Here is a 1,153,433-nt window from a genome sequence, read left to right as displayed (position 1 = left end):
ACTGTAGTATATGCCATACTGCTGTAATAACTTTGTAGCTACCTCCTGTTGCTTTTGCAGTGAGCTCAAGTGTTGGAAGTATCCCTGTGATGCCCTGTAACTGGCCAGGTGTGGTCACTCATGCCAGTAATCCCAGCTCTTTGGGAGGCTGAGGTGGGTGGATTGCTTGAGCCAAGGAGTTGGAGACCAGCCTGGGCAACATGGTGAGACCCCGTCTCTATAAAAAATACAAAAATTAACTGGGTGTAGTGGTGCGTGCCTATAGTCCCAGCTACTCAGGAGGCTGAGGCGGGAGGATTGCTTGACCCCAGGAGGCCGAGGTTGCGGTGAGCCAGTATCATGCCAGTGCACTCCAGCCTGGGTGACAGAGCTGGAACCTGTCTCAAAAACAAAACAAAACAAAGCCCTGTGATGCCAGTTATCTCCATGTGGGTAGCTTGTCTCCAGTAAATTGCGTATCTTGGTAAAAAGTGATCTCCGCCAGGTGTGGTGGCTCATACCTGTAATACCAGCACTTTGGGACACCCAGGTGGGAGGAGCATTTGAGCTCAGGAGTTCGAGACTATCCTAAAAAAAAAAAAAAAAAAAAAAGGTGATCTCATATTTTTCTTACATATATTTCACTATGTTTAGTGCAAGTCTGTAAACTTTGAATAACACCATGGGACTCACGGAGTGACACTAGTGATGCTGGAAGTGCTCCCAGGAAGGAGAGAAATGTCATGATGTTACAAGAAAAAGTCAAATTGCTTGATATGCATGTTAGAATGAGTGCATTCTATGTTTGCCTGCCATTTAAAGATAAATGAATTCAGCGTACATGACTATAGTGAAAAAAAGGAAAGGAAATTCATGAAGCCATTGTTGCAGCTATACCAGCAGGCATGAAAATCTCACACTTCTTGTGAAATATTCTTTTATCTTGTATTGAAAATGCAGCTTTTATGTGGGTGCAGGATTGCAATAAGAAAGGCATACCTGGCTGGGCCTGGTGGCTCACGCCTGTAATCCCAGCACTTTGGGAGGCCGAGGCGGGCGGATCACGAGGTCAGGAGTTCGAGATCAGCCTGGCCCAATATGGTGAAACCCTGCCTCTACTAAAAATACAAAAATTAGCTGGTTGTGGTGGTGCATGCCTGTAGTCCCATCTGCTTGGGAGGCTGAGGTAGAAGAATTGCTTGAGGCCGGGAGGCAGAGGTTGCAGTGAGTCAAGATCACGCCACTGCATTCCAGCCTGTGCGACAGGGTGAGACTCCGTCTCAAAAAAAAAAAAGAAAAAAAAAGGCATACCTGTAGATGCTAATACAATTAGAGAAAAAGCAAAGTCACTGTATGACAACTGTAAAGCAAAAGAGGAAGGATCTAAAGCTATATAATTTAATTCTAGCAAAAGATGGTTTGATAATTTTAGAGGTTTGCCTTAAGAAATGAGGAGATAGCAGGAGAAGCCACCAAGTGGCAGCGTATGAGTTCCCAGACACCATTAAGAAAATCATTAGGCCAGGTGCGGTGGCTCACACCTGAAATCCCAGCACTTTGGGAGGCCGAGGTGGGCGGATCACAAGGTCAAGAGATCAAGACTATCCTGTCCAACATCATGAAACCCTGTCTCTACTAAAAATACAAAGATTAGCTGGGCATGGTAGAGTGCGCCTGTAGTCGCAGCTACTTGGGAGGCTGAGGCAGGAGAATCACTTGAACCCTGGAGGCAGCGGTTGCAGTGAGCCGAGATCGCGCCATGCACTCCAGCCTGTCAACAAAGCGAGTCTCCGTCTAAAAAAAAAAAAGGAAGAAATAAAATCATTGAGGAGAAAGGCTATCTGCCTGAATAGTTTCTGTTTTTTGTTTTTTTTAATTAAAAGATAGAGTTTTGTTCTCCCAGGCCGGAGTGAAGTGGCATGATGACTCACTCCAGCCCTGACCTACTAAGCTCACATGATCCTCCCATCTCAGTCCCCCGAGTAGCTGAGACTGCAGGTACACGCCACCACGCCCAGCTAATTTTTAAATCATTTTGTGGAGACTCAGTCTCCCTGTGTTGCCCAGGCTGGTCTTCGATTCTCCTGCCTTGACCTCCCAGAGTGTTGGGATTACAGATGTGAGAGCCATTGCACCTGGCCTAAATATATATATATATATTATATATATATATATATATAATATATATATATATTTTTTTTTTTTTTTTTTTTTGAGACAGAGTTTCGCTCTTGTTGCCCAGGCTGGAAATGCAATGGTGCAATCTCGGCTCACTGCAATCTCCGCCTCCCGGGTTCAAGCGATTCTCCTGCCTCAGCCTCCTGAGTAACTTGGATTACAGGCACCCGCCACCGCACCTGGCTAATTTTTTGTATTTTTAGTAGAGATCGGGTTTCACAATATTGGCCGGGCTGGTCTCCAGCTCCTGATCTCAGGTGATCCACCCGCCTCAGCCTTCCAAACTGTTGGGATTACAGGCGTGAGCCACTGTGGCTGGCCCTAAATGCCAGATGGAAGTGCCCCATTAGATGGAAGTGCCCCATTCTGGAAAAAAATTGCCATAGAGGACATTAATCCAATTTGTAAGGAAAAGAAGTAAGCACCAGGATTTAAGGCAGGAAGGGATGGGCTAACTCTACTCTTTTGTGCAAATGTAGTCAGGTTTATGATCAGGACTGCCCTTGTCTGTAAAGCTGCTAACCTTGAACCTTGAAGGGATAAGAGAAATACTGGCTGCCAGTCCTTTGGTTGTACAAGAAGTCCTGGACAATGAGAACCCTTTTTTGGATTGATTCCATTGATGCTTTGTCCCTGGAGTCAGGAAATACCTAGCCAGTGAGAGATTGCCTTTTAAAGTTCTTTTGATTTTGGACAATGCCACTGGCCATCCAGAACCCCAGGGGTTCAGCACAGAAGGTGTGGAAGTAGTTTACTTGCCCCCAAACACAATGTCTCTAATTTAGCTTCTACATCAGGGAGCCTTAAGGACCTTTAAGACTCGGCCAGGCGCGGTGGCTCTCCCCTGTAATCCCAGCACTTTGGGAGGCCGAGGCAGGCGGATCACGAGATCAGGAGTTTGAGACCAGCCTGGCCAACATAGTGAAACCCCGTCTCTACTAAAAATACAAAAAAAATTAGCTGGGCATGATGGCGGGTACCTGTAATCCCAGCTACTTGGGAGGCTGAGGCAGGAGAAGCGCTTGAACCTGGGAGGTGGCGGTTGCAGTGAGCCAAGATCATGGCACTGCACTCCAGCCAGGGTGACAGTGCGAGACTCCTTCTCAAAAAAAAAAAAAAAAAACTCGTTACACACGGTATGCTATGGAAAGGCTTTTCAGTGTAGCAGAAGAGAACTCAATAGAGAGACCATCATGAATGTCTGGGTTGTACCACTGAAGATACCATTGTTGTTACAGAAAAAGCAATGAAAACCATCAGGCTTGAAACAAATTCCTGCTGGAGAAGACTGTCCAGATGTGCATGACTTCAAAGGATTTTTATTAAAAATTATTTTATTATTTTTTAATTATACTTTAAGTTCTAGGGTACATGTGCACAGCATGCAGGTTTGTTACATATGTATACATGTGCCATGTTGGTTTGCTGCACCCATCAACTTGTCATTTACATTAGGTATTTCTCCTAATGCTATCCCTCTCCCAGCCCCCCACCCCACGACAGGCCCCAGTGTGTGATGTTCCCCGCCCTGTGTCCATGTGTTCTCATTGTTCAGCTCCCACCTACGAGTGAGAACATGCGGTGTTTGGTTTTCTGTCCTTGTGATAGTTTGCTGAGAATGATGGTTTCCAGATTCATTCATGTCCCTGCAAAGCACATGAACTTATCCTTTTTTATGGCTGCATAGTATTCCATGGTGTATATGTGCCACATTTTCTTAATCCACTCTATCATTGATGGACATTTGGGTTGGTTCCAAGTCTTTGCTATTGTGAATAGTGCCGCAATAATAAACATATATGTGCATGTGTAGTAAGCATAGTAGCATGATTTATAATCCTTTGGGTATATACCCAGTAATGAGATGGCTGGGTCAAATGGTATTTCTAGTTCTAGATCCTTGAGGATTCACCACACTGCCTTCCACAATGGTTGAACTAATTTACACTCCCACCAACAGTGTAAAAGCATTCCTATTTCTTCACATTCTCTCCAGCACCTGTTGTTTCCTGACTTTTTAATGATTGCCATTCTAACTAGTGTGAGATGGTATCTCATGGTGGTTTTGATTTGCATTTCTCTGATGGCCAGTGATGATGAGCATTTTTTCATGTGTCTGTTGGTTGCATAAATGTCTTCTTTTGAGAAGTGTCTGTTCATATCTTTTGCCCTCTTTTTGATGGGGTTGTTTGATTTTTTTCTTGTAAATTGGTTTAAGTTCTTTGTAGATTCTGGATATTAGCCCTTTGTCAGATGGGTAGATTGCAGAAATTTTCTCCCATTCTGTAGGTTGTTTACTCTGATGGTAGTTTCTTTTATTTTTTATTTATTTTTATTTATTTTTTATTATACTTTAAGTTCTAGGGTACATGTGCACAACGTGCAGCTTTATTACATATGTATACATGTGCCATGTTGGTGTGCTGCACCCGTTAACTCATCATTTACATTAGGTATATCTCCTAATGCTATCCCTCCCCTCTCCCCCCACCCCACGACAGGCCCCGGTGTGTGACGTTCCCCATCCTGTGTCCAAGTGTTCTCATTGTTCAATTCCTATGAGTGAGAACATGCAGTGTTTGGTTTTCTGTCCTTGCGATAGTTTGCTCAGAATGATGGTTTCCAGCTTCATCCATGTCCCTACAAAGGAACTCATTCTTTTTTATGGCTGCATAGTATTCCGTGGTGTATATGTGCCACACTTTCTTAATCCAGTCTATCATTGATGGACATTTGGGTTGGTTCCAAGTCTTTGCTATTGTGAATAGTGCCACAGTAAACATACATGTACATGTGTCTTTATAGCAGCATGATTTATAATCCTTTGGGTATATACCCATTAATGGGATGGCTGGGTGAAATGGTATTTCTATTTCTAGATCCTTGAGAAATCACCACACTGTCTTCCACATGGTTGAACTAGTTTACAGTCCCACCAACAGTTTAAAAGTGTTCCTATTTCTCCACATCCTCTCCAGCACCTGTTGTTTCCTGACTTTTTTTTTTTTTTTTGAGACGGAGTCTTGCTCTGTCGCCCAGGCTGGAGTGCAGTGGCGTGATCTCAGCTCACTACAAGCTCTGCCTCCTGGGTTCAGGCCATTCACCAAGTTAGCCAGGATGGTCTCCATCTCCCAACCTTGTGATCCACCCGCCTTGGCCTCTCAAAGTGCTGGGACTACAGGCGTGAGCCACCACGCCCGGCCTTTTCCTGACTTTTTAATGATCGCCATTCTAACTGTCGTGAGATGGTATCTCATTGTGGTTTTGATTTGCATTTCTCTGATGGCCAGTGATGATGAACATTTTTTCATGTGTCTGTTGGCTGCATAAATGTCTTCTTTTGAGAAGTGTCTGTTCATATCCTTCGCCCACTTTTTGATGGGGTTGTTTGATTTTTTTTCTGGTGAATTTGTTTAAGTTCTTTGTAGATTCTGGATATTAGCCCTTTGTCAGATAGCTAGATTGTAAAAATTTTCTCCCATTCTGTACTGCATGTTCACTCTGATGGTAGTTTCTTTTGCTGTGCAGAAGCTCTTTAGTTTAATTAGATCGCGTTTTTCAATTTTGGCTTTTGTTGCCAGGCGCTTTCGGTGTTTTAGTCATGAAGTCCTTGCCCATGCCTATGTCCTGAATGGTATTGCCTAGGTTTTCTTCCTAGGGTTTTTATGGTTTTAGGTCTAACATTTAAGTCTTAAATCCATCTTGAATTAATTTTTGTATAAGGTGTAAGGAAGAGATCCAGTTTCAGTTTTCTACATATAGCTAGCCAGTTTTCCCAGCACCATTTATTAAATAGGGAATGCTTTCCCCATTGCTTGTTTTTGTCAGGTTTGTCAAAGATCAGATGGTTGTAGATGTGTGGTGGTATTTCTGAGGCCTCTGTTCTGTTCCATTGATCTATATATCTGTTTTGGTACCAGTACCATGCTGTTTTGGTTACTGTAGCCTTGTAGTATAGTTTGAAGTCAGGTAGCGTGATGCTTCCAGTTTTATTCTTTTTGCTTAGGATTGTCTTGGCAGTGCGTGCTCTTTTTTGGTTCCGTATGAACTTTAAAGTAGTTTTTTCCAATTCTGTGAAGAAAGTAATTGGTAGCTTGATGGGGATGGCATTGAATCTATAAATTACCTTGGGCTGTATGGCCATTTTCACGATATTGATTCTTCCTATCCATGAGCATGGAATGTTCTTCCATTTGTTTGTGTCCTCTTTTATTTCATTGAGCAGTGGTTTGTAGTTCTCCTTGAAGAGGTCCTTCACATCCCTTGTAAGTTGGATTCCTCGGTATTGTATTCTCTTTGTAGCAATTGTGAATGGGAGTTCACTCATGATTTGGCTCTCTGTGTGTTATTGGTATATAGGTGTATAAGAATGCTTGTGATTTTTGTACATTGACTGAGACTTTGCTGAAGTTGCTTATCAGCTTAAGGAGATTTTGGGCTGAGATGATGGGGTTTTCTAAATAGGCAATCATGTCATCTGCAAACAGGGACAATTTGACTTCCTCTTTTCCTAATTGAATACCCTTTATTTCTTTCTCTTGCCTGATTGCCCTGGCCAGAACTTCCAGCAACGTGTTGAATAGGAGTGGTGAGAGAGGACATCCTTGTCTTGTGCCAGTTTTCAAAGGGAATGCTTCCAGTTTTTGCCCATTCAGTATGATATTGGCTGTGGGTTTGTCATAAATAGCTCTTACTATTTTGAGATACGTTCTGTCAATACCAAGTTTATTGAGAGTTTTTAGCATGAAGGCCTGTCGGGTTACCCACAAAGGGAAGCCCATCAGACTAACAGCGGATCTCTCGGCAGAAACCCTACAAGTCAGAAGACAGTGGGGGCCAGTATTCAACATTCTTAAAATAATTTTTAACCCAGAATTTCATATCCAGCCAAACTAAGCTTCATAAGTGAAGGAGAAATAAAATCCTTTACTGACAAGCAAATGTTGAGAGATTTTGTCACCACCAGGCCTGCCTTACAAGAGCTCCTGAAGGAAGCACTAAATATGGAAAGGAAAAGCTGGTACTAGCCACTGCAAAAAAAATTGTAAAGACCATCGATGCTATGAGGAAACTGCATCAACTAATGGGCAAAATAACCAGCTAACATCATAATGACAGGATCAAATTCACACAGTATTAACCTTAAATGTAAATGGGCTAAATGCCCCAATTAAAAGACACAGACTGGCAAATTGGATAGAGAGTCAAGACCTATCAGTGTGCTGTATTCAGGAGACCCATCTTACCTTCAGAGACACACATAGTCTCAAAATAAAGAGATGTAGGAAGATGTACCAAACAAATGGAAAGCAGAGAAAAGCAGGGGTCGAGATCCTAGTCTCTGATAAAACAGACTTTAAACCAACAAAGAACAAAAGAGAGACAAAGAAGGCTATTACATAATGGTAAAGGGATCAATTCAACAAGAAGAGCTGACTATCCTAAATCTGTATGCACCCAATACAGGAACATCCAGATTCATAAAGCAAGTCCTTAGAGACCTACAAAGAGACTTAGATTCCCACACAATAATAATGGGAGACTTTAACACCCCACTGTCAATATTAGACAGATCAACGAGACAGAAGGTTAACGAGGATATCCAGGACTTGAACTCAGCTCTGCACCAAGCGGACCTAATAGATATCTACAAAACTCTCCACCCCAAATCAACGGAATATACATTCTTCTTAGCACCACATCGCACTTATTCTAAAATTGATCACAAGATTTATAGTCAAGGAAATCATGAAACAGATTGTAGATACGGCAAAAAAGGTGGGGGTTGGAAGGATGAATGGTTTCCAGATGTGGATTGTGAGAAATTCAAGAGCTAGTAGACATCACACCACAGGAATTATCAGATGACTTGATGGAAATGAGTGCTTCCATACCACTGCCAGACGATGAGGAAGATGACATAGCAGCAGCAGTGCCATAAAACAAATTGACGTTAGACAATTAAGCAGAGGCGTTCTGATTATTGAAGACTGCTTTTGACGTCTTTTTTACTGTGAAGTTGATAAGCATGGAGACCTTTATGATGATCCACTTAATAAATAGTGCTGTGGGCCTGGCACAGTGGCTCATGCCTGTAATCTTGTCACTTTGGGAGGCCGAGGAGGGCAGATCACAAGGTCAGGACTTCGAGGCCATCCTCACTAACACAGTGAAACCCCATCTCTACTAAAAATAAAAAAAAATTAGCTGGACATGGTGGCATGCGCTTGCAATCCCAGCTACTTGGGAGGCTGAGGCAGGTGAATTGCTTGAACCCGGGAGGCAGAGGTTGCAGTGAGCCAAGATCGCGCCATTGCACTCCAGCCTGGGCGACAGAGCGAGCCTTTGTCTCCAAAAAAAAAAAAAAAAAAAAAAAAAGCTATGGTTTGGATATGGTTTGTTTGACCTCTCCAAGCCTCATGTTGAAATTTGATACCCCAGTGTTGGTGGTGGGGCCTGGTGTTTGGATTGTAGGGGGTGGATCCCTCTTGAATGGCTTGAGGTGTCATTCTTGCTTCTCACTCTTAGTTTCCAGAGAACTGGTTGTTGAAAAGAGGCACCTCCACCTCCACTCTTGCTTTCTCTCTCTCTGTCTGTGTTCTTAGCACCCCTTTCTTCCAGCATGGGTGGAAGCAGCCTGAGACCCTCACTGAAATTAGGTGCTGGTGCCATGCTTGTTGTACAGCCTGCAAAACCATGAGCCACATACATCTCTTTTCTTTATATTAATAAATTACCCAGGCGTAGATATTCCTTCTTTAGCAGCAAAAATAGACTAAGACAAATAGTAAATATATTTTCTCTTCCTTATGATTTTTTTCTTTCTTTTCTTTTTTGAGACAGGGTCTCTTGTTCTATTGCCCAGGCTAGAGTGCAGTGGCATGACCTCATCCGACTGCAACCTTTGCCTCCCGGGCTCAGGTGATCCTCCCACCTCAGATCCCTAAGTAACTGAGACGGCAGGCATGAACCACCATGCCCGGCTAATTTTTGTGTTTTTAATAGAGACTGAGTTTCGTCATGTTGTCCAGGCTGGTTTTGAACTCCTGAGCTCAAGTGATCCACTTGCTTCAGCCTTCCAAAGTGCTGGGATTATAGGTGTGAGCCACCATGCATGGCCCCTTATGATTTTCTTAATAAAGTTTTCTTTTGTTTATCTTGTTTTATTGTAGGAATATTGTATATAATACATATAACATACAAAATGTGTGTTATCTACTGTTTATGTTATTGATAGGGCTTCTGGTTTTTGGGGAGTCAGAAGTTGTACGTGGGGTTTTTTTTTTTTTTTTTTTGAGACGGAGTCTCGCTCTGTTGCCCAGGCTGGAGTGCAGTGGCGTGATCTCGTCTCACTGCAACCTTCGCCTCCCGGGTTCAAGCGATTCTCCTGCCTCAGCCTCTTGAGTAGCTGGGACTCCAGGCACATGCCAGCACGCCCAGCTAATTTTTGTATTTTTACTAGAGACAGGGTTTTACCATGTTGGTCAGGATGGTCTTGATCTCTTGACCTTTGTGATCCACCCACCTCAGCCTCCCAAAGTGCTGGGATTATAGGCGTGAGCCACTGTGCCCGGCCTGTATGTGGATTTTTGACTGTGCAGAGATGGGGGTGGCGTCCCTAATCCCTGCGTTGTTCAAGGATCAGTTGTGCTTCCCCTGTATGGGCAAAGGCTATCTTATTTACCAGAGATTTGATAGTTCCCATTTCTCCAAAGCCTCATTTATCTTTGAATCTTTTTTTTGTTTTGTTTTGTTTTGTTATTGTTTTTTTGTTTTTTGAGACGGAGTCTTGCTCTTGTTGCCCAGGCTGGAGTGCAATGGTGTGATCTCGGCTCACTGTAACCTCCGCCTCCTGGGTTCAAGCAATTCTCTTGCCGCAGCCTCCCGAGTAGCTGGGATAACAAGCGCACACCACCACACCCGGCTATTTTGTGTATTTTTAGTAGAGATGGGGTTTCACCATGTTGGCTAGGCTGGTCCTGAACTCCTGACCTCAGGTGATCCACCAATCTCGGCTGGTATTACATCAGATCTAGAAATAGTGAAGAGATATTTATTGTTTATAGCAGGTCATCTCTATTTAGGTTTGTAATTTCAAACTAAAATAAAGGGACAGGGAGGAGACTAAGACATGATGAAAGGAATGGAGGACTCCAGCAGTTTTTTAAAAAATTAGTGTTATTTGGCCGGGCGCAGTGGCTCACGCCTGTAATCGCAGCACTTTGGGAGGCCGAGGCAGGCGGATCACAAGGTCAGGAGATCGAGACCATCCTGGCTAACACAGTGAAACCCCATCTCTACTAAACAAAATACAAAAAATTAGCCAGGCGTGGTGGTGGGCGCCTGTAGTCCCAGCTACCCGGGAGGCTGAGGCAGGAGAATGGCATGAACCTGGGAGGCGGAGCTTGCAGTGAGGCCGAGATCGCACCACTGCACTCCAGCCTGGGCGACAGAGCGAGACTCCGTCTCAAAAAAAAAAAAAAAAAAAAAAAAAAAAAAAAATTAGTGTTTACCTAAAAAAATCAAGTGATGGTTTACTATGAAAAGATTTAATAGTCTTAGTTGGGAGCTTTAGCTGATAAAGGAGAAGGTGGATACACATAAGGCCTTTACCATAGTGTTGTTAGGGTAGCAGATGCTTTGGGAGTACTAGCTGTCTCAGGGTCTTTCATTTCTCATATTTTGCCTCTATCATGTATCTTCCACAGGACCAGAGAAATCTCTGTTAAAGAAGAGATACTTGCATTTTTAACCCAAGGTTTTGAAAATTTTGGAAATAACTCTTCCTTCTTTTGGGTATTTAATATATCTAATAGAGATGCAGACTTACATTTCACTATGAAAAAGCAAATACAGGTTGCACTTGCCTTAATTTTAAGCTGAGTATGTATGATGTTGAACTGTGTGAAATTGTCTTTTTTTGCCCCAAACTATCAAATTTCATGGGTTTATCTAAATTACTCACTATATTAGCTACAAAAAATAGCTAATATAGTGAGTGACATTTATTACGTATTTATTGTGTATTGGGCATTCTGCTACATACTTTAATATGCATTTATCAGGTTTAATTGTCACAACACTCTAAACTGGGCTTAAAAATTTTTTCAGCTGCCCAGATTCCATTTATCCTAGTCGAAATGGGCCTCAGTTTTTGTATAGGGATTATCTCTTGTCCATTTTTGGTTCACATTGTTTGGGTTTCTCTCTAGTTTCCTTCATGCTCCAGGATGGAGCACGGCCTATTTTACTTAGTGCCTTCCACTTTTCAGTTGGAGAGCCCACCCAGAGCTAATCTTAGGGCCTTTGCATGAGGATTTGGGAGAGGCTCTTGCTTTCTCCTATGAGCTTCAATGGAGAGGATGTGAAATAGAGGTATTGAAGCCATTTTGTCACCATGCAGATCCTGAAAATGAACAGAGAACTGAGCCTTGCCAAGAGTTAGAAACTCAATCCTGATGGTGATATTTATTTATTTAATTTAATTTATTTATTTTAGAGTCTCACTGTGTCACCCAGGCTGGAGTGCGGTGGCATGGTCTCAGCTCACTGAAACTTCTGCCTTCCAGTTTCAGGTGATTCTCCTGCCTCAGCCTCCCAAGTAGCTGGACTACTGGCAGATGCCACCACGCCTGGCTAATTTTTGTATTTTTTGTAGAGACGGGGTTTCACCATGTGGGCCAGGCTGGTCTCAAAACTCCTGACCTCAAGGGATCTGCTTGCCTCAGCCTCCCAAAGTGCTGAGGTAACAGGCGTGAGGCACCGTGCTTGGCCCTGATGGTGATATTTAAACCTTAACTCAGGCTGTGTCTTATGCAAAGGCTGCCTGCTTGACGTTTAGTTATTTGTTTAAGCAGGGTTGAGTTGGATTTTCTATCACTTTTTTTTCTTGGAGACAAGTTCTCTCACCCAGGTTAGAACACAGTGACATTATCATGGCTTACTGCAGCCTTGACCTCCCAGGCTTAAGCAGTCCTCCCACCACAGCCTCCTGAGTAGCTGGGACCACAGGTGTGCTCCACCATGCCTGGCTAATTTTTTTAAAATTTTTATTTTCAGTTGAGATGTGGTCTTGTAATGTTGCCCAGGCTGGTTTCAAACTCCTGAGCTTAAATGATCCTTCTGCCTCTCTGTTTGCCAAAGTGTTGGGATTACAGGTGTGAGCCACTGTGCCTTGCTTGCTAATGAAAAAAAAATTTTTTTTTTTCGTAGAGATGAGGTCTTGCTGTGTTGCGCAGGCTAGTCTTGAACTCCTGGTCTCTAGCACTCCTCCTGCTGTGGCCTCCCAAAGTGCTAGGATTATAGGCGTTAGCCACTGTGCCCTGCTGTATTTTCTGTTACTTAAAACTGAAAGAGCAACATTGTTGATCATAGCCAGATGGAAACAACTCAGATGTCAGTTGATGAATAAACAAAATGTAGCATATCCTTACAATGGAATATTATTCAGCAGTAAAAATAATGAAGTACTGTTACATGCTACAACATGGATATATCTTGAAAACATTATACTGGATCAAAGAAGTCAGTCATGAAAGACCACGTATTAATATGATTTAATTTATATCAAATATCTGGAATAAGCAAACTCATAGAGACAGAAAGTAGATTTATGGTTACCTAGAGCTGGTGGGGAGGGGGAAATATGGGGCGTGCCTGTTGATGGGTATGTGTTTCTTTTTGGGGTGATAAAAATACTGTAAAATTGATTTTGGTAATGGTTGTACAGCTCTGTGAATATACTGAAGTCATTAAGTTGTGCACTTTAATTGGGTGAATTGTACATGTGAGTTATATATCTGACTGTAGTTGTTATTAAAAAACAACAGGAGGCCATGTGGGCTGCTAGGAGTAGCAATGTCTGTTCCCAGCCAGCAGGTAGAGACCAGGGCTGGACAGAGGAGTATGGGCTGTGCTGCAGATTATTTGTGGTACCCAACTGTTGCATAAAACAGGGTGTGATCTCTTGCATTGCTATGCATGAGTGGATTCCCAGTAAATTGTGCCAGGCTGCCTGATGATGTGTGGCTTGTGCTTTGGATCGTAGTGCTTACCTATGCTACTTAATTTACATACCCTGTGGCCTTTGTGGCCAGGACTGTGGGCTACTACCTGGAGTGATTCGTTAGGGGAAAGGACCCACAGCCTGTGCAGGAGGAAAAAAGCATCTCTGAGTACAGGGTGGATGAGCTGGATGAGCTGCCGGGCAAGAGCCCCGCACACCCAGGTGATGAGTCTTAAGGATAAGGTGGAATTTGCCCCATAGCTGTCCTGGACAGAAACTGCCCAGAGAAGAATGAATGGAGGACATAGGGCTCTGTGGTCCCACCATACATGGGGAGACCTGTGACTGGTCCTGTTACCATGTCAACTTAGCCCCAAACCCATCTCTGATTGACTTGGTTGCTTATTTTGGCACATTCTTGCTCCCCACAGCCACATACATACTGGCTGCTCCTTGAAGGCCAGGCAGATGCAGCAGCTGTTGGGCCAGCAAAGAGGAAGGTCCTGGAAGGTTCTGGCCTGAAGGCTGCATCTGTTGTGTGACAGCCACAACTGCTCAGGCTTCCTTGTCTGTGGGTGCACTGTGGGGAGGAGTGTTATGATAAGAACATTGGCTCTCAGTCTCCCTGGGGAGAAGTTTGGCCTCAAGTGGGATTTGGGCGTTGCCTTTAGGAAGGCTCTCTGCATGTCTAGTTCCAGTTTGTACTGGGAAGAATTAAAAAAGTCTGCCAGCTTCTTTAGTTTGTCCTGTCTTTTGTGATGATTCTTTCTGAGATCCCCTCCTATCAGCTCAGGAGTGGGATTTTCTGGAGAAGGAAAGTGTTTTTCTGTTCCTTACTGCTCACCTTGGGGCATTCAGGAACATGGGCCTGATGAATTTGCTTGAAGGCAGTCTGTAATCCCATCACTTTGGGAGGCCAAGGAAGGCGGATCATTTGAGCTCAGGAGTTTGAGACCAGCCTGAGCAACGTGACAAAACCCTGTCTCCACCAAACAACAACAACAACAACAACAACAACAACAACAACAACAACAAACTGGGCTGGATGGCACGCTCCTGTAATCACAGCTACTTGGGAGGCTGAGATGGGAGGATTGCTTGAGCCCAGGAGGTCAAGGCTGCAGTGAGCCGTGATTGCACCACTGCATTCCAGCCTGGGTGACAGAGGGAGACTGTTTCAAAAAAAAACACAAAGAAACAAAACCATTACCTGGAAGAATTCTAACAGCACTATTATTCTCATTTTACAGATGAGGAACTGAAGCACAGAAATGTTCAGCAGCAGGCCCATTGTTTAGAGCTGATAGGTTGTAGAGCTGAGATTTAAAACTACCAAGTCGAAGCTTACAACTGTGCTATCTTACTTTTTTCAATTAAGAGTCATCCTTATGGAACTTTGGAGTTGGGAGTTCCTTAGCAATTACTTAATCTAACCCTTTCATTTTACTGATGAGAAAATTGAACCTTAGATAATAAGGGATTTATGACTTAGTCTCAAAGACAGGCAGGTAAACAACTAGCAGTGACACAAGGTGGAATAGAATGTTAACCAATAGAGGTACTGGCATTTACTGTGTGAAATTGAGGGAGGGATCATGTAATTCTGATGACTAGCCAAGAGTTTTTTTTTTTTCTTTTGAGATAGAGTCTCGCTCTGTCACCCAGGCTGGAGTGCACTGGTGCGATCTTGGCTCATGCAACCTCCATCTCCTGGGTTCAAGCAATTCTCCTGCCTCAGCCTCCTGAGTAGCTGGGATTACAGGCGTGCGCCACCACACCCAGCTAATTTTTGTATTTTTAGTAAGAGACTGGGTTTCACTGTGTTGGCCAGGCTGGTCTCGATACCCTGACCTCAAGTAATCTGCCCACCTTGGCCTCCCAAAGTGCTGGGATTACTGGTGTGAGCCACCACGCCCAGCCCCTAGTTGTATTAGCTATTTATTACCACATAACAAGTTACTGTGAAGCATAATGGTTTAATGCAACATTTATCATCTTAGTTTCTGTGGGTTAAGAATTTGGAAGCAGTTTAGTGGGGTGGTTCTGGCTTAGGGTTGCAGTCATTTTGAAGGCTTGGCTGAGGCTGGAGGATCTGCTTCCAGGCTGTTGGCAGGAGGCCTTGCCTGTTGCTCTGTGGACCTCTTCTTGAATGTTCTCACAACATGTCAGCTGCCTTCATCAAGAGGGAGCAAGGAGGAAGCTGCGGTTACATTTTTATAACACACCCTTAGAAGACCTCACACTGCCACTTCTGCCGCATTTGTTAGAAGGGAGTTACTGGGTACAGCCCACACTCAAGGGAGAGTTCAGGTTCTGCCCTTTGAAGAGATGCAAATTAAGTAATTTGTGAACGTATTTTTGAAACCACCACACTGGCTAAGCATATTGAGGAGGAGAAACAGTGGTGAAGAGTTAAAAGACGGGGATTCTAGACCCAGCTCTGCTGCTTGCTCCATAGGGAGGGAATGGTTCATCCTTCCTGAATCTCTTATTTTCTCTAGGAAAATAGGATCATCAAACTGCACAGCCTACTTTACAGTGGATTATAAAGGTGTCTTAGTCTGTTTACTGTTGCAGTAACTGAATTTCTGAGACTGGGTTATTTATTTATTCTTCTTCTTCTTTATTTTTTTTTGAGATGGAGTCTTGTTCTTGTCTCCCAGGCTGGAGTGCAATGGCACAATCTTGGCTCACTGCAGCCTCCGCCGCCCGGGTTCAAGTGATTCTGCTGCGTCAGCCTCCCGAGTAGCTGGGATTATAGGTGCTGGCCACCATACCCAGCTAATTTTTTGTATTTTTAGTGGAGATGGGGTTTCACCATTTTGGCAAGGCTGGTCTTAAACTCCTGACCTCAGGTGATCCTCCTGCCTGGGCCACCCAAAGTGCTGGGATTACAGGTGTGAGCTACCACGCCGTCCGGTGATTTATTATTATTATTATTATTATTATTATTTTTGAGACGGAGTGTAACTCTGTCACCTAGGGTGGTCTCAAACTCCTGACCTCAGGTGATTCGCCCGCCTCACCCTCCCAGAGTGCTGGGATTACAGGGGTGAGCCTGTTGCCCATCCTTAACCAGGGGTGGGCCTGGTTAAGACTGGGTAATTTATAAAGAAAAGGAATTTATTTCTTTCAGTTCTGCATGCTGGGAAGGCCAAGGTCAAGGGGTGCATCTAATGAGGACCTTCTTGCTGGTGGGGACTCTGCAGAGTCCCAAGGCGGCCTAGAGTATCACATGGTTAGGGGGCTGAGTGTGCTAGCTCAGGTCTCTTCCTCTTATAAAGCCACCAGTCGCACTCCCAGGATAACCTGTTAAAATTCGTTAACTCATTAATCCATGAATAGGTTCCATTCATGAGGGCAGAACCGTCATGACACAGTCACCTCTTAAAGACCTGCCTCATAATACCCACATTGGGGATTAAGTTTTAACGTGAGTTTCAGATGGGATAAACATTCAAATCATATCACAGGGTGGTAGCAAATAGATAAAGCGCGTAAGATAGGCTCTGTAAACTTTAATGTAGTATAGGGTTGGCTGGCAGACGTGGCTTCTTACCCTAATCCTGCTGTGTAATGGCTTAATAGCCATGTAATCTGAACATGTTTAAGCTATCTGTGTGCCTCAGTTTTCTCATTTGTAAAATGGGATTAATTATAGCAACTATAGCACTTTGGGAGGCCAAGGTGGGGAGGTCAGGAGTTGGAGACCAGCCTGGCCAATATGGAGAAACCCCATCTCTACTAATACAAAAATTAGCTGGGTGTGTTGGCGTATGCCTGTAGTTCTAGCTACCTGGGAGGCTGAGGCAGGAGAATTACTTGAAACGGGGGAGGCGGAGGTTGCGGTGAGCTCAGATTGAGCCACTGCACTCCAGCCTGGGTGACAGAGATTCCGTCTCAAAAAAAAAAAAAAAAAAGAAAAAAAATTGTAGCAACCACAGGGTTATTGTGAGGATCAAGTAAAAATTCAGCTGATATATTTAGCATAATGCCAGCTGTATCAAGATAGGCACTGTTCGGCCAGGCGCGGTGGCTCATGCCTGTAATCCTAGCACTTTGGGAGGCCAAGGTGGGTGGATCGCGAGTTCAGGAGATCGAGAACATCCTGGCCAACATGGTGAAACCCTGTCTCTACTAAAAATACAAAAATTAGCCAGGCGTGGTGGCATGTGCCTATAATCCCAGCTACTCGGGTGGCTGAGGCTGGAGAATTACCTAAAACAGGGGAGGCGGAGGTTGCAGTGAGCTGAGATTGAGCCACTGTACTCCAGTCTGGGTGACAGAGAGAGACTCTGTCTCAAAAAAAAAAAAAAAAAAAATTATAGCAACTACAGGGTTATTGTGAGGATTAAGTAAAAATTCAGGTGATATATTTAGCATAATGCCTGCTGTATTAAGACAGGCACTGTTTGGCCAGGCACAGTGGCTCACGCCTGTAATCCCAGCACTTTGGGAGGCTGAGGCAGGTGGATCACAAGTTCAGGAGATTGAGATCATCCTGGCCAACATGGCGAAACCCCATCTCTACTAAAAATACAAAAATTAGCCAGGTGTGGTGGCATGTGCCTGTAATCCCAGCTATGCAGGAGGCTGAGACAGGAGAATCACTTGAACCTGGGAGGTGGAGGTTGCGGTGAGCTGAGATCACGGCACTGCACACCAGCCTGGCGACAGAGCGAGACTCCAGCTCAAAAAAAAAGACAGGCACCGTTCAATAAATAGTAACTTTGCTATTTACTCTTTTCTTCCTGCTGTGTCTGTTCAGTTATCTCTGGTTTTTTGGGCTTAGCCAGTCCTTGACCCTAGGACTTTCACATGGATATTTGTGAAGAATCTCTGATTACATAGGATGTTAAGGTGTGGTTGTACTTTAATGCTACTATATGTTATTACTCTCTTTTCCTAATTCTTTTTTTTTTTTTTTTTTTTGAGATGGAGTTTCACTCTTGTTGCCCAGGCTGGAGTGCAATGGTGTGATCTCGGCTCACTGCAACCTCCACCTCCCAGGTTCCAGCGATTTTCCTGCCTCAGCCTCCTGAGTAGCTGGGATTACAGGCATGCGCCACCATGCCCAGTTAATTTTGTATTTTTAGTAGAGATGGGGCTTCTCCATGTTGGTCGGGCTGGTCTTGAACTCCCAACCTCCAGTGATCCGCCTACCTTGGCCTCCCAAAGTGCTGGGATTACAGGCGTGAGCCACCATGCTTGGCCCCCTTAATTCTTTCCTAGGTTCTTGACAAGCTCTGATCCTCCCCTCCCCTCCCCTCCCCTCCTTCTCTTTCTTTCTCTCTTTCTACAAAAATCTCACTCTGTTGCCCAGGCTGGAGTGCAGTGATGCAATCTAGGCTCACTGCAACCTCCGCCTCCGAGTTCAAGTGATTCTCCTGCCTCAGCCTTCCAAGTAGCTAGGATTACAGGAAAGCGCCACCACGCCCGGCTAATTTTTGTATTTTTAGTAGAGATGCGGTTTCACCATGTTGGCCAGGCTGGTCTCGAACCCCTAACCTCAGGTGATCTGCCCGCCTTGGCCTCTCAAAGTGCTGGGATTATGGCGTGAGCCACTGCGCCCGGCTGCTCTGATATATTCATTTTTAATTTTTATTTTCTGTTTTCAGTGCTGGCATGAATGATAACTTTCTTTAGATAATTTTTTTTTTTTAAAGTGTATCATCTGATTGGGCAGAACTAGTTTGGTTAGAAAATAGTTCAAATGCAGCTGGGCATGGTGGCTCACGCCTGTAATTCCAGCACTTTGGGAGGCCGAGGCAGTTGGATCACCTGAGGTCAGTAGTTGAACACCAGCCTGGCCAACATGGTGAAATCTCATCTCTACTAAAATAGAAAAATTAGTCGGGCATGATGGCGGGTGCCTGTAATCCCAGCTACTCAGGAAGCTGAGGCGGGAGAATCGCTTGAACCGGGAGGTGGAGGTTGCAGTGAGCCGTGATCATGCCATTGCACTCCAGCCTGGGCAACAGAGCGAGACTCCATCTCAAAAAAAAAAAAAAAAAAAAAAAGAAAAAGAAAAAAGTTCAAAGGCATTCTATACCAAATAGTGGCTTATTAAGTTTGACTGCTGTGCGTGGTGACTCACACCTGTAATCCCAGCACTTTGGGAAGCCGAGGTGGGTGGATCACCTGATGTCAGGAGTTCCAGACCAGTCTGACCAACATGGAGAAACCCCGTTTCTATTAACAATACAGAATTGGCCGGGCGTGGTGGCCCATGCCTGTAATCCCAGCTACTGAGGAGGCTGAGGCATGAGAATCGCTTGAACCCGGGAGGCGGAGGTTGCAGTGAGATCGCGCCATTGCACTCCAGCCTGGGGAACAAGAGCGAAACTCCATCTCAAAAAAAAAAAAGTTTGCCAAGCAGCCATATTCTCATTAATATTAATGGTATATGTCACTGGTATGGACTAATTTGAAAACATTTTGATTTCTGTTTTCAAGGAAATGTGCAATTTTGATACAGCTGTCTTTCATGAGTAGTTGAGACATTTGAGATGTCTTTGTTAATGTAATTTAGAATTAATTGTGCAAGCTACCGCTTTTCTTTCTTTCTTTTTTTTTTTTTGAGACGGAGTCTCGCCCTGTCACCCAGGCTGGAGTGCAGTGGTGCCATCTCAGCTCACTGCAACCTCTGCCTCCTGGGTTCAAGCAATTCTCCTGCTTCAGCTTTCCAAGTAGCTGGGACCACAAGTTTGTGCCACCATGCCTGGCTAATTTTTAAAATTTTTTTGCAGAGATGGGGGTCTTGCCAGGCTGCCCAGGCAAGTCTCAAACTCCTGGACTCAAGCGATCCTCCCGCCTCAGTCTCCCAAAGTGCTGGGAGTATAGGCATGGGCTGTCATGCCCAGCCATAATTTTTCCTCTTCCTCCCCCTCCCCCTCATTCTTCGGCTGAATATCTCACTGTAGTTACACATATTTATAAGCCAGTCTGTGGTCAATATGGTGGCTCACTCCTGTGATCCCAGCACTTTGAGAGGGTGAGGTGGGAGGATCACTTGAGTCCAGGAATTTGAGACCAGCTTGGGCTAGTGAGACCTGTCTCTGCAAAAATTAAAGAAAAAATTAGCCAGGCATGGTGGCCTGTAATCCCAGCACTTTGGGAGACTGAAGCCGGAGGATTGCTTGAGTCCAGGAGTTTAAGACCAGCCTGGGCAACATAGCAAGACCCTGTCTCTACTAAATTAAATAATTAGCCGGGCGCGGTGGCACATGTCTGTAGTCTCAGCTACTTAGAAGGCTGAGTAGAGGTGGGAGGATTGCTTGAGCCCAGAGGTGGAGGTTTCAGTGAGCCATGATCATGCCCACTGCACTTCAGCCTGGGTGACAGAATGAAACCTTAATCTTAAAAAAAAAAAAAAGCCAGTCTATCTCATAGCCAAGTAAAAGATAATTTATATTAATTTTACGGTTCCCGGGCAGTGTGCAATATTTTATTTCTTCATGTAGAATTTTTACTGTTTAGTAAGTCCTTGATTTTCAGGGACCCAGAAAACCGATACCCAAGCAGTTTGGTGCTGCTTAAATCATGCAGTGAATAAAGTTTTTTTTTTTTTTTTTTTTTTTTTAACAAATGAGAAGCAGCAAAGACTGGAAGCTCCATCAGTAACTAGAGTTGTGAAATGGAATGTGGCTTTTGTGGGTTTGTTGTTGTTGTTTGTTTTTTTGAGATGGAGTCTTGCGCTGTCACCCAGGCTAGAGTGCAGTGGTGCGATCTTGGCTCACTGCAACCTCCTCTGCCTGCTGGGGTTCAATCAGTTCTTCTGCCTCAGCCTTCCGAGTAGCTGGGACTACAGGCGCACACCACCATGCCTGGCTAATTTTTGTGTTTTTAGTAGAGACAGGGTTTCACCGTATTGGCCAGGCTGGTCTTGAACTCCTGACCTCGTGATCCGCCCACCTTGCCCTCCTAAAGTGCTGGGATTATAGGCATGAGCCACTGCACCTGGCCTTGTGTTGCTTTTGACAGTGCTGGAGACTTACAGTTTATTGACCTTCATATAACAGTTGTTTGAGTACCCTCTGTGTTCCAGTCACCATGCAGAGGTGACAAGCAGGAGCTGTTTTCTGCATCATAGAGAGTTATGTGATAATCAGTTAAGTGCAGAATCCTTCACTTTCTAGGAAAGGAAATACTGCAGTTGTGAATGCAGTTGAGAATGGTTTGAAGCCAATTAGTAAATTGGAATAGTTATTGATGATGAAATACTTACCTCCAGGAATTTTTTAAAAAACTTTAAAACCTTGGTAAAGGCATTTGGTGATTATTTTGCTGGATTAGAAAACCTTAGAAGTTTTTACAGCTTTGATATAAAGTACACCTGTAGAAAGACTGTCATCTGGTACTTCCCTAAAAGACAGCAGTAAAATTTTGCACTCTTTTTTAAAAGAAAGAAGTTAAGTTTCATCTTAATGTCTAGTCAGCAGAGAGAGGGAAGTATGTAACGTTTTAAACCTTTGCTACCGAACAGAACTTTCTGTGATTATGGAAACATTCTGTATCTGTGATGTCCAGTATCATAGCTGAAAGCTGGCCCTTGGCCATGTGAAGTGTGACTAGTGTGACTAAGGAACCGGTTTTTAATTTTATTTAACTCTAATTTAAATTTAAATAGCTACATGGGGCTGATGGCTATGATAATGGAAAGAGCAGATGTAGAACAACATAGGCCCAAGAGCTCACAGACCATGTCTGTTTTGGACACCAGTTTCTTGCCCTACTTGTATTCCAAACACATTGACATGTTCATGTGTAAAATAAATATGAATGAATATATAGATGAACGAGTTTGAGAAGTTTTCATCCTTTGAAAGATAAGCTGTTTCAGTTGTCTTTCATGTTATTCCCTGTAATAACTTACAGTTGTTACATAGCACATATAATGTGTTTTCCTTATAATGAATTTTTTTTCCATTTCTTGCGATATGCTTGGTCATATTATTCATTTGTTTAGTTTTTGGCATTTCTTTAAAATGTGAGAATGACTTTAGGATATCTCATCAAACTCAAAAGCTACTGTTTAGATTTTAGTTTTTCAATCTACGGGAGAGAAGTTGAGACTGAGAATTGAGATTCATCATAATGGACTCTTGACATTTGACATCAATAGAACAGTTGTTACTGTTCTTTGTGTCATTTACACTGCTACTTAAAATCCCCCTTTCCTTCCTTCAGTGTTTTAAATCAGAAACTAGATAAGCAAGTTTCCTTTCCTCCCTTCCCCTCCCCTCCCCTCTCCTCCCTTGCCTTCCCCTGCCCTCTCCCCTCCTCTCCTGTCCTTGATGGAGTGTCCCTCTTGTTGCCTAGGCTGGAGTGCAATGGTGCGATCTTGGCTCGCTGTAACCTCCGCCTCCTGGGTTCAAGTGATTCTTCTGCCTCAGCCTCCTGAGTGGCTGGGATTACAGGCTGCTGCCATCACACCCAGCTAATTTTTGTGTTTTTAGTAGAGACAGGGTTTCACCATGTTGGCCAGGCTGGTCTTGAACTCCTGACCTCTGGTGATCCACCCACTTCCGCCTCCAAAGTGTTGGGATTACAGGTGTTAGTGACTACTCCTGGCCTTTTTTTTTTTTTTTTTTTTTTTTAAAGTGTGAGTGTGGGTGAACCTGAATGGCTTTAAATCAGAAGAATGCCTAATTGTTCATTTCCCAGAGGCCAGAAAGACTTGCAAATAAAGTTAATTGTGGTACTTTGGAAATATGGAATAGTAGAAGGGTTGTATAGTCAAATCTTTAAGTTAGAGTGTAGAGCAGGGGTCTGCAAACTGTGGATTGCTGGCCAGATATAGCCTGTCGTGTGTTTGTATGGCTTGTAAGATAGCTTTTATGTTTTTAAATGATTGAAAAAATTCAGAAGATTTTGTGACATTACAGGAAATTCAGATTTCAGTGCATAGCCCAGGTACTCTTTTGGAGACTGAGGCAAGAGGATCACTTGAAACCAGGAATTTGAGAACACCCTGGTCAATATAGTGATATCCTATCTCTACCAAAAAAAAAAAAAAAAAAAAAAGGTGTGGCAGCATACACCTGGGGTCCTAGCTACTTGGGAGGCTGAGGTGGGAGGATCACTTGAGCCCAGGAGTTCAAGGCTGCACTGAGCTATAATCTTAAAAGAAAAAAAAAATTTTATGTCCATAAATAAAGTTTTTTTGAAACACAATCATATTCATTTTGTTTACATATTGTCTGTGTGCCTTTGTGCCACAGTGGCAGAGTTGGAGTGTTTTTGAGAGAGACCATATTGCTTACAAAGCCTTATGGTTTTGTAAGGTTCACCATTTTCCTTTTTGCAGAAAGCATTTGCTAACCTCTGGTGAGAATGCTTTTGAAAAAATAGAATGATATGACATTGTAGGCCAGGCATGGTCGCTCACACCTATAATCCCAGCACTTTGGGAGGCTGAGTCGGGTGGATCACCTGAGGTCAGGAGTTCGAGACCAGCCTGGCCAACATGATGAAACCCCCGTCTCTATTAATAATACAAAAATTAGCCGGGTGTGGTGGCGCATGCCTGTAATCCCAGCTACTTGGGAGGCTGAGGCAGGAGAATCGCTTGAACCCATCAGAGGTTTCAGTGAGCCAAGATGGCACCATTGCACTCCAGCCTGGGCGACAAGAGCAAAACTCCATCTCCAAAAAAATAAAAAATAAAAAAGGTATGACAGTGTAAACTAAGAGATAAAGATTTATGAAAAATGGGGACTTATAATTCATTTGTAATCATAATTGAACAGAATATTGAAACACAAAGTGCTAAAATGGAAATGCACTGTTAGTTAGAAAACGTATGTAGGAAATTAAAGGATGTATGAACAAGGGTTCTTTGCTAATGGAGCCTATGTTCTGGTGGAGGATTGGACACCTGAACACACAGATGTCTGCAGATTTTCTGGCCTTCACCTTGTCCTATGTCAAAGACTCCATTACTGCTAAAGTACTGTTTATCTTAATAATGGTGACTTTTGTTGTTGTTTTTTTTGAGTCAGGGTCTCGCTCTATTGCCCAGGCTGGAGTACATTGGTGAGACCTTGGCTTACTGTAGCCTCAACCTCCTGGGCTCAAGTGATCCTCCCACCTCAGCTTCCTGTATAGCTGGGACTACAGGCACGTGCCATCATACCTGGCTAGTTTTTGTATTTTTTGTAAAGATGGGGTTTCATTAGGTTGCCCAGGCTGGTCTTAAATTCTTGGGCTGAAGCAATCACCCCACCTTTGCCTCCCTAAGTGCTGGGTTTTCAGGTGCAAACCACTGCTCCTGCCAATAGTGACACATTTTACAAATGTTTGCCATTCAGACATTCAGGACTTTCAAGTCCTCCTTGAAGCCTTCTGTCCACCTTCTTTACCATCTCTTACCACTTATCTGCAAACTTTTATTTAACTTGTGAACACATCCTACCTGCAGGGCCTCTTGGGAGCAGGTTTGGGTTTAGAAATAAATTTTCAGGCCCTTAGCACATTTTTTATGTCATTTGTATTTGGGTACTAGCTCAGCAGTTTATTCCTTTGCCTCTTTTTGGCTCTGTTTCACCTTTTCCCATTCTAGACTTTTATATATTCCATTTTATTGTCCCTCCTTTCCCTTTCTTGTTTATTTGAAGCTTATCTGTTTTTCCCTATCCAGGTCAAATCCATAGTTTGGGTATGTGGGGCTGTGTGGGAGGAGAATGACAAAGTTAGGGAGAGCATGTAACTTTTTCAGTGAGAGAAAAGCAGCGTATATACGGGGGCATGGAGGAGAGCGAGAACAAGGTGGATTCTGGAAGTAATTTGGTATGTGTTGAGTTTAATGTCTTTGTGGAGAGTGTTGGGAGGTGAGACCAGGGAGCTAGGCAAACAGCATGTTAGGAAAGATCCTTTTCTTGTGTCAGGTGTGAGCCACTGTGCCTGGCCTAGGCAACTCTTTTTGAGGAAATTTTTATATGGCTATATTTGATGTTGTAGGCTTCTCTGACATAGCAGTAATTTTAACGCTAATAAGCTGGACAGTCCTAGGAATGTTTCAGATTCTACAAAAATCACATTTCCCATTTATATTTCTATTTTATTTAATTATTATTATTAATATTATTATTATTATTAATTTGAGACGGAGTTTTGCTCTTGTCGCCCAGGCTGGAGTGCAATGGTGCGATCTCGGCTCACCGCAACCTCTGCTTCCCGCGTTCAAGAGATTCTCCTGCCTCGGCCTTTCGAGTAGCTGGGATTACAGGCATGTGCCACCATGCCTGGCTCATTTTTTGTATTTTTAGTGGAGACGGGGTTTCACAGGCATGTGCCACCATGCCCAGCTAATTTTTTGTATTTTTAGTAGAGATGGGGTTTCACTGTGTTAGCCAGGATGGTCTCGATCTCCCGACCTCAGCTGATCCGCCCGCCTTGGCCTCCCCAAGTGCTGGGATTACAGGCATGAGTCACCCTGCCCAGACCTTATTTATTTATTTGAGACAGAGTCTCGCTCTGGCAGCCAGGCTGGAGTGCAGTGGCACGATCTCAGCTCACTACAACCTCTGCCTACCAGGTTCCAGCGATTCTCCTGTCTCAGCCTTCTGAGTAGCTGGGATTACAGGCGCGGGCCACCACACCTGGCTAACTTTTTGTATTTTTAGTAGAGATGGGTTTTACCATGTTGGCCAGGCTGGTTTCGAACTCCTGATATCAGGTGATCACCCACCTCAGCCTCCCAAAGTGCTGGATTACAGGTGTGAGCCACCACTCCCGTCACCCGTTTTTTTATTTTTGAGACAGAATTGCTTTGTTGCCTAGACTGGAATGCAGTGATGCCATCTTGGCTCACTGCAACCTCTGCCTCCTGAGCTTAAGGATTCTTGTGCCTCAGCTTCCCAAGTAGCTGGGACTACAGGTATGCACCACCATGCCTGACTAATTTTTGTATTTTTAGTAGAGATGGGGTTGTGCTATGCTGACCAGGCTGATCCCAAACTCCTGGCCTCAAGCGATCCAGCTGCCTTGGCCTCTCGAAGTGCTGGGATTACAGGCATGAGGTATGTGTTCTGCCACATTCCCTTTTTTTTTTTTTTTTTTTTTTGAGATGGAGTCTCGCCCTTTCGCCCAGGCTGGAGTGCAATGGCACGATCTTGGCTCACATCTGCCTCCCAGGTTCCAGTGATTCTCTTGCCTCAGCCTCCTGAGTAGCTGGGATTATAGGCCTGCGCCATCACGCCTGGTTAATTTTTGTATTTTTAGTAGAGATGGGGTTTCACCATGTTGGTCAGGCTGGTCTCGAACTCCTGACCTTGTGGTCTGCCTGCCTTGGCCTCCCAAAGTGCTGGGATTACAGGCATGAGCCACTGCACCGGGCCTATGGTTTTCTTTTTTTTCTGGCCATATCCTGCGTGAGATAAATCTATTGCCTTTTCCCCAATGCATGCTTTTGTGACATCATCCGTTAATCACTTGGAAAATACTGGCTGACTGAGGTATGCAGATCTTTTAAATGTTGACACATATCATTATACAATATCTAAAAAAACATTAATATCTCATTAGAAAAGTCTTTATTGCAGCCTTTTATGCTTCTTAGTGGCAGATACAAATTTTAAGAAATTCTGATTCTCTTGAAAGCTTGAATGTTATTAACAACAAATACTGCCATATCTTTTAATTGACAGTCTTGCTTCATTTTTTAAGAAAATCTGCTGTGGCCTTGTACAGTGGCTCACTCATGTAATCACAGCATTTTGGGAAGCTGAGGCAGGAGGATCGTTTGAGCCCAGGAGTTTGAGATAAGCATGGAAAATATAGTGAAACCTAGTCTCTACAAAAAGACAAACCCACCTCAAAACCAAAAAACAAAAACCAAAAAACTTAGCTGGGCGTGGTGGTGTGTGCTAGTGTTCCCACCTACTTGGGAGCTTGGGCGACTGAGTTGGGAGGATCCCTTGAGCCTGGGAGATAGAAGCTGTGTTGAGCTGTGATGGCACCACCACTGCACTGCAGCCTGGGTGACAGAGCAAGACCTGTCTCAAAAAAAAAAAGGAAAGAAAAGAAAATGTTGTATATTTTACTTTGCATAACCATAATTTATATGTCTTTTCTTCTTTCGTGGTGCTCCATGAAAAAATTGACTGCTTTAGCTCACAACTCAACTGCCCACTTGCTTTTTCTTGAAATAGTCATTGTATTTTGTTGTACGGCATAATGCGTACTTCCTATTTTCTCGCACAGAATTTTAAACAGATACATCTTAAAGGTTAGAGATTAATAAAAATAATTTTTTACTTCTTTGTTACAGACACTTAAAAAATGATGATGAAGAATATAATGACTATCGGTATAGTTACGGATCCTGGCCTTTTTTTTTTTTTCCTTTTTTTTGTGACAGTGTTTCACTGTCTGCTAGGCTGGAGTGCAGTGGCATGATCTTGGCACACTGCAGTTTCCGCCTCCTGGACTCAAGTGGTCCTCCCACCTCAGCCCCCCGAGTAGCTTTGACTACAGGTGTGTGCCACTGCGCCAGGACAATTTTTGTGTTTTCAGTAGAGATGGGGTTTCACCATGTTGGCTAGGCTGGTTTCAAACAGCTGCCAAGTGATCTGCCTGCCTTGGCCTTCCAGAGTGCTAGGATTACAGGCGTGAGCCACCGCTCCTGGCCAGGATCCTGTCCTTGATTCATGCCAAGGCACTAGTATTAGCATCAATCAAGGCACTAGAAATACTAGTGCCTTAGCATGAATTAGGACCAGGATCCTGGCCAGGCACATACCTTTGCTATTGCACTATCAATGAAAAAAGCAAACAGTGTTTTAGTAGTATTCTCAGGGGTCACAGGAGTTCATGGCCCATACTTGGAGAGATGCCATTGACCATTGTCACTCAGTGTTCAGGACTGCTGTTCCTTCCTCTGAATTCTTCTGGATATCTCAGGTGGATGTTTCTTCCTTCATTATTATGTTAACAATATTTAAGACAATTAGGTGAGCTCCTTGAAGATGAGAAGTTGTCTCTTAATCATTATATTCTTCTATGTTTGGTTCATAGTCCCTGGATCACAGATAATTAATAAGTGCTTATGGAATGAATGAGGTGATTGAAATAAACAGATTTAAGAACCCCAAAACTAGTTTGGAATCTTTAACTAGAGGACGAATGGCTTTTTGTACCTCTATTCAAAATTCCTGAGGGCATGTATTTTGGGCATAGAACTTTGAATAGTTTACAATGATGTTTCAGAATTATACATAAAATATGAAATTATTCATCTTTGCTTTAGAACAAATTTCTGTGACTTAATTAACGCAAGAATGGATCAAAGGCGCGTACTTGAATATCTGTCCTTTCAAAACTCTTTGTAAAATACAAATAGACACTTTCTCAAAATTATTGAAAAAATTAGTTTTAATAGTTAATGTCATAACTATTATTATTCCTTTCAAAATCAGGGACAATATTGAGTTGACTGCTCTCCCTTTTTGTTGTGTAGTATTATGGTATTTAGTAGTGTTAGTGCAATCAGACAAAAACACCCCAAACAGGTTAGAAAGAAGCAAAACTTATTATTTTCAGGGATATTATCTTTTTGAAAAATCCAAGATTCTAATTTGAGAACTATTATAACCAAAAAGGGTCAAAATAAACAGTTCCAAACTACAGGAAAAAAGTGAAATACTTCAACAATAATTTATTGGATATATACAATGAAAATCATCCTATTTACAACAGGATTCAAAAATTATTTCTCTTTCATAATTAAGAAAATTTAACCCCTGATAAAAGTGATTTGAACAGGCCACTTAATTACAACAGAATACTAGCCTTTAAGGTCAGCGCTTTTAGCTTGAGACCCTTAGATTGGACTTTCATATTATCTTAAAAATCTGCGGGGTACAGTGGTTTATGCCTGTAATCCCAGGACTTTAGGAGGCTGAGTGGATCACCTGAGGTGGATCCACCTGAGGTCAGGAGTTTGAAATCAGTGTGGCCAAGATAGTGAAACCCCGACTCCACTAAAATTACAAAAAAATCAGTCAGCCGTGGTGGTGCTGGTGGCCTGCGCCTGTAATCCCAGCTGCTCGGAAGGCTGAGGCAGGAGAATCGCTTGAGCTGGGGATGTGGAGGTTGCAGTGAGCGGAGATCATCCTACTGCAGCCTGGGAGACTGTCTCAAAAACAAAAAACAAAACAAAACAAAAAAACTTGTAACAATTTTTACTAAATTTGTTTAAAGATGGTAAAGTTTCTACTCACCTTTTATTTTTGCCTTGTAATAATTTCAAATTAGTACTTTATCTTAAAACATTTTATTTTCAGGGTTTTGGTTCTAGGAGTTACATTGAAAAAGTTTTTTTTTTTTTTAAATATTCTTTCTTTTTTAAAGTTTTTTTTAATTATAAGAAACTTCAGACTTAGAAACTGAGCTGATAGCATATGAAACCCCTAAGTACTTGGCACCTAAATTTAACAATCATTAAGATTTTGTTCCATTTTTTTCTTTTTTGCAACTGTATTTAAAAGCAGTTGGCATATTATTGTTATATCTCTTGCATATTATTTCTCCCTTACATATTTCTATATACATCACTGTCTTAGTTGACTCGGGCTGCCATAACAAATTACCATAGACTGGGTGGCTTAAAACAACAGACATTTCTTTCTCACAGTGCTGGAGGCCGAAAGTCTGAGATCAGGCTGCCAGCATGGTCAGGTTCCAGGAGGCCCCTGTTCTTGGCTTGCAGATGGCTTCTGTCTCACTGTGCCATCACGCTTAGGAGAGTTAGGGAGCAAGCTGTCTGGTGTCTCTCTTTATATAATCCTATCATGAGGCCAGTTGTGGTGGCTCATGCCTGTAATCCTAGCACTTTGGGAGGCTGAGGCGGGTGGATCACCTGAGGTCAGGAGTTTGAGACCAGCCTGGCCAACATGGTGAAATCCTGTCTCTACTAAAAATAAAAAAATTAGCTAGGCTTGGTGGCAGGCGCCTGTAATCCTGGCTACTCGGGAAGCTGAGGCAGGAGAATCACTTGAACTGGGGAGGCAGAGGTTGCAGTGAGCTAAGATTGTGCCATTGCACTCCAGCCTGGGCAACAGAGCAAGACTCCATCTCAAAAAAACAAAAAAATCCCTTCATGAGCTTCACTATCATTGATGCCTTCCTCTAACCCTAATTACCTGCCAAAGGCCCCACCTTCAGATATCACACTGGGGGTTAAGGCTTCAACATACGAATTTTGGGGGGACACAATTCAGCCCACAGCAATCATGCATTTATTACATAATCATAATGCATTATCACAATCAACAAAATTAACATAATTTTTCTGGTGTCATCTAAAAATCAAGGCATGGGTGGCTCATGCCTGTAATCCCAGCTCTTTGGGAGGCCGAGGTGGGTGGCTCACTTGAGGTCAGGAGTTCGAGACTAGCCTGGCCAACATAGTGAAACCCCACCTCTACTAAAATTACAAATATTAGCTAGGTGTGGTGGCGGGTGCCTGTAATCCCAGCTACTTGGGAGGCTGAGGCAGGAGAATCGCTTGAACCTGGAGTCAGAGGTTGCAGTGAGCCAAAATGGCACCATTGCACTCCAGCCTGGGCAACAGAGCGAGACCCTGTCTCAAAAAAACAAAAAACAGAAACTCAATCCATGTTCACATTTCCACAGTCACTGTAGGGAATGCCTTTTTACAGTTGATTTATTAGAATTGGGAACTCAGAGTGTTAAATTTGTTATGCTTTTAAAATCTGGAAGTAGTTTTAAAAGTAGTTCAGTAAGACAACAGACTCTTTCCTCAATGTGTAGTATGAAAAAGGAATTTAGAGGAGAGATTGCTATAGAGTAAAATTTACTTAAGACGTATAACAACAAATGTAATGAGAACTTTTTTTTTGGTTTTCAGTCCTAAGAAATCAACTGTAAAAAGATGGTAATACCCTAAATTCTATATAACTCCAATATTCTGAAAAACTGGTACATATACATGTTTGAGTTGTAAATTTAAAAATAACATCTTGAAAGTATTTTCATTAAAGGTTTTATATTTCTAATAAATTATAATGGTATTTTAAAACAGTCCCAACACACTAAAGAAAAATTTGAGTGAAGATACTGTCAAAAGTCAAGCCACCATTTTGTGAGGTAACTTTACAGACTTTTCCAAAGCAGAATTTATCATAGTAGTTTAGTAAAACGTTGTAAAGAAAAGAACATTACTTTTTTTCTCTGTGTTTTCTATTAGCTGTAGTGAATATTTGATGTGAAATGCCATTCAAATATGAATTTAACCAGTAGGTGGCAACAAATCAATATCCAAATTTATTTTTAAGAAAAGTTCAAGAAAAATACTATAAATCGTAAATAACATTTGATTTTTTTCATAAATAAACATTTTGTGCTTTTGGCTTTAGTAAATGTTATTTAATTTGAAAATTTGGTATATATTTTATTTTTATACGATAAGCAAAGTTTTTTTTTTTTAGATGGAGTTTTGCTCTAGTTGCCCAGGCTGGAATGCAATGGCGTGACCTCGGCTCACCGCAACCTCTGCCTCCCGGCTTCAAGCAATTCTCCTGCCTCAGCCTCCTGAGTAGCTGGGATTACAGGTGCCCGCCACCACGCTTGGCTAATTTTTTGTTTTTTTTAGTAGAGTCGGGGTTTCTCCATGTTGGTCAGCCTGGTCTTGAACTCCCGACCTCAGGTGATTTGCCTGCCTCAGCCTCCCAAAGTGCTGGGATTACAGATGTGAGCCACCGCGCCCGGCTGCTTTTTTTTTTTTTTTTTTAAAGATGGTCTTGTTCTGTCACCCGGGCTGGAGTGCAGTGGCACCATCTCACTGCAACCTCCACCTCCTGGGCTCAGTCGAGACTCCCACCTCAGCCTCTCCAGTAGTTGGAACTAGAGACAGACAACACCATGACCAATTTTCAAAATGTTTTGTAGAAATGAGGTCTCACTGTATTTCCCAGGCTGGTCTGGAACTCCTGGGCTCATCCAATTCTCCTGCTTCTGTCTCCCAAAGTGCTGGGATTACAGATGTGAGCCACGACATCCAGCCCAAGGTTCATTTTAAAGCTATGAGTTGATTTTTGATAATTGAATTATTTGCTCATAGTTCTTTTAAAAACTGAATGATAATGCAATTGTTTGCTTTATTATCTTGTGGCTATAAATAATCAGTCATGGAATTGGGAATTTTTTGTCTTCCTTTATTAGAAGTTTAATAATTATTTGATAATAAGTGTTATTTATTTATTTTTTGAGACGGAGTCTTGCTCTTGTTGCTCAGGCTGGAGTGCATTGGTGCGATCTTGGCTCACTGTAGCCTCTGCCTCCTGGGTTCAAGCGATTCTCCTTCCTCAGCCTCCTGATTAGCTGGGATTACAGGCATGTGCCACCACACCTGGCTAATTTTTTTGTATTTGTAGTAGAGACGGGGTTTCACCGTGTTGGCCAGAGTGATATCGAACTCCTGACCTCAAGTGATCTGCCCGCCTTGGCCTCCCAAAGTGCTGGGATTACAGGCATAAGCTACTGCGCCCAGCCAATAAGTAGTGTTCTTTAAGTTAATTAATTTTTTTTTTGTTTTTGTTTTTTTGGTCTGTATCCCAGGCTGGAAGGCTGGAGTGCAGTGGCATGATCTTGGCTCACTGCAACCTCTGCCTCCCGAGTTTAAGTGATTCTCCCGCCTCAGCCTCCTGAGTAGCTGGGATTACAGGCGTGTGCCACCATACCTGGCTAATTTTTTTGCATTTTTAGTAGAGACTGGGTTTCACCATGTTGGTCAGGCTGGTCTCGGACTCCTGACCTCAAGTGATCCTCCTGCCTCAGCTTCCCAAAGTACTGGGATTACAGATGTGAGCCACCGTGCCCAGCCAAACTGTATACGTATTTTAATACCAGAAACATCAGGGCTAGGCGCAGTGGCTCATGCCTGTAATCCCAGCACTTTGGGAGGCTAAGGCGGGTGGATCATGAGGTCGGAGTTCGAGACCAGCCTGGCCAACATGGTGAAACCCCGACTCTACTAAAAATACAAAAATTAGCCAGGCGTTGGCCGGGCGTGGTGGCTCACGCCTGTAATCCCAGCACTTTGGGAGGCCAAGGTGGGTGGATCACGAGGTCAAGAGATGAGACCATCTGGCCAATGTGGTGAAACCCCATCTCTACTAAAAATACAAACATTAGCCAGGCATGGTGGCGTGTGCCTATAGTCCCAGCTACTTGGGAGGCTGAGGCAGAAGAATTGCTTGAACCCAGTAGATGGAGGTTATGGTGAGCCGAGATTGCGCCACTGCACTCCAGCCTGGCAACAGAGTGAGACTCTGTCTCAAAAAATAAAAAATAAAATAAAATTAGGTGGGCGCCTTTAATCCCAGCTACTTGGGAGGCTGAGGCAGGAGAATGACTTGAAACCGGAAGGCGGAGGTTGCAGTGAGCTGAGATCGCGCCACTGCACTCCAGCCTGGGCAACAAGAGCGAAACTCTGTCTCAAACAAAACAAAACAAAACAAAACAAAAACAAACTCAGAAATATAGCATTTTCTGATATAAATGACTGGAAGAAATCTGTGTATATTTATATGTTATAATGGTATAAATATAGTATATTAGTTGGTATTTAGATCAGTTATTACAGCATTAGGCTAGAATGGTAAATGGTACATAAAGCATGATACTGTTTATAAACATTTTCCAAAAGCTCATTACCAAATATTGTTAATAAATGTATATGTGTATTCTCTTCTGTCTCTCTCTCCCTCATAAAACTGTACAAAATGAACTAGCAGGGAGCAGAAAGTAACTACTACTGGAAAGTAGGAAAGAGATTGGCTCTCAGGACATACTTTTCAGGGAATATGGAGCTATTTTTTGTAATATTAGCAGTTTTCATTTATGAGGGATAAATGTTAAAATACTCTTTGTTCTCTCATGTATTGTTTGAATTAAAAATACTGTATACAGTTGAACATAATCCTGAGCAGAGCAATCCATGATTACTAAACATTAATTAAATTTGTCACTTCAGATTAGAAATTTTTGAAGGTCTTTGTTTTGTATATTATCTGTATACACAAACTGCTAAATGTTATTAATATTTGTTACAATCAACATTTCTGGGTATTATCCAACCTATATTGTTATAATTTCCAATGTAACATTTCATACATCACAATTTACATCCATAGTTTTAGGCTTTTTGGTTGTTTCTATTTATTTATTTGTTTGTTTGTTTGACGGAGTCTCACTCTCTCGCTCAGGCTGGAGTGCAGTGGCACGATCTGGGCTCACTGCAACCTCCACCTCCCGGGTTCAAGCTATTCTTCTGCCTCAGCTTCCCAAGTAGCTGGGATTACAGGCGAGTGCCACCACGCCCAGCTAATTTTTGTATTTTTAGTAGAGAGAGGGTTTTACCATGTTGGCCAGGCTGGTCTCCAAGTCCTGACCTCGTGACCTACCCACCTTGGCCTCCCAAAGGGCTGGAATTACAGGTGTGAGCCAACACGCCCGGCCTTATTTTTTTATGTAAAAAATTACTAGAACACTTCATGAATTTGTGAGTCATCCTTGGGCAGGGGCCATGCTAATCTTTTCTGTATTGTTCCAATTTTAGTATATATGCTGCTGAAGCAAGCACTTACTTTTTTTTTTTTTTTTTTTTTTTTGAGATAGAGTCTCACTCTGTCACCCGGGCTGGAGTGTGGTGGCATGATATGTGCTCACTGCAACCTCCACCTCTCAGGTTCAAGCTATCTTCCTGCCTCAGCCGTCCTAGTAGCTGGTCTTAACAGGTACCCACCACCACACCTTGCTAAGTTTTGTATTTTTAGTACAGATAGGGTTTCACCATGTTGGCCAGTCTGGTCTTGAACTCCTGACCTCAGGTGATCCAACCACCTTGACCTCACAAAGTGCTGAGATTACAGGCATGAGACACTGCGCCTGGCCTACAAAGCGAGCACTTATTTTTTAAATATCACTGTTTTCTCCTCCTGTGGATATCTTTTGTGCAGTTAGTTTTAAGGTTAGGAAGAGTAATTTTTTTTTGGAAATAGAAGGTATTTGGAATCTGAGTCCAAAGTTATGAGCAATGCTAGTTTCTATCATTATTTTCAGATTGTCTTTTAGAAAGAGCAACCAAATTTACAGTTCTGTTGATTGTATATATGTACTTGTTTTGCTTCATCCCCTTCAGCTTTTGGCTTCACGTTTTGTTTAGTTTTTTCAGGTGGCAGTGAGGAATGTACATTTCCCTTTGTTGATGATTTGTTGTGTGGGAAGCTGTGTTTTTCTTGGTGCTTTAGAATATTGCCTTTTATTATTCGCCCTTGTTTTGTTGGTGTCACTAAGGTTGGTCCTCTTTTACCTGCTTTGGGCCTTTGTGCTGCTGGCTTTCCCCAGTCTTCATCTGGTTGGCATGTGTTCTTTTTTTCTTTTTCTTTTTTTCTTTTAGAAATGGGGCTTCACCCTGTTGTCCAGGCTGGTCTCAAACTCCTGGTCTCATGTGATTCACCTGCCTTGGCCTCCCAAAGTGCTGAGATTATAGGTCTGAGCCACTGTGCCTGGCCAAGGTACGAGTTCTTCCTTCTGTCGTCAGCTTTGATGTCATGCCTTGGAGACTTTCATGACCGTTCCATCTGTGGTCCCTCCTAAGTTCGTGTTCCCTTGGAGATATGTGTCTTTTCCTCTAGTACTTATTTATTGCAACTTTCCGTACGCTTTTTGTGCTATTTACTGTGTTTTCCGGTAGATTTCAGTTCTGTGAGGTGAGGGCTCATATGTGCTTTATTCAAACTCTGAAAAATCAGGGCCTAAGCACAGTGTGTGAAATGTCGTATGTATTTAAAAAGTAGTTATTGAAGGAGTGAACTTTGCAAAGGTTTAAGTTTTGTATGTCAGAACTCATTTAAGTTTACTATTCATCTCTCTTGTCTCTTTACTCAGAAATTATTTTTTCTCCTTCTCTCTCCCAAAGCCAGGATATGGTTTTAGGATCAATAGTTTATGTTATGGATTATTTTTTATTTGTAACTCTTTGATATATCTGAACTTTTTTGTTGAATATAGTATGAAATATGATCCAGATTAATTGTGTAATAACTATTTGTTTTAAGTACATTTATTACGTATCATTTTATCGTTTGTGGTTAAGGATTTAACATTTAAATCTGACTAGAGAAATACTATTTTAGTCTATTTATTAGTACTCAATTTGTATTTTGTTTGTCATCACCTCTTTTTTTTTGAAATGGAGTCTCGCTCTGTCGCCCAGGCTGGAGTGCAATGGCACAATCTTGGCTCACTGCAACCTCTGCCTCCCAGGTTCAAGTGATTCTCCTGCCTCAGCCTCCCACGTAGCTGGGATTACAGTCATGCACCACCACACCCAGCTAATCTTTTAAAAAAATATTTTCGGTAGAGATGGGGTTTCACCATGATGGTCAGGCTGTTGTCAAACTCCTGACCTCAAGTGAACCACCCACCTCGGCCTCCCAAAGTGCTGGGATTATAGGCGTGAGCCATCGTGCCCGGCCTTCTTTTTTTTTTCTTTTAATTAAGACTCAGAGTCTCGCTTTGTCACTTGGGTTGGAATGCAGTGGCAGAATCACAGCTCACTGTAGCTTCAAATTTCTGGATTCAAGGGACCCTCCTTTTCTCAGCCTCTTGAGTAGCTGGAACTATAGGCATACACAGCCATGCTGGCTAATTTATTTTCTTTTTCTTTTTTTTTTTTTTAATAGAGACAGGTGTCTCACTGTATTGCCTAGGCTGGTTTCAAACTTCTGGCCTCAAGCAGTCCTCCTGCCTTGGCCTCGGAAAGCACCTAGATTACAGGCAGGAGCCACTGCACGTGACCCTCTTGCCACCACTTTTTAATCTTAGTGTTGCTGGCATCGGTGCAGTTTTAGAATCCTTCTTACTGTAAAGTATGGATGCCCTTTTAATCTAACAAATTATCGAATTCATTAATTCTGGTAGTTTCAAATTAATTTCCTTGGGTTTTCTAGGAAGAGTCATGTCAGTATTAAGGCGAATGTTTATTTCCCCTGTTGTTAATGTTTGCTACTCCTGCTCTCCTTTTTTCCCAACCATTATAAAGATTTCTAGCTATGGAATGAATAGAAATGGAGACAGGAGTCAATTCTCATGTTGTTACTGGTTTTATTTTATTTTATTTTTTATATTTTATTTTAATTTATTTATTTATTTTTGAGACAGTCTCGCTCTGTCACCCAGGCTGGAGTGCAGTGGCGCGATCTCGGCTCACTGCAAGCTCCGCCTCCTGGGTTGACGCCATTCTGCCTCAGCCTCCTGAGTAGCCGGGACTACGGGCACCCGCCACCACGCCTGGCTAATTTTTTTGTATTTTTAGTAGAGATGGGGTTTCACCGTGTTAGCCAGGATGGTCTCAATCTCTTGACCTTGTGATCCTCCCGTGGCCTCCCAAAGTGCTGAGATTACAGGTGTGAGCCATCGCGCCTGGCTATTTTATTTTAATTTTTAATTTTTTTGAGACAGAGTCTCGCTCTGTTGCCCAGGTTGGAGTGCCGGGACGTGATCTCGGTTCACTGCAACCTCTGCCTCCTGTGTTCAAGCGATTCTCCTGCCTCGGTCTCCCGAGTAGCTGGGATTAGAGGTGTATGCTACCACACACGGCTAATTTTTGTATTTTTTTTTAGTAGAGATGGGGTTTCACCATGTTGGCCAGGCTGGTCTCGAACTCCTGGCCTCAAATAATTTGCCCATCTCGGCCTCCTAAAGTCCTGGGATTATAGGCATGAGCCACCATGCCGGGCGTTCTTAAGCCACGGAGATGAGCCCTTTCTTCTGTTTTTCTACAGGAGAAAATGGGGAAAAATGCTGAATTGGGTGTCACTTCATTTTCTGTACCCTTTCCCATCTTCTGCTGCTCTTTGTTCTGTTTCCTAGCCTTCTATTTTTTTTTTTTTTTTTGAGACGGAGTCTCACTCTGTCGCCCAGGCTGGAGTGCGGTGGTGCGATCTCGGCTCACTGCAGCCTCCACCTCCCAGGTTCAAGTGATTCTCCCCACCTCAGCCTCCGGAGTAGCTGAGATTCCATGCGTTCACCACCATGCCGGGCTAATTTTTGTGTTTGTTTCCCAGCATTCTTAGTTTTCCCTGCTCTGTTTCAGAATCTTAACTAGGTCTGTCTCAGTCCTTGAGGTCTTCATCTTCTTTTAATACCCACTCTTCTCTTCCTCTCGAAACTACCTTATCCATCCACATTAGTACATGATATTTTGTTATCTTCTTTGATTTTTCAGATCTATTTGTATTTTAGAAAAGAGCTTTCTTTTAGGGTGAGAGAATAAATTAGATGACTAATAGGCAGTGTGACATGGTGAAATATATAAAGATTCAGGCAATGTGGGAGAAAAAAATTTGGGGGAGGTGGTTAAAACTGGCCCTATAGATCAGTAATATGTAAACTCTTATCTCACATCTGAGACTGGAACTTGCAGTTCTTATTCTATTTACTTATTTAAAAATACTTATTTTATTTTTTAAGGGATAGGGTTTCGCTATGTTGCCCAGGCTGGCCTTGAACACCTGGCCTCAGGTGATCCTCCCACGTCAGCCTCCTGAGTGTCTGAGATTACAGGTACATGTCACTGCATCCGGCTGAGTTTCTATTAAATTTTTTTTTTTTTTTTTTTGGAGACAGAGTCTTGCTCAGTCGCCCAGGCTGGAGTGCAGTGGCACAATCTCGGCTCACTGCAAGCTCTGCCTCCCGGGTTCACACCATTCTCCTGCCTCAGCCTCCTGAGTAGCTGGGACTACAGGTGCCCGCCGCTGTGCCTGGCTAATTTTTTTGTATTTTTAGTAGAGATGGGGTTTCACCGTGTTAGCAAGGATGGTCTCGATCTCCTGACTTTGTGATCCACCCGTCTCGGCCTCCCAAAGTGCTGGGATTACAGGCGTGAGCCACTGCGCCTGGCCTTTTTTTTTTTTTTTTTTTTTGAGACAGAGCCTGGCTCTGTCACTGAGGCTGAAGTCAGTGGCCTGATCGCAGCTCACTGCAACCTCTACCTCCCAGGTGCAAATGATTCTCCTGCCTCAGCCTCCTGAATAGCTGGGATTACAGTCGCCTGCCACCACACCTGGCTAATTTTTTGTATTTTTAGTAGACACGAGGTTTCACCATGTTTGCCAGGCTGGTCTCAAACTCTTGACTTCAAGTGACCCACCCGCCTCGGCTTCCCAAAATGCTGAGATTACAGGTGTGAGCCACTGCCCCCGGCCTTTAAAAAGTGTTTTAAAAAATACATTGGGCTGCATATTGATTTATTACTCCTTCCACTCTGCAATCTACCCTCCTGCCCTGATCCATTTTGGATGCAGTTGGGGATTTTGATTGGAGTGAGCCCAGGGATAGAGTCATTTGTATGTCTCCCCTGGAAGTCTGATAATCTGTATTTTTGGTATCTTCTAGAATAAACTCCTATAGACTGGGCATTGTGGCTCACGCCTGTAATCCCAGCACTTTGGGAGGCCAAGGTGGGCTGATCACTTGAGGTCAGAATTGAAACCCCGTTTTTACTACAGATATAAAAATTAGCCTGCTATGGTGGTGGCTTCCTGTAGTCCCGGCTACTCGGGAGGCTGAGGCAGGAGAATGGCGTGAACCTGCGAGGTGGAGCTTGCAGTGAGCCGGGATCATGCCACTGCACTCCAGCCTGGGTGACAGAGCGAGACTCCGTCTCAAAAAACAAAAACAAAAACAAAAAAACTCCTATAAATTTTAGAGTTGTTTAGATAAGCTAATCTGTATTAAGTATCTTGTGTTCTTTCATTCATTCAGCTAATATTGGGCACCTACTATAAATGGGCATTGCTAGGCCCTGGGGATGTAGTAATAAACCAGGACATGTGGGCCTCACCCTTCAGCATCTTGTTATCTTGTTATCTGGCTGTGGAGTCAGATGCGTAACAATTAATTCATCTCAAAATGCGGTGTAAAGTGGTGGGAGAAGTATCAGGTGCTAGGGGAAAGCTTCACCTGCACTTGGCAGGGAGGAGAGAGGTCAGGATGCTGGCCAGAGGTACAAAACCAAGAGATTGGCAGTGGTTAGCAAACTTCTGTAAAGGACCAGATAAATAATTTAGACCTTTCAGGCCAAGTGACCTCTGTTGCAACTGCTTAACTCTGCCATTGTAGTGTGGAAGCAGCCATGGACCATAGATAAACAAATGAGCATGATTGTGTTCCAATCAAAGTTCGTTTATGGACACAGAACTTTGAATTAACTAAGAATTTTTAGGTGTCATGAAATATTCCATTGATTTTTTCCCCAACCATTAAAACAAAAATGTAAAGGCCATTTGTAGCTCCATATGTTCTAACAAATACAGCTGGCATGCTGTAGCTTGCAGCCTCATGGAATATGCTGCTAAATTGCTCATTATCGGGGCTCTTTTGCTTATAACTTGAATTTTTTTTTTGATACGGAGTTTTGCTCTTGTCGCCCAGGTTGGTTGGAGTGCAATGGCACGATCTCAGCTTATTGCAGCCTCCACCTCCTGGGTTCAAGTGCTTCTCCTGCCTCAGCCTCCTGAGTAGCTGGGATTACAGGCTCCCACCACCACTCCTGGGTAATTTTTTGTATTTTTAGTAGAGACCGGATTTCACCATGTTGGTCAGGCTGGTCTTGAACTCCTGACCTCAGGTGATCCACCTGCCTCCACCTGCCAAAGTGCTGGGATTACAGGCGTGAGCCACCGCGCCGGGCCACCTTTAATTCTTTACAAAAACGTTTGCCATGTGGTAGACCTGTAGTCAGAGCATGCATTATGCTTTTAGCAGGAAAGAAATTTGTAGGTCGGGTTGAAAATCATAGTGTTTCTGTACCTCTAGCTGTTCTTTTGAAACATTCCTGTAATTCTGGGCATTGAAAGGCTGTTAGGATTTATGAGGGTGATTAATAAGTGGCATACATGCAGAGGGACTTGAATGGCATAATTGATAGTATTTAGAAGGCCAGTCATGATCTTGCCAATTATTCGCTGTGTAATATTGGGCAAATCAGTGCACTTCTCTGAGCGTTGTCTATCCATGAAAAAGAAAGTAAACTTACTATAGTTATTTCTCAGGATTACTATAAATAATGGAGAAGATAATGTACTTCAAAGCAGTATGAAAAAGTTCTTTGTACTATGCCTTTCCGCAGCTTTCTTTCAAATTTTAAAAAGTCACTCTGGCCACCATATGGGGAATGGATTATAGAGTGGTAAGAGTGAAAGCTAGGAGACTAGAGAGCATGCTGTTGCAATAGTCTAGTTGGTGGGTTGTAACGTGGCTTGGCCAGGTGGTCTTAGTAGAGGAGATGAGGTGGTCAGATTAAGGACTTATTTTGAATGTAGAGTTGATTGGATTTAATGATAGGGTATGAATTAAGAGGAAAGTCAAGGATGACTTTTTAAACATCATTTTTTCGTTTTTTTTTTTAATTTGTTTTTTAAAAAACTTGTTTTATTTATTTTTGTTTTTTGCTTGTTAACAAACCCTTGTGTCAAGGGCTGATGATTTCAGTAGATTGCACCGAGGGAGCTACTCTGCTGCCTATGAAACCTTGACCCCAAAGCAGGTCATCTATGAAAGGTTTAGTGCCAGGTTCCCCATGAACGTGTGTTGCGTGACAGGAGAGGGGGTGGCCACCTTTACTGCCACACCTTGTTTTCCAGGATGATGGCTCTCCGCACCAGACCCGTGTCCCCGTGTGCGGTAGGGCAGAGTGTCCCGCCGGCAGGGGACGGTAGCCAAGGCTATCCGAGGCCCCTCAGCATTGCCCTGTTTTTCCGCCTGGGCAGGATTCTGACTTAAGAAGCCTTCAGTCGTAGTCCCACAGATGGTAGCTTCGCCCTGTTGGCTTCTCAGCCAAGCACATACACCAAAGAGACAGGGTCTTCTCTTGTTTAGGCTGGAGTGCAGTTGTGCGATCTAGGCTCACTGCACCCTTGACCTCCTGGGCTCAGGTGATCCCCCTGCATCAGTATCCCAGGTAGCTGTGACTACAGGTAGGCGCTACTGCTACTGTGCCTGACTAATTTTTTAACTTTTTGTAGGCATGAGGTCTCGCTATGTTGTCTTGAACTCCTGGGCTGGAGCGATCCTCCTGCCTCAGCCTCCTAAAGTACTTAGATTACAGGTGTGAGCCACTGTATCCAGTTAACCTTTTTTTTTTTTTTTGCCTTGAGAAACTAGGGGAAAATGATGCCATTAAATAATGGACATCTTTTTTTTTTTTTTTAAAGACTTGGTTTCTAGTCTTAGTTCCTCATTAGGATGGCACGTGAACTTGTCTTGACATTTCTGTCTCTTGGTTCCTTTATGTGGACTGCATGACATTTACAGAGGGATCAACAGGGTTCCTTAGCCATACATACCAGCTCTTAATTTCACAAAGGCATGTAATAATCGCTTGTGACACCTTGTTAAAGAGCTAGAGAAATGTGTTTTATATAATTGTAAGCCTAGCTATTTTAACAGCCCTTCTCTAAAAGCATAGCCACTAGTTTCAAAGGTGCTCTTTAGTGGTGAGGTAAAATACTTTCTTTGATTCTATTTTGTTAAATGTTTTCTTCATTGACTTGTGTGAAGACTTAGATCACTTGATTATTAAGTTAGTATGTTTAAGGATGTTGACTGCTGCCTTTCTGGGGTAGAATACAGTTGGGATTTATAAAAGCTTGCTTGAATGAAACTGCCTCTTAAGTGATTGTTAATAATGAATGGCTCCAGTTGACTTCTAATATACCTTCTGCAATTAGCATGGTGGATTTTACAATAGGAAAAATAGGACTATTGAGTATTAATGGTAACAGATTTTTTTGATTTTAATTTTTATTTTTTGAGACAGTCTCGCCCTGCCACCCAGGCTGGAGTGCAGTGGCGCAATCTTGACTCACTGCAACCTCCGCCTCCGTGGCTCAAGCAATTCTCCTGCCTCAGCTTCCCAAGAAGCTGGGATTGCAGGCGTGCACCACCACATTCGGCTAATTTTTGTATTTTTAGTAGAGACGGGGTTTTGCCATGTTGATCAGGCTGGTCTGAAACTCCTGAACTCAAGTGATCCACCCGCCTCGGACTCCCAAAGTGCTGGGGATGGTAGCAGATATTGACAGTGCCAGGCATAGTGCCTCATGGACACTCTCACTAAAACAGCAACAGTCCTCAGCATTCTATGGGCCTACCAACTTTGCTTATTTGTATTGCACATTCATTAGCTAGATTTTCTGTTAAGAATAGTCTGGCCTGGTTGGGCGTGGTGGCTCACGCCTGTAATCCTAGCACTTAGGGAGGCCGAGAATTGTTTGAACCTGGGAGGCAGAGGTTGCAGTGAGCCGAGATCGCGCCATTGCACTCCAGCCTGGACGACAGAGCGAGACTCCATCTCAAAAAAAAAGAAAGAAGGGAGGGAGGGAATAGTTGGCCCAGTGCAGTGGCTCATGTCTGTAATCCCAGCACTTTGGGAGGCCGAGATGGGCAGATCATGAGGTCAGGAGTTCGAGACCAGCCTGGCCACCATAGTGAAACCCCATCTCTACTAAAAATACAAAAAAAAAAAAAAATAATAATTACCCGGGCATGGTGGTGGGGGCCTGTAATCCCAGCTACTTGGGAAGCTAAAGCAGGAGAATCGCTTGAACCCGGGAGGTGGAGGTTGCAGTGAGCCAAGATAGCGCCATTGCACTCCAGCCCGGGCGACAATGTGAGACTCCACCACACACACACACACAAAGAATAGTCTGACCAAAGTCTTTTTAAGGAAAGATAGTTTGAATCCTTCCAAAAATTTATTTTTCTTGAGCATACTTGAGTTGGTCTTTCATATCTGGAAGAATGCCTCCTTAGCTGAATTTTTTCACCCAGTTAGCTTGGGTCCACTACAGGAAAGATGTGAGCGTCATGTCCTCAAATTATTCTTATAGTGTTGAATATGTAGTACCATATCTTTTTGGAAATTACTGTGTTATTTCCACTTTGTTCTTCTTAGAATATTCACTCTAAAAGGCAAGAAACACTATTCCTTTATGTTTTGTGTTAGCATGTAGCATCTAGTACACTTTGGTGCTGAGTAAAGTATGTAGCAAGTAGCTGAGAATAAAGACTTTTTTGTTTTTAACATTCTTAACAGTGCCAGTATTATAATTTTATTTGCATTAAGAGTCAGCCCTTGCAAAAGTAATAGACTGCCTACAGTGTCTCAAACACGGAATATGGGTAGGTGTTTTTAGAAAGATTCTATGTGGTTCTCCTTTGTAGTTGGAAATTTGAAATTTAGGAGGAAGTCATATGTTGCCTGCTATTTTCTAACATTGGTGAAGGTAATGCAGACTTGAATATTTGCCACTGCTTGGGTTTGCAGAAGGCTTTACCTTCATTTGTTTTTGAATTTTGTTAAGGAAGTTTTAGTGTATACTTTTCTCTAGCGTTTTTGTCTCTAGCATAAAATTTCAATATTTATGTAAATGTATATTCTTACTGTTTCTTTTTGTAGGACTTTTTTTTTCTTTTTGGATGGAGTCTCACTCTGTCGCCCAGGCTGGAGCGTGGTGGCGCCATCTTGGCTCATTGTAGCCTCCACCTCCTGAGTTCACATGCCTGAGCCACCCGAGTAGCTGGGATTACAGGCATGCGCCACCATGCCCAGCTGACTTTTGTATTTTTAGTAGAGACAGGATTTCACCATGTTGGCCAGGCTGGTCTCCAACTGCTGGCCTCAAGTGATCCACACACCTCGGCCTCCCAAAGTACTGGGATTACAAGCATGAGCCACCGTGTCTGGCTGGACATTTTTGATCCTGTGTTTTGTCTCCAGCTGCACCCAGGCTGTGAGCCAGGGAGGCTTTAGAGTTTTAGTGGGGATCATGGAGCTGTGGAGAGCATTCCTTGGCCGAAGTGGAGATGTATAGACTAGCTAATAAGACATCTGTGCAAACTGTTTTTTTTTTTTTAATTGAGGTTATATTCACATAATATGAAATTCACCATTTTACGAGTGAACAGTTCAGTGGCATTTAATACATTTGCAGTGCTGTGCAGCCACCACTTCTGTCTAGTTCCAAGATGTTTTGTCACCCCAGTAGGAAACTCTACCCATTAAGCAGCTGCTCCCTATTTCCCCCTCCCCCAACTCCTGGGAGCCAATATGCATTTTTGTCTCTGTTGATTTACCTATTCTAGATATGTCATGTAAATGCAATTATATAACACATGACCTTTTGTGTCTGGCTTCTTTCACTTTGCATGACCTTTCTGAGGTTCATCCATATTGCAGCATGGATCAACATTCAAGTCTCACTCTGTCGCCCAGGCTGAAGTGCCGTGTCACGATCTCGGTGCACTGCAGCCTCCACCTCTTGGCTTCAAACGATTCTCCTGCTTCAGCCTCCTGAGTCACTAGGACCCCAGGCACATGCCCCTGTGCCCGGCTAATTTTTGGATTTTTAGTAGAGGTGGGATTCCACAACATGTTGGCCAGGCTGGTCTCCAACTCCTGACCTCAAGTGATCTGTCCGCCTCGGCCTCCCAGAGTCCTGGGATTACAGCTGTGAGCCACTGTGCCTGGCCCAACATTCCATTCCTTTTTATGGCTGCATAATATTTCATTGTATCTATACACCAGGATTTGTTCATCCATTCATTTGTTGGTAGACATTTGGGTTGTTTTCACTTTTTGGCTATTGTGGATAATGCTGCTGTGATCATGGGTGTACATATTATTTGAAGTACTAGTTTTCACTTCTTTTTGGTTTCTACCTATGAGTGGAATTGCTGAGTTGTATGGTAATTCTATGTTTAACTTTTTGAGAAATCTCCAAACAGTTTTCATAGAAAAGATACCATTTTATATTCCCACCAGCATTGTACAAGGATTTCAATTTCTCCACATATTTTCCAGTACTTGTTAGTTGTTGTTGTTTTTAACTTTTTATCATTAGCCATCCTTGTGGGTGTGAAGTTGTGCCTCGTTTTTATTTGCATTCTCCTTATGAATGATGTTGAGCGTCTTTTCATATTCTTGTTGACCTTTTGTATATTTTATTTGAGAGATTCTATTAAAATCTTTCGCTCATTTTATAATCAAGTAGTTTATTTTTGTTGTTGTATATATTCCAGGTACTAGATCCCTATCAGATTTGTTAATATTTTCTTCCATTCTGCAGGTTGTCTTTTCATTTTCCTGATAATGTCATTTGATGCAGAAAAGTTTTTAATTTTGAAGTTCATTTTACAGTTTTTTCTTTTGTTGTATGTGCTTTTTTGGTGTTATATCTAAGAATCTGTTGTCATACCCAAGGTCATGAAGATTTACCTGTATGTTATCTTCTAAGAGTTTTATGATTTCAGCTCTTATGTAGGTTGTCGATTTTAAGTTTATTTTTGTATAAGGTATGAGGAGGAAGGGGTCCAGCCTCATTTTTCTGCATGTGGTTACCCAGTTGTCTTAGCACCATTTGTTGAAGAGTCTGTTCTTTCCGCATTGAGTGGTCTTCATGTGCAGACTGTTATTGCTGTGCATGTGTATATCTGTTTATCTGGAATTCACTTTTAAGAACTGTATATGGGCCAGGTGCAGTGACTCACATCTGTAATCCCAGCGCTTTGGGAGGCTGAGGTGGGAAGATCACTTGGGGTCAGGAGTTTGAGATGAGCCTGTACAACATAGCAAGACCTTGTCTCTTCAAAAAAATTTTAAAAACTAGCTGAGTGTGGTAGTACCTGCCTGTAGTCCTACCTACTCAGGAGGCTGAGGCAGAGGGATTGCATGGGCCTGGAAGTTTAGGGCAACAGTGAGCTATGATCACACCGCCATTCCAGCCTGGGCAACAGAGCAAGACCTTGTCTCATTAACCCAGTTGTGCCTAGTGTTCCATTATTGGAACACTAAGCTTGTGGGAGTTATTTATATCCTGCTCCAGGTCATTGCCAAGGTCTGATTTTTTACAAAAAAAGTTTGCAACCTTCGGCATAAATGGGTTAAAAAAAGGAAAAGCTGTATATGAAGATCTTTGGCCACAGTTTGGTTTTTGATGGTAGATAGGGTTTTGTCACTTGAATGCAAAATTAGCTTTATAACTATAACTTTGAAACTAAATGGCTAAATTAATACTGATTTTATTTTTATTTTTATGGGTCGTCTTACAAGATGTATTTAGTTTGCCTCTTGATTTTGAGTACTGTGGAAATGAGCTTACTGGTTGCTGTTTCTGAAAATGTGTACTTTAACTTATTCTCAAGATAATTATTGATGTGTTTTTAAACTGAAAAACACTGAAGAAATTTTATAGATAAGTTTTCTCCATATTTTGTTTCACATAAATTGTGTCCATTTTGAAGATGTAGTTCCTCTTTTCCTCTTCCAAATGATTAAACTGGTAAAATTTTTGTATTAGAGGAATTAAGGTGAGAGGTGCTGAGCAAAATATGAATCTTCCAAGGTTTATTCTTGTACCTTGTTAGGGATATGCGTGGGTGTTGTGTGATTGTGAGAGAAACAGAATGTGTGTATGTGTCACTGATTTTTTAAAAGTATAGATGTTGCTTTATTATTTGCCTTAAATATATAGCAAAATCAACCTATAGACAATGCACCTGAAGAGAAAATGTAACTGTGTGAAGATTTAATAAAGTGGATTGGTGGAAAGACCATTTTATTATTTGGAATGTTATTATTTGGAATGTTAACAGAAAAACTTCAGCTGAATTAAATTTAAAGGAGTTTAATTGAGCAGTGAACAATTCGCGAATCGGGCAGCCCCAAGAATCACGGGAGATTCAGAGACTGCAGTGCAGCTATGTGGTGGAAGAAGATTTATAGACAAAAAAAAAAAAAAGGGGGGGAAGTGATGTCCAGAACTCGGAAGTGAGGTACAGAAACAGTCAGGTTGGTTACAGGTCAGCATTTGCCTTAGCTGAACACAGTTTGAACACTCAGCAGTGTATGAATGGTTAAAGTACGGCTGCTGGAGTTTGCCAGGACTCAGCTGTATTTACAGGCGCATACCCATAGTTAGGTTTTTCAATCTTGTCTACCTGTTAGCTTATGGATCCTCCACAAGGACTTAAATATTGAAGTACGGAGTCCTTCTCAGGCCATATTTAGTTTCCTTTAACCGGAAAAATAACTAGAAAAAAAATGTTTAAAGGGGCTTATATTCTCCCCCTGCCATCCACCCCCCCCCCCCCGGCAAGTGCGTTAAATTTAAGAGTGGATGTTGAAAATAAAAACTAAAAATTGTTAATCACCAGTATGTTTCTTAAGTAAGCTTTCAAGAATGTAGAAGGAACAAAGAGGAAGGTAATTTTTAGCCTTGATAATGTTAAAAAAAAATTCACAAAACCATAAATGGAGGGCTGTATACTTAAACTCTTCTATTCTTAGAAACGAACCTATAGTAGTAGATTATTCCATTTTGATTATAACCCAGGCCATATTGAAAAGGACGTTTGCAGTGATGAAAAATTGTGATTCCTTGATTAACGTGTAGAATTTAAAAATAGTGTGTTACATTTTCACAGAAATTAGATCTGTGAACATATGTTTTTCTTAGCTGTGATTTCCAAATTAATTTTGAAATATTGAGTGAATTAAGCAGTTTTAAAAGATGCAACAGATTTAATTTTCACCCTTTTGGATTTGTTTTTATTTTAGCTGAGATGTGATTCTTGTTTTACTTGAAAATATTGCTTGGGTTTTGTTTTAAAACATGAATTTTACTCATTCATGTAAATTATGTTTTATAGGTCGGCTTGTCATCATTTGATTTGTGACTCTCTATTCTTTGGAATACAGTGGTTAAAAACTGGATATGTAAAATACCGATACCTCACTGCTATTACCAGGATTTTATACCAGTGTCTAGTGGAATAGACCAAAGGACAGAGTCCTTGGACTCAGAACTTGCATGAATTCTGCAGTGTGCAAGAGTTTTCTGGAGAATTGGTACCTTACTCATATTCTCAAAGGGGATGGTGAGAAGCGTGTTTCAAAAAAGGTTGATTAAGCTAGAATATTGACAGTGAAGTTATTTGCTCTTAAGTGTGTGACGGAAAGAACATAAAATGAGTACTGAGTGACATTTCTGTTTACCCAAATAGCCTGTATTAAGGAATTTGGTAATGGTATAAACACTGATTCTTAAACATTTTGCTCTTAGGACAGACTCTAAAAAATTATTTAGGAGCCCAAAGAGCCTTTTAATGCAGTTTATATCAATTGGTACTTGCTTTGTCAGAAATTAAAAACGTGTAGTTGTCAATACACTTACTGTATGTTAACAAATAGCATATTTTTAGGCTGGGTGCAGTGGCTCACGCCTGTCATCCCAGCACTTTGGGAGGCTGAGGTGGGCGGATCACCTGAGGTCAGGAGTTCGAGACCAGCCTGGCCAACATGCTGAAACCCTGCCTCTACTAAAAATACAAAAATTAGCTGGGCGACCTGGCGTGCGCCTGTAATCCCAGCTACTTTGGAGACTGAGGTAGGAGAATCGCTTGTACCCAGGAGGCGGCGGTTGCAGTGAGCTGACATCACACCACTGCATTCAAGCCTGGGCGACAGAGCGAGACTCTGTATCAAAAAACAAAACCACAAAAATGAATAGCATATTTTAAAATAAGAATGTATGCTTTTGGCTCGGCATGGTGGCTCATGCCCGTAATCCCAGCACTTTATGAGGCTGAGGCTGAGTCGGGTGGATTGCTTGAGTTTAGGAGTTCGAGAGCAGCCTGGACAACATGGTGAAACCCCATCTCTACTAAAAAAATACAAAAATTAGCCAGGAGTGGTGGTGCACACCTATAGTCCCAGCTACTTGTGAGGCTGAGGTGGGAGGATCACCTGAATCTGGGAGGTTGAGGCTACAGTGACTGCACTCCAGCCTGGATGACAATGAGATCCTGTCTCAACAACAACAGCAACAAAAAGGGGTACTTTTTAAAACTAATGAGAAGAATGACATCATTGGACATTTTTGAAAATTTCTTTAATGTCTGGCTTAATTGAAGCCAGATTATCATATATGTGTCTGCCTTCAGTCTGTTGTGATATGTTATTTTTGTTGAAATATATGAAGAAAATATTCAACCCCATCCTGTGTTCTTGTATATTTTCTTTAAAGCAACAAGCTCATTTCATACGCTTTTGAGAAAAATGTCTGTCAGTTCCCCAAATTTGAATAACCAAGGCTTGTCTGTTAATAAGCCTTGCTGGCAAAAGCAAATAAAATGATTGCACAGGTGTTTTTCCTGGAGACATGCATTTTACTTTGGTTGGTAGCAGGAATACTTCCCATTTTAGCACATAGAATATGAAAACGCTGTCAACTCAACATTGAGATTTAATGAAATTAATTTTTTCATTGCTTCATCAAGAATATCCTTACATGAACCTGGCAACTTTTTAACTGAAAGTTAAATGCAAGGACTGCTAGTACAGCTTGGGGCCACCACATTGATTTGTGCTAAGATGCCAGCAGCTTAATCCACCATTCTTTTTATGTCGTCAGTGCAAATGTTGACACAGAAAGAGGCAAATAATGTCTTGAATCATTATGGAAATAGGTGTGATCTTGGAGACTTCTGAAGGTTTGTGAACCACACTTTGAGAACTGCTGGAAGGGATAAACATTAACACTGGGAGTTGCTTTGGCTGCTCTTCTTCCCCTCAGGAAAAAAGAGAATCAAATGAGAGTCTGATTTTCAGGTATAAAGGAGTGGGAGAGGGAACAAATGTTTATGACATTCCTATTCATTCTCACTTAAGCCTCATAACTGTCATGTATGCTAGATATTGTTGTCCCCTTTTTGCAAATGAGATAAACAGGTCTTGAGGGTTAGAATAGCTTGCCTAAGGTCATAGAACCTAGTAAGTATGGCCAGTGGGCGGGAACTAGTCTTCCCTAGGCCATGCTTGCCTCCATATGGATGTAACTGATCCTGGAGTGAGAAGAGGCTAATCCAAAGGTCAGAGTAACTTTGTCCTATCCTTGTATCTCTTGTGTCCTTGCATTAGTTTCTTATCTTTAATCTTATCATTAACCTTTTCTAATTAGAACAGTAGGAATTCCTCATTAGAAAGATGGTCATGGAAACAGCAGATAAACTGTTTATCTTTGATCTAATTTGTAAAATTAAAGTCATGGAAAAAATATTGTCAGAGTTACAAGTCAGGAACGTAGTTTATCTGGTGGGCTTCCTGGTTTTTAGAATTGTTAGTGCTAGTTTGCTGTTGAAGTGCTTACTTAGCTTGGAGGTAAAGTAGTGTAAGTGAGTAGATACCAGGCTTTATAAGCGGCCTTGAGAGTGTCTTGATTGAGTGGTGAATATACTACAGAAGTTAATGCAATATCCTAGGCCTTAATGCACAGTAATTTGAGAGGTATTTTCTTCAAGTTAAAAGGCACAGTTTTAAGATTACCTCAAGATGGCCAGGCATGGTGGCTCTCGCCTGTAATCCCAGCATTTTGGGAGGCTGAGTCTCTACTAAAAATATAAAAATTATCTGGGCATCATGGCGGGTGCCTGTAATCCCAGCTACTTGGGAGGCTGAGGCAGGAGAATCACTTGAACCTAGGAGGCGGAGGTTGCAGTGAGCCAAGATCGCGCCATTGCACTCCAGGCTGGGCGACAAGAGCGAAACTCAGTCTCAAAAAAAATAAAAAATAAAAATTACCTAAAGATGTCTTTTCGTTTAGTGTACACCTTTTTGCTTTCTATAAAAAGGCTGGGAGTTTCATAATACTAAACAGGTAGTAACTACAGAAAATTTTTAATGACCAATACCTATACTTTGAAAGAGGGTTAGGAGGAAAACCATCATAGAATCTCAGAATTAACAAAAATTTATTATGCATTGTATTAGAATCATGTCAAATACAACTTATCCAGATTTTTATTGTTTGTTCACCATGAATATTTGTTCGTTGGGGGTATATCTGGACTTGCCAAAGGAATGAGAATACATGTGTGTAATATTTAGCTTGATATTATGTTATAAGTGACTTTAGGGATTATCTAGTCAAGTTGTTTTAAAACAGTGGAACCTTTTCTTTAATTGAAATTGTATCCAGAGTCCAATATTTGAAGCATAAAAGCCAAGTGGTTGAAAGGTTGAAATGAGAGTCATGGGCCCAGAATTCTCATGTTTGCCTGGCAGCAAGTCCTTGGTTAGTAGTAATACACAGCGTTAGTGTGCATTAGTGTTCACTCTGTGCCAGGTCTTGTATTAAGCACTTTACATGTATGATTTCACAGTTTGAAAACCACTTATCTAGTTCAGCTTCTGATTTTTTTCTATTAAGAAACAGGTCTAGAGAGCTTAAATGAATTGCCCAGCATCTCAAACTAGTTTTTAATAGAGTTAGTATTATTAAAATTCTTATAGTCAGTTTAGCTAGTGGCATGTGTGTGATGTTTTATTTTCCAGTTGTTAGATTAATTCAGGTCTTTTGCAGTAAAATAAAAATTTCCAGAAGAGTATAAAATGGAAAAAATACTTGACTTTCAGTGGCTAGGGCTTTGATAATATTTTGGTGTGAATCATTCTAGGCTCCTTTATAAGTTTTCTATTTTTTAAAAATAGAGGTGGGATCCCCTATGGTGTGCAGGCTGGTCTCGAACTCCTGTGCTCAAGTGATCTTCCTGCCTCAGCCTCCCAGAGTGCTGGGGTTCCAGGCAGGAGCCACTGCACCCAGCTCATAAATTGTTTCTTTATTAGAAAAATTGACATACCCACCATACCATTTTATTGTGAGTTTTTAAATGCTTAAGAATATATTCTAAGCAATTTCCTGTTTTCCTACATATACTTTGTAAGAATGATTAATGAGATTTCACTACATTTGAGCAATTTACTTAATCAGTTTCTCATTATTCGACATTTATGTTTACAGGTTTTTCTTTTGTTCCTTTTCTAGAACATTAACTTCTAGATTTCCAATTACTATGTCAGCCGGCATTTACAAAATATGTTTTGGGCCGGGCATGGTGGCTAACGCCTGCAATCCCAGCACTTTGGGAGGCTAAGGCGGGCAGATCGCCTGAGGTCAGGAGTTTGAGACCAGCCTGGCCAACATGGTGAAACCCTGTCTCTACCAAAAATACAAAAATTGGCCGGGCGTGATGGTGCACACCTGTAGTCCCAGCTGCTCAGGAGGCTGAGGCAGAATTGCTTGAACCTGGGAGGCAGAGGTTGCAGTGAGCTGAGATTCTGCCACTGCATTCCAGCCTGGGTGACAGAGCAAGACTCTGTCTTGAAAAAATAAAAAATGTGTTTTGAAACATGTTGCCCAGGTAATCTTTGGGAAGGATTTGCCAGTTTATTTTTCAAGACAGGGTCTTACTCTGTCGTCCAGGCTGGAGTGCAGTGGTGCGATCTCAGCTCAGTGTAACCTCCGCCTCCTGGGTTCAAGTGATTTTCGTATCTCAACCTCCCAAGTAGCTTGGATTACAGGCATGTGCTATGACCCCCGGTTAATTTTTCATATTTTTAGTAGAGACGGGGTTTCACCATGTTGGCCAGGCTGGTCTCTAGCTCCTGGCCTCAAATTACTGGCCAGCCTCGCCTCCCAAAGTGTGTGAACCACCACGCCCAACTGGTTTTGCCAGTTCATATGTTCATAATACATGTTATTGAATTTTTGTGAGCCCTGGACAATGCAGTTAAAACAAATAGATGTCATTTTAATTTACGTTTTTTTGGATATAAATGAGGTGCGACTTTGCCCTTTTATATTAATTAGTTATTTGTTTTTTCGTTTGTATACTGCCAGTTCTTTTACTTTGCTTGTTTTTCTATTTGAATGTTTTTTCTTTTTAAATAAGAAAAGGAGTTCAAGATATATACACCCACTGACAATGTACCTCACTGCCCCTCCAACAGTTCATGATGTCTGTTGCTTTTTTTTTTTTTGAGACAGAGTCTCGCTCTGTTGTCCAGGCTGGAGTGCAGTGGTGCAATCTTTGCTGACTGCAACCTCCACCTCCCTAGTTCAAGGGATTCTCCTCCCTCAGCCTCCCAAGTAGCTGGGATTACAGCTCCACGACGCCACACCTGGCTAATTTTTTTGTATTTTAGTAGAGATGGAGTTTCACCGTGTTACCCAGACTGGTTTCAAACTCCTGAGCTCAGGCATTCCACCCGCCTCGGCCTCCCAAAGTGCTGGGATTACAGGTGTGAGCCACTGTGCCTGGCCAATTTTTTTTTTTTTTGAGATGGAGTCTCACTCTGTTGCCCAGGCGGGAGTGCAGTGGTGTGATCTTGGCTCACTGCAACCTCTGCCTTCCGGGTTCAAGCGATTCTCCTGCCTCAGCTGCCCGAGTAGCTGGGATTACAGGTGCGCATCACCACACCCTGCTAATTTTTTTGTATTTTGGTAGAGATGGGGTTTTACCATGTTACCCTGGCTGGCCTCAAATTCCTGAGCTCAGGCAATCCGCCCATGTTGGCCTCCCAAAGTGCTGGGATTACAGGCTTGAGCCACTGCACCTGGTAATTTAAAAAAAAAAAAAAAATTACCTTTTGACAAAAGTAAGTCCTAACTTTTTTTTCCCCTTACATGCATGTAATGCCTGATTGTCTTGTCTTTTGTGATATTATTGCCCACTGACCATTGCCTACATTCATTAATTCATTAGTTGTTTCAAATGGTGATAGTGTAATTTTATTATTCCTTATTTATTCATTTCTGGAATATTTTGTAAAGAGAAACTTTCTTGCCTGGTGTGGTATCTCATGCCTGTCATCCCAGCACTTGGGGGAGGCCAAGGTGGGAGGATCACTTGAGGCCAGGAATTTGAGCCTAGAGTGGGGAACATAGTGAGACCTCATTTCTACAAAAAAGATAAATATTCCCATATCAACTGTTTGTATACTTCAGGTTGAGTTTGTGAGGGAAAGTCAGGATGCATGCTTGATTCTTTCCTTTTGCTTAGCACATTGAAAATAGTTGATTTACTGGCTTCCAAAAAGATGAAAAGAATTAAGTGACTTATGGATTCAGGAATGTTTGGGTTTTATTATATTTGTTGATACATATGATTTTATCTGCAGCCAGCAGGCACTCCATTAAAATTGCATCTGAGGTGCAGGGCTGAGATTAAATTTACCTATTCTGGAAATTTAACATATTTAATGACCATTTGTGTCTGACTTTGTTTACATAGTATAATGTTTTCAAGGTTCATCTACCCCCCCCTTCTTTTTTTTTTTTTTTTTTTTGACAGAGTCTCACTCTGTTGCTTAGGCTAGAGTGCAGTGGCATGATCTCGGCTCACCGCAAGCTCCACCTCCTGGGTTCAAACGATTCTCCAGTCTCAGCCTCCCAAGTAGCTGGGACTACAGGCGTGCACCACCATGCCTGGCTAATTTTTGTATTTTTAGTAGAGACGTAGTTTCACTATATTGGCCAGGCTGGTCTCGAACTCCTGACCTTGTGATCCCCCCACCTTGGCCTCCCAAAGTTCTGGGATTACAGGCGTGAGCCACTGCACCCAGCCAAGTTTCATCTACTTTGTAGCATATATCAGTACTTCATCTTGAAATTATTTGTTCATGTGCATTTTATTTTTAATTTTTATTTTTGTCCTCAACGTCCATCCATGTTGTAGCATTTGTCGAAGTTCACTTGCTTTTATGACTGAATAATATTACATTGTATATATGTACCACAATTTGTTTACTCACCCATTGATGGCATTTGGATTGTTTCTTCCTTTTAGTTATGAATAGAACTATACCAACATTCCTGCACAAAGATTTGAGTTCTTGTTTTCTTTCTTTTGAATATAAACCTAGGAATGTAATTGCTGGGTCATAGATTAATTTTTGTGCTTTAGGTTCTTGTTTTCTTTCTTTTGAATATAAACCTAGGAATGTAATTGCTGGGTCATAGATTAATTTTTGTGCTTTAGTTTTTGAGGAACCACCACACTTTTTCACAGTGTCAGAACTATTTTACATGATGACCATCTGAGCTATTTTACATAATCACCAGCAACGTACAAGGGTTCCAGTTTTCTACATCCTTGCCTACACTTATTGTCTGTATTTCTGTTTGTAGATGTCCTGATGGGTGTGAGGTGGTATTTCATGGTTTTTATTTGCATTCTCCTAATGACTGATGTTAAGCATCTTTTCATGTGTTTTTGGCCATTTTTATATCTTTAGAGAAATGACTTGAAATCCTTTGCTTGTTGGCCAGGTGCAATGGCTCACGCCTGTAATCCCAGCACTTTGGGAGGCCTAGGCAGGCAGATCACCTGAGGTCAGGAGTTCAAGATCAGCCCAGCCAACATGGTGAAACCTGTCTCTACTAAAAATACAAAAAGTTAGCTAGGCGTGGTGGCAGGTGCCACTAGTCCCAGTTACTCAGAAGGCTGAGGCAGGAGAATTGCTTAAACCCAGGAGGTGGAAGTTGCAGTGAGTCCAGATCGCGCCATTGTACTCCAGCCTGGGAGACAAGAGTGAAACTCCGTCTCAAAAAAAAAAAAAAAAGAAAGAAAGAAATTATTTGCTTATTATTTAATTGGGTTATTTATTTTTTTGTTGGTGGGTTGTAAGAGTTCTTTACATACTCTTGACCCTTATCAGATATATGATGTGCAGATATTTTTTTCATTCTGTAGGTTGCCTTTTCACTTTTTTGGTAATGTCCTTTGATGCCCAAAACAGCTCTTTACTTTTATTACAGTTTTTAGTCAACTAAGGCGGTTAAGGAGGGTTGTACTATGTGCACAACCGAGCCCCTCCTAGATTGTGGGTTGTCTGATGGAAAGGGTGTAAAAAGTCTGAAGCAATTGATGTTAATATTGTGTATTTGTGGAAGGGTGGATTTGGCTTTTAAAATTGAGACATAACTTAGTTTTTTAATGCTCCATTTCATTCCACAAAAAGTTTGAGTAGACTTATAATAGATGTGCCAAAAACTAGGATCAAAGGAAAAATAAGTAGAATAAAGATTGGGGAAAAGAATGTCATTGGAGAGTTCTAGATGGAAAAGAAATATATAGCAGTAGTGTAGGATTATGGGTGATTCAAAATTTTCTTCTTTGTATGTGACTTTCATTTTATTTATTTATTTATTTATTTTGAGACAAGGTCTCACTATGTTAACCCGGGCTGGAGTGCAGTGGCGCGATCTCGGCTTCTACAACCTCTGCCTCCTAGGCTCAAACAATCCTCTCTCCTTAGTCTCTCGAGTAGCTGGAACTACAGGAGTGTGCCACCATGCCCTGCTAAAGTTTTATATTTTTGGTAGACATGGAGTTTTGCCATGTTGCCCAGGCTGGTCTTGAACTCCTGAGCTCAGGTGAGCCACCACGCCCAGCCTATTTTTTCATATTTTTTACATTTAATATTTCTTTAGTAAAGAGAACATTTTACTAAAATATTACAATTCTGAATGCATTTACTAGCCTTGCTGCGTTCTGTGCACTGATGTATGATCCATTATCATGGTTTTATCTGCTACCTATGTTTGTCTTCAGTCTCTCCCTGTTCCTTGAACTTCAGTTGGTTCAGCTGTTCCCCTTTCCAGTACCTCATGGGGTCTTAGACTCAGCAGTATTCCTCCCAGGCTCATCTCCCTAGCCTTACACCTTTGCGTTCCATGTTTTCTCTGCTGCAGCCTGGCGCCTCTGTGTTTTCCTTTCTGTTTGGCTCAGACCTACTAGGACTTATATCAGATCTCACCCCCAGAGGGAGGATTTCCCTGACTCCTTCTCCCCCATGCGTGAGGAGTTCCTTTGCCTACCTCTGTCATTGTGCAGACCACAGTGCTTATGGCGTTATGTCTGTGTGATTTTTTTCTCCTCTACTGGCTTATGAGCCCCTCAGGGACATAAACTGAGACTTCTTGTTTATGCTTGTGTAACAGAGTGTGTGGCCCAGGGTTGGCACCAGTATCTGTCTGCAGAATGGATAAGTAAGATCTATAATGTCACAGGAGGCAAACTGGTGGATGTGGGCTCGATCACTTCTGTAGATGTGATCATGTGGTTGACAGTGCTTTAAAATTGGAGATATTTTACATGAAAGTCTCTATGGTTTCCATAGTCTGAAAAAAATGTGACTATTTGGCCACTCTGGGTCAGCATGCTTTCATGATAGTTGTTCACTAGGTATTTTTGGTGGTTTGCCACAGATTGGTGTTTTTGTAAAAGATGGGGTTCTGGTTTCTGGCATGTTTTTGCAGTTCTGGCTTTCTGAATGGCTAATTAAGGATAGAGCCTTGATGCAGATACTCGTGTATGTGTAGATACACATGTATATGCTAAAATATACACAAAATGCTGATGAATTGAATTTTCAAGGCCTTTAGCTGAATAACTATCCTAGGATACTTTAATGATGAAGGCTCCCATAAAATGAAATGTTTAGTGACTGGGAAAGTTTATCATTCTGAAGTTTGTAGATTCCTTAAAGAAAAATGGACATATTGTCTGTACTTTTAATGTATTTTTTTTCTTTTAGGTAAAATGAGCTTTTTTTTTTCTTGTAACCTTCAGCAAATATTTATAGACTTGCCTGAAGAAGTTTTTAATTCCTTTTTGAAATTAAAGATTGAGTTTTGTTGCTTATGTTTGGAATTTTAAGAGCATTAAGTAAATAGTATTCTTGTGAGTGTATGCAAAGTTTGTGTACACTTTTTTTGGAGACATTATGGTCCATAACTCCCACTGTATTTTTATAGGGGAGTGATCACAAGCGCATCGAAGCAAAGGACTGGAGCCATAGGAAATGAAGCAGCACTGAAGGGCCCTAAGCAGGATTCTGCAGTGGTGTGGGTTGAGGATTAGGAAAGTATGAGGGGTAGGAGACCTAGCAGGGGCCAGAAATGATGACGGCTCCAACCGGGATGAAAGATTACAGAGAGCGAAATCCTGTTTAGTTTTCGTGGAGTTTTAAGTAATCTAAGTACTTATGTTAATTATGAAACTGTGATACTGTGGCTGACAATATCCTCTTAATAAGCTACTATGTAGATTGAATTAGACAAAATGGTAAAATAGTCTCATAGCTCTCTGTAGGAAAAGAATCTTTAGTTGAATAAGCAGAAACCACTTTCCACCTTGTGATACATTAAAGCTTTAGGTGTCGGGTGCTTTAGGAACTGCAGAAGTGGTCTTGCCAATTGGAAAAGTAGTACTACCATAAGAATTTTGGATTATTGTTTCTTGGTAGTCATCAGAATGAAGGTTATATTAAAGTCCATACAATTATATGAAAATGAGTACATGCCCATCATTCTTTTTTTTTTTTTTTTTACTTGTTAATTTTTTTTTTTAATTTTTATTTTTTTATTGATCATTCTTGGGTGTTTCTCGCAGAGGGGGAACTGGCAGGGTCACAGGACAATAGTGGAGGGAAGGTCAGCAGATAAACAAGTGAACAAAGGTCTCCGGTCTTCCTAGGCAGAGGACCCTGCGGCCCTCCGCAGTGTTTGTGTCCCTGGGTACTTGAGATTAGGGAGTGGTGATGACTCTTAATGAGCATGCTGCCTTCAAGCATCTGTTTAACAAAGCACATCTTGCACCACCCTTAATCCATTCAACCCCGAGTGGACACAGCACATGTTTCAGAGAGCACAGGGTTGGGGACAAGGTCACAGATCAACATGATCCCAAGGCAGAAGAATCCTTCTTAGTACAGAACAAAATGAAAAGTCTCCCATGTCTACCTCTTTCTACACAGACACGGCAACCATCCAATTTCTCAATCTTTTCGCCACCTTTCCCCCTTCTTTCTATTCCACAAAACCGCCATTGTCATCATGGCCCGCTCTCAATGAGCTGTTGGGTACACCTCCCAGACGGGGTGGTGGCCGGGCAGAGGCGCCCCTCACCTCCCGGACGAGGCGGCTGGCCGGGCGGGGGGGCTGACCCCCCCACCTCCCTCCCGGACAGGACGGCTGGCCGGGCGGGGGGCTGACCCCCCCCACCCTCCCGGACGGGGCGGCTGGCCGGGCGGGGGGCTGACCCCCCCCACCTCCCTCCCGGACGGGGCGGCTGGCCGGGCGGGGGGCTGACCCCCCCCACCTCCCTCCCGGACGGGGCGGCTGGCCGGGCAGGGGGCTGACCCCCCCCAACCTCCCTCCCGGACGGGGCGGCTGGCCGGGCGGGGGGCTGACCCCCCCCACCTCCCTCCCGGACGGGGCGGCTGGCCGGGCAGGGGGCTGACCCCCCCCAACCTCCCTCCCGGACGGGGCGGCTGGCCGGGCGGGGGGCTGACCCCCCAACCTCCCTCCCGGACGGGGCGGCTGGCCGGGCGGGGGGGCTGACCCCCCCCACCTCCCTCCCGGCCGGGGCGGCTGGCTGGGCAGAGGGGCTCCTCACTTCCCAGTAGGGGCGGCCGGGCAGAGGCGCCCCTCACCTCCCGGACGGGGTGGCTGGCCGGGCGGGGGGCTGACCCCCCCCACCTCCCTCCCGGATGGGGCAGCTGGCTGGGCGGGGGGCTGACCCCCCCCACCTCCCTCCCGGACGGGGCGGCTGGCTGGGCAGAGGGGCTCCTCACTTCCCAGTAGGGGCGGCCGGGCAGAGGCGCCCCTCACCTCCCGGACGGGGCGGCTGGCCGGGCGGGGGGCTGACCCCCCAACCTCCCTCCCGGACGGGGCAGCTGGCCGGGCGGGGGGCTGGGCCCCCCCACCTCCCTCCCGGATGGGGCGGCTGGCCGGGCAGAGGGGCTCCTCACTTCCCAGTAGGGGCGGCCGGGCAGAGGCGCCCCTCACCTCCCGGATGGGGCGGCTGGCCGGGCGGGGGGCTGAGCCCCCCACCTCCCTCCCGGACGGGGCGGCTGGCCGGGCGGGGGGCTGACCCCCCCACCTCCCTCCCGGACGGGGCGGCTGGCCGGGCAGGGGGCTGACCCCCCACCTCCCTCCCGGACGGGGCGCTGGCCTGGCGGGGGGCTGACCCCCACCTCCCTCCCGGACGGGGTGGCTGCCGGGCGGAGACGCTCCTCATTTCCCAGATGGGGTGGCAGCCGGGCGGTGGGGCTCCTCACTTCTCAGACGGGGCGGTTGCCAGGCGGAAGGTCTCCTCACTTCTCAGATGGGGCGGCCGGGCAGAGACGCTCCTCACCTCCCAGATGGGGTCGCGGCCTGGCCGAGGCGCTCCTCACATCCCAGACGGGGCGGCGGGGCAGAGGCACTCCCCACATCTCAGACAATGGGCGGCCGGGCAGAGACGCTCCTCACTTCCTAGATGGGATGGCGGCCGGGAAGAGGCGCTCCTCACTTCCCAGGTGGGATCCGGCTGGGCAGAGACGCTCCTCACTTTCCAGACTGGGCAGCCAGGCAGAGGGGCTCCTCACATCCCAGACGATGGGCGGCCAGGCAGAGACGCTCCTCACCTCCCAGACGGGGTGGCGGCTGGGCAGAGGCTGCAATCTCCGCACTTTGTGGGGGCCAAGGCAGGCGGCTGGGAGGTGGAGGCCGTAGCGAGCCGAGATCACGCCACTGCACTCCAGCCTGGGCACCATTGAGCACTGAGTTAACGAGACTCTGTCTGCAATCCCGGCACCTCGGGAGGCCGAGGCTGGCGGATCACTCGCGGCTAGGAGCTGGAGACCAGTCCGGCCAACACAGTGAAACCCCGTCCCCACCAAAAAAACACGAAAACCAGTCAGGCGTGGCGGCGCGCGCCTGCAATCGCAGGCACTCGGCAGGCTGGGGCAGGAGAATCAGGCAGGGAGGCTGCAGCGAGCCAAGATGGCAGCAGTACAGTCCAGCTTTGGCCCGGCATGAGAGGGAGACCGTGGAAAGGAGAGGGAGAGGGAGACGGGAGAGGGAGACGGGCGACGGGAGACGGGCGACGGGAGACGGGAGAGGGAGACGGGGGAGGGAGACGGGAGAGGGAGACGGGAGAGGGAGAGGGAGACCCATTCTTTAAGGAAATCCCCTCCCTCTGTTGGTTGCCCTAAATAAGAGTTCTAATATACAAGGCTTTCCAATTTTTATAAATAACAACTGCCTGAACATTTTTGCACATAAACACATCCAGCCTGCTCAAGAATGGGTTTTCTAGAGTGCTCAGAGAACATAATCTTTTCAATGCTTGGGAGGTAGCATAAGAGAAGGGAGAGCAGAAGAAATATTCAGGTGCCAACTCAGTCTGTTTTACAGTTGGTTGTTGGCAAAATAAGGTCAGAGTTTGTTTCCAGCATGTTTCTGAAATTCCCCTTAGTGCAAACTTTTCCATGAAAACAATGTAAACTGTTAGGACCTCCAGGTAGAGCAACAAAAACTCTAACACTAAACTGCTAATTTTGGGGTATATTTGGGTGACGAACCCATAACTATAGTAGTAAAGCTATCAGTTAATATTACTAAGTTCTCCCATTTTGCCAGGCACTTTGCAAAAATACTTTTGCATATGTTATTTTGTGTTAACCTCACCACAATCTTAGGAGATACATGATGGAATCCAGAATTAGAGATAGAAAGTAATTTGAATTTCAGGAGCTATCTTTTGAGTCCAAGTAATGTACCAAAGCTCATACTGTTCATCACCATTGTATATCCCACTTCACTGTTAAGTTACTATGATGATTATAAAAGATAAAGCGTATATTACTTCTGATTATAAAATATATACTTAAAGTTAAACTTAGGAAATTCAAAAATGTGGAAATAAGGGGGAAAAAACCCCACCCACAGTCTTACCACTTACACACTTTTAACATAAACTTACCTGGATTCTGTAGGAAGTCATATTTACTAATATTTTTTAACAGCCGTGGGGCATTGTAGTCAGGATTTTATAGAGGTATATCTTTGTTAATTTTTCTCCAGAAGTGTTTTTAAAGGTGAGAGTTTAATAATGTTTGGAAAAAATAAGAGAGAGCACATGTCAGATGACAAATGGATGGCACTGCCAGCAAGGGCTGTGAGGGTGCAAGCCGGCTTTTCTCTCCTGCTGGTCAGTGATTCTGTTCACCAGCTTAACAGACTGAGTTCTAGAGCAAAACACTTGCTTATTACACATTGGTTCTCTATACTTCTTTTTGGGTTATCATATGTTTATCCTTTTAAAAAGGTCATAGAATTTTTCTTCTTCTTTTTTAATAATAAAGCTTTCTTGCTTGAAGAAAAGCCTCTTTGTATCCACCACAGCAGATGGAATGGCATTTGTACTTCTAAATTTTTCAGTAGTAGGAGTACCAAAATAGCACTAAAAATTAATTACTTTGATTACCTCCCCTCCCACCCAGTATTGGGAAAAGTCATAATTAAGTCTCCCTTCAAGGTAGTTCATTAGCTCTTGTATGTTAAAAAATCTGACCCTTAAATTAAATCTTCTTTTTGAGCTGCCTTTGTGTTTCCAGGACATGTTTAGCTGCACCTGCCTGCTATTCGGTCTCTTTCTTCACCAGAGTTATAAAATAAGAGGAAAAGGATTGTATTCTCTATTCAGAACTAGAGTTCTGTGGATAACTTGACAGCTTTCCATAAGTGTGAGTCTCCATATCTATAATCAAGTTGTAAGTTTGTGTTTAAACATTTTTCCCCCATATTTAGCCATGTCTCCCCCTTTGTATTGTTTTCTTCTACAAAAATGTTCTTGTAATAGTGTTTCACTTTTAATTCTGAGAAATTTATGACATTTTCTTTTTAAAAGTTATTCTCCACTTAAGTTAGAGATGTATACAGCATTAAAATGGATTGCAGATAAAGATATTTGTAAATGAGTGTTTCGGTTAAATGCTTTTCCAACTGAAGGTGGCATCTTGCCAACGAGAGGATAGCAGTTAGCCAACATGTTTTTTCTTCATGACTGTTTTTTCTTTGTTCAGGCGGAGTACATCCTGCTGCTTCAAGGGTAGAAGACTCCTCACTGCTTTCCTTCATGAGATTTCAAAGGAAGTGTTTTTTTTTTTTTTGCCTGGTTCAAGTATTGACCAAGAAGATGACAGTGATGTGGTCTCTTAGGTTTCAAAATTTCTACTTAAACATCTTGGTTCTAGTGATACGTACTTTGCAAAAATAATTCATAGTTATTATGACTTTTGTTAATATTCTGAAACTATGGTATTCAGAGATGATCCGTCAGGTTCTGATTAAGTTTCTTAAAAGCCCAGTGCACTGAAAAGATTATGGTGTGTCTTTTCTCTTCCTAGCAAAATGGAAAATGACAATACTGAAATGCAAACTAATAGAAGTCCAGCAAAAATTCTCATTGTTACTCATGGCTTCAAAAACTACATCAGATGCCTTAAAAAAAAATCCTCTTACTTCTTTTGGTACCTCATTTTTGCTGGTTTTCTAAGCATGTAGAAGGGGACCAGAGCATGCCACCCCAAAATATCCCACTTTGAGTGTAGGTGTTGTTTTAAGCTGAAGGCATTTAGTTTCCGCCCTCCACCTTTCTGTCTAAAAGCAGGCTATCCATTTACATTTCTGAAAGTGTTCCTTACTAAAGAACCCCTATTTATTATACATTTCTAGTTATCTTCCCATGATTTGTACCTCCCTCAAAGTCCAGAACTTGTTTTCCTCAGTCTAGCCTTTTCCCCGTACTTTATCACCCTTTATTAAGATGGTGTGTAAACCCAAATTTTAATCACCCTTTTGAGTTAACACTGAGTTCTCCTTTGTGTATGCACATTGCATGCATAGGTAAATTGCTTTTTTTCCCCCTCCTGTTAATCTTTTATCTGTTAAATTCAGGGACCCCAGCCACTGAATCTAAGAGGGTAGGGAAAGAGTGTTTTCCTCTCCAACAATGTGCTTCATTTTTTTCCTGTTGGGTAATTCAGCACTGACTCTCCCCAAAATTACACAGAAGAATTAAAGTAACACAGGAATGAAGAAGCGAACATAGATTTATCTGTCAGATGCATTTAAATAAAGTTATTTCTCTACAATTTCCTTGGTCTTTTGTATACTGTTATAATAAACTAGTAGGCAGCAGAAATTTTTTTTTGTGACAGAGTCTCGCTCTATTGTGCAGTGGCACAGTCTCGGCTCACTGCAACCTCTGCCTCTCGGGTTCAAGAGATTCTCCTGCCTCAGCCTCCCCAGTAGCTGGGATTACAGGTGCCCACCACCTGTAAAAATACCCGGCTAATTTTGTATTTTTAGTAGAGATAGGGTTTCACTATGTGGGTCAGGCTGGCCTTGAACTCTTGACTTCAGGTGATCTGCCTGCCTCAGTCTCCCAAAGTGCTGGGATTACAGGCATGAGCGACAGTGCCTGGCTGGCCACAGGATTTTTGTTAAGTAATCATCCTCTGTTGTCTCCAAGATTTTAGAAATCTCAGAAAACATGGAAACCTATGAAAATATGAACTTGACCTAAAGTATTTTGAATAATATTTATTGCTGTGGTTCTAGATGCTTCTAAAGTTTAGACTAGAGGATAGTTTTTATCTTTGTTAGGTCAGGATATTTAGCTGTGTAATAGTTTGGTTTTAAAGCTGTATGCTTTTTGACTTCTATTTAGGCTAAGAAGGCTTTTAGTCTTTCTTTTAGTGAAGAGGGTGTCCCTAGTCTGAGGGCATCTGTAGGCAGCATGTATCAATCAGTGATTGTAGCCCGGGGCCAGGGCAGCCCTGCGGTGTTCACAGTGGATTGTCTATATATCATCTGTCTCAAGATTCCTGTAGTCATGATACTAAAACGGAAAGGTGGACCAAATATTTTGTTTTTCAGTTTATCAGTTTTTCTTTGAGTCATCTATGTAAGACTCGGGATACTGTCTAATGGGAAATGAACAGTTAAGACAAAATCAGGGCAAGTCTTTGGGCAAGACAACTCTGTTTACTTTAGTATGCATACATGCATAGCCTGCCTTGTTCCAAAAAGGATTTAAGGTGGCACTGCTGTGCACTTTCTGTGGTTTATGGTCTGAGACTTATTTATAAATACAGTTACTAGTTTCAAATTGAAATGAATCTGGCTTCCAAATGGTATGTAGTGTACTTACCCCAACAATGCTGCCATTGTACCCCAGGGTCTGCTTTAGGATTTGAATATGTTCATTGGTCATAAATCTTTATCCTTTGATGTTAGAATCAATTTTTGGAACCAGCTAAAAGTCATTAAGTGCCGAGTTTGGTGAATAACCTGGATAGGCAATCTGGGTTGTTAGAGCTTTTGGTTTATTGTTTTTGACTCATGGACTGTGAGCCAAAATAGGATGATGAAACTAGTTTCTAAGCCACAGTTAACTCCTTGTTAACATTCAGCAGTCTTGAACAATGGGTCCAATTGACTCTTGGTCTTGTGCTACATTAGCAGTGCCATTGAGATCAAATAAACAAGTTAACATTGTCCTCACTTGTGATTTTGAGATGGATGTTTTCTTGGGTTTGTAGTACAGCAAAGTATACCATTGCAAATTTCATGTTTTCAGGTCGTAATGAAAACTTTTGAAGTCAACTCTACCGATTTTCTCAAAATATTTCTGTTTTTTTCAGCTGTTAACAAAAGATCCAAAACAGTGAACAGGTTGTAACTGCTCTTTATCACTTGGTGAAAATTTCTTCCAAACGTTTTCACTAGCTTTTCACATAGTTTGACCCTCTGCCACATATTCGTGTGTTTTGTTCTTTTACTATGTAACCATTAAACTGTACGAATTGAGTTATTACTTTGACATCATTTTATAGATGAAGAAACAGGTTTATGAAAGATGAGACTTGATTTAAGGGATCAGAGATACTAAAGAGTCAAGATTCAAATCCCAGTTTTCTGGGTTTTTCTTCAGTGTATAATGCTGCCAGGATGGACATCAGCCATAACCTCCTTAATTTTCTTTTAGTAATATGAATTAATTTTCATATAAGAATATGAAAATTAAGAGCTCTTCCCTTTTATTTCCATAAATCTCACTTGCAGATTTAATGCCACCCCTAATTAAGTGTTAATTACTTTTTACTCAGGTCATTTTTTTAAATTATACATTAAGTTCTAGGGTACATGTGCACAACGTGCAGGTTTGTTACATATGTATGTATGTGCCATGTTGGTTTGCTGCACCCATTAACTCATCATTTACATTAGGTGTTTCTCCTAATGCTATCCCTCCCCCAGCTCCCCACCCCACGACAGGCCCTGGTGTGTGATGTTCCCCGCCCTGTGTCCAAGTGTTCTCATTGTTCAATTCCCACCTATGAGTGAGAACATGCGGTGTTTGGTTTTCTGTCCTTGCAATAGTTTGCTCAGAATGGTGGTTTCCAGCTTCATCCATGTCCCTACAAGGGACATGAACTCATCCTTTTTTATGGCTGCATAGTATTCCATGGTGTATATGTGCCACATTTTCTCCCCCCCACCCCACCTTTTTTTTTTTGAGACGGAGTCTTGTTCTGTCGCCCAGGCTGGAGTGCAGCGGCGCAAACTAGGCTTGCTGCAAGCTCCGCCTCCTGGGTTCATGCCATTCTCCTGCCTCAGCCTCCCAAGTAGCTGGGACTACAGGCGCCCGCCACCATGCCTGGCTAATTTTTTTTTTTTTCTTTCAGAAAAGTAGGATTTCATTAAAATCAGTGTCTTCAACAATACAAAAATTAAATATTAAGGCATCTTTTACTCCCATCCTGGTATATGCAAGAGAAATGTTTTAAGGAAGGGCCAGCATTTCTTACTAAAATGCTTTCTAGTGTATTTAGCAGATTTGTTTTTATATTCTCCTGTTCCACCTATCACTCAAAGCACTCATGATCACACATCTTGACCCAAATCAAGAGAAAAAATATAAATAGATACTAATTTATTAAAGGGAAGCAGTTCACCTTTCAAAAATTAAAAGAAACTAGAAAAAGTATCATGTATAAAGTTCAAATACCAGCATTTAAATTTCTCTGGAGCAATTTACGGTTCAGTAATTAAGCAAAAGAAGAGATGAAGACTTTATTTAAGATAAGAAGCCTATTAATATGGATTGCACTATGGAGTAACTAACTGTTCACTGAGTACTCGGCTCCACCAGGATGATAGTTTGAAAAGGGCTTCATACTCCTTTAAAAGACAGCACATCCACCAGGATAAGATCATATAAATTAACACTGATTCTTATTCCACATGCCTGTCCATTTACAAAGCTCAAGAGGCTTCATAAAATATACTAAACTGTAACATTTTCACCTTTTATTAAGGCAAGTTTGTGAAAATAATTTAATACAACTGGATCTCTTCATGAACTTTCAACTTACAACCTTTTTAATGTAAGAAACATACAAAAATTATTTTATAAAGAGCCACCTCAATACCAGAAAATGGTAATGAAAGATTTTGAACCCAGTTTTACTTTTTAAAGAATGCTCTTTCCTTGTCTCAAATTCCAAGTGCTACTCATCATCCTTAGAGCCAGTTTTGCTTAAATGCTTCACAACATCAACCCAATTCCAGCCTCGAGGAAGTTCTCCTTTGTGATCTGTTTTGTCTGCCAGCTTACGCTTCTGGGCTTTTGAAAGTTATTCTTTTTTGTCTTTTTTCTTACTTGATGGGGCTGTATTAGGAGTTTCAATTGAGATGATATTGCTTATCGATGTTGTGGAATTAATGGGATTGTGATTCTCCATGAACTGCTCTTTATTGTCTTTGGCATATTCAAACAATGTACAGGTCATAGCGGTTCCAAGATTAGCTTCTACTGCTTCCTGTAACTTGGCTAATATACTCTGCTTTACAGCTGATGATACGGTGTTGTTAAAAAAAAGCATTCATAGATAGAATTGGAGGTGTTTGGGGATATGTTTCTGTCCAGGAAATCTCTATTAAGAAGGCTTTGGGATCACCATTTTCACCTATCCTATATTGAAAAGAAACTGAACTTAATTCCCGGAAACTTTCATCTCCTTCATAAATAGAGCGTAATGCTTCTAGTTCCATCTCCTGGTCCTCGTTGGCACTCATCACACCGGTTGCGGGGCGCCTCCTGAGCGGACGGTGCTTGCAACAACGAAGACAAAGCGAGGGCAGCGGCCCAGAGGCCCGGCGACCCCCTTTGGCGCCTTCGTTGTGGGGGCGGCACAGTCTTGGCACTGGCAGGTGCCAATCGTGCGTGCTCCTGGCCTCGGCAGCGCCCAGCCGCCAGCGGTGGGCTGTGGGCTTGGAGCCAGAGCTGCGGCTTTTTTTTTTTTTTGTATTTTTAGTAGAGACGGGGTTTCACGTGTTAGCCAGGATGGTCTTGATCTCCTGACCTCATGATCCGCCTGCCTCGGCCTCCCAAAGTGCTGGGATTACAGGTGTGAGCCACTGCGTCCAGCCAAGTGGCACATTTTCTTAATCCAGTCTATCATTGATGGACATTTGGGTTGGTTCCAAGTCTTTGCTATTGTGAATAATGCCGCAATAAACATACATGTGCATGTGTCTTTATAGTGGCATGATTTATAATCCTTTGGGTATATACCCAGTAATGGGATTGCTGGGTCAAATGGTATTTCTAGTTCTAGATCCTTGAGGAATCGCCACACTGTCTTCCACGACGGTTGAACTAGTTTACAGTCCCACCAACAGTGTAAAAGTGTTCCTGTTTTCTCCACATCCTCTCCAGCACCTGTTGTTTCTTGATATTTTAATGATCGCCATTCTAACTGGTGTGAGATGGTATCTCATTGTGGTTTTGATTTGCATTTTTTTGATGACTAGTGATGATGAGCATTTTTTCATGTGTCTGCTAGCTGCATAAATGTCTTCTTTTGAGAAGTGTCTGTTCATATCCGTTGCCCACTTTTTGATGTGGTTGTTTGATTTTTTTCTTGTATATTTGTTTAAGTTCTTTGTAGATTCTGGATATTAGCCCTTTGTCAGATGGGTAGATTGCAAAAATTTTCTCCCATTCTGTAGGTTGTACTCAGGTCATTTTTAATTTTATATTGACATGAAGCTTAGATATGCATTAATTTCCATTAGTTGTATTTTGGCCTTGAAAATGGTTACAGTACAAATGAAAATATTACAATACATTCCTCCTGTGGCTATTCTTCTGTTTCCATAAGTCGTGGCAGAAAATCAGTTTTGTTTTATAGTCACATTTGTGTTTGTGTTGAAATATTAGTATATCCCAGCCATGATGTCAGATGTATAACTATACAAGTCACACAAGTTTTCTGTGTGCACATAGTGTTCTAAATATGTATATATATACTTTTTTTTTTTTTTTTTTGAGATGGAGTCTCGCTGTCTCTTGCCCAGTCTGGAGTGCAGTGGCGTGATCTTGGCTTACTGTAGCCTCTGCCTCCCGAGCTGAAGCAATTCTCCTGTCTCACCCTCCTGAGTAGCGGGGCCTACAGATGCACGCCATGTATTGTATCTGTACATGGTGATGCCCGGCCAATTATTGCTAATACTGTATTTTAAAAATTAATTTGTACATTTGAATTAAGTTGAAGCATAAAGAATTTCTCTGTTAAATATTATATTTAATTTTTGATGGGCACTTCATATGCTTGTGACTGGAAGGAATGTTTTTTATTTTGGAAATATTTTAGATCTGTGTATTGTTTGTTTTGTATTCTTTTTTGAGATGGAGTCTCTCTCTGTCACCCAGGCAGGAGTGCAGTGGCGCGATCTCGGCTCACTGCAACTTACGCCGCCTGGGTTCAAGCGATTCTCCTGCCTCAGCCTCCCAGGTAGCTGGGATTACAGGCACCCTCCACCACACCTGGCTAATTTTTGTATTTTTTGGTAGAGATGGGATTTCACCATGTTAACCAGGCTGATCTAGAACTCCTGACCTCAGATGGTCTGCCTGCCATAGCCTCCCAAAGTGCTGGGATTACAGGCGTGAGCCACGGCACCAGGCCTCATCCCATTACATTCTAAAGATTGTGTCAAAATGAGTTATGCTTCTTGTGAGGTGATGGGACCGTTATATCTCTCCAGTGTCTGTGGTACAACAGACTAAAAGATGAATATATTTAATTTCTTAATGTTTCTTTTGCTAATTTTCCATAGCTAGCAATATATGTGTTAGCTTTAGTGTCTTTTTAGGTTCAGATTATTTTTGGTAGGCCTTAAAAAATGAGAAGATAAAGGATATCCGAAAGAAGCCTTAAGGTAGATCCTTTACTTGGAAGTATCAGGCTCTTCCACCTGACTCCACTCATAATAAAAAATGAAAACAAAAGTGGTTGACGTAGCAAAGATTTTAACTTTTAAAGCTTGATAGAGCTTTGCAGGTTTAGGAAGATAACTTCCCAGTCTTCAGATTGGGATGGTGAGACTGTGTGGCCCCACCTCCATGCAGGCCATGCAGAACACAGGACTGTAGAGAAACAGAGGCTCATTCTCAGTTCCAACAGGAGGAAGAGTGCCCACTGGGCAGCCAGTCCTGTTAGGGCAAGGAGCAGCCCTTCTGGAGACATGGCAGATCTTAACGTTTCAGTGGGTATGGATGGGGGAGAGTGTTCTGGGGCTGGTGGAACGTAGAGGGCATTCATGGTGGTGAAAGTGGGATGTAGGAGAGGGTTTGGGTGATGATGGATAACTGGGTTCACTGTGTGCTAACTGAGCTGAACAGAGTATGAGGCGTTGGCCTCCATTGTCTCCCTGGAAAGACTGCTGTCACAGGTTCTCTTGCTGGCATTGTGATGCAGGGCTGCGTGAAGTCCTCCTTACAGCGGGAGGTGGGCTCTGTTGGCGTGGGCCCTGTGCCTCTGCTGTCTCCTACTGCTAACGTGAGGCATCAGCTGAGGAGGGATGGGGATGAACTATTTTAGACAGGGGGTTGCAGTATAATCTGAGCCATGCTATCCTATGGGGCCTTTTTATTTGATACTTTTGTTTGCTTTTCCTTTTTGTAAGAGATACCATCTTGCTGTGTTGCCAAGGCTGGCCTCAGACTCCTGGTCTCAAGCAGTCATCTCACAATTTAGCAGTTTCTTAGAGGCAGACACTATATGACCTACTCCTGGGTATTTACCTAAGTGAAACAGAAACTTAGGTTCAGAAAAAAAACCTATATGTAACTGCTTGTAGCAGCATTTTTTTTTTTAACAGTTAAGAAAAATGTGGGCTTTTCAAATTTCCCTAATTGGTGAATGGATAAACAAACTCTGATACATCCATAACAATGGAATACTACTCATCAGTTAAAAAATATACTACTACTAATACATGCAGCAAGTGGATGCATCTTTAAAGGCATTATGTTAAGTGAAAGAAGCTAGACTCAAAAGCATACAGACGCTGGGAAACACATCAGTAGTTGCCAAGAGGTAGAGGTGGGAGAGGAGTGGCTGTAGTGTGGCAATGGGGAATTTTTTGGGTGTTGGAACTCTTCTATATTTTGGTTGTGGTAGTGGTTACACAACTGTGTCAAAACTTACCCAGCTGAACATGAAAAAGATGAATATTACTGTATATAAAAATTACAGGCCAGGCGTGGTGGCTCACGCCTGTCATCCCAGCATTTTGGGAGGCTGAGGTGGGCGGGTCACGAGGTCAGGAGTTCGAGACCAGCTTGGCCAACATGGTGAAAACCCGTCTCTACTAAAAACACAAAAATTAGCTGGGCATAGTGGCGCATGCCTGTAATTCCAGCTACTTGGGAGGCTGAGGCAGGAGAATTGCTTGAACCCAGGAGGTGGAGGTTGCAGTGAGCTGAGATGGTGCCACTGCACTCCAGCCTGGGTGACAGAGTAAGACTCCGTCTCAGGAAAAAAAAAAAAAAATTTACAGCTTAATTAAAGATGAAAATAAAACAAAAGTAATTAATGTAACAAAGATTTTGTTAATTGTTAAAGCTTTATAGAGCTTTGTAGGTTTGGGGAAGAGAACTTGCCAGATTGTGATAATCTCGGAAGACCTTTTAGGTAATTGTAGCGTGGACCTTCTGTATGTCTAAAATGGTAAACGGTGTGCCTTATCTTTTATAGAAGTGAACAACCAAGGTGATGGGCTATAGGATGTTGATACATCTGAGGGGCCAGATGGCCACCATATCAGGGAAAGCCAATGTGTTTTGAAAAATATGCAAATGTTCAATAAGGTAACATTAAGTACAATTTATAGTGAAAACGTGATAGCTGTATTCTACCTGTGTTTCCAGCACTTGTGATCACTGTGATTTATGGACCACAGATCTGTGTCTGTGTCACTTCATTCAGTGTATTTATTGAACACCATGTAAAACTAAAGGTCTTTGATTGGCAATTGGTTTGCTGTTTCTAACAGCTTGTTTTTACTTTATATTCCAAAAGTAATCGCAAAAAATGCAGTTTCTTTTGCACCAACCTAATAAAATTGACCCATGTTTATTTCAGTTTGAGAATTTTATCATACCTGTGAGTTACTGTTATTGACAATTCCCTAGAGTATTGTCCAGTAGGTGGGTGAGGGGAGTTCACTAAGTATTCTTAGTGTCTAGTTTGTAATTAGTTTATGAGACTTAAAACCCCACCACACATTATTCTGAACCTGCTGTAAATATTATGAGAGGCAGTATGTATAGTTGCCTCTGGAGCTGGAGTGCCTGGATTTGTTTTCCAGCTTTACCATTTGCTAGCTGTATGACCTTGGGCCAAGCTATTTAACCTCTCTGCTTTAGTTTTCTCTTCTGTAAAAGAGGGTTGATAATGACAGTGTCTACTCCATGGAGGGTTTGTGTGGATTAAATGAGCTAATAAGTAGTAAGCCCCCACAACAGTACCTGGCACATAGTAAGCTCTATTAGTGTTTTTCTTCTGTGTCAGTTAATAGCCTCATAGGCCTTCCTCAGATATTTAAATACATGGATGCCTATGATGCCATCTCTCCTTTGGCTTCCTGAAATCAGATTTCCTTAGTTCTTGTAAAGCCAGTGGACTTCCATTGTATTTTCTTTCCTCTCCTGTTTCACTGTAATTCCTCTAAGTTATACTTTATTATACATTTGAATTTTAGGAAATATGCTTGATGCATTTGGAATCTTTTTTCTAAAGACTTTTTTTAAAAATCATATACACTAACTGGAAATAATTTGTTACATTTTTTTCCTTTTGTGTTCAGAGGCTCAAAACTATTTCATTTGCCTTAAGAAATATGAGTCAAAACTATTTATCTCCTAAGTTAGGAGGCTAGGAAGGCCAAGATTCAGAAAAGTTGGTAAATTAAGAGGACCGAATACTAGAAATCAAAAGAACATCCACTTTCTTGCTTCTCTGTGTATGATATTACTTTTGTAAAATTGTGTGTCTTTTATAGAGAAAAGTACTCTTAGCACAAAGCTGATTGTTTTTGTGAAGAGTATTTTGAAGATGCCTGTTGAAAAGCACTTGTGGAATAGTTTATGGAAACAGCTGTGAGATTGCACAAAGTATTCTTGTACTCTTCAGAGCCATTCTTTAGTAGGAAAAAATAAGGTCCATATTTTAAGCTTGATGATAGCAAGCCATTTATTAGCAACCCAATTTAACCCCACACTTTTCTCCTTTTGGGGTTAAATTGGGTAGTATTCATTAGAAGTACTTCAAGAAACCATGAACTCATTTGCTAGCAGTGTTTATGTCCTGTATACTGAGAATTTGAGGTGACTTTTATAGCCGTTCTTAATCCTCAGTATCTGTCATTGTGGAACCTGAACCCTGTGTGTCTAATGTTATCCAAGAGAAATATTGTGTGAGCCACTAGTGTACTTTCAAATTGTGGTAAAATGTATATCCCATAAAACCATCTTAACCACATTTTTGAAGTGTGCAGTTCAGTTGCATTAAGTACATTCATATTGTTTTGTAACCGTGACCACTGTTTTTAGAAATTTTTCATTTCAAACAGAAACTTTGTACCCATTAAACAGCAACTCCCCATTTTCCCTTCCTGGCCCCTGGTAACTACTGTTCTACCTTTTGTCAATGAAATTTGCTTATTCTCGCTACCACATATAAGCAGAGTTAAACAATACTTTACTTAGCATAATGTTTTCAAGGTTTATCCATCTTGTAGCATGTGTCATACTTCATTCCTTTTAGTGGCTGAATAATACTCCATTGTATGTTTATATAATTTTATAATGCATTTAGTTTAACACATCCAAGATAGTCTTATTCATGTAATTAGTATGAAATATTAATTTACATAAAAATATTTATATAATATGTAAATTTATATGAATTTGTAACATAAAACATTAAAATATATTAAAACAATATATAAATATGTAAAGATAGATTAAATATTAAATATTAATAAAATATTTTCATTCAATTTTTTTTTTTTTTGAGACGGGTTCTCGCTCTGTCACCCAGGCTGGGGCACAGTGGCACAGTTTGGCTCACCGCAACCTCTGCCTCCTGGGTTCAAGCGATTCTCGTGCCTCAGCCTCCCGAGTAGCTGGGACTACAGGCGCATGCCACCACACCCGGCTGATTTTTTTTTGTTTTTAGTAGAGACAGGGTTTCGCCATGTTGGACAAGTTGGTCTCGAACTCCTGACCTCAAGTGATCCACCTGCCTCGGTTTCCCAAAGTGCTGGGATTAGAAGTGTGAGCCACCACTCCCGGCCTATTTTATATTTTTTAAAGAAAACTAATATTTGCCAAAAGACATATTATTAGAGAAGATTCTGGGCATCAGCCATAGAAAAACAGGATTAGAAAATGACTAAGGGTTGGGTGCGGTGGCTCACACCTATAATTCCAGCTCTTTGGGAGGCCAAGGTGGGCAGATCAGTTGAGGTCAGGAGTTCGTGACCAGTCTGGCCAACATGATGAAATCCTGTCTCTACTAAAAATAGAAAAATTAGCCAGGCATGGTGGTGCGCGTCTATAATCCCAGCTGCTTGAGAAGCTGAGCAGGAGAATTGCTGGAACCTGGGAGGCGGAGGTTGCAATGAGCTGAGATTGTGCCACAGCACTCTAGCCTGAACACAGAGACTCCATTTCAAAAAAAAAAAAAAAAAACAAAAAACAACAACAACAAAAAAGAAAGATCCAGGCATAGCTTTCCCTTCGTTTCAAACCTCACAAGGGATGGTAGCCTTTAAAGGAACAAACAGTTACTGTGAATTTTTTTTCACCAAAACCTCTGAAGAGACGGTTTAGGGAACTGGATCGACAAAATTTTATTGGATTCATACCTTGCTAAATACAGTGCTGGTAAACAATAGGTACCTAACATTTGAATACAAAATGTTGAATACTGAGTAGAGCTCGAAGAGAAATTTGCAGGGGGTGCTGTGAAACTGGATAAAAAAACTTTTGTCCAAACTGCGGAACTTCTTTTTCCCAGTTCCATTCATTGAACTTTGGGGATTGGGCCTGATTATGCCAGGCATTCTCTTAACCCTTCTGGTTGTCAGGAACTAGGGGCACATGGGTATAGGTATGGACTAGAGATGCCCACTGGCAGCCCTTTGGGATTTGGCTATGTTGTATGTTGTATCACTCCGAGGGATTGGATTAGGTGTGCCCCCTGACCCTGGTGCAGGCAGTTCACAGATAGTCCAGCATCCTTGTGGATGGTGTAGCCTGGCTGGAAAAGATAAACTGGGATAATGCTTTCCTTGCCTCAGGAATTTGAATTTCTAAGAGATTAGGTCAGTTCAATGGGGATAGCATTGTAGATACCAAAAGCATTGACTTATAGTGAAAGACCTGGGGCCAAGTTCTGGGTTTGTTACTTACTTAGCTAGGTAACATTGGACATATCTTATCTTGTAGAGTTTCACCTCCTTTTCTTACCTCTAAAATGGAAATGAGGCCAGGCATGGTGGCTCACGCCTGTAATCCCAACCCTTTGGGAGGCTGAGGTGGGTAGATCACCTGAGGTCAGGAGTTTGAGACCAGCCTGGCCAACATGGTGGAAACCCGTCTCTACTAAAAATACAAAAATCAGCTGAGTGTGATGGTGGGTTCCTGTAGTCCCAGCTACTCAGGAGGCTGAAGTATGAAAATCACTTGAAACCCGGGGCGGGGCGGGGGGCGGAGGGGGAAGGTTGCAAAGACTCTGTCTCCCACCCCCCCACAAAAAAGGAAATGATATTTGTATCTACCTAATACTGATTTTATGAGGATGAAGATATGTAACATCTTGCCAAATTCTAGAGTGGTGGTTGTCACCATAATACAAAGCAACAGTTAGTGTTGTAACCATCATATAAAGGAGCCTGGCATACTTGGCATACTTTTTTTTTTTTTTGAGATGGAGTTTCACTCATGCAGTGGTGCGATCACTACAACCTCCACCTCCCTGGTTCAAGCAGTTATCTTGCCTCAGCCTCTTGAGTAGCTGGGATTACAGGCATCCACCACCATGCCCGGCCAATTTTTGTGTTTTTAGTAGAGATGGGGTTTCGCCATGTTTGCCAAGCTGGTCTCGAACTCCTGACCTCAGGTGATCTGCGCCCCCCTCCCTCCTCCCCCTTGGCCTCCCAAAGTGTTGGGATTACAGGCGTGAGCCACCACGCCTGGCCAAGCCTGGCATACTGTTATGTTCCACTTGGAAGCTACAATTGTAGAGCTAATCACTTGGGAAAGAATCAGGGAGATGCTCAAACAGAAGCAGATGTACTATGGCAATGGAACCCTCAAGAGAGAGAGCAGGAGTAGAACTGTCTTTATAAGAACCTGATGTAGAACTCATAAACATTCAAGTGCCATAGATGGTTTAAGGAAAACTTTATGAACAGTGTGGGAAACTACCATTTATAGTTTTCTCAACAGGATCAAATCAGCCAATTAGAAGGGTACACAGATGGCAACATAAGGCAATAGTCTGTCTGTAAGGAATAAAACAGAAAAACAATAGCAAGCAAAAAGTGCTGTCCCAATATGGCACCATTGATGCAGAAGTAGCAGATCTTCAGGTGCGTTTCAGAGGCCCTGAGAATATCTGAGTAGTGCCAATAAGGAAAAGCCTGGAGTTAGCCAAGAAACTTTATATTATGCTCCTTTTTTTTTTTTTTTTTTTTTTTTTTTTTTGAGAGTCTCACTCTATCCCCCAGGCTAGAGTGTAGTGGCACGGCTCACTGCAACTTCTGCCTCCCAGGTATAAGCGATTCTCTTGCCTCACCCTCCTGAGTAGCTGGGATTACAGGCATATGCCGCCACACCCAGATAATTTTTGTATATTTTGTAGAGATGGGGTTTTGCCATGCTGGCCAGGCTGGTCTCGAACTCCTGACCTCAGATGATTGGCCCGCCTCGGCCTCCCAAAGTGCTGGGAATTACAGGTGTGAGCCACCACACCCAGCCTAATTTACTTTTTAACCAGACATGAATAGTTCAATTTAGGATGGCTTAAATAAAGTTAAGATAGGTAACCTTTCAACTCATGAACATATGACTGTCAAGAATCATTGATTCCTTGAAGTGTTGGTAGCTGAGGCTCATGTGTATTTCAGAGAAGGAAATATGGAAGGGAACATGTGAGAGCAACGGGAAAACTAGGAGGTGACTAGGCCATCATTTTGGGATAAACAGCATTCCGTTTTGCTTTGGCACATCTTTCAGTTATTCTTCTGTTTAAAATGTTTGAAAATTGTGAATTTTTAAATGTATTTAATACAGGAAATTATAAGCATAAAGAATAATAAAATAGTCAATCCCTAACTTGAGAAATGGAATGCTACCACAAGTAGAGATATTTTTTCTTTATATTCCATGCTGTTAATTTTTCCTCTCACTTTACTTTCTGTATGTTTTTTATTTTCTCTGCCTTTATTTTATTTATTTGAGACCCCCTCCCCCTGAAAAAAAATCTCGTTCTGTTGCCCAGGCTGGAGTGCAGTGGTGCCATCTTGGCTCAGTGCAACCTCTGCCCCCTGGGTTCAAGCAATTCTTGTGCCTCAGCTTCCCGAGTAGCTGGGACTACAGGCGTGCGCCACCATGCCCGGCTAATTTTTTGTGTTTTTAGTAGAGATGGGGTTTCACCATATTGGCCAGGCTGGTCTCAAACTCCTGAACTCAAGTGATCCACCTGCCTCGGCCTCACAAAGTGCTGGGATTACAGGTGTGAGCCACTGTGCCCAGCCTCACAAAGTGCTGGGATTACAGGTGTGAGCCACTGTGTCCGGCCTTCCCTCTGTCTTTAAAGAAAGTAGTCTCAGTCCAAATGTCAGACAGAGTTAGGCTTTAGAATAAGGAAAAAGTTGGGCACTTTAGATGAGTGAAAATACTTTGGCAAGTACAGGCATACCTCATTTTATTTCTGCCCTACTTAAAAGTGACATATCTTTGTATGGCCCAGAAAGTGCTCTGGGAACAGGCCCCTGCCATCATCTCTGGCTTCATTTCTTACCAGTACCGACTTAAGTCCTGCCAGCCACCAAAACCACTCAGATGGTGCACATGATAGGTTCTCTGTAGCTTTGGATGTGCCATTTTTCTGTTTAGAATGGTCCCAGTCTTCATTTCTTCATTTGGCAAAGTCATTCTAAATTTCATAGCTGGTAGTATAGACGTGTGCCACCACATTTGGCTACATTTTGTATTTTTTGTTGAGACAGAGTCTGCGTGTGTTACCCAAGCTGGTCTGGATCTCCTGGCCTCAAATGATCCTTCCACCTCAGCCTCCCAAAATGGTGGACTTACAGATGTGGCCCGACCTATACTTCATTTTGTTGCACTTTGCTAATATTGTGGTTTTTGTTTTTGTTTGTTTTTTTGAGACAAGGTCTTGCTCTGTCATCCACACCTGAGTGCAGTGGCGCAATCTCCGCTCACTGCGAACTCCGCCTCCTGGGCTCAAGTGATCCTCTTACCTCAGCCTTCTGGGTAGTAGCTGGGACCACAGGTGTGTGCCACCATGACTGGCTAATTTTTTATGTATATTTTTTGTTTGTTTGTTTGTTTTATAGAAACAGGCTTGCACCATGTTGTCCAGGCTGTTTTTTTTTTTTAATACAAATGGAAATTTTGTGACAACTACGTCTTGCAAATCTGTTTGTGCCATTTTTTTTTTTTTTTTGAAGAGCCTGTGTCTCTGTGTTAGTTTGGTAATTCTTGCAGTATTTCAGAAGTTTTCATTGTATATTTGTGATTATAGTGATCTGTGATGAGTGATCGTTGCTGTTAATATGGTAATTGTTTTGGGGTTCTAAGAACTGTGCTCATATAAGACAGTGAGTTTAGTTGATACATGCTGTGTGTGTTCTGACTGCTCCACTGACCTGTACTCTGTCTCTCTCCCTCCTCTTTGGCCTTCCTACTTCCTGCGACACAACAGTATTGAAATTAAGCTAATTCATAATCCTACAATGTTCTGTGAGTATTTAAGTGAAAGGAAGAGTTACACATCTCACACTTTAAATCAAAAGTAAGAAATGATTAAGCTTAGTGAGGAAGGCATGTCAGAAGCTGAGAAGGAGGAAAGCTAGACCTCTTATGACAAACAATTAGACAAGTATGAATGCAAAGGAAAAATTTTTGAAGGAAATTTAAAGTGTTACTTCAGTGAACACAAATGATAAGAAAGCAAAACACCCTTATTGCTGATATGGAGAAAGTCTGAATGTTGGGTATGGATAGAATATCAACCAGTGAATAATTAGTGTGAATAATTTATATTTTTATGATCACTTTAATGATAGGTCTTGCTGTATTGCTCAGACTGGCTTTGAATTCCTGGGCTCAAGAGATCCTCCTGCCGCAGCTTCCCAGAGTGCTGCCGCACACTTAATAGTCTATGGTATCATATAAACAGAACTTGTATATGCACTGGGAAACCAAAAAATTTGTGTGACTTTCTTTATTGAGGTGGTCTGGAATTGAACCTGTGATATCCTGGAGGTATGTCTTTATATTTAAGTATACACTGAGAGTGATTTTGTTATTACATAATGATGTGACTGGAAGGAAGTTATTTTTTATTTTTATTTATTTATTTTTTTTGAGACAGAGTCTTGTTCTGTCGCCCAGGCTGGAGTGCAGTGGCGCCATCTCGGCTCACTGCAAGCTCCACCTCCTGGGTTCACGCCATTCTCCTGCCTCAGCCTCCCAAGTAGCTGGGACTACAGTCGCCTGCCACCATGCCCGGCTAATTTTTTTTTTTTTTTTTTTTTTGTGCTTTAAGTAGAGACGGGGTTTCGCCATGTTAGCCAAGACGGTCTCGATCTCCTGACCTTGTGATCTGCCTGCCTCGGCTTCCCAAAGTGCTGGGATTACAGGCGTGAGCCTCCGCACCTGGCTGGAAGTTATTTTTTAAAAAAAGGAAAACTAGAATTTCTGGAAGCTTCGTTATTGAGAGATTTTATACTTACCTCTTTATTGTGGTAGCCCTTTTGTGGTACGCAGCAGCTTCCTAAGTCAGTGTCTAGACATTTGGCTCCAGTTTCTTTAGCACGTGTCTTCCTCCTCTGCATGGTCCAGGAGAAGAGCATCTGGGAGGATGGCTCTACTTATAGACTTGGAGTTTTTATCCTATATTTTTATCATGTGATTCTCTGTTTCTAACAGCAGTATCTTCTGTAAGCATACTCCACCCATTTCGCAGTAGAAACTTGTTATTTTTTGGGCTGCTTAATTAATATGTTTTTATATATTTTTGTTGTTGTTGTTTATTTGAGATGGAGTCTTGCACTTTGCACTGTCGCTCGGGCTGGGGTGCAATGGCACATTCTTGGCTCACTGCAACCTCTGCCTCCCGGGTTCAAGTGATTGTCCTGGCTCAGCCTCCCAAGTAGCTGAGATTACAGGTGCCCGCCACCACGCCCAGCTAATTTTTTATATTTTTAGTAGAGACAGGGTTCACTGTGTTGGCCAGGCTGATCTCAAACTCCTGATTTCGTGATCCACCCGCCCTACCTCCCAAAGTGCTGGGATTACAGGCATGAGCCACCCCACCTGGCCTTGTTTGTTTGTTTACTTATTTATTTTAAGTTCAGTGATTTATTTTAGCAATTTTGTTATGTTGTAAGATCCTACTATGGGTGGAAATAGAAGGGACAGACTGAATTTAAATTTTTAACGCTAGTCTCTTTAGAATGCCAGTTGTACAACTTCCATAAGACTTCCTTTTTAAATGATAGAATAGAGTGAGAAGAATTTAGTTGTTATTTTTTTCCTTTAATATAACACTGTCAGAATCCCAACAGAGCATTGCTTTGACCTTGATTAAAGTGTGAATTTTATTTAAAAGTGAAAATTGGCATTTTGGAGGCTATTTATAATGGTGTGATGGCAGCGTTTTTGTGTAGTGCCCCAGCGTTTTGTGTAGAACTCCTGACCTCAAGCGATCTCCCCTCCTCAGCCTCCCAAAGTGTGGGGATTACAGGCGTGAGCCACTGCACCCAGCCATTTCCTAGTTATTTAAGAATATATTTTACATGTATATACACATGTATATGTACCTGTGAAATATCTATAACAATGATAGTATATTCTGGGTATTCTACAAGCTACTTTGTGAGAGTTATGTTTTAGATATCTTTATCAGTACATGTGGATCTTCTGCATCCTTTTCAAATGCTGTATATTATGAATGTACCATAGTTCATCTGACAGTTGCACGGCTATTCATTACTTGCTGTTGCATACAGCAATGTGACAAACATCTTTGTGTGATTCTCCTAGGCCACGTGTAAATGTCTTTCTAGGGTAGATTTGGGAGAGGAATTGCTGGAGCATACATAGCCAGCATTCTTCATATTTAAATCAATAAGTAGAATACTGTTTGGCATGACTGACTAATTAATTGTTTGTGAAATGAATTATGCATTTGCAATATTGTCATTTTAGTTAGGGAGTGCCAGTGTAAGTAAAACCAGTGATCTCAATACTGGCTGTGCATCAGAATTGCTTATGGAAGTTTTTAGGTGTTACCACCCCCAGAGAGTGATTTCGTTGGTCTGTAAATCAGTACAGCTGTCCTTTAGCATGAAGAGTAAAATTAAATACAGAGGATGCATTCTGAGACTGTCTTAGAATGCCCAAATTACCCAGCGCTTAACTTAAATGTAGTTTACCTCATAAACTACGGTCAAATATAGCAAAAAATTTTGATCTTCTTTATGGACAGTTAATATGTTAATGACTTTTACCCTCCAAACACTTAGCATAGTAAATCTAATAAATAATTGTTTTAAGATTAGCAGAGAGGACAAAAGAAATTATTTGTAGAGGGATGGAGCAGCAAGATTATAAACTTGAAGTCTGAATATGACTGGATTTGTAGGATTGCATCATAGCTTTTACAAATATTATGAATGTAAAGGAATGTCATTGAAAAATTTGAGGACATTTGAAAGTGGAGATGCATAGAACATAGTGGCTTAGAACCCAAACCCTATGTACAGACTGTCTTGGTACAGATTTTCCCTCTACCACAGTGGCTCTGTGATCTTTGACAAATTGCTTAGCCTTTTTGTACCTCAGTTTTCCTGTAAAACGAAGATAATGCGATAGTATTTATCTTACAGGGATATGGGAGTATCAACAGAATTATTATATGTAAAGCAAATAGATGCATGTCTGATACATTGTAACTGGTGTAAAATGCTTGTTGTTTCTGTTTCTACTTTGTATTAGGCAGTTCTTGCATTGCTGTAACGGAATACCTGAGGCTGGGTAATTTTTAAAGAAAAGAGGTTTATTTGGCTCGCGGTTCTGCAGGCTTTACAAGCATGGGTCCAGCATCTGCTTCTGGTGAGGCCACAGGAACCTTACAATCATGTTGAAGGCAAAGGGAGAGCAGGTGGTCAGATGGGTTGCGTGGTAAGAGCTGGAGCAAGAGAGAGCGGGAGGAAGTGCCAGATACTTTTAAACAATCAGATCTCATGTGAACTCACTTGTCACCAAGGGAACAATGCTAAGCCATTCATGCGGGATCCATCCCAGTCCCCGTGATCCAAACACCTCCCACCAGGCCCCACCTCCAAAACTGGGGATAACATTTCAGCAGGAGATTTGAAGGGGACAAATATCTAAACCACATATAATTTATTTGAAATACAATTATTATTCTGATATTTTAATGTCAAGCACTGTTTCATGCTTAAAATGCTGTTTCTTTTTTCTTTTCCTTTTTTTTTTTTTTTTTGGAGACGGGGTCTCACTCTGTTGCCCAGTTTGGAGTGCAGTGGTACGATGTTGGCTTGCTGTAACCTCTGCCTTCCAGCTCACGCAATCCTCCCACCTCAGCCTCCCGAGTAGCTGGGATTATAGGCGTGCATCACCACACCCAGCTAATTTTTGATTTTTTTGTAGAGATAGGGTTTCGCTATGTTGCCCAGGCTGGTCTGGAACTCCTGGGCTCAAGCAATCCTCCTGCCTCGGGCTTCCAAAGTGCTGGGATTACAGGCTGGAGCCACAGCACCTGGCCAAAATACTGTTTCAGTGTGATTGGAAACCAGCAACTCAGTACATGGCCAAAGCTGATAAAAATGAAGAACTTGGATCCTGGAATATTGACTCAGGGTAACTTTATTATAACAAAGCTAAGACTCTTGTATGTCCTTGCTGTGCTTAAGACCCTGTATGTTGATTCTTGCTTATTAAATTGAAGAACGAGTTTAGATTTTTAGTTGGTGCCTATGTGGGAAACCTCACAAACAGCAAGACAGGAATAAAGTAGACCCAGCCCATTTGGCTAAAGTGTTTGTGGTACTTCATAATATTGTATAAAGCACCAAAGTCTTGAAAGTAGATTTTACTATTACTTGCTGCTGTGAAAGATATTTTTATAGAAATAAGGGACTACTGATGCTCGAGGTGAGAATTTTAGGATTTACAAATGAGAGAAGTGATAATTGGCAAAGCTCCTGAGGGGTACTGTGTGGGAGTACAGACACAAAATGAATTGTGGTGAATTGACAAGCCTTATAAATAGCTCCATGAAGTTTAATATTTTTCCCCCAGCATGATATAAGATTTTTTAATTTTGCTTTTAAATCTCAATCACCTGTTGAATCTTTAAATTTGACTGTATAGTTGGTTATGTTTCTGCTGTACTTAAAAGTAGGATTTCTTTGTATGGCACAGAAGGTGATCTGGGAACAGCTCTGCCATTATCTCTGGCTTCGTTTCTTACCAGTACCTGCTTAAGTCCTGCCAGCCACCAAAACCACTAAGATGGCGTACACGAGAGGTTCTCTGTAGCTTTGCATGTACCATTTTTTTCTGTTTGCAGTGGGCCCAGTGTTCATTTCTTCACTTGGCAAAGTCATTCTGACCTTTATAACCAAGCCCAAATGACCTTGATGACCACTCCCTTTCCCTGGTCAGATTGATAACTATCTCCTTTCATGCTCGGCAGCACAGCTGTGGATTTAGGCTTTGGTGTTAGACCACCCCGGTTTCTTATCCTGGCTTAGTTACATACTAGCTCTGCAGTTTTTCTTTAAAAAACAAACAACAACAACAAAAAAACAAACAAAAAACGCCCAAGTAACTTGTCAGCATTGTAATCATTTTTTGTTTGTTTGTTTGTTTTGAGACAGGGTCCCTGTCTCCCAGCCTGTCTCCCAGGTTGAAGTGCAGTGGCACCATCACGGCTCACTATAGCGTTGACTTTCTGGGCTCAGCCTCCACTTCAGTCTCTTGAGTAGCTGGGACCACAGGCGTACACCACCACTCCTGGCTAGTTTTTTTTTGTATTTTTTGTAGAAACGGTGTCTCACCATGTTACCTAGGCTGGTCTCGAACTCCTGGGCTCAAACGACCTGCCTGCCTCGGTTTTAATCATTTTAAAGTGTACAATTTAATAGCTTTTAGCATATTCACAATATTTTGAAACTGCCACTATTACATAATTCTAGAACATTTTCATCACCTCAAAGAGAACCTCTTTGTGTTAGCAAACACTCCTCATTCCCACCCTGCCCTACCCGCAATCACTAATCTACTTTCTGTGTTGATGGATTTCTCTATTCTGGACAATTTACACACATGAAATCATATAATATATGTTATGTGCCTGGCTTCTTTCACTTAGCATAATGTTTTCAACGTTCAGCCATACGGTAGCATGTATTAGTACTCTTTCTTTTACGTATGTATATACCACATTTTATTTAACATTCCTCAATTGATGGACATATGAGTTCCCACTTTTTGATTATTACGAGTAATGCTGCTGTGAACATTTGTGTACAAGTTTTTGTGTGAAGAGTAAGAATATATGTTTTATTTCCCTTGGGTATATACGTAGGAGGAGAATTGTTGGGTCATATGGTAACTCTGTAACTGTTGTAAGAATTGCCAGCGTGTTTCCAAAGCTGCACCATTTAACTTTCCCACCAGCCATGCCTGAAGTCTCGAAATTCTCTGTCTCCTCACCAATAATAGGTATTATCTGTCTTTTCGATTATAGCCCTCTTGGTTGTGAAGTGGTATTTCACTGTTACTTTGATTTGCATTTCTGTGTGATGACAAATGATGTGGAGCATCTTTTTGTGTGCTTATTAGCTACTTGTTTTTCTTCTTTTGGCACATGTATATTTAAATCCCTTGCCCACTTTATCATCGGGTTGTTGGGTTTTTAAATTGATTGTTAAGAGTTCTTTATATATTCTGGATGCTAGTATTTTTTTTATCAGTTACGTGATTTACAAATATTTTCTCCCATCTTGTGGGTTTTCTTTTTACTTTCTTGATAATGCATTTTATTTTATTTTATAATGTAATGTATTTTATTTTTTGAGACAGAGTCTCACTCTGTTGCCCAGGCTGGAATGCAGTGGCACAATCTCGGCTCACTGCAACCTCCGCTTCCCAGGTTCAAGTGATTCTCATGCCTCAGCCCCCCGAGTAGCTGGGATTACAGATGTTTACCACTACACCTGGCTAATTTTTGTATTTTTAATAGAGACAGGGTTTTGCCATGTTGGGCAGGCTGGTCCTGAACTCCTGGCCTCAAGTGATCCGCCCACCTTGGCCTCCCAAAGCGCAGAGATTACAGGTATGATCCTCTGCCCCTGGCCCTTTCATAATGTCTTTTAATGCACAAATGTTTTTAATTTTTATGATGTTAAGTTTATTTATCTATTCTTTTATTCCTTGTGCTTTTCATGTCATACCTAAGAAACTGTAGCCTCTTCTAAGGTTATGAAGATTTATTTCTATGTCTTCTTCTAAGAGTTTAATAGTTTTAGCCTTTATATTTAGCTGTTTGATCCATTTTGAACTGATTTTTGTATATGGTGTGAAGGGGAACTCTGGCTTCATTCTCCTGCATGTGAATATCCAGTTGTCTATCACCATTTGTTGAAGAGAGTATTCTTTTCCCATTAGATGGTCTTGGCACCCTGTTGAAAAATCACTTGATTGTAATGTGAGGGTTTATTTCTGGACTTTCAGTTATCTTTCATTGATTTAAATGTCCACCCTTAGGCCTCTTTCCTCACACTTTTCATTCCTATAGCTTTGTGTAGTCAGTTTTGAAGCCAAAACTGACTACGAAGTGTGAGTCCTCCAACTTTTTCTTTTTTCAAGATTGTTTTGGCTATTCATCGTACCTTGCATTTCTACATGAATTTGATGATCAGCTTGTTTGTGTCTGCAAAAAAGGCAGTTGGAATTTTTATCGGGGGATTATGTTGAATTTGTGGATTAATTTGGGGAATATTGCCATCTTAACAATATTAAATCTTCCCATCCACGAACACAGGATATCTTTCCATTTATTCAGGTCTTTCATTTCTTTCAACAGTGTTCTATAGTTTTCAGTGTACAAGCCTTGTACTTCCTTGGTTGAATTTATTTGTAAATATTTTATTCTTTTTGCTGCTTTTGTAAGTGAAACTGTTTAGCTTTCGGATCTGTTTTTTTTTTTTTCCTTAGCAACAGGGTCTCAGTGTGTTGCTGAGGGTGGAGTGCAGTGACTATCCACAGGTGTGAGGATAGTGCATTATATCCTTAAACTTCAAGGCTCAAGTGATCCTCCTGCCTCAGTCTCCACGTAGCTAGGACTGCAGGCATGTGCCACTGCAACTGGTGGGTAGCGCTGGAGTCTTGAGCAAATTTAACTTTTAGTTTCTATGCATGTTAAATGGAAATTATCAGGTTGGTGCAAATGTAATTGCGGTTTTTGCAGTTGAAAGTTAGGAGGCCAGGCGTGGTTGCTCATGCTTGTAATCCCAGCACTTTGGGCGGCCGAGGTGGATAGATCACTTGAGGTCAGGAGTTTGAGACCAGCCCAGCTAACATGGTGAAACCCATCTCTACTAAAAATACAAAAATTAGCTGGGCACGATGGTCAGTGCCTGTAATCCCAGCTACTCGGGAGGCTGAGACAGGAGAATCACTTGAACCTGGGAGGCGGAGGTTGCAGTGAGCTGAGATCGCGCTACTATACTCCAGCCTGGGCGACCTAGAGAGACTCCTGTCTCAGAAAAAGCGGGGGAAAAACCAAACAACAAATACAACAACAAAAAGAAAAAAAAGAAGGAAGAAATGGGTTGAAAGTTAATGTAAGTTGAGAGTTAGGGGCACTAACTCTTATGCCTTATAAACAAGCTTTTTTTTTTTTTTTTTTTTTTTTTTTTTTTTTTTTTTGAGATGGAGTCTTCGCTCTGTCGCCCAGGCTGGAGTGCAGTGGCGCTATCTCGGCTCACTGCAAACTCTGCCTCCCGGGTTCACGCTATTCTCCTGCCTCAGCCTCCTGACTAGCTGGGACTACAGGCGCTCGCCACCACGCCCGGCTAATTTTTTGTATTTTTAGTAGAGACGGGGTTTCACTGTGTTAGCCTGGATGGTCTTGATCTCCTGACCTCGTGATCCACCCGCCTCGGCCTCCCAAAGTGCTAGGATTACAGGGGTGAGCCACTGTGCCCAGCCCCCCCCCTTTTTTTAATGACTTGTTTTCTGATACATGTAAATAGCCTCCCACAATCATTTTACCACCTCTTAACATAATGAAGTTTGTTTTTGAGATGATTGAGTGGGTGTTGGCTTACCAAAGAAGTTAGAAATCAGGCATTCATTGCCTTGGTGAATTCACAGTTGTTTGTATGCAAAAATTGCAAATAATAATAAAATAAATAATAACATCTTAATTTTTGACTTTTTTTTTTTTTGAAGACAGTCTCACTCTGTCACCCAGGATGGCATGCAGTGGTGTGATCTCAGTCTTCGCTCTCACTGCAACCTCTGCCTCCCAGGTTCAAGCGATTCTTGTGCCTCAGCCTCTCCAGTAGCTGGGATTATAGGTGTGCACCACCACACCCGGCTAATTTTTGTATTTTTAGTAGAGATGGAGTTTCACCATATTATCCAGGCTGGTTTCGAACTTCTGACCTCAAGCAATCTGCCCACTTCAGCCTCCCAAAGTACTGGGGTACAGGCGTGAGCCACTGCGCTCAGCTTAATTTTTGACTTTGTACATCCCAATATCAGTGAACCAAGTAGTTTCAGTTGTCTGTTAATATCTGGTATGAAAAAACTGTCTCTTAAGATTATAAAAATACTTATTTTTTCTGAATATTACTCTATGATATAATCTGTAAAATTTATGTATTTTATCAGTAAAATAAATGATATTCATATATTAAGAATAATGCAGGAAAAGCTTTAAAACTTGGCCTCCTGCTGAACACAGCATTGGGTTTCACCTTGAGTTTGGTAACAGCTCACAGTTATCTAAGAACTTGTGTTACTTCTTCTGTCTACTTGACAGAGTCAGGGTAAAAGAGGCTTTGTTCTGTTGAGGGGCTGGATTAACTATTAATGATACTTTGTCATAGTGAGAAACCTTTAGATAGTTTTCAGAGATTGGTTTCACCACATTTCATTGCTAACGGGAGTAATTGTGAGGCTAATAAAATTAGAAATTTATTTAATACATTGTTGTATTTAGTTCTCAAATTTTATACCGAAACACTGGTAACAAACAGTTCTGGTGAACTGTGAAGTTTTAGTGTATCCATGCAGCCTTTAGGCTGGGTGGTCTGAGCTTCCTCTCTGTCTTCTTGCTTGTTGGCTTTTGTTCACACCCTCCTGGGGGTAGGGGGAATAGGGATCCCACTTTTGGAGAGAATGACTCACTTTTCTTGCCAGAACTTAGAAATCAGCAGCAAACCCCTTTCCTTTTGAACTAGTATTTCTCTTGGGTTATAAATTTTACTTGGAATAATAATTTTAAAAGTGACAGAAAAACATTTTCTCTCAGAGTTTCTCATAAGTAGTAGCAGCAGCTACCTTGGAAGTTCTAAATCAGAAACCTAACCAGCCTGAGACTACCTCCTTTTCCTTCTTCATTCTCTTCTGCCTGCGCCAACACCGCTCCCTCCTCCCCCGCCCCCCCCCCCCCCCGCCCTCTGGCACCCACTGTAAAGTTTGGAGCGAACATGACATAGTCTGTGGGCACTGTGTTCAGGAGCACAAATGATCTTGCTTTGGAATTGCAGCAGGGGAAAGCTGGTACTGGCAAAGGCTACGTTTAAGGAAGGGGGTGGAACTGGGACTTCATCTTGAAAAATGAAATCACAATCTGAAAGTAAGCCTATTTTATTTAAAAATCTTAAATTGTAATAGAAAATATGTAGTTATTTTTAGAATGAACAAAGATTATTACCAAGTGTTGATTGTTTTTGGTGTACATTTCCATACTAAGTTGTATAATAACATGATTGGACATCTTTTAGGTTATAATGCAGCCATAATGAAGAGCATTTTTACAAATTATTTTTTTCTTCTTTTTCTTTCTCTCTCTCCTTTCCTTCGCCTTCCCCTTTGTCCTTTCCCCTTCTGCCTTCTGCCTTCCCCTTTTCCCCTTTCCTTTTCCCCCTTTCCCCTTTCCTCTTTCCTTTCTTCTTTTTCTTTCCTTCTTCACGGAGTCTGGCTCTGTCGCCCAGGCTGGAGTGCAGTGGTACAGTCTCAGCTCACCACAACCTCTGCCTCCCAGGTCCAAACGATTCTCCTGCCTCAGCTTCCCAAGTAGCTCGGACTACAGGCACATGCCACCACTCCCGGCTATTTTTTTTTTTTTTTTTTGTATTTTTATTAGAGATGGGGTTTCACCGTGTTGGCCAGGCTGGTCTCGAACTGCGGACCTCAGGTCATCCACCAGCCTTGGCCTCCCAAAGTGCTGGGATTACAGTTGTGAGCCACTGCACCCAGCCTCATTTTTGCAAATTGTTTAAGGGCTTTGTTATGTATTCTCTAATAATCAAATAATTATCTTTTTTTTTTTTTTTTTTTTTTTTGAGACAGAATCTCGCTGTGTCGCCCAGGCTGGAGTGCAGTAGCGTGATCTCAGCTCACTGCAACCTCTGCCTCTGGGTTCAAGCTATTCTCCTGCCTCAGCCTCCTGAGTAGCTGGGATTATAGGCATGCTCCACCACACCTGGTTAATTTTTGTATTTTTAATAGAGACGGGGTTTCACCTTGTTGGCCAGGCTGGTTTCGAATTCCTGATCTCAAGTGATCTGCCTGCCTCAGCCTCCCAAAGTGCTGGGATTGCAGGCATGAGCCCCACCGCGCCTGGCCTCAAATAATTATTCTTGAGCCACTTAGCATGTTATTGTCCTTGTTGATTTTTCTCTTCATTTACAAACCTCATAAACTGCTCCTCTGTCCTCATTTATCATTGATTTTGCCTGGCTTTCTAGAATTTCTTTAGTATTTTCTGTCAACTTTGTCACTTTTTTCATCTTTTGCAGATTTTTTAAGTTTTCACTTGGCTCTAGATTTGTATTTTATTGAATTGTTAGACTGTGTGATTATTAATGAGAGAGTGACAAAGGATTTTGATGGGTGGGGATAAAAGTTAGTGATAATTGGGGATAGTTTTTTGAATGCTCAGTTTACCAATGATGATTTTTATGTTTTGCAGAATTTCTGCTTTTCTGTGAATTCTCATAACAGAGGACTTCAGTAATGAACACTGGGATAACAGGGACTCCCTTTTAAGGCTAGACTGGCCTTAGCAGATGTTGGTCAGTTAATCATCCACCCTCCTAGATTACGCAGAGGAATTGCTTTATTCTTGCACCTTTGTGAACATTCACTTATGAGTCAGTCAGTTTTGAATCAGGACCTCAATACTTGGCTTCAGATAGCAGTATTAGAAATTGGCACCTAAGCCAGAAAAGCCTTTGCGGGCCTTTTGCCTTTCAGCGAGAAGTCTCTTAAAAATACTAAGTTGGGCCGGGTGCAGTGGCTCACGCCTGTAATCCCAGCACTTTGGGAGGCTGAGCTGGGTAGATCATGAGGTCAGGAGATCAAGACCATCCCGGCTAACACAGTGAAACACCATCTCTCCTAAAAATACAAAAAATTAGCTGGGCGTGGTGGTGGGCGCCTCTAGTCCCAGCTACTCGGGAGGCTGAGACAGGAGACTGGTGTGAACCCGGGAGGCGGAGCTTGCAGTGAGCGGAGATCATGCCACTGCACTCCAGCCTGGGCGACAGAGTGAGACTCTGTCTCAAAATAATAATAATAATAATAAGTTGGAGACACCAAGAAGGGCTCCATAAGCATGTATCCTGAGGCAGTAGAATGTGTAAACATGTGAAATAGAAGAAGCAGTTAATTGGTAGTGGCAGGAGAAGTAGAGTTAGGATGGGAGAGGTGTTGAAACCCTAGAATAGTGGAGCATTAAGGTGGAGAACCATCCCACTGAACACCTGGAAATATTGATTTGGGAGCTGCTCTGACTTCTGAAGAAGCGTGTGGTTTTGAAGCCTGCTGAGGCATTTTCCTCTTAACTTCTAGGTATATTCTTGCAGTATTCCCTGTCATTTCAGGCAACCTTAACACGTATTTGTTTCTTTTCTTTTCAGACAGATTCTTGCTCTGTTGCCCAGAGTGGAGTGCAGTGGTGCAGTCTTGGTAAACTGCAGCTTCAACCTCTTGGGCCCAAGTGATCCTGCCATCTCAGCCTCCTAAGTAGCTGAACCACACGTGCATGTCACCATGCTTACCTAATTTTTTTTTTTTTTTTTAAGAGATGAAGTCTCATTATGTTGCCCAGGCTGGTCTTGAACTCTTGGGCTTAAGCGGTCCTTCTGCCTTGGGCTCCTTAATTGTTGGGATTACATGTGTGAGCCACCTTGACCAGCTGCATTTGTTTGTCATAGTCTAAAGTGGCTCCAGATAAATGTAAGGCACGAATTAATTTTTAAAAATCTTCCTTATGGGCCAGAAGTGGTGGCTCATGCCTTCAATCCTGGCACTTTGAGGGGGCCAAGGTGGGAGGATCGGTTGAGCCCAGGAGTTCAAGACCAGCCTCGGCAACATAGCGAGACCCTGTCTCTACCAAAAAAAAAAAAAAAAAAAAAAAAAAAAATTAGCCAAGCATAGTGGTGTGCATCTGTAGTTGTAACTACTCAGGAGGCTGAGGTAGAGGATTGCTTGAGCCCAGGAGTTTGAGATCCCAGTGAGCTATCGTTGCACCACTGCACTCCAGCTTCGGTGACAGAGCAAGACTCTGTCCCTCTAAAAAAAAAAAAATATATATATATATATCCTCCTCATGTACACCCCAAACAAAATTAAGTTTGTGGATGATTATGTAAAGAATTTGGCAAGTAAAAGGAAGTTTATTAAATTTGCCAGAATGATTCCCATTGAAAAAGTATGTAGCTCTAATTATTTAGGTAGAATAATCTGCCCAGTTATTATGTCTTTTTAAATTTCCACTTGACAAAAGTCAGGGTCCTCATGCCCAGGTTTAGTGATCTGAATGACAAAGGAGCATATCATGCCCACAGCTTCTGTGTGTTCTTATGTTCCCCTCACTCCTAGGATTCTAGGTTGATTCAGGGCGGCTCCGTTTTTCTCCTAGGATGTCTGTATCTTTGAAGCACCACCCCATGGGACGTCATTTTGAGTAGAGTTACTGGTAATCTGCTACTCCTCATCAGGGTTCCAGGGGCTTGGCTTAGTGCTGTACTGATAGCCCTTAGTTAGTGGTCTGGGAGCCTTAAACTTACAGTGTGTTACAACGTAGACAGGTGAAGCATTAGAGCTCCTAGGCCATTAACTGAAGAGTTAAAAACTGTTCATCTTCATAAGGAGTTTGAGTATCTTTTAAGGTGTGAGTAAAAACAAGAATAAAAGAGTTATGAGGAAGATCTGTAGGTTGGATGCAAGAGAATGAATGGGGAAATCACAGTGAATTGTTGGCTTTGAGGGATGTATAAAGGGGATGAATAAGAAGAGTATCATGCCCCAGATGATTAGTTGTTTCAATCAAGTAAGTTGATTAATAAGGATAATTTGAATTGATTGGAGATAAAAGAAAATAGCATTTTAAAAGCTGATTTAAAATAAGATTGAAATGTCCTACTGTTACCAAAATGCCAGGGGTTTGGTCTAGGTCCTGCTGCTCTCCACAAGGAAAGCCAGTCACTGGCTGGGCACTGTGGCTCATGCTTGTACTCCCAGCACTTTGGGAGGCTGAGGCGGGTGGATCACTTGAGGTCAGTTTGAGACCAGCCTAGCCAACATGGTGAAACCCCTGTCTCTACTAAAAATACAAAAATTTGTCAGGCGTGGTGGCGGGTGCTTGTAATCCCAGCTATCCCGGAGGCTGAGGCAGGAGAAATGCTTGAACCTGGGAGGCGGAGGTTATAGTGAGCCGAGATTGCGCCATCCAGCTTGGGCGACAGAGTGAGACTTTGTCTTCAAGGAAAAAAAAAAGCCAATCACTGAAAGAACAAGTATTACCGAGGAAGAAGGCTTTAATTGGATGCTGCAGCAAGGAGATGGGAGCTCAGTCTCAAATCCATCTCCCAGACTAAAACCAGAGCTTGATATAGCAGGGAAGAAATGTAACAGTGTGTAAGAAAATAGGAACTAGGGAGGGGCAAGGAAGCAATCATGATGAATGAGGGATCCAAAGTGTCATTGTCTGGATGTGGTGATTTGGTGAGTTTCAGTTTTTTTTTTTTTTTCTTTGAGATGGAGCCCCACGCACATAGATGGCTCTCTGTGGTCTCCCTATTCATCCGTCTGCTTATACTTTTTTTTTTTTGAGACGGAGTCTTGCTCTGTCTCCCAGCTTGGAGTGCAGTGATGTGATCTCGGCTCACTGCAACCTGCAGCTCCTGGGTTGAAGCGATTCTCCTGCCTCAGCCTCCCTTGTAGCTGGGATTACAGGCATCTGCCACCACGCCAGGCTAATTTTTGTATTTTTAGTAGAGTCGGTATTTCACCATCTTGGCCAGGCCGGTCTTGAACTCCTGACCTCAAATGATCCGCCCGCGTGGGCCTCCCGAAGTGCTGGGATTACAGGCATGAGCCACCATGCCTGTCCTTCAGTTCTTTGAGAGAGAGAGAGAGGGAATTTATTGTTAATTTTTTTTTGGAGGCTTGAGGGTCCTTTGCTGAGGAAGGAACTTAGATAAAACATATTTGTATTACGCTTTAAGACCAGAAAGGTCAGTTTCTGTGTTTATCCAAAAGAACAGCCTATGGGACTATTGGGTGGGTTTTACTATTTGGGTTGTTGAGGTTCTTGGAAATTTTACCGTAGGTCTCAGCAACAGTAATCTTCTGGAGAAGATGAAGAATGTGATTGCCTCCAGTATCTTTTTGCCCCTTAGATTTCCCCTTTATAAATTCATGTGGTTCAGCTATGAGATGATCTGAGGATCAGTCAAGTTCTAAAATTGCTTGGATCTTTGATTAAATGTATCTGGAAATGTATATTTAAGAATAAATTAATGTAGCTCAATTGTAACTAACATTAGATTGACTGTAACAGGCTGAGAAGACTATGAAGGTGTCAGCAACCAATGTCTGATATGCCAGGCTGTCTGAATTGAACATTCAGGTGCCTGTCGTTAGGGAAGCAATGGTCTCATGGGGACTGAAACAAGTAATTTATATATTTTAGTAATTTGGTAATGCAAATACAGAGACGTAGAGGAGGTGAACTTAATTCTGGGAATGTGTTTGTGTGGAGGTAACATTTGGGACTGAGATTAGAAAAGTGAGTTGGGTAGCTAGGCGTGGTGGTGCCCACCTGTAATCCCAGCTACTCGGGGGGCTGAGGCAGGAGAATCGCTTGAATTTGGGAGGCAGAGGTTGCAGTGAGCTGAGATTCCACCACTGCACTCCACCCTGGGTGGCAGAACGAGACTCTGTCTCAAAAAAAAAAGAAAAAAAGAAAAAGAAAAAACGATTTGGGTGTACAAGGGAGACGACTGAACGGTGGTATTCCAGGGAGAGGAAACTGTATACGAAAAGATTTAGTGGCGTGAAAAAGCATGGCATGCTTGGGGAGCCATGTAGACTAGAGCTCAGTATTTCCAGAGCGTATGATATAAAAAAGAGAGAATGGAGGGAAAGATAATTCTTTTTTCTTTTTTTTTTTTTGAGACGGAGTCTCTCTCTGTCACCCAGGTTGGAGTGCAGTGGCGCGATCTCTGCTCACTGCAACCTCCGCCTCCCGGGTTCATGCCATTCTCCTGCCTCAGCCTCCTGAGTAGCTGGGACTACAGGCGCCCGCCACCACGCCTGGCTAATTTTTTGTATTTTTAGTAGAGACGGAGTTTCACCATGTTAGCCAGGATGGTCTCTATCTCCTGACCTTCGTGATTTGCCTACCTCAGCCTCTCGAGGTGCTGGGATTACAGGCGTGAGCCACCGCGCCCGACCGGGAAAGATATTTCAAATGAGATTGGGGGAACTAGCCTGGGATCCCTCAAACATTTCAGGTTTGGTAGGGCAATGGTGTTGCTGTTCACTGAGATCAGGAGTATATAAGAAGACATTAGGCTTATAAGTTTATGGGTTCAATTTTAGACATTGCATTCAAGCCATGCAGAGACTGTCTAGGTGAAAATGGAGGATATGTGGTTCTGGGTTGTAGGAGAGAATATTGGGCTGGAAACTAAGTTACCGTTATCATCAATGCCCTGTAGTTCTTGATGGCAAGGGTGTATGTAGATAGAAGGATCAGTGAGTGAAAAGAGGGTCCTTACAGGTATCACCAGCATTTAAGGGCTGCATGGAAGATAACGGTCTTGCAAAGTACCCAGAGTTAGAAGGAGAAAGCAAATGTAAAAGCATTAAAAAAAAAGCCACAAAAACTTATGTCCTCCTATAATGTTATTTAGCAGTTAAGAAACAAAATTATGACTAAAAATAAAAGCAACCATAATTTAAAATATATTTATTCAAACTACACAGGAACTGCTTGCCTGTTTTCTGTGTGAAATAAGCAAGTGTGGTCTTGAGGTGGGAGTAGGGCAGATGGTAAAGGATTGATTAAAGACTGAGATGTAGAAGGAGCTGTTGAGTGTACTGTCAAGCATTTTCAGATTACATCCATAGGGAATACAACTGTTAAATAATCAGGTTGATGGACTTTTTTTTGCACTCATTGGTCTAAATGTATACATGGAGACAGTGGGTGCTGCTTTGGAAGAACCATGAAGTGGTGGGCAAGAGAGTCATTTTAGAATTGTGAAGATGTGTCATTTTAAAATGACAAGAGAGTCATTTTAAAATCTGACTTGTAAAAGCAGACTGGATCTCTATATCAATTCATGTAACAAAATCTAGAAGGTTCTAAGATTTACATGCAAATACTATTATAAAGCATATTAGAGGAAAATTGGATGAAAAATTTAAAAACTTTGGTGTGAGGAAGGTGTTTCTAAGTTTGTTTCTAAGTTTATCAGGAAGGCCAGAATTTAACAAGGAAAAGATTGGTTGACTTGATTGCAGAAAAATAAAGTGTATAGGGTCCCAGATACTACCCTGGAAGTAATTGAATAAAATTCCAAAACAACTGACTAATTGAGGGGGAAAGTGTTTGCAGTGTGTGTAAGAAAGTGTCCTGAGCATGGTCAAGGGAACGGTTGGCTCAAGAGGTAGAGGTTCAAGAGTCTGTGGACTGAGGAGCCTGGAGTCGATAGCCAAGCCTTTTCTAATAAGTCATATCAGTATGGACATCCAGGTCCCCCCGATTATAGCAGGTGTTGTGGTGGAATGGAAATCAGTGGAATTCTTCACGAATGTGGGGAATTACCAGACCTATGGATGATAAGGACAGGGAGGAGTTGATGGTAGCATAGACGGAGTACGTGGGCCTCAAAGGATACAGTATCATAGTGTTAACGTTCCTTGATTTCTGAGTCCTTCTGGAGCAATGAACAAATCTGAAGGTTTAGAGATAAGGTGAAAATGAAGTTAGAAACCTTTTCATGTATTATTAGAATCCTCTTTGGTTTGGGGCTTCCAGTGTCACCAGTCAGAATATGGTTTATAGCTTGAACTTTTCTTTCCAGTGTTTACAAGATAGGCATTAACTTCATTAGAGCTGTGTAATTTAATCTTGGGCTTTTTCATCTTAAGTGCATTGATATACGTAGGTATACTGAAGTGTGAACTTTTTGTTGTTTTGGAATACAAAATTGCCATGATGAAGATGGATTCAAGTGTAATCTCTTTTCTGAAGCAGCAAGTTGATACATGGAGCACAATTCTCTAGGAAGGGAGGCTGAGATACAGATTAAAGTTAAGTTCCTACCTACAATAACACTACAGTGATAAAAATGGGGATGTTGAGGTTGATGATAAGAAGGAGAAGGTGGATTTAAACTATGGAAAGACCATTTAACATTGGACAGGCCTGGTATCCTTCATTAACTAATTCAGTAAATATTTATTGAGAGATGAAGCAGGGAGGGCTCACGGCATCCCAGGCACAATACTACTTTATTTTCATGGGTTATTTCATTAAATCCTTGCCACAGCCTTTCAGATATATGTTATTGTCCCCATTTTACAGGAGAGGAGATAGAGGCTTTAGAGAGTTTAAGTAATTTCTCCAAGGTCATACAGCTATTAAAAATGGCAGAGGAGGCCTGGTGCTGTGGCTCACACCTGTAATCCCAGCACTTTGGGAGGCTGAGGTGGGCGCATCATCTGAGGTCAGGAGTTCAAGACCAGCCTGACTAACATGGTGAAACCCTGTCTCTACTAAAAAGACAAAAAATTAGCTGGGTATGGTGGCGGGCGCCTGTAATCCCAGCTACCCGGGAGGCTGAGACAGGAGAATTGCTTGAACCCGGGAGGCGGAGGTTGCAGTGAGCCGAGATTGTGCCATTGCACTCTAGCCTGGGCAACGAGTGAAATTCCATCTCAAAAAAAAAAAAAGGGGCAGAGGAGGCTGTTCCTAAATCCAAGGCAGAGTCTGAGCTCTGACACCCTGCTCCTTCCAAAATGAGGGGAGGGGCCCTGCTGAGGGCTCACTGTGGCGCCATGTGCCTGATCCTCAAGGTGAGTCTCAGCATCACCCCAGCTATAGGCGCTGTGCTCTGCTCTCCCAGTGGCTAGGCAGCTTGGCTACACCCTGTGGTAGATTCTGCTCTCTCATCAGGTATTCATGCCGCTTTTATAATGCTCATTGAAGTTATAAGCTTAAAAATTTGGGGAAAATCTTTATTTTAACAACGCTGAGAGGATATTTCTGTACAGGTCCATTGTATTTTATGGAACTAATTTTTATTCCTTTTTCCTTTGCATCTTCTCATATTCAACTTTGATTTATATAGTCAACATTTTTTAAAAAATTTGCTTTACTGCTTAAAAAACTGTTGAGGTCTATTTTGAAATCCTGGTACTGTTGATAGCATTTTATTGGCACTAATTTATTTTTTAGTATGTGAACTTTTTATTATGAAAGCACACTTGAGTTTTAAAAATCCAGTTGGAAATACTTATTAGGGATAGGAAAACAGCTTTACACATGAAATAGTCTGGGTAATAGGACCATGTCAGTTTTATTAACTTAAAATTATGTGCTTTAGTCAGTCGTTGATGTTTTAAAGGAAACGTATTAGATTGTCTCCTTATCTTTTCCCTCTCTTATTTTCACCCTTCCTTCCCTTTTAGTCTGTTATCTCCCTTCCAAATCAGTATCAGCAATTATCTTTTAATTAAGTTGAACTGGTGCTTACATTCCTGTTGTAGATGTCTATTGTCAATCCTTTCCTAAAAGGACAAGTATATTATCTCTGCTCGGTAAATGGGTGTTGCTGTTCACTTGTACTGTACTGCTAAGGAGGAGGGGAAAATTAAGGTATAAAATCAGAAGTCTCTTTCTAGAGGAGTTAGGAACACTAGATATTAAATGTGTCTTTAATTAAACACAATCAAGAAATTAAAACAAAGGTTAAACATTTTGAAATCTATACATCGGGGTTCTGGTTTAATATTTCATTCTTAAGTGACAAAAATGATTCACTGAGCCATATTTTTTAGGGCTAGTGAAATAGAAACAGCCAAGGGTTGCATATATGTTTATTACAGCCTGTGACGTGATTACCCAGGCTTCTCAAATTATCTAGTATATTTAATTCAGATGTTCAAGATTTCTTGTTTGTATTTTATTTTGCTAAATTGAAAATCATCTTGTAGAACCATGCTAGTTCTACCTTAAAAAAGAAAACACCCCTCTGCTTTAAAGAAATGGTACTTCCTGCTTTCATAAACAGTCATGTGCATAGTTTAGCAAGGCCTGATGCCTCTGGAGCTTTTTCCCTTTATAGCACCATTGAATCCCAGTCCTAACAGAAGTACTGCGAATCTTGTGGCCTCATTCTGAACAAAAGGGATTAGAGAAGAAAAATCTCTTGATATAAGGCTTGAAAGCAAGGGCAGGCAATCTTGGTTGTGAATATTTTCTGATTTTTCCAGAAATCAAGCAGAAGATTGAGCTGCTGATGTCAGTTAACTCTGAGAAGTCGTCCTCTTCAGAAAGGTACAGCTACATCTCTTGCATGAACAATTAATGGTGTAGCATTGCTAAGAAACAAACCAGGACATATTTTTTTTTCTTGTCAAGTTTGCTATATAACGTATTGTCCTGCATGCTGGTATTGTGCTGTATTGAAGATGTGTATTTGGGCAAGCTGTTCTGCTTTTGCAAAGGGTGATTGATTTTTTTAAGAAAAATAGTGGAGCCTGATCAGCTGCAGCATGCACACCATAACACAGCAGACCGCTGGTTCATGTGTGACAGCTGTTGAAGGCTTTAAAAATAATTTAGCTAAAAAGCAGAAAAGAAAAATCTTGCTTTTTTAAAGGGAAATGCTGTGAGGTTTTCTTCCTATATGTTGAGGTTGCTGCTCTACAGAATTACGAAGGTTATTTGTAAAATGTAGGTTAAAAATACTTGATTTTGGGTTGTAATAAATATTTATTCTTATATGGTAAGGGAGTGCCATTTGTAAATAGCTTAGGAATTGCAAACCCACAGATTAGTCACATTCTGAAAGAGAGATATGATGCTTCTTCAAGTCTGTGCTAGGAAATGGAACAGTCACTGCATGCAGTAATGGTTCATGCCTGCAGGTAAGGACAAAATGACTCAGAAGTATTTTTAAAGCAATTATTTTATCTGTCAATCATATGATTATATCTGAAAAGAGATATTTCATTAAAATGACTGTTTTGCCTTATAAAAAGAATTAAGATATTTTTATCTGAAGTCAGAAATAAGGCTATAGTTGCCTATTTTGATATGCAAATATTGTGTTCAGTTCTGTTTACCAAAATAGTGTATACTACATGATGTCTTAAATTGAGATTCTTGGGCATACAGTTGATGCTTACCTTTCTCTTGGTTACCTAATAGGTTATACTTAATATTGATATTTTATACTTAAGGTATATGTTGATTTATCTTTTCCAGGGTTTGCAGGGTTATCTTTTTTGTTCATAGATGTAATATTTAGAAAAATAATGGAGAAATAATGTGGTAGTTAAGGAATGATACAGAAAAAATACAAAAAAAATGAGTTGAAGAACCTACCATGGTAAAATGGATTTATTTAAAGTATGCTAGTATATGAAGGACATAATCTGATGTGAAATTATCATTTTAAATTGATTTATTAGTATAATCAGGGGAAAAAGCTTATGGCTCTAACTTAGGGCATCACAAATAAAAATGATGTTACTGCTTTTGTTAGAGACTGAAAGTAGAAAATTTTAGGACTGCTAGTGTTTATTTTTGTGTGGCTTCTAACTTCTGGTTTGTGGCTAGCCATCTGATCTTAAGCATTCTGTTTGCTGAGATGAGAAACAGTCTTCAGCCTTGTGAATATTCTGCCAGTAAAATGGTGGTGATGGGAAGGGTAGAAGAGGGTGGTGTGCATAGTGAACGACCTGGGTATCAGCTGTAATGTTAGAGTTTGGTACTAGGAAGAGCACACTTAATGAGATGACAGTAATAATTACATTAGCTTTTTGGAATATCATGAATTCTTTACTGATAAATTGAGGGTTGGACAGAGTGGATGAATATTATTGAGAAACAAATTAGGAGTGGATGAGGTTTTCTGGTTAAAATACATTCTGTAAGGAAAGATATTCTAAGATATTTTAGTGATTTTATTTATTTACTTACCTACACTCTGGTGGTTATTTGAAGGAAAGGGAGGACGCATGTGGTCATGATTTTAAAGTTTAGAAATCAGCCACTATTGCTTCTGATAACTTCATACACAGTTTTACCAGAGATTACTTAATTTATGTATTATTATTTCATGGCCATTATGCTGTCCTGACTTAATGGTTGATAAATGTAGCTTATAAATCAGACAACACTTTGCAAACATAGAAGTTGTTTCATTAATGTAGATATATTACAACAAGAAGGTACTCTCCCTCGCCCCTACTTTTTATTAAAAGTCATATGGTAATGAACAGTCAAATCATTTGTCTTTTTAATTTGTTTGGAGGAACTTGAAAAATAAGAATCTGAAGTTTAAAAAGAATTTATGGCTTGTAACACTATATCCTGTCCAGGAATTTAACACCTTACAGTATCATGTAGCATTATCATTACATTCTTAAATTCCTTGTTCACCAGTCCAGCTACATTTTAAGAGTTTTTGCTTTCACTTAAAAAAAAAATAAGTTAATGGTTTGAGGCATGGTGCTCTAAATCTTAGAGATATTTGGAATTTGCATATAGTCAGTGTTCCCATCTATCGACTGGTAGAAAGGATGAAGAAATCTGACTTCTTTCTTTAGCAGGGGAGAAACTGCTTGATTGTAAGCAAACCAAAAGTTATCATTCACCACAACTGATTTTGTTCCTGCAGTATAGAATTATCTTTTGATAATTCAGAAAACTGGGTAGAGAAAAGTACCTCTAAATACAAAATATAAATACAAAAACCCTGATGTGATTATTTCTAGTAATTTTTCATCTCATTTTTATCCTTTTAAAAGAATTGCTAGTCTTGCAAGAGCTTAGTATTGGTTGAATTGTTTTTGTTCAATTTTATAAAATGGGAAAAGCAAAACAACCTAATTTATTTTTGTAGAATCTTAAGAGTCCTTCACTGAAAAATATACATACGATTTGAAGTAAAATTATAATGGAATTTGAAGGTTGTTTGGGGGGCTAAATTGGGAAATACGTTATCCTAATAGATCTCAATAACACCTTGAAATCTAAAATTATGTTTTTACCTTTAAAGGAACAGTGGAAGTCTGAAGAGTGCCATTTTGTAGGGGAGTTATGGAGTACTTCTGTTCTGAATGGCTGACTCCTAAGATCAAAACTATCAGGGTTACAAAACGTTAGTTTATTTTTTGGTTTTGTGTTTTGAAGAGAGAGAAAAAAACTCAACATAACCATTTAAAAAATTAAGAGCAGAGAATGCTATTGAATGAATTTTTTAAAAAAAAATGCCTAATGATGAATGAAAAATGATGTATATAATAGTTACGAGGAAGATATTTGCTGCAAGACAGTACCCTCTGGAGATTTTAGGGGTAAATCCTACTACAAGTATTTTCCTTTTTTTTGAGTGCCTGTTGAATGAATGAATTCATCTTGAATATAGTAGAGTCGGTGCTAGACACATTTTTACTCCCTTGTTTACTCCTGTTTACAGTAATAAATGTGAATATCTGATTTAAAAAACTAGGTTTTCAAGTTCTCGTTTCTTCATTTTGCCCTTTCTTAGCTAGAGCACTTCTGGGATTTATGGGGTAATGTGCGTGGGGGAGAGTAGTAGTAGTAATAACCATAATAGCTAAAAAGGTATAGTACAGTTGTCCCTTGGTGTCCAAGGGGGATTGGTTCCATGACCCCCCATAGGTATCAAAATCCACAGATGCTCAAGTCCTTCATGTAAAATGGTATAGTATTTGCACATAACCTGTGTACTTCGTCCCATATGTTTTAAAACATCTCTAGATTACTTACAATACCTAATACAATGAAAACACTCTGTAAATAGTTGTTATATTATAGTTTAAAAATTTGTATTATTGTTGTATTTTATTTTTAATTGTTTTATATCCTAAATATTTTTGATCTGTAGTGGGTCGAATCTGTGGATGTGGAGGGCTGACTCTAATCATTTATTAAACAGTCTAGATACCAGTTCTGAGTGCTTTATAGGTGAAGAGAAAGAGGGAAGGGGTGTGTGTGTTGTGTGTAGAAGGAATGGTTATTGGGAGAACTGTTTAATAAATCATCCCAGAAGAATCCTGTGTGAACAGAAGGTACTTTACCGTACTATCATTTTTGTCAAACTTTATTGCTATTTCTTCAGGGAACTCAGGTAACAAAATTGTACAATTCTTAATCAGTAAAGAAAGTTGAGCCCAGAGTGGTCAGAGCTGATTCCCAGTCTGCCTAGGTAAACCCAAGGAGGGCTGAGGAGTTTGTGAGATGAGGAGATCTGAGAAGCTGAGACTGCATTCACACATAGCATTGCCCACATCTGCTGTTCAGTGTGAGTGGATGTTGTTTTAATTGATAAAGTTCACAATGAACTAAAAATTAACAACTCACAACAGTGCTATGTAGGTTTGCATTTTCTCAGGGAACAGATACGGAAAGGATAATTTCTTTTTGCATGTTTGTCGGTTTTTGATGTATTTTAGTGTTTAAAAGGGAGTCTTTATACTTGTAGCTCAATAGATAAGAACTCCTAGCCTAGATCCTTAACATTTCAGTTAGCTAGCCAATACTGAATTCACAAATTGTAGCTGTCTTGTTCAGGAGAGGAGAGAAGCGGAGAGGGAAAAAGTGTCATAGTAATATTTATGCTGTGGCCTATATTCTACCAATGCCGAATAAAAAGGATTGGTGAGAATTGATAGAGATTGTGTGTTGTCCCTTCTCCAATATAAGGGTATTTCAAATCCATAAGGAACCCAGGCTGTTTTTGTGTGTGTATTTTAATTGTTCTCTTCTTATTTTGGTGCCTCGTATGCAAAGGTGAAAGTGATACATAGTGATGTGTGGATGCGGAGAGCAAAAAGCTATACCTGGAAAAATAAGGAGAAAGGAAGGGAAAAAATTCAAAAGTGAGGAAGGTACCAGATGAAGAGAGAAAGAAGTAAAGGGCATTCAGTGGAAAAGGATCCTGAACCAAGATGTCTTTGATTTGCTCTTAAGTTGATATATTTTCTTTTATGATGTGTGGTGGACTAAGAGCAGTTATAGGAGGAGAACCAAAGGGTCTTTCTTCATTGTTTTCCCTTTCTCCCCCCGTTGCAATGCAAAGACTAGGAAAAACATTTGTTGATAACTATTTTTCCCTTTTCCAACTCCTGCTCTGCCACTGTTGGCTTTCTTTCTCTCCTTGTAGAGGTGTACTTGTTCCTGAATGAGATGACATAGTGGTTGATTGTGTTGTCTTCTCATCACTCAATTCTTTATTTAATTTTTGTTAGTATTTTCATTGAAGATACGTATATGGAATAGTACCCAGATCATAGATCTTTATGAAATACAATTTATTGAAATTTTTTTTCAGTGTTTTTGTTTGTTTGTTTTGTGTGTGTGTGTGTGTTGTGCCTAAGAAATCTTTGCCAAGCCTAGGGTCACTAATATTTTCTGCTAGATTGACTTTTAGGAGTTTTAGGATCTTAACATTTAAGTCTGTGATTCATTTGGGGTTTTAGTATTAAGGTAAAGATTGAGATTCAATTTTTTGCATATGACAGTTCAGTTGTATCTGTTTTGAACATTATATAACTAGAAACCCTCTGGATAAGCTTTTGGTCTGTTACCTATGTGAGGTTACCTATGTGAGGTTCATCCATATTGTTGTGTGTAGTTGTAATTAATTCAGTCTCATATCTGTACAGTATTCATGAATATACCTCAGTTTATTCATTCTATTAATGAGCATTTGGGAGGCTTACAGTTTGTGGTTATTAGGAATAGTGCTGCTATGAGCATTTCTTTTTCTTTTTTTTTTTTTGAAATGGAGTTTTGCTCTTTTGCCCAGGCTGGAGTAAAGTGGAGCGATCTCAGCTCACTGCAACCTCTGCCTCCCAGGTTCAAGCAATTTTCCTGCCTCAGCCTCCAGAGTAGCTGGGATTACAGGCCCACGCCACCATGCCCGGCTAATTTTTGTATTTTTAGTAGACATGGGGTTTTGCCTTGTTGGCCAGGCTGGTCTCAAACTCCTGACCTCAGTCCACCCACCTCAGCCTCCCAAAGTGCTAGGATTACAGGTGTGAGCCACCTTGCCCAGTCTGCCGTGAGCATTTCCATACATGTCTTTTGGTTAATGAAGCTTGCATGCATTTGTTTAGTATATTCCTAGGAGTGCAGTTGCTGAGTTTTAGTGGGTATTGTCAGTTTTCCGAAGTGAATGTACCACTCTATACTTCCACCAACTGTGTATGCTCCGGGTTCTTTTCAATTTGGTATTGTATATATATTTTTCCTTCTCTTACCTTTCCCTCCATTTCTCCCTTCCTTTTTCCTTGTTAGCATTCTGGTGGCTCTACCAGTGTTACCCAGAGTTTGCACCATTTTGAGGAGGATTAGAAGTAGAAACTGGACTATTTCTGAACATGAGCGTTCCTGAGGGGGAACAGAATTAGAAGCATAGACCAGTAAGTGACCCTAGGGTGTTGTTGGAGGCACTGCTTTCCCACTGATTATAGTCTTGTAACTGGGTACTAGAGGCCGTGGGTATTAACATTAGTTTTCAGACTTGGTTTCAGTAGCAAAACCTTTCTTTCATCAAACCTTAATAGGAAGTTATCATGTAAAATATATAAAGAAGATGCTTGGTTTGGGAGCTGGGGAATGTAAGTCAGAGCCGCAGTTTTTGATGCTTAGCCGTCCGCCTTGGAGCCACTTCCTCGAGCTCCAGTCCTCTTTACTTAAAGCCCTTGAGGTAGGTAGGCCACCTTAGGTCTGTCCAAGAAATCATGACATTTTGACAGCTTCTGAAGTGTTAAGTTTTAAGCTGTTCCTAGTCTCTAAAATTTATGTATCATATACCTAAATAAAAGTGTAGTGTTAGTTTCCAATGAAAGACTGGACAATGTTCTGATCAGGTTTTCTGTTGGCCATTATTTATTTGGTCTAGATGTAGTAGTTTCTACATTATTTTGTAATCAATTTTGATTCTGTCTGTTTACTGATGCTTCTCTGGAGGGTTGCTTACATTACAGCCAGAGCAAACCTTTCAGAACACAAATCTGATCAGGTAGGTCATTCCACGTTTAAAACCTTTCAGCTGTCTTCCCCTTGTGCTTGGGAGTTAGGTAAACTCCATACCTGGGTCAGTGAGTACCTCTTTTCTCTGTCCTCATCTCCCTCTCCAGCCTTGTCTCATGTATCTCTTCCTTTGGTCATGTCCTGGCTGTTTTGCTGTTCCCATCCCTCCTGTCTCAAGGAAGCTCTGCCTGTATCAAATTACAGTACCATGTACTTCTCCTTTGTAGCATTTGTCACAGCTGCTGTTTGACAGTGGGGCGTATCAGTGACATTTGGTCTACTTACTGGCTTACTCACTGTTAACCCCACCTTATGATCTTATATATAGAAGTGCTTTCATCACAAAATGTCAACAAAACAAATAATGTTCATTTGCATTTTACAAATTATGAGCTTTATAGGAAGACTTTCTTGGTATGGGGAGTTATCTCTTTCTGTGGTATTGGCATAGATTAATAAATAATCATAAGATAATTTTGTTACAAACTGTCAAGGTTACAGGTCTTAGATTTTTCTTTTTTCTTTCTTTTTTTTTTTGAGATGGAGTCTCGAGTCTTGCTCTGTCGCCCAGGCTGGAGTGCAGTGGCGCGATCTCGGCTCACTGCAAGCTCCGCCTCCCAGGTTCACGCCGTTCTCCTGCCTCAGCCTCCTGAGTAGCTGGGACTACAGGCGCCCGCCACAATGCCTGGCTAATTTTTTGTATTTTTAGTAGAGACGGGGTTTCACAGTGTCAGCCAGGATGGTCTCGATCTCCTGACCTCGTGATCCACCCGCCTCGGCCTCCCAAAGTGCTGGGATTACAGGCTTGAGCCACCACACCCGGCCAGATTTTTCTGTCACCATAAAAGCGCACAGCTTATTGTTACATTTATTTTTCATTTAATATACAATGGAAATTAAATTTGGACACTTTCCATCTCTGTGCCAAAATGGCAACATCAAAGCATAGTCATTTACATCCCAAATATTAGTATTTTGTGTATCACCTTGGTGTTTTTTGGTCACATTTGCACTCCATACTTTTTTTTTTTTTTAAATTTCTAGGGTACATATGCACAATGTGCAGGTTTGTTACATAGGTATACATGTGCCATATTGGTTTCCTGCACCCATCAACTCGTTATTTACATTAGGTATTTCTGCTAATGCTGTCCCTCCCCCAGTCCCCCACCCCCCAATAGGCTCCAGTGTGTGATGTTCCCCGCCCTGTGTCCATGTGTTCTCATTATTAAACTCCCACCTATGAGTGAGAACATGCAGTGTTTCGTTTTCTGTCCTTGTGATAGTTTGCTTAGAATGATGGTTTCCAGTTTCATCCATGTCCCTGCAAAGGACATGAACTCATCCTTTTTTATGGCTGCATAGTATTCCATGATGTACATGTGCCACATTTTCTTAATCCAGTCTATCATTGATGGACATTTGGGTTGGTTCCAAGTCTTTGCTATTGTGAATAGTGCCACAATAAACATAGGTGTGCATGTGTCTTTATAGCAGCATGATTTATAGTCCTTTGGGTATGTACCCAGTAATGGGATTGCTGGGTCAAATGGTATTTCTAGTTCTAGATCCTTGAGGAATTGCCACACTGTCTTCCACAATGGTTGAACTAATTTACACTCCCACTAACAGTGTAAAAGCATTCCTATTTCTCCACATCCTCTCCAGCACCTGTTGTTTCCTGACTTTTTAATGATCGCCATTCTAACTGGTGTGAGATGGTATCTCATTGTGGTTTTGATTTGCATTTCTCTGATGACCAGTGATGATGAGCATTTTTTCATGTGTCTTTTGGCTGCATAAATGTCTTCTTTTGAGAAGTGTCTGTTCATATCCTTTGCCCACTTTTTGATGGGGTTGTTTTTTTCTTGTAAATTGGTTTAAGTTCTTGGTAGATTCTGGATATTAGCCCTTTGTCAGATGGGTAGATTGTAAAAATTTTCTCCCATTCTGTAGGTTGCCTTTTCACTCTGATGATAGTTTCTTTTGCTGTGCAGAAGCTCTTTAGTTTAATTAGATCCCATTTGTCTATTTTGACTTTTGTTGCCATTGCTTTTGGTGTTTTAGTCGTGAAGTCTTTGCCCATGCCTGTGTCCTGAATGGTATTGCCTAGGTTTTCTTCTAGGGTTTTTATGGTGTTAGGTCCTACATTTAAGTCTTTCATCCATCTTGAGTTAATTTTTGTATATGGTGTAGGGAAGGGATCCAGTTTCAGCTTTCTACATATGGCTAGCCAGTTTTCCCAGCACCATTTATTAAATAGGGAATGCTTTCCCCATTGCTTGTTTTTGTCAGGTTTGTCAAAGATTAGATGGTTGTAGATGTGTGGTGGTATTTCTGAGGCCTCTGTTCTGTTCCATTGGTCTATATCTCAGTTTTGGTACCAGTACCATGCTGTTTTGGTTACTGTAGCCTTGTAGTATAGTTTGAAGTCAGGTAGTGTGATGCCTCCAGCTTTGTTCTTTTTGCTTAGGATTTTCTTGGCAATGCGGGCTCTTTTTTGGTTCCATATGAACTTTAAAGTAGTTTTTTTCCCAATACTGTGAAGAAAGTCATTGGTAGCTTGATGGGGATGGCATTGAATCTGTAAATTACCTTAGGCCGTGTGGCCATTTTCACGATATTGATTCTTCCTATCCATGAATATGGAATGTTTTTTCCATTTGTTGGTGTCCTCTTTTATTTCATTCAGCAGTGATTTGTAGTCTCCTTGAAGAGGTCCTTCACATCCCTTGTAAGTTGGATTCCTAGGTATTTTATTCTCTCTGAAGCAATTGTGAATGGGAGTTCACTCATGATTTGGCTCTCTGTTTGTTATTGGTGTATAGCAATGCTTGTGATTTTTGCACATTGATTTTGTATCCTGAGACTTTGCTGAAGTTGCTTATCAGCTTAAGGAGATTTTGGGCTGAGATGATAGGGTTTTGTAAATATACAATCCTGTCATCTGCAAACAGAGACAATTTGACTTCCTCTTTTCCTAATTGAATACCCTTTATTTCCTTTTCCTGCCTGATTGCCCTGGCCAGAACTTCCAACACTATGTTGAATAGGAGTGGTGAGAGAGGGCATCCCTGTCTTGTGCCAGTTTTCAAAGGGAATGCTTCCAGTTTTTGTCCATTCAGTATGATATTGGCTGTGGGTTTGTCATAAATAACTCCTATTACTTTGAGATAGGTTCCATCAATACCTAGTTTACTGAGCGTTTTTAGCATGAAGGGCTGTTGAATTTTGTTGAAGGCCTTTTCTACATCTATCGAGATAATCATTTGGTTTTTGTTGTTGGTTCTGTTTTTATGTGATGGATTACGTTTGTTGATTTGTGTATGTTGAACCAGCCTTGCATCCCAGGGGTGAAGCCAAGTTGATTGTGGTGGATAAGCTTTTTGATGTGCTGCTGGATTCAGTTTGCCAGTATTTTACTGAGGATTTTCGCATTAGTGTTCATCGTGGATATTGGCCTAAAATACTCTTTTTTTGTTGTGTCTCTACGAGGCTTTGGTATCAGGATGATGCTGGACTGATAAACATAAAACATGGTCATTTACATCCCAAATATTAGTATTTTGTGTATCACCTTGGTGTTTTTTTGTCACATTTGCACTCCACACTGTGCTTTCTTTCTTTCTTTTTTTTTTGAGACCGAGTTTTGCTCTTGTTACCCAGGTTGGAGTGCAATGGCATGATGTCGGCTCACTATTACCTCTGCCTCCCGGGTTCAAGCAATTCTCCTGTCTCAGCCTCCCGAGTAGCTGAGATTACAGGTGCATGCCACCACGCCTGGCTAATTTTTGTATTTTTAGTAGAGATGGGGCTTCATCATATTGGTCAGGCTGGTGTAGAACTCTGGACCTCGTGATCCGCCTGCCTCGGCCTCCCGAAGTGCTGGGATTACAGGCGTGATCCACCGCACCTGGCCTCATATCATGCTTTCCTTTTTTTTTTTGTTTTTGGAGATGGAGTCTTGCTCTGTCACCCACGATGGAGTGCAGTGGCACGATCTCGGCTCACTGCAACTGTCTCCTGGGTTCAAGCAATTATCCTGCCTCCCCCTCCAGAGTAGCTGGGACTACAGGCGCGTGCCACCACGCCTGGCTAACTTTTTGTATTTTTAGTAGAGACGGGGTTTCACTGTGTTAGGATGGTCTCAGTCTCCTGACCTCTTGATCTGCCTGCCTCGGACTCCCAATGTGCTGGGTTTACAGGTGTGAGCCACGCACCCGGCCATTCTTTTTTATTTTTAAATTTCTTAAAATAAATGTAAAACCTTTTAATGCTTTTTAAAGCTTAATTTTCTTTAAAAAGGAATCTTTGTATCTCCACCAGCAATAGAGAACCTGTATCGTTTGCCTTAAAAAAAAAAAAATGACTGTTAAACCCTGTCTAGATTCTGTTGTCTGATAAAGGCTCCAAGCCTGAGCCATATGCTCTCTGTGTTTACAAGGGAAGTTAAATTTGCAAGTGTCATAAAGGGACATAAATATGTGTTAGCACCAAAGTGAGAGTTGTTCTCATACACCCAGACAGATTGAAAGAACCTTGGAAAAGGAATAACTTCCTCAGTATTTGATTCAGTGTAATTCAATACCAGGTTTCAAGTATCACCTAAGATAATTTTGCATGTCAGCAGTGGCACTTCCTCTTCTCTTTGGGATCCTCTTCTGTTCCAGCAATGTAGATTATGATGAATTTATCAGGGAGGTTCTGAACAAATGTGAGCAGCTATTATAATAACAATAGCAACAATAAAAACTCTACTTTCAACAGTCATAGTGCAGATTCCTTTTGTAACAATCTTTTATGTACTGGGGCTGGAAGAAATTAAGACTAATTTTAGTAGATTTTATTTGTTATCCATCCACCCAGCATTTTTTTCAGCAGCTGCTATGCACTAGCCACTTAGTAATTTGGAAATCAGGGAGCCACAAAGCCAGCACAGAAATGTAGGTTTTGTACAGAATATCAGTGTACAAACCTTGCATGGAAGACACATTCGTGGGTGGCTGGCCCCTGGCATAATTTGTTCTGTTTCTTGGACATGCAGTGCTAAGTACTCTAATGGACAACACTACAGTGAGTAGCTTTTGGCACTCCTTAGAAAGAATTGCACATAACTAATAATTGCACTTCTGGGAAACTTACTTTAAAAGATGAGTGGTATGGTAAAGAGGTTACAAACACAGTTGCTTACCAAGAGTATGTCCAATGAGTGGCTACAGCCAGGTGGGGAGCACAGAAACTGGAGATGATGACACCATCTAGATGTGGGTGCTGATTGGCTCTCTTGCTGATTGCTGCCATGTAGAAATACCGGGCAAGTTTTGCCTGCTCTTGTGATTTTTTTTACAAGTTGAACATTTGGATTTTTATGTCAAATCCCTTCATTTTAAATGCTTGTGTGGCTGAGCACAATGGCTCATTCCTGTAATCCAAGTGCTTTGGGAGGCCAGAGTGGGAGGATTGCTTGAGGCCAGGAGTTCAAAACCAACCCATACAACATACCAAGACCCCCGTCTCTACAAAACAATTTAAAAATAAGTTGGGCATGGTGATGTGTACCTGTAGTCCCAACAATTCAGGAGGCTGCGGTGAGAGGATGTCTTGAGCCTGGGAGTTTGAGGTTACAGTGAGCTGTGATCGCACCATCGCACTCCAGCCTGGGTGACAGAGTGAGACTCTGTCTCTAAAAATACATACATACGTACGTACATACATACATAATGGTGCAAGTTAGAAACAAAACAGTAACTCAAAACAGCCTTAACAATAAGAGCATCTACTCTTCAGATTCAGCCTATGGTAAATATTTTTCTTCTGTGCTATAGCACATTGATTCTCAATTTGTGAGCCACAGACTTGTGCAGACTTATTGTAGGGGATTTTTAAATACTGTGATTACTAAGCATTAGCTGTAGATTGAAATAATGGAAGTAAAATTATCTTGATGCTCACAGGTGTGTCTCTGGATTTTTCTGACATTTGAGGCATGCCAAACACTGCAGATCACTGCTCTAATAGCCATACTAAAATAACATTACAAAATTCAATAAGGTATTAACTGTATGGAATAGGAAGAGCCCTGACAGATGTGCATTTTTCTTGTTCTCTCTCTCTCTTTTTTTTTTTTCAATTTGAGATGGACTCACACTATCGCCCAGGCTGGAGTGCAATCTTGACTCATTGCAACCTCTGCCTCCCAGGTTCAAGCAAGTCTCCTGCCTCAACCTCCTGAGTAGCTGGGATTACAGGTGCCCACCAGCACGTCCAGCTAATTTTTGTATTTTTAGTAGAGAAAGGGTTTCACCATGTTGGCCAGGCTGGTCTTGAACTCCTGACCTCAGGTGATCTGCCCGCCTCAGCCTCCCAAAGTGCTGGGATTACAGGCAAGAGTCACTGCCTGGCCTAGATGTGCGTTTCTCAACTTGGATATCATTGATTTGTTCTGTAAATATTTATGTACCCACTATGGTAGAACTTAAGCTTTATAAATAATCTGAAAATGGTGGAGGTAGAAAAATGTTCTGTTTTCAAAACTGCCACCTCATTATTCCCCGCCTTTCCCTTTTCCTTCTTTTCCATCTGTCTTTTCCTCCCTTCACCTACCCTCCCCCCAGGAAATATATTGAGACTAGTTTGATAACTACCTATAATGCAGTAGAAAAAAGGGGGTCAGAGAAAATGCAGGTCACAGTAGAAGGTTATGATGGAGGATAGTCAGATGCACACGCAGATACGGGTATTTGCTGTGCAACTAGTAAAGGTGACTAACAAAATTGGCTTTAAGCTTCTTGACAGCCATACTAAGGAAATGATTAACATTGCTCTTTTCATCTATAAGGAGAAACAATATTAGTTTCCCCAGTAGAACCAAACATTTTCCTCTAACTTAATTATCATTTTAGCATAACTTTTTTCCTACATATCTTAAATGCTTATTTATTTTAGAAATTTCAGATAAAATGATGATAAGGCACTGAGCTGTCAATCATTAAAGTTCAGTCACCATGATTAATTTTTTCTGGCCAATTTTTTGTTTTCGTCTAAGATCTATAAAAAGCAGATGGGCCAGATGCAGTGGCTCATGCCTGTAATCCCAGCACTTTGGGAGGCCGAGGCGGGTGGATCATCTGAGGTCAGGAGTTCAAGACCAGCCTGGCCAACATGGTGAAACCCCATCTCTACTAAAAATACAAAAATTAGCTGGGTGTGGTGGTGTACACCTGTAATCCCACCTCCTCAGGAGGCTGAGGCAGGAGAATTGTTTGAACCCAGTAGGCAAAGGCTACAGCGAGCCAAGACCACACCACTGCACTCCAGCCTGGGTGACGGGGCGAGACTCTGTCTCAAAACAACAACAACAATAACAACAACAACAACAAAAAAACAAGCAGATGTACTTTAACGATAACATCATCACCAACCGTATAATCCAGTATCATACTGAGAAATGATTTTCAAACTGGCATTTTATACTTAACATATGCAAATTTTCTTATGTTATTAAATAATCATCTATAGTATCATTTATAAAGGTTGCATAGAACTGAGTTCATGATATGGATGGATGTACATAATTTTATTGATTGAGTCTTAGAAATGGAATCGCTTGTGAAGCCAATTTGTAAGGCTCTTGATAAAGGAGTGTTTGTTTTTCAGAAAGATACACCTTTACGTTGTCATTGGCAGTGTATAAGAGAACCTTTTAACTTACACCCTCACTTGAAATTCTCAAAACAGCCTCTTTTTGAATGTCGTATAGATGACATTGAAGAATATTCCAGATAGTGTTGACTTACTAGTCTCTGTTCTTTAGGTCTTTACTCTAGTAAAAGTTAAGTATTATTGTGGTACTTTCTGTGTTAATTGGGTGTGGGTAAGTCAAAGATCAGTAAAATCAGCTGTAACGAGGTAAAAGATTCATCAATAGATTCTTATATTCAGTCAAGCATTTACGAAACAGCTAAATGAGCCATTGATAAGATGTTAGCAGTTAAGTGACATAGTCACTGAGAAAATTTGGGTATTCTATTTATGCTAATGAATCTAAATTTTGTAAGGATTTCAAGAAGTTACGTGATTCAAGCCTCTCTAAACAGGTGACAAAACATTCAACACAGATGGCTGGCTTGTTTTTTTTTTTTGTTTGTTTGTTTTTTAAATAAGGATGTACAGGAATTAAGATTCTCTAACCTTACCTTTTCAACCATGGCCTCGTGATTGGTTGCTCAATATATTTTCAATGACTTAATTTTGTTGCACTACAATAAAATTACTACTTAATTTTGTTCCCCTTCTAAGACAGTTCTAAAATGTAATCACCTTTTTGGTCAAGACCTTTTCATTTTTCTTTCTGGAGTTTGAATTACTTTTGTGGGGGACAGGGGCGTGCTCTCTGTGTAGTCTCAGGATGGCTTGGATCTAGTCTAAATAGTATTCCAGGAAACAGCATCTGAGAAATCAGGGTGAAATGAAACATTGTGGCACCATCTTGAAACTCTAAATACTTGCATAAGCGGGAAAAGAGATGGAGGAGAGGATGGGAAAATAGATGAGAGGGGTATATAGTGACCAGGTGGCAAAGAAAGGTCTTTGAATTTTATGCTGACGTTTACCAAGAGCCATTGAAAGGTTTTAGCAAGGATGTTTGTAGATAATACATGCACATTTTCCTGTGGGCATGAAGTAAGGTCTTTTAAAGAAAGTCTAAAGAAATATATTTTTCCCCCTAGCATGGAAGGCTGTAAGATATGCTGTAGACTTTGCAGCAAGATATTATTCATCTGTTCTGGAAATTGGTGGGAATATTATCGCAGCATTTACAATGAGTGACAGAGAGTGGATGAATTCCTTGACACTGGGGGTATTAAACATCGAAATGGAGTACCATAGTTAGAGGTGCTTCTTTCTAAAGACAGGTGATTGACCTGTTAAATCTTACGTATTTTTTTCCTAGGTTTTACGCAGTTAATTATGATTAAAGAAATCCTAACTTAAAGATACTAACTTGGGTCGGGCGCGGTGGCTCACGCCTGTAATCCCAGGACTTTGGGAGGCTGAGGCGGGCAGATCCCCTGAGGTCAGGAGTTTGAGACCAGCCTGGCCAACATGATGAAACCTTGTCTCTACTAAAAATGCAAGAATTAGCCAGACGTGGTGGTGCGTGCCTGTAGTCCCAGTTTCTCGGGAGGCTGAGGCATGAGAATTTCTTGAACCCGGGAGACAGGAGGTTGCAGTGAGCTGAGATCACACTACTGGGCTCCAGCCTGGGCAACAGAGGGAGACTCTGTCTCAAAAAAAAAAGAAAAAAGAAAAAAGAAAAAAAAGATGATAATTGGAATGTTTCACTAATCATTTTGTTGCAGAAATTCTTACTCAATGGATATATAAAGTATCATTTCTATAAATTGTTTAAAATACTTAGGCCAGTGCTGCCTAAGTGGAATTTCTGGGCAGTCTATCTTCCACTGATGGAAGATAGTATAATATCGGTAAAACCTATGAGCATTTTAAATGTGGCTAATATGATTGAAGGATTAAATTTTTAATTTTACCTAATTTTAAAATTCAAAAACCACTCAACTTTTTCTTTTCAGATGAGAATGCCAGTGAACTGTTATTTTAACCTTTCTTTTTAAATTTAGAAATGAAGATTGTTTCCTTTATTGTTCTTTAGTTCCTAAACGAATATTGCTTCCTTTTGCCCTTTGTTTCCTAAGCTCCACCCTACTCTGTTTTTGTTTTTTTAAAATTCTTTTGCCCTTTCTGTGCTGACAGTATTATATTTTACAGGTAAGAGTTTATTTCCTTCATTGTAACTCAAATTAGTAATTTAAAGGAAACTGCACTCAGTTATTTGTCCTTGTATAAAGTTATTTTGAGCATTTTTTATTTTAAGGAGCTGCTTAATTTTCTGTCATCATTTAAGGAGAAAAATATTCAGTTATCTGCCATCATATTACTTGCCTGGTGTTATATCCTCTTTTTAATGTTCTACTAACATAAAACAGTCTTAAAGTAAAAGGAGTGTAGTTTCTTAAATGTTCAGTTTTAAAGGGAAAGATAAATTAATATAGATGAACTCTGTGTTGTCTGATAAAAGACATAAAGGTCAGTAGAGAAATTATGGTTTATGATGGTAGTCAGCTCCTTCTTCCCCCTCAAGCCACGACACTGAATTTAGCCTCAGTTTGTTGTTACCATTCAGTCTAGCTAGAGCTTACAAAAAATACAAAACCCCCAAATTTGGATTTAAATTTCAATTCTTGTACCCTTCACCAGACACACCCCCACATGGTGATTACTAATGATTATTAAAATACTCTTTGGGCCCAGTATGCAAAAAGGACATCTTTTTCCTGGGACCAGGACAATCTTTAGCCTGTAGGAGAAGCCTCTGTTTAATGCAGAGCTGTGGAAGGTTTACAATTAAATGATGGTAGGTGTTATTATATTCATTTATTGAAAAGGAAGCCTTGTGGGATTAAGCTTAGAGGAAAGAATTTTTGTTGTTGCTGTTCAGCCCAGTCTTTTTCATAAAAAATGCTTGTGGCAGGGTACAGTGGCTCACACCAGTAATCCCAGCACTTTGGGAGGCCAAGGCAGGAGCATAGCTTGACCTCAGGAGTTCAAGACCAGCCTGGGTAACATAGTGAGACCCTGTCTCTAAAAAAAGAAAAGAAAAAAGCTTGCCTCCTTTCTTACTGAGTATTCATCAGTTATAATTTGACAGTCTGTGTTTGAATAAATGAAAGACTTCTCTAGAGGAACCCTTGGGTGCCTGTGATATAAGAAACACCAGATCTTTTACATGTGACCTTTGCCTCAGTTTAGGGCTGTCAGTTTTTTGGGGTGCCTTTTGTTGAAGGAAAAGGTGTATTTATGTATTTATTGCTATGGCGTTGTCCTGTTATAGTTACTTCATTTCAACATAGATGTAAGTATTTATTTCAAAGTACCCAAATGAAGAAATTGTGTTTGGGTGTAATGAGTTGTGCAGTGTCCATTTCATCCTCATTTCATTCCTCCACTGCCATGTACCCCTGAGTAGCTTCTGTTGCTGTTGCTGCCCTAATATCAGCCATGTTCCTAGTGGCAGTTTAGGCTCTGCTTGGCAGTACCTCTAGCTCCTGAAGAAAAACAAAGTTATTATCCCTTGCCTCCCCAGAGTTGCTAGAAAAGATTTAACAGCTGGTGAAAAAAATGGAGCTGATTATCATAGTAGTAAAGCGGTTCATCTACTTGTTTAATGGAATTACAGGTTTTATGGGGACCACTAAAGGTTTTCCGATTCTTTGGACCAGATATTCATGATGAATTTGGAGAAGAGCTTTTAGATCAGTACAAGTCAAGCATTTTCCAAAAAATATTCTTCCAATTTAAATGTTTTTAAAGTAGATCTACTGAAGTTAACTTTTTCTAAGAACAAGGCTCCATTTAGTTCCTTGGTGTGATTTGGTACATTTTGTAATTTCGAACTTAAAAATCCCTATTAGGAGTCAGTGGCCTAGTGTTTTGCATGCATGTAAGGGAAAACCTGTATATCTCCAAATGTGAAATTACAGTGACTGATGACATACTTCTGTAAATCCAACACAGCCAACTTTTGTCCAGTGATGCAACACATCAGGTTTTTGTTTTATTTTTTCTTGCATTGTTTGCATGTAAGGGCATGTGGTACAAAGTATGTTTGTTTGTTTGTTTGTTTGTTTGTTTAGACAGAGTTTTGCTCCCATTGCCCAGGCTGGAGTGTAATGGCACCATCTCGGCTCACTGCAACCTCCCCTCCGCCTCCTGGGTTCAAGTGATTCTCCTGCCTCAGCCTCCTGAGTAGCTGGGATTACAGGTGCCCGCCACCATGTCTGGCTAATTTTTTGTATTTTTAGTAGAGTCAGGGTTTCACCATGTTGGCCAGGCTGGTCTTGACTCCTGACCTTAGGTGATCCACCTCCCTCGGACTCCCATAGGGCTGAGATTATAGGCGTGAGCCACTGTGCCTGGCCAAAGTAGCCACGACTTTTTAACAGTAGAATAACGCTTAGCTCAGTGAAATGGTCATGCTTTGAGAGGCACATGGGCAACAAGAGCTCATATGAGAAAAATATTTACATATCATATGTCATCCTTATTCTAGGTCATATGCGTAAGAATAGATTATTAGGAGGAATCTCCACATTTGAGAATTACTATTTTTTTTAACTTCAGTATAGTTGAGGTTTTGGAAGTTAAAAGTTCATTTATGAATGATGCAGCGTTTTAATATTTTTTATTTGCTATTCAAAAGCATTTAACTATTATTGCTTGATTTTGACCAGGCATATATAGGATGATGAATGGAATGAAAAAGCATGATAGCAAGAAAAGAACATGGAAGTCTGGGTCATCTTACACCCTTGTTTTATACATTAGATAGAAAAACTGATGCCCAAAATGGTGAATTGATACAACTCAGGTTCTAGATGGGATTCTTATAAACTGATAACTTCCAGTATTTGAAATTCAGGCATTTGGAGTCTGGGAACTTAGTACAAAGGAATTTGACCAGTTTTTTTTTTCTGTTCTTTAAGAAAACCAAGAATGATTATTTTAAATTATACTAGTACTGTTCTTCTAGCTGTGTCCTAGCCAGGGAAGAAATAACTTAAATGCCTTTCATTTTACAGAGCATTTTCCTGTTCACTATTTAGTTCTTTAAAAAAATCCTTGTTGATAAGTAATGTAGATGGCTTTATTCTCACTTTGTAGATTAAAAAAACCAGTAAGTGTATGACTTAAGAATGTCACATACCAGTTAATATTAGAGATGCTCTAAAAGCTATGTTTTGGAGCTCCAAACCCCTATGCCTCAGAGTATAATATCTGAACAACAAAGATGTCCATTGTTTATATGTACAAGGTGGCCCGCATCAGGCTGCAGATGTGTGGAACAGGATGTGCTCTTCATGTCTTTTCTCCAGTCACTTCCATTTATATGCCTCAAGAAGGCTGAGAGACGAGGTGTGATGTCCTTGGTCATCAAATAGAACAGACACAACTAGCACACGTGGACAGAATTGACAGTTTTGTTATTTTCCACCCTCTCCTACACCAGCTTGGTTTAACCTTTGAATTTTTTTTTTTTTTTTTTTTGAGATGGAGCCTCGGTCTGTCACCCAGGCTGGAGTGCAGTGGCACGATCTCGGCTCATTGCAAGCTCTGCCTCCCGGGTTCACGCCGTTCTCCTGCCTCAGCCCAGGTGCCCACCACCACGCCCGGCTAATTTTTTTTTGTATTTTTTAGTAGAGACGGGGTTTCACCGTTTTAGCTAGGATGGTCTCAATCTCCTGACCTCGTGATCCGCCTGCCTCAGGCCTCCTAAAGTGCTGGGATTACAGGCGTGAGCCATCGCGCCCGGCCTAACCTTTGAATTTTTAGTTTCAAATCTTTTTTGTTTGTTTGTTTGTTTTTTGTTAAGAGGTAGGGTCTTGCTCTGTTACCAGGCTGGAGTGTAGTGGTATGATCATAGCTCACTGCAGCCTCAACCCTGGAGCTCAAATGATTCTCCCACAACAGCCTCCCAAGTAGCTGACACTATAGGTGCACACCACCATGCCTGACTTTTTTTTTTTTTTTTTAAATTTTTTGTAAAGATGGCATCTCGCTGTGTTGCTCAGTCTACTCTCAGATTCCTGGACTTAAACAATCTTGTTTCCTCATCCTCTGAAAGTATTGGAATTAAGTACCTGTGCCACCACCCCTAATCCAGTTCTTTTCTATCTGAAGAGAACTGTGTGATTTCTTAGGCTAGGATACTGGTGTTTAAATATAAATGTGATTCTGACTTTTTAGGACTATAAAATTTGCTTCCTTTAAGTAGTAGCAACCTTTTCCGGAGATGATTTAAAAGATTGTTAAGGCCGACTGGGCACAGTGGCTCACGCCTGTAATCCCAGCAGTTTGGGAGGCCGAGGCGGGCAGATCACCTGAGGTTGGCAGTTCGAGACCAGCCTGACCAGCATGGAGAAACCCCTCTCTACTAAAAATACAGAATAAATCGGGTGTGGTGGTGCATGCCTGTAATCCCAGCTACTCGAGAGGCTGAGGCAGGAGATTCGCTTGAACCCAGGAGGTGGAGGTTGCACCATTGCACTCCAGCCTGGGCAACAAGAGTGAAACTCTGTCTCAAAAAAAAAAAAAAAAAAAAAAAGATTGTTAAGGCCGAGCATGACAGCTCATGCCCTATAATCCCAGTACTTTGGGAGTCACAAGGCAAGAGGATCACTTAAGCCCAGGAGTTCAAAACCAGCCTGGGCAACATAGTGAGGTACCATCTCTATAAAAATAAAAAACTTTTTTTAAAAAAAATAGGTGGTTAATACAGTCAATTAAAATACCAAGAATTAAACTTCTTCTTTTTAATGATGCATTTTGTTAGGTACCATTTAATTGTCATATTTTGTTCAGTTAATAGTTAAAAACTTTGAACAATTAAATTAAAAACCAAGAAAAGGTATAACTTCTGCGTGTGTGTGTGTGTGTGTTTATGTGTGTGTGTGTTTTTTGGTATGTATGGCACTCCGGTGTTATTTGTAGTTGTGTAGGCATTATTGGCACTTTGATCATCAGTGATGTACTTAAAGGACATCGTCATTTACTCACCTTCTCTTCCCCTCTTCCTCACCATTAACGACCTCACTTCAAGCACGCTTTCAGTTAGTCCTCATAACAATATTATTAATCATCTCTATTATACAGACAAAAAAGTGAGGCTGTGAGATAACTTACCCAAGCCACAGAACCGATCATTTTTTGAATTGTCTCTTTTACAACACAGAGTTTATGAGGACTTAGTTAGTATATAGAGAAAAATGGTTAATAGCTGGAGAAAAGACCTTGGAGATGATAAATGTAAGAAAGTTTGTTACTATGTGGCCTTGTGCAGTCATTAAAAAGCCCATGGAAGCATGGTTTGGATTTCTAGGTCACATGGTACCGCAAGTACCAGGGCCCTCAAGTTTTCTCTACAGAAGACTGAATGTGAATGCCCTTAGGAGGCACAGGCCCACTCCAGTAGAACTAGGACCCAGCATTTACTGTCTGAATCTTAGTGCTTCTCACTCACCTGCCTGGCTCTATGGAAGAATTTGAGCTATGAGCTGTTCACAAAAAGGGAAAAGCTTCCTTTATTGGGAAATGTCACTTAAGTGGAATCCATTTCTCTCTGACAGTTCAGGGAAAGTGAAAGATTGCTGTCACTAACTGCTGGCAACTTACTGAAATTGTTAAAATTTATAGTTGATTGTCTTCAGTACTCCAATACTTCAATATTTGGCACTGAAAAAATATATATATGCTTTAATAGAAAAGGTTTCTGTCTTTGATTAGTGAAGAAGTAGATAGAAGTTGAACCCAAAGCAGTACCTCTCAGTTTCTTTGTTGGTTTTATCTAAATGTTGGCCCTTCCTCAGTGTCACTGTCGTAGGTCTGTTGCTCTTCTCATCTGCATTCTCTTTGAAGATGATCGCATCTGTTTCCATGGTGTTAATACCATTTGTGGGCTGGTGACTACCACATTTATATCTGTAGCTCTGTATTCTGAGCCACAGATCTATATGTCCAGCTGTCTACTTTACATCACTACCTAAATGTCTATCGACATCTCAAATATAACTGGCCCTAAACCAAACTCATTATCTTGTCTAATCTTTCCTGACCGTAATGAAAGATAGATCATATGGCCTGTGCTTCATTCAGTTTTCTTTCTTGTAAAATGTTGCAGGGTGAGGGGGAGGGAATAAATATTCCTTTTGGTTTATGGCTGTCCTTAGGGGCTCTGGGGTCGGTGACAGAAATTACTCTGTGTGTAACTTTCTGTCTGTGTTTAAATGAACATCATAAATATCTTTGAAAGAAAGTAGAAGGCAACAAGAAATTTTGTAAGGTCTATGTAAGAATAGAATTAAGTTCCCTAATCTTACTCTAGCAAATAGTAAGGATTTTTGCTGATGTAACCTTCCAGCTTTTCTTTTTGCAGCAGCTGCTAGAGCCATTATCCTCTCTCTGCCAGGCTTCCTACTCATGCTAGTTGTTAATTGCCAGGGTCTACAACAGTGGGGCCCACAGGCTTTATCCTGCCTCGCAGTGACCTGGGGATGACCCTTCTGTCTCTAACATTTTGTCACTCTGCTATTTAATTTTTAAAAGTGTCTCCAGCTGGGTGCGATGATGTGTGCCTGTAGTTGTGGCTACTCTGGCAGCTGAGGTGGGAGGATCACTTGAGCCCAGGAGTTCAAGGCCATAGTGCACGAAGATCGTGCCTGTGAATAACCACCGCACTCTAGCCTGGGCAACAGAGAGAACTTGTCTCTTGAGGGGAAAAAAAGTGTTTTCTAAATGCAGAAGCCCGAGTTACTTTATCTCCTCATTTTCCCCTGTAGTCTGTATCTAGTTGGTCACTAGATCCTACTGGTTTCTTTGCAGAAGTCCTCTCCAAATGCTTCCGTCAAAACTCGCTGTACTGCTTTCATCTGTCATTCCTCATTTGCCCTCAAATATTGTTCACTAGCCTCTCTTCCTGTTCCTCCGCCCTTTGCATCATCCCCAGAATTATATTCCTAAAAGAGACTCATTAATGTAGCTTAAAACAGGTCGTTCACAGTCTGGTGGTCCTCTTTATCTAAAGTCCTCACCGATCCTGCCATTTCTGGCTCTTTTACCCTTCTTATCTTCATAATGTGTACTTCCCTCTGCCTGGACCTCACTGAGAAGATGCCATGTCCCCTGCACGCTGCCCTTACCATCCCACTGCAGAGGGTCCTGCTGCCTCCTAGAGCACCATCTAGACCTTTGTACTGAGACTCAGTGCTTTTCACTCCACTAGCTCTAGACGCAAGAAGCTTTAACTGTCTCATGTTCACGTTTCTGGTGCCTAGCACGTTCTTTGGCCTATAGACACAAATTTTATTTGAATAAAGATTTTTATTTCTTTCCCAATTGGTTAGGAAATACTAAGAAAAAAAGGTGTGTGTGTGTGTGTGTTTGTTTTGTTTTGTTTTTCCTCTCAAGCTGTTCTTTATTTCAGGGAGAGGGCAGGGAAGGGGGCTCAGTCTTTCTTGGCAGCGGCTTTCCTCATGGCGGCCAGGACGTTGCTCTGCTCCTCCCGCTTCCTCTTGGCGCGGATGTGCGCCCACACCCTTTTCTTGATGAACTTGAGGACCCGTTTGTCTTTGGAGACCTTTCAGTAACTCCTTGGCGTGCTGCTTGTACGGGGCGAAGCCACATGCCTCCGGGATCATGTCCCGCACAAACTTGGTGTGTTTGGTCAGACGCCCGCGGCGGCGGCTGTGCCTGGGCTCGCTCACGTTCTTGGTCACCTTTTGGCCCTTGTTGAGGCCCACGGCCATAGGGTAGCGCAGAGCCAGGGCTGCTGCTCTCCAAAGGCGGCCCTGGCGCACTGGGGCTGGCGCCGCGTGGAACTCTGGGATTTTTTTATTGTTGTTGAGACGGAGTCTCGTTCTGTCGCCCAGGCGGGAGTGCAGTGGCACGATCTTAGCTCACTGCAAGCTCCGCCTCCCGGGTTCAAGCGATTCTCCCGCCTCAGCTTCCCGAGTAGCTGGGATTACAGGCGCGCGCCTTGTACCATGTGCAGCTAATTTTTGTATTTTTAGTAGACACAGGGTTTCACCATGTTGGCCAGGCTGGTATTGAATTCCTGACCTCAGATGATCCACCAGCCTCGGCCTCCCAAAGTGCTGGGATTACAGGCGTGAGCCACCGCGCCCGGCCCTGTATTTTTTAATAGGAAATATTGGACAGCATCTTCTTGTTTTACTGCCTTCTGAACAGCCTTGCAAATGTTTCTTTTTATAGCGGTTTTACCCCAACTTCTCTGTGTTCTCATGGACTCATTGGGGTCTCCACCTACTACAGTGGTTTTGGTTGGCCTGGAAAAGCCTCCTGACCAGCGGATGGGACTTGGGCCCTCTACCCCTGCCAGCTCTTCAGCCCTCGTGGGGCTTCTTTATGGCAACTCTTTCCTTCTAGAAGTTCCCACTCAATGTTTGAAATACCCACAAGTTCTGAACCTTGGAGGCACACTCATCTTATTAATGGCAGAGTTGGGACTCCAACTCAGTTACCTTGGCTGTTTCTGTTCCATTTTATTGATGGCAGCAGCCAGAATTCCCGACAAAGGTCTCTGGATTGGACTGGTAAATTTTGTTTATTCCACTTCTCACGTGTGAATTTAGGTAATCTGCTGAGCTGCAGATTCTTATTGTGTTATGGTTTAGAGATAATAACATCTTTGTAACTGAAATTAAAATTTTTTTTTTGTCTTGCTGCAAATTCAGTCTATTGTAATTCTCAACTTTCTTCACAGCCCTAAATTTACCGTTCGTTATTTGAGATTGCTTGGCGTGTTTTTTTTTTTTTTTTTTTGAGATGGAGTCTCTCTCTATTACCCAGACTGGAGTGCAATGGTGCGGTCTTGGCTCACTGCAACCTCCACCTCCTGGGTTCAAGGCATGCACTACCACGCCCGGCTAATTTGTGTATTTTTAGTAGAGATAGGGTTTCACCATGTCGGCCAGACTAGTCTTGAACTCCTGACCTCAGGTGATCTGTCTGCATTGTCCTCCCAAAGTGTTGGGATTACAAATGACTTTAGGATTTTAATTGTAATCTTGCCACCTTTGATCCTATCTCAGGCTCCTCAACTGTGAAGTGTCATCATCTGGATTTACAGAATTAAGATTAGAATGTAGGTGGGGTGCATTGGCTCACATGGAAGTAATCCCTGCACTTTGGGAGGCTGATGGGGAAGGATTGCTTGAAGCCAGGAGTTTAAGACAAGCCTGGGGAACATAGGGATTCCCCTTATCTACCCAGATAATAAAAGAAAAAGTAGCTGGGATGGTAGCGGGCCTGGAGTCCCAGCTACTGTGGAGGCTGAGGTGAGAGGATCACTTGAGCCCAGGAGTTGGAGTCTACGGTGAGTTAGTATACCCCAGCCTGAGTGACAGAGTGAGACCGTGTCTCTAAAAAGGAAGAAGAAGAATAAAAAACGATTAGAATGTTAAGATATCCAGGCTTTTTGAGCCCTGGCCTCACCTTCTACCAGAATTAATAAAATACAGAAGTAGATTTATATTTGAAATGCTACTTCTGTGGTAAGCTTTAGGCTTTTGTAGCTTTCCATTCCTCATGTTCAGTTGATAGCTGCAGTCAAGCCAGAGGTCACTTTAAGGATTGGAGATCTGGCTTGCCTCGAGACTCAATGGTGAGCATGGTTCATTGGCTCTTTTGCATCAGTCTGGGCCCCCTCTTGAATGCAGATGAGGTAAAAATAGGTGATTCATTTCAGGTTGGCAAGAATAAACTCTAGATTGTTTTTGTCACTTGTTTCAGATTAGACATGTGTGCATGCACACCTGCCTCTGAGTAGGTCCTTGTGTATATTGCAGAACCTAATAATGATCACTTGCTTTACTTACTGTCGAGTTTTATCTGCCTTTGCTTATACATTTCCAGCTGCTTTTTATTTATTTATTTATTTATTGAGATGGAACCTCGCCCTTTTGCCAGACTGGAGTGCAGTGGGGTGATCTTGGCTCACTGCAACCTCTGCCTCCCAGGTTCAAGCGATTCTCCTACCTCTGCCTCCCAGGTTCAAGCGATTCTCCTGCCTCAGCCTCCCGAGTAGCTGGGAATACAAGTGTGCACCACCACCCCCGGATAACTTTTGTATTTTTAGTAGAGATGGGGTTTCACCATGTTGGTGAGGCTGGCCTTGAGCTCTTGACCTCAAGCATTCCACCCGCCTCAGCCTCCCAAAGTTCTGGGATTACTGGCATGAGCCACTGCACCCTGCCAAATTTTCAGCTGCTTTCTCACAAGCAGGCAAAGGAAGAGGGGATGTATGTTAGATTAACTTAGAGCTCTAAGGTTGAAGGGTCATTTGATATCATATTCATTTTATAGATGAAGTCACAGACTTAGAAATGTTGCCTGCCGTCAACTAGCTGATAATGACATAAGATCAAAATGACAATGGGAATATTTAAATTTTTATTTTAAATATGTATTGAATTTGACCTGATTCTTGGGCTTGTTGGAGTAAGATTATCAGGTAGAATATGGCAGACTGTAAAAGTGGCCCCAATGACCTTTTCTTGGTAGGAACATTTCCTCCTACTTTTCTTCATCGTTTATGGTCATCTATAGGTGTGGTAGGGGGAGTAGCTGATAGTAATGCCAATCTATGAGAAGATGTCTGGTCATTTTGCTGGGAGGAGAGGTGATGTGGAACGTGTGAAGGGAGAAAGATGAGAGTTGGGCTGGTAATGAAATATCACGTCTGACTCGATCTTCCTGCACAGAATCATGGTTTCCTGTAAAGGAATAGATTGTTGCGTGATGATAAATTTGTAGATTGTTAGAGCTGAAAGCAGCAAAATATATTGGATAGAATATATGGGCTTTGGAGCCAGGGACCAGAAGCTAAATTCTGGAAAGTTGCCTAACCTCATCGTGCTAGTTTTCCTTATCCTTATAATAAAGATGATAATGCTCACCTCACATAGGGTTGTGAGGATTTAAGGGGACAGTGCATGTAAAGTAGATGCTGAAGAGGGGTGGATGGTATGAGGGACAACTTGATTTAGAGGAATGATCACATGCTTTGGAGTCAGGCAGGATTTTCATATGAACTTGGTCACTGATGTTTACTTAGGGCAAATAGGTGTCCTTCTCCGGAGTCCAGTTTCTCTATAATGCATACACATTTTGAGCTTTAACTGAAATAATGTACATAACTGTTTAGCACAAGATACCTATTCAATAAGTGGTCTAGGAGCTGGCGGATGCTTTAAAGAAGGAACATCTAAATTTAGCTTTACAGTCCTGTTATATACCTCAATATGTCACCATCTAATTTTGGCATCAAAATTAGAGTTCCTTAGAAACAACATTTAAAAAGTTTACATCCTTTTCTTACCATGCAGCCCCTTTTAAAGCTAATTTATTTTATTTTCTGACACCATTTCTGTGCTTTCACTTAAGAGTTCTTACATCTTTTTGCTTTCAATCCCTTCCCTCCAATTTTGTAAAAATGATACTGGAACATTCTTTAAAAAACAGGCAAATGAAGTCAGAATAATAACAATAAAACATTGCAGGCTGTGAACTGGCATAGTACTGACAAAGGTTACTTTATAAATATTTAGCAGATAGGTATTTCAGTACATACTGGACGGGTATTTTATTTGTGGAAATTGAAGGCCCATAATAAATTGAGCATATTTAATATGCAACATAACAGAAAAAAATTGATGGTAAAAGTTGCCATTTCAAAGTCCAATTCTTTCTCATCACCTGTAGATCTTCCCATTTTTAGAGTCAAGTGAGGTTCAAAGTTTGGTGTCACTTCTCCTTGTACTTTCTGAAACTACAATCTATGGTTAGGCTTTAAAATTAAAAAAAACTTTTTTTTTTCCTTTTCTTCTCCTCCTCCACTGCCCCCTAATTTCTGTCCAGGAAGGGTTTATATGTAGAAAACATAATAAATCACATGATTTCTATACCTCTTCTGTATTCTTAGGACTCAGTTTAAAGAATTGTTTTAATGTATCTTCATTCCATACTTCCTCCAGATAGAACGATTATTTCACCATTGCTCCATGAAAGGATAAAAATAAGTTTTACTTTTGACCATGCTATGGTCTGAATATGTTCCCCTAAAATTCATATATTGAATTCCTAACCCCCAATGTGATGGTATTAGGAGGTGAGGCTTTTGGGAGAGACAATTAGATCACCAACACATAGCTCTCATGAGTGGGATGAGTACCCTTATAAAGAGGACTGAGAAAGGCCCCTTGCATCTTCCACCATGAGGACACAGCTGGAAGGCCCCACCTGTGAGCTAGGAAACCAGCCCTCACCAGAATCAGTCTGTCGGCACATTGTTCTTGGACTTCCAGCCACCAGAACTGTGAGAAATAAATTTCTCTTTTTTATAAGTCACTCGGTGGTATTTTGTTATAGCAACCTAAACAGAGTAAGACCTTTTATGTTGTGCCCAGTGTATTTGATCCAGAGGTTATTCTTCTGTAAGTAGAATTTGATCAGTGGAGATAGGGAATTTCATCAGGATTCATCTTTAAAATAGAGTATTTTGAGAAAAGAGGTAAGAAAATAGCCTGTAGGTAAGTAGTTTCTGAGAAAGGCAGGAAGCCAAATCTGACACTGCTGCGAAGATCCTAGTTTAAAAGGATCAATGTTAAGCTCAGAGAATTGGCTTTCTTATTCTTATCAACCATGTATCACTGTATTTGAATCTAGACTTGGATTTTCCATACTTTAGTGGGGTTTCTGTTGTTGCTTTATATTGTGGAGTATTATTTTTAAGTCAGACTCCGTCTAACCAGATTTTGTTAATTATGGCTCCATTTTTTTGCTCTCATCCCAGAACATCTTGTCAGCTCCTAGGAGTATGTTTGAAACAATATATTTTGATGTTCAGGCTGTTTCCCTGCTTCCAGCATTTGTAAGGGCTCTGACCCACTTACAGGAGGAGAAAACAAAGATGTATTATTTTGGTTGAGAAGGACTAGATGTAACTGCCTCAGTGATACCTTGATAATTTAGGAAAAATGTCCTTTGTTCTCTCTATATTTTTATTTGAGTGACCTATGCAAAGATAAATTGTAATGACATTTTTTTCTGACTTAATAGGAAGGAAGGAATGCTATCTATACTTTGTGCTTTCTGATGTTAAATTGTAGCTTTTGTTTGAGAAGTTTTTCATAAAAATTTTAGGTCGCTTATAACATAGGAAGGTTTATTTTATTGTTGCCCTTTTTAACAACTGATTAAATTGTGCTATATAGGAAGAATTTATAATTCATTGCCTCTTCTGATGAATGGGACTATTTCTAGAGTAGGGTTTCCTAATCAGGAGGCTGGACTATTCAGATATGTAGGGCAATTGTACACTCTGGTTTGCCAGGGATGGCTGTGATTTATATGTGTTTTTTGGCTTGCTTATTAGGAGAAGTGGAATGAAGCCCCTTCATTCTTAGAAGTGTATTGGATGATAACTTTACCTGGCTGCCCCGGCCTAATGACTCCGTAGACCACAAGTTTGCTTACTGCCTTCGTGCTTTGTTCTCTTGTCAAGATGTCCATTTTGGAAGAAAGCTTAGAAGAGTGTGCTCCAAAGTGGTCGTGGGTATTTCGGTCTAGGTGGTGGGGTTATAAATGATGTTACTTTCTTCATTGTGTTCATTTCTAATTTCCTACTGAAAATGATTTTCATATTAAAATCAAAACACAGAACAACAAATTTTCAGAAATTATTTAATTTTAACAAAAATGAAATAATGACTGTGTAATGGTGAAGCTTGTCATTCAGGCTTCTGGGTTCCAAATAATACAAACTGACTGGCTATTTTATTTCTAGTTACAGTGATTGAAGTAGGTTGTGTAATAAGAGTGGGCAATGGGAGAGGCAGCAGCTGTGGGCAAACCACTGGATCAGCCTTGAGGCCATGGTGCTAGATGTGTCTTGCCACTGAAGCTGAGTCCTTCCAGTGATTTTCCCCTGTAGTTTTGCCGCTTGTGACCTCGAGACTTCTTTGGAGAGTCACCACCAGTGGGCATGTTACAAACTGAGCCTAGGCCGTGGGCCTCTGCCTTGGCTGCCTGGGAGTAAGGACAGACTGTACCTCCTGAGGCTCCTGGAGTGGGAAGCAGTGCTTTATGCTGACTCCTGTCCAGACTTTTCTCAGCATCTTTTCTCACCCAAGGGATGATGATGATGAGGATGATGATGACGATGATGATTTTGTTACCTTGACTATTGATCAGTTAGGACTTTGAGGCAAGTATCACCTTTCAGGGGCCATCTGCCTTGAAGTGAAAATGATTGTTAATTTTGTTGCTAGTTGTTTATCCAAGTGATGCTGCTTTGCTGTTGTTTACCCTGCACAATTCAGCCTTTACTTAGAAGCTTTTGTCATTTGTCTGGTTGGGGGAGTATGGAATAGTTATTTTGACAGAGGAGCTGATTTAGATATATGCCTTGCCTTTAACTCTAGGTTATTTTGCTCATGAGTTGTGTCAAACTTAATAATAATGTGGCTTTTTTAGTGCTCTAATTGTCAGACTCTACTGCTGCTTTTATTGCCTGTTTATAAACATTTAAATGTTTTCCCCTAAATCAGTCTTAAGACTTAAATGTTTATAATGCACCTATAACCAAGCAGGAAAAATAGAAATATCTTGAGTTAATTGCCCTGGATGGTGCTTCCTTGCGTTCTTCATGTTTGGCTTGCAGCTTTACCACAGCACTCAGATGTCTCATGTCTGGTTGTAGACCCTATCCCCATTCGGTCTTTGTGATAACTCTGCTTATCTGTCAAGGTATTCAAGTTTTAAAGTATGTATCATGGTCACAGCAAAAGCTTTGTGCCCTCTTCTAAGTTTGTTTTTTCATTTTTCTAGTTAGAAGTTGAATTTGAGATTTAAGTAGTATTTAGAGTTCCTTTTAGAGATGAAAACTATCTGGGCTCCAGAATAATGATCAGTTTAGACTGTTCGCTCCTCTGAGCTTTGAGTTGTTTTAGTGAGGAAAATTTGTTTGATGAACTAGAATATCTGCACATTCTTCTCCTAGGAATTAGAACATGTCATTGAGCCAAGTAAAGGTGTAATGTGCTTTTCAGAATGTACTGAGAAGATTGCATAATTTAGTGTATCTTTTATTAGTCGACTTGCAGTGGGGAGTAGGAATATGCAGGATGTTATGACAAATAATAATGGTTAGATTTTCTATTCTGATTTTTCCTTTAATTTTTCAAATTAAAAAATCATCTGGCAGCCTACAGAATGGTATTTAGAACATCACACCTTTCCAGACAGGGTTTGGTCAGAAGCTAAGTTTGTGGGCTTTTGAGAGGTGTTGCATTTGATGCTGCTGCAGTATCTTGGGTTTCTAGTCATCTTTCAGAAAGCTGGTCATGTATGGCATTCTGGCCTCTGGCCACTCTCCAGGCCCAGTGCCTGTCTGTACACAAACTTGACTTCCTAGTATCACCAACTATAATTTAAATCCTTAAGCTGATGTCTGTTGCTTTGGAGATGTTATGTCACATTCTGCATCTCTCAGCACTGCATGAAACAGTGTTCCCAAACTAGTCTTTTGATTCTATCTCTATATTTGTGGAGGTGGTTCATTGTGTCTTTTCATTTATTTAGTTTTTTAATGAAAATCTTGAGACACTTTTTCTTGATTACTTAAATTTGGCATTTCACACCTGGTACCCATGGACTCTTCTCTTTGCTCCTGTTGTTGGTTAGGGTACACTGGTATGCTCTTGTCTTGTCTTCTCTCTGGCAAGTGAACTACAGGTTGTTATAAGTGGTATCATTGAGGGGAATGGTGTTTGTTTTGTGTGTCAAAAATTTCTGAATTTCTCATCTTGGACCTGTCATTTACTAGGCATGTTATTTCCTGTATTGTCCTGAAATCTATTTCCTCATCTGTAAAACGGGAATAAAACCTATTTTCCCCCTTCACAGTGCCATTATATCAGAGGTGATAATACTGTATGTTAGTGAATCTGCTGCCTGTAAGTGATAATTTACACCATTATTTTATGCACCACCAAGAAAGAAAAATCACTGCTAATTAAACTGTGATATATATACTGTTGATGGGAAGATGCACTCTGTTATCAGAAATTGTGAAAAAATACATATTAGAATAAATGAAATATGTTATGTGAAAACACTACTGTCCATAATGCTGTCAGTGATATTTTAAAAACCACAAATCCTATAATGTCATTTCCCTGTCCTAAACTCCTGAAAGATAAAATCAACCTTCGTATGATGAACAGTGTCTAGCATAATCTAGATCAGAGTGTGGCATCTGCAGCACCTGAGTACTTGTTAGGAATGCACCTTCTCAGACCCTACCCCATTCCTATGGAATCAGAAACACAGGGATGGAACCCAGCAACTGTACTGTAACAAGGTCTTGAGGAGACTCTGACATATACCTAAGTTTGAGAACCACAGATCTAAGTCAGGCCTATTTCAAGTTTCTTTCCTTTTGCTTTTCCTCTAATGTACCTATAGATGTTAGTATAGAAGTACTGCTAGAATATAAATGAATTCCCCTTTCCCCAAGAGATTATCCCCCAGAGAATAGTGCTGTGCAACATCTCTCATATTAGAGGGAACTATCTCAATGACTTTATTTTGAATAGCCAAGAATTCTTTGTGATGACATAAATGGAAATGGTTTCAATCTTTTGTTAGTTTTAGGTAATTTAGAGTTCACTAGTAGAAATAGTTTTTTTTTTTTAAAGATATTTTAACACCTGTTTTGTTAATTATTTCTCATAGTTTCAAATGTTGAATGTTTCTCATGCCTTGTATAGATCATATGAAAAAGCAAAACAATAAGTGATTGTGATATAGAGAGGATATATTTGTTTGTGTATAAAACCAAATGGAAAAGCTAACTGACATGAACGAGAATGAGTAGTTATTTTTGACTTGGGGAACACTTCCTTTGGCAATACCATACATATTTAAAATGCATGCACATGCACACACACACACACACAATCCCAGACAACGTAGAAGTGAAAATGCTGCATTTCAGAAAACTGACTTTAGACTAAAGAGATGGCTTTACTGATGAGTACAATGATGATAAAGGTGCATGTGATAAAGCATTTGAAATAAACTTGCTTTGTGACAATGGGAAATACAGTCTTTCCAAATAATCTATAACATGAATTTAAATACATATGTACTTGAATTAAACATTCAATATTATAAGCAAACATTTGACTATTTTATCTCTATTCCTACAAGTTTACAAAATTTTGGTGGGAGCCGTTGCCAAATAATACTTGTAGTTTCCAAAAAATTACATTACCTTGTCTGCCTCAGATGGTCTCCCACAGAGGTATCTAATCTTTTGGCTTCTCTGGGCCACATTGGAAGAAGAAGAATTGGCTTGGGCCACACATAAGATACGCTAACACTAACGATAGCTGATGAGCTTAAAAAATTGCAGAAATAACTCATGTTTTAGGAAAGTTTGTGAATTTGTGTTGGGCCTCATTCAAAGCCGTCCTGGGCTGCATGTGGCCTATTGGACAGGCTTGGTCTAACACCTCTTTCTTCTTGTGGAATTCATGTGTTCTTTGAAATTCTGTTACCATCTTCTCCATGTCTGTGATGCCCTCTTTTCTTACCCAAACTGAACCTTTTTTTTTCCTGCCTCATATAGCATGTGGTGAATCTTATATCAGCACACCTATCTTCATTGCTTTGGTGCTTTTCTGCTTGCTGCTTTTCTTCTTCTAATGTGTAAGTTATTTTAAGGCTGCCTCTCCAACGCAATACATAGCTAAGTGCTTAAGATCCTGGGCTTTGTAGACAGTCTTTGTTTTGAAGGATGGTTTAGTTACTATTTAGTTATATACCATGGGGTAAGTTACTTAATGTTTCTCAGTTTCTGGACGTTGATAATAATTAGTTTGTTGGCTGCATTATTTTACGGGTTGAAGTGGCACATAGTAAGCATCAGTATAGCCTATTATTAAATTTTGTCTTCATGGTGTTTAGCACATCGTAGAGATCCAGGAAATATTTCTTAAATGAGATAGTAGAAGTTTCTCTAATGATCTTTTGGTAGATTGAAAAGCAATAGCAATCCATTGATGAAATATTAGTATACATTTCAAAAATCTTATTTACTGGTTAATATATTTGCATTGTTTTAAACAGTATTTAATTCTGTCCCTTTGTCTAAAACAAACAAAAAACACCCACAACCGCATTTTCCAGTGGCAACTACTAGTATAAATCTTTGTAGTCTTTTTCTTTTTACATAACTGAAATTACTAAAATAATCAGTCTCATTTACCTTATTATAACTGGTGCAGCAAAGGTGTTCTTAATGTGAATCTGTTTAAAACAGGGATCTAAATTTTACGTAAGTCATAAAAAAATTTAATTGGGCCTTATTTTAATAATAATAGATACTAATTATTAAAATGAAATTAGTTTTATTTTAATATTTAACAAAATTTATCACTCTTGGATCTGTTAGTTTATAGAATGAACAAAGAATTGACCCAAATATTGTTTCTCTTGTAATAGTTTCCAAAAAAATATGATTTTTTACTTATTTTATTTTTATTTTCATTTTTCATTTGTTTTGAGATGGAGTCTTGCTGTGTCGCAGAGGCTGCTGGAGTGCATTGGCTCACTGCAATCTCTGACTCCCAGGTTCAAGCGATTCTCCTGCTTCAGTCTCCCGAGTAGCTAGGATTACAGGTGCACACCACCATGCCTGGCTAATTTTTTTTCTTTGCATTTTTAGTAGAGACGGGATTTCATCATTTGGCCAGGCTGGTTTTGAACTCCTGACCTTAAGTGATCCACCGGCTTTGGCCTACCAAAGTGCTGGGGATAACAGGTGTGAGCCACTGTGCCCAGCCCATATTTTATTTTTACAGGAATTATAAAGGAACTATTTTGTAAAAGTAGTTGAGAGCTTCACCTCTTTTCCACTGATCTCTAATTCTCTCATATGCAAGTTCTCCATTAAAGAGCCTGTCAGTCCATTATCTTTGTTGATATTGTCTTCTACAGTTGTTAGTTGGTCTGCTGGGTTCTTATTTGCCAGTACCCTTGGCTGTTACTAAGGTCAACAAGGCTTTTATTGCTACCATGAAGTCTTGCATATTTTGTAAGGTTTTCAGGTTTATTGAATTGTATCTGCATTCTCTTGTCAACTGCTTAGTTTCAGATGTGATTAGGTGTTTTCAGGGTGGCGTGACTATAGACAGCCGCTCAGTTTCTATCAAAGACTATTAATTGACCTGTGCCTTCATTAAACTCCTTCCTTCCCTTTTTCCTTCCTTCCTTCCTTCCTTCCTTCCTTCCTCCCTCCCTCCCTCCCTCCCTCCCTCTCTTCTCTCTTCTCTTTTCCTTTCTTTCCCTCCCCCTTTCCTTTGCCTAGGCTGGAGTGCAGTGGCGTTATCTCAGCTCACCGAAACCTCCGCCTCCCAGGTTCAGTGATCAAGTGATTCTCCTGCCTCAGGCTCCTGAATAGCTGGGATTACAGGCACCTGCCACCACACCCACCTAATTTTTGTATTTTTAGTAGAGACGAGGTTTCACCATGTTGGCCAGGATGGTCTCGATCTCTTGACCTCGTGATCCACCTGCCTCAGCCTCCCAAAGTGCTGGGATTACAGGCGTGAGCCGCTGAGCCTGGTTATCTTTTTTTTTTTTTAATGTTGTTTTTTTTTTTAATGGGGAGAGCTATTTGAAAAGGGTCTGATTTTATTAATGGTTATTTCACATGTGAATATTTCTGTTACTGTTTTTTTTTGTTTTGTTTTGCAGCCTTTTCACTTTAGAGACTTAGATTACAAGTGTTTGAATAATGATAATATCCTAAGTACAAATTTTTATTGCCGTTTTTGTTTTACTTTTGTACTTAAAAACTCTTTGCAAACTTGATTTTTTTTTTTTTTTTTTTTTAGATAGAGTTTCGCTCTTGTTGCCCAGGCTGGAGTGCAATGGCGCGATCTCGGCTCACCGCAACCTTTGCCTCCTGTGTTCAAGCGATTCTCCTGTCTCAGCCTCCTGAGTAGCTGAGATTACAGGCATGTGCCACCATGCCTGGCTAATTTTGTATTTTTAGTAGAGACGGATTTCTCCATGTTGGTGAGGCTGGTCTCGAACTCCTGACTTCAGGTGATCTGTCTGCCTCCCAAAGTGCCGGGCTTACAGACGTGAGCCACTGCGCCCGGCCTGCAAACTTGATCTTAAAAATAAATTTTAGTCTGGGTGTGGTGGCTCATGCCTTGAATTCTTAAAGCAGGCAGATTATAAAGGCAAGAGGGTTGCTTAAGCCCAGGAGTTTGAGACCAGTCTAGGCAACATAGCAAGACCCCATCTCTACAAAAGGTAAAATTTCCTGGGTGTGTTGGCAAGTGCTTATAGTTCCAGCTACTCAAGAGGCTGAGGTGGGAGGATTGCTAGAGCCCAGGAGTTCAAGGTTACAGTGAGTTATGATCACACCACTAGACTCCAGACTAGGTGACAGAGTGAGACCCTGTTACCAAAAGAGTAAATGGACAATCTACAGAATGGGAGAAAATATTTGCAAATGATGTATCTGACCAAAGTTTAGTATCCAGCATCTATAAAGAACTTAAACAAATTTGTAAGAGAAAAACAATACCATTAAAAAGTGGGCAAAGGACATAGACACTTTTCAAAAGAAGACATACATGGGGCCAATAAGCATATGAAAAAAAGTTCAGTATCTCAGATCATTAGAGAAATGTAAATCAAAACCACAGTGAAGTATTATCTCACATCAGTTATAATGACTATGGTTAAAAAGCCAAAAAATAACAGATGCTGGCGAGATTGCGGAGAAAAGGGAACATTTATACACTGTTGGTGGGAGCATAAATTTGTTCAACCACTGTGGAAAGCAGTATGGTGATCCCTCAAAGAGCTAAAAACAGAACTACCATTCGACTCAGCAATCTTATTACTGGGTGTGTACCTAGAGGAATATAAGTCATTCTACCATGAAGACGCATGCATGTGGATGTTCAGTGCAGCACTGTTCACAATAGCAAAGACATGGAATCAATGTAAATGCCGATCAGTGAGCGACTGGATAAAGAAAATGTAACACTATGCAGCCATAAAAAAGAAGAGATAATGTATTTTGTGGGAACATGGATAGACCTGGAGGCTATTACCCTTAGGAAAAGAATGCAGGAGCAGAAAACCAAATACCACATGTTCTCATTTATAAGGGGGCGCTGAATGATAAGAACTCATCAAATCAGCACAAAGAAGGAAACAACAGACACTGGGGTCTACTTGACGAGGGAGGGTGAAAATAGGGAGAGGGGCAGACGAATTAACTATTGGTACTAGGCTTACTACAATAATCTGTACAACAAACCTTAGTGACACAAGCTTACCTATATAACAAACATGCACATGTACCCCTGAACCTAAAAGTTAAAGTAAAAAACACATTTTGCTTGTAATAAATTCAAGAATATTGCATTTATAGTATTAACAATATGTTGGCTGTCATAAACAATGATTTTTGATAATAGTTGTATACTTTTTTTTAACTGAAAAATGGTTGGTTTATTTTCTAGAAATAAATTCCTAAGATAGAATCACAACATATGACAGAGATCATATACATTCCTAAGACAAGAATCAACAAGATTTTTCATGCATATTGCCCAGCTATTTTAACAGTTGACGTTTGTCAACATGTGAGTGTCCATTTCAGCATTCCTTTATCTGTGTATATGATTGTCTTTAAAAACCGGGACAAATGTGAGTGGTGAAGCAAGGGCACCTCGTTGGTATACATGTCCTTTATAGGAAAAGAAATCTGGTCTCTGGGTAAATCTTTTTAGCTTCCTGTCTTTCTTTCTTCATCATGCTTAAGTGTGCTGGAGTAATCTTTCTAAAGCACATGGATGGTTTTGCCATCTCCCTATTCTCTATCTACTGCTTACTTGCTTTTTTGCCAATGTGAGAGCCTGGTGGTTATGGTCTCCAGTGTCGGTGTCCACCACCTTTGCAGCTACATTCATTATATTCAACGTATGCCCTGCTGCTGCCCAGCTGGTGGAATGCAGCTGTTTGTCCGCCCTTTGTTCTTGTTACTGCTCGCTCTACCTGAAATGTTCCAGCCTCCATCTCTGTCAAAGTCTTCCACACCTTCCATATCCATCTTAGGTATCATTCTCATTTGTACCTTTCTGTTTTATTAAAGGACTCTGTGGTTTGGGGCCCTCTTATCGTCAGGCATTCTTGCTTTGCTCAGGATGAGCATTACAGTGTTCAGCTGACAGACCTTGGTAATTCCTGCCTCAGCATTTTAAGGATAGAAGAGGCACTGATTCTCCTTTTACAAAATGTCTTCCCCACTGCTGGCTAAAATCTACCTATATGTCAGATCCAGTTCAATCCCACGTCTTCTTGAAACCTTCCGGTGTGATTGAGTCCTCCTCATTTCCATCAAAACCACTTAGTACTTAAAATAAAAACTGTCGTGCAGTTTTTGCCTTGATTCCTGGACTAGATCCCTGGGACAGCGACTCAGCTTCGCTGTTGATTTTATCCCACCCCCATTCCCCCCCACCCACTGCCTCTGGCTGAACACAGCAGTGCAAGTTCTTACTTGAAAGAATATTGAGATCTTTTTGCTCTGTATATGATTGTTTGATATTTCTCAGCTCTTAACCTCAGTTCTCTGAGGAATAGTCTAACCAAGACTTATTCCTACTCTATGATAGTCCTGTAACCTGACTCTAGAATTTTATTCCTGCGCTCCCCCTTCATCTGTTGTGGGCACTGCGGAAGGAGAGGGAGAGATACCTCCTCCATAGCTAAGATCAAAGCTACGTATTTGATATAATAAAGATGACATATTTAGATGTCTGGATTTTTTATGTTAGCACAAAAAGGATGGCCTTTTTTTTTTTGAGACGGAGTCTTGCTCTGTCGCCCAGGCTGGAGTGCAGTGGCGCAATCTCGGCTCACTGCAAGCTCCGCCTCCCGGGTTCACGCCATTCTCCTGCCTCAGCCTCCTGAGTAGCTGGGACTACAGGCGCCCGCCGCTATGCCTGGCTAATTTTTTTGTATTTTTATTAGAGATGGGGTTTCACCGTGTTAGCAAGGATGGTCTCGATCTCCTGACCTCGTGATCTGCCCGCCACGGCCTCCCAAAGGGCTGGTATTACGGGCGTGAGCCACCTTGCTCGGCCAAAGGATGGTCGTTTTAAAGCAACAAGTGTACCTTCAAAATTTTGGGTGGTTTTATGTGCTTTGTCTGTTGAGTTGAACTCACTGCAGTTCCCTGAACTCGGTGCTGGCTCTCTTGGGCCAGCCTTTTTAAAACAGCTAGCTGTTGGTGTTTGTACCGTTTTCATTCCAGCCTCAATTTCACAGTGAAAAAGTAGCAGAGAGACCGCTACTATTGTGAGCAGTAGTTATGATGCAGGGCTTTTCTCGGCCTCTTCACTGGACTTGTAACAGGGGCGCCCTGTTTACTCAGCCTGCCATTCTCCAGCGCTTGTAGGAGGCAGCATGTGAGCGAGCGAGTGCGGGATCCGGCTGGCTGCTCCAGGCGCCAACACGGGAACAAGCTCTCGCAGCGCCCAGGTGAGGGTGCCTGGGACTCTGAAGCCCCAGAGTGAGTGTTACGGTATTCTCTTAGTTCCGCTGTCTGCGGACGGTGGTGTGTTAGCAGCTCAGACGGCCCCTTGCAGGCGTGAGCCACTGCGCCCGTCTCCAAAAACTTTTTTTAAAGGTGTTTTGACATAATCTTTCTACATTCTTACATTAGGCCCATTACGATACATCTAAAGAACTTTTTATTTCATCTTTCAAGTTTGTGTTAGTATCCAGAAATCGGAATTTCAGCAATTTCTCTTTAAAACAACATCTTTTATGAAATGTAATTTCAGAAAGTTGAGTTGATGTGCTTTCTTTATAAAGCTTCCAATGAAAATTTTCTAAACGGTATTTGAAGGATCTAAATTCAGCCGCTGTACTATTCTAGTGACAGCCCGTTAATTTCCCGGGTATACTGAGATTTTTCCAGTCTTTGTATCACTTTTTTTCATATGAAATTAGGAGATTGGGCTGGGTGCCATGGCCCACATCTCTAATCCCAGCACTTTGGGAGGCTGAGCCCAAGAGATGGAGGTTGCAGTGAGCCAAGATTGCATCACTGCAATCCAGTCTGGGCAACAGAGTGAGACCTCGTCTCAGAGAAAAAGAAATTAGGATATTGGTTTTCACCATTTATATTTGTTATTAAAATCTTCCTTTTCTAAATAGTAGGCTAGAAATAGTAAAGTAATAAAAATTGGATTACTGATCCATTATTTGGAGTCTTATCGTTGTCAGTTACTGTTGTTTTTTTTTTTTTTTTTTGCTGAATGATACTCTGTTTTGTGGATACACTACATTTGGTTTATCTGTTCATCAGTTGATAAACATTTGGATTGTTTTTACTTTTTGGATGTTCTGAATATTGTGACTGAACATTCATGTACATGTTTTTGAGTGAATATATGTTTTTATATCTACTGGATAAATACCTGGAAGTGAGATTGCTGGGTCGTATGATAACTTATATGTTTGAAATTTTGTAGAACTGCCAGAATGTTTTACAAAACAGCAGAGTCGTTTTACATTCCTACCTGCAGTGTAAGAGATTTTTAATTTCCCAGGATCCTCACCAACACTTGTTAGCATCCTTTTACTTGTAGTTATCCTACTGGACATGAAGTGGTATTTCATTGTAGTTTGGATTTGCATTTCTCTGATGGCTAATGATGTTGAGCCATCTTGTCATGTGCTTTTTGGCTACTTGTATGTCTTTTTTGGAGGAACATCTATTCAGATCCTTTGCTTTTTTAAATTGTGTCTTTTCACAAAGACATAAGCATGATGCAACGGACTTTGGGGACTTAGGGGAAGAGTGGAAAGAGGGCAAGGGATAAAAGATAACATATATGGTGCAACATATACTGCTTGGGTGATGGATGCATTAGGATCTTACAGATCACCACTAATGAACTTACTCATGTAACCGTATACTACCTGTACCCCAATAACTTATGGAAGAAGTTTTTTAAAAATTGTGTCTTTTGTCTTTTTTTATTACTGAGTTAAGAGTTCTTTGCTTTGTTACTTGGTTTGAGAATTAACTTTTAGGGAGAGAAGGACCAAGCAGTGGTTTATGGTCCCCATTCTCTCTGCTAAAATGTTTCCAGTAATCTGGTGACACACAAGCGCTAGAGGGTGCCAGCAATGAGAAACGATTTGCTGCTGAGCAGATGACAGAAATCACTGCTCGCTCTCTCTTTATTTGGAATTTTTGGAGACAGAGTCTTGCTCTGTCACCCAGGCTGGAGTGCAGTTGTGTGATCTCGGCTTACCGCAACCTCTGCCTCCGAGGTTCAAGCCTGGCTAATTTTTCTATTTTTAGTAGAGATGGGGTTTCTCCATATTGGCCATGGCTGGTCTTTAACCCTGGCCTCAAGTGATCCACCCACCTTGGCCTCCCAGGATTACAGGTGTGAGCCATCATGCCTGGCCAGAAATCTACACTGTCTTATCCTTAAGTCTGAAAGTATATTCTTTTGTTTTAATCCTGCACTTGAAAAAAGGTCTTCTTTTAAAGGGGAGGTCTTTGGTATGCGTGGCTTGGATATCTTCTTAAAACATGAATTTTGGCCCGGCATGGTGGCTCATACCTTTCCAGCACTTTGGGAAGCTGAGGTGGGCAGATCACCTGAGGTCAGGAGTTCTAAGACCAGCCTGGCCAACGTGGTGAAACCCCAACTCTACTAAAAATACTAAAGTTAGCCAGGTATGGTGGTGCGCACCTGTAATCCCAGCTACTCGAGAGGCCGAGGCAGGAGAATTCACTTGAACCCTGGAGGTGGAGGTTTCGGTGAGCTGAGTTTGTGCCACTGCACTCCAACCTAGGTGATAGAGTGAGTGAGACTCTGTTAAAAAAAAAAAATTCTTTCTTGAGCACATATACAGTGCGTTTAAAAAAAAAAATCAAGCAAAATATATCTTCCATTTTATTTATTGGGAAGAATATGATCCCTAAATGTTTCATAGACAAATATTATTTTATGTTTCTTTTATTGAAAAAATAGATCTAATATTTTGACATGATTATTAATATATTTTGGAAGTCTTTAGGTTCCTAGACTTAACAGAACTTCTTACTTGGTAGTAACAAGCTACATTTTAAAGATAATTTTATTAGCACAGTTTACAGCTTTTAAACTCTAAGCAGCATTGTTCAGTAGAACTTTCTGTGATTTTTCTGTCCAGTCTGGTAACCCCCGCATGTGGCTGTTGAGCAGTTGAAATGTGGCTAGTAAGACTGATGTGCTGAATCTTTGTTTGCTTATTTTTACTTTAAGTAGCCACATGTGTCTGGCTACCTTATAGGACAGCAGAAGTCTAGAACCCCAATAACCCACTTTTACTTTTTTTTTTAAGTGTAAGTTTAGTTGTAAGACATTTATAAGGAAAAGCACAAGATATTTTGGGAAAAAAATTACTGAATTTATTTACTATTTTCTCTACAGTCTTAAGAATGCTTGTTTTTTAGAAACAGCCTATTAAACTTTATAAATACAATTAAAATTGTATCTCTGTGTCTGTAATTGCAATGTGAAAAATGACTAGGTAGATTTTCACCAAATTTAGAAGGTTTTGGATGATCTGACTAAAAATATAGGATATGTGTCATACTTAAAAGTGGCTTTGTTGGGAGTATGGTGGCCATCCTCTGTTGGAGAGGCTGGCTAATGATTTGGGAGCTCTGCCATACTTCATTCAGGACATGGAGGGAGAAACTACTGGTTTCATGTACGAGTCATAAATAGGAAGTTACTAAGACAGACGATCTGCTGGTTGGCAGCTCACTGCAGCTTGCTCTAGCGTTAATAACCATAATGATTCTCCCAATACATATTGAAAGAGGATAGTTGCTAGCCTTAAATAAAATAGATCTTAAGAAGCTACAGCCTTTATAGGCAGAAAAGCAAGTCAGATTTTATTGACAGTGGTGTTTTGTTTTTTGTTTTTGTTTGTTTGTTTGTTTTAAAGAGAGAGATGGGGGTCTCTAAAAAAAGCCTAGGCTAGACTCAAGTGATCTAAACCTCCTGGGCTCAAGTGATCCTCCCACCTCAGCCTTCCAAGTAGCTGTGACTGCAGTCATGTGCCACTGCGCCTGGCTTACAGTTTTTTGATGGTGGCAGTCTTCTAGGTAAATTTAACTATTATTAACCTGATTAATGAAAGCTCAGTAAGGAAAGGGAAGTTTTCGATTTAATATTTTAACGTCTTTTTTATGTTTTAGCTCGTGTGTTTTAAGATTGGGGCTTTTTATCATGAGAAGTTTAACTTCAGCAAACAAATTCATTTTGGGGTCAAGGGGAATGTTTTGTTCACTTTGAATACTAACTGAATGTACTAAATTCATGAAAGAAAATAGGAATGAATTTCATGATGTATTTTAACTGACAGTTTGGAGTTTAGTTTAGAATTCTAAGTATTTTAAAATGGAAGATGAGGGGAAACTGAAACTTGAGCCAACATTAACCAAATGATAAATAAGAGATGTATTTACTGGATAATTAAAATATCTTAAAGTTATTATTATTATTATTATTTTTAGACAGAGTTTTTGCTCTTGTTGCCCAGGCTGGAGTGCAGTCGTGGGATCTCAGCTCATTGCCAGCTCCACCTCCTGAGTTCAAGTGATTCTCCTGCCTCAGCCTCCCAAGTAGCTGGGATTACTGGCGTGCACCACCATGCCTGGATAATTTTGCATTTTTAGTAGAGACGGAGTTTCACCATGTTAGCCAGGCTAGTCTTGAATTTCTGACCTCAGGTGATCTGCCCGCCTCAGCCTCCCAAAGTCCTAGGATTACAGGTGTGAGCCACCGCACCCAACTTAAAATTATTTTTGAGTAAAGGTTACAGATTCTGAATTCCTAACAGTAACTCTAACAAAAGTCTTATTGTATGACCTTTATGGAAAAAATTACAAAATACTATTAAAGGGCATAAAATCACTTTTGAATGAATATATAGACTCATAAAATATAAATATTTAAAAATATAGAATGGGGCTGCTTAATATGGTACAGATGTCGTTTAAAAATCTGTAAATTCAGCATATGTGTGTAACTCAATCTAAAATACATAATTGCTGGAACAATTGGTTATCCATATGAAATAAACTAAAACTAGAGCTCTGTTTCAGAATTTAATCAAAAATTCCAGGTGGGGAATATATATCTAAATTTGCATTTTTGAAGATATGCATAGCCTGCTCCTTAAGACCCTTGAGCAATATTTTTTACATGTTATTTTGTGTAACTCGAGGCATATACAGATCTGTTCACACACAACTGAAATATGTCTCAAGAAACAATACTTTTACCGCATGAAGCACACTTAGGTATTTTATACTTTTATTTCATTTTTTAAAAAAGCTGTGTATTTCATTGCTTTCTGAGTATAGCTTGACAAAAATTAGCTTCAAGAAACTCTTGTATGTGTGTGCAAGGAGAGAGATGTATGTGGAAATTTTAGCTAAACCCTGCAAGTGCTTCATCTCTAGTGGCAGAGGAAAACATGTATGTGGTTAATTAAAATACAAGAGGAACCCCGGGAGGTGCTATAATTGAGATCTGTGGGGGGACATAGACAATTCACAGGGAGTCAATAAGGTTTGAGATGATTGTTGAAAGAAGAGTAGAATCTGGCTAAAATAAGGAAGAATGGCTTTTTATAAGGTAGAAGACACAACGTTGAGCTGAGATGGGAGACATTTAATTTTTTGACACTTGGGCAGGGAGGTATGTATGTCAGGGACAAAGTGCAAAGAAACAGCCTTCAACTCCGTGTTCTGTCTGGGTTATTAAAATGTGGAAACAGATTCTGTGACTTTCTGGACAGCCTATTAGGAACCTCTTTGGAGGCCTTTTCAGGTTTGCTCACATTAGGAAAAGGATCTGGAAGGCAGTGACAAAGAATAGTTGCAGTTGAGCTTTTTTTCAGCTGAAGAGATGACAGACGTTTTTTGGATTTATTGCGCTTGAGCCCGGTCTGGACAAATGGAGGTTGTGAGATCTTGTGGTCCCAACATGCCGTTCCTCGACTGGGGGCCCTGGGCTGAGGCCCTGGACTGTATGCGCTCAGTGGTCAGCTGGGCCACTTCAGCCTACCTCTTATTTTTCACAAAGAGTAATTGCCTCAGTAGGAAAGTTTCTTCTGTGTCATTTGTGCCTTCAAGAAAATTAAAACTTAAAAGAATGTATTTGAATAAATGTGAAAGCAAATAGATAATGCCTGATTCATATCACATACTAGAGTTTAGCTGTTTTTTTTTTCATTAGTAAAATTATAAATTTCTCTGCTAATTCCACTGTCGTTCCACAGACTACTCCATGAGGTCAGAGGCCATATCATTCTTCTTCATGATGAAACAAACACAGAACTTTATAGTAAATGGCTGGTGTGGTAATATTTGCCATAAGTGTAAATCTTTCTGAATTATGTTTTAAAACTAATGTTATTATGGATTGAATTTCTATATTTACACCAGATTGATCTTTCTCAAAAATGTAACTAATGATGGAAAACTTTTAAGGAATGCTTTGGCATTATAGTATTTAAAGAGTTAGCACTGCTCAGAGTAGATACTAAAGTAGGCAAAAATAGAAGTTTAAAACTTACTAATGATTTTATGGTTAAAAAACTATTTTCTGCTTAAAATGCTTAAATTGTTAGACTATTGTCTTCAGTTATTGTTTGGTTAAATTTTACTTCAGATTTTAAGTTTTAAGCCTTTGATTTTAGTGCTTTTAATATTTTCCTAAAAAGGAATGTTACTTGTTAATATTAAGTTACAAGTTATTGTGAGGAACAATTCTTTTGTTGGTACGATGTCTCTGTATTAAAGTCTGTGCAAGGGCATCAGAAGCAGTTTAACTGCCAATAAAGATTCTTCCTGGTGTTTAGAGTGGTGCACAGAATTGTGCAAAGCAGTTTGGCATTATGTTTGGTTTTAAAATGTGTATAATCTTTGATCTGGCAGTTTTACTTCTGGTACTGTGCCCTAACAATTTAATTGGTAAGGTATAGACAAAGATGCGTGATTAAAGATGTTTTTCACAGTATATACAATCTTCCCAAGACTGGAAACAAAGGAATGGTTCAATAGTTTTGGTAGACGTGTATGATGAAGTGCCTGCTAAAGTGATATTTTACAGTGTTTTTAATGATAGGAGAAGATGTTTATGAAAAGAGGGATCTCAAATTATATCTGGGTAAAAATTGAGAGGAAATAAATGGAGTTATTTTGGTTTATCTGTGGATACTAGAGCTGTAAAGAATTAGTTTGTTTATAGCCCTGTGATTTACAGATAATGAACAAATATTATTTTGGTAATCCGAAGAAAAATAAATACTACTTTTCAAGCAGAAAAATCACCAGTTGTATGTTAATTTTGGAAAGTTGGCTCTGTTAAAAAGGAAGATGGGTTGAGTGGGGAGAGGGATGTGGCGCCACAGATAGATTGCAAAGGATATGGTTTGGACTGTTGTGGACAGGGTGTTATATAAGGGAGACACCACAGAAAAAAGCAGCATCTTGTTTCAGGGATGGAAATTGAGGCAGTAGTGACAGAATGCTCCGTGATGCTGACCTTGGCAAATAGGTATGGTTGGGGCCAAAGTAGCATTTGGCGTTGGTGTGATATTGGTTTGAAATCCCAGAAAAAATGTACAGGCTTTCGTAAACCAGATCATCAGGCAGTGTAGATTCTTGTCTGGATTCAAGAAGGGCATGAGGACTGTTGTAGCTGGAGAAAGAATAAGATTGGTGAGAAAAGTGGGTATCACTCGCTCAAAGCCACAGGGTTCATAACTGATGGAGCTGGAACTTAAACCAAGCTCTCAACTTTTAAGACTATGCCTTTAACTACTACTCTGTACTTTTCAAATTCTAGTGACAGGAGTGAAATATTATTTAGTTAGTAAAGACAAGCGTATAATGGCAACAGCAGATACAAGTCCCTCATAATGACTTGACTTAGGATTTTTCAACTTTATGAAGGGTGTTTTGGGATGTAACCTCATCATGAGTTGAGGAATATCCGTAATATGTTTTAGAGATTTTTGTCAAACTGGTGTGTGGGTTTAGTAAACCTTTTTATTAGACTAGTTAGCTCACATGAACTTTATTTTCTGATTCTGCCAAATAAATACTGCTAATATTTTTTGAAGTAATGATTTATAATTTATTTTTTCATTTTCTACTCTTATTTACCTCCAGTACCAAAAAATTATTGTATAGCTCTTCCTGCCCCCACCCCACTTTTTGAAAGGATTAGACTATTGTACTTTCCCTTTAAAACATTTTAAACAATTCAAGATGGCTTCTGAAACAAATGAGACACATCCTGGGATGACATCAAATCAGGGCTGGGGGTCTGGATGTCTTGATGGAAAAAAAAAATGGTTAAAGTGAGTCGTAGTGAAAACAATATAGTGATATTCAACTGGAGTGGTAAATGGTATGCTAGTTTTAGATTCTTTTGGTGGTTTGTTTCATATACTAATAAATGATTGAAAGACTTTGTTTTAGCTAAGTATGACAAGCTAGACTTTTTTTCTTAATGTTAGTTCTTTTACAATTTAAATTTGAGTTTTTGAACACTTGTATTAACTCTTTTTTTCTTTTTTGAGATGGAGTCTCGCTCCGTTGCCAGGCTGGAGTGCAGTGGTGCGATCTCAGCTCACTGCAACCTCTGCCTCCCAGGTTCAAGCGATTCTCCTGCCTCAGCTTCCTAAGTAACTGGGATACAGGCGTGCGCCACCACGCCCAGCTAATTTTTGTATTTTTAGTAGAGATGGGATTTTACCATGTTGGCCAGGCTGGTATCGATCTCTTGACCCTGTGATCTGCCCGCCTCCGCCTCCCAGTTACAGGTGTGAGCCACCACACCCGGCACAAGCTAGACTGTTAAAATCGTAAGTGGATCTAAGAATTAGGAAAAACAAAACTACTTATTCTGTATATAAAGTATTAATTTTATAGCCACATTTAAACTGCATTATTTTTCCCTATGTTTAGTTTTTTGCCTGCTTATTTTAAAAACATTAATCACTTGATTAAACCGTATTTCATTTTTTATGATTAAGTCAGATACTATTTGAGTTCTTAAACTTCTCCCTACTAAGTAGTGATGAATAGGCTATTTGGCTTACATGGCTCTAAGTCAGGTGTACACTGGTTAGGAATTTTTGCCTGTTCTTGCCACCAGTTTGTGGCTGAATCATTAGCAAGATTCTTTACTCATGAACTCCTAATACATAGAAACATTATCTCCACTAAATAAACAGAATTTCGTGTGCTTTCACACGGTACCTACATATTTTGGGAAAATAAATGAGTAGGAAATATTACTCTTAAATACTGCAAATTTGAGTAACATTTTAAAAGTTTATGATCACTGTCAGATTATGAAATCAGAGTATTAGATTGTAGGCTTAAATAGTTTACCAAGTATTAGGCATATACTTTTTCACTTGCGATTTTTCATTCAACATCTGTTATTTAATGTCTAAGTAAGGAGCTCTACTAAGTACATAGGGACTAAGGCTCAGTCTGTTCTCAGGCACATAGCTAATGTCATACTTAGTAAATAGGGATTGGCTTCTAGCACTTAAAAGCCTGAAAGGATCTTGCATGTAGGAGCAGAACCTAGTGAGTAAAACATAAGTCTTCTTGAAGATCATTAGTTTTAAAGGGAAGGGTGAAAAAAGTAATTCTGTTATAATGATACATAGGCCTGGCCTGAGTGGGGCTATTTAGTTTCTCCAGTGAAGAAGTCTCCGTATTCCTGTCCAGGGCGTAGACACGAGCCGGGGATATGTTCTGGGAGCACAGTGGAGTAAGGAGACTAAGATCCTGGTCTGATTCTAACTGTTCATCATGAAGACTGTTTCTTAGCCCAGTACTATGTATCCTTGTGTCTAGTGTCTCCAAAATGTTCCATCTTCTGCCTTGGAAAAGATTGTGATCTGGTTACACTGGAGGTGTGGGAGTGTGGGAAGTATGCGCCGACCACTCCATCCAACGAAGCTATGTGTCTCCAGCATCATCCCCCAGAATGTCTCCCCCGCCCCTGGTTGTAGTGCTGAAGCTCTCGTGGTCCCAGGGTGGACTGTTTTCTGGTCAGTATCTATTTCTGCGGCCACTTCTGCTTATAGCTGCTTATGTTCTTTCTAGTTGTCATCTCTTCTCCATTCTCATTATTTTTTTAAAAAAAATTGTTGAATTTCTTGTTCCTTGATTTTTTTTCTTTTATTTGTTCTTTGGGGTTTTCTTCTTTTTCTTTTCAACTACGAAGGAGAAAAGAAAAATGAATAGGATTTATCAGTCATATTTAAGGTGTCACTCAGTCCCCAGTCATGCTTAAATTATAACTCCCTTAGGCGTGCTTTTCTGAGTTGGAACTCTAAATACATTGTGGTATGATTATTTATATTTTAATAGAATTCACTAAAAATTAGTTTTACTTCACTTGTAGTAGGTGATTGAAAACTGATTCATGCAGTAACTTCTTAGGAAACATCATTTATTATAAGTGGAGGTCCTTTTCATTAAACCTTTTGGACCATTACAAATTCTTATTTCTATCTGCCTTTCTTTACCTACGTCTATTTGTATCTACTTTCCTTACTTGTGTTTGGACCATAAACTCACGTTAGTGCATTGCCAGTTGACACCCGTTAGAGATGGTAATGATTCCTTGGAGCATTGATTCTTAACCATGGGTGTGTATCAGTCACCTGGTGACATGCTCCCAGGCTACATTCCTGACCTACTGAGTCAGAAGAATCTCTTGATTCTCACTTTTGCATTTTGAAAAACTTCCACTTGTTTGTGCTGTATAGTTCTATTTGAGAACTATTGTGTTATAGCTTCCGAAAGAAATAGATTTAACTCTGTGTAGCATTTTATTTCCTAGCAAATTAACTTCAAATTCTTCACCCCAGGGTGTCAAAATCTGGTCTCAACCTTTCTCTAGCACTTCTGCCAATATTCTCCTTTGGGTACCTTGTGTGCCGGCAGAAGTGGATGAGCCCTTTCTTGCTGCCATACCTTCTCCTGCTCAGGCCATCATGTCCTCCTGCCTAGAACGCCCTTTCCTAGCTAGATCTATTGACACCTTTTTCTTCGTCATAGGCCTCTTCAATTTTCTCTCTTTTCTTTGAGAATTTTTAGGCACTCAGCCAGCTGGAGAGAACATGTATACCTTTCCACATGTTTTGTTTTTGCTATTGTATCCCCTGGGAATTATACAGGAGACTGGAAATTGGATACATTGAATATGCCTTGAGTTAATTAAAGAAGTAATGTTATCAAGCTACGTTCTGCCTTGTTTTATGCTCTAATTTGTATTTCTATCTGATCTATCTGTTAGATTCCTGGTACCATGAGAAAGGACTCATTTTTTCCTCATTTTAGCAGTAAAATAGTTTGAGCTTTGTAAATATTTCTTGAACAAGTAAATAAGGAATATTCTCTATACTTGGGATAATCCTGCAGAATTTGGAACTGTGGGTTAGAATCACAAGATTCATGACACAAGGGAAGGAGAAAATCAGTTCTGAGAGTATCAGTCTGCACTGGTGGGATGCTTCCACTGGTGGGGCTTTAGTCCTGCTCTGTCAGGTATATGGATTTGATACATTTCAGGACAGTCTTCATTTGTCAGATACAGTTGTGCTGTATGGCACAGTGTCTTCTGTGTCTTCTGTGAATGCAAGAGAGAATAATTTGTAGTATTTGGTTTCATGGGTGCTAGTCTCAGCACCACTGTATGTTTTGAATTTCTATTCCGCTTAATTAGGTAAGTCACTTTTTATGTTCAACTTTAAATCTTTTTTTTCCTCACCAAATACTGCCTTTGTCATATTGCCTTGTAGAAGTATGTGATAATTAACTGTTTGTAACCTTCTCAAGAAATCTCTTAACTAATCATGATTATAAAATACATGGATTTAGAAGCAGAGGGTTGTTAGGTGGTGGGATCGATGTTGACCTTTGCAGTTAGGATAGTCAGAGATGAACAGAGAGGAATGGGAGGAACTCCAGATATGCCAAAAGGCCTGTAGCAGTATCGTGCATAATGTATCGAGGTGTATTTATTGGTCACAGCTGGAACCCTGAATAAACAGTTTTATTGTCACCACATACCAGAAGGGTGGGGAGGTGAGGATTAACCTTTATTGAATGCCTACCATGTACACAGTTACCATGGCAGGGGATTTATGTGTCATCTCTTTTAATATTTACAACACTCTAATGTGCATCAGAAGCCTAGAGAAATGGTCACTGGCTTGAGTTCTCATGGATTGGTAAGTGATGGAACAGGTATTCAGCCTAACCTAGAGCCTTGTTACCAGAAAGCTGTACATTTGGACTGTGGCTTGTATCTTGACTCTCCAGCCCTAGGATAATTAGTTGCAACTTTACCATGACTGTAACAGTTATTTTGTTGTTGTGGTGGTGTCTCTCTCTCTCTCTCTTTTTTTTTTTTTTTTGGAAACAGGGTCTCATTCTGTTGCCCAGGCTGGAGTACAGTGGTGCGATCTCGGCTCACTGCCAACCTCTGCCTCCCGAGTTAAAGTGATTCTCCTGCTTCAGCCTCCTGAGTAGTTGGGACCACAGGCGCGTGCCACCATGCCCTGCTAATACTTGTATTTTTTTGATAGAGATGAGTTTTCACCATATTGGCCAGACTGGTCTTGAACTCCTGAAAGGAGTTTTTGGGGGGTGATAAGAATCTTGAAAAAATTACCTCCTTTCCTTCATCTCACCAGTCACTGAGTTCCTTTTCCTGGAGACAACCATTATTGGCTTGTTGCTCCATCCAGTGCTTAGGATGTCTGTGTAAAACAAATGATACATAGCATACACAGTGCTCTGCATCTTTTTATTCATCAGTGTGTATATCTTTCATATTAATACATGTAGAACTGTTTCATTATTTTTGCATAACAACTTTATTAAAAGATTAATTGCACACCATGTAATTACCCATTTAAAGTATACCATTCAGTGGTTTTTCAGTATACTCAGAGTTGTGCAACCATCAACCACATAATTTAACTTTTTTTTTTTTTTTTTGTAGAGATGGGGTCATGCTCTATTGCCCAGGCTGGAGTGCAGTGGCTATTTACAGGTGTGATCGTGGCATATTATAGCCTTGAACTCCTGAGCTCAAGTGATTATCCCATCTCAGCCTGCACAGTAGCTGGGACAATCAGCTTGTGCAGCTGCACCCAGCCCTCTTAATTTTATAACTATTTTATCACCCCCCCAAAAAACTTCATACACTTGAGTAGTCACCCCTATTTTCTGTACCCCTCCAGCCTTACGCTGTTACTGATCTACCTTCTGTTTCTATAGATTTGTCTATTGTAATCATTTTATACAAATTGAATCATACATGTGGTCTTTGGTGGCTGGCTTTGATTTATAATACTTTAATGCTGTCAGGGGTCATCCATGTGGTAGCATCTATGAGTACTTCATTTCTTTTTATTGTTGAGTAATAGTCTGTTGTATTGGATATATCACATTTTAATTTATCCATTCATCAGTTAGTGGATGTTTGGGTGGTTTCCACTTTAGGCTATAAGAAAGTGTGGCTGTGAGTGTTCATGTACACGTTTTTGTGTGGACATGTTTTCATTTCTGCAGAGTATATGCCAGGAGTGGAATTGCTGCATCATAACTCTTTTTTACTTTCTGAGATACTGCTAGACTGTTTTCCAAACTGGCTGCACCATTTTCCATTTTCATCATCAATACTTGTGGGTTCTCTTGTTTTGTACGTCACTGACGTCTCTTGTTATCTGTCTTTTTGATTATTGCCATCCTAGTAGGTGTGAAGTGGTATCTCATTGTGGTTTTGATTTTTTCATGTTTCTGATGGCTAGTGTTGTTGTGTCTCTTTCCTAGGAGTTTTATAATTTTAGCTCTTATATTTAGGACTTTGATCCATTATGAGTTAGTTTCTGTGTATGGTGGGAGGTAAGAATTTAGCTTTATTCTTTCGCATGTGAATATTCGGTTGTTCCATCCCCATTTGTTGAACAGACTATTCTTTCCCAATTGAATTGTCTTGGCAATCAGTTGGAAATCAGTTGACTATAAATGCAAGGCTTTATCTCTGGACCCTCAATTCTGTTCCATTGGTCTTCATCCTTATGCCAGTACGACATTATCTTGATTACTATAGCTTTGTAGTAAATTTTGAAATTGGAAAGTGCGAATCCCCCAGTTTTGTGTTTTTCTTTTTCATGATTGTTTGACTATTCTGGGACCTTGCATTTCCATATGAGTTTTAGGAATGGCTTGTCAAATTCAGCAAAGAAGCTGGCTGGGATTTTGATAGGGATTTTGTTGAATCTGTAGGGGGCATTTTCCCATATTGACAAACAGTATTAAGTCTCCAATCCATGAATATGGGATGTCTTCTGTTTATTTAGGTCTTTAATTTCAACAAGATATTGCAGTTTTCATAGTATGTTTTAAACTTCTTTGGTTTAATTTATTTCTATGTACTTTATTATTGTGACTAGAATTGTTTCTTCTGCCTCATCCTTTTTGAGAGTTTTGTATGGTTGTGCCATAATTTTATCATAATGTTATTAACAAGTTTCCTATTGATAGACATTTAGATCCCAATATATTGCTGTTTGCAGACATTGCCACAGAGTGTGTGTATCACTAAGGTGAATTCTACTAAAGAGAACTACTGAGCTGCAGGGTATCAGATATTGGAATCATCTGTGAAATTTAAAATGGCTATATACTGACTGTTTATCATTTTACTGCTTATTTTAAAACTTACAGTAAGGTATTTAAAATAAGCTGTATAAAAAATGTTCTAAACTCTTTTTTCAGCTAACCTTACTACTTATTAAAAATCGTGATATGCTGGAAGAGGCTCATGCTGCTTAAAAAAATGCCTAGAGCAGTGCTACAGCATCTAGAGCCTACAGCATTACTGTCCAATATAACTTTCTGTGGTGATAGAAATGTTCTATATCTGCACTGCCCATACTGTGCCATAGCCACCAGCCATATGTGACTACTGAGTGCTTGAAGTAGGATGACTGAATTTTAAATTTTATTCCATTTTAATTAATTTGTCTTGTTGCTACCATATTGTGTAACACAGGTTTAGGATTTCACTTATTTCCTGTGTTCTAAATTACTTTAGAAGGTAGAAAGTTGACTGCATTTGAATTTTGTTGATCCATTATATATTAGTAATTGTGTATGCCTTTAGATCTAAAGCTTGTGGAAGTTTGCAGAAGGCTTGTGTAAAGTGGTACATCTTACATTATTTCCTAAATAGCATGAGGCAATCGTTAGTTGTTATAGCAACTTTCACCAATATAAGTCTTAGTAAACAGTTCCTTTTTTGTGAAAGTTTATTCACTCTGCACCTAGCTGGCTTCAGATTGTCTACAAACATGGCTTTTAGATAGAAGAGCATATGGGTCTTTAGTTTGCTTGTTCTTCTTATATGTATATCTTATCCTAATGTAAAAGGTAGGCTTACTTTTGTACATGTATGTGCTCTAAAATCTGTATTTGACACTTAAAACTTATATTGGCAATTATAGTAGGGGTCCTTGACTATAGATTATAATGTTGGTGGCTTGTTTAACTTTGTTCTTCGGCTTTGAACTGGGCTCTGCCCTTGGCTCTTTTATTCCCCAGTTTCTCCCCAGCACTCTTACATGCTTGGAAAGGCTTTGGCTTCCAGCTGCATGGTCATGCTTCAGTATGCTTCAGTTTCAATCACCTTTGCTTCAATTTGCAGCTCAAACCTTTGCTTTTCAGCTATAGATTTTATATATCAAGCAATCCCTACCGTATTCTATGCTGCTTGGTATCCCACTTGCCTGTGAAACTCAGAGGAGCTAGAGCCGGTTACTTTTCTCTAAAACCCCTTCCCTTCTTCATCCACCTGCTCTATTCTCTGTCGAAATGAATGGTACAGTATTTCAGACCAGAAATGAAGAGTCAAACATCCACTTCTAGCAAATGAATTAGAGTTGTCCTTAGGTATTTGTGGGGGATTGGTTCCAGGATCCCATTCGGATACCAAAATCCATGGATGCTCAAGTCCTTGATATAAAATGGTTTAGTATTTGCATGTCACCTGTGCACATGCTCCTATATACTTTCAGTTATGTCTAGATTCCATCACCTAGTATGGTGTATATACTATGTAAATAGTTGTAATACCTAATTGTTTATGGAATAATGACCAAAAAAAGAGTCTGTACATGTTCAGTACACATGTAGCCATCACCCCATGTTTAGGATCCATAGTTGTTTGAATCCATGGATGCGGAATGCATGGATACAGAGCAACAACTGTACTGAGTTCTGAGTTCCAGTTTTTAATCATCTCTGTCCTGGACTAACAATTGCAGCGTTTTCCCATGAATTTTCTTTCTTCTTGCTTTTATCCTTTCTACCTGTTCTACACTCTAATTTCATATGTTTTTTGCAGAAAGCTAATCCTTGTTTCTATGGTTGCATTTCAGTGGCTACTACTTGGGTCAGGGAGAGAGCCCAAGCTTCTTAGCATTGTGGATTATTCTTTTAAATTGTGGATTATTCCTATGCCTAACCTCTTTCCTCTCTCCAGTCATACCAGATTAGTTTGGGCCTCTGTGCTTTTGAAGATGTGGTTCCCTGAGACTTGGACCTCCTGCAGTCAGCCTCATTCTGGCCAGTCTGTAAGATCACCTCTAGATGTCTCTGACTTGGCCCACTACCATCTCTGTTTTCATAACGATACCAGGAGCAGTTGCTTACATTTGTGTGTTTACATGCACTTTCCCCTCCTCACTAGACTGTACACCCCTCAGTGCTGGGCATCTGTGTGCTTCTGGGTAGTTGTAGAATCAGTGGATGTCATTTTACATGCATTTGGACTCACTGGTTTAACTTTTCTGTCAGTCTTTCTCCATTTCAGTAGTAATATTTTCTGCCAGATCCCACAAGTGTTTTATAAAATATTAATAGTACTAGTGGCATAAGACATATGTAGTGCTGAAATGCAATTTTAGAACCAGAGGTTTGCTTTCTGCAAAGAATATATGGAATTAATGTGTAAAATGGGAAGGATAAAAGCAAGAAACAAGGAAATTAATGAGGAAAAGTTAGTCCAGGAAATAGATGATAAAAACCTGAACTCAGAACTCAATGAGGTGATCAGGCAGCAATACCTTTAGAACACCAACTCCTTTGTTTTCTAAAATGTAGATTAGTTGGGAAGCAGGTCTGATTTACTTACATCCTTACTAACTTTGAGTTGGCTGTGTACTACGTTCTAGAAAACAGTATGGTCTTAGGAAATAAGTAAGTAGTATTTGGCTTGGAATTACGATTGTTTGCTATTAGGACTTGGGGAGTGATATAGTTTGGATCTATGTCCCTGCCCAAATCTAATGTTGAATTGTAATCCCCAATGTTGGAGGTGGTACCTGGTGGGAGGTGATTGGATCATGGGGGTAGATTTCCCCTTTGATGCTGTTCTCATGGTAGTCAGTGAGTTCTCCTGAGATCTGGTTGTTCTAAAAGTGTGTAGCACCTCCTCCCTCACTCTCACTCCTGTTACTGCTCCCACACTGTGTTGCGCCTGCACCCCCTTTGCCTTCCACCATGATTGTAAGTTTCCTGAGGCCTTCCCGGAAGCTTAGCAGATGCCAGCATCATTCTTCCTGTATAGCCTGCAGAACTGTGAGCCAATTAAATCTCTTTTCTTTATAAATTACCCAGTCTCAGGTATTTCCTTATAGCAATGCAAGAATGGACTCATTCAGGGAATAAGATACTCCTATTCCCAAAAGAGAACTGTTTCCCATTCTGGATTACCCAGCTTAAGTCCCCTGGCCATTTCAATTATTTAAAAAAAAAAAAATCAGATCTTTTTGAGGCCAAAGTCTGATAATTCTCCATGATCTACTCTCGTACAGTTTGAGGAACTTGGCAGTGTATTCACTTTCACTTGCTGTGTAACAAATTACTGCACCCTTAGCAGCTTAAAACAACACCTGTTTATTAACTCACAGTTTTGTAGGACAGAAATCAGGGCAGCACAGTGTGGCTGGATTCTTACTAGACTGAAACCAAGGTGTTGGCCAGATCTGCAGCTCTCATCTGAGCTTCAGAGTTCTTTTCCAGCTCACTGGTTGTTGGCAGAACTCATTTCCTTGAGTTCGTAGGACTGAGGTCTTTGTTATCTTACTATTCTTCTAGCTGTTGGCAGGGAGCACCGTCACTCCTAGAGGCCACTGGCAGTTCTTTGCTCTCTGTGGCCCTAGTTCACAAATGACGTCTGCTTTTTTTCCAGGCAGCTGGAGCCCGCCGCTCCGCTTCCACTTCTTTGACCAGCCAAAGAAAACCCTCTGCTTTTAGGGACTGGTGTGATTAGGTCAGGCCACCCAGTGTGATCTCCCTTTGGCATGTAGTGTAGATAATTGGATAACAGGTGTAATATCTCACACTCACAGATCTACCCATACTCAAGAGAAGCAGGAGATTTAACATGGATGAGGGTCATTGAGGATCATTGCACATTTAGGTTTGATTTACACAAAGTTTTTGAACTTAACCTTTCATTAAAGAGGAATGCATGAAATTATCTGAAGTTCGAAACATTATCTGGTCGCAAGTATTTTGAATGAGGGATACTCAACCTATATTGACCGATTCTACTATTAATTAGAAATTGGGTATTTCTCAAGCTGACAGTAATTACCAAGAGAGGAAGAAGGAGGGAGGGAGGAAGGGAGAGAGAAAAGTTTTAGATATAGGGTGGACATAGGGAGGAAAGAAAATGAAATTTGACTTTATGTGAATGTCCCTCAAATACTAACTGAAGAAATTCATCTGGAGCTCCTTTTCTTTATGTTTGATTAAAAATTAACTGAACTGTATTTCTTAAATTGTGTCAGTTGCCATCTAAGCTGATAGCAAAGGAGAGGACATTTTTCCTACTAAATGTAGAGTTTATTTTTTCTTTTCTCTGCTGAAAAGAAATACGCAGTAGCAGCTGAGAGGAAATCAGAACTCTCATCTGGTTGCCATGGCAATTTAGAGCAGATGAGACTTGTAGTTTCCTCGGTTGTTGAGTTTTTCCTCCCTTTTCTGACAGAGCAAGCGTACATGCAGAATATAGTATGAAGTACATAGCATGATGATAATTTTAGTATTATAGTATGATATTGAAAGAAAAATATTTTTAAGTTTCTTTAAACCACATTTTAAATTTAGAGTAATGATTAGAATTTTCTTTGTAGTGTAAAAATAAATACAGTTCTTTGTGAAAAATATAAATAGCTAGTGGAATTTTGCTTTTTAAATTAATTTCATTCCCATCACTGAAGTGCTGTGTTTTTCTTTTTTCTCTCCTCCCCTCTTTTTCTCTTTTGCTTTGCTTTGCTCTTTTGTTTTCCTTTCTCTTTCCTTTTTCTTTTTTCTTTCTCCTTTCCTTTTCCTTTGCTTTCCCCTTTCTCCATTGTCCTTTCCCCTTCCCCTTTTCTTTCCCCTTTCCTTTTTCCTTTCCCCTTCCCTTCCCTTTCCCCTTTCCTTTTTCCTTTTCTATTTTCTTCTTTCTTTTTTTCCTGAGACAGGGTCTCACTCTGTCATGCAGGCTGGAGTGCAGTGCTATGATCTCAGCTCATTGCAGACTCGCATGCTCAAGCAGTCCTCTCACATCAGCCTCCTTAGTAGCTGGGACTGTAGATGTGTGCCACCATGCCCAGCTAATTTTTGTAGTTTTTGTGGGTATTGCCAGGTTGCCCAGGCTGGTCTCAGACTCCTGGGCTCAACTGATATACCCACTGTGGCCTCCCCAAAGTGCTGGGATCACCCGTGGGGGCCACTGCACCCGTCCTGAAGTGGTATATTTCTTTATATTTCTTATAGTACATGAAAACATGTTCTTAAATTAGCACCTTGTTTAAACTTTGGACCCTTAGATAAAATTTCAGTCTCCTTTTAAAAGAATTACAGATTAATTTTCACTCTGAATGTAGCTGAGCTTATTGTAAAAGAGACTATGCATATTGATTGCTTAAATCTCTACATAGATATTTCTTTCTTGAAGTCATACATTTTATAACGGTGTAGTGTTGGATATTTAAAATATCTATAGCTGTATTGGGGTTTTCTTTTATTTTTTAAAAAATGTATTGTTGTTTTTGTAGAGATGAGGTCTTGCTGTGTTGCCCAGGCTGGCCTCAAACTCCTGGGCTCAAGCGATCCTCCTGCCTCAGTGTCCCAAATGGCTGGGACTACAGGTGTGCACCACCACACCTGGCTTCTTTTATTTTTTAACAATAGCTTTTTGAAGTATAATTCACATAGCATACAGTTTGCTCATGTAACATATATATTTTAGTGTTTTTTATTATGTTCACAGAATTGTACAACCATCACCACATTAGGACATTTTCATCCCTCCTAACAGATATCCCATATCTACTAGCAGTCAGTCCCCATTTTCCTCCTGTTTTCTCCATTTCCCCTAACCCCCGATATGAGCATCCACTGATTTACCCCATCTCTATAAATTTATCTGTTCTAGACATTTGATGGAAAATGGAAGATCATACAACCTGCGGTCTTTTCTGACTGGCATCTGTCACCCAGCATAAGGTTTTGGAGGATCCATCCATGTTGTAGCATATATCAGTACTTCATTTCTCTTTGTTAGTGAATAACATTCCCTTGTAATGATATACCCCATTTTATTTATCAGTTAGGGGATGTTTGGGTTGTTTCTGCTTTTCGTTAAAAATAGTAATACTTCTCTAAACACTGTGGATGAGATTTTGCTGGATATATGCTTTCATTTCTCTTGGATATATACTTGGGAGTGGAATTGTTGGGTTATTTGGTAATTTTATATTTAAACTTTTGAGGAACTGCCAGACCGTTTTCCAAGATGGCTATGCTATATTACCCTTCCCACCAACAATGTTTGAAGATCCTTATTTCTTCATCCTTCCTTAAACTTATTATCTGACTTTTTTAAATAGCCATTCTAGTGGGTATGAAGTGGTATCAGACTGTAGTTTTGATTTCCATTTCTCTGATTACTAATGATGTTGAGCATCTTTTCATATATTTATTGGTCATGTGTATATCCTCTTTGGAGAAATGTCTTTCCAATCCTTTTTATCCATTGTTAAATTAGTGTGTCTTTTTATTGTTGAGTTGGAAGAGTTCTTTATATATTCTAGATACAAGTCACTTATCACTTATGATTTACAAGTACTTCCCCCCATTCTGTGGCCTTTAAATTTTCTTGATGGTGCCCTTTGAAGTACAAAAGTTAAAAATTTTGAAGTCCAATTTAGTTTTTCTTGTATTGCTTATGCTTTTAATGTCACATTTAAGAAGCATTGCCTAACCTAAGGTCGTGAAGATTTACTCCTATGTTTTTTTCCTGAGAGTTTTATAGTTTTAGCTCTTTCATATAAAGCCTGTGTGTGAGAGAGAGGTCCAACTTTATTTATTTTGCATATGAGTATGTATTTGTTGTAGTACCACTGTTGAAAAGACTATTCTTTTACCATTTAATTATTTTGGTATTCTTGTTGAAAATATTTATGGGTCATTTCCACTGCCATTGCTCCTTATATACTTCTGATAATTTTTATATGAAATAGCTTCCTTACGGCTTTCATTAGGATTGATGAAAGTTGTTTTTTTTAATCTGTTGATAGACTTAATGAGTATGTATTTGGTGAGATAACCTGTCATGTCTTGGTCGTCTACAGTGTTGTAATTTAACCAGGCTTTGCAGTACTCTAGAAGCCATCAGAAACCACTTTAAAGAAGCCAGCCTTGGCCAGGCCCAGTGGCACACACCTGTAGTCCTAGCTACCCACCAGGCTGAGGCAGGAGGATTCTTTGAGCCCAGGAGTTCAAGATTGCAGTGAGCTGTGAATGCACCACTGCACTCCACCCTGGGCAACAGAGCGAGACCCTGTCTCAAAATGAAAATAAAATAATCCAGCCCTAAGACAGTATGGCTTGGCTTTCTCTTCTCTATTTCTGCCCTAGGAGAAATTTACCTCGATTTTCCTATGTGGTAGACAGTAACAAGGATGGAGGGATGAAAAAGAATTGGCGGTTACATTGAACTGAGACTTTCTGTGATGAACTGAGTGATTTGAGTATTGGTGATAATTAGTATGGAGTAGGTCATTAGAAGTCCTAGGAAAGATAATCATCACTTATGGCCAGGAATCTCTCAACGTGAGGCTGAAATGCCCCTCAGTACAGGTTGGATCTGAAAGGGCCAGAGTTCTACCATCCACTAGAAATACTCGTGTATAAAACATTTTAATATTTAGCAAGTAGAAAATTATTAATATAATATTTTTACTTTTTTGGGTACTGAGTCTTGGCAATCTAATATGTATTTTATACTTCTGGCACATCTCAGTTTGAACTAGCTACTTGATGTGCCCGATAACCCCATGTGGCTGGTGGCTACTATATTGGGCAGCATAGTTCTAGATGTTTTGATATGACAGCCAGTTGAACTATTAATCAGCATTACTAAACCTCCTCTATACTTTGGGGTATCCTGACTTACCACTTTTCGTTTGGTAGAGCTGGCTTTTAAGAAGCTTTCTGTCTGCCTGTTCAGTGTGGCCCTCACTGGAGGAATGAGAAGTGCCTACACACTTAGACTGCAGGGTCTGAGAATTTTGAGGGTCATCCATGTAGGCAGCTCAGCAGGTAGGTAAAGAGTAAGTGAGAGAGACATTATAATGAAGGTGCGGGAATCTCTCAAGTGAGAGAAAATGGTGGTGAAAATTAGAATCTCTTCTCCATACTGCAGTCTACTCCATTGAGGTAAAGCCATATATAGAAAATGCTACTAGTGCACTGGTTCTCAATGGGCATGACTCCCCTCCTCCCCCAGCACACACACATTTGTCAGTGTCTACACGCATTTTTGATGGCCACAGCTGGGTGGTGGGGTGGGGGTGGGGGGCTGTGTGCTACTGACATATAGTGGCTGGAGGGCAGCGATGGTGAAAAGCATCCCACAGTGCACACGACAGCCCCACAGCAATGAATTATCCAGTCCAAGAATCCATTGTGCCAAGTACGGTAGTGCCGTGCACTGGCAGCACAAGAGCCATCATTTCTTGTCTTTTCTTCAAGTAGTTTCTACAGCAAACTCAATGTGTGTGTGTGTGTGTGTTTTCAGAGAATGTACTCATTTTTTATATAAAGTTTCTGAGTTAGGAAGAAACAGCTAGCTTTCAAAGTATTTCTCATTGAGGAAATGTGTCAGACAAAATGATTCTGCCCACACCCCTGAAGAGTGGGTTGTGCTTCTTTTGGACGTCATCTCAAACCTTTCCCTCCCGCTGGGGAAGTGGCAAACTACTGAAGTTCCTTGCCTGCCTCTCCTCCTTCAGAACTCTCTTTTGCCTGGGACCATTCCACTTTCAGTAAGGGCACATATGTTAAAAAGAAGCGAGCATTTACATGGCTTCCGGAAAGATTCTTGTACTTCTGTGAGGCCTGTTGGAAGTTTTGAATGTATTCTGGAAGTGGTGTGTGTGTGTGTGTGTGTGTGTGTGTGTGTGTGTGAGAGGGAGAGAGAGAGAGAGAATGAATATTATTCTCTTTCAGGGCTCTGTGAAGAGAATGGTTAACTTGGAGTGTTATCATCACTACAATCCTGATGTCTGTTACCCAGGGAGCTGTAACTGTTGAGTCTTCATAAATTCCAGAAAACAGCAATCAGTACATTTTCAGCTTATAAATATTCTTTAGTTGTCCTGCTAAAGATATTCATACCTTTGATTATTTGCCTTTAAGTTGACCTATTGTGTGTGATCCCCACCCCTTCCTCATGATGTCAGGTGTTTCTGCTGCCTTCTATTCCTACTCCTTCCTTCAGTTGTGGCCATATGGGTTTTTTGTTGGCAAGCCACACGCATTAGTGGTGGTGTTGGAGGCTCTCAGATTGGGCAAGGATTTAGAGGCCCAGTTTAGAAGAGGCAGTAGTTGAGGCAGCTCCTTTGGCCTGTCTCTTAGTGGCAGCTACAGATGAGCTTGCATTGCTATGACCCTGACCTTCTCAAGATTCCAGGGCTGAAGAGTGAGCTTTGACTGTATGCCGCAGGCTCTGCTGCAGTGAGGAGAGAAAGGATCCAGAATCGGCCTTCCACTGGGCAGAGAGCAACAGTGTTCCAAAAGGAAATCTAGCAATAACACCAAGATTCCACCTGCTCTCAACAACTAGGGCTTAGGTCTTTGAACTCTTCATTGACAACGGCTATACCCTTAAAATAGGGCGCATGCTGGGTGACAGCAGGTGCATGGTGTGAGGAACTGGTGCTAAAGAATTTTGCTTGACCAGAACCAGACCACAATATGTTTGTCAAGCTTGTTCTTCTAGACGCAGCAGGCCTGAGGGCTGCCGTGGCAGAAATGCCCCAAGGAATGGCACTCACATGTCGGGCAACCGACCCTCAGAGCAACCTTTCCACAGCAGCCGTCATCTTCAGCGCACGCATTCAGTGGTAGTTTTATTAGTGGGATAGCTTAAGGGAGAGCATTCAGTGGTAGTTTTATTAGTGGGATAGCTTAAGGGAGAGATGTGCTTCTGGCATCCAGATTGAGACTGTAGGGTCCTATTTCCCCGCACTGGGGCATGGTTAGAAATAGTAAGTGAATCCCATTATGAACCATTCTCCTCATAGAGCCCTGAAAGGGAATAATCTCAATCAATCAAACACACACACACACACCGCTTCCAGAATACATTCAAAACTTCGAACAGGCCTTATAGAAGTACAAGAATCTTTCTGGCAATCTTGTATATTTTAGCTACAGTGTATGTTAATCAGCTTTTATGAGTTATTGAAACCTAACTTCATTGCCACCTATTTCTATGGGAAAAGAATTCTCATTTTCAGATAACAGGAAATAAGTGCTTTCAAAAGTTGAGTGCTGCTTGCGCCTGTCTTTTTATAATCGTTGTGATGTTTTCTAACCAATAAGGCTATATACCATGGAATACGCTTTCATTTCACTTAAATTTCCCAAGATTGGTAGGAGTTGAGTGGAGCGCACTGAAATTTCCTAACATTGGTAGTTCTTGAAGCGCTAAGTGAAAAGATACCTACAGAAAAAAATCCCTTAGCTAATAAGGGCAGATTTTTTTTTTTTTTTTGGCCTGACTTATATGTTGAAACACTACTTGAATTCAACTAAAATGGGTGAAGTGACATTAAATGACATTTCTTCTTAGTATGTGACAAGTTTTATTTTTTCCCCCATATTAAGAAGTGCTCAAATGCATCCATAATGCAAGATGTACTTCTAAGTAAATAGCAATTTTCTCTCTGCTCTTTCAGGCCGGAGCCTCAACAGAAAGCTCCTTTAGTTCCTCCTCCTCCACCGCCACCACCACCACCGCCACCTTTGCCAGACCCCACACCCCCGGAGCCAGAGGAGGAGATCCTGGGATCAGATGATGAGGAGCAAGAGGACCCTGCGGACTACTGCAAAGGTGATGTGCCAAGCATGGTGGTGTGGGGCTTGCCTTCCCCATTGGGCTGTGTAGTAATTTGTTGGGGGAATGGACAAGGGGAGGAGGTAGTGATGCAAATTGCTTGGTCTTCATTAAATTAGCCTCCTTGTGTCATTATCATTTTAAATTCTTAGGTCATTGTATAGAGACTGATATCAGAAAATATTAAGTGATATGAGAGAATTGTAAGAGAAAATACATGTATTTGTACATACATATTCTAGGTACTTTCAGAAGGACTTAAATCTGTTAGAATTAAAGGTAGTATACAGCAGGACAGTTAGAGGAAATAATAAACCATCTAAAAGGAGCACTGGGCCAGTGCGGTGGCTCAAGCCTGTAATCCCAGCACTTTAGGAGGTCGAGGTGGGCAGATCGCTTGAGTTCAGGAGTTCAAGACCAGCCTGGGCAATGTGGTGAGACACTGTCTCTACAAAAAGTGCAAAAAATTAGCTGGGCATGGTGGTAAGTGCCTGTAGTTCCAGGCACTTGGGACGCTAAGGTGGGAGGAACACTTGAGCCCAGGAGGCAGAGGTTTCAGTGAGCTGAGATCGTGCTACTGCAGTCCAGCCTGGGCGGCAGAACCAGATCCTGCCTCAAAAAAATAAAGTACAATAAAAAAATTAAAATAATAAAAGAACATAGAGAGGAGAAAGTGTACCAGGCTCCTGAGGGGAGCTAATTATAACTCTTGTGCACTGTATTTGACTTTCTGTTTTCTGACTGCTAAGGCTAAAAGAAAACCATTCCTTTCTCTGTGTAGCATTGAATTACATAGCGTTTATTGTCTGTGGGAAGCAAGCATGCACATTTGTTTACAGAGAAAGATTCTTTCCGGCATTGTACTTAACGAAAAAGACATTCTGTGGGGTTCTGCCATTGTGTGACATAGTGGGTTATGTTTTCAGCTATGATTTCACGGAAGACACAGAAACTATTCAAGTGGAGTGTTCTTGTATTGATGCTTTGTAAAGACCAAGAGTTAAACTCCTAAAGGGCAAGCGTGTTGTGTGATGAATATTAAGAACAATATGATCTAGACACCATGCTTTGTGTGGACCCAACTGAGAATCTAGGAGAAAGAGAAATGACTATTCAGCTGCTTCTTTGTCACTTAACTTACTGATTTGGACATTAATTTTCTGGAATTTGGAGCTCCTAAGCCAAAGTTGGTGAGATGAATTTATTTGCTACAGATTTTAAAAATTGTAAATCAGATTCTATATAGCATTAGAATAAATGGCAGAAAATGCAGACATGTTCAGAACATAAAGCATTAATGAATTTTGGGTTCCATATGTCTTAATAATTCATCATTTATCTAGTAGATATAGGTCATTTGTATGTTGGTTCAGAAACAGTGTACATTTAATTACCTGCTAAGAGGAAGAGAAAGTTACTGTACTACAAAAGTGTAGGAACTAATCTACTCTAACCTGATTCTTTCACAGGTGCACGTACTTCCACATAGAATCAGTGTGTTCCTTAGAAAAGAGTGTAGATCTTACTTGGCATTTGTCTGAATAGTGGTTACAACCCCAAAGATCTATGCAGTCTAGTAAAAGAAAAGATAGAGCCAGTTTGAAAGGTGACAAGAAGGTGTTTTCCATCCTCCCTCTTACTCTTCATTTCTTATACTGTCTTCGATTTTTCTGCTGAGGCCCAGCATTAGGTTCATCTGTAGGTGCCATTCTTTTTTCTTTTCTTGTTTTTTCTTTTTCTGAGACAGTCTTGTTCTGTTGCCCAGGCTGGAGTGCAACGGCGTGATCACAGCTCACTGCAGCCTCAACCTCCTGGGCCTGAGCAATCCTCCCATCTCAGCCTCCTGAGTCCTGGGCTTGAGCAATCCTCCCATCTCAGCCTCCTGAGTCTTGGGCTTGAGCAATCCTCCCACCTCAGCCTCCTGAGCAGTTGGAACTGCAGGCATGTGTCACCACCCCTGGTTAATGAAAAGTTTTTTTTTTTTTCCTTCTGGTAGCGACAGGGTCTGGCTAGAACCATTCTTTAGGAGCTGTTTCCTTCAGCAAATAGGTTCTACCAAGCAGGAGTGAAAACTGTCTTGTTCATCTGGATCTTAAGTATGTGGGTCAGGAGATGTAAACAATACTCTCATCCCCTTACTATCTCTGGGAACCAGCACAGTGGACATCCAAACCCCAAATATAGGGCTAAGAATAAAGTATTCCACAGCCAGGGCTGATTCTAGGTAACATTCACTGAACTCTAACCTTCACAGAGTATTAAAGTCAGCATCAGTAAGGTCATTAGAGATAGTAAGGTTCCCTCCTTATACCCGTGCCAGCCCCCCCAAATTTGGTAAGTAACGTGTACCTTTAGTTAGCATTACATGTGACAGATGCCCTACTTTGAATTTTGTGGTATATTCCACAACAGTTTGTATAAGATTACTGACATATACATATTCAGGGAGTCCAAGGAATTGATTTGGAATGTCTGGAATAAGACCTGTGGCCTTCTCATTTTTTGTTCTTAGATAAAGAGATAAATCCCCTCACCCTCTGCCAGGACTGGTTGAGCTAAAATTACTAATATGGTGTTTTATCATCCCTGAATACTTTAGTACATTTTACCTACAATCGAGTACATTCTCCTATATATCAAAATACAACCATCAAGATCAGAAATTTAACACTGATACTTCACTACTATTCAGACCTCGGGCTTATCAGGTACTGCCAGTTGCCCAGTGTTGTCCATTACATGTAATGAATCTGTGGCAGAAGCGCATATTTTGTTTTCTTTTTTTTGTAATTTCTTTTAATTTGGAACAGTTCTCAGTGTTTTCCTGGCTTTCATGTCCTTGACATTTTTGAAGATTGTAAACCGGTTATTTTATATAATGTTTCTCAATTTGGGATGCCACAGTAGTGATGTTGTCTTTTTGCATTAAATCCTTTCAGATGGTACACAGGTTTGATTTATTCCATTGGAGTTGATGCCTTCACTTGATCAAGATTGTGTCTGCCAGATATCCCTGACAGCTATTCTTTTCCCCTAGTAATAAGTATTTTGTTGAGAGTTACTTTGAGACTACATATATAACCCATTCAAATATTTATCCCTACCCCCGCCGCCACCCCGGGCTGACTTTCTGTCTCGGATGGACTGATAAATTCATGGATCTCTGTTTTATTCAGTGGGTTATGATCACTTACTCTCCTTATATGTTTTGATGCTTAGATTATCCCAAATTTGGTTCTTAGGAGCCCCTTCAGATTGGTTCTCCTTTTGAAATGCCTCAATCGTTCTTTGATCGTTTATTTTTTTGTTTTGTTTTGAGATGGAGTCTCGCTCTGTCACCCAGGCTGTAGTGCAGTGGTGCGATCTCTGTTTCACTGCAACCTCCACCTCCTGGGTTCAAGCAATTCTCGTGCCAGCCTCCTGAGTAGCTGAGACTACAGGCTCATGCCACCACGCCTGGTTAACCTTTGTATTTTTAGTAGAGATGGGGTTTCACCATGTTGGCCAGGCTGGTCTTGAACTCCTGACCTCAAGTAATTCTCCTGCCTCAGCCTCCCAAAGTATTGGGATTACCGGTGTGAACCACCGTGCCCGGTCCTTTGATCATTTCTTTACCTTCAAGTACAGTAGGATATGCCAGGTTCATCTTGTGTTTTTCCTATCCCAGCCCTGGAGTCTACTCTTTTCACAGAGAATCCTGCTTTTTTTTTTTTTTTTTTTTTTAAATTAAACAATAATATTTAGAAAGCTAGACCTGGGCATTAGATGTGCTTATTACTTTTGGCTTGTCACTTTCAGATCTCAGTACAGAGCTAGGAACACACACATATGCACCTGCTTCCTTTATGTTTATATTTATTTATATATTTACATATGTTTTGAAATCCATGAGTTTATTAATCTGATACCTCTAATACCAGAAGATTCAGCCTGGTGTTCTCCCTTTCCATCTTTGTGGTTTCTTTCTCTGATAGTAAGAGTCTGGGCTCTTCCCATCCTCATTGCATTGACTTAGTTGATTGATTTCTCTGTATGGTATGAATCACCCATCACCATCACTATGTCTCTCCCTTCCCTTCTCACCTAACTCATGCTCTGACATCCTTTGTTGATTGGCCCTGCGTCATGGCTTGGGATTTAATGGCCCAGGATGGGAAGGGGAGAGAGCTTTCCCAGGCTGGTAGTGTGTGTTATGTAATCTGAGGTATCATTTGTCTTCTGATACTTCACCTCTTTCTCTTGCTTTTATTGACTTCATTCCTGGAGAGTCTCTGCCCTCAATTACTTCTCAGTTTCCTCAAAATACAATTAAAAAAAAATTAACAACAAAAGACATCACATGTATTTCTTTTTAAAAATAAAATTTGTTCATCACAGGAAATGTAGACACTTGGGTTGGAGGGCAGAAGTCACCTGTGATCCCACTACTCAGCAAGAGCTGCAGCAAGCCTTCATCATTTATGATCAGCTAGATTACATCTTAACTTTTTACCTCATCTTTACATGTTTCCCTTATTTAAAATGTATGAACCCTCAGCTATTTTAATAAAAGGGTCCATATTTAAAGTTCTGATATTGCAAAAGCATTGTTCGTTGCTCTTGCGTACTTACTTGCCTTGGTATTCTCTCTGGAGTAGGACTCATTTCCTGACAGCCATGTTCCTACTAGCGTTATCTTAGATCTCCAAGAGGATTATGGCATTATTGACTGATTCCTGAGCCTTGGTTCAAAACCTGGCTGTGTTGCTTTGTAGCTCCGTCTTCTTGGACAAATTCCTTTCTCTTTACACTTTGGTTTTTCATCTGTGATATGATAATTTGTATTATATTAATGTTAATACCTAAGATTTTTATGAGGATTTAAATAAAATATATGAAGTTCATGACACAGTATCTGATACGAGGCTCTTAAGAAATATGAGTTTCACTCTTCTTCTGTCTGTTCTATCATTCTTCTTTCATTGTGTTCTCATCTGTACTTCATGCTATCTATACCCATCAGTGCTGGCTCCCTTAACTCCCTGACCGTGTCTCATGTTGGGTGTGTTTCCTTAACCTCTGGAGAGGGAGCTGTCAGCACTGCCTATCTTTTTTACATATCACCTCTGGTCTGTTGTCTGGGCACAAGCTGTAGCAGCAGGCTGTGCAGTTTATTCAGATTCTGCTTCCAAGCCCTGGGGATTACCAGGATCAGGGGCAGGGTCAGCCTGTAAACAAACACTGTCGGGAGGCCTTGTGTAATACATGCTTGTTTGATGAGTTTGAGCAAAAAAAAACCTGTGTCACAGCCAAACCTCCTCTTGTGGGAAGATTTGTGTTTCATGTGGGGTTTTCAGAGGCAGTAGGGGGTGCCTGGTAAACATTCCTAGGCTGCACTGTAAACCCCTGAATTGGAATCCTTGAGAGTGGGACTTAGGAATCCAAATATTTAACAAATTCATCAGTGATTTTTCTGCACATTGAACACTAAAATCTGCTCCATTCTAAGGTCTGCATGTATCATCCTTCTAAAACTCCAAGGATATAACCACATGAAGGCACCCTTCATACTATACGTGCAATATAAGCGGAATCATTGCTTTGAACTACCTTATGTTCCTAACTTTTTCCAGAACCCTCGGCGTATACCTGCTACAAGGACATACTAAATGGTGACTGTAGGAACATTGCCTTGCAATATCAGGCTGCCTGTACTCGCTGTCCTCAGACATGAGTTTTGTTGCTCTCTTAAATCATTCTTAGATAAGTTGGCACCTTTGTACAGTTTTCATCTCTTGAATTATTTCTGGAGACATCAACAGCTGTGGTCTGACTTGGTATGAAAACATGTCATTTCCTTAGAAATGCATTTATTCAACCTCTAATCAGACCCTTTCCTTTATTACCCACGGTATTGTCCCCCCCGTCCCCAACTTATCATAGTGTGGAATTGTACATTTATTTCTGTGTTCATGTATCTCCCCCTCTCTAGTCTGAAAGATTCCCTTTGGTCAAGGCCCTGTAGTTTGTTAACTCCACTGCATTTGAACCATCCATAATGCAGTATATATTTTGTTTGGATAAAGGCATTTTCTCTAGTGTTGGGTTGCAAGTACGGGATAGGCAGAGTGCTGATGTTCAGGTGGATCTGGGAAGGCATGTCGGCATGAGCAGGCTGGCATGCTGACTGGCAGATCAGAATATAGGGCCTTTGTTTCTGCCTCACGTTTTCTTAAAATCATCCATAGTGCTCCAGAATACTTAACCTGTCACACACATTTGAGTGACGTATATTTCATACATGTAAAAACTTAGGGACATTATTTTCTTCAAAATAGAGCATAAAATATTATACACACTAGAAGCATGTCAGATGAGTTTCTGCCTATACACAAATTGCCTTTACCCATGTGTGTCTATTTTCCATCTGTGAAAACGGTAGACTGGTTGAATTTTAATAACTCACAAAATTTACTGTTGGTGGCTATTCGCTGTCATTGGCATCCCTCCTCCCTTTCTCCTTCCCTCCCTGCCCCGCAACCCTCCGAGTCTATGACTTTGATTTATTTTATTTTATTTTTTATGAGATGGAGTTTCACTCTTGTCACCCAGGCTGGAGTGCAATGCTGCAATCTCCACTCACTGCAACCTCTACCTCCCGGGTACAAACAATTCTTCTGCCTCAGCCTCCCGAGTAGCTTGGATTACAAGCATGCACCACCATGCCCAGCTGATTTTTGTATTTTTAGTAGAGATGAGGTTTCACCATGTTGGCCATGCTGGTCTCGAACTCCTGACCTCAAGTGATCTGCCTGTCTCAGCCTCCCAAAGTGCAGGGATTACAGGTGTGAGCCACTGTGCCCAATTTGTGTTGTTTTTTAAGGAAAAAAAAGCAAAGAACCTTAAAGCTGCTTTAGAATTGATATTTGTACAGTAAAAAGAATAACAAACAAAAGAAATATTTGTACAGCCAAGTAATGTTCCTGTGTTACATCAGAGGTTCTTCACTGGGTGCGGTTTTGACCCCTGGGAGTCCATTTTTGAATGTTTGGAGACATTTGGTTGCTGTAACAGGCTGCTACTGGCATCTATTGGGCAGAGTCAGGGATGCTGCTAAACATTCCACAATGCACAGGACAGTTACCCGTAACAAAAATTATTCAGCTCCTAATGTCAGCAGTGCCCAGATGGAAAATCTCTGCCATAGAAATGCCTGTTTTTGTCTATTAAAATGGTGTTGTGTGGCTGAAGTATTTTATAGATGTGTGGTCTTTACTTTCTGTTCCTTTTGATAGAAAGATAACTTTTCTTTATTCACAGTTCTTTTACTTAAAATCATTAATGCTGCACAGATACTTAATTCACTATGCTTTTCATTTATTAGTTGGCTTAATTTGGCTTAATTCAAGCCTTAAAAAGAAACCCTTCCTATCTATGTGAACAAAGCAATAGATGCTCTTGAACCTATTACATAAGGCCTCATTACATTTCTTTTATGGAGACCAAGGAGATTCTGACTCCTGATCTGTTGGTGCTTTAAATTGACAAGGATATTTATGATACGAGCTTTAAATAGCATGACAGGTGAATTCATGGTTTATTCATTGAGGCTTGATGATGTGCAAAACGTTGTACTTTACTACAGGGCACATAGAGGTAAATGAGAAACAGCCCTACTTTCTAGATTATGGCCTCTTAGACTTTGCCACTAGAATGCCAGCTACTTAAGGGCAGAGCCTTGACCTGTCTAGCTTCCCTGGCACCCCAGTAAAACAATCTGTGGCCTGCTGAATAGTGACTGAATGAATAGACTGCTCAAATATCTTTTTTTCATCTTTCTAAGTGTGGTTCGTTAATAAGTGAGAAAAGGGAAGTTATGTGAGGGCTAAAAGGAAGAATGTTATATTTGAATAGAGGACTCAGAAAAGATGTTATAAAAAATTGAAAGGGACTTTGTCAGTAAAGAATATTTGGATGATGTTGAGAGTATGGGGCACTACTCAGACTAAATCCTGGAGGCAGAACAAGGTGTAAGAAGCCCTAACTGCTTGTGTTTTCCTAACAAATGGGGAAACTAAAAATTGATGGTAGAAGATTAGGTTTAAAAGCAGTTTGGGAGCATCATGTAGAGGATAGAGATGAGTGTGAGAAATTTGTGGTGAAGTAACTTTAAAGCATCACTTCAAAATATTACCAAAAATCCCCACAGAAAACCGAAAGAAAGCAGAGTAGAAACAGAATCCTGGTGTTATAATCTCTCCTCTTTTTACAAAACATATTTAGCAGGCCGGGCATGGTGGCCCACGCCTGTAATCCCAGCACTTTGGGAGGCCGAGGTGGGCAGATCACGAGGTCAGGAGATTGAGGCCATCCTGGCCAACATATCGAAGCCCTGTCTCTACTAAAGATACAAAAAATTAGCCGGGCACGGTGGCACGCGCCTGTAGTCCCAGCTCCTCGGGAGGCGGAGGCAGGAGAATCACTTCAACGTGGGAGGCAGAGGTTGCAATGAGTTGAGATTGCGCCACTGCACTCCAGCCTGGGCGATAGAGCGAGACTCTGTCTCAAAAAAATAAAAACAAAAAATAAAAATATATTTAGCAAAAGAGCAGTGCCAAAATGTCAGCAGTATGGGGTAGGCCTGAGGTGTTTTTTTGAAATATACTTTTATCTTGTTGCTGCAGCACCATTTATTGAGAAGACTTGTTCCCCTACCTATTCAGTTGCTTGCCTTTGTCCATCAGTAGACAGAATGTATGGGGGTTTGTTTGTGGACTCCATCTGCTCCATCCCTCTGTTGGTCAATGCTTGCTCTAAAGGTCTGGTTACTATGGCTTTGTATAGCATGCCTCGAATGGGTAGTGTCAGTCCTCCAGCTTTGTGCTTCTCTTCCAGGATTGTTTTGACCTGTCTCGATCCTTTGCATTTTGTATAAATTCAGAGTCAGCTTATACATATAAATTTTAAATACGCCTTAATAATATTGAATCTTCCAATCCATTAACATGGTATTGTGTCCGTTTATTTAGGTCTTTATTGTTCTCAGAAATGTTTTGTAGTTTTTGGTGTGGTTTTGATGGGTTATAGAAATGTAACTGATTCTTATGCACCAACCACATGGCCTGTAACTATGCTGTTTGCTTATTTATTAGTGTTTGTGCATGTGTAAATTTCTCTAGGTTTTCTCTACACACAATCATTTCATCATTTCAGGGCAAATGGAGGTTTTTCTTCTTCCTTATGATTCTTTATAAATTATTATTCTTTTTTGCCTCATTCTTTTATGCATGAGGTTGAATAGAAGTGGTAAGAATAGACACCCCTTGTCTTGTTTCTAATCTTACAGTGAATGTGTAGTTTTTTTTAGATACCTTTATCAGGTTGAGATGGATCATATATTTAAATATAAAGTTAAAACTGTAAAGTTTCTAGCAAAAAGTAAGAGAATATCTTCACAACCTTGGGAGTAGGGAAGGATTTATTAGAGAGCATATAAGAAACATTAACTATAAAATAAAAAATTAATTAGACTTAATCAAAATTAAAAACTGTTCCTGATTAAAAGACATTTTTAAAAATGAAAAGACCAGCTTCAGACTGGGAGAAGCTCTTTGCAATACATTTACCTGACAAAGAATGTGACTGGGAGGGAACTTCAAGAGTGAGGTTTTGGAAAAATGTTCTGTATATTGATTAGAGTATATATATTTGTCAAAAAGCAGGGAATCGTACACATAAAACCTTTGACTTTCATTGCATGTAAATATCTGAATTTTAAAAAACATTGATAGTAGCTAGTTACATCTGGATTGTAGGGTTTTGGTTTTTGTCTTCTTTACCTCTTTGTATTGGTTTTCTTTGTTTTCTGCATTGAGCATCTATTTCTTTGTAAATATAGAAGAATATGTGCTTTTACTGCTGAAAGAAATCATAGACGACACAAACAAATGGAAACACATCCCATGCTCATAGGTGGGTAGAATCAGTATTGCGAAAATGACCATACTGCCGAAAGCAGTCTACAAATTCGGTGCAATTCCCATCAAAGTACTACCGTCATTCTTCACAGAACTAGAAAAAACCATCCTAAAATTCATACGGAACCGAAAAAGAGTCTGCATAGTCAAAGCAAGACTAAGCAAAAAGAGAAAATCTGAAGGCATCACATTACCTGATTTCAGACTGTACTGTAAGAGCATAGTCACCAAAACAGCGTGGTACTGGTATAAAAATAGGCACATAGACCAGTGGAACAGAATAGAGTACTGAGAAATAAACCCAAATACTTACAGCCAACTGATCTTTGACAAAGCAAACAAAAAAGGGAACAGACACCCTATTCAACACATGGTGCTGGGAAAACTGGCAAGCCATCTGTAAGAGAATGAAACTGGATCCTCATTTCATACCTTAAACAAAAATCAACTCAAGATGGATCAAGGACTTAAATCTAAGACCTGAAGCTATAAACATTATTAGAAGGTAACATCGGAAAAATCCTTCTAGACATTGGCTTAGGCAAGGATTTCATGATCAAGAACCTAAATGCAAATGTGATAAAAACAAAATTAAATACCTGGAACTTAATTAAACTAAAGAGCTTTTACACAGCAAAAGGAAGAGTCAGCAGAGTAAACAGACAACCGAAAGCGTAGGAGAAAATCTTCACAATCTATACATCTGACAAAGGACTAATATCCAGAAACTACAATGAACTCAAATTAGCAAGGAAAAAAAATCCCATGAAAAAGTGGGCTAAGGACATGAATAGACATTTCTCCAAAGAAGATATACAGATGGCCAATAGACTATGGAAAAATGCTCAACATCACTAATGATCAGGGAAATGCAAATCAAAATCACAGTGCAATACCACTTTACTCCTGCAAGAATGTCCATAATCAAAAAATCAAAAAATAATAGATGTTAGCATGGATGCAGTGAAAAGGGAACACTTCTACACTGCTGGTGGGAATGTACAGTAGTACAGCCACTATGGAAACCAGTGTGGAGATTCCGTAAAGAACTAAAAGTAGAACTACCATTGATCCAGCAATCCCACTACTGAGTATCTACCTAGAGGAAAATAAGTCGTTATACAAAAAAGTTACTTGCTCATGCATGTTTATAGCAGCACAATTCACAATTGCAAAAATGTGGAACCAACCCAAATGTCCATCAATAAATGAGTGGATAAAGAAACTGTGGTGTGTGTGGAGTACTTCTCAACCATAAAAAGTAATGAATTTTGCAGCAACCTGGATAGGATTGGAGACTCTATTATTCTAATTGAAGTAACTCAGGAATGGAAGACCAGACATCCTATGTTCTCTCACTCATAAGTGGGAGCTAAGCTATGAGGATGCAAAGGCATAAGAATGACACTGTAGACTTTGGGGACTCAGGGGGAAAGGGTAGGAAAGGGATGAGGGACAAAAGACTATAGCCTGGGTTCAGTGTATACTCTATCGGTGATGGGTGCACCAAAATCTCACAAATCACCGCTAAAGAACTTACTCTTGTAACCAAACACCACCTGTTCCCCCAAAACTTATGGAAATTAAAAAAAAAAAAAAAGCAGAAGCAGAAGTGGAGCTTTTAAAAGGAATAAGTGGACCAGGCATGGTGGCTTACACCTGTAATCCTAGCACTCTGGGAGGCCAAGGCAGAAGATCATTTGAGCTCAGGAGTTCAAGACAGCCTGGGCAACATATTAAGACTTTGTCTCTATTAAAAAAAAAAAAAAAAGTTTTTTTTTTTTTTTTTTTTTTTTTTTTTTTTACAAAAGGGTAAAAAGAACCAGTGTAGGTTTTAAAGAGGGAAGTGCTATATTTAAGGAAGCTTAATTTGAAATCTTAGTTGATTGACATTAAAGAGAGAGAAGATACAAGGAGAAGACAAAAGCAAACAATGTTATGGAGGTACCGTCTTTATTATTCAACAATCTGTTGAGTATGGAGGGCAGTGACCAGAAAACCCCACACACTTCTAAGTCCTGGAATAATCAGAAGAATAGTACCTTCTGGGCATCATTTATTTTAGTGTACTCTGAATTATGAAACTGCTTTTCTTCCCCTTCCCCATAGAGATAGAGTGTCTCATTCTATTGCATAGGCTGGAAGGCAGTGGTGTGATCACAGCTCACTACTACTACAACCTCCCAGGCTCAAGCTATCCTCCTGAGTAGCTGGGACTACAGGTCTGCATCACCATGCCTGGCTGATGTTTAAATTTTTTTGTAGAGACGGGATCTCGCTATGTTACCCAGGCTGTTCTTGAACTCCTGAGCTCAAGGAATCTCCTCCTGTTTCTGCCTCCCACAGTGCTAGGATTGTGGGCATGAGTCACCATGCCTGGCAGATTTTAAAAATGTTGATAGAGACGGGGTCTCCCTATGTGTCTCAGGGTGGTTGTCATTTCTTTTTTGCATTGGATATGGTTTGGCTATGAAAAAGCTCTGAGCCAAATGTGCAGCCCACCTCTAACAAGTGAACAGTAATTTATAGCATGCATTCTGTATCCTAACATCACTGTAGCATTATTCTGTTTTACTTTTTCTGGGCTATTTTTTCTGTGCCCCAATTTCTTTCTAATTTTGTATCTTATATTGTGGTTTTATAAGCTGCCTCAATTCCTTATAGAAAAAAATAGTGTAACATATATTAAAACATCACATCATACCCCATACATACAATTATGGCTTACTAATTAAAAATAGCTTTTTAAACAAGGTGAAATAATGTTGGCATTATTAGTAGAAACAGTGAAGTCACAGTTGGATTGGGGAAGATGTTGATGAGTTTGACTGTTGATGGAAATATCAAGAAGGTGGTTAGAAATATGAATCGGAGAATCAGAAGTATCAGCAAGCAGGTGGTTTAGTAAAGAATTTAACCTTGCCTAAAGAGATATCTAGCCTTTGTCCTTGGAGCCTTCCAAGGGCATAGAGATCTGGGTGCCTTGGGCCACACCTGATAGTCTAACAGTGTGGCACATTATTGAACCTGAGGATGGCCTTTGGGACCCCCAAACTCTGTGGTTCATGTCAGAAGGGAAGGCAGTTGATGGACTGTTCCCAAACCTTACACAGATATTATAGATTTGATAGGTAAAACAGATCATATAATGGTAAGTGGTTTAAAAAAACAAACAAAAAAAGGATGCAGAGAGGCTGTTCAATGACAAGCCTTTGAGAAATTTAATGGAATGCAAGAGGAAAAGGAACATGTACAAGAAACAGACATAGCAGTCAAGGAGGTAGGAGAGCAACCAAGATATGTGTTCATTTTGACCTGGAGTGGACTGAGATGGCAGCCGTGGTGTTATTCTGAATGACACATTCCTGAACACATTCAGTTGTGTAACCCAAAGTTTATATTGTTTGAATATAGATGGGCGGTCATACTTGCAGTCATTCCAGATGTCAGTGGCTCTTGTCCTCACTTGTCAGCCCCTGCATAATCTGCCCTTTTGGATCTGGAAGTCGCCAGAGGGGGCGCAGGATCCGGACCGGAGTCCCCATGTGTGATCTGTTGTGATCCTCCTTCCTGCTCCTGGCCTGCTCCTGCTGGTGCTGCCATTACCCACTAAGAGAATGCTGTGGCGTTCTGCCACAAGGCTGTCCCCACTGTACTCAGTGCCAGAGCACAGTTGTGTGGCATGGGAGTGGTGAGAGACCAGTTCCTATGCCTGCAACAGCCCCATGCCATCACGCCACAGCGTGCCCACCACCCCTATAGCCAGTGGCCTCACCCACTCGTCCCTGGAGTCCAGTTTAATTTTTTAAAAATTTGTAAAAAGAGTTATAAAAGAACTTCTAGTCAAAAAGACCAAAGCCCATGCCATCATCACACTCTTCAGATTCTTCTTTGTTTTTCCTTTTCTTTATCTTTTTCTTTTCAGAGACCGAGTCTGGCTCTGTCACCCAGTCACTGCAACCTCCGCCTCCCAGGTTCAAGTGATTCTCGTGCCTCAGCCTCCTGAGCAGCTGGGATTACAGGCATCCACCAGCACACCCATCTAATTTTTGTATTTTTGGTGGAGACTGTGCTTTGCCATTTTGGCCAGGCTAGTCTAGAACTCCTGGCTTCAAGTGATCTGCCCACCTCAGCCTCCCAAAGTGCTGGGATTACAGGTGTGAGCCACTGCATCCGGCCGAGATTCTTTCTTCTTTGCTTACACTTTCTTCTCCTCAGCTGGAGCAGCTGCTCTGGACAGGGCAGGACCTATTGTTGATGCAGCAGCAGCTGCTGGAGCAGGTCCACCAACCCCTACATTAGGATGAGTCTCTCGATGTCAACATAGGCCAGGGCCTTTGCCAACAAACCAGGCCGAAAAGGTTCAACATTTACACCACCTACTTTAATTAGGGCCTTGGTTTATCCTCTGTGACGGTCACCTCATTCATAGTGAAGAATGAGGGTGGAGTAGATGCAGGCGAATTCAGGGGCTGTGGTGTGGGCGAGTGGCGGGGCTGGTGCTGCTGTTGGATGCAGTGCAAGTTGCTGGATGAAGTGAGGGCCTCTCCCCAGTGTGACTGTAGCTTTCCCAGAAGTACTGAGCCCCTTGGCAGCAGCTGAGGAAAGGGCTGGAGTCTGGGTTTAGAAAGTGTCGACAATTAACATGGTGGCTTCTTCTTAGCTCATTCTCTGTCCCTTCCTCCCTCCACCCCCTTTAGGCTCACTGTAGCATAAGGGTTTTTTTTCCTTTTATGCTCCCAGCTAAAAGCTGGAACACTCTTGCAAGTCGTTTTGTTAGTTGGGGCTATCCACCAATTCTCTTTAAGGGCCCAGGCATGTTTGATTCTTATTTGGGATCTAAGGTAGTATTCTAAAAACATTTACAAACAGAACCTGTTATAAGTAATATCTTTTCTCTTTTATTTCCCATTTGGTGCTAATTTAAAAATGGACTGTATTCTTAGAGTTCTTTATTCAGATTTCACTCCTTAGCATTGATGTTCTGGATTCAGTAGAATTGTTAAAATTTTTTCCTCTTTGTTTTGGATCCTGTTTTAACCTGGAATTGAAAAGAGTGAAATGAAGTAACGGAGTTCCAGATTTTGTTGGGGATTTTTTGTCTGGTTTATGTTGACTAGGAAGCAGTAATTGAAAACATGCTATTTTTTTCCCTCATACATTTTAAAAAATTGAGATATAATTTGCAAACATAACATTCTCTGCTTTAAAGGGTACAATTGTGTGGTTTTCAGTATATTCACATAATTTTGCAACTCACCACTTTAAAATTCCAGAACATTTTCATCATTCTCCAGAAGAAATGACTGTCCATTGACAGCCAGTCCCTATTCTCCTCCCCACTACAACCCTTGGCAATCACTAAGCTACTTTTTGTCTCTATTCTGGACATTTTCATATAAACAAACACAATACATCACTTTTTGTGTTTGGCTTCTTTTACTTATAATGTTTTAAAGATTCATTCTTGTTATACCATGTATTTTATTCATTCATTTCATGATTAATATTTCATTTTCTGGATGTATCACAGCAGTTCATATACATTTGGGTTGTTTTCACTTTTGGCTATTGTGAATATGCTGCTGTGAACATTTGTATATGAGTTAAAGTGTACATTTGTTTTCATTTCTTTGGTATGTATCTAGGAGTGGAAGTGCTGGGTCATATGGTAATCACTTGAGGAGCTGTCAGATTATTTCCCCAGATGGCTGTGTCACTGTATATTCCCACCAGCAATCCTATCTTGGTTATAATTTACTCACCTTTGTCCCTTTAATGTTTATTTTTCTTGTGACTTACTTGCTTCTGTAATTCTATTATAATGAATGAGTTTTACCTATTTTTTAAAAAAACCTTTGATTGATCCTGTCAGTGGCCTCTTCAGCTCTGCTTACTACACCACGCATATTCACCATGAGAATTTAAACCTGAACGTCTGGTCAGACACCCACACCAAAATCCTTCCCTTGGACAATAGTAATTTTGCCTGTGTTGGTAACACACTGAGATGGTGGTGGTCTTTCCAAGGCTATATGGTCTGAGGTATAAAAAAAGAGTTTTCAAGACGGAAGGATTTAATAATAGCATTTAGTTTAAGCTAAATTTCAGTTTCAGGAAGGTAAAAGCTGACAGGAACAGTGAACTACCTGTGGGAAATTCTCTAGAGACTCATGTGTGGGGCCAGTGATGAGTCAGGCAGATGTCAAGGTGAGGATATATTAGCAAAGCATAGCAGATTATTCGGTGAAATTTAGCAATGAAATGATTGTAGCTTCTAGGGAGTGGGGTCAGATTTGTGCAAGAAAAAGCATTTATTTTAGTGTGACATATCTGGGCATATTTCTAGGCAGAAGAGATAAGGTTTGAGTAGAGTTGAAAGGCCAGCAACAAAGGAATTAAATGAGTGATTTTTGGAGCTAGTTGATCAGTCTTTTAAAGATTGAAGGCACATCTTACCTGCAGAACCGAGGAGGAGGTTTTGCATAGCTGTTGTGGTGAGCAGAATAAAGACCGTTGTGATTATTGTTGTATAATAAATTATCCTCAAACTTAGCCTTAAACCCCTTTTTAATTTTGTTCATGATTTTATGTATCAAGAATTTAGAAAAGACAAAGCTGGGATGGCTTGCCCATTGCTTCACGGTATCTGGGGCCTCAACTGAGACATCTCAAGGGCTTGATGTGGCTTCATGGCTGGGGACTACAATTAACTGAAAGCTTACATCTGGCCCCTGGGCTAGAAAGATAAACAACTAGGACAGCCTTATGGAGCACCTATCCATGCCCTTTGCATATGGCTTGGCTTTCTCAGAGCATGGTGGCCTCAGAGCAGTCATACTTCCTACCTGGCAACTTAGAGTTCCCAAAGGTAACACACACCTTCCAGAGTGGAAGCTGTGTTCCTTTTATGACCTAGCCTCAAAAGTCACACAGTCTCATCCACTATATTCTTTTTGGTTAGAAGCACATCAGACGCTCATTCAGTTTCATGATTTAGAGTCCATTTCTTGATAGTAGAACATCAGAGTAGAAGGGATAGTAGAAGAGCAGGTAGTTGGGGAGATACTGTTTTGGCCTTTGTTGAAGAACACAGTCCGTCAGAATACAGCAACAAGAAATCAATAAAGCAGCCATAGAGAATGAAATGATTTCCTTTGCAGCAACATGGATGAAGCTGGAGGCCATTATTTTAAGTGAAAAAACTTAGAAACTGAAAATCAGCTACTGCATGTTCTTTCTTGTAAGTGGGAACTAAACAGTGGGCACACATGGACTTAAAGATGGAAACAATAGACACTGAGGACTCCAAAAGGGGCAAAGTTGGGAGGGTGGTGTGGCTTGATAATTACCTATTGGGTATAATGGTCACTATTTGGTTGATGGGTATACCGGAAGCCCAAACCCCACCATTGTGTAATATATACACATAACAAACCTGCACATGTACTCCCTGAATCTAAAATAAAATTAAAAAAGTAAAAACCCTATAAGCAAGGGCATTCTTCCTACTGTCAAATGATACAACATTCATAGCAATAGAGATTTGTGTAGTTTGAAAATACGTTATATAAATCAAGATGAAACCTTTATTTTGCAGACATTAAACCTAAAGTTGACTGATAAAGACATATTCGTCCCATAGCCCGGAACATTCTAGGGGAATAAAATCTATAAAAAGATGCAGACTTCCAAATATATGTAGTTATAGTTATGTAGGTACAGTAAACTAACCCCTTTTTTTAGGACATGTATTTATCTAATTCTCTTTTTGTCTGGCATGGATTATAAGCCTTCTAAGCCTAGAGTCTACTAAGTATGTCTAAATTGCTATGTTGGGTGCCTAACGAAGGAGTATGTACAAGTTGGTGCATGAGTTAGACTTTTTGATGGTGATTAAACTGGAAAGCATGAATTATTCTTGGATTATAAAACTAGGTGGGGCTTTCGAGTGAGGCTCAAAAATCAGTTTTGTTTTCCACATAGAGACCTTTTACTTATTCTTTTTGTAGTCAATTTGTCTCTAAGACCTTTTTTCTCTTTCTCATTTTTTAGAATAATTAAGAATTTCATTAGAGTAGTTTAGAATTTAGATTATTTACATCGTATTATTATTATTATTTTTTGACAAGAGAACGTAACATACACCTGGGAACATGTCTTCAGTTATATGAGTCAGACATGGATATGTGCTATAATATATACCCTTGCACTCCATGAACAGCAGGAACCTGAAATAGGTCCTAACCTTTGGAAGGAACTTAATTTTTTAGTTATATTTTGAGGTTGGAATGTGGATAATTAGGGCTTTTAGTTTTAAACAGCCAGAGAGCTGTTTTCTGAGTTATTTTAATTGTTAAATTTTTTTAGTTACTAAGAATTTTTTCTTTTAGATATAAATCTTATTTCTTTTTCTCTTTTTTTAATTTTTTCTTTTAAAAGAAATCTCATGTCTTAAGTGGATTCTGATTTCTGAATTCTACTTTGACTCAGCTAAGACTTTCTCATTCTAAGATCAGTTATGTTTCTTCAGTTCATAATTCAATATATTATACATTTATTTATCCGAAACATAATTAAGAACCGAGAAATGAGCCCAAAGTTTTTGAACAGATACAAACGACGTCCAAGTTCATGTACTAAAGTTCATGTACTCAAGCTCATGTTCTTTATTCTGGAGGAAAGCCCTTTTAATGATCTCATAGAATGTCTACTCCTCCTTTGCCCATGAAACAAGGAGAAGGTTAAGAATAAGAAGGAATTAGAAATAATATATAAAAACTATCATAAAGTCCCAATAAACATTGCAGCCTAGATAAAGTGGTAAAATTCTTAGATGGAAAGACCACATGACTTATTAGGGGAAAACCAGATTGTTGTTAAGTATTTTTGCAGCAAAATGTTAGGCCAGAAGACACTAGAGAAGTACATTTAACATACTCAAGGAAAGAAAATGTCAGTCAAATATTTTACATCCAGCCAAACTGACCTTCATTATACAAATCTCATACAAACTGTTATATACATTTAAGCACTGAGGGAATATTGTTCTTTTGAACACTGAAGTTAAAAGCTTCTAGCAACCTAAATCAAGGAAGAGGCCTGTATAGACATACAGACTGCTTTCATTAAAATACAAAGTATACCTGAAAAATCAAATCTGTGGCATTCCTCTGGGACACTTAGCTTATAGAATACTATAGAAGCGTCTTAACTAGACAGTTAAATGGACTTGAAAGATCGTGTATTTGATTTCCATAGAAATTTAAGGGTAAATTTTATAACAACATATATTTTGTAACAATGGTTTGGATTATTCTGTCAAGATATCCTAAAGAGAGAAATAGCTGTGTCTGGCATTATGTATGTAAGAAATAAAGGAAAAATATTAGTAATAGACCAGGTGTGGTGGCTCACTCCTATAATCCCAGCACTTTGAGAGGCCAAGGTGGGCAGATCATTTGAGGTCAGGAGTTCGAGACCATCCTGACCAACATAGTAAAACCCCGTCTCTACTAAAAATACAAAAAAAATTAGCCAGGTGTGGTGGCACATGCCTGTACTCCCAGCTACTCCGGAGGCTGAGGCAGGAGAATGGCTTGAACCTGGGAGGCGGAGGTTGCAGTGAGCTGGGATCATGCCACTACACTCCAGCCTGCACAACAGAGAGACTCCATCTCAAAAAAAAAAAAAAAAAATTTGGTAATAGTGTACGTTAACTCTTTTTAGTTATGGAATCTGAGATTTACAGGGTATCAGTATACTTAAAATACATTCAGCGAAGTTGAACACTTAGTTGTATTTGTGTGTATGAGAAAAAACAGCTTGTTACCCAAATTACAGAGTTAAGTAAATCTCTAGACATGGCCTCTTAAAAACAGCCATGCAGGGTGTGGTGGCTCACACCTGTAACCCTAGCAGTTTGGGAGGCCAAGGTTGGCAGATCATTTGAGGTCAGGAATTGTAGACCAGCCTGACTAACATGGTGAAAACCCCGTCTTTACTAAAAATACAAAAAAAATTAACCAGGTGTGGTGGCACATGCCTGTACTCCTAGCTACTCTGGAGGCTGAGGCAGGATAATGGCTTGAACCTAGGAGGTGGAGATTGCAGTGATCTGGGATCATGCCACTGCACTCCAGCCTGGGCAACAGAGTGAGACTCTGTCTCAAAAAAACAAAAATAGACAAACAAACAAAAAAAACCCGCTAGCCATTTATGATCTGATATGTTAACCATTGTGCAGTTGTAGGATTCCTGCTGATCCCCAAGTGCATTTAAAATTGTGTTCTGAAGTACTCTTGGTATTGAGACATGGTTCTGGAGTGTTCTAGACTAGAATGTAGGTTAGGATTTTAGTTATTGGCTTGTACAGTAATGTGACTTTCCATTGTGAGCTCTTATTCTCTAGGGTTTTTTCTGAAAAATCAGTATCAGTATATTGAAGAAAATTTTTTACACAGCTACAAACTTATAGCACTAAAATGACAAAAAAAGATGATTAGTCATAAAAACATGAGATCCTTATTTTATATAATTTTCTTTGTCTAGAATTTGATTCCAGCTTTGTAAATGTATGGAGCTGTTAGTGAACTTTAACTTCATAAATGTTTGTGGATCCCGTGATAACTTGGCTCAGGATCTTGTAAATACTATCACAGCTCAGTCTTTCTTACTAGTTTGCCTTGAGTACTACACATTTTAATTTTACATTGTAATAGAAATATGATTTTTTTCCCCTATACAATTGTCTTCGTAGTGTTTTATATGATACTACTTGGGATATATTTAGATTAGTAGTTTACTTTCCCTCCTTCTGGTCATAAGAGATAAGGGGAAATCTTCTAATAAATACTTTGTTAATTTTTTCCTTACAAGTAACAAAGTCAAAACTTGCCAGGCACGGTGGCTCACGCCTGTAATCCCAGCACTCTGGGAAGCCAAGGCAGGTGGATAGCTTGAGGCTAGGAGTTTGAGACCAGCCTGGCCAACATGGCCAAATCCCATCTCTACTTAAAAATAAATAAATAAAAAACACAAAAATTAGCCGGGCATGTTGGTGCACATCTGTAATTCCAGCTACTTGGGAGACTGAGACACAAGAGTTGCTTGAACCCAGGAGGTGGAGGTTGCAGTGAGCTGAGATTGTGCCGCTGCACTCCAGTCTGGGCAGCAGGGTGAGACTCCATCTCAAAAAAAAAAAAAAAAAAAAGAAGGGGAGGGGGAAACAAAGTCACAAGTTTTGTACAAATCTCAAGGCTCTTCAAAGTCTGATTCAATGTACCATTCTTGTTTTCTTTCTCAGCCTCAAACATAGTTAATTTATTTCACCTTAAACTGCTGTGCTTGTCGTCATGCTATCCTTTTTTACGTCAGAGCTTTCCTCTTTTTTGCTGTTAGAGTATACGGTTGAATTTTTTTTTTTTTTTTTTTGAGACAGAGTCTTGCACTTGTTGCCCAGGCTGGAGTGCAGTGGTGTGATCTTGGCTCACTGCAACCTCCACCTCCTGGGTTCAAGCGATTCTCCTGCCTCAGCCTCCTGAATAGCTGGGATTACAGGTGCCTGCCACCACGCTTGGCTAATTTTTTTGTATTTTTAGTAGAGATGGGGTTTCATCATGCTGGCCAGGCTGGTCTTGAACTCCTGACCTCAAGTGATCCACCCGCCTTGGCCCCCGAAAGTGTTGGGATTACAGGCGTGAGCCCCCGCGCCTGGCCATCTCAGTTGAATTTTAGCCTACATTTGGTTTTTGTGTGTTTTTTTTTTTTTTACTTTTATCTTAGGTTCAGGGGTACATGTATGCGCACATGTGTTATGTAGGTAAACTGTGTGTCACGGGGATTTGGTGTATAGATTATTTCATCACCCAGGTAATAAGCATAGTGCCCTATAGATGTTTTTTCTAATTCTCTCTGTTCTTCCACCCTCCATCCTCAAGTATGCCCCAGTGTCTGTTGTTCCCCTCTTTGTGTCTTTGTGTTCTCATTGTTTACTTCCCACTTATACATGGGAACATGACGTATTTGGTTTCTGCTCCTGTGTCAGTTTGCCAAGGGTAATGAATGGCCTCCAGCTCCATCCATGTTCCTACAGCGGACATGATCTTGTTCTTTTTTTATAGCTACATAGTATTCCATGGTATATGTGTACCACGGTTTCTTTATCCAGTCTACTGTTGATGAGCATTGCTTCCATGCCTTTGTCATTGGGAATAGTGTCGCAGTGAACATACACGTGCGTGCGTGTGTCTTTACAGTAGAACAGTTTATATTCCTTTCGGTGTATACACAATAAGGAATTGCTGGGTCGAATGATAACTCTGTTTAAATTTCCTTGAGGAATTGCCACACTGATTTCCACAATGGCTGAACTAATTTACACTCCCACCTGCAGGTATAAGCATTGCCTTTTCTCCACAACCTTGACAACATCTGTTAATTTTGTGACTTTTTAGTAGCCATTCTGACTGGTGTGAGATGGTGTTTCATCGTGGTTTCAATTTGCATTTCTCTAATGATTAGTGATGTTGAGCAGGTTTTTATATGCTTATTGGCCGCATGTACGTCTTCTTTTGAAAATGTCTATTCATGTCCTTTGCACACTCTTTAATGGGGTGGTTTTTTTGCTTGTATATGTGTTTAAGTTCTGTGTAGATTCTGGATATTATACCTTGGTCCGATGCTTTGTTTGTAAATATTTCTGCCATCTTGTAGGTTGTTTACTCTGTTGATAGTTTATTTTGCTGTTCAGGAAGTTCTTAGGTTCCCTTTGTCAGTTTTTGGTTTTGTTGCAATTGCTTTTGACATTTTCATCATGAAATCTTTGCCAGGTCCTATGTCCAGAATGGTATTTCCTAGATTATCTTCCAGGCTTTTATTTTTTCTTGTTGTTGTTGAGACAAAGTCTTGCTGTGTCACCCAGGCTGGAGTGCAGTGGCACGATCTCGGCTCACTGCAACCTTCATCTCCCAGGTTAAAGTGATTCTCCTGCCTCAGCCTCCCCAGTAGCTGGGATTAAAGGCATGCGCCACCACACCTGGCTAATTTTTGTATTTTTTTAGTAGAGACAGGGTTTCACCATGTTGGCCAGACTGGTCTCGAACTCCCAACCTCAAGTGATCTGCCTGCCTTGGTCCCCCAAAGTGTTAGGATTAGAGACGTGAGCCACTGCACCCGGCCTTTCCAGGGTTTTTATAGTTTTAGGTTGTACATTTAACTCTTAATCCATCTTGATTTTTGTATATGGTGTAAGGAAGGGGTCCAGTTTCAGTCTTCTGCATATGGCTAGCAAGTAATTCTAGCACCACTTATGGACTAGGAAGTCCATTCCCCATTGCTTGTTTCTGTCAGCTTTGTCAAAGATCAGCTGGTTGTAGGTGTGTGGCATTATTTTTGGGCTCTCTACTCTGTTCCATTGGTCTTTGTGTTTGTTTTTGCATCAGTGCCATGCTGTTTTAGTTACTGTCACCTTTTAGTATACTTTGACATCAGGTAACGTGATTCTTCCTGCTTTGTTCTTTTTGCTTAGGATTGCCTTGGCTATTTGGGCTTTTTTGGTTCCTTATGGACTTTAAGATCTTTCTAATTCTGTGAAGAATGCCATTTATAGTTTGATAGGAATAGCATTGAATCTGTAAATTGTTTCAGGCAGTATAGCTGTTTTAACAATATTGATTTTTCCTGTCCATGGGCATGGACTGTTTTTCCATTTGTATCATCTCTGATTTCTTTGAGAGTGTTTTGTAATTCTTATTGTAGAGATCTTTCACTTCCCTGGTTAGCTGTACTCCAAGATATTTTATTCTTTTTTTTTTTTTTTTTTTTTTTGAGATGGAGTCTTACTGTGTTGCCCAGGCTGGAGTGCAGTGGCGCAATCTCGGCTCACTGCAACCTCTGCCTCCTGGGTTCAAGTGATTCTCCTGCCTCAGCCTCCCCAGTAGCTAGGATTAAAGGCACGCGCCACCACACCCGGCTAATCTTTGTATTTTTAGTGGAGATGCGGTTTCACCATGGTGGCCAGGCTGGTCTCAAACTCCTGACCTCAAAGGATCCGCCTGCCTCAGCCTCCCAAAGTGCTCGGATTACAGGCATTAGCCACCATCCCTGGTCTTTTAATTTTTTAAGTGACATTTACCAGCTGTAAATTATCATACCTGGATTGCTATTTGGGCTACTGTAGTGAATCGGATTATGCTTTGGGCCAGTTAGTTTTACAGTTTTAAATAGCCATAGACAATACTCTTAACTCTGACCTGCTCATTTGTTAATCTGTCATTAGTCACAGTGGGTTAGAGTACTGGCAGAACAGTAAACACTAACGTGGCACATAATATGTACCCAGATATAGTTTTGAGTGAGGTAGCTGGGGCAAGTGCTGACACAGGTTAAGTAACTGGCTTAATGTTATAGTAGTAAATGCCAATGCTGATATTCAAATCGACATCCCTGAATTCAAGCATAAATATCTGTTAAGTAATTGGTAGTAGGCAGGGGTTTAGAATTATGTGTTGGCCTTGACATGAACATTTTAGGTATTCAGGGTTGCTCAATCAATGGACTGACCTTTAATCTGTGTGATCTCACTGCAAAAATGGTTTCTGAATCCATTTATATTTTTATATTTTATAAAAAGAAAACAGTTTTCCTTATTAGTAATTTAAAGCACAATTTACATTCACCACAGCATAATTTTTGATAGTATTATTATTATTAGTGTTTCTTCTGTGGTGAATGTAATTTAAATTGTGGTTTAAATTACTAATGAGGAAAATAGTGTTTTCATTTATATTTATCTTACCCTTAAGTAATTTTTGTCGTTACTTGTTTTTTTTGTTTTGTTTTGAGACAGGGCCTTACTTTGTCTCCCAGGTTGGAGTGCAGTGGTGTCATCACTACTCATTGCAGCTTCGACCTCCTGGACCCAAGTGATCCTTCGGAGTAGCTGGGATCATACGCATGCGCCACCATGCCCAGCAAAATTTTTTAAATTTTGGAATGATGGGGGACTTTCACTCTTTTGCCCAGGCTAGTCTCGAACTTCTGGCTTCAAGTGATCCTTCTGCCTCATGTGTGATTATCAGCGGCGTGAGCCACCATGCCCAGCCTGTTGTTACTTTTTTAGGTCGTAGATAAATAGGAATCCTCCCGTGTCTTTTGGAATATTAGCCTTTGCTCTGGTTTTTCCTCTAGAGCAGTCTCCCATTCATTACTGTTATAGGAAATATTTGACTGTAATAACAGAGATTGACTTGTATTCAAGAGTTCTTAAATAACAATGGCTTCTCTGATTGACTGCTTTTGAATTTCTTCCAGTTTCAAGGGAATTTAATGGTTGTGCCAGAGGCTTCATTATTGTTTATATTTTTGGTTGCTACTAAGTGCTTTTAAAAATGTCCTTAGTCTTGATGCTTTTTTTATATTTAGTAGTATTATTATTAGTGTTTTTGCTGTGGTGAATGTAATTTAAATTGTGCTTTAAATTACTGATGAGGAAAGTAGTGTTTTCTTAGATTGAAACATTTTTATTGATATCACCTACAGGCATTTTCTTCACAGCTCAGGGATGTGACTGTCAAATCTTAGGAAGAATGTGTTGTGAATTTTTTTTTTTTTTTTTTGAGACGGAGTCTCGCTCAGTCGCCCAGGCTGGAGTGCAGTGGTGCGATCTCAGCTCACTGCAAGCTCCACCTTCCGGGTTCACGCCGTTCTCCTGCCTCAGCCTCCCGAGTAGCTGGGACTACAGGCGCCCGCCACTATGCCCACCTGGCTAATTTTTTTTTTGTATTTTTAGTAGAGATGAGGTTTCACCATGTTAGCCAGGGTGGTCTCCATCTCCTGATCTTGTGATCCGCCCGTCTCGGCCTCCCAAAGTGCTAGGATTACAGGCGTGAGCCACCGCGCCCGGCTGTTGTGAATTTTTAAAGCGATAATTTATTTTCTTATTTCTTTTATAACCTAAATTAGCTAAAGAATGATTGTAAAATTTTATTGATGAAGGCCAATTACAAGAGATTCTTACTAATCATTGACAATCCATTTCCAACTTGGGCAATATTTTTGCTATCTTACATTGAGAAGGTAGTTGTTATCTGAAATGGTGGTTTTAATTTTATTTCAGAATTATGCTTTGTTCACAACATCATGCACTTAATTCATATTAGAATCCTAGTTAGTTGTCTGTTTAGACTTTCACCTTTTGAATTTGTCTGATGGATTCTTCATGTTGTCACCTTCTTCTGTACTTTTGTGTGTCCCCACGCAGTAGGTAGTCTTGTCTTTACAGAAACATTCTTTCTAGGCCGTTTCAACCTGACCACAAAGAAATAAATCTTCTTCTTAAAGACTGCATTTTTAAAAATTTTTTTTGAAATGGAGGCTCGCTCAGTCGCCCAGGCTGGAGTGCAGTGGCGCGATCTCAACTCACTGCAACCTCCGCCTCCCAGATTCAAGCGATTTTCCTGCCTCAGCTTCCCGAGTAGCTGGGACTACAGGCGCCCGCCACCACGCCCGGCTAATTTTTTGTATTTTTAGTAGAGACGGGGTTTCACCATGTTAGCCAGGATGGTCTCGATCTCCTGACCTTGTGATCCGCCCACCTCGACCTCCCAAAGTGCTGGGATTACAGGTGTGAGCCACCGTGCCTAGCCTATTTTTTCTGTTTTTGTTTTTGTTTTTTTAAGAGCAGTTTTAGGTTCACTGCAAAATTGAAAGCACAGTGATAACCTATGAACTCCCTGCCCTGATGCATGCATAGCCGCCCCCAGGATGAGCATCCTCCTTCAGAGTAGTACATTTGTTAGAATTGATAAACCTCCATTGACACATCATTTGTACTGTTTTTAAAAACTTACATTTTAACTCTTTTATGTTGAAAATCTTGGTTTTTAAATGACATTTACCTATTTGTTTTATCTTGTAAATGAGATATTTCAATAATATTCATAAGAACATCATTGACAACAAATATGCTAAGGTTTTAAGATTTTCTTGCAGTCCTTTGTGTCCTTACATTGTATCACACATCTTAATAATCTAAAGATATCCTTTCATTGAAGTAAAAAGATTGGTTGCATATGTTCTAAATAATTTTTTTTTTCAGTAAAGAAAAGTGGTGGTTAGTGCATACATAATAGCAAGTCATGCCGTCTATTCTCAGTGCTTTTAAAAAAAGCAAGTCATCAAAAGGTTTCATTGATATCTCTGCATATCATGTTTTTATTTTCACTTTACCAGCTCTTTTTTATGTGTTTTTTTTTCCTGATTTAATCACTTTCCTGACAATTACCAGGTACTTTTTGGAAGTGGTTAATATTAGTGGAATTGCAGCATGTATAACCAAGAAGGTATTAACATGTATACGGAATATCTACAGTGATAAGAAAATGACATTCCATTAGAAAAGTGATCAAAATCATTGAACAGATTCTTACTTCACTCAAGAAAATATATGACTAGGCCGGGCATGATGGCTTGCGCCTGTAATCCCAGCACTTTGGGAGGCCGGGGCAGGCGGATCACCTGAGGTCAAGAGTTCAAGAACAGCCTGGCCAACATGGTGAAACCCTGTCTCTACTAAAAATACAAAAATTAGCCAGGCGTGGTATATATATATATATATATATATATATATATATATATATATACACACACACACACACACACACACACACACATATATATACACACACACATGCATACATCTATATATATATATGTAAAACCATATGCCACTGTGCATATATATATATACACACGTATATACACACACACACACATATATACATACACACACACACACACACACATATATATATGCAAAACCACATACATCTCTGTGGCTTGTCTGTGAATAAAGATAAATTTTATTTCTTTTTTTTCCAGCAGTGATGCCTTTTTATTTATTTTGCATGATTGTACTAGTTAGAGCTTCCAAAACAGCAGACTAGAAATCGGGAGAGCAGACATCCTTATCTTGTTTCTGATATTAGGGGGAAAGCATTTGGTCTTTAATAGTTAAATCTGATGTTATCTGTGGGCTTTTCATTGATGTTCCTCTATTCCTGCTTCATTGAGAATTGTGATCAAGAATGAATGTTTCATATTGTCAGATGATTTTCTGTGTCTGATGTGCTCATTATATAGATTTTCTTTTTTAGCATATTAATTATGATGAATTACATCAGTTGGATTTTGAATACTGACCCAAGTTTGTGTTCCTGGAATAAACCCCATTTGATCATGATGTTTTATCCTTTTGATATATTATTTGATTTGATTTGTTGAACATTTGTCTGGAACGTTTGTATCCACATTATGAGGAAAATTGGTCTGCAGTTTTCTTATAATGTCTTTGCCTGGCTTTGGAATAAAAAATGCTGGCTTCATAGGATCAAAACTGGAAGTATTTCCTCTTTTTTTACTTTTTAGGAGGAATTTGTAGTATTTTTTTCATAATATCAAGATAAAATATACCAATGCATTTTTTATGGGAAGATTTTGAACAATAAATTCATTTTTTAAAATAGATACATGGTTTTTCAGATTTTTTTTCTGTTTGGACCTTGAGTGGTTTGTGACTTTTCAGGTATTTGTCCATTTTATCTAAGTTTTCACATGTATAGGTATAACATGATAATATTCCCTTCTATCTTTTTAATACCTCAAAAATACATAGTGACATTACCTCACTCATTGCTCATGATGGTAATTTGTGTTTTCTCTCACTGCCCAATCTGCCTGGCCAGAAATTTGTTAATTGCTTTTATTTTCTTAAAGAACCAGCTTTTGTTTTCACTGATTTTCTCGACTGTTCTTATGCTTTTTTATTTTACTTATAGTTCATATTATTATTATATTTTCATTCTTCCGTTTGCTTTGGGTTAAGTTTGCTATTTTTTTAGTTTTCTAAGGTGGAAACTAAGATTACTTTTTTGAGATCTTTTCTGGTATAGGCATTTAGTGCTATAAATTTCCCTCTGAGTTTGCTTTAACAGCATTTCATAGATTCTGATATATTAAGTTTTCATTTTCACTTAATGTAAGAAATACTTGCTATTTTTGATTTCTTCTTTATCCCATGGGTTATTTTTGAATTGTGTTACTTAGTTTCCAAATTTCTGAGTATTTTCTCTTCTTGGTTTGTAATTTAATTCTGTTATGGTCTGAGGACATACTTTGTGTGATTTGAATCCTCTTCTTTCTTTCTTTTTTTTTTTTTTTTTGAAACGGAGTTTAACTCTGTGGCCCAGGCTGCAGTGCAGTGGTGTGATCTCGACTCCGCAACCTCTGCCTCCTGGGTTCAAGAGATTCTGCCTCATCATCCCAAATAGCTGGGACTACAGGCGTGCACCACCACGCCCAGCTAATTTTTGTATTTTTAGTAAGAGAGGCGTTTTTGTCACATTAGCCAGGCTGGTCTTGAATTCCTGACTTCAGGTGATCCACCTGCCTCGGCCCCCCAAATTGTTGTGATTACAGGCATGAGCCACCATGCCCAGCCGAATCCTCTTATTTCTATTGAGACTTGTTTTATGGTCTAGTACATTATATATCTTGGTAAATGTTTTGTGTGCCCTTGAAAAGAGTATTTGTTGTTGAGTGTAGTGAACTATAAATGGTAATTAGGTCAAGCTGGTTGATAGTGTGTTCAAATCTTCCATATCCTTACTGATTTTATGTCTGCTTGCTTTTTATCAGTTTTGGGGGAAGGAAATATTAAAATCTTCAGTGACACAGAATGTGTCTTTATGTTATGTTACTGTGAGCAAATTTCTTTTTTCCACCCCTTCCTTTTTTTAATCATTGTGTGTGTTGGGGGTGATTCTCAGCTTTCCCTAGTCCTTTGAAAGTTTTCAGTGGTTATGTAGAGAAACCCCACAATCAGAGGGCTGAGAAAGCATTCTCAGCGGAACTCAGGTAATACTTAATATTATCTTTATTAAGAAAATAAAGAGACTTTGTTGAAAATACTTCCAGAACATTGTCATGGAGATCTGAACTTCTGGTTAACTCCATAAATAGAATCTATTTTTGCTAGGCAAGGAAAAGGGAATCTTTATCTTTGGCCAGTAAGTCTCCCAAATAGGTAAAAAGGAGAGTTTTAAAATTTTCTTCTTTGGAGTCTTCTTATTAGCATAGGTAGAGTTTTAGTTACAGAAATCTTGGCTGTGCTAGAGGCATGGAAGTAGAAGAAACCAGAGCAATGAATTTAATGGTTACTTAACAGTTTGTTCTTGTTCTCTTTGTGTTTGTAATCCGATAAGAGTTTTTTTTTTTTATTAGAGACAGGGTCTCACTGTACTGCCCAGGCTGGTGTCGAACTCTTGGGCTCAAACAATCCTCCTGCCTCAGCCTTCCAAAGTACTAGGATTACAGGTGTGAGCCACTGCACCCGGCTAAGATTTGTTTTTTTAAGCAGCCAAAAAAAAAAAAAAAAAAAAAAACCAACACACAACTATTTGATAAATGCTTTTTATATTAAATATTAAATAGTACAAATAGTGAAGTGTACAGGTGTTATCAACCAAACTCTTAAGTCATGGTGATCTTCAAGTGCCTGAGGCTTTCTGGCACCCTGCCTAATGCTATTAGCAGGGTCCATAGCAGTGTTATTGTCCCATACTCCTTTTCTCTTCTCTGGTGAAGCAGCAAACTGAATAAAGTTTGAGTCTTTGTCTAGTGACTGTACTTGTTTTCTTGTGTGCTGGGCAATGTGGTAGACCATGGGGTTCCACTGCTAATAGCCATTATGGTGCACATAGTTAACTAAGCCCAGGGAATTGGGGTCATTTCTGGTGGAGTTACTGGAGTGTTCATTTTTTCAGATTCCCTGGGTATTAGGTTAGTGTGGTCTGGTGCACGGGGACAGAGACTACTCTTCTGGCAGCATGGGTGTTAGAGGAGATGCCCTGTGAGCAAGGCTGCCATTCTGTGAGAAGGGAATGAAAAATGAATGGTCAGAAGATACTTGATTGTGTAGGAAACCAGGAGTTACAATATGAGAATATACATAGACTTGAAATTGTGTATATCACGTTTTCAAAATAGAAGTAAGTTAAGTGCGTTATACTTTCAGTTGTTTTAAAAATACTATTACTAGCCAGGCATGGTGGCATGTACTTCTTGGAGGCTGAGTTGAGAAGATTGCTTGAACCCAGGAGTTCAAGGATGTAGTAAGCCCTGTTTGTGCTGCTCTACTGCACTCCAGCCTGGGTGACAGAGCTAGCCCGCATCTCTTTAAAAAAAAAAAAATGCCCCTCTTGTGTAATTTGCCTTTTTATAGAGATAATATTTTTAGCTAGACTGAGGGCTTCAGGGATACTTTACTCCAGTAGTAATTTTGTTGTTGTTAGCTTTCAAAGCCCTTGAGAAAAGGAGTTGCTATGCTTACACTGTGATTACGTTGGAAATAGTGCTCTTCTGTGTTTGCTCACATGTATACAGTTCGGCTAATTGAGAATTTGAATCTGAAACATATACTAGTGATACAGGTTTCTTTTTATGCATAAATTATTTTTAAATTTAGTGACAAATATTGGCAATGATGTACGTTTAAGTAGTATATAGATTTTAATTAAGACATCTCATGTTTTCTATGTACTAAGACCAGGAAGCAGTCCTCTAGTTATTAAAATTGGAGTGTATTTCTTACTAGTTGATAAAACATGGGTTTTGGAGTCAGACCTAGTTTCCAGCCGTGAACCTAGTACTTCATAATCTGTGATACTTGGTGTTCTCTGTAGCATTGTAAAAATAATACCATCTACTTTGTATGGTGGTTTCAAGAATTATGGTAGATCAGTCTTTCCTAAATACTTGTGTTATAAAATGTAACTAGGTCTCTGAAGAAACAATTCCATGAACACGTATGTCAGGAATATGCAGCATTTTCTGTTCTCTTAAAGGTTCTCACTCTGTATTAAAACATTAGGCCTATGGTCAGGAAATCTGCTTTTCTTTGTTCAACACTGCGTTTCTCAAACAGAACTTCTCCCTTCTTCCTTCCTACTCCCCTGCTCCTCTATTGAACACCTGCAGTATATTATAGTTTATTTTTGTTTCATGGAACATAGTTTTGAAAATAAAGTGCCTCGCGCAGTGTTCCTAATTATACTGGATAAACTGTTGCATTTCCTGCTTTGAATGTTAATTTTAATGGTTTCAAAACTGTATCGTAGGTTGGGCGCAGTGGCTCATGCCTGTAATCCCAGCATTTTGGGAGGCCAAGGTGGGCAGATCACCTGAGGTCAAGAGTTAGAGACCAGCCTGGCCAACATGGCAAAACCCTGTCTCTAGTAAAAACGCAAAAATTAGCCAGGTGTGGTGGTGCAAGCCTGTAATCCCAGCTACATGGGAGGCTGAGGCAGGAGAATGGCTTGAACCCAGGAGGTGGAGGTTGCAGTGAGCCGAGATGGCCAGTGCACTCTAGCCTGGGTAACAGCGAAACTCGGTCTCAAAAAATATAAATAAATAAATAAATAACTATATTATAAACTCAGAGCTCATTTCTTTTAATTAATTTTAGTTTAATCTTCTAAGTAGTAAGCCATTTAATAATTTGCTACATTTTATTCCTAATTCACTATCATTTAGTTCATATATGTAGCCCAAAATGTTGTCATACACCTTGAGATTCAAATCCAGGACAAGCAAGTGCAGAGGCAGTAGAAGGGTAAGAATCTCACGAACTCAGTATCTGGTCAGATTCCTGCTTCACTAATCCAACACAATTTAAATGTTCATAAATATATTCTTGAAGTATTATTGAGAGCCCTCTGGGAATATATTGAAGGATCTGGTTAGATACTTTCTATAACTGCTCTAGAGCTCTTAAGACTAGGCACAAGCCATCCACATCTTTATTGAGTAATTTGTAAGAATTCTGCAGATTAAAAAAGAAATAACATCTTTACAATAAAAAAGCAAATGTTAAAAGAATGAAAAATCTGTTTCCAAAGTAAAAAAGTAGTAAAATATTGTTTTAGAAAATTTGAAGAAATTAAAAAAGCATAGATAAGAAGAATAAAATGTAGATAAAGAGACTTAATTAAGAGTAATTTTATACCCAGGAATGTCCATTCCTAACATCTTATCCTCCGTATTTCACAAAAAGTGTACCATATTATCCATGCTAGTTTGTAGCTTGCTTATTTTGCTTAAAAATGCGAAGTGAAGAACTTCTCATGCCAGATATCAGTGAGGCACCCTACTTCCCCTCAAGAATCTACCTTAATAGGGTGCCCTCTATAACTGATTTCTTCCTCTCCCCTCCCCTCCCCTCCCCTTTCTTTCTTTTCTTTTTTCTTTTCCTTGCCTGCCTTTCCTTTCTTTCTTTCTTTCTTTTCTTTCTTTCTTTCTTTCTTTCTTTCTTTCTTTCTTTCTTTCTTTCTTTCTCTTTCTTTCTTTCTTTCTTTCTTTCTTTCTTTCTTTCTTTCTTTCTTTCTTTCTTTCTTTCTCTTTCTCTCCCTCTCTCTCTCCCTCCCTCCCTCCCTCCCTCCCTTCCTTCCTTCCTTCCTTCCTTCCTTCCTCCCTTTCTTCCCTTTCTTTCCTTTTCTTTCTTTCTTGTCTTGTCTTTCTTGGTGGAGTCTCACTCTGTAACCCAGGCTGGAGTGCAGTGGCGTGATCTTGGCTCACTGTAACCTCTGCTTCCTGGGTTGAAGCAATTCTTCTTCATCAGCCTCCCGAGTAGCTGGGATTACAGGAGTTCGCCAGCACACCTGACTAATTTTTTGTATTTTTAGTAGAGATGGGGTTTCACCGTGTTGGCCAGGCTGGTCTCGAACTCCAGACCTCAGGTGATCTGCCTGCGTTGGCCTCCCAAAGTGCTGGGATTACAGGTGTTGAGCCACCGTGCCCGGCCTCATTTCTTCATTTGGGAGGAATGTTTCCAGGCAGGAGTTAGGAGTTGGCAGAAGAGTGATGAGAGGAACAAGCCCTGTTAGAGGGTAAATTAAGACATCATTGTACAGTTTCTAGTTATTAATAAACCATTAATGTATGCAGAATTATACAGAGTAAGCATTGTTTATTTTGTTCAGTTTTCTTGTACATATCCAAAAAGATTTGAATTTAACTTGTTTAGGAGAAAAAAAGTCTTTAAATACCAAGAGCTGGTATGTGCATAACGTACACACCTAGATTGAAATACAGAACCTTGGCCAGGCGTGGTGGCTCATGCCTATAATCCCAGCACTTTGGGAGGGGAGATGTGTGGATTGTTTGAGCCTAGGAGTTCAAGACCAACCTGGGTAATGTGGTGAAACCCTGTCCCTACAAAAAATACAAAAATTAGCTGGGCATGGTGGTGTGTGCCTGTAGTTCCAGCTACCTGGGAGGCTGAGGTGGGAGGACCTCTTGAGCCTGGGAATCAGAGGTTGCATTGAGCTGAGATCATGCCATTGCACTCCAGTCTAGACAACAGAGTGAGACCCTGTCTTAAAAATAAATAAGTAAAGTAAGTAAATAGAGAACCTCAAGTTATCATTACGGTGTGCTAGATGGTTCATTGCCTCTTTAAATTAAATTAAAACAAGAAGTCTAATAGGAATTCATAGAACACTTTTTGCTCAGGCTGGCTGGATTGCAGTCGCACACTTTTCACTCAGGCTCATTGCAGCCTCCACCTCCCAGTTTCAAGTGATTCTCTCCCCTCAGCCTCCTAAGTAGCTGGGATTACAGGTGCTCACCACCATGCCCTGCTGATTTTTGTATTTTTCGTAGAGACTGGGTTTCACCATGTTGGCCAGGCTGGTCTCGTACTCCTGATCTGAAGTGATCCACCTGCCTTGGCCTCCCAAAGTGCTGAGATTACAGGTGTAAGCCACCACATCCAGCCAACACTTTTTCTTGTTGAAAGATATTCCTGAAAAAAATGTTGTATTATTAAACATGTTTTAGTCTGCATGTATTATGTAGAGCTTTCTTTAATGACATCAAGAATGACAAAAGAGATGAAATGTTTATTACTACTTTTCGAATATTTTGAATTTTTTTCTTTCTTTCTTGTTTTTTAAGGTGGATATCATCCAGTGAAAATTGGAGACCTCTTCAATGGCCGGTATCATGTTATTAGAAAGCTTGGATGGGGGCACTTCTCTACTGTCTGGCTGTGCTGGGATATGCAGTAAGTGTTCTTTGTCATTTGTGCATTTGTTTCCTGGAGTAGTTCAACATCTGTCTTCTAAGAAGGTATGGCTGAGGGTCACCACTGCTTTGTTGAGGTATGTGAAGTGCTTAGCACAGGCCTGCCTCAGCTGGCTAGATTCCTTCCTGCCCCCTGCCTTAGTTTGAAGTTCATTTGAAATCTTAAAATATTACTTGCTTCCAGCTTTATTTCAAAGTTAATTCATTGAAATTGTTTTACACTGGGATTATATTATTTTTCTAGTAATTCATCCATATCAGACAAACATAATGTATAGTATAGGCGTTTCAAATCAGTCATTTTTAACTTTTCAAAGCCATGACCCATACTAAGAAACTTCATTGCTACTCCATACACACACACACACACACACACACACACACACACACACACACACACACACACACGTATTTGGTGCGTGTGTGTGTGTGTACTGAAACAAAAGTGTTAAAAGAGAATGGTTTTCACTATTAGGTTGGTGTGTAATATTCGTGATAACTCTGATGTTTATCTAGTCTTATTTTAATTAGGGAAAAAACAAAACAACAAAGCATAAAAGAGATTGTCTTGACCCATACTACTATTTAATGTGGCCCCACCATTTGAAAAGTACTATTTTAAAGGAAAGCTTATGTTTCTGTGTATTGGATAGATCTCATTACAAGTTGAATATCCCTTATCTGAAATGCTTTGAGACCAGAAGTGTTTTGGATTTTGGAATATTTGTGTATATACACAATGACCTATCTTGGAGATGTGACCCAGATCTAAACACAAAATTCATTATATTTCATATACACCGTATACACATACCCTGAAGGCAATTTTATACAATATTTTAAATAATCTTGTGCAACATGCAAATCTTTTACTGAGTTTTGATTGCAGTCAGAGGTGGAATTTTACACTGTGGCATCGTGTCGACACACTCATAATGTTTTAGGTTTTGGCGCATTTTGGATTTTACATTTTCCAATTAGGGATGCTCAACCTGGATACCAGTGATTCTTTCTACTGATAATATAGATAAATAGACTCTTTTTTTGTTTTTTCTTTTAGGGGGAAAAGATTTGTTGCAATGAAAGTTGTAAAAAGTGCCCAGCATTATACGGAGACAGCCTTGGATGAAATAAAATTGCTCAAATGTGTAAGTACTTTAAAAATGTGAATGATATAAGAAAACTTAATGACTTAAAATTTTACAGAAAGATTTTTCTGGGTAATACTAAATTAAAGTCAAGTTTGGCTGGGCACGGTGGCTCATACCTATAATCTCAGCACTTTGGGAGGCCAAAGCGAGCAGATCACTTGAGGTCAAGAGTTCGAGACCAGCCTGGCAAACACGGTGAAACCCCATCTCTGCTAAAAATACAAAAAATAGCCAGGCATGGTGGTGGGCACCTGTAATCTCAGCTCCTTGGGAGGCTGAGGCATGAGTATCACTTGAACCTGGGAGGCAGAGGTTGCAGTGAGCCGAGATCGTACCACTGCACTCCAGACTGGGCGATAGAGCAAGACTCTGTCTCAAAAAATAAATAAATAAATAAATAAAGTTTATTTTTTATAACTTTGTGATGAATTTTTTATTTTAAAATATACTTTTATTTAAACAGTATTGGTGTTATAATGGGAAAACATGCTTTGTCTTAAACTCCTGTGTTCTTGCATTCATTTTTCTTGGCATAGGTTCGAGAAAGTGATCCCAGTGACCCAAACAAAGACATGGTGGTCCAGCTCATTGACGACTTCAAGATTTCAGGCATGAATGGGATACGTATCCTTTACTTCCTGATTTATTTGTATTTTTACCTTTTAAAAAATGAAAATATTTCAAGCTCCTATAATCTCTGTTTACTGCTGTATCACCTTCAACATAAACACTCCAGGAACATTGTCAAGTATTATGAAGTGGTCCACCTAGAATAGTTTTCATGGCTTTTTGGGGTGTTTGGTATAGTAGCATCTTAGAAACTTATTTTTAACACAACAACTTGACTTAATTTTGGTGTGGAATTAATTATTGATCTCTTCCCATTAATAGTGGTAAAGTTTTTTTTGTGGTGGTAGATAAAAGCATACATCAGCACCACTTCTTTGTGTTTTAAACTTTCTAAAACCAGTGCATAAGGACAATCTGTGTGTGCCCCAGTGGCTGCAAAGCACCATGTGGAAATGGAGCATTGGTTAAGATAAAAGGAAAAATGCTCTGTAAGTGTCCACATCCCAAGGTGGCGCTTGACTGCTCTTAGTTCTGAATAGTACTAATAATTGCCAAATTCTGTTTCCAAAATGATACAACTGAGCCTTTCAAATAATTGTCCTGCAGAGGCTCATCTTTCTGTCAGGTGAATATGGAAACATTTTGGTTTTCTTGATTTTATTCCTGGTTATCTATATTGCAAAAGTTAAGGAAAAGTAAAATGATGCATTTTCTATACTCTGCATTTTCTATACTCCTTGATAAATCTGACATAAGCCAGTGCTTGATCGAAAATACCTTTATTGTTTTTCTTTACAAACTTATTGGGAGAAATTTCAAACTTATAAGAAAGAGATCATACTACAGTAAATTGTTGTAAATTCGTCACTCAAGTTTAATAATTGTCATGGTCTGGCCATAATTGATCCATCTATCTTTTCTTGCTGAATTATTATAGAGCAAATCCTAGAAGTCATGTCCTTTTACTTCTGTGTCATTGTGAATCTTTGAAAAAAATACGAACTTTTAAACATAACCTTAAAACTCACCAAAGACATTAACGGGTTCTTGATATCTCATCAGATATCATTGGTATTGGAGACTTCTTAATACAGATTTCCTTGGTATTGCAAAAATGAACTTTTAAAGACATATTTGAATCATTTTTAACAATATTGTTTACTCCTAAGTCTGTATTCACTTACTTTAGTTGTTCAGTTTAAGATTAATTTGCTCAATTCACATTTTTCTGTTTCTTGTTAGAATATGATCCACAGAGTATTTAAATTATCCTGACAGAAGTTAGTGATTCTTAACAGAGGAAAGTGTTTCTTGGTCAGCTATAAGTGTAGGTGTTTCTCATGTTTTTTAAAAGGATGGCCTTAGTCGTAATTTTTCCGTTTCCTTCTGGTGGGTTCTTGGTCTCACTGACTTCAAGAATGAAGCTGCAGACCTTGCAGTGAGTGTTACAGCTCTTAAAAGTGGCACATCCAGAGTTGTTTGTTCCTCCCGGTGGGTTCGTGGTCTCGCTGACTTCAGGAATGAAGCCACAGACCCTCATGGTGAGTGTTAACAGCTCTTAAAGTTGGTGTGGACCCGAAGAGTGAGCAGCAACAAGATTTATTTTGAAGAGTGAAAGAACAAAGCTTCCACAGCATGGAAGGGGACCCAAGCAGGTTGCTGCTGCTGGTTCGGGTGGCCAGCTTTTATTCCCTCATTTGTCCGTGCCCACGTTGGAGAAATGGACCTGCCGATTGGTCCATTTTACAGAGTGCTGATTGGTGCATTTACAATCCTTTAGGTAGACACAGTGCTGATTAGTGTGTTTTTACAGATTGCTGATTGGTGCATTTACAATCCTTTAGACACAGACCACTGGTCAGTGCATTTTTACAGAGTGCTGATTGGTGCATTTACAATCCTTTAGCTAGACACAGAGCACTGATTGGTGCATTTACAATCTTTAGATAGACACAGAGCACATTGGTGCATTTACAGTCCTCTAGCTAGACAGAAAAGTTTTCAAAGTCCCCACTCGACCCAGGAAGTCCAGCTGGCTTCACCTCTCACTAATACTAGTTATCTTTGGAAGTGTGTCTAGGAAGAAGACAAGCAAAGGTGTCTCTTGACTTTCCTTTCTTTTTTGAGAATATCAGTTTTGACCATGCTACTAAGTTATGTGGATGCTTGTTGGTTTTGATGGGCACTCAGGAGGAAGTGAATTAGGATTGTAGAAAGGGTTGGCATGTTATCCTTATCCTTCCTCTACCTGAGGAGTTGGCAAAGGGTAGCTCCAGGGAGAAGTGACAGCAAAGTATCCCAAAACCTGTAGCTCAGAGAAGAAAGCAAAAATGAAGAGAAGAGATGATGCCTTCAGTGTCATGAATACTTTTTCTTTATGTGGGTGTTGGATCCTCTGAGATAGCCCTTTGTGTGCCTGGAGTAGGCAGTACTTTCATTTTCCAAGGTTCAAGAAAATTGGACCACTTTACTCAGAGGCACATGACTGATGGATGCTAGGTTGTGTCAGTAGCTGTGGTCTTCTGGCTTCTCTCAGATTTTTTGCTCTTTATATCATGTTTGGAACAGATCCACCATTTTGATATTTTACTTTCACAAATGTCAGAAGCCTAAGGATAAGGCTTTTTCCCAGATTTAAACTCCAAAATGACATCCAGTTTATGCATCTACTAAGTCATGATCAACTAGGGAAGCATTTCCTTCACTCTATATATTTGAGAAGGTTTTTATACAAGGGAATGTCACCATGTTCATAGAAAAACTAGATTAAAAGACAAAAATAAAGAATATAAACTTTATTTCTCACATAAGTTTCATCAAGTTCAAGACACTTTTGTAAACAATCATATCAGCCATTTAGTTGCTCCCCAAAGAACCAGGGGTCTTAGGAATTTAACCATGTCAGTGAAATCTTTTTTACATTAATAACTGAAGAAAAATGGGTGCCCTTTTTAAGATTAGGAAACAAAAATTAGGAGTAGCCAAATAAGGATAATAAGGTGGATGTCTAATGAGTTTCCACTGAAACTCTTCACAAAATTGCCCTCGTTTGATGAGAGGAATGAACAGGAACATTTACATGGTGGAGAAGGACTCCTTGGTGAAGTTTTCTGAGGTATTTTCCTGCTAAAGCATTCACTGACTTTCTCAAAATTAGCTCTGATAATAAGCAGGTATTATCATTCTTTGGTTCTCCATAAAGTCAACAAGCAAAATGCCTCAGCATCCCAAAAAACGGTTGCAGTGACCTTTCCTCTTCACTAGTTCACTAGTGCTTTGACTGGACCACTGCCACCTCTTGGTAGTCATTGCTTTGATTGTGCTTTGTCTTCAGGATCATACTGTAGAACCATGTTTTATGTCCTGTTACAGTCCTTTGAAGAAATGCTTCAGGATCTCGATCGTACCTGTTTAAAATTTCCGTTGAAAGCTCTGCTCTTGTCTTGATCTGGGAACAGTGGTTTTGGCACCCATTGAGTGGAAAGTTTGCTCAACTTCAGTTTTCAATTGGAATAGCATAAGTTGAACCAGTCGTGAAGTCTGTGGTGTTGGCTGTTGTTTGTGCTGTCATCTGTCCTCTTCAATTAGGGTGCAAACTTTTTTTTTCTTTGAGATGGAATTTTGCTCTTGTTGCTCAGGCTGGAGCGCAATGATGCAGTCACGGCTCAGCACAACCTCCGCCTCCCGGGTTCAAGAGATTCTCCTGCCTCAGCCTCCCGAGTAGCTGGGATTACAGGCATGTGCCACCACGCCCAGCTAATTTTGTATTTATTTTTTATTTTTTTAGAGACGGGATTTCTCCATGTGGGTCAGGCTGGTCTCGAATTCCCGACCTCAGGTGATCTGCCCGCCTCAGCTTCCCAAAGTACTGGGATTACAGGTGTGAGCCACCACGCCCGGCCGCAAACTTTTTTTCCACACAAATTGATGCAAATGGTCTGCTGCTGCAGGCTTCATCTTCAACATTATCTCATCCCTTCTTAAAACCGGTTATTCATTTGTAAACTGCCGATTTATTTGGGGTATTGTCCCCTTAAACTTACCATAAAGCATCAGTGATTTCACCATTTTTTCACCCAAGCTTCATCATAAATTTGATGTTTGTTATTGCTTTGATTTTAGAATTCATGTTGCTCTGATAGAGGCTTTTTTCAAACCGATGTCTTATCTTGCGAGTGCCTCAAACTAGATCCTGTTCAGATACTTTAACAAACTAGTATGAGTTTATTTTGGTGCAAAAAAATTTTTGAAATCTATGCATAGTGTTTTCAAAATACACATTTTCCATAAACTTTTTGAAAATCCCTCATATTTCTTTTAGAAATTCATCTTGAGTGTACTAGGAAGTACCAGTGGCTGCTAATGTTACCTCGTCCTTTTTCTCCAGTTAATTTCTGCTAACTGCTGAGTATATTTTTCCCTTTAGATAGATAAATCAGTAAGCAGATAGCGGCAGAGCACTCACTTCTTCTGTGTCCGACTTGCAAGGTCCTTCTTGGTACAGCTAATAGAACATTTCTTTGGAGAAACTACTTAATCCGTGGGTAAATAGAGGTTTTTGAAATATACATTCTAGTGGGTATTTTTACTGTTAAGCAAAATGCGAAGTAATTATCATATCCAGATATGCCAGTGCTTTGAGAAGACTTAGGTTATGTTTTGGATATCCTGGGCCTCGCCCTATGCCTGCTGCTAAATGCAGTCCTTAAATAATCTGCCGTTTTTGTAATGAGCCTGGGAAATAGTAAGAAACTTCTGGCTTTAGATTATCTGCGCATAAATCTGTAGTGCTTACATTCTTAAACAGTATAGAAAGATTTTTCTTTTTTTCACTAAAAATATTTAAAATAATATTGTTTTAATATAGCATATTCAGTTATTATAGTTGATTAAATCAACTACTTTTTTTGATTCTAAAGTCAAGTGTAAGCCTCCAGGGATGAATAAAATGTTCTCAAAGGGTTTCAGAGCCATTTGTAATCTTCCTGTATGAATGACATGAATATATAATGAAATTGGAGGTATCATAGTTGTGAAGGCTGAAATACCTATTTTTAAAAAAAATTAAGTTGGGGCCAGGTGTGGTGGCTCATGCCTTAATCCCAGCACTTTGGGAGACCAAGGTGTGTGGATCACTTGAGATTAGGAGTTTGAGACCAGCCTGGCCAACATGGTGAAACCCTGTCTCTACTAAAACTGGAAAAATCAACTGGGCATAGTGGCACATGCCTGTAATCCCAGCTATTTGGGAAGCCGAGTAGGAGAATCGCTTGAATCCAGGAGGTGGAGGTTGCAGTGAGCTGAGATCGTGCCACTGCACTCCAGCCTGGGTGACAGAACAAGACTGTGTCTCAAAAAAAAATTAAGCTGGGCATGGTGGTTTTCACCTGTAGTACTGACTACTTGGGAATCTAAGGCAAGAGAGTATCTTTAGCCCAGGAGTTCTAGTCCACCTGGCACAGCGTAGTGAGACCCTGTCTTTTTAAGAAAAGAAAATCCAGATTCCTGAGATGTTGTTATTATAGATTAAGTCTTAATACCATGTCTTAAATGGTGATCATACATTCTTAACACCTGCCTATAGTATTAAAATTGATCTAGTCGTATAATGTAAGATATTATTCAAGGAAAAAATTAAATAGGTCTTAACTGTGTTTACTAAATTTTTATTTTATAATGTGTTTTATGTAGCTTATCAAGTAGAAATGTAGGCAGGCAGTTAGGACACTTAAGATACTGGAGCTCTGTATTTGTTTCATGTCAGTTCCTAGGAGGTTTCAGTCTTGCCTGTTTCATCAGGCTGATTTCCAGGGAGTGTGCTGAGATGGGTGAGAGTTCAGCTCAGTGTAGGCTTGAGTAGTGGCTCAGCCACCTGGCACTTTCTAAGTGCACTCTACACCTAGAAAGTGCCATGTCCTCATGCCTACAGGGGGGTTAATTACATTATTGCCTAAGGTTGTTTGGAGTACACGTGAAATAATATATGGCACAGAGTAAGTACACTTAGCCCTTTGTATCTGCTGGTTCCCCATTCATAGATTTAATAAACGTTGGATGAAAAATATTTGGGAAACACCAGTAAAAAGTAATAGAAATTAAGAAATAGAGTATAACAACTATTTACAGAGCATATACATTGTATTAGGTATTATAAGTAATCTAGACATGATTTAAATAAAGTATATGGGCTGGGCACGGTGGCTCACGCCTGTAATCCCAGCACTTTGGGAGCCCGAGGCGGGTGGATCATGAGGTCAGGAGAACGAGACCATCCTGGCTAACATGGTGAAACCCTGTCTCTACTAAAATTACAAAAAATTAGCCGAGCGTGGTGGCAGGCACCTGTAGTTTCAGCTGCTCGGGAGGCTGAGGCAGGAGAATGCTGTGAACCCAGAAAGCAGAGCTTGCAGTGAGCCGAGATCACACCACTGCACTCCTGGGCAACAGAGCAAGACTCCGTCTCAAAAAAAAAAAAAAAAATAAAGTATATGGAAGGATGTGAATAGGTTATGTATATACTACACCAGTTTACTGAAGAGGTGAGCATATGTACATTTTGGTATCTGAGAGCGGTCCTGGAACCAATCCCCTGAGATACTGGGAAACACCTGTATTTAGTAATGTCAGTTCTTGTTATTTAAGTGAGATACAACATTTTCTCACTTTTGGTATTACTGATAGGGTTGATGTTGTATTTTATAAAGTAATAAGTGCTTTGCAAGTGACACAATGGTGCTGCTTTCAATAACTGCCTCACTCCAGGCAGTGCATCCACAAACGATCCTTAACTGTGTCCCAGATGTCTGCATGGTCTTCGAAGTGCTTGGCCACCATCTCCTCAAGTGGATCATCAAATCCAACTATCAAGGCCTCCCAGTACGTTGTGTGAAGAGTATCATTCGACAGGTGAGACTTTTGACGGCAGCCCCTAGGCCCTAGTAATTGGTTAGGCTTTCAACATGAATGCTGTTTACAAATATGTATATGTATTACATATGTATCAGTGCATAATGTATATATGTTATGTATGTTACATATGTATCAGTGCATAACATTTTGAACTCTTATTAAGTCAGTATTTAATGATATTTTGTGTTGTGAAGGGAACAACATGTAATTGTCAGGCATACGTTTTTTGCCTGTCATTTTTTTTTTTAAGGTATGTGACATGGTACAATTACATTGTTTTTGTTCAGTATCTACTATAAAACATCCCACTTAGTTCATTAGGAAGTAATTTAGAAGAAATAACTTACTGGGTTTATTTACTAAGTATCCTTGGATGGAGATTAAATAATAGATAATTGAAGAGTTGTGTACAAAGTTTCAGTTATAACGTGGTTAAATTCTGCAGATCTAATAGACAGCATGATGACTATAGTTAACATTACTGTATTGTATACTTGGAATTTGTTAACAGAGTAGACTTGAATGTTCTCATCATGTACACACACACAGAGTCTATATGTCATACTGGGTTAGGTTAATTAGCTGTTTCGTGCTAATCATTTCACAGTGTACACATATTTCAAGACATGTACACTACTAATATATTCCGTTTTTATTGTCAGTTGTACCTCAGTAAAGCTGGGGAAAAAAATGGAAATGTTTAACTCATATAGAAATTACTGTATTAGATGTGTGTTTTGTTCAGTTGCCCTGCCAGAAGAAAACCCTCAGCTAGGGTCAGGCTTAGAGATGATGCTCTAGTAAACATCTGTAGAATGAAAGTATGCGTAGATGGAAGAACTCCTCCTAATTAGCAGTGTTTGCCCATTCCAGTGTTCTGCATGGAATCAGTATGTATTCTACTCATTGCCCGTAAAAAGTTTGAAGTTTAAATTTGTGTAGTAAAAGCATCTTTGATATTTCTGTTGAATTTGTGTGCAGATAACTTTGTTTAGCCTGCCTGTGTGTTCATCTCTTTACTTCTTCCTTTTGTACGGTTTTTTTTTTTTTTTTTTTGGAGACGGAGTCTCGCTCTGTCACCCAGGCTGGAGTGAAGTGGTGCAATCTCAGCTCATTGCAGCCTCCTGAGTAGCTGGGACTATAGGTGCTTGGTACCACACCCAGCTAATTTTTGTATTTTTAGTAGAGACAGGGTTTCACCATGTTGCCCAGGGTGGTCTCAAACTCCTAAGCTCAGGCAGTCTGCCTGCCTCTGCCTTCCAAAGTGCTGGGATTACAGGTATGAACCACCGCACCCAGCCTTGTATGGAAAATTGGCAGCTTATTCTGTAACATGACAGATGTTACTTGAGAAGAGGGGCTGGAGAGGGAAAAGTTCACTACATTGTCTTCTATATCAGTTGAATTGAGTTGTTTCTATGTAGTATTATGCTAGGTATACATGTGGGCCTAGATTTATGGCTAACTTTTGTTCAGTACTGTATCTGTTTGCCCTTAGCTTTCAAATAGTAGCATTTTTATTCATTATTTCGACAGGCTGATATCTCAAATGAACAACTTTAATGTAGAAGAGGTTATGTGGTGAGGGCAGAAATTAGTATGTTAAGTGGAATTATTTGATCCCCAAATAAGACTAGTGTATTATTTGTAACATTTAGCAGCAACTCTAAAGTCTTTAAAAAAAAAAACAAAAACACAAAAAAACACCAAAAAACAAAACCATATTGTTAAAACTTGGGAAGAATCTCCTAATTATTTTTGATAAATCTTGAAAATATTAAAGGAATTACACATTCTAACAAATACTGAATAATTTCAGAAATAGCTGCCTGCATGTATTTCCCGCAGGCTCCATCATTTCCCAGAACCTCATGCTTTCAGAGGGGCCTGCTGTTGCCTTAAGTGACTGACCACACCACCACCCTTTAGGCTTAGTGTGTAAGAAGGTGAATTTGGCCAGGCGCAGTGGCTCACGCTTGTAATCCCAGCACTTTGGGCAGCCAAGGCGGGTGGATCACGAGGTCAGGAGATTGAGACCAGCCTGGCCAGCATGGTGAAACCCCATCTCTACTAAAAACACAAAAATTAGCCAGGCGTGGTGGCACACGCCTGTAATCCCAGCTACTCTGCCAGCTGAGGCAGGAGAATTACTTGAACCCGGGAGGTGGAGGTTGCAGTGAGCCGAGATCATGCCACTGCACTCCAGCCTGGGCAACAGAACAAGACTCCATCTCAGGGAAAAAAAAAAAGGTGAATTCACAGATGAGCCATTGACATTTATTTTATCTTCTAGAGAAGAAAATATAGCCTTAGCAAGTTGAAGGAGTCTGTAAGTTGAAAGACAAAAATCTGAGGTTCAGTGGAACCTCAGTGCATCCTTGTTGAATGAACCGAAGATTAAATAAGTTAACCTGTGTTCTTCATTTTGTTTTTGTTTTTTGAGACAGGGTCTTCCTCTGTTACCCAGGCTGGAGTGCACTGGTCAGTCACAGCTCACTGCAGCCTTGGCCTCCTGGGCTCTAGTGATCCTCCCACCTCAGCCTCCCTAGTAGCTGGGACTGCAGGCATGCACCACCATGCTAGCTAATTTTTATTTTTTTGTAGAGACGGGGTCTCACTGTGTTGCTCAGGCTGGTCTCTTGGTCTCCTGGACTCAAGCAGTCTTCCCACCTCAGCCTCCCAAAGTTGCTAGGATTATACCACACCTGGCCAATGCATGTGTTATCCTCACTGTAATTCATGTACCCTGTTTTTGGTGGAAACTTAGAAAGAGCTCTTATATTATTTCTTTAGTTCAGAGAAATTCATGCTGAAAATTTGATTGTGTCATGTGGTCTGCACTTTGTTCTTATATGCAGTGTTAATGGAATTTTGGTTTGGTTTTGGTTTTGTGTGTGTGAACCCATCTTTCTTTAAGAAAAATATTATCATGGAATCTGGATTTTTTCCCCCTAAGCTTACACAGAACTTTCAGTGTAGTAAGTTGTTCAAGAAATTACGTATTCCAGTTAATAATCTACTTACCTGAGGTTTCCCTTCAACCCCTTTGATTCAGCCTATGTTTTCAGTATTTCTTTCTCCCGGGTAATACTAGGAAGATTTTTTATTGCAGACTGACACAGTTATATCATTTCCCAGAACAAGCCAGGACAGACCAATTTTCTTAGTATTTTCTTAGTATCCTTTCACTGTAGACCTTCTTCTTAAGAGTCATGGATAACCGACCATGTTCCAGTCATTCTCCTTACTCTATCACTTGCTGTGCTTCCCCAGGAACCCGCCTGTTGAACTCTCCTTTGCCATGTCTTTTACTCTTGATGTTCTTTGTATTTCTGTTGCTGTCCTCTTTAGTTCAGGCCCTTATCACCTCCAGCTAGTACCTTTTCACAGGCTTCTCTTGGCTCTCTGTGCATACAGCCCATCCAATTCCCGGTCCCTTTTCCAGTTTATTCTCCTTTCTATTGCAAGTAAAACCTTGCTTTAATGACTCATATTCCCATTTAGAATTCTTTAGTGGCTTCCCATTGCCTGTTTGCTAAAGCTTTATGTTCTTGGCCTTCATGAAGCAATATATGGAGTTATTAAGAGCTTGGGTTTGGCATCAAATATACCCTACTTTCACCAAAGGGCTTTGGCCAAGTTACCTAACTTCTGCAAACCACAATTTCATCATCAATAAAAGTGGGGAAAATAATGATACCAGCCAGGCGTGGTGGCTCATGCCTGTAATCCCAGCACTTTGGAAGGTTGAGGTGGGAGGATTTCTTGAGACCAGGAGTTCAAGACCAACCTGGGCAACATCGCAAGACCGTGTCTCTACCAAACAAAATTTAAAAATTAGCCAGGTATGATGGCATGCACCTGTGGTCCCAGCTACCTGGGAGGCTGAGGTCGGAGGATCACTTGAGCCCAAGGGGTCAAGGCTGCAGTGAGCCATGATGGTGCCACTGCACTCTAGCCTGTGTGACAGAACAAGACTGTCTCTTTAAAAACAAAAAACAAACAAAAATGATACCTTCCTCATTAGTTTATTGTAAAGATGTAATGAGAGATAGTAATGCTAATAGTAGCAAATAGTTAATTCAGTGCTTACTATGTGCCAGGTATAATTTGAGTACTTTGCATAGTTGAGTTCCTCACAATAACCCTGTGAAATGGGTATTATTACTTTCCTGATTTCATCAAGAGGAAACAGAAGCCCAGAGAGGTTAAGTAACTTGCCCCTAGTTAGGAAGTCGCTTAAAAAGTGCTAAGTGGTGAAGCAGGAATTCAAACCCAGATAGTCTGGCTTCAGAGCTCATGGGTTTACCATTTTGGCCGTTATATAATGGGTTTTATATAATAAACTTATTATGAGCCTGTAATAAGTTTGGAATTGTACTGGGCCTATGTCCAGTAGAAGTTAAGTCACTTTCTGGGAACCTGTTTAAGATTTTCTGTCATCTGGTGTCAGCCTGTATTTCCCCTTGCAGACAAAAAGTGATGTCCCTCAGGTACCCTATTTCCCTCTGGAATCTACCAGCTTACGTTTTTTATGAATGTTCAAAGATGTCCCAAACATTTATAATGTGCAGATTTACCAGAATTTTCATTCATGAATGTTTACTGGTTTTATTTTGTAGGTAGTTTAGAGAAAGTACTCATTGGTAATCATCTTGACCCCTAAGGGCACCTTTCTGTTTTTTATCTCCACATCTTTGATCATCTCTTTTGTTCTAGGCTGCCAGAAATGCCATCCTTGTCTACCCACATTTTTAAGACTCAACCACAATCCCACCATTGTGACAAAGGCTTCTCACAGTACCCAATTAAGAGGGGGATATGCCTTCCCTTCTTGAAATGCCTTCAGCTCACATTTGGTCCCATAACTACGTGTAGGCCCCATCTCAACCCTAGGGCTGCTGACACTTCAGACCAGATAGGATGTTTAGCAGTGTCCCTGGCATCTACCCCTCAGATGCCAGTATCAGCTATCACCATCCCTGATTGTGGCAATTAAAAATATCTCTGAACTTTGCCAGTTTTCCTCTCATTGAGAACCACTGGGATAAGAGAAAGTGTAAGGTGTATTGTGCTTTGGTGACAGACTTGATTTAACATCATAGCTTTGGCACTTCTATCTTGTACTCCTGATCAAGTTACTTAGCCTCTGTGAGTCTGTTTCCTCATTTGTAAACTCGAAATAGTAATGCATAATTTGTAGTTTGATTGTGGAGATTAAGAATAAGGGGGCTGGGTGCAGTGGCTCACGCCTGTAATCCCTGCACTTTGGGAGGTTGAGGTGGGTGTATCACCTGAAGTCAGGAGTTCAAGACCAGCCTGGCCAACATAGTGAAACCTTGTCTCTACTAAAAATATAAAAAATTAGCTGGGAGTGGTGGCACGTACATATAGTTCCAGCTACTTGGGAGGCTGCGGCAAGAGAATCACTTGGACCTGGGAGGCGGAGGCTGCAGTGAGCCGAGATCGTGCCATTGCACTCCAGCCTGGGTGACAATAGTGAAATTCTGACTCAAACAGACAAACAAGAATAAGGGTGGGCCAGGTGCGGTGGCTCACACCTGTAATCCCAGCACTTTGGGAGGCCAAGGCGGGCAGATCATGAGGTCAGGAGTTCTAGACCAGCCTGACCAATATGGTGAAACGCGTCTCTACTAAAAATACAAAAATTAGCTGGGTGTGGTGGCACGTGCTTGTAGTCCCAGCTACTTGGGAGGCTGTGGCAGGAGAATTACTTGAACCCAGGAGGCGGAGGTTGCAGTGACCTAAGATCACAATCACACCACTGCACTCCAGCCTAGGTGACACAGTGAGACTCTGTCTCCAAAAAAAAAAAAAAAAGTGTGGACATCATAGTAACACAAAGTAGCCATCATGTCTCCTAAACTCCAGGATCACCTATCGTGAGTTTCACATCTCTTTGTATCTTCCTTCATATATTAGATGGCCAAGAAGTATCTTGGTTAATTGTCTTTCCTTAAATGAAGGAAAAAGCATGTTTCCCTTATTCTTTAGAAAATGGCTGATCTTTCTGTGATTTAAAGGGCTGACATAAACACTACCACTTGTTTATTTTTCGAAAGTAATGATAGAATTGGATCCATTGCTTTTTCTGGGTTTTCTATACGTTGTTGTCAATCCACTGATCAGTTCTTAGCTGTCCCCATGTAGCTGTGGTGACTGTGCCGTGGCAGAAGGAGGCCATCCTGGTGGTTTCTGGTGATGGCCCTAGAGTGCCGTGTGCAGCCCACTCCCAGGCCTGCCTATTGGCTACTTCTCTGGCCTTACCCATAGAGTCCTGTGACTGTTTGTGCACCTTAGTATTTTTTTTAAGTCACTTTATTGAGGTCTATTTTATGTCTTCCTCTTATTTTTTTCTAACACTGAAAAAAGAAATGTTTGTTTTGTCATTATTTGTAGTACATTAAAAGATGGACCTCAGGTGAGGGTTTCTTTAAAATTATTTGGCACTCTTCAAAGTGGCTTTGACTTTCTTGTGTAATTGAAAAGGCAGCTGGCGTTTTACTTAAAGAGTTTGTGGTTTAGTTCATTGCTCTTTACAGAAACCTTGTAAGAACATGGCTGGTTACCATTAGTTAAATGAAGCTTGCCAAGGGCCAGGCTCACATTTTGATGATTTTGCTACATTGGTGAAAAAACTAGCAATTATAGCTGTAGCCCTGGATTTTAAAATTATATTGTTACTCTTTCTGTTATCATGATTGTAACTAGCACTTACTGTGTTCTTTCAGGCACTGATTGTTTTAAGTTCTTTATTTGTATCATGCTATTTAGTCCTCACCACGACCTTATGAGGCCAGTGGTGTTACTATTTTCACTCTACCTAAGGCGTTGCACAGTGGGGATACGAATCTTCCTCAGAGTCCCATAGTCATTGTGGTGGATCCAGGATTTGAATCCAGATGGTGTAGTTCCAGAATCCATGCTCTTAACTGCAGGGAGTGTAAAATGTTCTACATAGAAAGATTGAGATGATTTTAAATTGTAATATGTCGGTAAAAAGTGTGCATTTTTGTCTCCGTGGTAAATGGTTTCCTTGTGCCTTAATAGTAGAGCTAGTAATCAGATTGTTTAAAAGTACAGCCATTAGGCCAGGCGTGGTGGCTCGTGCCTGTAATCCCAGCACTTTGGGAGGCCAAGGCGGGCGGATTGCCTGAGCTCTAGAGTTCGAGACCAGCTGGGGCAACACAGTGAAACCTTGTCTCTACTAAAATACAAAAACTTAGCTGGGCGTGGCGGCACGTGCCCATAGTCCTAGCTACTCGGGAGGCTGAGGCAGGAATTGCTTGAACCCAGGATACGGAGGTTGCAGTGAGCCGAGATTGTGTCACTGCTGCTCTTCAGCCTGGGTGACAGACTCTGTCTCCAAACAAACAAAAAAAGTATAGCCATTAGATTTTATGAAGTAGATATTATAGTATGTAACCAGATGAGACCTTTAAAACCCAATGTTTTTCCACACTTCTCCCTTTGGGGTGCAACCCTCTAGTATGCCGAGAGCCACGGTGGTGCCTCGCAGGTCCTCTCACCTGTATCATTGGCTGATTTTGTCTCTCTACACTTAGTATTTATTTACCATTGTAATTCTTTCAGTGGCCCTGTTTATCAGTAAATTTTGTTATGACTGAACCAGTATTGTTCAAGTTCAGACCAGAAGCTTTCATGTCAATTTGGTAAACATTTTGATATTACTGGGTTTGTTCAGCATGGTAGTGCACACGATGCTGTATTGACTTGGAATTCTCCTCAGGATGTTGAGCCCTTGACTCAGGAAATGTGGTGAGGTGGCTCCGTTTCAAGGGACTAAGCTGCTTTCCTGACCCATTGCTTTGTGCAGTCCCAGTGCTGGGCACAGCAGCTTTAACTTTCTTCCTGATGACATTCAGAAGTATAGCTGCTGGCTTTTCTCATTAATTCTCACCAGTTAGAGATGAAAGAAAAAGGAGCAGAGGCTATTTCAGGACGATGTGGGTAAGGACGCCGTCCCCTGGATTTTTGGTTTGAGCATGTCTCTGGCTCTTGTCCTCTTTTATTGTTAACAGGTATTTCCAAGCTCCTCCATTGAGTTTAACATCTTGGTTTTCACAGGCAGTTGGTGGGACCTGCCTTGTCTGTTTTACTGTGGAAGGGAAATCTAGTGGAACCCTCAGTGTTTCCAGCAGGAAACTTCTAGCCTTGCGGAGAACCCCTCTGGTGTCCCGCACGCCCACAAGTAATTAATATTCTCAATGAAGAACTCCTGCTTGGGGTCGCCTCCTTCCTCTGCCAGCCCATCTGGCTGCCCACGTGGGTTTCTCTGGGTGCTTCATTAGGTTCTGTTACCCACAGAGTAGGAGGAGACAGAGTCTCCCTGCCCTGTGTCCTTTGTTCAGGTGTGGGAGGAAGAAAGTCCCCCGCTTATCACCAGTAGCAGAGCATAATTCAGAAAGTTGCTCTCATTCTATTTCTTTTTACAGTTCAGAATTTTGGGGGAAGCTTTGCACTCTGGGCTGTGAGCAAGGCCAGGGAGACAGTCTTTAGAGGAGTCTCCACATTATGCTTGACTGTTGCCCGACTTATCTACAAGATTACAGGACCTATTTCAATCAAGTTGTGGTGGAGAGGAGCAGATTTGTGTTGTGAAGACCAGTAATAGATGGTATCTGACACAAATGTTGATGTACAGAAAGAAAGCTTTGAGACCATTTTAACCAAGCCCCTTATTTTGAAGATGAATTTGAGGTTCAAGGAATAGAAGGAACTTTCTCTGAACCTGTAGCTAGTTAATTTGGAATGGGACTCGGGGCTTCTAGCTCCCAGCCCTAGACTTAGCCTTCTTTTCCGCACTGCTCCTGAACTCAAAGTCTGACTTTACCCAGAGAAACCTGGCACTTGTTCCTCATGTGTGTGAAATGGCTTCCTGAGTGGGATGATTGAGAGTCACGTCCCTGGCTCCTCTGGGCTTAGGTTGATCTCAGCTTCCCTGGCAGCCAAAGGATCTCTGCTGCCTCCTGCTGCTAGCACCAAGTATTAAGGTTTTTTGTTTGTTTTTGAGACGGAATCTTGCTCTGTCACCAGGCTGGAGTGCAGTGGCGCGATCTCGGCTCACTGCAACCTCCGCCTCCTGAGTTCAAGCAATTCTTGTGCCTCAGACTCCTGAATAGCTGGGATTACAGGCATGCACCACCACACCCAGCTAATTTTTGTATTTTTAGTAGAGATGGGGTTTCACCATGTTGGCCAGGATGGTCTGGATCTCCTGACCTTGTGATCCGCCCATTTCGGCCTCCCAAAGTGCTGGGATTACAGGCATGAGTCACTGCCCCCAGCCGTATTAAGGTTTTTAGGCAAGAAAGATGAACATACTGTGATTTGACAAGTAAAAGCAACAGAGGAAAGAATTAGTAAAGACTTAACTCTGTCAGATTTTGCAAGGGGAGATCTATTCATGGGGATGAAACATGATTCCTTTTGGTTTGTGTTTTTGTTTTTCCCATTGTCACAGTTATCCTGTATAAATAATTGTAGGAGTGCCCATCAATGTTGGTTGATTCTGGGGTGCATTATTACTTAAAACTTCACTGGAAAGACAAATGTTATTTTTGAAAATAAAACCATTTAAAAATAGTAGTTCTGGCCAGGCATGGTGGCTCACGCCTGTAATCCTAGCACTTTGGGAGGCCAAAATGGGTGGATCACCTGAGGTCAGGAGTTTGAGACCAGCCTGGCCAACATGGTGAAAACCCCGTCTCTACTAAAATACAAAAAGTAGCTGGGCATGGTGACATGTGCCTGTAATCCCAGCTACTAGGGAGGCTGAGGCAGGAGAATTGCTTGAACCCAGTAGGTGGAGGTTGCAGTGAGCCAAGATCGTGCCACTGCACTCCAGCCTGGGTGATAGAGTGAGACTCCATCTCAAAAAAAGAAAAAAGTAGTTCAAAATTAAATTATGGAATCAAAGTTTTGTTGCTGGGATATACCATACGGGTTATCAAGTATAGCCCTTTTATATTAGAAATGGAAACAACTGAGACCCAGATAATTTTTTTTTTTTTTTTTTTTTGAGACAGAACCTCACTCTGTTGCCCATACTGGAGTGTGGTGACACGATCTCAGCTCACTGCAACCACTGCTTTCTGGGTTCAAGTGATTCTCCTGCCTCAACCTCCTGAGTAGCAGCGATTACAGGCATGCGCCACCATGCCTGGCTTATTTTTGTATTTTTAGTAGAGAGGGGGTTTCACCGTGTTGGCCAGGCTGGTCTTGAACTCCAGACCTCAGGTGATCCACCTGCCTTGACCTCCCAAAGTGCTGGGATTACAGGTGTGAGCCATCGTGCCAGCCAACCCAGAGAACTTTAATAAGTGACTTAGGAAGCTGGATGTGGTGGCTCACACCTGTAATCCCAGCCACTTGGGAGGCCGAAGCAAGAGGATCACTTGAGGCCAGAAGCTTGAGGCTTCAGTGTGCTTTCCTTACACCTCTGAATAGCCACTGCACTCCAGCCTGGGAACATAGCAGGATCCCATCTCTAAAAAGAAATTAATTTTTAAAAAGTGATGAAAAATCATAATTCAATAAGTCAATATCAGTACAAGTCTTCTGGCTTAGATACGTTTTACCATTTAAGTTTCTTGTGTGCTAGACTTTGTTTTTGTGAGTTTTCCATAGATTATTTCTAATACTTATTGCTACATTTGTGTGTAACAGGTGTTTCCCCCTCCCATAGATGAGAATGAAAGCTCAAACAGCTTAAACAGCTTGCCCAGGGGTAACACAATGAGTAAATGGTTGAGCAGTAATTTAAGAGCAGTCTGAGTCCAAGGTCATGTTTTTAACGCTGCCCTGTTGCCATTTCCTTTAATGGTTTCAATTATCTTAACTAACTTTATTTGTCCCAGTGGCAAAGTATTTTTCTTGTGTTTATTGCCCATTGCTGTTTTAGGAAAGTTAGCCCAGTTGAGTGCAATAGCCAATTAAAAAAAAAAAAAATCTGGAACTTTAAGTTTTTACTGAGATCACTTCTTGCTTGTCATGAGGTGCATCATTGTCATTGGGACCTCATGTGAACACATTTGCACACTGAGGCACATTAACTCTTAACTGTGCAGCCTCCCGCACAGTGAATCAACCTTTGAACTGTGAAAGAAGCCAAGGTGGAAAGATAGGACAACTCTCGTGCATGAGAAAATGGTCAAAGATATTTTAGGAAAGAAAGATACTGACATTTTTACCTTGAGATAGTATTTGATACCGAAATACAATTTTAGTTGGAAAACGATTTTTCAAAAATCGTATTCCTTTGACCTCTATGGGCTGGACATCATCAATGTGCCTATCCATTAATTTCTTGTACTTTTCAGAATCTCTTTTGTTGTTCAGATATAGAACTCCACATATTATTCAGTTTGCACCAGGAAGATGCATGAATGTCGTTGAATAACATGAGCCCATTGGATTGTGTTTCCTTCAGAAGTATAACCATGTTCTCCATGGAAATATTTTACATCATGTTATCTTTCTTACTATTGGTGCTTTGACATTTTATTTGCTTTTTTTCTTTTTTCCTTTTAGACAGAGTTTTATTCTGTCGCCTAGGTTGGAGTGCAGTGCCATGATCTCAGCTCACTGTGACCTCCGCCTTGTGCCTCAGCCTCTTGAGTAGCTGGGATTACAGGCGTGTGCTACCTTGCCTGTGCCACTATGCCTGTGCAGTTTTTTTGTGTTTTTAGTAGAGACAGTGTTTCGCCATGTTGGCCAGGCTGGTCTCGCACTCCTGGCCTCAAGTGATCTGCCTGCCTCGGCTTCCCGAAGGGCTGGGATTACAAGGCAAGGCTGAGCCCGGCCTTGACATTTTAAATGTAATTTAAACATATCCTAATTGCAGTATTATCCAAAATAGTAAATATTCTAAGGCAAAAAATGTCTTAAAATCTTATCCTAGTTTTATCTACTTTACTGGTACTTACTAGGAACTTGTCAGTATCTTATTAAATCATATTTGCCATGCCCATGATTCATCTTGGTTTTTTTTTTTTTTGGCCAATTACCCTACCCGTCATACTCATTTCCTGTCCTGAATTGGTAAGCTCTGTGAGGATATGAGGACTGTAAGCAACATGAAGCCTGGGAGCTTTTATATATCAAACACCTGGAATAATGGCATGTGATAGGAGCTCAGGCGATGCACATTCAGTGAATTTATGTAAAAATACTCTGTAAGGTAAAGTTGTTTTAAATGTTTGGAGGGATTTTGATCGTTTTTAAGAGGTATTCCTGTTTTCATTTTCCTTGTAAAATCTTTGTTCCCTCTCACTTCATAATGCTACTTTAAACTTCTACTAACAGTAGGCTAACTACTAATAGCTTACTGTTGATCAGATGCCTTCCACTGTCGATTAAACTGGGAATATTTCAGTGTTGGATTGAAGGGGTGGCCTGCCCCTCCACACCTGTGGGTATTTCTAGTCGGGTGGGACGAGAGACTGAGAAAAGAAATAAGACACAGAGACAAAGTATAGAGAAACAACAGTGGGCCCAGGGGACTGGCGCTCAGCATACCAAGGACCTGCACCGGCACCAGTCTCTGAGTTCCCTCAGTTTTTATTGATTATTATCTTCATTATTTCAGCAAAAAGGAATGTAGTAGGAGGGCAGGGTGATAATAAGGAGAAGGTCAGCAACAAACACGTGAGCAATAGAATCTATGTCATAATTAAGTTCAAGGGAAGGTACTATGACTGGACGTGCACGTACACCAGATTTATGTTTCTCTCCACCCAAACATCTCAGTGGAGTAAAGAAGAACAAGGCAGCATTACTGCAAACATGTCTCACCTCCCACCATAGGGCGGTTTTTCTCTCATCTGAGAATTGAACAAATGTATAATCGGGTTTTATACCGAGACATTCAGTTCCCAGGGGCAGGCAGGAGACAGTGGCCTTCCTCTATCTCAACTGCAAGAGGCTTTCCTCTTTTACTAATCCATCTCAGCACAGACCCTTTATGGGTGTTGGGCTGGGGGACGGTCAGGTCTTTCTCATCCCACGAGGCCATATTTCAGACTATCACATGGGGAGAAACCTTGGACAATACCCAGCTTTCAAGGGCAGAGGTCCCTGCAGCTTTCCACAGTGCATTGTGCCCCTGGTTTATTGAGACTAGAGAATGGCGATGACTTTTACCAAGTATACTGCTTGTAAACATTTTGTTAACAAGGCACGTCCTGCACAGCCCTGGATCCCTTAAACCTTGATTTCATACAACACATGTTTTTGTGAGCTCCAGGTTGGGTCAAAGTGGCTGGAGCAAAGTGGCTGAGGCAAAGCTACAAATTAACAACATCTCAGCAAAGCAGTTGTTTAAAGTACAGGTCTTTTTCAAAATGGAGTCTCTTATGTCTTTCCTTTCTACATAGACACAGTAACAGTCGGATCTCTCTTTCTTTTCCCTACATTGGATGATGTGAAACATATAACACTTCCTGTCTCTTGTGAACAAAATGCCTATTCAATTCATTGTTTGAATGGTCATTGATGTAATATTTGCTTAACATTTGGAATTTCTAATGCTTATATGAGAACATGATCTGTTTTGTAAAAATAAATTTTGTTTATGGAAATAATTGAAAAAATTATTCTCCAGTGGAAATAATTATAGAAAAACACTGACCTTGTATTTAGGTCACTGACACTGTAAATTTTTGATTGTTTTAATATGATAAATATGAATATCTTGGTTCATCACTTTCTTTTAGTATAATGCTGTAGGGTTGTCTAGATACCAAGGCTATTTTCTATTTAAATCAAGCCCCCCTTCTCTTGCAGTGTTAAAAATGTATGGACATCATTAGCCATCAGAGAAATGTAGATCAAAACTACAACGAGATACTTCATATTCACTTGGGTGGATAAAGTAAAAAACGATAGTAAGTGTTGTTCAGGGCGAAGAATTGGAACCCTCATACATTGGTGATAGGAATGTAAAATGGTGCAGCCACTGTGGAAGACACTTTGGCAGTTCATCAAAAAGCTAAATATAGAGGCACCATATGACCTAAGTACGGTAACTCCTAGGTATATACCTCCCCTCAAAAAAAGTATGTTCACACAAAAATGTATACACGAGTGTGAATAGCAGTATTATTTTTATAGCCCCTAAAGTGAAAATAACCCAAATGTTCATGAGGTGAAGGGATAAACACAATGTTGTATCTCCATACAGTGGAATACTGTTTGCCAATAAGAATAAGCGAAGTACTAATACATGCTGCACAAGAGTCAAACTTGAAAACATTATGCCAGTTAACAAAAAAATACTTTATATGATTCCATTTATAGGAAATGTCCAGAATCAGCAAGTAGATTAGTGGTTGCTAAGGGTTAGAAGGGGTAGGAGAGAGATGGGAAGTGAATGCTGATGAATATGTTGTTTCTTTTTGGAGCAATGAAAATGTTGTCATTTAAATAGTGGTGGTAGTTGCCGTGTGTGGTGGCTCACGCCTGTAATCCCAGTACTTTGGGAGGTCGAGACAGGTGGATCACAAGGTCAGGAGTTCGAGACCACTGGCCAATATGGTGAAACCCCGTTTCTACTAAAAATACAAAAAAAATTAGCCAGGCGTGGTGGCATATGCCTGTAATCCCAGCTGCTTGGGAGGCTGAGGCAGGAGAATTGCTTGAACCCGGGAGGCGGAGGTTGCAGTGAGCCAAGATTGCGCCACTGCACTCCAGCCTGGGTGACAGAGCAAGACTCTGTCTCAAAAAATAAATAAATAAATAATTTAAAAAATAAATAGTAATGATAGTCGCACATCTAAAATCCATTGAATTGTATACCTAAAGGGGTCAATTGTATGATACATGAATTACTAGCCTGCTGTTGATCAGAATCCTTAATGATCACATGACCAATTAACATGTATTTTGTATGTGTGTTATATAGCATATTTTTACAACAAAGTAAGCTAGAGAAAAGAAAATGTTAAGACAATCATAAGGAAGAGAAAATATACTTACTATTCATTAAGTGGATAGATCATATGAAGTAGATGATCATAAAGGTCTTCATCCTCATTATCTTCGCATTGAGTAGGCTGAGGGGTTGGTCTTGCTGTCTCAGGAGTGGCAGAGGTGGAAGACAATCTGTGTATAAGGGAACCCATGGAGTTCAAACCTGTGTTGTTCAAGGTTCAACTGTATGTAGATGCATTTGCTTCCACGAGCATAAATAATCTCTGAAATTATACACACTGGTTGCTTATGGAAAGGAGAGCTGGATTCCAATGTGGGTAGGCATGGGAGGGAGATTGTTACTAAATATCCTTTTGTGTTTATCAAACTTTGTACCCTGGCATTGTATTACATGTTTTTCAAATAAATAAAAGTTATATAATGAGATATTAATAGCTTATCTTCTCTCTTGATTTTACTATATCCAGGTTCTTCAAGGGTTAGATTACTTACACAGTAAGTGCAAGATCATTCATACTGACATAAAGCCGGAAAATATCTTGATGTGTGTGGATGATGCATATGTGAGAAGAATGGCAGCTGAGGCCACTGAGTGGCAGAAAGCAGGTGCTCCTCCTCCTTCAGGGTCTGCAGGTGAGGGAGCTGAGCCAGCTTCATTTCAGTTTGGGGGCATTGGGAGCTTGCAAAGTTGCAGTTGTTGAAGGTATCTGAATCAAACGTTACACATAAGGAAGATTTTGGAAAAGTTTAATTGCTGGAAATAACTGCACCCTTGAAATGGAAAATGCCCCAGCTACATTATATTTTAATATTCGAAGTATTTACTTTTGTCCCCCTTTAAAAGGCCATTTAAATTTGTAGTTGCTGCTTCATCTATATTTGAACAGTTTTTTCTGTTGCCAGCTTCTCTGCAGAGGAGAACATAGAAACAGCTTTCCTGTAGCTGACCTTTAGTCATGAGAATATTTTTCTGGCTTCAATTTTGTGTACATAAATTCTTGTTGTCCATTTAGCATAGCTATGTCAATCTGAGTTGTATCAACAGATTTGGAGTTAGTTAGAAAAGGCCTGATGGTGGGGGAAGAAGATCAAGTGACCTGAGTATTGGGATATCTTTATTTCTGGGGCAGGGTCGGCGGGGTGGTGCAGTGAAGTGTGGACTGTGCTTCTCACTCTTCGACACCATGATCTGTGCCTTTGTGTGTTGTCAGGCAAGCATGGATACTAAAGGGCTGAGGCTCCTGGGACTGCCTGGGGCTCTCTTCACATCTCCTTTACTGCCATCAGGGTGTTGTTTAGATCATGGACCCAGCCTGTTAAGCTTTTGACCCTGGTGTAGGGGTTTAATCATGTGATTCCTAGACTATTTGCTGCATACCAACTGCAGTATTTGATTTAAATTATAGAAAGCTTGCAAAATAGATTTCAAATATCGATGTACATCTACATTGTTCATTTCATTATATTTTAAACAAATTTGGTTTAATGACTGTGATATGTATTCTTTTCCATTTTCTTAAGTGATCTGTTGGTGCTTGGGCTTGACTGTTTTTGAGATGTATTAGTATTTCATTTTAGATAAATAAGAGAAATGGCTCAGTATGAGTAACTTCTGCTGTGACTTCAGGAGTCACTCATTTGTTTCAGTGGCATAAACTTACTCTAGATCCTTGTGATTAAGAAGCTCTGATTAATAGTTTTTGAAGTTGGATAGCCATTAAAAGACAATAATTATTTCACTTTGCAATTCGAATGACCTACATGAAGGCATGTGTCTGTTTTCTGCTAAATACCGATTTTGTTTGATTTTATTTTAGTGAGTACGGCTCCACAGCAGAAACCTGTAAGTACTTACGCATATTACTTTATATGCACCATGTTAAAAGAGACCATTTATTATTGAGTTGTTCAAATTATTAAAAAGTTGTGTATTTAAAGGGTAGACACATTTATAAAAGCTGTGTATCCTCAAATAGGTAAGACTTAATGTCTTGTTAATTTTTTTTTTTTTTTTTTTGAATACTGAGTTTCACTCTGTTGCTCAGGCTGGAGTGCAAGTGGTGCGATCTCGGCTCACTGCAACCTCCCCCTCCCTGGTTCAAACGATTCTTGTGCTTCAGCCTCCCGAGTATACTGCTGGGATTACAGGCACCTGCCACCACACCCAGCTAATTTTTGTATTTTTAGTAGAGAGGGGTTTCACCATGTTGGCCAGACTGGTCTCGAACTCTTAACCTCAAGTTATCTGCCTACCTCGGCCTCCCAAATTTCTGGGATTACAGGTGTGAGCCACCACGCCCAGCCTGTCTTGTTAAGTTTTAATGATCTGTGCAGAGTTGGGATAGTTAGAGCCTTTCAAAGATTGTCTTCTTTATGCATTTTCTGGACTATGGTGGCCAAGTTTAGTGAAATGTGAGGTGATGGAGTTGAAGTATTTTTATTTCAAAACCACTTTACATTATTTCTGATTGGCTGCTAAGTTACCTGTTTTTCTGAAGCTGTTGTTCTAATATTTTCCATCCAGATGTTAAATAAGAAAGAGACTGATCTATTTTGTGGTCCTGTCAAAACACTATGTCCTTATTAGATACTGGGTGTGGTGACTCACGCCTGTAATCCCTGCACTTTAGTAGGCCGAGGCCACTAGATCACTTGAAGTCAGGAATTCAAGACCAGCCTGGCCAACATGGTGAAATCCCATCTCTACCAAAAATGCAAAAACTAGCTGAGTGTGCTGGTGGACGTCTGTAATCCCGGCTACTCAGGAGGCTAAGGCAGTAGAATCACTTGAGCCCAGGAGGTAGAGGTTGCAGTGAGCTGAGATCACGCCACTGCACTCCAGCCTGGGCGACAGAGTGAGACTCCATCTCAAAAAAAAAAAAAAAAAAAAATTAGCCGGGTGTGATGGTGTGCACCTGTAGTCCTAGCTACATGGGAGGCTGAGGCATGAGAATCACTTGAACTCAAGAAGTGGAGGTTGCAGTGAGCTGAGATCACACCACTGCACTCCAGCCTGGGCAACAGAGACTGTCTCAAAGAAAAACAACAACAACAACAACAACAAAACACTATTTTTACTGAGACAACTCTTGATTTGGAATGTAAGTTCTGGAACAAGAGGGAGCTTTAATAATTAAGCTTCCTGGCCTGCTGAGAAGCTCAAGTTATTTCCCATAGTTCTTCCCTGGCTTGAGCTGCTTGAGTTTACTGATTGATTGAAAGGTTGGAGGCTGTCATTGCCAGTGCTTTGCAAGTCAGGTAGCCATGACGGGAGGCAGACAAAAGCTGTAGCTTTTTCTTTTTTCCCTTTGCAGCATAGGCTTATCTCTTACAGTTCATGTTGTCTTGGCTGCTAAGAGCTTCATATGTGAGACCCAAACACACAGTGACGTACACCTGCTCGGGCACCTGTTTCATTTTTGGCATTGAGGAGCTGGGATGTTGTTACTTTGTATATAGACAGCAGCAAATAAAACTTGCAAGAGGAGCTTCTCCTTTAAGGCCAAGAGAATTTCGAACTTCAGTTCTCTTAGAGTTTGAATGGTGAAGACTTACTGGATTTAAGCTATATCTCTCTGAGGGCAGGACCTGGTAGTAGACCTAGTACGTGATATCAGTCAGCACTGCTTTCCCTTTGATTTTATCGTAAGCCTTACCACAAAGTGGATCTGTCTGGGTTTGGGATTTTAATAGAATATGGCATGAGAAAGCAGAGTTTATTGCTCTTTGCCATGCTGCTAGTCGTTATACTATCGTGGTGCTTTAAAAAGAAGAAAACTGACCGGTGGTCTTTTCTTAACATGTTATAGATAGGAAAAATATCTAAAAACAAAAAGAAAAAACTGAAAAAGAAACAGAAGAGGCAGGCTGAGTTATTGGAGAAGCGCCTGCAGGAGATAGAAGAATTGGAGCGAGAAGCTGAAAGGAAAATAATAGAAGAAAACATCACCTCAGCTGCACCTTCCAATGACCAGGATGGCGAATACTGCCCAGAGGTGAAACTAAAAACAACAGGATTAGAGGAGGCAGCTGAGGCAGAGACTGCAAAGGACAATGGTCAGTGGGGCCTGGAACCTGGGCTGCATGGGGTTCTCAGAGTTCCATTAGTAGGGTTCTGCCAGGTCAACATGGGGGCTGATTTGTGCTGCTGCTGCAGATGACAAGGATGATTCTCTCCAACTGCCTATTGGGAAATATGGGAAATAGCCTCGTACTTCATTTGTGAACTGTATGCCAGAAATATGTTAACATTTCAAAATAGTTTTTAAAAATGTAAAATACTTGAGAAATTCCATGTTTCTATCATGCTAATGATGGTGCTTTATTTTGTCATTAACTTTTTACCTAACTGTAATGCACCACAAGTCTGTTTCTGAAGATTATAGAGGGTAGAAATGGAAGTGCAACTTTATTTAGAAAGAGTTATTTTCTCTTAAAGCTAACTTTTTCTTATAAGAGCAGGCCAATTACTAAATGAATGAAAAATGAGATTTAGAAAACCTGAAGGTTTTACCCCAAATGCCAAGAGGTGTTTACCAGGTGGTACATAAGCACATTCAAAATGTATTTTATTGATGGAGATAAGTACTTAATGAGGCTGTATTAAGGAGAGTAACAAGTTCTAATTCTTGACCCATCAAATTCTTAAGGTGAAGCTGAGGACCAGGAAGAGAAAGAAGATGCTGAGAAAGAAAACATTGAAAAAGATGAAGATGATGTAGATCAGGAACTTGCGAACATAGACCCTACGTGGATAGAATCACCTAAAACCAATGGCCATATTGAGAATGGCCCATTCTCACTGGAGCAGCAACTGGACGATGAAGATGATGATGAAGAAGACTGCCCAAATCCTGAGGAATATAATCTTGATGAGCCAAATGCAGAAAGTGATTACACATATAGCAGCTCCTATGAACAATTCAATGGTGAATTGCCAAATGGACGACATAAAATTCCCGAGTCACAGTTCCCAGAGTTTTCCACCTCGTTGTTCTCTGGATCCTTAGAACCTGTGGCCTGCGGCTCTGTGCTTTCTGAGGGATCACCACTTACTGAGCAAGAGGAGAGCAGTCCATCCCATGACAGAAGCAGAACGGTTTCAGCCTCCAGTACTGGGGATTTGCCAAAAGGTAAGTGTTTCTTCCCATCAACTGTCTGCCATCGCTGACTCCAGGGATGTGCCTTTAACACATGCTGTGAAGGAATTGGCTGGAAGTGGCCAAGCCCTGTGTGTGTGCACTAATCAGTTTTATTACTTTTATACTCATGAAGAAGTAATGTGATTTAAATAAATTTTCTATGCCATTAGGCTATCTCTTGCTCTCTGCATACCAAATCTTATTTCTGACCAGTTTTCATTTTTAATATATTTAGTCAGCAGCATCATTTGCAAAAACCTTCCAGTTTTAGCAACTTACACCTTTCTAGAATGTGTAGTTTAGTTTAAAATTCGTATCTTCTTCCATCTAATGTCATTATATTTAGTTTAGTTTAGTTTTGTTTCTATTCAAGAAAATTATGCCTCCTCTTTGACTCTATTGAGAAAGAAGTGTCATATTGTCTTTTGATAGTTGTTCCTGATTATAGGACCCTACTATTGGTAACTGGCCCAGGATTGTAATTTTCAAGGAATTGGCATGGATTTAAATGTGATGACAGATTATAGATTGGCTCTTGTGTTCTTGTCTACCTAAGAAGGCTTGACTTATTCAAAGCCTTATTTTGGGAGTGAATGCCAAGTGACTCTAGTAAGTGAAAACTGGGTAACACAGTTGGTTTCCATTCTGGCTTATGGGGGAAAAGCTCTGAAACCTCCCTCTGCTCCCTCTACTGACAAGACTGTTTAACACACAGCGAGTAAAATTGATGAGCCAGCCCTGCAAACAGCCCGACATTCTGCAGCCCCTTTGGTTCCAGCAGTCTGGAATTGCACGCCGAGTAAGCTGGCTTTGTTACGCACTGGCTATGATGAATCCTCCTAAGGATTTGCTTTCTTTACTTGGCTGGACGTGGTCAGCTCCTGTTTCCCTTTCCAGGGAGTGTTTGAAGGTGCTTACATAGAATGTAGGTTAATTTCTGGGAAAGGGCAGTAGTGAGAGGTACCTTATCCAGACTTATTGTTGCTGTTGCAGTTCAATTTTTCTCTTACTTGAAGTTTCTTTTTTTTTTATGAGATTGAGTCTTGCTCTGTCACCCAGGCTGGAGTGCAGTGGCGTGATCTCGGCTCACTGCAACCTCTGCCTCCCGGGTTCAAGCGATTCTCCCGCCCCAGCCTCCTGAGTAGCTGGGATTATAGGCGCGTGCCACCATGCCCGGCTAATTTTTGTATTTTTAGTAGAGACAGGGTTTCACCATGTTGGTCAGGCTGGTCTCAAATTCCTGACCTCGTGATCCACCCGCCTCAGCTTCCCAAAGTGCTGGGATTACAGGCATGAGCCACCGCGCCCGGCTGAAGTTTCATATAGAAAGTAATTTACAAAGTACCTTTTTAATTATTTCTATTTTATTCATTCATTTATTTATTTATTTTTTGAGACAGTCTCACTCTAGTTGCCCAGGCTGGAGTGCAGTGGTGCAATCTCAGCTCACTGCAACCTCCACCTCCTGAACTCAAGCAATTCTCCTGCCTCAGTCTCCCGAGTAGCTGGGATTACAGGCGCCCGTCACCATGCCCGGCTAATTTTTATATTTTTAGTATAGACAGAGCTTCACCATGTTGGCCAGGCTGGTCTCCAATGCCTGACCTCAGGTGATCTGCCCTCCCCAGCCTCCCAAAGTGCTGGGATTACGAGCGTGAGCCACCATGACCAGCTCAAAGTACCTTTTTTATTCATACTTATTTTGCAAGTATTAGCTTGGGCTGCAGTGGCTTCAGGTACAGTCAGCCCTCCGTATCCATGGGTTTTACATCTTTGGATTTCCCATCCATGTGTTCAGCTAACTTCAGATGGGAAATAGTTGGAGGGGAAAAAAAACTGTGTCTTTATTGAACATGTACAGATTTTTCCCCCCTTGTCATTACTCCATAAACAATACAGTATAACAACTATTTACATACCATTTACATTGTAGCAGGTATTATAAATAACTAGAGATCAACTAAAGTGTATAGGAAGATATATGTAGGTTATATGCAAACACTACACCGTTTTATATCAGAGACTTGAGCATCTGTGGATTTTGGTATCCTCAGGATGTCCTGGAACCAGTTCCCCTGCAGACACCGAGAGGCACCTGCATATCACATTAAACCCCAGCTCAAAACTTAATAACTGTGGAACTTTGGTTTCTTACCCTGTCTGAGCCTTGGTTCATTCCTCTATCAAAGGAAAGAAATGGCTACCTCTAAGGTTGTTAGTAGCACTGAATTAAATAAAACAGGTCAATGGCAAAGGTACATAAATAACATATAATAATAATATATTGAAAAATTTCCCATGGAATGTAAGTTGCCTTGGTCATCACAATCCATGTAAAGGAGCAGAATTGCTGCTTGTTACCACATGGTCATCATTGGAGGCCCAGGCAAGTCATAAGACTTATCCTATTGTTTACATGACAGCTCCATCTCTGTGTCACAGGAAACTTCAAACCTTACATGTCCAAAACCAGAATACAACTTTCCCTGCCAACCTGCTACACATACTGTATTTCCCACACTTGTTACCACCATTTCTTATTGCTCCAGTGAGAAACTTGATCATCAGGATGTCTTCTTTTTTTCTCTCATGTCCAGTAAATCATCTCGTTTTGCCAGTCGTACCTCCTAAGTAGGGGTCCCCCTTGCCTTGTCCCTAAAGTGGGCAGTGTCATTGCTTGCCTCTCCTATTACGGAGGTTCCTTACTGGTGTCTTGGCTTTGTGTTCTCTCCAGCTTTTCTCCCCACCTGCCTTTCAGCATGCCCTTCCATGGTGCTGCTAGAGTGTCTTTGCAGTATGCTCACCCGATCAGTGTATTCCCCTGCTCACAGTTTCCACAGCTTCCCATCATCTACAGCAGTGGTCTCCACAGTGGAGAGTGTACATCCCTGCATAACCAGCACCATCCAGGAAGGTGCAGGAAGGAATTATTAGAGCATCTGTGTATTTTTTTATTTTGAAAGAATAGTACAATAAACAACTGTATATCCTCCACATAGATTGAGCAATTCACATTTTGACGCATTGCATATACTTTGTGTACACAGACACTGCATGCTACACATATTAGGATACTTCACTCCTAAATACTTAAGCATTCATCTTCTGAGAGATGAATTAGAACGTCCTCCATTGTAACAATAATACTATTACAACGTGTAAGAATAGCACTAATTTTATATTATTATTATTTTGAGACAGGATCTTGCTCTATCGCCCAGGCTGGAGTGCAGTGGCGTGATCTCGGTTCACTGCGACCTCTGCTTTCTGGCTCAAGTGATCCTCCCACCTCAGCCCCCAAGTAGCTGGGACTACAGTTGGCACTACCATGTCTGGTCAACTTTTATATTTTTGGTAGAGAAAGTAGGGTTTTACCATGTTGCCCATGCCAGTCCTGAACTCATGGGCTCGAGTGATCTGCCTACCTTGGCTTCCCAAAATGCTGGGATTAAAGGCATGAGCCATCACACCTGGCCTAATATCATCTATTATTTATTCCATATTCAAATTTCCTCAATAATTCTAAAATTTTCTTTTTAAATTTTCCTGATCTAGGATATGATCCAACACAGTAGCCTGCCTCCTGGGTGAGGGCTTCCTGTATCCCCAGCAGGCTTACTTCTCTTTCCCCTCTGCTCCTGCTGGCCATGCTTGTCTTAGTTGTATGGGCAGTGCTCATTGTCACTGTCTGTTTTCTCATTAGAATGTGAACTCTTGGAGAGTGCAGTGTGTTTTTATCTTTGCATCCTCAGCATCTGATTCAGTGCTAAGATAAATATTTATTGAATAACGAACAAACAAATGAGTGATACCTTTTTACATTCTTCTTCTCTTTCCTTTCTCCCGCTTTTTTCTATTTATAGTCACAATTTTACTGTGTCCAACACACATACCATCCCCAATACCTGTTGCATCAGGTAGAAACTGGAGGTCTTGAAGAGCATTTTAATATTGGCAAATTCTAGGGATGTACCAGGGACAGGATCTCCTTTGTTTGGAAGCACTCAGTTTTCGCCCGCAGCTTGGCCATTTGATAAGCAAGAGCAGCCTCCCCCATGGGAGGTGTGTTTTGTTTTCTGCATGGGAAGGGGTATAAGCCTAGAGTCTTGCACTTGACCACACGGTACTTCGTGAATTTGAGGCAAGAGAAACAATGAAGAGTTTGTGTAGATCCTGACTTGAGGGCAGAATGTACATGTTAGGGCATAGTAGAAGAAAGACTGGGGCCGGTCTGAGGAACTTGAAGAAACCTAAATGCCAGGCTAAAGAAGGTACACTTTTTTCCTAGAGTAATTTGGCAGCCATTGAAGGTTGAGAAGAGGATGGTCCCTCTTAGATGATCAGCTGCCAGAGCCTTAGTGTGTATCTTGGCTCAACACATCTGAAGGACAAAGGCCCTGGAACAGGGTGGTTTTGTTGGTCTTACCTGTGGGCTATTTCTGGAATCCTTTCTGTGTCACTCGATGGGGACCCACACCACTGTCAGTCCTTGCTAGGCTACTGTAACGCAGCCTCCGTGCTCCTATCACTTGAGCTTTTGCTCCCCAGCCTGTCTCTGTCTGGCAGTCCAGAGAGAACTGTTTAAGGCTTAACTTCTTCCCCCTTACCCACCCCCGCCTCACCAAAATGATCTCCATTGTGTTTCCCATGTAGAGTAGTGATGCCCTGAGTTGTCCTTCACTGAAGCTGACAAACTCTCCAGTGTGTTCCCTGGCAGGTCTCTGTTGGTGCCTGCTCCAGACCCATTCTCTGTTTCCCTAATTCATTCTACACCGTTCACACTGGCTTCTTTCTAAAGTTTCTCAAAGTTGCAAGCCTGTTTCTGCCTTAGGATTTTTGTACTTCCCGTGTCCTTTGCCTCAAACTTCTCTTACTTTCATGCCTGCCTTTGTTCAGACCTCTCCTGAATGTCACCTTCTCAGAAAAGATCTCCCCTGAACAGCCTTGGCATTATCCATCTCCTTTCTCTGCTTTGTTTTTCTTCACAGCCTGTTTAGCTACCTGACCGGATGTGTGGATTCCTCGTTTATTTGCCTTATTGCCCATATTTTCAACCAGTACACGAGTTTCCTAATTTAGCTTGTGTTTTCTTCTTACAGTGTTCCCAGTACCAAGACCATGCTTAGCACACAGAAGGTACTCAGTAAATATTTGTTGCACGAATGGTTGAGGTGGCAACATTAAATCTCTTAGTTCCGCTACTTCCTTGGGCCTCATAGTGAACCTCCTCCATATAGAGGGGATATTCTTGCCGTCCTTATAAGGACCCCTTACGATGTAAAGAGTCAGTGTGTGCCTAGCACCATGTGTTATGTGCGTGTGACAGCAGCTGTCTCATCATGCTGAGGCACTGTTGGCTACCATCTAATAGTTTCTAGGATAGCTTCTTGTGGAATGAGTGACCACAGTGTCACCCAAAGACTAGTGTATCAGAAGGTGACTTAAGGGGCCCAGTTCTTCCCGAAGTGAAAGCTTTCCACTCATTCCCCTCTTAGTGGAAGCAGAGTGCAGTTGCAAGCTTTTCATTTTGGAAGGAAGACAGCTCCAGTTTGTCCTTTGTGTCACCATTATCTGTAAGAAGGAAACCGTGTGACAGGTCACTACTGTGGTGACTCAGTCAGAGGAGGTGTGACAAAAGCATTCCAGTTGGGTTTCAGTGGACTTCTTGGGAATGTAGCAGTCTGGTACCTTAGTTCAGGAACTATCATAGTGAGAAAAGAAAGAAAAGCAAAATCTCTTTTACCTCCTGTTGTGTTTTTATACAATTAAGTTATTGAGATACATTACCTAGCATCATTTGGAACGCATCAGAAGCTAAGTAACTGTTTACAAACCCGAACCAGGAGGATAACAGCATGTCACCAAAGAGATTCTGTTCAGTGAACCTTAATGAGGGATATTAAGTACAAGAAACACCCCTGAATTTAGGCCGGGTGCGGTGGCTTATGCCTATAATCCCGGCACTTTGGGAGGCCAAGGTGGGCAGATCACTTGATGTCAGGAGTTCGAGACCAGCCTGGCCAACATGGTGAAACCCTGTCTCTAATAAAAATACAAAAATTAATCGGGCATGGTTTCAGGTGCCTGTAATCCCAGCTACTCGGGAGGCTGAGGCAGGAGAATTGCTTGAATCTAGGAGGTGGAGGCTGCAGTGAGCCGAGATCGCGCCACTGCACTCCAGCCTAGGCGACAGAGTGAGACTCTGTCTCAAAAAAAAAAAAAAAAATTCCCTGCATTTAAATGTGAGGCGATGGGTCTTTGAAAGTATATTTCTTCTAGCGTGATTGAATTAAGCAGCTCCTGAGAAATGTTTTTAAAAACAACATCTCAGAGTGGTGGCAGATTACAGATCATCTCCTTCCACTTGAGTGCCCTCAGATAACAGCCAACTCGGCTACTGTTCTCATGGAGAAAAAGAAATCACATCGTCCTGTGGCTCAGGAGGACCACAATATGTCTAACAGGGCTTCGCCCTCTTCTCATTAGACCTATGATTTGAGTTGTTTGTGGGGGCGGAACTTGCTCTTGGGCCTCCCCTTCCCTCTGCTGCTGCTCTCTGGTCCCTCACTGACCAGTTGGGAGCCTTCTGCCCCAGACGATGGTTCAGCTGGTCACAGCAGAGGGAAGCCCCTGCATCTGGCCAAGCGCCCAGATGCTGTCCTGACTCTCCTGTGTTTGGGTTTTTAGTGTCTTCGGTGGGGAAGGGGTGGTCCCTTCCGATTCTTCTTTTCCTGAACACCAAGCCTCATAGAGTTTAAGTCATTTGCCAGTCTTACAACTTGTAGATATTGAAACTTAGATTTGAATCCAATTTTTCAAACCTCAAATTCCATTTTCCTTCTTGCTGATTCTTCTTGATTAAATGACATACGGGGCATTCATCTAGTCATGTCTAGTGTTGTTCATCTACCCATTGGGTCAGCATTTTTATATTTATCCTGGACCTCTGTTCTCAGCCCCTGGTGAATCAGTGTATATACATTTTGCCTTCTTTTTTGGTCTTTGTGCTGCTTTCTTTCTGAATTTTTGCTGAGTTCTGGTGTTTCTTTTCCTGAGCTCATACCTGGCCTTTGGTGAGGCTGTGCAGTGGATCAGAATCCTTATAAAGAAGGAAACAGGCATATGGAAGGTAGCAAGCAGGGAATATCTGTACCTGGCTGGCTCATTTGATTAACATGCTAGAGGAACAGGTCTTGAGGGTTAAGATACTGGTCAGAATTCTCTTGGCATCCTCTGGAGCCCCCCTAGGGAGCTGTGTGGGCACCCTAGGTCCTGAGGCCCTTGCCTGTTCACTGCCTTACGGCAAGTTGCAAGGCTGGCCCTCCTTCCTCTTACGGGGCTTGCTGAAGAATCAGAGCCTCCCCAAGCACCCTGGTTTCACAGCTCGTATGTACCCCAACAGAGGTTTAGTTCATTTCAGCAGTGCCCAGCTTCAAGGAAACAAAGGGGCTCTCCTAGGTAGGTGTTTATATTAGTCCGTTCTCACATTGCTGTAAAAAATACTGGAAACCCGGTAGTTTATAAAGAAAACAGGTTTAATTGGCTCACGGTTCCACAGGCTGTACAGGAAGCATGGCTGGGGAGGCCTTAGGAAACTTTCAAATATGGTAGAAGGGGAAGCAGGCATCTTACATGGCTGGAGCAGGAGGAGGAGAGAAGGGGGACGTGCTACACACTTTTAAACGACCAGATCTCGTGAGAACTCACTCAGTATCACGAGAACAGCAACGTGGAAATCTGCCCCCATGATCCAGTCACCTCTCACCAGGCCCCTCTTCTAACACTAGGGATTACAATTCGACATGAGTTATGGGCAGGGACACAAACCCGAATCATATCAGTGTTTAATGTTCTACATTGAACAGGCTTTTCTGCTTGGTTTTTAAATACCATTTCAAAATTACTTATACAGTAAATAAAAGTCCTGGTTTTATTTCATCTTTACCAGAAATCTGATCTTGTAGGTCGGTCTGAGGTTTGGTGATGAAGATGCTGACTTTAAGGACTATTTTTCTGGGCCTCACCAGATTATTTTTGTTTGTCACTTGCCCCTTGGTTAACTCTGCTTGATACAGGCATGATCTGAACTTGTTTGAGAAGATCTGGCCCCAGAATCTCTGGGAAGCTGGCCCTATACCTGCCTTTGAGATTCTCTGGAGTCATCCTGGAATTTAGAATGACTGCTCATGTATGTGACAAGTTCCTGACTGACCTCAGAGGTTGCCTTTATGGCCCAGGCCATCTCAGGAGACCTCTGTCTGGGACCTTCCTTGTCTAAAACAAAACCAGAATAGTTTAGTCCCTGCCTTTAATCTGTGTTTGTTAATCACCAGTCATCTACCCCTTGAGATCTGTGTGTGCTCAGCCCAAGCAGTGGGAACTGTAGGGGATGATGTGGGTGTGAGGTGTCGGTGCCAGGGACCCTGATGTCTTGTGGCGTCCAAGGAACTGTGTGTCACTGGGAGTGATTGGCCCCCACAGCAGTGTTCTTTCTACCTTCATGTTCCTTGTAATAATGCATCAGCAAGCTCGATCTGGGCCGTGAAGGGATGGATTGACACCATGAAGAGCCGCCACAAAGCTGCAGACAGGGGGACAGCAAGGCTGGCTTGTTCTAGGGCTGACCTGGACCCGAAGAAACTGGGGATAAAAAGAGAAAGGGCAAGGCAGTGCCCTTGGCGTCCTGTGGGCAGCCCAGTTTGCTCTTTTCTGGAGTATTTTCCAGAGGTGGAGAACAAGCAATTTTAGTTCTGTCAAGTTTAATTTACAGTATTCCAGGCCTAAGTGATCATTCCACTACTCTTTAGGAAAGGAGACTGACCCTGGCAAACACTGTGCTCACACATGCAAACCACCTATCCCAATCACTAACTGTCCTGCTGTTTGCTCATGCCAGCAAAAACCCGGGCAGCTGACTTGTTGGTGAATCCCCTGGATCCGCGGAATGCAGATAAAATTAGAGTAAAAATTGCTGACCTGGGAAATGCTTGTTGGGTGGTAAGTAGAGTTTTCTTTCTAAAACCTTTGGTCTTGATTCTGTGTGCGAAGACACTTTTTGAATGTCTGTGTTGCTCCGTGGTAATGCAGCCTGTTCCCTTCCAGCATAAACACTTCACGGAAGACATCCAGACGCGTCAGTACCGCTCCATAGAGGTTTTAATAGGAGCGGGGTACAGCACCCCTGCGGACATCTGGAGCACGGCGTGTATGGTAAGGACGGCTCTGCCCTTTGCTGCCATGGGAATTGGCTCGTTCCTTTCACACTCTGGATGGGGCTGAGTCTCTCTGAGGCATGCGACCTCAGTTTTTCTGACTGTAAGGGTCATCCACCGTGGGCTGGGTGAGGGGAAGGTTGCTGCCGCGGGCATCTTAAGAAGTGGAAGGATCCTCCTCAGGCGGGCCCTGGGTGTTTGGTGTGGTTGTGGGCTTGTGAGAGAGACATGGTCTCTTCTTAAGGCCCTGCACAGCCCACAGCCCCATGAATCAGACTCAGTTGTTGTGACACAGTGACTTCACTTGTGGTCCCTGAAAATGTGCAGGGTATAGGGAGCTTTTCCCTTCACTCACACTGTGGAGGAAGATGAGGTAGCATCTCCAGGGGAAGACTGCCTGAGGCGGGCAGGTGGGAGCCCCTACAGGTAAGCCTCTGCCTGGTCAACCAGACATGCAGGGTTCCTCACCTTTCCAGACTGGAAGGGATTTGCCCAGATGCCAATGCATAATCTCTCTTCCCTTATAAAGCAAGAGCTAGCAGATATTCTGGCTTATTCTAGGATGTCTAGCCCCTTCTGAAACAGTGGCAGCAACGCCCACTCCCTCTGACAGAGTCTGTTCCCAGAGTGGTTGAGATGACGGCTTCCACAGGGTGGCAGAAGCCTCTTCTTCTATCTGTCAGGCCTGTTTTGCTGCTGGTTTTGTGCTGCACAGTTGCATTGTCTGTAAACTCCCCTGGCCCTGCCTGGCATCGTTTGGTCATTGACCCTGAACCTGTGAGTTGGTGAACACAAAGGGCCCTGCGTTTGCGAGCCAGTTCCTGGTTCTCTTCCTCTGCCCTGTTTCCTGGCCCATTCAGCAGCTTTTTCTCAGTGGTATTTACTTAGGCGTTCTGTGTTGGGAAAGGTGGGTTGCTTGCTGTTGGGTTTCATGCTTTTCCTATTCCATACTGCTTTTTATCCATATTCTTCCAATATTTAAAAGAAAAGATTGTGTGCAAGGCTTAGCATTTTTCTTCTCACTGAAAAAAGGAATGCAGAATAAATATATTAATTTTCTGTTATTCAGAGGTTAATTTAACAGTTCTCTTGAATTTACTGTGTTTTACCTCCTCTAATGCTCAAGTAAAAGCATTGTTGAGCAGATAGTGCCAGCTGATAGGAGAAAAAGAGGGTGCTTTCTGTCTTTCAACTTTGACTCAGCATGATCTGAGTCAACACATGGCCAGATAGGTCCTGAAACACCAGGCCTTTCTATTCCCTCGTTGCTCTTAAGGATAATACCAGGTAATAACATTTAAATTATTAAAGGTATTAAAGTTCTTCCATATCAAAAACCAAGTCCCTGCCTTAGCTAGGTATAGAAAAGAACGGTTAAAAGAACCGGTGGCCAATGATGGTCACTTTGAATTTAGAGAGTGCTGTGTGGAGAGGCATTTGACCCTCTCTGTGTGACCCCAGCAGGCAGACTGAGACGTGGGAGTTAGTGTAACGGGAGCTGCGGAGACACTGAGTGGGAGTCGGGGAGCAGGGGCCATTTCAGGATGTGGGGAGGTTAGGCCACAATGGCCACTAGCAGCAGGGCTGCCCTGAATTAGGCGCTAAGTACTCTTTGAACTCTGAAATGCTGTGCTTCTAATTTGGGGTATTAAGTTTGGTGATATAACCAGAAAAATAGGACGCAGTCACGGATGTAGTGGGATAATGGAGCTTTCAGCACAATTTTATACCAGGTTATCTGACCTGCCTTCCATTAGATGAACGTTTGTCCCTCCATACAATTTCCCTGTCCTGCTTACTTCTTGAAATGCTATTGCTGTGAACAGTGGAATAAATATCAATAACAGATTCCCAAGGAAAAGCCTTTCTGTCTTCTCACCTGCCCCCTTCCCAAGAATTAAGCATAAGCTCCCTCAGTGCTGTCAGGACGGCTTATGAGGTTTGCTTTTTCAGTTGGTTGTCATAAGGGAGTTTTTTTTTTTTTTGGAAAGGGGCAGGCCCTCATTCACTGCTTGCCCCACCCCCCAAAAGTCATGGCTTTAGAGGTTTCTTTTGTTCCTCCTAGAGAACCTAGGAGCAATGAGGCAGTGTTTCTTACCTCATCGTTCTGTTGTAGTGTAAAAATAGGACATTTAATATATTAAATTTGACCTCATAATACCAAGCTGTCATAAGGCCACAGATGGTTCTTGGTGGTAAAGCCTATAGTCTTTGAGGGTTTTGTTTGTTTGTTTGTCTGGAGACAAGGTCTTGCTCTGTTCCCCAAGCTGAAGTGCAGTGGCAGGACTATGGTTCACTGCAGACTCCACTTCCCAAGCTCAAGTGATCCTCCCACCTCAGCCTCTGGTGTAGCTGGGACTACAGGCACATGCCACCACGCCTGGCTAATTTTTGTATTTTTTGTAGAGATGGAGTTTGTCATGTTGTCTAGGCTGGTCTTGATCTCCTGAGCTCAAGTGATCCACCCACCCTGGTCTCCCATAGTGCTGGGATTACAGGGATGTGACACTGTGCCCGGCTGTCTTTGAGTTTTATAAATAGCATCAAATCTCACAGACACTCTGTTGGGAATGAGAGCTGACGGGTGGTAGCCATTGGCTGTTGTCAGCGAGGACAGCTTTAGGCTCTGCAGCTGGAGAAGTACAACAGAATGAGGGACCACAGCAAGGGTATGTTGGGTTTGGATCTGTTTTACTTTTCTTGAGTTTTACCTTTTTTTGAGCTTTACACCTTCCAGTGTAAGTACATATAATCTGAAACTTCTTTGTGGCTGAAGCATTGTTTTCTCTGCATTTATGTATTAGAGTCTCTGATAGGACTTTTTATGAACTCCATGGTGAGTCCTGGTCAGTGCCATAGAAACAAGAAAAGCCATTCCAACAAACTTCACCAGACTTCTTTGGCACTGGTCACATTACAGAACAAATAGGTGATCTTATTTGTTCAGAATCGGGATACTTCAGCATAGGAGAATGTTTTAGGAGAGAGGTAGTTGGTCTCCCAAGAATCTGGAAACAAGTAGGTCCAGGGAAAAGCCTTTTGAGGGGATTGAGCCAAGTAGAGAAGAATCCGGAGTTCCCAGGTATTAAAAATAATAATAAAGATTATACTTAGGCCCAGCGAGGTGATGCACACCTGTAATCCCAGCACTTTGGGAGGCCAAGGCAGGCAGATCACTTGACACCAGGAGTTTGAGACCAGCCTGGCCAACATGGCAAAACCCCATCTCTACTGAAAATACAAAAATTAGCTGGGCGTGGTGGCACGTGCCTATAGTCCTAGCTACTCAGGTGGCTGAGGCAGGAGAATCGCTTGAACCCAGGAGGCAGAGGTTGTAGTGAGCCAAAATTGTGCCGCTGCACTCAGCCTGGGCAATAGAAGGTTATACTGGGAGTAACTGAGTTGAAGGCAGAGTTTTTTCATTGTAATGTGCATTTGCCCTGTTGTACATGTTGTATTGTTAAGAGAATCTTGCCATTCTCCAAAGAATCAAAAATGGGTAGCATTACAGCCTTCATCTTCCTTGTTCCTTTAAAAAAAAAGAAAATTATTTGGCCGGGCTTGGTGGCTCACGCCTGTAATCCCAGCACTTTGGGAGGCCAAGGCAGGCGGATCACGAGGTCAGGCTAACATGGTGAAATCCCGTCTCTACTAAAAATACAAAAAATTAGCCGGGTGTGGTGGCGGGCGCGTGTAGTCCCAGCTACTCAGGAGGCTGAGGCAAGGAGAATGGTGTGAGCTTGCAGTGAGCTGAGATTGATTGTGCCACTGCACTCCAGCCTGGGCGACAGAGCGAGACTCCGTCTCAAAAAGAAATTATTTCATTGATTGGCTTCTATACATGTTTTCTTGGGAATATGTGGGTGCTAATCAAAATGATCATTTTTTTTAAAGAATACATACCTGACATATTTTGGCAGTAAGAAATATGTACAAAGCTGGGTGCAGTGTAGTGCGCCTGTAGTCCCAGCTTCTCTGGAGGCTGAGAGAGGATCACTGGAGCCCAAGAGGTTGAGTCCAGCCTGGACAACATAGCGAGGTCCCATCTCTAAAAAATATGAAAGAAAAAGAAATATATGCAACCAGATTGAAGTCGTTTTGAAAATTAATTAAAAGAGTTAGTTAGCATAGGGCTCAAGGCAGGGGTTGAAAAGCAGCTTGGAACTTGATCCAGGCTTTTCAAGTCCTCGTTGTCCCATTAGAGTTTTCAGATTTTTCTCTTAGCTTGTAAGATACTGAATTGATTGTTTCCCAGGCTAGAAGGACTCTCCTGGCCATTGAGTGTGTAATCTAGTTGTTCCACTTGGATTTGGGGCCAGTTATGAGGTTTTCCTGCCCTCATCTGGGATTGGCCCAACTGTCTTTTTTGTTTATTGGGTGGAAAGGAGAGGCCCTACATGAGGGCTTTCCTGGGTTTTCTGCTGGTGCCTTCGTGCATCCACAGTGCTGGGACCACCAGCTCACCATGCTGAGATGTGACATGTCCGTGTCCTGCTCAGACCTATGCCAGGTTCAGGGCAGCGATCCTGAGTTCATAAATTAATGCTTATTGCTCGGGCAGCTGGAAGCCATCTTGTCACCATCCTTCCTTCCTTCAACTGATTCACAGGCAGTCTTTTTTTTAAAAAAAGGTGAAAAGATGTGGTCCTGGGCTGACTGTACCCACTCTTGGTTTGTTAAAGACAGTGCTAGGAGAGGTGGCCCCTCACCCAGGCAGGTGAGCCTTCCCTTAAAGGTGCCTTTCCAGCACTGTGTGGTCATTGAAAGAAAAAGAAGGTAGGTTGATGCAGTGAAGTTTCCCCAGTATTGGCTCCTTGGGGCGGGAATGGGGAGGGCAGTCACAGATCCACAGGCATCAGTGATTGGGCCTCTGAGCACCTTTTGGGACAGCAAGATCCGTTCAGAATAGAAGCAGCTATGAGAAAAACCAGAAATGGGATTTAGCTTATTTCTTTTTTCTCTTTTAAAACATTCTCTTTGATCAGCAGAGCAGTAGCAGTTGCCATTTTTGTATATTGTTACTAGCTTAAACTCATGTTTTTGAGGATTTTTTTGTGAGCAAGGGAAATGGGAACAAATGGCCTTCCCTACATGCTGGCATGCTGAGGGACAGCCAGTGGCCACCTGGGAAGCCAGTGCTCCGTGACATCCACAAAAGGGTCTGCAAGACCATCTGCTTCCTCTGGCCCTGGGGACAAAGAGGGTCTTTTTTGTTTCCAGGTTTTCCTTTGGTTGAATCAGAAATGAATGAAATGATGATGAAAATGGTTGATGAGATACTGAAAATAGTCCTTGGTTACTAAAACATGAAGGTCTTTGCCTAAAGGACGCAGCAGTGTCTGCTATACAGAGGCCAAGGCTATTATAGTGGTTGAGGCAGGTGCTGGAGTCAGACGGGCCTTGTTGAGTCCTGGGTTGAACTCTCGTTCTACCATTTATAGAGTGCATACCGCGCTCTGGCCAGGCCTGCACGCAGGTGCGGCTGACTCACTGACGTTTTGGTTTTGCTGCCTGCAAAATGAAGAGAATACATAGCTCTTATATCTTTCCTTAGAAATGTAAAAATACTTCTGAAACTTCTTTGAATGTGGAAGAAAAAAAAATTAGTATTGAGCACTTTCAGGAGGCTATTTTGTTTGATTCAGATCTTCATAAAGTGGCGGTCTCTTCTATAAGGAGAAAAAGCTGTTGACTTGGGGGCCAGTCTCTGAAGTGCTTAGCATGTCGTCTGTTGTATCCTAGGCATTTGAGCTGGCAACGGGAGATTATTTGTTTGAACCACATTCTGGGGAAGACTATTCCAGAGACGAAGGTGAGTATTGGTGCCTGCTGAATACCTCGGTCTAGGTCTTCTGCCAGCCCTGAACTTCTGTAGAGTACTGTATTTTTGTACTGAAATAGAGCCATGTTTTTGGTTTTCAAACACCAAATTCAGATGCTTTTCCTTTGAGTTTGACGCCCCCTCAGTCTCAGTGAATGGGCAGAGCCTGCCTAGCACAGGCAGCACTCCAGCGAGCCCTCAGGGGCCCTACACCAGCGGCTCTTCCTGGCCTTGCACAGGGCAGGAACCCAGCTGGCTGAGAGAAGACAGATGATACAGACCTGAAGCCTCTATGTGGTCCTTTCGACCATTGATGTGCTGCCCATTTCTCTGTCCTGTTTGGGAGCTGAGTTGAAAACCCAGGAATTCTGGCTTGAATTCCATCTGTAAACCTGACCATCTCCATGCTTATTTGCTTGCGATGCTGGGGTGGCCTGGGGTGAGCTGGCCTCAGTCACTGTTACTGCTCCAGGTGGTGCCTGAGGCCTGCCATTCCCACAAGCCTCTGCATGGATGTGCTGCAGACACTGTTGATTTGAATCTATTTCTGATTTTTTACTAATTTCAATTTTTCCCTCTTCTTTTATCCCATCCTTCCCTTTGCCCCTCCCATTCCCATATCCTTTTTTTCTCTCCTCCATAGACCACATAGCCCACATCATAGAGCTGCTAGGCAGTATTCCAAGGCACTTTGCTCTATCTGGAAAATATTCTCGGGAATTCTTCAATCGCAGAGGTAGTACCTCTTCTTTTTGAAAAGCGCCACGATGCAGACAGAAACTGAAGAGCAGCTGCTGATTTTAGCATTAATGGTGACAAAGGCATTTCTCCTAAATTCGAAACGCAACCCAGCAGAATTCCTATGCTGATAGAAAAATTGTCAGGGAAGACCACATTTAGCCCTGTGCTGCGGTCACCCTGTTCACCAGCCCCTCTCCTGTGCCCTCCAGCTCTGGATCCTGAATCCAGCAACGCGAGGAAGGCCTGTACTTTTGGTCATTCAAGTTGCGCTCTGTTTCTGTCTGCGCGGGCGGTGGTAGTGTCTGCATGCAGTGTACTGATTAAACTGTCGTGTGTTTCTGTTTTGCTGGCAATGTTTCCCAATGCAGATCACATAGCATTGATCATTGAACTGCTGGGGAAAGTCCCTCGAAAATACGCTATGTTGGGGAAATACTCCAAGGAGTTTTTCACCAGAAAAGGTAACGGTATTTATGCAACACTAATTTTCAGCATAGTCTTCTCCCAAAAGGAGAAATTGTACATTCGTGATTGGGCAGTGGAGAAAGATCTGGAGTTTCACAACTGGGGAATTCTTCCGAAGAAAGCTCTCAAGAAATAAACCTGACCCATCTGATACCTGGAGTAAGAATTCTGTAAGAGAACAGCCTTCCTAACAGCATTCTTTCCTCCTCTGCTTCTCTCTTTTACTCCAAGTTACCAATCTGTATATTATTTATAAAAAGGAGTTTAGGTGATTGTTAAAAGCCAGCTAGACTTATCTTTCCATTTCATGGACTCTCTGTAGTAGAACAGAGGTGGCCTAGAGACTGGACTTAGGGAACGTCCAGGGACATTGCTTTTGGTCTGCCTGGGTTATTTCTGTAGTGGGTGTAGGCCTGTGAAATGCTGCGTACCTCACATTCTTAAAAATGACATCCTACATTCCCATTGTGTTATGTCACACTGTATTAAGGTGATTATTTTCATGTTGTAGTTCTTACTGATCTTCCAACTGTTTATTTGCCCAGTATAGTCCCCAGTTAGTAATTTATGAAAACACCCAAGAGCCCTAGGAGTATTTTTAAAAGAACTCCTCCTAAGTGCTATATTCTTTTTTTTTTTTTTTTTTTGAGATGGAGTCTTGCTCTGTTGCCCAGGCTGGAGTGGAGTGGCGCAATCTTAGCTCACTGCAACCTGTGCCTCCCAGGTTCAAGCAATTCTCCTGCCGCAGCTTCCCATGTAGCTGGGATTACAGGCACACCACCATGCCCAGCTAATTTTTGTATTTTTAGTAGAGACAGGGTTTCACCGTGTTGGCCAGGCTGGTCTCAAACTCCTGACCTCAAGTGATCCACCCGCCTTAGCCTTCCAAAGTGCTGGGATTACAGGCATGAGCCACTGCGCCCAGCCTGCTGTACTTTTTTGTGATCAGTGTAGTTGGTCCTTCATATTTTTCAGGTTAGATTTTTTTTTGGATGTGACAGCCCTTAATAAAGAACTTTTAAAGTTGATGTGAGTAGGACATGGACTTTTAGAAATTTCTGAAAGTCCCAGATGCTCTGTCTACCTTACTTAGCTAAATTTGGAGAACCATATTGATTTTTTTTTTTTTTTTTTTTTAAGATGGAGTTTTGCTCTTGTTGTCCAGGCTGGAGTGCAGTGGTGCAATCTTGGCTCACTGCAACTTCCGCCTCGAGGTTTCAAGTGATTCTCCTGCCTCAACTTCACAAGTAGCCGGGATTACAGGCACCTGCCACCACGCCTGGCTAATTTTTGTATTTTTAGTAGAGAGAGGTTTTCACCATGTTGGCCAGGCTGGTCTCGAACTCCTGACCTAAGGTGATCCACCCACCTCGGCCTCCCAATTGCTGGGATTACAGGTGTGAGCCACTGCGCCTGGCTGTGCATTTATTTGTCTTTGTTAATCGTCTGTCTGTTGAGGGGATCGAGGACTCCATACTGTGCACAGCGGGAAGGAAGGAAAGAGGGACAGAAAGAGAGGCCTTGAATGATCAAGTGAAGTCACTGAGTTGTTGGAAGGCAGGGCCTGTCAGCGGCCTGCAGGCGTGGAGGCATCTGCTCTTGGGCTGTCACTCCTGTGATGGTTCCTTTCAGTGAGAGCGGCCTGCGTGTGGCCATAAATGGCTGGAAGGCAGCTTCCACGTGGGCCTGTCAGCAACCTTGCTCCCTGAGACAGCTTGTGGATGTGTATCTCCAGGTTACTGCCATCATCACCACGTATACTTAGGACTTACGTGATCGAGTTCTTTTTGAGCAGCTTATTTGAAGGTAACCTGCAGAGTTAAAATGCATTTGGCATCCTTCTTAATGAGAGACCAAAAATATTTTCACTTGGTGTTACTGTGGTACCTCGAGTTCTTTTTTCCTTTTTTTGGATATGAGAGACCGTTTGTGACTAGGTGAGAAATCCCCTGAAATGACTGGGAATTGGGACTTCAGTTCTTTCCTGATTATTATTTCTAATGGCAGTAGAGATCAGAAGGGATTTAGGGTTTTTACAGAAGTCACAGGATAACATTATGAGGAATGAGGGCCGGTCATGGAAATAGATTTCACCGTGTCTCTTAGGATGAGGGGAATGGCTTGCTGCGTGAAACATGTTCCCATAAGTAATATAGGGGAAATTCCATAATTTCCATAATTTTGGAAATAATGGAATCTTAAAAGTATCCATTTAAATTTTTTTCCTAAAATAGCTAAAATACTTTGTGCTAGAACTGATAACAAAATTTAAAACAGCTGTTGATATGCCGTATCACTTTTGAAAGCAGTTACTGATGGAGAGTGCCTTCCCAGGAGGTTTTCCCGCTCTTTCTCCTCTGGGTCAGAGGCAGATTTTCATCCTTGCCACGCAGCCAGAGAAGAGTGGGGTCTGTGTGTTAAGGTTGAACATCAAATGCAGCTCATTTGTCTCCTCTCCTTGCGTATAATTTAAGAAGTCATGATCATTACTAGTTTGAATCATTCCTTGGCCAGAAAGTTAAAAATTGAGCTGTATTTTTGGTCAGGGAATGTAATTACAGCTCTCACCCTCTTAAGGTTAATTTGCTGGACATGAGCCACCAAAAAGCATTAAGAAACTAGTGTGTTGATAGGTGGTCCAATAGAAATCAGCACGTCCATGAATTTTTTCCCTGTCCTGTCTTCAAGAAGTGGGTGGTCCCCAGAAGCTTTCCAGCCCTCAGATCATGGTAGGAAAAACAGTGCAGCCAGGAGCAGACCTCACTGGGCTGGTCACCAGGAATTTTTCTGACCATTCAGCAGGCATATTTTAGTAAAAATTGCTGCGTGGATAATGGGATTATCAAATGAGACAGTTTACTTAAAAAAAAAAAACTTGTCTCTAGATGAGAGCATCGAGTGTGTTGGGATAAAAGAGTGATTGTGTGCATGTGTGCGCACACGTGTGTGTATGTGTGTGTGTCAGACTACAGACCTTAAATACAATTGAAAATTTCAAAAGCAAGAAGCTTCCGTGCAGCAGCATAAAATCCACGTTTCCCCGAGTCAGGAACAACATCAAGAGAAATGTGAGAACCGAGGGCTAAAACCCAGGAGCTGAGTTTTAAAAAGAGATACTGTATTCTGTATTTTTAATATTTAGTGTCTGAGCTGAACTTGTCACAGTGTTTTAAAATTATCTCCTGAATACCTAAAAAGCAACAGATTCTTTTGATGCTGTAAAGAGCAAAGAAAGCTCTTTCGTGGGCATTTGACAACTACACAGGCTGGGCGTTGTCACTGCCACTCCTCTTGTTTATCCCTCCATCAGATGATGGGCGTTTGGTTTTCCCCCACTTTTTGGCTATTATGAATGATGCCACTATGATCATTAATGTACAAGTTTGTGTGGGCAGATGTTTCCGTTTCTCTTGAATACACATGTGAAAGTTTAAGTATAAATTTTTAAATTTTGATGAAGTCCAATTTATATACATTTTACAATTTGTGCTTTTGATGTCACATCTAATAAATCATTGCCTACTTCAAGGTCATGAAGATTTACTTTTCTAGGAATTGTTTAGTTTTAGCTCTGAGGCATATGACCTATTTTGAGTTGATTTTTGTATGGGATGTGAGGTAGGGTTTATACACATTTTAAACTCCAATATTTACCTACATTTGGTTGTCTACTTGTGTAAGAATTCATTCAGATCTCTTCATTGTCTCTTGCTTTGTATTGGTATTTCTTGGTAGGTTTACTTTCTACGTGTACACAATTGATGCTCATCAGTTTTATATCATGGTTCACTTTGTAACTACCAGTGTTCATGTAAATATAGTCCAGGATTTGCCTTTAGAGTCCTCCCACATGTAGTGTGGAACCTCATGGGCTTCTTTATTTAATTCTGGAATATGACAGTTTCATGGATAAAATAATGTATTTTCCTTCACAAACCACTTTAAGATTCAAGAGAAGTATAATAGAACTTCCCTGTTTCCTTAGAAGGACTCTGCAAGTCCAGGACTGGCCAGTACAGTTGCTGTCACAAAGCCTTTACTCTGCAGGAGGAACCCTTCCTCAGAGCCTGCTTCCTGTTGGTTTTCCTTGGCTCTTTCAAGCTGTTTCTCAGAGCAAATTCAGAAGCCTAAGGGGCTCTTGGGGACCACACAATTGGCTGCCAGGCTCATGTTTGTCTGTGTGTGTGTGAGTTGATACTGAGATTGACAGCTGATAGTCACAGGAAGGGTGAAGTGTGATATTCCACATTCTTTAAGGAGGACAGGCTAGAAATGGAGCTTTAAGAAACTAAAATTGTCACAGTTGTCTAGTTATTTGCAAAACTTGTTTCAGTGAAACACATCTTCATATATTTTCCTCTTTTTTTTTTTTTTTTTACATCTTCATATATTTTCTTTTTTCCTTTTTTTGAGACAGAGTCTCACTCTGTTGCCTAGGCTGGAGTGTAGTGATGCTATCTCGGCTCATTGCAACCTCTGCCTCCTGGGTTCAAATGATTCTTGTGCCTCAGCCTCCCGAGTAGCTGGGATTACAGGTGTGCACCACCATGCCTGGCCAATTTTGTATTTATTAGAGATCGGGTTTCACCATGTTGGCCAGGTTGGTCTCGAACTCCTGACCTCAGGTGATCTTCCTGCCTTGGCCTCCCAGAGTGCTGGAATTACAGTCATGAGCCACCGCGCCCGGCTGATGACATTTCTTTAACTTGTTAGGGTGCTACTTTTATAGTAAGAGCAAATGGTGAAAATGTGTTTTTAAAATATGCTTTCCCCTCTTATTCTTAATTATCATTCTAAGTGATGGAGGTGGCTACATTTCTTGGGCATCATCTGCAGGGCTGGAGCTGGCTCATGGACTCGAGACCCTCACTCATTCAGTGAGCCCACTCTTGTGTCTCCTAGCAATAGATACAGAGTTGGGGGCTTGGGCTTTGTGTTTAAGTAACCTTATCAACTATTTTCAGGGCAGGGTTACTTCTTATGCTGAGCTTAAGGGTTTGCACACATAATCATTATAGCATCTGGATGAGTTGATTTTCCTTTGCATTATAAACTTTTTCCACAAAAAAAGTCCACACATTTTTTTTTTTTAGAGGCGGTTCAGTGTTTTGTTATATTGCAGTGCTGCTCTGTGCTCAGGACCATAGGTGTTTAGGACTCTCCTGCATATACTGTTGTTTATAGACTGCTTCTTTGCACAGTCTTTACCTTGTTAAAAGTAGTTAGATATTTTACTGCTCCTTGTGAATATTTTTACCAGTTTATAGTATGCCTAGTTATGGATGAATAGTTTCTCATGGCCTTTCACTATTATATTGTTTTGTTCACTGTTACTATGCAGCTGTTAAGCATTTATAGTGGTAAAACTTCTCTTTTCATGGAAGATTGTACTTAAAAGATGTCTTGTTGATGGATCTTAGTTTAACACCTGGCGCCTCAGAAATAGGTTCCTTTACTATTCTCAGCACACAGTGCTTCTCTGTAGTTACCTTTATTTGCAAACCTGGAGAGTATTTTTTCTGAGATAGAATAGATTAATGTCATACAAGTTCGCTCCCCTTCCCAGAGAACTTGGTTTAGTCACGTGTGAGCTTTCTTAGTTTGCTTTAACTGTTGCTGTGGTGAGATCAACAGTCTAAATCAATATAGTCATATTACAGAAAATGTGGAAATTGAAATAACCTACTAACAAAAGCTGATGTTTTGATTCAGTTGATTTCCATCTTAATGAGCATTTTAATAATCTTGTGATTATCTGTAGGACATAGTTTGACTGTTCTTTTACTGCCTAATGTTGTACCATGATCTTCTCCCATGTTGTTAAGTAATATTAAATACTATTAAGTGAATCTACCTTGGTTTTCTTTTAACCACCATTTTACTATTACTGGCTCTTCGTAATTTTGCGAGTACATATAATTTTGTGCCAGCATATATTAGGCATGAATTTGGGGTGGTGCAACCAGGGTTTATCTCCTTGGGCTGGATTCCTAGAGCCGGAATTTCAGGCTTAGAGGGATAAACCTGCAGTCTCTGTTCAGACTTTGTTTTTATGGAGACTGTGTTTCCTTCAACAGGAGATCCTTTCCCACCTCTAATATTACAGGTTCATTTCTTCATCAACACAGACCTGATGTCTAGTCTGGATGCGATGCTTTACTCTAGCTCCAGTCCTCATATTGGAAACAGAAGCTTATTTTACATCTCAGCCCCTTTAGCAAGCAGCCCTCTTAAAAGATTCTTTATACGGAACCCTGTGCACAGCATGATTGCAACTTTGTAGACATACTAGTGTGTAAGAACACTCTTCACAATAGACACAAAAGAAGAGCAGTTGCGGGTAGGATTGTAGGCTACTTCCCCTTTTGTTCTTATACTTTTCTGTAATGCTCTTTCCTTTTCATTGTGTTTTTAAACGGGAGGGCTTTTCCAAATTGACTTGAATAAATGGGTGAAACAGAACAAGCCTCCTGAGAGCACCTTTGTGAGCAGAGCACTGATTATCTATTGGTGCATCTCATGAAAAAAATTTACCTTGTTTAAATTAAAGCAGTTGAAAGGGGAGAGAAGTCAGTCCTTGCATGAAGTGTGCCCTGCAGGTGCTTGAATGCCTCTCTCTCCCCACCGAGACCTGGCTGCTCTGAGGTGTGGGCACAGGGGTGTGTTTCCTCTGCAGAAGCTGCTCAGGATGCACTGAGGGGCACCTAAGGAGGTCTATGGGCAGGGGTGGGATGTCCTATGAAAACTTCAAACAGGCAGAGAAAACGAGTAATTCACAGTGAAATTATCTGGAGCTTTTGACAGTTTATTGCCTTTTTGAAAAGGTTATGGGGAGACAGGGTTTCGCTTGCTCTGTCCCAGGATGGAGTGCAGTGGCATGACCTTGACTCACTGCAGCCTTGACCTCCTGGACTCAAGCAATGCTCCTGCCTCAGCCTCCTGAGTAGCTGGGATGTACCACCGTGCCCAGCTACTTTTTTTCTTTTTAAGTAGAGACAGGGTCTGGTATATGTTACCCAGGCTGGTCTGAAACCCATGGGCTCAAGGGATCCTCCTGCCTCAGCCTCCCAAACGGCTAGGATTGCAGGTGTGAGCCACTGCCCTCAGCCCTTTTTTGCAGTTTTGACTTAAAAATAACCTTTTTTTTCTCTTATGAAATGACCATTACAGCTCGTAGGCCATTTACTAGCTTGTTAGTCATTCTGTTATGTCAACCAAAGCTGCCTGTAACCCACACTTTTCATACTGCAGCTAGCACAGTTTGTGAAGTATAACTTCAAGGTTTACAAATTAATGTCCTAGGATCTTAGATCTTACAACAAATGCGTAGACATGAATGGTGTTTGATTTGGGTTGGCCTCAAGTTTGCAAATTTTACAAAAGATCCCAGGTGGAAATGAGAGTGGCTTGCTTCAACCTTTGGAAAAGAAAACACTCTGGGCAAACTGAGCCCACTCCACTTACTTAAGGAAACTTAGAACTAATGTGAATGAACTATTAATTAACCTCTATTTAGATCCACCAGGCTTACTTGAAATATGCCTTGGTCATATGTACATGTAATGATTATTGCTTAGTGGGGAAAAGCTGGTGTTCTTTGTTGTTGCTGTACAAGTGTTGAGCAGGTGGTTGTCCGCTTCATTGAAAAGAACCTGACTGGACCAACAATGGGGAATGCAGATTTGGAGCTTTCTTGACATTGGCCTGTTTTTTCCCCTGTAGGAGAACTGCGACACATCACCAAGCTGAAGCCCTGGAGCCTCTTTGATGTACTTGTGGAAAAGTATGGCTGGCCCCATGAAGATGCTGCACAGTTTACAGATTTCCTGATCCCGATGTTAGAAATGGTTCCAGAAAAACGAGCCTCAGCTGGCGAATGCCTTCGGCATCCTTGGTTGAATTCTTAGCAAATTCTACCAATATTGCATTCTGAGCTAGCAAATGTTCCCAGTACATTGGACCTAAACGGTGACTCTCATTCTTTAACAGGATTACAAGTGAGCTGGCTTCATCCTCAGACCTTTATTTTGCTTTGAGGTACTGTTGTTTGACATTTTGCTTTTTGTGCACTGTGATCCTGGGGAAGGGTAGTCTTTTGTCTTCAGCTAAGTAGTTTACTGACCATTTTCTTCTGGAAACAATAACATGTCTCTAAGCATTGTTTCTTGTGTTGTGTGACATTCAAATGTCATTTTTTTGAATGAAAAATACTTTCCCCTTTGTGTTTTGGCAGGTTTTGTAACTATTTATGAAGAAATATTTTAGCTGAGTACTATATAATTTACAATCTTAAGAAATTATCAAGTTGGAACCAAGAAATAGCAAGGAAATGTACAATTTTATCTTCTGGCAAAGGGACATCATTCCTGTATTATAGTGTATGTAAATGCACCCTGTAAATGTTACTTTCCATTAAATATGGGAGGGGGACTCAAATTTCAGAAAAGCTACCAAGTCTTGAGTGCTTTGTAGCCTATGTTGCATGTAGCGGACTTTAACTGCTCCAAGGAGTTGTGCAAACTTTTCATTCCATAACAGTCTTTTCACATTGGATTTTAAACAAAGTGGCTCTGGGTTATAAGATGTCATTCTCTATATGGCACTTTAAAGGAAGAAAAGATATGCTTCTCATTCTAAAATATGCATTATAATTTAGCATTCCCATTTGTGATTTTGCATATTTTTAAAAGTACTTTTAAAGAAGAGCAATTTCCCTTTAAAAATGTGATGGCTCAGTACCATGTCATGTTGCCTCCTCTGGGCGCTGTAAGTTAAGCTCTACATAGATTAAATTGGAGAAACGTGTTAATTGTGTGGAATGAAAAAATACATATATTTTTGGAAAAGCATGATCATGCTTGTCTAGAACACAAGGTATGGTATATACAATTTGCAGTGCAGTGGGCAGAATACTTCTCACAGCTCAAAGATAACAGTGATCACATTCATTCCATAGGTAGCTTTACGTGTGGCTACAACAAATTTTACTAGCTTTTTCATTGTCTTTCCATGAAACGAAGTTGAGAAAATGGTTTTCCCTTTGCAGGTTGCACACAGTTTTGTTTATGCATTTCCTTAAAATTAATTGTAGACTCCAGGATACAAACCATAGTAGGCAATACAATTTTAGAATGTAATATATAGAGGTATATTTAGCCTCTTTTAGAAGTCAGTGGATTGAATGTCTTTTTATTTTAAATTTTACATTCATTAAGGTGCCTCGTTTTTGACTTTGTCCATTAACATTTATCCATATGCCTTTGCAATAACTAGATTGTGAAAAGCTAACAAGTGTTGTAACAATAATCCATTGTTTGAGGTGCTTGCAGTTGTCTTAAAAATTAAAGTGTTTTGGTTTTTTTTTTTCCAGACATTGCCTTGGTCATTGCCCTATAAATGATAGAATCAATGAACATTTGCTATCAGAGTAGTGTCACTAAAACTAAATACCAGCATTCCTGTTGCAGCAGATGTAGTTGTAGAACATGCATTGAGGCGTATTATAAGGAAATCATTTATTGTTTTTTAAGGGCAGAAGGGATTTAGGAGAAAAGCTACAGTATAGATTGATTCTCTAGAATATCAATGATCCCTTTTCATCCATGGTTCATCAAAAACATACTAACTGCATTTGTTTGATCATTGCAAATTTAAAACAAAACAGCATTTGCTGTTAGGAAACAAGACACATAATCCTCTTAGGAATTACCATTATATCACATTACCACTGTGAGGTAGAATGGATCATTCATTAATTTCTTTATGAAATTTGCATGCTAAGTTTTTCTAATGAGGCTGTAGGTTTCCATGTAAAGTCTGTGATAGATAGTGGCTGTAGACTGGTGATACTATCCGTGATTTCTATAAGAAACATCCTTACAAGAACCATAGGGCATAATTTATATCTTCCCTAAGTGTAAAAGGATTTTTATCAGGGTGATAGTATACTTGAATGAAATTTGTCTAATGCAGTTTTTGCTTATGTTGGAAAGTAAACTAGATTATGAATTTTTACAGGTGTGTCCCTTATGATAAAACAGCCTAACTAGTTTATAATACAGAAACAGTTGTTCTAGAAGGAATATACATTTGTATTAGGCATAATATGGCTTTATCAGATTCTTGGCGGCTTGTTGATAAAGAATGCACAAAAACTAAATGAGAACCACTGGTTATGCTAAACATTATAACTAGCTCTCTGACTTCAATTGAATGTCCTATCTTTTCCTTTCTGTAGTCCATGTGAAATCTTCATGGAAAATGACAAGCAGTGGATCACATATGTGTTTATAGCAGATACAGGAGCTGGCTATCTAGAAGTTGGCAGACAGAACTGCCCAAAGGCAGAAAAAGGTGGATATAAGATCTTCAGAGTCATAAACTTCTTAGGTGAAAACCGATTTACTAACTTGCTTCTTCTCATACCTGGACCATACATAACTAGTTACCAGGATAAAGTAAGGAAACTTTCCATTGGAGTAGAGAACTTCTTCAGTTTCTATCCGTAGTTCAGGTTATTTCCTAAATTCTCCTTTTTTCTCCCCCTTTTAAATAACTAACTTGAATGAAATTTTGGTAGAAGACTGTATTTTAGAGTATATACTTCATCAAGGAATCAAAATGTATAAGATTCTGCAGTTCACACAAAAGCTTCTGTATGCATATTTCTGTAGTAGGCACATTTCAAGCCAGTGAAGAATTTAAAATGCTTAGAAGGACAAACCTTTTAAGAAGAATATTTTTATTTCACATGCTAGTTACCTTTATTCTGTTTGAAACTATCAGGATAGATGATGTAAAACCATTTCTTCTCAGACAAATGTTTCTTTACTAAATACCATAAATAGAATTTTGTTGGACAAATTGAGGATGGCAAACTTGGCCTATATGTTCTTCTAAAATTTGAAGCTGTGATTAGGATTGAGCCCTAAGTGAGCTGCGTTAATGTACCATCATTAGCTAATTTTCAAAAGGAAATAAATAGAAGTTCAAAGTGTAAAAACATGACTGAATGAGGTCACGCAGTCATTTTAGTGTTTACTTTCTCTAATGCACAGAATTTGTATCCTGTGCCAAATTATGTCAGGTAATTGGATGATGAAAAATATGTTGATTGATTGATAAACAGTATCATTATTATTGGATGTACTTACTGAATCCTCAGAGGTAGAAGACAAAGGCTGGGAAATTTTTGATTTTTTGAAGATTAATAATAACTAGCATTTTATATTTTAGCAATAAAAACGTTCACTTAGGCCGTTTTCATTTCACTGAGAGATCTAGGAATAATGCCTTTTTTCTTTAGTTTTTACACCCAAGACAAATTTTCCTGTTTTGGGCAAACTACCCATATTTTCAAACAGTTGTTGTACCTTGTATTCAAGAACTACTGTAATGCATTAGTGGTCTGGCTTCATTTTGTATGATGCCAGATCCTTAATTTACCCAGCACAATCATTTCAGTAGTTTCCTATGGCTCCTGCAAAAATGCAAACAGAAACCACCACAGGAACAGCCCCTTGCTGCCTCCTGTTGCTGAGGTAGTAGTCGCTAAAGAAAATTGAAGGCTCCTTACAATCTATATTTGAAAACTAGAACTTCTGTAGAAACACACAGATCCCGATCTTAGAAGTTGTACAGGACAGTTTGGTAAAACTGACATAATTGTGATTTATTAACATGAATTAAAATGCCCAACCAGTGCTTCAGTGTGACAGTATATTTAAAATAAAAAAGAAATTAAAGGTCATATACTGTACTACTTTCACAAAGATCACACAGTTTTGCAAAAGACTGGTCATATGTACAATGCTATATATCAAATGAGAAAAGCTGTAAGCAATTATATACGCAAAAGAAATGCAGTATTTACAGTTTGTCAGGAGACATTAGAAATCATCTATACATTAAATTACATTTTGCTTGCAAATAACTGGTAAAACAAAATGAGCCATGTCCACACCAAAATATAAAAATCTGTATTGCATTTTTATACCTAAGATGCATTCACAGAACTGCTGCTGACAGGAAAGAAAAAAAAAATCCTCATAGTGCCATTACTTAGCTGAGTACTTAATGTGTATGTATAAAATAATAGAACATTCACTAAATGAATTTAACTAAAAAAAATAAGATCATACAGCATCAAATCAGCATCAGATCTGCCAGAAAAAAACAGCTGGAATGTTCACTTACAAAATAAAGATACCTAATACTGGCTTAACAGCACATTTTTTAAAGGAATTTTAAAAAGCAAAAATGAGAAAAATACAACGAAAGAGCACTGGTGTTTTTTATACAAAGGTTCATGTACAAGCTTTAAAAAGTACCTTAACAGGTACATATGAAATATACAGTTTATCTTACAGAACATTTAAAAAAATGTTTTTGGAGTCCATTTTAATGCCACCCTGACCCATGGTAATTGTTTTGAAATGTTGGTGGCACCTGTGCTCTGTGAATTGGAATCTGTCCAGGCACTGGAGATGCCTGCTGAGGTCCTTGAACCCCATGTGGCAGGGCCACAGAGCCAGGATGAGGACAGAACCCTGAAGCAGTAGGTGTTGGAATACTGTTTGGTCCTTGGGGCTGGAGATGAGGACCTGTGACAGGTAATGGACAATGTGGCCCTGTTCCAGAAGGCTGGTGCTGGGGTCCCGGTCCCAAAGTGGTATGATGTGTAGCTTGTGAGGGATACGGTGGTACAGTTGGATGAGCACTCGAAGGAAAAAGTGGAGGTCCTTGATGAGGTGGGTGGTGTAAGGCTTGAGCTGATGTGGTATGATGCCCAGAAGCCAAAACACTGGAAGGTGGCGGCGGAGGGGGTGGTGGGGGTGCTGAATTTACAACATGCTGGTGTTGTGCTTGTAGACCTTGGAGTCCTGTGGATGGATGGGGTGGTGGATGGTGATGAGGGGCAGGACCAGGAGGGGGTGGGGGTGGGGGTAAGTGGTGTCCAGCAGTTTGAGAATGAATATGCGACCCAGGGGTGACCGCATGAACAGGCCCTACTACATGTGCTACAGAGTGTTGCTGATGGGAATTCGGCTGTTGTACAAGGTGCGGTCCTGGAGCAGGTGGTGGTGGAGGAGGAGGGGGGATTACGGCAGCAGCAGTTTGATGGTGAATGGTAGGGTTCTGAGAGGGCAAAAAATGCCCTGGAGTCACGTGGTGTCCTGGAACTGTTTGCTGGCTTGTGGTGCCAGGAAGTGCTTGATTTGGTCCTGATGTAAACACAGTTTGTTGAGAAAGACTACCTTTGAGCTGATTATAATTCTGAAAGTTTGCAGAGGGCTGCTGGTTTTGATAGTAAGACGAAGAAGGAGGTGGAGGAGGTGGAGGGGGTGGTGCCGTGCTGTTCAGACTCTGTTGGTTAAACTGACTGTATGTTGCTGAAGATTGTCCTGAGGGTGTCTGTGTAAATAATGTTCCGGAAGTTGCCTGCTGAGTATTGGCTTGAAGGTTCTGTGCTGCTGGATAAAAGTTTCTTTGAGGCTCTCGCTGAGGTGTTCCAACTTGAGGTGACTGTGAATGATGAGGCCTGTAGGGAGATCCTAACTGCTGTGAAGGAGGCTTTGGTGAAAGATAACCATGCTGTACAGGTGTGTGAGGTGTGGATGACTTTGGAGGATTTTCTAGGTGAGGTGATGGAGGACAGTGCAACTTTGTTGGCGCAGAAGGCAGCTTTTGTGAAAGTTGCTCAGATGAATTACGAACGTGTGTCTGAGGAGGATGATTCTTTGAAAGTGCTTGGTTGTTATTTGATAGCTGTTTTTGTTGGAGCTCTGTTTTTAGGTGAACACCATTTTCAGCTTCGGATGCACTAACTGTGGAGTCCCATTGGGGATCTGGTTTTGTGAATATTTTCCCGTGTGCTTGAGCAGGAATTACAGATCCAGGTGAACCAGGCTATGAAGAGAAAACAAATTATATACATTCAAGGAACATTTTGTGTACCTTGAGGTTTATTCTTGTTGGTATTTAATACTACCTAAATATTAATTTTAATGGGGGGCAGGAAATAACATCCTGGATACGTCAATTATGGAGGCTTGGGATGTTAAAAGGCCAATATTTTTCAGTTGTTCCAAAAAGTTCTGAGCGTGAGCTTAAAGTGAATTCTCTGGGTTAATTTTTATTGAAGACAAGTTGAGGAAATAATTTTCTTTAACTTTACTCTGCCTTTTTACCCCTAAGCAATGAAATCTGTTTTTGAGCCTCACTCTGAAGAACTCCAATAGCAAGTTTCAATTTTATAATTGAAATTTCTATACCCAACCTAAGGATAAATTGATTTGGGTAAATGAACTTGCTCCCTCAAACCATTTTGATTTTTAATACCTTTTCATTTTCCTTGTACACTGTTCAGATATAAATAAACCAAGTATAAGACTTTAAATGTCAATCATCAAAAAAAGATAAATCTCACATTCCTTGTCTTTAGTTTCCAATGATTTACATGCCATCCTAGATTATTACATCTTCATGAACCAGGATGAAGATGTCATTCCTTTTAAATGATAAAATGACCTTTTGTTTTTAGATAATTGGACAGTTAAGAATTTCATGACAAGGCTATGAATTTCCTAGACACCACTAGAATAGAGGTGGAACATTTGAAGAAAATGTAAGCTGTTGAAGTGTGCTTAGAAAACTTGAATGTTTGGTCAGAGTTATCCATCACATGTTCAGTAAGAAGAACAAACAGTAGTAAACACAATTGAGTATTTCTGACAGGAAAAGTGTCCAGAAGTCACAAATTGATATTTGATACAGCAGAAAAACACTGCATATTATAACCATCAGCTTTTCTGCACTCAACCTAAAGTCCTTTGGAACCCATCGAAAGGTCAATATTACCTTGCTCATTTTTGGAGGACTTTTACAAGTATTTTGAGAAGTATCTGGGGATGGACATTCATTCGTAGTTGTGGGTTCTGGATTTTCAGGATCAGGGTCTATAAAGCAGAAGAAACCTATAGTAAGTATAAAATTACACAATAAACACTGTTTTAACACCACAAAGCAACATACATTCTACTATCCAAACCAATTTTTTATAAAGGCTCTCTTGTCTGATTTTAAAATGTGTTAAGAATAACATTATCGGTCATCTGCTTACTGACCTTCCATAAGTTCACTGAAAGAAGGGACTGGGCCCTTAGCTTGCAACTGGGGTATGTGATTTGAATGAGATGAAGGTGAAGACTGAACATGACTCGGTGAACATGAGACACATGGTGATTCTCCCCCTAGAGATGAAGCAGAGCAGACCCAAAGAGAACATTAGAGCTGCAAAGAACGAGGATGCAGAGTGATTAACTGATTCCACTTTCTGGTGAAGGAACAAGCTCACTTACCACTATCTTTATCTTTTCGGTGATCACTGAGAAGTAAAGCTCTCTGATAACTCCTTTCTCTGACTTGTTCCACTGAAGTTGAGGCAGTCCTTTCAAAGAAAAATCACATTATCCTCTATTGAAAGAAACTACTGCTAGTTACATTGTTGCTTCATAGTCAACATGTACTGTCAGACCAAGGCTTTTGATCTACTGGGAAAATACTTTGGTGTTAACCTTTGAAAATAGTTAATCTTGGCAGGGCACAGTGGCTCACGCCTGTAATCCCAGCACTTTGGGAGGCCAAGGTGGGCAGATTACAAGGTCAGGAGTCTGAGACCAGCCTGGCCAGCATGGTGAAACCCCATCTCTACTAAAAATACAAAAAAAAATTAGCCAGGCATGGTGGCGGGCGCTACTCGGGAAGCTGAGGCAGGAGAATCGCTTGAACTTGGGAAGTGGAGCTTGCAGTGAGCCGAGATTGCGCCACTGCACTCCAGACTAGGCGACAGAGCAAGACTCCAGCTCAAAAAAAAAAAAAAAAGTTAATCTTATTTTGCTGACTGCTCCCAGAACTGAGATTATTATCCTTATTTGAAGGACTCAATTCCTTTGTCTCCAGCAATTTATTGGTGAAAAGAAGGCAAGGAGTTGAAGATAATATATTGACATTGAGAATATCACTTCAGGTTACCAAAGGTACCAAAACATGCCCCTAACAAACTGCTATCAGGATTGCATGCTTTCAGGTGGAAAGGGGACCAAGGAGCAAAGTGAGTGTGGCTGCCTGCCATTTGCCAAGATCCATCCTATATGCAGCTGCTCCTATTCCTTCTGAAGAAGCACTAACCCTGGTTGTTCTTTCAAGGTAACTGGTAGGGGTTATAAAGGAAGTCTGCAGAATTGTTGAATCTGATAAAAATTCTTTGGAGAGGATATGTGTGTGTAAAGTATGAATAAATTACCAAGGAATAAATACAATCGACATTTAAGAACACAGGCCATACACAGCTGGCTTAAAATCCTATTAGCAGAGAGAATCTTTTAAAATTGTGACCACAAAGCACTATCAGCTTAGCCTTGGGAGAACAACAAATAGGAAGAATACTTGAACAAAAGCTTGTTTTTTCCAGAGTAGCATACTTCAGAATGGGCTTACCATTGAACTTCTGGTTCATTCTTCTCACTAGCAGTAGCATCCTTAACAGGGCAGTTATTGCTAGTTTCTTCAGAAGTGGCATTATAAACTGTAGCTGGTGTTGGTAAAGGTAGGCTAGCAGTGTGGTCCACCTGCTCCCCATTGTCATTACTGCTGGCACAGCCATCACCATTGTTGCTCAAGCTTCCACTTGCATGGGGTGATACACTAATGAGTGGAAAGTTCTCTGTCTTAGAGCCACTTTTCCTAGCTTCACGTTGTCTCTTACGGTATTCTAATAGAGAAACCTTAAGCAAGAAAGATGAGAAAAAGCAAATCTTTTATTCTTGTTTTTTATGTCAGAACCAATGCATTCTTTTTTGTCTAAAGAGAATTACTATATTTACATTAGGAAAATTATTTTAATTGATTCTGAACAAATAATTAACAATTACCAAATGCCTACTATATTCCAGGCATTGTACTTAGATGATTTACATACATTATCTCATTTATCCTCACAACAACCCTATGAAATAGGTATATTATCATCCCCATTTTATAGATGAGGAAATTGAGTAACTCACTCACTCAAGGTCACACAGCTGGTGAGTGTTGGAGCCGGGATTCGAACCTAGGTCTTACTTGAAAGCCCGTGCTCTTTCCACTATACTACATTGCTTCCCACAAAGTTGCCAACTGGACTCTGTTATAAAAATTAAAAGCACACATCACGAAAATTCTTGGACTTGCAAAGCAATAAGCCTACTAACAAAATAAGTGCTATAGTTTCTTTTGAAATAAGGCATTCTAATTATCTCAGTATGTCTGCCAACCAAATAATGGGAAATCAGGGAACTAACTTAATATTTAATACATTAACTATTAGTAAAATAAAAACACTCTTACATCCATGGCCTAAATACTATAGATATTGTAGATGAGGAAAGAGGCATTTCCTCTATACAAGGGTGCTTGCTCAATGTACAATAAAGGTAATAACACAAATATTATTCAAGTCTGTGTTTTTGGTTGGGGAGTTCCTAGTTTTAAAAAATACTCATTTGGTGAAAATAAATCATCTTGAGATTTTTCTGAAACCATGCTGCTTACAAGGATTTCCCATATTACTAGAATTTTTTTACTTTTCTGTAAACATTTTCTAATTAAGCCAGCATTTACAAAAGGTTTAAAAATATTAAAAATGTAACTTTAATAACTAAATTAAGAATGCCTTACATAATACATCTAACTAACAATTCCCCTCAGTAGTATTATGAAAAAAAAAAAAAACTATTAAAAGGACTATAAATTGTTAAATTTGTAACCTTTTTCTTTTGTGGTGGATTCTGGGGTGTGCAATTCCCGTCGATCAAATTGTCATTAACAGTCCGTCCGAAACCAGATACAAGCCCATCTTCGGAAGTACAAAACACAGTTGTTTCCATAAACATGCCTCTAGTATCATCCTGCATCAGGCACTTTGACTCACTTATTCGGAAGCCTCCTCCAACCTCCAACTGATGCGAGGGTGTCAGGTCCCTCAAGTTGGAGTTCACTGAGAAGTTAACTCCTGTTCTGTCAGGGCTCTTTACCCAGGAAGAATACATTGTGCCCCGTCCAGAGTGAGTCGAGTCCAGTTGGCTGTTGGGCTCAGCCCTGTCATGTGCAGGCGTTTCCAGGGTTTTATGTAGGGCAGTTGGCTCAACTGCATCGAGTCCTAGCTGAAGGTCTGACACAGGTTCCTTTTCTCCAGGACACTGCCTGTTGACTTCAGTCCTACTCCTAGGGCTCGTATAACCAATAGTCTTTATTTCTTGCAGACCCAGTTCAGTTAAATTAGAATTTCTAAAAGGCCCCAATGTTAACATGGTTGAAGATCTGTCATATCCCTGTTTACAAATTAAAAAAAAAAATTACACAAATAATCACATCTTGGGACTGTTTATTTCAAAATTTACCAGTAATTTAAGGAAAACAATGTAATAGGAAAAAAACTACCAATTCACCCTTTTTAAGTTAACTTCTTACCTCTTGACTATAAGTGCGTCTCTTTATTTCTGGAGAACTTTCTGGGGAAGAAATATTCTGTATATAAAGAAAGAATTAGAATTGAAAATTTAAAAATACGTAAGTATATCCATAATAATTATAGAAATGAAAACAAAATGAAAAATATACAGACTTTAGTTTTAGATCTTGTTTCCTGTTTATTTCCATTCCCCAAATAAGACTGCTTTAAGATCAATTTGATACACACATTTAGTCTACTGTGTATATCAACAAGATGAAAGTTATGCTCATTTTAGTAAAAATAAAAACATCTAAATTCATATAAATGAATTTTTCTGATTTTTAGTTTCTTACAACCTTTTTTTTGTATTCTCAGCACACTAGTTGTTAAAGGAGGGGAAAGAGCTCTTAAAAGAAATTCCATCCCCCCAAGTGTTGAATTTTTTTTTCTCCATTAAAATTTCTCACCTCAAAGTGCATGGTATTTCCTGGTGTACCAGGAGTTACTGGGGTAACTGGTGAATATATGGGTTTATAACCATTTCTACAAGTTTCATCATCTGATTTTATCCGTGGAGGCGTGGCAAAAGATGGGTCCATAGGAGTAATATCGGTGTGAGTTGGTGTAGCATACGGGGAAGGAGTAGGTGTGGAGGTTTCTGAGTAAACCGAATCTAGCAACTGATAAAATCTTCGTTTTTTTAGTGGTGTAGTTAAATCTGTTGGTGAAATAATAATCTGTAAGAAATTACACTGTTGCTATTTGTTAAAATCTGTTTGTGTCACATTCTGGGAAAGATAAAATATAAACAATGGCAGTTATGACTTTTACCCCAAAACTGAATTTCAAGGTTTTAAAAAAATGGTACTAACATGAAGCAGTGCCCCCTTCCCTCCCCAATTAGCAAGCATTACCTTGCCTGGAGGGATTATAGGCCTAGGGGTCTCAAAGTATCTTACAAGTACTGATGTTACTTTAACTGATTTGTAAGAGTCCTTGTCTGTCTGAAAAGCAGCCAGTCCAGAAGCCTTTAAATATTCATAAACCCCAGCATACGTGGTATTGTGAACTGGTATCTTCAGCCAAAAAATACAGAGGACAGAAAAGAGAAAATCTATACAACAATGTGCTTCTCTTCTAAAGTGCATACCAGTAACTAGAATATGCCTGTTATAAAGCTGTATGTATGCCCTGCCACATTTCTCAAACCAAAACTCTGAAAAAAAAATTCTACCTGGAAGGGAACAGCTGTCATTTAATAGTAGTGGACTTTTATTTTCACCATTGACTGCAGGACTTCTGGATCTTTCTTGACAGGGTGAATTAAATCTATGTAAAATTGCTGAATTTTCTTCTTCCAGAGCTTGTTTCAACCATCGCTGAATAAAACAGAATACATGAATGAACAGGAATCAGTTTGTAGCTGTTTATATAGCCTGTAAATACAGAGCCGATTCCAAAAGCATTTCACTACCATGGATGGTAGTAAGGAATGAGTTGGCATTTGGCTCATTCTACATTTTTACTTCCAAAGAAAAGTTTACCTTCTTGCATGAACCAGAAATGTTTTCAGTAGGTTCTTTTCTTCTCCTTTTTTCTGAAAGGAATGGTGAAGTAAATCTAATATAATGCTTAGGAGTGGAGTATACATGGGGGCTGTAAGTGAGACCTGGTAAAGAATTGAGTTGTGTAGCTAACACTTCAGGATCTGTAGTTATGCGTAGAGGCCTTTCTGAAAGGCCATCTGAAGGTTTTCCTGTCTTCTCATTCTTCTCACTTAACCATTCATTAACCAAGTGCTAGAGAAAAGAAAAAAATTGGATCATTATATAATTCCAAATTCTCCTTTGAATATTCTAATATCAGATTTGAAATTGGTGTATTATCTAAAATGATAAATTGGGTAATTTAAATCATTCATATGTGATCAAAATATCAGTATGTCCTTTCACATTTCTTAGTTATCTACTGTTATTCTGAAACTTTTTACCCAATTATTTTGTAGAACAAAACATATGGTTGCTTTTTAAATATTTATATTACATGAAATTTATATTACTTTTTTTTTGAGACAAGATATCTCTGTCATCAGGCTGGAGTGCAGTGGTGCAGTCTCGGCTTACTGAAGCCTCCGCCCCCTGGGCCCAGGTGTGATCCCTCCACTTCAGCCTCCTGAGTAGCTGGGACAAGGCGCTCACCACCACGCCTGGCTAATTTTTAAAGTATTTTGTAGAGACAAGGTCCGCTATATTGCCCAGGCTGGTCTCAACCCCTGGGCTCAAGCAGTCCTCCCGCCTCAGCCTTGCAAAGTGCTGAGTTTACAGGTGTGAGCCACCGTGCCCAGCCAAGCTTTTTAATATAGTTACAACTAGAGACACGTCAGTACCATTTTATTAAACACACTAAATTTAGGTTTACTACCGCTTCTATTATAGGTATAAGATGTTCCATCTGTTAGAAAAATCTGATTTTAGGCAGTGTTTTCCTACAATAGCTGCCCATCAGAATCTCCTGGAGATGAGGACAGTGCACAGTACTTTTTTTGAGAAAGGGTGAGTTGCCCAGCCTGGAGTGCAGTGGCGTGATCATGGCTCACTGTAGCCTTGACCTCCTGGGCTCAAGTCATCCTACCACCTTAGCCTCCAAACTAGCTGGGACTACAGGTGTGCACCACCATGCCCAGCTAATTTTTTTGTTTTAAATTTTCTGTTGAGACAGGGTCTCGTTATGCTGCCCAGGCTGGTTTTGAACTCCTGGGCTCAAGTGATCCTCCCACCTTAACCTCTCCAAATGTTGGGATTGCAGGCATAAGCCACCACACCTGGCTCACGATACATACGTATTTAAAAGTCACCATTGACAATCCCTGATTTAAGGGGTTTGGAATATCTCTTAAGGTTCTTGTGCTTTGAAATTTTTCATAGTCATTAATTCTGCTGATTCTCTGATCTACAACATACATAATACAGTCTCTATTGGCTATATGAATATACCTGACCCTGAAGTATAAATTACTACTTTAAAAAAAAACGAGTAACCATTCATATTGTTATCTACTTAGCAAATGATATTTTAATTTCCAAGCGTAAATGTAACTTATAGAAAATATGGCCGGGTGTGGTGGCTCACGCCTGTAATCACAGCACTTTGGGAGGCTGAGGCAGGTGGATCACAAGGTCAGGAGATGGAGACCATCCTGGCCAACATGGTGAAACCTGTTTCTACTAAAATACAAAAAAATTAGCTGGTTGTGGTGGTGCGCGCTTGTAGTCCAGCTACTCAGGAGGCTGAGGCAGGAGAAGCACTTGAACCCGGGAGGCGGAGCTTGCAGTGAGCCGAGATCACACCACTGCACTCCAGCGTGGGCAACAGAGCGAAACTCCATCTCAAAAAAAAAAAAAAAAAGAAAAAGAAAATGTACAGAACTTAGTATATATAAATGTGCATATGTATATATATATACACACACACACACACACACACACAGAAACACACACATTTTAAAAATCTACCCATCCTTTTTTCCAAAGGTAACCACTGTAAACATTTTAGCATCTTTTCTGTCCCTCTCTGTATATAGAACTCCATTCCTAGGACTGCAGTAGTGAAACACATGGAGTCTGGAGCCAGACTGCCAGGAGGGTGAATCCTGGCTTTGCCATTTACACTATGACCATGAGCAAGTTAAGTAACTTTTTTATATCTCAATCTTTATCTGTAAAAGAAGGGTTGTGATAGAACCTAGTTCTATAAATAGGATTGTTATGAAGATTAAAAGTTCAATAACATACTCTTAGAACAGTATCTGGCACAGAAAAAGTGACATGTATTATTAAACTGAATGAGGCCTTTAGGGGAAATCATGATAATTTGGTACTCTGTCAAACAGTATGTTGTTTAAAATAACAAAATCTGCAGGCAAAAGAGGCTTTTTAAGAGAATCAGATAGGATGTAGAAGCCTACATCTCAGACCAGGGATTTAAATAAATTTATAGTACCACAACTTTGTTAAAAGTTTAATAAAAGGTAGGGATTATGTCATATTTGTAATTGAGAAAGTAGTTTCACTTCTTTTAAGCCTGAGGTTTTTTCTTTTCACTTTACAAAGTTAGAATTTTTTTGTCCATTGTTACAGGCAAATATTGGGTTGCTTAAGCTACGGCGGTGCAGTAAGGAGAGTACAGACTTTTAATTAGAAACAACTGTGTTTAGATTGTCTCTAATGAAACCTGCGACTTTGGCAAGTAAATTATTTAACTTGTGCTATTAAAATATAATCCTGGGTTCATACTAGAATTTTACTAAACGTACACGTCATGGTTTAGCAGCATGCCTACAAACTGTACTGAATTAGGTAAGAACAAAGACAGAATAAATGAAATTTCAAAGTAAAGTGTGTGAGAAGTATACATTCATGATCTACCCCTAAACAGCATAAGGATTACCACACTTTAGTATCTCTGCCCCAATCTGCTGTACTCTAGTCAGAGTGGGAGACAAAGAGCAGCTTCATTAGGATGTTCTGTTATTTCTGATCTGAAAAAGCTCAGGTTGTTTACCGTAATTGCTTAAGTCTGACAGTAGTGTTTCAGAGATTTTTATTAATAATTACACCTAAAACTACTCTTTCTTACAAATTTTCATAGTACATTCTGTGGAAATCAATTTCTTCACATTTAATTCTTATAATCTACCTATACAATGAAATTTATAAAAATATAAAGGATAACACATCTAAAACCAGTTTCAGAGAAGTATATATTTTGTACATAAAGTAGACAAACTTATTTAAAGAAATCATGAATTGCAATACCATAAAAGTCCTGATAAACTGAATGTAACTTTATCTTCACAGTAATGCAAACATTTATATTAATTTTACAGTTTTGGAATTCTCATTCTTAGTTTAAAAATCTGCAAGTATAAAAACTGCCTCTTATTATGAGGTCTTAAAAATCCAATTTTTAAAACACCAATATAATTAATATAAGAAACTGTTAGGAAAACAGTTCTTACATTCGTTAGAATCATACCTTCTTTGTTTTGGGGTACTTTGTAGGACATTTATTAAGTGCTGGAACTTCAGTTTCAGTAATTATTTCTGCTAGCGCAGTTTCAGTTTCTGGTTCTATTGTAAGTACAGTATTTTCAATATCATTTTGTTGTGAAGTAACTTCTATATCAGGAGAAGATGGCTGGATATCTGAACACATGCTGACAGTTCTGTGTCTCCGACGCTGCTGTCCAATGTGAGTCCTACTCCGAGAAAAACTTTTTCTCTGTTTAGTTCTATTTACTTTGGCAGGGGTTGGCTTGCTAGCATTTTCTTCTTTTGCTTGTTCCTAATTCAAAATACAAGCGAATGGAAGTTTTTATACTACATATATATAAAGTTTAAATATAATAGCATTATTCTACTTCAGAAGCCAACTTTCCAGAATTTTTGAATTCTGATATATAAGAACAGAGATAATATATAGTCTTTTATCTCAAGCTGAAACTCCCATAGGATCTGAAAAATGCTATTAAAAAGCTAATAGACATTATTTTAAATTCCTTATAAGTAATTAATGCAAGTATAGACATTTTATTTTAAAGTGTTTAAGAAAATAAAACGACCTGAATAAATAATACCTGAATAACTTCAGCATCACTGACAATCTGTGTATCTTTACATTCAGTTTTAACTTCAGTTTTGGCTGTGCTGATCCTTTCCAAAGCTTGTTCTCTTCTTTTCTCTCTCTTTTCAAGTCTGGCAAAAGCTTGCAAAATTGCTTCCATTTTTCTTTCTTCTCTTGTCTATGAAATTTAAATTTTAAGTGACATCATAAATATCATTGCCCAAAAGTAAAATTAAGTCCAAATGTTTGTGATAAATGTAAAAAATAATTGCTATGATACTATTAGCAAACTACTTCTATTATTGGTGGATATGGGGAGAAAAAACATTTCTGTTCATTGAAGACCTTTCAGAATTCCCATCATCTTGGTAAGCCCTGTTATTGCAAATATTTCATGAAGGAAACACTTGGATGACTGAGTGTTAATGATAAGGGTAAAACAAAACAAAAAAGCCTCAAAAATTACCTTGTTTTACCAAACCGAAAATCTTTTCTCTTAATAATACAGAAATCAGCCTTTTAAAAAAAGATCCAAAATCCCTAAGGTAATGATATGTTGAAAAGGTAAAATTCATATGCACTTTTGAAAAAAGATCCAAAATCCCTAAGGTAATGATATGTTGAAAAGGTAAAATTCATATGCACCTTTGAAAAAAGATCCAAAATCCCTAAGGTAATGATATGTTGAAAAGGTAAAATTCCTATGCACTTGAGTGAGTATATTATTGGCATACTGCAGCAGGATGTTGTGAGGTAAAGTCTTGCATTTAAAAATTATGATTCTCATTTGGTAAGTATCTCTGTGACTCCAGGCAAGTTAACCTTTCTGAGACAGTAAGATGTGGGTAATAAAATCCTTTCCAAAGCTTGTTCTCTTCTTTTCTCTCTTTTCAAGTCTGGCAAGAAGTTCATTTATGATGAACTTCTCTGAGTTGTTATTTGGTTCCAACAGAAAATACGAGGTTTTCAAACAGTAGTTGGAAAATGGTGGGCGTTCTGTATGTTAATTATTATTTCTACTTTAGCCCTCTTGCCCTCCATTGTAATTCTTATAAAGTATTCCTCTACCTTCTGCTCTTCCTGTCTTCACTGACAATTCAAGACAGGGACTGAGAAACAGCCAAGTGTTCCTTTGAGCATCAGTTCTCCATCCAAAGAGAACATTAAGAGTAAGACCCAGAGCCTTGACAGATGCTTCAGCTCTAAACCAGAACCAGGAACCACATCCATCAACTGTCCAGTTCTTAAAATGAAAAGAACCAGGTCCTGAGGCTCAGATCCATTTGTCTTTCCTCCTTTATTACACATCGATGTGAGGAAGAAAGATCAGAAACTCAAGGTCTGGATGCCACAGTCTTCTCAATATTGGAGCTTTAGTTCCAGTAATTACCAGCAGAGATTCAAGCCTCAAGATACCTACACTTTGGAAACTACTGTTTACCTGTTCCTGTATTTTTGTTGTTGTTGTTACACTCAGCAAGGGAACAAAATACTATGTCAACAAAAGTACTCTAATAATACTTCTAAGTTTCTAATTTGTTACAGCAAATTTCCATATTGCAAACATGACTCTGAGGAAACTGAGGTCCAAAGAGGTAAGGTTCTTTGTTCATGGATTACGTATCTGTATCTCACTTCTAGTCTGGGATGGGCAAACACTACAATAGCACATGCAAAAGATGGTTCTACTTGTTCACTGGCACTGAAAGTTTTACAGCTGAGTTCTTTCCTTACAAAATTCCTTATTTTGGGGCTTTTAAATTACCTTTACCCCTTTTTGTCATGTGGTTCTCTGTAAAACTGTTTTTATCAGGGCTTCTCTAAAACCCTGAATGTAGAAGAGGAGAAATTTGGAGTAACTAAAAAGATCATTTTCCCAAACTGCGCTTTACCTGATGAACCTGGTTGGAGAGGAGGGATTAATTACTATGGTTATTTCTTTTCAAAAAATTTAAAATAAAAAATTTGGGGAAAGTACATTTTTCCAGAAGAAACAAACTTGTCTTGGCAAAAATCATTGTATGTGTAAAATAAAAAACTACCCACAGGTGGACACCCAAGGAAGATATTTTTTGTAGTATGATTATCCTGGGTGTTCTAAGGTAAATATGAATTTATGCCAAAAGAGTCTGACATAGTCCAATATTTTCTTGTTTGGGATACAAGAAATATTTTCTTGTTTTGGTCAGAGATAAAACTATATGATATAAACATTCAATTAAAAAATCAAACTCCCCTGTAAACACTACAGCTAATTTATAGTCAGAGCAAAATCCTGTATTTAGAGATGGTTCATAATCTTCTAGAGTTGATCAGGATCTTAAAAAGTAATGTGGTCCAATACTGCTGAAGAAACCAAAGCCCATGTGTATTAAGTGACTCATTCAAAAGCAGAGCCATAATTACTATGCAGGTTATGCAGGTTTCCTGGTTTCTGTATTACTCTTCTTTCCAATTACTGCCGCTACATAAAGCAAAACTCTTCCTACATTACTACAGCTGGGTAAGAATAAAGCTTAAGCACTAAACATTTCCTAACAGCTTTAAACCTAGCTTTATCTTAAAATACACAAATATTTTGGAACATGCCTTATTTTCTACATTTATTTTTAATTTCTTAAAGGTCATAGGTCACTCAGCTTTTCTAGTCACCATTACATACAGTACATTCTTTGACACAGCCACGTATATGGTACCTATTTAAAGACAAAATTTGACTCCCATTTTATAGCTCTAACTGAAAAATAAGTTTTATTCTTTGAGGTAGTTAGAGCTGACTCTGGAGATAGAGAAATTAGGATTCCTAATTAACCCCTGCAGACTTTCCATAGCCCCTAACACCTGTGCTATATAATCTAAACTCGATAGATTTCCCATGAAATCTATACATTGTTTTTATGACATATGTCTTAGTTTATGGTTTTCCAAGAGTAAATACCGAGCATTGTAATTTCCTATAAGCAGTCTGCTTAATAATATCCCCATCACAAAGCAAGACTCCCATCTCCACAAAAAAATTTAGGCTGGGCGCAGTGGTTTATTATGCCTGTAATCCCAGCACTTTGGGAGGCCGAGGAGGGTGGATCATGAGGTCAAGAGATCAAAACCATCCTGGCCAACATGGTGAAACCCTGTCTTTACTAAAAAAACAAAAATTAGCCAGGTGTGGCACGCGCCTGTAGTCCCAGCTACTCAGGAGGTTGAGGCAGGAGAATCACTTAAACCAGGGAGGTGGAGGTTGCAGTGAGCTGAGATTGCGCCACTGCACTCCAGCCAGGTGACAAAGCAAGACTCTGTCTCAGGAAAAAAAAAAATTAAATTAGTGGAACATGGTAGCATGCACCTGTAGTTCAGGCTACTCCAGACACTGAGGCAGGAGTCCAGGAGTTGGAGGCTGCAGTAAGCTATTGGTCATACCACTGCGCTCCAGCTTGGGCAACAGAGTGAGGCCCTGTCTTTATCTAAAAAAAAAAAAAAAAAAAATAGGAAAAGGAAAGCCAGAGCCCACCTACAAAATCACCCTATTCTTCTTTGGTATTGAAATAGAGAAATTAAATGATTCCTTGCTCAAAAAAACTTGTTACCCTTTTATATAACAAAGATAAACTTATAAATCTAAAAAGATGGGTAAGATTATTTGTTACTAATAAAAATCATTCCAAAATAACACGTATGGCTTGTGTGGTGTCTCCATTTCCTCTATCATGTGATAATGGAATTTATACTCATGGCACTCTTTATTATTTTGATACTCGTTTGTTATTTCCTCTACCCCATTCTCTACGAAAGCTTTTCCAGAGCAGTGACCTTTCCTTCTTTGCTCATCCGATATCTCAAATGGCAAGCACTCACATTGTTTTTAAATGAGTAAGAACCATGTGTACATTATGTCAAGCACGTATCACGTTACTTAAAGACATGTAACTAACTGGAAGCATTTCAACAATTTTGGAAATCTTGAATTTATTAGAAGGCAGTTAAAGCTGATTAACCTCATTTTGTTTGAACTGAGTACCTAATAAAAATAGGTGGCTGGGCGCAGTGGCTCACGCGTGTAATCCCAGCACTTTGGGAGGCAGAGGTGGGTGGATCATCACAAGGTCAGGAGTTCAAGACCAGCCTGGCCAACATGGTGAAACCCCATCTCTACTAAAGATACAAAAAATTAGCCAGGCGTGGTGGTGGGCACCTGTAATCCCAGCTACTTGGGAGGCTGAGGCAGGAGAATCACTTGAACCCAGGGGGCAGAGGTTGCGGTGAGCCAAGATTGTGCCACTGCACTCCAGGCCTGGCAACAGAATGTGACTCCGTCTCAAAAAAAATGAAAAAAATAATAAACAGGTTCCCTTTCACTAACACCACAATGTCATTAATTATCTTTCTTTAGAAATAAAATTCCCAGTCTCTACAATTAGAGAAAACAGGACCTTACCAAAAAAATCAGCATCAACGGAGGACAGAACAGGGAGTTGGATAACATCTCAAATCCTGTCACCAGATGACTTTTCTGGCAACAAACTTATCCTATTTTATTATTAAAGCATTGCATCTTCTTCTAAAGTGATTTTCTAAATGAAGTCAGTCAAGTTTTCCTAGAGACATTTAGTAACAGCATGGATTCTGTAGTGTGTTCCCACAGAGTCTGTTCCACTGAATAACACTCTGTGGGGGTCAAAGGTGTTATCCACAAGAACTGCAAGGGTATACAAGTTTAGGAAAATCTGACAATTGTGTCAAGTTTTTAAACACATGTACACTGGGAATCTGAAAAGAATATAGTATAGTGCTCATCACAGTAAACTGGTCACCTCTTTTTCACAAAGCATCTCAAATTATACTTGCGTGGAATACTTGATGTGAAGGATGAAAGCTGAGAAAATTGTGGGGAATCCTGCACAATTCAGGGCCAGGACTCCAGATCATCCATTACCTGAACTACAGGGAAGCTTCATTCAGTTCACATTCATGGGCCTATATCTGTCTGTCTATCTTTCCTCAAGTGGTTGTTATAAACATTCAGTTAGCTCATTTATTGATGGTCTACTTTTTTGCCCACCATTTTTTATTCCCCTAGGAGCTAGGGCTACAACAATGAATAAAACTGAAAGTTTTTTCCCTCATGAAGTTTATGTTGTGGTGGTATAAAAATTCCAGACTAGAATATAATACCTGCTTGACAAGTCCAGGAATCTCTTGCCTACGTGACTTCCTTGTCATACCCTTTCACCGTTTCTCAAATGTCCGTCCTTTTAAATATGAAGACCACACTGAATCATCTTCTGTGGACTCAATTTTAAGCAATCTGATAATATAGGCCATCAAATATTACCAAGATTGTATTCCCAAAGTACATTATGAGGGTTATGAAAAATTATTTTGGAAATATTTTAAAACTACAAAGGAGACAGTTTTCATGCCATTATAAATGGGGGAGGAAGTGTCTTTTTTTTTTTTTTTTTTTTTTTGAGCCTTTCACTGTCACCCAGGCTGGAGTGCAGTGATGCCATCTTGGCTCACTGCAGCCTCCTCTTCTGGGTTCAAGTGGTTCTCGTGCCTCAGCCTCCCAAGTAGCTGGGATTATAGGCATGTGCCACCATGCCTGGCTAATTTTTGTATTTTTAGTAGAGATGGAGTTCTGCCATGTCACCCAGTCTGGTCTCGAACTCGTGGACTCAAATGATCCACCCACTTTGGCCTCCCAAAGTGCTGGGGTTGCAGGCGTGAGCCACCAAGCCCAGCAACAAGTCTCTTTTAGTATTTAAATCTTTCAGAAGTTTGCTGCTTTTAAAATGATCACTTTAAGCTACAGGTATACCCCCCAGTATCTAATCCCCTTCCACATGTACTGTTTATATGAGAAGATTACAGCCACCTAGCCCCACCTCCACAAATATACTAGGAGGACACTCAGTAGTGCCCTGGTTTTTGGAATCTAGTGAGTATAAACAGTCTACTGTATTTCAGTCTACTGGGCTTATGGTAAGATTTTCCTAACGTACAATAACCATGCAGTTCCACATAACTTAGCCACAAATTTGCTTTTGTAAAAGCAGGTAACGACTTCTTAAGGATAAAAAAGACAAAATATCATGGATGGAAAAAGAAAATGTTCATAAAAGAAAAATCCAAAAGGCCAAAAGGGGTAGAGGTAATGGAACTGGAAATGAAAAGGCCTTCCATCTTGGCCACATAAATATTCTTTCATGAAATCTTCATCCCTGAGTATTTTGTGTGACCTATAGCCAACTTTATCTCCCTAGTAGCCCTCTCCTCCTCCAAAAACAGCCTATAATCCCAACCAAATATATTTACAGCTCTCTCCAGGATTTCCCCCTGGAAAAATACATTCCATGAAACTTTGTCATAAGCTAACCTGTATTTGGTTAAACCCTACTCAAAAGGTCCATCATAAATATAAATACAAAAATATATTAAATATACATAAATATAAACATGTATTACCTAGAGTTCATGAAACAATCTGATCTCTCCCCAGCTATAAGCTATGTATCATATTTATATTTCCTTCACTTATTGCTGAGTTGTATTTATTTTTGTGAATACTTCTAAAAGCAGAGATACTGCCTTATCTTCCATTCTCATTTAAAAAAATGAAGCCAACAACCAAAATACATAAATACCCTGGTGCACTTTTTGGAAATTCAGCATGATTTTAATCAGTGGCATATGAAATTATACAGGTTAAAATTGCCAATTTTGTATTTTTCAAGCTGTACTACAAAAGGATAGGGTGAAGTACAGTAGATCCCACTTATTCACAAGGGATACATTTCAAGACCACCAAAGCATGCCTGAAACTGCAGATAGTACTGAACCCTATATATACAGTGCTGTTTTTTGCTATACATATGTAACTATAACAAAATGGAACAATTATAACCATATACTGTAATGACAGTTATGTGAATGTGATATCTCTCTCAAAATATCTTAATATTGTGAACCTCAGTGGGTAACTGAAACCTGGGAAAGCAAACTTGCAGATAAGGAGGGACTACTGTACATTTAAATTTGGTGATTACATGGAGTTTATCTGGGAGGATGTTATTACTGACTCGTCGTATTCCAATCTGATAAATACATGATACCGAGTCTAGGTGAACATCTTAAATCTGAAATGCTCTGAAATCCAGAACTTTTTGATGGCCAACATGGTGCTCAAAGGAAACGCTTATTGGAGCATTTCAGATTTTTGGATTTGGGATGTTCAACTGGTAAGTGCAATGCAAATATTCCAAAATATTAATCCTGGAAAATTTCTGGTCCTGGAAAAGTAATACTCAACCTGTATCTCCATAATGGTTTGGAAGTCTATTTTGTCACAGGTGGAAATTTAAATCAGTTTGACGTAAGTTTCTCAAGAGTAGTATGCTACCATCTTTATTCTACCTAGTTTTAGTTGTCCCTCTTTGTCACTTTTTGACTTGACATTATCTTTCTGACTACTGATGTTAATCTAACCAATATAAAAATCAAGACTAGGAAAATAAAAGGTGATTCATTTTAAACTTTTCAAAACCAAATATAATACTAATACTTGGGGGTGGGGAACTCTACTAATTGCTTAGGAATCCTAGGATGCATGATTTTTCATTCTGCTTATTTGACTACATCAAAAAATTCTGTAATGCAAACATCAAAGCAAATGAACTAATTAGAAGTAACAATTGCGATAACTTGGAGAGCTATGGGTCAGGAGCCAAGGATTTTTAGATTTTAATTTCATATCCTTTCGAAATACCAAATTAAAGACATTTATACTTTGCAAGTTTTCTACATTTTATTCCCATGAAAAATACTCAGTTTCATATCCACCTTAGTGGCAGATGGCAGAATATATTAAAATGGATATAAAAACTTTGAAGTATTCTTCATCTTACTATAGCATACTAATAAGCAAAATCAGGACCAAAAATGGATTCCAAGTAAGTAAGCCAATATACATATATATTTTCTAAGTTCCACCAAGTTTAACATTGAGTATACAATTCTCTTTTTTTTTGGAGATGGAGTTTCGCTCTTGTTGCCCAGGCTGGAGTGCAATGGCGTGATCTCAGTTCACTGCAACCTCCGCCTCCCAGGTTCAAGTGATTCTCCTGCCTCAGCCTCCCAAGTGGCTGGGATTACAGTCACATGTCACCATGCCTGGCTAACTTTTTTGTATTTTTAGTAGAGATGGGGTTTCATCATATTGGTCAGGCTGGTCTCGAACTCCTGACCTCAGATGATCCACCCGTCTCGGCCTCCCAAAGTGCTGGGATTACAGGCGTGAGCCACCGCGCCCAGCAAATATCCAGTTTTCTTCTGGCATCTGGAAATGAGGATGTTCTAAGATCCACTAACATTGTCAGCATTTACAGAAGAATATATATTTAAAGTAGCCCCATACAAATGTTTTTAAAGAGAATTCAAGCTGAATAAAATTACTGTATTTATGGGCAAAGAACAAACCCCCACTGGTTTTCTGTTTTTGTTTGTTTGTTTTGTGACAAGGATCTCACTCTGTCATCACCTAGGCTGGAGTGCAGTGGTAGGATCACAGCTCAGTGCAGCCTTGACCTCCTAGACTCAAGTGATCCTCCCGCTTCAGCATCCTGAATAGCTGGGACTACAGGCATGCACTGTCACACCTGGCTAATTTTTTTGTACAGATGAGGTCTCGCTATATTGCCCATAGTGGGTCTCTAACTCCTGGGCTGAAGTGATCTTCCCACCTAAGCCTCCCAAAGTGCTGGGATTACAGGTGTGAGCTACCACGCCTGGCCTATGATTTTTTTTAATTTCATTTTTTCTCCAAAGTGGTTGCTACAGCCCTTAAAGCCAGTTACAGAAGAGGTTCCTCCCACCAGACACATGCCACACACAGAAATAAGTAATACTCTAAATTGGTTTCCTAAAAATTCCCAGCACAAGGCTGTGTCAGTTGAAGAATAAACAGAACAATACTAAAAATCAATACTCAATAAAGAGCCATAGGTAACTTGAAAAGGCACACATAACTTATATATAATTGAATCTCAAAAAAGGTTCAAGATAATCCCTTTAGGTACAAGAATTCTTCCTTTATAAACTCCTCTAATATTTTCTATTTGCTTTTCTTCTAATACTACCTTGTCTCAACAGACCAGTGTTCCTAAAATCCTAAGGCTCTGAAACAGTTCTTTATAGTTTTCAGAATTTTGAGTATCAATAATTCATCAATATTAGAAAACTATCAAGGTGATACAAACAGGCACATATTAAGTAGGTCAACAATGACCAAACTTTTTTTTTTGGAGATAGAGTCTTGCTCTGTCACCCAGGTTGGAGTGCAGTGGCATGATCTCAGCTCACTGCAACCTCCACCTCCCAGGTTCAAGCAATTCTCCCACCTCAGCCTCTTGAATAGCTGGGAATATAAGCCTGGCTAATTTTTGTATTTTTAGTAGAGACGTGGTTTTGCCATGTTGACCAGGCTGGTCTTGAACTTCTGGCCTCAGGTAATCCACCCACCTTGGCCTCCCAAAGTGAGTGGTGTGAGCCACCGCTCCCAGCCAACAATGACCAAACTTTCAAACATCCCACCCTTAAATATGTGACATGAGAGTCCATGGAATACAACATAGAAACCCTGAAAACAGGACACAAAGGACCATACAAAGTAAAGGGGAATGGGGAGCACCTATCATAAGGCCATCAGTCAGTTTGTAAAGTCATTTTCAAATTTTAGGGCATGGAAAGTATACCATATTTTCTTAACTGGCTGATATATCACATGCTAAATTACCTTCACTGACAGATCAAATGCTAAATTACCATAATTTGTAAGAAAATATCCTGTCCTAATTTTTATACAGATAAAAGATTTGTAAATAGTACAAGGAATATATATCCTAAATTTATTTTAATGAGAACCTTATTGTACGATAGCAGTGTGAGACTGTAGAAATAGCTACCAGTGGTAGGTTTTTTTTTTTTTGCATAAGCAATTTATTTGGTGCTATAGTAAGGTTTAAATTTGTACTTTTATTATATTTCAAATCATGAGAGGATACATTTAGCTAATAAAAGACATTCTGAACAGTAATTGTGGCATTAAAATTTATTAATAGTTCAGTGTGGCATTATTAAAATATTCATAGTTATTACTTCCAAAATGTTCATATTTCTTAAATGTCATACATTCTTAAATCTCTAATGAACAACCAATAAAAATACAAGATTAGTGGAATTTATTTAAATGGTAATGACCAAACCAAATAAAAATGCTCAATGGCACATCATTCGCTAACTTCAAAGAATAATGTAAAAGCCCATGTAAAGGCAGCAACAATTACCATATGCAGAGCAGCTGTCACTAAGCCCAAACTACTGGCTTCCCAACTTACCATCTTCCTTTTCCTTTCTGCAATCTGCTCCTCTGATTCCATTTCTACTTCATTACTAATAGGAGTTTTTTCTTCTATATCATCAATAAAATCTGGTTCCTGAAAAATGGAAATGACTTCTTTATACAAACTATTATTCCATCTATACAACTAGTGACATTAAACTATTTTAATGTCTTTCAACCACAACAAATTCAACATGTACACAGCCTATTTAAATTATTTAAGAAATTTAAAACTGGTTTCCTAATTCAAGATACTTTTCAAAATTATGCAATCAAATACTTACGCTTTTTAAATTTTAGCCAATCAAGTTTTTATCAATATAGGTCAAATATGGTAGCATGGCCTTATATTTATAGAGTTCCCAAAACATAAACATATAAATTATTTCAGAAAAACCCACAAATACCCAGTGCTCAATAAGTGTTTGTTCAGTTGAAAGTTTAAGGGAAATCATTTCTAGAAGATAGGCCCCTGGAAATGAGCAAAACCTTACTTAATTTTCACATTTTAATGATCCCTCCTGTTTTTTGTTTATAGAGGACATATTTACTGGTGGGGCAGGTAGACTTTGGCCAAACTTTACCCCCAAAATTACCTTATATGTTCTTAGTGAATTTTCTCTCAAAAATTTATTTGCTGTTACTGTGACATGCTTATAGAATTTATAAGATTACCAGCATCCACATGTTTAAAGAAAGAAAATTTTGCAGCTTAAGACTTTAAATAAGAACATTTATTATGAACATAAGTGCCATCTAGAAGATTTTTAAAAGTTATCTAGTCTTAGGAAAATCTTGTCTGCAATTCTGCAAGGATTTGCTTGCTGAGCTGTTTCTTAATAATTCAACAAATACTGTACAAATTCTAGCAGAACCTGTATTTTACACTTATGAATACTTCATTAAATGACAGAATGGACTTAAAAATACTTTAAACAATTATACAAAGAACAAAGAAGAGGATAAAATATGACAGATTATTTTCCTTTGTTTATTCAATTTCATTGAGAGCAGAGTTCATTACCTGATTATTTGATACTGACAGTCTCAGTGGAGAAAGCTTTCTTTGTTTAGTTTCTGGGCTCTTCATTTTGTTGGTCGTTCCTTCACAATCCAAAGTAATATTCTGATTTTGTGTATCTTTTTCTTTTGAAATATCTTTGTCTTTTTTTCCTTTTTTCCGTCTGGTCTCATAACCACTATTGATATTTTCCATGGATTCAGAACTACGTTTTAGAACAGGGCACTCTGGGTTTTCTTTGAGGCATGCACAGTCCACCTTGTACTTACTGGAAAGATAACCAGTTAAATATTTATTTCAAAATATAAAACAAAACTGGAAATTTTCTAATCCATTTTAAGCTGCAACTCCACAAAATTGTATGCAATTACTATTAATTATAAGCAATCCTTTTTAGTAATTTACATTCCTAGTTAACTACCACAAAAAATTTTTTTCATTAAAATAATATAATAATTAGATGTTGATTTCTGACCAGATATTAGGCCTTCAATCATAAGTATAACTGGTACAGGTTGAGCATGCCTTACCTGGAATGCTTAGGACCAGAAGGGTTGTGGATTTTGGAATGTTTGCATATATATAATGAGATATCTTGGGGAATGGGATTCAGGTCTAAACACAAAATTCACTCATGTTTCATATAGGCTAAAAGTAATTTTATATAATATATTTACTAATTCTGTGCCTGAAACAAAGTTCTGACTGCACTTTGACTGTGACCTGTCATATGAGGTCAGGTGTAGAATTTTCTACTTGTGGCATCATGTCAGTGCTCAAAAAGTTTAGGATGGCCAGGCACAGTGGCTCTTGCCTGTAATCCCAGAACTTTGGGAGGCCAAGGCGGGCAGATCACTTGAGACCAGCCTGGCCAACATGGTGAAACCCCGTCTCTACTAAAAATACAAAAATTACCTGGCCATGGTGGCAGGCACCTGTAATCCTGGCTACGCGATAGGCTAAGGCAGGAGAATTGCCTGAACCCAGGAGGCAGAAATTGCAGTGAGCCAAGATTGTGCCACTGCATTCCAGCCTGGGTGACAGAGTGAGACTGCATCCAGAAAAAAAAAAAAAAAAGTTTAGGATTTTGGATTTCAGATTTTTGCATGAGGGATGCTCAACATGTAATATATTACAGAAGAAGAAAAAAACAAACACATTAAAACTTTGAGTCTTTTAAAGCAAAATGATACTGTGGTTTACACAAAACATTAAGGCAGAAACGATAATTACTTCAGTATCCCAGAGTGCTTTATAAAATACTGAACTGAAATGTGACCTACATAAAAAACATTAGGTATAACAAATACTAAACCTCAACTAATTTGTCTTACCCTTTAAAGAATGATAGCAACAACCGGGTTTCTTTAAAAAGCTACCTTGATAAAATTTAATGTTTCCTTTTCACCATACTAAGTGTTCCCTCTTTCAAATGGAAGCCTGAGAAATAACTGCACTCTGTCTCATCTTCACAGTAAGGATATTGCCCCCATTTTACAAGTGAGATTAAAACTCACTGAGGATTAGCATCTTGTCCAATGTTACACAGTTAATAAGTGGAAAGGACGGCATTTAGATCCAGGTCTGTATGACTCTCAGGCGCATGTACTTTTCATTTCAATATTTCTCAACTCTGACCACTTTATCTTTACCACAGCTGCTAAGATGTAGTTCATCTCTATGATACAGGCCAAATGCCCAAACCTCAGTTAAACAATAATACAAATCTCCCACTTTGCATGTTTTAAGTAGTTGAATGTTTGTTCACAATAAGAACAATTTACTTATTAAGTGTCTAATATTCCTAACTCATTTACTTTTAAAACTGCTAGAAAGATTCAAATCCAACTTCCTAATTCTGTGAACCAGGGAGAGAATTCAAACATTTATGGTCCTACCTCCCGCCTCCCAAATCAGGTATTAACAGATACTAGCTTGAAACTCGTTCTAGATGTTTGATTTTAGGACAAGAGAACTACAAACAATTATGATGGCAACAGCTTTTGTTTATTAAGCACTTTAGGTGAGTATTATTATTCTTCTCATATACGTGAGGTAATGCAGCACAAAGTGATGAAGAAATTGGTCCAAGGTTACGTAGTCAGTGACCAAGCCAGGATTTGAAACCAGACAGATTACATTCTTAACCTCTATGGGATATGTAATCCCACAAAGCACTGAGCAAAGAACTATGCTAAATCTCCTACCTTCGAGAGGAGAAAGGACTAAAATGATATGATAAATCTGACTGCAATAATCAGTAGAAAGGGATACTAAAGGAAAAGGGATTTCACCAAGAGAAAACATAATGAACATTTTAAAAACTTCATTTAAAAAGAGTATCACACAAAGTTTAAAAATATATAGAATAAGAGGAACTGAATCGAATTGCTTATAACCCAAAAGACTACAGAATATATAAAGAATTTCTGGGAAAAAAAAAAAAAAAAAAAAAAAGCAAGAAAACAGCTACCCAAAAGAAAGATGGACAGATGATATGATCAGGCAATTCACAAGAGAGAAATCCAAATGACAACCCAGAAAAAGACCTCTGGGAGGCTGGGCGTGGTAATTCACGCTTGTAATCCCAGCACTTTGGGAGGCCGAGGCAGGTGGATTGCCTGAGCTCAGGAGTTGGAGACCAGCCTGGGGAACACGGTGAAACCCCGTCTCTACTAAAACACAAAAAATTAGCTAGGCGTGGCAGTGTGCGCCTGCAGTCCCAGCTACTCAGGAGGCTGAAGCAGGAGAATTGCTTGAACACAGGAGGCGGAGGTTGCAGTGAGCCGAGATCGCGCCACTGCACTCCAGCCTGGGTGACAGAGCGAGACTCCATCTCAAAAAGAAAAAAAAAAAAAAGAAAAAGACCTCTGCATTCATGAATAATCAAGGAAAATGGTAAATAAAAATATTAATATAAAGAGATGCCATTCAACATGAGCTAGCATATATATAATATATGCTAATATATATTATATATGCTATATTTATATTATATTTATATATTTTACATATTATATATATTATATTATATTATATTTATATATTATATATATGCTCATGTTGAATGGTATCTCTTTATATATATGCTTATATAATATATATTATATAAGCATATATATAGCATGTATATGCTAATATATATTTTATTATATACCACTCCGCATGACCTAGCATATATAATATACATTAGCACATACATAGCACATACACTATAATGTATATTACGTACGCTATATATTATGTATTATATATTATATATGCTATATTATACATGCCATATATATTATATGCTATATATTTGCCAACAAATAGCATATACAGCGTATTATAGCATATATATGCTAATATTACATATAGCATACTATATATACTTATATGTAGCATATATATGCTATCTATAATATATAATATATATGCTATAATATATAGCATATATATGCTAATATATTATTATATAAGCATATATATGCTATAATATATAGCATATATATGCTAATATATTATTATATAAGCATATATATGCTAATATATATTATATATACTATATATGCTAGCTCATGTGGAGTGGTATATATATTTTATATATAATGTTCATATTTTTATATATTATATTTATTTTATTTTATATATATTTATATTTTTAATTTATTTTATTTATTTTTTTTTATTTTTTGAGATGGAGTCTCGCTCTGTCACCCAGGTTGGAGTGCAGTGGCGCAATATTGGCTCACTGCAACCTCCACCTCCCAGGTTCAAGTGATTCTCCTGTCTCAGCCTCCTGAGTAGCTGGGATTACAGATGTGCGCCACCACACCTGGCTAATTTTTGTATTTTTAGTAGAGATGGAGTTTCATCACGTTGGCCAGGCTGGTCTCGATCTCCTGACCTCAAGTGATCCGCCCACCATGGCCTCCCATAGTGCTGGGATTACAGCCGTGAGTCACAGCAACCACCATATATTTTTAAAGTCTTAAGAGTAAAGAAGTACAGCAAGGCAATAAATTACTTAGGAAACTGGTACAAGCTTCTTAGACATTCACTCACATCTGGCAAAAACTCATGCTGTGCGCATTCTACAACCCAGCAATTCCACTCCTATGTCCCTACCATGGAGAGAACATGTACATACTATGTTCCTACCATGGAGAGGACATGTACACACATGCAGACATGTTCAGAAAGCCCTAGGAGCATTCTTTTGTCAATATAAAGGTCAATAGTGAAATGGATAAATACCATAGGCAGTGAAAATAAATGAAGTATAGGTACACACAATGCAGGTTAATCTCACGTAATAAATGTGAAAAAAATGCTAAAGAATACAGCAAGTCACAATTTACATAAAAGTTTAAAAATATACAAAATTCTAGATAATATTTGCCAACAAATACAGACATAGTAAAATGTTAAAGAAATCAAATTAAAGGGCCGGTGGTGGTGGCTCATGCCTGTAATCTCAACACTTTGGGAGGCCGAGGCGGGCGGACCATGAGGTCAGGGGATGGAGACCATCCTGGCTAACACGGTGAAACCCCATCTCTACTAAAAATACAAAAACAAAATTAGTCAGGCATGGTGGCGGGTGCCTATACTCCCAGCTACTCGGCAGGCCGAGGCGGGAGAATGGCATGAACCTGGGAAGCGGAGCTTGCAGTGAGCTGAAATCGTGCCACTACACTCCATCCTGGGCGACAGAGCGAGACTCCGTCTCCAAAAAAAAAAAAAAATCAAATTAAAGATAGCAGTTAGTGAAGGAAGGAAGACAGATGCAATGTGGCTGCTAAACGTTAAGGGGCTTCAATGGATAATGTTTTAATTTCTTAATTTGAGAAGTACATGGGTGTTTGTATTATTATTTTATTTTATTTTCGAGATGTTTTGCTCTTGTTGCCCAGGCTGGAGTGTAGTGGCACAATCTCGGCTCACTGCAACCTCCATCTCCCAGGTTCAAGCGATTCTCCTGACTCAGCCTCCCAAGTAGCTGGGATTACAGGCATGTGCCACCATGCCCGGCTAATTTTGTATTTTTAGTAGAGACGGGGTTTCGCCATGTTGGCCAGGCTGGTTTTGAACCCCTGACCTCAGGTGATCCACCCGCCTCAGCCTCCCAGTGTGCCTGGATTACAGGCATGAGCCACTGCACCTGGCTGGGTGTTTGTATTATTGTTTACATTTTTCTATTAAATTTTTAAAAACTGAAACAAGTTTCCATACTGCTGACCCTTGAACAACACAAGTTTGAACTGTGCACATATAGTTATACATGGATTTTTTTCAATACATATATTGGAAAAATGTTTGGAAATTTGCAACAATTGCCAACAATTTGAAAAAACAGATGAACTATATAGCCTAGAAATATTAAAAAAAGAAAAAGAAAAAGGTATGTCAAGAATGCATATGCATGTAGATAGTAGTCTATTCTATCATTTATTACCATAAAATATACACAAATTATAAAAAGTTAAAATTTATCAAAACCTATGCACACACATACAGACCTTACATGGTGCCATTCACACTCCAGTCATGTAAAGACATATTATTAAATCATAACTATTTAAAACTAACTGTAGTACATTCTGTACTACTATAATAACTTTGTAGCCACCTCCTGTTGCTATTGTGGTGCCTCAAGTGTTGGAAGTGTCTATGTAAAATGCCATGTGACACATGCCCAGGAGCAGTTCATCTCTCAGTAAATTGTGTATGGCAATAAAAAGTGATCTCTTGTGGTTCTCACGAATTCTTCATAGTCTTTAGTGCAATACAGTAATTTTTTTTTTTTCTTGAGACAGAGTCTTGCTCTGTCACTCAGGCTGGAGTGCAGTGGTCCGATCTTGGCTCACTGCAACCTCCACTTCCCAGGTTCAAGCAATTCTTCTGCCTCAGCCTCCCGAGTAGCTGGGATTACAGGGGCCCGCCACCACGCCCGGATAATTTTTTTAATTTTTAGTAGAGATGGGGTTTCACCATGTTTGCAGGCTGGTCTTGAACTCCTGGCTTCAAGTAATCCGCCCGCCTTGGCCTCCCAAGTGCTGGGATTACAGGTGTGAGCCACCGCACCTGGCCAATACAGTAAATTTTGAATAACACCTATGTGACCTATACAAAGTGCCACTAGTGATGCTGGAAGTGCTCCCAAGAAGCAAAGAAGTTATCATATTGCAAGAAGAAGTTGAATTGCTAAAGATGTATGGTAGATTGAGGTGTGCAGTTGTAGTTCTCCACCATCTCAAGATAAATGACTCCAGCATAAGTACCATTGTAAAAAATAATAATAAAAGGAAATTTGTGGAGCCATCACCGCAGCTGGGCCGCAGAATGTGAAAACCATGCACTTTTTGCAATATACCTTTTTATCTTGTATTGCAAATGAAGCTTTTATGTGGGTGCATGCGTGCTATATAAGAAAGACATAGCTATAGATCCTAATATGTTTCTAGAAAAAGTGAAGTCATTAAATGATAACATAAAACAAAAGGAATATGAAAGACCTAAAATTGGAGCATTTAATGCCAGTAATGTATGGTTTGATGATTTTAAAAAGAGGTCTAGCTTAACAGGTAAAGCCACTTCTGCTGAATAAGAGACAGCAGATGAGTTCTCAGACACCATTAAGAAAATCACTGAGGAGAAAGAGTATCTGCCTGAAAAGTCTTTTAATGCAGACACAAGTGTCCTATTCTGGGGGGAAAAAGTCACAAAAAGACATTTATTAGTAAGGAAGAGAAGGAAGCACCAGGATTTAAGGCAGGAAGGGACAGATTAACTCTACTGTTTTGTGCAAATGCATTTGGGTTTATGATCAGGACGGCCCTTATCTATAAAGCTGCTAAACCCAAGCCTTGAAGGGAAAACAAACGGAAGCTGCCAGTCTTTTGGTTGTACAACAAGAAAACCTGGAGGAGAACCCTTTTTCTGGATTGGTACCATTGATGCTTTGTCCCTCAAGTCAGACAACAGGTAGCTAGGAAGGGATTGCCTTTTAAATGTCTTTTGATATTGGGCAATGCCCCTGGCCACCCAGAACCCTATGAGTTCAACACTGAGGGCATCAAAGTGTCTCTAATTCAGCCTCTAAATCAAGGAGTGATAATGGCCTTTAAGGCTCATTACACACAGTACTCTATGGAAAAGAATGTCAACACTATGGAACAGAACCCTGAAAGAGAAGATCATGAAAGTCTGGAAGGATTATACCATCGAAGATGCCATCATTATAGAAAAAGCTGTGAAAGCCATCATGCCCAAAACAATAAATTCCTGCTGGAGTGAACTGTGTCCAGATGTTGTGCATGACTTCACAGGATTTACATCAGAGCCAATCAGAAAAATCATGAAAGAGATCGTGGATATAACAAAAAAAGGTGGGGATGAAGGAAGAATACAGATATGGATCTCAGAGAAATTCAAGAGCTAATAGACACCACACCAGAGAAATTAACAGAAGATGCCTAATGGAGATGATTGCTTCCAAACCAGTGCCAGATGATGGGAAAGAAGATGTAGAAAAAGCAGTGCCAAAAAACAAATTTACATTAGACAATCTGGCAGAAGGGCTCCATTGTTTTCAAGACTGATTTTTACTTTTTTATGATATGGACTCTTCTATGATATGGGCACTGAAGCTAAAGCAAATGACGGAAGACTGGCACCATATAGAAACATTTTTAGAGAAATGAGAAAGCAAAAAAGCCAGGCAGAAATTACTAATATGTTTTCACAAAGTTACACCATATGTGCTTCCCTCTCCTGCCTCCCCTTCTACTACCCCTTCTCCCTCTGTCACCCCTGAGACAGCAAGAGCAACCCCCACCCTTCCTCCTCAGCCTACTCAACATGAAGATGAGGATGAAGACCTTTACGATAATCCACTTCCACTTAATGAACAGTAAATATATTGTATCTTCCTTATGATTTTCTTAAAAACATTTTTTCTCCAGCTTACTTTATTGTAAGAATACAGTATATGACATACAGAATATGTGTTAATTGTCATTGGTAACACTACCAGTCAACCGTAGGCTATTAGTAAAGTTTCTGGGGAGTCAAAATGTATACGCAGATTGTGGACTGTGCAGGCAGTTGGTGCTCCAACCCCGCATTGTGCAAGGGCCAACTGTACTGAGATTTATCATTAGTTTTTTACTAGTATTTCAGAAAAATAGTTCTTAGAGTTTCTTTGTAGGATCTCCAACAAACCCTTTTAATTTATACTGCAAAGAAAATTTTCTTTTGTTTTGAGGGGCAAAAGACAAATTATTCATTCATACTGATTAACCAAATAAACTGTATGACTAAAATTATATCCCCTAGAAGAAGAAAAAAATTCTCACATAAACAAGGTCAGTGTTGTATGGCTGAATTAGGGTTACTTGTTATAATTACTGTGAACATTTACATTACAATAATAATTAAGGAAAATGTAGAAATGAACAGTAGCAATGCTGTAATAGAGGCTGATACTAAACTTCTGGTTTTCAAGTACTTTTAACTGATTCATGATAGATAAAAATAAAAAGCTATAAAAGTAATGACAATACCTAAATTATTACAGGGACATTATGGAACTATTTTCAAACAACAGATGACATTTATAGACTTGAACTCACCAATTTCCATAGTCAAAATCAAAGGCAATAGTAATTTCAGTTCCCTTTGGAATACTGTGTATAGAATAAATATAAAGATGTATGGTTCCATCTTGAATTTCATGCCTCACCTAAAAGTTAAAATAATTGTACATTACCATAAATTACTTTCTGCCTTCAGAAGCATCAGCTTACAATTTTGAAAATTATTCTTTTCAAATTATTTCACAAACACAACCTGGAAAATATGTCATTAATGACAAGGCTTATAACTATCTATCGGTGGTTATCAACTGGGAAGGTTTTTCAATCATATACTGCTATCCACTGCCACCCCAACCCCTAGAGCCCACAATGTGGCATAATAATAATAATAATAATAATAAAATACTATATTTCATCAATTCTTCTTATTTTTATTTTTTTGAGACGAGTCTCGCACTTTCGCCCAGGCTGGAGTGCAGTGGTGCGATCTCGGCTCACTGCAAGCTCCGCCTCCCAGGTTCACACCATTCTCCCGCCTCAGCCTCCCGAGTAGCTGGGACTACAGGCACCTGCCACCATGCCCGGCTAATTTTTTTTTTGTATTTTTAGTAGAGACGAGTTTTCACCGTGTTAGCCAGGATGGTCTCAATCTCCTGACCTCATGATGTGCCGGCCTCGGCCTCCCCAAGTGCTGGGATTACAGGCGTGAGCCACCGCACCCAGCCTCATCAATTCTTTTTTTTCCACCTTTTAGCATCTCTGAAATCAGGAGTCTTATAACTGGTGGCATCTTAGGGTTTTTTGTTGTTGCTGTTGTTGTTGTTTTGAGACAGAGTCTCACTCTGCCATCCAGGCTGGAGTGCAATGATGCAATCTTGGCTCACTGCAACCCCAACCTCTCGGATTCAAGTGATTCTCCTGTCTCAGCCTCCCGAGTAGCTGGGACTACAGGTGCGTGCCACCACACCTGGCTAATTTTTAGTAGGGATGGGGTTTCACCATGTTGGTCAGGCTGGTCTTGAACTCCTGACCTCAGGTGATCCACCCACTTTGGCCTCCCAAAGTGCTGGGATTACAGGTGTGAGCCACTGTGCCTGGCCTTCTTAGGTTTGATGAGTCCAATAATGGTTGAGCAAATGCTACTTTTCTATGACAAGACACTATTCTATATACTTTATATGTATTAACTCCTTCAGTCTTCATATCACCTTTTTACAGATAAAACTGAGGTTACAAAGCTAGTAAGTCACAGAGAAGAAATAAATTTAAGTCTGGTTCCAAAATCTGTACTCTTAGCTGGGTGCAGCAGCGCATGCCTATAATCCCAGCTACTCTGGCAGCTGAAGCAGAACAAACACTTGAGCCCAGGAGTTCCAGGCCAGCCTGGGCAACATGGCAAGATCCTATCTTTTAAAAAAAGAAAAGAGAGGAAAAAAAAAAACACCTACATTCTTGGCTGCAACATTATATAATTACAAAACTAAAAAGCTTCATTTTGACATGTAAAAAACAAAACCAACACGATTTTCTACTCCACACTAAAATATAACATTATTAAAAATTTTACAGTAGAACATACAAAATCTACTTTAGATTTTAGCTTTGTCATCTAACTTAAATCATCGCATGTATTGAGCCATAAATAGAGCTTCCAAGATAGAAGAAAAGTCGTCCAGTATTAGGCTGGACCTGGTGGCTCATGCCTGTAATCCTAGCATTTAGGGAGGCCGAGGCAGGAGGATTGCTTGAACACAGGAGCTCCAGACCAGCCTGGACAACATAGGGAGAACCCAACTCTACAAAAAATTAAAGAATCATTAGTTGGGCATGGTGGCACGCACCTGTGGTCCCAGCTACTCAGAAGTCTGAGGTGAGAAGATAACTTTACCTCCTAAAGGCCCAGGAAGTTGAGGCTCCAGTGAGCCATGATTGCACCTCTGCACTCCAGCCTAGGCAAGACCCTGCCTCAATAATAATAATAATAATAATAATAATAATAATAATAATAATGATTTTAAAAGTCCGGGCAGGCTCATGCCTGTAATCCCAGCCCTTTGGGAGGCTAAGGCAGAAGGATCACTTGGCCCAGGAGTTGGAGACCAGCCTGGGCAGCAAAATGAGACTCCATCTCTGCAAAAATTTAAAAAATTAGCTGGGCATGGTTGCACACGCCTGCAGTCCCACCTACTCAGAAAGCTGAGACAGGAGGATCACTTGAGCATGAGAGGTCACGGAGGCTGTAGTGAGCTGTGCTCATGACACCACACTCCAGCCTGGGAGACAGTGAGACACTGCCTCAAAAAAAAAAAAAAAAAAAAAAGGAAGTCCAATATTTCCTCTTATAAGGAGCATCATCATTTCTTCAAGGTGCAAAGTAATTTTTAAGACTTCATAGCGGCCAGGCATGGTGGCTTACACTCGTAATCCCAGCATTTTGGGAGGCTGAGATGGGCAAATCACCTGAGGTCCAGAGTTCGAGACCAGCCTGGTCAAAATGGTGAAACCCCGTCCCTACTAAAAATGCAAAAAAATAGCCGGGTATGGTGGTGCGTGCCTGTAATCCCACCTATTCGGGAGGCTGAGGCATGAGAATCACTTGAGCCCGGAAGACGGAGGTTACATGAGCTGAGATCATGCCATTGTATTCCAGCCTGGGCAACAAGAGTGAAACTCCGTCTCAAAAAAAAAAAAAAAAGACTTCATAGCCAGTTATCACATAAATTTTCACAAAAAATCAGGCTGGGCAGTATAAAATGCACCAACAGGTGGAAAGTGTCTTAGGTCAGTGACCTGAGTTTCGTGCTTATTGCTCAGATTCCAACACACCCCCAGCACCCACATCTCCCCCAAAAATTTCTATAAGCTTACCTCTGCATTGGGTGTACAAGACCGCCTGATGAATCGAGCCTCATTCCCAAAAGTCCTTGCATCAACACACATTTCTAGCCCATGAAATTTAGAGTAGAATAACACAAAAGGGTATGGTCTACAAAGAAAGAAACATTATAAGCTATTAACATTTTAGGCCGGGCATGCTGGTTCACACCTGTAATTCCAGCACTTTGGGAGGCCAAGGCAGGTGGATTGCTTGAGTCCAGGAGATCAAGACCAACCTGGGCAACATGGCGACACTCCGTATTTACAAAAAAAAAAAAAAAAAAAAAAAGGCCAGGCATGGTAGCATGTGCCTGTAGTCCCAGCTACCTGGGAAGCTGAGGTGGGAGGATCACCTGAGCCCAGGACATCAAGGCTGCAGTGAGCCATGATCATGCCTCACTGATAGAGCGAGACTGTCTCAAAAACAAACAAACAAACAAAAGTCAACATTTTAGGACAATAATCTGTTACTCTTCAGAGGCAAAGTGATGAAGAAACTTAAGAACACAGAGTCTAAGAAACTTCTAAATGACATAGTGAAGCCAAGATTTGAATATAGGCAGTCTGACTCCACAATTCACTCTTATCTTATGCTAGTTTATGCTAATGAGATTTTTACCTGCCCCATAACCTCACCTAAATCAAAGGCAATTAATGGAAGGTAGAAATTCCAATTTACAAAGAAAGATAAAAAGAGAGTGACTACTGCATTCACAAGATTAATTTGATGTCTTTAGAGTTCACATTTCCTGGTGCATTTAAAAGTATCTGTCTTATACCGTTTCAGATCAAATCTGCTACATAATAGGGAGAAATTGCTGTGTATCTTTCATATCTTAAGTAAATATTCAAGTTATAAACAATAAATGTTTTTGATAATTGTAGGACACAGACTAGGAATGTTCTCCTACAGATATGAACATACTTCTAGACTACAGGGAAGCAACGCCTATTAAAGGGTCATATTAATTCTGCATACAAATCTCAAACCAAAGAAGAGACCTCCAATACCATTCCAATACCAACAAAGTGGGTGTTGAAAGTGGTGGCAATAATGTAGGACCCAATCTAACACTGTCTAATAAAGAGGAAGGGGTTTCTCCTATGGTTACCATGGTCTTTCTCCGTTCCGGCTATTACGTTATGAGGAATTATCATGAGTCCCAGATAGAAAGGGTTCCTTGTAATCTCAATCAATCAGAATTCCTGACTGATATCCTTCTATATCCAACCTATATTGCTGTTGGTTAATCTTTGAAGTAGATTGTTTTAGGATTTTCAGCAAGACAGACATGAGCAAGAGACCGGAATATATCTTTGCATTTTTTTATGTTGTTTTAGTTTATCGTAGTTCAAAAATTATCATCAGTCACTGTTCAACCACACTACAGCTTTAAATACTGAAATGATCATGTAGGAAAAAAAGTACATATAATCACAACATCTAGGGTAAAACAGCCAAAAGTTCAATATTTACCTACAGAAAATGAACATGGGAAAATAAATGAATATACCTTTTAAAGAAATACCCATTTGCTTCAAACTGTTCTCTCAGCATAAACTTCCCTCTGTATTCAATGATAAGTGCATCAGGAGGCAAATCTTTTGCAGATTTAAGAATTTTCTTATTCTTTTGTATATGGCTCTAAAATCAGAGTAAATGTTGAGATTAAATAAACTTGCTTGTTTTCAGTTTAACTAAAAATTCACAATATAAAACTGCTTTACAATTTTTGGACAAATGATGTATTTACCTCTACAGGAGGTTTGAAGAGCAAATTGTTGGTATTCAAATCGGATTTATTCATCTCTTTTTTGTCATTTCCATTGCCTAATCTCAGAGCTATTCTTTGTGCCTCCCGCTGAACACCCTCACTATACTGGTTGTTATTTGCTTCTTCATATCGATCCATCCATGCTTTGATCTTTGTCTCCCATCCAAAATTTGAACCATCAGATGAAGGATCAATCTCTGGAGCTGAACCCTAAAATCATAAACTGAGCTTTAGTATCTGGACTTACGGACTTACACACACACACACACACACACACAATTAACGGCAATCTATATAAAAGAACATAATATAAACTAGAAACTGCTGTTTAACGGTTTCTTTTCCAGAAATGTGGAATAATAAATACCACAGGGACAAAAGATACACTGTAACATGCTCCCCACATCCTATTTAATGTGACAATTTTAGAAATTTGTTATCCTTTTCTACCTAAGCCAGAAAGCTATAGTAACAGCATACAGCTGACCTCTGTGACCCCAGACAAACTTATGTTTTGGGGTCAGAGGCGAGGAGCCTCACTTCTCTCAGCAATTTTAGCATCTAAAAAAGTGAGGACATACATTAATTAATTCAAGATACTTTTTAGCTACCATCGATCATTCTGACTGGTTTGTATTGATATGGTTGTTCTATGGTGAATTTATAGTATGACAACCGACTTGACTAACTCTCTAGAATCCCAACTATGCAAAAGAGCAAATTTTCAAGTTCCAAATGTGATTCTGCATTCCTAAGTACAGTATAGTAATACTAACTGGCATCAGAGACATGGATTATAGTAATAAAGGAAATTCAAATTGCCCAAAATTATAAAATTAGAAATTGCTTATATACCTCCCCCTTTTGATTAATATTTTAACAGTGTTAACTACAAGAGTAGTATATTACTCCAATTGGAACTAAGGTCCCACTCCTGGTAAAGATAATAGGCAAAGACATGACACACAATAAAGAGAGCATTAAGTAAAGATATGGTCAAGCAAGCATGTAGCTCCTGAATAAATGACAGTTGATAACAACACCTTAAAATTAATGTATTTACCTTAACTCTTGATGACTTCCTAGATCCTTCACGAAATGCCTAAAATAAACATGGAATTCTAGTTAGTTTTCTAAAAAACTGGACATAATTAATATTTAAGAATTGGTTCATTGAAACTTTTAACTGAAGTGTCATAACAAAAAATTTGGTAACCAAGAAAGCTGACACTAGGAGAATGTTTAATAAAGGCATCTATTAAAATACTTTTCTAATAAAAACAGAATGTGGTTGAGAGTGGTGGCGGGCACCTGTCGTCCCAGCTACTCAGGAGACTGAGGCAGGAGGATCACTGGAGCCCAGGAGTTGGAGGCCATAGTGCACCATGACAGTCTACGAATACCCACTGCACTCCAGCCTGGGCAACATAGCAAGATCCTGTCTTTAAAAAAAAAAAGTATATAGACTATATAGAATATAAAAATCTGTATATAATACAAAGACAAAAATTTCCAAATATTCTCTGTGTTCAATATTACAACAGTGGAAAAATATTTCTGATAAAAATTGGGAGGGTGTTAGACATAATTTTGTTGAAGTGATAAGACATGTTTTGGGAGGGAGTAAAATAATGATATTACTTTAATTCTCTAAGCAACTAGCAAGTAATATTTGAGCCCATAATGGGCCTTAAGTAATACGCACTGTGGTAAACAGAGCTGTATTTACTCAATAAACATGTATCGAGAGCCCACTCATCTGCCAGATCTGAAGGATGTATTTAAGACTTAATTCCTATCCCCCTCAACCCCCTAAAAAGTGTGAACTCCATTTAGAGTGACTAACAAATATAAACCTACAGCTAGCAATATAGATCCAAATAAATAAATTTGTGTGTAGACAATACGTTACAAGAGAGCAAGGTTTTTAAAAAAAAAAAAAAAAGGGAGGCAAAGAACCGTTATGTAAAACATGGGGAAGAAAAGCTAAGTGGATTATGTCAGACAGACAAGTGAAAGGAATACAATCCTGGTAGTACAGAAAACTATGAAGGCTTTCTATTTTATTTTTGCTTCTGCATTTCAGTGACTAATCTCATTAAATGATTTCAAAGCAGTTTGCAAAGTTTCTTCTCTAATCTGCTTCAATCTTTAAAACAGTTAAAATGTTCAAGTAAGTTTAATTGTTTAAAAATAAAAAACTTCTGCTAGATCCTTTTTAGCTATCATCGATTATTCTCACTCTCCTGCCTCTCCTATAAAATTCAGTTCCCTATCCGCTATCCTATCCACTCACCTAAAAACAAGCAAAAACGTACCTTTTTACATTTTGAAATGTGTTGTTCTTTCTCCCCGCTTTTTTTCCTTCTTTTATCATTAACTTTGGAAACTCTTGAAGCAGTTAAAGTAATTGATGTTGGAGTATGCTGAAATGCAGTATATAATTCCACAGGAACCTCATCACCACTCTCAGTTGCACTGGTATCACCATCTTCAGACAAAATAAAAATTATTGCACATTTAATACTTCTATTTTAAACAATGAAATAAAACAGCATTCCACATGACAAAGTATTGTCATCTCCATCTTTCTAAATAAGCACATTTTTTAACTTGTTCACTCACCTCACTTACACATTTACATGCAAAGCACAAATATGATTTCTCACACATTAAACTAGAAAGGATCCAAAAGCCTGATAACACACTCTGGTGGTGTGCCTGTGGGAAACAGCACTCATACACTACGAGTGGAAATTTGAAATTCCCTACAAAGGGCAATTCAGCCATATCTAGCAAAATTATACATGTACATACCTTTTGACCCAGCCATCTCATTATTAGAGATCTAGCCAAAGATAAAACAGCAAAAGTACAAAAAGACTTAATGCAAGAGGGTCTTGCTGAGGATACTGTTTTTAATAACAAAAATAAAACAAAGCAGAAATAATGAAAACAATCCAAATCTCCATCAAGGAGGAATAGTTGAATAAATTATGATTATTTAAAACCAGGAGTACTGGTATCAACATGATTAAGATAAAATAAAAATTGTGGCATATGTTACACAGAAGTTAGAAAATTCTGTTCCTATAAATAAAAGATGTACTATTCTACATGATAAACTAATGGATCATATCTTTCTGAAGAACAAACATATTTTACTTTTTTAAACCAACAGGCTAGCTATGTGTAGGAAAATTATGGCTGATTTATTTATTTTCCTCTCATTTCCATTTTATTTCCCAAAGTACATATTTATTCTATAATACATGAAAAAAAGATACTTGAAATCTATACCAGAGATTGCATACTCTCTGTACAATCAACATTCATCAACAAGGTATTTACATTTAACTAAAAATATTTACATTTAACTAAAAGTTGAGAGAACCGTTTATTCTCTCAATCACACGAATTTTAATTTAGTGTAGGTCCTTTTTACCTACCTGACATATTTTCCCTTTTCCGGCGTTGTAGTAGCACTGCCCTCTCTTTATCCAAATTCCTACATTTAAAAATTAGCATAATTATTTATCAAATACATGAAGCAGATCTGTCTTAAATGTGATAAACTTTTTAATTTATTTAATGTTCTCAGTGAAAAACCAACAGTATAAAATATATACAAAATCCCTTGCAATACAGTTTACATACAATCTAATAGTAGCAGTAGATGCCAGATAGATGACTCCATTTCACTCTAATTTTTTTTTTTTTTTCCCAGACAGGGTCTCACCCTGTCACCCAGGCTGGAGTGCAGTGATGCAATCACAGTTTGCTGCAGCCTCAACCTTCCAGGTTCAAGGGATCCTCCTGCCTCAGCCTCCTGAGTAGCTGAGACTACAGGCCTGCACCATCATGCTGGGCTAATTTTTTAATTTTTTGTAGAGATGGGTTACCCAGGCTGGTCTTGAACTCCTGGATCAAGTGATCCTCCCACCCCTGCCTCCCAAAGAGCTGGGATCACAGATGTGAGCCACAGTGAATGGCCAAGAAAATAATTTACTTAGGAAACCAGTATTTTTTTCAAACAGAATATTTAAAGCAAAAAGTCTGAAAAAAAAAAACAACCCATAATGTTAACAATGTAATTAAAATCACAAATTAAATTTCTTAAAGCAAATGTATGACACTGAATTGAATCTATTCCATTATTACCATTGCAATTATTTTCACTTTTGAAATAAATACTGCTTTTTTTTTGAGATGGAGTTTCGCTCTTATTGCCCAGGCTGGAGTGCAATGGCGCAATCTCGGCTCACTGCAACCTCTGCCTCCTGGGTTCAAGCGATTCCCTGCCTCAGCCTCCCAAGTAGCTGGGGTTCCGGGCATGTGCTACCACACCTGGCTAATTTTGTATTTATAGTAGAGACGGGGTTTCTCCATGTTGGTCAGGCTGGTCTCAAACTCCTGGCCTAAGGTGATCTGCCCACCTCGGCCTCCCAAAGTGCTGGGATTATAGGCATGAGCATTTAAGTTAAGTGAAATACTTCATTACCCACTCCCTACCTCTACCCATGAACTACATCATCCATAGTAATTCTTTTACATTCCCCCCCAACTTTTTCACTGTATATAGTTTAGAGGTCAGATAACATATTATTCTCAGGTGGGAAAATAAGAGCTCTAGATTATTAGAATTTCTACAGACTTGCCTTAATGTCTACCAGGAAATATATTTATTCTAGCATCACAGATAATTATCCTAGCTATCACAGAATAATAAACATCTCTCTCTCAACTAACTGCCCTCCTAATGGTAAGTTTTTTTGTTTTTTGTTTTGTTTTTTGAGACGGAGTCTCGCTCTGTTGCCCAGGCTGCCAAGCTGGAGTTCAGTGGTGCGACCTTGGCTCACTGCAAGCTCCAACTCCCAGGTTCATGCCATTCTGCCGCCTAAGCCTCCCAAGTAGCTGGGACGACAGGCGCCCGCCACCACACCTGGCTAACTCTTGTTTTTGTATTTTTAGTAGAGACAGGGTTTCACCATGTTAGCCAGGATGGTCTCAATCTTCTGACCTCATGATCCACCCGCCTGGGCCTCCCCCAAAGTGCTGGGATTACAGGTGTGAGCCACCGCGCCCGGCCTCCTAATGGTAACTTTTTAACCAACTTTTACTGAATTCATCATCAGATATTTACCCCATCAAAAATTATCTGGCAAAAGACTACTATCAAAGGGAAACAAAACCACATAGAGACACCTCACTCAACGTAAGAGAAATGCACACCATAACTATGCTGAGATTACCATTTCTCACCTAATTAAACTGGCAAAAATGCAAGTCTGTCAAACACTCTGTTGTGAGGCTTGGGAAAGTGGGTATGCTTATCCATTACTGTTTGGAATTCAAAACTGCAGGCCGGGCGTGGTGGCCCACGCCTGTAATCTCAGCACTCTGGGAGGCCGAGGCAGGCAGATCACGAGGTCAGGAGATTGAGAACATCCTGGCCAAGATGGTGAAGCCCTGTTCTCTACTTAAAAAAAAATAATAAAAAAAATTATATATATATACACACATACACACACACACACACACACAAATTAGCAGGGTGTGGTGGCTCATGCCTGTGGTCCAGCTACTCGGCAGGCTGAGGCATGACAATGGCTTGAACTCAGGAGGCGGAGGTTGCAGTGAGCCGAGATCGTACCACTGCACTGCAGCCTGGTGACACAGCAACACTCCATTTCAAAAAAAACAAAAAACAAAAAACAACAACAAAAAAACAGCACAGCTCCTGCTGGAAGGAAATTTGACAATCTAACAAAATTTTATATATACATTTATCACTATACTGAACAATCTCACTTCTATCTATAATAACAAAAGAACCAAAACAACTCTAATGTCCATACAAAGGCAACTAGTTGAATAGAGTACAAAAAAAGATACAGTACATTGAAGCTCTATCAGTCAATGTCTACATACTACTGTGATCTTCAGCATATATTTTTAAGAGAAAAGAAATGTGGTGAAGACTGTATAATATGCTACTGCTTACCTAAATAAGGAGGGAAATACAAATATATAGATACATATCTACATATAATAAGCAAGCAGGGATGAGTTAGACTTAACTTGCTTTATATATTTGTCTACCTTGCTTTACATATTTGACTTTAGAGTGACAGAATACTTTCCTTTATATATTTGACTTCAAGTCTAACTTGCTTTATATTTGAGTTTAGAATGATAGAATACTTCTTACATAATTATAAAGGTAAATAAAATACAAAAAACAATTCTGTTTTTGAGACAGGGTCTCCCTCTGTTGCCCAGGCTGGAGTGCAGTGGCACAATCATAACTCACTGCAGCCTCAACCTCCCGGGCTCAAGCAATCCTCCTGCCTCAGCCTCCCAAAGAGCTGGGACCACAGACACATACCATCTTATCCAGCTAATCTTTGCTTTTTTTTTTTTTTTTTTTTTTTGAGACACAGGCCCGCTCTCTCACACAGGCGGAGTGCAGCTGTGTGATCTCAGCTCACTGCAACCTCTGCCTCCCAGGTTCAAGCAATTCTCATGCCTCAGCCTCCTGAGTAGCTGGGATTACAAGCACCTGCCACCATGCCTGGCTAATTTTTGTATTTTTTTTGGTAGCAATGGTGCCTTGCCATGTTGCCTAGGCTGGTCTCAAACTCCTGACCTCAAGTGATCCACCCGCCTCAGCCTCCAAAAGTGCTAGGATTATAGCTGTGAGCCACTGCGCCCAACCAACAATTCTTAAAAAACAAAAATTACTGATTACTTCTACATTTCTGGTAGGAATATAAAATCGAATAGCCATTCCGGAAAATAGTCTGACAATATCATAAATATCTAAACATGCAACTACCATATAATCAAGCTGCTGTTCTCTTGGGCATTTAACCCAGAGAGGGGGAAAAACAACTTAGGTTCACACAAAAACCTGTAAACAAATGTTCACAGAAACTTTATTTGTAATAGCCAAAAAAGTGGAAACAACCCAAATGGTCTTCAATGGGTGAATAGGTTAAAGAAACTATGGTACATATATACCATGAAATACTATCAGCAATAAAAAACAAAATCATGATACATCCAACAAATTGGAGGGCTCTCTAGGGAATCACGCTGGATAAAAAAGTCAATGCCAAAAGGTGACATACTGGGTCAAATGAAGTCATAAATGTATGACTTCATTTATGTAACATTCTTGAAATGACAAAATTATAGAAATCGATTACAGAATAACAGTTGGCAAAGTTCAGGGGTAGAAGGTGGGTATGACTATAAAGGGTAGCATGACTCCTGGCAGTGACAGAAATGTTCTATAAAGTGACTGTGTTAATGCCAATATCCTAGTTGTGATATTGTATTAATAGTTATGCAAGATGTTAACACTGGGGGAAAATAGGTAAAAGATATCTAGGCTCACTCTACATTATTTCACAACTGCATGTGAATCTACAACTCAGAACATTAAATTTTTTAAAAATCAATAAAATTAATGACCTAAACAACATAAGTGTGTATCCAGTTGGTGTTATAAACACACAATTATTTCAAGAGACTTAAAACACAATATTGACTATAAAACCCTCGTACACTATGCCCTATGGGGGGAAAGTTCTAAATTGTTTTACACAATCATATTGTTGGTGCTAGTGTTGCTGGTGCTGTTACTCCAAGACTATTATATTCTTGTGTAGGATTAAACAGTTAACCAATTGTGAGATATTCTAATTACATTATTCTCTGTATTGTTGACAACTAGAATAAAAGGAGATAAACATGAAACAGCTACATAAAAACTTGTATTCCTAAATTTCAATTACAATTATCAGTATAAACTCATGTATTTTATCTTAAAGAAACAGATGAAACATACTTCCTAGCTTTGTCTACTAAAAAGACTAGGAACAGCGACCAATCTAGTAGGAAAGGGCATGACTAGCTCTCCAATTCTGGTCTTGAAAGCCAACTCTGAATTTGGGGCACAGAAGTGCAGGATAAGCCTGAGACATCTTGTCACACCAGATATCTTCTTTGCCATGAAGTACCACTAGGGTATTGTTTAAAGGACTTGATAACCAGCTTGAAGAGGTTCCTACTGACCAGAAATGGAATGAAATTTAAGCATCAATAAGGGTAATAACTGCAATAGACTGACATCCACTATGGTTTAAATCCATGAGGTCATAATGATACTTAATTTTTCATTATTCTGAAAACCAGTAAATAAAGGCTAAGACTCAAGAAGCATTTATCCAGCCTTTCCTCAATGAAATATATCTTAAGAGAACCGAATAGTTAACATAGAGACATGGCCGGGCAAGGTGGCTCTCGCCTGTAATCCCAACACTTTGGGAGGCCGAGGTGGGAAGATTGCTTGAGCCCAAGAGTTCTAGACCAGCCTGGACAACATGGTGAAACCCTGTGCCTACAAAAAAAAAAAAAAAAAAACACAACTAGTCAGGCATGGTGGCGATGCCTGTAGTCCCAGCTACTTGGCAAGCTGAGGTGGAAGGATGGGAGAATCACCTGAACCCAGGAGGCTGAGGCTGCAGTGAGCTGTGGTCACACGTAGCCTGTTCGACAATGTGAGATCCTGTCTTAAAAAAAAAAAGAGAAGTTTGTTCCAATAAAAATATTCCAGCTGATAAGTAATGAACAACAGAATTAACATATCACTAATTTGCAACCCCTAATAAATTAGTGGATCTAAGGACTATCACTGGCTTCCATCATGAGACAACCAGAAATCATGTGCCACCTGATAAGACAACACAGTCTAACTATGAAAATAGTCTTATAAAAAAAAAAAAAGAAATTGAACCTAAATCTGATCAAGCCTATAGACATAAACACCTTCTTACAGAAATAGAACAGGGAAACTTGTGAAATCATGGGAATACAACTGGCAAAACTCATCAGGACAAACAGCTGAGTTCCCTAAACATGCACACTGTAATGGTAACCAGGGATGGTAGGGAGGGAGGAGTAGGTTTAGAAACTTGAGAGATGAATATCAACCAATCAATATCATAACAATGGCTGGGTGAGCCAGAGATTTTGTTCCATGTACAATAATGGCTTTGCGGTTTTTTGTTTTTTTGAAACAGGCTCTCACTCTGTCATCTAAGCCGGGGCACAGTGGCATGACCATGCCTCACTGCAGCCTCGAGCTCACAGGCTCAGGCTATCCTCCCACCTCAGCCTCCCAAGCAGCTAGGACTACAGATGTGTGACACCACGCCTGGCTCATCTTCTGTATTTTTAGGAGAGACAGGGTTTCACCATGTTTCCCAAGCTGGTCTCGAACTCCTGGGCTCTCATGATCTACCTACCTCGGCCTCCCAAAGTGCTGGGATTACAGGCCTGAGCCACCTTGCCCAGACGGTTTGTAATTATTTTTGTAAAAAGAATTGACAGACATATTCTGAAATATATATACACACAAATACATATATACTGAAATATACATGGATGAAATAATATGATATCTGGGAGTTGCCTTAAAACAACATGTAAAGGGAGAAGAAACACATGGCAGTATAGATGGGACAAGAATGTCGATAATTACTGAGGTAGGGTGGTGGAAATGTGAGTTTATTATGTATTATTTTATTTTTACGTAAGTTTGAAATGTCCATAATAAAAAGATTTTAAAAAACAAAAAAGAAATGTGGGGAAAAAAATTACAAACAGGAAGAATGATAGATCTACTAAATTCTTTAACTAAGGGAGTATTCATCTAGTAACTCTTTAATATAGCGCATTCCAGTTAAAAAAGATGCCATCAGGTAGAAGATGCACTATTATTTTATGCATCATTAATAAAGTAAAAACCCTATAAACTATGACACACTATTGATAGATATTTTCCTGATTTTAGAGTTGTCAGAATACAAAAATAATAGTAAGAATACACATAAAAATGGAAAAGCGTATGTTAGAATCGATGAAACACAGTGATCCATTAATTCTCCTTTTTTCTTTTTCTCTTTTTTTTTTTTTTTTTTTCAAAAGAGACTGGGTTTTACTCTGTCACCCAGGCTGGAGTGCAGTGGCACAATCAAAGCTCACTGCAGCCTCAAACTCCGGTGCTCAAGCAATCTTCCTGCCTCAGCCTCCCAAGTAGTTGGCACTACAGGCATGAGCCACCATGCCCGGCTGTGATTCATTAATTTTTTAACTCGAATTCATAAAGGAATTTCTGTTAACTAGTATTACCTCAGTAAAATTACTGGCAATGTTATCAGATATGTGCAACTTACCTAGGCTGACAACGTTCACATAGATATGTATCAGGAATATGCTGCCTATCAATCCCCATGCAGTCAATATGTTGCCAAACGCTTAAAAAAAAACAGAACATATGTAATATTATTTAAGTCATCCTTAAATTAAGATTTGATATTCCATTTAACTATCATTTAATAAGCACCTACTTTGAGCTTAGTACTCCTAAATGGTACTCTGAGAAATTCATAGAAACGTGTCTTCAAGGCGATAAAATTTTGAGATGCAAAAGCAAGAGGACAAATATAGGATACGTAAATTTTTAAAGCAGATACAATTTTAAAATATAAAATGTATAATTTATTCTACAAATATTATTAGAAATCACAATGTAAAGATGGCCACACTATTTGTAATTAATGAGAAAAGCACCTTGGAGAATAATGAACTTGACTCGAACCTCGTTTGGGAAATAGTAAGCTATCAGTGTAGCAACATTTATCAAATATCATTTATCAGATATGAAGAGAAAGTGGCCACAAGGCGCTCAACATATATGAAGAGAAATATTCATTTTGAGAAATAGGAGGAGGTTAAAATTGGATTAATGAAGTACAGTCAGATTACTTAGGACTTGGAATGTGCAGACATGTGTAAATTTCCTCTGTCAACAGGTAACAATTTTTTACAGGTGCTTTGGTGGCAGGTATTATTAATTCAAAGAAGAAACTGCAAGCAGAAAGACCAACTAAAGAGGCATTTCCAACATTCCACACTTGAGTTAAAGGAGGGCAGAACCAGAATTAACGCCAGAGAAAAATAAGTTAAAGAATGTAAGAGGCATTCTATGAGGACAGAGATTAAACCTAATTACTTTTAACAGAATACATGGACCAGTTTGAGGCAAATTTCTCAATTTGTTACTATTGTATTTTATTGCCAAGACTAATTTGTCTAAAGTTGATATATATGCCTGACTCCAAAAAGTCTTAGTTATTCCTTACATAAGAATAAACTACTTCTAATATATAACTACAGTAGCTTCCCCCTTATCCATGGTTTGCTTTTCGTGGTTTCATTTACCTGTGTTCAACCACAGTCTGAAAATATTAAGACATTTTCAGGAAGAGGGAGAGAGGGGGGCAGAAGGAAAGAGAGAGAAGGAGAGAGACAAAGACCACATTTACTTCTATTACAGTATGCTGTTACAATTGTTGTTAAGCTCTTACTGCATCTACTTTATAAATTAAACTTTATCATAGGTATTTATGTATAGGAAAAAACAAAGTACTGTAGGGTTCAGTACTCTCTGCAGTTTCAGGCATCTACTGGGCGTCTTGGAACATATACCCCAGGGAAAGGAGGGACTACTGTTCCAAACTAACTGCTACTGTGTTGTTCTTTACTTTTCAACTGAGAATGTTGGGGCAAGAACTGACAGAATGTGAAATATACATCAAAGTGGAAAAAAGATGTGAAAAAGAAAAGTAGCACAAATGACAAGGGTTAGAATAACAAATTAAATTAAATTTGTGGGGCAAGTAATGATGTCATGCAGACAACAGAAGAAACAAAGCTAGAATATGAATAAATTATCAGAGCTGTGGATGTCAGACTTCAAAGAGATGAGTATAAGTAGTAGGAACATGTAAAAATAATGAGCCAACGTAAAGTTAGAATAGAGCCTTCCAGGAGACTACAGGCTGAGCAACAGAAAAACAGAGTAACAAATATTAGAGTCATAACAAAAAGTACTCTCTGAGAAGCAAATAACTTGAATAATCCAAAAACTGTGAACTGGTCCTTCAATAATTTGTAGATGGATATAAAAACTCCTGAGGACAATTTTACTATTCGCTAATAGAGATAACTGTATCTTATATATAGACCATCGCCATTATATCAAAAGAAGAACACTGCTAAGATTATGTATTAAAATAAAAATTACATACCAAAGTATGTAATTTATCACATTAGACAAAATCAGCCAAGAGAAAGCTTTTCTATACGACTGGCTACAATATGATTTGACATTTTCTACTATGAGGAAAGCAAAGTGTCACTGAAGTTATTTTTAGTTTTTTAATTTACCTCCTAAATAAATTTACTGAAGTCATTATTCATGGTAGAATGTATTACAGGTAATGAAAGTTTATTTTTACATTTGGAAAGGTACTACAATATGTTTTTATTATTAAGATAAACTCAAAGTGTTAATATTACAACTTTCCATAAAAATATCAAATTTTACATTCCATTTAATATTTGAATTTCTCATTTTTTGGCAAGAGTAAACAAACTTTTTGAAACATAATGCTAACTGCATGTTTGTATCAATAATATTCAACTCCTAATCACCTAATCTAATAGATGGGGATAATATTACAAGTAATTCAAAGTAATACTTGGCTTTAGGGTCCATTTTTATACTTACATTCAAATATGGGTATATGCCATACTGCATCACATCAAATAATTAAGCAACACCATAATGACCAGACCCAGGAAATTCTGTAAAGCTCCCCAACTTTCTTGCTCTCTACAATGCACTGCGTAAGTACTCTCCGCTTCCCACCCTATGCAGGGGATAAACTCAGTAACTTTCAGGCTGAAATCCTACTGTTCCCTCTTCATCCTCCCCAAATCCTTCCCCCCAGTCAAAAAAAAAAAAAAAAAAAAAAAACAGGAAAAAAAAATGATACAAAACCCCACTTTCTGTCCCAATCACACCTTCTCTAGGGGAGGAGGCCTTTCTTGGTGGCTGAACCAGGGTTGGGGGAGGGGAGACTGTGGTTCTGGTTCAAGGAGACTCCAGAGTGCTGCAAGGTTCAAGTCAAAAGGAGGTGAGAGAGTCAGGTCAAACAAACATCAATCAAAATGTTTAATTTCCGCAAACTGGAAAATCACAGTTGACTAAGCACAAATTATTCCAAAGGAAATACAAAAGACTAAATTCTCTCATTTCTATCTTGTCTACTGCTATGTTTATGTACTTGTACTACTACTGAACTAAGTGAACAGAAAAATGTGATCCTACATGAAAAAAGTTCAGAACTGACTGTCTATTACTCAGTTAACAACAGGGATTTCTAGTAAACTCTTTTTTCACATAGGAGGCTTTTTCTAGGACTGCATCAATAGTAGAAGTCCCACTTAAAATATGTATCCATTAATTGCCTTGAAAGTGACTTTAGTTATCTTTTCCAACATTACCAAAGGTTATCAGCATTCAAGAAAAATAAAATAATGGTGTAAAATATTTTACCTGCATTTGTCACAACAGATCATGTATCCATCATCATGTGTAAAACCACATATGCACCTGGTTACATCAGTACCATAACTTCCATCCTCAGATGTGCTGATTGTAGTAGCACTGGAAGTTTCATCAAAATTAGGAGTGGTAAATATGCCTACTTCATTTTTGCTAATAAGGACTGATGGAGGAGGGGAAGCCGGAGGTGTCGGAGGAGGACGAGCACCATAATTATGGTCCTGAATAATTAAACACAAATATAGCACAATATTATTTAATTTCAACAATGATATAAACCAAGCAACTTAAATAAAATTCAACCCTTAATTTCAATACTCAAGAGATATGAGACTGGCTCATTCCTTCCTTAATACCATTAAAAAAATGACTTGGTGAAGCCAGTTATTAAACCACAGCAGTAAGTGAATATATCTATCTACCAAGTGGGAGTGGTCACATTCACATCCAAATTTCATTCCCTCCCTACCAAATCATAAGATATCTTCACATTCCTATGGTCACATACATAGCTCCACCTCCAAGATGAAAGAAGGTATTAAGATGTGAGAATAGAAGTGTTAAAAAAAAAAAAAAAGAAAAAGAAAAACACACATCTCAGAAATATGGAGCCTAAAGAATAATAAAACAAGACATATTTATCACTATAAAACATATAGTATAGTTTTTTAAATTTAGTAATTTTTATTCTGGTCCAAGTAGTAAATATCTCATAATTCTACCTCATAGTATCATAAATGTGTTGTTATGTAATTACATTTGAATCTAAATGCTGCCTCTTACTAGATATGCAATATTTAATAAGTTAGATAGGCTTTCATTTTCTCACCTATGAAATAAAAGATGAAAACTACATCTCATGAAATTGTTTTTAATGATTAAATAATATATGTCTGACACATAACAAGGGCTCAATAAATGGTAACTATAAAATTTACTATATAAATTACTATATAATTCAAAAACTAAAAATCAAAAAATTAAAACAAAATTAATTACTATATAATTCAAAATTAATAGTAGGTAGTACAATACAACCTTATCTGCATTCTTTTAGGAAGTAAAGAAATATAATATCAAACTATTAACAGCATAAATTGCAAAATAATAAGAGAAACAGTTCACTTTTATAGAACTTTAATCGCTTAATGGTTAATGAAAAATTAAACGCCTAATTATTTTGATAGTATGAAACAACCATGCTTTTCAAACATGCCGTTTCAAGCACAGTATCACATGCATCTACTTTCAATCTCTAAATTTAAAAATGTTTTTTCAAAGAAGTGTTTAACACTTACCGCATAGGGCAAACCAATGTAACTGTGTGAATGATGTGAGCTGCTGGTATATAACTGGTGGGGATAACTGTTGGATTTCTCAACTACCACAGGGCTAGCTTCTACGGATTCTGGTCTGGGGGGAAAAAGTTGCATCAAAGAGAATTCCATTCTTTTTTTTCCTCTTAATCAATTTAATTAAAATGATAAAGTACTTACAGCAAAATATTGGCTATACAAATACAGTATCTACTTACAGCAGGTGGATACACTATAGATAAGATATATCCCATCTAGATTATGTGTCATAAGCAAACTTATGTTTAAGTAAAATAAATGTCCCAATCCAAGTTCAAATATAGTTTCCCTCTCTCTCATTAAAAAAAATTACTAGAGGCCAATTATTATTTAATAAACCCTACGGCACTGAGAAAACTAGCAAAGGGGTGCAAAGAAGTAGTAGAAATAATTTAAGCAAGACTAAAACACACAGAATCTATATGGACCTCAAATGGAACTGAAGTATGCATTTCAGTGTTCAAAAATATATGCATGTGTTGAGTGTGACCAGATATTAATATAATAAAGCCTTGGAAATGTCAGTAAACTTAAGGAATAGGAAGTTTCAAAATAAACCAGGATTTATACCTGAAAAAAAACATAAACAGCTATCTGTAAGATGAGCAATTCTGGTCTTAGATGATGGAGACTGATCAACTACTGATACAATTTGCCCACTGTTGTTGACTTACAAGCTCCCTGGCCTAGCATTTTACATACATCACTTTCCCAACTTCTTTACTCTTACCAATCCTCCTGAGCTCTACTTGGTTAATTCCTACTGATCAACAAGGTTGTGAACCTACATCTGAGGTCAGTTCACACTAAAATTAATCTCTCCCTTGCAAATACTCAATAACATGATTTGTTTCTGTGCCTTTATTTTACAAAACTATAACATCACTTGAAAAATTTTTCATGACAATCTTTATCCTACCTCCTATTAAAACTTTACATTAGAACTTAGTACTATTTGCACTATTATTTAGTTTAAGGATATTTAGTGGTTATATTCTGATTAGTCATGAGACTAGCAGCATAAAAAGCATTTTTTACAGTCAACTGCTTCTTAATATACTGTCATCCCTTCACGAAGTCTCAATTTAGCTCTCAGTGGCTGCTGTTGTAAGCGCTGTGTGCCAGAATCAGCAAAAAGAGGAGATATAAACTGAGGTTATCTAATGGTTCTAAAGGAGATTGTGAAGAGTCTCCATTATGTTCTGAATACAGTCATGCTTTGCTTAAAATTGGAGATACATTCTGAGAAATACATCATTAGGTGATTTCACCGTTGTGTGAACATGACAGAGTGTACTTTACACAAACCTAGATGGTATAGCCTACTATACACCTAGGCTAAATGGCATAACTATTGCTCCTAGGCTACAAACCTATACAGCATGTTATGCGCTGAATATCGTAGGTAACACAATGCACTGAATATTGTAGGTAACACAATGCTAAGTATTCTGTATCTAAACACATCTAAACATAGAAAATAAGGGCTGGGTGTAGTGGCTCATGCCTATGATCTCAACACTTTGGGAGTCTGAGACAGGAAGGTCACTTGAAGCCTGGAGTTCAGGAGTAGCTTGGGTAAGATAGCAAGACTTTCTATACAGACATTAAAAATTAAAAAAAAAACTAGCCAAGCGTGTTGGCACACGTCTGTAGTCCTAGCTACTTGGGAGGTTGAGGTGGGAGAACTGTTTGGGCCTAGAAGTTTGAGGTTACAGTGAGCTATGATCATGTCACTGCACTCTAGCCTGGGCAACAGAATGAGACTCTGTCTCTAAAAAGAGAAAAAAACATGTACAGTAAAAAAACAATAAAAAAGATAAAAAATGGTACACGTGTAGACGGCACCTCCAATATAATCTTATGGGACCACCATTGTATTATGTGGTCTGGTGTTGACTGAAACGTTGTTATGTGTGCATGACTGTACTTTGAAAACCAATATTCACCTGTAATCCCAGCACTTTGGGAGGCCGAGGCGGGTGGATCACAAGGTCAGGAGTTCAAGACCAGCCTGGCCAAGATGGTGAAACCCCATCTCTACTAAAAATACAATAAGTAGCCAGGGGTGATGGCAGGCACCTGTAATCCCAGCTACTTGGGGGCTGAGGCAGGAGAATCGCTTGAACCCAGGTGGCAGAGGTTGCAGTGAGCCCAGACTGCGCTACTGCACTCCAGCCTGGGCAACAGAGTTAAGACTCTGTCTCCAAAAAAAAAAAAAAAACAAGAAAATCAATATTCAGCTAACGTCTATGCTGTTACATTAAGAATTCACTTATTCATTATTTTAAAAGAAATGTTTCTTAATTTCAAAATTAATACATGCTAATTGTAGAAAATCTAAATATAGCAGTAATAAGAAAATGAAAGACCATGTCTCCACCCAACTCCCAAACATTCTCATGTTAATATTGCCATGTATCTTTCTCTAAACTTTTCTATGCATCATTATATCTACACAATTTTTGCTTTTTAAAATCTGAAAATATATGTATTCATGATTTACTTTTTCCATCTTTAAATGTCAACATATATACTTTATTCTTGGTAATAATTGCTTATTTCATTATATGAATATAAATTTATTTAACAATTTCCCCTATGGGTAAATATTGACATTATTTCTATTTGTCACTATTAAAAGTATTACTGCAAATGTACATCCATTTATCTTTTCTGCATAAATGGTAGTATTTCTATAACATGAGTTCCTGTAGGTACAATTGCTGAACAAAAGGGTAAATGTACATAAAACTGATACTACCAAACTGCCTTTGATTACAACAGTGACACTTTTTAAATTCTTTAAAAATTACACAGAAGGAAGAAGTGAAGTTTTAGCAACGATTTACAGTACTATTATTAAAGCAACATGCAGGAACGGTGGCCAGAGCACAAAGATTCACTCTTAAAAATTTAGATCAAACTCTGCAAAACATGTTACTAAAAGGTGTGGGCAAAACTTGGATATTTTGGAGTAGCGGCCATAACTTTTGCAGTTTGAGGTCCAACAGCAAAACTAGCATGAATTTCTTTTTCCTTCTTCCCAAATGTAAGGACAGAAGTGTTACATTTCTAAGTGTTATACTTCATAATTATTTACAGAAGTGTTTATATAATTATGTATCAAAACATAATCCATGATGCAGTGTTCATTCTATAGAAAAATGAGATTTCACATACATAATTTTGATATCTTACTCTTCAGTTAGAGAGTGAAGAGCTTATATAGTGGTTTATACTCATTCATATACTGCTTTGTATGTTCTTTTTTTCTTTTAGCCTGTCAGCAGGAAGTATGTATATGTTCTAAAATCACTGAATCCAAAAAAGATTTTCTCTTTATCCATGGGAAATTTCCCAAAAGATATTCATTGCATACTCCAAGAATTCAAAATGTTCAAAATTTTCAAAATGGTCAAAAATAAACTGCAATTACTTTTGCACCAACCTAGTAGCAGGTAATGAAATTATTCCCAATATATAAGCAATAAGGTATGGTCAAAACCACCATAATTTGTAGATGAAGTCACCTTTTCAAAACTCTGAATTCTGTTTCCATCAAGTAGAACAACCGAAATGCGTAAAAGGGGATTCTAACATGCAACTCAGCTCTAAAACTAAAATATAAGTATATTCTGTTGTTAATACATAAGCCAATACTTAGGTGCTGACTGCTTCTTTTAGAAATTCCCCAACAGCTAAAAAATGCAGAAGGAATAAATAAATTAGAAAAATAACTAAACTGCAACCCTTAAGAGGTTATATATCTAGGCAACAAATAACCATGGATGCTAAGACTCTTAGGTAAAAGGTTGATAGGTAGATAAGATGACAACACCTGAATCTGTTGATCATTAATATCATCATTAGGAGTTAGACAACCAAGCTTTATTTGCCTCTCCTAATGCTATGTGATAGGAAGCACACAGTCCCACCTATAAAATATCATACTGAAAAGAAAAATAGAAAAAGAAAAAAGGAAAAGAACAGAACTCGAAGCTAATTATATCTCTAAATCCAAATACCAGTTTATCAGAAATATGGGGGAAGTAGAATATTACATGACACCAGAAGGAGGCAATCAGCCAACTCCAGAATGTTAAAACTTCCATAGGCTGAATTTTCCAGTTTCTTCACCAGGTCTACAGCACAAAGGAAAACAAATTTTAAAAGAGGGGGTTGTTATAGATGAAGAGAGATTCAAGAGACATTTCAAGCAAATGCAATGTGTGAATTTTGATCGGATCCCAATTTGAACACATCACAAAAAGATTTTTGAGACGAGTGAGAAAATTTGAAGATGAACTGGATATTTTATGTTAATTTTGTTATATAATAGTACTGTAGCAGAACAAAAAAGTCCTCAACTGTTAGTGATAGATACTGAATAATACATGGGTGAAATAATACATGAGAGAAATGGGAATTTGTTTTAAAATACTTAAGAGGCTGGGCGCAGTGGCTCACGCTTACGATCACAGCACTTTTGGGGGCCAAAAGGGAGGATTACTTGAGGCCAGAAGTTCATGACCAGTCTGGGCAACACAGCAAGATCCCACCTCTATCAAAAAATGAAAAAATTAGCTGGGCATGGTGGCTCACACCTATAGTCCTAGGCTTCAGCCACTCAGGAGGCTGAAGCAAAAGGATCACCTGAGACAGGCAAGTTGAAGATGCAGTGAGCTATGATCATGTCACTGTACTCCAGCCTGGGTTGACAGAGTGAGACTCTGTATCAAAACAAAAACAAACAAAAAAAACAACTCAAAGACAGATGAAACAAGATTGGCAAAACTTTGAATACTGTTGAAGCTAAGTAACGGCCAACTGGGATTACTATTCTGTTTTACATACTGTCATGTATATATCTGCATTTCCATACTAAAAAGTGGAAATAAAAAAGCTGTCCAAGCATTTTTATCTTACATTTAGAATCTCTATACACTGGGTGCCAGCAAGAATAGTAGTCTATCGCTTTTCCTCCCACTCACAAAGATGTCCTGGGCATTTCTAAACCCCTATTTGTAGAATAACTCTTAACCCTTACTCCTTAATTTCAACACATTTTTCAAGGTTTATTTCAAGTATTCTTAAAAGAGTCCTTTCTTGACTGCTTCAACTCCATAATTTTAGGATTCATGAAGCACTTATTTACTGTATTGTTATTACTTTTCACACAATTATTTTTGTGCTCTGCTAACAATCTTCTGTCATGCATCTATTATTTTTTCTTCCAAACTCTTTTATAACGAGGCATTTTCTCCAGTAGAAGGAATGCCATATTGACCTCTCTGAACTTGAGGTTTTTTATATGTAAAGTGGGAATAAGGATATTTGCTTTACCTTCTTCCCAGCAATATGAAGTTCAAATGTTATAAAGGATGTGAAAATGCATTTTCTCAACTATAATGCCTTACACAGATACATTACACTACTTACTTGTTCAGAATTTGCTCTCAAGTACAACTACAAATACTCTGTCTGAAGCTCCTTAAAAATTGTTTTATAACTTTAGTTCACAATAATTCAAACTTCCAATAGAGTGGTTCTATGTACAAGCCCAATGACACCGTTTTAAATAAATCACTAATTTTGCTAGAGGAGACAGAACCTATTACCCTAGTAAAAGAAATTTACTACAAATAATATATAGGAAAAACCCAGTAATGCTGGAGGAAGACAAACACCCCATGCATATGCAAAAAGACAGGAAAACATGGCAGGTGGAATCTTCAAGTAGCATGTAAAGGTCAGACTTCAGGAATAGTGTTTATTCATGTAAGCAGTCTCTCAAAAGCAAGTAATGTCTAAACCCCTGTAATAGATAGAGCCAGATTTTCCTTTGGAGGTGTGGATTTAGAAAAACTTCACAATAAACTGTATCTCTCTGTGTGTTTATAACATAAACATCTGACACAAATTCAAGTACTTGCACTGAAATCTCATGGCAACATTTGGTATAAAATGGTAGTCATCCGGAATGATTCTAAATATACTTAATTTTTTTTCCTAGCTCCAAATTAAATAGCAAATTTTTAAAACATCAAAAAGCTCAGAGACCCCTGGAGACTACATCCATTTAAACCACTTTGATAGCACTGATTAAACAAATATTGAGGGCTTAATGTTCACTAGCAACCATCAGAGATACAAAGATAAGACATTGTCTCTGCCTTCAAGGAACTTACAATAATATAGTTTTCTTTCAATCAATAAACATTTGAGCACACAGTAAGCACCAGGCAGTGAGATACTGTACCAAATGCTGGAAATAAAAAAAAAAAAAAGTGATCCCTCTTCTTAAGAAACTAACAGGCAAACAAACAAGTGTAACAATAATTACAGTAGTGCCATCAGAGGTATGCACAGGAGCCTTCATAATAGTAGTCACATTTAAGCAAGTTTTAAAGAATGGCAATTTAACAAGTCCATGAAATAGAGAAGGCAAAGAGATGGAGAAAGTATTCCAGACACAAAGCACACATGCAGTCAGAGATAACAACAACATGACACATTTAAGCACGTTTCTCTAAGCATGATCTACAGACAACCAGCAGCACAATTACCTGTAGTGCAAGATGTTACTTTTCACAGCTCTACTTAAATGTAATGAACCAGAATGTTTAAAGATTGAGCTTAGAAATCTACATTTTAATAAACACCTTCAATTTTATGTTCACTGAAGTTTACGAAGAACAGACTGAAAAAGAATTACTAAAATTCAGAACAGTTAAAGGAGTGGAGGATGTGCCAGAGATGAGAATAGACAAGGACTAGTTCAAGAAGAACCCTGCGTATCCAGCTAAGAAATGAATATGATCTCTTATCCTGAAAAACTATACAGAGGGCCAGGCACAACAGCTCACGCCTATAATCCCAGCACTTTGGGAGGCTGAGGCAGGAGGATCACTTAAGCTCAAGAGTTTGAGTCCAGCCTGGGCAATATAGTGAGACCCCATCTCAAAAAAAAAAAAAAAAAAAACCTAAAAAGAAAAACAAAAACCACACAGAGCCACTAATGGGTTGTCTCTCTCCCAAGCAAGTTAATGATGTAACTGGCGTAGTAGTATGACAAAATAAAACTAAGAGCTTCAAATGTGAGGTTGGGTAATCTGTAAATAATTCTCCTAGATTCAGTAGGCTCAGGAGAAGCCCTGAAACTGATCAGAGCAGGTAAAAAGTACTACCTCTCCAAGACTCCTTCCATCATCCTCACTCACAAATAGGTAAATTTCCTCTGCTCAATCTAATTCTTCACTTTTCTGAAAAGCACTTGGCACTATGTCTAGTTTCAAAGTGATCCTCATGACTGCATGGCATCCAGAGTCCAAAGTGGTAACTTTTTTATTTAACAAAGAGATATTAAAATGTGCAACTTGCGGGCTGGGCGTGGTAGCTCACGCCTGTAACCCTAGCACTTTGGGAGACCAAGGCAGGTGGATCACCTGAGGTCAGGAGTTCAAGATCAAGCCTGACCAACATGGTGAAACCCTGACTCTACTAAAAATACAAAATTAGCCAGGCATGGTGGCGCATGCCTATAATCCCAGCTAGTCGGGAGGCTGAGGGAAGAGAATCGCTTGAACCCAGGAAGCAGAGGTTGCAGTGAGCCGACTGCACCATTGCACTCCAGCCTGGGCAACAAGAGCAAAACTCCATCTCAAATAGATAGACAGACAGACAGACAGACAGACAGACAGATAGACAGAGCAACTTGCTTTTACAACAAATAATTCCCCAATTTTTTCCTTTTTTTTTTCCTTGAGTTCCTTCAACTACAGAGCCAAGTGTCTTAATGATTTGCCTTCATTTTTTATGAGGTACAGAACACAGGGTACATCAACCATCATTAGGTTCATCTGATACAATGACCTGTGAAAATAAAAGACTTTGATGAATCTATCAATTACACTATCAACAAAAGTAATTCTTAATTCTCTGCAGCCTTTCTTTAAAAAAAAAAAATTTTTTTCGCAGCCTTTTTTTTTTTTTGAGACAGAGTCTTGCTCTGTCACCCAGGCTGGAGTGCAGTGATGTATCTCAGCTCACTACAAGCTCCACCTCCCGGGTTCAAGTGATTCTCGTGTCTCAGCCTCGTAGTAGCCGGGATTACAGGCATGTGCCACCATGCCCGGTAAGTTTTTGTATTTTTAGTAGAGACCAGGTATTGCCATGTTGGCCAGGCTGGTCTCAAGCTCCCGACTGCAGGTGATCTGCCCACTTTGGCTCGCAAAGTGCTGAGATTACAGGCATGTGCCACCATGCCTCGCCTGTTTCTTCTTTTTTAAGAGAGAAGGCATTACTCTGTCACCCAAGCTGGAGTGCAGTGGTGTGAGCATAGCTAACTATAGCATCAAACTCCGGGGCTTGAGTGATCCTCCCATGTCAGCCTCCTGAGTAGATTACAGTCATGAGCCACTATGCCTGGCTAATTTTTTAAAAAATTTTTGTAGACAGCAGGGGTCTCACTATGTTGCCCAGGCTAGTTTCAAAAATCCTGGGCTCAAGAGATCCCCTCACCTTGATCTCTCAAAGTGCTGGGATTACAGGCATGAGCCACTGTGTGCCCAGCAAGAATCAGCTTCAAGTGCCTATCTTTGATCTATAGCACATTACTATAAATTCTGAAAAGCAATCTTTATATAGACTTTAGAGTTGAGAGAATAAAATTATTATATATTTTAAGTCCGTAAATTCTTATAACTATATGATCTGCAAAATAGATCTTTAATCCTTCATCAATTAAACAGTATGCAAAAAATTTCATAGTAAAAATACTATCACTCAAAAAATACCAGTACTTGTTAAAATTCTTTATACTGAATAACTTTACATCCCTTCTCTTCCTACGTTATGTCTCAATTTATTATATCATGGTCAGTAAACAATCACTTAGATAACATAGATATTAATAGTAAATTTCAATCTCCCTCTCATCACTATTTTAATTCTGCCAGTTTCCTAATGCCTTTAAAAAAATTTCCAGCTTCCCAAAACAGGTATTAACCAAAACCGCTACTTAAAAAAACTTAGCATTCAATGTACTGAAATCATGCCAATTTTTAAAGACTATTTATATATGAGGGACTTTTCATTCAATTATACAGCACCGTCAGGTGCTGTATTTTTGTACATCTTTCTACAATGAAGAGGCTATAAAATATGTTTAGCTGTAGTTCTATCTCTTCTTAACAACTGAAGTATAGTTAGGATATGGGCATTCAATAATCCTTCTTAATATAATAAACTTCAGGGTTAACTATTAGATCTTCAAGCAATACAGGCTGGGTGCAGTGGCTCATGCCTGTTATCTCAGCACTTTGGGAAGCCAAGGTGGGCAGATCACCTGAGGTCGGGTGTTCGAGACCAGTCTGGCAAACATAGTGAAACCCCATCTCTACTAAAAATACAAAAAAAAAAAAAAATTAGCTGGGTGTGGTGGTGCATAGTTGTAATCCCATTTACTTGGGAGGCTGAGGCAGGAGAATCGCTTGAACCCAGGATGCAGAAGTTGCAGTGAGCCAAAACTGCGCCACTGCACTCTAGCCTGGGCGACAGAGTGAGACTCCTTCTCAGAAATAAAAATAAAAAATAAATAAAAATAAAAAATGACCTTCAAGCAATATGATTCATGACTCAATGCTTACTATATGCCAAACCCTGTGCTACCCATTGTAGATACAGTGATATTAGTGATAAAACAGACAAGATGTTTATAGTCATAAAGCTTATGTTTTAGTAAAAATATAAAGCATGGCAGCAATGAAATAAAACAAGTATTTCAGATACTATTTTAGATAATGCAAGAGGGGAGGCCTCACTAGTATGTGATATTTGAGTTTAGCTAAGATTATGCCAAGAACATAAGAATGATCCAGGCAGAGGAAATCACGAGTACAAAGTCCCTAAGGCAGAAACAAATGTAAAATATTCAAAAGAACAACAACAAAAAATCAATATGGAAGTAATAGTGAGATAAGAGAATAGTGAGAAGAGATTAGGGAAGGAGGGCTTTATGGTCATAAAAAGTTAATATTTTAAGTAAAACAGAAAGTCACTGGAAGCTTTTTAAGTGGGAGAACTGTATGATCTGGTTTATGCTTCAGAAGAAGCATAGTAGCTTCTACAGAGAATAAATGATAGAAGGCAAAAGAGAAACATGGAGAGTATTCCACTCCAGTGTCTAGTCAAGAGATTACAAGGGCCTGGATGAGGACAACAGTAGAAATGGATAAAAGTGTACTGATTCAAAATATACTTTTGGCCAGGCGCGGCGGTTCATGCCTATAATCCCAGCACTTTGTGAGGTCAGGAGTTCGAGACCAGCCTGGCCAACACGATGAAATCCTGTTAAAAATATAAAAATTAGCTGGGCGTGGTGGCACGCACCTGTAGTCCCATCTACTCTGGAGGCTGAGGCAGGAGAACTGCTTGAACCCAGGAGGCAGAGGTTGCAGTGAACCAATATCGTGCCACTGCACTCCAGCCTGGGTGACAGAGCAAGACTCCATTTCAAAACAAAACAAAACAAAAATATACTTTGAAGGAGGACCCAGTACAGACCAATAAATTAGACATAGGGGTTAAGGGGAAAGGACCAATCAAGACTGACAGCTTAGAGTTTTAAGCAACTGGATAGAGATGTAGCCATTTAAAGAAATAGATGATGCGGGGGCAGTGGCTCACACCTGTAATCCCAGCACTTTGGTAGGCCGAGGCGGGCGTATCACCTGAGGTCGGGAGTTTGAGACCAGCCTGACCAACATGGAGAAACCCCGCCTCTAGTAAACATACAAAATTAGCTGGGCATGATGGCGCATGCCTGTAATCCCAGCTACTTGGGAAGCTGAGGCAGGAGAATCGCTTGAACCTCGAAAGCGGAGGTTGCAGTGAGCCAAGATCGTGCCATTGCACTCCAGCCTGGGCAACAAGAGCGAAACTCCATCTAAAAAAGGAAGGAAGGAAGGAAAAAAGGAAGGAAGGAAGGAAGGAAGGGAGGAAGGAAGGGAGGGAGGAAGAGAGGAAAGGAGGAAAGGAAGAAAGAAAGAGAGAGAGAGAAAAAAGAAAGAAAAGAAGAAAGAAAGAAAGAAAAAGAAAGAAAGAAGGAAAGAAAGAAATAGATGAGGCCTGGTGCTGTGACTCATGCCTGTAAATCCAGCACTTTGGGAGGCCAAGGCAGGTGGATCACTTGAGGCCAGGAGTTTGAGACCAGCCTGGCCAACATGGTGAAATCCCATCTCGAATAAAAATAAAAAAATTAGCCAGGCTTGGTGGCCACCTGTAATCTCAGCTACTCGGGAGGCTGAGGCACAAGGCTCACTTGAATCCTGAAGGTGGAGACTGCAGTGAGCTGAGATCATGCCATTGCACTCCAGCCTGGGTGACAGAGCAAGAGTCTGTCGAAAGAAAGAAAGAAAGAAAGAAAGACAGAAAGACAGACAGACAGAAAGAGAGAGAAAGAGAGAGAGAGAAAGAGAAAGAAAGAAAGAAAGAAAAAAAGAAAGAAAGAAAGAAAGAAGAAAGAAAGAAAAAAGAAAAGAGAAAAGAAAAGAAAAGGAAAAAAAAATAGATGAGCCTAAAAAACAATAACCAAAAGTAGATAGTTCGGGGCAGAAGAACATCAAGAATTCCAAGTGAAGCTGTCAACTTGGGTATACAAGTCTGGAGCTTAGGAAGATTATGACTGGACATAAAAAATTGAGGGTAACCACACATAGAGATTATATTTAAAGCCAGGTAATAACCTAAAAACCAAGTTTTTTAAAAGGAGAGGGGACTGCAGTTGAGTCTTAGACATTTAAAGCACCTGGGCATAACAGAATAAGCCAGGAAAAAATGACCAATAGTGGTTAGTTAAGTGTGGTACCTAGAAATCCAAAGTTGAACCTTCCTAGTAGGAAGAAAGAGAAGGGATGATTATTTACATCAAATCTGAAAAAATAGTATATAAATTATAGAAGACTACCAATTAGTCTGACAACACAGGAGGTTATAGTAGTGTTGTGCAACCTGATAATGAATACAAACAGCTTTCTCAAGGAGTTTTGCTCTTAAGAGGATTAGAGAAATGAAATAATAAAAAAGGGAAATAATTCTGTTATATTTACATGTGATAGGAATGATCTAATAGAGAAACTGAAGATGCAAGAGACATGGGATGACTGCAGGCAAGAGAGAAGAATGAAGATTCTGAAAAGGTGAGAAGGGGTAAGATCCAGAGGGCAAGTGGAGGAACAGGACTCTAATTTTTTTTAAAGTGACATTTTTCTTTTTTCTTTATCTTTTTTGAGACGGAGTTTTGCTCTTGTCGCCCAGGCTGGAGTGCAGTGGCATGATCTCAGCTCACTGCAACCTCTGCCTCCCGAGTTCAAGCAATTCTCCTGCGTCTGCCTCCGAGTAGCTGGGATTACAGGCGCCCGCCACCACACCCAGCTAATTTTTTGTATTTTTAGTAGACACGGGGTTTTGCCATGTTCAGCAGGCTGGTCTCGAATTCCTGATCTCAGGTGATCTGCCCACCTCAGCCTCCCAAAGTGCTGGGATTACAGGCGTGAGCCACCGCGCCTGGCCATTTTTCTGTTTTGTAAGAGAAAAAACAGAATTTGAATATAAATACAAAATTTTAGATTTGAAGTTGTGTCCCCAGGACCCAAAACAGTAGCTGGCATATAACAAGCCCTCAATAAATATTTACTAATTTAGAGCACTGAATTAGAACTTTTTTTTTTTTTTTTTTGAGACAGGGTCTCACTTTGTCACCCAGGCTAGAATGTAGTGGTGTGATCTCGGCTCACTGCAGCCTAGACCTCCCAGGCTCAAGCGATCATCCCGCCTCAGCTCAAGTAGCTGGGACTACGGGCACAAGCAACCACACTTGGCTAACTGTGGTATTTTTTTTTTTTTGTACAGATGGGGTTTCATCATGTTGCCAAGGCCAGTCTTGAATTCTTGGGCTCAAGCAACTGGCCAGCCTCAGCCTCCCAAAGTGCTAGGAATACAGGTGTGAGCCACCACGCCTGGCCAGCACTTATTTCACTTAAAATCTTAACTTCTTATGGCCCCTAGGCCCTACTCCTCTCATCTCTTCTTAATATTCTTCCCTTGGTCTATTACTCCCATGTTTGATATTTTTTCCCTGTTCTTTAGGACAATCTAAATTTGTTCCTGCCTTGGAGCTTGTGTACTTGCTGTTCCCTCTACCTAATTATATTTAAAGAAAGTCATACCATTGAAATAGTACTTGCTTAAGCCAATAAAATCAGAGAAAAAATAGTACTCTTCGTTGGAAACAGTACATTATCAAGATTCCTTTGCTCTAAATAAGTGGTAGGCAAACTAGAACCCTGGGTCAAATCCAGCCTGCTTCCTGATTCTGTAGACAAAGTGTTATCGGAACACTGTCATGTCCATTCATTTACACATACAGTCTGCTTTACAGCTGCAAGACCAGAGCTGAGTAGTTACAACAGAAACCATATCATTGCAAGTCTTAAATATTTCTTCTTTAGCCCTTTACAGGAAAGTTCTGCTGATCCTTGCTCTAAATTTAATTCTAAATTCCAAAATAATTAGGCAAGTAAAAGAGGATTTTCAATAACACACACGTATTTTTTAACAATCAGGAACCAAATTAAATTTAAAAATGAGAAAATGTATGGAGAAACTGAGCTAGCTATAAAATCTAGTATTAAATGTCACATGTTGACCCAGGTTTTTAAAACTCTATCCCCTTAAATAATCAAATTTTAAAGTCACAGTGGGGTTTTTTAAAAACTCAGCATTTAATCCTTCATTTGGCTGAATAAAATTATCATGAGATTTCCTGGTATTAAAAAATGAGGATTTTGGCCAGGCACGGGGGCTCATGCCTATAATCTCAGCACGTTGGGAGGCCAAGGCAGACAGATCACTTGAGCCCAAGAGTTCAAGACTAGCCTGGACAACATGATGAAACCCTATCTCTGCAAAAAAATACAAAATTAGCCAAGTGTGGTGGTGTGTACCTGTAGGTCCAGCTACTCGGGGTGCTGTGGTAGGAGGACTGCTTGGGCCTGGGAGGTGGAGGCTTCAGTGACCCATGATCACACTACTGTACTCCAGTCTGTGCGACCTTGAGGTCCTTTTTTGAGTCCCTATCCACCCCCCCAAAAAAAGGATTTCACACAATTGTCTACCATAGCTGCTGAAACAAACGGTATTTCCATTTCCTTTTCTTTTTCCTAAGAGCAGTTATTGTCTTGTGCTAGCTCTTAGAATCCTTGGGAATGTTTATGGTAGGAGAAGGGTTAAAATTGTTCTAAGCCCTTCACTTCCATTTCAACCAGAGTTGTTTTCCTTTTATCTGTTTTATATATTTTGTTTTTGCAGAAGTATTTGAAAAGCACAGGTAGTCATAAATTCAGCCAATAGCTAACAGCACTGGTTTAGTGAGAAAAAGCAAGACATGGATCTAAAATAGACCAGGAATATCACCGTAGTTCTGATAACTTACAATCCGTGACTTCAGGGAAGTTAGTTAACCCTTCTGAACTTTTGTTTTCACATCTTTGAGAAGAAGTTAACATTGGACTCACAGTATAAAAATAATGCAGTAACACATGTAAAACATTTACCTGGCACAGCAGCGCTCAACAAATTGTAATTCACTCCTTCTTCTCTTACTATTAAGTTGAACAATACAGAATTACTGATACCAGACCAATTCTGACCTATAAAAATGGCATTCATATAGTTCAACTTAATCCTGCAAAAATCAACTGTGCAGACAAGAGTTACCAGAGGGCAGAAAGGCCGCCTTACAAGGGTGGCCCTTGGCTGGCATTTGGGAATTTAGCTGGTAAACAGTTCCCTACATTGATAAGAAACTTTCCTCAAATGATAAGGGCAGCTTACTCTGCCTACACTGTTTATACAAACAATATGGTTTATGTTGTATACTTATTTTCTTTCTGGGAGTCTGGAATTTTGGTACATTCTAGGCAGATGCCTACGTGCCATCCCTCAAGAAAAACTTTGGGCACTGAGTCTCTAATGAGCTTCCTTGGTAGACAACATTTCACATGTGTTGTCACAATTCATTGCTGAAGAAATTAAGTGCATCCTATGTGCCTCAATGGGGAGAAGCCTCATAGAATTTTGCACCTGCTTTCCTCCAGGTTTCACCCCATGTACCTTTTCCCTTTGCTGATTTCGCTTTGGATTCTTTTGCTGTAATAAATCTTAGCCATAAGTACCACTACATTCTGGATCCTGTGAGTCCTTCCAGCAAATCTTTGAGCCTGTGGACGGTCTTGGGATCACATTTGACACATCAACTTTTAAAATACAACTATTTTAATGGAAATTTTGTTAAACTGTATTGTACATAGTCCTAACTTCTCAGAATATATTACATAAAATTAGATGGCAAGGTAAATTTTGATGTATTTACATGCTATCATAATGTGATACTCTCAAGGGTTAAATTCTATAAACCTACTTTCTCCTATACTAAATGTCCCAAATTGCCAGGGTACTGACTTCTTCTGAGTAGACACAAACTTTCAGGAATGCAATCTGGCAACATATATCAGTAGCCTTTAAAAAGATCTTGCATTCCATTTGACCTAGTAATTCTAGATCACATTTATTCTAAGTAAATCATTAAAGACATGTACAAAAATTATGCCAAAATGCTAATTTCAATGCAATATTTGGCTCAAACAACGTACATATTCAATGAGACTGATTAAAACTTAATTTTGGTATACCTCTAGACTGGAATACCATGAAACCATTCAAACAGGAGTTTGAAGAAAGAAAGGAAGAAAAAAAGAAAGCCTTTGCATACTATTAGAAGGAGTCTGAATTTAGACTTAAAGGCAACAAAGAAGCAGTGATGTAAAAACCTGGGAAAATTAAATGACTTATGTGTTTTTAGAAAACTTATGGCTTATGTGTATTGCTGTCTTTGAGTGAAAAATAGAATATATGAATAAGACGGCTTTTTTTTGGTGTGAATTTATTAGAGAGGATGAGGGAAAGAAGAGAGAATTAGTATAGTACTAATTTTATTAAGTTTGAACTACTCACAGAACATCTAAGTGGTCTAGTAATGCAGAGGGCTATGTGAGTAGAGCCCACGAGAGAATTAGGTAAGGATGATTTGGAAGTCATGAGCATGCAAAAACAGTGAAAGCTATAGAAGTAGATGACATCTCCAGGACAGTTTAAAAAGTAAGGAAGTACAGATCCCTAGAAAACACAAATATTTAAGAAAAAGAAGAAACATTTAAAAAGGAGATCATGCCATAAAAAGAAAACCAGATGGAAAAAGAGTTCGACGATTCCTCAAAATGTTAAATGTGGAATTATGTTATGACCTAGCAATTCCACTCCTAGCTATAAAACCAAAAGAATTTAAAACAGGGAGTCAAACAGATACCTGTATACCAATGTTCATAGCAGTACTATTTCCAATAGCCAAAAGGTAGGAACAACCCAAGTGTACGTCAAGAGATGAATGGATAAGCAAAATATAGTACATCTATACAATGGACTATTATTCAGCCATAAAAAGGAATGGAATTCTGGTATATGCTATAACATGGTTGAATCCTGAAAACATTATGCTAAGTAAAATAAGCCAGACATAAGAGAATAAGTATTTTATAATTCCACTTATATGAGGTATCTAGAATAGGCAAATAAAGATAGAAACTACAATAGAGGTTATGAGGTACTAGAAGGGGAAAGAAGGAGTTATTTAGTGAATGCGGAGTTTCTATTTGGGATGATAAAGTTTGAAAACAGTAGTGATGGCTGCACAACACTGTGAATGTACTTACTGCCACCGAATTGTTCACTTAAAAATGGTTAACACAATAAATGTTGTATCTATTTTACCACAACTTAAAAATATATATTTTCACTAAAGCCAAAGGTAAAGAGAGTCAATAGTATCAAATTCTGCTGCAAGATCGGGCAATGTAAGAAGATCTGAGAACTAGGCATGGGCCTTAATGTGATGGTAGCATGGTCACTGTAATAACTAAATTATACATAGCAGGTGGAAGAATTAATAAAAGGAAGAACACCATAAGGATTTGGACATCTGAATGGACCTACATTTTAGACCGTGCCCAATTACAGGAATTAGAGGAACAGATAAAACTGACAAAGGGTCAAGACTTAATCCAAATGAGTCACCCAGGCCCTACCTTTGACCCCTTCAGGTGATACTGGGAGCCTGGAGAAGGTGAAATGCTGCTCCTAAGCCTTGGTAAGTAAAGCAGGTAGAACAAATAGTGTGGTAAGGCTGGTTTGCATCTGGCTCCAAGGAGTATCAGGGTGTGGTTTCCTTTCCCTCAGAGATATCAAAGACTGAAAGTAGCATTCTCCTGGCCTAGAATCGGTGATAGTGGATCTTCAGAGGGCAATTTATTGACTCCCCCAACAACACTGTCACAAAACTACTGGTAGATCAGCTACTGTGTCATGCCTGGTATGGGATTGAGTGCCGTGGGACTGGAATTATTCTTGGAAATAGGGTCACTGCTGCTCCAAACTGATAATCAGGCACTATCCTAGGAGGTATTTTATAGAGCAGATAATCCAATCTCCAGTTTTACAGACCAGGAGATGACTGATCTAAGTGTCACAAACCCTACATCCAAGTCCTACCTCTACCACTAAAGTCACTATATATCCTTGGGACATGCCACATAACTACTCTGGGGTCTCAGTGCCCATATCTGTAAAATAAACTAACTCTTAATTCTAAGTCAACATGGTATTATAATAGCAAAGAAAAACTACCTTAAAGTCCTTAAATTGGTCTAGCATTTTTCCCATCAAACTGCATTGTCCCTACTATCCCTGTGAAATTTACCAGAGTACTATTTATGACTGTTGATTATTTACTTAATGAAGCAAACAGCCTATATTACAAAATGGTACTAGATATTATTTTAGACTAGAGTTACCCAAAGCCTAAATTCTGGTAGTCCTAAATTTATACCACTTTAATTTTCATTGCTTCACTAACTTTACAAATATAGAGAACATTTTTGGTCATCAGAAGTAGAATTATTTTGTTTTACTTTTTTGAGACAGGGTCTTGCTCTGTCACCCAGGCTGGAACGCAGTGGTGCGATCATGGCTCACTGCAGCCTGGAACTCCTGGGCTCAAGTGATCCTCCCACCTCAGCCTCCCAAGTAGCTGGGACTACAGGCATGCGCTGCCATGCCCAGCTAATTTTTAAAAGATTTTTATTTTGTAGAGATAGGGTCTCATTGTATTACCCAGGCTGGTTTCAAACTGCTGGGCTCAAGCGATCTGCCTGCCTCAGCCTCCCAAAGCACTGCAATTACAGGTATAAGCCACCACACTGAGCTGAATTATTTATGTAATATTTCTATTCTTAAAAATGAAAAAAGGCTATTTCCAAATGTGTTGTAATTCTAAATTAACATCAAAAACTTTAAAGGAAGAACAACCACTACTCTGTTTGCAATAATCTATTTGATATTGCCACATTTTTCTGGAACCACTTTACAAATTTAAAATCTTATTTGTTTTATACCAAAATGTCCTTATTCATTAAAAAACCATCACAAATTATCACCTAAGCCACATCATATATTATTAATGCAGAAATTTAAGTAAGTTAGAACTGAAAATCTAAAAAGGGAAAAATGCCAATCATTAAATTGAGGAGGCATTTAGAGAAAAAGAACAGTTTAGAATGATGGAATAAATAAGCTCTAATTCCTCAGAAACTGGACTTAAAGGATGTTCTTCTTCCCAATTAAAAATTTAATTTCTTCTCTGTATAAACTCTCAAACTGCAAGTGGGTTTTGATGAGAAGCTCATACCAGCATCTTAGATCTTAGGTAAAACCTCTAATTTTCCCTTTGAGTGTTAAGACCTCCGATAACATACATTTCAATAATATAACCATAGCCAGTGTATGTTATTGAAGGCATAACATGAATAGGTTATACTAATTGTTATATTAATAGGTGTAAAAAAATCTCCATGACTTCTCAATATACTCCTTCAGATTTGCGATCAAAATCTGTCCATTTCTTTTCTCTCTCTTACAATCTATTATTTTTAAATATTTGTATGAAAATACGTAAGAAATTTAAAAATAAAGAGCAAATGAGGTTTGGTATGACAATTGTCCTCAGTTCATCACATGTGGCATTTCACTTCATTTTACTCCTCTATTAACTAAATGTGACTCTTCTGACCTATGTGGCAGCATGAATCTGGAGCCAAGCAACTCTGGGTTCAAACCTAACTCTACCTTTTATTAATTATGTGGCCATAGGCAAATGTGTTAATCTCCTTGAGCTGCATTTCTTATAAAATGAAAATAATACCTGCCTTTTTGCTGGGATGATTAAGATATTTTATATAAAACACATTGCTCAAAGTAGGGGAGCTGCTTAACACTTACAGAACATTATATGAATACAATGAGCTCTGTATGTATTACAAGTGAAAAAAATTATAAGAAAAAATTGTTTATGATTAAGTACGAAACAAATGAAAAATTCAGCATCACCCTAAGAACAGCTGTAAACATGGCTGGGCATGGTGGTTCATGCCTGTAATCCCAGCACTTTGGGGGGCCAAGGTGGGCAGATCGTTTGAGCCCAGGAGTTCGAGGCCAGCCTGGTCAATGTGGTGAAACCCTGTCTCTACTAAAAATACAAAAATTAGCTGGGTGTGGTGGCATGCACCTGTAATCCCAGCTACTCAGGAGGCTAAGACATGAGAATCCCTTGAGCCTGGAGGTTGCAGTGAGCTGAGACTGCCCTACTGCACTCCAGCCTGGATGACAGAGCGAGACTCTGCCACAAAACAAACAACAAAAAAAGAACAGTTGTAGCCGGGCGCGGTGGCTCACGCCTGTAATCCCAGCACTTTGGGAGGCCGAGGCGGGCGGATCACGAGGTCAGGAGATCGAGACCATCCTGGCTAACACGGTGAAACCCCGTCTCTACTAAAAATACAAAAAATTAGCCGGGCGTGGTAGCGGGCGCCTGTAGTCCCAGCTACTCGGGAGGCTGAGGCAGGAGAATGGCGTGAACCCGGGAGGCGGAGCTTGCAGTGAGCCGAGATCGCGCCACTGCAGTCCAGCCTGGGCGACAGAGCGAGACTCCGTCTCAAAAAAAAAAAAAAAAAAAAAAAAAAAAGAACAGTTGTAAACAATGCAAGGACAGTACTTTAAAGCAGGCTTTTGAATACAAAAACAAAGCCACGCTTAAATGAAAGCACCTCCAATTAGTACAAACAAATCAACACTCACTTTAAAAGCAGCAGAAAAAAAAATAGTTTCTTCATAGTTGATTAAGTGTCAAGAAATCACAAGCAAAAATGTTAAGCACTGGGTGAAAAAAGAACAAGTAAAAAGTTTCTGAAAATGTTTCATTATATACAAAATATTTTAGAATCTTCAATTATACAAATTCAAACTAAAAATACCCGAGCACCGGCTGAGCGCAGTGGTTCATGCCTGTAATCCTAACACTTTGGGAGTCCGAGGAGAGTGGAACACGAGGTCAGGAGTTCGAGACCAGCCTAGCCAAAATGATGAAACCCCATCTCTACTAAAAACACAAAAATTAGCTGGGCGTGGTGACACACGCCTGTAATACAGCTACTCGGGAGGCTGAGGCAGGAGAATTGCTTGAACCCGGGAGGCAGAGGTTGCAATGAGCTGAGATAGAGCCACTGCATTCCAGCCTGGGAGACACAGCAAAACTCCATCTGTTGCTGGGGGTGGGGGGAACCCAAGCACCAACAAATTAATGACTCCTGTCAGCAGGTGGCTCTAGTGACATTGGAATAACAATATCAAATACTATAGGAAAATACAGTTGGTAAAAAATGTATCGCTTCTCAGAAATTTGGAGTCAAAAAAAGTCATGTCAATACTTCAATCCAATAATGAATATTAGTGGTAATGCTATTTAAAAGGAAAACAAAGTTAGCAATCACGTTCTCAGTGTTTGAGAAAGAAAGGTAACTTCGCTTTTTTTTTTTTACTTTAAAAAATGGCTAGGAAAGAAGAAATTTAATATTTTCCACTTATACTTCTTCCTACTTTCTAGCTCCAGAAGGGTTTTTTTTTTTTTTTTTGCTTATGTAACCAATTTAAATACTTACTCTGAACCTGCAGCCATTTCCAAGTATGACGTCTCTGCTGTATCAACCCCCAATGGGATCACTATGCTCATGACGTTCGCCTCTGGTAAATTCGATTACTATGGAGTCCTATGCATTGGTATCCAAAACACTGGGGCATGCCAGCCACAGTGCTCATTGCAAACATCTAAGTGCATCCACAAACCCTGTTTAAAAGAAAAGGAGACAAAAAAGCAACAGTCACACTATAACAGTAAGTAAAATAACATGAAGAAAACATTCTTTATTAAAATCTCAATATAAATTGAAATTTGCTTAGAGTCTCTCATTAATTTTTCTGGAATTGAGTTATGTGATCATGATCAAAAGAAAAGTTTCTAAATCACAATCTTTCTGAGGGAATGAATTTAGAATGCCACAAGAAGATTACTACGGCATATTTAGTGAAGAACCAAAAATTATTCATTTTAAAAAATAAAATGTAATTTCCTATAGTGCCAGTATGCAAAAATAAGTCTTCTTTGTTCAGTGAGTGATCTAACAATATACTACCAAATACTGAGTACTTACTATGGACTAAGCACCATAATCAGCTTTCTACATGGATGGTCTATTTAATCCTCCTAATTCTAAGGTAGGTATCTCCATTTTACCACTGAGGAAAAGAAAACCAAAACAGGCTAATACCGAAAAGCACTGTGTAATTGTCTATTATTGTATATTTTCATATTATAATAATTAGTAATCTGGTAGCTCTCCTCCAGCAACACATGGTTTAAAAATAATTTAATCAAGGCTACTCCACTTAAGAGATGAAACCAGGATCTGAACCAATTCTACTCTACTGTTTGCATCTGTATGTAAGGGAAACTATGTTATTTGTAAAAATTTGATTACTGTACAGTAGTTGTCATTTTCTATAACAGGTAAATCTAGGTATACTGTTGAAGGAGTTCTCTTTTTCTTCCATTAATACTGTTCAGTTATTAAAGAGTTAATACTCCCTAATTCAATTAGTAGAAAAAACTAATGAAGTTTTTTTTAAACAAATTTACAATAGCAACTAAAAGATACTTAGCTTCAACATCAATTTTTCTAATTTAAATTCACTACATAACAGTGGCTACAGGTATGTTTATAAAATATCTACTCAAAGTCTTTTCAAAAATTATACAGGTGCAACTCAGGAACAAAACCAATATAGATAATCCTATAAATTAGAAAACAGCAACAGTCATTATCCTTGTCTCTGTAATGTAATACCTGAAATATTGAAAAGCAGTGTGCAATTGTCTATTACTGTATATTTTTATCTTATAATAATTAGTAATCTGGTAGCTCTCTCCCAGTTACACATAGTTTAAAAGTTCAAGGCTAGTTTTCTTGGAGAATTCAAACCACTATTAACATGTTATTAACCCGCTTTGGTAATCTTCCCCCATAATGTATGAACTCACAATCTGTATAATCTGTGAAACAGGAATTAACCTAAATAGATATTTTCAAATGTAACTAAATATTACAGGCAGATATAAGAATTGCTACTTGAAGAAACACTGTTTTTTATGTTAGACTCACAAAAGTCTTGTATTTTAGGTATATACTATATTTAGTGGTATACTTATTTACCAGAGGCAAACATTGAAAGGAAATCAAGTCATTATTAAAGTCTTTTAAGTACTGAGTGATATTTCCAATCTAAAATAATCTACTTAGGTATTTATTTACTAGTATGTCCCTTTTTATATAAATATGCCATCCTCAGTACACACCACACTTGAGATGCTTCAGTAAAGAGCTTGCCACAAACCTCCTTCAGACAATGACTTCTATTTGTGCTATTGCTGCTTGTCTTCCAAACTGCACAGTGCCTGGGACATAACAGCATTCTACAAAGAATTGGTGAATGCATTAGAGAACTTGAGATGAAACTGCAGCTCTGGCTTAATTAACTAAATGAACTATCACCCTGTAAAATCAAGTGTCATTAAAAACGACTACATGACATCCCCATAACTGCCTTTCCCTAAAAACACAGAAGCTTATCCTCAGGACAAAGATACATCATCACATCTGAAACAGAACTGCAGACTCTGAATTTGATTCAACAGGAAAAGCAGATCTCAGTAATTTACTCACAAGAGGTCAGAAGACAAGAGGTCATATGTATTAAGACATTACGGCAAGTATTTCACTATTTTCATTAATATAAAAAATCTTATAATGAGAAAATTCGCATTGCTTAAAAATGTTGTTGATATTTAATAAAATGATGAATTCGTTAGGGTCAAATCATAGTTTTTTTAAAAAGGGAAAGCCAATGTAGTAAGCAGAAAAGATGTGACCTTTAACACAGTGAGTTTAAAAAACATTCAAAAATTGGCCGGGCATGGTGGCTCAAGCCTGTAATCCCAGCACTTTGGGAGGCCGAGGCGGGTGGATCATGAGGTTAGGAGATTGAGACCATCCTGGCCAACATGGTGAAACTCTGTCTCTATTAAAAATACAAAAATTACCTGGGCTTGGTGGCATGTGCCTGTAATCCCAGCTACTCAGGACGCTGAGGCAGGAGAATCGCTTGAACTAGGGAGTCAGAGGCTGCAGTGAGCTGAGATCGCGCCACTGCACTCCAGCCTGGTGACAGAGCGAGACTCCGTCTCAAAAAAAAAAAAAAAAGTTATAAATAAAGGGAAAAGGTTTTTAACACAACCTTAACAATTAACACAATGTTTCACATCTTATGTGTGAATCAAAAAACTGGTCATCCAGCTGACAAGTAAAATATGTACAAAATACATTGAGAATAAATGGCAGCCATTAAAGAAATAATAGAAAAGGAAATACCATGAGATGTCTGGTAAATCTGAGGTCCAAGAAAGAATAAATGTCTTCACAAAACCTGCTTATCCAGAATAGACCTAGAAACCAAGTGAACATAGGAGTTTTGAGCTATTTTTAAATGGCATAAAATTACAATTACTTCTAACATGGTACCTAAAACCAAAGTGACTCACACAAAGCAGCCAATTCTTAAAAGGATAAATTTACTCTTCCCTTTTTACACAAATGAATGTAAACACAAGTAAAGGCAACAATCAAAGCTAAATACTAAATCAAACTGGAAAAAGAAACACTGAGATACAATATTAAATTTAATATTTAAAAATTTTTAAAAATAACTGAAAAATATTAAATTTTAATACAATATTAAAAACAGATTTAGCAAAGGCAACAATACCAAAACAAAAACAATAAAAACAAACAAGACTCTCAAGTAGGAAAAATGAAGTAAAAGGCAAAAAAAGCAATTAAAGTAGAAAACAGTTTATCAGAAAAACTGGAAGACTGAAGCTGCCTTTAAGACCATGTTAAAATAAACAGAAAACAGCTGGGCACAGTGGCTCACACCTGTAATCCCAGCACTTTGAGCAGCTGAGGCAGGCAGACTACTTGAGCCCAGGAGTTCAGGAACAGCCTGGGCAACATAGTGAGACATTATCCCTACAAAAAATACAAAAACTAGCTGGATGTGGTGATGCACACCTGTAGTCCCAGTTACTTGGGAGGCTGAGATGGGAGGATTGTTTGAGCCCAGGAGGTCAAGGCTGCAGTGAGCCATGACTGCACAACTGCACTCCAGCCTGGCTGACAGAGGGAGACCCTGTCTTAAAAAAAAACAAACAAAAAAAGAAAACAAAAAGTAACACTTTAAAGATTAATATGATACCCAAAAGGCAGAAAGAATAAAAAATATGAGGAAAAATAATTTTCTAAAATTACAAATAAAAGAGCCCAATATAACAATCTCTTTGAGGAAAGAGCCATTTATTATATTTCTGTCCTTTATAAGCACCTGGCACAGTGCTCAATAAATATTTTAAATTAATGTATATATTTTGGATGTGTATCACTAAGAGACTAAGTAGGTAAATTTTTGGCTTAATTACTAATGGAAATAATTAAAGAAACTTGAAAGAAATTTTGAGGAGACATGTAACTGAGACTGGAAATTAAACAGCCCTTATTAGTCATTTAACATTTAATTTACAGCAGCTGACTAAGGTAAAAATGAAAAGAATACTAGTCAATCAGATCCATTCCAAGTTACTACCTATGAATGCTTGGGCAAGTCATTTCACTGCTCTGACTTTCAACTATAAATGGAAGTTGATTAGGCTGATCTTACAATTACATTAACAGATTATTCCAAATAATCAAAACGACAGAATTTTAGATTCTAAAAAACTATAAAATATAAATTTGATAACAAAATGAATATGCATTTCTACAACTGAGCTAGCATTACTACCAGATAGTGCTCTAGAAGCACTTATCTGATACTCAAACTTCCCCAACTAGTGGTTATAATAATAATGATAGCAAATTCTGAGTGCTTACAATGCTTAATCTCCACAATAAGCCTATGGTATAGGTGCATTTATTATCCCCATTTTACAATGAGGTAGAGAGGTTAAACTTGTCCAAAGTTCATAACTAATAAATAGCCAAATCAAGATCTGAACCCTTGTGGTCTGATTCCAGAGCCTACACATCAGTATGCCTGAAATTAAAAACTGCCAGATGGCTGAGAGCTGTGGCTCACACTTGTAATCCCAGCACTTTGGGAGGCCTAGGCGGGTGGGTCACCTGAGGTAAGGAATTCAAGACCAGCCTGGCCAACATGGTGTAACCGTGTCCCTACTAAAAATACAAAAATTAGCTGGGTGTGGATACACCTGTAATCCCATCTACTTGGGAGGCTGAGGCACGAGAATCGCTTGAACCCAGGAGACAGAGGTTGCAGTGAGCCAAGATTGCTCCACTGCACTCCAGCCTGGGTGACAGACTCTGCCAAAAAAAAAAAAACCAAAAGAACAACAACAACAAAAAACCCTGCCAGATGATAGGTAAAATAAATAATCTAGAATTTATAATTAAGGAAGAAAAAATTGACAGCTGCCTCTCTCAAAAAGGGAAATTAAATACTTAAGTATCTCACTCCAGAACATCTGAATTGCATTTCCTCTGATTATTAAATGAAACTGCACTAACAAAACCGACCTTGCTCCTCCCTCAAACCTGATCCAGTTAACAAACTTACATTTAATCTGTAACAATGCATTAAAACACCACAAACGTGGGCAAATACAGTCTCAAAGACTAAAATTTGTGTTTATGGCCGGGTGTGGTGGCTCACATCTGTAATCCCAGCACTTTGGGAGGCCAAGGTGGGTGGATCACCTGAGGTCAGAAGTTCAAGACCAGCCTGGCCAACATGGTGAAACCCCACCTCTACGAGAAATACAAAATTAGCCGGGCACGGTGGCACATGCCTGTAGTCCTGGCTACTCAGGAGGCTGAGGCAGGAGAATCACCTGAACTGCACAGCCTGGGCGACAAGAGCAAAACTCTCTGTCTCAAAATAAATAAATAAAGCAAGAAAATAAAATTAAATGGAACACTACTCAGCAATATAAAGGAACAAACTATCAATACAGGCAACAACTTGGGTGAATCCAAGGTAATTATGCTGAGTGGAAAAAAAAAAAAGCCGATCTTGGCTGGGCACAGTGGCTCACACTTGTAATCCCAGCACTTTGGGAGGCTGAGGCAGGTGGATAATTTGAGGTCAGGAGTTCGAGACCAGTCTGGCCAAGATGATGAAACCCCATCTCTACTAACAATAAAAAAAATTAGGCCAGGCGCAGTGGCTCACGCCTGTAATCCCAGCACTTTGGGAGGCCAAGGCAGGCAGATCACGCGGTCAGGAGATCGAGACCATCCTGGCTAACACGGTGAAACCCCGTCTCTACTAAAAATACAAAAAAAAAAAAAAAAAAAAATTAGCCAGGCTTGGTGGTGGGCACCTGTAGTCCCAGCTACTTGGGAGGCTGAGGCAGGAGAATGGCGTGAACCTGGGAGGCGGAGCGTGCAGTGAGCCGAGATCATGCCACTGCACCCCAGCCTGGGCAACACAGCAAGACTCAGTCTCAAAAAAAAAAAAAAAAAATTAGCCAGGTGTGGTGGTGGGCACCTATAATCTCAGCTAATCAGGAGACTGAGGCACAAGAATTGCTTGAACCTGGGAGGAAGAGGTTGCAGTGAGCCAGGATTGCACCACTGCACTCCAGACTGGGTGACAAAGCGAAAACTCCATCCCCCCACCCCCCAAAAAAAAGCCAACCTCAAAAAGTTACATACTATTTAACTCCATTTATATAACATTCTTAAAGTAATAAATTACAGAAATGGAGGATAGGTTATTCAGAAGGGAAGGGGTAGAGAAAGATAGGTATGGTTACATAGGAGAACAATATTAAGGATCCTTGTGGTGATAAAATTGTTCTATACCTTAACTGTGGTGGTGGGTACAGGTACCCACACATGTGATCATAATGCACAGAACTAAATCTAGACAAACAAATGAGTGCAAATACAACTGGGAAGCCTGAATAAAAGGAGAAGATTGTATCAATGTCAATATTCTGGTCTTGGCCAGGTGTGTTGGCTCACGTCTGTAATTTCAGCACTTTGGGAGGCTGAGGCAGAAGGATCACGTGAGGCCAGGAGTTTCAGAACAGCCTGGGCTACAGAGTGTGACCCAAACTCCACAAAAATAAAAAAATTAGCTGGGCATGGTGGTGCAAGCCTGTAGTCCTAACTATTCAGGAGATTGAGGTAGGAGGATCGTCTGAGCCTAGGAGTTTGAGATTACAGCAAGCTGTGATCATACTACTCTCCAACCTGGGCAACAAAGGGAGACCCTGTCTCTTAAAACAAACAAACACACACACACTAGTCAGGACTTTGTACCACAATTTTACAAGACTTTACCATTGAGGGAAACTGCGTACTATGGTTTGAATAAGATTTGTCCCTGCCAAAACTCATGTTGAAACCTTAATTTCTAGAGAAGCAAGGTTACGATGTGGAGCCTTTAAGAGGTAGGGCCTTGAACAGGAGGTGTCTGGATCATGAGGGCCCCGACTCTGTGGGTGGCTCTTGTGGTAGTGAGAGCATTATCTCTGGCAAGACTGGATTAGTTCTCTGAGGAATAGATTCGTTCCTGAGATAGTGGGTTGTTAAAAATTTTAGCCAGAACACCCTTTGAGTTCTGCTTTTTCACACGTGCCCATTTCCCTTTTGATTTTCCTCCATGTTGTGATGCCACCATGCTTCTTGAACTTCCCAGCCTGCAGAGCAGTGAACTAAAAAACCCTTTGGGCCGGGCGCAGTAGCTCACACCTGTAATCCCAGCACTTTGGGAGGCCGAGGTGGGCGGATCACGAGGTCAGGAGATCGAGACCACCCTGGCTAACACGGCGAAACCCCATCTTTACTAAAAATACAAAACAATTAGCCAGGCATGGTGGCGGGCGTCTGTAGTCCCAGCTACGCAGGAGGCTGAGGCCGAAGAATGGCATGAACCCAGGAGGTGGAGCTTGCAGTGGGCCGAGATCATGCCACTGCACTCCAGCCTGGGCGACACAGCAAGACTCCATCTCAAAAAAGCAAAAACAAAAAACAACAAAAAAAAGCAAAACAAACAAAAATACAAAAAACCTTCTATTAATTACCTAGTCTCAGATATTCTGTTATAGCAACACTAAATGGACTAAGACACTGGGTAAAAATACATAGAATTTCTCTATTATTTCTTACAACCATATGCAACTCTATAATTATCACAAAATTAAAAGTTTAATGTTTTAAAATGACATTAAAATTGTGGGCTTCAAACTCTTTTTAAGCACTGGTAGCAATTTTCCTACACATGAAATATTAACACAGAAATCTAGGCATCCTTTTTGATTGTGACATGAAAAAATAGTTTTAATCTCCTGTGCTTTACCAATAATTGTTAGTGTCCACTTGAAGTGCTGTACTAAGAAAGCCAAATATAATGGGAGAATGCCACAGTGATGTCTGCCAATGGGTAGAGTAGGCATTTGTACTTCATGTTTGCTACATCTGTGGTTTAAAAAAATACCAGGGGAATGTCCACGCCTGTACACCCTCTCACCTATGGCTTCATCATATTGGCCAGGCTGGTTTCGAACTCCTGACCTCAAGTGATCCGCCCACCTTGGCCTCCCAAAGTGATGGGATTACAGGCATGAGCCACCGTGCCCCACCTTTTTCAGCCATTAAATAACCAAATAAGAGCGGGTTTTTTATTAAAACGAAGTTGGCAATTATTTTATTCTGTCATTCTTTCTTCCCCACCCTCCCACCACCCCCCCAATCCTCAAGACGGAGTTTGCTCTTGTTGCCCAGGCTGGAATGCAATGGCGCCATCTTGGCTCACTGCAACCTCCACCTCCCAGGATCAAGCGATTGTCCTGCCTCAGTCTCCCAAGTACCTCGATCACAGGCATCTGCCACCACGCCTGGCTAATTTTTTATGTTTTTAGTAGAGACAGGGTTTCACCATGTTGGCCAGGCTGTTTTCGATCTCCTGACCTCAAGTGATCCACCCACCTTGGCCTCCCAAGGTGTTAGGATTACAGGCATGAGCCACCGTGCCCAGCCTATTCTGTCATTCTTTAATCGCAAGTAAAACTGTCCTCACTCTCCTTCTATCTCCTTCTAAGTATGCTTTCTATCACTATTTTGAATCCATTTCTTTCATACTAGAAAACTTGCGATTCTTCTTCTTTCCCTCTCTAAAAACAACGTGCATAAAATCTAATTAATAGAATTTAAACAAATCTTTCTGATGATACTGTCTACATTTTATTATCTCAGACCTGGGCAATGAATACTTCCCTAAGTAGTTTCTTTCCCTATACTAATGTGGCTTTTAAACCACCGGTTCCCAAACATAGATCCACAACTGTTACTTTTCATATACCTGGGGATAGGAGTAGAAAATGATAGGTTCCTAGGCCTTACCCTAGAGATTCTCATGTAGTAGGTCTGAGATGTGGCCTGAATGCCTTATCAAAAAACTAAAAGGGCATTCACACCAGTGCTCTATTTTAGTACTGGTTACAACATTGGACAGAATATTATACTTCAAAAGCCACTAGTTTCCTCATAACTTTGACCTATTCAAAAAAAGTGTAGTTCACAGTAATTCCAGTCAAGTTCCTAATGTTGACATTTTATCAGGTTATCTTGTTCCATACCAATAATCCAATCTATAACTCCTTTGATTATACAAGTCTTTTTTGCTATTGTTGGCATATCCTTGCTCATTCCTCTTCAAATTCACTAATTTTCTTTTCCTTTTCTTTTCCACCCAATAAAAATCATATTAGACCTTCAAGAACCAATGCTTCCTTGAAGTCTTCCCAATTTTTTTAGATAGTTTTAAGATATCTGGCAAATCAACCTCCTAAGGGCTGTTTCCTCACCTGTAAATAACAATTTGACTAGACTTTATCTCAAAAGACTTCTCCAGCTATAAAACTTGTTCTACACTAATGTCTTCCCGTCTTAACCTCCTAAAGAATGCACTACTTACATTAACTACTGGTTTATATTTTGACAGACATTGTTCTAGAACAGCTGCTAAATGTATAGCTTCCACAATTAGATCATCTATTTGACTCCATAGCAAGAACTGAGGTATTTCCATATTACCTCAAAGCCTGTAATTCAGTGGCTAGGATACCCACCTAAATTATTATTGATTAAACCACAATTTCCCTTTTTCTAACACATAAATCTCTCCTCCTTCCTTTAAATGAACATGAAAAAACAAAACCTGCCACTGTTACTAATGTAGTTGCCCCCAGGCTCAGTCCTCCCCATTATTAGTCTTCCATCAATCTTGGACTCAATTTTTCATTTCTGTTTGATTTACTTTTCCCACTCATCTATTGGATGTATATCTATATCTGCCATCACTTCAAAAATCAAGCCTTCAAAGTGAAACTTTCTTTTCCACACATCTTCTTTCATTCTATTTTTTATCAGTATCGCCATTCTCTTCTCCTTCTTTCGTTCCAGTTTCCTATTATATCCAGCCACCCAATCTTTTGTGCCTCCTCAGTGTTTAAGACTCATTCTCCCTCAGCCGCCATGGCCCCTACCATCATCTTCATCATCTGAATAATCCAACAATCAACAACCCTTTCAATATGTCACTATCAACTTCTAAGTAATTTGTCTCTAAAGAATGGAATTCTTAGTATTGTTTAAGCATTTCCCTCCTCCCTCAGAGTACAACTATTCTATTTTAAAACCAAATCAAATCAAATTCATTCATTTAACATATTTATTGAACATATACTACGTTCTAGATACTGCTCTAGGTGCTTGGGAATGGGCAATGAACAAAATTATATTGCTCTTATGACACCTGAAATGACCTATGGCAATCCAATATAATCAAGGGTACCTTCAAGTAGTGTTTTTTTTTCCTGGAGTGCAGTGGCACGATCTCAGCTCACTGCAACCTCTGCCTCCCAGGTTCAAGCAATTCCTCTGACTCAGCCTCCCACGTAGCTAGATTACAGGCGTGCACCACCACAACTGGCTAATTTTTGTATTTTAGTAGAGACGGGGTTTCCCTATGTTGGCCAGGCTAGTCTCGAACTCCTGACTTCAAGTGATCCACCTACCTCGGCCTCCCAAAGTGCTGGGATTATAGACATGAGCCACCGTGCCCGGCCTTAGAGTAGTTTTCTTAAGCAGCTGCCTTTGATTAATGATTTGTTTATTCTCAATACCTTGTCAAGAATTAGTCCTTTATAAGGATCAACAGAAAGCTACAAAAATTTTCAAATGACTTTAATTCAAATTATTGAACAGCCACTCTTTAGCTATGTGACCCTAGGAAATGACTCAGTCTCAGGCCGTGCACGGTGGCTCACACTTGTAATCTCAGCACTTTGGGAGGCCAAGGTGGAGGGATCACTTGAGCTCAAGAATTAGAGACCACCCTGGACAACATGGTGAAATCCCATCTCTACAAAAAACAAAAAATGAAAATTAGCCAGGTGTGGTGCTGCAGATGAAGCTGAACACCTGAGGTAAGCTAGGGAAGCTGAGGTGCGAGAATTGCTTGAGCCTGGGAGGTGGAGGTTACAGTGAGCTAAAATCATGCCTCATCCACTCCAGCCTGGGTGAATGAGACCATCCCTCAAAAAAAAGCAAGAAAGAGGAAAAAGAAAACAGAAATGTCTCAGTCTCGACTGGGCTGATGGCTCATGCCTGTAATCCCAGCACTTTGGGAGGCTGAGGCAGGCGGATCACTTGAGCCCAGGAGTTCAAGACCAGCAAGGCCAATGTGGGAAACCCGGTCTCCAAAGAAATTCAAAGATTAGTCGGGCATGGTGGCCCATGCCTGTGGTCCCACCTACTCGGGAGCCTGAGGTGAGAGGATGGCTTGAACACAGGAGGCGGAGGTTGCAGTGAGCTGAGATCACACCACTGCACTCCAGCCTGGGCGACAGAGCCAGACTCTGTCTCGCAAAAAAAAAAAAAAAAGTCTCAGTTCCTCTATGCCACTCAGGAAAAAATGAGCAAAATATCTATCTTTTTGCTCAGAGTACGATATGTAGACACAGTGTAGATATTTATTTATTAATGTTAGTTGTCTCTTAGAATATAGAAAAATTGTATTATTCAGTCCAATGATAATAATCAATTCCAATCAGAATACTGTTGGCCACTAAGCAAATGGTGAAAGAACAGCAACTCTATTAGTATATTTGAATAGTTATCTTAATATTTCAGATGTATTTAAAATATTTACTATAAAAATCTTAAGACTAAACTAAGAGTAGGCTTAATTCCTAAGTACTTACCAAACCCATAAAATCAGTAAGGGACCAAAATTAATTATAAATATATATGTAAATACTTTCAAGTTTAAACAGTTTTACTTCTACAGCATTTTCCTGTCTTTTAATTCCAAGACTTACGATATCCCAAGATCAGCTTCCTCCTCTTCATACGGTAATGTAAATAGAAAAAAAAACCCGGAAATGGGAAGACTAGTATAATACAACTAGAGAGTTGAAGCTTAAGGAAAGAAAATGTCTGTGCACTTTACACACAAAAATGAATTATGGAATTAATAGATCCACATATCCAATAAGAAAAATACTCACTATGCAAACACACATGAGCTTTTAGAGTAGCCTGCCTTGAACTTCAAAAAAAGCACACAATCTCTGAAAAAATTTAGAATACAGGCAAAAATGAAATGTCAAGAATGAGGTTGGTGGATACAATGAGTCCTATAAGGGACCAGTACCTTTGCTATGAGACAGACTACACTCACTTTCACCTTCCAGCTTCATTGTAAGGCTGAGGTGGGAGGACTGTTTGATCCCAGGAGTTAAAGACCAGCATGGGCTGTTTAGTGAGACCCTATCTCTACAAAAAAAAATTTGTTTTAAATTAGCCAGACATGGTGACATGGCACCTGTAGTCCCAGTTACTTGGGAGGCTGAGGTGGGAGGATCACTTGAGCCTGGGAGATTAAGGCTGTAGCGAGCCATAATCATGCCACTGCCCTCCAGTCTGGGTGACAGAGCAAGACCCTGTCTCCAAAAAAAAAAAAAAAAAAAAAAAAGAGGGCGGGGCCTTTCTGCAAAGGGATTTTATATATAAATGAAAAATAACCCACATATAGTGAGCTCATCAGCCACTCATAAAAACCATTTAAGCATGAGGAAATTGCTGTGTGTAGCTGGGGATTGAACTAGAATTGCTTTTCCCAAAATCCTTAATGAACTATTTACCTTAGGAGGTAAGAGGTATCAATTTTAAACTTCTGTAAGTGAAATTTTAAGCTATGTCGACAAAATCTCCTTTGACATATAACTTCCACTATCACTGTAGATCAATTTAAATGATAATTACCAGTTTCTCACAATTATTCTCAAAGTAATCACACAATAAAACAGCATTTGTCTTTTGGTACAACCATATCACATCCATGAGATTTGCCAGTTTAAACATACAATTCAAAGATCAAATGGTTGACAGATTACTGTATAGCTAACGATTAATACTAATATACAGCAACTAGGTTACTGTACACCAATTACAGGCTTACATTTGAAAAAACCACACAATCTGACTCCAGCGATGTTAACCAACACAATCATCAGTTATTTCCCTTAGGAAGCAGTATGTGCAAGATGAACAAGACAAAATTAATAGCTACTATGATGCTTTTACATAGGAAGGCACTCAACTATCTGCCACTAAATTAATCTATAGTATTATCAGAGTTCAAAAGGTCCCTAAAAAAGAATTTAAATCTCACACGACAACAAAGGTCTTTGGATCTTGATATGTTCCAGAACCACTTGAAATCTCTTATTTCATCTAGCAGAGTCCTATAAACCCCACTGGATAAACCAGAGTCAGATCCTGAAGTCCCATTTTTAGATTTCCAAGACACTAAATGATCAAAAGAGTTACAGTATGTAATTGGATCCATCCCCTTTTGAATTACAGAAATCTAAATTTACATATATACAGGAGACTAGATGTTTGCGAGTTCATCAAAGTTAACATGGAGAATTATAATACATGTATCTTAAATACTGTACTTGTAATTTAAAATATCCTTATCAATTTTTTAGTTTCAAGCCAAAATGTATTCTTTGAGTATAGCTCCCCTGACTAGAATTCTGGTTTCTTGTTCCTACATAAACCAGATCAATAATGCATTGTCCACAGTTTTTGGTTCAACATATTTCAAAATAAGTTACCTAGATCTTTGTGGGGCAATCTGAATGTAGACTTCCTTCTAGATTTCTATTTTTTCCCTGTAATCTTTTAGTCATCTTGCCCACACCTAAACTGACTACAATTTTCTTCAGCAATTAATTTGCCTTTATCAAGTTTTCCAAAGCATTTAACTTAGTTTGCGTTTAAACAGTTCTCTTTTCACATTCATTTATCATTGGTTTACGTAATACTTAATAGAATAATATAAACACATTACAAGTACAATAGAATTAGCCAATTTGGGAAGAAACCTATAACTTCCATGAGCATTCATCTCAACTGGTGGAAGCAGCAGAAAGTAGTTTACATTCATTCAACATACATGGACATTAGTATTTTTAAAAGAAGAATTATTAATCCTGCACATTGGTTAAATGAAGATTAAGGAAACATCTATAGTACCTACATAAAACATTTTAGAAAAAAATACATAAACTATAAATAGTGATCACCTTAGCATATGATAGACCTTACACACAGAAGTCAGAGATTTACTTTTTTCCAGAAACAACTATTACAGAAAAGGCTACAGAGCTTCTAAGAATTTTACCCAAATTAACTTACTGAATTATCAAAACCACGCTATGAAATAGGCTCTATTATTATCTCCATTTTGCAGACCAAGAAACAAAAGCACAAAGAGGTAGAAAACATTGCCCAAAGAAGTACAACCTGGTTTGAGTGCAATCAAACCAAAGTGGTATGGTTCTGGAATCTCTACTCTATACAATACAGCTTCTAAAGAAGTACTGTTTTGAGTCCTTTTAATAAACATATGTTACTTTTACATCTTAAGAATTGGAGGTAAATAAGCCACGTTCCATATGTCATTCTCCAGTGCAAATTTTTCAGTAGCACTCCTCTTAAGTACATATGATTTTAATCTGGCATTCAAGGCTCAACCACAACTTGATCCCAATTTGTACTGCTGTGATTTCAATTCAAGCTCCTTATCCAAATAGCCTATAGGTTCTGGAAACCAATGAATCATCTTGAACTGGAATATACACAAGCAGTAGACAGAGAGTCTGTCATTTGACACTGTACAAAGACCAGTGTTTGCTTATTTCAGACTCTGAAAATAGTGGCCTGCCTTTTAAAAAGAAATGTCCAGCATGATTTCTTGGAAAAGTATAAAGCACCAAGAATCAGGACCTAAATTTTAAACCTTGATTAACCACTATGTAACTTTACAACCTTGGGAAAATCATTTAAACTCTCTGGAGCTCAATCTCCTTATAAAATAAAAGCAGAGAACTGGAATATAAAAATGAGCTGGAGCCAGTACTAAAATGCAAATTCAAGGCCCTACTCTAAAAACTTGATTGGTCTGAGAATGTTCATTTTAATATAATTGATACATGAGGTCCTTGAGCCACAGTGAGAAAAAAATAAGAGTTCTCTTAAGTCAATTCTAAATGTAGATTCTTAACTTCAGTCAATTAAGGTACTCCTTTACAAGTCCAGGATGGGAGTTCTGGCCTGAAAGAAAATCCTTTCGTTCATCATGGGGCTTGTTTTTGTACCTTCCACCATACCTTTTGTTTAAACACCGAATTAAGACTTAGTAGTACTACAAACTGAACTTCCATCAATCTGTTAAGACATATTGGCACACAGTCAATTCAAATTATTTTTTAAAGCACCTACCAAATGCTAAGTATCCACTGTATTTCATTAATCTTCATTGTTGTGAAATATGATTATCTTAATTTTCTCAGAAGAAAATTTTAAGTTTTAGAGAATATAATATGCACTCTGTAAGTCTCAAAATTTTCTTCTCCTGTCTGAAAATTTCCAAAGAAATTAAATTATCATCCAAATTCACTACCAACCTTTTGCTATAACTGAAAATACATAAAACTGATGAGTATTATCATAATGTAATGAAAGTCTAAGTGTTTTTCTGTTTCTTTTCCTTTTCTTGTCCTTCTTAACCTGAGTATATATTTCTTTAACTACAAAGTTCTAGAAACCATATACCGCTTTGCCCTAGAGTTACAGATGTTTCATGCTCTGCTGTATTACCATCTGTGTATACACCATCTCACCAACCCCCTTTTAAAAAGCATTAATTTGCATGTATGTGAAAAATAACCTATCTTAATGTTTTCCAAAAAATATTTTACTTTTTAAAAATTGCTTAACGGAGCCGGGCACAGTGGCTCAAGCCTGTAATCCCAGCACTGTGGAAGGCCAAGGTGGGTGGATCACAAGGTCAGGAGATCCAGACCATCTTGCCTAACACAGTAAAACCCCATCTCTACTAAAAATACAAAAAAATTAGCCAGGCCTGGTGGTGGGCACCTGTAGTCCCTGCTACTAGGGAGGCTGAGGCAGGAGAATGGGATGAACCCGGAAGGCGGAGCTTGCAGTGGGTGGAGATCACACCACTGCACTCCAGCCTGGGCGACAGAGCGACACTCTATCTCAAAAAAAAAAAAAAAACTGCTTAATGAATTTTTGTCTTTTTCTTTTCTTTTCTTTTCTTTTTTGAGACAGAGTCTCACTCTTGTCACCCAGGCTGGAGTACAATGGTGCAATCTCAGCTCACTGCAACCTCTGCCTCCCAGGTTCAAGCGATTGTCCTGCCCCAGCCTCCCAAGTAGCTGGGATTACAGGGGCCCGCCACCACGCCCAGCTAATTTTTTGTATTTTTAGTAGAGACGGGGTAATGGATTTTTTTATTGGAGAAAGGGGAGTATCAAAATTGGAAGATGTTTTTGGCCCTTAGAAATTAAGCTGCTGGCATTAGCAAATCATAAGCCTAAACAATACAACTGTAACTCAAGACTCATTTAGCAATAGTTTTAAAGACTAAATAAGGAACTAGAAGCACATCTTTTGTGTGTGTGTTCTGGATTTCAAATTAGATCAGCATCCAGGAAACTATTTAAATCCCATTTCGGTGGAAAACTGTACAGGAATATTATACATATACTACTGTCTATCTTATCTATACTTTTCTTCCTTAAAATTTATTTTATTTGTTGTGATTTAAAAAGCAGCCCATATGCCTTACAGAAAAACTGGAAAAGAAAAAACAAGAAAACGAAACTCCCACAATCCCAACTATCCAGAAACAAATCAGTTAAAAACCCTGGTGTATATGTGTATGTATGTACCCAAGTAAAGAAAAGAAGAAAATTAGTTTTTTTAATTAAGCAAAAGAAAAGAAAAACCTTCGTGTATTTACAACCAACACAGTAAAAACTTTATTTAGGCAAGAATCATCAACAGACGCTACATCTTGAAGAGGAAAGTTTAATGAGGAAGTGGATATTTATACAATCTCAAAGTATTTCCCCAAAAATTAATTAGTAATGTCAAAAAAAAATCAACTATACAATAGAGAAACTACTCAACACCTTAACTAAGCTATCAAAATGAACATAATAGTAAAGGGCAAACAAACATCATATGCCTCCAGACGATAGAAAAACACATATTTCTAATCTAGTATTCTAGCCAAAAATGTATAATCTGAATAATGAAGAAACCTTAAGACCAAGCCAAACTGAGGAGCAATATATAAATAATAAGCCTTCCAATGTCATGAAAGACAAAGACGGAGGAACTGTTCCAGATTAAAAGAGACTTAAGGGACAACAAAACTAAATGCAATCTGTGATCTTGGATCGGCTAATGGTACTGAAAAAAATGCTAATAAAGGACATAATAGGGACAACTGATAAAACTAGAATATGGACTATTTAGTATTACAACAATGTTAAATTTCCTGAATTTGACAACTACTCTGTTACTTAGGAAAACATGCGTGTTCTTAGGAAATGCATACTTCAGTAATAAGGGCTGTAAGGGGGCTAGTACTACTGGCAATGAAACCCACTCTCAAATGGTTCAGGAAAAATATCAGGTGTATATATAAAGAGAATAATAAAGCAAACAGCAAAATGTCACAAGTCAGGTGATCTTGGTACACAGTATAAGAGAGTTATTTGTACTATTCAAGTAAATTTTCAGTAAATTTTACATTAAGTTAAAACCAAAAATATCTTGGTTTTTTAGCATTCCTCATCGTGTGTGTGTGGCAATTTTTTAATTAAAAATTGAATCATCAGTGTGATATATCAATTATTTAGTTTTGGAAGCCCTCCCAAGTACCTTTGAACATTCCTGGAAAAAGGTAATTGTTTTCAGGAGAATTAAAGGTGTCTTTCTCTTGCTTTACATCTGAGAAACGCCACTCTACAAACCATGAACACCCACCCCACCACCATCTCTCTAACTAGTCTCAGATAATTAGAGGGGATCAAGATGGTGAATAGTGGCTCTCTGACACCTTGCCAATTCCTGTGAGGCCCATCTGTACTTTCTTCAAATAAATTATGTGAGATTTCCCTATAGCCTTATAACAAATCCTTTATTTAAGCTAGCTAGAACTGATTTCTGTTCCTTGCATCCAAAAAACTCTAAAACAGCAGGCTTTTAAGAAGGTGAAATAAACTACGGGTTCTCTCAAAGCAGGGACAGTCTCATCTCTCTCTGCATTTGTGGTGCCAGGAAAATAATAGCTACTCAAATTCATCTTTTGTCTGTGCTTCAAAAATATTGTTACAGTGAAGGCTTAATGATGTAAGATGTAATAAGCCTGTGTCAAGGCAACCAATTAAGCAACTTCATTTAAAGAGAAGAAGCAGAGACTTATTTTCTGGGTAAGAGTTACTATGTATCAGACCAATCTGACACCCCTATTTATGGCTACTGGACCACAGTCCTAACCATTCAAATTAGTCACATCATGAATCTTCCCATCTCAGCCACTTCATTAAAGAGGAAATGGGGTTTTCAAATTCCTGAACGCTGTCTTTCTTTAAATGTTACATAAAGCAAGATGGTAAGAGGAACTGGAGATATCTCTCTGTAAACTCAAAAATAGAAACGATTACATATATTAGTCTCTGAAATAAGAAAACAAAAATATTAGAAGAGTGTATGTTTCTCATACACATTCTCTGAAAGACCCAAACTATGTTTCCCTGACAATATCCTAAGTGGTAATGGTTAATTCTTTTCTTTTCACCATATTCCTCACTTTTTACTAAAAACCAATGACACTAGGCTTCATCTTAGGCCAAACGGTAAGGAAAAGATATTTAATCTTTAAGCTTATTTAACTCAAATAAGTTTAAAATAATTTATAAGTGTAAATTTTTAAGACTTTAAATGGAAATTATTTTAAATACCCTATGAAAACAAAAGTCAACAGAAATGAAAAAAATTTAAACATTTTAGGTCTCAGATAAAACATGAGACAGCATAATTACATAAACTTTATTTATTTTTTTAGAGATGCAGTTTCGCTCGTTGCCCAGGCTGAAGTGCACTGGCACGATCTCGGCTCACTGCAACCTCCGCCTCCCAGGTCCAAGCAATTCTCCTGCCTCAGCCTCCCAAGTAGCTGGGATTACAGGCACCCGCCACCAAGCCCAGCTAATTTTTGTAGCAGAGATGGGGTTTCACCATGTTGGCCAGGCTGGTCTTGAACTCCTGAGCTCAGGTGATCCACCTGCCTCAGCCTCCCAAAGTGCTGGGATTACAAGCGTGAGCCACCATGCCAGGCCAAGTGAACTTTAAAGTTGTAAGTACCACAAACCAAAACTAACTCAATCCACTATCGTATGCTAGACAGGCATGACCTTAAATGCTGCAACCAAGTTGGCTATTACACAGGTGTGATTACACAATATCATCTTTCTCAATATTAAAATTCAGGACCAAGAATTTTTTTTTTTAATTTACTTATTTACTTTTTTTTTTTTTTTTGAGACAGAGTCTCACTCTATCGCCCAGGCTGAAGTACAGTGGCACAATCTCGGCTCACTGCAACCTCCGCCTCCTGGGTTCAAGCAATTCTCCTGCCTCGCCCTCCTGAGTAGGTAGGATTGCAGGCACCTGCCACCACGCCCGGCTAATTTTTGTAATTTTTAGTAGAAATGGGGTTTCACCATGTTGGCCAGACTGGTCTCAAACTCCTGACCTCAAATGATCCACCTGCCTCGGCCTCCCAAAGTAGTGAAATTACAGGTATGAGCCACTGTGCCCAGCCTATTTTTAATAATTAATATCTGATATGTCCTAGTCTTCTGAAGGAATGTTTCTTCCTTTGGATTAACTCTAAATTAAGCAGCCTAAGAGTTGCTAGGAAATTACCTCTGTCCAATTGTTGTAAAAATAAAGCTACATAGATCATTGCTTATCACGTTGACCTGCATGCAGATCCTTTCTAAACCCAGATTTCATATTTGAAACAGTTTTGAAATACAAAATATTTTAATTAAAAATGATGAACAAGTAGTTTACACATTATATTATAGGTTAATTATTTACTCATTAAAAGACATAGTGTCTGTTTTGATGGCATCTTAATGCAACACATCAAAAAAGAATTCTTTGTTGATCTGTTGCATTGAAAATGTCCAACATCCCAAAAAGCTTAAATAGTTTTGGTAAATAACCAAACGAGATTTCCAATAAAACTGTAAAATTCACCTAACAATAAAAAAAGTTTTTCTGTCCAAAAATAAAATCCAATTATGAGCTGTTCATGAGGGAAAAAAAGAACTGATTTCATATCAAGTGAAAACATGTTATCTCGTGAAATATAAGACCAACTGCTTTTCCTGACTCTGATTTAAGTAAAAAGCATCCTAGTTACCAATGGTTAATAAAAACTTCTTTTATCCTTAAAGATATGAATTAAAATCTAATTAACTTACTCTGGGTCACCTTCATTTGATTTTTAATGTAGCACTTAGCATGGAAGTTCACAATAACAAAAAAACAATTTGTTTGCATCATAATATGGTTAATTCTTATCTCTTGCAATTGCTATTAAAAATATTGCAATTGCTATTAAACAATGAGTATTTTATATAAAGTAAAATACTCATTTTATATTATACAAAGTAAAATACTGTTTGTTTTATATAATGCAAAATACTCATTGTTTAATAGCAATTGCAAGATTTTTAGTTAAATACCATCCACTTCCAGTTTAGTGTAGAAAACAATTTCAACAACAAATACTGTTCCTCCATGTTAAGTAAATTTGTAGGTAATACAAAAAATTATTCTTTCAATGTCAAGAAAAAAATAAGGCTCCTCCCAACATCTGCACATTACAGAACAGGTAGTAAATACGAGCCACTTCAATTTTAAACCCAGCCTAAAAGCCAGTAACATTCACAGAGTAATATTTCAAATAGTATTCCACTCGTTAATTTGCCAGTCAACACAAAAATTAATTTTACCATAAAATAATTACATTTTCAATATTAAAAAGTCTCATAGATAATCTATCATGAAATTGGGGAAAACAAGTCTCACAGAATACAAGTATTTAACATTTATTCTAACACATAACAGGGAACAGTCCCTGATCACCCTACATATTTGAGATGTAAATGTGTTTGCTTCAACAAAAGATTCACATCCAAGAAATAATTAAGCACCTACCATCTGCTAAAAACAAATCCTTTGGAGATAAAAGCTTTTACACATTATTAAAATATTTTTAAAATAGTAAACATAAAATAGCATCTGTTGAGAAAACTGCATACTAGTATTTCCTAACCAGTTTTGATAGCTCTTCAAAGTTCTGTTAGTTTTACACATTTTAAACACACTATGGTTGTACACATTTAAGTCCCAGTAGTAGTAGCTTCCAGAAATGCAGAGCTGTTAGGGTTTACATAAAACACACCTTTAAAAATTAAACCACAGGTTTCTTTAGAAGATTGATGAATGAAAACGAGTACATTATTCTTGGAAATTAAGAAGTCAATTTAAGAAATTATAATTTCCCTAAGACCACTAAGATATGTACTGAGGGGAAATTTTTCTCCTATTAATTAGCTTTTCTCCCTACTGCCTCAATAGACTCAAGAAGTCCTAGAGCTTACTGGGGGCATATATGGCAATGATTTCTCGCTGGAAGCTGTGAGGAAGTCAGACAAGCCAAAATTGTAGGGCAGTTATCAGTCTTACAGAGTTGACGGGAAATGGAGACCTGTCAAGGCTCTACACTTAAACTGAAATCAGAGAGATCCTTTCATTTACACTGACAACGAAAGGATGTATGATCAAAATGTAGGCTCTAAAAATAAAATTAACTCTCCAATTACATTATAGTTCTCTACAAATCCACTTAAACAGATAAACAACTAATCCTTCAAACTCAGCTATCCTAGAACAAAGACCATTTGACTAGTTTCCCCCAAGGAACCAAATTCTTTCAAAACTCTCTGGGAACAAAAATTATGCCTAACCTTCTAATAAATTTGCCTAGACAATCCTAACTTAAAACACACATAGTAAATTAACAAAAAACAAACAATTATAGCCTCGTGATTTATAAAGTAACCATTCAAAATAAGGTACAATACTTAAAAAAAAAAAAAAAAGCCAGTCTCATTTTACAGGAACTAAAACATCCAAAAAAACACCAAAAAACAAAAAACAACAACAACAAAAAACACCCACCACCACCACCAAAAAGAAACAAAACCTAAAACAATAAAGCAAGCCAATATGAAGAAAGCTAGTAAACTGAAGACAGCTTTTCCTATAATTTCTAACTTGGTATTTTTCATTTGAAGCCAAGTAAGTTCAATTGCTTTGTCTGTCTAGACCTGACCAAGGTCTCTATGAAGAAAACCATCGGGCACAGGCAGTGTTCCCTCCTATGGCCACATAAATCAAAATTTTAAGAATACACTGATTTTGTATATTGAATAGTAAGTTTAAAGTACCAAGCTTCTGAACCACAGACCTTAATCACCCAGCCTTTAAAATAAATGCACAATCTTTACACAGCAGTGAATGATCTGGACTTAAATACTTGCTCAGATCAAAATACAAATGAGTACTGACCCCAAAACCCTACACAAATTTCGCCCACTACCCACCAACATTTCACTTTATAATAAAATATTTCAAATATTCTAAGTAAGGTTGTGTGCTCAGTCTTCCATGATGAAGCTCACTGGTATGTAGAAAATCCTTGAGCCAGTTATTTCTCTAATTATTTCGTAGGCTAGAACCTTATCAACCTAGTTGATACAGTCACCATATGAAGTAAATGCTGCTCTAAAATATTTACAATGGAATAAAAGAATCATGAAACAGTGTATACTCTTCAACCTTTTAAAGTACTACTGGATTGAAAAGCACTCATCTTTCCGTTGCTCCACAATCAGAATGGTCATTAAATGTCATTAATGGCCCACTCATAATCTCACTGCTTAGTTCAACCCAAAAAGAACTCCCACTACGAAAGTGAATTCTAATCTTTCACACTTTAAAAAATTCAGTTAAATGACACCTGACACCATTTAATTTTCAGTCTCAGTCTATAAGTTTCTGAAAATAGCATAAAATGGATTCAAGACCCTATTATGGTAATGTTTTTATTTAAGGTCTATTAAAACAGACTAAATTCCACAATCCTATAATAGGTAAATGGGCATATTTGAAGAGGGAAAAAATCCAGAATCGGAGCCTTACTTTTAACTTACATAATGATGATAGTATGCTGTAAGAAGATTGTTAAAGGCAGCATGAAGCTTCACTTTACCAAATACACAATAAACTTTGAAAATTCTTAAGGAAAGCTTAAATACATGGGAAAAATGGATGGCAAAATATAATGGCATCTCTACACCCAATGAAGTAACAGGTTTAGGCTTGTTTGTACAGCTCCCTAAAATTTAAGCTAAAACACAATACAAAAACCAAAATCCACAAAATGGGTCAAGAGGTGGCTGGGAAATGTCTTACTCTAGATTGAAACATTTAATCATATAAAATAGATGATACTTATACACTTACTAAACATTTTAATCTACTTTGGCATATTGAATAAAAGATGGTTGGATTAAACCAAACAAAAACTATTATTGGTACCCAAATAATTTTTTTTTAATGTTGAAGCGCACCCATCATCACCACTGAAATTTGCAAGGCTTTTTTTTTTTTTCAAAAGTGGAGACATTTTATTTGCCTTTCAGGAAAAACGAATCAAATTAATCAACTAAAACACAGCACTGTAATTTGCAGTAAAAAATCAACACATTTTTGTAACTGGCTCGGGGAAGGAAAAACAGCCCAGTCTTTTCATGTAAACATAATAAGCCTGTAATATGCTGCAGACAAACGCACTGCATGGGGTGTGGAGGACCCGAGCTGATTAGATTACCACAACATCAGCCTGGGGCCGCCATTTTTAGAATCTGTAAAGGACAAAAGAGGGAAATTTCAGTTTTTACTCCCCATCTCAGAAATTGAAGGAAAAAACAGACTATTTTCCAAATAGGTGTTCATGTCTCCAGCCTCGAGTTGAATGCACCTCACTTAATTCTCTCCAAGGTCTCCAGAACTCCAAACACCTTACCTTATTCACATCTCTAAAAAGGGATCAAAATAGGCAAAACGAGGTTTACTCTAGAGCTAACTCTAGCGATTCCTCTTTGACTTTAAATTGTATCGTTCTTAAGACAGAGCCCAGCAAGGACGGATCTATACGGAACTAAGGCCAGTAGAAGAGAGCACTCTGGATTGTTTTTTCTCACCCCCACCCCGTTTAGCACAGTGAACCGTTTGTTTCTCATCTGTGTCTGCTGCCATAGAATTTGTGCCAATCCCTTGGTCAAAATAAGCTTTTCTGAAATGAGCCATATTGTAGATCCTAAGGCTCCGGCACAGTAAAGGACGGCGGTAATGCAAAAGGAGTGGGGGAGGAGACTGAGAAGGCTGGGTACTGGGGTGACCACCTCAGGGGCGGGTTTACCCTCTCCAGGAGAGGATGAGGAGCTAGCTGTCTCGCTCTCCCACAAAGAGAGATGCCCAGGGCGTTCTTCTTACCCCCTTCGTATTCATGTGCACATTATACCAGAGACTGCCCGTCAAGAAATGGAAGAAGAAAATGGGGCCTATATGGCTTTTCAGCACCTGAACAAGACGCGGTTGAGAAAAGGGAGCGCTGGCAGCTCCTGGGACCACTTCGACACAAACCCTACTAACAGTCACAAGCCTCCGTCTTCACTCAAGCGGCCTTAACCCGCTGCCAATGAGGAGTGCGCCCCCTCCCTAACTCCCACTCTCAAGGGGGTTTAACTGCCAGTTACCCCTTTCCCAACCCTAAAACCCGCCATAATGCTCCATTTCTAGGGTCAGGGAGAAGAAAGAATAAATTCGATTTAAGCAAGCAACGTCTTGCGCCGGCAAAGACACCTGAGAGTCAACGTCGGCTCCCCCAGCTTAAGGATAAAGATGAGAGACCTCCCTCCCCCTTGAAACACAAGTCCCCCAACCCCGCAAGCCCCAGGAACTCCCATGGAGACGACAGGCACTAACCTGTGATGTTCACACACGAGACACCCGAACCCCGTTATGTGCTCGACCCCCAAGGAGTCTCTCCGCACCTCCGCGAACAGGCGACCCCCCGACAGCAGCCACTGCGGACACAGGACCCGGCTCCACACACCCCCTCCCCAAACAGCAGCGCACAGCCTCTTCACCAAGAACCGAGGAGTAGGGGAGGGGGCAGCCAGGCAGTCAACAGGAACGCAGAGACGACGGCGAGGCTGCTCGGAGTGTCTATGCCCACTCTGTTGCCGCTCCCGAACTCCGGCACGGTCTCCGACTCGGCCCCCTGCGCCCGCTCAGTGTCACTGCCTCTCGCTCTGGGAAAATGGCGGCGGCGGCGGCGGCGGCCGCGGCGGCGGCGGCGGCGGCGGCAAGTGCACGGGGTACGCCCGTCCCGCTCCGCAGGGGCAGAGGGGGAGGGGATGAAGCTGCCCGGCGCCATTTTGCTTGTGGGCTGCCGCCCGCCGTTGCCTCTCCGCGGAGGCTCGAAGATAGCAAACTGGAGGCGGTGAGGGGGACGGAATCTCTGTCTTTCTGACAACAGATGCATTCAACAAGCCACCGAAGGTTTGAGGAAGTGTCGGTATTCGGTGGGACTGGTTCTTTCCCCCTTTCCCCCGGTGGCCCTCAAGTCTGGATATAGGTGAGCTTGGGCATGCCAGTATTGGGTGCACGGACAAGGACAGCAGGGCTTGGGAACGAACTCCCGTCACCGTCCGAAAGCGATACACCTTCTCCCCCTCCCAAACAACCCCAGTCCCGTCTCCCCGTTCCTCTCCCCCTCCTCCCCCAGCCCAGTCTGGCCTCCAGCGCTGGGTGAACCCGGTTGGGGTGTCACTCGACGCCCACTAGGGGCTGAGGAGGCTCCAGTGCGCAGGCTCCGGGCACCGGATAAAAGCGGAGCTGGCGAGTCTAGTGCTGTCTCGATGGAGGAGCAAGAAACGGAAGAGGTCGGGGGGAGAAGCAGCCGGAAAAATGCAGCCACCATCAACGCCGCCTTCCTGCCACCGTGCTTCGGGGTAAAAAGCTGCCGTTGCCGTCGGTGCAGTTGCCGTCGCTGCCTCCTATACTTCTCTTGGCCTCGGGGAAGGATTTCCCCACCGGTGGGACAATGTGCGGGGAGGGGAGTGGGAATTCCTTTATATGGCGGTGATTAAACGAGGGAGGGACAGACAGTGATCTCGAAGAAAAAAGGGGGAGACCAAAGAATAAAAGAAGGGTTTCCCCACTAAAATGACATGGCGATTCCGGCTCTTGTTTTGAGGGTCTTTCCCCGAAATGGTTTCCGTCTTCCCCTTGCCCCGCAGCGACCCAGAGCGCTGGGGGGAGCGGAGTGGGGAGAGGCAGAGGCGGTCTCGGCAGCCAATCAGCGCCTGATGTGTCCTGTCGGGCGCGTCGTAGTTGGCTGGCGATGACCTCATCCTGCAGCAGCGGGTGGGGCCAAAGCCGTAGGGGGAGGCTGTTGCAAAGGTAGAGAGGGAGAAGTGACGATGGTGATCGTTGCTGCCGCGGCCGATATGGAACCCAAGCAGTGGCGAAGGGAATCGCAAGGCTCTTCCCTGACCATTTTCTACTGTCCCTGCGCGAGGTGAGGGCCCCGGCTCGGCCTCTGCGAAACTTTGGGGCGCTGGCGCGGAGGAGGAGACAGGATTTCTCCCGTGACTTTTGTAACTGCGTCAGGGCAAGATGGCGCTGGGTCTCCTTGGGGCGCGGGGGGAGAGGCACGTCCACCGCCGCAGCGCATGTGACCGGGCTGCATTCTTGTGGGGTTTGGCTCCGACCCAGGCCGGGGCGGGGGAGGGGACAGGGCTTGGGCGGAGGAGACTGTGGTGCGGTCGGCGTTGGCGGCCCGAAGAGGAAGAGATGACTGTTGGAAAGCGTTCCCCTCCCCCATACGGCAGAACAGCTGCGGCTCCCAGGGGAAAGCCCCCGCAGGACACTCCTCGTGGGGTGTGACGGCTGTTGGTGGAGAAGGTTTGGCGCCCTATTTTCTTATCTGCCTTTCTCCCCGCAAAGTATACTTATGTAAGGTGGTAGTTCCCTGACGTGGGACTCGGAATCAACTAGGAGTCCTTGAGGGCCTCTGGGAGGCCTAGCGAGGGGTAGACTAGCTTCTGGGGGTACAACGTCAAGGAGGATCGATTACTTTCTGAGGAAACAGTTTCTCAGATTGAAATAGAAAAGTATTTACAAAGTTTGGAAACAAATTTAAAGGTGTAAGTAACACCCAGGAACACTTTTAATTGCTTTGAAAAGGCACAAGCAGCCATCTGAATTTAAGGGCCCTTTTCAGACCCTTCCTCCTGTGATTCCTGTTCTTTATTCCAGTTTTCTGTCTGTACATCCCTTAAGAATATAGTTTTGTCGGTGGGATTCGCTCTTTTGTGCCCCGGCTGGACTGCAGAGGCGAGATCTCGGCCCACTGCAACCTCCGCGTCCCCGGGTTCAGGCGAGTCTCCTGCCTCAGCCTCCCAAGTAGCTGGGATTACAGGCGCCCACAACCACACCCTGCTAATTTTTTCTATTTTTAGTAGAGACGGGGTTTCACCCCATTGGCCAGGCTGGTCTCGAACTCTCGAGATCCGCCCGTCTCAGCTTCCCAAAGTGCTGGGATTATAGGCATGAGCCACCGCGCTGGGCCTGCTTTTTTTTTTTTTTTTTTTTTTTTTTTGGCACTGGGCATTAGTAATACGGAATAAAAGCCGTGTTTTAAACTGTATTAAGTTGTAAGACTTTTCAGTACTTTCAAGTCTGCTTTCTTTCTGTTGCCCTTTTGTAGTTTTTAAAAATAAAAGATGCAATTATAAGCACTTCCGGTGAATATTATTCCTTAAGGTTCCTGCATCATCATGAAATTTGAAGCACTTTTATAGTAGTACAAACTATACTTTTAGCTTTTGAAACCTCGATAGGAGAAAATATCCAGCAGTTTTAAGGGCTATTTTGGCATATTCAGTAAGGTAGACTAAGTTTGTTTTTCGTTTTTCCCACTTAGCCAAACTAGTTAAAGTAGTCAAAACTAGCAAATAATTTTTAAAGGGCTTCTCCTTTTGGGTGGTGTAGAGGGTGGGGAGTTATTCAACAAACACATTTGCAGCCAAAATCTGGCCTACTTCTTGGCAGAGCGCTTATACTTGGTGCTACGAGAAAATGATTGCTGGACCTGAGAAGAACCTGAGGTCAAGGTTGTGCTATTTCCTTAAGTCTTAGTTGTAGGCTCTTGGTAGTTTGAAAACAAGATTGGGTTTTTAATTCATTTGTGTATCCTTAAATCCTCACTAGTTTTTGTGGATTTCTTTTTTCAGTTATAAGCAACTGAATGTGGATGAGCTATAAATATTTAGTACAAAGAATGTAATTTGTCCACTCTGAATAGAAAGTAAGCATTAAGAACTCTTGAATGTCTTCAGGGGTTACTTTGTTACGTGTAAGATGTCTCCCCTTCCTTCATAGCAGTTTTTATTCCTGCTTAAAAAGGGAACTAAATATGAAGTCAGTAGATTTTAAGGTAATTTTCAGAATGTTTCTACTTTCACCGTGCCTTAATAAGGAAAAAAGGCCATTTTCCAAGCGAATGGAAACACCCTTTACTTGTTTTGTGCCTTTAATCAGCGTGTACCTTCATTGTTCCTGATTGCCAAATCCACGAACTTCTTGAGCTCTCAATTTTTCTTGACTTTCCTATGGCATTTTAAATACTGTTCATACTTGGAATTACTTTTCTTTGACTGCCTTCATACATTCATATATTCTGCCTGGGCAATTTCATTTGGGCCTATTATGTTCCAATATCTCTCCAATTTTCACCTCCATCTTAGCTCTGCCAGCTTCAGTGCCACAGGTAGGCAATGTAAAAGTTTACTGGGGACCACAGGCTTTCTGAGCTCAATAAAAATACTAAGCTTGGTACTTGTTTTTTAAGAATTTTCTTCCCCCATCCCCTCACAAAGATTATTTGAGTAAATTACACCCCAACCTTCTTTTCCTTGTTTTTGTTGAAATTATTGTCTCTTAACTTTGGAACATTGCAATTGCGGTAAGCTTACTAGGTTCACATAGCATATCTTCTGGTGTGTTAAAATTAAAATGCACACCATCTCAAAAGTGCTATGCCATTTCATACCTTTGTGCTTTTGTCCTGCTACCTGGAGTGCGTCTTTCTCACTTCTGGATAATACAATTTGAACCTTTTCTTTGCCTCTTGAAACTGCAAAATCCCTACTCGCAAGTAAATGTGTCATTCTTTATGTTGATAACCCAGCCTAGTGCTTGACACTTGATGGGCATTCAGGTATACATGGTTTTTTAGAGATTGATAAGATTAACTGTGCAGTCTATAAACTGTAAATACTGGCTTTTAAACTCTTTTAAAGGAGCTCTTTTGATAAACAATTTGGATAAGAGATGAAAGGTTAGGGAGGCTCCAGGCAAGGCAGAAGACTGCTGATGGCCCAGAGATAGTTCTGCCCCAAAAAGGTGGGAAGAAGAAAAAAACTGAGCTGGATATTTTTAAGGAAATATATTTTATAGCATTTTTCTTTAATGCCTAGTTTTGCTGCAAGCACTGAAGTTTATCCTGCATTTGTATTTCTTATTTGAAAAAGAAATGGCCTTTGGGGTTTGTTTTGTTTTTTGTTCCTTTGTAAGCACACTGCAAAAGTGGCGTTGTCAGCGTTGTCTTTTGAGGTATCAAACGTGCTTTCAATCAGCAAATATCTTGTATATAGTACCATTCCTAATAAACTAAATTGGTTATCAACCTAATACAAACGGTATTTCATACAACTTAAGCCTAAACTAGATTAGATTATGTAGAAACTTATTCTTAGAGAATATATCGCCTTAATATTTCTTATCCTGAAAAGAGTATTTCTTAAGTGCCCCTCTCAAAGTATATCGATTAATATTTGTCTCAAATTTAAAACTGTATCCTGGTTTTTCCCTTACAGTTGTTTAGCAAGTAAATGTTTACTTACTAATTTATTTTCTCCCAGACTTCATTCTACCAGTTTAAGCTTAGCTCAGTTTTGTTTTTTGGTTTTGAGAAGGAGCTTTGCTCTGTCACTCAGGCTGGAGTGCAGTGGTGCGTTCTCAGCTCACTGCAGCCTCCGGCTCCTGGGTTCAAGCGATTCTCCTGCTTCAGTCCGTGAGTAGCTGGAACTACAGGCGCACACCACCACGCCCAGCTAATTTTTGTATTTTTAGTAGAGACAGGGTTTCACCATGTTGGCCGGGCTGGTCTTGAACTCCTGACCTCAGGTGATCTGCCTGCCTCAGCCTCCCAAAGTGCTGGGATTACAGGCGTGAGCCACCGTGCCCAGCCTAAACTTAGCTCAGTTTTAATGCTACTTCCATTTCTTTATGTATAGTTTGATGTAAGAATAACAGTTGGAAGTAAGGATTTAGGAATAACAAGAGTTTGGGATTTTTGTTTTTTTAATTAGCAAGGTAATGCCACATCAGGTCATTAGTGACATTAATGAGAGAACAGGGGAATTATTGGAGAGTCTTGACTTAAGGCCAGACGAGAAATCCTTAACTGCTAGTGTGACTTCCCTCCCCACAAAAGAGAATGCTCTCGTAATACACCGAACTGTTGGATGCTGTTGTATATACTTTATATATAATCTTACCCAAGGTGGCAGAGCATTAACTTTAACATCTGTCTCCCTGACCTCACCAGAGTTCATAATCTTTGCCCTACTTACACTGTCTGAAGGATGACTTGGCTTTTTTTTTTTTTTTTTTTGAGACAGAGTCTTGCACAGTTGCCCAGGCTGGAGTGCAGTGGCACTATCTCGGCTCACGGCAGCCTCCACCTCCTGGGTTCAAGTGATTCTCCTGCATCACCCTCCCCAGTAGCTGGGATTACAGACGCTTGTCACCGCGCCTGGCTAATTTTTGTATTTCGGGGTTTCGCCATGTTGGCCAGGCTGGTCTCGAACTCCCCACCTCAGGTGATCCGCCCACCTTGGCCTCCCAAAGTGCTGAGATTACAGGCATGAGGTGTGGCACAGGACAGAGAAAGACTTACTTTAAAACATACCTGTCTTCAACTCAGAAGAGACTGGCTTTTAGAGCCCTCAATGTAGCAAGAAGAGCCTGAATCAGAGTAGGAGTGATAAAGAAGGAATCTAAGTTATTACAGAAACATCCGTAATTGTTGCCTGGGTGGGTATAAAGAAAAAGAAGGAATTGACTTTCAAGAAAAATAATTGACATTTGATAGTCTTCACAGATAAAAGCCAAAATAGGGTAGATTCAGTCTTAATAGGAGACAAATTTAGCAAGAAAGCTGAGATCTTGGGTCTACATTTTAGGCCAAGGAAAAGGAACTGATTGCATTTGTATTTTAAGATAGATTATACGCCAGTGCATAACATATTTAACCTAAGTCTGATTAGCTTTATAATAATTTTTAAATTATTTTATTCATAACTATCCTAAGCAATACCTTTTATTGTTAGATTATTATGTAATGCCCACAAATGATAGATAGCATTTGAAAGTAATTGCTGGCTGATTATAGGCATGGTGGCTTATGCCTATAATCCCAGCACTTTGGGAGGCCAGGGTTGGTGGATCACATGAGGCCAGGAGTTCAAGACCAGCCTGGCCAACGTGGCAAAACTCTGTCTCTAAAAAAATACAAAATAATTAGCTGGGCGTGGTGGTGCACATCTGTAATCCAGCTACTCAGGAGGCTGAGGCATGAGAATTGCTTGAATTGGGGAGGTGGAGGTTGCAGTAAGCTGAGATCGCACCACTGCATTCCAACCTGGGGGACAGAGTGGGACCCTGTCTCAAAAAAAAAAAAAAAAAAAGGAATTGCAAGTAGCCTGTAATCCCAGCACTTTTAGGAGTCCGAGGCAGGAGGATCGCTTGAGACCAAGCTGGGCAACATGATGAAACCCCTGTCTCTACAAATAATTTTTTAAAAATATTAGCCAGGTGTCTGGCACACGCCTGTAGTCCCATTTACTTAGGAGGCTTAGGTGGGAGGATCACCACTTGAGGCCAAGAGATCAAGATCAGCCTGGGCAACGTAGCAAGACCCCCACCTATAGGAAAATAAATCCGAGTGTTCCAAGTGTTCAGCTATTCACCCACTTTAGGTTTCCACCTTCCTTAGAAAGTAGAGTAGTATAAATTATTTCTGAAATTTGTGAAAACGATGTACCACATAACCCTCTCAAACCAGGTTGCTACTACTTCCAATGACTTCATTGATAAGGGGCAAAGTAACTCGAATGATGGGTGAGCTCATGACATGGTTTAGCTCCGTATCAAACTCTGGATTTGGGAAAATTGCTACTGATTTATTAAACACTTGAATTCTTATATGCTAGGTCAGAATTTGGCAACTAAACTCTCAGAAATTTGTAAACTTCCTTTTTACATAGAAAAGTGAATCCAGGCTGGGTGTGGTGGCACGTGCCTGTAATCCCAGCTGCTCAGGAGGCTGAGGCATGATAATTGCTTGAACCTGGGAGGTGGAGGTTGCAGTGAGCCAAGATTACACTGCTGTACTCCAGCCTGGGCAACAGAGGGAGGCTCTGTCTCAAAAAAAAAAAAAAAAAAAAGTGAATATGCTGTACTGTAAAGCCTATGCACCTCTTCATCACACATAATTGCCTGTACATTATGCCCAGTGCCTGGCCCCTATTGGATTTCTGACAAGCTTTAATGTTGTTAGGTTAAGAGAGAACCTGTTCCTCAAGTTTAGTCTTATCTCTAGTATTTAAATTTTTCATGAAGGAAGGCTGTGCTAAGGCGATACCTCATTCCTGAAGAACACTTACTTAAATAAGTAATGTTCAATTAATTTTCCTCATTCTATGAAAAACTTGAAAAGGCAACAAAAATATTCACTATTCTCTGGTTCATTTGATAACAATATTGTGGTAGTCTAGGCATCTCTCCCATGTCCCAAGCACAGCTTATCTGACCACATCTATACAACAGACATTCTGTAGCGACTCTCTTTGTTCTATTCCATGCTCCTACTTTATGGCCAGTGAAAGGGCAAATGGAGGTCAAAAGGGTAAGAGGACACATTAGATAGCTTTGAAGCATTCTTTTAAAAAGTTAAATGACTGAAAAAGATTTTACAAATGACATCGAGTCAAGGGTTCATCTGAAAGTATCTAAAAGTTAACTAGTTCCCTTTCTCCACAAACTCTGCCCATGTAGGTAAGTTTTATTTTTCTGAGGAATAAGAAACATATGCAGTTATTTGCATTTATAATATTTTGTGAAAGTTCTGTATTTTCTTGTTTTTTTTGAGACGGAGTCTCTGTCACCCAGGCTGGAGTGCAGTGGTGCAATCTCAGCTCACTGCACGCTCTGCCTCCTGGGTTCACACCATTCTGCTGCTTCAGCCTCCCGAGTAGCTCGGACTACAGGCGCCTGCCACCATGCCCGGCTAATTTTTTGTATTTTTAGTAGAGATGGGGTTTCACCGTGTTAGCCAGGATGGTCTCGATCTCCTGACCTTGTGATCTGTCCGCCTTGGCCTCCCAAAGTGCTGGGATTACAGGCGTGAGCCACCGCGCCCGGCCAAAAGTTCTGTATTTTTATAAGCTCCAGGTGGTCTTATATAACCCATAGCATTTGATTCCTAAGAATACATCCTCTTGGCCAGGCGCAGTGGCTCACACCTGTAATCCCAGCACTTTCGGAGACCAAGGCGGGCAGATCACAAGGTCAGGAGTTTGAGACCAGCCTGACTAACATGGTGAAATCCCGTCTCTACTAAAAATAGAAAAATTAGCCGGGTGTGGTGGCGCACGCCTATAATCCCAGCTACTCAAGAGGCTGAGGCAGGAGAATTGCTTGAACCCGGGAGACAGAGGTTGCAGTGAGCCGAGACGCGCCACTGCACTCCCGTCTGGGAGACAGAACGAAACTCCGGCTCAAGAAAAAAAAAAAATATATCCTCTTAAAACTCCTTTGCTTTTATGCTAATACTCTTAACTAGTTGATTTCTTCAGCTTCTTAAATGTTGGATTTCCCAGTGTTGTGTCCCCACCAATGTTACGTTATCCATTTTACTAACTGCAATAATCAATTCCCATACCTTTACCTGTCAATGACTCTAGAATTTGTAATCTCTGAACTCAACTGAAACTACTAAATACATTACTTGTCCCATGAAGTACCTCAAACTAAACAAATTTAAAACTGACCTTGGCCGGGCACGGTGGCTCACACCTGTAATCCCAGCACTTTGAGAGGCTGAGGCGGGCAGATCACTTGAGGTCAGGAGTTCGAGACCAGCGTGGCCAACATGGCGAAACCCCATCACTACTAAAAATACAAAAATTAGCCAGGCATGATGGCATGTGCCTGTAATCCCAGCTATTTGGGAGGCTGAGGTGAGAGAATTGCTTGAACCTGGGAGGTGGAGGTTGCAGTGAACCCAGATCACGCCACTGCACTCCAGCTGGGGCAACAGAGCAAGACTTTGTCTCAAAACAAAACAAAAAAAACCTTTCTTTAGATAATGTCTAAAACTATTTTCTAGCTTCATAAAATCAAACACTTTTCCAAAAATATGTTTCCAGAAAAATCTTTTTAACTTAAAACACTGTTCATTCACCAGAGATTTGAGGGTCGAGTCAAAACACACTGTGACGTGCCAGGTCCTTCATCTGACCCCTGCTTTAACCTCCCAAAGTGTTAGGAACATCATGAACGCTGCTTGGAACTAGAATAATCCAAGTTTGAATACCACTTCCACTTCAAGGAAGACTTTTAGGTAGTTTGCTTTTGGGACTCAGTTTTATAATCCATACAGTAGGTAAAATATTAACTATATAATGGCGTTAAGAATTAAATTAGATATAAAACCTTTCAGGAGCAATTATTGATTTGTAATCCCAATTTTTTTGGTCCAGAAAATAAGACATTCCCTTCTATTTGTTAACATGTTTTCCTATCATGCTGTCATGTTCATGTTCCTCTTTTCCATTAGTATATGAGATCTTGATAGACACAATGTTTTTCATCTTTATGGCTGAAGTGCACAGTTCCTGGCATGTAATAGGCATGCAGTTTTGTTGCACAAATAAATAGATAATCTGCTTTGATGCCAGATGCCTGAAAATGTTGCCCATAGTATGTGTTTATTACAATAGAAAGTCCCTTGAATATAAAATTTGATGCAAATGGTCTGGTTGATTCTATACCATCATCTTGTAAGACTTCAGAGGGTTTTCCCACACTTTTCAAAAACATGTATCTATTTTGTTGCAAGCTAGAAGGACTAGTCCCTACTCTATTCATTTATAATCTAGTTTGGGATTAAGCCACATCAGTAAGTAACCAAGTACTGTAAGCATTCAGCCAGATATCCCAGTTCATGGGGTAATGTGTTTCACAGAGGAAATAGAATTTTTGGATTAGGAGGCAGATAGTTCTGGGTTTCATTAGGGAAAGGGTGGGGCAGTAGAGTACAACATATTTGCAGTCAGCATGGTTTTATGTGTAAAGGCATAAAACAGTAACAGAGACAATGTTTTAAGTAAACCAATTTCGCTGGGCTTGTGTGACCTAGTACATTGAGAGATGAGACTGGAAAGGGGGCGGATTGGACCACATAATTTTATTTTATTTTTAATTTGGAGTCTTTTTTTCTGTGAGTCTTAGGCCACTACTTTCTCTATTTTGTTTCTTTTATATTTAAGGAAACAGTCTCAGGGAAATGACTGACTGAGTCGCAGTGTAATGGGGGACAGAGCCAGGCCTGAACCCCTAAATATTGCTGTTCTACCTCTAAGTTGAAAATAGGACAGTCAGTAAAGAGTCTGTTGTATACTGGGTTATAAGATCTCATTTCTAATCTAACTTGGATAGAATCAAGGTTAGAAAAAGTACTTGATTCTTACATTTTTTTCTTCCTTGTTGTACATAAAAAGAGATTGGCCTGGCACAGTGGCTCATGACTAATCCTAGCACTTTAGGAGGCAGGTGGGTGGATCCCTTGAGTCTAGGAGCTCAGAATCAGCCTGGGCAACATCGTGAAACCCCGTGTCTACTAAAAATACAAAAATTAGCTTGGCGTGGTGGCGTGCTCCTGTAATCCCAGCACTTTGGGAGGCTGAAGCAAGCGGATCTCTTGAACCTGGGAGGCAGAGGTTGTAGTGAGTTGTGATCACGCCACTGCACTCCAGCTTGGGCAACAGGGCAAGACCCTGTCTCCAAAGAAAAGAAATGAAATGAAATTAGGAGCAAGCGTGAGTTTTAAGTGTCAGACTTCCTTTCCCAGTACACTCACCTACTACAGGCTGCATGATCTTATTACTTCACTGAACTGTTTCCTTATCTGTAAATTGTTCGATTATCTACAAATGTGTAGCTTGCTACCTAACAGCATTAGATATTGGATAATTGGTTGTCATTGCTATTAATAAACACGGACTTAGAGAGTTCTTGAAGTTTTAGTTTTATGCTGAGAATCCATGTAACACTGGCAATCTATGTCTATACCTGTATCTATAGCAAAAGCCAGAATTTACCATAAATTTTGCTGTTGTATCAGGAAATACATCTTGACAACTGATACTTATTCTTAATATTATTATTCTGTTATTTCTTATTCTAGGCCCCAAAAACTTTTATTAAAATGCTTCAAATTTTAGGTTAGCATTTTTGTTGATGTTTGGACATCTTAAATTCATTATAGTCACGCAAAAAAATTTTTTTTTTTTTTTTTTTTTGGAGACAGGGTCTCTGTCACCTGGGCTGGAAAATATATCTTTATAGTTTTATGCACATTTGGCAATCAGCAGAAATAATAAATTGTTGTACTGTGTCTATGCTTTGCTATCTTTATGTGACCAAGACATTACTGTGAAACTGAATACTATCTGGCCACATATATAACCATTGCTATTAAGAAAGTTATGATTGTGACTTGGAAATAGTCATATGGAGACAGTTCTGATTTAATTCCCAGGTAACTTTCATATTCTCACCATTTTGCAGTGTGCATTTCAAAATAATTTTTCATATCAATTTGTAGATGTGGGAACACATTGATTAGAAAGCTGAAGCTAACTTATTCTCAGATAACAATCATTTAATTATAACGTTGAATTTTAAGAGGAAAAATACAGTATGCTGTCTTGTCTTTTTCTGCTCTTTCTATTCCATGTATGGCTGGTTCATGTTTTGCTTTAATAACATTTTTTGCCTGGGCAAATGTCCATATTATACATTCTGATCACTTTAATTCCATCACCCTTGAAATTTCAAAAAGCAAACGTTTGATTTAGTGGCTTTTAAGTTAAAAAATATTTATCGACATCTCTCATCATTTTATCAGCTTCGTTGGTACTTAACATGGTAGTTCTACTTTATGAAAGAAGCCCGTCACTAAAATACAACATTCAAAATTAAAACATAAATTTTCATAAATTTCACAGTGCTTTTTTGTGTTTGTTCTAGAAACCGTATCTCACTCTGTGGCCCAGGCTAGAGTTCAGTGGCAGGGCAGTCATAGCTCATTGTAACATAGAGCTCCTGGGTTCAAGCCATCCTCCACCGTCATCCTCTCCAGTAGCTAGGAAAGGCATGTGCCACCAAGCCTGGCTAATTTTTAAAAGAATTTTTGTAGAGATGGGGTCTTGCTGTGTTGCCCAGGCTGGCCTGGAGCAGTTTTCCTGCCTTGACCTCCCAAAGTATTGGGATTACAGGCATAAGCCACCACACCAGGCTATAAGAGTGCATTTTTAAAAAAGATAAAAATGTCTAAGCCCTGTTTGAGTTGTAAGGTGTCATCAGATATGATGCTGGGTATATCAGCTTAGTCCTTTCTTCTGAAGGTTGTTTTTATGCTATCTTAATGAACCATCAAAGGTTCTGAAATCAAACATTTTGAAAATACTTGACTTACGGCCATTTTATATCAAGTGTATATGCTTTTATTGTTTGTGTGCTTAAAACTGGTTATTTTCATGAATGTACTTTCTATGGATCACTAAAGGTCAGAACCAGCTAAGAATGAAAATGAGTACCATTTATACTTACTGTCAGCTGAACACTTGCATTATTTTTACCTTTATGGTGTATCTTACAGAAATTAGTTTTTAGGTCGTGGTTTCACACATAGCAGAGCAGCTCTCTCCCTGCGATCTATTCAAAGTCAGCCCTGGACACAGGGTTTGTCCGCCCCCTCGCGCATGCCTGGCGTCTCCGTTGCCATCCGTCTCTCTTACTTCCTCCCTCTCAACCTCCCTCCCAACACCCCTGGCGGCCTCCTTCCCTGGTCCACGCTTGCCCACCCTCTCCGGGATCCCAGAGCAAGTGGCGGGTATCTCGTGGGCCCGCCACATGTTCAAAAAGCGCCTGTCTCCATCCGATGCCTTTCCAAGCTGGCGGTGCTCAGGGGCATGGTGCCATGCTGGGGGTGGCCGAGGTTGCAGGGGTGCCCATGCTTGGTGTCCCACCTCTCTAGTTCTAGTCTCCTCCCCCAACCCCACTAGGGGCTTGTCCCGGTCTGGGACAGGCTCGGAAAGTGTGGCGCGAGTATGGCTGAGGCGTGGTTGTTTGAGGGTGTGACCCTGCAGTCCTTGTACCAGGGATAGGGGTGGCCGTGTGGCCCGGGGGTGGCCGAAAGTGGCACTGGGGTCCAGCCCTCTCCCACTCTGTGGCGGAGTGGGGCAGTCACTGCCCTTGAGCCCTTTTAAAAAAAAAAGAAAAAGAAATTAGTTTTTAGTGATAGGAGAGACAATCTTTTTGCCAATGAGGTAGTTGAGATAAATTGAGATAACTCAGATATAGGTACTATATTTTCCTTGGTAGTATCAAATTTGATCTTTTTTTATCTATCAGATTGGATTCATATGAATCAATTTATTCAAATAAGTGGTTACATTAAGTTTTTTTTTGTTTGTTTTCAGTACTTTATCCTGTGTCTTGCTCTCATGGGTAATCCTTAACGTAGTCACCTAAGTTTTAGTTCCCATTCTTCTCCATCCTCCTCCTTTTTTCCATCCCTGTACTCTCCAGACTTCCCTCTGGATCAGCTATGCAATTCTGCATGTTAATGTAACAACATATACTCCTTCTGCAAATATTAATAGATGTATGTCATAGTGTTCTAAATTTGTTATCTTTACCCCTGGGGGCAAGAATTCGTTTTCTTTTTAACTGGCAAGTCATACTTTGGTACTATAGGAAGCCCTCAAGCCTCTGTGACCAGAGGTTAGCATAGGGAAATTGAGACATTTTAAAACGTTTTTCATATTAAGGTATGAAGAAAACTGACCTTCATTGTACTTTGGTAGTAGACCGCTTCCTAATTCATTCCTTTAGGTCCAAGTAGCCTTCTCTGAAGTTAAAAACAAAACAAAACATATTGAAAAAGATTGTAGGGTGAAGTTATATGCCATCAAAATGATGATGAGATACAGGTATTTTTGTGTATCTCTGTCTTTTTTGACAACCAATCAAATTGAATTTTTTTTTTTTTTTTTTGCCAGTTAAATAGAAACTGTTGGCCAGGTGTAATGGCTTATGCCTGTAAATCCCAGCACTTTGGCAGGGGCCAAGAAGGATGGATTGCTTAGCTTCAGAGTTCAAGACCAGCCTGTGCAACATGGTGAGACCCTGTCTCTACAAAAAATACAAAAATTAGCTAGGTGCAGTGGCGTAAGCCTGTAGTCCCAGCCACTCCAGAGGCTGAAGTGGAAGGATTTCTTAAGCCCCAGAGGTCAAGACTGCAGTGAGCCATGTTCCTGCTATTGCACTCCAGCCTAGGTAACAAAGCAAGACCGTTTCTCAAAAAATATATAAGTAAATAAATAGAAACTATCAAATTATTTTCAAGGATAAGGAAGGACTAATCAGTAGTTTAGTCAGAGGCCTAGATCAAAACATAACATGTATTTTTAAATTAATCTCTTTAAATGCATGGTTAAGTTACCTGTATATGTGCTCAGTAAAATCGGTCATTTGTGGGGAAAAAAATGGCTATTTGGTTTTCTATGCATAAAATTAAGATAGAAGTCTTTTTCCTCCTAACAGCCTTCATCATAGTGGATTAAAAAAAAACCAATGTCACTTAGGCTGTGTCTTATTTGTTTCTAAAACAATGGAACAAGTCAGATGTTGGTGGAATACATTTTATATTTGCAAATAAACTAAAAATTTTTTCTTGCCTTTTTTATGAAATAACTATAATTTGTGTGAAGATTAAAATACTCTAAAACATGAATTGACAAAGCAGAATGAAGGAGCCAGATTTCAAAATCAAGTTGTGGGGTGAGGCATGAGGATGGGAAGAAGAGAATTAAGCATTCATATATGGAGTTTTAATTTAGTTCCTTAAAATTCATAGTGAAAAGAATAAGATTTTGGGGGGGAGGGCACGGAGTCTCACTCTGTCTCCCAGGCTGGAGTACAGTGGTGCAATCTCGGCTCACAGTAACCTCAGCCTCCCGAGTAGCTGTAACTACAGGTGCCTGCAACCACACCTGGCTGATTTTTTATTTTTAGTAGAGACAGGGTTTCACCATGTTAGCCAGGCTGGTCTGGAACTCCTGACCTCAGGTGATCTGCCCACCTCGGCCTCCCAAAGTGCTGGGATTACAGGCATGAACCACCGCACCTGGCCAAAATTTGGTACTTTATAACTCAATAATTGCAACCAGACCAGCTAACTTTTTGAAAACTTAGGGCTCTGTAACGTTCAGATGAAGGTAAATGTAGGGAATAGACCCTCTTTAGATTGAGGGAGTAGGAGTTGTGACATCACAGGTCGTTTGGACTTAAAGGTATGAATTTGAAAGTAGTTTGGTTATACATGTCCTTTGCAACCTAGCCTCTCTTTCATTAGCGGAATTAATTTTGGTGGAGGGATTCATTCAGATTGTTAGTATGTATCAAGGGAGGCATTGTATACCAGAAGGCTTTGAACTGGTTGGGAGATGTGTTCTTATAAGAACAGGGTAATTATTAATCATAATAATCTTTGTCAAGGTGCCTAAGTAACTCCCTTATATAATAGCAGCCAGTGATTAGATAGCTTCACATCAAGCAGGTTGGATTTGTTCCTTTTGAATCAAAGAACCCTTTGCTTCATAATCTAGGTCTTGTGTCTCACAGAATCCTTTATAATATAGAATAAATGGTTGAAAGGAAAGGCTCACGTTCTGTATTCCTGAAATTCAAATAGGATAACTTTCTCAGAGTTTTAGGATAGACCAAATAATGTATGTCCATGTAGCTCTAAGATATGAGTCAACAAAGCAAAATAATTATGAAACTCTTGTGGGATTTTTGGTAGAGTTTTTATGGAGATCCAGTGTATATGAGAAGCAAACTAAAGAGAGTTGCCAAGGGTTTTAGAGCCAAATTCCTAGACTTTAGGATTTGTTGAATGAATTGAATGGAAACCAGTATAGTTGTCAGTTTTAAGTTCACTCAGTATTAGCATTCAATTAGATACTGAGTTTTAAAATAGTGTTTTGTTTTTGTTTTTGTTTTTTTTTGAGACAGAGTCTCACTCTGTTACCCAGACTGGAGTGCAATGTTGCGATCTTGGCTCACTGCAACCTCTGCCTCCAAGTTCAAGCAGTTCTTGCCTCAGCCTCCCAAGTAGCTGGGATTATAGGCGCCCACCACCATGCCCGGCTAATTTTTTACTTTTAGCAGAGACAGGGTTTCACCATGTTGGCCAGGCTGGTCTCGAACTCCTGACCTCAGGTGACCCACCTGCCTCAGCCTCCCAAAGTGCTGGGATTACAGGTGTGAGCCACGAAGCCCAGCCTAAAATGGATCTTTTAATACCAAATAAGGACATTGTCTTATGATTTAAAAAGTGTCTTTTTAAAACCTGGCTACATTGTTCTTATTCTCATTTTGCTATAGAATAATGAAAAGTTATCCAACATTCATTTTGGAATATTGTTTTGGAATAATTCATGTATCTCGGCTGTCTGATTTTACCAACATGGAAAGCATAACTCAAAGACAATTCTTTAATCAGTTTTTAAAATGAAACTACTTTTCTCAGCTGTTAAAAAAATAGATTTATATAATAGTCATCAGCATTCTTTTAAATTGTGACAAGTTAGTCTTAAAAGGATACAAAAATGTATAAAAGACTTGTGAATTTCTGACAAATTTAAATTAGGATATGTCCATAAATAGCAATTAAAATTGTTTCCAAAGAGTTATTTCAAAACATCACATATTACAAAAAAATGGTGAAAATATAAATATAGGTCACAATTTATAGGACTTTTGTATATTGTGTATGTTTCCATAGAAATAGGTAAAGGAAATAATGGTTTCTTTTTGGGTTATAGGCTTACAGATGGATTTTCTATAGCAGGCATATGTTACCAAAAAAATGGGAATGGGCTGATGCTTGGATATTAACTTAAAAATGGGATACAAACTGAAAACAGTATGGTCTCAGATTATCAGAAGCCTAGGAATCATCTTCCTTTCTTTAACACCCATGTTCCTTATGTCCCTAATGTCTGTTCTAACTATAGTTCTTGGCCTATCTCCCCTCGTTGTCTTCACTCCCACTGCCACTACTTTAATTCAGGTCTGGAAAAGTGTATTCAGTCACTCACTCTGAATATTTGCTAAATACATGAGTTTGTGTATAGAACTGTGTAGTAACCTCCTAGCTTACCCTGGCTTTTAATTTTTCTAATCCATCTGTTAACATTTCAAAGTGATTTTACTTAAATGTGTATCTGATATTGCTTGAAAGCTTTTAATGGATCCCATGATCTGCCTCTTGCCTTTTTTTCCAATCAGAAATACCCAGTTGCTGCTGCTTTTGCTTCCAGCCATATTAATACAGTTTGAGCATCCCTAATCTGAAAATCCAAAATCTGCAATGTTCCAAAATTCGAAACTACCAACATGATGCCACAGGTGGAAAATTCCACACTTGACCTTATGTGATAGGTCACAGTCAAAACTTAGTGTCATGCACAGATATTAAAAATATTGTATAAAATTACTTCAGGCAGTGTGCATAAGGTGAAGCATTTATGAAACATAAATGAGCTTATGTTTAGACTTGCATCCCACCCCCAATATATCTATCTCATGTATATGCAAATATTCCAAAATCCAGAGCACTTTTGGTCTCAAGCATTTCAGATAAGTGATACGCAACCTGTACTATTATCTCTTCATAGAATACCCCTGTCTATTTTGTGAATGCAAGTGTTTTTCTGTGTAGCCTTCTCTGATCTTTTTCCAATAAGTCTTATTTTTTATAATTCCATGTACCCCAGCTCTATTATAGCGCTTAACTGCAGTTTATTACAATTATTTATAGCCTCTTTACCCACTAGAACAGCAGTCCCCAACGTTTTTGGCACCAGGGACCAGTTTTGTGGAAGACAGTTTTTTCCCATGGATGGGGTGTGGGGGTGGTGGTGGTTTTGGGATAAAACTGTTCCATCTCAGGTCATCGGGCATTAGTTAGATTCATGAGATTCTAAACTCCCCACTATGTAACACTCTACTTCTTTCTTTTCATTGATAGAGATAATATTTGTGCATATTTAGGGGCACACGCTCCTTATTCTACTCCTGTAACATAGTAGAACTTATTCCTTCTAACTTTACTTTTGCACCACTTAACCAACTTCTATACATCCCTCCTTCCCCCACCCCACTTAATATAAGCATCTTTTATTTTTTATTTTTGAGACAAAGTGCCTATCTCAGGTCATCGGGCATGAGTTAGATTCATAAGGAGTTAGATTCATAGATCCCTCACATGTGAAGGTTCACATTCCTATGAGAGTCTAATGCCACAGCTGATTGGCAGGAGACAGAGCTTTGGGGGTGGGGGTAATGCTTGTCCACAGCTCACCTCCTGTTGTGTGGTGGGGTAGGGGAGGGTGTTGGGGACCCCAGCACTAGAATATGAGCCCCTGAAGAGCAGAATATCTAACTTGCATTGTCTCCCTCAGATAAAAGGATTCAGTTTATTGTTAAACGGGTAGTGCCTGCATTTGTACCTAGGACATAGTAAGTGCTTAAGTAAATTTTGAATTAATTGGGTCTGTTCTCTTTGGTGTAAGTATAAATCTGCAAAATAGCTCCTAAACCTAGATTGTAAAGAGAAGAAAGGTTAGAGATGCATTTCTGTAGTTAATGATGATTAATGTCCAAGAACGTAGCCATCCTTAGTAAAGAAAAAATAATACCAAGAAAACAGTTGGGCATATATTCCTCTTAGGTTTCATCAGGCACAATTATCTTGAAAGACTAGCAATCCCACATGACACATACCCTGGTACTCATGTGTCCATTGCAACTGTAAAGGTACTTTAACTTCAAGGGAACTTCAAAGGAGAGAACTTTCCCACAGTTCACTTTCTTAACAGTTCAGTGGCCTTATTTACAGGATGAAAGTTCAGGTAGATTTTCTGGCATCTTATTTCAAAAGAATAGATACTGTCCTCCAAGTATGGATGCAGAGACATCAACACTTACCAACATGCAGCAACAGTCATAGGAACTAAACAGATTTGTAGCCCAAAATGGCACTGGTAAAAATACATGTCAGTCTGCACAGAGATTCTGAATGATTTACAATTAACAGTAGATGATGATGTTAATACCTGTTTTTAAAAAGTTGAGTCCATCAATGTGCTAATTTAATCCCTTCCACAACGCAAGCAAGTTTGTATTCTTTGGAAAGATTTGGCACCAAGTTAAAAGTCACTTCTAAGTTTTGCAAAAATAAATAAGTTGATTTATTCTGTTACATGGATACCAACAAATTTCCAAAGTGGTAGTTGTAGGTACTACATAAAGTACAAGTTTCCCTGCTATGGACATATTAAAATGCTGCAAGTTGGTAGTTCCCAAGCCGGTTTGATCACCATAATCATTTCTGAAACTTATTAAAATACTCTTAGGCTTCTTTACCCACAGGTCCCAGAAACAAGATGTTAGATGTCATCATTCATAATTTTCTTACAGCGTAGCAATTTTTGAAGAACCATATGCTGCACTGTTTAATAAAAATCTGCATTTTTGACAAACCCCTCATTCCCAGGTATTTAATTTGCAAATGCTACATTGATAACACTGATATATGGAATGGATTGCTTCTCTAAAATGTCTGTGGAAAGCAACAGTGCAAAGACATTATATTTTCATTTCTTTTTGGGGGAGTGTTACTGTAATATTAGACATCCGACCTGAGAAGTTTGGAGGTACTATTGCCATGAACCATTTCTTCCGTAATTCAAAAGTTATCTTTGAAGTGACTCTGATTACCTGGGACGAGAAGGCCTCATTTCTGGGATGCAGGCATGCATTTTAACATAGACTTCAGGACAGATTAAGTTGATGTTTGCTGCAGGTTGCTATGAAAATTTAAATTCCACTGAACTCACCCTCAATCTTTAGTGTTCCTACTGGGTGATATTTAGGATTGGCTCTGGGAACATGTGTTAATTTTTCTTAGTAAAACTTATTTAAAGCTTCAACACTAATACTTCTCTAATTTTGGTATCATGATTCATTCTCAGCTTTAAAAATAAAGTCCTGGATCAGTTTCCTTTTGCGGTAACTCCAAGCATATACAGTTGACGTTGGGCTCTGACCCACCTCCCATGCAGTCAAATTCACATATAACTTTTGACTCCCCATAAACCAAACCTAACTGCTAATAGCCTACTGTTGACTGTCAGCCTTACCAATAACATAGTCAATTAACATATATTCTGTATGTTATATGTATTATATACTGTCTTATTACAATAAAGTAACTAGATAAAATCAAATGGGCTGGGTATGATGACTCATGGCTAGTAATCCCTGTATTTTGGGAGGCCGAGGTGGGAGGATCATTTGAGCTCAGGAGTTCAAGACCACCCTGGGCAACAAAGTGAGACCCTGTCTCTACAAACCAGGCATGGTTGTGCATGCCTGTAGTCTTAGCTACTCAGGAGGCTGAGGCAGGAGGATTGCTTGAGCCCAGGAGTTTAAGGCTGCAGTGAGCTATGATTGCACCACTGCACTCTAGCCTGGGTGACAGGATGAGATCCTGTTGAGTTCAAGACCAGCCTAGCTAACATGGTGAAACCCCGTCTCTACTAAAAATACATAAAAATTAGCCAGGCATAGTGGTTGGCGCCTGTAATCTCAGCTACTCGGGAGGCTGAGGCAGGAGAATTACTTCAACCTGGGAAGCGAAGGTTGCAATGATGAAGAAGAAAAAATATATTTACTGTTCATTAAGTAGGAGTGGCTCATAAAGGTATTCAATCTCGTTGAGTAGGCTGAGGAAGAGGAGGGGTCTTTCTCGGGTGGCAGAGGCAGAAGAAAATTTGTGTATAAGTGGACTTGCACATTTTAAACCCATGTTGTTCAAGGGTCACCTGTATTTAAAATTCCACATTCAAATAAATTTGACCCTTGTGTATATTATTAATAATATACATAATTCTTAGAATAATAAATGAATGTTAGATTGTAAAATCATTGGCCTAGAAGAGTTGCCTAAAGATTGAAATAAACCAGCTTCTTGGCTTCTTTATTTTTTAAATGAGGGGCAGACACAAAGTAAATTTCCAAGTCACCTTGAAATCAGGCACTTTGAAGCCTAGCTATGAGTAAACTCAGTTATACTGTCTAATACCCATTTTAGCTTTTCTGTTTACAGCATAAACTTTAAGACCGGTCTTAGTTCTTTTAAGAAGTCAAAAGCAGAACCTCTCTAGCAGAAGTGTTTTTCAAACATTAAATCCTAAACCAAAAAAAAAAAGTGACCAAATTACAGAACTCTAGGAGTTTATCTTACCTACCTACCGCTGAAAGAGGATTTTTCTTTTTAAGAAAATTAGAATATTCTGATGGACTAAACTTTTCTTGTCAAACAGGTAAAGTCTTGTTAGCCCAGAAAGTATCTCTTCTTAGGAGTGTTTAGATTTGTTGAGAGAGAGAAGGCTTTATTTCTTTTTTAGTAGAGACGGGGTTTCACCGTATTAGCCAGAATGGTCTTGATCTCCTGACCTTGTGATCTGCCCGCTTGGCCTCCCAAAGTGCTGGGATTACGGGCGTGAACCACTGTGCCCAGCCTGAGAAGGCTTTATTTCTAAACTCCCCACTTAATGTAACACTTTACTTCTTTCTTTTTATTGATATTTGTGCATGTTTTAGGGGCACATGTGATATTTTCGTAATTGTATACCATGTGTAATGATCAAATCAGGGTAGTTGGAATAGCTATCACCTCAAACATCTTTGTGTTGGGAACATTACAAATCTGGCTATTTTGAAATATACGATATAAATTATTAACTGTAATTTTCCTACTGTACTGTAAAATAGTAGAACTTACTCCTTCTAACTTTACTTTTGTACCATTTAACCAACTTCTATACATCCCTCCTTCCCCCACCCCACTTAATATAAGCATCTTTTTTTTTTTTTTTTTTGAGAAAAAGTCTTGCTCTATCACCCAGGCTGGAATGCACTGGCAAGATCTCGGCTCACTGCAGTCTTTGCCTCCCGAGTTCAAGCATTTCTCCTGCCTCAGCCTCCCAAGTAGCTGGGATTACAGGTTTGTGTCACCACACCCAGCTAATTTTTGTATTTTTAGTATAGATGGGGTTTCAGTATGTTGGCTAAGCTGGTCTCGAACTCCTGACCTCAGGTGATCCGCCCACCTCGGCCTCTCAGAGTGCTGGGATTACAGGTGTGAGCCACCACACCCAGCCATAAGCATCTTTTAAAAAGGTGGAGGGGGGCTATCAACTGTTATTTTAAGCATAGTAAGAGTTCACCCTACTACTTTTACAATGAATTACTGCAAGATGTTTAGACATTGTGATCTTTTTTTATTACGGTTACTGTTTTCCCTAAAGGTCAAACCAATAACTTGAGATCCTGAAGTGCAACTCAAGAGTAGAAGCATCACTTAATACTAGTAACTTAAAAGAATAGCAGATCTGGCTCGCTGTGATGGCTCAGGCCTGCAATCCCAGCACTTTGGGAGGCTGACACAGGTGGAGCACGTGAGGTCAGGAGACCAGCGTGGCCAACATGGTGAAACCCTGTCTCTGCTAAAAATGTAGGAATTAGCTGGGTGTGGTGGCACACACCTGTAATCGTAGCTACTCAGGAGGCTGAGGCATGAAAATTGCTTTAACCCGGGGGGCAGAGGTTGCAGTGGGCCGAGATTATGCCACTGCACTCCACCCTGGGTGACAGAGTAACACTCAGTCTCAAAAAAAGAAAAAGGAATAGTAGTGGGTCTCAGATACTTAGATGTCATGAGCTGGGACTTTAATGGGCCATTTTTAAAATTTGACATTAAAAATTCCGTCCTAATGCCAGTAAATAATTTTCATCATTCTGCGTGTTTTTGGTATATTCATCTAGCACCTTCTGAATGTTATTAGACCTCCCATATAGTTAACCTTGGATATCATATGGTGGTTTGGTAGACTTTTTTTTTTTTTTTAATACACACACGTCTTTTAGCTTGGTTGATATGCCCTCAGCCTGAAAGATAACAACTTGCTTATTTGTTACACAACCAGATTACTTGACTCCCTATGTTTGATGAAGTCCCCAGTTTAGATTGGTTATTAAGTAAGCATTCATTAGATTTTCAATTATTTATAAAAGCTAAATATAAAGAACCACAAACTATTTCAACAAGTTAATACAGCCAAAGCATATAGATAAATATATGAAACAATACAGTAAATACATGAGACCAAAAATTCAGTCTTTCATCAGTCTGGAAATAAACAAATATTTTGTGTGTGATTGTTTCTGAGACTGCAGACAGGTATTTTTAATTCTTAACTCCTACTGTGTTCAGTACATTATTCAGAAGATTAGCCAGGAACAGAAAATGGGCAAATTAATTTCCCTTAGGTTCAAGGTATAAGCTAAACAGAGTCTTTCCCTGCACAAATTATCAAGTTGGCTGTGTTTCACTGGATAGTAGATGGGACAGTGGGAATCTTGTTTGTTCATTGATGGGTGTCATTATTTAGATGGTGAGGCATTTGGCTACCTTGAAAGTCATCTTTACTCCCTGTTACCCTCACTTTATTGAATTTCTTTACTTTGACTTTCAGAGCTCTGGGCAGAAATCACATATTAGTTTGGAGGACTTTGTTATTTTATTCAAGTTAAAGTATAGGGTTTCCCCAAATTGAAAACCAGAGTAGCCTATGATCATTCCCTGTGGGATTCTTTAACTGTTAAGGCAAAAGAAAATGCAGTTGCACTTACGAGTATATGGATAAAATAAAGAACTGTGAAGTGAAAAGGGGAGAGATTTTTTTAAAGATGGCTATATTTTAACTCCTCCTGACTAGTAAATTCAAGGATACCAGGAAAGATGAGGTGTAGACTTTAAACCTTCCAACATTCCATTGTGTTAATCATTCTTCCTCATCAAAGAGGCAGTAAGGGATAATTTAGAGTGACTACAGTTACAAATAATGTGCTGTATAAGCACCCAAGAGCAGAGATAAGGATGGAATTAAGGGTGTTAAAGAAAATATGGCCTCCCTTCTTTACCATTTGATTGTTTTTGCTGTCCCTGGAGACTCATACCTCTCTCTATTCCTAGGACCAAAGTTTACACAACTGCCAAATATATAAACAAGAACACCCCTTAAAATTCCTGTGAAACATTGTACATCTTGAGAGCACATGTGTCTATGGGCTGTCACAAATATCAGTCTTGCTATGTTAAGCATAAACTTAACAAGTATTAGTGGAGACACACTATTTAGGATTCGTCTAAAACCCTCTAAGATAGAGGTCCCCAATCGCGGCCCCTGATCGGCCGCATCTGCCGGAGGTGAGTGATGGGCCAGTGAACATCATAGCTGAGCTCAGCCTCCTGTCAGATCAGTGGCCGCATTAGATTCTCATAGGTGTGAGAACCCAATTGTGAAGTGCACGTGTGAGGGATCTAGGTTGTGCTCTCCTTATGAGAATCTAACTAATGCCTGATAATCTGAGGTGGAAGAGTTTCATGCCAAAACCATCCCCTTGCCCTGTCCATTGAAAAATTGTCCTCCACAAAACGGGTCCCTGGTGCCAAAAAGGTTGGGAACCACTGCTCTAAGGTGTCCAGTGTTGCCTGACCCCTCTCCCTACTTATGCACCCATTGGTTTGCCTAACAGCTGATTGATTTCTGTTTAAATAGACACAGTATATTGGGGCAGTTTATTGCATCTTTGGTCATCTCTTTTCCTCTGGGTCCCTAGAACGGAAGACAATATCCTAAGTTGATTCTGTCTAACAAAACATGAGTAAAATGAGGAATTGGTTAGGTAGGTGGCAAACAGCAAAGATTATATGGACTTGTACCTTGCTCCATAAGTAGACTTTAACCAAGTAAGCTATTTGAGAAACAATCTTAATTTTTTTCAAGTGTTATTTTTAATTCTATAGGAATATTTTCATAAAAATAATGATGTCCATTATGTTAGCAACTAGAATTACAATGGCAAGTTTTAGGAGATGCTTGAAATGTGAGATGTTACATTTAAAACTATAAAGTTATCGACCTAAGTATATGATTGTACCCATGTGGCAGTAAACTTAAAACTTCCAGTTTCAGGTTTGGTTTTGTTTGTTTGTTTGTTTGTTTTAAAGAGTTGTTAATAGGGGGAAAGGAAAGGAATATGTGAGGGAGATTGGCTTGCAAAGCCTAAAATATTTCTTATGTGGCCCTATATAGAAAAAGCTTGTGTATTCTGGACAAGAGCAATTAAAGGAAATAGTTTGGACTTAAAACTTCTAAAAATAAATAGTGCTCAAATTGCACTTGGAAGTCAGAGACCTTGCTGGTCATCAAAGGGTTCAGTTCAGTCAGTAGTTAGAAAAGACGGAAGCCAGCTTAGCCAAGAGTCAGAATACAAATATTCAGAACCGATTAATAGGCAAATAATTATATATACCATGTCCCAGCCAGTAGATGGAATAATATGCCACCATTAAATTTATATTAACATGTAAAAATGTTTGGAGTTTAGGGCTCTTTACCCATATCTTAGTGACATAGGAAGAAAATTAAGATAAATCACAAGCAACTAGAAAATAGACATGTTAACTTTATTTTAGTACATAATCTGGTAGGATTTTTACATAATCTTACGTACTAGTCAGCCTTCTTAGAAGTGTCACATAGTCAATATCCTTAAAGAGAAATGGAAGCTAATCAGGTAAGTAAATTGTGAGCTGAGGCCTACATCATGCTTGCTATTCAAAGAGAATAAAGTAATTGGATAAATGATAATGCCTCCTTGTTGGGAAAACAGTCTTCAAAAATGGCACTAAGTTACAGTTCTAATGCAATGGAGTCACTAATTACTATGAATACTTGTTTTACTTGGCAGATTACTAACAAAGTTAATTGGATACAATAAATGTAAAGATTTTCTTTTAAAACGACAGATTCTTCAGTGAGGTGTAAACATTTTATAGAACAATTATCAAAGCTATATTGGACTTAAATATTGGTCATGAATGTATGCACACCCCATAGGTAGCTGCCCTCCTTGGGCAGCTTTTGACTCCTATGCCAAATTTTAAAATAAAGGCCGTGGCCAGGCGTGGTGGCTCACGCCTGTAATCCCAACACTTCAGGAGTCCAAAGCGGGCGGATCGCGAGGTCAGGAGATCGAGACCGTCCTGGCTAACACGGTGAAACCCTGTCTCTACTAAAAATACAAAAAAAAAAATTAGCCGGGCGTGGTTGCAGGCGCCTGTAGTTCCAGCTCCTTTGGGAGGCTGAGGCAGGAGAAGGGCCTGTACCCGGGAGGCAGACCTTGCAGTGAGCCAAGATCGCGCCACTGCACTCCAGCCTGGGCAACAGAGCGAGACTCCATCTCAAAAAAATAAGATAAAATAAAGGCCATATGTTTAATCACATTCCCCAAAAGGAGAACTTCGTAAGGCACTAATGAGTAATGTTTATTTTACGAATGATTTTACGGGAGAAATTACAGAGGATGTTTAAATTGCAAAAATACTCCTCCCCTTTTTTCTCCTCCACCCCCCCCCCCCAAAAAAAAATCCTTTGCAGTTATCACCTAAGCTTTTTGGGTGTGTGATTTAAAAAAAAAAAAAACAAACCACAAGACCTACCTTAACAATTTAAGTATGCAGTATTGTTTCTTCTCAGCTTTTGTTTCTAACTTTCAGCTGCCCAGTCTTTGTAATTCTTATTTCTTATGCAGAACAATTTAGCATTTGACCCTACTATCACCAAAAAAAAAAAAAAGAAAAAAATATATAGCAGTTGAGGGCAGTATACAAGCTTAGTAAGTATATTCTGGTACTTGCTTAGGAAGTAGGAAATGTGATCAGATTCTGTTCTCTACCATATGACACTGATTTGCAAGGCCCCGGGTACAGGACTACTAGTAAAAAGAACCCTGTAACTTCCTGTCACAGAGGGACACAGCAATATATATAAAACAGCATCTGCCGTAAATCTTTGGGGAACGTCTTACTAGATTTAACCAGCTAATTTTACTAAGTATTTAGGAAAGTGTGACTGCAGTTCAGGGTCTTTGTTTTTTCTTTTAAGACAGGGTCTGGCTTTGTTGCTCAGGCTGGAGTGCAGTGGCATGATCAAGGCTCATTGCAGCCTCAGCATCCCTGGGCTGCAGCGATTCTTCCACCTCGGCCACCCAAAACTGGGATTATGGGTGTGAGCCACCACACCTGGCCTGTTATATCTTGATTAAGGTCCTGTCTGGGCCTGCAAAGGTTCAATTTGCTTAACCCCAGCACTTTACCTCAACATGGAGGTCCTTAGTCAACATTAACCAAGGTAATAAAGAGTTGAAAGTTTTAATCATAAGTAGGTGGAGGAGCATTTAAACTGGTTTAATAAACTTGAAATATGAATACCTTAAATATTCGAATAACAAAGCACTGGTGAAACAGGTTTTCCTACGGAAAGACCACAATTTTCTATCCAGCACATTTCATTTGACTGGGTTCCTTTTTTTTTTTGTAATAAATAGGACTTTGAGAATTCCAAATCAAATTTGCACTTTTGCACAAAAGGTTCGCTTGGTGACTCTCATGCCTCCATAAGTGTGTTCCATCTGATTCTGCACAACCTACTGCCTTCAGGGTATCCTGGGACCAGCCAAAGAGATGATTCCAACCAGTGGAATCATCATTAAACTAGTGGTTCTTAAAATGTGGACACTGAGTCAACCTGCATCAGAATTACTGTAGATTCTGGACAAATGTACGAAGTCAACATCAAATCAGTGCTACATTTTGAAAAGGTAACTGTAATAAAAAGATTTTTTTGAGATACTGAAATTGCAGTGAAGACAATGTTTCCACCTTTTTAAAATGGTGTAATATTAGGCTCATTTATGGAATGTTTTATGAAGCAGATTTGTATTTTAACAAGCCTTTTAGGAATGCAGATATTATAGGGGATAACATGAATGGTGGTAAAGAGGGGGGCATATTTGAGCAATGATTTTTCAAGAGCTATGAATTTACAGTGCAATCCTAGCAGGAAAAGAGAGGGAGAAAAGAACATCTATTTTGAGCTGCAGACATAATTGCATCACAGCTGAGATTTCATAGTCCCCGTCCTCTCTATTCCTGTTGAATTACATGATTAAAGGTAACTATATATATATATGAATATATGAAGATGTTTAATTGTTGCAGGTTGGAGAATTTGGGCCAGGGAGAATTCACTTGGCCAATGAGTTAAAAATGAGAAAAGGATTAGCAGTCATCAAAATTTCTAAGTAGTTAATTATGTGCATGGTGGGTTCAGTATAAACAAACATGGTACTCTCAAATGACTGTTGATGGGCTATTAAATTACATTAGTATCCTGTGAACCCTGGTCATAGCTGGAAAGGAGAATCTTTTGAGAAATGGAAAAACCAGGTTATTTGTACATAAGGAATATGTCTTTTAAACACCCCCAAAGTATAGATTAAGACGTGATTGATGAAAAGTCTCCATTTTCTAATGATGGTTTTATGAAACCAAAGTATTTACAACTAAGAACCAACCATCTGATCGCCAGTAGAGAGTGGAAAATAGGAAAGGGTAACGTCTCAGTATGATATCTGGAGTAGTCTGGCTAGGACCATAAGCTTCATTTTGTTACAAGTTCCCAGAAAATAAGCCTGAATGAGCTTAGAGCTTAATACTTCCAGTGATGGTTCTCTCTTCCCTCAAGTATACAGATTAACTATTTTTGTGCCGTGGGCCTTTTGACAGCCCCCAAAAGCCCGTGGATCCCATCTCAGAATGTTTTACATGTGTATTACATAATGCTCACACATTCTAAATTTTATCTACCGACTCCTAGTTAGAAATCCCTTGCAAGGGGTGTTAGGGTTCTGAGAGAAGGCTGGTAAGTAATGAGGCTTTTAACTTATTTCAGCACCCTGTTCAGGTCGGGAATATGTTGTGTTCTGATTACTCTAGTTTCCAGCTCAATTGGTGTTGGAGAAACTAGCCCACTTATAAGTGGCTCAAATGAAAACCCACGGGGAGGCATTTTTAATAAGCAACCCTAAGCCCCCTTTGAAGTAAGTCTGACTAATCAAAAGAAAGAGGTTATATATCCCAGTTTTGACCTTTTGTGAAAATATCCCTTTTACTGTATGTGATATGTTATTGGCATCTCATTCTGCACAGTCCAAATGATGTAGACAAAATAATGATTGGTATATAACTATGGACACCGAAGATCCACTGCAAGGCCTGCAGATCACTTTACACAGAAGGAACCCCTTTCCTGAGGTCCGCTTGCTCGCTCGGGGTGGGGTGGTACTTTGCCCTAGTAAACTACCAAGCAGTCCGAACGCTCGCTCCTCTGGAAGACCGAGTTGTGGGCGGCTGCGCTGCGGGGGCAAACTCGCCGCATGCCCGCTGGCCAGAGCGAGTCGGGGCCTGGCGTTAGGGCAATCCGGACTGGCCGGCATGGTACAGGGCGTATCCCTAGCCGCCTTCTGTGTCATATGGGGCGCCGCCCTCCAGCCTAGGAGGGGCAGAAGGGCCTTGTCTGCCCCGGTCTGAATACCCCAGGCGGGGTCGGAAAGCGGGTCACAGAAGAGCCCAATAAACTGCAGGAGTGCAGCTCGTCTCCAGGGACCGGCAACCCCCAGGGCCGCGCAAGCCGGTAACAACCCATAATCCGATCCTGTCTTCGGGATCAGAAGAGAGGACAGCTGGCCCGCGCGCCAGCTCAGTTCCTCCTCCGCATTCTTCAGGAGGAGCCCCAGAAACGCACTTCCGCCGCGCGGGCCTGCCTCCACGCAGGGCGCGTCCTAGGCCGGTTCACTTCCGCCCAGCGCTTTCTGTGGTTAGGGGAGTCAGGGCTTTCCTTTTCCCCTATTCGGGCTCTTATTTGACCCCCGTTTTCCGTTGAACCCTTTTCTCCCCTCCTGCCCTCCAAAAAAGCAGTCTGCTGCCGCTCCCGACTTTTCTCGCTGAGACACCGTCAGCTCACTCCGAGCCCAGCACAGCGGCCATCTTCGGTAAATTCTGGCAGCAGCCCGCCTGTTCATTGTCCTGTGTGCCCAGAGGAAAGAACTACTCATTTTTCGTGATCAAGCTAGGGGAGGCAGGAGCAATAATGGCCCTGCTATAGGACTGGCTTTTATTTGAATTCCAACTCTTCTGCCACCTTAACCAGCTGTATCCAGATTTTAAAAGTTAATCTATCCGAGCCTCTTATTAAATATTAGGTTGATGAGATGATGCATGCAAAGCGCTTAGAACAGTACTAGGCATAAAGCGTCCGACATAAAGGTTAAGTAAAAGTAAGGAAAAGCTATGGGGATGTATTGAGTATCTCTTTGCCCAATGACGTATTAGTCGTATTAAATATGGAAAGTGCCTTTGATTCTCCGTGCCCATGGGAGAAGGCATAGGAATGGCCTTTTCCCACCTGTAATCAGAGAGCAGGTGTTTCAAGAACGCCTCAATATGTTTGCGATCTCTCACGCAGCCTTTCAGGCTCCTAATTCCTACGAAGTTTCCGCTTTTATTCAAATTGGCTCACTCCTTTTTGCAGGGCTTTGTACTGAATGAGTATTCTTTTAAGGGTGGTGGACAAGCAAAGGTTTGGTAGCATCACATTTTTAATTTCACAGGGAAAATGGATATGAAACATCTTCCCAAGTACATCTTAGACTGCCAGCTGACAGCAAGCCATAATGCTCCCCAGCTCTTGGGCCCTACACCCCCTCTCCCCCATCCCCGCTTTAGTTCTTTGTCATTGCTCATGGACAGCTGGTTTGGGGACCAGGTGCAGATGATGGGAGGTGTCTGAAAAACAGCAAGTGAGAAATGCTAGTTTTGTTGTTTTAAGTTGCACTGATGACTCTAGTAGTTATCTGTGCTGCTTGTGATAATTTATAAGGCAATGATAACGAATTAAACATACAAAAGATTATTATCTTCCACAGGAAAAAAAAACCTGCAAACTTGTGACACCATTTATGATCCACTTAGTCTTGAGATACTGAGTAATAGAACTTTCTCCTTTTAGGCTGAGTTGTGAACTTGAGTTTGGTTTCTTTCTGCAATCCCTGCAGGGCCATAAATTCTTGGCCCTTAAGACTGGGTGGCCCATAACAGACTCAGTGATACCATCAGTAACCACAATTCACACTGGAGTCAAGTTATCTGATTCCCACACCAGTTGGAGAACTGGAGATTCCTTAGAACTTTTAACTGTCATGTTTTCAAAGTTGACATGGAAAATTTTACATGAAGCTTAAAAATACAACTAATCTGTGGTGATAGAGACGAGAAGAGTTAAGCTCTAAAATTAGAAGAGCAGTTCGTTTTGAGGCAGCACTGATTGGGAGGGAGCATGGAGTATATAATTACACATTTCTATATAATGTAAAAATGTATCTATAGATTTAAGATTTATGCATTTTATGTAAATTTTACTACAATAAAACGAAAATGAAGACATCATAGTTTAATCAAATATTGTGTACAAAGTAATTTCTGTTAAACATTTATATTTTTATGTGTATATGTATCTTTTACATGTATGTGTTAAGGATATGCATTAAAATGGTTATAACTTCCTCTGCCTGTTGGGATAATGGAGAGTTTTGTTACTTTTTGTCTTTTTTTAAAACATGTTCTTCAATAATAATGTATTGCTTTTGTAATTATGAAAAAAGTTATTTTGTAAATCTTTGTTACTGATAAGAGATGGGTATTCTGTTAACTACTCAATTCTCATGTAGGAAAACAAAATACATAATGTCTATTTGATAAATCGAGAAACAGAAGCATTACTTAGAAATCTGAGTTACCTCTAAAATAATGACTGGCATTTGAAGTTGAGGATGGGTCTTGAGTTCCTGTGATTTTAAGCTCTTGGATATGAGGGTTGGGTGAGTTCCTCTTTTTCTCTTTTAAAATATATGTATGTTTAACTTTGCTAAATAAAATTTAAAAGATGCAATGTATCTCAGTGCAATTTTTAAAAATTTATTTTCATCCAGGTTACTCTACCCTTTCCCTTTGTCATTCAGCAGGCAGAACAAGGAAAAATTAAACCTCTAACTGAAAGGAACTTTGAATAGCAATCAATATCAAATTAGAGACAAAATATAAATATTGTTCAATATAAAATGAGGGTTTGTCTTAATTGAGGGGACAGAAATACAGCTTCTCAGTTATCATAAATTGCATCTTTTTTTGGGAGGGCCTTTTTGGCTTGCATCCATTACCAATTATATATCTTTTACTACTGTGGGAACTGCATTATCGAAACAGCTAAAGCTTGTGTATTTAGCGCCCTCTAGTGCATTATCTTATAACTGATAATACTCCAAACAGCTAGAAAAAATGTAAATCTCAGTCCACCTCCCCTCTTTGCACCTACATGTTTCCTAGCCATGAGACATTAGGCTGTGACCTCACAGTAGTTCTTTAATCTCTAGGCTTCAATTTTCTCATTTGTAAAATGAGGACGATAATCATAAATACTAGATAGGGTCCTGAGAACTAACTGAATGGTCTATGCTTGTGACATGAATGCCTGGCACATAGTAGAAGCTCGATTAGTGCTAGCTACTCTAATATATAAATAGATCGAGTCAGTACTAACATGATTAAAGACAAGTAATCTTGACTCAGATGTCAGAATCTGCTAGTAGGAAAGTGGAAAATGTTAAAGAGGAACCAAAAAATAAAGAATGAAGGCCTGGGTTTGATACTCATCTTTGGTTCCCTTTTGAGTCAATTGATGCCAATTCTGAAGTCTGGGAACATGTTAAATTCCTTTGCATCCTTCACAGTGCATATAGTTGCACACTGTCAACAAATATTTGTGTTAATGTTTAAGCTAAATGGTTAGCAAACAAGATGAAGAATGACAGAAAATAATAATTAGTATAAAATTTGTATTTGGATTCAACTTTCTGTTATTTGAGGCAGAAGCCAAATGCCATTTTTTGGATTGTAGCTTCGAAACAGGCTGTGGACAAGATTTGTGTTACCCGTGTGCAAATGAGCAGCATAATTATACTGTGTGTTTCATACGTTCGCTATGTGACTTTTGTGACTCATTACTGACAACGACAATAGTAGGTTCTAGAATCCTGCCGTCATCCATTCTCACCCATTTTCAGCATTGCATAGGCTATACAGCTAAAATTTACTTCCTCAGACACATTCCAAGAGATACCTTCTCTCCACATAGTCTACATGACCATCTGTAGTTCTTTTCCTGCACTGACAGACATAGACTTTGGTACTTAATACCAGTACTTCTTGGGCTCTCCAAGAACCCAGTTGCTTGAGGAAAGCATTGGGTGCTTCTCACCCTGAGTCCCTGGAATCTTTGGTTGGGCCTGTATATAATAAATGTCCCCATTGCTTATTTTTATTGTGTGCTTTATATTAGACATGTCACAGTGTTGTCTCTCCTTCCCTTCCATTGCCTCAGTGCTAAACCAGACCAATTTTCTCATGAAAGGTACATGATACAGGTAACCATGCATTGTGCCTCTATTAATGCTTATACATTATGCTAAGCATTTTACATACACTACTTCTTTCACAACCACATCCAGTAATAGAGTATTCCCATTTTCCAGAGGGGAGAATTGCCCTAGTTCACACAGATAAATGGCAGAGCCAGACTTCCAACCCAAGTCTGCCTCTAGAACCTGTGGATTCAACACTGCATCAGAAACTCCAAAGGGAAAATTTTGAGTTGTCTGTCTCCAGAAATTCCTGCAAGGAAAATCATGAAGCTCCCTTTAGGCACTAAGCCATAAGTTCTGAGGCTTCCTCCTTTTCAAGAAAACCCACCTACCTAGCCCTGATAATTATTAGAACTGCGATGACTCACATTTACTTGGCACCTCACAGTTTTCAAAGGTTGGCCCATGGGGTATCTCATTTTATTTTCCAGAAAATCTTTTGCGTTCATCATCAACTGAGTGTCCAAGCTGGTGAAGCAAGTTCTTTTCTGGCAGAAGATTGCAGCTCCTATTATTTACCCCCCAGGGGATAAACTGCAAATCCCAGGCCTTACAGCTGGGAACACAGAGCTAGCTGTGCAAGCATATAAAAAACCTTGACAAAGCAGGAGGGGGGTTCACATACTGGCTATCCTCATTACAGTGCATTGGGCAAGGAGCTCTCCCACTGGAAGCTGTATCACAGAACCACAGGCACTGCCTTGGCGGGCAAAACCACATTCAGCAGTTCTTCAATCAGCCAGGGCCTTCCCTGCCCGTGTGCTCATTCATTTATGCTACGCATGTGGTCTCTTTCCTCTCCTTAACTCTCTTTTCATACCCCAGCCCCTACCCCCAACTCCCTCTTGTCCTTAAAAGCTTCTTCCTGCTTTACACCTTAACCTCTTTGTAGGATCCCGGTAAATGCCAAGGCTTGTGGGGGTGGAAGATTATAAATCAAAGCCACAGACACAGACATGGGGGAGGAGCCACCCAGGGGGTGGAAGGGCCACAACTTCAAAACAAATGAGCCTCTTTCATCCCAGTGGGATTTTTGTTTTTTAAGGTCTGCAGTTCCGGTGGGGCATTAAATCAGAAGCTATGGTTTCTGGGACTTATAGGAAGAACAATAACTAGAGAGTTGTCCATATGTGTTCCCTGAGTTTCAGCAAAACTTGGGGGCCTAGAGAAGTCCTGTTATTTTTTAAAAAGTGTCGTTTCTCTGTTAACAAAATAGGTTTCACATTTTAAAAGCAGCTTAAAGCATAGCATCAACCATTCTTCCTCTACAATTGAGAAGTTCCATTAAATGATAGAAGGGGTCAGATTTGAGATATCTGACTAAATATTATTTAAGAAAAGTTAAATTTTGTCAGTTCTCAATTATCTGTGCTAGTGGAGGGGATCCAGGGACAGAATTCCACTGGGACTTTAATTCACTTGTTGATTTGCATTTGGCATTATGAGGCATTTTAGTAATGAACACTTTAATATGGGTGTGCCTGCAGTTCTGGAAATTTACAACTGTTTATAGCAAATAACAAAGCTACTCAGTGAAGATGCTGACAGGGCTGGAATGCTGTCAAATGACTTTTCCAGCCTCTGGACCAACTCTGTTTACTGAGGCCTGGAAACAAAATAGGCTTTGGCTTCAGACAGGAAGGTTTAAATCCTTAGACTCACATTATCAAGTAGTTTAGGGAAAAAAAAAAAAAAATCCTGATGCTGCTGCGTAATTTTTCAGATTCTTCATTTGAAAAATGGGAAAAAGAAGTAATATCAAGTACCTTGACCATGGTATCAGAGAATGACCTCAGAAGTTGTGAGGGAATTCTCAGACAAAACTTTGAAATATAATCCAGGATTCAATCAGGTATTATTTTAATCTTTAAGTAGTCTTGATGGGTTGCAAACTTTCATGAATAGAGGAAAGCTGCTAAGTACTTGGGTTAAGAGGGCTTGAGACCAACTCCTGTATAAATTGTGACATTCTGTCTATATAGTATAAAGGGAGCTCAGCATAACCCAAGAAGGTCACAGACCAGAATCACTGGCTGAAACCTCTGGCAGTGACCAACCTCAACTCAAAAGGTAAGTATATTTTGTGTTCCTAAGAATCCAGAAAGTTCAAAATTTATATTAAGAAGTTGCTGCTGGCCAGGCACAGGGGCTAACACCTATAATCCCATCTCTACAAAAAATACAAAGAAGCCAGGCATAGTGACAGGCACCTGTAGTCCCAGCTACTGGGGAGGCTGAGGCAGGAGGACTGCTTGATCCCAGGAGGCAGAGGTTGCAGTGAACCAAGATTGTGCCACTGCACTCCAGGCCCAGAGCAAGACCCTGTCTTTAAAAAAAGAAAAAAAAAAAAAAGTTACTGCTTGCTAGAAGACCTGAGACCTTCCCATAGCCACATGAATGGGTATGGAAGTAAATTTGCCTCCAGGAGAGCCTTCAGATGAAAAGGTGGAAGCCCAACACCTTGATTACAGCCTTGTGAGAGAACCTAAATTAAAGGCACCTAGCTAACCTGTACCCGAGATTCCTGACCCAAAGAAATTGTGAGATAATAAATGTTGTTTAAAGCTGCTTTTAAAAAAAGAAGTTTCTGCTCTATGGTTTATCTGCAGTCAACTTATTCTGTGTGTTAATACGTGAGCCATTATAACTCTCAATACATTTGAATTTGCACTAAGTGGCAGATGTGGCCTTGAGTTCTCCACACTGCCCAAGAAGCCAGATGGCAAGAAGGCTCATTTAGGCAGCCCTCCTACACAGAACTCTGCACCACATGCACAAATTCTGAATTGTGTCTGTAGGAGGAGGGGGTGGTTAGAATCAGGCAGAAAGAGCCAGAAACCAAGTGCCCAAGCATTCATGATCTGCTGAAAATACCAAGTGAATTTCTGCAGTTTCCTTACCATCCATATTATATAACATGCCCTGAATTAAGGACTCATTCTTCATCACTGAGGTAGAATTGGGTCCTTGTGCCCATAAACAAAAGAAAGCTTGGCTAATGCAATTGTACATTCTTTCCAAAGAACACATTTGTTTTCAGATGAGGAAGTCAGAGCACTGTTGTGCTAAATGTTTAGATCTGGTATTACTTAGGATAGGGGTTCGACAACTGTAACAAACAGATGCCAAAATTGAGTAGCAGTTCAGTAATGTCAGGGGCCTGCTTTCCTTCTCTTGGTGCTGCCACCCTCAATACATGGCTTCTATTTCACTGTTTAAGATAGCTGCTCCAGCTCCCACCCTCACATCTGTGTTCCAGCAGAAAGGGAGAAAATGAAGACACTGTCCTCACTTTTAAGGATAACAATCTGGGCCAGGCATGGTGGTTCATGCCTATAATCCCAGCACTTTGGGAAGCTGAGGTGGGCAGATCGCTTGAGTTCAGGAGTTTGAGACCAGCCTGGGCAACAGGGTGAAACCCTGTCTCTACAAAAATAACCCAGGTGTGGTGATGTGCGCCTGTAGTCCCAGCTACATGGGGGGCTAAGGCAGTAGAATTGTTTGAGCCTAGGAGACTGAGGCTGCAGTGAGCCATGTTCTTGTCACCGCACTCCAGCCTGGGTGACAAAGTGAGACCATGTCTCAAAAAAAAAAAAAAAAGAATCTGGATGTTGCATACATCACTTTTACTCCCATCTATGACCATATCTGGCTGCAAGGGAGGCTTGGAAACTGGATGACTCTGTATTCAGCTAAAAATTCCATTATATAAGAAGAAAAGTACAGATTGGAAGATAAACTAGCACTTTCTGCCAGGATTCCCTTCCTGTGGCTTACCCCTCCACACATACCTGATTAATATTCAAACTGCTGGGCTAAAAGCCTATTTAATTTCCTATGTAAAGAACATGTTGAAAACTAGAGGCTTGTCCAGGTGTGGTGGCCCACACCCGTCTCTACTAAAAACACAAAAATTAGCTGGATGTGGTGGTGGGCACCTGTAATCCCAGCTACTCAGGAGAATTGCTTTAACCTGGGAGGCGGAGGTTGCAGTGAGCTGAGATTGTGCCACTGCACTCCAGCCTGGGTGACACAGCAAGACCCTGTCTCAAAAAAAGAAAAAAAAAACTGGAGGCTGTTTTGCACCCTCTATTTTTTTGGGTAGCACAGGTAGTACATGTTTATTCTTGGGGGGAAAACAAAATACAAATCAGTAAGAACTTAAGAATTAACATCATGAGACTATACCCAGTGATAATAATGGTAGGATTTTGATGTCTTTCCTGATAGACTTTCCTGAAACAAATGTAGACATACATAACATACAATCTCATGGTGCCGATTTACATTATATAATGTCAATCACCACCATCGTGATGATAAATGGCCAGTACTATTGTGTATGTCAGGTGGGGAGAGGACTTTAAACCTAACCTGTCATACAATTGAAAGAAAATAGAAATTGGGAGAATTGGATTTCACTTCTACCTCTTCACTGACCAGCTGACCCTGTGTCACCCTTAATCAGTAACCTAAGAAAATCTTTTTTCTTTTATTAAGACAGAGTCTCACTCTATCACCCAGGCTGGAGTGCAGTGGTGTGATCTCGGTTCACTGCAACCTCTGCCTCCAAGGTTCAAGCAATTCTGCCTCAGCCTCCTGAGTTGCTGGGATTACAGGCATCCACCACCACTCCCGGCTAATTTTTTTTTTTGTATTTTTGGTAGAGACAAGGTTTCACCATGTTGGCCAGGCTGGTCTCGAACTCCTGACCTCAAGTGATCTACTCGCCTCAGCCTCCCAAAGTGTTGGGATTGCAGGTATGAGCCACTGCAACTGGCACCCACAAAATCTTTTTTTTTTTTTTTTGAGACGGAGTCTCGCTCTGTCACTAGGCTGGAGTACAGTGGCTCAATCTCAGCTCACTGCAACCTCCGCCTCGTGGGTTCAAGCAATTCTCCTGCCTCAGCCTCCCGAGTAGCTGGGACTAGAGGTGCACGCTGCCATTCCCGGCTAATTTTTTTTTGTATTTGTAGTAGAGACGGGGGTTTCACCATGTTGGCCAGGATAGTCTTGATCTCCTGACCTTGTGATCCGCCTGCCTCGGCCTCCCAAACAACTTAAAACCTTAATGTTTCCATTTCTCCATCTGTAAAATGGAAATTAGTTACATTTGATTTTTCTAATCCCTAAGATAGTTATGAAAATCAATTATTCCTCCCTGTATTCCTTCAAGTACTCTTGAATGCCCACTATGTGTCAGGTATTGAGAACAAGACACACATGCTCCCTGTCCCCATGGAGTGGAACCTAATGAGTGAGGCATAGCAACATGTTTTGAGAAATATCAGCTGGGATACATTAGGTAAAGGGTTACTGTCGAGAAGTGGCCACCAACTATCCCTAGCATTCCTTGGTCCTTCACACTCTCCTTGATACCTCCTTCCCAAGGCCAAAGTGGGGGAAGAGGTGAGAGATAAAGTGGTCAGATGAGTGGCTATGGCCCAGCCTGGTCAAGCTGCCATTTTACACTCCACCCACTCCCCAACTCAGTCAGCCCTAACTCTACTACATGAATCCAGATTTTCTCTTCTATGTGCCCCACCCTCTGACAGGGAAGTAGGAAAACAGAGATTTGTAGAAGTTGGTAAAAGCTAATGTCAGAAGGCAAAGTTCCATTTCTAGATCCAAGAAAAACTTCCTGTTTTGTTAAGACATTTCTTAGGAGCGGAAACTGGCTCACTCAAATGAAAACCACAATGAATAATTTTACTGATTTGTACCATATGTTTAGCAAGCCTGAAATCCCAAGAGGAAGTTGGTGAATAAAGAGAAATCAGAAAGGGACTGTCAGATACCAACCCCCAACCAACCAGGGCTTTTCCCCACATCACCACTCCCTGAAGGAACAGCGACAACTGAGGGAGTGGAAACACATTTGGGACACGTGATGCAAAGGTAACCTGGTGGCTCATTTAAGGGCTGTGTGACTTGGATTGGTCATCATCCTTTCTCCAGATGGAGTTTCCCTTTTTACAAAAAGATCTAGAAAATCAGCTGTACTAGCATAGACAGTGCTGCAGTAACAAATTAGCTCTGGAGTCTTGGCTTAACACAGTAAAAGTTTATTTCGTGTTTTCATTAAATGACACGTACAGGTTGGTGGTGGAATGGGAAGTGGAGATGGGAATTCTGCTTAAGCACCCTGTTTGATAGAGGCTCTGGCACTTGCAGCTATATTACTGGAGCCTTGGGCCATCACCATCTTGGCCGTAGAGGGAGAGAATGCATAGAGAATTCACATGTGTCCTATACTTCAGCCTGGAAGGGACACATATCACCTCTGTCTCAGTGGTTGGACAGAACAAACTACAGATGGACTGGGACAGATGGGGAAGCCTATGGATATTTGGTGAGCAATAAATGCCTCTGCCACAACAGCCTTTTAATGCTGTGTGCATGTTACTACGTGTTATGGCAGCTCAGAATTCCAGACAGATCTTTTGGATCCTAATCTGCTGGGATGTCTCATCTAAGATTCTTATTTATTTCCTGAGCACCTAATAGGCAGTCCTCGTGTCAAAAATAGCACACCAGTGGGTTCTGCATAATGATTTTACCTCTAGAGTTTTCCCTCTCCTCTCCTCTCCTCTCCCCTCCCCTCTTCTCCCCTCCCCTCCCCTCCCCTCTCCTCTCCTCTCCTCTGTTGTCCAGGCTGGAGTGCAGTGGCACAAACACAGCTCACTGCAGCCTCAATTCCTAGGCTCAGGCAATACTCCTGCCTCAGCCTCCCATGTAGCTCAGACCACAGGTGTGTGCCACCATGCTAATTTTTTTTTAATTTTTTATTTTTTTGTATAGACAGGGGCTCACTTTGTTGCTCAGGCTGGTCTCAAACTCCTGGGCTCAAGCAATCCTCCTGCCTAAGCTTCCCAAACTGCTAGGATTACAGGCATGAGCCACCATGCCTGGGCTTTTCATTTTTAATTTAATTTTTTACCTAATTAGCTAGTCCACAGGAATTAGCAGCTCAGCGCGGCCTCACAATATGTTGTTGGAGGACTGACATAGCTTGGTGTCCCTGGGAGCATGGATTAGTCAGTCATTGGAATTCAAAGCTGAGTTTTAAAACAGTATGGAATTTTAAGCTGTTCACATTTAATTCCACAAAAATGACAACGTAAAACTGAAGGGTTGTTCTCTGAAGGATTATTGACCATAATTGTTCAAAATGTATTACGATTCAAGCCTCCTCTTACAGTTGACTCATGTTTGACTCTTGTCCAGTGTTTCTATGCCCAGGGATGGTGCTCTGTATGCATCACTATTATCAATTAAATATACATACAGTCCGTACATGTAGGCTGCAGTTCACTTGAATGAAGTTGTATGCCCTTGCCAAGTAGGGGAGTAGGGTGGGAGGAGTCATTTTCTTTTTTCTGTCTTTTTCTTTTTCTTGCCTTTTTTTTTTTTTTTTTTTTGAGACAGGGTCTCACTTTGTCACTCAGGCTGAAGTGCAGTGGTATGAACATGGCTCACTGCAGCCTCAACCTCCTGGGCTCAAACAATTCTCCTGTCTCAGCACCCCTCAAGTAGTTGGGACTACAGACATGTGCCAGCAGGCCCAGCTAATTTTTGCATTTTTTTTTAGAAATGGGGTTTCACCATGTTGCCCAGGCTGTCTCTACCTCCTGAGCTCAAGTGATCTGCCTGCATTGGCCTCCCAAAGTGCTGGGATTACAGGCGTAAGCCACCGTGCACTGGTGGAGGCAGTCAATTTCTAAGTGATAGCTTATTCAGGTCTGAGTTTCTCTGCCTTCCCCTCTTGCTCCTTGGTTTGGGGACATTTTGTCATCCACCAAAAAGGCAGGAGAGAGCAAGGCAAATACAGATCAATTCGAAGCAGACTCATTTCACAGGGTGGTTCTCTACTTATTTTGTTTAACTTGGCCTGCTGTGGAGCTGTTTGGGGACACATACAGTTCTGCAGCCAGGAGGCCCTTTCCAGAACCTGATTTCCCCTTGGAATGACACATTATCCTCCCTTCACATGTAGCAATTGTAAATTCCTGCCTAGGGAGCAGCAATTGCTTTGAATTACACACTATTTGAACAGACCAGTATGGGATTAACAAGGCCTTATTGTTCTGCAGTCCTTTATTGAAACTTGCTATAGTAATTTCTGGTGAAATTATATTCCCCTGCCTATCATTTGACTATGCAAAGGAACACTTTCCACACTCTAATTGGTCCTTTCTAGTTGTATGTAACAAAAATCTCTTTTTACTATATTATTAACCCTGAGCAGGAAGAAATAATACTATCAGGTTTTTTCAGTTCACCCTTTTCTCACCCTTTCCCTCCCTTTGACATCTCTACTATGATTCCATGACTTGGACGTCTTTCAGATTTGTGGTGCCCAGAATATTACTTTATGACTGCTATATACATATAGAAATGCACACACTATACCCACACAATCTAGGATTATCTCCTTTACAATATGCTATTTTTAAAATAAACTTCAGGAGCACAGAATTAAATCAGTAATAATACCTGTTTCAGGACACATTCTCATCATTGGTCTGGAAGTACCATTTTAAACATGTTTTTAAACAGTCTAGGCAAACAATTTACATCTACTCTTCAATTAAAAAAAAAAAAAAAAAAACTCTAGTCCAGGCATGGTGGCTTGCGCCTGTAGTCCCAGCACTTTGGGAGGCCGAGGTGGGTGGATCGCTTTGAGCTCAGGAGTTCAAGACCAGCATGGACAACATGGCAAAACCCCGTTTCTACTAAAAATAGAAAAATTAACTGGGTGTGGTGGTACACACCCATAATCCCAGCTACTTGGGAGGCTGAAGCAGGAGAATGGCTTGAACCTGGGAGGCAGAGGTTGCAGTGAGCCAAGATCGCACCACTGCACTCCAGCCTGGGCAACAGAGCGAGATTTCGTCTAAAAAAAGTAAAAATTCTTACTTTTCAATCATCTGCAAATAGAATTTGGTAACCAAGAATGAATCTACCAATATTTACTTCCTAACTAAGCTGTTTCTAACAGAAATCAAAAGGGAATCTCTTTATAATGATGAAGTCTAAAGGCAGACTAATAAAAATGCTGAGATCAAGATGTTTAGGTCAGGTGCAGTGGCTCAGGCCTGTAATCCCAGCACTTTGGGAGGCCTAAGCAGGGGGATCACTTGAGCCCAGGAGTTCAAGACCAGCCTGGGCAACATAGTGAGACCTGGGTCTCTACAAAAAATACAAAAATTAGCTGAGCATGGTGGCATACCTATAGTCCTAGCTACGTGGGACGTTGAGGTGGGAGGATCGCTTGAGCTCAGGGAGTCAAGGCTGCAGTGAACAGTGATGGCAGCACTTGTACTCCAGCCTGTGTGACAGAATGAGACCTTATCTCAAAAAAAAAAAAAGTTTACCAGGCTTTAAATAGTTTATTTTGGTGGACATTATTTGTCCATAAAATAGACCTTTATAAAAGCTTGGATTTGAAACCAATAAATTAGAACTGTAATGTAGTCTTTTCTAGCTGGTTTTAGGCCAGTTAAATCTAGCAGAGATCATGAAGGCAGAAAGCCAACTTGAAGCCAAAATAACTATTGAGAACATTCTATATTCCATTAATAGGTAATGAAATTAAATCTGTTAACTGCTAAATTAAAATACATATTCTACTTATTTACATAAAACTTTAGGCCTATATAACTATCATGCTTCCAAAAATAACAGCCTGGCCAGGCACAGTGGCTTACGCCTGTAATCCCAACACTTTGGGAGGCCAAGGCGGGCGGATCACCTGATGTCAGGAGTTTGAGACCAGCCTGGCCAACAAAGTGAAACCCTGTCTCTACTAAAAATACAAAAATTAGCCAGATGTGGTGGTGCGTGCCTGTAGTCCCGGCTACTTGGGAGGCTGAGGCAGGAGAATCACTTGAACCTGGGAGATGGAGGCTGCAGTGAGCCCAGGTCAGGCCCCTGCACTCCAGCCTGGGCAACAGAGTGACTCCGCCTCAGAAACAGATAAATAACTGCCCAATAGCACAATACTTTTGAAACATGCTTTGATGAAACCCACAAAGGAATCATCTTTACCCCTTTGTCCCTAAACCATCTTCTTAGATCTTGTGCCTAAATTGAAATTTTTGTGCCAGGAGTTAGAAAATAATATGGATATAATAAAACAGACATAGTTTATACTGTAAGATATAATAAATATAGTTTATACTGTAAGAAGCATGACAGGTTTTTTTAAAATTATTGGATGATGACCATCAACTAAAAAAAAAAAAAAAAAAAAAACCTCAAAAACCCAAAGTCTATAACCTGCACTGAAAGGTTTTAATCTATAAAGATGAAAGTCAGCTTCTCCCATTTCCATTTTTCAAACCAGAGACTTTTTTTTTTTTTGACTTGCTCTGTGACCCAGGCTGGAGTACAGTGGTGCAATCGCTGCAACCTCAAACTCCTGAGCTCAAGTGATTCTCCCACCTCAGCCTCTTGAGTAGCTGGGACTACAGGCACACAACACCATTCCCGGCTCCAGAGATTTCTTTGAAACTTTCTATTAGAAAAAAAAATAAAAAGAAATGGTCATTGCTTGCTGTGCATGCTGGCTCATGCCTGTAATCCCAGCACTTTGGGAGGCTAAAGTGGGCAGATTACTGGAGGTCAGGAGTTCGAGACCAGCCTGGCTAAAATGGTGAAACCCCATCTCTACTAAAATAAAAAATAATTAGCCGGGAGTGGTGGTGCGTGCCTGTAATCCCAGCTGCTCAGGAGGCTGAGACAGGAGAATCGCTTGAACCCAGGAGGTGGAGGTTGCACTGAGCCGAGATCGCGCCACTGCACTCCAGCCTGGTGACATAGCAAGACTCCATCACAAAAAAAAAAAAAAGATTTTATTAGTAAGGAGATAAAGCTAATTCCTCTGGGAACTTGTTTCAGACTTGGGTAGATGAAGTTCTGTGGCACAAAACTGAAGTGGAAGAGTGCTTTATGTAGACAGTTGGCTTGCAGGCAACATAAACAGAAAAGCTCAATAAATTCAAACAAAGCTGAAGCCAAAATCATGTAGTGATTTGTAAGGGAGCAGTAGATATTTTGAACTATGCCCCAAAGAGATGTTAAAGTAAATCAAAATCTTATGAACAGGTAAAAAAATTACTACGAAATTTAGAAAAACTGCTATCCATCCCAGATAGTGATTTTTTTTTTTCCTTAAATGAGTAGTGAATGACTACAAACAAATGTGTAAAAAAAGAAAAAAAAATGACAGGAAATTTGAAATACAAGTTTCTAGGCTTCTGGTAACACAATTTATACCAGGGGTCAAATATTCAGGGTTGCTTCTAAATTAAAAGAAAGAAAGAAACAAAAAAATCCCATTTGAGCCCAAAGCATTTCATATTTGGTAAACTATTTGGGGAAATTCCACAAAATGTGCAGGCCAAGTAATTTTATTTACTCTTACACTCCAACCTTTCCATTTCATTTTGCTTCAGCGGTTGTTATAAAACTGAGCAGACAAGGCCAGGCATAGTGGCTCACACCTGTAATCCCAGCACTCTGGGAGGCTGAGTGGGGCAGATCACGAGGTCAGGAGATCGAGACCATCCTGGCCAACATGGTGAAACCCCATCTCCATTAAAAATACAAAAAATTAACTGGGCGTGGTGGAGGGCACCTGTAATCCAGCTACTCGGGAGGCTGAGGCAGGAGAATCACTTGAACCCAGGAGGTGGAGGTTGTGATGAGCCAAGATCTTGCCATCTTGCACTCCAGCCTGGGCAACAAGAGCGAAACTGTTTCCAAAAAAAAAAAAAAGAAAGAAAAAAAAAAAACTGAGCAGACAGCTCGGGCAAACCCAGGAGCTCTCTTCTAGTAACAAATTACAGGTTTGTCCTAGGAAGATAAGAAAAATCCTTTTCTTCCAAGTACAGGCTCTTGCCACTGTTGAGGAGTGGTCACCATACTCTCTGCCTCAGATTCCAGTGCACTGACCATTCTCACATTCCTGGGCACCAGATTATCACATTGCTAGGAGCTGTGGTCTGGCATCGGGCAGTTTGCACTCTGATTGAGTGGCTGGGTGCAAGAGGGGAGTAAACTGGCTTGAGTCACTGGTGACCATGACTGCTCTAGAAAGAACTTCGGAAGGCTCAGCCCCACCGACCCTGCCAGGCCTAGCAGGCTGGTAATTATCTCCTGGGCTACAACAGAGCTCTGAGAGTTCAAGGTTTACCTCATCACAGCCTTTTCTCCCCTTCCTTCCTCTATTGGACAGTCCACTTTGCAGTGACCTAGTTCATTAGGATGCCCTTGTGCCTCAGTTTCCCTTATTAGGACTGGACTCCGCCTGTCAGCTGGGATTCAATCACCCTGTCTTCCTCTTTGCCAATATACTTTCCTCTCCAACCTTCGTCAGTCCCTACTGGCTGGGGCTCTGCTTGGATTAAGTCAATTGCTCAAGAGCCATGACTCCTTCCTGACTTTGGTCTACTATCCCCACTCTCTCACAGTCATTCCAGCTGCTTACTTTGCTCCTGAAGATACTGATAATCAACTGAACCAGATCCCAGCTTGCCTTATCTACTCAGCCCACCTGGTTACCTTTCCCAGGCCAGTCTAGCCAGCCAGGTTAGTTCCCTGCTTGCTGTCACCCACCCACCCAATCCTGGATCCTCCTCCTTCCCATCAGCTGGTGCTGCTCGAATATTCACATCGATAGCAGTAATTAATGGCAGTTAAGAGCTCAGTCTGTCTCAGGAACTGTCTTAAGTACATCAGTACTTAAATTCATTTAATTATGACCACAACACTTGGAGAAACTGAGGCTGGGAGAGGTTGACTTGCTCAAGGTCACGCGAAGAGTAAATAGCACAGCTTTAAGTTGAACCTAGACTAGATCTTTCTGATGCCAGGTAAATACTCTTAATCACTGGCCAAGGGTTCTCAAGGTTCTTTTGCCCCTTCATCTATCCCACACATGGTATGTTTGTCGAAGGGACTGTGCAGATCTCAGCTATACTGCCTCCCTACAGGCCTTGGGTCTGGGCCTAGCCTTTGGACACCATTCATCAGAAAACTGGTCATCTCTGGCCGGGCGCGGTGGTTCACGCCTATAATCCCAGCACTTTCAGGGGCTGGCTGAGGTGGGCAGATCACCGGAGGTCAGGAGTTCGAGACCAGCCTGGCCAAAATGGTGAAACCCTATCTCTACTAAAAATAAAAAATAATTAGCTGGGCATGGTGGCAGGCGCTTGTACTCCCAGCTACTCAGGAGGCTGAGGCAGAAGAATCACTTGAACCCGGAAGGCAGGGGTTGCAGTGAGCTGAGATCGCACCATTACACTCCAGCCTGGGTGACGTGAGACTCCGTCTCAAAAAAAAAAAAAAAAAAATCTGGTCATCTCTGCCTCTCCTATTTATGCTTCTACTACTTCAGCTGGCTTCACTGTCAGTAGAAATGGCCGACAATGATCAAAGTTTATCTCAGTGCAGACATCTGTCAGCTCGCTGAGATGTGTACAGGTTTCCCCAAGATCTAGGGAGCCCCAAGTCACAGGGTTCTGGCTCAAGCCTTTTATTTTACTATTGAGACCTAAAGCTCAGAGAAGTGAAGTGACTTGTCCTGTATCACACAGCTAGTTAATGGCAGAGCCAAGATTGAGGTTTCATGGCTTCCAAGCCACCTTGAGTAGACTGGAACCATGGAAGGCCACATTTCACAGCAGGGCTTTTGAAGACAAGCTAGGTTACTTAACCTTTGACTTTTGCCTCTGTGTTTTAATCTGTGACATGGAGCAGCAAAGGAGGCCTAACTAAAAGGATGACACATGTTGCTGATGAGGGGTAAATTGTTGGAGGAATTGCTACTACCACCCATCTTTGGTAAGGACCAGGACTTTCTGAGTTCATTTACCAGTCTAGAAGCCAGGAAGATGTTCATAGATATATTCACATAATTGTGATCTAATTGACACCACAAGACAAAAGCAATTTCATGATAAAAATAGCAACTTTAGTTTAGTTGTTTTTTCTTTTTTTTTTTTTTGAAAAAGAGTCTTGCTCTGTCACCCAGGCTGGAGTGCAGTGGTGCGACCTCAGCTCACTGCAACCTCCACCTCCTAGGTTCAAGCAATTCTCCTGTCTCAGCCTCCCAAGTAGCTGGGATTACAGGCATGCAACACCATGCCTGGCTAATTTTTCTGTGTGTTTTTAGTAGAGATAGGGTTTCACCATGTTGGCCAGGCTGGTCTTGAACTCCTGACTTAAGGTGATCCACCCACCTCGGCCTCCCAAAGTGCTGGGATTACAGGCATGAGCCACCGTGCCCAGCCAAGAATAGCAACTTTAATTGAGCATTTGTTATACACCAGAGACTGCTTTAAGTAAGCATCTATTTGAGCCACACTACAACCCTAGGAAGAATGTATGTGCTTTTTTTTTTTTTTTTTGAGATGGAGTCTCACTCTGTCGCCCAGGCTGGAGTGCAGTGGCGGGATCTCGGCTCACTGCAAGCAGGTTCAAGCAATTCTCATGCCTCAGCCTCCTGAATAGCTGGGACTACAGGTGTGCACCACTGCACCCAGCTAATTTTTGCTTTTTTTTAAAGACAAGGTTTCACCATGTTGGCCAGGCTGGTTTTGAACTCCTGAGCTCATGATCCGCCTTTCTCGGCCTCCCAAAGCACTGGGATTACAGGCATGAGCCACCATGCCTGGCCTGGAAGAATGTGCTTTATTTCCATTTTACAGGTAAGGAAACTGAGCCCTAGAGAGGTTAAGTAACTTGCCCAAGATCACACAGCTACTAAGAGGCAGAACAAGGTTCTGGAGGAAGCTGTTTACCTCCAGGGTCTACAAATCCTAACTTCTACATGAGTCTGGCTTACATGCAAATGGGGAATGGAAGTTTTCGAAGATGCCCAGAAAGACACAGAGATCTGAAACTTTGTCTAGGAAGAAGAGTGAGGACCAGTTATCACAGGCATCCATATTCCTAGGTTCACAGCTTATCTACCCACTGACAGGGGGCCATGTATGAACTCGATGGCCTACAGTAAGCTTTCAGGGCTTGTCATTTTGCTCTAGGAAACTGCTATCCAGCCCCATGTGGTTCCTGGATCACTCCGAAGTGCTTTAGAGTCACTTTAATCCTTGAGTTTAAAGTTTAAAGCAGATAAGGTATACAGAAACATAGAAAAGGAACCAAAGAAAACTAACAAAATAAAGTTTGGTAATTTTCAAATCTTGCTACATAATTCCTTGCTTGGGAAGAAATGCTCAAAAATCAACAAAAGGAGGACAAAAACAGGATGTTAAAAAGCATTTTTATGTTTTAAGAAATTTACTGCCAGACTAAGAGTATTTCTGCCAAAACTAACATGCTTCTTTCCTACAACCTACACAATCTGGGGTTTGCTGAGAATTCGGTTGGATTTTGAGGGTGAGACCATAATTTCCCACCATGTTCATTTTCAAAAAGAATGTCCCAGACATGAAAACACACACACGCACACACACACAAACACACACACACACACACACACACAAATGCTCCAGTGGAAGTAGTGGTCCTGCAGTTCCTACTATGAGTAAAGTATCCCACAAAGATTTGGCCCAGAGACTGGCATCTGACATGGAGTCTCTTTTAGTGCACTCATTGCAAATCTCCATCTGAAGGTCTGTAAGGAACATGGCTGTGCTGCAGCCAAGCAGGCATAGAGCAGCAGGCATAGGTCAAGGTAAACAGCCTAAATGACTCAGCAGTATTGGGGCGCAAGTGCACAGTCTCGTGTCTTATACAATCATAGCCGTGTAGACATAACACAGAGAAGCTCACCACCTGGCTCTCAGCCACTATTGTCTGTGTAGTGTATAAATGTAACACTGACCCTATAAAGGGGCTGCTGAATAAAGCCATGTCTCACTTACATGCTGTCTCTCAGGTGTTCTTCCAGCTCCCTGCCCCGTGTCCACCCACTCCCCTCAGCCCTCAGCTGGGGCCAGAACCTGACCCCAAGCATGACAAGGTTTTTTTCCTGTGGGCTGGGGATGCAAAAGGACACAAGATCATGAACATGTGGGAAGGACCTGGGACTGGGAGCTAAACAAACTGGACTCAAATTCTGGATTCACCAATTCCTAGCAGTGTGATCTCTCTGAGCATCTGTTTCCTCATCTGTGAAATGAGAAGCAAAATACCATCCTTCAGGATTGTCAATGAGGCATTGTATGTATATCACTCAGCACAGCCTGAAAGTAGTAGCTTAAGCCCCTCTACTTGGGAGAACACTGGATTAGGTCCACCTGACTGACAGCTAGGAACACAGAGTGAGAAAAATCCAGACTGAGGGGTGAGCCAAGGGATAACAGAAGAGACCGAAGCATCATGAGGAAAGAGAAGAGGAGACAGAGGAAAAGCAGGGAGGAAGGACTTGCTCCTTTTTGTCCTCTAAGATAGATTTGGCAAAGACAAAAGACTCAAGAGGAAAATGAGACATTATTTTGCACCATCCAGGGGCAAGATTTTGCAAGTACTCAAGCTTCTCTCTTCCAGATATTAAAGGCATAGCAAAGGGGTTATATTATTACTACTGAATGCTAGAATACTATTTTTAAAACATTGATTTTGATTTTTTTCTTCTGGATTTTTTTTCTTCTATTCCATCTCCCCATTTGAACAGACAAACCATTCTTTGCTCCTATCTAAGAGATGGGTCTTACAAGCAGAAAGCAAAGTTTTTCAGTTTCAAAAGCCTGGGCCGGTGGTTCTCAAAGTATGGTCTCCAGACCACATCAGCATCACCTGGATACTCGTTAGAAAGGGAAATTCTTGGGCCCTACCCCAGACCTACTGAATCAGCACCTCCGGGGGTTGGGCTCCACGTTCTGTGTTTTAACAGGCCCTCCAGGTGACTCAGATGTAGGCTGCAGATTGAAAACCACTGGTCTAGATCCTTAGTGAACTGGAGAGAACAAACTGGTAAAAGATTTAGGAGAAAACATCAGGAATAACAGCAAAGCTCCTTACCTAAGTTAGAAAAATATTCTCTAGGCTGAGGGAGGAGGGGAGATAGAAGGGAAGTGATAAGACAGAGAGGTGGTGGGGACAGGAGGAGAGGGCTAGAAGTGAGTGCCAGCCTACATTTTAGTAAGCCCCTTTGCCTATGCCAGACCATTGGGTTAGTTGCCTTCTGGTAGGTGTCTAGTGAGGACTTATGCCTGACAGCAAGCAACAACCAGGACATTGTTTATTGGCTAACAGTCAGAGCAAAATGTTGGGTTTGTGTCCTCCCTATTCCATATGGACAGTCCTTCCTTACAACATCCTGGAATGCTCATTAACTCTTGAGAAGGAAGGTAAGGCCCTGGACCCCTAGTGACCTGATGGTTAGGGAAGGGAGAATAAGCCCTGCACTTGATTTTGGTGGGGATGAACAGAACCAACACAAGATTACCCCTGAGCCAGGGCAAGATAACACTCACCCCAATTATAATTACTACTTGTGTTGGAAATTGGCACTCAGCATTTATTCCAGTCTCCTCCTGGGTTGCCTTTCTGTAACAGTTGAAAGCTTAGAGAGGCTAGAAAGTTTAACTCTGCATTTCCCAGACTCCCTTCAAGTTGTGGATGTGCAGCTCACCATTGCGTTGCAGAAGGCAGAAGGAAGGCAGAGGCTCTTGGCCATCTTTTCTTGGCTTGCTTGGTCAAGCTTCATGTTGGTGGCAGCAGTGGTGGCTCTTCATTCCAACTTCCACATTTCTGGAGCGCAGCAACTTCGGCGTGTTCATGAGCTCAACAGCTCCAGTGACAGCCTCCTGACCCCTCAGCCTGCTAATCTGGGCTGAGGTTGTAGCTCCTGGAGGGAGGGAAATGAGGGTCAGTTCTGTGGCATTCAGGTAGACATTCCAGAAGGCCCCAGCCTACATGCTTATTCCTTCAGTACTTTCAACTATTTCATGAGCACCAACTTCCCTGTATTAATTCCTTCTTTGCTAAAAAAAAACCCAGTCTGGAGCTGGGCGCGGAGGCTGACGCCTGTAATCCCTGCAATTTGGGAGGCTGAGGTGGGTGGATCACCTGAAGTTAGGAGTTCGAGACCAGACTGGCCAATATGGCAAAACCCCGTCTCTACTAAATATACAAAAAAAAATTAGCTGGGTGTGATAGCGGGCGCCTGTAATCCCAGCTACTCAGGAGGCTGAGGCAGAAGAATGGCTTGAACCCAGGAGGCAGAGGTTACAGTGAGCCAAGATCGTGCCATTGCACTACAGCCTGGGTGACAGAGCAAGACTCCGTCTCAAAAAAAATAAATGAATAAAATAAGATGGTTCCTATTTCTTGCACTAAGGATATACTATTCAAAAAAAAATCTGTCTTGAAATTTAACTGGAGTGACAGGATGGTTGCACAGAAATGCTTATGATTTCAGAAAATCAGGCCATATGCCAAGGAGCAATAGCAGTACATGCAGTCCATGTGTCAGAGGCTCAGAGGTGAGAGCGCTCACCACCCTGGCCTGGGTTAAGTTTTGGGGCAAGGTAGAACTTGAAGGAAATGTCTTCAAAGAGCAAGCAATGTGCTTTCTGGCTAGTTTTCCTGTTTCAGTTGACTTTGGCCTTGCCTTGCTCCCTGCTTCCTCTTTTCTGCCTCCATACCATCTCTTGTGCAACTCTGCTTACAGGGAACTTCCATCCCTGTCTCTTAAGAACCAAGCAAACCCCTTTTTCTTTTCCTCTTTTATCAGCCTGTCTCTTGTTTCAGAATACACATCTCTGTATGCTTCAAAGTAGCTTACAGTTTTCAGTAAGCGTGACCATGTTGGCGTTACTTATTTCAGAATGTGAGCCCCTGTTGACTGCCAAGCATTATCCCATGACCATAAGGACTCTCAACAATTGCTACATTATTTGTTAGGGGAGCTTCAAGGGCCAGCTTCCACTGTCTGAAGGAGCTTCAAGAAGCTGAATATGGCAATGTCTGCTGTCCCTACCCAAAAAGTATTTGATTAGCTCTGTCCACAAAGAGCAGAAATTTGAGATGAACCCTTCTGGGCATGGAGAGCCAGCCTGAGACTAAACCTCCCTAGAAGAAGCTTTTTTTTTGAGACAGAGTCTTGTTCTGTCACCCAGGCTGGAGTGCAGTGGCGTGATCTAGGCTTACTGCAAGCTCTGCTTCCCAGGTTCACACCATTCTCCTGCCTCAGCCTCCCAAGTAGCTGGGACTGCCGGCGCCCGCCACCATGCCCTGCTAATTTTTGTATTTTTAGTAGAGATGGGGTTTTGGCATGTTGGCCAGGTTGGTCTTGAACTCCTGACCTCAGGTGATCCGCCTGCCTCGGCCTCCGAAAGTGTTGGGATTACAGGCGTGAGCCACCGCGCCTGGCCGGAAGAAGCATTTTTAAATTTTCATTATTTTATTTATTTATTTTTGGTTTTTTTGAGATGGAGTCTTGTTCTGTCGCCCAGGCTGGAGTACAGTGGCACCATCTTGGCTCACTGCAAGCTCTGCCTCCCGGGTTCACACCATTCTCCTGCCTCGGCCTCCCAAGTAGCTGGGACTACCGGCACCTGCCACCACACTCAGCTAATTTTTTGTATTTTTAGTAGAGACGGGGTTTCACCGTCTTAGCCAGGATGGTCTCAATCTCCTGACCTCATGATCTGCCTGCCTCGGCCTCCCAAAGTGCTGGAATTACAGGCGTGAGCCACCGTGCCCGGCCTGGAAGACGCATTTTTTACATCAAATCTCAGACAGGGCAGGAGGGAATTGCTCTGGATTTTTATTATTATTATTATTATACTTTAAGTTCTGGGATACATGTGCAGAACGTGCAGGTTTGTTACATAGGTATACATGTGCCATGGTGGTTTGCTGCACCCATCAACCCGTCATCTAGGTTTTAAGCCCTGCATGCATTAGGTATTTCTCCTAATGCTATCCCTCCCCCTGCCCCCCATCCCCCAACAGGCCCTGGTGTATGATGTTCCCCTCCCTGTGTCCATGTGTTCTCATTGTTCAACTCCCACCCATGAGTGATAATATGCAGTATTAGGTTTTCTGTTCCTGTGTTAGTTTGCTGAGAATGATGTTTCTAGCTTCATCCATATCCCTGCAAAGGACATGAACTCATTCTTTTTTTATGGCTGCATAGTATTCCATGGGGTATATGTGCCAGATTTTCTGTATATGTGCCACATGTTCTTTACCCAATCTATCATTGATGGGGATTTGGGTTGGTTCCAAGTCTTTACTATTGTAAATAGTGCTGCAATAAACATACGTGTGCATTTGTCTTCTTTTTTTTGAGATGGAGTCTCGCCCTGTCACCCAGGCTGGAATGCAGTGGTGTGATCTCGGCTCACTGCAACCTCCGCCTCTCAGGTTCAAGCGATTCTCCTGCCCCAGCATCCTAAGTAACTGGGATTACAGGCTCATGCCACTACGCCCAGCTAATTTTTGTATTTTTAGTAGAGATGAGGTTTCACTATGTTGAAACCTCATAGTTTCAGGCTGGTCTCAAACTCTTGACCTCGTGATCTGCCAGCCTCGGCCTCCCAAAGTGCTGGGATTACAGGCGTGAGCCACCGCACCCAGCCACATGTGTCTTTATAGTAGAATGATTTATAATCCTTTGGGTATATACCCAGTAATGGGATTGCTGGGTCAAATGGTATTTCTGGTTCTAGATCCTTGAGGAATCGCCACACGGTCTTTCACAATGGTTGAACTAATTTACACTCCCACCAACAGTGTAAAAGTGTTCCTATTTCTCCACATCCTCTCCAGCATCTGTTGTTTCCTGACTTTTTAATGATTGCCATTCTAACTGGCGTGAGATAGTATCTCATTATGGTTTTGATTTGCATTTCTCTAATGACCAGTGATGATGAGCTTTTTTTCGTATGTGCTCTGGAATTTCAGCAAACCCACATTTCTCCAAAGATACACCGGCCATGAGCATACTTAGAAGTGGGAGTTCCCAGTACCCCTTATCTAGTCGAAGGCGTTGTGAGGGTTTCTCACAGGACTCTTTAATTGGCTGTCTTTACTAAGTCACTGCACTAAAGCCTCAGCTCCTACCCAGAAAGCTCCTGTCCCTGGATTACTGTCTCCTTTTGGTGAGGTCAGAGCTGCACTTACAATCTGTTCCAACGGCTAATCCTGGAGAAAGAAATACTGCTTATATTAGCAGGGCTCCCAGAAAAACAGAACCAAAAGGATGTGTGTGTATATACATATAAAAATATTTGTCTTAAGGAATTGGCTGATGTGATTGTGAAGGCTTGGCAAGTTTGAAATCTTACCAGGGAAGCCTCAGGAAAGCATTGCAGCTCAAGTCCAAAGGCAGTCTGCCAGTGAACCCTGAAGAACTGATGTTGCAGACAAAGTCCAAAGGCAGCCTGCTGCAGAAGTCCCTCTTCGGGTGTGGGTTGGGGAGTGGGTGGGTGTCAGCCTTTTGTTCTATTCAGGCCTTCAATCAATTGGATGGAGCCAGAATAATGTTTGACCAAGTATCTGGGCATTGTGGCCCAGCCAAGTTGACAGATAAAATTTTATTTATTTATTTTTTGCCAAAGTTGTACTCTGTCGCCCAGGCTGGAGTGCAGTGGCATGATCTCGGCTCACTGCAACCCCTGCCTCCTGAGTTCAAGCGATTCTCCTGCCTCAGCCCCCTGAGTAGCTGGGACTACAGGCATGTGCCGCTATGCCCGGCTAATTTTTGTGTTTTTAGTAGAGACGGGATTTCATCATGTTGGCCAGGCTGTTCTCGAACTCCCGACCTCAAGTGATCCCCCCACCTCGGCCTCCCAAAGTACTGGGATTACAGGTGTGAGCCACTGTGCCCGGCCAATTTTATTGTATTGTATTGTATTTTTATTTTATTTTTTGAGATGGAGTCTCACTTTGTTGCCCAGGCTGGAGTGCAGTGGCACGATCTTGGCTCACTGCAACTTCCACCTCCCAGGCTCAAGCAATTCTTGTGCCTCAGCCTCCCTCAAGTCGACAGATAAAATTAATCATCACAGGGCCCTTGTTACTAAGTGACAGGGGAGAAATGTCTCATGTTCTGGTGCTCTTCAGCCTCACCCTGCCTCTGCCACAGTCACTTCAGTACAGGTTCCCCCTGAGTCTCTCTTCTCCCAACTCTAGGGACCTGATATGGCTTCCCTTGGGGGTCATGTATGAAATAGTAGGATGGAAAAGGGGCACTGGGCTAGAAGTTAGCTAGAGAAATGCTGGCCTCAAAATCTGCTCTTTTTACTAATTTCCAGCCTGTATCTCTGGGCCAAGCCAGCCAGAGAACTCTCTTTTCCTTCAGGGTTACTTCCACAACAACTTTCCACCCCCAGCTCACGGAAGACATTTTCCCAGGCTTCACCAACATCTTATTCCTGGAGCCTAAGTTCAGCTAACTGCTGTCCTTCCAGCTGGTCAGCCCCAGCAGCCTCTAGCACATGTCCAAAGCCTCCTGAACCCACATATGTGGTTGAGTCGAGCCACAGTGACATTAGTCATATTTTTTGTTGATTGAAAACAAGGGTAAGCTGTAACCAAGGCCTCACTGTGGTTTTCGACTTAACTGTTGCTCACTAACTATAACAAGAAGGCTATAAAAAGGACCAAAATAGAAACTGTGTATATAGTAAGAGTAGAAGGCTGGGATACCAGAGTCTTTCTCTTCAATAATACAAGGTGGTTTATCTCCTTCCATGGAAAGAAGCCATGTACACATCCTCCTCAGTGTCGCCTGAGTAATTCCTGACTTTTTTCTTTTAAATAACAGCTTTATTGAGATACAATTCATGTTCCATACAATTCATCCATTTAAAATGCACAATTCAATGGTTTTTACCATTTGGTTTCACAAAATTGTGCAACCATCAGCACAAACAACTTCAGAACATTTTAATCACCCCCAAAAGAAACCTCATCCCCAAAAGCTGTCGTTCCTATTTCTGCCCAAACACCCCAGGCCCTAGCCAACCACTAATCTGCTTTCTGTCTCTGTGGATTTACCTATTCTGGATATTTTATATAAGTGGAATCATACAATACATGATTCTGGGTGGCCATAGTGGCTCACACCTGTAATCTCAACACTTTGGGATACCAAGGTGGGAGGATCACTTGAGGTCAGAAGTTCAAGACCAGCCCGAGCAACATAGCAAGACCTCCCCCAAAATACATAGTCCTGACTGATTTTTATAAAGGTGAAATAAGTTTAGATTTTGTCATGATAGCAAGATAACCAAACCAAGCAAGCACTCACTTCCCAAGGATAGCTGGTCACATTGCTCATCTTAATGGAATAAGCAGAAAAGCAGCTAAGCAGTGACAAAGAAATACTGGTTGCATGTAAATTTGACTTACAATCAAAGGAGGTCCTAAGAGGAGTTTGGTGGCCAAGGCATTTGGAATCACACAAAGAGCCTGTTGAACAGTTCAGTCTGGCAACCCAGTCTGGCAAATTTTCTGGAGTCCAGTTTTATCTTTTAAGGTACGTTTCTTAGGGAATTCTCTTAAACCTTGCAATTTTCTTCCAAAGGGAGATATGGTAAGTATGAAATAGACATTTTTATTTATTTCCATATCTTGATTGAGTAAGAGAAGGGTGTAGAGTGTGTAAAATCAAACACGCACTTTAGGGGAATCACAACATCAGAGCCTGAACCAAGGGCAAAGAGTCCAAATCTTGCTAACCTACAATATTGTGCACTTGGTAAATTATAAGCAAGAAAGGGCCAAAAATTAAACTAAGTGCCTTGAAATGGCAAGACAAGCTAGCTATTTAAAACAAAAAGCTAATCAGCCAGCTTTCAAATTGCCTTTCTTTGGATGCTAGGTTATGGTTTTGCTTTCTCAAAGTTTGAGAATTATAAAATGTTAAAAGAAATGTAACAGGGCCAGGCACGGTGGCTCATGCCTATAATCCCTGCACTTTGGGAGGCTGAGGTAGAGAGATCACTTGAGTCCTGGAGTGACAGGGAAACATGGTGAAAACCCATTTCTACCCAAAATACAAAAATGCCAAAAGAAAAAAAAAATTAGCTGGGCATGGTGGTGTTCACCTGTAATCCCAGCTACTCAGGAGAATGAGGTGGGAGAATCACCTGAGCCCAGGAAATCAAGGCTGCAGTGAGCCATGATCACACCACTGCACTCCAGCCAGGCCAACAGAGCAACACCCTGTCTCAAAAAAAAAAAAAAAAAAAAAAAGGTAACATAAGAACTGAAGGATCCTTTGGTAAGTATATGAAGACCTGCATGTCTGACAAAGCTCACTACAGGCCAGCCCATTGGAAAAAGGTACTGCCCAGATAAGCAAACTTGAGCTTCAGGGGAAAGAATGATGACAGAGTTTATGTAACAGCAATGACTGAAGTGAGAGGAAAGGGAGGAGAAGGGTGGAGAATGTCCCTGAGAGTGGCTTGTTCCAAGCCACTGCTTGGAAGTTATATCCTCTCTCAATAAAGTACTCCAATTATAGTCCTGTGAGAAAATGCCATATTACTTTCTGGGATAGCCCCACGCTTGGTCAAAGAGGAATGAAGAAAACAAATTGTTCAGTTTATCTAGTCAATTAAACTAGTAGGACTTGGTGCAGTGGTACACGCCTGTAATCCTAGTGCACTGGGAGGCTGAGGCAGGAGGATTACTTGAGCCCAGGAGTTCCAGGATACAGTAAACTAAGATCGTCCACTGCAGTGCCTGGGTGACAGGTGAGACCTTGTCTCTAAAAAATAAAAATTGGCTTGATGTGGTGGCTCATGCCTGTAATCCCAGCATTTTGGGAGGCCAAGGTGGGTGCATCACTTGAGGTCAAGAGTTCAAGACCAGCCTGGCCAACATGGTGAAACCCCATCTCTACTAAAAATACAAAAATTAGCGGGGTTTGGTGGTGTGTGCCTGTAATCTCAGCTACTTGGGAGGCTGAGGCACGAGAATCGCTTGAACCCAGGAGGCAGAGGTTGCAATGAGCCAAGATCGCACCACTGCACTCTAGCCTGGGTGACAGAGTGAGACTCCATCTCAAAAGAAAAAATAAATAAATAAAATAGCAACAAATAAGTAGATGAATATAGATTCTAATTTTTCTAACTAGAAGAAAAAATTAGATCATGGTAATCATTGTACATACCACCTTATACTGTTTCATAATCTCTCACTTGTGATAGGCTTATCTCCTCATCTGCAATTTTTTTTTTTTTTTTTTTTTTTTTTTTTGAGACAGAGTCTCACTCTGTCACCCAGGCTGGAGTACAGTGGCGGGATCTCACCTCACTGCAACCTCCCCCTCCTGGGTTCAAGTGATTCTCCTGCCTCAGCCTCCCGAATGGCTAAGATTACAGGCACTTGCCACCATGCCTGGCTAATTTTTGTATTTTTTTGTAGAGACGGGGTTTCACCATGTTGGCCAGGCTGGTCTTGAACTCCTGACCTCAAGTGATCCACCTGCCTTGGCCCCCAAAGTGCTGGGATTGCAGGTGTGATAGCCACTGTGCCTGACCTGCATCTGCATTTTAATCTGGAAGATAGAATTGTACATTTTCCTTTCCTGCTATTCCCCATGGCACCTAGAATACAGGGTCAGAGGGCACTCAGCCACTGCTGGCTGATGGGCTGAAGCAAGGAAGCTACAGAGAGCAGAGAATAGGCAGGCAGAGAACAGACAAGGGGCAAAAAGAAAATTTTCAACAAATTTCAAAACCAACTTGCAGCTTATCAATAATTGATTTTAGCACCTTGAAATCCATTCTAAGGCCCAGAAGCATTTTAGAAATCAATACCATGAAACGTGTTACACATTTTCATGAATTAAAGCAATGTCACAGTTTTATAGGGAATTTATATTCTAAGAAACCATTTGTGTAATTCTTTGAAAATCTAGAAATTTTCTTTTTCTTCGGTGGATGCAAAGGTGTTAAATGAGGTTGAATATATTGACTAGAAAAGAAAATATTACAGTCCTTTGTTGAAGAAGAGTTTTCTCATACTGGAAAGAAAAAAAATAAAAGAAAGAAACTTCAAAAACTTCATGCTGCTTTCTGAAGTACTCCAGCCAAAGAAAATAATGCAGGTATCAAGTTGGACTAGCTCAGATGACTACAAAATGGTGAGTACATTCAGATATGGGAGATTATGATAAATAAAGGGATTAGTATCTGCCCAAAAGAGAAGGTGGATGCTGGGGCCCAGAGTGAGGAGGGTTTGAACCACAAAAGCAAAAGAAATGCAAGATAAACCCAAAATCAAAATTAGAAAGTGGAAATTGGAGGATCTTGTGAAATGTTTCATTATTTGAAGTCCCTCCCCTCCCTGCTGCAATGTACTGGCCAGCAATTCCTCAGTCAATGACTCTCATCTTGAGATGCTCAAGAGAATAACAAGGGACTGGGCGCAGTGGCATGTGCCTGTAGTCCCAGCTACTTGGGAGGAGGTGGGAGGATGGCTCCAGCCCAGGAGTTAGAGGCTGCAGTGAACTGAATAGCCGCTGCACTCCAGTCTGGGCAACATAGCACGAGTGCTATGTTGAAATAAAAATTAAAAAAAAAAAGTGCCTGGGCTCGGTGGCTCACACCTGTAATCCCAGCACTTTGGGAGGCTACTGCAGACAGAATTCAAGGCCAACCAGGGCAACATAGAGAGACCTCGTCTCTACAAAAAAATACAAAAATTAGCCAGGCGTGGTAGTCCCAGCTACTATGGTGGCCGAGGTTGGAGGATCACCTGAGCCCAAAAGGTCGAGGCTGGAGTGAGCCATGATTGTGCCACTGCACTCCAACCTGGGTGATGGGGTGAGATCCTGCCAAAAAAAAAAAAAAAAAAAAAAAAAAAAAAAGAGAGAGAGAATGACCAGGGAACTATTTAAAAAGTCAGCTGTCAGGGCTCAGTTCAGACCTACTGAATCTGGGACACATTTTCTAGTACTGATATTTTTTAAAAAGCACATGAGGTGGGGTGGGCACCGTGGCGCATGTCTGTAATCCCAGCACTTTGGGAGGCTGAGGCGGGTGAATCACCTGAGATCAGGAGTTCAAGACCATCCTGGCCAACATGGTGAAACCCCGGGTCTACTAAAAACACAAAAAATAGCCAGGCATCATGCTAATTTACATTACAGTGGGCACCTGTAATCCCAGCTACTTGGGAGGCTGAGGCAGAAGAATCGCTTGAACCCGGGAGGCAGAGGTTGCAGTGAGCTGAGATTATGCCACTGCACTCCAGTCTGGGTGACAAGAATGAGACTCTGTCTCAGAAAAAAAAAAAAAAAAAGCACACCAAGTGATTCTTATGCAGTTGGGGGTCTCTGGATCATTGCTCTCAGTATTGCTAAAGGACACCATTGCTATGGACTGATCATGTCCCCCTAAAATCCATATGTTGAAGCCCTAACCCCAATGTGACTGTATTTGGAAATGGAGACTTGGGAGATAATTAGGTTTTAATGAGGTCATGGTGGGGGAGTTGTGGTGTTGGAATTAGTCCCCTTACAAGAGGGAGACCAGTGCTCTCTCTCCACCAAATGAGAATATAGCAAGAAGGTGGCGTCTGCAAGCCAGAAAGAGATTCTTCACCCAGAACCAAATCACTGGGCTCTCTGATCTTGGACTTCCCAGCCTCCAGAACTGCAAGAAAAAAATGTCTGTTGTTTAAGCCACCCAGTCTATGGTATTTTGTTATGGAAGCCCAAGTTGATGAATACAATCAGCCATTAGGTAGATATATAAAGTCAACCCCCCTCTATAATGCCGGGAAAGCAGCAGCCATCACAACACAGAGTTTTTCAAGTAGGTTAAGGTCATATTCTGTACACAAGTTCAAACTATATCATGCTAGCCTCTGGGAGGCTCAGGTGTAGATATTGACAAGAGTGTCTAAGTCATTGTTGGGTAGGAACGGATTCTGCAAAAATAAACTCTTCGTTGAAACTTTGTCCTAGGCACACTCCCTATTTCTTTTTGTGGCACTTAACATCTTTTTCTCCTTATGATTCATCTATGTACATGCTTTCTTCACTACTGACCATGGGCTTCAAGGAGACAGTACCATGACTGATACATTTCTGTACCCTGGGAACTTAACACTAAGCAGTCTTTTTTTCTTCTTCTTCTTTTGAGACGGAGTCTTTCTCTGTTGCCAGGCTGGAGTGCTGTGGCGCGATCTTGGCTCACTGCACCTCCGACTCCCTGGTTCAAGTGATTCTCCTGCCTCAGCCTCCCAAGTAGCTCGGATTACAGGCACGTGCCACCACACCCAGATATTTTTGTATTTGTAGTAGAGACGGGGTTTCACTTTGTTGGCCAGGATGGTCTCAAACTCCTGACCTCGTGATCCGCCTGCCTTGGCCTCCCAAAGTGCTGGGATTACAGGCGTGAGCCACCGTGCCCGGCCTACACTAAGTAAGCACTCTTAAAGAGACAGGGACTCTTAAAAAAACAAAACAAAACAAAAAAAAACATAACCACAATAACATTCTCAAACCTAAAATAATAAACCATAAATATGAACAGACATCCAGTCAGTATTCAAATTTTCCCAACTGTCTCATGAATAATATTTTTGTTTTTGTTTTCTGAATCAGGATCCAAATAAATCCCACACGTTGAATTTGCATTTGTATGATATGTCTCTCATCTCTTTAACCTAAAAATTCACTTTCTTTTCCCTTCTTGCAACCTTGTTGTTGTTATAAAAGCCAGATCATTTGTCCTCTAGAGATTTCCACATTTTAGATTTTTTTTATTTTCTTCTGACTTTTCTGTGGTATCAGATTCCCTTAACATGTTCCCAAATAAGGTCCTTTTTTGGAAGGGAGCAAAAAAGCTTCTGCACTGCTTACCATTGTTGCATAACAAATTATCCAAAAACTCAGTAGCTTAAGCAACTTTTAAATTTTGCTCATAATTTTATGGGTCAGGAATTTGGGAAGGGAATCCGGGACACTCCATGGTGTCTGGGACCTTAGTTGGGGCTAAAACTCAAACTGTACACACACCAATGTCAATATTACAACTACACCATAGAATGCAGTTTTAGATTTCTTTGACGTGTGTTACAGGCTGAACTGTGTCTCCTCCCTGCCCTTGCCCCCCTCCCCAAATTAATACATTGAAGTATCTCAGAATGTGACTGTATTTGCAGATAGGATCTTCAAAGAGGTAATGAAGGTTAAATGAGCTCTCTATGGTGGGCTCTAATCCAATATGACTACTGTCTTTTTTTTTTTTTGAGATAGAGTCTTGTTCTGTTGCTCATTGCAACCTCCACCTCCTAGGTTCAAGCAATTCTCCTGCCTCAGCCTCCTGAGTATCTGGGACTACAGACATGCGCCACCACGCCCGGCTAATTTTTGTATTTTTAATAGAGACGGGGTTTCACACCATTTTGGGCAGGATGGTCTCAATCTCTTGAACTTGTGATCTGCCTGCCTCGGCCTCCGAAAGTGCTGGGATTCCAGGTGTGAGCTGACTAGTGTCTTTATAAGAAGAAGAGATGAGGACACATACGTGCACAGAGACAAGACCACGTAAAGACACAAAGAGAAGGCAGTCATCTACATACCGAGAAGATGGGTATCAGAAGAAACCAACTCTGCCACACCTTGACCTTGGACATCAAACCTCGGGAACCGTGCAGAAGCCAGTTTCTGTTGTTTAAGCCACCAAGTGTGTGGTGCTTCTTATGGCAGCCCCAGCAAACTAATATACTGTTTCCATTCATCTTTAGGCTATATTACAGTACAGATCGCTTACTGTATTTTAAAGTCACTTAAAATAATTCCTCTCTGTAAAATTAAATCACTAATTCAATACACAGTTAAAATTATTTGTTTCGATTGCATTCAGTTTTTAGGAATTTCTTTTTTGCCCCCATCTTTATTAAATTTTATTTTTATTTTTTGAGACAGGGTCTCACTCTGTTGCCCAGACTGGAGTGCAATAGAGCCACCTCTGCAACCTCTGCCCCCTGGCCTCATTTCAGCTTCCCAAGTAGCTGGGAGTACAGGCACCTGCCACTACACCCAGTTAAACTTTTTATTTTTTACAGAGATGGGGTTTCACCATGTTGCCCAGGCTGGTCTTGAGCTCCTGGGCTCAAGCGATCCACCCGTCTCAGCCTCCCAAAGTATTGAGATTATAGGTGTGAGCCACTGTGCCTGGTCCATCTTTATTACATTTTGTTTTATAATTATGTAAAACATATCCAGGTGGGTGCAGTGGCTCATGCCTGTAATCCCAGCACTTTGGGAGGCCAAGTCGGGCGGATCATGAGGTCAGGAGATTAAGACCATCCTGGCTAACACAGTGAAGCCCCGTCTCTACTAAAAATACAAAAAATTAGCCGGGTGTGGTGGCGGGCGCCTGTAGTCCCAGCTACTCGGGAGGCTGAGGCAGGAGAACTGCTTGGACCCGGGAGGCAGAGGTTGCAGTGAGCCAAGATTGCACCACTGCACTCCAGCCTGGGCAACAGAGCAAGACTCTCAAAAACAAACAAACAAACATATCCATGGTTCCAATGTCAAACCTACAAAATGAGGCACATTCAGGGAAGTCAAGTCTAGCTTCCATTTTTCTCCCTTCTACTCTCTTCCCCCATCTCCTAGATAACTATTTTTACTGGCGTTTGGCTTATGCTTCCACTTCTTAAATATATATTTATTTATATTTTGAGACAGAGTCTCACTGTGTCACCCACCACAATCTCGGCTCACTGCAACCTCCGCCTCCCAGGTATGAGAGATTCTCGTGCCTCAGCCTCCCAAGTAGCTGGGATTACAGGTGCCCACCACCAAGCATGGCTAATTTTTGTATTTTTAGCAGAGATGGGGTCTTGCCATGTTGGCCAGGCTGGTCTTGAGCTCCTGACCTCAGGTGATCCACCCACTTCGGCCTCCCAAAGTGCTGGGATTACAGGTGTGCGCCACCATGCCTGGCCTCCAGTTTTTTTAAAAAGGCACATACATATATGTAGTTGTATTTCTCCTTCTTAGATAGCATACTCTATGCACCATTCTGCACTTTGTTTTTTTCACTTAATATACACCATAGGTTATACTAATACACAGAACTACTTCTCATTCCTTTTTACAGCTGCACAATATTACTTGTGTAGACGTCCCCTATAGGTGGACATTTGCATTTTTTCTAGTCTTTTGCTATTACATAAAGTGTGCATATAGCATCCTTGCATGTCTGAGACTTTAGGATGAAATCTGATTAATCTGCCAGGGTCTACATCTATCCCTGTCTCAAAGTGGGCTATTTCTATAACTTACCCTGATCGTTAAGGTATTACATTTTTCATTTTTTCTTATCTCACTTTGCATGAGAAATAGAGTATAAATAACTCAAGCTCCCATATTCAAAATAACAGGCATTGAGGGGCTTTTGAAGGAAAAAAAAAAGCAGCAATCAACATTTCTGTGGGTTCCTTATTCAGCAACCTGTGGTCCACCTCCAACCCTCCACCAAGAAGACCAGTCAACGATTATACAAATGCCTCTAGTTCCGTATTCCATAGATTTGCCCTACCTAGATCTACAAAAAAAGTGAGACCACATCCCCTTAGGCAGCATCTTACCATTGCTGTGTGTTGAGGCACCTGCTCCATTCACTTACATATTCAACAAATATTTTATAAATGTGTACTATGTACCACATGTTGTGCCAGGTGCTGAAGACGAAGCAGTGGGTGAGATAAATCCAGTATCCATCCTCCTGCAGTTCAGACAGTGGCTTTTAGCTTCTGTGATTGGCTGAAGCCATTTTTGTTCAACACATGAAAGAGCACTTAAATATTCTTTCCCAAAGACCTCACAGCTTCAAAAATACCAAAATACCACCATCTTCCCAAGGTGAACACTAGACTGAGTTTCTCCTCATTTTATGGAAAGTGATGGGAAAACACCCAGATGATTTTGCAGTACTCCTGGTGCTTCATTCTCAGGGGCAAAATTGGGCATAAAACCTAGGTATCTAGATCGTGTCTGCAAAGGAAGCAATTGCTCTAATTCTGATAATCAGCCTTTCCTTTACATGCCTCTGAGACAGGGTCTTGCTCTGTCGCCGAGGCTGGAGTGCAGTGCCACAATCTCGGTTCACTGCAACCTCTGCCTCCTGGGTTTAAGCGATTCTCAGGCCTCAGCCTCCAGAGTAGCTGGGATTACAGGTACACACCACCACACCCAGCTAATTTTTGTATTTTTGGTAGAGATGGGGTTTCATCATGTTTGCCAGCCTGGCCTCAAACTCCTGGCCTCAAGCAATCCGCTCGCCTCGGTCTCCCAAAGTGCTGGGATTACAGGCGTGAGCCACCGTGCCCAGCCTACATGCCTCTTCTAAATCAATCATGTTTCATGATTGCAAATTTTGCATTTATTTTGTGCTGGACTCCCAAGTTCTTTTATAATAAACAATAGTCACCATTTATTAAATATTCACTAGGTTCCAGGCATCCAAGCTAAGCCCTTTACATTAAATCATGTAGTCTTCCCAATTATAAGTACCATCATGGTAGCCATTGTATAGAGGAGAACACTGAGGCTTAGAGAGGGTCAATAAAATTCCCGAGGTCACACATCTAATAAGAGCAGACATGATTAGAGAAGTCACATCAATAGAGGTACAGAAGTCTCTGGTATGATGAATAAGCTATAGCTCAAGTATTAATAGTAATCATTAACTTCTTTTTTTTTTTTTTTTTTTTTTGAGATGGAGTCTCTGTTGCCCAGGCTGGAGTGCAGTGGCACAATCTTGGCTCACTGCAACCTCCACCCCCCAGGTTCAAGTGATTCTCCTGCCTCAGCCTCCAGAGAAGCTGGGATTACAGTGCCCACCACCATGCCCAGCTAATTTTTGTATTTTTAATAGAGATGGGTTTTTGCCATGTTGGTCAGGCTGGTCTCAAACTTCTGACCTCAGGTGATCCTCCCACCTCGGCCTCCCAAAGTGCTGGCATTACAGGCATGCATGAGCCACTGCGCTCGGCCTGTAATCACTAACTTCTATTGAGCATTTACTATTGTGCCAGGTACTAAGTGCTTTACGTATATTTATTAGAAGGGAAAAAGATTCTTCCTCATCCCTTACATTTCCTTCCATGTGGAAGAAGCTTCTCTGGCATGAGATTTCTGACCTGTCTCCCTGCTCTTTGACTCATTCCTGCCCAGAAGGGTGGTGGTGGTGGTGAAGAGGGTGGTACAGGAAGAGGAGCAACTTCTCAATGGAGACGCTGGGGAGGAACTGGAGATGCATAGCTCAGCCCATCTCTGTCCTCTTGGCAGCCATCCTCCTCCAGAGCATGCTTTGGGCTCTGCTCTCCCAGGCTCCACTGTTTACAGGGACAGTTTCCAACTGGGAGGCATGCCCCAGCCTGCGTGGGTACCCTGCCTAATTCTGGCATTCACTTACCCACAAATGTAAACCATGGACTCCTACATAAAATGTATCAGTGATAAAGTTGATGTTTTGATCCCATTTGCTTTTTTTTTTTTTTTTTTTTTTTGAGATGAAGTCTTGTTCTGTCACCCAGGCTGGAATGCAGTGGGGTGATCTCGGCTCACTGCAACCTCCACCTCCTGGGTTCAAGCGATTCTACTGCCTCAGCCTGCCGAGTAGCTGGGATTACAGGTGTGTACTACCACACCCAGATAAATTTTGTATTTTCAGTAGAGACAGGGTTTCTCCATGTTGGCCAGGCTGGTCTTGAATTCCTGACCTCAAGTGATCTGCTTGCCTTGGCCTCCTAAAGTGCTGGGATTACAGGAGTGAGCCACTGCTCCTGGCCAATCCCATTTGTTTTTATTTCTCCTTGCCCAGCTCTTAATTACTCAGAACTTGGGAAGGGAAGAGAGGTTTCCTCTATTATAGTCTCTCGAATCTCCAAACTATTAACTCATTTAATCCTAACAAAAATTCCATTAGAGGACAGGGAGCAATGGCTCATGCCTGTAATCCTAGCACTTGAGAGGTGCAGTTGGGAGGATCTCTTGAGGCCAGGGGTTCAAGACCATCCTGGGCAACATAGTGAGACCCTGTCTCTACCAAAAATTAAAAGAAAAAAGAATTCCATTAGAAAAGTACTCTTATTATCCTCTCAGATGAGGAAACTGAGCATTTGGCCTTTTGGTTGAAATACAAATATTTGCTCTCAGTCCAGGATCAGATGAAATTAAAGCATGTAAGAGTGTTTGCAAACTGTTAAAGCTATGTATACAGAAGGCAATGAGGGTGGTGGTTCTGGCTTTCACACCCACTGGCAGTAGGACTCTGAGCAAGTACTTTCCGGACTTTAGTTCCTTTATCAGGAAAGTGAGGGGTGGGACAGGCTGATCTGTGCAGATCCTTCCTGTTCTAACGCCTGTGACCACGAATCAGTGATGACTAGCCATTGACTGTTTTCTCCTGGCTTCCTCTGCGTCATTGAGGACTTTTGGATGCTGACTTTTCCCGATTGAGCTAGGCCCAGTCCCTGGGGAACACATGCCACCTGAAACTCCTCCTCGTTGAATGGGCTGGGCTCAGTCATCTGAGGTTTGCTGCTCGGTTGCCTTTGGTTGCTGCAGCAACATAACACACGCCCACACTTCCGTTTCTGAGAGTGCGATGAAGGCTGATCTCCTGTCGGCCACAGGGGCTCTCCCAGGCCCTGCCGCTCACAGTACTTCCTGGCTTCCTCACAAGGCCACCCGAGGGGAGGGGGAAAGACACCCACTAGTCATTCCTGGGGGGTTGTGGGAGTTGAAGTGAATACTTTCCCAGAAAAAAAAAAAAAAAAAAAAAAAGCACATCTCCATCAGGTCAGCACTGAGGGGCTAAAATCTCAAGAGATTCAGACTCAGTATTAAGAGACTGATTTGGCTGGGCGCAGTGGCTCATGCCTGTAATCCCAACACTTTGGGACGCCGAGGCGGGCGGATCGCCTGAGGTCAGGAGTTTGAGACCAGCCTGGGCAACATGGTGAAACTCCGTCTCTACTAAAAATACAAAAAATTAGCTGGGTGTAGTGGCAGGCACCTGTGATCCCAGCTACTCGGGAGGCTGAGGCAGGAGAACTCCTTGAACCCGGGAGGTGGAGGTTGCCGTGAGCCAAGATAGTGCCACTGCACTCCAGCCTGGGCGACAGAGTGAGACTCTGTTTCAAATAAAATAAAATAAAATAAAATAAAATAAAGACTGATTTAGAACAGTGTTTGTGAACAGGATTTCTGCTTGCTGACACCGTTGGAAGAGCCTGTGTTTTTGAAATGATTGACGTCATGAAATCTAGTTTGGTCACCAGGATATGGGGTTGACAAAGACCTTGTGGCAGGCCTTTACTATAAGTTTCATCTAATTCTGAAATTCAGTGCTTTCACACCGGAAGTGAGCAAAATAACAAAGAACAGAAAGTGGAAAAAACATTCTGCCCTAGTGGAAACTATCTTTTGCCCACCTGCATTCCTACAAAATAGTCAAATTAGCCCAGATATCTACCTTTGAGGGGGTCCCCAGATGGTGTATCTCCCAAAGGGATTTTGTCGATGAATTTAACGCCCCAGTTATTCAGAAGAGAGTTCTAAAGGCATTATTAGGGGAACCTGAGGTTGTTTCTCTCTGCCTCCATAACAAAATAGCTCACTCTTTTGCACACCTGAATAAAGAAACTACACTGGGATCAGGAAATAAGGGCAGAGCCAGGGCAAATTCCGAACCAATGCAAGAAAACCTTTAAATGCAATTGCCCGGATAGTTCTCCCATTGAGAGGAACAGGATGTGTGCTGGCTTTAGCCAAGAGGAATGGGCTAGATAAGATGAGCATAGATTTTGAACATGCAAAAGGGTGAGGTGACCAGAGGGAAAAGGCGAGCAGCCAGGATAAGAAGACTCCTCTGTCCTTCTGACCCTTGCCCTCACAGGACCTGCTCCCACCAGCAACCAGCAGACACTTCCTCACTTAGGTGGGGGACTGAGGCTGTGGCCCTTGATGGCATTGTTCCCAGAATGGAAAATGTGGGTGTTGGCAACCATATCAAAGGCCTCTGATTGTTTAGAAACCTTTACAGCTCTGATCACCAGACCGCAAAGCCCAAGGGCCGTTCAAGGCCTGTGGAAACTTTGGAACAATAGACTTGGCCCCCTGCCTATCTGTTTTCGTGGCTTTCTGAAAGAGGTAGACGGGGCCTCCAGCTACTCTATGCTCCAGCCCAACCATCAACCTATCAATCTTCTTCAAGCCAGTTCTCACAAGCCAGCACTGGTTAGAGATCGGAGCTGAGATGAGTGCACTCTGCTCTTCAGAGACTGAGACTAGATTGAGATGAAGGAGGTACCGGATCAGCGTACAAAGTCCAATGGGTGCCAAAAGACTCAGCAACCATGATAAACAATATTTTAATGCAACCACTAAAAAATAAAAATAAAAAATTATCCACGATGAACAAAATATCAAAAATTTTAAAAGAACTGCACTAAAATATTTATCTTGTTTACTGAGTTTTTTGGCGGCCCCTTAAATTTTGCACCCATGGGCCCGGCATTGTGGCTCACACCTGTAATCCCAACACTTTGGGAGGCTGAGGTGGATGGATCACCTGAGGTCAGGAGTTCAAGACCAGCCTGGCCAACACAGTGAAACCCGTCTCTGCTAAAAATACAAAAATCAGCTGGCTGTGGTGGCACACACCTGTAATCCCAGCTAGTCGGGAGGCTGAGGCAGGAGAATCGGCTTGAACCTGAGAGGCAGAGGTTGCAGTGAGCCGAGATCGCTCCACTGCACTCCAGCCTGGGTGACAGAGCGAGCCGCCATCTAAAAAAAAAATAGAATTTTGCACCCATGTTGAGTGCCTCCTATGCCTCACTCTAGTCCCTGCTCTGCTGTGAAATGGTGTGCTATTGACAGGCACTCAGAAATATGAAACATGGAAATGCTCATTTTGATTATCAGGAGGTGAGGGTCCTCCAAGATGTGTGGAATGTGTTGCCCAGATAACCCAGGCCATGTTGCTTTTTTGTCTTTCTTTTTTAGAGACAGTGTATCACTCTGTTGCCCAGGCTGTAGTGCAGTGGGACAGTCATAGCTTGCTGCATTACTTCAAGCAATCCTGCTGCCTCAGCCTTCTAAGTAGCTGGGACTACAGACGCAAACCACCAGCTAGTTTTCTAATTTTTTTTTTTTTTTTTTGATGGAATCTCACTCTGTCACTCAGGCTGGAGTGCAGTGGCACGGTCTCGGCTCACTGCAACCTCCACCTCCTGGGTTCAAGTGATTCTCCTGCCTCAGCCTCCCGAGTACCTGGGATTACAGGCATGCGCCGCCACCACACCGGGCTAATTTTGTATTTTTAGTAGAGATGGGGTTTCTCCATGTTGGTCATGCTGGTCTGGAACTCCTGACCTCAGGTGATCTGCCCGCCTCGGCCTCTCAAAGTGGTGGGATTACAGGCATGAGCCACCGTGCCTGGCCTCTAATTTTTTATAGAGATGGGGTCTCACTATGTTCCCTGGGCTCGTCTCAAATTCTTGGCCTTAAGCAATCCTCCTACCTTGGCCTCCCAAAGGGTTGGGATTACAGGCATGAGCCACTGTGCCTGGACATATGCTTCTTATGACCTAGGTGTTGAAGTTACAATTATGCCAGGGAATACAACTGGAAAGCTGCCTAGAAGAGCTGCAGTCCAGGCTACCCGAACCTTCCATAGGAGACTGGGGCAAGCGTCTAGGGGAGGCGGTTGCCTGCTTGGTATCATCTAAAAAGGATTGGAAAGGTTCCTTTCTCTAAGGGTCTCTTCTAGACATGCCATCAGTAGAGTTGTCAATCCTTTGGCTCTTGTAATTTTCTTGGTTTTAAAGAAATTTCCATTAAAATAATATAACTATCTCTGTGGTTATTATTGGCAGAGATCTTAGCAGAGTCTTACTTATTCATTCATTCAACAAACATTGAGCACCACATACCAGGAATGCCCAGTCTAATGAGAGTGGCAAGGTGGAGGCCAGGGCAGGATGGCAGAGGGGCCACTCATTCGATTCTGATCTGCTTCCACCCGGGACTGCAACTGAGGAAGAGCAAGATTCAGAGCAGATGCCTACCTGGGATCACAAGAGAGAGGTGCAGGAAGAGACAGGGAGAGCCCTCAAAACACTTCTCACTCCTTTCAGATGTACCTGGGCTATGCAGGGCTAGAGGAGGCAGCCAGCGATGGGCTTTGATTCATGGAAGTCTTGTTGCACAACTCTGGAGGCGGGGCGCCATTCTCATAGAATACAATGTACCACTCAGGCATTGCACAGGATTGGGAAAGTTCTCGGGGAAGTGAAGACTATCAGTAAGGTGGCAGGGGAGGGGAGTTTTCCCCTGAGGATATGCAGCCTGAGGATATGCAGCTGTGCACCTGGGGGTTCTGTGGGTGGGATCCTGCTGTGTCCGGAATTGGTGGGTTCTTGGTTTCACTGACTTCAAGAATGAAGCCGTGCACCCTCGCCGTGAGTGTTATAGTTCTTAAAGGCGGCGTGTCCGGAGTTTCTTCCTTCTGGTGGGGTTCGTGGTCTCGCCGGCTCAGGAGTGAAGCTGCAGACCTTCGCGGTGAGTGTTACAGCTCCTAAGGCGGCGCGTCTGGAATTGTTCGTTCCTCCTGGTGGGTTCGTGGTCTCGCTGGCTTTAGGAGTGAAGCTGCAGACTTTCGCGGTGAGTGTTACAGCTCTTAAGGCCGCGCGTCTGGAGTTGTTCGTTCCTCCCGGTGGGTTTGTGGTCTCTCTGGCTTTAGGAGTGAAGCTGCAGACCTTCGCCGTGAGTGTTACAGCTCACAAAGGCAATGTGGACCCAAAAAGCGAGCAGCAGCAAGAGTTATTGCAAAGAGCAAAAGAACAAAGCTCCCACAGCCCTGAAGGGGACCGGAGCGGATTGCCACTGCCAGCAGGGGCAGCCTGCTTTTATACTCTTATCTGGCCCCACCCACATCCTGCTGATTGGTCCATTTTACAGAGAGCGGAGTGGTCTGTTTTGACAGGGTGCTGAATGGTGCGTTTACAATCCCTGAGCTAGACACAAAGGTTCTCCACTTCCCCACTAGATTAGCTAGATATAGAGTGTTGATTGGTGCATTCACAAACCCTGAGCTAGACACAGGGTGCTGATTGGTGTGTTTACAAACCTTGAGCTAGTACAGAGTGCCGATTGGTGTATTTACAATCCCTTAGCTAGACAAAAAGTTTCTCCAAGTCCCCACCAGTCAGGAGCCCAGCTGGCTTCATGCAGTGGATTCTGCACGGGGGCTTCAGGTGGAGCTGCCTGCCAGTCCCACGCCGTGCGCCCGCACTCCTCAGCCCTTGGATGGTCTATGGGACTGGGCACCGTGGAGCAGGTGGCGGCGCTCGTCGGGGAGGCTTGGGCCGCCCAGGAGCCCACGGAGGGTGGGGGAGGCTCAGGCATGGCGGGCTGCAGGTCCCGAGCCCGGCCCCGTGGGGAGGCAGCTAAGGTGCGCGAGAAATCGAGCGCAGCGATGGTGGGCCGGCACTGCTGGGGGACCCAGCACACACTCTGCAGCCGCTGGCCCGGGTGCTAAGTCCCTCATTGCCCGGGCCGGCAGGGCGGGCCGGCCGCTACGAGTGCGGGCCCGCTGAGCCCACACCCACCCGGAACTCGCGCTGGCCTGCAAGCACCGCGCGCAGCCCCGGTTCCCACCTGTGCCTCTCCCTCTACACCTCCCGGCAAGCTGAGGGAGCCGGCTCCGGCCTCGGCCAGCCCAGGAAGGGGCTCCCACAGTGCAGCGGCGGGCTGAAGGGCTCCTCAAATGCCGCCAAAGAGGGAGCCCAGGCAGAGGAGGCGCCGAGAGTGAGCAAGGGCTGTGAAGCCTGCCAGCACGCTGTCACCTCTCGCTGCCCCTAGAGAGTTGGGGAGAGGGGCCCAGATGGACCCCAACTCTTTGCTCTCTGCCGACAAGAAGGGAGTTTGTTAGCCTATGTGACTCTGGCCCAGATCCAGGCTTTCTGGTGGCAGAGGGGCTGCGACCCTGATGAGGCAGCCTCCTTGGGAGAGAGAAGCCATTCTGTTCACTCTCCCTTTGATGCGCTTTCCAGGGGAGCTGGCCTGAGAGCTAATCATTGATTTAGCAGCCTGAGAAATGAAAGAGGGAGAGGAGGCCAGGAATGTTTCTGGATCCTCTGAAAGCGCTCTCTCTTTTAAAACAATTAACAAACATGTATGTAGAATTTTTACATACACTATCCTATTTCTTTTTCATTACAACACTTGTTAGGAGAGGCTCTATTATTCCCGAGGTAATTAAGTACCAAGAGGTGACAGAACTTCCAGATAATGGAGTCAGTAAACAGAAAATTTAGGTTGTGAACACTCCATCTGTGCCTCTTTCACCAGGCAGCTCAGGTCTAGGCACAGAACCAAAGGCTCCCATGCCTTAATCCAGACACCTGGAATCATTCTTTACCCTCAACCTCCTTACTCCTCACACATACCACCACAAGTACTTCCACCTAAAAAATATATATCAAACCTCATCTTTTTGTCTCACTGCTGCTCCCTACTCCAGGCCACCTTCATTGCTCACCACCTTACAGATTTCTCTGCTGCTACTTTTGCACTCCCTTGGTTTTCTCTTTCTACCAGCTTTGTGACCTTGGGCAAGTTTCTTAACGTCTAAGGACTGAGTGCTGTCTCTAAAATAGAAATGAGAATAACATTACCCTGCAGGTTGCACTAAGAGTTCAGATGCTGTGCTTGGAATAGGGCCACCTGAAAGCGTCTGGGATAAACCACTGTGGCTTAAGAATTATTTTGAGCTGAAGGCATTTCAATTTCTAAAATCCCTTATCTGCCTAAAAACAGAGCCTCCCCAAAGAACTCAACTGTTGTAAATCGCCTCCCCTAATCTCTGCTAGGCAAAGAAGGTTGGCACCATATCCAAGCAGACATTTGTCACAAAAGTATCATATCTTCCATCTATGTTGCTAAGGGCCCATGTATCTTTCCAAAGAGTAATTTGTTTTTCCCTAAGTGCTGTCCTTCACCCACTTTCTAAGAAGTCATTTGTTCTCTCAAAAATGTCCATCTGCCTCTCCCCATCCCCTGTTAGATGGTAATATATAAGCCCCCAAATTCTATTGGCCTCTTTGAATCACAGTTCTTTGTGAACTCCTTTGCATAAGCAAGTAATTATATATTTTTTCCTCTTGGTAATCTGTCTTTTGTCAGTTTGTTTATTTATTTATTTTTGAGACAGGATCTTGCTCTGTCACCCAAGCTGGAGTGCAGTGGCACGATCACTGCTCACTGCAGCCTCAACCTCCTGGGCTCAAGCAATCCTCCCACCACCACCATGCCAATTTTTTTTTTCAGCTAATTGTGTGTGTGTGTGTGTGTGTGTGTATAAATAGGATCTTACCATGTTGCACAGACTGGTCTTGAACTCCTGAGCTCAAGCAATCCTCCTGCCTCGGCCTCACAAAGTGCTGGGATTATAGGCATGAGCCATCACACCCAGCTTGTCAGTTTAATTTGCAGGCTCCCAGTGATTAAAGCTAAGTGGGTCGAGGGAAAGTTTTTGCTCCCTGACATTTCCAAGAGAAATATAAATGTCAGACCTGTAACTTAAAGTTTAAAATTTTCTAGTGGCTAGTATATTATAAGAAGTAAAAAGAAAAGTAAAATTAATTTTAATAATATAATTTAACACAATATAAATAGTATCCATTTAACATGTAATCAATATTTCTTTCTTTCTTTTTTTTTTTTTGAGACGGAGTTTTGCTCTTGTTGCCCAGGCTGGAGTGCAACGGCGCGATCTCGGCTCACCACAACCTCCGCCTCCCAGGTTCAAGCGATTCTCCTGCCTCAGCCTTCCCAAGTAGCTGGGATTACAGGCATGTGCCACCACGCCTGGCTAATTTTGTATTTTTAGTAGAGATGGGGTTTCTCCAGGTGAGCCCGGCTGGTCTCGAACTCCCGACCTCAGGTGATGCACCCACCTCGGCCTCCCAAAGTGCTGGGATTACCAGTGGTGTGAGCCACCGCACCCAGCCCGTAATCAATATTTCTAAAATATTAACGAGAATTTGCAGCACTATTCACAATAGCGATACATGGCATCAACCTAAATGCCCATCAATGATACACTGGAAAAAGAAAATGTGGTACATATATTCCATGGAATACTATGCAGCCATAAAAAAGAACAAGATCATGTCTCTTGTGGGAACATGGGTGGAGCTGGAGGCCATAATCCTTAGGAAACTAATGCAGGAACAGAAAACCAAATACCGAATATTCTCACTTACAAGTGGGAGCTAAATGATGAGAACTCATGGACACAAAGAAGGGAACAACAGACAATGGTGCCTACTTCAGAATGAAGGGTGGGAGGAGAGAAAGGAGCAGAAAAAAATAACTATTGGGTACTGGGCTTAATACCTGGGTGACAAAATAATCTGTACGACAAACCCCCATGACACAAGTTTACCTATATAACAAACCTGCGCACGTACCTCTGAACCTAAAATAAAAGTTAAAAAAAAATTAATGATATTTTAATATTCTTTTTTCATACTAAGTCCTTAAATTTCAGTGTGTATTTTTACATTTACTACATAACTCAGTTTGGACTAGCCACATTCAAGTGTCCAGTAATTACACGTGGCCAGTGGTTGCCATAATGGGCAGCGCAGCCTTAGAGCAAGGCCTGGCTCATAGTGTTCCCTATTACCATGGTAGTTACTGTTACATGCATGCTGGGCCCCTTGGCCCTGCCTTAGTTTTCCTGTCTGCTCGTTGGGAACCCTGACACTGTTAGCTAATCCAATTCTAGCAAATAAATCCCAATAGAATTAGCATGTCTGTTGGGGCTCCGGGGGGCAAGTGGACATGTTTTGAGTAAGGAGGGTTCAGGAAATGCTCCTTTGAGTCAGGAGGAAAAGGATTTTCACATCACTGGTCCCTCCCACTGAGGAGGCAGCAGGCACCAGAAGCTTCAGTGGAAAGCAGTAACTAGAGAGGGGTTTCCAGGGCAGAGCTTGGCTACGCTGCCACGTTTGATGATGTCCTTCCATGTCTCTTTAAAAGAGTCTGGCCGGAAGCACCTGGGGCCTGGAAGAACGGTCTGCCCTTCAGCAGAGTTTCCTGCCCCTGTCTCCATGCCACCCTCTCCTGCCCACTTGCAGAAACAAAACGCTGTCTTCAAAGGCCTGTGTCAGGTGGACCAACTACTGGCCCACACCCTGTGTGGCTGACCAGCCATTCCGCTTGGCTGAGCATGAGCTCATTGGAGCCATAAGTGCCTCTGTTCTTCTGCTCAGGGCATCTCAGAGCCTTACCTTTGCACTCCCAGGACCTGCAGCCCCAGCCCTGAGATGGGGTTCACTTTGGAGGCCCTCTGGCTTCTCAGGACTCCAGCTGTGTAGTATGCTGTGGCTGCCTTACCAAAGCACCACAAACTAGGTGGCTTAGAACAACAGAAGTATATTGTCTTGTAGCTCTGGAGGCTAGAAGTCTGAAAGTCACGTCTTTGGCAGGGCTGATTCCTTCTGAGATTTGTGAGGAAGCATCTGTTGGAGACCTCTCTCTAGCTTCTGGTAGCCTCCTGCACTCCTTAGCTTGTAGACAACCTTCCTTTTGTGTCTTCACATCATCTTCTCTCCATCCATGTCGGTTTCTGTCCAAATGTTCCCTTTTTATAAAAACATCAGTCAAATTGGATTAGAGATGGGATTCAGAGAAGAACTTTGGTTGCTCCTCATTTTAACCTAATTACCTTGGTAAAGATCTCATCTCCGAATAAGGTATGTCAGGGCTCAGAAAACAACCCAAAATGAAGGCCTCAGAAGCAACCAATTCCAGGTGGAGGTTATAGTGAGCCGAGATTGCACCACTGTACTCCAGCCTGGGTGAGAGAATGAGACCCTGTCTCAAAAAAAGAAAAAATGAAAGAAATTATCTGACCTACCTTGCTTGATTATAGTCATAAGACCCCCATTCCAGGGAGAGTCCTGCCCCACACCCAGAAGGAATGCTGGCTCAGAGAGGCCAAGAAGAATCTAGACAGAGAGGCCTTGCTGGGTTTCCCCCCTCAGTCTATTAGCAGTAGATCCCCTTTAGGTCCAATCATATTTCTACACGGTTGTCCATACTTTATTAAACTAAGCATAAAAATGGACAATTTCCCCTGCATCTTTGGGTCTTCATTGTGATGACTCCTGTGCATACATGTTAAATAAATGTGTATTGCTTTTCTCCAGTTAACCTGCCTTTCAATGAGTTGAGTTGTCAGTGAAACTTGAGAGGGCAAAAGGGAACTTTTTCCTTGGCGTCTAGATGTCATATGCTGAGGTACTAGGGGTTAAGACTTTAACACAGAATTTTGCTGGGGTCATAATTCTACCTATGACAACAGTCTAGCCTCCTTCTGCAAGGGTAAATGTCCACTCTGTCATGACTGGGAATTCAGGAGGTGGGTGAACTTCTGAGGCTTCTGGGCTAGTAGTATTTGATAGAAATAATTGCTTAATGGAGCTCACATAAATTCAGAATTTTCTGGAGCTACAGGCAGTACAGTGACCAACAAAACTCAGCCTTTGTGCCCTAGGAATTGTAATCCAATAGGACTTTTCTTTTCTTTTCTTTTCTTTTCTTTCTTTTTGAGACGGAGTCTCGCTCTGTTGCCCAGGCTGGAGTGCAGTAGCACAATCTTGGCTCACTGCAACCTCCGCCTCCTGGGTTCAAGCAATCCTCTGCCTCAGCCTCCTGAGTAGCTGGGATTACAGGCACCTGCCACCACACCTGGCTAATTTTTGTATTTTTTGTAGAGGCGGGGTTTCACCATCTTGGCCAGGCTGGTCTTGAACTCCTGACCTCGTGATCCACCCGCCTTTGCCTCCCAAAGTTCTGGGATTACAGGTGTGAGCCACCGTGCCCGGCTCCAATAGCACTTTAACCAGTTAATAAAATACAGGGTGAAAGGTACAAAGAACAAAGCTATAGTCGAGAGAGTGCTTTCTTGTGGTTGCAAGATAAGTGACAGATTTATGGAGATTTGCTTTGAATAGTCCTTCTGATTCCAAAAGTAAAGATGAGAATGGCTGGGCATTCCAGGTGTAGAATTCCAGGGACAGGCGGGCATTCCACGGAAGACTAAATCACTTGAATGTCTGGGAGGTGGACAGAAGCAGCCAGGGTGAGAAAAGGGTAGGAGAGCAGGACACAGCCAAATGATGTGATGGCTTTTCCTGCCAGGCCAAAGAAGTGGCCTTTGATAGGCAAAGGGGATCCCTTGAGAGTTTTGTAGTAGGAGGGCAAGAAAACAAATCATCTGTCAAGGATATGAATCCCATTGGTAAGAATGGGCTAGGAGGAATTAAGGAGAAGGTGGGTGGGCAAGTGTAAACAGGAGGCTCTGACAGTTCAAATGTGAGAGGTAAAGGCCTCAGGGTAGTTGCTATGGAAATGGAAAGGGAGGAATGGGGGTGTGGGAAAGTGTTTGAAAAGAAAGAACCCAAGGCCGGGTGCGGTGGCTCACGCCTGTAATCCCAGCACTTTGGGAGGCTGAGGTGGGCGGATCACTTGAGGTTAGGAGTTCGAGACCAGCCTGGCCACAATGGTGAAACCCCGTCTCTACTAAAAATACAAAAATTAGCTGGGCGTGGTGGCACGCTCCTGTAATCCCAGCTACTCGGGAAGCTGAGCCATGAGAATCACTTGAACTGGGGAGGAGGAGGGAGGTTGTAGTGAGTCGAGATTGTGCCATCATGCTCCCGCCTGGGCAAAAGAGCAAGACTGTGTCTCAAAAAAAAAAAAAAAAAGAAAGAAAAAGAAAAATCCCACAGAACTTGACAACGAAATAGATGTTTAGGAATGAGGGGGAAAAGAAAGAGAAGACAAAGATGGTTTCAGGTTTCCCAGTCTGGGCAATTTGGAGAGGGTGGGTACCATTAAGAGATTTGGAGAGGGTGGGTACCATTAAGAGAATGAGGCAGGTGAGTCAGGGGCGTGGCTGCTGGAACACTCCCTGCGGAGGGGAGAGGCTGGCAGTCAGTCCCTTCAATTGCCGAAAGCAGGAGTGACCTCTCCCCTTCCCCTCCCCTTGCCCCTTGTTCCTTTTTCCCTTGGAAGCTGTATCATTTAAATTAAACGCATTTAATCATTTAAAGGCACAATATGGTCTCAAGGGTGTTCTTGATGTCACAATGAGGAAATGAGAAAGGGAAGGGCCTTAAAGTTATATCCCTTTCACGAGACTAAGGAGGAGGAGGTGATGAGAAACGTGTAGTAATATACATCTGCAACTTCATTTCAGTCCAGTGCTGGGTCAGCAACCCCAGGACACCTTTGACACTGGACGTAGTGTCAAATGGGGCAAAATAGATACTTGCATTCAGTTCACAGGTCCTGGTATTTCTCCCTTTGAAATGCAGAAGATACAACTTTTGGTTCCTTATGAAAGCTTTTCGTCTCCTATGTGGAGAGGCTCTGGAGCACACCTGTGTGAATGTGTGTGTGTGTGTGTGTATGTGTATGCGTGTATGTGTATGTATGTGTGCGTAGGCATGTGTGTATGTGTGTGTATGTGTGTATGTGTATGTGTGTGTATGTGTATGTATGCATGTGTTTGTGTGTATGTGTATGCATGTGTATGTGTGTACATGTGTGCATGTGTATGTATGCACGTGTATGCGTGTATGTGTGCATGTGCATGTGTGCATGTATATGCGTGCGTGTATGCGTGTGTATGCATGTATGTGTGGGTACGTGTATGTATGCATGTGTGTGTGCATGTGTGCGTGTATGCATGTGTATGTGTGCGTGTGTGTATGTGTGTATATGCATGTATATGTGTGCATGTATGCATGTGTGTATGTGTATGTGTGTGTGTGTGTTCATCTATTTGGATCATTTCTCATCTCATCTCTTGCTTCCCAACCCTGCCTCAGCCCACTCTCACTGCAGGAGTGTTTTAACTCCCTGCAAGCCAGTTTGAAGGCCCCTTGTCTAATCCAGCAGGACACTAATGGGTGTGTGTTTTGTGTGTGTGTGGTGCCAACAGTGTAATTGGGAAGTCACCTTCCACTAATAAAATACATGATGCTGGAAACAAGATCTAGCTGAAGCCACTTGTTTTGCCTCAGCTGTAGTCTGTTGTCTCTGAGGGCTAAAAGGGGGAAGCCCAAATAAGAGATGATGTTGTGGTCCCTATAACACGTTTATGGACAGGGCTGACACAGGAACACATCTGAAAACTTCCTGAGGTTGAGTCTAAGGGAACATAATAGATGGAAATGCAGAGTAGCCAGGTTGGAGTGAGCTGGTGGGTGAGTGAGATGGTGGGTGAGTGGGTGCGGATGATGGGGAGAGAACTATTGAACAGGCTGGGATATCATCTCCTCTAGTCTCAGTCTGTCCCTTCATAAAAGAATTTAAATTCCCTCACAAAGAATCTAAACACATAACAGTAGGGGACTGACTGACTCCATCACCTTTTAAATACGCGATGAAATATACTGCAACCATTAAGAAGGGTGTGGAGGAAGTGGATTTATTGACATGGAACAATGTTCATGATCTACTGTTGTTTTGTTTTTAGAGATAGGGTCTAACTCTGTCACCCAGGCTGGAGTGCAGTGACACAATCATAGCTCACTGTAACATCAAACTCCTGGGCTCAAGTGATCCTCCCACCTCAGCCTCCTGAGTAGCTGGGACTACAGGCGTGAGCTGTTGTGCTTGGCTTCATGATCTTTTGTTGTGCATACGTACAGTATTGTCTCGTTTTTTTCGTGTGTGAAAAGCGAATGAATTCTAAATGTTGAAAGTGGCTCCTAGTTATAGGTGACTTTTCTGTCATCTTTTTATTTTCTATATTTTTCTTCATTGAAAATATATTACTTGTAAATTTTTTCAAAGGATAAAATTCTTTAATAATAACATATGCCCTTGGAAATATTTCTTTGATGTTTAATTGGAGAGAGGAATTAGACGAAGAATACTCTTGACTGTCAAAGTGAGAGCCTGGGTCCCACCCACCAACCCCCACCAACCCGCCCCCCACCCCCTGCGCTCCCTCCACTGCTTTCCATCTCAAAGCTCCTGTCAGCGGGATTGCCCTTCTGAGCCCTGCTGGGAAGGATGTGGGAGATATGATAAGCATCACTGCCTTCATTAGCAGAGGGGCCTAGGGGGCCTTAGGCAGGCTGAGTGACTGGCTCTGAAATCCCTGGTTAATCGGTCCTACAGGAGGTAGGAACTGGCCTTCCTTTCTCTCTCCTTCTGTTTTCCAGCTGCCAGCTGCTCCTCTAATGAATAGGTTTTCTTCTGGTTTCAGTCCCATGACTTTGCTTTCCAAGCGCTATTGTACCCAGGCCAGCTGGTTAGCAGGACTGGTTTTTAGGGTTATAGAGTCTTCAGGTCACACAGGGGTTAAGTGCCATGGGAAAGGCCCAAGCAAAGTTAGAAGGTCACCAGGAAATCAGGAGGCAGGGCAAGGGTGAAAGGAGGTGGGCCTCCCTGCACGCACAGTCTGGGCGAGTGTCCACTAAGTTGGCAGAGCATTGTTAGGGACTTGCCGGTAGGGTTCCTACAACAAAACAATCAGGGCCTGGGTGGGAGCCAGGAGAGTGTCCAGGTGTTCCAGCAGACAGCGATGCAGACTTTTGCCATGGCTTTCAAAGGATGAAGTGGGTCATGCCCCCCTTCTCAGCAGTCCTGTGCCCTCCGAGGGGTACGACGATGCCAGTGAGGGGGTCCTCTTGAGTTCCCATAATTCCTGCAGTGAGGAGCTCAGAACCATTGTGCAGCTTTAGAAAACTGTTTGCCTTGGGAGGCTGAGGTGGGCAGATTACAAGGTCAGGAGTTCGAGACCAGCCTGACCAACATGGTGAAACCCCATCTCTACTAAAAATACAAAAATTAGCTGAGTGTGGTGGTGTGCACCTGTAATTCCAGCTACTCAGGAGGCTGAGGCAGGAAAATCGCTTGAACCTGGGAAGTGTAGGTTGCAGTGGGCGGAGATTGTGCCATTGCACTCCAGCCTCGGTGATAGAGTGAGACTCTGTCTCAAAAAAAAAAAGAAAAGAAAAGAAAAGAAAAGAAAACTGTTTGCCTGCAGGACTCTTTGTTGTTTGTTTTTACTGGGACCTGGGACCTCTCTCAGTATGGGGAGAGCTTTTTTTTGAGACAAAGCCTCACTCTGTTGCCCAGGTTGGAGTACAGTAGTGCAATCTCTGCTCACTGCAACCTCCGTCTCCTGGGTTCAAGTGATCCTCCTGCCTCAGCCTCCCTAGTAGCTGGGATTACAGGCATGTGCCACCAAGTCTTGCTAATTTTTGTATTTTTAGTAGAGACAGGGTTTCACCATGTTGTCCAGGCTGGTCTTGAACTCCTGGCCTCAAGTGATCCACCCGCCTTGGCCTCCCAACGTGCTGGGATTACAGGTGTGAGCCACTGCACCCGGCCAGTGTGGGGAGAGCTTACCTGGAGAAAAGGAGAGGCCTGAGAACACCCAGCCTTCCCAGCACTCTGGGGCTGTAGCCTCTCAACTCTTCTTGGCTGCTCTTCTGAGAATAAAAGAATTCTCACATACCAATTTCAGGGGGCACAGCTGGAAAGTAGGGAGCAGTGGTTAAGAACTCTGCCTCCTTCTAGCTGCTCTGAGCCACAGTTTCTTTATAGGCAAAAGGAAATACTCATAGTGTATGTTTCCAGGTTGCTGTGAGATAATGTAGCATAAAGAATTGAGAGGGCAGTGCTGGGAACATACCAAGCAGGGATGAACTTGAAAAACATGTAACAACCAGTAAGGGCAGAGGAAGCTCCTTCTTTGCAGATTGGAGGTCAAGATTGTGCTGGAGCAGGTTCTGGAGAACACTTCAGTGCCAGCATTAACCTATTAGCTGCTGGGCTGTGGGGAGTTTCCAGAGAGGCATTGGGTGAGGAAGAGGGGTGATGCTATTTATAATCAACTATGAAATTATTTAAATATTTTAATAATAAGCTATGGCTGTATACTATGTAAATAGTAACTGTAGTTCTAAGTATTAGTAAATATTAATGGTTAATTAGTATAAAGATTAGCTATAGGGCTTTTATAGCTAGATTCCCTCTTCCCCAACACGCACACATATACCTCCATTCTTATTTATTTATTTAATTTATTCTTGAGACAGTCTCACTCTGTTGCCCAGGCTGAAGTGCAATGGTGCGATCTCTGCTTACTGCAACCTCTGCCACCCAGGTTCAAGCGATTCTTCTGCCTCAGCCTCCCGAGTAGCTTGGATTACAGGTGCACATCACCATGCCCAGCTAATTTTTGTATTTTTAGTAGAGGCAGGGTTTCACCATGTTGGCCAGGATGGTCTTGAACTCCTGACCTCATGTGATCCACCTGCCTTGGCCTCCCAAAGTGCTGGGATTTTAGGTGTGAGCCACTGCGCCGGGCCTTCATTCTTAACTTTAAAGACAGAAAAACAAGCAAGCACTTAGGAAAAGTACAGGACCAACATGGGTCAGACTTGGATTCCAACTGTTCAGATGTGCAGTATTCTGGAGCCCAGAAACACATGTGCACCACCAGCCAGAGGGCAACTGCTTTCAGACAAGCAAAGCTCTGTTCTCAAGGCCCAGAGTTGGGTGGACCTTCCTGTCATGCTCCACCCAATGTGGAATCTGCAAGTTACCAGAGTGGAGTTTCAAGGAGACATCACTGGTTGGGGGTATGGAAAAACACCCCTGCACTTGCATGGCAAATCAAAAGGAACTCTGTATAAGTTTGCTAAGTGCTCTGATCTGAATGTTGGTGTCTCCCTAAAATTTCAATATGTTCCAATATGTTGAAAGCTAATACCTGATGTGATAGTATTACCAGGTGGGCCTTCTGGGAAGTGATTAAGTCATGAGGGATCTGCCCACAGGAATGCCATTAATTCATTTATAAAAGAAGTTGGGGGGAGTGCCCTTCTGACCCTTCCACCATGTGACGAAGTGACACAAGGCACCATCGGTGAAGCAGACAGCAGCCCTCACCAGACATCAACTTTGCTGGAGCCTTGATCTTGGACTTCCCGGCTCCAGAACTGTGAAAAATAACTTTCTGTTGTTTATAAATTGCCCAATCTAAGGAATTTGGTTATAGCAGCCGAACTGAGTAAGTCACTTGGGCTGCCTTAACAAAGAACCACCGACTGGGTGGCTTAAACAACAGAAATTTATTTTCTCACTGTTGTGGAGGCTAGAAGTTTAAGATCAAGGTGTCAGCAGGGTTGGTTTCTTCTGAGATCTATGAGGAAGAATCCGTTCCAGGCCTCCCTCCTTGGCTGTTTTCTCCCTGTGTGTTCACATCACCTTCCCCCATATGTGTGTTTGTGTCCAAATTTCTTCTTCTTCTTTTTCTTCTTTTTTTTTCCAGACAGTCTTGCTCTGTCGCCCAGACTGGAGAGCAGTGACATGATCTCAGCTTACGGCAAACTCTGCCTCTCGGGTTCAAGAGATTCTCCTGCCTCAGTCTCCCAAGTAGCTAGGATTACAGGCACCTGCCACCATGCCCCGCTAATTTTTGTATTTTTAGTAGAGATGGGGTTTCACCATGTTGGCCAGGCTGGTCTTGAACTCCTGACCTCAGGTGATCCACCCACCTCGGCCTCCCAAAGTGCTGGGATTATAGGCATGAGCCACCGCACCCAGCCCAAATTTCCTCTTCTTATGAGGACCCTAGTCATGTTAAATTAGGCCCCACCCAAATAACATCATTTTAACTTAATTACCACTTTACAGACCCCCATCCCCAAATATAGTTACATTCTGAGATAGTGGGGGTTAGGACTTCAACATATGAATTTATGGGAAGACACAGTTTAGCCCATAACAAGTTCATTCTGTTCACCCTGGTGTGGCCAGGGTAGCTTGCAGGCTTCCTTTCTGGCACATGTGGGTACATGTTCCTCTGAGCTTTCCCTCAATGTCTTCTTTTTCTAACTTCTTATGAAAATATTTAAACATGCGGTAGAATACATACCTATCCATGTACCCACCCTCACCTAAATTCAATACTGGCTAATATTTGTCAAGTGTCATTTATTTATACATGCACATGTAGGAGACCAGAATATGCTTCCCGTAAATATGAAGGATTGTTGAGCTGAAGACAATTAAGAAGGAGATGGAGAAAGCTCTCTGCCCTCCCTCTATTTGCCTAAAAGCAGGACATAGATTTCCAGAGACAAAAGATATCCTGGCCTCCTCTTCTACCAGGGAGAACAAAGGTTAACTACTAAAGACAGCATTGGACCGTTTGGGCCTGGAGGTGATACTGGAGGAAATCTACACCAAGGAGCTCTCCTAACCAGCCTTTATCTGCCAATTATTTGCCTTCCCACAAGTTGCCACCCCTAGAGACTCAAAGACTATTTACTATGCTTTTGGCTTCCACCAACACATGGGACAGAGCTGTTTCAGGATGGGACCTGCGTTAGGTTAATTCTAGCTTTTTCTGGGCTGTTAGGCTGGAAGTGGCTTCTCAGCAGCAATACCAGCTGGTCACGAAGGCTTTCTCCAGCAGGGCCTGCCCACAGCCCGCTCCTGCTCTACCTTAGCAGTAGGAAAGCTTTGGCATCCCCAGACGACAGGCTTACCAAGAACTCAAGTGCTCATTCAATAAAACACACACAGCTGAAGGGAAAGTCTGTAATTTGAGTATGTATGTGGGCAGAACAGTTTCCCACCCCAGCACACTTGATTATTTGTGCTAATGGGGCGGGGGCTGGGGAGGGGGAGTCTGGGTCCCCAGTGTGACCCCCAGACTATTTACACATGGAGGAGGTTTTATCTGGCTTTGGGAAGTGTGAGGTCGAGAGGTGATAACTTAGGGTTCTTCCCTGGGCATCAGGGAATCCCTGAAATTCTGTGCACACGTTTTTAGGAGTGGCGATGTATATCTTCCTAGGGAGAGAGGCCCTATTTACTGTCAGATTTTTGAAGGGAGACCCTGACCCCTAAAGGTTAAAAATCATTACTCTGTGACTAATCCAGATAAAGTTCTATTGGTTTAGTATTAACTTTAGCTAATTTAAAATAAGTTTACCTTTCCTAAGAGATTTCCGTTCAATTGGCTGGGGATTTGGCTAGGTGGTGGGAAAATGTTAAGTAGAGTGAAAAATGTATCACTGATTAACCAGTGGAAATTTATTACAGCAGTTAAGAGCCCTGGGTCTGGAGCAAAACTGCTGAGGTTTGAGGCCCCGTTTTGCTGCTCACTAGCTACATGATCTTGGGCAAGTTATTTAAGCTCTCTGAGCTTCAGTTTCTTCCTCTGCAGAATGGGGATGAAAGCGGACTACTACCTCATGGCATGTTTTGAGGATGAAATGAGCTAATAAACACAGTCTTCAGCCCTACATTAGGTAAGCCATTCTTATTATCTGTTCTACTATCTATCTATCTATCTTTATCTATCTATCTATCTATCTATCATCTATCTATCTATCTATCTATCTTGAGACAGAGTTTAGCTCTGTTGCCCAGGCTGGAGTACAGTGGTGCAATCTCGGCTCACTACAACCTCCGCCTCCCGGGTTCAAGTGATTCTCCTGCCTCAGCGTCCAGAGTAGCTGGGATTACAGGCGTGGGTTACCACACCCAGCTAATTTTTCTGTTTTTTTTTTGTAGAGACAGGCACCTTTGATTATTTGGCCCAGCTGGTCTCGAACTCCTGCCTTCTGGAACTCCTGATCTGGCCACCTCTGCCTCCAAAAGTGCTGGGATTACAGGCGTGAGCCACTGCACCTGGCCTATTTCTTATTTAACAAGGTGGAATTGTTATTGGTGGCAGTGCCTTTGTGGCAGGAAGATGTTAAGGCTATGTCCCCTACATCAGAGTAAGCTGGGTTCTCCCATCTCTCTGGGATTCCTCTCTCCTCCCAGACCATCTAAAGCCAGCTTGGTCTTAAGGCTGATTCAAGAAGTACTTTTTCAATATCTCCCAGCACATTCCACACTCCAACCCAGTTTCTCCCTCTCTTCTCAATAGCCTATAACCCCCACGTAAACAAATACCCACACGTATTATGTATATTAGAAATAGGCTGGGCACGGTGGCTCACGCCTGTAATCCCAGCACTTTGGGAGGCCGAGGTGAGTGGATCACGAGGTCAGGAGTTTCAGACCAGCCTGGCCAACATGGTGAAACCCCGTCTCTACTAAAAATACAAAAATTAGCTGGGCATGATGGCCTGTAATCCCAGCTACTCGGGAGGCTGAGGCTGGATAATTGCTTGAACCCGGGAGTCAGAGGTTGCAGTGAGCCGAGATCAAGCCATTGCACTCCAGCTCTAGGTGACAGGGCAAGACTCCATCTCAGAAAAAAGAAAAAGAAAAAGAAAAAGAAAAAGAAATGGAGTACTTTTCCTATATCAGGCAGTCTGTGTGTGTGTGCATACTTCTATATATAAAACTTCATTTGGTCCTTACAGCAACTCTGTGAGGCATACCTCATACCTTATTAGCCCAATTTTACAGATGGGGAAATTGAGGCACAGATAGGTAAGTGATTATACCTCAATCCAAAATGCTAGTAAACAGTAAATCTGAGATTAAGATCCGCATATTTGAAGCCAATTCACCTTGCTGTTATTTAGTCATTTACTTCCTTGCAACTTCACTTACAGCTTAAGATATTCCTCTTTCTTTTTTTTTGTAATTGAAACAGGGTCTCACTCTGTTGCCCAGGCTGGAGTGCAGTGGCAAGATCATAGCTCACTGCAGCCTTGAACTTCTGGGTTCAAGTGATCCTCTTGCCCCAGCCTCCTAAGTAGCTGGGACTACAGGCACGCACCACAATGCCAGCACAATTTTTTAACTTTTTGTACAGATGAGGTCTCACTGTGTTGCGCAGGATGGTCTCAAACTCATGACCTCAAGTGATCCTCCTGCATTGGCCTCCAAAAGCATTGGGATTACAGGCATAAGCCACTGTGCTTGGCCAGTATTTTGGTTTTCATATTATGTTAAAAAGTCTATAAATTCCTTTAAGACAGAGATGATTTCTTAGACTATTTTTCTTTTTCTTTTTTTTTTTTTTTTGAGACTGAGTTTCACTCTTGTTGCCCAGGCTGGAGTGCAATGGCACAATCTTGGCTCACTGCAACCTCCGCCTCCCAGGTTCAAGCCATTCTCCTGCCTCAGCCTCCCAAGTAGCTAGGATTACAGGCGTGTGCCACCATGCCCGGCTAATTTTTGTATTTTTAGTAGAGACAGGGTTTCACCATGTAGGTCAGGCTGGTCTCGAACTCCTGACCTCAGGTGATCCACCTGCCTCGGCCCCCCAACGTGCTGGGATTACAGGCATGAGCCACAGTGCCCAGCCCTTCTTAGACTATTTTTCATTCCTCATAGAACCTAGGACAATATCTGGGACATAATGGGAACCCAATAAGTATTTGTCTATGAATTGTTGACCCATTATATGTAGATGGGAAGCAGCTAAAATATGTTCACGGTGTTTGTTTAATAATGTAACTATTTTCTTATACTATAAGCAGATTTTTTGGTTTATCATTTCTGCATAACAAGATTTAAACATACATGATATGTTACTATTAATGCTACACTCTTTCTAATGTGTCTATAGAAAGAATAAAAGTATAGGTGAAGTTGGTTGTACAATTATTATTATCACCAGAGCAAGTTGTGCTTGCTCTGAGGCAATTCCTCACTCCGGTTTTAAAATGTTGAGAAGGGTCTGGGCGTGGTGGCTCACGCCTGTAATCATAGCACTTTAGGAGGCCGAGGCGATGGATCCCCTGAGGTCAGGAGTTTGAGACCACCCTGGCCAACACGGTGAAACCACGTCTCTACTAAAAATACAAAAACTAGCTGGGTGTGGTGTTGGGTGCCTGTAATCCCAGATACTCGGGAGGCTGAGGCAGGAGAATCGCTTGAATCCAAGGCGGGGAGGTTGCAGTTAGCTGAGATTGTGCCACTTGACTCCAGCCTGGGCGAAAGAGTGAGACTCCGTCTCAAAAATAAAATAAAATAAAATATAAATATAAATAAAATTAAAAAATTAAATATTGAGAAGGAAGAAGAGGAATATTCCCTGTTCTAACTTCTTTCCTTTGATCCTCAGTCTTGAGAATAAATTTATCATCCCCATTCTTATGAGGAAACTGAGGCTCAGAGAAGCCATGCTATTCACCCAGGGAGTGGTGGAATCAGGATTTAAAGGCAGTGTGCTTGTCTCCAAAGCCCCAACTCTTTGTACTAACAGATAATCATCATTTTAAATTCAATACTCTGTTAGTTATCCATTACTATGTAACAAATGACCCCTAAAGGTATCGGTTTATTGATAACATTAGATGTAAACATTAAACAATAAACATTTATTCTGAGGGTCAGGGAATCTGGGACCAGCTTAGCTGGGTAGCTCTGATGCAGTCTTTCATGAAGTTGCAGCCAGGCTGTTCACTGGGGTTGCGGTCATCTCAAGGATTGACCGGGGCTGGAAAATCTGTGTATAAACTCACTCAAATGGTTGTTGGCAGGCCTCAGTTCTTTGCTGGCTGTTGGCTAGGGTGTCAGTTCCTTGCTTTCCAGGCCTTTCCATGGGCTGCCTGCCTGTCCTCACAACATGGCGACTGGCTTCCCTTGTGAGTGATGAGAGAGCCCATGATGGAAGTCATGGTATTTTAAAACCAAATATTGGAAGTAATACACCATTTTCTGCCTTATGCTGTTGGTCACATAGACCGACTTTGACAGAGTGTGGGAGGAGATTACACAAGGGTGTGAATACCAAGAGGTAAAGATCGCTGGGGCCACCTTGTGGAAGTTGGCTACCACAAGTACTTGGGCCAATTTTAGGGTCAATTGGATAAGGTCCAAATGGTGGCAACTAACAGTGCCAAGTGCACTGGCCATTTTGCAGGTACTTTTGGGCTTATTCTTTGGCGGCATATGAAGCCCATTGATGTCTCCCCTGGGCTGTGAATGTACTTGGTACTGTTGGGCCTAATAGAATATTTCTATAAAGTCTACTCTGAAGCTGCAGCCCTGAGTATAGAAGGAGCAGAGACTCCAATGCTTCTATATTTATTTTTCTTCTAAGAACTTGTACATATTTATAAGGAGACCTGGAACTTGAACTTCCAGCTTCTGTAATTGTAGATAAGGCAATGTGACCTATGGCAGGAAGAGCAGGTTGGGGATCAAGGACTTCGACACTGGAGTCAGAATCTCTACTCTGCCATTTACTAAGTGTGTGACTTTGGAAAGTTATTTCACTTCTCTGAACTTTCATTTCCTTTACTGTAAAATAGTAATAGCATACAGTTTCTTTTGGGGGTGAGGATTAACTGAGATAAAGCACAATGTGGCAAACTGTGTTTTCCAAAGTTGGCTACACCAATATGTAGCTACATATCACATCCTACATGCTCTTTCTACGCTGTGTCATGAGAGGTGGGGTGTATGTCTCCTTCCTTTCTAAGGAATTTAGACAGATCTTTGTAACCGCACCAAGTGATGGAACATGGCCAAAGGGATGCTGAATGATTTCCAGAGTGAGGTCATAAAAGGCAATACTTTTTTCTCTGGTTCTGTCTTGGAATACTTTTTCCCCCCTTTTTTCCCCCTGTTTTGAGACAGAGTTTTGCTCTGTTCCCCGGGCTGAAGTGCAGTGGTGAAATCAGGGCTCACTGTAGCCTCAACCTCCTGGCCTCAAGCAATCTCTCCCACGTCAGCCTCCTGAGTTTCTGGGACTACAGGTGTGTGCCACCACACCTGGATAATTTTTAAATTTTTTGTAGAGACAGGGTCTCACTATGTTGCCCAGACTGGTCTCAAACTCCTGGGCTCAAGTGATTCTCCTGCCTTGACCTTCCAAAGCGCTGGGATTACAGACATGTGCTACCGCACGCTGCTGATGCTTGCCTTTTGATCCCAGCTGCCATGTTGTGAGGAAGCCCAGGCCACATAGTGAGGCCAGGTGTGGGTGATGCTGCTGGCCCTTAGTCAACAGCCAGTATGAACTGTTAGGCATGTACATGAAGAAGCCATCAGCCTATTCCAGCCTCCAGCCTTCAAGTTTTTTGGTTGAAGTTCCAGACATTCTGGAGGAGATTAGCCATCTCCACTGTGCTCTGTTTGAATTCCTGGCCCACAGAAAATGTGACAGATAGTAAGACTGTTGTTTTACAGCACAGTGTTTGGAAGTGACTTGTTATGTAACAATAAATAAGTAATAAATTTGGGTTATACATTTTTAAAAAATGTATGCCTCACTGTAAGATATTTTCAAAACACTGGGCCAAAACTTTGTTTTTTCACAAGATGACTGTTTCCTAGAAGGGTTTTGGGGAAGGGACATTTTGATTTTGTTTTTCCCTGGCTGCTTTTACACATAAGATTACTTACTCTGAGTATAACGTATGTAAGAACAGACTTTTCATTCTCTATCTGCGGAGCTGTCTCATGGATTTCCAGTCCATTGCTGGGGGTTGAGCCACAGCTGTTTCTGGATTTGGCTTATCTTTTGGTTCATTGGTTCATTTGAGTTGTTTTTCAGCATTAATCAGTAGGCATCGAAGTTGTTCACATTCATTTCTTGCTCTGAACACAAATGTAATTAGGATCATGTCCACTTTTTTGACATTTTCCTTCTTTTAAAAGTATAACCTTGATTACCAGACCAAGGCAGCTATAGGGGAAAATCAGAGCTCAGGTTGGAGTCAAAGGGCAATTGTTGCACCAGTCCTCCCAGCTTTCTAGGATCCCAGAGTGTTGCATCTTCTTCCTTCCTCTAAAGGTGCCTGCGTATGTGTGTTGGTATGTGTGTGTGGTGGGGTGGGGGAGGGAAGATGGGGGAGCTCGGAAGGTCTCCTTTGAGTTCCTGGTGCATCCTGGCCACTATCCTTGTCCTCTGGATGTGGTCCTGGGCTGCCCAGCAAGCATATGGATGTAATGAGGGTAAAGGAAGTGGGAAAGAGGAGCATGTGGCCAGGGCTCTGGCCTGCCTGTACTTTTAAAAGAAAATTGTGATAAAATACACATAACATGAAATTTACCATTTTAATTATTTTCAAGTGTACAATTTACATTCACATTGTTGTTGTGGAGGTTTTTTTCTCTTTTGTACAATACATCATGACCCTCAACACATTGTTATCACTGCTATATTCATAGCTAGAGTTTTTCATTATTCCAAAGTGAAAGCCTGTGTCTGTTAAACGTGAACTCCCCTTTCCTCCGTTCCTGTAGCCTCTGGTCACTTCTATTCTACTTTTTGTCTCTATGAATTGACTATTCTAGGTACTTCATATAAGTGGAATCATACAATATGTGTCCTTTTGTGTCTAATTTATTCACTTAGTATAATGTTTCCAAGGTTCATCCACTTGTGGCATGTATTAGAATTTCATTCTTTCTAAGACTGAATTTTGTTCATTAGGATGGCCTAAGGAAAACAAGAAGACTGAATGATATTCCCTGGTATGTATATTTCTCATTTTGTTTATCCATTCCTCCATCAGTAGACATTTGGGTTGTTTCTACCTTTTGGCTATCATAATACTGTTATGAACATTGGCATATATTTATCTGTTTGAGTTCAATTCCTTTATACCCAGAAATGCAATTGCTGGATCATATGGTGATTCTAGCATCCAGAGTCCTGATCTTGGTCTTTACTGTGTCTAAGGATCTATTTTCCGGTGGAATGAGACCCGGAGCTTCCCTGCTATCTCAGCATCCCACAGGGCTATGCAAATTAGGCTCACTGTGCTCTGGTTGTGTTTTATTGAACATTTACTTTGTGCTAGCCTCTGTGCTAAGTATAGTGTCTCTTAAATTACTCTATGAGTAGGTTTGATTATTATCCATATTTTGCAGATTAGAAAACTGAGGCATGGAGATGTTACATAACTGACCTAAGGGCACACAGATTGCAGGTGCTGAGCTAGGATTTGGACCCAGAGAGCATCATGCTAGTTCCCATGCATTTAACCTTTATGCAATTCTGCCTTTCCAAACAGATTGGCCATTAAATTCAACATCCAGGATTGTATTTGTTTATCTAGGAGAAATGAACTGCTTTAATTATGGTAAAAATCAAAGATGTAAATAAAAAAGCTAATATAAGAAGCCCACTAGTCTCTGTGGTTTAATAGGATACTAGTGGGACCTCTCTTCCATATATATATGTATATATATGTGTGTGTGTGTATATATATTATATATATATTTTTTTGTTTGTTTATTTTTGAGACAGGTTCTCACTCTGTCTTCCAAGCTAGAGTGCAGTGGGGTAAAACACAGCTCACTGCAGCCTCGATCTCTTGGCTCAAGCTATCCTCCTGCCTCAGCCTCCTGTTTATCTGGGACCACAGGTGCACACTATGCCTGGTTAATTTTTTAATTTTTATTTTGTAGAGATGAGGTCTCACTATATTGCCCAGCTGGTCTTGAACTCCTGGCTCAAGCAATCCTCCCACTTTGGCCTTCCAAAGTGCTGGGATTACAAGCGTGAGCCACCATGCTTGGGCTCTCTTTAATATTTATGATAAAAAATTTTTTCTTAGTCTGTAAGGTATATGGGGGAACTTTTTTGTGTATAGGAGCTAGTCTTCTCTCTATATTTGCAAATGTAAATGCTCTATTTAAGATGTGGCACTCGCCGGGCACGGTGGCTCACGCCTGTAATCCCAGCACTTTGGGAAGCTGAGGCGGGCAGACCACGAGCTCAGGAGTTAGAGACAAGCCTGGCCAACATAGTGAAACCCCGTCTCGACTAAAAAATTTTAAAAATTAGCCTGGCATGGTGGCGGACGCCTGTAATCCCAGCTACTCGGGAGGCTGAGGCCGGAGAATCGCTTGAACCCAGGAGGTGGAGGTTGCAGTGAGCCGAGATCGCGCCACTGAACTCCAGCCTGGCAACAGAGCGAGACTCCATCTCAAAAAAAAAAAAAAAAAAAAGAAAAAGAAAAGAAAAAATAGATGTGGCACTACATTGCCCTTAAGGATAACCCTGTGGATCTATATAAATTTAGCATGTTGAAACTGTCAGTGAAATGTATCACTAGATGGCAGTACAAACCAAGTTTTAAAAACAGCTGATTTTTAAATCTGCAAGATAAGTTAACCTGTAGGAAAGCAGCTGCATCATTTTTGACATGATCAGGGCAACTGTATTTAATTCAGAATTGATTTTAATCACCTAGGAGAGAATTCACAATCTTTGTTAAGGCAGAAGGCCTGACAAGTGTAAAGGCTTTTACAAGGAAAGCTGCTCCTAAAATGTAAAAAATTATTGCTTTGGAGGAAGCCAAAGTTTCAAGTAAATGTTTTGACTTGAGAAACTTTGCATCAGCAAGATAGCGTCACATCTACACACTTACTTTTTGAATTCTTTCAGTTTTCCAGCCTGGTTTGGCTAAGAATCAACCTTTACTCCATAATTACAAATGTAACAGCCAATTTTGTCCTCAGGTGAAGTTCCATTCAGTTAATGCCAGAGAAAAATCCAGTGCTTAAATAATGTGGGAAGTTAGGACTGACACACAGGTTGGTTTGACATCTGAGGCCCTGAACTTATTGACTTGTGGTGGGATAATGAAACAGATCTCACCTGTCAGAAGAGGATTCCCAACTTTTTCTTTGAGAGAGGAGTAGCCGGTAGTACGGGGTGAGGTAAACGCATTTACTTACCTTGGTTCACGAAGGTTTGGCTCTCATCTGATGAATTTTAATGTTCTAACTTGTATCCTGACTAGGTGAGAGAATTAATGTTTCATTTCAGAGGAAGCTGTACACTTGCACCTGGATGCCAAATTCTCTCAAAAGGGAAAACTGACTTAGAAATGGATTTTTCTTTTTTTTTCCTCCAGCTGACTTATATAAGTTATTAGTCTTCTAGAAGGATCACAGGGAACCAGCATCAAAGAAATGGAATCCAGCTAATTCCTCCAAGAAACTGAAGTTTTCGGGACATGACTTGTGAAAGGCAAACATAAGCTGACATCTTTTCACACTGAACAGCAACAGCCAAAGTGTATCCGAAAAGCCATTGTCAAAACAAGGAGTGAGAACAGCTGGGGTCAAGACCTAATGAAGGGCATCACTTAGCCTCTTTGAGCCTCAGATTCCTCATTTGTAAAGTGGGCATAATAATACCTCACAGGGTAGTTATGAGGGCAAATGAGATAATGGACACGAAGGCACCTGTACACTCCACGGTGCTATCAGAATATTGACTATTAGTGCTTTCATCACGCGGCTCCATCCAAACCCCTGCTTTCCCTCACTCCAGTAAGTGGTTGCCCTCCACCCACCCCCCATCTTCTAATAATGTAGACTGGAAACCCAAGCATCATCTTTGTCCTCCTTTTCATTCCCCCACCCCAGTTGGTCTTCATCCACAGTCTCTTTTTTTTTTTTTTCTTTTTGAGACAGAGTCTCACTCTGTCACAGAGGCTGGAGTGCAGTGGCGCGATCTCGGCTCACTGCAACCTCTACCTCCCGGGTTCAAGCGATTCTCCTGACTCAGCCTCCCAAGTAGCTGGGACTAAAGGTGCCCACCACCACACACAGCCACTTTTTCTATTTTGAGTACAGACGAGGTTTCACCATGTTGGCCAGGCTCCTGACCTTGAACTCCTGACCTGGTTTTGCTCCTGACCAGGCTCCTGGTCTTGAACTCCTGACCTCGTGATCCACCTGCCTTGGCCTCCCAAAGTGCTGGGATTACAGGCGTGAGCCACCGTGCCCGGCCCATCCCTCAGTCTATATTTCCATAACTGGAAGAATCTCCTAAGTGGGCTGTAATCTAGCCTTGCGTGACTCCATCCTGCTCACTATTAAAGAAATAATCCTCTTAAAATCACACTTGGATTATTCTTTTCCGTTTTTCAGAAACTTTCAATGGTTTCCCATTGCCTGCAGAATAAAGTCCAACCTTCAAAGTAGCTGGAATTAAAAACCATTAACAATCTGGCCTCCCTACCTAAATAACATCAATGAGAGGGCCACACAGAAGTCAGATATATGGAAATTAAAACATGTTTTACTGCTGGATAAATGCTGTACTAGAGGATAGGTTATGTGGCCAAAAGAGTTTGCTGACAATTTCTGCTTCCCATTCCCCCAGTCTAGACCTTCAGACACAGTCCACCTGAGGCTTGCCTTCCTCTCCGTGGTCATTTAGAGTTGATCCTACTCATCCTTTTCCCCCACTGCAGGCTTCCCAAGGGTTCCTGCAGCCCTTGGCATCTGTCTCACTCACCTGTCCCTTCGCATGTTCTGCCATGATGTTTAGCTTCTTTCTTGAGAGTATGCCCTCTTCATAGAAGTCAGAAACTCCTGGCCCACTGGCTAAACCTGATCCCTAGAGGTTTTTCTGACTCTCACAATGTTGGTCTGCACTGTGTTTGACAATGCATCAACTTACCTGACAATTTGTATTCTTTTTTTTTTTTTTACAGGAGGAGTCTCACTTTGTCACCCAGCCTGGAGTGCAGTGGTGAGATCATAGCTCACTGCAGCCTTGACCTCATGGGCTCAAAAAATCCTCCTGTTGGGACTACAGATGCTCACCACCATGCCTGGCTAATTTAAAATTTTTTTGTAGAGACAGGGTCTCACTATATTGTCCAGACTGGTCTCAAATTCCTGGCCTCCACCAATCCTCCCACCTCATTCTCCCAAAGTGCTGGGATTATAGGCATGAGCCACTGCGTCTGGCCTATATTCTAAAAAAATTCTGCTGAGAAACTAGGAAAGCTAGCAGCCTTGGTTTCTCAGGTTTGACTTGCAACAATTGACTTCTTGTAAATGTTGCCTATATTGCTTTCTCTACCACCTCAACATCAACTTTTTCCCAATTCGCTCCTCATATTTCTGCTATTTCATGAAGATTGCTCTTGTTAATGTCACCAAGAGCCTCCACAATTGCCAAATCCAGTAGTTTGTCTCCGCTTTTGTCTTACTCGCCCTTTTGGCAGCGTTTGCCACTTAATCATGCTTTTCTTTTTTCTTTTTTAGACAGGCTTTTACTCTGTCACCCAGGCTGGAGTGCAATGGTGCAATCTTGGCTCACTGAAACCTCTGCCTCCTGGATTCAAGCGATCCTCCCACCTCAGCCTCCCGAGTAGCTGGGACTACAGGTGAGGGCCACCATGCCTGGTAATTTTTGTATTTTTAGTAGAGACAGGGTTTCACCATGTTGACCAGGCTGGTCTCAAACTCCTGACCTCAGGTGATCTGCCCGCCTTGGCTTCCAAAAGTGCTGGGATTACAGGCATGAGCCACCATGCCTGGTCGACACTTAATCATTCTCTACTTGTTTTTTTAAAATTTTATTTTTACAGTGTCACTCTCAGGATATCTACTTCTTAAAATACTTTTTCTCCCTCTTGGATTCCGTAACAACCCATTTTGCGGGTCCCTCTTAATCTGCTTTGCTGACTTCTGTCCGTTGTTCCAAGTCAGGTGGTCTCAGCTTGGTCTAGCATCCTCTTCTCTATTTGTACATTCTTCCTAAATGATTTCATCTAGCTTCAAATCTTTAAAAGCCATCTATTTGCCATGACTACTAACTTTGGATTTGTAGCCTAGGCTCCTCCCTAGAACTCTACTAATAGCCTACTTGATATCTAAAAATGAATTTCTTTCTTTCTCTCTTTTTTTTTTTGAGACAGAGTCTCACTCTGTCGCCCAGGCTGGAGTGCAATGGCGTGATCTTGGCTCACTGCAACCTCTGCCTCCTGGGTTCAAACAATTCTCCTGCCTCAGCCTCCCAAGTAGGCATGAGTAGGATTGCTAATTTTTGTATTCTTAGTAGAGATGGGGTTTCGTCATGTTGGCCAGGCTGGTCTCAAAACTCCTGACCTCAGATGATCCACCTGCCTCGGCTTCCCAAAGTGCTAGGATTACAGGCGTAAGCCACTGCTCCCGGCTATGAATTGAATTTCTAATAAGCAGCTTAAACTTAAAAAAGAAGTTTTAGAGTTTTATCTCCCAAACCCCTGCTTCTTCTCCTCTTCTTCCTTTCTCAGTAAATAGCACCACTATCTACCCTCAGAGCAAAAAAAAAAAAAACCTAGTAGCTCTCTCTCCTCATCTTCCACATTCAACCCCTCAACAAGTCTTATGTTCCAAAAACACACTTCTCTTTAGCAGATGCCATAATGTGCTACGCAGAGCCCTTCCCAGGACTGCAGGACTTATTCCCACAGCTGCTGGGCATGCTGCCACCTCACAGCCCTCTGCCCTCTCTGCAAATTGCCCTCAGCTGCAGAGAGCCACCTTACCCAAGATCACATCCCTTCCTGCTTGCATATAAAGGCCCACTCCCTCAGTAACCCAAGACAACTCTGGAAGGCCACCCCAGCACATCCCAGTGCTGCCTGTGGGGTCAGCTAAAGCCCTCATGGAGACCTCCTCAGAGCCCAGCATCTCCTCCTGCCTAGACTGTGTCCTTCCCTCCCCTTCTGGAAACCAAATCTGCAACATTATCCCAAGTGTACCTGCCTCTTTCTATCTTGCTGTTACGATTTTGGTTAAGCCACCACCTTCTCTCACCTTGACTGCTGCATTGCCTTTCCCCGTCTCCTTGCTTTTGCTCTTCATTCGACCATTCATTTCTTTCACAACTGTCAGCTATTCATACTGTTTTGCTGTGTCTCCACCCAAATCTCATTTTGAATTGTAACTCCCACAATTCCCGCGTATTGTGGGAGGAAACCGGTGGGAGGTGACTGAATTATGAGGGCGGGTCTTTCCTGCGCTGTTCTCGTGATAGTAAATGAGTCTCACGTGATCTGATGGTTTATTTATTTTATTTTATTTATTTATTTTTTTGAGACAGAGTCTCGCTCTGTCGCCCAGGCTGGAGTGCAGTGGCGCGATCTCGGCTCACTGCAAGCTCGGCCCTCGGAGTTCACGCCATTCTCCTGCCTCAGCCTCCCGAGTAGCTGGGACTACAGGCGCCCGCCACTACGCCCGGCTAATTTTTTGTATATTTAGTAGAGATGGGGTTTCACCGTGTTAGCCAGGGTGGTCCCGATTTCCTGACCTCGTGATCTGCCCGCCTTCACCTCCCAAAGTGCTGGGATTACAGGCGTGAGCCACCACGCCCGGCGAGATCTGATGGTTTAAAAAAAACAAGAGGTCCCCTGCACAAGCTCTCTCTTTGCCTGCTGCCATTCATGCAAGATGTGACTTGCTACTTTTTGCCTTCTGCCATGATTGTGAGGCCTCCCCAGCCACGTGGAACTGTGAGTCCAGTTAAACCTTTTCTTTTGTAAATTGCCCAGTCTTGGGTATGTCTTTATCAGCAGTGTGAAAATGGACTAATACAGCTATGTTTTATTTTTTATTTTCTTAGGGATAGAGTCTTGCTCAGTCCATTCTCAGCTGGAGTACAGTGGCGCAAGCATAGCTCACTGCAGCTTCAAACTCTTGGACTGAAGCAATCCTCCCACCTCAGCCTCCCACCTCAGCCTCCCCAGTAGCTGGGACTACAGGCATGCGTTATCATGCCAGGCTGATTTTTATTTTTTATTTTTTTCAAGATGGGGGTCTTGATACGTTGCCCAGGCTGGTCTAGAACTCCTGGCTTCAAGCGATCCTTTTGCCTTGGCCTCCCGAAGTGCTGGGTTACAGGTGTGAGCCACTGCACCTGACCCTAGTTATCTTTTTAAGATATTCTGTTTATTTGATCTTATTTCATTACATTATATTTGATACAAAAAATGTAACATATATACAATTTAAGAAGTGTAAAACAAATGAGCCTATGAACTGTCCACTCAAATTCTGAACTACTGACACAGCCTGTATGCATTTCCCTGATTGTAACCCCCCCTACTCTTCAGAAGTAAACACAATTCTGGATTTTTTTTTTTGTTATTCCTATACTTACATCTTTATAATTGTAGCATAGATGTATTTATTGCTAAACAATATACAGTTTAGTTTTTCTTTTTTTTCGAGATTTATATGTGGAGCCATAGTATATTTTCTGCAATTTGTTTTTTTCCGCATTCAATACTGTATTTCTGATCTAATGTAATCATTTTTATTGATGTTTGTAACTGAGGTTTATTCATTTCCATGCTTACAGAGGTATTAAATTAGTCAATTAAAAATACTGCAAATTGTAAACAGTTTATTTATCCTTGTTGATGGACATTTTCCTTGTATTTTTAGCAATCTGTTAGACGAAGGTTTTCCATTTTTGTACATGGTTTTTGGTGCTTATATGCAAGAATTTCTCCAGCATATATACCTAGGAATAAAATTGATGAATTTAGTGCATGCAAATGTTCATTTGTAGAAGATAATGCCAAGTTGTTTTTCTTTTCCTCTCTCTCTTTTTTTTTTTTTGGACAGAGTCTCATTCTCACCCAGGCTAGAACCGCCTCCGGGGTTCAAGCAATTCCTGTGCCTCAGCCTCCGGAGTAGCTGAGATTACAGGCACACGTCACCACGCCCAGCTAATTTTTGTATATTTAGTAGAGATGGGGTTTCACCATGATGGCCAGGCTGGCCTCAAACTCCTGACCTCAAGTGATCTGCCCGCCTTGGCCTCCCAAAGTTCTGGGATTAGAGGGATGAGCCACTGCGCTCGGTCTATTTTGACAGTTATTTTATCTCAGCAGTTTAAATATATCATGCTAATGTATCTGGTATTTATTGTTGGCCCAGAAATTATTCCTTTGCAGGTGGTGCAAAGGATCAGCACGGGAGTTTTGACCTGCTCCGTTTCCGACCTGGGTCGGTTCACCCCTCCTTAGGCAACCTGGCAGTTCCCCGCTCCAGGGAGGTCACCCTCTTGATGCTGAATTTAGCACGGACACCTGATGGGCACAGTGCACTGCAGCCCAGAGCTCCCAGGCTCAAGCCATCCTCCTGCCTCAGCCTCCAAGTAGCCAGGACCATAGGCACGCACCCTGAGGTATGCCATTTCTCTTTGGTTCTTGTTATGGTAGTTCCTCTGTTTTTCCCTGTATTTTTACTGTCATGTCTTCCTTTATATTTATCTTGCTTGATATCTATTGTGCTTCCTATATGTATGGATTCATATCTTTATCATTTTTGAAAAATTTTCAGACATTTTCTATTCAAATATTGCCTTTCCCTTATTCTCTCTATTTCTCCTGTTGGAAATCTGGTTAGATGTCTGTGTCTTCTCTGTTGTTTAACCTCTTTGTCATTTACCAACCCCTTGGCTTTTTGTATTGTATTCTGTGTAATTTCTTTAGATCTGTCTACTAGTTCACAGCTCCTCTCTTCAGTTATACCTGTTTGTAATTTACACATTGTACTTTAAATTTCAATGATTATGGTTTTAATTTCTAAGACTTAAAAAAATTTTCTTCTAATCTATCTGATTATATGTAATGTACTCTTTATTGTATTCATTGTTTTAGACGCTGTCTTTATTTCCTTAACATGTAAAACATGATTATTTTATATTGTGTATCTGGTAATTCCACTATCTAAAATCTGTAGGGTGATAAGTCGGCTGTTAGTTATATCTGCTGATTATCGCTTATAGTTTATTTGTATATTTAGTAATTTTTATTTTTATTTTTGAGACGGAGTCTCGCTGTTTCCCAGGCCGGAGTGCAGTGGCGCGATCTCGGCTCACTGCAAGCTCCGCCCCCTGGGTTCATGCCGTTCTCCTGCCTCAGCCTCCTGAGTAGCTGGGACTACAGGCGCCCGCCACCACGCCTGGCTAATTTTTTTTTTTTTTGTATTTTTAGTAGAGACGGGGTTTCACCGTGTTCGCCAGGATGGTCTCGATCTCCTGACCTCGTGATCCGCCTGCCTCGGCCTCCCAAAGTGCTGGGATTATAGGCGTGAGCCACCGCGCCCAGCCATATTTAGTAATTTTAAAATTGCAATTGCATACTTTGTTGAGCTTAATTGGTGAGAGCTATGCGAGAGATGCTTTCCTCTAGACAACAAATGCTTGTATCTGCCTGGTACCAGGGGCCCTAAAAAGCTCTTTAATTTCTTGGTTAGGGTTTCTTTGATCATATGGAGAGTGTAAGACTGAATTCCATACTTGACGGGGGCAGGCATATGATAAATTTCAAGGGGTCATTATTATTATTTTTTTTCCATCTAGAGCCAGTGTGGAGATGGTGTTCTTGATAGATTTCTTTCGCTAGCATGAGGATTTTTCCTAGACCCCTCTTGCCTAGGATGTAGCCATCTTCAAGCATCCTGCTTTAGGATGTGAATGTCAAATTTAACTCACCTGCTTCCAGTGGCCCAACGCTTAATCTTCCATTCCCTACTTTGTTATACAGATTTACCTTCAGGCAAGCCCAGTTTTTGCCTTTGCTTACATTTCACACTTAGTTTTCAGCTCACTCCACTTCTTTTTTGAAATGTTTTTGGAATTTCCCTTATTTTCTTATAATCTAAGCTGTGTGTTAAAAATAAACTTATTGTAATTTATCTAAGATTTAATAGTATGGCATAAGAAAGGCTTTTTAGAGGCTGGGCTCAATGGCTCACGCCTGTAATCCCAGCACTATGGGAGGCCAAGGTGGGTGGATAATGAGGTCAGGAGTTCAAGACCAGCCTGGCCAACATGGTGAAACCCCGTCTCTACTAAAAATAAAAAAGTTAGCTGGGCATGGTGGTGCAGAGGTTGCAGTTAGCCAAGATCGCCCCACTGCACTCCAACCTGGGTGACAGAGCCAGACTCCATCTAAAAAAAAAAAAAAAAAAAAAAAAAGAAAGGCTTTTTAGAGTATCTAGTTTATACTGCTAGATGCCGAAACCAAAAGTAATCTTTTAGAAATGTGAAATCGTTTATATCACTCTTCTGCTTAAGATCCTCCAGTGGCTTTTTCTCACACTTAAAATGTACAAACTATCCTGGCCTACAAAGCCCAGAGCTGGGTCCTAGCTTAGCCCACGTGGCTCCCCACTCTGCCACCTTGCCGTTCCTGGTCTGGCATGCCTTCTGCTTTTTTCACATGTGGCTTTTAAACGTTTGTTCAGGTCTCACTCTAAATGCCACCTTTTCATGGAGGCCTTATCTGACTCCTCTCTCCATTTCTCTGTCAATCACCCTGTTTTAATTCTCTTTAGGGCATCTATTATTAGCTGACATTTTCCAGTCTATTGTCTGTCTTCCCCTACTAGAACATAAGACCTATGAAAGGAAAGCAGGGTTTTGTGTGATTCACCACTATATTCTCAGAGTTTAGAACAGTTCTTGGCACATAGTAGGAACTCAATACATATTTGTTGAATCATTAGAGCTGAGCGTTGACTACTTATTCCCTTTAGACGGGACCTAGGCTCTTCAGTGCTCCACAGTTCCCACTACTTCCTTTTAAAAATTTATTTTATTTTATTTAAAAAATTATTGTGTTTTTTTTTTTAATTTTCAGAGAAGGGATCTCACTATATTGCCTAGGCTGGTCACATACTCCTGGACTCAAGTGATCCATCTGCCTCAGCCTCCCAAAGTGCTGGGATTAGAGGCCACTGTGCCAGGCCAGTTCCTACTACGCCCTATTATGTCCCCAGCTGAGCTTGCTTTGTGCATTTATTGGCCCTTGTACGCATTTGAATTTTCAATCCCTGCTCATAAATGTCACTCTAATTGTCTTCAGGATCTTCAGAGCGGAGACTTTTTTTTATGTTTCTTTTCTTCCTTCAGTGTCTTGCATATAGTAGGAGGGGAAGGAATGAACATTCACTGAATATCCCCTACCTGTCAAACACAACAACAGTATAGTTTAATTTATATCCTTACAACAATGCTATGGAGCTGAGTAATATTATTTATATCTATTTTGCCAGTGAGGACACTGAGGCTTAGAGTTGTTCAGAGTCATATAGTAAATCAAGGATCAGGGATTGGAACCCACTCAGACAACATATAACCAGTATGAAGTGTTGTTGCTTCATATACCCAGTATGAAGGGTTGCTCGTGTGCGAGGAATGGTTGGTTGTTTTCAATTTGCAAAGGGGAGACTGGGCAATTGGATATTGCAGGTCAAGTTTTACTTGAGTAGTCCAGCTATTTATTTAGTTATCAATTTCATTCCACTGAGTGTATGGAGAATTAGCTGGAGATATTCCTACATTTGGCCAGAAGAGGCTTTGGAGATGTTAACCATGCCTTCTATATGAGAGTCCTGCTGTTGACAGATATGGAATCCAACAGCAGGGAGATTTTCCGAGATAGTTACTTCAGTGGAACCATCAGCTGTCACCAGATCACTGGACAAAGACAGAAACTGAACGCACCAAATATGTACCACACCACCAAAAATTCTTTTAAGTAACAAAATCTTATTTTTATTTTTATTTTTTTACAGAAATTCAGGTATTCCAACAAATTTCTTTACATTTCTTGGACCTTAAAAAAATTACACACAACTTTTGGACGCAATACAACAGAACAGAATGAGAAAGGGAGTCACTTTTTTTGTTTTTTTTTTAAAAAGATAAAAACCTACTTCTTATATTTAATTAACAATTAGTGATTTACATGTGTATTACCTATATACAAATGGTACATCGTCAATGACCCATCTTCAGAGCACTGTGGTATGCTAAATTACACTTAGGTTTTATGGCAAAAACTTTTTTAAAACATTCACATGTGGATAGGAAGTACTTTCTTAGTTTTGTTCACACCACTGTTAGTGATGTAGGACTCCCGATGGAATTTGTAGTTTGCATGGATTAGAGAAAGCCAATACCTTTTGTTTTTATTGTAGATAAAGTAGACAGGTACCTCCCTTCAAATAAAATACGAATTCTTGAAAAGTTGTGTGTAATTAAATTTAGTAAGTAGGGTGTTATGGATGTAGTAGGGAGCTAATACTTAAAGCAACAAATAATCCTCAGAATGACTAATACTTTAGTTGTAGATACTAAGTATTCCCTTAATTTGGTTCTTTAGAAAAGCCACATCTCTGTGAATTGGGTTTTACTCCTTTGAGCATACCCATAATATGCTTTTAGCCATTTGAAACATAATGCCATTTATGGTGAAAAGATGGCCCATACCAGAAACATTTGGCTAAAATAGGAATGTGGTCCTAACAGAGAGAGGGTAAGAGAAGTGAACCCTGATCTGTATCACTTCTTGTGTTATCCTCCATCTGATGTTCTAGTGATATACACTGATTTGTTCTAATTTTGAATATATGAATAAAAGCATTCTACATGTCCATGTTTTCTCCTCAGGTATAGAACATGGTTTGGCTTCCATTAAGTACCCTTGCATGTATTTTAGCTTGTGTTCATTCTCAGGCAATGGGCTATTTCAATATTAAATATTTCTTTGTTGTTGGATATTAGCAGGATATGTGGTGAGGGTGATGATGGGGGAAGCCTGGGAGCAAATGATTGTTGAAGTCAACTGGTTAGTTGTTAACTACTTCCAGATGTCAGCCAACTAAAATGAATCTGAGTATTTTTGAAACCAACATTAGTAAACAAAAAGGTAACTTATTCCTACCGAGTTTTTTCAACCTGTATAAGTGTATAGTCATTTATTTCTAAGGCTATTAAATTATTATTTATTTTGTTAGTACCACTTACTATTATTTAGAAATATGTTTAATGGAATGATTTTTAAAAAAATAAAAATGAGTGCCCATCAGTAAGGGAAATAGAAGACATGGATTTCTGATAACATGTATGGCAAAGAAATAGGAAAAAAGTAGGAGATATTTTAGATACTTATTTATAAAGTATATTAAATTCCTATGCATATACTAGGGAGAATTAGAAAAAAAGTGTTTATTTGATAGTAGCCTATAATATTACACGTGAGCTTCCAAGGTGAAAATGAACTTTTTCTATATTTTTCAGAGTTCCTTGATGCTGTTTCCAGAAAGATAGGGAAATCTATGTTGCTTGGGAACCTATGATGTAAAGATGTACTTCCTGTAATATACAGCTTGATGGAGGAATAGTATATGGCATAAACACTTTCTCAGTAATAACTTGTATGGACAGATTAAACAGAACACAGACTTGGTAAAAAGTTTGAAGCGTTACGTCTCTTAATAACTGAGTGGTTGTAACTAATTACACAGTGAAGTAAATGAATGGTAGAGATGAAGAACCAAAGGTCACGGCTCCTATGAAAACATTCAGAGGCATTTTCTAAGATGCTTCCTCAATAAATGACGCTTGATCAGCCTCTTGGCTATTGAGATAGGAATAATTTAGAACTAACTGCCTTTTTAAAAATTCTGTTGAAAGGTTAAAGCTTTTTGTTTTCAGTTTGATTTAAAAAGGACAGTTTACAAACCTCAGTACGTATATATTTTACATGTTAACTCTAGAGCATTTATATTCCTCTTCCTTAATATATTTCCTGAATATGATTTTTCATGAACGTTTTCTGATCTCATCCAATGAGTTTCCAATGAGCTGGTGTTTAATCCATGATCACATCTCTTTCCAGAAAATCATTCCCATCTCTGCTGATCTAGATTTAGAAAGTGCGTTGACAAGTGAATGTTCCATTCTTGTTCATATTCTTCTATATACTCTGATCTCTCTCAGGCGTATTCCTTCTTGATTTTGATGTACAAAAGCTGTTATTCGATTCGTTTAGCTGTTATTCGATTTGTTTAGCTGTTATTCGATTTGTTTTGTGCTCATTCTAGAGAATATTGGCTTAGCAGAACTGCAGAAATTGGAGGGAAGAGAGAGAAAAAGGGTGGGGGGGGAGAGAAAAAATACATCATTTTCTGTCTGCAAGATTTTTGTGCATAATATTTGTCATGGAAAAACTATACCAATGAATGGTTCAAATGCATTTTGCATTTGTTACCAAACAATACTGGAAAGTTTGAGATTTCTGTTCCATTCAACCCACAGTACAGTCTTCCCAGCAAGAAGAACATGAGTATTCCCTCCATCTGGGTCAAGATTAGAGGCTGCTTTGAAGGAGCAAGGAAAAATGTGGACCGTTCCCAAGTATCACTGACTTTTCTGCTTAGCATGGAAAAATGTGTCACTTGAGTGTTTTCCTTTTCTTTCCAAGTTTTATTTATTTGAACTCAACATTATAGCAGCTACAAAAGAAATTATTATAAAGATTAATCACCCACAATTTAATCACTTGGACACAACTGTTTTCTTCCTATATTTCTTTCCATTCCTTATCTAAGTGGGAAATTATTTCATACAATTGTAATTACAGTATAGATGATACTTTAAACATTTAAACATTACATTAAAGACAATTTTCTAAATTTCCATTGTCCATATCATCAGCATAAGTTTCTTTTATTTATTTATTTACTTAATTTATAATATAGAGACAGGGTTTCACCATGTTGCCCAGGCTGATCTCGAACCCCTGAGCTGAAATGAGCCACCTTCCCCAGCCTCCCAGAGTGTAGGGATGACAGGTGTGCGCTACCGTGCCCTACCATCAGCATGAATTTTCAATGGCTGCATAATATTCTGCCTCATTCTCATTCCTTTCCACTCTATGCTCAATATTCCATTTGCAACTGTTTCACTATTGTCAGACATATAGGTAGGTTTCCGATTTATTATTATAAATATGAATATCTTTTATATAAAGATCTATTTATATTTTAAAATATTTCTTGGCTGGGTGTTACGGCTCACACTTGTAATCCCAGCATTTCGGGAAGCTGAGGCGGGAGGATCTTTTGAGCTCAGATGTTTGAGATCAGCTTGTAGTCATCATAGTGAAACCCCATCTCTACAAAACATACAAAAATTAGCCGAGTGTGGTGGTGCGCCTGTAGTCCCAGCTACTCAAGGGGCTAACGTGGGAGGATCGCTTGAGCCCAGGAGGTCGAGGTTGTGGTAAGCAAAGATCGCGCCACTGCACTCCAGCCTGGGTGACAGAGTAAGACCCTCCCTGTCACACACAAAAAATTTTGTTTCTTTTGGATGAATTCTCAGGGGATAATTACTTTTCCTTTTCTCCAATAGATTAGGGACTGATCCTGTATCAATACAGCTAGACCTCAAACAGTATGATTAACCTTATTCTTTGAATGATTTTCATAGATTTTTGTCACTGTGAACCAGGGGTTAAGGGTATCTTATATATTGGGAAGTTGGGTAAATACAGCTGGCTGGTCACGGTGTGCCATATTTGGGCCAAAAGGAAACAGCCTGTTAGGCTTTGCATCACAGAGCACTTTATTTTTTATTTATTTGTTTTTATTTTTATTTACTTTTGAGATGGAGTCTCACTCTGTCACCCAGGCCAGAGTGCAGTGGCATGATCTTGGTTCACTGCAACCTCTGCCTCCCAGGTTCAAGCGATTCTCCTGCCTCAGCCTCCTGAGTAGCTGGGATTACAGGCATGTGCCACCACACCTGGCTGATTTTTGTGTTTTTAGTAGAGACAGGGTTTTGCCATGTTGGCCAGGCTGGTCTTGAACTCCTGACCTCAAGTGATCCACCTGCCTCGGCCTCCCAAAGTGCTGGGATTATAGGCATGAGCCACTGTGCCCAGCCGAGGTTTTGCGTCACAGAGCACTTTAAAACACAAGATAAGATATGGTTTCTGAATGTGTGCTAGAAAATCCTCTGGATCATTCTGTTGTTGTTTTTGGTATGTTCCCCCTTGTTTTTCAATACACTTAAAAAAATCGTATCCACATTATGATCTTAATGAACTTCTCTCAGCAAGAGAACTCACGGTTACTTTAATATACCCAGACTACACAGAGGATAATTGAAATATGATCATGTCATAATGATGATTAGTCTATAATGATTATCTGAGATTGAGTCATGCTGGCAGAAGCCCTACGGAAAGGAATACTTTCTTTAGATATTATTAAAAGCAAAACAATCAACCACTGTGGAAAGCAGTTTGGAAATTTCTCCAACAACTTAAAACAGAACTATCATTCAACCCAGCAATCCCATTAGTGGCTATATGCCCAAAGGAAAATAAATCCTTCTACCAAAAAGATACATGCACTCAAATGTTCGTTGCAGCACTATTAACAAAAGCAAAGACATGGGATCCACCTAGGGGCCCATTAGTAGTGGACTGGATAAAGAAAATGTGGTACATACACACCATGGAATAGTATGTGGCCATAAAAAATTGGCTGGGCACTGTGGCTCGTGCCTGCTATCCCAGCACTTTGGGAGGCTAAGGTGGGCAGATCACTTGAGGTCAGGAGTTCGAGACCAGCCTGGTCAATATAGCAAAAACCCATCTCTACTAAAAATACAAAAATTAGCTAGGCATGGTGGCAGGCACCTGTAGTCTCAAGCTACTTGGGAGGCTGAGGCAGGAGAATCACTTGAACCCGGGAAGCAGAGGTTGCAGTGAGCTGAGATCACACCACTGCACTCCAGCCTGGGTGACAGAGCAAGACGCTGTCTCAAAAAAAAAAAAAAAGTATAACTAGAGGGATGAATAGGGAGACCACAGAGGGCCATCTATGTGTGTGTGGGGCAGGGGAAAACGGGGTCAGGAGGGTAGTCCTCATTTTCTTGAGGTTCTCAAGTAAGTACACTCCTAATTTCATAATAGAAAAGCCTGCTTTGGTGTGAATCATTCATTGGCATCCATGAACCAGAGACTCCCTGTTTCTCTCTCCTTGGTGCTAAGCTGCCTGGTTTGACTTTATGACATCACAGGATGAAGGAAAAGTAAGATTACCAAGAAGGAAGTACATGTATCTAAGGCTGCATCCCAGTCAGGGTGAGACCTGTTCTCAGTGGGCTGGGAAGGGAGCAGTGAGTGTTGGAAGGACTTTAGATCAGACCCCAGGGTAGTGACACCCATACCTGCGGGAGGTAGAGGGGAGAAGGAAGCCTCCAGCAGGGCAGATGTCTCCCTGGGAAGAACCTCAGCTCTCTTACAGGAAGGGAACATTTGCGGCCAGTTTCACAAAACTTTCTTTTTCTCCTTCATCATCTGGGCCCACAGCCTGGGGCCTGACCCTAAAAGGTCATTCATCAACAACCCTTCTTGAATCTGCTCTGGTCTTGGGTCACCCGTGGCCTTCATATGGCCAAATCCCTCATTAGATCCCTCACTGTAACTTCACTCTTTTTGTTTTTCTTGAGACAGAATCTCACTCTGTTGCCCACGCTGGAGTGCAGTGGTGTGATCTCGGCTCACTGCAACCTCCGCCTCCCTGGTTCAAGCGATTCTCCTGCCTAAGCTTCCCGAGTAGCTGTGATTACAGGTATGCGCCACCATGCCCAGCTAATTTTTTATTTTTAGTACAGATGGGGTTTCACCATGTTGGCCAGGCTGGTCTCGAACTCCTGAGCTCAGGTGATCCACCCACCTCGGCCTCCCAAAGTGCTGGGATTATAGGAGTGAGCCACCGCACCCGGCCTAATCTCACTATTGATTAGTCAATCCTTCATTCCTAAAGCTCTCTTCTTCTTCTCCCTCCTCCCCCTCCTTCTCCTCTCCCTCCTCCTCTTCCTCTTCTTCTTTTTGAGACAGGGTCTTGCTCTGTGACTCAGGCTTCTTGACTACAGCGGCACGATCATAGCTCACTGCGGCCTCTACCACCTCCAGGCTCAAATGATCCTCCCACCTCAGCCTCCCACATAACTAGGACCACAGGCACACGTTACCATGCCCAGCTAATTTAAAATTTTTTTTTATACAGATGGGGTCTCATTATGTTTCCCAGGCTGGTTTCAAACTCCTGGACTCAAGTGATCCTCCCACCTTGGTCTCCTGAAGTATTGGGATTACAGGCATGAGCCACTGCACCTGGCCATTAAAGGTTTCTTCTTTGTTGAGTATTGTCAACTCTGGGACTGTACTTCTGACCCACAGTATCTGTGGTGGGCAGGGAGCTGAGAAGTAAGTGGGAAAATGAAAGTGTGAAGCCAGTGAGCCAGGCCTGGAATAGGGTGAGGCAAGTGAGTGTCTAGGGTATAAAATTTAAGGAGCTCGCTTGCAGGGTCATGCAAGTGTGAGGTGAGTGCTTCTTTAAAACTTGCAGGGCCAGTCGTGGTGGCTCATGCTTGTAATCCCAGCACTTCGGGAGGCTAAGGTGGCAGGATTGCTTGACCCAGGAGTTCAAGACCAGCCTGGGCAACATAAGGAGATGCTGTGTCTACAAAAAATAAAAAAAAATTAGCCAGGTATGATGGTGCACACCAGTGGTCCCAGCTACGTGGGAGGTTTAGGTGGGAGGATCGTTTGAGACCAGGAGGTCGAGGCTGCAGTGAGCCATGAACGCACCACTGCACTCCAGACTGGATGACAGAGCAAGACTGTCTCAAAAAACAAGCAAGCAAACAAACAAACAAACAAACAAAAAAACAAAAAAGCTTGCCCCCTAGGTACCTAGCTTGCCTCACCCTAATCCCAGCCTTGCCCATGAGTGCATGCTGCTCATCAGAAGGCGTGCTGGGAATGTTTGCTCGGATTTGAGTTACTTAGACACTGCGACCAGAGCATATTTTTTCTTCCTACTGCATGACACCACCACGCAACAGAAACCCCAGGGCATGCAGAAGTTCTGCAGACTCTTAGGCTGAATAATAATAACCAGCTGTGATCAGAACACAACTACTCCCCACAGAATATCAGGAAAACACTTTGTTGGGGGAGTAAAATTAGAATGTTATTACAACTACTTAGATAGTATGCACATGAAGAGTTTTCCACCTGAAGGCTTGGCAAGGACTAGCTCTTCAAACAGATTTGTAAAGAGAGTAAGTGGAAGGAAATAAAAGTCAGAATTTTCCTCTCCAGATGTGGCCATCACTCCTTCAGTCTTAAGACCGTGAGACACGAGGACAATTTGCAGAATTTGGTGGAAGCATCAGTGTGGTGTAATTGCCACCTTGTGAAACATTCTGCTCTTTTAAAAACTTTGCTAACATTTCCCATGCACCATGGATGTTGCCTATCAGGGGAGGTAATTTAAAATATGTCACATTCTCCCAGGTTTGTACAGAGCAGGAATGAATAAATAAGTCATTCAATGCTGCTTTGGATCTTTGTTCAGTCAGATTTGTCCTTGTAACATGTCATGGGCTCGGAGTTGCCCATGTTGCATTTCCAAAGGGCTCTTTGCAAATCCTTTTCAAAGCTGTCATTTGAATCACTGCTCATGAGTGCAGCATTTATAATGGCCCTATTGTCCAGGCTATCTAAATGCTACTTGGCTGAATTTTCCACGTGTTTACAGATGTTGAAATGTCTCCCGTGGTTGGTTTCTGCTCATTGTTCCTGTCTGACCTTTTTAATTAGGGTCTGGAGCCCCCACAGTCAGGAGAGCTGACTCCTCCTGTCTCCCTTTGGATCTGACATACCGATTTCAGCACAGGAGACGATGGAGGATAATTACTAAAATTATTCTAGCTACTTATGCAGATCTTCGGTGAGAAGGGGCAGAAAATGGCCTAAGAGTCAGGCCTTGATAATTCTGTGCTATTTCTGTATGCAGTGGACAATGAGACTTTGACACAAGGCACAACACTTTCTCATGTGTTTTTTTCTTTGGAAAGTAAGTATTTCACAAGAAGGGATTTCAATTAATTCATGAACGTCTCTTTCTCTTCTTCTTCCACTCCTTCCCCTTAAGGAACACTGTGAAATATATTAAAAGCAAGAAAACAGGCACAATTACTTGGCAGGCCTTACCCAGGCACATTGAAAATAGAATGTTACTGCTGATTTATAAATCCTAATAATATTAACTGTCCAGTTTTGGCATGAAGCCATTCCATATTTTACATAGGTTGAAAGGCTTTTACTATTGAAGCCCAGAAGACAGGTCCATGGCAGGGTGACAGTGTAGCATCCTTGACTCTTAGTGCATTTGACGAGAACTAATAAATTGGCAGCCAGGCACGGCGGTGGCTCACGCCTGTAATCCCAGCACTTTGGGAGGCCAAGGCAGGCAAATCACCTGAGGTCAGGAGTTCGAAACTAGTGTGTCCAACATGGTAAAACCCTGTCTTTACTAAAAATACAAAAATTAGCCAGGTATGGTGGCAGGTGCTTGTAATCCCAGCTACTTGGGAGGCTGAGGCAGGATAATCACTTGAACCCAGGAGGCGGAGGTTGCAGTGAGTTGAGATCACGCCACTGCACTCCAACCTGGGTGACAGAGTAAGACTCCATCTAAAAAAAGAATTAATAAATTAGGTGGTGATCCTAATGTTCTGTCCCTACTTTAGTGACTGACATGCACTTTCCTGAAAGTGCTGTCCTTTGAAATACTTTGAAAGTGTTGGCTTTTCAAAATAATAAATTCATCTCTGTTCATTGTCATTTAATATTGAGCTTCATACATGTTCCTTTAAGCTTCCTCTCCTTCCTGTGTGGGAAAGACTACCAGCTTTGTATCATTTTCCTGTTTCTTGATTCTGTCCTTACTTCCCTTCCTGCCAGAGGTACTCTCTCTCTCTCAGCGAGGTCTGTCCCACAGGCGTTCTTTCTCCAAATATCATCTTGAAGTCAATTGGCCTTCCTTGATAATATGTTTCCTGATTTTCTCGGCGGCATATAGTTCAGTGGTTAAATGTGTGTGTTCAGGAGCCATTCTCCCTGGCTTTCAACCCTAATTCAACAACTTACCAGCTGGGTAACTCTAGAGAAGATGTTTTACATATCTGTGCTTCAATTTCCCCATTCAAAAGGCTGGGGTACTTCCTTTCCAACCTGTCCTGAAGATTGAAATGATGCTTATAAGGTGTTTATAACAGAAAGTATAAACCTGGCACATAGAAAGAGCTCAATAAATATTGACAGTATATATATATATATATATATATTAGAAATGGGGTCTCACTCTGTCACCAAGGCTGGAATGCAGTGGCAAAATCACAGCTCACTGCAGCCTTGACTTTCTGGGCTCAAGCGATCTTCCCACCTCAGCCCCGTAAGTAGCTGGGACTACAGGCGCATACCACCATGCCTGGCTAATTTTTGTAGAGACAGAGTTTTGTTGCCAAGGCTGGTCTCGAACTCCTGGGCTCAAGCGATCCGCCTGCCTCAGCCTCCCGAAGTGCTGAGATTATAGGCATGAGCCATCATGCCTAGCCAATAATTTTTTTTTAGACACAGTGTCTCATGCTGTCACTGAAGCTGGAGTGTAGTGTCAAGATGACAGCCCACTGCAGCCTCAAACTTCTGAGCTCAAGCAGTTCTCCCACCTCAGCCTCCCAGAGTGCTGGGATTACAGGCATGAACCACCGCGCCTGGCCCTTTCCAGCTTCGTGGCCCATAAATGTCTTTCTGAAGGAACTGGAAGCAATATCTTTGAAATGTAAACATCAGAGGAGATTGTGCCCCTCTCTCCCAGTTTCTGAGTGACGGCAGGAGCCTAACTTTGGTAGGTGCCTTGCTTCCAGTTGTAAAACTACCTGTCATAAAGACAAGAGAAGTTTATTTTCCCTTTGTATAAAACCAATTAATTAACAGATAATCACCCTCAATTACCAGGTGAATTTAGGATGCACTATATGTAATAAATGGTGCTGCCAAGTCCTCTTACTTGAGGACTAGTTATTGTGTGCCTTGAGAACTTTTATGTAATGGGTGGTACTGGCTGTATAAAAGGGTGAGATTTCGGCTAGGCACAGTGGCTCACACTTGTAATCTCAGCACTTTGGGAGGCTGAGGCGGGCAGATCACCTGAGGTCAGGAGTTCGAGACCAGCCTGGCCAACTGTTGAAACCCTGTCTCTAATAAATACAAAAATTAGCGGGGTGTGGTGGTGGGTGCCTGTAATCCCAGCTACTAGGGAGGCTGAGGCAGAAGAATCGCTTGAGCCTGGGAGGTGGAGGTTGCAATGAGCTGAGACGGTGCCACTGTACTCCAGCCTGGGCAACAGAGTGAGACTCTGTATCAAAAAAAAAAAAAAAAAGGGGGTGACATTTCTTTCTGTCAGCAATCTCTTAGCAAATTGCCTGTGATGCGGATCCCATTCTGGTTTAATTCTTATTCAATAATACACCTTTTCTTTTTCTACTACCTTTATGGAAAGGTTTTCTGGGTTGGGAGAAGATGTTGTTATTAATTATATTACCTGAACAAAGTATATTGATATATCTGTGTTTGTGCATCTAATTGCTTTATTTAATGCTTTATTTAATCCTCTTTTAGCAAGGAATTTACAATAGAAAGGATTGTCTTTTGCAAATTTCTCAGAAAGCACTAGAATCAGTGTATTTAATAAGTAGATTACTAACAATTATCTATAAAAACCCAAGTGATGTTCCCCTTTCTTCTAAATACTCTGTAAGTTTCAGTGATATTGTGGTAAGGTACAGCTCTTTAAAACCTTAAGTGCATTCTCTCCTCCAGGAAGCTGTGAGGCTTTCGTTTCTCAGCATGTGAACCTATGGTCTTAGTGAATCTTTAGCAGGCAGAGAGTTCAGGATCACGAAGTTTTACATGCCTTTGTTACCACAAATTTAATAGTCCTGGTCCTAATTATCCTTATGGGTGTTTATTGTAATGAAATAAGACATTTGAGTATGATGTATGCTTCCTCTCTAGACCAAAGGGAAGCGGACTGCAGAGTCCAGAAGGCAATTTATACCCAAGATCTAATGAACACGCACACATAAGCACACACACCCACGGCCCTGTGAGAGAAGTAACCAAGAATTAAGGCATTTAGTAGCTGTGCAATACATCACTGGCTGGCTGACACTGGTTAGCCACAAATGACGTGGCAGTCATGGAAAGCCAGAGACTGCTAAATAGAATTTTAGAATTTTGGGGCTTTCTAAAATGCAGAAATAAACAGATTGTTCTTCAGCTTAAAACTTTTTTTTTTTTTTTTTTTTGAGATGGAGTCTCACTCTGTCACCTGGGCTGGAGTGCAGTGGTGCAATCTTGGCTCATTGCAATCTCTGCCTCCCGTGTTCAACTGATTCTCCTGCCTCAGCCTCCCAAGTAGCTGGGACTACAGGTGTGCGCCACCATGCCTAGCAAATTTTTGTATTTTTAGTAGAGATGGGGTTTCATCATGTTGGCCAGGCTGGTCTTGAACTCCTGACCTCAAGTGATCCACCCACCTTAGCCTCCCAAAGTACTGGGATTACAGGCATGAGCCACTGAGCCCAGCCCAGCTTAAAACTTTTTAGCAGTGATACCTTCTACTGAATATGCATGACTGCCTAGCACAGCTAATGAGGCCTCCTGTGGTCTCTCCCTGCTCCAGCCCCTCCTCTGGGGTTTCCCACCTCAGACTGCGCTCCAGCACCCTGGATGTGTTCTACCTCTGGGCCTTTGCTCCACCTCTGGGCCTTTGCTCCTTCTGCTGGAAAAGCCCTTCCTCCAGTTTTCTAACTGGTGAACACCTGTTCATGTTTCACATTTCATCATTTCATCTTAGGTTGCTTCCCTGGGAGGCATTTCCTGAACTGTTCTTGTCTTTTTTGGGTTTCTGTTTTGCCCCCAGTCATCCGTTAATGGAGCTCACCTTTTGGACAGTGAGCTCCTCAAGTGCAAGGGCCACTTCACCCATCCAAGTGGTAACTGGGCCTGACCCTGCTTAGCTTCTGAGATCAGGCAAGATTGAGCATGTTCAGGTGGGTATGGCTGCAGACAACGGGCATTTTTGAGAAGCCACAGTGTCCCTAGCACCCAGAGGAAAGCCTGGCACATAGTTGCTGCTCAACAACCCCTGGTGTTTACTGAAAGGAGCCTTAGGCTGTGGACTGAATTATGTCTCCCAAAGTGTAAATATTGAAGCCCTAACCCCCAATACGACTGTATTTGGAGATAGCGCCTTTAAGAGGACAATTAAGATAAAATGAGATCTTCAGGGTGGGGCCCCAATCCAATGTGACTGATCTCTTTATAGGAGGAAGAAATACCAGGTGCGCATGCTCCGAGAAAAAGCCATCTGAGGACGCAGCAAGAAGGCCGCCATCTACAAGCCAAGGAGAGGGGCCTCAGGAGAAATCGAACCTGTCACACCTTGATCTTGGACTTCCAGCCTTCAGAACTGTGAGAAAGTAAATTTCTGTGTTCAAACTACCAGGTCTGTGGGATTTTTTATGGCAGCCCTAGCAGACTAAGACAGGCGTCAATGGTTCCAATGTTTTCATTTTTTTTTCAGGTAAGCAGACCGAAGCCCAGAGAGATGAAGCAATTTGCCCAAAGTCACATACCAAGTTAACTGAAGAGTTGGGATTAGAATCCAGCTCTTGTGACTTCTCTCTTTTCAGTTTCCCTTCCCACTCCCCCCACTGAAAAGCTTTTGAGTGACTCTTTTAGAAATCCCGGTTCTGTATATGAAGCAGAATTGAGCACAGCTGCTCTATTGAAGGGCTCAGAGCTCCCAGGCTTTTCTCTCTCCTCTGCCCCTTTTCCCTGTTGCACCTCTGCAGCGTCCTGAGGGTTGATGGAATCTAGTTTGAAAGCTATTGCTCTACCTCACTGCCTCCTGAATGCAATGTCACAAATTTTCCCAACTTGCCATTTCTCTCACACTGACATAAAGCATTAGAAACCTGTTGTGAAGTAGGAAAGCTAACTGGGTCAGTAGCTGATAAGATAATCTGGCCTAGGGGATAGATGATTAGGATTTCAGAGAAGGAAAGGTCACCCAATTGATTTGACTCTGTCCTGGGGCGATGATATGGTGAAGATTTCTACAGATGCAGCAGAAACATCCGGAAACCAGGTGTGTCCCAGCTCTGGTCTGGGAACCATTTCATAAATTGGCAAATATCCAGAATATACACATGGCTAATTCTGAGGTGTACTGAAGTTTCAATAAAGCTACTTTGGTAATGACTAGGAGAAGAAAATCCTATGGCTGCACTTTGTTAATGTTGTATGGCCACGGACAGTGTTTCTCTAATTATGGCCTGTGAACCTCCCTGGATCTCGATCACCTGCATATTTGGGAATATGCAGGTTCCAGGGTCCCACCTGAAACTACAGAATCAGTATTGAGAACCCAGGTGATTCTCATGTACACTCAAGTGTAAGATTATTAGCACCTGGACTTTGGAAGCAGCCAGATAAAAGTATGAATCCCGGGTTGGCTACTTCCTAGATGTGGCCAAGTCATTTTACTTGCCATGCTTTTGCTTTTCTTGTCTGTAAAGTGGACATAATACCTATTTTACAGGGTGGTTTTGAGGAATAAGGTCAGCTTTAAAAATTTATCCTCTTTAGGGAGACAGAGAGAGGAGATGAAATAGAGTAGAATTGAGAAAAGCAGCTTCTTAGACCTCTCTGTGAAGTTTTTCTTATTTCAACAAATAATAAAAAATTCATATACTTTCTTAGTGCTTGTTTGGACTTAAGAATTTAAAAATAACTTGAGAGTTTTATAGGCATCAAGGATGATGTCTGAGTGCTGGAAATACTTGACCTTTGGCTGGAAGGTGGAGTGAAGGTGCCAGCGGACTGAACCCTGGGAGACTGTCTTCTGTTTTATGAATGTGGTCATGCTCTGAGTCAAATGATGTCCCTGGTAAGGACATCTCGCAGAAAAGCTTAGAAATCAGCTGTAATCCTTGTTCCCTGCAAGACCCTTGACTTGGATGTTAAGAGTTCCCTATAATGATAATAGCTACCTTTACTGAGCACTACTTGTTAGCCAGGCATTGTGCTAAGTGCTTTATGTGCATTATGCTATGCAATCCTGCAAATACCGTTACGGGGCAGGTAATATTATTAATGCTATTTTAGCAATGACAAAAGTAACTCACTGATTAGGACTCTGAGTAGTATCCATACCACTGTAAGGATAACAAAGAGCAAAGGCAGATTAGGTCCAGCTCTGCTGTTTGTTGGGTGTTTTATTTAGATTTAACCCCTAGACAAGTCTGAGTCTTGATATGGTCTTGCCTATTACTCTACTTCTTTCTCTGCTGTGCACAGATGGAGACTGGCATCTGTATTAATACCAGGTTGTGTGCTTAAAGTCCAATGAATAGCATTTTTTTTTTTTTTTGAGATGGGGTCTCATTCTGTTGCCCCGGCTGGAGTGCAGTGGTGCGATCTCTGCTCACTGCAACCTCCGCCTCCCAGGTTCAAGCAAATCTCCCACCTCAGCCTCCTGAGTAGCTGGGATTACAGGGGTATGCCACCATGCCTGGCCAATTTTTGCATTTTTAGTGGAGATGGGGTTTCACCATGTTGGCTAGGCTGGTCTCGAACTCCTGACCTCAGGCGATCCACCTTCCTTGGTCTCCCAAAGAGCTGGGATTACAGGCGTGAGCCACTGCACTGAGCCCAATGAATAGCATTTAATAAATGTTTGTAAATGCTCTGAATGTACTATGATAATACAACAAAGTTGTACACATAAGATTATCATAGCAAAAAACGGAGAGTAACCTTGGTTACTTCTATATAGTTATTTAATTTTAATTTTTTTTTTGAGATGGAGCCTTGCTCTGTCACCCAGGCTGGAGTACAGTGGCGTGATCTTGGCTCACTGCAACCTCCACCTCCTAGCCTCCTAGGTTCAAGCGATTCTCCTGCTTCAGCCTCCTGAGTAGCTGGGACTACAGATGTATACCACCATGCCCCTTTAATTTTTGTATTTTTGGTAGAGATGAAGTTTCACCATTTTGGCCAGGCTGGTCTTGAACTACTGACCTCAAGTGATCAGCTCACGTCTGCCTCCCAAAGTGCTGGGATTGCAGGTGTGAGCCACCGTGCCAGGCCAATTTTTTTTTTTTTTTTTTAGAGACAGAGTCTTGCCTTGTCAGCCAGGTTGGAGTGTAGTGGTATGATCACAGCTTACTGCAACCTTGAACTCTTGGGCTCAAGTGATCCTCCAGCCTCAGCCTCCCAAGTAGCTATGGCTACAGGTGCATACAATCAAATGTCTGGCTAATTAAAAACTTTTTTTTTTCTGTAGAGATAGTTTCTCACTATGTTGTCCAGGCTGGTCTTGAAATCCTGGCCTCAAGCAATCCTCCTGCCTCAGCGTTGGATTACAAGCATGAGCCACTGTGCCCAGCCTATACAGTCATTTAAAATGATTGTATAGCTCTATAATAAATGAATAACATACATACCATAATAAAAGAATAAAGCAGGATATGAAGTAGCATGATTAATGGAATCTCATTTTTGAAAATCAAATATGTTTATATGTACATAGAAAAAATATGGAAGGATCTACCCCATAATGTTAGTTGAGCTCTGAATGGTAGATTTAGGATTTTTTTTTTTTTGAGACAGTCTCACTCTGTCACCCAGGCTGGAGTGCAGTGGCGTGGTCTCAGCTCACTGCAACCTCTGCCTCCCGGGTTCAAGTGATTCTCTTGCCTCAGCCTCTGGAATAGCTGGGATTACAGGTGCCCGCCACCACACCTGGCTAATTTTTGTATTTTTAGTAGAGACGGGGTTTCTCTATGTTGGCCAGGCTGGTTTTGAACTGCTGACCTCGTGATCCGCTTGCCTCAGCTTCCCAAAGTGCTGGGATTACAGGTGTGAGCCACCATGCCCTACGATTTAGGATGTTTTTTGACTCTGAAAAAGAAAAATTGTCTGATTTTTCTTTTTCTGTTTTTATTTTTACAGTGAGCTGAACACACATCATTTTTATAACTGGGAAAAATGTGCCACTATTATTTTGAAAATTCCTTGGAAATAAAAAGCTAAACATTCTACCATCTTCCATGTTATTGTGGGTTTGTATTTGCTTCTCTAAGAGAGTGATTAGGAGATGCTCTGAAGACTCTCAGCACACCAAAAGGATAGCTATTCTAAACATTCCTTTTAGCACCTTCACATACATTCAATGCATTCCTCAATGTATCACCCAATGCATTCTTGTTGAATAAATGAATGAGCATTGAGAAGAAAATCTGTGATCAATATGCAAAGTGTTGCAAAAGAAGAACACTTTCATAAGGATGAGAAGTCATAACAATAGAGAATAATAACTTTTAATTTCTTTTTCTTAGATTCCTGGTAGCTGGATTAATTTGTGTTCAAAGTGATTCACTGAGTCTAGTGAGGTCCTAGAACAAGGTTGGGGCTGTTTAAGTCACTCTAAGAGCTCCCTCCAGACATTTCTGTCAGCCTGTCTACACCATATCTCTTTTCATTATTCTTGTTGCCTTTGGTGGCTGTCACAGACAGGAGGGCCAAATAATGCTCCTAGCAGCACATACCATTTCTGCTTTGTCCATCTCTTGCTCACTATAATAGGACATTCTTCTTCCACAGATAGAACAGATTTCTGGTTCTTAGAAAGGCTTCCCAACCTCTGCCCAGGCGTTCATTTTATTTGTGATTCAGAGAATGGCTCTTGGCCAACACAAGAGAATGCCAATTCAGGGACTACTGTGGTTTGAATGTCCCCTCCGAAACTCATGTTGAAATCTAATTGCCATTGTAATAGTATTAACAGTGGGAACTTTAAAAGGTGCTTAGGTCATGAGGGCTCATGATGGATTAATGCTGTTGTCACTGGGAGTGGGGTCCCAATAAAGGGATGAAATTTGGCCTGATTTCCTGTCTCACACATGATAAAGGGATGATATTCAGTCTGCTTTCCAGTCTCGCATGCCTGCTTGCCCTTCCGCCATGTTATGATGCAGCAAGAAGGCCCTCACCAGAAGCAGCCCCTCAGCCTTGGACTTCCCAGCTTCCAGAACTGTAAGAAATACATTTATGGGAGTCTCTCTGAATCTGCTGTGATTGTGGGGGCTGCCTGAAAAAGAGAATTCAAACAAAACAAAACTTTTTTTTTAATGGTATTCTGTTATAGCAACACAAAACAGAGTAAGAAACCCTTCAAAACAGACCCTTAATTTGGCAACTAGATGTCTCTGATATGAAAGTTGGGGGTAAGGCACCCAGATCTGCAGAAAGGCTCAAAAGATTTGTCCTCATAGCTGCAACAGTTGTGTCATAATGGTAGAAACAGAAATTCTTTACTATGGGAGATTAAAAAGAAATGAAACCTTCAGTGACCACCTACTCTGTTGCAGGCACGAGGCTGGGGAGCTGCTGGTGGGCTTCATGGTGCTGTGGTTCTCTCTATTCTCATCAGCCTGTGAGGCAAGAAAGTATTGGCAGCACCTCACAGGCCTTGTCCTCTTCATAGCCCCCTCCCGGGAGCCACATCAGTCTCCATTTCAGGTAAAAAAATGAATGAACAAAGCACAAAGATGGTCCTCACTGGCCACCTGAGCCTGGCGTGTCATCTACAGAAGAGCCTGGCTTCCCCGCCATTTCTCCCGTGGCCTCTGGCCTGAAATAGTTTTCTTCTTGTTAGCAGTTGATCTCAGCTCTGGGCAATGAGACCTTCACCCGGCCAGTGTTCAGAATCCACTGAACGGACTGAGGGGGAAGGACTGACAATCAGTTCTAAAGGGACAAACACACAGCCAATTTAGCTGCTTAGTTCCAGACCCTGCATGTAAACAGTAAGCTAGGAGCTCTGAGGCAAGTCTACTGCTCAAGGCAGCAACTGGGTATTTTCCCCTGAGCTCCACGGGGCGTTGTAATGCGGGGGAGGAAGGGGATGGAGCAAAGATTAAGATGCACAGGACCAGTAAGGCCTCCTGTCTGCTCTGCAGGTATAGAGCAGGAGAATCTCCCAACCACTTGTTTTTTTGGAGACAGGATTTCACTTTGTTGACCAGGTGAGTGAAATGGCACAATCATAGCTCACTGCAGCCTTAAAATCCTGGGCTCAAGGGACCCTCCCAACTCAGCCTCTTGAGTAGCTAGACTATAAGTGAGTGCCATGAAGCCTGGCTAATTTGTTATTTTTATTTTTTGAAGGGAAGAGGGTCTCACTATGTAGCCAGGCTGGTCTCAAACTCCTGGCCTCAAGTAATCCTCCTGCCTCGATCTCACAAACTTCTGGGATTACTGGCACAAGCCACCAAGCCTGCCAGATGTTTCCTTATCCTAAGAAGCGAATGAGAAGAGGAGAGAAGGAAAGATCTCTAGGAAATATAATTAGGACTGCTCTTTAATTAAAAAAAACTGATTGAACATGTATAATTTTGAGATGGTATAATATAGCAGGCAGAGTGTAGCAGCTTGAACTTGAAAATGTCTACCTCATCAAGGTAATATGTACATTGATTTTAAATGTTTCCATTAATTAATCCACTGAAATTCTTCATATTTCCAAGATTTCAGTTCTCATTGAAATCTTTCCAGAGTTCTCCTGTTAAACTTTGTTCATATAAAGATGACTTTATGGGAGAATATCCATTCTTAGAAAATGCTCTTTGGAAAAGCCAATACTTTCCTTGTTTTTGTTTCTGAGACAGAGTCTTGCTCTGTCACCCAGGCTGGAGTGCAGTGGTGTCATCTTGGCTCACTGCAACCTCTGCCTCCCAGGTTCAAGCGATTCTCCCACTTCAGCCTCCTGAGTAGCCAGGACTACAGGCTTGTGACACCACACCTGGCTAATTTTTGTATTTTTAGTAGAGCTGGGGTTTCCCCTTGTTGGCCAGGTTGGTTTTGAGCTCCTGACCTCAAGTGATCCACCTGCCTCAGCCTCCCAAAGTGTTGGGAGTACAGGCGTGAGCCACCACGCTAGGCCTGGAAAAGCCAATACTTGATTTTTAAAAAGTCAGACCATACAAATGATCTTATAATGAAGAGTCACCCCACTTCATCCCTTCTCATACCCGGTCTTACTCCCTGGAGACAAGCTCTTTTAATAGTTTCCAGTTTTATTGCAGTAGTTACTTCAGTAGTCTAAATACTATGTTAACATTTGTTTAATTATGCATTTATCAATTTTAGACACTATATGTTGAGTCTTCTCTAGAAAAGTGAAAATTCACCTCCGTTCCTTCTCACCTCCTTTCTCTCCCAATTTTGATTTTAAATAATGCCTTTGTGAGTTTAAATAATAGGTATACCTTTACTTCTTTTTTTTCTTCTCTTTCTGTCTTTGGTCAGATTCAACTCATCTCTACTTGATGTGAAGCTATCATGTAACTGTTCTTTTCCTTCCATCTTTCTAACTGCTGACTTTCTGATGTAAGCTTGACTTTTGACTTTTCAAAAGTCAGTATGGGGATTTTCAGTGGATTCATTAACGGAAACAATTTGGACAGAAATCTCCCCTCTTCCTTCTCCTGGAAAACTTAGACTCATCCCAAATATTCAAGTGGCTTAAGATTTCTGCCTTCTACAGCCTACACATGATTGTCCATGCATTGTTGACACATGTGACAGTGACTCCATTGTAGAGGTATAACGTATCTACTTACAAGGAAATCTTCCTCACTGACATTGTGCATGCCTCAAGGACAAGAACCAGGCCTTACATCTCTGAATCCCCATGACCTAGCAGAATGCCTGGCACATAGTAGGACTTCAAGATCTCTTTGCTGTGGAATGTGTGTATATCTGTATTATATATCTCTTTTTAAAAGACAGGATCTCTGTCACCCTGGCAGGAGTGCAGTGGCATGATCATAGCTCAGTGCAACCTCCAACTCCTGGGTTCAAGAGACCCTCCTGCCTCAGTCTCCTGGTTAGCTGGAGCTACAGGCATGTGCCACAACACCTGGCAATTTAAATTTTTTTTGTAGAGATTGGGTCTTGCTATATTGTCCAGGCTGGTTTCCAAACTCCTGGACTCAAGTGATCCTCCTGCCTCAGCCTCCCAAAGCACTGAGATTACAAGTGTGAGCCACCATGCCTGGCCTCTATGATACATATTTACATAATTAGAATGTTTATTGTTTGAAGGGGTAAGATGTCTTAAAAATATGTCCAAACATGAAAACAAATTAATGCAGTGTCTCTAATATTGTGGTCCCCTGAGTGAGCATGTATGTATGTGTACATGTATGTGAGGTTCTTGATTTTGGAAAGAGTAGACACAGTGGCTCTGTGAAGGATCAGCCCACAGCAGATGAAGTGCCAGCTGCCAGAATGAAAGGCAGAGCTGCTTTCTCCAGTCAGGTACACAAGATCTGCTTCTCTTTGTAACTTGTTCTGACTCTCAAGCTGTTGAGAGTTGTCACAAATAAAACCCCCAAACAACTCTGAAAGTCCTACCAGTAGATCTAGTCCACTCAATCTGAACCAAGATGACCTGCTTCTAAACATATTTCCAGGATTTCAGCTCTCATTGAAATCTTTCCAGCATTCTTCCTTTAAGCTTTGTTCATATAAAGATGACTTCATAAGAGAACGTCCATTCTTAGAAAATGCTCTTTGCAGAAGCCAGTACTTGTAGTAGAGGCTGTCGTTTCTCTGCCACTTTCCCCTTAGGCTTTACCATTTCAGTGCCCACTGGGCCAGTGTTTAACTGCCAGCCTCTGCGTCTTTTTGCTGGAGGACATTCTCTGACCAGCAGGGTCCTCTCTGCTTACCCACGGGACAGACTGGAAATGCCAGGGAATCACCATCCCTTACCTCTAGCAGTCCTCAGTCAATGACTGATGAGAATTGATTTATAAATATCACTTCCCTTGCCCCTGGAATCTCAGAAATCCCCAGTGGGATTGCACTCCAGTTACCCAAGTAATGACTTGTTTGCTAATACTCCCTTTATTGACCACCTTCCTCTCCCTGTCTCACTTTTTCATCCCCTACCAGTGTCTTCTGGGATCTTTACGTACAAAAATGACCTGCACTTAAATCCCGTGTCAGCATTTATCTATGGGGGAACCCAAGCTAGGGTAATATTCTTATACAGTAAGTTAGACAGTCATCTTTCCTTCCCTTCAGTTATTTCCTACAAGGGAATCATTTAGCCTTCTGTTATTCACCGTGGAGCTAATGCTGATGTACCCCTGGTGGAAGTCAGTGCCCATCTTTGTGGGAAACATTTATAGGGGAATGGCTGCCAGTATAACAAGTTTTGGCATGAAAGGAGAAAATTCTGTGGATTTCTTTCCTTTCAGAGGTGGGAAACAAGTCACAAAGCAGATCTTTCCAAATCCACAGTTAAATGTTCAGAGCAAGTGAGCCGCTTTGTGAAGCCACATTAGTCTGTCTTTCCCTTGACCCTGGGGACCCCGGGAGGACTTAAAGAGTTTTAATGTGATTTCTGGAATGTGCTTGATTTTCAGAGAGAGTAGCTTAGCCCATGGGAGACTCCATTAATATAATTTTGCAATAGAAAAGCTTCCTATTGCCTAATCTCATTAACTGTGTTTTATGTACAGTAAATGGGTAAAAGCTGAGTTTGTAATTTGGTAAATGTGAATGTATAATTTTTGAGGACTTAGAATGTGGAATAAAGAAGAATTTACTTAATATGTAAAAAGAGGCTGGGCGCAGTGGTTCACGCCTGTAATCCCAGCACTTTGGGAGGCCAAGGTGGGCAGATCACCTGAGGTCAGGAGTTCGAGACCAGCCTGGCCAACATGGCAAAACCCCGTCTCTACTAAAAATACAAAAATTAGCCAGGTGTGGTGGCGGGCGCCTGTAATCCCAACTACTCGGGAGGCTGAGGCAGGAGAATTGCTTGAACCCAGGTGGCAGAAGTTGAGGTGAACTGAGATCGCACCACTGCACTCCAGCCTGGCGACAGAGCAAGACTGTCTCAAAAAACAAAACAAAACAAAACCAACAAAAAACTCCTAATAAGACCTCAGATGGGGCTTTGAGCCACGAGTTAGTGGCCATCCTTACCTACATTAATACTTTTTCTTCATTTTCCTCCATTCACTCATTCAGTCATTCGTTCAACAAATATGAATTGAGCATATATGATATGTTAGGCACTATTCTAGGTGTGGGGATACAGTGGCAGACAGAGGAGAGTAAGTCCTAGCTTTCATAAACCTTACAGTGAAATGTGGATATAGACAATAAGCAAATAAATGTGTAATAAATACATCAGGTGGCTTTGAGTGCTACGAACAAAAATAAATTGGGGTGAGAAGCCAGCTGTTATTTTGGAGCAGGTGGTCAGGGACACTTTCCCTGAAGGAATGAGGAAACAAAATATCTAGGGGAATCCACCTTCTAGGTGGAGGCTTCAGCAAAAGCAGAGGCAGGAGAAATAGCAGGGGAGCCAGGGCAGCTGGTGATAGGAGATGGGCCATCAGGGTGAACCGGACAATATAGGACTCTTGGGCAATGGTGAGGCATTTTGAATTTATTTTCAATGCAATGGGACATTATTGAAGGGTGGGGAGAAGGGGAGGGGGGTGATGAGAATTACATTGTAAGACTCACTGTGAGTGAGTGAGTGACAAGAAGACTGTAAGGGGTAAGAGTTGAAGCAGAGAGGACAGTTAGAAGGCGATGACATGGTCTGGAAGAGAGGCAGTGGTGGCTTGGACCAGGCTGGGAGTGGTTGAAGTGGTGAGGTGGGATCAGATTTAAGATACGTTTTTAAGGCAGAGTCAGTAGGATTTGGCGATAGGTTACATGAGGAATGTGTGTGTGTGTATCTGAGAGAAAACTCATGATGACTCCCAAGTTTTTGATCCATCTGAGTGAGTGGGGTCCTATTTACTGAGATGGGGAACAAGAGAAACTTTTTTTGGGAGAAAATCAGATAGCCACAATAGGCCATTAGACACAAAGATCTGGAATTCAAGGGAGAGGTTGGAATTGGAGATACATATTTGGGAGCCATCCATTGTACAGATAATATTGCAGGGACTGTAGAAAGAGAAGGAGGAAAGGCCAAGGACTGGCCCTGTACCATACCACCCTTGGAGGGAGGAGAAATGGTTTGGGAGCCCCAAAGAGGGGCAAGGGGGCTACTACCCCTCCTCCATCAACTGGGCAGCTTCATATTGAAAAATTACCTAAATAGCAAATAAAATCGAAGTCTCAGTTGTGATCTCTGGGGTAGAGTGGAAAGATCAGTGGCTGGGTCTGTTTTCCACTAGTCCACGCTGCACCTACATAGATCTTCAGCACTGAGTGCTATGAGGATGGGGATATTTGAGAGGGTTCTCCTTCCTCTCCTCTTCCCTCTCCCCTGCCTGCTGACCTTCCCTTCTTCTATCCTTTCCTGAGTTGCCCATTCCTCCTCTTGCACCTCCCACTCCACTTCTTCTCTCCACCAATTGGTGTCCTTGGGACTGAATTTCAGGTGATTCTAGGCTAGGAGGCCTGGGCTGTTAAGTTATAGAACCCCTCCTTTCCAGGTGCAGACAAAGGCTCCCCTTGAAGCTTGGGTCAGAGGTAAGGTCGTTTTCTTCAAATACTCAACCCACACATTTCACCATTTTGAAATTCATCAAGGCTTGCAAAATGTCAGAATGCAAATTCTCCTGAAAGGGGAGTTTATTTGTTCTTCACAATTCAATGTGAATTACTTTAATCAGATAATCAGCCAATTTCCCTCCTAACAGCTGGTTGAGATCAGGCTGCACTATATTCTTTCTATTAAAAAAAAATCTTACTAAGACTATATCAGAAATCTTCAAGCTTTATCACGTGTAAAATTCACTTAGGAAATTCACCGAAATGCAGATTCCTAGGTTCTATTCCCAGATATTCCAACTTGATAGGTCCGGATGATTCTGGTGCAGGTGGCTGGTGAACCACACTGGGAAATACCGAGGTAGAGGATTGGACAGAACTTGGGGGCAGGGGAGCGGTCAGAGGGCCTATCTCAGGAGGACATGCTTGGCAAGCTGCCAAAACAAAGGCCTTTGAACTAAACAGAACCAAGTGGAAGGATAGAGGAAGGGGGAAGAGAGCCCAGAATAGAAGGGAATGGAAGCAGATGGCTTCTCCGTGATGTTGTTAGTACTTGAACCCACCCTACAACCCCAGGCTTCTGGCGTGTACCGAAGACTTGGGCACTTATCACGCATCAGGCACGGTATAGGTATTAATGAGCTTTCCAGCTCACTGAATTCTTACCACTTCTTATTATCTCTGTTTGGGGATTACAGAGGCTGTAAAAGTTTTACGAGGCAGGGCTAGACCCGGAAGCCTTGTCTGTGTGATTCCAAATCCACACGCCCCAACCACATGTTGCACTGCTGAATCTGCACCATCATCAGATTATGCGGGCTCAAAGGGAAGTGTGCTCAGGAGTGAATTTCAATGGCTCAGAGGCCCACGCTTTCCTCTGGGATGGGCTGCTTTGGTGCCCCCTGGTGGCTGCTAACCTGGTGTGCGGCGTCCAGGCGAGAACAAGCAATGAACTGAGTCCTAGCTCCCCAGCAGGGAAATATGGAAGATTCTTAAAATATCACACTTCCCACCTGATCAGACACGCAAACTCTTTTCTCCCATTATCTGAGCAATTTCAGGAAACTCGTTAGTGCTACGTCCCTCAGCTTCTGCCTCAGTGACACGTTACACACTAATTTATAAATTACAAGCCACTGCCTTGTAACCTGATCACAGCTGCACACACCTCTCCTTCTCTCCAACCATATAGGCTCAGAGAACCCGCTTCATTTTCATTAAATAGTAAGGAAAAGCTCCCCGGGCTTCTGTATTCTACTAGGCCTGCTTTTGTTTTTAACAGCCTGTCTGCCAATGCACTAGTGGGCTAAAAATAGACTTACTTATAATACAATTCATCATGCACTCAGCTGCCAGGAGGAAGCTTAATTTAAGCTTCATCCAAGATGAAATACCTTTAAGAAACATATTATTTCATGTAACTATTAATATCAGTTTTTAAGAGTCCTCCAATATGAACTCTTTGATACATACTTTGGAAATGAGAGAACGTTAGAATGTTGTGAAAAGAGATCTCGGCAAAACTATCTTGCCATAGTCTTGGCCAAGGTTAGAAAATGCTTTGGGAGCTCTTTTCCTTAACTCCAAACTCTTAGTTTCTCTTTGCTTTTTCTCTTAATTCTAGCTCTTTGTTTCAACTTGATCTGAATAAATTGGATCATCATAGAGTTGCCAGATTTAGCAAATAAAAATACAGAATGCCTAGTTAAATTTCCGATAAACATTGACAGTTTTTTAGTATAAGTAAGTCTCAAACATTGCGTGGTTTGCTCAGGACTTTTCTGGTTTTAGCACTGGAAGTTCTACATGCGGGAATGCCTTCAGTCCCAGGCAAATGAGGCAGCTAGTCGCCTTAACTACAATATAAATCATACCCTTCCCCCATCTTCAGGATTTATTTCCCACTAGGAAGTCTTGTGGGAGAGAAACTTTTAAAAATAACAGCTTTATTGAGACATAATTCACATATCATAAAATACCTCTTAAAAGTATACAATTCGGTGATTTTTAGTATACCTATAGAGTGGTACAATTATCACCACTATCTAATTTTAGAATATTTTCATCACCATGAAAACCCCATACCTACTGTCAGTCACTCACCATTCTCCACTCCCCTCAGGCCCTGGATACCACTAAGATACTTTCTGTCTCTATGGATGTTTCTATTCTGGACATTTCATATACATGACATGTGGTACAGGCTGGGCACAGTGGCTCACGCCTGTAATCCCAGCACTTTGGGAGGCCAAGGCGGGCAGATCATCTGAGGTCAGGAGTTTGAGACTAGCCTGGCCAACATGATGAAACCTTGTCTCTACTAAAAATACAAAAATTAGCTGGGTGTGGTGGTGTGTGCCTGTAATCTCAGCTACTTGGGAGGCTGAGGCAGGAGAATCGCTGGAACCTGGGAGGTGAAGGCTGCAGTGAGCCGAGATCATGCCACTGCACTCCAGTCTGGGTGACAGAGCGAGACTCCATCTCTAAATAAATAAATAAGTAAATAAATAAATGAAATGTAGTGCTTAGTGGTTGGATTCTTTCAGTTAGCCTAATGTTTTCAAGGTTCATCCATATGGTAGCATGTGTCAGTACTTCATCCTTTTTTATTGCCAAATAGTATTCTGTGTGGATATATAAACGCATACCTTGGAGATATTGAGGGTTTGGTTCCAGACCACTGCAATAAAGTGAATATCACAATAAAGACAGAAGTTTTCGTTTCCCAGTGCAAAAGCTATGTTTATAGCATCCTGTAGACTGGTAAGTGCACAGTAGCATTACATCTAAAAAATATACATACTTAATTTAAAAATAATTTAATGAACAAATTTTTGCCGGTAAACATGGAGGTGTCCTGCCTCCATGTTGATGGTGGCTGACTGATGAGGGCGGTGGCTGCTGAAGGCTGAGGTGGCTGTGGAATTTCTAAAATAAGACCACAAGGAAGTTTCCTTTCATGGAAGATTTTTCTGTAGCACGTGATGCTGTTTGATAGCATTTTAGTCACAATATGACTTCTTTCAAAATGGAACTGCGTCTTCTCAAACCCTGCTGCTGCTTTATCAACTAAGTTTATGTAAAATTTGAAATACTTTGTTGTCACTTCAATGATGTTCACAGCAACTTCAGGAGGAGTAGGTTCCATCTCAAGAAACCACTTCTTTGTTCATTCATGAGAAGCAACTCCTCATGTATTCGAATTTTATCATGAGATGGCAGCAATTCAGTCCCATCTTCAGGCTCCACTTCTAATTCTAGTTCTCTTGCTATTTCCACCACATCTGCATTACTTCCTCCACGGAAGTCTTGAAATCAAGTCAAGACTCAAAGTCATCCTTGAAGGCTGGAGTCAACTTCTTCCAAACTCTTGTTAATGTTGATATTTTTATAAATTCTATTAACTTTGAATTTTTATTAACTTCTATGAATCACAAAAGTTCTTAATGGCATCTAGATTGAAGAATACTTTCCAGAAGGTTTTCAATTCACATTGCTGAGATCCATTAGGGGAAACACTATCTATGGCAGCAATAGCCTTACAAAAAGTATTTCTTTTTTTTTTTTTTTTTGAGATGGAGTCTTACTCTGTTGCCCAGGCTGGAGTGCAGTGGTGCTATCCCGGCTCACTGCAAGCTCCGCCTCCCGGGTTCACGCCATTCTCCTGCCTCAGCCTCCTGAGTAGCTGGGACTACAGGTGCCCGCTACCACACCCGGCTAATTTTTTGTATTTTCAGTAGAGATGGGGTTTCATTGTGTTAGCCAGGAAGGTCTTGATCTCCTGACCTCGTGATTCACCCGCCTTGGCCTCCCAAAGTGCTGGGATTACAGGCATGAGCCACCATGCCTGGCCACACAAAGTATTTCTTAAATAATAAGACTTGAAAGTAGAAATTACTCTCCTTGATCCATGGGCTGCAGAATGGACATTGGATTAACTGGTATGAAAACAACATTACTATTATTTTTTTATATACCTCCATTACAGCTCTTGGGTGACCAGCTGCATTGTCAATGAACAGTAGTATTTTGAAAGAAAATTTTTTTGAAAGGAATCTTTTTTTTTTTTTTTCTCAGTGGTAGGTCTCAACAGTGGGCTTAAAATATGAAGTAAACCATGCTGTAAAGAGATGTGCTGTCACCCAGGCTTTGTTGTTCCATTTCTAGAGCTCAGGCAGAGTAGATTTAGAATAATTTGTAAGGACCCTAAGATTTTCAGAATGGTAAATGAGCACTGGCTTCAACTTAGTCCCCAGCTGTATCAGCCCCTGTATTATTCCGTTTGTGTTGCTATAAAGGAGTAACTGAGGCAGGGTAATTTATGCAGAAAGAGATTTATTTGGCTCATGGTTCTGCAGGCTGTACAAGCATGGCAGCAGCATCTCCTCCTGATGAGGCCTCAGGAGGCTTCCAATCTTGGTGGAAGGTAAAGGGGGAGCCAATGTATCACATGATGAGAGAGGGAGGGGGGAAGTGCCACACTCTTTTAAACAACCAGATCTCATGTGAACTTAGAGCAAGAACTCACTCATTACCATGAGGGCACCAGGCCATTCATGAGGGATCCACCCCCATGACTCAAACACCTCCCACTAAGGCCCCACCTCCAACACTGGGAATCACATTTCAACATGAGATTTAGAGGGGACAGATATCCAAACCATATCAGCCCCTAAAAAGAGAGCCTGTCTTCGGTTTTTTTTTTTTGAAGAGACAGAGTTCTCACTATGTTGCTATGTTGCCCAGGCTGGCCTCCAATTCCTGGGCTAAAGCCATCCTCCTGACTCAGCCACCTGAGTAGCTTGAGTTACTGGCATACCATCACACCTGGCTCTTTGAAGCTTCAAAGCCAGGCATTGACTGCTGTCTAGCTGTGAAAGTGCTACATGGCATCTTCTTCCAATATAAGGCTGTTTTGTCTACACTGAAAATCTGTTATTTAGTGTAGCCACTTTCATCAATATTAGCTAGATCTTCTGGATAACTTGCCATGGTTTCTCCATCAGCATTTGCTGCTTCATTTTGTAATTTTTTATTTTCTTTTAGAGACAGATTCTTGCTCTGCCACACATAGTTCACTGTGGCCTCGATCTCCTGGGCTTGAGTAATCCTCCTACCTCAGCCTCTCGAGTAGCTAGGACTACAAGTGTGTGCCACCATACCCAACTAATTTTAAAATTTTATTTTGTGGAGATGGGATCTTGCCACATTGCCTAGGCTGGTCTCGAACTCCTAGCCTCAGGTGATCCTCCTGCCTTAGACTCTCAAAGCACTGGGATTACAGTCATGAGATATTGCCCCTAGTCCACCTTAAAAAAATTTTTTTTTGAGACAGGGTCTCACTCTGTTGCACAGACTAGAGCGTAGTGGTGCAATCTCAACTCACTGCAACCCTTGCCTCCCAGGCTCAAGCAATCCTCCCACCTCAGCCTCCCAAGGAGTTGGTACTACAGGTATGTGCCACCATGCCCAGCTAACTTTTGCATATTTTGTAGAGATGGGGTCTCGCATGTTGCCCAGGCTGGTCTTGAATTCCTGGATTCCAGTGATCTGCCCACCTTGGCCTCCCAAAGTGCTGGGATTACAGGTGTGAGCCACCATGGCCAGCCCCTACCTTGCACTTTTATGTCACAGAGATGGCTTCTTTCCTTAAGCTTCATGAACCGACCTCTGCTTCCTTCAAACTTTCCTTCTACAACTTCCTCACCTCTCTCAGCCTTCGTAGAATGGAAGAGAGTTAGGGCTTTGCTCTCGGCTAGGCTTTGGCTTAAGGAATTGTTATAGTTAGTTTGATCTATCTAGACAACTAGAAGCTTTTCTATATCAGAAAAAGTTTTAGTTGTCTAGATAGATCAAACCATAACCATAACAATCCCTTAAAGGCTGTTTCACTTTCTTATCATTTGTGTGTTCGTTCACTGGAGTAGCACTTTTCATTTCCTTCAAGAAGTTTTTCTTTGCATTCAAAACTCGGCTGTTTGGTGCAAGGATCCTAGCTTTTATCCTGTCTCAGCTTTCGGCATGCCTTCACTAAACTTAGTCATTTCTAGCTTTTGATTTCAAGTGAAAGAGGTGTGACTCTTCCTCTCACTTAAACACTGTTTAGTACTTAAGTAGGCTTATTAATTGGCTTAATTTTGAAATTGTTGTATCTCATGGAATAGGGAGGCCTGAAGAGAGGGAAAGAGATGGGGGAATGGCTGGTTAGTGGAGCAGTCAGAACACACAGTTATTAACTTTGCCATCTTATATGGGTGCGGTTTGTAGTACCCCAAAACAATTACAATAGTAACATCAAAGATCACTGATCACAGATCACCATGACAGATATAACAGTAATGAAAATGTTTGACATATTATGAGAATAACAGAAATGTGACACGGAGACACAAAGTGAGCACCTGTTAGAAAAATGGTGCTGATAGACTTGCACAAAACAGGGTTGCCACAAACCTTCAATTTGTTAAAAAAAAAAAAAAAAGCAATATTTGTAAAGCACGATAAAGTGAACTGCAATAAATATGAGGTGTGCCTGTACCACATTTTGTTTATCCATCATCTGATAGACATTTGGCTGTTTCCATCTTTGGGCTTTTATGAAAAATGGTGCTATAGGCCAGGCACGGTGGCTCATGCCTGTAATCCTAGCACTTTGGGAGGCCGAGGTGGGCGAATTGCCTGAGCTCAGGAGTTAAAGACCAGCCTGGGCAACATGGTGAAACCCCGTCTCTACTAAAATACAAAAAAATTAGCCAGGTGTGGTGGCATGCGCCTGTAGTCCCAGCTACTCGGGAGGCTGAGGCAGGGGAATCGCTTGAACCCTGGAGATGGAGGTTGCAGTGAGCTGAGATTGCACCACTGCACTCGAGCCTGGGTGACAGAGCAAGACTCTGTCTCAAAAAAAAAAAAAAAAATGCTGCTATAAACATTCCCATACAAGTTTTTGTGTGGATATATTTTCACTTCTCTTGGGTATATACATACCCAGCATGGAATTGCTGGGTCATATGGTAACTCTGTTTAACTTTTTTTAAAGGAACTTCCAAAGTGTTTTTAAAAGTATTTGCACCACTTTACATTCCCATCCGCAATGTATGAGAGTTTCACTTTCTCCATATCTTCATCAACACTTATTATTACCCATCTTTGATCATAGCCATCCTAGTGGATGGGAAGTGATATCTCATTGTGGTTTTGATTTGTATTACCCTACTGACTGCTGATGCTGAGTATCTTTTCATGTACTTATTGGACATCTGTATATATTTTTTATATCATTTGGGGAAATGTCTATTTAAAATTTTTTGTCCAGCTTTTAATTGGGTCATTTGTCCTTTTATTGTAGAGTTTTAAAAGCTGTTTACATACTTTGGATACAAGTCCCTTATCAGGTATATAATTTGCAAATATTGTCTCCCATTTGGTGGGTTGTCTAAGAAACTGCTTTTAACCCAGTAATCCTCAATTTTTTTTTTATTATACTTTAAGTTCTAGGGTACATGTGCACAACGTGCAGGTTTGTTACATATGTATACATGTGCCATGTTGGTGTGCTGCACCCAGTAACTTGTCATTTAACATTAGGTATATCTCCAAATGCTATCCCTCCCCCGTCCCCCCACCCTACAGCAGGCCCTGGTGTGTGATGTTCCCCTTCCTGTGTCCATGTGTTCTCATTGTTCAATTTCCACCTATTAGTGAGAACATGTGGTGTTTGTTTTTTTGTCCTTGCGATAGTTTGCTGAGAATGATGGTTTCCAGCTTCATCCATGCCCCTACAAAGGACATGAACTCATCATTTTTTATGGCTGCATACTATTCCATGGTGTATATGTGCCACATTTTCTTAATCCAATCTATCATTGTTGGACATTTGGGTTGGTTCCAAGTCTTTGCTTTTGTGAATAGTGCCACAATAAACATACATGTGCATGTGTCCTTATAGCAGCATGATTTATAATCCTTTGGGTATATACCCAGTAATGGGATGGCTAGGTCAAATGGTATTTCTAGTTCTAGATCCCTGAGGAATCGCCACACTGACTTCCACAGTGGTTGAACTAGTTTACAGTCCCACCAACAGTGTAAAAGTGTTCCTATTTCTCCACATCCTCTCCAGCACCTGTCGTTTCCTGACTTTTTAATGATCGCCATTCTAACTGGTGTGAGATGGTATCTCATTGTGGTTTTGATTTGCATTTCTCTGATGGCCAGTGATGATGAGCATTTTTTCATGTGTCTTTTGGCTGCATAAATGTCTTCTTTTGAGAAGTGTCTGTTCATATCCTTTGCCCACTTTTTGATGGGGTTGTTTTTTTCTTGTAAATTTGTTGGAGTTCATTGTAGATTCTGGATATTAGCCCCTTGTCAGATGAGTAGATGCAAAAATTTTCTCCCATTCTGTAGGTTGCCTATTCACTCTGATGGTAGTTTCTTTTGCTGTGCAGAAGCCCTTTAGTTTAATTAGATTCCATTTGTCAATTTTGTCTTTTGTTGCCATTGCTTTTGGTGTTTTAGACATGAAGTCCTTGCCCATGCCTATGTCCTGAATGGTATTGCCTAGGTTTTCTTCTAGGGTTTTTATGGTTTTAGGTCTAACATTTAAGTCTTTAATCCATCTTGAATTAATTTTTGTATAAGGTGTAAGGAAGGGATCCAGTTTCAGCTTTCTACATATGGCTAGCCAGTTTTCCCAGCACCATTTATTAAATAGAGAATCATTATTTGACCCTGGAATTCTTCATTCTAATAATCTCTGTTCAGTATTGAATTTATGCTGTGTGCCAGGCATTGGGGCTCCAAGGATAAAGAGGATGTGCCAGGAGGAGCTGATAGTCTGGTGCGTGGGAGAGAGAAGTGTGCAAATGATTTTAATGAGAGTGAGGAGGGAAAAATTTGGCAAACGTACAGTGTGCCTTCATCTCTAGCACTTGGTGCAATGTGGGACACACAGTGGTGATCAATAAATATTTGAAATAAAGATGGAATCAGTACTTGAACAAACTGGGAATCCTCCTATCTCTTTATTGTGGGTGTGGAGTTTTGTTTTTGTTTTTTTATTTATCATATAATTTAAAGACTTCTAAAGAGGCTTGTTAAGGTCTGACAAATCTCCTCTATCTGCTAGTAGCAACTAAAACTTCCACTGACATTAAACATTTCTAAGACTTTGAAGGTCCTGGTTGGATGGAGCTGGATCATCTGGGATTATCTGGGAGGAATGTAACACTATCGTCAGTCAAGTAATATTTTACTATCAGTAATTCACCCAGATGGGCTCTAATAACCTGCCTGGAGTCAAGACTAATAAGTATTGAAGGACTCAGGCCAGGTATAGGCAGCTTAGCAGGGAGTGCAGAGCTGGTTTGGATCTGGTGGGATGGATAGAGGGTGGCTGGAGGCTGTGAGGATTTGGAGGTGGGTGCAGGGAGACATTGACAAGGTAGTCAAAGAAAGGAACGTGGAAGAGCATCAAAGACAAATTTGGACCTCAGTATTATGCATGGGGCTTACCTTATCTATAGGTAATGGGGAATGAGCATTTCATCTTATGAAACAAAGAGGAGAATTTATGTGAAGTTATTTTCTGCAAGAACCACCATATAGGGCTGCAGTGGCTCATACCTGAAATATCAACATTTTTGGGAGACTGAGGTAGGAGGATTGCTTGAGACCAGGAGTTCGAGACCAGCCTGGGCAACATAGTGAGACCCCATCTCTTTAAAAAAAAAATACATTCCCCAGGTGTGGCAGTGTACACCTGTAGTCCTAACTACTCAGAAGGCTGAGGCAGGAGGATCACTTGAGCCTGGGAGATTTAGGGGGCAATGACCTAGGATCTCACCACTGCTCTCCAGCCTGGGTGACAGAGTGAGCCCCTTAAAAAAAAAAAAAGGAAAAAGAACCAAACCATCAAACTGCTGAGTTTTAATGTTGTGGGATTAGGAGCAATGAATGAGCCTGAATTAGTAGGTATAATTTTGACTCTGAGGGCCTCTTGAAACCCAACTCAGTAAGCATAAGAAAGAATTACCTCTGTGCCAGCTGGGCGTGGTGGCTCATGCCTGTAATCCCAGCACTTTGGGCGGCCGAGACGGGCAGATCACCTGAGGTCAGGAGTTCAAGACCAGCCTGGCCAACATGATGAAACCCTGTCTCTAAAAATATAAAATACAAAAAATACAAAAAATTAGCCGGGTGTGGTGATGCACGCCTGTAATCCCAGCTACTTAGGAGGCTGAGACAGGAGAATTGCTTGAACCATGGAGACGGAGGTTGCAGTGAGCCAAGATTGCACCACTGCACTCCAGTCTGGGTGACAGAATGAGACTCTGTCCCCCCCCGAAAAAAAAAAAAAAAAAGCATTCGTTTTAGGCATTAAAACACTATCAGCAGAAAGACACTCTTGAAAAATCTCTCGTCTCTTTTTATATAAGTCAAATATTAATTAAAGCAAATAAATTAGATTGCAATTATGAGTAATTGTGAATTGTAGTACTAAGAGGAAATGCTCTTCAGTGCAGTTAATTGGCATCAATTGTGATTTGTCCAAACTAATTGAATATCCAGAGTGAGGTTAATATTTTGAACATTCTAATAATAAGTAGAATTAGAGAAATGAGATTAGAGCAGCTGCCAGCTACCTATAGATGACATTTCTTGGGAGTCCTAGCACATTTCTGGGTATGCCTCCTATTCATCCCAACAGCAGTGTTTGGTTTGCATCAGTGAGGGAAGACCCCATGGGCCAGTTTTCATTACGGATCTCCAAATGCCTACTTCACTACCAGCCCTCCAGTGTGGGCCCCTGCCCCCACCATTTCTGCCATAAAAGCACAGGCAGACTTCATCATACATTCTGAGGGCAACCGAGACTAGCTTTGTTAAATGGGTGCAGATAACAGTCTTGTCAGGAGCCTTGCCTCGCACTCTGAGATTTCCCACTCTGCGAAGGCAAACATCATGAGACGCCAGTTTGCAGTTAGTACCCAAAATCCCATTGGAAATGTATACAGACCGAAAGAAAATGTGTGTGGGAGTGTATGAGCACATTCATATATTGTTAAAAATCAGAGTTTAAACATTAACATACCAGTTTCAGTTTTTTTTTCTTTCCTTTTTAGAGACAGAGTCTTTCTCTGTTACCCAGGCTGGAGTGCAGCGACGTGATCATAGCTCGCTGTAACCTCAAACTCCTGGGCTCGGGCCATCTTCCTGCTTCAGCCTCCCAAGTAGTTAGGATAACCGGTGTAGTGCCACCGCACGCCTGGCTAATTTTATTTTTTATTTTTGTAGAGATGGAGTTTTGCTATGTTGCCCAGGCTGATCTCAAACTCCTGGGCTCAAGTGATTCTCCCACCTATTTTGTGTGTTTGTCTTAATAGGATCTTCTGCTACTGTTTATCTTTTAAAATAATCTTACTAACCACATGTTTACTTGACACATATTCCTTTTAGGAAGATGATCTGAAGACCAAATAAACCTGACAGAAATATTCATATACACACACCCCTACTTTGCCTTCTTTTGAAAAGTTTAAGCAGCCCAGTGCTTCAGCCTGCATTGGCTATTGAAAACATTAGAATACTCTTGTCTAGTACAGTCAGGTGCCACATAATGGTGTTTTGGTCTACAACAGGCTGCATATATGATGGTGGTCCCATAAAATTAAAATTGAGCTGAAAAATTCCTATTGTTTAATGACATTGTAGCTGTTGTAACATCTTAGCACAACACATTACCTCCCTGTCTGTGGAGATGCTGGTGTAAACAAATCTACTGCGCTGCCAGTCATAGAAAAGTCTAGCACATAAAATTATGTACAGTACATAATACTTGATACTGATAGTAAACGATTGTGTTACTGGTTTAGGTATTTATTGTTTATAGTTATTTTAGAGTGTACTCCTACTTACTGAAAAAAAGTTAACTGTAAAACAGCTTCAGGCAGGTCCTCAGGTGGTATTCCAGAAGAATGGTTATCATAGAAGATGACAGCTCCGTGTGTTATTGTCCCCAAGTACCTTCCAGTGGGACCAGATGTGGAGGTGGAAGATAGTGATATTGATGTTCCTGTCCCTGTCTTAGTTTTTTTTTTTCTTTTGAGATGGACTCTCACTCTGTTAACCAGGGTGAAGTGCAGTGGTGTGATCTCGGCTCACTGTCATCTGTGCTTCCTGGATTCCGGCGATTCTCCCATCCCAGCCTCCTGAGTAGCTGGGATTACAGGCCTGCACCACCACACCCGCTATTTTGTGTATTTTTAATAGAGACAGGGTTTCACCATGTTGGCCAGGCTAGTCTTGAACTCTTGACCTCAAGTGATCCACCCACCTTGGCCCCCTAAAGTGTGGGGATTACAGGCGTGAGCCACTGTGCCTCGCCTGTGTCTTACTTTTTTTTTTGTTTGTTTGAGACATAGTCTTGCTCTGTCGCCTAGGCTGGAGCAAAGTGGCACAATCTCGGCTCACTGCAAGTTCTGCCTCCCGGGTTCAAGCGATTCTCCTGCCTCAGCCTCCCAAGTAGCTGGAACTACAGGCACGTGCCACCACGCCCAGATAATTTTTGTATTTTTAGTAGAGATGGGGTTTCACCATATTGGCCAGGCTGGTCTCAAACTCCTGACCTCATGATCCACCCGGCTTGGCCTCCCAAAGTGCTGGGATTACAAGCATGAGCCACTGTGCCCAGACAGTGTGTCTTAGTTTTTAACAAAAAAGTTTAAAAAGTGAAAAAAAAATTTTAATAGAGAAAAAACCTGTTGAATAAGGATATAAAGAAAAAATAATATTGGCTGGGCATGGTGGCTCACACCTGTGATCCCAGTACTTTGGGAGGCCGAGGTGGGCAGATCACCTGAGGTCAGGAGTTCGAGACCAGCCTGACCAACATGGAGTAACCCCATCTCTACTAAAAATACAAAATTAGCTGGGCATGGTGGCGTATGCCTGTAATCCTAGCTACTAGGGAGGCTGAGGCAGGAGAATCACTGGAACCTGGGAGGTGGAGGTTGCAGTGAACCGAGACTGAGCCATTGCACTCCAGCCTGGGCAACAAAAGTGAAACTCCACCCCCCAAAAAAAATTATTTTTGGTGCAGCTGTACGATGTGTGTGTGTTTTACACTAAGTGTTATTCTAAAAGAGTCAGAAAGTTAAAAAATATTAAAAACTTTACAAAGTAAAAAACTGAAGTAAGCTAAGGTTAATTTTATTATTGAGGAAAGAAAAATATTAAAAATAAATTTAGTGTAGCCTAAGTGCATGTATAGTGTTTACGAAGTCTATAGTAGTGTACAGTAACGTCCTAGGCCTTCACATTCATTCACCATTCACTCACTGACCCACCCAGAGCGACTTCCAGTCCTGCCAGCTCTATGCATGGTAAGTGCCCTATGCAGGTGTACCACACTTTATCCTTTATACCATATTTTTACTGTACCTTTTCTATGTTTAGATACACAAATACTTATCATTGTGTTACAATTGCATACAGTGTTCAGTACATTAGCATACCATATGGGTTTGCAGCCTAGGAGCAATAGGCTATACCATAAAGCCTAGGTGTGCAATAGACTAGACCGTCTATGTCTGTGTAAGTACACTCTGTGATGTTCACACAACGATGAAATCTCCTAACAATGCATTTCTCAGAACATATCCCTGTTAAGTGACACATAACTGACTGTATTTGAATAGCTTAGCAAAACTAGGTCAGTTAGGTTGACCCTCAGTCAAGTGCTATTGTTTGCTCCAGTCCCACCTTGGCCTAGAGAACAGGGACCTCTCATGACCGGGTTCATTTACACTGCCTATAGAGTGCCCCCCACTGCCTTGCTTAGGTGAGGATGAGAGGTTACAGTTGAGATCCTTTCCTCCTCTTTAGGATGTTTTGGAGGATGCTATACATCCTTTACTCTGGCAGATTTTGGGGTGGCTGCGTCCTCCTCCAGAAACCCATGTCCTACATTCCAGCATGTTTGGATCTGCCTCAGGTGACCTCCCTGATGCCATACAGGACCTCAGAGTCCACGGGGAAAACTTCCCAGGGCTTCTTTCTTCTCTGCATAAGCTGGGCCTTCAGTCTATGGTGAAGCTCCTGTTGTCACAGACCACCCTGCCTTAACTTTTTGGGTGGGAAAGTTTTCCAATCTGTTGTCTCCACCTGGCTGAAAGCTTCGTGAAACTTTCTTGGACTTAAGACCCTGCTCGTGATGAAATTAGCAGTGGCCATTTATTTCACCCCTGACAAAGAGGAAGCAGGCTCCATGCTAAGAGCTTTCATACATTTTCACCTGGAATCCTTGCCCTGGGAGACAGATGTTCCTATTCCCCTTTCCCAGAGGTGCAAGTCGGGCGAATATAACAGCCTGTGGTCACAGAGTTGGTAAGTGGTAGAGCTAGAATTTGAACTAATCTGTGCTATACGAGATCTCATGTGGTTAGCCATTGGTATGTGTTGCTTCTTGGTATTCAATGCTGTCTTTTGTACAGAAGTTTTCTTTTTCTTTTTATTATACTTTAAGTTTTAGGGTACATGTGCACAACGTGCAGGTTTGTTACATATGTATACATGTGCCATGTTGGTGTGCTGCACCCATTAACTCGTCATTTAACATTAGGTATATCTCCAAATGCTATCCCTCTCCCGTCCCCCCACCCTACAGCAGGCCCTGGTGTGTGATGTTCCCCTTCCTGTGTCCATGTGTTCTCATTGTTCAATTCCCACCTATGAGTGAGAACATACGGCATTTGGTTTTTTGTCCTTGTGATAGTTTGCTGAGAATGATGGTTTCCAGCTTCATCCATGTCCCTACAAAGGACATGAACTCATCATTTTTTATGGCTGCATACTATTCCACGGTGTATATGTGCCACATTTTCTTAATCCAGTCTATCATTGTTGGACATTTGGGTTGGTTCCAAGTCTTTGCTATTGTGAATAGTGCTGCTATAAACATACGTGTGCATGTGTCTTTATAGCAGCATGATTTATAATCCTTTGGGTATGTACCCAGTAATGGGATGGCTGGGTCAAATGGTATTTCTAGTTCTAGATCCCTGAGGAATCGCCACACTGACTTCCACAGTGGTTGAACTAGTTTACAGTCCCACCAACAGTGTAAAAGTGTTCCTATTTCTCCACATCCTCTCCAGCACCTGTTGTTTCCTGACTTTTTAATGATCGCCATTCTAACTGGTGTGAGATGGTATCTCATTGTGGTTTTGATTTGCATTTCTCTGATGGCCAGTGATGATGAGCATTTTTTCATGTGTCTTTTGGCTGCATAAATGTCTTCTTTTGAGAAGTGTCTGTTCATATCCTTTGCCCACTTTTTGATGGGGTTGTTTGTTTTTTTCTTGCAAATTTGTTGGAGTTCATTGTAGATTCTGTATATTAGCCCTTTGTCAGATAAGTAGATTGCAAAAAATTTTCTCCCATTCTGTAGGTTCCCTGTTTACCCTGATGGTAGTTTCTTTTGCTGTGCAGAAGCTCTTTAGTTTAATTAGATTCCATTTGTCAATTTTGGCTTTTGTTGCCATTGCTTTTGGTGTTTTAGTCATGAAGTCCTTGCCCATGCCTGTGTCCTGAATGGTATTGCCTAGGTTTGCTTCTAGGGTTTTCTTCTAGGGTTTTTATGGTTTTAGGTCTAACATTTAAGTCTTTAATCCATCTTGAATTAATTTTTGTATAAGGTGTAAGGAAGGGATCCAGTTTCAGATTTCTACATATGGCTAGCCAGTTTTCCCAGCACCATTTATTAAATAGGGAATTGTTTCCCCATTTCTTGTTTTTGTCAGGTTTGTCAAAGATCAGATGGTTGTAGATATGCAGCATTATTTCTGAGGGCTCTGTTCTGTTCCATTGATCTATATCTCTTTTTTGGTACCAGTACCATGCTGTTTTGGTTACTGTAGCCTTGTAGTACAGTTTGAAGTCAGGTAGCGTGATGCCTCCAGTTTTGTTCTTTTGGGTTAGGATTGACTGGGCAATGCGGGCTCTTTTTTGGTTCTATATGAACTTTAAAGTCGTTTTTTCCAATTCTGTGAAGAAAGTCATTGGTAGCTTGATGGGGATGGCATTGAATCTGTAAATTACCTTGGGCAGTGTGACCATTTTCACGATATTGATTCTTCCTACCCATGAGCATGGAATGTTCTTCCATTTGTTTGTATCCTCTTTTATTTCATTGAGCAGTGATTTGTAGTTCTCCTTGAAGAGGTCCTTCACGTCCCTTGTAAGTTGGATTCCTAGGTATTTTATTTTTTTTGAAGCAATTGTGAATGGGAGTTCACTCATGATTTGGCTCTCTGTCTGTTATTGGTGTATAAGAATGCTTGTGATTTTTGCACATTGATTTTGTATCCTGAGACTTTGCTGAAGTTGCCTATCAGCTTAAGGAGATTTTGGGCTGAGATGATGGGGTTTTCTAGACATACAATCATGTCATCTGCAAACAGGGACAATTTGACTTCCTATTTTCCTAATTGAATACACTTTATTTCCTTCTCCTGCCTGATTGCCCTGGCCAGAACTTCCAACACTATGTTGAATAGGAGTGTTGAGAGAGGGCATCCCTGTCTTGTGCCAGTTTTCAAAGGGAATGCTTCCCGTTTTTGCCCATTCAGTATGATATTGGCTGTGGGTTTGTCATAGATAGCTCTTATTATTTTGAGATACGTCCCATCAATACCTAATTTATTGAGAGTTTTTAGCATGAAGTGTTGTTGAATTTTGTCAAAGGCCTTTTCTGTATCTATTGAGATAATCATATGGTTTATGTCTTTGGTTCTGTTTATATGCTGGATTATGTTTATTGATTTTCATATGTTGAACCAGCCTTGCATCCCAGGGATGAAGCGCACTTGATCATGGTGGATAAGCTTTTTGGTGTGCTGCTGGATTCGGTTTGCCAGTATTTTATTGAGGATTTTTGCATCGATGTTCATCAGGGATATTGGTCTAAAATTCTCTTTTTTTGTTGTGTCTCTGCCAGGCTTTGGTATCAGGATGATGCTGGCCTCATAAAATGAGTTAGGGAGGATTCCCTCTTTTTCTATTGATTGGAATAGTTTCAGAAGGAATGGTACCAGCTCCTCCTTGTACTCTGGTAGAATTCAGCTGTGAATCCATCTGGTCCTGGACTTTTTTTTGTTGGTAAGCTATTAATTATTGCCTCAATTTGAGAGTCTGTTATTGGTCTATTCAGAGATTCAACTTCTTCCTGGTTTAGTCTTGGCAGGGTGTATGTGTCCAGGAATTTATCCATTTCTTCTAGATTTTCTAGTTTATTTGCATAGAGTTGTTTATAGTATTCTCTGATGGTAGTTTGTATTTCTGTGGGATCAGTGGTGATATCCCCTTTATCATTTTTTATTGCATCTATTTGATTCTTCTCTCTTTTCTTCTTTATTAGTCTTGCCAGCGGTCTGTCAATTTTGTTGATCTTTTCAAAAAACCAGCTCCTGGATTCATTGATTTTTTTGAAGGGATTTTTGTGTCTCTATCTCCTTGACTTCTGCTCTGATCTTAGTTATTTCTTGCCTTCTGCTAGCTTTTGAATGTGCTTGCTCTTGCTTCTCTAGTTCTTTTAATTGTGATGTTAGGGTGTCAATTTTAGATCTTTCCTGCTTTCTCTTGTGGGCATTTAGTGCTATACATTTCCCTCTACACACTGCTTTGAATGTGTCCCAGAGATTCTGGTATGTTGTGTCTTTGTTCTCATTGGTTTCAAAGAACATCTTTATTTCTGCCTTCATTTCGTTATGTACCCAGTAGTCATTCAGGAGCAGGTTGTTCCGTTTCCATGTAGTTGAGCAGTTTTGAGTGAGTTTCTTAATCCTGAGTTCTAGTTTGATTGCACTGTGGTCTGAGAGACAGTTTATTATAATTTCTGTTCTTTTACATTTGCTGAGGAGTGCTTTACTTCCAACTATGTGGGCAGTTTCGGAATAAGTGCTGTGTGGTGCTGAGAAGAATGTATATTCTGTTGATTTGGGGTGGAGAGTTCTGTAGATGTCTATTAGTTCCTACTTGGTGCAGAGCTGAGTTCAGTTCCTGGATATCCTTGTTAACTTTCTGTCTCATTGATCTGTCTAATGTTGACAGTGGGGTGTTAAAGTTTCCCATTATTATTGTGTGGGAGTCTAAGTCTCTTTGTAGGTCTCTAAGGACTTGCTTTATGAATCTGGGTGCTCCTGTATTGGGTGCATATATATTTAGGATAGTTAGTTCTTCTTGCTGAATTGATCCCTTTACCATTATGTAATGGCCTTCTTTGTCTCTTCTGATCTTTGTTGGTTTAAAGTGTGTTTTATCAGAGATTAGGATTGCAACCCCTGCCTTTTTTTGTTTTCCATTTGCTTGGTAGATCTTCCTCCATCCCTTTATTTTGAGCCTATGTGTATCTCTGCACATGAGATGGGTTTCTTGAATACAGCACACTGATGGGTCTTGACTCTTTATCCAATTTGTCAGTCTGTGTCTTTTAACTGGAGCATTTAGCCCATTTACATTTAAGGTTAATATTATGTGTGAATTTGATCCTGTCATTATGATGTTAGCTGGTTATTTTGCTCGTTAGTTGATGCAGTTTCTTCCTAGCATCGATGGTCTTTACAATTTGGCATGTTTTTGCAGTGGCTGGTACCGGTTGTTCCTTTCCATGTTTAGTGCTTCCTTCATGAGCTCTTTTAGGGCAGGCCTGGTGGTGACAAAATCTCTCAGCATTTGCTTGTCTGTAAAGTATTTTATTTCTCCTTCACTTATGAAGCTTAGTTTGGCTGGATATGAAATTCTGGGTTGAAAATTCTTTTCTTTAAGAACGTTGAATATTGGCCCCCACTCACTTCTGGCTCGTAGAGTTTCTGCTGAGAGATCTGCTGTTATTCTGATGGGCTTCCCTTTGTGGGTAACCTGACCTTTTTCTCTGGCTGCCCTTAACATTTTTTCCTTCATTTCAGTTTTGGTGAATCTGACAATTATGTGTCTTGGAGTTGCTCTTCTCAAGGAGTATCTTTGTGGCATTCTCTGTATTTCCTGAATTTTAATGTTGGCCTGCCTTGCTAGATTGGGGAAATTCTCCTGGATAATATCCTGCAGAGTGTTTTCCAACTTGGTTCCATTCTCCCCATTACTTTCAGGTACACCAGTCAGACGTAGATTTGGTCTTCTCACACAGTCCTATATTTCTTGGAGGCTTTGTTCGTTTCTTTTTATTCTTTTTTCTCTAAACTTCTCTTCTCGCTTCATTTCATTCATTTTATCTTCCATCACTGATACCCTTTCTTCCAGTTGATTGAATCGGCTACTGAGGCTTGTGCATTCGTCACGTAGTTCTCGTACCTTGGTTTCCAGCTCCATCAGGTCCTTTAAGGACTTCTCTGCACTGGTATTCTAGTTAGCCATTCGTCTAATTTTTTTTTTCAAGGTTTTTAACTTCTTTGCCATGGGTTCAAACTTCCTTCTTTAGCTCAGAGTAGTTTGATCGTCTGAAGCCTTCTTCTCTCAACTTGTCAAAGTCATTCTCCATCCAGCTTTGTTCTGTTGCTGGTGAGGAGCTGCATTACTTTGGAGGAGGAGAGGCACTCTGATTTTTAGAGTTTCCATTTTTTTTCTGCTCTGTTTTTTCCCCATCTTTGTGGTTTTATCTACCTTTGGTCTTTGATGATGGTGACGTACAGATGGGGTTTTGGTGTGGATGTCCTTTCTGTTTGTTAGTTTTCCTTCTAACAGTCAGGACCCTCAGCTGCAGGTCTGTTGGAGTTTGCTGGAGGTCCATTCCAGACCCTGTTTGCCTGGGTATCAGCAGTGGAGGCTGCAGAACAGCGGATATTGGTGAACAGCAAATGTTGCTGCCTGATCGTTCCTCTGGAAATTTTGTCTCAGAGGAGTACCCGGCCGTGTGAGGTGTCAGTCTGCCCCTACTGGGGGGTGCCTCCCAGTTAGGCTACTTGGGGGGGCAGGGACCCACTTGAGGAGGCAATCTGTCTGTTCTCAGATCTCTAGCTGTGTGCTGGTAGAACCACTACTCTCTTCAAAGCTGTCAGACAGGGACATTTAAGTCTGCAGAGGATTCTGCTGCCTTTTGTTTGGCAATGGCCTGCCCCCAGAGATGGAATCTACAGAGGCAGGCAGGCCTCCTTGAGCTGCAGTGGGCTCCACCCAGTTTGAGCTTCCTGGTCTGCTTTGTTTACCTACTCAAGCCTTGGCAATGGCGGGCGCCCCTCCCCCAGCCTCACTGCTGCCTTGCAGTTTGATCTCAGACTGCTGTGCTAGCAATGAGCGAGGTGCCGTGGGCGTAGGACCCTCCGAGCCAGGTGCGGGATATAATCTCCTGGTGTGCCATTTGCTAAGACCGCTGGAAAAGTGCAGTATTAGAGTGGGAGTGACCTGATTTTCCAGGTGCCGTCTGTCACCCCTTATTTTGACTAGGAAAGAGAATTCCCTGACCCCTTGCACTTCCCGGGTGAGGCAATGCCTCGCCCTGCTTTGGCTCATGCTTGGTGCACTGTACCCACTGTCCTGCAGCCACTTTCCAACACTCCCCAGTGAGATGAACCCAGTACCTCAGCTGGAAATGCAGAAATCACCCGTCTTCTGTGTTGCTCATGCTGGGAGCTGTAGACTGGAGCTATTCCTATTCGGCCATCTTGGCTCCCTTGTACAGAACTTTTACACAGAAGGGGCTCTGTTTATTTGTTGAAGTTTACAATCAACCAAAATTAACAAAATGTTGATGGAGTAAAGAATAATAGCTAACAGTTATACAGTGTTAAGTTTGTTTACTCAGTGTTCTAGGGATTTGATGGACGTATACATCAAACCAATTCCAAGAGGGAGGTACTATTATTACCCCCACTTTACAGGTAAAGAAGGGGAGGCGTTTCCTCCAGGGCTGCCTGCCTTAGCCTACTGTGAACAACTGATCCCAGTTTATGCAGTTCAGTGCCTGATTCTCACAGGTGTGAAAGTGGAGTGAGGAGCATCACAGAAGGAGAGAAAATGGGCTTGGTAATCAGAGAATCTGGTCCAAATACTGGCCCAGTCAGTGACTCACTGTGCAAGGCTGAGTCAGTTACCTGATGTCTCTGAGCCGGTGTTCTCACCTCTATCTACAATGGGGACAACAAATTCTATCCTCTAGGGTTATGTGAGAACCAAGTGATAATCAATGAGGAGTGCCTGGCACGTGTAGGTATTCAGCAAACGTAAAGGAAAATGTCAGTTACCTTTTCAGCTGCACCCTACATCCTGATCACAAGCTGTCCTGAGGCAGCTCAGGGTTTTTGCTATGCAGATCCCAAGTGAAGAGATAAGACCCCTGGAACACAGCACTTATATTTTGGTTAGTCTTTGACACATGACATGGGAAAAAAACCCAGAGGCTTAAACTGTGCTGCTATTTGTAAGTGGTTAGTGACTATACTTGTCAGCAGATGCTCTGTAAAAATGGATACGGGAGAGTCCATTTTGTTTGGCCAGAATGAAATTCAACACACTCATAGGAATAGTGAGTCCCCAGTAGGAGGTCAACCCCCTACCCATCATTTTTGCATCATTCACTTTATAAGATTTTGAGATGAAAGAGATAAGGCAAATGGAGATCAAGGAAAACAACAAAAAATAAGATCTGGAATCAATACCACAAAGCCACTGCTATTTTTATTATCTTTTTGGGGTGGAGGTTAGGGCTGTATGACTAATTAGGAAAAGCCCATTAAGCTAAATATGAAGGGCAATTAACACAGGATCACTCCAGCTCTGTGTAACTGGGCTCTGCCGTCCACATCTGAGATAGCATAAGGTGGTGTACAGACACTCGGTTTCTCAGTTATACAACATCTTTCTACACGTACTGTCGTGTTACTGTATCAGACCACCAGGCAGAGCAGCCCAAGCAGCTGAGCTCTTCTTCCAGCTCAGACTTGGCAGCTAGGGGATCACAGGTTTACCTCTTTGACTCTCCCGTGGAATGAATGTTACTTATCAGGCTCTGCTTACTTCCCAGGTTGTGGTGAGGGCCAAGGAGACGTGTGGATAAAGCTCCTTGGAAAGCTGGCCCCAGGGTTCAGCAGGTCCAGGTCTAGCTTTGTGCTTTGCAGGGGTGAGGGGTAGCTGGATCTGGTACCCAGTCAGGGGTTTGGGCACCTGCGGGACCAGCGGCTTATACACAGGTTGGCCCAGATCTACCCTTCTTCAAAGCAGAAGGAAGCATTAAGACTTCCTTTGCCTTGAGGATGTGCTGCTTGAGGTCAGCGAAAGCTGAATTCAAATGCAGCTCTATCAGAGCATCCCTGGGCTAGCACTTATCATCTCAGAACCTCATTTTCATATCTGAAAAATACAAAGGAGATAACACTGCCTACCCAGAAGGCAAGTAGAAAATTAGAGTAATGTTTTAAAGTGCCTGGTGCCTGGAGGTGGCAATATGTAGTAGCTCCTAAGATTAGTTCTTTTCAAGTCCACTCCTGAAGTTCATTTTCACCCCATTTCATCTGCATTACAATTCAGGGCATAGGGGATTCTAACTAGCCTTGGTCTGTAACTTCCAGCAAAAGGTGGGGGGCTGATTTTTCTGGGTGGCAGACTATGGCATTTTGGGGAAGTTGTATTTGAGGCTTAAACTCAAAGAAGGTGGCATTTGGAGGGTATTTTTTTTTTTAATCTCCAAGTCAGTTGATTTCCTTTTACCCCTTGATAGTTGCAAACAAATTGCTGGAAGATGGTGGAAGAGAGACTCGGCAGCATCGCTTGCCAGAGTGAGCTCTAACCTGCTGCCTCCAGGAATGAGAAGCTGCAGTGCTCTTATAGTAAACAGGCAGCCCAGCCCTACCATGAGCCAGCCTGTTCACCAAAGCCTGTGGATTCCTGCCATCAGCAGCGTGGACAGCAGCACTCATTCCAGGTCTTGTTGGAGAGAATAACCTCTGGATGTCTCTGCCAATCCAAAGCTTGCCTGACAGAAATGCTTTTTAGGGAAGATCTTCTAAAAGGGAAGGAATCTCTCCCCTCTTCCCCAGGTTCTCCAAGTGTGCGTTTGACCATGTTAGACCACCAGGAAGCTCGGTGCTTGACCATTAGTTTGTCCTAGAATGACTTTTACAGAGATGTACTTACATGCTATGCCCCAATTTCATGCAATATCCCTGAGAAAACATTTTTTTTATTACTTAGAAAACTGTTGTCAAGGACACTGACCATCCTGTCACTCAGTGTCTTACATAAAAAATGTTTCCTCCATAAGAAACATATTTTAGAGTTTATTTCTAGGAACATCTACCTTTTTTTCATGCTTTTTAAAACTTTATTTCAACATAACTATGCTTACAGAAATACACTCATATTGGTTAATAGAATGCAATTTAAATTTAACTTATCCTACACAATTTGGACCAAAAACTTGGTACATGGTTTAAGATTTAAAAAAGGATTTGCAATCTGGTCTATTTTTATCTATTACAAATGTATAAAAGATCTTCCATCAAGTGCTGCTAAAGAAGGCAACAAGAACCTTGAGAAATTTACCTTTCGTTTGCCTCAGAAAAATAACACGTATTGCACTGCATAAATTTATAAAATTCGTACAATCAAACATTGTTGTAATGTTTCAATGCCAGGTTAGAAAGTTCAATAACTAATGGATATGGAAGGGACTGGGAGGGAACCTATGTACACATGTAAAACTGTAAAAGCTATCTGATTTAGTTAATATTGCATGTAGATTGTAAATCTACACAAACCAAAATTCAGATAATTTCTTCAATCTGAATTAACACTATCTGTTCACTTCATCTGCTTGTATCCTTTGATATATATATGTACACACACACATATATATATACACATATATATACACATATATATACATATAGATATATCTCCTCTATTATCAATAATATATAGGGAAATACATATGCATATATACTATACATACACACAAATGCTTTATTATAAGTGGAATGAAATCCTTTCTTGATGCCTGATGGAAATACCTGGAGGATGATAATGCTTAAGATCCACTTACTCAAAGGGTTCATCTTCAAATAACCTTTTTCAGCATCTGTATCTCTGGGATATCTCACAAATTTAAGGAATCTGGGTTATAGCTTTGAACACTCTATAGTCTTTGAAAAGTCATTTAATCTCTCCAGCCTCCATATAATACCATGTGCCCCAATTACCTAAAAGAGTGCTATGGGGATCAAATAAAATAATGAATGCCCTTTGAATTTAGGGGTTTTAGTAGCTCAAACCTTTCCAATTTCCAGATCAGCATTGCTTGATGAGGAAAATGCAACTGGGAGGAGTGAGGAAGACTAAAATAGATTAAGCACTTTGCTAGATATTTTCTGATTGCCCCTCCTGATCTTTTCTCCAGCCTTCTCCACTAGGAGCTGATCTCTTTAGACTGTGTCCACTGGGCTCTTTTGCCCTCTGGCTTCCGCCAACAGGACACACAGGCAGGAGAATGAGGGATGGGAGGAGAGGGAGGTTGGGATTCTTTCTCTCCCCAGGGCCCAGGTTGGGTGGCTGCAATTTTTTAGGGAAGGCCACCACTTCTGCCAGGAGGCCCCTCCTCTAGCCACAGGTACAGACAGCTTGAGCTACACTTCTCTCCAGCATTAGATAACAGCTCTCTCTGTTGCTAACCCGGGAGGCCCTGTCATCCTCCAAGGTTCTCCCAAGTCCTCTCCGTAGCTGTGGAAATAGCTGCTTCTCCCAACTATCCTAAATTACCCTGTTTGAAGGTGCCATCTGTCTCCTGCTGGTATCTGACGGATGCAGGCACAATCCTCACAAAAACTCCCTGAGGTAAACATTATTGCTCATTTTATATATGAGAAAAAATAGTTAAATGTACTTCCCAAGGTCATATACACTGTAAGCCAAAGAGCTAAGCCTCAAACCCAGACCTGCCTTGTGCCCTTTATCTCTGTCTTATGTCCTCTTAGGGGGGCAAAATGTTTTTGAAACTGTCTTTAATCACTCCCTTTCTTCTCCTTTTCCCCACACTAACACACAATCTAATACAACTAATATAGATGAAAAATATCTGGCTTAAATAATATTGAAAGAAACCTTTATCAACAACAAAATGGAGAATTCACCGGCTATCTCTTATTATCTTATGTTTTACTTTTTTAAAAAGCTATAAATAGCACCTAATTGCATGTGACAGTGGAAAGCACAAGATTGTCGGAGAAAAGTCTGAGATGGCATTGCCTCTGGTAGTTGTATTGATAAAAACATATTCCAGAAAAAATTTAAAATAAAAAAGATTAAATTCTCCTGTCTACTTGGGGCTGGATTCTTAGCACACTCTATGTGTCCCTGTCTACTCTGGAGACAGAAGGAGATATAAGCTTAAATATTTTATTTAATTTTTCTAGTTCTTGGCAAGAGAAAGATGTCAGAAGAGAGACAGGCATTCACTGGTAGAGTCTGAAATTTCTTCTACAAACACTTTACATTCTAGGAGATGAAATACACGTAAATACTTTTAAACTGTTACATATAGCTGCCTTTTAAGATACTTAGAATAGGCTGTTACTGCTCCCTCTTAAAGTGTCTGGTTGAAAAACCCTGATGCTTTTGTGAAGAGACTGCAAGATGGGGGTGGTATGAAAGGAATGGGTGTAGATCCTTAAGGGGCATCCCCAGGGCAGCCCTTGGAGGACTATCCTGGGAAACCTAGAGGTCTTTAGCTCTTTGCACATACAGTGAACCCCCAGGATGTTATGAGCTCCCTTTATTAGCGGTAAAATGCTTGATCAGCCTTTGATAAACAGAGACTCAGCAAATCTTTAGTTGGTGCTCAGATTTAGAACAAATATATTGCTGGAAGTAACTACACCATGCAAAGTTCATTATTCAGCAGTGGATTATTTCATAATCAACCCTGCCTGCATTGGGCAGGGAGAGCCGAGCAAGTTTGCACAACAGGCCTGAGAGAAAAAGCCATTTGAGGTATGCGTGTGTGTGTGTGGGTGAGTGTATGTGTGTGTGTATTTGGGGGGTGGTGGTAGAAGGATTAGAAGTGAAATTAAGTCCCAGTTCAACACTGAGTGGGGTTATGGGTTGTACTTTATTTCTTAAGCCAAGTGGTGAGTAAGCAGGTGTTTATCACATCATAGTTTATGCTTTAGAAAAAATGTTACTTTTAGAGTAGTTTTAGGTTTGCAGCAAAATTGAGGAGAAGGTACAGAGTTCCCTTACACAACTTGTCCCCAGGTATGCACTGTTTTCTGCACTATCAACATCTCCTACCAGTGGTACATTTGTTACAATTGATAAACCTACATTGACACATCATTATCACCCAGAGTTTATAGTCTACATTAGAGTACAGTTTTAGTATTATACATTCTATGGATTTGTACAAATTGACAGATGTGTATCCACTATTATAGTATCCTAAGTAGTTTCATTGTTCTAAAAATCCTCTGTAGTCTCCCTATTCATACCTCTACTTATACCTTATTTATTTATTTATTTTGAGATGGGGTCTTGCTCTGTCACCCAGGCTGGAGTGTGGTGGTATGATCTCAGCTCACCAAAACCTCCGCCTCCCAGGTTCAAGTGATTCTCCTACCTCAGCCTCCCGAGTGGTTGGGACTACAGGCATGTGCCACCATGCCCTGCTAATTTTTGTGTTTTTGGTAGAGATGGGGTTTCACTATGTTGGCCAGGTTGGTCTTGAACTCCTGACCTCAAGTGATCCGCCTGCCTCAGCCTCCCAAAGTTCTGGGATTACAGGCATGAGCCACCATGCCTGGCCTACTTAATACTTTTTTGAATGCAGAAAATATTCATAATACTTTTTTTCAAAAGGAGTGACTATGTAGGGTGGTAATAGAAATGTGAATAACAGATTTTGTTTTTTTGTTTTTTTTTGAGACAGTGTCTTACTCTGTCGCCCAGGCTGGAGTGCAGTGGTATGATCTTGGTTCACTACAACCTCCACTTCCTGGGTTCAAGTGATTCTCCTGCCTCAGCCTCCTGAGTAGCTGGGATTACAGGCACCTGCCAACACGCCTGGCTCATTTTTGTATTTTTTTTAGTAGAGACTGGGTTTTGCCATGTTGGCCAGGCTGGTCTCGAACTCCTGACCTCAGGTGATCCACCTGCCTTGGCCTCCCAAAGTGCTAGGATTACAGGTGTGAGCCACTGTGCCCTGTCAACAGATTTTTTTTTTTTTTAAATAAAATTTTAGGAGTGAAAAGGTGAGAGAACAAGTAAGAGCTCTAGGTATGGCATATGCAGGTAGTGGTCCTGCACTGTTATAGGATAAACACATTTATAGGATGATGGGAAGATGCAACTTGGGAGAAAGTACTCCAATGTGGAGAAAAAGAAAGTAATTGACAGACTCCAACCTCTGGAGGGACCCAAGGGGAGGGGATTAAGAACTCAGGAGGAATAGTAGGCTCTGGGACAGAAAAATGACAGATACAGAGATGAGAATATAAAAGGTTGAAAATAAAGAAAAGATTTGAGGTGAGAGAAGGAATTTGGAGAAGCTGTCATTGATGAGTTTTATCCCAGCAGGGGCTGTTGGGGTTCAGTGAGGGTGGAGGTGTGCTGAGGGCTTGGGCAAAGAGGAGGAGGTTTGGAGCCACTTCTGGAAGGGATGTGGGAGGGGTCTGCAAGAAATGAAAGAGGTACCAAGTGGCAGGGAGTGGGCAGCAGAGGCTAGAGGTATGTATGTAGATACATCACCATGTTTGGGGTCTTTCTCCAGCTATGCTCAGCTGCCTAGAAATGGAAGTGGAGAAGGCAGATAGGGTATGGGTGTGGTCCTGGATGGAGAGTTTTCAAGGTGGGAGAAAGCAACCTGGGGTGATGACAATGTCTGAGCAGGACAGGGCAGGACTGTCTGTCTATTATTTACCTTCGAGAGGGGATCTCCCAAGGTAGATCTGCTCTTGAGCACCAAAGATTGAAAGGTGAGGAGGCCAGCACGTTGTAGGTTGCAGTAAGATCTGAGCCATAGCTTGTGGCTCCCACAGCTTGTAACTGAGACCCTAGGTTTATTTTGCCCCAGGAATCCTCCAACAGTCCTGAAACACCTGTAATGTTAAAGGGGCTGAGGAAAACTCTGTACACAGTTTTTATATTGATGGTGAGATACTCTGGTTTGCATTCAGCCTTCATAGCAGGAAGTAACCTGGGACACAGCTAGAATTTACCTACTTGACTTTAACTTGATTTTAACTGCCACAGAAGCTGCTGTGTAGTAATGATTGCAAACCATACACCCCGTTTCCTGTGGAATTTTCAGCTAGAAAACTCCCCGCTGCTCTTGTGCATAGTTTCAGTCTTTATTTATTAGGAATTACACTGAGGGTGCCAGTTTTGGGAGCTCAGTAAATTTTACCATCATCCAGAAAGGAGGAAAAAGACTAACATTAACACATCAAAACATGTTAAAAATTATAATTCTCCAGATTTCACGACAAAGAGGATTCAGTTTCAAATCTACTGCCCCCAGGAGTGGTTTTGGTTGAGTAAGAACAGTCAAATTGGCAGAGTTGTTCTGACATCACAATAATGCAACAAGGTTGGAAATTAATTTTCCTGGGAGCATTTTAGAAAGGCATGCCAATAGCCTCAAGGAAGTTGGGGGTTCTGAGTTCTAACTCTGAACTTTCTGTATAACTGGATCTCAGTAACTGGTAGCTTCTTGAGGCACACATTTATTCATCTTGTATCCCCAGAGCCTGGTATAAGGTCTGGCATACGTTGTATACTTCATGAATCCATAATATAGAATGAGTAAAATAGTATAGAATGAATCACTATTGGAGTAGAAATCAGTTGGATGTATGATATTATATTTGCATTTGGTGGCATCATTATGATATTATATTTGCATTTGGTAGCATCATTTCCTGGCCCTGCCTTATTATGGAAAGGAAAACTGCCGTGGTAGTGGTGAATAAAAAGCCTTCGTTCCAGAGGCAGATTGCTGGCAGTGCGTCCTTGCCGCATCGCCTACTAGTCAAATAGGCTCACTGAGCTCTATGGTGTCCTCATGTGTACAATGAATGTCTATGAAATGGGAACAATCTGCCTGTACCTACTTCATAAGTTATCACGCGGGTGAAATGAGATAATATAGGCAAAGACCCTGGCATACAGCACAATCACAAAAATGCAAGGAAATTGGGATTCTGTTAGCTGTTATTATTATCTTTTTTGCTAAGCCTCTCAAAGATTCACTTTTCATCCTATTCTTGCAGACTGAGATTTTTCTGATGTATACTGAACATGCAGGGTATCAATGCTCATAGAGAAGCTCTGAAGATCAGTTAATGTACAGAACCTAGCACAGTATCCAGGTCATAATACACCTTACTATAATACACAGTACCCAGGTCACAATACATGCTTACCGAAAAGGGGAATGTTGAAAGAAATTTGCTTTCAATTTCTGGCAATTAAAAAACATACGATTTCATTATACTAAGCAAGTGATTTAAAGATTCTCACATGTACAATATAATTTTTGGATCCTTAGATTTAATAATACACTGAAATTAGTGAAAGTGTGTAGAGGTTGGTGGTTCTCAAATTGCACCACATAAGAGCCTCCTGGTTAACTAAAATATTCTAGAGTTGGCCGGGCTCAGTGGCTCATGCCTGTAATCCCAGCACTTTGGGAGGCTGAGGCAGGTGGATCACGAGGTCAGGAGTTTGAGACCAGCCTGGCCAACATGGTGAAACGCTGTTTCTACTAAAAATACAAAAATTAGCTGGGTGTGGTGGCGGGTGCCTGTAATCCCGGCTACTCGGGAGGCTGAGGCAGGAGAATTGCTTGAATCCGGAGGCAGAGGTTGTGGTGAGCCAAGATGGCGCCACTGCTCTCCAGCCTGTGTGACAGCAAGACTCTGTCTCAAAAAAAAAAAAAAAAAAAAAAAAAAAAAATTTCCTGGGTCAGAATCAGGAGATCTGGGCAGAGTGCAGGCATTGGCATTCTAAACCAATCCCCCAGATGGTTCTGATGTTATACTTTAAGGCAGCCGACAGGCCTCCTTTGAGAAACTCCCGGGGTTACTGAAGAATGTGACAGATGCTCATCTAAATGCAGGAATCTCTTTATTCTTTTACTATTAGTTTTCCTTCTTTTTCTCACATGGGTAAAAGAATAACAGGACTGAAATTATCTTCAATCATAGATGGGGTTGGGAGATTCTGGGTCAGGCAAGTTTTGGTGTTGTGCAAGCATGGACACGCTTAAAGGATTTGCTATAAAGATCTGGAGTTAATTTGGCTCATGCCTGTAATCCCAGCACATTGGCAGGCCAAGGCAGGCAGATCACTTGAGGTCAGGAGTTGGAGACCAGCCTGGGCAACAAGGTAAAACCCAGTCTCTACTTTAACTGGTGTGGTGGCGTGCACCTGTAATCCCAGCTACTCGTGAAGCTGAGGCAAGAGAATCACTTGAATCCAGGAGGTGGAGGTTGCAGTGAGCTGAGATTGTGCCACTGCACTCCAGACTGGGTGACAGAGCGAGGCTCCGACTAAAAAAAAAAAAGAAAGAAAAATCTGGAGTTATTTGGATATCCATATGTCTGAAAAACATCCAGAAGGGCATTCTTTTGGATTGTTAAGCTAGGAGCATATCTGTTTCTCTAGTCTGACATTTCAGGAGGATTGTATTTTCTCCTCTGGATGAAAGGAAGAAATATTTGGCAACACCATTATACATAATTCAAAATCCAAGAGAGCTTAATGTGAAACATAAGAATGTGACTTGCAGTCACACTCCAAGTCCAAAAAGAATGCATCTTGATCAGCATTAAAAGTATATCACTGGAAAATAAATGGTAGGTAGGCCCATCAGTCTGCAGGGGTGATGTCCTGTGTATTTTGATAATGGATTTCTCTAAGGATTTAAGCTCCCCCAGTCTGGGCTCCACATTTAACCTCCAGGTGAGGTCATCGGTCTGTTCCATCATGACACGGTGTCTCATGGTATCGCTCTCCCCTCCTCACTAATCTGTTGTCATAAATGTCTTGAAACGGTCTTAAGATTCAATTATTAATTAGAACCAATTTAACAGGCTGCTGATGCCAGGAATGAAGTTTTTTCAATTTGCAAACCTGGGATAAGCTGATCAAGGAGAATGGTACAATTTCACAGGAAATACATTAAGCTTCCCACGCCAGACTAAAGAGCTTACTGAGGTTCACAAAAGTGCAGAGAAAGGTGTGTTTGGGTGGATACATTAATAGTCAATGGAGAGTAATTATGAGAAATTATACACCATTGCAGGCCTCACTTTATATATAGTTTTTTTTTTTTGACCTGGGGGGAAGGGCCAAGGTGCTGTACTCTCTCTTTAAAAAATATCATTTAAAATGTAGCCCTGCACATTTTACTTAGACAAATGGTGCTACAGAAGTGATATTTTCTTAATTTTGCTTTATTCCCTTTTTTTCATACTGAAGCTATGAGAAATTACAAGCTTATTAATTGTCATTTGAGGCGCTAGACTTCAGACCGGAAGGTGATAAATGACCTAAATCATTTGTAATATGCTGGAAGTATGGACAATCTGTGTTGAATATAAGAAGATACATTGTTGAAGAGAGTCTCTCATAATTAATGAATAGATCTCACATTGCCCTGTGCATATAGGAAGTTACCAGCTAGAGTATGCCATCCTGAAATACATTTCTTCAGTATAAGGATAATTTTGAGCTGATTATTTTGAGAAACTGCAGACACAAGAGAAGCTCTGATGACAGGGTAGGAGTTCCCTTTTGTAAGGGAAATTCACATCCAGAAAGGAAATCTCCATTCATGAGGGTGAACTTCTGTATTGAGTAAAGAAGGATGACTCTAAGTCAGACTTATCAATGAAGAAGGCACTCAAATATGGATAACAAACCTTCCACTTGTTTACCATGCTTTTCCTGGTCACCTCCCTCTAACTGGCCCTTGCAATACCCTCCTTTCTTTGTTTCAGCTGAAGATGGTATTTAAGCCTGAACTTAAAGCCACCTCTTTGAAATTTGCTCATGTCTCTGGGTATCTCCTATGTATACGTGAAGTTATGTTCTTAAACTTCTGTTTGTTTTTATCTTGTTAACCTGTCTTTTATTACAGGGGTTCATCCCAGCTAAGAACTCAAAAGGGTAAAAGGAGAATTGTTTTTTCTCCCCTGTGATGCTTGTCTAAATGCAAGCACCTCTTTGCTTTTTACTTTTAAGTTTCTTCCTTTTTTCCTCTGGTAGGTAAACAGATAATAAGATTGAAATTACCTACAGTCAGAGATTGGGAACTGTTTTCCCCCTACAGGATTAGAATTTCACCTCTAACACTGTATAGAGGCAAAGATGATTATCTCCAAGTCAAGGTGGAACTAGGCTGCAGATAGGACCAGCTACATAATTTGCAGATCCAGTGTTAAATGAAAATTGTTCAAAAAGCAGGAAAAAGTGCCACTAAAGGTACTAAAATACAAACATTTTCCCTTTTTCCTGTGGTCCCTCTCATCTTGTTGTGGGATTTTGAAAATATACTTTTAAATGTCATTCTAAGTAAATAAAAATATATCAAATTAGCACTAATTTACCATTCATTTTTATTTCATGCAATGCCAGTTTAAATGCAAATGTCAGAGCATTTAACTCATCTGTACAATCACTGAAGTCACGCAGTCTGCATTTTTGTCCCTGGAAGGTGCTGTGTGCTGGCCAGAAAAGGCAAACACAGACGTATTCCAGAAGGTTGGAAGGAGGGAGAGAAAGATCCCCCAGGCACAGAGTAGGCTCAAGTGAACTGGCTGAAAGCACTCCCTCTGGCGTGGGGGTACTTAGGATCCTCACAGCCTGTCACTCAGGCCCGATGGCTTTTCAGATTCTCTCTCCCACCAGCTGCTGGCCCAACTCATTGTCCCCTGACTTGAGGAACCTCCCCTTCTCACTGGTGGTATTCCCAACCCAGGGCAGACAAATGACCCCAAGGGTATTGTAACATCTCTACTAGGTAACTGGATCGAGGTGGGCAATAGGCTTGCTCCTCGTTGAGCTCTGGACTCTGTCCACTGTCCACCAGACACACGGCAGCACTGCCAGTCCTGGGCAGAGAGACACTGCTGTGCCCTGCCCCGAGATGCTTCAGGATAGGTACGTTCAACTATGATCCTCCCCTCTGTGCCCAAACTCCTGCCTCGGGCAGACGGTGGCAGTGGTTACCGGGCAGGCACAGGGAAAGCAGGCTGGGCAGGGCTCAGGGTTTCAGGGTTCAAGAGAGTGGGCTGAGAACCCATCTGCCGGAAGGTGGGGGTGGGACTGGGAAGAGGGTGGAGGGAGGAGGAGGCAGCAGGAAGCTGGCCCCATGAACAGTCTCCATGCCCCCATCCCCCATGCTCCAGTAGCTCACTGTCCCATCAGAGTTCACTTACAAAACACATTCAAAGATACGACTATTAACAATGTCAAGACGGGGGCTGCAGAGCATTAAACCAAAAGCATGGGAGCCCTTGTGAGCTTGGGTCCCTGTGGGACTGCACTGGTCATGTGGCCCTTGTGTAGGAGCAAAGAACATGGAGCTGGCCCTGGGGACAGGAGCAAAGGACAGGTAAGTGAGATAAAAGTCAGAGCTTTCTGCCAGCATGGCCAGCCTGGCCTATTCCCAACTCCCAAACAGGATTCTTCCTAACCAGGACAGCTCTGTGAAGACTGGCTTTGCTCTCTGGACAAATGCCTTCTCTTCTCTTTACTACTGCCCTACTTTCAGCATGGCCCTCCTCCTCCACCTCCCTTCCCTGCCTAGTGTCCTGATCCCCAGGGCTGGGGGCAGCAGGCTGCACATTTTTGGACACCGAGTAAGTTTAAAATTCCAATCATTTGTGGCTTCTCTTTGGATTTTCCTTTGCTGCTCTGCCCTTTCTTGTTTCCCTTCTCTCTCTGTGTCTGAGAGAGGGGAGATCTGCCTTTTAATTATGTCTTACAGTTAATTAAGGTGGCATTCCCTGACTGGTAGGATGCACATGGCTTCAGCAGTTAATGCTGGTGAGGCTCTTTGAGCTCTTCGGGGTGTGTGTGAGGGTTAGGGGGTATCTGCTTTCCAGGATGTGGGCAGCCTAAGAAAAATGAGAGGGAGAGGGAAAAAAGTTGGTGGAAGTAACAGAAGCATGGAAAAGGTGGGAAAAGGAATGTGGGTAAATGGATAAGGAAAGGAGACAGAAGGGAGGAGGAAGGAATGATGGAAGGACCCAGCTTTTCCCCTGCTCCGCCCACGTGGTTTGAAAATAGAGGCTTGAGCCTGAGAAAGCCATGGCCCAAGCAAATAGTATCTTTGCAGTGCTGGTGCCTGGGCAATGTGGATCCTAGGTCATGGGTGACAAGGAGCTTCAGCGCCAAGTCTCTTACTTTGCTCTTGTCAAATTCTTGAAAATGTGACTCTGTATCCTTAGTTCTCTTGGGGTACAGCCAAAGAAATCGGTATCCCATGAAGGAATAGATAGGGGAGATAAGTGATACAGAAGAAGAAGAATCTCTTCTGGAGCTCCCAGTAGGCCTAGAGCTGTGTTGAGGAGAGTCGGGACTTTATATTCACAACAATCTTCACAAATATGAACTTAATTTTTCCAGGGTGACCAATGCGTTGGCTGTATAAGCCAAGTATACTCATAACCTCAGATTTTGAAAGCCATTTTTTTCCCTAGCAGTTTCATAATCAGCTATCCTCTTGAGTCCTATTGGGAAAGCATCACTAAATCTCCAACTCTCCAAGAAGGAAGGGAAAACTTGCTCTCTGATGGACTCACAGCCTAGAGATACCTCATGGCTTCTTGGTTGAGCCCAGCCAACCAGCCCAGAGACTCAGACTCCCAAGATGTATCCCCATGCTCAGAAAACACCCAGCCACAGGCTTCCTGTTCTTTCTTTTCTCTCAGTAATTCATATTTCTTTCCAGAGAAATATTTCTTTTTTGAGTTATGATACAGATACTACTGAGATGTTCCTTACAAGGGGAGCAAAAACTAATGTGTCAAAGTAAACATTACAATCCCATCTGAAGACTTGGAACACTATGATATACTTGCTGAGATCTCTTTCATGACTGGCAAGACATGAGAACAATATTTATCTCTAAGAGAAGGTAAAATTACTAGCAAAGGTGGTGCTATTCCTTCTAGAGCAGAATCTGTCAAAGTGGTGGCCTGTGGGTCTCCCACATCAGAAGTACCTGGGATGATGGTCAAAAAGCAGATTTATGCACGCCACTGCAGAACTTCTAAATCTCTGTGGGTGAGGGGTCAGAACCTACATTTTAAATACTGAGAATTTTACTCTTCTATCTATAGTCATTTGAGAATCAGTGTTTGGAGCAGTGGCTCTCAAACCTTGGGGTGAGGTGGGTCTCAGAATCACCCAGAGGGCTTATGGAATACAGATTCCTGGGGCTCACCTCCACAGTTTCTGATTTAGCAGGTCGGGGTTTGAAAACTTGCGTTTCTAATAAGTTTCTGGGCAATGCTGCTGGTCTGGAGACTACATTTTGAGAACCACTAGTTTGGAACAATTAAAACAATTTAGTTTCATGTCAGTCAGGTGTAACCTACTTCCTGTCCTGGGGAAGCCCTCTGCATCAGGGTGTTGGAGGTAGTGGTGGTGCTGGGCTTGTTTTCTGTCTGTCTAGGAGGTGGATGTCTGGGGAAGCAGTTGTTGGGGCTCAGAAAACAACACCCAAAATGAAGCCCTCAGAAGCAGGCTCAGAAGCAAAAGATCTTCTCTGACCTTCTCTTGCTCTCCTGTCTCCCAGTCCCATTCTCCCCCAAGGCTAGCCATAGAAACGATAACGGCAAAAACCGCAATTACTTTTATTTATTTATTTTTTTTGTGATGGAGTTTCACTCTTGTTGCCCAGGCTGGAGTGCAATGGTGCGATCTCGGCTCACCGCAACCTCTGCCTCCCTGGTTCAAGTGATTCTCCTGCCTCAGCCTCCTGAGTAGCTGGGATTACAGGCATGTGCCACCACGCCTGGCTAATTTTGTATTTTTAGTAGAGACGGGGCTTCTCCATGTTGGTCAGGCTGGTCACGAACTCCCAACCTCAAGTGATCCACCCACCTTGGCCTCCCAAAGTGCTGGGATTACAGGCGTGAGCCACCGCGCCCGGCCTAAAAAACCACAATTACTTTTGCACGAACCTAATAGAATTCCTCTTCCCCAAGGCTGGTCACAGAAACCAGAACCCTCTTTTTCCAAAGCCAGCCATAACATCTAAATATATTACTCTAACTTTCCCTCTGCTCTATCTGTATAAAAACTGGCCATAAAGGAATTTTCTGATCCACCTTGTTTGACTATGGGCCATAAGGCCCCCATTCCAGGGAGAGTCCTGCCCCACATCCAGAAGGAAGGAATGCTGGCTCAGAGAGGCCAAGAAGAATCTAGAGAGGCCCTGCTGGGTTTCCCCACTCAGTCTATTAGCAATAGATCCTAACCTTTTTGTCCAATCACATTTCTATATGGCTGTCCCTACTTTGTTGAACCTCTGCATAAAAATGGGCAATTTCCCCTGAATCTTTGGATCTTCATTCTGAAGGCTCCCAGGTATACATGTTAAATAAATTTATATGCCTTTTCTCTTATTAATCAATCTGCCGCATGTCACTGACTTTTCAGTGAACCTTGAGTGGGCCAAGGGCCTTGGCCCCCACACAGTGCAGGGCCACCCAGCCCCCAGGAGCCAGGCTGGTCTGTGCAGGGCCCTGAGGGAGCAAATTAATGTGTGTCTCTGTCAGATGGCTAGGCTCTGTTGGCTGGTTCTTCAGACTCTCGGGAGCTCAGTTAGTTTTGGGGTTTCCTCTATGGCAAGACATGAAGGCCTGGCCAAATCTAGAGCTTCTAGTAGTTCTCAGAACTAAGCTGGAGTAACTAGAAGCAGAAAAGAAGGCAGAGTTGGCTGGGCACAGTGGCTCACACCTGTAATCCCAGAACTTCGGGAGGCCGAAGTGGGTGGATGGCTTGAGCCCAGGAGTTCAAGACCAGCCTGGGCAACACAGTGAAACCCCAACTCTACTAAAAATACAAAAATTAGCCGGGTGTGGTAGCACATGCCTGTAGTCCCAGCTACTTGGGTGGGAGGCTGAGGTGGGAGGATTGCTTGAATCCAGAGGTGGAAGTTGCAGTGAGTTGAGATCACGCCACTGCACTCCAGCCTGGCAATCTGACAAACCGGGTGACAGAGTGAGATTTTGTCTACAACTACAACAACAACAACAACAACAAAACAAAAAAAGGCAGAGTTATCATTACTATGGCTAACTGGGAAGCCAGCTTGGCATATTCGCATGCTGACATGCCACCAGGCCTCCAGGCTGATATTTTAGGATCTCAGGCCATAGATGTGCCCCTTCTTCTGAAATATTTAGAAAGTATTTCAGGCTGAGGCTTGCACAGACAGTGGGGTGCTTTGCTGTGGCTCAGGGGCAGCCCATGGGACTCCTTTCCTCCTTCCTTCCCTTTCTCCTTTTCCCTTCCTCTCCCTCCCTCCCTTTCCTCAGACACCTGCAGTTTCCAATTTGGTCACTAGAGGGCTCAGCAGGACAATCATTATCCTAGCAAGGGGCAAAGAAGGACCTGCAAGAAGCCTGAAACCCACCCCCAACTCCAAGCTGGCTGTTTTTTGGGGGCTCTCCAGCAAAAGGAGAACTAAGGCAAAGAGCTCGTGACTCTTGCCTGCCTGCCCATCATCATCAGCGGGAAGACCAGCTAGTCTTGTGTGGCTGCCCAAGAATGCCATTTTCCTCTTCAAACAGTGCTACCGTTGTCACAGGAGAAGGAATGGTAACACCAGGGCAGTGATAGTTGCCAAGAAGGGCCTATAGTCCCCTTCCATTATCTCCAACAGCTGCTTCCCTCAAATGACATGGTGGATTGTCATCTTTCAATCTCATGTGAAGTGCCATGCAGAGGCGGCATCAAGAGTCCTCTTGTACAACCCTTCCAGCCAGATGAGCTGCCTCTCATTCCCTTCTCTGCCAAAATTCTGGAGCTGGAATTCTATCCTGGTAATACTTTCTGAGGCCATAGCTCTTTGTGGTGCTATTTGTCCAGCGCATTAGAACATAAGAAGTACACAAGAAATGATCCACCTCTGTGATTTTCCCTATTCTACCATATCCTGTCCTGCTCCTCCCACCAGATTTCGAATCAGTGTCAGATTCAGGGAAGGCTGCTGCAGACTAGATGTGTTATTTTGGAAAAAGTTGTGTATTCGGCTAAACTTGATATATGAAAACCCAAATGGACCAAAATGTTAAATCAAGTGATGATTTTTTGCTCTCTCAAAAAGATTCATCATAGCCGGTCACAGTGGCTCACGCCTGTAATCCCAGCACTTTGGGAGGCCAAGGCAGGCGGATCACTTGAGGTCAGGAGTTCGATACCAGCCTGGCCAACATGACGAAATCTCATCTCTATTAAAAATACAAAACATTAGCTGGGCGTGGTTGCATGTAGCTGTAGTCCCAGTTACTCAGGAGGCTGAGGCAGGAGAATCGCTCAAACCTGGGAGTCGGAGGTTGCAGTGAGCTGAGATCGTGCCACTGCACTCCAGTCTGGGCAACAGAGCAAGACTCCGTCTCCAAGAAAAAAAAATTCACCATAAAAATGCCATTTACTTACCATGGAAAGAGAAAGCTCTGTTAAAAAAACGACATTGCATATTTGGTTAATAACTATAATTCCATAATTTTATGTAAAGGAAGAATGTATCTCAAAACTCTGCTGAAAGCTGGCATATGTGGGTTTCTATTCTTGCCTTATTGACTTTTGAATTATTCTCTGACTGCCTCAGAGACTTCCCTGGCCTTGTTAACTTGGTCAGCAATACACTGAAAAGGAGAGAATGTAACCTTGTTCACCTGTTGGGTCTGCTCAAGTTCCAGAGCCCTGATCAGTGATATCTCAGGAAGAAGAGAAGTATATACCAGCTGGATAACCCCAAACTACTAAAATTGGCAGATTTGAGATGACCAAACCGGAGCTTGCCACATCTATCTGAGTTTGATAGGTCCGTGTAAAGGGCACAGGCTGTGTGCTCCTCATCTGCACTTTCTTCTTCCTGCCCTTGTTCTTCTTCAGTTAGTTACAGAAATTCACAAGGCCCTTGCTCCTGGAGGCTGTCCCCATTTGCAAAGCCTGACTATAACTTTTTTCATAATCCTACAGTGGAAAATGAATATTGCTGAGAGGAAACTGCATGAAAAACAGCCCGAGGTTACTCAGCAAACTTAGCATCATGTACTTTTGAAATCAGCTGCTTTCAAACTCATTTTACAGATGAGGAGCCCAAGAGAGGCATAGCAACTTTCTCAAGCTCATCCAGATACTTCATAGCAGAGCCAGGACAGGGACCTGGGGTCCTTTTCGGGATGTAGCCTCCTTCACTTTTAAAAGGCTCTCCTGGTAGTGTGCAAGAGATTCTCTTCCAGAGAGAAAGGAACTGGGACATAACACAAAAAGATGCTTTGATGGGAAGAGGAGGATAAAGTTTTAATCCAGGCTCTGCCACCATCTTGGGCAAGTTACTTTCTCTCTTGAAACCTTGGCCATTTTCTATGAATTAAGGGATCTGGAGTGAAGGCTCTATCTCTGAGGACTCATCAGCTCTAGAATTCTGTTTCTAAATGATGGGTTGGGTCTCAACACTGCAGGGGTGTGGGCAGTGCTCAGTCATATCTCATGAGAGCCCCTCTAATTTTACATTCTTGTCATCTCTTCCAACTAACTTGGGAAGTTTCCTGCAAACTCACATTCAACACACAACAGAAACTTCAGTGAAATTGAGAACAAGAGGCAGTTCCAACCCTGCAATCACAGTCAGGATCATATTTTAAATGTTCCAGGTACGCTGTTAGGGACAAATCCCTCCTTCCCAATTTATTCTGTAAATCGAGTTTATCACATATTGAAGTCACTCAGTTTGGTGATGGTTAGGTAATGGAAAATCAAGGAACACCAGAAGGAATTGTGTGTGTGCACATGTGTGTGTATGTGTGAACAGTACAATGAAGGGCCACTAGCGTCCATATCTGACTTGAAACCCATTATTCTTTTTCCTTCGTAGTCACAGTTTTGTTCCACATATATACGTGTTTCCATCGCATACATATGTGTACACAGGAACATAATACATGAGAAGATGGCCTCTTTTCTCCATGGCTCATTTTAGCCCTGTTACTTGGCACAATGGTGTTTACTTTCACTTAGAATTCACTCTATGGAGACGCCCACAGCCGTAATCCACCAAAGGGTGGTGGCCCCAGAGAACACTGCATAGCAAAGGACAAGGTTTGTACAGAGATGCCCACATGCGTGGTTGACACTCTAGTAGTAGTATGTTGCAGTGAGAGTGTGGACACATGCCTAGAATCCTAAAAGCTGATCATCCAAGTGCTCATTGTCAGAGAACAATAACCAAACACATCCCCCAGGACTCCCCAGCTCCTTCCCAGGGAGGTGCCAGGCTGACAGCTGAAAGTGCCAGGGATTGTGGGAGAGAGAAGTACAAATATAAAATCAGGAACAAAGAAGATTTATGGCTTGAAAGCGGCAGTTTCATGCGGCCCAAGTGCTAAGCGCTGAAAGCAGGAATCAGAAAACAGCGGAGAAAACATGCGGGAACAGAAGGCAGAAGCGCACAAAACAGAGCTGAACCCACAAAGCCATGCTCACACTTACATGGTGTGGTCTCACACTACCTTAGTTTGCCTTAAGCATTTCCATCATCTGAGAGTGTGGGAGGAAAAAACAGAACGGTTAAAGGTAAAATAAGTTAAGAGCTCACACTTCATTTTTTAAAGATTAAAACTAACAACGTCATTCCTGGCTATTCCATTGACGGTGGGCAGAGACATACTTGGTGATTCACAGTGAGGAAAATCACAGTCCTGAGAGCCAGACTGCCTGGTTCATACTTTAGTCCTGCTATTTGCTGGCTGTGGGACCTGGGCAAGCGTCTTATCTTCCCGTGTTGTGGTTTCCTAACGTAAAACGGGCCAATAGTAGCACTTACCTCATCATGTTTTGGTGAGGATGGAATGAATGACCACATGGGAAATACTTAGAGGCCGGGCGCGGTGGCTTACGCCTGTAATCCCAACACTTTGGGAGGCTAAGGCAGGCGGATCACTTGAGGTCAGGAGTTCGAGATTAGCCTGACCAACATGGCAAAACCCCATTTCTACTAAAAATACAAAATTTAGCTGGGTGTAGTGGTGGGCACCTGTAATCCCTGCTACATGGGAGTCTGAGGCAGGGAGAATTGCTTGAACCTGGAAGGCAAATGTTGCAATGAGCTGAGATTGTGCCACTGCACTCCAGCCTGGGTGACAGCAAAATTGCGTCTCAAAAAAGAAAGAAAAGAAATACTTAGAATATCTCTATTATTCTGCAAGCCCAAGGAAAGAATATTCCTAGTCAATACCAAGCATTATCTAAGAGTTAGACATCATTGTTGTTTTTATTACTTTTATCTTTGGTTTCCTCAGGCAATACCACCCAAAGGAGAGGAAAAAGAAGTGAAAGTCAAGGACTTAGAGAGAATTTTAGATGCTCAATAAGAAAAATAATCAAGGGAAAAAGACAAAAGTTAAAAACACATGGATTGAGCAATAGTTCCAAGTGTCGTTAAAATTCTTTGAGGACATCATTTCACATTCTGGATTATCCTAAAGCAATTCAGAGTAACTTTAAAAGAAAGATAAGTAAAAATCAATTGTACACACACAGATCAATTAGAACTCCAAAGCCTGGTTCACGCTGGACGCTTCAAGGCTATGTACACATCCTCAGGTATTGCCCTGCCATGCTGTTGTCTTGCATTTTCTCAATTGCCTCCATCTGGTGCCTCACAGAGAACTGCTGAAAGGTGCCAGTGCATGGATGGGGATTTGGGTGGTGGTGTAAATACCAACTGGTTGATCAAGTCATGCAGGCGGGTGAACTTCTCTCCCCCATTCTTTCCCAGAACCATTTCATTAGCTTTGCCCTCACTTGGCAGGATATTGTGGTCAAACAGGGAAGAATGGGACACTTAGTCTAAAAGGTACCTGCAAGCAAAATGCCCTGTGGATGACCTGGGCTTGAGTCTGCCTTTGCTGACCATGCTCTGAGTCCCTGGTTGGTCAGCACCAGGGCCCAGTTAGTTCCTCACTTTTCCTCAATTTGAATCCCACTCTTTCCACCTCCCAGTGGTGCATTTGCTCATGTAGATGGGCCTATTGAGACAGATCTTATTTAAAAACATTTAGCATTCCATGAAACTCAGATTAATGGCTTGTCCTCTCCTTCTGGACACCCAATTCCTTCCCTTCCAATACCTCCTATCTGACTGATAGCTTCCCATTTCCTGCTTCCCATCTGGCCCTCTTCTTACTTCTCCCTTTTGGTCACTTGTATTCATCACTGGCCCGAGATAGTTTTCAGAAGAGAAGGTACAGGCCTCTCCTCTAAGTTTCTTTCTGCTCCTTCTCACTTATTCAAAGGCTTGAAAGACTGTGTTGGCTCTTTTCAGGATGTGAGTATTTGGATGAAGTGACTCGATTGATTATATGAAGTTGGGTGTCAGAAACACCATTTCAAATGAGAAATGAAAAGCGACCTTGGAAGTTTTTAGCTGATGGAATACAGAGAGGAAGAATGTTGAGGAACACATCAAAGTCCATTGGGGAGCCTTGCCTAACTTTCCAGAAAGGGTGAGTCACAGGCTGCCTTGGCTCCCTGAAACACAGAGGGCAGCAATGTGCTCAGCTTCCATCGAGGTGCATTTTTCCACCACGGAGGTGGAAGTGTGCGTGTTTATCTGTGGTCCCACACTGACGTGCTCTGAGAAGACCTCTGCTTTGAGCAGGGTTTTAACCTAGATCATTTAAAAAATATTTAAATGCACTCCAGAGTTGACTTCCCCAGCTCAGTAGCTGCCAGCTGGGCTGCAGGCTCCCAGAGTCTGGGCCTGGGTTTTAATTTCTTGGGCAGCCTCTCACTATGTCAAGTACAGCATGCCCCACGCTGCAGGAAGGGGTTAGGGCTGCCAGGAATGGCAGCTTCATTTGTCTGGCAGGGAGGTTGGCTTTTTAAAGACATGGTCTTAGATCTTTCCAATCAGAGGTACTGTTTCAAGGACACAGATTATAGTGCTCATGCTCTGGAGCACAGAGAGACACCTTGATCTGTTCAACAACTTTTTGAAGGGATGCTATTTATGTCATCAGAATGTTGCTCAGGCAAAAGTGCAAACAGGCAAAAGAGCAGAAGATACTTAGAGAAGCAAAGACATTTTCAACCAGAAAAAGTAGGTATGTTGAATTGGTGTTTGCAGAAATTGAGACATTTAAATGGAATTATTAAGCAATTAATCAAATTATAACTAGGCTAGGAAATACAAGATGATTTCAAAGGAAATCATTTCAAATAAGTCATTATCTTGCTTTGGAATCATTATCTGGCATTATCAACTTGCATTTGGTTCCACAACAGATGAAGAAGGTCATTATTTTGACAGAAGAGACAGAGGCAGTTACGCTTTTTGTGTTGAGGAGACAAGCAATGCCACATCTCCTGGACTGTCAGTGAGCTCATCAGCCTGCAGGACCCCATCTGGAGGGCTGGAGTTCTCAATGCAGTGAAGACAGCCATGACATTATCATCCCATACACTGTGAGTTTTAGTCAAGTGTTCAATGGCAGTCTCTTCTAAGGTCTGTTCTGGGCTCCAGGGCCCAGTCCCCTCCCCAGGCAGGCCATGTAGATTCCTAGGTGTAAGCTGTCAGGCTAGGTTTTGGTGGGTAGCCCATGTAGGAAAAAGCCTCCCCCCACCCCCCCACCCCCGCAAAAGGTTCTACTGCTAGAGGAGGAGCTGATGTCTGAGTAACCTTGAGAGTATTTTGCTGTGCTATGCTTAACTCATCAAAATGACTGATTTTTTTTTTTTAAAGGATTTTGTGTGTGTGTGTGAGGAGGTTGATCAGAACAGACATGCTGGTTATGTTGGGAACAGTTTAGAAACTGATTTTAATCCTCTATAAAAGTGCTGTCTAGGACAGATGAAATATTCATGGTGGGGGAAGGTAGGGAGCATAGAGAGAGAGGAGGAGAGGAGGGGGAGGATGAGTTCAAGAAAGGGCAGGACAGGAAGTGGCTCCCACTGGATCTGCACCATGATAAATGAAGCCTCATCCGGCCTCTTTTATCTCTCCTTTTGCTTTCTCTGGTGTCAGGAGTGGAGAAACTATTTGCCCTGAGATCTCCTGAAACAATAGAGGGGCAATGAGGACCACATCAATAAAGCATCATTCTTTTGAGGGAGTATAACATGCCCTACTCTCTTTTTGAATTAGTAAGGGGAACATAGAACTCAAATAAATGGGTGCAAAAGTTATTTTAAAGATCCGTCCAGTTTTATATCATAGCTAGTAAAAAGAGGCAGTTGAGAGGAGAGAAGAGAGGTAGAGAGATAGCCAACAGGTAGTGAGATTCACAGACGGAGCAAAGAAGAGATTAAAAATGAAAGCTCTGCACACAGAAAGTCATACATGGGAAAGCAGACACATAATGGCTTAGGGACAGCCACACACAGGTACCCTAAAAGACACAGACACACACACACACACACACCACATAATGCATCGTAATACATATTGGCTTGAATCAGTATCATTGTTTGATCATCATTCAATTTTCCACAGACACAAACGAGGATGCAATGTCCTTATCCATGCCCCTAGGATGGAGAAAATAAGTCGAGGTGAAGATGGGCTTTATGCAGAACGTGGACTGCAGGCCACTGAGGAAGGTTCTGTCCTAGCTACATAGTCATGTCTCATGAAAAACCTCTTCTGGGTCTCCCTGACCCCTGAAAATGATCCCCGGGATCATAGGGGTGATATTCCAATTAAGGCAATGGGACGTACTTTTTGTGCATTTTTCTATAAGATCGGAGAGGATTTCTTAGAGAAAAGGAAGATCAATGCCCCTGCCAAAAGGCAGCCGAGGCTTGCTGGCACCATGCATGTGTGGGTGAAGCATACTTTCCTCTGTGCTATGAGCCAACGGACACGACTTTTACCATCATTGCTCCTACTGGAGAACTTTGTTCACAGGACTCACCAAATATCAAAATCACTCATCATGGCGGCTCAACTAATGAGCTGAGATTTCATTTCATAAGCTTACTTATTATACTCGAAACATTAAAAAAAAGACAACCTTTATGTTTCTATTTGATTTATTCAAACTTGAATGAACTGTGGTCTCATTCATTTAGAATGTTAGAAAAACCATGAAAATGTTCTTCTGAGTATTTCTTTTTATTTGGGTGATTTTCACTAAACCCTGGGAATTTGGGTTCTATAGTTTAATTTCCCACTTCCTAGGTAGTAGTAGATAATAGGTGGAATGCTGAGTATTGACTGATTTTCCTTCAAATGCATCACCTTCTGGATATTTGGTGTTCAGTGGGGGGAGGGTAGCAATAAAAAGGACAGAAATGAAAGAACCTGGGAGTGGTAGCTCCTGCCCGTAATCCCAGTACTTCAGGAGGCTGAGGTAGGAGGATCACTTGAGCTCAGGAGTTCAAGACCAGCCTAGGCAACAAGGCCCTGGTCTCTACAAAAAAAAAAAAAAAAAGGAAAAGAAAATTAGCATGGTGGCATGTGCCAGTAGTCCCAGCTACTCCGGAGGCTGAGGCTGAGGCTTGAACCTGAGGGTGTAATAGTCACGATTGTGCCACTGCACTCCAGCCTTGGTGACAGAGTGAGACCTTGTCTCAAAAGGAGAAAAAAAAAAAAAAAAACCCACAAGAAAAGACAGAAAAAAGAAATGAGAATCCTCAAGAAAATGATTTTTAATTGAGAAGTCTTTCAGAGAAGGAATACAAGATAGTATTGTAATTTAGTGTTAGAGTCAAAGAAGTTTAGGGCTGGATGTGAACTTGGTAATTTTTCCAGTCCAAATATTATAGATTTGTTTCCTAATCTATAAAATGAAGCAAACTGACTGGATAATAATGATAATATTAACATCATTAATAATTATACTTAATAATTATTAATTATAATTGTCAATTAATCTTAATACGTATAATTTTAATGATCAATTAATTAATAATATTATTAATTATCCCATCAACTTGCTTCATTTTGAGATTAGGAAACAAAAACTCAGAGGACAAGTGAGAGCCTGTTAGGGACAGAGTTAGTTGTAGACCTCCTGACTCATGATCCAGGACCACCCCACCATACTGCTTCCCATTTTCAATAGAAGAACAAAGTTTTCTAAGCAATACACCCATCAGGTAATATGAGTAATATAGCCAACCTACCCTCTGAGTACAGAGAGACTTAATGTCTTCACAAGCAAGTGTTACAGGTGTGAGCCTCTGTGGACAGCCAGAAATGTTAATTTAATTTTTTTTCTTTCTTTTTTTTTCTTTTTTTAAGGCAGAGTCTTGCTCTGTTGCCCAGGCTGGAGTGCAGTGGCATGATCTTGGCTCACTGGAACCTCCACTTCCTGGATTCAAATGATTCTTGTGCCTCAGCCTCCCGAGTAGCTGGGATTACAAGTGTTTGCCACCTTGCCTGGTTAATTTTTTGTATTTCTAGTAGAGAGGGGGGTTTTGCCATGTTGGCCAGGCTGGTCTCGAACTCCTGACCTCAAGTGATCTGCCTGCCTCGGCCTCCCAATATACTGAGATTACAGGCATGAGCCACCACGCTTGGCCCCCAAATTATTAATTTTATAATATAAAAGAAATTCAGGTTTCCAATCTGCCATATAGGTGGAAACCCTCAGGATCTCAGGAATGGAATTCCATTGGCTGAAATGCACTTTATACACCTCAGCTGGCCTTGAAGGTTAGTTAAGCTCCCTGTTTTACAATCTCACCAATTTAACACTGCTATCCTGTCCTCCCTCTGGGGTGACAGGTGGCTAAAACCACATTTAGATTTTCCTCTGAGGGGAAATTTCTCTCTCCTTGACGGTCTCACTGTTCTGTGTCTCACAGCCTACTAGGAACCTGCAGGGAGCTCCCCTTGGGAGTGTCTCTTCTCTGCCTACCTGCTTTCATCTACTCTGGGGTCAGAATATTCTCTTTCTTTAAGAATTCATTCCCTGGTGGAAATGTAAGCATGCTAGAATTTATTCTGGGCTCTTACAGCATTGTTTCAGTTTTTGCTTTAGACATTATTAAAAGTGATTTTTAAAAACATGAAATGAGTTCTGGTATTAACTACATTATTTTGGTTAAAAAGATGAAGCAGTGTTTCCCTGTACTTGCACATTCCAACACAGCAGTCCCTAGACACATGTGGTTATTTAAATTAATTAAAATAAAACACAAAAATTCAGTTCCTCAATTTCACTAGACACATTTCAAGCACTCAAAAGCCACATGTGTCTATGGTATGAAATTGGACAGAGCAGATATAGAACATTTCCATCACTGTTTTGCAAGACGGTGCTGCTTTATAACACCTACTATGCTTTAGTCAAATTTGAAAGCAAGCTGTGTACTTTGTTCTACAAGTCAGATTCTGGAAAAGATACAATGAAACATAAATATGTCAGCTACAGTCAAAACTCATCTGTAAAATAATTAATAAACAATACAGTTGGAATTCTGGGTGTCTTTATACTCAAGTCAGCCACATACAGCCTTATCACTTAATTTAGATTCTAATGAAATCAGACTTCATTTAAATGTAGATAGAGCTGACTTTCACTACAGTGGTAGCTCTTCTCAGTGGAGGTGTATATGTAGGGTTAGGAGCAGAGATGGAAGTACACAGCAAAATGTATCAGAAACACCTGAGAACTTGCACAGAACTAGCCATTTCCTCCCTCCCCAGATAGATTAGAATTAGTTAGAGAGGGCAGGTGTGGCACAAAGGACTTCTGTCTTTTGAAAAAGTTCCTCAAATGGTTCTCATATATCTTTACCAGCCGTATCCCTCCAGTTGAGAACCAAAAGGATGGCTAATTGCAGGATGGCCAGGGTCATTGAGGTAAGTTATACCCGTAAGTCCTTACGTAGGTTAAGCTCTGATTACTGGAGCTGGTTTCATAAGTAGAGTGGGTAAGACTTCTGGTTAACAAGGTTATAATTGTTTCTTAATATAACATGTTTATATAGTTTCTGAAGGTTATATTGAAGGCATGCTAGCATTAAACATTTATTCGTTCAAGAATCACTTATTGAACGTCTAATAATGTCTATCAAACACCGTGATAAGTATTGTGGAATATGGTAAAATAAGTAAGCAATGGCACTGGAATGTGGCAGCTAAATTCCTGTGTGGGCTTTGAGTTAGACTGAGTTTAAAGTTGGCACTTTCTATAGGGTGCAGTGTATACTGCTCAGGTGATGGGTGCACCAAAATCTCACAAATCACCACTAAAGAACTTACTCATGTAACCAAAAACCACCTGTTCCCCAATAACCTATGGAAATAAAAATAAAAAAAAATAAAGTTGGTGCTTTTTAGCTGTGTGTCCTCAGGTGAACTACTCAACCTCCTCAAGGCTCAGTTTCTTGCATTAAATTGGGGATAATGTTAGCACTTATTTTATGGGATTATTAATGAGGATTGAATAATATAAAATACACAGGGAAGATTTTGTACAATTTCGTGACTATAGCATTAAAAGGTATATAGTTTAGTGCGGAAGATAAACCTATTTAAGCTACACTCCTCCTCACTGCAGATGGCTGGTTCAATTGATAATGAAAAGGTGCTAAAGAAGTCAAAGGTGTAGGTATGATCCCTGTGTGGTCCAATCAGCTCTAGGGTAGATCAGACATCTCTGCTCTTAGCCCAGCCACTCCACAAATGTGGCCAGCAGGGAATCAGGGTAATGGCACATGGACAATCAAACATGAGAGCTGAGAGTGATCCAGGATGAAGTCATCCAAGTTCCTTCCTTTAGAGACAAGTAGACTAAGTTGCAAAATCTAAGTACCTTGCCAAACTTTAAACACAACCCATCGGTGGCAGATATGAAGCCAGATCTCAGGGTTTCTGATTCCCCGCCCAATGTTCATTGTGCACACACTGAATATTTCCTAATGGAACAGAGATCTTCATCACCATGAAATATTAGAAAAGATCCTCATCTTACTATTATCTGGCCGTGGGATTATTTTCAAACACATTTTCATTAGCTTCAGAACCCAGATACAAGACTGGGTGTAATTTTCATTTGTCGTCAGAGATAAACTGACATCCTACAAGCCATGGCTCCTAGGAGCAACTCTATGTAGACTAACAAACCAAAATAGTCAAATATTCTTGAGATCCAGTTTGTTGTACACCCCAAAAGTTAACCTGGCTCATCTCTGCTCAGCAGGGGTAAATCCTTCAGCTCTGGAATATCAGAATGGGTAGCAGAGCATAGTGAACTTATAAAAAAACAGAGTGCCAGAATGTAGGACCCAACCTTCATGGCACCGTAGCCCTGATATGATCTTTCCTGGACTTCAATTCTCAGGGCAGATGGTCAACTTTTGCTTCCATCACTGCTTTCATCCTGTTACTTCCTAAGAGCACAAATGGTAAAAGAACGGTAGGCTTTTTAGATGACAGTTTGATGGCATCTTGGTAGTTCTTCCTGCGTGGCTGCGTGGGCTAGCTTCTTCCAAAGACAATAAGTGCCTTAGCATATGGGGCCAGCATGCCCAGTGACAATAGAAGAAAGCAACAAGACAGCCACGGAGTACCTTCAAAAATGTAAATCAGATGTCCCTCCATGTTCACAAGCCTCCAGTGGCTCCCATCACAGTTAGAGTAAAATCCAAGCTCCTTTCCCTGAAATATACAGCCTATAGGATTGGGCTCTTGTCTACCTCTCCAGCTCCATTTTACACAACTCTCTGCCGACCAGTCAATCTGGGCTCCTTCCTGATTCCCCTTCCCATCTTAGGATCATTGCATATGCTCTTCGCTTCTCCTAGAAATCTTTGTTATCACTGTGGTCAGTTTCTCTGCATGCCAGCTTAAATATCAGATCCTCGGAGGCCTTCCCTGAACATACAACCAAGGGTAGCTACTTGGTCACTATTTAGCACACTACCCAGGATAAATTCTCTGCATAGCACTTTATACTTTCTAGTATTTTCTTGCCTTTTACGTTTATTTATTTTCTGTCTCCTCCCATTTGGGGAAAGGGGAGGGAGAGCATTAGGACAAATACCTAATGCATGCGGGGCTTAAAACCTTGGTGACAGGTTCATAAGTGCAGCAAACCACCATAGCACATGTATACCTATGTAACAAACCTGCACGTTCTGCACATGTATCACAGAACTTAAAGTAAAAAAAAAAAATAATTTAACGTGTAGATCAATATGAAACAATGGTCAAATACATCATGTGAAGTGAGCCATTTTCAGTATGAAGAATTTGATACAATTTTTGTAAAAACAGATTCTATGTGTATTTATATATATTTGTATTCATAGAGAATAAATTACAAATGTCTTCATCTCAAAAAAAAAAAAAGAAAACAAAGTTCTGGAGAACAGGAATTTTGTCTACTTAGTTTGCCATCTCCTAGAACTGTGCCTAGCACATAGTAGGTGCTCAATAATATTTACTGAGTGAAATGAATAGATGAAGGAGTGACTGCCACTCCAGGATCATAGCTCATCTAAGCTTACCTTCTTTCTGGTGCTGTTGTGCCTACAGAGAATCTCCTAGGCTCTGGACATTACCTGCCTAGATGCAAAGTGTAGGGCTCCATGAAGAACAAACCTAAAAATCACTTTGACTAGAAGAACACACAGCAAATGTTGGCTGATGGAACGATATTTAAGGAGCACTTACTCTGTGCATCATACTAAGCTCTTTATGAGAATTAACTCATTTAGTCTCAGCAAACCAATCAGGTAGTCAGTATTCTCATTCTCATTAGTGAGGATAAGTAAACTGAGGTCCAAATGACAAAATGTATCACCCAAGGCTACGCAGCTGGTAAATAGAAGTGTCAGGACTTGAACTCAGGACATCTGACTCCAGAGACCACACTGGAGGTTAAACTGCTATGGAAAATTCACAACAGAACCTATACTGATGAAGAGAATGTAAGGAAGAAAGAATGACAAAAAGAAAATGTGAATTTACAATTGTTTAATGAATATAAATCAGGCTGATAATGATCTCCCACCTGCACCAAAATAAAAGGCACCTCTCTCTACCTCTCCAAGGTTACAATGGACCTAAGTGATTAGAGAACAATTGAGAAGAACAAACTTCTCAGTGCTATAGAGTACTATTAAAGGAATCCCTTGGGCATGTTCCACCGAAACCATCATGAAGCTGAAGCAGCCCTCTCCGCCTGCAGGACCTGCATGGGCCATGCTGAATGGATTGTGCACACATGTGTTTAATTGACAAGTCAATAGAAAATTGGAAGTTGATGAGCTGGCTTTGGGCGTATGTCTTCCTTCCATCAACCTCTCATCCCTCCTTTGTATGTGTGTGTCTCCACTTGACAAGGGCAACTGCGACACTTCAGCAGCTGAACTTGCCATCTTGGCCTCTTCTGCTTAGCTAGACCCCACTGACATAAATGGGTGATTTCAATAAGCAAATGATGCTTCAGAATATTTAAGGTCAGAAGGCAAAAGCACTGGTGATGTATGAGGGCAGCTAAGAGACACAGAAGGGAGTGAGGTGAAGATTCAGGAGGAGCATGAGGCTGAAAGCCAAGAAAGTCCTCTTGAGGACTCAGTTATTCCTTTTTTTTTTTCTTTTTTTTTCTTTTTATTTTTTTGAGATGGAGTCTGGAGTGCAGTGGCAGGATCTTGGCTCACTCCAACTGTGATGGTTAATACCGAGTGTCAACTTGATTGGATTGAAAGATGCAAAGTATTGATCCTGGGTGTGTCTGTGAGGGTATTGCTAAAGGAGACAAACATTTGAGTCAGTGGGCTGGGGAAGGCAGACCCACCCTTAATCTGGAGGGCACAATCTAATCAGCTGCCATCGAATATAAACAGGCAGAAAAACGTGAAAAGGTGAGACTGGCCTAGTCTTCCAGCCTACAATTTTCTCCTGTGCTAGATGCTTCCTGCCCTCAAACATCGGACTCTAAATTCTTCAGTTTTGAGACTCAGACTGGGTCTCCTTACTCCTCAAGCTTGCAGACAGCCTATTGTGGGAACTTGTGATCATGTAAGTTAATACTTAATAAACTCCCACGTGGGAGTTTATTAAGTATTAACTTACATGATCACAAGTTCCCAATATGGGAGTTTATTAAGTATTAACTTACATGATCACAAGTTCCCACAATAGGCGCATATATATATATATATATCCTCCTCAGGATATATATATATCCTATTATATATATAATATATATATCCTATTATATATATAATATATATATCCTATTATATATATAATATATATATCCTATTATATATATAATATATATATCCTATTATATATATTATATATATATCCTATTATATATAATATATTATATATAATATATATATCTATTATATATATAGATGTATTATATATATATATCATATAACTCAGGATATATATATATATATATCCTATTAGTTCTGTCCCTCTAGTAATACAAGTAAGTAATACAAGTAAGTATGTCCCTCTAGTTAATATAAGTAACTATTAACTTACATGATCACAAGTTCCCACAATAGGCTGTCTGCAAGCTTGAGGAGTGTATATATATATATCCTCCTCAGGATATATATATATATATCCTATTATATATTATATATATAATATATATATCCTATTATATATTATATATATAATATATATATCCTATTATATATTATATATATAATATATATATCCTATTACATATATTATATATATATTATATATATCCTATATATATTATATATATTATATATATCCTATTATATATTATATATATATTATATATATCCTATTATATATTAGATATATATTATATATATCCTATTATATATATTAGATATATATAATATATATATCCTATTATATATATTAGATATATATAATATATATATCCTATAACCCAGAATATATATATATATATATATACATCCTATTAGTTCTGTCCCTCTAGAGAACCCTGACTAATACACCAACCTCTGCCTCCCAGGTTCAAGCGATTCTCCTGCCTCAGCCCCCTGAGGAGCTGAGACTATAGGCACATGCCACCACGCCTAGCTAATTTTTGTATTTTTAGTAGAGACAGGGTTTCGTCATGTTGGCCAGGCTGGTCTCGAACTCCTGACATCAGGTGATCCACCTGCCTCAGCCTCCCAAAGTGCTGGGATTACAGGAGTGAGCCATCGTGCCCATCCGAGGACTGGGTTATTCTAACCATCTGGTTTGACCTTTACATCAGTAGAAATATCAAAAAAAAAAAAAAAAAACAAAGAAAAAAGAAATGTCAGAGAGATCCTAAGACAAGGTGGTGAGCTCTGGCAGGGAAAGAGCTATTTGAAGTGGATGAAGGAGTAGTCTCGATAAGAAAAAACAGAATGAAAGAAATGCTTTAGGACTCAATTTGCTAAGTTAAATATGCTTTACAGGAGTATTATGCGATGACACATTTGGACAAAATGAAAACTGGTTATGAAAAAAATCTCTCTCCTCTGTTGTATACACTCAAACCCTATAAATAAGAGCCACTGAATGTGTATCTGGGAGCAAAACCAGGTCCTTCATAGTTAGGTGTTTTCTTTATGTTTAATAGAGGATGTAATGCTAGGGATATTAATATTGTCTGATAGAATGATAGACAACCCAACCAACTTTAGATTTTTCCACCATAAAGGGACAATGACAATTATCCGGTGCATCTAAAACCCCAAATATTCCAGTCTGTCTTCTGCATCAAGCCCTTTTAATGAAACTGAAAAAGAACAAAGGCTAATGCTGACTTCTGTGAGTTTCAATTCATTTTAAAGTTTTCTCACTCTTCCAGCTTGGGACAGGAAAATAGAAGAAGAAAGGAGGTTGCAAATTTTACATAGTGCCCACATCATTAGTCACCAAATGATTGTAGGGCTAATCAGGGAAAGTGGCTACTGAATGCCAGGCATTTCCTTATGCCATCTTATTCCATTGTTAAGACATTGGGGCAGGCAGGTATTATTAACCCTCCATTTACCGATAAAACAAAAGGTTTCAGTCACTAACCAAAGTCACTCAAATAATAAGCAGTAGTGCAGGTTTGGTGGGGATTCAAATACAGGTCTAGCTCCAAAAACAACACTATCTACAATGACACATGTGTTGTATGGTATTTTGAAACATTTTTTAAAGCATCTTTTTTTTGTGGGTGTGAAGCAGAAAAATCCCCACTGCATTTTTATTTTTCAAATGAGAAAATTATGCTGCAGGGAAGCTCTCAGAGAATCTGTAAATCTTACTGGGGTGTCTGGTGGTTTGGTGTAATAAGGGTAGGTTTGGGTAAAGAAGGGGTGGGTGAGGGCATTCTGGAGGAGAGGGGGCTGCAGGCCCACCGTGGAAATGAGCAACTCTGTTTTCTCTCCTGAAATAGATGCGGTTTCACATAAATTGACATGTATAGTTCCAGGCTGTAAATGTTGTTCGTTGCTTGGTCTTTTAAACTTTTTAACTTTTCGTTCAAAAGAAACAAACTCAGTTTTTCTTAAAGAAAACAAGTACAGGAAAGTTTTGAGCTTATGACCGAATTGAATTTTCCAGCAATTAGGGGAACAAAGAACTGCAAGAACTCATTTTAATCAAAACTCTCTCTGGTTAATTTCAGTATCATATTATGCATATATAACATTTTTTATTAAGAATAAAAGTGCAGCTTGATGATATACTATTTTGATTAAGACAGTTTGGATAAGAATATAATTTTTAATTTGTAAAGGTGAATGTGGTCACACAGTGAAATGGTCAATTTCTAGCTATACATGTATTATGAGTTATAGGAAAAACATTTTCAAAAGAATAATTCTTTATTCTTTCTAGTCCTTTTCCAAGGAAGAGTCACCATGTCATTGTTTTGGTCCAATCAGGTACCTTTTGCGAGTGAAAGGGGGTGTTATTAACAATTATGTCAAGCCAGCAGGTGTAAACCGACCAGGACTGTCCCAGGCAAAAGAGGATGAATACCCATCCTATCCAAAGGGAAGCCACCATTTCTTCTTCTATATATTCCACGAGAAGCCCAGCAATCCCTTTTAAAAGGCAAAAAACAGCCTGCATCGCCAAGTCATTCCTAAGCCAAAAGAACAAAGCTGGAGGCATCACGCTACCTGACTTCAAACTATACTACAAGGCTACAGTAACCAAAACAGCATGGTACTGGTACCAAAACAGAGATATAGGTTAATGGAACAGAACAGAGCCCTCAGAAATAATGCCACATATCTACAACCATCTGATCTTTGACAAACCTGAGAAGAACAAGCAATGGGGAGAGGATTCCCTATTTAATAAATGGTGCTGGGAAAACTGGCTAGCCATATGTAGAAAGATGAAACTGGATCCCTTCCTTACACCTTATACAAAAATTAATTCAAGGTGGATTAAAGACTTACATGTTAGACCTAAAACCATTAAAAACCCTAGAAGCAAACCTAGGCAATACCATTCAGGACATAGGCATGGGCAAGGACTTCATGTCTAAAACACCAAAAGCAATGGCAACAAAAGCCAAAATTGACAAATGGGATCTAATTAAACTAAAGAGCTTCTGCACAGCAAAAGAAAATACCATCGGAGTGAACAGGCAACCTACAAAATGGGAGAAAATTTTCGCAACCTACCCATCTGACAAAGGGCTAATATACAGAATCTACAATGAACTCAAACAAATTTACAAGGAAAAAACAAACAACCCCATCAAAAAGTAGGCAAAGGATATGAAGAGACACTTCTCAAAAGAAGACATTTATGCAGCCAAAAGACACATGAAAAAATGCTCATCATCACTGGCCATCAGAGAAATGCAAATCAAAACCACAATGAGACACCATCTCACACCAGTTAGAATGGCGATCATTAAAAAGTCAGGAAACAACAGGTGCTGGAGGGGATGTGGAGAAATAGGAACACTTTTACACTGTTGGTGGGACTGTAAACTAGTTCAACCATTGTGGAAGACAGTGTGGCGATTCCTCAGGGATCTAGAACTAGAAATACCATTTGACCCAGCCATCCCATTACTGGGTATATACCCAAAGGATTATAAATCATGCTGCTATGAAGACACACGCACACGTATGTTTATTGCGGCACTATTCACAATAGCAAAGACTTGGAACCAACCCAAATGTCCAACCATGATAGACTGGATTAAGAAAATGTGGCACATATACACCATGGAATACTATGCAGCCATAAAAAATGATGAGTTCATGTCCTTTGTAGGGACATGGATGAAACTGGAAACCATCATTCTCAGCAAACTATCGCAAGGACAAAAAACCAAACACCACGTGTTCTCACTCATAGGTGGGAATTGAACAATGAGAACACATGGACACAGGAAGGGGAACATCACACTCTGGGGACTGTTGTTGGGTAGGGGGATGGGGGAGGGATAGCATTAGGAGATATACCTAATGCTAAATGACGAGTTAATGGGTGCAGCACACCAGCATGGCACATGTATACATATGTAACTAATTTGCACATTGTGCACATGTACCCTAAAACTTAAAGTATAATAATAATTTTAAAAAAAGCAGCTATGACATCTATCACTCTCCACTGCAAGAGTGGGTCCTTTTACTTTTTTTCTACTCTCTTCCTTTATGTGCCCCCATTTCTGCTTCCCTCTGATGAAGGCCAAGCCAGCCGGAGGACCCTTGGTCAGGGAGAGTGGCTCCTCATGGGAGGCTCTTAATGGGGGTGTGCTGTTTCCCCTGGGAGTGAGGGCTGGGTTGAAGTCGCGAGGCCAGGATTAGGCCAAACCACAATCTGAGCCTCATAAGTATGAGCTTTGGGAGTCAGTATGTTTTGGGGACTCTTTTTTTTTGAGATGGAGTCTCACTCTGTTGCCCAGGCAGGCAGCGGTACGATCTTGGCTCACTGCAGCCTTTGCCTCCTGGGCCCAAGTGATTCTCCCACCCCAGCCTCCCGAGAAGCTGGGATTACAGGCGTGCACCATCATGCCCAGCTAATTTTTGTATTTTTAGTGGAGACAGGGTTTCACCATGTTGGCCAGGCTGGTCTCGAACTCCTGACCTCAAGTGATCCACCTGTCTTGGCCTCCCAAAGTGCTGGGGTTACAGGCGTGAGCCACTGCATCCAGCCATTGTTTTGGGGACTCTTTATTTCCCTCTTACCTTCCCACTTACGCCATTTGTCTGGCTGACCTATTCAGCTACTCTGGCATGGGAGGAGTTTTCACCCCACTCCTGAGGTTGAAGAATAAGAGGCCTGGCGGTGCTTTCCTAAGAGGGCTTTGCTGCCTTCCTCCTCCACCCCAGTGAAGAAGGGCTGTCAGGCCAGTATCTCCTGGGTACAAGTCCTGTATCCCCAGCAGACTTTCCTTGGCTAGAATGATATTTGGGCATCTGGGTCTCTTGGTTTCAGACAAGAGACCAGAGGAAGGGGCTGGATTTGAGTTACTGAGTTCACTACCTGCTGGGGCAGGAGTTCTCTCCTTTCCATCCTGTGAGGCTTTTCCCTGGACCTTTTTTCTTGTGAATTCAGTGGGCAGGTAGTATCCTCCTGCTGGCCTGGGGAATTTGAGGTTGGTGGGGACAGAGACTCAGGAGCCCTGCCTCTATGTTCTAAGGGCAGCAAGGCCCAGGAAAGTTGACTATGTCTTTCAAACCATCTCACATATAGAGGCTGAGGCTGGGTGAGCCTTTGCTGAAAGAGTCCTCCATGGCCAATTTACGAGTCAGGCATGGCGGGAGTGAGCTGGAGAGGGTCCCAAACTAGGGAAGAGACAGGGTTCTCTGTTTCCTCTTGGTTTGCCCATATCTGGCTCATTGTTATCATTATGACAGCCAGAGCCGAAGAGGGGTCTAGTCCACAGAAGAATGTTCAGGACTTGTGACAATACTGTATGACCTGGAGGCAGTCAGTCTGGTGCTGAACCTGAGGAGCACAGGACAGCCGCTTTCAAATCTGCAAAGGGCTATGGTCTGGAAGAGGGTCCAGCCTCCTTTGTGAGGTCCCCAGAGAGCAGTGGAGACCTCTGGACTGTGATCCAGAGATGGCACAGGTCTTTTGAAGGAGTTCACGTGGTGAGATGAACCAAGCATCTCCAAAATAACTTTTTTGTTTTTTTGAGAATGTAATAAGGATTTTTCTTACTAAAACAAGAATTCATAACAAAAGACACAAATAAATTAATTGTTCTGATAATTTTAGACTCCAGGGCCTCTCTATGGAAAGGTCAGCTTCTTATGCAGACAAGATACTATCAAAAAAAAAAAACAAAACAGATATTTGAGACAGTGTTTAAATACTGAACACGTGCACAGTGAAGAGAAATAAAAAGGCAGTTTCTCTATTTCCTTTTCTGTGGAAGGTATGTGTAAGTTTCAGGCCATTACCTGAACTAGGAAATCAAAATAAGGTGACACTAGTTTCACATGAACCCCAAGACTATAATCTAATTGTACCTACCATCTTCTTTACTTTAAAAAACATCCATTTATCTATACCAAATCAGTAGACTGAATTTTCTCCCTTAGGAAGCTTTTAACCAAATTGCAGTTAAATTAATCTCACTTTAAAGTGCTAGAAAGGCTTTGCAAGACCAGGGTTTATTTTGTGACATATAAAACAGGAGCTTGCCTTCCAAAGCTCTGACTGAAGAGGTACCACATGGAGAACTGGCTGCAGGACAGTGATCCATTCTATGCCACGATTTGTCAGTGCTCACATTGATAGTGGTAAAAGAATCAAGAAGCCTGGGTTTTGGAGCAACACAAACATGCTTTACCTAGTAAACGATAATCAAAGTTCTAGTCTAGGGTAAATGGTGCAAAAATAGGTGATGGGGTCCCCCATACATCACTGTGGAGATTATTTAGCCTAACTTTAAGGTAGTACAAAAGGGCTTCTTCCACACAAGGGTATCCTTTGCATGAATATTTCTGAAAAAACAATTATGTCTCCAGCTCTAGCCTGTTTAACATGTTTTAAAAAATACCTCCTTTTTTATGTCAGAGCCAAGGTAAAAAAGGAGTGGGGTGCAAGAAACCCTCTTTCCAGAGTCACCAAAGTAGAGAGAGCTCTAGAAGCCAGTGAGAGTGAGCATATTCAAACCACAGGGTTTGAGATTATGGGTCCATGGCAGCTGTTTCCTCCCTTCCATAACTGGGCTGTCCATCTTGGGCAGCTTCAGGGTCATGATGGGTCTTCAGCCATTTGAGTGGCTTGGACACAGATCCATTCCATTGGAGAGGGCTTTGGGCTCCTCAGTAGGCCTGGGTGGCAAAACTTCCTGAATCATACTTCTGGAGGGATCTTGATTCAAAGGGGCTCCATTTATCTGATGAATTTCTGTTCTTATCCTTACTTTCAGAATCCATGGTGCTAAGATTTGGGCCAGGTAAGGCTGTGGAAGAATCAGAGGTGAAACAGCCTCTGGGCCTCTGCCTAGGGGAAGGATGAGGGATGCTGCTTGGGATGGACTGGGCTGATGCAGGGCTGCTTCTCTTCTTTTGTTATCTCTCCACTCTGTAGCTTCAGTTTCTGTTATCCTGCTGTCACAGAGCTGCCTGTGGCTAGAAGTCCAGCACTAAAGAGGCTCCAAAGACCCACATCTCCTGAGAGGCTGTGGCACAGTTTGGACCTAAGCCATGGTGAGAGCTGTGGTGATATGAAAGTTTTCCAGGACAGACCAGGGAACACTGGCTGCCGGGCTGGTCAGCAACCTTGGTGATAAAGCCTCCCTCAAATAGCTTTAAGAATGAATTAAATAATAACAGTTATTATTCATGTAGTACCTTCTATTTGCTAGGTGCTTTACCATGGGAGAGACTGCTAATTAATTACCCAATATCCATCCTCCCCTTTGCCTTTATCCCCCATATTGTTGGGGGCGGCAATGTGTCCAGCTAAAGTCCTAACTTTTTCAGCCCTCCTTGAAGGTAGGTATGGGCAATGAATTAGAAACAAAAGTGGTCGGGTGGGGCATCTAAAAAAACTCTTTAAAGAGAGCTAACTCAACTCGGGGTGAGGGGGCAGGCTTCTTTTTCTCCTTCCCTCTTCTTCCTTCTTTTTGTCTAAAATGCAAATGTGTTGGAGCTGCTGCAACCATCTTATGATTACGAGGTTATCTTGAGGATGGAAGCCACATGCAAAAATAAAGCTGGAAACTGGGACATCCTTGATGCAATGAAGTCCCCTTTCTAGTCCTGAACTGCTACCATTAGATTTCATACTATTTGAAGGAAAATCAACTCTACTTTATTTAAAACACTATTATTTGAATTTTTTTTTGTTATGTGCAGCTGACTTAATCCTGGAACATGCACATTCTTTCATTTAGTCCTCACAGCCGTTCTGAATGACAGGTTTTATTACACCAATTTTATAGATCAGGAAATGGAGGCTCCAATGGGTTAAATAACTTGCCCCAAATCACAGACCTAGAAGGTAACAGAGCTAAGATTTGATCCTGGGTCAATCTGATCCCAAGTCCATGATCTTTCCATGTTGCTTCTCTTTTCACAGAGCAGCTGATGTGTGATGGCACATTCTGTACCAACCCATCATATGGACTGCTTTTGCTGTTCAAATGTGCCTCAGTCCATCAGGCTCACTGTTGCTATGTTTGACTCATGCCATCTTGAATGGAGAAGTGAATTGATCATTTGTTTGGATCCTTCTGACCTCAGTCCCAGTTCCTTCTATGGTCCTCCTATCTTTATTTATTATTATTATTTTTAACACTGCAGCTCTTAGATCTTATATGGTCCTCCTATCTTAACTCTCTCCCCCACTCCCCTGTCACTTACTCATTCATATATGTCTGTTAGAAATGGATAATCTAGATTCCACCTGGATCATACAAGCATGCGTAATTCAAAGAAGGTAAGTCATAAGCTGGGGCCCTGGGCTTCCAAAGCTCCTAAACACATTATATATATATTATATATATTATAAAATTATTATATAATATATAATTATTATATAATATATATAATTATTATATAATATATAATATATTATAATATACTATATATTATAATATATAGTATATAATTATATATTATATATAATTATATATATATTTTTTGAAACAGAGAAGTTTGAAATATATAATATATAATATATAATATATATAATATATGAGTAAGACTTCTGTTTCAAAAAATATATATAATTATATATATATTTTATAATATATATTTTATATTATATAATATTTATATTATATAATTATATATATAATATTTATATATAATTATATATATAAAATTATATATATAATATATATAATATATATTATATATATAATTTTATATAATATATATTATATATATAATTATATATTATATATAATATATATTATATATATAATTATATATAATATATATTATATATATAATATATATTATATATATAATATATAATATATAATTATTTATATATATATTATATATATAATTATATATAATATATATTATATATATAATATATATTATATATATAATTATATATATAATATATATATAATATATATTATATATATTATATATATAATTATATATATAATATATATTATATATAATTATATATATAATATATATTATATATATAATTATATATAATATATATTATATATATAATATATATTATATATATAATTATATATTATATATTATATATATAATATATATTATATATATAATTATATATAATATATATTATATATATAATTATATATATTATATATAATGCCAAATATATAAATATATAATTATATAATATATAAAATAATATATATAATTATATATTATATATAATTATATCATATATAAAATATATATAATTATATATATTATATATAAAATAATATATATAATTATATATATTATATATAAAATAATATATATAATTATATATTATATATAATTATATATAATATATAAAAAATATAATTATATATTATATATAATTATATATATTATATATAAAATAATATATAATTATATATTATATATTATATTATATTATATATAATATATAATTATATATAATGTATATAATATATAATATATATAATTATATATAATGTATATTATATATAATTATATATAATGTATATAATATATAATTATATATAATGTATATAATATATAATATATAATGTATATAATATATAATATATATAATTGTATATAATGTATATAATATATAATATATAATTGTATATTATATATAATATATAATATATATAATTGTATATAATATATAATATATATAATATATAATATATATATATTTTTTGAAACAGAGAAGTCTTACTCTGTCACACAGGCTGGAGTGCAGTGGCACAATTTTGGCTCACTGCAACCTCTGCCTCCCGGGTTCAAGTGATTCTCCTGCCTCAGCCTCCCGAGTAGCTGGGATTATAGGCATGCACCACCATGCCCGGCTATTTTTTGTATTTTTAGTATAGATGTGGTTTCACCATGCTGGCCAGGTTGGTCTCGAACTCCGGACCTCAAGTGATCCACCCGTTTTGGCCTCCCAAAGTGCTGGGATTAGAGGTGGGAACCACCATGCCTGGCCCCAGGCTCCTAAATCTTTTTTGAATAGTTTATTAGCCATATCTCTTTCTCTTTTTTTCCAGCTTAGTGGCCATATCAGCAAATGTGGAGGTTGATTTACAGTTTGTACTTTGTGTACTCTTTGAAGCGGAGCGAGAAATTGAAAGGCTTCCGTCAAGCTCATTCATTCACAGACCCATTGAAGATCAAATTAATCTCAAAGCACTTATGGACTCTTTAATGTTTCTGAGTTTTGCTTTATAAATCTATAGTGATCTTTATGGCATAATATCTATTTCAAGCTAAAGCACGGAAAACTGTGAAATACAATTTTCATATAAAAATTCTGAGAGGAAATACGTCATAGAAAAGGAAATTAAGCTCTGAATGGAGAAACCCCAAACTGCTTAATAAACACAATAAATGTAATCATCCAGAGGCAATTAACCAGAAGGGCTCAGACCATACAATGCTGTAGCTGGAAGGGCCTTAAGAGATCACCTGGTCCAGCCCTCTCATTTTAGAGATGAAAAAACTGAGGCCTGGAGTAGTTAAGTGGCTGTCATGGGTCACATAGCTGTTTACAGCAGGACTGGGCCTAGAACCTGGGCCTTCCAAACTCTTCATGCAGATGAAAGATACCTGCAACATCAAGAATTTGGCAATGGAAGATTTTTGGAGTGGGCCCATTTCTTCTTTATCTGAAATTATTTATTAATCTGGGGAGCTATTGATAACATTCTCCACATGTTTCGTTCTCGGGCCTTCCCTGTGTTCCACAGCATACACGACCATGGCTCACTGTTTTTATGCATCACATATTGCTGTGGATTGTAATCATACTGTTGGGGATGTCTGTGCTCACCTCTTCATGCAGAGCGTACGGCTCTGGAGGCCTGGGACCCCAAGGTACTTTGGTTTTGTGTTCCTCACAGGGTGTAACTCAGAGCCAGTCACATAGTAGACACTAAACTCACACTTCTTGGTAGGGTGAACAGTGAAAACAGAGCAATCTTTTGGTACCAGCCCACTGCCCCCTTTTTTTTTAACACTGTCTTTAAATTCTACCCTTACTTTTATCCTCCAATCCGTGTCCTTTCTCCCTGTGTTTGCCCCTTGCTAAAGATAATAGCTATTTTGAACCATAGCTCCATGTCAGATTCTTCCAAGATGATGCGGCTTACCTGATCTTTGCTGACAGGCCACTGCCAGCCCACAGGGTGCCTTTGTGTGAATAAGAAAAACTATTCCTTCCTCTGGACCACAGAGCTTCTCAACTGGGAGAAATTTTCACTCTCATGTGGCAATGACTGAAGATATTTTGGGTTGTTTCAACTGAGTGCTGCTACTGGCTTCTAGTAGGGGGGAGGCCAGGACTGTTGGCAAACATCCTACAATGCACAGGACAGATCTCCATCCCCCAGAGAATTAGCTGGTCCATAATGTCAATAGTGGTGAGGTTGAGTAACCCTGCAGCAGAAGGAAAACTATCAGATTTAGACTAGGATGAAATTTCAGGGACTGCTTTTTTACCTGATAAATGTGTTATAAAAAGAAGTTAGTATTTCCTCATTAAATATCTACTTGGACCAAGACTGAACACTTCTAGATATTTGTATTACAAAATACCATGACTCACTAGAGTTGTCAACAACTCAATGTTTTCCACCTTTGAGAAAGACCCTTCCAACGAAAGTCACTTCTGGAACACAGTATGAACCTTGGGCTATTGAAACCAGTTTCAAACACTTAGTCTCATGGGAAACTCCCTTAAACAGATAAAGCCCACCTTGCATCTTTTGGATGTAAATCATTGCAAGGCCCTCCCCTCTGCCCCACCTTTCCGCTTCCCGGTAATATTGTCACCAAATTCCAAGCTTCTCATGCTTTAGTAAATATTTAGCCCCTTCACTCTTGACATTTTCTTACTATATGCGGCCTGTTATTATCTCCATGTTACAAACTGGGGGAGCTCTCTAACACTTGTGGAAAATTCACTGACCTTTGATTAGACTACTTAATCTATGTTTGCAAAGTGCATTTGTGCAGTTTATTGTAACTAAGTGAGGTTTCACTTGGAGGTGGGAGAACTGGTTATTTTACTCATTTCTCTGTGAACTCCTGTTTTTCCAAGTCTAGAAACTTTGACTGTGCTACTTTAGGCCTTTAAAGATGGCAAAACAAGGTTATAAAGCAGCATAGTGAGATGGTCACACTGTAGATTATGCTGAATTTTCCAAATTTGGTGTCCTAGCTCTTTCATGTTGCACGTAATGCCTTTAAAAGGGTCCGATCTTTGTCTTCTAGAACCTCTGAACCCACACAGTTCTGCCTCCTGGGAACTCAAAGATTTGGCTCTCTCTGAGGAGCAGTAGGGATAGGTAAATGTACTTGAGGGATAATGCAGGATTTCATTTCAGAATCAAGAGAATACTTCCTACCTCAGCCTTCACTTGACAGTGAATCTGCGTGAAACCGGCTCTTGCCCACAGCTGCAAGTGCTTCTGAATCGGAACTCTTCACTTCCTTGCCTCTCCTCAGCAGAGGCAGACACAGCCCCTGCCACCCACGAGGAGGATGCTGTCAGCAGGGAACCCTTTGCTTGGAGTGACCCACACAGCCTGAGAGCAGGAGGATGCAGAGGCAGCCCACCCATGTCCTCGCCACTCATAGACACTTGTTAAAACCCATGAAATATATTTTCTTTGGGACTCATTTCCTGTCACATTTATTAAAAAATTGAACACTACATAACGACATTTTTTTTAAAAGCAGAAAGCATGCAATAAAGATTAATCTAATTGCCGTGATGCTTTGAAGGTTTCATGTTGTAAATTAGCAGTACAGGGGTGACTTTGGGAGGCAGGCTCTTGGAAGGCAGTTAAAGTTCCTAGGGGGAGGGGAAATGCAGTCCAAGCTTAAGCAGGAAACACTGAGGGTGTCTCTCTAGGCTCCTGTCTGGGACCCAATCCTAGAAAAGCTTGAAATTGATGTCAGGACAAACTGGATGAGGCGTTAACTGTGTTGGCGTTTGTTGGTAGTGGGCTTATTCCAAAGGAATGGAAGGCGTTTCTCTCCTCCTCTGCAGAGGATATAACCAGGACCTTAGTCTAGAGGCCTCTGCTTCTTTGGTCTGGGGGGGTGGTTGAGGTGTCTTCCCAACCTATGTGATCCCTGAGGCAGTGAAGGTCAGACTGAGGGTGAGGTGAGCTGCTTGATTGGAGGGAGAAATGAGTTCTTTGTGATATTGAGAGGATGCTGGTGTTGCAGGTTATGTACACGGTGGGCCTCTGCCTTGCTCATAAACTGTAGAAAGTTGGGCATGAGGTGGGCTGCTTGGGAGCCTCAGCAAAGAGCCCTGGGAACACCAATTCATCTGCCTCCTGATTTTGCCAAGGGCTTCAGCCTGGCCTGCAACCCTTGCCAACATAATCTCTGCCTCTGGTTTGACAAGGCATGGTTGGCTTATGAAAATGTATCCCAGGCATGCAGCTCACATCTCTTTGAATATCTTCCTTTTCCTAATCAAAACCCAGAGAAGCATTTCAGCTGCTCAGAGGCTGAGCAGAAGCACTGACACTTTAATCTGGAGCCATGGTACATTATTAGCACTCTGCTCACCCTTTCATTCATTTGCTTTTCTTGCAGAAGAAGCTGCCTGTACAATTTTGTCACTGAGAATGATAAATGGGCTTGGCATTTCCCACTTTCTTTTTTTTGCATGGTCTGTGAATGCACTTGGATTTTCCAATTTTCAGATATAACATGTCCAGATGTGTATGAATGAGAAGGTGCAAATGTCCTGATGAGTTCGATTTTCCTGGAGAGATTTCTGCAATAATATAATCATGGAGCCCAAACTGTGAAACACACAAGGAAATAGAACAGAGACAGAGTTTTCTCTTCCTTAAAAAAGAGATCACAATCGGCTCATTTTGTATATTGCTTTGATCATATTTGCCCTTCTGTTGGGGCCAGGTGACAGTGAAGATCATTGTGGCAGCTGAAGTTTCTTTACACAGCCATGTGTGTCTCTGTAAAATTTGAAGCCTTGATAAATTGTCCATGTGCCTTCAAAAATGCAAGCTGTGGTGGTGCATCTGTAAACGTGGTGTGGAATCCCTGTTAAAGTACGCACATATCAGCAAGCTCCAATATAAAGTGACTGGAATCCCAAAAGGTCGTGATTACTTTCAAGCAAAGGGCTTCCCTGTGAATCGCATTTAAAGTGATTTATGTGGCTGCTGTGACTTGGGGTACTAGTGCTGAAGCACATATACTTTATATTACAAGAGTGATGCAACTGCTGTTTTTGTTTTTGTTTTGTTTTGTTTTTTAAATGAGAGAAGAAGGGGAAAGGCACAGGCTCCCTACTGCAAAAACTTTTCTGCTGGGATATTGAGAAATAATTCAGAAACAAGGGTCAGAATTTTTGTGTGTAATCACATAGGAGGCTCTCGTGCAAGGATGAAGGTAAGTAATTGAGACAGCAGGTTGTTTTTTTTTTTTCCAGATCTAAATGGGCAAGAGGAATGTATTCTTTTGGAGATGGGTGAAGAACAGCAGGAGATGTTTGCATAGAACTGAACTGGTGAACCCTGGTGAATTCCTAGTAGTGATATGTTAATTGCGATGATTGTAAATAGGGACCATCTGTTTTGGAATTATTATTAGAAATGCAAGCACATTCCTATCGTTCATGTGATTTAATATATATTTTTTAAAGCAGGATCAAGATGGAAGATTTTCAGTTGCATTTACAGGGATCAAATTAAGCTTATATTAAGTCAAGCTGAGACTGATTTGGGCTTTGCCTAACTCTTGAAGGCATGCAAAATAAACATTATGAATGCCACAATAGGGGGCCATGATTTATATTCTCATAAAGTTCTATATAGCTATGTGTTTTATAGACAGTTTCTTCTGTGTAACAGACAGACGAGGAGAGAAAAGAATCTCATAGACTATGATGGCATTACCAGAGATTAAAAAAGACGAGGAAGCCCCAAAACAAGCAAGCAGTTAAAGATTAAATCTCAAAGGTGTATTGCGGCTCCTTTTTTTTTTAATTTTAGCATTTGAGTGAGTGTGAGAGAGAGAGAGAGAAAGGAGAAAGGGCTGATTAAAACAAACAAGCCAACAAAGTCTCAAACCCAACACATTAGCGAAACGTGGAAACATCTCTGTTTTTCTGGCTTTGCCCCAGTTTCCCCTCTCTGAGTACTTTTGAACATCTGAAATTTAGGTTATTGGTTATTTTACTTATAAACTTGAGTCCATAATGATATGTTTACCCCAGGGTCAATTTCAAAAGAATCTTAATGGGGTAAAGCATAAAACTGAAACTGTAATAATGGAAATTAAAACACCAAGAAGATAGATATATTTGGCACGATCTCTGCTCACTGCAAGCTCCGCCTCCCAGGTTCAAGCGATTTTCCTGTCTCAACCTCCCGAGTAGTTGGGACTACAGGTACGTGCCTGTTTTGTTTTGTTTTTTAATGAGAGAAGTGCCCAAGCCAGTTGCCTTAGAAGTCAGTTGCCTTAGAAGTCAGTTGCCTTAGGTGGGCAAAGAATTCCACAAACAAGATTAGACTTTAGAGACAACTTCCTGCCCATGTTGATTGTGACAATTTCAATAGGTTACCTAGAGGGTAGTAAAGAGACACTTCTTGAAACTGATAGAAAATAAAATAGAACAGGAAAATGAACCACCATATTTCTCTGAAGCATTTAAGTACACTCATTCCTAAGAGCTTTGAAATAAACTAGATGATCCTTGCTGGCTCAATAAATCCTTCCGATTCCTCTTACTTCTCTTGCTTGCTCTAAGTCAGCACTGCCCAAGAGCCCTTTGTGTGAAGGAAATGTTCTGTATCTGTGCTGTCCAATACGGTAGACACTAGTCACGTGTACCTATGGAGCACTTGAAATGTTGCTAGTGCAACTACATTGGAAATGAATGGTACTTAATTTTAATTAACCTACATTTAAATAGCCAACAGAGGTCCTGGTGCTAGGTATTGGAATAGTGTTTGCCTAAAGACTTTACGATCAGTCAGCAAATGGGAGGATTTCAAAAGACAGTTGATGATGTGGTATGAGGGAGGGACTGTGTGGAGAAAGAGGGTATCATGGTGTGGCCACGGCGGTTTGTATGGGATTAGAATCAGGGAAGTAGTACCGTCTGAGGGAGGAGGCTTCTGTGGTCGTGTACCTAGAATTGTCAATCGTCAAATCAGGAAAGGCCCCTGAGTTCCCAGGGATGTGAGGGCCTCAGGGCTCTATGATGAAGCATAGATGTTGTTTTTGTCCTCAGCTATCTACCAGTGTGAGAGAGATGAACAAAGTAAAGAGTATGCTATGGACCTAAACACAATCAAATAAGCATTTAGGAGACTTGCAAAAGGATGAATGCCAGAGACTGTATTGAAGGGGAAGGTTGTTTAAAGATGTGGTGTTTACATGAGAAAACTTCCCAATGAACAAGAAAACCCTGCTGTTTTCTGGGCTGGGTCAAGGCAGCAGTTTGAGAAGCTGAATCAGATGAGGAGAAAAAGGGAGGAGGCCCTTGTGGGCTGAATGAAATGGGGTGAGGTTGAAAAAAATCTGAGGTTGAGCCTTTGCTCAACACATAAATATTGACTTCCCAGCACTGGATAGGCACTATATGGGCACACAGGATACTGGACAGGGTTTGCCCTCACGGAAATTATAACGAAGACTGGCAAAGTAGCCCGCGCTGAGCAAAGATAAATAGCAATACCAAGGAATACTCCAATAAAGTGCGTAGATAGGCAGAGGCAGGGAGAGATCCTTGTGGGCTAGGAAGGCCAGGGTGTGTGGGATGGGCCTTGAAGAATTTGCCTGGGTGGAAAAGAGGGGGAGAAGCGAAGAAGGTTTGCAGGGGAGCCCCAGAATGACTGGAAGAGCTAGCAGTTCAGAAGTTAAGGTGGTCACAGTCAGAAGTGTGTGCTTAACCCAGAGGATTATGGAAACCCAGAAGACACAAGGTTCATGAGGCAGGCTTGGAAAATGCATTTTCTTGACAAATACAATGGAGTTAAAGCAGCCCTAGGCTGGGAGGCCAGCAGGGAGGAGTTAAGTCAGGCAAGGTGAGATGGTTCCAACCTGGGCAAAAGCTGTTTAGACCTGAGCTCTTTGCCACGTTGAGTGGCCTGAAAATGAAACTGCTCAGCTCTGACAGCCACTGTGTGCCTTTGAAAGCAGGATCTGAAGTTCACTTTAAAAGTGAGTTGCTCCCAAACCACTGCAGAAATTTCAGATGGGGCTTAAGAGACTAAAGCCAACATCTCCTTTATGCAACTGCTCATAGTAATTGAAAGAAGGATTCTGAAACCATGGTTACCATAGAGGACTAAAATTAAGACCAAAGGTGAGGATTTAGAATCCAAGAAAATAGAATGGGTTCAAGGGAGAGCTCACACTTATGCTTTGTATAAACTATCTGATTATCTTTGGTAAATGCATCCTTTTATGAAGCAATCTCAGGAGCCAGCATAGTGGTTCTTGCATCCCTGAAGCTTAGTGCAGAGCCTCAAATCCTGCGTAGCAGGATGGAATCCCGCTAAGCTAAAAGGAAACTAGGTTTCTGTAATAGGCATGAGATTTTTAGATATGATTTTTACCTAGATTGATTCTTTTTGCCCCAAGTGGGCCTAATTATGGAAAAAGCTTGGAATCTACTGGCAAATGTTGTTGCTGTAAAACAACAACAACAACAACAGCATTTTTTTTACAGGGCGCAGTTCTTCAAGTTGTTCTTTTGGGATGGGATCTCCATCTTGAACTCATAATGAAGGTCAAGGCTGCTGCAGAGTGTCCTAGAATAGGTGACAGAAAGCACACAATGAGGCTAATTCTCATTGTGCCAAGGGGTGCTGGTCTATATGGAATGTGGTGGTCAGCTACAGGAAGGAGGGGTTTGGTCTCTCACTCTGAATGAGCAAAGCAGTTCCATGCATGAATCCCTCATTCTTCAAAGGGGAAAGGGGGAGGGACCTTGAGAATTCCTACCTTTGAGCTTCTTTGCCCTAGTACTGACACGAGGCAGTTCACAACTTTCCTGTGTCTCCCAATAAGCCATGTGTGCAGCCTGCCATGAGATGACCAGATCCAGAAGAGAATCCAGGGCATGAGACTCTACTGTGTGGGGTGTGGTGGTGGTAGACACAGGGGAGATCTGGGCTGACTTAAAAGAAAGGGCTATCTGAGAGAGAAGTGGCATTTAGTTAGAACCTCTGAACAGAGGAGAAAAAGGTGGAACTGGAAGAATTCTTTGTCCCTTTGGGTAAATCATTGTAATGAAAAACTTAAAATGTACAGATTTAGGTTCCCCCATATCACTGCTCAAGTGGTCTTCTTATCTTTTTAAGAATTTGATTTTTGAAATAGGGCACACATTCAGAAGAGTGCACAAAATACAAAGGCACAGTTTAACACAGAATTATAGAGTGAGCACTGTGTAACCACCAGCCAGCTCAAGAAATAGGACATTGCCAGTATCCTGGAAACCCCACATGTCCCTCCCCAGTCATATGCCCTTCTCCTGCTGGGGGTAATCACTATTCACTGACTTTTGATGGCAGCAGCAGGCCGTCTGGAGCTGCCCCTGCCATCATGCCGGCTGCAGCAGGGAGGCGGGGTGGGGGCTGTTCGCTCCATGGAGCCAGCAAGAGCCGGGACAAGTGGGAGCCCCACCCCTTCTAAGTTGGGGTGGGAGCTCCCTGGGTGGCTCTGTAGCTGTGGAAGCCATGGCTATGGACCCATGCATCCTCGTGCTCTCGGGGTTGGGGGGCAGGCGGGAGTCCCACTTTCCTGGGCATAGCTGCAGCCACGCAAACCATGGCTGCAGACCTGGGCCTCCTGCTCCATAGAGCAGGTGGGAGCCCAGGCGCAGCTGCAGCTGCCCCAAACTGCAGCTATGGACCCAGGCATCCCTGCACTACTGGGGGTCTGGGAAGGCACCCCTGCCCTTGCAGGCTTGAAAGTGCCTGCTCCTGCTGCCTGGTTTCTCCCTGCTGTCGGCACCTGCTCTGATCTCAGAGTAAAGTCAGGGCCCAGCCCGGCCACTGCCGCAGCCCAGTCGAGCGTGCACACACTTGGGGCAGTGCTGACATGCCAGCACCCTGCTGCATCGGCCCCCTCTGGAATTTGGGCACCGACGAGCATAGGAGGAAAGCTGAGGGTGAGATGAGGGCAGCTTGGTGCTGACCTATAGGTGCCGCTTGGCACCTATAGCCTGGATGTCATGAAAGGCAGAGGGAGGCAGACAGGTTCCTGGGCGGAACGGGGCAGGTCCCCAGTGAGGCCCCACCTTCAGGCCAGGGAGGACCTGAAGGCTGGGAGTCAGGCTGCCAGTTCCGTGGACCTGAGTAGAAACTTGTAGTGCCTTTTCTGGGTGGGACCAATCAGCATGCACTTCTTCCCCTTTGAGGCCCTTAAAAGCTCTGGGATCAGCCAGAGCTGAGCAGATGTCAGATGATCAGCTGCAAAGAGGAGCAACCCACTCCAGGGCTTCCTCTCTGCTCAGAGCTGCAGAGACGATGGAGAGATGATAGGGAGATGATGAGTCGACCAGGTACAGAGAGGAGCCACCCACTCTAGGGCTTCCTCCACTGCTGAGAGCTGTGCAGATGATGGGACAACCAGCTGCAGAGAGGAGCTACCCTCTCTGCTGATAGCTGAACACTTGTTGGGATGACTTGCCTAGCAGAGAGGAGCTACCCTCTGCTAGGAGCTGAACACTTATCAGGACACCATGGCTGTGGAAAGGAGCTGCTCCCTGCAGGCATCCTCTGAGCTGTTCTATTGCTCAGTAAAGCTCCTCTTCATCTTGCTCACCCTCCACTTGTCTGCATACCTCATTCTTTCTGGTTGCAGGACAAGAACTTGGGACCCACTGAATGGTGAGGCTAAAAGAGCTGTAACACAAACAGGGCTGAGACATGCCTCTTGCTTCCTATGTTGCGGGTGAAGAGAAGGAAAGAAGAGCTGTGGTCATTTGGGGAGCCCAAACCTGGGAGCTCCCCAAGTCAGGGCTATGACTCCTTCTTTGAGGCCCTGCAATTCCTGGCATCTCCAAGCTTTCAGGCACCACCGTGTTCTCTGATGTCAGCTGTGGAAGCTGCTTGTGGGTTTCTCCTCTTTGCAGCTGATCATCTGACATCTGCTGGTCTGGCCACAGCCTCATAGAGAGGGGCACCTGTGCTGGTACCTGGAGTTGCCCTCCCTGCTGCAGCAGCCAGCATGTCTGACTGTGCACAGTGGCTGGACCCTACACTCACTCACACACCTCTCGCCATTCCATGCCTGACTCACCCTCAGCAGGCATGGGACCCAGGCTAGTAGCATGAACCCAGCACAGCCTGCCAGGCCAAGTGGGTGAAACAAGCCCAGTGGGCACAAGCAAAACTCAGGCAAAGGCGCCACTAGCCACAGAGTTTTCCGACCAGAAAAATGGTACCCCAAAGATCCCATAACACTTTTATGACCATCACTTCCCTGGCTTTCTTTTTGAGGTTACCAGCTATTTACATGACCCAACAATATGCTAAGTTCAATTTTTGATCTTAGATTAATACTGTACATATTCTTTATTTTTACTTTTTGGGACAGGATCTCACTCTGTTTCCCAGGCCGGAGTGCAGTGGTGCCATCATGTCTCACTGCAGCCTTGACCTTCTGGGCTCAAGTGATTCTCCCACCTCAGCCTCCCCAGTAGCTGGCACCACAGTTGTGCACTCTCACACCCATCTAATTTTTTTTCTCCCCGAGATGAAGTCTTGCTTTGTTGCCTAGCCTGGAGTGCAGTGGCATGATCTCGGCTCACTGCAACCTCCGCCTCCTGGGTTCAAGCAATTCTCCTGCCTCAGCCCCCCTGACTTGGTGGGATTACAGGTGTGAGCCACCACATCCAGCTATTTTTTTTGTATTTTTAGTAGAGAAGGGGTTTCACCATGTTGGCCAGGCTGGTCTTGAACTCCTTACCTTGTGACCTGCCCACCTCGGCCTCCCAAAGTGCTGGGATTACAGGCATGAGCCACTGTGCCTGGCCAATTTTTTTTTTTTTTTTTTTTTTTTTTTTTGAGATGGAGTCTTGCTCTGTCACCCAGGCTGGAGTGCAGTGGTGCGATCTTCGCTCACTGTGACCTCTGCTTCCTGGGTTCAAGTGATTCTCCTGCCTCAGTCTCCTGAGTAGCTAGGATTACAGGTGCCTGACACCTCGCCTGGCTAATTTTTATAATTTTTTTTAGTAGAGATGGGGTCTCTCTATGTTGGCCAGGCTGGTCTCGAACTCCTGACCTCAAACGATCTGCCCACTTATGCCTTCCAAAGTGCTGGGATTACAGGCATGAGCCACCTGGCTACGTCTAATTAAAAAAAAATTTTTTTTTTGTAGACATGGGGGTCTCATTATGTTGCCTAGGCTGGTGTAGAGATTCTTTTATGTTTCCCTTCTTTCACTCAGCATTGTACATTGTAAGGTTCATCCATGTTGTTGTAGATAGTTGTGGTTCTTTCATTTCCCTTGCTGTATAGATTTCCATTGCATGACTATTCCACAATTTATTCATCCAGTCTACTAGTAATGGCCATTTGGGCATTGCTCTTTTCTCTTTGAGCTCATCATTTTCTCAGCAGCTGCTGGCTCTCTTTCAGCAATGGTCACGCCAGCAAACTACTGAATTGAAGTTCAGATGGAGACTTTCTGGATTGTGATGAAGACTGGTCACAGAGAAGGTGTTATTGATCACTTTCCAAGTAAGACAGCATTGACAACAAACAGAAAGGCTCATGGTGTCTCAGACACCAAGAAAAGCCCTGAGTTCTACCTTGGTAACTCTTGAATTTTCACTTGTTTCAATTTCAACAGCATTTGAGAAATAATTCTTTGTATTATTGCATTCAGGTTAACAAATTATCACATAATATTTTAAATCTTTTGTGTTGGGGGGACACATTAATTCGGCAGACTTACTTTGCAAATCCTTCAGTGTTGTGTGCATTCTTTAAAACAGCTTTCTCTCATAATGACAATCAGCTAGAGGTGACAGCAATAAATATCTTCACGTTATTTCAGGTTTAGCCTTCAAAATGAGAATGAACTAAAAGTGGAAAGAACTTTAATATATGCATTCATTTATGCTGGCATTGACAAAGACTGATGCTTAGCATCAGCATGTCATCTGTCATAATAATAATAATTGCTAATGATTATCAAAACCACGGCAACAACATTCTGTCATCTGGATATGAAATGATGCTGCTAATCCAGAGTCAGTAGACTATCTTTTTTGAGCTTTTTTTTCCCTTCTAGGATTGGGGATATATGTATGCTCATCCATCCTTGCTCTCTTGACTGACCTCCATTAGGAATCTCACTTACAGCTAGTCATGGTGGCCCATGCCTGCAATCCCAACACTTTGGGAGGCAGAGGCAGGATGATAATTTGAGCCCAGGAGTTCAAGATCAGCCTGGGAAACTTGGTGAGACCTCATCTCTACAAAAAAATAAAATTAAAAAATTAGCCAGGCACAGTGGTGAGGACCTGTAGTTCCAGCTACTAGGGAGGCTGAGGTGGGAGGATGGGTTGAGCCTGGGAGGTTGAGGCTGCAGTAAGTCATGATTGCGCCACTGCACTCCCACCTGGGAGACAGAGTGAGACCCTGTGTCAAAGAAAGAAAAGAAAGAAAGAAAGAAAGAAAGAAAGAAAGAAAGAAAGAAAGAAAGAAAGAAAGAAAGAAAAGAGAGAGAGAGAGAAAGAGAGAGAAAGAAAGAGATCTCATTTTAGGCAGGCTGCCTTTGACCAGATTTTATGCAGACTCTAACCTAAAGCCTAAGACAGTTCTAACACATCTGGAGGTATTCCTGGACCACCTGATATGAGAGAAGCTATAAGGGAAGGACAGAGCAGTAATCCTGAGCTGCCAGTTTATTTTGGCATCTACAGTGACAACAACCATAAAATGTGTCTTAATTAAACACCATAGAGTGATAAAAAAGAAATGATTTCCTTAAATGTTTTCCTGGTGGAAAACATTTTGGTCAAGGATTTCTCTTCAAGCTCTGACCTACTTCTGCCTACTTGAAATCTTCACTTGAGTACCTTGTTGGTTCCTCCAGCTTCAATATATTCCAAAACTAGAATTGTCATGTGTCTGGTCTGCCAAATACAAGCTATGTTGTCCCAATAGCACTAATAACACCTCCTTTTATTTCTGAACGTGTGCCTGTTTGGACAAAAAATGATATGGGCATCCTACCCCAAAGAAACACATGCCTTTCCTCTCCTGACTTCCCTCCACATCCCCGAGCTTGCTACCCCACTGATGCCCCCTTTCTCAGTTACTGCACCATCATTCTCCCTGTGGCTCAAAGTACAGTGGGAGAATGACCCTCTCTCCTCAATTCTTGTGAGTTCTACCTCTGAAACCTCTCCAACCAAATGCTTCTCTCCAGTTGCCTGCCACATATACCTTTACCTCTTGCTTGGGCTATTCCTTGCAGCCTTTCCCCTGGTTCCTCTGCCTCTAATCTTGATTTTTCAATTTGATTTCCACCCTTCTGAGCCACAGTCTGATCATGCCAACCCTGCCTAAATCCCTGCAATGGCTTCTCATTGCCCTTGGATGAAGTCCGGGGCCCACAGAGCCCATCATGGCTAGCCTCTGGCTACTACCTTTGGCACTCCTCATGTTATCTTTTCCCTTCTAGGCACTAAGAACTTCAGGTGTTAGGAAGCACTGTGCCCATGCTCTCTCTGAGTCACTGAACATACAATTCCCCTGGTCTGACATATTTCTCTGTTCAACTGGCTTACTCCTTCAGATTTTAGCTTAGTTGTTGCTTCCTCCAAGAAGCTTTGCATAACCCATTTAGACTAAATTCAGTGTTCCTGCCTGGTACAGCCTGCATTTGCATCTTCCTTATTGCAGCACTTACCACAATTTATTCTATTGCTTTCTTATAGACTATATGCTCTGAATGGGTGGGAACTATGTCCATCTCACTCATTATTGTACCCCAGCACCTGGCTCTGTGCATAGCATATCCTTGGTGCTCAAAAACTATTCATTAACTAAATGACTAAATGGCTAACACTCAATCCAGGGTATCTGAGCTACAGTACAATGAGCTTCCTCTGTGCTGTATGGGTAAGAGTCTTCTCTTGCTTTCCATAATAAACTTCTTAAGCCATTCATTTGGTACTATATATATTATAAAAATTATATGTTATATGATACAAAATTATTTATAGAAATACTATTTATCAATAATTGAAAATTAAAGGTGCTGTTATTGTGAGAGTGCTAGTAATAGAATTTAAGAAAAAACATGTCAAAAATTAGTAAACACAACTGTCCTTGGATAGGGGCTTTGGGATTTCTCCTAATAGAAAATCTGTCCTGTATCCGGGTTGAGTCCCTCAAAGGCAGAACGTGGATGGTCACTTTAGTATGCACTGCAACCTTAACTAATCTGCTCTCCTAAGTAGAAATTGGAAAGAGCTTTTCACTTCAGCACATGTACTAAGAAAAGAATCTCAAGGCATATGTACCACCCCTGCCTGTCTCAGCAACCTGACATTTAGGAAAAGGATGTTAAAGATCTATAAACTTCTGAATAGCTCCAGGCTAAAATATCTGTACCTTATGCTTGTTCTTTAAACTCTTGTCAAGAGGATCCAAGATCCGGCTGGGCACGCGGGCTCACGCCTGTAATCCTAGCATTTTAGGAGGCCAAAGTGGGCGATCACTTGAGGACAGGAGTTCAAGACCAGCCTGATCAACATGGTGAAACCCCGTCTCTACTAAAAATACAAAAATTAGCTGGGCCTGGTGGCACCACCTGTAATCCCAGCTACCCAGGAAGCTGAGGCAGGAGAATTGCTTAAACCCAGGAGACGGAGGTTGTAGTGAGCCAAGATTGTGCCACTGCACTCCAGCCTGGTTTCAGAGCTAGACTCCACCTAAAAAAAAAAAAAAAAAAAAAAGAATCTAACATCTATGGGGTTGGGGTGAAAGGGCAGCAAAGGACCAAACAGTGATTAATGAAATAAGTGCTTTGTTGGGTATTACCGAAAATCAAGAGATGTCTTAACGGTAATAATCTTTGTTTTTGTTTTTGTTATTTACCTGTTAGACTCACTGGCCTTAGAGTATCTAATAAACATTGGCTTGCGTTGTGTGTAATTACTACAAGTTGATGGAATCACACACTAATAGAACGGAAAGACCAAAGACTTATCTCTCAATATCCAAACTCCTGCCACCCAGACCTTTTGCATCGAGTTTCTGTCTTTTTCACCTCTTCTCCTCCAGTTTTAGAGAGTTTCCAACATGTAGTGGAAAGAGTATTGCTTTTGGAGTCAGTAAGCCCACAAAATACTTATTGCGCCCCAGCCAGTCACCAGGCACAATTCCAGTGCTGGGCCCTAAGTAGGCCAGTCACAGAGACATAGGTTCAAATCCCAGCCCTGACAGTTTCTAGCTGAATGACCTCAGGCAATGTAGTCTCTCCAGCCACCAATGAAATGGGTAGTATTTTTGAAATGAGATTAATAATACTTCTTCCATACTGGAAGTGGGGGTTGGTGGGTTCAATTGGAAAAATGAATACAAAGTAAGAGTCTGACAGTGTTTTGACATAGCTAGCAGGTGCTTGATAAATGGTGCCATTTAAAATAACCTGGGCATTTCAGTTTCTGAAGGAAGTGGGCATAGTTTGCTATTCTGTGCCTCCTCATCTTGATCAGAGGAAGAGTGTGGCTGATGGGGGAGAAGAGTAGGTTGAGAGTCAAATACTGTTACTTAAATCCCAGGCACGGCTGTAATGTGAATGTATCATGCCACCTTTCCCTCTTCAGCTGAGATGGAGTATAGTCCTGGCCAGTGAGACTGTGTTTCAGACTGCCTCACTGCAAATAAACACTCCCGTTGAATGCACAAAGGGGCCAGGAACTATGATTTCTTCTAAAGAATGTCCATCTGTGATTAACGACCAGTTGTCCACCAATGCATTCAATAAGGACATTCAGAAGCTTCAATCATGAGTGTGCTTTAGACGTTCAGTGAGTGGTTAGATGGAGGGAGTACAAAGACAGAAAAGACACATCTTGTGGTGACTGTTTACATCTTTTGTGTTTCACAGAGGGGAGCCAGACTCAGTTAATTCATTCTCTTCTTCCTGCTGCTGCTCCTTCTCTTCCCCTTCTTTTCTGCGACTTCATCATTATCATCATCAATAGTAGCAGCAGCATTAACTCTTACTGAGAACTTGTTATGGTCCAGGCATTGGGCTAAATAACACCTTTATGTGAGTTTGAGAAGCCTGTGTATCTCTTGTCAATCCGACAATTCAGAAGAGGATTTTGAACTGGAAATAATACTTTGAGAGTTGGAGTCGTATACATTTTCTAGGGCTGCTGTAACAAAGTACCACAAACGGTGTGGCTTAAACAACTGAAATTTATCGTCTAACAGTTCTGCAGACTAGAAGTCCAGGATCGAGGTGTCGGCAGGATTGATTCCTTCTGGTGGCTGTGAGGAAGAATCTCTTCCATGCCTGTCCTCTGGCTTCTGTGGTTTGCTGGCACTCTCTGGCATTCCTTGGCTTGTGGAAACATCACCCCAACCTCTTCTCTGCCTTTGTCTTCACATGGTGCTCTCTCTGTGCATGTCTGTCTGTGTATCCAAATTTCCCCCTAGACTGTTAGGACACCAGTCATATTAGACTGAGGCCCACCCTCATGACCTACTTTAATTTTGATTACCTCCATGAGGACTTTGTTTCCAAATAAAATTACATTCTGAGGTACAGGGGGTTAGGACTCTAACACACACACACACACACACACACACACACACATATATATTTTGGTGGGGCACAATTCAACCCCCAACAGGGTCATAGGAATAAATGAAATTATTAGGAAGAACACATAGATGGAAGAGAGGACTGAGAAAAAGAGGATTTCCAAGAGTATTGTTTAATGCCCGAAAGGTATTATGAGTAAAATGAAGCCATGGCTCCAGCAGCAAGGAGAGTGAGGGAAAGTGCCTGATCTCAGGTGTGGTCCACAGCAAGACTTTGTTGGGTTCCCTTTGATCATTTCATGACCCAGCCTCACAGGGGCTTGGAAATATTTTGTTCACAACTGAATGAAGGCAAAGGATTTCCTTGCACTAAAAAATAATTAATCTTCATTCTAGAATTGTCAACAGAATTTAATCAATTCAGGATTTTTTTTTCATGTTGAAAACACTCAAAGAACATAATGGACATTCATCCTAAAAAGATCCTAAGAGTTCTTCATTTTAGTCAACCCTCAAGAGAAAATGTTTACAGTCACAAAGACAGCATGTGTCATTACTGGAAAGAGAACTTCAACACTCTGTTTCCCAGAATCTAAAACTCCTATTTGTAATGAAGACAACTTTGGGGTTCAATGCAATCCCTTTATTGGTTTAGAAATCTGCAGAGATCAAGAACAGTTTAAGGGTTTCTAGAATAAACTCTGGTAGAAAAATTTCCCCTAACAGATTGAGTTTTATCTTGAATTAATAATTCAAAAGACATAATGCATCTCTAAATAATCTATGAATAACTTAGTCCTGAACTAATTGAAACCTAAGTATGAATGAAAGCATTATGCTTTGTGGCATATACTTTCCCAAATGACCTAAATGTCAGTTAGATAAAGATGAGTGAGCTTCCCTCCAATCTTGTTCTCTGTCTGAAAACTTGTATGAGCCACAGCCATGTGACAGACAGAGCTGCTTCTTTACCAAAGACTGTCGTAGTTCCTGCATTGTCAGTCGTACGCACTAAAACACGGCCTGCAGCAGGCTTTAATTACCATAAATGCACCACCTGTCTTCTTTTTAGTGCTTAATCATGAAACGTATCATGGTTTACAGTGCAATGTGTTTGAAATACTATACTGAGCTGCGGAATCACAGAATCCACAGAAGAAGAGAGCCCAGGGTTCAGACGAAGCAATGTGGCTAGGGTTAACCTATAAATCCTATTCCCTGAGGGCTGTTCTAGAGGGATCCAGACTAAAAACTGTAGATGGTATGAGAAGAGAGGGGTTTGGGATAAGCCTAAAAAGCCCCATAAGAAAGCATAAATCTGACTGTCATGTAGGATTATGGCTCTCCTAAGTGCTGGGAGACTGTGGAGGCTGACTGAAGGAAAGGCTTTGTGCTTTGGTGGCTGGAAGCTTTTGTACAGCTCTGTGAAGCCTCCTTTAGTGCAACTGCAGTCTGGGCTCTATGGGGCTGCAGCTGTGCCACCCTGGAAGGGGTGAACGAAGCAGGGGAATAGGAAGGAACTGAAGACAGAAAGAAGGCTGATGTGGGACCATGTAGTCGACTCTGGCCATTCACGGCAACTTCCAGATAGGAGAGGACCTCAAATTGTAACAGGTGACAACATCACTACATCGCTACAGATAGTTGTCATTGGCCATTAACAAGGACTACACATTCATTTGAGTCACATCTCTTTCAGGAAGCAATTATTTTGGGGTCCAAAATGCTTGTATACCCTTTAGTTCTGCACCTTCATATTATGTTAACTAGTACTCCCCTAAGTAGTTGAACTTAAGGGATGCTAAGAAGGGCCCCAGATATCGTCAATGAAACAATGTCCTTTCTTTTGGGTTAAGTCCTGAGGAATCTGTGATACTTAGCCCAGTCAGATGGTTTCTCTGAAAGGTAAATGGAAGTCAGCACATGGAGGAGTGAGGGGATACAAGAGGAGAAGGAAGCACTAGGCCTTTCCCAGGGCATCTGAGCCTATGGGGGCCCCTGAGGGGAGCCCTCTGGCTGCTCCAGATTGGCACTGGGTGCTGGCTGGTGGGAGTGAAGTAGATCTGGGAGAGATTCTAAAAGGGGTGTGGGAGCAGAAAAGGAAGTGCGCTAGTCATCTATTATTGCATAACAGTATTACCACAAACCTCGTGGCTTAGAACAGCCCACATTTGTTATCTCAGTTTCTAGGTCAGGAGTTGGACATGGCTGGATCCATTGTCTCAATATCTCTCACAAGAATGCAATCAAGATATTGGTCAGGGCTGATTTCTCATCTGAAAGCCTGACTAGGAAATGATCCATTTTCATGTAGTAGTTAGCTAAATTCAGTACTTTGAGAGCTACTGCATTGAGGACCTCAGTTTTTAGCTGGCAGCCATCCTCAGTTTCTTGCCATGTGGGCCTCTCCCAACATGGCAGCTTGCTTCATCAAAGCATGCAAGCTGAGAAGGCAATAGAGAGAGTTTGGTAGCAAGAAGGAAATCACAATCTTATGTAACTTAATCGTGGAAGTGACATCTTATCCCTTTTGACATATTCTATTGGTTAAAAGCATGTTACAAAGTCTTGCCCACCCTCAAGGGTGAAGAGCATTACAAAAGGGCAGAACACCAGGAGGTGGAGATCACTGGGGGTCATCTAGAGTTTGCCCATCACGTGGAAGAAAGTGATGGCAGACATCCATTGTTTTTTCCGGTTGCTATCCATTCCTCCTTCTTCTGGTAATTATACCTAGATTTTCCTTTGACGAATAGCCCCCTCCACCATTTCAACAATGTTTCTGGCAGTCTCAGCCCCAGATGTCGAAAAGTGACTTAAGCTGGTGAATCAGCATATCACATGTCTGGGTTCACAGTGGTGAGTTTACAGATGCACATGTGACCCAACAAGAGCCAATGAAGAGCAAGGAAACTTTCTTGGGAATCCTGGAAAGATATGCTCTATTTTTCAGATTGACTTAAAACTAGAGAGGATCTAGGAACTGGAGCTGCTGCCTCTGTCTGCTAAGATGTGAAGTCCAAGACTGAAAGTAACATAGCAGAAGGAGAACCAAAAGATATGTTGAGTCTTGATGCTATTTGTTGAACCAGTCCTGAATCCAGCTGTGTCGTAAGTGAATTATTCCTAACATGATGACATAAGCCTGACATTAATTTATCAAGGCATGCTGAAGAATATTTGATTATTGGATATAGTGCAATACCAAAACTATGTAAATAATAGGCACATCTGGTTCATGTAATTTAAGAGGGGTGAAGGTAGGGAATATTCCCTAGACAAGTTCATTCATCAGCAAATATATATTTTGCCCTTATTACATGTTAGGTCCAAGGGCTATTACATATAGTTGGGCAGTTTGTGCACTGCACAAATGTACCCACTCAGGAGGGTAAGTGGGAACTGAAACCAAGTCTTCCTTATATTTGCCCAACATTTGCCCTGGTGTGGGAGTGGTTTCATCCCAGGAGAGAGTGATGTTTATAACTTGCTAACTGGCCAGATGTTCCTCTGCTAAGCTGAGTAGGATGGAAGGAGTGAGCATGGTAGAAAGATGTGGCTACAAAGAGGAACACACACGTGGTTCTTGCCCTTTAGGAGTTTAATTCAAGTATGGGGTTAGTTATGCAAACTGAAGATCATGATAAAACGTCGTAAAGGCTAATAATGATTTTGGAACATATGGTTATGGCCTTGGAACTATAAGTTGAGGAGCATGGTCCACAGAATTTTATCTTTCTAATGTGTGAATAGAATAGAATATTTGAAACTGGTACTTGTGGCTTTCTGGTTGCCATAGGCATGTATATAGTGTAAAGGGAACAAAAGAGTTCTTGACAAATTTGACTTGGGGAGTGAAAGGAATTAGAGAGGATGTCAAAGAAGTGGTATGTTGGGTCTGGATCTTGAAGGGAAATAGCAAGTGCAAAGATTAGTGAAGTGAAAGCACTTGGTCCATTATAGGAATGGTAAATAACTGCTATGGCTTGAACTTGGAATGTGTGAGAGAGGGCAGAGGATATGTAAGATTGAGGTTAGAGCAGGAGTAGATTAGGAAGAGGCTTCTGGGACAAGCTTTGGAGTTTCAATATCCCTTTATTCACAGGGAGTCAGCGCAGCTTTTGAAGCTGGAGAGCATCATATTTTAGAAAGATCAAGCAATGTGGATGAGGACACATTAAAAAGAGAAGACCTGGAGGAGGGGACACCACTCAGGCTTATAACCTCCAGGTAAGAGATGACCAGTGTGAATCTTGGCATTGGCATTGGGGTTGGAAAGGATGGAACTTAGATGTGAGACAGCTCACAGATACAGTCTACAGGCTGGTCTACTGTTAGATGGGTGTTGTCTTATTCTACTTGGGTTCTATACCAGAATATCTTAGCCTGGGTAACTGATAAACAACAGAAATTTATTTCTTACAATTTTAGAGCCTGGGAAGTCCAAGATCAAAGTGCTAGCAGATTCAGTGCCTGTTCCTATAGCTAGTACCTTCTCTCTGTCCTCACATGGTGGAAGGGGAGGGAAGCTGCCTTCCCTTGCTCTCTCTCTCTTTTTTTTTTTTTTTTTTTTTTTTGAGATAGGGTTTGCTCTCTTGCCCAGGCTGGAACACTGGCACTATCATAGCTCATTGTAGCCTTGAACTTCCAGGTTCAAGCAATCCTCCCACCTCAGCCCCCACAAGTATCTGGGATTACAGGTGGGTGTCACCATGCTCAGCTGATTTTGTACTTTTTGTAGAGACAGGGTTTCACCATGTTGCCCAGTCTGGTCTCAAACACCTGAGCTCAAGTGATTTGCCCACCTCACCCTCCCAAAGTGCTGGGAATACAGGTGTGAGCCAGTGTGCCTGGCCCAACATCTTTTATAAGGGCACTAATTCCATTCATGAGGACAGAGCACTCATGGTTTAATCACCTCCTATATTCTATCACATTGGGGATTAAGTTCCAACATATGAATTTTGGGGAAACACCAAAAATTTTGGGGAGACAGCAACATAGCAGGGGTAGAGAAAGAGGTAGGGAAGAAAGGTTAACAGTGATGCTTTTGTGCAATAGTGTCAAAAACGTCTCACTACAGCACAAATTGTGAAAAAAATAGCATTTTTCTTGTTTACTACTTAGTTAATGGTCTTTGATAGCTCTCAACCCAATGGTAAGAGAGAAAGAAACATAAAGTGAAAAAACAAAAAACTTGGCCGGGCATGGTGGCTGACATCTGTAATCCCAGCACTTTGGGAGGCCGAAGTGGGTGGATCATGAGGTCAGGAGATTGAGACTATTCCAGCTAACACGGTGAAACCCCGTCTCTACTAAAAATACAAAAAATTAGCTGGGTGTGGTGGCACGTGCCTGTAGTCCCAACTACTTGGGAGGCTGAGACAGAAGAATTCCTTGAACCCAAGAGGCAGAGGTTGCAGTGAGCAGAGATCGCGCCACTGCACTCCAGTCTGGGCAATAGACCGAGACTCCATCTCAAAAACAAAAACAAAAACAAAACAAAACAAACAAACATACAAAAACAAAAAAACAACAAAAAACTTTGGTGCTAACTAGAGAAATATCAGTCTCCTCCAAGTTAAAATAGTTCCTTTCAGGTTAACACCACTGTCCTGGTTACATTCAGGCTTTCAGGGTCTTTTCTTTTTACCCTGCCCACGAATCCCCCTGACCCCCTTGTATGGGTGCAGAGCAAAGCTTATCTGTCATCACCGTGATGGGAAGGGCCTTTCCAGGTCTTGGCTGGTCCTATTGTGAGAGCCCTGGCTGAGCTGGGCTGGTCCCTGGGCCTGGGGGCTTTGTGCTAGTGTCCCTGTTATGCTCGGTCATGCTTGGTCCTTGGGGTCACCTGTTGCTTCTGTGCACCATTTCAGCCATATCCTTCCAGTTCAAAGTCTTTGCATTCTTCAGTTTCTGTGTCCAGATCTTAAGTCTCTTCTAGACTATGGCTGTTCTTAGAACCTCTCTGTTCCCCCTTGGGATAAGCAGGAACTTCTGGAATCCCTACATACATTGGTCAGCCCTTGGGAAACTGGAAACATATTCTTAGTCCCATATGCCTGATCACCTCCCTCATTTTTTCTAATCTGTAGCTCAAGTGCCAGATGAATGTGGAATTCTCTGTGAGGCTGGTAGCCTCATAAAGGGAAGCCAGGCCAAGGTCCTATCTATTTTGGGGTCCTCAGGAGCTTATCTGGATCTTTTATTGCACTTTGCCTCCTGTTTCTTCTTTAGTTTTTGGCTCTGGAGTTGAGGGTGTGTGTAGGAACTCTATCTCAACTCCTGCGCCAACTTTTCCAGCTCCTCCTTTCAACACTGTCTGCCTGGCTAGCAAGGAAAGGAGCTGGGTCACTAAGAAATACTCAAAGAGATGGTTGGGTGGGTGGGTAGATGACGGTAGGAGGTGGCAAACGTTTGGGTGGGGATCTAAAGGGACAATTAATTCAGTCTAGACAGGTTGACTTTGAGGTATCTAAGTATTCCAAGACATCCTGCATTTGACAGTTGGGAGAAAGAGGGTTTGGAGATCAAGAGGGATTGTGGCCAGAGTTACTGGTTATGGGTGTTTGAGACAATGGGAATGGATAAGTTTAAGGAAGGCACGTAGGAAGAGGAAAGTGGGCAAGAGCAGTTAGAGGAAGGAGAGCTGGAAGAAATGTAGGTTAGGAGTGTTTGGAGAGGTAGGAGGAGAAAACGGAGATCGCACTTACTCTCCGGAGTGAAGCCTGAGCTCTAGTCATATACAGATCCCACGGGCCTTGGAGGGCTTCTTGCAAGGCTCAGCTCACAAAACCTCACTTAAAAAACAATTCTCTGAAGTTCATCTTGCCGTTCAAATAAGAGAGAAATATATTAGGCAAGCTGAGATGTAAACTGAATTATTGATGCGGTAGCTTTTTAAAGGGAAGGCAACATTAGCCTTAGGTTTAAGGACATCTTTGGTTTAGGGACAGCAAATCCTACCATGACCTACCTTTGTAACATTTTAAATTTCAGCTCACATTTCAGCACCAAAGGACCAAAGCCTAGACCTGAGATGTGGCACTTGCAAAAAGAAAGATCACCTGGAAGAACAAAATAGAAGACTCCTGCTCCCAATAGGCTTGGGTCAGGAAGAAGGCTGTTGGCATAATTGTGGAGTAGGAAGATGGAAAACAACTCCTAGAGATCCCAACAGCTGAACGCGTGCTTGGGCAGTGGCTGCAGGTGAAGTCATGGGAAGGCAAGTCATGAAGGGCATTAATCAAGGTAAAAGCAAAAGGAAAATGAGGTTCTTCAGGGCACAGTGTGTGGGAAGCAACAGCATGATGGAATCATTAGGAGAGATGCCCATGACTCCCGCGCCCAGCAGGAGTTGTTTCTGCAGGGGTCCCTGCTTCCATCTCCTAAGCTGTAGGCAGAGAGGGCAGAAGCCAGGATCATCAATACCCAAGAGGGAGCATCGAAGAGTGCATGCTTCCTCTACTATGTCATGATATAGATGGAGGCCAGGATTTGGGAGCTTTGGAACACATCTCTCCCAGGCCTGATTGTTAGGAGAGGACTTAGGCAAGGTGTGGGCAATGCTGGTGCTTCACCTCTCCTTGTTGACCAGACAGACCCAGAAGGGTCATTTGTCAAAACAAAGAAAATCTTTTCCAGGGGTGAGGCAGGTGTGGCTGCCTGTATGTGAATGTGCTGCACACCTTTCCCATCAGCAGGTGTCTGAGACCCTACTCTCCTCCTGACTTTGTTGGCCCAAGCATCAGCCTGTGAGGTCCAGCACCCAGAGCCCAAATCTTCTGGCTTCTAGGCTGGCACACAACCTAACAACAATTCCTGTGCCTTCACATTTTCATCTCTGCAAGGAGGATAGTAGAAATAGCTCTCAAGTAGGGAATGATGACTGCATTTGAGAACAGGGCAAAAAAAAAAAAAAAATCTGAAAATTGAACGTCTTGTCACTAGGCAATTGTAACACATTTTGAAGATTATGAGCTAATCAAAATTACCCAGGTATTCTGCTCTGGAAATGCTCAACAACCAGACAGGATGTTTTTGAATGCGGTAACAAAAATTATCTCTAGGAGCAAAACCTACTGAATCTTAAACATTCCTGCCAGAGAAGGAACACTCTCCAAGTCCTCCTCAGTTTACACCAAAGAATTCCACATAATTCATTTCTGTTGTGGTAGTTAGTAAAACCTTACGATATACACAGGTCAGAGCCAATCCAAAAAAACAGAAGCAAAAACATGAGGTAGTTTAAAAAATATTCTTTAAAGAAGATGTAGATGAATATATGGAAGAGGTATTATAGCTATTATTTACTAAAAAAAGTGAAGCTTTTCTACTTTAATTTCTTTTGAGAACTAGGCTTTCAAAAAAAAATCGTGAGACTTTCTAGCACCTATCTTTCTTGTTATTAGGATGACTTACATTACATTGTATTTTTACACTTTAAAAAATATTGTCATTTAGAAAAAAGGCAACTAATTATAAGGTGAAATGATACCAACTTATAATTTTTTTGTAGACTATACAACAGAGCAATAAACATTGCATAGGTGTAGTTCTATACGCATTTCAATTAGTGATAACTTTCCCATTTCAAAACTATTTCAAAAACTAAAATATATTTTAATAAATGTGATGCTTAAAATTTTTGTTTTCTACTTTTTAGGTTATTTTTTCCACAGATGAATTTCTGATCCTAAATAATCATTTACATGAATTCAGATTTTTTTGATCCAGGTAACTTTTTTCTCCACATTTCTTGAGTAATTTATTTAACTTAAAATACTTAACAGAATGTAGATTCTTTTTTATTTCTTATATGCCAGGCATGTGTCTAGATTATTTAAGAGACAAATTACGAATAATCTTTTTCTTTTGTTTCTCTTGAGGAGAAGATATGTAAGTGGCGGCTCTGTTTGGTGGGAACTCTTAGGAAAACTGCTTGTTTCTAGTTCTAGGACATACTTGCGCACCTTGGCCTGCCATGCCTAACTGGGGTCATAAGCCATGTGACACTGGTGTCCACCTCACATAGTGCTGCCCCCCCCACTGCCACCCCACCTAGGACTAGATGCCAAATGCTGACATCAGCTGCTGCCGTGATGTTATTGATAGTTTGTTGTTGTTGTTGTTGTTTGGTTTGTTTTTGTTTGTTTTTGAGACAGGGTCTCACTCTGTCACCCAGGCTGGAGTGCAGTGGCACCATCTCAGCCTACTGCAACCTCTACCTCCTGGGCTCAAGCAATCCTTTTGCCTTAGCACCCCAAGTAGCTGAGACTACAGGCACATGCCACTACGCCCAGCTAATTTTTGTATTTTTTTTTTTTTTGTAGAGATGGGGTTTCACCATTGGTACCCAGGCTGGTCTCTAACTCCTGAGCTCAAGTGATCCACCTGCCTGAGCCTCCCAAAGTGCTGGGATTACAGGTGTGAGCCACCACACCTAGCCTATGTTGTCTATAGTTTTATCAAGGACAGACTAAGGTATATTGGAATTTTTAAAAAAGTGGATTTTAACCATGAAGGTTTATTTCTTGCTCATCTGCATCATGGGCTGACTGGGGGCTCTGCTCCATGCTCCTCATTTGGGGATGTATACAGAAGGAGCAGCTACCACCTGAGCTGCTCTGCATTAATTAGTCTCTAATACAGAACTAAAGATAGCTAAGGAGGCCTCATTTGGCCATTAAAGTTTCTAGCCTGATGGTGACATGTGCCACTTCTGCTCACTACTCATTGACTGCAACAAGTCTCACAGCCCCACCCAGCCACTAAGAGCCAGGAGGTACAATCCTATCATGTGCCAGGAAGGTGGGAATTCAGAAATGCTGGGTGAACAGCATTAGTGATGATCACAGTGGCTCATGCAGTGTGCATCTCCTCTTTCTTTTTCCTAGGAGATTGCTGACTTTGGTTAGTTTTCTATCTCTCCTCCATACTGACCATTAATTTAGGCAAAGCGAATCCCATTTTCTGACACCAGGAGTGGACTTTGATGCACTTAAGCCAAACAAAATAATACAAACTAACTGTGATTGTTTCAGGAAAGAAGACGAGATACAATTCAGGCTAATGAGATGCCATGCAAGGTTTGCAGAAGCTTTTGGGAAACTTTCTTTTCATTTTTTTAGGATATGTTCTGGGAGTAACTCCCTTGCTTTCCCTGGATGTGTGTGAGAAAGCATAGGCATCCACTTTCTGACCAACAGGAGACCCAGTCTCAGGATGGAGCCGACACCATGCATGGTAGAGCAGAGAGACAGATAAAACCCAGGTCCTTGATGAAACGATTGGCCAGTGGATCAGCCACAGTTAAAGACTGCCTACCTTTGGACTTCTGGTTATCTTAGGCCAAAAATGTCCTTTTTGTTTAAGGCACTTTGAGCCGGGTTTTCTAAGACCTAGCAGTCTCAACCATCCAAACTAATAAGCTGAATTAACTAGATTTCCTGTCATGTCCTTCCTGCCTGATTGGTAGCCCTTGACTCCAATTTGGCCTCATTTTCCGTATCTTACTGGCTGCCTTTTCCTCTAATCATAGGTCACTTGGAAATAAAATATAGATTTACTTCAAACTCCCACTATCACATGCATTTCTTTTCTTACTGACTTCACGGCCTTCAAATATGGCCTCATAATCATTTACTCTCTGTCAGTTTCCTCCAACGACTTGGATCATCCTAGCCTGTCTTGATTGGCCACCTCCACACTAATGCCAAAAAGGATGCCAGTTTCTCGATATCTTTGCTTCTTAAAAAACATGTCCTTTGTCTTGCTAAATTGTGTCTTCCCTACACAAGGGTTGAAAACAAAGCAGCCCACCTGGTCACACACTCTAAAATACAAAAGGTCAGTGAAGCAGTCCTCCACTGTGTCAGTGCACATGCTGTCACCAGGAGCGTTGTGACTTCAGGACCTGCTTCCTCGAGCCCTAACTTGGGGCTGCACTATTGAGGCCTCAGCAAGCTGATTTAAAGCTGCTATTGAAAAATCCCATCACATGCCATACATGAGCTGAAGAGTGACAGTGGAGACAATTTCTATGGCACTTGTTACAGCAAAAGGCAGAAGCACTGGCACTGGGGTGGGCAGGGGTGGGCTTTTTAGATCCATATTTCAATGGGTATATTTTAGGTGAATTCTAATAGGAATGAAGTTAACACACTTTGTATGTCTCCCATCCTGGCTCATTTGCTGCCTAAATGTAAGAAGCTATGCCAAAGTAACTTACTAAAGTAGTTTGGGGGAAGTCAGGGACAAGGCAAAGCTATGAGTAATCTAGGAAAAGGAAATATTCTAGGGGCTGTTTGGAGCTAGAGGGAGTGGTGTTATTGATGTGATTGGACATGTGGAGTTTAAATTGGCCTTTTCTGAATTATTAAGAGTTTCTGATTTATACCACAGACGACCTGAACTTTTTAGATTTACTGTCCTTGTATCCAACAGGGATGATTCCAGAGAGATTTCTGGCAGGTTCTACAAAAATATTCTGAGACTGACAGTTGCTTTGGGGAATAAAAAGACAGCGTGTGTCTGCTTCTTTCAGCCCCTCTTCCTTCTCTCTGGCTCATTTTTTCAAGTCATGCAAAGCTTTCACTAATACAATTGAGGCTTACAAACTGTTAGAAGAATCGCTGTCTTAATGAACATCATTTAAGGAAGAGAGGAAGAAAGAAAGAGGCGAGGGACGGGGAGAGAGAACAGAAGCCTGTTATCTTGCTGGTTTGGCTTCCTCTCATCCAGAAGGCTGACTTTCCGGCAATGGGAAGGAGGATGGGTCAAATTATGGTAATTAGGGTCTTGTGTGGCAGCTCGTGATGTGCATTTCTTTCATTTCATTGTTTCTCTTCATGTTTGCTGGAAGACCAAATAATACACTTCTATGTTTGTGCCAAAGGATTATTCTTGGGATTCAGAAGACGAATGGCCATCAGAGAGCATGTCTGGCCCATCTTTCCGGAAAGGTTTTCAGTGGGATGAGGCAGGTGGCTTAGTAGAATCAGGTGACTTGTTTCTAGGGGACTTTAGACGCTTTAGAAGAAAATAAAAAGGTTTTAAGAACTTCTCTGTGGATCTGTTATCCAGGTGCTAACCACCTAGTTGGATTATTATTATTTTTCCTTCTTCCTGCTACACATATTTTGTCTTCCAAGAGGCTCAAGTTGTAGGAAAAGCACATAGGGAGATAAGTATAGCTCATTTTCTTATCCAAAGGAGGTTGCAGTAATTTCTCCTATTAGAACAGCAAATTCCCTCCAACCCAGACCTTGGTCTTTTCCCATCCATTGTGTGATGTGATTGGCAACTTCTAAGTGACGACACAGAGGCTGATTCTTTCTAACTGCCAATCAGTCACGGTGCAGGTCACCTTTAAATTCACTTTATATTAAACAAGAAAAGAAAGGAACTGCTTGAAACACTGAACTGCTTGATTAGATGGAAATTCTTGTAGCCTATTTTAATGGAACCATAATTTCCAGCAGCTATTTTTGAGAAGAAACTATTAAAGAAACATTGGCTCTTGAATTTAATGTGATCGCACACATCACTAGCTGTGTGATGAACGTCTGCTTTTAAAGTAGGGCTCACACTGACAGCCACCCTAATTCTACTTCTTTGCTATCAACATCAGCCCTGTGGTTCCAGTTATTCAACACCATTCCCCATGTGGCAAATTTATATAGCTTTCAGTTCATGCCTTTTCTGGGAAGGCCTGTGGCAACTTTGCCCATGTTTTGATTGTTCTTTGAGTCACAAATAGCAGGAATACCAACGCTATGCATTCATCATGTGCCAATGATGACAGCACCAAGAAGTTTCAGGTCTGGGGTCCTCTGGTCCACTATCTCATTTTGTGAAAGAAACTAGGGTTCAAGTGACCTCCCCAAAATTTGTTGGCTATTTAGAGCAGATTTGTTAAGAGAATGCAGAGGCTTTTTACTGTGTTTTATTGAAGTGTAATGTGTAGTATTATACTTCTATAGTATATAAGAAAAAGTGTGCCGATCATACGTGTATGTTCAGTGAATTCACAAAGTGGGAACATCTGTCTTGCCAGCACCCAGCTCAAGAAACAGCTCCAGTTCCTTTATGCTCCCTTCCCATCCACACCGAGCCTCTCTAAGAGTGATTCCATCTTGACTTCTAACACCTTAGACTAATGTTGCTTGTGTTTAAACTTTATATTAATGGGTCTAAAAATCCTTAAACCAGTTCGCTTTCCACTACCACAGTTTCTTTGGGCACCACCTTCTCCTATGGGAGATACCACAAGAGTTCGAGTTTCAGAAGTGAGACTGGGAAGGAAAACCACATTCAATTTTGACATCAGATTTTCATCATAATCAAGTTGGCAGCTCTATAATCTTCCATAGTTAGAGACAAGGCTACTAGAGTTAAGTTGCTAAAAAACCAAACCAAAACAAACCCAGCTCTTGTCTGGTCAGCTGTCAGTGCAGGTCCAGCTGGTTGCTGCTCGGTCACTCTAATGACTGTGAGTGTTAGTTCAAACCATTCTTTAGAAAAATGTATTACCTTTTTGTGGCTGCTATTGATTTTTACCCTGACATATTATTATTCTTGACAATATTGCTTTTTCACCACTGACATCTTAGTAAACCCAGAGTCAGAAATATCACTGGACTGCTTTCAAAATTTCTTCACAATGAAAAACCAGCTTTCTACATCTTATTTCCTGTAATGCAAAGCTAGCCTTTCTGTTTGCCTGCTTTCATGTTGATTTAAACACTTGGTTTTCTGTTACAAATATTTCCCACCTCTCCTCTGTTTTTCCCCTCTTTTGTCCAGGAGGTGATGTAAATGTACATGCTTTATTAACCACCCAGTTGCGCAAGGATGTTCTGACTGCATCTTAGAAATGCTAGCAGGCCAGGCGCGGTGGCTCACGCCTGTAATCCCATCACTTTGGGAGGCCGAGGTGGGCAGATCACCTGAGGTCAGGAGTTTGAGAACAGCCTAGCCAACAAGGTGGAACCCCGTCTCTACCAAAAATACAAAAATTAGCTGGGTGTGGTGGCAGGTGGTTGTAATCCCAGCTACTCAAGAGGCTCCAGCAGGAGAATCACTTGAAACTGGGAGGTGGAGGTTGCAGTGAGCCAAGATCATGCCATTGCACTCCAGCCTGGGCAACAAGAGCTAGACTCTATCTCAAAAAACAAAAAAAATGCTAGCAAATGGCAGGATCCGATGCAGACTGATGGTCAGCTCACAGGAAACATCAGATTTCCATCTTTTGGTCACACATCCTTCTTTGCACAGTCAGATACTTCCCAAAGCAGTTTTTTTATGTACTAAAAGAAAGATAAGTAGAGGCAGAATTGAGTTTACCAGCTATCCAAACTCAGCATATTTGTGGATCATCTCATTTTTCTGCTCTGTAAGTTACCGAATATGAGAAAACCAGAATAGATCCTCCCTGTCTGGTAAGTGAAGGGGGTAAAGTTATAGTAGCAAAAACAAGGTACAGGAACAAAGTGCTTGGGGGAGCTCTCCAGGAAACATTATATACAGCCTCGTACTCTCTTACCCAGAGGCAGCAGTCTCGAGGAACTGTAAGAGCCAATAGTGAAAAAGCTATTTAGTCATGGACGGTACCATGTCAAGGTGAACTAAAATAAGTAGCCATGACGGAGATAATTAATTCATCTGTAACAGAGTCTGGACTCACGGAGAATTCTAGCAGTTTTTGGATTAAATTGGGTGAGAGACTTGTTATGGCTTCCAGGCCAGAAAAGGAGTTTGCTTAGAATTTTTGTTTTTATTTTTATTGGCTGTCAACATTCTAGCTAATGAGGAGGCTACAGGCACACACTTGTATTCATTTTCCCTCCCAAGATGCCTTCCTGAGTGTCTCTATCCATTGGATGCTTGTAGGGAGCAAGCCTTTGCCTTTGTGGGGTGAGGGAAAGGAGAGAAAGTGGGAAAGAAAGCAGGGGTGACACTGTTAGGAAATCTCTGTACCTTTGATTTCGAATAAGAATGTGATGCTTTTCTTTCATCACCAGTATTGAAACCTTGCTGTTTTGAACTTCTTAAAGATCCAATATCTCTCCATAACCTTATGGAGAGATTGGGAGTAGGGAAGCTCCTTCAGGCAAACTCTCAGGTCCCTGAGAGCATGCTATCCCAAGAAAGAAAAACCTGAAATCATCCTGCAGCCACAAGTAAAGATCTCTTAAATGCTGACTGTCAGCGGCAGTTGTCCTAGTTTGACAGGCCAGGTGAATCAAGACGTAGTCATCTTGGAATCTAAGAATACAAAGACCCTGCACCCCTGGGGGAACAATATTTTCAATCAGGAAATGTATCCCTTAGTTTCCCTGAAAATCCGAATCTCTCCTGTTCTTTGATCTGTGGAAATGAAAATAGCCCAAAGAAGTTGAGATTCTCAAGTATGGCCAGGCAACCAGCAGTTCCAGCTGGTTCTGGGAGATCTTCCGCAAATTTTAGTCGTTAACATTGTTTTTCTAGATACAGAAAAGCACTATTTTTCTAGATCCATTGCTTCCAAAGATCCAGAAAAACAGATGGGTGGGAAGACCCCTGAACTACAGTGATCATGTGATGTGGTTAGAGGCTAAAAATATCAAGGAGTCTGTGATGCAAAAGGATAATGGGCGTCTAAGTAGGGGACCAATAATCTCAGCCCAAGAATGTAAGGCGACCAGGAACCCTTTCTCTATGCTTAACTCCATGATTAATTAAACTCTTTTAAATTATGCCAGAGTTAACCCTGTCAAATAGAAATGTTGCCCACAGGCTTTGTTCCCAGCCTTTTGAATTTCCCTTTGTTCTTTTGTGTTTGTTTTATGAGCAATCAGAAAGTACCCCTGAAGCCAAGGAAGTCTGAGCCAGTGACAACCCCTCCTCCCCACAGACCAGAACACACAATGGTGATAACTTGGTTACTGGAAAGGAATCAGCTCAGAAAAACAGTTCCAATTACACCAACAAGAAGCTCAAAGGAAAAGAGGGCAGGTTATAGAAATAATACTAGAATATTAACCGTAGAAAAACAATGTTAAAGACTAAAGTTTGTGGAAGATCTCCCAGAAAGTTCAAGATGCTCTATCTGTGCTTTTCATTTAGGTCAACCATGTGGAGAAAGACCAAATGACTTAATAATACAACCATACATTTGAATAGTATTTCATAGACACAGATGACTTTTGCTTGTCCTGTCTTATTTGATGTCCTTACTTGAACCTGGGAAGTAGATATATAAGGTATTCATTTGTATGCAAGGAAAATGGGGCTTGAAAATGTTATGTGACTCGTCCAAGGTAAAAAATGACGAGGATTCTGGTCTTCTAACAACTGGTTGGATATGAATTTCACTGCACTAGAATGTCCATCTTTCCTGCTTAATGTATTTCAGGAGGGTGAATTCTAGACGATGGGCTTGGCATCCTGACATAAATCAGATAGCAATTAAGATGACTAACGGTCTGCTTTAGGAACCATGAGTTTCAAAAGGAAAACAGGATACAATGTTGTACCTAGGTGGTTTATACTCTGGTTGGGGAAAGTGGTCCTAAAATAAAGAATAAACAAGACACTGCCAAACTGGATGGTACCAAAAAAAAAGTGCAAGCAAATTCCAGAAAGGAGACATACGTATGGCCAGGCAAAGGTTTTCAGACAGGAGATAGGACCTAGGTGAACTGCACATTGTAGACAAGCAGGCTCTGTCTATGGGAGAGCAGCAGGGTGCATGAATCCTCCCTGGGGAGTGAAAAAGGCAACTCTGGAAACCTCTTGATTTTAGCAGGTATAAGGACATTTTGGAATTTTGGGGGAAAATTGCCTTGGGTGGTAAACAGAAGGTCAGGCTATGAGGACCCCCATCCCTTAAAGCTTTAATATCAATTTCAACACTTGGAATTGCATTTGGAAGCAACCAGGTAGCTAGGCTAGAGTGCAGAGCCCTGGTGAATAAACACAGTCCATCTGGTTTACACTATTCAGCAAGGTGACTTCATTGGCTTTTTTCTTATCATGCAAGACAGTTTTGAATACAGAAACCTAGCAGGATAAATCAGGAAATTCAGAAACCCAGAGACAGATTTGCTTGGCTGGCATATTCTACAATACATAATGTTAATTTAGTGCCTTCATTGTATAGTAGATGGAAAAAACTGCTAGAAAAAATTAGGGCTCATAATCAGTCTCAATATTGACAAGAGTCTTGTTAAAGGGATCACTCTTCATTAAGATGTGTATGGGAGGAATTCTCTTGAAGGGCATCTAAGTCAACCACAGCTTCCTGAACTCAGGGCTGATAATATTAATGATCGGTGCTGGAGACTTAACAATGGAGGGAAAAACATAGTTTATGAATGGATGGCTACATTATGTAATTTTTCTCTGCTTTTCTACCTCTTTAAGCTGTTCAAATCCACATTAAGATACATACAAATGTAGTGTAAAATTGGGGGGAGGGGGCGTGGGAGTCACTGACACTTGAAAATAGGAGCCAAAATTTCTTACTCCTAGTAGGCTGGGTAATGGGACAGAAAGCTGGAGTCTATGCTGTTAATCTTAATTTTGTTTTCTGCATAGTGGCTTTCCATGAAGATAGCTGAAGACTGATTGGAACATGGAAAAGCCCAGAAATCCAACCCAGTTAAAAATGACCCCTTAACATTTCTCTGAACCCCAAGAGTCTCTTGGAGTTAAGAGTCGTTCTAACTCACTTATTTCCTGAACTCTGTCCCCAAGACTGAGTTAGGTTCTCTTCTTATACTCACCAAGAACACCATGTACTTATCAAGCTATAGTTAGAGTGTATGTGTCTGTGTGCGAAAGAGGGAGAGAAAGAGAACATTTAAACAGTTCAGGCTGGTTATTGGTCTTCCTTCCCATTTATGGAAGATGAGCTATTGGTAAGCATGTGAGGAGCTGTGAATTCCACACTTCTCTCAATCCTCAGTTCCCCTGTGTTTTCCATAGCATGAGCATCTTGCTGTATTGTGTGTTTTGGAGTTTAAAGAAACACATTTTTTAAAAAAGCATAGTCCACAAATACAAGAATGATGCTCTACCAAGAAGCAGCAATTGCTTCCATCATCAGTGGAAAGATAGGCTTGCTGTGTTGGACTTAGGGAAATGGTGGTGCCTTCTTAAAGAGATTTTCAAGGGTAACTTCAGCTATATATTTTGCCTTGCCTACTGACTTTAGACCACAACTCTTGTTTAAATGCAGTCTTGTTGAGGAGTGAGAGAGGGAACGAGTGAAGGAGAAAAGAAAGACTGAAGAAGTGACCAGTTTGATTTAGATAACTCTCCTTAATGCTCAGGAAAATATATCCTTGCCCGCAAACGGTTACATGCTCCAATTGTTGATGTAGCATTTTTTAGACTCCAGCAATTCTCACAGCTTTCACATGAGGAAGTCAGGGAGAAGACAGCTTTGTTCTCATTAAAAAAACAAGAAAGTCATGGTACCAACTGGCTTTAGTCAGTGAGAAAGCATTACACCTGGAATTCCAGACTCAGTCTATCTTCTCACATGTATAATTTAAGCATGAAATAGGCCACTACATACTTTTCCAACAGTGTGAGGGCAAAAGTAACAGAAAAGGTTCTTATAGTCTTTTTGGAAGAAGCTCTACAATAGATTGAAAAGATAAAGTGTGAAATGGTGTGTGAGGACTGTGCTAAGTTAACAGAGGAGTCAGTCTGAGAGGCTGTCGCTGGCAGGACTCAGGAGGGAGCATCTCTGATGCCTTCTGGAAAACACCATCTTGAAGAGCCATTTCAGATCCCTGGATACACGTGTGCTGAGCTTCCTACTAGTTAGGCTGCAGGTGATTCTGTTCTGCTTATTAGACTATAAATTAGTTGACCTACATCATGTGTCAGAGATTATAAGAACAGAACCAGGAAATCAGCTGAGAGTACTCCTCATAAAGAAATTATGTTTTCCCCCATGCGTGAGCAGAAGTAAATGGTTTCTATTCTTCCTACGGCACCACATAGTTTATAAAAGAACCACTAGGGATAGGTTGTGATGCACAGGGTTTAAAAATTCAACGAGAAAGAACTCGACAAAGATAACTGCTATACACTGAATGTTTGTGTCTCTCCAAGCCCCTTTAATTCATTTGTTGAAAACCTAACCCCCAACATGATGGTATTAGGGGGTGGGCCTTGGGAGGTGATTAGGTCATAAGGGTGGAGCCCCCATGAATGGGATTAGTGTTCTTATAAAGGAGACACCAAGCACTGGCTCTCACCTGTAATCCCAGCACTCTGGGAGGCTAGGGCAGGAGGAACCCAGGAGTTTGATACCAGCCTGGCAACACAGGAAGACCCTATCACATACACACACAAAAACAGCCAGGTATGGTGGCGTGCACCTGTACTCCCAGCTACTCAGGAGACTGAGGTGGGAAGATTGCTTGAGCCCAAGAGCTCAAGGCTGCAGTGAACTATGATTGTGCCACTGCACTCCAGCTTGGGTTACAAAGCAAGACCTTGTCACAAAAAAGAGATTTTCGTTATCTCTCTGGTCCTTATGCTATGTGAGGATGCAAGGAGAAGAATGCCATCTATGGAAGCAGGCCTTCCTCAGACACCATATCTGTTGGTGCCTTAATCTTGGACTTCCCAGCTTGCAGAACTGTGAGAAATAAGTTTCTGTTGCTTATAAGCCACTCAGTGTATGGTGTTCTGTTACAGGCGCCTGAAGAAAGACAATAACCACCCCAAACCTATTGTTTTCATGCTTTCTATTGTTTGAGGCCACATTACTGTACTGGGAATGAGCTAACATTAATTTTCAGCCTCACAGCTTCTATATTTCCACAAATCATCTAAATGATACTGAAAGCAATTGCAAGACTTTCCTATACTTGAAGGACAGAGTGCATAAGCTGAATAACATGGGGCTTCAGTAATGATGCTGAATTTTTCTGAGAGGTTCTCAATGCAACTATGAGAACAGTCCCATTTAGAAATGGAAGGATATTTACCCCAATGCCCAGTACTGAAAATATTTAAAAACAAGAAAACAGAACAAAACATAAAAGTAAGTGGCTTGCAATAGCAAAGATGTACTATAATAATTTCAGATTGCAACTAGGCCTACTTATACAGAGGGCACAATAGAAGGATTTTCTAGAATTGTCGGTTCTTAACAATGCTGGGCTTTTATTAAGTATATCACTATGTTATTTTAAAAGTTAATTTTTTAGTAATGAAATTGCATTCATGTGATTTTGGTAATTAAACTTAATTGTGTAATTAGAACAAATGAGCAGAATTAGATTGCACTAGCCATATGTAACAACATTATTGGGTATATAAATCTTTTTTTCAAGTTTTATATAGCGCGTATACACACACACACACACACACACACACACACACACACACCCCACACACAGTAGTAGTCTTATTTGACAGGACCAGGAACTTTCATCTTAGTGTGTTTAGAATGGCACCTATTATTTCAATCCATCTTACTCCTCTGCCTACAGGGAATTATACCGGTGGCACTAGAGATGTAAATGAGATCTGTTAGTGAGCAGTGAGAATGCATGGGTAAGTAGCAGATTGAGAAAATTGATTCTATGGTAACAATACCTTCAATTTATTAAACATTACATTATAATAGATATAGGGTTAATCACTTTATATATCACCTCATCCAAAGTTTGACAATGCTATGAGGTAGGTGTTATTCTTATTCTCCTTTGACAGATGAGGAAGCTGAGCAAGTAGCTCCTGACCATTATGCTAGTTTGATAAAATTAAAGATTATAATTCTAAATATTGCCAAAGACTCCACTCTCTGCTCTTTCATCTTTCCAAGTGGGTCGCTGAATTTTATATAGACATTTCAGTCTTTAACCAGTGGCTAAGCTGGTTGGACCACTGTGCTGATGAGGGAATTTTTTAAAGATGAAATGGTTTGCATCATAGCTGTGTGGCTCCTTGGTAAGTGTTTATTCCTTGTTCATGAGGCACCAGTTGCTTCTAGGAAGGGAAGGTTGGGAATAGTGGACGGTCTTTCCACACAGAGGGTCTGACATGGACACAGTGTACATGGAGGTACAGAAGGGCATTGTGCAGAGGGCAAGTGTGTTTGCAATTTGGCAAATTTGGGGGTTCAGGGAAGAAGGACTGGTGGAACCAATGGGGGCCAGAATACAGGAGATTTGTAGGCCCTATCAATGCTTGTGGAATTAACCCTGTAGGAGACAGGGGCCTATGATGGTACCAGTGTGGTCAAGGTTTGAGCAGTAAAGCTGCATAATGAAATTTTCCCTTCAGAAAGAAAAATCTGACACTAGTGTGGAGAATGAACTTCTTGGATGAGCAAACAGAGGTGAGGAGAAAGCAGTTGAGAAATCATGAGGACTTGGGAGGGAGGGAAGTGGCCAGAGCCTCAAGACATTTCTAGGTTAAGATCCACAGGGTTTGGACAGCCAGTGAAAGCAGGTTGGGAGAATACTGAGGGCAATATTAACCAAGATCAAGAGGAGAAGCCTTTTTATTCCCATTGGAGAACTTAAGTAAATTAAATTTTGGACATGTTGAATTTGAGGGACCTATGGGACAGTCAGCTGGAGGTGTTCAGAAAGTAGTTGGAAATATGGCTCTTGAAGCTTCGAGTTGGGTTGGGGCTAGAGTTCTAGATATTCACTTACTTAGCAGAGGTTTATTGAGTGCCTACTAAGCTCTAGGCTCTATTTTGGAGACCGGAAGTAGAGCAGTGAACGACAGTCAACTGCACCTATGGAGATGGCTGGCAAAGCTGGAGAAGTGGCTGAAGTCCTTGGGAGTGTGAAGAGAGGATGGCCAAGGATGGAGCCCTGAGGAATCTCAACAACCAAAGGGTAGGTGAGAGAAGAAGGGGAGGGAATGAAGGGGACTAAGACAGAGTGGCAAGGGAGACAGGAACACACACTATTAGAAGAAACAAAGGGAGGGAAGCAGGTCCACTTTTTTAAAAAAATTAAGAAATATTTTTGAATGATGATAAAAATCACATAGCCTAAAATTTACCATCTTAATCATTTTTAAGTATATACTTCCACAGCATTAATTATATTCACATTGCTGTGCAATGGATTTCCAGAACTTTTTCATCTTGTAAAACTGAAACTCTAGACCTGTTAAGCAATGGCTCCCCACTTCCCCTTCCCTGCCCTTGACAATCATCATTCTACTTTCTACTTCCATGAGTTTGACAACTTTAGATCCCTCACATAAGTGGGATCTTACGGGGCTTGTCTTTTTGTGACTGGCTTATTTCACACAGCACAATATTCTCAAGATTCTTCCATGTGGCAGCCTATGACATGAAAGTCATATGACATTTTGTTTATTCATTCATCTGTCAATGGACATTTAGGTTGCTTCTACCGCCTGGCTATTGTGAATATAATGCTGCAGTGAACATGGATGTACAAATATCTCTTTGAGATCTAGCTTTGAATTCTTTTGGATATGTATCCACAAGTGGGATTGCTGGATTACATGGTATTTCTGTTTTTAATTTTTTGAGGAATTGCTGTGCTGTTTTTCATAGTCTACTTGGTTTTTGACATCGTTTTCTAATTCTGTCTGGAAAGAATAGAAATAATAGCTATTTGGCATATTAGCTGTGTGCTGAGCAGAGTATGTGCATTATTTTATTTAATCCTCAAAACAACATTCTGAAGAGGTATTATTACCACATTTTGCAGGCGAGGTCCAGAAATGTTAAGTAGGCCACACTGCTGGTTGGGATCTGGGACTTGAATTCAGTTCTTTCCTGGTTTTCAGACGTAGCTGTTTTGATGTTTTGTTTCTGTTGAGAAGAGCTCATTTCCCCAAGTTCCCAAGTAATTTATGAAATGTTTTTCATAATTTGGAGAGTATTTTGTAAATCAACAAGGTTACATTTAAAGATTGAGAGTCAGTGATTATACTACCACTCTTTGGCAATTCCAGCCCCAAATTCTTAAATAGTCATAGCTCTCTATGCAGAAAATAGAAGCAGTTCATTCTTACACATCACCAGCAGCACTCTGGGTTGGCACTACATTGAGCCTCTCATCCTCAGCTTGGTGTCTGCATTGTATCCAGTTGCTGTTATTGTGCAGAATTAATGAATAGTTTGCAAACTAGCGTCACTTCTGTGAAAGTTGATGGACATGTTAATTACACCTTATTTAGATTTCACAGTTCCATGACCCAGATTCTTCTTTTCTACAAAATTTCCAAAGGTTTAGTGGCATTTTAGAAACTCCAGTAAACATAGCGTACTAAAATACAAGCAATGGAGGAACTGGTTGGGCAGAAATGGGAAGATGATGAGCTTGGTTTATCTGACTTCAGGGCTAGAGTCAGGTAGTTTATTTTCAGGGATTTAGGTAGATTCAACAGTGTATATCTTTGGGGTTTTATTACAGTCTTTTGTAGTTAGGTATCCTGTACCTCCTCAGAATCTCCTTTCTATTATGCAAACATGAAAGCATTTATTTGAAGCCTGATCCAACGGCTGATTACAAATATCGTCGGTGCATTACATTTCTTGTTTTTGGCGTTTGCAGTCTACCTCTCTAGAAGATTGTGATGTACACATGGATTTGAATCTTGGCTTCAAAACTTCTTATTGAACTACTAACATGACAGGCATTATGTAGATGCTGGGGATTCAGCAGTCAACAAGATACAGTCCCTGCCTGTGGGAACTAAGAGAGAGCCCACTGGGGTTAAATAAGTATGTAGGCATTTGTACTATACTGTGAGAAGGGTTATGGTCAGGATAAGGATGGGGAACTGTGGAAACACACAGGAGCAGTCCCTATTCCTTGTTGGGTAAAGAGTTAAGTTAAAGAAAGCTTCCTGGAGGAAATGCTGTTTAAGCCAGTGATTCTGACTTCAATGTGCACCAGAAGCACCTTGTGGGGTTGTTAAAATATTGATTTCTGGTTCCCACATCTAGCATTTCTGATTCCCTAGTCTGAAGTTGGGCCTGAGGATTTGCATTTCGAGTTAAGTTCCCAGTTGATGCTGATGCCTGTTCTGGGATTGCACAAGTGATTTGAGAACCATTTCTTTAAGCCAAGATCTTAAGGAGGGATAAAAGAAGGCAATGTATGTGTGCGTGTGTGTGTGTGCGTGCGTGCGTATGCACTTGTGTTCATCCACAGGAAGTGGGAAATGGGGGTTGCTGCATAGAAGCTTACTGCAAAGGGAACGGAATGTACAAAGGCTTGGAGATAAGTGAAAGCATGGCATGCTTGTGGACATCAATATTGTAGAGTGTAGCGTATAAGAAAGATGTGGTGAGAGGTGAAGGTGGAGGTATCAGCAAGGGACAAATCACAAAGGACCTAGTTGGCTATGCTAAGGAGTTTTGGCTTCCCCCTAAAGGCAATGGGAAGCTGTTAAAGTGGTTCAGTCAGAAGACTGATGTGCTATGATGTGATATGCATTACAGAAAGGTTGTTCTGGCTTCACTGTGGATAATGGAATGCACACACATGGGAGCAGGAGACCAGTTAGGAAGGCATTGCAGTAAGCCAGGAGAAAGATGGTGACCATGACGAAAGTGTCTTTTTGTTGAAGAGAAGAAAGTTGTTGAAGAGAAGAAGGTTGTTGCAGAGGATAAATTCTTGGTCCCTTCCTCCCACTCAGAGGTGGGGTCTATATTTACTACCCTTGAATCCGGATGAGCTTATGATTAGTTGATCAATAGAATAAGGCGGAAGTAATGATGTGTCAGATTGCAGGTTCAGCCTCTAAGAGACTGCTAGCTTCTTTTCCTTTCTCTTGGAGCACTTGTTCTTCAATTGCTAAACTGCATTGTGAGAAGATTGACAACTTTGCTGAAGAGACCATGTGGAGAAGTCCTGAGGCTGCATGGAAAGGAATGGAATCCCAATTTTCTGTTTACCACTACCAAGGTGCTAGGCATGTGAGTGAAGCCATCTTAGAACCTCCAGCCCAGCCCAGTCACTAGCTGAATACCATGCATGATGCCATGTGGAGCTGAAGAATTGCCCTGCAGAGCCCTGCCTGAATTCCTGGTCCATGATATTATAAGCGTGATAGAACGGTTGCTGTTTTAAGTAATTAAGTTTTGGGGTAGTTTGCTGTATGATAATAGATAACTGGAACAATTTTCAGTAATAAAGTCACAAAGAACATGAATATTTAAGTGGCAGACAGAGGAAGCAAGGCCTTCAAAGCAAAATAAGTAGTAAGGAGGAAAACAAGGAGAGTGTGGTGTCATGGAAGCCAAAAGAAAGGAGTACTTCAAGTAGGAAGGAGTGGTTATCAATGTCAAATTCTGCTGAAAAGTAGAAAAGTATAGGGACTGAACAGTATCCTTTGGATTTAATGCCACAGATGTCACTGGTGACATTGAAGAAAGTCTGATAAGTTCAGAAGATGGTTTGCAATGAGAAGGTAGAGGCGGAAGGAGAAAGTAACTATGTCAAGGAGCTTCATGATGAAGAAAGAGGGTAGATGCAGGTTGAGAAAAGGTTTTTATTTTACAGTTAGTAGATGCGCAAATTTCAGTGATGATGGGAAAAATACAAAATGCAGGAGAGGGTGAAGAGAGGCACTGGGCAAATAGATACAGTAAGTATTCTGCAGAAAGCAGAGGGGATGTCCCAGTGTGCAAGCAGAGGAATTTGGCTGACACAGAAGGAGGGACCCCTCTTCCACTGTGACAGGAGAGATGGGAAAAATGATGAGATAGAGGAAGATAAATATGTAAATGTGTAGCAGCCATAAGGTGATGGGCTACTTTATCTGATGGTGCTTATTTCTCCTGTGAAGTAGGAAACAAGGTTGTGCACTGACTGGTTGGCGAGTTGTTGAGATAGGACATTTAGGAGAAGAAAGAAGACCTGAAATAGCCACTGGGTGGGACAGTAGGGGACCAAGCAGAGAAACAAAGAAAATTTGTATCCTTGGGAATGGTACCTACTTCTGTGGTTACGTGAATTTTTTTTTCCCTCTGATATTCCTTAACAGTCCAGGTGTAGACTCAAAGAGGACAGAGAGTTGGATTAACCTGGGGTTGGCATCCTGATGGACTTCAACAAGGCACATGGCAAAGGAGTTGAGGATGTTGGCAAAGAATGGGTTGAAGTGAGGGCACACTGGTCAGAAATTGAGTGATGACAAGGGAAGAAAGTCAAGTCTGAGGGATCAAGGTCTTGATCAGGTTGAAGGACAGAGAATGGATATCCAGTTTTGGTTTTTCAGAGGTGGTAAGTAACGGCAGAGTCTGGGGTCTGCAGGATGTGGCTTGCATGGAGAAGAAGGCATTGAAATTGAGAAAATCAAAGAACTGAGAGATTTCATTCATGTGGATGGTCACTGATGTGGACAAAATAGGCGTCTGAAAAGGTGGCAGGGCTTGAGAGTAGAGGCAGACTGTGGACCAGCTGTCAAAGTGTTTAGAAAGTGAGCAGGGAGGGGGTGGTTGTAAGTGACAGTGGTGAGGAGAGGCTGTGAGAGAGGTAGCCTGGTGACATGAATCTCAAAGGAATCTTTTCCCCCCTTGTCTGTTTTTGAGGTGCCAGGGTGCCAGGATATGCTCTGGAAGCAGCACTAGAGACCAAGAAGTATACTGTCACCGGTGCCTTACAAAGCTGTGGGAGAAGGAGCTGCGTCCTCTGGGCAGGGCTACAGAAGTGGGGTCTTCAGGGCAGGTTTGGATTTTAGTTAAGGGAAGGAGGCAGAAAGAAAGTTTAGGGAGGAGGTGAGGACTTACGGGGATATGCTTACCAAAGAATGGAGGTGTCAGGGACTTGCTGGCAGCGGGAGTGGGAATCCTGTCGGGGTCTCTGCTCCCCTTTCTTTCAAGGATTCTTCGTTCCTGTGAAGCTTCTGCACTAGACCTCACTCACAAGTGGGAAGTGGCCACTGGTATGTGGGGTGGGGCCCTATCCTTGTGGATGAGGGAGCTCTGCCTGTAGACAAAACCACATCTGTACAGATCTGCACAAGAGAAGGGGCCACTGGGGGCCAAGGGCTGGTGTTAACAAGCTTGTGGATGAAGGGAGTTCCTCCTGGTTGCCTTTTGTAAATGATTGTCTCTCTGGTCACATACTTGTAAAATTCAAACTTCCTTCCCTCACTTACAGGCACATTACAAGCCATCACATAGATTAAAGTTTAGTTAAAACAAAACCCACTAATTTATATTGTTTAGAAGAGTTCCAGCTAGGGGCTTTAGCCATGAAACTGCTCCAGCGACGGAGTCTTACAGATCAACCACAGCTCTGATAAGAAGACTATGGATTATGGTCGAATCAGACCTGCATCTCCATCAAGTTCTATCATGTTCTATCAAGTTTGGCCGTGGCCAGCGCATATCAGTGCTGAATCAGTGTTCATGGACAAAGGAAGAAAGCAAGGAAACAAACACTAGAGATCAGAAGTCCAGGAGCTTGATCTCCCACAACCTTGTGCAGAGGTCACTCATCCAGAATCTGTTGACTATCAGAACGGCTGAGTCGCATGGAGTTCAGATCCTGTGCCTGGTGCAGGGAGAGGGGAAACACACCAGCCACAGACTTGACCACTCCAGAGATCTAACCAAGAGGCATCCTGGGCGTCACAGACTCCCATGGAAGGAATAATTGTCTTGATTCCCAAGTGGAATTAAAACCCTTCACTCTGTGTTTCTCCAGTTATCCAAACTATATTTTGGTTATGGAACATACAAAAATAAATAAGTCATTTCCCTGCCCTCAGGAGCTTGAAGTCTAGTGAAAGAGACAGACAAGTGAATGCTCAATGATGAGAGTGATTATGTTATGGGATGCTTCCTGCGCATCACACACTGCTGACATGCTTTACACCTATGACCTGCCTAATCCTCATAACCACCCTATGAGGTGAGTACTATTATTAATCCCATTCAATAGATAAAGAAACTAAGGCATAGAGATCATACAGCTATTAAGTGTGGCAGGGGCAAGTCTTGCAGGTAGTCAGTCAGGCTGCAGGGGTGTGCTCTGCATCATGAAGCCACCTGTGATTATAATACATGTGATAATGGCTATTGAAAGCTTATGTCCAGGGAGAAAAGAGGCAAGGACGAGATCCTAAAGAGTATGTATGGCATTTGAATTCGGTTTTGAAGAATAATAATGGCTCCCATTTATTTAGCCAGGCATTATGGCCAGTACTCCACATAAAATAATTCTGTTTAACTGAACCCTTCTGACATCTCTCTGACATTAGCTCTGTTATCATTATCTCCATTTTAGAGAAGAGGATGCCGAAACACAGAATGGTTGCTGACTATGACAGTGTGTAAGTGTTGCAGCCTGGATTTTAACTGAGGCAGCCTGGTCCAGAGCTGGGGCACCCACCTGCTGCACTGCAAGGGCCTCTGCCCAACAGTTCCACGGGTGGAGAAGTGGTAGGTGATAGTGCGAGGGGAAAGTGAGCCCTAAGTAGGAGGTTGGCCTAAGTAAGAGGAGTTGTGTTTGGGAGATACAGTGGATGATAGTGGGCTCAGGAAGTTCCTGCAGGTACACACGGTTGCTGGAAAACTGGAGAAACACAGAGTGAAGGGTTTTAATTCCACTTGGGAACCAAGATAATCATTCCTTCCATGGGAATCTGGGGAGCTCAGGACGCCTCTTGGGTAAGTCTCTGGAGTGGTCAAATCTGTGGCTGGTGTGTTCCTGCACTAGGCACAGGATCTGAACTCCATGTGACTCAGCCATTCTGATAGTCAACTGATTCTGGATGAGTGAGACCGAGGTGGGTAGGGTCACCGCCTCTGCACAAGGTTGTGGGAGATCAAGCTCCTGCACAGCAGGAATGGGTATTAATCGACTCAAGGAGGTTGGGGACCATTGAGAGCCCACAGCAATGACAAATCTAAATCGTACTCAATCTTCTGGTTTCTAAAAGCATATGAAAGATATGATGAGAAGGATTTGGGACTTAGGATCTCCCTGGTCATAGCACCTATAGGTCCACCCTTTTAGGACCTGGGTCTACTTCTTCTTCTTCCAAAGCAGGGCTCTTGTTCCAGGATGCTGAGCCCAGATTGTCATGGAAGGAGCTTAGGTGAGCACTGTTTGGGGAAGGAGAACAGGTTCAATACACACCAGATGTCTCTCTTAGACATAAAATCTTGCACAGGCCAATAAGAAACTGGTGAAGTAAGGCTGCCTAAATGATTTACTTAAATTACAAGGGATCCCCACACTCCTTTTTCATGTCACTTGGAGGAATTTCTCAAAAGGACATGGTTCTTGCTGTGTTTCCATTCAAACTCTATCTTCAGGTGAGTCACTCAAAAAGGGAACGAGGGAAAAAAAAAAAAGAAGTTCATCAATGGCAACTGAACCGAGCATTGTACAGCCAGAGAGGACAGTGAAATGGTCTCCACAGTTTTCTTCAGAGTAATTAAGACAAATGATATTCTCTGAAGTGCTGGCAATCAGGCACTGGGGGTTTCTGGGAAGGGTGCCTTTGGGGATTCGTATCAGGCCAAGGGAATTCTAACTGCAAAGGGAAATAAGAAACTGCAGACATAGCAACCAAAAGCCATCCTTAGGAATAGCCCTGTGGCTCCTTAGTCCCATCAGACTCTGGGCTGACAGCATTGCCTGAGAGCTGGGTACCCTAGCAGCATCAGAGTCAGGGCTGGTGGGGCCACAGCGGGGCATCTCCCAGATGACTTCAGGGCTTATTAATATTCCTGGTAACCTCTTGAATCCTGTTTTCTAGGAGCCCTGGGAAGTAAAACAACAAGCACTTAAGCACAATGGCTCAAACCTATTATAGAATGTGCAGGGACCCATCAAAAACCATACTGGAAACACTGCCCTTTGAGAAGTTGTTGGAAGAATAGGATCATAATATTTCCAAATTTCAAGGCAGAAAATGAAGACAAGAGAGATGACTTCTTTCTCCCAAGGCCACATATTAATCTCCAAGGCCACATAATAATCTATGGGCTGTACTTAGGCTCCCTGCATCTCTTTCCTGTGTTCCAGGCATCTTGAAGCTCCCAGAGGTCATGACACTTACTTAGAGCCAGATAGGACTGTGCCCTCCAGATGACGCTGGACCATCTTGCTCCTTTTGAGTGAGCTGGTCTCAGGAGAGAGTTTACTAAATTGAGCCCCATTTTAGTTCTCAAGTGAGGCTTTTTGCAGTTGAATCAAGGGTGAAGGGTTTTCAGCCACAAGTAGGTATGTTTGCTCCTCTGCTGTAAAAGCCCATGATTGTTTTTTACAATGTGGAGTTTGTTACCCAACAAGTACAGTAGCCCAGCCTTGCAATCTGAATCCTCACATCCTGCGTGTTGTAAAATAGGAAACCAAATACAGGGGGAACTGTTGCAGTGAAAACCAAACATCTATATGCCAGTATGAATACTTTGAGCATTAGAATGGCACCTTCTTGTTTGTTTAAAATCAGAGGTTCTCAAAGTATGTTCCTGGGACCAGCAGATTCACATCTGCTGGGAATGTGTTAGAAAAGCACATTCTTGGGCCTCACCTCCAGACGTGCAGAATCAGAAACTTTGGGAGGAGGGCCCAGTGGAGGTGGAGGCTTCCAAGACTTCAGGTGATTCTGATGTGAGAACCACTGGTAAAAGAAGGAGAAGCTGGGTGTGGGGGGCGCAATTCTGGTGCCTTGACAACAATTTTGGGGTGTTTCAGATAGTTGTGTCTTCCTTAGAGCTTGAGAGGAAAGCCTGAGGAATAAGGCTGTATGCAGGTGGGGATGGGGAGTCCCATGGGTGCCTTGGTAGCATCTGGATTGTGGGTGTGGTTTCTAGAAATTGCTGTATTTGGCAATAGGCCAAAGTGTTGTATTTCCAAATACATTTTTCTTATCAGTGTGGGCATATAATTTCAGTTGGAGCCTGGATGACTTTGGGCTCACAGAGTGACTTGCTTCCTAGCCCTTTGTATCTATGATGTTCACCACAATGAAGCTTCAGTGTTCTTAGGATACATTTAGATTAAAACCCACTGGAGTTATACCATTCTTTGGCTTTAGTCTGGTACCAACCAGTTTACATGTTAAACCCAAACTAGAAAATACAAAGATAGGATATGTTTGGAATTAGGTTCTTCTTTCCTTTTAAACAATGCATTCCAAGATTCTGATACAAATCAGACGCATTTTAGAGAGTAGCACACTTGGAAAATCAAGACTGAAGAAGAATGTGAGCATGCATTTTTTATGTTCTGATAAGCTGAGAAAAAAAAAAGACAGAAAAGAACTCCCAGGGAACCTAGAAGAAGAAACCTTAAAGAATAAGCCTTTCAGACAGGAAGAAAGATTGTTAGTTGTTGGCTGTATTCAGAAGATTTGCATTTTTAAAGTTAGTGACTAATGTAATAAAAGGTTCCAGTTAAATTATTGCAGTGGCTGCTTGCTTCAGGGCAAGCAAAGAATCTTTGAGGTTTTAAATCATTTTCTTCAGTCTGGCATGAGAGGGTATTTTTAAGCTCCTACAAATGATTTCCATATTCTCTATAGTGTTTCTCCATCTGGCCCCTAATTTTCACACACCTGGCAGGAAAATGAAAAAAAAAAATTTGTACAAAAAATGTTGGTATTTGGGCATAAATGATTAATATTAAGAGAAAGCCAAGGCTTCTTTGGAAATATAGTTTGATTAATAGACTTTAAAAATTAGTAGCTGTATTGATTGATTGATTGATGGAAACAGGGTCTCACTCTGTTGCCCAGGCTAGAGTGCAGTGGTGTGATCTTGGCTCACTGCAACCTTTGCCTCCTGGGTTTAAGTGATTCTCCTTCCTCAGCCTCCTGAGTAGTTGGAATTACAGGCGCCTGCCACAACGCCCTGCTAATTTTTTTTTTTTTTTGTATGTTTAGTAGAGACGGGGTTTCACCATGTTGGCCAGGCTGGTCTTGAACTCCTGACCTCAAGTGATCCGCCTGCCTTGGCCTCCCAAAGTGCTGGAATTACAGGCATGAGCCACCATGCCCAGTCAGCTATACTTAATTGTCAAACATATACTGTATTATGGTTATCCTATTTTTGAAACTTGGTGTGATTCAAACTCTGGCACGTATTGACAATGGTGCAGGATCTTTGAATTCAAACCTGATCCAGAAAAGCCAGTGATTTGCTGTAACTGTAACACCAGTGTTGATGGCTCAGCATGCTTTGCATCAAGGAGGCAGGAGAAGTGGAAATTTTACAGTGTATGGTTCTGCTCTAATGTATAAAGATGCTAAAACTCATATATTTTGCCTCCTGAATGAGGCCTTTAATCCAGCATGCTCCTTATACTGCAGAGATTCTCAGAGCAAAACTCCATAAAAGGAACATGATCAGAAAGAACTGAATATATAAAAATACAGTACTTGAATAAAATGGACCATATCTTGATGCCCAGCATATAAGTCATCAAAGTGCTCTTCTTCTAAAAAAGTCCAAGTTCTAGAAAAACACTGGAACACAGTGATAAGTTTTTGCTTAGAGGCTTTACTGAGATTTAACCACTAGAAAAGCTAAAGGCTGTGTTTGACCTTATGTTGCAAAGATCCTTTCTCTCTGTATTACTGGAATGAAGGTGTATAGCCAAGTGGTGAGAATTCGGTTCTGGAGACTGGCTGCCTGGGGCCAAATTCTGACCCCATTGTTTATTAGCTGAGTGATAATGAAGGAGTTATCTAAAAATTTCTTGCCGTAGTTTCTTCATCTGTACTGTGAGGTGAGGATACTAGCAGTATCTAAGTCATTGCTAGGGTTATATAATGTATGTAGAAGACTTAGAACCATGCCTGGAACAGAGCGAGTGTTAGACAAATTTAGCTATCATTATGAATATCATTTTAATTTCATTAATGAGGGCTCTGTAAGAAAAGGAAGAGAAAAGAGAAAGAGCCACTTTCTTCCTGTCCCTTCTCCTTTCCTTCTGCCACCTTTCTCTCTTCCCATCCCTATTTCTTTGCCAGATTCCAAATGGGATTTGAAGCTGAGGAATGAACATTGAGCATGATTAGAACTATTCAGTGGGCAGAGCAGTGTTTTAAAAGGCCAGGAGGCCTGAATTCTCTTCCTGGCTTTACATTAACTAGATGTGTGACTACACGGAAGTTGTCCTACCCTTTGTGTTCGTCTCTAGGGCTGTTGTAACAAAGTACCGCAACCCGGGTGGCTTAAACAATAGGCATGTATTGTCTCACAGTTCTGGATGCTAGAAGTCAAGGATCACGGTGTCAGCAGGGTTGGTTCCTCCTTAGGGCTGCAAGGGAACATCTGTCCCAGGCCTCTCCCCTAGCTTCTGGTGGTTTGCTGGCAAACTTTGGCATTCCTTAGCTTGTGGATGTGTCGCCTGATCTCCACCTTCATCTTCACATGGCATTCTCCCTGTGTGAGAGTCTCTGTCCAGGTTTCTTCTCTTTATAAGGACTGGGCCAGGGGCCTACCCTACTGCAGTGTGACTGCATCTTAACTAATTTCATATGCAACAACCCTATTTCCAGATAAGGGACAGATTCTGAGATACTGGAGTTAAAACTTCAACATAAGAATTTTAGGGGGATGCAATTCAACCCATAGCACGAGGGATAGTTCTCAGAATCTCTATGCTTCTCCAAGAGGGGAATAAAGGATGCATGGCATTTCTGAAATTTATCCAACTAGAGAGCACATTTGCTCAACTGTGGAGGATCATCAGGGCCTCATGCTAACACTCCTGCCTTTTTGGGAACATCTGCTTCCCAAATGAGGTCATTACTTCCCCATTACAGAGCTGACTGTAACCAGGCACAGGAAGTCCTTCCTCCATCTCTGAGCAGAACTCACTGGGCCCACCCTCAGAGGCACACTGCCTGTCCTTGGTTAGCTTGCCAGGATTGGGGGTGAAGTCCAGCCAGTGGCCCCTCACTGCCCTGTCAGGTTCTGGGTGGGTAAGAAGACCCCCACCAGGGGACTTCTCTGGCTCAGAGGCAGCTAATGTGGATGACAACGAGGCTGGGCCACTGCATTTACATTCAAGCAGCTGTGATCCCATAAATACTACAGGGGAAAGCCCACCAGGGAGAAAACGACTTACTGATAAAATTTTAATAAATAGGTTAAAAGAAAAACCTGCCTCAGCTTCTCTTTGTGTTGCTGTCAGCAAGCACATCTCTTGCAGCAAGCTGACATTCTTGTTGACAGCGCTGTTAACAGCACTCCGAATAAGGTAATTACCCAATAAAGTTAATGTTAGCCAAATTGCACAGAACTTGAATTAAAAATTTATCTGATTGAAGGATTGAAGCCTGAGTCATGTGTCTTCCCCATTGAGCATGCAGTTTGCCTGCCTCGAGAGTAGGATACGTCACAGGATGGAGGCTGGCATTTACATTCTGGAGGTGAACCCACTCTCAGAGGCAGGAGCTGAGAATGCTTTCTTCTCTACCTCGAGGCAGCAGGGGAATGAGATTTCTGTGTTCTTCTTTATCTCTGTGTGATGTTTCCATTCACTTTGCAGGGCAGCAGTGCAGTCTAGCGCAGCCTGCCCTTTCCTGGTGAGGACTGAGCTGGGGTGGCATCAGAATAAGAAAGGGCACTGCTGTGACTGCTGTGACTGCTGTGTAGGATCCGGTGTCCTTGTAGGGCTGGTGGAGGAGGCAGTCGGAGCCCATTGTCTGAGCACACCCTGGGGGCTGCATGGCTATAAGACAGCTCACACCAAGGCTATTAGGCTTGAGCAGAAAGAGAGCAGGACTTGAGATCAAAAGAATTGGGTTCTAATAATCATTGAGCCATTAACTAATTAAAAGGTTTTTGGCAAGTCACTTCCTTTCTTTGAGCCTCATTTTTCTCATTTGTCAAATGGAGGTAACGAAATTTGTTCTATCCCTCTGGGTTGGGAGAATAAGAATAATAATAGATGTGGAAATACCATGAATATAAGCAGTTATTAATAGGCTCAAATGAAGGTATGACTGGCCAGCAGAGATATTAAAAATGAGGCAAAAGGGCCGGGCGTTGTGGTTCATTCCTGTAATCCCAGCACTTTGGGAGGCCGAGGCGGGCAATCACGAGGTCAAGAGATCGAGACCATCCTGGCCAACATGATGAAACCTCTTTTCTACTAAAAATACAAATTTAGCTGGGCGTGGTGGCACACACCTATAGTCCAGCTACTTGGGAGGCTGAAGCAGGAGAATCTCTTGAACCCGGGAGGCAGAGTTTGCAGTGAGCCGAGATCACACCACTGCAGTCCAGCCTGGCGACAGAGCGAAACTGTCTCAAAAAAAAAAAAAAAAAAAAAAGAGGCAAAAGAAAAATTAGTAAGCATTGAAAAGAAAACTAAGGATAACTTCTGGGCTTAAGGAGAAAGAGCCTACAGTCTCTTATTTTCACTGGAGAGGGTAGTAAACAAATCACACAGGAATGAGGATTATGAGTGGTGTGAGCAGTATTTATTAGTGACTACAAAATAGAGCCAAAATATCAATATTCATTGGACTGTAAAATCAAATTTTCTTTAAAAAATACCCTGTGAAATACTCAAAATATAATTTATAACCACAATAATATAATTAGTATATATTTCCAAAAACCTGTAGAACTGGAGAATATGGCTATATTCTCAACTGAAGCAAATAATGTATCAAATGGCAGCATTTTCCGGTGAAAAGAGCCCTGAGCCCTGAGCAGACAGATGCTGCTTCTGACATGAACAAATCATGAGAAAATCACCTCTGTCCCCTTGTTCCCTTGCCTACAAAATGGAGATAATTCCTGCCCTATTCAACTCATGGGGCTGAATGAAATGAAATGAAATGAAACACATATCTGAACAAGTGAAAGTACCATACACCTGTGAGGTAAGATTATTTCAATTATTTAGTCAGGTGTCTGTTCTTATTCTAATTTAATTCAACAAACACTGATTTGTTGAGGGGGTCTACTGGCAGAGCGTGGTAAGTTTGGCAAGAAGCTGCCCATACTGTGTGGCTTTGTGAAGAGGAGAAAGAACTGGAAGGGCTGGGAAGGGCTCATTACAGAGGTGTTGAGTGAGCTGCCCCCGAAAAGTGTGAACAAAGTTTCTTTCATCCATAAATATATGTTGAGCTCCAACCATGTGCTGAGCACTGGACTAGGGGCTTGGGGGGATTCATCAATGAGCAGAATGAATATCCCCACACTTAAAAATCTGACATGCTACAGGGGATGATGGGCATGCGGTGGGGCACAATATGCAAGTTGCAAGGGTGAGGAGGGATCATCAAGGATGAGATAACTGAGTTAACAAAAACACAGAAGGAGAACTTACAGGGGTTATGAGGCTGTGGAAAATAGGCTTCATATCTGGTTTTGCTTCAGATGACTTGGTAGTGGCTGCCTGGAATCTGTGTTGAGGAGGATTCTGAGATTTCCTTTTGGCTCTGGTGGAAGAGTGCCAGGATTGATTACTGATGTCCACAATGGGTGTGGGAGGGGATAATTGGATGAGTGTTAGATATTTACCATTCCCAGAGAGGTTCTGTGTGACATTCCAATCTCTGCTCTTCCAGTCTTCTGAGAATGGTACGAAGCTTAATAAGCGAGTATTTAAGTCCAGCATTTGTGTGTACATAAAAAATTATTTGGATATTCTCAGAGAAAGCTCTGCTATGTAAATGCCAGTGTTAATGGTATACTTCTGCAATCTTTTACCTTCTCTTTATTGAGACCATGAGCAGGCAAGTAACTCAGCTATGTTTTATAGAACCTGTTTCTGTTTGTGATTCCACTTCTTTGGCTCCCTGCACTCCAAACTCAAAATGAGTGTCAGCCTCTTAGAGCCTCAGAATTTTTAGTTGCTCATATGCTACACTTGTCTTCTGTTTGGGGTCATATAATACATCCCTCCATGGCATTCAGAGGAAGTGATCTACCTTTTTCCTTTAAGTCTCCTGAAGTAACTATGCAACCTTCCTTGATAACTCTGTAAGAGATACAGTGTATTGTAGTTCCAGAATATCTCGTACCAGGCTGACTCTGGCTTTCTGGCTGAGCCTTAAAGGTAAATGGGGGTTTGGGAGAAACCCTTTTTCTTAGCCCTTGATATGTTAAATAAAGAAATTCAGAAAATCCTATATTGCTTATAAGCAATTGTCTTGGTGCAAAATTTTGTATGTCAAAAATAAAATGTTAATTTTTTCCTGTTAGATTGAACCATATGAAATTGCTATTTTTTCCACCTTCAACCATGTCCCTGCAAATGACATGAACTCATCCTTTTTTATGGCTGCATAGTATTCCACGGCATATATGTGCCACATTTTCTTTATCCAGTCTATTATTGATGGACATTTGGGTTGGTTCCAAGTCTTTGCTATTGTGGAAACCATCATTCTCAACAAACTATCACAAGAACAGGAAACCAAACACCGCATGTTCTCACTCATAAGTGGGAGTTGAACAATGAGAACACATGGACATAGGGAGGGGAACATCACACACCAGGGCCTGTCGGGGGGTGGGGGGGCTAAAAGAGGGATAGCATTAGCAGAAATACCTAACGTAGATGATGGGTTGATGGGTGCAGCAAACCACCATGGCACATGTATACCTATGTAACAAACCTGCATGTTCTGCACATGTACCCCAGAACTTAAAGTATAAGAATAATAAAAAAAGAAATTGCTATTTTTATAGGTCAAAAAGTTTTAGTGTTGCCAATTTTCTCTGGTTCAACTTAATAGTTGTATACTTTCTTTAACAATCCTACACTTGAGAATTTGGGCTTTAGGCTGTTTAAGGAGAATGCCCTGTACTTTGAAAGGCAAAAAAGAAATGGACATTAATGTTTTGCTGAAATATGTCTTTTTGTCTTCAAAACTTGCTCTTCCTGGTCCCTTCTTAATGACAGTAAGAACAGCTGCTCATAGGCCTCTCTGCTCAAACTTGAAGAGTGCAATTGAACACAGCTCAACTATGCTTCTATAGATAACATGAAGCCAGAAGGCTGCTGGTTCTCTGTTGTATTCACTGGTTAGATGGAAAAAGTAAGTATTTAATGAGAAACTCCTGAGATGTTTGAAATGATAGCTACATCTCTATTTCTTTCCCCAGTGACAGAGGGAAATCTGGTTTCTGGATTAACTACTGAATAGCAACTGCAGTCAACAGCTGATGGAATCTTGCAGGAAGACTAAGCTGGTGTTCAGAGAAGTTTTGTTCAGGCATCCCATTTTATTTCACTCATACTATCCAATGGCTGAGTTTGCATGTGGATATGAAAGTATCTGAATATTCTGATTAACATTTGTATGAAGGATTTCTGTCTACTAAAGAGTGCAACAGAACAGACCATCTGGAGAGAGGGCTGTTTCATTCCGATGGAAGGTGGCAACAAAGTTGTCATCTAAAAGGAGGATGCTGGGAGTGGTATTCTGTTCCTGGAAATAAAAGTCAACCTAATCCTTTGTGCCGAGGGCTTTGCTCGCTGGATCGATTTCTCGTTGTCTGAAAACTGCCAGTCATAGAAATAATACAACCAGCTGGCTATCTAGCAGGGATTCTGCTGCTGGGAAGAGGAGCATCTGTAGATGACAAAGGGACACCAAGGGTCCTTAGAAATTCCCTGCATTGTCATCTGATACCACTTAGTCACACAGCACTCCTAGGTGTGTGGGTGACAGGGCAGGCTCAAGCCCAACTCTGCTGATTCCATTAATAAAAATGGCCATGCCAAGGGTGATTGCACTCCCTGGAGATGGGAGTGTGATGTTGGTTCACAAAAGGCCAATGATAGGTTGCCCTCTGGTGTCAACTTTTTCTTACTGAGGCAAGAAAAAGTGTTCCCAGCAACTTCTCAGACTCCCTCAGCCCACTGACCAGGTCACTGTACTTACAAACAACATAGAACATGAAGATAAAAACTATAAATCTGAGATATTTCCAGTAAGTGAAAGGAAAGCAGAGGCAATGTTCTTGCTTTTTTTTTTTTTTTCGTGAGAATAATCACAAGGGTGTTTGAGTATCTGCTTCAGTCTTTCATGAGTATTTTCCATGGAGGCTGATGGGGAAGAAGTCAGTAGCTTCTTTTTCTTTGCTGAAAGAGTCATTATCTCAGAGACTTAGGGATTAGCAAATGGGATACCATGTGATGAGGATAAGAGGATAGAAGACAGTCTGGAAATATTTGCTTTTAGGCAAAGATGAAATCACAAGGTTCATTTATTTCCTTTGTTCTACAATTTCCTTAAAGGCCAAGTCACATGAAGATAATATAAATAAAAATTACCTTAGGAATGGGAAAAAGAAAAAGAAACCAAGTCTGATGGGTGACTGTTGAGAAAGGGAGTTGGAAGCCACTGAACTCTGGGCTTTTGTTCTCAAGCCAACCCGTGGATTTGGTAATATACTTTGATTAATCTATCTAACTTCCACGTCTTTTTCAATAAAATTTCTCCCTACCTCTTGAGGAAGTTGCAAGATTGGGTTTAATTATTGTTTGTACTTTGAGAGGCTCAAGGAAAGTACTTCGAGATACAAAGCAGTATAAGAAAGGAAGCTAAGAATACTTTTATAAAAGAAGAAAAGTGTACACAAGGTACCTAAATTTCATTTTGGAGGAATGAAAAATGCAAACTTTACCCAGAAACTATATAAATACCAGTCAGAGAGATGCAGATTGCCTTCTGTGGATCACATGATATCGGAGGTGGGGTGATTCCTCTGGCTGTTCCCTGAATTTTCAGATATTCTCTCTAGGTCCTCTCCAAGATAGAAGCAGTCTGCCAGAGGCACCTCTGGGTTTGCAGATCCTCTAGCATTCACACTGTCTTTCGGAGCTCATTCCCTGATTGCAGGGCCAAATGGCCTCTCTCAGCTCCATCTTACCCAGAGCTGCTCTGATCGTGACAGTTTCTATATGACCACTGCTAGTCTTCTCACCGAGGGCACTAACCTAGCAGACTACAGAGTCTGTAAATAATGGTTATTTTGAGAAATGTCACTCTTCAGGAAGTCCTACCTTATCGCATTTAATCAGAACTTTAACTTTTATTATGTTTGTGATAACTTTACTCAAAATTTGAAGCTATTCAGTGATTCTTTCAGCTTTTTAAAAAGAAAATCGAAGTTCCTTATGATAAAGACAAGCAAATTACAATGTTTCTCATGATTATAAACTCTGCTAAATGCAAATAATAATGGAAATAAAATGCATGAATTTGGTTTGCAAACCAAGGCTAAGCTGTTTTGGGTTTGGTGTCCATCAAATTTGAACTTTGCCATAGTTTGGCAAAATAATAGAGCAGAAAAACTGAAGAGAATAGGAAATTACGAGAAAAATAATGGGAGTGAGAGGTGGCGGAGAGAATGCAAGCAGAAAGGAATGTTTGCTCTCTTTCTCTTCCTTTGATGTCAACCTTCTGCCACTCATCTGAGGGTCCCAGAATCAGAAGTTCCTTGCACAAGATTAGAAGTATGGTTTTCAAACTGTGTGCCAAGGAACCCCAGAGGTTCTTTTTCAGGGGCTTCCTCATGGTTGGGGAGGAAGACGAAAATCTCCATTCCCTTTTCCCCAGTAATTTCATGGGCTTGGCAGTAAAATGGAATCCTAATGAGAGGGCCAATTATAGTTTTCCAGGTGAAATTTAACCCATTAAGTATTTTAGTTTTAAAGTTAAGATCATTAGAAAATGTATAAGGTGGAGAAAATCAGCATAGATCAGAAACAATCCAAGTGAAAGATCCTCTTTGTTATTGGTTCATGCCCCTAGTGGCTGGACTTTCTAAGAGGAGGTAAGAGCCTTGTCAAAGATAGTGCTCCTTATATTGGCCTCTACCAAAGCCTTGCTCCCATGGCATTCAGACTCTCAAGTCAATACGATTTTAGTTTTTGATCACTCTACTCATTGCTCTCTAGATAATCTCCCATATCAACAAAGTTTCTTTTGTTCTCTAGAAAGCCAAGATACCAACAAAGCTCGACATTACCATCCACAGAAACTACTTTAGCATTAGGATCATTCCTTATCATCATATGGATTTCTGTGCCAACTCAGGAACAAATGATGGTATAGCAGAAAAGATATTGAAACAAGCCATACAGCAGGGTTTAGCAAATTATGAGAGCTGACTACAAAACAGGGAAGAACATGCTGAAGTTTTAAAACTATTCCATAGTAGTGGTCAGAAGTGTGGAGGTTGGATGCATTTGATGTTGACCATGAAGGATTGCCAGAACTTGTCCTGAACACTTCTGCACAAGTGTGTGGAGCCTGGACTTCCACCACTGTGCTACAGTAATCAGACATCTGCATTGCATATAAACTGTGGGGAGCGGAAATGCCCACTGAAAGACCTGTTGGGAGAGAATTACAATAATTTAGCCTCTATCATGGGGCTCTGCTCTGCTGCTACAAGGTCATCATGGGAGAGAATTACAATAATTTAGCCTCTATCATGGGGCTCTGCTCTGCTGCTACAAGGTCATCATGGGAGAAACAATGGAGTATCTTGCAGAAAGTTAGAATTTGGTCCTTTGCCCTTTCAGTATTGCACTTTGTACATGTATAAGCTCAATAAGTATTAGTTAAAGATGGTGCAGAAAATGCCTTTGTAATTTCTCTTGGGAAATGACTTTCTTTGCAAAAGGTAGGTTGAAAGGAAAGCACAATGACTTCTAAAAGTGATGACAAGAAGCAAGGATGAATCCCTTATGCTAATACTGTCCCTCCCCAATAGAAATAATTTCCAACGAATATTAAAACTGGAAGGTCATTTAGGTATCTCTTTATAGATTAGCAAGACAGTATTGCAAGGTCTTTGGCCAAATACTGAGCCCAGATGTATTCTGCAGTCCACGCTGATCTTTAAACTTGAAGAAAGTTATCTATTCTTACTTCAGATGTGTTTTATCAGCTCCTTAGGAGCCTGCTAGAGTCATAACTTTTTCTTTTGTGCTGAAAAGGGAGTAGAGGAGCATTTTCCTTGTAGCTAGACAGGAGTCTTTCTTCCCTCAAATTGCCATTTTTATTTAGGTTTATCAGCATGTAAGAGTCCAACAAAATTTTTCCCAATTACTTCATCAACAACAAAGTGTCATCTTTTGTTTGCTTCTTTTAGAACACAAGATAAGAAATGGCTTTGATGTATCAGATCTGATGTCCTAAGAGATTTAGCTCCATTTACATTTTGGCTTCCCCAACCCTCACTCCAACATAAAAACCTCTTAGAATGAGAAGATGGAAATTGAAACTTTGGCATGAGCTCTAATGAAATGTAAGACCTTGAACAAGTCATCTAATGTCTGTGAACGTCAATTTTCTTGCCATTAAAGTGGGACAGAAATAATCGTAGGACTACTGCAAGGGTCAAATGAGATAGAAGATATAAAAACATATTGTAAATTGTAAAGCACTTCAATATATAGTTATAAATACTAACAACACAGTCGTGGCCTAGTGAAATGAGCATTGAATTTGAGGTCAGTAGATAGGCATGTAAATCTTGCATTGTCTGCTTAACAGTTGTCTGATTTGGGGTAAGTCATGTAAACTGTATAAGGCCAAGTTTCCATAAGTGTAGATATGGATTATTAAGTTACTAAAAAACATCATAGGGTTTTTGTAATTGAAATAATAGCTGATTGAACCACAATAGACACCTAGCTCAAGCTATGCCAATCAGACTCTCTCCCATGGGAATCTGGGATTGGGATTAAAGGACTGTCCATTGGCTGGGCACGGTGGCTCATGCCTGTAATCCTAGCACTTTGGGAGGCCAAGGCTGGTGGATCACCTGAGGTCAAGAGTTTGAGACCAGCCTGACCAACATAGCAAAACCTCATCTCTACTACAAATATAGAAGAATTCACTAGGCATGGTGGTGGGAGCCTGTAATCCCAGCTACTCAGGAGGCTGACGTAGGAGAATTGCTAGAAACTTGGGGGCAGAGGTTGCAGTGAACTGAGATCACACCACTGCACTCCGGCCTGGGCAACAGAGTGAGACTCTGTCTCAATAAAACAAAACAAAACAAAACAAACAAAAAAAGGACTGTCCATCATTTCTGGGCAAGTGTGTGCCAGACAGAGGAAAATTCAAAATGCATTGTATAAAAGGCTGATTGGTAGAGAAAGTGGGTACTGCTTCTGAGAAGAAAGAATGAAGTAGGTTGAAGAGAGATATAGACACACATATACACACAGATTAAGAGCCAAACAGCATTCCCAGATGTCTTTACTCTTCCATTTCTAGGTGATATTTCCATGTATCCTTATTGGAAATTTCCTTCTGGATTAGTTAACAGAATCTACTTTAGCTAGTTTAAGCAGAAAGGGATGTAATGCAGGAATTAGGTACTCATAAAATTGTTGGAAGGGAGAGGAGCAGGCTCTAGGCCAAGCTTTCAGGGTAACTTCCCAAACAACCAAACAACCCTACAGAAGTGGTCCAATGAGGAAGTTACTGCCCTTTCCAGGAAGCTGGGGAAGCAAGAAGCTGCTCCCACAGAATCACACTGCTTTTGTCAAGATCCACACCAGGAAGATTCTTGATACCTGTGAAGCTGAGAAGTAGCCACTGAGCTATTTGCTGCTGTCCTCCTTCCACTCTCCCATACTCTCACCAACTGTGGGGCATGGCCTCTGCCTCTTGTGGAGGCTAAGTGGTGTGCAGAGGCTGCACTGCAGGGAGTCTGAGTAACGTGGTCTCTACTTGCAGCAGACAGCATGCAGTAAGCCACGTATAGGAAAACAATATAGTTCAGTGAGTTAATCTGCATATCTACCTTGCCTTCTTTCTTCTGAAATCAAGTCCTGTTCATTGTTAACAGTGCAGTACTTAACACATTAATGTGAATGACAGGCTCTTGAATAAGCTGCAAGGGAGCCACTAGTTTTCTTGGAACGAGATATCTGGGGATTCCCACCTCAGAGACCAACACAAAGAAATAAAGACAAGGTCTGGCTAAGGTTGGGACATTGTGACCTTTACAGTGTCTCTCCTGCCCTCTTTCCACAATTTTTGTGCCAATTACTTGTTGACAAGCCCCAGAGCTTAAGACATGGGTACTTCGCTGTGAAATGAGATGATTATAGAATAGTTATCAAAGAGGTCAGACTATTTTTGGCATCATCACAGTTCTGAATTGTAGCCTCAGTAAACAACAAGTCATTACTCTGTCACACAATGTCTGGTGCCCTGTCCTTTTTGTCCTTGCATCTTTAATTCAGACTTTTGCCACCATGAAGGCTCACATCCTTCCTTGGTTCTGGGGCAGACTGCAGAGCCTTGGGTTAGCATGCGGACTCCTCTGTCCATGTGCTTACTGCCAGGCTTGCGTGGGGTCTTGGAAAGAGCATAGAATGTGAGTCATTTGCTTAGCCAATTATTAGCGAGGGCCTTTATGCAAGATGTGAAATCTTCTTAAACCTTAGATTCTTCGTCTTTAAAATGGAATCAAAATGCCTGCCATACAAATTTGTGGGGATTAAGTGAAATAATGACTACAAGGCCTTTGTAACTAACAGTGCCTGGCACACAGATCAGGCATATTGAATATTAGCTTCTTTAGGGCTGAGTCTTCACAGCTCTGGGCTCAATCACATTCTGAAGCTTCACTTTTGGTGAATGAATCCTTGCCTTGTGGCCCTTGGTTTCAATTGTGTCTCAGCTCCCCACCATCTTGTCCTTGCCAGGATCCATGTTGCCTTACCCCTCCTGCCCTTGGTCTCCTCTTCCGTATTTAGTTCTATGACCAGATATTTGCTACTTAGTAGAGATTTCTCATCTGCCTGCCTGCACAGCTATCTAATTTTTGAGATTCTCCATTGCATACACCACCCTTTCATTGGTCTTGACATTCTAGATTGCTATTGCTTGCCTGAACTATCACCTGTTATTTGTCACATTATTGTCCAGATGCTGAGTTCAACTTTCCTTTTTCTCGTCACTTGTAGTTGAGTCCTTCTTTTACTTCCTTCCTACCTACATCTGCCATCTTCCCCTCCCACTCCAGCAAATATCTTTGTTTTGGGTCCTGGATGTTAACCCTCTCATGCCAGGTAGTGTTTTTAGACACGAAACAGAGTCCTCTATGTCCTTGCTGCTCAGGTGACACACTGGCATCGCTGGGAGCTTATTAGATATGCAGAATCTACTGAATCAGAAACTGCATTTTAACAAGATCCTGAGGTGATTCATAGGCACATGAAATTTTGAGAATCACTGTGCTATAAGTAAGGAAATGTGACTAGGTTAGAAAATACTTTGGTGGTATCTGGCAAAAATCTGTTCACCTTCCTCCTGGTGATGTTCTAGAGACACATGGCTGCCTCCCAATATGGCTTGCTGGCACTTCTATTAAAAGGATGGCAATATGGTATTCTGTGTCTTTTCATCCCAAGCATGGGTTTTGTGTTGTAAGGATGAAGTTCAGGCTTGTGACAAGCTGCAGTGAAATGAAAATTCCGGCAGGCTATGTATTTGAAGAAATTCACTCTACAACTGTTCTACTTGCTTCTGAGTCAAATCAAATGAAGGGATCCTGCGTTTATGAACTGTACGGTAAAGAGAGAGAACTCTAGGAATCTACTTTTTATTTTTGTTTTTTCCCTTTTTCTACCCTAGCCTTCCCAAACCTTCTTCCATCAGTTCCTCTGAAACCAGCACCAGAGTACAGAGCAGAACATGGTGACTGAGGGCAAACGACAGGGGGAAGCTTTGAGAAATGGCAGGTATTTTTGGTGACTTACTGAACTGGTGGCTTTTCCTCCTAATGTTTTTGCTCAAAACATATCTTTGTAATATTGGATTGTTATGATTTTTTTCATTTATTCAAATACACCCACACCCTACCCTTTCCCTACTTAGAAACTCCATCCTTGTGCTACAAGGATGAATTTGTAAAAATGTAAAAAAACCCACCAAATCAATCGATCCATATATGGATAAAGAAACAGGCTTCAAGCATCTATTATGAAAAGTATAGGCTGTGAGTGATGTCAAGAGACCTGGACGGCTTCTGCAGCCTAACTTCACTTTCACTTATCTTGTCATTATATGGCCATGGGAAAAACGCAGCCTGCCTCTCTTTGCAGTTTTGAACACATAAATGCTCCCATATTTCTGATGGAGCTTCTAATGAAGATGACTTTTCCATTTTTCATGCTGATATCAGTTTGACCTGCTCCTGTCCAGTTAGCACACCTGGGTCTGCTGTCCTTTTGTGAATATTATGGGCTCCATGATATGCACAAAGTAATCTGTTTTTTTTTTTTTCTGATATGATAGGGTTTGGGAGTTGGGGCAGAAGACAGAGTTTAAAAGCTGTAAAAATAAATAAGAGGAATGGAAAGGCCCCTACCTTGCAAGAATGGAAAGGGCTAGAGATCAATGGGTAGGAAGATTGAAAGTGCCCTCATGCCACTTAATAAATCAAGACGTGATGGAACTTGCAGATAGGTAGAAAGGCAAATAATTGCTCACTTCTTGAGCATAGCATCAGTGGTTAAAATACAATCAGTTAAATTTTAGACTCAGGATCTTTCTAAATTGTGGTGAATGCACAATAACTATCGCTTGGCTTAAAAAAATGACACTAGGAAAATATTTGATGATGTAGCCACTTCTTTAAAAAGATGCCATATGAATTTTTCAAAAGTAAATAGTGATGACTTCAAAGTGTGTGTACTTTGGAAAAGGCTACTGTATGTTTACATGATACAAGACATCCACATGTATCATTTCTGCTTCCTTGCAAGAACTGAGGGAAGAGGTGAATGCTTCCCTATTACAATAAAATGCTATACTTACGTTTAATAATTAATTAAGAAGGAATAAAAAGGTTCATAACAAGTGGACCTATCCCAGTCCATACTACTTGGTAGTCATCTTTAGCTGACTAAGGAAATAACAATAGACAGGTTTATAAATCAAAGTTTGGTTTCTGGCAGCCAAGGGAAGCATCATCATTAGCTTAAGACAGACTCCTACTAATTGCATCAAATTCAGTCTATACAGCAGGGGTTCTTAAAGTGTGGTCCCTGGACCAATAGCATCAGCGTCTCCTGGGAACTTGGTAGAAGGGCAGATTCTCAGGCCTCACTCTGAATCGCTGAATCGGAACCTCTGGGGGTCAGGCCCAGTGACAAGTACTTTAATAGTAAGCTCTCCCAGTGATTCGGACACTCACTGATTTGGGAACCACTGCTACCCAGTGGTACCTGACGAGCGACGATAATACAATAGAAAGTGCCAGGGCTCTGAGGCCAAGCCTGAGTTCCTTCCCAGCCTTGCTATCACTCACTGTGTGACCTTGGCAAGTCTTTGGCATGCCTGAACCTTTATTTTCTCCTCTGCAAAATCAGAATCATCTCCTTTCCTCACAGGTCTGTTGTGGGGAAAGTGAGATGATGTGAGTCCTTGTTCACACAGTAGGTGCCCAGAAAACCTTGGTGCTTTTCCTCTTCCCTTCCCTGAAGCTGAACTTCTGCAGAAAAATCCAAGAGGTAAGAGCCATCAATATTTGTGGAAAATTAAGAGGGTTTTCATAAACTCATGGACATTACTCGGTGAAAGTTGGTGTGTTGTACTGAGTGAACTGTCTGCTGTCCAGGCCTGTGCTGTCCAACACAGGAGCCAAATGTGACCATTGAGCACTGGAAATGTGGCTTGTGTGAATGAGATAAGCTGCAAGTGTAAAAGACACATTGGAATTTTAAGACCTAACATGAAAAAAATTTATAATTTTTTATATTGATTACATGCTGAAATAAAAGTTTGGGTATATTGGGTTAAATATATTATTAAAATTAATTTCACCTCTTTTTTAAAAAAAAATTTAAACTGTGGCTACAAGGACATATATAAGCACATATGTGGCTCACAGAGTTAACTCTGAGTAACTCGGGCTTGTTAATAATGTCCACTCCTAAGTAAAGTTCTATGAGGGATAAGTCCCCATTCCATCTTCCAGCACTCCCACACTGCTTTCATTCAGGCAGAATCAAGAGACTTGCTTAGCCCCTCAGACATTCAAAAAAGTCAGCATTCAGGAAATGAGAGTTCTTTAAGCGTCAGCCCACTCTTATCTTCTCTTGCTTAACAAAAGACACTAAAAGGCAGTTCTCTCAGATGTCTATTTGTCCTCGGCGTGACTTAAAAATCAGCTCAGGAAGTCATCTGTCAGTCAAGTATATTACAGAGAGAAACATTTGTGAAATTACCTGAGTTGAGATGTCTCAAATGACAATTTCTTATTTGCACAACTTAAATTATTCAAGACAACACAGACCTGCTCTAATCTTTAAAAAGACTTTAGGGTTACGAGGATTTGGTTCTCTGTGTTTTAAATATTTCGTCTTCTTTTAAGAACCCAACCCTATGGGAGACTCAGAGAGCATTCTAATGACAGAAAGAAGCCCCTCCTTGTGTGTACCTAGGACTGATTACATGCATCTATCTCGTAGCTTGTTTGAGTGACGCTTCCCTGAGAAAAACAACTAGTCACATGAGGAATGGGCCAGATGGTAGACAGATGACTCTATGCCTGAAAAATTGCATGAGTAATATCATTCTTTCACTTCAGTTTTATTTATTTATATATTTTTGGTGGGGTGCAGAAAGCTCCCAGTTAATTACATTCAAATAAATATAGGACACCTGCTTGGTGCCAGGCACTATGCTAGCCACAGTGGGTAGAACTGAAAGAGACACGGTCCTATTCCAGCTTGAACTAAAATTGCTATAAATGACAAGTCCCTCTATACAGCCATGATTATGATTTTATTGATTTTCATGTATAGGGCTCATTGCTAGCTTTATTTTTATTTTATTTTAATAATTGCAACTTTTATTTTAGATTCGGGGGTACATGTGCAGGTTTGTTACATGGGTATATTATGTGATACTGAGGTTTGGGGAACAAATGATCCCTACTAGGGGATTACCCAGGTAGTGAGTATAGTACCCAATAAGTAGTTTTTCAGCCCTTTGCCTGCCACTTCTTTCCCTCCTCCAGTAGTCCCCAGTGTCCATTGTTCCCATGTTTATGTCTATATATACCTCTCATTTGCAAGTGAGAACATGTGGTATTTGGTTTTTTGTTCCTGTGTTAATTCGCTTAGGATGATGGCCTCCAGCTGGATCCATGTTGCTGCAAAGAACGTGATTTCATTCTTCTATTACGGCTGTGTAGTATTCCATGGTGTATATGTACCACATTTTCTTTATCCAATTCACTGCTGACAGGCACCTAGGTTGATTTCATGTCTTTGCTATTGTGAATAGTGCTGCAATGAACATACAAGTGCACATGTCTTTTTTGTAGAACAATTTATTTTCCTCTGGGTATCTAACCACTAATGGAATTGTTGGGTCATATGGTAGTTCTGTTTTTAGTTCTTTGAGAAATCTCCAAACTGCTTTCCACAGTGGCTGAACTAATTTACTTTCCCACCAAAAGTGTATAAGTGTTCCTTTTTCTCCACAGCCTTGCCAGCATCTGTTATTTTTTGTCTTTTTATTAATGGCCATTTGGACTGGTGTGAGATGATATCTCATTATGGTTTAGATTTGCATTTTCCTGATGATTAGTGATGGTAAGTATTTTTTCCCTATGTTTTTTGTCCACTTGTATGTCTTCTTTTGAGAAGTGTCTGTTCATGTCTATTTTAAATGAAGTTATTTGTTTTTTGTTTGTTGAGTTGTTTAAGTGCCTTATGGATTCTGGATATTAAACCTTTGTTGGATGCATAGTTTGCAAGTATTTTCTCCCATTCTGTAGGTTGTCTGTTTATTCTGTTAATAGTTTCTTTTGCTGTGCAAAAGTTCTTTAGTTTAATTAGGTCTCACTTGTCAGTTTTTGTTTTTTGTTGCAATTGCTTTTGAGGACTTAGTTATAAATTATGTCCCAAGGCTGATGTCCAGATGGTATTTCCTAGGTTTCCTTCTAAGATTTTATGGTTTGAGGCCTTACAATTAAATCTTTAATCCATCTTGCATTAATTTTTGTATATGGTGGAAGATAAGGGTCCAGTTTGATTCTTCCGCATATTGCTAGCCAGCTATCCCAGCAGTATTTATTAAATAGGGAGTCATTTCTTCATTGCTTATTTTTGTCTACTTTGTCAAAGATCAGATGGTTGTAGGTGTGCAGTTTTATTTTGGGGTGTCCTATCACTTTCTTTTTTCTCACTTGTAGGGCACCATTCTAGGTACTAGGCCCATGGTACAACAATGTTACATTTAAAAAATATTAAAGGCACATTTAAATTTAATTTTAGCATCAGTGAAAGAGATATTTTACGCACACAGTAGTGAAAAAAGTTGTCAGAATCTCTGCTTAATATTCAAAGCAAATAATGCTTTTTTGAATGAATAAATGCTTCTTTAAAAGGTAACATTGTGGGCTGGGCATAGTGGCTGATGCCTGTAATCCCAGCATTTTGGGAGGCCGAAGTGGGTGGATCAATTGAGGTCAGGAGTTTGAGACCAGCCTAGTCAACATGGTGAAACCCCATCTCTACTAAAAATATAAAAATTAGCCAGGCGTGGTGGAGCATGCCTATAATCCCATCTTCTTGGGAGGCTGAGGTACGAGAATCACTTGAACCTGGGAGGTGGAGGTTGCAGTGAGCTGAGAGGGCACCACTGCACTTCAGCCTGAGTGACAGAGTGAGACTGTCTAAAAAAAAAAAAAAAAAAAACATAAAAATAAAATTGTCGTGCTTAAAATGTAATATAGATACACATTTCAGATTGTTTAAGTATATCCTCCCCCATCCTAGGAGAAAAGATTTGTCTAAAAAGAGACTGGATATTAATTTCATTTCATTAGTAACTGACAATTTTGTATTTATATTTTATGGATGCCAGATTCTTGCTGTTGATATTAGTATGAACATCAACATTAGGCTATAATAATAAGCTATCAAAGGTTCAGTGCAAGATGTGTCTAGTTAAAAATTAGGAACAAGCTTAATAAAAACTTGTAAACTAATCTCAGTCCTTACTTAACTTCTCATTTGCTCTGGATTGAAGAAAGTGTGTGGAGTGTGTGTGTGTGCACGCATGTGTTTTTCAATGTCCCCAAACAGCACTATTTATCCAGCTGTCTACTTCCTTAAGGACAGATCTCCATCCCCACTCCCCATCCCAACCCCTGGCCCCATAGCAAGACTTATTTATCCTTAGTTACCAACTAGCTTATTAAAACTAATACTAGGCTGGGTGTGGTGGCTCACACCTGTAATCCCAGCACTTTCGGAGGCCAAGGCAGGTGGATCACCTGAGGTCAGGAATTCAAGACCAGCCTGACCAACATGGAGAAACCCTGTCTCTACTAAAAATATAAAATTAACCGGGCGTGGTGGTGCATGCCTATAATCCCAGCTACTCAGGAGGTTGAGGCAGGATAATCACTTGAACCCAGGAGGCAGAGGTTGTGGTGAGCCAAGATTGTGCCATTGCACTCCAGCCTGGGCAACAAGAGTGAAACTCCATCTCAAAACAAACAAACAAACAAACAACAAACAAACACCAAAAAACTAATACTACACTAGTCACTGGGGCTTCTTCCATTAATATATGTGGGTGTTTCTCTGTGTGTGTGTGTGTGTGTGTGTGGTGGTGTTGGGGGTTGGGGGGGAGAGAGAGAGACAGAGAGAGAGACAGACAGACAGACAGGAGACAGAGAGAACTTGCTTAGACCTGCTTTTTGCATCATCCAGCATTTAATTTCCCTGCTTCCTCAGCTAGGCTATGTTCACTTTCTCTAGTCAATCATGAGAAGTATGTGACTCCTTGTGTGAATTGCATGAGTGGCCCCAATTCTACACCCTTCCCAGTACCCATGTCCTTTGTTGTGTCATTTTGTGGTGCTTTTCCCCTGTGTATGGGGTATATGGTCCATCAGCCATGACTTACTTTGGCTGATGGGATGTTAGCAAATGTGACATAGCAGAGACTCCAGAAGTCCTTGTGCTGTTGGGCTTGACTATTCTGTGCCCTGTCATCACCTGGAAGACATTCTAGTCTGCTAGTTCCAGGAAGAAAATGAGAGACATGTGGGGCAAAGCCACCCCCAGACAAATCTAGCCTAGATGTTCTAACCCCTAGACTTGTGAGGAATAATAAATAATTATCTCTTTAAGCCACTGAATATTGGGGTGGTTTGTATACAGAAATAGTCAATGGACACACTTCCTTCTTCCTCCTCATGCAGACCCCGGATCCTCCCCTTCTCTACTCCTTAGATGAAACGCACTCTGCCCCCTAGCACCTGGTGACAAAAAGTGAGAACTTCTGTAGCACTAGGAAAATAGAAGAGAAAACAAGGGGAAAAAATGAGAGTAAAGGAGAGAAGACTATGCTGATGCCATCTGAGAGATTCCTATGGGAAAGATGGAAAAATTAACCATCACCATGCTCCTCCTGTTCCTTAATCAGTTCTCTCGTATCCTTTCTTTTTCCCAACCCTTATTTCCTACTCTTAATGCTTTCTGTTCCCACTATTGATCTGCATCATGAGGCCAGGGTTCTTTCGCAATTATTGCTAACATTTATTGAATACTAATTATATATTAAGCACTGAGCTAAGTGCCGTACTTGGATTATGTGTTTTAAACCTCACTATGGCACTGTAAGACGGACAACATGGTCTATATTTTACACACGAAGAAGCTTAAGAGTCATCAAATGATTTGCTCAGGATCCACGGCTAGTAAGCAGTGAAGCTAAGGCTCTAATCCAGGCAGGCTGACAACAAAGCCTGTGCTCTTCCCCCTATATCACACTGTCCTTTCTTGTTGAATCCTCTTCATCTTCTCTTCCACTGCCATTCTTCTCCCCTTCCATAGGCAACCATTAACGTATATATTTTTATGTGAATATTTTTTGCACAGTGAAGATGGTTGTTTGGTACACATTGTTTCTAATTTATCTAAGTGATAATTATTTCTTATCTTATTCTGTTTCTTTTTTTTTTATTAAGCATTCTGTTTTGAAGATCCATACACTTCGCTATGTGTTCATTTAATTTGTTGCCTCTTACCTGCTACCTAGTACTCCATGGTTTCTACTCATCCCAAATTCTTTATCCACCCCTCCATAGTGAACAACCAGATTTCCTCCAACTCCCCACCACAAGTAATGCTCTAGTGAATATCCTCATACATGGTCCCTTAAGGCCCCAGTGAGAAATTTCCTGGGTGTAAATCCAGGAGCAGAATTGGCATGTCACAGGGAATGTTTATCTGTTGGACTAAATTGCTCCTCATAATGGTCTGCACTCCCACTGGCAGCACGTGAAGGCAAATCTATGCCTATGATCCTGTCTAAATTCTGCCAGCCTGAAAGGTGTAAACCGATAACTCACTGTTTTAACTTGCATTTACCTAATTACCAATTATTTGGGCATTTCTTTACATGCTGGCTCTGTTTTTGAGTTTCCTTTTCTAAAAATTACCTATTCATAATCTGCTTATTTTGTAATTGAGCTTTTTTTTTTCTTATTGATTCGGAGGAATCCTTTGCTTATTCTAGATACATTGGCTAGAAACATTCCAAACAGCTTCTCCCAATCTATCATCTGGTCTTTGTGTTTGTTGTCTCTCATGAACAGAAGTCCTATTTTGATGTTTTCAATTAATATATATTTTTGCCTTATGGTTTGTGCCTTTGAAGTTTTGTTTAAAAGAGGCCCCTGACCTCTATTCTCAAATACTGAATATTGAAAAAAAATTCTCAAATATTTTCAAAACATTTTTGTCCATTATCTTTATGGGTTTACATTTCTATTATTTCCCCTTTAAATATGATTGTTAAAATAACCTTATAATATTATGAGTGAAATAAGCTTTAAAGAGTAGGTCCAAGAACTTGATCATTGTATACATCAATTGTTTCTGTGAAAAGCCTGCGATCTGAGTTCCAAGACATCAATTTAGAAGTGGACTTTTGGAATAGAGCCTGTTTATGCATTCAAGGTTGCCAAGATATTTATGAAAGGAACTCTAAAGTTCTATTATAGTGGTCTGGCCATTGTTGTTGGCCTCAGTATCGTTACATTATAATCATAGCGTTAATGTGATTATAAATCACCTGGGGCAGTGTTGCTTAAAGTGTGGTCCTCAAATTAATTGCATTGCATTTACTTAAATGTGCTTGTTAAAAATAAAGATTTCATTTGTCAAAACCCATAGAATGTACAACACAAAGAGTGACCCCTAATATTTGGTTGATAATAATGTGTCAATATCAGTTCATCAGTTGTAATAACTGGACCACACTGATTTAAGATATTGATGGTAGAGAGGCTGTGAGCTGGTGGAGAAGGGAGTATGTGGGAACTCTCTTTACTTTGCTCAGTTTTGCTGTACACCTAAACTGCTCTAAAAAATACAGTTTATTAATTGAAGAAAAAAAGATTACAGAGCTGTTCCTTACAACTACTGAAGTCAGAATTTGCATTTAAGATAAGTATCCCAAGTAAATATTATGCTCTTAGAAGCTCCATAGCTACTACCTGAAAATTATTATTTGCATAATAATAATGATAAGGCTTGCTGTGGGTGTCACTTAGTGGGTGTGCATTAGCTGGTGAAGGAAGGGATTACTTCAGAATGCATCCCAAGAGACAGCCAAAGAGAAATGAGTTTCTGAGTAATGGGGGAATAGTCTCCCAAGATTTATTTTAACTTCTATAATAATAAAAATTATATTACTTATATTTGTTTGGAACTTGGCTTTTACTTGCTGTGTTTATGGTGAGGAAAGTAAAGATATGTTCTGGACAAAACACAGGGACCTACAAGCCTACTAGCACTAAATTTTCATCACCCTGTGCATGAACTAAAGTGATCGTATTTTCTACATGGGGGATTCTCGTCTTTATTGTTTCTTCTGCCTGGGCAGAATCTCTTCCCTCCGTTACTTCTGAAGGACACCTCATCCCAAGTTCACACAGACATTTTTAAGGCTTGGCTTTGTTCCTCATCTGTCTAGCAATACAATGAGGGAATTCTCAGCCAGGTTGAAAATGGGTAACATTCTAAGGAGTCACATTTCCATCAGGCGAATAAGGGCTCTCTTTGGGGACTGTCATCGAACTTGCAGAAATAGCTACACAGTTTGAGTTCCATGGATGGCAAATGTGGTAAAAGAATAAATGTTGTAAAGGAATAACCTTTTAGTCTCTTACCTCATAAATATAGGTGTATGTGGGGAGATTATAAGAAACAAAACAAAAACCGAAACCAACTGACCAACTATGATCACCCTTATATTTAAAAATATTTGTAAAGCAACCAGATGAAAAAATTAAATTTAAGCATGTGGAGGAAGCAATCTCCAGATCCTCACGAGGCCTCCTTGATGATTCAGTGATATTAGGAACAAAGGGAGACAGCAGGGCAAGGTAGTGAGGGGCATGGGCTACGCACCCCGTTAATCAAACACTATATAAATGTTAGTTAAATTAAATCAAAGCACTAAAAATGACAATAGTTAACATGTGTTAGACATTGTGAAAGACAGTTTTACATGCATTATCTCTTTTAATTTTTATAAAATCTCTATCAGGCAGGTTCTATTAATGCCCTTATAGATGAAGACACTTAAGTTTGCCCTAACTCACAGAGCTAGCAGGTAGCACAAATCAGTTTCCCAAGGCTGGCAGAGAGCTCTGTTTCCAAGAAAAGGCAGCAATAAAATTTTATCAGAAATGTGATTTTTTAAGCCTATGATTGAGTGAAACTTTCTATGTCATGGGTTACTTACTGATTTCTAATTATAATAAAACAAACTGGTGAGATTTCATTTCCTCTCTCTGCACCTTGGCTTTTTCATCAGTAAAACAAGGGAGTTAAGTGACTTCATTGGTCCTCAATACTGGCTGTGCATTGGAACCTCCTGGGGAGTTTTTCATTCCTAGATCTACTTCATGCCAACTGAATGAGACTCTCTGGAGTGGGACCAAATCCCTAGAATACTTTTTTTTTTTTTTTTGGGATGGAGTCTCACTCTATTTCCCAGGCTGGAGTGCAGTGGCATGATCTTGGTTCACTGCAACCTCCACCTCCTGGGTTTAAGTGATTCTCCTGCCTCAGCCTCCCAAGTATCTGGGACTACAGGCATCCACCACCATACCTGGATAATTTTTTGTATTTTTAGTAGAGATGGGGTTTTGCCATATTGGCCAAGGTGGTCTCGAACTCCTGACCTCAAGTGACCCATCTGCCTTGGCCTCCTTAAGTGCTGGGATTACAGGCGTGAGCCACCATGTCCGGCCTGGAATCCTTTTAAATCTCCCCAGGTGATTGTGAAGAACCAGGGCCTTTCTGCCTCTGTCACTGCATTTCAATATTTCTTTACCTTGATCCCCAATATAGATGAGAGGGGACATTGGTTTTATCACCCCGAAGTTACTACACCCCCTTAAGTAGCTGAAACATATGAATTGTTGACCTAAGTTTTTCAAGAAGATGAAATTTCTCTGTCTGGACCAATTCTTGAAAGCCTCCCCCTTTTTTCAGACAAGCTTATGGCATGCAGCACCCCAAATAAAATAATCTGAACTAATACAGGACTACACATTTCCAACCCAGGGCAGCTCTGGATTGGGTACCTGAATTTGGCTTGGGCTAGTGATTTCTGACTGAGAAAAGTATTCATCCAGCCTCTGAGGAAATATAATGAATGAAGATGGGATTGGGAATTTGTGTTCTGCAGGCATCTAGGAAGAGTCTTGAATAATTTGTCAGTTTTTCCTCCTGTTATTGCATTGGTTCTTGGTACATACTTACAGGGTTATACCACAACAAATATTCATTTTTGAAACATACTGTATTAATTAGGAATGCTTTCAGTTGCAAGCAGCAGCACATTCAACCATAGTGGCTTAAATAATAAGAGTTTTGTTTTTCTCATGTAAAATTCCTGGAATTTGTTTTAAAAACTTCACAGTGCGCAAATCTCTGTGATTCCCTTCTCCATTTCCTCACAGTCATTGGATGGCAGCTGCAGTTCCTGCTATCTCTTTTATGTTCCTTTAGGAAGAAGGAGAAAAAGGAAGGGGCAGCTTCTGTATCAGGAAAGCAAAAGTTTCCCAGGAACCCTGCAGCCGACTCCTGCTGACAATTTGTTGGCCAGAGAGGAAAGGGAGTTGGGAAGTGTCAGCCAACCACCAGGGTCTGCTTTGGCTTGGATGTTTTGTGGGGAGTATCAGAAGCTCAGTTTTGGAAATATTAAGTTTGAGAAGCGAATTAGATATTCAAAAAAGGGTATCGGGTAAGCTGTTGGGTATAGAGACCAAAGTTCATTGAAGGGATGGGAGGAAGCTTAAACTTGGGAGAAATCAGAATATAGATTTACTTAAAGTTGTGACACCTGATGAGATTACCTAAGGAAGTGTGTGTAGCTAGAAAGGATACACCAGTTAAAGAGTGGAGCCATGTGAGAGGAATTGGCAAAGGAGACCACATCAGAAGAGCCCAGAAAGAAAATTAGGCAAGGTCAGTGACCGGAAGCCAACTGAAGAGAGGGTTTCAAGATGGGGCCAGTAGTCAACTGTGAAAAGGCTACTGACAGGTCAATATAAGGATTGAAAGTTGAGGATGAGATTTAGCAAGTAGGAGGTTGGAGTGACCTTGGTAAGACAGTGCCTGTGAAATTCTGAGGTGAAAACCTGAATGGAATGAGTTCATGGAAAGAGTGCGAGGAGAGGAATTAGAAGCAGCATGAATATAAGACAATTCTATAAGGGCATCTAAGGTCAGCTCCAACTCTCAGATTAACTTGAGCCCTTCTGAAAAAGTGACAGGATATATGCAGTTTCTTTAGAGGCACATTCTGAGATGCTTTGATGACCACAAGGACTTTGTTAAACACAAATCCCATCAGGAAACAGGCAGTTCACTATGATCTTATGAAAGTTTTAATTCAAAGCACTTGAAGATACTTTTTTTTCTGGGCTTCCTGATCTTACTTCAGTAGGTTTTTATAAAGTTAATAGCCAAGTAAGAGTATAGCTTTCAAAGGCTATTCCTCATTCTTAAATGCATTAAACTGTCGATTAATAACATTATCTAAAAGCTGTCAAATAAAAATAAGACCAAACTCTTTACTTGTACAGAGTGGACTGATCAAGTTGAAAGCAACAGAACAAGCATCTATAAGAATTGATTATATGTCCCAGCATTTCGGGAGGCTGAGGCAAGTGGATCCCTTGGGCCTAGGACTTCGCGAGACCAGTTGGGCAACATGGTAAGGCCCTGTTTCTAAAAAATAAAAAAAAAAAAGCACCAAAAAAAATTTGCAGGGTGTGGTGGTGTGTGCCTGTGGTCCCAGCTACTTTAGGAGGCTGTGGGAGGAATACCTGACCCCAGGAGGTCGAGGCTGCAGTGAGCCGTGATCATGCCACTGTATTCCAACCTGGGTGACAGCGTGAGACCCTGTCTCAAAAAAAAAAGGAAAAAAGAATTGATTACATGATGCTGTGTAAAACAAAGAACTTGAAATTTTGAGTAAAATGATTTGTGTTTGAGTCCTGCATCCAATCCTTCCTAGCTGTGAAAATTTAGATAAAATATTAAGCTTTTCTGTAGCTTGGTTTTTGATGTGTGAAATGGGGATAATGATAAACATCTCACAGGGTTATTGCAGAGATCAATGAAAAGGTTATATGGGAAAATGCTTAGTAATGAGAATAAATAAAGCCTATGTAGATATTATTGATTATAAATTGCTTTCACACACATGCTTTTGTTGGACTGTCTCAAATCTATGTAGAAGGCAGGGATGGGTATTGTTAAATATTTTTAAATATTTTAAAGAAATATTTTAAGAAGGAAAAGCCGAGGCTCTGAGATGTTAAGGGGCTAGGCCAAAGTCACATGACTGATACCTGCCAGAGTTGAGACCAGAAATAGTTTTCTGTCTATGACCTGGGGCTCTGTCCACTATTAAGGTGTTCACATGGGCACCACATGGTATCAGAATCCAGTGAGGCAAGAAGGCTCCTCTGCCATGGACCAGAGTTTCTAAATTGCACTCATTCTACTCTTGGTGGTATGAGTATATGGGCCTCTGACAGCACAGGTCCGTGGATGGGTACACATCTGAAGCAGGAAACATTCGGGGCATCCTAGAGCCCCTTCCCCTTTGAATTTTTTTTTTGTTTGTTTGTTTTTTGAGATGGAGTCTCTCTCTGTCGCCCAGGCTGGAGTGCAGTGGCGTGATCTCTGCTCACTGAAACCTCTGCCTCCCAGGTTCTCCTGCCTCAGCGTCCTGAGTAGCTGGAACTACAGGTGCCCACCACCATGCCCAGCTAATTTTTTTTTTTTGTATTTTTAATAGAGATGGGGTTTCACCATATTGGCCAGGCTGGTCTCAAACTCCTGTCCCAGTGATCAGCCTGACTCGGCCTCCCATCCCCTTTGACTTTCACCTTTCCCCTCCCCTAGTCAACCTTGCATACTAACAAGTTCATAAAAGAGTATTTAATGTGCTCACTGATATGAAGGCAGGAGAATTTACTGCCCTCATGTCCTCTTTTTAAAGAACACCTCTGAAGATATTCTTAGAATTGAAATATATTATAGCTAGAAAGACCCTCAGATGACATTTGGTCATGCCCTGCATTTCACAGGCCAGGAAGCTTAATTTTGGAACTATTAAGATATTGGCCCAAGGCTCCTCAGCTGGTGTCAGAGACAGGACTAGCACTGGGCAGCTTGATCCAAGTGGACAATCTTTCCACTACACCACACCGCCACTCCCAGTGTGGCCATAGCATGGTGTGATACCTAAAACAAAAATTCTGAAAGATTTCTCAATTAGTTGCTTAAATAAAGTGAATTTATTCTACCTCCCCTACTATAGCATTGAACAGAGCTTAAACCCTTAATATATAAATGGTGGCTGGAGTCACCTCTTGATAGATAATCATGTTTTCTCATTTGTAGTTTAAGTGCTAGAAGACAAAGTGACTTTAAAATTGTTCATGAGAGGACCCAATTATCTGATAAGAAATTCCAAAGACCATATACACAAATGCAGAAACAGACCTCTTTATGAATGGTGTCTGACGAGGAAAGAGATATTTGTGGCATAGGAGCTCTGGAAAATGTAATTATTTATCCTTTCATAATTAATGAAAGAAATTGAAAATGAAGCTTTCATTTCAAATCCTTTTTATCTGGATGAAACTTTAATTTTACATAATTAAATTGACTTCACAGTTCAGTGTGTTAAAATATGCAATTAAGCAGCATATCAAGGTTAAATGCCTACTGTTATGGGCTCATTTAGAAATCATGCTGCTGAACTCCCAAACAATACCTGCCTGTCCATGATCAGCCCCAGAGCCAGGGATAGCACACATCCTGTAGAGCTGCTCCCCAAATTCAGAGCAGGCAGTTGAGTTTTCTTGCATGTGCCAGCTCCTATATAAAGTTAGTTGGCACGGGGCATTGCAGCTCACACTTGTAATCCTGCTGTTTTGGGAGGCCGAGGCAGGAGGATCCCTTCAAACCGGGAGTTTGAGGCCAGCCTGGATACCCTGTCTCTACAAAAAACAACCCTCGCCGCCAATACACAAAAATGTAGCAGGATGTGATGGCACACACTTGTAGTCCTAGCTACTCCAGAGGCTAAGGCAGGAGGATCGCTTGAGCCCAGGGGTTCAAGGCTATAGTGAGCTATGATCTTGTCACTGCTCTCTGGCCTGGGCAACAGAGTGAGACTCTGTCTCTAAGGGAAAAAAAAAAATTAAGTTAGTTAGATATTTAAAGAGGTTTCATTTTTCTTTGTTTTTCAGTGGGGCTTTGTTTTCTGGCATAAAGAAATATTCTGGCACTTCACTGGAGCTCCATAGATGATTCAGTTGATCTCTTATAAAGGTTTTCTTTAAGACAACAGTTGTATCTTCAAACTTGTTGCCTTCTGTTTCATGAAAGTACATTTTTAATGTACTTTTTAAGTATGTTAAAATTCCTTCATTTTAATTTTCCCACTTTACAATTTATGATAAATCTTAGCTGTGACTTCTTTCAAATGATCTCGTGGAAAGGAGAAACTTAGGCATGTGGGAGGCATCGAAGGGGGACACTGAAAAGAGGATTGGGGCTAGTTGACTGGAAGTGTGTCACGGGAAAAAGCAGTCTGTAGAAGTGGAGACTTTTAGCTGTGTACACCCCTCCCTTGTTTTCCTTTTGAATATCACCTTTGTGACGATTAATTTATGGTTCAGCAGCATCTTGTATTCCCTTTCGTCTAAAGACTCTGTGAGTAGAGCATAGTTCAACAATTAGAATTGAGCTTTTCCCCTTGCCTTACATATTTTAGAATTCATGTAACAGTGATTTTTTGTGTATCCATTAGGTGGAATGTTGGGAAGCATTCATGGATCTAAGCAATATCCTTGCTGTAATGACACTTAGAAAGACTGAATCTATATGGTGGCTGATATGGTTTGCCTGTGTCCCCACCCAAATCCCACCTTGAATTGTAATAATTCCCACATGTCAAGGCCAGGGCCAGGTGGAGATTAATTGAATCATGGGGGTGGTTTCCCCTATACTGTTCTCGTGATAATGAGTAAGTCTTACAAGATGTGATGGTTTTATAAATGGGAGTTCCCCTGCATAAGCTCTTGCCTGCTGCCCTGTAGATGTGACTTTGCTCTTCCTTTGCCTTCCACCATGATTGTGAGACCTCCCCAGCCATGTGGAACTGTGAATCAATTAAACTTCTTTCCTTTATAAATTACCCAGCCTCAGGTATGTCTTTATTAGAAGCGTGAGAACAGACTGATACAGTGGCCTTTCCAGATAAATGGGGAAGTGTGTTGCTGCATTAATTACAATAGCCACAAAAAGAAGACATCATCATGACATGAAAGTGACACTCAGGAGGAACTTCACATTAGGGGCATATTCTACAATTTCAGGCTTATTCTCACTATAATGCTCTTGTTGTTCATTATGGGATGTAAGTAATATAATTGGTAGACCATTGCATTGGTTCATTTTCATGCTGCTATGAAGAACTTCTTGAGACTGTGTAATTTATAAAGGAAAGAGGTTTAATTGACTCACAGTTCCACATTGCTGGGGAGGCCTCAGGAAACTTACAATCATGGTGGAAGGGATGCAAACACATCCTTCTTCACATGGCAGCAGGAGAGAGAAGTGCCAGCAGAGGAAATGCCAGACACTTATAAAACCATTGGATCTCATGAAAATTACTCACTATCATGAGAACAGCATGGGGGAGCCACCTCCATGATCTAATCACTTCCCATGAGGTCCCTTTCTCAACACGTGGAAATTATAATTTGGATTACAATTTAAGATGAGATTTCGATGGGGAAACAGAGCCAGACCATATCAACCATAAAACTGGAAGATTATAAAAGACATTACAGTGTGTATCCCTTTCAGATGTGTAATCTCTATCAGAATGTATGAATACTTTGCTCTGTTGAGCCAAGTCTTGAGATATGACATTGCCTTCTTCCATGACACTGAAAGGCATCATGTGCTTAATAAATTCTTCTAAAATTCCAAGCTGGAACTAGATTTGCTTGTCTCACTGCATTTCTCTGAAACCAAAAGGAAGCCTTGGCTACCATTGTACATCTCAGTAGTTTTATCAGAAAAAAACTTAATAGTGAAATCCAAAACAAGAACAGCAGCAAAAAAAATTAGTGAAAAAAGTCTTAATAGGTGAAAACTTATATCAGTGCATCCATGCAATTTGTAAAAGCACCCATTTATATATAATTAATTACACAATTTCAAATTATTCTTATATTTTTAATTAAAACCAACCTCTCTTCCTTTAGAATCTATAGAAGATAGCATTGATGACATTTAATTTTGATAATTACATGCACCTGAACACCACTAAACTACTGTTTAATGAAACTATGTTCACACACACAACATACACAACTACTGATTGGTCTTTCCGCAAACAATCTGACTTTGGAAGCTTCAATGTTTAGCAGTGTTTAAATAATACCAAACAATAAAGACTACTTTGTATAGCAAGTGTAAATCTTGTACCATTTCCCAGGAACATGCAGGTTTGACTAAATTTTATACAAGGCTTAGAAATCCTGGTCTGATTTTATATAGATCCCATTGCATGAGGGTCTGATATGCCCTACAATAGAGCTGTTTACATCTTCTCAGAGTCTGAGATTAAGGAATTTCAATTGAGAAATAAAAATGTGGTGCAACTGAAATGTTTCATCAGTGTGGCCTGATGAGCCGACTGCTTTATTGGATCTATCTGGTTTGATACAGATGAACTCCTACTAATTTTCGTCCTTCAGAACAAGATGGAAGAAACTACGGTCACATATGCAAATGGAGAAGATGATGAACACAGAAAAATTATGCAAAGATAATCCCTAAACCTTCTTTCTCATCAAAAGTTATAGCAAGGCGGTTTAATATATCACTGACGGAACATGATGCTTTGTTTAATGAAGACTCAGACGGAAAGGATCAGACATCAACCTATAAATGCATCAACCAGAAGGAAAGACCAATTTTGAAAACTGTTGACCATTATTCTATACCTCTAGCTGTTCTTTTCTGAACCATGAATCGGGAGAATTATTGTCACTCATACATGAGTATGAGTTGTAATTCTCAATTCCCAAGTAAAAATCTTCCTGCTTTTGTTATATTTTTCTTCTTGTGAATTTTTTTCTCTTTGTTTGTGGTCAAAAGATGTCTGGAAAGTGAAAGGTTCTCAATATGACTTTGAACTGTACAGGAAACAATAGCATTCTGGTCCATTTAGGTGGGGGCAAAAATCATAATCTGCAGAACAAGCTAGGCTTTTATTTAATTCATTCTTTTGAAAAAGATAGCTTGTTCTAATATTGAATTCTCCTTACCATTACATTTGAAGTAAAGTTAACTGGACAGAGACCTGTCTACATCCAACAAGCTACAAAGACAACAAAGGTACCACACTAATGAATGCCTGTGAAAGCACAAAATCTATAAGGTAAATAAAAGTGTAATTATCTTCATATCATCCTTTTTATCTAGAAAGGGCAGCTCTGAGAAGGTGGTAATTTTGTTTTTAGGAAGTTTCAGCACCACTCCCCTGTGTAAGGGTTATTTTTGTGTTTAGAATACTTTTGATAGAACTAAGTAAACTAATATGTGTTCTGTCTATAAATCAGGGAGAAAAGGGGTTTGTGGGTGACTGCTGCTCTCCTGGGCTGCTCCATTTTAGTCCACAGACTATTTCTATGTCATAGTTTACCCGCATAAACAGTTTACCTGCATAAACAGTGATGGTCTAGATATAAAGCCTGCTATATCATTACATGTGACATTTATGTGGAAACTAATATATACTTATATTTGAGTCCCGTTGAAGCAGTGAAGAGTTTTTGAAATTAGCACCTACTTGAAATAATAAGCTAAATCTCATACTTCAAGGATGGATTTAGCTCCCAATTAGAAATAAGAGCTAGAAGAAGGAGCCACTCAGCTAAAGGTGATAATGTAAGTGCACAGTTTTAAAGTTAAAGATAACATAAAGATAAAACTGTTAAATGAATCTAAGTCTACTAAAAAAACAGAGACACCAAAATTCTATCCCAAAAAATTGGTTTAGAAATCTGAAAAGAAAATTAAAAGATTCATCTTCAATAACAACTTGCTACCTCTTATTTGCCCACTATGATATATTTATGTATCATTCAATAGTCAATGTCCTATTTTCTATCCTGGTTTTCTTTGCGTTTCAGAAGGCAATTTCTTTTGGAAAAGAAATCTGAGGACTTTTGATACCCAGATAACACATTTAAAATTCAGCTAATTAGGTAACTACTGAAATCTCTAACTAACTATTTGGGGCCAGTGTTACTACCTCTCTCTGAGAAGTTGGGTCTGAATTCAATTATCACAAATAGTTTAATAAAGATATATATAGATGATGTTAGAGATTCTCCAGGCATTTATTTCAACCTGAAACATAGCTGAATACATGGAGAGAAAGTACTTTCCATTCAACCAAATAGACACCACCCACAGTTACACCTTAGCCATTAAGTTCTGATGGCAAATCTGAAATCAGAGGAAGAGGGAAGAAGAAACCAGAAAAAAAAGCATCAAAATAATAATAATGGACTAAGGGAGTTTCAGAAAGATAAGTAAGTATAATATTATATTGTTATTGTGTAAGCTTCTTGAGTTAAGTCTGGGGTAAAGTCTGCAAGCTACACGGTATTAAAAGAGGCAGCAAATTAGAACCGCAGGGGAAGCACTAGTATTTGAGGGGAAAGAATGGAGAGCACCATTTTTTTGTGCTTGAGGCATCCAGGTAAGAGTTCCTTAAAGCAATCTTACCTTTGTTTTCTGCCTTCAGTTCCTCTGCCATCAAGCTGTCTTGTCGATTACCAAGCACAAATGCTAGAAATGAGAGGATCAGGGCATCCAAAATTCCAATAATAGCCAGGATGTATGCCCAGCGGACTGAGCAAGCCCCAAGAGTGTACTTGTCTGTCTTTTCTCCACACATCCGTTTTACTTCATCTGAGTCCCAGCCATCAGGGAAAATCATACAGCCAAGCACAAGGCAGGCAGCTTGGAGAGAAAGAGAGAAAAACAAAAGAACAAAAAAGATAAGTCAATAAATTTTAACTTAGCAAATGTTTCCATTGTCTGTTGAATCATTGTTTCAAATTATTCTTGATTTTAAAAACAGCAAATCTCACCACTGTCACTCTGAATGTGTGTGTGTGTGTGTGTGGGCATGCACACGTGCACGTGTGTGTTTTGCTGGTTAAGGTAAAAGCAGCCCAGCACTCTACATTGAAAGAAACTCTGGGAATGCACTTTACAGTGAACGCAAGCATCCCGAAAGAGGTTAAGAAAATATTAAGAAATGGAATTTTGGGGTGCATTTGTGGGAAGGGTTCCATTACAAATAGGTCATAAGGAATCATAACACTGCAAAATAACAATTCAAGGCTGGATTTGAGGAGCTATGACAGCAGCCACAAAAGGATAACATGGCAAACACTAGAGTGTGTACTGACTTTGAATCCCTATGAAAAATATTTTTATATTGGGATCACCCTTCTTCCCCTGCCACAGAAAAGTTTCGTTTTTTTTTCTCCTTCCTTTTCTTTGTTTTTCTGGTATGGATATAGAGAAAGGAGAACTATAATACACTGTTGGTGGAAATGTAAACTGGTATAGCCATATGGAAAACAACATGGAGGATCCTCAAAAAATTAAAAATAGAACTACAATATGATTCAGCAATCCCACTATTGAGTATATGTCCAAAGGAAATAAAATTAGTATGTCAAAGAGATATCTGAACTCCCATGTTATTACAGCACTCTTCACAATAGCCAAGGTATGCAATCAACCTAATGTCTATCAATGGATGAACTGATAAAGAAAGTGTTATGGCGGTTCCAAAATGGCTGAATAGGAACAGCTCCAGTCTATAGCTCCCAGCGTGAGTGACACAGAAGACAGGTGATTTCTGCATTTCCAACCGAGGTACTGGGTTCATCTCACTGGGGCTTGTCAGATAGTGGGTGCAGGACAGTGGGTGCAGTGCACCGAGCATAAGCTGAAGCAGGGCGATGCATTGCCTCACCCGGGAAGTGCAAGGGGTCAGGGAATTCCCTTTCCTAGCCAAGCAAAGCTGTAACAGATGGCACCTGGAAAATCGGGTCACTCCCATCCGAATACTGCGCTTTTCCAGTGGTCATAGCAAACAGCACACCAGGAGATCAGATCCCGCAACTGGCTCGGAGGGTCCTATGCCCATGGAGCCTTGCTCATTGCTAGCACAGCAGTCTGAGATGAAACTGCAAGGTGGCAGCTAGGCTGGGAGAGGGGCGCCCGCCATTGCCAAGGCTTGAGTAGGTAAACAAAGCGGCCGGGAAGCTCGAACTGGGTGGAGCCCACCGCAGCTCAAGGAGGCCTGCCTGCCTCTGTAGACTTCACCTCTGGGGGCAGGGCATAGCCAAACAAAAGGCAGCAGAAAGCTCTGCAGACTTAAATGTCCCTGTCTGACAGCTTTGAAGAGAGTAGTGGTTCTCCCAGCACGGAGTTTGAGATCTGAGAACCAACAGACTGCCTCCTCAAGTGGGTCCCTCACTCCCGAGTAGCCTATCTGGGAGGCACCCCCTAGTAGGGGCAGACTGACACCTCACATGGCGGGGTACCCCTCTGAGACGAAACTTCCAGAGGAACGATCAGACAGCAACATTTGCTGTTCACCAATATCCGCTGTTCTGCAGCCTCTGCTGCTGATACCCAGGCAAACAGGGTCTGGAGTGGACTTCCAGCAAACTCCAACAGACCTACAGCTGAGGGTGCTGACTGTTAAAAGGAAAACTAACAAACAGAAAGGACATCCACACCAAAACCCCATCTGTACGTCACCACCATCAAAGACCAAAGGTGGATAAAACCACAAAGATGGGGAAAAAACAGAACAGAAAAACTGAAAATTCTAAAAATCAGAGCACCTCTCCTCCTCCAAAGGAACGCAGCTCCTCACCAGCAATGGAACAAAGCTGGATGGAGAATGACTTTGACGAGTTGAGAGAAGAAGGCTTCAGATGATCAAATTTCTCCGAGCTAAAGAGGAAGTTTGAACCCATGGCAAAGAAGTTAAAAACCTTGAAAAAAGATTAGACGAATGGCTAACTAGAATAACCAATGCAGAGAAGTCCTTAAAGGACCTGATGGAGCTGAAAACCAAGGCACGAGAACTATGTGATGAATGCACAAGCTTCAGTAGCTGATTCAATCAACTGGAAGAAAGGGTATTAGTGATTGAAGATCAAATGAATGAAATGAAGTGAGAAGAGAGGTTTAGAGAAAAAAGAATAAAAAGAAACGAACAAGGTCTCCAAGAAATATGGGACTATGTGAAAAGACCAAATCTATGTCTGATTGGTGTAGCTTAAACTGACGGGGAGAATGGAACCAAGTTGGAAAACACTCTGCAGGATATTATCCAGGAGAACTTCACCAACCTAGAAAGGCAGGCCAACATTCAAATTCAGGAGATACAGAGAATGCCACAAAGATACTCCTTGAGAAGAGCAACTCCAAGACACATAATTGTCAGATTCACCAAAGTTGAAATGAAAAAAATGTTAAGGGCAGCCAGAGAGAAAGGTCGGGTTACCCACAAAGGGAAGCCCATCAGACAAACAGCTGATCTCTCAGCAGAAACTCTACAAGCCAGAAGAGAGTGGGGGCCAATATTCAACATTCTTAAAGAAAAGAATTTTCAACCCAGAATTTCATATCCAGCCAAACTAAGCTTCATAAGTGAAGGAGAAATAAAATCCTTTACAGACAAGCCAATGCTGAGAGATTTTGTCACCACCAGGCCTGCCCTACAAGAGCTCCTGAAGGAAGCACTAAATATGGAAAGGAACAACCGGTCCCAGCCACTGCAAAAACATGCCAAATTGTAAAGACCATCGATGCTAGGAAGAAACTGCATCAACTAATGAGCAAAATAACCAGCTAACATCATAATGACAGGATCAAATTCACACATAACAATATTAGCCTTAGATGTAAATGGGCTAAATCCTCCAATTAAAAGACACAGACTGGCAAATTGGATAAAAAGTCAAGACCCATCAGGTGCTGTATTCAGGAAACCCATCTCATGTGCAGAGACACACATAGGCTCAAAATAAAGGGATGGAGGAAGATCTACCAAGCAAATGGAAAACAAAGAAAGGCAGGGGTTGCAATCCTAGTCTCTGATAAAACAGACTTTAAAACAACAAAGATCAAAAGAGACAAAGAAGGCCATTACATAATGGTAAAGGGATGAATTCAACAAGAAGAGCTAACTATCCTAAATATATATGCACCCAATACAGGAGCACCCAGATTCATAAAGTAAGTCCTTAGTGACCTACAAAGAGACTTAGACTCCCACACAATAATAAGGGGAGATTTTAACACCCCACTCTCAACATTAGACAGAAACGAGACAGAAAGTTAACAAGGATATCCAGGAATTGAATTCAGCTCTGTACCAAGCAGACCTAATAGACATCTACAGAACTCTCCACCCCAAATCAACAGCATATACATTTTTCTCAGCACCACACCACACCTATTCCAAAATTGACCACATAGTTGGAGGTAAAGCACTCCTCAGCAAATGTAAAAGAACAGAAATCATAACAAACTGTCTCTTAGAACACAGTGCAATCAAACTAGAACTCAGGATTAAGAGACTCACTCAAAACCGCTCAACTACATGGAAACTGAACAACCTGCTCCTGAATGACTATGGGGTACATAACAAAATGAAGGCAGAAATAAAGATGTTTTTGAAACCAATGAGAACAAAGACACAACATACCAGAATCTCTGGGACACATTTAAAGCGGTGTGTAGAGGGAAACTTACAGCACTAAATGCCCACAAGAGAAAGCAGGAAATATCTAAAATTGACATCCTAACATCACAATTAAAAGAACTAGAGAAGCAAGAGCAAACACATTCGAAAGCTAGCAGAAAGCAAGAAATAACTAAGATCAGAGCAGAACTGAAGGAGATAGAGACATAAAAAACCCTTCAAAAAATCAATGAATCCAGGAGCTGGTTTTTTGAAAAGATCAACAAAATTGATAGACCACTAACAAGACCAATAAAGAAGAAAAGAGAGAAGAATCAAATAGATGCAATAAAAAATGATAAAGGGGATATCACCACCAATCCCACAGAAAGACAAACTACCATCAGAGAATACTATAAACACCTCTACAAAAACAAACTAGAAAACCTAGAAGAAATGGATAAATTCCTGGACATATACACCCTCCCAAGACTAAACCAGGAAGAAGTTGAATCTCTGAATAGACCAATAACAGGCTCTGTCATTGAGGCAATAATTAATAGCTTACCAACCAAAAAAAGTCCAGGACCAGATGGATTCACAGCCGAATTCTACCAGAGGTACAAGGAGCAGCTGGTACCAAGCCTTCTGAAACTATTCCAATCAATAGAAAAAGAGGGAATCCTCCCTAACTCATTTTATGAGGCCAGCACCATCCTGATACCAAAGCCTGGCAGGGACACAACCAAAAAAGAGAATTTTAGATCAATATCCCTGATGAACATTGATGCAAAAATCCTCAATAAAATACTGGCAAACTGAATCCAGCAGCACATCAAAAAGCTTATCCACCATGATCAAGTGGGCTTCATCCCTGGGATGCAAGGCTGGTTCAACATATGCAAATCAATAAACGTAATCCATCATATAAACAGAACCAAAGACAAAAACCACATGATTATCTCAATAGATGCAGAAAAGGCCTTTGACAAAATTCAACAGCCCTTCATGCTAAAAACTCTCAATAAATTAGGTATTAATGAGATGTATCTCAAAATAATAAGAGCTATCTATGACAAACCCACAGCCAATATCATACCGAATGGGCAAAAACGGGAAGCATTCCCTTTGAAAACTGGCACAAGACAGGGATGCCCTCTCTCAACACTCCTATTCAACATAGTGTTGGAAGTTCTGGCCAGGGCAATTAGGCAGGAGAAAGAAATAAAGGGTATTCAATTAGGAAAAAAGGAAGTCAAATTGTCCCTGTTTGCAGATGACATGATTGTATATCTAGAAAACCCCATCGTCTCAGCCCAAAATCTCCTTAAGCTGATAGGCAACTTCAGCAAAGTCTCAGGATACAAAATCAATGTGCAAAAATCACAAGCATTCTTATACACCAATAACAGACAAACAGAGAGCTGAATCATGAGTGAACTCCCATTCACAATTGCTTCAAAGAGAATAAAATACCTAGGAATCCAACTTACAAGGGATGTGAAGGACCTCTTCAAGGAGAACTACAAACCACTGCTCAATGAAATTAAAGAGGACACAAACAAATGGAAGAACATTCCATTCTCATGGATAGGAAGCATCAATATCATGAAAATGGCCATACTGCCCAAGGTAATTCATAGATTCAATGCCATCCCCATCAAGCTACCAATGACTTTCTTCACAGAATTGGAAAAAACTACTTTAAGAGCCCACATCGCCAAGTCAATCCTAAGCCAAAAGAACAAAGCTGGAGGTATCACGCTACCTGACTTCAAACTATACTACAAGGGTACAGTAACCAAAACAGCATGGTACTGGTACCAAAACAGATATAGAGACCAATAGAACAGAACAGAGCCCTCAGAAATAATACCATACATCTACAACTATCTGATATTTGACAAACCTGACAAAAACAAGAAATGGGGAAAGGATTCCTTATTTAATAAATGGTGCTGGGAAAACTGGCTAGCCATATGTAGAAAGCTGAAACTGTATCCCTTCCTTACACCTTATACAAAAATTAATTCAAGATGGATTAAAGACTTACATGTTAGACCTAAAACCATAAAAACCCTAGAAGAAAACCTAGGCAATACAATTCAGGACATAGGCATGGGCAAAGACTTCATGTCTAAAACACCAAAAGTAATGGCAACACAAGCCAAAATTGACAAATGGGATCTAATTAAAGTGAAGAGCTTCTGCACAGCAAAAGAAACTACCATCAGAGTGAACAGGCAACCTTCAGAATGGGAGAAAATTTTTGCAATCTACTCATCTGACAAAGGGCTAATATCCAGAATCTACAAAGAACTCAAACAAATTTACAAGAAAAAAACAAACAACCCCATCAAAAAGTGGGCGAAGGATATGAACAGACACTTCTCAAAATAACACATTTATGCAGCCACCAGACACATGAAAAAATGCTCACCATCACTGGCCATCAGAGAAATGCAAATCAAAACCACAGTGAGATATCATCTGACACCAGTTAGAAACGTGATCTTTAAAAAGTCAGGAAACAACAGGTGCTGGAGAGGCTGTGGGGAAATAGGAACACTTTTACACTGTTGGTGGGACTGTAAACTAGTTCATCCATTGTGGAAGACAGTGTGGCAATTCCTCAGGGATCTAGAACTAGAAATACCATTTGACCCAGCCATCCCATTACTGGGTATATACCCAGAGGAATATAAATCATGCTGCTATAAAGACACATGCACACGTATGTTTATTGTGGCACTACTCAGAACAGCAAAGATTTGGAACCAACCCAAATGTGAAACAATGATAGACTAGATTAAGAAAATGTGGCACATATACACCATGGAATACTATGCAGCCATAAAAAATGATGAGTTCATGTCCTTTGTAGGGACATGGATGAAGCTGGAAACCATCATTCTCAGCAGACTATCGCAAGGACAAAAAACCAAACACTGCATGTTCTCACTCATAGGCGGGAACTGAACAATGAGAACACTTGGACACAGGAAGGGGAACATCACACACTGGGGCCTGTTGTGGGGTGGGGGGAGTGGGGAGGGATAGCATTAGGAGATATACCTAATGTAAATGACTAGTTAATGGGTGCAGCACACCAACATGTCACATGTATACATATGTAACAAATCTGCACGTTGTGCACATGTACCCTAGAACTTAAAGTATAATAAATATATATATATATAAAAGAAAATGTTATATAAGTATATATTCAACCATCAAAAAATGAAATCCTTTCATTTGCAGCAACATGAATGAACCTGGAGAACATGATGTTAAGTGAAATAAGCCAGGCACAGAAAGACAAATATCACATGACCTCACTTATACATAGACTTTAAAGGAGTTGATCTCATAGAAGTGGAGTAAAATACTGGTTATCAGAGGCTTGGGAGGGACTGTGGAAGAAGGATAAGTAGAGACTGGTCAACAGGTACAAAGTTACAGTTAGATAGGAGGAATTATTTCTGGTGTTCTGTTGCACAGTAGAGTGACTATTAGTTAACAACATTATATTATATATTTCAAAATAGCTAGAAGAGAGAAGAGAGGATTTTGAATGTTCTTGCCACAAAGAAATGATAAATGTATGAGGTGATGGATATACTATTCTGTTTTAATTTTTACACTATATATATATTAAAACATCCCATTATATGTTTGCCATAAATACGTGAGATTATTATGAGTCAATAAAAAAAGTTTCTTGAAACTATGCTTACCACATGCAATGCATGCTGATATTTTCTATTCTATTCTCCATTTGATTTCATTTTTAATAAGGCTGAAAAACACTGCAAAATAGTGTGGCACCACAGAACTTTTATGGAAATTAAGAAATCCTGGAGAATACTGATATTCAATTTCCCAAATATCACTGTGGTAATTCTATAAATACATTTTATAGGAAGAGGTTACTTTGAAAATTAGAAAAGTAGCCATGTCGTCTCTTTTTATATTTCATTGGATTATTCAGAATCCTATTTTTTGGTTATACGAAGCTTTCTGAACAAGTGGGCTCATCCATTCATTCACTAATTCATTCAACAGTTGCTTATTAAGTATCTCCTATGAAGTACCAAGCACTGTTCTTGGTGCTAGGGATACAGTGACCAGGAAAGGGACATGGTTTATGTTATTATGGAGCTAATGTTTTGTCAGGAGAAGAGGTGAAAAATGAGTAAGCATACAAATAAAATAGTTATATGTTGTAGTAAGTACTAACTAGGAAAAAAACTAAAGGCTCAGAAAATAAAGAGTTGGCACTTCTTTAGAAAAGGTGGTCAGGTAAGGCCTCTTGAGGGGGCAACATTTAAGCTAAGGCCAAAAACAGACTGAAAACTAGACAAGTGATATTGGCATGAAAGATGTTCCAGGGAACAGCATGTAGAAAGATTCTGGCGTTGGAAAGAGGCTTGCTGTGTTTGAGGAACTATAAGGAGATCAGTTACTGGGATGGAGAAGGTGATCACACTGAGGGTGCAAAGCAGGCAAGGGCTAGGCATCATGGCAGGCTACTGTTTCCAGGGTATGTAGCTTAGCCACACTGAGTTAGAGTTCTGTGACTATCAGGGCCATATAATTCCTGAAGCTGGCAAGAGGGTTGCTATATAACTCTTGCCTTACCGCAACTTACTGAACAACACAGGAATGGGCACCTACTTTCTTCCTTTTTAGCAGGTACATGGCTCTCCAGGGCAGGTCTGGAGGAGACAGAGACCAAGAGGGGTGACAAGTAGAAAGACTGCCTGGGAGAACTCTGCTTTAGTTAGTTGTTATTTTACAGAATAATAGTTCAAAACTGTGGGTCATATTTGATTCTTTTCTTTGACCCACATCCCAAGCATTGCCATGCTCTTATCTACCTGTGTGCTCTTTCTGCATAGGTAGGTATTATTGACACGCCCCTACTTTAGGCCTTTATTACCTCTCAAAAACAGGCCTAACTTTTCTCTGCCTTCAGTTTGCCCTTACTCTAATCCAGGTTACACAAGATTGCCTAGATCATCAAGCCCAAATCTTTTTGCTGGCTCCCTACTGGACATTAAAGAACAGAAAGGTACCTTAGTCAGGTATTCAAAAACTCTGTAATCCAGCCCCCACTTACTTTTACACTTGGGTTGAACCTCACATGACTCCAAGTTTTTTTTTTCTCTCTTTTTTCTCTTCTCTTTGGAGTATTTGCCATGATTTTCCCTAAATGTTCCATTGTTAAATATCTTTCAGTGCTCAAGCCAAATGCAACATCCTCCACAGAGCAAGCCATCTGAAATTCTTCTGATTTGCAATATTGCCTGTCTCTGCACTTGCATAGCTGTTGACAATTCCTAGCTTAGGGTCCTGGTTACTTTTTACATTGTTATAGTTATTTATTTACAAGTATTATCTCAATTAAGAGATTATACGCTTTCTGAGGAAAGAGTCTTTGGTCCACCTTAAATGTAAAACTCAAAGCTATAAAAGCCCTAAAGGAGAATCTAGGCAATACCATTCAGGACATAGGCATGGGCAAAGATTTCATGAGGAAAACGTCAAAAACAACTGCAGCAAAAGCAAAAATTGACAAATGGAATTTAATTAAACTAAAGAGCTTCCATACAGAAGAAACTGTCATCAAAGTGAACAGACAACCTACAGAATGGGAGAAAAGTTTTGCAGTCTATCTATCTGACAAAGGCCTAATATTTGGAATCTACGAGGGACTTTAACAAATTTACAGGAAAAAAACACAACCCAATTAAAAAGTGAGCAAAGGATATGAACAGACACTTCTCAAAAGAAGATATATATATATATTTTTTATTATACTTTAAGTTTTAGGGTACATGTGCACATTGTGCAGGTTAGTTACATATGTATACATGTGCCATGCTGGTGCACTGCACCCACTAACTCGTCATCTAGCATTAGGTATATTCAAAAGAAGATATTTATGCAGCTAACAAACATGAAAAAAGCTCAACATCACTGATCATTAGAGAAATGCATATCAAAACCACAATGAGATGCCTCTCATGCCAGTCAGAATGGTGATTATCAAAAACCCAAGAAGCAACAGATGCTGGTGAGGCTGTGGAGAAATAGGAACACTTTTACACTGTTAGTGAGAATGTAAATTAGTTCAACCACTGTAGAAGACAGTGTGGCAATTCCTCAAGGATCTAGAACCAGAAATAGCATTTGACCCAGCAATCCCATTACTGGATATATACCCAAAGGAATATAAATCGTTGTATTATAAAGACACATGCATGCATATGTTTATTGCAGCACTGTTCACAATAGCAAAGACATGGAATCAATCCAAATGCCCATTAATGATAGACTGGATAAAGAAAATATGGTACATATACACCATGGAATACCATGCATCCATAAAAAGGACTGAAATCATGTCTTTTGCAGGGACATGGATGGAGCTGGAAGTCATTATCCTCAGCAAACTAATGCAGGAACAGAAAGCCAAACACTGCATGGTCTCACTTACAAGCAGGAGTTGAACAGTGTGAACACATAGACACAGGGGTGAACAACACACACTGGGGCCTGCTGGGTTGGGCAGGGTGAAGAAGCCCGTCAGGAAAAATAGCTAATGCATGCTAGGCTTAATACCTAGGTGACGGGTTGATAGGTGCAGCAAATCACCATGGTACAGGTTCACTTAGGTAAGAAACCTGCACATCCTGCACATGTACCTTGGAATAAAAAAAAAAAAAAGAGTCTTTGGTTCATCATCGTATACATAGCATCTAAAATAGTGCAACCACATAGTAGGCACTAAAATACATTTGAAAATGGGAAAATGAATGAACAGTTAAAGGAGCTGTAACATCTAGACAATACACTCTAAAATAAGGTTCACGGAGGTCAATATCACAGTCTCAAATCTAGTTAAAGATGGGTTCATATTTAGTTGGCATTTAACAGAAGCAACTTTGTTATGATTAGACAACAGATTACAAGTACTTGGGAGAATTTTTTTTTTTTTTTTTTTTTTTTTTTGCCTGAGATGGAGTCTCACTCTGTCACCCAGGCTGGAGTGTAATGGCATGATCTTGGCTCACTGCAACCTCTACCTCCCGGATTAAAGCAGTTCTCCTGCCTCAGCCTCCCAAGTAGCTGGGATTACAGGCACATGCCACCATGCCTGGCTAATTTTTTGTATTTTTAGTAGAGATGGGGGTTTCACCATGTTGGCCAGGCTGGTATTGAACTCCTGACCTCGTGATCCGCCATTTTTGGCCTCCCAAAGTGCTGGGATTACAGGTGTAAGCCACCGCGCCCTGCCGAGAATAATTCTTAAAAGGTAAAGTTGGTGATTTGAAAATTTTTTCAAATTACTGTTCCCTCTGTATCTCCCAGCAGTCACTAGTCAGTACTCAACTTGCTGTCTAAGGCATTGTCTAGTGATAACAAGATTGTTAAAACACATTGCTTCCATGAAAAGAATTCCTTTTATTTTGGAGGATGCAGAAGATCTTTGAATTCAAACTATAGTTCAAAAAAACACCTCTGAGGATTACTTGGAATATTTTAAAATATTTGAAATGTTTTTTACATACTAAATAATTTTATTTGTGAGAAAATTAATTTCTTATAAAGAAAAAAAGAAAATTGAATATTTTTATTTTACAAATGGGAATCATCTGAAGAATAACTTACATTACAGTTGCAGCTAAAGTTAATAGAAATCACCAACTGACATAAGCTCAGGCAGGTTAGTGAACATTATAGGACAACTTCACTGGAACAGGATGTGTGTGGAATGGTTATGTCAACAAAGACGTCTTTTCTCAAAGTCCTTTTGTCTTGAAGGTAGGCTATCTTAGAACTTTCATTTCTGGAAACTCTAAGTTACAAATTGGGATTAAAAAAAAACAGAGGCAGAATTAACTCTGAATTAAAACCACAGGAGAATAAGAATGGCAAGCCATTGTTCCCTGTTTTCAAAATATATGACTTTCTAAATGAAATTTTAAGTGAAGAATATGAGAAGATAGATGAAATAATATACAACAGTACTTTATGCAATGGATATTTTGCTGAAAGTTACAAAAAGAGAATTTCTGAAATGCAATTCTTATTTTCAATAATGCAAGAGAGTTGACTGGTTAGAGAATGCTTAAAACCTGGCTAACAAGGTCAGAGTTTTGGGCTCCTGGAGAAAAATGTTTAGGCCTACCTAGTAAGGATATTTCGGGTCTCCTTCAGGCTACAGGGCACTGTAGTGTGTACGGGTTCTCCATCCACTTCTTGTCAGCCTTTTCTTTTCTTTTGGATATATTCTTTTCTTTTGACTTTTATTTTAAGTTCAGGGGTACATGTGGAGGTTTGTTGCACAGGTAAACTTATGTCATGGGGTTTGTTGTACAGATTATTTCATAACCCAGGTATTAAGCCTAGTACCCATTAGTTATTTTTCCTGGTCTTCTCCCTCCTCCCACCCTCCACCCTCTGAAAGGTCCCAGTGTGTGTCGTTCCACTGTATGTGTCCATGTGTTCTCATCATTTAGCTTTCTTAAAGTGAAAGACTTTATCCCTTTCTAATTTCTCTGTTTTGAAAATCTAAATAGTTGTATGGTAGGATTTAAAAAACACACAATTGCACTTAAAAGCTTTTAAAACTTTAGATGGCCATTGCATAACAGAAGTTTTATTTTCTGACAATGTATTATCAAAATGTACATTTTCTTCTCCTCCTATCCGAACTCCTCCTACTTGGCTGTTTTATTCTGTTTCTGAAAGGTTAACGCCCCCAAAGCTTAGTATATTTAATTTAAGTCATTAAAATAGTTTAGGCTTTGTTGGTTTCTTTGGAAAGGCATGACTATTATATTCCACATTAATGCTTGAGTGCTGTAATGAATTTCTGTTTTCTGGCATTCCGTTAACCAGAACCTTATTAACCTGCACGATTTGTACAGCCACTGGAAACTAACAGCTGCTCCTAATCCTAAGAAGTACCTGCAAGATCCTAGGCTAATGCTTCAGTCAACAAAAGTTTAAATAATACTCCTCTTGGCTTTATAATTAGTTATTTCTGATTCTTCACAAATCGATAATCCTTTAAGATGTAGCACCATCACAATAGTAAACATTACAGTATACAAGGCACCAGGACATTAGATTAATTTGGACATGCTATTTCCTGACCAGGAGGGATAGTAAAGAATTAGTTTCAACTGGACTATTATCCAAAAATAGGTTTCTTATTAAAATGTCACCTAAGAAATTACTAACCTCCTTGCAGCTATGTATTTCTTCATTTTGGCAGCAAGCAGGTTTTTTGGAAGTATATCAGAGATCATCTTTTTTTTTTTTTTTTGAGACAGAGTCTTGCTCTGTCGCCCAGGCTGGAGTGCAATGGTGCAATCTTGGCTCACTGCAACTTCTACCTCGCGGGTTCAAGCGATTCTCCTGTCTCAGCCTCCTAAGTAGCTGGGATTATAGGTGCCCACCGCCACACCCAACTAATTTTTGTATTTTTCGTAGAGACAGGGTTTCACCATGTTGGTCAGGCTGGTCTCAAACTCCTGACTTCAAGTGATCCACCCACCTCTGCCTCCCAAAGTGCTGGGATTACAGGTGTGAGCCACTGCACTGGGCTGAGAGAACATTCTTGAATGCTAAAGAGAAACGAGAGCTCACAAGCTGGAGGTGAGCAGAGAAGTGATGAAAAGAAACCATGCCATGATATCTTCTGACACAGAGTAAACAACAAAAGCTTCTTTGTGAGGATATCACCGATGATTTCAATTTTAGGTATCTTCCAAATGTTTAAGAAACATTTACATTCTGAAAGGAATCTCTGTGTAGAGGCTACTGATGCCCACAAAGGGCTCTTCTGAAATAGTACACAAATGGCTAGTGGTTCCCCAGAGCCACTAATTGCTCTGGCATTTTTCTTGCTAAAGAGCTGAATGTAACCTCTATGGAGGAAACATCCTTAGAAAAATCCACAAACCTTTGTAATTGGGTCTTTCTTCAAAGGAAAATGAAGCAAAATGAAAAAAGCAATAGGGGGCCTATGACTTGGGTTACGTGGGCCTGCTGATACTGCTGGTCTGACTATCCCAATTGGGGCTTTTAACATTGTGAACCTGAGAACTACTTATTTTTTTAACAGAAGGAGAAAGTCTAAATTCATTCTTTAAAAAGTCTATGCACTGTTGCACAAAAAAACTGATAAATTGCCTCATGTTGCTGAAGCACTCAAGGGGAACTTGGTGAAAAAAAGGAACCTGCATCCGCTTAGCTCTGTCAATTATTCAGGCATACAGTAGTTGAAGAAATTGATGCCAGCAGACACTGCCAGGCTATGGAGGGGGAACTTTCACACAAGGATTGTCACTCTTAACACCTGGTAAAAGAGATAGAAGGCTCATTCCTATCACTTCTTTATTGGCACGTGGCTGACAAACTTGAGCTATAATATTTATACCTCTAGAAAAAGTATAATATTTACACCTTGGTCTCTTCTGAAAACAGAGTCACTGGACAATCTAGGACATGAAATACTGTGGTTTAGAGTGTGGTGAAGAAAACACATTGTGTCCTGGTAAATTTTGGCTTTAAACACAATGTAATTTTATGGGCATTTAACTTGGGGTCGTAACACAAAATATGTAACATCCCTTAGGGAGATAGAGGAGAAAAGAAAATATAAACACAGGGCTCTCAAAAGAGAAGAGTTAGAATGTTGTGTCTGATGATGAGAAAAGCCTCTCTGCTGTGCCAAAATACGTAGCTCCAGTTTGTTCAACTAAAAGGATCTGCATATACATCCACACATTGTGTGGTATCAGCTGTGAAACCTTGGACCTCGGCTGTAAGCAGATGATCTGGAGTCCGTCCACACCTGCATGTATGAACTATCTAGTTGATGGAGAAACACCTTTTATAGAATATGTTGCCAGACAAAAGGCAACATATTGAAATATGTTTCAGAAAAATAAATAACATCACTTGCTAATTTACCCAAATTTTAAGGGTTAATACCCAAATGAAATGAAAATCAGAATTTAGAACTTGAAAAATTAAAAGCAGTTCTGATCTCTAGAGCACCACTAGATGGCTTCTGATACATACCAAGGGTCCAGTCACATTCATTGAAATCCTGCTAATGGTATAGTTAATAATAATAATACACATCATAATAATAGCTAATATTTATTGAACATTTACCATGTATGGGGCACACTTTACAGGCATCATCTCATTTGATGCTCCAATAAAGCTAAGAGAAACATGAGAACACTTCTTCCTGACACCTTCAGTTTCTGCAAAGAGGAATTTTTCCTTAAATACTCTTGGCCCCTTATTCCACTTCTCATTCCTTTCCATGGCAGTGGAATGAGTTACCTGATGAGTGTCTGGGGAAGAGGAACTGGGAATACCTTTCCAACACTTTCCTTTCCCTACCTTAGGAGTAGTTTGTCCACGCAAAGCATGTGTTCTACTCCTCCATGCTATACATCCTACATCAGGCAGGCCTGATTTTTTTTTTTTAATTATACTTTAAGTTCTAGGGTACATGTGCACAACGTGCAGGTTTGATACACAGGTATACATGTGCCATGTTGGTTTGGTGCACCCATCAACTCATGATTTACATCAGGTATTTCTCCTAATGCTATCCCTCCCCTAGCTCCCCCACTCCCCGACAGGCCCCAGTGTGTGATATTCCCTGCCCTGTGTCCAAGTGATCTCATTGTTCGGTTCCCACCTATGAGGGAGAGCATGTGGTGTTTGGTTTTCTGTCCTTGTGATAGTTTGCTGAGAATGATGGTTTTCAGCTTCATCCATGTCCCTGCAAGAGACATGAACTCATCCTTTTTTATGGCTGCATAGTATTCTATGGTGTATATGTGCCACATTTTCTTAATCCAGTCTATCACTGATGGACATTTGGGTTGGTTCCAAGTCTTTCCTATTGTGAATAGTGCCACAATAAATATACGTGTGCATGTGTCTTTATAGTAGCATGATTTATAATCCTTTGGGTATATAACCAGTAATGGGATTGCTAGGTCAAATGGTAATTCTAGTTCTAGATCCTTGAGGAATCGTCACACTGTCTTCCTCAATGGTTGAACTAATTTACACTCCCACCAACAGTGTAAAAGCGTTCCTATTTCTCCACATCCTCTCCAGCATCTGTTGTTTCCTGACTTTTTAATGATCACCATTCTAACTGGCATAAGATGGTATCTCATTGTGGTTTTGATTTGCATTTCTCTGATGACCAGTGATGATGAGCATTTTTTCATGTGTCTGTTGGCTGCATAGATGTCTTCTTTTGAGAAGTGTCTGCTCATATCCTTTGCCCACTTTTTGATGGGGTGTTTTTTTTCTTGTAAATTTGTTGGAGTTCATTGTAGATTCTGTATATTAGCCCTTTGTCAGATGGGTAGATTGCAAAATTTTTCTCCCATTCTGTAGGTTGACTGTTCACTCTGATGGTAGTTTCTTTTGCTGTGCAGAAGCTCTTTAGTTTAATTAGATCCCATTTGTCAATTTCGGTTTTTGTTGCCATTGCTTTTGGTGTTTTAGTCATGAAGTCCTTGCCCATGCCTACGTCCTGAATTGTATTGCCTAGGTTTTCTTCTATGGTTTTTATGGTTTTAGATCTAACATTTAAGTCTTTAATCCATCTTGAATTAATTTTTGTATAAGGTATAAGGAAGGGATTCAGTTTCAGCTTTCTACATATGGCTAGCCAGTTTTCTCAGCACCATGTATTAAATAGGGAATCCTTTCCCCATTTCTCATTTCTGTCAGGTTTGTCAAAGATCAGATGGTTGTAGATGTGTGGTGTTATTTCTGAAGCCTCTGTTCTGTTCCATTGGTCTATATATCTGTTTTGGTACCAGTACCATGCTGTTTTGGTTACTGTAGAAGGCAGGCCTGCTGAGATTAGGAAGATTCAGTATGTCTCATTCTAAGAGTGCAGACTAGTAAGTCCTTTTGGCTAATAGAGCCAGAGCCATGTTCTTCTGCCTAGGCTTTTTTGTAATAAAGGGGCTATTTTGGTTCCCATCTTCCTCCATCGCTCTCAGTTGGTTTGGAGGTCAGGTTCGGAAATAGGAGGCTGCCATTTGTTATTTCTCGACCAACCTTGACATTATTATTATTTTTTTACATGTGAGGGAACAGAGGCATACAAATGTCAAATACTTGCTCGAGGTCCTACACGGTCCACAAATGGCAGAATCAGGATTTGAACCTAGGCAGTCTATGCTTTTGGAATCTATGCTTTTATTATCCTCTACATATGAACAGTAACAACGCATGTGAAATCACTTTCGAATATTGGTTTTAGCACTAAGAACACTTATAGAATCTTGGCATTGCTTAACATGTTACTTATAACTAGACATTTTTTGAGTACAAGAACTACTAATAAAATGACGCTTAAAAACTGTTGGTTTTTATATGTATAAATATTTCTTTTATTTACACTAGAATTTCACCTAATTAGAATTTCATTTTACATGTAGTGCCAAGAACTTTAGAATAATTATAAATGCTAAATGTGTGGAATGGGAATTAATGAGCTTTTATTGCATAAATTCATGTATAAACATTTGTATAGTTGGTTTCATATACCCATACAGTTTGTTCCATACACACTTGTACAAGAATACTCATCCCCCTTTTTTGGCTTGATTTTTTTGCCTTGATATTTTAAGTTGGCTTTATGTTAGCTAAACATTTTTATATGTTCTTAAAAGGTATATATTCCTTTCAAAGATTATATATATACATGTGTATGTGTACACGTGTACTTTATTAATTTATATATATGGCTACTTGTATGTATAATAATTTCTCCTTCTTATAAATAAAGATATGAATCAATTAGGTTCTATTTAAGTTTTTGTAAAGCTTTATTTTTTGAAAGTAACTTCTTTGGACTTCAGTAAACACATTATTTTAATAAAAATTTTAATAAATACCAACTGAACATGCTGGCAGGTCACAAACACATCTGTAATTTGCAGGAGAGGACTTGACTTAGGCAACATTTTCACAAGCTAAAATCTAAACAGCATTTTTCCCGCAGGATCTTAAGAGAAGAAAAGAGCATAATTCTCCATATGAACAGGATCACCATTCTCCCAGCAAAACCTGCTTCAGCCAGGGTGACACCCAAAGCAAGGTAACACAGACCAGTGGTTATCCTGCTAGCAGCTCTGTGTGCCTCTAGACTACCACTTTGTGCCATAGTTACTTTATTTGTAAAACAGGGAGCCTGGGTCCAGATTATTGAGTGGTTACCTACTATTTAGCTTATTCATTTTGATAATAAATTTGTATGCACTTGGTGTTCCATATACATATTATGAGAAATAATTTTGCTTGTGCCATTACTTTTCATGGCAAAAATTGCGATTACTTTTGCACCAACCTAGTAATTCACAAGCTGACTAAATGTCTTCCTGCACAGCAGGTGGAGAGAGGGAGGCATTCTCACTCTCCACCCTGGCTTACCACGATGCTGAGGGAAAGTCACCATAGGCTGAAGTTAGACAAGGCCAGGAATTCTGTGCCAGCCTGACTACCAGCATTACAATTTCCAAATACAAGGGCTGGCCTTAGGAGTAATTTAATTCTTTCTCAGCGAGGACCAGCATTTCTAAGCCCAAAAGACCCGTTTGGAAATAGAGTATCCATTTCTAGCCACTTTCCTAAAACAGAATATGGCACGAATGCAGCTTTTTTCCCCCTTAATTTTATTTCATTGTGGGTAAGGACATTATATTCACCCTCTTAATAAAATTTCAAGCATACAATATAGTATTATTAACTATAAGCACAATGTTCTACGAATCTCTAGAACTTATTCATCTTGCATAACCCAAACTTTATGCCGATTGATTGGCAACTCCCTATTTTTCCCTCCCTCCAGCCCCTAGCAGCCACTATTCCACTCACTGATTCTATGAGTTTAACTATTTTAGATAGATACCTGAAGTGTTTGTCCTTCTGTGACTGGCTTATTTCACTTAGCATAATGTCCTCAAGATTTATCTATGGTATTGCATATTGCAGACTTTCCTTCTTTTTAAAGGCAGAATCATATTTCATTGTATGTATATACTATATTTTGTAATCCATCTATCTGTCCATGGACACTTAGAGAGGTAGGTTTCTCTCCCTTGGTTATTGTGAATAGTGCTGCACTGAACATAGGAATACTAATATCTCCTTGAGACCCTGATTTCAATTCTTTTGGAATAATACTCAGAAGTAGGATTGCTGGATCATATGGTAGTTCTATTTTTAATTTTTTGAGGAACTGCCATATAGTTTTTCATAGCAGCTGTACCATTTTGAATCCCACCAACAATATACAAGAGTTCCAATTTCTCCATATCCTCACCAACAATTGTTATTGCCTTTTTTTTATAGTAGTCATCCTAATGAGTATGAGGTGGTATCTTACTGTAGTTTTAAAATGCATTTCCCTGATTATTAGTGACATTGGGCATATTTTTATATACCCATTGGCCATTTGTATGTCTTCTTTTGAGAAACGTTATGTTCAAGTCTTTAGCCCATTTTAAAATCAGGTTATTAGTTTTTCTCTATTGAGTAGTAGGGTATCCTTACATATTTTGGAAATTAACCGTGTATCAGATATAGAGTTTGCAAATATTTTCTCCCATGCCGTAGGTTGCCTTATCACTTTGCTTATTATTTCCTTTGTTCTGCAGAAGCTTTTTAGTGTGATGTAGTCCCATTTTTCTATTTTTGCTTTTGTTACCTGTGCTTTTGGTGTCATATTCATAAAATCATTGCCAAGACTAATGTTATAAGTTTTTCCCTCTGTGTTTTCTTCTCAGAGTTTTACAGTTTAGGCCTTATTTTTAAGTCCTTAATCCATTTTGACTTGATTTTTGTGTGTGGTGTAAGATAAGATTCCAATTTCCTACTTCTGCAGGTATATATCTGGTTTACCCAACATCATTTTTTTCCACTGTGTATTTTTGGTACACGTGTAGAAGATTAGTTGACCATACATGTATGGAATTATTTCTGGGATCTCTATTCTATTCCACTGGACTACATGTCTGTCTTTATGTCAGTATGGTACTGTTTTAATTATTGTAGCTTTGTAATATATTTTGAAATCAGGAAGTATGATGTCTCCAGTTTTGTTCTTTCTTAATATTGATTTGGCTATTCAGGGTCCTTCATGGTTCCATGTGAATTGTATAAGTGGTTTTTCTATTTTTGTAAAAAAATGCCACTGGGATTTTGATAGAGTTTGCATTGACTATGTAGTCTGCTTTAGGGAGTATGGACATTTTTACAGTATTAAATCTTCCAATCCATAAACATGAGATGTCTTTCCATTTGTTTTTGTCTTCCTTAATTTCTTTCATCAATGTATTGTGGTTTTCAGCATATAAGTGTTTCACCTCCTTAGTTATTTCTAAGTATTTTCTTTTTTTGGCACTATTATAAATAAGATTGTCTTCCTAATTTCCTTTTCAGATAGTTCATTGTTAGTGTATAGAAACCCAACAGAATTTTGTATGTTGATTTTGTATACTGCAGCTTTACTGATTTGTCTATTAGTTTCAACAGCTTTTTGGTGGAGTCTTTAAGGTTTTCCCTATATAACATCATGTCAACTGCAAACAAGGAAAATTTTACTTCTTCCTTTCTGATTTGGATGGCTTTTTTTTTTGGAGACGGAGTCTCGCTCTGTCACCCAGCCTGCAGTGGCGCAATCTTGGCTCACTGCAACCTTTGCCTCTTGGGTTCAAGCTATTCTCCTGCCTCAGCCTCCCAAATAGCTGGGACTACAGGCACAAGCCATCACACCTGGCTAATTTTTGTATTTTTAGTAGAGACAGGGTTTCACCATGTTAGTCAGGCTGGTCTCGAACTCCTGACCTTGTGATCCGCCCTCCTCGGCCTCCCAAAGTGCTGGGATTACAGGCATGAGCCAGCGTGCCTGGCCCTGATTTGGATGGCTTTTTATTTCTTCTCCTGCCTAATTGCTCCAGTGAGGACTTACAGTTCAGTGGTGAATTCTACCATACATTTAAATAATTAATGCCTAATCCTTCTCAAACTTATCCAAAAAATCAAAGAAGAGGGAACATTTCCAGGCTTATTTTATGAGGCGAATATTACTCTGACGCCAAAGCCAGGCAAAGACACCACAAGGAAAGAAAACTATAGGCTGACATCCCTGATAAGTACGGATGCAAAAATCCTCAACAAAATACCAACACACTGAATTCAACAGCACATTAAAAATGATCATACACATTGCCAAGTGGGATTTATCCCTTGGATACAAAGAAGGCTCAACATACAAAAATCAGTCAATGTGATATGCCACAATAACAGAATAATGGATAAAAATCACATGATCATCTCCATATATGTAGGAAAAGCACTTGAGAAAATTCAGCACCCTTTCATGATAAAAACTCTCAACAAATTAAGAATAGAAGGAAGTTACCTCAAAATAATGAACACCATGTATAAAAAGCCCACAGCAAACATCATACTCAATGCTGAAAAACTGAAATCTTCTCAGGAATAAGGCAAGGATGACCACTCTTGTTATTTCTATTTAACATAGTACTTGACAGTAATATTTTAATGCTTTTAAAACTTCAAATGGTAAAAAAAAATTGTTCAAAGTAAACGTGAAAAAATACATATTGCACACTAAAAACATTGGAAGTAGAACAAAGTTTAAGAAAGATGAATGCTTCTCTGAACACCTTTCCCTTACTCAAGGGGGTATCAGACTCGCACATTCACATATATACATACATACACATACACATATATAGTTTTTGAGACAGGGTCTTGCTCTGTCGTTCAGGTTAGAGTGCAGTGGCAGCACCATTCCTAGCTTATTTTTTTATTTTTGTAGAGATGAGGTCTCCCTATGCTGCTCAGGCTGGTCTTGAACTTCTGGACTCAAGCTATCCTCCCTCCTTGGCCTCCCAAAGTGCACATATTGTTAATAGGCACCCAAGTCACACTTTTTCACAGTTTAGCTAATCTCTCTCTCTCTCTGTGTATATACACAGGTATATAAGTATGTACATATAAATATAGATATGTATACATGTGTATATATAGAGAGAGTGAGCATGTACACGTGTGTGCATGCGCACACACACACACGCATCCCTCTGCACCCAGTCCTGTTCTTTATACATTTTAAGAACAGTTGCATAAGCTAGAGGGTGGTTGGCAATCTTTTTGTAGAGAGGGCTTATAATATAATTCTGGACAGACTTGATCTAACCGAAGCACTGAATTATCTTTTTCACCATATTGAAAAGGGCAGACCAGCATGGTGGGGTTCCAGATAACAAAATCTTCAAACTGATTATTCCTTATGTCTATCTGGCTCTTCTTAAGTATCATTTTCCTCCCTCCAATCCCCTCACCCTTCGGATGTTTAAGATTAAGGTTATATGAACTCCGAGGCACTGACTTACTAAATCTAAAATGAAGAACTGCTAAAAAAAAAAAACCCAGACTTGTGGCAAATTGTTTGAGTTCTTTTTTTTCTTTATTTCTTGCTCCCTTTCCTCATCAGACTTTCCTTAAAGTTTTTTTTTAGGCTTTCACATTTTTTGCTACTCTTTGAAGCAATTTATCCAGATGGTGAAAAATAGATAATTTACAATATGTTTGGCTATGACCAATCTATGGTAAGATCTTCCAATAACTTTTATTTTTATTGAGAATGCTGGGCTTTAGATCAAGAAAGTGTCTCTAGAGAAATTGAATTGAAAAAGGCAGTAGGTATCAAAAACAAAACAACAACAACAACAACAAACGAAAGGGTAGGACAGAAACCAGGTCAAGGGAGGGTGAAAGAAGTCAGTGTACTAAGTGTTCTGTCAAAACATTTTTTACACATCTTTCAACTTCAAGTTCTAACAGCAGTAGCCAAAAGTTTATAAATAAAACCTTGACCAGTAAGACATCTAAAGAAGAACAATGCGTGATCAGAACGACTTCCCTAGACTAAAATGAGACTTAACTCAGTCTTAGCCTGCCAGCAAAATGCCTGTAAGATAATTTTGCTTTGAACATGGAGGCTAGAGTGGCCCCAGGCAGAGCTGAGGGGGGTTTTGGAAACTGAGCAGGGAGCCTGAGATTTGCTTTCTGCCTTGGTATTGTTACTCCCCTTGGGACTCTCTATTTTCACCCTTTACCCAAAGGCTCCAGTTTCCTTCCTGGCATTTAAAAATCTATTGTAATTCATTTGGCTTTCTTATAATCGAGGCTGGGAATGCTGACAGAATTATAGAATTTTGATAATATAAAGCATTTTAAATTCTGGGATGCTGCTCATGTAAATTACTGGTAAAGTCTGCTAGTTAGTGATATGGTTTGGCTGTGTCCTCCCCACGCAAATCTCATTGAATTGTAATCCTCAGTGTTGCAGGAGGGGTCTGGTGGGAGGTGATTGGATTATGGTGGCTGATTTCTCCCTTGCTACTCTTGTGATAGTGAGTGAGTTCTCATGAGATCTGGTTGTTTGGAAGTGTGTAGCACCTCCCCCTTCTCTCTTCCTTCTGCTCTGGCCATGTAAGACATGCCTCTTTCTGCTTTGCCTTCTGCCATGATTGTAAGTTTCCATGCTACCTGCACAGCCTGTGGAACTGTGAGTCAATTAAACCTCTTTTCTTCATAAATTACCCAGCCTCAGGTAGTTCTTTATAGCAATGTGAGAATGGACTACTACATTTAGAAACATTTAATAAAGTGCTAGAGTGGTATACATTCCAACATGTTACACTAATGAATTTCTTTGTCTTTCTTTCATTTCTTTACCACTCTCTGAATCCAGAATATTAGTACCTATTTGCCCAGAGTAGGGGATATTAATTCATGTTGTAGATCAACAGATGGCCATCAGCAGAGCTTAAAGTTTCTAAATGGAAATTGAGAACAATCTAGAGTAGCCATGATCTAGGCCTTGGTACTGATCCCTATTTTTCTTGACCCCAGCTTGAGGGAATAAAAAGAAGAGGAACATACATTTCCCATGCCCAATACTGCCCACTCTGCCTCTTCAAGCTATGGTTTGTATTCTTTACAGGGATTTGATTTTTATATATGAAATGATTTTTATTTGGGACAAATTGTGGTTTTGTGATTTCATTGATTTTAAAGAGTCAAACAATCTAGATTAAGCATTTTGTCAATTGTAATGTGTATTAATTTTCTGTTGCTGCTATAACAAATCACTAAAAACTTGGTGGCTTAAAACAACATATACTTACTATCTTTTAGTTCTCTAGATCAGAATTCTCATATGGGTCTCATTGAGCTAAAATCAAGGTGTTGGTAAGACTGCATTCTGTTCTGAAAACTCTAGGGGACAATTTGTTTCCTTGCCTGTTTCAGCTTCTAGAGGCTGCCTGCATTCTTTGGCTCATGGTCTCCTTCTATCTTTAAAGCCAGTAATGGTGGGTGCTATGGATGGTATGTTAGTGTTCTCCCCCAAATATATGTTGAAATAGAATTTGCAATGTGATGGTATTTGGAGGTGGCATTTTGTGAGGTAATTAGGTCATAAGGATAGAGCCCTCATGAATGTGATTAGTGCCCTTGTAAGAAGAAGCCACAGAGCTAGTATCTGTTTTCTGCCATGTGAGGATACAACAAAAAGACAGCTGTTGGCAAACCAAGAAGTGGACCCTCACCAGATGCCAGAGCTGCTGGTACCTTGATCTTGTACTTCCCAGCCACTAGGACTGTGAGAAATAAATTTCCATCATCTAAGCCACCCAGTCCATGGCACTTTGTTGTAATAGCCCAAACTGACTTAAGACATTTGGTTGAGTCCTTTTCACATATCATCTGACTTTCTCTTCTGCCTCTTCTTCTACTTTTAAGAACTTACATGATTAAATTGGGTCTATCCAAATAATCTAAAATAATCTCCTCATCATAAGGTCAGTTGATTAGCCACTTTAATTGCAACAGCAACCTTAATTCCCCCTTTCCACGTATCCTAATGTATTTACACATTCCAGAGATTAGGGTGTGGACATCTCTGCAGGGAGGAGGATTATTCTGTATACCACATAATGTTACACATAGTAGTACGTTGTTATGCTCTTGATACTTATGGGTTCTTCACTTCTAATTTGTAGTTACTGTGGCCCAAATTGACGGGCAGGAGATCAATTGTAGCTTTATTATATGGAATAAATTCTGAGCACCTGTGTCTTCCAAGTCTGGCCTTTCATAAATCTCTTCTGGGTTTTCTGAGCTTGTGACATGGTTCTGTCTCATTTCTTGATTAGTTCTATGGTTTCCTGTTGGGACCAAAATTTGATCTTATTTCTAACCTGCTTGTTGGCAGTCCTGATATTTTGCCTGGTTCTAGCTGTGTACATTGTTTTTTTTAAATTCTTAAAGGCAAGCTTGATTTATGTTCCAAGAGAATGGGTCACCTTGACCAAGGCTAATGATGTTCAGAAAGGCCATGACTTGGGGCTATCTTACTGCAGGACGCAATCCACTGCTTGGCCACCACCCTGCCTTGGATATCATCTCCAGCTTGAATCAAGCCTAACTTTGGAATCATTTGGGCTACTGACCATTACCATTAGTGATTCTGTATCACTAATTACTTGACTAATCCCAGTCTTGCTAGTCTCAACTTTCTGCCTTTCAGCACTGGCTCCCTGTTGGGGTTACAGTGTGCTATTTGGCTGAACTCATCTGAATTGCAGCAAGCATCTAAATTGCAGCTGGCATCTCAATAGCTCCAGTTCTATAGAGGTTGTCACCACAGACTGTCTCATTTCTATCTTAAAATATGGATGATCAACTTGAATACCTCCGATAACTGCAGAGTGATATTGCTAAATAAAATTTCCCTGAAACTTTTGCCATTTGACACATATGAAAGTTTGAAAAAGAGTATGTATGGATTCTGTTCCTTTATCTCTAGGTATTGATACACTCAACCTGTGTGTTCAAACTTCATAGCTCTAAACCTATCATGACCTAAACTCTTGCCCCTTATTCTCATGGTATCAGTGTTCATCCTTGGACACTAATGGTATTATCATTTTTATATAAAGCCAGTCATCATTTAGGTATTGGAGAGTCCAGACTCCCCAGTGAGATTAATAGTTTGAACAAATGTTGAAGAAAAGAAAAAATATTGTCAGGGAAACTGGAAGAAAAACCAGCAGTATCTTCATTTTCCTAAGATATTTTGACAATGCAAAAATAATAGCCAACATTTATTGAGCATTTATTATGTGCCAAGTGCTCTTCTAATTGTCTTACATGAATCAACTCATGTAAACCTCATTACAACCTGATGAAGTAGATACTATTATTACCCCCATTTTATAGAAAATGAAGCAAAAATAGAGAACTTAAATAACTTGCCAAATGTCACGGGTGGTAACTGAGGTGTCGGGATTGATGCCTCGGGTAGTCTGGCGGCTGTTTTACCTCTTAACCATTATACAATTACAGAGTTTAATTTTTTACAGTTTCAGGGAAATACAGAGCTTTCCTCTGACAGTAAAATTAGAATATCCAACCGGGAGTGGATTCACCTAAGAATTGGTGAGACTGATATACATGATCTGAAACAAAAGTCTGAAACAAAATTAATTAACTAACTAATGAAAGTCAATAACTAAGGTCAAAGCAGGTCAGAAAAAATGCAAAAATCAGACTTACCAACAAATATTCATGTTGCAGTACATGGCTTGAAGCCTGTTACTGAGAAATGGTCTTGTGGTGCAACAATACTAAAGTTCCCATGAACTTTAAGAAGTTGACCAACTTATTTCAAAGTATTGGCATGCCGAGTTGTCAAAATGACATCCCTGATTTTTTTGGTGGAGATGGGGTTTCGCCGTGTTGGCTGGGCTGGTCTCCAGCTCCTGACCGCGAGTGATCTGCCTGCCTCGGCCTCCCGAGGTGCCGGGATTGCAGAGGGAGTCTCGCTCACTCAGTGCTCGATGTTGCCCAGGCTGGAGTGCAGTGGCGTGATCCCGGCTCGCTACAGCCTCCACCTCCCAGGCGCCTGCCTTGGCCTCCCAAAGTGCCGAGATTGCAGCCTCTGCCCGGCCGCCACCCCGTCTGGGAAGTGAGGAGCGTCTCTGCCTGGCCGCCCATCGTCTGGGATGTGAGGAGCCCCTCTGCCCGGCCTCCCAGTCTGGGAAGTGAGGAACGCCTCTTCCCAGCCGCCATCCCGTCTAGGAAGTGAGGAGCCCCTCTGCCCGGCCGCCACCCCGTCTGGGAGGTGTACCCAACAGCTCATTGAGAACGGGCCATGATGATGATGGCGGTTTTGTCGAATAGAAAAGGGGGAAATGTGGGGAAAAGAAAGAGAGATCAGATTGTTACTGTGTCTGTGTAGAAAGAAGTAGACATGGGAGACTCCATTTTGTTCTGTACTAAGAAAAATTCTTCTGCCTTGGGATGCTGTTAATCTATAAACTTACCCCCAACCCCGTGCTCTCTGAAACATGTGCTGTGTCCACTCAGGGTTAAATGGATTAAGGGCGGTGCAAGATGTGCTTTGTTAAACAGATGCTTGAAGGCAGCATGCTCGTTAAGAGTCATCACCACTCCCTAATCTCAAGTACCCAGGGACACAAACACTGCGGAAGGCCGCAGGGTCCTCTGTCTAGGAAAACCAGAGACCTTTGTTCACATGTTTATCTGCTGACCTTCCCTCCACTATTGTCCTATGACCCTGCCAAATCCCCCTCTCCGAGAAACACCCAAGAATGATCAATAAATACTAAAAATAAAAAATAAAAAAAATAAAAAAACAAAAATGAAATTGTGGATAATAAAATTATGATAGTAATAAAAAAAATGACATCCCTAAAAATAACTGGCAGCAAAATCCCTAAACTAAAATGCAGGGACTCCATTGATTTTCCTTGTTGTTGTTGTTGTTGAACTTTAGAGCAATATATTCTCAGTTAAGGGAGTTCTTGTCAGTAGCTGATGAGAGTCTTAAGAGGTGCAATTTTTTTTTGCATGGCCAGACCTAAAGTGGTTTTACATATCCTTGGCAAATGGCCTCTTCAGTCAGGTAACTGTTATTTATGTCCCAGGTCCAGAGATAGTGGTGATGAAGACAAATCTAATTTTTTCTCTCAAGGGACTTGAGAGAAAAGGTCTACAAAGGTATCCAGTGTAACTGCTGTAATGAGAAACAACATGAGGAAAAAAGGGAGACAGAGGCTATCAAATGTAACAACATATAATTTAACATTTTTAGTCCCAGATCATTATTCTTTCAACCAGATCTAAGAGTCAGAAGGGGACTGGGGCTCAGAGGACTGACAGTCAGAGAAGTAAAGAGTCTATGTGTATGAGTGTGTGTGTGTAGTGGGGAGGACATGGCTATTTAATTATAGTATATAAATATTAAAATGTAGATGTAAATATAACTTAAGAATAGGAAGGTAACCAGTACCAACATAGAAATATGCAATAGAACTTACAATTGCCAGGGAGGACAAAAGGGATTTTTTTAAGTTAATAATTATAGGAAAAACAATGTGAGCTTGGTTTATAGTCTCAAGCTGAGGCAGTCTGGGAATATCTCTGCTGTACTACAATAAGATTCAAACTCAAGCTCCCTATAGCATCAATAGTGTTTATTCATCTCTTCTAATGGAAGTACAGTAAATGTCAGAGCTGGATATTTCTAGTCAGAGTGAAAGATATGTTTCCTCTATAGAGTCCTCCAAATAACAGAAAAAAATGATTTACCATTTTCATATTTTGGATGAGGATACTTCATACATTTTTTCAGTGTCATATCTTAGAATGCTGCCTAGAAACCCAAAGTGATCTATGGACCGCAAAAGTTGGCAAAGACCTTGCTCTCTTGGGCCTTTCTATATGGCGATGGGTATTTGGTTGTTTCCACCAGCCCTACAAGCTGGCCTTTGAAAGCAAGGGGAAAATAGTTCAAGGGGAAAAGAGTTCTAGGTACTCAGCCTCCTGGTCTCCCCTCACCTGTTCTTGACTGCTGATGTATTCTAGGTCTTTGGCCTCTCTGATGTACCTCTTTCTTTCTCAGCATTTATGCAGTTGAGCATCATTTAATGGTTTTAGACTACTTTTGTTTTCTCAGCTTTGGTCAGACTTGAATTGGCTCGTAGTATCTTGGCTGAACACTTACTCCAGTTTCCAAACACGTGTCTCTTCTCCTCTAATGCATCCTCCTTCCTGCACTGGATAGGGAATCGTAATGGTTCTTTACATTCTGCAGGAAATGTTTTCAGTCATTCAAATACAATCAGTGGGATATGATGAAAGCATGGCCTCTATAACCCAGAATGGAGCTAGTATAAAGAAAAATACATAAAAAAACACTACTAGAGAAAATGGAAGATGCCCAGCTCTATTTAAAACTCCTCACGTGTCAGAGGGAGAGAATAAACATCCTCCTTGTGGTCCCAGCAGGGCCTCTCTCAGGGATGGTTGAACTCCTTAAGGTAACAAGATCCTTGAGGTTCCAGTTGAAGTGTGACTAGTGTATTGTCTTCCAGGATATAAACTGCTTCAGTATTACTGATTATTTTCATCTGATTAGTGGTCAGTACACCCTGGTAATTCCTAGAAGGTCCCAAGTTTGCAGGTCAAACTTGACCAGTAAGTATCTAAGCCTGGTTGGGGGTAATGATGGTGTTTGTTTTATTCATCTCAGGCTGACACAGTCCTAGACTGACAACATATACTTTTCAGTGAACTGGATGGTTAGAAAACCTCAGCTCCTGGCTTGTACCTGACTGAACACTATGTACCCTGGGAATTGGTGAGCTCTGGAGTGAATTAAGCCTAATGGAGCATGAATCTAGGTCTCCATCCATCTGCTGTCAGACACATTCGTATATTGGGTTTGACTTGAGGTGGTGCTTTAGATGTGGTTGAGTGATGATGCAGTTGCCCCTCTGGCACTCCCAGGATGTTGAATGTTTGGTGTCAAATTTAGAATGAAGATCTAAGGCTTCTTTTTGTTTTCTCATTGTCATACACTGAGGGACCAGGATATTGGCCAGACATACACTAGGCTAGCTGGGCATCAGGTCTTGTAGTCATTATCCTCCTCCCTCTCTCCCCTGGAGTGTCACAGTTGCAGATAAGAATGTGCAAAGAATGGAATTGTGGCTGAGCCACTTAATCTGGGACAATATTAACATCAATGCTGACCATTAAAATGCCATCATGGAGACAAATATCACCCATACAATTGACCAAAGAAAACCTTTTCCCATATAAGGGCTAATAAAAGAGGAGGCTGTTATAAGGCATTTTGTGAAACATTCCCCACCAACCAGAAGACTGACTTCCAGTGAATAGTTAATACCTGAAAATTTTACCAACCAACTGCAGTAAGTTCTGATACTTAGGGGAGAGGGTGTTGGGCATGTATCTTCCAACAGTGTGATTTTGAGATGCAATCTTTACTGAACTTAAATTTTGGCTCTGCCTCAGCCTAGAGTAAAATCTACATTATGGATGACAACTGTCTTGCATGTAGGACTTTGATGGCCAGGAAACTGAGAATTTGACCCTGTCAAAAAAAAAAAAAAAAAAAAGAAATAAAGAATTCTGATTAAGATATCACCTGCCTGCTAGGGCAAGAAAGGTACTTTTGGATATGCAGGAATCACTCTTGTATCATTTGTGAGGGAAGTACTAAAAAAAAAAAGTACTCTATCCTCATGGAAATGGAAAGAAAAGATATTTTAAAATATAGAAGACCAAAAGTCTAATTAATCACTCATAAACAATAAATCCTGTAAAATGTGTGGTTAAAACTGAATGAATACTCATATGACTAGGACTGGTTAATATGTTATCAAGTTTTGAGACAAAACACATACTAAAAGGGAAAATAATATCCCGGAACTAAAATTTTGAAGCAGTCTAGAAAAACTCACAAATTTTAATGGAAGTAGAAAGGCAGTGCTGTGTTATTAAATGATTAACAACTGGTGCTATGAAAAAACAATATACAAAGCCCTGCTTTGTAGTGTTTTTCAATTTTCATAGTATAAACATTTCCACCATGGCCAGCTTCAAATTACAAGATGATATTAATATCATTGAACACAGTTTGGGAGAGATAAGGATTAGTCTAAATCAGCTCTAGCACACCACTGTAAGAGGGGATAATGTAGGATAGGAGAACTTATAGCAGCTTAAAAATTTCATGAAAGTGAAATGGTAGATGAGTAGACAAATAAAATATCTTCGTAGGAAGACACTGTTTATTGTGATATATTAAAAGAGAAATACAAGTGTGATGACAACTGTGGGGGAGCTAAGGTAAGCCCAGGAAGAATTGAAAGCAATTGATCAGCACTTCCGAATTAACAGGGCAAAAACGCAAAGAAGAGAGAGCTGACCAAGCCAGAAAATTAAGGAGAAGAAAGAAGAAAAAAATGAAGTATGTTAAACGGTAAACCTAAAATAAAATAAATGAAAGAAATAATTCAAAAATATTAGTTATCACAACAAGTATGAAAAGGTTGAATTTCCCTATCAAAATACATTGTCATATTCAGTTAGACAAAATGCAACTTATACATTAGTGAGAATCATAACTAAAACAAAGAGGCAAAGTAAGACTGAAAATAAGGGTAGAGATGAAGATAAACCTAGGTAATGCAAACGAGGGAAGCAAGAGTGGCAGAATTCAAAGTCAAAAGCATTTAAGCAGCTTAGCTACTGACAAAAGATGATATCCATGAGAATAATAAACCACAAACCTTTGTGCTCTTAGGTTTTACACAAACATAGCAGACTGAGGCAAAATTGGCTAAAAATATGAGGAGAAGATGCTAAAAACACAGTGGAAGATTTTAACAAACTTTTTTTGAAATTTGTTAGATAAAGTAGTCTAAAAATAAACATGCTAAAGGACTTGAATAATATAATCTTCAAGGTCAAGTTAATTGACATTTGTATAATTTGTATCCTACAAACAGAATGGATGATCTGAGTCCACAGAACAGTTAAAAACATCAGTTCGGTGATAAAAAGCCTAAATAAATTCATGAAAGTTGTGCTTTTAAAAGCTACATCTTGATTTGAAAAGACCAGAAATAAACAATAAAAAGATAACAACCACCACAAAAAATTTGGAAATTAAATAGATACTTGAAGTTAAAAAATCATCTACAAGAAATAGAAATCTTTATTTCATTGTTCTTTGGATATTCAAATTAAGTTGATAATATCAGAAAAGAGATATAATCCCACAACAAACAGGACAGTAGATGGGAGGGGAGGATTGTTATTGACAGCTGGGACCTTCCAGGATTTTCCTGAAGCATGGGAACAGTTAGACAAGCAGTAAATGATGAAACAATGTGGAAGAGGCCACAGCTCAGAATATGCAATAAGGCACCAGGGAGAAAGAGGGATCCTACCTCAGAACACCAAAGAAGCCAGGTAAAATTCAAGATGTGATATGAGTAGAAAGTAGGGGTTAATTGAAGGTGTCTATGTGGAGCCATTGACCCCATTCTCCTCCAAGTGCCTAATGCCAATTAGTTAAGAGTGCATGTTGCAGGCAAAATTATTAGAGCTTTCTTCAAAGAAATGGAACAAATTGTTTGGGAAGAATTAAGGCAATCAGTATAGGCACTGGCCTTTAATTTAAGAGAAAAGCTTCTCCTTTTTTTGGCATTTTTGTTTCTTATTCTGAAGGTCAGCTTACTGTCTGTTCATCCACTTAATAAGCCCTATTCACATATGCAGGGTTCACCATGAGCTTATTTTTGCCTTATTCTGAATCGTGAGTGGAAAATTAAGGATTAGTAGATATTTGAGGAAAGCTGTGACAAGAGCAAGAACCAGAAAGATAAATAGAAAAAACAACACTGAAGGAATCCAAAATAATGCAGAGAAGAGAATTATAAAACAAAACACACTCGTGTGTGTTTTTCCTGGCACACAGAGGAAATTCTGATTAATATCCTCCGAAGAGTCAAGAACAGGATGCCATAAAAAGAATCAGAACAATGAGTTCATGTCCCTTACAGGGACATGGATGAAGCTGGAAATCATCATTCTCAGCAAACTAACACAAGAACAGAAAACCAAACTCTGCATGTTCTCACCATAAGTGGGAGTTGAACAATGAGAATACATGGACACAGGGAGGGGAACATCACACACTGGGGCCTGTCAGGGGGTGGGGGTCTAGGGGAGGGATAGCATTAGGAGAAATGCCAATAGCATTAGCATTAATGTAGATGACAGGTTGATGGATGCAGCAAATCACCATGGCACATGTATACCTATGTAACCTGAACGTTCTGCACATGTATCCCAGAACTTAAAGTATAATAAATTTTTTTAAAAAAGAATCAGAACAAAAAAGAGTTCCTAGAAATATGGAATTTCCCAAAGCTAAACGATGCAAATTTTTCGACTGAAATAATTCATTAGATGCTGAGTAGGATGCGTAAAAATAGACAATACCTATGTATGTCATTGTAAAATTATAGAACCTCAAAGATAAGAAAGTACAGTTGGCCATTGGACAACACAGGTTTGAACTTTGCAGGTCCGCTTATACATGAACTTTCTTACACCTCTGCAACTCCCAAGACAGCAAGACCAACCCCTCCTTTTCCTTCTCCTCTTCAGCCTACTCGGTGTGAAGACAACGAACATAAAGACCTTTGGAATGATCCGCTTCCACTTAATGAATAGTAAATATATTTTCTCTTCCTTATAATTTTTTAAATAATATTTTCTTTCTCTAGTTTACTTTATTATAAGAATATAGTATGTAATACATATAGCATACAAAATATGTGTTAAGGCTTCTGGCCAACAATAGGCTATTAGTAGTAACTTTTGGGGGAGTTGTAAGTTGTATGTGGATTTTTGACTGCATGGGGAGAGCGGTTGGTGCCCTTAATCCCTGCATTGTTCAAGGGTCAACTATAATGTTAACAGCTCTAGAGAGAAAACAATTCACCCACAAAAGACAAGAATCAGACTGATATCAGGCTTATCAGCAACACTAGATGCTTGATGACAATACAGCAATTCCTTAAAAATTCTAAGGAAAAAATGATTTTCATTCCCGAATTTTATACCTGGACAAATTATCCATCAAGCGAGAGGGCATAGTAAAGACACAGGCATACAGATTCAAAGTTTACCACCTATATGTCTATTCTTAGGACATACTCCAGCAAAATGAAAGTGTAAACAAAGAAAGATGAAGGTGTCAGATCCTGAAACAATAGATCCTAACCAGTAGAGCAGTAAAAGGAGGTCCCTGGTTACTGAATATGCAGCAGGCCTGGAGATAAATTGGTACAGTTAGGGAGAGGAGGATGAAGGGCTCTATGAAAAGAAAGCAATTGGACAGAAGAGACACTGCGATCAATGCTTGAGTACATAATAAATAATGCAAGACAAAAAGGTAATTAAAACTAGAAAAATCAAAATTGCAACCTAAAATATGGCATGAATTTAAACAACTGATGGATGGAAATATAAGAAAAGTGAATCCATTAACCACAATGCTAAAAATACTCTTCTCTGAGTCACCCATAGAAAGGGAAATATAAGCAAATATACTATGCAGCCCAACACAAAAGCCTATTTGCAAGTCATATTAATGAAAAGGCAGTTCAGACATTTCCAACTTTTAGACTCAACAAATAAACAGAATACAGATGACTTGATTGTGCTTGTAAGATATGTCATATAGGAAGTCACATGCACTCCTTACCCACTAGGGAAGAAGAGAGCCCTTCATGCTGGTGGGATCAGGAGAGGGAGAGATCCGTGGGCAATGAGTGAAGAAGAGTGACGACCTTGACTGGATTTCTCAAGAACACAGTGGCTCCACTAATCTGGCTCTTGACCGTGGGGCGTGGGTGAGTGGAGACATTAAGGAAACTTCAGGTAGGCTAAGAGAGAAGCCAAAAATAAAGGGGACCAGTACTCTGCTTGCTGGTCATCTTTGAGCCAATATTGGGAAGAAACAAGAGAAAATAAAATGGCGGTATGGCCAAGAGAGGGCTCAAGGCAGCTCCTCTTGTTTCCATACAGCCTGTAGATTCTGCATGGTTCTCACACATGGAGGATGTGAAAGATGCCTAGAGTTGCTGGCTGGTGGGCTTCCCAGGGGTGGTCACTGAAGCAAAGGGTAAAGTGACCTTACAGTCAAGGAATTAAGGGTAGACTTCTAAATTGGTGAATGAACAGAGGTTGCAGCTGACCTCAGGGGACATGTAAGGCCTGATGGCTGAGGTGGGGGCCTATTCATCAGAGGAAGAGGGCAAGCTCTTTGGGAGCAATCCCTGACAGAACGGATTACAGATATTACAATGCTGGAGGCAGTATGGACGGAGCTTCCTGAGGTCAAAGTACCCCAGCTGATGTCAGCGTGTAAACCAAGGGCCTTGCACCAAAGCTATGAGGATAACCAAATTCTGTCCTGCGACGGGATGCTGGGGAAAACTGCTTTGATAGGGTCATTTTTGCAGTAAAACATATATAACATAAAATGTACCATTTTAATCATTAAGTGTACAGTTCTGTGGCATTAAGTACATTCACATTGTTGTGCAGCCATCACCACCATCCACTTCCAGAACTTTTTCATCTTCCCCAACTGAAGCTCTATGTCCATTAAACACTAATTCCCCATTCTCCTTTCTCCCCAACCCTTGGCAACCATCATTTTCCTTTCTGTCTCTATGAATTTGACTACTCATGGAACCGCACGTAATAGGAATCATACAATATTTGTCCTTTTGTAGCTGGCTTCCTTCACTTAGCATGTCTTCAAGGTTATGGTTCATCCATGTTGTAGCATGTGTAAAAGTGTCCTGGCATGTGTAAAAGTGTCCTTCTTTTTAAAGGCTAATATTCTATTGTATGTGCATACCATATATTGCTTATACATACATATATTGATGGATGCTTCAGTTAATTCCACCTTTTAGCTATTGTGGATAATGTGGCTATAAACATGGATGCTCAAGTCCCTACTTTCACTTCTTTTGGATATATACCCAGAAGTGTATTGCTGGATCATCTGATAATTCAATGTTTAATTTCTTGAGGAATCACCATATCATTTTCCACAGTAGTTGCCCCATTTTACAGTTATACCAGCAATGCACAAGTGTTCCAATTTCTACACATCCTTGCCAACACTTGTTATTTTTCCATTTTAAAAAATAATACCAATTATACTGTATGTGAAGTGGTACCTTATTATGGTTTTGATTTGCATCTTCCTATTGACTAGTGTTGTTGAAAATCCTTTCACATGCTTATTGGCCAATTTTATGTCTTTGGAGAAATATCTATTAAAGCTATTTGCCCATTTAAAATCAGTCTTTTTTGATTAAGTTGTAGGAGTTCTTTATACATTCTGGCTATGAATTCCTTATCAGATACAGTAATAAGTATTTACATTCCCTCCATGTCTTTTCATGGCCTGATAGTTCATTCCTTTTTAGTGCTGAATAATATTCCTTCATCTGGATGTACCATAATGTATTTTACCCATTCACCTATTAAAAGATACCTTGGTTTCTTCCAAGTTTTGCCAATTATGAATACAACCGCTGTAAACATCCATGTACAGGTTTTTGTGAGGACATACGTTTTCAACTCCTTTATCATACACATGATTTGGAAATATTTTTCCCATTCTGTGGGTAGACATTTTACTTTGTTGACAGTGCCGTTTGATGCACAAGTTTTTAATTTTGATGAAGTCCAATTTACCTATTTTGTCTTTTATTGTCTGTGCTTTTGATCCTTATAGGATTTTAAACTTTGACTGAAACCCAAAAAAGTCTAAGTCTACTTCTCCAAAACTTGATGAACAGAAAGAGAAATGGTTAACTTTAATTGGTAAGTTTATGACTTTTTCTTGCTACTATGTGGGAATGGGAGATCTAATGTAAGATATTATCAGGTATAGATAATAAAAGCTATTGTTTTGTTGTTCTTATATGTCTGAATTTAAATGTATACATTTTTGACTCTTATGCAATAGGATGGCAGAAAATTCGGATGCAAAATGTAACAAAAGCTACAGGAAAACTTTCATGGGAAGCTGCTCCACACTAAGGCCCTGACTGAAATGAGGCCTGACTGCTGAGCACGTTCCTCTAGCATTTCAGAGAGTTATACACAAAGGCTGTGATATTGGAATAAGGATTTGGGACTTATTTAGGTTTGTTTTTCCTTCCAGTGAACATGAAAACCTGGGAATAAGAAATCCATAATACAACCATGGTAAAGATAATAATTTAAATTGAAAGTCATAGAAGACAAAACAGAATTTCAGAAGGAATCAATGTGCATAACTTACCATCCCCCCAGATCCCTTGGATGCTAATACATTACCTGAGTGTTCTCTCTGTTGCTGTTGCTCCATGAGCACAAATGGAAGCATGAACAAGCTGTTTTTTCCCCCTTATACTTAAGATAATATTACATCAGCACTAGGGTAAAACTCAATTATAAAGACCAGTTAGATGAAAAGCTCAAGTTAAAATCTTTGCTCTTATTATATCAAATATGGAACAACTGTTTGGATCTCCAAAATACACCACTTGTTATTTTTTGAAAAGTCAAAGGAATTATTATACTTATATTCTTTGACCTAATACACAGCAAATCTGACTTCTGTTCTACTGGCGCTTCTAAAAACGCTATAAACTTCTTTCTGGCATGAAACAATCATTCTATATTTATTTTACAATCATGTGGTATTAATACACTCATACAGCATATTGCTCAGTCCTTGTTTATGGGTGCTGGTGACATATACATTATGTGATACTCCTTATATTCTTGCCAATTTAAAATAGATTGCAGGTTCTCATATATATTCTTAAAGCACTTGCATTGTTTAAAAAATCTTTGCTCAGAAGTTACCTCTTATTAGTTGCTAATGTTTCCTTTTGGAGAGGGTGTTTGCTATAGACTGAATCTTTGTGCTCTCCCCGCAAATTCATATATTGGAATCTTAACCCCCAATGTGATAGTATTAAGAGATGTGGTCTTCGGTAGGTCTCTAGGTCATGAGGGCAGAGCCCTCATGAATGGAACTAGTCCTTATTTATAATGAAATGGAGTGCCCAGAATGCCTTATAGGGACTCTGGAGAGCTCTCTCACCCCTTCCACCATGTAAGGACACAAGAAGGCAGTTGTCTGTGAATTAAAAACCATGCCCTCACCAGACACTAAATCTGCCTGCATCTTGATCTTGAACTTCCCAAGCTCCAGAATTGTGAGAAATAAATTTCAGTTGTGTATAAGCCACCTAGTCTGTGGGACTTTGTGGCTTATAAACAGAAGCCCCAAATGGACTAAGCAGCCCAAATGGACTAACACATACCACAACGTTTTGTATTTATTTTTTATATAGCAACTCAAAATCCAACTCCGCAAAAAAATTTCCAGTCTAGAACTCTGCAGAAGACACCCCTTTTGCCAGGTACTAAGAAATCCTCAGAGCCATCAATTTCTTTTATCTTTTCTGGCAAGACCTTCTACAATTTTTATTATTTTTTTTTAGTTATTGCTGGGATTGGTTCTCTTCTTTAGTAATGGTCAGGCAGGCACTTACACTTGCTTACATCTTCCCTTATAGCTAAGAATTTTCCTTCTCACCCCCTTAGCTAAGTTAACCCATATTCTCACTATCCTTTATAAGGTGGGCTTTGATAAATTTTACAAAGTAAACACACATATATGTAAGCATACACACACACATACCTAGTAACACTTTTTATTTTTCTGTTTCATCCTTTTAAACTTTCACCCCTCTGCTTATTTAAACTCCCATTTGCCAAGTGCATACATTAGACACTGGTACTTTGCAGTGCGTATATTCTTATTTAATCCTCAAAACAATCTTGCAAGTAGGAATTAATCCTAGTTTACAAATGAAAGATTTAAAACTCAGAATTCAGGCTGGGCGCAATGGCTCACGCCTGTAGACCCAGCACTCCGGGAGGCTAAGGTAGGCGGATCACAAGGTCAGGAGTTTCAGACCAGCCTGGCCAATATGGTGAAACCCTGTCTCTACTAAAAAACACAAAAATTAGCCGGGCGTGGTGGTGGGTGCCTGTAGTCCCAGCTACTCAGGAGGCTGAGGCAGGAGAATCGCTGGAACCCAGGAGGCGGAGGTTGCAGTGAGCCAAGATCGTGCCACTGCACTCCAGTCTGGGCAACAGAGTGAGACTCCTTCTCAAAAAAACAACAACAAAAAACAAAACAACAAAAAAACAACAACTCAGAATTCAAATAATCTGACAAAGGGTATGCACATTTAGAAAACGAGGGAGCAAGGATCTGAGCCCAAGTCTGTTTTCTCTTTCTGCTACAGCTATTGCTTTGGTATCTGACATTTTGTTACAATTTCCAGGCCTTCTGCTTATTGTTGGTTGCCCTTGTTTATCTAAGCTAGGTACATGCTGTATTTAGCAAATGTATTGCTATTGCTTCTAGGTCCCTTGGGTAGGTGGTAATTTTCCTCTGGGCACTTTCCCTTCCTCTTGTCACCCTATTTCATCTGCATGGACCTCACCCAGAAAAAACAATGTATAAATCTTCCAGGTCTAAAACACACAGATGCAAAGCCTTTGAGTTTTTTAGTCTCAGCAGCTTCATGGGCCTTGTTTACAAATTAGGATATTTGTTCCTGTTCATCAGCATTTCTCACCAGCTACTTGTTTTTATCAGAATACTGAGGATCCAAAAAACTGGGAGACCCAACAAAAAAGGTTATATACCCTCTTGATAAGAGTCTCATCTGTCTTCTTGCTTCTTTATTGATTTGCATTTCTTATTGTAATCACTCATATTTCTAATTGAATAGGAGTGGCTCATCTGTGGCAATTATATTGAATTAATGTAGTTAACTCATTTACTCATTTGAGTAAAAACTGGACAAATTGGCCTGGTGCATGTCTCATGCCTGTAATTGCAGCCCTTTGGGAGGCTGAAGTGAGGCCAGGAGTTTGAGGCTACAGTGAACTATGATTGCACCACTGCACCCTAGCCTGGGCAACAGAGCAAGACCTGTCTTTAAAAAAAATTAATTGAAAGAAATCTTGTGGAGTCCTAATTAGGAAAAGGAGTCAGGCTGGCAGGACCAAGGGAAAGCAAAAAGAGACAGCAGATAAGCTGTAAGTCTGCCTTTCTTCATGGTCCATGACAAATAGCCCTCCTGCACAGATAACATACATAAATTCACAATCTTCCTGCGCCTAGCTATCACCAGACACCTTCCAGTTAGCTCACCGCAACCCTGACATCATCAGTGCTGCATGTAGCACTCTTCAGCATAAGTATCATTCTATAAAATCCCCAGCAAGCCATTGTTTCTTTGCAGACAGACCCTTCTTGCTGTGCTGCCAATTGCAGTCTTGCAACGTATTTTCATTCCTTCTCTAATATATCTGCCTTTCTTTACCTCCAACTTTCTTGGTAAATTCTTTTACTGCCTGTATGATACTGGCCTTAGATAGTTGCCACTCACCTGTGACAAACTTGACAAACTATTTTCTTTTCTGGGAGTGGTGGTAGTGGTAGACATCCATAAAACTCTGTATTTTTCATTCTGTTTTGACATTGTGTCCACAAACCTTTGTTTATATTTCTGTCATTACCATTTCCATTCCCAGAGAAAGAATAAAAAAAAGGTTTTTCAGGTTTTTAATTGATGAAGTGAGTTAACTATGCTAATTCAATGTAATTGCCATAGTGCTTTCAGTAATTGGTCTTTTTTGGGTATCTGCAGACTAAGACTATTAAATCTGGTTTTAAAGCTTCCTCATCACAATAGACCAGTGTTTCTCCACCTTTGTTTTTTCATTATTCTCCTGTAAAAGCATTTTTAGATATTTTTCCTAATTGTCCCCCTAGGAAATTTTAGTACTGTAACATACTGTGTATCTGGTAATATACTGTAGCCCTTTGGTGAGTGGTCAGAAACCACTGTAAATTGATATTTTCTGTATTGTGAATGCATGCATAGATAACCCAGGTAAATTCTATGCCACTTTGGTTAGATGGTGATAAATTCTAGAACACCTTTTCTGGCCCTTGCTCTTTCTGAACAGGGAAGGAGAGGAAAACACCCCTTATTTCTCCTTTCATTTAAAGACCCTGTCAGCAGACCTAGCTTAGCAAACCCAGTTTATGCAGAACATAAATGTATTACTCTGTTCTCATGCTGCTATGAAGAAATACCCGAGACTGAGTAGCTTATAAACAAAAGAGGTTTAGGCCAGGTGCAGTGGCTTGCGCCTGTAATCCCAACACTTTGGGAGGCCCAGGCAGGCGGATCACGAGGTCAGGAGATCGAGACCATCCTGGCTAACATGGTGAAACCCCGTCTCTACTAAAAATACAAAAAAACCCCACAATTAGCCGGGTGTGGTGGCGGGCGCCTGTAGTCCCAGCTACTTGGGAGGAGGGTGACCAAGTGAGACTCTGTCTTTAAAAAAAAAAAAAAAAAAAGAAAAGAGGTTTAATTGACTCACAGTTCCTCATGTTTGGGGAGGCCTTAGGAAACTTACAATCATGGTGGGAGGCACCTCTTCACAGGGCAGCAGAGAAGAGAATGAATGCTGAAAGAAGGTGGAAGCCCTTCATAAAACCATCGGATGTTGTGAGGACTCACGCACTATCATGAGAACAGCATGGGGGAAACTGCCCCCATGATTCAATTACCTCTCACTGGGTCCCTCCCATGACACATGGGGATTATGGGATTAGAATTCAAGATGAGATTTGGGTGGGAACACAAAGCCAAACCATATCATTCTGCCCCGGCCCCTCCCAAATCTGCCATCCTTACACAATCATGCCTTCCCAACAGTCCCCTAAAGTCTTAACTTATTCCAGCATTAACCCAAAAGTCCAAGTCCATAGTCTCATCTGGGACCAGGCAAGTCCCTTCTGCCTGTGAAATCAAAAACAAGGTAGTTACTTCATAGATACAATGGGGGTACAGGCATTGGATAAATATACCTATTGCAAATGAGAGAAATTGGCCAAAACGAAGGGGCTACAGTCCCCATGCAAATCAAAAATCCAGTGGGACAGCCAAATCTTAAAGCTCCGAATGATCTCCTTTGACTTCATGTCTCACATCCAGGTGATGCAACAGGGGGGCTCTCACAGCCTTGGGCAGCTTCAACCTTGTGGCTTTGCAGGGTACAGCCCTCATCCTGGCTACTTTCATGGGCTTGCATTGAGTATCTGTGGCTTTTCTAGTTGCATGGTGCTAGTTGTCAGTGGATCTACCATTTTGGGGTCTGGAGGATCACAGCCCTCTTCTCACAGCTCCACTAGGCAGTGCCCTAGTGGGGACTCTGTGTTGGGGCTCCAACCCCACATTTTCCTTCTGCAATTTCCTTCTCCATGAGGGATCCACCCCTGCAGCAAACTTCTGCCTGGACATCCAGGCATTTTCATACATCCTCTGAAATCTAGGTAGAGGTCCCCAAACCTCAATTCTTGACTTCTGTGTACCCGCAGGCCCAACACCGTGTGTAAGCTGCCAAGGCTTGGGGCTTGCACCCTCTGAAGCAATGACCTGAGCTGTACGTTGGCCCTTTTTAGCCACAGCTGGGACAAAGGGCACCGCCCTCTGAAGCAATGGCCTGGAATGTATGTTCACCCCTTTTAGCCATGGCTGGGATGCAAGGCACCAAGTCCTGAGACTGCACAAAGCAGCAAGACCCTGGGCCCAGCCCATGAAACCATTATTTCCTCTTAGGCCTTCGGGCCTGTGATGGGAGGGGCTACAGTGAAGATCTCTGACATGCGCTGGAGACAATTTCCCCATTGTCTTGGTGATTAACATTTGGCTCTTTGTTACTTCAGCAAATTTCTGCAGCAATCTTAAATTTCTTCTCAAAAAATGGGTTTTTTCTTTTCTATCACATCATCAGCCTGCAAATTTTCTGAACTTTTATGCTCTGCTTCCCTTTTAAACATAAGTTCCAATTCCAAACCATATCTTTGTGAATACATAAAACTGAATTCTTTTAAGAGCACCCAAATCACATCTTCAATGCGTTGCTGCTTAGAAATTTCTTCTGCCAGATACCCTAAATCATCTCTCTCAACTTTAAAGTTCCACAGATCTCTAGGGCAGGGGAAAAATGCCACTAGTCTCTTTGCTAAAGTATAGTAAGAGTCACCTTTGCTCCAGTTCCCAACAAGTTCCTCCTCTCATTCTGAGATGACATCAGCCTGACTTCATTGTCTGTATCGCTATCAGCATTTTGCTCAAAGCCATTCAACAAGTCTCTAGGAAGTTCCAAACCTTCCCACATTTTTCTATCTTCTGAGCCCTCCAAGTCTCTAAAAGTTCCAAACTTTCCCATATTTTCCTGTCTTCTGAGCCCTCCAAACTCTTCCAACCACTGCTGAGGTCACCCTTTGGTGAGGCACTCACATGGGATAGAAATATCTTCAGTTTTTGACCACTCAGAGAGGTCCATCTACATTACCTCTTCCATAAATTTCTTTGTCACCAATTTTCCAATTATGCTTCTTCAAGTCCCTGACCATCCAGACAAACCACTGGCTACAGCCCATGAATCAGTACATAATCACACATCTGGCCATTTCTCCTTCCAAGCAAAATGCACAGCAGGTGCACTGCTTAAAGTTCTGCCCACTGGGAAGATTTCCCTTTGCCACTGTCCTTCAGGGATGTCCTAGACAGGGGTTGTAGTGCTTCACCTGTCCACTTTCTGGTTGTGCCTGCATATCATGCAGAGCCATCTACAAACCAAACCCTAGTCTTCTCTCCCTCTGTCAACTGATCATAGAGAACTCCCTATGAGGCCATTGGCACAGGCTGGGGGAGAGAAGGTAATGTAGCAGAAGTAGGGACAATGGGCATTTGAGCCACTTCCTCATGTAACTTACTTGTGCCTTCTGGACCTGCTTAAGCCCAATTACGTTTGTGCCACTTCCATTAGATGATGGAATGCTGCTGTGCACAACCCACTTTATGGCTAGATGGGTGAGAAAGCACCTGGTTCATGATAGGCAGTTCAGGATGCATGGTGATTTGATGATCCACAGTCAAACATTCAGTTTCTATCAAAGCCCAGTAACAGGGCAAATGCTGTCTCTCAAAAGGAGAGTAGTTATCTGCAGAAGATGGTAGAACCTTGCTCCAAAATCCTAGAGGCCTCCGCTGTGATTCATCTATGGGGGCCTTCCAAAGGCTTTACACAGCATCCCCATCTGCCACTGACACCTCAAGCACCATTGGATCTGCTGGGTCATATGGCCCAAGTGGCAGAGCAGCTTGCACAGCAGCCTGGACCTATTGCAGAGCTTTCTCCTATTCTGGACCCTACCCAAAACTGGCAGCCTTTTGGGTCACTCAATAAATGGGCTGGAGTAACACACCCAGATGAGGAATGTGTTGCCTCCAGAATCCAAATAGGCTCTTAGGCATTATGCCTCTTTCTTGGTTGTAGGAGGGACTAAATGCAGCAACTTATCCTTCACCTTAGAAGGAATACCTTGACAGGCCCCATGCCATGGGACCCCTAGAAATTTCAATGAGGTAGAAGATCCCTGAATTTTAGTCAGATTTATTTCCCATCCCCTGGCACGCAAATATGTCATCAGTAAGTCCAGAGTGTTTGCTACTTCTTGCTCACTGGATCCAATCAGGATAATGTCATCAATGTAATGGACCAGTGTGATATCTTATGGAAGGGAAAGGTGATCAAGATCTTTGCGAACAAGATTATGACACAAAGTCGGAGAGTTGATATACCCCTGAGGTAGGATAGTGAAGGTATATTGTTGGCCTTGCCAGCTGAAGGCAAATTGCTTCTGGTGGGCCTTATAAATAGGAATGGAGAAAAAGACATTTGCCAAATCAGTGGCTGCACACCAGGTACCAGGAGATGTGTTAATTTGTTTAAGCAATGAAACCACATCTGGTACAGCAGCTGCAACCGGGGCCACCACTTGGGTAAGCTTACAATAACCCACTGTCATTCTCCAAGATCCATCTGTCTTTTGCACAGGCCAAATAGGAGAGTTGAATGGGGATGTGTTGGGAATCACCACCCCTGCATCTTTTAAGTCCTTGATGGTGGCACTAATCTCTGCAATCCCTCCAGAAATGCAATATTGTTTTTGATTTACTATTTTTTTTTAGGTAGAGGCAGCTCTAATGGCATCCATTTGGCCTTTCCCATCACAATAGCCCTCACCCTACCAGTCAGGCAGCCAATGTGGGGATTCTGCCAGCTGCTAAGTATGGCTGTGCCAATTATGCATTCTGGCCCTGGGGAAATCATCACAGAATGAGTCCGGGGACCAAATGGACCCACTGTAAGTTGGACCTGAGCTAAAACTTCATTAATTACCTGACCTCCATAAGCCTCTACTGTAACTGGAGGACCACAATGATGCTTTGGGTCCCCTGGAATCAACATCAGCTCAGAGCCAGTGTCCAGTAGTCCCCAAAAAGTCTGATGATTCCCCTTTTCCCAATGCACAGTTACTCTGCTAAAAGGCTGGAGGTCTTGTTGGGGAAGGATGGGAGAAAGATTAACAGTATAAATTGTCAGTAGTGTAGTGGGGTCCCTCCTTAAGGGGATCCAGTGTCCCCTCCATTCAAGGGGTTCTGGGTCTGTAAACTGGTTCAAGTCTGGAAATTGACTGAGGGGCTGTGGTTCTCTATTTTTATAATTCAAATTATTTTGTCCACTCAACCTGGAAGTTTCCTGGTTATACAAATTAAGTAAGAATGCAGTAGGCTTCCTATCAATTTCACTTCTAGGAACACCATGATTAATTAACCAATGCCTGAGCTCTACAGGAGTCAGACTATTCTGATTGCTGCTTTGCCTCCGCTGTCCATTGTGGTAACTACACCCACCTTGCCTTTGACAGTTGAGTGCCACTACTTGGACACCACTACCTTGGGATCCAATTATTCCCATGGCATTTAAATTTTCTAATTGAGTGAGTGCAGTTCCCACTGTAAACTCTGGAATACAGAGAAGAGCAATCACAGAACTCTTCAAGGATGCAGGTTCTCCCCTCACAAATCTATTTCACAAAGTATTAATCAAGGGTATATCTTCTGGACCCTCCCAGCTGGGATGAGTAGGTCTAAAGTGACTAATCCACTCAGCCAACCAAGCAAATAAACTACTAGAACTTTTTTTTAACTCCCTGAGTTGCAACATTAAATGCAGGATTCCTGCTTAGTGGGCCCATATCAATAAATTCAGTCTGATCCATTTTTATGCTCCTTCCACCATTATCCCATACTGTTAATATCCATTTCCCTGCCTGTTCTCCAGATTTTTGCTTATATAAATTAGAAAACTCAAGCAGTTCTTTTGGAGTGTAGCACAACTTTTTGTGGGTCACAATCTGAACCACATCTCTAGGGCCCTGCCAGGACTTGAGTCTAGGGTGTGTTGGGGTGGGTCCTGAGGAGAATCAGCTTGTCTTGCCTGGCAACTGCCTCAGGGGAGGCCATCACTGTTGTCTCAGGCAGTGCATGGGTAATCTCCTCAGACAAAGGTGGAAAGGCTGATGGCAGCATGGGTGGGGAAGGGATGTTGCCACCACAGGGGGGTGGGGAGGCTGTTTCCTCTGGCAAAAAAGTCTCTTTAGACTTTACAAGCTCAGTGTCCTCAGCTTCATCAAGGTCATCCCACACATCACATTCCAAGTTGCAGGGTCCCATTCTTTTCCAATCAATGCCCTCACTTTAACAGTAGACACCTGGCAAGACTGAGCATTTCCCTTTCATTGCAGGTCAGCCACTCTCATGATAAGAGCTTGTGTCTGATTTTCTGCAATTTCAGCCCTTTGTCTACAGGAGTTAAGACTTTCACTCAGGGCAATCTTAGAAGACTGGAGGCTCAGTATGTGCTTCCAGAGCCAGGAGTTAGAATCTCTGAGCTCATCCTTTTCTTTCATCACTTTGTCCTGTGGACTTAGGAGCAACCAACCACCTTCACTATATTTCTTGGTTCTCCACATATGGTCAAAGGTATTATATACAGAACCACTAAACTCCTTGCCTCTCATGAATGGTGAATCAAATCAGGAGTATCAAATGCATTTATTTTGCACAAATCTCTGAACAGTTCACATCAAGGACTATCAGTGTTCTCCATACTATTAGAAGTAGAGTCCTTAGTATTTTCTAATTCCTTATTACATGCATGGTCATTAGGAACTTACTTCACAATTCAGGTGTGCAAGAGACCCAATTTTCTGTATTTTTCTATAAAGTGACTAAATTTCTATTTCTACCACCCATTCTGCTGGAGGGTAGAAATTTAATATCAGGAAATACAAGATTCTCATTCCCCTTTTCTCTGGAGGTTTATGTAAACTCCAGATAGGCTTACAGAGCTTCAGGTTCTCTGAGTTTCCTATCAATACTGGTGCCTGTTGAGATGCTCTGGCTTCCAGATGCTGGTCCAGATAGGGCACTGTTATATTTTCTTTGTGTCCAAACTGTGATATTGTGAAATATATATTTGGCTTTCATCCCTCTTTTTTGGCTTAGGCTCCTAAAACCCATGTAATCTCCTGAGTGATGTGTCTTTTCTATGCTAATGAGATGACTGGTGGCTAGGGCCCCTAAATAACTTCACGGTAGGGGAGGGTCACTGGAAAGACCAAAGCATGGTTAGAGAGTTGGAACTTTTGGCTCCAGCCCCCTACCTCCAGAGGAGAGAGAGGTTGAAATTTGAGCTTTTTATCAATGGCTAATGATTTAATCAATTCATGCCTATGTAATGAGGCCTCTATAAAAACCCAAAAAGACTGAGTTCTGAAAACTTCCAGATAGCTGAACATATGAAGTCTCCTGGAGGGTGGTGCTCCCAGAGAGGACATGGAAATTCTGCGTCCCTTCTCCCATACCTTGCCCTATGCATCTCTTCCATCTTGCTATTTATCTGCATCTTTTATAATATCCTTTATAATAAGTAGGTAAATGTAAGTAAAGTGTTTCCCTGAGTTCTCTGAGCTGCCCAGCAAAGAAGTCAAACCTGAGGAGGGGTTTTGGGAACCCCTGATTTATAGCTATATATGGTCTGGCTCTGTGTCCCCACCCAAATCTCATCTTGAATTGTAATCCAAATTGCAATCCCCATGTGTTGGGGGAGGGACCTTGTAGGAGGTGATTAGATTATGGGGGCAGTTGCCCCATGCTGTTCTCATGATACTGAGTGAGCTCTCATGAGAGCTGATGGTTTTATAACAGGCTTTTCCCTGCTTCACTCTGTACTTCTCTCTCCTGGTGACATGTGAAAAAGGACCTGTTTGCTTCCCCTTCTGCCATGATTGTAAGTTTCCTGAGGCCTCCCCAGCCATGAGGAACTGTGAGTCAATTAAATCTCTTTCCTTTATAAATTACCCAGTCTCAGGTATTTCTTCATAGCAGCATGAAAATAAACTAATACATAGCTGGTCAGTCAGAAGTACTGCTCTCAACTTGGGACTTGTGATTGGCAGCTGAAATGGGGGGCAGTCTCGTGAGACTGAGCCCTCAACCTATGGGATCTGATGCTACCTCTAGGTAGACAGCGTCAGAATTGGGTTAAATTAGAGGACACCTAGCAGGTGTCCACCAGAGAATTACTTGGTGTGTGGGGACAACTCCAGACACATCTGGTTTCAGAAGGGTTGTGCTGAGTGGTGAGTGAGAGTACAAAAAACACTGGTTTTGTCCTATATATCAGACAACCACAAAGCCCTTCACATCTGCCAGCTGTCTGTCCTTTCTTGATGTGTGGAAATCATGCAGCTGCTCCCACACCTGCATTGCAGTGAATTCCACTTCTCTACCCCTGTTAAGTATGATTTCACCTGTACTCCCCATGGTGGTGTAGGTGCCTTGGAGGCAGGCTGGGGTCAGTCTTGCTAGATACTCAGCTGTTTCTTTAGCTGGTGATGGGGCTGGACTCTTCCATCTCTGTGTACTTTGAGGGTTTTATAATAGCATGCTTCTGAGGTAGGTAACAGGACTTCTTTTCAGACCACTTGTGCCTAAGTTCCCCTTATTACTTTCAACCATCCTCACACCCTGATGGTGCTTTGCTCAGATTATTTATAGTTCTTTCAAATATTTTGCTTTATGCCAGAGCTGAGGCTTTTGAAACTTGAGAGCTGAAGTCTCCATTTTTCTCTGCAACATCATTGCTACTTCAATGATATTTCTACCTAATACACTAGAATGGAGTTATCTGAATGGTAGGCTCCTTCAGTCTTGCTTGGACTTGCCTTTGACCATCCATTACTTTGATTCTTCCTCATCTAAGGAAGTCACTTTAACAACTAGCCTGAAGGAACAACTGCTCTTGAAGTGGGAGAACACCTACAACTTCACTAGGCAGGTCTGAGAACACTATGTGTGTACCATGGCATCCGTGGTCTCAACACAAGGTAAACATCCCTTGTTGAATGAACGGAATCTTAGAGGGAGAGGGTCCTGCAGCTCTGATGCTCAGCTGACTTCTTGTGGCTAGTGCTGCTTGGTTGTACCTTCTGGAGGCTTCCTGTGATGAGCACCTGTAAGAAAATCTCCTACATGCTCTTATACTCTGACTCTCAAAAATCTGGCTCATTGAGTAAGACAAGAAAAATGCATTATGGAGGAGACCATGTGGAAGAGGGTGAAGAATTCCTGGGCTTGGGTCATGCTATTGCCTCTGAATGTGTGTGTGTGTGTGTGTGTGTGTGTGTTTACACACACTGGGCTAGGCTTCATCTGAAAATGGTTGGGGCTGAACTGGTGCTATATAGATTTCTAAAATTCTATATTTATTTATTTTTCTCTTTGAGCAGAGTCTCACTCTGTTGCCGGGCTGAAGTGCAGTGGCGGGATCTTGGTTCACTGCAACCTCTGCCTCCCGGGCTCAAACAATTCTCCTGCTTCAGCCTCCTGAGTAGCTGGGACTACAGGCATGTGCCACCATGCCCAGCTAATTTTTGTATTTTTAGTAGAGATGGGGTTTCATCATGTTGGCCAAGATGATCTCCATCTCTTGACCTCGTGATCCGTCTGCCTCGGCCTCCCAATATATTTAATCTTTTACTTAGTGGTAACAATAGTAAATACATGAATCTCTCTTTGAGAAGGAAAGACAACTTATTTCTCTTCTCAAAGTAACCACCAAAGCAGGATAATCAGAGATAATCAATTCGTATTTTGTTTTTACTGCCATGAAAGAAATAGAATGAGAATGATTTTCTTTTTCCCTCAAAAGAGGGCAAGTGGTGCCCTGGGTGGTGGAGATCAGGAGTATACTTACCCACTGGGCAGAGTTTTCAAAATAGAATAAAGATTGTCTAAGCAGTGGGAAGCTAGCAAAGTCTCACCTGGGCATGCTTCTGCCCTGGGCTGGTCCTGGCAGGGAATGGCAGGGTAGAGTGTCTAGGGCTGCTTAGCCGTGGGGGCCTGGGCTCCAGCCTCTGCAACTGACTTTTTCCAGGGTGCCAGGTGGGTTTTACCAGAGCACATCAGTGGCATCCAGTGAGACAGAAGACCAGAGCAGAAGTCAGCCAACCATATGGCCCACTGCCTGTTTGATACAGCCTGGGATTTTACAATTATAAATGGTTGACAAGAAATTGGAAGAAGAATAATAGTAACACATGAAAATTATATGAAATTCAAATTTCAGTGTTCACAAATGAAGTTTTATTGGAACACAGCTATGCTCTTTTTTTGTGTATGCATTATCTATGGCTGGTTTCTACAATGTCAGAATTGAGCAGTTGCAACAGTCATCTACCAGTAGAGTCTGTAAAGCCTAAAATATTTACTATCTGGCTCTTTACAGAGAAAGTTTACTGACTCCTTGGAGAAGGCTCAGATGACAAAACAGATAATAAGAAGCTGAATTAAGATTGTTGATTAGGACATTGGAGGTGGTGGTTGGGCCAGGGGTTGGGGCACCCATAATCCTCCCTCCTTATCCTCACCTGAGAAGCTTCCTTAGGAGATGAGGTTTTAGGGACCTGACTTTGAAAATCCCTGAACTAATCTAACAATAAGGGAAATGAAAAGAAATTGATAGAAAGCAAAACTTAAACCCAGAGTTATAAATTAACAAGCTTAACACTAATGTATGTTCCAGAAACTAATTTTTAAAAGTAATCCTGGCATTTTCTTATAATAACATGGAGAAAGGAGAATTCAATTTTACTCCTAAATACAGATATGCCTTTTCACAAATATCAGTGAGAGAACTGGTTCTCAATTGATAATGGCAACATATACCCAAACCAACTCCCCAAAATTGAGGAAGGGTTTAATTTGAATAAATGGAAAGAAATGTCAAATTCTTAGCAAATAAAATTAAATATTGTACAAATGTCAATTCTGACCAAATCAAATTATAGGAATGTCAAATTTTGATTGTTGTTTTTGTTTTTGTAAATTGCTGATACTATTGATGTTCACTAAAAATGAAAGAATGCAAATTAAATAAGGAGCCATCATTATACTGCCTATCAGTTAGTAGAAACTTAGAAAACACGCACTCCTCCTGGAACCCACTTCCTGGAAGCTGACTTTATGTATCAGAGAAGAGTATTAAATATCCTTTGACCTAGTGATTTATTTTGGAGGGAATCAATACTAAGAAATCACCAACCATGGCAAAAGACTTACAAGGAAGAATGTTCATCACTACATGATTTGAATAGTCAACAACATTAGAAACTGTATATCTTTTCAGTTAGGGGTGGTTAAATTATGATAGAGTCACAAAATAGGAGTAATAGAGATCCATCAAATTATCTTCACATTACACAATGTGGCAAGTGTTCAGACAAGTAAAAACAAAAACAAACAAACAAACAAAAAACCCAACAGGTTACAAGATTCACCAGTGGCCGGGTGCGGTGGCTCACGCCTGTATTCCCAGCACTTTGTGAGGCTGAGACGGGTGGATCACCTGAGGTCAGGAATTTGAGACCAGTCTGGCCAACAGGGTGAAACCTCGTCTCTACTAAAAATACAAAAATCAGCTGAGTGTGGTGGCACATGCCTGTAATCCCAGCTACTCGGGAGGCTGAGGCAGGAGAATTGCTTGAATCCGGGAGGTGGAGGTTGCAGTGAGCCGAGATCACGGCACTGAACTCCAGCCTGGGCAACAGAGCAAGACTTCATCTCAAGAAAAAAAAAAAAGTAATTAAAAAAAAATTCACCAGTGTAATTCTACTTTTGCTTGAAATACAACTGAAAAGAAATACCTAAAAGCTAGCAGTGGCAGTTTGTGTTTTCTAACTTGTCTACAGCAAGCATGTATTGCTTTTATAGTCATATATAAATAAACACCATAAAAAGAAAATGATTTCCCCTGAATTAAATATGGGCTTGAATTCAAATGGTTGCATATTAAAATTAATGTGAAAACACATGACACGATCAAATCCTAACAGTGTCTCAGCAGTTGAGAGGATAAAAATAAACTTGCAAGTACACATTAGAGCAGGGGAAGGGGCCCCATTTATCCAAAAAACTTGTTTTTCCAGCTGGCACAGTCCCATTCCAGGACCCTCTGAAGCCAGCCCCACACCTTGGCCTTTCAGCACCAGTCACCAGAGGTTTCAAGTTTACCATTATTGTAGGAGTTGGGGAAAGGAGTAAGGAACAGCATTTCATTGAGTGCTGTCAGGCACTATGTTGGGCACTTAGGTTCTCACATTTTCCCATTTGAGGTTAAGTGAGGCTAATAACTATGCTTTTCAAAATTTAACGTGTCTATGAGTCACCTGGGGATCTTAAAATGCAGATTCCGGTTCAGTGGGTCTGGGGTGGGGCCTGAGATTCTGCGTTTCTCACAAGCTCGCATGTGAAACCTGGGATGACACCTTGAGGAACAAGGGCTTACAGAGGGACAGTCTTTTGTCCAAAGGCTCACAGCTTGTACAAAATGGGTGTGGACATGGGAGTCACTTTCTACTTTTTTTTGACTATTGAAAATGAAGCAAAATGAGTTTGAAAAAGGGAGATGTAAAACATTAGCTCTCCCAGGATGCTTACATGAAGTATTTTCCATAACTAGTTACGCTGGTAATAACAATGCTTGGTAATTATGTAGTTCATTATATTTTCAAGGCTTTTTTTGGTAAGTATTAATTTGTTAATCTACAAATCTCTCTTGAAGAGATGTAATTATTATCATCTGTGCACTATGGTTCGGTTATTTGTACACAGTATCTCCAAATCTTTTGCAATATGCTGATGGCAGAACCTGGCTTGAGATATTTGAGTATTATGCACAAGACACATGGACATGTATGAGAATGTAAACCAGTACTGCCTGTCTAGGATCTGGCCTATGTGTACCCTAGTGTTGTCCCTTTAAGGTTCAGAGGATGATATTTGTTGAAAGAATACTTGTGGGAACAAAGTCCTTTGCTACCTATGTGATTTAGGCAAGTTAAACTCTCTAAGTCTCAATACCCTTCTTTGTAAAACAGGGGTAATAAGGCCCTGGGGGATTAAATTTGATAATGTACCCTTCCTTTCTTCCTCCCTCCCTTCCTTTTTTTTTTGAGCCTTAGTCTCGCTCTGTCACCCAGGCTGGGCTGCAGTGGCACAATCTCGGCTCACTGCAACCTCCGCCTCCCAGGTTCAAGTGATTCTCCTGCCTCAGCCTCCTGAGTAGCTGGGATTACAGGCACCCACCACCACACCCGGCTAATTTTGTATTTTTAGTAGAGACGGGGTTTCATCATGTTGGCCAGGATGGTCTTGATCTTCTGATCTTGTGATCTACCTGCCTTGGCCTCCCAAAATGCTGGGATTACAGGCGTGAGCCACCATGCCTAGCCCCTTCCCTTCAATAAATAATTTTTGAACACATGACTAGTGCCAAGGATTATTATAGAGGTTGCCTAAGGATACAGCAGTAAATAAGTCAGAGAAAATCCCTGTCCTCATGTGCCTTACATTTTACAAGGGGAGATAGAGAGTAAACAGGGCAGATCCCATCCTTCCCTAACAAAAAAAAAAAAAAAGAAGAAGAAAATAAAGACAAAAAACCAAAAGGTATGTTAAGCACGTAGCACAATCCCTTATACTTAATAACTGCTTAATAAGTAAAATAGTAACACAGAAGGAAAAAGGCTATATCTCATTTAACACAATCTGTTCAAATATATATTTACTTCTCTATATGAAATAGGAATATTTTATAAATTTAAGCTGTTTTAGGTTTGATGGACACTGTAGTTCTGTAGTCAGTAGCTCAGTTATTAAATAAACATTTCACACCAGGCTAAATTTTCCTCCTTTAGATGTTTCCTTTCCAGTGTTTTTATCCTTAAGTAGGATTCCCCTGTCTAGGCAACCCCATGCCTCCCTTCTTTTCTTCTTCTTTTACCCCCATCATGTTTGTTTGTTTGTTTTGTCCTGGTTCTTTCAAGCAATGATCTCTTAGAGATGGCAGCATCTCATATTAAATTGACCCTGCCAATGTGTAACTTTGTAATCTAAATACTCTTTCCTGTATAACCATGACACAAAACCTCCAAAAGGCTTTCAGGATCTGCTTCCCTGGGAAGAATTGAGAAGTGTTAGGTCCTACAAGGGGAGGTGTTTCTATGGCCCTTGAGGGATAATGGGTATGATGAGAACGAGGAAATGGTAGGGCTTGATAGGGAGATATTTTGGGCGGTAAAAGTTACCCCCAAATCACACCATCAGAGCACTTGCTCATGTCACTCATACAATCCTGGGCATAAATAATGAATCCCCTGTGCTGGCACTTTTCCTGCAGCCTAGAGGGCTGACAAAGCCTGTTACATGGAGCACCGTGACATCCAAGTAGAGAAAATGTGTTTTCAGTTTGGAGGCCAATCAGGAAATTACTCTTGCTGCCAAAGGAGTGGGATACAATTTCTCCCATCTTTTCAGCATAGGGAGGTTCCCTGCTGAGGAGGGGAGGCAGGCTGATTGAGTGGCCACATCACCACATGGACAGAAACACAGCCATCTTCGGGTGAGCAGGTGGCGCTAACTGTCCTTCACGTTCAGCTCATTGCGTTCCTTCCTCTCTGCGACTCTGAAGAAGAGTCTGCTTTGAACATGTTAGGTTTGAGAAGCTGATTAATCAGCTCAGTGCAGATGTTGAGCAGGTTGCTAGATATACAAGTCTGAGTATCAGGGAGAGGCCTCAGTGAGAGATAAAAATTTGAACCTTGTTGAATTGCATGAGATCACTCAGGGAGAGAATGTAGTTAGGGAAAAGCAGAGGGACAATGAGTTATTTCAAATAGAATGGATGCAGAGCACCCACTATTATGCGTGTCGCTCCCTTCCCTTCAGAATGAAGAGACCACCTGAGTTTTCTTTGATATCTTATTTTACAATGAGCCTTATAGAAATCTTGGAAAACAGATTGTAGCATGCATTTTTTGGCTTTTGATCTCACAAAGGTGTATTCTCAGTGGCAAAGAAGTGTCAGGTACAAAATTACAATTATGGTCTAACAAAACTCCAAGAGGTGAAAAAGTATGTCTAAAATCTGTCATTTGGCTTCAAATCTCAGAATGTAAGTTCTATTCAGGTTCTAACTGTGGCTTTGCCTTCTTTCATTTGGCTACAGTGTAATGAAATAAACATTGACCAATCAAGCCAGTTAACGACTGAAAGCGTTCCACACATGTTTTGGTATAAAGTATGTGCACACATTCCTTGATACAGCCTTTGAGAGGCAGAGCCTAACTCCCTACCTCTTGAATATGGGCTGGACTTGGTGACTGTCTTCTAATAAACAGAACAAGGTGGAAGTATGGGTGTTTTATGACAAGATTGAGCCATAAAAGACATTGCGGCTTCAGACTTTCTCTTTTGGATTATGAATACTGGGGGGAACCCAACTGCCATGTAGGCAGCCAAGCAGCCATGTGGAGAGAGCCACAAGTTGAGGTCTCAGTTTCTGTCAACAACCAGTAAGGAGCTGAGGCTTCTTGCCGACAGCCATATTGGAAGTGGATTCTCCATTTACAGGCTCAGATGACTGCAGCCCTGGCCAGCAGCTTGACTGCAATCTCATGAGAGACCTTGAGCTAGAACTACCAGCTAAGCTGCTCCAGCATTCCTCACCTTTAGAAATTATGTGACTAATGTTTTAAGTTGTGAAGTTTTGGATTAATTTGTCACATAACAATAAATAACTAATAAAATGCACAATTAAGAGGTATAATAATTTGAAAGATATTCTTTTTTACTTTCTGCTCACAAGTTTTAGAAAACTTATTTAGATTTTAATTTCATTTCCCAGGAACCTTCTTAGATGAATGTGAACAAAATGAAAAAGAATTTCATGTTGTTTTTAAAAAGCAAGAAACAAATAAAACCTATGGCCACACTAATGTTAGTGTTCAAATGCAGAGTTAATTGCAATGTAATGAAAGCTTAATTGAAATTTTTTATTATGGCTAATTTTTTTATTATGGCTATACAATTATATCTAAATACTTCTGCCATTATTTCATTATTTTAAAAACATTATTCTGCCATCAGAGTATAACAGTTACATTACCTTAAGTGCTATAAAATTAATAATCCTGTTTAAAAAGAATTAAGAATTGTGTCTTTTCTTATAGTAAAGAAAAGGTAGTAGGTTCTTTTTGAAGCTTTTAAACACACCAAGTTTGGCCAGGAAAAAAAATAGCTTTTAAAACATCAGCCACAAAACGAGGTACCAGAAAAGAGGAGGATTTTTTCCCTCTTCCTTTTAAGTGGTCGCCGTGGGGTCGTTTTTGAAATATGTAATGCTAATGTTCAACAAATGCAGACAGAAATAAAGTTACTTAAAAAGCAACATTTGGTAAGGGGTGCTGTTTACTCTGGGCATCAGAATCTTGCCTGTAATACAGACTAGCATTAAACCTGCCCAGAATTCTCTCTTTACCAGGGCTCAGAAAAGTTCTTCAATTATACACTTTATAACAACAACCAAATATATAAATTGAGAAAAAAACCCTACACTATGAAATGAGAACTTGACACAGTTTATCTTACAGTTAATCTACTGTAATACACCTAAATTATGTGCATGTATGAATTCTCGCACTGAAGTTTGGAAATAAACTCCTAGGAAAATGCTGAGGATCCTAAATTCAGTGGGGCTGATTGTCTCAGATCTTGTGTAATCCAGAGTTCTTGCATCAAACAAGGTCTGGTGACTCTTCCTCTATGTTCCAGGCCTATCTGCCACAGACTGCACTGTCCAACACAGTAGCCATTTCTGCACGTGGTTCCGTAAATTTAACTCAATGAAAATTAAAACTCAGTTTCCCCATATAGGAGGAACAGTGTTTATTAAATTTCTTTTATGAACAGTCATGGGAACACATGCTAATCTGCAAAGATAAAGGAAATTTTTGTGCTTACTCATTAAAAAAATCAGTTCCTCAGTTGTACTAACTATGTTGCAAGTGTTTGATAGCCACATGTGGCTACTGAACTGGACAGCATAGATACGGAACACTTCCATCATTGCAGAAAGTTCCAGTGGACAGGACTGCCCTAGAATGTTGCTTCTGTGTTACCTTTGTGGAAAATTCCTAGCTGCTGCTTCTGTAATTGCTCCACATGCCAATGTAATTAAAAAACATGTGGTAGAAAATTTGGAACAGGTAAATCCAATAGAATTAAAATAATTCATCTGTGACTACCCAGAGATGAACATAACATATTGGTTGATTTCCTTCCAGTCTATTTTCTAGGCATATGCAAGTAGAAATAGGCCACATAGTTTCACTATATAGGGATCATTTTTCTTTTTCTTCCTTTTTTTTTTTTTTTTTTAAGAAGACTGGGTCCTGCTGGAGTACAGTGGTATGATCATAGCCTGCTGTAGCCTTGAACTCCGAGGCTCAAACGATCCTCCTACCTCAGCCTCCAAATGTGTTGGGACTGTAGGCACATGCCACCACACCCAGCTAATTTAAAAATATTTTGTAGAGATGTAGATCTCACTGTGTTGCCCAGGCTGGTCTTGAACTCCTGGCCTCAAAATATCCTCCTGTCTTGGCCTCCCAAAGTGCTGAGATTACAGGCATGAGCCAGTGTGTCTGGCTGAGGTTATTTTTCTGTTATTACTTATATGACATTGTTTTTAATTGCTGCATGCTATTCTATCATATGGACATGCTCTAGTTTGTTTAGCCAATTCTGTATTGTTTATGTTGTTCCCAGCTTTTTACCACCTCATACATGGATGCTTGTAAACATGTTTGTAGTTGAATCTGCCCTCACCAATGACTGTTTCCTTTGATTACACCTCTAGAATCAGAATTTCCAATCAAAGCAGAATTTGACTGCTGAGTCAGAGTGAGCCAGTTTTCAGGCTTTTGATACAAATAGGACACACTGTCCTCCAGAAAATGTGTACCACTTTACAAACTTACCAGCATTGTTTCAGAAAGACCATTTTTACATCTCCTAGTCAACTCTGGAATTTAAAAATCGCATTATTTGCCATTTTGATGTTATTCATTTATGACTGAGGCTAAACACTTCTAAGTATTTACCAGTGCTATTTCTAAGATGGTTTGTATCATCCAATATGCTTGTCAGATGATTCTGAAAAAGACCAGGTATGCCTGATAAAATATTATCTACCAAAAAAGAATACATGCATCATAAACACATCACATGGGAAGTTTATGGATGAGACTTTTCATTATATCTTTGCTTTTACATCTGATTGTATGCTTAAGAAATTATGTGTTTTACTCTTTTGGAAGTCAAAGATGAATTTTTTTTAAAGTAAAAAGATGATAAACATAGAGCTTACAATTTCCTGACTTCACACTTGTTCATATGTGTAGGCCTCTATTGATGTGTTAGTGTTTCTCTTAAAGATTTTTAAGTTATTTCTATGCCAGGGATATTAGTCCTCTGTTTAAACCTGATCTTGGTTTTGCCTTTAGATTTAATATGCAGTGTCCTTAGAAATGGAGAACATTTTATAAGCATCAATAGCTAGGTGAGCATAAAAGCAATGGAGCAAATCATGAAGCAAAAATGTGACATATCTGACTACATAAATTACTCTTCTATACTTCTCAGTCTTCTTTGCTGCTCCTCCTCATTAATTGGACTCTAAAGGTTGGAGAGCCCCAGGCTCAGCCTCTGACAATTTTTCTCTACCAATTTAACACCTAGCCAAAGATCATCTCATCTGGTCCCAGGCTTTAAAAAACATCCCTATGCGGAGGGCTTCCTGATGTCTATCTGTAGATCTGCCCTTTGCCCTCATCTCTAAATGCTTGCATCCAGCAGTTTTGGAGGGACAACTCAAATGTAATATATCTAAAAGGGAAGTCCTGATTTTCCTCCCAAACCAGTTGTTCTCACAGTCTTCCATCCTGAAAATAATTGATCCGTCTTTCTAGCTTCTCAGGTCAAAAAACCCAGGTGTCATTTGAGACTCTTCTGTCTCGTGCCCCACATTTGATTCTTTAGCAATACCTGTTTACTCTGCCTTCAAAATCAACTCAAAATGTGATTATTTCTCTTTTCTCTTTACCTCCTCTGTTATCACCCTAATGGAAGTTGCTATGATATCCCACCTGGATTGTTGCAACTGACTCCTAATTGCTTTATCTGCTTTTAGCCTTTGTTCCCTGCACCACTTTTCCACATAGCAAGCAGAATGATGATCCTTTTACGTATTAAGCCACATTATTCCACTCTTCTCCTCAAGACTTTCAGGGGCTTGACTTCTTACTTGGAGCAAGTCCAAAGGAGTGGCAGGGAAGGAGCAGAGCGAAGGCCAAAGGAAGTCCTGCATGAGCTGCTCCCACCTGCTGCTTTTCTGACCTCACTGCCACTACTCTCCCCTCTGCCCACTCTGCTCCAGCCTCTCTGGTGGCTCCTATTTTGCAGACACTCAGTACTCTCTGCCTAAAGGCATTTGCACCTGCTGTTTCTTCTTTTAGAAAACGCTTCTCTTAGATGTCTCCTTGGTGAGTACCGCCTCTTCCCTCTGCTCAGATGTTACCTTCTTAGAAGTATACTGCCTCCCACCATGGAGATTCCTTCCCACTCGCTTTATTTTTCTCCAAAGTATTTATCGCCACCTGACACATACATTTACTTACTTTAAGAATTTGCTTGTTGTCTAGTTTTTCGCATCAAAACGTTTTCTCCATGAAGGTAAGAACTCAGTCTCTACCTCCATGTTTCACTACCTAGAATAGTACCCTGCAGCATAGTTGAATGAATACTTCTGTATTTCTTTTCTTGTGAATTTCTCAGATCTTCTATATCTTTTGCTCTTGAGTTTTTAGTGTTTCTCTTATTGATTTATGCATGATTTATATTTTGGATATGTTTACTCTTTGTTGGAAATATTTTCTTCTAATTTTGATTTGCATTAAAATTGTATTATGATGTTCCCTGAAGTATAGAAATACTACAGTTTCATATAAAGTATGTCAATCTTTTTTCTCCCATAGTTTATTCCATAACTTTTATGCCTTAGAAAGTCCCTTTCCTGAGTGGGTGCAGTGGCTCACGCCTGTAATCCCAGCACTTTGGGAGGCCGAGGCAGGTGGATCAGGAGGTCAGGAGATCGAGACCATCCTGGCCAACATGGTGAAACTCCACCTCTACTAAAAACACAAAAATAACCTGGGCTTGGTGGCAGGCACCTCTAATCCCAGCTACTTGGGAGGCTGAGGCAGGAGAATCGCTTGAACCCAGGAGGCGGAGGTTGCAGTGAGCCAAGATGGTGCCACTGCACTCCAGCCTGGCAACAGAGCGAAAATTCGTCAAAAAAGAAAAAAAAAAGAAAAAGAAAAAGAAAAACAGGAAGTCCCTTTCCCACTTCAAATTTAATCAAATGATCACATATATTGTAGAATGTTTTTAAGATTTTTTTTTTACTTTTAAATCCACTTGGGATCTCTTTTGCTATATGGTGTGATTGACAGTAAGACTGTGTGGTATGTGAGAACTGACCAGAGGAGGATGAAGAAATCAGTGTCTAGAGCACATGGCTTGTACTGAAATTATGAAGAACATGTATTCTGAGTTTTTCCTAATCATGCACAAAGCAAAAAAAAAAAAAAATCATGCAGCAAATCTTTGCTACTGGGGCTTGCCTGCCTCTCAGCTGATCCTGGAAAAGTCTTGGAAAAAGAACTGAACATGTCCAGTTGGTCTCTTTTCACCAAGGGTCTGAATAGTCCTACAGACATTCTTTCCAGCACCCAGTTTCTTCCCTTCTTAAATGGGTCAAGCAGTATCATTTGATGAACTATGCAGATGAGCATCAAGAATCACATAGATACATTTCCAACAGAGTGGTTAAAGGTGCTTTTATCTTGTTCTAAGGTTTAACTAAGACTCTAACTTCAAAACAGAAATATCTGTCTTTATTGTTCTAATTCAGTTCTGAGCTCTTGCCACTAATTGAGGATGCTCTGACTTCAACCCATCAGAGCCCATGGGCAATGTTTCTAAACTCACAGTCTCTAGCAGGCAAATTTGCCCTTCATCAAACTCTCTTCTGAACTGATGTCTCATTGTTCCATACTTGCATGCCTATTTGCCCAAAGAGAAACAAAGCTTCCCCATCCCCAGTCTAATGCACACTGCTTTTGGACAATATCAGAAAGCATCACATTTGGCTCCATTTGAGGTCAGATTTCATGTAGTCCATGCAAAAAGTGCAAAGACAGTAACTACCAGCCAGAAGTTTCCTTCATGTTGCCTTTGAATACCAAGATCTCTGATCATGCACTAGCCATTGTAATCATAAGATTAGATAAAATCAGTGATCTTCCCAAAAGTGTTAGGTGAGAACATACAGTATAGATAAAAGCGAACTATTTAGTATTTAATATTCTATTTTTGGAACTTTGTAAGGCAAACCAACAAAACAATTAGTGTTTCCCAAGAACTTCATACTCTATGTGGCTCAGTTACACTGTACCTGTGTATAAACTCTTTTCGTACTTTGCATGAGTGTTTTAAAAAATTAAATTCTGATTTAGTTTGGATTTCAAGTCACTCCAAGCCGTTAAAAACTATAAAGCCTACATGAAGGAGGAGGCTGTAACCCTGCAGGGGTCTGCTGGATGTCATAATGGGATTTGTACGTAAATGTAAATTAACCAGTAAGTGAGCTATAGCTGCAAAGGATAAACATTAAAGGGTAAGTGAAAAGGGGGGGCATTATTTCATTCAGATTAGAAAGAAAAACCAGTATTGAGAGAGTCATCTGAGAAATGACCACATATTTTTCCTTTAGTGATTGAGTGGAGAAAAAAAATGCAGAAACCCCGAGCATTCATTTGCTTTCAAGAGCATGGCAGCAACATGAAGCCATTCCTGGGGATCAACCAAAATGGCGGGGGTGGAAGAAAGATGCAGGTGAAGGAAAACTGCAGGAACTCTACAAGGATTCAGGATGAACTGGGAAGGTGAACTCCTGAGTCCACAAATGCCAAGGCTAGATTAAGTTGTGATTCAAAAATAAAGGTTCAGGGCTGAGATACCTCACTATACTCGGATAGAGAAGGAGAAGAAACACACATGTCAGTCCCCGCTAAGTGTTGGGCATATCTATGATCTTATGATGCTAATTCCCTCATCGACTGTATAAGACGCAGGAAAGGAGTCAGGGATGGCTTTGCCACTTTTTAGCCGCTGAGATTATTCATTTATCTCATGCTTGGTTTCATATAATTCACTCCTTACTCACTTACGCATTCATTCCAGCATTTATTCAAAACATTCACTGTGCGAGGAACTGAGAACACCAAGATGAACTAGGATATAGACTCTGACCTCGAGAAGTTCCCAAAAGGGGAAACCTACCACCAGAAAGACTATAAAACAAGGTGGTAGTGTAATGAGGAGAAAGGGGGTGTGTGAACCCCTATAATTTATCCTGGGTTGATATTAAAAATATTTCACATCTCAGTAAGCACGGTACTGATGAGTCAAAAGGGATGCAGCCAGGAAAAACCAAGCCACTGACCCACTAGTTTGGCTCATCCTGTGTCTTACTGGTTGGCTGAATGTCAGCCCTGCATACACCCTACTACATAGAAAATTTACATAAACAACCATTGCAAACACACACACAGACACACAGACACACACACACACACACACACACACACACATACTTGGAAGTTAAAGTTTTGAAGAAGGAAAAAGGAAAAGGTATTCAAAAGAATAAACCTTCTCCCACTTGCTTGCATCCACAGCTCTTTAGTACTCTCATCATAATCTATAGAAGTAATGGAAGGAAAGAATAATTCTTTCAAAAGAAATAGGGACATTGATATTAGCAGAGTAAGAGAAATTCAAACTCCAATTTTCCAACTAAATTATAAAATGGGTAGAGTAATACCTTGCTGGGTTGTTAGGAATATATCAAATAATGAATGGAAAGTAACTGTTTCAATACTGAGCGCCTAGAAGGTCCTGAATAAATAGGGATTATTATTATTTATTTTTTTACAGATGAGAAAATTGAGGCCGAAAGGGGTTAAATAATTTGTCCAAGTTCACACAAATAGTTAGTATTGGAGCCAGAATGTGATATCACTATATGATCTTATAGTGGAAAAGTCTGTATTTTTTCCTTGTATTTCTTTTTTTTTTTTTTTGAACTTTAAAGATCAGATTTATTTGGAGAAAACAAAAAACCCACAACCCAAAGGATGGGATTTTACATCAAGACATCTCCCAGGTAATAAGTCTACAGATTACAAATGATTTTCATAGAAGATATTTTTGTACAAATTTTACATGTATTCAGGAGCGGGACATTAATCAATCCCTGTTTCTATTTTAATGGGGGGGACAAGGTAGGGGACAGGGAAAAACAGTTTTGGATATAACTATTTGGAAGGAGAGTAGACATGAAGAGGGCAAACCCTAGCTTTTCATTATCTACAATCAATAGTTTTTTTCTTTTTTAAAAAAGAAAAAAAACACCTTTCAATCTTCAATACTCTTTAAAAGCCCACTTCTTAGCTACTGGCCAATCCACACCAATTATTTAAATTCACTTGGTACACACCTTTGTCCACTGGGTAAATTATATTCATTATGCCCACTGCTGCAGCATGCATAAACCAACACCCCTGCATGGCTGAACAGGGCCTAATCTAGGACTGATGGGAGAAGGGCTTGCAAACCAAGATCAAGGTGTTTCTCCGCTAATACTGTCTACCAAGCTGATCCCTACAAAAATGCATATAAAGGCAGGCAAGTTTAGCTACTGTGTTGCAAGAGAAACCAAGACCTTGTTAAATAGTTCTCTCCATTACCGTTTATTCTCTCAAGGGAAGCTTAAAAAAAACAAAACAAAAAAACAACACATTGGTCTGGCCACCTCATGAATCCAACAAACATTAGTGTGGCATTTCAGTGGAGAAGGAAACTTGGGGGGAAAAAAACCCATCAAGGTTGTAAGAAAGGCTCCCAATTTAACTGTCCCTGTCCCTATTTATCCACCATCCAAGACCATCCATTATTCTAGAGCACTCTGATCAATAAAAGGGGTCAAAGCATCAGGAGCAGGCAAGGAGTGAGAACCAGAAGACATCAAGAAACCGATTTGCTTGAGAAAAGCAGTGATTCTTCCTTTCAGAGTTCTCCATGGCTGAGAGAGAAAATGCCCAAGACATCATGTATGTGACTTAGATACTGCTTTTTGGGAGGTTAAGAGTAGCATGAAGAACTTAAGATGACGATAAGAGTCTAAATTTTTAGTTTCAAGGTTTCAATAGAATGTGGATATATTCAAACTTTCAAAAAGGACAGTGTTTAGAAAGGGTAAAACTAGGACACAGAAAACATTGGGAATTACCACGACCCCCAAGTGCTTCCGGCTCCAGGAAATAACCATTCATGTGTTTGCTGGAGGTCACACAATTTTCCCCTATTACCTGGTGCAAAATGACTCATCACTTCCCAAAAGCTTCCTTTCAAACCACGATTTTCCCATCTATTTTGGTCCAATGCAGTCCCATTCTTTATGGCCTATAGTCTCACTCCCAACTAACCCCCTTGGGGGTAAAAAAAAAAAAAAAAAAAAAAAGGAATTCCCTCTAGGCTGGCCCCCAAAACTCAGAATTAAATAAGAAGAGGGGCTGGCAGCCTCCTGGAGACTAAAACAACTTGAGGCTAAATTTACCTTTCCAAGAGTGGAAAATTTATTCAGATAATGTTTGAGAATTCATATATGCCAAAATAGGAAAAAAACTAAAAGGTAGAAATCTCACACTTTTCCTTCTACCTCCCTCCCCTACTGCCCAACCAGGTTCCAGGCGTTATATCACTGTCATTACCATTTCTGCTAAATGGAGACCCCTAGGCACTAATCACACTGGCAACTGCATGGTGACATAACGCACCACAACTTTTCCTCTAAAAAGCTGTAGTCCCTTTCTCTCTGGCTGTATTGGCAATTCTCCAGTTACTTCAATACTTTAAAGGCTGCAGCAGCATGCAAAATAATTTCATTTTTTGTTTTTAAAAAAAGGTAAGAAAGGTCTTCAGGAGATGGTGAGTTTTATTTTGTCTTGTCTGGATAGAGGTTTTGATTTGCTCTCCAATGTTCCAGGGTGGAGAGAAACTAGGAGAAAAGCACAGGATGTAGAGGTCTATTTGGCATAATCTTCTCCCTCATTTTCATCTTCACCATCAACAGAGAGAGCAGCATACTTGCTTGCAGAACTGAACTTGGAAGCTGGATTTTCCTCAGGTTTCTTTGGCTCAGGTGCAGATCTGGAGTCTTGATCCTTTTTGCCATCTTTCCTATCTGACTCCTTCCAGTGGTCTCTGTTCCCTCCGTCTCCTGGACCACGGCTAGAGTTCCCAGTTTGGCCTTTTGGGACATTCATCCCATCTACTTTATTTTCATCTTTCCTTCCTGGTCCTTCCTCAGATGGTTGAGCTGGAGCTACTTTTCCCCCACCACTTGTAGGGGATTGCTGCTCTGTGTCTGAGCTCTGAGATCGAGCAGGAGGGTTAGAACTTCGCTTCACCCAACCATTCTCCTTTGGTGGAGGGGCTGGCATTACCTTTAGGGGCTGATCAGGTTTGGGAGGTTTAGAAGTTGGAGAGTGGCAATCTTCCTCCTTACTGAGTGTTTCATTTTCTAGAGACTTCTCACTCTCTCTCCTTCGTGCATTTCTGCCAGATGTGGTGGAGGTCCCAGTCTGTGATGACTCACTTCCTGTCCTCGACCGTTCCCGTTCCTGAGTTTCTTCACTTCGCCAGCTTGGGTGTCTCTCCCGAGGCTGTCGTTCTAGTTTTGGCCCATCCAGCTGACGCTGCAACTTCTCTTGTTGCTTCTGTAGCCGTTCTTCTACTTCTCTTTCTCTAGCAGCTGTGTCAACAGGCTTTGCCCCTCCAAAGATAGAAGCAGCTCGAGTGGACTGGGAGGTACTAGCAGAGGAATCATCTTCCTTAGGAGTACTCCGATGCTTTAGATTCAGTTTGGGTCTTTGGGGGGGGACCTCTATCATCACGCCTATAATCATCCCGAGAGTAATCATCTCTGGAGCTCCATGACCGATCATCCCGTCTGTCATATCGGTCTTCATAGCGGTCCCCGCCTCCTCTGTAGTCATCATCCCTGCGATACCCACTGCCAAATGCTCTTCTGCCACTGCCTATCCGGGAATCATAGCCTCTATCATAGTCTCTGCTGCCTCGGTCATCATAGCGATCCCGGCCACCATATCGATCCATATCCCGGTGTGGGCCATCCCGATACCCATCCCGATACCCATCCCGATACCGGTCTGAATCATAACGATCTCGATACTTGTCTCCAAAGCTATCATCACCTCTTCTAGGTGGGTAGTCATCAAAGGTGTCCGTAGCAGGACGAGCCCTCCAGTCTGTATCTGTTTTGTCAGAATCCCGATTTCTATCACGGCCAAAAGAACGATCATCCCTGTCTTTATCCTGTGCTTGATCAGCAACGTCCACTCGAATTCTCCTGTTACTTAGAGACTCTTCATTGAGACTCAGGGCACTGAGCAGGGAATCCAGGTCCTCAAATTCAGCATAACCAAAACCTTTCAACCCCTCTGGATTGCTGGGTTCACGTGGTAAACGCACTGCACTGATATTTAATCCTCGAAAGAATTCCTTAATTGACTCTTCTGTAACATCATAGGGTAGGTTTCCTAGAAAAGCAGTGTAGGGTGGCGATTTGGGAAGACGGCTCCGGTCGATATTGGGTTCCCGAGCAGCCCGTGGAGCAGTGGGAAGGATGGCACGGTCAATTGGAGGCGCCCTATACACATCGTCATCGTTACTGTGCCAAGTTGTCGAAACATCTCCTTCCAGGTCATCCGTTTCGTCAGCCCAGCTGACTGGTTTGGAAACAGGTGCTTCCTCCACCAGTACCCCCATCCTCAGCCAGAAAGTCTGTTAGGGAGTTAGTCTTCCCCTTCTTATTCTTCTTTTTTGCTGAGGCCGCCATGTTGGCAGAGGGAAAGCTTTTCCTTGTATTTCTTTAAGTACTCCTCTAAGTTGTAAATTGCATGTATAATGGCATGTTAACTTTAGTTAGTATTTACCCTTGGCTGTTTCAAGTTCAATGTTGTACACTAAATGGATAACAAATATTAGTTATGCTGATAGTGGATCCAGCTATGGAGGCTTTATAGGAAGACTGGCTAATCCGACCACAATTTCATCACCCAGACAACATTGATTCTGCTGGGGCAGCTAATCTAAATTATAGGCATAAGAACCCAGGAGAGTAGAAGCAGCCGCTGGGATGTGAGCCTTGAAAAGTCAAATCTACGAAGTAACAGCAATGGCCCATGGCATGTGATGCTTAATACAGGCAGGGAGGGTGAAAGTGATTTGTGAATGCAAGAGTGGGCATAGCCACCATAAAACACGTTTATGTGCTCTTATTTAACAGTTTGCATGTAAGCCAATTAAAGAATCCCCCCCCCGCCCCGCCCACGAAAATAGATGATTGTAGGAGGGGAAATATAATTGGGAACTTGCACCTTTAGAAAAGTTTCATCAAAAATCATTTAAAAGCTGGCTATTACTAAAAAGAAAAAAAAAACCATGCTGGTGACGATGCAGAGAAAAAAGAACTCTTATACACTATTGGTATGAATATAAATTGGTACAGCTATTATGGAAAACCATATGGAGATTTCCCAAAAAGCTAAAAATAAAACTTCTATGTGACCTAGCAATTCCACTATGGAGTATTTATCCAAAGAAAAGAAAATCAGTATATCAAAGGGATACCTGCACCTCCGTGTTTATCATAGTACTGTTCACAACAGCAGATATGTGGAATCAACCTGTGTATCAACAGACGAATGAATAAAGAAAATGTGGTATATATACAAAATGTAATACTACTCAGCTATTAAAAAAAAGAATGAAATCCTGTCATTTTCAGCAACGTCAATGGAACTGAAGATCATTATGTTAAGTGAAGTAAGACAGGCACAAAAAGACAAATACTGCATGTTCTCACCCATATATGGGAGCTAAAAAAGTTGATCTCATAGAGATAGAGAGTGGAATAATAGTCACCAGAGGCTGGGAAAAGTGTATGTGTGAGGGCGGAGGGAGGGATGAAGAGAAGTTGATTAATGGGTATAAACATACAGTTAGATAGAAGGAATAAGTTATAATGTTTGATAGTATAGTTAACAACAATATATTGTATAATATATTTTAAGATAGCCATGAGAAAGGAACTGAAATGTTCCCCAACACATAGAAATGATAACTAGTCAAGGTGCTGAATACCTTAAATACTGCGACTAGATTATTATACATTCTATGCATGTAACAAAATGTCACATGTATCCCGTACAAATGTACAAATATTATGTATTAATAAATATCTAAAAAATCATTTAAAAGCTGTAATGGAATACTGTAAATAGGATTTGTAAAGGTAAAGCAGGGTATACCTGCAATGAGTTTGGAGTTTGGAGTTTGTGGTTTTAAGCCCAGGGGGAGAACACTGAGTAGTAAGAGACAGAAGAGATGAGCAGCAGGAGAAATCACCAGCTCACACTGTCGAAGTCAGAGAGTCTTCTTTGCTAGTTAGGAGACTGTAAAGACACCTGTCAATCTAGGCACTGGAAAAAGTCAGACACAAAACAGGTCAATTTCCTCCTCATCTACAAGTCCATTAGAGATAGGTCATCTTTCATGCATCTGAAATAACTCACCTTTGAGCAGAGATAAAAAACGCATTTAAGCCTCACTGAAAAATCACACTTTCAGACAAGTTATGAACAAGGTATACATGTGAATTAGGGTGTCTATATAACATCTATAATCATAGCTCTTGCTGCCTTGGATACAACTCAGGTCTTGATGTAATTGCTTTGTACATACACAAAGCCGGCCTTATGCACACAGAGGAGTCAAAGTTACTGTGGAAACTACAGCTTAAGACATACCTGGAATTTCTTTATAGTTAAAAAAGCCTGAATATGGTTACATTTTTTTAATGGAATGGACTATTACAATTAGAACCTGGCTTTTAAATCTCTAAACCATATTATCCTCCTCTTCTGAAGAAAGTACCTCAATCATGGAAATAATTCAATATACTGTCTTCATGGACGGACCCAGTTGCTGAGTGTTCTGATGAAAACTATACAGGAAAGCCAAGAAGTAATTATAGATACACAAACTACCACTTTCTAGTAGATGCTACATTTGTAGATAACAAACATGTTTCCATAAAAACATGACCTATTGTTTCCAACATCGAGTGAATGACCTATTTTGAAAACCAGTTTTATATTAGCAGTCTTATGTATCTGGGTGAGAAATGTTTAACTATAATCAAATTAGTGATTAAGTGCTAAAATTTATTCCCATGAACACAGTATTGCTTTTAAGAAATCTGAAATTCAATGTGTATTCATTTTATATGGCCAGCAAGATAGTTGTTACGTGTGTAATATACCTACAGCAGAGATGGCTAGAGGTCTTTCAAGGACACATGTTTCTTTTCCATGATGTAGAGTTGTGTCCAGCCAGGGACTACATTTCCCAGGTACCACTGCATCTAGTCCCATCTAAGCCATGGGACTAATTCTCACCAATGGAGGTGATATATGGCACTTTCAGGACAAGGTGGTTCAGTAAAGAATGTGTGTTCTCTATCCTTTCTTCTCATGTCAGACAGAAGATTCTGAGATCCCAGGGCAGGGGTCAGCAAACTGTAGACTGTGGGTCAAATCTAGCTTGCCACTTGATTTGGTAAATAAAGTTTTATTGGAATGCAACTATGCTCAGTCATTATCTATGCTGTGCTACAACTACAGAGCTGAGAAGTTGCAAGGGACATGCAAAGCCTAAAATATTTACTATCTGGACCTTTAAAGGAAAAGTTTGCTGACCCCTGCCATAGGGGATAGTGGAGACAGGAAAGGAGCCAGTGTCCTGGAGTTATCATGCTGAGGAAAGGTACCTGACCAAGACTTTAATTTTGAACCTGAAAGAATGAGAAAGAAAGGAACTTCTGCTGTATTTGAGACATCTTAAAGTTTTTAATTAAAAAATTTGTATTATTTTAGCATGTATTCAAAAAGAATTGGAGGGTCACTTTTTTTTATAGAAGCTGAAAGAAAGAATATTTGAGTAAAATGGCTAATTTGGTACAAGACTGCCTAATGTATAGTACCATGGCAATAAAAATTTAACCTTTGGGTTATCTTTTTAATGGAGCAGACTGTGGGATGGAAATTATTTCTCGCTCTAGTGGACAAAATTCATTGTAATGTTGATGGAAATTATTTCTAGCTCTAGTGGACAAAATTCATTGCAATATTATCAGGCAAGAATCATTTCTATCATGATCAGTTTTCTAAAAGTCATCATCTATCTGCTTTGTAATAAATAACAAGTCAAACAAAGGGACACACCCCTAAAAAATCAGATAATTTCCAGGTGGATCTGCTAGCTAGTACATCACCTTACACTGAAACCACATACAGCAATATCTTTTGTCCATTTCAAAGTTTTGATGGTCTTATGGTTAAGGTAAACAAACATGGTGTAAGTGACAAGGTATGAGTGAGTGATAGTTGAGCACCCAACTCCAAAGACCTCTCATTTACATGGATTCAATTCTAGAATCATAGGATTCTGTGATAGTCAACATAAATTTGTCTCTGTAATATATGACAAAGCCCCAGATCCCTGAGTTTTCTGGTTGGTCTCTTTCTGCATAAGATATGTAGTTTCCCAAACTTGCTCTCTTATATGGTAACCTGAAAAGTTTTGGCATATACCTTTGGCATAACTGTCTTTGGCTTCCCATGACAATAAGGCTGCTAGCAGGGCATATGAGTCTTTTTACAACTCTGCATGTTGTATATGAATTCTCCAACCAGATGGTGTAGCCATTTTCCTTTATAATCAGTAACCTGGATCGATGCTTAATGAAGGATGAGTGAACCACGGCTCCTCCTGAAGCTGGGGAATTCCAGCCAGAATCGCTGCATGATCTTTAGCTGAATCCCTCCCAATGAAAGTTCAATTCTTCCTGGGTTGGAATGCCCTGGCTTCACAAAGATGTTGAGGAAAAAGGAGAAATTCTCAAAGGTTCTTTTTAACATGTTGGCTGTTTGTTACTTCTGGTGTGTTGTGTTTTCTTTTTCAGGGTATGAGTTGGTCTTATAGCATGTGGTTAAAATAATTACTTTAAAAACCCATAAAGCATTTCAGATTCCAATTCAACATGTGCCCTAGACAACCTTGACTATAAACTCAAAAGGAGGAACTAGAAAACTTTCAAGTTCTTAAGTTTGTAGTCAAGGTTATAATGTTTTATTTTACGTAGTGAAATTAACACCGACAGAATAGGCATACAAATAAACACTATTTTTTTAAATGCCCAGCACAGTTTAACTTGAGAGGAGAGGCTACATGAGGAACTGGGTCTGGAGTAAACCACAGTAAAGAGGAAAGTATTTTTAAACCCAGATGGTCATGACATTTGAAGTAACTGAGTATCAGTTTAAAATGTCTAAAGAGTGTTTCTGGAAAATCATATATTTTGACTTAAGACTTTAAAAATCAGTGAACTAATTGCAATCCTACAAAGTTTTTTGCTTTTATTAAATTATTTTGAGTCAACATTTGGGAAAATCCTGTTTCCAAATTCAGAAGATGTGAATTGAAAGAACTCCAGGAGCAAAGATAAGTTTCATCAACAGTAACTACCTCCAAACCCGCATTTACCCTCTTTGCAAGCCAGTTGAATATTCATTCATCATTTGTTTGTTCACTCATTTGTTTGTGTCATTCATCCAATAAATATTCTATTAAGTGCTTAGAAAGTTGTACCTACCATACCTCATGAGACACAGTTATAGAGAGATTTGACTGAAGCCAAGCTGCCTGAATTTGACCCTAGGCACCTTCATTTTTTAGCTGTGTAACTTTGGGTAAATTATTAAGGGTCATTGTTCTCAGTGTCTTCATCTGCAAAATGGAAATTAATAATAATAGCACTTGCATACTTAGGTCCTTGTGGGGATTAAATGAGATAATCTATGAAAAATGCCTGGAAGAGTGAAAGCATACTATGACTACTAGCATATTTCTGCCAGAATTATTATCTGAAGATGGTTTAATTCAGCCATACCACCAGAACTGAACCATAAAATTCAACCCCAAGCTGTTTTTGTCTCAGAGTTATTAATGTCCTTATACGGTAGTCTCCCCCTTATTTGTGGTTTCCCTTTCCATGGTTTTAGTTACCTGCAGTGAACCACAGTCTGAAAATATTAAATAAAACATTCAAGAAATAAACAATTCATAAGTTTTAAATTGTGTGCCATTCAGAGTAGAATGATAATGTTTTGGGCCATCCCACCTGGATTGGGAATCATCCCTTTGTCCAGCTGATCCATGCCGTAGATGCTACCTGCTCTAAGCCATTTTGTAGGTATCTCAGTTATTAGATCAACTGTCATGATATCTCAGTGCTTGTGTTCAAGGAACCCTTATTTTACTTAATAATGGACCCAGAGTGTAAGAGTAGTCATGCTGACAATTTGGATATGCCAAAAAAGCCATAAAGTGCTTCCTTTAAGTGAAAAGGTGAAAGTTCTCGACATAATAAGGAAAAAAATGTTGCATGCTGACGTTGCAAAAATCTACAGTGAGAATGAATCTTCCATCCATGAAATTGCGAAGAAGGAAAAAGAAATTTCTGCATGGTCTATCTAGTTTGGTACTATCCATGGCTTCAGGCAACCTTCGGGGGTCTTGCAAAGTATTTCCCTGGGGTAAGGAGGGACTACTGTATTATGAAGGAAACACATCAGATTTACCAATTACTTGTCCTTGTTCTCATCTCAAAATAACATAAAAATATCTTTTTCTTTTCTTTCAACCAAGTAAACTAGGACAAAAAAGTCAGGACAGAGGTGATTTCATTCACTTCCTGATTTAATTGCCTGTAGTTGGGAGAACAAGCATATGTGAGTAAGGGTAGTTTGGTGGTCTCCTCTTTCAAACGATGGTCCAAAATGAGTCAGTTCAGCCATTTAGTAATACTGCCCTGGATGTTTTAACTATTTGTGGGAATAACTCCAAGAAAGAGGGCACATGGGTAGAATAGGCAGGGCAGCACCTTCACACTCCTCAGCCAATGCAGTGACACTTCTGAAGATCAAGGAGGTTTCTGTGTGTAGTTTACATCCATATATTCAGCTGCCATTGCCACCTCTTGAGAACCTGAGTTTCTTTGACATCATCTTGATGTTCACTGTGCTCTGGGTCCAGAGATGTCATGGACCATCACTGCACTGCATCCCTAAGCCTTCCTGATATCAGTGCTCACAGGATCTCAATACTGAGGCATCCCTCCCATTAAGAAGGTTAGTTGTACTAATAATAGAAATTTGACATCTCCATGACCACATCAGCAGCAAGCAGCAGCACCGGTTTTAAGATTTAAACCCATCCGAGTTTACCATCTTAGGTATACTACGAGGATGTATGGCATCTACTTTTAGGGAAAGTGGTCTAGTGTCATGAAAAGAGGACCAGAGACAATGGTGTATGATAGAGTATGTGACCTTGAGAAAACCACTTGACTTCTGTGTATTATGCAAGATGAATATTGATGCCTAAAGGGCTGTTATGAGGCCAAATGTGGAAGTTTACAAAAGAAGAAAAAATCTATGCAGATGTGGCTATTAATATAACCTTCAAGGCAAAGACAGAAGTCAAGATAATCTAAATGACATTGCCCAGAGAGTGGCCTATTTCTTTATGCCTCTATATACAGTAGAAGGTAAATAGAAAGCTCACATCAGCTGTTTATATAGCAACTTTCTAACTCTCTCTGACACCCAAATCATGTACCTTCTGCTAAAGGTACCTCCTGCATCCACTTGATAGAAATAGACAACGTGACATAGTACAAACAGGCAGCACGGCATGACTAATGCTTTCCCCCATGCAGACTGAGGAAAAAATCCATTATTTTTCCAAGCCAAGATTGATCAGGAAGAGATATCAGTCTGGAATTGGAGATGGGCAAAACCTGGATGGTTGTGCTGACAAACCAGATGGTGAACTGATCACAGTTTCAATTAAACAAAAAGAGTTGACTGGGCGTGGTGGCTCACGCCTGTAATCCCAGCACTTTGGGAGGCAGAGGCGGGTGGACCATGAGGTCAGGAGATCGAGACCATCCTGGCTAACATGGTGAAACCCCATCTCTACTAAAAATGCAAAAAATTAGCCAGGTGTGGTGGCACGCACCTGTAGTCCCAGCTACTTCGGAGGCTAAGGCAGGAGAATAGCTTGAACCTGGGAGGCAGAGGTTGCAGTGAGCCGAGATCACACCACTATACTCCAGCCTGGGCAACAGAGTGAGACTCCATCTCAAAAAAAAAAAAAAAAAAAAGAGTTGCTGTGGGAAACTGGAGGGCTAGGAAGGCATCAATTTGAAAGATCATAAAATGATCAGGAGGAAAGTGACATGAGGCCTTTCTCCGGGGGCCACTGGGCCAGCAGGCACACCAGGGGGCTACTTCTAACCCTATCCCTTGACTATTAGGACTAGTTGGCTCAGAAATAGGATTTGTGGTTAAGCCAGACTAAAGCAAGACAGCTTTCTACAGTAGCAGCTAAGCTTGCTTTCTGATTTCACTGTTTGATCAGGAAGGTGAAATACCTTCCTGATTTTGAGAAGTAGCAAATGTGAAGGCCTTCTACCATTCAGTTCAGCTGCTTATTTAGAGCACTGCACTAGAATGGCTTTAATTTTTGTGTTGAAAAGTAGTTTCTTCAGTCTGTGTCAGGGACTCAAATCATTCCCCTAATCCTGCTAAGAATTCCCCATCACTGTGTATTTAGGGCACCAGAAGCATTCAGGAAAAGCATGTGGCTATACCATGTATTATGGAGTACTCCTGAAAGGTGTCTAAAAGTTCATGCCCTGCTGGGGCAGCCTTGGATTCTCTGGTGTGAGGGAAAGAGCACTGAATGACCAAACAACAGTGGAGGTCTGGATCCCATCTTGGCTCTACAACCTGGGTGCCATACTTAGGAGGAACCTCCTAAATTCCAGGCGCTGGCAGAGATGCTGGGTATGAGATGAATTCTGCCAAGGAGGAGCAAACAGTCTGTGGGGGCACAGACAGGTGCAGAACTAGCCATCTTCCACATGGCAGATGCCAAACCATCACAGCAAGCCAAGGGCAACTTGAGCAAGGACAGCATGATGCAGTCTGCTTACCTGGGGCTGGCCCTGAAGCCTGGGCAGGGTCTTATTTAGCAGGGAGGAGAAGAAGGGGGTTCCGTGGGAAGGTCACATGCAAAGGCACAGAACTGTGTATGTGCATGGCATGTTCAGGGAATCTGATGGTGTAAGTAGTGGGACCTCACTGAACCTCAGTAAATTTCTACTTCACATGCCAATCTTGAGGATCTAATAAGGTAATGTTAGTTATGCTCACTCCTTCATCTCTTCCAGCTTTTCCCAAAGTAAGGTCTGGAAATCATCTGTGTCATAATTATCTGGGGTATGCGTCAAAAATTCAGATTCCTGGGATACCCACATTTGAATCTGGGAGGGTGCAGCCCAAGGAGATGACTTGTTTTTTAGTTTGTTTTTTGAGATGAAGTCTCGCTCTGTCGGCCAGGCTAGAGTGCAGTGGCGTGATCTCAGCTCACTGAAACCTCCCCCTCCTGGGTTCAAGCGATTCTCCTGCCTCAGCCTCCAGGGTAGCTGGGATTATAGGTGCCCACCCAGCTAGTTGTATTTTTAGTAGAGACGGGGTTTCACCATGTTGGCTAGGCTGGTCTCAAACTCCTGTCCTCAAGTGATCCACCTGCCTCGGCCTCCCAAAGTGCTGGATTATAGGCTTGAGCAACCATGCCAGCCAGGTAATAGAGGTACGAGAGTACTCCAGGTACTAGAGATGGAGAACACTGATGCAATCTATAGGAATTCTGAGCAATTCCAAGGTGGACTAAACTGATTTCACAGATTTGCTGTGTAGCAAAAGGAGTAAATCAGCATGTTTTCAAAGTTGGACTGGAGAAAAAAAAGAGACAGAGAGAAAGAAAAAGAAAAATACAGAAAGATGTATGTGTGCAATGTTGGGAACAGGTATTTCTTCTGAGTCCCTCTTTCTAATCTATCTAGAAATGCACCTAGATATTTAAAAGAAGTCAGAACTGAGAACTTGCAAGAATATACATACATTTATATTTAATGGTGCATAAAGTGCTATATGAATCTTATCTGACCAAGTCCGCATTAAATACCAAGCAATTCTAACTGCAAGGCAGCAGAAAATTTGAAAGCTCTCCATAATTTTACTTGAAATTATGTATTATTTTTTTCTAATGAGCACTTCATGATTTAATGTAATGGCCCTATCTTTTTTCTGTCAAAGGCTTAGCTTTGAAAATAATTGTGCTGGCATCTATGGAAAAATACTTGATTAAGGCGACCCACATATCACTGTAATTGCTTTCTACTGGCAAGTTAGTAGCCAAATAAAACGAGATATTATTCAGTTGTCAAAACAGAGGATTTACTGTTGTTAGAGCAGCTCAAGTCAAATTCAATTGTGGAAGTTTTCAATAGAGTGGGAAAGAGAGAGTTTAAAGCTATGACTTCTGAGTTGGGAAGGGGAAGTCTGTTGAAGGAAGCTCCAGAGATGGAAGATGGAGGGATAGATGCATGGGGAGAATGAACATCACAGAGGGAGGGCAGCAACTGGACTGCAAAGGGTGTGGGATTTGGAACCAGACCAGTATTTACATCCAGGCACCTTCACATATCTGGCAAAGTAATTAGCTACACAATCCTCAATTTCTCCAAAAAAGTGGTAACATTGTCTACCTTGCAGGGCTGCTGTGAGGATTCAATCTCTACACATATTAGGCATTAAAGAAATGGCAGCTATTAAAACAAGACATTGGTATATCCAACAGAAACTTTAAAAATCTAGACTTTTTATTTTCAGAATGAATTTCAACCTTCTGCCTGAAGAATCAAACTTGGACTGGGCCTTTCCAATGCCATTAGCTACACGTGGCTCAGAATAGCTGATACTATTGATAAGCAGGCTTCCTTTCAGCAGCATTTCATTTGGTCTGAATGCTTCAAAGACAGGTTGTACAAACTGCTACTTGTTTAAGAATATACAGAGTTGGATAACATATTGGTGATTGAATATTTTGATGCTTAAGAACCACTTGGAGAGGAATTCGTAATATCAATTAGTATGCTTATAAGACCGCTTAGCATGTATTATCTTCTGTTAGGTTATACATGATTGAAAATAAGTAAAAAGGGATAGGTGGAGAAATTGAGCCATCAAAGTCAGCCAGGCATTTAGTAATACCTTTCAAAAGAAAGTAAATGAGAGGCCATGACCTTCTTTCCAGCTAGGCATGCTTTTCTTCAGGTGTGGGCTTGTGAACAACCAAAAGTTCAGAAAACAGATGTAACATGGATTCCAAAGGAAAGTGTTATACACCACGGTCTTTCTTTAAAAGGACAGTAGAATGTGAAGATGCCCATATGGATAATTAGACTGTCCACATAATGTGTTAAAAGGAAAATAAAACATGTTTGCAAATGGTCTTATAATCAGGAGATATTTGGCCAGACAGGTCCATGACTCCTCAGGTCCTGGAGAATTCTGGAGAGGTGGAAGGGGAATGCTGTGAGGACAGTGATCTGAGTAATCTTGTGGTCATGAGCTGTGGATTTCCTCTGGGCAAGCTCTCCTCAGGTTGAGCAATTTTCAAAGAGCCACCCTTTTAGATCCTCTTCAGGAAGCATGAAAGGGAAGGATGCCCATGCACGATCTATCCCTTACTCAGGGTCATATATCAGCCTCTGCTGGGAGATCTGATCAGCTGGCTCTAGGTGCATCATGGGAAACTGGGAAGCAGGGGCTGTGAGCAGGAAGTCAGCAGTGTCACACCCCGGAAAGCAGCCCCTAGCCCCAAAGACATTTTTTTCCCCCTGAAAGAGCCACTCTAGCTTGTATTTCCCTCCTCTCTGGCCTACACCAGGCCTCCTCAGGCCTCACTAGGCTAATGGATCACTTGGGTTAAACTCACTTAAACTCATTTTTGCATAGGATGGTACTTAGCAATCATGAAAAAAAAAAAGTCCTCTGTGGCTTTTCATCTGTAATCCCTAATTCCCATCTCATCTACTTTCTTTGGAATCATATAAAGCACATTTATCCCATTCAGGAATGTTGGAGTGAATAAAAATTTTTTTAAAAATTAGGAGCAGTAATATTGTTTATTTTATTTAGATGGAGAAGCTCCAATTATTTTTTGTACAACCAGATTGATGATAAAAGATGTAAAACCAAATGTCAAAATTCTGAATTCTGTGATGAGAGAAATGAAACCTGCCTGGTAAAGAAAAGCCCTACGAGTCATTTTCTATTCTTTCATTACCTAGTTCTTTCATTGAAAAAAACAAAATGTAATGCTTTTCTGGCAACAAAAACATAATAACTAGTTCTAACCTTTGTCAATGCAGCACAAAAACAGAGTTATTTTGTTTAACACCAGAAACTCACGAATTAAAAACTGAAAGTCATTGGTAACCAAGGAAACTAACAGTGAATGGTTGGGTGGAACTCATTCAAAGGAAGATAAGAGGTAGGAGACATATAATGCAGCATAAGTTAAAATCCCACTGCAAGAAAAGATGCACCTTGCCAAAGTAGCCTGTATCAGCTCTATTTACATTTTGCCAATTTCTTGTAACAAAATTCCCTACTACAAACAATCCGATACAAGAAATACATGTATTTGACCCTTGTCCACATAAGAGTCATGTTTGATAATAAAACCAATTAGATTTTTCATTTTGTCTGTGGCCCTTTAGCAATCCTCAATTCCGCACTCAAGGACTGTTACTCCAACGTCCATACCAAACATTTCCTGCCAAAATATTTATTTACTATTGGGATGACCAAGTTTTCTCCTGGAATATAACATTGTCAATGCACCTATTCATAATGTAAACCCAGATACCTGCCTACATAGTCATCTTTCTCCCTGTTTAATTACCAGTCAAAAGCATTAATGGGATGCCAGCTATGCTTGCACTGAGTGGAGAGATAGAGGAGACAATATGTAGAACCCTTGGCCAAGGAACAGACAACCGAAGAGACAGAACAAGCATATGGAGTGAAAAATAAAAGACATTCAATGGGAAAAAACTGCAAGGGAAAACATAGGAACTGTACTTTGCCAAGTCTAGCTACATAGTACAGAGCTAAGTGCAGATAGAGGGAGGGAGTGGAACGATTGTCATTGCTTAGGACAGGCTTCTTGGACTAGCTGAAGGAGGAAGGGAAAGAGGCAGGGATGGCAGGAGCTGTAGGAAGCTTCTGAGGCAGGGAATGTGTCAGGTGTGAACGATCAGAAGTAAAAGACAATAATTTGTACTTGGTATAAGGGAGTGCGAGTATGAACACATGTACCTCTGTGTATAAGAAAGTTGGCTTGGTTTGTACATGGTGTACAACCTACACTAGAGGAAGGGGCTGGTGGGGTGAAGAAGCATGTGATTAGGAATCTGGGGTTCATAGGATTATAATTGAAAAAGACAGAAAAAAATCATACTGCTCAGCTCTTCATTTTCAGGTAGGTAAATATCCAAAACATGGGGCACCTAGTTCTAAAACGAGACACCATGACCTTACAAGTATTATTATTACAACCATTTCTGGAGTGCTTTCTGGGTGCCAGATACCTCACTCAGAAGGTTGCAAGTAGTATGTCTAATTTTCATGATATTCCCACAAGGTAGGTACAATTATCCTCATCTTACAGATGAGAAGTCTGTGGTTTAGAGAAGGTCAGTAACTTGCCCAAGGTCATGCAGCTATTTGAGTCTGGGATGCAGATCCAACTCTGATTCCCAAATTGGAACTTCCCCACTATAACATGCTGCTTTTCTTAGATGCACACTTCAAAGAGTACTAGATGTAGGAAAGCATTAATTTCTGGCAGCTCATCTACATCCCTCTGGTCACGGAAATATGTCTGAATATTTAAAATAAACAGACAAAATTTTCAGACATTATCATCATCTGAAAGTAACAAATTCTGCTGGTCGGCCCTTGAATTTTCTGCCAGCTGATACAGGGCAAAAGTACCAGCATGACGTCATGGACAGATATCACATCTGCTTGGCTATTTCTGTTCTTAGATAAAGCAACTGACTAAGAAACCTATTAATTAAACCACACGTGGAGCTGCAATCCGATGGGACTTGGAACTGCCTACTTATGGTTTCGCTTTGGAAGCAAGTCAGGAATTTCTTGGCATGGAGTGAATGGGTAGACCTTAGGTGCCATCCTAAGATATTTTTAATGTGAGCATTGTCATGCAGGAAGTTGCTCCCAATTAAGCTTAAGTAGTGGGCAAAAAAGTGCTGTCTCTAGGGAAGCAACATCACCTGGTTCGGCGTGGAGGCTGCTGGCACGAAGCTTAACAGAATGAATTGGGCCTGTGGATTTGGGGGGATGCCAAGCAACAAATTAGTTCTGCACCTAGTAGATGAGGCTGTAATTTTTTTTCTTGGCTGGGAGGAGGGGATGAATTTTTGCAGGTGAACATCATGAAAAAGTCCCTGCAGGCAGGTGGAATGTCAAAGCGTTCTATGCAAATTTGAATGATGAAAAGGGTGACCTCTACATATGGATGGGGTCAAACCAGGGTTTAGAGCAGGGGTGTTTGCAAGTGGTAGCTGCTCAATCCACCTGCAGCCTGTTTTTGGCTGGCCCATGAACCAAGAATGATTTTTCCATTTTTATGGCGTTAAAAGAACAAGAAGAAAAATAGACACAGACACCATATATGGCCTATAAAGCCTAAATTATTTACTATCTGGTCTCTTACAGAGAAAATTTGCTGGCCCCTGGTTTTGAGCATTGCCTCTATGGGGCCTTAGGGCCTCTCTCTGCCTCACTGTTCCACTCTGGGTGGCCTAATCACTTGCACTTATTACTCCAACCTCAATTTTGGGTTCAATTGTCTTCTCTCCCGGATCTTTCCACTCAGTTTTAAAATATCTTTATATTTCCATGACCCTGCCTCCTCTGATAAAGATTCTCTCTTTGACCAAACTAAGGCTCCTTTGACCCCCCTTCTCCACTGGGCCTCAAACTTGGCCTCTAAGGACTGCAGACTCTCAGCACAAACGATTTCATGTACCCCAACTGCATTAAGACCTAAGCCAACTGTAGCATGGTTTTTAATAGCTCAAGGCTATGTCCCTGGGACAACCCAGGCCCCCTTAAGCTCCTATCTGGGAAACCTTAAGGCTGCCAGAAGAATTTACTGTTTGTTCCAGCCAACACCTGAAGGTAGGGGCCCTGTCTCCCAGCCTCTGTGGAAAAGTAGGAGCCTAACTACATAAGCACCAGTTAACAAGCTGAGATGGCCAATCACAATGAATAGCCTCCCTCCCTGATTTTTGTAATTTTCCACTTCCCTGACTCTGCTGGAGCTGCCACTACCTACTTTTTCTTCTCTTTTTAAAATGCCCAGTCACCTCTGCACAGATTGAAATTGAGCTCAGTTTTCACTAGACGCTCTTCCCTACTATAGTAGTTACCGAGTAAAATCTGTTTTTCCTGCCTTTAACTAGTGCCTGGCTTTGCTTCTCCTGCAGCTTTGCTCCCTTCTTAGAGCGGCCCTCGTTCACCACCTCCAAGCCTCCTCCTCAATCTCCAGCAATCAGGGTGCTATCGCTACAAAATCCCCACTGACTCCTAGTGGCCTCTTTGCAGTGCTTATGTTCCCAGGCCTTCTAGCACTGGATCCTATGCTAAGACCTTTTCTGAAATTCCTCAAACAGATACATGTTTGGGGTGATGGATATCCCAGTGACCTGGATTTGATCATTACACCTTCTATACAGATATCAAAATATCACATGCATCCCCAAAATATGTACAACTATTATATATCAATAAAACAAAATAAAATAAAAAAGAAATTCCCAAGTGTCCATGGTGCTGCCATCAGCTAGTTCTGCTCCTACTTCTCCAACTAATTTGCTTCACTTTTCCCCCACTGGCCTTTCAATGCTGGTGTCCCCTGGGGCTTTTCCTTGGCCCTTTCTCCACACTCTACACACCCTCATTCATGGCTTCAATTAACACTGCCCACTGCCCCAGGTTGTCAAGTCAGCTTTTTGAGTGTCTGTGGACATCCCATCCTCCCAGTCTCAGTCTGTGCCAAACCAAACACCATCTTGTCCCCAAGCCTCCTCCTCCTCTTGTACTTCCCTTCTCAGTTAAAAGCATCTCCATTCACCTAGTTGCCAAGCTTGCAAACTCAGATGCCTCTCTCCTCCTCCTGGTCTCCATCTTATCACAAAAGCCTGTGGATCATATGGGGGACGTAGATAAGGTTACTAACATTTATCGAGCATATATTATGGGTCAGAAAACCATGCTAGGCACCCCACATATGTGATGTCATTTAATCCTCACAATAGCCTGTGAGCCTGAAATTATCACCATTTTACAAGTCAGGAAACTGAGGCTCAGACAGGTTACTAGTTTTCTCAAGGTCTCACTGCTAATGACAGGCAGAAGCTGATTCCAGGGCACACGCTCTGATGTGCTTCATGGGCAAGATCAAAGAAGTGGTATAAGCTGGAGGCATAGAAGTGCCACTAGAAATGTATCACTATAATGCAGGCTTGGAGACAGAAGTGAGAATACCTGGCTCAAGTCACTTCTACTTCTATTGTATACTTTTATAAACAATTATGATGCTGGATCTCTTGTATCCAACTTAGTCCTGCCTGCATGAAAAACAGAGACAGGCACCCTGCCTCCCTTTCCTTCACAAACTGAAATGCTGAGGGCATGTGCCAGGGCAAGCATTTGATCCACTGCCAGGCACAGAGGCACCATGGAGCAGGTGCCAAGGCCCCAGGATTCAGGGCTGCACACAAACATATTTCCTCAGGGATCGTTAATCCTTCGAGCACCTTGGGTTCACACAGCTTACGATGCATTCCAGCCAGCTATCCTAAGGTTTAAAATCTTTATTTTAGAATAGTAGCAATAAGCAGTCCAGACAATCAAGCCTTTGTTCAAATTTCTGCCAGTTTTAGAGCTTGAGGAGGTTTGGATGTTTTTAGGTCATGGAAGAGAAACTGCATCACCAGGGAAAGTGCTTCTCAGTGTGGTTCATTAAACTGCAGCCTGTTTTCTACTTACTCAAAGATCTGATAAACTTCCCTCAGTGGTTTGGCTGAAATCCACCCTCGTTCCATACCCCATGCAGCATTATGCAGTCTGACTTATTCTTACGGTGGCTGCTCTCTTACCCTGCTGCTGTACTCCGAGGTGACCCTGCTGTCATATGAAGATGGTTAGTTAGATTCTTAAAAGTCCTTTGAGATGCAGATAGACTCTAACTGAAGCAAGTCACTGTTGAGTCTGATTTTTTTTAACCAAACTCTCTTTGACAACATGAATCATTCATCTTACAAGTTTCTTAGTGATGCCCCATAGAAATTTTGAGTCACCATAAGCGGTTGTCTATTTTGCTTTAATGGCCTGTTTCCTTCTCCTGTCATTGACTTCTTTTGCATCTCCCCACAGTGCCTAGGACAGCATTCTTCATGTACTCTGTATTGTCTACCCATCCAACTGTGTTTTTTTTTGACAAAAGCCAAGGGTATCCAGAAGCTTACAGTGTTAAAGTGTTTACTTCTTCAGACCGAAAAAGCTTTCTAAATATTATCAACTCTAGAAGTACTCAGGTGTAATAAAAAACAATGCTGTCATCAAGGAATGCAGTAATCTGAATGGAATAATTTAATTTTGCTCATGCATTGTCCATGTTAGCTTAGTCTGAAATATTTCCCTAATATTCCTCATTCATTAAGTCTTAAAGCCATTTAACTAGCTAACTCTCACCTGAAGGGACTGCTCGCTAAGTAGGGGGAAGCAGTGAGGAACAATGATTTCTACCATCACCCTTTTTGTCTGGGAGTTGTCTGCTAAGTGCCTCTTCCTTGCTCTATGGTATAGGTTCTTCAGCATCTTCTGAGGCTGCCAGGGATGTGTGCACCACAGATGATTGCTCAGGCAGTCCCTGGAGAAGCCATATCCTCATTGTGGTGGCCTAACAGCAGTCTCTTCCTACATACTATTTCTTCTGTTCATTGCACCAGAACATGTGGCATCCAATCTTGGCATCTTAGGCTCCCTTTCTGCTTATTCAAGCAACTGCAGACTTGTGCTCTCAGTTGCCACTTTCCCTCAATGTAAAAGCCTTCCATTGGGCCTCACTTCTTGAATGGGAATAAAACAGGGCCCTTGATAAAGTCTGCTCTCTTGCCCCTATACTGGGGCAGTGCTTCTTAATCTGCAATGGGCTGATGGAAGCTACTTGAGGATCTGTCAAAAAGGCAGATTTCTAGTCAGTAGATCTTAGATGAGGTGAGATTCTGCATTTCTAACAAGCCCCAGATGCTGTCAATGTAAACCACTGACCATGCTTCTTTTGAGTACAAGGTGCTAGATCCAATGATGCTGTGACAGCATCTTAAGTGGACCTCTCCAGAACAGCCCATGTTCCAATTTGGGACGTAAAGATACTTCCCTACTCCTGCTGCTCTCACTAACTCCCTGAGTTCACAACTCTGCCATAGTCCCACACAAATCCTTCCCTCTCCCTGAATTTAGATGCCTTTAACAGTCTTGTGCCCTTCCAACAGGAGGCTTTGTTTAGTTTGTCAAAATCTGAAATCCATCAAATGTTACGGTTTGGCCCCGTCCACCTCTCTGGGCTGGTCTCCTGCTCCCCTCCTTTGTCCCAGTTATCTTCCTAGGAGCTAATATTAGCTGAGAGGTCACTATGGGACAGGTGCTGTCCTTTGATGTCTAAAAATTCCTTTTAAATTTTCAGGGCTCTTGTACATACCATACCTTTACCAGAAGACCCTCTCCCCCCCTCTGTTATTGTGTGGTAAGAGGTTCATGCCACCTCCTCTGGGAAGTCCTCCTGGATCCTCTGGTGGGACCGCATGATTCCTGCTCTGTGCTCCCACAGCTTTCTGGACAGGTCTGTTTTATTTTGTTCATTTGCCTGCCTCTATTTCCCAAATGCACCCTCCAGACTGTGAGTTCCTCAGGTGTCTGTGAAGTGTTTTGTCATTCCTACCATCCATCTCAATGCCTTTCCCTGCTCTTCCAATTAATGCAATTAAGTGAATTCTGCTTGCTAACCTATTTGCTCTTCACAACAGTCAAACCCTCTCTCAACTCCTGGATCATGATGTTAGCTGAGCAGCAGCTAAGTGATGCCAAGTGAAGTGGATTGATCCACTCTACTGGAAAACAAGGAGTGTAGGAAAATAGGAGGGGAAGAACATAAAGGACCTAGAGGCCAGGATGTGTCCACAGAGCTTCCTATGGTTTGTGTTGGATGGCGGATAGAACATGGCAAATGCAGCAGAATAATTACAGAATTAAATATTCTTATGTGTTACTCTGACAAACAGCACTGCATGGCGATGTAGAGAATTGTGCCATAGGCCAGATGACCTGGGCTTAATCTGTGTGAACAACTTTACTTTTAGAGCCTTGTTTTCCAGATAGGACTAGCACTCCCCACACGGGCGGCCATTGTGAGGATTTATATGGGCTTAACCAGGACCAGCACTTATCTCAGTGCTGGGCGTAAAGTAAGCGCTGTACGCATCATAGTTATTACATTATATATCACCACATTAATCTAAAAGAGAATGTAACAAAATGGTGCAGGGTTAGAATCAGAGAAGCTTGTTTCCAGCTGGGTGACACTGGGTAAGTTACCAAAACTTATCTTACCTTTACAAGTTTCGTGTCCTCAAATGGAAATAATACCACAGTTTCTTGATTCTGTGATTCTGTGATGCCACCAATGGAAAGACATTTCATTGATTTAATGACAGCTTTTCTTTTTGTAGGGGTCTGGAGAAATAAAATATTAATGGTATACATCATCTGAGAGCTTTGTCTTAGAATGGAGGAAATATGGCTCATTGGAGAGCTCAGAGAGGCAATATCTAGAAAGCGTCTGAGCACAGGGCTTGGCAGTGCATAAACAGTACCCATAGCTGTGATGATCACTATTATGAATAGAGCAGCCCATGAACTGGAACAGCACGTACTTCAGGACTTGTGTCTTGGCCACTGGCTTCCTACATAAGAGAGGTCCTTCAGGAGTAAATATCTTCATGCTTTGATCTATAGATGGAAATGGCCCGGCCTAGTCAGTAAAGAAGCTGAGAACATACACTAAATATCTAATAGAAACTAATCTCCAGTTATCTCATTAGGAGCATTCCTCATAAGTCAGATATTACTGCAAATACGAGTTAATCCATTTTAGTTAGCAGGCATGTCAGCTCATTTATCTGTTTATTTCAGTACCATCCACTGTGTCAATTAGAGAGGTGTCCAGTAGACCCTGGTGGTTGGCTGACACTTCCCAACTCCCTTTCCTCTCTGGCCAACGAATTGTCAGCAGGAGTCTACTGTAGGGTTCCTGGGAAACTTTTGCTTTCCTGATACAGAAGCTGCCCCTTCCTCTTTCTCCTTCTTCCTAAAGGAACATAAAAGAGATGGCAGGAACTGCAGCTGCCATCCAATGACTGTGAGGAAATGGAGAAGAAAATCATTGAGATTTGTGCACTGTGAAGTTTTTAAAACAAATTCCAAGAATTTAACATGAGAAAAACAAAACTCTTATTATTTAAGCCACTACGGTTGAATGTGCTGCTACTTGCAACTGAAAGCATTCCTAATTAATACAGTACATTTCAAAAATAAATATTTGTTGTGGAATAACCCTGTAAGTATGTACCAAGAACCAATGCAACAACAGGAAGAAAAACTGACAAATTATTCAAGACTCTTCCTAGATGCCTGTAGAACACAAATTCCCAATCCCATCTTCATTCATTATATTTCCTCAGAGGCTGGATGAATACTTTTCTCAGTCAGAAATCACTAGCTCAAGCCAAATTCGGGTACCCAGTGCAGAGCTGCCCTGAGTTGGAGATGTGTAGGCCTGTATTAGGTCAGATTAGTTTATTTGGGGTGGTGCATGCCATGAGCCTGTCTGAAAAAAGGGAGAGGCTTTCAAGAGTTGGTCCAGAGAAATTTCCTCTTCTTGAAAAACTTAGGTCAACAACTCATATGCTTCAGCTACTATATTACAAATAGTAAAAACAGGAAGATTGGTGCTTTCGTTATGCTAAATGAAAAGAAGTAACTAATTCAGGCTGCCCTTGAGACTTCCAGACTGTCCTGGGGTATCCAAGGTATTACTGACATCTTTCACTGGGCATAGGATGGGATACATCATGCTGGGATAAACAATGTCTGTTTATAAGGCTGTTCTAGTACTCCACAGACTGAAGTGAGATACTCATGTTCATGGTCTGTGAGTACTTGGGACATGGAAGGGGAGAGAGGCACTGTGCTTATTCATGTTTGTATTCCAGCACTTAAACCCAGAATCTGGTATTCAAAAGAAGTTTGCTAAATACTGAATAAATCAAACAGTTTCTATTAGCAGTGAGTTGGTAACTCAAGTTTCATTTCTGTATTCTAAGTATATCATTCTTGTGGAAAATAAACTTAGTGACTAATGATTTAGGTTATATAAACGTTCAATAGCTCAGTCCCCTATAATTATGTTTACGTTTGATTAGGGGAACTATAATTCGTGTCTTCCCATTTAATTTATTTTAGTACAATATGCATTATAAGTAAACTTGGAGAATCTTCCCAGTTAAAACAATTTTCTTATTGAGTTTAGAATTTATTTTCCCAATAGAAACCAGATAATGCAGCCAAAAATGTTTCAGATCTCTTTCCTCTCTGTTTGCCAATTCTTACATCCTATTTCACAGAAATAAAGCTCGGAATCATAATTCCTCATTGTACATACTTGGAGTGCTATTTTTCTTCACTCACAATGATGTTGATGATAGCTTAAAGAATGTTAATAGCGATTAGGGTGTGCTATAGAAAATAAAACTTGGAGTCCTTGGTGAGCAACTAGTGACTCAAGTGGAAGTGAACAAATTCTTTAAAATGCATGTTTGTCAACGGAATAGCTGATTTACTAGCCCACTTACAATACAGCTGACATTGGGTTGTTGGTGCACATAATGTACTTAGGCTTCACATCAGTGTTATTACCTCTTTTTTATGTAATCTGGGAAATGAGGCTCACAGAGGTTAAGTGCCTTGTTCTTGGTTATTTGGTTATTTAAGAGGTGGCGTCTAGAGTAAAACCTAGTCCTGCCTGAGGGTGAAGCCTCATGTCTCACTACACCTCATTGTCTGGAGAGCTATGGGGGAGCCTATCCAGGAGAATTAAAGTCCTATTCCAAAGCGCATCAGCATAGGTGTATTGTACTTTAAGAAAACCCAATCCAGCACTTTGGGAGGCCAAGGCGGGCGGATCATGAGGTCAGAAGATCGAGACCGTCCTGGCTAATATAGTGAAACCCCGTCTCTACTAAAAATACAAAAAATTAGCCAGGTGTGGTGGCGGGCGCCTGTAGTCCCAGCTACTCGGGAGGCTGAGGCAGGAGAATGGCGTGAACCCGGGAGGCGGAGCTTGCAGTGAGCCGAGATCGCACCACTGCACTCCAGCCTGGGCAACAGAGCGAGACTCCATCTCAAAAAAAAAAAAAAAAAAAGAAAAGAAAACCCAATAGAGCAAATATGTCAGGAGAGTTGCCTCACTTTCCATGAAGATTCAGACATGCACCTTTGGTACATTTTGCTGCATTTATACATGATTTCCTTCACAGAATTACTTCACATTCTCTTTTTGTCAAGAACACATTTATTGTGAGATCATCTTAGGGAACATAGTACTCATCGAGGAATTTTTTAAAAAATTATTTTCACTGGGCAATTATATTTCATGGATTATATGCACATCATCCATCCTCGTCCAAGTTTTGTTTCTAATGCACTTTTGTCTCCCACTTTCCCTTTTTGAAAGCAAAAATAAATAGGAGGAATAGTAAGCTAAACCAAGAGGGTCATTGCTGGGCAAAATTAATCTTTGCAAACCAAAATAAAGCAGTTTTGAAAAAAAACAGAGTTGGAGAAATGCATCATTAAACAGAGCTGTTTTTATGGCCAGCCTCATTAGCCATAACCCCGGCCCACCCAGTGAAGAATGCCTGGGTTTACTATGCATATGTGAAATAAGCAAAGCATAAGCTGTGTCTACACAGGCAAAGCGATATGAAGAATTCAGATAATCAAGCATAAAATTCAATGGAAAAACCTGAATGGCTGCCTCTTGGTTATGTTGGGAACATTTTTATAGAAAGATCACAGTGGAGACAAGGTCTGGGAACTGCAGAGGGGCTGTGGGGTGGGGTGGGGTAATAGAGAAGAGACCTGGGTTAATGGTCCTCAACACTATTTTTCAAAACCACTTAGGAGCTTTAAAAACATGCCAATAGCTCAAGATTGATCTGGCATGAAGCTTGGGCCTCCTGTAGTTTAAAAGCTCCTCAAGGTGATACTTATGTTCAGCAGGGCCGGGAAACCACTGGGATAGATGACAGACACATGGGCAGCAGGGAAGGGGGAGGAATGTCCCAAGGGGGAGCAACAGGCACTAACAAGGGAGAAGAGTCTGCGCCAAGGCCTCCCTCACAGCTCCACAGCTAAGTATAAAGCCATGACTCCTGCTGGATATCACATACTGCTGAATATCAACGAGTCCTTCTACCAAGAAAATTCAGTCTTAAACATCATAAAGTGCTCAACTTGGCACTTTATGAAGAAAATGCTCCTAACTGAGTCTTAGGACAGATTCCAGGTGTTGCTTTCCTGGGAGTGGGCATGGATGCTGCCAATGCATCCTTGCTTTTTCCTGTGTCGGCTTTCATATAATCACCCAATAATATTTATGTGCCTGTGTTACAGGCAGTTTATGAAAAAGGAGTTTCTTTGAAACTGTTGGGTTAAGGAAAGTTAGTAAAGCACTCTCACAGCAGTGGCAGGCAACATTTGGGTTAGTGTTTGCACAAGGGCTATGGGAAAGAGGATGTGGAGGGGGGCATGAGGTTTTGCACCTATAGCCATGGGATTGATCACTCTACAGATACGGTTCTGAGTTTGGCTAGAAAGATCCAGCAAACGAAACTGTAATTAATGACTGCATCAGTGAAGTATTTGTCTGGTAATAAATGAGGTACTTGGTAATTAGCATTTTGACTAATCTGTGAAATCAATGACCAGCTATTTTGACAACTGTCAGTTCAGAAATGAGAAAAGTTTTTTTTAATCAGTGGCTATACTCTCCCCATAGAGTTAACACTTAGCAAAGGACTAGTAGTTGACATCCGTTAATGATGCTTGGATTTGAACTACATTAGCTTATCAAAGCTCACAAATAGATTTCTCAGAGTTTCTCATGGATAAGATCATGGTTCAATAGCCACCCAAGAAAATCCTGCAAGTTTCACCACGTAGGATGGGAGTTCCTTTGTAAATGAGCTATGCCCTGGCATTTTTGGAAGCTTTACACTGAAGATGGAGCCCACTGCTGGATCTTGCGCAGGTGGCCTAAATCTAAATTTAAGCAAAACCAGTAGTTTTCAGCTTTGGTTGCCCACTAGAATCATCTGGGGAGCTTTTAAAAAGCCCAGGCTGCATCTCAGACCAAATAATTTATTTCCTTTGGGGTGGGGTCCAGGCTCTTTGGGTGATTCCAGTGCACAGCCAGGGTTAATCTCTACTGACCGCAAGCCCTCTGTGGGGCACTCAATTTCTTTACTGCTCTAGTTTTACCCTGGATATTGCAAGACTTAAATTTCTAGGAACTCTTCAAGAAAATCCATACAAAAATATACAGTGTAGGTATCAAATGTGTAACAGTCCTTGTGCTAATAGTAGTAGTAGTTAAGAGTAACAACAAGAATAATACTGAAATTATCTATTACCTCATTTAATCAAAAGAAAAAGTGTTTGAGGTAGGTACTATTATTACGTCTATCTTAAAAATGAGAAAACTGAGTCTTATGAAGGTTTCATGAATCTCTGGGAAGGCTCAGAATTTTTATTTACCATATCCCTTTTTTATTTCCTGCAGGAAAGCTTGGTAAAGAAGGGGTCAGAAGGAATGAAACCAGAAGGCCTGCCCTCCTATAGAGAGAGCCAGATGAACAAATTAGGCTCTACCAAAAGGAGAGATTTGGTGGATCCAATTTTATCCGAAGTTTAGACTACAGATTCATGCCCCCTCTGCAAAGTAGAAACAAAGCTGATTCTATTTGAAAAATATAGAAAACAAAAGACATAAATAAATAACCTTAAAAATTCTTGGCCAAATATCACTAAAGTTAGACTAAAAAGAAGGTAAGCTTTTAACTTTGTAAAACTGGAGAAAACTGAAAAATCACTGTGTATCACAAGATTAAAACAATAACAACAACACAATGGCAGCTCAAGAAGCAGGTGCTGGGTTATAGTTGTATAATCTTTTCACATGTGGAATGCCTGCTGGTAAAGGGGGAACCTTCAGGGGCTTACGCTTCCACCAGCTGCCTTCTGATGGATCTGGCAGCAGATGGAAGCCTGATGCTCTCCAGCCTTCTCCTGTCGCACCCTGCATGTGAGAGTGGGGGCCCAGGCTATGGGAAGGAACCAGAGAGGAGGGCAAGCAGTGGCTGTATTTCTGCATGGAGAGGTAAGAATCTCTACATTTATTAATAAGGAGGAGAAAGGAGAGAAAAAATTCCCAAGTGAGAAGCTTCGTTTTGTAAAAACAACTTATACTGAGCTCTAGAAATTGAAGGGGGAAGTAAACAAAAATTTTCAGTTGGAAACATTCTTATTTATGTTTGTTCTCTACCATATTTATTCCAGAACAACCAGATTACTCTAGGGGAGGAATAGAAAATAAAGCAATTTGTGAATCTTGGAAGTTATGTTGGTCAGTAGAAAATCTCTGTGTGAAGTAATTTAAATACTGCTCCTGAAGAATCTTTAAGAGTCATAACCTAGGGCCAGGTACGGGGGCTCACAACTGTACCTGGGAGGCTGAGGTGGGCGGATCACTTGAGGTAAGGAGTTCGAGACCAGTCTGGCCAAGATGCTGAAACCCTGTCTCTACTAAAAACACAAAAATTAGTTGGGTGTGGTGGCACACACCTGTAATTCCAGATATTTGGGAGGCTGAGGCATGAGAATCGCTTGAACCTGGGAGGCAGAGGCTGCAGTGAGCTGAGATTGCACCACTGCACTCCAGTCTGGGTGACAGAGCAAGACTCTGTAAAAAAAAAAAAAAAAAAGTAATAACATAAAAATTTGTTATTTTTATTGTCCATTTTGTTATGTCTGGGCATAAAACTTGGGTTGCTTTTCATCACTTATGTATTACTTCAAAAACATCAGCTACTATTTTGAGGTATAGATAACAGATACCTATCACATCCAGGAAAAGTCATTTTCTTCGGTAATCACCTACATTTCATACAGGGGAAAGTATTTTTTTCTATACCTATAAATAATAAAATGAAGTTCTGATAGAACCGAATCTTTCTGAGAATGTGAACAGGCAATCTTGTGAACATTTTAACTTGGGACTTTCTAATCTCTCCAATTCATTTCTCCTATCATATAAAGCTTTCCCCCTCCCCTCAATTTAAGAAGGAATTTGTCATGGAAACCACAGGCCAGAGCGCATCAGCAGAGTGACTATCCACTAAAGAAATCCTCTCATTTTTCATGTAATGGAAACTTCCAAGAAAGGGAAGTGTATACTCAAATACTACCCTTTCTCCAAAAGAAATCTGTTCTGATTCTCTGGTATACCTCTAACGAAAATGGAACAAATGATGGCTACTTATTGAGAGATAATTACTCCACAAGCAATCGGTCAGATCCTTTCTCATAACAAAATTAGCTCATTTGTGTATCCTTTCTACATGATTTACTGAGCATGTTATGTTCTCCACAGTGCATTAAGCAAGGGAGCGAGCAGACTGGTCTCGTTTAAGTGAGAAGCTACTTGTGATTCTAATTTGACTCAGCGGTTGATTATTTAAAGTCTGATATTGCCAGCTTTCAAGTGCATTGCTGGTGATGCAAAAGTAATGCCTGATGTATCTGGACTCTAAAACTTTTATTACTTTTGGTTGTTTCCAAGTTCCAAGTGGGCTTGGAAAGAAGATATACTGTCTAGGAAATAATGCAGTACCAAAACACAGTTGACACACACTTACTCCCTGCTATACTTTCAACCTAGCCTGCCTGATTCTTGCTCCCTCACCACAGATATGTTCACTTGGGAAACGAAAACCTGTCTTTAATATGAGTCAACCTAAGAAAGCAGCATGTGAGGGATAAATAGTCTTCTAAAATCATGTAATACGTTTCAAAATCAAACGTAACTTTTTCGTTCAATATTTGATAATATCTGAGCAATTCCCTCCATTAATAGATTAATCGAGAGTTAACTGCCAAGTGTCCAAGATCATTGCTCACATTTTCCTTATTTAGGGAATAAGGACAACTGCAACTCATGTAAACTCTTGTAAATGAGTTTTACTTACTTACTGCAACTCATGTAAACTCTTAAAAATGCACATTTCTTGCAAATCAAAACCACAATGAGATACCATCTCACATCAGTTAGAACAGCGATCATTAAAAAGTCTGGAAACAACAGATGCTGGCAAGGATTGGGTATATACCCAGAGGACTATAAATCATTCTACTATAAAGACACATGCACACATGTGTTTATTGCAGCACTATTTATAATAGCAAAGACTTGGAACCAACCCAAATGCCCATCAATGATAGACCGGATAAAGCAAATGTGACACATATACACCATGGAATACTATGTAGCCATAAAAAGGAATGAGTTCATGTCCTTTGCAGGTACATGGATGAAGCTGGAAACTGTCATCCTCAGCAAACTAGCACAGGAACAGAAAACCAAACACCACATGTTCTCACTCATAAGTGGGAGCTGAACAATGAAAACACGTGGACACAGAGAGGGGAATCACACACCAGGGCCTGTTGGAGGGTGGGGGGAAAGGGGAGGGAGAGCATTAGGACAAATACCTAATGCATGCAGAGCTTAAAACCTAGATGATGGGTTGATGGGTGCAGCAAACCACCTTGGCACATGTATAACTATGTAACAAACCTGCATGTTCTGCACATGTATCCCAGAACTTAAAGTAAAATAAAATTTTAAAGAAGTACATTTCTCAAGAACTCTGGTTCTATAGGAAACCCAATGTCATTTATGAATGGCAGAGTTTTCAACTATGCTGGAGAGGAGAAAAGGGAGATGACATGACAGATGCTGGCACTGTATATGCTGAATGAGCCCCATTTTGCCATCATTCTGCTTATAATCTGAGACTTTATTTTCCCAACACCTTAAAACTGCAAAAAGATCATAGAATAATTAAGGAGTTCTGACATATGGGAAATTCAAGTATGTTTCCAAATATACAGTTTAGAGGAATTATTTGATGTCAATGACTTTATATATGTTAATTCAAATTATCAACCCACATGAATCTGGCATACAGATAAGTAAATATTAATCATGAATATATGTGGTTGTTGGTTTATTTTCAAGAGCCAAACCATAGTCTGCATTGCATTGCTTTTAAAACATTCCTTCCCATTCCCAAAATACTTTTCTTTATATGAAATAAGGATTTTATCTACTTATTTTACATTAAAAGAAAATTAAATTGTACTTCAATCAAAATATTACACATAAAAATAGTTGAAAAAGTCAAATAGTGCTAACAGTCTTATAATTAAAAAATGGCATTTTTAAAAGATGTATACACCACTAGCTAAACTAATAAAGAAGAGGGAAGATCTAAATAATAAACACAATTAGAAATGACAAAGGGGACATTACCACTGACTCTACAGAAATACAAATAACAATCAGAGACTGCTGTGAACACTTCTAGGCACACAAATTAGAAAATCTGGAAAAAAATGGATAAATCCCTGGACACATACACCCTCCCAAGACTGAACCAGGAAGAAACTGAATTCCTGAATAGACCAATAATGAACTCTGAAATTGAATGAGTAATAAATAGGCTACCAATCCAAAAAAAGCTCAGGACCAGGTGGATTCACAGCCAAATTCTGAATTCTACCAGATGTACTACTAAGAAGAGTTGGTACCATTCATACTGAAACATTGATGTAAAAATTCTCAAAAAAATTCCTGCAAACCAAATCCAGCAGCATATCAAAAAGCTAATCTGGCTAGGCATGGTGGGCCTGTAATCCCAGCACTTTGGGAGGCCGAGTGGGGAGGATCACTTGAGCTCAGGGGTTTGAGACCACCCTGGGCAACATAATGAAACCCTGTTTCTACCAAAAAAAAAAAAAATGCTGGGTGTGGTGAGGTGTGTCAGTAGTAGTCCCAGCTACTTGTGAGGCTGAGAGGTGGGAGGATCGCTTGAGCCTTCGAGGTCAAGACTGCAGTCAGCTGAGATTGTGCCACTGCACTCCAGCCTGGGTGACAGAGTGAGACTCTGTCTCAAGAAAAAAAAAAAAGGCTACCCCACCATGATCAAGTAGGCTTCATCCCAGGGATGCAAGGTTGGTTCAACATATGTAAATCAATAAATATTGATTCATCGTATAAACCAAACTAAAGACAAAAATCACATAATTATCTCAATGGATGCAAAAAAGGCTTTTGATAAAATTCAACATTCCTTCATGTTAAAAATGCTCAATAAACTAGGTATTGAAGGAACATATATCAAAATAATAAGATCCATCTATGACAAACACACAGTCAATATCATACTGAATGGGGAAAAGCTGGAAGCATTTCTCTTGAAAACTGGCACAAGACAAGGATGCCCTGTCTCACCACTCCTATCCAACATAGTATTGGAAGTCCTGGCCAGAGCAATCAGGCAAGAGGAAGAAAAAAAAAAAGGCATTCAAATAGGAAGAGGGGAAATCAAACTATCCCTGTTTGCACAAGGCATGATTCCATATCTAGAAAACCCCATAGTCTCTGCCCAAAAGCTCCTTCAGCTGATAAACAACTTCAGCAAAATTTCAGAATATAAAATCAATGTACAAAAATCAGTAGCATTCTTATACACCAACAGCCAAGCTGAGAGCCAAATCAAAGAACGTAATTTCATTCACAATTGCCACAAAAAATATAAAATTCCTAGGAATACAGCTAACCAGGGGGTGAAACATCTCTCAAATGAGAATTACAAACGCTACTCAAAGAAATCATAGATGACACAAACAGATGGAAAAACATACCATGCTCATGAATAGGAAGAATCAATATCATTAAAATGGCCATACTGCCCAGAATAATGTACGGATTCAATGCTATTCCTATCAAACTACCAATGACATTCTTCACGGGACTAGAAAACTATTTTAAAATTCATATGGAATCCAAAGGAGCCAGAATAGCCAAGACCAAGGAAAAAAAAGCTAAAAAAAAAAAAAAAAAGCTGGAGGCATCACATTACCTGACTTCAAACTATACTAAAGGGCTACAATAACCAAAACAGCATGATACTGGTACAAAAACAGACACATAGACCAATGAAACAGAATAGAGAGCCCCAACATAAGGCTGGACATCTACAACCATCCAATCTTCAACAAAGCTGACAAAAACAAGAAATGGGGAAAGGACTCCCATTTCAATAAGTGGTGCTGAGATAACTGGCTAGTCATATGCAGAGGATTGAAACTGAACTCTTTCCGTATTCCATAAGCAAAAATCAACACAAGATGGATTAAAGACTTAAATGTAAAATCTAAAACTATAAAAATCCTAGAAGATAACCTAGGAAATATCATTCTGGACATAGGAACTGGCAAAGATTTCATGATGAAGACACCAAAAGCAATTGCAACAAAAGCAAGAATTAACAAATAGGATCTAATTAAACTAAAGAGCTTCTGCATGGCAAAAGAAACTGTCAAAAGAGTAAAGAGACAACTGTTAGAATGGTAGAAAATCTTTGCAAACTGTGCATCAGACAAAGGTGTAATATCCAGAATCTATGAGGAACTTAAACAAATTTACAAGCAAAAACTAAACAACCCCATTAAAAAGTGGGCAAAGGATATGAACACTTTTCAAAAGAAGACATATGTGCAGTCAACAAGCATATGAAAAAGATGCTAAATATCACTAATCATTAGAGAAATGCCAACTAAAACCAAAATGATACCATCTCACACCAGTCAGAATGGTTAATATTAAAAAGTCAAAAAAAGCAGATGCTAGCGAGGTTGCAGAGAAAAGGGAATCTTTATACACTGCTGGTGGGAATGTAAATTAGTTCAACTATTGTGGAAAGCAGTGTGGCAATTCTTCAAAGAGCTAAAAACAGAACTACCATTCAACCCAGCAATCCAATTACAGGGTATATACCCAAAGGAATGTAAACTGTTCTACCATAAAGACACACACATGTGTATGTTCATTGCAGCACTATTCCCAATAGCAAAGACATGGAATCAACCTAAACATCCATCAGTGGTAGACTAGATAAAGAAAATGTTTTACATATACACCATGGAATACTATGCAGCCATAAAAAGAATGAGATCAGGAACATGTTTGCAGGAACATGGATGAAAAAGGAGCTGGAGGCCATTATACTTAGCAAACTAATGCAGGAACAGAAAACCAAACACCACATGTTCTTACCTGTAAGTGGAAGCTAAATAATGAGAACAAATGGGCACAAAGAGGGGAACAGCAGACACTGGGGCCTACTTGAGGGAGAAGGGTGGGAGGAAGGAGAGTATCAGGAAAAATAACTATTGGATACTATGCTTAGTACCCGGATGATGAAATGGTCTGTACACCAAACCCCTGTGACACAAGTTTGTCTATAATAACAAACCTGCACATGTACCCCTTAACCTAAAATAAAAGTTAAAAAAATTAGTACTTTTTGGTATCGTGTTTCATTGTTCTCCCATTCCTTGGATGTTAGTAGCACCATTCAACTCTTTGAGCTGTTCCTTCTGGCATTAACTTCCATATTTCTATATAATATACGTATACTTCTACCTCTAAATGCATCTGCTTTAGACACTAACTATTGAAAAAAGCTCTTAATTTCCTTTATGGTAGGTGAATATTCTTCCTCTCCTCCCAATATAATTATGCTTCAACTTTTGGTTAAGTCCATACATATTCAGTGTTTTCATTATAAAGACTATGCAAAAATTGTTCACTAGAAAGTTGATATGATTCTGTTTCCTGTCTTGATTTACATTTTATTGTTTCTAGAGTTGTCTTTTTTATTTACTCAGAGGTTTTCTTTAAAGGGAGGGCACCTGATTAAGTCTTTCCTACAACCTCTAACAGCTCTATAAACAGCCTCTCAGTACAATTTCTACAAGGTCAAATCTGTCATTTAATTTATTGACCCATTTCCCTCCTGGATACATTCCTCTTAGAGTCTTCTAGCTTTTCTGTTCATCTTTGATGGACTGAGCTCTGGCCTGGGCAGAGCTTTCCTGCTGGAACTTCCCTTCATTCTCATACTGGAAGATCTCTTTACCTCTTTCCCATGTTTGGTCCTCATTTGCCTTCCTTTCTCTTGGTTTACTCCCTTTGGTTCTGTAGGACACATTCTTCAGTAACTTCTTGAGAAATGGCACAGAGAGATAAATTTTTTGACTGCATGCATGTCTGAAAATTTTTTTTCTACTTTCATATTTGCATGATAATCTGGCTGGATATAGAATTCAGGGTTAAAGTTCATTTTCTCTCAGTACTGTGAAGGTATTGTTCTATTGTCGTCCAGATTTTAATGTTTCTGTTGACAAGTTTAATACTTTAAAAAAATTCTTTTTTCTTTACATTTTGCCCATCTGTTCTCTCCAGAAGCTTTTCCAGTCCTCTCATTTTCCCTGATGTTCTGCAATTTCATTATGATGTTCTTTAGAGTAGACCTTTATCCATTCATTGTGTTGAGTACTTGGAAGCCTTTTCAAACTGGAAATTAATGTCATCCAGTAATAGAAAGTTATCTTTCATTTATTTAAACATTTCTTTCTGTCTTTTAAGTTCTTTTTTTCTATAATTCCTATTAGTTGGATGTTGGGAATTCTGGATTGACACTCTATTTTCTTACCTTTCCCCCCCATATTGTCTATAATCTTTTTGTTCTATATTCCAGGAGATCCTTCTATTGAAAAGAAATTAGGCTACACAATTTTAAATGTCCAAGTTGTTTTTACATATTCTTTAATTGTTCTTTAAAAAATATACATAACGTTTTATTCTTGTTTCATATTTCTTTTACTTTTCTGAGCATTTTAACTACAGTTTCTTTGACATTTGATTCTGTTCTGTGTCTAATTCTGTTTCCCCTGAGCTCTGTTTTCCTGTTTGGTTTTAGTTTCTACATTTCATGTTGGAGACTTTATTCAAATGTCATATGATCCCTTTCTGTCCATTTATATTTAAGAGTGAGACACCAATGATTGAAGTTCTCTGGGTACAGGCAATGCTGGTATACTAAAGGGCTTCACAGCCACAGCAACAGGATAGCCAGCTGGACTTCTGGGGAGATATCTAAATTTAAGGACCTGTAGTTCTTTGTTGTGGTTCAATTTCTTCAAAGAAGGATCCCACAGTCTTCGGCTTAGGAGATATGATTCTGGATGCCAGCATACTAGGGCTGGGGGATGGAAGAAGACTGGGAGAGTTTCACTATTCACTCTGCAGATACTGACTTAATCCCCCCATTTTAAGTCTAACACTCTTTCCTCTTTGGTGCCTGGTGTCTTTGAGCCCAAAATGTATATGTTGAAGCCTCAACCCCTAATGTGACTGTATTTGGAGATAGGGCCTGTGAGGAGGCAATAAAGGTTAAATGAGGTCATATGGGTGGGGTCCTAATACAAATAAGAAAAGGAAAAGACACTTGTACTCTATTTCCACCATGTGAGGACACAATGGGAAGGGGATGTCTACAAGCCAGGAAGGGAACCCTCACCAGGAACAAAACCAACCATGTTGGCACTCTGCTCTCAGACTTCCAGCCTCCAGAACTGAGAGAAAATAAATTTCTGTTGTTTAAGCCACCTGCCATATGGTATTTGCTATGGCAGCCTGAGCTAGTTAAATGACATAGGGACCTCATATTTTATGAATAAATGTTTGTTAGCTATTGGTATTTATATGTCTACTATAGAAAATGAAGAAGACATCAGTGAGAAATAAAGATATTTGTTAGATACCATAAAAGTTTAGAATAATAGTGGATAATAATCATACTTAACCACCGTTTTATTTAAATCACTGAAATACGTAGGTGACTAGATAGAGGTGGTTGACACTACCAAAGAAGTCTTTGTATCCAACACCAGCTGCTGGCTGTCACAAGTGGGCTGGACCCACAAAATGGGTAGCAGGGAAATAGGGTGGAGGATAGGTAGGGGGAAAATGAATACCTCATATTGAAATATTATAACTTAGTGTTGGCAACGTTAGTAGTTACTTTAATAAAGATGAAAATGTACAGATGGCAAATTCTTCCAAAGTGAGAACTTTTACATCTAGGACAGATTAAAAAGATAAATTAAATAGCCCCCACTAATGTAATTACGTGACATAGCAACAAATGGTACATGTTGTTATGTACCATGCAAAATGATCCTTCACTGCCATATTGTAATGAACAAGTGGACAGTACATCTGATATCATTTTAGGAAGGAAGCTGTACGAGAATGGCAAGCCGAGGTGATTTCTTTCCTCAAAGAAACAAAATTATTCCTGGCTCATTATGGCTTTAACATTCAGCTAAACTGATGGGAATGAGAAACTGCGGAATCCTTAGAGTCATCATCCTATGGGAAGGCCCCAGGTAGACTTGTTTAATCCTGCATTATGGTTTTGTGCAGTTTCCAGTGACTTTTTTCAGCCACTTAAGTAGAAATAGTCAGACAAAATGCCTGTTGTGGATAGGAATTAATATTCTTTCCCTAGAAATTTATATTTGTTGAATATAATCTAAGAACTCAGAATGGAAGACAAATCACTAAATTAAGCTTTCAAATATTCAACTGGCACTCAGGACTGACTGATGTTTTCCAAAGGCTATCTGACATTGAGAAACTGAATAACTTGCAGATGACGAAAATAGAAGCCTTAGCCAGGGTTGGAAAGATTTCAGAAGCCTCTTACAGAACTAGAAGTTGTGTCTAGACTTCCTCATCATCAACTGTCATCATTCTCATCACCATCACCCTTCGTACTTAAATTTTTTTCTTAAAAAAACCACGTATTCTGAGATGCTCACATGATTATTGAGACTATCCAATTACTTGTATAGTATTCATAGTTTCCATATCTAACCCCCTATCATGACTCATGCCTGTAATCTAGCACTTTGGGAGACCAAGGTGGGCAGATTGCTTGAACCCAGGAGTTTGAGACCAGCCTGGGCAATATAGCAAAACTTCATCTCTACTGAAAATGCAAAAAATTACTGTATTTTTGGGTGTGGTGGTGCGCACCTGTAGTCCCAGCTACTCTGGAGGCTGAGGTGGGAGGATCACCTGAGCTTGGGAAGTTGAAGCTGCAAATCTTGCCACTGCACTCCAGCCTGAGTGACAGGAGCAAGAACCTGTCTCAAAGCAAATAAAGAAACTCTTGTCATTTAACATCTAACATGGTGCCCTGAACTATATGTAATTCTGACTTAATTTAAAAGGGTTAGCTATATGGAAAACTAGAAGAACTGAATCAAGTTTCTCAGGAAACATTTATAAAATAGTCACTGCTCACCTTTTAAAATGTAATCAGGTTATTTCATAATGGTTATCTATTAGAAATTGCTTCACTTTATAGAATGTGTAATAGTCTTTAGGCTAAGAATTCACATAATAGTTTAAAATGAACCATCAAATTCTTTCCTTTTATTAAAATAACAATGTCTACATCCTGAAGGTCATATTAAAATAGTGTTATTAGTAATGGTCCTATGCAACTTAATTATGTGTTGGAATTTAATTATTTGGGTCTCTGGGAGGCAGGGATGATTGCAAGTCTTGTTGCTACCTAAATATACAAAGCGATTCTAGAGGTCTCTTAATTGTATTCTTCCTAAAAGAAGTAAGACCTCACCCGACACAAATGATTTTAAGGATAGGCTAAATATGAAGGTTGAGCCTGGTCTCTTTGCAGTAATATTGGGATAAGCAGGGATACCTTGGCCTGCTCACAGAATCTCATAAAGAACTGGAGAAAGAAGGAAGCCCAAAGAAATCTGTCCCATCCCTATCCAAAGACAGGTCACTCACTGCCTCCTAAAGCAGTCCCTGATTTTTCCCAGCACTGTTAATGTGGAGAACCTCCTTCTTATTTAATCCTCAGTTTTCCTTCCCATAACTTATTCCTGAAGGTTTCTTCCCTGCCCTCAAGGATGCTAATAAGTTAAAATCATCTTCCACTACAAAACACTTACAAAGGTTGTAGCTAGGTCTTGTCTATGCCCCCTTTTTCTTAGGCTAATATCACCAGGTATTTTCACTGTTCTTAGCCTCTTCATCATCCTGTTTCAGAAGTGCTGTAGTTCATGACTATCTTTTGTTAAAAGAAAGTGCCTAGAAGTGAATGCAATATTTAAGGAATAGCAAAAGCTCTGCATATAAAAACTAGGCCAACATATTCCTTGTTCTGAACCCCACCAGTGGAGACTATTTTATCTTTTAGAAATCACATGAAATTGTGGGCTCATAGTTTACTTATAGCAAACTAACAATCACCCTCCTCCTCCAACCCAGTCTTTTTCACAAAAACTGATAAACCCATTCTTCCTCCATCCTTTACTTGTGGGGATAATCACTAGTCTCACTGAATATAATCACATCAGTTTTGACCACTGATTCTCAGCCACGGGTCATGCTCCTTTCAAGGGCCAATCAGGATTTCTGGAGGGGGTAGAGTTGGGTTGCGGGGACATAGCTGAGTAGTTTAAAAAGCATAGTGAATATGGTTTTACACTTGAAAATGAAAGAGGACATTGGTAAACTTTTAGGAAATGAGAGGGCAAGATATTCCAGTTATCAATTTATTACCTCAGCTGCAAACTTATACTTCATTGCCTGCTCTGCAGAAATTGAGTTGGGCATTTTAAATGCTTTTTTCTTGTTGTTGTTGTTAGCTAGGATGATGTCGAGCTTTGTCAGTAAAACGTGTTGCAGAAACATGGCAGAAGATCAGACACCTTCTTGTGAACAGCTTTTCTTGTTACACAAGGGCAGATTTTCAGCAAGTTCTGAAAGGCAGATTTCTAGCAAGTTCTACCAGTATGGCACCACAATGACTTCTCTGCCACTCAGTGAATCATAGCTCTTTCCTTTCCAATCAGGTATGGATCTCAGTCCCGGGGAATGGTGGGTGGGTGTGGACAGCTCTTCCTTGGACACTCAAACTGAGCCTAAGGGTAGTGGTTGTTTGTTATTTCTGATATTCTTATATTCTTTAGAGCTCTTTTTTACTAGCTAATCTGTTGCTCCAGTGTCCTCTTATAAATAATAATTATTTATATCCAACTTTCCCTGGTCAAGCTACTGTGTGTTTTTCTGCTATAATTGGACCTTGACTGATATACCAGGGCCATGAGAGAGAACTGGTTCCAGCTTGTAAAGATCAGGTAAGTAAATATCTCAACACCTAAAAAATGCAAAACAAAACAATGGAGCTGTCCCCTGCCTTGGATCACATGGTGCTAAGTTATTAAATCCAACTCCTGTGCCTGGTATTTCAGGCCTCCTATCAATGGTCTCTATGCAGCTTCACCATTTCAGAAATCCCACTTTTCATATTTTTTTTCTCGTCAGTACTTTTTATTACAACCAAATCTGCACGCTACCCTGCACAAGGTGACCTATATTCTCACATCCACCCATTCATTTTTTTCTATGCAATTACCTCTTAATTCCATGTTTATTTCCTTCTGTAAACCAGTCCTAACTCCTTATAAACCCAGCTCACCATTCAAGTTCTTTGAAAAATCTCTCTAGACCTTCTCACACACTATTTGTTCATTTGTCCTGTATGTGCCCCCAGCACTTCTATGATCTTAGTGTACACATGCAATATAAAATATATATTTTAAATACTTGAAATATCTTCAATAAGTCTGTTGAGACTCCTCCCTGCCATTAAGTCACAAACTCCTCAAAAGCAAGGACTTTCTCTTTTATTTCTCCTGTATTTCTTTCTTGAGGGACCTGGTACTATGCTTATCAGAGGCTTCTTGCTTATTGGAGCTAACTGAATGACTAGGGACAGCTGGAACTTTTAGCTCTTTGTCAGTTATTTTTGACAAATGATATGCTGACATCTGCTGCAGAAGAAAAGTGCACAAAGAAATTATCCATACCCTTGAGGCATATATAACATTAAAAAATGCACATGGTTGGTGCATTTCACACTTAAGGGTAGTATGGTGGTCAGAAGTGAATCCCATCCAATGTGGCTGCAACATTGTGTCAAGCTGAAGAGTCAGCTAAAGGTTACAGCCCAGGGCCATGTTTAAGGGCCAATATGACTGACACACACACTGGCCAGTTACTGTAAGTAGAATCTTAAATAGTTTTCTCAACACTTTGTATGCATCAGTTGGCAAGTCTGCATCATGAGCAGTGAGCTGGAACACAGCCACTCTATCTGCACTGAAGCCAGGCTTGGTGTAGCATTAGCTCTGCAGGGTTGGAAGCAAATGACAGATAACAGACGGCCTGCTAACCAGCTTCCATTTCCGGGTGAGAAGGGCGGCAAGAGAAATGTGGACTTCTTGAGGAAGATAGAAGGTGCTGCTACCTACTCTATAAATACTGCAAGCTGATCAACACTGGCTTGTAGCCCTCAGAAACAAAGTAAATAATTTTGAACTGTGGGACCACAAATTCTGGAGAGTAAAGTAACAGAATCATAAACAGTGGCCAATCTAGTAGCCAACTTTCCAGAAGGTATGCATAGATGCAATGAGCTGCTGATCCCCCGTCCATCTTTATCCCCATGCTAAAGAATATGAACACCCGTGATGTCAGCAGCATCCTTCTGTGAATACAAGGGACAGTGAGTGAGAGAGGTCTCATACATCAGAAGAAATGTGGGAGAACATTGACACTATAAAGAACAACAGGACTTATTTAATCATCAGCTGGTAACACACATATTTTTGGTTTCTTAAATAGTCATATTGTAGTTATACAAAAGGAATAATATCCAAACAAAATTGATTTGAACAGAAAGCAACATGGTATTTTTTTAGCAATATTTTCAGACATTTAGGCAAATAATTTTTCCAAGGCATTTTAAGTTAATGTTTGATAGGACCAGTGCTGAGGCAAATCATTCATTTCTTGGGTTTGAGAAGCCTGCTTCATATCTAATATCAGAACACGTTACCATTTACAATGTGGCCTCCAAAAATTATAGCCTAAATGTCCAAAGGCACTCAATGAGAGGAGAATTGGGGTCAGTTCTTAATTTCTTTGAAAAAGGAACCAAACGTTAGTTAAAATTATATAGAAAAGTTCTATGAAAATGGTACACTTATTTTTAACAGAAAAAGCTTAAATTTAGCTCTAGGGAATCCCAGTAATATGAATGCTACTGGTTGCAAATAATCCAGCCATTCTGCACATGCAAAATCTACTTGAAAATTTTACCTGATAGGACAACAAGGGAAGATTTGTCACCCAAATTTAGTATTCCAACAACATAGACTCAAACTAAATATTATCTATGTCATCACTGATATCTACCCAAGAGATACTTTGTAAATATAGAAAGATTCTTAGTACATCATCAGATAAAAAAAATCACTGAGCATTTGACTTCTGTTGCTTGGCGAGTTCTACAACTTTATTTGCCAGTATCTGAGGATTATGTATGTCAGGGCAGTGCTGTATTTTGATTTCTGTTGTGCTATCTTAGCTGAATATGGCAGTGACGTAGGGAAAGCTTAGCCTAGGGTAGTAGCTGCAGCAATTAAATACCATTCTATTCAAGGCTTGCTTGGTAATGTTCCTAATACAAAATTACCTCTAATTAAATTCCATATCCATGCAGAATTATCAGCATTGATGTAGAGCAGGAATGGGCCATGTGTATCTGATTTTCAGTGGACATGAGAACAGCTGTCATTGCCACATACCTCAGACTTGTGCTCCTCTCTGCCTGCTTCCCAAGTCCTTCCATCCAAGGCATCCAAGACCCTATAAGCCCTGATGCTCCAACATGAAAAGAGCCATACATTTATCACATTTAATGATTATAGAGATCTGGTTCAGATAATTCATATTTACAGATATTTTCTGATTTGCTTTATTGCAAGAGCAACTGTCAACTGCAGGGTGAGAATGTTAGATTTTTCAATAGTTTTCTACCTACAATACCACATAATGAGGCAGATGTGCTTTATGTGGATTTTGCATTGGGGAAGGTCTAGCCTGGCAGTTTGATCAGAGGTCAAGTTTTAGAAGTTCAGAGTTTTAATCTCAAATTCTCAGCACACAGTAGCTACAGTGTGCAAGGAACTGTCCCCGGTGCTGAACCTCTACTAATTTGTTATATAGAGACTCATTCAGTACAAATAATGACAGGGATGGTATCTTCACGAGGGCTGAGCAAAGCTAAAAGGGTCCTTGTTTTGTAAGAACAGCTGAGTAGGAAATCTAATTTTAACTTCTGAGTAAGAATCCTTTGGGGCTGTTGGGATGACACAGAGATGCATTGAAACTAATAATCAATTAGAAATTGCATACCTTTCTTGGAGAAGACTCTCTCCTATAACTGTCAAAGCCTGTTAGAATTGAAGTAACAGAGAAAAAGGAAAGATCAGTTTGTTTCAAAGAGCAACAGGTAATGTCAATAGCCAAGGTATAGAATCAACCTAAGCATCCATTAATGGATGAATGAAGAAAGAATATGTGGTATATAAAACAATGAAATGCTGTTCAGCCTTAAAAAAGAAGGAAATTCTGCCTTTTGCAACAACATGAATGAACCTGGAGGACACTGTATTAAGTGAAATAAGCCAGGCACAGAAAGTCAAATACCGCATGATCGTAATTATATGTGGAATCTAGAAAAGTCAAATTAATAGAAACAGGGAATAGAATGGTGGTTACCAGGGCTCGGGGGTGGGGATTGGAGAGATGTTGCTCAAAGGAGATAAAATTTCGGTTAGATAGGAGGAATAAGGTCAAGAGATCTACTGTAAAACATGTGGGCTATAGTTAATAATAACGTATTATATACTTAAAAATTGCTAAGAAAAATTTAAAGTGTTCTTACCACAAAAAAATGGTAAGAGAAGTAATGGATATGTTAATTAGCTTTATTTAGCCATTCCACAAGGTATATATATATCAAAACATTGTGTTGTATTCCATAAATATATACATTTTTTATTCATCAATTGAGAAAAATAATAACAGGTGATGTTGACTTCAAGATGCACAGCAGCAGCACATGGAAATATAGTAGACCCTTGTCTAAATTGATTCAAAGAAGAAAACTTCCACAAATATGTTGTGGATAAGCCTGCTCACCCTAAATCTGTCCAACATTACAACATCTTCTACTTCCTCCTACAGAGGTTCTATCACCATAACAACCCACACCCTATAATTTGGTTACAAAAGCAGCAGAAAGGGTGCTCCATCATTAAGTAATTTGGTTTCTGGATGTTCCCAACTAAGTCATCCCAGTTCTTCATAATATCTAAAATCCCTTTGTGTCCTCACAATGTCCAGCATCCATATGTCAAATACCCCAAACTGCATGGATTTTTACACTGGATAGGAGACTCCAGGTTGCTATAAAGAGGGCCATAAAAATGAAGCATGGAGTGGAGGTAATTATGCTAAAGTGCTTAAATGCAAACCAGAGCAATTTGGTTTATTTGTAGATTCCTATTTGAAAAACTAAAAATACATAAAGTTTTAAACCTTCTGCCTCTGATATTTACATTTGTAGCTGTGAACAGCTGGACTCTAGAGGCAGGAAATTTGATGCTCACAGCCCTGCAATGGAGTGTCTTTGGGGCTGATAATGAGTCACACATAGCACACTCTCTGGAAGGCAATCTTGTAAGGAAGCAGGCACTCATGTCTAAAATATTAGGCCCTGGAGCCAGTACATACTTTGATTAAAGTGAAAAAATTACATGGGCTCAGTGATGTTTTTCTCATAATATCATTGTCTTATTTATATGAAAGAAATGGCTACAGTACTTTGTGTTGTTTATTCTTACTGAATATATGCCAAGGGTGATAGTGGAACTTATTAGGGCCTGTCAGGCAAATTGGATCTGGCAGGGCCATGGGAGGAAAGATGACAGCTGGCTAGCAGGGGTGTTGTTTTGGAAACTTTGAAGAAGTTTCATGATGTGAGTACTATGTGAAAAATTTAAACACTACCATCTTTGTGTGGGTAATCCTTCATTGTATTAGGTTGATAGGGTCATATTCAGTGCATAAAAGACCCCAAGGAAGAGTTAAAAAATTCGTAAAAATTTCTCCTTGAAGTTCCAAGTTTAAGTGGCCATTGACCTCTTAGTGACTGCCAGTTGTTTGCAATTTGGAGGTGGAGGGCAGCCAATGAGAAAAAGAGGCTGGTGTTTGCTTCACAAATAGGCATCACAGATGATTGGTGATGTTAGTTTCAACAGAAAGACTAATGATAAAGAGGATAATATGGTCTTATCTTTCCTTTATGATTAAAAAAATAGAGGAACAAAATTAAAGGAGGCATGTGAGACACTCTGAAGATAGAAAATACCAAGTGTTACTTTTCTCCCTGCTGGTGTGCCATGCTTATTACTGCTGCTGGGCTTGTGCCCATGAGTGGGAGGATTTTGTCTCCAATATTGTGGAACTGAGGCGTGCAGCACTTTGCTCCTAGATCAAAAATGCAAAATTGTTTGTTGTTTAAGCTGGCTGTTTTCTGTGATAGGACCCAAAATGCCAAATGTAATTACAGTCATTGTTTTTGAATGAATGTCATAATTAATTCAGAATGAAAGGACACCTTCTTTTTTCATGTTTTGCTTGGTGAAGGAGGACAACGTATTCAATGTAATTAATGCTTTTGAAATAAATGCATGAATATCCAGGTGGGCACTGAATGCAAGGACAATGTTAGTGAAGAGTTTGTCCAACTGCATATGATTTGCAGAGATGTTTTGATAAATTAGAAGTGGGAAAGACCCTCTGCAGATAACCTACAGGCAGGTGTCAACTAAACTATTGTGCAAAGATGTATAAATAATTTAATATTTCTTTATAGTCTTTAAGGAGGTGAAAAAACACAATGTTTATTATCCACAAACCATCTCAGTGATTAACAGCCACATGCCTCAAAAGTTCTTTTTAAACCTGAACTCAGATTTATTCTTTTGCTCTTTAATAAATTCTCTGGAGATAAATATCTCTCATACATAACAAACCAAAGACATATCCCATGTTTTCCACTAGAGAAAGAAGAAAAGCACATCTTTCACAGATCTCAACCGGCAGGTCTATTTTATTTTTTTTGCATTGAAAGGATACCACTAAATAGTCCTGCACAGAAAATTACTCTTCCTCCTTCTCTTCATCCATCCACCTATCCATCTCTCTATTCCTTCAAAATAATAATAGTTCAAAATAATTACCCTCCTTACCCATGAGCTATATCTAAGAAGCAGAGCTGCTTTGGCTGAAGGTATGGTGATGAGGAGGCCCACTCACTGGCCTTGTCCTTCTGTTCCACCCCGTTTTCCCCACTGTGGGTACAGCTGAAGCACCTCCACATATCCTATGAGTCTCTGTAGAGCTTGGGAGGAAAATGAGTTCTAAGGAGATGAAATGGCTTGTGCCTTAGTGGCAAACTACTAGAAGAACTGAAGTTCTAGAGCAACTTTCTGATTCTCAACATATCCTCTTTTATTTACAAAGCACAGGAATGAATTAGAGAAAGCCTGTGATTCTCAATATTGACTACTTCACCGAGAACTGGGTTTCTGGGCATGGCTACAGCTCTACAAACTATATCCTGAATGTTTTGGAGATAGATGCTCGTGTTTTGTATGTGTGTCAAAACTCACGATATTTGGTTTAAATTAGAGGTGATCCAGCAGTTGAGAGGTCACTACTGCCTGAATGCCTGAAAAACCCTCTAATATCCAAAATATTCAATGCTTACAATCTCAATAACAACACCAAGGAACATCGTCTTCTTCTTAATAAGTTTCTTCAGGAAGTGTAACCTTTTATTTCTGAACTAGACACTGTCACTTGTCCAGTGTTTCAGTTACTTACCTTTGTGAAACTACCTCAAAACTTAGTGACTCACAACAAAACGACTTTATTTTCTCAGGATTCCAAGTCAGAAATTTGGGCAGGACTCATCTGTGTGGGGCTTGTGTGGCACATGGCATTGTTTGGGGTGCTGGAATATCTGGAAGGTCCAAAATGGCCTCACTCCTATGGCTGGCAGTTAATGCTGGCTTTGGCTGGAAGCTCAGCTGCAGCGGTGGGCCGGGAACCTTGCTTCTCCTTCATGTGGACCTCTGCATATGGCTGTTTGGACTTTCTCACAGCATGGTAGTTATGTTTGAAAAAGTTTGAAAATTTGAAGGTGGAATCTACAATTTGTTTGTTTTTTGAGACAGAGTCTCACACTCTGTTGCCCAGGCTGGCATGCAGAGGCGTGATCTCAGCTCACTGCAAACTCCTCCTCCCAGGCTCAAGTGATTCTCCTGCTTCAGCCTCCCAAGTAGCTGGGACTACAGTGCATGCACCACCATGCCTGGCTAGTTTTTGTATTTTTAGTAGAGACAGGGTTTCGCCATGTTGGCCAGGCTGGTCTGGAACTCCTGACCTCAAGTAATCTACCTGCCTTGGCCTTCTAAGGTGCCAGGATTACAGACATGAGCCACTGCGCCCGGCCTTTGAAGATGTCTTATGATTCAGTATCAGAAGTTACTCAGAAAATATGGCTACCTTTTTTTTTTCAAATGGTACATAGCCCAGAGTGAAAGAGGAATATCAAGATTGCATTGCAAAACAAAACAAAACAAAACAAAACAAAACAAAACAAAACAAGACAAAACACATGAGTGGAGAAGATACTTGCAAATCGGATATCAAATTGGTATCTAGAACTCTTAAAAGTCAATAATAAAAATCAAATAACACAATTTAAAAATAGGCAAATGACTTGAATAGGCATTTCTCTAAAGAAGATATAGAAATGATGAATACATGAAAAGATGCTCAACATCATTAGCCATCAGGGAAATGCAAATCAAAAATTACAATGACAGCATCCCCCAGGATGGTTATAATAAAAATGACAGATAAAAATAAGGGTTGGTGAAGATGTGGAAAACCTGGAACCCTTATTCACTGCTGCTGGGAATGTAAAATGGTGCAGCTGCTGTGGAAAACAGTCTGGTAATTCCTCCAAAGTCTAAACACAGAGTTACCATTTAGCCCAGCAATCCCACTCCTAGGTATATACCCACAAGAAATGAAAACATACGTCTGCACAAAAATGTGTACATGAACGTTTGCATTATTTGTAACATTTATGACCCTTGAAAATATTATGCTAAGTGAAAGAAGCCAGTCACTAAAAACCACTTATTGCATGATTCAATGTATATGAAATGTCTAGAATAGGCAAATCTATAGAGACAGACAGACTACTAGGGCTGTGTTGTGGAGGAGGCAAAGAAGAAAGGGGAAGTGATTGCTAATGGGTATGAGGATTTTTGTGGGGGATGGAGATTAAAATGTTCTAAAACCAATTGTAGTGGTGATTGTACAATCTATGAATATATTAAAGAGCATTGAATTGTACACTTCAAATATGTCAGTTTTATGGTATGTGAATTACATCTAGATAAAGTTGTTATTATTATTATTTTTTAAAGGCTGGGAGCAGTGGGTCACATCTGTAATCCCAACATTCTAGGAGCCTGAGGCAAGCGGATTGCTTGAGCCCAGGGATTCAAGACAAGCCTGGGCCACATGGCAAAACTCCGTCTCTAGAAGAAATACAAAAAATGAGCTGAGTGTGGTGGCCCATGCCTGTGGTCCCAGGTACACAGGAGGCTGAGCGGTGAGAGGATTGGCTGAGCCCAAGCCTGGGAGGTCAACACTGCAGTGAGTCATGATTAGGCCTCTGCACTCCAGCCTGGGTGACAAAGAGAGATGTCTAAAAAAAGAAAGAAAAGAAAAGGTGGGATGGGGGGATATTGTTGCAGCCAACTTTGGAAACACAATTTACTATATTCAAAGGGATTCTTTGTTTATGCATATTAAGTAGAAATCAGGGGTATTTAATTAATTATAAACACATGTGCTGTATCTTCTGGGGTGGGAAGAATGTTTTTTGGTAGGTGGAAGAGATAATTTTTGTGTCAGTATGAGTTACTAAAAGGCAGGAAGATGGGGCATGAGAGGCCTATTTTTATTTCTTTGGGGACCTAGATTTCAAAGTTGCTATAAAGTTAAGGTTTTACAAGCTCTATTTATCAGTGGAGGAGTCATCTCTTCCTGCCCTTCTTCCTGTTCAACAATTATATAATAAAATGAAAGGACTGAAGTTGGAGCATGCCTGCTGCCAACTCCTCTCCTGGCTACAGAAACAACTAAAAAGCCAGTTACAACCCCCTTGTGAGACAGATAACAACTCTCTAGTGTGACATTATCTCCACAGACGGCAATATGATTAAGCGATCTGTCAACTCCCTGGAGGGAAAGGTGTCCATGTCAGCACCTCTGTTTGGAAGCTCTGTTGAAACTTCTGAGCTCCTGGGCTTCCTCTGACCCAGCACACTCTTCAGTGATCTTTGTCATTCATTCCAGTACCAGCTGCACCTTTCAGTATGAGTCTGGTGGAATGGGAAGTAATTCAGTGTGCAAATATGTTAACTCCGGGAGCTCATATATTAGCATTGTGCTTTTAGGAAAGGGCATGCTGAAAACAGCATGAGCATGCTTGTTTCTGGAGTGATGAACTCTTTCAGTGAAACCTCTCTCATAGAATGTTAGGATTTTCTATACTAATCCATAAAGGGAGAAAACCCCGATTCAAGTAAGCCTCAAGGGCCACAGAATTAACTTTCAGGACTGCATCTCATTTGACTTTTGGACTGGCACCAGAGGGCTTACGGGATTATGAGTGGGGCTGGAGACTAAAAAAGTGGGAGATCTGGGGATGGGTTCAGAGACTTGAAAGGTAAAGAAACTCTTGAAAATCTGAGTTCTCATTTTGCCCCAGGTATTGCTTGAATATGAGAAAATGTATTGGACAAATGCCTGAACAAAGCCAACTTCTGTGAGCAGAAGATGGTGGTTTTCCTAGAGAGGGTAGAGATTTATGCTGTCAGGGGTTGAAAAAAAGACTGTCTTCAGGAGAAAGGAAACAAAACTGGTTCTCCAGCCTTACGGCCTTGAAGGCCAGCTTCAGTCATGCATGGTCTCATGACAACTTTGTCTGCAGAGCACTCTGGCTATCAGTCCAGCTGCCAGAAAGGTACCAGGGTACATCATTTAGCCTTCTCTTTGATCATAAACCCCCAAACTGTACTCCTACACACAGGAATGATTGCCATTTCAAGATCCTCAGTGATGAGTTAGAGAGTTCTGGGCCATTATGTACCCAGAAGTGGAAATCACTGGGGGGAAAAGTGCTACATTAAGATAAAAAGTGTTTCTATTTGGCTAGAGGTGCTGTGTATAACAAAGGACCAAGTTGGAGGCTAGATAAGGCAACGAAAAAGGCTGAAACTAGTAAGAAGTACCTGGGAAAATGAAATAGATGTTGATATATGAAAGCATTCAAAGAATCACAGACTTGAAGGAGAAAGCAGGGACTATTATGTGGAAGCAAAAGTTGTACTATTTGTCAATGAAGCAAGAGGTAAGGTATAGAAGCTAAAAATATTTAACAACCTATATAGCCAAAAGGGTTTAGTCATCATTGTTCCATCTAAAACTCTTAACAATCACCTTTATAAATCTATTGTGGAGTGAAGATTATTCCTAATGAAAAAATCCAAAGCACTGTTAGACCTCTCAGTGCCCTCTGAATTGTCCAGGATCAAATTCCACCTAGCACAATTTGCTTGATTCTCTGATGTATCAAGGCTGGGTCCCAGGCTTGTCTTAGGGTCCCTTGAGTGCTGTGTTCTTACCCTTATCACATGATCTTGATATATTACATCAGGGGTACCGAATCCCCAGGTCACAGACCCGTATCAGAACCAGGCAGCACAGCAGGAGGTGAGTAGCAGGCAAGTGAGCATTATGGCCTAAGCTCTGCCTCCTGTCAGATCAGTGGCAGCATTAGATTCTCATAGGAGCACAAGCCCTATTGTGAACCGCACATGCAAGGGATCTAGACTGTGAGCTCTTTATGAGAATCTAATGCCTAATGATCTGAGGTGGAACAGTTCATCCTGAAACCATTCCCGCCCCCTGCTGCCCGACCTGCCCCATCTGTGGAATAATTGTCTTAAATTGTCTTCCATGAAACCAGTCCCTGGTGCCAAAAAGATTGGGGACTACTGTATTACATGATCCTTGTCTAGTTCCCCAAGAAGACTATAAACTCCTTGAGGAATAAAAGTGTGACATTGTTATTCTCCCCCCATCGAGAACACTGCTTGAGCCAGCTAATAAACATGTACTGATTAAAGGAATAAACTATAAGCATTAAGTGGCAAGTATATTTAATTTATTTGAGAATTGATACTTCAGTATATTGATTTAATAAATAGGTAGAGTTCTACTAACTAGACTAAATATGGTATTATTCTATTAGGATGTCTCTCATTTCAATCATTCTGCATAATAAGAACTTTAATTGAATTATATGGAAGAAATATGAGTACTGACAAAGAAATTCTGAAAAAAAAGAAAAAGGGATTATAATTGCAAGCTGATATGTAACAAAGTACCACTGGCATTACATTAGAAGTTTTAAAATAGTCATGGTAAGAGGAATATGTGAAAAATAACAGAAAGACAGAGAAGGATAAAGAAAAGCAATGCAATTAATGATAGGATATTTTGTATACTGTGGCCTCAAAATAGTATCAGAAGTCAACATTATTAGTAACAAATAAAGAAGACTGTTATCTGCAACTGTAGAACAATAATATGTGAATATGATAAACTGGATATTATTCTTACTAAAGTCATTTATATCTAACAAAATCAACAGTTTTAAAAAGCATGTCCAGCTTCTCACTCTCCAAAGCACAGGAAGCACCGCTGACTCCTGTCTCATGGAACCCCGAGAGAAATGCTCCTGATACAATCACGATAAACGGGTTGGTTTGACCACTGAGTGAACAGTTAGTAGGTAGGGGATAAATAAAGAAGCTACTAAGGGGCCTCTTCTTCTGCTGCCCTGCATTCCAGGGTCCATTCCATTAGTGCAGAGGGCGTTGCACATCATTAACTTGATTAAAATATATGGCAGGGTACATGGATCCTGGTCCCAGCACTACCGTTAAGGGGCTGTGGGACCTTGGCCAAGTCACATGACCTTTCTGGATCTTATTGTTTTTTCATTTGGACTAAATAATCTGAATCTTGTAAGTTGCACATTACCCTTCCTTTTCAGAATCCTAGTGTAGGGCTTCTCTCCTTGAAAACAAGAACTTTTTTTTTTTTTTAAAGAATCAACATTTTTTTTTGGATTATCTAGGTCTATGACATAACCCAAATAAGATTTTCATTAAGAAATGCGAAGAAATGGAAAGCTAACATGATCAAACAATGTATAATGAATTGGAAGACGTAGAATCTTAAACATGAGGCAATTAGAGGCAGCAAAGCATGGTATTTAAGAATGTGGACTCCAGAGCCAGACTGCCTAGGCTTGAATCCTGGTTCTGGCACTTACCAGCCATGACTCTTTGGGCAAGATCTCTTTATGCCTCAATCTCCTCATCTGTTAAATAGTATTTTCCCCATAGAGTTGTCATGAAGATCATATGAGTCAATGTTGTAGAGCATATAGTAAGCAGTGTGTAAGATGGTTGATTGTTAATCAAGCAACTGCTTGTTAAAGCACTGATGAAATTATTTTCTTAATTATAGAATGTCATTATTCTTCATTTTTTTCCATGATCATAAAACACACTCTCTTCCAACGTATAGTAATGGGTATTGCACATTGCAGTAAGGAGCCAGGATGAAAAACATCTCTTGGCTTCTTTTGTGTTGCATTAACACATAATTTCTGCAGCTGAGGCAGTTACTTTTTGGTCTGGAGGGCAACACAGACACCAGGAAGACTGAAGAACCAAGACATTGGGCAGTGATGATATTGTGAGGCTGCACACTCAACTACTCTGTAATTGACTTGCCGGTGAGTTCTTGTTCAGTGAGATGGTTTGATTCTTTATTGTTTAAGCTTAAGGCCCAAGGTATTTTGAGTTGGTTTTCTATTACTTGGTAGCCACAAGCATTGTACTTTATATAGCGTATATAGATTGCAGATTTTCTCTAGATACACAAACATTGGTTCAGCTTTTATCTTCAACAAACTATGGAATTACCATTTCCATGAATATATTAAAGAAAACACCAAAAATCTAAAGTCTCATATTCAAGCTACAGAGTAGCGAGCTTTGGGCTATATGAAGTTAGAATATTCAGATGGAAAGGGAAAGTATGCATCTAATTATTTGTTGACAACTATGTGTCTTTGTGACCTAGGCATCTGGAAATATCTGAACATTAGAAAGCGTCTATTCATGTCCTTCACCCACTTTTTGATGGGGTTGTTTTTTTCTTGTAAATTTGTTTGAGCGAAGGACATGAACAGACACTTCTCAAAAGAAGACATTTATGCAGCCAAAAAACACATGAAAAAATGCTCATCATCACTGGCCATCAGAGAAATGCAAATCAAAACCACAATGAGATACCATCTCACACCAGTTAGAATGGCGATCATTAAAAAGTCAGGAAACAACAGGTGCTGGAGAGGATGTGGAGAAATAGGAACACTTTTACACTGTTGGTGGGACTGTAAACTAGTTCAACCATTGTGGAAGTCAGTGTGGCGATTCCTCAGGGATCTAGAGCTAGAAATACCATTTGACCCAGCCATCACATTACTGGGTATATACCCATATGACTATAAATCGTGCTGCTATAAAGACACATGCACACGTATGTTTATTGCGGCATTATTCACAATAGCAAAGACTTGGAACCAACCCAAATGTCCAACAATGATAGACTGGATTAAGAAAATGTGGCACATATACACCATGGAATACTATGCAGCAATAAAAAATGATGAGTTCATGTCCTTTGTAGGGACATGGATGAAATTGGAAATCATCATTCTCAGTAAACTATCGCAAGAACAAAAAACCAAACACCGCATATTTTCACTCATAGGTGGGAATTGAACAATGAGAACACATGGACACAGGAAGGGGAATATCACACTCTGGGGACTGTGGTGGGGTGGGCGGAGGGGGGAGGGATAGCATTGGGAGATATACCTAATGCTAGATGACGAGTTAGTGGGTGCAGCACACCAGCATGGCACATGTATACATATGTAACTAACCTGCACAATGTGCACATGTACCCTAAAACTTAAAGTATATTAAAAAAAAAAAAAGAAAAGACAAGAAAAGCTACTTCAAATGAATAAAGTCTTCACAAATCATGCACATGTGATTAGAAAAAAAAAAGAAAGCATCTAGGAAAAACACAGAAGGTTATTGATTAGATTTTCCTCTTTGTATCCAGATGTTTTCTCATTATGTAAATATAAGTCATCTAGCGAAAACAAAATAATGTAAGATGCCACTATCAAAATACTTCCAACTCTGAAACTTTGGAAGGGATGAATTAAATATACAAAAGAGTACACCAGCTTTTGTTGTCTTTACAGGGTAACCACAGGCTGGTACTGGCAGATATGAAAGACTTTATCTTGTGTTACAATTTAAGATGATTATTTCAAGTCATGCATGAAAATTCCTTCTTGGTGGCTAGAAAGTTTGAAAATTTCTGAATTTATTATTAATAAGGTCTATTTCACTGGGCTTCATATTCGATTGATAATCATTTACATTTTATTTAAAAGGCAGCTGAGTCTTTATAGTAGAATGATTTATAATCCTTTGGGTATATACTCAATAATGGGATTGCTGGGTCAAATGGTATTTCTGTTTCTAGATCCTTGAGGAATCGCCGCACTGTCTTCCACAATAGTTGAACTAATTTACACTTCCACCAACAGTGTAAAAGTGTTCCTATTTCTCCACATCCTCTCCAGCATCTGTTGTTTCTTGACTTTTTAATGATCGCCATTCTAACTGGCATGAGATGGTATCTCATTGTGGTTTTGATTTGCATTTCTCTAATGACCAGTGATGATGACCTTTTTTTTTCATATGTTTGTTGGCCACATAAATGTCTTCTTTTGAGAAGTGTCTGTTCATATCCTTCACCCACTTTTTGATGGGATTGTTTTTTTTTCCTGTAAATTTGTTTAAGTTCCTTGTAGATTCTGGATATTAGACCTTTGTCAGATGGATAGATTGCCAACCTACAGAATGGAAAAATTTTCTCCCATTCTGTAGGTTGCCTGTTCACTCTGATGATAGTTTCTTTTGCTGTGCAGAAGCTCTTTAGTTTAATTAGATCCCATTTGTCAATTTTGGCTTTTGTTGCCATTGCTTTTGGTGTTTTAGTCATGAAGTCTTTCCCATGCCTATGTCCTGAATGGTATTGCCTAGGTTTTCTTCTAGGGTTTTTATGGTTTTAGGTCTTACATTTAAGTCTTCAATCCATCTTGAGTTAATTTTTGTATAAGGTGTAAGGAAGGGATCCAGTTTCAGTTTTCTGCATATGGCTAGCCAGTTTTCCCAGCACCATTTATTAAATAGGGAATCCTTTCCCCATTTCTTGTTTTTGTCAGGTTTGTCAAAGATCAGATGGTTTTAGATGTGTGGCGTTATTTCTGAGGCCCGTGCTCTGTTCCATTGGTCTATGTGACTGTTTTGGTACTAGTAGCAAGCTGTTTTGATTACTATAGCCTTGTAGTATAGTTTGAAGTCAGGTAGCGTGATGCCTCCAGCTTTGTTCTTTTTGCTTAGGATTGTCTTGGCTATATGGGCTCTTTTTTGATTACATATAAAATATAAAATAGTTTTTTCTAATTCTGTGAAGAAAGTCAATGGTAGCTTTATGGGGATAGCATTGAATCTATAAATTACTTTGGGCAGTATGGCCATTTTCACGATATTGATTCTTCCTATCCATGAGCATGGAATGTTTTTCCATTGGTTTGTGTCCTCTGTTATTTCCTTGAGCAGTGGTTTGTAGTTCTCCTTGAAGAGATCCTTCACATCCCTTGCAGGTTGTATTCCTAGGTATTTTATTCTCTTTGTAGCAATTGTGAATGGGAGTTCACTCATGATTTAGCTCTCTGTTCATGTCCTTTGCAGGGACATGGATGAAGCTGGAAACCATCATTCGGCAAACTAACACAGGAACAGAAAACCAAACACCGCATGTTCTCACTCATAAGTGGGAGTTGAACAAAGAGAACACATGGACACCGGGAGGGGAACATTACACACTGGGGCCTGTCAGGGGGTGGGTGGGGGGTAGAGGAGGGACAGCACTAGAAGAAATACCTAATGTAGATGATGGGTTGATGGGTGCAGCAAACCACCATGGCATATGTATACCTATGTAACAAACCTGCACGTTCTGCACATGTATCCTAGAACCTAAAGTGTAATAAAAAATGCAGCTGAATCACCGAATTTAGGAGAACTATCCATATTGAGGTGCTTGTGTTTCAGCTTCTGCAAATAATTAAACTATTCTGTTAGAACTATTTTTCTAGTCTAAAGCTAGACTTGAGAGATTATTTAAAATGTTTGTAGAACTACAATGATAATTTTAAAAAAAGAATGATCAATGGAGCGATTGTTAATGCTTTATTTGCTAGGGGAAAATATTTTTGAGGGAAAACAATAGGATTAGTACAAATGTTTTAAATAACTTTTTAAAGAGACACATGCCACTCAGTTTCTCTAAATCATCTTTGTAAATCTGAAGAAGGTATGCCAAACTTTTTCACATATATTAGAGAAAACATATTATTTTGAGCCAGCTCATATATGTGAAGAAATATTTTCTACATTTTGTGTATAGACTTTTGGTATATATGTTTACTTGACTTATCAAGGGGAAAAATCAAGTAAAAGACAGGTTCTTTGGCCAGGCACAGTGGCTCACTCTTGTAATCTCAGTGCTTTGGGAGACCAAAGCATATGGATTGCTTGAGCCCAGGAGTTTGAGACCATTCTGAGCAACACAGTGAGACCTCTATCTCTATGAAAAAATTTTTAAAAATTAGGCAATCATTGTAGCACGTGTCTGTGGTCCCAGCTACTTGGGAGGCTGAGGTGGGAGGATCACTTGAGTCTGGGAGGTTGGGATTGCAGTGAGCTGTGATTGTACCACTGCATTCTAGCCTGGGTGACAAAGTGAGACCCCATCTCAAAAAGAAAGAAAAGAAAAGAGAGAAAGAGAAAGAAAGAAAGAAAGAAAGAAAGAAAGAAAGAAAGAAAGAAAGAAAGAAAGAGGGAGAGAAGAGAAGAGAAGAGAGAGAAGAGAAGAGGAGGCTCTTTGGACAGTACAGTACTGTAGTCCTGGAGGAATTTGGGAAAAAGTGGGCCTATTCAGAACTTTCTCCTCATTCCACACATACTCAGTGTGTGTTTACCAGGTGCCAGTTCTCTGTATATGACCTGTACTAAGAACAAGGTGGTAAACAAAATAGACACATTATACCTGCCCAAAGGGACACAGGTATTAAATCAGTTATTATGCTCAATAACAGAGACCTTTGGGGCTATCACTAAGAGCTCTTCTTACACTTGTAAATTTACAGTCAAATTGTTAGAAACTCAAATAATTATAATTGGGATAACTGTTATGAAAGTACCATGATGGCATATAGCAGACAGAAAGGCCCTGACCAAGACAGCCCTCATGTTCTCCCTCAGCCCAACTAAACTTTAGATAAGTTTCTTCCTGATTATAAGATCCTAACCTCCCTTTTCTTAGAGGATTTACTTTGGAAAACGTTCTCTGCCTTTTTGAAATGTGAATCTGCCAGTGTCTTGCCAGTTTTATAACCCAGGAAAGTCTTTCTCAAGGACCTGGGAGCCAATTCTTTGAAATATGATCATTAGAAAAGACACTGCCCCTATCTCCCAGTCTCTGTGGGAGGGTAGGAGCCTAACTTATGTGCTAATTGGCAAACATAAATGACCTAAGCACACTGACCAACCTCCCCACTAATGTCCTCTAGTGGTTTTCTACTAGCTCACCCAGTGCTTAAATACTCTCCAGCCTTTTGTTTGAATGGAGTCAAGTTCAATCTCTTTGTTCTATTGCAATAGGCTTGAATTAACTCTTGTCTGTTTCACTCGGCCCATGCAATTTTTCTTTGACCACCTTAATCTAGTTTGAGCAGGGCCATGGAAGGGCAGGTTGGCTGGAGATACTCAAGAGTAAGTAATGATTAAGCAAGGTCCGAAAATTAGTTATCTAGGCAAGTGCTGATTAGGGGTGAGTGGAGGGTAGATGGGTTGGTGTTGCGGAATTAGGTTGAGTTGGAAAGGCAAGAAGGGATCATACACTAGGTAATTCTTTTACCATTCATTAGCCAGTTTTAGCCTTCTTAGTGGCTCTGAGGAGGTAATTTCAAAAGAATCATCATTTTCTAAGCCCTGGGTCTTTTCTTCATAGCAGCATTTAAACAGCATTGAGGACCATTTGCAATTACACAAGAAAGGAATTCTAGGATTTAAGGCAATAAAGTTCTTATCCTTCTTAAAATTCTTATATAGGTCAAGTTGCTTTTAAACCAGATATGCCCTAAACTGATCTATGGAGTTTCCACCCAGGCATTGAGCTTTAGAAGAGTTCTGAGGCTCTGGCATTATTTAGAACTGACTCCTTTTAAATGGCCAGGATGTTATTTTGCAACATGCTAACAAAAAGCAGGATGGTACTTTGCCAGTGGATGTCTTTGCTGATCATTTTTACTTTCTGAAAAAAGGTATGAACATCCTTTTGAAGATATTTAAAACATAACCAGTACACAAAAGTTAACTGATAACTTATCCAGCCCCTACTTGCATTCAGGAGGGACTTTCATTACAGGTGCTATGATTAGTAAATACAGTTCTTCACATATTTGTTTCCAAATGAATTACTTCAATTCCACCTCCCAATCATAAACATGAGAGCTGAGTGTAGTGTGGGAAAACACTGATATGAAAAATTCTGGAACAAGGAGGCTATGATTAATGTCACAGGTTAATTGACAGCATTTGGATTCTCAAAGATAGTCTATGGAGGAGAAGGAAGAGAATAATTTGGCAAGGCAGGTAGGAAATGAAATGTCAGTCCCTCTAAGCAAAGTAGTGTCATCGTCCTTCACAGCATTCCACCTCCCTGTATTGGCCCACAATTACATGATTAATCAGCTGAGCGGCATGAAGATTTAGGTTTCAGCACTGGTGTCTTCAGAGCTTTCCTTGAGAGTTCTTTTTATGCTTTTAAATTTATAGTCTAATTTTCGAAGCCAAAGAAATCATACGGACATTCAGATACTTGTATAACTACTAGCAGCCATTAGAAAGGTGATGGTACATTCGAAAAATTTATGAGATGTCTTTATTCCAAACTTTTGGTGTTCCTAAGTCCACTCATTTCTTTTTGAGATGTGCACTGTTTTGTTTTCTTTTGTTTTGCCTCTTGGATGTCCATCCATCCATCCCTCCATCCATCCACCCACCCACCCATTCATTATCTCCATTTACTGAGGAATCAGGATATTACTTGACTCATTTTATTTTATTCAATCCTCAAAATAACCTAGGAGATGGCTATAATCAGCAGTTTACAAATATGAAAACAGAGACTCAGAGGGATTAAATAACACATTGAAAGTCCTTGAGTTAAGTAATAGGCAGAGGAGCTGGGATTAAAAGCCAGGTTTGACGATGTCTATGTTCTTAATCTCTGGTCTTGAATTTCCAAACATATTTAAGTAATTATGTCCCTTAATGTTTCACACACCAGATAACTCTGAAAGAAGAAAAATTAGACTCTTGCTTAATAATGGAAGAGTAGTTGTTGTGATAATCATCCAATTCAATCTTGAAGAATCTTGAAGAAAAAAAAGACGTTTTTGAGCACTTACTCTAGAAAATTGGAAGGTGTATGAGTTACACAGAAGTGGATGACAGACACCCAAAGAGCCTCCATGCCGGTGTGAAGTGTATAAGGAAGCACAGGACTGCATCATCTATTATACAAAGCACAGCACGTCTGTATTATCTTCTTGCTTTCAAATGAACTAAATTGAGATTTAGTTCATATAGTTGTAACTACTCTTAATTCTATTGTCCCTACACAGAAACCTGTGTAAATTCCTCCCCCCCTTTTTTTTAGTATTTTCTGCCTTTTAATCAATTGTCTTATTTTTATTATGTTTCTTTTTTTCTTCTATATAGTTAATTTGAACTTTGGAAATGAGAAGATGAAGGGAAAAAGATTTATATTTCTTTTGCCATTTCCCTTTTCTTCACTTGCTGCATCAACTATCCTTACTGCCAACTTTCTGAGTTGAGCTAAACATCAGGGGCTAGTCTCCTTCTTTGCCCTTTGATTCTGACACTGTCAAGTATTGTAACACACACCCTTTCTTTAGTTAGCTAAGGCAAAACTGTGCAATACACAAGGTGTGCCATACTGTATTTCCTGCCTGGATCCCTCCCCACATGGCCTGTATTGCTTGGCATTGCTGTCCCCTTCTAGCAGTAGGAAGGTTGGAACTCCAGCTGTGGAACTGACCAATATTACATGACTTTGGATCTAATCTGCAGAAGTCTCAATTTTCTTATTTGTAAACTGGGGTAACAATAGTGTATCCTTCATATCTTGCTGTGAGGATGAAATAAAATTATTGTTATCTAATGCCCACCTAACTTATCATCATTTAATAAAACTTATCTGCTATCATCACTGCCACTACCCAGGATTTGTCATCGACATTCTATAGGTTTAACTCAACTCCTTTATCAGCCTAGCACTGCCTTTCCTGGTTCAAACATCTGAGAGCTGCTTTGTTTTCTCACTGTTCCTGTCTCACTGCATTTAAAAATTGCCAGTATCTCATTGCTTCATAGGAGTCAACTGATTCATGCTACTGTACAAATGAAAAAAATGGCTAGATGGTTGTTCCAGACAACCAGAAACTGGGAATTCAAACTGAGTGTGTGTTTGAGAGAGTAGCTTTACTTTTTGTTACTCATCTTATAACAGTTAACTGTATGCACTAACTCAACTGGGCCACAGGATGCCCAGATATTTGATTAAACATTATTTCTGGGTGTGCCTATGAGGGTGTTTCTGGATGAGATGAGCATTTGAATTAGTAGACTGAGTAAAGCAGATTGTTCTCCCCAGTGTGGGGTGGACCTCACCAAATCTATTGAAGATCTGAATAGAATAGACAGCTGAATATGAAACAATTCTGTCTCTCTGCTTGACTGTCATTGAGCTGAGACATTAGACTTCTCCTGCCTTCAGACTCAGATTTGAACTGGAAGTTACACTATTGGCTCTCCTGGTTCTCAGGCCTTTGGACCCAAACAGGAACTATATCACCATCTCTCTTGGGCTCCAGTTTGCCAACCAGCTGGAGAAATCTTGGATTTCTCAACCTCCATGATTGTGTAAGCCAATTTTTTATAGTAAGTACTTCTCTCTCTCTCTCTCTCTTTTCTGTTTCTCTGGAAAACTCAGGCTAACATAAACCTCATAGGAGTGAGTTGTGATTAGAATTCTAGTTGATGGGGAAGATATTACTGAGTAGGTAGAATCACATCACCTAAAGGAGGGTTGGCCTTGCTTTAGTCAATTAAAAAAACAAATTCAATCAAAGATGCCAGACATTTAGTGAGTCTCTTAGATTCAGTATACAGAAAGGATTTTTAATTACAATTCAGAATTCAACATTTACTCCAAAGTTTTGACTTATTGTATTGGATTGCTAGTTACAGAAAAATAGCTACACAACCAACTGGGATCAATACTAGATTGAGGACCAGCTAACATAATAATTGAATATAATTTTGGTTTTAGCAATAACTCTGTGAATAAGGCAACACGTTGATGCCTGTTTAATCTTAGTGGTAGAGAAAAGGTGTTCTTGAAACATAATTTCTGGTAGTTTTGATAGTTTGAATAGTTTCATAATTAAAAATTAAAGAAGAAATAATTATGATGCCTTTCTAAGTCCCTAACGTCTCCACTGAAAATGTCTGAGAATGCAATACCGTGTCTTCCCAGAATAGTCACTTCTTTCTTTTTATCCTCTCAGAATTGTATTATTTAATTACTGCACTTTTTAACCAAAATATTTTAAAACTAATTAGACAGTTTTGTTTTAACTATTTTTCCAGATGTCTTCCTTGCTTACCAGCCAAATTTAGGAAGTGATGGCAAACAAGCTTGGCAGGAACTGCATGTTTAACTGTTTTATGGGCACTGTGTAATAACAATATTGTCATTTTAAATGTACTTTACAATTCTCCTGGGTTTTTATATTCTCTGCACCATTTTCATTACTGGTGATTCTTTGCCTCTCTTGCTCATTTAAGCTGAGACCTCTTATTGTGCCCAATCTCTTAAACAGAAGAAAATGTTTCTTTTGAATATTATTTACTTCAAAGTAAAAAAAATCTACTTGTGTATTTCAAGACACATCTCAGGCACAGAAAAGTTTTCTACTTTGAGGAGATGGATAGTTGCTTACATTAATATTATAAATGGGCAAATAAAAGTACAGGAGTTTAAATCCCCATTAAGATAATAAAACTAATTGTGGCTAACTTTTTTTTTCTTTTCTTTTCTTTTTTTTTTTTGACAGCATCTTGCTCTGTCACCTGGGCTGGAGTGTAGTGGCACGGTCTCAGCTCACTGCAACCTCCGCCTCCTGGGTTCAAGCAATTCTCCTACCTCAGCCTCCGGAGTAGCTGGGATTACAGGTGCGCACCACCATGCCTGGCTAATTTTTGTATATTTAGTAGAGACAGGGTTTCACCATGTTGGTCAGGCTGGTCTCAAACTCCTGACCTTGTGATCCACCCTCCTCAGCCTCCCAAACTGCTGGGATTACAGGTGTGAGCCACCATGCCTGGCCGTGGCTAACATTTATTGGGCACTTACTATATTGCAGGCATTGGTCTCCATGCTTTATTATCTCATTTAATTCTTTTAAAAACCTCATTATATGCACATCATTGCTATCCCCCTTGTACAGAAGATAAGACTGAGGCACAGAGGGGTTCTGTAATTTGTCCACATAGGTGGATCAAGCAGAATCCAGTTGATAAACTCAGTAGTGGACTGACTGACGCACCAATATCATTCACTCCTCATTCTCACTTCAAAAAAACAAGGGCATGCTCCTAACTGCCAGGCATGGTGCCTTTGGTCTTAGGCTTGGCACCCCTTTTTCTTTTTATTATTATTATTATTATTATACTTTAAGTTTTAGGGTACATGTGCACAATGTGCAGGTTTGTTACATATGTATACATGTGCCATGTTGGTGTACTGCACCCATTAACTCGTCATTTAGCATTAGGTATATCTCCTAATGCTATCCCTCCCCACTCCCCCCACCCCACAACAGTCCCCGGTATGTGATGTTCCCCTTCCTGTGTCCATGTGTTCTCATTGTTCAATTCCCACCTATGAGTGAGAACATGCGGTGTTTGGTTTTTTGTCCTTGCGATAGGTTGTTGAGAATGATGATTTCCAGTTTCATCCATGTCCCTACAAAGGACATGAACTCTTCATTTTTTATGGCTGCATAGTATTCCATGGTGTATATGTGCCACATTTTCTTAATCCAGTCTATCGTTGTTGGACATTTGGGTTGGTTCCAAGTCTTTGCTATTGTGAATAGTGCCGCAATAAACATACGTGTGCATGTGTCTTTAAAGCAGCATGATTTATAATCCTTTGGGTATATACCCAGTAATGGGATGGCTGGGTCCAATGGTATTTCTAGTTCTAGATCCTTGAGGAATCGCCACACTGACTTCCACAATGGTTGAACTAGTTTACAGTCCCACCAACAGTGTAAAAGTGTTCCTATTTCTCCACATCCTCTCCAGCACCTGTTGTTTCCTGACTTTTTGATGATTGCCATTCTAACTGGTGTGAGATGGTATCTCATTGTGGTTTTGATTTGCATTTCTCTGATGGCTAGTGATGATGAGCATTTTTTTTTTCATGTGTTTTTTTGGCTGCATAAATGTCTTCTTTTAAGAAGTGTCTGTTCATGTCCTTTGCCCACTTCTTGATGGAGTTGTTTGTTTTTTTCTTGTAAATTTGTTTGGGTTCACTGTAGATTCTGGATATTAGCCCTTTGTCAGATGAGTAGGTTGCGAAAATTTTCTCCCATTATGTAGGCTGCCTATTCACTCTGATTGTAGTTTCTTTTGCTGTGCAGAAGTGCTTTAGTTTAATTAGATCCCATTTGTCAATTTTGGCTTTTGTTGCCATTGCTTTTGGTGTTTTAGACATGAAGTCCTTGCCCATGGCACCCCTTTTTCAATAATCCCTGGATCTTCGGTCTTCCTGGACTTACTCATGGTGATGACTTATAGAGGAAATATTAAACAAGGGGCTTTGCAAAGCCTTTGGCAGACATATAAACAACTGTGATCTGAACATATGGTTCTGTACGTAGTTAATGTTTCAGGATTGCTTGATGTGTTTTCAGGCAGACAACTCTTTTGAGACCATCAAAATGCAACTGCACACTTGTTCAGTGCTCTGTGATTGAAACTCCATTTACAAAATTATGACAGTGAGAAAAATCTGACATTGTTGACTCCATCTTGCCTCTGACCTCCACACTGTCCTTGGTCATTCCTGGGCCTAGGCCGAAGCTAATTTTGGGAGGAATTTAGTTTATAATTTAACCTCAAAGTAAGGATGATAATAGCCCTTCCCAAAGCTAAAATGCCTTTGCAAAATGAATGAAAGGCCTCAAGGTTAGAATTATGAGAGGGGCCTGAACTCTGCTAAGATGTAGGCATAGTTTCTATTATCCCTTACTGCTCAGGAGTCACGTGGTCAGTGGTCATAAGGTTTGTGACCTTGCCAATTCCTCCTATAGATAACATCAGTATTGTAGAACCTAAGATTGTTTTGTTTTGTTTTGTTTTGAAGTGTTTTTCTAACTGAACCCTCCTGCAGTCATGACTCGTGATTCAACAGATCCCGTAGCCTCACCCAGAGACGAACTCAGTGCCTGAGGACCATTTTCCACACCTTTATGGTTTCATCCCTAACCAATCAGTGGCACCTATACCCTAGACCCCTGCCCACCAAATTGCCCATAAAAACCCAAACCTCCAAGCTTTCAGGGATACTGATTTGAGTGATAACTCCAGTTCTCCAACATGGACCGATCTCGCATTAAACTCTCCATCGCAATGCTGTGGTTTCAGTGGATTGATTTTTTCTGTGCAGCAGGCAGGAAAAACCTGTTGGCCAATTACACGGTTTTCAAAGTCCCTTCTCATATAGGATCTCACTTGACCTTCCTTACAATCCTTTGAGGCAGGCTGGAGTGGTATTATCATTATCTTCACTTTTTACCTTTTTACTGAAACCTAAGTTTCAAAGAGATAAGTGATTTGCCAACCTCACAAAAGACAGAGCGTTTCAAATACTAGTCAGCCCCAGACCTCTGTCAACTTGTTGAAAACAACAAAGCTAGGTGTTGTCTGTAGACATGACCAAATGATGAATTTGCAGAAAAACGGTAAAAGTAATAGTGCTTTCTGATATCTCTGTTTTGCTATTTCCAAATCTTACTCGCTGCTCTCTGTCAAAGAGTGGAGCACACTGAAGTGATCCAATCAATAAAGGTGGATGATGATGGGGTGTGGTCGATATTGCAAATCTTCATCAGCTCCCAAGTTCTGCCATCTAAACACGTCTTTTTGGCCAGGTGTGGTGGCTCACGCCTGTAATCTCAACACTTTGGGAGGCCAAGGCAGGAGACTTGCATGAGGCCAGGAGTTCAAGACTAGCCTGGGCAACATAATGAGACCCTGTTTCCAAAAAATAAAAATAAAAATAAAAAATAAACCTGTCTCCTTGGTTTGTGCCAACCAATGCCTTTATATTAGAAAAGAAGGAAACCTCAAACGTATGCAATAAAATTTATTTTAAAAATATGTGCCTGTTAAAAGACGGGGTAGCTTTTCAATATTTCTTAAGTTGTTTCTTTTTTTCAGACCATCATTTTGATTTTGACCAAATTCAAAAAGGACTTGAATTTTCTGCCCTCTAAATGTAATAGTCTGGTGTTTTTTCCTGCAGTTGCGTCAACAGTGGTAAACTTTACTTTATAAAACAGGAATGTTTTTGAAAGTTATCTGTAAACTGAATACCAAAAATATGATTTGAGAGTTATAAAGTGAAAAATGCTTTTATGAGAAACATTACTCACTGATGTCTGTGAGTGTATAACTTTCCAGATGGCTTTATCAAGTCAGAATACCCGTTAGAATGTGTGTGTCTGAGTGTGTATGTGTGCACATGGATGTGTAATATTTAAGTACATGCTAATAAATGTTTTTCATTAATTATTCTGTGACCAACATTCCTAATGTATAAGTTTGCACTACTGTAGCAGTTATAATATGAATGCGTATGATTTTGAAAGACTTAACCAAAACAGCGAAAATTAAGAAAATTAGTATACCTGTCTATCACTGTCACTGGAAATCAAAGGAAATCACCATTTTTTTCACTTGTTTTAATAGGAGAAAACTTCTCATTTTTTTTCTATTCATTAGTAAGAAGGTAATTCTTTGGAAAGTCAGATTATTGGAAAGGGGAGAGAGGTTAAATGATAGTCTTTAGGAAACAAAGTAAAATCCATTATTTGATTGAAAACTCTCAGTCAAAGGTTTAACAACTTAATTTGATAGTGTAGAATTTTTCCCGTGGATTAAAAAATACATTTGTTGTGTTTAGACTACATACACCTAGATCATCAGAGTATTTAGCTATAGATACTTGGGATGGCAGCTGAAAATAACAGAATTAGGTTTACTGAGAGTCATTTGATAGCCTTGAAGGATGAAGAATATGGCTAGCAAATCCCAGTAGGAAAATGACTCTTTTCCCCCAGTAAAGTACATTTAATTCTGATGGTCCTTTGTGACCATTTTGAAACAATTCCCGGGCTCCCTGGAGACTGACAGTCCTGATAGCTTCATCTGGCAGTAGAGCAGTCTTGAAACCAGTTCTGCATGGCCTAGCAGCTTTGACAGCTGAATAATTGAGTAGAAAAATCCATTATTGGAGGAATTTGATCTTCCTGCTATTTGCTTTCCCTAAGTTAAAAAAAGAGTCATATCATAGTTACAGACACAGTTTATTCTATTATCCTGGAGGAGCTTATTTCAGAGTTCCTGCCAACTTGGGTAGATTCGAATTCCAGCACTTTAAGTCATAGAAACTTCAAAATTAAATCATCAGGACATGAAACTTATAATTAAAAGAGAAGCAAAATGGAAAGATTTGAAAAATTTGCAGCCTGCCTATGTAAAGATTGAAAAGGTATGTTTAGTGAATGAACTAAGGGTGTGGCCAAGTGGCCATCCGCTAAGGAGATGAGCAGAAGGGAGCCAGGTGCTACAGGACAATGGGAGAAAGACCTTGAAGGCATTTCAGAGCTCTTTGAGGCTGCCCCTCCCATCACAGGCCCAGAGCTCTAGCGGGGCAGAATAGTTTTGGGGGACAGGCCCAGGGTACCCTCCCTGGTTTTGCTGCTCAGAGCTGCCTCAAGACTGCTCTCTGCATCTTGGTGCAGCACTCCTCGACCACCCTGGCCATAGCTCTGGCAGGGTCAGGCGAGGCTTATGGTGCAGCTACAGAGGGTGCAGGTAGTGACTTGTCAGCTACCATGTGGTGCTCAATCTGCAGAGTGCATGAGCTGTGGGGCCATGGCGGTCTCCACCTAGATTTCAAAGGATGTCTGGGAAAGCCTGGGGGCCAAGGCAGAAACCTGCTGCAGGGTCAGAGTTGCCACAGGGAGTCCCCATCAGAACAATGCCTAGCGGAGCTGTGGGAGTGGGACCACTCCTTAGACACCAGAACTGTAGAACTACCAGCTTGTAGGGTCAGCCTAGAAAAAAGAGCTGCAGGCATGAAACTCCAACCTATGAGAGCTACTGGGTAGAGTAAACTCAGCAAAGCCATAGAGACAGGGCTGCCTGAGGCCTTGGGGTGGCTCAACCCCCACCCCAGTGTGCCCAGCATGTGGGGCATAGAGTCAAAGGACTTTAAGACTTAATGTTCTTCAGCTTAAGACTCAATGTTGTTTTTCCTATTGGGTTTTGAACTTGCTTGAGACAAGCTGCCTCTTTCTTCTTGCCTATTCCTCCCTTTTGGTATGGGAATGTCTATCCTATGGCTGTCCTACCACTGTATTTTGGAAGTAAATAACTTGTTTTGATTTCACAGATTCACAGATGGAGGGATTTTACCTCAGGATGAATCATGCCTTGAATTTCACCCATATCTGATTTAGATGAGACTTTGGACTTTGAGCTTTTGAGTTGATGCTAGAACAAGTTAAGACTTTTGGGGCTACTGGGATAAAATGAATGTATTTTGCATTTTGAGGAGAACATGAATTTTGGGGGCCAGGGGTGCAATGCTGTGGTTTAATCCCAGCCTGAGCAACACAGTGAGACCCTGTCTCTACAAAAAATAAACTTAAAAAGTTAGCCAGGTTTGCTGGCATGCACCTGTAGTCCCAGCTACTTAGAAGGCTCAGGTGGGAGGACTGCTTGGGCCTTGGAGGTCAAGGCTGCAGTGAGCTGTGATTGTGTCACTGTACTCCAGCTGGGGCAACAAAGCAAGACCATGTCTTGAAAGAAAGAAAGGAAGAAAGAAAGAAAGAAAGAAAGGAAGGAAGGAAGGAAGGAAGGAAAGAAAGAAAGAAAGAAAAAAAAGAAAACTTAATCCTCATTGTAACAGTGTTGAGAGGTGGAACCTTTAAGAGGCGATTAGGTCATGATGGCTCTGGCCTCATGAATATGATTAATAATGTTATCTTAGGAGTAGGTTAATTGTCATGGGAGTGTGTTCCTGATAAAATGGATGAGTTCAGCCCCTTTTCTCTCTTGTTCTTTAGTATTCTCTTGCCCTTCCACCTTCTGCCATGGGATGACACAGCAATAAGGTCCTCACTAGATGCTAGTACTATGCTCTTGGACTTTCAGCCTCCAGAAACATGAGCCAAATACATTTCTGTTTAAGATACATTACCCTGTCTGTGGTATTCCGTATATTAACATAAAATAAACTAAGACATCTTTCAACATATTTCGGTGATTGATTTGAATGAAACTCTTCTACTGACATAATGCTGAAGATGCTATTGATTCTGTGTCCTTGAGGTTTAATTATGGGAACTTTACCACTTAGCCTTCCTCTGTAATCAATATTGAATAGAAACCTAGTTGCTGGTCACCTTATATGCAGAAGTTACAGGACATGGACATACACATGACAAGGAAGGAATTCTGAGCAAAGCAGTTTTCAGAATCTTCTAGCTTCCATCCTGTCCACTAGTTGCCTTGTCTTGCTTGTATGTTAAGTTCCACCTTCAGAGGATGGCAAAAGAAAAGAACCTGGGTCCTTCACAAAGACAAACTGTCTATAGAAAATAAATTGCTGGCTGGGCGCAGCGGCTCACACCTGTAATCTCAGCACTTTGGGAGGCCAAGGTGGGAGGATTACTTGAGGTCAGGAGTTCAAGACTAGCCTGGCCAACATGGTGAAACCCTGTCTCTATTAAAAATACAAAAATTAGCCAGGCATGGTGGTGCACGCCTGTAATCCCAGCTACTTGGGAGGCTGAGGCAGGAGAATTGCTTGAATCCAGGAGGTGGAGGTTGCAGTGAACTGAGATAATGCCACTGTACTCCAGCATGGGTGACAGAGCAAGGCTGTCAGAAAAAAAAAAGAAAAGAAAAAGAAAAAGAAAATAAATTGCTAATGGAAATATTTGTGTGTTTTGAAGGAGCTGACATTTTGAAAGTCAACCACCAAACCGTCATGTGATTCAGGGGCTCTGTCTGGGTAGGTCCCACCTTGCTGAAGATGGAGTGAGCACACCTATGAATGTGGGGAACCATGGAACAAAGCATAGGATAGGCTGTGATTCCAGATCATGTGGACCAGAGCCAGCTCCAGGTTTTGGCAGTGAGAAAGTATGGTGAGGACCAGGTCTGGCTGTTCTTGGGGCACTCTAACTGGAGCTGAAGTCGAGCAGGCTGAGTTTGTGGTTGGTGTCTTTGTATGAGGGAGAGCAGTACCAGAGCCAGCTGTGGGCAATAAGATGTCCAAAACCTGATTCCAGCTCTTTGTGTGGCTGGCTGCGCTGGCCATTCACATTTTGGCCCAAATGCTACTCATCAGAGAAGGCTTCCCTGACCACCCTATCTAGCAACCCCTCTCCCCTATATCTGTCTCATCATTCTGTTTAATTTCATTCAGAGCGCTTGTCACTATCAATAATATATGCTTCATGATCTAAGGACCTTATAGATTTTGTTCACTGCTATACCTAACATTGCTGTATCTCTAGTACCTAGAACACATTTGGTACATGGAGGTACTCAATACATTTTGTTGAAAGGATAAAATAGAGATAAATTTGGATCTTAAAAAAATCATAAGAGTTAAGAGATATGGTTTAGTCACTAATGGGAGAGGGGAAGAGTGCTAATTTAAACTATCATCTCTCCTGAATTCCTGTCTCCACTCCTTCCCCCTTCATCTTCCAGCAGATTCTGATGTATATCCCAGAAGAACCAGCCCTTTATGAAACATCTCTGTGGTATAAGGAGAGATATTACTGATGAGTATATGCTATGCTTATAAATAAATTGGAGATGGAAAAAGGCTGAGAACCTCTGGCTTAATGGAAAGAGCATTAGAAAGGAGTTTAAGAATTGGCTCCATTGCCAGTAAATGGAGACCTTGGGCAATTAATTGGCTTATTCTTCTGTTAAATCTGCATAATGGTGCCCAGCTCACAGACTGCAGTGAGCTTAGATGAGACATTACATATGAACACACTCAGCACAGTGCCTGGTCCAAAGCAGTCAGTCAATACCCCTTAGCTGATGTGAATATGCAAAATCTTGTTTAGCTACATCACCTCCATGCACCTCAGTCTCCTTATTTATAGGAATGGTGACTCCAAATCACAGGTACACTGTGAAGAATGAATGAAATAACAGTACATCCCCTTATAGGCCATAGGGTGCTATTTAAGCTTGAAGATCTTTGTCCTTGGCTTTGCCATGAGCTCAGTGACTAACTCTGTCTCTGGTGCCTCTAAATTTTTGCCAGCAAAAAGAGGATTTTACCTGCATGATCTACTTCTTCACTCTGAGGATAAAATGAGATAATAGTTTGGAAAAACATTTTGTAAAAGTAAAAAGTATCATGAAACATGAGGCTTTTTGTCATTACCATCATCAACTTCAAAATAATGGCCCCCAGTGGCTCTGGTGACAGCAAAATTGAACAGTAAAGATTCTATTAGAACGTGTATGACAATAATCTTTCAGACATAGAGATTAGCTCAGTGATATGGAAAGTATATAGAATTAATTCCTGTTCCTTTTGCTCCTGAGGGTTTGATTCTCCACAGAGCAGAGCTCCGTATCTCAATAAATGTAGAATGGAAAAGATGAGAGATTAACTCTCGAAAAGTTGCCAGCTCAGAAAGTATTCAAATAGTGAAGTACTGTTAATATGATAAAGTCTATTTAGCAATTCTGCTACTATGAGTTCACATATCTTCCTGTCCCTCTCCCCTCAACATGTTTTTAGGGTACCCCAGGTTATAGTTCCAATGGTTTAACACAAAATAAAAATGTGATGAAGAGGATTGGGTGAGTTTCTGTACACAGACAGCAGGCCATGAGCGATGAGCCATACTTCCTCATCTGAGGCTTCTAGCATAGGAAGGGGAAGCTACAAGGCTGGTCAGGGACCAGAGTTGAAGGGCCAGGGAAGTCCTTAGTAATGTCGGGGGATAAGAAGTTTAGGACTTTTAAAAAGTTTTAAGTCAGCACAACTCAATACTGCCTGTCTGGTAGGACCTTGATGATCACTGGCCTCATTAGCCATTGCTGATGTTTGGCTAGCAGAGGCACTTTGGTTGATTAGATGGGAAAATAAGAGAGACCACATACCTGCATCCCTCTGCACAACTGCTTCCATGAAAATAAGCTGTATTGAGGTCCCTCTGTAATGTTTCCCTAATACCTGGCATATATCTGTATCACAGACCTTCCTCATTGTATTGAAGTGTGAAATTTCTGATGTGTCGGTCATCTATACATGGTTCATTCTCATATTCTTGGTGCTATGTGTATCCCTGGCATATAAAAGGTGCTCAGAAAATGCTAATTAAATGAAAGAGGAAGACAAAGAATAAACATGTGATGGGTTCTTCCATTCTCAAAGTGTAATACTGCTCTACCCATAAACAGAGGATGGAGAATGTGTTGACTAATCGAGGACCATTTGACATCACTGTTTTGTTCTGTTACTTCTACCCCAAATACAGCCAATCCAACAACCTGAATTTTGCTTACAAGAAAATGTTATTTCCAAAATGGAATTTGAAAACCAATGAAAATGAAAAGGAAATAAATAAAAGACACTTCCATGATGGAAACAGATGAACAATGCTGATATTAGTGTTATTCTATATTTATGTGTTTATAAATCATATAAACTAGTAGAAATCAATCTATAGGAATAACCCTCATTGATTAGGCCACTAATTTTAAACTTGTGATCATTCAGATGTGAGCCAGAGTAATGTTTTCTCTATTATCTGTAAGAATCATAAGTGAGTTCAGTTGGCAGAATATTTGCCTATTTAAGAAAAGCACAGCTTTCATTTTGTTTAGAAGCACTCATATGAGGGGAGTTTTAAAAATTCATGGAAAAATGGAATTAAGAGATAAAAATTAAAAATGTAAACTTTATTTCTCCATCATAAGTGCCATCAAGGTCAAGACACTTTTGTAAGGAATGATACCTGTTGTCTAGTCCATCTCTAAAAAACTGAGGGAATTCTGGGAATTTAACCCTGTCAATACAATCCTTTTTACATTATTAACTGAAGAAAAATGGTTTTAAGATTCGAAAACCAGAAGAAGCCAGAAGTAGCCTAATCAAGACCATAAGGTGGATGTATAATGATTTCCTATAGAAACTCTTGCAGAATTGCCTTTGTTTGATGAAAGGAATGAGCAAGAGCATTGTTATGAGTAGAGAAGGACTCTATGATGAAGCTTTCTCCGGTGTTTTTCCACTAAAGCTTTGGCTAACTTTCTTAAAAACATTCTTACAAGCAGACATTATTGTTCTTTGGCCCTCCAGAAAGTCAACAAGCAAAATCCCTTGAGCATCTCCAAAAACTCTGGCCATGAACTTTGCTCTTCACTGCTATGATTTTACTTTGACTGGACCACTGCCACCTCTTGGTAGCCACTGCTTTGACTGTGCTTTGTCTTCAAGATCATACTGGAAGGCCATGTTTCACCTCCTGTTATAATTTTTTGAAGAAATGCTTCAGGATCTTGATTCCACATGTTTAAAATTTGCATTAAAAGCTCTGCTCTTGTAGGCAGCTGATATGGAAACAATAGTTTTGGTGCCCCTTGAGTGGAAAGTTTTCTCAACTTTAATTTTTCAGTCAGAATTGTATGAACTGAACCAATCGAGATATCTGTGGTGTTGGCTATTGTTTGTGCTGTTAGTTGCTAGTCCCTTTCAATTAAGGCACAAGCAGGATTAATTTTGTGCTTGAAAATTGATGTGGATGCTCTGCTGCTGTGGGCTTCATATTCAACATCATCTTGTCCCTTCTTATGCCCATTTGAAAATGGATGATTTCTTTGGGACATTGTCCCCATAAAATTTTTGTAAAACAGCAATAATTTTACCATTCTTCCACCCAAACTTAACCATAATTTTGATATTTGTTCTTGCTTCAATTTCAGCAGAATTCATGTTGCTCTGATAGGGGCATTTTTCAAACTGATGTCTTATCCATCTTAGTGCCTCAAACTAGATCCTGTTTAGATATGTTATATCCAAGTTAGTATGAGTTTATATTGGGGTAAAAATTGTAATTCATGCATAGCTTTTTCATAATTCACATTTTCTATGAACTTTTTGAAGTTCCCTCACATATAAGCAAAGGGAGTAATGTTAGCAGAAGCCAGCAATGTTACTATGCAAAGCAGTTGCATATATTGATTGAAATAGGAAAATTCCAGTCAGAATTTTGGCAAAGATAATTCTAGTTCCTTAGAAATACATTCCATTTCAGACTTCAATTAATAAGGATTATACTTCCTTTGAATGAAAGTAATCACATTCCCCTCTCCCCACCATGTCAATAGAGGCAGGCTGTATCTATTTGTATAACGGAATAAAGTAGAGATGTATAATATAGTAAGAACAATAAGCATTTAATTCCTTCTGGTATGACTGCATTATCAGCAGCCTGCAAACTAGCTTTAATCAAAGGGATCAATTTAAAGATGCATCTTCTAGTCTTAGCTAAAGCACTTAATGATTCAGTTATACTAAATCTTAAAATATAAAGAGTGAAAATGGAAAGTTTATTTTTTAGTTAACTCTAAAGACAGCTTTAAATGAATATTCGCAAAAAGAGTGACTGAAATGAGTTAAGTAATATGCAAAAGAAAGAACATTTATTCCAAAAAAGAATTTTAAACGGAAAGAAATGCCTTAACATGCTACATATTCAAACTAATAAAATAATGTAACTTCTATTAGGCAAAATATTATTGTTGTTACATCATTATGAATCCATTTGTCATGCTATAGCTACACGACAGAAACAGATACAGCATAAATTTATTTGGAGGGCTGATGATCACAGTTGGTTTCAGTGGGAAAGAACAGAAGAGGTGGTGTTTATGAGCTCCTGTAGTTCAAAAAACATTTATTCAGCCCACAGATATGGGTCAAATGTTGGAATTAATATTGGGGATAAAATGGATGAACAAAAATGAGTCACTGATTCCCTAAATGAGCTCATGGTCACTTGGGGAGAACAAATATGTAAACAGATAATGATTTAGAACTCACTAGTCGCTGCAATGAAGAGTGCAAAGACCTAGCTGCACATTTTCTGGCAATGCACGTGAGATGAAAGCTGGCCAAGCTGAGGAATGTAAATCTTAAGTTGTATTACAAGGTATCTGAATGTAGCCTCCACCCTATGCCAGTAGATCCTGTGACTACCAAGGCAGGTATGACGTTTATTGAAGAGTTTTCTGTTTACTAGCTATGTTTTGTTATTCATGTGCTTTTAACACATCTTGAAACACACAAATAGACCGGAACAGAGGGGTTTTAATTTCCTAATCATTCGATAAGATCCAGAAAGATGCAGGAAAATTGTTGTTATCTTTACTTCATCTTGGATATACAGAGCTGAAAAAGTGACCATTTAGACTTGTAACCATCAATAAATCATACTAAGAGATTTATACACATCTTCACAAATGGAAGAAAGTTTATTTCAAGAAGATATTGCTGCCTCTAAAGAAGGTTTGTATGATTTGTCTCAACAAATAAATTCTCTCTATTAAGATGTGTCTTAGACTCAACTTGGAGATCACAGGGAAGCTCTTCATTGGTGCCTTTTGAATAAATGCACCTTTATGAGCCATGAGAAGGTCTGAGGCAGGGCCACTGCATCTCATGTGATAAAAATTAAAACAGTGAAGATGGCCGAATAGGAACAGCTCCAGTCTGCAGCTCCCAGTGTGATCGACATGGAAGACAGGTGATTTCTGCATTTCCAACTGAGGTACCTGGTTCATCTCACTGGGACTGATTGGACAGTGGGTGCAGCCCACGGAGGGTGTGCCAAAGCAGGGTGGGGTATTGTCTCACCCGGGAAGCACAAGGGGTTGGGGGGTTTCCCTTTCCTAGCCAAGGGAAGCCATGACAGACTACTTGGAAAAACAGGACACTGCTGCCCCAATATTGTGTTGTTCCCAAGGTCTTAGCAACCGGCAGACAAGGTGATTCTCTCCCATGCCTGGCTCAGCAGTGCCCATGCCCATGGAGCCTTGCTCACTGCTAATGCAGCAGTCTGAGATCCATCTGCGAGATGGCAGCCTGGCTGGGGGAGGGGCGTCTGCCATTGCTGAAGCTTGAGTAGGTAAACAAAGTGGCCAGGAAGCTCGAACTGGGGGGAGCCCACCACAGCTCAACAAGGCCTACTGCCTCTAGACTCCACCTCTGTGGGTAGGGCATAGCGGAACAAAAAGCAGCAGACAACTTCTGCAGACTTAAACATCCCTGTCTGACAGCTCTGAAGAGAGCAGTGGTTCTCCCAGCACTGTGTTTGAGCTCTGAGAACAGAAAGACTGCTTCCTCAAGTGGGTCCCTGACCCCTGTATAGCCTAATTGGGAGACACGTCAAAGTAGGGGCCGACAGACATCTCATATGCCCAGAGGCAGCTGACCCTCTGGGACGAAGCTTCCAGAGGAAGGATCAGGCAGCAATATTTGTTGTTCTGCAATATTTGCTGTTCTTCAGCCTCTGCTAGTAATACCCAGGAAAACAGGGTCTGGAGTGGAACTCCAGCAAACTCCAACAGACCTGTAGCTGAGAGACCTGATTGTTACAAGGAAAACTAACAAACAGAAAGAAATAGCATCAACATCAACAAAAAGGTCATCTACACTAAAACCCCATCTGTACGTCACCAACATCAAAGACCAAAGGTAGATACAACCACAAAGATGGGGAGAAACCAGAGCAGAAAAGCTGAAAATTCTAAAAATTAGAGTGCCTCTTCTCCTCCAAAGGTTCACAGCTCCTTGCCAGCAACGGAACAAAGCTAGACGGAGAATGACTTTGAGAAGTTGACAGAAGTAGGCTTCAGAAGGTCGGTAATAACAAACTTCTCCGAGCTAAAAGAGGACGTTTGAACCCATTGTAAGGAAGCTAAAAACGTTGAAAAGAGATTAGATGAATGGCTAACTAGAATAAACAGTGTAGGGAAGACCTTAAATGACCGATGGAGCTGAAAACCATGGCATGAGAACTTCATGATGCATGCACAAACTTCAATAGCTGATTTGATCAAGTGGAAGAAAGGGTATCAGTGATTGAAGATCAAATTAATGAAATAAAACAAGAAAGCAAGGTTAGAGAAAAAACAGGAAAAAGGAACGAACAAAGCCTCCAAGGAATATGGGACTATGTGAAAAGACCAAATCTACGTTCGATTGGTGTACCTGAAAGTGATGGGGAGAATGGAACCAAGTTGGAAAACACTATTCAGGATATTATCTAGGAGAACTTCCCCAATACAGCAAGGCAGGCCAACATTCAAATTCAGGAAATACAGAGAATGCCACAAAGATACTCCCCGAGAAGAGCAACCCCAAGACACATCATTGTCAGATTCACCAAGGTTGAAATGAAGGAAAAAGTGTTAAGGGCAGCCAGAGAGAAAGGTTGAGTTACCCACAAAAGGAAGCCCATCAGACTAACAGCGGATCTCTCAGCAGAAACCCTACAAGCCAGAAGAAAGTGGGAGCCAATAGTCAACATTCTTAAAGAAAAGAATTTTCAATCCAGATTTTCATATCCAGCCAAACTAAGCTCCATAAGTGAAGGAGAAATAAAATCCTTTACAGACAAGCAAATGCTGAGAGATTTTTGTCACCACCAGGCCTGCCTTACCAGAGCTCCTGAAGGAAGCACTATACATGGAAAGGAACAACCAGTACCAGCCACTGCAAAACAGGCCAAATTGTAAAGACTATCGATGCTATGAAGAAACTGCATCAATTAATGGGCAAAATAACCAGCTAACATCATAATGACAGGATCAAATTCACACATACAATATTAACCTGGAATGTAAGTCGGCTAAATGCCCCAATTAAAAGATACGCAGTGGCAAACTGGATAAGACTCATGAGTGTGCTATATTCAGGAGACCCATTTCACGTGCAAAGACGCACATAGGCTCAAAATAAAGGGATGGAGGATGATCTACCAAGCAAATGGAATGCAAAAAAAAAAAAAAAGCAGGGGTCGCAATCCTAGTATCTGATAAAACAGAATTTAAACCAACTTTCTTGGTTCAAAAGAGACAAAGAAGGCCATTACATAATAGTAAAGGGATCAATTCAACAAGAAGAGCTAACTATCCTAAATATATATGCACCCAATACAGGAGCACCCACATTCATAAAGCAAGTCCTTAGAGACCTACAAAGAGACTTAGACTCCCAAACAATAATAATGGGAGAATTTAACACCCCGCTGTCAACATTAGACAGATCAACAAGACAGAAGGTTAACAAGGATATCCAGGAACTGAACTCAGCTCTGCACCAAGCAGACCTAATAGACATCTACAGAACTCTCCACCCCAAATCAACAGAATATACATTCTTCTCAGCACCACACAGCACTTATTCCAAAATTGACCACAGACTTGGAAGTAAAGCACTCCTCAGCAAATGTAAAAGAACAGAAATTATAACAAACTGTCTCTCAGACCACAGTGCAATCAAACTAGAACTCGGGATTAAGAAACTCACTCAAAACCACTCAACTACATGGAAACTGAACAACCTGCTCCTGAATGACTACTGGGTACATAACGAAATGAAGGCAGAAATAAAGATGTTCTTTGAAACCAACGAGAACAAAGACAAAACATACCAGAATCTCTGGGACACATTCAAAACAGTGTGTACAGGGAAATTTATAGCACTAAATGCCCACAGGAGAAAGCAGGAAAGATCTAAAATTGACACCCTAACATCACAATTAAAACAAGTAGAGAAGCAAGAGCAAGCACATTCAAAAGCTAGCAGAAGACAAGAAATAACTAAGATCAGAGCAGAACTGAAGGAAATAGAGACACAAAAACCCTTCAAAAAAATCAGTGAATCCAGGAGCTGGTTTCATTCAATGCCACCCTAATACTGTGCTTTTACAATGGTCTTAGCAAATGGCACACCAGGAGATTATAACCTGTGCCTGGCTCAGAGGGTCCTAAGCCCATGGAGCCTCACTCACTGCTAGCACAGCAGTCTGAGATTGAACTGCAAGGTGGCAGAGAGGCTGGGGGAGGGGCATCCGCCATTGCTGAGGCTTGAGTAGGTAAACAAAGCTGCCAGGAAGCTGGAACTGGGTGGAGTCCACTGCAGCTCAAGGAGGCCGGCCTGCCTCTGTAGATTCCACCTCTGGGGGCAGGGCATAGCTGAACAAAAGGCAGCAGAAACTTCTGCAGACTTAAACGTCCCTGTCTGACAGCTTTGAAGAGAATAGTGGTTCTCCCAGCACAGAGTTTGAGATCTGAGAACAGATAGACTGCCTCAAGTGGGTCCCTGATCCCCCAGTGGCCTAACTGGGAGATACTTCCCAGTAGGGGCCAACTGACACCTCATACAGCTGGGTGCTCCTCTGAGAAGAAGCTTCCAGAGGAAGGACCACGCAGCAACATTTGCTGTTCTGCAATATTTGCTGTTCTGCAGCCTCCGCTGGTGATACCCAGGCAAACAGGGTCTGGAGTGGACGTCCAGCAAACTCCAAGAGACCTGCAGCTGAGGGTCCTTACTGTTAGAAGGACAATTAAGAAACAGAAAGGATATCCACACCAAAACCCCATCTGTACGTCACCATCATCAAAGACCAAAGGTAGATAAAACCACAAAGATGGGGAGAAACCAGAGCAGAAAAGCTGAAAATTCTAGAAATCAGAATACCTCTTCTCCTCCAAAGGAACGCAGCTCCTCACCAGCAACGGAACAAAGCTGGATGGAGAATGACTTTGACGAGTTGAGAGAAGAAGGCTTTAGACGATCAGTAATAACAAACTTCTCTGAGCTAAAGGAGGATGTTCGAACCCATCGCAAAGAAGCTAAAAACGTTGAAAAAAGATTAGACGAACGGCTAACTAGAATAAACAGCGTAGAGAAGACCTTAAATGACCTGATGGAGCCGAAAACCGTGGCACAAGAATGACATGATGAATGCACAAGCTTCAGTAGCCGATTTGATCAAGTGGAAGAAGGGGTATCAGTGATTGAAGATCTAATGAATGAAATGAAGTGAGAAGAGAAGTTTAGAGAAAAAAGAGTAAAAAGAAATGAGCAAAGCCTCCAAGAAATATGGGACTATGTGAAAAGTCCAAATCTACATCTGATTAGTGTACCTGAAAGTGAAGGGGAGAATGGAACCAACTTGGAAAACACTATTCAGGATATTATTTAGGCAATTGTAAGGGTTTTTTGTGTCTCTATCTCCTTCAGTTCTGCTCTCATCTTAGTTATTTCTTTCCTTCTGCTAGCTTTTGTATGTGTATGCTCTTTCTTCTCTAGTTCTTTCAATTGTGATGTTAGGGTGTCAATTTTAGATCTTTCCTGCTTTCTCTTGTGGACATTTAGTGCTATAGGTTTCCCTCTGCACACTGCTTTAAATGTGTCCCAGATATTATGCTATGTTGTGTCTTTGTTCTCGTTGGTTTCAAAGAACATCTTTATTTCTGCCTTCATTTCATTATGTACCCAGTAGTCATTCAGGAGCAGGTTGTTCAGTTTCAATGTAGCTGAGCGGTTCCCCAGCCTAGCAAGGCAGGCCAACATTCAAATTCAGGAAATACAGAGAATGCCACAAAGATACTCCTTGAGAAGAGCAACCTCAAGACACATAATTGTCAGATTCACCAAAGTTGAAATGAAGGAAAAAATGTTAAGGGCAGCCAGAGAGAAAGGTCGGGTTACCCACAAAGGGAAGCCCATCAGACTAGCAGCGGATCTCTCAGCAGAAACGCTACAAGCCAGAAGAGAGTTGGAGCCAATATTCAACAATCTTAAAGAAAAGAATTTTCAACCCAGAATTTCATATCCAGCCAAACTAAGCTTCATAAGTGAAGGAGAAATAAAATAATTTATAGACAAACAAATGCTGAGAGACTTTTGTCACCATCAGGCCTGCCTTACAAGAGCTCCTGAAGGAAGCACTAAACATGGAAAGGAACAACTGGTACCAGCCACTGCAAAAACATGCCAAATTGTAAAGACCATCGAGGCTAGGAAGAAACTGTATCAACTAAGGAGCAAAATAACCAGCTAACATCACAATGACAGGATCAAATTCACACATAATAATATTATCCTTAAATGTAAATGGGTTAAATACTCCAGTTAAAAGACACAGACTGGCAAATTGGATAAAGAGTCAGGACCCATCAGTATGCTCTATTCAGGAGACCCATCTCACGTGCAGAGACACACATAAGCTCAGATTAAAGGGATGGAGGATGATCTGCCAAGCAAATGGAAAGCAAAAAAAAAAGCAGGGGTTGCAATCCCAGTCTCTGATAAAACAGACTTTAAACCAACAAAGATCAAAAGAGACAAAGAAGGCCATTACATAATGGTAAAGGGATGAATTCAACAAGAAGAGCTAACTATCCAAAATATATAGGCACCCAATACAAGAGCACCCAGATTCATAAAGCAAGTCCTTAGAGACCTACAAAGAGACTTAGACTCCCACACAATAATAATGGGAGACTTTAACACCCCACTGTCAACATTAGACAGATCAATGAGACAGAAAGTTAACAGGGATATCCAGGAATTGAACTCAGCTCTGCACCAAGCGGACCTAATAGACAATTACAGAACTCTCCACCCCAGATCAACAGAATATACATTCTTCTCAGCACCACATCACACTTATTCCAAAACTGACCACATAGTTGGAAGTAAAGCACTCCTCAGTAAATGTAAAAGAACAGAAATTATAACAAACTCTCTCTCAGACCACAGTGCAATCAAACTAGAACTCAGGATTAAGAAACTCACTCAAAACCGCTCGACTACATTGAAACTGAACAACCTGCTCCTGAATGACTACTGGGTACATAATGAAATGAAGGCAGAAATAAAGATGTTCTTTGAAACCAACGAGAACAAAGACACAACATAGCATAATATCTGGGACACATTTAAAGCAGTGTGCAGAGGGAAACCTATAGCACTAAATGTCCACAAGAGAAAGCAGGAAAGATCTAAAATTGACACCCTAACATCACAATTGAAAGAACTAGAGAAGAAAGAGCATACACATAAAAAAGCTAGCAGAAGGAAAGAAATAACTAAGATGAGAGCAGAACTGAAGGAGATAGAGACACAAAAAACCCTTCAAAAAAATCAATGAATCCAGGAGCTGGTTTTTTGAAAAGATCAACAAAATTGATAGACCGCTAGCAAGACTAGTAAAGAATAAAAGACAGAAGAATCAAATAGATGCAATAAAAATAATAAAGGGGATATCACCACCGATCCCACAGAAATACAAACTACCATCAGAGAATACTATAAACACCTCTACACAAATAACCTAGAAAATCTAGAAGAAATGGATAAATTCCTCGGCACATACACCCTCCCAAGATTAAACCAGGAAGAAACTGAATCCCTGAATGACCAATAACAGGCTCTGAAATTGAGGCAATAATTAATAGCCTACTAACCAAAAAAAGTCTAGGACCAGATGGATTCACAGCCTAATTCTACCAGAGGTACAAAGAGGAGCTGGTACCATGCCTTCTGAAATTATTCCAATCAATAGAAAAAGAGGGAATCCTCCCTAACTCATTTTATGAGGCCAACATCATCCTGATATGAAAGCCCGGCAGAGACACAACAAAAAAACAGAATTTTAGACCAATATCCCTGATGAACATCAATGCAAAAATCCTCAAAAAAAATACTGGCAAACTGAATCCAGCAGCACATCAAAAAGCTTATCCACCACGATCAAGTTGGCTTCATCACTGGGATGCAAGGCTGGTTCAATATACGCAAATCAATAAATGTAATCCAGCATATAAACAGAACCAAAGACAAAAACCACATGATTATCTCAATAGATGCAGAAAAGTCCTTTGACAAAATTCAACAGCCCTTCATGCTAAAAACTCTCAATAAACTAGGTATTGATGGAACATATCTCAAAATAATAAGAGCTATTTATGACAAACCCACAGCCAATATCATACTGAATGGGCAAAAACGGGAAGCATTCCCTTTGAAAACTGGCACAAGACAGGGATGCCCTCTCTCACCACTCCTATTCAACATAGTGTTGGAAGTTCTGGCCAGGGCAATCAGGCAGGAGAAAGAAATAAAGGGTATTCAATTAGGAAAAGAGGAAGTCAAATTGTCCCTGTTTGCGGATGACATGATTGTATACTTAGAAAACCCCATCATCTCAGCCCAAAATCTTCTTAAGCTGATAAGGAACTTCAGCAGTCTTAGGATACAAAATCAATGTGCAAAAATCACCAGCATTCCTACACACCAATAACAGACAAACAGAGAGCCAAATCTTGAGTGAATTCCCATTCACAATTGCTTCAGAGAGAATAAAATACCTAGGAATCCAACTTAGAAGGGATGTGAAGGACCTCTTCAAGGAGAACTACAAACCACTGCTCAACAAAATAAAAGAAGACACAAATAAATGGAAGAACATTCCATGCTCGTGGATAGGAAGAATCAATATTGTGAAAATGGCCATACTGCCCAAGGTAATTTATAGATTCAATGCCATCCCCATCAAGCTACCAATGACTTTCTTCACAGAATTGGAAAAAACTACTTTAAAGTTCATATGGAACCAAAAAAGAGCCTGCATTGCCAAGTCAATCCTAAGCCGAAAGAACAAAGCTGGAGGCATCATGCTACCTGACTTCAAACTACACTACAAGGCTACAGTAACCAAAACAGCATGGTACTGGTACCAAAACAGAGATATAGATCAATGGAACAGAACAGAACCCTCAGAAATAATACCACACATCTACAACCATCTGATCTTTGACAAACCTGAGAAAAACAAGCAATGGGGAAAGGATTCCCTATTTAATAAATGGTGCTGGGAAAACTCACTAGCCATATGTAGGAAGCTGAAACTGGATCCCTTCCTTACACCTTATACAAAAATTAATTCAAGATGGATTAAAGACTTCAATGTTGGACCTGAAACCATAAAAAACTTAGAAGAAAACCTAGGCAATACCATTCAGGACATAGGCATGGGCAAGGACTTCATGTCTAAAACACAAAAAGCAATCACAACAAAAGCCAAAATTGACAAATGGGATCTAATTAAACTAAAGAGCTTTTGCACAGCAAAAGAAAGTGCCATCAGAGTGAACAGGCAACCTACAGAATGGGAGAAAATTTTTACAATCTACCCATCTGACAAAGGGCTAATATCCAGAATCTACAAAGAACTCAAACAAATTTACAAGAAAAAAACAACCCCATTAACAAGTGGACAAAAGATATGAACAGACACTTCTCAAAAGAAGAGATTTATGTAGCCGAAAGACACATGAAAAAATGCTCATCATCACTGGCCATCAGAGAAATGCAAATCAAAACCACAATGAGACACCATCTCACACCAGTTAGAATGGCAATCATTAAAAAGTCAGGAAACAACAGGTGCTGGAGAGGATGTGGAGAAATAGGAACACTTTTACACTGTTGGTGGGACTGTAAACTAGTTCAACCATTGTGGAAGTCAGTGTGGCGATTCCTCAGGGATCTAGAACTAGAAATACCATTTGACCCCGCCATCCCATTACTGGGTATATACCCAAAGGATTATAAATCATGCTGCTATAAAGACACATGCACATGTATGTTTATTGTGGCACTATTCATAATAGCAAAGACTTGAAACCAACCCAAATGTCCAACAATGATAGACTGGATTAAGAAAATGTGGCACATATACACCATGGAATACTATGCAGCCATAAAAAATGATGAGTTCATGTCCTTTGTAGGGACATGGATGAAGGTGGAAACCATCATTCTCAGCAAACTATCACAAGGACAGAAAACCAAACACTGCATGTTCTCACTCATACGTTGGAAATGAACAATGAGAACACTTGGACACAGGGTGGGGAACATCACACACCGGAGCCTATTGTGGGGTGTGGGGAGAGGGGAGGGATAGCATTAGGAGATATACCTAATGTAAATGATGCGTTAATGGGTGCAGCACACCAACATGGCACATGTATACATATGTAACAGACCTGCACGTTGTGCACACGTACCCTAGAAGTTAAAGTATAATATAAATACACAAATAAATAAAATAAAAATATAAAAAAACAGGCTAAATGAATGAATGAATAACTCAATGAGCGTTTTTCTCTTTATTATTTTTGGCATCACAATGGGAGCAATTTTTGTCTCTTTGTTTCACACTCATATACAGTAAGTTTCTGTTTTATGCCTCTGAAATGGAGAAAAATGATACATAATCTTTCAACAGGGACATTTGGAAGGAGGGTCTTTTCAACATTTCATATACTCCCAGAAAGCTCTATTGACTTTTCCGGTAGTCTTCCAGCAGCCTCCAGATTGTGTTAATGTGCTTGGCCAGAAGGGGTTTTATAAAACATTTGTGTGGCGTAGCACACGGAAGACACACACCTGTTTATTGAGTCAATAATTTTTAAAAAGTCACAGTACCATCTGTTGTGGCTGCCTTCTATAAAAAATTCAGTGTGTAGACAATGCTAATTTTGAAATATGAAAGATGTTTTCACCCACTAGACATCTTTAAAAAATATATAAAGTAAATTTATTTTTTAAAAAATCCAATACCTTGCCAACTTTTAAGAAAGGAGACCTGTGTAAGGTGAGAGGTAATAGAAAAAATGTATTTTATTGAAAGTTATCTCAGCTTCCTATGTTGTAATGCTTTGAAAAATCAATTATTTTTTTAAACAGGAAAAATACTTCATAGACTATGGTACCTCTTCTTTCAAAAATATGGAGGAAAAATAAAAGGTGTGCACACAGATGATATCAGGGAGAAGAAACTTGTGGGTGGAAGGAATAGGTGAATTATAATAGCTGTTTTTGGCACCCTAAAATGAGAGAAGCTGGTATATAAGAAGAAATAATGTCCTATCATCTCCAACTTGCTTTCACAACCATCCTTAACTCCTCTTTCTCTTACTCCATTAGAACTACCCCATCCTCAAATTTTCCCTAGGCTCAAATTCCAACATACTTTCTTTTATTTCCTCCTTCTAAATGAACATAAGTGAATTTTATTTTCATGGTTCACTTTCCCCACAGTTTATGCACGTTCTGATATCCTAATTCAGATTTTCATTCTATTCATTTTTCACATAATTCTCAACTGACTGACATTCTTCAACTGTAATTATTACCATGAAAGTTTTGAATATCATTAAATTTTTCTCACTGACTGCATGAACTTTAAGGTAATTTGATTAATTCAGCAAGCCACTGGTAGCTGCAGATTTAACATCTTGAAAAATTTGCGCATTATCAGTATTTTGCAGCAACTAGATTTAAAAGATAAATGAAATAATTGGGGATCAGATTTTTTAAAAGGTTGTTGTTTCCCTGCATGATTTTAAGTAATTTTGTTAAGCTTTCAAAAGTACATTACAAAGCATTTGCCCCAGAATTACAAACAGAGCATTCCTCTGCATTCCCCTGCAGTCTTGGTTTAATAACTTTTCATTTCTGTGGAGCATGTATATTTCCAGGGCTCAGCCAAAGGTTCTTCACTTGGGAAAGCACAATGACTTGGAGGCAGTGAAAGTTATCAACTGACATACTGTAGAACAATATAGCCTGCCCAAATCCTCACCATGCAAAGGCTTCTGTTCTCTTAAACATTTATCAGGAACAAGGCCATGTGTGTGTGTATGTGTGTGTGTTTGTGTGTGTTGCCTTATTCCACTTTCCACTTTCATCATTAGCTGCATTATAGTCAAAGAAAGTGGCTGTGGATAAAAGTGATGAGGGGGATGATGACGAATGCTGAAGAGCCCTGTGCAGATCTTGACAAAAATAATACTTGCTTATGTTAAATGTCAAACTTTCTCTTTAAAGGATCAAATAGTTGGTTATAAGGAGGTTTTCTTGGGTAGAGTCCTTTTAGCCCTTGGCATCCCTCTAGGCAAACTGGTCCTTGTGGGAGTCACCAGGTACCATAAAAGGCTGTGACAGGCCCATGCAGGGTCGGGCTAGAGGGCAGACAGTAGGAGGAGGAAAAGGAGGACAGGTAGAAGATTACTCAAGAGTGCTGGGAGTAGGGAGAAGGACAGAGGACAAGAGGGGGAAAAAGTGCCAATCATGGCAGAGGGCCACAACGTTTAGGTGCCATGGAAGGACTGCAGTGTAATAGAATAGCCATCCTTCATGAATGTGTATGAGGCTTCAGTATAAACATAAAACATATGTAAACATAAAGCAAAAAATCATACCTCCAGATGCTGCCTATCCTGGGTTTCAGTGGATTTCAACAGTTCTTAGTAAATTTAGGTTAGTTGAGATCACCGAATTACCATGCTGACTTCTGTTTACTCTGTAGACCACTATGACTCATGAGTTCTTTCTCTTAAGGACTGCTGCCTGCTGATTCTTTTAGTTTGACGACTTATGGGTTTTACCACTTCCTTGAAGAGGTAATATGAGCATTTTTTCTTAACAAAATGCATTCATTCTAACTATTCAAGATTCTACACTAAGAACTCAGTGAGACTTTCTTCATTTGGTTAGTCTTCCAGTTTGACATATAACAACTGAAGTCTACTTTTGGAGAACAGCTTATTAGTTGGTTACACTTAGATGATATTTTAGTTAATTTCTAGGAAATGGTATGAAATTATGGCAAAACTTCTCTAATAAAGATGAAAAGTTATATCTTTTCTTTTTTTAAAAAATTTTATTACTATTATACTTCAAGTTTTAGGGTACATGTGCACAATGTGCAGGTTTGTTACATATGTATACATGTGCCATGTTGGTGTGCTGCACCCATTAAGTCGTCATTTAGCATTAGATATATCTCCTAATGCTATCCCTCCCCTCTCCCCCCACCCCACAACAGTCCCCAGTGTGTGACGTTCCCCTTCCTGTGTCCATGTGTTCTCATTGTTCAATTCCCACCTATGAGTTAGAACATGCGGTGTTTGGTTTTTTGTCCTTGCGATAGGTTGCTGAGAATGCTGGTTTCCAGCTTCATCCACGTCCCTACAAAGGACATGAACTCATCATTTTTTATGGCTGCATAGTATTCCATGGTGTATATGTGTCACATTTTCTTAATCCAGTCTATCATTGTTGGACATTTGGGTTGGTTCTAAGTCTTTGCTATTGTGAATAATGCTGCAATAAACATACATGTGCATGTGTCTTTATAGCAGCATGATTTATAATCCTTTGGGTATATACCCAGTAATGGGATGGCGGGGTCAAATGGTATTTCTAGTTCTAGATCCCTGAGGAATCGCCACACTGACTTCCACAATGGTTGAACTAGTTTACAGTCCCACCAACAGTGTAAAAGTGTTCCTATTTCTCCACATCCTCTCCAGCACCTGTTGTTTCCTGACTTTTTAATGATTGCCATTCTAACTGGTGTGAGATGGTATCTCATTGTGGTTTTGATTTGCATTTCTCTGATGGCCAGTGATGACGAGCATTTTTTCATGTGTTTTTTGGCTGCATAAATGTCTTCTGAGAGGTGTCTGTTCATATCCTTCGCCCATTTTTTGATGGGGTTGTTTGTTTTCTTGTAAATTTGTTTGGGTTCTTCGTAGATTCTGGATATTAGCCCTTTGTCAGATGAGTAGGTTGCAAAAATTTTCTCCCATTCTGTAGGTTGCCTGTTTACTCTGATGGTACTTTCTTTTGCTGTGCAGAAGCTCTTTAGTTTAATTAGATCCCATTTGTCAATTTTGGCTTTTGTTGCGATTGCTTTTGATGTTTTAGACATCAAGTTCTGCCCATGCCTATGTCCTGAATGGTATTGCCTAGGTTTTCTTCTAGGGTTTTTATGGTTTTAGCTCTAAGATTTAAGTCTTTAATCCATCTTGAATTAATTTTTGTATAAGGTGTAAGGAAGGGATCCAGTTTCAGCTTTCTACATATGGCTAGCCAGTTTTCCCAGCACCATTTATTAAATAGGGAATCCTTTCCCCATTGCTTGTTTTTGTCAGGTTTGTCAAAGATCAGATAGTTGTAGATATGTGACATTATTTCTGAGGGCTCTGTTCTGTTCCATTGGTCTATATCTCTGTTTTGGTACCAGTACCATGCTGGCTACAGTAACCAAAACAGCATGGTACTGGTGATCTCTATTTTCTATTTGGCTGCTTGACTGAAGGGGGAACATGGATATTCCCAGTGTTTTGGTTTGAACAAATCTATTTTGACAGCATTTTAAAACCTCATCTATTCAGATACTTTCTGAAATGTCTCCAGAAGTGCCAGACCAGGTACTCTGTGATTTTAAATTTTATTAAAAAATAATATATACTAGATGCAAAAATCCTTAGCAAAACATTAGCAAAGTGATTCAAATAATATATTAAAAATATAATGCATTATAACCATATTGGGCTTTTTCCAGGAATGCAACATAGGCTTAACATTTAAAATTAGTGTAATTTACTATATTAACATACCAAAAAAGAAATATCACATGATAATCTCAATGGATGCAGAAAAAGCATTTGACAAAATTCAACACCCATTCAAAACAGATGCTAGTAAAACAGAAATAGAAAGGAAGTTACTTAACCTAGTAAAGAGTACCTAACATTATATCCAATGGTGAAATATTGATACTTTCTCCCTATAATTAGGAAAACAAAGAATGTCTACCCTTATTACTCATGTTCAACATTTTTCTGGAGATCCTGGTATGTGCAGTAAGGCAAGAAAAATAAATAAAAGGCAAAGAGATTGAAAAGAAGGGAGAAAACTGTTTCTATTTACAAATGGCATAATTATTTAAGTAGAAAATAGTGAAGAATTCTAAATACAATTATTAGAATTCATAAGTGAATTTAGCAAGTTGGCAAGATACAAGATCCACAAACAAAAATCAACAGCACTTCTAAATATTAGCAGCAAACAATTGGAAAATAAAATTAAACAACAATTTTATTAATAATAGTGTCAAAAAACAAGCATATTAAAAAGGAACTTGAAAAAAGGAATAAATTTTAAAAAGATGTACAAATCTCTCCACTAAAAACTATAAGATATTGCTAACAGAAATTCAAGAACACTAAATAAATGGGGTGACACGCCAAGTTCTTGAATTGGAAGATTTAGTATAGTTATCAGTCATATATTCAATCCAATGCTAATAATAATACCATAAAGGCTTTCTGATAAAAATGAACAAACTTATTTTTAAAGATATATGAAAATGAAAAGTATCTAGACTATCCAAAGTCATAAGAAGAAAGTTAAAGGACTTCAGTACTTGAATTTAATACCTATTATCAAGCTACATTAATCAAGACAATGAGGTACTGGCGTAAAATAGACAAACTGATCAATGAAACAAAATAGACAGCTGAAATATAAACCCACATGTACGTGGTTATTTACTGTTTTGACAGACATGCCAAAATAATTCAATGGGAAAAGAAAGCCTTTTCAAAAAATAGTGCTAGAATGACAGGATATCTATATGGAAAAAGTAAACTTCGACATATACAAAAGTTAATTTGAGATAGATTATAGATTCACATGTAAAAGGTAAAACAATAAAGCTACAAAAGAACATAGGAAAACATTCACAATCTGAGGGCAGGAAAGTTTTCTTAAACAGACACAGTGCATAATAGGCATAAAATAAAAAATTGATAAATTAGCCTGCCTTAAAGTTAAAAACTTCTGTTCCTCAAACTATACTATTAAGATAATAAAGAGGCCAGTCATATAATAGGAGAAAATATTTTCAAAACATATATCTAACAAAAACTTGTACCCAGAACATGTAAAAACATGCTTGGCAAGGAAATAATAAAAATGGGCAAAATGTGTGAACGAACACTTCACAAAAACAGATCTCTGAACAGGCAATAAGCACATGAAAAAGTGCTTAACATCATTAGTCTTCAAGGATTTTAAAACAACACAGTGAGATATCACTACACGTTCTCAGAATGGCTAAAATTCAAAAGACTAGACAATACCAAATTTTGGCAAAGATGTGGGGCAACTGGAATTCTCATACACTGCTGAGGGGAGTGTAAAAATGGATCAATCACTTTGGAAGACATTCTAGAAGTTTCTTATAAAACTAAATAAACACCCACCCTGTGATCTAGTAATTCCATTCCTAGCTTCTTACCATAGGTAAATGGAACAAATCCACAAAAAGACTTGTACAAGGATGTTCATAGCAGTTTTATTAATATTCATAAACCGAAAATAACCTAAATGTCCATCAACAGGAGAATGGATTTAAAAATGGTACATTCATAAATTGGAATATTACTCAAGATAAAAAATAATTGTGATACATGCAACAACATGAATGGATCTAAAAAAATTATGCTGAGTAAAAGAAGAATTACATAAAAGAGTAATATTCAATGTATATGGAGTTTTAGAGCAAGCAAATCTAATCTGTAGTGGAAAAAAATCAAGACAAGTTGCTGAGGGTAGGGGTGGAGATTGACTGCGATGAGTATGAGGAATTTTCTGGGGTGATGGAAATGTTCTATATATTTATAGATGTTTGAGTTACAGGGGAGTGCCAATTTGTCAAAATTCATTGAATAATATGCCTAACTTTATGCACTACATTATAATGAAATATTGAACTCTAGGTAATTATATGCATGCTGAAGTGCTTAGGCATGAAGGCCACTGATGACTGCAACTTATTTTTGAATATATAAAAAATAAGATGGCTTGATGACTGGATAGAAGGAAAGATACCTGATAAAGCACAAACTTATCAACAATTCTAGAATCTAGGTGGCAAGTACATGGGTGATCACTGTACAATTCTTTAAACTTTTCTTGCATTTGAAAATTTTCATAATAAAATGTTTGGGAAAAGAAAAAAATAACACTGTACTTCAGTTATCACCTGTGATAGACTGTACTCCTGGGCCTTTACAAATAGTCACAGTAATTACATACATCAGTGTTACATACATCAACACTCCAGAGGGAACCTGAATGGTCAGCTGAGAGAAGTTTGTTAAGCATGAAAACATTCTCAGAAATTATTTTTACTAAAGATGAGTGAGTATTTTAATTTCTATAATCTCCTGAGGGTCTCTGCAAGTACATTGCTAGGTATTTCACCTTTCAACCTAGGGCAGACCATTGACAGTTCTTATATTCAAAACATAGTCAATAGTTAACAATTTGAGTAAGAATTCCATTACGAAGAGCTAAATTTTGAGTTTGTAAGTCTTGCAATCAACCAGCAAGGAGACTTAAGCCTCAACTTCCAAGAGCTGTAACATGCCATGGGAGCAAGCTCTAGCTCTAGGTTTAGATATGCAGTCAGCTCCAAGAGGGCAGAAACTGTCTGAACTCACTGCTGTGTTAAATGCTAGCATAGTTCTTTGTTCATGATGGGTGCTCAGTAATTACTGTATTGATTGACAGGGTAATATTATGGGTTGGGCTCAGTTTTCTCATTAGAGTTCCAATCTCAGCTTGTGTAGCTTAACTCTAAATGGAGTAATTTAGATATCTACAAAATACAAAGAAAGTGCTCAATAATAATGACCGTAACAATGGCTAATGTTCACTGATTGGCCAATTTATCTGGGCCTTTAGGAAGTGGGGCAGCCCATCACTGGTGGACTGGATTTAAAAATGTGGTACATATACTCCATGGACTACTAGGCAGTCATAAAAAAGAATGAAACCATATTCTTTGCTGCAGCATGGATAGAGGTGTGGGCCATTATTCTAAGCAAATTAATGCAGAAACAGAAAACCCAATACCGCATGTTCTCACTTGTCAGTGGGAGCTAAATATTGGGTACCCCTGGACATAAAGATTGAAACAACAGACACTGGGGATTCCAAAAGAGAGGAGGGAGGAAACAGGGTAAGGGTTGAAAATCTACCTGTTGGGTACTATGTTCACTATTTTGGTGATGGGTTCAATAGAAGCCCAAATCCTGGCATTATAAAATATACCCATGCAACAAACCTGCACACGTACTCCCGAATCTAAAATTAAAAAGACAGAATAAAGCATATTGCCTTCCAATAGTATACAGATTTCCTCTGAATACTACAGTTAAAATAATAAAGCAAGATTAAAAATGTTTTAAGAAAATGGGGCAACATAAGCAGTATGTTTTGTACCATAAGCTAAGATCCATTAGGGCTCTCAAATGCTTCCAAAATGCATTATTTAACATCTTCAAACACTTGGCCAGATGACAGGATGTTCCAGAACACTGGTGGGCAAGGCCCTAAAATCAAATTAGGAGACTTAAAATATAATTTTACCTTAATTTTAGAAGTAGTTAAGTATGGTCTTAGACTGACCACTCTCGATACAAGTGAGTTGTATCTCAGTTGAATCTGACTTTATCTGATGGCCTGTCATCTATCAATTCTAACTATTTTCAGGGCCATGCCTTGAATTTAGAGTGAAGAGATTAAGGGGTATAGTGGTCCTTACTGGTTGGGGGTAGGGGGGTACTGTCAAGCACAATCTATCATGGTAGGGTGGGTGCACAGGTGGGCAGGCTCCATCAGTGCTCAGGACTGGACACCAGGAAAGCTGAAGCAAGGTCAAGAGTACAACACAGGAGATCCCAATATAAAATATTTGATATGCCATGATATAATATAATGTAATATCATACATTATAATATCAAACTCTTTAAGTCTTTAAAATTTTTTCAGGTGCCTTATTTGATCCTCAGAACACTCTTGCCTGCCTGCCTGGGGCCTAGAACCCACAGGTGAAGGCAGGGGATACCCCTGGCTGGAGAGGGGAAGTATGGATGTAGCAGTAAAGGCAAAATCTGTTTATCCTGATGGGAAATCCCAGTGTTCAAATGCCTCCTGAAGAGGGATGGAAAATGATAAGGATTATAAAAGAAGCAGGCCCATCACAGCGCAGCTAAGCAGTGGGCTCTCTAGGAGTTACCCACACCTGGAGAAAACCTTTTCAGAACAAGTCTATGATACTGCGAATCCTAAGACATAAATCAGTGACTTTCCAAAACCTCTTTCTTAGAAAAGCTAACTGCCTATAACTTTTTCTTGACACATGGGACACAACCAATATAAATGACTTAGAAAAACAACTTAAATAATTTTCCTTTACTGCATTTCTTTATCTTGGATATCATTCTCCCTGACATCCTATACATGCCGCAACACAAGATGATAAACCGACAGAATTTCCTTCTAGAATTTCTTTTTTGTTCTTCCGTGGAGAAACAGATCCAAATGTATTTTTCTCACTTTCCCGTGGTTGAGGGGGAAAAGAAAGTCTGTATTACTGTGGAGATGTTTTAAGCACTTATTAAAGATGTCAGAATGCATTAGGAGTCTTGGGCCAGAATGGGCACAGGGACGGTTTTCAGAAAATACAAGGTAATAATGAGAATGACCACTCACGGAGCCACAGTTCAATATGCCTCACATTATGGAGAATAAAATCCATCTCCTGCCTAGCCATTAGCATTTATAGAAGGCATAGTTTATGAAACCAGAGAACATCTAGCAAAACAGTCAATATCAGAGTGACACTAGGGGAAACAATCTTTAGGTTTAATAACTTTTATAAGAAATAAAAATTCACTCTGTTTAGGAGGAATACACACTCACACTTGCATACACACATACATACATAGGCATTTATCTATAAACAACTCTATACATGTACACACATATATATAGGTATGTGTATATATACGTGTGTGTGTATATATATTTACACTAACAGGATTAACACTGTTCCTCCTGTTAGATATCTTTCTTTCTAATCACTATTTCGTGCTTACTTATTCTTTCAGATTTAGGTTAAGAGTAACTTCTTCTAGGAAGCTTTCCCTGACATTCTCCCATGCCCTCACCTGCTTCTCCACACGCCCCTATTGCTAAGGTTTGTGCCTCTCCTTGAGTGCATTGTTTTTGATTACCCACTTAATATGTCTAGCTCTCCCATCTGTTTAATAAGTCCCTCTCCTGAAGGCAAGAACCAAGTCTTTATATCTTTAGAACTGCAGTGCCTGATTTATGTTTGATGTTCAGTAAATGTGTATTGACTGAATCAATCAGTGAAATGCTAGATCCTTTTCATGAAATATAAGAAAGCTGAGGCTATCAGATTCTGCTGATTTTGAATTGCCTTATAACAGTGAAAGTCATTGGAAGGTAACTGATTTAAAAGAAGAATGGAGATAGAGCCCAAGGCCCAAGAAAGGTAAGAAGATAAACTCTGGTGACAGATTCATTGTGGACAAGGACCCAATGAGAGACTGTAAGGGAGATAACCACATTCATAAAGACCCCCAGGAAGCAATGGCAGACAAGACTGATGGCTTTTGGAATTTGGGCGGTAACACTTTCCTTTTTATAACATATCCCAGGATTTGTTTATAGCCATAACTTGTTTGTTTCTTGAGAGACCTGTAGGTCAAGGTATAAGACTGATGACTGAAGGCACTGGGGGCTACAGGGTCCATGAAACGGTGTATGTCATGGCAAAAAACAAAACAAAACAAAACAAACAAACAAACAAAAAAACCCAACTCTCTCAAACAGGACAGAGGATCAATAGGTCTGCCCTGGGAGGAAGATCTATGTTCACTATGGTACTAAGGTAGGTGAATCTACTCTTTGTTTAGATAGTCTGGAAGGTTAAGAACTAATAGCAATGCCAAGCAGTGGCTTGAAGGGGTTTTGAGGTTACTTGAGTCTGCTTATAATCACCACCAGCTCCCTTCACTCAAAATGAATATACAATCTAAGTATAAATAGTGTGTTTGCAGTCCTGATTTTCACCTGTCCCCTTCCCCAGTTTAATAAATGTCCTCCCACATTTGGCTTACAAAATCTAATGAACACCCTTTGGTCTTTAACCTCTCTGTTGAACTTCAAATCGGTGATGATGTTTTCCTTCCTCAAACTCTTTCCTTCCTTGGCTTTCATGACCCTATGGTCTCCTGGTTTTCCCGAGTCCATAGATCTTTTAAACTATTCTTTTTTCTAATTTTTTTTTCCTGGATCTTCTTTCTGTGCTTGCTCCTCAAATGTGAATTTTTCCCCAGGGTTTTATTCTCATTGTACTCTTCTTATCATTCTATAAAATCATTCATTGACTTAGGAATGTCAAATGTAAATTAGGCACTGCAGTTCTAGGATATAAAGACTTGGTTCTTGCCCTCAGGAGAGGGACATATTAAACAGATGGAAGAGCTAGGAATACAAGACAAATTCCTTAGCCACCATTTCCAAAAAGATTACCTCCCTGAAGCCCCTTCTATACGGAAGTTCTGGTGACACTGCTTTCAGGAATGCCATTTGCAGGTAGGAGGAAAGGAGGCTCCTTAATATTTAAAGGGTAAAGTGGTCAGATGCAGTGGTTCATGCCTGTAATCCCAGCACTTTGGGAGGCTGAGGTGGGAGGATCACCTGAGCCCGGAGAGGTGGAGGTTGCAGTGAGCCGTGATGGAGCCACTGCACTGCAGCCTGGGTGACAGAGTGAGACCCTGTCTCAATAAATAAATAAATAAATAAATAAATAATAAAGCAAAGAAGCCCACCATTGGGACTCTCTGGGCAGGTTGCTTGTTTCTGTTTTTTTTTTTTTTTTTTTTTTTTTTTTTTTTAAGATCTCTTTGGACACTATCAGCTGTTCTCACTCATTTCTCATACATTAAAAATAGGCCTATTTGCCGTAATATATAAAAATTGCACATAACACTTTTAGTGAATTTTATGGTCAGAAGCGTCTAGCTACTTATACTCAATTTCTGTTATATTCTATAAATAAAGTAAGCTCAAAATTTATTTTCGAGGTTGATTCTTCTCAAAGTAAGTAGAGGCATATCAGACACTTAATGAAAACCCTTGAACAGAATTCTTAGAAGCAAGGGAGATGAGAAAATGGTACAGTGGAAACAGCAATAGTTTGAAAACCAGGGGTCTTGATATCTAGCTCTGGTTCAGTGGTTAATTGGGTCAGGCTAAATGGAGAAAATGGGATTCCCTCTAAGACTCCTTCCAACATTGACATTGAAATAATCGGTCATTTGCAAAATATTCTTAACCTCTTTAGTCTTCTGTTATTTGTGTTCCATTTCCATTTACTCAGAAACCAAAGTATGCTTAAGTCATTTATTACATCCATTAGACATTTATAATGATTAATGAATTACTTATTCATCAAAAGCAGTGACCATTGTCTAGTGAAACTCTCACGGATTATATTTTACTTAAAATGTACAGGGTACCCTTTTTTGTCCTTTCTCCAGGATCTGCATACATGGAGTGTCATATTTTCCATCTGGTGTTTTATTGTCACTCTTCTTTAACTCCAGTTCTGCCTTTTCTTCCTTCAGAACAGTAATATCTACAAAATATTGCCAATATCAAAACCCTAAGGGTGTATGGGACTGGGCAAAAATCTCAAATAAGCAAATACATAAATTCTTAAATAAAATACAATTTATAAAAGATCCCTTATATATCATTTTAGAGTAGGTAGTTAGGTTTCTATTTATCAAAAATGTATAATATAGACGAATGTTGACAATCCCCATGTTTGCCATTCTCACATTTTCATAGCATTTTGAAAACTGTATTTTCTAGAGGACATCTCTCTAGTTCCTCTTTCCTCTCCCCTAAAGACTCCAACAGGATTAGGAAATCTGAAAGCTGCTATTTGCTTTGAGCAGTCTTTCACAGATTCAGCATTTGCCAAAACTCTTACTTCAAAAATGTAAAGTCCTTTAAAGGGCTTTCTGAATAAGCCCCTCTATTCTACTTCTCTAAAAATTAGTAATCCATTAATGATATTATAGGACTTTTATGTTACTTATCCAGCAGAGCTTGTTCTTGTCCCTGTCCCTGCCCCCTTCGTAGAACTTAAGTGAATGCAGGCACATGCTGGTGGACTGATGTGACATGTTCCTTTTCAGTGAGAATTGAAGCAGTGGTGTTCTGAGTAGACAATTAGACCATCTCTCTTAGTTGGACTTTCTCTGATTGACAGTCATGAGTGGCAAATATAATTGAAAAATTCACTTGATATGACACCTAGGGAATTTCTATAATTTGTTAATTTTGTCAGGCTTTTTCATAATTACCTAATTCTTGAGTCCACTTGTATTGCTTGGACACAATCAAGAGATCTGATTTAGCAGTAAATATTTCCAAGCTGCAGCACAATAATCTCCTATTCCAAATGTCAATCATTCCACTCTCTGCCTCTTTCAATTTGTGCTCTTTTGTGTACGAATGTCATCCTCACTGACACCAAAATTAAAGTGGAATACTATTCCTTTTTAACAAAGACAAAGGAGAAAGCTTAGATGGGGAATTCATAATGGGAAAGGGACCATGCAATATACAGTGTGCAAAGCAAAGCATTGCGACCAGAATAAATGATAATGTTGAGAGAAGAGGGGACTGTCTCTCACTAACCACCTGTTTATCAGGACTGGCCACTGAGGTGAGCTGGTTGAAGGAAGACCAAAACAGTAACAGGCATCTCCCAACTTTTACCCAGGCCCTGGCTGTTAGGAGGAAAGAGCCATTGCAGCGACTGATGTAGGTGTGAATGTAGCTGTGAACAGGGGTGACAAAATAATTCCAAAGGGAGCAAAATAATTCCAATGGGAAAATGATCTCACACTAGTTGGTATTTCATTTATGTCTCAAGTTTCCTAAGTTCATTCCTATACCATTTAATAGCCAATCACTACCTGTGCATTGTTTACTTAACATTTATCTTTTCTTTCTTACTTTCTTTTTTTTTTTTTTTTTTTGAGATGGTCTTACTCTATTACCCAGGCTGGAGTGCAGTAGTGTGATCTCGGCTCACTGCAACCTCTGCCTCCCAGGTTCAAGTGATTCTTGTACCTCAGCCTCCCCAGTAGCTAGGATTACAGGTGCCCGCCACTATGCCGGCTAATTTTTGTATTTTTAACAGAGATGGGGTTTCACTATGTTGGCCAGGCTGGTCTTGCACTCCTGACCTCAGGTGATCCGCCCGCCTTGGCCTCCCAAAGTGCTGGGATTACAGGCATGAGCCACTGCACCTGGCCAATATTTGTCTTTAAATCAACCCATTTTCCCTCCCCAAATGAATCGATTGAAAGGAAACTTCCTATAGTACCTTTAATGAAAAATGGATATCAACTGCCAGAAATAAAAAGAGATTGTTAATATAAATGTCATGAAAATGAGACAATCCTATTTAATTCTAGTTAAATTTAGTGGTCAATGAAAAGCTGTCCTTTTAGACCTGCTATTTCTATTTAAAAGGGAACTGGTTAATGTTAGAGAGGTGTTTAAGACATATTAGCATCAACTTGAGACTCTTTTTCTCTTTTAGCAGGATTGGAAAATAATTGAGAAGGAAATACCTTTCTCATTTATGATTCAGTATTATTCAATGTGGACCCTAAAATGCCTACTCAGCAGTGAAATTACAGACTTAGGAAAACACTGACCTACTTTAGTCCCTATAGAAGATCAACCCTTAAAAGCAGAGCATTTTTGAGATAGCTAATAGAGTACTATAGAACCTTTGGCTCTTTTCCAAAATCATCAAGCAGATATACAACACAGTAGATTGCATTTTTCAAAAAGAAATAGACGTAGTTCTATAAAATTGGGTTATATAAAAATTGTTGACTATTATTAAGAATGTTCCCACTGCTTGAATAAAAGAAAACCTCCCAAAAGTCTTGATTTAAGTCCATAAAGCCATAAAATTAAGTCCATGAATCCATAAAATTCTTCCTCCTCCCTACTAGAATATTAATTCTTTTGAAATAAAACAGACTTGATCATTTACCTCGCCTAAATTCATATTTCTCTCTGCTCTAAAGCCACATCTCCAAAAGGCTAACCACAGATAAGCCTAAAATTATAGTTGTATGTTCTTTTGAGAACTTTTGTCTTTTATAACAAAATATATTAGGTTGGTGCAAAAGTAACTGCAGTTTTTGCCACTACACGCAATGGCAAAAATCGCAATAACTTTTGCACCAACACAAATAGATTCAAATCTGTGTGAAAAATACTTGAAAATACCACCACACTTTTTGATCTGGTACATTTGTTTCTTCAAAGTCAGGTGATATATCTTTTGAAAAGAACAAAATAGTTCACTTAAAATCTGCACTTTAAAACAGACTGACGACCAGAAGGATAACCACCAAATGGCTCAGGGTGGTTAACTCTGGGAGAAAAGGGGGAAGATTTCAGAAGGTTTTTATATTCTACTTTACATATTAAAAATAAGAAAAAGTGTGTGTGTGTTTACATAAAGTTTAGAAAGATTTTGCCAAAATAGAATGCATCCAGAGAATCATCAGGATGCCAAATATTTTGAACTCTGTTCCTTTGTCCTCTGAGGGATTCTTGGGAGAATGAAAATAGTGAGAAGGTTTAGCCCTGTGAAGACTTGGTTGTCTGCAAATACCTACAGGGCTGCAAGGGCAGGGGAGAAAAAAAGGAATGAAATATGTGTGACGCTTCTTCTGAGGCAGAATTCAGGTTAATCAGTGAACATAACAGGGAAGCAGGTTTTTGTCTCCATCCAAGGAGCAATTTTCATATAACCCGACCCATCAGTGGATTTGGCATCATTCAAAGGAGTGAGCTGCTTTTCAGTATTGTGTCCAGAAAAGGCTTGTAAGTCACTTGCCAGGAACTTCAAGGATGAGATGGCTGCATGGTGAGGAAGAAAAGCTGGCGAAAGGAGGGGTGTTAAGGCTCCTTCTAAACAGAAGATGCTGTGATTTATGCTGAAACACAGAACTCTATCCCGCACCTCATCCTTTGCCACTGACTATTGAAGCTCTTTGAAAATTGAAAAAAAAACTGAAGACTGAGGAAAGAGTTTGGTTTAATGAAGGAATCATTTATGGTCTCTTGACTGAAAGAAATGATAAATTTTTAATTTTTTCATGGCCTTTTCATTTTACGGTCTAAAGTAGATACTTCAGGGCATCATGTAAAAATGAGAAGTATGAATTACTAACATTATAATCCATTTAGGGTAAAGTTGATGCAAGGGTTCATAAGAGGTTTTTAACACCGAGGCAAGGTGAATTTAAGCTGAGTGTGAAATATAATCAAATTAACATTTAATTCAGATGCTATTCTGACTCACATTTGCTGGGTTCTCCGAAAAAGCTCTTTTTACCAGGTGAACACTAAGGGCAGTATGTTTGAGTAATAGGAAAATGTCTGAGTCTTTACAAAATAATAACAGCCAATATTCCAGAATGATTATTAGATGGGAAAGCAGGATTATTTAAGTAGGGTGTAAATTTACATTTAGGAGAGCATAAGAAAGCAGCATAGAGCTTACTAAGTACAGCCTATTGGGGAGAAGAGCAGAAAAGATAACTGTTGGGTACTGGGCTTAATTCCTGAGTGATGAAATAATCTGTACAACAAACCCCCGTGATATGAGTTTACCTACATAACAAACTTTCACAGGTACCCCCGAACCTAAAATAAAAGTTAAAAAAGAAAAAGAACAGTCTCTTGGTGGATGGACACTGATGATAGCAGAGACAGCTGCTAGGCATTTGTTCCAAGACAAACAGCGACAGGTACTGGAAAAAAGTTTGCTTCAGATAGAGAATTTGTCCATTTCTCAGGGAAACTGAAGTTCAAGAAAATTGCTCCATTATTTTTGCGTTATGACATAATAGACATGTACAAATCATGCCATCAAGTCTAAGTTCTGATTGAATTCAGGTCTATCTATGGTTAGTAGACAATAGTGTCACTGAGTACATAAAGAGTGGAGCTCTTGAAATTCCACTATTGAAGGTCATTCTTTTGGGTGAAGCACCCTCATATCTGAAAGTCACCCAAGGAAAAGCTGACACATGAGCCACATTTGGCCAAAGTGTGGTGCCACCAGGAGGGGTGTAAGCAATGCTAACTGCTGAGCATGTGCCAGGGCAAACAAGAGCAGGCAAAAGATGGAAATAGGAAGGCTTCAATCAATCAATCAATATAGACTGGGCATTTACTCTGTAATACCAAACTTCATCCACCCCACAATTTTCCAATGGCTGATACAAAGTATAGCTTTCATAACACAAAAACAGTCTAATTTAAGCCAGCACTTAAAAAAATGTAAGAGCAGATGTATTTGAGAGAAATTAGCATTTTCGCATAAGACTCTAATGCTTCAAAACACAATGAATCATGTCTCTGTTATAGCAAATATTTATGCTTCTCATGAGCTTATGATTATTCTTGAAGATAATCAGGAAATTGTAGTCATTGTGGAGAGAGGATAGTATGGCATAGTGGTTGAGCATATAGCCTCTGGTGTCAAACAGAGTTGGGTTTGAATCTTATTTCCATTGTTTACAGGTTACGTGACCTGGGGCAAGTTACTCAGCATTACTAAGTCCCAGTTTTGTATTCTATACAACAGGGAATCCGTAGAATCCACCTTATAGGGCTTGCTGTCAGAACTAAATGACATAATAGCCACCACTGAACATTGTGCCTGGCATATAAAAATATTAGCCATCATTAAGAATATATTACTTACAACTGTTTTTATTAAGAGATCATTGAAAAAAGTAATTATGTGAAATGATGGCTATGCTAATCTATTTTCGTATAGTAAACATTTTACAATCTATATGTGTCCCATAACATCGTATTGTAAATCTCAAATACACACAATAAAAATTATTTTTACCCCTCCCCCCAAATAAGAGAGATCACTGAATGACAAGGTGTATACAACGGTGTGCAGTTCTTTCTACATTTGCCATGAGTGAGAATATTTATCTGTAGTTTGCAGGTCAAATGTCATTCATTCATTTAAATATATTTATTGAGTATCAGCTAGATGCTGGTGATACAAAGATGACTAATACATTTCCCTGCCCTCATGTGGCCTGGAGTCTTAATAGGACACAGTCATAAAAACAAATACTTATTGCATACTGTAATGGGTGCTACACTAGAGATAAACATAAGAGACACCATGGCCAAAGGGAAGAAGATAAAGATATAGGAAGATTTCACTTTCCAATTCTCTGTTCTTCAATCACTATATTGCCTACAGTTGTCCATCTATCCAGAGCTAGAACACTAAAGATGAGTTGAAAAAAATGTAATAAGCAGCATTAGAGGTTTTTGAATCCTCTAATGAAGACCAATCACCACATTTATTAATTCTTTGGGAGATCTTATTTTGCTTTTGTTCAAACATAATTATGTTAGCCTTTCTCTTTCATATAATTAAATACATGCTTTAATATTTAGCCAAAACATTCTGCTATTCTACATCCCAAAGAAGCCCAGTCATGGGAAATTTAATGGCAACCTGAAGAACTAACTGAGCATTGTTTTACAATGCTTTAGGAGATGAATTCTGGTTTCTCTGACCTCTGGAAGGGCACCACCAGTGAGTTTTTGGGAGAATACACTCTGCGTCATGTCATGGGTGGTAGGAGGACAGAGACAACTGGAAAGGAGAGCTGACAGATGGGCAGTATGATTCTCAGCACAGCATATAGGCTGCTATCAGGAGTTAGGTCCCACCAGAGGGAGGCTGTACAGACACCAGTAGGCTAGAAGCTAAGGCTACATTGGACTTTCTGGGATAATGGAAAGAACAGTAGACTGGGAGTGAGATGATCCAAGACCTAGTATTAACTGTGCAACAAATTCATTATGTGGCCTTGGCTAAGTTATTTAACATTTACCAGTCATGGCCTTCTCAGTGGAAGAATTTCCCATCTCTTCTGCAAATACTGAGTACATACCATAATATAAGTATTAAGATTCAGGAAGAACAGGACTTGGTCCCTGCCTTCAAGGGGCTATAATTTGGTGAGGAAGATGAGCAAAACACAAGTGCCTTTAGCACAAGATGAAAAGTGCCACATAGCATTAGAAGCTTAACTATGATTGCACATCAGAATCACCTTGGAAGTTTCACCTCCATACCTACCAAGTCAGTAGCTCTTTATACAGTCTGAATTTGAAAATTTTGAAAATTCTCCCCGGGTGATTCTCAGGTACAAATCTGTTAAGAATCCTATTAGAAACTCTTGGTCTCCAGGATTCCTTAGGAGTCCATAGGAGAGGTGCGGAACTGAAGAGGAGGGTAATTTAAAGAAGGGAATTAGACTCATCCTCTTGAGCTCCTTCCAGCTCTGACATCTTTGAACCTACAGCATGGAAAAGCACAGCTCTTGGGTAGCCATAGTTGGTGCCCCGAAACTTGACTGAGAAAGCAGTAGACATGCATTGGGGTCTAGGGCTCAGAGACATGGGAGAAAAAGTATCTCAGTTATAGCAGAGGTGGGAGGGTCCACAGGTCAATGCAGGCGGCATGACCATTAGTTCTGCAGTAGCACTATGTCCATGCTGAGGGTTTTTCCTTTACTGAAGGAGGCAAGGATCAACTGGAGCAGGTGCAAGCCTGAACTAAGTCCTTGGGTACATCATGAGCAAGCCGAAAGGAAAGAAGTCCCCTTTCCTCAACACCAGCCCTAGTCATCATTTTCTTCACTGTGGATGGTGTCTCTGACACGACAGTTTTCTTAGACTGACTAAAGTGATTCTGGAATGTCACCAAAAAGGGAATGGATAAACATATCTTGTGACTAGAGGAATGCCTTTATCCTACTCATCCATTGGATTTGACCTGAGAGCTCATCCAGGTGCTCACCTGATGCTACAGTTGGATCAATGCACCAGCTTTGGGGATGCCAGTACATTCAAAGAAAAGAATATACAAAGTCCATATCACCCTAAACACATGGGTATATCCAAAGTGAATGAAAGCTGCCTTGGCACCTCCTGAAGAAGTCTCTGTCAAGCCAGTAGCATCTCCTGAGAATGACCAATGTATCTAGGGGGCCTAAAATGGCTCTATGATTAAACACTGCCCCATGGCACATGTGTTCTTTTGAATATAATTATTGAGACAAAATAATGTAATTCATTGGTAAAAGAAATGAAATTTATAAAAATATGAGTGATTTCTCAATCACTAGGAATCACATTGGAAACTCTGCTTTCACAAAAGTTAAGTGAAAGACAGTACCATCTAAACACTTCGTTTGATATAAAGCTGACTCTATTTTGTATTCAAGTATGGAAAATATATAGCTGTCCTGGAAGAAGCTTTGCAAATGAAGCCAAGTTTGCCAAGAATTACAAGAGTCATCAAGGGAGGCTGACACAAGAGTGAGAAATGAGCCACAAATACATTAAGAAGAGAAATTCTAACAAAGCCAAGGATAATTTTTAGTTTTACTTGACAGGTTATAACATTTTCTTCTTATGAAGTACCTCATCAACCTAGATTTGAAATGGGGAATTACATTTGAGAAAGAATGTTTTCCTTTGGTGCTTGAATAAACAGAGAAATGAATGGCACAAAAGGGGGCTAGCTCAATCTCGTGTAGTATTTCCTTAGACTTTTCATAAAATGCTTTAAAATATGAATTAATTCTCATTGAATAGGGTGCAAAACTGGTCCAGTTTCATCATTGGGAAAGAAAGGTATGATGCCTAGGGGTGTCAACTGACTAGTGGGAAAGAGATCAGGACAAGGGTCAGACTCATGGTACGGGCTTCTAACATCTCTGTTTTAATAACATGAGCCATCTTTGGTTCTTATGTGAAAACCCATCATTTTTCCTCTTTAATATTAAAAAAGCCCTGGATGCCCTTGTATAAATATTTATCATTCACAACTCATTTCCTAAACATGAATAAAATGACTTGTCAGGAGAGGTCAGGGTATTTTTATTTCCAGATGTGGATGCTGAGGGTGAGATGTGTAGGAAGAAGGTGAGTTTTTGTTTTTGAGAGACAGGGTCTTGCTCTGTCACTCAGGCTGGAGTGCAGTGATGTGATTACGACTCACTGCAGCCTCACCCTCCTGGGCTCAAGCAATCTTCTTACCTCAGCCTCCTGAGTAGCTAGGACTACAGGTGCATGCCACCATGACAGGCAAATTTTTTTGGTTTTATTTTTATAGAGTTGAGTTCTGACTATGTTGCCCAGACTGGTCTCAAAGTCCTGGGCCCAAAAGCCTCCCACCCCGACCTCCCAAAATGCTGGGATTACAGGTATGAGCCATCATGCCCAGCCATGAGAAGGTGAGTTCCGAGTCACAAAACTGATTAGAGCTTTCCTCCCAGTTCCTACCTCTATTTGGCTCTTCTGGTTGAAAATGCCTTTTCCCTCTGGTGAATGGCTGGCCGTGGGCCTTAACAGTGCATTATGCTTGTTGGCTCTGTCACATATAATCACAAACAGTCATCACTTAACAATGGTTACTCCAGGATGGGAGCCGAGAGTTTCTGTTGACTAATCGAACATTTGGAGTGATAGGTCATATGGCAAAATTGTGGGGAATGATAGATAGATTAGACAGATAGATAGATTAGATAGATAGATAGATAGATAGACAGACAGACAGACAGACAGACAGGAAGGTGCAGGGAAACTTGAGAAATTGAAAAAAAAAGTCTAACTGTTATCCAGTAAGATGAAGTGCATGCATTTGTTTAATGGTTTTCATTAAAGTACCAGGCCATAAGTAATCTGTATTTTAAATTAGTATTTACCTAGGATTAAACATTCTAACAGCTTTCATTTCTCTTCCTCAATTTCCTGTCAATTCCTTCTCTTCTCTCTTAACACAATTTCCCCTTGTGTCTGCTGAACAAAAACTGTTTTGGAAATGTTGACCAGTTTAACTAATAGACCAGATTAGTCCTGATTCTTAAATACAGCTTTTTGAAGACTGCTCAAATAAATAGCAACATTTTTTTCTCATGCATTAGCATCTTAAATGTACTATTTAAAGCACAGAACTTTCTTATTAGGAGGTGGACTCAAATTTATGATTTTTCTGGACAGCTTTTAATTTCTTTCAAAATATGTATGAGCCACAGAGCTGAATAAAGTTATCTCCACAGGACTTAATATTTTTCAGTAAATCTGTCATCTTATATGTTTGAATGCTTAGGTGATTTCAAAGACTTATTTGTACTTTTCTAAAATCTACTGGTCCACTATTTTAACTCATTATATTTTCTATTGACGATAAATTAAGCCATTGCAAAATGACTTTCCAGATCAATGCAGGCCACACAAAGTTATTTAATTTTCCAGGTTCACAAGATTCCATCACTGACTTCTTTTGGCTTACATTTCAGGATCACTAGTGGAGAGTCGTTGCTGATGGGAGCAGTGAGCATGAGTAATTCACATTCACATGGCCAACAACTAAGTCTCTACTCTAGCACTGCGAGGAAGATGGTGTTCCCCTCCCCAGTTTCTCAACCCCATGTGAATCCAGGCACACTTTTCTCCCACAGAAAGCCCAGGTGGGTGTTCTGGAGTGGCGCTGTCAGGTTTCAGAAGCAGAGGTCCCAGCAGTGGTCTGTTATCTAAAGGGAAATGGGCCCATCCTGAGCTACTTTCCACTGCCTTCCAAAGCAAACTGGGTTCATACTCACATCCAACTGCCTCAGTCATGGGCATGCCAGCCAAAAGAGTCTACAGAAAGACATTCAGGGCAACATAGTTCTCTACATCAAAATCTGCCTGTTTACTTTCTTTCTCATGTAAAAACTTAACTTTTATTTAGATGATCAGATTATATGAGGTATCTAGATGGATTCATAATATTATTCAAATATGTGGTATCCTTTGCAATAACCAGCTTTAGATTTTACACACCACAGGCCCTCAGTAAATATTTGTTGAATGGAATGAAACAGAATTGAATGCCATCAGTTCCTACTGCTGGCTGTTTTATCTACCCTAGTGGCCTATTTTATAATTCAGGGAAGGATTTTCTAAAAGTGTATTACTATATCAAGAATTACTGCATCTGGGATATGATTAGCAAAGCTAAGACCCTAACTCAGTCCTCCAAACATCATTCAGTAGAAGCAGTGGTAATAGAACCCATAACATGGTGTTATGGGCATAGGTTTTAAGTGAAACAAACATAAGTGAAAATCCTGATTCTGTCAGGTGTGTGACCTAGGATGGGTTACTGGGTCACTCTATTCTTGAGTTTTCTCCTTTATACAATAACAGTAGCCACATCATAGGATTGTTGAGAGGATCAAATGAGATATTGTATGTGTAGTGTTTAACATAATGCCTGGCACATAATGAGCACCCAATAAATGGTAGCTATTACTATTGTTATTAGGTATTTTCTATGGCAGAAAGATCAGTTTATGCAACTCCATTTGCTTAATATTAAGCTATTATTTAATGGCAAATTTAATATTTCTGTTTATCCAGCTGTCCTTGTCTGTTCAGGCTACTATAACAGAATATCACAGATTGGGTGACTTATAAACACAGAAATTTATTTCTTATAGTTCTGGAGTCTGAGAAGTGTAAGATCAAAGTGCTGGCAGATCTGGTGTGTGGTGAGGGCCTACTTCCTGGTTTACAGATTAAAGTCTCCGGAGGAGCCAAGATGGCCGAATAGGAACAGCTCCGGTCTACAGCTCCCAGCCTGAGCAACGCAGAAGACGGGTGATTTCTGCATTTCCATCTGAGGTACCCGGTTCATCTCACTAGGGAGTGCCAGACAGTGGGCGCAGGTCAGTGGGTGCGCGCACCGTGCGCGAGCCGAAGCAGGGCGAGGCATTGCCTCACTTGGGAAGCGCAAGGGGTCAGGGAGTTCCCTTTCTGAGTCAAAGAAAGGGGTGATGGATGGCACCTGGAAAATCGGGTCACTCCCACCCCAATACTGCGCTTTTCCGACTGGCTTAAAAAACGGTGCACCACGAGATTATATCCCACACCTGGCTCGGAGGGTCCTACGCCCACGGAGTCTGGCTGATTGCTAGCACAGCGGTCTGAGATCAAACTGCAAGGTGGCAGCGAGGCTGGGGGAGGGGCGCCCGCCATTGCCCAGGCTTGATTAGGTAAACAAAGCAGCCGGGAAGCTCGAACTGGGTGGAGCCCACCACAGCTCAAGGAGGCCTGCCTGCCTCTATAGGCTCCACCTCTGGGGGCAGGGCACAGACAAACAAAAAGACAGCAGTAACCTCTGCAGACTTAAATGTCCCTGTCTGACAGCTTTGAAGAGAGCAGTGGTTCTCCCAGCACGCAGCTGGAGATCTGAGAACGGGCAGACTGTCTCCTCAAGTGGGTCCCTGACCCCTGACCCCCGAGCAGCCTAACTGGGAGGTACCCCCCAGCAGGGGCACACTGACACCTCACATGGCAGGGTACTCCAACAGACCTGCAGCTGAGGGTCCTCTCTGTTAGAAGGAAAACTAACAAACAGAAAGGACATCCACACCAAAAACCCATCTGTACATCACCATCATCAAAGACCAAAAGTAGATAAAACCACAAAGATGGGGAAAAAACAGAACAGAAAAACTGGAAACTCTAAAAAGCAGAGCGCCTCTCCTCCTCCAAAGGAACGCAGTTCCTCACCAGCAACGGAAGAAAGCTGGATGGAGAATGACCTTGACGAGCTGAGAGAAGAAGGCTTCAGACGATCAAATTACTCTGAGCTATGGGAGGACATTCAAACCAAAGGCAAAGAAGTTGAAAACTTGAAAAAAATTTAGAAGAATGTATAACTAGAATAACCAATACAGAGAAGTGCTTAAAGGAGCTGATGGAGCTGAAAACCAAGGCTCAAGAACTACGTGAAGAATGCAGAAGCCTCAGGAGCCGATGCGATCAACTGGAAGAAAGGGTATCAGCGATGGAAGATGAAATGAATGAAATGAAGCGAGAACGGAAGTCTAGAGAAAAAAGAATAAAAAGAAATGAGCAAAGCCTCCAAGAAATATGGGACTATGTGAAAAGACCAAATCTATGACTGATTGGTGTACCTGAAAGTGATGGGGAGAATGGAACCAAGTTGGAAAACACTCTGCAGGATATTATCCAGGAGAACTTCCCCAATCTAGAAGGCAGGCCAACGTTCAGATTCAGGAAATACAGAGAACGCCACAAAGATACTCCTCGAGAAGAGCAACTCCAAGACACATAATTGTCAGATTCACCAAAGTTGAAATGAAGGAAAAAATGTTAAGGGCAGACAGAGAGAAAGGTCGGGTTACCCTCAAAGGGAAGCCCATCAGACTAACAGCGGATCTCTCGGCAGAAACCCTACAAGCCAGAAGAGAGTGGGGGCCAATAGTCAACATTCTTAAAGAAAAGAATTTTCAACCCAGAATTTCATATCCAGCCAAACTAAGCTTCATAAGTGAAGGAGAAATAAAATCCTTTAGAGACAAGCAAATGCTGAGAGATTTTGTCACCACCAGGCCTGCCCTAAAAGAGCTCCTGAAGGAAGCACTAAACATGGAAAGGAACAACCGGTATCAGCCACTGCAAAATCATGCCAAAATGCAAAGACCATCGAGACTAGGAAGAAACTGCATCAACTAACGAGCAAAATAACCAGCTAACATCATAATGACAGGATCAAATTCACACATAACAATATTAACTTTAAATGTAAATGGACTAAATGCTCCAATTAGAAGACACAGACTGGCAAATTGGATAACGAGTCAAGACCCATCAGTGTGCTGTATTCAGGAAACCCATCTCACGTGCAGAGACACACATAGGCTCAAAATAAAAGGATGGAGGAAGATCTACCAAACAAATGGAAAACAAAAAAAGGCGGGGGTTGCAATCCTAGTCTCTGATAAAACACACTTTAAACCAACAAAGATCAAAAGAGACAAAGAAGGCCATTACATAATGGTAAAGGGATCAATTCGACAAGAAGAGCTAACTATCCTAAATATATATGCACCCAATACAGGAGCACCAAGATTCATAAAGCAAGTCCTTAGAGACCTACAAAGAGACTTAGACTCCCACACATTAATAATGGGAGACTTTAACACCCCACTGTCAACATTAGACAGATCAACGAGACAGAAAGTCAACAAGGATACCCAGGAATTGAACTCAGCTCTGCACCAAGCGGACCTAATAGACATCTACAGGACTCTCCACCCCAAATCAACAGAATATACATTTTTTTCAGCACCACACCACACCTATTCCAAAATTGACCACATACTGGGAAGTAAAGCTCTCCTCAGGAAATGTAAAAGAACAGAAATTATAACAAACTATCTCTCAGACCACAGTGCAATCAAACTAGAACTCAGGATTAAGAATCTCACTCAAAACCGCTCAACTACATGGAAACTGAACAACCTGCTCCTGAATGACTACTGGGTACATAACGAAATGAAGGCAGAAATAAAGATGTTCTTTGAAACCAACGAGAACAAAGACACAACATACCAGAATCTCTGGGACGCATTCAAAGCAGTGTGTAGAGGGAAATTTATAGCACTAAATGCCCACAAGAGAAAGCAGGAAAGATCCAAAATTGACACCCTAACATCACAATTAAAAGAACTAGAAAAGCAAGAGCAAACACATTCAAAAGCTAGCAGAAGGCAAGAAATAACTAAAATCAGAGCAGAACTGAAGGAAATAGAGACACAAAAAACTCTTCAAAAAATTAATGAATCCAGGAGCTGGTTTTCTGAAAGGATCAACAAAATTGATAGACTGCTAGCAAGACTAATAAAGAAAAAAAGAGAGAAGAATCAAATAGACGCAATAAAAAATGATAAAGGGGACATCACCACCGATCCCACAGAAATACAAACTACCATCAGGGAATACGACAAACACCTCTACGCAAATAAACTAGAAAATCTAGAAGAAATGGATATATTCCTGGACACATACACTCTCCCAAGACTAAACCAGGAAGAAGTTGAATCTCTGAATAGACCAATAACAGGACCTGAAATTGTGGCAATAATCAATAGCTTACCAACCAAAAAGAGTCCAGGACCAGATGGATTCACAGCCGAATTCTACCAGAGGTACAAGGAGGAACTGGTACCATTCCTTCTGAAACTATTCCAATCAATAGAAAAAGAGGGAATCCTCCCTAACTCATTTTATGAGGCCAGCATCATTCTGATACCAAAGCCAGGCAGAGACACAACAAAAAAAGAGAATTTTAGACCAATATCCTTGATGAACATTGATGCAAAAATCCTCAATAAAATACTGGCAAACCGAATCCAGCAGCACATCAAAAAGCTTATCCACCATGATCAAGTGGGCTTCATCCCTGGGATGCAAGGCTCGTTCAATATACGCAAATCAATAAATGTAATCCAGCATATAAACAGAGCCAAAGACAAAAACCACATGATTATCTCAATAGATGCAGAAAAAGCCTTTGACAAAATTCAACAACCCTTCATGCTAAAAACTCTCAATAAATTAGGTATTGATGGGACGTATTTCAAAATAATAAGAGCTATCTATGACAAACCCACAGCCAATATCATACTGAATGGGCAAAAACTGGAAGCATTCCCTTTGAAAACTGGCACAAGACAGGGATGCCCTCTCTCCCCACTCCTATTCAACATAGTGTTGGAAGTTCTGGCCAGGGCAATTAGGCAGGAGAAGGAAATAAAGGGTATTCAATTAGGAAAATAGGAAGTCAAATTGTCCCTGTTTGCAGATGACATGATTGTATATCTAGAAAACCCCATCGTCTCAGCCCAAAATCTCCTTAAGCTGATAAGCAACTTCAGCAAAGTCTCAGGATACAAAATGAATGTACAAAAATCACAAGCATTCTTATACACCAACAACAGACAAACAGAGAGCCAAATCATGAGTGAACTCCCATTCACAATTGCTTCAAAGAGAATAAAATACCTAGGAATCCAACTTACAAGGGATGTGAAGGACCTCTTCAAGGAGAACTACAAACCACTGCTCAACAAAATAAAAGAGGACACCAACAAATGGAAGAACATTCCATGCTCATGGGCAGGAAGAATCAATATTGTGAAAATGGCCATACTGCCCAAGGTAATTTATAGATTCAATGCCATCCCCATCAAGCTACCAATGACTTTCTTCACAGACTTGGAAAAAACTACTTTAAAGTTCATATGGAACCAAAAAAGAGCCTGCATCGCCAAGTCAATCCCAAGCCAAAAGAACAAAGCTGGAGGCATCACACTACCTGACTTCAAACTATACTGCAAGGCTACAGTAACCAAAACAGCATGGTACTGGTACCAAAACAGAGATATAGATCAATGGAACAGAACAGAGCCCTCAGAAATAACGCCACATATCTACAACTATCTGATCTTTGACAAACCTGACAAAAACAAGCAATGGGGAAAGGATTCCCTATTTAATAAATGGTGCTGGGAAAACTGGCTAGCCATATGTAGAAAGCTGAAACTGGATCCCTTCCTTACACCTTATACAAAAATCAATTCAAGATGGATTAAAGAGTTAAACGTTAGACCTAAAACCATAAAAACCCTAGAAGAAAACGTAGGCATTACCATTCAGGACATAGGCATGGGCAAGGACTTCATGTCTAAAACACCAAAAGCAATGGCAACAAAAGCCAAAATTAACAAATGGGATCTAATTAAACTAAAGAGCTTCTGCACAGCAAAAGAAACTACCATCAGAGTGAACAGGCAACCTACAAAACGGGAGAAAATTTTTGCAACCTACTCATCTGACAAAGGGCTAATATCCAGAATCTACAATGAACTCAAACAAATTTACCAGAAAAAAACAAACAACCCCATAGAAAAGTGGGCGAAGGACATGAACAGACACTTCTCAAAAGAAGACATTTGTGCAGCCAAAAACACATGAAAAAATGCTCACCATCACTGGCCATCAGAGAAATGCAAATCAAAACCACAATGAGATACCATCTCACACCAGTTAGAATGGCAATCATTAAAAAGTCAGGAAACAACAGATGCTGGAGAGGATGTGGAGAAATAGGAACACTTTTACACTGTTGGTGGGACTGTAAACTAGTTCAACCATTGTGGAAGTCAGTGTGGCGATTCTTCAGGGATCTAGAACTGGAAATACCATTTGACCCAGCCATCCCATTACTGGGTATATACCCAAAGGATTATAAATCATGCTGCTATAAAGACACATGCACACGTATGTTTATTGCGGCATTATTCACAATAGCAAAGACTTGGAACCAACCCAAATGTCCAACAGTGATAGACTGGATTAAGAAAATGTGGCACATATACACCATGGAATACTATGCAGCCATAAAAAATGATGAGTTCATGTCCTTTGTAGGGGCATGGATGAAATTGGAAATCATCATTCTCAGTAAACTATCGCAAGAAAAAAAAACCAAACACCGCATATTCTCACTCATAGGTGGGAATTGAACAATGAGAACACATGGACACAGGAAGGGGAATATCACACTCTGGGGACTGTGGTGGGGTGGGGGGAGGGAGGAGGGATAGCATTGGGAGATATACCTAATGCTAGATGACGAGTTAGTGGGTGCAGCGCACCAGCATGGCACATGTATACATATGTAACTAACCTGCACAATGTGCACATGTACCCTAAAACTTAAAGTATAATAAAAAATAAAAAAATAAAAATAAAAATAAAAAATAAAAAACAGATTAAAGTCTCCTTGCTGTATTCTTCCATGGTGAAACAGGCAGGGATGCTGATATGGTTTGGCTGTATTCCCACCCAAATCTCATCTTGAATTGTAACTCCCACAATTCCCATGTGTTGTGGGAGGAATGCTGTGTGAGATGATTGAATTATGCGGGTGGGTCTTTCCCGCGCTGTTCTCATGTTCTCATGATAGTGAATGAGTCCCACAAGATCTGATGGTTTTAAAAATGACAGTTTCCTTGCACAGTCTCTCTCTTTGCCTGCTGCCATCCATGTAAAACGTGACTTGCTCCTCCTTGCCTTCTGCCATGATTGTGAGGCCTCCCCAGCTATGTGGAACTGTAAGTCCATTAAACCTCTTTTTCTTCTCAGTTTTGGGTATGTCTTTATCAACAGTGTCAAAAATGACTAACACAGTAAATTGGTACCAGTAGAGTGGGGTGTTGCTGAAAAGATACCTGAAAATGTGAAAGCGACTTTGGAACTGGGAACAAGGCAGAGATTGGAAGAGTCTGGAGGGCTTAGAAGAAAACAGTCAAATGTTGGAAAGTTTGGAATTCTCTAGAAACTTGTTGAAGGGCTTTGACCAAAATGTTGATAATAATATGGACAATGACATTCAGGCTGAAGTGGTCTCAGATGGAGATGAGAAACTCATTGGAAACTGGAGCAAAGGTGGCTCTTGCTATGTTTTAGCAAAGAGACTGAGGCATTCTGCTCCTGCCCTAGAGATTTGTGGAACTTTGAACTTGAGAAAGATGATTTAGGGTATCTGGTGGAAGAAATTTCTAAGCAGCAAAGCATTCAAGAGATGACTTGGTTTCTGTTAAAGGCATTCGGTTTTAAAAGGGAAACAGAGCATAAAAGTTTGAAAAATTTGCAGTCTGACAATGTGATGTTAAAGAAAATCCCATTTTCTGAGAAGAAATTCAAACTGGCTGCAGAAACTTGTGTAAGTAATCAGGAACCAAACGTTAATCACCAAGACAATGGGGAAAATGTCTCCAGGGCATGTCAGAAACCTTTGCAGCAGCACCTCCCCATCACAGAAGTGGAGGTTTAGGAGGAAAAATGGTTTTGTGGGCTGGGCCCAGGGTGCCTCTGCTGTATACAGTCTAGGGACTTGACCGTATCCCAGCCACTCCAGCTGTGAGTGACTAAAAGGGGCCAAGGTACAGTTTAGGCTGTTGCTTCAGATGGTGGAACCTCCAAGCCTTGGTAGCTTCCACATGGTGTTGAGCCTGTGGGTGCACAGAAGTCAAGAATTGAGGTTTGGGAACCTCTGCCTAGATTTCAGAGGATATATGGAAACACCTGGATGCCCAGGCAGAGTTTGCTGCAGGGGCGGGACCCTCATGGAGAACCTCTGCTAGGGCAGTGTGGAAGGGAAATATGGTGTCAGAGCTCCCCCACAGATTCCTTACTGGGGCACTGCCTAGTGGAGCTGTGAGAAGAGGGCCAATGTCCTCCAGACCCTAGAATAGTAGATCCACTGGCAGCCTGCACCATGAGCTTGGAAAAGCCACAGACACTCAACAGCAGCCCATGAAAGCAGCCAGAAGCAGGCTATACCCTGAAAAGCCACAGGGGCAGATCTGCCTAAGGCCATGGGAGCCCACCTCTTGCATCAGTGTGACGTGGATGTGAGACATGGAGTCAAAGGAGATCATTTTGGAGCTTTAAGATTTTACTGCCCTGCTGGATTCTGGACTTGCATGGGGCCTGTGGCCTCTTTGTTTTGGTCAATTTCTCCCATTTGGAATGGTTGTAATGCCTGTACCCCCATTATATCTAGGAAGTAACTAACTTGGTTTTGATTTTACAGGCTCATAGGTGGAAGGGACTTGCTTTGTCTCAGGTGAGATGTTGGACTGTGGATTTCTGAGTTAATGCTGGAGTGAGTTAAGACTTTGGGAGACTGTTGAGAAGACATGACTGGTTTTGAAATGTGAGGACATGAGATTTGGGAAGGGCCAGGTGTAGAATAATATGGTTTGCCTGTGTCCCCACCCAAATCTCATCTTGAATTGTAACTACCACAGTTCTCACATGTTGTGGGAGGAACCCGATGAGAGGTGATTGAATTTTGGGGGCGGGTCTTTCCTGTGCTGTTCTTGTGATAGTGAATGAGTCTCATGAGATCTGATGGTTTTAAAAATGGGAGTTTCTTGCACAGTCTCTCTCTTTGCCTGCCGCCATCCATGTAAGATGTGACTTGCTCCTCCTTGCCTTCTGCCATTATTGTGAGGCCTCCCCAGCCATGTGGAACTATAAGTCTATTAAAACTCTTTTTCTTCCCAGTCTTAGATTTGTCTTTATAAACAGTGTGAAAACGGACTAATACAGATGCTCTCTGGGGTCTCTTTTATAAGGGTACAAATCCCATTAATGAGGGCTAATCACCTTTTGTGATGGTTAATCACCTCATGACCTAATCACCTTTTGTGATGGTTAATTTTAAGTGTGAACTTAACTGGCTTAATGGATACCTAGATAGCTGGGAAAGTGTCATTTCTGGGTGTGTCTGTGAGGGTGTTTCTAGAGGAGAATGGCAGGTGAGTAGGTGGACTGAGTAGGCAAGATATGCCCTCAATGTGAGCAGGCACCATCCAGTCACCTGGGAGCCTGGATAAAACCAAAAGGCAGAGGAAATGTGAATTTGCTCTCTTCCTTTCTCCTGGAGCTGGGACACCATCTTCTCTTGCCCTTGAACATCAGAACTCCAGGTTCTCCAGCCTTCTGACTCTGGGACTTTCACTAGTGGTCCCCCTGTGTTCTCAGGCCTTCAGGGTTGGACTGAGAGTTATACCATTGGCTCCTCTGGTTCTGAGGCTTTGGACTTGGACTATTGTCTTCCCTGGGCTTCCAGCTTACAGACAGCCTATTGTGGGACTTCTCAGCCTTCATAATTGCATAAGCCAATTTCCATAATAAATCCCCTCTCATCATCTGTCTATCTATCTATCTATCTATCTATCTATCTATCTGTCTATCTAATCTATCCTATTAGTTCTGCCTCTGTGGGGAATTCTGACTAATATACTTTCCAAGGCCCCATCTCCTAATACCATCACATTAGGGATTAGGATAGCAACATGAATTTTTGGGGGACTCACACATTTAGTCTATAACACGAGCTAATTTATTAATTCACATTTATTCATATTTGTTTATATAATACTCTATTTGAAGGGGATAAAGTATATCCCAAAAATCTTCCAGTCAGATTGTTGGCTGGAAATCCAGTTAATTTCCTTGCAAGATGTGGAACTTGATGGCAAATAAGTTTTGTAAATCATCTAGAATGCATAAGAAAAATAAATATTAATGAAAATAATTATAACATTATTATAATCCATTTCCTAAATGAAGACAAGAATGTTGAATTAACTGAGATTAGGAAGAGGATGCCAAGAAACAAATCCACAAAAAAGCAAAACAAGCAAACACAAGGAACCAGCCCTGCCACCAAAAATATTGAGCTGTTTGTCAAAATAAAAGAGACAAGGGTGATTCATTTTAATATTGACAGGCAATATAAAGCAGTATACAAAAGATCAGAAGTTCTTTACTGACAAATTGTCATCAGCCAGGAAAAAGTCACATCATGAAGAATCTGGGGTATCACGTGCTTGGGAAGCACTTTGGGACAGAGACATCATGAGCGATCACTGAGAGAAGGGATAAATCAGAATGACTCTGACTTCACAATCCACAATAACTCACATTCACACAGCCAACACCTGAGCCTCTAGTCTAGCCAGACACTAGTTATTGCAAAAGAAGGATTCCTCTGGGCCTGGACTAATTAAGTTTCAGTGTTTACTTCTCAGCATGAAATGTCAATAACAGCTGGGATGTTAGTATGGCAAAAGAGGGGACTTGCTTATTTGTAGGGTGTGAAGTTATCTCAATATTCTGTGGTTTTAATCTGTAAGTTGCCTTAAGGCTCCTGAGGACTGTAATGTAAATCGGTAAGGCACAGCAAAAGAAAAGTTCAACTGAAAAGAGAAATGGGAAATAGATGAGTTTAAACTGCTTGCATTTTAGATTCATATTCCTAAATTTACTGGACCTAGAGGCAGTTTCATACCCAACCAAGAGAGCTAGGGTTAAAATTTTTTCTGGAAAGTGCTTAGAGATTACAAAGGTGGCAAGTGGTTCAAGTCATTCCCTCCTCCCATGTTAGGCAACAAAAGACGGTCCTAACTCTATTTAGGTTGAGGATGTTAGACTCTTTAAAACTTTTTATTAAAATGGAAAGGTGGTAAAGCAGCAGAGAAGAGCATATTTTTGTGCCTTACACTACAGTTGCTGTGGGCTGCCTTCTGCCCTAGTTATTAATCTGAAGGCCAAATCCTGGCTTCAATTCAAAGGGTGTGAACTCTAAGAATGTGAAATGTTGTTTCTCTTGGGCAAGGATATTGCAAAACATCTACAAAAGCAGATCTGCATTCTTATTTTAGATTCAAGATCAAAATAACATGTAGAAAGCTGCAGTAACTCTGAGCTGAACGTGTGAAGAGTACCTTACAACAAAGAAACATAATAAAAAAATCATAATCATAATACATGTTATCAATGAGGCAGCACTCTAAGGGCTTTATGGATATTAGCACATGCAATCTTAGTAACACTATAAAATATGTACCACTCCTATCCTCATTTAAAGAGTAAAAACTGAAACATGAAGAAATTAAGTAACATGCCAAGGTCACACAACTAGTAAAAGGCAGAACTAGGGTCTGCACCCATGAGCTTAATTCCTACTTTCTATTTCCAGATTTAAGAAATCCTGATTTAAAAATAAGAAAATTAGGAGATAGCAATTTTCTTCATTGGATTCTGTAAATTACAATCAGCAAGCTTAAAAACCCTCTACACTTAAAATATTTCCATTATAAAATTTACATATATACACATTTCATGACAGGGATTAATTACAGGTAATACATGCACTATCTTAGGAATGGCCAAGAACTGAATGTATTCCTGTTAAAACTCCAACCCTGATTCAGATCCCTATTGTTTAACTCAAAAGCAATGGTGATTCCCAAAGATGATTATTCTGAGGGAAGTAAGAGATGCCTTCCCATTTTTACCCCACCCCTAGGAAATCTAAATCCTTCTCACAGGACCCTCGCAATGGCTCTGCAGATTAGAAGGTCTCAAACAGCCCAGCCATGAACAGGGTGACACTCTAGTCTCCTTGCAAATCCACTGAGCTCTAATTAATTAGGAGGAAATGGCTATAGTAATAAGTCAGGAAGTGAACCCTCCCTTATTAGAAAGGCTACATTCCTGCTCACGATGAGCTGTCCATGGTGCTGACACGTCTAAACCCAGTCACTAGGCCTTGGTCTTGCTACCAGTGTTTATTCCTGCACATCTTGGTTATGTGGCTCATGCCTTGCTCACTTGGTTGCTGCCTGGTGCATCTTTGATGCTGCTGTGGACTCCTTTAATCCCAGTGGCTTTTAGAACCTATGGCTCTGGTCTAGGCAGGGTTTTACAGATTAGGAAATCAAGGCACAGGGAGATTAAGCAACTTGCCCAAGGCATGTAGCTATAAGTATGAAATAGAACCCAGCCAGGCCACTTCTCTGAACAAGGGCCAACAAGGTTTGAGGTAGTCCTCCACAGAAGCAGGCTGGAGGTAGTAGGCCGCAACACTGAGAGTTTTAGAGAGAAGAGGATGGCTGATAAGCAGAGCACACCATGAAACAAGTAAATGACCAGCTGTCCAAGTTGCTGAAAAATAAGAATCTCCTCTTGTAGATTGTGCTTCAAATGGTGTCTTTCCCTCCGTTCTCCTGCTTCTCCCTGGGAGAACTATCCAGCATTTCCATAATTATTTAGTTTTCTTCTATTCTTATTTCTAAGAATCACCAATATCTTTAGTTTAAGTAGGATGGCCAAATTTAGGCTAATCTTTTTGAGTGGTTGTTGCCAAGGGCCAGGAGAACATGCCTGGTTTTCCACTCTGTCACTGGCACTGTAACTATTATTACTATTAATACTATAATAAATAATATAGTGAAGGCATTTGTGAATAAATTATTCTGCGTTCAAAATACCTTGATAACATGATAGAGACCTCAAAGTCAGTCCACAGAAGCAGAGGCAGCCAAGGGAGGGGTGGAAGGGCAGAAAAAAAGGGAAGAGTTCATGTTCCTAAGAAGAACACTGCACTCCACACCTCTGCATGTCAGTCTTTGCATACAGATCCTACCTGCAAACCAAGCCATACTAGAGAAAGAGAACCCACGGAGAGCTATTCAAGGTAAGATTTACAGCAACTGGAAATATGCCAACATTATTCAAACAGAAAAATTTCCTAAGAAAGGAAGAAATGCAAATCTATTCTTTTCCCTAAGCTCAAAGAAATAAAGCCTATTTAAAGCCCATTTTGTTAGCAGAATGATAAAATATCTTCCCCTGAATCAACTTAATAGTTGTTTTTTTATAAACTGCTCACAAACATGAAGTGTGTATGTGTGTGTGTGTGTGTGTACACAAGGATGAGTTTGGGGCCATGAACCTCATTGAAGTCTATTAAGAAATGTTCTGATTAGCGCATTGTGTCTTGCAGTCTATTGAAAAGGTCAAGGTCTATAGCTGAGCTAAATATAACCTGGTGAGAGAGAGCAAGGAGAGCTCTGGAAAATTTTGGGAGGCTTTCATACTGTTTGGAAGATAAGAAGATTGTTTGAAGGGATTTCATTCTTTATGAAGTGTGTGGCTGAAAAAAAGAAGTATCAAGGACAACTATAACTTCTTATACAAATAACTTTAAAGGAAAATCTAGAATAATTTCTCACTGTTTAAAATCATAAAAATGATGTTATGTTCCCTTAGTCTATATTTTCTCTAAGAAATGCAAATCATTTTCATAGGTTTCAATGGAGCTGGTAATCTTATGCTGTCTGGGAAGAACAGAGGTCAGGGTGACCTTCCTAACATGCGCAATCGACTGGGATACTCTGCTGCTGAAAACTCCAGTGACTCATCATGGCTTTTGGGAGAAAGTCCAAAACCCCTTTCTGGTGCAATCAAGGCTCTTCATTTTCTGGCCGATTAGTACATTTCCAGCTTCTCTTCCACCTTTTTCCTCTCATGTATTCTGTGGCTTTTCAGATGACTCATGATGTAATGGTTGCCTTTGGATAGAGTGTCCTTTCCCACGTTGCCTGTGGTCTCCTCCTCGCCCTGGAACTGTCATTTCCTCCAATCATCCCACCGCCTGACAGCCCCATCCCACTCTCTATTCTTCTCCCCAGGACAAAAATGACTGCTGTGATGGTTAACTTTATGTGTCTACCTAGTTGGGCCATGGTGCCCAGGTATTTGGTCAGGCATTATTCTGGATGTTTCTGTGATGGTGTTTTTTGGATGAGATTATTATTTAAATTGGTGGACTTTGAGTAAAGCAAATTCCTAATGTGGGTGAGCATCATCCAATTTTTTGGAAGCCTTAGTAGAACAAAGACTGACCTTCTCCAAGCAAAAAGGGTTTCTGCAGTAGGCCACTTTTAGGTTCAATCTGCAAAACGGACTCTTTTCTAGGTCTCTTGTCTGCTGGCTCATCCTGCAGATTTGGATTTTTCAGCCTCCGTAACTGTGTGAGCCAATTCCTTAAAATAAATCAATCTCCCTCTGTACACACATCCTATTGGCTCTGTTCCTCTAGAGAGCCCTGACTAATACAATTGCCCCTTCCCTTTGGCCTCTGCTGTATCTTTTACAGTTCTATGATATTACAGCTAGCATATCATATTTATTGGTTAACATCTCTGTCCTCCTTCTGCAAGCTTCAGGAGCACAGGGGCTCTGTCCCTCATCAATGTATCCCCAGTGCCCACTCAACATAATAAGTTGAATTATAAATAAGCAAGGTCCCCAGATAGATATAGGAACACAGATGTTAAGCAAAAGGTTCCTCACCACGTAATAGATATCTTCAGAAGGTTACTCAAAGTTGTTATAATTTTTGTTCTCTAATCTCATCTCTTCCTCCTTGTTATCTGCCAATTATAAAAGCAAAATCTTGACAGAAATGTCCCTTGTGGGTCCCTACCACTCCAACACATATTTGGGTAGAGGAAGTGCATAGCAAATTATAATGTAGTGTATACATAAGTGTGTGTGTGTGTGTGTGTGTGTTGGGTTAAGGGCATGTGCCAAAAGGAGCATAGCTCAAAAAAATAATAGGCTACTGATTCCTTTAGCCCTATTTCAATGAATTATGATTATTTGTCCTAATCAATAATATTTACCATGTGCCTAACGCTGATATATATATATATTCTCAGATTGTCGTGAGAACATATATATATGTATGTGTGTGTATGGAGAGAGAAGAGAGAAGTTAGTCTCTTAGCCTCTATCCTGGTCTGGAATCTTCAGCAGCCCTCCTGGTTACTGCACGGAGTGTGGACTTTCCCATTACTTTTAAAGTCATATTTGCTATTTACTCCTTTCTCCACCAGCGTACCAGGTTCCTTCATTACTTCCTGTTCAAGTTTTATAAATTCCTATCTCAACCTGTAGAGGTCCCTTTTCTCCACAAGTCCAACTACTGGATTCTTCAGAGTTGAAGTAATGTCCATTTCTCCCACATATTTCCTGACTGAAATTCTGCCCAAAGAATCCCTTAGAGGCTACACATTTCAATCAAAACACATTTAAAACACATGTACCAAGCTGTGGTCCTATTGTTTTGTGCAGGGAGCCAGGCTGAAGGGTCCTTGAGGCAGAAACAATGGCAGTTGCCTCAAATCCTCCCTAGGCTGGTTCATAGTTGGCTGTTAGTACTTGTGCTCTGACTTATTGAGGACCATTGTTTTGTGTCTCTTTCATAGAAAGATACAGAAAGGGGAGGTAGGTACCTCATTCCTGACACTCACCTGGGCTGCCTAACAAATCCAGGGTTGGCCAAGCTATAGCCCTCTTAGTGGTGCTATTCTTAGTGGTGCATTTAAAGAACATATTTTTCTCCAGCAAAAAGTTCTTTATTTCATTCCCTTTATTTCATATTTGTTTATATAATACTCCATTTGAAGGGGATAAAGTATATCCCAAGAATCTTCCAATCAGATTGTTGGCTAGAAATCCAGTTAATTTCCTTGCAAGATGTGGAACTTGATGGCAAATAAACTTTGTAAATCATCTAGAATGTGTAAGAAATACTGTAACTTTATCCCATTTAATTTTTAAATCCCCAATTTAAAAAATCAATTTAGGATGTATATAGATTGCTGTTTACTCAAACTCTCCATTTGTTGCTTTTCTTCTCTTACTTTCATTTTATTGAACACAGAACTATTTATGTGCTTGTGTACACACATGCAACTGAAGAACACATGTTTAAAATAAAACAAGAAATCAAGACAGAGAGGAAAACTGCATTCGTTATCTGAAAGAAAATTTCATGGTTAAAGAATTTTGGTTTCAGACATTTTGCTTCATATTTTGTTTAAACATAAGACAAAAATATTGATCAGGATAAGATAACACTTTAAAAATGTATCCAGCTTTTAATCTTTAAGTATTAATTAATTGTGCATATTGTCATATTTGCCTAGATGCATGTTGGAAAAATCATGTTCTATTATACCACTTCCTCCCAGACTTAGAATAGGTGAGATCTAACTTGTAATTGATGATATTTACTGTGAGGTCAAATGAAAAGATTTTTATTTTCTAAAAATTTGAAACTGTAGCTGGTCATCATATTACTTTTCACTAGACACATTTGATGTAAATGAAAACTGAGGTGGGAATGGCCAAAATATTCCTTCTGAAAGCTTCTCTGGTCCCTGAAACTTGGAAGAGCATACATCTCTATTTCATTCTCCTATTTTTCATGCCTTTTGCTATGAGAAAGGGCCATGAAGTGGTGGGCTTATGTGCTGTCTGGAAGTTTTCTAAACCTGAGAATAGGGTACAGAAACATGGCTCTCTGGACAGCTGGAGAACCCAGTCTGCCTCTGCCATCATCAGCAACCATGACTTATATAGGATACACATGCACGAAAGCTGCTTTTATATTAAAGTTTTATATTACAACTGCTTTTATATTAATTGACTGCAACCTCAAGGATCACCCTGGACTACATCACTATTGATTACTCATACTGTATAATTCTCGTGGTCCCAAGCCCAGATTTCAACCCCTGGAATACACTGCTCTACTGAAAAAGAACTACACTCTACCCCTCGAGTGTTTTGAAGTAACCAATGCAACTATCTACACTGACAGATGAATACATTAATTCCACTTAGAAGTAGGACGATTAATTAGTGTAGATTATACACATTTTGAGCTACTATTTCTTAAGAGCTTGTTAACATTTGTGCTAGAAACCTTACATTTTCTCCTAAATCCCATTAACAAAAGTGAAAGGTAGGCTTAGATGATTATTCTCATTTTACAGAAGAGAAAACTGGCTCAGAGTAATGTTCAAGGTCATGTAACTTTCTCACAGCAGGCCATTTGAACCCAGGTCTCCAGGATTTCAACCCAGGTCTCCAGTGACAAAGGAAGAACTCTCCCAGCTCAGTTATGCAGGCTTGGGAGGATCCCCGAATTAATTGAAAGTGGTGAGCTCTCTATATGATTTTGTACAGCTACAGTGACTCTTTAATTCAATGTGCTATATTAAGAACATTAGCAATAGTAACAATTTGTACCACAATGAATTAAACACTGTCACTCACATTACAATGAGGGACTCCTTCCTTAAGAGAGCAGTTTTCATCCCAAGTATTAGTTTCATTATCTGACTTTCTTTCGAGTGTCTTTTTGTCTTTTCCCTCCACAAAGTTACATTTGTTATCTAGTGCTTTATGAACCTTCACTACACAATGTGTGGTTAATAAATAGTTGGCAAGGAGTCTTGGCTATGTATCAAGGGAATTTTAAAGATAAATTAGTTTAACTGATCCGAAGGTGCTAGATTAAATATATTGCTATGGATTCATGTATTTCCACTAGAATTTACAATTAAATACAAACTACAAGTGAGGTATTAAATCAAATTCTATGGTTGTTTCCCTGGGATATTTCTTTCAAAGTCAGGATGCAAACAGCATACATCTATGAAAGATCCTCTAAATACAGTCTTGTCAGAAAGTTAGTTAAACTATTTATGTCATTACATCAGCATGGATCAATAGCTCAGAATTAGATTCTGAGACAAAAATTTAGTTTGCTGATACCAGGCCAAAATTTCCTCCATTTTTTGGGCAACTATTATTTGTAAGATCTTTAGTTCACAGTAAGCTCATAGGCAGCCAACAATTCTTTAAATTTTAGTGTCTGGACATATTCACAAAAGCAGAGATAGAAAGGGAAAATGCATCTCTATACCTTGCAGAAGAGAGAGGTGCTTGACTGTTGTGCAATGCTCCATCTGGAAAGCAGGCTTGGTGGAGGCAGGATGCCAACCTATGAAGACTGATAGAGCAGTTTTTTTGCTCTTCAACTTTTCAAATAGATTTGCTAAAGCAGTGAGCTCCAATTATGGGAGGCTTTGAAGGATGGTAGAAAGGAATTGGTGGTTGGAAGGATGAAAATGGCCAGACTACGTTCCTGCTCTCACCTTCAGCACAGGAGCATCTCAAGGGGTTGCACATAGCAATTGAAGAGGAGGTGATAGATCGCACAGTGCTCTACTGGAGCCAATCAGAACAAACTCACCTGGAGGAAAGCCCATAGGGATCAAAGCCCTTCTTCATACCGTCCTCTGAGGATCAGAGCCCTTCTTCACACTGACCTGTGGGATCAGAGCCCTTCTTCACACTGGCCTGTGGGATCAGAGCCCTTCTTTATATTGTAATTCAAGCAAACAGGGCAAAGACGCAGAAAATCTGCCTGGTAATAAATTTGGATATTTCCTGAAGGCCAGCACTAGATGAGTGCAGGAACCTGGGAATGATTCTGGGAGATGGAAATTGGCAGGGGTGGACATTAGAGAGAAGGTCCCGAATAGCCTATTCAGAGGTGAAACAACCAGGAAGCTGTGCTGGGCTGATGCCCTATGGTGAGGTCTATTTGATATTTGGCCTTCCTGTCTTCAGTGACATATAACAAAGCTAGAGAAATATGAGGATACTAAGGTAGTGATTGTGGAGAAGCATGTATTTTATAGGAATAATGTAAGTGGGAATGATTTTCTTGTTAGTCAGTTGGCCCTAATCAAACCAAGTAAGAAATTGGACAACATTCAAAGGCAAAAATGATCTGAGAGCATATTAGGAGGGGAAAAGACACAAAGCTTTGAATTCGAGAAGAGATGTGCAAGTACCCATTTTGGCATAAATCCTTATAAAAAAACTGTCAGGTTTATCTAATGCGCCTAATCCAGAAATCCTAAATTTGAGACTCAAATGACATTGTTCTTAATTAAGCCAGATACTTTTCCAAAAGGCTAAAAGATAACTTCTTTGTTTCTCTGGGGTCAGCTTTGTAACAGCTCAATTTCTAGTGAGGGGCAGGAAAAGGACTTGTGATTTTGAAGAATTCTACAACTGTACATTCCCCTTTTCCCCAAATCATTTTCTACTTACCATATAAAAATACGCCCATTTTCTTTAAAAAATCATCTTTGCAGATATACAGAGATGCACTATGAAGGGCTGAGTGGAGAGGAACTGACCTATGGGATGGACTCTTTCTGTCTTAGGGAAGAGATCTCTTCGCTGATGCTGAGCTACACTCACACCACCACTGCTCAATGAAAAGTCCTGGTTGCCCTAGAAAGAACTGAAAGAGAAATGACTTCAAGGTTCGGGATTAACTGGAGAAGCAAATGTTACATTTCTAAGGGAGAGGACAACAGATGTCTCATGAAACTGCATCTAACCCCATAATGTTTCAAATTTTTGTCTTTGTGAAGGCAAATTATAATCATGTGGGTGTTTGCCTAATCACCACTTGTTACACAAAGTGTCTTGTGCTAGTGGTTAGCTTATATCCTGAGATGGCTATGGGGCCATACAGATTTTCCCCCAAAACCTATGAATATAAGTGTACTATTGGAGTTATTTTCATTTACTAAAAATGGAATCTTAAAATTCATTGGAATAATTACTGAAAGGGACTGAAAATCCAGTTATTAGTGAGGTTTTATGATGATAAGCATTTGGAATATATTATACTGAATTCCATTTACTCTGAATAGCACCTAGGTTAGTTAGAAGAATTAAAATCAGGCATTCACTTTTATGAGTTGAATGAATTGCAAACTCCTAATACCAGCTTTTTTTTTTTTTAATTTTACTTTAAGTTCTGGGATACATGTGCAGAACATGCAGGTTTGTCACATAGGTATACGTGCGCCACGGTGGTTTGCTGCACCTATCAACCTGTCATCTAGGTTTTATTATTATTATTATTATCATACTTTAAGTTTTGGGGTACATATGCACAATGTGCAGGTTTGTTACATATGTATACATGCGCCATGTTGGTGTGCTGCACCCGTTAACTCATCATGCAGCATTAGGTATATCTCCTAATGCTATCCCTCCCCCCTCCCCCCACCCCACAACAGACCCCAGAGTGTGATGTTCCCCTTCCTGTGTCCATGTGCTCTCATTGCTCAATTCCCACCTATGAGTGAGAACATGTGGTGTTTGGTTTTTTTGTCCTTGCGATAGTTTGCTGAGAATGATGGTTTCCAGTTTCATCCATGTCCCTACAAAGGACATGAACTCTTCATTTTTTATGGCTGCATAGTATTCCATGGTGTATATGTGCCACATTTTCTTAATCCAGTCTATCATTGTTGGACATTTGGGTTGGTTCCAAGTCTTTGCTATTCTGAATAGTGCTGCAGTAAATATACGTGTGCATGTGTCTTTATAGCAGCATGATTTATAATCCTTTGGGTATATACCCAGTAATGGGATGGGTGGGTCAAATGGTATTTCTAGTTCTAGATCCCTGAGGAATCGCCACACTGACTTCCACAATGGTTGAACTAGTTTACAGTCCCACCAACAGTGTAAAAGTGTTCCTATTTCTCCACATCCTCTCCAGCACCTGTTGTTTCCTGACTTTTTAATGATCGCCATTCTAACTGGTGTGAGATGGTTAAGGCCTGCATGCATTAGGTATTTGTCCTAATGCTCTTCCTCCCCTTGGACCCCTCACCCCCTGTCAGGCCCCAGTGTGTGATGTTCCCCTCCCTGTGTCCATGTGTTCTCATTGTTCAACTCACACTTAATGAGTCAGAACATGCGGTGTTTGGTTTTCTGTTCCTGTGTTAGTTTGCTGAGGATGATGGTTTCCAGCTTCATCCATGTCCCTGCAATGGACATGAACTCATTGTTTACTATGGCTGCATAATATTCCATGGTGTATATGTGCCACATTTTCTTTATCCAGTCTATCACTGATGGGCATTTGGGTTGGTTCCAAGTCTTTGCTATTGTAAATAGTGCTGCAATAAACATACGGGTGCATGTATCTTTATAGTAGAATGATTTCTAATCCTTTGGGTATATACTCAGTAATGGGATTGCTGAGTCAAATGAATACCAGGTATTTTTAAAGGGCCCTTGCACTGGGCAAAGTAGATGAAAAAGGGAGCAACATCAATTGTCTTTTCTCTCCCCCCATGCACTGGGTGGTTTTAGCAACTTCTCACCTGCAATGGGTGTGTCTGAGAAGAGACATCCCATCTCAGTGATGCCTTATTGAGGACTATGACTTGTCTATTCATGGTCTCTTGGCCAAGATTCCACTTTGGGGAAGGTAGAGCAATAGAATTGGGTATCAGAGCATATTCTCTATAGGACTAATTTAGGAAGTCTCAAAAAGCAGCCCCAGTCTGTGACAAGGTCTCGGGCTTTTGGATAACAGTCCCCACACCTACTTACATTCATCAGAAGATGAGAGAACTCCTTACTGGCCCATCCCTGAAGGATGATAAATAAGCCATTCACTGGATCCTTAAGACCACTGAGACAAGTGTAGGGGTCTTCACCAGTTATATTGCTTTATCTTGCTTAGGGAAACAAAGTCAAAGGTAAATAAGGAATGGAAACACTTTTAGGGTCAGGTTTTCATGGGCCAGGAAACACTTTTAGGACTAGGTCCTGGAACTGGGGCCTCAAAAACCCAAGCCACGCCTCATTTTGGCAGTCATTTCTGCTGCTCTCAGTGTCCAGTGACACCCCCGGCTCTTCTGCTTGCCAGGAAGGAGAGCCCTGTGAATTGAGCTCTTCTCTGCCCTTATCTTACTTGGCCTCTCAGCAGCACTGCACTGAGATGCCCACTTCTTGCTTCAAATACCCTCCTCTCCTGGCTCTCACAGCATGCTCTCACTTTCAGGGTTTTCCTCCTATCTTTCCACATCTGCTTTATCATCCCCTTCCCAGGGTCCTCCTCCTTTAATGGCCTATCATTGTTAGGGCTTCCCTGGGCTGGGTCCTGAGCTGTTTTCTCTTCCTTGCTAGGCTTTGTCCCTAGGGGATCCCATTAATTCCTAGGGTTTCAAATACCATCCAGACTTTATTTAGATGACTCTCAAATTTAGAGAAAAAATCATTCAAGTTTATTCATTCAACATTTACTGAGAATTTGCAGTACAGAAGCATGTTACTATATTATCATTTAGAGCAACTTTTGCATCTTGCTGCTATACACTTAATCACTTAAGAATCCTTTCCAGTAATCTTGCTCCATCCTCCCACATTGCCAATCTGTCAACAAGTCCCATAGAGACTTGTTTCTGCAGCATATTTCACAGCTTTCCTTTCCTTCCTCATGGTCAAAACCTTACTTGAGAGCCTCATCACCTTGTACCTAGGGGGAGAACATGGACTTTTATCTGGCTCTCCTGTGTCTGGGGAATACTGAATCCAACTCATTGTTCAGACACAATGATGGCAGGAGTCACTTACTCAACATGTATCATCTGGTGCCTCCTCTGTGCCTAGCGCTGAGGATGTAGACTGGAATCACACTGTCCTTGACCCCAAGTTATTTACATTTTAATGGAAGAGACAGACAAGTAAGTGAACCACTAATGCAATGGGTGGTAAAGGCAATGATGGGATATTCCCAGGTGCCATGGGAGCCATGGGAAGGACACCTCATTCAGCCTTGGAGATCAGAGAAGCTCTCCCTTTGGAACTGAAGGAGTTAGCCACAGGGTTGTGTGTGTGTGTGTGTGTGTGTGTGTGTGTGTGTGTGTGTGTGTGTGTGTGTGTCATGGGGAGGATGTGTATATGGAAAATAAGCAGAAGCATAATGAAGTAGAGGAACTGTCATACCCCTTCTGGAATCTGGGCTTTAAGCAGAAAAGTGATAAAGTCAGAAGTACTCTTTAGAAAGCTCTAACTACAACTGGAAGAAGCCATGAGAAAAAATGCTGGCAGAGTTCGTTGCATTTAGTAACCTAGGCAACAGATAATGATGGCTTTGAGCTAAAGTAGTGGAAGTGGGGATGGACAGAAGTAGAATAATCAATAAGTGACTGGCCTTGGTGAGTGATTAAATTGAACAGGGCTAGGTCCAAATCTGGTGTTGGCCATTGACTGACTACAGGCCTATCACAAACTTCCTCAGTTTCCCCACCTGAAAGAGGGATATAATAACTAACTCTCAGGGTCATTGTGATGGTTAAATATGACTTACTATATGTGAGAATGCCTGACATATAGAAAGTTGTCAATAAATGCTCATTTCTTTCCTTCCTCAAACATTATATTGAAATTACAATTCGCTACCCCAGAAAGCATAGCAGTTCCCTGTTATTTTATTATATCGAAATTAACTTTCTGCAGACCAGTGTTCTTCAACCTTGGCACTATTGACATTTGGGGCCAGATAATTCTTTGTTGTGGGGGACTGTCCTGTGCATTATAGGATGGCCTGTACCCACTAGATGCTGGGAGCACCCCATCCCTAGTTATGACAATGAAAAATATTTTCACTCATTGCCAAATGTCCCTGTAACCTGGGGGGCAAAATCAGCTTTGGTTGAGAACTGTTGCTCTAGACTTTTCTGTCCCCCTACCAACCATACTTTCAATACCATATCTCATGCTCAATATTATAGTTTTTTTTTTTATTACTTTCCTCCATGGATTTTAGCTGAGTAAGGTAGGTTACAATCTCATTCTCATATCACAGCGTATAATTTCACTGTATCTTGCACAATGCCTATAGCACATCACTGAATGAATTTTCAAATACATTCATTAACTTTCTACCGTTGAGAGATTAAGGCCCAAACTCCTAGTATGGCAGTAAACATTGCAATAAGTCTCTCCCCATTCACTCTCCAGCGGGATCTCATGATTTCCTATGATTTCCCCATTCCTATAACACTCTGCCTTCCAGACTTCTGCATTTCGTGCATCAGGAACCCTCTCCATCCTATCACACCCACACAAAGAAAACCAATATAGGGTTGCCAACTTTTTATTTTGTGAGATAAGAAAGTTTCATAACAACAGCAAGAGCAGCAGCAGTAAAAACTATCACGCCATCACTTTGTTAAATAAAGGTAACTTTTATACTAAAAAAGTGGAAAAGAGCATAATCTCAGGTTAAAAGAGAGTAATTTAAATGAAAAGAACCTAGCTTTGTTAAAAGACTCACTACATTGTTCTGTTTTTCTCATTTCTAGGAAAACATTGGTGAGGATTTCATTATGGACCAGCATTTGGGAACCACTGCACTCATTTCCTGCCCAATCAGAGTTGATGAGGCTATTTTCTTCCTTGACCTGAACCCAGGGTCTTTGTGTATCTCCAGTCAGAATACCCTCCTCCCACCCATTTCTGCCTGGAAATCTATTCCTTCAAAGTCAACATAAGATATTAAATAGAAAAAAGCCATTAAGTATTAAGTTTTATGCCCTAAACAGAGGTAATCCTTCTCCCCACTAAATTTACTTCTTGAGGGGCTTACTATATTCTACCTTTTGGAGTTGTTTTTATATAGGCCCAAATCAGCAGCATCTTCTCACCTTTGTAGAAAAGGACCTCACACAAGTAAATATTTCCTGAATTTAGTGGTTGGATTGTCTCCAACTTTGGGTTCTCCATTCCTTCCATGTGGAATACCCACTTCATTAGTTTTCTATTGCTACCATAACAAATTATCACATACCTAGTGGCTTAAGATAACACAAATTTATTATCTTACAGTTCTGGAGGTCAGATGCCTGACACAGGCCTCACAGGGCTAAAATCAAGGTGTTGACAGGGTTGTATTACTTTTTGGAGGCTCTAGGGGAAAATCTGGTTTTTTACTCTCCTAGCTTGTAGAGGCCATATTAATTCCTTGACTTGTGGCCAATTTCCTCCAACTTCAAAACCAGTAATGTCACAACTGTCTGGCCATTCTTCCACAGTCACATCTCTCTCTGGCTGGGAACTCCAACAGGAAAGGTTCTCTGATTTTAAGAACCCATGATAATAGATTGAGCCCACTTGTATAACCTAGGGTAACACATTTCCTCATCTTAAGGTCCTCGCTTTAATCTCACGTGCAAAGTTGCTTTTGCCACGTAAGCTAACATATTCACAGGTTCTGAAGAATAGGGTGTGGACATCTTCAGGGACTATTATTCTGCCCACCATACCCACTTTTGCTATTCTTTATCAATCTACATTCCTCACTCTTTATTCATCATCTGAAACTTAATATAATAAAAATAATAAATGAAAGAGTCAAGATTTTAACCCATGTCTGGGCAAGTACCTCCTTCTAACACTGTTGTGATAAAGAAAACAATGGCAAACATCTGCCCTGTGTAGTGGATGGCCACCCTGTGGAAAACGTTTTATTCTGACATACCTTTCAGATGATATTTGAAAATGTATTGATGTTTTCTCCAACATCCAGTGAATGTATGGCTGTGTGTTCAAAGACAAGCATTCATGGCCCCATAAGACCTCTAAGAGGCAGTCTCTTCTAAATTGGGCTCTAGCTTTCGTAACTCAGCTCTGCAAAGTCAGGCAACCAACACTCATCCCTAAGTGTCAGTGTATTTTTAGCACCTCGGGATTTTCATGGTTAGGCTTCCTGAGCTTTAATCTAAGGACACATTTCTCACAAGTTCCCCTTTAGCTGTTACAGTGCTCAGATTTGCCATTGTGGAATAGAAAGGGCTATTTTTGTTTAAAATTTTAGCATTGATTATGCAGTGGTGATTCATGGATTGAGAACTTCAAGGCTTAATTAATATAATAGTGCATGGTAAGTAAGGTCTTTGTGGCAGAATTCATCACTAATTACCACTGAACTGAAACCTGAAGTTCAGAGTTTTTTTTCTAGCATGGCTCAGGAGAAACCATCCCTCACAGGAGAAACCTTGCCTTGACTTCTATTCACTATGATCTGTATAGCCCGTTGAGGTGGTCAGACAATCCCTGGCTTCAGAGTAGCCTTTACCTGCCCAAGAAGGACCTTGATGGAAAGTAATCATTTCTTTATAGGCAGGACTGTATATAAGTTATTTTAGACAATCTCTTCAACTTCCCTCATCCATTTGCATTAGAGACCACAACAGAAAGAGTGCTCTCCTGATTTAGGTTAGCAAAAGCAGTGTCATTGATGATAATCCTTCATCTATTGTAAGACTGAGTTCCAAAATGTTCATGACTGTGAAGTAGGGAACCCAATAACTTTATCCATGCTAATCAAAATTGACAGATGCATTTTGAATTTACATGTGTTACTCTTTATTGATTATCAGGACAGATAAAACAGCCAGAGAAGATGGGCAGTGGGTCAGATGCAGGCTTAGTGAGAGCACTCTGCTTCACCACATGTGCTTCAGATATGAGTGATGCACCTAGAAACATAATAGGGGCTGGAACCCATAATAATTGAGTAGAAGGGGTAAAAAACAAACAAACAAAAAACAAAACCAAGGTTGCTTAACTGAGGAAGTTTAGCAAGAGAATATCTTTCTTATGAATAGTCTAAATATTCTACTGATAATCTCATTTTCTAAAAGTCCTCCGTGGGAAATGGAAGTGTCAGAAGGGGGAAGAAATGTGAAAAGAAACAGAGAGTTTTTAGAAATAATTACTGTTAACTGGAAATGTCACTCTCCCCCACATCCCCAAGTCTCTTTTTAGATTAGCAAGCAGCAGTGACCAGATGGAGACGCGGTGTTGAAATGCCTTCTGTGATGAGAGCCAATCATTTGCAGGAGGTGAGCCCCACTTCAACAGATGGACTACCAGTTTTTTGGGTTAAAGATCAGCCAGGCTCATTAAAGAAGCTGCAAGGGTTCAGCAGTTAAAATTCTTTTTTATCTTTACATCCTGAGTGACAGAAGCATCTTCTGCAACCTAAAAAAAGGTTAATCCGAGGTAGAAGATTAAATAGTCCATGACATTGATGTATAAAGACTATAGGAAAAAATATAGGAGAAGGAGGATGAAATCAGTGGTCATTGAAGCCTAGTGGTGTTGCCTGTTATTGATATTTTGTGGCACTTTCCGGCATGTTCTATTGTAAATGTATTGGCTTGAAAGGAATTAGTGGAAGAGCTTTTGTGTAAAAAGGAAATGCAAGCTTAATTTTTTACCATTCTGAAACAAACAAAAAGGCTCTAGAGGGGAACTAAATGGTAGGAGCATCTTACTGGTGTAAAAGAATTAAATTAAAATGGAAAACTTGAGGCTGACACCCGAGGGGAAACACTCCGGAAGTCTCAGGTCAAAAACTACATTTCATGTTTCTTCAGCAAGATCAGATCACAGAAGATTAGATCGATAGGTTCTTCCAACAGAACTGCAACTTTAATTGATATTGAGAAAAAGCCAATTATTTATTCTTATTTTAGGGGCAGATTTGATGTAATGATGTGGAAAATCATACGTGGGAGAAAACGATGTTCCAATCGGCCTGGGGGTGAAATGCTAGGTATTAAAGTAGAGGCAAAATACTCGTGGGCTGGGCTAACCATTTGTAAATATATGAATTCATCTGTATTTGACATCACCATCCTCTCACATCCATTTGCTTTCCATGATCATTTTTTCATAGCTTGGAGTTACAGATGTCACCCAGTTGCATCACGGACTTTATGTGTTTCTGTTCTGTTTTTCTTATTGAGGGTCTATATTAAATGTTTTTAAACTTAGAAACCTTTAAGACATGTACTATATATACTTCCATGCCTTCTTCAACAGAGAAAAACTATATGCCATTTCATCTTGATATGAGTTTGGTTCTCCCTTATAATTACGAAGTGTGTACTCTGCCCTCTGTGCAGCTACAGCTACAGATGCAGGTGTGGAGGGCATGGGTCACAGGGAGACAATGCGGCTTCCTCCCGTGGTGCTGTAGGGCAGTGATGGCACACTCCAGATGGGAGAGTTGTACTGACTGTGCCAATGAGCACACACAGGTGGTCCCAAAGGTCGTTGAGGTATGTGCCGATGGCACTTGCTCCCACTCTCTGACAATATAACTATTCTCTCTTCTGTTTTTCCCATAGCATCCATCCCAACATTGATCACAAGCTTACTCTTTCTACAGCTGCTATTTTAAATGTCCCCTACTCTTTTCTCTCTACATCTCTTCTTTCTTGTCTCATTGGTTGCCAATGATTCTCCCAGGTTCCTTAACTCTCAAAGGCTAGCCTGGTCTGTATGCACATCCTCCATGGGCACAGGGCTTTTTTGTTTCTAATATGCCAAACAACAAATCACAGTTTTCTGTGCCTGAAATTTAGGTGTTCTGTGCCTTTCAATATTGCTGGGATAAAGGATTACTCCCCATCAGAACAGAACTGGATGCTTGAGGGGGTTATTGGTGGGGAGGGTGTGCATGAGTTATCAAGGATTTATTGAAGTGGGTCCTGAGTTATTTCACTTGGTTATAGAAACTTAATGAATATTTTTCCAGCTCCTATGTGGGCATGCACAGAATCAAATGAAGGGTACAGTTCTGAATGCCTTGGAAATTGCATTTTGATACATTTCATTGGATTGTAGCCAAATACAACTTCTTGTAATAGAGATCCAGAATGGCAATTTACACTGCCTGACAGAAGTATCATTTGGAGTTTTGGCAAATTCTCATCAAGTTATATAATGTGAGCAATCCTGTTCCAGAGATGTGAAATAATACCAAGTGTTCCATTTTCTCCTAGGTTTTCTTTCTTACTGAGGGATAATGAATTAGCTTATTTGTAGTTCAATCAGAGAAATACAGATACCTAAGACATCTGGTGGTAGCAGTAATGAACAGCTGGAACATGGGTTAGGAGGACCAAAAACATGACAGAAAGAGGGGTCAGAACTTTCTGTCCCTACAGCTTCTTGGCAAATCCACTCTTTCCTCCTCTCCCCATATTTTATGCCCAGGTCTGTGTCAATCACGGTAGAGGCAACAGTGAAGGCAAAGTCATAATTGTGAGTCAGAATTGCTATCTTCAACAGGCTCGTTATCTAGTTATTCAAAGAAGAAATACTACAATTTAAGAAATATATAAAGAAATAGAATAATTCAGGAAAAGCTATCACTTTATGGAGGGATGAATTTCTAAAGTAATAGTGTAAAAGTAAAATGCATACTGTTTGGTTAAGTGATGACTACGTGAGGATATAAAAGCAATCTATAAATACTTTAAAGGTGTAAATACCAAGTAGGGTGAGAAATTATTTTGTCTAGTACTCTACAGAAATAGCACTGAATATGGAATTAAGAAAAGGAATACATTGAATTAGTGAGAACAGTTACATAGGAATTCTTTAAACTGTAGCTCCAGGGCCCTTAACAACCTCAAAAACACCTCTGGTTCTTTGATAATATTTGCTGTCATCATGCAGTGGTCTAGTTAATGTCAATGACTATCAAGCACTGTAATGGATCCTAAGATTCCGAAAGGTAAGAGACATCCTCCAGCTCTGCTGAAGCAGGAGCCGAGATGGAAGTGTGGGTAGAAGCATGCCACAGTGGAACTGGGGGGCCATGCTGTGGAGGCTGCACATCAGAGTTACCCCAGGAGTTCTGACGTCATAGCCCTGTCTCAAACACACTGAGCTATGATCTCTAGAGTTGATGCCGAAATCTATGTCTTTTAAGCATTTCATGGATTTTTTTCTGATGAGAGATCAGGGTTGCAGATATTTCCTGATGGATTTTAAGCAAAGGAAGGACCCACACTGTGTTATAGAACAATCAATCTGGCTGCCAGGTGAGGAACAAAATAAGAGACTGGAGACCATTAGGAAGCTGTTTGAATAATGCAGGGAAGAGAAGATGAGGGCGTAATTTAAGGCAGCATCAGCAGGGTTGATAAGGAGAGTGCAGGACATGTTCATTGGTGGCTTAGTGGTTAACTCGGTATGAAGAGGTGAAGGAAAGTGAGGACTCAAGCAGTCTGGAACGTAGGGGTTTGTCTCATCCTTTACCAGCGGAGGGAAGGCTAAAAAGTTAGCCTGGGTGGTTGAGGGAGTTTTCTTCCAAGACCTCATAGGACAATATCATCAGAGAGAGAGAATAGAGTCAAGTATTGAAAGGGAGGTAGAAGTCCAAGAAGCAAAAAGGGAGACCAAAGATCACTAAACTAGCAGAGATGGAAGCAAACAGTGCAGTCAAACCTGGAGTCCCTGAACCAGTTGGACAAGAGCAGTAACCAGAAGGCTGAGAGTAAAGCTGGAGCTGCTGTAACAACTACCTTGTGTAGGTACTGATTTTGTGTGCCTGGGTGGGTTGGTCAAGATTAAGAAGCAGGGATGGAAATTACTGTGTGGATTATGAAAGGGAGCAGAAAGAGGGGTACAGGTTAGTGGAAGAGAAGTTGAAGCATTCTGCTTTGGACATGTTGAGTTTGAGGTGCTATGGAACATTCAAATGAAGGTGTCCAGCAGGGATCTGGGCAGGGATGAGTGAGTCATTAGCAGATTGCTGGTGGCTAAAACTCTGAGAGTAGGTGAGATTATCCTGGGAGGGGAAGAGAAGACAAAGAATGGAAGCGTGGAACTGTAAATGGATAAGTACTCCCATGTGGATGAAGGAAAAAACCTCATGAAGAATTTCAAAAAGGTAAGATAAGAAAGGAGGAGGAGAACTATGACAGAGTGCTTCTATGGAATCTAGTGGAGAAGAGAGTTTCAGAAAGAGTGGTCACTCATATCCAGTGCTGGCAGAGGTCAAGGTAATGTCCATTAGTTCTGTTGTTTCTGTTTGTAAATATAGTTCTCTACAAAAAACATTTTAATGCAGAGAATTTAGCTGATGCTAATCAATAAAAGATGACCATAAAAATCCTTGAATTATATATAGCCATGAGTAAATGTAGTATAATTTGCAAGTGGAAGTATGACGACTATAGTTCCCTTGGAAGAATTCTGGGAAGGTGATCTCCTCTTCACTCTCTCCTCCTTGACACATTAAACCAAATTGAATATAGTTCATCTTCTACATTGGAAACTCTGACAAATTCATAAATTACTCAACTCATAAGATTTGCAGATCCTTTTTTCTAGTGTGTCTTTTGTTCGTTTTACCAGTGCAAAACTAAATTAACCAGGCAGGCCTTTGAGAATGTATGTATATGTCTATGCTAAGATAATTTTTGTGATAGTAATGTATAATTTTCACCCTACATTTTCTATTTTTTCCCCTTCAGAGAAAGAAATAGAGATGGCCTGCAAAAACTTCCCATCTTGGCTTTTGTTTCCAGAAGCAAAATTCCACAGAGAGTAATGAGGTGTAGGAAGATAGGGTACTTGTGAGGAAAACATGGAGAGAGAGAAGGATTTCCCCAACATAAAAGTAAATTCCCCAGGGTCAGAGGGAGAAGAAAGAGAAGTCTATGTGCATGCTTTGGATAGAAATATGGATAAAACAGAATATTTTCCAAGATTAAAAACAGATTATTTGCAGGGCACAGTGGCTCATGCCTATAACCCCAACACTTTGGGAAGCCAAGTTAGGAGGATCGTTTGAGGCCAGGATTTTGAGACCAGCCTGGGCACATAGCTAGATTCGTTCTTTAACCAAAAAAAAAAAAAAAAAAAAAAAAAGAAAGAAAGAAAGAAAGAAAGAAAAAGAAAAAAAGAAAAAAAAAACATTAGCCAAGCACGGTGGCACATGCCTTAGTTCCAGTTAATCAGGAGGCTGAGGGAGGAGGATAGCTTGAGCCCAGGACTTTGAGGCTACAGTGAGCTATGATTGTACCACTGCATCCAGCCTGGGTGACAAACCAAGACCCAGTTTCAAATAAAAATAAAAAGTAAACAAAAAATGCAAAAAACAGATTATCTAGGCTAGGAGAGAAAAGAAGTGTGTAGTCCTTTGAGCACCAGGATCTATAAGTCAGTGCCTGGCAGCAACAATAAGTAGCAGAACCTAGAAGGAATCACGGCCCAGAACACCCAGCCTTGACATGGCTTCTCGTGTGCCCAGTGTTAAACCAAAGCCACCAATCTGCATCCTGATGACATGGCTGGGATCATGGAGGGATAGGTGCCTGCTGGCCAGAGTAAAGATCCTGATCCCCAGCACCTTGACAAAACCACCTTGAGGAGAGCCCCATGGAAGAATGAGGTTATAACCCACCAAAACATGGTGTATCACAGAGTCAGAATGAAATTATTAACTGAAAAATAAAGAAATACGATATTTACTGTGCTCCTGAGCTTGTGGCTCTCTGTTCATACTCACTATATAAGTGATTTCCCATATGGATCCCTTTGTCATATACCTGGGTGTATGTCATATACCTGGGAGTAACTCTTGCAGAAGTCCTAGAAGACATGACTGCACACAGTAGGTGGGCCGGGCTTTCTTTGTAGGGGTCTTAGGTTCCAGGAACAGTAAAAGAATTGCCTTTTGAAGTATCCCTAAAAGTCACTCTCATTTCAAGGCCAATGGCATAATCATGTAAACACCATGCCAGAAAGTTAGTTAGGATCCTGAGTGGTTAATCAGCAGAAGTTTACCCCTCCCACTAGAAAATAAATCAGTTCAGACACACCGGTCCTTGCCAACTCTTATTTTATCCAGTGGCTAACAGATGTGATTGTTAGCTTGCCAGAGCTGCTTATATTTTCACTGGAGTCTTCCTGCTTCCTGCAGCTCTTAGCTGACGAAGTGAGCTGATCTTTCTGGACACCTCTGGGAAGAAGAGAGGGTTGTGGAGGGAAAGAAAAGAACTCATTGTTGATAGAAATAAAATCAAATGAAAAGATGCAATAATTGTCATTAAAAAATGTCCATTTGTGGTATTTAGCTCAAGGAGCAAATGTTAAGTGAGCATCCTTTGATGCTGACTTAGCCTTTGCAACAGAACTATTCCAGGCCCTGTTCCAACTTTCAGAACTTTATTTATTTTTTAAATACAGGCAATATTTTTGTTTTAGAAATGAGATAATTGTAAAGCACTTCCCACTAGAGCAATCGAAGAGCATTTTGCCCCTGCCATGGAGAAAAAGTGTATGTGTAAATCGATAACGTGTACATAAATTACTGTTTATTACCAGACAAGTAAATGACTGCCTCAGAAAGTGGACTTGCTTGCATGGTGAAGGATTAAAAGAATGTTTATCATTGCAATCTAAACCTTTAAAATAAACCCTTGGAGGTAGAAAGACAGATTTTAGTGCTTCTATTACAACTGCACAATACACTGTTAAATCAGTTCCGTTTCTTAAAGCAGCTAGTAATTTATTACCCAAAATATGTTGCAGTTGTCATCTGTGAATTCCGAGTCACACAACTGTTAAATTTAACGAACTATGGTTAAGAAATGAATGAATAGTTATGAGCTTCACAAATCAAATTCTCAAATCTACACTTTGCTTTCCTTGAATTCTAAATGTGTTTACAACAGGCACAACTCCACTCCTCATTGACTTGTCACGCTCAATTTTACAAGGACAAGCAAACAACCATCCGTACTCTCAGTCTGCCAATTACAGCTGTGGCTTTGCTGGGCCCTGGGTGTACTGGAAATATAACTGCTGGGGAGAAAACCACTCTCTAGGACATATGCTTATCATTTGTGGCCATAAAGAGCCACATGGCCTCCAGCACAAAGTGATTTCAGCTATATTTGAGTCACTGAAAAGTAGAATCAATATCTTATCTTCTGGAAGTCTGTGGGAATTACCTTGTTTTCCTTTCTGTCAGATGTAAAATGATTTCAATCTAGAATTAAGGATCCAAGTAGAAATCTCTGAGTTGCAATCATACTGATGATTAGTCAGTCCTATCATCTTTTATTTCCAAATATCTCAACGCCTCACTCAAACATCACACTATTTTTAACATTCCAACAGAAGTTGTACCAAGGACTATTTAGGCTAGGATGATAAAAATACAACATAGCCCCCATTCTTGGATGAAAAGCAGTTGAAGCAATCCTCTCTCATGGAGCAATTTTGTCTGAGCCTTGGTACCTGCATATCCTTGCCCCTCTTTCCATATCCACACTGCCTTCAGAACCTGACTCATTTTACCTGCATCTCTGTCTCAGATTTGTCCTTGTTTGTTCATCCAGCCTGGCCTCTTTGACTCTGGACTTCCATCCAGTGCCTCCATCCTCTGTGATGATTCAGCCTTTTCTGGAATGGCGCTACACAGGCACTGCCCATCCCTGTTCTGACTCACCATGCTACTCTCAGGCCCAGCCCTGTTCCTGACACCCCTTCAATTAGTTTCTATATCCAACTGTGCCATTAATCAACATGATTTTTCTGTCTTATGTAGAGAAAGAGGGATGACTACTTTAACATGGGAGATGGGAACCAGCTGACTATTTCTTTCACTGAAGCAGGTGTTATGGCCAATATTTGACATACGTTCTCATCGTGCTTCATGGAGGACCCTTCATCAGCTTAGATCAGGCAGGAGCTATGTCTTAAATGATGAGATTGAGTTTTTCTGAAGAGAAGAAATGGCATTACAGGCAGTGGGAACGGCACAGTCATGCACTCATAACCCTCAAAAGAGCCTAGGTTTCTTAGGGAACTGGAAATAATTCCTCGTGATGGAGACACTGGGGGCAGAACAAGAAGTAGCAAGAGATGAAGCTGAGGATACAGGGCCTATCTGTGAGAAATCTGGTGTTTGAGGTGTCTGTTGTTTTGCTTTCCTGAGGACAGCAAGAGAATATCTAAGGAAAGCCATGTTACTAAGGTCTGGCCAATCAGAGCATCACATTCTTCCGACCATAGTCATTGGTTCAGAGATGGGCATTTGATCCCATCAGAATCAAAAGAGGTAATAAGCCATCTCCTGGGCCTCTTGGGAAGGAAGCACCTGCTCTTCTCCCACTGGTCCTATGAGCCTGGAGCTGTCAAGAGCTATCATGTAGAGCCTGAGGCTGGAGACAGTGCAGGAAAAGGCTTCACTGAGATCTAGAAGAAACTGAGTTTCTAGAGCAAGCCACGCATAAAAGTGACCCAGTCCTAGTCTGTGGTTATATGACCTAAAGAATTTCCTTTTCTGTTCAAGCCAGTTTGAGTTGGATTTCCTATCCCTTACACCAAAAAAAAGTCTTTGGCCATACATCTTCAATGTCAAGCTAAGGTGTTTAAGCTTAATTCTCTAGAAAATAAAAAAGGTGTGGTTTGGAGGCATAGAATCCACATAATTATGACTCTTAATTACTATGGAAGTCTTAACTGACTTCCATAGTCTTGAAAAAAGCTTGGTATTCTCAGGGAACACTAAATAATTCCACATTATTGGAACATTTTAAAAACATTTTCTGTTGAACATGATTTAGCCTTAATTATATATTATAATACCTTAGATGGTTTAGTATTGATTCTTAGGTGGTTTGCCTTGTTCATTCAACTAGTTCTTCCCTTCCCTTGTTGATGTCAGGGACCATCATTCTGTATGCATCACATAGTCCTGAGCATACAGAAGGTGTTTTTTAATTGCTTATCTGCCTGGGGTAAAAGAAAAGGATGAGAAAGAGAAGGAAAACTCCTCTTATTGAAGTCTGTAAATACTTCTCACCAAATTTAAATTCAATTTCCTTATTACAACATTGTTTATACTTCAAGGGGAAGTTAACTGATTCTATTTACATAACTCCAAAGTCCTCTTATTTTTGTGTGTATTTCTTCCAATCACAGCAACTCATCCAACTGCTTTGAAATATGTTGACAAAGCCCCTGGTGGCTGTTATACCCAAAAGGAAAACAACAATCCCTTTGAAATGATCAAATCAACAGAATTCCTGATGTAAAAGCAACTTATTTCTGTTTCCTTTGTGGAAAATGTATCACAGGGTCTAAGAAGCTATTAATTTAATTTTTCGCCTTCCACATGAATCTCGCACCCTCTTGAGAGTTTAATTAATTTGGAACACCCATTTCCAAGAGATGGAGGAAGATAGAGATCAATGTCCCAAAAGATAACCAGGCATAAACTTTGATTTGTAACTTACATAGAAATAAATATGGTCTCACTTTTTGAATATTAAAAGTATAGTTTCTGCCCTTGTTACAGTGTTTTGATTTCTGTCCTCTATTGGGTGGGGAGACAGTAGTAAATGGATATTCCTTAAAAAGTTTTTTAAAAGAAGTGAATTTCCCTCTGTATTCATTCAGACATATACCTGAAGGCAAAGTGGACTGCATGGCCATTGTGAGGCCAGGACTTTCAAAGGGTCCTTCTTGGGTCTGTAGCCTGGGCTTCCTCCCCCTCCTTCACTCCTCTGCTATCCAGCTTCCTCCCTAGCACTCCACCTAGTCCTTTCTCACAGATCATTACCAATATTCTTCTTTCCACTTAAACATAAGAACTGACCTATTGTCCAATTTGAAGGCTTTTTCTCAGTCATCACTCTTCCTGTTTCTGGGGATTCTTAACACTAGTTCCTCCCCTCTTCTTGCAGAAACTCTGTTCCCCTTGGTCTCCAATCGAGTGCATTGCCCTTCAAATTTTATCCCAAATCTGTCCACACCTTGCCATCTCCACTGCTCCCACGTAAGAACACACTTTCATGAACTCCTACTCAATTATTTAGCTCCTACTTGGGCCACATCATCCCTGCCGCACAAAGAAACCTGGGCGATCTTATAGAACTTTGAAACTGGCTCTCACCATCCCCACTTGCCAAATTCACCAGTGGATTACTCCTCACCACAACTAGAATACAGCCACAGTTCCATGACATAGCCTACAAGGTGCTACAATATCCGCCCCCTGCCCAACTCTCCAACCTTATCATTGCCACCTACTGCTACAGCAACACTGGGTGAACACACCAAGCTTGGTTTCACCTCAAGGCCTTTGCCTTTGTGCTTATCCTCCAGACCTCTGTGTGGCTCTCACTTCATTCCAGGCTTATCTCCTTGGAATGGTCTTCCCTGACCCTTTGTTTAAATAGCACCCCCTGTTATTCCTTTTACCAAGCTTTATTTCCCTCACTTCATGTACCACTATTTGATATTTTATTACACAGGTATGTGTTTATTTATTTTCTGTCTCCCCACTAGAGTGTATGCTCCATATGGGCAGGGACTTTGAACATCTTCTTCATTATTGGAATAGGGTCTTTCATTTAATAGGTACCCTAAACAACTGTTGAATGAGTGGGTGTCTGTCCCTGTTGATAAGAATTTCATGTGATTAATGCTAGATTCACAGAGCCAAACTCATTTCTAGAATTTCAAGATTGTTTCCTAGCCTTTGCTGTTAGTGCACCAAAAAGTCTGAATTGCAACATCAACAAAAGTCTGGATAACATTTCTTAAGTCAATACGATTGTTCATCACTATTTTGAAGAAATGCCTAACTAATGTCACTAAGAGGTATGTCACAGCAATGGAGATTGCCGTGGGCTTTTAAAAATTCATTTTCAAGTTGGCACTGGCCATTATTTACTTACATAGACAAGGCGTAAGTCATGTAAGTAGCTAATGAATTTGCCATTTGTAACTACAGAGCTTGGATTGCTATGATATTTTTATGCAAAATGCTCCATCTTTTCTGCCAGCCCCTATATTTTCACAGCATCACTGCTGTGCTACATAGATGCTTGTGGGCATCTTCATGGAATCACAAGTCCTAGATGAGGCTCTTGTGTGGTTATATTTTGTTTGTTTATTTGGCTAGTGTCTCTTTCTTTTGGAAAACCAACTTTTCCCCAATCCACGTGGTTTTCCTAACTGTTGACTTAGAATTTCTGGTGGTAGTTCCTGCAAATCTGAATTTTCAAAAACACTTGAGGGAATTTTCATGCACCATAAGGGGTGAGAAACTCAAATCAAAGGAATGAGAATGGGGCTCATGTGACATCAATCAAAATCTTTTCTTGAATTGATAAATAGACTCTGGGAGAAAGAAGCTTTCTTTCTACTGGGGCTGCCAAGTAGAGAAGGAGGGAACAAGGCTCTTCCAGCAGTGCCCTTCTTCATTCAGTTGGGAGAGTGTGCCTACCTATAGGATAAAGCCAAGGAGAGATAAGCAGAGTCAAAAGAAGATAAAGGGCCAGGCACAGTGGCTCACCCCTGTAATCCAAGCACTTTGGGAGGCCAAGGCAGGTGAATTACGAGGTCAGGAGTTCGAGATCAGCCTGGCCAACATGGCAAAACTCTGTCTCTACTAAAAATACAAAAATTAGCCTGGCGTGGAGGTACGCGCTTGTAATCCCAGCTACTCTGGAGGCTGAAGCAGGAGAATCACTTGAACCCAGGAGGCGGAGGTTGCAGTGAGCCAAGATCACACCACTGCACTCCAGCCTGGGCAACAGAGTGAGACTCCATCTCAAAAAAAAAAAAAAAAAAAAACACCCCAAAAAACAAAAACAAAAAACAAAAAAACCAAGAAGATAAAGACAGAAACCTGAGGATCATTACTCTGGACTAGTCCCTGAGGCCTAATTCCTTGAGCTCTTCTTTTAATCTTGTGAATTACCTCAGCAGCCTTTTCTGCTACATGAACCAATACATTCTTCTTTTGCTTAAATTAATTGACTTGGGTTTCTGTCACTTGCAACCAAAAGTATCTGCATTATCCTAGAATAAATCAGTACCCATGAAAATAATAAATTCAGGAGGCCCCTTGAATATTTTATCACACAAATTTATACTGAAGTCTTCAGATTTACAATGCCTGATGCCATTATGTCACGTTATAAGTTGAATAAGTACATGCAGACACAGTGACATGAGTAGTTTAAAAAGGGGAGGAATTGTTTCTCTTCAGATGATTTGAATTGGTGGTTTTTGGAGCTAAAACAGTGAGCAGCATATTGAGATTTAAGATGTGTGATACACATTGAGGAGCTCAACTCTTGAGTGGGAAACAAACACACCCACTATTACTTTAAGGAGAACTGCTACTCCAACACAAGCTAAAGGAGCTGTTAAATCAGCACCACCTTCTCATATTTCCACGACGACGCATATGGTCACAGCACATTTCCCATCTCTAGAAAGCCAACATTACAACAGAAATACTAGGTGTATATAATTTGTCAGTGGTTTGAAGCAATGCAGAAGCCAAACCAGAAAAAAATGAATAAAAACCATTTTTTGGTTCTGTTTTTTAGCCAATTCTTGAGAATAGAAAAGAACAAATAGTAGGAGATTAACAGGGGAGATGTAGAACCAGTAAATTTTGGAGGAAATCTGAGGGACTGTGGGTCAAATACAATTCAGCCTTAAAGCATTTCCATTTTTCCTGGTCTTTATTCAAAATAGCATCATAATTAGTGCTCCAAAATTAAATCACACTTCTTTTTTGTGGATAAGATTTTATAAGACTCGAACAATACTGTGAGTCAGTCTATCAGGAGTCCTTGGATCAATCTAGTTCAGTTCAACAAACACTTGAGAAGCACTGGGCTAGGCCTGAGGATAAGGAAGAGATAGATACAGGGTTTGTACTTTAGACACTCCAAGCTGACTGGAAAGTATAGATTGATAAGCAGATGGTTTCACTGACGTTAGTACCAGCCAGGCCACTTGCTGGCCCCCATAAAATTAGGAAGCAAAGTGGCTTCCTGAGTTGCATGCTTTAAGCCTCAGCTTCTCGAGGTCAAGATCTCTTTAACTTTGGAGTCCCTTGCCCGGCCTTCCTTGACTGTCTTCCCGAGAGTTTGACTCTTTCTGGAGGCCATGCTTCAGCTCCAAGGTTTTGTGTTGGGTATGTCTACCTTTTCCTTCTCTTGCCATCAATCCTGCGTCTTGGCCTACCATCCTTCTTGCCTTGTCTAACTTCTCTCACCATTCCTATCATCTACCTCTGTGCTAGATACTGTGACTAAATTCCATAAATACATCTCAATAATTGTTATTTAACAGAAATATAATACTGCTGGAGTGTAGGGCAAAAGAGAAAAGCAATCCTATTAAGTTTGTCAAGATTCTATTATATTAATTGATATAAATCGTTCCTAAACACCTGTTTACAGATTAATTGACTGCATCAGAATCATCTGAAGGAATTTTTAAAATAATTGATTCCTAGGATGAATCTGAGAGATGCTTCTTTAGTAAGTCTTGGATGAGCACCACGAATCTGAGTATTTTAAACCTTCCTGAGGAGCATTGCCAGGTTGGTGGATTACCATTTTAGAGGCACTGTTACTCTATTACTAAATCAAAAGGAAGATAACAAGAACCTGGATTTCCTTGGACTTTTATTGTGTTGCTGTTACTGTTGCAGTTATTCACTGAAGAGTGATCATCTATTTCAATTTCGGAGGGTACCTCAACACGGCTAGTGAGGCATGTGCATGCATCATGTATTTCTATATCTAAGTGACTATATGTGTACTAAACATTCAAGAATTTTTATGGAGAAGATAGAAAAGATGCCTGGCCTATAGACTAGAAGGACAGAAAGGTGAAGGAATGACAGACAACACCTAAGTGTCTCCTGATCAGCTATGGTTAATGAGTCATGCAGCAAATTGTATTTTACTTCATATATTTGGCAGAGTTAACACATATGATATAGATGTAAAGGGAAAACTAACTTTTATTATAACTTTTTCTCCCTTATCCTAGGTAATGATTTATTGCATTCTCAAAGGGGTTTGAAAACACTCTTTTCAGATTCTCCAGTGTATGTGTGTTTTATATAGTCCAGAGACAAATTTGTCACATGAGATCATTAAAGAGTTAGAAATAATGTATTTATTTAAAGGCTGTATTACAGTACCTGCCACATGGCAAGGGTTCTAGGATGGTGGAGATTATTATTACTCAGAAAGTTGCTATTAACCAAGACCAATTTGAGAAGCATACTTTATATGAAGTTTTGAGTAAACAACTAGAAAATACACATATGTATGTCTGTATATGTATATATAATATGCATATGTGTATATATATGTGTATATGTATATATAATGTGCATATGTGTGTATATGTATATATGTGTATATATACATATATGTGTGTATACACACACACACACACACACAGATATATATAGAGAGACAGACAGCAGATGACCCTGTTACTTCCACAAACTCACTGCGCTAAGCAGCCTGGTCTACCTCTTATACTCTGAACACTCTGTGCATATCCCTGTTGCTTGGAAGGTCCTGCTGATCTCTCCTTCTTTTTTCAAAGTCTTACCCTGTTTCAAGGCCCTGATCAAATCCTGCACCATGCTGTGAGCCTTCCCCAGTGGGCTTAGCTTCAAATAAAATCCTCTTTACATGAACTGGAGCACAAGACAAATGGCAACAAAGACCTTCTGTATTGTCTTTCATTTCTTTAAGAACAAATCCTGTCTGTTCAGCTGGATTTTAGGTTTCTTGAGGCTAGGAACCATATCTTCTGCCACATAAAATTCCTTACACTTTGTACATACTAGCACTCACTAATTTTCTTTATTCTTTTTTTTTATTATACTTCAAGTTTTAGGGTACATGTGCACAATGTGCAGGTTAGTTACATTTGTATACATGTGCCATGCTGGTGCGCTGCACCCACTAACTCGTCATCTCGCATTAGGTATATCTCCCAATGCCATCCCTCCCCCCTCCCCCCACCCCACAACAGTCCCCAGAGTGTGATGTTCCCCTTCCTGTGTCCATGTGTTCTCATTGTTCAATTCCCACCTATGAGTGAGAATATGCAGTGTTTGGTTTTTTGTTCTTGTGATAGTTTACTGAGAATGATGATTTCCAATTTCATCCATGTCCCTACAAAGGACATGAACTCACCAATTTTTACGGCTGCATAGTACTCCATGGTGTGTATGTGCCACATTTTCATAATCCAGTCTATCATTGTTGGACATTTGGGTTGGTTCCAAGTCTTTGCGATTGTGAATAATGCCGCAATAAACATACGTGTGCATGTGTCTTTATAGCAGCATGATTTATAGTCCTTTGGGTATATACCCAGTAATGGGATGGCTGGGTCAAATGGTATTTCCAGTTCTAGATCCCTGAGGAATCGCCACACTGACTTCCACAATGGTTGAACTAGTTTACAGTCCCACCAACAGTGTAAAAGTGTTCCTATTTCTCCACATCCTCTCCAGCACCTGTTGTTTCCTGACTTTTTAATGATTGCCATTCTAACTGGTGTGAGATGGTATCTCATTGTGGTTTTGATTTGCATTTCTCTGATGGCCAGTGATGGTGAGCATTTTTTCATGTGTTTTTTGGCTGCATAAATGTCTTCTTTTGAGAAGTGTCTGTTCATGTCCTTCGCCCACTTTTTGATGGGGTTGTTTGTTTTTTTCTTGTAAATTTGTTGGAGTTCATTGTAGATTCTGGATATTAGCCCTTTGTCAGATGAGTAGGTTGCAAAAATTTTCTCCCATTTTGTAGGTTGCCTGTTCACTCTGATGGTAGTTTCTTTTGCTGTGCAGAAGCTCTTTAGTTTAATTAGATCCCATTTGTCAATTTTGTCTTTTGTTGCCATAGCTTTTGGTGTTTTAGACATGAAGGTCCTTGCCCATGCCTATGTCCTGAATGGTAATGCCTACAGAACTCTCCACCCCAAATCAACAGAATATACATTTTTTTCAGCACCACACCACACCTATTCCAAAATTGACCATATACTTGGAAGTAAAGCACTCCTCAGCAAATGTAAAAGAACAGAAATTATAACAAACTATCTCTCAGACCACAGTGCAATCAAACTAGAACTCAGGATTAAGAATCTCACTCAAAACCACTCACCTACATGGAAACTGAACAACCTGCTCCTGAATGACTACTGGGTACATAACGAAATGAAGGCAGAAATAAAGATGTTCTTTGAAACCAACGAGAACAAAGACACAACATACCAGAATCTCTGGGATGCATTCAAAGCAGTGTGTAGAGGGAAATTTGTAGTACTAAATGCCCACAAGAGAAAGCAGGAAAGATCCAAAATTGACACCCTAACATCACAATTAAAAGAACTAGAAAAGCAAGAGCAAACACATTCAAAAGCTAGCAGAAGGCAAGAAATAACTAAAATCAGAGCAGAACTGAAGGAAATAGAGACACAAAAAACCCTTCAAAAAATTAATGAATCCAGGAGCTAGTTTTTTGAAAGGATCAACAAAATTGATAGACTGCTAGCAAGACTAATAAAGAAAAAAAGAGAGAAGAATCAAATAGACGAAATAAAAAATGATAAAGGGGATATCACCACCGATCCCACAGAAATACAAACTACCATCAGAGAATACTACAAACACCTCTACGCAAATAAACTAGAAAATCTAGAAGAAATAGATAAATTCCTCGACACATACACCCTCCCAAGACTAAACCAGGAAGAAGTTGAATCTCTGAATAGACCAATAACAGAATCTGAAATTGTGGCAATAATCAATAGCTTACCAACCAAAAAGAGTCCAGGACCAGATGGATTCACAGCCGAATTCCACCAGAGGTACAAGGAGGAACTGGTACCATTCCTTCTGAAACTATTCCAATCAATAGAAAAAGAGGGAATCCTCCCTAACTCATTTTATGAGGCCAGCATCATCCTGATACCAAAGCCGGGCAGAGACACAACAAAAAAAGAGAATTTTAGACCAATATCCTTGATGAACATTGATGCAAAAATCCTCAATAAAATGCTGGAAAACCAAATCCAGCAGCACATCAAAAAGCTTATCCACCATGATCAAGTGGGCTTCATCCCTGAGATGCAAGGCTGGTTCAATATACGCAAATCAATAAACGTAATCCAGCATATAAACAGAAGCAAAGACAAAAACCACATGATTATCTCAATAGATGCAGGAAAGGCCTTTGACAAAATTCAACAACTCTTCATGCTAAAAACTCTCAATAAATTAGGTATTGATGGGACGTATTTCAAAATAATAAGAGCTATCTATGACAAACCCACAGCCAATATCATACTGAATGGGCAAAAACTGGAAGCATTCCCTTTGAAAACCGGCACAAGACAGGGATGCCCTTTCTCACCACTAATTTTCTTTTCTCGGTGTGTTGATAACTTAACATTCACCAAGACTTTGACAATGCAGAAGTCCCGAGAAATAGGCAGGATAAATTCCACTTGCACCAAGGACAACCACATTTCTACTTTATAATTCTTCATTTGTAAACATGATATTCCTGACCATCCCCCAATATGGCATCTACAGTTGCTTGCCTAGAAGCACACAGATGTGTTTGTACACAGCTGGCTTGTTTCCCTGCATCAATTATAATCTATGGCTCCCAGGTACCACAGTGTTAATAGTCAAAACAGTCATTAACGCCATGACCTGGTCCTGTTCAGCAGATTTTTTATAATGGGAAAAAGAATAAAAATGTTTTCTTCACACAGAGATCAGCTGGAGGAGTAAATACAACATGAATTAAGCAAACAAACCACCAAATGCAAATGATCAGCTTCTTTTTAAAGGTGCCAGTTTCCCTTCTTCTCCCTTCCTAAACTGGTTTCTATCTTATTTTGGGTGTGGATGTACATCTATCAAAATGCTGGAGCTGGCACTGTCAGGAATGTCATCATTTAAATATAAAAAGCAACACATAAAGTTTAATTTCCTTAAACATGAATTTGACCAAAATTCTATTTGATCCAAAAGTTCCCAATGCTTTCCCTCTTTCTAGGCTCTCCTCACAGTCCTGTATCACCTTCAGCCAGAGCAGGCCTAGCAAATCTCAGTACACTCAGCATGAGTTCTGAAACCTCCCTGCTTCCCTCAAAGGCCCCAATCGTAGCTGAAAATCCCACTCTAACACCATTTTTCAGCTTATGTTGTTATTTCCAGGAAATCTTTGTACAGCACAGATGTCTTTTGGGAAGAGTAAGTGATTGACAGTCACCCACACCCAAATGAGCTTTAGTATGTCAGATTGAGAGGGAACAGTGATGATCCTGAGGGAACAGAAGATGGAGAGTTTTGCTGGAAGAGAAGAGAAAGCTCTAAGACAAGCAAAAATGTGTGTATTTTCCTCATGTATCTCCCCAAAATACTTTTTGAAAAAATATGTACCCCTTTCACATTTTTCAGATTAACATCCAAAATTTTTATTAGTTACAAAGGAAGTATGTAAATATTCTAAAATAAAGCTCTTGCATCACAGTTTTTTTATTTATTCTTTCTATCTATCTATCTATCTATCTATCTATCTATCTATCTATCATCTATTTATTTTCGAGATGGAGTCTCACTCTGTTGCCCAGGCTGGAGTGCAGTGGTGTAATCTCAGCTCACTGCAACCTCCACCTCCCATGTTCAAGTGATTCTCCTGCCTCAGCTTCCTGAATAGCTGAGATTGCAGGTGCCTGCCACTATGCCTGGCTAATTTTTGTATTTTTAATGGAGACACGGTTTCGCCATGTTGGCCAGGCTGGTCTCTAACTCCCGACCTCAGGTGACCTGCCTGCCTCAGCCTCTCAAAGTGGCATTGCACTTTTAAATGTGTCCAGTGGAATTTAAACACCATAGAGATTGGACATCCATTATCATTTATTTAAAAAACAAGGTACAACCTCTTAGTCAAAGATTTTATACCATTCCTTTTCTTCTTCTATTTCTGCTATTATTATTCAAACGTAATATATTTTTACCCTGGAAAACTTTTAATTGATTATTCTATCATACTTCTCTAAAGCAAACAAAAATATAAATTGGAAATTTAAAAAATATTCTGTTGCAATAAGGCTGCAAAAAGTTTAAAATTTTTCTTCTGAATTATAATTATTAGTAGTAATATAAACTTACTGTTAGTAGTATACAAGTGATCAAAACAAACAGTATAAATTATAAATTTTGATAAATTATCAAAGTGGTTTAGTGTTACTAGTGGTTTGTTGTTATTCCTATTGTTGATCTAATTCATGTAAGCCTAGACTAATACTACTTATTCCTAGGATGACATTAGGATCAGCATCAATTTGATTTTTGTTTTTTTTTTGAATTATTATACTTTAAGTTCTGGGGTACATGTGCAGAATGTGCAGTTTTGTTACATAGGTATACACGTGCCATGGTGGCTTGCTGCACCCATCAACCCATTACCTACATTAGGTATTTCTCCTAATGTTATCCCTCCCCCAGGTCCCCACCCTGTATCAAGAGTGTTGCTCACAAAAATAAGTACATGAAATTGTGTTATAATAATGCAATTGTCCGGGCATGGTCACTCATGCCTGTAATCCCAGCACTTTGGGAGGCCAAGGTGGGTAGATCACCTGAGGTCAGGAGTTTAAGACCAGCCTGGCCAACATGGTGAAATTCTGTATCTACTAAAAATACAAAAAATTAGCCTGGCATGGTGGTGGGCGCCTGTAATCCCAATTATTCAGGAGGCTGAGGCAGGAAGATCGCTTGAACCTGGGAGGCAGAGGGTGCAGTGAGCCAAGAACACACCATTGCACTCCAGCCTGGGCAACAAGAGCGAAACTCCATCTCAAAAAAAAAAAAAAAAAAGGCCAATCAATTATTTGAATAATTTGAGTCATATGTTAAAAATCACAGGATGATTGATTTAACATTTGTATTAAATAATATATTGATATAATTAATAATATAACATATTAATAAAATTAATACATCACCTAATTCAATAAAATAATTTTCATGTTTTGGAAAGTAAATTTAATTAATTATTTTTAAGGTTAACAATTTTTTTAAAAATTTAACTTTGAAGTTTGGGGTACATGTGCAGGTTTGTTGCATAGGTAAACTTGTGTCATGGGGGTTTGTTGTACAGATTATTTCATCACCCAGGTATTAAGCCTAGTATCCATTAGGTATTTTTGCTGATCTTCTCACTCCTCCCACCCTCCACCCTCCGATAGGCCCCATTGTGGGTTGTTCCTCTCTATGTGTCAATGTGTTCTTGTCATTTAACTCCCACTTATAAGTGAGAACATGCGGCATTTAATCTTTTGTTCCTGCATTAGTCTGTTAAGGATATTGACCTCCGGCTCCATCCATATTCCCACAAAGGACATGATCTCATTCTTTATGACTGCATAGTATTCCATGGTGTATATGTATCATATTTTACTTATACAGTCTACCATCGATGGGCATTCAGGTTGATTCCATGTCTTTGCTATTTCAAATAGCACTGCAATGAATATACACGTGCATGTGTCTTTAAGATAGAATGATTTATATTCCTTTGGGTATATATTCAGTAATGGGATTATTGGGTCGAATGGTAGTTCTGTTTTTAGGTCTCTGTGGAATCATCACACTGTCTTCCATAATGGTTGAACTAATTTACACTCCCACCAACAGTGTATAAGCATTCCTTTTTCTCTGCAACCTCGCCAGCATCTGTTATTTTTTTACTTTTTAATCATTGCCATTCTGACTAGTGTGAGAGGGTATCTCACTGTGGTTTTGATTCACATTTCCCTAATGATCAGTCATGTTGATTTCAATTAATTAATTAAATCAACCAATCAAATTAATTAATTTTGGCAAATGAAATTAATTACATGTAATGCTAATAATTATTAAAATTAATTTTAATGATTTGCGCTCTCCTTTAGAAGATCTTAAAAAATGGAAATTTGTTGATATGGTTTGGCTGTGTCCCTACCCAAATCACATCTTGAATTGTACTTCCCATAATCCCCACGTGTTGTGAGAGGGATCCAGTGGGAGATAACTGAATCATAAGGGTGGTTTCCTCCATGCTATTCTTGTGATAGTGAGTGAGTTCTCACAAAATCTGACGGTTTTGCTAGGTGCTTTCCCCACCCCGCTTCGCTCTGTACTTCTCCTTGATGCCACCATGTAAAGAAGGATGTGTTTGTTTCCCCTTCTGCCATGATTGTAAGTTTCCTGAGGCCTCCTCAGCCTCAGGAAATGCTGAACTGTGAGTCAACTAAACCTTTTTCCTTTATAAATTACCCAGTCTTGCGTATGTCTTTATTAGTAGCATAAGAACAGACTAATAACAGTAAATTGGAACCAGTAGAGTAGAGTGGGGTGCTGTTGTAAAGATATCCGAACATGTGGAAGCGACTTTGGAACTGGGTAACAGGAAGAGGTTGGAACAGTTTTGAGGGCTCAGAAGAAGAAAGGAAAATGTGGGAAAGTTTGGAACTTCCTAGAAGAACTCTTCATCCTTGAACAATGATCTTGCAACCTAACAACTTAAATTGCCTCAGTATTTTCCACAGGCAACTCTTACACACCCTACCTACAGAGCCAACTCTGAAAGTGTACTTAATCTCAAAGGCTGCAAAGGGGTGGAAAAATTTCCTCCTTTTCGTATTGCTTTTGTTACTTATGCCAATAAACTCTTCTAGTTGGAATGGAACACACTACTTCGAAGCACAATTCCTTTTTAATTCCAGTCATTCTATTAATCAACTGAGGTTTATGTCACAACCCCATGAATAACAGCAAAAAATAATACAACTTGGAGGAACTGGAGGAAGTAACGCTGGCTTTTCACTGCTAGAGCTGCTTCCCACATGCTTGGGTAACATATGCTCTCCTTATTTGCATCTTGTGATCTTAGTTCTTCGAACAGGGGCACTGCTCTGTTGTGCATAAAAGTCATGAAATCTGATGAGTTCTTTTAGATCTTAGAGTCAATTATAGCTAAAAAGTGACAACAAATGAAATTTGGCACAAGATTTTATTTTTAGTGCAGAATATTAAACATGGAACCAGGAGACTGTTAAAGAGTGAAACATCTCAGGGAATTAATCTTTAATGCAGATTAATCCCCCTGGGCATTTGGATGGAAAGATGTGTTTTTAAACTGCTATTTTGAAAATGAGAAAGTTAAAAATCAAAAGAGTAAATTTTTATTAATTCCCAATTTAACCATATCTTACATAGCACCATCTCACAATTTCACTTCATAGGATGCCAGCAGGCCACATCTGGGGAGAAACGGCAGGCAAACAATGCTACTGTTAAAAGTGAAAGAAGTAGGACAAAATTATATGTAGTGGGTTGCAAATATCTTTGACTTTGTGTTTGTTCCCAAGTTATCATGGGCTGGGCTTCCATTGAGTGCAGATTATTCTAACAGAAAAGAAGGGTAGTTTCAAAAGAAGGTGGGTTGCTTCATAAGATCCTACAATTGTATAATTGTGTCAGATTTTAGATATCATTAAGCTCAGTCCCCTGGTTCTTAACTTTGCATATTCAATCACCCTAGAGAATTTAAAAATGCCCGATATATGAATCTCACCTCAAACCAGTTAAATGGGGACATCTTGGTTGAGTCCCAGACATTGTATTTACAGTTTCCCAAGCAGCTCTAATTTGCAATCAAGTTTGAGAACCATCCCTAGTTCACACCAGTTTCCAGCTCCCTGAGACTTGTGACCTGCCAAGGTCAGATTAACCAGTTTTCAGCAGAACCATTCCCAGCCAACTGCTTTTTATATCTTCTAGCTCTGCTGACCCCTGCTCCCATTATGTTTCTAAACAGACTGGCTGGTTCATTCAGGCAACAAATTATTTATTGAGCACCTACAATATGTCAGGCAATGGGCTGGTGACTGTGGCTAAAATTGTGAGCAATAACAGATGAGATTTCTTCCCTCGTGGAGTTTATAGTCCAGTGGGAGAGATAGATACTAATGGGATAATGATAAAATTATAACTGTGGTAAGTACTGGGAAGGAGAAGTTCATGGTAGCCTAAGAGGCTGACTTCTCTGAAAAAGTGAAGGCTGAATGAGATCTGATGAAGTAGAAGATTTATTAGGCAAAATAGGGAGAGAAGAATGGGGGCTGGGTGGAGAGAGAGACAAAGAAAGAGAGCTTCTTGAATCTGTATCAGAGAATGGCATATGCTGAAAAGCTCTGTGGCTGGAGAAAACATGGAATGTGTTTCAGGAGCTGAAAAACGGCCAGGGAGGCAGGAAATATTAAGAGAGCTAATAACCAAAAATGTTAATCAATTTCATTTATTAATAAATCCTCTACCTTAAAACCATTATGTACTTAACCTCATCACTACAGCCACAGTGACACGATCCACACACACACCTTGACCTTCACCCTGTCCTGTCAGTTTCTATTTGAAACAAACATAAGTGTACCCACAAATGAGATTCAAACAGGCTGTGCACCTCTGTTTAACCAGTGGTTCTCAACCTTGGCTGTACTTTGCAATCACTTGAAGACCTTTAAAAACGCTGTTGCCCGGCAGATACCCAAGATCACTTTAATCAGAATTCTTGGGGATGGGATCCAGATATTGGTATTTTTTTAAAGCTCCCCTCATGTACAGCCAAAATGGAGAACTGCTGTTCTGGGAAAATAGGAGGAGGGTGAATACTAGGAGGGGAGAGAGAAATTGTATTTGAATTTGTCATTCTCCGTCTTTAATTATTGCCTCTGCTTGATGCATTAGGACTGACCATGTAATGGGGATCTCCTCTATGTTATAACTTCTTCATGCACAGCTGGATTGGAATTAAAACCACAGGAACACCAGGGACAGTTCCAAAATAAAAAGTGAAATTCCCTGTTTCTGTTTCTCCCTCACGTTCTCTCTTCTGACTGTAGTTAATTTAATAATGTACAAATTCACAGATTCCACAATAGGTCACCTTCCATGCTGGGAGTTATCAACCATTTTTCCCAGCACTGGAACATGTACCACACATTTTCTTTAGGAACTTTTCTGCACAGGTAAGTCATATGGGCTGAAGTTACACTCCACTTGTTCTCACCCCACCCCTACCATCCTACCTACCAGCTGAGAACTGCTGGTCTACTTTCCAGTAATCTGGGTATTTCAATCTTCTTATAACTGTAATATACACTGAAAAATAAAGTTTTCTGAGTAAGAAAACAAATTAAAATTGGATGAAGGTCAGCTTGGCACATAGCCTCTAGATGGTTTTTATTTTAATACATATTTTATTTTTATCACCTTGTGGGAATCAAGTTAGAGGAAACAAGTTTTGTGTCTTCCATAGGTCACTGAAAGAGAACTATATCCATAGATGTCAAATTATACCTAGGGTTTCTAAAGGAAGCTTAAGGAAGGGCCAAGAGCTGTTTAACCAGCCAAGAGCTGGACTGACAGAGAAAAGAGCTGCCTCATCGCCAACTTAAGAGAGAATAACTGCTCATCCTCCAAGATATAACTCAAGCATCATCTCACTGGTAAGCCTTCTGTGATACTCAGGTCAGCTGGCTAGCTGCCTTTTCCTGTGTCCTACTTTCTTTCTCTCTCTCTCTTTTTTTTTTTTTCTTTTGAGAAGGTGTCCTCACTCTGTCACTCAGGCTGGAGTGCAGTGGCACCATCTTGGCTCACCACATCCTTCACCTTCCAGGTTCAAGTGATTCTCCTGCCTCAGCCTCCCGAGTAGCTGGGATTATAAGCTTTTGTCACCACGCCTGGCTAATTTTTGTATTCTTAGTAGAGACGGGGTTTCACCATGTTGGCCAGGATGCTCTGAACTCCTGATCTCAAGTGACCCACCCACCTCAGCCTCCCAAAGTGTTGGGATTACAGGCATGAGCCACCACGCTCATGTGTCCCACTTTAATCACAGCAACACAGAGCCTGCTAGATGAAAAGCTCTCTGAAGGCAGCGCATGAGTTTATGGTGTGAATCGCCAGTGCTTGGAGATGTCTGACCCACGGTAGTAACACAAAAAATATCTGATAAACGATTACATGACCCCTAAATACCTACCCTTGTTTAAAATACTCTATAAAGAAATCACTGTTGGGGCCAGATGCTGTGACTCATGCCTGTAATCCCAGCACTTTGGGAGGCTGAGGCGGGTGGATCACTTGAGGCTGGGACTTCGAGACCAGTCTGGCCAATATGGTGAAACCCTGTCTCTAGTAAAAATACAAAAATTAGCTGAGTGTGGTGGAGCGTGCCTATAATCCCAACTCTTCAGGTGGCTGAGGTATGAGAATCGCTTGAACCTGGGAGGTGGAGGTTGCAGTGAGCCAAGATTTCACCACGGCACTCCAGCCTGGGTGACAGAGCAAGACTCTGTCCCCCTCCTCCAAAAAAAAAAGAAAGAAAAGGAAAGAAAAATATCACTATTAGAACCAGTCACTCTAGTTTCTCAGAGGACATACTTAGAATCTCAATTTATTTAACACTGAGTGATTCTAAATGGAAAATTTTAATTTTCTTTTTATTTCAATAGGTTTTTGGGGAACAAGTGGTGTCTGGTTACATGAATAAGATCTTTAGTGGTGATTTCTGAGATTTTGGTGCACCCATCACCCAAGCAGTGTACACTGTAACCGATGCGTAGTCTTTTATGCATAGTTTCATCCAGGTCGCTGCATGTATCAACAATTTGTTCCTTTAAACTAATAAGCAGTATTCCATGGTATGGATGTACCTCAGTTTGCTTTAACCATTCACCCACTGAAAGACATCTGGGTTGCTTCCAATTATTGGTTATTATGAATGAAGCTGCCATGAATACTTATGTAGAGGTTTTGGGGTGAACATAAGTCTTCATTTCTCTGGGAAAAATGTCCAGGAGTGCAAGTGCTGGATCCTATAGTAATTGCATGTTTCAGTTTTTTAGGAAATTGCCAAACTGTTTTCCAGAGTGGCTGTACCATTTTACATTCCCACCACCAACGTATGCATGAGTGGTTAAGTTTCTCCACCTGCTTGCCGGAATTTGTTGTGCCACTATTTTTTATTTTAGTTATTCCGATAGGTGTCTAGTGATACCTCATTGTGGTTTTAGCTTGCATATCACTAACAGCTTATGACATTGAACATTTTCTCCTGTGCTTATCTGCCATTTGTATATCTTCTTCAGTGAAATGTCTTTTGTCCATTTTCTAATTGGTTTGTCTGTATTTTTACTGTTGGGTTTTGAGAGTTCTTTATATATTCTAGATACTAGTCCTTTTTCTTTCTTTCTTTTTTAACTTTTATTTTAAGTTCAGGAGTACAAGTGCAGGTTTGTTATAAAGATAAAGTTGTGTCATGGGGGTTTGTTGTACAGATTATTTCATCACCCAGGTATTAAGCCTAGTACCCAATAGTTATTTTTCCTGATCCTCTTCCTCCTCCCACCCTCCACCCTCTGATAGGCCCCGGTGTTTATTGTTCTGCTCTATGTGTCCATGTATTCTCATTATTTAGCTCCCACTTATAAGTGAGAACATGTGGTATTTGGTTTTCTGTTCCTTTTTCAAATATGTAGTTTGCAAATACATTCTCCCACCTGGTAGCTTATACTTTAATTCTCTCAACAGGGTCTTTCACAGAGCAAGAGTTTTAAATTTTGATGAAATTCAACTTGTCAGTGTTTCATTTTATGCACTGTGTTTTTTATGTCAAGTCTAGGAACTCTTTGCCTAGCCCTAGATCACAAAGAATTTTCACTATGATTTTATTCTAAAGGTTTTACAGTTTTATATTTAACACTGCAATCCATTTTGAGTAAATTTTTGTATTAAGTGTCAGACTTAGGTCAAGATTCATTTTTATGCCTAGGAATGTCCAGTTGCTCCAGTACCATTTGTTGAAAAGCCCATCCATTAAAATACTTTTGCAACCTTGTCTATTTGGGGTTCTCTATTTTGTTCCATTGATCTGTGTGTCCGTCCCTCCACCAATACCACAGTCTTGATTACTTTAGCTAGAAAATAATTCTTGAGATTGAATATATGGATTCTACCCATTCTATTCTTCTTTTTCAAAGTTGTTTTAGCTACTCCAGTTTCTTTGCCTTTCAATATAAATTTTAGAATAATATTTTCTGTATCTACAGAAAGTCTTGCTGAGATTTTGATAGAAATTGTGCTAAACCTATAATCAATTTGGGAAAGAATAACTCTACTATAGTGAGTCTTCCAACCCATGAAGATGGTATGTCTCTTCATGTATTCAGTTTTGAGATTTCACTCATCAGCATTATTTGGTTTTCAGCATACAAGTCCTGTACATGTGTTAGGACCCCAAAGTATCTCATATTTTTTATTCTATTTAGTCATTATAAATAGTACTGCACTTTAACTTTGATATCCCATGTTGATTGTTAATATGTAAAATACAATTGCTTTTTATATGTTTATATTATATCTTGTGAACTTGTAGACCTTATGTTAGCTCTAGGAGTATTTTTGTAGATTCCTTGGGACTTTCTACATAGATCGTCATATCCTCTAAAAATAGGGAAAGTTTTTACTTTTTCTTTGGATCTGTATGTCTTTTATTTTATTTTATTTTATTTTATTTTGCCTTATTGTACCAGTTACAGCTTCTGGCACTATGTTGAATAAGGGTGGTAAGAGTAGACATCCTTGCCTTGCTCTTGATTTTACAGGCAAAGCATTTAATTTTTTACCATTATGTATAATACTAGCTGTAAGGATATTGCATCTGTTTTTTATCACGTTGAGAAAGTTTCACTCTAACATTTTTTTCTGATTTTTTTTTTAGACCATGAATGGGTGTTGACTTTTATCAAATGCTTTTTCTATAGCTATTGATACAATCATGTGATTTTTCTTCTTTAGCCTGTGAATATGGTGGATTATATTGGTTAATTTTAAAATATTAAACTAGCTTTGCATCCTTGGAATAAGTCCCACTAGGTGTGTAACTCTTTATACATATCGTTCAATTCTGTTTGTCAATATTTTGTTTAGGACTTTTGAGTTGATATTCATGAGAAGTGTTGGTCCGTAGTTTCTGTCTTTCTTTCCTTTTTTTTTTTTTTTCTTTCCTTTCTTCCTTTCTTTTTTGTACTGTCTTTGGTTTTGGTATCAGGATGATACTAGGTTTATAAAATAAATCAGGAAGCGTTCCCTCCTCTTCTATCTTCTGGTAGAATTCTCTAGTGAAACAATTTAGGCCTAACAATTTCTTATACAGGGGAGTTTTTAAATTATGAATTTAGGTTCCTATATAGTTATAGGACATTAAAGTTATCTAATTCATATTGCTTGAGTTGTGGTCATTTGTGTTTGTTCAGAAATTGGTTCATTTTGTCTAATTTGTCGAATTTATCATATAGAGTTGTTCATTGTATACTCTTAATCTTTCAATGTCTGCAGGGCTTGTGGTGATATACCTATTTCATTGTTGATATTGATTTCTTTCTCCTCTCTATTTTTGTCATCTTTCTAGAGGTTTGTCAATTTTATCGATCTTTAAAAAAAACACAGCTCTTTGGTTTTCTCTTTTTTTCTTCTATTTTAAATTTCATTGAGTTATGCTCTTACCTTTATTATTTCTTTCCTTCTGCTTGCTTTGGGTATATTTTGCTCTGCTTTTTCTAGATTCTGGAGATGGAAGCTTAGATGATTGATTTGAGATGTCTCCTTTTTTCTAATGTATGCATAAATTTTCCTAATGTATTTGGTGTTATAAACTCCCCTTTCAGCACTGTTTGCTGCTTCACACAAAATTTGATCTTTTATTTCCATTTAATGCAATGTATAAATAGAGACACCAGTTCTCTCTTCTAAAAAAAACTTTCTTAATATGCTGTCTTAGAGACTGTCCACATATCTGTGGTCTCCAATAGAATACTTTGTGAATTAGTCAGCTATTTATATTACTTCCCTTTAATCACAATTTGTTTTTTCTAAATCTCCTGGATTTGTACTTCTATTCCTCAGTCTTTTGCTGAGACTGCTTTCAAAGATCACTAGTTACTCCCATACCCTTTTCTTTAAATTAAATCCAAATGTCTGCTGCATTTGGAATTGCTTGGATACTCCTGTAAAAATTTTACCTTCCTTGTGTTCCATGACCAAACGTTTGAATCACAGCTATTTCACTGTCTGTATGACCTTGTACAAATCACAGAAGATCCAAGAGCCTCATTTTCTTCATTACTAAATAGGGAGTTTAATCCTGATCTATACCTGTTAGTGTTGCACTGAGGCTCAAGTGAGATTACATGTATCTAATGAGCACTAATTAGTGTCAGGCACCACAGTAGGTGCTGGGTATACAAAGCTGAGAGTATAACACAGCCTCAGGACTTGACTACAATCTAGTGGCAGAGACAAATAAGTGAACATATCCTGGGATAAGTGGCAGAGAACATGATATGCACAGCAATGTCATGGGAACACTTGGGAGCCTTGAGGGCTCAGGCAAGGCTTCCCAGAGAAGGTGTATCTAAGCTGAGTCCTGAAGAATGAGTAGGAGTTCAGCGATGGAATAACAAATGGGATGGAATGTGCTTAGTATACTCTGAGGTATTGCGGCGGTGGGGTTGGGTGGGGGGAGTGGGGGCGGGGATTTCCTTATAAAATCAGTTTTCACCCCATCTCTACTAAAAACACAAAAATTAGCTGGGTGTGTTGGCACATGCCTATAGTCCCAGCTACTCGGGAGGCTGAGGCAGGAGAATCACTTGAACTCAGGAGGCAGAGGTTGCAGTGAGCCAAAATCGTGTCACTGCACTCCAGCCTGGCGACAGAGTGAGACTCAGTCTCAAGAAAAAAAAAAAAAAAAATCAGTTTTCATGCTACTCCAGTGAGTTCATTACATTCATTTTCAAAGAAATGCCTATGTATTATGTGTAATTAAGTCCATTTTAGGTTTACTGTCTGTGGAGGGAAAGATATATACAAGATGTCCTTTCTATGTATAACTTCTGATCTATACCTATGACCTTGGAAAATGGAGAAGAGTAACTTTTTAAATACTTCTCATTAATCTACTTGAAAGAGATTAGCTTTTATATTACAATAACATGCTTTGGTAATTGTAACAGTGACTAATTCCATTAATTGCATTTATTCATATTTGAATACTCAATTGGATTCTTCTACTATAGTCATTCATTCATCACTTTGTGCTTATCTTTTTTTGACATATAAATATATTTTTTACATATGATAATTAACTGATTGCAATATTCCCAAAGAGTTTAAATTTTTTTTTTCCTATCAAACAAAACAACTCAGTCATCCATGCTCAGACAATTTTCTCCATGAAACCCAGTGCGTTATCATGCCTCTTTCGTCTGGAACTCACTGACAGCTCACCAGTCTTCATCTTTACCAGATTCAACTTTTTATCTTCTTCATTCTCATTACCTTTTGGCATATACAGGAGAACACAAGGTTGAACTTTATAATTATCATTTGCTTCTAATTTGCTCTTCAGCATCAGCAATGTGAAAGCTTTTCATTTCCATATCTCATTTGAATGTGATGGCTTTAAAAATAAATGCAGCCCAGGTAAAATGTTTACCCCTGTTCATCATTGAATATAATCATGGAGTTAGAAGACAAAAATTCCACTGGTTATATGATGTATGTCCCATGGGACAGAAAAGTAATATACATTTCCTTTAATGCTTATCTAGCAGAATACCGATTTTGGAAGCCAGTGCCACTCTGACGCAACTGTAAATGATGAAGAGTTCTGCTTTGATGTGCTAACTTCTACATATACATAGTATGTATATACACATATGTGTATACATAGCAGTATATGTGTATACACAGTATATGCATGTATATAGAATAGTATATATGTGTACACATATATGTATACACAAGCAGTGTGAGTTTGCCATCCTTGAAGGCTAAAAAAATTTCATCAGGCCAGCTGTTCCACTGTTGATGATTAGCCAACTAAAAGCTTCCACCACAAGTCTATGAAGAACAAAGCAAGCTGAACCAATTATATTTGTTTTTATAATATTGCAACACAGTGAAAACAAAGAGATAGTAACCTGAGTAAGTTATCTTGAATTCTGGTTTTAATGGTATCACAAACCTTGTCTCATCAGTAAGGCAGAAATAAGGTGTTTATTGTCCTAGTATAATGTGGGTAGATAGTTGAATTAAACACATAACCTGAAGGAGAAGATAATGTAGTGTGTATTGGAATCAACCCTGAGACCCCTATATTTGTATTAAATATTCATAACCCAGAATCAGGAATGCATTCATCAGACCTGCAGAGAATTCTCAATCAGGAGGATTGCTATTGCTTTTAACATCACTGCTGAATTCAAAATAACATTGATATTTTTGAGAAATTTTCCCATCCAAGGGATGTAATTTAATGTCATAAGGGAAACACATAAGTGATCAAAGATTTAGGATGAAAATCTAACAGCAGACATTAAAAATTGGAGTAAAATGTAAGATGAAAATGTATCCATAAAATAGAAAATCCTGGGAAATCCTGTTTATAAACATAAGGTAAATACGTGATTGACAATGACTTAAAAGATAAAAAATATATCATGCTCTTCAATAGCTAAGGGTTAAGGACAACTCCTTCCATTGTAGTTTGCCTAAGTCATATTTTTCTATGATTTTCTTCAGTTTGGTCACTGCATTTTAAATTCCACATGAAGAAGTAGAGAGCGTTCAGAGGTGAATAACAAATAAAGATGAAAGGAATAGAAAATAGATTCACGAAGACAGATGAAAGGAATGGAGTCTGGCCTGGAGAGAAAAATGATAAACAGGTGACTTGACTACTATCTTCTCTAGTACAGAATGGATTGCATAAGTGTGCTGAGCAGTTATTTTCCATATCAACCAAATAAAAACAAAATAAGATCTACAAAGCAAAAGCCAAATGAAAAGGGATGGGCTTATATAAATGCTAAATAAATGTTGGGTGGACTTAAGAAAAAAACTTCAGCTGCATGTGGTGGCTCATGCCTATAATCCCAACACTTTGGGAGGGTGAGGTGAGCAGATTGCTTGAGCCCTGGAGTTTGAGACCAGCCTAGGCAATCTGGCAAAACCCCATATCTACCAAAAATACAAAAATTAGCTGGGTGTGGTGGTGTGCACCTGTGGTTCCAGCTACTCAGGAGGCTGAGGTGGGAGGATCACTTGAACCCTGGAGGTGGAGGCTGCAGTGAGCCAAGATCATGCCACTGCACTCCAGCCTGGGTGACAGGGTGAGACCCAGTCTCAAAAGAAAAAGAAAATATTAAAATTAAAATAAAAAACTCTTAAACATGGAAATGATCCAACTATGAAATAGAATACTCAAGAATATGTGGGAAATAATTGCCTTGAGCAAATAAAAATGTTTTCTTTGTTTCTCATAATATAAACAAACATTCATTGTAGAAAATCTAGAAAAATACAGGTGAGCAGAAAGAAAAATATAAAAAGTACTTACAATTCCACAAGCCAGAGACAGCTAATTTTTTCCTGTCATTTTTTACAGACACACACACGCACACATTCATATATGTGTGCATGTGTTTGCTTCTTTTTACCAAAATGGGATAGCATTGTTCATTCTGCTTTTTAACCTGCTTTATACTTAAAATTATATGTGAACATCTTTTTATACCTTCTTAGTATTCTACTATCTTATAAAGCTTAATATTATTTAACCAATGCCCTATTAGGAGGTATTTAGGTTGTTACTAGTTTTTTTTTTTAACAAAACATATGGTAAGCAGTTGTATAATTAAATATTTGCAAGCATATGTTGTTACATTTTTAATATAAGTTTCTAGAAATAAATTGCTGGGTCGAGAGTTTGGAAAATTTTAAGGCGTTATTATTTCTTAATTAACTTCCAGAAAATTTGAAATGATTTATACGATCACTGAAAATGTAAAAGAATGCCCTTTTCTGAGAACCCAGATATTACTGAGTCTTATCATTTTATAAGCTAATACCCTGAAAACTAGACTTATCAGAACCATCCTGTAAGTTAGTATGGAATAGAGTTGTGTAAACAATAAGAATACTATTTATGCCCTAACAATACTGACACTGGAAAAAATAAATGTTCTTGGAAATCCTCTGAGTTGTGAGGGCTGGGGAAGCACTTTAGGCAAGTCACATTTCTTAGTCCATTTTATCTTCCTGGCAAGGATCTTGCACAGATACATTGGGAGGTGGTGTGTGATGAGGGGCAGGTAGAACACAGCATCCTAGGTTCACCCTGAACCACAAGCACAATCTTCTGTAATCTTAATGTAGCTCGAGAATGGGACCCAGGGCAGTAAGAATTCATGTAGTCAGAGTCCAGATGGCTTAGCCAACATGTAGATGCCATTTCTATACTCTTTTGCTGCACATCATTTTTACTTCAAATAAGAATGTAAAACCTTTTTCTTAACCCTTAATTTGGTAGTAAGCATAATAGCTTTATGCTTCTTAAACTGAAGCACAGTTCTTAAACTGAAGCACTAAACAGTGACTTCTTCCCTATTCTTCAAGTAAAAGAGGAATTTATTTCCAAATTCCAATCCATGGGACAAAGACAACAAATTTTAACTCTTTCAGGTGTTAGCAAGCAAGTTGCATTTTGCTCCATCATGTAACATAGAAAGCAATGTGCTGTACAGTTAGGAGACTACATCTGCAGTTCTTTTGGATGTGAAAAAAATCTGAATTAATTTTTGATATCCATACAATCTCAATATTGGTATGTAAAGGTTAGATGATTCATGTCTATTTTCACAAAATCATTTTTTTCTTGTAGGTATCTTCAGGAATCTAATTTCCACCCCATTGTCCAAATGCATTTACAATAAGCAGAGCACAATCTGATTATTTTGAAATTCCTTTCAGTTAATTTGATTCCTAGAACAGTACAATTGATCTAACTTATTTTTCAGAAATCTAGTTATTACAGCCAGAAAAAGAAAACAGACAACAATCACCAAATCAACTATGCTACTGCTAATTCAATCGCAGAGTCTAAACATAGCTGCAGAATATATTTGGTTTCCTGTCAGGTTTTCCTTTTCACCCTATTTCAAATTGGAATCTATCATTTCTCGAACTTGCTTTCAAACTTTCTTTCAGACATGTCTCTTCACATATCTGAGCCCCAGGCTGTATCAGGTCAACCAATCCAATCTTTCAATTCAGGGTAGTTTATGGTGGACGTCAGAGAAAAGCAAGGCCTGGGAAATACAGCCTCAAACCTCCAGAAGAGGCATGAGTGACTATCAGTATGACTCACCATTATGTTTAGGGGATAGAGGTGTATCTTTAGTTCTACAATTCACAGCAATAAAAACTCATGCAAAAAAAAGTGCCTTTAGATAGAACTCCAAAGTTTATTAGCATCTTATTTACTCTTAACTTAAAAACTAAAAAGATTTGCCTTCAGTTTAAATCATATTAGCAACTGTATAGAGCACTAACTGCTCCCAAGTGACTGCAGCTGTTCAGTTGACTGGTTTTGAGGCTTCATCTTACTTAATAGCTTTTAAATTAGTAGAACGAATGCTGTTGAAAGGAAAGCAGCATTAAAATGGTATATGATATTGGTTTATTACATTGTAAAGAGTCTGTGGAAATATACCTATGATTAACCAAGGAATAATATTTGGAATTCAAAAGGATACACCAAACCATACAGCTTGTTCCTTCCTTTATTCTTTCCTTCCTTCAATCAATAAATATTTATTGAGCATTTTTTTTTTTGCCAGGTATTGTGATAAACCCTGGAGATATATTAAGATAAAGATGCAGAGGCAAGAGGTAAATACCAAGTTGCAATATAAAATGACAAGTGTATATACTGAGATAACTCTATACAGGTTAAGCTAGAGGGTAAAGCTGCCTGGGATTATAGGAGAGATGTGACAGGTTTGAGAGGGCATCTCAGGGACACTTGCCACTTGAAGGATGACAAGGCATTTGAAAGGCCAGTGGGGCTGTTCTTGGGAGAGGAGGCTGGGAGACGTGAAGGAGGACAGGGCATTTACAGAACTGTATGCAATCACGTCTGAACACAAAGGAGAGTTTACTGTATGGGCAGGGATTTGCTCAAGAATTTTAGGCTGGCGAATAATCTGATTTGTGTTTAGAAAATTCACTCTGCCTTCTGTGGCGAGGGAAAGGTGGTAAAAGTGCAAAAGATGTGAAGCAGGGGACCAAAAAGCAATATTATAATGGTCCAGGTGAGAGGGAATGGAAGTTTGAAGTAGCCAAGAGTAACTGGGAGAGAGGAGATGAGTGGACTGAAGAGATATTAGCGCAAAAACCACAGGGACCTCAGCCTTTGTAAACACACAAAGTTCTCAGCACTGAAATTGTGGTTTAGTAGATATGTCTATTTATCATTGAATTCACTAATTATCTTGTTTCCTTCATAAAGGTGAAATGTTGACATTTTCAGCTTTATAAAGCAAATTTTAGTAAGCAATACTTGGTAAAATTATAAACTAAGCTATAAAAAATTCTTTCAACTTTGTTTCTTAAAGTATCAAGTATTGATCTCCAGTTGATTAGAAGGAATCATAGAGATATTGATAAAATTGTCAGTTTGTTGAAATAAACTCCCAGAAGCTGTCTAGCTGCCTCAACTGTTTTTGAGGACAAACCTCAGAAGAATGACATCACTATTAAAACGAGAGGCTTAGGGTTGGTTACCTGTGGAACCTCTGAGGCTTCAATATCTACTGAGTTTCCCATCTCTTCTCGGACTGAATCAGTCCTGGAAACAGCCATCACATCAGTAGGCAATGCATAGTCAGTGTAGACATCTACCCATCCACATATGCAGTGCTCATCTTTCTGACTCAGTCTTACGTTAAAGAATAATACATTTACTGCATTTGGAAAAACAAAAATTGTAAAACATCTTTTTAATCTGCTGGCTTGTTTTATTATTTTATTTCCAGCAGTATTTTCCTTTTTTTCTTCTACTGGTAAGAAAGCACAACTGAAATCAATGGAATCTTTTAAAGCAAGCAAATTACCAAGTTCTATATAGTTTTTGGGTTAAATGTGATTATAACTGCGTGCATTTTATTAACTTGCTTCGAAATATGGATGAGATCATTAGTTTAATGATTTAAGCCTCCCAATAAAAAGAAATTAACGTAACAGATTGAGCTAATTCATCTTATTACTCGTCACTAGGTCTCTTTGGGGAGGAAAAACAGTCTGTAATTAATGATACAATATTGGAGCACCAAAAGCTAACACAAAGAAGTCCCTCATTCTCTTGAAGTACTTTCTCCAAAGGTCTCTGAGTCATGGAACCAGGCTGGCAGTAGACAGACCTTTCCAACATGGCCTGCACAAGGGTGGTACCAAGATAATATCTTGAATATAAGAGCTCGGTCATGCTTCATTGCAACCTTAACAGTTTCTTCCTTTAAGAGCAAATGCTAACAAAAATGTAAACAATGCAGGCTTGGCATAACATTAAACAATCTTTATGTTCAGAGCACATTGACATCAATCATTTTGTTTACAGCAAGGTGAATAGGGAAAGTGCTATTCATTTTGCAAATGAGCAAATAGGTAGATGAAGGTTAAGTGGTGTTTCTAACATTACCCAACAGGTTGATGGCAAAGTGAAAACTAGACTCTGTCTCCTGACTCTTATCCTTATATTCCTCTTTTCCTCATAAGGTAGTTAAGATGACACCATTTCCCTCAGAAATAAAATTAAGGCAATAAAAAGTCATATACTGTGCCATTACTTTTGGAGTAAAAATGACTTCCAATCATGCTTCATTTTTATGAATGAGTTTAAATGAGTTATTGCACCTGGAAATACCCATGCCCAAACATTAGACCCACTGTCCTCATGGAAAAAAAAATCTTTGAACATTTTTGGAATTGGTCATCAAAGGAAGAATAGGTTGAATGCAACTTTCCATTTTAAAATTTACTTAAATGTTCTGTTTTTAGCTGAGAATTGATTGTGGACCTATCTGTGTCCTGAGAGCTGGCATTTCTAAGCATTCTTATTGCCAAGGGAAAATAAAGTTTTATTAAAAACTGTTTCTGGCTAGGCGCTGTGGCTCACACCTGTAATCCCAACACTTTGGAAGGCAGAGGTGGGCAGATCGCTTGAGGTCAGGAGTTCGAGACCAACCTGGTCAACATGGTGAAACCCCGTCTCTACTAAAAATACAAAAGTTAGCAGGGCGTGGTGGCAGGCGCCTGTAGTCCCAGCTACTTGGGTGGCCGAGGCACAAGAATCTCTTGAACCTGGAGGCAGAGTGAGACCCTGCACTCCAACCTGGGCAACAGAGTGAGACCCTGTCTCAAAAAAAAAAAAAAAAAAAACATTGCTTCCATGTACAGCCGGTGAAGTATATGTGAATGCAACAAATAAGGACTGAAATTCACTGGCGATTAAATGTTCTTGGCCCAATGTTCTTCTTTGAGCGCAAAGACAAGATATCTAGAATGAAAGGCAGAAATGAGTGACAAGGGAAGCCTCAGTGCAGACAGTTTGATAGAACTCATGGGTCCTAACCTTTTGTAGACTCATGGGAAATTTCTTCCAGTCATGGTAGCAGTGGCTGACTTTGTTGTCACATAGCCACAAAGATTAGAAACTGCATTTTGTAGCACCATGAGTTCCCAAGATATGTTCACTGTGACTATTATATTTAATTCTCACAATAGCCCTGTGGTACAGGCATTATTATTTTGTACTTGTGTAAGAGTTTAAGAAACTGAGGATCCATGATAGATCTGCCTTAAGAAAGAAATCTGGCAAAAATTATTTGGGCCTTGGGCAGCTACGCTTGTTCCGCCCCACGCCTAGGGTTCCCACCTCCCTAAAACCCAGGCCTTTGGTTCACCCCACACCTAGGGTTCCCCTCCCTAAAACCCAGGCCTTTGGCTCCTGCCTTCTCACAAGTCACTTGCATCAGTCTACAAAAGGTTAGGACCTTGTGACTCAGGTGTCAGGGCTCTGTGATTACAAGGAGCCAAGCCTGGCTCAGCCTCTCTACCCACTCCAGGTATCTGGTGCCTTCCACAGTAGCACTGGAAATGGGATTAATGGGCAACACCGGGATATCAGGGCCAAAAGATTCCTAACCAGACTCCAGGCAAGTTCCCGGCAGTGACTCCTCCAGCTTGGAGGGGGTGTGTTAATATTTAAATTTATGTTTGTGCTCTCCTTTCCTCCTTTTTTTTTTTTTTTTTTAATTGGTGTGTGCAGGGATTCTGTAGGATGGTAACCATAGTAACAGCAGAAGAGAAATGAGATTTCACCCCCAAAATGCATATCAGAGGCTGTTTACTGAAAGTGGCAGATCTGTCAGCTCTCAGATGAAGACAAAGCCTTCTCATGTGGATTCCAGTTGGCTTTATTGTTGTTCTACCTTTACTGTATATATCCCCTCACGTTATATGTGTGCCTGTGTGTGTGTATGTGTGTGTGTTTAAATTAAAATTTTCAAAAGAAAACTTTACTTTTGGAGCTGAAACCTAAGAATCTTCTTCTTTTTTTTTTTCCTTTTCTCAACTTTTATTTTCGGTTCAGGAGTACATATGAATCTTCTTTATTGGGTAAATTTGCAATGCTTTGTTCTGACACATAAGTGAAACTTGTCAATGCATAAGACATGCCCTGGGAAGAATGCTTTTTTTTTTGTTTTGTCAGTCAAACTCGAGAACGATAGTACGATAATAATGGTAATCAGATAATCTACTTTTCCATCACAGCATCCCCAGTGAAGTTACCCAGCATATAGTCCAAGGAATGATTTCTCCTAGTGGTAGGAAGACGAGGGCTATTTAGGGCAGGAATGTGGAATGAGCAAAGGGGACCTTGTTCTTTACTTAGGCTTTTAATTTTATATCATAAAGAGGCAGAAATGACATCTAAAAATACTTTGGGGTACTGGAGAGTTTAAGAGCTTAGACTAAAATTTCTCCAAGTTTTCCCTTCTGGGAGGAAGGGATCCCACAGATACTTTCCATTCACATATCTAAGTTAAGCACAGGAAGTGCAGTGCTCCTAACATCTAGTAGTGATGATGAGATACATATTCAGGGGCTTCACTTCATTATATTTAAGCTAAGGAAATACAAGTTAATGGCTAAATGCAGACTTTGGAACCAGCATAGCTTTGTTTAAAAATCTTGGTTCCCAGTTAGAATGGTGATCATCAAAAAATCAGGAAACAACAGGTGCTGGAGAGGATGTGGAGAAATAGGAACACTTTTACACTGTTGGTGGGACTGTAAACTAGTTCAACCATTGTGGAAGTCAGTGTGGCGATTCCTCAGGGATCTAGAACTAGAAATACCATTTGACCCAGCCATCCCATTACTGGGTATATACCCAAAGGATTATAAATCATGCTGCTATAAAGACACATGCACACGTATGTTTATTGTGGCACTATTCACAATAGCAAAGACTTGGAACCAACCCAAATGTCCAACAATGATAGACTGGATTAAGAAAATGTGGCACATATACACCATGGAATACTATGCAGCCATAAAAAAGGATGAGTTCATGTCCTTTGTAGGGACATGGATGAAGCTGGAAAACATCATTCTCAGCAAACTATTGCAAGGACAAAAAACCAAACACCGCATTTTCTCACTCATCCGTGGGAATTGAACAACGAGAACGCATGGACACAGGAAGGGGAACATCACACACTGGGGACTGTTGTGGGGTGGGGGGAAGGAGGAGGGATAGCATTAGGAGATATAACTAATGCTAAATGACGAGTTAATGGGTGCAGCACACCAACATGACACATCTATACATATGAAACAAACCTGCACGTTGTGCACATGTATCTTAAAACTTAAAAGTATTAAAAAAAAATCTTGGTTCCTCTATTTACTAGCTGTGTGATCTCAGACAGTTAGCTTATCCTAAGTAAAGTAATAAATGAGGATTAAATGAGATAATGTACACAGAGTATCTAGCATGTATTGAGAACAAAATAAAGTGAAATGCTTTAATAAAGATGTTGGCAAGGTGTGGTGGCTCACACCTGTAATCCCAGCACTTTAGGGGGCTGAGATGAGAGAATCACTTGAGGCCGGGAGTTCAAGACCAGCCTGGGCAACATAATGAGACCCCCGCCACCAGTCTCTACAAAAAAATTTTTAGGCCAGGCGCGTTGGCTCAAGCCTGTAATCCCAGCACTTTGGGAGGCCAAGGCGGGCAGATCATGAGGTCAGGAGATGGAGACCATCCTGGCTAACATGGTGAAACCCCATCTCTACTAAAAATACAAAAAATTAGCCAAGCGTGGTGGTGGGCGCCTGTAGTCCCAGCTACTTGGGAGGCTGAGGCAGGAGAATGGCGTGAACCCGGAAGGTGGAGCTTGCAGTGAGCTGAGATTGTGCCACTGCACTCCAGCCTGGGCGACAGAGCAAGACTCCGTCTCAAAAAAGAAAAAAAAAATTTTTTTTAAATAGCCAGACATGGCTGTGTACACCTGTAGTCCTAGCTACTTGGGAGGCTAAGGTGAGAGGAACACTTCAGCACAGGTGTTCAAGGCTGCAGTGAGCCATGGCTGAGCCACTGCACTCCAACGTTGGCAACAGAGTGAGACTCTGTCTCTAAAAAGAAAAAAGATTCTGTGAAAGCCCAAAGAAGGTAGTGACTGTCTGGCTAGTGGGGGTTGGAAGGGGAAGGGGTTGAACCTTCTCTGAGGAAGAAATTTTGGACTATGGAAACCCATTAGGAGAGAAAGAAGTAGAGGGGAAACAGAGTGACATATTGGGAAACCAACTGTAATCTTGGTTTCTGCTTCTTGCTATGGATTTTGAAAGAGGAAGGGGATTGATCTGGAGGGGGGTTTGGAAGCGGAAACTGGTGTGTTGTGTTCAAGGGATGGATGGTCGGATCAGAAGAGCTGAGTTCCAGATGAGAAGAACTACAGAGTCTTGTTGGGGATCTAGGATTTGTACCCCAGCTGGGGGTTGTGTGAAGCATGAAGGCCACCCATGGGCTGCTGCAACACCACTCTGGCCTGGGTGAGGAGCTGCCAGGACTATCTGTCGCCAAGTCTTTTCCTATTTACCAAGACCACCTAAGCCTTGGAATTCTTGTATGGGTCCATGAGGGTGTAAGCAAGGAAGGGAGGAGAGGTCTGGTGGGAGAGAGGTCAGCAAGGAAGGGAGGAGGGAAGGGAACCAGGTCTGGTGGGAGAGAGGTCAGCAGGCTTGATTTGACTTGAATGGATGAATAAGAAAGCAAGCATGGCTTTTCTGATTATGGAGCCATTCACACACACTACAGAGTGCTGACGTTTTGGGGGCAGGGAGTACTTTCTTAGCATGGGTGAAGCGTGGAAGATTTTATTAAAGATGATGAAGAAGGAAAAGATGTAAACATGTGAAAATGAGAGGAGAGATCTCAGCAAAAGGAACATTATTAACAAAGAGAGAACAGTGTGAAAGCAAGGTAATGAATGTGGCAGACAAGGTTCTGAAGGATGTGAAGAATAAATAAGAGAATAGAGGCAGAGAATTCATATCTGTGGAATAAGTGAATGAATGAATGGAAAATATAGGTTGGCAGCAGATGGCTCAGGGCATGAAATGTTGAACTAATAGATTTGCATTTGATACTGAAGTAGGCAGATATTACACATATTATTTTGTAAAATAATATATGTTAGTTGTTGCTTCTATTGTTAATATAATTTTATGCTAATGAGAAGCAGTCAAAGCTGTTGAGAAGAAAAATAAGACAAGCCTTAATATGCTCTCTAGCAGCCCTAGCTAATGGAAATATATTTAAAGCCATATATGCAGTTTTAAATTTTCTAGTCATTACAAAAAAGATGAAATTAATTTTAATATATTATCATGTCAGCATGTAATCAATATAAAAATTATTAATGAGGAATTTGAAATGTTTTAGTATAAATTATTCTGTATCTGGTGTGTTTTTTACACTTACTGCACATCTCAAGTGGGACTAGTTATATTTCAAGTGCTTACTAGCCACCTGCTATCCTTATTGGATAGCAGAGGTGTGTAGCATGGTACAGAGAAGTAAGAGACCAGGAGAGGAGATTAGTTAAGAGGTGATTATAATAGCTCAGGAGAGAAGTAATGAGGGCTTGAATTCAGATAGTGTTTGTGAGAACAAAGCAAAAAAAAAGACAAGAATTATTGCACAAGTAAAACCAATGATATCTGAAAATTAATTGACATTGGGAAGAAGGAGATGGAGGAGTCAATGCTGATCCTACTGACTCCAAGACTAGGAAAGTGAGGCCATCAGCAGGCCCAGCAACATAGCAGGAGAGGCTGACATAAGTGGGGAATGAGTTAGTGGACTCAGTTTTGAAGGTGCCTGGAGGCCATCTAGCTGAAAAACTCCAGCAGGCTCTTGAGATACATGCGCTCTAAAGGAGAGAGGATGAGCACTGAAATGTAGATCAGGAGGCCATCACAGAGAGAAGACAATGAAACTCTGATACTAGATGACATTTCAGAAAAGGGAGTCTTGAAGGGAAGAAGACAGGAGCTAAGGATCAAAATACTCCCTACTCCCTGGGGTAGGGTAGGAAGAGAAGATAGAGAAGGAACAATCAAAGAAGTAGAAGAACTAGGAAAGCACTGTGTCCAAGGGGAAGCACATTTTAAGAAAGTGGGGGGCCAGATTCCCTCGAGTGAGGAAGATAAATACCAAGATCCAAGAGGAATTTTTAAAAGAGGTAATTAGCAACCTTTGAGATCCCAGGGCATTGCAGGAACAGTAGTGAAATGACATAGTGTTAAAGAGTATGTGGAAAATAAAGTTAAACAGTGCATAAATATTATTCTTTTCAGAAATTTGAAGGTTAAATAAATATGGAATAAAGGAGAATTGCTTGAAAGATACAGTGAAGTTTTAAGATCAGTCGGACATGTCCCTAATTACAGACTCAAGAGAAGAATCTAGTGGAAAAGAAGAGATGAAAGTAGGGAGTGGCAATGGATGGTGGAAGGCCCCCAAAGAGGCAGGAACAAGTGGGATCAAAGATGCAACAGAAAGAAATGAGGTGTGCATCTCCCTCCTCCTCTAAGACAGAAAGGAAAGGAGAGAGGGTGGGTTAAAATAAAACTATTTTAAACTGGAAAGCAAGGAATTTGAGGACTGTTATAAGACAAATGTCCTTTACATTAGTGAACATAATAGTTATAAATGAATGTGAAAGCAGAATAAATTTTCATAGAATTTACATAAAAATTTCAAACATATGTCTTGAGTACTTATTGGTGTACAATATTTGTGAAGTTCCTCTGTGCTAAATGTGGAAGGTTCCAAATGCAAAACACGGCCATCAAAATAGTTAGGATGTGCCAGGCAAACCCTGGGCTATTGTTTAATACACCTGACATGGTACCATTTTCTTTGTGAATGCAACATGGTCCCGGGTCTGACATGTCTTGAACAGATCCATTCGAGAGATAACCAGCTTGAAACTCAACCATTTTTCCCTAAAACTACTTAGTAAGTAACTTAAGGCAAGTTGGTCTCCTCTTTGCCCTGATGGTCCAGTGCTTTAGAGTGCCACTGTTCTGTTGCTATTATTGGAATTCTGATATTATTTCCTGTTAACTAATCATTAATAAGGGGAAAAATCATTTAGTGGAACATCACATGCATAACAAGTATTTTATAATCAAATTCAATTCATAATAGCATTGTTACTCAAGTAACCCTGTAGTTTGAGAATTTATGCTAGAACATAAAAATATTTAATAGTTTTAAAATACATTAACTTGGTGAATCAGCACATACTAAAGGAAAGAAACATTCGAACCCAAATTAATGATCTCCACACAAACCTTACAACACTTGTATATGCACACACATTTCCTTGGAACATAGACCTAGTTTTTGTGTGACTTTGAATGAGGAATAGTTGTTTTAAAAATGTGTTTGGAATGAAACTTAGTATTGCAAATTAGACAATGTAAAGACAATTCTAATTGGAAAATTTGTATTTTGTGTTCTGTGTTGGTCATTTTAATTTGGATGGGAAAATGTTTTATTGATTATTTTGGGTATATTTTAACATTTAATTTGGATGATATAGACATTGACTACAATAGAAAGCACTTTCAAGTGTAAAGGGATTATAATTCTGTGCTTTTATAATTCTGTGCACATTGCTTTATGCTGCTCTCCTCCTACCTGCACATTGCTTAGCACTTCCAATGGGAAGTGGGTGGAGGGAGAGCCTAGAGTGGCTGGTCAATCAGCTCTCACCTACTGTGATCTGATTAACTCCCCTGCAGGTATCTGGTACTGCCCTGATATTTTCCTGCTCACCCTGAGGCAATGTGTGGGCTGTTGTTTTTATGTCCAGCCCTCCCTCTTCCACCTATAATTTGTTTTTTTTTTACATGGAAAAATTCTTGCTATTTGCCAAGGGTAACAGGGACATTACTTGTAATGTTTAACAAAGACACCTAGAAAGGAATATAAAGGTGGAACTCCAGATGGAATCTGCCAGGGCCTGCTGGGGGGTAGGGGAGGGGGAACACACCTATACACACATTTAAATTCCCTAAAGCTTGCCCAAAAGTTATCATTTTCCATTCAGTTTCCCCCAGTTGTGTATTCTGTAGGGAAATGACCAGAATTCCTGGTCATCTGATTGCTGATGCAAAAGGTAAGTCTGTGAAGTCAAGATTTAAATGCAACACAGTGTTACAGCCTCTGGTCTAATCTCAACCCTAAGTTGTCTTCCAGAGTCATAGTTGGACTGAGGCCCATGGCTTCTGTTCTCTGAGACCTGCTCTTCCAGACCAGGATCTTCTAGGAGTAAACCCTGCACCCTTGAGATCTAGATTCCAAGATTCCAAGTTCTGTACAGGAACTTGGAAGCCTAGGGTCCTGGAGGGCTCACCCACACCTAGTTTTAGGGAAAGGAATGAAGAAGACCAATGATGGCTGTGGCTCTTTTAACTGCAGCTCATAAGAAAGGCTTTACGAAAAAAAGAGGTGGCACCCAAAAGGAAACCTGTGAGAGGAGGGAACAGTGAATTCCAGAGAGTGCTATTAGATAGAGAAGCCTCAGTTTTCATATTACACATTGCCCTATCTGAAAAAAGAATTTGAGCAATATTTTTGGCAAGATAGTTAAAATCAATTTTTCCCATTTATTTTTCTGATCATTATTATTATGTCTTAAACATATGGGGGTTTAGTTGATATCCATCGCTTTAGATCTGTGGGCCCTTTTGTGGTTCTCTGTATACCCAATGGAGAGTGGAGAGCTAGGGTTGTTTTTGTTTTGTTTTAAGGCGCCTAATGCTACCAGAGAGAATTCTTGGATCTGGGTACTCAGGGGTTGATTTTCGGATATTTTGCTACAGGTCAAGAAGAATTAATGAACTCATGCATTTGCTGTACCCTTTGGTGTCTCTGAAGAGGGATCATTATTTATGATTAGGGATCATAAATTTATGATCATTATTTATGATTAGCTGCATTAGGAAGAGATAGGACTTTACTGAAGATGATTTTGGCTGCTTCCATGCAAAAGTCACTCAGTAGAAGAGGAGTGAAACGGATGTATCCAAAAGGATAAGGAAATGTTGGTCACTTGTTTGGAGGTCATTTTTATCTTATTTATTAAACTAATTAGGAAGAAAGGGTTAGGCAAGAATATCTCATTTCTAAAGAAAAAACTCTGGACTATTAGGAAGTTAAAAGTGGAACTGACGGTAAAACCATGAAAACAATTTAAAATTGTTTTCAGTTAACTGCAAAACTGCCTAACAAGGACATAATGATGAGATAGGCACAGAGGTCTTGGTGCCAGTCCCTCCCCAGGTCCTATGCTATCCTGTTGGATGGTTGGTGTGCATAAAAAGACTGCTGATAAGCACATATCAGTTAGACCTGCAGTAGGCCACAGTTAGAGGGGGTAGGAACTATAAAGACTTAGGGTGTCAGCAGTGAGGAGGCTATGAAATCTGCATAGCTGTTTGTACCCAGCCACACGCCAGCTAAAACTGAACTGATCCTCCACAAAACTTCCTTGTCTCCAAATTATTCCAATGAATCAGAAAGCCAAATCTTCCTAAATTTGGGAGGTTATGGTCATGTTATGGATATCATCCATGCATGGTTTTCACTGGGCCAGTTCCCTGTCCTCAAACTTTTCAGTACCTAGAGTGGAGTAACCTTTGGTTCATTCCCACCTTCAGACTCTGGTTTGATCTCACTCCTGGCAAGGGGGATCTGAAAGGGCTACAGGTCAGTTCTTTGGACCTTGTGTTCCCTTTCTGGTAGCCAGTACATTAATTTATCAAATAAATATTTATGGAGACACACTAGATGATGGGGACGCAAAGGAATGAGGGTATTAGAGGGTAGGAGCTGAAATGGAAAGGATAAGTAAGACTTCATTAGGCTCTGTGCTGAGTAATGTACATCATCTGCAAGATAATTTGCAGGACCCAGTGCAAAATGAAAATGCAGAGTCCCTTGTTCAAAACTTAAGATTTCAGCACAGTGAGAGTAGAGCAGCAAGATTTCAAGGCAGTGAGAATAAAGCAGTAAACCAAGTGGGGATCCCTTCTGAGCATGGGACACTGAGTGACTACATGGGTCACAAGCCCATGAAGCCAGCCCTGGTCATGCAACCCCGGTTCTCTTTGCCTGAAATCCTAGACTTCCAAGAACTCAAAACCTGCTTTCTCTTGCCACTTTCTACTCATTCTCGGTGGCAAAATCTGAATCCTTCTTAGTGCCAACAGACTTTGCCTGCTTTGAACTTTGCTGTGTGCTCTGGAGTCTCAACATGCTGCGTCCTTGTGGCTGTAATTCCTTGACCCTGCATTCACGCCTCAACTACGCTTGCAGTCTGTTGCTATCCATCTAGATGCTCTACACTGTCTGAACATCCTGGACCTCCTTCATGGTCAGCTGGACTTACTCTTATCCCTTGACCAAATGACATCCCACAGAGGGGATGACAGGCTAGGTATAATTCAGCTCCTGGACCTTTAAATTCTTAGGATCTGAAGATGAGAGAGAGAGAGACAGAGAGAGAGATTATACAATCATACTTCTAAAGTGAAAATATATGTCCTGGGATCCAAAAATCAAGTGGACCAGATAAAAAGTGGTATGACTGCCTTCTTGGCCCTTTTATCTCAAAGATCTTACCACTCTCCAAGGAAAAGTGAAACAATGAAAAGAGCAGTCCTCCCTAAAGAGCAACAGGGAATTTTGATATGTACATGGTTCTGTTACTCAGTATTTCTACCTCTTCTCTTGGAAGCCATCCAAAAGCACCCTCAATTTTTGGCAAAACTAGGAGAGAAACTCCAAAATATTTGTAAGTGTTGCCAAAAGCAATCAAGTTCACTTAGGAGCTGCAGGGAGGGGACTGAAGAGGTGCCAAGCAGAGATCTCTATGGCAAGAATTAAGCTGAGGGAGGTCTTAGAAAATGACAAAAAATACATTTTCTGACGTTAACAGTCCCATTGCCAGTAGAGTTTGCAATCGAAAGGGTGGAAATGAGAAAGCGATAACCAGGTTTAATTCAGAGAAACAGAGAGAAACTAGATACGGATTTCATGACCATTCATGGAGACAAGCTGTATTTACAAGAAGGAGCCTCTCTTGGCAACAAAAAAGAGAGCCCCAAGTTTGTGAATCCCAACTAACATCTAATAGTACCCTTGCCCCTCCCTACATATAGGAACCACCTGCAAACAATTTGTCTAGAAAAATATTACCAGGAAGCATATAAAAATTGTGAACAAACATCATATATGGAGTGAAGGAAGACCATGAAACAGAAATGCAAGGATTCAGAAAGTGATGGAGAAAAGACAAGAAAAGATCAATGTTACAGAATAAAACTCAGAAGGACTCAACAGGTCCCTGAATAGTTTCATTTTGTTCCATGCCATCTTATTATGATGTTAATGAGGAAAGAAAAATGATTCCTGGCCAGGGGCCACTGTCTGTGTGGAGTTTGCACATTCTCCTCATGTCTGCATGGGTTTTCTCTGGGTGCTCCAGCTTCCTCCCACATCCCAAAGATGTGCACATTAGGTTAACTGGCATGTCTAAATTGTCTCAGTCTGAGTGAGTGTGGGGTGAGTGTGAGTGCACCCCACAATGGGATGATATCCTGTTCAGCAGTGGCTCCTGCCTTGTGCCCTAAGCTACTAGAGTAGGCTCTGGCCACTTGAGACCCTGAGCTGGAATAATTTGGTAAATAATTATCTTACTTGTTTTTACTAATTTTTCTTAACTGTATGTATAGCTCACCTTTATTTCAATGTTTAATATTAGAAGTATTTTGGTCTTTAGAAGTTTGGTGATGGTTGTGTAATCAGGAATAGGCTGTCAGAACTTAACTCTTGTCCATATCAATTGGCCTATGATAAAACTGGTTTCATTATACATCATTTCACTTAGTCACATTTTCCAAGAAAAATGTGGAAGAAAAACTAAAACCATTACAGACATGAAAATGAAACTGGAAGAAATTTAAGGCCAGATACTGCAGGAAAAACGAAAGACAGTAAGGGAAATAACAGGATGAAAAAAAGGAGAAATGAAACATATCCAAAATGATTTTTAAATATTAATGAGAAAATAATAGAGCTAAAGCAATGCCAAAGTGGAAAATTCACAAGCAAATATTTATAGCAATAAATAAGAAAAGTGGAAAATTCATAGACATATTTATAGCAATGAATAAGAAAGACTGAAAAATAAATAAAGCATCCCAGATGAAGTTAGAGAAAAACAACTAAATGAACTTAAAGAAAGCATAGGAAGAAATTAATAAAAATAAAAGCAGACATAAATAGCTTAGCAATATTAAAATAGTAGAACTAATAATATCAAAAGTTTGTTCATTTTTTAAGAAATAATAAATTGCTTACTAACTGCAATGGGCTGAATATTTACATCTGCACCCCTTCTCCACATGCACTGAAATCCTAATCCCAGGGTTATGGTATTAGGAGGTAGGGCCTTTGGAGGGGATTAGTGCCTTTAGAGAAGAGGTTTGAGAGAGACTCCTCACTCCTTTCACCACGTGAGGACACAGCCAGAAAGCATCACCAGTAAACCAGAAAGTGGGCCCTCATCACACAATGAATCTGCCAGTGTCTGATCCTGGGTTTCCCAGCCATCAGAACTGTAAAAATAAATTTCTATCATTTATAAGCCATCTAGTTTATAGTATTTCTGTTATAGCAACCAAAATAGACTAAAGCACTGTCGTAATCAAGAAGAAAGGAGAAAGTACAAATGAGTAAAATGAGAAATGATAAAGGGGAACTAGCCACAGAATCATAAACATACCAAAGCTCATAAGAGAACATTTTGCTCAAGTCTATGTAAATATATTTAAAAACTTTGATGAAATGAATGTTTTACAGGAATACATAAATTACCAAAGTTAGCTTAAAAGCAGTAGGAAATCTTTTGTCACTCTTGCCACATCTGCTCAAACTACATGATCTGACTCAGAATTATGAACTCAATGTGCCATAATGATTCCATCAGTATTTGAAGGATACAGACTTCATAAGGTTGGACTAAATGATCTTCCCTGAAAGGATTACTGAAGACGTTTACCTGACTAAAGAAACAATGCATCCTGGTGCATTAACATAAACAAACAAAAACATTTTTGATTTTTAAAAAAGTGATAGACACAAGGACAGAAAACCAAACACCTCATGTTCTCACTCACAGGTGGGAATTGAACAACAAGAACACATGGACACAGGACAGAGAACATCACACACCGAGGCCTGTCAGAGGGGTGGGAGGCTGGGGGAGGGAGAGCATTAGGAGAAATACCTAATGTAAATGATGAGTTGATGGGTGCAGCAAACCAACATGGCACATGTATACCTATGTAACAAACCTGCATGTTGTGCACATGTACCCTAGAACTTAAAGTATAATAATAAAAAAGTGATAGAAAATCTAATCATTAAATGGTTCCAGAGCATCAAGGGAAAATACAAAAGAAATATTCCAAATTCTTTTTATGTAGCAAGCATAATTTTAGTACCAAAGGGTGATAAAGATGATAAAAGGTGCACAAAGTATTCCAGAATTACAGACCAATATAACTTATGGACGGCAATGTAAAAATCCTAAGTAAAATATCACAATAGTAACTAGACTCTGACAGCACTTTAAAAAAATAAAGACCAAAGGACAGTCCAATATTTAGAATTATATTAATATAATTCATCATACCAGTAGTTCCAAGAAAATAAAACATATGAGAATCTCTGATTTTTTTAAAGAACACTCCATAAAATAGGGATTATCATGCAAAAACTGCCTTTGCATGATAAAATATATCTCTTTTAGTGCAAAAGTCAACATCATGCCTAGGAAATGAGAGGATGAGAATAAGATACGGGAGACAGGATTTTCACTGTATATTTTTAAATACTTCATAAAGTTCAAGTTATATGAATGAATTACCTATTAAAAACTATATGAACAATATATTTTTTAAAAGACCATTTCATCAGGACCTCATTCCCCTGTTCTCCCCACCCAGTGTCACCTATGGAGAGCCCCTCTGCTATGCTTGGAATGTGTCCCCCAAAGTTCATGTGTTGGAAACTTAATCCCCAATGTAACAGTATTGAGAGTTGAGATTTTTAGGAGGTGACTAGGTCATGAGGGCTCTGCTCTCATGAATGGATTAATGCCACCATTTCAGGAGTGGGTTATTCATTGCAGGAGTGTGTTCCTGATAAAAGGATGAGTTCAGCCCCCTTCCTGTCTCTCTGTCATGCTCTCTTGCCCTTCTGCCTTCCACCATGGGATGACACAGCATGAACGCCCTGACCAGGTGCAGGCCCTTCCATCTTTGACTTCCCAGCCTCCAGAACTATAAGAAATAAATCTCTGTTCTTTACAAATTACCCAGTCTCAGGTATTCTGTTATAGCAGCACAAAATGGGCCAAGACACTCTCCTGCTCTGTGTGAGGTACTTTAGATGCTTTGCCTTATCTGCCTCAGGAAGAAGAGAGATTCTAAGAAGGTAAGTCTAAAAGTAAATGAGAAGACAAGGAGCTCAACAGAAAACATACTCCATTGATTTTTGAGAAGGCTTTTGACCTTCTCCCGGGCCCCCTCACTAACATGCTCCATCCTCAGCGCTTTGGCCCAGCAATGGCCATGCTGAGAAGTGAAGGTAAGGAGGGAAAGGGGATGGAAGGTGTTTCTTTGTGAGGGTGGGGCAAGTGTAGCAGGGAGTGTGCTTTGAGATCCCTGATGGGTTGAGTATGTCACTAGCACCTGTCTGTTCAGTCCTGCTTCCCTTAATCTTTTGGAGCCAGAGGTAAACAAATAGGACACATTCAAAAATCTGATGGCTGAAGAGGTAGGACACAGTTACAGCACAGCTAAAGGAGTTTTCTTAATGAAGAAAGGAAATAAGAATTGTAAAAGTCTCCAAATCATTTAAGAGGAAGAAAGGGAAAGGAATTAAAAATGCAAATCCCCAGGAATATTATAATTGGCTTGAAAATCTTAAGGTTGCTATATAAGGACCTACTAATAAAGTTGCCATGTAAACCAACTCTGTTCATTAACTTGAATCTTATATAACTTGAATCTTATATAAAATGACTACATGTTGGCTGGGCATGTGGTGGCTGATACCTGTAATCCCAACACTTTGGGAGGCCAAGGTGGGAGGATCGCTTGAACCAGGAGTTTCAGACAAGCCTGAGTAACATAGTGAGACTCTGTCTCTACACAAAATTTAAGAATTAAAAAAAAATAGCTGGTCATGGTGGTGCACATCTGTAGTCCCAGCTACTCAGGAGGCTGAGGTGGGAGGATTGCTTGAGCCCAGGAGTTTGAGGCCGCAGTGATGATCGCCACTGTACTCCAGCCTGGGTGACAGAGAGTGAGACCCTGTATCTGTTTTTTAAAAAATGACTACATGCATAAAATACAAGTTTAAGAATTCTTATTACAACACTTGAAGGAAGTATAAATATTTCAAAGTGTATCAGGAGTATCTTACCCATGTATTTACTTTTACATCTCCTTTACATGAGATACCTTTATTTCTTGAGACAAACAGTAAAAATAACTATGTAGTTTTAAAAGTCCATAGATCATCCATTTAAAAGCCTTTTTCTTTGGGAAAGGAAAGAAAATTACAACTGAACATAAAATTTATAAAATGGTGAATTAGAATAGCAGCCATAGTGCTTTACACCTTTCCTGTTTAATCTCAGCACCCAAGCATCACCACTTGTGGGAAATTTTTTTCCATCCCACTGTAGGATGAGAAAGGCATGTAAGGGAATGAAACTGATCCTGCAAAACAAACCAGGAGTAACAGTGAGAACAAATGACTGGTTCCTGTTTAACGATCAGTTGGAGGAATGATCCTAGAACTTCCATTTTTTAAAAATCACATTGAGCATATTTTCACAGAATTTAGTGACTTCCATCTATTTTGGAGTCAGTGCCTCAATTCCTCAATCACTTCAAACTCTTTGCAAAACCAAGGCTGGGAATATCCATGTGGTACCACTTGTGTCCACATCATGAGGGCACTAAGTTTGTCCAACGTATTTCCTGAAATCCCATGTACGTCAATACGGGCAGATAATAAACATTGTCCTACAAACAAAAACCCACATGGAGACTTGGCCTTGTGAGGAATTATGCTGAGCATATCTTCTCAGATCTTCTGTCTCCCTCAGACTGGACCACAGCCAGCCCGGGAGCTGCCAGTCAAGAGGGAGAACACCTGCAGTGGGAAAAGGTGGCATATGGCATGCTGGGCAACTTGCCAGCTGCCTTTTGGGTTCTAAATCTGTTCATTGTTCATAAGATGCAAGCAATTGCTGCTTTAATGTTCAAGGAGGTGGCAGGGAGAAGGAACAACAAGAAAAGCAAAACCGAGAAAGGCAGTATCTTCTTTTAGTTCCATTTGTGAAAAATGACTGACTCACTCTATTACACACATTGATGTAGGGACAAATCACAGACAGTATAAACACATAAGAGTCTAAAAGGACAGATTCAACATAAAGAAGAGCCTTGCTAACTACACCACTGGTGGAACACCTGTGCAGGGCAGGAATGATGGCTTGAAAGAGGCTCTATATGGACAAATACATGATTGGCATTAACCCTGTTGGACCCCTTAATAAGGAAAGTCTGACCCCACAAGAGGGCTTCTAGACTACCAGGATGTCTTAGATGTGGTTCCTAGAAGCAGAGCCCAAGCCAAGTGATTAGGTAAATGACTTATAGAGAGTGTTCTCAAGAGAAAAACTTGTAAGGAATTGAGGGAAGTGGGTAACAGCAGAGGAAGGAGCTAAGCAAGGATGTGGCTAATGGAAATCCAACCTCAGTGGGATTTCCCAGGAGTCCAGTGTGAGTAGCAGGCACTACAGTTAATTCACCTTGAGGAAAAGGAGTGGGGCTTTTGTACCTCTGTATCAATCAGCTGCCAGTCACAGGCCACCTCTGAGGGGAGGAAAGGATGTAATCACTAAGGCAAGCCAATAAGGGTAATTCTCCAGGGAAAAGTATAACTGAGAGCCATTAGCACGCAACACTCATGGAGTGGAAGGGGAAGTTAGATGCATTGTTACAGATGTGAGCAAGGCACCAACAGCTGTTACCACACAGTAGCATATCCTAGACTGCAAGGTCAGTCACCTACTTCAGTCACCTACTTCTTGAGCCTATGTCCTTTCTAAAAGAACTATGTTCATAAGCAATGGCTCTGATTATGCTAGAGGCAGGGCTAGCTTTTTATGTGAGTAGTCTATGGCTATAATTTCAGGAGCATTGAAAATAAAATACCCTTTTGACTATCTAGCCTGAAATCTGAACCATCTACCTTCATTCATCAACCAAATATTAAGCACTGTTATGTGTTAGATTCAGCACTGAGCACCGAGACAGATGAATTAGACAGTGTTAATATCCTCCAGGGATTTATAGTTTATTATAGGGAGACATGAACAATAGGGAGACCACACAGGCAGGGAGAGCAGCATAAGCAAAGGCCAAGAGGCAAGCAGTGTCCAGGTGTGTTGGGGATTTGCAAATGATATTGTGTAGTTGGAGCCTAGGGTGAGGGAAAGTGAGAGATGAGGCACAAAAGACAAGTGGGAGTATGGTCACCAAGGGCCTTGTATGTCACATGAATGCTTTATCTCAAGATCAGTGAAAAGACATGGAAGGCATGAAAGTAGGAAGTGACTTGAAGAGCTTGGCATTTCAGAAAGATTCTTTCTGAAACAATGTGGTAGATGGGTTTTCGGGAGTGAGACCGGAGGCAGAGAAGAACTCATTCAGGAGTATTATAACAATCTGGGTGGGAAATGACAGGACCATGAACTTAGCAGGAGCCGTGGCACAAACACTGAAGTACAGATGGCTTCTCAGTTGTTAAGGAGTGTCCTTCTTTGCACAAGTGTAGAAATGTCTGTGTTAGGGCAGCCCAGCATTTAATAGATGATAACTGTGTCACCCAGCAAGGCAAAGTGATGTGACTGACCAGTGGCAGGAACGAGACTAGAATGCTGGTCTCCTTGCTTCACCCCATTACTCCCCACAGGTGGTTCCCTAAAGGACCAGTCCTGGGTCTTTATTTCACAAACAGGTAAGTCTCACTGTTCGCTAAATACGTCAGAATTCCTACCATTCCAGCCTTAGCCACTCTAGTTTAAAGGTCAGCAGCGAATACCTACTGATATAAATTCTTGATTTTACCCATGGGTTATTCAAGATTTCATCACTGTTAGCTTGTTTGCATACCAAATGACTGTTTTATGCACGGACCTCTTCTGGCCATAATTTCAGCTCTGGTACACTGTGTATAGAACAATAGTGGATATGTTCCACAATTTGTTATTTTTTTTCCAGACACTTAACTTTCTAATGAAGTGATTCAAAGCAGCTTAAAACAGAGAGCTGTACAAAGAGGCAACCCTCAACTTGGCAATCCTGAATAAATAACTAATGTTCAGACTGCACAATTACATGTCCCTGAAATATTCTGAGAATATTCCACACCAATTTTTCAAGTAAAGTTGCTGTTTATTCTCTTTTCTATTCCAAATACAGGGAGTTTTCTCTATGATTTTCATCTGCAGTTGGACATGCCGGTGTGCAACCAGCTACTCACAGTTTTGCATTCACTTGAGTTCCACTTTCTGTCTTCTGGAAATCTGGGCGGTAGGGGGACGAGGGGTGTCATTTATGAAGCATCTGCTGTGCATCAGGTACTGAGCTAGATGATTTGCAAATGTAACCTCATTTAATCTTCACAATTCTGTGAGGCAGAATCACTATCCCCATTTACAGTTAAAGGAAGAGGCTCAGAGAAGTTAAGTGATTAATCATGGATTTCACAGCACCAGGATTCACACTGGGGTCTGTCTTCCTCCAAAGTCCTGATCTACCTACTATGCAAGGCTTTCTTCTTCTTATACGTGTATCCATGATGAAATGATTCCAGATGTCTGATCTGGTATAAAACTCTGATGAATATATACCATTTAAACATCATAACCTTCATCCTAAAGTTTCAGTTTTCTGTTTTGCACATGAAAATAATAAAACCTATTTACCCAATCTTATACATTAATTGTAGAGAATAAATGAGATGATCAATGAGAAATTTTTAGAAAAGAATAAGCTGCTCCACCAACAGGAAGTATTAATATGTGTGTGGTACGCAGTAAGTACCACTATGAGGTTTGGACCGGAAAACAGATGCTAGAGCAGGGAAGCCTCAAGAATCTTGCAGGTTTGGTGGACACAGAAAGTGTAGGGGCTGAACCCATATTCCCAGGGCTGTTTAACAGTTGCAGAAGTGGAAGAAGAGGACGGGCGTAGTGGCTCATGCCTGTAATCCCAGTACTTTGGGAAGCCGAGGCAGGTGGATCACATGAGGTCAGGAGTTTGAGACCAGCCTGGCCAACATGGTGAAACGCCGTCTCTACTAAAAATACAAAAATTAGACAGGCATGGTTGTGGGCACCTGTAATCCCAGCTACTCAAGAGGCTGAGGCAGGAGAATCGCTTGAATCTGGGAGGCGGAGGTTGCAGTGAGGCGAGATCATACCGCTGCACTCCAACGTGGGTGACAGAGTGAGACTTTGTCTCAAAAAAAAAAAAGAAGTGGAAGAAGCACCTTGTATGTCTCCCCAACATCTCACAGTAGTCCAGGATATGGAATAGAACTTGCAGGATTAACAGCTCCCATGGCGTCCCTCAGAATGGCCATTAGAGAGTTACATGCCTGATGAAAACAATAAATCCTATGAAAGTTGTTAGTGTTTGTATGTTAGCACTGACTATGAAGGGCACACAGTGATTAGCTTTCAGTAAACTGAGCCCACTCTTTTCTCCCCTCTCAGAGAAGGGTCTTATGAGCTTGGAGATTTCTTCCAGCAGGAAGTCCTTTCCCACCACATGAGCTAGAGATAACAGCCACCCCAGCCTCAGTCAACCCCAGCAAACCACAGACTCCAATCAAGTTGGGTATTCTTAGAAGTGGTGCTAGTAAAGAGTAGGGGGAAATCTCTCACTACAGCTCAACATGTGGTTTCATGAGTTGTTCTGCACAACTCTTAAAGACCATTTTAGCCAGATTCTTGTCCCCTAAATTGTGTTCCGGGGCAATGTTGTCCTGGTACTGCCTAATACTCAGTCAGTGCTCACTGTGTCCACATGACATTCCTGCTATCCCCAAAGACATTTTATTTGTGCTTTAGATAAGACCTAATAGTTGAGAGCTACGTCTGCAGCAACATACCAACAAGTGCCTGAAACTTGGCAAGGCTCTCTGATTAGTAGCCATTAAGTATTTATCTGAGTCTCCCTAAGAAAGAGATTTAAGATGCAGGGATGGAATGCATGGAACACACTGTATCATTCAAAGAAGATCCAGGGATCTTCACACCAGAGACATGGATGGTATAAGCAGAAGTGAAAGGATAAGCCACTGGCCACAGATGGATGAAGATGAGCTCAAGGCTTTGCTTGTTCCCCACTCCCACCCTGCTGCCATTTTGCTTGAGGAGGACTCCATGCCTAATTAAGACTTTCTGGGTCCATGTGAATGGAGCGGTGGAGAGAAGAGGAGAAAGGACAGAAAAAGCAGACATCAAAACTACCCCCAAGAGCCCCCAAAGTCCATGGCCTTGGCTCTTACTCATTCAGGAGCTATGGCTGCCAGTAATCCCTGATGACTGAAGACCCAGAAACTGGCAGACCATATATCTTTCCATCCAGGTAATTTTGTAGAAGTTGAAATAATTTCTCAACCTATCAGGAGTTTTATTAAAACAATGGAGACTCATAAAAGGGTTTCTATAAAAATATCCAATAAATAAAAGTCTTTTTTGACTCACAGGGATTTCAATAATAATTTAACTTTCAAAATATTATGCCTTCACCACAAAAATTAAGGATAAAAACAGAATCATAAAAGAAAATACAAAGCACTGACATTTAACATTTTAATGCTTATTGTTCCAATCATTTCTCCATGCAAAATACAGAGAGCACTTTGGGGATTTCAGCAATTATTCTCTGTGAAATGAGCTTCAACATGGACTAACCTCTAGTGCTTTTTGTAAATACTGTTCACGTGTCTGGATAGCCTTTCCCTCTCCCTCCCCATCTGGCTAATTCCTGCTCATCCTCTAGATTTCAGTGAAGTGCTACTTCCTCAGTGAAACTTCTCTTTATGTATTAGGTTCTTTGGTTAATACTTTTGTATGTAGGAATGCACTCCTTTCTCTTTTTTTTAACTTATTTTAAGTTCAGAGTACAAATGCAGGTTCATTACATAGGTAAACTTGTGTCATGGGGGTTTGTTGTACAGATTATTTCATCACCCAGGTATTATACCTAGTACCCAATAGTTATTTTTTCCTGATTCTCTCCCTCCTTTCACCCTCCACCCTCCGAAAGGCCCGTGTGTGTTGTTCCCCTCTATGTTTCCATGTGTTGTCATTATTTAGCTCCTACTTACCTTTCTTTGAAACACATTATTGCTTTAATCATCATCCACTCTTTCACGTGATTATTTGATTAATGATTATCCTCCCCTCTTAATGGTAGGCTGCATGGGAGCAGAGACCACATTGGAGTCGCTCATCATTTTATGTCTATCACCAAGCACAGTGCCTGGCATGTGGCAAACACTTGATAGATATTTATTGAATGAGTGAATACCTGAGAGAAAATGCCTATCAAGAATTATGTTCTTGGGCTGGGCGCACTGGCTCACACCTGCAATCCCAGCACTTCAGGAGGTTGAGGCAGAAGGATCCCTTGAGCCCAGGAGTTCAAGACCAGCCTGGGCAACAAAGTGAGACTCTCTCTCTACAAAAAAATTAAAAATATAGCTGGGCATGGTGGCACAAGCCTGTGGTCTCAGCTACTTGGGAGGCTGAGGTGGAGGATCACTTAAGCCCTGGAGTTGGAGGCTTCAGTGAGCCGTGTTTGCACCACTACATTCCAGCCTGGGTAAGAAAGCAAGACTTCGTATTAAAAAACAAACAAAAAAGCAGAATTTTGTCCTATGGAGATTGGCATCACAATGAGATGTTCAACACAGATCAACAATAACTCCTCAAATGATCCCTTTCCTGCCTTAAAGGAGTTAATATTGCCCTGATACGTGCTTCTATGGAGTATGCTTGTTTCTAACTTAGCTGATAAGAAAATTTTGGTGCAAATAATTTCTCCAGAATATTTCTTTTTTTCATTTAGCAATAAAAAAAAGCAGGAAGCTGGCCGGGCGTGGTGGTTCATGCCTGTAATCCCAGCACTCTGGGAGGCTGAGGCGGGCAGATCACCTGAGGAAGGGAGTTCAAGCCCAGCCTGACCAACATGGAGAAACACCGTCTCTACTGAAAATACAAAATTATGTGGGCATGATGGCACATGCCTGTAATCCCAGCTACTCAGGAGGCTGAGGCAGGAGAATCGCTTGAACCCAGGAGGCGGAGGTTGCAGTGAGCCGAGATCGTGCCATTTGCACTCCAGCCTGGGCAACAAGAGCAAAACTTCATCTCAAAAATAAAAATAAAAAAAAAAGAGGGAAGCTAAAGAGCATTGATTTCTTGGAACTCTGTCATTTCAGTGTAAGTCATTTATATACTCCCATTTCCTTCAACATGTGGGTCTTACATACTGAAGAGGCAACAACAGTCAAGAACAATATTAATAATCAACATTATCTGAAATCTAATTCCCCAATTCTTTTATACAAAGAAAGCTCTGTCACATTATTTTGCTATTTTACATCTTTTGTGTGGTATCTTCAAGTCGGAAAACCTTTGATGGGATTTTGTGTTTGTTTTATTTTCCTGTAATCATCATTGACAAAGAGGCTTGAGTATGCCCATTTTAGATGGAAGTGGCTATACATCTGTCAATGAACAAATGCTTCGGACAGCATTTAATAAGTGTTTCCAACAATAAACAAATATTACTACTCCAGTTTCTCTAAGTTCAGTAAGCAGAGACTCAAGGCATGGTACACCCAGGCAAGAAGAAAAATCATTTCTAAAATAGACTAGAGTCAGTGACAGTATCTGTTCAGTGTTTTTCTCAAAATTAAGAGGCTAAACAATTGCTAGTAAAAAAATCATCGTTTGATAAATTTTATGTTATTTCATTCAAGAAAGAATAGAAAACAGTTATTTACCATTTTCTGGTCATAGTGCCTAAACAAGCCTTCCCTGAAATCATTTTGAGAAAAACTAATGTGTCCAAATTTGTTACTACTGCATTTGGAAATTCCACTCTAAACAAAGTTAAATGGTTTTCTTTATTGCTGAACTACTCAGGGACTTTGTGAACTGTAAATCATCAACATGAAATTATAAGCATGAATGTTTCATAGACATACTTGGCCACAGAGCCCTTTCTGTGAGACATAATTTTTAATTGTGATTAAAAAATCGACCATCTCAACCATTTTTAAGTATACAGTTCAGTAGTGTTAAGTATATTCATATTGTTACACAACAGACCCAACTTTTTCATCTTATAAGTGTGAAACTCTATATCCATTGAACAACTCCCCATTTTCCCCTTCTCAGCTTCTGGTAACCACCTTTCTACTGCTTTAAGACATTATTTTTAATATACCAAAGAATCAGAATGTTCCAGTAATATGCTAAGGAATTCTGGTTTAGTTAAAAGGTTAAAACCACCAAGACAGGAATAAGGGATGGTTAACCAGACATATTCAGAGGTTTTATTTAATGATAATGAGTCACATCTTTTTGGCTTTCTGTCTGCACCATTTTATTCCCATGAATGCCTATTGATCAGAGGATAAAAACTAGAAAGTAATGTTTAGATATTATTAGAAACCATGGTTTTACCACCTGTACTAAGAACTTAGTGAATGAATAGCTTACAAGCGGTGTTTTAAATATGAGGAAGGATTCCCAGAAAAGAACGCTGTTAAACTGATTCTATTTTGTCTCTCTTCATCTCAACAAACTGCAATGGCTCCCATGGCCTAAAACATGAAGTACAGTCTTCTTTGCAAGGATTCTGTGTCTTTTGTGATTCAGTCTTCTTTCACCATACCCAGTGCTTCAGCCATTCTGTACACTAGTTTTACATGCTTGTGCTTTTATTTTTTTCATGATTGTATCTTGGTGTGTGCTTCCTCTATACCCTTCACTAATAAGAACCCACCTTCTCTCTGCAACAGGAAATAAAGCCTCTTCATAACACCTTCTTCTGCCTTTTCAGTATTTATTTCATTCTACTATCTACATCCCCTATTCTGAATGAAGCTGCAGGGTCTTTGAGGTCAAGACCCTTTCTTTTTTTTTTCTTTTTTTGTTGTCGTTGTGATGGAGTCTTGCTCTGTCGCCCAGGCTGGAGTGCAGTGGCACAATATCTGCTTACTGCAAGCTCCGCCTCCCGGGTTCACACCATTCTCATGCCTCAGCCTCCCAAGTAGCTGGGACTTCAGGCACCTGCCACCATGCCCGGCTAATTTTATTTTGTATTTTTAGTAGAGACAGGGTTTCACTATGTTAGCCAGGATGGTCTTGATCTCCTGACCTCGTGATCCGCCTGCCTCAGCCTCCCAAAGTGCTGGGATTACAGGCGTGAGCCACCGCACCCGGCCAAGACCCTTTCTTAATCCTTTTATTCACCTTAGACCTAGCACAGTGTCCTTTCATAATACACACCCAAATATTTGTCCAGTTGAATTGAACTGGCTCCCCAAATACACCTTCTTTGTAGGTCTTTTGAAGCAGATAAAATTCTAATTGTTAGGGGATGACTTATATGTGGGCCTTCTAGAAGACAGGTGATGAACTAAACTAGGCTGGAATGATTTTCTTATACAATTGGTGGACTTGGGTAGAAGCAGGAGGTCTTTGAATTCATTTTATATAACTCTCCACTGAGTAGATCACATGTGTCCCCTAGCTTGGGACATTTTCCTACTCCATGAGAGTGGCAGGTTTGAGGGCAGAGCAGTGAGCTTGTGTTTAAATAATACACATTGAGGACATGAAAATAAAATTGTAGAAAAGAGTGTGTGCACGCACATGCAGGAGAAAGGGGATATGTGTGTCATAGAGCTTTATAAATATTTATCCCCAAGTAAATGTTTTACTTTTTACTTTTACTGATTCTCTTAGTGAAGAGGGAATATCAAGGGATATTTTTCAGAGCAGTGACTTCAGATGGTTTGTGAAATTCAATTTTAAAAACAAATTTACTCTATTTACTTAGTGCTTTCTATGTGCCAGGCACTATTCTAAATGCTTTACGTAGTGTCTCATCTAACTCCCACACCAGCCCCATCAGATAGAGACTGTTTTATTCTAATTTTACAGTCAGGAAAAATGAGGCACAGAGTGGTTATGTAACTTGTTCAAGGTCACACAGTAGAGAAGGGATTTAAATCCAGGCTGTTCTGACTCCCAGAGCCCAAATTTTCCACCATGATGAATGGATAGATAGGCACAAAGTTAGCACTGAATAAGTACCTGTTTTCATGGCAAATAGTGGTGGTAAATAATGAGACAGGGAGAAGATTATAATAATAAGGCATAATTAAATTAAAACTTTTATGATGTTAGGCAACCTGCATGCCATTTGCTGTTCATTCTATCAGAGATACAAGTAAAAAGAAAGTGTAGGCTATTTAGGTGTTCTATTGAGAAGTCAAACTTGGAGAAATCTGTGTGAAGAAAATCTTTATTGTCATTAAGGGAAAACTTTAGAAAAGCCAACCATAAATTGAACAGGAAACCATTTTAACAGGTTGTAAAATTTATGTTTGAAAGACGCATTTATTCCCTACAGGGTTCTGGTAGCTGTTCTCACCATTGACAGTATGTTGGTAGGATTTATATTTCATAGAATATGTCAGTGTAATTCTGAGCCATTTGTTTGAAAACAGTTCTCCATTTCACTGCCTTTAGTTCCACAAAGAGTAAACTCTTGATTTCATTACAATTATGGCCATTTGAAATTTTGAATTTCTTTTATTAGTATCATTAATATTTGTTATTGGTCTCCCAGAGGGTCCAGTGAAAGATGTTTCTGTAATGTCACATGAAATTTTATTCTGATCAGGCTCAAAATCTTTAATCAAGGATTGAATTATGACATTTTATGATAAAATTGCATTTCTAAACAAGACAGAGTCATAAAAACAGAACTGATTAAATTAAAAGAGACTTAAGGGATAGTAACCAAATGTAATGGTACTGAATAGGATATGCCAAATGTGCAGGAAAAAAACTGGGTTAGTTGGGGAGATATGAACATGGACTTGGTTTTAGATGAGACAGAATTTTACTTAAATGGAAAAGAAATTATTGGTTGAAAAAAACGAGTTACATAATAATGGGTATAATAGGATAACATTTTGATTAATTATAAATGAATATTTGCAAATACTCACGCATATACCCTCTCAGGAACCCACGGTCCTGCATACATATGCATGTAAAAGGGCCTGGAAATCTATGCATGAGGATGCTATAGTAGTGATCTCTGGGTGGTAGAAATGTGATGTTTTTATTTTATTCTTTGTTCTTGTTTGCATATATTTTCAAATATTCTACAAAGTACATGCAGTATTTAAAGGCTGATAAAAATAGAATGAAGTAGCCTTTGAGGATAGTGTTTCGTGTTATCCATTTGATGGGAAGTGAGTCTGGATTCCTAAAAATGCAGCTTCTCTCCACCTATCAATCTTTGCTTCTTAAAAACATAAAATTCATCGGTGGCATGAAGGTGATATATATATATTGTTTTGCTCATAGTGACTAAAAAAGTATATATTTACTAGCCTTGAGTATTGATTTTTTTTTTTTTTGAGATAGGGTCTCACTCTGTCATCCAGGCTGGAGTGCAGTGGTGCAATCATAGCTCACAGCAGCCTCGACCTCCTGGGCTCAAGTGATCCTCCTACCTCAGCCTCCTGAGTAGCTGAGACTACAGGTACACGCCCCACCCTCGGCTAATTTTTGAACTTTTTCTAGACACAGGTTCTCATTATGTTGCCCAGGCTGATCTTGAACTCCTGGGGCCAAGCAATCCTCCTGCCTCGGCCTCCTGAAGTGCTGGGTTTACAAGCAAGGGCCACTGCATGTGGCAGAAATTTTTATATTAAGTTAAAATATTTGAGCAAAGCATTAATGATCCAACTTCAGTGTAATATTTCTCAATCATAGCAACTATAAACATTTGTTAATATAATTCAATTTCAAAGTATGAATCCAAATGGAAAATATTAAATGTGAAATTACATTATGCAGCTTTCTGGTTCTATTAATTAAAATAAAATGTAGCCAAGAAAAACAAGACATGGAATGGTTATGTAACTTGCCCAAGGCCACACAGTAGAGTAGAAAACATTTTATCTGAGATTCACCAAGGTTTCTATAAGTTAATTTCAGTAATTTTCAAGACCACAGGCTTTAAACTCTTTGTCCTAGTTTTGAATCCTGGTATTTGCCATGTATGAACTAGGGCAAGTTACCTAAACATCTGTTTCCTCATGTGTAACATGAGAGTAATAATATCTACCTTATATTGGAGATGAGGCTTAAAATAATGTATATGAGAACTATAGTTAGCACACTATAAGCACATGGTCATAGATGAGGAAGCCACCTTGCTTTGTTTCAACAGGGACAGCAAAATATAGCATTTCCATCCCACAACTGACTATTGTCAAGGTCAATAACTATTATTATTTCCATCAAAGACATAAAGAAAATTAAGAAAATTCCATGGGGTGCTTTGAACTCAATTGCAAGTATCATTCATGACTTCTAGAGTCCAAGAAACCATTAACACCAACACATAGAAAATATACCAAAAACAAATACACACACCGTATAGAAAGAAATGTTTGTCTTTTTCATGTATTAGTAATATGGTAAATGAAAAAATCATGAGAATTCCATGTTTAAAGGGAGAAATTCCCTTCTTATAGGCCAAGGATGTGTTGGTAGAAAAATTGGGAGTTTTTGAACTCACTGGAAACTGAGAAAGCTTCAATAAGACAATGGGTGGGAATAACCTCTCTGTGAGCTAGGGGCAGGGGGACTGGCAGGAGGGCATTCTCCTGGATGTGATATGTAGGTTGCACAGAAAAGGACCCCATGCCCCCAGAAACTAGATGATGGAAATGAGAGCTGGAATGAAAGGGAAGAGATGGAAAAGCCAGAGGACCTACTGCGAAGAGAAAGCATCAAGGCAAAGGCTCCTACATGTAGTCATGTTGGAGCTACAGGCTAGTTAAGAACACGGACTCCGGGGCCAGTCTTCCTGAGTTCAGATTTCTATTGGGCCCTTATTACCTGTGTGACCTGGGTCAAGTTTCTTACCCTATTTGCCCCTCTGTTTCCTCATCTGTACAATAGGGAATGATAGGGTTTTTATTAGAATCAGTGAGTTAATATTTGTAGAGCTGTCAGTGTTTGCACAGAGTGAACACTCAAAATGTTGGTGAAATATAACATGCTGGTACTGTTCGTGGACAAAGCATGGAGATGGTCATGGTCTTGCTTTATCTTAGCCAAATTTAGTTTAAATTGAGATATTACAAATGCTTTAAAATCCTGTTACACACAGTATGCTACATGAATGGGTCGATGTGGGAAACACAGGCTTGCAAAGAATGAGCAGTTATTAAAAATAAGAGGATGAATATGGATTAGCCCCTGCCTGTGACATAGCTCATTTTCTCAAATTCAGAATTATCCCACAGGAGAGAAGTGGAATAGAATTATCAATAAAAGCCAGTTAGGCTTAAAGCCATTTTAACTGATCATTTTTTTCCATTTCTTGCTTTTGAAAATATGTGGCCAGATCCTAAGAACAGGGGGAAAAGAATCCCCAGCAACACCCATGTTCTTCTTCTCCTCTCACTGTCTCTCAGCTGGTTCATTCTATGACCTCTCACTACCATTCTTTCCATTCAGAATGAAGCACAAGGCAGTAAACACCCGAAGTTCACACAGTATCATTACCTGGGATTTTGACATTCTCAGAGTGTGGCATTTCAAGCGCAACCACCTATTTCCCTACAGTTTTCTATAATTGTGCTATAACTGTGCTCAGAGGGAATGTTAGGTTAGATATAGATATTAATATTAATATATCATTTATCTCACATTTAGGATGGTAATTGTATATCATTAATGCTCTGGAAGTTAAGTAATGTTACCTTTGTCTAACCAACAAAAAAAATAATGCTACATGGATTCAAGTTTCTCTGATAACCATTTTTCCTGGACTCCTAGAAACCAGAAACAAAATTTCCTATTTGTTATTCGGAAACAGAATTCTACCACTGTTAAAGGTAATTTAGAAGGAGAGAACACCATGAATCCTGGAAATCCCCCAGGGCTAAGTCCAGGTGGGGTAAGCAGGAAAACTGATAAGAAATGCAAATTTTCATTTAGCTGCCTCAGTTGTGTGGCCACCCACTGGAGAAGATTCATACCAAATTTTATGATTTAGCTAAACCTGGTTAATATTAAGAACAGTTTAGTCTATTTATTTTAGAAAAAAACTTTCAAAAGAGAGAAAACAGACACAAACAAATAAAGTCCAGTTTGACACCATTCCCAACTAATGCCTACCAGGAAACAGTCACAAAATGAGTAGCACTGTATAATGCTGTAAAACCACACCATGAGATATGGTTATTTCAGGAGGGTATTTACACAAAAGGTGACAGAGTCCTTTTCCCACTTACATAAAACACACTGCTGATGAGCTGGGGATAGAATAAAAGTCAGCTTTTAGACCTCATCAGGACAATGCTTTTCTGTTCCTAGACAGCCTTTATAATAATCTGCAGCAGCCAGGTCAGAAATAAATCAGAGAAGTTGCACTCACTCTATTTACTCCAGTGACCAAAGCTGGATCAAACCATCCATATGTCCACTGGGCAAAGGTTTGATGTGAGCTTGTTAAATTGGAGCCTCCTATGGAATGAACACCACCAGAGCTGAGTGAATCAAAGCTCTCGTCCCCATAAAGCACCTCAATGGTTAAAGGTAAGAAAGGTTTGCACAAGGCCGTGCATTGTGGCTCACACCTGTTATCCCAGCACTTTGGGAGGAAGAGGCAGGCGGATCATGAGGTCAGGAGTTCAAGACCAGCCTGGCCAACATGGTGAAACCCTGTCTCTACTAAAAATACAAAAAAATTGGCTGGGTGTGGTGGCAGGCACCTGTAATCCCAGCTACTCGGGAGGCTGAGGCAGGAGAATTGCTTGAACCCGCGAGGTGGAGGTTGCAGTGAGCCAAGATCGCACCACTGCACTCCAGCCTGGATGACGGAGCAAGACTCCAACTCGGGAAAAAAAAAAAAAAAGGTTTATACAAGACCTTTCTACTTTGGGAAATTTGTCATTCTCCATGGAAACTGTGCCATGCCAAAATATGCTGTATGCAACTCTCAGTCTGAGAGCAGATCTGCACATCTCTGCTCCCACTTGCAAGGGCACAAATGATGCATTTATTGTCATGGTTTTTACCCCCAAAAAACCATGACAATTATTTTCTCCCTTTCTTTCTGAAAACCTTGGAATGACCTGACAACACCAGCCAACCTGCCTCCCAAGCTGCAGCTACTGGCTATTGGCACTGGCTTCCATTCTTAGAGGTTGGGAAATTAAAAATTGCATTTCTAGATTCCCTAGCAGCTAGGATTCTGGATGCAGTATATATTCCGTCAATGTGACACCCTCATACGAGTTTTGGTTGGCTAGATAAGTTGCTATGACCTCAGTAATTGGATTCCATATTCCAGTGTCCAGTCACCAGCTTCAAGGGTACAAGCTAGTTGAGGTAGAGGAGGATAGGATACTAGCAGCTTCCTGACCTCTGGGTTGCAGCAGTGGCAGTTTGATATTGAAATCAATAGTTCAGATAACTTCTGCTCTTCTAGTAATTTCAGTGATTTTATAAGCATCCAATTCTTTGCATTAAATCTTTCTGCTTAAAATATCTAGGGTACACTGAACAGACAGATACCTCTTTCCTGAGTTAGAGCCAGATAAAGACCTAACCCATACTTCTAACGTAATGGGAAGGCAAAACAATGAACAGTAAGGAAATTCATGGGTCAGCCTACAAGGTGAAAGACATGGAAAACAATTTAGAAGAGAAAGAGAAGGAAGAGAAGGAGGAGCAGGATGAAGGAGAGGAGAAAATAAACAAACCAAATGACTTGGTATCCAAGTTGATAATTTGCTTTGGTGCAAATCCTCAATTACTATCAATCCATGTTTTTAATCTGTATATTCCCAAATATAATCCTGTCCGAGTGTATCTAATTTCTTCATTGGATGAGGAGAAATCAATCCAGGAAATATTATTAAATTGAATACGCATCTATATGCAGTCTGCCAAATAACAGAAGATAGCATGTTTGTCATGCAACACAATCTAATACGGGGATAATAAAAGAGATTAATCCCCCAGAGTCAATTTGCCACTTGTTTCTTAAACAGTAATAAGCCTGTACAACCTGCACTTCACAGAACTTTACAGTGCACAAACTACATTCCCAAACCATATCTCTTTTCCTCAACACTCTTGCAAAATAGATGGGTGGGAACTATTATTCCTCCTGTTTTTCAGTTGAAGAAACTGACACTCGAGTAGACCCCATGTTATTAAGTTGCTGAGATGTGAGTTAAACTTTTATGCCCCTACCCAATCCTAGGTCTTTTCCATTAACCCAGACTGCCTACCGTCTTCTCTTGTTTGACTGTTGCACCAAACATGTGAGATAGGTAGAGCAAGAACCAGCCCCCCTCCCATTTTTTACATTGAATGTTATTAACACCACCAGAGAACAATAAACTCAATGTCATTGACTATGCCCTGTCTTGTGACTAACTGTAGGTGCTATTGGACTTCATAGATGCAAGTAAAGGAGTAAAAAATAAATTGTTTTAGATAAAATGTTAACAAAGGTGCACGAATGCAAAGCTAAAGAGGAAACAGATGTTAATAAGGATGTTGACCACTGGAGAACCATCAAGATGAGTTTATTCCTAGCAGTGATGAGCACTTTGGAAAGAGACAGACAGTTATGGCAGGAAGAAGGGTTAAAGGAAAAGGTCAGAAATATGATTCTTCAGAAAGAAAAGCATGGAAATCAGAACTCTTACCGCAGATGCTGATTCTGGGCAAATGCTATGCTGCTGGAAACATGTGGAGCCCTACAGCATGGTTTCATTTGATTCTCACCAGAAGATTTCAATTTCAGCTAAAATCCCTTTTAATCCATAGGCAGGGATTATAGCTAGGTCAAACACTCAGTTCTACTTATCTGTAAAGTCTTGGCCCAACAAAAACAACATAAAGCCAGTTTGCTTCAGTCAGTTATAACTGAGAGAAACATTGGCAGAGGAGTGGCTGAACCAGGCCTGACAACAATATAGGGAATGAACTAAAAGCTGCAGAATTTGAAAATACAATGGTCACTTTTCAGCAGTGCAACAACAGATTATTTTCCAGTTACTAGATATTTTTAGTAGTAGCACCAATATACGTAGCTGTCTGAAGTATGGTAACACAGTTGACATATTTCTCTTGTCTCCAATGTTATCATTTTTTACAACTTGGGAAAGGGCAAAGATACAGTATTGCCTAAAAATACATGATGAGCTTCTGCACTTTAGCCCTTCAATTCAAATGTATCCGTAGCATATAAAAGGTCTCTTAAAACAACATTTTTACAAAACTGAGGTGAGAAACGTACCTACATGGACCAATAATACTAGTTTTTTTGCACACTCTCAATACCAATATTTAAACAGATATAAATTTTCAGATATGTAAGTTGTTGCTGGGTAAAAGTATTATTAAGTATTAGACAGATCATTGAGGGAGAAAATTAACAAAGATATTCAGGACCTGAACTTAACATTGGACAAATGGATCTGATAGACCTCTACACAACTCTCCACCCAAAAACAACATAATATATATTCTTCTCTTCGCCACATGGCACAGACTCTAAATCAATCACATAATTGAAACAATCCTCAGCAAATGCAAAAGAACTGAAATTATACCAAACATACCCTCAGATCACAGTGAAATTAAAAACAGAAATCAAAACTAAAAAAATTACTCAAAACCCTGCAATTACAACGGAATCAAACAACATGCTCCTGAATGACTTTTAGGTGAATAATGAAATTAAGGCAGTGATATGGTCTGGCTGTGTCCCCACCCAAATCTCATCTTGAATTGTAGTTCCTATAATCCCCACATGTCATGGGAGGGACCCAGTGTGAGTAATTTAATCATGGGGGCAGTTACCCTTATGCTGTTCTCATGATAGTGAGTGAGTTCTCACAAGATCTGATGGTTTTATAAGCGGCTTTCCCCCACTTGCTCTCATTCTTCTTCTCCCTGTTGCCATGTAAAGAAGGAAGTGCTTGCTTCCCCTTCTGCTAAGTTTCCTGAGGCCTCCCCAGCCATGCTGAACTGTGAGTCAGTTAAATCTCTTTCCTTTATAAATTACCAAGTCTTGGGTATGTCTTTATTAGCAGCATGAGAACAGACTAATACAGTAAATTCAGTACTGCAGAGAGTGGGGTGCTGCTATAAAAATACCCGAAAATGTGGAATCAACTTTGGAACTGGATAACAGGCAGAGGTTGGAACCCTTTAGAGGACTCAGAAGAAGACAGGAAGATGTGGAAAAGTTTGGAACTTCCTAGTGACTTGTTGAATGGCTTTGATCAAAATGGTGATATGGTGATATGGACAATGAAGTCCATATGGTGATATGGACAATGAAGTCCAATGGACAAAATGGTGATATGGACAATGAAGTCCAGGCTGAGGTGGTTTCAGATGGAGATGGGGAACTTTTTGGGAGCTGGAGTAAAGGTCATTCTTGCTATGCAAAAAGACTGGTGGCATTTTGCCCCTGCCCCAGAGATCTGTGGAACTTTGAATTTGAGAGAGATGATATAGGGTATCTGGTGGAAGAAATTTCTAAGTAGCAAAGCATTTAAGAGGAAGCAAAGCATAAAAATTTAGAGAATTTGCAGCCTGACAATGTGATAGAAAAGAAACTCCATTTTCTGGGAAGAAATTCAAGCCCACTGCAGAAACTTGCATAAGCAATGGGGAGACAAATGTTAATCACCAAGACAATGAGGAAAATGTCTCCAGGGCAAGTCAGAGATCTTCACAGCAGCCCCTCTCATCACAGGCCCAGAGGCCTAGGAGGGAAAAATGGTCTCATGAGCTGGGCCCAGGGCCTCCCTGCTGCTCAGTGCAGCCTCAGAACTTGGTGCCCTGCATCCCAGCCATGGCTAAGAGGGGCCAATGTATAGCTCAACCATTGCTTCAGAGACTGCAAGCCTCAAGCCTTCGCAGCTTCCATATGCTATTAGTCCTGCAGGTGTGCAGAAGACAAGAATTGAGGTTTGGGAATCTCTGCCTAGATTTCAGAGGATGCATGGAAATGCCTGGATGTCCAGGCAGAAGTATGCTTCAGGGGTGGAACCCTCACAGAGAACCTCTGCTAGGGCAGTGCAGAAGGGAAATGTGAAGTCAGAGCCCTCACACAGAGTCCCCACTGGAGAACTACATAGTGGAGCTGTGAGAAGAGGGCCACCATTCTTCAGATCCAAGAATGGGATCCACCAACAGCTTGCACCATGAGCCTGGAAAAGCCACAGACACTCAAAACCTGCCATGAAAACAGCCAGGAAGGGGGCTGTACCCTGCAAAGACACAGGGGCAGAGCTGCTCAAAGCTGTGGGAGTCAAGCTCTTGTATCTGTGTGACCCGGGCGTGACACAAGGAGTCAAAAAGATTATTTTAGAACTTTAAGGTTTAATAACTGCCCCATTGGATTTCAGACTTGCATGGGGCATGTAGCCCCTTCATTCTGGCAAATTTCTCCCATTTGGAATCCGTGTATTTGCCCAATGTCTGTACCCCATTGTATCTAGGAAGTAACTAACTTGTTTTTGATTTTACAGGCTCATAGGCAGAAGGGACTTGCCTTGTCTCAGGTGAGACTTTGGACGTGGACTTTTGAGTTAATGCTGGAATGAGTTAAGACTTTAGGGGGACTGTTGGAAGGGCATGATTGTGTTTTGAAATGTGAGGACATGAGATTTGGGAAGGGCTGGGGATGGACAATATGGTTTAGCTGTGTCTCCACTCAAATCTTATCTTGAATTGTAGTTCCCATAATCCCCATGTGTCACAGAAGTGATCCAGTGGAAGGTAATTGAATCACGGAGACAGTTACCTTCATGCTGTTCTCATGATAGTGAGTGAGTTCTCATAATATCTGATCATTTTATAAGGGGCTTTTCTCTGCTTTCCCTCTCATTCTTCTCTCCCTGCTGCCATGTGAAGAAGGATGTGTTTGCTTCCCCTTCTGCCATGACTGTAAGTTTCCTGAGGCCTCTCTAGCCATGCTAAACTGTGAGTCAATTAAAACTTCTTCCTTTATAAGTTACCCAGTCTTGTGTATGTCTTTATTAGCAGCATGAGAATGAACTAATATAGGCAGAAATCAAGAAGTTCTTTGAAACTATTGAGAACAAAGATACAACACATCAGAATCTCTGGGACACAGCTAAGGCAGTGTTAAGGGGGAAATTTGTAGCACTAACTACCCATATCAAAGAGTTAGAAAGATTTCAAATTAATAATCCAATATCACATCTTAAAGAATTAGAGAAGCAAAAGCAAACCAACTCTAAAGCTAGCAGAAGACAAGAAATAACCAAATTCAAAGCTGAACTGAGGGAAATCAAGACATTAAAAAACTGTTCAAGAGATCAATGAATCACAGAGTTTGTTTTTTGAAAAATGTAATAAGATAGGCTGCTAGCTAGACTAATAAAGAAGAAAGGAGAGAAGATTCAAATCAACATAATTATGACAAAGATGATATTATCCCGATTGACCCCACAGAAATAAAAATAATTGTCAGAAACTACTATGGATACCTCTATGCATATAAACTAGAAAAACTACAAGAGATGAATTCCTGGAAACATACACACCCTCCAAAGACTGAACTGGGAAGAAATCAATTTCCCAAACAGACCAATAATGAGCTCTGAAATTGAATCAGTTATAAAGAGACTACTAACCAAAAAAAACCCCAGGACCACATGGAGTCACAGCCGAATTCTAGTAGATGTACAAATTAGAGCTGGCACCATTCCATTGAAGCTATGACAAAAAAAATGAGGAGGAGGGACTCCTTCCAAACTCATTCTATAAAGCCAGCATCAGCCTGATATCAAAACCTGGCAGAAACATACACAGAAAAAGAAAACTTGAGGCCAATATCCTTGATGAACATTGATGCAAAAGTCCTCAACAAAATACTTGCAAACTGAATCCAGCAGCACATCAAAAAGCTAATCCACCATGATCAAGTAGGCTTCATTCCCGGGATACAAGGTTGGTTCAACATAACGCAAATCAATAAATGTGACTCATCACATAAACAGAACTAAAGATAAATCTCAATAGATACATCATGATTATCTCAATAGCTGCAGAAAAGGCTTTCAATAAAATTCAACACATCTTCATGTTAAAAACTCTTAATAAACTACATATTGAAGGAACATACCTCAAAATAATAGCCATCCATGACAAACTCACAGCCACTATCATACTGAATGGGGAAAAGCTGGAAGCATTGGGCACAAGACAAAGATGCCCTCTCTTTCCACTCCTATTCAATGTAGTATTGGAAGTCCTGGCCAGAGCAATCAGGCAAGAAAAAGAAATAAAGGGCATCACATAGGAAGAGAGGAAGTCAAATTTTCCCTGTTTGCAGATGACATGATTCTATATGTAGAAAACCCCATAGTCTTGGCTTAAAAGCTCTTTCAGCTGATAAACAACTTCAGCACAGTTTCAGGATATACAATCAATGTACAAAATTCAGTAGCATTCTTATACACCACCAACAGCTAAGCCGAGAGCCAAATCAGGAATTCACAATTGCCATGAAAATAATAAAATACCTAGGAATACTGCTAACTAGGTAGGTGAAATATCTCTACAAGGAGAATTACAAAACACTTCTCAAAGAAATCAGAGATGACATAAACAAATGGAAAAAACATTCCATGCTCATGGATAGGAAGAATCAATATTATTAAAATGGCCATACTGCCCAAAGCAATTTAGAGATTCAGTGCTATTCCTACTAAACTACCAACGACATTCTTCACAGAACTAGAAAAAAGTATTTTAAAATTGATATGGAACCAAAAAAAGAGCCCAAATAACCAAGAACAAAGATGGAAGCATCATGTTACCCGACTTCAAACTATACTCCAGGGCCCAAGTAGTCCAAGAACAAAGATGGAAGCTCATGTTACCTTACTTCAAACTACTCTCCAGAGCTACAGTAACGAAAACAACATGGTTACTGGTATAAAAACACACACATAGACCAATGGAACAGAATAGAGAGCCCCAAAATAAGGCTGCATACTTATAACCATCTGATCTTCATCAAAGCTGACAAAACCAAGCAATGGTGAAAGGACTCACTATTCAATAATTGGTGCTGGGATAACTGGCTAGTCATATGCAGATGATTGAAATTGGACCCCTTCCTTACACCATATACAAAAATAAACTCAAGATGGATGATATGGTTTGGCTGTGTCCCCACCCAAAATATCATCTTGAATTGTAATAATCCCCATGTCTCAAGGGTGGGACCAGGTAGAGATAACTGAATCATGGAGGCAGTTTCCCCCACACGGTTCTCGTAATAGTGAGTTCTCAGGAGATCTGATGGTTTTATACGGGGCTTCCCCTTGACTCCACTCTCATTCTCTCTCCTGCCAGCATGTGAAGAAAGATGTGTTTGCCTCCCCTTCCACCATGATTGTAAGTTTCCTGAGGCCTCCCCAGCCATGTGAAACTGTGAGTCAATTAAACCTCTTTCTTTATAAATTACCGACTCTCTGGTAGGTCTTTATTAGCAGTGTGAGAATAGACTAATACAATGGATTAAGGACTCAAATGTAAAACCCAAAACTATAAAAACCCTGGAAGTCAACCTAGGCTATATCATTCCGGATGGGCAAAGATTTCACGATAAAGATGCCAAAAGCAATCACAACAAAAGCAAAAATTGACAAATGGGAGCTAATTAAACTTAAGAGCTTCTGTACAGCAAAAGAAACTATCAACAGAGTAAACAGACAACCTAAGAATGGAAGAAATTTTTGCAAACTATGCATCTGAAAAAGATCTAATATCCAGCATCTACAAGAAACTTAAATTTACAAGAAAACAAATAACCCCATTAAAAAGTGGGCAAAGGACATGAAAAGACACTTTTCAAAAGAAGACATACATGTGGGCAACAATCATATTAAAAAAAACTCAATATCACTGATTAGTAGAGAAATGCAAATCAAACCACAATGAGATACCATCTCACACCAGTCAGAATGGCTATAATTAAAAAGTCAAAAATAACAGATGCTAGTGAGGTTGTGGAGAAAAAGGAACACTTATACACTGTTGGTGGGAGTGTAAATTCGTTCAACTATTGTAGAAAGCAGTGTGTCAATTCCTCAAAAAGCCAAAAATAGAACTACTACTTGACCCAGCAATCCCTTTACTGAATATATACCCAAAGGAATATAAATCATTCTACCATAAAGACACACACATCTGAATGTTCACTGTAGTACTATTCACAATAGCAAAGACATGGAATCAACCGAAATGCTCATCAACGGTCATATGGATAAAGAAAATGTGGTACATATTCACTGTGGAATACTATGCAGTCATAAAAAAAGAATGAGATAATGTCTTCTATGGGAACATGGATGGAGCTGGGGGTCATTATCCTTAGCAAACTAATGAGGAACAGAAAACCAAATACCACACTTATAAGTGGGAGCTAAATGATGAGACCCAATGGGCACAAAGAGGGGAACAACAGACACTGGGGCCTACTTGAGGGTAGAGGGTAAGAAGAAGGAGAGGATCAGAAAAAATAACCATTGGGTACTAGGCTTAGCACCTGGGTGATGAAGTAATCTGTGCAACAAACCCCTGTGACACAAATTTACCTATATAACAAACCTGCACATATACTCCTGAACCTAAAATAAGTTAGAAAAATCTGTTCAAGCAATTAAGATGAATTCTTTTTTAAAATTAAGGTTAATAGGTTAATACTGCCTTGGAAAATCAAATGCATAAAAAAGGAGTATACCTTACTCAAATGTTGGATCCCATCATTAATCCAGGAACAAAAGGACAAGAATAAGGCCCTCTAGCTATTTATCTCCTCTCCAGTGCCTGTTACGAAGAGGTCCCTTGCCTTCAGCCAGTTTTCTGACTATTGCTTGAGTGATGTGTTACACAGCTAGGAACAACATGGGGTATAGCTAGACATAAAGACACTTAGGTGCCTATAAATTTCTGCCTTCCACATCCCTCATAGCAGATTAAATAAAGTATACTTTGGATGGTCCATGGCAGCAGTTTGCGCCATCAATTTTGATTTCCTCCCACGAATATTCCTGGCCAATGTATCTTATTATCTTGACTCCTCTGAAGAAGATTCAGAATCAAGTCCAATGCCCAAGGTTACAATTTCATTTTGGTTGGAAATGTGTTACTTCAGGCAACATTCAAAGAGTACATTAATATCCTGAAATTGGGACACATTAACAGGTAATGAATGATACTTAAATGTGGAGTTGAACACATTACATTAGAAACTTATCAGAAAATAGGAACCACTCTAGATATTTCAAAAATAAGACATTTAAAAGAGAAATTGGTTACACAGGTGGTAGAAGTTACTTAAGAAACCAAAGTGAACAAGGTAAAGTAACTCAAAGATTAGTAACTGCAGGAAATCAATACCACCTTGAGCTGCCAGAGCAGAAGCGCTACCCAGAGGTCCTGGTGCTATGCTGCAAGCTTCCAGCTGCCTGCCACAGCCTGACTGTGTGAGCTGTAGCACAGGAGGCTGCTGCTGAAAGCTTAGGTGCCAAGATCCTTTCCCACCTCCACGGCTGACAGTGCTGTTACCACTATTGCACTGCTGGAAATCTCCCAGAAACCGGACTTCCCAATCCTCCAACAATGGAACAATGTCTCCTATTAGCAGAACCTAATGGAAAGCCAGCTGACAACAGGATGTGAGAAACATAGTTTGAGAATGTTGGGACCTAGAAGGGCGTAGAATGGCTGAAGGTGAATTAGCCAATAACACCACATAAAGGTTTTTTTTGTTTTGTTTTGTTTTTAAGAAAGAAAGATGCCTTAAAAATGCAGTGGGTTTAGATACAATGTCATCCCCATCAAGCTACCAATGACTTTCTTCAAAGAATTGGAAAAAACTACTTTAAAGTTCATATGGAACCAAAAAAGAGCCTGCATCGCCAAGTCAATCCTAAGCCAAAAGAACAAAGCTGGAGGCATCACACTACCTGACTTCAAACTATACTACAAGGCTACAGTAACCAAAACAGCATGGTACTGGTGCCAAAACAGAGATATAGACCAATGGAACAGAACAGAGCCCTCAGAAATAATGCCACATATCTACAACTATCTGATCTTTGACAAACCTGAGAAAAACAAGCAATGGGGAAAGGATTCCCTATTTAATAAATGGTGCTGGGAAAACTGGTTAGCCATATGTAGAAAGCTGAAACTGGATCCCTTCCTTACACCTTATACAAAAATTAATTCAAGATAGATTAAAGACTTAAACGTTAGACCTAAAACCATAAAAACCCTAGAAGAAAACTTAGGCATTACCATTCAGGACATAAACATGGGCAAGGACTTCATGTCTAAAACACCAAAAGCAATGGCAACAAAAGCCAAAATTAACAAATGGGATCTTATTAAACTAAAGAGCTTCTGCACAGCAAAAGAAACTACCATCAGAGTGAACAGGCACCCTATAAAATGGGAGAAAATTTTCACAACCTACTCATCTGACAAATGGCTAATATCCAGAAGCTACAATGAACTCAAACAAATTTACAAGAAAAAAACAAACAACCCCATCAAAAAGTGGGCGAAGGATATGAACAGACACTTCTCAAAAGAAGACATTTATGCAGCCAAAAAACACATGAAAAAATGCTCACCATCACTGGCTATCAGAGAAATGCAAATCAAAGCCACAATGAGATACCATCTCACACCAGTTAGAATGGCAATCATTAAAAAGTCAGGAAACAACAGGTGCTGGAGAGGATGTGGAGAAATAGGAACACTTTGACACTGTTGGTGGGACTGTAAACTAGTTCAACCATTGTGGAAGACAGTGTGGCGATTCCTCAGGGATCTAGAACTAGAAATACCATTTGACCCAGCCATCCCATTACTGGGTATATACCCAAAGGACTATAAATCATGCTGCTATAAAGACACATGCACACGTATGTTTACTGCGGCACTATTCACAATAGCAAAGACTTGGAACCAACCCAAATGTCCAACAATGATAGACTGGATTAAGAAAATGTGGCACATATACACCATGGAATACTATGCAGCCATAAAAATGATGAGTTCATGTCCTTTGTAGGGACATGGATGAAATTGGAAATCATTCTCAGTAAACTATCACAAGAACAAAAAGCAAACACCGTATTTTCTCACTCATAGGTGGGAATTGAACAATGAGAACACATGGACACAGGAAGGGGAACATCACACTCTGGGGACTGTTGTGGGGTGGGGGGATGGGGGAGGGATAGCTTTAGGAGATATACCTAATGCTAAATGACAAGTTAATGGGTGCAGCACACCAGCATGGCACATGTATACATATGTAACTAACCTGCACATTGTGCACATGTACCCTAAAACTTGAAGTATAATAATAATAAAATAAAAATGCAGTGGGCATAAAAGCTGAAAACAAAGTATTTAAAGCTAAAATGTACAGCCATGGTATATTTTTTATCATCTCATTGGCAACATCTCCTAACTTAATCAGAGTTTCCATATTGGAATGTACAACAGTCCCCCCTTACCCATAATTTTGTTTTCTGTGGTTTCAGTTACCTGCAGTCAACTACGGTCCAAAAATATTCAATAGAAAATTCCAGAAATAAACAATTCATAAGTTTTAAGTGGTGCACCTAAGTAGCATGATGAAATCTCACACCTTGGGACATGAATCATCTCTTTGTCCAATGTTGTAGATGCTCCCCACCCATTAGTCACTTAGTAGCCTTGTAGGTTATCAAATCGACTGTCACAGTATCATAGTGCTTGCATTCAAAAAACTCTTATTTTTCTTATTTAGGGCACCAAAGTACAAGTGTAGTGATGCTTGCAATTCAAATACGCCAAAGAAAAGCCATGAAGTGCGTCATTTAAGTGAAGAGGTGAAAGTTCTCCACTTAATAAGGAAAGAAAAATATCATATACTGAGGTTGCTAGGATCTACAGTTAGAACGAATCTTCCATCCATGAAACTGTAGAAAAAGAAAGAGAAATCCACGCACAGTTTATATTGGGTTTGGTACTATCTGAGGTTTCAGGCATCCACTGGGGGTCTTGGAAATTAGAAGGGCACTGCTGTGTTTTGGAATCACTGACTAGTCTCACTTATGTAATGTGTCCTATTGTTTCAGTTTCTTAAATATTTTTTAAAAGTTATATATCAGTAATCCTCCATGTATGCATTTCGGCCTTTTACTCTTCAAACTTCTAGGCAACCTAAAATTCTGAAAGTAAGCAGCTGACAGCTCTATCTTGAGTTAATTATCTAGTCATAATTTTTGAGCTTACAAAATCATAAAGCATCACACTGTATAAATACAACTTTAAAAATTAAAGGTATATACATAGTTACGTTATTCTTTCATTATTCATAGAGTGCATAAGATTGCAAAAGACACATTTTATTTGTTTATGTAGAGCCGAAACAGTCAACTCACTGAGAACTAACTGTATGACCTCATACACTGACAGATACAGAAAACAAACATATTTCTGGTACTCAGGTGCTCTATGCTGAACTGGACATCAGAAAAAAATAATTTTAAAAACTCATCTTCAGTTAAATACATTTCCATTGTAAACACTTAAAATATAAAATAATTACCTCTGAAAAATTACACGCAATGGTTTATGAAAATAGAGATTGCTCTGACTTTTTGAATATTTTTCTTACAAATAGTCTTAATATTTCTACAGTCTTATAAGGAATATACTTTGTCATTGTCATGAGCTGCTAATTATTAGCAATCTGAGAGGAATAACTATTTTTTGTGTGTTTTGAGATAGAGCCTCACTGTTTTGCTCAAGTGGGAGTACAGTGGCATGATCTTGGCTCACTGCAACCTCCACCTCCCAGGTTCAAGTAATTTTCCTGCTTCAGCTTCCCAAGTAGCTGGGATTACAAGTGTGTACCACCACGCCCAGCTAATTTTTGTATTTTTATTAGAGATGAGGTTTCACCGTGTTGGCCAGGCTAGTTTCAAACTCTTGACCTCAGGCAGTCCAATCACCTCGGCCTCCCAAAGTGCTGGGATTACAGGTGTGAGCTGCCACGCCTAGCCAGGAATAACTATTAAACATATAGAATTTAAAGTCTAAGTCCCTGTTTTTATAGCTCAGGTTTTAGATTCTGTTTTTTAGAAGTGCTTACCATGTATAATTGTCCAAATTTTAAGATTGGAGATTTTTCAATTAATTGTGAATCAACTAATTTGCACTTTGTAGACCTGAGATAAGCATTTCATGATTCAGTTAATATGCCTCATCACCAATGACTCATTAAAAGCAAATGCTAATTAATGTGCATTTTTAAATCACAAGATCCATTTTTGGCGAACAGGGCTGCCTATACATCAATGTTGATACTGGTGATGAAGTGAAAATTTGCAATCCACACCTAATTTGTGCATCAAGATTAAATGAAACTATAAAGGAAAAACACTGAGGAGGCTCTGAGGCAAAATGACAGAGGCACAATAAAAAGGCCGGCTCATTGATCACAGCTAATAAGACAAGATGGAAGGAGCAGGCTATACACCTCATTTCCTTTCCATTTAGCATGCATACAGTACAGACAAGACAGTGGTAACAAAGAACAGCATTTCTAAATAATTTGTACTTTATGAATTAAATTAATAATATAGGAACAAAATTATAACATAGGAATTAAAGAATTGAACAGTTAGGCAATTATGCCCCTTATGTCTTTTAGTTAAAGCAGTGGAATGGCATTTACGGGTTGGGGAGGAAAGATGGTAGAGAAGGAAACAAACAATGGAGCTCATTCTATGGGAGGGACTTGGGCCAGGTACTCTGCATATGGGATCTCATTGATTTACCCCAATAACCCTGAACAGTTACTATCCCCATTTTACAGGTGAAGACAGAGTCTCACAGAAGGTAAATTACTTGTCTACAGGTACTGATAAACAGTAAAGCTGAGATTAGAACCTGGGCCTGTGTGCCTCAGGGCTCTTCCTAATATTACACATATTACCTCTAGGTACTCCTGACAGCTACAGTTTGTGGCAGGCAAGGATGTACTAACTCAAGTAGGGACTAGCAGAATCCTAATTCTGAGTGACCAGTGACAACAATAATACCCATTTCTCATAAGGTAAGGACCAATACAACAAGTATTTTGGTAGCCTGCTTTGTTTACAACTTGACCTTGTGGAAAGTTTCAGTGAGACAAGCAATTGGTCTACCTATGGTCTGACTAATGCTGCTCCACCTCCACACTCCTTTCACTTCAACAACTTGTACACACATAACACCAATTCTAGTCTTTTGCTCTGCCTGAGAAGTCCTTCAGTATGAAAAAGGTGGAGCTGTTCATCTCTCCCCAATCTCCATCTCCCTCTTTGGTTAGCTTCCCTATTCCTGAGAATGGTATTATCATTCCCAAAGTGAACAAGACAGCCTTAACAGCCTTAACAGCCTTAACAGCCCCTGAGCCCAATTAAACTGTAGACAGGCGTATTAGGCAGTTCTTGCATTGCTATAAAGAAATATCTGAGCCCGGGTAGTTTATAAAGAAAAGAGTTTAAGTGGCTCACAGTTCTGCAGGCTTTACAGGAAGCACAGTGCTGGCATCTGCTCTGCTTCCAGGGAGGCTTCAGGAAGCTTACAATTACGGTGGAAGGCGATGGGGGAGCAGGCACATCACGTGGCTGAAGCAGGAGCAAGTGAGGGAAGTGGGGCAGGGGGGAGGCACCGCACACTTTTAAATGACCAGATCTCATGAGAACTCAGAGTGACAGCTTACTTATCACCAAGGGGATGGCACAAGCCATTCATGAGGGACCCGCCCCTATGATCCAAACACCTCCCACTGGGCCCCACCTCCAACGCTGGGGATTACATGCACCATGAGATTTGGTTGGGGATAAATTTCCAAACTATATCAACAGGTTTCTTCCTGGCCATCAGTCCCTAAACCTCCCTTTTCTTAGAAGATTTATTTTAGAAAACTTGCTATTGTAAGTTCTTTTTGCTCCTTTAAGACGTAAATCTTCTACAACCCAGGAATGTCTTTCTCAGGGACTTGAAAACCTTCCCTTTGAAATGTAATTAAGAAAGATAGGGTCCCTATCTCCCACTTTCTGTAGAAGGCTGAGTCTAACTTCCCTTAGCACCAGTTAGCAAACACAGATGGCCTAATCACATCAACTCACCTGTCCTCTTCCTGAAATGGCCTCTAGTACTTTCCCACCATCTCCCCCTAGTGCTTAAAAATTCTCCACCCCTAAAACTTAAAGTATAATTAAAAAAAAAAAAATTCTCCACCTTTTATTTCAGCAGAGTTGAGTTCAACTTCTCTGCCCTGTTGAAGCAGTCTTGCCTGTTTAATTGGTCTAGTATGATTTTTATTTTACACAAGCAAGTCTCAGATCAAGAACCAGCCAACTTTAAAAGCACTATTAAATACATTTTTAAGACACATTGTAACCTGGAAAAGTATTTGAAATACATATGACAGACACAGGGCTGTTCTTTCTGTATATAAGCACGGGTATAGGTTGATTTGTGTGACTTTTACATGACTGGGATCAGCTTATTTACTCAAAGTAAGGGGTGGGTGCTTCTGACATCAGACACCAATGTAATCATCTGTATTGTATCTCAGTCTATGGATGAATTTTAATTTACCAGTGCTTTATTGATGGACTTTTAAGTTGTTTACACTTTTCATAGTATGCAGTAAGCATCTTTTTAACTTAAACTTTTGTTCACATATTTAAATTATTTCCTTAGGATACATTCCTAGAAGTGAAGTTCTTTACTATGTAACAAACTTTTATAAATTAAAGAGTATAAGCAGGTAATTCACAAAAAGACACAAATAAAAGGATGAAAGAAATATCAATAAAATCAATTAAAAAGATATAATGGTTAATTAACATATGAAAAGGTCGTCTATCTGGTAAACAAAAAAATGCCAACTAAAATAATAAATACCAGTTCATCATTAGGTATAAAGTGCCTTTGTTTTTTATTTTTTGATCATTAGATTTTTTTAGCAATAAAAAATATAAAATGCCTTTAAAATGGGCACGCCCTTGGACCCAGAAACTCCACTTCTAGGAATGTATCCTAAGGAAATAATTTAAACAAGTGAACAAAGGTTTGAGTTACAAGGATACTGCATACTTACTGCATACTATGAAAAGTGTAAACAACTTAAATGTCCATCAATCAAGCACTGGTTAAATAAAATTCATCCATATACATATACAGTACAGATATTTTAAATGATGCCTGAAGTCAGAAGCATCCATCCCTTACTTTGAGTAAATAAGCTGATCCCATTCATGTAAAAATCACACAAATCAATCTATACCTGTGCATACTACACAGAGATGATTCTAAGGAAAGAATATCAAATGTTAGCAGTGGCTATTTCTCGGTGATTATTTTGGGGAAATTTTTATTTTCTTTTTTCTGAACTTGACCATATTATTTGAAAATTTTAGGCTGGGTGCGGTGGCCCACCCCTGTCATTTCAGCACTTTGGGAGTCCAAGGCAGGCAGATCACCTGAGGTCAGCAGTTCAAGATCACCCTGGCCAACATGGCGAAACCCCGTCTCTACTAAAAATACAAAAAATTAGCCAGGCATGGTGGCACATGCCTGTAGCTGCAGCTACTTGGAAGGCTGAGCCAGAAGAATCGCTTAAACCCTGGAGGCGGAGGTTGCAGCGAGCCGAGATCATGCCACTGCACTCCAGCCTGAGCAGCAGAGTGAGACTCCGACTCAAAAAAAAAAAGGAAAGAAAGAAAGAAAAAAAAGAAAATTTTAGACACGAAACATGTCTTTTGTACCAAAACAACAAAAATATTTAAAAAATAGAATGTATGCTCTAAAATCATTTTTTAATATATATTTAGGCATAGAAAAAGAAGAAAAAAGGATGTTTTTACCAAAATGTTGACAGTTGTTATGATATGTGTGGTATGATTATTACCCATTTTTAATTTCTTCATACCTGTTCTGTATCATTTGATTGTTTTTATGTATATTACTTCTAGAACCAAAAAATGCTATTGCAGAAGACAGAGAAAAACAAAACTCTTCCTCACCCACATTATAGCACTCCTCCTTCCCCAATATCACAGCGCTTTAGAGATTAGATATGCTTAGTCAATTTATAATTGATTGGCTTGCCTTACTGATTCCAGCTTCTTCAGCTATCTTAAGCTCGAACATGGCAGCCAAGTTTACTTTCTAGCCTTGCCAGCTTATCACCGTGAAGATATTTTAAAAAGCAGTACTCTGTGTTAGTGGTATCCCTTCTTTTCTTTCAACACCCTTTCAGATATTTCCATGAAAAAAACGAATTAGCCATTGCATGCCTATTATACCACTTTGAGAAGAAAAATCTAGATCTATAGTTTCCGTTCCATTTTCAGTTCTCTGGTCCTAGTCTCAGGTGGTTTTAGGAGAGGTCATGGGTTCCTTGCTCAGGACTCTGGTCCAGCCACAAGCCTCCCACTTCTGAGGATCCCCTGTATGAAAGGGTGAAGGGAAGAAGTTGAGGACGGTTTGTGGGAGCCACATCCATTCATTTCCACTCTGCTTTGTTGATTTAGTGAAGGCTTTTCAGAGACAGCGAAAGCGCTAAAAAGCTCACTGAGAATGGGGAAAGGACATTCATAGGGAAGTCATGAAGGCAAACACAGAGCACAAGCTGCCATGTTTTCCTTTTTTTTCTTTTCCATTTTTATTTTAAAGATCACATTAGATAATCGTCTTTTACTTAATAGAATATTGCTAGTATTTTTTTTCAGTCTTTTTGTTTTTATTATACTTTAAGTTCTGGGGTACATGTGCAGAAGGTGCAGGTTTGTTACATAGGTATACACGTGCCATGGTGGTTTGCTGCACCCATCAACCCGTCATCTACATTAGGTATTTCTCCTAATGCTCTCCCTCCCCCAGTCCCCCACCCCCTGTCAGGCCCTGGGGTGTGATGTTCCCCTCCCTGTGTCCATATGTTCTCATTGTTCAACTCCCACTTACGAGTGAGAACATGCAGTGTTTTGTTTTCTGTTCTTGTGTTAGTTTGCTCAGAATGATCGTTTCCAGCTTCATCCATGTCCCTGCACTGAACAAAGAAAATGTGGTACATATACACCATGGAATGCCATGCAGCCATGAAAAAGGATGAGTCCATGTTTTCCTTTTCATTTCTATCCAGAAGGATAACCTCATTTCTTAAAGGGCACGATTTACAATTCTGAAGGTAAGAAGGGTCTTTTAATGCTAAGGATGGCAGCTTTGATACCAAGCTCCATAAGCAAAACAATTTTTTTCCCTCCTGTCCACTCCCCTCCTCTTCCTAGTCTCTAGATTTCTGATAGGCTCAGGAAATTTTTTCCCTAAGAGTCCTCAGGAAAACTCACAAGACCACAGATGTTTCTGAGAAGAAAAAGCATAGAAAATAAATTACCAATATTTCCATCCTGAGAGGGGTCTCTTCTGGCTCTCCTTCTTGAATATTTCAATTCAAATGAAGAGTAAAAATGTAAAGACAAAAGCAAAAAGTGGTATGAGCTGGGGAAAGCCACTGAAGTGTGAAAGAACTGACCTCTTCATGTATCACCAACCAAGAAAATCCAGGCCGAAACCTTTTATTATCAACAAGTGGTCATTCAAGGTGGAAAACCTCACAACCATTTCAGCATTTTTTGGGAAGAGAGCTCAGAGACACAAGCTGGAGAGAAAAGGTGTTTGAGTCCATTATCATGGCAAAAAATGATAGAAAAGCACCCTGGAGTGATGTCCTTTGGTCTCAAACTGTTTTGTGCTTTGATGGAATCACACATGTATTAAGCAAAGGATTACCGTTGGGCTGTAAATGGATTAAGGCAAGCCCTCTGACTAAGTCCTAAAAAGACACACTGAGATATAAGCCACTATTAATTCATATGTAAGGATAAATTGAGATTTTACTCTCTGCTCTGTCCTCCCAGAGTTACTAAATGCAACAAGGGACTGATGTGGTTTGTGGGATTCCATTTTGAACTCCTTATGAGATTCTATTTTAATTTCCCACTTCAATGCCTATAAATTATTTATTTCCTTATAAATAAAGTACATTTAGAAATTGGCTCAGTATACTCAGATTGCCACACCTGTACTCAATATATGTACCTTGCTATCAAAGGAAGAAGCAAGAAACAGCATGATATTTTACACCAAGGCCTAGCAGCACATTGTGCCAAGGCAGCTATTTTTGTCCTTCAGGGAAAAAAAGAAACAACATTCTTACAGTGTGTAGGAACTCTGTCTACATCCTAATGGATTGCTTTGTTAGAAATCCTTGCGTGATGCATCACTACAAAAACAAATGGGCACAGATTCCTCACCACTGTCTCCGCAGAATTCTATCTTTCAGTTCAGAAGTCTACTTCTTGGCATTTGTCACTCAGGAGAAGATACAAAAATCCATGTTATAATTTCATCCTGAAGGAAATGAATCCTTTTGAAAGATAGGTAAAGGCATCATCTTAATTTTAATCCAAAAGGCACTTCGTTTGTGAAAGTAACTCTATTAGTATTGAAGCACACTCTCATCAGTGCACACCTGCTTTCAAACTGCACCAACAGACACATCAGCATATCTTCTTGAATGGGTTTTACAATTCTGTCATTAAATTATTACAGATTAAAATGATCAAGTAAACATTTTTTCCAGGGCCTAAACATTATAAAATCCCTTCTTTCCATTCTTTAAAGACAATCAAAAGAATTCATTTTCATTTCTACCAAAGCAATTCATGGAGTGCTGTGTCCTGTTATCTCTAACACTGAGAGACTATTCATAATAGAAATATCTACAAAAACAATCACACTAAGTGATTTTTACATTGAAATAGAACATTGTACAGTTTTCATATAGTATAGTAATGGTTTTCAAAAAGAGGTTCCAAAATACTCATAAAGGGGAACAGGGAATTAGCTGAATGCTGTGGATTGACAGGCTATCAACAAAATAACACATATTTTTCATGAAAATGGCTAAATCACTATTTACTTGATGAACTGCAATGTAATGGCTCTGAAGGAGCCATTTTGCTGTATTGGCTAAATAATGCGTGTTTACCAAAACTGGGTAATTATAGGGTCTTCATATAATGCACTGTCTGTGCCTGCCAAGGAAGAAGATGAACCTGCTAGAGTAAGACCTTGAAATTTGGCTACAGTTATTTCTAACTCTGGCACTGTGGACAGGAATGAATAAACTAGACACTGAAGAAAGCAAAAGAAGAATAGGAATTTCCCCGTATTTTTCATTACCCAAAACTCCTTAGGTGAAGACAAAAATGTTTACCAGTTGAATCTGTGCTTCCAATTAACTATTGATATTAATGATAATAGAAGCTATATCCATGACTTGAGGGGGGAAATATAACATCAAAATATAACAATCTGGTTGAAAATGGTGTTTTTTAAATTAAACTGTTGGGAAGTCTAGAGGTAAACCGTATCTCAATATATACAGCAGAAGATGAATTTCTTACATAGGAGTAGAAAAAGTAAATTAAAAAAAGAGGAAATTGCCAACATTAATCATTTTTGACCCACAAAAATCACAATGTTTGTAGTCCAACTTAACATAGTACATGTGTCCTGAACATTTGCTTTCAGATAAATGGATGTTTCCGTTTATTTAAATGGACTGATCCATAGATATAAAATGTATACAGTACATTTTAAAATAATTTTGATTAAAAAATAAACAAAAAATCCCCACAAATGTTTCAGAGAGAACAGAGAATACCTAAATGTCCAAGATAGGAATCTTGGTGAAGTCTCTCTTTAGGAAACTCAAGCTGAAAGCAATTTTATATCCAATTATATAATAAGCTAGAAAAAGAATTGTATAAATGGGCAAAAGGTATTACAGAGTTGCAGCTAATACTCAAATGCAAAAAAACTACAGATTCCAATACTGTCCCTAAGGTGACACTGTTTCACGTCTCTGTTTCCGAAAATTCTCTGCAAGTTAAGAATGTATTTATTTATTAGTATGAGTAAATCAGAGCAAGCATATTATTTGGTAACTGATAATTAAGACAAAATTCCAGGTGATAAAATCTAAAAAACAAAATGTTTTTCAGACTAAAGGTGCTAAGATCTAGATGTGATAAGTGCCAAATAAAACTATAGAATCGGCCGGGTGTGGTGGCTCAAGCCTGTAATCCCAGCACTTTGGGAGGATCAAGACCATCCTGGCTAACACAGTGAAACCCCGTCTCTACTAAAAATATAAAAAAATTAGCTGGGCATGGTGGCACATGCCTGTAGTCTCAGCTACTCAGGAGGCTGAGGCAAGAGAATCACTTGAACCCAGGAGGTAGAGGTTGCAGTGAGCCAAGGTCATGCCACTACACTCCAGCCTGGGCAACAGAGTGAGACTCCATCTCATACACAAACAAATAAAAAATAAAAACAAAAAACTAGAAAATCTACGAAATGTAAAATAGTTTTGATGAAGAATCCTCCTGCTCAGAGAGTTTATTGATACAGAAAAAACATATACACTGGTGTCTTAGATTCTGCCAGTCCATATTTACAATTTGATAAACATGGTGACTACAACTTGGAAATCATGGTTAAGAGTTACTGGAAAAGAACAATGCTAGGTTGAAGGAGTGTGTTCTGTAACAACACAGCTCTGCAAGGTCTTCCAGTGGCCACATCTTCAGTGACTGTGTTTTTATATTTGTTTTTCAATCTGCCCCCTTCCTCCTATAAGAGACCATTCCAAATGATCAAAGGGCAGAAAATACAAACAGAATTGATTGTCTTTAAGTCAATTTCTACTGAGAATTACTGCTCATGCCCAGTGAATTTTTCTTTTTCATTTTTGGGATAATTCCCAGGCCTCTTGAGGAAAAAATTCATAGAAACTGACCTAGAAGGCATTTTATCAAATAAATACCCTGCTTTATACAATCATCCTGTGTCCCACTGAGAAGGCATCAACTAATAAACCTTCCTGTCAATAAGAACAATGTCTTGCAACACTTGACTTTCATTAGCAACCCCAGTAGAAGATGAAATATCCTGCTTTATGGATCAGGGTCAGGAGGTTCAGATTAAATCAAAGGACAGGAAAATGGCCTTGGTTCTAGCCTTGCTTCTCTGCTATTAGCATGCAGGAGAGATGTTGAGATAGGTGGGATGTGAAAAGTTGATGGAGTTTTACACTGTGCAATACTCCCTTTAAAAAGACACATAAAATCACAAAATTAACTTCCTTAGTTGGGTATCTTCAACTTTGCCTGGATACAAGTTTGATTGTTATAAATGAAAAAGTTTCTGTATAAAAAAGGAGGTAACCAGACTGAAGTCTGGCCTTTTTGTATCTTACTTCCTTATATTATACTTCCTTAAAGTAAATGCAGTAACCAGACAAGAAAGGATAATTCTAGGGACAGGCACCATTTCTCAAGTCTGTGAGAACATTAATAGATGAAATGATAAAAGTTTATTGAACATTTATTGTGTGCCAGGCCCTGTGTTAACTGGATTGATTACTGCATTTAATCTTCACAACAACCCTATAAAATAGACACTCTTAATATCCCCATGTAACAATGAGGAAACCAAAGATTAGAAAGATTTGGTAACTTGCCCAAGGATACAAGTAGTAAGAAGGGAAGCTGCAGATGGATCCAGGAACTCTGATTCCAGAACTGATGTCCTTGACTCTTATGTCTGTACCGTATCACTATACACTGAAGCTTCTGAATTTAATTTTTCAGTTTCATAAAAGACCAATCTGTTTTCATAACATAAGGCACTTAAGTATTTCTAAGGACAATTGCATACACAAGACCACCACATATACACATCTTAGCCAGATGACCAATATAGCATTAAAAAGAAAAACCACCACCACCAGCAAACTAACAAAAAACTGCCTAGGCAACCCAAAACTTCAGATGGACTTTAGAGTATATTCAAATTAATCAGAGAGTTTCCCACATCTGTGATAAATATTCTTTTTTTTTTTTTTGGAGACAGAGTTTCACTCTTGTTGCCCAGGCTGGAATGCAATGGCGCGATTTCAACTCACCGCAACCTCCGCCTCCCAGGTTCAAGCGATTCTCCTGCCTTAGCCTCCCGTGTAGCTGGGATTACAGGCATGTGCCATCATACCTGGCTAATTTTGTATTTTTTGTAGAGGCAGGGTTTCTCCATGTTGGTCAGGCTGGTCTCGAACTCCCGACCTCAGGTGATCTGCCTGCCTCGGCCTCCCAAAGTGCTGGGATTATAGGTGTAAGCCACCATGCCCAGCCTATAAATATTCCTTTAAAAAATTAACAAGTAACCCCAAATCAGCTTCTAAACCATGGGTGTCTTATAGTTAGATTCTGCCAGTCCATATTCATGATTTGATAAATATAGTGACTGCAATTTGGAAATCATAATTAAGAATTACTGGAAAAGAACAATGCTAGGTTGAAGGAATGTGTTCTGTAACAACACAATAGAGATGCAGAGCTCTTTCAATGGAGAGTTTTTAAATTCCTTTAAACATAATCCATATGGAGAATTATCTAAAAATACAGGGGGGTGTCTTCTAAAACATGTTCAAGGCAGGTGTCAGATAAGCTGACACTCAGTTCAAGGGATTTCAGTGCAATCACAACCTACTACTTGCTTAACTGACACATATTATTTCTCTGACAGCGCCGAAAACACCCCCAATGCTGTTGTTTGCTTTCTACAGAGATGTGCACCTGACCAGAGCCAACATGCATGGATTTTCTTTAATGAATAGTGAAGTCACTCTGCAGGCATGTTACAGCTGCTCTGCTGGTTACAAATGGCCCCTGGCTGGTATCTACCCTTCCACTGTTATACTAAACCACATCTGAGAAGGAAAGCTCACTAAAAGAATCCAATTTTAGGGAAAGTATTTAACTGCATGTGGAATGATAGTCTTCCCATCCTCTATAAAAATGCCCAAAGGCTGTGCCAATTTGCAAATCCATATTACACAGCGATGATCAATGACTTTTGGGAGATGAATACTGCATTAGCTTATATCTCAGTTCAATAAGTCCATTAAGGTGCTAGACTTTGATAAATCATCTTTTTATCACTATAATTTCTGTTGTGCTCTCCTCTGCATGCTCCTCTTCACTCTCAGTTCTCAAAAATAATACACCCATTCTGCTTTTTCTGACCACTGAAGAATATCTCTGTGCTCATTTTCACAAGCAACATGCAGGAAGTGAGGATGCATCAGCATCTGCAATCTACAAGAATTTTGTCAGGGCAACCTGATATGAAATGGAAGCACTGTTCCAGGCTCCTCATTTCGACCACTTACCAGGGGTCAAGAGTCAGAGCTGCTCTGGGATTATGGAAATTTTTACAGCTACATGTCCTTGTTGGTTACACAGAAGCCCTGGAGCTAGCTTCCATTATTTTTGTCTTAAATGCTTCTGACTATTCTCCTGGTTGGCATGGAGATCTTTTTAATTCTAGACATTCCTGAAGCATTTGCCTAATCTATGAGTGGTAGACATGGTGGGGAGGGGGTCATACCAAGATGTCTAGTGGCGCTTGATAAGTTACACAATAATCAGAGCTCACAGGAGAATACAGACCCTAAAGGCCAAACATCCACGCACTGGAGATAATGGTCATGGATTCCTCTTGTCTCTTCTGACCATTCTTTCCAAATGTGCCATCCAGTGTGGGTGTTATCGCAGTATTCTGGGTGGAGCTGAGGGATGCTGATATTGCATAACACTGTGCTGTTAACTTTGGAGACAGGCTTAGGGCTGCAACTTGCCTGTCTTCCAATCCCTTCAGTAGCTGTACAAGACCATACAATCTCAAGTTTCTACCAGCCACATTGATCTTTGTCTCCTTAAGCTGACCCAACCACACTTTTTGAAAATGGGGTCCTGACATGATTACCAGTTGTCAGGTATAAACTATTGGTACTCTTCCAAGATAACGCAAGTCAATGAGAGGATCCAGTGTTTGGCCACTAATCACTAGATCACTAATGATTATCATACCAAAGGATACCTCCAAATATTGTGAAAATTAAGGATCGGGCTTAAAAATCAAAAGCAGCTATGTTAGGATACAGTGAGGTGTGAAACTAAGGAAGGCCTATTCTTTGGCATTCTAGAGTATAGGAGAGATTAAGTGGTGATTTCTGGCAGTCCTAGTGATATACTTTGAAAAGTCGCCACCCAAAACTCAGCAGTTTGCCAAGGAGACACTTTAAAAAGGCACAATATGTTGCCAGAAAGAGCAAGCTTTAATAAACACAGAATTAAATAATCTAACTAAACATTGCCTGGTCAGATGGCACCCAGCCTGCAGAACCATCTGGCTGAAGAAATATTCAGAGAATCATCAACCTAAAAACCCAGATTCTACCCAGTAGGCCACAAATCTAGGTTCCTAAATATAACTTGCTACATGAAAAGATAATAGTTGACAAAGCTTTAGCAATGTACTGAGTTAAACATATTTTCTTCTAGATTTTGGATACTTTTTTCCCCTCAGCCTCCATAAATTTCCCATTTAGCTCAATTAAACAGATAATATGTCATTCCTTTTACCTTTTAAAATTCAAGAGACCTCATCTCAAAGCGTCGTGTCAATATCTAGATATATAGGCTGAAATGAACAAGATTCCAGTAAGATTAGAATTATTTTAATTGAAACAAAGAGTTAATATCCAAAATATATAAGGAACCACTACAATTCAGCAGCAAAAAAAAAAGACCAGATTTTAAAATGAGCAAAGAATTGAATAGACTTTTCTCCAAAGAAGAGATATGAATGGCCAATATATATGTGAAAAAATGCTCAGCATCCCTAATCATCAGAGAAATGCAAATCAAAACCACAATGATATATCACCTCACACCTGTTAGAATGGCTATTCTGAAAAAAAAGAAAAAAAAAGATAAGTGTTGGTGAGGATGTAGAGAAATTGAAACCCTTGCACACTGTTGGTAGAAATGTAAAACGTTGCAGCCACTATGGAAAACAGTACCGAGACTTCTTCAAAAAATTAAGAATATAACTGACGTATGTTCCAGCAATTCCACTTCTGGGCAGATATCCAGAAGAATTAAAATTGGGTTCTCAGCCAGGCGCAGTGGCTCACACCTATAACCCCAGCACTTAGGGAGGCCGAGGTGGGCGGATCATGAGGTCAGGAGTTCGAGACCAGCCTGGCCAACATAGTAAAACCCCAACTCTACTAAAAATACAAAAATTAGCCGAGCATGGTGGCGCACACCTGTAGTCCCAGCTACTTGGAAGGCTGAGGCCGGAGAATCACTTGAACCCAGGAGGTGGAGGTTGCAGTGAGCTGAGATCGTGCCATGCGCTCCAGCTTGGGTGACAGGGCAAGACATTGTCTCAAAAAAAAAAAATAAATAAATAAATCAGGATCTCAAAGAGATATTGTCTCTACCATGTTCATTGCAGCATTATTCACAATAGCTAAGATATGGAAACAACATAAATATCCATTAATGGATAATGGATAAAGAAAATGTAACATTTACATACAATTGAATATTATTCAGCCTTAAAGAGGAAGAAAATTCTTCCGTATGCAACAACATGAGTGAACCTGAAGGATATTATGCTAAATGAAACAAGCCAGTAACAGAAATTGTCCTTGGCTTGTTTCATTTAGCATAATATCCTCCAGTAAAATACTGCACAATTTCACTTATATGAGGCATGTAAAATAGTCACACTCATAGAAGCAGAGAGTAGAATGGTGGTTGCTAGGGGTTGTGGGGACAGAAAAATGAGAGGAGTTGTTCAATGGGCTTAAAATTTTAGTTCTGAAAGATGAGTAAGTTGTAGAGATGTGCTGTACAATACAGTGCCTATAGTTAACACTATGGTATAATGAACTTTAAAAATTTATTAAGAGGGTAGATCTCATGTTAAGAGTTCTTACCACACACTCACACACACAGAAAGAAAGAGGCATGAGGAAACTTTTGGAAGTGATGAAAAAATTTATTACCTTGATTGTGGTGATGGTTTCATAAGTGTATGCATATGTCTAAATTCATCAATTTACATGCATTAAATATGCATGGTCTTTTGTATATCAATTATACCTTAATAAAAACTTCTTTTTAAAGCTAAAAGAAAAAAGGAATATAAATGAACCGCTCGTCTCACTTAGGTCACAAATTAGATATTAGTATATGCAAATATTCTACATGTAGATAACCAACATTCCTTAGAAATAATGGTTGATTTACATAATCTATGTCATCAAACTTTACTTCCCCTTAGGTAAAACTATATAAATTGCTGTTTGAGTAGCAATTTCATATGGCTAACCTAATACTATGGCTCATTTAAGACCATACTCTATGTATGATGAGTTTATAACTTTGTATTTTTATATATATATATATGTTTTATTATACTTTAAGTTCTAGGGTACATGTGCACAATGTGCAGGTTTGTTACATATGTATACATGTGCCATGCTGGTGTGCTGCACCCATTAACTCGTCATTTACATTAGGTATATCTCCTAATGCTATCCCTCCCCACTCCCCCCACCCCACGACAGGCCCCGGTGTGTGATGTTTCCCTTCCTGTGTCCAAGTATTCTCATTGTTTGATTCCCACCTATGAGTGAGAACATGCAGTGTTTGGTTTTTTGTTCTTGCGATAGTTTGCTGAGAATGATGGTTTCCAGCTTCATCCATGTCCCTACAAAGGACATGAACTCATCCTTTTTTATGGCTGCAGAGTATTTCATGGTGTACATGTGTATGGCTTTGTATTTTTTTATTATTATTATACTTTAAGTTTTAGGGTACATGTGCACGATGTGCAAGTTAGTTACATATGTATACATGTGCCATGCTGGTGTGCTGCACCCATTAACTCATCATTTAGCATTGGGTATATCTCCTAATGCTATCCCTCCCCCCTCCCAGGCTTTGTATTATATAGTAATCTTGTATTCTAAAACTCACTTGTCAGTACTAATATATTTTATTGTGGTGGTGGTGGTGGTTGTAGCTCCTTTCCTAGAATTTTCTAAGCAAATGATCACATTGTGAATAAAGGCAGTTTTACATCTTTCTTGCCAATTTTTATGTTTAACCTTTTTTTCCTGTCTTATTCATTGACTAGGATCTCTCTACTGGGCTGAATAAAAATGGTAAAAGTAGACATCCTTGTTTTGTTCCTAATCTGAGGAGGAAAGCATTCAGTTTTTTACCATTAAATATTATTTTTGCTGTAAGTTTTTTGAAGATGCTGTTTACCAAATTGAGTAAGTTCACTCTTTTCCTAGTTTACTGATACATTTTTTTAAAATTATGAATGAACATTGACTTTGGTCATATGCTCTTTCTGCATCAATACAGAAAGAGATAATCATATGGTATTTGATAATCTTATGGCATGTAATGAGATAATCATATGGTATTTTAGTCCATTTATATAATAAGTTACATTGTATGATTTTTAAATGTTAAATCATTAACTTTTCATTTTGGAGATAAACCCCACCAGGTTATGATGTGTATATATACTATATATATAGTTGGATTTAATTTGCTAATTTTAAAAGGATTTTTTTTCTATGTTTATGAGGAATATTCATCCATAGTTTTCTTTTTTGTAATATCCTTGCCTGGTTTTGCTATCAGGGTTATTTTAGCATCATAAAATTTGTCAGGAAATTTCTCTTCATCCTCTGTTTTCTAAAAGAGTTTGTAGGGCTGGGCACAGTGGCTCATAACTGTAATCCCACCAGTTTTGGAGGCTGAGGTGGGAGGATCAATTCCTTCCTTAATTTTTTGACAATTCCTTCCTTAATTCACCAGTGAAACTGCCTAGAACTGAAGTTTGTTCTGTAAGGGAATTGTTGTTAATAAATTTAATACTGTTGATGGATATAAGGCTATTTATGTTTTCTACTTCATCTTGTTTAAGTTTTGATAATTTGTGTTTTTCAAAAAATTGTCAATTTCATCTTAAGTTGTTGAATTTATTGACATAGACTTGTTCATACTATTTATTTATTATTCTTTTTAATCTGTAGAATCTGGAGTAGTATTTCGTTTTCTTTGTGATGTTGGTAGTATATATTGTCTGTTTTTCTTGCACAGTTTTGATAGAGATTTAATAATTTTGTTGTTTTTTAAAAAAATCAACTTTTGGTTTGTTAAATTTCTCTGCTGTTTGTATTTCATTTCATTGATCTCTGTTCTTAATATGTTATTTCCTTCATTCTACTTACTTTTGGATTTGTTTGCGTATCTTTTTTTTTACCTTCTTGACAAGGAAACTTAAATCATTTATTTTTAAGCCTTTCTTCCTTTCTAATGTAAGCATAAGTTATAATATAATGTAAGCTATAAATTTCTCTTAAGCACTGAATTAACTGCATCCCCAATATTTGATATGTTGTATTTTCATTATCAGTTTAAAATATTTTAAAATTTCACTCATGCACAAATTAAACCTCAATAACAAAATTCATAAAGAATTATTTTTGTAAGTCTCTAAAGGAATGATATGCCAGAGGATCTATATGCACACAGTGCATGAATTATTTTATGAGAATGGTGTTTTACTGAAACCTGTGCAAGTGTAACCAATGGCAGAGTAACTTTTAAAATTAGAATCTTGAAAAAAGTATTTCCAAGGTAAGATTACAGAGAAAACACCACATGTGAAATTCATTCGTTGCACAGCCAAGCTGATGCAGCAAAGAAAAGAAGCTAAAAGTGCATGGTGCAACAGAATGTCTTTGTCATATCATGATAAATATTATATCTCTCCCTAGTTCCTGGCACAGAGCTCCTAAAACTCTTAGGATTTGTCTGAGTGATAGAGATGCTGCCTGCATCTTTTGTTCTAATATTTGGTCAGTATCCCTAGGTTCTAACATAGAGCTTCCAATTCCTTGGAATTTCTTGGGTGACAGGAAGGTCTTTAGCTCTAACGAGATGACTCTTAATGGACTCCTGTATGGTGGCTGGTCACCAGAAGGACCAAACCATGATTAAAGGTTTAGAACTTTTAGCTCCATCCCTCATGCTCTGAGAAGGGGAGAAAGGTTAAGTATTGAGTTAATAATTGATCATGTTTACGTGATGAAGGCTCCATTTAAAAAAATCCCTGAATGGTGGAGTTTGAAGAGCTTATGAGTTGCTGAACACGTGGAGGTTCTGGGAGGTGCTGAGGGCAGGCCCCCAGAGACAGTATGGAAGCTTTGTGTCCCTACCCCCATAACCAGCCCTATACGTTTCTGAGTTGTATGCTTTTACAATAAATGGGTGATGGTAAAGCAAAAACAGTTTCCTGAGCTCTGTGAGCCACTCTAGCAAATGATCAAACTGGAGAAGGGGTTTGTAGGAACTTTTGATTCATAGCTAAGTCAGACAGAAATTGTCAATAACCTGGGAACCTACTGCTTATGATTAGCATCTGAAGTGTGGGGTAGTCTTGTGGGACGGAAACCTTAACCTGTGGGGAAGGGGTCTGTGCTAACTCTGTTTAGTGTCAGAATTGAATTGAATTGTAGGACACCCCGTTGTTGTTCATCAGAGAATCGAGATGTGGGGGAAAACTCACACATCTTGTATCAGAAGTGTTCTGTGTTGTGTTGAGAGTATAACAGGAGGAAGCCACTTATTTGTTGTGTTCTCTATGTTCAGTCATCAATGAAGTTAATATTTTTTAAGTAGAACCTGGTAGAATCTCCACAATAGTTTCAAATAAGATTGTTGCTAACTATAAAAATTGTTTTACCTCTAGTATCTTGTGACAAAGTACAGAAGTTGAGAAAGTTTTTTAACTTACAGATGTTGCAACTTTTTGACAAAGGACAAGTGTTATAAATTAGCTTAACTTCTCTGTGATAAGTGGTTGACAGTAATATGCACATAGTAGCTACTTCTGAAAAAATATAATCGCACTTAATCTATCCCTTCAAGGTTAGAATGTCATTTTTAGCAATGAAGGCAGAAAGCATTTTAAAGATAAACATATGGAGATATTTCCATTTTTCTCTTGATAAAAAGTATGTGTCACCTCTAAAAAGTCTCAAACTTTTTAAAAGCTGTTTAAAAATCTTTTAAACAAAGAATTTTAGTAGGAATCACTTAATACAAATATTAAAATGTAATGCTATCTAAATAGTTTGCAAGTACAATTTAATGATATCAAGAGAAACAGAAATCTACTAGCTAAGTTTCAGTGAAATCCTTTGAGTAAATAATGCATGGGCAAAAAGTCTGAGCATCATGATTTAGTAAATGCAGCTAATGATAATGCTGCCCTTCCTCATATAGATGTCCATATCCTTGTGAGTTATATATTTCAGCCATCAGATTCATTAAATGCATGCATTTTAAAAATCAATATGATCTTCAGATTGCTATATCACAAAGTAAGGACCAAGATTTTAAAAAATAAAGAAGCATATTCAATCATACTGCTGTCACTGGTAGCAAAAAGAACTGATGGGGTATGCTATCAAAAAGACTAGAAACTACAGGTTAAGAGCATGAACTGGGTTTGAGTCCTGGTTCTGCCATGATTAACTCTAGGATAGTTATTCACTCTCTGTGATGATCAGTTTCTTTCCATGAAAAGCAAGAATATTAAAGATACATGACTCATAGGGTTGTTGTGAGGATTAAATGAGTTAATAGTGCATGCAAAATGCCTAGACCAATTGTCCAATAAAAATATAATGCAAACCACTTACAAAACTTTAAAATATTCTAGCAGCCTCATTAAAAAATATTTTAAGGTGAAAGTAATATAAAAATATATTATATTTAACCATGTATCTCTAAAATATTATCCTTTCAACATGTGACACATTCATATTTCAAATGCTCAGTAGCTTCTTGGGGCTAGGGGCTCCCATATGGATCAGTGCAGGTCTAGACTATAATGAATAGCTATTATTTCTAATATTTTTATTATTACTACTACTATAATTCTCAAAACACTAGACATTCTCATTCTCACACTTAAATGCAAATCCAAAACATAGACTCAGATCAAATACATTTATACCTTTGCCATTTCCCTTCTAGAATCCTGAAAATGGCCTTATTTCTGCAGCTTGAAAATCAAAAGGAACCAAGTTGGCCTTACTAGATTAAAGCACAGGTCAAAGGGCCAGTCTATAAATAGTCAGCCATTTTATAGTTATCCCAAACATGAAACTAATGCAGAGGGAAATGTACACTTAGACAGGAATTAAATAAGGAATAAATTTTCTTGAGGTGAACTTAAAAAAGAGAAAAGATATTCAACAACCCAAGCAAGGGGCCATCAACTGAAGACACTTTTATGCTTTAATAAATTCAGAAAATATCTTGCTTCAAAGTGTAACAGTGTGTTTCTTGAGTAAGGAAGGGTGATAAAAGTAAAAAAAAAAAAAAATCTAGAAAGAAAAATATAAAAGTCATTTTATAAAAATGACTTTTTTTATAAAAAATATTTTTATAAAAAGTCATTTTATAAAAAAATTTATAAAATAAAAAATAAGTCTTTTTTAAATAAATAAAGGCTTGGTGTGATGACTCATGTTTGTAATTCTAGGGAGGCCCAGGCAAGGAGATCACTTGAGGCCAGGAGGTCGAGAGCAGCCTGGCAAGACCCAGTGTCTAACAAATAACAATAATAATAATAATTAGCCAGGCATAGTGGCACATGCCTGCAGTCCCAGCTACTTGGGAGGTTGAGGCAGGAGGATCCCTTGGGCCCGGGAGTTTGGGGCTGCAGTAAGCTATAATTGCACCACTGCACTGCAGCCTGGGTTACAGAGCAAGAACCTGTCTCAATAAATAAATAATAAAGAGAACATCATGGAAAACATTTAATCCTATTTTCCATTCATTTTAATTTTAAAATGTTTTCTTTTCCTTAAATTTAATGTCATTGTGACACCCAATAAGGGGGGCGGGTCACAACTTTAACAAAAAAGATGCATTCCAGATGCAAACAAAACACTTAATAAACCCTTAATATACTTAAAAATAATGGAAAATGTATTTATAAATTAATAAGTAAGCAAATGCCTAATAAAAATAATTATATTGTTAATATCTACATGAAAAATATTGCCATTAATATCAATAGGTTTTTAAAAATTGTCTGTAGAATTGATCAGCAATTGAAATGTGATCTTTCATAATAGCTTTCTGAGCACACGGCTATCTTGCATGTGATTTAGTGGAGTTACCTTGAAAATTTATGTCTGAATTTGCCTATAATCACTTTTCAAATCTATTTGCACACTAGCTGTCTGATTTAGAAAGGTTCTCATCCTCAGAAGCTTACATTACATGCAGTAGAGGACTCTACAAGTTCAATAAAAAATTATCACAGTCAAAGTAGGTATAAATATGCCATGGTGAAGTGGACCTGGGATAATTGATCTTGCATCTAAGTTCACTTTTTTTGGTTGAAAATAAAATAGCCTATCACACATTGAAACCAGTCCATTAATCATGAAGTGATTCTTATAGTTTTCTGGATCCTAGACCCCCTTCAAAGGTGTAAGCGATGCATGTCATCCCCAGAAAAATTCACATATGCAAAAACTTTTGCATACAATTTCCATACAGTGTCTCCTCTGCTCCTCTGACCATAAATTAATCTATTGCTGGCATGGAAAGATAGCCCACAGGCAAATATTCCATAGTTCTAAATAGCCAATAAAGTAGTCACACATACAACCGCTTCCCTTTTTTATGCCCTAGCTCTATCATACCAGTTTCCTGGTTGGTGGGTAAAGGTGGATCCAATCAAGGGGAGTCAGTCCTCTGTAACCATTGAATAAGTCAGTCCACAGTATATATCCACTAGCATCCACTGCTAGTAAAATACTAATGCTTTTAAATTGAAATTTTATAACAAAAGGTATGGATTAATACATGGTATGGAAAACAGTAACCCCAATTTACTTAGCATTTAAAAGAAAAATGTAATAGGCTCACATATAAGTTAATATAATGTAAGATAATATAAAGTCCATGCTTTACATTAGTATATGCATGTATTTTTATCCATTGATTTAACAATGTTATTGAGCATCTCCTGTGTGCCTGGCACTGTGCTAGGAACCCCATGATGATCAAGACCCAAGGATCTTACAGTGTAGAAGGGAAGACAGAAGTCAGTAACAGTTGTAAAAAAGATAATATATGATAAAACAGGGCTAAGTTCAAGGAAATCAGAGAAAGAGACTGGTCTTAAAGGAAGGTTTTAGGCAAAGCTCAAGACAAAGCTGAGTCCAAAAGGAACCGTAGGGGCAAAAGGCATTCTAGGCCAAGAGAAAAGCAAGTGCAATGGCCTAGAGAAGAAAGGAAAAGACAAACACGGAGGCTTGCAAGGCTTTCAGTGCAGAGAAGCAGAGTTCAGAGAAGACATTACAGGAAATGAGTCTGGAGAGATGGGCAGAGACAAGGTCATGAAGGGCCTTGTATACCTTGCTGGAGTTTTTGGACTTCATCCTGAGAGACCACTGCAAGGCATTACAGTGATTTTAGCTGGGAAGTAAGGGGATCAGATGGGTGTAATGGAGCAGTAATTCTCAAAGTGGATTCCATAGAGCCCTGGGGGGAGTGGGTTTCCAAGATCTTCAGGGCATTTGTGAAGTCAAAACTATCTTCATAGCAATAGTAAGACACTGTTTACCTTTTTCACACTTATTCTTTTAAGCATGTAAACTTTTCCAAAGGCTACATAATGAGTGACAACATCATTGGTCTGTTCTGATGGCTCTTAGAATATGTGCTTGTGTTACTCAAGGATAACATTTTATCCTCATCCAAATATAATAAAATAAAAGAATAACATTTTAAAAGGCAAGCTTTTAAAAAGTCTCAGTTTTAATTTCTAACAAGGTAAAAATACATGTCTATATATAACCCATATAAACAAAGCTCTTTGGCATTCTCAATAAATTTTAACAGTGCAAAGCTTACCCGAGACCAAAAAATTTCAGAATTGGTTTTACCCCAGCTGTACTGAATGAAACAGCGAGGTGGGGAGAGGGCAATGTTGGAACAGTTAGTAGGGTTATTCACATCTCAGGCAAGGGGTGGTAGTGGCCCAGATTAAGGCCAAAACATAGGAAGATAAAAAAGAGTGTGAATCTATGATATGTTGAGGAGGCAGAATCAACAGAATTTAGAAATTAATTAGGGGTGGGATATGGGGGAGAGATCAAGAAGGACATTCAGATCCTGGCTTTGAAAATTAAGTGGCATCCTGACAGATAGAGGCAACCTATGAGGAGCTGCCAAGATTGGGATGAGATTAGTTGTGACGCATTTTGCATCTGCTTGGTAATGTCCAATGGTGAGTTGGCTGTATGAGTAGACAGTGCAACAGAGTATGGAGCTGCAAATAGATGGCTAGAAACCTTCAGCATGTAGGTGGCAATTGAGGCCTTTGAAGGAGATGAGATCATCTCCAGAGGACGTGGAGAGTGAGAAAGGAGCAGGACTTGGACGCCAACAGAAATGGCCCGAAGAGGAAGAATCTTCAAAGGAGAAGAAAAAGAAGCATCCTATAAATGTGCTATGGGGAAGTCAAGGTAAGAGTGTTTTAGGAAGGAGGCACAAGTAAAACACTGATGAGAGGGAGTCTTCTAGGTCTTGACAAGATAATGAGCCAACCCGGGCTATTTCCCCAAAATCAATCCTGAAGAAACTACAGAAGCTACAGGATGTACAGGCAGTAAGTACTACTGACATAAAAATGGAGAAACTCTTGGGGAGGCCAGAGGATATCATGAGTTGGAAGGGCCAAGTGGAGCCTGGTGCTATAAGCAGCCAGAGACAGCAGAGGGAGAGAGCAGACTGAGGGAGAGCATTTAAACTTCACGCTAGTCTCCACCTGCATTGCCTTGGAAAATCACAGAAACTAGCAGCAATAGCCTTGTTCCTGTGGTATGATATTAAATATTAGACAGCCCAAAGCCCAGTGGGGTAGGGAACTGGAGTATACCAGCAAGGCTCATTGGCCCCTTGGACATTTATTCCTCTACCTCCTCTCCCAGTCAAACCTCCAGGACTGGCAGAACACAAACCAAGGAGATTGACATGATAGGGAAATCTAAGACAGAGGAAAACCCCAAGCCTTCCAGAAAGAGTTTATGATCTCCAAAGGGACAAAAATCTGAATGAAATAGTATTTCTCAATACAAATATTAGATGCAAAGAGACAAAGTAATCTTTTAAAATACTGAAAGGAACAACTTTGAAGCTCCATATTTATATCCAACAAATTATTTTATACATGTGATGGTAAGATATATTCTCAGGCTTATGATGTCCCAAAAAGTTTGCCACAAAAAAGAGCCCGCTTTGGAAGCATTTTTAGAGAAAGTACTTTAAAAAGATGAAAAATAAATGCAGGAGAATACTGCAAGAGATATAGGAAATAAAATGATCAAATAAGTGAGAAAAGTGTACTGTCCTCTAAAAAAGCAAGGATCAAAGAAAAGAAACAAAAGAATATGACTCAAAACAATTCAGTTTTAAATGTCAGAAGATATCAACATGGTGTAGGCATGCAGGGACTGAAAGGATGAAGGAGTCTCATTGGGGAAACATAGACAGTACTGAATTAAGAATTTTATAAAAATGAATAGAATAGGAATGGCATAATTATGGCAGAGGGGCCAAGAGAAAGCCTGAGAAGCATCTGATGAAGGATGTTTCTCTTGACTGTTATGATGATCAATTTACAAAAGCAGTAGGGGCTAAAGTAGATGGCAATGGATTTAAGAATGAGTGAGAAATAAAGAAACAGCAAATACAGAAAGCTGTTTTAAAAGTTGTAAAGGAAAAGAGAGAGAAAAAACAATAAGTAGGTGAAGTACTGGAGTTGTGGAAAGTCTTTTTACATAAGAAGGAATTGAGCATTTTTATTTATTTTATTCATCATCATCTGGTCACGATATTTTATTTATTATTTTATTTATTTATTTATCATCTGGTCTGTATGTATTTCAAAACCACCTCAAATCTATTTTGCAAATTAGGATAAAGGGGAAATGAAGGTGGGAAAATAAAGTCATCGGATATGCAAAACACACACCTTATGCACCTGCAAAGATGGGGTGGAGGAGGGAGCTGGGTTTCCTAGCAGCTAATTCAAAGACAGAACATTTTGCTTAAAAATCAGCCCACAGAAGGGCCGGGCGCAGCGGCTCATGCCTGTAATCTCAGCACTTTGGGAGGCCGAGGTGGGCGGATCATGAGGTCAGGAGATTGAAACCATCCTGGCAAACACGGTGAAATCCCGTCTCTACTAAAAATACAAAAGATTAGCCAGGCATTGTGGCAAGCGCCTGTAGTCCCAGCTACTTAGGAGGCTGAGGCAGGAGAATGGCATGAACCTGGCAGGCGGAGCTTGCAGTGAGCTGAGATTGCGCCACTGCACTCCAGCCTGGGCGACAGAGCAAGACTGTCTCAAAAAAATATATATATATAGATATATATATATTATATAAAATATATATATAATATATATAATATATATAATATATATATAATATATAATATATATAAAATATATATTATATATTATATATAATATATATAAAATATATATATTATATATTATATATAATATATATATTTTATATATATTATATATAATATATAATATATATATTTTATATATATTATATATTATATATAATATATATTTTATATATATTATATATAATACATAATATATATAAAATATATATATTATATATTATACATAATATATATAAAATATATATATTATATATTATATATAATATATATATTTTATATATATTATGTATTATATATAATATATATTTTATATATATTATGTATTATATATAATATATATTTTATATATATTATATATTATACATAATATATATTTTATATATATTATATATTATATATAATATATATAAAATATATATTATGTATAATATATAATATATATATAAAATATATATTATATATAATACATAATATATATAAAATATATATATTATATATAATATATAATATAAAATATATATATTATATATTATATATATATAAAATATATATATATCAACCCACAGAAATGTAAATTTCAAGTGAAACACTAATCTGAGTTCCTGCAGATGCTACAAACAGGCTTTAGAAGAAAGAGGTGCCTTAAGTCCTTGTCTTGGTCCATACTTTCCTACTCTGGTATCTTCATCATCTTTCATAGAGAACAGATGTCTCCTAGATAAAGGATCAATTGCTCCAACTTGAAAGTAGACAGGACAAAGACTAAGGATGTTTTCCCTGCACGAGATTTTTAAAAGAACGTCTTTAACTGGTTTTTTCCTATGTTGTTTCTATTATCTTTTTTATTCTTTCCTGTTTTCTAAATAACTCACTATTACACTCAGACGATGTTGAGCAGCTAGAGCGGTCTGAGGAGCCATTGAGCCATTTCTCCTTGATTTTGTCCTTTTGTATCTCCACTAGAACAAGAAACTTGTCTTTCAAGAAAAGTCCAAACATCAGCAGGCAGGCACATTGCTTTTCCTAAACCACATGTCCACATGTCCACATATCACTCTCCTTTTTTTTTCTTGGCTTGGACTTCAAAGTCTACCTGCATTATTCTTTGTTGATTTGCTCCAGTCACCTCTCAGACTCATATACACACAGAATTTCATTTAAACTTCAAAACAACTCTGTTACTTATTATTATCCTACCTTTATGAAGAAAAATAAAATCAGAGTAGCTTGCCTGAGTTGCACTGCTATAGCCTAAGTTGTGATGCTAAGATTCTGACCTTTTTGCAAGAAATAATTAAAGAATGACATAAGCCAGGTGCAGTGGCTCATGCCTGTAATCCCAGCATTTTGGGAGGCTGAGGCAGGCGGATCATCTGATGTCAGCAGTTTGAGACCAGCCTGGCCAACATGGTAAAACCCCATCTCTACTAAAAAAAAAAAAAAACAAAAAATAGCGTGGCATAGTTGTGGGCACCCGTAATCTCAGCTACTTGGGAGGCTGAGACAGGAGAATCGCTTGAACCCAGAAGGAGGAGGTTGCAGTGAGCCAAGATTGCACCATTGCACTCCAGCCTCGGCAACAAGAGAGAAACTCTGTCGCAAAAAAAAAAAAAAAAAAAAAAAAAGGAATGACATAGGTAGATTCTGAAATATGCATCCTTGGATCTTTCCCAGGAGGTTAAATTATTGCTACGCTCTGGTATTTTTTATGCTGTTTTTAAAATAGGGCAGTTGTGGGCCCGAGTTAATTTTTTTCCTTTAGTTTATTTTTTTAAATGCTTGAACACTGCCAATTTCATCAGCAAAAATATACATCTCTTAATAAAATGAAAAATACCTATGACCAAGAGGCCACTGGTAGTTACTGACTTTATTATGTTTTTCAGATTCTCAGAGGATTGCTAGATTTTTTTCCTTTGTATAAGCATTTAGAATTCAGGGTGGATTTGTTGGTTTGCTTGTTTGTTTTTGATCAAATTTTGAACCTAACCCTGACATCAGTGTTTAACTCCTAGAGGCTAGTATGTGCACGTAAGGGTAGATTCCGAAGATATCTTCCTATCAGTTGGGTTATTTCAAATAATTATCTATTAGACTTCCAGAGAAAACCATACAGCTATCATATTAAATCTAGGCTTTTGGATGTAGAAACATATTTTGTCATCCATTTCTAAATAAGGGAAAATAAAAATATGAAAATAACTAAAAAGTAAAATAGTTTCTAGAGTTTTCAAGTTATTTTATAAATCCTAAGTGATTAGTTCTAATAGTTTCACAAAGACAGGTCACAACTGACAAGCCATAAGCCATGACTTAGGCTTGAGGTAGACATTTTGTACTGTAAGAAGCACTGTGTGGATCTGATTAAGTAAAAATTCTAGGTTCAACATCAAGCAGAAAATATAACCAGGACAGCTACTATTAATGTGCCAACTACACATAGTTATATATTGGAGGGAGGATTTATAAATTATCAACTATGAAAAGACAATGGCTCCTTTGTTACCTCTTAAGTCATCAAGAAGATTTCATTGTTGTCATCTCTGAAAAAAGGACATTAACTGCAAGAAAATTTAGTTAGACAATAGCATGCATTCTTGGATATGCATGACACAATTTAATTAATAAGTATTTTAGGACCCTGTTTTCATACATGAATTGTCTCTTCCTAAGTGGAAGAAAACTTAGCATTATGGACCACATTACCAGATGTTATATGTAGATTTAAACATAATTGTGGACGGACATCTACAAAAATGGCTGCACTTAGGATGTTATTAGGCAAAGCCTGCATAATTTGAATATGGTTCTAAGTGGCTGAATTACCATTTAAAAACTAAGTGAGCAAGGTGAAATGTTACCGTTACCCCCCTGATGCACTGTGATGCTGAGGTATTATCTGATTTACTGGGATGGCATTTTCCATCCATTTTAATTAGAGAAGTTCTCCTCTGGCATATGCTATGTAATCTCAGCTTTCATATTTTGAAGAAGCATTTGGGACTGCCGGTGATATTTCTCATTCCTGATGCTCATCACCAGCAAAAACTGATGCACAAGGTGTTTTGAGTTGTGATTGCTTGAATTGAAACATTTAAGCTATTTGTCCATGACCTGTGTATAAAAATGTTAAGTATTTGAAGAACCAGATGTTTTGAATTTGAACTAGAGTTCAGAACTTCTGATTCCACATCAACCACTGGTCTGCTCATAACCCCAAATGGAGAGAGAGTACATGCCTTCAACTCACAGCAAAGAAGAGTCCTAATGGGGACGAAATCAGCCAGAGAAGAAGCCAGGCTGTGGCAATACAAAGACTGATAGTAGAAAGTTTTTTGAGATATGTGGTTTGCATCTTTTAAATTCACATAGCCACTCAAACTATATGTTGACAAAAAATATTTTCAAGCAAAAACCGTATCAGGCCTGCTTTAAGGGAAGATCTGACACTAGCACCATTCATTTTTATATAAGCAGTTGATAATTAAATAGAATAATTTGCTTCCTTTAGGATGTATAAGGGAAGCTGTATGATGGCTTCACTGTTAATTTCTTAGGAGACTCTAGCGTAGATAGTTTAGTATAGGTGGAGTTATCATTAAGTTCAAATTAGATTTAGAAATAATGATATTTTACTAATCCACAAAGCCAGCTTTACAAGTTCACATAGGTTTCACTTGAGAGCTACACTGGTCTTTTTGAAGCTATTCAAGGACATCATATGTGTTTTTCCTCCTTTCTTCCCTTCTGGCACCTTGTCTTCCACCGACTGCTGACAATGGCCAGGCTCTCCTGGATTTGACTATCTCCTGTACTAAATACACTGTGAAAACCTTGAGACGTTAGGTCTTAGAATCACTAGAACTTAGCGCAGTACCTAGAATGCAACAGGTACAGAACTCTATAACTGTTTATTAGTTATTTATTAATTCAATTTTATTCATTATATATTTTTGAATGTTTATTTTGTGCCCCACACGTGTTGGGGGTTGGGCGGGTGGCAGTGACAGTATGAATAAAACATAATTTCTCCTCTTTCAAGGAATGCCATCTAGTAAAAGAAGAAGACTACAGTTGACAATTATAAAGCAGTGTAGAAATTAAATCCTAAGGCACACATCAAAAGGTATCCTTTTAACTCGCCAATGCAAATGAAAGTAGGAGGTTGGTCCAAAGAAAAAAATATATTTTGGAGAAAAAGAATTCTTCCCAAACTATATATAAGGTAGGGAACTGTCAGGACAAAGTTAACCCTGGCACAAACCTATTTTTAAGTTCTCTAAACTTCTCTTTATTGGGTCCTTTTCATAAACACTGACTTCATTTATTTTAAGAGCTTCACTGTGTTTTAGAACATAGTGTAGAACACCAGCCAGGCATGGTGGCTCATGCCTGTAATCCCAGCACTTTGGGAGGCCAAGGTGGGCAGATCACCTGAGGCCGGAAGTTCCAGACAAGCCTGACCAACATGGAGAAACCCTGTCTCTAATAAAAATACAAAATTAGCTGGGCGTGGTGGCACAAGCTTGTAATCCCAGCTACTAGGGAGGATGAGGCAGGAGAATCGCTTGAATCTGGGAAGCAGAGGCTGCAGTGAGCCAAGATCACGCCATTGCATTCCAACCTGGGCAACAAGGGCAAAACTCCATCTCAAAAACAAACAAACAAACAAACAAACAGAAAATAGTGTAGAACACCAGAATCAAAGCTTTACCTATCAACCTAAGAAATAGCAATCCTTACAAGCAAGGAAAGTTAAAATTAAAATCCTACCATACACAAGAATAAAAATGTGTAAATGGACAAAGTAGAAAATGTCATGTCCCACTGCATCTGTGGGGGAACGGGAACATTTTACACTACTGTGTGTGTGTGAAGCTACAATTTTGCCATTGCGAACAGAAGGAATAGGCAATGTTGACGTGACAACAGTTCAGATGACACAGAAGCTTCCCTGAAATTTAGATTCTATGTATAGTTTATTTGAAGAGTACTAGCTCAATATAGGGGAGACTTGGGAAAGGATAAGAACTTTTCTATTTCATAAGCAACAGACTAAAAATGAGATCGTGAAAGGAACACTCCATTTAGTCCTCTATCTAAAGCAGCTTCAGAAAAGCCTTCTAGGAAATAATTTCACCAACTCATCTTCTCCTAGAGTTAAAAGAATCCTTCAGACATCCCCAAATGTGAAAATGTAAATATAATTTCATCACTAAAAATAGAAATTAGCATTATAATTAACCACCAAAAGATGTAACAGTAGAGCTAAGAGGAAAGCTGAATATTCAAGGAAAATATTTCAGCTACACTTTTTCCCTTTTGCTTCCATTTCTTGTCCCTCTTTTTCCCCCTTTGTGAAAATTTTGTATATACATATATATAAAATCATCTGTTTAATCTTCATCATAATAGCAATAATAACATCTAACATTTATTGAGCACCTAATGTGTACTAGGTGGCAATATATTAAGAGCTTACACACACTATCTCATTCAGTATTTCTAACAGGCAAATAAAAAAAATATCTAACTTTTGCAGATGAGAAAACAGACTCAGAGAGGTCAACAAAGGTCACAAAACTACGTGTTGGAATAAACACTTAAGTTCACATCTGTGCGTATGCAACATATAAACCTCCTTTGTCATTATCAATAACTGGGATACCCCCACCCCTCCAAAATCCCAATTCCAGGCACCTCTACTCTCAACCTCACATCTGCTTCCTATCTCATTCCCATTATCCCAACTCCAACACTCCTTCCCCTTCACTGGGCCCTACTATGTAGTGATCAGAATACTTTTTATTGTCCCTCATCTACCTCATGTCTTTGTCCCCTCTTTCCCAGCTGAAATTCCATGTATGATCACTATTTCTCACCCTCAACACAACTGACATTTTGAGTCAGATACTTCTTTTTTTTTTTTTTTTTTGAGACAGAATCTCACTGTGTCACCCAGGCTGGAATGTAGTGGCGCGATCTCGGCTCACTGCAAGCTCTTCCTCCCGGGTTCACGCCATTCTCCTGCCTCAGCCTCCCAAGTAACTGGGACTACAGGCGCCCACCACCACGCCCGGCTAATTTTTTGTATTTTTTGTAGAGACAGGGTTTCACCATGTTAACCAGGATGGTCTGGATTTCCTGACCTCGTGATCTGCCTGCCTTGGCCTCCCAAAGTGCTGGGATTACAGGCGTGAGCCACCGCGCCCGGCCAAGTCAGATACTTCTTTAGGAAGGGGAGCTGTCCTGTGCATTGCAGGCAGTCAGCAGCATCCCTGACTTCTACCCACTGGAGTAGCCTTTCCCCCAACCAGTTGTGACAACCAAAAATGTCTCCAGACCTGGTTGTTTGACCTTTTAAATTAAGCAGTATATGGATTTATTGTTTGGGGGGCTATAATGAATTTATTCAGATAGTCTGCATTTATATTACACCTTTCTGTGGTCTTACATAACCTTCTCTGTAATGGAAAGCTGGGACCATTTTGAAATGAATTGAAAGGCTGTCTAGTTCTGGTGTGGATCCTGTAAGAACTCCTCTGTACCTCAGTGGAAGGCCTTTCTTCTTTCTGTACCTTCGTACAGCCGCACTTCTGTGCAACAGACAACCCTCTGATTCCCCAACAAAAGTACCTTGAGCCAAGTGGGGCTCTGATGCTTCTTGCACAGCAAGTGCCTATCAAGAGACAAGTCAATCAGAAAACCAATTTCTTGATAATAATATCAGCAAATCTCACACTTGGTAAAGTAGTCATAGTTTTAAGAAACTTAATATGAAAAACACTGTAAAACACAGTCCCTTTTTTTTAAGGGAGAGAATACAAAGCCTAATTTCTTTCGAAAGCACTAGTCGAGTGATACGATTTTAAAACTAAGTTTTGTTTTAAAAGGGCACGCTAGGGTACATTTTACTACCTCCTTTAAAACACAAAGCTAAGCCCTACCCTGAACATTCTCTCCACATGCCAGTTCTCTGCAAACCTTTTGGACTGCTGCTAGTTCTTTTTAACTCAAACATCCTGTCGTCTAGAGGAGGCTTTCCTGAACAAGCCTGGTTTTTCTGTTTGTTTGTTGTTTGCCTTTGAGACAGGGTCTTGCTCTTTCACCCAGGCTGAGTTCAGTGGCATGATCACGGCTCACTGCAGCCTTGACACAACTGACATTTTGGACTGCTGCTAGTTCTTTTTAACTCAAACATCCTGTAGTCTGGAGGAGGCTTTCCTGAACAAGCCTGGTTTTTCTGTTTGTTTGTTGTTTGCCTTTGAGACAGGGTCTTGCTCTTTCACCCAGGCTGAGTGCAGTGGCATGATCACGGCTCACTGCAGCCTTGACACAACTGACATTTTGGACTGCTGCTAGTTCTTTTTAACTCAAACATCCTGTAGTCTGGAGGAGGCTTTCCTGAACAAGCTCGGTTTTTCTGTTTGTTTGTTGTTTGCTTTTGAGACAGGGTCTTGCTCTGTCACCCAGGCTGAGTGCAGTGGCATGATCACGGCTCACTGCAGCCTTGACTTCCTGGGCTCAAGTGATCCTCCCACCTCAAGTGATGAAGTGATAAAAAATTAGTCAGGCATGGGTGAGAAAATCTGTGATCAGGAGTAGCTGGGACGGTAGGCACGCACCACCATGCCCAGCTAATTGTTTTTAATTTTTCTAGAGACAGGGTCCCACTTTGTTGCCCAGGTTGGTCTCTAACTCCTGGACTCAAGCAATCCTCCCACTTTGGCCTTCCATAGTGCTGGGATTACAGGTGTGAACAACCACATCTGGCCTGAACAAGCCTGTTTCTTCTCTCATGGCCAGACCAAGTTGGATGACCCACTTATGTACTTCCATAGCAGCCCAATTGATGACTTCATTATAAATGTCCATCACAGCCTCCAAGCACCTTGCTCAGTGAGGCTTACAACTTGCATCCCTGCTGCCTCTGCCCATCCTAATCTCCATTACCATTGGCTTATTGTCCTCCCCTCTTGTAACATGCATCACCTCCTGACACACTGACCTTATGCACTCTGTAATTTATTTTCTCTCTTCCCTCACTAGAATGCAAGCTCCATGAGGGCAGGAAATCTGGGTATGTTTTGTTCACCATTGCGTCCCCAGTACCCGGAACATTGTAGGGGTCTTAATAATTATCTGTTCAATGAATCAATTAATCTTATAACTGTTAATTCACTTGAAGGTATTAATATCTCTCCCAATAGCCTCTGAGTTTCTCAAGGACAGGTGCTAATTCCGTCTTATTCATCTCTGAATTCCCAATATATGTTACATCACCATCACCACCAGCATGTCATGGTAATAAGGAATATTTAACAAATGTGTACTAGTTTCCAGTCTGTGAATCTTTTTTGGTACACTATCATATTTTATCTTAACCATTTATAAAGTAGGATTCTATTATTATCCCCTTTGTACAGATGAGGAAACTGATGCTCAGAGAGATAAAGTAACTTGCCCAAGTCACATACATAGTACGTGGTGGACTTGAAATTCAAGCACAGGCAGTTTAACTCCAGAACTCATGCTTAACCATTTTGTAATAAATGCTAGTTGAAATAAATCAATTTCTATAATCCACACAGCTTGGCTTAATTTATTTTGGAGGAGAAAGATACTAGAGAGACTGTCATTAGAAGAACTATGCCAATTGTCTTGGGCTGTTATAATGAAGCCCCATAGACTGGATGGGTTACAAACAACTGAAATATTTGTTGTTGTTGTTGTTGTTGTTGTAGTTGTTGTTGTTGTTTTGAGACAGAGTCTTGCTCTGTCACCCAGGCTGGAGTGCAGTGGCACAATCTCGGCTCACTGCAACCTCCTCCTCCCGGGTTCAAGTGATTCTCCTGCCTCAGCCTCGCAAATAGCTGGGACTACAGGCACATGCCACCACGGCCAGCTAATTTTTATATTTTTAGTAGAGATGGTGTTTCACCATGTTGGCCAGGCTGGTCTTGAACTCCTGACCTCCAATGATCCACCCACCTCAGCCTCCCAAAGTGCTGGGATTACAGGCGTGAGCCACTGCCCCCGGCCTGAAATGAATTTTTTACAGTTCTGAGGGCTGAAAGTCCAAGACCAGGATGATAGCATGTCAGGTTCTGGTAAGGGCCGTTTTCCAGGTTGCAGATGGCCTACTTCACATTACGTTTTCCCATAGTAGATAGAGAGCTAGAGAGCTCTCTGGGGTCTTTCCTTATAAGGATACTAATCCCATTCATGAGGGCTCCACCTTCATGATCTCATCACCTCCCAAATGTCCCACCTCCTAACACCATCACATTGGAAGTCAGCATTTCAATGTATGAATTTGGGGTGGATACAAACATTCAGTCCATATCAGCTATCTTTTCTTTACAATTTCTGAACAATTTCCAAATCTATTTCTTCTTCCTCCATATCTTGGCAAATTACCTTATCCTTCCTCATGTTATTGTTTCTGCGGAGATCTATCTTATCTTTTCTAGTGCTTTAAGGAATCTCCAGTGTTGACAGCTGTAATCTTGTCTCTGGCTTCTCTGGCTGAGCCTTTCCAAATACTCACTGAAGATTTCATTTCCTCCAGTTCAAGATGCTGCAGGAAAAAAATTATCTTCATGACCTCTTCCCAATAAACCTTTCCAGTGACTTTTTCCCATCACATTTTGTTTCTTTACCGCATCTCATATCTCCCTAATTCTCAGACACTACTTGAAAAAACCAGCTGCTAGCAGGTAGCCATCTGTAACATGTTGAGGTTTCTCCTGCCACAATGCCTCTCATCTGGTCAAGCCTCACTTCCACCTTTTCTCTTCCCTACTTTCACTTGCATTTGCCTATACCTTGTCTTTTTTTCCTACAGGAGCAGAGCTATCCTTTCTTACTGTTTACAGACTATAGTTATACTTAAAACTTTTCAAGCATTTTTCTTTTTTGATAAATTTCAATAATAGGTCATTTTCTAATTTCATCCTTTCTCAACACCTCCAGGATCTTACTTCATTGAGTATGTATTTCCTCTTTTGCGTAGTTATCCTTACTACCTTCTCTCTGCCAGTCTCCTTATGTTTCAATCAACAAATAGCAAGGACCACAACCTTCTCTATCTGGCTATGCCCTTGAGTTGTTGGCCCATCTGTCTGATTCCTTTCAGCTCAAATTATCCCACGTGTAGTCCACTAACTGATCCTTTTCTCTGCTTTCCCACATACTTACTCTTCCATTCTGTCAGTTTGGTTTAAATCTGCTACTATACTAAATTCACCCTTTGGGGGGCCGGGCGCGGTGGCTCACGCCTGTAATCCCAGCACTTTGGGAGGCCGAGATGGGCGGATCATGAGGTCAGGAGATCGAGACCATCCTGGCTAACACGGTGAAACCCCGTCTCTACTAAAAAAAAATACAAAAATTAGCCGGGCATGGTGGCGGGCGCCTGTAGTCCCAGCAACGCGGGAGGCTGAGGCAGGAGAATGGTGTGAACCCGGGAGGCGGAGCTTGCAGTGAGCCGAGATCACGCCACTGCACTCCAGCCTGGGCGAAAGAGCGAGACTCCATCTCAAAAAAAAAAAAAAAAAAAAATTCACCCTTTGGGAGGCCACCAGTAACCATGTACAGCTTAAGTGAAATCACTGTCTTCCATTTTCACCTTCCTCTGTCATACAGAATTTAATACTTAGAACCACCTCTCTTTCTCAAAGCTCCTCTTTTCTTTTTTAAAAATCCTCTTTGTTACCTACCGGTTTCCCTGTTCTGTCTCTCTGTTAAATATAAAGCAGTGGACAGTCATAGCTGTTCTATGTCCTGGTTTTCCCATTTCACTAACAAGGGGAGGGGAGGCTGCCATGGACACTATATTGACCCAATGCCAGTAGGGGGGTCTTCACTACTAGTGTGGCCCTCTGGTTCTCTCCCTTCTGTGTGGCAAAAGTGGTCAGAAGGCCTGGATGTACCTCCTAGAAGAAGACCCAGAAAAGTGCCTTCCACCCTGCTTTGTGGACTAGTTGTGGACTAGTAAGGCTTAGCCAATCTAGGCAGGTGGGGTCTTCCACACGACTGAGTTCTGGCCACCTGGAACTCTTCATGGGGTTAGAACCAAAGCTCTTTAATAGTGAAGCTCTCCTCTGCCTTGCTTTGCCTCCACTGTTTTGTTGTTGTTGTTGTTGTTGTTGTTGTTTTTTAACTCTGGGAGACTGAGGATGTAAGTAAATTTATCAAGGATACAACCGGGATATTTCTGGGTGCCCAAAGTCCAATCCAGCATATTTGCTTTGGGTTAACATAGAGAACACTGCCACCTCTGTGTATCTGTCCTGCCCCTTCAGTGTGATGTTCCTGAGCTTCCAGCCTCCATCTCATCCTCTCTAGCCTTTCCTTCACCTAAACCATACGTCCAATGACTTCCATGATTATCTCTACTCAGAAGAATCCCAAGTCTGGAACTTTGGCTTCATCCTTCTCTCAAGTTCTAGTTCTGAATTCTTGAGCTATTTGATTTCCACCTCGAAAACCGGTATGTCTAAAGTCAAACTTATAATCTTCCTCCTCAGATCTATTTCTCTTATAACATGTATTTTTAATGGTATCAGAATCCTCTAGTCACCCAGATCTGAAATGAACTCGTTGATTTTTCCCTTTCATTTCCTTCTCCCTATATTCCATGGGTCATTAAATTATGTTCACTTAACTTGGCAATGTCTTTCAAACTCACAACTGCTCTGTTTTAATCTCTTGACTGTATTTCAGGCACTTGTTACCTTAGCAATGATAATTAAGGAGATTCTATTATCTCTCTTTCCCATAATCCTATACAATGCAACCAGATTACCATTCTAAAGCAATGCTTTGAACCTGTCACTCTGCTGCTCTGAATACTGTGACACGCTAGTCCCTACTAAATGAAGCTCCAACTTGTTTGCCTGACATCAAAGCATCATCCATAGTTTATTTTTTTTTACCAATATACCTTGGAGTTTATCTTTCATCAATCTCCAACTTACATTCCAAACTACAACCAAATTAGATCTGCTGGTTTTATTTAGACAATTTACACAATATTCTCACATCTTGTTAAATCTTAAACAAGGATGCAAGTTATAAAATCTACTACTAGCTGTGTAATCTTAGGTAAATTGTATAACCTCTCTGAGCTACAGTTTTCTTATCAATAAAATGGAAGCAATAATTGGTACTTGTCTCATAGGATTGCTCTTCGCATTTAGATAACACATGTGCAGTGCAGGCTTAGCACAGTGCCTGACACAGCAGAAGGATTCACTGTCTTTTAGCTAGAATACTAATAATGAGTATTTCTCATTCTGTATCTTTTTCATGCCATCCCTTCCACGTGAAATGCCTCCACTCCATCTCTGTTCTTTAGAATCACACCTATCCTTGAAGGCTGAGATGAAACCTGACCCTTCTCTGAGTCTTCTGGACTCATTATGCTCTGCAGTGACTTCCTTCTTCTCCCAAATCCTAAGCACCTTGTATCTCTTTTAGGAAACTTACCACACTGTATCACAGTTCTCAGCAAATTTTCTCATTTCTTTCACTAATTCAAAGCGACTTGACCCATTTTTTAAATTGTTTGTTTGTTTTTGGAGACAGGGTCTCACTCTGTTGCCCAGGCTGGAGTGCAGTGGTGCAATCATAGCTTGCTGCAGCCGCAAACTCCTGGGCTCAAGTGTTCCTCCTGCCTCAGCCTCCCAAGCAGCCAAGACTACAGGTGCACACTACCACATCTGGCTAATTTTTAAATTTTTATAGAGATGGGGTCTTAGTATGTTGCCCAGACTGGTCTCAAACCTCTGGCCTCAAGCAATCCTCTTGCCTATTGTTGAATCATCTATTGTGCCTGGTGCAGTCTCTTGCCCTCAGGAAATATTTGTGGAAACAATGAGTAAATAAAGTTTTGATTTTACTTTCCTTAAGAACAACAATAGAAAATGCCAATAACAGCCAGGTGCCATGGCTCACACCTGTAATCCCAGTATTTTGGGAGACCAAGGCAGGTGGATCATCTGAGGTCAGGAGTTCAAGACCAGCCTGACCAACATGGTGAAACCCTGTCTCTACTAAAAATGCAAAAATTAGCTGAGCATGGTCCCTGTAATCCCAGCTACTCAGAAGGCTGAGTTGGGAGAATCCCTTGAACCCAGGAGGCAGAGGCTGCAGTGAGCCAAGATTGCACCATTACACTCCAGCCTGGGCGACAGAGAAAGACCCCATCTCAAAAAAAAAAAAAAAAAAAAGAAGAAGAAGAAAATATGAATAACAGTAAAAATTAACATTTATTGACATTGAGCACATTCGTCTACTTACCATGAGTCAAGCACCGTTAAGCATTTTACTGCATATTAGTTATGTCTTAAGTACAGTGTTTCCTCATATTTTTTGTGAATTAATGTAACTTGGAAAAATATTCAAAAAACTCACAAGGATTGTTTTCTTAGATATTTTACATATAATTTGTTGATCCTTAGCAAAAACAATGGCAGCAAAGTAATGCCTCTAAAGACTAATATCTAAAAAGTACTTGTTTAAATATATTCTCTAAAAAACAGCAAGACCCCAATAAAAACAGACCAGAAGAAATGGAAAGTATAAACTACATGTAAAAAAATATTCCTTCTAAAGATCAAATAAATGCAAATCAAATCAACCTTGAGGCACCATTTTATGCCTATTTTATCAATTGAGTTACAAAGAAACTTTTAAAAATCACTTAATATTGGGAATATGATGAAACAGGGACACTGGCATACTATCTATCTGTGAAGTTGTTAAACTGAGACAACGCTTTTGAAAAAAAATCTGTGAATATTCAGTTGAAGACATGAAGGTTACATATTCCACCTGAGACATGAGACATGCTCAATGAAGCAGAAGCTTACAGGCACACAAATGTCACGATGTAAAATAATAGCAATCTGGAAATTACTCTAAATGCCAATAGAAATTTTAAAAGCTTTTTAATAAAGACATCAACATAATGGAATATTATGCCCCCTATGGTTTGAACGTGTCTTCCACAAAGCATGCATTGGAAACTCAATCCCCAGTGAAAGAATGTTGGGAAGTGGGGCCTAGTGAGAAGGGATTAGGCCACCAGGTATCTGTCCGCATGAATTGATTAACGCTGTTGTTGTGGGAGCAGGTTCCTTATGAAAAGATGAGTTTGGCCTCCTCCTGCTCTCTTCCCCTTTCTTGCCTTTCTGCCTTCCACCATGGGATGATGCAGCAAGAAGGCCCATATGCATCCACTCAATCTTGGACCTTCTAGCCTCCAGAACTGTGAGCCAAATAAATTTCTGCTCATTGTAAATTACCCAGTCTGTGGCTTCCTGTTGTAGCAGCACAAAACAGACTAAGATACGTACTTTAATACTCATAATTATAAAGCCTATTGTGTTGAACATATGTCATTCTCTTTAAGTTGCCCAGCATCTGAGCATGTTTCTCTGCTGCAAGAATTCCATTCTTTATCAGTTTTTCTGAGAGGCTATAGAAACAGAAAATGCCAGACCCCCTTTTCCCCAGCCTCCCTTGTAGGAAGGACATGGGCATGTGCCCTAGGATTCACTCTTGCCATGCTTTAAAGGGGAGTTGGTGATTCAGAAAGTAGGGCCACGGAAGGTTTGTCTCCATGGGAGTGGAGGCAGCAGTGAGTAGGTGATACAGTGATGGGTGGTGTATTCATTTTCTAGAGCTGCTGTAACAACAGAAATTTGTTGGCTTCAACAACAGATATTTGTTATCTCAATGTTCTGGAGGCTGGAAATCCAAAATCAAGGTGTAGTAGGGCCATGTTCTCCCTGAAACCTTGTAGGGGAGAATCATTCCTTGCCTCTTCTAGCTTATGATCTTTACCAGCAATCCTTGGAATTCCTTGGCTTCTAGTTGTACCACTCCACTCCCTGCACCTGTTGTCACTTGGCCATCTTCTCCCTTTGTGTCTCTCTCCTGACTTCTTATAAGAATACTGGTCCTATTGGATTAAGAACCCACCTGACTGCAGTGTAAACTTATCTTAACTAGTTACATCTGCAACTACAGTATCTCCAAATGAGGTCATGTTCTGAGGTACTGGATGTTAGGACTTCATATCTTTTTATGGAGACAGAATGCAACCCATAATAGATGGTATCTACTGACCCATGCCAGTCCAGTGCAAGCTGCAATGTCTACTGCTTGGTGGCAGCAGTGAGACGTCCTTACACTTCATGCTCTGTGACCTGATTGGACCCTGTTCTGGACTCTGTAGCCAACTATAGCCCTTCCGAACATTCTAGAAGCTACTCTAATGTCCTTAAATAATGCTTTTTTGCTACTGAAATTGGATATATGTCTGTTGCATTCAACCAAGAATGCTATATAACTATTTAGAAGTACAAAAATACTTATGTGTCACATTAAATGGAAAAGCCGACTAGAAAGTGGAATGTGTTTTATGATTACAGACATTTGAGAACAGGTATTTAGGTTACCAAGAACTGGAAAGTAATATTAGGAAAGTATTGTGTTAGAGTTAGGGTGAGAGAATAGCTGTGGTTTATTAATTTTTCACAATTGTCTTTCATATTTTTATATAATATTCTTAATTTTCAAAAATTACAGAAGGGATGGGAAGGAAAGAAACAGTGACCCAAAGTATGCATCCAATTCAATACTATAATTTATTGTTTTCATAATAGGAAATTAAAAATCAGTATTGGGGAAAGGGGATTCATGTAACACTTTTTGATATTAAGAAAACGTATCAAAAACAGTAGGCATCATTCACAGTATAATTAAGAGTGACATCCATTTAACCAAGCTCTCTAGTCAGAAACTGTGCCTTCACTATTCTGTTGTTGGCATTACAGAGTATGTTCAACAAACATCTGTTATTGAATGTTTCAATTATTAATAATTGCTTGAGTAGGTAGGTGTCCTTGATATAGGATTAAGAATCGTTTTCCCACTTTTCTATTTCCAATTTCTTGGTTCTGCTCAGACCAACCTAAGTTGATAATTAAAAAGTTATCCTCTTAAATCAATTTCTATTGTCCTTGTTTTTCAGCATGATCTCAATTATATGCTAATCAGAGTTAACATTTACCCGAAATGTAACTATATGCGCAATTTGTTTTCTTCTCAGGCTGACCCATGAATGAATGCTAACTACCATTAAATCCAAACACATCCTCAGCAATCCCATTATTAAATATTGGAAGCACACTCATTTGGAATGGTGACTAAAATTTTTAGATGGCAACATAATCTGTATTTGTCAAAGTTCTTTTTCAGTCAGTAAGAGAATTCAACCTTCAAAACTGAAATGTTAAGGCTGCCGGTTGGCAGCATGAAATTGAATGCAAAGAGCCTGTTTTGGATCACCGCTTAGCTGCGAAGGTCAATAAGGCCTTGTTTGTACCATCTAAAGTTTATGCATAAATTTAACAGCATAAACAGATACTCTAGTCAATTTACATTCTCAACAGCAACTCTGCATTTACAATTTTTTTCTGTCTTCTGAAATAGGAAAAAAGAAAAGAACAATCTAATTGATTGCACAAAGTGTCTCCCTTACAATTTTCTTAAAAATATCAGGACAGCTGTGTTTCATTTCAGAGTTCCCCATCCTCAGATCTGGGCGCAATCACGTGTTGCTCAGAATACTGAGGCTTCTAAGAAACTCTATGAAGAGCCTAACAATGTTGTCCTTCTACAGAATGCTTTCCAAAATCCACAAAGACATTGCTCTGCTAGGGATCCTGAAAAACTCATCAGCTGCAATTTCCTCTTCTCATTCCTGAAACTCTGTATGTTTGTTAAAAAGCCAAAGGGAAATTCTAATTAAGAGCACATTTCTTACATGGATAAGACATGAAAGTCACTTTGACTGATGGTTAATCATTTTCAGCATGACTCTGATTCTCCATCTACTATTCATACTAAATGCCAATGAATGGGTTTCAAACGAAAGAAAAAAAAAAGCTTCTGTGCGATAGTTTTTTTTTTTCACTGAAATAATGAGGAATACAGTACCACATTTACAAGGGATAAAGGGATTAAAATTAAATATTCACTCTGTACTGTAATATTATACTTTTAAAAACCCTGCCTTTTCTAATGAATAAGAGATTCTTATATATTAAATCACCTTTTTTGCTGAAAATAAATTAATCTGGCCAGTGGGTCGAATGGAAAATCTAAAAAGAGTTCCTGGCAAAAACAAACAAACAAAAATAATACCAGGTGATTCCAGCTATAAGAAGCTTCGCCTTATGGGAATAGAGTACGGTTATTTTTTTTAAATGGCCTTAAAATACTAAGAACAATGTGAGATTGTATTTCTATGAGTAAACACTCACATCTGTAGAAGAATGCATGATGGTTCGGACCAGCCTAGAAAGGCTTCACTGGAGGTGAGGGACATGAAGGTGAAGGACGTAGAACTGAGTTGCCTTGGAGAAGGCAGAGGCTTGGTGGTCATGAATATGGACTCTGGAGCCAGACGACCTGGTTCCATTCCCACTCCACCTCTGACTGGCTATGTGACCTCGAACAAGCTTTCTTGCTGCTCTGTTTCCTCACCTCTAAAATGGGTATAATAATAGCATCTCTCCATAGGGTTGTTCTGAGGATTAAAGGAGCTAATATTAAAAGATCTTTGAAGAGTGCCTGACAAATAAATGCTTTATAAGTCTTGGCCAGTATAACTGTTTGTAGATGGATGGTGAAGATTCAGAGAAGGGGAACCAAAGGGCAAGGACTCCCTGGGGGAATAGGAACAACTTGGGCAAGAACAGACACCGTGAGAATGGCATATCTATGTCATGGCCCCAGTGTCAATGTGGGTTTAACAACATCAAATTCATTTCAGGAAAGAAGCAGGTCAACACTACCTGGGGTCTCACTCTGCTAGTTTGGTCTGACAGGGAAGGAGCCTGCACGTGGTGAAAAGTCAGAGCCTGTTTCTTTCCTTTCCTTTTCCTGGCATATTTCCAAGCCAGTAATTGACTTTGAAAAGAGACCAGCAGCTGCCATTTCTTTTTCAAAGCTTACAGGGAGTATATGGATAAGGAGCAGGTTTGTAATCCATTCTGTCCCTTATTCTGTGTGTGGAGTGCAATGGACAAAGAACTTTGGAAAGAAGGCAGGTGACTGGTTCAAATTTCTTGTAAACAGGCATGCTAATGACAGACCTGACAAACACATTTATGGTACTCACTAGTGAAAGAGTCATTACAAATAGACTGCTTTTAGTAGGATGTATGGGTCTATCTAGGATTGCTTATGGTAAACAAACCTGGGATCTAACGATCTGTGAGATAAAGAACAGAAAAATAGAAAATGTCACATAAGCTACTGAACTCTCTAGTATAAAATGGAGATTCTCTTTCTGTGTAAGCAATGTGAATTGAACACATCGCTTACACACCTCCTATGCTAGTCTTGGCCCAAAGTAGATCCTAATGCAGCAAGAAAAACCATGGTGTGCTGCGTTGGAGGTCTGAGACCACTCCCTGCTGTGCCTGCACACTGAAATTACTGTGTCATTGAAATTATTGGTCAAGTTCGATACTAGATTAGATCTCTATAACGTGTATGATTTCACTATCTGGTGCTTTGTGTTGTCTAGGCATATTTTTAATAACTATGAACTATTCTAGCTTTCATTTGCTCCTTCTCTGTGCCACTCTTCACAAGCTAATGGGCTGATCACACAGGAGGAAGGGGTATGGGGTGGATTGTTAAAGAGCAGGAGTTTTGGGTGACTCCCCGACCCATGGGCTGCAAGACTATGGGCAGATTCATCAATCTGTCTTCACCTCAGCCTCCTCATCTGAAAAATGGAGAGAGCCACACCCCCTCAAGGGATTGCTGTGAGAACTAAATGAACAATACGGTATACTTAAAGGACATAATACAGCACTTAAAAGTATACTAAATACTTTCCAAATCATAGCTCTTGTTAATACTAAAGGAAGATCTTATTGAATCTCACATTAATGACTTGCTGGTATATAAGGGAAGGGAGAGAAACAGTAAAATGAGAAAGATTCTGTTCCTTTCACTTAATTTTATGCCCATGTTCTCCTTGTTCTGTTCTCTTGAAGCTTGGTTATAAAGAGCACACAGTCGGACGGGAGATTTGCAAGGAAAACTTTAGTTCTACCTTCTGAATCAGATTTTTAAAAACATTTTAAAATATTGCTACTTGCTTGGTATGTCATTTCTGGAGTTAGCAAAACTAGTTCTAAAAATTGCCACCAGTTTAAAGAAACATTTTTATTTTTTTAACAGCTGAATTGCAGTATTACTTCTAAAGCGAACATATTTCTTTGGCTTATTTTCAATACTACCCTTCTTTGAACTTCTTTTCGTGTGTGTGCTGTGTATCCTGCTGATATTCTGATAGCCTCAAAATGAAATTAGAAAAAACCTACAAACACTAACGAGGTTGAAAAGAGCAAATTTTGTTTTCTAAGGACTTCTGGGTAGCCTACTTTTATTGTTCTGAAACTGCTACTTCTAGGTTTTAATCAGATCTATGATGGGTCATTTTAGGAGGAAGAAGGGTAGGGCCCTTAAAGGAATGTTACCTGTATGTTTCAAAGACTTAATATTATTGAATTTCAAAAACATACAATAAAACATATAAATGATCATTCCTCCACTACCATCTTTTGTCAAGAAGTTATACAAATAAACCCTCTGGTTATTCTACTGCAAAGAATATATCCAGCCAAAATAACCTGACAATCTGAGGAATGTCTTCACAATATTCACACTACAGTCAATTGCACTGTAGTTATCTGTCACCTCATTTCACATATAAAGATAAATGATCAACATTATTATCAATAAAAAACTACTGATAGCTAGAACAGAACTCATAAGTCTTAAATCAAGAGGTTAATATATTCAAAACCATCTGATTGCCAGCAAGCAGAGAGCAGTTACAACACGTTCCATACAACTAAACTCATATTACCTTTTAATTAAAATACGCTCACTGAAACTAATCCAGTTAGAATCTACTTTCACGAGGGCATAGTTAATGTGCTTTCTATATTCCATGGTGCTTAAATCATAGGATGAGGTGTTTCCCATTAAAAATAATGTCTGGCTGGGCCCTACGACACTCCTGTTTTCCTGTACAATTCAGGAAATGAATCACATTTCTGAAAATCACTCAGAATCACAGTGAGCCACTCAAGATATGTCAGCATTAGACATTTCACTTGGCCAATTCATCCTTCAAAAGTTTTAATTTACATGTTTACTAATATCCTTCTTAGCTGCTTCCTTGCTGAGTTATTAAGATTGGTTGGTGATTACATTTGTATGATCCATATTAATCAATACAATGTTAAATGCATTATTGCACATATTTTCCTCACTGCTGCAAAGTAATGCACTATTTATGTCTTTTGCATGATGTTGTTTGAATCTTTAATGTGCTATAACTCACAAATGACTTAGTGGGTCAGTTTAATGGTGAAATATTTTGATTTGTGGATTATTCCTCCCTTTAATCACTAACAGACACCTACATTTATGTTAACTTTTAACTTGTTTTCACATTCATTATTTTATGTTACCCAATAGATCCTCAGCAATCCTGTGGAATAGGTAGGATAGATTCTTCAATGGGTAAAACAGACATACAGGCCGGGTGCAGCGGCTCATGCCTGTAATCCCAGCACTTTGGGAGGCCAAGGCGGGTGGATCACCTGAGGTCAGGAATTCGAGACCAGCCTGTCCGACATAGTGAAACCCCATCTCTACTAAAAATACAAAAATTAGCTGGATGTGGTGGCAGGCGCTTGTAATCCCAGCTACTTGGGAGGCTGAGGCAGGAGAATTGCTTGAACCTGGGAGGTGGAGGTTGCAGTGAGCCAAGATTGCACCATTGCACTCCAGCCTGGGCAACAAGAGCAAAAACTCAAACAACAACAAAAACAACAACAACAACAAAAAACTGCAGACATATAGATGAGTTAATAATTTGTTCAGGTCACGCAGCTGGTTAGTTAAGGAATATGGACCACGTTTCAAGTGGTTTTTCTCATACATCAGACCAGATCTAATTTCAGATAAAGATCAAACTTAAATATTCACTGAAGAAAATGGATACCACGATTGATATAGCATCTGGGTAACAATCTCGTGCATTGCTTTCTGAAAAGCGTAAATCCAAGCAAAGTGGGCAGGAGAGCAATTGATATAACCTCTCTAAAAAGAAATCTGTTGATCTGTAACAAGAGCTTATTCCATTTCTAGGAGTCAAGAGACATTGTCAGACACACAAGCAAAGATTTATGTTCGAAGGCATTTGTCCCATGTTTAAGTTAAATCTGTTTTAACCATTTAATCATTTAAATACAATGAAATAGCTTTTAATAAAATAGGTTATGGGTGATTTTTTACTTTTCTTAACTTTTCAGTATTTTCCAAGATTTTTCTTTTCTTTTATTTATTTACTTATTCTTTTTTGGCAGGGCCTGTCTCTGTCACCTAGGCTGGAGTGCAGTGGCATGGTCACAGCTCACCGCAGCCTTGACCTCCCTTGCTCAAGTGATCCTCCTGTTTGAGCCTCCTGAATAGCCAGGACTACAGGTGTGCACCACCATGCCCAGCTAATTTTTGTATTCAAGATTTTTCAAAAAGTCTATTCTTCCACAGAAATGAGTCTTCTGAGAATCCAGGCAACACCAAGGGGTCACCCAATATGCTTTCAGTTGTAAGACTTGATAACTTTCACACAGACACACACACACACACACACACCACACATAAGTAAGTTTTTAGCAATTCAAGATGTGGGAAGGCCACTTGTCTGATTTTCTAAACAAAAAGCAGGGATTGAGAGCTATTTCCTCCCTCCCTGTCAACAGGGTTAGAAAATTACAACACTAGGCCGGGCGCCGTGGCTCACGCCTGTAATCCCAGCATTTTGGGAGGCCGAGGTGGGCGGATCACAAGGCCAGGAGACAGAGACCATCTTGGCTAACACGGTGAAACCCCGTCTCTACTAAAAATACAAAAAAAAAAAAAAAAAAATTAGCCGGGCGTGGTGGCAGGCGCCTGTAGTCCCTGCTACTCGGGAGGCTGAGGCAGGAGAATGGCATGAGCCCCGGAGGCGGAGCTTGCAGTGAGACGAGATCGCGCCATTGCACTCCAGCCTGGGCAACAGAGCGAGACTCCGTCTCAAAAAAAAAAAAAAAAAAAAAAAAGAAAGAAAATTACAACACTAGTGCCTCCACTCTTCCTCTGCCCCTCCCTGTACCCTAGCAAAAAGGCAGACATTGCTAGTCTATCACGGTACTCATTCCAATGAGTGAGAACATGCCTCAGACTTCTGCTAGGATCCAGACAGCCACTACCCAGTTCAGCATTGGCATGTGGAGTGTAACCTTTTTACTGTTTCTGACATAGACTCTACCAGTAAACATTTTCAAGTTGTGATGATAAAATGAATTTGGCCAGATGGCTTCCTTTTTGGTTCAAGATCTTTTTAAGATTTTACCCCACAGAGATGATCTGCTCAATTTGCATGAAGCCATGGCAGAACATCAGAGTTCTACCATATGGTTCAATATTGATCAATATTTGGGGATTGTAGAAGACTGTCAAATTTATTCCAAATAGCAGAAGATCCAGTGAGCGAATTGCTAGCTAGTATGTATAAATACCACAAATTCATATGTGAAAGTTGGATCCAATCTAGAAAAAAAAAAAAAAATGTTGCCACAAGAAACATGGAGCTCAACAATTAACCCTTGCTATTGGTTAAAATTGAATAACAAAGGGATTCTGAAATAACAGAAATGAGAAACAATGTATTTCAAATGAACAGCCCTTCTATAGATTAGAAATACTGTTAAAGCCAGAAAAGAAGAGTCAAAGATCCCAAATATTGCCTTAGTCATTGCAGACTGTGCTGGATAATAAAATAAGAGTAAGAAAAAGCCCACTCATATGTATCTGGGTTAATGGGGCCAAGCAGATAGTCCAATAAATAGTGTGAAGCAGGGAATTTCTTTCTGGGTTTCCTAGTCCTACCATCTGAGGGGAGGGTTCAAAAGAAGATCCAGAGGCAGTCTAATTGCAGTTCTAAAGTCAAAGAGGGTGAAATTAGATGACAGCCACTATGTTGAAGTAAAAATCACTGGATTTGGAATTGTAATTCATGGGTTCAAATCCAGACTATGCCACTTACTAATTGTTCAGTTTTTACTTGAACTTTCTAGATGGTTGTCATGAAAGAAAGTCTAATAATTTAAATAAAGTTATTTCATTCCAAGTTGGAGACAAAGCATGAAGGACTTGGCTGATCTCTACCGATCATGTTTCTGCCAACTTCAATGTTGAGATCTTTAACTATCTTTCAAGTCACAGGTCACATTCCAGTGACACCAAAAAGGTTCTCTCTTTTTTTTTTCCCTGAGACAGAGTTTCACTCTTGTCGCCCAGGCTGGAGTGCAATGGCGCAATCTCAGCTCACTGCAACCTCTGCCTCCTGGGTTCAGGCAATTCTCCTGCCTTAGCCTCCCTAGTAGCTGGGACTACATGCATGCACCACCATGCCTGGCTAATTTTGTATTTTTACTAGAGACGGGGTTTCTCCATGTAGGCCATGCTGGTCTCAAACTCATGACCTCAGGTGATCCGCCCACCTTGGCCTCCCAAGGTGCTGGGATTATAGGCATGAGCCACCACGCCCAGCCAAAAGGTTCTCTTAAAAGTTATTTTCCTTCATTAGACCTACAGAGCATTTTTTGTGCTCATCTTATAGAACTTGCCCTATCTATTGTTAAAACTATTTTTGTTCTTATCTCCTCCAAATTTAAAAATAATTAAAGACGGGGTTATGTTTTACAATCCTTCACCAACCACAGAACCTAGCAGAGTGACCTGACCTTTTAGAATTAGCATCTAGGTGAGAATAACCTAAAGAAAGGAAGAGTTATTTTTGTATCCAGTACGAGGTCAGATGATGTAACTGAATCTTCACTTCAACCCTGTGATGTCAGTACTCTGATCCCCATTGTACAACAGAGCCACTGTGGCTCAGAGAGGTCCCCTGCGGTGCCCCAAATCAAGTAGCTGGTAAGTGGACAAGCAGGGATCTAACTCATACCTTGGACTTCAAAGTTGAAGGTCTTTCTAGCTCATGACCAAAGAGATAAGTTATTAAACACAGGTTTCCAGAAAGATAGACTATGCAGCTACCCTGGAATGTCCCCTAAATTATAAGTCACCTCAAGCAAAGGTGTGTCTGTTTTGCCTTTTTGAATCCCACTGGTTTGAGGCCATTGCTTTTGGCCCCAAGAAGAGATCAGTGAATACCTATTGTTTCCATTGCATTTCCCTGTCAATCACCAGTCATGTCAGGCATGACTTGGCTGTTGTGCAGCACCAATGACATCCACATTTTCCTCCTGCATATCTACCTGTGTCTTTCTCTGAGAAGAAAGGATTTGGATCAGTGGAAAGATCATGGGCTCTGGGATCAGAAGACCCGGGTTAGAATTCTGACTACATGACTATGGTCATGTTAATCATCCTCTTTTAATTCATATCTCAATAAAATGGATATAGTTATAACAATGTCATTTTCAGGTAATTTTGAGGAATAAATGATAATATATTAATTTCCTGGCACATAGTGGATAGACAATACATATTCCTTATCTCTGATCCTTTCCTGGACAACCACTGCTAGTGTCAGCTCCAAAACTGCTCTCTTAATATTTCCAACCTGGCCTACATTCCACAGGTAAAATGCTCACTTCATCTATTGCCTACAAAGATGTGTTGCTGGTTCAAGTCCCCAGTTTTGGGGCTCACAGTGTTCTCCAGACAAACAGGAATGTACCTGGAGCACAATTACACCTCATTCGTGGATCCCAGCTCACCAGGAAGCTGTCAATTGGCAAGAATTTAGGTGGGGAATGGCTGGTTATTAATGGAAAGCTTGAAATTAGAGGAAGCGACTATGATTTGACAGCACACTTGTGAAAAGTTATGAAGCCTTGTCTAGAGGATGCTCAAGGAAAAGCAGACTCTTGGTCAGATACACTCAAGAAGTAGTTATTCTACATTTGATTTCTAGCTATCACTTATTTACCTGTTTAATTCAGGAAAAGTTGCTAACCTCTTTAAGCTTCCATTACCTATTACATAAGACAGGATTCATAAATCTTACATCAACACTCTTAGGAGGATTAAAGGGAATTATAGGAAGTGAATGCCCCTGGCCTGGGGTATAACATAAACAATTAATACCAGTTACATCCAAGTCCTCTCAAACATACCCATGCTTTAAATGCTCTGTTTTTCCCCAAAGCTCTGAAGACAAAATTTAGAGTTACAATGTTGCCAAGAAGATAATGGTTGGAAGGCAGTATAACATAGTGGTTAAAATCATAGACTTTGATTTTAAACAGTCTGAATTTGAATCCTGAATCTACTGTTACTATATGATGTTGGACAATTTACTTACCCCTTCTCTGTCTCAATTTATAAGATGGGAATAATCATAGTACTTATTTCATAAGAGTGTTGATAGGATGAAAAGAGAAAATTTATCTAAAATATTTAAGTGAATGCCTGGCACACCACAATCCCTAGTAAATGTTAACTACCATTATCTCAGGAATATCTGAATTTATTTATACTTTGCCAGCCATCTGATAAATTAAATATTAAATGTACTACTGAAATAGGCAATGACAAATATTTTATTTCTGACCGATTTTACATTTTTAATAAGTAAAAAAGCAGGGAGGAGAAATAATAGTTTTTATATCATAGAATATTAGGAAAAACAGTATCACAAATGTCATTTTTTTACTTCAGTCTATAATTCTGTAGTACTGAAATTGTTTTGCTAGGCTCAAAAATGGAATCACTAGAAAACCAGACTGACAAGCCCAATCATGATTTTTACCTTAAGAATCAATACTATTTTGAAAAACTACCTATCTGAATTTATTAGAAACAAATCAATAAATTACACACACACACACACTCATCCAAATACTTCTTAAAAACCCATGTAACTAAAGAAACTATAACAACTTATTGAATTGGTTTTACGGACCTTATCAGTTAATTGCCAAATATCGCCAATAGACCAGGGTAAAACAACAAATTGGAGAACCTAATTTTTACCTTTTTTATGTAGGTAAATGTATAAAGTTTACATGGATAATTACTTGACCTACATGGACAATCATATGAAATCAAGACATTTATAATCTCTGTAAAGTATCACAGGATCAAAGTACAAAATGGTTCAATAAATATTTAGCTAAGTTCATAGGTGTCTGGTTATTAGCAAGAAAGGTACCACCAATTCACCTGAATTTTTCAGGTCAGAAACATGGAGCTCAGTTATTCTACCTCCTAAAAGGGCTCCTTCCTAATACAGTCAGAGGCAGAAAAGCAAGGAGACAGAACGATTACTTTGGACTACTGCAGTGTGTCTTATACTTCTATGGCTCAATTCTGATTCCTCTTATGAGTGTAGAGGTGATGACTGTGATTTGTCAGTAACCTTGGTTCTCAAGCCAGACTTTACCTCTCAATGTACTTTCTGTAAAATATGACATGTATTTCTTCAATAATTTTACTTCAGTAAAAATTGACCAATAATTAAATCACTACTGATCTCTACTGAATTGCATAAGCAGTTTTTAAAAAATATTTGCTTCATCTGGTTAAAAATGTAACTCCAAAGACATTTAATTAAATGTCATTTTATTTTAAAAATGAAAAATATGTTTAGTTTCAAATTTTTAAACAATGGCTATTTTATGAATATCTGTTGTAGGAAGTAGGAAAATCAGAAAATAATTAACTAAGTGGTCTCATTAAAATAACTTTAAAGATTTAGCTTACTGACCAAGATTCAAGATCTCATTCTCATCTACAGCACGGTAGTACTCTATTATCTCTCTACAGCAGGGGTTAGTAAGTTTTTTTCTGTAAAGGGCTGGGTAGTATTTTAGGATTGTGGGACATATGATCTCTGAAACAACTCCTTGAATTATGCTGTTATAGCACAAGGGCAGCCACAGACAGTACGTAAACAAATGAGCATGGCTGTGTTCCAATAAAACTTTATTTGTGGACACTGAAATTAGGATTTCACATAGTTTTCACATGTCACAAAATTTTTTCAGCCATTTAAAAATGTAAAACTCCTTCTTAGGTAATGAGCCATACAAAAACAGAAGGCTGGCCAGATCAGGCTTGGTTGCTGTAGTTTGCTGAGCCCATCCTGCTCTAGACATAGCATAGGAATGACACCTCCATTAGAGGCTATTTCCTAATGACAGAGAGAGAGAGAGAGAGAGAGAGAGAGCGCCCATGTTCACTAAGGACATGATTAGATTCCCTTGATGAGATTCCCAGCCAGATCCTGGAAGTTCTTTTTGTAATCTTTCTCATCTTTCTTTTTCCTCCAAAGATATTTTTAATAACACTTTTTAAACAGTATAAAGAGATCTGAGAATTAAAAATGTATACAAAGACCAAAGTAATGTATTCAAGAGGAGAAGAGTTGAATGGCTCCATCACTATTTGCATCTTTTTCTCATTCATTCATTCCTGTGACAAAATTTTGCAGTGCCTACTATGTACACAGTGGCTTTAGAAGGGCCAAGGATGCAGAGATGAATAAGACATACTCCTTGTCCTGAAGGAGCCCAGGGTCTTAGCAGGTGAGACACAAGTAAACAGGATTCCATCATACTGTGCTATGAGCTAGACTACAGGCATTCTCTGCCTCCAGAGGACCCAGGTCCAACGGTCAACCCTTGCCCGTGTGTCAAAGGCTTCTCAAGTGTTCTGAGCTAAGTTTCAAAGACTGAGTAGGAGTTTTCTTTTTTAAAATTTATTTATTATACTTTAAGTTCTGGGATACCTGTGTGAATGTGCAGGTTTGTTACATAGGTATACACATGCCATGGTGGTTTGCTGCACCCATCAACCGGTCACCTAGGTTTTAAGCCCCGCATGCATTAGGTATATCACCCCCTGACAGGCCCCGGTGTGTGATGTTCACTTCCCTGTGTCCACGTGTTCCAAATGTTCAACTCCAACTTACGAGTGAGAATGTGCAGTGTGTGGTTCTCTGTTCCTGTGCTAGTTTGCTGAGAATAATGGCTTCCAGCTTCATTCAAATCATCATATATCATTTGGAATCATTTTTATAAATACTCCCCGTTGGTATGGACAGCCACCTTCTGTACAGGTTTAGTGAACTCTCAATGTGTGTCTTATTACATTGTGGGAAATAATTTAGAGCTAACAAATGTTATTTGACATCTATAATGGAGTCCTATAGAAGTAAAAAAATAGTATAATTTTCTTATCTGTCAAATATAAGGAAAGCCCTAAGACCAGTCTGGGGATAGGCCCTGGCCCTGGGGGTGGCTCTTGGGTCACCCCACCTCTCCCTCAGTTTGTGGTTAGGGCTTTCAACCCCTCTATTGTGAGGGGGTGAAATGTAATGGGAAGTAGCACAAGTAATCAATTATGTGTGGAGAAAACATACGATTCTCAGCCACAAACTTTAAACACAATAGAACATGGCTATTCTAGATCCATTCCTAATATTTATCCCAACTTAGTTTATAAGGCTCGATGAAATTCTTGGAGGAAAATTCCAAGAGGAAACCAGATCAGCATAAGCAAAATCAATCGTCAAAAGCCCTTGGCTAATAAGCCAAACACAATTTCCTAATTTAAACTTTCTTATAAATTTACTTTAAGTAGGTTGTAGAATCTCCCCCACTTCTCTGAAATTTGGACCTCAGGATGTTGGTGGATTGAGAAGATTAATAAGGGATAACAAAGAGAATACTTTTGTTTTATGTGTTTGGAAAGCCCAGTGTTTAAAACTTGCAGCACTTTCAGTGGAAGTAAAAACACAGTCATCCAAAACTACTCATGGCTTGGAAGCTTTTTTGTTTGTTTTTGTTGTTTTTTGTTTTTCGTTTTTTTTTTTTTAGTTTATACGGTTATTTCTGATTATACCCATGTGGCCTTATGCCAAATAATTCCTCTTCTGTCTCAGTGTTTTATACCTTTTCAATGCTTGTAGACTGTTATGACTCCTGTGAGTCATTTCTAAGCAAAGCTAGACATTCTTTGCTACTTTAATCTTTCTTCAAGAATTATTTCCATTGTTCCATTAATAATTTGTATTGTCTGTTTTCTCTTCACTGGATCTTTTCTTTAATTTACTGAATGTTTCTCTTAATGAGGGGTGCACGGCTGAGCCGCTCAAACATCAATGGCAAAAACAGAGAATGAGTTTACCTCCTATCTTTTTGGAATAAATCTAGTTTGTCCTGACTGCTAAATCAGAGAATGAATGAGTTTACTTCCTATGTGTTTTAAGAATAAATCTAGTTGGTCTTGACTGCTATTTTCTAAATATTCTTTTTCTCAAATTGAATTTCTGAAAAGTATCTGGCACTGGTTATCTTTTCGTTCCTTAAATAAAATTTATTTGAGTTTAGGATTTCTGCTTTAGTCTTTCAAATTCTAAGTTATCTAAAAGGTTATGTTCATTTTTTTCTCTTCTATTGGTCTCTGTCATTTTCTATTTGGTAAATACAAATAATTTTCTGGTCCTCTGAACACTACTGAAATGATTTGGGTGTGTTTATTTAATGAAAATGTTAGCTTAAATGTGATGCTAAATACTTTTTTTAAAATTTCATCTGTTGATTATGGAACTGATTAAAGTTAGATGGTCAGCTATAGCCTTTAAAAAATGAACAAAATAATATTTTTCTCAGGCTTAATTTTCCTCCAAGAATCTCATGGAGCCTTATAAACTAATTTGGGATAAATATTAGGAATGGATCTAGAATAGCCAGATTCTATTGTGTTTAAAGTTTGTGGCTAAGAATTGTATGTTTTCTCCACACATAATTGATTACTTGTGCTACTTCCCATTACAAAATAGGGAACTGAGGGAGAGGTAAGGTGACCCAAGAGCCACCCCCAGGGCCAGGACCTATCCCCAGACTGGTCTTAGGCCTTTCCTTATAGTTGACAAACAAGAAAATTATACTATTCTGTTACTTCTATAGGACTCCATTACAGATGTCAAATAACATTTGTTAGCTCGAAATTATTTCCCGCAATGTAATGAGGCACACATTGAGAGTTCACTAAACCTGTACAGAAGGTGGCTGTCTACCCCAATGGGGAGTATTTATAAAAATGATTCCAAATGATATATAATGAAAAAATAATAAACAGTTCTTATGAAAAGTGTGGAGAAAGAGGAGGTTAACAATTGGGGTGAAAATATTGATAAAAATTTTGAAATGCTTGTGGCTTTTGCAAAAACTGTCAAGAGTAGGTCAATTTAGGTCATGCTGAGGGGTATTTGAGTTGTTAGTCTGGCTGAGTGGAGAGGATTTTGTCTTTGGGGTCAAATTTCTAGATTTTTTCATGTATCACTTATGCAGCATAATAATAATCAGATGACAGGTAATAGAAAACTGGAAATATTGGGCATGAATTACCAATAAATTAAAGAACCTCAGTGTGGTCTACATAGAACATTTGACTTTTTATTTTTAATTTTTAGAAGAACAGAAACAAAATGGCTTATCATTATGGATTACCTTAAGAATATCCTCATAGGTAGCTGAAAGAATTGACCTACCTGATAGGATTAATTATATTCTCCCATTAAATGCTTGACAAAATCTACCAAATACAACCTTAGTTGCAGTATAATTTATGCCAAACTGTTCTTTCCAACAATAGTTAATTAGCAGGTTCAGACATTTTTTATGTCCATCATCATAAAAGAGAATGCATTCTTTCTCCTTTGAACTACAGTAACTCAACCCTGAGTGAATGCTCAAAGATATAAACCTGTAAAACACATGGAAGGTCAAATTTCAGCTCTCCTGTAGAGTCTTTTTTTTTTTTTTTTTTTTTTTTTTTTGAGATGGAGTTTTGATCTTGTCACCCAGGCTGGAGGGCAATGGTGTAATCTCGGCTCACTGTAACCTCCGCCTCCCAGGTTCAAAGGATTCTTCAGCCTCAGCCTCCCAGGTAGCTGGGATTACAGGCATCTGCCACCATGCCCAGCTAATTTTTATATTTTTAGTAGAGACAGGGTTTAACCATGTTGGCCAGGCTGGTCTCAAACTCGACCTCACGTGATCCACCTGCCTCGGCTCCCCGATCTTACAGAGTCTTTAGCCAACCCTCTCAACATGACTCTTTGGAGCCACTTCCATGGTAACACAATAACCTTAAGGACAGAAGAACATATGGCCGGGCGCAGTGGCTTACGCCTGTAATCCCAGCACTTTGGGAGGCCGAGGTGGGCGGAGCACGAGGTCAGGAGTTCAAGACCAGCCTGGCCAATATGGTGAAACCCCGTCTCTACCAAAAAAAAAAAAAAAATGCAAAACTTAGCCCGGTGTGGTGGCAAGTGCTTGTAATCTCAGCTACTTGGGAGGCTGAGGCAGGAGAATTCCTTGAACCCAGGAGCCAGAGGTTGCACTGAGCCAAGACTGTGCCACTGCACTCCAGCCTGCCAGCCTGGGCAACAGAGCAAGACTCCATCTCAAACAAACAAAAATCAAACAAACAAACAAACAAAAACAGAAGAACATAGTACATTTCCAGGTAATTTACTCTGATCCCATCCAGTTACAGGATAAATGGGAAAAAAATTATCAGAGCAATAGTAAAGTTACATCTAATCGTAACTTACCCAATGAAAGTAAAACTGCCCCAAACACCCATATTCATTGTAATTCTAGATGCTTATTCTAGCACCCTAAATCTGCACCAGGGCCTTGTCCAGCTGGAAACCTACGATATCAAGGGAAGTAAGAGAACATCACGGGTAGCAGCTCCTGGGGCAGCTCACTGAAACTCTCCATTCCCCAGAAAACCCCACAGGAAGTGACATCTTCCCCCACTATCCTGTGTGTCTTTCAGTAGCACACAGGAACTTTCTGGAAACTAGCGTTTGCCCTCCAACCATAAAGCCTGTCCTTAGAAAGGGAACTGACAACTGTTAAGCATAGCACTAGGGATATCAACACCAATAGAACCTAACCCCTGCCCTCCAAATCTACAACCATCAAGGGAGGAAACCAGGCCAACAAATCATAGCAAAACGGCATGATGGGAGTTGTGATATGGGGACACGTAGCTTCTAAGGGAGTATTCAGGGCCGGGGGGTGGGGCATCAGAAAACATTTCCTGAAGGAGGTGACAACAGAAATCTGCCAACGAAGAACAGAAGAGTGAGAGTGCAAAATGGGATACGGCAGCTGTCCAGGTAGCTCAGAACTGCTAAACCATAATAAGGTGAGACAGGCAGGAAGACTTGGGCTTGAACTTCTTGCTAATGGCTGGAAGATGCTGGGAATTTACTTTATCCCTCTGTCTCAGTTTTTTCTTTTGAAAAATGGGATAAGAAATGTAGGATGGATGTGAGAATTAAATGAGACAATACATGTGGAAATGCTTTATATACTATAAAGCATCAACAATTTTAGTTATTGCTTTTACTGGAACAGTTTCTCAGATGCCCCCTCTCTTTGCCCTAGTTCCATTACAAAGTGACTAAAAGGCAATCCACAAACAACATGAAGAAAATGATTGAGATAGAACAGCAGTAGATGACTAGCTCTGGAGGAGATTACCTTTGCATGTGTGATATTCTGTGTTTCCTCATTCAGGTTATGATATTTGAAAACAGGGATGGAGGCCTGGAGCCTGTCCCTTCCTCCTACTTTTGACATGGAAGATAATACAGGGTTGCTTACCCTGGGATCTAAGTGTGAACCAGTGGAAAGAGTACCATGAACTTGTTACAAGATGTTGGTCCTCACTTACTTCTGCCATTCATGCTAGACGCCAGCACTTCTAAAACCTTCAGAGGAAGATTTTATGTAGGCATGATCTTTCTGTTAGAAGAAAGTTGAAGAAAAGCTGTAGAGACTTAACAAAAAAAAAAAAAGTTAAATGCATAGAAAATAATACCCATGTCAAAAATGAAAAGGAGTTGGATTATCATCCTAAAAGAGATAAACATAAAATCAAGGTTCACCCTGTCTATCATGAGAAACTGCGCATTTGAAGCAGTTCTGTTTTCTGCTCTCAATGAAACTCAAGGTAAACTATGTGTCCATAGGAGCCTTGGCATGTGCTATTTCCTTAACAAGGAATGTCCCTCCTCTGTTCACTGTCAAGTTCCCCCACACTTCCTCCAAGGCCAAGTCCGCTGTCACCTTCTTTTTGAACTAAACACTCCTTGATTTATACTGCTTTTTTTCTGGTTGTTCACACCCCTTCCTTCTGCCTTTCATGTAGTAAATAAATGCTCAGGAGGTGTTTGCTGAAGAAGCGGGCTGCTGGAGAGTAAGAAATGTCCCTCCCTCTGTCACTAGAGTAGGTATGCAGTGGGAGGAGAGACTGCTCCCAGAGAAGGAGGAAAGGAAAGTGCTGTCCCCCGGGGAAAACTAGGGGTAAAGTATATGAAGTGGCTGAAGACTTCTTGACCAACAGTTACATGTTTCTATGCTGTCTCCACAAGGATGAACCATGAATCCCCAGGAATATCTGAAGGGTCTTAGGTTTTCTTAGGTGGTGTGGTGAAAAGGTAAAAAATTAAGTACAACACAATTTCATTTCATATAAATTTTAAAAATAATGAAATAAATGGGGAAGTTAGCAAGAATATGGTAAAGTGCTGAAACCAAACAAATAAATTATTCTCTACTTTTGGGGCTAACAGAGTGTTTACTTAAGATAAAAATATTATATAATATAAAATCACAGCCTATAACTCTTACTTTAATGGAATTCACATAATTTTATTGGAAAATTCACTTGCTACTAATTATTTGAAATCAAATGTCTCAAGTTCTATAAGAACATTTTCATGTACTAATATATATTTTTATATTTGATTTTCTTTTCAGTCTTCTCTGATTTCCAGATTTTCATGGAAACTTCCCAGGTATATTCATTTGATGTTTTTTAATCCAACCAAGCAAAATACTACAACTAAAAACAGAAGGAAATCTCTGCAAGCTTTTCTTTTTTTTGAGACAGTGGCTCACTCTGTTGCCCAAGGCTGGAGTGCAATGTTGCGATCTCGGCTCACTGCAACCTCAGCCTCCTAGACTCAAGTGATTCACCAGCCTCAGCCTCCTGAGTAGCTGGGACCACAGGCGCAGGCCATCACGCCCAGTGAATTTTGTGTGTGTGTGTGTGTGTTTTTGGTAGAGGCAGGATTTTGCCGTGTTGCCCAGGCTAGCCTTGAACTCCTGAGCTCGAGCAATCCGCCCACCTCAGCCTCCTAAAGTGCAGGGATGACATGCATGAGCCACTGCGCCTGCCCTCTGCACACTTTTAATCTTTTTTTTTCTTCTTCTAATTTTGTACCATATTTCATGGCAAAAATGCAGGAGAATCTAATGAAGGGTATGGGCTGGAGAAAAGAGGATGCCTCTGACTTTTCTAAATTGAACCTGATGCACCTTCAATATTCTAGATGTTATCCTTTCCTTGAGGAACCCAGCATTATAGTATTTAACCCTATCCTCACTGGCCCCACTCTGCTTTCAGTTGGTTAGTCAGCCTCTTATCAACTTCTCTGTATCTTACCATAGCCGCTGCTCTGGAGACCTTCATCTCTGGGCTTTCATGTCTCTTGTGTCATTGCTATTTTGGGTCATTTTTTGCCATCCCCATTTCTCACCTTTTGACCTCCTTCCTGCTCTCCTGTAGCAGTGAGTCTTTAGCAACCATTTGTACATTATGGTCCTAACATAAGGCAGGCAACTGAAGAGAACTTGGCTAACTCTCTTTCCTAAGAATCTAGAATAGGTCCAAGACAGTTGGTCCCTCTTAGTGTGGCTAAACCTGTCACACATAACCTCCAAAGCAATAGAGTGGCCATCTTTTCCACCATGTGAACCCAAGGCCAGGGACAGCTGCTCTACAGAGTGGGCAGGATGAAGAGGAGCTGTCTGGGTGATCTTCCAAAGCGTCCTTCCCTCAGTCCCACCTGCCTTTTTGCCACTGGTACCAGTGAGATGACCTGAGATTTCCCTTTTTGGACTTAGGTTTACTTGCCTATTTCTATCATTTATAACCAAAATAGTCTTTACTAATAAGTGCACATTCATAAAAAGGAAAGTTTTATTTTTGAGAGTGTTGCAAAGTCTAAATAAAGCTAGCTGAACATCATAAACGTTAGAAAATAAAGAATAAATAGCATTGTGACTTAGTCCTTTATATGAAATTACCTGGTGTCCTAGAAAAATCTAGGCTGAGGAAATTTATTTGCATAAAGTATTGAATGTTTGGGACAGAGCAGAAATTGAGACAGAAAAATGCATGAGAAAGCCAGTATCTCAGTGGCAGGCAATTTATTTCTTCCACCTGTCGCACAATTACTCCTACCTCTCCTAACTCCTGCTTCTCCTGTCAGTCAGTGGGTCCTTCTGATAACCAAATAGATAAAATTATGGAGAGTGTCTCTGGGGTAGGAGTGGAGGAGAAAGTCTGGGAGAAGGTGGCAAAGAAACTGGCTGCCAATTTCAGAAAATAAATTATTGCCTGTAATGATACAAGTGACACTAAGTGGCAGACTGGCTGGAGCACACAGGTAAGTCACTGAATGTACTAAAAGAATTGGGAAATGTGTGAGCAAACAGGAGGATCTTGCTATTGCAATTATTACCTAACTGCTCCAAACTGACAAATCACAGGTCAGCCTTTTTAACTGACTGTGGACACAGTATTCAGGAAAAAGTTAGATTTAATTTTTTACATGTTCCTTGTTTGTTAATCGTGTTAAAAAGAGCCTTGTTAATTAGTAAGCTATCTAACACCAAATGAAATAATTCTAAGATTTTGTAAACTGACCATTAGAATCCCTCCTCCTCTGTGTCTGTCATGCCAATGAAGCGTATACTAGATGTTGGATAGTTGTGGTATACAATAAGCTCATTGGGCAAGAACAAGTTACAGCATACGGTAGCTTGGGTTCTTAGAAAATGACGACTAGCAGCCTGGCGTGCTGGCTCACGCCTTTAATCCCAGCAGTTTGGGAGGCCGAGGTGGGTGGATCACAAGGTCAGTAGTTCGAGACCAGCCTCGCTAAGATGGTGAAACCCTATCTCTACTAAAAATACAAAAATTATCCTGACGTGGTGGTGGGTGCCTGTAATCCCAGCTACTCGGGAGGCTGAGGCAGGAGAATCGCTTGAACCAAGGAGGTGGAGGTTGCAATCAGCTGAGATCGTGTTACTGCACTCAAGCCTAAACAACAGAGCAAGACTCCATTCCAAAAAAAAAAAGAAAATGACGACTAGCAATTATAACAAACTAATGTCAATTGCCTTATTAATGCTAACCAGAATGTTTAAAAAGGAAATATAAAATCAATAATGATGTGTATATATTTACATTTTCATCCATAGTTTTGTTACAAAAATTAATTCTCCTGATGGAAATGTAGGCAAGAAAACTACCACTACCCTAAAATAAATAAAACATGCTCAAAGAGGATTTCTTTTACTTTTTTTAGAAATGGCTATTTATCTCTTTATGATTATGAAAAAATTTTTTAAACAATCAGGAAACCTAGAAGGGTATACAAAAGACAATTAAAATTACCTAAATTATACCACCATTAATTAATATTTCTGAGGTTATCTTTTCAGACCTTTTTACTCCAGTCTGTTCATTTGAGGACCAGAGGCATAGATGCAACCTGGGAGCTTGTTAGAAATGATGAATCTCAGGCTGCACTCAGACTTATTGAATCAGAGCATGCATTTTAATGAAATTCTGCAAGTGATCTGATGTACAGTAAAGTCAAGAACCACTACACCAGGTAGTCTTTCAGTCTTGCCAAAATGTTGAAGTAGAGTTTTTAAGAACAGTTGTATTAAAATATAATTCACATACTAAGCAATTCATTCTTTTAAAGTGTACAAATTAACATTTTTTAGTATATTCACAGAGTTGTATAGCCATTGCTACTATATAATTTTAGAACCTTCTCATCAGCCTCCCAAGAAATCCATCCCATTAATAGTCATTTCCCACTCCTCCTACCCTCAAACTCCTAGCAATCATTAATTTATCTTCTGTCTCTAGGGATCCATTTTGTACAAATTTCATACACACGGAATCATACCATATGTGGTCTTTTGTGACTAGCTTCTTTCACTCAGCACAATATTTTCAATATTCATTCATGTTGCAGCACATAGCAGTACTTCATTCCTTTTTATTACTGAATAATATATTATTTGTATGAATATATGATTTTTTTTCTTTTTTTGAGACAGAGTCCCAGGCTGGAGTGCAGTGGCATGGTCTCGGCTCACTGCAACCTCTGCCTCCCAGGTTTAAGTGATTCTCTTGCCTCAGCCTCCTGAGTAGCTGGGATTACAGGTGTGCACCACCATGCCCAGCTAATTTTTGTATTTTTAGTAGAGACGGGGTTTCACCATGTTGGTCAGGCTGGTTTCGAACTCCTGACCTCGTGATCCTGCCACCTTGGCCTCCCAAAGTGTTGGGATTACAGGCATGAGCCACCATGCCCAGCCTGACATTTTGTTTATTCATTATTCATTGATGAACATAATTTTTTTTTTTTTACTTTGTGGTTATTATGGATCTTCATGCATATGTTTTGTGTGATATGTTTTCATTTCTCTTTAGGACCTACCTAGGAGTGGAATTGCTAGGTCATATGGTAACTTTATGTTTCATTGTTGGAGAAACTGCCAGACTATTTTCTAAACTTGCTTCATCATCTTACATTACAACCAGCAAGGTATGAGGTTTCCAATTTCTCTGCAACCTCAACATTATTTATTATTTTCTGACTTTTTGATTCCAGCCATCCTAGTGGGTATGAACTGGTATCTCATTGTTTTCATTTCCATTTCACTGATGACTAATGATGCTGACCATCTTGCCATATGCTTATTGGCCATTTGTATATCTTTCTTGAAGAAATCTCTGTTCAGATCCTATGCTCATTTTTAAATTGGTTTGTTACTACTACACAAATAAATTAGAAAATCTAGAAGAAATGGATAAATTCCTGGACACATACACCCTCCCAAGACTAAACCAGGAAGAAGTTGAATCTCTGAATAGACCAATAACAGGCTCGGAAATTGAGGTAATAATTAAGAGCCTACCAACCAAAAAAAAGTCCAGGACAAGATGGATTCACAGCCAAATTCTACCAAAGGTACAAAGAGGAGATGGTACCATTCCTTCTGAAACTATTCCAATCAATAGAAAAAGAGGGAATCCTCCCTAACTCATTTTATGAGGCCAGCATCATCCTGATACCAAAGCCTGGCAGAGACACAACCAAAAAAGAGAATTTTAGACCAATATCCCTGATGAACATTGATGCAAAAATCCCCAATAAAATACTGGCAAACCAAATCCAGCAGCACATCAAAAAGCTTATCCACCATAATCAAGTGGGCTTCATCCCCGGGATGCAAGGCTGGTTCAATATACACAAATCAATAAATGTAATCCAGCATATAAACAGAACCAAAGACAAAAACCACATGATTATCTCAATAGATGCAGAAAAGGCCTTTGACAAAATTCAACAGCCCTTCATGCTAAAAACTCTCAATAAATTAGGTATTGATGGGACGTATCTCAAAATAATAAGAGCTATCTATGACAAACCCACAGCCAATATCATACTGAATGGGCAAAAACTGGAAGCATTCCCTTTGAAAACTGGCACAAGACAGGGATGCCCTCTCTCACCACTCCTATTCAACATAGTGTTGGAAGTTCGGGCCAGGGCAATCAGGCATGAGAAAGAAATAAAGGGTATTCAATTAGGAAAAGAGGCAGTCAAATCGTCCCTGTTTGCAGATGACATGACTGTAAATTTAGAAAACCCCATCGTCTCAGCCCAAAATCTCCTTAAGCTGATAAGCAACTTCAGCAAAGTCTCAGGATACAAAATCAATGTGCAAAAATCGGAAGCATTCCTATTCACCAATAACAGACAAACAGAAAGCCAAATCATAAGTGAACTCCCATTCACAATTGCTTCAAAAAGAATAAAATACCTAGGAATCCAACTTACAAGGGATGTGAAGGACCTCTTCAAGGAGAATTACAAACCATTGCTCAATGAAATAAAAGAGGATACAAACAAATAGAAGAACATTCCATGCTCATGGATAGGAAGAATCAATATTGTGAAAATGCTCATACTGCCCAAGGTAATTTACAGATTCAATGCCATCCCCATCAAGCTACCAATGACTTTCTTCACAGAATTGGAAAAAACTACTTTAAAGTTCATATAGAACCAAAAAAGGGCCCACATTGTCAAGGCAATCCTAAGCCAAAAGAACAAAGCTGGAGGCATCACACTACCTGACTTCAAACTATACTACAAGGCTACAGTAACCAAAACAGCATGGTACTGGTACCAAAACAGAGATATAGACCAATGGAACAGAACAGAGCCCTCAGAAATAATACCACACATCTATAGCCATCTGATCTTTGACAAACCTGACAAAAACAAGCAATGGGGAAAGGATTCTCTATTTAATAAATGGTGCTGGGAAAACTGGCTAGCCATATGTAGAAAGCTGAAACTGGATCCCTTCCTTACACCTTATACAAAAATTACTTCAAGATGGATTAAAGACTTAAACGTTAGACCTAAAACCATAAAAACCCTAGAAGAAAACCTAGGCAGTACCATTCAGGACATAGGCATGGGCAAGGACTTCATGTCTAAAACACCAAAAGCAATGGCAACAAAAACCAAAATTGACAAATGTGATCTAATTAAACTAAAGAGCTTCTGCAAAGCAAAAGAAAGTACCATCAGAGTGAACAGGCAACCTACAGAATGGGAGAAAATTTTTGCAATCTACCCATCTGACAAAGGGCTAATATCCAGAATATACAAAGAACTCAAACAAATTTACAAGAAAAAAACAAACAACCCCATCAAAAAGTGGGCGAAGGATATGAACAGATCCTTTTCAAAAGAAGACATTTATGCAGCCAACAGACACATAAAAAAATGCTCATCATCACTGGCCATCAGAGAAATGCAAATCAAAACCACAGTGAGATACCATCTCACACCAGTTAGAATGGCGATCATTAAAAAGTCAGGAAACAACAAGTGCTGGAGAGGATGTGGAGAAATAGGAACACTTTTACACTGTTGGTGGGACTGTAAACTACTTCAGCCATTGTGGAAGACAGTGTGGAGATTCCTCAAGGATCTAGAACTAGAAATACCGTTTGACCCAGCCATCCCATTACTGGGTATATACCCAAAGGACTATAAATCATGCTGCTATAAAGACACATGCACACATATGTTTATTGTGGCACTATTCACAATAGCAAAGACTTGGAACCAACCCAAATGTCCACCAGTGATAGACTGGATTAAGAAAATGTGGCACATATGCACCATGGAATACTATGCAGCCTTAAAAAAGGATGAGTTCATGTCCTTTGTAGGGACATGGATGAAGCTGGAAACCATCATTCTCAGCAAACTATCACAAGGACAGAAAACCAAACACCACATGTTCTCACTCACAGGTGGGAATTGAACAATGACAACACTTGGACACAGAGTGGGGAACACTACACATTGGGGCCTGTTGTGGGGTGGGGGCAGGGGGGAGGGATAGCATTAGGAGATATACCTAATGTAAATGACAAGTTAAAGGGTGCAGCACACCAACATGGCACATGTATACATATGTAAGAAACCTGCATGTTGTGCACATGTACCCTAGAATTTAAAGTATAATAACAATAAAAAATAAAAAATAAATTGGGTTGTTAGTCTTTTTATTGCTGAGTTGTAAATGTCCTTTATATATTCTGCATATTAGACCCTTAACAGATATATGATATTTTCTCTCATTCTGTGGGTTGTCCTTTCATTTTTCTTAATGTCCTCTGATGCACAAAAAGTTTTAATTTTAACTTTGATGAAATCCAATTTATTTATTTTTGTTGTTGTTTGTGTTTTTGGTGTCATATTAAAGAAAGCATTACCCAAGATCAGGAAGATTTACTAACACATTTTTTCTGGCAGTTTTATGGTTTTAATTTTAACGTTCAGGTGTGTAATTGATGGTGAGTTGATTTTTATATATGGTATGAGGTAGGTGGCCCAACTTCATTCTTTTACATATGACTATCCAGTCATTCCAGTACCATTTGTTGAAAAGACTATTTTTTCTTTCTCTATAGAATGGCCTTGACATCCCTGTTGAAAATCAATTAACTATAGATGTATACATATATTTCTGGACTCTGAATCCTATTCCTTGATATATATGTCTATCCTTATGTCAGAACCACACTGTCTTAAATAATGTAGCTTTGTAGTAAGTTTTGAAATTGGGAAGTGTGAATTCCCCAAGTGTTCTTCAAGACTTTTTATTATTTTGAACCTCTTATACTTCTATAGAAATTTTAGAATCAACTTGTTGATTTCCACAAAGGAACCACTGGAGGTTTGGATAGGGGTTGCACTGAGTCTGTAGGTTATTTAAGGAAGCATTGCCATCTTCCTATTATGTTGTCTGGTCTATACAGATGAATTGCCTTTCCAGTTATTTAGTCTTTTAATTTATTTTGACAATGTCTTGTAGTTTTCGGTCTGCAAGTTGTGTACTTTTCATTGAATGTATTTCTGAGTATCTTATTATTTTTGATGCTATTGTAAATGGGATTGTTTTCTTAATTTCCTTTTCATATTGGTCATTACTAGTGTACAGAAATACAATTGATTGTTGTATATTGATTTTGTATCCTGTAGCCTTGCTAAACTTATTTATTTGCTCTAATAGTTTTGTATGTGTGTGGATTTCTTAGGGTATTCTATATGGAAGGACATGTCGTCTGCAAATAGATAGTTTTACTTCTTCCTTTCCAATCTCAATGCCTTCTATTTCTTTTTCTTACAAAATTGCCTTGGCTAGAACCTCTGGTACGATATTGAAGAGTGGTAATTGAAGCAGACATTCTTGTTTCTGATCTTAAGAGGAAAGTATTGTCTTTCACTATTAGGATAATGCTAGCTGTGGACTTTTCATAGATGTCTTTCATCAGTTTGAGGAAATTCCCTTCTATTTCTAGTTTGTTGAACACTTTCTTTTTCCACCATAAAAGGGGGTTATATTTTGTCAAATGCTATTCCTGCATCTATGAAAGTAATCATGTGTTTTGTCCATTACTCTATTAATATATTACATTGACTTTCAGATGTCAAGCAAACTTATATCTGGGATAAGTGCCACTTGTTCATGGATTATTTCATTTTACATGTGGCTGGATTCAGGTTGCTAGCATTTTCTTGAGGATTTTGTGTCTATATTTAAAAAGATATTGGTTTTTAATTTCTTGTTACGTCTTTGTCTGATTTTGTATCAAGATAATACTAGTCTCATAGAGTAAGTTGGGAAGTGTTCGTTTTTTACTATTTAGAGAGGTTGGGAAAGATTGGTTTGACCTTCTTTTCAGCACTTTGAATATGCCATTCCACTGCCTTCTGGACTTAACAATTTCTGGTGAAAAGTCAGCTGTATATCTTATTGAGGATCCCTTTTACATGAAAAGTTGTTTCTCTCTTGTCACTTTCAAGATTCTCTCTTAAAACAGAATTACCTTTGACTCAGCAATCCTATTATTGGGTATACACCCAAAGGAATATAAATCATTATACCATAAAGACATATGCATGTGTATGCTCACTGTAGCACTATTCACAATAACAAAGACATGGAATCAATCTAGGTGCCTATCAACAGTGGATTGGATAAAGAAAATGTGGTACATATACCCCATGGAATACTAGGCAGCCATAAAAAGGAGTGAGATCATGTCCTTTGAAGCAACATGGATGGATCTAGAAGCCATTATGCTAAGAAAACTAACACAAGAACACCAAATACCACATGTTCTCACTTATAAGTGGGAGCTAAACATTGAGTACATATGGACACAAAGAAGGGAATAAAAGACACTGGGGCCTACTTGAGGGTGGAAGGTGGGAGGAGGAGGAGGATAGAAAAACTACCTATCAGGTACTATGCTTATTAGCTGGGTGATGAAATAATCTGTACACCAAACCCATCACACACAATTTACCTATATGGCAAACCTGCACATGTACCCTTGAACCTAAAAGTTAAAAAAAATTTCTCTTTGTCTTTCAATAGTTTGACTCTAATGTATGTAGTTGTGGACTTCTGAGTTTATCCTACTTGGAGGTCATTGAGCTTCTTGGCTGTCGAGATAGATGTTTTTCATCAAATTTAGGAAATTTTTGGCCAAAATGTCTTCAAGTATTCTTGCTGCCCTTTTCTCTCTACCTGCACACCTCTCATTCTGAGATTACCATTATGCATATATTGGTATGCTTGATGATGTCCACAGGTCTCTGAGACTTTCATAATTTCTATTTATTCTTTTTTCTTTGTTTTACAGACTAGATAATCCTGAATGAAATTCCTCCAGTTTTGCTGGTTCTTTCTTCTGTCAGCTCAAATCTGCTCTTGAGCCCCTCTAGTATTTTTATTTCAGTTATTGTACTTTTCTTTTTTTTATTTTTATTTTTTATTTTTGAGACAGAGTTTCATTCTTGTTGCCCAGGCTGGAGTGCAATGGCATGATCTTGGCTTACTGCAACCTTTACCTCTGGGGTTCAAGCAATTCTCCTGCCTCAGCCTCCCAAGTAGCTGGGATTACAGGCACCTGCCACCACACCTGGCCATGTACTTTTCAATTCCATACTTTTATTCAGTTTTAAAAATAATCTGTAAGTTTGTTGCTGTCCTCTATTTGCTGAGACATCATTTTTATAATTCTCTTCATTTCTTTAGACACGGTTTCCTTTAGTTCTTTGAACATATTTGTAATAGCTGATTTAAAGTCTTTGTCTAATAGGTCCAACATTTTGGCTTCCTCTGGTATAGTTTGTATTAACTGCTTTTCTTCTGTGTATGGGCCAGACTTACCTGTTTGTGTGTCTTGTAATTTTTTGTTGAAAGGTGGACATTTTAGGTGATACAATGTGGCAGCTTTAAAAATCAGATCCTTCCCCACCCCCACTCCCACCCAGGGATTTTAGTTGGTGCTCTTTTGTGTTTTTGTCGTTTTTATTTAGTGGCTTTCTTGAAATAATCTGCATTCTAGGTTATTTACACCCATGGAAATCTCTTTGAAGGTCAGCTAATGATCGAACAAAAATTTTCTAAACTTTCTTGAATCAACAGTCTCCCATTCTTTGCCAAGAGGTCCTACACATATATCAGGGCACATTTGCAATGTTCCACAGTTTACAATTCTGCCTTAGTGCTTTTACTTCCTGCTTTTGCAGAGACTCAAGGTCAGACAGAGGTGAGAAATTAGGGCATTTTCTGGTGTCTCCTGGGCAAGATCACAGCCTTGAATACACACGTGACTTTCTAGAGCCTTAGGGATGGAAGAACTTTCTAAACCCTTATGGACATCTTGTTCCTCTCATCTTCCTTTTAGGTTTTTAGCCAGGCTCTTTTAATCAGGCTCTTGTTTGCCCCAGTTGTTATTGTAGTCTCAGGCAACTGTGGTATTAAACGATCACCAAAGATTGTCTTCAACAAACTCCCTAGGTATAGTGTTTTTACTACAGAATGAGCTCCAAGTCAGGTCAGATAACGACAATTCCCCATGAATGGAGCTTTTTAGGGAACTGTGAAATATGTCAAATAATGACAATGCCCTGGGAATGGGAGTTTTTGAAAAGTTCCAAACCTGTTATGTCCACTCCAGTGGCTGTTAGGCTGCTGTTTTTTGTTTGGTTTACAATTACCATCATTGTGAATCAGCTAGTATTCAAGGCTACCACAGAGCTGGGGGAGGAGGATGGGAATAGGACAAGTAAAAATGCCACAAAGCTCACTGTTCTTACCGATATTTCTTGAATAAATGCTTCTTACATTTTTGTAAGCCTTTGGTTAATTTCCACAGCTCTCAAAAAATTGATTTTGATGTTTTTTTTTTGCCAATGTTTTCATTGCTTTTATGGAGGAGCAATTATTGGAGGCCCTTTCTCCACCATTTTGGAAGTGCTTTCTTTTTTCAGACCTTTAAAAATAAGTATTTAAAAACATACTTCCATATTAAAAGAAGAAAATGTGACATTTGATGCATTCATTTTCTATTTAGAAACATTTATAGTCCACACATTATAATATAGATAAGAAAGTACAGTTACCTTAATTCTTTCTAGCCTTAAAGTAAAACTCATTATACTTCTTGAATGAATGAATGAATGAATTGCCATGAGTGAGTGAATGAATGATTGACTGACTGAAGGCATGCACAAATGATGAATACCCATGCTCTCAGGGAACTCAGGTGTCACCAAGAGAGACAGATTGGCTGCATACCAAGATGCCTTCTAGAGAGGCAATCATTATCTTGGTGATTTTACTCTGGTGCCAAGTCCAGCCTTCAGCTTTGCAGACTCAGCTTAAAACCAGTCTGTCAGCACATAAATAGGGCCACATCTTTAGGACAGCTTCTCACTAACTCTGCTTATAGAGATCAGAATGCCATATATTAATTTACAGTAAGAATTATAAATGCCATGAGGACCATAATAATTGTATTGCCAAGACTAGTGCATTTTATCCTTGAAGGTAATCTACATGGGAAGACAAATCCTTTTGAGAAGTTTACAGGATGGGCAGAGAAGGCAACAAGAATTGTTACAAAATTCAAATGTTTAATGGTATTGGGCTACCAAGTCCTGATAAACTATTCAGATCTTAACTTCTGCTTTGTTCCTCTTGATTTAGGACCCTAGATATAATGAAATGCTGGGATTACAGGCGTGAGCCACCACACCAGGTTCTCAAATGGGCCATTCCAGGTGGGAGAGTAAAGGTTAAGGCACATAAAAAACGTGAGGCCAATTTCTTTGGATTGGGGAATCCATAGGATTCCTTACTGTAAAATATAAGTAAAATTTAATGTCCTGATTGCTCCTTACCTTTCTAATGCCAAAAACTTCCTTCTTCTGGGCAGGATTTGGATGGTTCTTGCTTAAGTCCTCCTTGCTGATTCCTGTATTTATATATGACATTTCTGGACAGCCCCTCTTTTGATATATTCATTCTTCCTTTTTTTTTTTTTTTTTTTGAAATAGAGTTTTACTCTTGTTGCCTAGGCTGGAGTACAATGGCACGATCTTGGCTCACGGCAACCTCCACCTACCAGGTTCAAGCGATTCTCCTGCCTCAGCCTCCCAAGTAGCTGGCATTACAGGCATGCGCCACCATGCCTGGCTAATTTGTTTTTTTTTTTTTTAATAGAGATGGGGTTTCTCCATGTTGATCAGGCTGGTCTCAAACTCCCGACCTCAGGTGATCCACCCGCCTCGGCCTCCCAAAGTGCTGGGATTACAGGCATGAGCCACCATGCCCTGCCTATACATTCATTCTTTAGTCATACTTTTGTTTCATACAAGCGCCTCATAGCAACCTTACAGATAGCTGCTCTGACCCAAGTTCTTGGTGGCATCTTGGTTTTGCTGCCATTTCTTGCCTCTATCACCCAGGTTTCTTTTTTTATATCTGCATCCAAAAGGTTCTATGGCATTTCATGTCAACAAAACTGTCTAAAAAGATACTATTCTCTTTTTCCTTTGCTGTCTGTCTAGTCTTTTATCTTTAATTCTTAAACCTTTTATTTAATCTCTCAATTTTTGGAATTAATAACATTTTCTAACATGCTTACTCCCTAGCTCTTCCACTTCTCCCACACTCAGCACCCCCAGTAGTTGGTGTTATTTAATATCCTTTGTCACCATTATTGTCCCCTGTTTAACTTATTCTCTCCACTCATCCTGCTCCAATTATTCAAAATTTCCCTCATTTCTACTTCTCCCATCATACAGGTTGCAGGTGGAAAAGGTAAAAAACCAGGCGGCTAATAGTCAGGTACACTAAACTTTCAGGATTCACAAGATATTCTCTTGGGAGCTGAGGGAAGGCCACTGCTAGAGGTCAGACAACTGATTACATTCTTTAAAATAATTCCACAAGGCATATAAGAAGCAAGCTCCATTGACATTCAAGATTCAAAATTAACCTTTAATGAGAATTCATAAGACCTTCTTCACTCCCCCTAACAACAAGGCAAAGGAAGAAAAAAGCACTATGTCTTTCTTATTAATTTGCAGCTTTTAAAAAAAGGATAAGCAATTCCTACAATCTTAACTTTAAATTTTAAATACTGTTATAAAAAAAAGAGTAGCAAACTTACAACAAGGTCCTTACTGAGAGCTGCATTTTTCCCTCTAGAAATCAAGTCAATTAAAAATGTTGCTCCTTAGGAGAAAAGACCAGCTCCTTTATAGCATCACCTTGAAAGAGAAGCCAGGTGTTGTGTATTCAATCTGTAAATGCTAATGAAATGCTAATATCTCAGGGCAAAACTTGTTAAACCGAAGATCTTGAAATGCTGGCCTGTTTGCATATCTGGTTAAAGGAAGTACGCTGGCAGGAACCAATTACTATGTGGCTTGTTAAAAACCAAGTTGAATGATTAACAAGGTCAGCCTATGTTTAAGCAGAGTAGGAAGTCGCTAATTTGTGAGAGGCACTGACGGTCCTTGTGGCCCAAGACCCTACCTATAGGTTGTACTTACACTATCTGAAACCTCCACATCAGAGTCACTGTGCTAAGAAGATGTCTCCTTAAGAACAAATACTAAAACATGCATAATTCATAAGAGGAAAGATGGGGGAAGCTAAAGGCACAGGAATTAAATGACTAACGATTCTGACAAAAATCTCATGAGTTGTCACTGTTGGTATCAGATGACAAGGCTGTTACGGCATGATGGCCAGGAAAATGAGCTGCAGAAATAGACTACCTGGACCTGAGCCTGGCTCTGCCATGTATTAGCGCCTCACGGTGCCTCAGTTTCTTCATCTGCAAATGGGGGCAAATAATGTACTTATCTCTCAGGACTACTGTGAACAGTAAAGTAATTTAAAGGCCTTTAAGAGTGACTGGCATGTAGCAAGTATGCAATAGGCATTTTGATTATTTTGCAGATGAGAAAACTGAGCCATAAAGAGGTGAAGTAACCTGCTGACTAATCATACAGCAGGTGAGTGCCAGAGCCCTGAAAGGTAATCAAGACCATTTGGCTTTAAAGCCCAGCCATGTACTTTGCACACCATCTTAGCACAGTAAGATCATCAATAAATCTGACTGTTTTTTACATTTCTTTACGGGAATGGGACATAGGGTACATAAACTCTCAACAGATATGGGGCATACAGAGAATGACAGTCTGTAAAGATCTAGGTCAGTGGTACTCAAACTTGGCAGCACACATTCAAAACCCTGCTCAGGCCACATTCTAGAACAATTAAATCCAGCATCCTTGGAGATGGAACCCAGGCATCAATGACTTGCAAGCCTCCCCAGGTGAGTCCAATGTGTAGCCAAGCTTGAGGGTAACCAGACTAGTGGTTTTCCAACTTGAGCATGTATCAAAAGCATCTTGGCTCACGGCAACCTCCACCTACCAGGTTCAAGCGATTCTCCTGCCTCACCCTCCCAAGTGGCTGGGATTACAGGCATGCGCCACCATGCCTGGCTAATTTTGTTTTTTTTAATAGAGACGGGGTTTCTCCATGTTGGTCAGGCAATTTCAACAGAAATTGCTGGAACACATCCCCAGAGTTTCTGATTCAGTAGACATGGATGGAGCCCGAGAATTTGCATTTCAAACAAAATTTCCTGGTGATGCAGATACTGCTGGTCCAGAGGGCACACTTTGAAAACCACTACCTTAGACATTCAAAATTTCCCTCTGCATCCATGTGCCTGGATTGGCCTGAGAAGCCACAATATAGTAAGACAGTGATTATATGGGGAGGTAAGGGATATCCAGGGATCTCAAAATGGAGTGTTAAGGGCACACAGAGGGAAGGGAAGCTAAATATACTCCTGTACATCTCACCATTTTTCCTAAGGTTAATTCAAATGATGAATGAGGGTTTGCATTTCTATGCTAATATTTGGCAGTTTTAAATCAGATTGGTGTCTCCCATTGTTCCAATACTTCTGTTTCAGTGGAAGCAGTGATATTTCACTCAAAAGCAAGCTATCAATGAAATAAATAGGATATTTTAAAAGTCAAAATCAACTTACCACTATTTATTTACAACAGTGTTTTTGGTAAAATGTAAATGGATGATTAGAGATTCATCAGGTAAATAATAAAAACAGAAGTCACAATCCTAAGTTGCCATTAGATTTGTAAGTCCTATGAAAGCAGGAACCACCTCTGTTTTACTCACAACTTTATATCCAGAACTAGTGCAGTGCCTGATACATAGTAAACATTTAATAACTGCATGTGGGAGGGAGGGAGTGAGGGAGGGAAAGAGGAAGGAAGGAAAGATGGAAGAAAGGAGGAAGGAAAGAATCTGAACAGAATGTACGGCAAAACAATAAATGGGGCAAAGGGCATTATTTATATTAATGAAGGATATCATGTACAATAAAGAGATAATAGTTTTGGATCTTTATGTAGTGAATAGCATAACATGGAAATATGGAGAAGAAAAACTTTTCAGAACATAAGGCAAAAATACTAGAAGCTCAATAGTAGTAGAAGACCTCTTGAGTCACCCTGTTTAACGTCTGCTCAAATACACAGCATTCTGTTGAATTATTGTTACTCAACTTGATCTGTACAACTTGGTTAGTACACAGAAGAATAGCACCCACTTTAATTTACAGTCCTCATTGAATACATTCCTAAGCTAAATGTCACAAGTGAACCATGGGTTTTAATTTTGTCATCATGCTCTATGTTTTCTATCTCGTCTAGTATCTTGATCTTTCCTTTGCATTCTGTCTTTTGCGACATAGATTATATTTTACTTTTTGATATTTTAAAAAACAGTTTTACCAATTTATATGCCTTAAAATTCACCAATTGTACATCCCCTTTTACAGTCTCTATGCATTTAACTGAAAATTCAACAATTTTCAATTAAATCTACACAACTGATTTCAATGTTCACAGTGATTTCCTTTTATACCGTAAATTCTACTTTCTTGCTTTTTGTTGTTGTTGTTTTTATTAATTTCTTTCTTGGCTAAAGAACGCCTGTAAGTAAATTTTCAGTATTGTATATAAATGACATATTTTTAAGTCCTTCCAAATTTGAGAATGTCTTTCTGATTTCGCATCTATGCTTTAGAATTCATTAGTCACAAATATTTCTCCTAAAATGCTGTTGATTCATAGGCTTATCTTATGGAGTTAAATCTAACTTGACTCTTTCTTCTTTTGTAGGAAACTTTTTTCTCCTTACTTAATGGTTTCCTGAATTTTTCTTTACTCTTGAAACTCAAAAATATCCCAGATATGTTTACATTACAGATATTTTCATTAATTTTTATTCAGATGTGGTGAACTCTTTCAATCTGCAGATGCAGATTTTTCTTGAGCCCTGGAGGTTTTTTTGTTTTGTTTTGTTTTCTATTCATATCTATGAATACTGCTTAGTTCTATTTGTTCTTGAATCTTCTGCAGAAATACCAATTACCATGTGCTGGGTTATTGTTTCCTGTTTACCACATCTAACATCTCTTAATGTTCATTGCTGAATATGTTTAATACATATCTGTACAAGTACATTATTTTAAATAAAGAAATTATTATTTATTAAGTACTGTGTGCTGGGCATATGGATTATCTCAGTGAATCTTCATAAGATAACTCTATGAGATGGGTTATGTTATAGCCCCATTTTGCACTGGAGAAACCTAGGGATTATAAAAGATATAATTACTTGTTCAAGGTCACATAGCAGTAAGTAATGGAGTCATAATAGAAAGACAAACAGTTTGATTTTAGTTAACCAGTATGGTAACTAATGAGAATATGAGATATATCATAGTGAAACAGATAAGACTTTACAATATAAACAAGTGTGTTTTTCCCATTAAATCTATGCTCTGGGCAGAATTCAATGTTCTGCTCTAGTCAGATAGTTTTCATATAGCAGCCCAATAAATACCCAAATATGGTCTTTCTAACCATGATAAGCACAAGTTTGTGCAACACTTGGCATAGCGCTGTGACTGAGGGTCCCAGGCTGTGGCTCCAGCCACATCCATTGCTTCCTCTGTATAGCAGAGCTGTGGCTGTGCTGAGAAGTCCTTTACCTCCATCTCTCTTTACCCTAAAGGTGAAATATTTTCTCCACATTTCCGTGAAACTTCATGTTGGTTTTCTTTTTTCTTAGATCTTGCCCTAGGAGCATTGACTGATGCACCTACAAAAAAGTCCATCAGCCAATGTGTCTATTGTACCCTCCTCCTCAGACATCCTGCTCCTTATTGCCAGCTTGGAACAATTTAAATAATTGACTTGTCCAATATTTGTTAAGACATACTTTATTATTTCAGACACTACTTCTCTCAATGCATCATTATCCTTAAGAGACCCCATTACTAGCCTCTTGGAGTAAGGGGCAGACTCCATTTTCATGTTCAAGAAAACATAAAAAATGAAGAGGCAGACTTACAATCTTACAAGGGAAACTCCCAATGTTGGCAGTTAGTTTCCTCTGGCTCAGGCTGATCTGTGCCGAGGGAGGCCCAAGAAGTGCAGACTGTTCCCCCAAATTACCTCTAATTCCCTGGGAGACCAATTTGGAGATTTGACTCCGTCCTGAAACGGTACCAGGGATCTGCCAATCAATCTAGACTTCCAAGCTGGCCCTAGAAGTGGACCTGGTTAGACTGAAGTTGGCAGGAAACAGCGAAGTCTGTATCTTCGGGCCATCTGGCAATATTTCTTTCAAAACTTCTGTGCTAAGTTTATAAAATGAAAGTCAGAACTCTCACCTTATATGATGGGTCCCCGATTTCAGAATTTGGGAGCAATGCATTGGATGATGTGTTGGGAGAATTAGGAATAAATTAAATCCAAGGAATAAAAGAAAAAAATGATAAGTTGAACTCTTTGAAAGACTCCATTTAAAAAATGAAAAGGCAAATCACAGACTAGGGGAAAATATCCAGATCTACGTATTTATCAATGGACTAGTATCAAGAATATATGAAGAACTTTTATGCATAACTCTTACAAAAGAGTTGAAAAGACACTTCACTGAAGAAGATATACTAGTGGCCAGTAAGTACATTAAAAAGATGCTTAATATCATCACTAGTCATAAGACAAATGCAAATTAACATGAGATACTGCAGTACACCCATGGAATGTCTACAATCAAAGGAAAAACAATACCAAATGTGAACAAAGATGCAGAGAAAGTGGAACTGTCATACAGTACAACCATCTGGAAAACAGTTAAAACATGCACTTATCATATGTCCAGGAAATTCTACTCCTATGTGTTTACCCAAGAAAAGTAAAAATATGTTGCAACAGAAAGACCTGTACATGAATACTCACAGCAGCTTTATTCATAATAGCTCAAACCTGGAAACAACAGAAATGCCATCAACAGGTGAATAAATATAGTACATCCACAAAATGGAATACTATTTAGTAATGAAGAGAAATGAACTAATAAAAACAACAGCTTCAATAAATCTGAAAAGCGTGCTCTGCAAAAAAAGCTTAACGCTACATACATCATAGTTCATTTCTCTGAAATTTTAGAAAAAGCAAACTCATCTCTAACGACACAAGTCGCCTGAGGTCAGGCATGAGGGGATAACTGCAAAAAGGCAGGAGGGAAGTGTTAGGGATGCTAGAAATATTGTATACCTGTATTAAGGTACCTCATGTACCTCATAAATACATACACCTACTATGTACACCCACAGAAATTAAAAATTGAAAAAATGAAATAAAACTCTATAAACTGTACATTTGAACTGGATGCCTTTTCTTGTATATAAATTCTACCTCAAGAGAGCTGTTTTTTGTTTTTTAAAAAAGAATAGGTTGAAAGAAAGTTTCATTTGGAAGAGTTCAAAATTCTAGTGCAGTGCTGCATCCATTTTATTTTCACGAGGTAGAATTTGTACAATAATTGAAGAAGCCACAGGCAAGCAAACTCTAGATTTCTAACTTAAAGACAAATAAAAGCTTAGTTATTATTATTGAGAATACATGGGAAAATTTAGGATGCATTATTCATTTTTTAAAATATGCAGATTTGTCCTTCCCAGGGGTTATGTAATGCTGAGCAGATACTGTGATGATTTGAGGTGGGGATAGGAGTGAAAAGTGAAGCAGTCACTGTTTTGCCAACTGTCACAGAAAATGGTGAGAGTCAACTTACATTAATTGAGCCAGCTCCTCACAGGTGCAAGTAAATTCTTCAGCAAAGCCAATACTGTCCTCTGCTCTAGATGGTTTTAAGTACTCCAAGCAAAAGACTCTGTCATTTCCTTAAGACTTGATTCCAAAGAATAAAAAGATATTATAATGGAGAGATGCTTTTCCAAGCATTCACTTTGAAATGCTCCTTTCCTTAAACTCTTCCTTTTCCTCCTACTTATGTGTGCTTTTGTGATACATTGAAACCTGATTTCTCTTCTTTTCCTGTGAAGAATAGGGCTGTATCTCTCTTGAGTAACAAATAAGCAGGGAAAATAAAAGACATTTTAACAGTTAAGTTTGTTTTGCAAGAGGTATTCAGTGTTTTATAGCACCATGATGTGTTCCTCTCTCAGTCACCTTTCCTAGGGATGGTTTAAACCAGGCACCTGTGAGGATGGCAAATGAATCAGCAAATTCTATCCTTCCATCCTGTGATGAAACAAGGCATGGAACTTTACAAGATGTCAGAATGCATCCAGTCCCCTGCCACCCACAAGAACAGAGATATTTTCGACCTTCCTGCAGACCTAATGGAGTTAGTTGGGACTGGACACTATCCAAATATTTGGGAAAATGTAGCCAATTTGCGATGTTACCTTTTTGTCCTTACTTAGCAAAATTTCCAACAAAACTGAGCTTCATTGTAAATCATGCATAAAAATATTAAAGTCATAACCCAAGGATACTACGTAGCAGCAGCAATGCTAATTTGCTTTGCAAGACTCCTAGAACTTTCCAGGAAAAAAAGCGACATTATTTTCCAGAAAAAAAAAGTCAATTTGGGAGGTGTAAATATTATTGGTAAAATGACTGTCATAACTTGATTCACCAACATATTCTGGCAAGGGCAAGGAGGAGTGTCACCAAGGCTTGCTCCCAGCCCAGAGTAATAGAGCCTGACCCATGAAGTATAATACACTTCACAACTGTATTAGCTTCTTGATGTCCACCCAAGGAGTATATTTTGATAAAAGCTTTCATAGAGTGAAAATTCCTTCTCAAGATGCAACTTTTCACAACTCCCTGCCAGTTCAGGCCCATCTTATCATCCTGAAAACCTACATTCCATAAAAAGTAGCAGGGACATTATCAGGAGAATGGAAAGGAGAAAATTTCCATTGTGACCCTCACCCCTACTGGGGACGTGAATCACCTCAGAGATTTTATCTAGCATCTCCTTTCTTGTGGTCTCTTGGCATTTCATGACACACTGAAAAATCCTATATAAAAACTTCTCTACCCTTTATTTATTGAAATTATCACTACCTGAAAATACTTTTTTACTTGTACTTAATCTTTCACACCAAAATGTAAACTTAAGTGGGGACAGGATCTTGTCTTTGTTGACCACTATACTCCCCAGCGTCTAGGACAGAACCTGGCACAAAATGTGCCCACAAACTGTGGTAAATGATTTGGTAAATTACTGAATGGATGATTTTTGTGCTAACCTCGCATCTTGCCACCAACAGTATTGTTCATGTTCTTCCCCACATCCAATATCAGTAGACTTTTTAAAGGCATGAATCCTACATATTACCCAGTAGTTCCCAAATTTCAACCTGCATAAGGATAACCTAATGTGCCATAAAGATACAAATCCTAGCCCAAACCCTATAGATCAGATTTAGTAGTCTAAAGGTAGAACCCAGGCATCTGGATTTTTAGCAAATATTCCAGACAATGCTGAAGCACATTAGGAAACAGTGAGCTAGGGAAAAGATTAATGCAAAACCGTTTCATATAGAACATTAATAGGTAAGAAAGACATGATGCTAGAGAACTGTAATAATGCCTTCTTTGGAAAATAAAGAGAAATAGTAGCCCAGGCAGATTCACCTTCAGAAACCCTTTAGTTAGGTAAAGAATCCAGGATAGTGTTTGTGAGGTTTCCTTTGCACCCACTGTTTCTACCAAATTCATTAATTTTTTCTAGGGTTGAATTGTGCAAATCTAAATGTTATGAACATTTCAATCTTTTGTAAATTCTTAGCCAATAAGAAATTTAGTCATGTGTAATTTTGAGCCTTATTAGCTTTATACTATTTTGATTACTTTTCATCAAGTCCAATTTTTCCCAGGTGTAATTTTTCCCGTCAAGTCCAATTCTTTTCAGAACCTCTAATATCTTAATGTGCTTACAGCTTTCAATTTTGCCAAACAGATTTTATGTTACAACTAGTTTGCCAAACACACCAAATTTTACCATGTTAAATGTTTATTGGTTTCATTTTTCTTTATATTATTATTTCTTTTTTGTTGTTATTTTTCATTTTTTAGATGGAATCCCATTCTGTCACCCAGGCTAGAGTGCAGTGGTGTGATCTCAGCTCACTGCAACCTCTGCTTCCCAGTTTCAAGTGATTCTCCTGCCTCACCCCCCGAGTAGCTGGGACTACAGGCGCACACCACCACACCCAGCTAATTTTTGTATTTTTAGTAGAGACGGGGTTTCACCATGTTGGCCAGGGTGGTCTCAAATTCCTGACCTCAAGTGATCCGCCCGCCTTGGCCTCCCAAAGTGTTGGGATTACAGGGGTAAGCCACCGTGCCTGGCCTATATTATTATTTCTACAGATAAAATTCATTACAAATTGAAATGAAAATATACTGACACTTGATATTTATTGCTCGAAGCAAATAGTGTTGCTAAGGCAAAGAAACATGATCTAAATGACAGAGGAAGTCAGACCATTCTGCTGCCAATTCTACTACTTCACTAAACATTCAAAAATAATAATTCCATGCTTGCCATGTGCCTTGCACTGTGCTAGGACCTAAGGACACAAAAACACATAAAGCCTGCCCTAAAAAGCTTACACTCTGGTGGAGGAACTCACACTTCTAGTAGGTTCCAGAATCATTCACATAACATTGGTCCCTTTGATGCCAACCACAGAGAGTTTGGTACCAAAACTATCCCATTAGATCAAGGCAGGGCTCCACGTGTTTCTAACACCCCAGGCAACCCCCACATAGTACTTACGGTGCTGTGTCTTAATTTCCATTTTTCATGTGTCTCCCACCCGTGCTCCATTTCTAGCCTACAAGGAAACTTTAATATACATATATAGAGGCCGGGTGCAGTGGCTCTCACCTGTAATCCCAGCACTTTGGGAGGCCGAAGAGGGCAGATCATAAGGTCAAGAGATTGAGACCATTCTGGCCAACACGGTGAAACCCCGTCTCTACTAAAAATACAAAAATTAGCTGGGCGTGGTGGTGCATGCCTGTAGTCCCAGCTACTCGGGAGGCTGAGGCAGGAGAATCGCTTGAACCCAGGAGGTGGAGGTTGCAGTGAGCCAAGATCACGCCATTGTACTCTAGCCTGGTGACAGAGCAAGATTCTGTCTTTAAAAATATATATATGTATACACACACACACACACACACACACACATATAGATAGATAGATAGATAATAGAATTACTCTCTAAATCAACAAATATTGAAAACATGTTTATTCCCAGCTTGGTAGTGAGGACTAAGCTCTGATTTTTTTATCTTGCTCAAATTCGTATCTAAGGGGTCTGAGGAGTCATGCCCTACAAACTATAAATTCTCATCAGATGGGTTTTATTTAACCCTATGTATCGTGACTTACTTTCCAACCTGACTCTGGCATAACATTATGAGACAAGGAAGAAAATCAAAATATTTTACCCCAAAACATGTTTGTTTTTGTTTGTTTTTGTTTTTGCCATATCTTGAAATGATCCTGCAAAGCCATCCTCTATGGGGGAAAATCAGCATCTGTAAAGAATCTCTATTAACATAGCTAGATCTTTTTCTTCCAGGCCCTCCCAAACCTAAAGAGATTAATTAAAAGTCTAGCTTCTTTTAAAGATCTGAATAGGAAACATCTGTCATCTATCACCTCTAAGGGCAGCCACTATAGAACTGCCCACCCTCCCACCTCCCACCCGCCTTTGAGTTTTTCCCGCCTTTCTGAACCAAACCAATGTATTTCTTAAATGTATTTGACTGTTGTCTCACGGCTTCCTAAAATGTATAAAACCAAACGTGTACCCCGACCACCTTGGGCCCATGTTCCCAGGACCTCTTGAGGGCTGTGTCATGGGCCACTCATATTTGGCTTAGAATAAATCTCTTAAAATATTTTACAGAGTTTGAGTCTTTTAGTCAAGAGGAGTTGAAGGGATGGCAGGTTATAGCACAGTGACCATCAATAAGTAGAAAGCAAAAATAACTTTAAAAATATTTAAAACATACATAATACTTTGAACCAAATGTTTCCTAAGTTCATCCAACTAAACATTCATTTCATTTATTTCACAATTTTTCTTGAAATGTGGCTGCTACTCTGCATATAAGAAAGACTATTATTTTCTTTTATATCTTTTCCAATTAAAATTCAGGCACCTCGTCTTGAAAAATTGGCTTAAAGCAGAATATACCAAAGGGATACATTATTACATTAGATGTCACAGGGGAGAAAGGTCTTAATAGTCAAATAAATATGAAATGTTGGATTAATAAAGTTCACCAGAATTATTGTGGGATTTCTCAGAACCTGTAATATGCTAATATGTGTTATGAATCTCTAGCAGAAAATAGTGCATGCAGCATTTCACAAACTTATTTGCCCAGGGAACTGCTTTTTTTTTTGTAAAGAAGCTCTCAGGAAAACTTTGGGAAAGCATGTTTAAACCATAGACATTTTCCTTTACTCAGAAGTATGATCAATGAGAAACATGGTGTTTTATTCTGATTAATTCATGATCCACCCATTCACTGGACAATGTATAAGAAAATCACAAGAGAACATTTCCAAAGCAAACCAACGAATAACACAGCAACCTGTATATTGCCCTTTGCCCCAACATTTACAAATCAACATACAAGGATATTTATAACGACATCTCTTGTAATACTTAAAAATTCACAAACCACCTTCATATCTTACTTGGATCTCACAATACTGTATTATCACTCCTATTTTACAAATGAAGACCCTGAGATTCTGTGACATAAAGTTACTTGTCCAAGATCTCACCAGGTACTGAATGGTGGAACTCATATGTTAACCATTAGACCTTTTCTTTTGAGGATCAGAGCTTCTCCTCCACAGCATATTGCCTCCTCAGTGTATCAAACGGCACACTGAGTTTGTAGACCAATAACTGCCTCAAAACCAATCACAACCAGCGTATCCTAAATATAATAGGATATGAACAGCATTCTGGAAACATGGAAATCACAGACCAATCAAGAACCATACTAATATTTAGATTCAAGCATTAGATTCACTGCTCCTGTTGGTCCCAAATCAACTTATATATTTTAAACTGCAACCCTGAATTTCCATTTCACAGGCTCCCTGACTGGAAAAGGACAAGAGCCTAAAAGGTAACGTATACATGGAAAAAGTAGTTTCCTCATTACCTCCAGGCTGCGCAAGGCTGGATTTCAATATTGTGGGTGGATACATGAGCACCTCCAGCTACAGGAAGAAAGCCATATTTAGTTCCCAACTACTCTGGCTGCATTCGTACTGTTTCTAATGACTGTTTGGAACAGTAACAAATTATCACCAAAAAGGCAATGGTTCCAAAAGGACCACGTTATTCTTAAATGGACTGTAACTTTCATGGAAACGAAATACTAATTAACTGGCCGTTAGCAATCCATCCATCAAAAAATGTTATCCTCTCTTATGTTCTCAACTAGCAGCGAGAAAATTCTGCTCCAGACTTTGGTCTGAATAAATCTGCCAGGGAAAATATGTATCTCATACATGTCTATTTGTGGAATGGGGAAACACTCCTATGCTATGTGCATATTCCAGACAGCTCACTTTATTCTGTTGCAAAATTGTCTATGCAAAATTATGTACCTATATTTTTAAAAGTATCCTAAAATGTCACTTTTGAATTCTAAGCATAAGAGGACCACATAGCCTATTGAACTGATTATGCATGTATAACATTTACATTGTGACTCATATAAAAAAAAGGAAATTTGCCTAATTTCTCAGTTGAGGAAAGTCATGGTAATATCACTACTGCAGAATTTGCAAGTTAAGCAATGAAAGCATAAAGTTTCAGTCCGAAGTGAAAACAGTGAGCTATATTCTGAAACTCAGAGGACTAGAAAGCAATTTAAAAAGTAGGAATGACATAATATAACCAGAAAAACAAACCACAGAATCATGGGATTGCACGTGAATTAGCCTGTTGCCATGAGAGAACTATATCTAAATGTTTCTCCTCTAATGCCAACTAGAGGAGAAACATAAGTAACACTTTTCATGGGTAACACTGGGGGAGATAAACCACGTGTCCTTGCCAGTTAACCATTTTGATGTTGTAAGAAGTGGAGAGATGAAAATGGGAGACAAGATTTTTTTTTTTAATTAAAAATAAAACAGCTGGGTTGGTTTCTTTTGAAGACTGGAGCAACCACGGCTTGGAAACTATCTAAGTAGAGTCTATGCTCTCAAGAATTCAGAAAAACAATCGTAGCTTTTTATCAGCTAATCAGACCACAGGACCACAGGAGATCCAGGAGTTCAAAACAGGAAGGGCTTTGCTTGCAAACCATGCATTTGTTACAATATATGTTGGATAGTGAGGTGGAATAGTGTTGCAGTTTAAGAAAATGGGCTCCAGAGCCATATGTGCAAGTTCAGATCTCAGCTCTGTTACTTATTAGCTTTAATAGCTTAAGAAAGTTACATAACTTTTCTCTGCCTCAATATTCTCATCTTTTTTTGAGATGGAGTTTTGCTCTGGTTGCCCAGGCTGGAATGCAGTGGTGCCATCTCAGCTCACTGCAACCTCCGCCTCCCAGGTTCAAGCGATTCTCCCACCTCAGCCTCCTGAGTAGCTGGGATTACAGGCACCTGCCACCATGCCCAGCTAATTTTTTGTATTTTTAGTAGAGACGGGTTTCACTATGTTGGCCAGGCTGGTCTCGAACTCCTGACCACAGGCGATCCACCAGCGTTGGCCACCCAAAGTGCTGGGATTACAGGCGTGAGCCACCACATCTGGCCCTATCCTCATCTTTAAAATGGGGATAATAGTAGCACCTACCTGTGCACGTTATTAAACTATTGTTTCTTAGCTTCAAACCCACCCCTCCGGTACTCTCTTTTTCGATGCTGGGGCTGGGACTCTGGAAGTCACATTTCTGCTTTGCCACACTGCTCTCTTTTGGTTCTGCCAGTGGTATGGAAAGGGGAGGGCGGTGGTGCTAGAGGGAGCCTGGAAGACTGAAAGAGGAAAAAAGGACACTCGATCTTCCCATCAGTCTCCCCAACCTCTCTTCCTTATCCAGTCGGTGCAGCAAGTTCCAGTAGCAGTAGTTCATTTCAGCTTGCAGTTTTTCCTACACTCTCAGAACCAGGCTCTTTGCACCTCCTCAGAGACACCAGCACCAGCTGGCAGCAGCCTCTCCTCAGGGTACCAAGTTTTAGTTCCTTCTCCAAGCTTCTAAATTTTATCATTTCAACCTCTTCCTTTGTTCCTCCATCCTTAGAGGTTTTATCTGCTTCCTACACTGGCTACCTCTGTGAAACATTCTGGCCTTTTCAGTTATTCAATACATGGCTAACATGTATATTAACACAATTAATATTCTTTATATCACATTATTTTTGTTAAATTAATTGATGTGTGAAAAGACCAGCTATAACTTGGGAGAAAACATTTGCAAATTACATCTTTCATAAATGACTTATATTTAGAATATTTTAAAAACTCTTATAACTCAAAAATAAGCCAAACAAGCAAATACTTGAATAGAAATTTACCAACTAAGATGTGAATGGCTAATAAGCAAATGAAGAGTTGCTCAACATCATTATTCACTTAGGAAATGCAAATTTACACCACAATGGGATACCACTGCAAACCTACAAGTACTGCTATAATCAAAAGAACAGATAATACCAAGTGTGGGCAAGGATATTGAGAAACGAACTCTGTGACATTGCTCATGAGAATGTAAAATTGTACACCCACTCCAGAAAATAGTTTAGGAGTTTCTTTAAAAGTTAAACATAAATGTACCATACAACCCAATAATTCCAGTCTTAGAAATCTATTCAAAAGAAATACAAACATCTGTCCACACATTATTGATAACAGTCAAAACTCGAAGAATTCATACAGCCATCAACTGGGAGAATCATAAACAAAATATGCTGTGTTTATACAATAAAAATTCTATTCAGTAATGAAAAGAAATAAACTTTGGATACATTCAACAACATGTACGGTGCTTAAAAGCATTATATTAGTGAAAGATGCCAAGTGCAAAAGGCCACATATTGTAGGATTCCATTTATATAAAATATCCAGAAAAGGTAAATTTATGGAGATATAAAGCAGATCAGTGGTTGCATGAGGCTAGAGGTGGAACTTGGCCTCAAGCAACTACTGAGTGCACACAGACTCAAGAGAATTTTGGGGGGGTTGATGGTAATGTCCTAAAACTGGATTATGGTGATCATATTACAACTCTATAAATTTACTAAAACTCATTGAATTGTACAATTTTAATGAACAAATTTTTTGAGTATATAAATCACACCTCAATAAAACTTTAAAAAGGTATGGTTTACGTCTCCTGGAGAGACCCTGAATGATGTAACCCTCATAAGATCGCTGTGAATATAAAATAAGTTTATAGAAGATGTATAGCACAGTGTCTGTAAGGGCTGGTAAGTATGTAGTAAGGGCTATATGTGTTATTGTTATTATTACTTTGTCCTACCACAAATTAAATATTATATGTATGCAGCACTTGGTACAATGTTTGACATATAGTAGATGCTTAATAAAAATTAATATCAGTGCAGAACAATCTGGCCATGCCCTCATAGGGCAGTACAGCCAAAAGAAGTTATCCACATGGAAACCACAAAATTGTTGGTCTTTGGGAAGGCTATGCAGACAAAAACAAAACAAAACAACACACACACACATACACACAGGTACACGTGTGCACACCATGTCTGGAAAAGGACAAAGATGCTAAGGCCGAAAGTCAGGGGCAGAAAAGGAAAGGAAAGATTAGGTAGAGGCAGGAACAAAGAAATAAAAGAGCCAAGAAGTACTGGTGAACATAAAGGAGCAGATTACGCGCCGCAGAAATGGGACCCTACCTCATCCACTGCATTCAGGTAGCGGATGTCTGCAAGCATCTTGCCTTGACCTGGGTCCTGGAGTTTCTTGTTAAGCTAAAATCAATCTTAAAAGTCTCAAACTGAACCATTCAGGTCCCTTTTTTTTGTCTCCCTCATACTTCCTTTCAAAAAATGAGAGGGTAGATCTCATGTTAAGTGTTCTTACCACAATAACAACAACAACTAAAAGAGGCTGCACAGAGTTTTAACCACAAGCAAAGTATTATTCAAACCCAAACTGTTCTGGTGGGGAACATAAAGGCAGCAAAAGCTGCCTGGCAAGGGCTCCTAATTCAGCCCTCCTGAATTTCACAGTAAACCTATCAAGTCTAAATCACACGCCCCACTGCTAATGAGCTGACAGCTTCACTCAATACTTCTCTCTATGGATAAACAACCTAGCAAGAACACCGAATTCCTAATGAGAGGAAAGCTGGGTTTACAGGCAAGAAATGATAGCCAAAGAATTGCAATGACAAGTTTCTAAGTGCTGGGCTAAAGGCTTTAAAGGCTTAAAGTTCAAAAGTACAAGGGGAAAGTAAGCCTTGGGGAAATAACTACTTCTAGGAAATGAACCATTACAGAGATGTAATTTGCTCCCTGTGCCTTTAGACAAAATTAAAACAAAAATTACTGAGGCCCTCCTTCCCCCTAAAGTCTCAACAATTCCTAAGCAACAGTGACTTTTATCTGCAAGTCATTACAACTCAATTTTTTATTTGCCTGGGCAGCCAAAAACAAAAGCAAACCAACCAAAATACTGCACACATTTTTTTTCTAATATTATGTGAATAGATCCAGAATTTCCAAGTTGGAAAATATACCCCCTATGCTGATATTTCCAAATCCACTATTTTTAGCCATAGTCATCAACAAGCCAGTTTTTCTCCCTGTTCCATCTGCTTAACATCTGACGATCTATACCCCAAAGCCATAAATAGCTCATTTGATCTGACCCAACATTAATGCTAGGTAATGGTTAAACTTAGTTCTGTCTTAATGCACAGAAGTTTGAGTACAACAACATAACAATTCTCTAGTCTGGAAATAGGAGAGTAAGAAAGATGTTGACGACATAGGTTACAAGTTAACCATAGAACATCTGATTCCCAAGCTGGAAATACAAGGGCTGCCCTGATGTTTACAGTCCAAAGGAACTCAGAACTCAACCCCTAAGTCATTCTTTTTGATGATCAGATGCATTATTCATATGCATGTAGTAAAGGTAGAAACTTTATAGAACCTTATAAACATTAAGACTGTCTCTCTAGTATTTTAGTTTTATCATTGGAACCCAGCTTAATCCACCTGAATATAATTAATCCACAAACTCCATAGCAAACTTAAACCACTTATCAGATAAAACTTAATGGCAGACTAATGGAGCCAGAGGGCGCCATGCAGTCCGGACTTTACTACATTTAGAAAACATGCTTCAGGACAATCATAAGTAAGCTGCGAAGTATTATCATAACTATATAATTAACAACCATCCACACTTGGCAAAATAAATGAGAAAAAAACCTACATTTAGCAGTGCTGGCTGTTCGATTTATTTTTTCTTTCCTGGCTATCTTTCAAAATTCAGCAATCCACAAATAAACTACCCCATCTCTAATACAAATTAGCTAGGTTCTCATTTCTGTTTCATTTTCTCGATATTGTATTTACTGAATCCCTAGGAATCACTCTTTTATCAAGAATGTAGTCAAAGCCATTCCCATAAAATGCATTCATACTGGCAAGCAGGAGAATATAATTTTGTATTAGGATGATAAGCAGAAACCCATCCTATAGAAGTGGGAGGCACAGCTGGCAACAGTTAGGGAAATTACCTCTTATTTGTGAAGTCAGTCATAGAGAAAGGAAGGGAAAGCCCTTGACGGGGTGCTTGGCAAGATAAACTAGGTCACCTCCTCTGCATTAGACAAGACCTGCACATGCCAACCTTGTCTACAGCCCAGTAATTTCAGAATTTGCTTTCTGTCTTCTTCTGCCATCATCCTGGATAATATTCAGCTTAATTTATTTCAGCAGGGATTTATTAAGCATCCACTATGTGCCTGACAACATACTAAGGTCTGGGATACCAAAATAAAGAGGACCTTTGGCCCTATCCTAATAAACTCACAATCCAGCACTCTGTTCCCCTCTTCCTCCATCTTCTCAAAAAGATAGTGCAATTCCTGCTCCATTTCAATCACTCACAGGTCTTAGTATCTTTAGGGCCTCATCTTTATTGAGCACTGTTTTACCTTCAGTGTTCTCTGAGTGTCCAAAACTTCCTTTCCATCTTTCCCACACTCTTGTGCCCAAAGAACGCTCTCTGCTCTCATGAGAGACCACAGGAAACTTCAAACTCTTCTGTTTTTCTCCTAAGCCAAGTTGCCAAGGGCAATCATTCCAAGATGACCCAGTCTTACATTTAGATGTCCTCATCCCTGGTCCTGGTGTGTCAAATAATGAAAACCACGCCATGCCAACTGGGTCTGCTACAATTTCTGCTGTTTAACTTCGAGTTCTTCCTGGACTCCAAAATGTTTCTATTCCTCACACATTTGTTCCAAACCTTTTCTCTACCCTTCAGTACATCCATCTCCCCTCCCCGCCCACACATTCTAGGAAGATGGCCTAGCTGGAAAGAGGCTTTTCATCTTGTTGATGCTTCGCCCTCTTCACTACCTTAAAAAAAAAAAATCACAAAAACAATCACAGGATCTCCACTCATCATTCCAGTCTGTCTTAGAAGGAAAAGCATCCCTATTCAGGATGGAGTCTTCTATCCTCTTTTTACCACTCGCTCCCACCTCCTTTTTTATTTTTTTATTTTATTTTTTTTTTGAGACAGAGTTTCACTCTTGTTGCCCAGGCTGGAGTGCAATGGCGAGATCTTGGCTCACCGAAACCTCTGCCTCTCAGGTTCAAGCAATTCTCCTGCCTCAGCCTCTAGAATAGCTGGGATTACAGGCATGTGCTACCACACCCGGCTAATTTTGTATTTTTAGTAGAGACGAGGTTTCTCCATGTTGGTCAAGTTGGTCTCGAAATCTCGACCTCAGGTGATCTGCCTGCTTTGGCCTCCCAAAGTGCTGGGATTACAGGTGTGAGCCACCACACCCAGCCTGCTCCCATCTCTTTCACAACCTTTAAATGGTAGAAATCCTCTTTCTCCTGCACCCTCAGTATCTCTCTCAACTGACTCCTTCTCTCAAAGTATAAATTTCTAAAGTCTCTTCCAGCCTAAAAAAGAAATTTTAACATCCTGCTATCTCTCTGAGCTGACAATAATCCCTTCCTTTATTTACTTTGCCAAATTTAGAGCAAGAATCTTCTCTAGTCTCATCTTACCGTTGAAGAAAGCAGGGTTAAATGACGTGCTCCTGGTTTCATTCTACTGGCGTCCAGCAAAGTTAAATGACCTGCCCACAGTTACACAATGTGTTCTTGCTAGAGTGGACAAAAATATAAGGATGCAACAGGTTTTCACCATGATATGATTCCCTTTCTCCTAACACCCTATCCTTTCTCCCAACACCTAAATCTAGTTGTGACCATAACCCAGCATTCTCCACTGCCAGAACTTGTCCCCAAGACAAGAGTACAATTTTGGTAGAAGATCTGGGTTCTTTGGACTTATGTACAGGGCAAAGTGGACATGAAAATCTAACTTCTACTGTCAGCTTTGCAATTGTTTGAACTAAGCCATTTTTCTTTTCATAGTCCCTCTTTGAAGTGTGTGTGTGTGTCAATGGTTAATGTTTCTTTTACATTTACTCTAGTTGCCTTTTTCAGCTCACAGAGAAAATGCAGTCCACAACAAAAGAATTTGCTGGACCACATGCTGAAGAAGGCAACTACTAGTAAACAAGTCCCCCCACCCTCACCACACTGTAAATTCATCAAACTTTGCCTATAGCCAATGGCTCTTATTACACATTCAAGAGGAAATCTTTGGATAACAACTGCCTGTTTGTTTCTTCTGTCTCCCAGGCTATCTAGAAAATGACTAAATCTCAAGATTAGTTTTGCATGGCTAATTATGGGGTGGAAATCTTTACAGAGCACTCTCCTTGCGACTCTACTTTTAATACTCAGATATAGGAAGCTTCAGCTGCAGCACTTGTTTATTCTGAATTTTCATGAGACCACATAGGAAAATCAACATTTGAATTAAATATATTCCAAGCCTTGATGATCTGCTGAATAGCTTAAACTTGTTAACCTATTAACAAGACAAGGAGGAGGCTTGTAAAAGCTAATTAAATCAAACCTACTCTGGGAGACTCTACTACTGCTCACCAAAATCCAGCATCCTTCCTGCTTTTCCAATAAAATGTGAACAGAAAAATCATGTCACTCTGGGTGAAAGCTTTAAGAGGCTGCTTCACCAGGCCCTCTTCCCTCTGCTATATGCAGTCCCAATGGCGAGGATCTGACTAGGTTAAGTGAGGCATCTGTGGTACAAATTTGAAGGAGGCGTTCACTCCCAAGGTCATGTGAATTCAAGGTTAGCGCTTGCACAACACTGAGAGTAGATGCCACAGATACCTCACCTGTCTCAGCCTAGAGCCAGCACTGCCAGACAGTGGCTGCTCCATCAGCCTAGATCCCCAGGTGAGGATTGCACCAACACAGAGCCACCTCATCACCTGCATGCGCACGTCATCAGAGAAGTAAGGAGTGGTTCAACTATTGAGATTTGAGGAATTATCTGTTACTGCAGCAGCATCTCCCATCACATACTTATCCTTCCAACATTACAAATCAGAAACCATTTATAATTTTAAAATATACCAACAGAGAAAGAGGCTGTATTCTTGAAACTGCTGTTGCAAAGATTATTACAGTGGGAAAATTATGACAGTGAAAGATTGCTGACCTAACTGACTGTATCTTGCCTTTAACCACCAAGCTGCCCTTGGTTCATTCCTGAGCATAGGCTGAACTAACTTTGGGAGGAATCTAATCTGTAGTTTGACTTTTAAACAAAGGTGATAACAGTCCCCAAAACAAACTCCCTTCTCCCTTGAGGAGAAGACTGCCCTTGTCAAACCAACAAGTTAGCTATAAGATTACAAATTACAGCTCAGGAGTAATGCAGCCAGAGGCTATAAGATTCCTAACCTCCCCAATTGTTCCTATAGAGAACATTAGTATTGTAAAACCTAAGATTGGTGTTTGAGGTATTTTTTTCAGACCCTGCATTCTGATGCTTCTGGGCACCACCCAGGCAAGTAAACTTGCTCATCTGGTCTTGTAGCTCCCACCCAGGAACTGATTCAGCACAAGGGGACAGCTTTGACTCCCTATGATTTCATCCTTGATCCAACTAATCAACATTCTCCATTCCCTAATCCCCTGCCCACCAAACTATCTTCTAAGAACTCTAGCCTCTGAATTTTCAGGGAGGCTGATGTGAGTAATAATAAAACTCTGGTCTCCCATTTAGCTGGCTGTACAGTATTAAACTCTTTTTCTGTTGCAATTCCCCTCTCTTGATAAATTGGCTCTATCTGGGCAGTGGACAAGATGAACCCATTGGGCAGTTACATCCTTACATAGCATTGAGGAAACAGCATGAGGTTTGCTGTTAGGCAGACCTGGATCAGCATCCTAACACTTACTAAGTGACTTTATAATATTTATAATAAAATCCTCAGTTTCCTGTCTGTACAATGTGACTAAAGATACCTTTCTCAATTGTTTTCAGAATTAAACAAAACATCTTAGGCAAATGATCTAGCACATGTGACCTCAAAACCTGGCAATGGCTCTTTTTGTGATGTAATGAGTTTACTAATTCCAGCCTCCTTCAGAAGGACGGTCTGAGGCTTATTCCACACAGCGCCACAGAGGGTCCCCAGCAGACAGAGCCCCAGTGGCCTGCAGGTTACCCAGCTCAATAATACACCTTTGGCTGACTTTTCCTCTTAGTTGTCTATGCTTACTGATCTCTCACTATTATTTCTGAGGAGCACCTCCCAAATAAACTGCCTGCACCAAAGTTCTTGTCCCAGCCTCTGCTCTAAGGAGAACCCCCAATTAGAACCCAGGAACATCTCTGGGAAGAAGAAGACCTAGCAGGGAAGAGGGAAAAGTCCAGGAGCATTTCTGCATCACACATTCACATCCCCTAGTTCCTGGAGAACCTCAGTGTTGGTCAGGTGGTGTAATGCCAACCCTTTAAAAGAGGTGGATCCCAAAGTGATTTCTGACCAATAATCACAGTTATTCTTGCAGCATCAAATCTTACATTGTGTCAAGAGAGCAGAAAATTATTGCCTGTCTTTTTTAATCCGGATAGATTTGTATATCTTGAAATCACAGTGGTCTCTCTCATTACTCCAAGATTACCTTGCTCCTAAACCCTTGCTACTTTGACCCCATTACAAGCATATATTTAATCATCAGATCTTAATTATTTTTGTAGAAACCTATTATTCTGTGAGTCAGAAATGAAGATCGTTTCCTCAAGGCCTTCTCTGTGTTACTAATAATAATGTCTTATATTTATGTAGTACCTTTCCTTGACAAGCACAAAATGCTGCCTGTACATTATCTCGTTAATCCCAAGGGTGGCTCACAAAGTAGTGCGGGGCCAAAGGCTGCTATTTACCTATTCCTTGCTTCTCCTTCAGCTCCCACTTTCAGATGGAAAAGTTCAAAAGCAATTTAGAAATTAAAGCTTCTTTACCAAAATCAGTCATGAGAGATTTTCCAGATGCTATTTAGAATGTACCTTGACAATGTACAACAATTATTCCAGGCCCTTCACACAAACACAGATTAAAGTAACAACAAAAATCAATAGGAATCTATAAATACAATCAATATACTCTTCTAGAAGGCTCCTGAAACAATGGAAACAATGTTATTCTATTTTCCCACCAGCCTTAAAAGGGGATGATGCTACCAAGGCTTAGAGCAAGGGTTGGCAAGCGTTTTCTGCAAAAAGCCAGATCATAAATATTTTAGGCTTAGTGAGCCATCCAGTCTCAGTGGCAACCACTCAACTCTGCCCTTGTAATGCGAAAACAGCCATAGACAATACAGAAGTGACTGAGCATGGCTGGGTTCTAATAAAACTTTATTTATGGACACTGACATTTGACTTTCTTGTCATTTTCACATGCCACAAATTATTCTTCTTTTGATTTTTTGGCCATTAAAAAATGTAAAAGTCATTCTTAGCTCCGCTTTTGCATGTAGAATCATACAAAAACAGTCCACAAGAGGAATTTAGCCCATGGGCTATCGTTTGCCCATCCCTGGCTTAGAGACCAAAGTGGGGATCTTTGAGTCTTCAGAGCAGTTGATCTCCCTATTTCCACTCTCCTCTGAAGTCTTTCTTCAAAGTATTTCTTGTTTTCATCCTGGGCAAGAAGTCTGTAAATGTATACACATACACACACACACACACACACACACACACACACACACACGGAAGCACTTTCTAAAAAAAACCCAACAACTCACTGTGGAAATCAACCTCCCTAAAGCTGAAAATATAATGACTACAAAGCCTGTGTTTTATCATCAAGCTCCATGTATATTTCTGGGGCTGGCTGGCTCACCTGCTATAAGGCAGACATAGAATTGGGGCTCCTCTTCAAGTCCAGTTTGCTTTTTCCCAACCTCCTACTTCACCTGCTCAGTTTCCTCCCTCTGGCTTCCCATTCTCTGAGCTTTATCTGGATGCATTTACCTTATCAGTTCATTAAGCATTCATTAAGATCTTACTTTATGGCAAGTTCTGTGCCAGGTACGATAAAGTATGACAAGCATGACTACAGACATATGAGCAGGTGCACAGCAAGCACAGGGGAGGTTAACTGTGGAACATGATACATTGGAACGCAAGACTCCAAAGGGCAGGTTATGAATGAGCTGTGTTTTTGGAGAGAAGAGGAGCTCTTCAAGTGAATTACTTGCCATTGCCCAGATCTTCCTACTGTGTGGCTTCCCTGGATCACCCACCCCATCCCTTTAAAAGTATAAGTGTGCTATGGCACTTCCTGGTGACTAGCTCTGGGAATATCTGTGCTGAAAATCCTTGTTACCATGGTGCAACGGAAAGTGTCAGAATTTGAGGATCAGACTGTCCTGCAATTGAAGCAACTATCTCACTTACTATTTGTGTGACTTTGGGTAAGTTACTAACTTCTGAGTGTCAGTTTATAACACATGATACAGAAAATTGTCATTGGAAAAAAATAAAACCATGTCTATGAAGTATTTAGCACATCTTATACATCCAACATACAATGTCACACTCATAAATAATTGTCTTTCAATAGGTGTTCCCAAGAGCTAGGCCAGCCTGACTGGAGCATGCCAGCAATGGCAATTAGAACACTGTGCTGGCCACTTTTTAAATCCAGGGCCCAGGTGTTATGGGCCCCTTAGACCATTTAGCACATTCTACCCTTGATTCTCATTATCTGTGTGTTGGTGCCATTTCCTCCCCGCTAGACTGTGGACACAGAATTGGGTAGAATTCTTTCTCCCACAAAGATTAAAGCTGCTTATGGTTTCCTATGTGCAGGACTCAAGAACCTGAATAGTCAAAGAATGGCCAAGATATATGAGTTGGCTAAGTTAGTTTTGTGGAAAAGACCACATCAAATTAAACTTAGTTTTTTTACATATTTATTGAGTCATTCAGGATGGGAACATTGACACTTCAAAAAATTAATTTTATCTGAAATATGTCTTTCAGTGACCCAAATCAGCTAACAATCACATCTATGATAGTATATAATAATTTTAAATTTTATTTTTAACTTGTAAAGTGACATAAGTGAAGCCTAACATAGGACCTTCTGAAGGCTCTATCAGGTGTCTAATGTTCCACTTATGCCAGTAAATAAATTCCTCCTTAGTGGCTTCAAAATATTTAATGTTGCTTCTAAAAGAGCTGAAAATATTCCCAAGGAGAAATCTCTGTATTGAGGGCAATAAATATGCAACGTGTGGTTTCTAGTTGACAAGGAAGAAGCATAGGCGTAAATAGAAGGGTATTCTCAGGCTGGCCCTCTTTGTGTGTCTCTGCACATCTGCCCCATGCAGGCTCATCCAGGGGAAGGTCTATTTCACTCCCTGGCTCCAGGGCACTGTCAGAGTCCATTTTCCTGGTGATCCATAACTCTTGTTGGAAATTCATCTATGTCTGTCAGTAGCAACACATTTGGAAAACATTTCTCCAAACTGTCACCATTGCAAAAGGATCATTATGCTGACATCCATCGAGCAACAGCTCATGCTATACACAGAGGAAAGCATCCACACATCACAGGTCTCAATAAAGATCCAACCTGAAAAGAATTTATCGAGAAGAAAAGAGCCATGGCAGTAAAATATTCCCAGGAACCCAAGTACAATAACCTAGCTAAATCTCAGTTTTGTTTCTGACAGGCCAGAGATTTATGATCATCTTCCCAATCAGCATGCTCTAAACAAAAGCTTCTTGTATCTGAAGATCTCCATCACTGGCTCTGTGAAAGTCACCCAATGCTGTATTGCCTTTATGGCTCAATACACTTTCAAGTTGTCTAAGTAAAGCCTGCCTATGCTCTCACGTTATAAGCTGTACATGTAGAACAACAGGCTAAAACAACTTACATCTCAACTCTGTAAGGGAACTAAGGCTGGCACTTGTCAAAAACAGGTAAATCCCGTGCTAAAACAAAGGTAAACATATGAAACTGACACTTTTAAATTACACCCTACTGACCCCCAAAGAGAAGTATGTTTCAATTTCGAGCCCACTGTGGTCAGACCAAATAAAAATCTGATTATTTTTTATACACACAGTAATAATACACATGGCATAAAATTTACATTTTAACCATTTTAAAGTGCACAATTGAATGGTATTAAGTGCATTCACAATATTGTACGGCCATACTACCAGTTCCGACACTTTTTCATGTTTCCTAGATGGAAACCTCATATGCATTCAGCAGTCAGTCTCCACTCCCCCAGGTCCTGGCAACCACAAATCCACAGTAAATGTGTCTCTTCTGGATATTTCATATAAATAAACTCATATGCTATGTGGCCTTTTGTGTCTTTGATGGATTCCCTTCCGCCATTGCTGTAAATTGCCTGATCCCATTGTTTATATTACCTTCCCTCACCCTAATACCAGGGCTGTCTATGGGATTTGTGATTGTCCATTTTATGTATAAATAGACTAGGGTACAGCACCCCCAGTTTTTCAATCAAACACTAATTTAGCTGTTGCCATATAGGTATTTTGTAGATGTGATTAAAGTCCATAATCAGTTGGAAAGCCTTAAGAGCAGAACTGAGATGAAAAAGAGGAAAGAGGAAGCTGGAGGAGAAGGAGGAGCAGGAGAAGGAGGAGGAGAAATTCCACCTGCAGGAGGCAGCTTCAGCCCATGCCTGAGTGTTCCAGTCTGCCCTTCCTGACAGCTTACCCTAGGGATTTCAGACTTGCCCAGCCAGTCTTCACTATTGTATAAGCCAATTCCTTAGAATAAATCTCTTAATATTTATCTCCTTTTGGTTTTGTTTCTCTCATTGAACCCTGACTGATACAGGATGGGAAAGGGAGACTTAAATACATAATATGCTGATTTTTCTAGTCTGCTGAAGTTGGCTACCTGAAAGTTAGTGCTTACGGAGTTGTAAAGATGTCCTTTACAAATGGATGTTTTAGACAATCATTTACCCAGAAGCCCCAGGTCAATAACTACTAATTGCCTTTAAGAGGAGGAAAAAGACCTGACTCTATCTGTATCCTGGGTTCACATTTATATTTGTTAACCTGGTAGCTGGCTGTCAAAATTGCACGTGACTTGTCAAGGAAGCAAAGGTGATCTCTAGCTCTGAGAATAATCTGGGTTATCTTCATGATACTATGAGACCCAGAGAGCAAGAACATGGATGTCTTTACTACTTAGCTCTTTAGGTACAGTAGGTGAAGAATTCTGTGTGCATAATATCACTTGGGACTTCCCTCTGGAGTAACAACCTAGCATGCATTTTCCTGCTCATCTTTACCTATGAAAATCCTATTCATCCTTTAAGGTTTACCGCATAGACTATTTACTCAATAGTTTCCCCCAAGTCCCCAAATTAAATGTGAAGGCTTTTGCCTTTTAAGCTTCTACAACACTCTGTTTCTCTTAGGCCAGAGGTCTCCAACCTTTTTGGCTCAGGCAGTAGTGCTCGCTAGCCCGCTGCTCACCTCCTGCTGTGTGGCTGGGTTCCTAGCAAGCCATGACCAGTACCAGTCCATGGGCCAGGGGTTATGGGCCCCTTAGACCATTTAGCACATTCTACCCTTGATTCTCATTATCTGTGTGTTGGTGCCATTTCCTCCCCACTAGACTGTGGGAGTGATATATCTCTTGTCTTTGGGATCCTATAATGACTAGCACAGTGTATTTTGGTAGACTGTTTGCTGAACTGAATTAGTCCTAGGAGTCTGGAGACAAATAGGAGTCAGAGAAGTCCATCTTCAGTCTTCTTGGGTCAGATGTGGGTTTTTCTTTTTTTCATTTGTTCTGTGCTCCCCAACCTCCACCTACTCCACCTGCTCCAAGATGGATTAAAGGTAAAGGAAAAATACTTGCACCCTGTAGCTGCCACGGTCCAAATGAAACTACTTCTGACAATGACAAAAATGGAGAGATTTGGAAAAGTCAGGAAAGGATGACTCCAGGCCATTTATCTTTCCATGCCCTTGGTTATTCCTTACTATCAGGTGTTTCTCAAACTAGTCCTCACCTAAGTTAAGGGTTAAAGTTGTTACCCCTTTCTTTGGGTGTATGGTCAGAGGCAGCCTGTAATCAACAGGAAGGAGTACAGGAAACAAGAAAGGAGGTTCTTTTATCTACTCTACTCTCCTTCTTGCCTGGAGTCTGCGTTCTGTTCTTTCTCATCACCTACCCTGGACTGAACAGTGACCAAACCTGGAAAAGTGACTGTAAACAACTGTATTTTTCATGCCTTCATTACAGCATGTTTTCTTCTATTACAAAAGCTATATCCTAATACAATCATTTCACTGATGGTTTGTCCTCCAATCTTCCACACTGTCTTTGTTATTAATGCCTACCATATTACATATCATTATCTCTTAATTAGGTACATCTGTATAATGTACTATATCAATGATATAAAGATGAAAATTTATCTTTCTATATCATATATTTCTTATTAAAATGAGAATCTGTGCTGGCTTTGCCTTTGCATAAAATACATTAACTAATCCTTATGTCAGACTGACAACAGATTTAAAGATTTTTACTAATTCATCCTGGATAGATGCCAGTGGAGGAAGAGCCTTTGCCGCTATGTAGTTTCAGGTCCCGGTCCAATTTTTTAAACATGCGACACTTACTTTTGAGAATGAGTCTGTGGAAGGCTTTTTGGGGGAGCTACAATGGAGGGCAACCAACTATTTGTTTAAAAGAATTTTATTTTTCTAAGGTTGATTCTCCTTACTTAGAAACTGTAGTGAGTAGAAGGCCATGTCTAAGCTATAGTTTAACAGATATACTAAACATATAGTGGGTGCTTGAAAAACGTCAATAGGTGAATAAACAGACAAGTAATTGTTCACTAAGTCCTAATGTGATTGCTAAATGAAAATTTAGTTTCAAGTTACTCTGGCTGTAGCAGAGTGTCTGGGTCACAGGGGACTAAAATTCATCTGGGCACCACCCCATCCATGGACTACATCTAGAGAACCATGCTGGTCCAAGTGTGACGTCTCAGGAGAGGTACAGACAATCTGAAATGCATACAACCCAAGGGCCCACTGTGATAAAGCAAAGGAATTATGTCATGTAAGGTACCATTGGGGGAATTGGGGATATGGACAACTGAGAAAAGGAGATGTTGTGGGGAAAGAAAAACCCAAGAGCAATAATCCAAGGCTCATTTGGATGTTCTCTCGAAGATGAATTACACATTTTATATGTGGTCATGGAAAGCAGTACTATTTGGCCCAATACAGGAAGAGCTTTCTAATAATCAGGCATATCCAAAATTTTATAAGCAGTGTAAAATATTTTTTGGTTAAACAAAAATTCACTTGCATAAAGTGACTATATTTCAATTTGACCACTGAAAATTTAGCATCCAAATTGAGATTTGCTTTCATTGTTAAATATACACAGGATTTGAAAGACAGTACAAAAAGAAAAAGAATATAAAATATTTCACTAATAATTTTTATATTGACTATATGTAGAAATTACTGTATTTTAGATATATTAAGATATATTATTGAAATTGATTTCACTCATCTCCTTTCACCTTTTTATAATGTGCCTACTAGAAATTGTGCAATTACATATGTGGGTGGCATAATATTTTAGATGAACAATGCTAGTCTAGAGAGATGGTCAGGGTCCTGACCATGACCTTCATCTCCTGAACTGGACAATAGGGTAGCAGTAGAAAAAGTTCAACTAACAAGCATATGAAGAGATAATTTTCAAAGTCGTTAATAATTTAGAGAAATGTAAATTAAAACAATGAAATATCACTTTATACAATCAGACTGGCCAAAATTAGAAAAATGAGAAAACTGGAAGTGCCAGTGGGGATGAGGGGATGCAAGACTGCTCTGCACTGCCGGCAGATGTGTGGGGGCTGGAGCAGCCAGGCTGGAGAGCAACAAACTGGCCCAAAGTGGTCCAAGTTAGCATATGTGTGCCCTATGGTCCAGCAATTCCCAAACAATCCCACCTAGGCTCATCAAAGAATGTGTACAAGATGTCCACTTCCCAGTTGTCTGGTGTGGTAGAAATCTAGGGGCAATCTGGGCATCTGTTGCCAGGGCAACGGACAGGGCGGAAATGTGGTGGACGCAACTCTGGAGTACTGTGCAGCCGTCAGCAATAACGAGCCAGAGGTGCATACAGCCACGTGGGTGGAGCTTCAAAACCTAGCACTGTGTGGAAACAGTTTAAAAATAAACAAATGGATAACAACAAGAGAAATAAATCTATAGCAGAATACCATTTACTGAAATTAAAAATGGAGGAACACAAGAGAGATTTTTTTTTACAAGAATCCATACAAACAAAAGGATACATATCAGACTTATTATAATGGTTTGTCAGTGGGTGAGGAAGCCAGTGAGAGTGGGAAATGAGGAAATAAGAATAAAAGGGACTAACTAAAAATATATATATAAAGGAAGAGAGAGACATGGAATTGAACCTTGCTTTTCCACTTACCAGGTAGGTGGCTCTGGACAAGTCACATAACTTTCTGAGCTTTAGCTACATCATCAGCAAATAACAAAATCAACACTGAAGGAGGGTTAAGAAAATCAAAGGCACTGTATATAAAGTGCCCAGAACTACACTGGTATATTCCAAGGCTCCTTAAACAGAAATGGCTAATATCACTTGGAGTTTATGCAGGTTCTGCTCACCAGTTTGAAGCACATTCTTCCCACCCTATTAGGCACTAATGCTCATAGCTTATTTAACTTCAGGTTAACAGGGCATTGATGAAGAAAATAAGGTGCCATAATTCAGAATTACCCTTTATCTTACAGGAATTACTTTCACTCTGCAAACACTTCTTCCATCCAGAATCTGCTGCCTTTATTTATATACAAATGAATAATTTATCATTGTGTCTTTCAGGAACACAGTCCCAAACCAAGGCCTGAGGAAATATAAATATAAAAAGACTAATGTGATTCAGTGACAGAATGTTAAGAAATTTTGAGAAAATTGTGGTCCCTCGGATACCTTACCATCCTCATGTGGTCTCATCTGACATCACACCTCAGCAACATGGTGTACCCTAATTTACTCCTGTTCCATGCAGTTGCCTATAAGCACAGGTAGTTTTAATATGTGAATTTTCCCAACATTAAAAACTGCCAAATATCTTACACTTCTCCATTGTCTGGTTCATGATATGCTGGCTTTTCTTGTTGTTGTTGTTCATTTGTAGTATAAAATGAATAAAATGTCTGGTTTCATGAACATGTCGGGGCTTTAGTGCTTCCTTATACATACATTGCAAACAAAAACCAGTAAATTTTAACCCCTTTGGAGCCTCTGGGAGGCATCCAGAACTGCAGAGGGATAATCGCCTTTCTGGGTAGCCCTTACAGGCTCCCCACTGAAATCAGGCACCAACCCAATGCACTTGGAAACTCACTCAATCTCAGCTGCCAACTTTCGAGTTTTTCTAGACTGTTTTTAAATGGAGTTGAAAAGCCCCAACTGTTACTGAAAGAGTAGCCAGGAACTCATGGTTATACCTGGATCCTTCCCACATCCGTGGAACCCAGAACCCTTGGCTGGAGATGTGGAAGTGAGGTCACGTGAACTGTCCTACACTGAAAGAAAAGTGTGGAGAAACCTCCACCCCTGGAGAAACAGACTTATTGTTCTCTGCGTTGAGATCTTTCCTTCAGACTACAAAATGCTCGTGGTAAACAGGTGAAGTCTCAATAGTGCCTACTACAGGATTCAGAGTCAGGAATTCCAATTTGCAGGGTACATTAGGAAGATGAGGAGAAGCAGTGCTCATCAAAGGGGACATGCATTGTACATGAGCTGTGTAGGACACAGGGTTGGGGCTGGAAGATACAGGCGGCTGCAGGAAGGTAGATTGGATGCCTTGAGGCATCTATTAAAGGCATCTATTAAAGACCTGCTTTAATAAAGCAGAGAAAGTGGTTAGAGTGCTGAGAATAATAATGAAAATAGCTAATATTTATGAAGTTCTTATTACATACTTGGTAGTATTCTAAGAATTTTACGTGCAAAAGTACTTTATATGTAAAATGGTTAAAATATAAATGTAATGGTAATAATTTACATATATTATTCATTTTCTATGCTTACAATATACATATAATAGTAATAATTTACATATATTATTCATTTTCTTTTTGCAATTTACAGAAGGGAATAATGATTCAGTTGTATGAGATTTTTTTTTTTTATACAGGGCCTCGCTCTGAGGTCCAAGCTGGAGTGCGGTGGTGAAATCATAGCTCACTACAGCCTCCAAATCCTGAGCTCAAAGGATCCTCCTGCCCCAGCTCAGCTAATTTTTTATTTTTATTTTTTTGTAGAGATGGGTCTCGTTATGTTGCCTGGGTTGGTTTCAAACTCCTGGCCCAAGCAATCCTCCCACTATGACCTCCCAAAGCTTTGGGGTTACAGGCATAAGCCACTGCCCCTGGCCTAGTTGTATTAGGTCTTAACAGAGAAAAACAGGGATGGGCTTCGATGTAACAGGATGTAGAGACCAAGAGAAGCACAGGTGATGGTCAGGACAGGAGGGTGCCATGGAAATTCCTAGGTATAAGAATAAAATCTTTCCTAATACTTGGCATATGAGAGGTTGAATTTATCCTTATAGAATGTCAATGTGTTGCCACCTTGAAAATTGTAAATTCTCTCAAACACTTAGGATTTGTTTTCTATGTTTGGCCAAACTATTAACAATAAAAAATGAAACTTATAAGGCTATTCCTTGAGTCTAGAAGTAAAATTTTAAACTATGATTTAGTCTCCTTCCATCTTAATTTTCTCCTGAAAATAATTTTATCAGCCTGGTTTTACATATAGTGACTTCTGGTCTAGGAGGCTAGTTTCTGTTTATTGGAGGAAGGAGCCCATGACAAGTAGAAAAACTTTTCAAACAATATGATCCTGCAATCCCTTGAAGTCAAGGTTAATCACAGAAGAGTGCTAAGATTTGCTTTGTGTTCCAAAGTTTGCAAACTAAAAAATGTGTATTTTATCAGAGAAGTGAAATGGGCTCTACTGACTCAAAAGCAGATGTAATAGAACCAGGGAAAAAAGGTGACATCAGACTCAAGGTGAAGAAGCCTAAATAGATAAGGTATGATGATCTGGAAGAGAAGGGATTTCTCTGGATGGCTGCCAATTTACATGGTACTAACCACGTTAACTGGACTCATTGATCTCTGCTTTGGGGCCTCTGCACATTCCCTTCCCATTGCCTGGAATTCTCCTCTCTCACTTTCTTCTCTCAAGTCTCTTCTTAAATGGTGTCTTGTCGAAGAGACCTTTTCTTTCCTTTTTTTTTTTTTTAGAGGGAGTCTTGCTCTGTTGCCCAGGCTGGAGTGCAGTGGCATAATCTCAGCTCACTGAAACCTCCGCCTCCCAGGTTCAAGCAATTCTCCTGCCTCAGCCTCCTGAGTAGCTGGGATTACAGGCGTAAGCCACCACTCTCAGCTAATGTTTGTATTTTTAGTATAGACGGGGTTTCACCATGTTGGCCAGGCTGGTCTCGAATTCCTGACCTCAGGGGATCCACCCACCTCGGCCTCCCAAAGTGCTGGGATTACAGGTGAGAGCCACTGTGCTCGTCCAAAGAGACCTTTTCATCAGCACTCTCTATCACCCACTCTTCCATAGTATTTATGATCACCTGATAGATTATATATTTAATTACTTGTTTGTGTCTGCCAGTCCCCAGCGGAACATAAGCTTTGTGAGGTCACAGAACCCATCTGTTTGGTTCACTGCTGTTTCAACAGCATCTAGAACAGCCCATCACTCTGCAAGGGCTCAATAAACATTTGTGGAATGAATAAATGAATCTTCCATTCAGTCTCTATTCATCAGTCTTGCCCTTTATCCATCTCTGGTTAACATGAACTCATAGACTCTCTATACTAGTCCCTTTATTTCTTATGGAAGGGAGAAAAAGACAGTTGAGCACAGTAGTTACAAGTATGGACTTTGAAACCACCAAATCCGCTAGGTTTAAGACTGGCTTCATTGCTTCTCTGACGGTTCTGTCCAATAGAACTTGCTACAATGATAGAGACATTCTGTTCTACACTCCCTAATACAGTAGCAACTCATCCCACAGACTAATTGAGAATTTGAAGTGTGGCTAGTGTAACTAAGAAGGTGAACTTTTAATTTCATTTCATTTAAATTTAAATTTAAATAGCCACGTGGTGACAGGCTACTATACTGGATAGTTGTAGCTGTATGATCCTGGGCAATATTTCCTAATCTCTCTGTGCCTCCATTTCCTTGTCAGTTAAATGGAAATAATAATAATAATACACCTCATATTATTGTTGTAAGGATTAAATGAGATAATACATAGAGCACCAGAATAGTACTTGGTATAAGGAAAGCTCTCAGCAAATGGCACTATTGTGGGCAAAAGGAACTAGCTTCGCAATAACACTAAATCTTTACTCAAATATGACAATGATACCAATCTAACGTATTAAAAAATAGGGAAACAAAGGCATTTCCAAAAAGTAAGGTTATAGCAAATTATGTGATGAGTTGGAAAGTGGGGTAAATGTAAGGGAACTCTAGAATAGCATGTCAAAAAGTTAGAAATTTTAGTTGATTATAAATGTTACTTTTTTAAAATTATACTTTAAGTTCTGGGATACATGTGCAGAACGTGCAGGTTTGTTACACAGGTATACACGTGCTATGGTGGTTTGATGCACCCATCAACCTGTCATCTACATTAGGTATTTCTCCTAATGCTATAAATGCTACTTTTTAATAAAATAGCAGTTACCATAGCAGCCAGACATCACAAAGTCATTTCAAAATCAAAGGCATCTTCTTAAAGAAACCTTGTGAACAATGTATCTGAGCAATATCATAAAAGGGCTCCCTTGTATGTCTGGGGTTTATTATACAGAATAATTCATTTCCCAACACTTTTCTCTAGCTTTCAATATCTACTCTACAACTGCACTCAAGATTTTATACATTTTTCTTATTTCTTGGGGTTTACTAAAAAGAAAAGAAAGAAACTTCACAACAGTGGAAAAGGTAAGACAATTATTTTATAAGAAAAAACAATTATTAATATCTCTTAGGACACCACTTTATTATTGCTCTGCAAAGCAGCAAATTGATGCTGCTATATTTTGAAGGAGACTTGAATTAATTTTTTTATTATTTCATATTGTCTTTTTGTTAGCTTCTAAGTAAAATGTTCTTTCTCTACCTACATAGGTTTTTCTTTTTTCATTTATAAATGTCTTGTGTTTTTGTCTTCCCAGATGGTTTTAACTTCAAGCCAGATTTGTGAAGAAGAGAAGGAGAAGAGAGGGAGGAGGATAGAAGGAAAAGGAGGAGGCAAAGGAGAAAAAGGAGAAGAGTGGTAGAAGAAGGACAAGGAGAATAAAGAGGTTCTTCAGCTCCCCAATTAGACTTTGCCTGATCAGCCTTCCTCTTGCAACCATTGTATAAATGTCTAAATGGAGCAGGGATGGTAAGAAGCGCACAAGGTCACTGCTGCTTCTGACGCATGCCAGTCTCATCTGTTTAGCGCCTTGAATTACACTGCAGTGTCTTTTTGTCTTTTTCTTTTGTCCTCTAGATCTTCCCACCTTGCTCAACTTTCGGATTTTATAGTTGCTACCCTGAAGCCTGAGAACAAAAAGAATTTCTTTTGGAAAACAATCTGTTTAAAAACAAGGTTTATTCTCAAATGTGTTAGTGTTTACTTGGCTCTATAATGTTTTTCTTCTTTGTGTTAAGGTCAAATATTACAAACCATAGGACCCACATATCTGATTTTAACAGAATATCTTTTTTTCAGTGCCAAATTTTCCTAGTCAAGGTAAGCCATTTAGAATATGTGTCATTCCATATTTATATACACAAGATGTTAAAACATAAACAAGTTTGTTTCATAGTTCATTGTTTTTAATCTTGAAATAAAAATTGAATCTGTGTTCTTTTTTTGAGACGGAGTCTCGCTCTGTCGCCAGGCTGGAGTGCAGTAGTATGAGATCTCGGCTCACTGCAAGCTCCACCTCCCGGGTTCAAGTGATTCTCCTGCCTCAGCCTCCAATAGCTGGAATTACAGGCACGCACCATCATGCCCAGCTAATTTTTGTATTTTTAGTAGAGACGAGGTTTCACCACGTTGGCCAGGATGGTCTCCATCTCCTGACCTCGTGATCCACACGCCTCGGTCTTCCAAAGTTCTGGGATTACAGGCGTGAGCCACTGCTCCCAGCCAAATCTGTTTTCTTAAATAGAGCTTAGATCATACAGAAATGATACGATCTCCCATTGCACTGATTCTGTGGGAAAAATCAGTATGTAAACCCTTTCTCTATAAAGAGCTGAGAAATTGTCTTTATATCAGTTTCTAACAGAAAGCTTTGGATTGTGACATCAGTTTTGTGTATTAGAAAACAAGGCACAGTTTTTTGTTGTTGTTTTTTTTAAGACAGAGTCTGGCTCTGTCGCCCAGGCTAGAGTGCAATGGGCGATCTCGGCTCACTGCAACCTCTGCCTCCCGGGTTCAAGCGATTCTCCTGCCTCAGCCTCCCCAGTAACTGGGATTACAGGGGCGTGCCACCACGCCCGACCAATTTTTGTATTTTTAGTAGAGATGGGGTTTCGCCATGTTGGCCAGGCTGGTCTTGAACTTCTGACCTCAGGTGATCCACCCGCCTTGGCCTCCCAAGGGATTACAGGCATGAGCAATTGTACCCAGCTAGAAAAGAAGGCAAACTTTCAATAACAAGCAACCTAGGCACTAAACTATAATAGTGAGTAAAACAGCCATGGTCCCTGTCCTTAGGAAGCTTCTAGCAAAAAGGCTACAAGGAGCCATTACAGCTCCTTGCAACCCTTCGCCTGAGCCTCAATGATATCATTCTGCAGCGCCCCAATCCCTAACTCCAAAAAGAGGGTGAAAAGAGGACCCAGCCCTGGAAAGTTTCACACCTTGTTCTGTTCTCCCCTCACTATTACCAAATCCCTAGAAAGGCCTAGTATGGAAAGGACTGACCTTACTCAATAAATAGTGGAGTAGCAATGGCTTGGCAACACCAAAATGTGCATGCTTTTTTTTTCTAGATTAAAAAATAAATAAAACAGTGAGGTCACCTGGAGTTTTTATAGAAGAGCAATCTACCAAGTCCTTTTTACTTCTTGTTCTTTCTGGGATTGCCTTTCTAGAGTGATAAGACAATGGCGATGGTGATACTAATACCTAATGTTTATCAATGTTTTCTGTGTACCAGATCTGAGATAGGTACTATTTTTAATCCTCATTTTACAGATGAGGAAACTGAGGCACAGATAGGCTAAGGAACTGGTCCAAGGTCATACAATTACCCTGTAAAAGAAGTATCCACCACACAAACCCAGATGTTCTGGCTTTGGAATTTATGCACTTATCTAGTATGGTATAATGGCCGCCACATTTTTCTTCCTGGTAATGCAAAATTATTTCCAATCTTTTGAAGAAAACTAATCCCAAAGAGATCCTCAACATTAGAAAGTGTGTTAGTCTTCATATCTCCTCTAATACACATAAAAGGAATGCAATAGGGAAGGATAAATGAATGAGTGAAAGAAGAACAGGAGGAGTGAGAATCCAATTGCAGTATTTCTATTATTTCATTTGGTATTTTTATTTTTTTGGAGAACTAAGAGAAATCTACTACACTACATACGTATGTCACTGGAAGTGGAGACCTTCATTCCTTTGCTCCTAATATAGTTTATCTCAGAAAAACATGATGCTAACCCAGTATGAGAGATTCATGAGTTTTGAGTAGTCATTTCAGAAACTACAATTACTTTGCATGCATCCGTGTCCATTTCTCCCATCCTGTTCCCCATTGAGCAATGGCACAAAGTGGTGACTTGATACTTTGATGTTTGGAGTTCATGTGGCCACACAGCTAAGCAAAGGCAATAGAATATTATCCACAGGACTTACATTTTGGACAATACAGCAGAACAGATGACCAAAAAAAAAAAAAAAAAACCCTGATAACTAGAACACTTAAAAATATGGAATAACACTTTGGGAGGCCAAGGTGGGTGGATCACTTGAGGTCGGGAGTTCGAGACCAGCCTGGCCAACATGCCAAAACCCCATCTCTACTAAAAATACAAAAATTAGCCAGGCATGGTAGCACGTGCCTGTAGCCTCAGCTACTCAGGAGGCTGAGACAGAAGAATTGCTTGAACCTGGGAGGCAGAGGTTGCAGTGAGCCAAGATCACACCACTGTACTCCAGCCTGGGCAACAGAGAGAGACTCTGTCTAAGAAAAAAAAAAAAAAAAGAAGGAATAAAAATTCAAAACTTTTAAAAGCATGCAAGACTGAGCTTATAGTAAAGTAAGACAATATTAGAAGTAAGAAAAAAGACAAAGCAAAAATCCAAAGATGTAATGGAGCACTAAAGCTGACATTAACCATGGGGGCATCAACTGACCACTAGTGGTAAAGAGTTTTTTCTCATCTTTTTCATATCATAGAAAATGATACTAGTACAATAGCAATTGCTAGAATAAATGGGAAGGTATCTGGGAGCATCATCTATTATGCTAAATGTAACTTTGTAAAACCACTTATTATGTTTACCTCATATTAACATCAAAAAAGATGAATATAAAGCACTAAATATTAAAAATATATTGAATATAGCTTCAATATCAAGTATATGTAATTTGTATAAACCATGCCATTGAAATATTTGTAAATATTTTAACAAGTAACTTGAGCTTTTTATAATGAACATAGAATTTTGTTATTTTATATGATGCTTATAATGGTTGCAGGCAATTCCTGCTCAAAACTTACAATAATACCCTTTTCAAAAATCTCAGCATAGATAAACAGGTCATTTTCCCATAAAAGTTGTAGTGGCTAAAAAATTAACAAACTTGGTAACCAAATTAAAAAGTTAGAAAAAGAACAAGAGACTAAACCCAAAGAAAATAGAAGAAAGGAAATATTTTAAAAAGCAAAAATGAATGCTATAGGACAGAAGAATGTAGTGGAGAAAATCAACAAAGTTAAAGCTGGTTCTCTTAAAAAGACAATAACAAAACTTTGGCAAAATTGAGTTAAAGAAAATAGAGAATACACAAGCAACCCTTACACTATTATGTGAATATATTAGGAGCAGCTTTATGCCAACACATTTGAAAATTTAGATAAAATAATTAGACAAATTCTTAGGAAAATATATCTTTACAAACTGACTCAAGATGAAATAAAAAGCCTAGATGATTCTATAACAATTAAAGAAATGTAATAGTAGTATAAAAATCCTTCCATAAAGAAACACCAGGCTCAAACAGTTTTATGAGATAACTCTATTAAACATTCCAAAAACAGATCATTTGATTCATACACAAATTTTTTTCTCAAAGACAGAAAAAGAGAGAGACTTCTCAACTTTTATGAATCTTATATAACCCTCTTATCCAAACTAGGTAAAGACAGTGTGACAAATGAAACAAAAAAAGACCAATTTTACTCATGAAAATACTTCAAAAAATCATAAAGTAGATCTACCATTTGATCCAGCAAACCCATTACTGGGTAGCTACCCAAAGGAAAATAAGTCATTATATCAAAAAGGCACTTGCATGCATATGTTTATTGTAGCACAATTCACAGCTGCAAAGCTATGGAACCAACCTAAGTGCCTATCAATTAATGTGTGGCTAAAGAAAATGTGGCATATATACATACAGCATGGAATACTATTCAGCCATAAAAAAGAATGAAATAATGTCTTTTGCGGCAACTTGGATGAAGCTGGAGGCCATTACTCTAAGTGAAGTAACTCAGAAATGGAAAACCAAATACCGTATGTTTTCACTTTTAAGTGGGAGCTAAGCTATAGGTACGCAAAGGCAAACAGAGTGATATGATGGTCTTTGGAGATTCAGAAGGGGAAGGGTGGAAGTGGGATTGGGGATTTAAAAGCTACATATTGAGCACAATGTATACAACTCGGGCTATAGGTGCACTAAAATCTCAGCTTTCACCACTATACCATTCATCCAGGTTACCAACAACCATTTGCACCCCAAAAGCTATTGAAATAAAAAAATTAAAAATAATAAATAAAATATTAGCATCAAGTCACATGATGTATGGCAAAGTTGGCTTCATTTTTTAAATGCACAATTACTTCAACATTAGAAAATCCAGTATTATAATTATCTTATCAATATATATTAATTTGGAAAAGTAATTTGATCATTTCAATAGATGCAGGAAATGCATTCAATAAAATTCAACTTACATTCACAATTTAAAAACTTAGTGTAGGAATATAAGGGAGCTCCTTTAATCTAATTAGTATTTGCAAAAATAAACATCTACAGTATATGTCATTCTAAATGGTGAAATATTAAAAGCATTTCATTTAAAAACAGAAACAGACAAAATTAAACAATATGCTACCCAGGAATGTGTACATCACTGATAAAACTATAAGAAAATATAAGATAATAACACAAAACTCAAGACTCCAGAAAGTGGCTACTTCTAGGTGAGAGGGGATGTAATTAGGGGAGTGGGTAGCAGGTACACAAATGGTCGTTTTAGTATGATTTTGTAAACCACACACACACACACACACACACGCAAGCCATACACACAAATGTAAAATATATTATTCATAACATGAGGCAGATGAAGTGACAATGGTTCATTTTGCAAGTGTTAGACAAAATCAAAGTGATGGCTAAGCTAAATAACATTTATAACTACAATAGGTATTTAAATCACCTTCTCTTTCATTGTATAAATTCAAGCTTGGCTTTTTTTTTTTTTTTTTTTTTTTTTTTTTTTTTTTTTTTGAGACAGAGTCTCACTCTGTTGCCCAGGCTGGAGTGCAGTGGCGTGATATCGGCTCACTGCAACCTCCACCTCCCGGGTTCAAGTGATTCTCCTGCCTCAGCCACCAGAGTAGCTGGGACTACAGGCATGCACCCCATGCCCAGCTAATTTTTGTATTTTTAGTAGAGACGGGGTTTCACTCTGTTGGCCAGGCTGGTCTTGAACCCGACCGCATGATCCGCCCTCCTCAGCCTCCCAAAGTGCTGGGATTACAGGTGAGAGTCACCACACCCAGCCTTTGGCTTCTTATAAATCATATTTCTACACTAAACTTGGATAATACTTTAACACATTTGGGGAAAAATTTCAAATGAACTGCTCATGTCATCATGAGACTTGGAGACGAAGAATTATAAGTGAGACTCATTCCATTTCTTGAATAGCTCTATCATAATTAAAACTTTAGTGTATAGGGACCACTTCTCACAATCATTTGTTTGGCTTTCTAGAGAATTTGCAAAAAAAAAAAAAGTCAATTCTTTAATAATATGCAAAAGAAGCGAACAGCCCTTATGAAATGCAAACTCATATTGATTGCAGAATTTTCTCCTTTGTTCTCTGCACACTATGTGTGGCCAAAACATTCTAAGCAGTACCACAGTAATGCTAGCATGCTGAATTAAATTGCACTATCAGTACAGTTTCAAATTTTCTACTTGGTTTGTTCACACACAGACACTTTAGTGGGTACTGGGGCCATAGCAGGGCACTGGGGCTAATGAGGGAAAATTCTGGTGAGGATTAAAAAGAATGCTCTCTGAGTATAAGACGGAAAAAGTATTGATTTAGAGAAGGGAAGTGTGCTTTTTGAAAATTTTCCTTTAAAGAACTTTCTGCACTTCAGGTTCCTAAAGAGATAAAATACGAACCAGCTTGAGAATTTGTGTCTCCTTTGAGTGGTGTTCAGTGGATAATGCTATTTGTGGGTATAAAAGGAACTCATTCCTTTCCTTTTCTTCTGTTTTATTTAAGGAAACGGAGACTGGAATATGTAGGTAGGAACTGGTAATTAAATTAGGTGCCCAGTTTTTCATTCTGATTTTGTGAAGCATTATTTGCCTATGGCTGCGGTTCATGTTCTGAGTTATCTTAAACATTATTTTTAAATTCTGAAAAGTCCCTAAAGTTTCCCAAGAAATGGGATTTCCAACCCTACTTTTTAAATTTTCAAAACAAGTTCAGGCACCTGCAGAAACACAACTATAATGCATAGTTCATGACCACCAAGACCAAAGGGCTGTTTAGAACCTTACAGTTCTGAATTCCTCAATTTCTTTTGAATTATCCAGTGACCTGCTCAAGTCATCCCCATGTGTCCATCTCCAGCCTAAGAAACAACAACCAAAATGACCTGATGGGGATGACCATGCCAATGAGTTCTCCAAAAAAGGAGGCCATTGGAAGTCACAGCAGCTTCTCCAAAGGTCAGATAGATTATAGAGAGTAATTTCAAAGAATTTTATATTAAGGCAAGGGGCTGCAGAAATATTCAGGAGGACTTAGCTTTTCCCTTGTAGGTAAAGGAGCTTTCCCTTCTACTGTGTGTTTTCTGATGAATCCTTTTTTTAATTCTTTTTCAGTCTTCATATTTTATCCTCCACCCTCCGTCCTCTAGAATATCATCCTACAGGCAGTGTCAGGGAGAAAATGAGTCTGGACCTGACCCTGTAAAAGGCAAAGTTCTCAGAAGTACAAGATGACAGGGCTGGAGCTCCCTCTAGAGCCCATCCCGCCGACAATGGAGGGGTCTTCAGCAAAGTGAACTGGGGCTGGTGGATCCTGACCCATTTCCCTATCCTGCTCATCTTACTGGAGAGCCCTTTCAAAAGACTGAGAGGTCTGGAAGAGCAGAACTATTCACCATGGCCTTCAAGATGGCTCAGTGATGCTCACTGGCATCTCCAAAAACAGTGTGGTCAAACAAGCTTATTTAGTAAGTTCTCTTGTCAAAATCAGCTCTAATTAGTCACCACAAAAGGAATTTGGATGAATATGTAAAACAGAGAATGTTCATTTGCTTGTTGTTTAATCCAGTAGTTTGGATCATAGTCATAGATGTAGTCATAGCAAACTTGATATTCTGATTTTATAATAAACTGATGACTTTAAAATGAAACATTTATAAGAAGCAATGTTGTTGCTGCTTTTTTACTTTCTTTAGAAAAGCTAAAGAAATACAAGGAGGAATTAACATGTTAATGAAAAATAGAACAACATAACCTTCATTTGAGCATAAATCTGAAAATTTTAAATCACTACCTTCTTTACTTAGGAAAACAATAAAGATTCACAGATAAAGTATTGAGAAACCTAATTTTCAATGTATTATAGTTAAATTTTGAATAGCAGAGGAAAATGCTATTTCTAATTTGTTCTTGATGTTATTAGAGATGGAGAACATTCAATTTTGCTTTCGATAACTGTGAAGAGGAAATAATTTGGGTAACAGCTGATAATATTTCTCTATCATTTGGAAGAACTTAGTAAGAATGACTAAATGTTCAGGTCTTAACACAATTAAAAAACTGTCTTGCCATGCATTCTTCAAAACATGGCTTCCTTTTTTCAAGTTTGTTTAGTTGCAGTTATCAAACAGTTCAAAATGATTTCCAAAATACATTCCCATTATTTTCAGTCATTACTCCAGACAAATAAAATGGAAGAGCTAGTTCTGTTAACACTAAATTAAACTCTTAACTGAACCTGGTGTTTTGTTAGTAATGCATACAATTCATTATAAGAATCACAATAGCATTTTTATAACACCATGCAGTTTACTAAAAATACTCGCAAACATTTTCTTAATCTCAAAACAAAGTAGATCCAGCATACACAAATTGCGCCACTCAATTGCCTTCATTAGGTAGTACATTGTAAGTTCAATTTTTCTGTTTACTAAATTTTGTAAACACTAACTATGCCTCTGGCCCTGATCTCTTTAGTAGTAGTAGGAGTAGTAACAGTAATCATAGCTAACATTTTTTTGTGTGCTTACTATGTTCTAGGTACAATTTTAAGTGTTTTATGTGCATTAATTCAATAATCCTAAGAACGAAGAAAATATATTTTATTTAAAGTTTCATTAGATTGAGAAAACTTAACTTTAGATGCCTACTCGTCTTTCTAGTTTTTCTTTATTTTCTTTCTGCTTTAATTTCACTCTATCCTTGATGGTTTGCCTAACATTTACTTTCTTGGTAAATACACAGCAACATTTGGTTAGCAGACGTTATTTTTTAAATGTCTATAACTTGCAATCTTTTTTAAAAAAAAATCTGGAATAGAATTGTACAAGCCTTAGAAAAATTAAGTCAAGAAAATGAAAAGTCAAAATTAGTTAGATGACTTACCCAAAGTCATCCAGCCAGTAAGATGACAGGTCAAGATGCAAATATTGACCACACGCTAGCTTCTCTTCCTCACCCTGATCCCCCAGAAACTGCTCAAGTCTATTATTACTTTCTCTGGAACTGTGTCAGTACCTTAGCAACTCTGTCCATCTTCACCACCACCATCAATAAGCAAATATATTAAGAAAATTTCTGCATTTAATTGAGGGCAAGAATGGATGACATAGAGCCAGTAATGTGGATGTTGCTCTAGTCCTGTAGGAATTCACAGTCTAAGATTAATGGCAATAATCTCAGAGGTGTAACCAAGGGGACATTAGGGGAAAAGAATCACCGCAGACTCTAGGTTAGAGAAATGAAAAGGATGGTATGTCGGCTACATAAGTATGCTTGAAGAGGAAATTCTGGAAAATACATAGATAATTATTTCCCCTGCAAAGAGCAGCTCCTTCCTTGCATGATGATACAGAATGGTGAAAATGCATATTGAAGACTTACACTAAAGAAATGGACGTTACATTGGGAGGCAAAAGAAAGTGGTAGAAATGGAACTGCAGTGGGAATCAGATGCGTGTTGATCTCAATTTTTCCAAGGTATTCTTTTGGCAAGACTCTGAATCTCTCTCAGACTTAGTGGAAACATGCTGTAGGCCAGGGAAAGAGTCTGATTTTGGCTCAAACCACCTATTGTCTCTATGACCTTGAACAAGTTCTTTTGAGTAATTTTTTAAGCCTCAATTTCTTCATCTGCAAAATGGGTATAATACGAACCTTGTAGGATTGTTATGAGGGTCAAACTAAAGGTTTTTGCAAGTGGTCGTTGCTCAATAGTTAGTATTTATCATTATTATTTCTTTTCTTTTTTTTTTGAGACAGAGTTTCGCTCTTGTTGCCCAGGGTGAAGTGCAATGGCAACATCTCGGCTCACTGCAATGTCCACCTCCTGGGTTCAAGCGATTCTGCTATCTCGGCCTCCCGAGTAGCTGGGATTACAGGCACTCGCCATCACACCTGACTAATTTTTGTATTTTTAGTAGAGACGAGGTTTCACCATGTTGGTCAGGCTGGTCTTGAATGCCTGACCTCAGGCGATCCACCCGCCTCGGCCTCCCAAAGTGCTGAGATTACAGGCGTGAGCCACCATGGCCGGCCATTATTATTTCTTAATCAAGAAAATGAGAAGATTATGTTAAGTGATTTTTAATATCTGTCCAATATTCAAAAGCCTATGAGTCTATATCCACTTGACACAAGGTTAAATACTTTTGTTAAATGGTTTTTAAGCTATATTGTTTCTCAGAGGTGAGCCATGTCATTTTTTACAGCACAAAGGGTCAATCAAATCACATCTGGAAAATAAGTCTAATTTTCAATCAACCTACAATTTAATTGGGGATAATACATTAGCAATAAAAGTCATAAATGGAGGTGAGAAAATAAAACCAAAAGAAAAAAGTCTCAAATTGCTTAGGTTAAGTATATTTTATCTAATCTACCTTCTAATACAAAATTAGCTATAAATAACTTGTATAAATCTTCCACAATTTTCCAAAGGAGAAATGATTATTTTCCTAAATTCACACTAAATCATCTTTGCTCTGGAATAGTATTGTTCAAACATTGTGACTACAGCCTACAGTAATACATTTTATATTGCAGCCTAGTCCACACACACGTATGTGTGTAAGTATGTAAATATTTTTAGAAAATAAAGGTTTTGGCTGGGCGCAGTAGCTCACATCTGTAATCCCAGCACTTTGGGAGGCCGAGGCGGGCAGATCACGAGGTCAGGAGATCGAGACCATCCTGGCTAATACGGTGACACCCCGTCTCTACTAAAAATACAAAAAAATTAATCGGGCGTGGTGGCGGGCGCCTGTAGTCCCAGCTACTCAGGAGACTAAGGCAGGAGAATGGTGTGAACCCGGAAGGCGGAGCTTGCAGTGGGCTGAGATCGCGCCACTGCACTCCAGCCTGGGTGACAGAGCGAGACTCCGTCTCAAAAAAAAAAAAGAAAAAGGAAAATAAAGGTATCATAAGACCCTTTTTATATGCCTTGCATTCGTATTTTCTACTCTCTTTTAATCCAAGTTCTAATGTTGATTATCTACAAACTGATATCATGACCATTAAAAGGTCATCAACCATGGTTTTTAAAACACTACAGTAGAGCATTCCTTTCTCTATGAAGGTTTTTATAACATACCAAGTGGTCAATACTATGTTTTGTCCAGTAAACTGGTTAAAATGTAGCTATTCAGTTAACTCATATTTGGCATCACACAGATCCACAATATCGCTGGCTATTAATCATTTGAATTTTAGATGAATTCAATTAGTCTAGTTTGTAATTATACAGGTTCTTAAAATGTTCTGTAAATGTATTTACCCAAATGTTCACTGTAAGTACCCTTTCCCCATTAAAGGCATTATATTACAGAAATCAATTTAAACTCACAATTTATAACTAGGTTTTCAAAAAGAAACATTAGAAATGCTTTTCATCAAATTTTACAATGACCTATTCTTTCTTAGGTTGCCTTATTTTAATCTTTCTACTTATTTCCACCTGCCATACATCTAGTATCTCTCCCTTTAAATAGCTTAATTTTAGAGTCTATTATAATTCCCTGACTGGGGGTGAAGCCATAATTTTTCTTTCTTAAAAACTGGGATTTGCACACAGCTCTGCACCATATGACATATTCTAGCTCTCTGCTTGTCCTGTGCCAATACATTTTTAAGCCATTGATGATATCAAATTCAATAGGCATCTGATGTTATGAAATTCCACAGGCTTTCCAACCCTGAATTTCATCGTCTCTTTACTATTCATACCTCATTCATTTTTGGTGTCACTCTTCTATATCCCTGCCATTCTTCACAGCTGGATTTGTTTGCCTGTTTTTTTTTGTTGTTGTTGTTGTTGTTGTTTGTTTGTTTTAATACTGAGCCTTCTGTCAATTATAATACACATTTCCCATTTTGATTTTGCAGCACCTCACTCTTGATCTGCACTGAAACCAACTAAGGGCCATGCAGAAAACATTCCCTCCAGACTATTTCCAGAAGGAGTCTATAAACACTTTAAAAAAAAGGGCCTGTGATGCATTCTGTACTAAAGCTACAGTTGAATACCCTTCAAAATCCTATCTGCCATTGTTCCCTAACAGGGCAAAGAATGTGGAGAACTCCCTTGATTATTTAGGTTGTGCATGTCTGCTTCTGAGTTAGGGCCTCTTTTCAGATCTACAACTATTTTTCATTTATCCCATTATTTTTCACTGCCCTTCCACTAGCCCTTTCATTGATAAGTCATAATCTTAAAATTTCCTGCAATTAGAAGATCAACTTCACTCAGACAATCATTTAGGATCTTTCTTCCTGTTGAGCACACATAGCAGCCCTACCCTGCTGCAGCCCTTGGTTTCAGGTGGGGAAGATATCAGAACTCAAGTATGGCAATTCTGTGCCAGCAACTCTATTTCCAAAAGGTTTGCTTTCTTCTTTCATTCTAGCCAATAGTAGTCAGATATGGTTCATGTCTACATTGGTCAAAAAACTATTTATCTTCCCCTTGCAAGCCCCTTATTTTTCTTTTTTTTTTTTAAGCAAAAAAGGTGAGAAATGCACTCACTCAAGATTATAGTTAGGACAATTTAAACTATGAATAGTACCAGGACCTTGTGCAGTGGGAGTATCATAGAACTGTAGCCATAATTTAAGCGCTTATGTCTTTAATTATGATATTAATTATGTAAACATTTAGGATGCTGAGGGAGATTATTTCTATTTTTCAAATGCCTCAGTGACTTTTCATAAGAGCATTATGTTTAAGTCATCAAATAACTTATCTACTATTTGCTATATGAAGCAGCCTCTTACTTTCCATCATTATTACTATCTTCTTTTTATTATTAAGAATAAAGGTCAGCTCCTTGGTCTTTCCTCATATCAAATAAAAATTCCAGTTGACTCATTATGATAAGGAAAATTCACATTACTGGTGCTGACCCCCAAAGTTCAAATACATTATGGAAATTACACTTTAAAACTAGTCCAGTTATCACGAGATTAAGCCCTCAAAGTAGAATTCTCCTAGAGCGTTATTTGCTTCATGCCAATGTGATCCAAAATTCTCTCTACTCCTCTCCCCATAGTTCATCTCCTGATACCACACACAGAAGTGCACTGAGCCACATACTGGAACTCTAGCTATATGCTCTTCTGTTTCTTTCTTTTTTTTTTTTTTTTCATTTTACTCCCTTTGAAAGATTTCTGAGGTATGTACATACAGTGCAATATACTAGCCTGGCCATCTGGATTCTCTTTCCTGAGTGGTAGCAACATGCCAAACAAAAATTACCAAATAGGTGTTTTCATATTAAGCCTCTGATACCACATTCTGGTTAGACTTTTATTATATTATTTACTTACGGAAATATAGAAGTACTTTATTATATTTTTACAGTGGGAAACTTGTTGATTGTGCAGCCTTGCACCAAGAAAAAAATTCCTAACAATATATTGTATGGGTTATATGGGACCGGTTATTTTTCACAGATGTTTGCTTAAAATCTCACTTTTATAAAAACTGTTTTGACATCACATTAATATATTTTCTAACATCTCTTCAATTGTCACATTTCTTGTCACATTACATATAAGGGAAATGGTTCTAAATTATTCCAGATCACTTTCTTGTAAGTTTGTCTTGGTAAATAAAAAATTATTTTAAGTGAAATATGTTGTTAGAAAACAAAAACTGCCCTCACCGGCTGTACGTATCCTTTCCTCTACACATGGGAGAAGATTTGAAATGCTCTGATAGAGGAAAAGCCTCTCTTTAGGGTCACTCCATGGCACTGAACTCAGGATGCATAAGCAGCATTTTGGGGCAAGAGCTCACTTTTTCATACTGCTCAGCACTAGCCAAAGGGTAAGGACAGATGATTGTCCTGAACACTGAGTCTCCACCTGAGTACATCCCATTTCTGGCCCCTCTTCAGAGCACCCCATCAGAGCTCAGCATATTCAGAATCACTCTGTCAGAGAGGGCTTGGCTGGCTCCATGGGAGTCCAAGAAGAGCACATCTGCACTGATGCCCAGTAAGAAGTGGGAAAGCCTGGAAAGACAGGAAAAGTCTTTTCCTGTCTTTATTGCTCTTGAAGGTACATAAGGAAATCCAACCTAGAACAAGTCCCTGCTCTTCCTGAAAGAAAACCCAATCTCTTGATTTTTACATAAAGCCTCCATTTTGGATGATATGGGGTTTTTTTAATGAGAAAATAAATGGTAAGGGAAAATTTGCTGAAGCCTGAGATATGATTATCTCCCAATGCTGTAATAAAGATCATTACCTACACATCAGAAAGCCTCTGGGAAAAAGCTCATCACAAATTAGGGTGTCAAGTCACAACCATTGTCATCAAAGAACAAGGACTAGTTCTTTCAGTGTGGTCACTACTAGTGATGCCACACACCGCTGAGAAATGAGTATCACGGCTTTCAAAGTACACAGCATTCACTTCTTGCCACAACATATGGGAATTTTATTTTTTTTGAGATGGAGTCTCACTCTGCTGCCCAGTCTGGAGTGCAGTAGCATGATCTCGGCTCAGTGTAACCTCCGCCTCGCGGGTTCAAGGGATTCGCCTGCCTCAGCCTTCTGAGTAGCTGGGATTACAGGTGGACGCCACCATACCTGGCTAGTTTTTGTATTTTCAGTAGAGACAAGGTTTCACCATGTTGGCCAGGCTAGTCTCAAACTCCTGACCTCAGGTGATCTGCCCGCCTTGGCCTCCCAAAGTGCTGGGATTACAAGTGTGAGCCACTGCACCCAGCCCAACATATGGGAAATTTAAAGTCCTTTTTCCTTTCATTCTTCACCCGATTATTCATTATTTTTCAATTTATTAACTCAGTAAAAAATTATTGAATACCTACTATGTGCCAGATATGCACATACTACTATATGCCAGGATATAGTAATAATAGCAAGACAACGACAGCAACCATACCCAACACTCACAGAGGGCCTACTTATTGTAAACCAGACACTAACTAATACATTAGCTCATTTAGTCTTTGCAACAGTCTCCTGACAGGTACAATTATATGCATATTTGCAGATGAGCAATTAAAGCATAGGAAGATTAATTCTCCAGGTCACACCGTCCATAAGTGTCACAGCCAGGCTTCAAATCCACATCTTTTAACTCCAGTTTCCATGCTTTTGACCTCTATGCTGTATAAAGAAAAACAGGCAAGGCCTTATGGAACTTTCAATGCACTGGAGAAGACAGAAATTAAATAAACATGGAAATGTGCTGTAATTTCAAATGCTAATGAGATCTATAAGAAAACAGGAGGGTGCCACAAGATAGGATGGTATAACATTTCAAAGGCTCTTCTTGCAGGCTAAGAAATATAGTGATTACCTTTGGTGATTCCCAACTCACCTAAACGACAAAGTTATAAAATTTAAGGAAGCAAGCGGGATAAAAAGAATTTGGCAGAACTAAATCTAGGAGGCTAGGGGTAACAGACTAAACAATTCAACCCTTACCCCTTGCCATAAAGCCTTGCCATCTTGGTGGCCCTTCTTGCTGGCCCTTCTTGCTGGTACACTCAGAATGATACAGATGAGGAATCTGGGGAGTACAACCCATTCTGTCCTCATCTCTCCTTAATAAGAAAATCCAGTCTGGATCAGGTGTCCCATCTCCACAGATGAAAGCGAGTATCTTTCCACATCTGTTGCCTTTGACCAAGAAATGCATGACCGATGTCTACAAAACCTTAAGTTCCACTGAATACTTCAGCTTATAAAAAGAAAAAGAAAACTAAAGATTTCTTTGGCCTAATATGGTGAACACATGGGCTTCTGGAAACAATTCAAGGTATGGCTTACAGTCACTAGAACAAACAAAGTGTGGTTTATAAAATGTGGTTATTAGTAGACTCAGAAACCAACTGAAATATTGACTTAAAGAGAACAAGAACATAGAAGCAGAAAATAAAGTTCCCACGGGAAGAAAATTCCCTTTCTATCCTGATTTTTTAAAAATCTGGACTTTATTACCCTGCTTGACCAATTACAAATCTACTCCTTTCCTTTTAGTGTCAGAGAAATCACACAGAAAGAAGAAAAGCCTCTTTTTTTTTCCTTCTGAAGAAATTGCCTTTCTACAGATTTAGGGAAGTTTTATATCTCTTATTATCATTATTTTATGTATTATTTTTATGTCTCCAGTTTTTATATAAGACATGGTCTGTACATACAGGATTACATCCAAAGATAGTATGATATATTAGCTCCTAACTGTGCTTCCTAGTTTCATGCTACTGTGTTTGATAAAGACTTAGAGTGAGGAGGGAGAGGGTAAGGTGTTCATAACGGCACGAAAATTAAATGTGCTTCACACACCTAGATGAACAAGCAACATCATTTTCAGGTCCAATAAATAAATTAATTTTTCTGGTTCATCGTTCAGAATCATAAAAATAATAATTTTTATATTGTAATATCATAAGAAGTCTGTTTCATCATCTTAATGTATCACTTGAAATAGGATTTTGGCTGGGTGCAGTGGCTCACGCCTGTAATCCCAGCACTTTGGGAGGCCATGGCAGTCGGATTGCTTGAGGTGAGGAGTTCCAGACCAGCCTGGCCAACATGGTGAAACCTTGTCTCTATTAAAAATACAAAAAATTAGCCTGGTGTGGTGGCACACGCCTGTAGCCCTAGCTACTCAAGAGGCTGAAACAGGAGAATCACTTGAACTCAGGAGGTAGAGGTTTCAGTGAGCCGAGATCACACCACTGCGCAGACTCCAGCCTGGGTGACAGAGCGAGACTCCATCTCAAAAAAAAAAAAAAAAAGAAATAGGATTTTATATTCTACCTGACTACATATAGGATGTTAGTATATTAAAAAGGCTTAGATAACTAAATACACAAGTGAATAGCTTGATTTCCAATGAGGGATAAATAGTCTCTAATAAGCAAATAGTACATTGAAGGTCTCATCTTTCATATTTAGCAAATTACACTTGAGATTAGCCTAGGTACTGGTAAACAATAGGTAGGAGAAGACTACTTAACATTAAAGAGGAATAGTCTAAAGTCTAAACTTTCTTTTTCTTTTTTTTTTGAGATGGGGTCTCGCTCTGTTTCCCAGACTAGAGTGCACTGGTGCAATCTCGGCTCACTGCAGCTTCCGCCTCCCAAGCTCAAGAGATTCTCCTGCCTCAGCCTCCCAAGTAGCTGGGATTACAGGCACCCACCACCACGCCTGGCCAATTTTTGTATTTTTAGTAGAGATGGAATTTCACCATGTTGGCCAGGCTGGTTTTGAACTCCTGACCTCAAATGATCCACCTACCTCAGCCTCCCAAAGTGCTGAGATTACAGGCATGAGCCACTGCACCCGGCCTAGACTAAACTTTCAAAGTAACTTACAATAGGTTATATTAAATTTTTTGTTAGTATAATGAGACTTAATTTTTTTAGTAAAATCCTGAAAACCATGTTAAATGTAACATTGTTTAGAAATATCTTCTATATGTTATTCCTTAAAAATCTGTGAATGAGTGACAGATTCTTATTTGACCTGTCATCAGAATCAATTTTTCTTTTATTAATATACTTCACTAATGAACAAAATCATGTACTATAGTTTACCTAGAAATAAAATGCCAAATAATTGCAAATAAAGGTTTTAAAAAGTATGTCACTTAAGGATCCGGACTTCTCCAAAATGAAGTAAATGTCCTTACATCTTTAGTACAAAAACTATCCCCACATTTTACATGACATGGAAAACAGGATAAACATTGATGTCAAATGCCTGAGAACAACATTATATTTCACTGCTCCAGGACAGACAATTTTTCTGTGCTCTATTCCAGAAAGAGAAAAGGAGAAAAACGAAACAAAACAAAAAAACCTTGTAATGGTTGCAGTTTGTATTAACTTCAAAGCTGGTATTTCTTTCTCAAAGATCATTTTCTTTTTGTCTTTCAAAAAGCGGGGGGTTAGAGTATGAAACCTCATAAAAATCAAACATTGAAGAATACGTTGTTGAGAAAGCACCTGCAAAGTATTTTCAGACCTTTTAAAAACGATGTAATTTGAATCACCTGTCTAAATAGGTCATTTAACTTAGAAAAATTAAAATTAGCTGTGCAGGGTCAATTCTTTTTCTACAGCATCTGCATGTGTGTGTCCTCTTCAAAGTCAAACCAGAGCTAAGTGTCAAGAACAGCCATAATACATGAATTAATTCCAAATCTTAGTTATTCTGCTTGAAATGGCCATAAAAGTTAACTTTATATATAAAAACATAGAGTGAGGAGTTGCTAGAAAAAGTTGGGGATGGGGGTGCAGAAGGAGACGCAGAACTCCCCGTTCAGGAAATAATGGTATGTGTAAAGGAGGGAGTCTCTACTGGTGCTCATTTCTTGCTTTTCACATACACACTTTTACAATATATGGCAAATAAATATCAGGCGAGCCAAAACACAAAATAAATACTTTCACACAAGTGTAGTCTCCCACAAGCTTCTCTTTCCTTATCAAACTAGCAATATAGGACTATGAACCTTAACGCTATTGTCCAGCACCTTTAAGTATCTACTCATCCTACAACACTCTGGTAAACTCAGGGATTGAATCCCTCTCCCCAGAAAACCTTCCCAGGAATAGAATAAACGACAAAATCCTGAAACATCTTAAAAATGAGAACAGTAAAAGAAAACGCAAATGAAAACTTTAGCTGCCTAAGATATTCAGTGTCCTTCTACAACCAGACCATCCATAAAATCAAAAGGACCTCAACAATGTTGGAACAGAAATGTGTCACGACCACTGGACCCTTGACTTTAGAAGGGAGGGCATCCAAGCTGGCTGGCAGACAGGCAATCGGCATCAGGGGAAGTACAGCAAGGAGTCAGTTTTGTTTCAGGACTCTTCAAAGTCACCAGGAAATGTACCCCATCCTTTCTGGGTTAAAAGTAACTTTGATGCACAGAAAAAAAGTACTTTCATATCCCCCAGCTAGCAACAATTTATCATCCACAGGGAAAGAGTGATCGGAGATGCTAATGAAACATTCTCCTCTCTGCCTACTTCCCCAAAGCCACTTCCCCAAAATGAGATCTTGAGGAATCTTGATTTACTAAAGACTTCTGTTTAAAGATGAAATGGAAGGACCTTTGCACGGACAAGGAGGCAAACTGAAGACTTGACATTGAGGAATTGCGAAAGAATGTTCTAAGCTACATTCTTCTTACAAGGGGAAACCCAAAACAGAATTAAGATCTCTTCACCTCCGGATGGAGGAGTAAACATATTTAACTGCCCGGGATGGAAAGAAACAGTATCACTCCAGCCACCGCCCCCCGCCCCCCTTCCCAGGATCAATGACAGAAATAGTCCCAGCAGCGAGGGGCAGGGCAGGCTGGCTGCTCCTTCCTCTACGACCTCTCCAAATCCGCTTTTCACTTCGCCCTGTCAGTCCCTCCTTAGTCCCTCAGCACGGAACCCCGGCCCCATCTCTCTAAGCGGCCACTTCTCCGCCCACCATCCTTAGTTCTGAGCGGACTCGGCCCCACAACCGCCCTGCCTCCGGGGCGTCCCTCTGAGTGGGCGTCCCCCACACTTGGGAGGCTCACGAAAGCCCCGGGACGAGGCGCCAGTGCCGGGGCTGGGGAACCCCGGGGGTTCCGGCCTCGCTGGGCTCCCGCCCCCCACACCTCGACGCCTGAGCGGATTAGGCGGCTTGGCTCGCGGCGGCGCGCACAGCCCCCGTCCCTCCCACTCTGGCCCCTTCCCGGCTCGGGCGCCCCGGGGTCCTCCGCCTCCGCGGAGGTGAGCGCGCACTCACCGGAGGTGAGCTGCATCCAGGCACATATCTTGTACACAGTGGCCGTGTTGCAGAAGAAGAAGAGGGTAAAGCAAACGATGCAGGCAATGATGAGCATCATGGAGAGGCCGATAAAGAAGGAGGCGGCTTTGAAGGCGCCCGAGGGCAGCGTGGAGAAGTCCGTGAAGCTGCCCCTGCAGGTCAGCTCCCGGGAGAAGCCGTTGCCGATGCAGTAGTGGAAGAGCCCGAAATAGCCGGCTTGCGGGGTGTCCACGCCGTCGCCTATCCAGTAGGGCTGGATGAAGCACACCACGTTGACGATGGCAAAGCAGATGGTGAAGATGGCCCACAGCACGCCGATGGCCCGCGAGTTCCGCACATAGTTGGTGTGGTACAGCTTGGCAGCCTCCTGAGCCGGGAGCATCGCGGCGGCGGCGGCAGCGGCGGCGGCTCCGGGCATTCTCCCCCTCCTCCTCCTCCTCCTCCTGGTCCTCCGCCTCCCCCCGCCTCTCAGCGCGCAGGAGACACACTCACGGAGCCTCGCGCGCTGCAACTCCCCTGCCTCCGCCTCAGCCCAGCAGCACCAGTTTCAGAGTCTGCATCCTCGCTCCCGGAAGGAGGGCGGGGGAGCGCGGAGCACCCCTCCGGCTCGCCTGGCACAGCCTCCCGGCTCCCCTCCCTCCCTCCTGGCCCGGGCTCCGGCCCTCCTCACCACCTTCCACCCCTCTTCCCGCCGCCGCCGCTGCAGCTGCTGCAGCTGAAGGCGGCAAATCCCTCGTGGAGCACCGCGGCGCGCAAGCCCGGGGCGCCTCCCGCTCTGCTTCCCGCCTCCCTCCCCGCTGCCCGGCCCGCGCTGCCAGTGCCCAGGGGCGCAGAGGACAGTGACGACCCCGGAACGCCCATCAAGGGGTGGACATGAGCCAGAGAAGTGGGCCTGGATTAGGAGGGCGAGGGTAGTCTAAGAAGGTGGCAGGAGCACCCACAGGGATCCTAGAGACAACCCCAGGATCCTGGTGGGTGTGAGAGGCCGGGCTCGAGAGGCTGATTCAGCGAGCATTTCATCACCGCACAGCAACGTGCTTCGACCTCTGCATCTTTGCAGAGGCACGAGGGGCAGCGCGGCAATTGCAGGCAAGAGGCGCCAAGGCAGTGGAGGCATACAGCCCCCAAGAGTCTTTCTTGTTACCACAGAACTGCCCCTGGCTAACTCCTCGGTTGCCTTCAGGTCCACAGGTGGAGATAGAAGTTGAGCAGGAGCCTGGCAGACAATAATGTAAAAGACAAATCTCAAGGGTGGTCTCACATCAAGCACAGCTGAGCTTGCGTCCTCTCTGCGTTTTTCCCCCAAGCAGCCAGCTGAACTGTAGCCAATGGATGCCCCATACTTTCCTTTAGGTCGTTTCCCCGATAATTCCTTCCATAGATTGGGCCTGTGTGTGCTTGTAAGGGACTGTGTCACAGAATTTTATAGTTTGTTTGAAAAAAGGGTAGTTCGGCCAGTGTTACACTTACTATACAAATATTGACAGCTACTCTGTGCCCAGACGCTGAGCTGGGTGGTAAGGGTACAAAAAGACATAGCAGATGGTTAATTGTCCAGGAACTTCCATCTCCCCCTACAACCCAAAGCTAACCAGAGAGCTGTTTTCAGGCTAATTTATCCCGGAATTGCCACTATAGAATTCCTTACATTTTCACATGGCATTGCTGTTGTACACCTGCCCTTCGTGCTGTTTCCTTAGCTTATGTTTTCCCTTTTAACAGTCTTTCTGTTGCTCTTTTAACAGTTTCTACTTTTCAAACTGCATTTCCCTATTTCCGTTGGTTTTTTTGTTTGTTTCCTTCTGATTCTGATATAAAGAAACATGTAACTGCCTCCCACCCCCAGCCATGAAACCAGAAGGCTTAAGCATTCTGGTTTTTGGTAACAAATCGTTTTGAACCATATGATCACAGAATTTTCTGAGCATTTCTATCAGAGAGAATTCTGATAGAATTGGACCCTAAGTCTTACCTAATTGGCTATATCAACGGCTATTCTATGGTAGAAGGGTCATAACCTAAGTGATGAAAATTATGCTTTTCATTTGATAGTCTGAAGATTTGAGATTCTATGAAGAGGGAGGGGGAGAAAGTGGAATAGGGGTGTGAGACACATAAGATAATGAAGGGGCTGCTGCTGAAACTGGGGAAAGCATCTAAAAGCATGAGTTTTCAGAATCTTCCATTCAGTTTTTTCTATAGGCATGTAATTCATGTATTGTAATACATGTCCATCAGACAAGGTCCATCTTATACAAGGTCCATTGTAATACAAGGTCCATCAGACAGAGCTTTGAAAATCAAGAGAACAGAATTAAACAGTAGCATGAGACATGTAAGTTTAAGTGAGTAAGAATTTCTAGCAAGTGTGGTTGTAGACTCTCAGAAGGTCTTCAAAATAAATATCAGAGGGATTTGGAGGAGGTGACAAAGATGACCAAAATATGAGTTAGCCCAATATAACACTTGCAAGTCTCTAAAAATGCAGTTCATGATGATGCATCTTGAGTGCATTGGTGGCAGTGGAGGGTCAGAATTTCTGTTAGGTTTCATTTGTTTTAACTCTCCTGAAGTTGCTGGTAAATCAGAAGAATTTTAACATGGAAAGAGAAAAAGGAAAGGAGAATAATCAGATTTATGAGGCCATTTGGCAGGCCATGCGTCCCAGGGGCAGAGATAGCTTTACAGCAAGAACTGACAGTAATTTCTAGTAACTCTCTTAAGCCCTCAAATCCCCCAAACCTGGTTGTATGAAGTAGTCTCTCTTTAAAATAAATGCCTGAAAGAAATCTTACTGTTTCCATGGGGTGGTTGAGATGTGAGGTGGCTGAGAAGGGAAGGCTGAGAATCAAAAAGCCTGGTTTATACCTCAATGCTTGAATTGCCTTTATGGGACAAAGAAAAGACTGGTGGGTGACTCAGATTCAAATGTGATTCAAAGAGCTTTTCTACTTGAGTCATGCCCAAGGAAAGCCTTATTCTCATTCCAGGTTTGGAATCACCTCTGGGTTCATGTTCAGAATCACCATGCCAAGGGGCACACTCAAAGTGTCCACTCTTGTCAACAGCAACTAGGATCAGACCAGTGTTGGTGTATTGCTGATCTAAAGTGCTCCCATTCCCTCTGAGAATTTGAGTTGTTGCCTCTTGAATTTAGGGTCAGTTGGGGATGAACTGGACTCTGCCAGTGGCCTTTCTCTCTACCTTCACCCTTCCCTGTACTACAGCAGATTTTCAGGATGAAGCAGAATCTTTAAAGACTCTAGCAACTAGGGATGAGCTAAAATACCTGTGAACTCCTGGCTTGCTATAAATGAACGCAAGATATTCTTCTACCCTTTCCCAAACCCCTTTGTCACCCACCCCCCAACTTTGTCCTTAGTAACCAGGAATCCCAGAGGTAAGACAATTTCTACCCTTAATCTAAAACTTTTGGCTTGCACCCTGTACACTTTAGGAGTTGTGACAGCTAAGCATCTGGGCAACTTATTGCACCTCATTAAATCTGATGTGACCAGGAAAGCTGCTTTGGGGAGGAGGAAATAATAAAACTGGCCTGATTCATGCTAAGAAGTTGCTATTGATAGAAAAGTATTTTGATACTATAACATGATTCATATGTGCTAAATAACTAGTAGAAGCCAGTGTCATCGACAGCATTGAATTAGAAACACTGAACACACAAATCTCAAACTTCACTGTTAAGATGTTTTTCTGTGACTGCTGCAAAGGGTCAGTGTTGAGACCCACACCCTCACTTTTTGCAAACTGTGTCTCAATGAATGTTAGGACTATACAAGAGAAAGCAACAAAAGAAGAATGGGGGCCTTGTAACACTGCAAAAAGATCCTGGGTAAGGTAAAGAGCTAAATATTTTGATCCCAAACTAATCTGAGATAGTATGGGAGAGCGTGAAAGCCTTAGAGGACAAGAGGCTTGGGATCCGGACCTAGCACCATCTTTGTCTAACTACGAAAGCCCAAGGATCTTAGGGATCCATTTTCTCATCTCTAAAATTATGGTGAAGGAAAAAGGACCTCAGATGTATCCTGAGCTGCCTTTCTGCAGCAGTTTTATTCTATTCTATGAATACTCTTCCAAGATAACTTTGAAAAAAAATATAAAAAGAGAGATACAACCCATCACTTGGGGAAAAAATTAGTCGAGACCTAAGGAATATATATCAGACGTGGTGAAATAGACATTTTCTTTAAAATTGAAAACCCCTTCTGAAATCCTGTCGGTATAATTTTTCAAGCAATGGCTGCTTAGAGTTTTCAGATGAGTCATTGCTATGACCTTGGATAATGGAGAAAGAGATGATTTCTAGAATCTGTTACTTAATCGATTTTTAGGGCTATTGCCAAGGTCAGTATCAGATTCCACTCCAGAATATAAAGATTTTAATAATGAAGCTCTTTTCACTCATCAAGGCTTTCCTCTGCTCTCCTTTAGTTTTCTTTTAGGGATTTTCAGAAACCAGGAACCACCTCTTAGATAATCAATCACTAAGTTAGCAGTGGCAATCAGATAGATTGAGTATTTCAACTCTCCCTGCAAATCAAGACCAAATTCATCATAGGACTCTGAATTCATTGCACCTTGGTCTGTGTAGAACTCCAAATGAGGGGGAAAATGGGAAATAGAAATGCCAGGCTTTCTCCTTCTTTCCTTTTCTCCTCTATTTTGAATTGGATTATGTGTAAATTGCCCCTTTCTTTTTTTTTAAATTTTTTCCAGAACTCAGTTAAAAGCATAAGTTGTTTTCTCATAAGGCTGACCATCTAAAAGAACATACTAAAAGAACTATCTTGCTATTAATCTGTTTAAGCCCTTGATAATTTTAGAATAATTCTGTCTAAAGATATGTAGTGACCTCTATTGAATAAAATACTGTAGAAATATGACCATCACCTGAAGTATGGTTTTTTTAAAGTCTGTCATAGTGATATTATGTTAAAATTTAAAGTTCAGTATGCAGGTCCTATTCTCTTTGAATCTAACACTAGTTGGTCTTCTTGATCTTTAAAAAAGAAAATTCTATCTGCTATACCTTCTGAACATGCTTCATGAAGTTTCCCACTCAAGGTGCAGCTTGATTGAAAATAAACACCTACAATTTGAAATATCTACCCTTGTACCTTCAGTGTGGGGCCTGTGTTTGAACCCACTACTTGGATTCCCTGCTAAAGGCATCTGTATCCACACAGCTTGTTTCTCCTACTTGGCAATCACTTGCGTCTCTCAAACCTCAAGTTCAGCCTTTTTGAGAAGATCTCCAAGCCATATATTCTATATTTTAAGTCTTATAATTCCAAACACATATCTAAAGGTGCTTTCTTTTACTGCCATAGTAACACAAAAATATTAATCTTGAAAATTCAGTACTTTTGTTGTAGAGGCACATTTTTATATCTGTACTAGTCAGCTCTTACTGCAGAAGCACCCCAAACTTTCAGTGGCTTATAACCACAATCATTTGCTTCCTACCCACAGCACATGATGAGTTGTTGGTTGGCTGTGGTCCTGCTCTAGGCAGTGGACCTGACTGCAGATCTATCTTCTCACTGTGGGGTCCAAGTTGAAAGCCTCTATTGAGGACATATTATTTTATGATGAGGACAGAACTACAAGAGGCTCAGGCAAATTATAAAACTGTATATAAAACTTCTGCTCAAATATGGCATGCTCAAAACTTCTGCTCAAATATGGGTATATTATATTCCATTGGCCAAAGCATATTCCACTGGCTAAAGAAGATCATATGAAAGTCAATGTGATGGGGATGTATTATCCTCTTAAAGAAAACAGCCCAGTGAAAAACTCAAGAACTTTAATAAAAGTTGTTACATTCACCCTCCCTGCTGATAAAACGTTAACACCAACTTACTTTTCCAAATGTTTCCTGGCAAGACTACATGTGATTTTTGTGTGAAGGCTATAGGCTTTCAAATCAAATTATCATTTCAAAATGAATAGCCATTTTATCCCACTCACTATTTTACTGAAGAATATGTTTCTGTCTTTTTGTTTAAAAAATTGCAAACTGAAAAAGGCCAATGAAAAGCTAAATTTATATTAAATCTCTTCACTTTACAATATTCAAACATGAGATATCATTCTGCCTGTTAAAGTGCATATTGTAAAAAATGGTATTTAGTTTCAAAGGGGAGAAAAAAAAGTTACCTTATGAATTTTCAGGACTATTTATAGATTTATAGTGTTTTCCAAACTTGAATATGAATCTTTTTTTTTTTGGAGACAGAGTCTTACTCTGTCACCAGGCTGGAGTGCACACAATCTCGGCTCATGGCTCACTGCAACCTCTGCCTCCCTGGTTCAAGCCATTCTCCTGCCTCAGCTTCCAAAGTAGTTGGGACTACAGATGCGTGCCACCACACCCAGCTAATTTTTGTATTTTTAGTAGAGACAGGGTTTCACCAGGTTGGCCAGGATGGTCTCGATCTCTTGATCTCGTGATCCACCCTCCTCGGCCTCCCAAAGTGCTGGGATTATAGGCATGAGCCACTGCGCCCACCCTGAATCTTTTTAAAGAAAAAAAAACACCTTAGTGGACCTACTATAATGACTTGCTAAGTTATTATTTTAATGTTTCTTAAATGGACAGGATAAATACTAAAAGCATAACATTTCATTTAATCAGTTTTCAGTCACGGCAGCATGAAGAAATTAGTGTATCTTCTCCTCCAGAACAAGTAAAACTGAATAAAATTGTCAAAACATTCATTTCAGGGCTCTGAAGACTGACTATAGGCAAACAATAAATTGAGAGGTGTTTATTCATGAAGAACTGCTGGAGTTTGGGTAAGAAAAGTGAGAGTTTGTGACCTTTTGTGTGGGGTGCCACCCTTCTTATCCACCCCCAGCTCAATCAGCACATTAGTTTTAGTGTGACAGGGCCAGCAGTGAAAACTAGCAGCTTCTTGCAGAAAGGGAAGATTTGATTTGATGGGCTAGAAGAGTATGATACATGCCAAAAAATATGATCACTGAGAGTAGCAAGCTCAACAGAAAATGAGTATGGAAAACCCACAGTTCTGCTAGCTTGAGGTCACAGCTGGAGCAAGCAGGACTAGTCCAGAATTTAATGAAGCTACCCAGGAAATTAGAGAACTGTACAAAAGCTAAATAAGCTCTCCACACAACTCTAGCCAACCCTGGAATGACATGCATATTCAGGGGAGACAAAAGAGTGTGTCTTGGCAAAAAGTAGAGGCTGAGAAAGAGTTGAGAAATGGCTGAATCCATTGTCAGAGGATGGAATTCTTACAGGTTTAATGTATTTGTGTATGATCTCTGCCCAAATCATTGCCTGACCACTAAGATCTGCAGACTCAGGTTTTCTTTAGAAAACCAGGATAAAAAATAAAAATAAGAAGAATAACTTTTAAAAACTTGTACACAGACATTGGCATCCACACGCCATAGGAAGACAGATTCTACAGATTAAGTTCAGGAAAGGTATTCTAAAAAAAATCCCTCGGGAGAGAAAATCAGAATCTAAAGTTGCGATCATTTACTATCCAAAATATTGAGTTTTGTATTGAAAATTGAGACATGCAAAGAAACAGGAAAATGTCACCCTTAGGAGAAAAATTTTTTAGTAGAAACTGACTCTCAGGTGTTGGTTTTAGCAGACAAAAACTTCAAAGCAATTTAAAGTATATTTTTAAAAATGAAAAGAAACCATATTTAAAGACTTAAAGGAAAGTATAATGACTACTACTCAACAAATAGGAAATCTCAATAGAGAAAAAGAAACTACAAAAAAGAACCAAATGGAAATTCTAGAGTTGAAAAGTGTAACAACTGAAATAAAAAATTTATCTGATGGAGTTAACACAGATTTTATATGGTAAAAGAAAGCATCAGGGAACTTGAAGATAAATGAACAGAAAGTATCCAATCTGAAGAACAGAGAGGAAAAACATTAAAGAAAGATAAATAGAGTCTCAGAGACCTGTGGGACAATATCAAGTGTACTAATGAATGTGTAATGAGAGTCCCATAAAGTTTATCTGAAGAAACAATGGCTGAGCACTTCTCACATTTGATGAAAAACATTAATCTACAGACCCAAAAAAGTAAAAAAATGCCAAGTAGGATAAACACAAAAAGATACATACCTAGACATATACTTAAACTCCTGAAACCAAAGACAACAAGAAAATCTTGAAAGCAGCAAGAGAAAAGTAATTAATGGGAAAACAGTAATGACAATACAATTAATGGCTAACTCCTCATTAGAAACAACAGAGCTCAGAAGGCATTGTAATGACATATTCAAAGTGCTGAAAGAAAAACTATAAACCAAAAATTCTACACTCAAGAAAATTATCCTTCAAAGTCGAAGGGTAATCCAGCATCCTGGTCACACTACAGTACTATAGTTTGGCAAAGTGTTGCCAATTGGGGAAAATTAGGTAAAGAAAACATAGGAATTTCTCTGTATTATTTCTGATAATTGCATATGAATCTATAATTATCTCAAAATAGAAAGTCTAATTTTTAAAATTATGAGTAAAAATAAATGTATACATATTCCAAACTTCAAAAAAACTGAATGGAATAAACACTATCAATCAAAATACAGAGATTGTCAGATTGGCTAAAATACAATCCAAATATCTATCGATGCCTTCTGGTAATGGATAAACAAAATGTGCTTAATCTATACAACAGAATTAATTAGCCATAAAAATGAAAAACTACTAATACATGCTACAAGATGGATGATTCTTCAAAAGCATTAGGCTAAGTGAAAGATTCCAGACACAAAAGATTCCATTTATATGAAATTTCTAGAAAAGGAAAATCTCTAGAGACAGTAGATCAATAATTGCCTGGAGCTGGAGTTGGGATAGGGATTGACTTCAGGTGAGCACAAGGAGGACTTTTTGAGGAAATTGAAATGTTGTAAAATTGGGTTATGGTGATGGTTGTACAACTTAGACATTTACTAAGAAATCATCAAACTGCACACTTACAATGGTTGAACTTTATAACATGTAAATTATACCTCAATAAAACTATCTGCAAAATTAAATTTAAATTAATGCTTATACCTCCTTTTTTAGGTTTGAAAAGGAAAGTTTTATTAGAAAGTATGCTGCAGAAGAGTACAGTGGTTGCTTCAGCAAGAAAGGACTGTGTATGCCATGGTGGATTTTCCTTAGGGCTATTAATGGAACTTAAAGTGAGAGCTTAAGGGTAATTTGGACCATATTAGCCATGTAAGTCATGATAAATGATTGCATTTGTGGACAGTTTATACCTTTCGTAAAAACAACTCAAGAAATTATCAGCCTAAAAGGAATCCACAAATTAAATATGTCAAACAACCAAACTAATAAAATTCAAATGAATGTTTCCAGAATATAACTGAGAAATTTAAAGATATTACCTAACAAATTTTTTTTGGCATATTATATACTCACTTATACTAATGGTGCAAGTTAATATGCAGAAAGACAAGATCAACTCAATAAATTCTCTCTCAGTATAAATTTGGCCATGGTTGATCTAGTCAGGTTTTTTTAGAGACTGCAATGTCTAGACTACAGTGTGCTCCTTGGCAACTCAAATCTCTCACCACTTTTCTTCCTTCAAACTACTACAAAACTTTTCTTTGCACAGTTGGACTATAATGTGCTTTGGCTTTTACTAGAATGTAAGCTCCACAGAAACAGGAACTTTTTCTGGCTCAGTACTGTATCTCCAAAGCATGGAACAGTGCATGGCATATTGTATATATTGAAAGAATAAATGAATAAAATATATATAAAGTCCACTTTATTATGTGTTAGTATTTTACGATATTACTTTGATGTACTGTATCATTTTCAAATGGCGGTATCATAGTTACTAAATGAGAAATTAACATCTTATTCCATGAAAATGATTTTAGTTGCAAATTATCACTGCAAAAGAGAAAAGATTTTTTATTTGCTTGCTTTGTCTTTGAAATTAGTAATAATTACACAGTAGTAGTTGTAGAATAAGTGTTATTTTGTTGTTAGAATGTCTAGTGGAGCTGGACATGCTTACCAATATATTAAGAACTAAACTCCTGGGTGGATCACTCAGTATCAATGCAGTCATAAATATGAGCCCTCTACTCTAAAAGTGTTTGCCAGTACTGTTTTCCAGGCCATTTCCCCACCAGACAGTAAGTGAATCTTATTACTTGAAATATGCTTATATTAATTTTTAAATTAACATTTGATTAAAAACTAAAATTTAAAACTCTCCTACAGAACTCACAAATGCTGAAGAACATGTTGTAGATCTCAGTTTAAGAAGCACTGACCTAACTCATTATGCCTTTCACCTGGTAATGTTTCTCAGTTTTATGAGTAATTATTTTTCATTAGTATCCTCAATAAAAGCATGAAATAGTGCTTCAACTAATTATTCTATTCTGGGGGGTATTCTGTTTTTTAACTTTTTCATTGAAAACATCTGTCTTTAAATATTTCTCAGGCACAATTCATTTCTGATGTATCTTATGGTGGAAAACTCTGAAATCTCAGTTGAGTACTTATTTAAATACTGAAGCAGATTGTTATGTGTGGAGGGGTCGCACAGTGGGGAGGGTGAGGAGGAAATTAAGGCTGCTCATTAGCAATCTTCTGGCCCACCCTCAGGCAAAGGCGATGGCAGCCTTTTAGGAAGGAAGACTAATTGCACTTCTAAATTTCCTCCACAGGGTGTCAGCTCTGAATTTGGGGATCTTGCACCCATAGAATTCTGATTAATCAACAATACGGAGTAATATTACATTGCCATTTGCAAATTTTTCAGAGAATTCTGCAAAGATTTCATTTCTAAAACTTAACTTTAAAAATCTGGTATTTGAGAGAAATTTGAAAAGACAGTCTAACTATTCAGATCTTCAAGGTTTAGTGAATTAATTCCCTTTATTCATTAATGTAAATAAACGCTAACTAGTGCTTACTGTTAGTAGGCTGCATACTGTGCTAGTTGCTGAGGTTACAGGACACAGCCTCTGTCTGAAGGAGTTCACACAATCAAGTTAAAGAGATATGCAAAATAAGCATTGCAATGCAGTGTAGTACATTCTTACATCTGATAGAGATGGCCTCTGAGGACACAGAGAGATAGCATATAACTACCCTGGGATTCGCAAAAGCTGCCTTGATGAGGAACAGACTGGTGAGGGCATGGATGGTGGTGAGAATGAGCAGAAAGATGTTGCAAGAAGCAGAAACAATACCAGCAAAGGCACTAAGGCAAGACAGAATTAGAGAACTTGGAATTAAAGAGGAGAGGTATGTCTGTCCTCTTATTCATTAGTCTTGTCCATCTATCAATCCATCCGTCCATCCGTCCATCCATCCATCCATCCAACACTCATATTAATTCTGTTAAATTCCAGATGTTGATCTAAATGATAGGGACTCAAAGGTTATTAAGATTTTACTCCTATTACTTTAGAGGAAGCAGTGCCAGTGAATCAGGAGAGACCTAAATAAATATAGAACCTCCTGTGTTTTTTTTTATTATTGTGTTAAAAAACAAATAATATAACATTAAATTTACCATCTTAACCATTTTTAAGTTTACAGTGAAGTGGTGTTAAATATATTCACATTGTTGTGAAACATATCTCTAGAACTCTTTCATCTTGCAAAATTCAAACTCTATACCTATTAAACACTAGTCTCCCCTTCCCTCTCCCCTAAGCCCTTAGCAACCATCATTCTACTTTCTGCTTCTGTGAGTTTGAACACTTTAGATACTTCATATGAGTGGAGTCATATAGTATTTATCCTTTTGTGACTGGCTTATCTCACTTAGCATAATATCCTGGAGGTTCATACATATTGTAGCATGTGATGGGATTTCCTTCAAGTCTGCATAATATTCTACTCTATGTGTATATGTCACATTTCCTTAACTATTCACTTGTCAACAGACATTTAAGTTGCTTCCACCTATGGGCTAGTGTAAGGAATGCTGCAATGAGCATGGATATAAATATATCTCTTTGAGATCCTGCTGTGAAATTTTTTGGATATATACTCAGAAGTGGGATTGCTGGATCATATGCTAGTTCTATTTTTAATTTATTTTCGAGGAGACTCCATAATGTTTTCTTTATTTCTTCTTTTATTTTTGTTGTTGAGATGGGGTCTGGGGCCTCCCTATGTCACCCAGGGTGGTCTTGAATTCCTGGGCTCAAGTGGTCCTCCCGCCTCAGCCTCCCAAAATGCTATGATTACAGGCGTGAGTCACTGTTCCCGGCTTCATGTTTTCTATAATGGTTGCACCATTTTACATTCCCACCAACAATGTATGAGGGTTCTAATTTCTCCACATCCTTGCTACCACTTGTTATTTTCTATACTTTTGATAGTGTCCATCCTAATGAGTATGAGGTAATATTTCATTGTGGCTTTGATTTGCATTTCTCTCATGATTACATATGTTTGGCATCTTAGCATATGACTGTCGGCCATTTTTTTTTTTTTTTTTTTTTGAGATGGAGTCTCGCTCTGTCACCCACGCTGGAGTGCAGTGGCACCATCTTGGCTCACTGCAACCTCTACTACCCGGGTCCAAGTAATTCTTATGCCTCAGCTTCATGAGTAGCTGGGACTACAAGCATCCGCCACTACACCCTGCTAATCCTTTACCCATTTTTTAATCAGGTTGTTTTTTGTTGTTGAGTTATAAAAATTCCTTATAGATTCTGGATATTAACCTCTTATCAGATATATAATCTGTAAATATTTTGGCTATTCCATAGGTTGCCTGTTTACTCTGTGGATTGTTTCCTTTGGTGTGCAGATTTTAAGTTTGATGTGGGCCCATTTGTCTATTTTTGCTTTTGTTGCCTGTGCTTTTGGTGTCATGTTTTAAAAAATCATTTCCAAACATGATGTCACAAAGCTTTTTCTTTATATTTTTTCTAAGAGTTTTATAGTTTTAGGTCTTATGTTTAAGTCTTTTTTCCATTTTGAGCTATTTTTTGGTATATGGCATAAGATAATGGTCTGACTTCATTTTTTTTTTTTTGGCATGTGGATATACAGTTTTCCCAGCACCATTTGTTGAAGAGACTATTCTTTCCCCATTGTGTAGTCTTGGGCACATCTACCAAGCTTTCCAGCTTTCAACACTTGTTGAAAATCATTTGACCTTGTAAGCAAGGTCATCATTTATTTCTGGGTGTCTTTTTTCTGATCCATTAGTCTACATACCTGTCTTTATGCCAGTACCACATCATCTTAATTACTGTTGACTTGTGTTTTGCAATCAGAAAGTGTGAGGCCTCCAGCTTTGTTCTCCTTTTTTCAAGATTATTTTGGCTATTCGAGGTCCCTTGAGATTCCATACAAATTTTAGGATGATTTTCTCTATTTCTACAAAAAAACGCCACTGGGATATTGATAGGAATTGCACTGACTCTAAAGATGGCATTCTGCAGTAGGGACATTTCAATAATATTAAGTCTTCTAAGGCCGGGCACAGTGGCTCATGCCTGTAATCCCAATACTTTGGAAGGCCAAGGCGGGTGGATCATTTGAGGCGAGGAGTTTGAGACCAGCCTGGCCAACATAGTGAAACCCTGTCTCTAGAAAAGTACAAAAAATTAGCTGGACATGGTGGTGCACGCCTGTAATCCCAGCTACTGGGGGAGGCTGAGGAAGGAGAATCAATTTAGCCCAGGAGATGGAGGTCACAGTGAGGCAAGATCATGCCACTGTACTCCAGCCTGGGTGACAGAGTAAGACTCCATCTCAAAAAAAAAAAAAATTAAGACTTCTAATCTATGAATACAGGATCTTTTTCCATTTATTTGTACTTCTTTGTTTTTTTCTATCAATATTTTGTAGTTTTCAGTGTACAACGCTTTCACCACCTTGGTTAGGTTTATCTTTTTTGATGCTACATTAAATGGGATTGTTTTCTTAATTTTCTTTTCAGATTATTTGTTATTAGTGATTTTTAAAAAGCAACTGATTTTTGTGTATTGATTTTGTGTCCTGTAACTTTGTTGAAATATTTTATTAGTTTTAACAGGTTTTTGTGGAATCTTTAGAATTTTCTGCCCATGAGATTATGTTTGCTGCAAACAAATGTTTACTTTTTTTCCCAATTTGGATGCCTTTAATTATTTTTCTTATCTAATTGCTCTGGCTAGGATTTCCAGTTCTATGTTGAGTAGTAGTGGCAAGAGTGGGCATCCTTGTCTTGTTCCTAATCTTAGAGAAAAAGCTTTCAAATCTTTCACCATTAGATATGATGTTAGCTATGAGCTTTTCATATATGGCTTTTATTACTATGTTGAAGTAGGGTTTTTTTTCTTCCTAGTTGGTTGAATGTTTTCATCATGAAAAGATGTTGAATCTTGTCAAATGCTTTTTTTCTGCATCAATTCAGTTGACCATGTGGTTTTGTTCTTCATTCTATTAATTGTGTGTGTTATAATGATTGATTTTCATATGTTTAACCATTCTTGCATTCCAGGTATAAATCCCACTTGGGCATGGAGTATAATGCTCTTGATGTGCTGTTAAATTTGTTTTGATAATATTTTGTTGAATATTTTTGCATTAATATTCATCAAAGATATTGGTCTGTAGTTTTCTTTTCTTGTGTTTTTGTCTTATTTTGGTATCAGGGTAATGTTGGCCTCATTAGCATGAGTTTGGAAGTGTTCCTTCTTCAATTCTTTGGAAGAGTTTGAGGAAGATTGTAATTAATTCTTCTTTAAATATTTGGTAGAATTCTACGGTGAAGCTGTCTGGTCCTGGGCTTTTCTTTGCTGGGAGGTGGCTAAGTAATTATGTTTCTAGAATTTCTTCCATTTCTTCTAGGTTACCCCTTTTGTTGACATATAATTTGCTCCTGCCTCTTTATTGAATGTGTTTAATTCTCTGCATCTTTAACACCAAACTAGCCTAAGTTGTTAATCACCTCTTTTCTCAAATTACTATAGTAGCCATATCATTGTTCTCCTTGCTTTCACCCTCTCTTATTTATTTTTCACACTGAGAACAGTATACTTTTTGAGTATAAATCTGAGTATGCCATTGCCCTTGCTTGAAATAATTCAATGGCTTCTAGCTCCTCTGAGACCAAAGGCAAAATACTTAGCATGCCCTGCCTGCTCTGAGCACCTCTACCATTTTCTCCAGCTTCAACTTACTCTACTCTCTATTCCCCACCCACTTCATCATCTACAAAGCCCTTCTCTGTATTTTTGTTCTCATTACATGTCTTCCTTCTGCAATAGGGCCTTTACTATACTGTTCTTTGTACATGGAACGCTCTTTTAGAAATTCACCTCTATCCATCCTTCAAATCTCAATTCAATTATTGTTTTTCCCTTAAAAATGTGAGTGTATAAATTTATTTTTTTGTTTGTTTTTGTCATTGTTTATTTTTTTATTTTTTATTTTTTATTATACTTTAAGTTTTAGGGTTTGATGACAAGCACTAATGGTCAGAAAAAATAAAATGTAGTCCTTACTGTCAAAAAAAAAAATTATTGTTTTTCTGGAAAGAAGCTTTTACTGACCTCTTAGAGTTCCTCATACTCTCTCATGGTACCATGGATCTCTAATTTTTACCACTTATCATTCTTACAATAATACATCTATTTATGTGACTATTTGAATAATGCCTATTTCCCCCCATATACACCAGTAAGTTTATATTTCTCCCCACTACTGAAAATTTAACTTCTAATTCAGTGCTCAATAAATATTCATTGAATGAATCAATAAATGAAAACATATGGTCTGGCAGATTGCATATTCCAAAAATGCCACAACAATATCTTCTATTCCACATGCTCTTTTTAACATGTGACTTTAATGCTCCTCCACTGAGAGCTGAAGATTATGGTCCCTCCTCTTAAGTCTAGGTAGGTTGGTGAATACAATGATGCTGTGTTATTTCTGGAGCTAGGCCATATGAGGCAACAGCTTATGCCTGGTTCTTTTGAGACCCTTTTTCCTGGAACTCAGTCACCATGTCATGAGGAAGTCCAAATCCAAATAGTCTGGGTCAGGCATAGTGGCTCATGCCTGTAATCCCAACACTTTGGGAGGCTGAGGCAGGCAAATTGTTTGAGCCCAGGAGTTTGAGACCAGCCTGAGCAACAATGTGAAACCCTATCTCTACAAAAAAAAAAAAAAAAAAAAAAAAAATTAGCCAGTGTGGTGGCTTGCACCTATAGTCCAAACTACTTGGGAGGCTGAGGTGGGAGGATCACCTGATCCCCAGCAGGCAGAGGTTGAAGTGAGCCAAGATCATGCCACTGCACTCCAACCTGGGTGACAGAGCTAGATCCTGTCTCAAAAAGAAAACAAACAAACAAACAAAAAACCCAACAACAAATAGCCTGTAGAGAAGCCCACGGAATAAAGGACTAAGACCTTCATTTCACAGTCTTGGCTAAAATGCCAGCACCATCTTGGAGCAATGAGTGTGAGCCATCTTGAAAATGGATCCTCCAGCCTCCAGTTGAGCCACTCCAGCTAGTATCATATAGAGCAGCCATCTCTGTAAAGCCCTGCCCCCAAATAAATTACTGCTATTGTTTTAAGCCACAAAGTTTTGGGGTTATTTGGTACATAGCAAGAGAGAACTGGAACACATACTCAAAGAAATTCATGCTTAACTGACAAAACATCCAGATTAGGTTGTCAAGATCACTAAGTCAGATTGAATATTTGATCACTCTTAAAGTACTTTTCAATTAACCATTTCAATAATTGAATAGAGAGGAAGTAACCATCAGAGCAGCGCATCAAAGAGTCAAAAAGAAATCTTATTAAGATGTATGCCTTTTCACCCAACTAGACCCCAATTCTATGCTTATTCTGCCCACTCTCTTTTTCTTCTTCAGTCTCTCTTCTTTCTTACCTTAATTTCACATTCTTAAACTATTTAAATCTACAAAATTGCTTTGTTCTAAATTTTGTGATACAGGGTTCAGGCTGATGACAATTTTGTGATTAGTACAGAAGTAGCTCAAAAGACTATTACAAAAATAATAGAAATACCTGATCAAAGGAATTTTCAGTGACAACTCTTCTGAATAAAATTATTTGGAATAGTTTAGGTTCTTGATTGTACTTTTATGCTTTGCAGCGTGTAGCTAATTGGATATGTACAAACTGAGAAATTTACTGGATTTGCTGCAACCTGGCTGCTGATTAAGCTGGTAAAGTGTTCATGTTTGTGTGGTGGGCATATCATTAATCTGTCCCTGGAGTACACCTTGATAATAAGCACAGCTCCAGTCTTCCATTAAAGTTAAGTGTCTACTGACAGGATGCAAACAGAGCATAGTACGTTGTAAATAAAGAGTGTCAGGTCTTCAGTTTGGCTGCCTGGGTTTGAATCCTGGCTTATCATATTTTAATTCTGTCATTATGGCCAGGTTAATTATTCTTTTCAAGGTCAATTTTTTAGCTGTGTAATAGGTACAAAATGGTACCACATCTTGAAGATTATTAGGAAGATTAAAGGGGATAATCCATGTGAAACATTCAGCAGGTGCTTGGCCATAGGAAGTGCTCAATAAGTGCCAACTCTTACATTGTGTCCATCTTGACTAATTGCTTCTAGTTTCATTCGATATAGCCAATCTCTGCATGACCTTTATAGAACTATGATGTGTGTGAAACAACTTTGGAAGAAATGAGTCCGTTTACAACCTTCAAGACTATCTCTCACCATATCAAATCATTCATTCCCCTTTCTACTTCTCTTGTGACCATGTTTGTTGCATTTTTTTTTTAAATGGAGTCTTGCTCTGTCACACAGGCTGGAGTGCAATGGCACAATCTCGGCTCATTGCAACCTCTCCACCTCCCGAGTTCAAGCAATTCTCTCGCCTCAGCCTCCTGAGTAGCTGGGATTACAGGCACGCACCACCACCCCCGGCTAATTTTTGTACTTTTAGTAGAGACAGGGTTTTGCCATGTTGGTCAGACTAGTCTTGAACTCCTGACCTCATGATCTGCCCACCTTGGCCTCCCAAAGTGGTGGGATTATAGGTGTGAGCCACCGCGCCCGGCCTGTTGCAATTTTATTACAAGTTCACCAGCAAAAGAACAACCCTAACTCCTAGTTGACTCTAGTAACTTGGGGAACCAGAATGTCATTTAGAAAATTAAGTACACAGCACACTGAACAATACAATAGTGTTTTTTAATAGATTTCCAGAAACTTACCACCATAGAATCGTTTAATAAAGCTTCAGGTAAATCTAGATGAACATGTATTTAAATATGATCATAAGAATGATTTCAGAGTGAGGTTAAACGGACAATGATGTAGTATGTTTCCTTTTCAAAGGCTTTGTCTACATAGTGCGATGGAATTTGACTATATTAAGATATAACTGGCCTGGCATGGTGGCTTATTCCTGTATTCCCAGCACTTTTGGAGGCCAAGGCAGGCAGATCACTTGAGGCCAGGAGTTTGAGACCAGCCTGGCCAACATGGTGAAACCCCTTATTTACAAAAAATACTAAAATTAGCCAAGCATGGTGGTGCATAGTAGTCCCAGCTACTCAGGAGGCTGAGGCACAAGAATCGCTTGAATCCAGGAGGCGGAGGTTGCCGTGAGCTGAGATCACACTACTGCACTCCGGCCTGGGTGACAGAGTGAGACTCTGTCTCAAAAAAAGAGAGACATAACTGATATGTTTAACTACAAAAGTGTATTAAGACAATTAAAAATTCAAAATCAACTATGCTGGAAAGTGAAGTATTTTACAGTCATATAGACTGGAAATTTTCATATAATCATATAGACCGGATGAAGAGGAAATTTTCTTCAACTCCACTGCCCGATCCAGGCCTGCAACACAATCCCAAATGGTGTTAGAAAAGCATGTTTCTATATTAGAGTTAATATGAACAAACTAATTATTTTTACCCCATGATGTGACATTTTATTACATATATTTTTAACATGGGAATAAAATAATGGGTATTACATTGATAATGATGTGGAGTAGAATAGTAGTTTTAGCACATAGTAGCTTCTCACCAATGGTCCTCTTTAATCTTTACAGCAGCACCATGAAGGATATGAGATTATTATCCATTTATAGATGAGGAAACTGTATTTTAGAGAGAGAAAATAATTACTCAAGTCACACAGATATTTAGTAAGAGTCAGAACTAGCCTTTTAACATGTATCTGTCCAACTTCAGAGCCTATTTATTTAACCACTGTGCTGTTGATAAGTTGGATTGCATTAAAATTAGGAACTTCTGTTATCTAAAAGGCACTATTAAGAAAGTAAAAAGGGAAAACAATGTTTGAGAGAAGATATTAGTAATATCTATATCTGACAAGGAATAATATCCAGAAGATATATGTGTGTGTGTGTGTGTGTGTGTGCGCACGCGCACGCGTGTATCTTTTACCAATTCATAAGAAAAAGACAATACAACAGAAAAATGTGTAAAAGGTTTGGACAGGTGCTTCATAAAAGAGGAGAACCAACTGGCCAATTAATATGAGAAAATGTGCTCAATTTCATTATTCAGCAAGAAAATGAAAATCAGAACAATAGTGAGATATCACTGCACACCTACTAGGAAGGCTAAAATTAAAAAGACAGACATACTAACTATTAGTGAGGGTGGAAAGTACCTGGAAATTTTCTATACTGCTTTTGGGAGTACAGTTTGATAGAACAACTTTAAAGAAGTGGACATATTGGTTTTCCAGCAACTACTAAAGCTAAACATTCTCATACTCTATGATCTGGCATTTTAACTCATAGATATAACCCCCTAAAATGCATGGGATTGTGCATAGATGTATGCCAAAGACAGGTACAAGAATATTTATTGTACCATCATTTGTAAAGCCCCCAAAATAGAAACAATTCAAATGTCCACCAACAATAAATGAGTTAAAAAAAAGAAACTGTAATACATTCATGCAGTGGAATACTATATAGCAACAAAAATAAACAAACCATAACTACACACAACATGGATGAGTCTCACAAGCATATTGTTATGAAAAGGAACAAAACACAGGAGCATACAGTGTATGATTCGGTCTTAGTCTATTTTGTATTATATAAAGGAATACATGAGGCTAGGTAATTTATAAAGAAAAGAAGTTTATTTGGCAGGTAATATAAGAAAAATAGCACCAGCATCTGCATCTGGTTAGGGCTCCAGGCTGTTTCCACATGGGATGGAAGGAGAAGTGGAGCCATGTGCAGAGATCACAGGGTGAGAGAGGAAGCGACGGGGTTGGAAGTGACCGTCACTTTTTTAACAGCCAACTCTCCTGGGAACTAACAGAGTGAAACTCACTCCTCACTGCAAGAATGGCACCAAGCCATTCATGAGGGATCCAACTTCATGATCCAAACACCTCACATTAGGCCTCACCTCCAATATTGGGAATCAAATTTCAACATGAGGTTTTGGGGGACAAAATTCCAAACTGTAGCAGACTCTACTTATAAAGTTAAAAATTGGCAGAACTAATTGATAATGACAGATAAGCAAGTAGTTACTACCGAAGGTAGTAATGACTGGGAAGGAGCCTAATAAAGCCTCCTGTTATACTGATAATGTTCTATTTTTTAGTCTTGGTAGTAGGTATACAAGTGTATTCACTTTGTGAAAATCCATCAAGCTATACACAAAAGATTTGTGCTTCTGTATGTATGCACAGTTTAGGTGGGTAAAGGGGGAAGTAATCTTTCCCCTTTGCTCCTAACCCATAGGTGTTAGCTCAAGTCTATGCTCCTAACCCATAGGTGTTAGCTGATGGGGAAGGTTTTTATTTTATGGTCATGAAGCTCACCCTTGGTTCTCTACATCCTCTCTGTTGTACTTCCAGAAGCCAAGGGATGGAATGAGGCTCCAGGTGGCTGGTTATGGCCTTTCTTTGCCTTCTAGAATGGGTAGACACAATAAGCCTACCATAATCCTTCTCCTACTCATTAGACCTTACCAATCCTTGTCTTCACACTTTTGACCAATTCTTGCTGTGGGATTGTCCTCTCATATTGTTGTTATTCATTTGAGCTTTTTTTCCCCAGCTGTTGCCCAATTTGCCATTTTTATACCCATAGACATGACATATTTATGCCCTTTTCTTATCTCACTTATCAAACAGTAGCCAAAATAGAGACTAAGTGGAACTTATCTCTTAGCATTTGACCTTGTTGATTTTGATTGAGATTGGGACCCAGGCAAAAGCATGACAAAGCAGGAAGAGCTAGAGGGTAAGGCTTGCACAGTGGTCTTTGGATAAAGCTTCCAAGAATTAACTGAGAAATAAAACACACCAAAGCAGGAATAGAAACAGAAATAGAATAAAGTGGCTGAGAATTACAATTCTGAGAACTCAAATTTTTCTGTGGTTTTCAAAAATTGCTTGATATATCTATGAGCATAGGCCATGGACAGTATTTTACTTATAATAATAATAAATTAATACTTGGAGTTTAATATGTGCTAGGTATTGTGTTAAGTGCTTTTACATACATTATCTCATTTAACCCTTATAACCACTCTATAAGAGGTATTATAATTATAGTCATCTCCATTTTATAGATGAGGAATTTGAAGTCTAGAAATATTAACTAACTCACCCAAGATTCCCCAGTAAATGAGTGGTATTATTGGAATTTGAACTCAGATATATCTGATCCAAAATTCCCATATCTTAATCAGTACATTATACTACTTATCTATTGCACAAAAGATAAGTCTGCGCTAATTGAAGATTGTGGGTGAGAATCTGTGAGTGAGGGCCAAGATGAGGTATATTACGGTAAAGTGTCATAATGATGGAGTGGAATTCAGAAATTGAGACTACATGTGATACAAATCAGGTGTAATATGGTGAGACCATCAGTAAACACAAACATATGCCCTATTATTTTGTTTTTATGGGATCTGAATGCATTGTACATTCATCAAAGATGTCTCTATCCTCTTAACATTCATCAGCATGTTATTTGTTTGGAAACTCAAGGTTCTTGTATGTGTTAACTGAGACTAATTTATAAACATTATGGGTTTTACACATCGTCTGGGACCATTCTTTACTATTTAGTGCCAGGACTAGGAAAGAGAAAAAAAGGAGACTTGGAGGCTGGAGGTTCACTTTCCTGTATTACTGTTGCCATGGTAACTGCCGGCTCTTCTCTGATGAGCTGTAACTATCATTCAAAAAAATACTAAGTTTTGCATTTTTATTTTCTATCACTGACTTTTTTTGGTGTGTTTTTTCTTCTTATTTTTTATGGCCCATGGGCAGACAAACTACAAAGCAGCGAATAATCATCGTAGTTGTTTAGGAATCACATTCATTGGTTTGGATAATTCAGACTTTTTAAAAGACATGTAAATAATTGCTGTGCTTTCAATTTAAATTTATGATATGTTATGGTTGAATTAATCACAATGTTGGTTGGTCTGAAATATTATGGCAAGATCAATAGACCGCATAAGTGACCAGGATCACACTTTCCTGTCTAGTGAGGTAGATTGCGGAGGGCCAGGTTGTCTGAGTAGCAGAGTGAACAGTTGGGTGTGAAGTGCGATGGAAGGGACTGCACTAGGCCTGCCCATAGGCCTGCCCACCTTACCCAAAAATATCTCTCCTGCTGCTTGTCATATATGGTGCCTGAAATGTCACTATTTAAGCTTTATTTCTGTGGATCTTAAAAGGCTTTAAAAATATTTTTGGTGTGAAATAATATCTATATTTAGAAGTGCATAAACCATAAATAATGTTTAAAAATTACAGTAATTATGAAGTGAATACCTGAGTAACCACCACTCAACTCAAGAAATAAAACATTGACAGCACTCTTTTTTTAAAATTTTGTTTTTGCATCTGAAGTGAGATGACAGCATTCTCAAAACCCTCCCACGTATCCCTTCCAATTCACAGCCCCTTCCCTCTTTCCTAGAGGTAATAACATTCCAGATATTTACAGTAATAATTTCTTCTTTTTCTTATAGTGTTTCCAGCTATACTGTATTCTAAACAATATAATTACACTTTGCCTGTTTTCAAAAACTTTATAAAAGTGGAATTATGTTAAAGTAGTCTTTTATGTCTTGCTTCTTTGGCTTAACATTATATTTGCAAGATTCATTTATGTTGTGGCATTCATTGGTGTATAGCATTCCATTGGACTCTATTGTTGATAGATACTTGGGCTTTATTTTCTTCATCTCTAGAATTGATCATATGATTTATCTACTTCAGTCTTTTATTGTGATGAATTACATTTTGACTGATTTTTAACGTTAAACCCAATCTTACAATCCTGTGTTTGGCAACTATTTTCATATGTTGAAATTAGCCTCTATTTTTCCTTTCTTATGCTACCCTTATTGAGCTTTGGAATCAAGGGTGTGCTAACCTCATAAGAGTAATTAGTAAATGTTCCCACTTCCTATACTTTGGAAGTGTTCGTGCCAGATTTATTTCCACATTGAATGTTTGGTAGAATTTTCTACTGGAGGACTTGGTTTCTGTTCCCCTACCTGTGAGGCTGCTGAGTGAAAGCTCAAGTTTTCTGTTATCTTGCATAATATTGGCAAATGCCCTCAAGGCAGCGTTGGTGCCTGGCTCCTTTCCTTACTCTCTGGAATCAGGCTTTCTCTCAGAATTTGGCCTGGCAGTTCTCCACTATTTTGTCAACTCCTCAATGTTTAAAGGTAAATTTTTAATATTTCTATTTGTTTTTTTTTTGTTTGTTTGTTTTCTAGAATGAGAAAAGTAGGTCTGAATAAGTGTTTGATTCAATAAAGGACCCTTTGTGAAATGCAAATGTGATTGGAAGGGAAAACTCTTTTAATACCTAATCTATTCATTGGATTTCCTTGTGCTCCTGGTATGTTGCAGAACTGGGCTTGGTAGGACTGCTAGGACAAAGGTGAAGGGTATAATGCTGTGTCCCTACTAAGGAACACAGATCGGGGAAGTGGATCACCTCCCATGCCACACCAGTTCTAACTTCTACTGGGCTGGTAATGTTGCTGTTCCATGACCTGTCACGTCACCTTTTCAATTCGGACTCCAACATAACTTTAGTCTCTGTGCCACCTGCTGACCCCACTTCTGTTTCCACTTCTGCTCTGGCCCCAACACCACCAGCCAGCACTGTTCCCAGCTCTTTGACACCTTTCATCTCTGCTGTGTCACCATTCATCAGTGTTTGGGAATCATGAGGTCACCCAATCATTGAACCTCAGAGATTCCAATTCTAAAGAAGTATATCTTTAAAGGGATTCAAGTGACACCTTGAAGAGTCATTACATGGTGCCATAGATATAGTAGACCACCCCAGAATCCACTCTGTACATTAAAGGATGATACAGGATGTCTGGATCAGATGAATTTCCTGCCATATTGAAGCCACTTTCTCCCTTAGGAATTTCTTTGTACTCTATCACCACTTCCTTTTGAAGGTATGTTTTACTCTGAAAGTGAGGAACCTGACCTTTAGCCTCAAGCCCTCTCTGCAGGCTCCTTCCATGAGCCTTAAGGGAAAATAGGTAATAAAGGGGGACCCAAGATGGCAAAAGTAAGTTTTTGTGGGGAATATATGCACATCTGAGAGCCAAGTCTTTTGCACATGGACCTTGGCTATGCCAGGAACAAAGAGGAACTTTCCCTATTCACAAACTATTGCAAGGCAAGGCCACCCATGACAAACCTTCTAAGAGTTGCCATCTTGCTGAAATATATGGGTCATTTCCTTATCCTTGTTGCTCAGGACTTCCTGGAGTCTGGGTCCAATATGCCTGAAATAACCTTACAGTTAAGAATATTTATATACTTGTCATATCTTGCTTTTCCTTTTATGTTAATCTCTAGTAGTAAGTAGAGAAATCTTTTGAAAATCTGTATTTAGACTTAAAGTATCCCGATGAGTGAAGTTACCAGCCTTGTCATCAGAACCGAGCTCTAGTCTTGGTGCTATTACTTACCAAGTGTATAACCTTAGGCGGTGTCATTTAATCATTCGGGACTTCAGGTTTCTTACTTATTAAATGATGGGATTTGACTGGATGATATTAAGAATGTTTTGGTTCTTAACGTAATTGAGATAACAAATCCACTCATAAATGCAAGAGATGATTGGAAGATAAACAGTTGCTATTTGGGATGGGCATTTTAGTCTGGGATTACAAACATCCTGGGGCATAGCTGTCCTCCCTCCATGGGGGAGAGAAAGCCTCATTCAGTTGTCTCCCTGGGCTCTAAGCTATCCATCTGAGATCACTGAGCTTCCACATAGGGGGAAAGTTTGGGGGCCCTAGCAAGACATGATAGGTTGCTCTAGCTGCTGAAGAAGCCCCCAAAGTTCTTTGTTTTCCAGCACATATTTTGCAACGTGCCACTTCAGATATCTCCTAGATAAGTTCAGATGTCTCCTATGGACTTTTTAGCCAGTCACTGTAGCAGCTCTGCTTCTGTTTTAGCCAATCTGCTTTGGTCTTCCAGGCTACCTCAGGATTGGCATGGGCATACATCCATAGTAGAGCTTTGTGTGATGTTTCTGTTAGCTAATAAGTCAATACAATATGAACCTGTATAAGGCATGAAAATCAGGCCACAAGCTCAAGTGTGCAAGAAATACCATTTCTCTTTCTCTCTCTCTCTCTTAATATTTCCTCTTTAATTCTAAGCCCCCCTACTACCAGGCTGGCAGGAAATTCCACTATAGTGGAATTTGGAGCTCTCCTCCCAGTCCCCTATCCTTCACCCTCACCCCTGAGTGGTGGCAAGACATCAGAAGCTGTCACAGTGCATGGCCCTAGGTTTGGGAAATGAGGAAGAGGATGTTCTGATCATCATTCGTTGGTTCATATAGGTCATGGTCTTCAGATATTTCCTCTGAGTTGTCCACTGTCTTCTTTAGGTTTAAATGCTCTCTGTTGCTTCTGTGTCATTTATGGATGAGTCCAGGAAACTCAAAGCCTATGATTTCCCTAGAACAGCGATTCTTTTTTTTTTTTTTTAATACTTTAAGTTTTAGGGTACATGTGCACAATGTGCAGGTTTGTTACATATGTATACATGTGCCATGTTGGTGTGCTGCACCCATTAACTCGTCATTTAGCATTAGGTATATCTCCTAATGCTATCCCTCCCCCCGCCCCCCACCCCACAACAGTCCCTGGTGTGTGATGTTCCGCTTCCTGTGTCCATGTATTCTCATTGTTCAATTCCCATCTATGAGTGAGAACATGCGGTGTTTGGTTTTTTGTCCTTGCGATAGTTTGCTGAGAATGATGGTTTCCAGTTTCATCCATGTCCCTACAAAGGACATGAACTCATCATTTTTTATGGCTGCATAGTATTCCATGGTGTATATGTGCCACATATTCTTAATCCAGTCTGTCGTTGTTGGACATTTAGGTTGGTTCCAAGTCTTTGCTATTGTGAATAGTGCCGCTATAAACATACTAACAGCGATTCTTAACTGGGACAATTTTGTCCCCCAAGGACATTTGGCAATATCTGGAGACAGTTTTGATTGTCATAACTGGGTGGTGAGTGCTACTAAAATCTAGCAGGTAGATGCCAGGGATAGTGCTAAATATCCTACAATGCAAGAAAAGCCCCATCCCCAGCAAAGACTTATTCATCCAAAATGTTAATAGTGCTGAGGTTGAGAAACTCTGCCTTAGACCAGTGAATCTAGCTGCCAATGTGAATCACCTGGAGAGCTTTTGAAAAACACCTATTCCTGGGCCCAAGTTAGACCAACTAAATCAGAATATTTAAGATAGACTTGGATATTGGGATAAACAACAACAACAACAACAACAACAAAAACAATTCTGGACTGAGCACAGTGGCTCATCCTTGTAATCCCAGCAGTTTGGGAGGCCAAGGCAGGAGGAATGCTCAAGGCCAGGAGTTCAAGACCAGCCTGTGCAACACAGCAAGACCTCACCTCTATTAAATAAAAAATAACTTTAAAAAAATTTAAAGAAACTTCTTCAGATAATCTGACGTGCAACCATGGCTGGATACTATTGCTTTGGACATTCCATGAAGCTATTTCCCACTGGGGTTTGGCAGTCCCATGTACTGTCAGGAAATAAAACACAAGTTCCCACTGTTCCAGGATCCATAGGCCTCTCAGCTCTTCCTCAGCCCAAGAGGGTCTCTATTTTATCTGAGAGAGCCTCTCTTTCCTTTCTCCTTCTTTGAGTCTACTGTTTCTTCCTTAAACCTCTTCCAATGGGTTTATGCCTTTGGAGATACTAGGTCCTATAGACTATTTTTGGGCTTTCTGCCTGCCCTTTACTCTCCCTTAGGCAAGGAAGCACAGAATTTATTGCTGAGTTAATAGAAGGAAATGAGCAGGAAAACGCTGTGGGGAAAAATATGAACTAATATCACCAAATATTATTCAGGCATATACTTCACAAATATTCTACAACTTCTTAAAAACCACCACTGTCATCCTCCACTGAAGCACCTGAATAAGTTCTAATTGGTCCCTTAAAAGAGTTCCTTTCCAGGTTTAAATTTTTATGGTTTTGAATGCTCATTTGAGTCCATCATTTCATATTTACAATTGTTAAGGGACAATTCTAATAGGCAATTCTGCCATCAACTCACACTCAACATGTCCAAACTCAATTCACCATGCTCTATTTTAAATGTTTTCTTTTTCTTTTCCACACCCTTCTCCATTTCTGAATTACCTAAAATACAATAGCATTTCTCCATTACTCAAGGGTGAAAAGGTAGACTCACTCTTGACAGCCATCTCTCCTCCATCCCCTGATTCTAATGACATTATCAAGGTCTTTTGAATCTTTAACAACAACAAAAAATCTTATTCCTACTTCATTGTTCCAGTTTTCACAGCTGCCATATTAGTTCATGACTCTATCACTTCTTGCCTATGTTACTGTAATATTTTCCATCATTCTTGGCCCAGATCTTTGCCATGTTCCATCCATTGCTCCTGCTCAAAAATTTTCAAAGGTTTCTCCTCTGTGAGTTAGATCAATTCTAAACTCCTCTATATTGCCTTCAAGTCCTCCACAAGTTGGGTCTCTAAATCCTTAAGTCGGCTAACCCATCTAGGCTGTGATCTAAATATCACTAGCACCCACCATGGCTAAGGTCTGTCATGGAGCCGTGGCTGAGACTTCTGACATTGTAACAGACTGCCAGCTTCTCTAGACACAGAGATTTGGCAGTCAAGCTCTGCATAGAGACCAGAGATGGCATTTCAGGGGAAGAGTTATTGAACAATAGCAGTAAGGCTGAGTCTTCAGGAATCCCCCTCACTAAACCAAGAGAATAAATTTAAACTGTCACATTCTAGAGGCAACTACAGAGATTAGTACCACCCTTAAAGACATAAAGGATGCAACCCACCATATTCTTTTGTCATTCAGCAGTCTGGCTCCTAAAAATAAGGATGATTTTTAGGTGGATAAAAGTGGACTACTGAAAAATCAACCAAGTAGAAGCTGCAGTGTCAGATGTGGTATCTTTGCTAGGGCAGATCATTGCAACCTAGGTGCATGGTATGCAGCCACTGATCTGGTGAATGCATTCTTTTTCATCACTTTCAGGAAAGAAGATCAACAGTAATTTGTATTAATGAGGCATAGACAACAGTACACATTCACGTCTTGATCCAGGACTATATTAACTCTTTTATTATCTCCTCTGTCATAGTTTGAAGAATATCTGGACTTTCTGAAGAATACCACATTGGTCCACTATGTCCAGGAGATCATGCTCATCAGACTGTTTGAGCAAAAAATAGTAGGTGTATTGAAGGCCTTGGTAAGATGCACTTCAGAAAGTAAGAGTTTGATGATGAAGTACAAAGCCCTGACTCCCTTCCATCAACTGAGGCCAACTCTGAAGGAACAGCCCAACTCTAGCACTCCCCATGGGATGAGCTGAAGTCTCCTTGCAGCTAGATGAGAGACGAATTGTATTTAGTCTGATCCTGCTGTCTTTACTACCTTCCAGGCTCTGTTTCACAGTGTATGCTTCAATAAACCTGCTGCATGAAAATATCCCACACAGAGCCTGTTTCATGGATCTAAAGTAAAGTCATTAAATAATGAAGGGAAGTCCGTAGGTGACATCAACTAGGGCAAGTAGTGGGTGGCAGATTCTGATGACTCAAAGTTCTAAACTGGTATTGGGTGGTGGGAGGAAAGAGGACGAGTATCTACAAATGACAATGGGAAGCAAGGACCACCTCCAATTCCAGTTTTACAAGAGTGTGGGAGAGACAACTGACTTCATTCGAGAGTCCTGAGGGGATTGCTGCCTTTTAGTAGGGACAAGAAGGTTAAAAAAAAGTTTAGAGAAGATCAAGGAGATTTTCTAATGGTAGAACATGAGTTTCCAAGAATTAGTAGAAAGGGAAGGAGTGGGATAAATCCCTGGGAGACATGCAGAACCGTTTCAGGATTACAGTGGTGGGAGGAGGAGAGACGACCTGGCAACTTGAGCTTCTACTGGTAGCTAAAGCAGCAGGGATAAAGAACATAATGAGATTAGTCCTGGGATTTTCAAGACAGAACAGGCCAGAGAGCTGTGCCTGCGGGGGTGGGGAGGACAGGCAAGGGCACTGCCAGGAACATTCAGAGTGCTGGGGCTCCATCTCCTGTTCCCAACATTCATGGGAAGGCTGGGATGGAGTGGTCTTACACTGAGCACCGAAACTCTGAGCTCTGAAGCTCTCTCTTCAATTTTGCATAAAAGAGAATTAGTCTTTGCTTAACTTAGAACTTCCACCACATTTACAAGAGCAGGTGAATGATTTTATTATCTCTCTCACTATGATAACAGTCAGTAACTATGAGATGTACACTCCCCATCATAAGATTTTTTTTCTTCCTAATCACTGATATGGCATCAAATTAAAGATGTTTGGTTATAATAAGAAGCTTCAGAAATTGAAGTTATCAAGCAAAAATATCTGTGTTGATCTCAACTCCATTAAACATACATACACAAAGAAAAAACAATTATCTGCCAAGTAGAAAATATAAAATCATCAAGAAATTAAAATATGTTTATATTTGTAAGAAGGTAAAGTGAGGAATAGACGTAGGAAAAAATGAGTGAATTTAAATATAATCTTGATGCTTTTTTCTTTGATAAGGATGTTTACATTTGGTATTTGGAAAAATGTTTCTTCTGGCAATTCCAATGACTGATGAATAAAGCCCTTCCATTTTGTTCAAAGAACTGATCAAACATCTGTGGAGAAATGACCTTAATTCTAAGTCCATCTTTGCTCTGAGTAATCTGGGGGATAAATCGTTGTTTCGTTCATTTAAAAAACAAATATTTATTTGCACCTATTCTATGCCACCTACTTAGTCTTGAAGCTAAACCTATGGAGAAGACAGACATGATCCTTCTCTTCATAGAGCTGGTGCAAGTAGGCCGGGTGCAGTGGCTCATGCCTGTAATCCCAGCACTTTAAGAGGCTGAGGTGGGTGGATCACCTGAGGTCAGGAGTTCGAGACCAGCCTGGCCAACATGGCGAAACCCCTTCTCTACCAAAAATACAAAAATTAGCTGGGCGTGGTGGTGGGTGCCCATAGTCCCAGCTACTCAGGAGGCTGAGGCAGGAGAATCGCTTGAACTCAGGAGGTGGAGGTTGCAGTGAGACAAGATCATGCCACTGCACTCCAGCCTAGATGACAAGAGCAAAACTCCATCTAAAAACAGAAACAAAAACAAAAAACAAAAACAAACAAACAAAAAACTGGGATAAGTACCTGGATTCAGCCAAACAAAGAGACAATACAATATAATGTGATCGGTATTAATGAAGAAAGTACAGGGCCTCTCTATTAGCCCATAGGAGGGGTACTTACTTAGCTTAAGATAAGTAGGAGTTGGAATAGTTAAAAGACTAGAAAAATATTTTGGGCAGAAGCAACGGCTTCTGAGAAAACCCAAGGTAGAGGTAGAAGAGATCTCTGCAAAAGAGAAAACTTGAATTGTTGGTATGCGATGGGGGAGCAGGGGAGCTGCTACAGTGTTAAACCAGGTAAAATGAGTTTGGTCTTTACCTTGAGAGTGGTAAGTCATTGGCCATATGTGCATTTAAAAATAATTACTATGACCACTGTGTGGGGGAAAAAATGTTATTATAGAGAAGACTTGAAGAAGGGATTAGACCAAGTGATTTTTAAGATTTTTTTTTCCAGTACAAACATTCTGTGATTTGATGAAATAAATCACATAGAACTTTTGTAAGTAATCACTAAATCATTCAGAATAGCCACCTAGACGGGAGTGCAGTGGCACAATATCGGCTGACTGCAACCTCCCTCTCCCAGCTTCAAGTGATTCTCCTGCCTCTGCCTCCTGAGTGGCTGGGATTACAGGCGCGCACGCCACCACATCCGGCTACTTTTTGTATTTTTAGCACAGATGGGGTTTCACCATGTTGGCCAGGCTGGTCTCGAACTCCTGGCCTCAAGTGATCCACCTGCCTCTGCCTCCCAAAGTGCTGGGATTACAGGTATGAGCCACCGCGCCTGGCCAAAAAGGGCTAACATTTCTTACAGACCTACCACAGACCAGGACCCATTCTAAGAACTTTATATTTATCAATGCATTTAAAACCAACACCAACCCAATGACACATGTTCTGTTATTGTTATCAATGCCCCCACTTTACAAAGAAGGAAAATGAGATACAGGGAGTATAATCAGTGAGTGACCAATGGATTTGCATCCAGGAAGTCAGATTCCAGTGCCCAGGCACTTACATTTTGGGATGTAAATGAACAGACCATTCTCATTCCCTGTATTTCGAAATCTCATCCCTTACAGGAAGCATTTCCCAAGCGAAATGAGAAGGGATCTTCCTTTGTGACCAGAGGTGACAAACCTACATTCTGAACCTAAATTTGGGATTCATTCCAATAGGAAAGCAGGAAAATATCCAAGCTAATTTCCTTCTGTGGTTATCTCAGAGATGAAGGTTTCTAGACTGGGTTACGTAAAGCTTTCATAACGCCTCTCTCCCCATTCCACCACCACCAAATTTAAACATTAACCAACTGCTTCCTCTTTGATAGTAAAAAAAAAAAAGAAAGAAAAGAAAAAAAAACGGAGAAGGAAAAATGTAAGAGGTAATGTGAACTTAACGATCATGTTCTTTATAAATAATTAGAGGGTTTTTTCTTTAACTAAGTGTAATTATTCCTGATTTTCAACTGAATTAAAGTAGCTTAAGTTAATTGAATGAATTAAATGTACAGCAGCTGGGAAGTCAGGCTTTAATATTCCAGGTTTGGTAGCTGAAAATGTTGTCATTCTTGCCTAAAATTGCTATTAATAACAGTTTAAGAAAACCAGTAGTTTCTATGGAACCTGGTGGGTGAAGTGAATAAACTCCACATGTTTGTGATTTTCAAAGAAAAAGTGGTTCCTAAAAATTGGGAGCCATTAATACACTAAGATATCAATTCATAAAAATCACCTATAGTAATCTAGCAGCAATATTTCTAACACATTCAGTAGTTTAAATTCTTACATTTGGGTTCATTTTGGGGAAACTTAACTAACTGATCTAGTCTGGAAATGACTCTTATTCCCTCCCCTTAATGTGGGTTAGAACTGGTGGCTTTCTTCTATGAATAAGTTATGGAAAAAGTTAGGAGGTATCACTTCTGAGATTAGGTTATAAAAGACTGTATCTTTCCTCTTGCTGGTTGTTATGGGCTGAATGTGTCCCTCCAAAATTCATACGTTGAAATCATTAATGGGATGGTATTAAGAGGTGGGCCTTTGGGTAGTAATTAGGTCATGAGGGTGGAGACTTCCTGAATGGGATTAGTGCCCTTTATAAGAGGAGATTTAGGAGAGCTTGCTTCCTCTCTCTCTGTTCTCTGACACATGAGAATACAACACAGTGATAGCTGTCTGTAAACCCCAAAGAGGTCTTTCACCATGAACCTGACCATGCTGGCACCCTGATTTTAGACTTCCAGCTTCCACAGCTGTGAGAAATAAATGTTTGCTGTTTAAGGCACACAAGTTGGCTATTTTTGTTACAGCAGCCCAAACTAAGACAATGGTCCTTTATTTCCCTCTCTCTCCCTCATCTTCTCACTTGCTTTCTCTGGATGAAATAGGCTTCCATGTTGTGACCTGACCTGCGGAGAGGCAAATAATTAAGAACAGCCTCAGGCTAACAGCCAGCAAGAAACCGAGTCCCTCAGTCCACAGCCCACTAAGAACTCAATCCTGCCACCGTGAGTGAGCTTGAAAGCAAATCTTTCCCCAGTGAAACCTTAAGACAAATTTGCACTCAACAACACCTTAATTTAAGGTGTGTGGGAGGCTCTGACTGAGCCAGAGAACCCAGTTTGGCTGTGTACAAATTCCTGACCAGAAACTATTGCTATTTAATAAATGTTGTTTAAGCTACTAAATTTTGAGGTAATTTTTATGGAATAATAGAAAACTAATTCGGTGTCCAATAACTACTTATTGAATATAAAAAATAAATGTTTGTTGATTTTTTAAAAAATGGACCTGGCATAGTAGCTCATGCCTATAATCCCAGCACTTTAGGAGGCCAAGGTGGGAGAATCGCTTGAGGCCAGGAGTTTGAGGCCAGCCTGGGCAACATAGTGAGAACTTATCTCTACAAAAAAAAAAAAAAAAATTAAAATTAGCCAGGTGTGGAGGTACACACCTGTAATCCTAGCTACTAGAGAGGCTGAAGTAGGAGGACTGCTTGAGCCCAGGAGTCTGAGGTTGCAGTGAGCTATGATTGTACCACTACAATTCAGGTTGGGTGACAGAGAGAGACATTGTTCCTAAAAAATGCATAAAGGGTGGAAATGGGGTAGCAATTAGGGGAAATATTAGAGAAGTTTCCATAGAGAAAGTGATACCTGAGCTGAAGACTGAAGGATAAACAAGAGGGCATAGGGCGTATCCAACAGAGAATCAATGTGTCAAAGGCAGAGAGAATGTAAGGATATGTCAGTTAGGAAATGTACTAGTAGACTGGTTAGACAGGACGGCAGGATTTCCATGAAAAGGAGATGGAGATAAAGAAGACCATTCTGAGAGGCTTTGTATACCACACAAAGGATGTGAGCTTAGTTCTCTAGGCAATAGAGAGCCAGCAAAGGCTTGCTAGTAGAGATGATGCATTAGATGGTAGCTATGGAGGGAGACAGAGTGGAGATGAAGGTAGTGGGAATAACTGGAGGGAAATCTCCTTGATGAGGATGCAATTGTCTAGATAAAAATTGATGGTAGCCCAGACTGAGACTGATGTAGTAGTGGGAAAATCAGGGGATAATTGATGCAAGAATTTTTAGGGTAAAGAGCCTCCTTTGTGGGGGGATTGGGGGGGTGAGAAAAAGGTTGGCATCTAAGGTGACTTGCAGGACCTAACGTGCTGCTATGCCTTCACTAAGACAGGGTAAGGCCCAAGCTAGAGAAATAAGTTAGGATATTATCAGTGCAGAGGTGTAGGTGAGAAACAATGAAAATTTAATGAGCACATATCACGTGGCAGACCTGAGCTCCTCTCTTTACTTATTTTTACATTTATTTCTCACAAGAATTTAGTGACTTATGCATGATTCACCCCGTCATACTGAGGACAAGGAAACTGCATTTCAATGAGGTCAAATAACTTCAGGATCACATAGCTAGAAACTGTTCAGGATCACATAGCTACTGAATGGAATAATCAATGGTCAAACCAACACACCTGTCTCCAAATCTCACTTTATTTCTACTCCCCATGGTGCTCTGGAAGATGGACCAAGCACGGAACCCTGTGAAAGAATGATGTTGAAGAGGTGGGTGGAGGAAGAGGGGGTGGTCTGAGAGGGAGAATAAGACTAGAAAGAGTGGTGTCATAGAGGCAATGATGAAGGAGAGATTCAGCATGGAGGAAGCCATCGACAGGATCTACCTTGGGATGGACGGCAGAAAAGTGGCTGTTGGTGATCTTAGAAGAGCAATCTCAAGAATGTGGTGCTGAATTGCTGGTGCCTGAGGCAAGCAGAAGCAATGAGTGCAGGCAACTCCTTCTCTAAGTCTGGCTTTGAAGGAAAGGCAAACGATGGACAGATGTGCAGTTGATGCTCAGGGTTCAAGCAAAATTCCCTTGTCTATGTGACTAGTTAGGACATAAGAAAGTTGGCCAAATTTCTGCTGAGAAAGACACAGTTGGTCAGTAAGAGGCTGGTGGATACCAGAGAGGAAGATTATTGATAGAATAAAATTTATCAGGTGACAGAAGAAATCTAAATCTGGAGAGAAATGACAGCATCTACCTCGTTCTCTAAATTTAGTATATCCCCTCTGTGTGACCAGGAATAATTCCTCTTTTGCTGCCTTGAAGGTGACCTACTTGGTCCCATTACTCTTTATGCTCTTGAAGACAGAATTTGAGACCTATAGGATCCAATTCAAAACTGTGCTTTTGAGGAGTATCACCAGACTACGAAAAGAAGTTCTAATAGCCACAATTTCTGCCTTTACTGTAAACGTGCTGTGTGACCCCTGTGACTTACTTAGTTTTTACTCCTTCTTATCTCTGTAGATCCCTGAAATATTGTAAGGATTCAAGAGATCATTGTGTTGATCTTTATGTCTGCCTAGCATTCAGCACATTTTGTTCACATGGTAGGTGTATAATAATCATGTTGATTTGCATCTGCTTGATCCTGAGAAAATCAGGTCAATATAATCTTCTTGAGAAAGTCTTCTATTTGCTCACACAGAAAGAAAATATCTATCTCAGTATTTAATCCCTGAAATCCATACGCTAAAGGTCATACAATCTCTGAACAGCCTTTATTATATTTGTTATTAGGTAAAATTGTTATAACAATATCTGAATAGACTGATTTAGAGGTAAACAGTGCTTCCATTGAAACTGCTGGCTCCTCTCTCCTTCAGAGAGATGCCCTTTTATCAGCAAGCAGGGAGAGAATAATTGTTAATTCTATATGTATCAGTAAGTTGTTTGCAAGTGGCCATTACCAAAATGAACGAATTAACTAATAGCATCATGATGACAAGTTGATGAAGAAATTTGACCCAAAGATAAATCCATTAACATGTTTCTGCTTGCTTCTAATTTTAGAATTCTATCAGATAAAAGCAAAACTGAGTCAAATCATTATTTAGTCTAACATAAACTGCAGCCAAGGAGTCTCTCTTTTTCATTTTTATTTGGAAACCTAGTCTATTTAGTTTTAAATTAAAAGCAATATAATAGGCATAAGGTTGGTACATTCATGGTGATCAAGCTAGTCGGGGGATGCAGAACAAGCTCACATCTGGAAGGGAGACATACTCAGTTCTCCACCCAGGCATTTTTCAGTATCATGGTTGAGTTAATTTTTCCTGTTTAGCTTTTTGTAAGGCTGCTTTGAGATTGTGGAGTCACTATTTTCAAATCACATCTCAACACTGAAAGAAACCCTGACCCACCTCAGCACCCCTCAGTCTTCAGTAGCAATGAACATGAAAATCACAGAGTGAAGTGGTCAGAATGTTTTTCACTCCATCCAGACTCAAGATCAAGTTAGATAGGAGTAAAATCCCTACTGCATTACACAAAAAGATACACTATGGCTGCATCCTTTACATTCCATTCTATTTGTGTCCCTCGGTAGACAATCTGGTGGTCAAGCCCTCTCTTGAGCCCAGGAGCAGGAGAATAAGGAGGGAAGGACTGCCATTTTAAGTCCTGAAGATCATTCCCAGCTTCCTTGTGAATTTTTATGACTGTAGTATTTGGAGACTGGGTGCCTGAGGGGGCTGTCCATCAGCAGAGACATAAAGCAGAATTCTTGGCTGCATGTGATCAATAAATATCTCGTGGCCTTTCTGTGAATAGTGGAGATGGTGACCTTGGTTTCACAGAAAATTTCTAATTTGGATAATTATGTTCTGTTTCTCTCTGTTGCTCCTGTTGCTTAAATAGAAAATGGAATTCTTCATTTTTGTTCATAAACTGCTGCTTAAGTTGCACTGCTGTGAGGTGTCGCTGTGAGCTGTTAAACATCTGCTGTGCTTTACTTCGGAGGTGGTTGCTTTTTAATTGAATTTTACTTTAATTGACTTGAACACACTATATAGGTAATAAATCTGTTTGCAAAATGCTTTCAAGTCTATTTAGATAAAAAGATTCACATAAAATACAAAACACAATAATTAGCTTTATAAAAGATATTTTGGGGGTACATTTTTCTTAAAAATTATTTTGTGAAACAATGTCTACTACTGAATGGTTTTCTAGGATGTATAGAAAAACACACCTTATTTTTCCTTTATAAAGCTAAGAGTTTTCAATTAAAGCAGTCAATTAATATGTATGTTCTCCACACTTGCTTAGCACAGGGATGGGCTCTGGCTCTTGCAGAGGTGCTAAACAGAGCTAAGAACAAGTTGTTTCCATTAGAGGGCAGGCCTATTCCACTAATGTAAGCAATGGGGGATAACGAAATACCAGGGAAGATGTGGGGAGGTGGGAATATTGGATATTCTGCTGCCCCAAACCACCTCTCCCTTCAGTCTTCTGCAATACCAAACATCCCACTATTAAAGCCCGGTGGAAGGTAGGTTGAAATGTTAATTTATGTCTGGAAAGGACTACTAAACTATTGAATATTCCTCCAAGTTTTTCTTTCAACATGTATGAGGTGCCTCCTATGTCCTAGAAACCTTGCCTATAGAATTATCATTGCTATTTGGCAAGTGAAGACATTCTGTGAGGTTCAGTAAATTGTCCAAGGTTGTATGGTTAATAAATACAGAAATGGGATTCAATTCTTGGCAAATTGTTGCTGTTTCTGACTCTCCAACTGGCCTTCTTGCTGATGAATTGAAAGTGGCTCTTGTTCCTCAGGCTAAGGTGAAGGCAGACACATACATAACTACAATACAATGTGAAGAGAGCTGCCACAGAGATGTGTACACTGTGGTACTGGAGTGCAGACAATGGAATGACTTACTCCACCTTGGGGCGTCAGAAAAAGTTTCATGGAGGAGGTGGTATTTTAGGATGGGTCTTGAAAGACAAAAAGGGCATAAGTTCCAGGATTGTCTTAGTTAATTAGGGCTGCTATAACAAATATGCCATAGAGTAGTGGCTTATGCAACATTTATTTTTCACGCTTCTAAAGAGGCCGGCTAGTCCAAGATCAAAGTGCTGGCAGATCTTGTGTCCAAAGAGGAACCACTTTGCTTCCTGCTTTGCAGATGGTTGTCTTCTTCTTGTACCCACATATGCCAGAGAGCAGAGAGAAAGGAAGCAAGCTTCCCACGTCTTCTCTTATAAGGGCACTAATCCTATTTGTGAGGGCTCTATCCTTATGACCGATTTACTTCCCAAAAGCCCCATCTCCAAATACCATTGCAGTGAGGATTACATTTCAATATACGAATTTTGAGGGAAAATAAACACTCAGTCCATAGCAAAGATAGCATAGCCTGGTTTAGTGGCAAGAGCTTAGGCTTTAGACTCAAGAAGGCTGGAGTTTGGATTCTAGTTCTAGCCCTTAATCATTCTGTGAATTTAAGCAAAGTTAAAAATTTTTCTAATCATGATATTCCTCATTTTCAAAATGGGAAAAACAGTCAATTTCTAGGAGTATTGAAGGAGGAAGTGGGTAGCACAATGCTTGGCACATAATGGACATTCCATGCTTATTGGTCTCCTTCTCCCTTCTCAGGCAGACAGAATAAAACATGAAAAGGCAGATTGAGGTGAGAACCAGAAATTTGGTTTGGTTCCAATGGAAATATGGGGCATCCTGTTAAAAAGAAAACAAACAAACAAACAAAAAACAAGTTTTACCTAGACTCTGAAAGGTCTTAGCTGGATTTTGTCCTGTAAAAAGTCATGAGCCATTAGCCATTTTTAAGCAGGAGAATGCCATGATCAGATTTGTGTCTCAAAATAACTCTGGTGTCACTGTGGAAAACGAACATTGCAGTGAAAAGGAGGCCAGTCAAGAAGCTGTTTCAATAGAACAGTTGACAAGTTTTGAGCCCCAAAACCTAGATAGTGTAAGAAGAGATGGAAAAGGGACACTCAGTAGGTAAAATTGATGGAAAATATTGACTAATAGAAATTAAAGGTGATTTGAAGTTTTAAATTAATGGTTCTATTTAAACGGTGCTGCTACTAACCAGTTCAGGGAAGCAAAAATGTTTTGGGGGAAAGAATTATTAATCTTATTTTACATAATAGAATTTTAAGAGCCTGTGAGATATACAAGTAGAAAGTTTCAATAAATAGTTAAAATTTTGTCTTGAGGCTCAGGGTAGAGATATTGACATGAATGTTAATGTTATATAAATAGAATTAAAGTCATGATATTGGATAAGATTTCCCAGGGAAGGCATATAAAACACTAAGAGGGGAGATCCATGAGAGGACCCCTGAGGAAAGCAACTTAGAACAATTTTATCAGGAGGAGGAAAGTCCAAAAAGAACAGTAAATGAGGCACTGGCCAAAGAAAGAAATCCCCATAGAACAGCAAAAGTGCACTAGGTTCTTGGAAAGGTGGAGAGAGTTATAGGTAAGCATTTTAAAGAGTAACTGGTACAGATGTTCTCAATATGACAGTCTTGAGTTGAATAGAAACTTAGAGGGTGTCAAATCAAAACTGTCATTCAGAGAAACATGGACATACTACAATGGTATTAATTTAAGAACCATTACTATGTTACTCGTTTGGATGTTTCATGGCACTGCATGAAACATTCATATGAGAAACCTAGTAATGGTTCTTAAATTAATGTGATTTTCTCTTCGGCTTTCCTGCACACTTAACCTTTACTCCATTGAGCCTGGATATCCAAATGTGGGTGAGGAGGGCTATCTGAGAGATTAGGAACGTTACAGAAGGAATACAGAGTAAGAATATGGCAACGTTGTATTCAGCTTCTGACATGCAAAATAGGATTAGGCTACAAGATAATAGCTTTGCTAGCCACATTATTGTATCGCAAAAAATTTTTTGTCATGTCCTACTTTGGCATATCTACTTCTAAGTTTGAAGGACTCAGCTCATAGTTTTGTATCATCATGTAGATGCCTTACTGCATCTTCCAGTAAGGCCAAAGGCTAGGTGGAGGATATGGCAGAAAGTGGTGTTTTCCGTGAGTGAAAGAGGAGAAGAAATCATGTGAATCAGGCATCTCAATTGGGTCTTGACCTAGTTTAAAGAGACCTGACCATGAATTACACATTACTGAGAAAAAAAATTTTTGTTTAAAAAATTATGAGTGAAATACTCTGATGTTTTCTATTCAGATCTACTCTATTGTACACAATTTCATTTTTTAAAATCCTGGATACAACTTACTAAAATTGATTTCGCAACCCACAAATGGGTTTTGATCCATAGTTTGAAGAACATTACTTTAGGATTTGTAGTGAAGATTCATATAGTCTTTATTTGTAATAGGGCAATATTCTACCATGTTAATAAAAAGCAATTTCTCTAGATAAAGAGCTTCATAATAGCTTTCTAGACCTCAAACCAGAAGTCTAGGAAATAAGAAAGGGAATATGGGATTGGGAGCTAGAAAAATTTGAAGGATAAGAAATGATAAAAGAAAAGGTGAGAAAGAGAAAGCTTTTAGGGGACACATTTTGGCTCTCACCATGGTGATTTCCAGGACATATCTCATGAGAAATCTCCCACATTAGCATGACCAGTACACAATTTGCTGAGAGAAATAAGCAAGAACAATTCCTGAGAGCAGTGGGGATATGCAACATTCTCTGGAGGAGTGCCAGGTGCTTATTTGAATTGCTGATAGTTGATGATGAATATCTTTGTTTGAATTTCTGATCAAGTAGGATCCAGTTTTGGTCTATCAGGGGTTCAGTTATAAAAGAAAGTCCAACCTTAGGAAAAAAGGGACTGATATCTAAATATTAAATATTTGTTCCGAAAATCCTTATTCATCTCTTTTCCTGTCCTTACTATATTCTTTTGAATAATCTCCACTTAGCAGTCCTTGTATCATTCAACAAGTGACAATTAGAGATTGTGAAGAGAGTGGAATAAGTGTAGAAATTTGCCTTGTGGACAGGCATTCCAGAGAGCAAATTTCTATAGGCTGAGAGGCATAGCTCAACAATGAGGGCTCTTTTTTTGCCATTAAGAAGAAGAAAATAACTAACTTAATCAAGAAAAAAAAAAAAAAAAAGCTGGTGCCATGCTTATGCCTGTAATTCCAGCACTTTGGAAGGCTGAGGCAGGAGGGTCAGGAGTTGGAGAATAGCCTGGGCAACATAGCAAGACCTCATCTCTACAAAAAAATAAAAATAAATAAAAATTAGCCAGGTATTGTGGTGCGCACCTTTAGTCCTAGTCACTTGGGAAGTTGAGGTGGAAGGATTGCTTAAGCCCAGGAGTTTGAGGCTACAGTGAGCCATAACTGTGCCACTATGCCTGGGTGATAGAGTAAGACTGCCTTAAAAGAAAAGAGAAGAAGGGAGGGGAGGAGGGGGTGGAGTAGGAAGGGGAGGGAGGGTAAGGGAAGGGAAAGGAAGAGAAGGGAAGGGAAGTGAAAAGAAGGGAAGGGAGGTAAGGGAAGGGAAAGTAAATTGTTGGGGTGACTTGCAAATTCAAATAAGGAAGTCTACAGTAAAGAGAGGGTCTAGAGCTGTCGGGGGACCTCAGTACTTCAAGAGCCAATGGACAGTCTCTTCAAGAGCCATGATTGAAACAGATTATTTCCTGTATCAGTTTCAGTTCAGAAGTCAAATCCCCAGGAGAGACCCTCTAATGGCCTTGATTGGGTCACAGTTCTAACCCTTGGCCAGAGGATGTCAGGACACCTTGATTGATACATCCATCAAGCTTGTATCTAGTGAGGGAGGGAGGGAGGGGTAATCCCTTGTGACAAAACTGAGCCAACCGACAGAAGAGTGAGCAGATGGTAACCAGTGGAAAATCACAGTATTCACCATCACTGCCTTCAAGGTACCATGCTGATAAAGAAGGTAGCCTCAGGAGGCCTTACTGAGCCCAGACAGGTCAGGGCAGCTCATGTGGAATCCTTACATGGCTCCTGCCCAAAGCAAAATGCACTTGACTGTCTGCATTCCTTTCCAGGACTGAATTTGGAATTCAAATCAAACATTATTTGGGTGGAAGACATATGATTTTACTGGGCCGTTTCAAAGAGCACATCAAAGAAGCTCTTTGTAAATAAATTATACTGCTATAAGTGTTACATAAATCTTGAAGGACTGTAACTGCTCCGCAATATGCAACTGGGTTAACTTACAATTAATGGCAAATGCTGGGACATTGCTGAATACACACACACACATATATTTCCTTTTAATCCTTTCCTTTTTTTTGTTATTTTTTATTTTTTAGACTGAGTTTTGCTCTTGTTGCCCCCAGGCTGGAGTGCAATGGCATGATCTCGGCTCACTGCAATCTCCACCTCCTGAGTTCAAGCAATTCTCTTGCCTCAGCCTCCCAAGTAGCTGGGGTTACAGGCACCTGCCATCATGCCTAGCTAATTTTTTGTATGTTTGTAGAGATGGTGTTTCACCATGTTGACCAGGCTGGTCTCGAACTCCTGACTTTAGGTGGTCCACCCGCCTCGGCATCCCAACCCACCTTGGCCTCCCAAAGTGCTGGGATTACAGGCGTGAGCCACTGCGCCAGGATTTAATCCTTTCAAAAGGTGAAAATGTTGATTCCCATGCTTTGGGGAGTTATAGATCAACCCAGTCTATTCTGCTCATCACCTACCATGCTGTTCCATATTTTAACACTCAATGCTAATTTGGCTTTTTCCCAAGCAAACACAGGTCTTTACTGAGAACACTAGATTATTTTAAAATCAAGAGACCACAGATTACTGAAAGGTAAAATCTTCCTGTAATGCCTTTTTCTTAAATGAATAAACTTCACATACAACTTGAGATGTACCTCTTCAGTACGTTTAAGTAACACAACATATAGAAACACATATGATATATAGGCACCAGTATATAAACCCATGCATTCATATTATTGCTGCTGCTACTGCTTCTGTTATTGCTAGGTACAATAGCCCAGCTGTGGCTAAAAATGTCCATTCGTGACCAGCTCTTCTTTCCCGACAGGAGAACGGTATACTCTAAGGAAGACTGCTGTTTGCAGAGCTTCAATTCCTTAAAACACACGCTCCTTGCCTCATGGTCTACCTTTACTAAAAACTTTCAGCAATCACCTGATTGCTACCCACTTTGTGAGCCCTGCTTCGGTTGTTTCACAAGAAGCCACAGCTTTTGTGTGAAGACAATGCAAATTCTTAAGCAAGATCAGCAGTACATGACCTTGATGCTATTTGGAGATGCCAAACATGAACTACTTACTCAGAAGTTCCCATGAAGTTTAGGGCTATTCCATTTCCTGGATCACTTGATTTTGCTGGTATAGAGTTCTCTATGTTGCTTGTGACTCTCTATTTAGCTAAACTTATTTATTCTTATAGAAACAGACACCCTATTCCCAAAGACTTGTTTCTGAATGGTTTCTACCAGTCACATTAAAAAGAGAGAGAGATAAAGTGCAAAAGCTAACACCAAAGCAGTAGAAATAGTTTAAGATCACTATTTTTTCAATCAATCCTAATTAATCCTGGACAGAGAGGAGGAAGATGACTGAGGGATATTGAGTGACCTCAGAAGGCCCTCTGCTTTATGTAGGTGGAATTAGATATGTTAGCAAGTCATTCATTCATTTGCATTTGGTCACTAGACAACCTCCTACCTTTGATAGAATACCAATTTCACTGAAACTGGACTTTTGCATTTACATGATAGATTTCATACCTTTTTCCAGTTTCAATTTCTTTGAAAATATGCCAACATAACTGAATAAAGATAAATATATCTATGTATGTAGTATCTCCCTACCATTCTAAGGAAGACTATATTTTAAAAGATATTTATTCAAAATATCTGGATGAAAAACTTTTTTGAGTTTTACAAAAATTCCAGCATTTAAGGTTTATTTTATTAGCAAGAATAAATCAACCAAACAAACATACGCATTCCAGTTATCCCTGTCTCATAAGCACGCAGTGCATAATCATGCACTGCATAATCATGCACTGCATAGCCTTGTTTCAGTCAACAGTGGGCACCACATATGACAGTGCTCCCACAAGATTATGATGCCATATTTTTATTGTACATTTTCTATATTTAGATACACAAATACTTACCATTGTGTTACAATTGCCTACAGTATTAAGTACAGTGAGATGCTGTATAGGTTTGCAGTCTAGGAGCAATAGGCTATACCATATAGCCTAGGTGTGAATAGGCTACACCATCTAGCTTTGTGCAAGCACACTCTATGATGTTCACACAATGAAGAAATTGCCCAACAACACATTTCTCAGAATTTGTCCCTGTTGTTGCTGTTAAGCAATACATGCCGAACATGAACTACTTGCTTAGAAGTTCCCACTATGCCTCAAGTTGCTAGCCTTCCTCATATAGTGTATGTAATAATAATAGATCCTCATTATATTTATGGAAATCTATACTAATACTTAATATGGCCTTCTTTTCTTTGGTTTTTATAGCTGGGAAACTAAGTAAACATGAGAAACTTATCATGAGAAACTTCTCATGTCAGCCTCACTCATATACTACCCCTTCAACTTGCTGTAGAGTGTCAAAGATTAAAATCTCACTCTTCCAGATGAAATACTGCATTTTTTATAATTTGAATCAATTTGGGGGGTAGATTAATTTTTATGAAACAAAAATTACTTTCACACTTCCTGGGCTTTTTCTTTCCTGCATGAAATTGGTCTTGCATGGGGAATTGACAATGGTGTGTCAATATGTAGAGAGTTACAGTAGAACTCGAAAATTTGGCTGGATGGATCATCTGTTGATCTCCAACATGGCTACTTACCAGAGGGACCAATATTTTCCTGTCTCAACCAACCTCGCTAAGAACCATGAGTTAATCATTTTTTATCTGAAATTACAATTGACCTCATGTAAGACTTTTTCTTCCATCAGGAGTATAGAATTAACTTCAGTCAAGTGCTGCTTACTACGCTATTCAATAACTCATTATAACTCATGAGGCTTGTGAAACAAAAATACAATTTCAATACAGTTCTTAAGGAACAGGGAGTCCTAAAATTATAAAGGAGATACGTTATTTGATTTTCTTTTGGCTGATATAGAGGTCAAAATGTAACTGCAATTTTTACTATCCTAGAGATCTTTTATGATTCTTTGCGTTGAACCTTCCTATAGATTAAGATCGACCCATCAATTACATAACTAGTCAAATTAATTGCTACATATAATAAAATCTGGGGAGGGTGCGTGTTTTTATTTTTCTTCCCAAAACTTTGCTCTGTGGCTTTCTTTAAATAGTTGTCTTAAGGGGCTGACCAGAATCTCCACTACCCATTCTGAATTCTGACGAAGCTCCCCTTTATCCCAAGCATCCTAAATGAAGCTTTACTTTCAGGGACAGCTTTAGAGGTAATCTTGATTCAGGATCAAGGAGGAGATAACTCCCCCCGACACACAAACAAAACAAAACACTTTCTTTTACCTGCTGGCTATGGTCTGATACTATTTTCACAGGAAACAAAGTGTCTCATTTTACAGCTAGAAACCAAGAGCAAACACCTGGAAGATTTACACTTCAGTGTACATGAGATTCCATCTAACTGCAAATGCTGTTACGGGTGTTGAAAATGCAAGCTTGGGAAGATAGACTATGAAGGCTGTAATAATGAGGAGGTTGTCACTGATAGGAGTAGACTTAAAGGAGAAGCTCCAGGGGAAATACAGCCTGGTGGTAAGTGGGCAGAAGGCTGGGCAGCTAGAGTTGTTCTGCCCTGTTGAGTAAGACTCTAATGACAAATAGAGTAAAGTCACGAAGGGGCAAAACTCAGAGGTGGTGGCATTTATACATGTGTATTTGCTTGGTTAAGACGTTTCTGGAAACGTGTGAAGATTAGGAGGAAAGGATCCACAACTGTTCATTATGAGGCAATATTTTTGAAGGTGGAAGAATCTTGAGGCTAAGCATTTATACTCCAATCAAAGTGTTTGAAATATTTGTAACAGAGTGTGATACAAACCCATAATGTAGCTGATCAGGGTTTCCTGAAATATGCTTATGTTCACATGTCTAGGATTAAAGTACTGAATAAAAACCACTCCGAACTTCACTATCTTGCTTAGGAGACTGTGACATGCAAGGCACAATAAAGGCATACATTTTATATTTTTGGGCTCTTGTGTGACACAGTGGTAAGACTTATTCAGGGAAAGGAATCCATATTATTCAGATTATGAGGAATTTCTAATCACTGTAACAAACCATGCTGCAGAATTGTATCACTGAAACACCTTAGAAAAATGAAGCAATTCTTTTTTTTTTTTTTTTATACTTTACGTTTTAGGGTACATGTGCACAATGTGCAGGTTAGTTACATATGTATACATGTGCCATGCTGGTGTGCTGCACCCATTAACTTGTCATTTAGCATTAGGTATATCTCCTAAAGCTATCCCTCCCCCCTCCCCCCACCCCACAACAGTCCCCAGAGTGTGATGTTCCCCTTCCTGTGTCCATGTGTTCTCATTGTTCAATTCCCACCTATGAGTGAGAATATGCGGTGTTTGGTTTTTTGTTCTTGCGATAGTTTACTGAGAATGATGATTTCCAATTTCATCCATGTCCCTACAAAGGAAATGAACTCATCATTTCTTATGGCTGCATAGTACTCCATGGTGTATATGTGCCACATTTTCTTAATCCAGTCTATCATTGTTGACATTTGGGTTGGTTCCAAGTCTTTGCTATTGTGAATAATGCCACGATAAACATACGTGTGCATGTGTCTTTATAGCAACATGATTTATAGTCCTTTGGGTATATACCCAGTAATGGGATGGCTGGGTCAAATGGTATTTCCAGTTCTAGATCCCTGAGGAATCACCACACTGACTTCCACAAGGGTTGAACTAGTTTACAGTCCCACCAACAGTGTAAAAGTGTTCCTATTTCTCCACATCCTCTCCAGCACCTGTTGTTTCCTGACTTTTTAATGATTGCCATTCTGACTGGTGTGAGATGGTATCTCATTGTGGTTTTGATTTGCATTTCTCTGATGGCCAGTGATGGTGAGCATTTTTTCATGTGTTTTTTGGCTGCATAAATGTCTTCTTTTGAGAAGTGTCTGTTCATGTCCTTCGCCCACTTTTTGATGGGGTTTTTTTTTTTTCTTGTAAATTTGTTTGAGTTCATTGTAGATTCTGGATATTCGCCCTTTGTCAGATGAGTAGGTTGTGAAAATTTTCTCCCATTTTGTACGTTGCCTGTTTACTCTGATGGTAGTTTCTTTTGCTGTGCAGAAGCTCTTTAGTTTAATTAGATCCCATTTGTCAATTTTGGCTTTTGTTGCCATTGCTTTTGGTGTTTTAGACATAAAGTCCTTGCCCATGCCTATGTCCTGAATGGTAATGCCCAGGTTTTCTTCTAGGGTTTTTATGGTTTTAGGTCTAACGTTTAAGTCTTTAATCCATGTTGAATTAATTTTTGTATAAGGTGTAAGGAAGGGATCCAGTTTCAGCTTTCTACATATGGCTAGCCAGTTTTCCCAGCACCATTTATTAAATAGGGAATCTTTTCCCCATTGCTTGTTTTTCACAGGTTTGTCAAAGATCAGATAGTTGTAGATATGCGGCGTTATTTCTGAGGGCTCTGTTCTGTTCCATTGATCTATATCTCTGTTTTGGTACCAGTACCATGCTGTTTTGGATACTGTAGCCTTGTAGTATAGTTTGAAGTCAGGTAGCGTGATGCCTCCAACTTTGTTCTTTTGGCTTAGGATTGACTTGGTGATGTGGGCTCTTTTTTGGTTCCATATGAATTTTAAAGTAGTTTTTTCCAATTCTTTGAAGAAAGTCATTGGTAGTTTGATGGGGATGGCATTGAATCTGTAAATTACCTTGGGCAGTATGGCCATTTTCATGATATTGATTCTTCCTACCCATGAGCATGGAATGTTCTTCCATTTGTTTGTATTCTCTTTTAATTCATTGAGCAGTGGTTTGTAGTTCTCCTTGAAGAGGTCCTTCACGTCCCTTGTAAGGTGGATTCCTAGGTATTTTATTCTCTTTGAAGCAATTGTGAATGGGAGTTCACTCAAGATTTGGCTCTCTGTTTGTCTGTTATTGGTGTATAAGAATGCTTGTGATTTTTGTACATTGATTTTGTATCCTGAGACTTTGCTGAAGTTGCTTATCAGCTTAAGGAGATTTTGGGCTGAGATGATGGAGTTTTCTAGATATACAATCATGTCATCTGCAAACAGGGACAATTTGACTTCCTCTTTTCCTAATTGAATACCCTTTATTTCCTTCTCCTGCCTAATTGCCCTGGCCAGAACTTCAAACACTATGTTGAATAGGAGTGGTGAGACAGGGCATCCCTGTCTTGTGCCAGTTTTCAAAGGGAATGCTTCCAGTTTTTGCCCATTCAGTATGATATTGGCTGTGGGTTTGTCATAGATAGCTCTTATTATTTTGAGATACGTCTCATCAATACCTAATTTATTGAGAGTTTTTAGCATGAAGGGTTGTTGAATTTTGTCAAAGGCCTTTTCTGCATCTATTGAGATAATCATGTGGTTTTTGTCTTTGGTTCTGTTTATATGATGGATTACATTTCTTGATTTGCATATATTGAACCAGCCTTGCATCCCAGGGATGAAGCCCACTTGATCATGGTGGATAAGCTTTTTGATGTGCTGCTGGATTTGGTTTGCCAGTATTTTATTGAGGATTTTTGCATCAGTGTTCATCAAGGATATTGGTCTAAAATTCTCTTTTTTGGTTGTGTCTCTGCCCGGCTTTGGTATCAGGATGATGCTGGCCTCATAAAATGAGTTAGGGAGGATTCCCTCTTTTTCTATTGATTGGAATAGTTTCAGAAGGAATGGTACCAGCTCCTCCTTGTACCTCTGGTAGAATTCAGCTGTGAATCCATCTGGTCTTGGACTCTTTTTGGTTGGTAAGCTATTGTTTATTGCCACAATTTCAGAGCCTGTTATTGGTCTACTCAGAGAGTCAATTCCTTTCTGGTTTAGTCTTGGGAGGATGTATGTGTCGAGGAATTTATCCATTTCTTCTAGATTTTCCAGTTTATTTGTATGGAGGTGTTTGTAGTATTCTCTGATGGTAGTTTGTATTTCTGTGGGATCGGTGGTGATATCCCCTTTATCATTTTTTATTGCGTCTATTTGATTCTTCTCTCTTTTCTTCTTTATTAATCTTGCTAGCAGTCTATCAATTCTGTTGATCCTTTCAAAAAAACCAGCTCCTGGATTCATTAATTTTTTGAAGGGTTTTTTGTGTCTCTATTTCCTTCAGTTCTGCTCTGATTTTAGTTATTTCTTGCCTTCTGCTAGCTTTTGAATGTGTTTGCTCTTGCTTTTCTAGTTCTTTTAATTGTGATGTTAGGGTGTCAATTTTAGATCTGTCCTGCTTTCTCTTGTGGGCATTTAATGCTATAAATTTCCCTCTACACACTGCTTTGAATGTGTCCCAGAGATTCTGGTATGTTGTTTCTTTGTTCTCATTGGTTTCAAAGAACATCTTTATTTCTGCCTTCATTTCGTTATGGACCCAGTAGTCATTCAGGAGCAGGTTGTTCAGTTTCCATGTAGTTGAGCAGTTTTGAGTGAGTTTCTTAATCCTGAGTTCTAGTTTGATTGCACTGTGGTCTGAGAGACAGTTTGTTATAATTTCTGATCTTTTACATTTGCTGAGGAGAGCTTTACTTCCAACTATGTGGTCAATTTTGGAATAGGTGTGGTGTGGTGCTGAAAAAAATGTATATTCTGTTGATTTGGGGTGGAAAGTTCTGTAGATGTCTATTAGGTCTGCTTGGTGCAGAGCTGAGTTCAATTCCTGGGTATCCTTGTTAACTTTCTGTCTCGTTGATCTGTCTAATGTTGACAGTGGGGTGTTAAAGTCTCCCATTATTATTGTGTGGGAGTCTAAGTATCTTTGTAGGTCTCTAAGGACTTGCTTTATGAATCTGGGTGCTCCTGTATTGGGTGCGTATATATTTAGGATAGTTAGCTCTTCTTGTTGAATTGATCCCTTTACCATTATGTAACGGCCTTCTTTGTCTCTTTTGATCTTTGTTGGTTTAAAGTCTGTTTTATCAGAGACTAGGATTGCAACCCCTGCCTTTTTTTGTTCTCCATTGGCTTGGTAGATCTTCCTCCATCCTTTTATTTTGAGCCTATGTGTGTCTCTGCACATGAGATGGGTTTCCTGAATACAGCACATTGATGGGTCTTGACTCTTTATCCAATTTGCCAGTCTGTGTCTTTTAATTGGAGCATTTAGTCCATTTACATTTAAAGTTAATATTGTTATGTGTGAATTTGATCCTGTCATTATGATGTTAGCTGGTTATTTTGCTCATTAGTTGACGCAGTTTCTTCCTAGCTTCGATGGTCTTTACATTTTGGCATGATTTTGCAGTGGCTGGTACTGACTGTTCCTTTCCATGTTTAGTGCTTCCTTCAGGAGCTCTTTTAGGGCAGGCCTGGTGGTGACAAAGTCTCTCAGCATTTGCTTGTCTGTAAAGGATTTTATTTCTCCTTCACTTATGAAGCTTAGTTTGGCTGGATATGAAATTCTGGGTTGAAAATTCTTTCCTTTAAGAATGTTGAATATTGGCCCCCACTCTCTTCTGGCGTGCAGAGTTTCTGCTGAGAGATGTGCTGTTAGTCTGATGGGCTTCCCTTTGTGGGTAACCCGACCTTTCTCTCTGGCTGCCCTTAACATTTTTTCCTTTATTTCAACTTTGGTGAATCTGACAATTACATGTCTTGGAGTTGCTCTTCTCAAGGAGTATCTTTGTGGCATTCTCTGTGTTTCCTGAATGTGAATGTTGGCCTGCCTTGCTAGATTGGGGAAGTTCTCCTGGATAATATCTTGCAGAGTGTTTTCCAGCTTGGTTCCATTCTCCCCGTCACTTTCAGGTACACCAATCAGACGTAGATTTGGTCTTTTCATATAGCCCCATATTTCTTGGAGGCTTTGTTCGTTTCTTTTTATTATTTTTTCTCTAAAGTTCCCTTCTCGCTTCATTTCATTCATTTCATCTTCCATCACTGATACCCTTTCTTCCAGTTGATTGCATCGGCTCCTGAGGCTTCTGCATTCTTCACGTAGTTCTCAAGCCTTGGCTTTCAGCTCCATCAGCTCCTTTAAGCACTTCTCTGTATTGGTTATTCTAGTTATACATTAGTCTAAATTTTTTTCAAAGTTTTTAACTTCTTTGGCTTTGGTTTGAATTTCCTCCTGTAGCTCGGAGTAGTTTGATCGTCTGAAGCCTTGTTCTCTCAACTCGTCAAAGTCATTCTCCGTCCAGCTTTGTTCCGTTGCTGGTGAGGAGCTGCGTTCCTTTGGAGGAGGAGAGGCGCTCTGCTTTTTAGAGTTTCCAGTTTTTCTGCTCTGTTTTTTCCCCATCTTTGTGGTTTTATCTACTTTTGGTCTTTGATGCTGGTGATGTACAGATGGGTTTTTGGTGTGGATGTCCTTTCTGTTTGTTAGTTTTCCTTCTAACAGACAGGACCCTCAGCTGCAGGTCTGTTGGAGTTTGCTAGAGGTCCTCTCCAGACCCTGTTTGCCTGCATACCAGCAGCGGTGGCTGCAGTACAGCAGATTTTCGTGAACCGCGAATGCTGCTGTCTGATCGTTCCTCTGGAAGTTTTGTCTCAGAGGAGTACCTGGCCATGTGAGGTGTCAGTCTGCCCCTACTTGGGGGTGCCTCCCAGTTAGGCTGCTTGGGGGTCAGGGGTCAGGGACCCACTTGAGGAGGTAGTCTGCCCGTTCTCAGATCTCCAGCTGCGTGCTGGGAGAACCACTGCTCTCTTCAAAGCTGTCAGACAGGGACATTTAAGTCTGCAGAGTTTACTGCTGTCTTTTTGTTTGTCTGTGCCCTGCCCCCAGAGGTGGAGCCTACAGAGGCAGGCAGGCCTCCTTGAGCTGTGGTGGGCTCCACCCAGCTTGAGCTTCTGGGCCGCTTTGTTTACCTAATCAAACAACTAACTGGGCAATGGCGGGCGCCTCTGCCCCAGCCTCGCTGCCAGCTTGCAGTTTGATCTCAGACTGCTGTGCTAGCAATCAGCGAGACTCCCTGGGCGTAGGACCCTCCAAGCCAGGTGCTAGATATAATCTCCTGGTGCATCGTTTCTTAATCCCGTCGGAAAAGCACAGTATTGGGGTGGGAGTGACCCGATTTTCCAGGTGCCGTCTGTCACCCCTTTCTTTGACTAGGAAAGGGAACTCCCTGACCCCTTGCGCTTCCTGAGTGAGGCAATGCCTCGCCCTGCTTTGGCTCACGCACGGTGTGCTGCACCCACTGACCTGCGCCCACTGTCTGGCACTCCCTAGTGAGATGAACCTGGTACCTCAGATGGGAATGCAGAAATCACGGGTCTTATGCGTCGCTCACGCTGGGAGCTGTAGACCAGAGCTGTTCCTATTCGGCCATCTTGGCTCCCGACTGTGTGAAGCAATTCTTGATGGAGGAATTCTCTCTGGCCAGTGATCTATCCTAATTATTCAAGGCAAGTATGCAAATGAGAAAGAAAATAAAAAGTTAAATTGTAATTTCTCTGAAAATTAAAATCGAGGTAAAGTGAAAGTCTTAGACATGACAAAACAGAGTATTTATTTAACAGAAATCATAGTACTCATTGGCTACAGAAATGAGTTCAGAAAGAACAATCATATTATAGTAGTCTTTTCCCTTTTGGATGAGATTTTGGTTTGGTAGAACAGAGAAACAGCATAGGCATTTGATATATCTTGATTTCTAATAAATATTTAAAGTGTATTTTAATGACAGTCTCATGAGTGGGTTGTTGACATGACAGTACCATGGGTGAGTCATGGGAGCTTTCACAACCACTGTAGGTGCTTATGAATGACATCATGTGGATGTCGTTTGCCACTTCCTGAGTGAATCTTGACACACAGCACTGCCAATGGAGCAGCATCTCCAGTAGCGTGTTAGAGGCTCTTCCTTTACTTAAGTGACTGAAGTCAACAATATCAGTGACTGGGTTGAACTCCCAGAAAGCAAGATTTCAGAGGTCAAAATTAGGAATGATGATTTATGCAATAGAAAGAACTTATACCATAGATCACATAATTACAATTCAGTATCTCTATGAGCTAGAACACTGGATTAAAATCTATAGGGTGAAATTCAGTAGAAATAAATGATAATTCCTGTATTTTTCATTAAAAAATGTATGCTTTGAAAGTATGGAAAGAGGTTGTTTTTCACACAGGAAAAAAAAAAAACTTAACGTGAGCCAGTGTCAAGCAATGTGAGTTTGCCGCCAAACAACACATAGAACATCAATCCGCCTTTAAAAGAATAGAGTCAAGAGCACGAGATTAATAGTTTCTTAACTTCTAGGCTGAACAGTTTATGTCTGGAATACTGTATTTTATTTTTTTAGCAGCACATCTTAAGGAAGACATAGACAAATTGTGAAGTATCCAGTGGTGATTGGAGCAACCTGGACACTGTGGTAACTGAAAAGCAATAGATTCATGCGGATAAGAGAAAACTAAGAAAGACCATCACAGAGATTTAGAAATATATATTTGAACATTTTTTCCTACAGAAATGAGATAATAAATTTGTTTTCATTTAAAAAACAAATGACAAAAGCAGAATCAATAAGGGAAAAGACTTCAGATCCATCTTAGGAATGCTTATTTAAATAACTTGCACAGTGCTACAGGTTTTCATTTGCATTACAGTAGGTCTGAGAAAGGTCTACCACAACACACAGGCAGTAATTAAGACATGTAATGATTCAAAGGAGAGGGTATAGATTAAGAAGAGAAGATTACTGAGGGTGAAACATTGACTTGAAGTTGTTGACAATCCAATGTGATTGAGAAGGAGAAACTCTAGAATTAGGAAGAGACAGAAAATAGTATCATTTCTTGGAAGCCAAATGAGGAAGCCAAGAAGGAATAAAATGGCCAACAGCATTCCACTAAAGAGAGGTCAAGTAAAATAAGAACAGGAAAAGCAGTCTTTGGACTTGACAAGCATAATGTCATTGGTGATCTTAGTGATTTTAGTCACATTGTGAGGACAGAGGCCAAATTGTAAAGGATTGTGGGAAAATGAGAAGTGACAAAAGGGAGCAGGCACTGAAGCTTATTTCTTCCAAAATGTTATCTGAAAGGCTCCAGAGGAAGGAAAATGGGGACAATGTTATGAACTGAATGTTTGTATCCCCCTTAAACTCATGGTGAGGTACTATCCCGCAAAGTGATGGTACTTGGAGATGCGGCATTTGGGAGGTGATTGGGGTTAGATTAGGCCATGAGGGTGGGGCCCTCATGATGGGATTAGTGGCCTTATGAGGAGAGAAAGAGAAAGAAGTCACTTGCTCTCTCCACCATGTGAGGACACATCAAGAAGGTGGCCATCTATAAGGCAGGAAGAGAGCCTCCACCAGTCACTAACCATGCTGGCACCCTGTTCTCAGACTTCAAACATTCAGAACTGTAAGAACAAATTTCTGTTGTTTAAGCCATCCAGTCTGTGATAGTTTATTATGGCAGCCTGAGCTAACTAATACAGGCAATAACAAAAATGCTATTCTGAACCAAGGGAAAAGTTTTTAAACTTAATTGTTTTAGGATAGGCAATACTGAGTCTGTTTCTACGATGAGAGGAGGATGCCAATGAAAAAATAAAAGTTTAAGAGACAGAAGATAACGAATAATCAATGGAGCAAAACTCCCAAGGAAGCAGTAGGAAGTAGGACTGAGGGCGTGATGCAGGGATTGGTCTTAAATAGGAACAACACATATTGGGTATGTATGAAAAAGATTTTCAGAACCACTGCTCATGACTGGTTGATGAAATGTTTAGTATTTTGTATACAGGCGGTGTTGGAAAAGAATAAAGTGCCAGGCTGGAGAAGGATGGAGTCCACAAAATAATCGGGGGCTAAGCTTATTTACTACAAGCCCTCCAGAAATTACTTTCCTTCAATTAGAGGAGCCTTAACTCATTACAGTTAAAGTTTCTCTAATTGTAGGAAAATAATTTCTGGAAGGCTTGTAGTAATCAGCATGGGGTAATGGAGAAAATTTTATTTTCATTGTAGCTATAAGGTAAAAAGACGCAATGAACAAAAAAGAAAAAAAAAACTTAAACAACTGCTTCTAAGTGCAGTTGGCAAAAGTCAGGACATATATGCCTATAATAATCAATGAAAATAAATAACATGGCCGGGCACGGTGGCTCATGCCTGTAATCCCAGCAATTTGGGAGGCCAAGACAGGCAGATCACGAGGTCAGGAGATGGAGACCATCCTGGCTAACACGGTGAAACCCTGTCTCTACTAAAAATACAAAAAATTAGCTGGGCGTGGTGGCAGGTGCCTGTAGTCCCAGCTACTCTGGAGGCTGAGGCAGGAGAATGGTGTGAACTTGGGAGGCGGAGCTTGCAGTGAGCCAAGATAGAGCCACTGCACTCCAGCCTGGGCAACAGAGCGAGACTCCATCTCAAAAAAAAAAAGAAAGAAAATAAATAACATATTACTGATCACAATAGCCAAAAGCATGTTCTAGATTTCCAATGCAAATCTAAATGTCAGAAAAGTTTTTCAATGCGGAGAATAATTTCACCTCGCGTGGGTTTACTAAATGTCCAATATATAAGATATAAACTTGTATTTCAGTATTGCGTTCCTTTTAAAGCACATTTAATATTTTCTGGGCCCTGTTAGTCTCTGCTGATAACCATTATTAAAACAATTTAACCTTGACTTTTCCTGCTACTATAACTTAGGGAATGTTATGTACTCCCCAAGTAACATCTGACAACTCTCAAGTACACAGATAGTTTGCTATTTCAAGTTTCATTGCCTTTTAGCATTTGCCCAGGAAGTAATAAATGCAAGAATCAAAGCGTGACTGTTTTGTATAGACTCATCTATATATAATATAAATAGCCTGATTACAGATAATCATCCAACCAGCCTGATTTGCAAACAGAGGAAGTTTTAAGACACTGCCATCTACTGCAATGGCCAGAAATTGCATAGGCATTTTACGAACTGTGAAAGGAGACAAGAGAAAATGTCTTACCATGCCATCCCCAGCTATATCAGTAAACTGTTGAAGATGATTTGAAATAATAATTAAGTGACTGTTCTAAAGCATTACACTGTCAAATACAGCTTTTAGAATAGCGAGGCTTGTTCAAAGGGGCAGAATTGAGGTGTGATTGTGGGTTCTAACACAGAAAGGCTGGTAAGAAACGAGTGTATTTAGTATATTGCTTCTGTTAGTGGCCAAGAACCTATTGGGAATCACTAAGTAATCACTAAGTAATCACCTTGAGGTTTAACCAAGCCTGGTTTAAAAAGTACACTTACAAAATCTTTAGTGACTTTAAATGGCTTTCAGAGCCCTTGAAATTCTCCATTCAAGGGAGGTCAGACAATTATATTATTAATTCTTTTTTTCTGTAGATTTTTATTCTTAAAAGTTGCTTTCAACAGAATAATTTAATTCATTGATTCTTTTTATATCTCAAGTGTACATATTTGGAAGATAAATTTTATGAGAATATTATCTATAAGGCCTCTATTACCCTAACATCATGGAAAAGTAACCTTGACTTGAATTAAATTAAAAGAATATGCTTTCATTCTTAAATCTCTATTTTTCTAAGGGGGAAAAAAGGTTCTCTAAATCTCAATCATTTTTATATGTTTGCCTTTTACTGAAGTGTATGATCTATTATTTGATTTTGCAGTTATTGTCTAGTAATACACACTAAGGTGACATATCTTATGATTTTCACTGGCAAGACAAATATAAACAAGCAAGATAAATAGCCTGATGACCCCATGGATCAGAACTTTGGATCTTAATGTTTACTCATGATCTTTCACAGGCTTCTATTCATGTATGTGCCACGAATACCAAGTTTACCTACTTGGAATCTCTGAATAAAGCATATCGACTTAGAGAAAAGAAGTGAGAGTAAACATACTAGGTTGGTGCCCTCCTATTCTAACTGTTAATCACTAGAACAAGCAATTGTTTTAAATGTGTGGTAGGGAATTCTGTAGATTTAAGTTCATCATTTTAAATTGGACTCAAGTTATATAGTCCTAGTCATTTAGTTTTTCAATTACTTACTTACAAAAAGACTAAATGCAGTAATCTATAGAAATAATTATTAATATTTAATGCAGATTAAAAGTTAATAATTATTATTCTGATTAATAATCAAAATTCTTTTGATAAAGATCTTTATTTATCTGCTATGATAGTTAACTTTATGTGTCAACTTGGCTAGGCCATAGTGCCCAGATAAGTGGTTAAACATTATTCTGGATGTTGCTGTGAGGATGTTTTGGGGTCAGGTTGACATTTAAATCAGTGGACTTTCATTAAGGCAGATTGGCCTCCATAATGTGGGTGGGCTTCATCTAAAGGCCTGAACAAAAGGCTGACCTGCCCTGAGCAAGAGGGAATTCTGCAGCAAACATCTTTTCAGACTTGAATTGCACCATTGGCACTTCATGGGTCTCTAGCTTCACAGCCCTAACTGCAGATTTTGGACCTACCAAACTCCATAATCACATGAGCCAATTCTTTAAAACGAACATCTTTCTATATATGCATACACATCCTAATGGTTCTGCTTTTCTGGAGGACCCTGAATAATACACATGGTGCTTAATTTTAAAAATGTAAGATACATATTTTATTAGAGTTCTCAGTTTCAAGCAATAGAATCTGACTCTGACTGACTTAGCTATGTTTTCCATGAGCCCATTGAGTAAGCCTTGGACTGGCAGAGGAAAGAGATTGTCTGACAGCCTCAAGGTGGGTTATGTTGTGTACCTGCTGACCCAGAGGATTATCAGAGGGGCATCTGGTGATCATTCACAGCAGCCAACCCTGAGTCTGTGTTTTAGTCAACCAACAATTCAAGCAATACCAAGATAATCTTCTCAAACATTAATCCAAATAATCTGGTTAGTACATTCATATTGATAAATTTAGGTCAATTAGGTGTAAAGTTGTATATTCCCCCCTCCTTTTTCTATCTCTTTTAGGATCTATTACTATATGTACTCATTCTTCCTTCCTTCCTCCTTCCTTCCCTCCCTCCCTTCTTTCCGTTCCGTTCATCAACACAAATTAGCTAAATCTTGCAATTCATTTAGTTTGTGCATCTTTTATGTTTGTGTATGACTTTATATTTGCATACCTCATGCTTGATGGAATTTGATTCCAGGTAGAAGCCTGGAAACAATGTGAGGTAGTACAAGTATGGTAGAAGGAGAATTGCCTTTTCCTTGAATGGTAACTGAGATGAGATAATCACAGGGTCTTTATCTCACTTGCAAGCAGGAGGGGCCTCCTCATGCAGAGAAGTAGGTGGTGCCTCTCCTGGAAGGAGGCTCAGGGGAGCTTATAAGTTTGGCATCTCAGCCCCTAAATCCTTCCATAAGCTCCCATGCCAATTTGGGGTCCCTTTCTTTCCACTAACTTTCTTATAAGAGACAGGCATGGTTATGAATTCAACTGATATGAATTTTAAATTTGATTCTCTAGTATATTATCCTGCAATTACTTTTGTTGAGAGATTTTCATAACACAATCATAGACATTCCATGATTTTCTCTTTTCTGTGAACTGAGAATTTAGAAAGTTGAGGCTTTTATTCTTTCTTTAAGGCATTCAATACAGTTAGAAGCAACTGACTTATCCCTTAAATTCCTCACAATCTTCATACTTTTCCTGTAGTAGCAGCCTCTGGGTCACCAAAAGCCTTGCCGTTAATGGATACTCTAGATGTTAATTGTATGACATAATTTAATTAGTACATTTCACTGTGTGTGTTTCATGTGATGCCAGAATCCATCTCTTAGTATTACATGAATTTTAGGAGCCACCAGTCCCAACTAGTTCAAATAGCCTATTCCAATTTTTCTCCATTTCTCTGCATTTCTGTTGCCTCTAATCACTTTTGTAATAGATTTCTATATCAAAAGTTCTTAGTTATAAGGGAAAAAAAGTGACTTTGGTCGATTAACCACAAACTCTGCTTTATATTAGGATATTAAGAAGCTCACGGAAGTGTAGGCAGAGCTAGACAGTGAGCATTGAGGCTATGCTTCTAGGGAAAATGCTCCAACCCATATGTTAGAACTTCCCTGATAAAGAAATGTCTACCATAGCCCTCACCAAGCACTGATATCAAGACCTTGACTTTTCTGTAACCACTGCTACACTGGTGCCAGGGACTCAACTTGCAGCCACCGACTTCCTTCAAAGCTAAATGCCTCTTATGCTGATCTGGGTCCTCCTAGAAGTGAACATTAAGGTAGAGCTAAGCATGCAGGGATTATGTTAGGGAAAACATGTGTGTGACAGAAAATGGGAGCATGCTAGAATAGCAGGGAGAGCCATCAGACCTCCACCAAAGTCTGACTTTGAGTTCAGGAAAAGGGAGTTAGGGTAGGCAGAAGTGTGCTGGGCTGCTGTACAGTCTAAGGAATATTCGGGAAGGTCCATCAGGGAGTCTTCCAGCTGATGTCAGTTTTCGAAGGACAGGGATAGGGCCTGCCTAGGTGTCCTGTGGCACTCACTGGGCAGCCATGTGGAAGTGTGGCCTCAGTGCAGGTGGCTTTTCGAGGGCAGCAGCTGGGGCCCCATGGCTAATCATACTCCCCACAGGTGGAGGTCTGGTGTGCACTCCTGTGGTGACTACACCTCTGTCACCACGCCTTGTCAGTGTGCAGATGCTCCTACCCCAAGCTGCTATCTTGAAAATCTAAATGCCATGTGAATGAGTCCCATTTGGAATCTATGTCACACGCCTGTGCATTGACTGAAAAGAAGACTGGGGAGAAGGCATCAACTTCATAAACTACAAATTCCTCAAATATAGCAAGATTGTTAAAAAATAGGTTGGGCAGACAGAAAACATGACAGATGCTACTCACAATAATGAAAATAAAATATCATAATAAAGATACGAAGCTGTGCCTACTTAGCTATTTTATCAACATTTGGTGAATGGTTGAAAAGAATAAGTTTTGTGAATGTCTTTTAGCATTAGAAGAAGAAAGACCAGAAGAGAACAGGAACTGGGGGAAAGAAAAGGAGACAAAATGGTGGGCAGAGATGAGGGTGAGAGAGGACAAGGAGTGAAAGGGAAGAATCTAGAGGACATGCTAAAGGAAAGAATTTGGAGGGGATGGAAAGTCATGAGGGGAGGGGAAGAGCTGGGAGAGAAAGGAGAAAATTCAAATCCACGATGCAGCCTCCAACACCCACACTTCTAATCATGATAATCCAAGAGGACACAACAGTAAGAGGTAGTTGGACTTGACCCCAGGTGTCTCTCTCTCTCTCTCTCTCTCTCTCTCTCTGTCTGTTTTTAAGATGGGGGTCTCACTCAAGCTAGAATGCAGTGGCATGACTGCAGCATTGACTGGCCAGTTTCAATCCATCCTCCCCCCTCAGCCTCCTGAGTATCTGGGACAACAGGCACATGCCACCATACTTGGTTATTTTAAAAATTATCTGTAGAGATGAGGTCTTGCTATGTTGCTCAGACTTGTCTTGAACTCCTGGGCTCAAACGATCCTCCTGCCTCGACCTCCCAAAATGTTGGGCTACCACCCCTAACCCCCAGCTATCTTTTAACTCATTGTTTTAAGGGCCTTTATTTCGTTAAAATGCCCCCTGGACAAATCAAACCTACAGAAGGAATTTTTTGCACAATGAATTTTTTCACTTGATTTGGTGCATAGAAAACCGTAAGATCAAATACAAGTTAGAATGGAAGCTCATTAATGGAAATAAGCAGTTTACTCCATCCAGTCAAAATAGTAATTAACTACCTCCTTCAATTCTGTATTTTGCTTTGTTTTTTGAGACCTTGCTCCTGGATGTCCTCTATCCAAGAAAGTAGCTTATAGGTTTATTTCTTGTTAACCAAATATTCCCACACTACTAAACTTTGCATTTTCTATGATAACCTGTAGATGGCACCCTAGTTGGTGCTCCCATTTTTTCCTAAGTTCATGCAATTCTGATAAGACTATGTGATGTACAATTTAGATAAAAGGCATTTGAGATAAGTCAAATGCAACATGTAAGTAAATGGATTAATTTTTTCTGGTGCAAACTCTCATTTTATTTAGGCAAACATAATTACAACTTTATAACATGATTTCGGACTATAATGACATTACTGTGCTAATCCTGAGGAAGTCAATTGAATTTTATATAGTAGCTATAACAATCAGTAATATTTTATAGCTATATGATGGTTGTTATGAATATTAATTGCCACTATCAATGGTTCCTGGACTCCTACCATTTATTCGCTATTCCTTTGACTTTACAATGAACGTCTAAACTGAAATTGACTTATTATTTTCTATGCAAAGCAATTTTAAAAAATACTTTAAAAATATTTTGGATTATTCTAATTCTCTCTTCCCATTTTTAATGAATGAAAATAGTAGAAGTAGATTATTTTGGAATTAAAGCCTATTTTTACCCTTCTATTACTCATATTTCAGCTAGTCCTTGTCCATACACATAGAATATATTACTTTCTGGCTGTTCTAAATGAAGAAAAAATTGTAAATAAAAAACCTTAGTGAGTAAGAGAATTAACCCATAAAGAAATGAATCAGAAAAGTCTGAATAGTTAGGTAAATTTTAGAATAAAATAACTGTATTTAAAATCAATAGCTAAGTATGATCTTGAATAAGACCTGTTCAACAATATTTAGTGAGCATTCTTTATAGTATTACTGCATATACAAACAATATATCCCAACTATGACAATACTTTTTTCATCAAAAACTTTATTCCAAGAGTAGAAATAAAAGAAGAAGTAAACAAATGTATTCTTGAAGGTAAGACAAGTTGAAGGCTATAAATTAAATATATTTTAAAATATCCAAAGTAATAAGAAATACACAAGGAAACTTGGAGTATAGGATAGGATGAGAGGAAACACAGACTTAAGGTACAGAATATAGGATAATGGTCTAAACTATGTTTGGTCTGAGAAAATAGGAGACAGAGCATCAGGGGAGGATATGGAGAAAAAGGCCAATGTAGCAGACCTGTTTCAGGATGGGTTCTAGGACTAAAAATAATCACACGGAATTCTGGTTTTAGCTCCAACATGTAAAGAACTTTGAAGTCATCACCCCAATCCTTACAACATGAAAAAGGCTAAATAAACTGAAAGATAACAATTTTTCTTAGACCATTAGAGAACTGAAATCATACAGCAAACTGACACCTAAAATCTGGAAAGTGGCAAAACAGCCAAGATCTGCTTGTGTGGAATAGGATCTCTTGGGACCATAAACTTGTAGGAACATTGAAATGGTCATTTTGACAAATTTCTGGAGACTGAGTATGAATTAATTTGAGCTTGAGAAACTCCTGGGGGGTGATATTAGGAGGGGCTTCTACACTTTTGTGGGTTTTATTTCCAGGAACACCGTGAGGTTCACCAGTGAAGGTCTGAGAAAAATCCTCTCCTGTTTCAGAAGGCGAAAGGGGAAACGTAACCATTTTCTAAAACACCCAAAACATGACCACAGCTCAAGCATTCTCCAAAACAAAGGCCTGCTTATCCAAGGGAATAAATTTCGCCAGGGTCTTATCTCCCTGAGGAAGGGCAGTTGCCTAACTTGCAGTCCCCTCTAGCCTTCCAGTCTCACCTAAGTGGAGAAGAAAAGGAGAAGAAACACTTCTGAATGTCACAGCCCAAGGACTCAGACCCACAAAAAGACTGAGATTTAATCACAAGATTATAGACCACTTTCTCTCCCCTACATTTTGTCACTATATCAACAGGGCTCCAAAATAATAACAGTGGATTACAAGTGAAAGAAATGCATGACACAAACTCTATTTAAGAAGTAGAAAAGAATTCAAGGACAACAAGGGAGGAAATAAAAAAAGACAAGGACAAGAGGAAACTGAAGCCTTTAGCACCTACCACTACAGAAAACATTAAACACAGCCCAGCTCCTAGTCAGGCCTATGTAGCTGAAACATCATGTCTGGATTTCAAAAAAAAAGTACAGGCACTCTAAAAGGTAAGAAAGAAACACAATCTAAAGAGACAATGCAAGCATCAGCACCAGACTTACATATGATATATTTTGGAATTATGAGATAGAAAATTTAAAATAACTATTATTAGTATGTTAAGGGTTCTAGTGGAGAATATGCAGGAATAGATGGATAATGTAAGCAAAGAGATGGAAATGCTAAGAAACAATCAAAAGAATAAAAAACACTGTAATATAAATGAAGAATACTTCTAATGGTTTTACAATAAGACTAGACGTGGCCAACCAAAGAATCAATAAGACTGAAGATATGCCAACAGAATCCTCCTAAACTGAAATACAAGGAGAAAAAAGAATGGAAAAACCAGAACAGAGTATCCAATAACTGTGGGACAATTACAAAAGGTGTAATATATGTGTAGTTGAAATATTGGAAGGAAAAGAAAGAGAGAAAGGAGCAGAAGAAACATTTGAAGTACCAATGGTTGAAATTTTTCTAAAATTAGCAGACACCAAGCCACAGATCCAAATGGCTCACAGAACATCAGGCAGGATAGGATCAATGACAAAATAAAAACAACATCATCAACAACATCACCATCAACAACAACAACAAAAATACCCTAAGCATATTATATTTGAACTACAGAAAAACAAAGAGAAAACCTTCAAAGAGGCCAGAGGGGAAGGAGAAACACTTTAGCTGTAGAGGAACAGGGATAAGAATTACATTGGCTTTCTCAAGAGAAATCATGAAACAAGGGAAGAGTGGGGTACAATATTCAGTGGTGAAAGAACAAAAGCATCAACCTAGAGTTCTATATCCAGTGAAACTATCCTTCAAAAGTGAAGGAGAAATAAAGAATTTCTCAGACTAACATAAACTGAGGAAATTTGTCACAAGTAAACCTTCTCCGCAAGAAATTGTGAAGGAAGTTATTCAGAGAAATGGAAAATTATGTAGGCTAGAAACTCAGATCTACATAAAGGAAGGAAGAGCACATCAGAGAAGAATGAATGAAAACAAAATAATATCTTTTACTTTCATTCTTAATTGATCTAATAGAGATAGCTGTTTACCAAAATAATAATAGTAACAATGTATTGTATGACTATAGAGTAATTACTCTATGGGTTCTTCTTGCCTGCTGCCCAGAAAAGCCAAACGCTGAGAACAGCAGAACTTGCAGTAGAGAAAGTTTAATAATCTCAGTACCAGCCAAGTAGAAGGATGGGAATGTTTCTCTGCCTTCTCAAGAGCTCAGACGCTAGGGTTTTTCAGGATAATTTGATGGGCAGGGGGCTAGGGAATGGGTGCTGCTGATTGGTTGGGGATAAAATCATAGTAGTGTTGAAAACAGTCTTGTGCACTGAGTCAGTTTCTGAGCGTGATCCCAGGACCAGTTGAGTCAGTTCCTTGATATGAGTCATGGATCTGGGTGGAGTCAGCTAGTTGTCAGAATACAAAAGTGTGAAATATCTCAAAGACCAATCCTAGGTTTTACAATAGTGATATTATTTGTAGGAGCAGTTGGAGAGAATACACATCTTGTGACTTCTGGCTACATGACTCTTGAGCAGTAAGTGATTATAGAAAGGCAAGCTAAAGAATAATGGCTGGTTATTTTTTAACTGGGCATACACTTTAGCAGAATTCAGGCCCTTCCCATAATCCTAAACTTGTGGCCTTTCATTAGTCTTACAAAAGGAGTTTCAGTCCCCACAGGGTCAGCTTTGTGAGGTAATATCATTTTTGCTTCAAAGTTAAACTACAAACTTAATTCTTTCCAGAGTTAGCAAGGCCTACATCCAAGAATGAGCAATGGCTGTTAGCTTGTGAGGTTAGCAGCAAGATGAAGTCAGTTAGGTTAGATTTCTTTCACTCCTATAATTCTTGCAAAGGCAGTTTCAATAGCATATGGTTACATGAAATGAATAGCAGCAATGTGAGAAGGGAGGAATTGGGACTCTGTTGTCAGGTACCTGCACTAGCCATAAAGTATTATTTGAAAGTGGACTAAGATTAGTTCTAAATATATATTTCACCAACTTTAGGGCATCCTCTAAAATGTTTTTAAAAAGAAAAATAGTTGATATGCTAAGAGAGAAAAAAAATGGAATTATATAAAATGCTGGGCAAAACCAGAGAAGGCAGAAAAAGAGGAGAGAGGAGAAGATTTTAAAATGAATCTAGATATAGATCTTATACTTTTCACAGAACTAACTCAAAATAGATCATAAATGTAAAACACAAAACTACAAATGTAAAACACAAAACTACCATACTTCTAGATGTTAACATAGAAGAAAATCTATGTGACCTTGGATTTGGTGATGAGTTTTTCGATATGAAAGAAAAAATTGGGAAGTTAGACTTCACTAAAATTAAAAACTTCACTCTGTAAAAGACATGGTTAAAAGAATGAAAAGTTTATCCACAAATAAGAAAATGAACAACATTATTTTAAAATGGCCAAAAGATCTGTACAATTATCTCACCAAAGAAGACACACAGACAATAAATAAGCATATGAAAAGATGCTTCACATCTTATATCATCAGAGAAATGCAAATTAAAACAATAACAAAATGCCATTCCATGCCAATTAGAATGCCCCAAATCCGAAACACTGACAACACCAAATGCTGATAAGGATGTGGAGCAACAGGAACTCTCCTTCATTGCTGATGGGAATGCAAAGTGCTACAGCCACTTTGGAAGATAATTTGGTGGTTTCTTACAAATCAAAACATACTCTTAGCATACAATTTAGCAATTGTACTCCTTGTAATTCACCTAAATGAGTTTAAAACTTATGTCCACACAAAAACCTGCACAAGAATGTTTATAACAGCTTTATTCATAATTGCCAAAACTTAGAAGCAACCACAATGTTCTTCAGAAGGTGAACAGATAAACTGTGGTATATCCAGACAATGAAATATTATTCAGTGTTAAAAAGAAATGAGCTAGTAAGTCATGGAAAGATATAAAGGAATGTTAAAAGTACATTATTTAGTGAAAGAAGGCAATCTGAAAAGGCTACAGACTGTATTATCTCAACTATACAAAACGCTGAAAAAGGCAAAACTATGGAAATAGTAAAAAGTTCAGTGATTGCCAAAGGTTGCAGGGAGGGAGGGAAGAATAGGAGCAACATAGGGAAGTTTTAGAGCAGTGAAACCATTCTGTTTGATGTTCTTGGTAGATACATTGTATTATATATTTGTCTCAGCCCACAGAATATACAACACCAAGAGTGAACTCTAATGTAAACTAAGGACTTTGGATAATAATGATGTATCAGTGTAGCTTCATCAATTGTAACAAAAGTACCAATTTGATATGGGATGTTGATAGTGGGGGAGGTTGACAGTAGGGGATGGGGATGTATGATAACTCTCTACTTTCTGCTCAATGTTTCTGTGAACCTAAAACTGTTCTAAAAAATAAAGTCTGGCCGGGTGCGGTGGTTCATGCCTGTAATCCCAGCAATTTGGGAGGCCAAGGAGGGTGGATCACTTGAGGTCAGGAGTTTGAGACCAACCTGACCAATATGGTGAAACCTCATTTCTACTAAAAATACAAAAATTAGCTGGGCATGGTGTCTCACGCCTGTAGTCCCAGCTACTTGGGAGCCTGAGGTAGAAGAATCGCTTGAACCTGGGAGGTGGAGGTTGCAGTGAGCCAAAATAACGTCACTATATTTCCAGCCAGGGTGACAGAGTGAGACTCCATCTCAAAATAAACAAATAAATAAAATAAAGTATATTTTTAAAAAAGGCAAACTACAGACTTGGATAAAATATTTGAAAGACATATGTCTGACAAAGGACTTGTATCCAAAATATACTAAGAACTCTTAAAACTCAACAATAAGAAAACCAAAACCACAAGAAAAAAATGGAGCAAAGGATGTGAACAGGTACTTGGGCTAAGAATATATACAGATGGCACATAAGTTTATGAAGAGATGCTCAACATCATCGTTATTAGGGATTGCAAATTAAAACAATAATTAGATACCACTACACATAACTCAAATGGCTAAAATTAAAAAAAACAGACAATAGTAGACACTGGCAGGGATGGGAAGCAATAGGAACACTCATTCATTGCTGGTGGAAATGCAAAACGATACAACAATTTTGACAGTCCAACAGTTTCTTACAAAGCTAAACATAGACTTACCATATGATTCACAATTGCACTCTTCAGAATTCATCGAACTGAGTTGAAAAATTAGGTCCATGTAGAAAATTATGCATAGAAACCTGCATAGGAGCCTTTATAGCAGCTTTATGCGTAATTGCTGAAACCTGGAAGCCACCAAGATATCCTTCAATAGGTGATGAATAAACAAACTGTGGTCGATCCATACAATGGAGTATTATTCTGCAATGAAAAGAAGTGAGATATCAAGCCCAGAAATATATAGAGTAACCCCAAATGCATATTACAAAGTGAAAGAAGCCAGTCTGAAAAGGCTACATACCCTGCAATTCCAAATATATGACATTTTGGAAAAAGTAAAAGTATAGTGACAACAAAAAAGATCAGTGTTTGCTAGATGTTCAAGGAGGAATGAAAAGGATGAATAGGTGAAGCATAAGAGATATTTAGGGTGGTGAAACTATTCTGTATGAATGATGGGTACTCGACGGATACATGACATTACATGTTTGTCAAAACCATAGAACGTTATAACACGAGAGTAACTCTTGATGTAGATAGACCAACTTTTAACGTAAAACTAAAAGCAAAGGAATTGCACATAAATACTGTAGTCAATAAAATAGTTTCTCAGGGGAGTACAAGTTAACAATTCAGATATTGCTATCGATGTTTACAGGAATTAGACAAGTAAATGGATGTCAGATTGTGAGAGATATACTTCTCACCAAAGGAGTGGAAATTTACAGATAGTCAAGGGAAGGATGCTAAAATGATACTTGTAGTAATGAATTAGAGTTGGAGACATCATTAAGAATTCATGTTTAACTTCATATAGATCAGGTGGTTATATATAAAAATATTTATAGATATGTATATATACATAGGTTAGTATACACATATACACTTCTTTGCTCTGTTGACTGACAGAGCCTTAAAGAAATGACACTCTATAGTAACAACACATGTAGCACCCAGTATAGGTTTCTAATGCTATTCTCTAGTAAAAGGGATAGGGGTCCTTAAAGAAATGGCTGATTCTAGGACTGTGACAGAAAATATATAAGATGAGCTTGGAGCAGTTTTTGGTAACAGAAAGTAAGGAACAAAACAAAACAAAACAAAATCCATATCAACAGGAGTATATCAAAGGGGCACAAAAGCCAGGTAAAAGAGCTCTCAATGGTCAAAGCTAGAACAAAATATTGGATTATAACCCAAAATATAAAATAAGTACCCATGAATCCATAGTGATATAAATGATTTAACAAATTAACAAACCTGCACATTCTGCACATGTACCCCAGAACGCAAAAAAAGAAAAAAAATTTAAAACTCAACAAATCAGGGAAAAGAGAAAACTCTCCTATGCAGAAGTCCAAATCAGTTATGTAGATACTCCACTCTAAAGGAAAAGGAGTGTAATTCCCACTCCTTAAGTATGGGCTACACATAGTGACTTCCTTCCAAAGAATATAGTACAGAAAGTGGGGAGGTTGGGCTGGGTCGGGGGAAGAGTAACTTTACAATGGAGAAACCTGAGAAACACGATTTCAACCAGGTAATCAAGGTCTACATAAACAGTCATAAATCATGTTGATTGTATGTAACCTTGATTACTGTGGTAAAAATGAAACTATTTCTGTGATCTTCTTCCCAAAAAACTCATAACTATAGTAAGATCATGAAAAAAACATCAGACAAATTCCAATAACAGAGCATTGTACAATATACCTGACCAGTACTCCTCAAAATCACCTGATTTTACAAGGAACATCCAGCACTTTACCTGTCATGTTACCTGCTTAACACTGCAAGTATTTGCATTTGGATGTCTGGAAATAAAAATAGAGTTTCAGAGCCTTCCATATCTAAAATCCTACCAGTGGTCCCTAATTTTTAAACACTAATTTTATAAATGAGCATTCAATTTGGAAAAGGAAAGATTATTTAATAAATGGTGTTGAGACTGTGAATTAGTAATTTCAACCAAAATTTAGACTGTTACTTTTTAGTCATATATCAAAATAAGTTTAAGGTAGATTTAGAGTTACATATAAAAATATCAAATCATTAAAAAATACAATCTAGAAGAACTGGAGATGAGAATATTTACGCTATTTCTGGAAAGAGGAAGAATACTAAATTTTAAAAATAAATGAAACAATTGGTCTATTTGACTACATGAAAATAAAATTATTTTGGCCATTAAAAAAATGCACTCCACTAAAAAGATAAAATAGGGGTAAAATATTAACCAAGCCAAACAAAGGACTAATTCTTACCAGGTAAATAGACTATATAGAAATTGATGAGAAAAACATTAAGACCATGTGAGATATATGGACAAAATGTTCCAACAATTTACAAAAGAGTAATGAAAGCTGGTCAATAATCATGTAGGAAAAAAAAAATTCTCTTTCACCATAACAGTACCTAGCAATTACAAATGAAAATGACTACAAGGTATTATTTTTCCTTTTTCTTCCTTTGTTTTTTATTTTAGAGACATAGTCTCACTTTGTCCCCAATGTGGAGTGCAGTGGTACAATCATAGCTCACTGCAGCCTGAAACCCCTGGGCTCAAGCGATCCTCCCACCTCAGCCTCACAAGTAGCTGTGACTACAGGTGTGCACCACTGTATCTGGCTATTTTTTAAAATTATTTTTTGTAGAGATGGAGTCTCACCATCCTGGCTAACACGATGAAACCCTGTCTCTACTAAAAATGCAAAAAATTAGCCGGGCGTGGTGGCACGCACTTGTAGTCCCAGCTACTCAGGAGGCTGAAGAAGGAGAATCACTTGAACCTGGGAGGCAGAGGTTGCAGTGAGCTGAGATCGCACCACTGCACTCCAGCCTGGGCAAGAGAGTGAGACTCCATCTCAAAAAAAAAAAAAAAAAAAAAAAAAAAAAAAAAAAAAAAAAGGAGGGGAGAGAGAGAGAGAGAGAGAGAAATGGAGTCTCACTACGTTTTCTAGGCTAGTTTTGAACTCCTGGCCTTAAGCAATCCCCCGTCCTTGGCCTCCAAAAGTGCTGGGATTACAGGCATGAGCCACTGCACCTGGCCCCATTTTTCCCATCAAATTAACAGAATCACTTTTAATATTGCTATTTGCTGCAGATGAGATGTTGTAAAGTAGGATCTTATATACATTGTTATACCAGTGGCAAAATGGTAAAACAATTTTGAAAACTAATTTAGCAATATAGATCAAATCATTAAAATATGGATATACTTTGACCTAAGAGTATATTGTAAAGTACTTTAAAAAGTAAAGTACTTTGACAAGTGAAGTACTTTGACCAGTACTTTTTACTTCTGGGACTATATACTGAGAACATAAGCCTAAATACAAAAATATATAGCTGTTATGCCTCTTACCCCAAAAAGGACCTCTTACCCCTAAAATGCCCTCTGTGAGGGAGTGGTCATGTGAAAGACAGTGTCTTCACTCAATGGGATTGTATGCTGCTATTAAAAATGGGATAGTATGCTGCTATTAAAGTTATTTGATGAAAGGTTATAATAATAATAACCACAACAATAATAGCTATGTGTCAGGTATTTTACAGGTATATCTTTAGGCCCCACAATAACTGAAATGTCACCTTCTCAGTTTTACAGAAAAACTCAGGCTTGAGAGTAACGAAATGGTTAATAATCATTGAAGGCCAATCATATAGCAGAAATTAATACAGAAACAACCACCATATGATGCAAATGCTTTTAGTTTACCCATTTTAAAAGTAAAGAAACTAAGGAACAATAGTCACACAGCTACAAAAGTGGTACATATGCTTAAAACGTAAGTACTTTTCTCCTGTTTCTTCTTTCTATTTGTCCTTAGTTTCTACATTTTCTTTCTTTCTTTTTTTTTTTTGAGACGGAGTTTCTCTCTTGCTGCACAGGCTGGAGGGCAGTGGCACAATCTCGGCTCACTGCAACCTCTGCCTCACAGGTTCAAGCGATTCTCCTGCCTCAGCCTCCTGAGTAGATGGGATTACAGGCCTCGCCATCACGCCCATCTGATTTTTTATATTTTTAGTAGAGACGGGGTTTCACCATGTTGGCGAGGCGGGTCTTCAACTCCTGACCTCAGGTGGTCCGCCTGCCTCGGCCTCCAAAAGTGCTGGGATCACAGGCTTGAGCCACCGCGCCCAGCCGTTTCTACATTTTCTTTAGTGAGAATTCACTTATACAAGGAAAAATTATGTTCCGAAAAAATGCCTATAGAGAAAATAGTACTATTCATGCCCTGTCTGCCTTCCCCTTTCTCTCAACTACTAAGAGTACTCAGGTGCCTGTAGTGAAGGCAGTCAGAACTTGAGTGTTTAGCAAGTCTAAGAGTTTAGAAGTGCAGGTGGGAAACAAGCTGTGGAATCAGCTACAGCATAGAACAGAGATTCTTAACCATTCTGGAGTCATGGAGGTATCACTCTTAGGATCTAATGAAAGCTGAAGCCCCTCTGCCCACAAAAATGCACATCTGCTTACTCACGCAGAATTTCGGGGTGTTTCTAGAGTCCTTTATCCACCGAAACCCAGGCTTAGAAAAACTGACCACAGCAGCAGCCTCCCAAAGAGGACCAGCACACCTACAGGGAGAAAAGTGGGGAGGCCACTTCAGGAGGAGAAACGGAATGGCACTTCTTTTCCTTTGCCTACACTTTAATTTGACTGCTAGAAACACATGTGGGAGATCTAGTAGTCCTTTTTGAAAACATAAACAATTTTGGGAGAGTAAAGGGATGGTGATCCATTAACTCGTTAGTGTAAGTGAATTCAATCAGATTGCTTTTCTTTTAACACCTAGGCAAGATTAGATACATTGGAGGAAGAAGAGTTTTAATTATTCTGAAACCGCCACTAAGGGAAATGAGATGAACCTGGAAAGTTATTCAATTGGTGCAAAAGTAACTGTGGTTTTTGCCATTAATTTTAATGGCAAAAATATTTTTAATATTTAGGTCACTGAGCTATGGGAGAGGAAAGGGGTTCTAGAAGTGAAATAAAAGTGCAGAAAAGAAGAGGTTTCAAATATAAAGTTTACCAATTTATAGGATAGGGAAATTAATTATTATTATTATTTTTTGAGGCAGAGTTTCACTCTTGTTGCCCAGGCTGGAGTGCAGTGGCACAATCTCCGCTCACTGCAACCTCTGCCTCCCGGGTTCAAGTGATTTTCCTGCCTCAGCCTCCCAAGTAGCTGAGATTACAGGCATGCACCACTATGCCTGGCTAATTTTGTATATTTAGTAGAGACAGGGTTTCACCATGTTGGTCATGCTGGTCTTGAACTCCTGACATCAAGTGATCCACTCGTCTCGGCCTCCCAAAGTGCTGGGATTACAGGTGTGAGCCACTGCGCCTGACTGGAAATTAAATTTTTAAAAAAGTATCTACGAGGTTCCAGGAATAGTAAAAGTCAATTCGTGTACATTGTCACATTTAATTATCCCAACAGTTCCTGTGTCGCTTTCCTCTCATTTAACAGATTAAATAAGCAAAGATCAGAAGCTGCCACAGAGAGTGACTTGTCCAAGTCAGCTGATTAATGACAGCCAGGAATCATTGAACCCAGATTCCTTTTCTTCCAAACAAAGCCCTTTCCTCACAATAATTTCTTTGGAGTAGAATCTAGCCATTCCTTCTAAGAATGTTTATGTAAGGAAATGTAGGTCAAAGTCTTGCCTTACAAACACAATTCTGAAACACTACCTGTTTTTTAAATGGAGACTGCTTATATTCATCTTAATCATAATACTGTTATTTGTTCTGGGGTGGGAGGAGTTCTTCACAATATACAGAATTGGCCTAATGGGCTCCTTTTATCAATGCTTGCTTTTTAGATCATCTCCCTGCAAATCCGTTGGCATCATCCACACAAACATATGCCGGGGTGTTATTTAATTAACCATGGATCTATGAACATTGTGAAATTCAAGTGTACATATGTTTTCAAACAACATATTTTAAATAAAATTATTTGCAACCAGAAAAGGAAGCTCATTTATTCATAATTCATTTGACTAATGTCTGTTGAGCATCTCTGTGCCGAGCACTGTAGTAGGATGGAGGCTGCAACAGTGAACTAGATAGTCCCTTTCCTCAAAGAGACTATGTCTCCTTAAAAATCTCAACATACTTTGAAGGTTTTTTTAAAAAAATTATATTAAAATGACCTTGTGGAGTAAAACAAAGAAAAAAAATCAATGTATTGAGAAGAAAAGGCATAGAAATAGCCTTTTCACCACATAAAATATAAATCATCTCTAGGTTTTGCTGCTCATCTGGTGCACTTAAAAATGTTTCTTGGATGAATGCCTGTCATTCAATCAGGAATCCAATGCTCTCACTATATGGAGTGCATTACAAGTTGCATTGGGGGAAATGTGGACACGTTCTTAAGCAGGCTGCAGTCTAATGGAGGAGACCAGGCAGGCCGAAATAAACAAGAAAGGTCAGCCTTTGGCAAACATTTTCTGTAAAGGGCTAGATACCGAATTTTAATTTTAGGCTTTCTGGCCCATATGGTCTCTGTTGTAATTACTCAATACTGTCATTGCAGCATGAAAGCAACCATAAACAATATGTAAATGTATGAGCAGAATTGTGTTCAAATAAAGCTTCGTTGACAAAAACAGGCAACAGCCTTGATTAGACGAACAAGCTGTAGCTTCTAGACCCTGGTTCAGGTGAAGTCATCCCTTCCTTTCTTACGACAGAATGTGTGTCCTTTCCAAAGTGATGAGGCCATCTTTCAGATAAATAAGCCATGCTTGGGTCAATTACCCTTTGAGTCACTCCATTCCTATGCTAAACTTCCATAAAATCACAATAAGCCCACTTTTCAACATTAAAATAATAAATTACAATTACAAATGGTGAGAAAAGTGGGGAGGCCATTGCAAGTGGGAAGTGGAATTGGCCCAGATTCAGAGAGGGAGAGCCTGAGGGTACAAAGGACAGCCTAATGGAAGAAAGCACATGCACAGGCAAGAATGTAGCAGGAACTTTCCATGGGAGGATGGGGTGAATCCTTGGAGCTGGAATTTTAATTCAATTTGAAAAACAAGCAAGGGCCTGTAAGGGAGGGACAGACTCAATGTAATGAGAATTAAGGCAGAAAGAAGTTAGAGTCTGGAAGCTAAGAGTGATCTAGATCAATAATCTAGGCGTAGAGTGCTGACGGTCTGTATTCCCATCAAGGCCTTGGTGAGGGAGCTGCAGGTGTAAAGTTCCAGGAAAGCGAAAGATTGAAAGCCGATAAACCCTGAAACACCTGGTACAGCAGCATTGCAGACCAGATTGGGTGGCATAATCCCAACTCAAGCACTTTGCATGCAAAGCAGAGGTCAGCTGAACACCATAATCTCGAGGCAGATATCTCTCATGTCAGCACCAGAGGAAGCCAATGTCATAAGCCTATCAGGCATCCCACACATGCTGTAGACCACCTCCAGCTAGTCTAGTACTCGTTTATCCAACAAGTTCGGACATTGCTTGTCAATCAGCAACACTCAGAGGCTTTGCTTTCCTAGTATGGGACAGACACAGTTCACAGTTTGTCTTTAAAAGACCTATTCCATTTCTCTTCCCTGAACCTCATTCCCTCAAGTCTAGACTGTCCTGGATGTTTCCCTGTGTCCATTTGGTGCTCAGCCTTCGGTGTTTTAGTATTTTTCTTTTCTCTTTAATGGCATGAAGCCTAATTTCTACTTGGCCACTTATTTTCATACTTTTTAGATTCTTTTTTTTCTTGCATTTCCATGTCCTACTCCTTAACATCCACCCTCCTACAATGTTTGATAAACATTAACTGAATTGAATTTCCCTTTCTGTGTATTCTACTGTATCACTTCTGGACAAATTGATAGGGTATTTCAACGCTCTACTTTTTGTTTTTGTCTTTTTAAAGAGGTGTTGCTCTGTTGCCCAGGCTGGAGTGCCAGGACCTGCTAGTTTCAAGTGATCCTCCTGCCTCAGCCTCCCAAATAACTGGGACTACAGGCACACACCAACACACCCACCTATTTTTTTTCACTTTTTCCAAGATGGGGGTCTTGCTACATTGCCCACGTTGATCTTGAACTCTTGGCCTCAAGCAATCCTCCTACTTCAGCCTCCTGAGTAACTAGGATAAAAAGCACAAACCACCACACCTGGCTTCCAAGGCTCTACTTTTTAATCACAGTAATGCAAGGGTAAATGTAGATGTTTGAGATTGGCTGAGAGAAGGTGCCAAGCCAGATGGCTCTCCGCTTAGAGAAGATCCTATGACTAAAGGACCCCATGAGCTGAAACCAAGAGCTTAAGAACCCTAAGGAGGATAATGATCTCAACCTTGAACATGAGATGAGCAGTGGGGTGAAGAGGATCCTCACCCGGGAATAATGATGTGATTAGGCATTAGGGAAGTGTCACAACTTGGGCTCCCTGGGGAGCAGAATCTGAGTTTAGTATGCAGGATCCTTATTAAAATGAATCCATAAGATTAATACTTGTGGAAGGGAGAGAAAGAACACCAGATTGGAAAGGGGGAGAAGTGAAGCTGGGGCGCAAGCCTGACGTCACCCTTGGCTGACCATGAGGGGAAAGCTGGAGCTAGAATAGACCTTCAAAGTTACCCTGAGGTGGGCCATGATGCCCAAGCTTTTATACTCCCATGTCAATCAATTACTACATGTAAACTGTCCTGAGAAGGGGCATGACTTTAAGCAAAGCCACTCTGAAAAGCCGAGGCAATCCCTGAAGGGGCTGAGAGCTGAAGGTTGTTTGCAAACAGCACTCCTGGCAACCAGGACAACAAATCCTTCATTGAAGAGGAATCTGGGCGGTGCCTCACAGAGTTTACTCTAGTGAACAGTTTGTGCTGCTTGATCCACTTCATATGTATCTTGATCCACTTCGTAGCAGGTCTTCTAAGATTCTAGTGGATTACTTTTCATGGGGAAACTTAGCAGAGAAGGTCAAGGGAGTGAATTGTGCCCCTGCTACTCCAGCCAGTCTCAAGGCTGCAATTGATACTCACCATCACCCTCCCCCACTATCCATTCTAGATTCCCCTCATCCTTGGCCAGCACCTCTGCTGGTCTGTCATATCACTCCGAACAAGGTTACTGTACTTTTCCATCCACCAGAGGGCCACCAAAGTTGTCAAACATATTCTTCCCTGCTCCTTCTTCTTGATGACTAGGATCAATGGCTGCTTCCAGGATGGTGTGTCTCCTTCTTACCTGCAGGTCCCTTGGCACAAGGAGCTTGAAGTGCCCAGGTGGCAGTCAGCTTATAATTCAAAGGAATTTTTGTTTCATTCCCTGGGAGACATATCCTCCCTTTTAGACTCAGAACCTCTAAACCTGCAGAGATCAGAGCTGCAGGGATGGGAAGCACCAATGACTTGGGAGTGATGGCAAGCACAGCCACTCCTACTTGCACACTTTGCTTCCTGGGCCCATTTATTCTTCCTACTGGGTACACAGCACCTTATTAACTTTTTTAACTTAGAGTGTATATTGATCATCCCATCGTTGTAAAGTATTGTCTCCGAGCTTACATGTCAGCTATACCTTTAACTGGATGTTCCAAAGCTCTATCAGGCTACTCACTCTTGAGTGATCCCGTATGACAGGAATAGTAAATTACGTAGTCATAGGTGTATGCCCACTCCTCCCCTTCTATAAAGTGAGTGCCTTGATTTGAAATGACATTATGTGGGATCCTGAGTCTATGGATGAAACATTCTGTAAGCCTTTGGATAGTGATGCTGATGGAGGCCTTGGGGGTAGAAAGGCAAATCTAACCCAGAATATTTATCTATTATTGTCAGAAAGAATTGCTGGCTCTTCCAGAGTGTAAGAGGTCCAATGTGGTCAACTTATCACCAAGTGATCAACAGCCTTTTGAGGTGATGATAACATATTGGGAGCTCAGTGTTGGTTTCTATTAATAGCTGGTTGGATATTTACCAATGGCTATAACTAGATCAGTCTTGATAAGCGGATATCCATGTTGCTGGGCATCCATGGGACTGTCACCATGGCGACTTCACTCATGGGCCCTCCTGGCCAAAACATTTTCTTGCTTAACTTCCAAGATACAAGGATCGTCTGGTTTTATTCCTGCCTCCGTCTTCATTCTTCCTCAGTAACTTCCCCTGGTTCATTGTCCTCTGTGTAATTCTGTTCTTTTCTCTATTATATTTACTTATCTAGCCATGTATTCTCCCTGGGCAAACTCTTCTATTGCCATGGCTTTATTTATTGATTCTACATTAATGGATCTTAACTCCAGAGTGACTTGTGTTCATATTTTAGAAAAAGAGCTGTTAGCCTGGCATGGTGGCAGAGGCTGACATGGGAGGATTGCTTGAGCTCAGGAGTTTGAGATTAGCCTGGACAACATAGAGAGACCCCATATCAGAAAAAAAAAATTAAGAAAAAGAACTCTGGAGGCATTATGGAAGATGGAGTCACTCAACCATAATTAATTTATTCAATGAATATTCATTGAGTGTCCAGCTGAAAAGAGGAGAGAATGGAGGCAGAGAGACTAGCAGGTGGTGGTTGAAGCCAGGAGAATGGATGAGATTATGCAGAGTCTGCAGGCAAGGGTAAGAAAAGGCAAGCAAGAATCAAACCCCAGGATTCATCAACATTTAATAGGCAGAATATGCCCTACTGAACCTGGGTAAATTGAAGAAGGTTCAACATCAGCAGCAGATCCAAAACAAACTGATTTCTCTTTGAGTTAACTTGCTTTCCTTTTCCTCTTTACCTTTATGTCAAGCGTCTCAGTCTCTTAAGTTAGAAACCTGAGAGCTGTCAATCCCTCATCATTTCCATCTTCATCCTCTGCATCCAATTGGTATCCAAGTCCTATTAATTATACTTGTCACAGATCTTTATCTCCAAGACCCCTATCTTTGTTTAGTCTTTTGTCAGCTCTTACCGAGAGATGACATTGGCTTACCTACTTTCTGAAACTAGCCCATGGAACTAGAGAAAATCTGCTATCAGCAGCCTGTGAGAAACATACATTGATGTGAGAGGTCTTGAGGCTGTACCAAAAGAGATTTTGTAGCAAATTATTAATATGTGATATTTCCTGTCAAATGAGGGATTTTAATCAAGATCCAGGCAGTGAGTCAAAAGGTCATATGTCAGGAAGAAAGTCAATTGGTGTGAAAGGTGAGAGAGGCTGGGCTGGAAACCAGCGACAACACACATGCCACTCATACACTGACATGTTTCTTTATGTATGTTTTAATCACCTATGGGAATGAGAGCCAGATTTTAAAGAAACTGAGCTTGGTGAGACACTAATGGGTCTCTTGGCCTCTCATCTGTCTCTCTTCAAACCTGGCACATCAGAGGTGATAAGTAACAATCTCCACACTGCTATAAGAGCGGTCTTTCTAAAACATTTGTTTTATTGTATCAGCCTCTGGCTTAAAATATAATACTTCAGTGATCCCCACTGCCTTTAGCAGTTTAGTGGTTCTTAACCTGAAAACTTTGGTAGAGGGTAGGGAAAGAGTCTGAATCATGTTGAAATTTTTTGCAATACGATTTGTGTGCATTTACTGAGGCTAGGAATCACTGGTCATTTGGATAAAATGCAAACTTCATCTGACCTCCAACTATCTTTCTCATCTCCTATTTGGTTAACCTCTAATCCTTCAATCTGTGTTCTAGCCAAATTAAACTATGTACTTGCTGCTCTCAAACATTTTATGTCCTTGCATACACTTCACTTTTCTGGAACACTCTTGTCTGCCTGCAAGACTTCTAATCATCCCTCATGACTGAAACTCAAATCAAATCATCCTTCATGACTGAACTCAAACTGAAACCCAAATCAAATTCTTTCTTAAGCTTTCCTTTGACTCTCTTTAGTAGAGTTAGACTCTCCTAACATTTAGACATATTTCCATGTCTGAACTTAACACACATGTATTTGTAAATATCCTTCTTCTTGGCTAAACTGTGGGCTTCTTGATGGTAGAGCCATGTTTCCTTCATCTTAATTTCTTTAGCATCTCTACTCCAGTATCTTAATGAATATTTGAGGAATGAAAGAATAGTTCCAACATGTTTGAAGGTAGGAGAGTCTGGAAATTATATTTATATAATTTCTATAGAGATAATTTCCCAGCTTCTGGGTGAGAGGTCAATTCACAGAGATGGAACATGCCTGATGGTGTTCTATGCCCAGGACCTCTCAAATACAAAATTGTAATTTTAAAGAACAGCATTTTACTTCCCTTCCTTATTGTTTCAAACAAAAATATTAACTTTTAGCCACCGCATTAGGCCACAATGGTTTAAACTACAGGTACTTAAAACACACACACACACACACACACACACAACCACAACTATCGTTTTACCATCAGTAATGTTCAGCTAGCTAGCCCTGCACCTACTAGCAGTTAGCACAATCTGTGGGTAGAGTTGAACACTGACTATGATACCATTGGCTCAAGCACAGAATTAAAAGTGGGCATTGCACATGAGATGGGTCTCCTGAATACAGCATACCAGTGGGTCTTGACTCTTTATCCAATTTGCCAGTTTGTGTCTTTTAATTGGGGCATTTAGCCCATTTAAATTTTTTTTTTTTTTTTTTTGAGACAGAGTTTCTCTCTTGTTGCCCAGGCTGGAGTGGAATGGTATGATCTTGGCTCACCACAACCTGTGGCTCCTGGGTTCAAGCAACTCTCCTGCCTCAGCCTCCTGAGTAGCTGGGATTACAGGCATATGCCACCATGCTCAGCTAATTTTGTATTTTTAGTAGAGAAAGGGTTTCTCCATGTTGGTCAGGCTGGTCTCGAACTCCCAACCTCAGGTGATCCACCCACCTCGGCCTCCCAAAGTGCTGGGATTACAGGCATGAGCCACCACACCTAGCCTAGCCCATTTACATTTAAGGTTAATATTGTTATGTATGAATTTGATCCTATCATCATGATACTAGCTGGTTATGCACATTAGTTGATGCAGTCTCTTCATAGCATCATTGATCTTTATATTTTGGTATGTTTTTGCTGTGGCCAATACCAGTTTTTCCTTTCCACATTCAGTGCTTCCTTCAGGAAGACCTGGTGGTGACAAAGGCAGGCCTGGTGGTGACAAAATCCCTCAGCATTTGCTTGTCTGTAAAGGACAGGCCTGGTGTAATGCCTGGTGGTGACAAAAACCCTTAGCATTTGTAAGGCAGGCCTGGTGGTGACAAAATCCCTCAGCATTTGCTTGTCTGTAAAGGATTTTATTTCTTTCACTTACGAAGCTTAGTTTGGCTGGATATGAAATTCTAGGTTGAAAATTCTTTTCTTTAAGAATGTTGAATATTGGCCCCCCACTGTCTTCTGGCTTGCTGGGGTTCTGCAGAGAGATCCACTGTTAGTCTGAGTGGCTTCCTTTTGTAGATAACTTGACCTTTCTCTCTGGCTGCTCTTAACATTTTTTCCTTCATTTCAACCTTGGAGAAACTGACGATCATGTGTCTTGGGGTTACTCTTCTCAAGGAGTATCTTAGTGATAGGCTCAAAATAAAGGGATGGAGGAATATTTGCCAAGCAAATAGAAAGAAAAAAAAAGCAGGGGTTGCAATCCTAGTCTCTGATAAAACAGACTTTAAACCAACAAAGATCAAAAAAGACAAAGAAGGACATTACATAATGGTAAAGGGATCAATGCAACAAGAAGAGCTAACTATGCTAAATACTTATGCACCCAATACAGGAGCACCCAGATTCATAAAGCAAGTTCTTGGAGACCTAAAAGAGACTTAGACTCCCACACAATAATAGTGGGAGACTTTAAGACCCCACTATCAATATTAGACAGATCAATGAGACAGAAAATTAACAAGGATACTCAGCACTTGAACTCAGCTATGGACCAAGCAGACCTAATAGACATTTACAGAACTCTCCACTCCAAATCAACAGAATATACATTCTTCTCAGCACCACATAGCACTTATTCTAAAACCGACCACATAATTGGAAGTAAAACACTCCTCAGCAAACACAAAAGAATGGAAATCGTAACAATCTCCCAGACCACAGTGCAATCAAATTAGAACTCAGTATCAAGAAACTCACTCAAAACTGCACAACTACATGGAAACTGAACAACATGATTCTGAATCACTACTGGTAAATAACAAAATTAAGGCAGCAATAAATAAGTTCTTTAAAACCACTAAGAACAAAGACACAATGTACCAGAATCTCTGGGACACAGCTAAATCAGTGTTAAGAGGGAAATTTATAGCACTAAGTACCCACATCAGAAAGCAGGAAAGATCTAAAATTGACACCCTCACATCACAATTAAAAGAACTAGAGAAGCAAGAGCAAATAAATTGAAAAGCTAGCAGGAGACAAGCAATAACTAAGATCAGAGCAGAACTGAAGGAGATAGAGACACAAAAAGCCCTTCAAAACATCAATGAATCCAGGAGCTGGGTTTTTGAAAAGATCAACAAAATAGACCACTAGCAAGACTAACAAAGAAGAAAAGAGAGAAGAATTAAATAGACACAATAAAAAATGATAAAGGGGATATCACCACCAATCCCACAGAAATACAAACTACTATTAGAGAATACTGTCAACATCTCTATGAAACTAAACTAGAAAATCTAGAAGAAATGTATAAATTTCTGGACATATATACCCTCCCAAGACTAAACCAGGAAGAAGTCAAATCCCTGAATAGATCAATAACAAGTTCTGAAATTGAGGCAGTAATTAATAGCCTACCAACCAAGAAAAGCCCAGGACCAGACGGGATCACAGCAGAATTCTACCAGAGGTAGAAAGAGGAGCTAGTACCATTCCTTCTGAAACGATTCAAAGCAATAGAAAGAGAGGGACTCCTCCCTAACTCATTTTATGAGGCCAGCATCAGCCTGATACCAACACCTCGCAGAGACACAACAAAAAAAGAGAATTTCAGGCCAATATTCCTGATGAACATAAATGCAAAAATCCTCAATAAAATACTGGCAAGCTGAATCCAGCAGCACATCAAAAGCTTATCCACCATGATCAAGTCAGCTTCACCCCTGGGATGCAAGGCTGGTTCAACATATGCAAATCAATAAACATAATCCATTGCATAAACAGAACCAATGACAAAAATCACATGATTATCTCAATAGATGCAGAAAAGGCCTTTGACAAAATTCAACACCGCTTCATGCTAAAAACACTCAATAAACTAGGTATTGATGGAACATATCTCAAAAAAAGAGAGCTATTTATGACAAACCCATAGCAAATATCATACTGAATGGGGAAAAACTGGAATCATTCCCTTTGAAAACCAGCACAAGACAAGGATGACCTCTCTCACCATTCCTATTCAACATAGTATTGGCAGTTCTGGCCAGGGCAATCAGGCAAGAGAAAGAAATAAAGGGAATAGGAAGAGAGGAAGTCAAATCATCTCTGATTGCAGTTGACATGATTGTATATTTAGAAACCTCATCGTCTCAGCCCCAAAACTCCCTAAGCTGATAAGCAGCTTCACCAAAGTCTCAGGATACAAAATTGATGTGCAAAATCACAAGCATTCCTATACACCAATAATAGACAAACAGAGAGCCAAATCATGAGTGAACTCCCTTTCACAATTGCTACAACGAAAATAAAATACCTAGGAATACAACTTACAAGGGACGTGAAGGAGCTCTTCAAGGAGAACTAGAAACTGCTGCTCAAGGAAATACCAGAGGACACAAACAAATGGAAAAACATTCCATGCTCATGGATAGGAAGAATCAATATTGTGAAAATGGCCATACTGCCCCAAGTAAGTTATAGATTCAATGCTATTCCCATCAAGCTACCATTGACTTTCTTCACAGAACTAGAAAAAACTACTTTAAATTTCATATGGAACCAAAAGAGAGCCTGTATAGCCAAGACAATCCCAAGCAAAAAGAACAAAGCTGGAAGAATCATGCTACCTGACTTCAAACTATCGTATAAGGCTACAGTAACCAATAGTGTGTAATACTGGTACCAAAACAGATATATAGACCAATGCAACAAAACAGAGGCCTCAGAAATAACACCACACATCTACAACCATCTGATCTTCAACAAACCTGATAAAAACAAGCAATGGGGAAAGGATGCCCTATTTAATAAATGGTGCTGGGAAAACTGGCTAGTCATATGCAGAAAACTGAAACTGGATCCCTTCCTTACACCTTATATAAAAAATTAACTCAAGATGGAGTAAAGACTTAAATGTAAACCCCTAAATCATAAAAACCCTAGAAAAAATCCTAGGCAATACCATTCAGGACATAGGCATGGGCAAAGACTTCATGACTAAAACATCAAAAGCAATTGCAACAAAGCCAAAATTGACAAATCAGATCCAAGTACACTAAAGAGCTTCTACATAGCAAAAGAAACTATTATCAGAGTGAATAGGCAACCTACAGAATGGGAGAACATTTTTGCAATCTACCCATCTGACAAAGGGCTAATATCCAGAATCTACAAGGAACTTAAACAAATTTACAAGAATACGACAAACACCCCCACCAAAAAGTAGGTGAAGAATGTGAACAGACACTCTCAAAAGGAGAAATTTATGCGGCCAACAAATATATGAAAAAAAGCTCATCATCACTGGTCATCAGAGAAATGCAAATCAAAACCACAATGAGATACCATCTCACACCAGTTAGAATGGCAATCGTTAAAAAGTAAGGAAACAACCGATGTTAGAGAGGATGTGGAGAAATAGAATGTTTTTACACTGTTGGGGAGAGTGTAAATTAGTTCAACCATTGTGGAAGACTGTGTGGTGATTCCTCAAGGATCTATAACCAGAAATACCATTTGACCCAGCAATCCCATTACTGGGTATATACTACAAGGATTATAAATCATTCTACTATAAAGACACATGCACATATATGTTTATTACAGCACTATTCACAGTAGCAAAGACTTGGAACCAACCCGAATGCTCACCAATGATAGACTGGATAAAGAAAATGTGGCACATATACACCATGGAATACTATGCAGCCATAAAAAAGAATGTGTTCATGTCCTTTGCAGGGACATGGATGAAGCTGGAAACCATCATTCTCAGCAAACTAACACAGGAACGGAAAGCCAAACACCTCAACGCCGCATGTTCTCACTCATAAGTGGGAGTTGAACAATGACAGTATATGGACACAGGGAGGGGGACATCACACACCGGGGCCTCTCGGGGGGTGGGGGCAAGGGAAAGGAGAGCGTTAGGACAAATACCTAACGCATGTGGGGCTTAAAACCTAGAGGATGGGTTGATGGGTGCAGCAAACCACCAGGGCACATATATACCTATGTAACAAACCTGCATGTTAGCACATGTATCCCAGAACTTACAGTATAATAAAAAAAAAAATTACATTGAATATTAAATAAGAAGGAAAAAGTTAGGTATGTGGGCAAACACCTTTGGTTTAGTCAATTGAAATCTTAATACTTTGGTTTCCTTTTTAAGCCTGACTTTTAATATTATTCTTATATCCAGACTAAGATACGGTGTTAGTAGTTAAAGATCACATCCATTGGGGGCTGATGAATAAAGCTTTCTTGAACAAAAGTCCATTTTAGCATAATTTTCACATAGTTCTCATATTTTGCTTAGAGAGATTTCACATCCTAAATATAAAATGCAAAGAAAGGAGAGGGGAGAAAGGGAAGAGGGAAAGGAGAAAAGGAGACTACATTACCTGGCTTTATAGAGAATTTGAAATTCTTGGATTTTTCTTATATTCTGAAAATCATTTTAGGTGTGTAATTCCATTAAAAGCTAAAGATATGTTCATTTCTTAAGCACTTATTATCAGTGTGATAAGAACAAGGGAGACATTTCTGAATTTAAAAGCAAAATGAAAACCACACATAACATGACTGTCTGTGCAATCAGTTATTCTGATCAGCTGCCTTTATTAGAATTCAGGATGTCTACTTGGGCAACCATAAATCTATACCAGATGCCTGAAGGCAGCTGCATCCAACTGCTTATCATATTCATTAAATAAATGATGATCATGTCCTCCAACTTGCACCTTAATTCATGTATGCTGGCTTTCTACATGCTTTGCTTTCTACATGCTTTCATGGGTAAAGGCTCCTTGTTTATTTCCAAATTGTGAGGTAGTTAAGATTTTGACTCCAGGCTTATTAAAATATTGATTGCTTAGACTGTGAGCTACCCAGCTTAAAGCATTTCATAAGATTTATACAGGGGCAAAAATGGATTCTAACTATATCACGAGTCTAAAGAAAGAATCTTGCTCCTCCCCCTGAAGTATTTTTTACTCCATTAACTTAAGAAAGCAACTAGGGTTTAAAAACCCTGACCAGTGAATGCCTAGGAACTTGATGAGGCTTTCCCTGCCTGCCCCTCCCTTTAATTTTACTGCAGAGTTCAATTCAGATCCATTTCTCCTTCCAGACTGCTCCTTCCAAATTGGCTTCAAAGGAAAGCCCATGCTTTAAGGAGGAAGGAACATCGTGTCCTATGACGGACCTTTGCTACAGTCCTCGGCGTCACCATCGCCTGGCCATTCTGACTTTATTAACCTTTTCCAACTGATGGCTGACCCAGTGGCTCTATTTGAGGTGCCTCTAAATGAGACATATTTTGTGTTTCTCTAATTACAGAACTATCTTGACAATGACAGTCACTGCCTGTAATTACTCACCCTGGTTTCCTCAAAACCTGAAAAAAAAAATTGTCAAGGCTGACAGGCTACTCTAACATTTCAAAAATAGTTATTTCCTTAGGTGCAAAAATGTATCCTATTTTACTTCCCCCATTCTACCTACTTGGCGGTCCTCATGCATCCTCCTTCCCCTCCCCAAAGGTCTTCAGCAATCATTCAAGAACACACACTACACATCCTTCTCTCCTCTGTGGCCACTGCCCTGGAGCCCCCAGAATGTGAAAATGATGAATATGTGCACTTGAAGGATGTGTATACATCCCTGCAGCTATCCTATAACTCACTGCATTTTCCTCCAAAGAGTAGGAGTGAGAGGAGCATAACGAAAATGTACCAAGACATCACTCTCCTAGACAAAGCATTTCAAGTCTGCTCGTCTTGTTAGTGTGCCTGTGAAAAACAATGAATAGATGAATAAATTATCTTGAAGCATGTTAAAGAGGAAAATAGACACAAATCTGGAGGGGTAGTGAGACTTATCTCCATGTGTTTTTTATTAATGACAGAAATATGCCATTTCTATACAGAATGAAAGCTTTGGGAAAGAGAAAATTACTTAAGAAAGATCACTGAGGCCATTGTATTATCGCTTGTCTAACATTTCTAATTTACATTCGTGCTCTGACACAGGAAAGAAATGAAATGTGACACTTCTGGATACTAGAAATATTTGTAATGACACAAAGCAAATTTAATCATCCCACTTTCTTGCACTTTTTTTTTCTTTAACACTCCTCCCCTTGAACCCCCTACTTCTCAAAAGACTAAAAGAGTTTGTTATGATGCTAGACCATCCTGTCAGTGTCTGCACTAAGAACACTTAATTGATGCAGTGGTGATTGCTGCTTGTCTATAAGGCTAATTAGGAATTGTGATAGCATTTATTTATTAGTCATTATTCCCATTTACATTACATCATTCATCCTAGGCCACTGAACAAAAATAGAGTGAGTCCAAATTCTATATTTGTCACTATACCAACAGCGGAAAATTCAATCAGACTGTGTGACCTCTGAGGAATCACAAGGCACTGAGTATTAGGGGTACAAACATCTTAGAGAGATGACCTAGTTCAGCACTTACCTACCTTGGTTGTACGTCGGAATCATCTAAGGTCATTTAAAAAATTGCAAGTACCTGCCTGGACCACACTCCTCCAGATTTTGATTCAGAAAACCTAATATGGAGCTAAGATGTCTGTATTTTTTAAAGCTCCATAGGGAATTCTGATCATCAAGAAGCACTGTGAGTTACCAATTTGATGCACTCCTCTTATTTCAGATGAGAAGCAAATTGAGAGCTATAGAGCCTTTGAGATTTTCCAAGAGTCATATATTTAGTGTGTGACACTGGCAAGCCTAAATCCAGCTATTCTCACTCCTCATCATGTTCTTTTAAGCTGCCCAGGATTTTTTGGTTGTAAAGGGCAAAAATCCAACTTAAACTATCTTAAGCCAAAAAGGGAATGCATTGCCTTATGTAATGAAAAGTCCAGCGATACACTGGGACAAGGGGCACTGTCTCTGCCTCCCAGTTTCTCCAATATGTCCATCAGTAACCTTAAACTCATGTTCTATCAATTTAGTCACTCCAGTGAAAAGAAAAAGTTGTTCCTGATACTCAAGAAAAAAAAAAAAAAACAATCTCAGAGAGGACTCCGGATTGGCTTATGTCACATGTGTCTTCCTCGGCCAATCACTATGACCGGAGCATAGAGCTGCCCAATGACAAGGCCTGGGTGGGTGGGGTAAACTCTGTTTATCTAACCCACCCTTCAGCCTAATTCATGGCTTTCAAATTTTTTAACCATGACCTACAGTATTAAAAAATAACTCTATGATCCCCAACTTTTGTGAAACACAAGTTTCACAAATACTCTACAATACTCTGTTTTACTATGTACTCTGGCATTTTCCATTCTATCACATTCTACTTCATTTTGTAAAAAATCCTGACTCACCAAACTACTTTTATGATCACAATTAATTGAGTAGCTTGAAAATTGGTTTGATTCATATTCACTATGACAAATATTCAATGAGAAATTAATAATTCCCAGTAACATAGATAGGCATTACGCAGGATTTAAATGACATGTCTGGCAGTTTCTAGTTTCTAAATGTGTAAATAATAAAGGAGAGGCTGGGAAAGAGAGTGTGGCATAGAAGAAAGAGGCAAATGAGAGGAAAAAATAACACAGCCTCCCTCAGAAAACGGGTGAGGGGACAAGATATATTGAATCTAGTCAGAGATGATCTGGGATGAGAACCAGGCAAGCAAGTAAAATGGATGATATTCCAAAGCCAGAGAGTAAAACACAAACCAAGGGTGAACAGAAGGTAATCCCAGGAGGCAGCCAAGAAAAAGTGAGAAAACAGTCAGAAGCTGAGAGTAAAGACAATTAGCAAGATGCTGGAAATCATGTCAAATGCGAGCCCAGCAGCATGTGAAAGTAGGTCAAGGGCCTCTTCTATAGCTTCTGCTGGAAACCTGCCAGTGGTTCTCCGGGAAGGCACAGGGGTAGAAGCCCGCCCTGCCGCATCTACGACCTAGATAGGAAAATGGGAACTTTGCCTGAACCTTACCCTGATCTGTTGAATACATCAGCTTGTGAGAATTATACCTCCTTCTCAGCCTGCTTCATGACAATATGCATTATGGAGCAAGCATTACTCTAATGCATATAGCTAACAAGGATCTCTACAGGACAGATAGATTTCCAGGTTGCAAATGGTGAAGAAAGATTCTAAGCCAGTCAAATCCTGTGGTGAGTTCCTTAAAGCTCACAGAAATAGTATCATATAGGAAATATGCTGAACATCTCCAAGATAAATATGTTTTATATATGTTGTGGTAGATAACTTTAAATTATATTTGTTTAGTTACTTATTTATATCTCCCTTGAGCACCAAAGCATTTGAACCAACTTACGTTAATGCTTTCTTATAAAATAAAATGTTCACATTATGGAGCTTCCTCAAACTGTGAAAATAACCCCCAGGTATCTTTTCCCACTGTGAAATAGCTGCAAAGAGGCCCACATATGAACCTTTCTTCTTAGTTTTCTCGGATTCTTGTTCACACTTTCACTTCCTAGAGCATTCCCTCTTTGAATATTAGTTCTGGGTCTTCTTATAAAAAGAAATTGACCATTTCTGATTTCATTTTCTTCACTGCTTTCTCTTCCTTGCCTTCATCATCTTTTTCATGTACGACTGAGATCTACTAAGCATGTGGTCTCTTCCTGGTAAAACCTCTCGGTAAGCTACAAAACATGGAGTTGCCTTTCAGAATAAACTGAAATCTCCCTTTCTGCTAATAAGCTGTAGGCTGGGTCACAGCAGCTTATTAGCGGCTTCCCTCTCTTCCTACCCCTCACCTTCATCTCAAGGACATAGAAGCCTCAGCTTCCCTTTTTTCCCAATGTGTGGATAGAGCCCAGCCAACAGGAAGTTAATGTGGTCCTGTATTTATTGCTTCCATGGCCAGCAGACTTACATGCCAGATAGAGAGCCAGGGAGCCCTAACCACATGCTAGCTCTCCCCAGAATTCACTGCTCCCTGTCTGCCCTCAGGAGAGGTCAACCTTCCAGGTTAATCAACCTCAAGAGTGATTATCCTGCTTGTCTTCTCTGATGTTATATTTCTCTGTGGTTGGAAACAGGTGACTTGAGGAGTCTATCTGAAACAGTTGCCCTGTGCATGAACCAGTAAGATCAAAGTACTCTTCCACCAACATTCTTCAGTTTAAGAGTTCACTGGATTTTTGAACTATTATAAACCGTAGCTAATAGTGGGGTTTTGGTGAGTGCAAATTGTAGTGTGTGGTTATTTATCCAGAGTTGGCCAATCCCCTGCTGAGTTTATTGCATTGCTGACACTGAATCAGGGGTCTTTGGACAGGGGTCTTCACTCATACAGCCCTGTTCTTGAGTCCAGGAAGTGCAAGTACCCATTCCTGTGTGATCCATCTGGGGCCTAATCAAGGTGCTGAAGCTGGCTGAGGCTATGCAAGGTTCCTTTGACTTTACGCAAAAGGATAATTTGTTGAGATATAAATTTGTATTTTTTTTCCTCAGAGTTTTTCCCAATCCTTCAGTTCCAAGAAGGTAGTAAGACCTCTTATGTTCCTTGACTTCTACATAAACTACTTTCCCTCTGTGTCATTTGTTTTCCAAAAGCCTGAGATCCCAAGGGGATTATATTAGGAAGTAATGGAAAGAAGTGTATGATTTTGAGAGAGAGGAGAAAAGGTGGAATATTTAAAGCCATAGAAGAGTTTGGAGGTCAGCAGGCTTCACAGGGAGTGGGGACCTGAGGTTGGATTGTGGAAGGTGACAGAACTTGGGTGGAAAGTTGGCTGCATGGTCACCTAACTTTGGCAGAAATGCACATGCCCAAAGAAATAGAAGAACCCTCCAAAAGTCTAGCAAGGACAATAGTATCAGTGCTAATGACAATGGACTGAAGATGAAAGGTGCTACCCATAATATTTTCTAAGTGCCTTGAAATACTTCATGGTGTGAGGGGTAGGGGAGGCCAGAAAGTTCCAATATGACTGAGACTAAACTTTGTATTAACCTGGTCATGGAAATTGGGCCAATGTCATATTAAATTAGATTTTAAATTAAGTTAGATTTTAGCAAGATACCCTACTGAAGTGATTTTGTACATATGAGTATGTAGATTCATATTTACCATCATTCATTTTCCAACTTCTCTCTGTCTCTTTATTATCTCTTGGCTGCTTTTTAAAATATATTATCTTCCCACTCCTGACACATAATTTGATACATGTTTTTCATTCTTTATGTTACATTTTTTTCACTCCACATTTCTTTCTTACCATTCCATTTTACTCTCCTCTTTTCCTGATGAGGAATAATCTCCTCTCAGAAGGTGATTTAGTAGGACAAGAATAGAGACAGAGCATTGGAATGCTTGAGTGTGACTTCATATAATGCAAAATGCCAAAACAAACAAATCCGTTAAACTATATTTGTTTCTGCTTGATAGCCTTGGCTCATCTATGTCCCCTACCAGGTAGGGCTCTGGCTTGGGCTGGAAACTGGGAACAGGGATTGGGTGTGAAAGTGGGGAAGCCCTAAGCAGAGTTCTGCTCCTTGCTGCTGAGCTGATAGTGAATGACAGCGGCCAAGTGTAAGCAGGCATGAACAAGTGCCTTGCATAAGGTCCTCCACAACTGCAACAATACTGTCTAGCTGACACCACCCAGACAATGCTAAGTCCTTGAGAGCATAAAAGATGAAGGGTGAACCTTGGTAACTGCATATCGAGGATGTTCAGAGACATAAAGGTGTTCCCAAGATGCCACAGGAAGTTGCCCACAGAGAAGCCTCCAGTAGACCCTTCAGATAGCATTCCACATCGTTAATGGGCCATAGTCATCTTGTTGCAAAGTATTGTAAAAGAGGAGCAGTACAAAATTGGGGCTTTCCTGATGGTACACCTATTCAGCTTCATATTAGACCTTCTCTGCACCTTGCCTTCCCATCCCCCAGGGTCTTCCTTCCTGCACATTTTGCAGGTGTTGTTCCCAAGTGGCTGCAGGTGGGGCCAAATAGCTCTAAGTTTTCATACATGTATAGAGTGATGAGCCCACGGTTTCTTAAAACTCTTGCTTATTTTTTGTTAGATCTATTCATGGGAGCTTATTTGCTTTTATTGTTGCTTTGGCAACAATTTCCCTTTAAATTATATTTTTATAGTATTACTATTATATAAACATGTTATTGACTTTCATCCTTTGTGCTTTCAATGCTGTAAATTATCTCTGAGAATTCCTTTAAGGGGAAGATTTTTGTCAGTGTCATTTCCTCTGAGACAGCATCATCCTTTTCATAATCCTTCCCTTATTTATGTTGATGAGTTCACCTTCACAGAGTTCCTCTGGCTGCATGTCTAGAGTTTCTTGAATTTGGTTCAAATTCACTGTCAGCCTTATCACTTCTCATTATTTTGCTGCACTTTCATAGTTGGTGACCAGTTCCCTCTTTTGAGTATCTATTTCTTAGATGTCATGTGGATTTATCACTAGGAGACAATAAGGCAATGCAACTCCATGCTCTGCTGTCTGTGTGTGCACTTAATAACATATGCAGTGACCAATCATGGTTAGATTTTGGAAGAAGTACTGTGATTGGGCACTGATCATGATGCTCATCTATTCTTTATGCACTGATTAGGGAATGTGCTCTTTATGCAATTACTCACAGCTAACGTAACATGGTAACTAAAATTTGAACCAAATTGTTGGGAGATTTGTGTTTTTTTGAACTAACTAAAACCTGGTTTGAAGTCAGGTAGCGTGATGCCTCCGGCTTCATTCTTTTGGCTTAGGATTGACTTGGCGATGGGGGCTCTTTTTTGGTTCCATATGAACTTTAAGTAGTTTTTTCCAATTCTGATGGTACTGGTACCAAAACAGACATATAGACCAATGGAACAGAACAGAGCCCTCAGAAATAATGCCGCATATCTACAACTATCTGATCTTTGACAAACCTGACAAAAACAAGAAATGGGGAAAGGATTCCCTATTCAATAAGTGGTGCTGGGAAAACTGGCTAGCCATATGTAGAAAGCTGAAACTGGATCCCTTCCTTACACCTTATACAAAAATTAATTCAACATGGATTAAAGACTTACACGTTAGACCTAAAACCATAAAAACCCTAGAAGAAAACCTAGGCAATACCATTCAGGACATAGGCATGGGCAAGAACTTCATGTCTAAAACACCAAAAGCAATGGCAACAAAAGCCAAAATTGACAAATGGGATCTTATTAAACTAAAGAGCTTCTGCAGAGCAAAAGAAACTACCATCAGAGTGAACAGGCAACCTACAGAATGGGAGAAAATTTTTGCAACCTACTCATCTGGCAAAGGGCTAATACCAGAATCTACAATGAACTCAAACAAATTTACAGAAAAAAACAAACAACCCCATCAAAAAGTGGGCGAAGGATATGAACACACACTTCTCAAAAGAAGACATTTATGCAGCCAAAAACACATGAAAAAATGCTCATCATCACTGGCCATCAGAGAAATGCAAATCAAAACCACAATGAGATACCATCTCACACCAGTTAGAATGGCGATCATTAAAAAGTCAGGAAACAGCAGGTGCTGGAGAGGATGTGGAGAAATAGGAACACTTTTACACTGTTGGTGGGACTGTAGACTAGTTCAACCATTGTGAAAGTCAGTGTGGCAATTCCTCAGGGATCTAGAACTAGAAATACCATTTGACCCAGCCATCCCGTTACTGGGTATATACCCAAAGGATTATAAATCATGCTGCTATAAAGGCACATGCACACGTATGTTTATAGCGGTACTATTCACAATAGCAAAGACTTGGAACCAACCTAAGTGTCCAACAACGATAGACTGGATTAAGAAAATGTGGCACATATACACCATGGAATACTACGCAGCCATAAAAAATGATGAGTTCATGTCCTTTGTAGGGACATGGATGAAACTGGAAACCATCATTCTCAGCAAACTATCGCAAGGACAAAAAACCAAACACCACATGTTCTAACTCATAGGTGGGAATTGAACAATGAGAACACATGGACACAGGAAGGGGGACATCACACTCCAGGGACTGTTGTGGGGTGGGGGGTGGGGGGAGGGATAGCATTAGGAGATATACCTAATGCTAAATGACGAGTTAATGGGTGCAGCACACCAATATGGCACATGTATACATATGTAACAAACCTGCACATTGTGCACATGTACCCTAAAACTTAAAGTATGATAATGATAAAATTAAAAAAAAAACATGGTAACTAAAATTTGTGGATATTGGAACTGTGCCAAGTGAGGACTACATTGAGTTGACATAGTATGTATTGCTTATCCTTATAAAATTCAGAGCAACAATCAGAGTGTACATTGCAATCTGATTAGAAAAACAGCAAAAGAAATAGAAGGAAGAAAATATTATTCACAATAACTGCCCAAAACTTATGATTCTTATAAATAAGCTCACAAAAAGGAATGGGCAAAACTTATATTTAAAAAACTGTAAAATCTTAGTGAAACACATAAAGGAAGATATGAATAAAAGGAGAAAGATGTAACTGGACAGAAAGGCTCAGTATTCTAAAGGTCTTAATTCTCTCCCAAGTCAATCTATAAGTTTAATGTAAATCCAAAAAAAAACAAGGACTAGGAAATTCTGAAATGTTTTTCTAATTGTAGAATGAGGAAGGCTTTTGATGATGACTCTAAATCTATGAATCAGGTCATGAAGCAGAGTGCTTATAGAGATTACTATTAAATTTTAAAATTTAATTTCTTATGATAAAAAAGACTTCAAAATCCATTAAGATATAGACAGAACTCCAGAACATCTTTGCATTATATATAACAGAAAAAGGGCTAATACTTGTGATATAGAAAGAGCTCTTAAGAGCAGCAACATGGATAAATCTTGAAATGATTATGGCAAATGGCAAAAAGCCAGACCAAAAAAAAGACTACATACTGCATTATTCCATTTATATAAAATTCTATAAGGGGTACAAAAATATAGTTACATAGAAGGAATAAGTTCTAGTATTTGATAGTACAGTAGTGAAATTATAGTTAACAATAATTTGTTGTATATTTCAAAACAGCTAGAAGAAAAGAATTGTAATGTTCCCAACACAAAGAAAAAAGATAAATGTTTGAGGTGATAGGTAGCCCAATTGCCCTGACTTGATCAACACACATTGTATATATGCTTCAGACTATTACATGTACCCCAAATATATGTACAATTATGACATATCAGTAACAAAATACAAAAAATATTCTAGATAATACAAACTAACCTGTAGTGATGAAAAGCAAATCAGTGGTTGCCTTGATCCAAGCTGGGATGCAAGAGGGTGGAATGATGAAGAGTAATGACAAAACTTCTTGGAGTGAGGATATGTTCATTATTTTGATGGTGGTGATGGTTTCACAGGTATATATTATGTCAAAGTTTATCAAATTGTACCCTTCAAATTTGTACAGTTTATTATATGTTCAGTTACACTTCAAAAATCTCAAGAAATCAACTGAAGGCTAAAACCCAATAAAAATAAGTAAAGGGTATGCATAACCAATTCACAAAGGAAGAAAGCAAATGGCCAATAAAATGACAAGAAGATACCTTAATTATCAGTCAAGACAACTTGAAACAACAAGTTTTAAAAATTATCTTTGCTTATCAGATGAAAAACTTCCAAAGATTTATAATATCCATTGTTGAGGAGGGTGGGGAGTAACAGGCATTCTCATATGTTGTTGTGGGATTGTGGATTGAAGGGTAATTTGTATCTATCAAAATAAAAGTTGCATATATCTTTTGATACATTTCTAGGAATCTATCCTATAGAAATAATTACACAAACTAGCAAATATATGTAGAGAAATGTCAACTGCAACATTATATGAAATAATAGTAGCAACAATAAAACCCCCAAACTACGTATCAATGGAATTTTAAAAAATTATGGTAGCTTCAAACAATAAAATATTATGCAGCAGTTAAACAGAATGAAGTAGATACAAACATACTGAATTGGAGCAGTGTCCCAGTTATTCCTAAGTGAAAAAGCAAGATAAAGAGTGATCTTGTTGTTTAAAAAAAAAGGTTATGCTTGTGTGTATGGGTGCACATATGCATGTAAACAAAATATTTCATCTGGGGAGTATAAAGTATAGAAATAAGGAGAGATTTCCACTTTCTACTTTATATACTTCTAGAGTTTTCAGATTTACATTCTCTTTTTCCCTTACGAAGTTTATGTAAGATTTTATTTATATAAAGCAATATATGTTTTTAAAAAGTGTACTGATGTCTACAGTTGATACTGTATCTTAACCTATTCCCCTATGGGAAAGTCTCTGGAATGCTTAGACTCCTATCAGCTCCCTGCCATCTGCATGTCATTTGTGTCCCATGTTTTACTTCTGTCCCTTTTCAAATCCTTCAAATTAGACATTATCACTATTATTATCATCATTTTTGTAATGTTTTAGATTTATCTGTAAACCACTTTCATCACCATTGCTTCTTGGATTTTAGACCTTCCCTCTCATATCATTTTCCTTCTTCTTGAAGTTAACTTTTACATGTTCCTCATGTGTAAATTTGTTGGTGACAAACTAAGTTTCTATTTATCAAATTAAATAATTTATTTATTTTGTTCTCATTCTTGGAGGAAGGTTTTCTGCATACAAAATTTGAGTTAGATATGTTCTCTCAGCACTTTGTAGCTATTCTCCCCCTCCTGATCTTCATTGTTGAGGTCAGAAGTCTACTTGCTATTTGTGGTTCCTTGTTAGGTATCTGACTTTCCTCTTACTCTGTCTGTATGATCTTCTGTTTGTTTTTGGTATTCTGCAGTGTGGTGAGATGGATTAAAGTAAATTCTGCAGTATCACATGGCATGGGTGAGGAACAGGCAGTGCTGGGCAACATTCACAGTGAGCAAGAATCTGTGGGTCCCAGTTCTTCCTCTACCCTGTCGAGAGCTATGCCACTGTGGGACACGCGGCCAAGCTGAGGTGAAGAGGCACCCCTCTCCTCTCATGTCTTTTTTTTTTAATTGGGAGAGCATAAGAATAATCTTTTCAGTGGGCCAACTGAAGATTACTTGGTGATAGGGAAATGCTCATTTTGATGTTGACTTAATTTAGATGTTAGCTGTTTACAGGAATTTTCTGGGAAACCCAGCTGCCTAGCACTTTAGAAGTCTTGGGGCCAGTAAGAAGTTGCAGCCGTTCCTGTTGCGGGTGGAAGGTAGCTCCTGCCCAAACTAGTTCATTGCCCAGGCAAAAGAGAGTCCTGGAATCTCTATCAGTTACTTTCATTGCGGTACCATCATTCCATCCTCTAACCTCAGCTCTCCTCACATACCTGACACAGGAAGAGAGAGAGTGAGCAGTTATTTGCTTCCCCTTGCACCCCAGGTCCTTTATTTTGGGGTTCGGATATGTCTAATTCACCAGTTGGGGTTTGTTAAATCCCTGAGGGGCAAAGCACATTCTGGGTCCTTTCCTTGTGATGTGAGCAGCTCTCGGGAGCCAGTTGTTATTTTGACTCCAAGGGCGACATCTAGAGGCAGAGCCGAGTAGCTGCTGCGCTACCTTCAGTATCTGAATCTTCTTCTCAGCAATCAGCTGAGGTCCTTCCCCGGGTGACCAGGACTACGGCCAGGGGACAGGGGTCGCGGGCAGAGACTTCTCCCACAATTTCGATCCTTCATTCCCACTTCAGACGGCATTCCGGTCAGACTTGGTCCTCCACTCTGGAAGCCATCAGCAGGGAGTCGTGATGAACTGTCAAGATTTAGCCAAAAGACCCAAAACTAAGTCCGGTAAGAAGAGTGCTCCCTGCTTTGAGCATCACCAACCCCCTGGAGCGGGAAACGAGGGCGGATGAAGCAGACGACCAAGCCCCACACGTGTCCTCCAGTCCAAACAGACACGACCAGGGTAGGAATCCTCTGGCTCTCTGCTAGCGCTGGTTTGCAGGGCGGCACCAGGGTTGGGTGGATGGGGCCAGCGTGAGGCCTGGCCGGGTCACACTCACCTTCTAGGACTGGGAGGCTGTGGATTTGGAGGGCAAGGACAATTTCCTTGATCTCTAAGGAGAATCGAATTTCGCCATCCCCAGGACCTTCTTGCCCATTGTCTTCCTCATGGCTTTCTTCCCTCCTCACTGACTTTCCAAGAGGTCCCCCAGTCCTCCCAAAAAACTGCTCCAGCTTTTTTCTTTCCCGTTTACCCAGCCCCAGAAGCTTTCGTGCATCCAGTCAGGGTTTTTCTATCAGTCCTCTGCTTTTTTCTTTCTCTATCCCACAGCTGCAGCTGCCTACGAACACCCAAGGAATTGGGCCCAGAGCCAGACCTCATCACTGTCCTTGACAACCCCTCCACTCAATTGAGGGATTTTCCTAATTTGGCATGCTGTCTCCAGATGGTGCAGCCTCTGGCTCAGGGAAAGCTCACGTCAATACTGTTCAAGAATGGGGAGGGCATGCCTGCCCCCTCCTCTTTGGTCAGTCCAGCAATTTTTCCAGCAATAGTAGGCTCTGCAATTGTTTGATCTTAATCTATGGAGTTCCCATCCATAGATGCTTCTCTCTAGAGGATGTCCATTTTTTTCTGCCCAGAATCAGGTGACACTACTGACCACCTACCCCTTTTCCAGTCTCCCTGATTTAATCTAGAAGTTTCAGAATTAGCTTACTGAAAGGCAGTTTGGTAAATACATTAAAAGTCTTCAAACTCTATAGACATTTTGTCCTAGTAATTCCAATTCTAGGATGTTAACCCAAGAAAATAATTGAAGACATCAAGATCTATATAAAAACATATTCAGAGAAATTTTTATAAAAGGAAAAATTGAGAATAACTTTAAGGTTTAGTTGGTGGTTGGATAAATAAATCACAGTGCACCTATGCAAATGAATTCTATGTAACAGGCTATGTTGTAGCCATTTTAAATTACACTGGAGATCTGTAGTTCCTGAAATTAAAACATATTCACAATTTCCTGTAAGGAGTAAAGCAATCTACAAAACAGTACATGTAATATGTTCCTGATATGGTTTGGATCTGTGTCCCTGAACAAATCTCGCGTCAAATTATAATCCCCAGTGTTGGAGGTAGGGCCTGGTGGGAGGTGACTAGATCATGAGGGCAGCTTCTCATGAATGGTTTTCACCATCATGAGATGGTTTAGCATTCTCATAAATGGTTTAGCACCTTCTCCTTGGTGCTGTTCTCATGATAATTAGTGAGTTATCATGTGGCATCTCCCCCCACCTTTACTGCTGCTCCAGCCATGTGAAGACAGCTTACTCCTGCTTTGCCTTCTGACATGAGTAAAAGCTCCCTGAGGCCTCCCCAGAAGCAGATGCTGCCATGCTTGTTGTACAGCCTGTGGAACCATGAGCCAATTAAACCTCTTTTCCTTATAAATTACCCAGTCTCAGATATTTCTTTATAGCAATGCGAGGATGGGTTAATACAATTCCCAGTACATGTCTCATTTGACCTTCTGCGTCATTTAACACTGCTGATTATTCCCTTTTTCTTAAATCTTTCTTAGTTTTTATGACACCTCTTTCTTCATTCCTAATTTTTCTGTAATTTCTCTGGCTGCCTAGGCCTTCTCCATCTGATACTCCTCTATTTTTTGCTCACTTCTGAATGCTAATGTTTCTCAGGCTTCCATACTCTCCTTCTTTTATCTTCTCATTCTATCCATTCTCCTTGAGTGACTTCACTTATTATACGAATTTCACAACCATCTAAATGTTAATGACTCCTAAATCTAAGTGTTTAGCTCAAATGGCTTTCCTGAGCTCCTGAATCATTTAGCTAACTTGGCATCACCATTTGGATGTTTTCCAGGCCCCTCATATTCTACCTGCCTGAAACAGAATTCATTTTCCCTCTCCTAGTATTCCTGACCTCATGATGGCCACTGCTCCACTCAGTATCCTGGCAGTCATTGTTGTACTCTCCCTCTCTTTAACCAAACAAGTTTTATTATACCATCTAAATTGCCTTCAAATCTATGTATTTCTCCTCATTTTCTCTTCCTGGTGTTGGTTTATTTAACAGACAGATTTATTGCATGAGTAAGGCACTAGCAGACTATGGGGTTTCAAGTAGCCCTCAGAAATTCCTCACTGGCCAAGACTCTAGGTTCTTTGTCATGTAAGAATTCTGTAATACCTTCATCTGAGAAAAAGATGAACATTGATAAACAGGTACCAGAAGACCATAATACTGAAAGATGTACAGTGTCCTCTTTCTAAGAAATAATTGATACATTAATGTAAGTGGAAGAAATTAAAACATCAAATGTTCTTCAGAATCATTTTATCTTACTCAGTCTTGGGAATTTCTGTACACTTTTTACTTTGTCATGTTTATGATAAGCAGTAGAGGAAGCCCATCTCTAAAAGCCCCAAATAAGAGAGAAGAAACACCGTACTTAGACATTCTCACTGTTGATCAACTCAGATGTAAAAAAGAGGCATTTACTTTGCAACCTCCTCCCTAGGTAAGCAATGACCGGATCATATCTACAGAGTTGAACTGTCAATAGACATTATCAGCTACTCAGAGGGCAGGAAAGGAATTCACTTTTAGAATTAAGAAATAGTTTCAAAAAAGAAAATTCACCAGTAGAAAATTGAGAAACCAGTGTGTAGATAATATCTAACTGTAAATGAACAAAAATGTTTAAGAAGAAGAAAAGGACATTGTTTAAAAGCCCTTTGTCTGGGCTGGGCATGGTGGCTCATGCCTGTAACCCCAGCACTTTGGGAGGCTGAGGCAGGAAGATTGCTTGAGGCCAGGAGTTCAAAATTAGCCTGGGTAACGTTGTCTGTTAGAAAAATCTTGTCTATTAAAAAAAAAAAAAAACCTTTTGACTGATATCTGTTGCCTAAAATTCTGAGTCTTTCAAACCAGATGATTAATTTACACCTTTGCAAGGAGGAGAAAGTCATCCTTAATCTTTGTCAAATAATTTCTCCAAAACACCAGGAATCAAGGAAACAAACAAAAATTGAAAGTAATTTAATATTTGATATATCAAAAATATATATTTAACGTAAGAAAATATCATAACATAATTGAGTTTTCTTGCAATTATTTTATGGCTCAGTATAGTTTTTATTTGAAATACACATGGGGTACAGTAGTATACATCATAATCTTTGCAATAGTTGAGTCCTTAATGTGACCCTACTTCTGCCATTTCCTATTTGAATTCCTTATAAATTCTAAACCAGTTTACCAAGTAAGAGATTTTAAAGGCCTCTGTGTTTCTAATTCTGCTGTTTTCAATGTTTTTGATACTGTGATCTTTCCAAGATGCAAATATCCATGCTTAAAATCCTTCAGTGGCTCCTCATGATCTTTATATCATGTCTAAACTCCATGTCATGGCACACAAGACTGTTAATGTCAGGACACCCTTACCTCCCCAGTTTCCTATTTTTTTTAACGTTCTTTTTCAGTCTTATTCCATCTTCTTTTCTCTACTGTGTACCCAATGCTTGCGCTCTGCTGAAACCCCCACAGGTATCCCAATGTTTTCATGCTCTTTCTAAGCATTGAACCTTTGCGCATTATTCTCTCATTCAGTAACTCCTACATATATTTCATTATTCATAATAGATATCATTTCCTCTAGGAAGTCTTCTATGATCTATGCATTTGGTTCCATGTCCCAGTATCAGCATTTTTGTGTCAGTTCTCCAAACCTCGATTCCCACAGGGCAACAAAATAAATATGATGACAGTTGCATGTGCAGTGGATTTTGTTACGAGAGATGAAACCTTGAGCTTGGGGAACCTGAAACTTTTACAATGGGCAGTAAACATAAACAGGCCTGCTCTTGGCTTATATGGTATACATTATCTTTACCATACTGGACAGAAATGCATCTCTGCTCCCTTTTCTCCAGAGGGAAACATTATCTCTAGCTTCCAAAACTGTTTGGTAGATAAATATCCTGGAAGACATAGTCCTAAAGAAAGGGCAGTCAATGGCTTACTCACAAGACATGCAGAAATCTGAGAGACCCTGGGAGCAATGTCTCACCACAATATTTGAAAGGTAGAGTCAGGACTTATGAGAGATTTGTGAGGTACTGAGCAAAAAGAGAAACAAATATAAGACTTCAAAATATTTTGGCCTGAACTACTAGAAAAATGAAGTGCCAATTTAATGAGATGGAAAGGGTATAGGAACGGCAGGGTAAGAATTAAAGTTTGGTTTTGGTAAAGTTAATGAATCAATAAAATAATAATTATAATAATATTTATTGGGTATTTGCCACTTGCTGGGAACCAGGTTAAACACATCACATACATTCACTCAACACATACTGAGCTCCTTATATGTACTAGTCACTATTTTGCAGGTAAGGATAGGGCATTGAACAAAGTCGACAAAAATCACTGTCTTCACTTGTGATGTTTGTATTTTAATGAAGGATAGTCAGACGGCTGTGGAAATTCAATGTGGGCAGAGATAATCTCTTCTTGGAAATACAGAGATGTCAGCCTTGTGAGGTGGATATTATTTTCTTCCCCTTCCCCCCAACTTTACAAATGAGGAAACCAAGGCCTAAAGTCACAGTTAAGAAGTGTCGAAACCAAGATCCTAACCCATGTCTGTTGAAGTCTAGATCCTGTGCTTTATTATTTATCTTTTGAATAAAAATGTTTTCATGAATATTTACTTGTAGAAGTGAATATGTCTCTTAAGAAATGTTAAATTAGCCTGTCTGATAAATTTTTCTTTAGAAATTCAATGTTGAAAGTTTGAAAAGAAGTAATGTAAATAATTGATCTGGCTGTTGCAGTGGAAAAGTTAACTGAATTGCTTTTCAACTTAATCTTGATTTAATTTCACTGTGATATTGAATTTTCCTATATTTCATTATATAAATCACTTTTGAATATAGTTTTAAAAACATTTTCTTATTACTTTTTCTATTATGGTGTAATTTTTAAACATATTTTTCACTGAAATAAATGAAATAAATTTTAGTTGAGGCAAATTTCAAAATATTTGTCCTAGTCAATGTAATATTATATAAGACTTCTAATATATGTTAGTAGCTCTCAGGGAATACGAAGTATTGGAGACTGTGGTCCCACAATATAAAGTCAATGCTTGGCGCTACTTTTTCATCACTTGTCAAACCGAGAAAAAGTTTTATAAAAAAAAATTGGGGAAGCTATTTATGGTAAAATTCTAGAATAATATGATCAGGAACGTAAGAAGCATTATATTTTAGGTGGAATGTAATACAAAGAAGAGAGATACGTAATTATGGAGAAGGGATTATTTATACATTTATTCAACCTCTCATTTATTCTGTGTTTATATTTCTATTTACTGAGGCTTTGCATTTATAGCACTCAGTAAGCTTCTAATTACATCTTCATTGTCTTCCCCACTGGATTGTAAGCTTCATGAGAACTATTACCATATGTCTCTTGGTCACAGTCTGGCACTCTAGCATAACAGGTCCTCAGCAAATGTTAGATTAGCCAGACATGGTGGCACATGCCTGTAGCCCCAGTTACTTGGGATGCTGAGGCAGGAGGATCACTTGAGCCCAGGAATTTGAGGCCATAATGTGTTATGATTGCACTGGTGAACAGCTGCTGCACTTTAGCCTGGGTGACAGAGACCCTCCCTGTCTCTAAAAAAAATGTAAAAACATCTCAAAAAAAAAAAACAAAAGCTAGATTAATGAATGAAGGAATTAATAAATGACTATGGGTATTTTAATCCCATTGGTACCTAAAAAACACAAGCAGAAATAGCCATAATACAAGATTGAGATTTTAGGTGCTATAACAAATGCAAATAATCAATCTATGGGCTGCGAACATTGGGGGAGTTTTATAGCATTGGAGCTAGAACTATATAGGTAGATGTCTTAAGTTTGGTTCCCTATAAGATGTAGCCTGAGTCAATGATGAAAGCGTTCATGTGAAAGGTTCAAACTCAGGACAGAGGGTGAATAAAAAGAAAACTGAGACAAGAGAACATATGTGAGCTTGGATTTTAAAAATACCTAGTTGAGTTCTACTATTATCTAGAGTGTAATAACCTGGAAAGAGCATCGCTCCTACTCCAATAAGAAAAGCTAGATAAACTAAAAAATTGTAATTCTTTTTTAACCAATCAGAGAACTAAAATGACAAGGAGGCTGGGAGCGGTGGCTCATGCCTGTAATCGCAGTACTTTGGGAAGCTGAGGAGGGAGGATCACTTGAAGTCAGGAGTTCGAGACCAGCCTGGCCAACATGGTGAAACCATGTCTCTACTAAAAGTACAAAAATTGTACAAAATAATTTTTGTACAATAAAAGTGCAAAACTTAGCCAGGCATAGTGGCATATGCCTGTAACCCCAGCTACTCAGGAGGCTGAGACAGGGGAACTGCTTGAACCCAGGAGGCAGAAGTTACAGTGAGCCAAGATTGCACCACTGCACTCCAGCCTGGGTGACAGAGTGAGTCTCTGTCTCAAAAAATAACAAAAACAATAACAATAAAGTGACAAGGAAACCAAGCAGCCTAAAATGTAGGCAAAGACAGGCTCCCTCAAGGAGAGATGAGGCATGAGCGCTGAGTCACTGATGGCAGAATATTGGAGGAAAAAAGGCAGCTGCCATACAAGCAGGCAAAAACATTCAGTTAAAATTTTTAATGGTTTGGTAAAGGCCAACTGTGGCTAGCATGGAGGCACAGAAAAAAGGGGAGTTCACACTCATTCACAGGCTCATCTCCACGAACCTTCACTGGATACTCACAAGAAAGATTGAGGGCAGAGCAGGAGAAAGCCTCCCTCAGATGTGCAAGTCTGGAAGAAAAGGAGTGGAAACCTCTCCTTTGGAAAATGAATGTGGGAAAATGTTGGAAACTGAGAAATGAATAAAGCCCTGCCTTGACCTTTGTCCTTTATAAAACAAAGTCCTAAGCCTTTGACAGAAAGGCAGCAAACCCTGTCATCACCCAGCTCCCACCCTAAGGATAAGGAAACACTACAGAAATTTTGAAGCTGAAAGTAACCATAGCAACAACAAGCCCCAGATGCAGCTCACTCAGAACTACTTTGACTTGATGCAGTCACACATTAATATCTACTTGAGCATTCCAAATTTGAGCATTTAAAATCTGAATCTCTGAGGACATGCCCATTGGAGAATTTCTGATTTCTGATTTTTAGATTTGGGATGCTTAGCCCGTAAGTATAATGCAAATATTCAAAAATCTGAAAAAATCCAAAATGTGAAATATTTCTGGTCCCAATCATTTCAGATAAGGAGTATTCAACATGTATTTACCACAATCTCTACTGTTCTACACATGATATATAGCATTCAATAAAAACTTATGAGACATATAATTTTTTTAAGTACAAAAAAGCCTCTGACAAAGACAAAGCAATCAACAGAATGAGACTCAGTTGATCCAGATGTTTGAGCCATTAGACAGAGAATTTTAAATAACTTTGATTACTATGTTAAAGAATCTGGGCCAGGCACAGTGGCTCACGACTGTGATCCCAGCACTTTGGGAGGCTAAGGCAGACAGATCACTCGAGGCCAGGAGTTCAAGACCAGCCTTAGCAAACACGGTGAAACCCCATCTCTACTAAAAATACAAAAAACTGTCTGGGCATGGTGGCACGTGCCTGTAGTCCCAGCTACTTTGGAGGCCGAGGCAGAAGAATCACCTGAACCCAGGAAGTGGAGAGAGCTAGGATTGCACCACCGCACTCCAGAGTGAGACTCTGTCTCAGGAAAAGAAGAGAAAAGAAAAGAATCTGAGGAAAAGGTAGAAATGAACAGATGGGAATTTTACTGGAGATAGAAACTATAGAAAAGAGTGAGACAGAAATGCTAGAAATAAAAAATATTGTAGCAGAGATAGTAAATGCCTTGGATGGGTTCATCAGTAGATTTGACAAAGCTGAAGAAACAATCAGTGAATGTGAATATAAGTCAACAGAAACTGAAACACAGAGAGAATAGAGTATGGAGGGGTGGGATGGGAATATCAGAACAGAACATATAAATACTGCAGGACATCAACCAGTAGTCTAACATACTTGCAGTTGGAATTTCAGAAGAGAATAGAGAGAAAGGGGCAGAACCGTTTGAAGAGATCATGGCTAAAAAATTTTTTAAATAATGAAAGAATCAAATTACAGACCCAAACAGCTCAGAGAACACCCAAGCAGAAAAACAGAAAAAGTAAAAATAATACACCTATACCCATCATATCCAAACTATTGAAGACAAGTAAAGAGAAAATCTTGAAGATGTCCACAGCAGAAGACAATGTAATGTCAATTTCAAATGCTGCAAAAAATCCATCCTCACCCAGAATTATATACTCCGCTAAAATATCTTCTAGAAATAAAGGTGAAAAAAAAGATGAGAGAATTTGTTAACAGCAGATCTGCCTTAAAAGAAATATTACAATTCTTCAACCAGAAGGAAAATGATACTAGGCAAAGATTTGGATCTACAAAAAGAAATAAAAAATTTCCAGAAATGATTAAATGAATGTTACTATAAAAGCCTTAGCCTTATTTATTTATTAGTTTTAATTTTCTTTTTCTTTTTTCTTTTTCTTTTTTTTTTTTTTTTGAGACAAGGTCTTGCTCTGTCATCCAATCACAGCTCACTGCAGTGTCAACCTCCCTGGCTCAAGCGATCTTCCCACCTTAGATCCTCCAAGTAGCTGGGACTATGGGCGCACACCACCATGCCTGGCTAATTATTTTATTTTATTTTTGTAGAGTTGGGGTCTCCCCATGTTGCCCAATCTGGTCTTAAACTCCTGGGCTCAAGCGATCTTCCCTCCTCAGCCTCCCAAAGTGCCAGGATTACAAGCATGAGCAACTGTGCCCAGTCCGTTTTATTTTTTATTTTAGTCATTCTAAAATATATTTATCTAAATCTGTACAGTTCAATACACTAGCCATTAACAAAAGGTAGCAATATAAACTAATTAAAAATTTAAAAATAAAAGCTAAAAATTCAGTCCATTGTTATAACTAGCCGGATTTCAGGCCAGTGAATACTGTATTGGACAAAACAGAAAGCTTTATTGCACAGCACTGGTCTAGCAGCAACATATTTTGGGTTTATATAATATAATAAGTTATAAAAGATGTGACAACAAAAGCACAAAAGGTGGGGGTGAGAATTGAAAATACCGTTGTAAGGTTCTTACAGTAGTCTTGAAGAAGTTTAATATGTTTAAAGGTAGATGGTAGTTAATTAAACGTATGTATTATAAACCCTAGGGCAAACATGATAACAACTTTAAAAACTGGCATAATAACCCCAAAGCAGAGGCAAAATGTAATTTTTAAAAATGCTTAAGTAACCTAAAAGCAAGGAGCAAAAACGAGAAAAAAGGAAAAAACACAGATGAAACAAATAGGAAACAACTAGCAAGATGATAGATTTCAGTTCAACTGTATCAATCATTAAGACAATATAAATCATCTGAAGACACAAATTGAAACACAGAAATTGTCAGACAAGATAAATAAGGATAAATAAGAAAGTTCTCACTACAGCTGTCCCTTGGTATCTGTGGGGGATTGGTTCCCCCAGACCATCAAGGATACCAAAAAATGTGGATGTTTAAGTTTCTTTTATAAAATGTCTACAGTACTTGCATAAAACCTATGCATGCCATCCTGTATACTGTATAAATCATCTCTAGATTACTTACAATACCTAAAACAATATGAATGCTCTGTAAGTAGTTGTTATACTGTATTGTTTTTATTTGTATTATTTGTATTGTTGTATTGTTCCTTATTATTTTTTTCTAATATTTTTTGTTCCTGTTAGTTGAATTCATGCATGTGGAACCACAGATACAAAAGGCCAATTGTATACACTGCCTACAAGAAACCCATTTTAAAATAGAACACAGGTGGGCTAAAAGTAACAGGATAAGAATGTCAAATATCTGCAATTCTCATAATTGCCAGTGGGAATGTGAAATAGTGCAGTCACTCTGGAAAACAGTTTGGCAATTTCTTATGAACTTAAACATATATTTATCATACAACCCAGCAATCCCACTTCTATATTTTACTTAAGTGAAGTGAAATACCTATGTTTGAAACTGCCCTTGCAAAAATTTTAATGGAGAAATCTAAGCTAACTGATTATATCTTGTGTCTAACCTCCAAGCTTTCCTTATTTGTTCCTGAGTATAGGCACAGCTAAACATGGGAGGAATCAATAACAACAATCTTTTCCCAAAACTAACTCCCTTATTGCTCAGGGACTGAAACTGCCTTTGTAAATCTAACAAATTAGCCACAAGCTTGGAATTATGATTCAAGAGTCAGGTAGCCAGAGGTCACAAGATTTGTAACCTTAATTTCTCCTATAGATAACACTACTATTGTGAACCCTAAGATTGGTGTTTGAGGTACTTCCCAGACCCTGCATTCTGATGGACCAGCTGGCGCCATCTGGACTGGTAACCCATACCAAGAAACTGGCCTCATCTGGTCTTGTGACTACCAGGCAGGAACTGACTCAGCAAAAGGAGACAGATTTGACCCCCTGTGATTTCATCCCTGACCCAATAAAGCAGAATTCCCCATTTTCTAGCCCCCTGCCCACCAAACTATCCTTGAAAAATCCTAGCCTCTAAATTTTCAGGCAGGCTGATTTGAGTAAAAACTCCCTTCTTTCTGCTTGGCTGGCCCTGCAATTATTGACTTCTTTCTCTATTGCAATACCACTGTCTCAGCTCTCAGTAAATTGGCTCTATCTGTGCAGTGGACAAGAAGAACCTGTCAGGTGATTACCATACACACACACACACACACACACACACACACACACACACACCCCTGTTCATGATTGTTTATAGTGACTCTATTCATAATGTTAAAAACTTGATGTAAACAAAGTGTCCTTAACCTGGAGAATAAACTATGATGATCTATGTAATGGATTTTTGCTCATCAATAAAAAGGAATGAACTGCTAATACATGGAATAACATGAATAAATTTCAAATGTGTTATGGGAAGAAAAAGAATTAAACTCAAAATGTTGCATGTTATATGATTCCATTTGTATGACATTCTGGAAAAGGTGAAACCATAAGAAAAGAAATAAGATCAGTGTTTGCCAGATTCTGGGGGAAGGGGAAAGAGGCTGCCTGCAGAGGAGTGCTGGGGAATTTTGTGGGTAATGAAATTGTTCTATATCTTGATTTTGATAGTGGTGACATGACTGTATATGTTTATAAAAACTCAGAACTGTACACTAAAAAGAGAAAATATGCACTACGCCTCAATAAATCTGAATTTTTAAAAAAATATGTATTAGGGATCTCCAGTGAAACAAAACCAATAGAATATGTATATGTAAATGAGAGGCACTAGTCAGCCTGCCTTCATGGTGATTGCAAAAGGCGGGGCCCAGCACTCTTTCATGTATTTGATTTGGGGTTCTAGAGGCAGAACTGGGCAGATTCAAATAGAGCCTAAAGGTGTAGGTGGACAAAAACATAAGCCTTATAATGACCCTTTGTGTAGGGAGGGGGTATCTGTTTTATTCACTGCTCTACCTGAACACTGAAAACATTTCAGAGAAAGTATATACTCAATTCATTTGATGAATGAATAATTTATTCAATTGGGATGTAGGTGGGGTAGTGCAAGAAGTGACTGTAGAAGCAAAGACTTGAAGGTGAGAAAGCACAGAAATGTACTGGAGACACAAGTAAAGCAGTCACAGATTGATGATGGTTTTCTGTGTTTTCTAAATGGATTTCAGAGAAATAGAATTGGATTAATCAGTACTATCGGTCATAACATACTATCATTATTCTATGCACAATCCTCCTTTATTTTAATTGATTAAGTTTGAGGAATTTTATTAAGGTATAATTAGCATACCTTTATAACAATTTGATAGGTTTTGAAATATATATGCTTCCATGAAACTATGACAACAATCAAGATAATGACTATAACCATTGTATTTATATCCTAGGTACCACAAACTAGGTGGCTTAAAACAATAGAAATGTATTCTCTATCAGTTCTGAAGGCTAGAAGCCCAAAATCAGGGTGTCAGAAATATAGATTCCTTCTGAGGGCCTTGAGGGACAATCTGTTCCATGTGCCTCTCCTAGCTTCTGGTGGAGGGCCTGTGATCCTATGCGTTCCCTGGCTTGCAGATGCATTGCTCCAATCTCTACCTCCATCTTCCCTTGGCATTCTCCCCAAGCCTCTGTGTCTTCACATGGCCACTTCTTATAAACAGAAAATAATATTGGAATAAGGCTCATCCAAATGACCTGATCTTGACTTGATTAAACTTGCAAAGACCCTATTTCCAAATAAGGCCACATTCACAGCTTCTAGGAGTTAGAACCTCACTGAATTTTGGGAGGAGGACATAATTCAACCTATAATATCCACCATTCCCCAGATTTCCTCACTCTTCTTTATAATACCTCCTTTCTGACCCACCTCCTCATTACCTGACAGCCACTATCACTTCTTTAACTACTACTTTACTACTTCTTTAACTATAGTTTATTTTTTCTGGAATTTTATAAAAATAGAAGCATACAGTACATACTTTTTTGTGGGGGGAGGGAATCTGGCTTATTTCATTTAGCATAATTATTTGTGAGATTTATCCATGCTATTTCATATACTTAGTCCTTTATATTGCTGAAAAATATTTGTATGAATATCCCACAATTTTTAAATCTATTTACTTCTTAATGGAATTTGTTTCCAATTTTTGGATTTCAAATAAACCACTGAATAGTAGTGTCTAAGTATTTGTATGAACATACGTTTTCATGTTTTCTTAGGTAAACTTCTAGGGGTAGAATGGCTGGGTCATACGGTAGGTGTCTGCTTAAATTTTAAGAAACTGTCATACTGTTTTTCGAAGTGGCTGTACCATTTTACATTCCTGGCAACAATGTATGAAGGTTTCAGTTGCTCCACACCCTTGCCAACACTTCGGAATGGTCAGTCTTTTTAATTTCAGGCTAGATTCTAATAGGTGTGTAGTAGTATCTTATTGTGGTTTTAATTTGCATTGTCCTAATTACTAAAGATGTTGAACATTCTTTTATGTGCTTAGTTGTGGTCAGTATATTGTTTTTCAGTAAAGTGCTTGTTCAAATCTTTAGCCTATTTTTATTTTGTAAAATTCATTTTACTTATTTTTTCTTAGACAGGGTCTTGCTCTGTTGCCCAGGCTGGAGTGCAGTGGTGCTATCATGGCTCACTGCAACCTTGACCTCCTGGCCTCAAGTGATCCACCTACCTCAGCCTGACGAGTAACTGGGGCCACAGGCACAAGCCACTATGGCTAATTAATTATTGTATTTTTTGTAGATACGGGGTTTCACCATGTTGCCCAGGCTGGTCTCGAATGCCTAAGCTCAAGCAATTCACCTGCCTTGGCATCCCAAAGTGTTGGGATTACAGGTGTGAGCCAGTTTGCCTGGCCAAGCCTATTTTTAAATTGTCATTTTCTGCCAAAAAAAAAAAAAACAGAGAGAGACAGCACACTAAGATTTTGACTGGGATTGTGTTGAATCTACACATCAATTTGGGGTAAAAGTGACAAATTTTAACAAAATTGAGTCTGAGTCTTAAACATGATACCTCTATATTTTAAAATAATGTCTTCTTTAATTTCTCTCAGTAATATTCTGTAGTTTTCAGTGTGCAAGTCTTACATGTGTCAGATTTATTCTTCAGTATTTAATAATTTTTGATGCTATTGAAATTGTGCTGTTATTTTAAATTTCAATTCCCAATCGCTTATTGCTAGTACATAGAAATACTATTTTTTCTATGTTAATCTTGCATCTTGAAACCTTGCAAAGCTCACTTATTAGTTCTAGAAACTTTTTTGTAGAATCCATCAGATTTTCTACATAACAATCATGTTGTCTGTAAGTAAATTCATTATTTTTTTCTTTCAAATCTGGGTGCATTTAATTTCTTTTTCTTATTGCACTGTTTACAACCTCCAGTACAATGTTGCACAGAGGAGGGAGAACAGACATCCTTGCCTTGTCCCTGAATGTAGGGGGGAATGCATTAGTATTTCATGATTAATTATGATATTAGCTGTAGTTTTTTTCATAGATGCTCTTTATCCAGTTGAGAAAATTCCCTTCTACTCCCTAGTTCTAGTTAATTACTTTCAAATAATTCCATGAAATCCATGAAACAAACACCCATGAATAATCTCATTTAGATGACTGGCTCAACTACCTATATACTACCTATAAGTATATATTTCTGTGTCTCCTTCTCCGGGCTCTTCTCTCTCGAGCTACAGATCCCATTTTTACTGGACTTCTTTATCTGGTTGTTTCGCAGACACTTCAAATTTAATATAACAAACCCACTTGGGTCATTTCTTATCCCATAAAGATAAAACTAAATCTATAAACCTGCTCCTTATTTTTCCATCTGGCTTTTCATCTGTATTCCTTATTTTTTATTTCACTACTGGCAAAACCTAAAATCACCTATGTCAGAAACCTAAATGCTAGTCTCTATGACTCCTCCCTCCATCTCTTACAAACAGCTACTGAGTTCTATAAAATATACTTCTAAATTTCTCTCAGACTTAGCCCATTCTCAGTATGGGGTAGTAAAAAGATTAAGGGCTTTAGGATTAACCAGATCTAAGTTCAAGTAATTAAGAACTATAAACCTTGGGATAAATTACCTAACCCAGCTGGTTTTTCCAAATGTGAAACAATAATGGTATCTCTATTATAATATTGTTAAAATTTAAATGGGAGTAATATATCTATCACAGTGTCAGCCACATTATGTTTAATAAACTTTAATTACCATTCCCTCTCACCTATTCCCATTGTTTATAAAGGCCATTTTTAAAAATTATACTTTAAGTTTTAGGGTACATGTGCACAATGTGCAGGTTAGTTACATATGTATACATGTGCCATGCTGGTGTGCTGCACCCATTAACTCGTCATTTAGCATGAGGTATATCTCCCAATGCTATCCCTCCCTCCTCCCCCCACCCCACAACAGTCCCCAGAGTGTGATGTTCCCCTTCCTGTGTCCATGTGTTCTCATTGTTCAATTCCCACCTATGAGTGAGAACATGCGGTGTTTGGTTTTTTGTTCTTGTGATAGTTTACTGAGAATGATGATTTCCAATTTCATCCATGTCCCTACAAAGGACATGAACTCATCATTTTTTATGGCTGCATAGTATTCCATGGTATATATGTGCCACATTTTCTTAATCCAGTCTATCATTGTTGGACATTCGGGTTGGTTCCAAGTCTTTGCTATTGTGAATAGAGCCACAATAAACATACGTGTGCATGTGTCTTTATAGCAGCATGATTTATAGTCCTTTGGGTATATACCCAGTAATGGGATGGCTGGGTCCAATGGTATTTCTAGTTCCAGATCCCTGAGGAATCACCACACTGACTTCCACAAGGGTTGAACTAGTTTACAGTCCCACCAACAGTGTCAAAGTGTTCCTATTTCTCCACATCCTCTCCAGCACCTGTTGTTTCCTGACTTTTTAATGATTGCCATTCTAACTGGTGTGAGATTGTATCTCATTGTGGTTTTCATTTGCATGTCTCTGATGGCCAGTGATGGTGAGCATTTTTTCATGTGTGTTTTGGCTGCATAAATGTCTTCTTTTGAGAAGTGTCTGTTCATGTCCTTCACCCACTTTTTGATGGGGTTGTTTTTTTCTTGTAAATTTGTTTGAGTTCATTGTAGATTCTGGATATTAGCTCTTTGTCAGATGAGTAGGTTGCAAAAATTTTCTCCCATTTTGTAGGTTGCCTGTTCACTCTGATGGTAGTTTCTTTTGCTGTGCAGAAGCTCTTTAGTTTAATTAGATCCCATTTGTCAATTTTGGCTTTTGTTGCCATTGTGTTTGGTGTTTTAGACATGAAGTCCTTGCCCATGCCTATGTCCTGAATGGTAATGCCTAGGTTTTCTTCTAGGGTTTTTATGGTTTTAGGTCTAACGTTTAAGTCTTTAATCCATGTTGAATTAATTTTTGTATAAGGTGTAAGGAAGGGATCCAGTTTCAGCTTTCTACATATGGCTAGCCAGTTTTCCGAGCACCATTTATTAAATAGGGAATCCTTTCCCCATTGCTTGTTTTTCACAGGTTTGTCAAAGATCAGATAGTTGTAGATAGGCGGCGTTATTTCTGAGGGCTCTGTTCTGTTCCATTGATCTATATCTCTGTTTTGGTACCAGTACCATGCTGTTTTGGTTACTGTAGCCTTGTAGTATAGTTTGAAGTCAGGTAGCATGATGCCTCCAGCTTTGTTCTTTTGGCTTAGGATTGACTTGGCGATGCGGGCTCTTTTTTGGTTCCATATGACTTTAAGGTGGTTTTTTCCAATTCTGTGAAGAAAGTCATTGGTAGCTTGATGGGGATGGCATTGAATCTGTAAATTACCTTGGGCAGTATGGCCATTTTCACGATATTGCTTCTTCCTACCCATGAGCATGGAATGTTCTTCCATTTCTTTGTATCCTCTTTTATTTCACTGAGCAGTGGTTTGTAGTTCTCCTTGAAGAGGTCCTTCACATCCCTTGTAAGGTGGATTCCTAGGTATTTTATTCTCTTTGAAGCAATTGTGAATGGGAATTCACTCATGATTTGGCACTCTGTTTGTCTGTTATTGGTGTATAAGAATGCTTGTGATATTTGTACATTGATTTTGTATCCTGAGACTTTGCTGAAGTTGCTTATCAGCTCAAAGGGATTTTGGGCTGAGACGATGGGCTTTTCTAGATATACAATCATGTCATCTGCAAACAGGGACAATTTGACTTCCTCTTTTCCTAATTGACTACCCTTTATTTCCTTCTCCTGCCTGATTGCCCTGGCCAGAACTTCAAACACTATGTTGAATAGGAGTGGTGAGAGAGGGCATCCCTGTCTTGTGCCAGTTTTCAAAGGGAATGCTTCCAGTTTTTGCCCATTCAGTATGATATTGGCTGTGGGTTTGTCATAGATAGCTCTTATTATTTTGAGATACGTCTCATCAATACCTAATTTATTGAGAGTTTTTAGCATGAAGGGTTGTTGAATTTTGTCAAAGGCCTTTTCTGCATCTATTGAGATAATCATGTGGTTTTTGTCTTTGGTTCTGTTTATATGATGGATTACATTTCTTGATTTGCATATATTGAACCAGCCTTGCATCCCAGGGATGAAGCCCACTTGATCATGGTGGATAAGCTTTTTGATGTGCTGCTGGATTCGGTTTGCCAGAATTTTATTGAGGATTTTTGCATTAATGTTCATCAAGAATATTGGTCTAAAATTCTCTTTTTTGGTTGTGTCTCTGCCTGGCTTTGGTATCAGGATGATGCTGGCCTCATAAAATGAGTTAGGGAGGATTCCCTCTTTTTCTATTGATTGGAATGAATGGTATCAGTTCCTCCTTGTACCTCTGGTAGAATTTGGCTGTGAATCCATCTGGTTCTGGACTCTTTTTGGTTGGTAAGCTATTGATTATTGCCACAATTTCAGATCCTGTTATTGGTCTATTCAGAGATTCAACTTCTTCCTGGTTTAGTCTTCGTAGGGTGTATGTGTCGAGGAATTTATCCATTTCTTCTAGATTTTGTAGTTTATTTTCATAGAGGTGTTTGTAGTATTCTCTGATGGTAGTTTGTATTTCTGTGGGATCGGTGGTGATATCCCCTTTATCATTTTTTATTGCGTCTATTTGATTCTTCTCTCTTTTCTTCTTTATTAGTCTTGCTAGCGGTCTATCAATTTTGTTGATCCTTTCAAAAAACTAGCTCCTGGATTCATTAATTTTTTGAAGGGTTTTTTGTGTCTCTATTTCCTTCAGTTCTGCTCTGATTTTAGTTATTTCTTGCCTTCTGCTAGCTTTTGAATGTGTTTGATCTTGCTTTTCTAGTTCTTTTAATTGTGATGTTAGGGTGTCAATTTTAGATCTTTCTTGCTTTCACTTGCAGGCATTTAGTGCTATAAATTTCCCTCTACACACGGGTTTGAATGTGTCCCAGAGATTCTGGTATGTTGTGTCTTCGTTCTCATCGGTTTCAAAGAACATCTTTATTTCTGCCTTCATTTCATTATGTACCCAGTAGTCATTCAGGAGCAGGTTGTTCCGTTTCCATGTAGTTGAGTGGTTTTGAGTGAGTTTCTTAATCCTGAGTTCTAGTTTGATTGCACTGTGGTCTGAGAGACAATTTGTTGTAATTTCTGTTCTTTTACATTTGCTGAGGAGAGCTTTACTTCCAAGTATGTGGTCAATTTTGGAATAGGTGTGCTGTGGCACTGAAAAAAATGCATATTCTGTTGATTTGGGGTGGAGAGTTCTGTAGATGTCTATTAGGTCTGCTTGGTGCAGAGCTGAGTTCAATTCCTTGGTATCCTTGTTAACTTTCTGTCTCGTTGATCTGTCTAATGTTGACAGTGGGGTGTTAAAGTCTCCCATTATTATTGTGTGGGAGTCTAAGTCTCTTCGTAGGTCACTCAGGACTTGCTTTATGAATCTGGGTGCTCCTGTATTGGGTGCATATATATTTAGGATAGTTAGCTCTTCTTGTTGAATTGATCCATTTACCATTATGTAACGTCCTTCTTTGTCTCTTTTGATCTTTGTTGGTTTAAAGTATGTTTTATCAGAGACTAGGATTGCAACCCCTGCCTTTTTCTGTTTTCCAATTGCTTGGTAGATCTTCCTCCATCCTTTTATTTTGAGCCTATGTGTGTCTCTGCACATGAGATGGGTTTACTGAATACAGCACACTGATGGGTCTTGACTCTTTATCCAATTTGCCAGTCTGTGTCTTTTAATTGGAGCATTTAGTCCATTTACATTTAAAGTTAATATTGTTGTGTGTGAATTTGATCCTGCCATTATGATGTTAGCTGGTTATTTTGCTCATTAGCTGATGCAGTTTTTCCTACCCTTGATGGTCTTTACATTTTGGCATGATTTTGCAGTGGTTGGTACCGGTTGTTCCTTTCCATGTGTAGTGCTTCCTTCAGGAGCTCTTTTAGGGCAGGCCTGGTAGTGACAAAATCTCTCAGCATTTGCTTGTCTGTAAAGTATTTTATTTCTCCTTCACTTATGAAGCTTAGTTTGGCCGGATATGAAATTCTGGGTTGAAAATTATTTTCAATTCTTTTCTTTAAGAATGTTGAATATTGGCCCCCACTCTCTTCTGGCGTGCAGAGTTTTTGCTGAGAGATCCGCTGTTAGTCTGATGGGCTTGTCTTTGTTGGTAATCTGACCTTTCTCTCTGGCTGCCCTTAACATTTTTTCCTTCATTTCAACTTTGGTGAATCTGACAATTATGTGTCTTGGAGTTGCTCTTCTCAAGGAGTATCTTTGTGGCATTCTCTATATTTCCTGAATGTGAATGTTTGCCTGCCTTGCTAGATTGGGGAAGTTCTCCTGGATAATATCTTGCAGAGTGTTTTCCAACTTGGTTCCATTCTCCCCGTCACTTTCAGGTACACCAATCAGATGTAGATTTGGTCTTTTCACACAGTCCCATATTTCTTGGAAGCTTTGTTCGTTTCTTTTTATTCTTTTTTCTCTAAAGTTCCCTTCTTGCTTCATTTCATTCATTTCACCTTCCATCACTGATACCCTTTCTTCCAGTTGATCACATTGGCTCCTGAGGCATCTGCATTCTTCACGTAGTTCTTGAGCCTTGGCTTTCAGCTCCATCAGCTCCTTTAAGCACTTCTCTGTATTGGTTATTCTAGTTATACATTCGTCTAAATTTTTTTCGAAGTGTTTAACTTCTTTGCCTTTGGTTTGAATTTCCTCCTGTAGCTTGGAGTAGTTTGATCGTCTGAAGCCTTGTTCTCTCAACTCGTGAAAGTCATTCTCCGTCCAGCTTTGTTCCGTTGCTGGTGAGGAACTGCATTCCCTTGGAGGAGGAGAGGCACTCTGCTTTTTAGAGTTTCCAGTTTTTCTGCTCTGTTTTTTCCCCATCTTTGTGGTTTTATCTACTTTTGGTCTTTGATGCTGGTGATGTACAGATGGGTTTTTGGTGTGAATGTCCCTTCTGTTTGTTAGTTTTCCTTCTAACAGACAGGACCCTCAGCTGCAGGTCTGTTGGAGTTTGCTAGAGGACCACTCCAGACCCTGTTTGCGTGGGTATCAGCAGTGGATGCTGCAGAACAGTGGATATTGGTGAACAGCAAATGTTGCTGCCTGATCATTCCTCTGGAAGTTTTGTCTCAGAGGAGTACCCGGCTGTGTGAGGTATCAGTCTGCCCTTACTGGGGGGTGCCTCCCAGTTAGGCTGCTCAGGGGTCAGGGGTCAGGGACCTACGTGAGGAGGCAGTCTGCCCGTTCTCAGATCTCCAGCTGCATGCTGGGAGAACCACTGCTCTCTTCAAAGCTGTCAGACAGGGACATTTAAGTCTGCAGAGGTTACTGCCGTCTTTTTGTTTGTCTGTGCCCTGCCCCCAGAGGTGGAGCCTACAGAGGCAGGCAGGCCTCCTTGAGCTGTGGTGGGCTCCACCTAGTTCGAGCTTCCTGGCTGCTTTGTTTACCTAAGCAAACCTGGGCAATAGCGGGCGCCCCTCCCCCAGCCTCGCTGCCACCTTGCAGTTTGATCTCAGACTGCTGTGCTAGCTATCAGCTAGACTCCGTGGGCGTAGGACCCTCCGAGCCATGTCCGGGATATAATCTCCTGGTGTGCCATTTTTTAAGCCCGTCGGAAAAGCGCAGTATTAGGGTGTGAGTGACCCGATTTTCCAGATGCCATCTGTCACCCCTTTCTTTGACTAGGAAAGGGAACTCCCTGATCCCTTGCACTTCCTGAGTGAGGCAATGCCTCGCCCTGCTTCGGCTCGTGCACGGTGCGCTGCACCCACTGTCCTGCGCCCACTGTCTGGCACTCTGTAGTGAGATGAACCCAGTACCGCAGATGGAAATGCAGAAATCACCTGTCTTCTGCGTCACTCAGGCTGGGAACTGTAGACCGGAGCTGTTCCTATTTGGCCATCTTGGCTGCCTATCGAGGCCATTATTATTCACTGTTTGGGAGACTGCAATAGTCGTTTCAACAAATGAAATTGATTCCACTTTCCACACTGTTGCCAGAAGGAATATTTCTAAGTCAAATCTCAACATTTGCTTCTCTGCCTACAATTCTTTATTGGTCCCCAGTATGACCTCCTACTACTCTCCAGGTTTATATATAAAAACTATTTGCTAGTTTCAGGTATGGGATTGCCCATTTGTCCCTTTTTGTCTTTACATTCTTTTGTTTACAATTTCCTTCTTGGTCTCACAGGTGAATCTTTTCTTCAGCCTCAGCTTCCAGGTTCTCTCCTCTGAGAAACCATCCTAAATCATCCA

The 1,153,433-nt window shown here is 40.1% G+C and overlaps 4 protein-coding genes, 3 long non-coding RNA genes, 1 other non-coding gene and 4 pseudogenes across 57 annotated transcripts in view; 6 read left to right on the top strand and 6 right to left on the bottom strand.

Annotated features, from left to right (window-relative positions):
* Positions 1-256,771, top strand: part of SRPK2 (SRSF protein kinase 2) — a 288,551-nt gene extending 31,780 nt beyond the window's left edge. For 3 of the 33 annotated variants that reach the window (XM_016956828.4, XM_063813808.1, XM_063813811.1), the window contains 16 exons: positions 100,601-100,664; positions 165,528-165,682; positions 200,653-200,761; positions 201,842-201,929; positions 202,469-202,556; positions 209,302-209,408; positions 224,852-225,017; positions 226,202-226,227; positions 228,194-228,440; positions 229,034-229,516; positions 238,422-238,522; positions 238,628-238,735; positions 244,480-244,549; positions 245,202-245,294; positions 245,668-245,760; positions 253,487-255,135. In XM_016956828.4, coding sequence (XP_016812317.1) covers positions 100,627-100,664; positions 165,528-165,682; positions 200,653-200,761; positions 201,842-201,929; positions 202,469-202,556; positions 209,302-209,408; positions 224,852-225,017; positions 226,202-226,227; positions 228,194-228,440; positions 229,034-229,516; positions 238,422-238,522; positions 238,628-238,735; positions 244,480-244,549; positions 245,202-245,294; positions 245,668-245,760; positions 253,487-253,671 — 2,157 coding nt within the window. In that variant the 5' untranslated portion in view covers positions 100,601-100,626 and the 3' untranslated portion in view covers positions 253,672-255,135. 33 annotated transcript variants of the gene reach the window in all.
* Positions 13,053-13,555, top strand: LOC134810553 (small integral membrane protein 12-like; annotated as a pseudogene).
* Positions 34,663-34,769, bottom strand: LOC112209982 (U6 spliceosomal RNA). The gene has a single exon (XR_002944952.1). It is a non-coding gene; the product is annotated as a U6 spliceosomal RNA (small nuclear RNA).
* Positions 68,358-69,025, bottom strand: LOC107971747 (RWD domain-containing protein 4-like; annotated as a pseudogene).
* On the bottom strand, positions 124,415-130,562 carry LOC107975909 (large ribosomal subunit protein eL36-like; annotated as a pseudogene).
* A 643-nt stretch (positions 256,772-257,414) lies between the features above and the next one.
* KMT2E (lysine methyltransferase 2E (inactive)) lies at positions 257,415-356,912 on the bottom strand. Of its 13 annotated transcripts, none has more exons than XM_063815499.1 (30): positions 355,583-355,719; positions 333,350-333,423; positions 333,022-333,162; positions 330,527-330,711; positions 309,306-309,420; positions 307,999-308,228; positions 307,464-307,552; positions 307,168-307,309; positions 304,769-304,849; positions 297,974-298,032; positions 296,843-297,015; positions 295,588-295,626; positions 294,504-294,734; positions 294,264-294,394; positions 292,741-292,858; positions 289,909-290,018; positions 281,294-281,558; positions 280,265-280,363; positions 269,890-270,054; positions 269,289-269,597; positions 265,799-266,053; positions 265,489-265,633; positions 264,722-264,972; positions 264,272-264,328; positions 263,569-264,132; positions 262,262-262,548; positions 261,124-261,212; positions 260,890-261,015; positions 260,624-260,721; positions 257,415-259,672 (listed from the first exon to the last, which is right to left on the bottom strand). In XM_063815499.1, exons 9-30 carry the CDS (start codon positions 304,825-304,827, stop codon positions 258,164-258,166), a joined length of 5,139 nt encoding a protein of 1,712 aa, XP_063671569.1. In that variant the 5' UTR covers positions 304,828-304,849; positions 307,168-307,309; positions 307,464-307,552; positions 307,999-308,228; positions 309,306-309,420; positions 330,527-330,711; positions 333,022-333,162; positions 333,350-333,423; positions 355,583-355,719; the 3' UTR covers positions 257,415-258,163. The 13 variants fall into 13 exon arrangements, with proteins under 13 accessions (XP_063671569.1, XP_063671568.1, XP_054512199.1 ...); XM_063815498.1 differs by lacking the exon at positions 333,022-333,162 and adding an exon at positions 332,316-332,394; XM_054656224.2 differs by lacking the exons at positions 307,168-307,309; positions 307,464-307,552 and adding an exon at positions 332,316-332,394.
* Positions 355,619-356,831, top strand: LOC134810552 (insulinoma-associated protein 1-like). The gene has a single exon (XM_063815501.1). The coding sequence runs from the start codon at positions 355,619-355,621 to the stop codon at positions 356,018-356,020; it is 402 nt and encodes a 133-aa protein (XP_063671571.1). The 3' UTR covers positions 356,021-356,831.
* An 85,804-nt stretch (positions 356,913-442,716) lies between the features above and the next one.
* LOC112209803 (uncharacterized) lies at positions 442,717-474,774 on the top strand. Of its 4 annotated transcripts, none has more exons than XR_010158925.1 (6): positions 442,717-442,930; positions 448,975-449,015; positions 453,561-453,682; positions 457,227-457,476; positions 473,340-473,493; positions 473,598-474,774. It is a non-coding gene; the product is annotated as an uncharacterized LOC112209803 (long non-coding RNA). The 4 variants fall into 4 exon arrangements; XR_010158927.1 differs by adding an exon at positions 466,610-466,727 and having other exon boundaries at positions 473,340-474,774; XR_010158926.1 differs by adding an exon at positions 451,409-451,829 and having other exon boundaries at positions 473,340-474,774.
* Positions 460,829-1,034,884, bottom strand: LHFPL3 (LHFPL tetraspan subfamily member 3). 2 transcript variants are annotated; one of them, XM_527854.7, is made up of 4 exons: positions 1,034,202-1,034,884; positions 629,500-629,736; positions 525,326-525,373; positions 460,829-463,207 (listed from the first exon to the last, which is right to left on the bottom strand). In XM_527854.7, the coding sequence occupies exons 1-3, from the start codon at positions 1,034,638-1,034,640 to the stop codon at positions 525,357-525,359; spliced, it is 693 nt and encodes a 230-aa protein (XP_527854.2). In that variant the 5' UTR covers positions 1,034,641-1,034,884; the 3' UTR covers positions 460,829-463,207; positions 525,326-525,356. The 2 variants fall into 2 exon arrangements, with proteins under 2 accessions (XP_527854.2, XP_003318777.1); XM_003318729.6 differs by lacking the exon at positions 525,326-525,373 and having other exon boundaries at positions 1,034,202-1,034,883.
* LOC104007357 (uncharacterized) lies at positions 567,156-574,755 on the top strand. The gene is made up of 4 exons (XR_681553.4): positions 567,156-567,292; positions 568,287-568,411; positions 571,181-571,432; positions 574,312-574,755. It is a non-coding gene; the product is annotated as an uncharacterized LOC104007357 (long non-coding RNA).
* Positions 693,226-697,090, bottom strand: LOC101056927 (eukaryotic translation initiation factor 4B-like; annotated as a pseudogene).
* On the top strand, positions 1,013,825-1,014,772 carry LOC107975906 (uncharacterized). 2 transcript variants are annotated; one of them, XR_010158923.1, is made up of 3 exons: positions 1,013,909-1,014,115; positions 1,014,349-1,014,560; positions 1,014,669-1,014,772. It is a non-coding gene; the product is annotated as an uncharacterized LOC107975906 (long non-coding RNA). The 2 variants fall into 2 exon arrangements; XR_001719433.3 differs by having other exon boundaries at positions 1,013,825-1,014,115; positions 1,014,349-1,014,772.
* Positions 1,034,885-1,153,433: the final 118,549 nt, after the last annotated feature.

This window comes from Pan troglodytes, chromosome 6 (genome assembly GCF_028858775.2).
Source record: "Pan troglodytes isolate AG18354 chromosome 6, NHGRI_mPanTro3-v2.0_pri, whole genome shotgun sequence".
NCBI lineage: Eukaryota > Metazoa > Chordata > Mammalia > Primates > Hominidae > Pan > Pan troglodytes.
The sequence above is the reverse complement of the archived record's forward strand: the minus strand, read 5'-3'. Positions and strand labels throughout refer to the sequence as shown.

Excerpts from the sequence above, each read along its gene's own strand:
- LOC134810552 (XM_063815501.1), top strand. The coding sequence starts at position 355,619 with ATGTGCTCGACCCCCAAGGAGTCTCTCCGCACCTCCGCGAACAGGCGA.
- KMT2E (XM_003318730.7), bottom strand. The coding sequence starts at position 330,597 with ATGAGCATAGTGATCCCATTGGGGGTTGATACAGCAGAGACGTCATAC. Across the intron at positions 308,229-309,305 it reads ACATTGGTTTGCCCTATGCG|GACCATAATTATGGTGCTCG; the intron begins GTAAGTGTTAAA and ends TTAATTATTCAG. Across the intron at positions 270,055-280,264 it reads CAGAAAGGAAAAGGAAGATG|ACAAGAGAAGAAAGAAAAAT; the intron begins GTAAGTTGGGAA and ends TAAATTTCATAG.
- LHFPL3 (XM_003318729.6), bottom strand. The coding sequence starts at position 1,034,640 with ATGCCCGGAGCCGCCGCCGCTGCCGCCGCCGCCGCGATGCTCCCGGCT. Across the intron at positions 629,737-1,034,201 it reads CTGGATGCAGCTCACCTCCG|CTGCCTGCCTTGTGCTTGGC; the intron begins GTGAGTGCGCGC and ends TTTCTCTCCAAG. Across the intron at positions 463,208-629,499 it reads ACTGAAGGCAGAAAACAAAG|TTCTGCTAAGCCAATATTCT; the intron begins GTAAGATTGCTT and ends CAATTTCTGCAG.